We start from the raw sequence: 1,153,433 nt of genomic DNA, 5'->3' as shown, positions 1-1,153,433 counted from the left end.
TGGTCGCATGGGAGAGATACATTTTTGGTGGCGAGGGGGTGTTGGCCGCCGACCATGTGCTGTGTTGGCACAGGTATATTGATGACATTTTGTTTTTGTGGAAAGGTACGGCGCAGCAGCTTGGGACTTTCATGGACAGACTAAATAATAACAATATAAATATACATTTAACATATAAATATCACTCGAAGAAAATTGATTTCTTGAACGTCAGCCTCGAGGTTGGCTCCCGGTTGTCCAACTAGACTGATGTTTTTAGAAAAACAACAGCAGTCAACGCTCTTATTCATGCTTCATCTGCCCATGATCCCACCACTATAAGGGCCATCCCGGTCGGACAGTTCCTCCAGTGGAGCCAGACTGTTTGAGGCACAGGCAAAGGACCACCAGATCCGATTTACACAACGTGGCTATAGCCGTCGTTCTATTAAGAGAGGTTATGCGAGGGCTAAAACAACCCCAAGATCCCAATTACTATACCAACATAGAATAGAGGACATGGGGAAAGACAAAATTCGCTTAATTTCCACATTTAATAGCGAGTGGAATAATATGCCGTCAATTTTAGTGAAATACTGGCCTATTGTGAGTGCGGTACCATGTCTGGCTCACCATTTGGGTGAACGACCTTCTATGACACCTAGAAGGTCTCGCAATTTAAGCGATCTTATAGTTAGGAGCCATTATGTTCCTCCTAATAGTACATTTTTGTCATCTTTCAGACGTACATTGGGGTGCTACCCCTGTGGCCACTGCATGGCCTGCATGAATGTACTTCGCTGCAAGACCTTTGACTTTGCTGGAGGTGACCGACAATTTAAGATCCTACATTGGATCTCGTGTAGCAGCAGCAATGTTATTTATTACGCTACATGTGGGTGTCCCCTCATCTATGTGGGACTTACCTCCAGAGAGCTCAGAGTCAGGGTCCGCGAACACATTAGGGACATTAATGCGGCGAGGCATGTGACCGATATCTTGGAACGTAAAACGATTCCCTGTCATTTTAAAGAATTCCACAACTGCGACTCTCGATTATCAGGGACATCGATCTGATACACCTTGGGTCGAGAGGTGGCAATGCAAAAAAACTTCTTGCACAACGCGAAGCACAGTGGATCGTTACGCTTGATACCATGGCCCCTAAGGTTCTCAATGAGTCTCTTAGTTTTGCCTCTTTCCTCTAGATGACCTCTCTCTCTTTCTCAAGGATTAAAGAAGTGAACAATTTTGTTACTATTTATGTGACTCCCCCCTTTTTGCTCTAGTGCTGTTTCCCCCCTCTTTTTTTTCCCTCCCCCCTTCCCTCCCCACCTTTTTTTCTTAAGGTTTTACTTTATCCCCTTTTCGTTTTTTCTTACATTTTCCTTTTTGCTATTATTCGTGGATGTGGTGTTTGCTCTGTCTGTGCTTTTGCCCCCTTTTTTATATATCGGCCCCTTATGAGGGATTATATTAATTTTTGTAATTATATATTTTATTTAGGTTCCTTTTTGTCTCCGATTATTGGCCTTTGCAAGCATCTTAGCACTGGTGGCGCTGTGGAGCGCATGCGCCTCCTGGGGTCGCGTCCCCCTGCCGCCTCTCGGTATCTCTATGCCCGCGCGCACACTGCGGCAGCTGGCTCAGCTGACTGTCTGCGGTGTGCGCACCCTGCGAGCTTGACTGCCGGGAGTGTGGCGGGGGGGCGTGGCCTGCCAGACGCGCATGTGCCATTCTAAGCAGCACCATTGGCCTGCCGCCGACCACATGACTTAAAGGTCCTAGAGGGACAATCCTAGTACCTTCCCTTGAAAAAGCAACGCACGGTCAACGTGAAATGCGCGTTGGGAAGCCGCAACAGCACCTTTTCCATCCCATTGGGAGGTCTCCAGCCTCTGGGAAGTGACTGTCCATAAGTCCAATTCCTGTTACACCCTTGGTATTATCTTCCATGAGGGTTACTAGTCCTGTTCTTTTGCTCTGGCCAATTATGGGGTATAGCAGCATTGCCTGCCACTTTGAACAGATTATTATATATATCTGAAAGGTCTTCCCTGTGCCAGTTTGTTTTATATGTGGACTTGTGCATTTATGAATTTCAATACCATTCTGTACTTCAATATATATATACCTTCACTACCCTCGGCTGGTTACTAATCAGGGTGTCTGTTCTGTCCTGAGCACACTGTATTTTAATGCACTTTATATGACTTTTTATAATGAAAATATGTATTTAATAAAGAATTTTTTTATTTGCATCTAAAAAGCTCCATATTCTCTTCAAAATTAGCAAATGTCCAGCAGTGCCATCAACTCAGAACTGGCAACAGCCAGAGAGACCCAGCTACACCTACTGTTTGAAGAAATCTGTCCAGAAGTGGTCTTCATGGAAAAATTGCTGCCAAAACACCATTCCTGCAACATGAAACAAAGCCAAGTGGCTATTCACAAAAACATAGGAATCAGGGAGCAGAAAAATAGCAGCAGTTGCTCAAGACTGAGGAGTCACAATGTGAAATATCCGGCTGTAACAGAAGGCAGTTTGTTCCCTGAAGGGCTGGAGAGCAGCACAATAATGGGGGTCTGCAGGAGCAGTGACACTCGGTGGAGGTGTAAGGGGGAAGAGCTTTCAGAGCAAGGGATCTGGAACTGCCGGGGCCGTACCTCTTGTTGCAGGGGGAAGACAGACAGCAAGCAGAGGAGTCATGTGACAGGGAAGCAGGGGGTGTGTCGAGAGAGAGAGCTGGGAGGTCAGGTCTCCTGGTGTGACGAGAGAGAGGAAGAGACGAGGACGTTTGCGCGGGAAAGCGAAGCTGAGTCCTGCGGAGCAGAGCAGTGTGAGAGGGTCCAGGCTCCTAGCTACAGGATTTGGAGCCAGGGATCCGAGTGCCGTGGACTGGAGGAGTCAAGCTGACTGTAGGGAGAAGAGACACAGGGTCGGTGGAGCTGAGCACGTGAGGTGCCGTGTTATGAACTAGGGGCTCAGTGGGTAAAACTGGAGACCGCCCGCTGCCGCCAGAAGATGGAGCATTGTTTGGGCGGGGAAGCCTGAAGACAGCGTCACCAGCACCAGCTGGCAACTGCCTTGTAGAGGATACAAGTCAGCTAAGTGAAAAAAACTGTCGTTTGTTACCGGTTTGACTCTGCTACATCTAGTTAAACTGTAAACTGTCAGTTACAGACTGATATCTGCTATTTCCCCATATGTTCCCCTGTTACTCCCTGTGTGGAGATTCATCTTGTTATCATAAACTTTCCCTGTTTATTAACCCTGTATTGGCTGCTCTGTGCTTCTGTGTCACTGCATCTAAAGTACCTGTGTTACATTTGGCGTAGTCGGCAGGATTCGAACCTGCGCGGGGATTCATCTTGTTATCATAAACTGTCACGCTGTCTCTGTATACTGGAGGTAGGGGGCCTAAGCTGACCCTAAGCTGGGGCCCTGACTAATCCCTTAACCTGGAGGTACTGTTAAAGGTACAGAGGTCCAGGCCGCCAGCGTAACCCCTACCTCCTGAAGATCCCTGCACCTCAGTAATCTAGTCCTGAGAAGGACCCCGATCACAACCAAAGGGAACAAGAAATAATATGCCCAAACACAGTATTTAGACGAACGAGACAGTACAAGGGAAAAACCAAAACCACCTTGCATACAAACAACTTCTCAACTACAACAGAGGGAAAACCAACGGGAAAGGAGATAAATGATAAAGCGAGGAAAGGGAAAAAACACTTCCAAATACACTTATCTCAGCAACTCCAAACACCACGATCCGCTCTGTCAGTCTGAATGAAATGCTTTCACCGACACCTCCCAAACAGACCAGCAGGTATATGAAGGAGTCTCACAACAGAAGTATTGATTGCAGCTGGGCGAGGCTGGACCTCATCTAGCCCAGAGAGAGAGAGAGAATTAACTCCCTCACTGCCGAGAAACACAAAGCACCAACAAGTCAGCTGCGAGAAGTCAGGCTGTGTACTCGTGACGATCTTCGTGGCAACACACCCGTGACATAAACTTCCCCTGTTTATTAACCCTGTATTGGCTGCTCTGTGCTTCTGTGTCACTGCATCTAAAGTACCTGTGTTACATTTGGCGTAGTCGGCAGGATGCAGTCGTTAGACACAGACACGGCAGAGCAGTCCATCCTGGAGCCCCTAAATCTAGCTTGCCGCTGGGGGCCATGCTCAGCAATATCCCAAAGTTCACCGGGGACAATATGATGCTGTGGAACTGGATTGAGAGAGTTAGGAGTATGTTACGTATGCACCCGATGACCCCAGCTATGCAAGCCGAAATAGCCTTATTGGCCCTGGACGGCGAGACCCAACAGTCCGTGATGTACCGCCCTCCCCATGACCGGGATACTGTAGAAAAAGTGGTGCGGATACTGGAGGAAATGCATGGGAATCCCACCAATGTTGGAGAGCTGAGGATACGGCTGTTTCACCAAGTGCAGGAGCGGGAGACTGTGACGCAGTATGTTAATGCCTTACAGAGGGTACATGCCTATATCACTATAAAATGAATGAACTAGGGAATGGGCCCCCCTGATGTTATCTTAAGGGACCAGTTTGTGTCAGGCCTCAGGGATGTGCAGCTGAAGCAGGCCTTGCGGGAGCGCCTGCGCGCCAACCCACGTATGACTTTTCTAGAAGTGGGGTCGGAGGCACGTGTGAGAGAGCAGGAGATGGGGGTGACGGCCCTGGCAGGGATGGTCCGGAGTAATGAGGTACCCACCCCGCCTGCAGCTGAACTACAATGGGCTCGAGAGATGCGTAAGGAGATACAGGAGATGTGGGATGAATGGTCCACTCTCAAGAAGACCCCCTACACCGACACCAGAGATACCCGGATCGATTGCCCCAGTTATGGAAGGAATTGAATTCAGGCCTCACCCTGCAGGAGAGTTCCATAGAGGACGGAGGCAGCCCTACACAGAAAGAGACACGACCTGCTGGAAGTGTGGAGGCGCAGGACATTTTGCCAGGGGCTGTGCTAGCCGAGGGCGGCCCCTGTATTGACAGCCGTTAAACTAGCGGGCTCCGTGTTCGGTGGACACAGCACGGAGCCTGAGGAAGGGGAAAGAAAAAAAGAAGTCCCAAGGACCTAGTTTCCAACAGCCCGACTGTCTGGACCGAAATAAGCGGTCGGGCTGTTCACTGCCTGGTTGACACGGGATCCCAGGTGACTACGATGACAGAAGCCTACTTTCAACAGCGATTTCCAGAGATAGCATGGCCTGAATGGGGACCAGTAATTAGACTCACGGCAGCTAATCAATTACCCATCCCGGTTGCAGGGGTAGTGTGGATGAAGATACGAGTGTGTGGAAAAGATGTGGGAAAAAAAGCAGTCGTCCTGGTCGCAGGAGGAAACGGAAGTGGAACCCCGGTGACCCTCGGAATGAATGTGCTGAAAGAGATCGGGCAAATTCTGCTTAGTGAGCCGAAGGAGATTCCTCTAGACCAGTGGGACCCGCGAACTCCTCAAAGGAGGGTCTTTCAACAACTAATTCGAGCAGCCCAGGCTCAGGAGACGTCGAGTGAAGGGAAGATCCTGGGGAAAATAATAGTGCCAGCAGCTGCGGCGCTCACCTTACCGCACGGACAAACTGTACTCACATTACCCGCACGGGCTTGCACACCTCTTGAGGGGGTCAAAGTTCAGATAGAACCAAAATCGATGGACAAAATACCCCCCAGACTCTTGGTGGCTCGGACACTGGCCACCATCCAGGGTGGCAATGTTATAGTGCGGTGTGTTAATCTGGGTGAAGATGATCTCACACTCCCTCCCAGGGTGGAAATAGCCCAGATTCTGGGAATGCCAGAGAAGTTGGTGCGACCTGATGTGGTACAGCTGTCCGCTGTACGAGGAGACCCCTGGACTCTGGCGGTCACCGTGCCGCCGGAACCCCACCGGGCTAGTGTGAAGGGGGGACGAAGAATCCTAGAACTAATGCGGGCTGAATTGACGGGACTTACACCTCGACAGGTGCAGCAGGTTGACGATGTGCTGGAGCGGTACCAGGAAGTCTTTGCTCGCCATGAGGATGATTTTGGTTGCACCGAAGCCATTACCCACGAGATTCCTACTGGGAGCGCTGTCCCAGTGCGGGAGAGATACCGGCAGCTACCTCCCCAGATGTATAAAGAGGTTAAGGAGATGCTAGCCCATATGTTACAGAATGGTGTGATACGGGAGAGTCCGAGTCCGTGGGCAGCCCCGATTGTCCTGGTCCGGAACAAAGATGGGACCCTGCGGTTCTGTGTGGACTATAGACGACTGAATGCCTGTACAGTACGGGACTCTGACCCACTACCCCGAATCGAAGAGTCCCTGTCGGCCGTAGGAAAGGCAAGATACTTCTCCTCCTTGGATCTGGCCAGTGGGTACTGGCAGGTGCCCGTGGCCGAACATGACCATGCGAAGACGGCGTTCATATTACCCATGGGGCTGTTCGAGTTCAATCGGATGCCCTTCAGCCTGACTAACTTCCCCGGGACGTTCCAGCGTCTGATGTAGAGGTGCCTGGGCGATTTGAACTTCGAGGCCACACTGATTTACCTTGACGACATAATTGTCTATGCCGCCACCTTCGAGGAGCACCTACAGCGACTGGAGCAAGTACTGAGTCACCTACAGAGTCACGGCCTAAGGGTGAAGCCCCAGAAGTACCACCTGTTCCGCAAACAGATCGAATATCTCGGTCATACTGTGTCCGGTGAAGGAGTCAGGCCCACCCAGGAAAAGGTGGCCGCCGTACAGGAGTGGCCTACCCCGAAGACAGTGAAGGACGTTCAGGCCTTCCTGGGACTTGCTGGGTACTACCGAAGATTCGTGAAGAACTTCACCCGCATAGCCAACCCATTGCTGCAGCTACTTAAGGGAGTTCCGGCAGCCTCCAACAATCAGGCGATTTGGTGGGGATTTGCCAGGAAGAGGCCTTCCGTGCCCTAAAAATGGCCCTGACCGAGGCCCCAATACTTGCCTATGCGGATTTCTCCCAACCCTTCATACTCCACACTGATGGGAGCCTACATGGTCTGGGAGCAGTGTTATCCCAAGTACAGGAGGGGAAAGAGCGCGTGATTGCGTACACCAGCCGCTACCTTCACGACTCCGAGAGGAACCCAGATAATTATAGCTCTTTCAAATTAGAGTTGCTGGCTCTGATTTGGGCAATGACCGAGAAGTTTGCGGAGTATTTGTTCGGGTCCGAAGTACTGGTGAGAACAGATAACAACCCGCTGGCCCACCTGGAGAATGCGAAATTGGGGGCCCTGGAGCAGCGGTGGGTGGCCCGCATGGCCAGGTACCGGTATCAGATCGCCTACCGGCCTAAGACAGAGAATACTCACGCCGACGCCCTCTCCAGAGTGACGTATGAACGGCCTGATCATGACCGCGATGAAGATTTGGAGGCAGATGAGACCCTAGCTTCCGAAGTTTCATGGGACCGCTGGCTGTGGCACAGGGACAGATCGGAGAGACGTCGGAAGAACAAGTGCTAGGACGGCCAAGAGATGACTGGATCCGACTTCAACAGACTGACAGAGTAGTTGCTCAATTACGTCAATGGGTGGCTTTGCGGCAAGTCCCCAGTCGAGAAGAGAGGAGTACCCTGTCCTCGGGAGCACTGAAAATGCTGGGACAATGGGAGAGACTGTGTTTGCGAGACGGGCTGCTGTACCGACGGGTGCAGCTACTGCGAGAGTTCGGGACCACCTGGCAAGTGGTGATCCCAGAGAAGTTGGTCAGAGTAGTGGCTAAGGAAGCTCATGAACAAGGGGCTCACTTCGGACCAGAGAAGACGTTTCAGTGATTGCAGAGGCTTGTGTATCATCCCCAACTGCGAGCAACAATAGAAGACACTTGTCGAAGATGTCAGAGCTGTGAGCTGGTAAAGCCCCCGGAGCAGCGGGTCCCCATACAAACTATTGTGACTTCTGCCCCCTTGGAGGTGCTGATGATCGACTATTTGACTGTTGGACCAACGCATCTCGGGTTTGAACATTGCCTGGTAATGACATACCACTTCACCAAGTTTGCGGTAGTGACCCTGACTAGAGACCAGACCGCCGAGTCAGCTGCACAGGCCATCTGCCGATACTTCATTCGGGTGTACGGCTGCCCAAAGAGGATTCATTCCGATCAAGGCGCCTGCTTCCAAGGCCGGGTGATGGAAGAGCTGCACTGGTTGTACAAGATTGAGAAGTCACGGACTACTCCTTACCACCCTCAAGGAAATGGGGCCTGTGAGCACTTTAATCGGACACTGATCCAAATGCTCCACACGTTGGAGGAAGATCCGAAGGTAGTATGATGGCCTGAGTTTGTGGCCGAGCTGGTGTGGGTCTACAACAACCAAGTGAATAGTACGATGGGGTTCACTCCTTATACCTTGCTGTTCGGACGAAAGGGGCGAGAGATCACCGAGTTAGAGCGGGACCCCGAGGAGTATTACCCATGAACTGGGGTGTCTTCCTGGGTCCGAGAACATCGTCATCGTCTGAAGACCCTCCGGCGGTTGGTGCAACAAAAGTTTCAGGAGCTCAAACATCATGAGACATTGCCTCTTCGAGGGACAGCTCTGAGGCCCGGGGAGCGGGTGTTGGTTCGGGACAGGCGGCCCCGGGGCAAATTGAGTAGGCGGTGGGAACGGACCCCGCACCGAGTGAAGCACAGGATTGGTGCTGAAGGACCTGTGTATGAAGTTCAACCCGAGGGGGCTGAAGGAGCCCCTACCAGAGTGGTTCATCGTAGTATGCTGCGACCCTGTCTGTCTAAAGATGACAAGGATGGAGAAGAATCACCTGCTTCTAGAGAGGGACCTGTCACAGTTGCCCCAAGCCACGATGTGGATGAAGAAGAGTTGTTGATTCTACCTCCGAGCCCCAGCACTCGATTACCTGCTGTCCCCAGTGCAGGCGGCGAGGCAACAACATGCGTTGAAGCCACCGGGCAGGCGCAGATTGGAAATCCGAGTGACCCTGCACCCCCCATCGGTCAAACTGAGTTACGCCGGTCAGAACGGACAACAGCAGGAGTGCCTCCTCACCGTTACGAACAAGATCAATTCATATGGTACCGTATCGTTCAGGAAGTCCAAGAATGTGAACGTTTGATGAAGGAACTCTCGCCCGTGGAATGGCGAGTTAAATGAGAGCGGGAGTGTAAGGGGGAAGACCGGGGTGTAAGTGCTTTCAGAGCAAGGGATCCAGAACTGCCGGGGCCGTACCTCTTGTTGCAGGGGGAAGACAGACTGCAAGCAGAGGAGTCATGTGACAGGGAAGCAGGGAGTGTGTTGAGAGAGAGAGCTGGAAGGTCAGGAGACAGAAGGACTCCTGGTGTGACGAGAGAGAGGGAGAGACAAGGACGTTTGCGCGGGAAAGCGGAGCTGAGTCCTGCGGAGCAGAGCAGTGTGAGAGGGTCCAGGCTCCTGGCTACAGGATTTGGAGCCAGGGATCCGAGTGCCGTGGACCGGAGGAGTCAAGCTGACTGTAGGGAGAAGAGAAGCAGGGTCCGTGGAGCTGAGCACGTGAGGTGCCGTGTTATGGACTAGGGGCTCAGCGGGTAAAACCGGAGACCGCCCGCTGCCGCCAGAAGATGGAGCATTGTTTGGGCGGGGAAGCCTGAAGACAGCGTCACCAGCACCAGCTGGCAACTGCCTTGTAGAGGATACAATCAGCTAAGTGAAAAAAACTGTCGTTTGTTACCGATTTGACTCTGCTACATCTAGTTAAACTGTAAACTGTCAGTTACAGACTGATATCTGCTATTTCCCCATATTTTCCCCTGTTACTCCCTGTGTGGAGATTCATCTTGTTATCATAAACTTTCCCTGTTTTTTAACCCTGTATTGGCTGCTCTGTGTTTCTGTGTCACTGCATCTAAAGTACCTGTGTTACAGAGGGTCCTGAAAGTTTTTGGATGCATTTTAATAAATGGAGTTGAGGATTTTGTCAGGATTAAGGTGTCATAAATGTTGAGAAATCACAGCAGATACTTACCCATCATATACTGTAATACCATCAGGAGGCATCTGATCAGCTCCAATTTATTCTGTAGCTGGACAACAACCTCCAACATCCAGCCAATGTAATTAAGAACAAAAAGTCCTGGGGTTGATGATCCAGCCTGACAGAGCCCTGATCTCACATCATCCCGTCTGTCTGGGATCACATAAAGAGACAGAAGGATCCGCACAAGCCTCATACACAGAAGATCTGGGGTCCGGTCTCCAGATGTTTATAACAACCTCCTGCTGAGCTCCTCCATAACCTGTATACAAGTGACAAGAAGAAGTGATGGAGGCGACGGGCGATCACCAGACACTGATGGTGAAGGTGAGCAGCAATCACCACTTACTGATGATGAAGGTGATGGCCAATCACCAGATACTGATAATGGAGAAGACGGGCGGTCACCAGATACTAATAATGGAGGCGAAGGGCGGTCACCAGACACTGATGATGGAGGTGACGGCTGGTCACTGGATACTAATTATGGAGGTGAAGGGTGGTCACCAGATACTGATGATGGAGGTGATGGGCAGTCACCAGATATTAATGATGGAGGTGAAGGATGGTCACAAGATACTTATGATGGAGGCGATGGGCGGTCACCGGATACTAATGATGGAGGTGAAGGGCGGTCACCAGATACTGATGATGGAGGTGAAGGGTGTTAACCAGATACTGATGATAGAGGAGACTGGCAATCACCAGATACTGATGATGGAGGAGACGGGCAGTCACAAGATACTGATGATGGAGGAGATGGCCAGTCACCAGATAGTGATGACGGTGGCGACGGCGGTCACTAGATACTGATGATGGAGGTGAAGTGTGGTCACCAGATACTGATAATGCAGAAGATGGGCGGTCACCAGATACTGATGACAGTGACAATGGGCAGTCACCAGATACTGATGATGGAGGTGAAGGATGGTCACCAGATACTGATGATGGAGGTGAAGGGTGGTCACCAGATACTGATGATGGAGGTGAAGGGCGGTCACTAGCTACTGATGATGGAGGCGATGGGCGGTCACCAGATGCTGATGATGGAGGTGAAGGGTGGTAACCAGATACTGATGATGGAGGCGACGGGCGGTCACCAGATACTGATATTGGAGACGACGGCTGGTCACCAGATACTGATAATGGAGACGATGGGCGGTCACTAGAAACTGATGATGGAGGTGAAGGGTGGTCACCAGGTACTGATAATGGAGGCAATGGGCGGTCACTAGATACTGATGATGGAGGTGAAGGGTGGTCACCAGATACTGATGATAAAGGTGATGGATGGTCGTCAGATACTGATGATGGAGGGGAAGGGTGGTCACCAGATACTGATGATAAAGGTGACGGACGGTCACCAGATACTGATGATGGAGGGGAAGGGTGGTCACCAGATACTGATGATAAAGGTGACGGACGGTCACCAGATACTGATGATGGAGGTGAAGGGTGGTCACCAGATACTGATGATGGAGGTGAAGGGTGGTCACCAGGTACTGATAATGGAGGCAATGGGCGGTCACTAGATACTGATGATGGAAGTGAAGGGTGGTCACCAGATACTGATGATGGAGGTGACGGATGGTCACCAGAAACTGATGATGGAGGTGAATGGTGATCACCAGATACTGATGATGGAGGTGAAGGGTGGTCACCAGGTACTGATAATGGAGGCAATGGGCGGTCACTAGATACTGATGATGGAAGTGAAGGGTGGTAACCAGATACTGATAATGGAGACGACGGCTTGTCACCAGATACTGATATTGGAGACGATGGCTGGTCAACAGATACTGATAATGGAGACGATGGGCGGTCACTAGAAACTGATGATGGAGGTGAAGGGTGGTCACCAGGTACTGATAACGGAGACAATGGGCGGTCACTAGATACTGATGATGGAGGTGAAGGGTGGTCACCAGATACTGATGATAAAGGTGACGGACGGTCACCAGATACTGATGATGGAGGGGAAGAGTGGTCACCAGATACTGATGATAAAGGTGACGGACGGTCACCAGATACTGATGATGGAGATGAAGGGTGGTCACCAGATACTGATTATGGAGGTGAAGGGTGCTCACCAGGTACTGATAATGGAGGCAATGGGCAGTCAATAGATACTGATGATGGAAGTGAAGGGTGGTCACCAGATACTGATGATGGAGGTGACGGACGGTCACCAGATACTGATGATGGAGGTGAAGGGTGGTCACCAGATACTGATGATAGAAGTAAAGGGTGGTCACCAGGTACTGATAATGGAGGCAATGGGCGGTCACTAGATACTGATGATGGAAGTGAAGGGTGGTCACCAGATACTGATGATGGAGGTGACGGACGGTCACCAGATACTGATGATGGAAGTGAAGGGTGGTCACCAGATACTGATGATAAAGGTGAGGGGCGGTCACCAGATACTGATGATGGAGGTGAAGGGTGGTCACCAGATACTGATGATAAAGGTGACGGACGGTCACCAGATACTGATGATGGAGGTGAAGGGTGGTCACCAGATACTGATGATGGAGGTGAAGGGTGGTCACCAAGTACTGATAATGGAGGCAATGGGCGGTCACTAGATACTGATGATGGAAGTTAAGGGTGGTCACCAGATACTGATGATGGAGGTGGCGTACGGTCACCAGATACTGATGATGGAGGTGAAGGGTGGTCACCAGATACTGATGATGGAAGTGAAGGGTGGTCACCAGGTACTGATAATGGAGGCAATGGGCGGTCACTAGATACTGATGATGGAAGTGAAGGGTGGTCACCAGATACTGATGGGATTTACATTTCTCTTTTGTTTATTCACTTTGCATTTTATTAATTGATAATTAATAAACTACTAAAGCTTCTAGATATGATAGGTTTTCTTTTATATTTTCTTAATCTGCAGCATTTTTCCACAACTGCCTAAAACGTTTGCACAGAACCATACGTGACCCCACAAAAACTAAAGAAAATGCACAGACCAAAAATATCAGGGCACGCAGTATCTTTCCAGTAACGAGAGCAGATAAAGGTGACTGTGAGTGATACGGAGACTAGAATGGCTGCTACTCAGTGACAGGTTAACTCGGCCAATTCAGTATTTACTTACACAATATGGGGTGAAGGCAAATGTCCATACGCTTCATCACCCAGTGACCCCTGTATCTGCCTCAGTGTAACCATTGAATTTGCTTAAATTTGATTGTTCCAGACATTCGTAATTGAACGGCGTTAAAAATAAAACGCCACGCAAGATCATTGATTTCAATAGAATTTATTTCGGTGGAAAATTGTCTTAAAATCTGTTTTCCCTCAGTTGATATCTTTCCATGCTCCACATCCCTATAGAATTCCCAAAAATCATCTTGCAATCCTCCATATAGGTATATATAGGTGAGGCCACATAATGAAATAGCTTATGGAAATACGCAAATACATTTTCTGTGGTCACTAATCTATAAGGACCCTCTAGAGTTCCAATGATTGGAAACAAAAATTCTTCTCTCCGTCAACCTACGAACCCAACAATATTGTCTCATGATTCTTACGTCATGGGATCTTGCAGGATGGTGGGCTCTGTCTGAAGAAGAGGGAAAAAGATTGAGAAGACAACCTAATGTTTTCCTTTATCCTTCCTAGATCTGATCTCTGAAAGTTACCTGCTAAAGCCTAAAGAAAACTATAATTTCATTAGACGTAACCCTGGAAGTCACTATAATATGGTAGTTTGTGTACTGTTCACCTTTTGGACCCCCAATCTGAGAAGTCTGAGGGGGTTGTGAGAAGATGGAAATGCTGCCCATGTTCTCCCCCTGGAGAAGCAAGTTTTATTGTATTGTGTAATATGAATAGTGATATGTGTTGATAATGTTTGTATATGTAGTGATCTGTGTTGTTGATGATGAGTCTATTTCTGTCCAGCAACATATACTATAAGTAACAGTTAGAGTTAAGTTTGGGAGTATCCCAGAGTGGGAGGGGAAAGCTAAAGGGAGAGAGAGAAAATTTCCTGGTAGTGAGTCAGATAGGGTTTGGAGTGCATAGCAAGTGGACCTAAGATCTAATGTGAGTAGTGCTGGATTCTGGGGTGTCCCTAAGTAAGAGGAGACTGAAGCAGAGGGATAGCAAGATCCGGAGCAGAAGTGGCAGAGTTATCTACCAGAGATGGGTCCTGGGAGAGGATGCCTAGCCACAAGGCTCAGAGTTTATAACTCTTGAAGGTAACGGGACTGAGTACATGAGACGAGTAAAGTGTCGTGGTCGGGAGATCGAGAGCGTCAGCATTACCAGCCATACTGGCACCAAGGTAAAGAATATGCGGAACAGCAGAACCAGGACATTACTCTTGCTAAGCAGGTCTGTAGTGTTAAAGCTGGGTTGTGGTGAAGTAGTGAGGAACAGTGGAAACAGAGGACTAGTAGAAAGAGTAAAGAGGAAAGGTGAAGATAGAAAACTCTAGAGGAGAGAAGGATGGAAACTGTATGGAAAATGCTTCAGGTTGTAAAGGAAGCATTCATAAGACTGTGTACCCGCTATCTCTTATATGTGTTCCCTACCAAGTTCCCGTTCAATGAAAAGTTTATTTTTGAATGGTGGTCTCCCTCATTGAGCTGTGAAACACCTGTTCCTGGCAAACCAGAAACATCGATTATATGCGGCCTGCACAGGCATAGCGCACTCACAGCACAAGATTGCACATCCAGTCAGGACCCCCACCTTCATGTAACATGCCGGGGTGCAACAGACAAGTACCTCGCCCACGGCTACCGTCCCTCGCCATATTACACTTGGTGTAGTCAGCAGGATCGAGTCTTGCAGCTGGAAGAACAGAGTGATGCGGGGAAGACTCAAGTTACATGTAGGATGGTGACCATTACACTGTCTAGGATGGCACTGAGCTTGAACTTCATGATGGCGCCTAGTGATGCAAAAGAACAAGAAGGTCCCACCCATCATAAGCACAGAAGGAATGAAAGCGCGAAAACAATTGTTGACCCCTCCAGAGGTTACGCCTACCGGAGGAAGTGTCGGAACTGGAAGTGCCATCCTATAGCAAGGAGTAGCCACTGCCGCAAAATGAAGTGGAAGGAATCTGTACAGGTGGAGAAGATCAAGAAACAGGATGGTAAGTCAGAGAAAACCACACCTAGCAAAAGGTGGGGCCATGACAGGCCTCAAGCGATGAGAGAAACGGCGCCATTCCTGGGTTGTGAGTTGGAGAGGAAGCAGCATGAGAGTAAGATGGCAGAATGGGAGATGCTACTGGTGTGGAGTGAGGCCGAGGATGGCTATGACAGCTGATGGCAACAGTAGAAAAGGAGGTAAGGCCAGGCAGCTTGATGAAGATGAATATTGAGCAGGAGCCAGAGCTATGGACGATGGCCTGGTTCGTGTCCCACCATAGGGCCAAGCGTCTTGAGACTATGCGGGCCAAGACACCGGAGGGTCCCCCTATGACTCCGGAGGCTCCTTCACCAAGCCCGGAGGTGATCCCCAAACCTGCGCACGTACTGTACCTCTTGTCACTCGGGCGAAGTGGATCACACAGGTTGGCAAAGGACCAGTCAGGAGAATGGAGTCAGAAGCTGGAAAAGCCACGTTGTGCACATTGCACCCCTGACTGTAACAGTGTAAAGTTCTCAGAGAGCTATTGTCCAGCAGATCTACAACCCACATGTATCCAGGACTTTCCATGTTGTTAGCCAAGGATGGCTGAAGTTGTTTACCCCCACACCTCTGCTGAATTAGGAGACATTGCTGCCACTGGAGGGTCCTATACCCTCAGTCGAGGACTGATCCAGAGTGGACATCATTCCTAAGAAACTGTGTGTGCGCCAGTCTCTTGTGGAAAAGCTTGGAGTTGAAGGACTGTATCTCCGTCCTAAGGACTGATGCAGGGACAATGGGCAGTGCCCTTAACATGAAGGGCTAACCTTACGGGGATGGACTGTTCCATGTTGCGTGACTTGAGGGCCCTCATTGAACTGTGAAACACCTGGTCCTGGCAAACCAGCAACATCGGTTACATGCAGCCTGCACAGGCATACCGCCCTCACAGCACGAATCCAAACACCCAGCCAGGACCCCCACCTTCATGAAACGTGCCGGGGCATGACAGATGAGTACCTCACCCACGGCTGCCGCTCCACACCACATTATAAGGTCACTGACTCAGGTACCCACATAACTCCAATACACATCTGTCCTATATGTGGTAGCGAGAAGAGGCAATGGTCCAAGTTCTGGAGATGGAATATGGATCACCAGTCAGAAGGTTACATGTCATGAGAATTTCTAAGAAGTGAAATCTCAGGCCAAGGGATTGTAAAAACTTGAATGCAGATCACTGGAGCAGTGTAAAGTTTATGGCAATGAGTGGAGGTTGTATGGCTTCGTAATGGATAAATCACATCATCATTGTTAAAATTTTGTTAAAATTTTCATAGTTTTAATTTTGAAAGAAGACACAAATCAATCTGCTTGCAAAATAGTCCCACAAGTAGTGCCACCTAGAAACTCCCAATACTCCCGCCAGGAACACCCCAAACTTTGATGAACTTCATTGACCCTGAACAGCCATAAATGTTTTGTATTCGAAAAATTGGAATGTTCTCGACAAATTGTGGACTGTCGATAACTATGTTCATTTTTTTTCATTACTTTGCCAACATAGTAATATATTACATGAGACCAAGTGGCTGCATATTATTCTTGGAGCTCGCTCTCTCCCTCACGGGGACATAATCACTAATTACTTTGTTTTCTCAATTCTAATAATTTCTGTTCAGAGTTTTGGTCCTGAAGAGATTTGTCCTCATGGGGTCAGTGTTTTTCATATAAATGCAAGTCCTCAAAATGCAAAAATAAAACATTACACGGATCCCATATAGCAGACGGCTATGTGTCTCACCGGTAAGTGATCAATGTCAACCTTCTACAGGACTTTTCATTGAATTCAGGACTGAAATCAGAATGTGCCAGGACCAGATTTGTTGGGCCGTTAGAGCACAGCAGGGGTAGGGGGGCACTAAAAATGACCCAATTCTCAAACTTGTGAGCACCAGGATTATAATTGTATAGGAGCAGTATTTAGATGTTGTAGGCCACCATTATTGGTTGACTACCTATATACAGCTTTTGGTTGGTCACTTCATGTTAGTATTAGCTGAGCAATGTATTGTGGTATCTTTATTCTGTGATACGGCATTGTAGATGGTCGTAGAGGCTATGACACAGTTATTTAGCTGACGTATATTACTCCTATCATCTAATTTGATGGATAAAAAATAATCAATATGGTAAGAACTAGACTTTATGACATAAAGGGAGGCAATAACATAAAGAAGCATCCTCCATGAGATCTGGGCCATCTATATATATAATTGTCTTATCTCGTCTGTCTGTCTGTCTTTCTGTCTGTCTGTCTGTCTGTTTGTCCAGGAAATCCTGCATCGCTGATTGGTTCGGCCGCTGTCTGTCCAGGAAATCCCGCATCACTCATTGGTCCGGCAGCGGCCAATCAGCGACGCGGGATTTTAGAAAAAGATGGCGGCCGTTAGCGGCTCATCTGCCGGACGGAGGTCAGCGGCGATGCAGCAGGGAGATGACCAGCGCTAGCCGCTCATCTCCCCGCTGCTGGCAGCACAAGTACCCCGACAGGCGGCGCCGCTCACCTCCATGCGGCTAACGTCGGAAGATCAGTGGCTTGGCCCGCTGATCTCCGGAGGGCAAGTGTGAACGGAGGACCGGGGAGCGGCGCCGCCGGTCGGGATGCTTCTGCTGCGAGCAGCCGACCATCTCCCGGCTTCTCGCAGCGGAAGTAGCCGCACAGGCAGCGCCGCTCCCTGGTCCTCACTAATACGACGCTGATTGGTCGCGGTCGACGCCCGCGACCAATCAGTGATATGGGCGGCAAATTTAAACCCCGCTCTGCTGACTGGTCGCGGTCGCCGGCCGCGACCAATCACCATTATTGGCGCCGAATTTAAACCCCGCTCTGCTGATTGGTCGCGGCCGCCAGCCGCGACCAATCAGTGAGATTGGCGCAAAATTTCAACAACGCTCTGCTGATTGGCCGTGGTCGCCGGCCGCGACCAATCAGCGATTTTGGCGCCAAATTTAAACACCGCTCTGCTGATTGGTCGCGGCCGCCAGCCACGACCAATCAGCGAGATTGGCGCCAAATTTAAACAATGCTTTGCTGATTGGTCGTGGCCGCCGGCCGACCGCGACCAATCAGCGAGATTGGCGCCAAATTTAAACACCGCTCTGCTGATTGGTCGAGGCCCCCGGCCGCGACCAATCAGCGATTTTGGCCCCAAATTTAAACACCGCTCTGCTAATTGCGCCCGGTCGGCCGCATACATATTCTAGAATACCCGATGCGTTAGAATCGGGCCACCATCTAGTGTTATGAATAATGATCTATCAGGTGTTCTTTACTTAAGGCATCTCGAACTTCAGATTGTGTAGGATTATTGTTAGAGCTCATGACATGAGTTAGGAGGTGGTCAGCCATCTTCTTGTAGGATAGTCATAATTATGACCAATTCTTCATCACACATCAAGATAACTTGTCTCTTTGGAGAAGCCCAAACCGAATTTCCATGTTCATCCCTACATCAACAATGTTTGTAGAGTCAATGGGTCTTTACCTTTCCTGGATGGCTATAATACTATAAATTTTGGGATTATGAGCCTCATGGAACCAATGGGCCCCACAGCAGAAGATGAAATTGGCCAAATCTTTAAGGACTACTATGAGCATTGAGTGCGCAAAACAAAGTTTTATTTTATTTTTTTTGATTACTTTGTCAAGTTATCCCCTATATCCAAAGTTACTAACAGTCCTGGATATGACTGAACAGTCCCATGAAGAGGACTTCAAAAGTGGTAGTGCTTAGCAACATCAAGCCTAAACGTTGGTATTAGAGGAAAGATCCCAGCTTAAATGTCGCAAAATTGACATTCTAAATATAAGTAGATACGGTATGTATTTCTCCCAGACAATTTTTTGCCGTCCAGATCTCTCGTTTCCACTTTCCACCCTTTCCTTTACCAATTCTCCTATTCAGATATCTGCATAACATATATATATATATATATATCATACAGTGTTGAATATTGGCTGCGAAAAGAAAGCTGACGAGAAATAATGGAGGAACTCTAACAGGGAGGACGATACGTTAGAATACAATACGTCAAATGTTAGCACGTGCTCAATGTCAAGTAGCAGCTGCAAAAGCTAAAAAAATGCTTTGTATCCAGAATTACTGTTTAGTGCACAATTTAATAATAAATATAATAATGGCCCCAGGAAAGACGTTGATTATACTTCCTTTTTTCTAAGACATCTGGATATGCTTGAGGACGTTCTGCTGTCTTCAGTTTGCAAAGTGCATGTTCTTTCATACCCTCTATTCATGTTTCCTCTTTTTCAGATTTTTCATGCTTTTTTGACGTTCTTATAGATTATTCGTAGAAATTTCTCTATAATTTTTAATACACTTTTTTTTTTTTGATTTCTGTAGAAACCATAATTAATGGAGAACAAAACCGGGAGACAAGTGACCATACTTGTGTTCTCTGGACTGACGAATAACGAGGAGCTCATCCCTTTCCTGTTCACTTTCTTCTTATGCATTTACCTTGTAACGATTGTGGGTAACATCGGCATCATAGCTCTGGTCTACAACACCTCCAGACTCCACTCGCCCATGTACTACTTCTTGAGTTTCCTCTCTCTTGTAGATGTCTTCTACTCTTCCGTCATCACTCCAAAAATGTTCTCTGACCTGATCTCGGAGAGGAAGGTCATCTCATTTAGTGGTTGTGCTCTCCAGTTCTTCTTCTATGCAGCTCTGGGAGGAACTGAGACTTTCCTTCTCTCCACCATGTCCTATGACCGATACATTGCTGTCTGCCACCCGCTCCACTATATGTCTATAATGACCAGGAATAAATGCTCATACATGGTTATTTTTTCTTTCTCCATTGGCTTCTTGCAGTCTTCGATACAGACCATCTGTGCATTCAGTCTTCAGTTCTGTGGATCAAACTTGATTGACCACTTCTACTGTGACATCCCACCACTGCTCACCCTGTCCTGCTCTGACACTTTCCATTGCACCATGGTGACAATCTTCATGGTGGCACTATGTACGATCACTTCCTTGCTGGCAATCCTACTCTCATATCTGCTCATATTTACATCAGTTTTGAGAATGAGATCCAGCGAGAGCAGGAAAAAAGCCTTCAGCACGTGCTCCTCTCATCTGATGTGCGCCTCGGTCTTTTACGTGACGGTTTTCTTCACCTACTTACGTCCTCCTTCAAGTGTCTTTACGAGCCAAGATAAGGTGGCCTCGATCTTCTACGCAGTGATGACCCCAATGCTCAATCCTCTTGCCTATACTTTGAGAAACCAGGAGGTAAAGAGAATAATTGGCCAAGCAGTGAGTAATATCACAGTCAAAGGGTTTTCTAAACATTTCACATAGCAAAAAATAGACCCTAGTGGACAAAATTTGATTGCTCATAAATAATAGCTGTATTTTTTTTTTTTAACATTATGTATAAAACAGATATTCAAAACTTCTCAACATACGTACATGGAGCTTAAATTCCTAGTGGATTCTATCCAAAATTCTCCTGAAAAATGGCTTCATTTCTATGGAGAACCCACGGTGGTGTTCATACGAGTGGCTTGGTTTCTAGAGATTGTCTACTTCGTTTTCATTTCTTTATTTCTTCCACGATTATAAACCTTTCACGTGTCGTTCTGTTGTGTGTCTGGGTTTGTTACTCACCACGAGGTGGGACACGACACTTTCTTAGATCTCGGCTTCCCTTATAAGTTATTCTATATACTGTACTTCTTTGTATGGAGTCAGAGGTGTTTGTCGGCATCTTCCAGCCTTCTCTTCGTCATAACAGCGCCCACCGCAATGTTTTTTTTTCGCCTCACAACTGGGACATTTTTAGACTCTAAATTCCTGTTGAGTTAGGAAATTCACATATACATTAGCCCCAATGAACAGACTCTGACCTCATATATTGTATTGAAGGATCTAATGAGTGTGCGCAAAGGTCGTTGTGAAGGGAGGAGGGGAGGTGAGCTGTGATATCTCCTATTGTGAATGGTGGATCCTGTGTTATCTACTGTATGTAGAGGTGTTATCAATCATTGTACAGGAGGAGGAGGTGAGCTGTGACATCATCTATTATGAATGATGGCTCCTATGTTCTTCCACTGTATATAGAGGTGTTATCAGTCATTGTACAGGAGGAGGAGGTGAGCTGTGATGTCACCTATTGTGAATGATGGCTCCTATGTTATCCACTGTATATAGAGGTGTTATCAGTTCCAGTGACCATTGTGAAAGTTGCAAGAGAAATAATATATTTAATTTTTAAAAAATTTGAATTGAAAAAAAAATTGACAATAAAAAGAAAATACATACTATATTCAAAACCCAGATTTCACCGTTCATTCTTATCTGATTTCTTTCTCTTAAGGCTGTAATATTCTCAAACAAATAATCAGTTATATGAGGTGAAGTTTTGACTATTTCTTCTCCGGGGTCTCATTCTTCTTGGGTTTGGCCGCTGTTCTACTATGAATTCTTTCATACAATGTCATCACATTCTACATGAAATTATCTTGTAAATAAAGTCTAATTTTACAGTATTAAAACAGCAAAAAATGTTTTGATGAACAATAATGTATAAAAAATGCACTTTGGCTTAAAAGTTTTTTTTTTATTTTTACAAGGGATTGATGTTCTGTCCACAGGACCTACAGAAGATCCAGCCTGGAATCAGAAGAAAATGATTAGCTTTTTTTGTAACAGTGACCCATCGTGATGAGTAAAGTCTTTGGCAATAAACTGGACCATTACATCTGTGTGTTACATTATTGGATTCTGATGCTACTTTTCTCAGAGGAGGTTGTAGGTTTCCCCAATGCCAGGCCGTGTTCAGTCCTATCTAATCCAAGGACCTACTGATGTCCCTCAACATGGTACTGTACATTTATTCCCTCATTGCTATTTTTTAAGGGATAATAGACAACAAATAAGTTTATTCTGTCTAAATACAACCCCTGGCAAAAATTATGGAATCACTGGGCTCGGAGGACGTTGATTCAGTTGTTTAACCCCTTTACCCCCGAGGGTGGTTTGCACGTTAATGACCAGGCCAATTTTTACAATTCTGACCACTGTCACTTTATGAGGTAATTACTCTGAAACGCTTTGACGGATCCTGCTGATTCTGAGATAGTTTTTTCGTGACATATTGCACTTCATGATATTGGTAAAATTTATTCGATATCACTTGCGTTTATTTGTGAAAAAAACAGAAATTTGGCGAAAATTTTGAAAATTTTGCAATTTTCAAAATTTGAATTTTTATGCCCTTAAATCAGAGCGATCTGTCACACAAAAGAGTTAATAAATAACATTTCCCACATGTCTACTTTACATCAGCACAATTTTGGAACCCAAATTTTTTTTTGTTATGGAGCTATAAGGGTTAAAATTTGACCAGCGATTTCTCATTTTTCCAACAAAATTTACAAAACCTATCTAGATGCATAGTGAGCACTTGGAACCCCCAGGTGCTTCACAAATCATCCATAATGCGAAAACTTTTCCATCAGACAGTGAAAATCCTGATGAGTTCCAAATCAAATATCATTGGACTTGCCAATCCAGTTTCGTCATCTGTGTCATTATATGCGAATGTAAGAAATGATATGTGCGAAGGACAACGCAACAGCTACATAAAAGAATAAACTTGCACAGGTATAATATAAAAGAAGGATTTTTACAACATGGCCTTTCCTGGCATTATGCGATATATCACAATAAAAGGATCTCCTTTAGGGTGATCCCCATTGACCATGTCCCCCATGAGACCTCCAACCGAGTCCAGACTCTTAACAGGAAAGAGATCTTCAGGATTCATAAGCTGAACACTATAAATCCACATGGACTCAACAAAACAACTGATTTGTTCAATTAATTGAGATACAGTTATATGAAAAAGTTTGGGCACCCCTATTAATCTTAAGCTTAATGTTTTCTTTAAATTGGTGTTTTTGCAGCAGCTCTTTCAGTTTGATCTATGTAAAAGCTACAGGAAGCGACTAGAGGCAAAAGGAGGATCTACTAAATATTAATGTCACTTTTCTGGTGAGGTGCCCATACTTATGCACCTGTCAAATTTTGTTTGAATGCAGATTGCACATTTTCTGTTAGCACAATAAACCTCATTTCAAGGCAGAAACATTACTGTATCCAACAGTTATTACATATATCAAACTGAAAGAGCTGCTGCAAAAACACTAATTTTTATAAAACATTAAGCTTAAGATTAATAGGGGTGCCCAAACTTTTTCATATAACTGTATATCTATGGACTCTGCTTTGTTCCTCTGTACAACCCACCTCCTTTTTCTCTGTATTTTGTAATGATGAATGTTACTGACAATCATCAGCTCTTTCTAGGAAGGGGTCTCATCCCTTCATTGTGGTTTGTCTTTGCTTCCTTTTTTCTAACCCCCGTATTTTCCATTAGTTCTGACCCATCAATTACTATGTGATTTTTATAAGGATCACCTAACTGCAATTTCTTATCATATTGAATATTCCTTCTTTTAAACTAGTCTAAGAGCTTTGGAGCATCTTTTATCCATTATTATTATTTTTTATTATTATTATTATTATTATTTTTTTTTTTTGATCTCATAGATTCTTGTGAAACTATCACCAAATAAAGACATCAAATCAAATTCACTCATGGCTCAATGGTTTAAAACATCAGCAGCAGCGGGGTGCTGACAAAGAACGAATGGGTCAACATCATAAGTAGTGTTGAGCCACCCCCTTAGTGTTCGGTTCTGTTCGGTTCGTCGAACACCGGGATGTTCGAGGAACTGTTCGTCGAACTGTTCGTCGAACACCTTAGAACTCCGTCGAACACCGTTAAAACCAATGGCAGGCAAACAAAAACACATAGAAACACATAGAAAACACCTTCAAAGGTGTCCAAAAGCTGACAAACTGCTCAGAAGACGCTTTCTTTAAAAAAGCCGGCCGGCAATTCAGCAGCGGCATACACCGGTACCCGACAATTTAAACAAAAAGGAATAGAGCCTCACACATAGATTAGATAGATAGAAACATGTCAGTCACATATATATGAAGTACTGTGACAGTGTTGCTTACTGTACTTGTCATTTAGTGTAAAGGATTTATTAAAAAAAGTAATAGTGTTTTCATGCACCGTCTCTTTAAAAAAGCCGGCCGGCAATTCAGCATCTGTACCCAACAATTTATAACAGACAGAATAGAGCTTCACACATAGATTAGATAGATAGAAACATGTCAGTCACATATATATGAAGTACAGTGACAATGTTGCTTACTGTACTTGTCATTTAGTGTAAAGGATTTATTAAAAAAAGTAATAGTGTTTTCATGCACCGTCTCTTTAAAAAAGCCGGCCGGCAATTCAGCATCTGTACCCAACAATTTATAACAGACAGAATAGAGCTTCACACATAGATTAGATAGATAGAAACATGTCAGTCACATATATATGAAGTACAGTGACAATGTTGCTTACTGTACTTGTCATTTAGTGTAAAGGATTTATTAAAAAAAGTAATAGTGTTTTCATGCACTGTCTCTTTAAAAAAGCCGGCCGGCAATTCAGCATCTGTACCCGACAATTTATAACAGACAGAATAGAGCTTCACACATAGATTAGATAGATAGAAACATGTCAGTCACATATATATGAAGTACAGTGACAGTGTTGCTTACTGTACTTGTCATTTAGTGTAAAGGATTTATTAAAAAAAGTAATAGTGTTTTCATGCACTGTCTCTTTAAAAAAGCCGGCCGGCAATTCAGCATCTGTACCCGACAATTTATAACAGACAGAATAGAGCTTCACACATAGATTAGATAGATAGAAACATGTCAGTCACATATATATGAAGTACAGTGACAATGTTGCTTACTGTACTTGTCATTTAGTGTAAAGGATTTATTAAAAAAAGTAATAGTGTTTTCATGCACCGTCTCTTTAAAAAAGCCGGCCGGCAATTCAGCATCTGTACCCAACAATTTATAACAGACAGAATAGAGCTTCACACATAGATTAGATAGATAGAAACATGTCAGTCACATATATATGAAGTACAGTGACAATGTTGCTTACTGTACTTGTCATTTAGTGTAAAGGATTTATTAAAAAAAGTAATAGTGTTTTCATGCACTGTCTCTTTAAAAAAGCCGGCCGGCAATTCAGCATCTGTACCCGACAATTTATAACAGACAGAATAGAGCTTCACACATAGATTAGATAGATAGAAACATGTCAGTCACATATATATGAAGTACAGTGACAGTGTTGCTTACTGTACTTGTCATTTAGTGTAAAGGATTTATTAAAAAAAGTAATAGTGTTTTCATGCACTGTCTCTTTAAAAAAGCCGGCCGGCAATTCAGCATCTGTACCCGACAATTTATAACAGACAGAATAGAGCTTCACACATAGATTAGATAGATAGAAACATGTCAGTCACATATATATGAAGTACAGTGATAGTGTTGGTTACTGTACTTGTCATTTAGTATTAAAATAAAGGATTTATTAAAAAAAAATGGCGTGGGGTTCCCCTTAATTTTAGTCTCTAGCGGAGGTTAAGCAGACAGCTGGGGCAGATGTTTGAAGCCTGGGAAGGAGGTAATACCCACGGAGCTTCCCAGGCTACTAATATGAGCCCCCAGCTGAATACATAGCCTTTACTAGCTATTAAAATGGGGGACCCCCCCAAAAAAATGACGTGGGGTCCCCCCTAATTTAATAGCTAGCAAAGGCTAGGCAGACAGCTGGGGGCTGATATTAATAGCCCAGGAAGGGTGCCATGAATATTGGCCCCCTCCCAGACTAGAAACACCAGCCGTCAGCCGCCCCAGAAATGGCGCATTCATAGGATGCGCCAATTCTGGCACTTAGCCTCGCTCTTCCACGCTGCCCTGGTGCGGTGGCAGGGGGTAATAGGGCTGGGGTTGATGTCAGCTTATAATGCCAGCTGACATCAAGCCCAGGTTAGTAATGGAGAGGCATCTATAAGACACCCCCATTACTAACCCCATAGTCAAAGTTAAAAGAAAACACAAACACCCAGAATAAAGTCCTTTAATTGAAATAAAGACACAATCCTTTATTGTTCTAAATTAAACCATACTTACCATCACGCCCATTCCAGCTGAAGCCAACGATCTCCTGCAATAAAAGAAAAATAATAAAGCAACCTCATCCTTACCTTTCCATGGTTCCCACGACAGCTTCAGCTCTGCTACATCGAGATGACAGGCTGGACCGCAGCAGAACGCCGCCATCCAGCAGACACTGAGAAGCGCAGGCATGCTTGTGCTCTGCAGTGTCTGGCTGTGACGGCATAAAGATGAGACGAGTTCATGTCCAATGAACTCGGCGCACCTCATGCACGTCACTGACAGCGTGGGAAAATTCTCACGCTAAAGCGCTGAGTGCAGGAGAATTCTCCCACGCTGTCAGTGACGTGCATAAGGTGAGCTCATGTTCAATGAACTCAGCTCACCTCCTGCACGTCACTGACAGCGTGGGAGAATTCTCCTGCACTCAGCGCTTCAGCGTGAGAATTCTCCCACGCTGAAGTGCTGAGTGCAGGAGAATTTTCCCACGCTGTCAGTGACGTGCATGAGGTGAGCCGAGTTCATTGGACATTAACTCGGCTCATCTGGATGCCCTCACAGAGAAACACTGTGGAGCGCAAGCAAGCCTGCGCTTCTCAGTGTCTGCGGGATGACAGGCTGGATGGCAGCGTTCTGCTGCGGTCCAGCCTGTCATCTCGATGTAGCAGTGCTGAAGCTGTCATGGGAACCATGGAAAGGTAAGGATGATGTTGCTTTATTATTTTTCTTTTATTTCAGGAGATCGTTGGCTTCAGCTGGAATGGGTGTGATGGTAAGTATGGTTTAATTTAGAACAATAAAGAATTGTGTGTTTATTTCAATTAAAGGACTTTTTTCTGGGTGTTGTGTTTTTTTTAAATACTTTACTAGAAATTCATGGTGGTCATGTCTAATATTGGCGTGACCCCATGAATTTTGGGCTTAGGGCCAGCTGATAATGCCAAGCTGGCCCTAACCCCTTTATTACCCAGTGAGCCACCGCATCAGGGCCCTGGATGAGTTGGGTACAGCGCCAGAAGATGGCGCTTCTATGAACGCGCCATTTTCCGGGGTGGCTGCGGACTGCAATTTGCAGCGGGGGGGGGGGGCAGAAAGCTTGGGCCTCCCTGCGCTGCGGATTCCAGCTCCCAGCTGCATAGTTGTACCTGGCTGGACACAAATATAGGGCGAAGCCCCACATAATTTTTTTTAATTATTTCAGGAATTTCCTGAAATAATTAAAAAAAAATTGACGTGGGGCTTTGCACTATATTTGGGTCCAGCCAGGTACAGCAGGCAGGAACGGGCTGCCCCCAACCACCAGCTGCCTATTTGTACCTGGCCGGACACAACAATATAGGGAAGCCCTTTTTTTCTTAATTATTTCATGATTTGTAGTCCTATTTGTCTACCCTTTTATATGCATTATTTCAACTTTGATATACAGTAAGGTTTTTAATATAGGCAGTATAGGTACCGTCCCAATTTAGGGTCACCTTGCCGCTGGTGGGACGGCTTGTATACTTTTTTTGATCAAAAATAGTTCACTAAGTACCCTATATTTATTATGCAATTTTGCTTTACATTTATATATAATTATGGTAGGGTATGAGATATATTTTTGTCTTGCTTCTTTTTTGCTAGTGTGAACATGCCTCTGTTTCTTTCTGTTTCTTGTATGTCTGCCATCTTAGACCTCAGTTCACATTGTCTGGTTTTTTGACTTGTTTGCATTCTGTGCAATTTAAGGGTGTGGCATGCCCTTTGTTGAGCTGATTGGTATATATGTAGCTTACCACGGGCCTAGGTGGTCTGGAGTTGGGACCCGGTCCTATTTGTCTACCCTTTTATATGCATTATTTCAACTTTGATATACAGTAAGGTTTTTAATATAGGCAGTATAGGTACCGTCCCAATTTAGGGTCACCTTGCCGCTGGTGGGACGGCTTGTATACTTTTTTTGATCAAAAATAGTTCACTAAGTACCCTATATTTATTATGCAATTTTGCTTTACATTTATATATAATTATGGTAGGGTATGAGATATATTTTTGTCTTGCTTCTTTTTTGCTAGTGTGAACATGCCTCTGTTTCTTGTATGTCTGCCATCTTAGACCTCAGTTCACATTGTCTGGTATATTTGTGTCCAGTCAGGTACAGCAGGCAGGAACGGGCTGCCCCCAACCACCAGCTGCCTATTTGTACCTAGCCGGACACAACAATATAGGGAAGCCCTTTTTTTCTTAATTATTCCATGAATTTCATGAATTTAAAAAAAAAGTACGTGGGGCTTTGCCCTATTTTTGTGTCCAGCCAGGTACAACTAGGCAGCTGGGGGCTGGAATCTGCAGCGCAGGGAGGCCCAAGCTTTCTGGGCCCCCCCCCGCTGCAAATTGCAGTCCGCAGCCACCCCGGAAAATGGCGCGTTCATAGAAGCGCCATCTTCTGGCGCTGTACCCAACTCATCCAGGGCCCTGGTGTGGTGGCTCACTGGGTAATAAAGGGGTTAGGGCCAGCTTGGTATTATCAGCTGGCCCCAAGCCCAAAATTCATGGGGTCACGCCAGTATTAGACATGACCGCCATGAATTTCTAGTAAAGTATTTAAAAAAAACACAACACCCAGAAAAAAGTCCTTTAATTGAAATAAACACACAATTCTTTATTGTTCTAAATTAAACTATACTTACCATCACGCCCATTCCAGCTGAAGCCAACGATCTCCTGCAATAAAAGAAAAATAATAAACCAACCTCATCCTTACCTTTCCATGGATCCCACGACAGCTTCAGCTCTGCTACATCGAGATGACAGGCTGGACCGCAGCAGAACGCTGCCATCCAGCCTGTCATGCCGCAGACACTGAGAAGAGCAGGCATGCTTGCGCTGCTCAGTGTCTCGCTGTGACAGCATCCAGATGAGCCGAGTTCATGTCCAATGAACTCAGCTCACCTCATGCACGTCACTGACAGCGTGGGAAAATTCTCCTGCACTCAGCGCTTCAGCGTGAGAATTTTCCCACGCTGTAAGTGACGTGCATGAGGTGCGCCGAGTTCATTGGACATGAACTCGTCTCATCTTTATGCCGTCACAGCCAGACACTGCAGAGCGCAAGCATGCCTGCGCTTCTCAGTGTCTGCGGGATGACAGGCTGGATGGCGGCGTTCTGCTGCGGTCCAGCCTGTCATCTCGATGTAGCAGAGCTGGAGCTGTCCTGGGAACCATGGAAAGGTAAGGATGATGGTGCTTTATTATTTTTCTTTTATTGCAGGAGATCGTTGGCTTCAGCTGGAATGGACGTGACGGTAAGTATGGTTTAATTTAGAACAATAAAGAATTGTGTCTTTATTTCAATTAAAGGACTTTATTCTGGGTGTTTGTGTTTTTTTTAACTTTGACTATGGGGTTAGTAATGGGGGTGGCTTATAGACGCCTCTCCATTACTAACCTGGGCTTGATGTCAGCTGGCATTATAAGCTGACATCAACCCCAACCCTATTACCCCCTGCCACCGCACCAGGGCAGCGTGGAAGAGCGAGGCTAAGTGCCAGAATTGGCGCATCCTATGAATGCGCCATTTCTGGGGCGGCTGACGGCTGGTGTTTCTAGCCTGGGAGGGGGCCAATATTCATGGCTCCCTTCCTGGGCTATTAATATCAGCCCCCAGCTGTCTGCCTAGCCTTTGCTAGCTATTAAATTAGGGGGGACCCCACGTCATTTTTTTTGGGGGATCCCCCATTTTAATAGCTAGTAAAGGCTATGTATTCAGCTGGGGGCTGATATTAGTAGCCTGGGAAGCTCCGTGGGTATTACCCCCTTCCCAGGCTTCAAACATCTGCCCCAGCTGTCTGCTTAACTTCCGCTAGAGCCTAAAATTAAGGGGAACCCCACGCCAATTTTTTTAATAATAAATCCTTTATTTTAATACTAAATGACAAGTACAGTAACCAACACTATTACTGTACTTCATATATATGTGACTGACATGTTTCTATCTATCTAATCTATGTGTGATTCTCTATTCCTTCTATTCTAAATTGTCGGGTACCGCTGCTGAATTGCCGGCCGGCTTTTTTAAAGAGACGGTGCATGAAAACACTATTATTTTTTTTGATAAATTCTTTACGCTAAATGACAAGTACAGTAAGCAGCACTTTCACTGTACTTCGTATATATGTGACTGACATGTTTATATCTATCTAATCTATGTGTGATGCTCTATTCTTTCTGTTATAAATTGTCGGGTACCGGTGTATGCCGCTGATGAATTGCCGGCTTTTCATGTTTCACTGTGAGCACTGTTCCCATCGATTTGGGCAATCACTGTAATGCCACAACCACCATGGCTGTGGCATTACAGTGAGTGGCAGACAATCCCTGCATGATTGGTGCTCTAAATAGCGCCAGACATGCAGGACACGCTTTTGGTGCACGAACAGTTATCGAACATAACCTCGAACAGCCGAATTTTTTGCAAATCGTTCGGGTTCGTCGAACAACTCGAACACCGCCCAAAACAGCTCGAATTTGAGATTGGCGAACAGTTCTAGTCGAACACCGCTCATCTCTAATCATAAGTTCAAGCACTCCCCTAGTTTGTAAAATGTATTTATTCATTTAACTACCTTTTCAATATATTTAAAAAAAAAATTCTGCATTTATATTTTTAAATGTTGAAGCGATATACTCCATTATGCTTTATGATTGTTTTGTGTGTGCTTTACGGTGTATACATGCATTTAGTCTGATTCCTCGCCCACTGGGTGTAGTGATTTTTTTGAAGGGAGGGGTCTCCATGTGCATTCTTTTCCTATAAATAACAGACCCTGTATGTGTATAAACTGTCCTGAGGAAGTGGTGTGATCACAACGAAACGCGTAGAAATAAAGTCTATTTCATTATTACATCGACTTGGATTCCTCTGGTGCGTAATTCTGACAGGCGAGCGGCGCAGTCATTCTCTTCACCCAACAATGGATGATTTTTCACTGTAGATCCCCAGCTCCTGCTGATACCTGATAATGACAGCAAAACTGCACCCTCCTCTTCGGACTGCTCACTCTTTATAAATATTAATACCTATTATTGATAGAGCGCCAACATTTTCCCCAACACTTTTCAATTCAGAGGAAAATGTACAAACATCATAAAATAACACAGAATTACTCCACTCAAGCAAGAGGAGTGATGATCCTGCTCACAAGAGCCTACAATTTACGAGGAAATAAAGGAGGCGCAAAAAGTGCTGTATTGTACACTGTGTGCAATTTTTTTGTATTTTAATGATGCATTCCAGTGCTGTCAGTCAATCAAAAAGGTTAAAGAGGTTATCCTTAGGATAGGTCATCAATATCTGATTGGCCGGGGTCCGACACCTGGCCGCCCCACCGTTCAGCTGTTATTGGTGTTGGCGCTGGCCGGAAGTGCTTTCTTGTGGAGCTGGCCGTCTACTTGTAGTGGCCGCGGCATGTTACTACACCTTTGCCTTCTATTGAAATCAAGGCAGGCAGATATGTAGTACCCTATGAAGTATCCTGCGGCAGCCACTACCAAGCTCTGCAAGTAAGCACTTCCGGCCAACAGCTGCGGTCACCGATAACTGTGATCGGTGGCAGTGCCGGGTGTTGGACCCCGGACGATGAGACATTGATGACCTATCCTAAGGACAGGCCATCAATCTAAAAGTAGATGACGGCCTCTAAACCTGAAAGCAGAATCTGCAAGAAAATAAAAGTGCAGTTTTGTCTTCCTCAAGAGAAAATCTCTGTGTGCAGAATTATGCAACTAAAGTGAAAAATGAAAATTTTCCATCACAATTGTTTCTTTTTTTTTCTGTTACAAAGATCTCAAATTGTAAAAATTCCATTTTTAATCATTTAAGTATTCTGCTGCTATATTTATATCTATATCTATTATATTCACTGTTTATTTAATAGACCCACTCCCTATAGGCTTTTCTAGGATTGTTATACTTTTCCCTTCCGGTATCTCCCTCCCCCTTTATGTCTCCTCCTAGTTGATTGTCTTTTATCCTTATGTATTAATAAAGAATATATTTTATATTTTGAGTTTCTATTCACTTGTTATTAAAAGGATTTATTTATCATCTAGTGAATACTCGTATAACATTCTATCTATTGATAAGTTGACTCCTAAAAGATGTTTGTTCGGAGCATGTTAAAGCTGTGCACTCTTTGATTTGCCTTGATTATTTTAATTAGTGCATTTCAGAAAACTGGTGCAGCATGAGAGAAGTCTTAGAGAGGGAAATGGAAAGATTTGATTATGGAGGATATTACTTTTACATCGATAGCTGCATAGAGAGCATAAGAGGGTAAAAGAAATGTGTGGGATGCATCACCACTGTGGAGATGTGGGGTATGGTTGTAGTCAGAGATGAGGAGAAGATGTAGGACGGTGCAGCACTGTGGAGATGATGGGTAGATAGTAGAAAGAGATGAGGAGGGGATGTGGGGAGGTGCAGCACTGTGGAGAGGACGAGTAGGTGGTAGAGAGAAATGAGGAGGAGATGTAGGGCGGTGCAGCACTGTGGAGAGGACATGTAGGTAATACAGATAAGGAATAAAAGTAGTGAGATGCAGCACTGTAGAGAGTACAGGTAGGTGGTAGAAAGAGATGAGGAAATGAAGGATGGTGCAGCACTGTGGAGAGGACGGGCAGGTGTTAGATAGAGATGAGGAGGAGATGTGGGGAGGTGCAGCACTGTGGAGAGGACGGGTAGATGTTAGATAGAGATGAGGAGGAGATGTAGGGCGGTGCAGCACTGTGGAGATGATGGGTAGATAGCAGAAAGAGATGACGAGGGGATGTGGGGAGGTGCAGCACTGTGGAGAGGACGGGTAGGTGGTAGACAGAAATGAGGAGGAGATGTAGGGCGGTGCAGCACTGTGGAGAGGACATGTAGGTAATACAGATAAGGAATAAAAGTAGTGAGATGCAGCACTGTAGAGAGTACAGGTAGGTGGTAGAAAGAGATGAGGAAATGAAGGATGGTGCAGCACTGTGGAGAGGACGGGCAGGTGTTAGATAGAGATGAGGAGGAGATGTGGGGAGGTGCAGCACTGTGGAGAGGACGGGTAGGTGTTAGATAGAGATGAGGAGGAGATGTAGGGCGGTGCAGCACTGTGGAGAGGACATGTAGGTGATACAGATATGGAAGAGAAGTAGTGAGATGCAGCACTGTAGAGAGTACAGGTAGGTGGTAGAAAGAGATGAGGAGATGAACGATGGTGCAGCACTGTGGAGAAGATGGGTAGGTGTTAGATAGAGATGAGGAGGAGATGTGGGGAGGTGCATAACTGTGGACATGTAGGTGATACAGATAAGGAATAGATGTAGTGAGATGCTGCACTGTATACAGAACAGGTAGGAGGTAGAAAGAGATGAGGAGATGAAGGATGGTGCAGCACTGTGTAGAGAACGAGTAGGTGTTAGACAGAGATGAGGAGGATATGTGGGGAGATGCAACACTGTGGACAGGATGGGTAGATGGTAGACAGAGATGAAGAGGAGATGTGGGGAGGTGCAGCACTATGGAGAGGACTAGTAATGAGCGAGCATGCTCTCTACTGCTCTGTGCTCACCCGAGCATCACGCTACTCGGGATGTTCGGCGAGCACCGAGCATTTCCGGGTTACTCGGGCGGGAGCTCGGGTCTCCGCCCTGCATGTTTTGGCGCTCTTTACAGAGCCAATCAACATGCAGGGATTGTCTGCCACTCACTGTAATGCCGCAGCCATGTTGGTTGTGGCATTACAGTGATTGGCTGGCTGCACTGCGTCATCAGGTCTATATCAAACCTGGCGCCGCCATACTCGTCACAGTCACTCCAGAATCAGACAGTGTAGGGAGAGCTGCTGCTGAGCTAGGGAGAGATTTGCTTGTTTCTAGTTAGTGTAGGTGTATTAGACTATATTAGAGACACATATCCATTTCAACAAACAGTCCTTCTGAGGACTATTCCATCTGCAGAGATATCAGGCAGGCGGTGTATATAGGCAGGCAGGCAGGCAGGGTATATAGCAGACTGCAGTGCATATAGCACAAGAGGCTCCATTCCAGTTCCGCCTTCTGCTGCTGTTAGATATTTCTAGACAGAGGCCCAGGTCTCAGGGGCCAGGAATCCTTTTTTTTTGGATCTTAATCCTTATTATTATTAAAAAGTAATCCAGAGAACACCGTTTTTCTGCGCTATTTGCTTGTTGGCACTGCAGAATACAGCCAGGTCCTTTCCATATTACAGCGCTAAAAATACAGCTATTTAAAACTGTGGTTCTCTGTCACATGGATCACATATAATTGCCCTGAAAATACTGTCATTTCTGGCCTCCATTTAAATTTGTTTCAGTGTGTCAGTGAAGTTATTGACACCAGTTTGCTGTTAAAAATAGTTACCTACAGGCCAGGTATTTAAAACTGTGGTTTCTCCGTCACACGGATCACATATAAGTTCGCTCCAAATTCAGCCATTTGTAGTGAGCGTGGAAGATATTGTCCTCCATTTAAAATGGGCAAGGCACGTGGCAAGGGACGGGGAACTGGACGTGATGGTGATGATGGTGCATGCAGAGGTCGAGGCCGTGGCCAAGCTGAAATTGTGCCACAACAAACACCCACATTTTCTCGCTCGACCTTCCTGTCCCAATTCCTTGGGGACCGCAGAACACCACTATTGAACTCAGAGCAGTGTCAAAAGGTTGTTGGTTGGATAGCAGATAATGCTTCCAGTCACTTAGCCACCACCATCACCCTGTCTTCCACACGGTCAAGTCTCAGTAGTCGTGAGTCTGGACCACATATTCCTCACCCTGATCCTCCTTCCTCCCACCATGCCGAGTACCCAGAGACAACTGATCCCACACTTGGACACTCTGAATAGCTGTTCACTTTTTCATTTATAGATTCGGGCCTCTCGCCTGGTCCACTTGAAGCAGGGCAAGAGGAGATCGCATGTAGCGATGCCCAAATATTTGAGCAGCCATGGTCATACAAAGGCGACGGTGGGAAAGTGTCACAAGAGGTGGACGATGATGAGACACAATTGCCAGAAACGCTAAGTATGTAAATATGAAGTATGAAATATGAATAGCATTACTACTGTAGAAAATAGAAATAAACTAGATGGTGGCCCGATTCTAACGCATCGGGTATTCTAGAATATGTATGCGGCCAACCGGGCTCAATCAGCAGAGCGGTGTTTAAATCTGGCGCAAAAATCGCTGATTGGTCGCGGCCGGCAACCGCGACCAATCAGCAAAGCGGTGTTTAAATTTGGCGGCAATATCGGTGATTGGTCGCAGGCGGCTGCCGCGACCAATCAGCAAACCTTGTAAGTTAGGACTGGAGAGCGTGTTTAAATTTGCCACCAAAATCGCTGATTGGTCGAGGCCGGCAACCGTTACCAATCAGCAAAGCGTTATTAAAATATTGCGCCAATAATGCTGATTGGTTGCGGCCAGCGAACGCGACAAATCAGCAGAGCGAGGTTTAAATTTGGCGCCAATAATGCTGATTGGTTGCGGCCGGCGATCGCGACCAATCAGCAGAGCGTTATTTAAATTTGGCGCCAATAATGGTGATTGGTCACGGCCGCGACCAATCAACAGAGCTGTGTTTACATTTGGCGCCAATAATGCTGATTATTCGCGACCGGTAACCGCGACCAATCAGCAGAGCGGTGTTTAAATTTGGCGCCAATATCGCTGATTGGTTGCAGCCGGCCACAGCGACAAATCAGTAAAGCGATGTTTAAATTTGGCACCAATAATGCTGATTAGTCGTGGCCGGCCACCGCGACAAATCTGTAAAGCGGTGTTTAAATTTGGCGCCAATATTGCTGATTGGTCACGGCTGGTGGTTGCGACTAATCAGCAGAGCGGTGTTTAAATTTGGCGCCAATACTGCTGATTTGACGCGGTCGGCGACCGCAACCAATCAGCAGAGCCGGGTTTAAATTTGGCGCCAAAATCACTGATTGGTCGTGCCCTGCGACCGCGACCAATCAGCAGAGTGTTATTTAAATTTGGCACCAAAATCGCTGATTATAGAGCGGGGTTTAAATTTGCCGCCCATATCGCAACCAATCAGCATCGTATTAGTGAAGACCGGGGAGCGGCGCTGCCTGTGCGGGTACTTCCGCTGCGAGCAGCTGGGAGATGAGCGGCTGCTCGCAGCAGAAGCATCCCGACCGGCGGCGCCCCTCCTCGGTCCTCCATTCACACTTGCCGTCGAGAGATCAGAGGGTTGTTTAAATTTGGCGCCAATCTCGCTGATTGGTCGCGGCTGGCGTCCGCGACCAATCAGCAGAGCATTGTTTAAATTTGGCGCCAATATCGCTGATTGGTCGCGGGCAGCAGTGTTTAAATGTGGTGACAAGATCGCTGATTGGTCGCGGGCAGCGTCCGCGACGCGGGATTTCCTGGACAGACAGACAGACAGAAAGACAGACAGATAGACGGGATAAGACGATTATATATATAGACTAGATGGTGGCCCGATTCTAACGCATCGGGTATTCTAGAATAGGTATGCGGCCGACCGGGCACAAGCAGCAGAGCGGTGTTTACATTTGGCGCCAAAATCGCTGATTGGTCGAGGCCGGCAACCGCGACCAATCAGCAAAGCGGTGTTAAAATTTGGCGCCTATATCGCAGATTTGTCGCGGCCGGCGGTCGCGACTAATCAGCAGAGCGGGGTATAAATTTGGCGGCAATAATGCTGATTGGTCGCGGCCAGCGAACGCGACCCATCAGCAGAGCGGTATTTAAATTTGGCGCCAATAATGGTGATTGATCACGGCCGCGACCAATCAGCAAAGCGGTGTTTAAATTTGTCGCCAATAATGCTGGTTATTCGTGACCGGTAACCGCGACCAATGAGCAGAGCGGTGTTTAAATATGGCGCCAATATCGCTGATTGGTCGCGGTCAGCCACCGTGACCAATCAGCGAAGCGGTGTTTAAATTTGGCGTCAATATCGCTGTTTTGTCACGGCCGGTGGTTGCGACTAATCAGCAGAGCGGTGTTTAAATTTGGCGCCAATACTGCTGATTGGTAGCGGCCGGCGACCACGACCAATCATCAGAGCGTTGTTTAAATTTGGCACCAAAATTGCTGATTGGTCGCGGCCGGCCACCGCGACCAATCAGCTGAGCGGGGTTTACATTTGGCGGCAAAATCGCTGATTGGTCACGCCCTGCGGTCGCGACCAATCAGCAGAGCGGGGTTTAAATTTTGCGCCAATACTGCTGATTGTTCGCGGCCGGCAACCGCGACCAATTAGCAGCATTGTTTAAATTTGGCGCCAATCTCGCTGATTGGTCGTGTCTGCCGTCCGCGACCAATCACCAGAGTGTTGTTTAAATTTGGTGCCAATCTCGCTGATTGGTCGCGGCTGGCTGTAGCGACCAATCAGCAGAGCGGTGTTTCAATTTGCCACCAAAATCGCTGATTGGTCGGGGCCGGCCACCGCGACCAATCAGCAGAGCGGGGTTTAAATTTGCCGCCCATATCGATGATTGGTCGGGGCCGGCGAACGCAACCAATCAGCGTCGTATTAGTGAGGACCGGGGAGCGGCGCTGCCTGTGCGGGTACTTCCGCTGCTCGCAGCTGGGAGATGAGCGGCTGCTCGCAGCAGAGGCATCCTGACCGGCGGCGCCGCTCCTCGGTCCTCCGTTCACACTTGCCGTCGGGAGATCATAGCGCTGTTTAAATTAGGTGCCAATCTCACTGATTGGTCGAGGTCGGCTGGCGGCTGCAACCAATCAGCAGAGCGTTGTTTAAATTTGGCGCCAATCTCGCTGATTGGTCCAGGCTGCCGTCCACGTCCAATCAGCAGAGAGTTGTTTAAATTTTGTGGCAATCTCGCTGATTGGTCACGGTTGCCAGCCGCGACCAATCAGCAGAGCGTTGTTTAAATTTGGCGCCAAGCTCGCTGATTGGTCGCGGCTGGCGTCCACAACCAATCAGCACAGCAGTGTTTAAATGTGGCGGCAAGATCGGTGATTGGTCGCGGCCGCTATTTAAATGTGGCGCCCAAATCGGTGATTGGTCGCGGGCAGCGGCCGCGACCAATCAGCAGAACGGTGTTTAACTTTAGCGCCAAGATCACTGATTGGTCGCGGGCGGAGAGCGCGACCAATCAGCGAATCGTATTGATGAGGACCGGGGAGCGCCGCTGCCTGTGCGGATACTTCCGCTGCGAGAAGCCAGGAGATGAGCGACTGCTCGCAGCAGAAGTATCCCGACCCGCAGCGCCAGTACAGCGGTGTTTAAATGTGGAGCCAAGATAGGTGATTGGTCGCGGCCGATATTTAAATTTGGCGCCCAAATCGGTGATTGGTCGTGGGCAGCGCCAGCGACCAATCAGCGATTTTTAACAAATGTCCGGACCTTAGTAACACCATGCGGATACTGTGGGGACATCAGCGGCTAGCGTGTCAAGGGAGGACCGGGGAGCGGCGCTGCGGGTCGGGATACTTCTTCTGCGAGCAGTCGCTCATGTCACGGCTTCTTGCAGCGGAAGTATCCGCACAGGCAGCGCCGCTGACATCCATGCGGCTAGGGTGTGAAGGGAGGACCGGGGAGCGGCGCTGACATCCAATTGGTCGCGGCCGCTATTTAAATGTGCCGCACAAATCGGTGATTGGTCGCAGTCTTGGCCCGCGACCAATCACTGATCTTGCCGCAAAAGTTAAACACTACTGTGCTGATTGGTCGCGGACGCTGCCCGCGACCAATCACCGATTTGGGCGCCAAATTTAAATATCGGCCGCGACCAATCACCAATCTTGGCTCCACATTTAAACACCGCTGTGCTGATTGGTACCGGTACCGGCCGGGAGATGAGCGCCTCGCGCCCGTCATCTCCCGGCTGCATCGCCACTGAGCTCCGTCCCGCAGATGAGCCGCTAACGGCCGCCATCTTTTTTCTGAAATCCCACGGCGCTGATTGGCCGCTGCCGGACCAATGAGCGACACGGGATTTCCAGGACAGACAGACAGACAGACAGACAGAAAGACAGACAGACAGACAAATAGACAGACAGGATAAGACAATTATATAGTAGATGAGAAATCTTAGCGCATAAATTGGCCAATTCATGTGTACCTGACAACCACGGTAAGGCGTTTCTCAATGTCAAGACCCTACCAATGTGAATACCTCTCTAAGGGACATCCGTCTGCTTATATGTGGGAAAGTAAGATCCTACTGCAATTAAAACCACCTGCGGCATAGGGTTGGAGTGCTCAGTCAAAGCACCATTTTTTACAGCAGTAATGCTATTCATATTTCATACTTCATATTTACATACTTAGCGTTGCAGAGTGGTACTTTATTTGTTAATTGTATATGGAGGTAGCTTCTCCTAGTAAGCACCTGTTCACACCTATTTCTTGTATTGAAAGTGCCGTCAGTTTTTTCTGTTACAATTGCCAGAAAGTCAGGAGGAGGACCAGGGTGCGGACGTGGAAGACGAGGTGGTGGATGATATAGTAACTGACCCAACCTGGCAGGAGGACATGCAGAGCGAGGACACCAGCACACAGGGGGAGGGAGGCAGAGCACCCCAACAGCCAGAAAGAAGCAGTGTGGTGGCTGCAGACAGAAGGCGGGCAACCGCTCCCCGCAACACCAACACGACGGAAGTTGCCAGTACAACTGTTAGGTCTTCCCAAGTATGGTTGTTTTTTAAAGACTCTGACGATAACCCCAAAAAGGCCATTTGCACCACCTGCCAAGCCAGTGACGCGCCCCCTGGGCCATGTTTGGGGAATACCCGGAGCCGGATCTGTTGGGGGTGGTAGTCCTCGTGGCGGTGACCCGGTCCGTGCCCAGGGTGTCAAACTAAGTGGCGATGTTTTTAGTGGCAGATGTGATATTGTTCGACTACGCCACCCGTTGAATGCGGTTACGAAACCGCCGCTGCAGGGCAGACCGCTGAGGCCGGTGGTACAGTTGTGCAGCGTGGGTAGTATAACCCCCAACGGGAGGGGTATGGCCTCAGGGCAGCGGAAGTGGATGATGGGGTTGGTAGAATTGCACGCAGGCAACAGGAACCACTCAGAGACGGTGCGGTGTAGTTCAGGGTCTTTACTGGTGACAAAGATAGACCCTCCCGGGAGTACTGGCTAGCGGTCGGTGTCTGGTCAGTCCATGAGCAGACAGGATCTCCCCTGGCCAGGCGGAGTTGTAGGCCTCCCCAACTAACTGTACTCTTCTTGGCTACCTTGCTAGAAGCGGGTAAAAGTAGCCAACGTCCCTGAGTGTACCGTGTGGTGCTCACCCGTATGGCCGGTGACTCGGGGCCTTCTGGTAGCCTCCGCTCCACGACGGCGGTGCTGGTCCCTTGCGTGTGACCGTGCCTTCGGGTTTCTTGGCCAGAGGACCTGAAATCCCCTGCCGGTCGGTTTCTGCTGCTGGGTATGGAACAGTCCCCACAGCCTCGGACTCCGTGTCCGGTGAGATCTCTCCAGTCCGGACGAGCTCTACAGCTTCCAGTCCCGGACTCCTTTTATCACTGCTCCCACAGAGCTCCTGATCTTATTTTCCCTGTAACTGATCCACACCAGACCAGACTGTGTCTCTGTCTCTGTCTGTGTTGTTTTCTCTTACTAACCCCACCTCAGCCCCAGTTTATATAGGGGAAGTTCTTCCCCTCCCAGGACTGGGCAGGAGGTGTGGCATGCTTAGGATTCCTGACCAGGAGACCTCCCACCTGCTCACAGACGTAATATTGCTATTACTGTGGTAACCAGACCCCTGGGGTTCCACATTCCCCCCTAGTAAAATTTAGTACTCCGGGACTAAACATATATTTTTTTTTTTTAAAACATAACAGGGTATAAACAGGAACAATACAATAAGGAAAAACATGTTAAAGTGGTCACGGCGTGTCCGCAACCGGGTGCAATTTTTGAAACAAAAAGGGTGTCCATTTCACCAAAGAACAGTGAGCCGTAACCAGGTAGGGGTCTGTCCTGCCCCGAGTCTTTAACAGTCTTTAGTCCGTTCCTGGGTTACGCTCCAAACATATATACAATAGAGTTCTAGTAAATCCACAAAAGATACCTATAAAATAACTGGAAAAACATAATTATTTACAAGCAACAGTAAACAGGTAAATACCAATAAGACAGTCTGAACACTTTAGATCCTCCAACGTACGGGCAACTGGCCTCTAGTGGCTCTAGTGGACCTACGGAGCTCACTAACTGATCCTGCACTACAGGGTGTAGGAGCTGTTAAAGGTAAGCTGGGCAGCTGTCTACGGACTCTTTGGCTCACTAGGGGCACGGCAGGCTCACTATAAGCAGAGGGTCGATTCTCCTGGTCTGCTTGTGTGGGGTCTTCTGCCTCCTGGACCGGCTGCTCTTCCAGCTCTACCTGTTTTTCCGTAGGCACTTGGGATGCTGGCTGGAGGAAGGTGAGGACGGGTACCACAACAGCGCCATTTACTTGTGTCCAAGACCGAGGGAAGTCTCCGAGTACAGTACTGACCATCTCTTCCCTTTCCTCTGCAGGTCGAGGGTTTTCTTGATCTTCTTCAGGGTTTCGTAGCTGCTCGGGACACTTCTTCAGGTGATCTCGGGAGACAATGGCTGTGGTTTCTCCTCCATCCTTACTGATTGTGCAGATTTTTGGGTTTTCATGGCTTGATGGCAGTACGGTATACGGGTCCTTCTCCCACTGGTCGTCCAACTTGTGGAGCCATCTTTTCCTCTTCAAGACCTGCTCTCCAGGTACCAGGGGAACAGCGAGAGCATGCTGGTTGTAAGTCTTCTCCTGTCTTTCTCTTGCTTGACAGAGACTTCGCTCAATGCTCTCCTGTACTTTCCGGTACTGCTGCTGCCTCTCTGTGTCCCAGTCTGCTTCTGGTGAAGTGTCCTCGGGTGTCAGGACTCCCATATCCAGATCAACAGGCAGCTTACCAGGTCTTGCTCTCATTAGGTAAGCCGGGGTACAGTTGGTAGAACCTACAGGGATGTGGTTGTATAGGTCCACCAGATCAGGCAGTTTCTCAGGCCACAGACTGCGTTCTTCCAGGGGCAATGTTTTCAGAAGGTCTATCACCACCTGGTTCATCTTCTCGCAGAGTCCATTGGTTTGCGGATGATAGGGTGTTGTTCTTATCTTCCGGCAGCCATACAGAATGCAGAACTCCTGGAAGACTTCCGCTTCAAAGGCAGGTCCTTGGTCCGTCAGCACCTGCTCTGGGTATCCGTGTGGACGGCAGAAGTGCTGCTGGAAGGCTCTAGCTGCTGTTTGAGCCGTTAAGTCCTTGACGGGGACTACAACCAAGAACCGGGAGTAGTGATCCACGATGGTTAACGCATAGACGTAGCCACTTCTGCTGGGGGTCAGTTTTACATGGTCCAAGGCTACCAGTTCCAACGGCTGCCTGGTGACGATGGACTGCAGGGGGGTCTTCTGGCTGGCACGGTCCTTCCTTCTTAGGTTGCATGGACCACAGTCTCTGCACCACCTCTCGATGGTTCCTCTCATGCCTACCCAGTGGAACCGCCCGCGCAGCAGGAACTCCAGCTTCTTCCATCCGAAGTGCCCAGCTCCGTCGTGGTATGCCTCCAGTACAATTGCCGCGTCTCTTCTTGGCACCACTACTTGCCAGACCAGTTCATGCGTCCGGGAGTTAACCATTCTGCGGCACAACTTCCCCTTGTAAAGGAACAGTCGACTCTTCTCAGCCCACAGTTGCTTGGTCTCCTCCGGAGCGTCTGGGTCAAGGCGGGCATCTGGCTGAGTCAGCATCTCCTTCACTAGTCGGACGGCGGGGTCACTGTCTTGCGTTTCTGCCCAGTTGTAATGAGGTAAGGGGTTGAACGTAGCGGATTGCTTACCCCTTACACGGTGGGAATACTGGGTAGTCCCATGACGGTGAAACGCGGGGAGCTCAACTTCTTCCAGTTCCCCTGGATCTTCCCCTACGTCCGGTAGGTTTGGCATTCTGGACAAGGCATCCGCGCTGGTATTGGAGCGTCCTGCCCGGTATTTAATCGTGAACTCATAGTTGGACAGGCGGGCCATCCATCTCTGCTCCAGGGCACCGAGTCTTGCAGTGTCCAGGTGTGTCAACGGGTTGTTATCCGTGTACACGGTGAACCGGGAAGAGGCGAGGTAGTGCTTAAAGCGTTCGGTGACTGCCCACACCACTGCCAGGAACTCTAGCTTGAATGAGCTGTAATTCTCAGGGTTTCTTTCGGTGGGTCGCAGTTTTCGGCTGGCGTAAGCAATTACCCGTTCTCTCCCCTGCTGGATCTGGGACAGTACGGCTCCTAGCCCGATGTTACTTGCGTCGGTGTAGAGGATAAAGGGCTGGCTGTAATCCGGGTACGCCAGGATTTCATCCCCCGTGAGGGCCATCTTCAGCTGGCGGAAGGACTCTTCTTCCAGCTTCTCCCATCTGAAGGGCGGCTTCTGGTTCTTGGCCTTCCTGGACTGGCCTATCAGGAGGTCCTGCATAGGAGCTGTCTTTTTGGTGAAACCGGGAATGAATCTTCGGTAGTAGCCTACCAACCCGAGGAACTGCCGCACTTCCTTTACGCTGGAGGGTCTTGGCCATTCCTTAATCGCGGTGATCTTATCAGGGTCGGGGGCCACTCCGTCAGCACTCACCACGTGTCCCAGGTACTGCACTTTTGGTTTTAGCAGGTGACACTTCGACGGTTTCACCTTCAGACCGTAGTTTGCCAGGGCTTCAAACACCTCCGCCAGGTGTTTCAGGTGGTCCTCGTAGGTTTTGGAATAAACTATAACATCGTCCAGGTACAGCAGGACCGTCTCAAAGTTCCGGTGTCCCAGACAGCATTCCATCAATCGTTGGAAGGTTCCTGGTGCGTTGCAGAGTCCGAACGGCATGCAGGTAAACTCGCTAAGTCCCATCGGGGTGGTGAATGCGGTCTTCTCCCGGTCCGCCTCTGCTACAGGAACCTGCCAGTACCCGCTAGTGAGATCCAAAGTGGAGAAGAAGTTAGCAGATTTTAAAGCAGCCAAAGACTCCTCTATCCTTGGTAAGGGGTACGCATCTTTGTGTGTGATACGGTTGATTTTCCGGTAATCTACACACATTCTCATAGTGTTGTCTTTCTTTTTAACCAAGACTAGTGGAGCTGCCCAGGGGCTACAGCTATCCCTGATTACCCCAGCCTCCTTCATGTCTCTAAGCATCCCCTTGGCGTGTTGGTAGTGTGCAGGGGGTACGGGTCGGTATCTCTCCTTTATGGGAGGATGGTCTCCCGTGGGGATGTGGTGTTCTACCCCCTTTTCTCGCCCGAAGTCTAGCGGGTGTTTACTAAACACTCTCTCGTACTCTCGAACCACCCGATAGACTCCCTGTTTCTGGTGTGAGGGAGTGGAGTCAGTACCCAAATGCAGTTGCTGACACCAGTCCTCCATTTGTTGCTTAGAGCCGTTACCTTCCTCTGGATGAGATGGAGGCAAGGGTTCCACGGACTGTACAGAATTTTGGTTGATGGTATACAATTTGGCTAGCGTAGCATACCGGGGCAGGTACACTTCCCTCTTCCCGATATTTATTATGCGAACGGGCACCCTCCCATGGCGTACATCAACCACCCCCCGTGCTGTCAAAATGGTGGGCCTACTGTCTGAGTAGACGGGTTCTACCATTGCTTGGTAGTCTCTACCTCTGAGACCAATAGCTGCCCGGCACCAAATCATCATCTCACTTTTTGGGGCCATGGCAATAGGGAACGGGTCACACATTCTCACGCTACCTATCTCACCACCGGAGAGTTCCACTTGTTGCCGTCGCATCAGTGCCCGGATCTCTTTTTGGAGCACTCGCTGCTGGCCGGAGCTGGCGTTCTTGGCAACCTGCTGTAAAATAAGAATCACCTCTGCAAGACAATTTTCAATCACATTAGTTCCTAGAGTTATCTTTGGGTGACTCTCGCGCTTGTCAATGTCCACAATGATCAGTCCCTGTGCTGCCAGTTCGACTTTACCGATTTTAATGGTCATCTCTTTAAATCCGATCTGTGGCACGGGCTGACCATTGCTGGCGATGATACTCAAGTCGTCGTCTGGGTAGCGGGTTATATCCGAGTCATTCCAGTACTGCTTGAAGAGCACGTACGGGATGGTGGTGACCTGTGACCCGGTGTCAAGTAGGGCACTCATAGGAATGCCATCCAGTACTACAGGCAAGACTGGACGTCCTCCCACGTATTTGTCACGCCAGTTCGATGGGCCTGGTGATCTTATTCCTAGGGGTTGGCCCTCTACCCCAGGTTGTGCCAGTTTAAAGGACAGTACCTTGCCATATGTCCGGGTTGATTGCAGCGGCGGCAGATGGGTTGTTCGTCCTCATTGTATCGGTCGCTGGGTCTTCCTCTGGCCGGTGGGGTCCTCCTTGGTCGGCGCCACGGGATATCCTCCGGTCCGGATGCCAGCTGGATCTTCCCTGGAGTAGAAACCTGTAAAGACTGCACAGTTCGGGTTAGCGCGGCAACGCTTTTAGTTAGCTCTTGGACCTGATGGTGCAGGTCTGTAGCCGGGTCATTGTTTAAAGCCTGCGCATCAGCTCCCACAGGCGCTGCCGACAAGGGCGCCGTCTCCTGGTGGTAAGTGGTAGCAGGGCGTTTGTGGGTCACAGCGCCACCTGGTGCCGGTTCTCGGAGCACCCGGATGGCTCTGTCCTTGAACTGTGCAAAGTCCAGATGAGGGTCCTGTAAGGCCATTGCCCGCAACTGGGTTCGGTGGGCATTGCAATGTAGACCCTCTATAAATTGTTCAGTCAACAGCTTGTCTTCGTTTCCCACGCCGTCAGGGTCGACCTGCTTAATGGCTCTCAGGGCCTCTTGTAGGTTTAGTGCATAGTCCCTTATATTCTCATGTGCTCGCTGCTTGCACCCGTAGAATCTAAGCTTGATCTCGGCTGAGGTACGGGTATCAAAGGTGTCCTTCAGCCGGGCTAGTATCTCTGCGACAGTCCTCCTCCTCTCAAGTGGCCAGGACTTTACCTCCCTTTGGGCTGCCCCTGTTAATTGAGCCACCAGGATGCTCACTTTTTGCTCTTCTGTGAGGGGGTACACCTGGAAGAGGCCATCCAGCCTTTCTCTGAAGTCATTTAGGGTATGTGACTCCCCTGAGTACTGGGGTAGCCAGGCTGCCCCCGGGATATAGGGCATGGTGAAAGGCATGACCGCCGCAGCGGTGGTGCTGGCGGTGGCTGTGGCAGTGAAGCTCTCCTCCGTATCCGACATCCTCCTCCCCCCTAGTGGACCGTGGCCTACCTTGCAATGATCCTCTTCCGTAGGCCGCGGCTCCGCAGTGGATCATCAGGGTTGAGGACCTTCCGTCGCGCTCCTGTGACGTCGGCGTCTGCTGGGCTCCTTCCAGGACCTTACGCAACGTCCGGACGTGAGGCGGGGCTTCAGTTCTCGCGCGCTTTCGGAGTCCACGCCCCTCTTCTTCCCGTGCGGCGTCCTCAAGATGGCGTCCAATGGCGGGAAGACTCCACGGATGGCCGGAAGAAGGCAAAAGATGGCGTCGGATGGCGGGAAAACTCCACGGATGGCGGGAAGAAGGCAAAAGATGGCGTCGGATGGCGGGAATCTTCACCACAGGTAAGTTTAACAGTCTTTTTCAGGCACGCAGTACCCGGTGGTTGCGGGCACGAGATCCTGCCGACTACGCCAAAAGTTGACGCGCCCCCTGGGCCATGTTTGGGGAATACCCGGAGCCGGATCTGTTGGGGGTGGTAGTCCTCGTGGCGGTGACCCGGTCCGTGCCCAGGGTGTCAAACTAAGTGGCGATGTTTTTAGTGGCAGATGTGATATTGTTCGACTACGCCACCCGTTGAATGTGGTTACGAAACCGCCGCTGCAGGGCAGACCGCTGAGGCCGGTGGTACAGTTGTGCAGCGTGGGTAGTATAACCCCCAACGGGAGGGGTATGGCCTCAGGGCAGCAGAAGTGGAAGATGGGGATGGTAGAATTGCACGCAGGCACCAGGAACCACTCAGAGACGGTGCGGTGTAGTTCAGGGTCTTTACTGGTGACAAAGATAGACCCTCCCGGGAGTACTGGCTAGCGGTCGGGGTCTGGTCAGTCCGTGAGCAGACAGGATCTCCCCTGGCCAGGTGGAGTTGTAGGCCTCCCCAACTAACTGTACTCTTCTTGGCTACCTTGCTAGAAGTGGGTAAAAGTAGCCAACGTCCCTGAGTGTACCGTGTGGTGCTCACCCGTATGGCCGGTGACTCGGGGCCTTCTGGTAGCCTCCGCTCCACGACGGTGGTGCTGGTCCCTTGTGTGTGACCGTGCCTTCGGGTTTCTTGGCCAGAGGACCTGAAATCCCCTGCCGGTCGGTTTCTGCTGCTGGGTATGGAACAGTCCCCACAGCCTCAGACTCCGTGTCCGGTGAGATCTCTCCAGTCCGGACGAGCTCTACAGCTTCCAGTCCCGGACTCCTTTTATCACTGCTCCCACAGAGCTCCTGATCTTATTTTCCCTGTAACTGATCCACACCAGACCAGACTGTGTCTCTGTCTCTGTCTGTGTTCTTTTCTCTTACTAACCCCACCTCAGCCCCAGTTTATATAGGGGAAGTTCTTCCCCTCCCAGGACTGGGCAGGAGGTGTGGCATGCTTAGGATTCCTGACCAGGAGACCTCCCACCTGCTCACAGACGTAATATTGCTATTACTGTGGTAACCAGACCCCTGGGGTTCCACACCAGCATCAGCAGGGGTAGCAAAACTAGCAGCCTGACCACCATCAGCATGATCAGGCACATGGCAGTAAAGCACCCGACTTTGTGGGCCGAACCCTAGAGTCCAGGAACAGTGTCTGCGGGTGCGATGATGCCTTCTGCCCTGCACCTGTCGTTGCACACTCTCAACTAGCACCATCAGCAAGCACGTCCCAGTGCAGCGTTCAGTTTTCCACTCCCCAGTCCTTGGAACGCAAGCGCAAATACGCAGAAAATGCCCCATAGGCCGCACTACTAAATTCCCACATTTCGCGACTGCTTGCGCTCAAAATTTTTCCTTTTAGGTTCATGGAGACGGAAGCTTTCGTCAACCTGATGGCGGCGTCCATCCCTCGGTACTCGGTCCCAAGCCGCCACTGTTTCTCCCGGTGTGCCGTCCCCGCATTGCACAAGCAGTGGCCCACAACATTAGCCGTGCCTTCAACAATGCAGTAACAGGGAAAGTCCACCTAACCACGGACACGTGGACAAGTGCTTGTGGGCAGGGATGATACATCTCGCTGATGGCTCACTGGGTTAACATAGTGGAAGCCAGGACTCAGTCGGACCTTGGGACGGAACACATCCTCCCGACACCGAGGATGCGGGCCCTAGGTCAATCAGGGTTGCCCCCACAGTCTACAGCTCCTGCACCTCATCCTCAGCCTCCTCCTCTTCTTCAGCCTCCATCTCCGAAATTACCACATCAGTCACAAGCTGGAAGCACTGCAGCACTGCCTCGGCCAAGCGGCAACAGGCTGTGCTGAAGCTAATATGCTTAGGTGACAAACCGCACAATGCTGAAGAGTTGTGGATAGCTCTGAAAGAGCAGTCAGATCTGTGTCTCACACCGCTGAACCTACAGCCAAGCATGGTCATGTGTGACAATGGCCGAAACCTGGTGGCGGCTCTGAGGCGAGGCGAGCTCACACACGTAGCATGCCTGACCCATGTGCTTAACCTCATGGTTCAGCAGTTTCTGAAAACCTACCCAGAGCTGCCGGATCTGCTTGTCAAAGTACGCCGCCTGTGTGCCCATTTTAGAAAGCCAGCTACAGCTTCCGCCGCCCTTGTCGTACTTCAGCAGCGTTTGCAGCTTCCGGCTCACCGACTGGTGTGTGATGTCCCCACGCGTTGGAACTCTACACTGTAGATGCTGGGAAAGATTTGTGAGCAGAAGAGGGCAGTTGTTGACTACCAGCGTCAACAAGGCCGTTGGTATTCAGTTCAGACTCCACACATAAGACCTCAGGAGTGGACATGGATGTCAGACATCTGTACCATCTTCAAAAACTTTGAGGACTCCACCAAGATGGTGAGCAGCGACAACACCATAATTAGCATCACCATCCCACTTCTCTGTCTTCTGAAATGCTCTCTGCTCACAATCAAAGAGGATGCATTGCAAGCGGAGCAAGCAACCATACAGGGTGATTACACACAGCCCAGCCTCATCTCATCCCAACGTGGATTGGGTGACAATGAGGAAGAGGAGGAGAAGGAGCAGGAGGAAGAAGAACAGGAGCTAGTTTCATGTGCTATAGATGGTACTACCTGCACAACTGTCAGTTCAGCGTGGATGGCCTGAGGACAGGGAGGATGAGATCATGGTCAGTCGTCCTCTTGGTGAGGACACGGCAGTCTTGCCTGTTAGCAGTCTGGCACGCATAGCTGAGTTGATGTTACGCTGCCTTTCCCGTGACCCTCGCGTTCTCCAAATTTTGGATGACAGTCATTACTGGTTGGTGACACTTCTAGACCCACGCTACAAGGAGAACTTTATAGCTCTTATTCCTGAGGCGGACAGGTCTACAAAAATGGGGCTGTCCCAGAAGGCCCTTGTTGCGGAACTATTAAAAAAATTCCATCTGAAAACGCTGGCGTCAGAGGTTACAGTTCGTTGGACACCCAAGGAGTACAGCTGAGAGAGACACAGCTCCAATCCAGCAGAGGCATGGGGACACTGTCAAAGTTCTGGGAGAATTTTCTCAGCCCCTTCCATCGCACACACCCTGAGGCGTGGGGTACTCTTACAAGGAGTGCAAAGTTTGGGAAGATGCTGAGGGACTACCTTGGGTATCCAAGCTGGATACGTGGAATGAACTGGCTCTCTATGCCTTGGAGGTCCTGGCCTGCCCTGCCGCCAGCGTTTTATCAGAGCGGGTTTTTAGTGCCACTGGTGGAATTATAACTGATAAGCGCATCCGCCTGTCAACTGAAAATGCTGACAGGCTGACTCTTATAAAAATGAACAAGGGCTGGATTGGGCCAGACTTCTCAACACCACCGAATGATAGCAGCGTAACATAAATTCAAATCCAGTGTCTTTTCTTGGGATGTGTATTCCCATGCACCTTTTCACACCCACACATGGGTATAAGCTTCCTGATTTCGGCTATTTGCTTTTGTCCTCCTCCTTCTCCTCATCCTCATCCTCCACCACCATATCGCCAGGGTGACCGTGGTCCTTGATGCAACACCCACATAATTTTTTTAAAGGGCGTTTATGATGTCCGTAAAAATGTTATTTTATACAGCATGCTCATGTATATCCCCAGGGGTAAATGTTTGTCAGCCCATTCACTTAGTGCATGGGCATTACAAGTATAGGAGGCCCGCTTCTTTCTAATGAAAACATTTTTTTATGAGGCCCTCCTCCACGTCTTTTCCAAGGGTGCATTGGAGTGCCTCCCAATTTTTGGCAACCCTTGCATTCACTGTAAAGGCCAACACTAAGGGAGACCCACTTCCTAATAATGGGAACTGTAACATCCCTGGCGGCATGCTTGCATAGTGCACCACCTCCCACCATGCAAGACCGCAATCTTACCCATCAGTCCAGTCTGCAAACCTTGCTCCAGTTCATGCTGCGTGCATGTCTCTTGTCTGATTGCTTAGGGCTGCGGCCCAGTTACTTCCTGATTCTTATAGCTGCAGTGGGCGCACTCCTAATGCGTCCCCAGCCTATTGCTGTGAGTCACTGGATATTTAAACCCCCTCCACCCAGAAGGAGGTGCCTGAGCAACACTTTCTTAAAGTCTGTGTTCTGTGCAACTGTTTGTTGCCAGGTCCTGTCCTGACTCTGTTTCCGCTACCCTGGGGGCCGAGTACCCAGGGCCACTAACTGTATCTCTGACTTCTAGTCTGTTTCCGCCACCCTGGGGGCTGAGTTCCCAGGCTCGTTCCTGTATCTTATTCCTGGTTCAGTTCCTGTCTGAACAGTGTCCTAGTCCGTTACTTGTTTCTCTCTATGTCCGTACCTTCCCTTTGCCTGCAGTGTCTGAACTTGCACCTAACTCCAACTCATTGTCTCTGTACTTCTGTTTGTGAGTTTTGTGTCCACTCGCTACTTCATTGTAAGTACCTTGTGTGTATTTGGTTCTGCTTGTCCCCTTTCCCTTCCTCCGTATCTACCTCCTGTGTTCTAACCATCTTCCTGTATTTTCCAGTCTGTTCCATGTGAACAGAGCCCTGTCCTGTCTGCCTTCACTTTCTGCTCCGTTCTGCTTGTTCACCGCTCCGGCGGTTCCGCTCTGCTCTGCTTGGTTACCGCACCGGCGGTTCTATTCTGCTCTGCTTGTTCACCGCTCCGGCGGTTTCGCTCTGCTCTGCTTATTTACCGCACCTGCGGTTTTGTTCCGCTCTGCTTGTTCACCGTGCTTGCGGTTTTGCTCCACTCTGCTTGTTCTCCGCACCTGCGGTTTTGCTCTGCTCTGCTTGTTCACCGCGCTTGCAGTTTTGCTCCGCTCTGCTTGTTCTGCGCACCTGCGGTTTTGCTCTGCTCTGCTTGTCTACCGCGTCTGCAGGTTTTGCTCTGCTCAGCTTGTCTACCGTATCTGTGGGTTTTGCTCTGCTCAGCTTGTCTACAGCATCTGCGGGTTTTGCTCTGCTCAGCTTGTCTACTGCATCTGCGGGTTTTGCTCTGCTCAGCTTGTCTACTGCATCTGCGGGTTTTGCTCTGCTCAGCTTGTCTACCGCATCTGCGGGTTTTGCTCTGCTAAGCTTGTCTACCGCATCTGTGGGTTTTACTCTGCTCAGCTTGTCTACTGCATCTGCGGGTTTTGCTCTGCTCAGATTGTCTACCGCATCTGCGGGTTTTGCTCTGCTCTGCTCGTTTACCGCACCTGCGGCTCCGTTCCTGCGTCCCAGTCTGCACAGGTCCCTATCCTGTCTGTGTTTCTACCTGCCAGTGCCCGCCTCTCTGCATGTCAGTCATACCTGCCTGTGCCCACCTGTTTGCACGCCAGCTGTGCCTGCCAGTGACCACCAGTCTGTATACCAGCTGTGCCTGTCAATATCCACCTGTCTGCATACTAGTCGTGTTTGTCAGTACCCACCTGTCTACATGCCAGTCTAACCTGCCTGTTCCTGCATTCCCCGGTGTGGGTCAACAGCTGTGACCGGGGTCTGACCTGGAGTAGCACCTGGTCCCTCTGTTCGGTTCCTCCTTGGTTCACGGAGTCGACTGAGCCGCCATGCGACCTTGGTCGGATCGGGTTGATACTTAGTTACGCCCCTCCAGGCACTCCTCGGTTCATGGTACAGTGGGATCACTAATCACGCTCACACCAGTCAGTCCGGGCGCGAGCGTAACAGGAACATTGTTTTCAGTAGGCCCTCTGACCTCCACGTCTCTTCCATGGGGCAATGGAGTGCCTCCAACTTTTTGGCAACCCTTGCATTCACTGCATAAGCAAACACAATGGGAGACCCAATTCCTAATAATGAGAACATTGTTTTCAGGAGGCCCTCTACGTCTCTTCCAAGGGGTATTGGAGTGCTTCCCAATTTTTTTTTCAGCCCTTGCATTCACTGCATAGGCCAACACTATGGGAGACCCACTTCCTAATAATGGGAACATTTTTTAATGAGGCCCTCTGCGTCTCTTCCAAGGGGCATTGGAGTGCCTCCAAATTTTTGGCAACCCTTGCATTCACTACACAGGCAAACACAATGGGAGACCCACTTCCTAATAATGGAAACTTTTTTTTCAGGAGGCCCTCCTCTACGTCTCTTGCAAGGGGCATTGGAGTAGGTCCAAATTTTTGGCAGCCCTTGCATTAACTGCATAGGTACATAGTATTGGAGACCCACTTCCTAATAATGGGAACATTGTTTTCAGGAGGCCCTCCCCATAGTCTCTTCAAAGGGGTATTAGGGTGCATCCAAATTTTCAAAGGGGTATTGGGATGTGTCCAAATTTTGGGCAGCCCTGCCACTCACTACATACACAATAAAAGTATAGGAGACCCACTCTTTAGTAATGGGAACAACAAAGCATAGACGGCTGATGGCTCTCTAACAATATTGAGGGCCGACTCCTGGCCCTTTAAGAATAGTAAAGGCTGCCTGATGGCCCTATAAAAATAGGCTTTGTGACTTTCAGAGTCCCTCCTTCATAAATGAAACAGGATGTGTGTGATTATGTGTCACACACCACATGGCCAGATAAGGTTGTAAAATGTTAAAATGACATTTCCCGGTGAATGCATTTGTCATGGTTGAAACTTAGAGAGAACAGGTAGGTGGTAGACAGAGATGAGGAGGAGATGTAGGGAGGTGCAGCACTGTGGAGAGGATGTGTGGCGCCCCTGAGGGTTCGGTCGCCACAAGGGGGGATACTGCATCCTGTCAGCAGGTGTAGTGTCTCCTCACCCAGGTAAGGAAGGTGCACTAGTCAGGACCCTGAATCTACATTCAACACTACACACTCCTGAATTATTTGAGGCAAATATGCACCATAGTGCTGCCTCAGCAGGATCACAAGTGGGGGGAACCAAAAGTTAGGGGAACCATGTAGTGGGTGAAGGGTAGAACACAGTTTTAGTTTACACACATAATTTGATATACAGGGTGGTCCAAAAGTAGGTGGACAGAAAGTGTAATAAGGTTATGAAGGTTATGGAACAGTCACAGGAGATGAGTATCTCGAAATTCTAATGAATCAAGTTGTTCCCAAGTTACAGCAACAGCCTAATTCAACTGACCTTTATTTCCAACAAGATTCGCCTCCACATTATTCAAGAGTAGCCCGCGAGTATCTTGATTAAACATTTCCTAATAAATGGATTGGCTGAAGAGGCCCACTTGAATGGCCGGCACGTTCACCAGACTTGACCCCAATGGATTTTTTCTTTTGGGGAGTACTCAAGGACAAAATTTATAGTCGAAAACCAAAAAGTGTCAGTGATTTGAATAATTACATAAAAGATGTATTTCAAGAAATTAATACCCAAAGAGACTTGTGCAAAAAAGTTTGTCAAAGCGTAAGAGGCAGACTTCAAAGCTGTGCAAATTGTAATGGAAAACAGTTTGAGCACCAGCGGTGATAAAATTTAAGGGCTTTTGTATTATTGTTCAGAATAAAATGTAATTGTCAATGTTATGCTTGTGTTAGTAAATATAATTTTATATATAAATCAAAATAAATGTTATTATTTTCTGTCCACCTACTTTTGGACCACCCTGTATAATAGTCAGCCATCTTAAGCACAAGGTTCATGGATTGTGGTCTTTACAGCTGGCAGTGGCCTTGTGTAGGAGCCTGCAGTGTGCTGAAGATGCACGGTCCTCGTGCTCTGACCTTGACACGAGGAGCGGGAAAGAGTTAACAGTGTCTCCACCCCGGTCAAGTTCCCTTGCTTAAGAAGGTCGGGAGCTATAGTGACAGCTCCACCAGCAAAAGGATTCCAGGGAGCACGGACGGAGCGGCATACGCCACCTGTACTCTCCATTCTGGGCCAGCCAGAGGGACTCCTGCTGCAAGAGGGGTACCGGCCCCCGATATCTGACTTTGCCACTTCACGTCTCTGTCAGAGAAGCCCGGTAGGTTAAAGTGGATCCCGTCGGGTGACAGGTGGAATGGAATTGCCGCCTTACCCTATATCTGTGCATGGTCCAGAGGGAGACCCAGACTTTCCACGCACAGGAGAAGTCGAAGGGGACAGTTTAGGAACACCCAGAGGGTCCTGATCGAAGTGCCGAAATATCCTGGGTGCCCTCGTCTCTGGTGACTGCAATAATCCGTGAGGAGCAGGGAGAAGCCTTGCTGCTGCTTACAATAACGTGAGTAAAAGACCTGGAAGACTGCCCCTAAGGCCTCCGGACTCTTTATTTCTGCACCGCACCACAAGGCACCAGAGTATTCCTATAACTACTCCTTCCATCCTCCTGCTCCCCTGCCCTGAGGCCCTGCTCTGCCTGTGGGGAGTCGTAACATCTCAAGCTGCTATAACATCCAGCCTAGAGGACTGCTAGCAGCGCTGGTGGCGCATCACCAGACATCACAGGTGGCATAGTCGATAAATACCACTCAACCCTGAAAGCCCTTACATCCTTTTTAATGTGACGGCCCTGGGCACGGGACGGGTCTAAGCCACGGCTACATCCCCTCAACATCTGACCCGGCTCCGAGTACCCCATCTTCCCAGGGCAGGGCTGCGAGCGTCACATACTTGGCGTAGTCGGCAGGATTGCGTGCCCGCGGCAACGGAAGAAGATTGTCCATTGCTATTGGGTACTGCGCGCCTTTCTAAATAGACTGTCGTTTTCCACCTAAAATGGCGCCCGCCCAAGAAGAACGGACGCCATAATGTGCAGAAAGGACAGCGTCTCGGCACTAGAGATGAGCGGTGTTCGACTAGAACTGTTCGCCAATCTCAAATTCGAGCTGTTTTGGGCGGTGTTCGAGTCGTTCGACGAACGCGAACGATTTGCAAAAAATTCGACTGTTCGAGGTTATGTTTGATAACTGTTCGTGCACCAAAAGTGTGTCCTGCATGTCTGGCGCTATTTAGAGCACCAATCATGCAGGGATTGTCTGCCACTCACTGTCATGCCACAGCCATGGTGGTTGTGGCATTACAGTGGTTGCCCACATCGATGGGAACAGTGCTCACAGTGAAACATGAAAGAGTTAACAGAGTTAAATTCTCCTGCACTCAGCGGTTCAGTGTGAGAATTCTCCCACGCTGTCAGTGACGTGCATGAGGTGAACTGAGATCATTGGACATGAGCTCACCTCATGTACGTCACTGACAGAGTGGGAAAATTCTGCTGCACTCAGCGCTTCAGTGTGAGAATTCTCCCACGCTGTCAGTGACGTGCATGAGGTGAGCTCATGTCCAGTGATCTCAGCTCACCTCATACACGTCACTGACAGCGTGGGAGAATTCTTACGCTGAAGCGCTGAGTGCAGGAGAATTTTCCCACGCTGTCAGTGACGTGCCTTAGGTGGGCCGAGTTCATTGGACATTAACTCGGCTCATCTTTATGCCGTCACAGCCAGACACTGAGGAGCCCAAGCATGCCTGCGCTTCTCAGTGTCTGTGGGATGACAGGCTGGATGGCAGCTTTCTGCTGCGGTCCAGCCTGTCATCTCGATGTAGCAGAGCTGGAGCTGTCGTGGGAACCATGGAAAGGTAAGGATGATGGTGCTTTATTATTTTTCTTTTATTGCAGGAGATCGTTGGCTTCAGCTGGAATGGGCGTGACGGTAAGTATGGTTTAATTTAGAACAATAAAGAATTGTGTGTTTATTTCAATTAAAGGACTTTATTCTGGGTGTTTGTGTTTTTTTTTACTTTGACTATGGGGTTAGTAATGGGGGTGTCTTATAGACGTCTCTCCATTACTAACCTGGGCTTGATGTCAGCTGGCATTATAAGCTGACATCAACCCCAGCCCTATTACCCCACTGCCACCGCTACAGGGCAGTGGGAAGAGCGAGGCTAAGTGCCAGAATTGGCGCATCCTATGGATGCGCCATTTCTGGGATGGCTGACGGCTGGTGTTTCTAGCCTGGGAGGGGGCCAATATTCATGGCACCCTTCCTGGGCTATTAATATCAGCCCCCAGCTGTCTGCCTAGCCTTTGCTAGCTATTAAAATAGGGGGGACCCCACGTCATTTTTTTGGGGGGGGGTCCCCCATTTTAATAGCTAGTAAAGGCTAGGTATTCAGCTGGGGGCTGATATTAGTAGTCTGGGAAGCTCCATGGGTATTACCCCCTTCCCAGGCTTCAAACATCTGCCCCAGCCGTCTGCTTAACCTCCGCTAGAGACTAAAATTACGGGGAACCCCAAGCCAATTTTTTTTTTAATAAATCCTTTATTTTAACACTAAATGACAAGTACAGTAACCAACACTGGCACTGTACTTCTTATATATGTGACTGACATGTTTCTATCTATCTAATCTATGTGTGATGCTCTATTCTTTTTGTTCTAAATTGTCGGGTACCGCTGCTGAATTGCCGGCCGGCTTTTTTAAAGAGACGGTGCATGAAAACACTATTATTTTTTTTAATAAATCCTTTACACTAAATGACAAGTACAGTAACCAACACTGTCACTGTACTTCTTATATATGTGACTGACATGTTTCTATCTATGTAATCTATGTGTGATGCTCTATTCCTTCTTGTCTAAATTGTCTGGCACCGGTGTATGCCGCTGCTGAATTGCCGGCCAGCTTTTTTAAAGAGAGCGTCTTCTGAGCAGTTTGTCAGCTTTTGGACACCTTTGAAGGTGTTTTCTATGTGTTTCTATGTGTTTTTGTTTGCCTGCCATTGGTTTTAACGGTGTTCGACGGTGTTCTAAGGTGTTCGACGAACAGTTCGACGAACAGTTCCTCGAACATCCCGGTGTTCGACGAACCGAACCGAACCCGAACACTACGGGGGTGGCTCAACACTACTCGGCACCTCCCATCGTGGGCCTGGCTCCACAATGGCGCCAAAAGAGCAGACTGCCCCTTCCATTAGAGACTGTCCGCGGGGTAGTGTGCATCATCCTCGGAGGGGACGTCCGAGGGAGTGCCAGTCGGCCTGCAGCCCTGGAGCCACCCCAAAAAGAGGTGGAGACGAAAGAAGCAACAAGATGCGACCATTACAGTCCCAGCATCGCTACCACTGGAAGCAGTCATGGACGCCATGGAGGGAACTCAGCAAGAGCCTTCTGCGGCTGGCCTGGCTGCCAGCACTGGTGGAGACAGAGCCAGTTTGCACCCACACTCGGGAGTTCCCCTAATTCCCAGCTATGGACCGGGCAACCGGGCCCGGAGGTGTATGGAGGCAGCTGCGTGGCAGCAGGAGGATCAACTGCGGGAGAGTGAAACCCTCCGCCGAGGAGCAGCAGACCAGGAAGAGGAGTTTCCGGAGGGCGCCTGCGGCCTAGGGCCGGGTGAGTTAGAAATCCTTACCCCGGCCGCTGAGCAAACCGTGCCCCTTCTGGACTTGTGGTCCGAGTACCTGCTGCCCGACGCAGTGACCTGGGAGCAAGCCCTGGCCCCGGAGCTCCAAGCTGCTGCCATGTCCGGAGACCTCCGTGGTCTCCCACCTCCCGTTCCAGAAGAACCCGGGCCTGGATGAGCATCCAAGGGCCCCAACCAAGAAAGGCCCACGGACTCGGGCCTGCTGCAGCGCCCCCTAACGCTGCTTCCGGCCTCCACGGTTACCTGCCCGGCGGCAGAAGAGTGGGCCTGGGACAACCAGGGGGGCAACCTGATAGGCTTCCCCCGGGAGACCCGGGCTGAAGAGAGGAGAAGGGAGCACTGCCTCCAACAAATCCTCCAACTCGACCGGCAGCAGCAACAATGGGAGGTTCGATGTGAGCAGCTCCAAGTGCGGGCTAAAGCTGCTAAGTCCAAAGCCCGCCAGAGGGAGGCGCCCCACCCGAGCCCCCGTGAAGAGGGGCAGGTGGTCCGCTTCCACCGGGTGGCGGGATGGGGCTTCATCAGGAGTCCCGGGCTGGAGCAGGATGTCTTCTTCAATCGTTGCGACGTCGAGCCCCAGCTCAAAAAGGGACACCCTGGCCGGAACCTCACCCCGGGCGATATAGTGTCCTTCACCAGCCACAGTGAAGTGCGGGGGTGGTACTCCCTGGATGTCCACAAAGTCTCCAGGAGTGATGCCCCCGCGCACCCACCTGTAGAGGGCCGGTCAGCCTCTGTCGGGAGGAATGAGCCCTTTTCCCGGTGGGAATATTCGGACTAGGCAGCCCCCAGGTGCTGCTGTTATAGTTGAAGTTAAGTTGTTTTACATTCTGAGTTGGTTTTCTACCCGTTTCTAGAGACATTAGTCCCTGCGGACTATGGCAGGCGGCAGACTTTCTTTGTACATAATTTGCATCTATTTAGGTGCTCCCTATTGGTTTTATACAAAACCACGACTCTTCTTCTACCTCAGACCTCAGAAGCAAAACCTGTCTGGAGTGGCTCTCTTGGAGGTCCAACACCGGATCTTCATGCCCTACAGCCACCCCAGGGCCTACGTTGAGGGTTTAGGACAGGTCCCTCTTGCTACTGAATTGACTCTTGCTACCTCTACTTAACAAGTCTGCTGCCACTGTCAGATGTCTCTTATCCTAAATTTTATACTTTTGTACTTTTATATTATTGTACTTTATATTATTTATGCAGCGTTTAATTAAAGTAGCTCCCATAAAGGGAAGATTGTTTTGGTTGTTACAAAATGTTATAAAAGGTCTTTACCTGGCTTTACTCTCTTTGCAGCCCGCGGACGTACTGTGTTTAACCAGGGGGGAATGTGGCGCCCCTGAGGGTTCGGTCGCCACAAGGGGGGATACTGCATCCTTTCAGTAGGTGTAGTGTCTCCTCACCCAGGTAAGGAAGGTGCACTGGTCAGGACCCTGAATCTACATTCAACACTACACACTCCTGACCTATGGGAGGCAAGTATGCACCATAGTGCTGCCTCAGCAGGATCACAAGTGGGGGGAACCAAAAGTTAGGGGAACCATGTAGTGGGTGAAGGGTAGAACACAGTTTTAGTTTGCACACATAATTTGATATATAATAGCCAGCCATCTTAAGCACAAGGTTCTTGGATTGTGGTCTTTACAGCTGGCAGTGGCCTTGTGTAGGAGCCTGCAGTGTGCTGAAGATGCACGGTCCTCGTGCTCTGACGTTGACATGAGGAGTGGGAAAGAGTTAACAGTGTCTCCACCCCGGTCAAGTTCCCTTGCTTAAGAAGGACGGGAGCTATAGTGACAGCTCCACCAGCAAAAGGATCCCAGGGAGCACAGACGGAGCGGTGTACGCCACCTGTACTCTCCATTCTGGCCCAGCCAGAGGGACTCCTGCTGGAAGAAGGGTACCGGCCCCCGATATCTGACTTTGCCACTTCACGTCTCCGTCAGAGAAGCCCGGTAGGTTAAAGTGGATCCCGTCGAGTGACAGGCGGAACGGAATTGCCGCCTTACCCTATATCTGTGCATGGTGCAGAGGGAGACCGAGACTTTCCACGCGCACGGACAGGAGAGGTCGAAGGGGACAGCTTAGGAACACCCAGAGGGTCCTGATCGAAGTGCCGGAATATCCTGGGTGCGCTGAGCCCTCGTCTCTGGTGACTGCAGTAATCCGTGAGGAGCAGGGAGAAGCCTTGCTGCTGCTTACAATAACGTGAGTAAAAGACCTGGAAGACTACCCCTAAGGCCTCCGGACTCTTTATTTCTGCACCGCACCACACGGCACCAGAGTATTCCTATAACTACTCCTTCCATCCTCCTGCTCCCCTGCCCTGAGGCCCTGCTCCGCCTGTGGGGAGTCGTAACATCTCAAGCTGCCATAACATCCAGCCTCAGAGGACTACTAGCAGCGCTGGTGGCGCATCACCAGACATCACAGGTGGCATAGTCGATAAATACCACTCAACCCTGAAAGCCCTTACATCCTTTTTAATGTGACGGCCCTGGGCACGGGACGGGTCTAGGCCACGGCTACATCCCCTCAACATCTGACCCGGCTCCGAGTACCCCATCTTCCCAGGGCAGGGCTGTGAGCGTCACAGATGGGTAGGTGGTAGACAGAAATGAAGAGGAGATGTAGGGCGGTGCAGCACTGTGGAGAGGGCATGGTAAGATGGTAGAAAGAGATGAGGAGATGTAGGATGGTGCAGCACTGTGGAGAGGACATGTAGGTGATAGAGATAAGGAGTAGATGTAGTGAGATGCAGCACTGTGGAGAGGACAGCTGGGTGGTAGAAAGAGATGAGGAGATGAAGGATGGTGCAGCACTGTGGAGAGGACAGGTAGGTGGTAGACAGAGATGAGGAGGATATGTAGGGAGGTGCAGAACTGTAGAGAGGACATGGTAGGGTGGTAGAAAGAGATGAGGAGATGTAGGATGGTGCAGCACTGTGGAGAGGACATGGTAGGTTGTAGACAGAGATAAGGAGGATATTTGAGGAGGTGCAGCACTGTGGAGAGGATGGGTAGGGTGGTGGACAGAGATGATGGAGGAGATGTTGTTGGGTGCAGCAGAAAGGCTTCATCATTATGGGTCCCTTCTCTAGAACTTCTACGTATCAGGAAGATATCCCTTTTTCACTGATTCCAGCTAGACACTACTTACAGGTTGCTCAGGTATTTGTGTGGCGCCCCATGGGCCGGTTGCCACAGTAGTGTTGCCTCCTTTACCAGAGGTGATATTACGCTTGGAAGCAGGAGGAGCTCCGCACGTCAGGTAAACCCCACACGCACACACAGGTTCTGATCCCTGACCTGAAGGGGGAGCTCTACACCCTATTTTGGGGAGCTGCCTTTTCTGGCTGGGGGGAGGAGTTAATCAGTGAGTGTGAGAGGGAAGAGAGAGGGGGAGAAAGCAGCAGGGAGAGAGAAGGAGAAAGTTCTGGGTAGCAGAGCACAGCTCACACCAGGCAGAGGATCTGAGGACGCCAGAGTCCTGGGTTGTACAGGGATTGCGCGTCCCAGCAACCGAATCTGGGGGACAGGAGACTGCAAGTTTTCTGGCCACAAGCAGAAGCCCGGCAGCACAGCGGCATAACTAGAGCCTGCTTTCTGCACCCTAGACGGCATTACCCATTATAGATTCGCACCGCCTGCTAGTACGGAGCTTAGAGCAGGAATGAAGAAAAGGGACGGCAGGATAGCTCACAGGCAGCGGGGTCCGCAACGGAGAAGCGCAGCAGGCAGGCCTCCAAACCGACCTGATGAGGTGGACTCCGATTGCTTCCAGGCTGACCGGACCCTCCAGGACCGAGTGACCAGTGCCCCGGACTAAACAGCTTTTTCTGCAGTAAAGGTAACCGGACTGCATTCCTCGTGTCTGTCCTCTTCTGCGCCTCCCCGCAGCTGTGCTACCACCGCAACTATCATCATTGCTGCCTCCCTGCTCTCTGCACCCTGTTTCCCCTGCCGCTATTGACTCACCCCCAAGGCCGTGGGGTAATCGGCAGCTGGGCCTTATGGCTGCTTTTGGGGGAGATCACGGTGGTTGGCCCGGTCCGTGACCCAGGGCGGTCAGAGCAAAAAGGGGATATTTATAAGGGGATTTCTTGTGACGCCACCTGTGGTGTCTGGTGAGGATCACCAGCGCTGCGACAGTCCTCTGAGGCAGGTGTTAGGGCAGCTTGAGATGGAACGGCTCCACACAGGTGGAGCAGGTCTCAGGGCAGTGTAGATAAATGGAGGAGGTGCGCTGGGCATTGTGGTGGAGGGAGGCAAATGGCGCCGGCGAAAGAAAGAAACGGAGGCAGCTCAGTGCAGTCATCCAAGGTTTACTCACAGTTCTTAGACAGTCCACAGGTGCACTGTACTGGTGAAAGCCTCCCGCGTCGCACTGCGTTCACCAGGCAGGGGTTCAGTCCTTCCTCAGGCAGTTCGGGTGTACCTGGCAGAACCCTACTTTCTTATGTGCCTCTCTAGACCGACTGCACGCTGGGTCTTACTCCCTCCTGCCCTGCGTTTGTGTCACCCTGGCCTGGATGCCACAAATGTTTAATAAAGCTGTGTCTGAGAGCAAGGGGGAGGTTCCCTGGTTAGGGACCATTAGCATGCAGTACCTCCTGTCCCAGGCCAGTAGGGGGAGCAGGCTGCCCCTATAAAAGCTGGAACTGGGGGCATTGTTAGAGAGAACTGGACGACCTGTCTCTGAAGAAAGAGGTGTCCCAGAGCAGGGATAGACAGTTGTGTTGCAGCCTAAGAGGCTGTGTGGCAGTAGGAGAGTCACGAGCCAGGGGCAAGAGGTGAAGCGAGCCTGTCCTGGCAGATAGAGAAACTAATCTACCAGACTTTGGTGTCTGAGGCTGTGAGGATTCCAAGTCCTACAGTAAATAACCAGTCCACAGGGGATTGTATGTCCCTTGGCCTAAGAAGCCCAGAGGTTCCGCCACAGCAGAAGGGACCAGCAAAGCCGTACCAGGCCGGGAGTAGAAAGGGACCCAAGTTGCAAGCCATACGGGCGAGAAGACACGGCGAGCTCAGGAACGTGGGCTATTACACCACGAGGAGGGAAATAGCCAGAAAGAGCGCAGAGAGCACGGTAGGCCTACACTCTCACCCTGACTAGGAGGGCTTCCCACTTGTTCTCAGACATCCAGGCCCCCTTCTAGCCGGGACTGTTTTTGGGTCGTCTCACCTGTTCCAATAAAGACCCTGAACTGTTCAAGAGGCCTCCATTTCCTGGCTATTGCGATCGGAATCATCCCCTCCATCATCTACTTACACTGCCCTGGGACTATACTCTTCCCGTGGGGAGTTATCCTACCCCTGTGCTGCACACCAACACCAGCCTCAGCAGTCTGCCTAGCAGCGGCGGTTATCCCTGACCGCAATCCACGGGTGGCATGGTCGGACATTCAAAACATTGATAAATAGACTGCCACCATTTGGTCTGACCACCCTGAGCCATGGGATCGGGTTGCCACTACTACCCCCAGCATCGTATAGAAGGCCCGGTCTCGAGTATCCCACGGCCCAGGGGACGAGTCACGTTTCCCACTGTGAATCCTGTTCGGGTGCTGCGAGGTCCCCCCTGTCAGTCGGAGTTGCACAGACCTGCTTGACCTTACTTGGATTGAAGTGGGGGTTTGGCTTCTGGCTACAGAAGTCAGAAGCCTCCGGTTTTTCCAGCCGAGGCTTGAAGCTGCACGACTGGGCCAGGGGCCGGTCCCCTTCTCGCGGCCTAAATCCTCCTGACACTTGGCAGGTTCGGGGTGTACGGGTGCCTCCTGCACTCGCCGTACCCGACTAGGATCCCTTCTGAAGAAGAACGGAGCTTACTCCCTGCTCTCCTCCTGGACCTCAGTCCTAGGACCTTGTGGTGGAGCAGAGCTCCTACAGAGCCTCTGCTCCCAGATTGTTCCTACTCAACCAACTAACCAACTCCAACTCCCCCTTTTAAGATGTCTACCTTTTTATATATCTACTGTATGAGTGCTCCCATAAACTACTTCCTCCACTCACACCCACTACTGGTTCTCCCTACCTTTGGGTTCCCCCCACCCCAGCCAGGGACAGGGCTCAGCAGAAAACTACACTGTGTCTTGCCCCTCCTGCTGGCCTGGGGTAGTGTAGTGTTGGATGTAGGTGTTGGGGTCCCGTGCAGCACTCCCTCCTTACCTGAGAGAAGGGAGACACCACACCTCTGGGTGAGGTGCAGTACCTTTGTGGTGACTGAACCCTCAGGGGCGCCACATTCCCCCCCGGTAAAACATAGCACGTCCCTGGGCTGGAACAAAGCAAAACATGGCATAAATGACATGCAAATTTTTTAAGATGCATCAGCATATAAGACTATTAAAACATTTCTTCCTTTTATGGGAGGCACATCACTTTAAACGTTACATTATGAAACATTATAAGAGCACTTATTCCTTATGAAACACTTTTCAAGTGAGTTCCTGCACCAGGGTGCAACAGCAGCTTGAGGGACCCATTCGCAAACCCTCAACGTAGGCCCTGGGCGTGGCTGCAGGGCATAGACGATCCAATCCTGGACCTCGTCTTTCGCTACGCCAAACGGGTTTTTGTTCTGAGGTAATGGTCGTTACTATAAAACCAATAGGAGGCACTTGAAGAAGTGCAACTTATTTACATGGGAAAGTTTTTAGGGAGATCACCGTCCTCTTCCCTTCTGTCTTTTTACCTTGACGGGTGATAGTAGAAACACACATTCTTAAAACATTATTTAACTTTTAACTGTTGCACCGACATGGGTAACTATAATAACACTGTTCAGTCCCATTCTCCGGATCAATAGTGGGGACCCCGCCTGGGGTACTCCTCATTTTTCCCTGACCTAGCCGGGTCACGAGGGACTTCCTGCAGCGGTGCGTCCTGGTTGACATGGTACACATGCAGGGCATACCAGCCACGTTCACCATGGTGACGGGTGAACGTGACATGATCTCCCGGATACAGGTTCCGGTCGGGATGGCCTTCCTCCAGCTCGGGCTCCACATCCCGCCGGTTGACAAATATGTCCCTGTTGAAATTGGGACTGCGGATGAATCTCCACCCAGCCTTCAAATTGAATTTGACTATCAGGCCTTCCTCGCGGAGGCTGGGGTGGGCTGTCTCCGCCTGGCGGACTTGCGCCTTGGCGGCCTTGTCACGGGCCTCCAGGCGCTCACTGCGTGCTTGCCGGGCACGCTGCTCTTTTTCTAACTGCTTGAGCTCCCGTTTGCAGAACTCCTTCCTCTGCCGTAGAGCCACTCTAGTGCTGGAGGCGGAGGTGGCGGGAGGGCTCCCAGTAGTAGGCCCGCAGCTTCAGCGTCTGGGATCAGAGGTTCTGGGAGGGCACTATATAGGTGATCCTCCGGTGCAGCGCTCGAAGGTGGAGGTTCCGGGAAGGCTCTTGGTGGGGGATTCTCTGGTTCCGCGCCCGGGGGTGGAGGCTCCGGGCTGCACAACTGTTCCAGCCAGGGCACGCAGCATACGGCGAGGGCTGGGGAAGGAGGCCCTGTACTCCACACGGCCTCCTGGTTCTCCGCAGGCTCCGCCGGGGCTGGTGGGCGGCTGCTGGCATCCGGTTTCACTTTCCGTCGTGCCGCTAACTTTTCCAGCAGTTCGCTTTTCCATCTGGCGACCGCCGCCTGCTGGGCTTGCTCCCCCTGTTGGCCCAGCTCGAGGACCTCGCTCTCGAGGAACTCCACATCCTCCGGGGACAACTTTTCCACTTCTCCCTCTATGGTGAGGGGGGTGACTGGATGCTGTGGCAGGCCAGAGGCGGAGGCTGGACTCTTGCTTCCTTCCATTCTGGCTGCCGGGTGCGGTCTCACTAGACGGGTTGAGACCACACCCTGTCTCCATTCTTTCTCTCCACCTCCTCTCTTCTTTTGGGGGGCGGTTCCATGGCGATCTGCTGTCGGTCACTCCCTGTGACGTCCTCCCTGCCTTGATGAACACATCTATGCAGGCAGTCACTGTTGCAAGGGGCAGGGTATGCTTTTGGCGCCATTCTGGGACCTGGCCCACGATGGGAGGTTCCATTTTGTTGTCATTTAGTACACACATAATGGCGCCCGTTCTTCTGGGGTGGGTGCCACATTCAATGTAGTAAAACAGTCCTTAGGCACGCAATACCCACTGGTAACGAGCTGGTCACGCATCCTGTTCGTGACGCCAAGATCTGACTCGCCCCCAGGGTCGTGGGGTACTCGGCAGCCGGGCCTCATGGCTGCTTTTGGGGGAGATAACATTTGCTGGCCCGGTCCGTGACCCAGGGCGGTCAGAGCAAAAAGGGGATATTTATAGGGGGATTTGTCGTGACGCCACCTGTGGTGTCTGGTGAGGATCACCAGCGCTGCGACAGTCCTCTGAGGCAGGTGTTAGGGCAGCTTGAGATGGAACAGCTCCCCACAGGTGGCGCAGGCCTCAGGGCAGTGTAGATTGTAGATAAATGGAGGTGCCCTGGGCATTGTGGTGCAGGGAGGGAAATGGCACCGGCGAAAGAAAGGAACGTAGTCATCCAAGGTTTACTCACAGTTCTTAGACAGTCCACAGGTGCACTGTACTGGTGCAAGCCTCCTGCGTCGCACTGCGTTCTCCGGGCAGGGGTTCAGTCCTTCCTCAAGAAGTTCGGGTGTACCTGGCAGAACCCCACTTTCTTATGTGCCTCTCTAGACCGACTTCACGCTGGGTCTTACTCCCTCCTGCCCTGCGTTTCCCACTGTGAATCCTGTTCGGGTGCTGCGAGGTCCCCCCTGTCCGTCGGAGTTGCACAGACCTGCTTGACCTTACTTGGATTGAAGTGGGGGTTTGGCTTCTGGCTATAGAAGTCAGAAGCCTCTGGTTTTTCCAGCCGAGGCTTGAAGCTGCACGACTGGGCCAGGGGCCGGTCCCCTTCTAGCGGCCTAAATCCTCCTGACACTTGGCAGGTTCGGGGAGTATGGGTGCCGCCTGCACTCGCCGTACTCCCCTAGGATCCCTTCTGAAGAACGGAGCTTACTCCCTGCTTCCCTCCTGGGCCTCAGTCCTAGGCCCTTGTGGTGGAGCAGAGCTCCTACAGAGCCTCTGCTCCCAGACTGTTCCTACTCAACCAACTAACCAACTCCTACTCCCCCTTTTAAGATGTCTACCTTTTTATATATCTACTGTATGAGTGCTCCCATAAGCTACTTCCTCCATCCACACCCACTACTGGTTCCCCCTACCTTTGGGTTCCCCCCACCCCAGCCAGGGACAGGGCTCAGCAGAAAACTACATTGCGTCTTGCCCCTCCTGCTGGCCTGGGGTAGTGTAGTGTTGGATGTAGGTGTTGGGGTCCCATGCAGCACTCCCTCCTTACCTGAGAGAAGGAAGATACCACACCTCTGAGTGAGGTGCAGTACCTCTGTGGCGACCGAACCCTCAGGGGTGCCACACTATCCTTCATATCAGCTTTCTCAATCCCTGGGGGTCCGTTTTGCCCGTGGGAAGTGTTTCATCCCAGCTGCTATACCATCTATCCCCCATGTTCCACACAGCAGCGCTGGTCATCCCTGACCAGGCACCACAGGTGGCGTCACATAAAGACTACGAATCCCCTGTAAATACTTCCTTCATCTGCTCGGCCAGGGCCACGGAGCTGGGCCACTGCCACCGTGACCTCCCTGAAAGACTGCCGGCCAGGCTACCGAGTACCCTAGGCCCTTACGGCCACTGCATTTGCATATCCTTCATGGCTGATCCTTTCTTCCTCCTGCAGAAGTCAGAGCTGCCGGCATAGACATGAGACTGTTCGTCAATCCTGACATCATTCGAAGGTTATTTTAACATTTACTGTGAATGGCTATCTTGGCAAAGTCTGCAGGGAAGAGTGTAGTTCACAGGGAGGATGTATTACAGAGAGAAGGGAGCACACCTCGCATAGTCTGCAGGGGCAGGATATATTAGAGAGTGGTACAAAGTAGAGACGACCCCGTCATCAAAAATTCCAGTAAAAGTCATTTGTGGGCGCCAGACTAGATGTTCTATCTGATCACGGGTTACTCACATTGTAGCATGGCCGGTGAATGGGACCAGTGCTCAGGAATGGTCGTCTCTGTAATCAAATCTACATACAAAATGCCGAAAGCAGTAAAGACATTCCTAATCGCCCCACATACCTAAGTACGCCCCCTGTACCATCAATCTAATGGAAAACCAACATTACGAGATCCAGGAGATAGGTTGGTCACAACCATAGACAGTATTCTTACCACACCCACAGGGAGCTTCTTAATTAATGCTTCATGTTTTCTTTGGGGTCCTCGGGGGCTTATAGATTTATTCTCAATGGAGAATGAATTTTATTATAAAACCGGTGAGAACTTACAGGTTGAGCAGGACGACCGCTCCCTGTGCGTCAAGACAGCAAGTCAGGCAGGTAAGAGGCTCAGGTAACCTGACAGCAAGTCAGGCAGGTAAGAGGCTCAGGTAACCTGACAGCAAGTCAGGCAGGTAAGAGGCTCAGGTAACCTGACAGCAAGTCAGGCAGATAAGAGGCTCAGGTCTTCCTTATTATAGGGGTCGGCTATAAATGTGATGTGATATAAGGAAATATAATAGACAGAACGTATTTGTGTCACTGACGACTGCTCCAGAAACTTATTTTCTAATGTCTTTTTTAATTTCAAGGTTATTGCAGGAAAGTAGAAAAATCATTCTGTAAAGAATCCCAGAAGTTGTTTTCGCAACTAAGTCAAATGCAAAGTCGAAAAATAAGGGAGAAGTAAGAGAAGAGTAAAGGAATTAGAGAACAGCTTAATGAATAATGAAAAATAGGAATATACATAACCTGCTGCTACTGCAAAAATACAGCACCAAGTAATCAGCGTAGCACAACTAACTGATGCGAGGAAGGCTCGAGGGTGCCTGGCATGTCTGCTGCCATGTCATATACACTTAAGAGCCTTGGTAGGCTATGTTCACACGTTGCATTTTTGCTGTGTTTTTTATGTTATTTAAGAGCTGCTTCTTACAGTACCAGCAAAAGAACACATTTGTTTTGTTTTTTCTGACTGAATTGGAAAACTGCTGCATTTTTGAAAAGTACAGCATGTCTCTTCTTTCAACATTTTTGCATCATTTTTTTTACCTATAGACAGTAAGTCCAAAAAGCAGGAAAAATGCTTTGATCAGTTTTTGCAGTGTTTTTGGTTAAAAAAAACAGGTACAGCATGATGTGATACTCAATTATTTTTTTGATTTTTCTGAGTTTAAATTTTACCATAATCTCTTGGTCTCCTCACATGAGCAGGAATGTTAGTATTAGTGGAATTTAATTGAATTAGGGATATGTGTGAAAGTGAACAAAGCCTGAGCATCTCAATGCCCTACCAATGTGTGAAAGTAAACAATGGCCAACCAATGCAATTCCCTATCAACTCTATGCCCTACCAATCTGTAAAAGTAAACAGTGTCCAACCAACTCAATGACCTATCAACTCAATGCCCTACCAATGAGTGAAAGTAAACAGTGTCCAACCAATTCAATGCCCTACCAATGTGTTAAGTAAAAAATTCCCGATCAATTCAAGTTCCCTCACTGATTTTTCTATTGCAATTGTATATTTTTCATGAACTCATATAACCTCCGCTCACGACTGCACTTCATACATGACTCCAGCTTTTTGGGTCAGAATAATCACTATTTTCTTAGACATACATTTTTTTCCCTAAATAATTTGTTCAAATTGCCGTTTTTCTAAAATTGTTTTATGGTTTCACATTCGTCTTGCATTGGTGGCCGAACACCTTGCTCTGTTGCTTTGTGAAAAACACAGCAAAAAAATGCAGCAAAAACGCAACAAGAAAAGCAGCTCAAAAAGAGTCAAAACCGGCATTTAGTCTGCAGCTCTTTAACTGCCAAGAGATCAGGTTTTGGTTGCATAAAAAAGCAGCAGAAAAGGAACATGTGAAATCCACATGTACATTACCAGCAATAGAGTCAGATCCTATCTTTTTGTATTGAAGCAAACAGTGCAGAAGTAATTCTGAAGAGAAGTGGAGAAGGTGAGCTGTGACATCATCTTATATGTATGGTGGATCCTGTGTTATCTACTGTATATAGAGGTGTTATCAGTCATTGTACAGGAGGAGGAGGAGGTGAACTGTGACATCATCTATTGTGAATGGTGGATCCTGTGTTATCTACTGTATATAGAGGTGTTATCAGTTATTGTACAGGAGGAGGAGGAGGTGAGCTGTGACATCACCTATTGTTAATGGTGGATCCTGTGTTATCTACTGTATATAGAGGTGTTATCAGTCAGTGTACAGGAGGAGGGCGTGAGCTGTGACATCATCTTATGTGTATGGTAGATCCTGTGTTATCTACTGTATATAGAGGTGTTATCAGTCATTGTACAGGAGGGAGAGGAAGTGAGCTGTGACATCACCTATTGTGAATGGTGGATCCTGTGTTATCTACTGTACATAGGTGTTATCAGTCATTGTACAGAAGGAGGAGGAGGTGATCTGTGACATCACTTATTGTGAATGGTGGATCCTGTGTTATCTACTGTATATAGAGGTGTTATCAGTCATTGTACAGGAGAATGAGGAGGTGAACTTTGCCATAAACTATTGAGAATGTGGAATCCTGTGCTATCAGCTGTATATGGAGATTGAGAAAGAAATTAATTGATATAGAAATTCTAATCAATAATTTTCCAATAAGTTATATTACTTATGATTAGTGATGAGCGAGCAGTAAAAACTCGGGTACTCGTTGCTCAGGTCGAGTAAATCGTAATTCTCAGGTGCTCAACCTGAGTAACGCGTACAATGTAAGTCAATGGGAAACTCGAGCATTTTTACGGTGCCAGAGGTCTTCAGGGGGCCTAAAAATTGCCTAAATCGATGGGAACAGCGCTCAAATGACATGGGAACAGCATGGAGAAGACCCCTGGAAGCATTTCTGACTCCCAGGTCACTGCTGTGAACAATGTAAGAGTATTACACCACTTTTAAGGACTGACATACAAAAATGAAGCTAAAATAGATTTTCCTGAAAAAAATGTTAAGGAACATCCTTTCCAGGGTAATGATTTGTATATAAGGCAAAATAAATATCCAAAAACAAAAATGCTCCTCCACACCTTGGGCTATTTTCACACATAGCGTTTTTGATGCGTTTTGCATTGCTTTCGACGGTGAAAAACACATTAACCAGTAAATGTAATTTTAACATTTTACTACGTTATCTGGCCATGTGATGTGTGAGACATGATCAGACACATCCTGTTTCATTTATGAAGAAGGGACTCTGAAAGTCACAAAGCTTATTTTTACAAGGCTGTCAGGTGGCCCTTACTATTGTTAAAGGGCCAACAGTTGGCCTTCACTATTGTTAGAGGGCCATTAGCCGGCTATGCTTTGCTACTGCAATATAACGTATCCATCTGAAGTGGTCAAATTTTCTTCTTTGTATATATTCTTTAAAGTTTGAAATATGGATGCTTAGCAGACAACCCTCACAATTTATAGATGTCCAGCAGGCAGCCCTCACAATTTATAGAGTGTCAGCAGGCGGCCTCCACTATTATTAGAGGTCCAGCAGGCGTCTTGGGGACAGATGAGACCATGACAGATCTTTTTGGTAATACACTTCATTTAACTGTTTACTGTAAATGGAATGTGGCTTACACATAAAAGAACACAGTACTTCTAGTCAAATGTGGTGGAAATTCAAAGATATTTAGGGATTGCTTCGCTGACTATGGCACAGGGTGCCTTGACTGTGTGCAAGGCATCATGAAGTGTGAAGATTCCCAAAGGATTTTGGTTTGCAATGTAGTGCCCAGTGTTATAAAGCTGGCTTGCATCCTAGGTCATGGGCCTTCCAGCAGGACAATGACCCCAAACATAATTCAAGAAGCACCCAGAAATGGATGGAAACAAAGCACTGAAGAGTTCTGAAGTGGTAATTCCAGCTCCAGTAGAGTCTTACCACCACTACCTCTTACATACAGAAGCTACAAAGAAACTGCGAATGGACACATTAAATCAGGAAATTTATTTAAATTTGATTAATTTCTGTCAAATTTGAAATATTTCTGCCAATTTCAATGAATTTTTGTCAACTATGATAAATTTCTGTCAACCTTGATTAATTTCTGAGTACAGATCACCGTAAAAATTATAAATCGGTCAATGAGTGCATGAAGTACATCAATCTAGTTATGCACTGTGGAAGATATGTATGCTACCAGAATGAACACTCCTTTCCAGCTGATGGCACCAATTTTTTTTTTCAGCATTAATACAGTAATCCCTGACTACATGCCTATAAAACGCTATCCCAACTGCTATAGGTCATCTGTACACGAATCTCAGATAGGAGAGGTAATATAGTACAATACAAAATAGAATTTAACTGGCTCCGAAGAGATTTTTTTTGATACGTTGCACCACCAAACTGTGAAGGAATGCAAGCGACCCTGCCTGCTTTCATCAATTTCTAATTTCAGATCATCGTTAAAAATGATGAATCGGTGACAAGTGCATGGAGAAAAAAACTATCAAGCTATGAATTGCTCTAGGGATGTATGCGACCAGAATGAACACTCCTTTCCAGATGATAGTACCGTCTAGCACCTGTCCCTAGTCTAAAAGCAGCTGACAGCATTATCAATAGGGAATATAATTTTTTTTCCAGCACGAAGTATAATACAATAATCCCTGACTACTTGCCTATAAAACGCTATCCCAACTGCTATAGGTCACCTGTACATGAATCTCAGACAAGAGAGGTAATATAGTACAATAAAAAATAGAATTTAACTTGCTCCGAAGAGGTTTTTTTCAATACGTTGCACCACCAAACTGTGAAGGAACGCAAGCAACCCTGCCTGCTTTCATCAATTTCTAATTTCAGATCATTGTTAAAAATTATGAATCGATGAACCAGTGCATGGAAAAAATCTATCAAGTTATGCACTGTGGAAGATATATACTGTATGTGACCAGAATATGATCACTCATTTCTAGCTGATTATACCTAGCATCTGTCCATATTCTAAAAACAGCTAACAGAGGCAACAATAGGGAATAGATTTTTTTTTTGTTTACTTGCAGCAACAAGAGTATAAGGCAATAATCCCTGTCTGGATGCATGTAATATGCTATCCATAGTGCGATAGCTCACCCGTACACAAATTTCATATAAGTGTTAATATTGTAGAATATAGAATCGATTTGAAATGACCTTCCCATTATTTAGGAGTGGGTCTCCTATACTGTTATTGTATATACAGTAAGTACAAGAGCTGCAAAAATTAGGACACACTCCACTACCAATTTGAAGAGACATAGTGAAGGACCTCAAAAAAATTGCATTAAAAAGCATTAAGGAATGGGACTCCTATACTGGTGTTGCGTATGCAGCAAGTTCAAGGGCTGCCAAAAATTATGATGTGCTCCAATACCAATTTGAAGAGACGTAGTGGAGGGCCTCAGTCAAATTTTTTTCCCATTATTAAGGAGTGGGTCTCCTGTACTTTTATTGCGTATGCAGCAAGTTCAAGGGCTGCCAAAAATTAGGACATGCTCCAAAACCAATTTGAGGAGACGTAGTGGAGGGCCTCACTCCAAAAAAAATGTTACCATTATTAAGGAGTGGGTCTCCTATACTGTTATTGCATATGCAGCAAGTTCAAAGGCTACCAAAAATTAGGGCGCACTCCAATACCAATTTGAAGAGACGTAGTGGAGGGCCTCAGTAAAAAAAAAATATTTTCCATTTTTAAGTAGTGGGTCTCCTAGGCTGATAATGCCCATGCAACATTTTATTAGACTTGCCCACCACGGGAAGGAGATATAGAAAGTTCTCCTTGAAGTACGGGTCTAGAAATGTGACCAACCAGTAATTACTGTTGCCCAAAATGCATACAACACGAGGGTCACTGGAAAGGCAGTGGAACATAAACTCAGCCATGTCTGCCACATTGCCAATAACCAAGACTTCCCTGTCCCCACCAAGAGGACAACTGTCCATGTTCTCCTCCTCATCCTCCTCCCGGTACTTCTCCTCATTCTCCCTCTCTTCAGGCCATCCATGCTGAACAGACGGTATGAATGTGGTGTGGGTAGTACCGTCTGTAGTGCAGGAGAACAGCTCCTGTTCCTCCTCCTCCTGCTCTTCCTCCTCATTATTACCCAATCCGCATTGAGATGAGATGAGGCTGCGCTGTGTAGCATCACCCTTTATAGTTCCTTGCTCTACCTCATCATGCTCTGCCTGCAATTCCGCCTCTTTAATTGAAAGCAGCGAGCGTTTCTGTAGACAGGGAAACGGAATGGTGACACTATTTATGGCATCATTGCCACTCACCATCTTGGTCGAGTCATCAAAGTTTTGGAGGGCGGCACAGATGTCAGACATCCATGCCCACTCATCAGCTCTTATGTGCGCAGGCTGACCTGAATACCAATGGGCATGTTAGAGCTCACAAATCATTCCCAACACATGTTGAGTTCCAATGCGTGGTGACATTGCACATCAGTTGATGAGCTGGAAGCTGCAAACGCTGCTGAAACACTGTCAGGGCGGCGTAAGCTGAAGCCTACTTTCTGAAATGGGCACACATGCGGCTTACTTTCACAAGCAGTTCAGGTAGGTTCTGGGTAGGTTTTGAGAAACCGCTGAACCACTAATTTGAGTACATGGGCCAGGTATTGTATGTGTGTGAGATTGCCAAGGTTCAGAGCTGCCACCGGGTTCCAGCCATTGACACACACAACTAGAGATGAGCGTTGTTCTACTCGAACTGTTCGCCAATCTCAAATTCGAGCTGTTTTGGGCGGTGTTCGAGCCGTTCGGCGAACACGAACAATTTGAGAAAAATTCGGCTGTTCGAGGTTATGTTCGATAACTGTTCGTGCACCAAAATCATAACTGGATTTTTTCTCAGTAATGATGAAAATTAATGTTAATACGCAGTTTGAGTGTACAGCGGGGTGGGGGGAGGGGCAGGGGATGGATCTCTGCAGGAACAATGAAGATCTCCATTTTTTTTTTCTCTTTCCCGCATTTACAGTGGGGAGGTGCAATCTGTCAGCCTATCAGCAGCGCACACACGGAGCGAAGTGCTTTTTTTCACACAAGCAAGGGCATGTGTCATTGGCAGTGTATGTCACATGTCCTTGCCCTATAAGACCAAGCCATTTTCCCCGTCGCCACCAATTTCTCACTGCTGGAGCTGCGTGTTAGACGGCACCGCTGTTGCTGTGTGCGCTATACCTTGTTAATTTCAAGCCAATTTTCGCACAAATCTACAGATAGCTTGGGAGTAGGGAATAGTTGTGATTGCAGTCCTTTTAAGGACTAGGTTACAGCATTTCCTACGACTTTTATCAGGCAGGTCTGTGCTCTTAAATAGATAGATTGTGGGAGTAAAGACTAATTGTAATTGCAGTCCTTTTCAGGACTAGGTTACATCAGTTCCTATCAGTTTTTGCCAGGCAGGTCTGTGCCAGTGCTGTGCAAGTTTTTTTCACAGCATTTGGCTGAATCTAGCAAAGTTAATCCTTTTTGGCCTATTGCAGAGTGTGTTAGTCAGTGGAGTAGCCTATCTGTGTTGCAAGATATACCACCTGTGTATAGAATACCAATTTTTTTACTGCACCTAGTGAAGTAAAATCTTTTGGGCATAGCATCATTCTATTAGTCCATCTATACTGACCTCCATCAGGTTGCAAATTGAATACAATTTTTTTCTGCATCTAGCTCTGAAAAAATATTGGGCTTCTAGCTGTGTGTGGGACTTGTTGTATTAGTCCATCTATACTGACCTCCATCAGGTTGCAAACTGCATATATTTTTTTCTTCATCTACCTCTGAAAAAATATTGGGCTTCTAGCTGTGTGTGGGACTTGTTCTATTAATCCATCTATACAGACCTCCATCAGGTTGCAAACTGAATATATTTTTTTCTGCATCTACCTCTGAAAAAATATTGGGCTTCTAGCTGTGTGGGACTTGTTCTATTAATCCATCTATACAGACCTCCATCAGGTTGCAAACTGAATATATTTTTTTCTGCATCTACCTCTGAAAAAATATTGGGCTTCTAGCTGTGTGTGGGACTTGTTGTATTAGTCCATCTATACTGACCTCCATCAGGTTGCAAACTGAATATATTTTTTTCTGCATCTACCTCTGAAAAAATATTGGGCTTCTAGCTGTGTGTGGGACTTGTTCTATTAATCCATCTATACAGACCTCCATCAGGTTGCAAACTGAATATATTTTTTTCTGCATCTAGCTCTGAAAAAATATTTGGCCTTCTAGCAGTGTGTGGGACTTTCTCTATTAGTACATCTATACTGACCTCCACCAGGTTGCAAATTGAATATAATTTTTTTCTGCATCTAACCCAGCCAATAGTTTTGGCCTAATACCACAGTTTGGCCACTCAGCTCTGCTCGGTTCCCATCCATTGTTTTTTTGTGCAAACAACTCCAGAGTTGTTAATTAGTTAACCACCAAAATGAGTGGAAAAAGGCCTGCTGCTGGTGGAAAGGGGAATAGGCGTGTTGGGAAGGGGAAAAAATTTTGTGTCCGTGGGGTAGGTGTTAAAGCAACAGCAACATCTGCAGAAGAAAGACCATCTTCCAGCCAAACTAAAATGTCTACTTCTTTTAGCGGACAATGTGATAAGATCCCTTTCTTACGGCCACGCCAATCGCTACAAATTCCAGATGAGGCACAAAAACAGCAGGTGCTTCAACGGATATCAAGTGCTCCTTTAAGTGGGCTCTCCTCCACATCAACTTCAACATCACAAATACTCCAGTCCTCAAAGGTGTCACCCCAATCGCACTTGCTTCCTCACAGCTCCCAAATCTCCAGCTGCCCGTCTGAGTATGAGGTAGAACAGATGGTTGAGTCTGCAGAACTGTTTACTCATACTATAGCCTGGGAATCAGAGGTTGACTCCAGCGCTTCTGTGAATCCAGACGAGGAAATGATCTGCACTGATGCCCAGAATCTTTATGAGTCGGATCCAGGACCAGACGCAGAAGGTTTTGACCATAATGTAGACCCTCATTCCCAAACTGTAACTCCTGTTGGTGGAGACAATGAGGAAGACGATGATAAGACTCAAATACCTGATTGGAGCGACAACTTTAGTTTTTTGTCAGGGCAGGAACAGGTTGGCTCTAAGGACGACGGGTGTGATAACGCACAGGGTGATAATGATGAGGTTGGAGATCCCACTTACTGTCAACGCACAGTCAGCCAAGAGATGAGGTCAGCAGAGGAGGTGGAGGAAGATGCTAGTGACGACGAGGTCAGGTTGCGCCTTCCTGGACAGAGACGTAGTACTGGAAGCACGTCAACAACTGCATCCTCAAACACAACTCTGCCTCTCACCACAAGTCGTGGTGGCTCTTCAGGTCGCATGGGTGCTAAGCCTTGCATAGCCTGGGCATTTTTTCAGATCAATAAAGATGACCCAACTCGTGTTATCTGTAACATTTGTCAGCAAAAGCTAAGTAGAGGCCAAAAAATACATAGTTTGAGTACTTCATGCATGAACCGGCACATGGACATGAAGCATAAGTTGCAGTGGGAAGCTCAGTGTGCTACAATGCGGCCTAGCCGGCCGGGCCAACCACCGTCTGCCATATCTTGTGCATCCGCGGCCTCTTCATCCTCTGTGACTGGGGGGACAGCAGTCACACCTGTTTTGGGGCGCAGACCTGCCAACTCTTTACCCGCAACAGCCAGCGTGATTGGCAGGTCATCATTTTCTTTGGAGGTGGTAACACCAGCTGGTGTTGAGCGCTGTCCGACATCGATAGCACCACCTTTGGATCAAGGCAACCTAACATGTCCGCCTGCATCTTCCTCACAGCCCGGCAGTTTGCCGGGGACACCCTTATCAACCCCGTCTAAGCACAATAGCCAGCCCTCGGTCCCTCAGATGTGGACAAGTAAAAGACCATTTCCTCCTAGCCATGAGAAAGCTAAGAGGTTGAATTTCACCATCTGCAAGTTCTTGGCTACAGAAATGCTGCCTTTCCGCCTGGTGGACACAGAGGATTTTCGAGACCTTATGTCCGTCGCAGTGCCCCAGTACCAGATGCCCAGTCGGCACTACTTCTCAAAGAAAGGTGTGCCTGCGCTCCACCAGCATGTCGCACACAACATCACCGCTTCTTTGAGAAACTCTGTGTGTGACAGGGTGCATTTCACCACAGACACTTGGACGAGTAGGCATGGACAGGGGCGTTACATGTCGCTGACTGGGCACTGGGTAACTATGGTGACAGCAGGACAAGGGGCTGCTGTCCAAGTCTTGCCGTCCCCACGAGTTGTGCGTCAATCCTCTTTATGTCAAAGTTCCTCCACTGCTTCTGCCTCCTCAACCTCCTCTCGGTCTTCTACCTGCACCCAAAGCCTGTCTGGTCATGCCACAAGCTTTCTAACTGCGCAGAAGGGATCCTGCACACCTCCTTACTATGCTGGCAGTAGGGCTCAACGTCATCAGGCGGTTTTTACATTGAAATGTCTGGGAAATGTGAGTCACACAGCTGAGGAGTTGTGGTCAGCTCTGGAGAACCAATGTCATGAATGGTTGTCTCCACTGGACCTGAAACCAGGGAAGGCCGTGTGCAACAATGCTGCAAACCTGGGTGCGGCCCTTCGCCGGGGCAATGTCACACACGTGCCTTGTATGGCTCACGTGTTGAACCTGGTTGTCCAGCAATTTTTAGCCCACTATCCCAGACTAGATGGCCTTCTGCAGAGGGCACGGTCGCTGTGTGCTCACTTTCGCCGTTCGCATCCCGCAGCTCAGCGACTTACATCTCTACAGAAGTCGTTGGGCCTGCCACTTCACCGGCTAAAATGCGATGTGCCTACCCGGTGTAATTCAACTCTGCACATGTTGCAGCGACTGTGGCAGCACCGACAAGCCCTGGTGCAATACGTTCTGACGTATAGCCTGGGCCAACGAGATCCAGAGGTGGGGCAAATCACGCTGGAGGAGTGGTCTCAGATCAGGGACCTATGCACCCTTCTGCACAGTTTTGAAATGGCAACGAAGATGTTTAGTGCTGACGATGCCATTATCAGCATGACTATTCCGGTGATTTACATGCTGGAGCACATGTTAAACAGAATTCGGAGTCAGGTGGTGGCACAAGAGGAGGTGGAGGAAGTAGAGGAGGAGGAGTTGTATGCGGAAGGGCTAACATCTGCAAGGTCCAGACGGTCGGCAGCACCAAGGCGGCAGGCATGTGAGGGTGGGGGAGATGGTTTTACCAGGGCGCATGGTAGCAGCCAAACTAGTGAGGAAGGTGCAGGAGCCCAGGAAGAAGTGGAGGACGAACTGATGGAAGACTCATCAGATGAGGGAGACCTTGATCACATTTCTGTTGTGCGAGGTTGGGGGGAGAAGACAGAGGAAGGAAGCATGATTGTTACCTCGCCACCAATACAACAGGGACTTGGTGCTCCTGGATGCGCAACACACATGAGTGCCTTCTTGCTGCACTACCTGCAACATGACCCTCGAATTGTGAGAATTAGAAATAATCCTGACTACTGGGTTGCCACACTGTTAGATCCCCGGTACAAAAGTAAATTTGCAGAAATTATTCCTGCCATAGAAAGGGATGCACGCATGCAGGAGTATCAGCAGAGACTGTTGCAGAATCTTACATGTGCTTTTCCACAAAATACCAGTGGTGCACGTAGTGAATCTCACAGTTCCAACTTGCCAACCGTGGGACCGTCAAGTGTTCAGCACTCAAACCGTAACAGAACCACAGTATCTGCTGGTAACATCAATTTTGCGGAATCATTTCACCACTTTTTTAGCCCATCCTTTGCAAGGCCACAGGAGACAAGAAGTCTGACACATAGTCAACGCCTAGAGACGATGGTACAGGAGTATCTCCAAGTAAACATTGAAGCCACGACTGTGTCACTGGACCCTTGCTCTTTTTGGGCTTCCAATCTGGATAAATGGCCGGAGCTAGCCACTTACGCCTTGGAGATCTTGTCATGCCCCGCAGCCAGCGTTCTGTCTGAACGTGTGTTCAGCGCTGCTGGTGGTGTGCTGACAGATAAGCGCACGCGGCTCTCCACTGATAATGTAGACAGACTCACGTTCATAAAGATGAACAAATCATGGATCCGAAACGACTTTTCTACCCCTGTGTCATCCTGGGGAGAGTAAAAGCTTGATGATTGGTTAAAATCACCCTACCAACCGTTTTAAGCTTTTAAATTACTAATCATGTTTATCTGTATCTTGGCTGGAAAATAATTTGGGCTTTGTAGCAGTGTGCAGCACTGATTCTATTAGGCCATCTATAATAAGCTCCACCAGATTTAAAATTACTAATCATGTTTATCTGTATCTTGACTGGAAAATAATTTGGGCTTTGTAGCAGTGTGCAGCACTGATACTATTAGGCCATCTATACTAAAGCTTCACCAGATTTAAAATTAATAATAATTTTTAGCTGCATCTAGCCCGGAAAATAATTTTGGGGCTCCGAGATGCGCAAGACACATAAGTGCCTTCTTGCTGCACTACCTGCAGCATGACCCTCATATTGTCAGAATTCGAAGTAATCATGACTACTGGGTTGCCACACTCTTAGATCCCCCAAACTTTTCGATCAACCTTTTCATTTTAATAAAGACCAAAAAAATGGTCATTTTTGAAATTATAAGCATTAGCAGGTTGTTAGAAACTGAAATCAAACAGTTTTCAACTCAAAACTTTATTGTAGGTGATGTTACATTTTCACATAGGACCCCTTGTTCGAAAGGAGCTTCTGAACTCTCTCGTCCATTGAATTTGTCAGGTTTTGGATGGTTTCTGCTTCAATTGTTTTGCATGAGGACAGAATACCCTCCCAGAGCTGTTGCTTAGATGTGAACTGCCTCCCGCCATCATAGACACTCCTTTTAATGATGCTCCAAAGGTTCTGAATGGGGTAGAGGTCAGGGGAGCATGGGGGTCACACCATAAGTTTGTCCCCTTTTATGCCCATATCAGCCAGAGATGCAGATGTTTTATGTGCAGCATGAGATGGTGCATTATCATGCAGAAAAATGATCTTGCTGTGAAATACACGGTTCTTCTTCTTGAACCATGGCAGGAAGTGCTGTTTGAGAAAATCCACATACATTATGGAGTTCATCTTTAGCGCCTTCAGGGATCCTAAAGGGGCCGACAATCTCTCTCCCCATGATTCCAGCCCAAAATATTACTCCACCTCCTCCTTGTTGGCGCTGTAGCCGTGTTTGCGTGGGGTGTCCATCAACCAGCCATCCTCCACTCCATCCATCTGGACCATCGAGCGCTGCACGGCACTCATCCGTGGACAAAACAGTTTTGAAATCAGTCTTCATGTAATGTTTGGCCCACTGGAGCCATTTCTGCTTGTGTGAAGTGGATAGAGGAGGTCGACAGGATGGCATATGCACAGCTGCAAACCTCTGAAGGACCCTGCATCTTGTTGTTCGGGGGACGTTGGAGGCACAAGCAGCTTCAAAAACTTGTCTGCTGCTATGACAAGGCTTTTTTGCCGCTGCTCTTTCAACCTGACGTAATTGCCTGTAGGAAAGAGTCCTCAATTTGCCCTTATCAGCACGCACACGTTTGTACTGTGAATCAGCTACATACTTCTTGATTGCCAAGACACTTCATCCTGATCATCGCACAATGTTGATTGTAGTCATGCCTTGACCTAAACACTCCACAATTTGTTGCTTCTCAGCAGCCGACACATCCTTTTTCTTTCTCATTTTGGCAGAAAATGTAGGCTGCTTAATAATGTGAGACAGCCTTCTTAAGTAGTCTTGCCTTTCATTGGACACACCTGCCAAACTAATTAGCACAGGTGTCTGCAATTGCTTACAGTGATATAAAGAGCCCTGACACACATCACCATCAATGAGTTTAACTGACAAACAAATTCTTCCCTTATCACTCCTAAACACTTTTTGCATAATAATTTGGAACACAGTGTACATGTGCTTTTCCAAAAAACACCAGTGGTTCACGTAGTGAATCTTACAGTTCTAACTTGCCAACCGTGGTCTGTATGGAGTTGTTCAATAAAGGGCCCAAAATTAAGATAACATAGATGGGAGAGGTCTCTATGAATAGGAATTCCTAAGTATTTGATACCCTGTGAGGGCCAGGCAAAGGGAAAGTTGGACTGGATGGAATCCTATATGGATTTGGGGAGGGAGACATCGAGGGCCTCAGACTTCGCTGCATTGATTTTAAAATTTGACCATGTAACAAAGTGATCTATTTCAGCCATAACAGCATGGATGGATATATGTGATTGAGTGATATATACTAGGACATCATCAGCAAATAGAGTGCCTCCCACCTCAATCCACCTAATATTGGGGTTATGGCGAATTGATGAGAGCAGGTGCTCCGTCACTAGGATGTATAAGAGAGGGGACAGAGAACATCCCTGCCTTGTCCCATTGGTGATTGTGAAAGGTGATGAAAATGTGATGAAAATGTTCTGACGCGCCCCCTGGGCCTTGGGACACCCGGAGCCGGACCCTTTTTGGTGGATGCTGGTGGTTGTAGTCTCCGTGGCGGCAACCCAGTTCCGTGGCTCAGGGCTCAGGGCGGTCAAACCAGTGGCGGAACTATTTATGTGGTTTTGATGTTTAAATGTCCGACTACGCCACCCGTGGATTGCGGTCAGAGTGAACCGCCGCTCCAGGGCAGACCGCTGAGGCTGGTGTTGTGGGTGCAGCAGAGCGTAGCATAACTCCCCACGGGAGGAGTATAGCCTCAGGGCAGTGTATGCGGAGGATGGGGGTGATGGTGCAGGGCAGCAGCAGTAATGACACGGAGTCAGTGATGCAGTCCAGGGCCTTTACTCACAGTTCTTATTATCCAGACCACGTCTGCAGGTAACGGCTGCCCACGTCGTACTGTGTTCACCAGGTGAGGGGCTCAGACAACTCCCAGATAACTTTGGAGTGCTTCACAGGACCCCCTTTGTGTGTCCTTTGTCTGGCCTTTCTTACCAACCCTTCTGTCCGGCTGCCTCGGGCCTCCTCTTGGTAAACTTGGCGCCAGTTTCCCTGACCCTATGTGGTGCCTTCCTAGCGGGTGTAGCGAGGGGCTGCGCCACATAAAATGTCACAGCCTCCTGTTTCTAGCTGAGGGTCGTTTCCTGCCTCCACTAGTTTCGGGGACCGGTCTCCCCCTTTGGCCTGACCCCTCCACGCAGGTGGATTCGGGCGTGCGGTGGCGACTCGCCCGTCCGCACCCCTGAGATCCCTTCATTCCTCGTTCCTGGAGCCTTCTCCGCTCCTCTTCCTTCCTTCTCCTTCTTCCAGGCCTGGGCCTCTGTTATTAGGCCCGCCTCCGGAGCAGAGCTCATGCAGAGCCCCTGCTCCCTGCCACTTCTGCTCAGACTTCTCTGCACTGAACTAAGATGGTGCCCACCTTTTATACTCCCTTCTCAATGCACCCAGGAACTGCTTCCTCCCTGCTCCTGCACTACAGGGTTCCCCTTCCTCAGTGTTCCCTCCCCCACTCCAGCCAGGGACAGGGACTGTCGTGCCCATCTCAGGGGCATATTGGTCGCCCTGCCCCACGGCAATGTGGTGTAATGCATGCAGGTGTCAGGGTCCTGATCCACACTACATCCTTACCTGAGAGTGAGATATCACACCTCTGGGTGAGGTGCAATACCTCTGTAGCAACCGAGCCCTCAGGGTGCTACAGTTCCATTTATCTTCAGCCTAGGTGACGTATTGCGATACAGGGCCGTGATTTTGGCTATAAAAGGGTCCCCTAGACCCCTACCCCAAGCTTTTTAAGAGAATCATATATGGCGTGCCAGGAGACTCTATGGAATGCTTTCTCAGCATCCAACGAGAGTATCTAATTACAAATTTTTAACTGCATCTAGCCCAGGAAATACTTTGTGCCTAGTAGCAGGGTCTGCTAGTCAGCGGATTATCCCGGCTGTTAAGCAAGCTACACCACCTGTAGTTTGGACACTTCATTTTTTCAAAGGAAATGCTTCGGGACCACGGGATACTCAGTGAAGAGCATCAGGAGGCACCCCAAGGCATAGGGGCTCGGACTGGCAGTAGGATGCCTTGCGGTGGACAGCCGAGCTCGATCCTTATAAAAGCTTTTTAACTGCAGCAGCTTTAGTAGACGCTACTGGAGCTGGAATTACGCAGCTGCTGGCATGAGACTTGCCCTCCAATAGATCCTTGTAAATGGATTTAAAGTGTATTTATTCAAATTAGAGAGACAATTTAAATTAAAAAGCTTATAGCTGCCTCCACCACAGGGGGGCTCGCTCGACCCACCAGCGGACAGGCACCAGTATTGGGAGAGGGGGGCTGGCCGTCAGGGTTCACCGCGGCTCTGGCACAAACCCGGCGACACGGAGGTGGCACGGGCAGGAGCGGACTGAACGTGTCGGCTTCTCACTTTTTGGATTTTAGAAGGGCATGACATGCCTATATCTGTGTCTCCCCCTCCTTTTACTCCTCCACCTCTTTTCTTTTCGCATGACTATATGTACTTGTCACTTTTCCATGTGTTAGTTGTGTCTTCTGAGCAGTTTGTCAGCTTTTGGACACCTTTGAAGGTGTTTTCTATGTGTTTCTATGTGTTTTTGTTTGCCTGCCATTGGTTTTAACGGTGTTCGAAGGTGTTCGACGAACAGTTCGACGAACAGTTCGGCGAACACACGGGTGTTCGACGAACCGAACCGAACTCGAACACTACGGGGGTGGCTCAACACTACACACAACCATGCCTGGCTGTAGGTTCAGTGGTGAGAGCCTCAGATCTGCCTGCTCTGTTACAGCTTTCAGCAGAGCTTTCTGCCACTTCAGTGCTGCAGTGTTTCCAGCTTGCGGCTGATGTTGTTATTTCGGAGATGGAGGCTGAAGAGGAGGAGGATGAGGTGCAGGAGCTGCATCCCTGACTGAACCAAGGCACGCAATTCTCGGCGTCTGGAGGACATATTCCGACCCAGGGTCCGACTGGGTCCCAGCTTCCACAATATTAGCCCAGTGAGCCTGGCCACAAGTACGTGTACACATGTCAGTGGTTAGGTGGACCTTCCCAGTAACTGCATTGGTGAGGGCACGGGTAATGTTCTGAGACTCGTGCTTGTGTAAGGTGGGGATGGCACACTGGGAGGAATAGTGGCGGCTGGGGTCCGAGTACCAAGGGACAGCCTCTGCCATGATATTTTGGAAAGCTTCCGTCTTCATGAGCCTAAAAGGCAACATTTCCAGTGCAAGCAATCGAGAAATGTGGCAGTTTAGTATTCTGGGCTGTGAGTGGGTGGCTGCGTATTTGCGCTTGCTTTCAAAGGACTGGGGTAGGGACAACTGAACATTATGCTGGGACAAGGACATGGACGTGGTTGCTGACGGTGATGGTTTCAAGTGTGTAATGACAGGTGCAGGGTGGGAGGCATCCTCGCCTGCATCATGGACAGAGGCTTGGCGTGCACATACAGCAGCGGAAGAGGCAGTGGTGTCACCAGCAGACATTGTTGCTGGACCCTGGCCCAACTAGTGGGGTGCTTTGCTGTCATGTGCCTGATCATGCTGGTGGTGGTCAGGCTGGTAGTTTTGCTGCCCCTGCTGATGCAGGCATGGCAGATTTTGCAAATGGCCTTTTTTGGGTTAACTGGACAGTCTTTAAAAAAGAGCCAGACTCGTGAAGACCTAGCAGTTAGACTGGCAAGTTCCCTCCTATTGATGTTTTGGGGAACAGTTGCCCGCCTTGTGTCCACCCTACTGCTTCTTCCTGCCTGTTGTGGTGCTACTCCTCCCTCCACCATTGCGCTGCTGTCCTCGCTATGCATGTCACCTTGCCAGGTTGGGTCAGTGACTTCATCGTCCAACACCTCATCTTCCATGTACGCCCCCTGGTCCTCCTCCTGACTTGCTGGCAATTGTGTCTCATCATCATCATGCACCTCTTGCGACAGTAATTGCACTTTCCCACAATTGCCTTCGTGTGACCATGGCTGCTCAAATATTTGGGCATCGCTACATGTAATCTCCTCTTGCCCTGCTTGAAGAAGACCAAGCAAGAGGCCAGAATTTATAAATGGAATTTTGAACAGCTCTTCGGAGTGTCCAAGTGTGGGATCAGTTGTCTCCGGGCACTCGGCATGGTGGGAGGAAGGAGGATTAGGGCGAGGAATATGGGGTCCAGACTCATGGCTACTGAGACTGGACCGTGTGGAAGACGGGGTGGTGGTGGTGGCAAACTGACTGGAAGCTTTATCTGCTATCCAATCAACAACCTTTTCACACTGCTCTGGCTTCAATAGCGGTGTTCCACGGCCCTCGAGAAAGTGGGACAGGAAGCTGGGTCAACATGATGTAGGTGCTTATTGTGCTACCTCAGCAGGCACAGTTTAAACTTAGTGAATGGAGTATATACTACGTCAAAAATAAGTGTCTGAAAGAATCTACAACACCAGGGTAAACATATGTCAGGAGTAGTGATGAGTGAGTATGTTCTGTTAACCCTTTCGCCGAGTATACTCGGCCGAGCACCGAGTATTTATAGCGTGCTCGGGCTTTAAGTTTTCGTCGCTCCATGAACATGATTTGTGACTGTTTGACAGATTTAATACATGTGAGGAATGCTGGAAAAACAGGCATTCCTCACATGTATTAAATCTGTCAAACAGTCGCAAATCATGTTCACGGAGCGATGAAAACTTAAAGCCCGAGCACGCTATAAATACTCGGTGCTCGCCCGAGTATACTCGGCGAAAGGGTTAACAAAACATACTCGCTCATCACTAGTGTTACGCTCGCGCCCGGACAGACTGGCGTGATCCCACTGTGCCATGAACCGAGGAGTGCCTGGAGGGGCGTAACTAAGTATCAACCCAATCCGACCAAGGTCGCACGGCGGCTAACGACTCCGTGAACCAAGGAGGAACCGAGCAGAGGGACCAGATGCGACTCCAGGTCAGACCCCGGTCACAGCGGTTGACCCACACTGGAGAATGCAGGAACGGGCAGGTTAGGCTGGCACACAGACAGGTGGGTATTGGCAGGCACGGCAGGAGTGCAGACAGGTGGATACTGGTAAGCACGGCTGGTATGCAGACAGGGGGGGTACTAGCAGGTTGGAGCACAGGCAGGATAGGGTCCAGTACAGACTGGGATTCAGGAACAGAACCGCAGATGCGGTAGACAGGCAGAGCAGAGCGGAACCGCCAGAGCGGTGAAAAAGGCAGAGTAGGAAGGAACCGCCGGAGCGGTGAGCAAGCCAGAGCAGGAAGGAACTGCCGGAGCAGTGAGCAAGGCAGAGCATAGCAGAACCGCCGGAGCGGTGAGCAAGGCAGAGCAGGAAGGAACCGTCGGAGCGGTGAGCAAGGCAGAGCAGGAAGGAACCGCCGGAGCAGTGAGCAAGGCAGAGCAGAGCGGAACCGCCGGAGCGGTAAACAAGGCAGAGCAGAAAGGAACCGCCGGAGCGGTGAGCAAGGCAGAGCAGGAAGGAACCGCCGGAGCAGTGAGCAAGGCAGAGCAGAGCGGAACCGCCGGAGGGGTGAACAAGGCAGAGCAGGAAGGAACCGCCGGAGTGGTGGGCAAGACAGAGCGGAGCGAAACCGCAAGTGCGGTGGACAAGGCAGAGAGGACAGGGCTCTATTCACACTGAACAGACTGGAAGGGACAAGCAGAACCAGATACACACAAGGTACTTGCAATGAAGTAGCGAGTGGACTCTAAACTCACAACAGAAGCACAGAGAAAGTGAGTAGGAGTTAGGTGCAGGTTCAGATACTGCAGGAAAAGGGAAGGTACGGACATAGAGACAAACAGATAACAGACTAGGATGCAGTTCAGACAGGAACTGCTACTGCAAGGAGATACAAGAACAGACCTGGGTATACAGCCCCCAGAGGCGGAAACAGACTAGAAGTCACAGGTAACAGGTCTGGGAATGCGGCCCCCAGAGAGGCGGAACAACAGGCTAGGGTACAGTTCAGACAGGAACTGCTACTGCAAGAGAAACAGGAGAGAGTCGGGGTATACGGCCCCCAGAATGGCGGACAAACAGGCTAGGGTACAGTTCAGACAGGAACTGCTACTGAAAGAGATACAGGAGCCAGTCTGGGAATACAGTCCCCAAAGTGGCGGGAACAGACTAGAAGACAGAGGTATCAGGACAGGACCTGGCAATACAGAATGCAAAGACAAACTGAGTGAAGGTGTTGCTCAGGCACCTCCTACTGGGTGGAGGGGGTTTAAATATCCAGAGACTCACAGCAATAGGCTGGAGACACATTAGAGGTGTGCCCACAGCATCTATAAGAAGCAGGAAGTAACCGGGCCGCCGCCCTAAGCAGTCAGACCAGAGCATGCACACAGTAAGAACAGGAGCACGGCTTACAAACTGGACTGAAGGCTAAGATTGCGATCTTGCATAGTGGGAGATGGTGCACTATGCAAGTACGCCGCCAGGTATGTTACAACTAGTCAGGAGTCATCCGGCTAATGCCATAATAGACCTACCTACAATAGTCTCAATAAAAAAATCCCTGCACCTGCAATCCCCTATTGTGCTGCTATAGGGATCACAGAGACAACTGATAAAACCATCCAATTAGACACTACATATGAACCAATGCAGTGGATAGCACAATGGTTAAAGTACCTGTGTAGTTTGCTTTGTCCTCCTCTATTGTGCTGGGTACTGAAATCCCAGTATAATGCCTGGCGGTGAAAAAGTCTGTAATGGGAGCGTCCTCCCAGAGATGATCCTTGCCGTGAATCTTCAGCTAGCGCTCAACCCACGGCGTGCCCCGGCCAGAAGCTACGCCGCTAGCTGATGCCGCACACGGGGGGGGAGTAGTTATGGTGACGTCACTGCTCAGAGAGCCTCAGAGCGGCCACAAAATCCAATGTGTTTCAAAGGAATCACTGTCCTTCTTCAGGGCCACAGTTTAAACTTGCCAAAGGCCTCGGCCTCTGGGTGCGCCATCAGCATCATGTCCACTTTCCCTTCCCTTTCCCCCCGCCTTGCCCATTTTAAATGGAGTTTAATATTTTGCAGTTTGCAAAAAAAGCTAAGGATTAATACTGTCGTATTTGATCACGTTTGATGACCAATTTTTGTTGGCCAGTGCCGGTATAACGATGTGATTGGTCAGCGAACAGGTGTGGATATATTTTGGACGCACAAGTAGCAGACTTTAAATGGAGAATAATATTTTGCAGCTTCCAAAAATATCAGGATTAATACTGCAGTAATATTTGACCACCTGAGATGATGGACAAGTTTCTCTGCTTCCACAATACAGCAATGCTATTCAAATCAACCAAATCTGGCTGTATGCTGCTAACAAGCAAATGAAGCTATAAAATGGTGTATTATATTGATTTTCACCAAAATTAGCAGGATTAACAGCAAAAAGAATATTATTAGCCCTAAAGGTGTATCTAATTTTTCTGGCACCCAGGGCAAGAATTCAATTTGGCGCCCACCCTCTCACCCCCCAAGCACATATGCGATTTGTACACTTAGTCAAGTGCCATCGAGCTGATCTCCTTAATTCAATGTTCAGTGAAAAACTGACAGAAGCAAAAATAAAAACTTGTTATTACGTGACCATAAGTATGAAAATCACATATGAGTGAAGGGGCTATGTGATGACTGCTGGAACCTGCAAGCAGAGCTGAATCCTAAGGGCTGAGACAGATGTCCGTATAACTTGTGCAAGGATCTCATCATAAACCTCGTACTGGCTCTCTGGCCTACTGACCTGAGGATGACAGCTGCATAGAAATACATAACGCTGTCATGGTCAGGTCAGGAGAGGTGCCGTCCAGTCCGTTCAGTGCGATGCAATCATCGCACGAGTTATACGGCAGTCTGTCTCTGCCCTTATAATGAGTATATTACACGCTGTTAGGATTGGCTGCAGGGCTTTATTTTATAATTAAAGGGCTTGTCCAAGTTTGAGATGAAAGTCTGCAGTCACTCTATGTCTTCAGGCTTCTGAATTCTAACAGCGCATGTACTGCACACTTTTAGGATTCTTCCTTGCTGGTGGCAAGAGTGGACATGTCAGGACAAATATGCGATTTGTATACTTCTGGCCACATTCTGACTAAAAGTTTCCGGCCTCCCTCAATTCATCTTCATTGAGTGAGGCCACGCATGTCTCGCCGGCACGTGACCGCATGTATGTAAATCGCCGGCATGAGAGAATCCTGACAGCGTGCAGTGCGCACCGTGAGGATTCAGAATGACTGCAGACTCATCATAAACTTGGACAACCCCTCTAATTCTCCCAACATAAATAAAAATATGAGCATTAGTCAGTATCACAAAAAAACATTTACATCCAGGTGCCTGATAGATGGCGCTGTCTCTGGAGTTGTCCTCTTTATTTTCTTCTTCATCTTGTTCAGACACCATGATGATTTTTCCCATCCACACCTTGTTTCTGCAGACTTCCATCTTCTCTGGTCTTCTGCAGCACATCTCGACATGATGCCCTTAACCCCTTTCTGATGTGGGGCGTAATAATACGCATCTGTGCCCTGGGCCTATTGGACCATATACGTATTATTACACCCTGGTGATCGAACCCGCATAGAGGCTGTGCTGGCACGATCATTTTACCACAATCATGAAGTACAATATGTCACGAAATAACAGTCTCAGAATCAGGGGGATCCGTTGAAGCGTTCCAGAGGTATTACCTCATAAAGTGACAGTGGTCAAAATTGTAAATATTGGCCTAGTCATTAACGTGCAAACCACCTTCGGGGGTAAAGGGGTTAAAGATAGCAGTGTCATTATAATGCTCCTGAATAAAAAATACTGCACTACAATGGCCCCTGAATAAATAATTGTCCCCCACTATATTCCCTGCACAGTATATGACCTCCACATAGTCCCTTTTATGGTACAGGTCCTCCACACTGCCCTCTCCTTTCCATACTTGGCCCCCTCTTCACACTGTCTTCTCACACTATGTCCCCCCTATAGGGCCCAGTCTCTATACTGTGCCCCCCCGCTACACTCCCCCCTCCTTGGCATACTGTCCCCTCCTGGCTGTGCCCTTACAATGTCCCTCCATGCTATCCCACTTCCACATTACTCAGTCTTCACTCTGTGCCCACTCAAACGTTTTTCCCCCCATACTGTCTCCTCTCACATTCCTCCTGCTAGCCATACTGTCTTTTCATATTTACCCCCTTGCTCTCCATACTGCCTCCTCACACATACCCTGACTCCCGATACTGTCTCCGTACAAATCCCATCATTCGCTTCCCATACTGTGTCCATACTCATCCCATCACCCTCGCTCCCGATACTGTGTCCGTATACATCCCATCACCTTCTCTCCCCGTACTATGTCCGTATACATCCCATCAACCTTGCTCCCCATACTGTGACTGCACCCATGCCCCCACTCGCTCCCTATATTGTGTCCACATACATTCCCCCTTCACTCCTCGTACTGCATTTGCAGCCATCCTCCCCGTTCTGCGTCCACACAAATCCACCCACTCTCCATACTGTCTGCACCCATCTTCCCCTCATACATCCCCCCACTCCTCATACTATGTCCACACCATCCCCCCACTCACCATACTGTGTTTGCACCCATCCCCCCATACTGTTTCCTCATATATGCCCCCCATCTCCCCCTTTCTTCCTCATACTGTCTTCAAATTTCTCCCGCTCCCCATATTGTGTCTGCACCTTTCCCTTCCTTGCTGCCCAAACTAGTATCCTCAAATCTCCCCCCTTACACTAAATCTCCCCAACCCCTCCCCTGTTTCACTAAATTAATCATCCCCGCACAATAAATTCCCCAATCCCCAATCTCCCCCCACACACTAAATGCCCACACCCTAAATTGCCCCCTTAGAACATTGAATGCCCCAATCATAAAACCCACCATGCACATTGAATACCCCCATCACAAATCTCCCCCCACACACACACACATTGAATTCCCCCCATGTTACACTAAGTCTCTGGTGTCTTCAGCGCCATTGTGGAGCACTTACCATCAATGCGCGCCCCTATCTGCATCGCCGACGAGTAACGTCAGCAGTGTGATCACATGACCTGATCATGCTGCTGACGTCGCTCTAAACCTGTGGTCAGAGCTTCAATTGTACTCATGTCTGAAAGACGTGAGTACAATCACTGGGAGACGGCGCTCTGCACCTTCTGTGAGCAGGCTGTCAGCTTGATACCCGGCTCAGAGAACGGCCGACTCTCAGTCCAGGGGGCGGCAGAATGCTGCTGCCGGGGGGAGACACTTTGGACCGCTGCATTAGTCGGCCCAACTGCGCCCCACTGCTGGCTGCGCCCGGGGCACATGCCCCGGTTGCCCCTCCCCCTTGATATGCCTCTGATTAGCCCTGATATCTAGGGCTATTGATAGGAGTTCCAGCAGCAGAAAGAATGTGCAATGGACCTTATTCTGTACTATACGAGCTCTCCACAAATTCTGCCTAACTACTGCTATAAGCAGGATTAATATTCATCAGAATGAGCCCTTACAAGGACTGTTAGTGTAGATTTATAATTGTGGTGTGGAATTTCTTTTTAAAATAAGCACCAATTCTCTCCCTCGCTCAGCTGCACCTATCCCCATTCTGCCTCTTTGACCAGTAGACTGTGAAGAGCATAGGGTCCCGGGTCTTATATACACCAGATGACGCTATGCGGCCAGCCAATCACTGTAATGCCCATAACCAACATGGCTACAGCATTACAGTGACTGTCACGCAATCCCTGCATGGTAATTGGTTCTCTAAAGAGCGCCAAACATGCAGGGAGGGGACCCGAGTTCCTGCCCGAACATTCCAAAAATAAAGCATGTCTAGCACTGTGATACTCAGGCGAGTAACGAATAGTGGCGAGCATGCTCGGTCATCACTACTTATGATATGCCCGCTATGTACCAGCTTTATAAAATAAAGTCTCATTTCAGCTAAATGAAAGCACGGCTGCGCCTGCAGACATTGTGAGAACGTTCTGTACGATGCTGTTCTGTAGATGAGATGTAGTAACAGAAATGAAAAGATTTCAAGTCTCCGGTAACAGAATTATCATTGACAACTAATAATTGTTTATTCATTACTGATGATCATTATTCTTTGGTCAGGACACATGCAGAAGCTCCACGGCTGTGAGACAGAGGAGACAATATGAGGCTAAAATAGTGGTCAGTGGTCAGGGTGAAAGATTGAAAGATTTGTAGGTTTTTTAAAATGCAGATTGTTATATGAAAAAAAATAGTGTTTTAAAAAATATATTTAAAAATGTGCACAGTGGCATGAAAAAGTTTGTGCACCCATGTTCAAAATTACTGTTATTGTGAACAGCTAATCAAGTTGAAGATGAAATGATCTAAAAGGCCTGCAGTCACAGATGACACATTTCATCAAGAAGTGACATTGCCTAGAACTGGAGGTCCCTCAAAAATTTATGAAAAGACAAGAAAAAAATTGGTCCAGGAGGCTACCAAGAGGATGACAGCAACATTAAAGGAACTGCAGGAATTTCTGTATTCTTCATATGCCCGGCCTGTGAGTTTTGTGGGCAAGATGGAAGCCTTTGCTTACCAAGTAAAATATCCAAGCCCGGCTATGTTTTGTCAAAATCTACACCAAATCTGGTAAAAGTATGTGGGAAAAGTGTTATGTCTGATGAGACCAAGGTGGCACTTTTTGGTCATAATTTCATAAGGTATTTTTAGAGCAAAGCCAACACTGGTCATCACCAGAGAACCCCATACCCACAGTCAAGCATTATGGTGAACAGCTAATCAAGTTGAAGATGAAATGATCTCTAAAAGGCTTAAAGTCACAGATGACACATTTCCTTTGTATTTTAGGCAAAAAAAGGAAAATGGGCCAATGCAAAAGTTTGGCACCCTGCATGGTTTGTACCTCGTAGAGCCCCCTTTTCAAAGTATCCCAGCTTGTAAACGCTTCTTGTTGTCAGACAAGAGTCTTTCGCTTCTTGTTTGAGGGATTTTCATCCGATCTTCCTTGGAGAATTCTTCCAGTTCTGTGAGATTCCGGGGTTGTCTTGTAATAAACATTTTACAAACAAAATCTGATTTAAACCATGTGTAGCACTTTTATTCAGTCATTACATGAGGAGTAGAGACGTAAGGATCGAATAGGAGACATCAGTTTCGCATAATCTCTGCTTTTTCCGACTCTTGTAATTAAAACAATTAAGAAAAAAAGACATAAAATAGATACAATTCTCTTAATTTCATACAAATAAAAGTTATTTTATAATAATTAGTACATTCACATTCTGCTATCTCCATTATCCCCATACTTTGTCCACCTCACTAATTTTTGACCAACTGCAGAAAAGTACAACGATCAGGGCAACCTTATAATATTGCCGCCCCTACTGTTGCCCCCCAGCCTGTGGCCCTAAAGAGGCAGCATCTATCAGAAGAGATAGGAATTATGGGAACTGTAGTCTTTCGCATTGTTAAACCAAACCCTGGCAGCATGGAAACAACAGTGCGGCACAGATCTGGGCAGTATGATATAAGTAAGGTACAATTGTTTTTCTCTGATCCATAGTATTACCATCTGATAAATATTCACAAACATACTTTTCTCTGATTTTCATAGGCTCTGAAAACCTCTTAAACCCTAAAGTACGACCAAGTGAGCTAACGGCTCCTATATTTATTTAGTAGGAAACCGGCAAGTTCTTCTGAAGTTTTTAATTATCCATAATGGTTTTCAAGAAGAAAAAACTCATTAATTATTACTGTGGGACTTTATTGGGATGAATGTTGGATATTAAATCTGGAGTGAACATTATCCTAAATGAGAGGTAGGGAGGTCTTCCTATTGCTAATTGCACCGGTGGAATATGATTGTTTGCGATGTAAAGTAAGGTTCAAAAAGAATCAAGTGATGAATCTCACAATTGTGATTTATTTGAAAAAAAATGATTACCTATTGGGTGACATGGGAAAATATTGCTCCAGGGGAACAGGTATGGCGTGACAATGAATATTATTGGTAATGACGGTGTAAAAAGATTATTGGATATAGGATGACATCTCCAAGGTTAATCCTTAAGCAATGAAACATTGAAAATAATGTAGTGTAAATAACCTCAACGTCCTGCACCCATCATGTTTCAAACATGTTGGCACAAGGCATTAGATATACCATAGATCAGTGTGAAGACGGTCATCAAGAAGTGAGATTACCTAGAACTTGAGGTCCCTCAAAAATTTATGAAAAGACAAGAAAAAAATTGGTCCAGGAGGCTACCAAGAGGATGACAGCAACATTAAAGGAGCTGCGGGAATTTCTGTATTCTTCATACAGTACAGACCAAAAGTTTGGACACACCTTCTCATTTAAAGATTTTTCTGTATTTTCATGACTATGAAAATTGTACATTCACACTGAAGGCATCAAAACTATGAATTACCACATGTGGAATTATATACTTTAAAAAAAATTGTGAAACAACTGAAAATATGTCTTATATTCTAGGTTCTTCAAAGTAGCCACATTTTGCTTTGATGACTGCTTTGCACACTCTTGGCATTCTCTTGATGAGCTTCAAGAGGTAGTCACCGGAAATGGTTTTCACTTCACAGGTGTGCCCTGTCAGGTTTAGTAAGTGAGATTTCTTGCCTTATAAATGGGGTTGGGACCATCAGTTGTGTTGTGCAGAAGTCAGGTGGATACACAGCTGATAGTCCTACTGAATAGACTGTTAGAATTTGTATTATGGCAAGAAAAAAGCAGCTAAGTAAAGAAAAACGAGTGGCCATCATTACTTTAAGAAATGAAGGTCAGTCCATCCGAAAAATTGGGAAAACTTTGAAAGTCTCCCCAAGTGCAGTCGCAAAAACCATCAAGCGCTACAAAGAAACTGGCTCACATGAGTACCGCCCCAGGAAAGGAAGACCAAGAGTCACCTCTGCTTCTGAGGATAAGTTTATCTGAGTCACCAGCCTCAGAAATTGCAGGTTAAAAGCAGCTCAGATTAGAGACCAGGTCAATGCCTCACAAAGTTCTAGCAGCAGACACATCTCTTCAACAACTGTTAAGAGGAGACTTTGTGCAGCAGGCCTTCATGGTAAAATAGCTGCTAGGAAACCACTGCTAAGGACAGGCAACAAGCAGAAGAGACTTGTTTGGGCTAAAGAACACAAGGAATGGAAATTAGACCAGTGGAATTCTGTGCTTTGCTCTGATGAGTCCAAATTTGAGATCTTTGGTTCCAACCTCCGTGTCTTTGTGCGACGCAGAAAAGGTGAACGGATGGACTCTATATGCTTGGTTCCCACAGTGAAGCATGGAGAAGGAGGTGTGATGGTGTGGGGGTGCTTTGCTGGTGACACTGTGGGGGATTTATTCAAAATTGAAGGCATACTGAACCAGCATGGCTACCACAGCTTCTTGCAGCGGCATGCTATTCCATCCGGTTTGCGTTTAGTTGGACCATCATTTATTTTTCAACAGGACAATGACCTCAAACACACCTCCAGGCTGTGTAAGGGCTATTTGACCAAGGAGGAGAGTGATGGGGTGCTACGCCAGATGACCTGGCATCCACAGTCACGAGACCTGAACCCAATCGAGATGGTTTGGGGTGAGCTGGACCGCAGAGTGAAGGCAAAAGGGCCAACAAGTGCTAAGCATCTCTGGGAACTCCTTCAAGATTGTTGGAAGACCATTTCCGGTGACTACCTCTTGAAGCTCATCAAGAGAATGCCAAGAGTGTGCAAAGCAGTCATCAAAGCAAAAGGTGGCTACTTTGAAGAACCTAGAATATAAGACATATTTGCAGTTGTTTCACACTTTTTTGTAAAGTATATAATTTCACATGTGGTAATTCATAGTTTTGATGCCTTGAGTGTGAATGTACAATGTTCATAGTCATGAAAATACAGAAAAATCTTTAAATGAGAAGGTGTGTCCAAACTTTTGGTCTGTACTGTATGCCCGCACTTCCACTACAAAAACTAGGTGTGAACAGGTGCTTACTAAGAGCAGCTACCTCCATATATAATGAACAAATAAAGTAGCACACTGTAACACTGAGTATATAGATGTGAAATATGAAATATGAATAGCATAACTGCTGTAAAAAATAGAAATAAATGAAAAATTTTTTGAAAATTTTTTTTAGCGCATGAAATATGAAGTATGGAAAATGAATAGCATTACTGCTGTAAATAAATGAGAAATCTTAGCGCATAAATTGGCCAATTCATGTGTACCTGACAGCCGCGGTAAGGCGGTTCTCGATGTCAGGACCTACCAATGTGAATACCTCTCTAAGAGACCTCCGTCTGCTAATGTGTGGGAAAGACAGATCCTGATGCATTTAAAACCACCTGCGGCATGGGGGTGGGGGTGGAGTGCTCAGTCAACGCTAAATCTAGTAACAAAGAGAATGACGGCACTTCCACTACAAAAACTAGGTGTGAACAGGTGCTTACTAAGTACTTTATGCGCTAAGATTTCTCATTTATTTACAGCAGTAATGCTATTCATTTTCCATACTTCATATTTCATGCGCTAAAAAATTTTTTAAAAAATGTTTTCATTTATTTCTATTTTTTACAGCAGTTATGCTATTCATATTTCATATTTCACATCTATATACTCAGTGTTACAGTGTGCTACTTTATTTGTTCATTATATATGGAGGTAGCTGCTCTTAGTAAGCACCTGTTCACACCTAGTTTTTGTAGTGGAAGTGCCGTCATTCTCTTTGTTACTAGATTTAGCGTTGACTGAGCACTCCACCCCCACCCCCATGCCGCAGGTGGTTTTAAATGCATCAGGATCTGTCTTTCCCACACATTAGCAGACGGAGGTCTCTTAGAGAGGTATTCACATTGGTAGGTCCTGACATCGAGAAACGCCTTACCGCGGCTGTCAGGTACACATGAATTGGCCAATTTATGCGCTAAGATTTCTCATTTATTTACAGCAGTAATGCTATTCATTTTCCATACTTCATATTTCATGCGCTAAAAAAAATTTTCAAAAAATTTTTCATTTATTTCTATTTTTTACAGCAGTTATGCTATTCATATTTCATATTTCACATCTATATACTCAGTGTTACAGTGTGCTACTTTATTTGTTCATGGTACTGTATGCCCGGCCTGTGAGTTTTGTGGGCAAGACGGAAGCCTTTGCTTACCAAGTAAAACATCCAAGCCCGGCTATGTTTTGTCAAAATCTACACCAAATCTGGTAAAAGTATGTGGGAAACGTGTTATGTCTGATGAGACCAAGGTGGAACTTTTTGGTCATAATTTCATAAGGTATTTTTAGAGCAAAGCCAACACTGGGCATTACCAGAGAACCCCATACCCACAGTCAAGCATGATGGAGACAGCTTTATGCCTTGGGGCTGTTTTTTGCCAGCTGGAACTATGGCTTTAGTCAAGGTGGATGGAATTCTTCTTGGTAGGATTTTGTTACATGATAAAAACCTGGCATTTTAACAGGGGTGTATAGACTTTTTGTATCCACTGTACCAGAACCATGGGTGACTACAGAGAAAACAATTGTCCTTCTCCCATTGCATCACACGAAGGTCCAAAGAGCTGAGATATATTAAAATAGTCAATGTCAAAAACAGTCAGCCTGGTGTGACTGAAAATTACTGCATTGTTCTCCTTCCTTCTTGTCACACAGAAGTGCATAGATCTACGATATGGGGAAATAGTCACTGGTCACTTGTGGGGCACTTGAACCTTTAACTCTACAGAAAGTCTGCTGTGACTGCCGATACCACAATGTTCAACTCCATCACATGACATGTCCTAGAACCTGAGGGACTAGGTTGTCAGGGTCTTTACTTTGGATAATTGGTTTTACATTGTGTTCACCAGAACTTTTAAAACTTTGTAGGGTCTTTACTTTGAACAGACCATAATCCTGTGTGGTTTCCAAGTCTTGACTATTTTAAGGACTCAGCTATAGGTCCCCATTGCAAAGATTTAGATGTAACTATGCTGCAGCCTTGGTAAATAATGGAATTTTCTATTTCCAAATCTTTGGATATAACTACGAGTTGATATTTACATGTGTTTTTTTTTTTCTACCAATTTTTCATTTTATAGCGCTTGTGACTTCTTCATACTTCTACTTTCACGACAGAGGCCAGAACCCATGGACTTCATTAATGGGACACAAGTTACCATGTTTGTGTTCTCTGGACTGACCGATAGTGAGAATCTTGCTCCATTTCTGTTCGTTTTATTTTCACTTGTTTACATCATGACTATAATTTTTAACATTGGCATCATAGCTCTGGTCTATAACACCTCCAGACTCCACTCACCCATGTACTACTTTTTGAGTTTCCTCTCCCTGATTGACATCTTCTATTCCTTCATCATTACTCCAAAATTAATTTTCGATCTTCTCTTGGAGAGGAAGGTCATCTCATTTAATTGTTGTGCTCTGCAGTTCTTTTTCTATGCAGCTCTGGGAGGAAGTGAAGATTTCCTTCTCTCCATCATGTCCTATGACCGGTACATTGCCATCTGCCAGCCACTCCATTATATGTCTATAATGACTAGGAGGAAATGTCTACATCTTGTTTCTGTTGCCTTCTCCATTGGTTTTTTACAGTCATCTGTACAGACCAGTTGTACTTTTACTCTCAATTTTTGTGGATCAAACCTCATTGACCACTTCTACTGTGACACCCCACAACTTCTCAAGCTATCTTGCTCCGATACCTTCCATTGTAACATGGTCACATTCTTTATAGTAGGTATAGGCACTATTATTCCATTTCTGACTATCATATTTTCATATGTGCTCATAATTTCTTCAATTTTAAGCATGACGTCCTCAGAGGGCAGGAAGAAAGCCTTCAGCACGTGCTCCTCACATCTCATGTGCGCCTCAGTTTTTTATGTAACACTCTTCATCAACTACTTACGTCCTCCTTCCAGTGTCTTTACGAGCCAAGACAAGGTGGTTGCAGTCTTCTATGCAGTGGTGACCCCACTGCTTAATCCACTTGTATACACGCTGAGGAACCAGGAGATAATAAGAGCCATAGAGCAAGTTATGCGTAATCCTGCATCAGTAGGTTGAGTTTCTTTGGGTATTGGACATAGGTAGGTTGGGGACTATATTTACTGATAGAAAATAAGATGGTAATACTCAGAGGGGGAAATTGTAGATGGCGCCAGCCCAATCCTCACACTGAAGTATTGGGTACAAATACACTTTACAACTAGTTTGGTGACTGAAATGGAAAATTTCCTTGGGGAACCAAATTTCTTGACTGTCCATTGAATGTCTGGGTCCTGTTGTTTAGGAGAGAGATATTTTTTTAATAATGAAAAATTGAGAATAAAGACTGCAAAGTAGTAATGAAATAGGATGTGATCCAAGTCTGGTAGAAAGGGTTTTTTGCAAATAATTGTTCAAACGGTAATTGAAGACATGGAAAGAGGTGGATGGTTTTGATTTGAAGGTCTTCTTAGAAGTAGGAGCATAAACCAAATCATGCTCCAATAACTTATAAACCTATAAGGAGCAGCATTCAAGGATCTACTAGTCTCATTAATGTCATAAATAAGCCAGGAGGCAAACATTGCAAGAAAGAAATCCTCCAGTAACCTGACAAGGCATGTTATATATGCATAAATACTGAAACATGCAAACTGTAGGTTGCTCTAGACCAGTGGTGGGTCTCCAACATACTTGGATGTGACATATGACTCTGCTTACTATTAAGTGTAGTAATGAAATCATGGAGTTCAGACTCGAGACCCTGCCAGATAATGAACACATCGTCGATAAATCTATACCAACACTGCGCAGGTGACGCGGTGAACGCACCGTCACCAAAAGTCTCCCTCTCCCAAAATCGGAGAAAGAGATTAGCGTAGGACGGCACGCACGCCGCGCCCATTGCAGTGCTCCGTTTTTGCAAAAAGAACCTGTCCTTGAATGTGAAAAAGTTATGGGTAAGTATGAATTGTAATAGTTGTAGGATAGAAAAGCATAATTGAGTATCCAGGTTACTGGTGCCAAGGAAGAACTCCACAGCCCGAAGTCCATCCTCATGTCTAATGCTGGTATACAGTGATTCAACATTCACTTCAAACAGGAGCATGTCTGCATTAAGGCACAGACAAACTACCTTCCTCAGGACGTCACCAGTGTCTCTGACATAGGAGGGCAGCATCTCAACCAGCGGGTGGAGATAGTATTCAATAAATTTTTGCTATTTGACATTGTGGGGGATAGACACACTAGTATCTTCATATGTATATGCCCCATATGGACTGAATTGGTAACCGCTCTGGCTTGTGTAATCCCCACCAATGACCTGCTATTTTAATGTCACTGTTTTGTTTTTATATTTATTCATATACAATAAAGTTGATGTTTTATTATAAATCAATTTGTTACTGTTATGACTATTGAGAGTATCATTACCCAATTTTCTTGTAGGCTCTACAAATACTGTATCTTATGGCCTCCAATGCCCACTTGATAGCCAAGCCCTCATTTTTCATAATGGAGTAGTTCCTCTCACATTAAACAATTTTCTACTCTGATAGATGACGTGGTTGCTGATCCTCATTTACTTCCTGTGAAATGACAGCGTCCAGCCCGACATCCGACGCATCCGTCTGGACTATGACCCCTTTTGTGAAATCTGGTGCTACCAAAAGTGTCTGAGTACGAAGAGCTGGTTTTAGTTTCCATTAGTTGCAATCAATGGGAGGCAAAAACGAACGCATACACAACGCCTTCAAAGGGACCCAAAAACAGCCAAAACATCTCAGATTAGGGGCAGACACCATGAAAAGAGGCATCAATTGACCCACAGTTCAAATAGTATAATTATTATTATTTATTATTATAGTACAATTTATTCCACGGCGCTTTATATGTGAAAAGGGGTCACCGACTGGTACAGTAGGAGTAAGGACCCCAACAGCGAGGGCTCACAAACAATCTACAAGGGATTGGTGAGGATATAGTAGGTGAGGGTACAGCTGGTCATGCAGTGGTATGATGGAGCGAGGCTTGCTGCAGGTTTTACACTTGTTGGAAGAGGTGGGTTTCAGGTTCCTTTTGAAGTCTGATATGTTGGGGTAGAGAATTCCAGAGTAGGGGGGATGCACGGGAGGAGTCTTGTATGTGATTGTGGGAAGAGGAGATAAGAGGAAAGTAGAGAAGGAGATCATGTGAGGATCGGAGGTTGCATGTAGGTAAGTACCGGGAGACTAGGTCACAGATGTATGGAGGCTTTGCATGCCAAATTTAGGGTTTTCAACTGGAGTCTGTGGGCAACAGGGAGCCAGCGCAGAGATTGACAGAGGTGTGAAGCCAGGGAATAGCAGAGTGACAGGTGGATTAGTAGGCCAGCACAGTTTAGGATATATTGGAGGGGTGGAAGGGAGGCCACAGAGCAGGAGGTTGCAGTAGTCAAGGCGGGAGATGATGAGGGATTGCACTAGTGTTTTTGCAGATTCATGGTTGAGGAATGTGCGGATTCGGGAGATATTTTGAAGTCGGCAGGGAATGGAAAGGGCTTGGATCTCATGTTTGAAGGAGAGATCAGTGTCAAGCTTGCGGGACTGGGGAGAGTGGGCCACCATTGACTTTGATGGATAGGTCAATTGGGGGGTGTTGAATGAGATGGTGGAAAGATGATGAATTTGATGATACTGATGAGACTCAGACACCTGAGGCACACGCGGACTTTACTGTGTTGGCAGGGCAGGAAGAGGAGGAGGGTGACTCTCAGGGCGAGGAATGGGAGAACAGATAGGATGATGATGAGGTTGTAGATCGCACTTGGTGTGAACCCAGAGGCATGCAGCTGAGTAGCTCAGCAGAGGAGGTGAAGGAGGAGGAGGAATAAGATGAGGAAATTATTTTGCTGCTTCCACAGACACTGAGTGATGCAACTACGACAAGCATTGCATCCACAGCCACAACTATTGTTGCATAGCCTGGGTCTTTTTGGAGACCGCAAAGGATGACACAAGTCACTTTATCTGCCAACTTTGTTAAAAACTACTGAGTAGAGGCAAAAATTGCAATAATTTGACTACTACATGCATGAACTGGCACATGAGCGATCAACATGCATTAGACAGGGAATCTGACTGCAATAAAATGCAGACTAGCGGGCCTCGTCAACCACCGGCTGCCCCATCAACCGCATCTGCTGCTTCTTCCTCCTCTGTCACCGTGGAAAGTGGTATCACACAGGTCTCCGGCCGCAGAACCGACACTTGTTTAACTGCTACATTCGTGGAGTGTGAAAGCCCGTCAGCTGTTATAGAAGTGGACATGCCTCCTGTTTTTGACCGATCTCAGACACCGAGAACACTCCATCTTTCTCAATCCACCATAACATCTCCTTCACTTACACTCACAGTCCAGCAGCTTGTCATGTTCACCCTACTCCACCCTTTCTCAGCACTGCAACCAGCCCTCAATCCCACAGTCACGAAAAAGGTTGTTTCCTTCTACACATGCCAAAGCAAAGAACTTGAACTTCCCCATCTCCAATCTGATGGCCATGGAAAAGCTGCCTTTCCGCCCGGTGGATACAGGTGGTTTCCGAAAGCTGATGGTCATCTCAGTCCCCCAGTACCAGTTGCCCAGTCGCCATTACTTCTCAAAGAAAGCTGTGCCTGCGCTACACCAGCATGTTGCAGACAACATGAACCATCCTTCAAAAAATCTATGATTGCCAGGATGAATTTCACCAATGACACCTAGACAGGCAAGGATAGCTAAGGGCATTACATCTTGATGACTGAGCAATGGGTTACTCTTGTGGCTGTGTGGGCAGGCGGGGAATGGGCTGCTCCACAAGTTGATTGCAATGGTATTTGGATATGTTCGACAAACTGATCAACAAATTTCATTGCCAAAATGCCTCTGGTGACCACTTACTATTGCCGACTTTGTACCCTTCAAGAGGTCCATCAGAGGGGCTTCTTTCAATGCAAAATTGGGACCAAACCTCCGATAATAGCTCAAGATGCCTAGGAAGACTCTGACCTGCTTCTTTGAAAGGGGTTATGGCCAGCTCTGCATTGCCTCCATCATATTTATCTGACGTTTGATCATGTCTATAGGTGAGCGAACCTCTCAAGGTTAGATTACTTTCAGATCGGCGAACAAATAGTTCTGTTCCTTTTGTTCTGTAACCGCGCCTCGAAACCATACGCTACCTATCAGACATCCAGTCGGCCTGTATAAATGATTGGTGGTGGCAGTGAGTAGTTTGGGGTTATCGTGGAGTTAGCAGTGATCGTACGGCGGTATATACACATATTCCATGGGTTGGAATGCGGAGTTGTATATATCATACGCTCATTGATAGTTTCCCGATAACTGGCCTGTTAGTGTGAACAGCCTGCAGCCTCCTCCATTGATTGTCAGCCAATCGTGTAATTGTACGGACGATAGAGGGCTCTAGAGAGCTGTTCGCTCCAAAGATCACTGCGCATGGTTCTCTTGACCTTCCTGGGCTGTGATATTGTGGATAATTGTGATATTTGATTAAAGTATTGACAATCCTCATTCTAAAAATTAACCTTAGCCATTAAGTGATACAAAGTGATGACTACCCCGTCATCAATAAATCAAATAAAACTCATTTATTGCTTAGGCATCAGACTAGATGGAGTATTTAACTTTGGGTTGCACACATTGTAGCATGGCCGGTGTACGGGACCAGTGCTCAGGAATGGTCATCTCTGCAACCAAATCTCTATAAAAAATGCCTCAAGGAATAAAGACATTCCTAATTGCCCCATACACCTTTACGCCCCCACCAGACCATCAGTCTAATGGAAAACCAAGACTGACATCCTGGAGACAGATTGGTCACTACCATAGGAAGTATTTTTACAACACCCAAAGGGAGCTTCTTAGACCATCATCTATATGTTGTATGAATATATATTCCAGGATATTGCTTGTAATTGTTCATGTTTTCTTTGGAGCCCTCTGAGGTTTATAGATTTATCCTCAATGGTGAATGGGTTTTATTATAAAACAGGTGACAATTTACAGCTGGAGGAACATGATTGCTCCCTGTGTGCCAAAACAGCAAGTCAGGCAGGTAAGAGGCTCAGGTCTATCTTATTACAGTGATTGCTATCTAGCTGGACAAGGCTTGATTGCAAATATCTGTTTGGAAACCTTACTGTTTCCTGGTTAAAAGTATGAAAACTCGCTCTTATACTCATATAGGAATGAGAACACCAAGTAAATATGTGAATGTAGAAATTTCACAAGCCATCACATATCCCTTCTCCTGGTGTTTTTATCTATGACGGCCCCATCATAAGCACATGGTTATATATACTGTAGTCTCTCCCTAAATCACGGGATGTCATATATCATATGCCTCTTCGTTCCCTACTTTTCATATTATTCCTCTCTTGCCTCTGGAGGGATTGTGTTTCTCATACTGAGCAGCAGAAATGCATTTCCAGCGAGCAGCAGAACAGCCGAGTGGTGTCTCACTAGCAGATCTGTGTTATATGTGAAAATTGTGAGTAACAACAGTGTTACTTTACCCCTTGTAATAAAGGGGCGTTCTGGCAGCTGTAAAGAGAAACAATATCTATCAGAAGGGATAGAAACAATAGGAAATGTAGTTATAAAAGTTGGTAATTCATCTTACACCATGTCCTAGTACCATGAAAACAACTGTGCTGCACAGACTTGGGAAATACAATGAAAATTAAAATATTTACCACTGAGCCATAGTATTATCATCTGACAAATATTCACAAACATACCTTTATGTATTTTTCTTAAAGTCCAATAGAAAAGTAAGACCAAGTGATCTAGTAACTCGTATTTTCATCTAGTAGAAAATAGTCAAGTTCTGATGACGTTTTTTATTAATTTAATTGATTTTCATGAAGAAAAAAAAACTATTTACCGATATTGTGGGACCCAAAGGGGATGTAGGATGCTAAACTTATACTGACTATAAGTTATACTGATACTAATACTGATAGAATTACAATATACACGATTGTTCACTATAGAACATATAGGAATTCTCAACAAAAATCAAGTACTGAGCCCTAAAATGTCATTTGTTGGAAGAAAATTGGTGACGTGAAAAAAACATTTAATATTGAATATTTTAGGAATTATTGCTCTGGTGGAATAGATAAGACGTGACAGAGAATATTATTAGTAATGTAGGTGTATAGAGAATGTTAACTGCTCCGCATCTCCGTTCATTAAAAGGCCACATAAGTGAAGAGATCAGTAGACAGTGGTTGGTATGTTGGGTATGTTGGGCTCTATCCCACAGATTAATCTAAGAGCAATGAAACGTTAAATATTATATACTTTTTGTGAGTGTAGATAACATTGCAACTGTAAAGGACATATTGATATTCATGCTATGGCAACTCCATTTTGTCTGCTTGCTTCAAAATCATGTTATTATACTCTTTGCATAACATACATTCTTTCCTTCTTTCCTCTTGATTCACAAGCAACTTTCCCACATTAACCTTTTCTCTCAAGAACATTCTATGAGACACCCTGCTCCTGTTATCTAGCTAGTCTGAGCCGGGATGTACGACCTTGTAACTTTCCATCATACACCGAACTAACGATAATATGACCATATGTGTATTTCCGTAATAATTGTACTAACATTGGTTCAAGCCTGTAGTATGGCTGTAGGTGATTGGCTATTGATAAACTCAAAACAATATAAAAGGCTAAGTAGAAATAAACGGGGTTAGAGATTCTTGAATCCCCCCATACAGAGCTTTGCCTCAGTCTGGTTTCCTGATTTCAATCAACCTTGTAACATAATAATTTGACACTCACTTGGTGAAGGGTCATTACTGCCCTCCCTCAACACAACGTCCTACTCCCATTATGTCACACACGAGTCCGAAGAGCTTGAATAGGTGGCGATAGTTTGGGGATAATAGCTATCATAACTTTATGTGACCTGTGATAACCACAATGTCCTCCTCCCATCACAGCACACAAAAGGTCCAAAGAGCTTGGATATGAAGAAATAGACATTTTCTTTGGCCGTTTTCACTCTGTGCTGGTTCTTCTGGTTTCGAATAGGCATCTGATATCATGGCTCACATCTTGATGTCATGATATCACTATGTGCACATCCTCCGAGGCCTAGTCAGCACCTCAGGCAACACACATTGTGATATCGTGGCTTGCATCGCAACATGACGGCATGCACTGTGACGTCAGAGGTCTACAAGAGGCTGGAAATGTTGGCGGAGAGTAAAGAAGGCCAAAGAGTATGTGCAACTGAGAAAAGGAAAGAAAAGGCCGGATGGGGCAGAGGACCTGGCAGTGAGCGGCAGCTGTGGTGACACAGGTGATTGATACAGTATGCAAATTGTGTTCACCCGAATGTGTAAAACTATACAATGTGTTTATGTTGAACAGCCTATAGTCATTTCTTGTCACCAGTCCCTTTAATCATGTAGAAAAAAAGGAAATCGGGAAGATCTTAAGGACCCAACTTAGATGTAGCAATGTGGCAGCCTTGTTAAATCATTAGCTATTCTATTTCTAAATCTTCGGATATAGCCATAATCTTCTACATGTTTCACCCCAATTATGGAATTTTAAAGTTCTTGTGACTTCTTATTATTTGTACTTATCTTTCACGACACAGGCCGGAATCCATGGACCCAATTAACAGGACACAAGTTACCATGTTTGTGTTCTCTGGACTGACCGATAATGAGAAGCTTGCACCATCTCTCTTTGTTTTCTTCTTACTTGTTTATGTCATGGCTATAGTAGGTAACACCGGTATAATAGCTCTGGTCTATAACACCTCCAGACTCCACTCACCCATGTACTACTTCTTGAGTTTCCTCTCTCTGATTGACATCTTCTATTCGTCCATCATTACTCCAAAACTAATTTTCGATCTTCTCTTGGAGAGGAAGGTCATCTCATTTAATGGTTGTGCTCTGCAGTTCTTTTTCTATGCAGCTCTAGGAGGAAGTGAAAATTTCCTTCTCTCCATCATGTCCTATGACCGGTACATTGCCATCTGCCAGCCACTCCATTATATGTCTATAATGACTAGGAGGAAATGTCTACATCTTGTTTCTGTTGCCTTCTCCATTGGTTTCTTGCAGTCATCGGTACAGACCAGTTGTTCCTTTACTCTTAATTTTTGTGGATCAAACCTCATCGACCACTTCTACTGTGACATCCCACCAGTTCTCAAGCTATCCTGCTCTGACACCTTCTATTGTAATATGGTCACAGTATACATCGTAGGTATAGGCACTATTATCCCATTTCTGACTATCATATTTTCATATGTGCTCATAATTTCTTCAATTTTAAGCATGACCTCTGCAGAGGGCAGGAAGAAAGCCTTCAGGACGTGCTCCTCACATCTCATGTGCGCCTCAGTTTTTTATGTAACACTTTTCTTCAACTACTTACGTCCTCCTTCCAGTGTCTTTACGAGCCAAGACAAGGTGGTTGCAGTCTTCTATGCAGTGGTGACCCCACTACTTAATCCACTTGTATACACGCTGAGGAACCAGGAGATAATAAGAGCCATAGAGCAAGTTATGCGTAATCCTGCATAAGTAGGTTGAGTTTCTTTGGGTATTAGACATAGGTAGGTTGGGGACTATATTTACTGATAGAAAATAAGATGGTAATATTCGGGGGGGGGGGGATTGTAGACTGGCGCCAGCCCAAACCTCACACTGAAGTATTGGGTACAAATACACTTTGCAACTAGTTTGGTGACTGAAATGGAAATTTCCTTCGGAAACGAAGTTTCTTGACTGTTCATTGAATGTCTGGATCCTGTTGTTTAAGGGAGAGATATATTAATTATGAAAAGCTTCCAGGAGCTCACAACTGAGCAGATTAACCCCTGCACTGATTAATATGAAGGCGAAAGGCTTCTTTCTAATGACTGAAGGAATGGGTGGAATCAGACTCTGCGGTCTTCTGGCTCCTCTCTGTCACGGTAAACCTGTGACACCTTAAAAGCTTCAACACAATGTTCACAAGGTAGACAGCAGCGGTGGTCGGTCTCGTAGACAATGAGCTAACTCCTTTATGATGATAGAGGACAACATCTGTAAGTAGTTTGTATGTTCTCCCAGTGTTTGCGGAGGTTCCCTCCAGGTTCTCCGGTTACCTCCTCAGTAAAAAAAGCCGCCATACAGGAGTGTTCACAGTTCAAAAAATTAGGGCCTTACACCGCCATTTCCGTGGCCATCAGATTGAAGATGATGGATTTCCACCTCTTAGCTTTGTCATGTGTGGGAGGAAACATTATTTTATGTGACCACAAATGCGGGACCGAGAGCTGGCTGTAGTGCTGAGAGAGGGATGAGTACGGTGAGCAGGACAAACTGCTGGACTATGAGTGAGGTGCAGGGTGAAATGTTACGGCGGATTGAGAAAGATGTGGTGTGCTTGGTGAAACAAACACAGCAGGCATGTCCGCTTCCGTTACAACTGACGGGCTCTAACTCAGCCTGACTGGAGCAGGTAGAGTAGCAGAGGTTCTGCGGTGGAGACCTCCATGCCAATACTTGGCACAGTAACAGAGGAGGAGGAAGAAGCAGCAGATGCCATTGATGGGGCAGCTGATGGTTGTTGAGGTCCGCAGGTTCGCATTTTATCACAGTGAGATTGCCAGAATAACACATGTTGATGCGCATGTGAAGGTTCATGCATGTAGTAATCAAATTATTGCACTTTTTCCCTCTACTGAGCTTTTTATCGCAAAGTTTGCAGATAACGTGAGCTGGCTCATCCTTTGCAGTCTCTAAAAAGGCCCATGCTAGTCAACCCTTGCCGCCCCTGCAAGGTGCAGACCCACGACCTCTGCTGGTCACTGCCACGGTTGTGGCTAATGATGTAGTGCTCCTCGTGCTTCCATCACTCTGTATCTGCGCCATAGGACGCAATATAACCTCCTCGTCTTCCTCCTCCACCTCCTGAGATGAGCTACTCGGCTGCGTGCCTCTGGGTTCACACCAAGTTGGATGTGCAACCTCATCATCATCCAACGGGTTATCCCATTCCTCACCCTCAGAGTCACCATCCTCTACTACTTGCCCTGACAGCACAGTACAGCAGAGGGTTAGGAAGCTGCTCAGACCCAACCTTTTTTTCCCCCCTGTATGGAGAACAATATCTGCCCCAAACAATATTAAGCATAGATGTATCTTGCTTTATATACCCATTTTGAGTTTATCAGGTCTGGGTACCCCTGTGTGGAGAAGAATATCTGCCCCAAACAATTTTAAGCTGAGATGTAGCCTGCTTTATATACCATGGTAGAAAGAAAACCAATTTCTATTTTATCATGTGTTCTCCTGTGAGAACAATATCTGCATCAAACAATTAATTTAAATTGAGTGTAAGTATTATAATGGGGACGGACACCTCTTCCACTACAGCCAACCCAAACACAAATTACACTAAGGATAGCCACACACTGTATATAAGAGATTTCAAAAGAGACTCAATGGTCAATATGAAAGCTCATAAAATGAAAGTTGTATGCTATGTGGACACAATGAATGTCAGACCATTCGGAAAAGAACACAAAAGTAGGAGAACTACAGCCAACCCAGCAAATGTAAACACAATCAGGAGTGTTCATATTTAAAAAAATTAGGGCCTAAGACCACCATTTCCATGGCCAACAGATTTGATATGGTGGAGTTCGACCTCTTAGCTTTGACATGTGTAGGATGAAAAAATCTTTTATGTGACCACAAATGCGGGACCGAGGGCTGGCTGTGGTGTGCTCGGTGAAACAAACACAGCAGGCATGTCCACTTCCGTTACAGCTGACGGGCTCTTCCTCAGTCTGACTGGAGCAGGTAGAGAAGCAGAGGTTCTGCGGTGGGAGACCTGCTTGCCAATACTTGACATGGTAACAGATGAGGAGGGAGACGTAGCGGATGCGGTTGATGGGGTAGCTGATGGTTGTTGAGGTCCGTTGGTCCGCATTTTATCACAGTGAGATTGCCAGAGTAACACATGTTGATTGCGCATGTGAAGGTTCATGCATGTAGTAGTCACATTATTGCACTTTTTCCCTCAACTGAGTTTTTTATCGCAAAGTTTGTAGATAAAGTGAAGTGGCTCATCCTTTACGGTCTCAAAAAAGACCCAGGCTAGGCAATCCTTGCCGCCCCTGCGAGCTGCAGACCCGTGACCACTGCCAGTCACTGCTATGGTTGTAGCTAAGGATGCAGTGCTCCTCGTGCTTGCATCACTCCATGTCTGAGCCATAGGATGCAAAACAACCTCCTCGTATTGCTCCTCCTCCACCTCTTCAGATGAGCTACTCAGCTGCATGCCTCTGGGTTCACACCAAGTTGGAAGTGCAACGTCATCATCATCCAAAGTATTATCCCATTTCTCGACCTCAGAGTCACCCTCCTCCTCTTCTTGCACAGTACAGTCGAGGGTCAGGAAGCTGCTCATACCCATTTTTTTCCCCCTGTATGGAAAACAGTATCTGCCCCAAACAATTTTAAGTTGAGATGTAGTCAGCTTTATACACCAATTTTGAGTTTATCAGGTTTGTGTACTTCTGTGTGGAGAACAACATCTGCACCAAAAAATAATTTTCACTAGAATATAACTATTGTAAAGGAGACCAAAACCTCGTCCACTAGAGCCAACCCAGCACATGGAGACCTAATCAGTAGTGTTCACATTTCCCTAAATTAGGGCCTAATACCACCAAAGTGGCATCAATTTCACTACAGTAGAAATAGTATAATTAGGAATGACACTTCTTCCCCTACAGCCAAACTAGTAGATGGAGACCCAATCAGGAGTGTTCCCATTTGAAAACATTTGGGCCTAAAACCACCAAAGTGGGATCAATTTCACTAGATGATAAGTAGTATAATGGGGACCGACACCTCTTCTACTGTAGCCAACCCAATAGATGGTGACCCAATCAGGAGTGTTCTTATTTGAAAACATTTGGGCCTAAAACTACCAAAGTGGCATCAATTTCACTAGAGTATAAGTAGTATAATGGGGACCGACACATCTTCCATTGCAGCCAACCCAGTAGACAGAGACTTAATCAGGATTCCCCACATTTCCAAAAATTACTGTCAGACACCAACAAAGTGACATCAATTTCAGTACAGTAGAAATTGTACAATTAGGAACGACACCTCTTCCCCTACAGCCAACCCAGTAGATGGAGACCCAATCAGGAGTGTTCTTATTTGAAAACATTTGGGCCAAAAAACACCAAAGTAGTATCAATTTCACTAGAGTATAAGTAGTATAATGGGAACTGACACTTCTACTACAGCCAACCCAATATATGGAGACCCAATCAGGATTCCTCACTTTTCCAAAAATTGCTGGCAGACACCAACAAAGTGGCATCAATTTCAGTACAGTAGAAATTGTACAATTAGCAACGACACCTCTTCCCCTACAGCCAACCCAAAGGATTGAGAGACCAAATCCGTATTCTCCACAGTTCAAAAAATTAGGACCTAAAACCTGCAGCAGCAGCAAGAGCAGGCACACAAGTCATATCACAGACTGCAATTCTGTAAGATCAATGCAGCACACTAAAAACTACAACATCACCTACTCTGTACAGTCTGCAATTGGGGTGCAAAAGTCCTTTTAAATCCATGACTTGTTCATCTTGATGAAAGTTAGTCGTTCAACACTTTCATGGGACACCACCAGCAGCGCTGAACACACGTTCTGAGAGAATGCTGGCTGCCGGGCATGATAAAACCTCCAAGGCGTGACAGGCGAGCTCAGGCAATTCATCCTTTTTTGAAGACCAAAATGTAAAAGGGTCAAAATCCTCCCTGATGGTATTCATATTGAGCTCAAATAGTACTCCACCATACTCTCCAGTCGTTCTCCACGTGTCAGACTTTTACTCTGTTGTGCTGGTGCACGAGCTGGTCTAAAAAATATGTGAGGACTCACAGAAATTGCTTCTGCCACTTACACGGCTGCTGCTGCTAATGTTTTGGCATTGACGAACTGTCGTGCCGGAGGTTGAAAGATTACACCTGCGACTGTGTGCCTCACTCCTATCTTGGGGAAAAGCTCTATTAAGGTTGCTTAAAAGCTTTTTTCGATACTCCAATATTAGGGCGGGAAGCATCTGGAAAAATGTACTCTTATAACGTGGATTTAACAGAGTGGCAACCCAGTAGTCATCATTATTTCGAATCCTAACTATATGGGGATTGTGAGGAGCTGCCCACTTTCTAAAGACTATGATACTTTTCCAGCAACGGACCACCATTTTTGTCAATATTATTATTGTGTTTTATTAGTGATTTACTTGTTATGTTTTATATAGTTCTGCTAACTTGTCAGTATGTGCACTAGATTCACTTGTAAAATGTCCAGCATTCCACTAATCTGTATCTCAGGATATCTGTATCTCAGGAGTATCTAACCATTGTTCCAACAGCCAATAATCTCATTATGTGTGTGTAGATTGTAGACACAGTGGAGCTGTCACCTCAGGGGGTCTTACATGCAGTCTCAGATGAAGGCTTCTAGAATATTCTTCATTGTTTTTAGCTAACAGTAAATGCTTAAGGGGGAGGGTGATCACTTATGGCCTGGAAGGGGACTGATCCCAGCGAAAGAAAGGATAGACATGTTTTAGTCAGAGTTGTGTGGAAGGATTGAGGATGGAGACCGTGGACTTGGAAGGATGGATTGATAAACATGTTACCATTATGGATTGTCGTTTGGATTTAAACTTTCTTAAAAGGACTGCTGCTACTGGATACCTGTGCTTTCTTCGTTTTATCTGCTGTCTAGAGGATCATGGACTGTGGCTACAGATTATACTGGCTGGAGATACGAAATCTGTGGGCTAACCAAAAGTTGGGAGACAGTGAGTACGGCCTTATACAAAGCCAGTGGATCTACTGAACCCAGATTGGGAACTTAAGGCATGAAAGAACTGTATTTTGGCCAATTAGCTGGAATTGCTTTATTACCAAGGCTGTGATCAATAAAATATTGTTGCATCGTTAACCTGCCTAGGTGATTACTTACAAACCACAACCTCAGATCTTTACAAATGGTGGCAAGCGGTGGGATCACCTATCTCTGGATAGTATACCAGGGAAAGTTACTGAGCGGTGACTTGGCAGAAGAGATGGCAGACTCCATCTACAAAAGGCTCAAGAAGGAGGAGCTGAGAGCTCTTTGCTCTGGGAGAGAGCTAGAGTGGTTGCCAGAGGATAACCGTGCGCCCCTAATACAATGCTTAGATGAATGGGACCGTGAACAGCTACAGGAGGAGGTCAGTTCAGACGTGGAGGAGGGCATCTCCGTGGAGGGACCACAGCCCAGGGATGTCATCCAGATGGCAGAGGATCAACCAACTGAGTTGAGGCGGCTGCTGGATGCGCTAGGAGAGTGGGCCACGGAGATGGAGCGGGTAGCAGTGTTAAGCAAATATCTGGGTGTGCATGTAGCGATAACCCCACCTGCCCCAGTGCAGAGGACAATGGATAACAGGAGAGAGGGGCCCACATCTTTAAGGTACCGAGATATACCACAGTTTAATGAGGACATCTCAAATATTGATGAACATCTCCGGTTATTTGAGAACCTCTGTATGCTGCATGAGGTGTCAATCGGTGACTGGCCCAGATTTTTGAGCATTGGCCTAACCGGAAAAGCAAGAGAAGCTTTTAATAACTTGTCTTCGGTGGATCAGAGATGTTACTCTACCATTCGCAGTGAATTACTAGAGAGGTATGCAGTCACGCCGGAAACCTACCGGAAGTTTCGGGAGACTGACAAGCCCACTGCACACACACATCGGGAGTTTGCCAACACGCTACGTATGGCATGCACTTGGTGGATAGAAGGACTGGGGGCTCGGGAAGCAGAACATGTAATGGACATAATCATGCTGAAACATCTACTCATCTACTCACAATCAAAGAGGATGCATTGCAGGCGGAGCACGATGAGATGGAGCAAGGAACCATACAGTCTAGCCTGTTAGTAGTCTGGCACGCATGGCTGAGTTTATGTTACACTGCCTTTCCCATGACCCTCACGTTCTCAAAATTTTGGGTGACAGTCATTACTGGTTGGTGACACTTCTAGACCCAAGCTACAAGGAGAACTTGATATCTCTTATTCCTGAGGCGGACAGGTCTACAAAAATGGGGCTGTACCAGAAGGCCCTTGTTGTGGAACTATTAAAAAAATTCCCATCTGAAAACGCTGGCGGCAGAGGGCACACTTCGTTGGACAACCAAGGAGTACAAGCGAGAGAGACACAACTTCAATCCAGCAGAGGCATGGGAACACTGTCAAAGTTCTGGGAGAGTTTTCTCAGACCCTCCCATTGCACAGGCCCTGAGGTGCGGGGTACTCTCACAAGGAGTGCAAAGTTTGGGAAGATGCTGAGGGAATACCTTGCCGACCGTAACAACGTCCTCCGTGATTCCTCTGTGCCTTATAATTATTGGGTATCCAAGCTGGATACGTGGAATGAACTGGCTCTCTATGCCTTGGAGGTCCTGGCCTGCCCTGCTGCCAGCGTTTTATCAGAGCGGGTTTTTAGTGCCGCTGGTGGAATTATAACTGATAAGCGCATCCGCCTGCCAACTGAAAATCCTGACAGGTTGACTCTTATAAAAATGAACAAGGGCTGGATTGGGCCAGTCTTCTCAACACCACCAAATAATAGCAGCGTAACATAAACTCAAATCCAGTGTCTTTTCTTGGGAGGTGTATTCCCATGCAACTTTTCACACCCACACATGGGTATACGCTTCCTGATTTTGCCTATTTGCTCCTGTCCTCCTCCTTCTCCTCATCTTCCACCACCATATCACCAGGGTGACCGTGGTCCGTGATGCAACACCCACATAATTTTTTTAAAGGGTGTTTATGATGCCCGTAAACAATTTTTTTTATACAGTATGTTCATGTATACCCCCCAGGGGTAAATGTTTTTCAGCCCATACACTTAGTGCATGGACATTACAAGTATAGGAGGCCCGTTCCTTTCTAATGGGAACATTTTTTTATGAGGCCCTCCTCCACATCTCTTCCAAGGGGCATTGAAGAGCCTCCAAATTTTTGGCAACGTTTGCATTCACTGTATAGGCCAACACTATGGGAGACTCTCTCCTTTCTAATGGGAATTTGTCATTACTGTGGCCCTGCTCTATGTGTCTTTAATTTCTTAGTGGGGTTTTTCCTAAATTTGGTCAGCCGTTGAACTCACTGCATACCCTATAACTGTATAGCAAACCCTCTCCTTTCTAATGGGAACATGTCGTACTTGTTACTGTGGCCCTGCTCTGTGTGTCTTTAAATTCTTAGTGGGGTTTTTCCTAAAATTGGTCAGCCGTTGGACTCACTGCATACCCTATAACTGTATAGCAGACCCTCTCCTTTCTAATGGTAACATGTCGTACCTTTTTACTGTGGCACTGCTCTATGTGTCTTTAATTTCTTAGTGGGGTTTTTCCTAAAATTGGTCAGCCGTTGGACTCAGTGCATACCCTATAACTGTATAGCAGACTCTCTCCTTTCTAATGGGAATTTGTCGTTACTGTGGCCCTGCTCTTTGTGTCTTTAATTTCTTAGTGGGGTTTTTCCTAAATTTGGTCAGCCGTTGGACTCACTACATACCCTATAACTGTATAGCAGACCCTCTCCTTTTAATGGGAACATGTCGTACTTGTTACTGTGGCCCTGCTCTGTGTGTCTTTAAATTCTTAGTGGGGCTTTTCCTAAAATTGGTCAGCTGTTGGACTCACTGCATACCCTATAACTGTATAGCAGACTCTCTCCTTTCTAAAGGGAATTTGTCATTACTGTGGCCCTGCTCTATGTGTTTTTAAATTTTTAGTGGGGTTTTTCCCAAATTTTGGCAGCCCTTGCAGTCACAGCATGGGCATTTCCACAATAAGAAATCCGCTCCTTTATAATCGGAGCATTTTTTTTACTGAGACCCTCCTCTATGTCTCTTCAAAGGGGTATTGCGTTGTGTCCAAATTTTTGGCAGCCCTTGCAGTCACTGGATACGCAATAACAGTATAGGAGACCCACTTGTTAATAATAAGAACAACAAAGCATAGAGGGCTGATGGCTCTCTAACAATAGCAAGGGCCGACTGCTGGCCTTTTATGAATAGTAAGGGCCATCTGATGGCCCTATAAAAATAGGCTTGATGACTTTCAGAGTCCCTGCATCATAAATAAAACAGAATGTGTCTGATGATGTGTCACGCACCACATTGCCATATAAGGTTGTAAAATGTTAAAATGACATTTCCCGGTGAATGCATTTGTCTTAAAAAATAACGTAAAAAAAACAAAACAATGGCATCTTTCTTAAGTATAAAAAACAGCGTCACCAATTTAACCTCAATGTAATCACATTGTTCAGTTCATGCACCTCCTCCTCCATCTCCAAAATGACTACATCAGTCACAAGCTGACAGCACTGCAGCACTGCCTTAGCCAAGCGGCAACAGGCTGTGCTGAAGATAACATGCTTAATGCTTAATTGACAAACCGCCCAGCGCTGCAGAGATGTTGAAAGCTGAAACACAGCAGCCTGATCTGTGGCTCTCACCGCTGAACATACAGCCAGGCATGGTCATGTGTGACAATAGGCGGAACCTGGTGATGGAGAAATGACAGCCGGGGTAGATACGGTTTCCCTCTATGCCAGTCCTTTCACCGAGCTAAAGAATATGGCTGTGGTGAAATACAACTCCCACTGAGAAGCTGTTTCAGATTGAAAAACATTGTGCCCATTGGTTCTGAGGGATAACCTTTCTCACCCGCTCAAGAGCCCCATAGCAGCTGCAAAGTTAGCGCTATCATGAACTCTCCTGAGGTAGAAGCCAAGGCACACCAGAGGATTCTCTGGTGGGACCGTTAAACCCTGCCGAGAAGCAGTCCTTGCTAAGAAAAGTGTGTGGGAAGGTTCCCGGAGACTCTATTTTTACTGAGGAGGAAACACACACAAACACGGGGAGAACATACAAAGTCCTTGCAGATGTTGTCCTTGCTGGGATTTGAACCCAGGATCCCAGTGCTGCAAGGCTTCAGTGCTAACCACTGATCCAATGTGCTGCTGTTCACCCTCTAATATCTAACAGGCTGGAGAAACTTGCACCTACTGCCACTCTATCTTCAGCTCCTTTGTGAGAAAATGTATTTGGGCAGCCACTCAGTCTACAAAATAAAATTCCTGAGAAGGAAATTGGGGATGGTTTCGCTACTGGTACTGGGGGCAGTGCTAATACCATGGCGTCAAACCATAGTTTGCTGGAAATATTCCAGGCTGGTAGGAGGCAAGCAAATTCCCACAGAAAAGTACCAGCAGTAATGTTCAGGTCACATTTCAAGTGCAAGCAGCTTTAGAGGACTTCCTGTGAGAAATGACACACAGGGTAGATGCGGTTTCCCTCTATGCCAGTCATTTCACTGAGCTAAATACAACTCTCAGCAAAAAAAGTTGTGGACTGGCTCCGTACTGTCCCTGGCCACATTCACCTGTCCACGTGTTTGTGGTTAGGCGGTCCTTCCCAGTAAGTTCATTGGGGAGGGCACGGGTAATGTTGTGGGACCCGTGCTTGTGGAAGGCGGAGACGATACCGAGAAATATAGTGGCGGATGGGGACCGAGTATGGACACTCGGCCGTCGCCGGCATGAGGTTATGAAAAGCTTCTGCCTCCACGAGCCTAAAAGGCCACATTTCAAGTGCAAGCAGCTTTCAAAAATTTGGTAGTATACTATTGCAGCTTGTGGGTGGGTGGGTGGCTGGCTGCATACTTGCGCTTGCATTCCAAGGAAAGGGGTAGGGACAACTGAACGCTGAAGTGGGACAAGGACGTGGATGGTGATTGTTGCAAGTCTGCAATGACAGGTGCATGGCGGGAGGCATCTTCGCATGCGCCAAGGATCACTTATGATGGCCACACTTTTAGGCAGTGACCTGGGAGGCAGAGATGCTTCCAGAGGTCTTCCCCATGCTGTTCCCATGTCTTTTCAGCACTGTATGCATGTGTCTGATGATGTGTCACACACCACATGGCCAGATAAGGTTGTAAAATGTTAAAATGACATTTCCTGGTGAATGCATTTGTCTTGGTTGAAAGCAATGCAAAAGTGCAAAAACGCATCAAAAACGCTACATGTGAACATAGCCCAAGGTGTGGAGGAGTATTTTTGTTTTTGGTTATTTATTTTGCCTTATATACAAGTCATTACCCTGGAAAGGATGTTCCTTAACATATTTCCCAAGAAAATCTATTTTGGTTTCGTTTTTGTATGTTTTATTGTGAGTCCATAAAAGTGGCGTAATACTCTGACCACGTTGTTGACAGCAGTGATCTGGGAGTCAGAAATCCTTCCAGGGGTCTTCCCCATGCTATTCCCATGTCATTTGTGCACTGTTCCCATCAATTTGGTCAATTTTTAGGCCCTCTGCAGACCGCCGGGGGGAGCCACCTGAAAAATGCTCGAGTTTCCCATAGACTTACGTTGGGCTCGTTGCTCGGGTCGAGCACCTGAGTATTCCAATTTGCTCGACCCGAGCAATGAGTACCCGAGCATTTTAGTGCCCGCTCATCACTAGTCCCTCCTGTATAATGTTAGGAACCGAACAAAGTATTTTTTTTACTGTGGATGAGGCCTGTATAACATAGAAGATATTCTCCAAACTATTTCAAACTGAGATGTCCCCGCTGTATGACTTTAGGAACAAAAGAAAATGTTTTTTTAGTGTGGATGAGGCCTGTATGACATAGGAATTATTCTCCAAACTATTTCAAACTGAGATGTCCCTGCTGCATTATGTTAGGAACCACACAAAGTATTTTTTTTTACTGTGGATGAGGCCTGTATTACATAAGAGATATTCTCCAAACTATTTCAAACTGAGATGTCCCTGTTGTATAGCGTTAGGACCCGAACATAGTATTTTTTTATTGTGGATGATGCCTGTTTAACATAGTAGATATTCTCCAAACTATTTCAAACTGAAATGTCCCTCCTAAAGATGAGCGAGCATGGGTGCTACTGCTCGGTGCTCGCCCAAACATCTCACTGCTCGAGATGCTCTGCGCTCGCCGAGTATTTCCGGGTTGCTTGGGCGGGGACTCGGGTCCCCTCCCTGCATGTTTGGCGCTCTTTAGAGAGCCAATGAACATGCAGGGATTGCCTGCCATGCACTGTAATGCCGGAGCCATGTTGGTTGTGGGCATTACAGTGATTGGCTTGCTGCACAGCGTTATCAGGTCTATATCAGACCGGGCACCGCCATGCTCGTCACAGTCACTCCGGATCAGACAGTGTAGGGAGAGCTGCTGCTGAGTTAGGGAGAGATTTGATTGTGTATTAGGTAGTGTAGGGAGAAAAACCTTACATTACACATATCCATCTTAACAAACTAATCCTTCTGTAGAGATATGAGGCAGGCAGGGTGTATAGGCAGGCAGGCAGGGTATATAGCACAAGAGGCTCCATTTCAATTCTGCCTTCTGCTGCTGTTAGATATTTCTATACAAAGGCCCAGGTCTCAGGGGCCAGGAATACTTTCATTTGGATCTTAATCCTCATTATTTGCTTAAAAAGCAATCCAGAAAACACAGTTTTTCTGCGCCATTTGCTTGTTTTGGGAGAGATGCTGCTATGTCAGGGACAGATTTGCTTGTATATTAGGTAGTGTAGGGAGAAAAACCGTACATTACACATATCCATCTTAACAAACAGTCCTTCTGAGGACTAATCCATCTACAGAGCTATCAGGCAGGCAGGGTATATAGGCAGGCAGGGTATATAGCAGACTGCAGTGCACATAGCACAAGAAGCTCCATTCCAATTCTGCCTTCTGCTGCTATTAGATATTTCTATACAAAGGTCCAGGTCTCAGGGGCCAGGAATACTTTTCTTTTTATCTTAATCCTCATTATTTGCTTAAAAAGCAATCCAAAGAACATCGTTTTTCTGCGCCATTTGCTTGTTGGCACTGCTGAATACAGCCAGGTCCTTTCCATATTACAGCGCTAGAAATCCAGCTATTTAAAACTGTTTCCTCTGTCAAACGGATCACATATAATTTCACTCCAAACTCAGTCATTTTTAGCGAGCGTGGAAGATACTGTCCTCCATTTAAAATAGGCAAGGCATGTGGCAAGGGACGGGGAACTGGACGTGATGGTAATGGTGCATGCAGAGGCCGAGGACAAGGCCATGGGCAAGCCGAAATTGTGCCACAACAAGCACCCACATCCTCTCGCCTGACCTTCCTGTCCCAATTTCTAGGGGACCTCAGCCCACCACTATTGAACCCAGAGCAGTGTCAAAAGATTGTTGGTTGCAAAGCGGATAATGCTTCCAGTCACTTAGCCACCACCACCACCCTGTCTTCCACATGGTCAAGTCTCAGTAGCCGTGAGTCTGGACCGCATATTCCTCACCCTGATCATCCTTCCTCCCACCATGCCGAGTACCCAGAGAAAACTGATCCCACATTTGGACACTCTGAAGAGCTGTTCACTTTCCATTTATAGATTCGGGCCTCTCGCCCAGTCCACTTGAAGCGGGGCAAGAGGAGATCGTGAGTAGCGATGCCCAAATATTTGAGCAGCCACGGTCACACGAAGGCGACGATGGTAAAGTGTCACAAGAGGTGGATGTTGATGAGACACAATTGCCAGAAAGTCAGGAGGAGGACCAGGGTGCGGAAGTGGAAGACGAGGTGGTGGATGATATAGTAACTGACCCAACATGGCAGGAGGACATGCAGAGCGAGGACAGCAACACACAGGGGTAAGGAGGCAGAGCACCCCAACAGGCAGGAAGAAGCATTGTGGTGGTCGCAGACAGAAGGCAGGCAACCGTTCCCCGTGACACCAACATGAAGGAAGTTGCCAGTACAACTGTTAGGTCTTCCCGAGTCTGGTTGTTTTTTAAAGACTCTGGCGATAACCCCAAAAAGGCCATTTGCACCACCTGCCAGGCCAGCATCAGCAGGGGTGGCAAAACGACCAGCCTGAGCACCATCAGCATGATCAGGCACATGGCAGCAAAGCACCCGACTTTGTGGGCTGAACCCCAGGGTCAAGGAACAGTGTCTGCAGGTGGCACCATTGCTTCTTCTGTTGTTGTGCATGCAAGCCAATCCCCTGTCCATGGTGCTTGTGAAGACGCCTCCTGCCCTGCACCTGTCATTGCACACTCTCAAGTAGCAGCATCAGGAAGCACGTCCATGTCCTTGTCCCAGAACAGCGTTCAGTTGTCCATACCCCAGGCCTTGGAATGCAAGCACAAATATGCAGCCAGCGCCCCACAAGCCACACTACTAAATTCTCACATTTTACGACTGCTTCTACTCGAAATGTTGCCTTTTAGGCTCGTGGAGACGGAACCATTCCACAACCTGATGGTGGCGGCCATCCCTCGGTCCCCAGCCGCCATTATTTCTCCCGGTGTGCCATCCCCGCATTACACAAGCAGGTGTCCCAAAACATTAGCCGTGCTCTCAACAACGCAGTTACTGGTAAAGTCCACCTAACCACGGACAAGTGGACAAGTGCTTGTGGGCAGGGACAGGACCCAGTCGGACCTTGGGACGGAACACGTCCTCCCGATGCCAAGGATTGCGGGCCCTTGGTCTATCAGCGTTGCCCCCATGGTCTACAGCTCCTGCACCTCATCCTCCTCAGCCTCCTCCTCCTCTTCAGCTTCCATTTCCGAAATGACCTCATCAGTCACAAGCTGGAAGCACTGCAGCACTGCCTCAACCAAGCAGCAACAGGCTGTGCTGAAGCTAATATGCTTAGGTGAAAAACCGCACAATGCTGAAGAGTTGTGGACAGCTCTGAAAGAGCAGTCAGATCTGTGGCTCACACCGCTGCACCTACAGCCAGGCATGGTCATGTGTGACAATGGCCGGAACCTGGTGGCGGCTCTGAGGCGAGGCGAGCTCACACACATACCATGCCTTGCCCATGTGCTTAACCTCGTGGTTCAGCGGTTTCTCAAATCCTACCCGGAGCTGCCGGATCTGCTTGTTAAAGTACGCTGCCTGTGTGCCCATTTTAGAAGGTCAGCTACAGCTTCCGCCGCCCTTGCTCTGTTTCAGCAGCGTTTGCAGCTTCCGGCTCCCAGACTGGTGTGTGATGTCCCCACGCGTTAGAACTCTACACTGCAGATGTTGGGAAGGATTTGTGAGCAGAAGAGGGCAGTTGTTGAGTACCAGCATTAACAAGGCCGTCGGTATTCAGTTCAGACTCCACACATATGACCTCAGGAGTGGATATGGATGTCAGACATATGTGCCATCCTCCAAAACTTTGACGACTCCACCAAGATGGTGATCGGCGATAACGCCATAATTAGCATCACCATCCTGCTTCTCTGTCTTCTGAAACGCTCTCTGCTCACAATCAAAGAGGAAGCATTGCAGGCGGAGCACGATGAGATGAAGCAAGGAACCATACAGGGTGATTACACACAGCCAAGCCTCATCTCATCCCAACGTGGATTGGGTGACAATGAGGAAGAGGAGGAGGAGGAGGAAAGACAGGAGCTAGTTTCATGCACTATAGACGGTACTACCTGTCCAGCTTTCATACTGTCTGTTCAGCGTGGATGGCCAGAGGAGAGAGAGGAGGAGGAGGAGGAGGAGAGCATAGTCAGTCATCCTCTTGGTGAGGACACGGAAGTCTTGCCTGTTAGTAGTCTGGAACGCATAGCTGAGTTTATGTTACGCTGCCTTTCCCATGACCCTCGCATAATCAAAATTTTGGGTGATAGTCATTACTGGTTGGTGACACTTCTAGACCCAAGCTACAAGGAAAACTTTATATCTCTTATTCCTGAGGTGGACAGGTCTGCAAAAATGGGGCTGTACCAGAAGGCCCTTGTTGTGGTACTGAGGCCCTGAGGTGCGGGGTACTCTCACAAGGAGTGCAAAGTTTGGGAAGATGCTGAGGGAGTACCTTGCTGACCGTACCAAAGTCCTCCGGGATTTCTCTGTGCCTTATAATTATTGGGTATTCAAGCTGGATACGTGGAATGAACTGGCTCTCTATGCTTTGGAGGTCCTGGCCTGCCCTGCCACCAGCGTTTTATCAGAGCGGGTTTTTAGTGCCGCTGGTGGAATTATAACTGATAAGCGCATCCGCCTGTCAACTGAAAATGCTGACAGGCTGACTCTTATAAAAATCAACAAGGGCTGGATTGGGCCAGACTTCTCAACACCACCGAATGATAGCAGCGTAACATAAACTCAAATCCAGTGACTTTTCTTCGGAGGTGTATTCTCATGCACATTTTCACACCCACATGGGTATACGCTCTATATTTGCTCTTGTCCTCCTCCTTCTCATCCTCCACCACCATATCACCAGGGTGACCGTGGTCCGTGATGCAACACCCACAAAATTTTTTTAAAGGGTGTTTATGATGCCCGTAAACAATTTTTTTTATACAGTATGTTCATGTATACCCCCCAGGGGTAAATGTTTGTCACCCCATACACTTAGTGCATGGGCATTACAAGTATAGGAGGCCCGCTCCTTTCTCATGGGAACATTTTTTATGAGGCCCTCCTCCACGTCTCTTCCAAGGGGCATTGAAGTGCCTCCAAATTTTTGGCAACCCTTGCATTCACTGCATAGGCCAACACTATGGGAGACTCTCTACTTTCTAATGGGAATTTGTCATTACTGTGGCCCTGTTCTATGTGTATTTAAATTCTTAGTGGGGTTTTTCCTAAAATTGATCAGCCGTTGGACTCACTGCTAGAGATGAGCGGTGTTCGACTAGAACTGTTCGCCAATCTCAAATTCGAGCTGTTTTGGGCGGTGTTCGAGTTGTTCCACGAACCCGAACGATTTGCAAAAAATTCGGCTGTTCGAGGTTATGTTCGATAACTGTTCGTGCACCAAAAGCGTGTCCTGCATGTCTGGCGCTATTTAGAGCACCAATCATGCAGGGATTGTCTGCCACTCACTGTAATGCCACAGCCATAGTGGTTGTGGCATTACAGTGATTGCCCAAATCGATGGGAACAGTGCCAACAGTGAAACATGAAAAGCCGGCAATTCAGCAGCGGCATACACCTGTACCCGACAATTTATAACAGAAAGAATAGGGCATCACACATAGATTAGATAGATAGAAACATGTCAGTCACATATATACGAAGTACAGTGACAGTGTTGGTTACTGTACTTGTCATTTAGCGTAAAGGATTTATCAAAAAAAATAATAGTGTTTTCATGCACTGTCTCTTTAAAAAAGCCGGCCGGCAATTCAGCAGCGGTACCCGACAATTTATAACAGACAGAATAGAGCTTCACACATAGATTAGATAGATAGAAACATGTCAGTCACATATATATGAAGTACAGTGATAGTGTTGGTTACTGTACTTGTCATTTAGTATTAAAATAAAGGATTTATTATTAAAAAAATTGGCGTGGGGTTCCCCTTAATTTTAGGCTCTAGCGGAGGTTAAGCAGACGGCTGGGGCAGATGTTTGAAGCCTGGGAAGGGGGTAATACCCACGGAGCTTCCCAGGCTACTAATACCAGCCCCCAGCTGAATACATAGCCTTTACTAGCTATTAAAATGGGGGACACCCCAAAAAAAATGACGTGGGGTCCCCCCTAATTTAATAGCTAGCAAAGGCTAGGCAGACAGCTGGGGGCTGATATTAATAGCACAGGAAGGGAGCCATGAATATTGGCCCCCTCCCAGGCTAGAAACACCAGCCGTCAGCCGCCCCAGAAATGGCGCATTCATAGGATGCGCCAATTCTGGCACTTAGCCTCGCTCTTCCACGCTGCCCTGGTGCGGTGGCAGGGGGTAATAGGGTTGGGGTTGATGTCAGCTTATAATGCCAGCTGACATCAAGCCCAGGTTAGTAATGGAGAGGCGTCTATAAGACACCCCCATTACTAACCCAATAGTCAAAGTTAAAAAAAACACAAACACCCAGAATAAAGTCCTTTAATTGAAATAAAGACACAATTCTTTATTGTTCTAAATTAAACCATACTTACCATCACGCCCATTCCAGCTGAAGCCAACGATCTCCTGCAATAAAAGAAAAATAATAAAGCAACCTCATCCTTACCTTTCCATGGTTCCCACGACAGCTTCAGCTCTGCTACATCGAGATGACAGGCTGGACCGCAGCAGAACGCTGCCATCCAGCCTGTCATCCCGCAGACACTGAGAAGCGCAGGCTTGCTTGCGCTCCACATTGTCTCTCTGTGACGGCATAAAGATGAGCCGAGGTCATGTCCAATGAACTCAGCTCACCTCCTGCACTTCACTGACAGCGTGGGAGAATTCTCCTGCACTCAGCGCTTCAGCGTGAGAATTCTCCCACGCTGAAGCGCTGAGTGCAGGAGAATTTTCCCACGCTGTCAGTGACGTGCATAAGGTGAGCTCATGTCCAATGAACTCAGCTCACCTCCTGCACGTCACTGACAGCGTGGGAGAATTCTCCTGCACTCAGCGCTTCAGTGTGAGAATTCTCCCACGCTGAAGCGCTGAGTGCAGGAGAATTTTCCCACGCTGTCAGTGACGTGTATGAGGTGAGCCGAGTTCATTGGACATTAACTCGGCTCATCTGGATGCCCTCACAGAGAGACACTGTGGAGCGCAAGCAAGCCTGCGCTTCTCAGTGTCTGCGGGATGACAGGCTGGATGGCAGCGTTCTGCTGCGGTCCAGCCTGTCATCTCGATGTAGCAGAGCTGAAGCTGTCATGGGAACCATGGAAAGGTAAGGATGAGGTTGGTTTATTATTTTTCTTTTATTGCAGGAGATCGTTGGCTTCAGCTGGAATGGGCGTGATGGTAAGTATGGTTTAATTTAGAACAATAAAGAATTGTGTGTTTATTTCAATTAAAGGACTTTTTTCTGGGTGTTGTGTTTTTTTTTAAATACTTTACTAGAAATTCATGGTGGTCATGTCTAATATTGGCGTGACCCCATGAATTTCGGGCTTAGGGCCAGCTGATAATGCCAAGCTGGCCCTAACCCCTTTATTACCCAGTGAGCCACCGCACCAGGGCCCTGGATGAGTTGGGTACAGCGCCAGAAGATGGCGCTTCTATGAACGCGCCATTTTCCGGGGTGGCTGCGGACTGCAATTTGTAGCGGGGGGGGGGCCAGAAAGCTTGGGCCTCCCTGCGCTGCAGATTCCAGCCCCCAGCTGCCTAGTTGTACCTGGCTGGACACAAAAATAGGGCGAAGCCCCACGTACTTTTTTTTTAATTATTTCATGAATTTCATGAAATAATTAAGAAAAAAAGGGCTTCCCTATATTGTTGTGTCCGGCCAGGTACAAATAGGCAGCTGGTGGTTGGGGGCAGCCCGTTCCTGCCTGCTGTACCTGGCTGGACACAAATATAGGGCGAAGCCCCACTTCAATTTTTTTAAATTATTTCAGGAAATTCATGAAATAATTTAAAAAAAATTGACGTGGGGCTTCGCACTATATTTGTGTCCAGCCAGGTACAGCAGGCAGGAACGGGCTGCCCCCATCCACCAGCTGCCTATTTGTACCTGGCCGGACACAACAATATAGGGAAGGCCTTTTTTTCTTAATTATTTCATGAAATTCATGAAATAATTAAAAAAAAAGTATGTGGGGCTTCGCCCTATTTTTGTGTCCAGCCAGGTACAACTAGGCAGCTGGGGGCTGGAATCTGCAGCGCAGGGAGGCCCAAGCTTTCTGGGCCCCCCCCCGCTACAAATTGCAGTCCGCAGCCACCCCGGAAAATGGCGCGTTCATAGAAGCGCCATCTTCTGGCGCTGTACCCAACTCATCCAGGGCCCTGGTGCGGTGGCTCACTGGGTAATAAAGGGGTTAGGGCCAGCTTGGTATTATCAGCTGGCCCCAAGCCCAAAATTCATGGGGTCACGCCAGTATTAGACATGACCGCCATGAATTTCTAGTAAAGTATTTAAAAAAAACACAACACCCAGAAAAAAGTCCTTTAATTGAAATAAAGACACAATTCTTTATTGTTCTAAATTAAACCATACTTACCATCACGCCCATTCCAGCTGAAGCCAACGATCTCCTGCAATAAAAGAAAAATAATAAACCAACCTCATCCTTACCTTTCCATGGTTCCCACGACAGCTTCAGCTCTGCTACATCGAGATGACTGGCTGGACCGCAGCAGAACGCTGCCATCCAGTCTGTCATCCCGCAGACACTGAGAAGCGCAGGCATGCTTGCGCTCCTCACTGTCTCGCTGTGACGGCATCCAGATGAGCCGAGGTCATGTCCAATGAACTCGGCTCACCTCATGCACGTCACTGACAGCGTGGGAAAATTCTCACGCTGAAGTGCTGAGTGCAGGAGAATTCTCCCACGCTGTCAGTGATGTGCATGAGGTGAGCTCATGTCCAATGAACTCAGCTCACCTCCTGCACGTCACTGACAGCGTGGGAAAATTCTCCTGCAATCAGCGCTTCAGCGTGAGAATTTTCCCACGCTGTCAGTGACGTGCATGAGGTGAGCCGAGTTCATTGGACATGAACTCGGCTCATCTGGATGTCGTCACAGAGAGACGCTGAGCAGCGCAAGCAAGCCTGCGCTTCTCAATGTCTGCGGGATGAGAGGCTGGATGGCAGCTTTCTGCTGCGGTCCAGCCTGTCATCTCGATGTAGCAGAGCTGAAGCTGTCGTGGGAACCATGGAAAGGTAAGGATGAGGTTGCTTTATTATTTTTCTTTTATTGCAGGAGATCGTTGGCTTCAGCTGGAATGGGCGTGATGGTAAGTATGGTTTAATTTAGAACAATAAAGGATTGTGTCTTTATTTCAATTAAAGGACTTTATTCTGGGTGTTTGTGTTTTTTTTAACTTTGACTATGGGATTAGTAATGGGGGTGTCTTATAGACGCCTCTCCATTACTAACCTGGGCTTGATGTCAGCTGGCATTATAAGCTGACATCAACCCCAACCCTATTACCCCCTGCCACCGCACCAGGGCAGTGGGAAGAGCGAGGCTAAGTGCCAGAATTGGCGCATCCTATGAATGCGCCATTTCTGGGGCGGCTGACGGCTGGTGTTTCTAGCCTGGGAGGGGGCCAATATTCATGGCACCCTTCCTGGGCTATTAATATCAGCCCTCAGCTGTCTGCCTAGCCTTTGCTAGCTATTAAATTAGGGGGGACCCCACGTCATTTTTTTGGGGGGGTCCCCCATTTTAATAGCTAGTAAAGGCTATGTATTCAGCTGGGGGCTGATATTAGTAGCCTGGGAAGCTCCGTGGGTATTACCCCCTTCCCAGGCTTCAAACATCTGCCCCAGCCGTCTGCTTAACCTCCGCTAGAGCCTAAAATTAAGGGGAACCCCACGCCAATTTTTTTAATAATAAATCCTTTATTTTAATACTAAATGACAAGTACAGTAACCAACACTATCACTGTACTTCATATATATGTGACTGACATGTTTCTATCTATCTAATCTATGTGTGATGCTCTATCTTTCTGTTCTAAATTGTCGGGTACCGCTGCTGAATTGCCGGCCGGCTTTTTTAAAGAGACAGTGCATGAAAACACTATTATTTTTTTAAATAAATCCTTTACACTAAATGACAAGTACAGTAACCAACACTATCACTGTACTTATTATATATGTGACTGACATGTTTCTATCTATCTAATCTATGTGTGAAGCTCTATTCTTTCTGTTCTAAATTGTCGGGTACAGATGCTGAATTGCCGGCCGGCTTTTTTAAAGAGACGGTGCATGAAAACACTAATATTTTTTTTAATAAATCCTTTACACTAAATGACAAATGCAGTAACCAACACTGTCACTGTGCTTCTTATATGTGTGACTGACATGTTTCTATCTATCTAATCTATGTGTGATGCTCTATTCCTTCTTGTCTAAATTGTCGGGTACCGGTGTATGCCGCTGCTGAATTTGCCGGCCGGCTTTTTTAAACAGAGTGTCTTCTGAGCAGTTTGTCAGCTTTTGGACACCTTTGCAGGTGTTTTCTATGTGTTTCTATGTGTTTTTGTTTGCCTGCCATTGGTTTTAACGGTGTTCGACGGTGTTCTAAGGTGTTCGACGAACAGTTCGACGAACAGTTCCTCGAACATCCCGGTGTTCGACGAACCGAACCGAACCCGAACACTACGGGGGTGGCTCAACACTACTCACTGCATACCCTATAACTGTATAGCAGACCCTCTCCTTTCTAATGGGAACATGTCGTACCTTGTTGCTGTGGCCCTGCTCTATGTGTCTTTAAATTCTTAGTGGGGCTTTTCCTAAAATTGGTCAGCCGTTGGACTCACTGCATACCCTATAACTGTGACCCTCTCCTTTCTAAATGGAATTTGTCATTACTGTGGCCCTGCTCTGTGTGTCTTTAAATTCTTCGTGGGATTTTTCGCAAATTTTGGCAGCCCTTGCAGTCACAGAATGGGCATTACCACTATAGGAGACCCGCTTCTTTATAATGGGAACATTTTTTTTACTGAGACCCTCCTCTATGTCTCTTCAAAGGGGTATTGGGTTGCGTTCAAATTTTTGGCAGCCCTTGCAGTCACTGGTTCGCAATAACACTATAGGAGACCCACTTGTTAATAATGTGAACAACAAAGCATAGCCGGCTAATGGCTCTCTAACAATAGCTAGGGCCGACTGCAGGCCTTTTAAGAATAGCAAGGGCCGTCTGATGGCCCTGTAAAAATAGGCTTTAAGACTTTCAGAGTCCCTCCATCATAAATAAAAAAGCATGTGTCTGATGATGTGTCACACACCACATTGCCAGATAAGGTTGTAAAATGTTAAAATGACATTTCCCGGTGAATGCATTTGTCTTAAAAAATAACGTAAAAAAGCAAAACAATAGGATCTTTCTTTGGTATCAAAAACAGCGTCACCAATTTAACCTCAATGTAATCACATTGTTCAGCTCCTGCACCTCCTCCTCCATCTCCGAAATGACTACATCAGTCACAAGCTGACAGCACTGCAGCACTGCCTTAGCCAAGTGGCAACAGGCTGTGCTGAAGATAACATGCTTAATGCTTAATTGACAAACCGCCCAGCGCTGCAGAGTTGTTGAAAGCTGTAATACAGCAGCCTGATCTGTGGCTCTCACCGCTGAACATACAGACAGGCATGATCGTGTGTGACAATGGGTGGAACCTGATGACAGAAAAATGACAGCCGGGGTAGATATGCTTTTCCTCTATGCCAGTCCTTTCACAGCTAAAGAATATGGCTGTGGTGAAATACAACTCCCACTGAGAAGCTGTTTCAGATTGAAAAACATTGTGCCCACCAGAAGATTTGATTCTGTGGGCTAACCTTTCTCACACGCTGAAGAGCTCAATAGCAGTTGCAAAGTTAGCGCTATCATGAACTTTCCTGAGGTAGAAGCCAAGGCACACCAGAGGATTCTCTGGTGGGACCGTCCAACCCTGCCGAGAAGCAGTCCTTACTAAGAAAAGTGTGTGGGAAGTTCCCGGACACTCTATTTTTACTGAGGAGGAAACACACGCAAACACGGGGAGAACATACAAAGTCCTTGCAGATGTTGTCCTTGCTGGGATTTGAACCCAGGATCCCAGCGCTGCAAGGCTTCAGTGCTAACCACTGATCCAATGTGCTGCCGTTCTCCCTCTAATATCTAACAGGCTGGAGAAACTTGCACCTACTGCCACTCTATCTTCAGCTCCTTTGTGAGAAAATGTATTTGGGCAGCCACTCAGTCTACCAAATAAAATTCCTGGGAAGGAAATTGGGGATGGCTTCACTACTGGTACTGGGGGCAGTGCTAATACCATGGCGTCGTACCAGTCTACTGGAAATATTCCAGGCTGGTAGGAGGCAAGAAAATTCCCACAGAAAAGTACCAGCAGTAATGTTCAGGCTACATTTCAATTGCAAGCAGCTTTAGAGGGCTTCCTTGGAGAAATGACACACAGGGTAGATACGTTTTCCCTCTATGCCAGTCCTTTCACTGAGCTATATACAACTCTCAGCAAAAAAAGTTTTGGACTGGCTCTGTACCGTCCCTGGCAACATTCACCTGTCCACGTGTTTGTGGTTAGGCGGTCCTTCCCAGTAATGTGGCGCCCCTGAGGGTTCGACCGCCACATGGATACTGCACTTCTTTAACGGAGTGTGGTGTCCCTCAACTGAGGTAAGAACGGTGCAATGGTCAGGACCCCACCTCCACATCCAACACCACACTTCTCCCACCAGAGGGGGCTAGTAGGCGCAAGAGTGCTGCCCCTACTGGAAATTGGGAAAGTGGGGAACCAAGAGATAGGGGGAACCAATTAGTGGGTGAGGGTGGAGGACTCACATTTAGTGACACTTAATATTTCATATTTAATAAACAGCCATCTTGGCTCATGGTTCTTTGATTGTGATCTCCCTCCCTGAACGTGGCTTCTGGGAGAACCTGCAGCGGATGGGGACACGGCCCTCGTACCCTGGCCTTGGGTCGAGAGGCAGGTTGCAGATAACGTATGTCTCAACCTGGTCAAGGACCATGACCAAGAAGGCCCGGAGCTTGAGAGTGTAGCTCCACTGCAAAAGGACCCCAGGGGGGATGCAGACGGAGCGGTATACGCCACCTTTCCTCGCTATTGTGGCCCAGCCAGGGGGATTCCGGCTGCAAGAGGGGTACCGGCCCCCGATACCTGACCTTGCTACTCTACGTCCTGGTCAGGGAAGCCCGGTAGGCCCAGAGGATCCCGCTGGGTAACGGAAGGAGCGGAACTGCCACCCATACCCTTTTTCTGAGCAACGTCCAGAGGGAGACCCGGCCTATCTACACACACAGACAGGAAAAGACTCAGTCTGAAGTCTAGGAACACTCTGGTGCGGGGTCCTGATTAAACACTTGCATTACTCGGATGTTGTTGGACCCCCATCCCTGGTGACCGCAGAACTCCACGAGGAGCAGGGAGAAGCCTTGCAGCTGTACTCTCCACCGTGAGTAAAAACCCTGGAAGTCGACCCCTATGGCCTCCGGACTCTTTATTCTGCACTGCACAGCACCACTTAGCACCGGACCTCCTACACTACAACCCCCTTCATCCCTGTCGCTGCCCTGAGGCCCTGCTCCGCCTGTGGGGAGTAGTAACAACTTCGGCTGCCATAACATCCCGCCTCGGGGGACTGCAGCAGCTCTGGTGGCCTTCACCAGGTGCCACAGGTGGCGTAGTCGATAGCAACCACTCAACCCTGATAGCCCACTGCATCCTTTTTAATGTGATGGCCCTGGGCACAGAATGGGTCCAGGCCACGGCTGCACCCCATCAAAAGCATAGGACCCGGTTCCGAGTAATCCCCCATCTTCCCAGGGTTAGGGCTGTGAGCGTCACATCACTGGCGTAGTCGGCAGGATCGCGTGCCCGCAGCAAAGGAAGGAAATTGCCCATTGCTACCGGGTACTGTGCGCCTTACACCTTAGACTGTTGTTTCCACTTAAAATGGCACCCACTCAAGGAGAACGGACGCCATAGTTTACCAAAAAGACAGTCTCCTAGCACCTCCTATCGTGGGCCTGGCTCCCCCATGGCGCCAAAAGAGCAGACCGCCCCTTCCATCAGAGACTATCCGCGGGGTAATGCCTGTCAAATTGGATGGGCTGAACGAAGGCGTGCCTGTCAGCCGATCGCCCTGGAGCCGCCCCAAAAAGAGGAGGGAAAGGAAAAACTACAAGGTGCGGCCATAGCAGTTGGAGACTCGCAATCATCAGGAGCGGACATGGACGCTGCTGGAGCGAGTCAGGCGGGACCTTCCGTACCCGGCCCAGGTTCTTCTCCCGTCAGGGAGCGAGGCGGCACAATCCTAACAGCGGGAGATATCGAGTTTCTCCACCAGGAAGCCCCGGGTCTAGCTTGGAGGATGGCTGAGGCCCAGCAAGCGGCATACGCTGCGTGGCGGGAAGAAATGCTGCTGCTCATCCGAACCCGCCGCCAAGGAGCAGCAGCTCACGAGGAAGCAGCAACAGAGGTCGCGTGTAGCCCAGAGGAGGGTGAGTGTGCTACCCCTGTCCTGGCTGCTGAGCCCTCCGAGCCCCTCCTGGACCTCATGACCGAGTATCTGCTGCCCGGCGCGGTCACCTGGGAGCAGGTCTTTGCCCCGGAGCTGGAAGCCTCTGATACCGGCGGGGACCTGCGCTACCTCCCAACTCCCGACTTGGAGGAACCTAGGTCTGCTGGGGTATCCACCAACCCCAACCCGGACTGGTCCGCACTTCTAGAAGACTTTCAGCAGCCCCTACTGTCACCAGGCCACGGCTGCACCCCATCAAAAGCATAGGACCCGGTTCCGAGTAATCCCCCATCTTCCCCGGGTTAGGGCTGTGAGCGTCACAGTAAGTCCACTGAGGAGGGCACAGGTAATGTTGTGGGACCCGTGCTTGAGGAAGACGGAAGCGACACCGGGAGAAACAGTGGCGGCTGCGGACCGAGTATGGACACCTCACCGCCGCCAGCATGAGGTTGTGAAAAGCTTCCGCCTCCACAAGCTTAAAAGGCCATATTTCAAGTGCAAAAAGCTGCCCAGAAATCTGTCAGTTTAGTGTTGCGGCCTGTAGGAGGGTGGGTGGCTGGCTGCATACTTGCACTTGCATTCCAAGTAACAGAAAACTAAGCAGATGGTGGCCTCTATCATCATCATGGCCTCACCTCGGCACTATGAACTCTCCTATAGGAGAAGCCAGGGCCCGCCGGACGTGTCTACGGTTCTCTGGTGGGCCCGTCCAACCCTGCCGAAAAGCAGCCCTAGCTAAGAAAAGTGTGGGGGAAGGTTCCCGGACACTCTATGGCTGCTTTTTTTAATGTGGATCGGCCATGCTTATGCATGCTATTTCTCAAAACGCATTACAGATCAGGCCATTGTCCAACTCTGTATTCAAGAAATTAAATATGCAAAGAAAGATGTGTGTGTGTCAAAGCACCACTGACAAGTGCGAGTTGATGTTGGACGGGCTGCCATTGCTTCTGCAACAAGCTCAATTACAGGACTTCCTGGGAGAAATGACACGCAGGGCAGATACGGTTTTCCTCTATGCCAGTCCTTTCACCGAGCTAAATACAACTCTCAGCAAAAAAAAGATGTGGACTGGCTCCGTACTGTCCCTGGCCACATTCACCTGTCCACGTGTTTGTGGTTAGGTGGTCCTTCCCAGTAAGTGCACTGGGGAGGGTTCGGGTAATGTTATGGGACTCGTGCTTGTGGAAGGCGGAGACGATACCGGGAAATATAGTGGCGGCTGGGGACTGAGTATGGACACCCGGCCACCGCCGGCGTGAGGTTAAGAAAAGCTTCTGCCTCCACGAGCCTAAAAGGTCACATTTCAAGTGCAAGCAGCTGTCAAAAATTTGGAAATATAGTATTGCAGCCTGTGGGTTGGTGGGTGGCTGGCTGCATACTTGTGCTTGCATTCCAAGGAATGGGGTAGGGACAACTGAACGCAGCAGTGGGACAAGGACGTGGACGGTGATTGTTGCAAGTCTGCAACGACAGGTGCATGGTGGGAGGCATCTTAGCATGCACCAAGGATCACTTATGATGGGCACACTTTTAGGAAGGGACCTGCTTACTGAGATGCTTACAGAGGTCTTCCCCATGCTGTTCCCATGTCTTTTCAGCACTGTATGCATGTGTCACACATCACATGGCCAGATAAGGTTGTAAAATGTTAAAATGACATTTCCTGGTGAATGCATTTGTCTTGGTTGAAAGCAATGCAAAAGTGCAAAAACGCATCAAAAACACTACGTGTGAACATAGCCCAAGTTGTGGAGGAGTATTTTTTTGGGGTTATTTATTTTGCCTTATATACAAGTCATTACCCTGGAAAGGATGTTCCTTAACATTTTTCCCAGGAAAATCTATTTTGGTTTCGTTTTTGTATGTTTTATTGTGAGTCCGTAAAAGTGGTGTAATACTCTGACCACGTTGTTGACAGCAGTGATCTGGGAGTCAGAGATGCTTCCAGGGTCTTCCCCATGCTTTTCCCATGTCATTTGAAAACTGTTCCCATCGATTTGGGCAATTTTTAGGCCCTCTGCAGACCGCTGGGGGGAGCCGCCTGAAAAATGCTCGAGTTTCCCATAGACTTACATTGGGCTTGTTGCTCGGGTTGAGCACCCGAGTATTCCAATTTGCTTGACCTGAGCAACGAGCTCCCGAGCATTTTAGTGCTCGCTCATCACTAGTTCCTCCTGCGAGATATTCTCCAAACTATTTCAAACTCAGTTGTCCCTTCTGTATAACGTTAGGAACCGAACAAAGTATATTTTTTTTACTGTGGATGAGGCCTGTATAACATAGAAGATATTCTCCAAACTGAGATGTCCTCGCTGTATGACTTTAGGAACAAAAGAAATTGCTTTTTTTTTAGTGTGGATGAGGCCTGTATGACATAGAAGATATTCTCCAAACTGAGATGTCCTCGCTGTATGACTTTAGGAACAAAAGAAAATGCTTTTTTTTAGTGTGGATGAGGCCTGTATGACATAGAAGATATTCTCTAAACTATTTCAAACTGAGAAGTCCCTGCTGTATAACATTAGGAATCGAGCAAACTATTTTTTTTACTGTGGATGACGCCTGTGACATAAGAGATATTCTCCAAACTATTTTAAACTCAGATCTAGCCTGCTGTATCATGTTAGTAACAGCAAAAAATAGATTTTTTTGACTCTGCAGAAGCTCTGAATACAGCTGAATTTCACCGCCACTAAAAGGACTAGGTGGCTTATAGCAGAGTTTAACACGTTTGCGACAGAAAAAAAATTTTTTTGGACTCTGCCTAGAAACAGAAAAAATCTTTTTTTTACTCTGAAAACAGCTGAAGTTCACCGCCACTAACATATGTATAGCAGAGTGTATGACGATTGCCACACAAAAAAGTCTTTTGTGGACAAAAAATGAATTTTTTTACTTTAAAAACAGCTGAGGTTCATCGCCACTAAAATAGTAGGTGGCTTTTAGCAGACTGTATCACGTTTGCCACACAAAAAAACTTTGGTGGACTGTGCCTAGCAATAGAAAAAATATTTTTTTTTATTCTGAAATCAGCTGACGTTCACGCCACTAACGTAGTAACTGAAAAAAGAGAGGGGTCGCTCACTGGTCTATTCGGGTGCTCTGAAGAAAAAAGTCATCTCAATTGCAAAAAGAACTTCGGCACTCCATACATGAATATATAAGAAATATTGTATCTAGACTGATGTCACTTTGAAAAATGAAGTTTTTTTGCACATAATTTGGGCAATTTATGTGTGCCCATCAACCACGACAAGGTCACCTTCGTATGATGGGAAACTACGCTACGCTACCACTGGATATGCCACTGTTGGGCTGTAAGCCTGTATGGACAATATGTCTCTGCTTGGGCTTTTAACCTACAATGTATGGGGTGGTAGAGCTAGTTAAAACCACCTGTGATTGAATGGGAGGGACACATGGTAAGAAAAAAAGCTGTCAAAGTTCTAATAGTGTGAACACGTACCAGCTGCAATGTTCCAGGAGCGGGATCCCAAAAATGATTAATAGAAAAAAGAGAGGGGTCGCTCACTGGTCTATTCGGGTGCTCTGAAGAAAAGAGTAATCTCAATTGCAAAAAGAACTTCGGCACTCCATACATGAATATATAAGAAATATTGTATCTAGACTAATGTCACTTTGAAAAATGAAGGTTTTTTGTGCATAATTTGGCCAAATTATGTGTGCCCATCAACCACGACAAGGTCACCTTCGTATGATGGGAAACGTAGTAACTGACATATAGCAGAGTGTATGACGATTGCCACACAAAAAAATCTTTGGTGGAAAAAATCTATTTGTTTTACTGTACATACAGCTGAAGTTCACCATCCAAAAAAATGACAAACTGGGCTAACACAGCTTGCACTATCACATTAGCAAATGAAAGAAAAGGTTTTTGTGCACTGCACTCAGAAGCTCTGCACTTACAAGCTCTGCAGACAGCTGAATTTCATCCCCACAAAATCAAAAAGTGGCCTACAAGGGCTTGCTTACTTGCTTGCTTTATCGCATTAGCAAGTGCAAAAATAGATTGAAGGTCTGCATGGAGCACAGTACAACCGGTGCACAACACTGCTCTATGCCATAGGCCCTGCTCTTTCTGTCAGAATCTCAGTAATTGCACAAAAAACGGGCTGCAAGGTTGCTTGAACAGGTACACAGCACAGGGCTTATCTACACTATCTGACTTCCACAGAAGCGCCCATCCATCTAGCTAATATCACTCATTACACAGGAGCTGGGTGCAGGAGCAGCGTCTATCACGAGTGACATGCATAAAATGGTGCTGAGGGAACATGGCCGCTTTTTATATAGAGAAGACATGTGATTTCAGCAGCCAATTGCAGAAGCCCTTGTGTCTGGGACACTGTGGATGCTTCCTGCGCTCTGATTGGCTAGCCGTGCTTTCCTGACTTAAAGTTACCGCCTACAGGAGAAAAATAAAAACACACCGCGCTGATCTGACCTGTTCTGAGCTATCACCTGCCCCCCCACTCATCTACCACGTCCCCCTGCTCATCATACACAAGCACTATGATAGCAAAACTGTAAAAAATGCTGTAGTTGCCCCGCAGTCACGTAACCATGCAAATTCGCCAAACTTTACAGATTTTCCCGAATTTAACAAATTTTGCTCACCTTTCCGAACACGAATCCGAATGTGCCACATTCGTCTCGAACTTAAGTTTGGAGATCGGATTTAGAACATATTCGCTCATCACTAGTCATGATTGGAGGTCGCTGATGAACTTAGCTGATGAGGTTTCCTGCCTAGTACAGTTCAGACACCATCACAGGTGGGACACATGACGCCCATCGAAACATAAGTCGCCTCCACAAATTGGGCAATCACCTGCGAATTATCAAGAAAACACAGTCTCTACTGCTCAACCAATCACGGTTTTATCTACGACAATCAGTGAGTTGACATATGGAGGTGTTTGGTGGCGAGGTTAATGCTATTAACGGCAATTAATTTGCTGGTTAAGAAGCCTGACACTCCTTCACTACACTCCGCAGCAGCCACAACGGTACCGTAGATTAAGAAAATTTTAAAGGGTTGGAAGAAAAATTCACCCAATAATGAGCAAAGATGGTCTATAACCGTAAAAATGTTGGAAAAATTAATCAAGGTTCTCCCTCTGAAATGCACCAGTTATGAAATATCTTTATTTAGTGCAGCATTTGCGAAATTAAAACTCCAGCCAAAAAGCACTTAACAAGTTTAGAAACAGAAGATATAATTCATTGCCAAGACTTTATAAGACCAAAAGATTAGACGTTCAAAAACAGACCAATCTAGTAGAGGATCATGGATCCTAGTAAAAGCTATACCCGAACAATTTTGGCTGGTCCAATGTTTTTTTTTTTAATTTGTCAATGCTAAACCCATTTCCCCTTTTGCCGCTCATGTGGGTATTATTAAAGAACAGTTGATGCGTTTAGGCAGATGGAAGTGAAGTCCCTATGATAGATACAATCGCCCTTGACTTGGTAACGAACATTCACATTTCATAGGTCGGCCTAATGTTTGGACCATCAGTTACTCATATATCTTCTGAGCCACACAAAGAGCCAAATGCCATTCTGGAGGCCAGAGCGTAGGTTTCCAAGTAGCAATTATCCAATGGAAGAGAACACATGGCCTCCGATGGTCGTAGGTGCTACCAGAAGTGGCTGCAATAAGTGGGAATTGCCAGGGACCTGTAATTCTAGTACTGCACCAGTTGGTAATGTCTTATATTTCAGCAGATTAGGTGACTGCCTGTCGTTAATGAAAACAGATTTGGAATGTTTTAGAGTTTTCTTTTCAGGAATTGATTATAGTTTGGTCACAAGACATCCCTAGGCTTTTATGGCAAGGTGCCGGGATGCGGGAGCAGTCGAACAATCAAGGAGGACCATGATTACTCGTATTTCCTGTTATATAAGGGGTAGAGGTAGAGCTGTGGTGTGGCAGCGACATGTAGAGGGAGGGACTAGCCGGCTGGTGAGACCTGATGGTGTACCCTCAAATGATATCGACCTGGATATTGGATATCTTTTAGTCACACATACAGGATGGCATTGAACACCTTATTTCATTTGGGTGGGGGGGCAGAGGGAAGTATAGGAGGTAGACGCGCTCCCTATGACGGCTTTAAGGTGGCTGACTTTGTTTGTTGAAAAAAAAGTATGGAGTCACACGCAGCAGGTATCCCGGCTAAGGGCGTTCAACCCATGGCATCCGGTATGGTTCAAAGAATGTGTTGTTGGATAAAGCTAACAAGTGCGAAATGAAAGCTGTGGCCAACCCTATTCTTTAAAAGTTGAACTCTGCGCCAGTCAATTATTTATATGAAGCCCGGTCACTATTTGGGCTATTATGGCTGTTTAATGCCCACAGTCTGACACCGGATGAAGACCCTGCTCAACTCTGTCCCACCGTCCCATTGAGTTCTGTTCTAAAAGGACATTTCACAGCCCCCTTCTTGGTATCAGTGGGGGTCCCTGTAGTTGATCCCCAGTGTCCAGAATCTCATCAGATATTCTACGTATAGGGGAGAATAAACGTTTTACCCCTTCCTGTTCATTTTTTGAGCTTTAGTTCCATAACTTTTGTTATCTCCCATATCCATAGCTGTACGACTACTAGATTTTTGCAAGACGAATTGTAGTTTTTAATGACACCATTAATTTAACACATAATATACTGAAAAAAAACAGAAAAAAACACCAATTAGTATAAAGGCAAAAAACAAAAACCCAACAAAATTCCAGCATTTTTATTTTACGGCGTTCATTATGCAGCAGAAATAACCAGGTGACACCAGGTCAGTACGATTACAGCCAAACCAGACTTGTAAAGCTTTTTTAAATTTTAATGATTAAGGAAAATTCAGAACTTTGCAAGAAAAAGTGTTTTGTTTCTCCATTTTCTGAGATGCGTAACTTTTATATTTTACCATCGATCTCACGGTGAGGAGACTTGAGTTTTCAGTGCCGAGTTGAAGTTCTTATTGATGGTTTTTTGCATTCTCCTGGGGTGAATTAGATTTACAGTTTTGATTTTCTTTCGCTTTTTGTTACTTTACTTACAATTTATTTTATTTTTTTTTATATTTTCTTAGATTGGACTATTACATGATGACTCTGAATGTGTTTATTATTTATTTTTATCTCTTCATTTTTTACGATTGTAACTAGTGTTGAGCGAACATGCTCGACACTGCTCGGTACTTGCCCAAGCATTACGCTATTTGGGATGTTCGGCGAGCACCGAGCATTTCCGGGTTACTCGGGCGGGAGCTCGGGTCTCCGCCCTGCATGCTTGGCGCTCTTTACAGAGCCAATGAACATGCAGGGATTGCCAGCCAGTCACTGTAATGCCGCAGCCATGTTGGTTGTGGGCATTACAGTGATTGGCTGGCCGCACAGCGTCACCTCGAGTATTTAAAACCGGGCGCCGCCATCTTGGACACAGTCGCTCCGGATCAGACAGTGTAGGGACAGTGCTGCTGATTTAGGGAGAGATATATCCTGCAAAATAGTTAGTGTAGGGTCTGTAAAGGCTGCCAGAACAAACAAACAGTCCTTCTCAGGACTAATATCCATCCCAGATACCATGCAGGCAGGCAGGCAGGCTGTATAGGAGACGCAGTGGTTATACCAGCAAACGCTGCATTACAGTCCTGTGTGCTCCTGTTGCTGAAATTTCTGGACTTAGCTCCAGGTGTCAGGGGCCAGGAAAAATCCTTTTTTTTTCATCTAAATCCTCTTTTTTTTTTTTTCCTCCTTCACACTATACAAATACCTGTCTCATTAACCTTTTCGTGTCGTCCCCCCCCCCCAAAAAAAAAGTATGTCTGTGACAGTTCAGACTCAAATATATTTTTTTTAAATAGTCTGGTGTAGGCCAGAGAGATAGAAGTGTGGATTTGCAGTTCCACGGTTCAAACCTCTGTATTATCCACTCTTGGGCCATTTTTACATAAAAAAAAACCAAGCTTGAGTGTGTCGCTCACTGTTCAGCCGCAAATATCTCTATTTAAAAAAGTCTGGTATACACCAGTAAATTATAACTGTGGTTTTGCCGTTCCACGGTAAAAATCTCTATTATCCAGCTTTTGGTATTTTTTCTGTAAAGAAAACCAGTAATAGTGTCTCCTGATTATTCAGACACAAATATATCTGTTGAAAATAGTCTGGTGTAGGCCCAAGAAATAGAACTGTGATTTTGCAGTTCCACGGGTCAAATCTCTGTATTATCCTGTTTTTGGCATTTTTTGCCGTAAAGAAAAACAGTAATAGTGTCTCCTGATTGTTCAGACTAAAATATATATGTTTAAAAGAGTCTGGTATACACCAGTAAATTATAACTGTGGTTTTGCCGTTCCACGGTGAAAAATCTCTATTATCCTGCTTTTGGCATTTTTTGCCGTAAAGAAAAACAGTAATAGTGTCTCCTGATTCTTCAGACACAAATATATATGTTTAAAAGTGTTTGGTACACACCAGTAAATTATAACTGTGGTTTTGCAGTTCCACGGTAAAAAATCTCTATTATCCTGCTTTTGGCATTTTTTGCCGTAAAAAAAAAAAATAATAGTGTCTCCTGATTCTTCAGACACAAATATATCTGTTGAAAATAGTCTGGTGTAGGCCCAAGAAATAGAACTGTGATTTTGCAGTTCCACGGGTCAAATCTCTGTATTATCCTGCTTTTGGCATTTTTTGCCGTAAAGAAAAACAGTAATAGTGTCTCCTGATTTTTAAACAGATATATTTGTGTCTGAACAATCAGGAGACACTATTACTGTCTTTCTTTACGGCAAAAAATGCCAAAAGCAGGATAATAGAGATTTTTCACTGTGGAACGGCAAAACCACAGTTATAATTTACTGGTGTATACCAGATTTTTTTAAATAGATATATTTGTGTCTGAACAGAGTCTGGTATACACCAGTAAATTATAACTGTGATTTTGCCGTTCCACGGTAAAAAATCTCTATTATCCTGCTTTTGGCATTTTTTGCTGTAAAGAAAAACAGTAATAGTGTCTCCTGATTGTTTAGACACAAATATATATGCTTAAAAGTGTTTGGTATACACCAGTAAATTATAACTGTGGTTTTGCAGTTCCACGGTAAAAAATCTCTATTATCCTGCTTTTGGCATTTTTTGCCGTAAAAAAAAAAAAATAATAGTGTCTCCTGATTATTCAGACACAAATATATCTGTTGAAAATAGTCTGGTGTAGGCCCAAGAAATAGAACTGTGATTTTGCAGTTCCACGGGTCAAATCTCTGTATTATCCTGCTTTTGGCATTTTTTGCCGTAAAGAAAAACAGTAATAGTGTCTCCTGATTTTTAAACAGATATATTTGTGTCTGAACAATCAGGAGACACTATTACTGTTTTTCTTTACGGCAAAAAATGCCAAAAGCAGGATAATAGAGATTTTTCACTGTGGAACGGCAAAACCACAGTTATAATTTACTGGTGTATACCAGATTTTTTTAAATAGATATATTTGTGTCTGAACAGAGTCTGGTATACACCAGTAAATTATAACTGTGATTTTGCCGTTCCACAGTAAAAAATCTCTATTATCCTGCTTTTGGCATTTTTTGTCGTAAAAAAAATGTAATAGTGCCTCCCTGATTGTTCAGACACAAATATATTTTTGTTGAAAATAGTCTGGTGTAGGCCAGAGAAATAGAAGTGTGGTTTTGCAGCTCCCCGGTTCAAGCCTCTGTATTATCCACTTTTGGGCCATTTTTGCCTAAAAAAACCCAGTTTGAGGGTGTAGCTCACTGCTCAGCCGCAAATATATCTATTTAAAATTGTCTGGTATACCCCAGTAAATTATAACTGTGGTTTTGCCATTCCACGGTAAAAAATCTCTATTATTCAGCTTTTGGTATTTTTTCTTTAAAGAAAAACAATAATAGTTTCTCCCTGATTGTTCAGATTGTTTAAAAGAGTCGGGTGTAGGCCAGAGAAATAGAACTGTGGTTTTCCTCTTCCACGGTACTAATCTACTTTTTATTACCCTTTTTCCATTGATAGTGAGAGTGTAAGCTGTTTTACTTCCTCTACAATGGGCAAGGCACGTGGCAAGGGACGTGGAACTGGACGTTCTGGTGATGGTGCGTGCAGAGGACGGGGCCGTGGCCAAGGTGAAAATGTGCCACAACCAACAGCCACATCTTTTCGCTCCCACTTCTTGACCAAATTACTAGGGAAACATAGAACAACATCAGTATTGCGAACTCATCAGTGTGAACAGGTTACTAATTTGATAGCAGATAATACTTCCAGTTACCTGGGCACCACCACCTCCGGTCTGTCTTCCACATGGTCAAATCTTAGTAGCCGTGAGTCTCAACCGCATACTCCTCCTCACCCTTATGCTCCTTCCTCCCACGATGCCGAGTGTCATCAGACAGCAACTGATCCCACACTTGGACACTCTGAAGAGCTGTTCACTGGTGCATTTCCAGATTTGTGCCCCTCGCCCAAATATTTGAACAGCCATGGCCACAGGAAGTCGACGCTGGCAACTTGTCACAAGAGGTGGATGATGACGAGACATAATTGCCAGGAAGTGAGGAGGAGGATCGTGGTGCGCAAGTGGAAGAGGAGGAGGTGGTGCATGATCTAGTAACTGACCCAACGTGGTAGGAGGACATGCAGAGTGAGGCCAGCAGCACACAGGGGGAGGGAGGCAGAGTACCCCAACAGGCAGGAAGAAGCAGTGTGGTGGCCGCACACAGAAGGCGGGCAACAGTTCCCCGTAACACCAACATGAGGGACGTTGCCAGTACAACCTGTAGGTCTTCCAGAGTCTGGAATTTTTTTAAAGACTCGGCTGATAACCCCAAAAAGGCCATTTGTACCACCTGCCATGACAGCATCAGCAGGGGTGACAAAACTACCAGCCTGACCACCACCAGCATGATCAGGCACATGGCAGCAAAGCACCCGACTTTGTGGGGTGAACCCCAGGGTCCACGACCAGTTTCAGCGGGTGTCACCACTAGAGATGAGCGTTGTTCTACTCGAACTGTTCGCCAATCTCAAATTCGAGCTGTTTTGGGCGGTGTTCGAGCCGGTCGGCGAACACGAACAATTTGAGAAAAATTCGGCTGTTCGAGGTTATGTTCGATAACTGTTCGTGCACCAAAATCATAACTGGATTTTTTCTCAGTAATGATGAAAATTAATGTTAATCCGCAGTTTGAGTGTACAGCGGGGTGGGGGGAGGGGCAGGGGATGGATCTCTGCAGGAACAATGAAGATCTCCATTTTTTTTTCTCTTTCCCGCATTTGCAGTGGGGAGGTGCAATCTGTCAGCCTATCAGCAGCGCACACACGGAGCGAAGTGCTTTTTTTCACACAAGCAAGGGCATGTGTGATTGGCAGTGTATGTCACATGTCCTTGCCCTATAAGACCAAGCCATTTTCCCCGTCGCCACCATTTTCTCACTGCTGCAGCTGCGTGTTAGACGGCACCGCTGTTGCTGTGTGCGCTATACCTTGTTAATTTCAAGCCAATTTTCGCACAAATCTACAGATAGCTTGGGAGTAGGGAATAGTTGTGATTGCAGTCCTTTTAAGGACTAGGTTACAGCATTTCCTACGACTTTTATCAGGCAGGTCTGTGCTCTTAAATAGATAGATTGTGGGAGTAAAGACTAATTGTAATTGCAGTCCTTTTCAGGACTAGGTTACATCAGTTCCTATCAGTTTTTGCCAGGCAGGTCTGTGCCAGTGCTGTGCAAGTTTTTTTCACAGCATTTGGCTGAATCTAGCAAAGCTAATCCTTTTTGGCCTATTGCAGAGTGTGTTAGTCAGTGGAGTAGCCTATCTGTGTTGCAAGATATACCACCTGTGTATAGAATACCAATTTTTTTACTGCACCTAGTGAAGTAAAATCTTTTGGGCATAGCATCATTCTATTAGTCCATCTATACTGACCTCCATCAGGTTGCAAACTGAATATAATTTTTTTCTGCATCTAGCTCTGAAAAAATATTTGGGCTTCTAGCAGTGTGTGGGACTTGGTCTATTAGTCCATCTATACTGACCTCCATCAGGTTGCAAATTAAAAATAATTTTTTTCTTCATTTATCTCTGAAAAAATATTTGGGCTTCTAGCAGTGTGTGGGACTTGTTCTATTAGTCCATCTATACTGACCTCCATCAGGTTGCAAATTAAAAATAATTTTTTTCTGCATCTAGCTCTGAAAAAATATTTGGGCTTCTAGCAGTGTGTGGGACTTGGTCTATTAGTCCATCTATACTGACCTCCATCAGGTTGCAAATTAAAAATAATTTTTTTCTGCATCTAGCTCTGAAAAAATATTTGGGCTTCTAGCAGTGTGTGGGACTTGGTCTATTAGTCCATCTATACTGACCTCCATCAGGTTGCAAATTGAATAAAAAAATTTTCTGCATCTAGCTCTGAAAAAATATTTGGGCTTCTAGCGGTGTGTGGGACTTGGTCTATTAGTCCATCTATACTGACCTCCATCAGGTTGCAAATTAAAAAAATTTTTTTTCTGCATCTAACCCAGCCAATAGTTTTGGCCTAATACCACAGTTTGGCCACTCAGCTCTGCTCGGTTACCATCCATTGTTTTTTTGTGCAAACAACTCCAGAGTTGTGAATTAGTTAACCACCAAAATGAGTGGAAAAAGGCCTGCTGCTGGTGGAAAGGGGAATTGGCGTGTTGGGAAGGGGAAAAAAGGTTGTGTCCGTGGGGTAGGTGCAGAAGAAAGACCATCTTCCAGCCAAACTAAAATGTCTACTTCTTTTAGCGGACAATGTGATAAGATCCCTTTCTTACGGCCACGCCAATCGCTACAAATTCCAGATGAGGCACAAAAACAGCAGGTGCTTCAACGGATATCAAGTGCTCCTTTAAGTGGGCTCTCCTCCACATCAACTTCAACATCACAAATACTCCAGTCCTCAAAGGTGTCACCCAAATCGCACTTGCTTCCTCACAGCTCCCAAATCTCCAGCTGCCCGTCTGAGTATGAGGTAGAACAGATGGTTGAGTCTGCAGAGCTGTTTACTCATACTATAGCCTGGGAATCAGAGGTCGACTCCAGCGCTTCTGTGAATCCAGACGAGGAAATGATCTGCACTGATGCCCAGAATCTTTATGAGTCGGATCCAGGACCAGACGCAGAAGGTTCTGACCATAATGTAGACCCTCATTCCCAAACTGTAACTCCTGTTGGTGGAGACAATGAGGAAGACGATGATAAGACTCAAATACCTGATTGGAGCGACAACTTTAGTTTTTTGTCAGGGCAGGAACAGGTTGGCTCTGAGGACGACGGGTGTGATAACGCACAGGGTGATGATGATGAGGTCGGAGATCCCACTTACTGTCAACCCACAGTCAGCCAAGAGATGAGGTCAGCAGAGGAGGTGGAGGAAGATGCTAGTGACGACGAGGTCAGGTTGCGCCTTCCTGGACAGAGACGTAGTACTGGAAGCACGTCAACAACTGCATCCTCAAACACAACTCTGCCTCTCACCACAAGTCGTGGTGGCTCTTCAGGTCGCATGGGTGCTAAGCCTTGCATAGCCTGGGCATTTTTTCAGATCGATAAAGATGACCCAACTCGTGTTATCTGTAACATTTGTCAGCAAAAGCTAAGTAGAGGCCAAAAAATACATAGTTTGAGTACTTCATGCATGAACCGGCACATGGACATGAAGCATAAGTTGCAGTGGGAAGCTCAGTGTGCTACAATGCGGTCTAGCCGGCCGGGCCAACCACCGTCTGCCATATCTTGTGCATCCGCGGCCTCTTCATCCTCTGTGACTGGGGGGACAGCAGTCACACCTGTTTTGGGGCGCAGACCTGCCACCTCTTTACCCGCAACAGCCAGCGTGATTGGCAGGTCATCATTTTCTTTGGAGGTGGTAACACCAGCTGGTCTTGAGCGCTGTCCGACATCGATAGCACCACCTTTGGATCAAGGCAACCTAACATGTCCGCCTGCATCTTCCTCACAGACCGGCAGTTTTCCGGGGACACCCTTATCAACCCCGTCTAAGCACAATAGCCAGCCCTCGGTCCCTCAGATGTGGACAAGTAAAAGACCATTTCCTCCTAGCCATGAGAAAGCTAAGAGGTTGAATTTCACCATCTGCAAGCTCTTGGCTACAGAAATGCTGCCTTTCCGCCTGGTGGACACAGAGGATTTTCGAGACCTTATGTCCGTCGCAGTGCCCCAGTACCAGATGCCCAGTCGGCACTACTTCTCAAAGAAAGGTGTGCCTGCGCTCCACCAGCATGTCGCACACAACATCACCGCTTCTTTGAGAAACTCTGTGTGTGACAGGGTGCATTTCACCACAGACACTTGGACGAGTAGGCATGGACAGGGGCGTTACATGTCGCTGACTGGGCACTGGGTAACTATGGTGACAGCAGGACAAGGGGCTGCTGTCCAAGTCTTGCCGTCCCCACGAGTTGTGCGTCAATCCTCTTTATGTCATTTTTCCTTCACTGCTTCTGCCTCCTCAACCTCCTCTCGGTCTTCCACCTGCACCCAAAGCCTGTCTGGTCATGCCACAAGCTTTCTAACTGCGCAGAAGGGATCCTGCACACCTCCTTACTATGCTGGCAGTAGGGCTCAACATCATCAGGCGGTTTTTACATTGAAATGTCTGGGAAATGTGAGTCACACAGCTGAGGAGTTGTGGTCAGCTCTGGAGAACCAATTTCATGAATGGTTGTCTCCACTGGACCTGAAACCAGGGAAGGCCGTGTGCGACAATGCTGCAAACCTGGGTGCGGCCCTTCGCCGGGGCAATGTCACACACGTGCCTTGTATGGCTCACGTGTTGAACCTGGTTGTCCAGCAATTTTTAGCCCACTATCCCAGACTAGATGGCCTTCTGCAGAGGGCACGGTCGCTGTGTGCTCACTTCCGCCGTTCGCATCCCGCAGCTCAGCGACTTACATCTCTACAGAAGTCGTTGGGCCTGCCACTTCACCGGCTAAAATGCGATGTGCCTACCCGGTGGAATTCAACTCTGCACATGTTGCAGCGACTGTGGCAGCACCGACAAGCCCTGGTGCAATACGTTCTGACGTATAGCCTGGGCCAACGAGATTCAGAGGTGGGGCAAATCACGCTGGAGGAGTGGTCTCAGATCAGGGACCTATGCACCCTTCTGCACAGTTTTGAAATGGCGACGAAGATGTTTAGTGCTGACGATGCCATTATCAGCATGACTATTCCGGTGATTTACATGCTGGAGCCCATGTTAAACAGAATTCGGAGTCAGGTGGTGGCACAAGAGGAGGTGGAGGAAGTAGAGGAGGAGGAGTTGTATGCGGAAGGGCTAACATCTGCAAGGTCCAGACGGTTGGCAGCACCAGGGCGGCAGGCATGTGAGGGTGGGGGAGATGATTTTACCAGGGCGCATGGTAGCAGCCAAACTAGTGAGGAAGGTGCAGGAGCCCAGGAAGAAGTGGAGGACGAACTGATGGAAGACTCATCAGATGAGGGAGACCTTGATCACATTTCTGTTGTGCGAGGTTGGGGGGAGAGGACAGAGGAAGGAAGCATGATTGTTACCTCGCCACCAACACAACAGGGACTTGGTGCTCCTGGATGCGCAACACACATGAGTGCCTTCTTGCTGCACTACCTGCAACATGACCCTCGAATTGTGAGAATTAGAAATAATCCTGACTACTGGGTTGCCACACTGTTAGATCCCCGGTACAAAAGTAAATTTGCAGAAATTATTCCTGCCACAGAAAGGGATGCACGCATGCAGGAGTATCAGCAGAGACTGTTGCAGAATCTTACATGTGCTTTTCCACAAAATACCAGTGGTGCACGTAGTGAATCTCACAGTTCCAACTTGCCAACCGTGGTCTGTATGGAATTGTTCAATAAAGGGCCCAAAATTAAGATAACATAGATGGGAGAGGTCTCTATGAATAGGAATTCCTAAGTATTTGATACCCTGTGAGGGCCAGGCAAAGGGAAAGTTGGACTGGATGGAATCCTATATGGATTTAGGGAAGGAGACATCGAGGGCCTCAGACTTCGTTGCATTGATTTTAAAATTTTACCATGTAACAAAGTGATCTATTTCAGCCATAACAGCAGGGATGGATATATGTGATTGAGTGATATATACTAGGACATCATCAGCAAATAGAGAGCACTTGTACTCGGTGCCTCCCACCTCAATCCACCTAATATTGGGGTTATGGCGAATTGATGAGAGCAGGTGCTCCGTCACTAGGATGTATAAGAGAGGGGACAGAGGACATCCCTGCCTTGTCCCATTGGTGATTGTGAAAGGTGATGAAAATGTTCTGACGCACCCCCTGGGCCTTGGGACACCCGGAGCCGGACCCTTTTTGGTGGATGCTGGTGGTTGTAGTCTTCGTGGCGGCGATCCGGTTCCGTGGCTCAGGGCGGTCAAACCAGTGGCGGAACTATTTATGTGGTTTTGATGTTTAAATGTCCGACTACGCCACCCGTGGATTGCGGTCAGAGTGAACCGCCGCTACAGGGCAGACCGCTAAGGCTGGTGTTGTGGGTGCAGCAGAGCGTAGCATAACTCCCCACGGGAGGAGTATAGCCTCAGGGCAGTGTATGCGGAGGATGGGGGTGATGGTGCAGGGCAGCAGCAGTAACGACACGGAGTCAGTGATGCAGTTCAGGGCCTTTACTCACAGTTCTTATTATCCAGACCACGTCTGCAGGTAACGGCTGCCCACGTCGTACTGTGCTCACCAGGTGAGGGGCTCAGACAACTCCCAGATAACTTTGGAGCGCTTCACAGGACCCCCTTTGTGTGTCCTTTGTCTGGCCTTTCTTACCAACACTTCTGTCCGGCTGCCTCGGGCCTCCTCTTGGTAAACTTGGCGCCAGTTTCCCTGACCCTATGTGGTGCCTTCCTAGCGGGTGGAGCAAGGGGCTGCGCCACATAAAATGTCAGAGCCTCCGGTTTCTAGCTGAGGGTCGTTTCCTGCCTCCACTAGTTCGGGGACCGGTCTCCCCCTTTGGCCTGACCCCTCCACGCAGGTGGATTCGGGCGTGCGGTGGCGACTCGCCCGTCCGCACCCCTGGGATCCCTTCATTCCTCGTTCCTGGAGCCTTCTCCGCTCCTCTTCCTTCCTTCTCCCTCTTGCAGGCCTGGGCCTCTGTTACTAGGCCCGCCTCCGGAGCAGAGCTCATGCAGAGCCCCTGCTCCCTGCCACTTCTGCTCAGACTTCTCTGCACTGAACTAAGATGGTGCCCACCTTTTATACTCCCTTCTCAATGCACCCAGGAACTGCTTCCTCCCTGCTCCTGCACTGCAGGGTTCCCCTTCCTCAGTGTTTCCTCCCCCCACTCCAGCCAGGGACAGGGACTGTCGTGCCCATCTCAGGGGCATATTGGTCGCCCTGCCCCACGGCAATGTGGTGTAATGCATGCAGGTGTCGGGTCCTGATCCACACTCCATCCTTATCTGAGAGTGAGATATCACACCTCTGGGTGAGGTGCAATACGTCTGTAGCAACCGAGCCCTCGGTGCTACAGTTCCATTTATCTTCAGCCTAGGTGACGTATTGTGATACAGGGCCGTGATTTTGGCTATAAAAGGGTCCCCTAGACCCCTACCCCAAGCTTTTTAAGAGAATCATATATGGCGTGCCAGGAGACTCTATGGAATGCTTTCTCAGCATCCAACGAGAGTATCTACTTACAAATTTTTAACTGCATCTAGCCCAGGAAATACTTTGTGCCTAGTAGCAGTGTCTGCTAGTCAGCGGATTATCCCGGCTGTTAAGCAAGCTACACCACCTGTAGTTTGGACACTTAATTTTTTCAAAGGAAATGCTTCGGGACCACGGGATACTTAGTGAAGAGCATCAGGAGGCACCCCAAGGCATAGGGGCTGGGACTGGCACTAGGATGCCTTGCGGTGGACAGCCGAGCTCGATCCTTATAAAAGCTTTTTAACTGCAGCAGCTTTAGTGGACGCTACTGGAGCTGGAATTACGCGGCTGCTGGCATGAGACTTGCCCTCCAATAGATCCTTGTAAATGGATTTAAAGTGTATTCATTCAAATTAGAGGGACAATTTAAATTAAAAAGCTTAGAGCTGCCTCCACCACAGGGGGGCTCTCTCGACCCACCAGCGGACAGGCACCAGTATTGGGAGAGGGGGGCTGGCCGTCAGGGTTCACCGCGGCTCTGGCACAAACCCGGCGACACGGAGGTGGCACGGGCAGGAGCGGACTGGCCGTCTCGGCTTCTCACTTTTTGGATTTTAGAAGGGCATGACATGCCTATATCTGTGTCTCCCCCTCCTTTTACTCCTCCACCTCTTTTCTTTTCGCATGACTATATGTACTTGTCACTTTTCCATGTGTTAGTTGTGTCTTCTGAGCAGTTTGTCAGCTTTTGGACACCTTTGAAGGTGTTTTCTATGTGTTTCTATGTGTTTTTGTTTGCCTGCCATTGGTTTTAACGGTGTTCGAAGGTGTTCGACGAACAGTTCGACGAACAGTTCGGCGAACACACGGGTGTTCGACGAACCGAACCGAACTCGAACACTACGGGGGTGGCTCAACACTAGTCACCACTGCTTCTTCCGCTGTTGTGCGTGCAATAGAACCCCCTGTTGTGTGTGCAAGGCAATCCCCTGTCCATACTGCATGCAAAGATGCCCCCTCCTCTCAGTCTTCACTTGTTATGGCAGTTTCTCAAGAAACAGCATCAACGTCCACGTCCACGTCCCACTACAGCGTTCAATTGTCCATATCCCAGACCTTTGAATGCAAGCGGAAATTCTCAGCCAACGCCCCACAGGCCACAGTCCTAAATTCGCACTTTTCACGACTGCTTGCATTGGAAATGCTGCCTTTTAGGCTGGTGGAGACGGAATCCTTCTGCAACCTTATGGCGGTGGCCATCCCTCGGTACTCGGTCCCCAGCCGACACTATTTTGCCCGGTGTGCCATCCCCGCACTACACAAGCACGTGTCCTAAAACATCTGCCGTGCCCTCAACAACGCAGTTACTGGGAGAGACCACCTGACAACGGAAACTTGGACAAGTGCTTGTGGCCAGGGATGGTACATCTCCTTGACGGCACACTGGGTAAACATAGTGGAAGCCGGGAGCAAGTCGGACCTCGGGACGGAACACATCCTCCCCACACCGAGGATTGCGGACCCTATGTCAGTCAGAGTTGCCCCCACAGTGTACAGCTCCTGCGCATCATCCTCCTCCTCCTCCTCATGTTCAGCCTCCATCTCAGATATCACCACATCAGTTACAAGCTGGAAGCACTGCAGTACTGCCTCCACCAAGCGGCAAGAGGCTGTGCTGAAACTCATAAGCTTAGCTGATAAACCTCACACTGCTTGTGAGTTGTGGACAGCTGTGAAAGATCAGGCAGATCTGTGGCTGAGACCACTGAACCTACATTCAGGCATGGTCGTGTGTGACAATGGCCGTAACCTGGTGGTGGCTCTGAGGCGAGGCGAGATCACACACGTACCATGCCTGGCTCATGTGCTTAACCTCGTGGTTGAGCGGTTTCTTAAATCGTACCCCGAGTTGCCAGATCTGCTCATCAAAGTACGCCGCCTGTCAGCTCATTTTTGCAAGTCCGCTACAGCTTCCGTCGCCCTTGCTGTGTTGCAGCAGCGTTTGCAGCTTCCGTCACACCGACGTGTGTGTGATGTTCCCACATGTTGGAACTTTGAGGAGGCCACCCAGATGGTGAGTGGCGATGACGCCATCATTAGAATCAGCATTCCACTTGTCTGTCTTTTGCAACGCTCTCTGCAGAGAATTAAAGAGGAGGCAATGCAGCCAGAGTATGATGAGATGGATCAAGAAGCCATAGCAGTCGATTACACACAGCCCAGCCTCATCTCATCCCAACGTGCATTGGGGGACAATGAGGGAGAGGAGGAGGAGGAGCAGGAAGAACGGGAACTTGTATCATGCGCTGTAGACGGTAGTACCTGTACAACTGTCATACCGTCGGTTCAGTGTGGGTGGCCTGAGGACACGGGGGGAGGAGGAGGAGGAGGAGGAGAGCATGGTCAGTCGTCATCTTGGTGAGGACACAGAAGTCTTGCCCGTTAACAGTCTGGCACGCATGCCTGACTTTATGTTACTCTGCATTAACTGTGACCCTCGCGTTGTCAAAATGTTGGGTGACAGTAATTACTGGTTGGTGACATTTTTAGACTGCCGCTACAAGGAGAACTTTCACTCTCTTATTCCTGAGGTGGAGAGGTCTACAAAAATGGGGCAGGAAGGTCCTTGCTGCAGAACTCTTAAAAAAATTTCCATCTGAACACGCTAGCGGCAGAGGTCACAGTTCGTTGCCCAACTAAGGTGTACATGCGAGAGAGACGCAACTCCAATCGAGCAGAGGCAGGGGAACACTGTCAACGTTCTGGGACAGTTTTCTCAGACCCTCCCTTTGGACAGACCCTGAGGTGCAGGGTACTCTCACAAGGAGTGGAAAGTTTAAAAAGATGGTGAGGGAGTACCTTGCCGACCGTACCAGTGTCCTCCGTTATTCCTCTGTGCCTTTTATATTTTGGGTACCCAAGCTGGACACTTGGAATGAACTCGCTCTGTACGCCTTGGAGGTCCTGGCCTGCCCTGCCGCTAGCATGTTATCGGAGCGTGTTTTTAGTGCTGCTGGGGGAATTATAACTGAAAAGCGCACTCGCCTGTCAACTGACAATAGTGACAAGCTGACCCTTATCAAAATGAACAAGGGATGGATTGGGCCAGACTTCTCATCACCACCAAATGACAGCAGAGTAACATAAAGTCAAATCCACTATGTTATTTCGGGAGGTGTATTCACATGCACCGCTTCACACCCACACATGGGTATATGCTTCCTCATTTCGGCTGTTTTATGTTCTTCTCCTTATCCTCAGCCTCCACCACCACTATACCACCAGAGTGACCGTGGTCTGTGTTGCCATTATTGAAAGTTCCTCCGTCCTTAGTTTTGTCAGCTTTTGCTTGGAAGGCATAAGCAAAGACTGTGGGAGACCCACTCCCCAATAATGGGAATAATATTTTTAAGATGCTGTACTGTATGGCTCTTGTAAGGGGCATTAAAACCGTCTTGTTAAGCTATTGCGACCTCCACCACTTTTCCAAGGGGCATTCAAACCGTCTGGTTAAACTACTGTGACCTCTACCACTTTTCCAAGGGGCATTAAAACCATCTTGTTAAGCTACTGCGACCTCCACGTCTATTCCGAGGGGCATTATAAGCGTCTTGTTAAGCTACTGGGACCTCCACGTCTCTTCCAAGGGGCATTAAAACCATCTTGTTAAGCTACTGTGACCTCCACCAATTTTCCAAGGGGCATTCAAACAGTCTTGTTAAGCTACTGCGACCTCCACGTCTCTTCCAAGGGGCATTAAAAGCATTTTGTTAAACCACTCTGAACTCCACAGCTCTTCCAAGGGGCATTGAAATGTTGTTTTTAATTAACTCTAACCTCCACGACTCTTCGAACGGGCATTGCATTTCCTCCTAATTTTTGGCAGCTTTTGCTTGGAAGGCATAAGCAAAGACTATGGGAAACCCACTCCCCAATAATGGGAATAATGTTTGTAATATGCTGTACTGCATGACTCTTATAAGGGGCATTGCAAGTTCCTCCGTCCTAATTTTTGGCAGCTTTTGCTTGGAAGGCATAAGCAAAGACTATGGGAGACCCACTCCCCAATAATGGGAATAATGTTTGTAATATGCTGTACTGCATGGCTCTTGTAAGGGGCATTGCAAGTTCCTCCATCCTAATTTTTGGCAGCTTTTGCTTGGAAGGCATAAGCAAAGACTATGGGAGACACACTCCCCAATAATGGGAATAATGTTTTTAAGTTGCTGTACTGTATGGCTCTTGTAAGGGGCATTAAAACCGTCTTGTTAAGCTACTGCAACCTCCACCTCTTTTCCAAGGGGCATTCAAACCGTCTTGTTAAGCTACTGTGACCTCCACCACTTTTCCAAGAGGCATTAAAAGCATCTTGTTAAGCTACTGCGACCTCCACGTCTCTTCCAATGGGCATTAAAACCGTCTTGTTAAGCTACTGTGGCCTCCACCACTTTTCCAAGGGGCATTAAAACTGTTTTGTTAAGTTACTGCGACCTCCACGTCTCTTCCAACGGGCATTGCATTTCCTCCTAATTTTAGTCAGCTTTTGCTTTTCAATGCATAGGCGAACACTAAGGAAGACCCACTCCCCAATAATGGGTAGAAGGTTTTTAGTACGCTGTAATCCACGTCTGTTTCAAGGGGCATTGCAGTTCCTCATAATTTTTGGAAAGCCTTCCATTCACTGCTTAGGCCAACAGTGCACAGGAGACCCAGTTGTTATAAATGGAAAAAATGGTTTAGTTAAGGCCCTTTGACCTCCATGTCACTTCCAAGGGGCATTGGAGTGCCTCTAAATTTTTGGTAGGCATTGCACTCACTGTATGCCCTATAACTGTGTAGCCAAACTGCTCCTTTTGGTACAGAAACATATCCTACAAGACATGTGTGGTTGACTGGCCTGATATTGATGTGAATGGTCCCTGTTCCTCCTGCTCTTTCTTCTTTGCCACCACCTCATCCATCATTTATCACCTGAAGCTTCATTTTAACGGGAGTCATAGAACTGGGATAGTAGCAGGAAAACATCCAGCAATCCTCGGAGGAGGTAGGATATGCGCCAAAACGCTGCCCACCTCAGGCCTAGCCACTACTACATACATGCGCTTGCATTCCAAGAAAACAAAGCAGATGCTAACTTCTATCATCATCATCATGCTCCTCACCTTGGCACTCTCAACTCCCCTGATGGAGAAGCCAGGGCCCATCGGAGGAGTCTGGTTCTCTGGTGGGCTCGTCCAATGCTGCCCTAAAGCAGGCCAGGCTAAGAAAAGTGTGTGGGAAGGTGACAGGAGAAATAGGGACGGCTGGGGACTGCTTATAGACACCCGTTCGCCGGGTGGCTGGGGACTGAGTATGGATACCAGGCCGCCGAAGCAGCCATGAGGTAGTGGCAAGCTTCAGCCTCCTCCAAACTAAAAGGCCCCATTTCAAGTGCAAGCTAGCAGTATGGCATTGCAGCCTGGGGGTGGGTGGGTGGCAGGCTGCACACTTACGCTTGCATTAAAAGAAAACAAAGCAGACGCTAACTTCTATCATCATCATCATGCTCCTCACTTTGGCACTCTCAACTCCCCTGATGGAGAAGCCAGGGCCCACCTAAGGAGTCTGGTTCTCTGGTGGGCTCGTCCAATGCTGCCCTAAAGCAGGCCAGGTTAAGAAAAGTGTGTGGGAAGGTGACAGGAGAAATAGGGGCGGCTGGGGACCGTTTATGGACTCCTGGATGCCCCCAGGTGGCTGGGGACCGAGTATGGACACCCGGCCGCCCCCTGGCGGCTGGAGACCGAGCGTGGACACCTGGCCACCGGGTGGCTGGGGACTGAGTATGGATACCTTGCTGCCGAAGCAGCCATGAGGTAGTGGCCAGCTTCGGCCTCCTCCAAACTAAAAGGCCCCATTTCAAGTGAAAGCTAGCAGTATGGTATTGCAGCCTGTGGGTGGGTGGGTGGCAGGCTGCATATTTGCGCTTGCTTTGCAAGGAATGGGGGAGGTACAATTGAACACTGCCCTGGGACAAGGACTTGCATGGGGATAGTTGCAAGTCTGCATCTTCTGATGCGGCAAGGATCACTTCTGATGGGCACACTTTATGCAGTGACCTGGGTGTCAGAGATGCTTCCAGGGGTCTTCCCCATGCTGTTCCTATGTCTTTTTAGCACTGTATGCATGTGTCACACAGCACATGGCCAGATAAGGTTGTAAAATGTTAAAATGACATTTCCCGGTGAATGCATTTGTCACGGTTGAAAGCAATACAAAAGTGCAAAAACGCATAAAAAATGCTACTTGTGAACATAGCCCAAGGTGTGGAGGAGTATTTTTGTTTTTGGTTATTTATTTTACCTTATAGACAAGTCTTTACCCTGGAAAGGAAATTCCTTCACATATTTCACAGGAAAACCGTTTCAGTTTCATTTTTGAACGTTTTATTGTGAGCCCCTAAAAGTGGCTTAATACCTCTGACCACGTTGTTGACAGCAGTGATCTGGGGGTCAGAAATGCTTCCTGGGGCGATCCCCATGCTGTCCCCATGTCATTTTAGCACTGTCACTATTTTTTTGGGCACTTGTTAGGCTTTTAAAAGACTGCCGGGGGTGCCGCCGCAAAAATGCTCGGGTCTCCCATAGACTAACATTGGGCTCGTTGCTCGGGTCGAACACCCGAGTATCACGGCGAGCTCGGCCCGAGCTTCGAGCACCCGAGCATTTTAGTGCTCGCTCAACACTAATTGTAACTTTTATACTTTATATTCTTATTTTTTTCAAACATTTTTTTCAGTTTTTTTATTCTATTTTCAAGTCACACTAAGGAACTCGAATATGCCATCGTCTGATATAATGCAATGCTGCGGTATTTCAGCACGTAATAAAACTGATGACCTCCTACAAAGGCAGGGGTGTGAAGACCACCATGGAGGCGACAGTATTTGCCCAGCTGACATTGTCGTAACCCCTCGACTTCCTGCGGTCATGTCGCCAGCAGCATTTAAGCAGTTAAGGAGCTAGCTCCCATTAGCCAGGTGCCAGCTGTACGGCGCAGCCGGCAGCCATTGTCTCCTGAGCCTGCTACTCGACATATGGCGTACATGTACGGAGGATGTCGGGAAGGGGTTAAAGCTCAGGACTCACTATCTTCATGAGTTAATGCCGTCCTCACCTTGCGCTGCTGATTAACGAGCGGCGCCCCGGGATTATTATCCTCACAGGTAAATTATGAGATTTATTATAAGGGAGGGGAAGATTTACAGCGCGAGGCGAGCGGCGTCCCAGGATATCAGGCAGGTAAGAGGCGGGGGGCTTTATTCGTGCTGCCACGGGAGCTTACAGTCTAATCCTCCCGCACTCGCCAGACAGACCATAACCTTCCCTGAGATGAAAGCGTGATATCTGTACGGCGGTTTGTTTTTCCACAGTTTATGTCATTTTTTTTATTTTTGTTTCTCCCATAGACCACCAGTGTATTATAAATAATTATATATAAAATAAATGAATATTATAAAAATATATAATACATATATAAATATAATAATATATAAAACAATGCAATAATATATAATAAATATATAAACTAATATAATAATAATATACAATATAATATACAATACTAATATATATATATATATATATAAATAAATATAATAATATATAAAATAATGCAATAATATATAATAAATATATAAACGAATATAATAATAATATACAATTTAATATACAATACTAATATATAATATATAAGTAAATATAATAATATATAAAATAATGCAATAATATATAATAAATATATAAACGAATATAATAATAATAATATACAATTTAATATACAATACTAATATATATGTAACACATATATAAATATAATAATATATAAAACAATGCAATAATATATAATAAATATATAAATTAATGTAATAATGTGCACTATGATATACAATACTAATATATATATATATATAATAAATATAATATATAAAACAATGCAATAATATATAATAAATATATAAACAAATATAATAATAATATACAATATAATATACAATACTAATATATAATATATAAATAAATATAATAATATATAAAATAATGCAATAATATATAATAAATATATAAACGAATATAATAATAATATACAATTTAGCATACAATACTAATATATATATAATACATATATAAATATAATAATATATAAAACAATGCAATAATATATAATAAATATATAAATTAATATAATAATACGCACTATAATATACAATACTAATATATATATAATATATAAATAAATATAATAATATATAAAATAATGCAATTATATATAATAAATATATAAAGTAATATAATAATGTACACTGTAATATAGTAATATATAATAAATATAATATATAATAAATTTATAAATAAATATAATGATAATATATAATATAATATACAATACTAATATATAATAATTATAATATATAATATATACCTAAATATAATATACAATATAATATACTATAATAATATGTAATAAATATATAAATAAATATAATATACTATAAATAAAATAATATATATTAAATATGTATAAATAGAGAGGGATCTCAGGACGGGGGAAATGGTGCTGCCCCCCAAAAAAATCACAGGTTGCTGACACACATAGCACCAAATGAAAGCTGCGCTCTGATCTGTTGCTAGCGGTAACAACATTTTTCCCCCTTTTAGGCCAAGTTCCCACCATGAGTTTTTGATAATTTTTTTTATGCTGCAGGTAACCGAATTTACTTAATGCAGAGAAAATCTGCAACATCAAAAAACGCAGCAAAACCTCATTGTGGGAACGTGGCCCTAGACAGCCCCAATGGGATCTCGCTTTGCTTTTTTTTTTGCATTATTTTCCAAAAATTATTAATAAGATCTCATTGTGTTCACCCGGCCGAATTTATTGAGGAAAATCTGCTGCGTTTTATGTAAATTGGCAGGAGCTGAAATCCAGGGGTGCGGATTTACGCCGTGGACATCGCTGCGTGTTTCGCCCTCCATAGTAGTGAATGCTGTCTTTGTTGCCCATAGCGACCAATCAGAGCGCAGCTTTCATTTCTTTTGCTGCTGTTGGGAAATGAAAGCTTTTGTCTGATTGGTCGCTATGGGCAGCAAACCTGGTTTGTTCAGTATTTGGTCAGTATTTTGCATCAGTATTAGTAAGTCAAATCCAGGCGTGGGTGATAAATACAGAGGTGGTGACGAGTTTCTATTCTACCTTTTCTCTGATTGTTCCTCACCTGGTTTTGGCTTACAAATACTGATGTAAAATACTGACCAAATACTGAACGTGTGAACGTGGCCTAAGACATATATGAGGTTTTTTTTTGTTGTCGTTTTGAATGACGCCATATAACGCTGAAAAACTATCTAAGATCAATTTTATAGAAGAAAACTTTTTTGCACGGCGAATATTCTGCAGCAGTAAGTGGTATGGCGGGGGGCCGCGGGCGCTCGTGGGTTCAGCACGACAGGATGACATTTTTACAATTAACATTCCTATTAATATGACTTCTGGTCACATTTTATTCCATTTTGTCACGTTTTTTATTTATTTTTATTTACGTTTTTTCCCTGTAGGGATTCAATAGTGCGACAGTTTTATAAATCGCTGCGATACCAAATTATTTTTACATTAAAAAAAGTGAATTTATTGGCGTAATATTTTTCTGGTAAAATTTTCGTTCTTTATTTTGTGGGTTTTTCTTTTTCTTATATTTTTTTCATTTTTTTTCATTTATTTTTTTACCATTTTACTTTATTTTCTTGCCTGATAACTTTTCTCATACCTTACTGGAGTCAGACTGACTCCGCTCGTGGCAAAGCCTAGCAGGCCATCATACCAACTGACTCCGCTTGTGGCAAAGCCTAGCAGGCCACCGTAACAACTGACTCCGCTCGTGGCAAAGCCTAGCAGGCCACCGTACCAACTGACTCCGCTCGTGGCAAAGCCTAGCAGGCCACCGTACCAACTGACACCGCTCGTGGCAAAGCCTAGCAGGCCACCGTACCAACTGATTCCGCTCGTGGCAAAGCCTAGCAGGTCACCGTACCAACTGACTCCGCTCGTGGCAAAGCCTAGCAGGCCACCGTACCAACTGACTCCGCTCGTGGCAAAGCCTAGCAGGCCACCGTACCAACTGACACCGCTCGTGGCAAAGTCTAGCAGGCCACCGTACCAACTGACTCCGCTCGTGGCAAAGCCTAGCAGGCCACCGTACCAACTGATTCCGCTCGTGGCAAAGCCTAGCAAGCCACCGTACCAACTGACTCCGCTCGTGGCAAAGCCTAGCAGGCCACAGTACCTGGCAGAGCCGGAGGTCATTGTTTGACCATTGCAAGTGCTGATGGGGTGAGACAGTCGGGGGCGATGCTGGCACCGGCTCTGGCTGTTACATCAGGATCTCATCTATCAGATAAGTCGAGCCCCCCGCGGTAATCCTGTGGCACAAATTCCTGCGAAATAGGGCATACATGGGTCAGGAAGGGGTTACATTTACTACATCTATAGATATAACACTTGCATCTCATAAACCTGTCTGAAACCTATTTGTCCATCTTGCCCCTTCCCCACCCAATAGGGGCAAAATCAGAGTAAAACGTCATTTGTTGTGCAAAATTTGAGTTTCTTTTTTAACCCTTTCACGACATGTGCCGTACATATACCACACAAGTTGGAAGTGGGTATCGAAAGTGCCAGTGATTATTAACCTGTTAAATGCCGCAATGTGGCATTTAACACAAGCCGGCATCATTCCATGCACCAATCGCTTGTTATGACAGCCAGGGGTCTGCTTAAGACCCTCATACTTTTCATTATGGAGCTCCCTTGACCCTGTCTGTCACCAGGCTTCAAAGGAGACTGTGATTTTTACTATATACAGCGATGCTGTGGCACCGCTGTATATAGGACGAGTGATTAGACAATCGCAGCTTCAAGTCCCCTATGGGGACTACTATGAACAGTGAAAAGTAAAAATAAAATGTTTTAAAAAATATGAAAAAATGAAAAAAAAGCATAAAAGTTCAAATCACTCCTCTTTTCCCCTATTAACAATAAAGATAATAAAAAAATATACGTATGGGGTATCGCCGCATTCAGAAAAGTCAGATCTATCAAAATATAAAAACAATTAATCCAATCGATAAACACCGTAAATGAAATAAAAAATAAAAAACGCCAAAATTATGTTTTTTTGGGTTGAGGCAATACCACAAAAAAATGGTGTAAAAAGCGATCAAAACATCACATCTACCCAAAATAGGATCAATAAAAATATTGTCTCACCCTGCAGAAAATAAGCCATCATGCAGCTCCATCAACCGAAAAATAAAAACGTTACAGGTCTTGGAAAATGGCGACAGAACCTAAAAATTATTTTTTTTGCAAACTTCTATTTTTTTTTTCATTGCTAAAATAATAGAAAAACTGGACATGTTGGGCATCACCGTAATCGTACTGATGAGCAGAATCGCAATTTTACCACAAAATGTACACCGTAAAAACAATACCTAAAAAAACAATGTCAGAATTTTTTTTTCACAATTTCTCCCTACTATGTGATAAAATGAATGGTGTCATTCAAAAGTACAACTCATCCCACAAAAAACAAGCCATCATACAGTACAGACCAAAAGTTTGGACACACCTTTTCATTTAAAGATTTTTCTGTATTTTCATGACTATGAAAATTGTACATTCACACTGAAGGCATCAGAACTATGAATTACCACATGTGGAATTATATACTTAACAAAAAAGTGTGAAACAACTGAAAATATGTCTTATATTCTAGCGTCTTCACAGTAGCCACCTTTTGCTTTGATGACTGCTTTGCACACTCTTGCTATTCTCTTGATGAGCTTAAAGAGGTAGTCACCGGAAATGGTCTTCACTTCACAGGTGTGTCCTGTCAGGTTTAATAAGTGGGATTTCTTGCCTTATAAATGGGGTTGGACCATCAGTTGTGTTGTGCAGAAGTCAGGTGGATACACAGCTGATAGTCCTACTGAATAGACTGTTAGAATTTGTATTATGGCAAGAAAAAAGCAGCTAAGTAAAGAAAAATGAGTGGCCATCATTACTTTAAGAAATGAAGGTCAGTCAGTCCGAAAAATTGGGAAAACTTTGAAAGTGTCTGCAAGTGCAGTTGCAAAAACCATCAAGCGCTACAAAGAAACTGGCTCACATGAGAACCGCCCCAGGAAAGGAAGACCAAGAGTCACCTCTGCTTCTGAGGATAAGTTTATCCGAGTCACCAGCCTCAGAAATCGCAGGTTAACAGCAGCTCAGATTAGAGACCAGGTCAATGCCACACAGAGTTCTAGCAGCAGACACATCTCTACAACAACTGTTAAGAGGAGACTTTGTGCAGCAGGCCTTCATGGTAAAATAGCTGCTAGGAAACCACTGCTAAGGACAGGCAACAAGCAGAAGAGACTTGTTTGGGCTAAAGAACACAAGTTATGGACATTAGACCAGTGGAAATCTGTGCTTTGGTCTGATGAGTCCAAATTTGAGATCTTTGGTTCCAACCACCGTGTCTTTGTGTGACGCAAAAAAGGTAAACGGGTGGACTCTACATGCCTGGTTCCCACCGTGAAGCATGGAGAAGGAGGTGTGATGATGTGGGGGTGCTTTGCTGGTGACACTGTTGGGGATTTATTCAAAATTGAAGGCACACTAAACCAGCATGGCTACCACAGCATCTTGCAGCAGCATGCTATTCCATCCGGTTTGCGTTTAGTTGGACCATCATTTATTTTTCAACAGGACAATGACCCCAAACACACCTCCAGGCTGTGTAAGGGCTATTTGACCAAGAAGGAGAGTGATGGGGTGCTACGCCAGATGACCTGGCCTCCACAGTCACCAGACCTGAACCCAATCGAGATGGTTTGGGGTGAGCTGGACCGCAGAGTGAAGGCAAAAGGGTCAACAAGTGCTAAGCAATTCTGGGAACTCCTTCAAGATTGTTGAAGACCATTTCCGGTGACTACCTCTTGAAGCTCATCAAGAGAATGCCAAGAGTGTGCAAAGCAGTCATCAAAGCAAAAGGTGGCTACTGTGAAGAACCTAGAATATAAGACATATTTTCAGTTGTTTCACATTTTTTTGTTAAGTATATAATTCCACATGTGGTAATTCATAGTTTTGATGCCTTCAGTGTGAATGTACAATTTTCATAGTCATTAAAATACAGAAAAATCTTTAAATGAGAAGGTGTGTCCAAACTTTTGGTTTGTGCTGTATGTCTATATCGACATAAAAAACATGGCTCTGGGAAGAAGCCCCCTATTTTTATATTCACTGGTCTCCACCTATATCATTCCTGCTTTATGTCATGACAAAAGATCATGGAATCTTTAGACTAGAGATGAATGAACGTTTTGATGCTCGGGTTTGTCGATTGAACCCAAGCATCAAAGAAAGGTTAGTGTTTGGGCACCCGGGCCCAAAGATCAGTAATTTCCCACACTGTCATTTGCGTGACAGCGCGGCAAACAGGGGCTTTTAACTGTGGTACATAGTTACCGCCGGTCACAGCGCTGCGGTATCACGCTGTCAGATGTCAGCAAGGTCCCACAGCTGTCACGGTGACCTGCGGTAAAAAACTTACCACGGGTGACAGGCACCAGCTGACGGGACTACTTCTCCCATCAGCCGACGCCCGCTCTCACTGTTAACAGCGAGCGCATCAGCCAGCGCTTGTGCAATGAAAGTAAAAAAAAAGTTAAAATTAATAAATAATTATTTAAATGCAAATAAAAAACACATTATACTCACCAACACCTAATCGCCGATGGCCTTGTCCCCTGTAAAAAATAAAAAAACATCAAATACTCACCTTAATGCCTAATCTTCGATGCCTATGTCACCTGTAATAAAGAAAAAATAATAAACCACCATAGTCCTCACCTATCTGCCGTAGTCCACATATTCCAGATTGTCTCACGCAGATCTGATCATTGATAGAACAGCCACATCCGGAGAACTGGCAGCCAGAAATACACTGACAAGAGCGTCATCGCTCCTCCAGTGTATCACGATGAGCTGCCGTGTGAGAGGTCACTTGGATTAATCAGCTGATGAACTCCTGTCAGTATATAGCCGGCTGCTGGATAGAGCTGTCACTGTGACTGCTGATGTGACTGTCCTATCAATGATCCGATCACTGTGGGACAATCTGGATTATTCCATCAGGTCAGACAGGTGAGTATTATGTTTCTTTATTATTTTATTTTTGTTACAGGAGACATGGGCTTCAGTGGATTAGGTGTTAGGTAAGTATAATTGTTATTGGGTTCACACAAAGTGTTTTTGGGCCCATTTCCTTTGTTGAACACTATCAGGGATAGACAATATAGAAATAGGCCCAGGAGGAGAATGAGGAGAGAACACCGGAGCAGTGAGAGGGGCTCCAGAGATAGAAGGGATCCTAGGGGCATGGCGAGTGTGGGAAGCCACCCGTGCACCTGAGTTCATGCTGACCGTGGAGGGATCAAGGCCACAGGAGGGGTCCGGCCCCAGACTAGTGGAGTACTTTAAGGCTCAGCTAGCAAACCGGAGGTTGCGGTATCTTCATGTGCCGTACCCACAGTCCACACACAATCGCTGAAAAGGTGGCCATATAGGACAAAGGGGACAGACCGGACGTCGCCCAACAAGGCCCGCAGCCACTGGCTCGGGACACTGTGTGTGAGGCGCAGGGCAGGAGGGCGAAAGCCAGCGCAGAGAGAAAGATGACCTGGAGAGGTACACAGAAAGGGGTCCCTTTCAAGTGCACCCAAGTTATCTGAGAGTTGGCTATATCACTTCCCCGGAGGACACAGGACGTTGTGGGCGGTTATAATTCGGCGGTTGTAACCTGGAGCATCTTGATAACTGTGAGTAAATACTTGAAAACTGCACCCCACTGTGTCCTTGACTAATTGCTGCGCCACCTGCCTTGCACTACACCAGCAACAACTACCTCATCAATCACCATATACTGCCCTGGAGCTTAGCTCTGCCCGTGGAGAGCTGCGCTATCTCTGCTGCGTCACCATCAGCCCCAGTGGATCAGCACCGCAGTGGCGGCCCCATAAAGCCGCATACCACTGGTGGCATCACAAACTTTATCCCCAAACACTTTATTTCCCATATTGACTTTTATTTATTGACTGCCCTGGGCCACGGACCGAGTCACTGCCACCGTGACTACCCCCAAATAGAACCGACTGGCCTGGCTACCGAGTACCCCATCACCCCAGGGGGCACGTCACATGCATACCTGGATTAGGGATGAGGGGTGCCATGCATACCAGGATAGGGATGAGGGGTACCATAAATACCAGGATTGAGGATAAGGGGTACCATACATACCAAGATGAGGGATGGGGTGCCATGCATGCCAGGATTAGAGATGAGGGGGCCATGCATACCAGGATGGGGGATGAGGAGGCCATGCATACCAGGATTGGGGATGAGGAGGCCATGCATACCAGGATTGGGGATGAGGAGGCCATGCATACCATGATTGGGGATGATGGGGCCATGCATACCAGGATTGGGGGATGAAAGGCGCCATGCCTACCAGAATTTGGGGATGAGAGGTGCCATGCATACCGGGATAGTGATGAGGGGTACCATACATGCCAGGATAGGGGATGAGGGATGCCATGCATACCAGGATTGGGGATATGGGGTACCATACATACCAGGATAGGGATGAGGGGTACCATGCATACCAGGATTAGGGATGAGGGGTGCCATACATACCAGGATTGGGGATGAGGGAGCCATGCATACCAGGATTGATATGAGGGGTGCCATGCATATCAGATTTGGGATGAGGGGTGCCATTCATACTAGGATTGGGGATGAGGGGGCCATGCATACCAGGATGAGGGATGGGGTGCCATGCATACCAGTATTGGGATGAGGGGTGCCATGAATATCAGGATAGGGATGAGAGGGACCATACATGCAAGGATTGGGAATGAGGGGTGCCATGCATACCAGGATTGGTGATAAGGGGTACCATACATACCAGGATGAGGGATGGGGTGCCATGCACACCTGGATTGGGGGATGAGGGGTGCCATGCATACCAGAATGGGGATGAGAGGTGCCATGCATACCAGGATAGGATGGGGACAGCACATAACAGGAAGGGGGAACAGGATTGGGTAGCACAAATACAAGGATGGGGGGGGGCACAAATACCTGGTTGGGTGCAGCACAAATACCAAGATGGGGGCAGAACAAATACCAGGATGGGGACAGCACATAACAGAATCGGGGCGCAGGATGGGGACAGCACATTACCACATAACAGGATGGGGGCAGCACATAACAGGATGGGGGAAGCACATAACAGGATCGGGGCGCAGGATGGGGATAGCACATAACCACATAACAGGATGGGGGCAGCACATAACAGGATAGGGCCAGCATGTAACAGGATTGGGGACCATATACCAATAAAAATGCTCACCACCCGGGCATAGTATGGGTTTAATAGCTAGTTATGTTATATTTATCACATGCTAAGACAATAAATTAGCCCAAAGATCACAAATAATTGTAAAAGTGAGATGATAATATACAGTCTTCAGCCTTTTGCTGGTCATCTGCTGTTCCCAGGAGAGGAAGTTTTTGCAAAAATTGTAGATTTTTCATGTTTTACAAGTTGGATTCCCAATACATCACTATTTGTTTGGATGGTGGAAAATGTTTGAGAAGTCCTGAGCTTAAACACTCTTAGGTTTTCTGAAATTATTACGTAAACATTGGCCATGTATCCCATCATGTAGAGGGTACTTCAAAGTATCCAAATAGAAAGAACTAATGTATTGGCTTAGTGTCCCTCCATGAAGTTCATAACTAGTTTTGGACTTTTTGGTGGGACATACACAATTTCTTAGCACCCATTTCCTTTTTTCTTTGAAGAAATGGAATGTGTGGATAATAATACTTTCATAATCAGTATTTTTTACTTCTACAGAATAAGAACCCAATGGATAATGCCGTAAACGTGACCCAACTTACGCTGTTTCTGTTTTCTGGCCTAACCAATGAAGCAAAAGTGATCCCATTCCTCTTCCTTTTCTTTTTACTTGTGTATGTTGTGACCATAGTAGGAAATACTGGCATGATAGCGATTGTCCAAAAGACTGCCAAACTCCACACTCCAATGTACTTCTTCCTGAGCTACCTCTCACTGGTGGACCTTTTTTATTCCACAGTCATAACCCCCAGAATGCTTTCCGACCTTATCTCCTTGAGAAAGGCTATCTCCTTCAATGGTTGTGCCATTCAATTCTTCTTCTTCGCTGCCTTGGCAGGGACTGAAATCTTTATTCTCGCAAACATGGCCTATGATCGCTATGTCGCCATCTGCCACCCTCTCCATTACGTGTCCATAATGACCAAGAGTAAATGTTTTTTCCTGGTTCTTCTAGCTTTTTTCATCGGCTTCCTACAATCGACCTTACAAGCGAACTGTGTTTTCAGACTACAGTTCTGCAGATCGAACGTGATCGACCACTTCTACTGTGATGTTCCTCCATTGCTCAAGCTGTCCTGCTCTGACACTCGGTACTGTGATTCGGTAACCGTATACAGTGTTGGGGCTTGTACCGTTGGATCATTATTGCCTATCCTCATTTCTTACATTTTGATATTTTCAGCAATTATTCGCATGAAATCAGTGGAGGGGAAACAGAAGGCATTCAGCACTTGCTCAGCTCACCTTATATGTACGTCCTTGTTTTATGTTACAGTCTTCTTCACCTATCTACGTCCTCCTTCTGAAGTCTTCGATAGCCAAGACAAAGCGGCTTGTATTTTTTACTCAATTCTTACTCCAATGTTGAACCCACTTGTGTACAGTTTGAGGAACCAAGAGGTAAAAAGAATAATTATCCAAACAGTATTCAATTCCACCAAAATCAATACCATCTTCTCCACCGTAAGACATAGAGTGAACCTTTTACCTGTAGTGCTTAAGCTACGGAAAGCAATCTCTAGGTAATTTGGTTAATATTCAATGTATGAGGAGATGTTTTATGGTCAACATAGTTCCATAAATCAAATCTCATCCTGCAATGCATGTTTGGTGGATCCTTTGGTCCATCCTTAACCAGACACATCGACTAAGCTTGACTGTTCCTAGTCTTGGGTAGGAAAGCTTAGGTCCTCCTAAACTAGACATATCTGTGGGTTCACACAAAGTGTTTTGGGCCCATTTCCTTTCTTGACCACTATCAGGGATAGACAATATGCATGCCTGAAATCATGTTAAACCTGAAATTAGAAGTCCTATTGGGTGTCAATACTGATGAAGGCCACTGGGTGAAATGTTGGGCGGAGGCCTGCCATTGGTTTTAGAGAAAGAATCTCTGCCACCTCTTCTTCATGTTATGATGATGGGGTATAGTTTTACATTTTGTTTCTCATTTTGTTTAATAGGGTATATATATGATATTATACATCACTGACCTGTTACCCTCGATTACTGAGATGAAGAAAACAATGTAGACCAAGATGGTGCCGTGATTGTCACGTCACTTACAGAGGCCGTAGAGGAAAATTGAGAAACTCTTGGTTTTGATCTAACGTCCAACGCTAGTAATTAATAAACTAGATGGATGGCTAAAGTTTAGATTGATTTATTCTCAAATGGGGACAGTGGTCCTGGAAACAAGGGGGCAGTAGTAAAGTACACAATTTACTCTCTCTAGAAAAGGATTGGATATTTTGTGGCTGTTTAGAAGAAGAATGAATTTTATTGTAAATTGCTAATACCGCCTAAGAATAAGATTTCTGACCAGGGGTTTATCCACCAGTCATAGTTAAAGATGATGAATTTATGATCACTGAGATCAATAGAATGAGGGTCCATCGTTACTCCTCAAGTATACAACAGTGAGAAGATTGGATCGAGGGGAAGTTGACCTTAGTTCTAGTGATCATGGGGGCGTTAACAATGATTCATATCAGAAAAAATTGACTATTGCTGCCATACTGCTGGATTCTTGGAAGTACCCAAAACATTTTCAATAACGCCAGGACCAAGACATGGGTTACAGTAGACTTAAGTCAACCACATCCACCCACAAAGGACAAACTAAGAGTCTAGCGGAAACCACAAAGATCAGTATACAGAGAAGAGGAGAACAGACTGATCTGTAGTGGGATCAGTGGTGACCACAGTGATCTGTACTGGGAGTCGTGGAGACTACACTGATCTGTACTGGGAGTAGTGGTGACCACACTGTTCTGTACTGGGAGTAGTGGTGACCACAGTGATCTGTACTGGGAGTAGTGGTGACCATACTGTTCTGTACTGGGAGTAGTGATGACCACACTGTTCTGTACTGGGAGTAGTGGTGACCATACTGTTCAGTACTGGGAGTAGTGGTGACCACACTGATCTGTACTGGGAGTAGTGGTGACCACACTGATCTGTACTGGGAGTAGTGGTGACCATACTGTTCTGTACTGGGAGTAGTGGTGACCATACTGTTCTGTACTGGGAGTAGTGGTGACCATACTGTTCTGTACTGGGAGTAGTGGTGACCACACTGTTCTGTACTGGGAGTAGTGGTGACCACAGTGATCTGTACTGGGAGTAGTGGTGACCATACTGTTCTGTACTGGTAGTAGTGGTGACCACAGTGATCTGTACTGGAAGTAGTGGTGACCATACTGTTCTGTACTGGGAGTAGTGGTGACCACACTGATCTGTACTGGGAGTAGTGGTGACCATACTGTTCTGTACTGGGAGTAGTGGTGACCAAACTGTTCTGTACTGGGAGTAGTGGTGACCATACTGTTCTGTACTAGGAGTAGTGGTGACCACACTGATCTGTACTGGGAGTAGTGGTGACCACACTGTTCTGTACTGGGAGTAGTGGTGACCATACTGTTCTGTACTGGGAGTGGTGGAGACTACACTGTTCTGTACTGGGAGTAGTGGTGACCACACTGTTCTGTACTGGGAGTAGTGGTGACCACACTGTTCTGTACTGGGAGTAGTGGAGGCAACACTGTTCTGTACTGGGAGTGGTGGAGACTACACTGATCTGTACTGGGAGTAGTGGTGACCACACTGTTCTGTACTGGGAGTAGTGGTGACCACACTGATCTGTAATGGGAGTAGTGGTGACCATACTGTTCTGTACTGGGAGTAGTGGTGACCATACTGTTATGTACTGGGAGTAGTGGTGACCACATTGTTCTGTACTGGGAGTGGTTGTGACCACATTGTTCTGTACTGGGAGTGGTGGAGACTACACTGATCTGTACTGTGGGTAGTGGTGACCACACTGTTCTGTACTGGGAGTAGTGGTGACCACAGTGATCTGTACTGGGAGTAATTGTAACCACACTGTTCTGCACTGAGAGAAGTGGTGATCACTAGTGAGGCGTGAATGTGCTCGGATAAGGTGTTATCCGAGCATGCTCGAGTCCTAACCGAGTATTTTGTTTAGCTGACAGCTGAGATCTGACTCTAATAGCCAGTGGCAGTAAGAACACCAATCCTGGCTGTTTAACTCCTTAGATGATGGGATCAATAGTTCCACAGCATCCAAATGGTGGAAATAGGTAGGGTCTTCCTTTTTTCGTTCCATTGGACCCTTCCGCCACCTGATCACGATAGGTTTAGGTTGAGGAGTGCAATGGCAACCGGATGCCAAACTCTGAGCACAGTGATTGGTTGCAGCAATGGTGCCAGCTAATGTACAAGTGCTTCTCACTAAATTAAAATATCATCAAAAAGTTAATTTATTTCAGTTCAATACAAAAAGTGAAACTTATATATTATACAGAGTCATTATATAGAGTCATCACAAACAGAGTGATCTATTTCAAGTGTTTATTTTTGTTAATATTGATGATTATGGCTTACAGCCAATGAAAACACGAAAGTCATTATCTCAGTAAATTATAATAGTTAACAAAAAACACCTGCAAAGGCTTTGGATGCGTTTAAAAAGGTCCCTTTGTCTGTTTCAGTAGGCTCCACAATCATGGGGAAGGCTGCTGACTTGACAGATGTCCAGAAGGCAGTCATTGACACACTCCACAAGGAGGGTAAATCACAAAAGATCATTGCTAAAGAAGCTGGCTGTTCACAGAGTGCTGTATCCAAGCATATTAATGGAAGGTTGAGTGGAAGGAAAAAAGGAAAAAGTGTGGTAGAAAAAGGTGCACAAGCAACCGGGATAACGACAGCCTTGAAAGGATTGTTAAGAAAAGGCCATTCAAAAGTTTGGGGGAGATTCACAATTAGTGGACTGCTGCTGGAGTCACTGCTTCAAGAGCCTCCACACACAGACGTATCCAGGACATGGGCTACAAGTGTCACATTCCTTGTGTGAAGCCACTCATGACCAATAGACAACGCCAGAAGCTTCTTACCTGGGCCAAGGAGAAAAAGACCTGGACTGTTGCTCAGTGGTCCAAGGTGTTTTCAGATGAAAGTAAATTTTGCATTTGGAAATCAAGGTCCCAGAGTCTGGAGGAAGAGTGGAGAGGCCACAATCCAAGCTGCTGGGGGTCTAGTCTGAGGTCTCCACAATCAGTGATGGTTTGGGGAGCCATGTCATCTGCTGGTGGAGGTCCACTGTGTTTTATCAAGACCAAAGTCAGCGCAGCCGTCTACCAGGACATTTTAGAGCACTTTATGCTTCCCTCTGCCGACAAGCTTTTTATAGATATAAATTTCATTCTCCAGCAGGACTTGGCTCCTGTCCACACGGCCAAAAGTACCAATACCTGGTTTAACCCCTTTACCCCCAAGGGTGGTTTGCATGTTAATGACAAGGAAAATTTTTTACAATTCTGACCACTGTCACTTTATGAGGTAATAACTCTGGAGCTTCAATGGATCCCACTGATTCTGCGATTGTTTTTTCGTGACATATTGTACTTCATGCTAGTGGTAAAATTTCTCCGATATGACTTGCGTTTATTTGTGAAAAAAATCGGAAATTTGGCGAAAACTTTGAAAATTTTGCAATTTTCAAACTTTGAATTTTCATGCCCTTAAATCAGAGAGATGTCACACAAAATAGTGAATAAATAACATTTCCCACTTTACATCAGCACAGTTTTGGAACCAAATTTTTTTTTTGTTAGGAAGTTATAAGGGTTAGAATTTGACCAGCGATTTATTATTTTTCCAACAAAATTTACAAAACCTTTTTTTTTAGGGACCAGATCACATTTGAAGTTACATTGAGGGGTCTTTATGACAGAAAATACCCAAAAGTAACACCATTCTAAAAACTGCACCCCTCAAGGTGCTCAAAATCACATGCAAGAATGTTTATTAACCCTTTATTAACCCTTCAGGTGATTTTTATTTTCGCAAGGGTAACAGGAAAAAATTAACCACAAAATTTGTTTTGCAATTTCTCCTGAACACTCAAATACCCCATATATGGGGGAAAACCACTGTTTGGGCGCAGGGCAGGGCTCGGAAAGAAAGGAGCGCCATTTGACTTGTAAAATTTCCTGGAATAATTAGTGGATGCCATGTTGCATTTGGGGAGCCCCTGATGTGCCTAAACAGTGTAAATCCCCCCACAAGTGACTCCATTTTGGAAACTAGATCCCTCAGGAAACTTATCTAGGTGTGTGGTGACCACCTTCAACCCCCAGGTGCTTCACAGAAGTTTATAACATTGAGCCGTAAAAATACAATTTTCACATTTTTCCCACATTTTTCAGCCTCCAATTTTGCATTGTCAAAACGATAACAGGAGAAATTGCACCATATCATCTGTTGTGCAATTTCTCCCCAGTAAGACAATATAGTTGGAGACGTGAAAATAAAAAAATCAAACGTTTCCACAAAAATGAACTTTTAAGCCCCAAATTCTTTATTTTCACAAGGGTAAGAGGAGAAAAAGGACCCCAAAAACTATTATGCAATTTCTCCTGAGTACGCCAATACCCCACATGTGGGGAAAATACACTGTTTGGGTGCATGGCGGGGTTCAGAATGGAAGGATCACTGTGTGACTTTTTGAACGCAAAATTGGCTGGAATCGAGAGCAGACGCCATGTTGCGTTTGGAGAGCCCCTGATGCGCCTAAATAGTGGAAACCCCCCCACAAGTGACCCCATTTTGTAAACTATACCCCTCAAGGATTTTATCAAGGGGTATAGTGAACATTTTGAACCCAGAGGTATGACACAGAATTTGATAACATTAGGTCATCATATTGAATAAGTTGTCATTAGTCTTTAGCACAAGTGCTCGCTACTTCAGTTTGCATCGGGTACTCAGGTATGCACCATGTATCGCGGGTGCTCGAGTGACATGCTCGAGTCCCCACCCTGCATGTTTCATGGTTGTTAGACACCCAAAAAACATGTGGGGATCGCTCGTGCATGGCAGCCAATCCCCTCAAGGTTTTTTTGGCCGCGAAGCATATGAGGCAGAGACTCAAGCATGTCACTCAAGTACCCTCAATACTTGGTTAATACCCGAGCACCCGATGCAAACTAAAGTAGCGAGCATTTGTGCTGAACACTAGTCGCCATATCGTCATCATTTTTTTTTCTTTACTTTTGAAAAAAATCCAAACCCCAACACAACCCTAACCCTAGCACAACCTTAGCACAACCCTAACCCTAATACTAGCACAACTCTAGCCTAACCCTAGCACAGATCTAACCCTAGCACAGATCTAACTCTAGCACAACCCTAACCTTAGCACAACCCTAACCCTAACCCTAGCACAACCCTAAATCTAACCCTAGCACAACCCTAGCCTAACCCTAGCACAGATCTAACCCTAGCACAGATCTAACTCTAACACAACCCTAACCCTAGCACAACCCTAACCCTAACCCTAGCACAACCCTAACCCTAACCCTAGCACAACCCTAACCCTAACCCTAGCACAACCCTAGCCTAACCCTAGCACAGATCTAACCCTAGCACAGATCTAACTCTAGCACAACTCTAACCCTAGCACAACCCTAACCCTAACCCTAGCACAACCCTAAACCTAACCCTAGCACAACTCTAAACCTAACCCTAACCAAAACCCTAATCCTAACATAACCCTAACCCTAACCAAAGCACAACCCTAACCCTAGCATAACCCTAACACTAACACTAGCACAACCCTAACAATAACCCTAGTACAACTCTAGCACAACCCTAACCCTAATACAACCCTAACCATAGCACAACCCTAACCCTCGCACAACCCTAAACCTAGCCCAACTCGAACCCTAGCACAGCCCTAACCCTTAAACAACCCTAACCCTAACCCTAGCACAACCATAAACCTAACCCTAACTAAACCCTAATCCTAACACAACCCTAACCCTAACCCTCGCACAACCCTAAACCTAGCCCAACTCTAACCCTAGCACAGCCCTAACCCTTGAACAACCCTAACCCTAACCCTAGCACAACCATAAAACTAACCCTAGCACAACCCTAAACCTAACCCTAACCAAACCCTAATCCTAACACAACCCTAACCCTAACCCTAGCACAACCCTAACCATAGCATAACCCTAACCTTAAGCCTAGCACAACCCTGACTCTAGTACAACTCTAGCACAACCCTAGCACAATCCTAACCCTAGCACAACCCGAACCCTAGCACAACCGTAACCCTCGCACAACCCTAAACCTAGCCCAACTCTAACCCTAGCAAAACCCTAAACCCAGCACAACCCTAAACCTAACCCTAGCACAACCCTAAACCAAACCCTATGCTAACCCTAGCATAACCCTAACCCTAGCACAACCCTAACCCTAATACAACTCTAGCACAACCCTAGCACAACCCTAACCCTAATACAACTCTCACCCTAACACAACCATAACCCTAACCCTAGAGTTTATTTTTTATGCCGTTCCTCGTGCGGTATAAGTGATTAGATGACTTTATTCTTCGGGTCGGTGCGATTACAGTGATACCAGAATCATATCGAGTTTTTATTATTGAAAGCTGTCACACAGTAAAAAAAACCTTTTTTTGTGAAGACTAGTTCTTGCATCGCCATATTTTGAGAGCTATAATTTTTTCATATTTCAGCCGACAGAGTAATGTGATGACTTGCTTTTTGCGGGATGAGTTGACGTTTTTTATTGGTATCATTTTTGGGCACGTGACATTTTTTGATCGCTTTCTATTCCGATTTTTGGGAGGCAGAATAAACAAAAACCAACAATTCAGGAATTGTTTTTTTTTTTTTTTTTTTTTTATGCCGCTCCGCGTGTGGTAAAATTGATAAGACAGAATTATTCTTCGGGTCGGTATGTTTACAGCGGTACCACATTTATATAATTTTTTTATGTTTTGGTGCTTTTACACAATAAAAACTATTTTACAGAAAAAACTTTTTTTTTGTGTCTCTTTATTCTGAGAGCTATAACTTTTTTATTTTTCGGCTGATGGAGCTGTATGGCGGCTTGTTTTTTTTGCGGGACAAGATGACGTTTTCAGGGGTACCATCGCGTGTTATTCCATTTTTTGTTTGGCGGTATGATGATAAAGCATTGTTTTTTGCTTCCTTTTTTATTTTTTAATGTGTTCACTAAAGGTGTTAACTAGTGGGACAGTTTTATAAGTCACGTTGTTCCGGATGCGGCGATGCCAAATATGTGTACTTTTATTTATTTCATTTTTTTCATAGTAATATTTATTTATGGGTACCGTATATATATATTTTTTCATCATTTTTAAAATATTTTTACAATTTTTTTTTTTTTTTTTCACTTTCTGATACTTTTCTTTACTTTTACACTTTGCCCCACTATGGGACTTTCATTTTTTGCAGGCTGATCAGTTGCCTAGCATTGAGATGCAGCAGCATCAGCGCTTACCTCCCCTTGCTCCCAGAATGCTGCGATCGACTTCGATCGCAGCATTTCAGGGGTTAATGTGCTGGGAGTGGTGCGGCACCGCTCCCTGCACATAGCACCGGGTGTCAGCTGTGAGAATCAGCTGACACCCGGCGGCGATCGCATGTGCGGGTCCGATCACCAAGGAGTAATAATACGTATCTGGTCCAATAGACCCAGGGCGCAGATACATATTATTACACCTGATGTCAGAAAGGGATTAAAAACACCAGCATCACTGTGCTTGATTGGCAGCAAACTCGCCTGACCTTAGCCCCATAGAGAATCTATTATAGAGAATCTATGGGGTATTGTCAAGAGGAAGATGAGAGACCCCAGACCCAACAATGCAGACGAGCTGAAGGCTGCTATCAAAGCCACCTGGGCTTCCATAACCCCTCAGCAGCCACAGGCTGATCCCTCCATGCCACAGGCTGATCCCTCCATGCCACAGGCTGATCCCTGCATGACATAGGCTGATCCCTCCATGCCACAGGCTGATCCCTCCATGCCACAGGCTGATCCCTCCATGCCACAGGCTGATCGCCTCCATACCACAGGCTGATCCCTCCATGCCACAGGCTGATCCCTCCATGCCACATTGCCGCATTGATGCAGTAATTGATGCACAAGGAGCCGACCAAGTATTGAGGGCATTTACTGAACATACATTTCACTAGGACAACATTTTGCATTTTAAAATCATTTTTCAAGCTGTTATTATAAAGTATTCTAATTTACTGAGATAATGACTTTTGTGTTTTCATTGGCTGTAAGCCATAATCATCAACATTAACAGAAATAAACACGTGAAATAGATCCCTCTGTGTGTAATGACTCTATATAATAGATCCCTCTGTGTGTAATGACTCTATATAATAGATCCCTCTGCGTGTAATGACTCTATTTAATAGATCCCTGTGTGTAATGACCCTATATAATAGATCCCTCTGTGTGTAATGACTCTATATAATAGATCACTCTGCGTGTAATGACTCTATATAATAGATCCCTCTGTGTGTAATGACTCTATATAATAGATCCCTCTGTGTGTAATGACTCTATATAATAGATCCCTCTGTGTGTAATGACTCTATATAATAGACCCCTCTGTGTGTAATGACTCTATATAATAGATCACTCTGTGTGTAATGACTCTATATAATAGATCCCTCTGTGTGTAATGACTCTAAATAATAGATCACTCTGTGTGTAATGATTCTATATAATAGATCACTCTGTGTGTAATGACTCTATATAATAGATCCCTCTGTGTGTAATGACTCTATATAATAGATCCCTCTGTGTAATGACTCTATATAATAGATCCCTCTGTGTGTAATGACTCTATATAATAGATCCCTCTGTGTGTAATGACTCTATAGAATAGATCCCTCTGTGTGTAATGACTCTATATAATAGATCCCTCTGTGTGTAATGACTCTATATAATAGATCACTCTGTGTGTAATGACTCTATATAATAGATCCCTCTGTGTGTAATGACTCTGTATAATAGATCCCTCTGTGTGTAATGACTCTATATAATAGATCGCTCTGTGTGTAATGACTCTGTATAATAGATCCCTCTGTGTGTAATGACTCTATATAATAGATCCCTCTGTGTGTAATGACTCTATATAATAGATCCCTCTGTGTGTAATGACTCTATATAATAGATCGCTCTGTGTGTAATGACTCTGTATAATATAGGAGATTCAATATTTGTATTGAAGAACTGAAATAAATTAACTTTTTGATGATATTCTAATTTAGTGAGATGCACCTGTATGTTTTGGTGAATGACTCATAATAGATTTATGCTGCTGAAAATGACGTCAGATAGAGAACAAGGTGAAAGTCAATGGCCCCTTCAGTGTAAATGTCCAAATCCTATTTTTAAATCAAATGGTAAAACTGGAGAAAAAAAAAGCACAAATATCTGATAACCAAGTGGTGTAAAAGATTATTGGAGCGCTCACCTGATGGGGTTGTGAGAGTCACAACTCCTATAGATGCGTCTAATAGCTACATCAGGACCTCCAAGGAGAAGCATTGCAATTAATGAGGCATACGACGCTTCAGAGTCCGCGCTGCCCAAGGTTCAAAGGTACGATCACACACAAAGGTGAAGCCCGGATGAGGTTTATTATGTCAACGCGTTTCAAGGTCTTCAAACCTCTTCATCAGGACTCAACCACAATAATAACAAATCCCGTCTTTCTGAGCTACAGACGTAAGTCCCAATAGAGACTCTATCAAGTGGATAAAATGTAATGTGAACAAAGTCTAAGTGTCTGACTTCTATGCGTCTTATACCTCGAGCACATTAACTATTACACCACATGGAGGATCTTGCCCATCTCTGTGTGGACATTCAGCTTTCATCTGTGTATTCTATGATTGTCTGTATTGTATGTAAATAAAGTAAATTATTTTTATAGTGTTTAAGCAGTGTTAATGTCATTGGATAGGAATTACTGTACTGGGAGTAATGACGACCACACTGTTCTGTACTGGGGGTAGTGGTGACCATACTGTTCTGTACTGGGAGTAGTGCTGACCACAATGTTCTGTGCTGGGAGTAGTAGTGACCACACTGTTCTGTACTGGGAGTAGTGGTGACCACACTGTTCTGTACTGGGAGTAGTGGTGACCACACTGTTCTGTACTGGGAGTAGTGGTGACCATACTGTTCTGTACTGGGAGTAGTGGTGACCACACTGTTCTGTACTGGGAGTAGTGGTGACCACACTGTTCTGTAGTGGGAGTAGTGGTGACCACACTGATCTGTACTGGGAGTAGTGGTGACCACACTGTTCTGTACTGGGAGTAGTGGTGACCATACTGTTCTGTACTGGGAGTAGTGGAGACTACACTGATCTGTACTGGGAGTAGTGGTGACCACACTGTTCTGTAGTGGGAGTAGTGGTGACCACACTGTTCTGTAGTGGGAGTAGTGGTGACCACACTGTTCTGTACTGGGAGTAGTGGTGACCATACTGTTCTGTACTGGGAGTAGTGGTGACCACACAGTTCTGTAATGGGAGTAGTGGTGACCACACTGTTCTGTACTGGGAGTAGTGGTGACCACACTGTTCTGTACTGGGAGTAGTGGTGAACACACTGTTCTGTACTGGGAGTAGTGGTGACCACACTGTTCTGTACTGGGAGTAGTGGTGACCATACTGTTCTGTACTGGGAGTAGTGGTGACCACACAGTTCTGTAATGGGAGTAGTGGTGACCACACTGTTCTGTACTGGGAGTAGTGGTGACCACACTGTTCTGTAGTGGGAGTAGTGGTGACCACACTGATCTGTACTGGGAGTAGTGGTGACCACACTGTTCTGTACTGGGAGTAGTGGTGACCATACTGTTCTGTACTGGGAGTAGTGGAGACTACACTGTTCTGTAATGGGAGAAGTGGTGACCACACTGTTCTGTAGTGGGAGTAGTGGTGACCACACTGATCTGTACTGGGAGTAGTGGTGACCACACTGTTCTGTACTGGGAGTAGTGGAGACTACACTGTTCTGTACTGGGAGCAGTGGTGACCACACTGTTCTGTACTGGGAGTAGTGGTGACCACACTGTTCTGTACTGGGAGTAGTGGTGACTACACTGTTCTGTACTGGGAGTAGTGGTGACCATACTGTTCTGTACTGGGAGTAGTGGTGACTATACTGTTCTGTACTGGGAGTAGTGGTGACCACACTGTTCTGTAGTGGGAGTAGTGGTGACCACACTGATCTGTACTGGGAGTAGTGGTGACCATACTGTTCTGTACTGGGAGTAGTGGTGACCATACTGTTCTGTATTGGGAGTAGTGGAGACTACACTGTTCTGTACTGGGAGTAATGGTGACCACACTGTTCTGTACTGGGAGTAGTGGTGACCACACTGATCTGTACTGGGAGTAGTGGTGACCATACTGTTCTGTACTGGGAGTAGTGGTGACCATACTGTTCTGTACTGAGAGTAGTGGAGACTACACTGTTCTGTACTGGGAGTAGTGGTGACCACACTGTTCTGTACTGGGAGTAGTGGTGACCACACTGATCTGTACTGGGAGTAGTGGTGACCACACTGTTCTGTACTGGGAGTAGTGCTGACCACACTGTTCTGTACTGGGAGTAGTGGTGACCATACTGTTCTGTACTGGGAGTAGTGGAGACTACACTGTTCTGTACTGGGAGTAGTGGTGACCACACTGATCTGTACTGGGAGTAGTGGTGACCATACTGTTCTGTACTGGGAGTAGTGGTGACCATACTGTTCTGTACTGGGAGTAGTGGTGACCATACTGTTCTGTACTGAGAGTAGTGGAGACTACACTGTTCTGTACTGGGAGTAGTGGTGACCACACTGTTCTGTACTGGGAGCAGTGGTAACCACACTGATCTGTACTGGGAGTAGTGGTGACCACACTGTTCTGTACTGGGAGTAGTGGAGACTACACTGTTCTGTACTGGGAATAGTGGTAACCACACTGTTCTGTACTGGGAGTACTGGTGACCATACTGTTCTGTACTGGGAGTAGTGGAGACTACACTGTTCTGTACTGGGAGTAGTGGTAACCACACTGTTCTGTACTGGGAGTAGTGGTGACCATACTGTTCTGTACTGGGAGTAGTGGTGACCACACTGATCTGTACTGGGAGTAGTGGTGACCACACTGTTCTGTACTGGGAGTAGTGCTGACCACACTGTTCTGTACTGGGAGTAGTGGTGACTAGTGTTGAGCATTCCGATACTGAAATATCGGGTATCGGCCGATATTCGCGGTATTGGAATTCCGATACTTAATTCCGATACTTTTGCAATATCGTATACCGGAATCGGAAGTTCCCATAATGCAATGAGCCATTTTCATTTTATTCAGCCAATGAGGATCCTAAGAAGTGTGGGCACATCCTGTTAGGCATGTAGGCATCTTAACTAATGGCATGGCTGTGATTGGCTGCTGAAATGATGTCATGATTAGTGTTGAGCCACCACCGTAGTGTTCGAGTTCGGTTCGGTTCGTCGAACACCTTCGAACACCGTTAAAACCAATGGCAGGCAAACAAAAACACATAGAAACACATAGAAAACACCTTCAAAGGTGTCCAAAAGCTGACAAACTGTTCAGAAGACACAACTAACACATGGAAAAGTGACAAGTACATATAGTCATGCGAAAAGAAAAGAGGTGGAGGAGTAAAAGGAGGGGGAGACACAGATATAGGCATGTCATGCCCTTCTAAAATCCAAAAAGTGAGAAGCCGACACGTTCAGTCCGCTCCTGCCCGTGCCACCTCCGTGTCGCCGGGTTTGTGCCAGAGCCGCGGTGAACCCTGACGGCCAGCCCCCCTCTCCCAATACTGGTGCCTGTCCGCTGGTGGGTCGAGCGAGCCCCCCTGTGGTGGAGGCAGCTCTAAGCTTTTTAATTTAAATTGTCTCTCTAATTTGAATGAATACACTTTAAATCCATTTACAAGGATCTATTGGAGGGCAAGTCTCATGCCAGCAGCCGCGTAATTCCAGCTCCAGTAGCGTCCACTAAAGCTGCTGCAGTTAAAAAGCTTTTATAAGGATCGAGCTCGGCTGTCCACCGCAAGGCATCCTACTGCCAGTCCCAGCCCCTATGCCTTGGGGTGCCTCCTGATGCTCTTCACTGAGTATCCCGTGGTCCCGAAGCATTTCCTTTGAAAAAATTAAGTGTCCAAACTACAGGTGGTGTAGCTTGCTTAACAGCCGGGATAATCCGCTGACTAGCAGACACTGCTACTAGGCACAAAGTATTTCCTGGGCTAGATGCAGTTAAAAATTTGTAATTAGATACTCTCGTTGGATGCTGAGAAAGCATTCCATAGAGTCTCCTGGCACGCCATATATGATTCTCTTAAAAAGCTTGGGGTAGGGGTCTAGGGGACCCTTTTATAGCCAAAATCACGGCCCTGTATCACAATACGTCACCTAGGCTGAAGATAAATGGAACTGTAGCACCCTGAGGGCTCGGTTGCTACAGAGGTATTGCACCTCACCCAGAGGTGTGATATCTCACTCTCAGGTAAGGATGGAGTGTGGATCAGGACCCGACACCTGCATGCATTACACCACATTGCCGTGGGGCAGGGCGACCAATATGCCTCTGAGATGGGCACGACAGTCCCTGTCCCTGGCTGGAGTGGGGAGAGGGAACACTGAGGAAGGGGAACCCTGTAGTGCATTGAGAAGGGAGTATAAAAGGTGGGCACCATCTTAGTTCAGTGCAGAGAAGTCTGAGCAGAAGTGGCAGGGAGCAGGGGCTCTGCATGAGCTCTGCTCCGGAGGCAGGCCTAGTAACAGAGGCCCAGGCCTGGAAGAGGGAGAAGGAAGGAAGAGGAGCGGAGAAGGCTCCAGGAACGAGGAATGAAGGGATCCCAGGGGTGCGGACGGGCGAGTCGCCACCGCACGCCCGAATCCACCTGCGTGGAGGGGTCAGGCCAAAGGGGGAGACCGGTCCCCGAAACTAGAGGAGGCAGGAAACGACCCTCAGCTAGAAACCGGAGGCTGTGACATTTTATGTGGCACAGTCCCTCGCTACACCCGCTAGGAAGGCACCACATAGGGTCAGGGAAACTGGCGCCAAGTTTACCAAGAGGAGGCCCGAGGCAGCCGGACAGAAGGGTTGGTAAGAAAGGCCAGACAAAGGACACACAAAGGGGGTCCTGTGAAGCGCTCCAAAGTTATCTGGGAGTTGTCTGAGCCCCTCACCTGGTGAGCACAGTACGACGTGGGCAGCCGTTACCTGCAGACGTGGTCTGGATAATAAGAACTGTGAGTAAAGGCCCTGGACTGCATCACTGACTCCGTGTCGTTACTGCTGCTGCCCTGCACCATCACCCCCATCCTCCGCATACACTGCCCTGAGGTTATACTCCTCCCGTGGGGAGTTATGCTACGCTCTGCTGCACCCACAACACCAGCCTCAGCGGTCTGCCCTGCAGCGGCGGTTCACTCTGACCGCAATCCACGGGTGGCGTAGTCGGACATTTAAACATCAAAACCACATAAATAGTTCCGCCACTGGTTTGACCACCCTGAGCCACGGAACCGGGTCGCCGCCACGAAGACTACAACCACCAGCATCCACCAAAAAGGGTCCGGCTCCGGGTGTCCCTAGGCCCAGGGGGTGCATCAGAACATTTTCATCACCTTTCACAATCACCAATGGGACAAGGCAGGGATGTCCTCTGTCCCCTCTCTTATACATCCTAGTGACGGAGCACCTGCTCTCATCAATTCGCCATAACCCCAATATTAGGTGGATTGAGGTGGGAGGCACCGAGTACAAGTGCTCTCTATTTGCTGATGATGTCCTAGTATATATCACTCAATCACATATATCCATCCATGCTGTTATGGCTGAAATAGATCACTTTGTTACATGGTCAAATTTTAAAATCAATGCAGCGAAGTCTGAGGCCCTCGATGTCTCCCTCCCCAAATCCATATAGGATTCCATCCAGTCCAACTTTCCCTTTGCCTGGCCCTCACAGGGTATCAAATACTTAGGAATTCCTATTCATAGAGACCTCTCCCATCTATGTTATCTTAATTTTGGGCCCTTTATTGAACAACTCCATACAGACCACGGTTGGCAAGTTAGAACTGTAAGATTCACTACGTGAACCACTGGTGTTTTGTGGAAAAGCACATGTACACTGTGTTCCAAATTATTATGCAAAAAGTGTTTAGGAGTGATAAGGGAAGAATTGGTTTGTTTGTCAGTTAAACTCATTGATGGTGATGCGTGTCAGGGCTCTTTATATCACTGTAAGCAATTGCAGACACCTGTGCTAATTAGTTTGGCAGGTGTGTCCAATGAAAGGCAAGACTACTTAAGAAGGCTGTCTCACATTATTAAGCAGCCTACATTTTCTGCCAAAATGGGAAAGAAAAAGGATGTGTCGGCTGCTGAGAAGCAACAAATTGTGGAGTGTTTAGGTCAAGGCATGACTAGAATCAACATTGTGCGATGATCAGGATGAAGTGTCTTGGCAATCAAGAAGTATGTAGCTGATTCACAGTACACACGTGTGCGTGCTGATAAGGGCAAATTGAGGACTCTTTCCTACAGGCAATTACGTCAGGTTGAAAGAGCAGCGGCAAAAAAGCCTTGTCATAGCAGCAGACAAGTTTTTGAAGCTGCTGGTGCCTCCAACGTCCCCCGAACAACAAGATGCAGGGTCCTTAAGAGGTTTGCAGCTGTGCATACGCCATCCTGTCGACCTCCTCTATCCACTTCACACAAGCAGAAACGGCTCCAGTGGGCTAAACATTACATGAAGACTGATTTCAAAACTGTTTTGTTCACGGATGAGTGCCGTGCAGTGCTCGATGGTCCAGATGGATGGAGTGGAGGATGGCTGGTTGATGGACACCCCACGCAAACACGGCTACAGCGCCAACAAGGAGGAGGTGGAGTAATGTTTTGGGCTGGAATCATGGGGAGAGAGATTGTCGGCCCCTTTAGGATCCCTGAAGGCGCTAAAGATGAACTCCATAATGTATGTGGATTTTCTCAAACAGCACTTCCTGCCATGGTTCAAGAAGAAGAACCATGTTTTTCACAGCAAGATCATTTTTTTGCATGATAATGCACCATCTCATGCTGCACATAAAACATCTGCATCTCTGGCTGATATGGGCATAAAAGGGGACAAACTTATGGTGTGACCCCCATGCTCCCCTGACCTCTACCCCATTCAGAACCTCTGGAGCATCATCAAAAGGAGTGTCTATGATGGCGGGAGGCAGTTCACATCTAAGCAACAGCTCTGGGAGGGTATTCTGTCCTCATGCAAAACAATTGAAGCAGAAACCATCCAAAACCTGACAAATTCAATGGACGAGAGAGTTCAGAAGCTCCTTTCGAACAAGGGGTCCTATGTGAAAATGTAACATCACCTAGAATAAAGTTTTGAGTTGAAAACTGTTTGATTTCAGTTTCTAATAACCTGCTAATGCTTATAATTTCAAAAATGACAATTTTTTTGGTCTTTATTAAAATGAAAAGGTTGATCGAAAAGTTTGGGGGATCTAAGAGTGTGGCAACCCAGTAGTCATGATTACTTCGAATTCTGACAATATGAGGGTCATGTTGCAGGTAGTGCAGCAAGAAGGCACTTATGTGTCTTGCGCATCTCGGAGCCCCAAAATTATTTTCCGGGCTAGATGCAGCTAAAAATTATTATTAATTTTAAATCTGGTGGAGCTTAGTATAGATGGCCTAATAGGATCAGTGCTGCACACTGCTACAAAGCCCAAATTATTTTCCAGCCAAGATACAGATAAACATGATTAGTAATTTTAAATCTGGTGGAGCTTATTATAGATGGCCTAATAGAATCAGTGCTGCACACTGTTACAAAGCCCAAATTATTTTCCAGCCAAGATACAGATAAACATGATTAGTAGTGTTGAGCATTCCGATACTGAAATATCGGGTATCGGCCGATATTCGCGGTATCGGAATTCCGATACTTAATTCCGATACTATTGCAATATCGTATACCGGAATCGGAAGTTCCCATAATGCAATGAGACATTTTCATTTTATTCAGCCAATGAGGATCCTAAGAAGTGTGGGCACATCCTGTTAGGCATGTAGGCATCTTAACTAATGGCATGGCTGTGATTGGCTGCTGAAATGATGTCATGATGCACTATAAAAGCCACCGCCGCCATTTTGAGCTCACTCTGCTGTGAATTCAGTTAGGGATAGGACGCTGTTGTTCTGAGGGACAGTTTTAGCTACCTATTTGCTCTATACTGCTTTACCCAAGCTACTTTCTAAATCACTGTGCCTTGCAGTGCTAGTGCACAGTTCCCTGTGCTGTTCACCGCTATCTGCAAGGTCTGTGTGTGTGAGTGCAGCTCACCCTGTAGTGTGTGCTTCAGCCAAGTCTGGTTGTAGTGCACTCAGTGTGTGTCACTGCCTCATACATTGTCCTTTTTTGCCAATTCATAATTTTTCCTGATATCTCCTATTAGTGTGGTGGTTCCATCTGTATTCAGCTAAATTGGTTCCAAACACACTATATAGGAGTAGATAGAGAAATTTTTTTCCGTCTTGCAGCACTAGTGCACAGTGCTCTGCATCTGTACTGTTCACCGCTGTCTGCAAGGTCTGGTGTGTGAGTGCAGCTCACCCTGTAGTGTGTGCTTCAACCCCGTCTGGTTGTAGTGCACTCAGTGTGTGTCACTGCCTCATACATTGTCCTTTATTGCCAATTCATAATTTTTCCTGATATCTCCTATTAGTGTGGTGGTTCCATCCATATTCAGCTAAATTGATTCCAAACACACTATATAGGAGTAGATAGAGGAGCCTTTCTGCAGCATTGGGCCCTGCAGCCCCAGCCAGATTAGTATTAGCCTATTTTTTGCAGCCTCATCTATTGCATTGTAGGTTACCTTCCTACATTGTAATAGCTACAAAAAGTTTGTGATACTATCGTTATTACATCTTTAGGCACATCCAGTGTCTTTTTGTGACAAAAAAAACCTAAATAAAGTTCACCAAACACTCCACTTTACAGTTGTGTAGGCCACATTAGCTCATATTAAAGTCTAGTCCACACTTTATAAAATTAGTGTTTCTTATACCTGTTAGCAGCTGTTCAGGAATAAGCACACTAAGCCCTTAGTACTTTTCTGCCTATCTTTATCAGTCTACCAAGATGAAGAAGGCAGGGAGTAAGGCATGTGGTCGTGGTCGTGGGCGTGGGCGTGGAGTTTCTGCAGGGAGAGGACGTGAGGATTCTGTGCCTGCAGGGAGAGGACGTGGGGATTCTGTGCCTGCTGCGGGCACCAGTGACTCAGCATCCCCCAGTTTTACCAGGGAACAGTCCTTTATGCGCAGCTTTGTAGGAGCTAGCCGTACCCCACTGCTGCGCGAGGACCAAATTGAAGCCGTTGTCGGATGGATGGCAGCTAACGCATCGACTTCAATTAGTTCCAGATCCTCTCAGGTCCTGAGCACTGAAGAGCACCCATCTGTCTCTTCACCACCTGCCAAATTGCCCAGGCAGTCAGAGAGCCCTGGACAGGAGCCATCTCTACTTCTGTTCTCTGAATCTCTTGGCTTGGAAAGAGGGGGCCAGCCAAGCAGAATTCGAGAATTTGAAGAAGAGGTAGTATGCAGTGATGCGCAACCGTTTTGTCTCTCTGAATCTGAAGAGGCGGGTGGGCCAGTGCCTATGGTCAGCAGCACACCTCAGTACGCATCTGATGATGAGACTCAGGTGCCACTTTCTGGTGCGTACTGTGCTGTCGAGACTACCCAGGAGAAGCAGTTGTTTGAAGAGGGTGGTGTAGATGATGAGGTCCTTGACCCATCATGGCGTGAGGGACAGGAAGGTGGTGGGAGCAGCTCTGAGGAAGAGATTCCCCGAACGGCCCAAAAAGGAGGGAGAGGGAGGGGGCAGACTTGGTTGCCTGTAGCCTCCACTTCGGCACCCATTAGGAGCATGGCTCTTCCAAAATCCAAAGCGGGCGCTCCCAAGACTTGCAGTGCCTGGTCCTTTTTTGACACAGTTGCAGATGACATTTGCTTTGTCAAATGCAAGCTGTGTAATCAGAAGGTGAAAAGAGGGAAAAGTGTCAGCAACCTCAATACCACAAATATGTGGAAACATGTGCGGACCAAGCACGTGGTGGAGTTACACAAACACACTGAAGACCTAGGCCAACCTACAGCGCCACCTACCACCTCTTCAGCTCGTGTTGTAGCCTCTTCCTCCAGCTCACACACAGCTGGTTCGGCTTCCTCACAGGATCGCCATGGAAGAATCTCTGGCACTGTTGTACAGAGACACAGTGTAATTCCACCCACAGCACCACTTTCCCAGTCATCCTCACACTCCCAGGCCAGTCTACAGCCATCGTTAGCACAGGCATGGGAGAAAAGGCGCCCATACTCGGCAAACCACCCCCGAGCACAGGCTCTGAATGCTGGCATTGCTAAACTACTGGCCCTTGAAATGCTATCATTCAGGCTGGTGGAGACTGACACATTCCGTAACTTTATGGCATTGGCAGTCCCACAATACAACGTGCCCAGCCGCTTTTATTTCAGCAGGCAAGCCGTCCCTGCCCTGCAACATCATGTGGAGGGAAAAATTAAACATGCGCTACAAAACGCCGTCAGTAGCAAGGTCCACCTGACCACTGATGCGTGGACCAGTAAGCATGGACAGGGACGGTACCTTTCCCTCACTGCCCATTGGGTAAATGTTGTGGAGCCGGGTACAGATCTTGAGAGTGGCGCTGTACGTGTTCTGCCAACTCCAAGGATTGCAGGAATCCAGTCTGTACACATTGACTCCTCCTCATACTCCAGTTCCTCTGAATCAGCGCTGCAGGAGCCGTCACGGTCTACCTCCACATCGACCCGTGAACGGTTACCTGTTATGATGACCGATATGAGCACAGCCGTGGCCAAACGTCAACAGGCCGTATTAAAATTAATTTCTTTGGGGAATCGAAGCCACACAGCGCAGGAGCTCTGGAATGCCATCAAGCAGCAGAGTGACGTGTGGTTTGTGCCAGCGAATCTCCAGCCAGGCATGGTAGTGTGTGACAATGGCCGAAATCTGGTGGCAGCTCTGGGCCTAGGCAACCTCACTCACATCCCATGTCTGGCACATGTGCTCAACTTGGTCGTGCAGAGTTTTTTGAGGGACTATCCGGATCTTGATGCACTGCTTCACAAGGTCCGCATAGAGTGCGCTCACTTGCGGCGTTCCAGCAATGCAAGATCACGCATTGCAGCTCTGCAGCGCCGATTATGTCTTCCGGAACATCGCATCATATGTGACCTACCCACCAGGTGGAATTCAACGTTACATATGTTGGAGAGGTTGTGTGAGCAGCAGGCAGCAGTAATGGAGTACCAGCTGCAGCAGGCGCAAACAAGTCGCAGTGCGCGCCGTTCACACTTCACCACCACTGAGTGGGCCTCTATGAAGGACATTTGCCACGTTTTGCGTGCCTTCGATTATTCCACGCGGATGGCGAGTGCAGATGATGCACTAGTCAGCATGACTATCCCCCTTATCTGCCTGCTTGAAAAAACACTGCAAGCACTAAGGGACGAGGTTTTGGAAGAGGTGGAGGATGAGGAGTCACAAATGCCATCTGCTTCTCTACAGTCTGCGCAACGTGGTTCCTCACAAAGGCCTAGGCAGGGGACACTTTGTGAGGAGGATGAGGAGGAGTCAATGGATGAGGAAGACATCTGTCCAGAGGAGGGAGGTACACAATGCTCTAGTAGTCAGTATCTAGAGCGAGGGTGGGGTGATGCAGAGCAGGCAGAGATCACGCCTCAAGCAGGGGACAGCGTTTCTTGGCCAGTTGGCAGTCTGCAGCACATGGTTGATTTCATGCTGCAGTGCCTCAGAAACGACCGCCGCATCGCCCACATTCTCAACACGGCTGATTATTGGGTGTCCACCCTCCTAGATCCTCGCTACCGGGACAACTTACAAAGCCTCATAACACCATTGAACCGGGAGCGTAAAATGCGGGAGTACCAAGACGCACTGGTGCATTCCATCATGTTCTCCATTCCAACCGAGAGCAGTGCTGCTAGTGCTTTACAAAGCAGCTCAGTGCGTCGAGGCAGTGGAGGAAGCTCTGCACAAAGAGGGAGCAGAAGCAGCGCCTCAGCACAAGGCAAGACCAGTATGGCCGAAATGTGGCAAAGTTTTGTGTCCCCGCCGCCACAAATGTCTACACCATCACAGACAGCTCCAGTCAGCAGGAGGCAACGTTTCCGTCAGATGGTGACAGACTACATGTCTTGCCCTCTTAGTGTACTCCTAGACGGCTCTTCTCCCTTCAAGTTTTGGGTCTGTAAGCTGGATACATGGCCAGAGCTTAGTCAGTATGCACTGGAGGTGCTAGCTTGCCCTGCTGCTAGTGTATTATCGGAACGCGTCTTTAGTGCCGCAGGTGGTGTACTAACAGACCGTCGCATGCGACTATCCTCCGATAACGTTGACCGGCTTACTTTTCTCAAAATGAACAAGGCCTGGATCTCTCATGAATTTGCCAGTCCTCTTCCAGAATAAATAATTGGTTGGCAACAGTATCCAGGTCTCCTGTTCTGTTCATGTTTCTACCACCTGAACTGTAATCCCTGAGCTCCAACACCGCCAGTTGGCGCTCGGAAGTGCCGTCTGCACAGTCAACACTTGCTGCCGTGTTATTGGGGTTCAGTAACGTCAGCTGTTCTCCTGCTGTGCGGACGGCAATTTCTCCTGATTTGTCCACATCCACTGTACTACACATTTTAAAGTTGCTCCAATTACTCCTCTGGCTCCTCTGTTTTCATTCTTATCCCTGGGCTCCAGCACCGCCAGTTGGCGCTCGGAAGTGCTGTCTGCACAGTCAACACTTGCTACCATGTTATTGGGGTTCAGTAACGTCAGCTGTTCCCCTGCTGTGCGGACGGCAATTTCTCCTGCTCTGTCCACATTCTCACTACTACAGATTTTAAAGTTGCTCCAATTACACCTCTGGCTCCTCTGTTTTCAGTATTATCCCTGAGCTCCAACACCGCCAGTTGGCGCACGGAAGTGCCGTCTGCACAGTCAACACTTGCTGCCGTGTTATTGGGGTTCAGTAACGTCAGCTGTTCTCCTGCTGTGCGGACGGCAATTTCTCCTGCTTTGTCCAAATCCACTGTACTACACATTTTAAAGTTGCTCGAATTACACCTCTGGCTCCTCTGTTTTCATTCTTATCCCTGGGCTCCAGCACCGCCAGTTGGCGCTCGGAAGTGCCGTCTGCACAGTCAACACTTGCTGCCGTGTTATTGGGGTTCAGTAACGTCAGCTGTTCTCCTGCTGTGCGGACGGCAATTTCTCCTGCTTTGTCCACATCCACTGTACTACACATTTTAAAGTTGCTCGAATTACACCTCTGGCTCCTCTGTTTTCATTCTTATCCCTGGGCTCCAGCACCGCCAGTTGGCGCTCGGAAGTGCCGTCTGCACAGTCAACACTTGCTACCATGTTATTGGGGTTCAGTAACGTCAGCTGTTCCCCTGCTGTGTTCACGGCAATTTCTCCTGCTCTGTCCATGTTCACTGTGCTACTTATTTAAAACTTGCTCCAATTACACCTCTGGCTCCTCCGTTTTTAGTATTTACCCTGGGCTCCAACACCGCCAGTTGGCGCTCGGAAGTGCTGTCTGCACAGTCAACACTTGCTGCCGTGTTATTGGGGTTCAGTAACGTCAGCTGTTCCCCTGCTGTGCGGACGGCAATTTCTCCTGCTCTGTCCACATTCTCACTACTACAGATTTTAAAGTTGCTCGAATTACACCTCTGGCTCCTCTGTTTTCATTCTTATCCCTGGGCTCCAGCACCGCCAGTTGGCGCTCGGAAGTGCTGTCTGCACAGTCAACACTTGCTACCATGTTATTGGGGTTCAGTAACGTCAGCTGTTCCCCTGCTGTGCGGACGGCAATTTCTCCTGCTCTGTCCACATTCTCACTACTACAGATTTTAAAGTTGCTCCAATTACACCTCTGGCTCCTCTGTTTTCATTCTTATCCCTGGGCTCCAGCACCGCCAGTTGGCGCTCGGAAGTGCCGTCTGCACAGTCAACACTTGCTGCCGTGTTATTGGGGTTCAGTAACGTCAGCTGTTCTCCTGCTGTGCGGACGGCAATTTCTCCTGATTTGTCCACATCCACTGTACTACACATTTTAAAGTTGCTCCAATTACTCCTCTGGCTCCTCTGTTTTCATTCTTATCCCTGGGCTCCAGCACCGCCAGTTGGCGCTCGGAAGTGCCGTCTGCACAGTCAACACTTGCTGCCGTGTTATTGGGGTTCAGTAACGTCAGCTGTTCTCCTGCTGTGCGGACGGCAATTTCTCCTGATTTGTCCACATCCACTGTACTACACATTTTAAAGTTGCTCCAATTACTCCTCTGGCTCCTCTGTTTTCATTCTTATCCCTGGGCTCCAGCACCGCCAGTTGGCGCTCGGAAGTGCTGTCTGCACAGTCAACACTTGCTACCATGTTATTGGGGTTCAGTAACGTCAGCTGTTCTCCTGCTGTGCGGACGGCAATTTCTCCTGCTCTGTCCACATTCTCACTACTACAGATTTTAAAGTTGCTCCAATTACACCTCTGGCTCCTCTGTTTTCAGTATTATCCCTGAGCTCCAACACCGCCAGTTGGCGCACAGAAGTGCCGTCTGCACAGTCAACACTTGCTGCCGTGTTATTGGGGTTCAGTAACGTCAGCTGTTCTCCTGCTGTGCGGACGGCAATTTCTCCTGCTTTGTCCAAATCCACTGTACTACACATTTTAAAGTTGCTCGAATTACACCTCTGGCTCCTCTGTTTTCATTCTTATCCCTGGGCTCCAGCACCGCCAGTTGGCGCTCGGAAGTGCCGTCTGCACAGTCAACACTTGCTGCCGTGTTATTGGGGTTCAGTAACGTCAGCTGTTCTCCTGCTGTGCGGACGGCAATTTCTCCTGCTTTGTCCACATCCACTGTACTACACATTTTAAAGTTGCTCGAATTACACCTCTGGCTCCTCTGTTTTCATTCTTATCCCTGGGCTCCAGCACCGCCAGTTGGCGCTCGGAAGTGCCGTCTGCACAGTCAACACTTGCTACCATGTTATTGGGGTTCAGTAACGTCAGCTGTTCCCCTGCTGTGTTCACGGCAATTTCTCCTGCTCTGTCCATATTCACTGTGCTACTTATTTAAAACTTGCTCCAATTACACCTCTGGCTCCTCCGTTTTTAGTATTTACCCTGGGCTCCAACACCGCCAGTTGGCGCTCGGAAGTGCTGTCTGCACAGTCAACACTTGCTGCCATGTTATTGGGGTTCAGTAACGTCAGCTGTTCCCCTGCTGTGCGGACGGCAATTTCTCCTGCTCTGTCCACATTCTCACTACTACAGATTTTAAAGTTGCTCGAATTACACCTCTGGCTCCTCTGTTTTCATTCTTATCCCTGGGCTCCAGCACCGCCAGTTGGCGCTCGGAAGTGCTGTCTGCACAGTCAACACTTGCTACCATGTTATTGGGGTTCAGTAACGTCAGCTGTTCCCCTGCTGTGCGGACGGCAATTTCTCCTGCTCTGTCCACATTCTCACTACTACAGATTTTAAAGTTGCTCCAATTACACCTCTGGCTCCTCTGTTTTCATTCTTATCCCTGGGCTCCAGCACCGCCAGTTGGCGCTCGGAAGTGCCGTCTGCACAGTCAACACTTGCTGCGGTGTTATTGGGGTTCGGTAACGTCAGCTGTTCCCCTGCTGTGTTCACGGCAATTTCTCCTGCTCTGTCCATATTCACTGTGCTACTTATTTAAAACTTGCTCCAATTACACCTCTGGCTCCTCCGTTTTTAGTATTTACCCTGGGCTCCAACACCGCCAGTTGGCGCTCGGAAGTGCTGTCTGCACAGTCAACACTTGCTGCCGTGTTATTGGGGTTCAGTAACGTCAGCTGTTCTCCTGCTGTGCGGACGGCAATTTCTCCTGCTTTGTCCACATCCACTGTACTACACATTTTAAAGTTGCTCGAATTACACCTCTGGCTCCTCTGTTTTCATTCTTATCCCTGGGCTCCAGCACCGCCAGTTGGCGCTCGGAAGTGCCGTCTGCACAGTCAACACTTGCTGCGGTGTTATTGGGGTTCGGTAACGTCAGCTGTTCCCCTGCTGTGTTCACGGCAATTTCTCCTGCTCTGTCCATATTCACTGTGCTACTTATTTAAAACTTGCTCCAATTACACCTCTGGCTCCTCCGTTTTTAGTATTTACCCTGGGCTCCAACACCGCCAGTTGGCGCTCGGAAGTGCTGTCTGCACAGTCAACACTTGCTGCCGTGTTATTGGGGTTCAGTAACGTCAGCTGTTCTCCTGCTGTGCGGACGGCAATTTCTCCTGCTTTGTCCACATCCACTGTACTACACATTTTAAAGTTGCTCGAATTACACCTCTGGCTCCTCTGTTTTCATTCTTATCCCTGGGCTCCAGCACCGCCAGTTGGCGCTCGGAAGTGCCGTCTGCACAGTCAACACTTGCTGCGGTGTTATTGGGGTTCGGTAACGTCAGCTGTTCCCCTGCTGTGTTCACGGCAATTTCTCCTGCTCTGTCCATATTCACTGTGCTACTTATTTAAAACTTGCTCCAATTACACCTCTGGCTCCTCCGTTTTTAGTATTTACCCTGGGCTCCAATACCGCTAGTTGCTGCTCAGAAGTGCCGTCTGCACAGTCAACGCTTGCTCCAGTGTTATTGGGATTCAGTAACGTCAGCTGATCCCCAGCTGTGTGTCCGGCAAATTCTCCTGCTTTGTCCACATCCACTGTAGTACGGATTTAAAACCTCCTCCAAATACACCTCTGGCTCTTCTGTTTTTAGTATTTACCCTGGGCTCCAGCACCGCCAGCTGGTTCTCGGCAGTTCCATTGGCTCTTGTACCTTCTGCTACCCATCCGGGTTCCAGTACCGTCAGCTGGTTCTCGGCAGTGTCTTTGGCACGGGTACTCCCTCCTGCCCAGCCTGGTTCCAGCACGCCAGCTGTTTCCGGGTAGTGTCAACGTCACTTTGCCTCCAATGCGTTGTCCTGTCGTGTTGCGGTCGGGTTAGCCGACTCTATGGTGCCTGCAGTTTAGGTGACTCCTATGTGGGCTGCGGGATCTGGCAATGAAGGCTGGTTCCATAGTGCCAATAGGACAAGCACCCTCTGTAGGACTGTGGGTTTTGGTAACTGCGGCCGGCTCGCGGCCTTGAACTTTTTTTTTACATGGGTACCTTCTGCTACCCATCCGGGTTCCAGTACCGTCAGCTGGTTCTCGGCAGTGCCTTTGGATTAGGTGCCTCCTTCTCGGTATCCAAGTTCCACCAACGTCTGCTGGTCCTTGGTAGTGCTTTCTGGCACAGGTACCTCCTGCTTAGTAACCGAGTTCCAGTAACATCAGCTGGTCCTCGGTAGTTCCATTGGCTCTTGTACCTTCTGCTACCCATCCGGGTTCCAGTACCGTCAGCTGGTCCTCGGTAGTTCCATTTGCTCTTGTATCTTCTGCTACCCATCCGGGTTCCAGTACCGTCAGCTGGTTCTCGGCAGTGTCTTTGGCACGGGTACTCCCTCCTGCCCAGCCTGGTTCCAGCACGCCAGCTGTTTCCGGGTAGTGTCAACGTCACTTTGCCTCCAATGCGTTGTCCTGTCGTGTTGCGGTCGGGTTAGCCGACTCTATGGTGCCTGCAGTTTAGGTGACTCCTATGTGGGCTGCGGGATCTGGCAATGAAGGCTGGTTCCATAGTGCCAATAGGACAAGCACCCTCTGTAGGACTGTGGGTTTTGGTAACTGCGGCCGGCTCGCGGCCTTGAACTTTTTTTTTACATGGGTACCTTCTGCTACCCATCCGGGTTCCAGTACCGTCAGCTGGTTCTCGGCAGTGCCTTTGGATTAGGTGCCTCCTTCTCGGTATCCAAGTTCCACCAACGTCTGCTGGTCCTTGGTAGTGCTTTCTGGCACAGGTACCTCCTGCTTAGTAACCGAGTTCCAGTAACATCAGCTGGTCCTCGGTAGTTCCATTGGCTCTTGTACCTTCTGCTACCCATCCGGGTTCCAGTACCGTCAGCTGGTCCTCGGTAGTTCCATTTGCTCTTGTATCTTCTGCTACCCATCCGGGTTCCAGTACCGTCAGCTGGTTCTCGGCAGTGTCTTTGGCACGGGTACTCCCTCCTGCCCAGCCTGGTTCCAGCACGCCAGCTGTTTCCGGGTAGTGTCAACGTCACTTTGCCTCCAATGCGTTGTCCTGTCGTGTTGCGGTCGGGTTAGCCGACTCTATGGTGCCTGCAGTTTAGGTGACTCCTATGTGGGCTGCGGGATCTGGCAATGAAGGCTGGTTCCATAGTGCCAATAGGACAAGCACCCTCTGTAGGACTGTGGGTTTTGGTAACTGCGGCCGGCTCGCGGCCTTGAACTTTTTTTTTACATGGGTACCTTCTGCTACCCATCCGGGTTCCAGTACCGTCAGCTGGTTCTCGGCAGTGCCTTTGGATTAGGTGCCTCCTTCTCGGTATCCAAGTTCCACCAACGTCTGCTGGTCCTTGGTAGTGCTTTCTGGCACAGGTACCTCCTGCTTAGTAACCGAGTTCCAGTAACATCAGCTGGTCCTCGGTAGTTCCATTGGCTCTTGTACCTTCTGCTACCCATCCGGGTTCCAGTAACATCAGCTGGTCCTCGGTAGTTCCATTGGCTCTTGTACCTTCTGCTACCCATCCGGGTTCCAGTACCGTCAGCTGGTTCTCGGCAGTGCCTTTGGATTAGGTGCCTCCTTCTCGGTATCCAAGTTCCACCAACGTCTGCTGGTCCTTGGTAGTGCTTTCTGGCACAGGTACCTCCTGCTTAGTAACCGAGTTCCAGTAACATCAGCTGGTCCTCGGTAGTTCCATTGGCTCTTGTACCTTCTGCTATCCATCCGGGTTCCAGTACCGTCAGCTGGTCCTCGGTAGTTCCTCAGCTTTCTTGTACCTTCTGCTACATTTCCAAGTTCAAGCTTTTTGAAATGGTTCTTGGTAATCACTCTGGATCTCCCTGACGAGGACCCTGAAGACGAGGACCCTGAAGACCAACCCTAAGAAGACGAGGACCCCGAAGACAATGACCCTGAAGACGAGGACCCTGAAGACCACCCCGAAGAAGACGAGGACCCTGAAGACCACCCCGAAGAAGACGAGGACCCCGAAGACGAGGACCCAGAAGACCAACCCGAAGAAGACGAGGACCCCGAAGACGAGGACCCCCGAAGACGACGACCCTGAAGACCACCCCGAAGAAGACCAAGAAGATGACCCTGAAGAAGTTGACCAAGAAGACAAAGAAGAGAAGACAAGCACCAAGATACAGAAAAACAAGAGACAGAAAACCAAGAAGCAGAAATACAAGAAGCTGCAGAACAAAAAGCGGAAGAACATTAAGCATAAGACTAAAAATCAGAGCAAAAGATAATATCTAAATTATAAGCAGAAGATGACTAAGCAGTGTATGGGGGTGAGTCCGTTCCTCCTCGTGGTGCCCCTGGAAAAGACCTGCTGCTGCAGGCCAAACTGAACGCGGACAAATCCTGTTGTAAATCTTTTGTGACGGGCAGAACGAAAGGTGTAATGTCCAACCTTTTATAGATAACAACTACAGGAATGCCTGTCACAAATAAGAATATGATGAAGAAGAAGAATATGAAGAAGATGAAGAAGTAGAATATGAAGAATGTAAAAAAAAGAATAATACGAAGAAGGTGAAGAAGAAGAAGGTGAAGAAGAAGTGGATGAAAAAGATGCTGAGGATGATGAAGGAGAAAGTGTGGGAGAAGTAAAAAAGAAGGTGAAGAGCATGGAAGTAGTGAAACATAAATATCTGACAAAATATAAAAATACTTAACATAGTTAATATTTCCGTAACTCAGAACATAATAAAAAAATATTAATTCCTGCTATTCCATTTGACTGGGCTAAACCTCTATGCCTTTATTGTCTCCCCCACCTCCCCCAATACATTCTACATTATTCTTAGTTGTTTTCCTTCATGTAGAAATAACCTACAAGGAAAGAAAGGGTTTATTTTAATTCCGATATTTATGTCCCATTGACTTGCATTGGTTTCCGGTATCGGAATCGGCGATATCCGATACTTTTTCGGTATCGGTCCGATCCAATCCGATCCGATATTTCCCGATATCGGAAGGTATCGCTCAACACTAATGATTAGTAATTTGAAAGCTTAAAACGGTTGGTAGGGTGATTTTAACCAATCATCAAGCTTTTACTCTCCCCAGGATGACACAGGGGTAGAAAAGTCGTTTCGGATCCATGATTTGTTCATCTTTATGAACGTGAGTCTGTCTACATTATCAGTGGAGAGGCGCGTGCGCTTATCTGTCAGCACACCACCAGCAGCGCTGAACACACGTTCAGACAGAACGCTGGCTGCGGGGCATGACAAGATCTCCAAGGCGTAAGTGGCTAGCTCCGGCCATTTATCCAGATTGGAAGCCCAAAAAGAGCAAGGGTCCAGTGACACAGTCATGGCTTCAATGTTTACTTGGAGATACTCCTGTACCATCGTCTCTAGGCGTTGACTATGTGTCAGAATTCTTGTCTCCTGTGGCCTTGCAAAGGATGGGCTAAAAAAGTGGTGAAATGATTCCGCAAAATTGATGTTACCTGCAGATACTGTGGTTCTGTTACGGTTTGAGTGCTGAACACTTGACGGTCCCACGGTTGGCAAGTTGGAACTGTGAGATTCACTACGTGCACCACTTGTGTTTTGTGGAAAAGCACATGTAAGATTCTGCAACAGTCTCTGCTGATACTCCTGCATGCGTGCATCCCTTTCTATGGCAGGAATAATTTCGGCAAATTTACTTTTGTACCGGGGATCTAACAGTGTGGCAACCCAGTAGTCAGGATTATTTCTAATTCTCACAATTCGAGGGTCATGTTGCAGGTAGTGCAGCAAGAAGGCACTCATGTGTGTTGCGCATCCAGGAGCACCAAGTCCCTGTTGTGTTGGTGGCGAGGTAACAATCATGCTTCCTTCCTCTGTCCTCTCCCCCCAACCTCGCACAACAGAAATGTGATCAAGGTCTCCCTCATCTGATGAGTCTTCCATCAGTTCGTCCTCCACTTCTTCCTGGGCTCCTGCACCTTCCTCACTAGTTTGGCTGCTACCATGCGCCCTGGTAAAACCATCTCCCCCACCCTCACATGCCTGCCGCCTTGGTGCTGCCGACCGTCTGGACCTTGCAGATGTTAGCCCTTCCGCATACAACTCCTCCTCCTCTACTTCCTCCACCTCCTCTTGTGCCACCACCTGACTCCGAATTATGTTTAACATGTGCTCCAGCATGTAAATCACCGGAATAGTCATGCTGATAATGGCATCGTCAGCACTAAACATCTTCGTCGCCATTTCAAAACTGTGCAGAAGGGTGCATAGGTCCCTGATCTGAGACCACTCCTCCAGCGTGATTTGCCCCACCTCTGGATCTCGTTGGCCCAGGCTATACGTCAGAACGTATTGCACCAGGGCTTGTCGGTGCTGCCACAGTCGCTGCAACATGTGCAGAGTTGAATTCCACCGGGTAGGCACATCGCATTTTAGCCGGTGAAGTGGCAGGCCCAACGACTTCTGTAGAGATGTAAGTCGCTGAGCTGCGGGATGCGAATGGCGAAAGTGAGCACACAGCGACCGTGCCCTCTGCAGAAGGCCATCTAGTCTGGGATAGTGGGCTAAAAATTGCTGGACAACCAGGTTCAACACGTGAGCCATACAAGGCACGTGTGTGACATTGCCCCGGCGAAGGGCCGCACCCAGGTTTGCAGCATTGTCGCATACGGCCTTCCCTGGTTTCAGGTCCAGTGGAGACAACCATTCATGAAATTGGTTCTCCAGAGCTGACCACAACTCCTCAGCTGTGTGACTCACATTTCCCAGACATTTCAATGTAAAAACCGCCTGATGACGTTGAGCCCTACTGCCAGCATAGTAAGGAGGTGTGCAGGATCCCTTCTGCGCAGTTAGAAAGCTTGTGGCATGACCAGACAGGCTTTGGGTGCAGGTGGAAGACCGAGAGGAGGTTGAAGAGGCAGAAGCAGTGGAGGAACTTTGACATAAAGAGGATTGACGCACAACTCGTGGGGACGGCAAGGCTTGGACAGCAGCCCCTTGTCCTGCTGTCACCATAGTTACCCAGTGCCCAGTCAGCGACATGTAACGCCCCTGTCCATGCCTACTCGTCCAAGTGTCTGTGGTGAAATGCACCCTGTCACACACAGAGTTTCTCAAAGAAGCGGTGATGTTGTGTGCGACATGCTGGTGGAGCGCAGGCACACCTTTCTTTGAGAAGTAGTGCCGACTGGGCATCTGGTACTGGGGCACTGCGACGGACATAAGGTCTCGAAAATCCTCTGTGTCCACCAGGCAGAAAGGCAGCATTTCTGTAGCCAAGAGCTTGCAGATGGTGAAATTCAACCTCTTAGCTTTCTCATGGCTAGGAGGAAATGGTCTTTTACTTGTCCACATCTGAGGGACCGAGGGCTGGCTATTGTGCTTAGACGGGGTTGATAAGGGTGTCCCCGGCAAACTGCCGGTCTGTGAGGAAGATGCAGGTGGACATGTTAGGTTGCCTTGATCCAAAGGTGGTGCTATCGATGTCGGACAGCGCTCAACACCAGCTTTTGCTGACAAATGTTACAGATAACACGAGTTGGGTCATCTTTATCGATCTGGAAAAATGCCCAGGCTATGCAAGGCTTAGCACCCATGCGACCTGAAGAGCCACCACGACTTGTGGTGAGAGGCAGAGTTGTGTTTGAGGATGCAGTTGTTGACGTGCTTCCAGTTTCTAGCTGTGTGTGGGACTTGTTGTATTAGTCCATCTATACTGACCTCCATCAGGTTGCAAACTGAATATATTTTTTTCTGCATCTACCTCTGAAAAAATATTGGGCTTCTAGCTGTGTGTGGGACTTGTTCTATTAATCCATCTATACAGACCTCCATCAGGTTGAAAACTGAATATATTTTTCTCTGCATCTACCTCTGAAAAAATATTGGGCTTCTAGCTGTGTGTGGGACTTGTTCTATTAATCCATCTATACAGACCTCCATCAGGTTGCAAACTGAATATATTTTTTTCTGCATCTACCTCTGAAAAAATATTGGGCTTCTAGCTGTGTGTGGGACTTGTTGTATTAGTCCATCTATACTAACCTCCATCAGGTTGCAAACTGAATATATTTTTTTCTGCATCTACCTCTGAAAAAATATTGGGCTTCTAGCTGTGTGTGGGACTTGTTCTATTAATCCATCTATACTGACCTCCATAAGGTTGCAAACTGAATATATTTTTTTCTGCATCTACCTCTGAAAAAATATTGGGCTTTTAGCTGTGTGTGGGACTTGTTTTATTAGTCCATCTATACTGACCTCCATCAGGTTGCAAATTGAATATAATATTTTTCTGCATCTAGCTCTGAAAAAATGTTTGGCCTTCTAGCAGTGTGTGGGACTTGTTCTATTAGTCCATCTATACTGACCTCCATCAGGTTGCAAATTATATATAATATTTTTCTGCATCTAGCTCTGAAAAAATGTTTGGCCTTCTAGCAGTGTGTGGGACTTGTTCTATTAGTCCATCTATACTGACCTCCATCAGGCTGCAAACTGAATATATTTTTTTCTGCATCTACCTCTGAAAAAATATTGGGCTTTTAGCTGTGTGTGGGACTTGTTCTGTTAGTCTATCTATACTGACCTCCATCAGGTTGCAAATTGAATATAATATTTTTCTGCATCGAGCTCTGAAAAAATGTTTGGCCTTCTAGCAGTGTGTGGGACTTGTTCTATTAGTCCATCTATACTGACCTCCATCAGGTTGCAAACTGAATATATTTTTTTCTGCATCTACCTCTGAAAAAATATTGGGCTTCTAGCTGTGTGTGGGACTTGTTCTATTAATCCATCTATACAGACCTCCATCAGGTTGCAAACTGAATATATTTTTTTCTGCATCTACCTCTGAAAAAATATTGGGCTTCTAGCTGTGTGTGGGACTTGTTCTATTAATCCATCTATACAGACCTCCATCAGGTTGCAAACTGAATATATTTTTTTCTGCATCTACCTCTGAAAAAATATTGGGCTTCTAGCTGTGTGTGGGACTTGTTCTATTAATCCATCTATACAGACCTCCATCAGGTTGCAAACTGAATATAATTTTTTTCTGCATTTACCTCTGAAAAAATATTTGGGCTTCTAGCTGTGTGTGGGACTTGTTCTATTAGTCCATCTATACTGACCTCCATCAGGTTGCAAACTGAATATAATTTTTTCCTGCATCTAGCACTGAAAAAATATTTGGCCTTCTAGCTGTGTGTGGGACTTGTTCTATTAGTCATCTATACTGACCTCCATCAGGTTGCAAATTCAAAATAATTTTTATCTGCATCTACCTCTGAAAAAATATTTGGCTTTCTAGCAGTGTGTGCGTCTCATTGTATTAGGCCATCTATACCAAGCTCCACCAGCTTTTCAATTAATAATAATTTTTCGCTGCATCTAGCCCTGAAAATAATTTTTCTTCCCAATAGTGGTAGCAATAGAAATATGGGGCGCGCTCCTGGCTTACAAAAATATACGCTTCATAACAAAAAACACCAGCTTAGCGCACTGCATTAATAAGATGGCATCATCGTCTCTCCCAGTGCTAGGCCTACTACGCAGGCTAGCATTCCTGTGCCTAAAACACAATGTATGGGTCCGCGCTAGCCACTATGCTGAGGGGTCTAAAGCTGCTGCTAACGCTTTATAACAATTCAATTGGCAGATTTTCACAGAGCTCTTCCACAACGCCCACCCATCGGGACAACAGTTGCCCACCTTCCCTATGGGATCTAGTGGCGAATAGTTGATGCCATTAATCAGAGCGTCAGTTGCCCCGTCGACGTGGCAAGCATACGGTAAGGCATGGGAAGAGTGGACACGACTAGTAGCAGGCAGACGGGTTGACCAATGTGAACAAGCCAGATCACAAGTCACCATAGAATTTCTCCACCAGCTAATGATGAGGGGCATATCAGGGGCGTCAGCGCAGCGGTGTCTGACCGGAGTAGCATTTCACTTCCAACTACTGAATTGGGGAGATGTGACAAAGATTCATCATCAGACAATCCATAAAAGGGTGGAAAAGGGGTCAGCCAAGTCAGGAGTGTAGACGTCCCGTCCCGTGTCACTAAAACTGATTTCTCACATCATATCCCTAACACCATTAACATGACACTCACAATTTGAAGCAACACTACTGTCTACTGCATTTGTGATCGCCTTCTTCGGGGCGCTATGCATAAGCGAATTAGTCCCTCAATCCAAAATTAGCACCAGTGGAGGCTTATTACACCAGGACGTAGTCATAGGCAATAATGCAATACGTCTACGCATACACAAATCGAAAATGGTTCCAGCGGGCAGGGGCACTTGGGTACTTCTACATCCCACAAACGGTACACTGAGTCGGGTAACAATAGTAAAACCATATCTAACCATCAGATCACAAAGTAATTTGTTCCTATCACACATTGATGGGACGCCATTATCAAGATACCAGTTCCAAGCTATATTTAATAAATGCATAACATCGGCAGGGAACCACCCCAAAGATTACGGGACACACTCATTCCGCATAGGCGCGGCCACAGAAGCAGCAAGAGCAGGACTGTCAGAAACGGAAGTTCAGAGGATAGAGAGATGGCGATCCACGTGTTTGGCAAGATACATAAGACCGGACTTGTTATCCTAACGTGGTTTGTTTCTTTTACAGGTGACGCTAAGCCAACAGTGTGGGTGATAGGCCACTCGTATATATATTGGGCAGATTAAAGGGCGAAAGTCCGCCCAGGCGGGAGGAAATTAGAGTTTCATAACACATATTTCAACTGGAGAGGTATTAGAGGCCTGCTATGGCCACAGGTACTAATGGAGGTAATCAAGGTAGGGAGAGAGGCAAGATGTCTGGTCATCTTAGTTATACAGGCCGGGGGAAACAACCTAGGTCATCACAAGAGCGCATAACTAATGGCAATAATGAAACTAGACACTGAGCGCTTCAGAGAATTTTTCACAAAACTAGCTATAGTATGGTCAGAGATTGTGCCGATAGCGGTATGGCAAGGTGCGCGAGACATCACGGCTATCGAACGGACAAGGCGGGTAATAAATATTCGGATGGCAAAATTTAGAAGAGACAGAGGCGGTGTAGTGGTACAACACCGACAACTGGAAGGAGATAAAGCAGGCCTCATACGGCCCGACGGTGTTCACTTAATGGATATTGGACTGGACATATTCCTGTCAGGACTCCAGGACGGAGTGGAACAAGCGTTAAGAGTGATGGGTGGGGGTCAGAGTCCTGCATACGAGTACGCAGGATCCTCCGTGGCCTGGAAATAGAAAGGACATGTTGGAGAGTTACACTTGTTGGCCAAGTTGCCGGAGTGGAGACCCAGGGCATGCTGCAACAAGCTGAATTATTTTAGAAATAAAATGTCTTTCTAATGGAATGAGTATAAAGAGTTAATAAAGCTGTGACCGATCCTCACCCATCCAGTTGTAAGAGTTACATTATTGTATTGTCAAGGAAAGGGGGGCGGTAGGGGGGCTGAGCGTCTGGGTTTGGTTGGGGGTCCCCACAGTCTGCCTAGGATAGATGCATTTAAAAATTCTTATTAGATACACAGGCGGTGCAGCTTGCTTCGCAGCTGGGCTACTACGCCCAAAGTATTGCCTAGGCTAGATGCAGTTAAAAATTCTACGCTGACTAGCAGACACTGAAGTTTTGGAGCAGACCTCTGAGTAAACAGCTCTTCAGACTCAATCATCTGTGTTACCCCAAGCCATAGTGTATGTAGTTTCTTACAGTTAAAAGGGGGGGGGGAGCGACCCAACCCACCTGGAATTGACGATGCCAACGTCACGTAAGACACAGCAAGGGGACTCCAAAAAGAGTTTCCATTTTTTCCCAAAATTGTGGCACAGACACCACTTAACCCTAGAACGCATACCTGGGGCCTCGCAGTCCCGCCCTGTTAATTGTTTTCTATTTTCTGCAAGATTACTTTAGTTAGAATTTTGAAACTCTAGGTATTCTTCATGTATATAGTTGTTTGTCATTTGAGTTTGAGTTATTCAATGTTATTTGCACACGGGCCTAAAAGGCCCCAGGTATATGAAAGTGTAGATTTTTATGGTCATGCGTTCTAGGGTTAAGTGGCATCAACTGCCCCACAGTTGCTTAAAACGGTTGGTGAGGTGATATTACCAAATCCTCAAGCTTTTAGCCTCCCAAGGATAACACAGGATTAGAAAAGTCCTTGCGAATCCATGATTTGTTCATCTTTATGAACGTGAGTCTGTCTACATTCTCAGTGGACAGCCGCGTGCGCTTATCTGTCAGCACACCATCAGCAGCTCTGAACACACGTTCAGACAGAACGCTGGCTGCAGGGCATGACAAGATCTCCAAGGCGTGAGTGGCGAGCTCCGGCCATTTTTCCAGATTGGAATACCAAAATGAGCAAGGGTCCAGTGACACAGTCATGGCTTCGATGTTCACTTCGAGATACTCCTGCACCATCCTCTCTAGGCATTGACTATGTGTCAGACTTCTTGTCTCCTGTGGCCTTGCAAAGGATGGTCTAAAAAAGTGGTGAAACGATTTCACAAAATTGCTGTTACCAGCAGATACTGTGTTACTGTTACGGTTTGAGTGCTGAACACTTGACAGTCCCGCGGTTGGCAAGTTAGAACTGTGAGATTCACTTCGTGCACCACTGGTGTTTTGTGGAAAAGCACATGTAAGATTCTGCAACAGTCTCTGCTGATACTCCTGCATGCGTCAATCCCTTTTTATGGCAGGAATTATTTTGGCAAATTTACTTTTGTACCGGGGATCTAAGAGTGTGGCAACCCAGTAGTCGAGATTACTTCGAATTCTGCAATCTGAGGGTCATGTTGCAGGTAGTGCAGCAAGAAGGCACTCATGTGTAGAGATGAGCGTTGTTCTACTCGAACTGTTCGCCAATCTCAAATTCGAGCTGTTTTGGGCGGTGTTCGAGCCGTTCGGCGAACACGAACAATTTGAGAAAAATTCGGCTGTTCGAGGTTATGTTCGATAACTGTTCGTGCACCAAAATCATAACTGGATTTTTTCTCAGTAATGATGAAAATTAATGTTAATACGCAGTTTGAGTGTACAGCGGGGTGGGGGGAGGGGCAGGGGATGGATCTCTGCAGGAACAATGAAGATCTCCATTTTTTTTTCTCTTTCCCGCATTTGCAGTGGGGAGGTGCAATCTGTCAGCCTATCAGCAGCGCACACACGGAGCGAAGTGCTTTTTTTCACACAAGCAAGGGCATGTGTCATTGGCAGTGTATGTCACATGTCCTTGCCCTATAAGACCAAGCCATTTTCCCCGTCGCCACCATTTTCTCACTGCTGCAGCTGCGTGTTAGACGGCACCGCTGTTGCTGTGTGCGCTATACCTTGTTAATTTCAAGCCAATTTTCGCACAAATCTACAGATAGCTTGGGAGTAGGGAATAGTTGTGATTGCAGTCCTTTTAAGGACTAGGTTACAGCATTTCCTATGACTTTTATCAGGGAGGTCTGTGCTCTTAAATAGATAGATTGTGGGAGTAAAGACTAATTGTAATTGCAGTCCTTTTCAGGACTAGGTTACATCAGTTCCTATCAGTTTTTGCCAGGCAGGTCTGTGCCAGTGCTGTGCAAGTTTTTTTCACAGCATTTGGCTGAATCTAGCAAAGCTAATCCTTTTTGGCCTATTGCAGAGTGTGTTAGTCAGTGGAGTAGCCTATCTGTGTTGCAAGATATACCACCTGTGTATAGAATACCAATTTTTTTACTGCACCTAGTGAAGTAAAATCTTTTGGGCATAGCATCATTCTATTAGTCCATCTATACTGACCTCCATCAGGTTGCAAATTGAATATAATTTTTTTCTGCATCTAGCTCTGAAAAAATATTGGGCTTCTAGCTGTGTGTGGGACTTGTTCTATTAGTCCATCTATACTGACCTCCATCAGGTTGCAAACTGAATATATTTTTTTCTGCATCTACCTCTGAAAAAATATTGGGCTTCTAGCTGTGTGTGGGACTTGTTCTATTAGTCCATCTATACTGACCTCCATCAGGTTGCAAACTGAATATATTTTTTTCTGCATCTACCTCTGAAAAAATATTGGGCTTCTAGCTGTGTGTGGGACTTGTTCTATTAATCCATCTATACAGACCTCCATCAGGTTGCAAATTGAATATAATTTTTTTCTGCATCTAACCCAGCCAATAGTTTTGGCCTAATACCACAGTTTGGCCACTCAGCTCTGCTCGGTTCCCATCCATTGTTTTTTTGTGCAAACAACTCCAGAGTTGTGAATTAGTTAACCACCAAAATGAGTGGAAAAAGGCCTGCTGCTGGTGGAAAGGGGAATAGGCGTGTTGGGAAGGGGAAAAAAGGTTGTGTCCGTGGGGTAGGTGTTAAAGCAACAGTAACATCTGCAGAAGAAAGACCATCTTCCAGCCAAACTAAAATGTCTACTTCTTTTAGCGGACAATGTGATAAGATCCCTTTCTTACGGCCACGCCAATCGCTACAAATTCCAGATGAGGCACAAAAACAGCAGGTGCTTCAACGGATATCAAGTGCTCCTTTAAGTGGGCTCTCCTCCACATCAACTTCAACATCACAAATACTCCAGTCCTCAAAGGTGTCACCCCAATCGCACTTGCTTCCTCACAGCTCCCAAATCTCCAGCTGCCCGTCTGAGTATGAGGTAGAACAGATGGTTGAGTCTGCAGAGCTGTTTACTCATACTATAGCCTGGGAATCAGAGGTCGACTCCAGCGCTTCTGTGAATCCAGACGAGGAAATGATCTGCACTGATGCCCAGAATCTTTATGAGTCGGATCCAGGACCAGACGCAGAAGGTTCTAACCATAATGTAGACCCTCATTCCCAAACTGTAACTCCTGTTGGTGGAGACAATGAGGAAGACGATGATAAGACTCAAATACCTGATTGGAGCGACAACTTTAGTTTTTTGTCAGGGCAGGAACAGGTTGGCTCTGAGGACGACGGGTGTGATAACGCACAGGGTGATGATGATGAGGTTGGAGATCCCACTTACTGTCAACCCACAGTCAGCCAAGAGATGAGGTCAGCAGAGGAGGTGGAGGAAGATGCTAGTGACGACGAGGTCAGGTTGCGCCTTCCTGGACAGAGACGTAGTACTGGAAGCACGTCAACAACTGCATCCTCAAACACAACTCTGCCTCTCACCACAAGTCGTGGTGGCTCTTCAGGTCGCATGGGTGCTAAGCCTTGCATAGCCTGGGCATTTTTTCAGATCGATAAAGATGACCCAACTCGTGTTATCTGTAACATTTGTCAGCAAAAGCTAAGTAGAGGCCAAAAAATACATAGTTTGAGTACTTCATGCATGAACCGGCACATGGACATGAAGCATAAGTTGCAGTGGGAAGCTCAGTGTGCTACAATGCGGCCTAGCCGGCCGGGCCAACCACCGTCTGCCATATCTTGTGCATCCGCGGCCTCTTCATCCTCTGTGACTGGGGGGACAGCAGTCACACCTGTTTTGGGGCGCAGACCTGCCACCTCTTTACCCGCAACAGCCAGCGTGATTGGCAGGTCATCATTTTCTTTGGAGGTGGTAACACCAACTGGTGTTGAGCGCTGTCCGACATCGATAGCACCACCTTTGGATCAAGGCAACCTAACATGTCCACCTGCATCTTCCTCACAGACCGGCAGTTTGCCGGGGACACCCTTATCAACCCCGTCTAAGCACAATAGCCAGCCCTCGGTCCCTCAGATGTGGACAAGTAAAAGACCATTTCCTCCTAGCCATGAGAAAGCTAAGAGGTTGAATTTCACCATCTGCAAGCTCTTGGCTACAGAAATGCTGCCTTTCTGCCTGGTGGACACAGAGGATTTTCGAGACCTTATGTCCGTCGCAGTGCCCCAGTACCAGATGCCCAGTCGGCACTACTTCTCAAAGAAAGGTGTGCCTGCGCTCCACCAGCGTGTCGCACACAACATCACCGCTTCTTTGAGAAACTCTGTGTGTGACAGGGTGCATTTCACCACAGACACTTGGACGAGTAGGCATGGACAGGGGCGTTACATGTCGCTGACTGGGCACTGGGTAACTATGGTGACAGCAGGACAAGGGGCTGCTGTCCAAGCCTTGCCGTCCCCACGAGCTGTGCGTCAATCCTCTTTATGTCAAAGTTCCTCCACTGCTTCTGCCTCCTCAACCTCCTCTCGGTCTTCCACCTGCACCCAAAGCCTGTCTGGTCATGCCACAAGCTTTCTAACTGCGCAGAAGGGATCCTGCACACCTCCTTACTATGCTGGCAGTAGGGCTCAACGTCATCAGGCGGTTTTTACATTGAAATGTCTGGGAAATGTGAGTCACACAGCTGAGGAGTTGTGGTCAGCTCTGGAGAACCAATTTCATGAATGGTTGTCTCCACTGGACCTGAAACCAGGGAAGGCCGTATGCGACAATGCTGCAAACCTGGGTGCGGCCCTTCGCCGGGGCAATGTCACACACGTGCCTTGTATGGCTCACGTGTTGAACCTGGTTGTCCAGCAATTATTAGCCCACTATCCCAGACTAGATGGCCTTCTGCAGAGGGCACGGTCGCTGTGTGCTCACTTTCGCCGTTCGCATCCCGCAGCTCAGCGACTTACATCTCTACAGAAGTCGTTGGGCCTGCCACTTCACCGGCTAAAATGCGATGTGCCTACCCGGTGGAATTCAACTCTGCACATGTTGCAGCGACTGTGGCAGCACCGACAAGCCCTGGTGCAATACGTTCTGACGTATAGCCTGGGCCAACGAGATCCAGAGGTGGGGCAAATCACGCTGGAGGAGTGGTCTCAGATCAGGGACCTATGCACCCTTCTGCACAGTTTTGAAATGGCGACGAAGATGTTTAGTGCTGACGATGCCATTATCAGCATGACTATTCCGGTGATTTACATGCTGGAGCACATGTTAAACAGAATTCGGAGTCAGGTGGTGGCACAAGAGGAGGTGGAGGAAGTAGAGGAGGAGGAGTTGTATGCGGAAGGGCTAACATCTGCAAGGTCCAGACGGTCAGCAGCACCAAGGCGGCAGGCATGTGAGGGTGGGGGAGATGGTTTTACCAGGGTGCATGGTAGCAGCCAAACTAGTGAGGAAGGTGCAGGAGCCCAGGAAGAAGTGGAGGACGAACTGATGGAAGACTCATCAGATGAGGGAGACCTTGATCACATTTCTGTTGTGCGAGGTTGGGGGGAGAGGACAGAGGAAGGAAGCATGATTGTTACCTCGCCACCAACACAACAGGGACTTGGTGCTCCTGGATGCGCAACACACATGAGTGCCTTCTTGCTGCACTACCTGCAACATGACCCTCGAATTGTGAGAATTAGAAATAATCCTGACTACTGGGTTGCCACACTGTTAGATCCCCGGTACAAAAGTAAATTTGCAGAAATTATTTCTGCCATAGAAAGGGATGCACGCATGCAGGAGTATCAGCAGAGACTGTTGCAGAATCTTACATGTGCTTTTCCACAAAATACCAGTGGTGCACGTAGTGAATCTCACAGTTCCAACTTGCCAACCGTGGGACCATCAAGTGTTCAGCACTCAAACCGTAACAGAACCACAGTATCTGCTGGTAACATCAATTTTGCGGAATCATTTCACCATTTTTTAGCCCATCCTTTGCAAGGCCACAGGAGACAAGAAGTCTGACACATAGTCAACGCCTAGAAACGATGGTACAGGAGTATCTCCAAGTAAACATTGAAGCCACGACTGTGTCACTGGACCCTTGCTCTTTTTGGGCTTCCAATCTGGATAAATGGCCGGAGCTAGCCACTTACGCCTTGGAGATCTTGTCATGCCCCGCAGCCAGCATTCTGTCTGAACGTGTGTTCAGCGCTGCTGGTGGTGTGCTGACAGATAAGCGCACGCGGCTCTCCACTGATAATGTAGACAGACTCACGTTCATAAAGATGAACAAATCATGGATCCGAAACGACTTTTCTACCCCTGTGTCATCCTGGGGAGAGTAAAAGCTTGATGATTGGTTAAAATCACCCTACCAACCGTTTTAAGCTTTCAAATTACTAATCATGTTTATCTGTATCTTGGCTGGAAAATAATTTGGGCTTTGTAGCAGTGTGCAGCACTGATTCTATTAGGCCATCTATAATAAGCTCCACCAGATTTAAAATTACTAATCATGTTTATCTGTATCTTGACTGGAAAATAATTTGGGCTTTGGAGCAGTGTGCAGCACTGATCCTATTAGGCCATCTATACTAAAGCTTCACCAGATTTAAAATTAATAATAATTTTTAGCTGCATCTAGCCCGGAAAATAATTTTTATGGCTCCGAGATGCGTAAGACACAAAAGTGCCTTCTTGCTGCACTACCTGCAGCATGACCCTCATATTGTCAGAATTCGAAGTAATCATGACTACTGGGTTGCCACACTCTTAGATCCCCCAAACTTTTCGATCAACCTTTTCATTTTAATAAAGACCAAAAAAATGGTCATTTTTGAAATTATAAGCATTAGCAGGTTGTTAGAAACTGAAATCAAACAGTTTTCAACTCAAAACTTTATTCTAGGTGATGTTACATTTTCACATAGGACCCCTTGTTCGAAAGGAGCTTCTGAACTCTCTCGTCCATTGAATTTGTCAGGTTTTGGATGGTTTCTGCTTCAATTGTTTTGCATGAGGACAGAATACCCTCCCAGAGCTGTTGCTTAGATGTGAACTGCCTCCCGCCATCATAGACACTCCTTTTAATGATGCTCCAAAGGTTCTGAATGGGGTACAGGTCAGGGGAGCATGGGGGTCACACCATAAGTTTGTCCCCTTTTATGCCCATATCAGCCAGAGATGCAGATGTTTTATGTGCAGCATGAGATGGTGCATTATCATGCAGAAAAATGATCTTGCTGTGAAATACACGGTTCTTCTTCTTGAACCATGGCAGGAAGTGCTGTTTGAGAAAATCCACATACATTATGGAGTTCATCTTTAGCGCCTTCAGGGATCCTAAATGGGCCGACAATCTCTCTCCCCATGATTCCAGCCCAAAACATTACTCCACCTCCTCCTTGTTGGCGCTGTAGACATGTTTGCATGGGGTGTCCATCAACCAGCCATCCTCCACTCCATCTATCTGGACCATCGAGCGCTGCACGGCACTCATCCGTGAACAAAACAGTTTTGAAATCAGTCTTCATGTAATGTTTGGCCCACTGGAGCCGTTTCTGCTTGTGTGAAGTGGATAGAGGAGGTCGACAGGATGGCGTATGCACAGCTGCAAACCTCTGAAGGACCCTGCATCTTGTTGTTCGGGGGACGTTGGAGGCACAAGCAGCTTCAAAAACTTGTCTGCTGCTATGACAAGGCTTTTTTGCCGCTGCTCTTTCAACCTGACGTAATTGCCTGTAGGAAAGAGTCCTCAATTTGCCCTTATCAGCACGCACACGTGTGTACTGTGAATCAGCTACATACTTCTTGATTGCCAAGATACTTCATCCTGATCATCGCACAATGTTGATTGTAGTCATGCCTTGACCTAAACACTCCACAATTTGTTGCTTCTCAGCAGCCGACACATCCTTTTTCTTTCCCATTTTGGCAGAAAATGTAGGCTGCTTAATAATGTGAGACAACCTTCTTAAGTAGTCTTGCCTTTCATTGGACACACCTGCCAAACTAATTAGCACAGGTGTCTGCAATTGCTTACAGTGATATAAAGAGCCCTGACACACATCACCATCAATGAGTTTAACTGACAAACAAACAAATTCTTCCCTTATCACTCCTAAACACTTTTTGCATAATAATTTGGAACGCAGTGTACATGTGCTTTTCCACAAAACACCAGTGGTTCACGTAGTGAATCTTACAGTTCTAACTTGCCAACCGTGGTCTGTATGGAGTTGTTCAATAAAGGGCCCAAAATTAAGATAACATAGATGGGAGAGGTCTCTATGAATAGGAATTCCTAAGTATTTGATACCCCGTGAGGGCCAGGCAAAGGGAAAGTTGGACTGGATGGAATCCTATATGGATTTGGGGAGGGAGACATCGAGGGCCTCAGACTTCGCTGCATTGATTTTAAAATTTGACCATGTAACAAAGTGATCTATTTCAGCCATAACAGCATGGATGGATATATGTGATTGAGTGATATATACTAGGACATCATCAGCAAATAGAGAGCACTTGTACTCGGTGCCTCCCACCTCAATCCACCTAATATTGGGGTTATGGCGAATTGATGAGAGCAGGTGCTCCGTCACTAGGATGTATAAGAGAGGGGACAGAGGACATCCCTGCCTTGTCCCATTGGTGATTGTGAAAGGTGATGAAAATGTTCTGATGCACCCCCTGGGCCTTGGGACACCCGGAGCCGGACCATTTTTGGTGGATGCTGGTGGTTGTAGTCTTCATGGCGGCGACCCGGTTCCGTGGCTCAGGGTGGTCAAACCAGTGGCGGAACTATTTATGTGGTTTTGATGTTTAAATGTCCGACTACGCCACCCGTGGATTGCGGTCACAGTGAACCGCCGCTGCAGGGCAGACCGCTGAGGCTGGTGTTGTGGGTGCAGCAGAGCGTAGCATAACTCCCCACGGGAGGAGTATAGACTCAGGGCAGTGTATGCGGAGGATGGGGGTGATGGTGCAGGGCAGCAGCAGTAACGACACGGAGTCAGTGATGCAGTCCAGGGCCTTTACTCACAGTTCTTATTATCCAGACCACGTCTGCAGGTAACGGCTGCCCACGTCGTACTGTGCTCACCAGATGAGGGGCTCAGACAACTCCCAGATAACTTTGGAGCGCTTCACAGGACCCCCTTTGTGTGTCCTTTGTCTGGCCTTTCTTACCAACCCTTCTGTCCGGCTGCCTCGGGCCTCCACTTCGTAAACTTGGTGCCAGTTTCCCTGACCCTATGTGGTGCCTTCCTAGCGGGTGTAGCGAGGGGCTGCGCTACATAAAATGTCACAGCCTCCGGTTTCTAGCTGAGGGTCGTTTCCTGCCTCCACTAGTTTCGGGGACCTGTCTCCCCCTTTGGCCTGACCCCTCCACGCAGGTGGATTCGGGCGTGCGGTGGCGACTCGCCCGTCCACACCCCTGGGATCCCTTCATTCCTCGTTCCTGGAGCCTTCTCCGCTCCTCTTCCTTTCTTCTCCCTCTTCCAGGCCTGGGCCTCTGTTACTAGGCCCGCCTCCGGAGCAGAGCTCATGCAGAGCCCCTGCTCCCTGCCACTTCTGCTCAGACTTCTCTGCACTGAACTAAGATGGTGCCCACCTTTTATACTCCCTTCTCAATGCACCCAGGAACTGCTTCCTCCCTGCTCCTGCACTACAGGGTTCCCCTTCCTCAGTGTTCCCTCCCCCCACTCCAGCCAGGGACAGGGACTGTCGTGCCCATCTCAGGGGCATATTGGTCGCCCTGCCCCACGGCAATGTGGTGTAATGCATGCAGGTGTCGGGTCCTGATCCACACTACATCCTTACCTGAGAGTGAGATATCACACCTCTGGGTGAGGTGCAATACCTCTGTAGCAACCGAGCCCTCAGGGTGCTACAGTTACATTTATCTTCAGCCTAGGTGACGTATTGCGATACAGGGCCGTGATTTTGGCTATAAAAGGGTCCCCTAGACCCCTACCCCAAGCTTTTTAAGAGAATCATATATGGCGTGCCAGGAGACTCTATGGAATGCTTTCTCAGCATCCAATGAGAGTATCTAATTACAAATTTTTAACTGCATCTAGCCCAGGAAATACTTTGTGCCTAGTAGCAGGGTCTGCTAGTCAGCGGATTATCCCGGCTGTTAAGCAAGCTCCACCACCTGTAGTTTGGACACTTCATTTTTTCAAAGGAAATGCTTCGGGACCACGGGATACTCAGTGAAGAGCATCAGGAGGCACCCCAAGGCATAGGGGCTGGGACTGGCAGTAGGATGCCTTGCGGTGGACAGCCGAGCTCGATCCTTATAAAAGCTTTTTAACTGCAGCAGCTTTAGTGGACGCTACTGGAGCTGGAATTACGCGGCTGCTGGCATGAGACTTGCCCTCCAATAGATCCTTGTAAATGGATTTAAAGTGTATTCATTCAAATTAGAGAGACAATTTAAATTAAAAAGCTTAGAGCTGCCTCCACCACAGGGGGGCTCGCTCGACCCACCAGCAGACAGGCACCAATATTGGGAGAGGGGGGCTGGCCATCAGGGTTCACCGCGGCTCTGGCACAAACCCGGCGACATGGAGGTGGCACGGGCAGGAGCGGACTGGCCGTGTCGGCTTCTCACTTTTTGGATTTTAGAAGGGCATGACATGCCTATATCTGTGTCTCCCCCTCCTTTTACTCCTCCACCTCTTTTATTTTCGCATGACTATATGTACTTGTCACTTTTCCATGTGTTAGTTATGTCTTCTGAGCAGTTTGTCAGCTTTTGGACACCTTTGAAGGTGTTTTCTATGTGTTTCTATGTGTTTTTGTTTGCCTGCCATTGGTTTTAACGGTGTTCGAAGGTGTTCGACGAACAGTTCGACGAACAGTTCGGCGAACACACGGGTGTTCGACGAACCGAACCGAACTCGAACACTACGGGGGTGGCTCAACAATATATTACAGATAACACGAGTTGGGTCATCCTTATCGATCTGAATAAATGCCCAGGCTATGCAAGGCTTAGAGCCCATGCGACCTGAAGATCCACTACGACTTGTGGTCAGAGGCGGAGTTGTGGTTGAGGATGCAGTTGTTGACGTGCTTCCAGTACTCCGTCTCTGTCCAGGAAGGCGCAACCTAACCTCGCCGTCAATAGCATCTGTGACGCCCCGCTGCGCTTGGTATCACAGATCCTAGAAGAGTGTATTGATGGAATCCTCCACAAGAGGCCCCCATAAACATTCACACATCTCCACCTTCCACCTCAGACCAGCAGAGGGAGCCCGTTAGGGATATAAATAGGGAAGGTGGAGCTAGGCAGTTCAGTTCCTCTGAAGAGTTCCTGCAGTAGAGAAGCCTAAGAGAGGTCAGTCTGCAGTGGAGCTCAGTCTAGTCTAGAGAACTCAGTTAATAGTTCAGCAGTGGAGCACGAGGCTCCTGCTAGCTAGATTCAGGGAGCCCAGATAGAGCTTAAGGTGTGCCGGCGTCATAAGATCGGTGAAGCGCGGCAAGCTGCCGTTAGTGTGTATAGCCTATTGAGGGCCCGAGTAGGCCGAAGGCGAGTGGCGAGTTAGTACATAAGGGGCAGAGGAGCTTAACCAGCTCACCCCAAAGCATTTACCGGACACCGGATCCGAGCTTACCGGGATCTCTATGACCCAGTAAGGCATAACCGGAATCCCTGGAGAACTACAACTCCCAGGATCGCTAAGGTGCTGATACGTAACAGAGCCAGGAGACGCTTAGGCCCCGCATACTGGGAGCGTGAACTTCAAGAGAAGGCCCTACCACAAGGTCAGCCAGCGCAGGACAGAGACAAAGTTAGGCCTAGCTCCAGGCAGGTCAGTAACTTACTGCGCAGAGGCAAGAAACAGGAGGCCCTACACCCGCTCATTGGGGAGGATCCTGATATGCACCCTTCACCCTACAGTGCTCCAGGATGTGACTGAATTTCCTCCAGTAAAAGGTACTGAAGTGACTACCGTGTCCGTTTCCGTTCTTGCTCTGACCCAGCTGGGTCTCGCCTGTCCTGCATTCCCCCTGCATACGCTGCCCTGAGACCTCGCTCCACCTGTGGGGAGCTATACCATCGAGCTGCCTTATCACGGGCCTCAGTGGACTGCTGCAGCGCTGGTGCTTCTCACCAGATACCACAGGTGGTGTCACAAACTCTTATAAAATTAACAATTATCCACCCTTTTAAAGAGTGACCCCAGGGTACGGGCCAGGGAGCCGACCACCGCGACATCCCAAAGGCCAGGCAAAGGCCCGGGTGACCTCATCGACTGGCTGACTGTGGGTTGACAGTAAGTGGGATCTCCAACCTTGTCATCATCACCCTGTGTGTTATCACACCCGTCGTCCTCAAAGCCAACCTCTTCCTGCCCTGACCGAAAAGTCAAGTTGTCGCTCCAATCAGGTATTTGAGTCTCATCATCGTCTTCATCATTGTCTCCACCAACAGGAGTTACAATTTGGGAACGAGGGTCTACATTATGCTCTGAACCTTCTTCATCTGGTCCTGGATCTGACTTATAAAGATTCTGGGCATCAGTGCAGATCATTTCCTCATCTGGATTAACAGAAGCTCTGGAGCAGACCTCCGTTTCCCAGGCTATAGTATGAGTAAACAGCTGTGCAGACTTAACCATCTGTGTTACCCCATACTCAGACGGGCAGCTGGAGACTTGGGAGCTGTGAGGAAGCAAGTGCGATTGGGGTGACACCTCTGAGGACTGGAGTATTTGTGATGTTGAAGTTGAGGTGGAGGAGAGCCCACTTGAAGGAGCACTTGATATCCGCTGAAGCACCTGCTGTTTTTGTGCCTCATCTGGAATTTGTAGCGATGGGCGTGTCCGTAACAAAGGGATCGTATCACATTGTCCACGAAAAGAAGTCGACATGTTAGTTTGGCTGGAAGATGGTCTTTCTTCTGCAGATGTTACTCCCCCCCCACTGCGGGGGGCTCGACCCACCAGCGGACAGGCAACAGTATTAGGAGAGGGGGGCTGGCCGTCAGGGTCCACCGCGGCTCTGGCACAAACCCGGTGACACGGATGTGGCACGGGCAGGAACGGACTGGCCGTGTCGGCTTCTCACTTTTTGGATTTTAGAAGGGCATGACATGCCTATATCTGTGTCTCCCCCTCCTTTTACTCCTCCACCTCTTTTATTTTCGCATGACTATATGTACTTGTCACTTTTCCATGTGTTAGTTATGTCTTCTGAGCAGTTTGTCAGCTTTTGGACACCTTTGAAGGTGTTTTCTATGTGTTTCTATGTGTTTTTGTTTGCCTGCCATTGGTTTTAACGGTGTTCGAAGGTGTTTGACGAACAGTTCGACGAACAGTTCGGCGAACACACGGGTGTTCGACGAACCGAACCGAACTCGAACACTACGGGGGTGGCTCAACACTAGTGGTGACCACACTGTTCTGTACTGGGAGTAGTGGTGACCACACTGTTCTGTACTCAGAGTAGTGGTGACCACACTGTTCTGTACTGGGAGTAGTGGTGACCATACTGTTCTGTAATGGGAGTAATGGTGACTACACTGATCTGTACTGGGAGTAGTGGTGACCACACTGTTTTGTACTGGTAGTAGTGGAGACTACAGTGATCTGTACTGGGAGTAGTGGTGACCACACTGTTCTGTACTGGGAGTAGTGGTGACCACACTGTTCTGTACTGGGAGTAATGGTGACCACACTGTTCTGTACTGGGAGTAGTGGTGACCACACTGTTCTGTAATGGGAGTAGTGGTGACCACACTGTTCTATACTGGGAGTATTGGTGACCACACTGTTCTGCACTGGGAGTATTGGTGACCACACTGATCTGTACTGGGAGTAGTGGAGACCACACTGTTCTGTACTGGGAGTAGTGGAGACTACACTGCTCTGTACTGGGAGTGGTGGTGACCATACTGTTCTGTACTGGGAGTAATTGTGACCACACTGTTCTGTACTGGAAGTAGTGGTGACCACAGTGTTCTGTACTTGGAGTAGTGGAGACCACACTGTTCTGTATTGGGAGTAGTGGAGACTACACTGATCTGTACTTGGAGTAGTGGTGACCACACTGTACTGTTCTGGGAGTGGTGGTGAACACACTGATCTGTACTGGGAGTAATGTTGACCACACTGTTCTGTACTGGGAGTAGTGGAGACCATACTGTTCTGTACTGGGAGTAGTGGAGACTACACTTATCTGTACTGGGAGTAGTGATGACCACACTGTTCTGTACTGGGAGTAGTGGTGACCATACTGTTCTGTACTGGTAGTAGTGGAGACTACAGTGATCTGTACTGGCAGTAGTGGTGACCATACTGTTCTGTAATGGGAGTAGTGGTGACCACACTGTTCTCTACTGGGAGTAGTGGTGACCACACTGTTCTGTACTGGGAGTAATGGTGACCACACTGTTCTGTATTGGGAGTAGTGGTGACCACACTGTTCTGTACTGGGAGTAGTGGTGACCACACTGTTCTGTACTGGGAGTAGTGGTGACCACACTGTTCTGTACTGGGAGTAGTGGTGACCACACTGATCTGTACTGGGAGTGGTGGAGACCACACTGTTCTGTACTGGGAGTAGTGGTGACCACACTGATCTGTACTGGGAGTAGTGGAGACCACACTGTTCTGTACTGGGAGTAGTGGAGACTACACTGCTCTGTACTGGGAGTGGTGGTGACCACACTGTTCTGTACTGGGAGTAATTGTGACCACACTGTTCTGTACTGGGAGTAGTGGAGACCACACTGTTCTGTACTGGGAGTAGTGGAGACTACACTGATCTGTACTTGGAGTAGTGGTGACCACACTGTACTGTACTGGGAGTGGTGTTGAACACACTGATCTGTACTGGGAGTATTGTTGACCACACTGTACTGTAGTGGGAGTAGTGGTGACCATACTGTTCTGTAATGGGAGTAATGGTGACTACACTGATCTGTACTGGGAGTAGTGGTGACCACACTGTTCTGTACTGGTAGTAGTGGAGACTACAGTGATCTGTACTGGGAGTAGTGGTGACCATACTGTTCTGTAATGGGAGTAGTGGTGACCACACTGTTCTGTACTGGGAGTAGTGGTGACCACACTGTTCTGTACTGGGAGTAATGGTGACCACACTGTTCTGTACTGGGAGTAATGGTGACCACACTGTTCTGTACTGAGAGTAGTGGTGACCACACTCTTCTGTACTGGGAGTAGTGGTGACCACACTGTTCTGTACTGGGAGTAGTGGTGACCACACTGTTCTGTACTGGGAGTAGTGGTGACCACACTGTTCTGTACTGGGAGTAGTGGTGACCACACTGTTCTGTACAGGGAGTAGTGGTGACCACACTTTTCTGTACTGGGAATAGTGGTGACCACACTGATCTGTACTGGGATTAGTGGAGACCACACTGTTCTGTACTGGGAGTAGTGGTGACCACACTGTTCTGTACTGGGAGTAGTGGTGACCACACTTTTCTGTACTGGGAATAGTGGTGACCACACTGATCTGTACTGGGATTAGTGGAGACTACACTGCTCTGTACTGGGAGTAGTGGTGACCACAGTGTTCTGTACTTGGAGTAGTGGAGACCACACTGTTCTGTACTGGGAATAGTGGTGACCACACTGATCTGTACTGGGATTAGTGGAGACTACACTGTTCTGTACTGGGAGTAGTGGAGACTACACTGATCTGTACTTGGAGTAGTGGTGACCACACTGTACTGTACTGGGAGTGGTGGTGAACACACTGTTCTGTACTGGGAGTAGTGGAGACCACACTGTTCTGTACTGGGAGTAGTGGAGACTACACTTATCTGCACTGGGAGTAGTGGTGACCACACTGTTCTGTACTGGGAGTGGTGGTGACTACACTGATCTGTACTGGGAGTAGTGGTGACCACACTGTAATGTACTGGGAGTTATGGTGACCACACTGTTCTGTACTTGGAATAGTGGTGACCACACTGTTCTGTACTGGGAGTAGTGGTGACCCTACTGTTCTGTACTGGGAGCAGTGGTGACCATACTGTTCTGTACTGAGAGTAGTGGAGACTACACTGTTCTGTACTGGGAGTAGTGGTGACCACACTGTTCTGTACTGGGAGTAGTGGTGACCACACTGATCTGTACTGGGAGTAGTGGTGAGCACACTGTTCTGTACTGGGAGTAGTGCTGACCACACTGTTCTGTACTGGGAGTAGTGGAGACCATACTGTTCTGTACTGGGAGTAGTGGAGACTACACTTATCTGTACTGGGAGTAGTGATGACCACACTGTTCTGTACTGGGAGTAGTGGTGACCATACTGTTCTGTACTGGTAGTAGTGGAGACTACAGTGATCTGTACTGGCAGTAGTGGTGACCATACTGTTCTGTAATGGGAGTAGTGGTGACCACACTGTTCTCTACTGGGAGTAGTGGTGACCACACTGTTCTGTACTGGGAGTAATGGTGACCACACTGTTCTGTATTGGGAGTAGTGGTGACCACACTGTTCTGTACTGGGAGTAGTGGTGACCACACTGTTCTGTACTGGGAGTAGTGGTGACCACACTGTTCTGTACTGGGAGTAGTGGTGACCACACTGATCTGTACTGGGAGTGGTGGAGACCACACTGTTCTGTGCTGGGAGTAGTGGTGACCACACTGATCTGTACTGGGAGTAGTGGAGACCACACTGTTCTGTACTGGGAGTAGTGGAGACTACACTGCTCTGTACTGGGAGTGGTGGTGACCACACTGTTCTGTACTGGGAGTAATTGTGACCACACTGTTCTGTACTGGGAGTAGTGGAGACCACACTGTTCTGTACTGGGAGTAGTGGAGACTACACTGATCTGTACTTGGAGTAGTGGTGACCACACTGTACTGTACTGGGAGTGGTGTTGAACACACTGATCTGTACTGGGAGTATTGTTGACCACACTGTACTGTAGTGGGAGTAGTGGTGACCATACTGTTCTGTAATGGGAGCAATGGTGACTACACTGATCTGTACTGGGAGTAGTGGTGACCACACTGTTCTGTACTGGTAGTAGTGGAGACTACAGTGATCTGTACTGGGAGTAGTGGTGACCATACTGTTATGTAATGGGAGTAGTGGTGACCACACTGTTCTGTACTGGGAGTAGTGGTGACCACACTGTTCTGTACTGGGAGTAATGGTGACCACACTGTTCTGTACTGGGAGTAATGGTGACCACACTGTTCTGTACTGAGAGTAGTGGTGACCACACTCTTCTGTACTGGGAGTAGTGGTGACCACACTGTTCTGTACTGGGAGTAGTGGTGACCACACTGTTCTGCACTGGGACTAGTGGTGACCACACTGTTCTGTACTGGGAGTAGTGGTGACCACACTGTTCTGTACTGGGAGTAGTGGTGACCACACTTTTCTGTACTGGGAATAGTGGTGACCACACTGATCTGTACTGGGATTAGTGGAGACCACACTGTTCTGCACTGGGAGTTGTGGTGACCACACTGTTCTGTACTGGGAGTAGTGGTGACCACACTTTTCTGTACTGGGAATAGTGGTGACCACACTGATCTGTACTGGGATTAGTGGAGACTACACTGCTCTGTACTGGGAGTAGTGGTGACCACAGTGTTCTGTACTTGGAGTAGTGGAGACCACACTGTTCTGTACTGGGAGTAGTGGAGACTACACTGATCTGTACTTGGAGTAGTGGTGACCACACTGTACTGTACTGGGAGTGGTGGTGAACACACTGTTCTGTACTGGGAGTAGTGGAGACCACACTGTTCTGTACTGGGAGTAGTGGAGACTACACTTATCTGCACGGGGAGTAGTGGTGACCACACTGTTCTGTACTGGGAGTGGTGGTGACTACACTGATCTGTACTGGGAGTAGTGGTGACCACACTGTAATGTACTGGGAGTTATGGTGACCACACTGTTCTGTACTTGGAATAGTGGTGACCACACTGTTCTGTACTGGGAGTAGTGGTGACCCTACTGTTCTGTACTGGGAGCAGTGGTGACCATACTGTTCTGTACTGAGAGTAGTGGAGACTACACTGTTCTGTACTGGGAGTAGTGGTGACCACACTGTTCTGTACTGGGAGTAGTGGTGACCACACTGATCTGTACTGGGAGTAGTGGTGAGCACACTGTTCTGTACTGGGAGTAGTGCTGACCACACTGTTCTGTACTGGGTGTAGTGGTGACCACACTGTTCTGTACTGTGAGTAGTGCTGACCACAATGTTCTGTACTGGGAGTAGTGGTGACCACACTGTTCTGTACTGGGAGTAGTGATGACCACACTGTTATGTACTGGGAGTAGTGGTGACCACACTCTTCTGTACTGGGAGTAGTGGTGACCACACTCTTCTGTACTGGGAGTAGTGGTGACCACACTGTTCTGTACTGGGAGTAGTGGTGACCACACTGTTCTGTACTGGGAGTAGTGGTGACCACACTGTTCTGTACTGGGAGTAGTGGTGACCACACTGTTCTGTACTGGGAGTAGTGGTGACCACACTTTTCTGTACTGGGAATAGTGGTGACCACACTGATCTGTACTGGGATTAGTGGAGACCACACTGTTCTGTACTGGGAGTACTGGTGACTACACTGTTCTGTACTGGGAGTAGTGGTGACCACACTGTTCTGTACTGGGAGTAATGGTGACCACACTGTTCTGTACTGGGAGTATTGGTGACCACACTGATCTGTACTGGGAGTATTGGTGACCACACTGATCTGTACTGGGAGTAGTGTTGACCACACTGTTCTGTAATGGGAGTAGTGGTGACCAAACTGTTCTGTAATGGGAGTAGTGCAGACTACACTGATCTGTACTTGGAGTAGTGGTGACCACACTGTACTGTTCTGGAAGTGGTGGTGAACACATTGATCTGTACTGGGAGTAATGTTGACCACACTGTTCTGTACTGGGAGTAGTGGAGACCATACTGTTCTGTACTGGGAGTAGTGGAGACTACACTTATCTGTACTGGGAGTAGTGATGACCACACTGTTCTGTACTGGGAGTAGTGGTGACCATACTGTTCTGTACTGGGAGTAGTGGAGACTACACTTATCTGCACTGGGAGTAGTGGTGACCACACTGTTCTGTACTGGGAGTAGTGGAGACTACACTTATCTGTATTGGGAGTAGTGATGACCACACTGTTCTGTACTGGGAGTAGTGGTGACCATACTGTTCTGTAATGGGAGTAATGGTGACTACACTGATCTGTACTGGGAGTAGTGGTGACCACACTGTTCTGTACTGGTAGTAGTGGAGACTACAGTGATCTGTACTGGCAGTAGTGGTGACCATACTGTTCTGTAATGGGAGTAGTGGTGACCACACTGTTCTCTACTGGGAGTAGTGGTGACCACACTGTTCTGTACTGGGAGTAATGGTGACCACACTGTTCTGTATTGGGAGTAGTGGTGACCACACTGTTCTGTACTGGGAGTAGTGGTGACCACACTGTTCTGTACTGGGAGTAATTGTGACCACACTATTCTGTACTGGGAGTAGTGGTGACCACAGTGTTCTGTACTTGGAGTAGTGGAGACCACACTGTTCTGTATTGGGAGTAGTGGAGACTACACTGATCTGTACTTGGAGTAGTGGTGACCACACTGTACTGTTCTGGGAGTGGTGGTGAACACACTGATCTGTACTGGGAGTAATGTTGACCACACTGTTCTGTACTGGGAGTAGTGGAGACCATACTGTTCTGTACTGGGAGTAGTGGAGACTACACTTATCTGTACTGGGAGTAGTGATGACCACACTGTTCTGTACTGGGAGTAGTGGTGACCATACTGTTCTGTACTGGTAGTAGTGGAGACTACAGTGATCTGTACTGGCAGTAGTGGTGACCATACTGTTCTGTAATGGGAGTAGTGGTGACCACACTGTTCTCTACTGGGAGTAGTGGTGACCACACTGTTCTGTACTGGGAGTAATGGTGACCACACTGTTCTGTATTGGGAGTAGTGGTGACCACACTGTTCTGTACTGGGAGTAGTGGTGACCATACTGTTCTGTACTGGGAGTAGTGGTGACCACACTGTTCTGTACTGGGAGTAGTGGTGACCACACTGTTCTGTACTGGGAGTAGTGGTGACCACACTGATCTGTACTGGGAGTGGTGGAGGCCACACTGTTCTGTACTGGGAGTAGTGGTGACCACACTGATCTGTACTGGGAGTAGTGGAGACCACACTGTTCTGTACTGGGAGTAGTGGAGACTACACTGCTCTGTACTGGGAGTGGTGGTGACCACACTGTTCTGTACTGGGAGTAATTGTGACCACACTGTTCTGTACTGGGAGTAGTGGAGACCACACTGTTCTGTACTGGGAGTAGTGGAGACTACACTGATCTGTACTTGGAGTAGTGGTGACCACACTGTACTGTACTGGGAGTGGTGTTGAACACACTGATCTGTACTGGGAGTATTGTTGACCACACTGTACTGTAGTGGGAGTAGTGGTGACCATACTGTTCTGTAATGGGAGTAATGGTGACTACACTGATCTGTACTGGGAGTAGTGGTGACCACACTGTTCTGTACTGGTAGTAGTGGAGATTACAGTGATCTGTACTGGGAGTAGTGGTGACCATACTGTTCTGTAATGGGAGTAGTGGTGACCACACTGTTCTGTACTGGGAGTAGTGGTGACCACACTGTTCTGTACTGGGAGTAATGTTGACCACACTGTTCTGTACTGGGAGTAATGGTGACCACACTGTTCTGTACTGAGAGTAGTGGTGACCACACTCTTCTGTACTGGGAGTAGTGGTGACCACACTGTTCTGTACTGGGAGTAGTGGTGACCACACTGTTCTGTACTGGGAGTAGTGGTGACCACACTGTTCTGTACTGGGAGTAGTGGTGACCACACTGTTCTGTACTGGGAGTAGTGGTGACCACACTTTTCTGTACTGGGAATAGTGGTGACCACACTGATCTGTACTGGGATTAGTGGAGACCACACTGTTCTGTACTGGGAGTAGTGGTGACCACACTGTTCTGTACTGGGAGTATTGGTGACCACACTTTTCTGTACTGGGAATAGTGGTGACCACACTGATCTGTACTGGGATTAGTGGAGACTACACTGCTCTGTACTGGGAGTAGTGGTGACCACAGTGTTCTGTACTTGGAGTAGTGGAGACCACACTGTTCTGTACTGGGAGTAGTGGAGACTACACTGATCTGTACTTGGAGTAGTGGTGACCACACTGTACTGTACTGGGAGTGGTGGTGAACACACTGTTCTGTACTGGGAGTAGTGGAGACCACACTGTTCTGTACTGGGAGTAGTGGAGACTACACTTATCTGCACCGGGAGTAGTGGTGACCACACTGTTCTGTACTGGGAGTGGTGGTGACTACACTGATCTGTACTGGGAGTAGTGGTGACCACACTGTAATGTACTGGGAGTTATGGTGACCACACTGTTCTGTACTTGGAATAGTGGTGACCACACTGTTCTGTACTGGGAGTAGTGGTGACCCTACTGTTCTGTACTGGGAGCAGTGGTGACCATACTGTTCTGTACTGAGAGTAGTGGAGACTACACTGTTCTGTACTGGGAGTAGTGGTGACCACACTGTTCTGTACTGGGAGTAGTGGTGACCACACTGATCTGTACTGGGAGTAGTGGTGAGCACACTGTTCTGTACTGGGAGTAGTGCTGACCACACTGTTCTGTACTGGGTGTAGTGGTGACCACACTGTTCTGGACTGTGAGTAGTGCTGACCACAATGTTCTGTACTGGGAGTAGTGGTGACCACACTGTTCTGTACTGGGAGTAGTGATGACCACACTGTTATGTACTGGGAGTAGTGGTGACCACACTCTTCTGTACTGGGAGTAGTGGTGACCACACTCTTCTGTACTGGGAGTAGTGGTGACCACACTGTTCTGTACTGGGAGTAGTGGTGACCACACTGTTCTGTACTGGGAGTAGTGGTGACCACACTGTTCTGTACTGGGAGTAGTGGTGACCACACTGTTCTGTACTGGGAGTAGTGGTGACCACACTTTTCTGTACTGGGAATAGTGGTGACCACACTGATCTGTACTGGGATTAGTGGAGACCACACTGTTCTGTACTGGGAGTAGTGGTGACTACACTGTTCTGTACTGGGAGTAGTGGTGACCACACTGTTCTGTACTGGGAGTAATGGTGACCACACTGTTCTGTACTGGGAGTATTGGTGACCATACTGTTCTGTACTGGGAGTAGTGGTGACCACACTGTTCTGTAATGGGAGTAGTGGTGACCACACTGTTCTGTAATGGGAGTAGTGGTGACCACACTGTTCTGTAATGGGAGTAGTGGTGACCATACTGTTCTGTACTGGGAGTAATTGTGACCACACTGATCTGTACTGGGAGTATTGGTGACCACACTGATCTGTACTGGGAGTAGTGGTGACCACACTGTTCTGTAATGGGAGTAGTGGTGACCACACTGTTCTGTAATGGGAGTAGTGGTGACCATACTGTTCTGTACTGGGAGTAATTGTGACCACACTGTTCTGTACTGGGAGTAGTGGTGACCACAGTGTTCTGTACTTGGAGTAGTGGAGACCACACTGTTCTGTATTGGGAGTAGTGCAGACTACACTGATCTGTACTTGGAGTAGTGGTGACCACACTGTACTGTTCTGGGAGTGGTGGTGAACACACTGATCTGTACTGGGAGTAATGTTGACCACACTGTTCTGTACTGGGAGTAGTGGAGACCATACTGTTCTGTACTGGGAGTAGTGGAGACTACACTTATCTGTACTGGGAGTAGTGATGACCACACTGTTCTGTACTGGGAGTAGTGGTGACCATACTGTTCTGTAATGGGAGTAATGGTGACTACACTGATCTGTACTGGGAGTAGTGGTGACCACACTGTTCTGTACTGGTAGTAGTGGAGACTACAGTGATCTGTACTGGCAGTAGTGGTGACCATACTGTTCTGTAATGGGAGTAGTGGTGACCACACTGTTCTCTACTGGGAGTAGTGGTGACCACACTGTTCTGTACTGGGAGTAATGGTGACCACACTGTTCTGTATTGGGAGTAGTGGTGACCACACTGTTCTGTACTGGGAGTAGTGGTGACCACACTGTTCTGTACTGGGAGTAGTGGTGACCACACTGTTCTGTACTGGGAGTAGTGGTGACCACACAGATCTGTACTGGGAGTGGTGGAGACCACACTGTTCTGTACTGGGAGTAGTGGTGACCACACTGATCTGTACTGGGAGTAGTGGAGACCACACTGTTCTGTACTGGGAGTAGTGGAGACTACACTGCTCTGTACTGGGAGTGGTGGTGACCACACTGTTCTGTACTGGGAGTAATTGTGACCACACTGTTCTGTACTGGGAGTAGTGGTGACCACACTGTTCTGTACTGGGAGTAGTGGAGACTACACTGATCTGTACTGGGAGTAGTGGTGACCACAATGTTCTGTACTGGGAGTGGTGTTGAACACACTGATCTGTACTGGGAGTATTGTTGACCACACTGTACTGTAGTGGGAGTAGTGGTGACCATACTGTTCTGTAATGGGAGTAATGGTGACTATACTGATCTGTACTGGGAGTAGTGGTGACCACACTGTTCTGTACTGGGAGTAGTGGTGACCACACTGTTCTGTACTGGGAGTAGTGGTGACCACACTTTTCTGTACTGGGAATAGTGGTGACCACACTGATCTGTACTGGGATTAGTGGAGACCACACTGTTCTGTACTGGGAGTAGTGGTGACCACACTGTTCTGTACTGGGAGTAGTGGTGACCACACTTTTCTGTACTGGGAATAGTGGTGACCACACTGATCTGTACTGGGATTAGTGGAGACTACACTGATCTGTACTGGGAGTAGTGGTGACCACGCTGTTCTGTACTGGGAGTAGTGGTGACCACAGTGTTCTGTACTTGGAGTAGTGGAGACCACACTGTTCTGTACTGGGAGTAGTGGAGACTACACTGATCTGTACTTGGAGTAGTGGTGACCACACTGTACTGTACTGGGAGTGGTGGTGAACACACTGTTCTGTACTGGGAGTAGTGGAGACCACACTGTTCTGTACTGGGAGTAGTGGAGACTACACTTATCTGCACTGGGAGTAGTGGTGACCACACTGTTCTGTACTGGGAGTGGTGGTGACTACACTGATCTGTACTGGGAGTAGTGGTGACCACACTGTAATGTACTGGGAGTTATGGTGACCACACTGTTCTGTACTTGGAATAGTGGTGACCACACTGTTCTGTACTGGGAGTAGTGGTGACCCTACTGTTCTGTACTGGGAGCAGTGGTGACCATACTGTTCTGTACTGAGAGTAGTGGAGACTACACTGTTCTGTACTGGGAGTAGTGGTGACCACACTGTTCTGTACTGGGAGTAGTGGTGACCACACTGATCTGTACTGGGAGTAGTGGTGAGCACACTGTTCTGTACTGGGAGTAGTGCTGACCACACTGTTCTGTACTGAGTGTAGTGGTGACCACACTGTTCTGTACTGGGAGTAGTGGTGACCACACTGTTCTGTACTGGGAGTAGTGGTGACCACACTGTTCTGTACTGGGAGTAGTGGTCACCACACTGTTCTGTACTGGGAGTAGTGGTGACCACACTGTTCTGTACTGGGAGGAGTGGTGACCACACTTTTCTGTACTGGGAATAGTGGTGACCACACTGATCTGTACTGGGATTAGTGGAGACCACACTGTTCTGTACTGGGAGTAGTGGTGACTACACTGTTCTGTACTGGGAGTAGTGGTGACCACACTTTTCTGTACTGGGAATAGTGGTGACCACACTGATCTGTACTGGGATTAGTGGAGACTACACTGCTCTGTACTGGGAGTGGTGGTGACCACACTGTTCTGTACTGGGAGTAGTGGTGACCACAGTGTTCTGTACTTGGAGTAGTGGAGACCACACTGTTCTGTACTGGGAGTAGTGGAGACTACACTGATCTGTACTTGGAGTAGTGGTGACCACACTGTACTGTACTGGGAGTGGTGGTGAACACACTGTTCTGTACTGGGAGTAGTGGAGACCAAACTGTTCTGTACTGGGAGTGGTGGTGACTACACTGATCTGTACTGGGAGTAGTGGTGACCACACTGTAATGTACTGGGAGTTATGGTGACCACACTGTTCTGTACTTGGAATAGTGGTGACCACACTGTTCTGTACTGGGAGTAGTGGTGACCCTACTGTTCTGTACTGGGAGCAGTGGTGACCATACTGTTCTGTACTGAGAGTAGTGGAGACTACACTGTTCTGTACTGGGAGTAGTAGTGACTAGTGTTGAGCCACCCCCGTAGTGTTCGGGTTCGGTTCGGTTCGTCGAACACCGGGATGTTCGAGGAACTGTTCGTCGAACTGTTCGTCGAACACCTTAGAACACCGTCGAACACCGTTAAAACCAATGGCAGGCAAACAAAAACACATAGAAACACATAGAAAACACCTGCAAAGGTGTCCAAAAGCTGACAAACTGCTCAGAAGACACTCTGTTTAAAAAAGCCGGCCGGCAAATTCAGCAGCGGCATACACCGGTACCCGACAATTTAGACAAGAAGGAATAGAGCCTCACACATAGATTAGATAGATAGAAAAATGTCAGTCACACATATAAGAAGCACAGTGACAGTGTTGGTTACTGCATTTGTCATTTAGTGTAAAGGATTTATTAAAAAAAATATTAGTGTTTTCATGCACCGTCTCTTTAAAAAAGCCGGCCGGCAATTCAGCAGCGGTACCCGACAATTTAGAACAGAAAGAATAGAGCTTCACACATAGATTAGATAGATAGAAACATGTCAGTCACATATATATGAAGTACAGTGATAGTGTTGCTTACTGTACTTGTCATTTAGTGTAAAGGATTTATTTAAAAAAATAATAGTGTTTTCATGCACTGTCTCTTTAAAAAAGCCGGCCGGCAATTCAGCAGCGGTACCCGACAATTTAGAACAGAAAGATAGAGCATCACACATAGATTAGATAGATAGAAACATGTCAGTCACATATATATGAAGTACAGTGATAGTGTTGGTTACTGTACTTGTCATTTAGTATTAAAATAAAGGATTTATTATTAAAAAAATTGGCGTGGGGTTCCCCTTAATTTTAGTCTCTAGCGGAGGTTAAGCAGACGGCTGGGGCAGATGTTTGAAGCCTGGGAAGGGGGTAATACCCACGGAGCTTCCCAGGCTACTAATATCAGCCCCCAGCTGAATACATAGCCTTTACTAGCTATTAAAATGGGGGACCCCCCAAAAAAAATGACGTGGGGTCCCCCCTAATTTAATAGCTAGCAAAGGCTAGGCAGACAGCTGGGGGCTGATATTAATAGCCCAGGAAGGGAGCCATGAATATTGGCCCCCTCCCAGGCTAGAAACACCAGCCGTCAGCCGCCCCAGAAATGGCGCATTCATAGGATGCGCCAATTCTGGCACTTAGCCTCGCTCTTCCACGCTGCCCTGGTGCGGTGGCAGGGGGTAATAGGGTTGGGGTTGATGTCAGCTTATAATGCCAGCTGACATCAAGCCCAGGTTAGTAATGGAGAGGCTTCTATAAGACACCCCCATTACTAACCCCATAGTCAAAGTTACAAAAAACACAAACACCCAGAATAAAGTCCTTTAATTGAAATAAAGACACAATCCTTTATTGTTCTAAATTAAACCATACCTACCATCACGCCCATTCCAGCTGAAGCCAACGATCTCCTGCAATAAAAGAAAAATAATAAAGCAACCTCATCCTTACCTTTCCATGGTTCCCACGACAGCTCCAGCTCTGCTACATCGAGATGACAGGCTGGACCGCAGCAGAACGCTGCCATCCAGCCTGTCATCCCGCAGACACTGAGAAGAGCAGGCATGCTTGCGCTGCTCAGCGTCTCTCTGTGACGACATCCAGATGAGCCGAGTTCATGTCCAATGAACTCGGCTCACCTCATGCACGTCACTGACAGCGTGGGAAAATTCTCACGCTGAAGCGCTGATTGCAGGAGAATTTTCCCACGCTGTCAGTGACGTGCAGGAGGTGAGCTGAGTTCATTGGACATGAGCTCACCTCATGCACATCACTGACAGCGTGGGAGAATTCTCCTGCACTCAGCACTTCAGCGTGAGAATTTTCCCACGCTGTCAGTGACGTGCATGAGGTGAGCCGAGTTCATTGGACATGACCTCGGCTCATCTGGATGCCGTCACAGCCAGACACTGCAGAGCGCAAGCATGCCTGCGCTTCTCAGTGTCTGCGGGATGACAGACTGGATGGCAGCGTTCTGCTGCGGTCCAGCCAGTCATCTCGATGTAGCAGAGCTGAAGCTGTCGTGGGAACCATGGAAAGGTAAGGATGAGGTTGGTTTATTATTTTTCTTTTATTGCAGGAGATCGTTGGCTTCAGCTGGAATGGGCGTGATGGTAAGTATGGTTTAATTCAGAACAATAAAGAATTGTGTCTTTATTTCAATTAAAGGACTTTATTCTGGGTGTTGTGTTTTTTTTAAATACTTTACTAGAAATTCATGGCGGTCATGTCTAATACTGGCGTGACCCCATGAATTTTGGGCTTGGGGCCAGCTGATAATACCAAGCTGGCCCTAACCCCTTTATTACCCAGTGAGCCACCGCACCAGGGCCCTGGATGAGTTGGGTACAGCGCCAGAAGATGGCGCTTCTATGAACGCGCCATTTTCCGGGGTGGCTGCGGACTGCAATTTGTAGCGGAGGGGGCCCAGAAAGCTTGGGCCTCCCTGCGCTGCAGATTCCAGCCCCCAGCTGCCTAGTTGTACCTGGCTGGACACAAAAACAGGGCGAAGCCCCACGTCAATTTTCTTTAAATTATTTCATGAAATAATTAAGAAAAAAAGGGCTTCCCTATATTGTTGTGTCCGGCCAGGTACAAATAGGCAGCTGGTGGTTGGGGGCAGCCCGTTCCTGCCTGCTGTACCTGGCTGGACACAAATATAGTGCGAAGCCCCACTTCAATTTTTTTAAATTATTTCAGGAAATTCATGAAATAATTTAAAAAAAATTGACATGGGGCTTCGCACTATATTTGTGTCCAGCCAGGTACAGCAGGCAGGAACGGGCTGCCCCCAACCACCAGCTGCCTATTTGTACCTGGCCGGACACAACAATATAGGGAAGCCCTTTTTTTCTTAATTATTTCATGAAATAATTTAAAGAAAATTGACGTGGGGCTTCGCCCTGTTTTTGTGTCCAGCCAGGTACAACTAGGCAGCTGGGGGCTGGAATCCGCAGCGCAGGGAGGCCCAAGCTTTCTGGGCCACCCCCGCTGCAAATTGCAGTCCGCAGCCACCCCGGAAAATGGCGCGTTCATAGAAGCGCCATCTTCTGGCGCTGTACCCAACTCATCCAGGGCCCTGATGCGGTGGCTCACTGGGTAATAAAGGGGTTAGGGCCAGCTTGGCATTATCAGCTGGCCCTAAGCCCGAAATTCATGGGGTCACGCCAATATTAGACATGACCACCATGAATTTCTAGTAAAGTATTTAAAAAAAACACAACACCCAGAAAAAAGTCCTTTAATTGAAATAAACACACAATTCTTTATTGTTCTAAATTAAACCATACTTACCATCACGCCCATTCCAGCTGAAGCCAACGATCTCCTGCAATAAAAGAAAAATAATAAAGCAACCTCATCCTTACCTTTCCATGGTTCCCAGGACAGCTTCAGCTCTGCTACATCGAGATGACAGGCTGGACCGCAGCAGAACGCTGCCATCCAGCCTGTCATCCCGCAGACACTGAGAAGCGCAGGCTTGCTTGCGCTCCACAGTGTCTCTCTGTGAGGGCATCCAGATGAGCCGAGTTAATGTCCAATGAACTCGGCTCACCTCATGCACGTCACTGACAGCGTGGGAAAATTCTCCTGCACTCAGCGCTTCAGCGTGGGAGAATTCTCACACTGAAGCGCTGAGTGCAGGAGAATTCTCCCACGCTGTCAGTGAGGTGCAGGAGGTGAGCTGAGTTCATTGGACATGAGCTCACCTTATGCACGTCACTGACAGCGTGGGAAAATTCTCCTGCACTCAGCGCTTCAGCGTGGGAGAATTCTCACGCTGAAGCGCTGAGTGCAGGAGAATTCTCCCACGCTGTCAGTGACGTGCAGGAGGTGAGCTGAGTTCATTGGACATGAGCTCACCTTATGCAAGTCACTGACAGCGTGGGAGAATTCTCCTGCACTCACCGCTTCAGCGTGAGAATTTTCCCACGCTGTCAGTGACGTGCATGAGGTGAGCCGAGTTCATTGGACATGAACTCGGCTCATCTGGATGTCGTCACAGAGAGACGCTGAGCAGCGCAAGCAAGCTTGCGCTTCTCAGTGTCTGCGGGATGAGAGGCTGGATGGCAGCGTTCTGCTGCGGTCCAGCCTGTCATCTCGATGTAGCAGAGCTGAAGCTGTCGTGGGAACCATGGAAAGGTAAGGATGAGGTTGCTTTATTATTTTTCTTTTATTGCAGGAGATCGTTGGCTTCAGCTGGAATGGGCGTGACGGTAAGTATGGTTTAATTTAGAACAATAAAGGATTGTGTCTTTATTTCAATTAAAGGACTTTATTCTGGGTGTTTGTGTTTTTTTTAACTTTGACTATGGGGTTAGTAATGGGGGTGTCTTATAGACGCCTCTCCATTACTAACCTGGGCTTGATGTCAGCTGGCATTATAAGCTGACATCAACCCCAGCCCTATTACCCCACTGCCACCGCACCAGGGCAGCGTGGAAGAGCGAGGCTAAGTGCCAGAATTGGCGCATCCTATGGATGCGCCATTTCTGGGGCGGCTGACGGCTGGTGTTTCTAGCCTGGGAGGGGGCCAATATTCATGGCTCCCTTCCTGGGCTATTAATATCAGCCCCCAGCTGTCTGCCTAGCCTTTGCTAGCTATTAAATTAGGGGGGACCCCACGTCATTTTTTTGGGGGGGTCCCCCATTTTAATAGCTAGTAAAGGCTATGTATTCAGCTGGGGGCTGATATTAGTAGCCTGGGAAGCTCCGTGGGTATTACCCCCTTCCCAGGCTTCAAACATCTGCCCCAGCCGTCTGCTTAACCTCCGCTAGAGCCTAAAATTAAGGGGAACCCCACGCCAATTTTTTTAATAATAAATCCTTTGTTTTAATACTAAATGACAAGTACAGTAACCAACACTGTCACTGTACTTCATATATATGTGACTGACATGTTTCTATCTATCTAATCTATGTGTGATTCTCTATTCTTTCTATTCTAAATTGTCGGGTACCGCTGCTGAATTGCCGGCCGGCTTTTTTAAAGAGACGGTGCATGAAAACACTATTATTTTTTTTGATAAATCCTTTACGCTAAATGATAAGTACAGTAAGCAGCACTTTCACTGTACTTCGTATATATGTGACTGACATGTTTATATCTATCTAATCTATGTGTGATTCTCTATTCCTTCGGTTCTAAATTGTCGGGTACAGGTGTATGCCGCTGCTGAATTGCCGGCTTTTCATGTTTCACTGTTGGCACTGTTCCCATCGATTTGGGCAATCACTGTAATGCCACTACCACCATGGCTGTGGCATTACAGTGAGTGGCAGACAATCCCTGCATGATTGGTGCTCTAAATAGCGCCAGACATGCAGGACACGCTTTTGGTGCACGAACAGTTATCGAACATAACCTCGAACAGCCGAATTTTTTGCAAATCGTTCGGGTTCGTCGAACAACTCGAACACCGCCCAAAACAGCTCGAATTTGAGATTGGCGAACAGTTCTAGTCGAACACCGCTCATCTCTAGTAGTGACCACACTGTTCTGTACTGGGAGTAGTGGTGACCACACTGTTCTGTACTGTGAGTAGTGCTGACCACAATGTTCTGAACTGGGAGTAGTGGTGACCACACTGTTCTGTACTGGGAGTAGTGGTGACCACACTGTTCTGTACTGGGAGTAGTGCTGACCACAAAGTTCTGTGCTGAGAGTAGTAGTGACCACACTGTTCTGTACTGGGAGTAGTGCTGACCACACTGTTCTGTACTGGGAGGAGTGGTGACCATACTGTTCTGTACTGGGAGTAGTGGAGACGACACTGTTCTGTACTGGGAGTAGTGGTGACCACACTGTTCTGTACTGGGAGTAGTGGTGACCACAGTGATCTGTACTGGGAGTAGTGGTGACCACACTGTTCTGTACTGGGAGTAGTGCTGACCACACTGTTCAGTACTGGGAGTAGTGGTGACCACACCGTTCTGTACTGTGAGTAGTGCTAACCACAATGTTCTGTACTGGGAGTAGCGGTGACCACACTGTTCTGTACTGGGAGTAGTGGTGACCACACTGTTCTGTACTGGGAGTAGTGGTGACCACAGTGTTCTGTACTGGGAGTAGTGCTGACCACAATGTTCTGTGCTGGGAGTAGTGGTGACCACACTGTTCTGTAGTGGGAGTAGTGGTGACCACACTGTTCTGTACTGGGAGTAGTGGTGACCACAATGTTCTGTACTGGGAGTAGTGGTGACTACACTGTTCTGTACAGGGAGAAGTGGTGACCACACTGTTCTGTACTGGGAGTAGTGGTGACCACACTGATCTGTACTGGGAGTAGTGGTGACCACACTATTCTGTACTGGGAGTGATGGTGACCATTCTGATCTGTACTGGGAGTAGTGGTGACCACAATGTTCTGTACTAGGAGTAGTGGTGACCACATTGTTCTGTACTGGGAGTAGTGGTGACCATACTGTTCTGTACTGGGAGTAGTGGTGACCACACTGCTCTGTACTCGGAGTAGTGGTGACCACACTGCTCTGTTCTGGGAGTAGTGGTGCCCACACTGTTCTGTACTGGGAGTAGTGGTGACCATACTGTTCTGTACTGGGAGTAGTGGTGACTACACTGTTCTGTACTGGGAGTAGTGGTGACCACACTGTTCTGTACTGTGAGTAGTGGTGACCACACTGTTCTGTACTGGGAGTAGTGGTGACCATACTGTTCTGTAATGGGAGTAGTGGTGACTACACTGTTCTGTACTGGGAGAAGTAGTGACCACACTGTTCTGTACTGGGAGTACTGGTGACTATACTGTTCTGTACTGGTAGTAGTGGAGACTACACTGATCTGTACTGGGAGTAGTGGTGAACACACTGTTCTGTACTGGGAGTAGTGGAGACTACAGTGATCTGTACTGGGAGTAGTGGTGACCATACTGTTCTGTAATGGGAGTATTGGTGACCACACCGTTCTGTACTGGGAGTAGTGGTGACCACACTGTTCTGTACTGGGAGCAGTGGTGACCACACTGTTCTGTACTGGGAGTAGTGGTGACCACACTGTTCTGTACTGGGAGTAGTGGTGACCATACTGTTCTGTAATGGGAGTAATGGTGACTACACTGATCTGTACTGGGAGTAGTGGTGACCACACTGTTCTGTACTGGTAGTAGTGGAGACTAGAGTGATCTGTACTGGGAGTAGTGGTGACCAAACTGTTCTGTAATGGGAGTAGTGGTGACCACACTGTTCTGTACTGGGGGTAGTGGAGACCACACTGTTCTGTACTGGGAGTAATGGTGACCACACTGTTCTGTACTGGGAGTAGTGGTGACCACACTGTTCTGTACTGGGAGTAGTGGTGACCACACTGTTCTCTACTGGGAGTAGTGGTGAGCACACTGTTCTGTACTGGGAGTAGTGGTGACCACAGTGATCTGTACTGGGAGTAGTGGAGACCACACTGTTCTGTACTGGGAGTAGTGGAGACTACACTGTTCTGTACTGGGAGTAGTGGTGACCACACTGTTCTGTACTGGGAGTAATGGTGACCACACTGTTCTGTACTGGGAGTAGTGGTGACCACACTGTTCTGTACTGGGAGTAGTGGTGACCACATTGTTCTGTGCTTGGAGTAGTGGAGACCACACTGTTCTGTATTGGGAGTAGTGGAGGCTACACTGATCTGTACTGGGAGTGGTGATGAACACACTGATCTGTACTGGGAGTAATGTTGACCACACTGTTCTGCACTGGGAGTAGTGGAGACCATACTGTTCTGTACTGGGAGTAGTGGAGACTACACTTATCTGTACTGGGAGTAGTGGTGACCACACTGTTCTGTACTGGGAGTAGTGGTGACCATACTGTTCTGTAATGGGAGTAATGGTGACTACACTGATCTGTACTGGTAGTAGTGGAGACTACAGTGATCTGTACTGGGAGTAGTGGTGACCATACTGTTCTGTACTGGGAGTAGTGGTGACCACACTGTTCTGTACTGGGAGTAGTGCTGACCACAAAGTTCTGTGCTGAGAGTAGTAGTGATCACACTGTTCTGTACTGGGAGTAGTGCTGACCACACTGTTCTGTACTGGGATGAGTGGTGAACATACTGTTCTGTACTGGGAGTAGTGGTGACCACACTGTTCTGTACTGGGAGTAGTGGTGACCACAGTGATCTGTACTGGGAGTAGTGGTGACCACACTGTTCTGTACTGGGAGTAGTGCTGACCACACTGTTCAGTACTGGGAGTAGTGGTGACCACACCGTTCTGTACTGTGAGTAGTGCTAACCACAATGTTCTGTACTGGGAGTAGCGGTGACCACACTGTTCTGTACTGGGAGTAGTGGTGACCACACTGTTCTGTACTGGGAGTAGTGGTGACCACAGTGTTCTGTACTGGGAGTAGTGCTGACCACAATGTTCTGTGCTGGGAGTAGTGGTGACCACACTGTTCTGTAGTGGGAGTAGTGGTGACCACACTGTTCTGTACTGGGAGTAGTGGTGACCACAATGTTCTGTACTGGGAGTAGTGGTGACTACACTGTTCTGTACAGGGAGAAGTGGTGACCACACTGTTCTGTACTGGGAGTAGTGGTGACCACACTGATCTGTACTGGGAGTAGTGGTGACCACACTATTCTGTACTGGGAGTGATGGTGACCATTCTGATCTGTACTGGGAGTAGTGGTGACCACAATGTTCTGTACTAGGAGTAGTGGTGACCACATTGTTCTGTACTGGGAGTAGTGGTGACCATACTGTTCTGTACTGGGAGTAGTGGTGACCACACTGCTCTGTACTCGGAGTAGTGGTGACCACACTGCTCTGTTCTGGGAGTAGTGGTGCCCACACTGTTCTGTACTGGGAGTAGTGGTGACCATACTGTTCTGTACTGGGAGTAGTGGTGACTACACTGTTCTGTACTGGGAGTAGTGGTGACCACACTGTTCTGTACTGTGAGTAGTGGTGACCACACTGTTCTGTACTGGGAGTAGTGGTGACCATACTGTTCTGTAATGGGAGTAGTGGTGACTACACTGTTCTGTACTGGGAGAAGTAGTGACCACACTGTTCTGTACTGGGAGTACTGGTGACTATACTGTTCTGTACTGGTAGTAGTGGAGACTACACTGATCTGTACTGGGAGTAGTGGTGAACACACTGTTCTGTACTGGGAGTAGTGGAGACTACAGTGATCTGTACTGGGAGTAGTGGTGACCATACTGTTCTGTAATGGGAGTATTGGTGACCACACCGTTCTGTACTGGGAGTAGTGGTGACCACACTGTTCTGTACTGGGAGCAGTGGTGACCACACTGTTCTGTACTGGGAGTAGTGGTGACCACACTGTTCTGTACTGGGAGTAGTGTGACCATACTGTTCTGTAATGGGAGTAATGGTGACTACACTGATCTGTACTGGGAGTAGTGGTGACCACACTGTTCTGTACTGGTAGTAGTGGAGACTAGAGTGATCTGTACTGGGAGTAGTGGTGACCAAACTGTTCTGTAATGGGAGTAGTGGTGACCACACTGTTCTGTACTGGGGGTAGTGGAGACCACACTGTTCTGTACTGGGAGTAATGGTGACCACACTGTTCTGTACTGGGAGTAGTGGTGACCACACTGTTCTGTACTGGGAGTAGTGGTGACCACACTGTTCTCTACTGGGAGTAGTGGTGAGCACACTGTTCTGTACTGGGAGTAGTGGTGACCACAGTGATCTGTACTGGGAGTAGTGGAGACCACACTGTTCTGTACTGGGAGTAGTGGAGACTACACTGTTCTGTACTGGGAGTAGTGGTGACCACACTGTTCTGTACTGGGAGTAATGGTGACCACACTGTTCTGTACTGGGAGTAGTGGTGACCACACTGTTCTGTACTGGGAGTAGTGGTGACCACATTGTTCTGTGCTTGGAGTAGTGGAGACCACACTGTTCTGTATTGGGAGTAGTGGAGGCTACACTGATCTGTACTGGGAGTGGTGATGAACACACTGATCTGTACTGGGAGTAATGTTGACCACACTGTTCTGCACTGGGAGTAGTGGAGACCATACTGTTCTGTACTGGGAGTAGTGGAGACTACACTTATCTGTACTGGGAGTAGTGGTGACCACACTGTTCTGTACTGGGAGTAGTGGTGACCATACTGTTCTGTAATGGGAGTAATGGTGACTACACTGATCTGTACTGGTAGTAGTGGAGACTACAGTGATCTGTACTGGGAGTAGTGGTGACCATACTGTTCTGTACTGGGAGTAGTGGTGACCACACTGTTCTGTACTGGGAGTAGTGCTGACCACAAAGTTCTGTGCTGAGAGTAGTAGTGATCACACTGTTCTGTACTGGGAGTAGTGCTGACCACACTGTTCTGTACTGGGATGAGTGGTGAACATACTGTTCTGTACTGGGAGTAGTGGAGACTACACTGTTCTGTACTGGGAGTAGTGTTGACCACACTGTTCTGTACTGGGAGTAGTGCTAACCACAATGTTCTGTACTGGGAGTAGTGGTGACCACACGGTTCTGTACTCGGAGTAGTGGTGACCACACTGTTCTGTACTGGGAGTAGTAGTGACCACACTGTTCTGTACTGGGAGTAGTGCTGACCACAATGTTCTGTGCTGGGAGTAGTGGTGACCACACTGTTCTGTAGTGGGAGTAGTGGTGACCACACTGTTCTGTACTGGGAGTAGTGGTGACCACAATGTTCTGTACTGGGAGTAGTGGTGACTACACTGTTCTGTACAGGGAGAAGTGGTGACCACACTGTTCTGTACTGGGAGTAGTGGTGACCACACTGATCTGTACTGGGAGTAGTGGTGACCACACTATTCTGTACTGGGAGTGATGGTGACCATTCTGATCTGTACTGGGAGTAGTGGTGACCACAATGTTCTGTACTGGGAGTAGTGGTGACCACATTGTTCTGTACTGGGAGTAGTGGTGACCATACTGTTCTGTACTGGGAGTAGTGGTGACCACACTGCTCTGTACTCGGAGTAGTGGTGACCACACTGCTCTGTTCTGGGAGTAGTGGTGCCCACACTGTTCTGTTCTGGGAGTAGTGGTGACCATACTGTTCTGTACTGGGAATAGTGGTGACTACACTGTTCTGTACTGGGAGTAGTGGTGACCACACTGTTCTGTACTGTGAGTAGTGGTGACCACACTGTTCTGTACTGGGAGTAGTGGTGACCATACTGTTCTGTAATGGGAGTAGTGGTGACTACACTGTTCTGTACTGGGAGAAGTAGTGACCACACTCTTCTGTACTGGGAGTACTGGTGACTATACTGTTCTGTACTGGTAGTAGTGGAGACTACACTGATCTGTACTGGGAGTAGTGGTGAACACACTGTTCTGTACTGGGAGTAGTGGAGACTACAGTGATCTGTACTGGGAGTAGTGGTGACCATACTGTTCTGTAATGGGAGTATTGGTGACCACACCGTTCTGTACTGGGAGTAGTGGTGACCACACTGTTCTGTACTGGGAGTAGTGGTGACCACACTGTTCTGTACTGGGAGCAGTGGTGACCACACTGTTCTGTACTGGGAGTAGTGGTGACCACACTGTTCTGTACTGGGAGTAGTGGTGACCATACTGTTCTGTAATGGGAGTAATGGTGACTACACTGATCTGTACTGGGAGTAGTGGTGACCACACTGTTCTGTACTGGTAGTAGTGGAGACTAGAGTGATCTGTACTGGGAGTAGTGGTGACCAAACTGTTCTGTAATGGGAGTAGTGGTGACCACACTGTTCTGTACTGGGAGTAGTGGTGACCACACTGTTCTGTACTGGGAGTAATGGTGACCACACTGTTCTGTACTGGGAGTAGTGGTGACCACACTGTTCTGTACTGGGAGTAGTGGTGACCACACTGTTCTGTACTGGGAGTAGTGGTGACCACACTGTTCTGTACTGGGAGTAGTGGTGACCACAGTGATCTGTACTGGGAGTAGTGGAGACCACACTGTTCTGTACTGGGAGTAGTGGAGACTACACTGTTCTGTACTGGGAGTAATGGTGACCACACTGTTCTGTACTGGGAGTAGTGGTGACCACACTGTTCTGTACTGGGAGTAGTGGTGACCACATTGTTCTGTGCTTGGAGTAGTGGAGACCACACTGTTCTGTATTGGGAGTAGTGGAGGCTATACTGATCTGTACTTGGAGTAGTGGTGACCACACTGTACTGTTCTGGGAGTGGTGGTGAACACACTGATCTGTACTGGGAGTAATGTTGACCACACTGTTCTGCACTGGGAGTAGTGGAGACCATACTGTTCTGTACTGGGAGTAGTGAAGACTACACTTATCTGTACTGGGAGTAGTGGTGACCACACTGTTCTGTACTGGGAGTAGTGGTGACCATACTGTTCTGTAATGGGAGTAGTCGTGACCACACTGTTCTCTACTGGTAGTAGTGGAGACTACAGTGATCTGTACTGGGAGTAGTGGTGACCATACTGTTCTGTACTGGGAGTAGTGGTGACCACACTGTTCTGTACTGGGAGTAGTGGTGACCACAAAGTTCTGTGCTGATGTTATGTTCTGCTACCAAAGCTAAGGAAAGAGAGGAGATCTGTCCCTACTATAGGACTCAGCTGAATCCCTACGATGTAACAGGGAACCTGATCCTGCGATCAGACCTGCTAAAGTCCTAATCTAGTCTGTACGAAGACCTATAGATGTGGGGAGGGAATCCCTACAAGTACTAAGGACTGGAAGGAATATGGGACACCTCCTAACAGAAATAGTAGCAGACAGACGAACAAACAAAATAGATAGAACATAGAGGTCCGTAGACCAAGCAAACTAACAGAGATAGATACAGAGCACAGGCTAGCTAGAAAGTAGATATACAATGAAGTCCAGCAAAGCCAGAAGGGCGGCGCAGGATTAAATAGGCCAACAAGGTCATGTGACCAGCAAAGGAAAAAAAACCTAACAGCAAGGTTCTAACAGTACCCCCCCTTCTAAGAGGATCCTCCGGATCCCCTAGGACCAGGCTTATCAGGAAATCTCCTGTGAAACGCTCTGATAAGTCTGGACGCGGAAACATCATCTGACCTCACCCAAGAGTTATCCTCGGGTCCGAAACCTTTCCAGGCCACAAGATACTGCAAACTACCTCTATACCGTCTAGAGTCAAGGATGCGAGAAATTTCATATTCCCCGTCCTCCACCACCGGAGGAACAGAGGCAGAGGCGTCACCATCCGACACAACAGCTTTTTTTAACAGAGAGACATGAAAGACCGGATTAATTCTCCAGGAGGTAGGAACCTCCAACCTAACAGCAGATTGGTTGACAACCTGAAGCACCTTAAAGGGCCCTACAAACTTGGGACCCAATTTCTTAGAAGGAATCCTCAACCGCAGATTCCTAGAGGACAACCAAACCATGTCACCAACAGCGAACAAAACCTCCTGTCGTTTCCTATCAAAGTAGTCTTTAGATTTTCTGTTGGCCTCCTGAAGATTACCACGCACATCCGTCCAAACTATTTCCAAATCACCGGAAAAATTCTCCTCCTCAGGTACGGCAGATCCCAACTTGGAGAACGACCCAAACGACGGATGTCTCCCAGAACAACAAAAAAAAGGCGAACAACCAGCAGAAGAAGATGTATGATTGTTCAGAGCAAATTCAGCAAGTGGCAGAAACTCAGACCACCCCTCTTGATTGTCTGCCACAAAACAACGCAAGAACTGCTCAACATCCTGGTTTTTCCTTTCTGTCTGGCCATTAGATTCAGGATGATATCCGGACGAAAACGACAAATGAATTCCCAACCTGTCACAAAAGGCACGCCAAAAACGAGCCACGAACTGAGGACCCCTATCAGAAACAATGTCAGTAGGAACGCCATGAAGTCTGACAATTTCTTTGACAAAGGTCTTAGCGAGAGTTTTAGCGCAGGGCAGTTTGACGAAGGGAACCAAGTGACACATCTTGCTAAAACGGTCCACGACCACCCAGATGACAGTAAAACCCTCAGAGGGGGGAAGGTCAGTTATAAAGTCCATAGCCAAATGTGTCCAAGGAGCACTGGGGACCTCCAAAGGACAAAGCAACCCCGCAGAAGGAGTATGTGAGGACTTAGATCTAGCACATATAGTACATTGGCGCACCCACTTAATGACTTCCTTCTGCCATCCAGGCCACCAAAAACTGCGACCCACCAGTCTCTTGGTCTCAGAGATTACGGGATGACCTGCCAACCGAGATTCGTGACACTCAACAAACAAATCTCTCCTAAAGGTCCCAGGCACAAACAACCTCCCATGAGGAGTGTTAGATGGGGCATTCTCCTGAGCTTTAAGAATCTCATCTTCCAAAACGGAGTCTAAAGCAGCTATCACAACACCTTCTTGTAAAATGTTTTCCTCTTTCTCAGCACCGACTATGGGAGAAAAACTGCGAGACAAGGCATCCGCCTTAACATTCTTAGTACCAGGGATGTAAGTAACGGAGAAATTAAACCGCGAGAAAAACAGTGCCCACCTAGCCTGACGGGCATTCAGGCGCTTGGCAGCATCAAGATATATCAGATTTTTATGATCCGTAAGAACCTGAACGGGAAATTCCGCACCTTCCAAGAAGTGGCGCCAGTGTTCAAATGCGAGTTTAATAGCCAATAATTCCCGATTACCAACATCGTAATTCAATTCAGTCTCCGAAAATTTTTTTGAAAAAAAGGCACAGGGATGTAATCCATCCCCGTTATCCTGAGACAATACTGCGCCAACCCCCACAGAGGAAGCATCAACCTCAACCAAAAACGGCCTAGTAACATCAGGCTGCATAAGGATGGGAGCAGAGGTGAACCTCTCCTTGAGATACACAAAAGCTTCAATGGCCTCAGAAGACCACTGAACCGCATCAGCACCTTTCCTGGTGAGATCAGTCAGAGGTTTGACAATACTAGAAAAATGTTTTATGAATTTTCTATAGTAATTGGCGAAACCCAAAAACCTCTGTATCAATTTCAAACCAATAGGTCTAGGCCATTCCTGCACAGCCTGAACCTTAACCGGATCCATCTCAAAACCTTTGCTGGAGATAATGTAGCCCAAAAAACTAATTCTCTGTACAGCGAACTCACATTTCTCCAGCTTAGCAAAAAGCGAATTGTCCATTAATAACTGTAATACCTCACGCACGCTCCGCCAATGAGACTCCAGATCTGGCGAATAAATCAAAATGTCATCCAAATACACAACCACATTTTTACCGATCAAAGGTCTAAGGATGTCATTAATCAGATTCTGAAAAAATGCAAGAGCATTAGTAAGACCAAAAGGCATAACCAGATTCTCAAAATGACCCACAGGAGTGTTAAAAGCAGTCTTCCATTCATCACCCTCCTTCATACGCAACAGATTGTATGCCCCCTTAAGGTCAATTTTAGAGAACCACTTGGCCCCCAATAACTGGTTAAACAGATCAGGAATCAATGGCAGTGGGTAAGGATTGCGTACCGTAATTTTGTTAATCTCACGAAAATCCAGACAAGGACGTAAACCGCCGTCCTTTTTTTTTACAAAAAAAAATCCAACCGCCACAGGAGACTTAGAGGGCCTAATGTGACCGGCGGCCAAACTTGTCTGTATGTATTCCTCCAAAGCCTTCCTCTCAGGAATAGTAAGGTTAAATAGACGACTTTTAGGAAGAGTCGCTCCAGGGACAAATTCAATAGAGCAATCATAGTCTCTATGGGGAGGCAAAACCTGCGATTCTTTCTCAGAAAAAACTCTCCAAAAATCCTGAATAGGAACAGGCAATTCTCCCCTATCCAAAGCTGCAATATGCCCGTTACAACACTTGTCATAACATTTATGGCTCCAGGATTTAATTTCACTGGTAGACCAATCCAGTACAGGATTGTGAAATTTTAACCAGGGCAAACCCAATATTACTGGAGAAGGCAAGTTATTCAACACTACCAAATCCAATTTCTCATGGTGAACACCATTAATAGTGAGAGGAAATTCACTGACCTTGAGAGTAATATTCTTCAAAGGGGAGCCATCCACAGAAACCACAGCAATGGGGGATGATAAAGGTTCAGGTTTTAAATTGAGTTTTCCCACGAATCCCCCATCAATTACATTTAGTGTAGACCCGCAATCAACAAACACCCGAAATTCCATTAATTTTTCCTGAGCAATCGTGGAAGCAGCTAAAAATATACCCTTGGAATTTAAACAGGCAATACGGGCGTGACTGACCATTTTTTTTTCTTTCTTCATACGAAGCTCACAGCCTTTAATCAAATGACCAGATTTTCCGCAATAGAAACACAAGCCTTCCGAAAAACGACGGTCTTTTTCTTGAGAGCGAGGTGCCACCGATCCAATCTCCATCGGTTCACCACTGTTAGTACACACATTATCATAACCAGAAACTGACATAGCAGAGGATTTGCTCTCATTAACCCTAGCACGCAGTCTTCTATCCACCCGTATAGCTAATTGCATAGCCTGTTGCAAATCCTCAGGTGTAGGATAAGCAATTAGCAGGTCTTTAACCCTTTCACTGAGCCCAGCAAGAAATAGACTTTTCAGAGCAGAATCGTTCCACCCTGTTTGAGTGGACCAACGACGAAAATGAGTACAATATTTTTCCACATTACCTGATCCTTGCTTTAAACGTCTCAACTCAGTCTCAGCTGATGCCACACGGTCAGGATCATCATATAATAGTCCTAAAGCAGAAAAAAAACTATCCACTGATCTGAAGCATGTATCACTAGGTTGCAAAGAAAAGGCCCACTCCTGAGGCTCTTTGCGCAAAAGTGACATTATGAACCCTACGCGCTGGGATTCATCCCCAGAGGACTTGGGTCTCAAACGAAAATACAATAAGCAAGCATTTTTAAATGAAAAAAATTCTCGATGTTCACCAAAAAATAAATCCGGCAAACATACCTTAGGCTCCAAGAAATATGCTCCAGGACAGTTACTCACGTGCTGACGGAGCTCGGCCACTTCCAGAGAGAGTCCCTGCAGGTGTTTAGCCAAATCCTGAACCGACACCATGATGGAACAAAAAAAATCTTTCCTTAGAGAATTTGCAGGCTGGACTTACTGTTATGTTCTGCTACCAAAGCTAAGGAAAGAGAGGAGATCTGTCCCTACTATAGGACTCAGCTGAATCCCTACGATGTAACAGGGAACCTGATCCTGCGATCAGACCTGCTAAAGTCCTAATCTAATCTGTACGAAGACCTATAGATGTGGGGAGGGAATCCCTACAAGTACTAAGGACTGGAAGGAATATGGGACACCTCCTAACAGAAATAGTAGCAGACAGACGAACAAACAAAATAGATAGAACATAGAGGTCCGTAGACCAAGCAAACTAACAGAGATAGATACAGAGCACAGGCTAGCTAGAAAGTAGATATACAATGAAGTCCAGCAAAGCCAGAAGGGCGGAGCAGGATTAAATAGGCCAACAAGGTCATGTGACCAGCAAAGGAAAAAAAACCTAACAGCAAGGTTCTAACAGCTGAGAGTAGTAGTGACCACACTGTTCTGTACTGGGAGTAGTGCTGACCACACTGTTCTGTACTGGGAGGAGTGGTGACCATACTGTTCTGTACTGGGAGTAGTGGAGACTACACTGTTCTGTACTGGGAGTAGTGTTGACCACACTGTTCTGTACTGGGAGTAGTGGTGACCACACTGATCTGTACTGGGAGTAGTGGTGACCAAACTGTTCTGTACTGGGAGTAGTGTTGACCACACTGTTCTGTACTGGGAGTAGTGGTGACCACACTGTTCTGTACTGTGAGTAGTGCTAACCACAATGTTCTGTACTGGGAGTAGTGGTGACCACACTGTTCTGTACTGGGAGTAGTGGTGACCACACTGTTCTGTACTGGGAGTAGTAGTGACCACACTGTTCTGTACTGGGAGTAGTGCTGACCACAATGTTCTGTGCTGGGAGTAGTGGTGACCACACTGTTCTGTAGTGGGATTAGTGGTGACCACACTGTTCTGTACTGGGAGTAGTGGTGACCACAATGTTCTGTACTGGGAGTAGTGGTGACTACACTGTTCTGTACAGGGAGAAGTGGTGACCACACTGTTCTGTACTGGGAGTAGTGGTGACCACACTCATCTGTACTGGGAGTAGTGGTGACCACACTATTCTGTACTGGGAGTGATGGTGACCATTCTGATCTGTACTGGGAGTAGTGGTGACCACAATGTTCTGTACTGGGAGTAGTGGTGACCACATTGTTCTGTACTGGGAGTAGTGGTGACCATACTGTTCTGTACTGGGAGTAGTGGTGACCACACTGCTCTGTACTCGGAGTAGTGGTGACCACACTGCTCTGTTCTGGGAGTAGTGGTGCCCACACTGTTCTGTACTGGGAGTAGTGGTGACCATACTGTTCTGTACTGGGAGTAGTGATGACTACACTGTTCTGTATTGGGAGTAGTGGTGACCACACTGTTCTGTACTGTGAGTAGTGGTGACCACACTGTTCTGTACTGGGAGTAGTGGTGACCATACTGTTCTGTAATGGGAGTAGTGGTGACTACACTGTTCTGTACTGGGAGAATTAGTGACCACACTCTTCTGTACTGGGAGTACTGGTGACTATACTGTTCTGTACTGGTAGTAGTGGAGACTACACTGATCTGTACTGGGAGTAGTGGTGAACACACTGTTCTGTACTGGGAGTAGTGGAGACTACAGTGATCTGTACTGGGAGTAGTGGTGACCATACTGTTCTGTAATGGGAGTATTGGTGACCACACCGTTCTGTACTGGGAGTAGTGGTGACCACACTGTTCTGTACTGGGAGTAGTGGTGACCACACTGTTCTGTACTGGGAGCAGTGGTGACCACACTGTTCTGTACTGGGAGTAGTGGTGACCACACTGTTCTGTACTGGGAGTAGTGGTGACCATACTGTTCTGTAATGGGAGTAATGGTGACTACACTGATCTGTACTGGGAGTAGTGGTGACCACACTGTTCTGTACTTGTAGTAGTGGAGACTACAGTGATCTGTACTGGGAGTAGTGGTGACCATACTGTTCTGTAATGGGAGTAGTGGTGACCACACTGTTCTGTACTGGGAGTAGTGGTGACCACACTGTTCTGTACTGGGAGTAATGGTGACCACACTATTCTGTACTGGGAGTAGTGGTGACCACACTGTTCTGTACTGGGAGTAGTGGTGACCACACTGTTCTGTACTGGGAGTAGTGGTGACCACACTGTTCTGTACTGGGGTAGTGGTGACCACACTGATCTGTACTGGGAGTAGTGGTGACCACACTGTTCTGTACTGGTAGTAGTGGAGACTAGAGTGATCTGTACTGGGAGTAGTGGTGACCAAACTGTTCTGTAATGGGAGTAGTGGTGACCACACTGTTCTGTACTGGGAGTAGTGGTGACCACACTGTTCTGTACTGGGAGTAATGGTGACCACACTGTTCTGTACTGGGAGTAGTGGTGACCACACTGTTCTGTACTGGGAGTAGTGGTGACCACACTGTTCTGTACTGGGAGTAGTGGTGACCACACTGTTCTGTACTGGGAGTAGTGGTGACCATACTGTTCTGTATTGGGAGTAGTAATTACCACATTGTTCTGTACTGGGAGTGGTGGTGACCATACTGTTCTGTATTGGGAGTAGTAGTGACCACATTGTTCTGTACTGGGAGTAGTAGTGACCACATTGTTCTGTACTGGGAGTAGTGGTGACGATACTGTTCTGTCATGGGAGTAGTGGTGACGATACTGTTCTGTACTGGGAGTAGTGGTGACCACACTGTTCTGAATTGGGAGTAGTAGTGACCACATTGTTCTATACTGGGAGTAGTGGTGACCATACTGTTCTGTATTGGGAGTAGTAGTGACCACATTGTTCTATACTGGGAGTAGTGGTGACCACACTGTTCTGTACTGGGAGTAGTGGTGACGATACTGTTCTGTACTGGGAGTAGTGGTGACGATACTGTTCTGTACTGGGAGTAGTGGTGACCACACTGTTCTGTATTGGGAGTAGTAGTGACCACACTGTTCTGTACTGGGAGTAGTGGTGACCATACTGTTCTGTATTGGGAGTAGTAGTGACCACATTGTTCTATACTGGGAGTAGTGGTGACCATGCTGTTCTGTATTGGGAGCAGTAGTGACCACATTGTTCTGTACTGGGAGTAGTAGTGACCACATTGTTCTGTACTGGGAGTAGTAGTGACCACACTGTTCTGTATTGGGAGTAGTAGTGACCACATTGTTCTGTACTGGGAGTAGTGGTGACTAATGATGAGCGAGCATACTCGCTACTGCTCGGCGCTCCCCAAGTATTTCCGGGTTGCTCGGCGGGAGCTCGGGTCCCCTCTCTGCATGTTTGTCGCTCTTTACAGAGCCAATGAACATGCAGGGATTGTCTGCCACTCATTGTAATGCCGCAGCCATGTTGGTTGTGGCATTACAGTGATTGGCTGGCCGCACAGCGTCATCAGGTCTATATCAGAACTGGCGCCACCATGCTCGTCACAGTCACTCCGGATCAGACAGTGTAGGGAGAGGAGCTGCTGAGCTAGGGAGAGATTTGCTTGTTTATACTTAGTGTTAGATATACCACAACAAGTATACACTGTTCAAAAAAATAAAGGGAACACTTAAACAACAGAATATAACTCCAAGCAAATCAAACTTCTGTGAAATCAAACTGTCCACTTAGGAAGCAACACTGATTGACAATCAATTTCACATGCTGTTGTGCAAATGGAATAGACAATAGATGGAAATTATTGGCAATTATCAAGACACCCTCAATAAAGGAGTGGTTCTGCAGGTGGGGACCACAGACCACATCTCAGTACCAATGCTTTCTGGCTGATGTTTTGGTCACTTTTGAATGTTGGTTGTGCTTTCACACTCGTGGTAGCATGAGACGGACTCTACAACCCACAGAAGTTGCTCAGATAGTGCTGCTCATCCAGGATGGCACATCAATGCGAGCTGTGGCAAGAAGGTTTGCTGTGTCTGTCAGCGTTGTGTCCAGAGGCTGGAGGCGCTACCAGGAGACAGGAGTCTACACCAGGAGACGTGGAGGGGGCCGTAGGAGGGTGTAACACGGGTACTTTAGATGCAGTGAAACAGAAACACAGAGCAGCCAATACAGGGTTAATAAACAGGGGAAGTTTATGATAATATGGTCAATCTCACGCAGGGAGTAAGAGGGGAAAATATGGGGAAAAACAAGGGAAGTAGCAGGTAAAAGTCTATAACTGACAGTTCACAGTTTAACTAGATGTAGCAGAGTCGAACCGGTTGTAATCGACAGTTTTTACACTTAGCTGACTCTTATCCTCCAAAAGGCAGTAGCCAGCTGATGCCGCTGTTGCTTTCTTCAGGCTTCCCCGCCCAAACAATGCTCCGTCTTCTGGCGACAGCGGGCGGTCTCCGGTTTTAATCGCTGAGCCCCTAGTCCACAACACGGCACCTCACGTACTCGGCTCCACAGACCCTGCGTCTCTTCTCCCTCTAGTCGGCTTGACTCCTCCGGTCCACTGCACTAGGATTTTGCTCCAAGTACTGGAGCCAGGAGCCTGGACCATCTCACACTGCTCTCCTGAGCGGGACTCTCCTGCCGCTTTCCCATGCAAAAGTCCTCGTCTCCCCCTCTCTCCAGCCACGTCACCAGTTTCCCGGTCACCTGACCTCCCAGCTCTCACTCTGGACATGCCCCCAGCTTCCCAGTCACCTGACTCCTGTGCTCGCAGTCTATCTTCCCCCTGCAACCAGAGGTATGGCCCCCGCAGTTCTGGATCCCTTGTTCTGAAAATACTTACACCCCAGTCTTCCCCCTTACAAGGGCAACAACCCAGCAGCAGGACCGCTACCTCTGCCTTTGTGCAAGGAGAAACAGGAGGAGCACTGCCAGAGCCCTGCAAATTGACCTCCAGCAGGCCACAAATGTGCATGTGTCTGCACAAACGATTAGAAACCGACTCCATGAGGGTGGTATGAGGGCCCGACGTCCACAGATGGGGGTCGTGCTCACAGCCCGACACCATGCAGGATGCTTGCCATTTGCCACAGAACACCAGGATTGGCAAAGTCACCACTGGCGCCCGGTGCTCTTCACAGATGAAAGCAGGTTCACACTGAGCACATGTGACAGACGTGACAGAGTCTGGAGACGCCATGAGAGCGATCTGCTGCCTGCAACATCCTTCATCATGACCGGTTTGGCAGTGGGTCAGTAATGGTGTGGTGTGCCATTTCTTTGGAGGGCTGCACTGCCATTAAGTACGGAGATGAGATCCTCAGACCCCTTGTGAGACCATATGCTGATGCGGTTGGCCCTGGGTTCCTCCTAATGCAGGACAATGCCAGACCTCATGTGGCTGGAGTGTGTCAGCAGTTCCTGCAAGATGAAGGCATTGAAGCTATGGACTGGCCCGCCCATTCCCCAGACCTGAATCTGATTGAGCACATCTGGGACATCATGTCTCACTCCATCCACCAACGTCAAGTTGCACCATAGACTGTCCAGGAGTCGGCGGATGCTTTAGTTCAGGTCAGGGAGGAGATCCCTCAGGAGCCCATCCGCAACCTCATCAGGAGCATGCCCAGGCATTGTAGGGAGGTCATACAGGAACGTGGAGACCACACACAATACTAAGCCTCCTTTTGACTTGTTTTAAGGACATTACATCAAAGTTGGATCAGCCTGTAGTGTGTTTTTCCACTTTTAATTTGGGGGTGACTCCAAATCCAGGCCTCCATTGGTTAATAAATGTGATTTCCATTGATGATTTTTGTGTGATTTTGTTGTCAGCACATTCAACTTTGTACAGAACAAAGTATTCAATGAGAATATTTCATTCATTCAGATCTAGGATGTGTTATTTCAGTGTTTCCTTTATTTTTTTGAGCAGTGTATATCCATCTGAACTAACAGTCCTTCTGAGGACTAATCCATCTGCAGAGATATCAATGCTAGGCAGGCAGGCAGTGTATATAGCAAGAGGGTCCATTCCAGCTCTGTCTGCTAGTGCTTTTACAGATATTTGTAGAAATAGGCCCAGGTATCAGGGGCCAGGAATATATATTTTTTTCTTAATCCTGATTATTTGCTTAAAAAGCAATCCAGAGAACATCATTTTTCTGCGCCATTTGCTTGTTGGCACTGCAGAATACAGCCAGGTCATTTCCATTTTACAGCGCTAAAAATCCAGCTATTTAAAACTGTGGTTTGTCCGTCACATGGATCACATATAAGTTCGCTCCAAATTGAGCCATTTGTAGTGAGCGTGGAAGATATTGTCCTGCATTTAAAATGGGCAAGGCACGTGGCAAGGGACGAGGAACTGGACGTGATGGTGATGGTGCATGCAGAGGCAAGCTGAAATTGTGCCACAACAAACACCCACATCTTCTCGCTCGATCTTCCTGTCCCAATTAATAGGGGACCGCAGAACACCACTATTGAACACAGAGCAGTGTGAAAAGGTTGCTGGTTGGATAGCAGATAATGCTTCCAGTCACTTAGCCACCACCACCAACACCCTGTCTTCCACACGGTCAAGTCTCAGTAGCCGTGAGTCTGGACCACATATTCCTCACCCTGATCCTCCTTCCTCCCACCATGCCGAGTACCCAGAGACAACTGATCCCACACTTGGACACTCTGAAGAGCTGTTCACTTTTCCATTTATAGATTCGGGCCTTTCGCCTGTTCCACTTGAAGTGGGGCAAGAAGAGATAGTTTGTAGCGATGCCCAAATATTTCAGCAGCGACGGTCACACGAAGGCGACGGTGGTAAAGTGTCACAAGAGGTGAACGATGATGAGACACAATGGGCAGAAAGTCAGGAGGAGGACCAGGGTGCGGAAGTGGAAGACGAGGTGGTGGATGATATAGTAACTGACCCAACCTGGCAGGGGGACATGCAGAGCGAGGACAGCAGCACACAGGGGGAGGGAGGCAGAGCACCCCAACAGGCAGGAAGAAGCAGTGTGGTGGCCACAGAAAGAAGGCAGGCAACCGTTCCCAGTAACACCAACACAAAGGAAGTTGTCAGTACAACTATTAGGTCTTCCCGAGTCTGGTTGTTTTTTAAAGACTCTGCCGATAACCCCAAAAAGGCCATTTGCACCACCTGCCAGGCCAGCATAAGCAGGGGTGGCAAAACGACCAGCCTGACCACCACCAGCATGATCAGTCACATGGCAGCAAAGCACCCAACTTAGTGGGCCAAACCCCAGGGTCCAGGAACAGTTTCTGCAGGTGGCACCATTGCTTCTTCCGCTGTTGTGCATGCAAGCCAATCCCCTGTCCATGGTGCATGCGAAGATGCCTCCTGCCCTGAACCTGTCATTGCACACTCTCAAGTAGCAACATAAGGAAGCACGTCCACGTCCTTGTCCCAGTGCAGCGTTCAGTTGTCCATACCCCAAACCTTGGAACACAAGTGCAAATACGCAGCCAACGCCCCACAGGCCACACGACTAAATTCCCACATTTCGAGACTGCTTGTGCTAGAAATGTTGCCTTTTAGGCTCGTGGAGACGGAAGCATTCCGCAACCTGATGGCGGTGGCCGTTCCTCGGTACTCGGTCCCCAGCCACCAATTTTTCTCCCTGTGTACCGTCCCCACATTACACAAGCACGTGTCCCAAAACATTAGCCGTGCCCTCAACAACGCAGTTACCGGGAAAGTCCACCTCACCACGAACACGTGTTTGTGGGTAGGAACAGTACATCTCGCTGACGGCACACTGAGTTAACATAGTGGAAGCTGGGACCCAGTCGGACCTTGGGATGGAACACGTCCTCCCGATGTCAAGGTTCGCAGGCCCTAGGTCAATCAGGGTTGCCCCCACAGTCTACAGCTCTAGAGATGAGCGTTGTTCGACTCGAACTGTTTGCCAATCTCAAATTCGAGCTGTTTTGGGCGGTGTTCGAGCCGTTCGGCGAACACGAACGATTTGAGAAAAATTCGGCTGTTCGAGGTTATGTTCGATAACTGTTCGTGCACCAAAATCATAACTGGATTTTTTCTCAGTAATGATGAAAATTAATGTTAATACGCAGTTTGAGTGTACAGCGGGGCGGGGGGAGGGGCAGGGGATGGATCTCTGCACGAATAATGAAGATCTCCATTTTTTTTTCTCTTTCCCGCATTTACAGTGGGGAGGTGCAGTCTGTCAGCCTATCAGCAGCGCACACACGGAGCGAAGTGCTTTTTTTCACACAAGCAAGGGCATGTGTCATTGGCAGTGTATCTCACATGTCCTTGCCCTATAAGACCAAGCCATTTTCCCCGTCGCCACCATTTTCTCACTGCTGCAGCTGCGTGTTAGACGGCACCGCTGTTGCTGTGTGCGCTATACCTTGTTAATTTCAAGCCAATTTTCGCACAAATCTACAGATAGCTTGGGAGTAGGGAATAGTTGTGATTGCAGTCCTTTTAAGGACTAGGTTACAGCATTTCCTACGACTTTTATCAGGCAGGTCTGTGCTCTTAAATAGATAGATTGTGGGAGTAAAGACTAATTGTAATTGGAGTCCTTTTCAGGACTAGGTTACATCAGTTCCTATCAGTTTTTGCCAGGCAGGTCTGTGCCAGTGCTGTGCAAGTTTTTTTCACAGCATTTGGCTGAATCTAGCAAAGCTAATCCTTTTTGGCCTATTGCAGAGTGTGTTAGTCAGTGGAGTAGCCTATCTGTGTTGCAAGATATACCACCTGTGTATAGAATACCAATTTTTTTACTGCACCTAGTGAAGTAAAATCTTTTGGGCATAGCATCATTCTATTAGTCCATCTATACTGACCTCCATCAGGTTGCAAACTGAATATAATTTTTTTCTGCATCTAGCTCTGAAAAAATATTTGGCCTTCTAGCAGTGTGTAGGACTTTCTCTATTAGTCCATCTATACTGACCTCCATCAGGTTGCAAATTAAAAATAATTTTTATCTGCATCTACCTCTGAAAAAATATTTGGGCTTCTAGCTGTGTGTGGGACTTGTTCTATTAATCCATCTATACTGACCTCCATCAGGTTGCAAACTGAATATAATTTTTTTCTGCATCTAGCTCTGAAAAAATATTTGGCCTTCTAGCAGTGTGTGGGACTCTCTCTATTAGTCCATCTATACTGACCTCCATCAGGTTGCAAATTAAAAATAATTTTTTTCTGCATCTACATCTGAAAAAATATTTGGCCTTCTAGCAGTGTGTGGGACTTTCTCTATTAGTCCATCTATACTGACCTCCATCAGGTTGCAAATTAAAAATAATTTTTTGTCTGCATCTAGCTCTGAAAAAATATTTGGCCTTCTAGCAGTGTGTGGGACTTTCTCTATTAGTCCATCTATACTGACCTCCATCAGGTTGCAAACTGAATATATTTTTTTTCTGCATCTAGCTCTGAAAAAATATTTGGGCTTCTAGCAGTGTGTGGGACTAGTTCCATTAGTCCATCTATACTGACCTCCATCAGGTTGCAAATTAAAAATAATTTTTATTTGCATCTACCTCTGAAAAAATATTTGGGCTTCTAGCAGTGTGTGGGAATTGTTCTATTAGTCCATCTATACTGACCTCCATCAGGTTGCAAACTGAATATAATTTTTTTCTGCATCTAGCTCTGAAAAAATATTTGGCCTTCTAGCAGTGTGTGGGACTTTCTCTATTAGTCCATCTATACTGACCTCCATCAGGTTGCAAATTAAAAATAATTTTTATCTGCATCCAGCTCTGAAAAAATATTTGGCCTTCTAGCAGTGTGTGGGACTTTCTCTATTAGTCCATCTATACTGACCTCCATCAGGTTGCAAATTAAAAATAATTTTTTGTCTGCATCTAGCTCTGAAAAAATATTTGGCCTTCTAGCAGTGTGTGGGACTTTCTCTATTAGTCCATCTATACTGACCTCCATCAGGTTGCAAACTGAATATATTTTTTTTCTGCATCTCCCTCTGAAAAAATATTGGGCTTCTAGCTGTGTGTGGGACTTGTTCTATTAGTCCATCTATACTGACCTCCATCAGGTTGCAAACTGAAAATAATTTTTTGTCTGCATCTAGCTCTGAAAAAATATTTGGGCTTCTAACTGTGTGTGGGACTTTCTCTATTAATCCATCTATACTGACCTCCATCAGTTTGCAAATTAAAAATAATTTTAATCTGCATCTACCTCTGAAAAAATATTTGCGCTTCTAGCAGTGTGTGGGACTTGGTGTATTAGTCCATCTATACTGACCTCCATCAGGTTGCAAATTAAAAATAATTTTTATCTGCATCTACCTCTGAAAAAATATTTGGGCTTCTAGCAGTGTGTGGGACTTGGTCTATTAGTCCATCTATACTGACCTCCATCAGGTTGCAAACTGAATATAATTTTTTTCTGCATCTACCTCTGAAAAAATATTTGGCCTTCTAGCAGTGTGTGGGACTTGTTCTATTAGTCCATCTATACTGACCTCCATCAGGTTGCAAACTGAAAATAATTTTTTGTCTGCATCTAGCTCTGAAAAAATATTTAGGCTTCTAGCAGTGTGTGGGACTTGTTCTATTAGTCCATCTATACTGACCTCCATCAGGTTGCAAATTAAAAATAATTTTTATCTGCATCTACCTCTGAAAAAATATTTGGGCTTCTAGCTGTGTGTGGGACTTCTTCTATTAGTCCATCTATACTGACCTCCATCAGGGTGCAAACTGAATTTAATTTTTTTCTGCATCTAGCTCTGAAAAAATATTTGGCCTTCTAGCAGTGTGTGGGACTTTCTCTATTAGTCCATCTATACTGACCTCCATCAGGTTGCAAATTAAAAATAATTTTTATCTGCATCCAACTCTGAAAAAATATTTGGCCTTCTAGCAGTGTGTGGGACTTTCTCTATTAGTCCATCTATACTGACCTCCATCAGGTTGCAAATTAAAAATAATTTTTGTCTGCATCTAGCTCTGAAAAAATATTTGACCTTCTAGCAGTGTGTGGGACTTGTTCTATTAGTCCATCTATACTGACCTCCATCAGGTTGCAAACTGAATATATTTTTTTTCTGCATCTACCTCTGAAAAAATATTGGGCTTCTAGCTGTGTGTGGGACTTGTTCTATTAATCTATCTATACAGACCTCCATCAGGTTGCAAACTGAATATAATTTTTTTCTGCATCTACCTCTGAAAAAATATTTGGGCTTCTAGCGGTGTGTGGGACTTGGTCTATTAGTCCATCTATACTGACCTCCATCAGGTTGCAAATTAAAAATAATTTTTATTTGCATCTACCTCTGAAAAAATATTTGGGCTTCTAGCAGTGTGTGGGAATTGTTCTATTAGTCCATCTATACTGACCTCCATCAGGTTGCAAACTGAATATAATTTTTTTCTGCATCTAGCTCTGAAAAAATATTTGGCCTTCTAGCAGTGTGTGGGACTTTCTCTATTAGTCCATCTATACTGACCTCCATCAGGTTGCAAATTAAAAATAATTTTTATCTGCATCCAGCTCTGAAAAAATATTTGGCCTTCTAGCAGTGTGTGGGACTTTCTCTATTAGTCCATCTATACTGACCTCCATCAGGTTGCAAATTAAAAATAATTTTTTGTCTGCATCTAGCTCTGAAAAAATATTTGGCCTTCTAGCAGTGTGTGGGACTTTCTCTATTAGTCCATCTATACTGACCTCCATCAGGTTGCAAATTAAAAATAATTTTTGTCTGCATCTAGCTCTGAAAAAATATTTGACCTTCTAGCAGTGTGTGGGACTTGTTCTATTAGTCCATCTATACTGACCTCCATCAGGTTGCAAACTGAATATATTTTTTTTCTGCATCTACCTCTGAAAAAATATTGGGCTTCTAGCTGTGTGTGGGACTTGTTCTATTAATCTATCTATACAGACCTCCATCAGGTTGCAAACTGAATATAATTTTTTTCTGCATCTACCTCTGAAAAAATATTTGGGCTTCTAGCGGTGTGTGGGACTTGGTCTATTAGTCCATCTATACTGACCTCCATCAGGTTGCAAATTAAAAATAATTTTTATTTGCATCTACCTCTGAAAAAATATTTGGGCTTCTAGCAGTGTGTGGGAATTGTTCTATTAGTCCATCTATACTGACCTCCATCAGGTTGCAAACTGAATATAATTTTTTTCTGCATCTAGCTCTGAAAAAATATTTGGCCTTCTAGCAGTGTGTGGGACTTTCTCTATTAGTCCATCTATACTGACCTCCATCAGGTTGCAAATTAAAAATAATTTTTATCTGCATCCAGCTCTGAAAAAATATTTGGCCTTCTAGCAGTGTGTGGGACTTTCTCTATTAGTCCATCTATACTGACCTCCATCAGGTTGCAAATTAAAAATAATTTTTTGTCTGCATCTAGCTCTGAAAAAATATTTGGCCTTCTAGCAGTGTGTGGGACTTTCTCTATTAGTCCATCTATACTGACCTCCATCAGGTTGCAAACTGAATATATTTTTTTTCTGCATCTCCCTCTGAAAAAATATTGGGCTTCTAGCTGTGTGTGGGACTTGTTCTATTAGTCCATCTATACTGACCTCCATCAGGTTGCAAACTGAAAATAATTTTTTGTCTGCATCTAGCTCTGAAAAAATATTTGGGCTTCTAACTGTGTGTGGGACTTTCTCTATTAATCCATCTATACTGACCTCCATCAGTTTGCAAATTAAAAATAATTTTAATCTGCATCTACCTCTGAAAAAATATTTGCGCTTCTAGCAGTGTGTGGGACTTGGTGTATTAGTCCATCTATACTGACCTCCATCAGGTTGCAAATTAAAAATAATTTTTATCTGCATCTACCTCTGAAAAAATATTTGGGCTTCTAGCTGTGTGTGGGACTTGTTCTATTAGTCCATCTATATTGACCTCCATCAGGTTGCAAACTGAAAATAATTTTTTGTCTGCATCTAGCTCTGAAAAAATATTTAGGCTTCTAGCAGTGTGTGGGACTTGTTCTATTAGTCCATCTATACTGACCTCCATCAGGTTGCAAATTAAAAATAATTTTTATCTGCATCTACCTCTGAAAAAATATTTGGGCTTCTAGCTGTGTGTGGGACTTCTTCTATTAGTCCATCTATACTGACCTCCATCAGGGTGCAAACTGAATTTAATTTTTTTCTGCATCTAGCTCTGAAAAAATATTTGGCCTTCTAGCAGTGTGTGGGACTTTCTCTATTAGTCCATCTATACTGACCTCCATCAGGTTGCAAATTAAAAATAATTTTTATCTGCATCCAACTCTGAAAAAATATTTGGCCTTCTAGCAGTGTGTGGGACTTTCTCTATTAGTCCATCTATACTGACCTCCATCAGGTTGCAAATTAAAAATAATTTTTGTCTGCATCTAGCTCTGAAAAAATATTTGACCTTCTAGCAGTGTGTGGGACTTGTTCTATTAGTCCATCTATACTGACCTCCATCAGGTTGCAAACTGAATATATTTTTTTTCTGCATCTACCTCTGAAAAAATATTGGGCTTCTAGCTGTGTGTGGGACTTGTTCTATTAATCTATCTATACAGACCTCCATCAGGTTGCAAACTGAATATAATTTTTTTCTGCATCTACCTCTGAAAAAATATTTGGGCTTCTAGCTGTGTGTGGGACTTGTTCTATTAGTCCATCTATACTGACCTCCATCAGGTTGCAAACTGAAAATAATTTTTTGTCTGCATCTAGCTCTGAAAAAATATTTGGCCTTCTAGCTGTGTGTGGGACTTTCTCTATTAGTCCATCTATACTGACGTCCATCAGGTTGCAAATTAAAAATAATTTTTATCTGCATCTACCTCTGAAAAAATATTTGGGCTTCTAGCAGTGTGTGGGACTTTCTCTATTAGTCCATCTATACTGACCTCCATCAGGTTGCAAATTAAAAATAATTTTTATCTGCATCTACCTCTGAAAAAATATTTGGCCTTCTAGCAGTGTGTGGGACTTTCTCTATTAGTCCATCTATACTGACCTCCATCAGGTTGCAAATTAAAAATAATTTTTATCTGCATCTACCTCTGAAAAAATATTTGGGCTTCTAGCAGTGTGTGGGACTTTCTCTATTAATCCATCTATACTGACCTCCAACAGGTTGCAAATTAAAAATAATTTTTATCTGCATCTACCTCTGAAAAAATATTTGGGCTTCTAGCAGTGTGTGGGACTTGGTCTATTAGTCCATTTATACTGACCTCCATCAGGTTGCAAACTGAATATAATTTTTTTCTGCATCTACCTCTGAAAAAATATTTGGGCTTCTAGCTGTGTGTGGGACTTGTTCTATTAATCCATCTATACTGACCTCCATCAGGTTGCAAATTGAATATAATTTTTTTCTGCATCTAACCCAGCCAATAGTTTTGGCCTAATACCACAGTTTGGCCACTCAGCTCTGCTTGGTTCCCATCCATTGTTTTTTTGTGCAAACAACTCCAGAGTTGTGAATTAGTTAACCACCAAAATGAGTGGAAAAAGGCCTGCTGCTGGTGGAAAGGGGAATAGGCGTGTTGGGAAGGGGAAAAAAGGTTGTGTCCGTGGGGTAGGTGTTAAAGCAACAGTAACATCTGCAGAAGAAAGACCATCTTCCAGCCAAACTAAAATGTCTACTTCTTTTAGCGGACAATGTGATAAGATCCCTTTCTTACGGCCACGCCAATCGCTACAAATTCCAGATGAGGCACAAAAACAGCAGGTGCTTCAACGGATATCAAGTGCTCCTTTAAGTGGGCTCTCCTTCACATCAACTTCAACATCACAAATACTCCAGTCCTCAAAGGTGTCACCCCAATCACACTTGCTTCCTCACAGCTCCCAAATCTCCAGCTGCCCGTCTGAGTATGAGGTAGAACAGATGGTTGAGTCTGCAGAGCTGTTTACTCATACTATAGCCTGGGAATCAGAGGTCGACTCCAGCGCTTCTGTGAATCCAGACGAGGAAATGATCTGCACTGATGCCCAGAATCTTTATGAGTCGGATCCAGGACCAGACGCAGAAGGTTCTGACCATAATGTAGACCCTCATTCCCAAACTGTAACTCCTGTTGGTGGAGACAATGAGGAAGACGATGATAAGACTCAAATACCTGATTGGAGCGACAACTTTAGTTTTTTGTCAGGGCAGGAACAGGTTGGCTCTGAGGACGACGGGTGTGATAACGCACAGGGTGATGATGATGAAGTTGGAGATCCCACTTACTGTCAACCCACAGTCAGCCAAGAGATGAGGTCAGCAGAGGAGGTGGAGGAAGATGCTAGTGACGACGAGGTCAGGTTGCGCCTTCCTGGACAGAGACGTAGTACTGGAAGCACGTCAACAACTGCATCCTCAAGCACAACTCTGCCTCTCACCACAAGTCGTGGTGGCTCTTCAGGTCGCATGGGTGCTAAGTCTTGCATAGCCTGGGCATTTTTTCAGATCGATAAAGATGACCCAACTCGTGTTATCTGTAACATTTGTCAGCAAAAGCTAAGTAGAGGCCAAAAAATACATAGTTTGAGTACTTCATGCATGAACCGGCACATGGACATGAAGCATAAGTTGCAGTGGGAAGCTCAGTGTGCTGCAATGCGGCCTAGCCGGCCGGGCCAACCACTGTCTGCCATATCTTGTGCATCCGCGGCCTCTTCATCCTCTGTGACTGGGGGGACAGCAGTCACACCTGTTTTGGGGCGCAGACCTGCCACCTCTTTACCCGCAACAGCCAGCGTGATTGGCAGGTCATCATTTTCTTTGGAGGTGGTAACACCAGCTGGTGTTGAGCGCTGTCCGACATCGATAGCACCACCTTTGGATCAAGGCAACCTAACATGTCCGCCTGCATCTTCCTCACAGACCGGCAGTTTGCCGGGGACACCCTTATCAACCCCGTCTAAGCACAATAGCCAGCCCTCGGTCCCTCAGATGTGGACAAGTAAAAGACCATTTCCTCCTAGCCATGAGAAAGCTAAGAGGTTGAATTTCACCATCTGCAAGCTCTTGGCTACAGAAATGCTGCCTTTGCGCCTGGTGGGCACAGAGGATTTTCGAGACCTTATGTCCGTCGCAGTGTCCCAGTACCAGATGCCCAGTCGGCACTACTTCTCAAAGAAAGGTGTGCCTGCGCTCCACCAGCATGTCGCACACAACATCACCGCTTCTTTGAGAAACTCTGTGTGTGACAGGGTGCATTTCACCACAGACACTTGGACGAGTAGGCATGGACAGGGGCGTTACATGTCGCTGACTGGGCACTGGGTAACTATGGTGACAGCAGGACAAGGGGCTGCTGTCCAAGTCTTGCCGTCCCCACGAGTTGTGCGTCAATCCTCTTTATGTCAAAGTTCCTCCACTGCTTCTGCCTCCTCAACCTCCTCTCGGTCTTCCACCTGCACCCAAAGCCTGTCTGGTCATGCCACAAGCTTTCTAACTGCGCAGAAGGGATCCTGCACACCTCCTTACTATGCTGGCAGTAGGGCTCAACGTCATCAGGCGGTTTTTACTTTGAAATGTCTGGGAAATGTGAGTCACACAGCTGAGGAGTTGTGGTCAGCTCTGGAGAACCAATTTCATGAATGGTTGTCTCCACTGGACCTGAAACCAGGGCAGGCCGTGTGCGACAATGCTGCAAACCTGGGTGCGGCCCTTCGCCGGGGCAATGTCACACACATGCCTTGTATGGCTCACGTGTTGAACCTGGTTGTCCAGCAATTTTTAGCCCACTATCCCAGACTAGATGGCCTTCTGCAGAGGGCACGGTCGCTGTGTGCTCACTTCCGCCGTTCGCATCCCGCAGCTCAGCGACTTACATCTCTACAGAAGTCGTTGGGCCTGCCACTTCACCGGCTAAAATGCGATGTGCCTACCCAGTGGAATTCAACTCTGCACATGTTGCAGCGACTGTGGCAGCACCGACAAGCCCTGGTGCAATACGTTCTGACGTATAGCCTGGGCCAACGAGATCCGGAGGTGGGGCAAATCACGCTGGAGGAGTGGTCTCAGATCAGGGACCTATGCACCCTTCTGCACAGTTTTGAAATGGCGACGAAGATGTTTAGTGCTAACGATGCCATTATCAGCATGACTATTCCGGTGATTTACATGCTGGAGCACATGTTAAACATAATTCGGAGTCAGGTGGTGGCACAAGAGGAGGTGGAGGAAGTAGAGGAGGAGGAGTTGTATGCGGAAGGGCTAACATCTGCAAGGTCCAGACGGTCGGCAGCACCAAGGCGGCAGGCATGTGAGGGTGGGGGAGATGGTTTTACCAGGGCGCATGGTAGCAGCCAAACTAGTGAGGAAGGTGCAGGAGCCCAGGAAGAAGTGGAGGACGAACTGATGGAAGACTCATCAGATGAGGGAGACCTTGATCACATTTCTGTTGTGCGAGGTTGGGGGGAGAGGACAGAGGAAGGAAGCATGATTGTTACCTCGCCACCAACACAACAGGGACTTGGTGCTCCTGGATGCGCAACACACATGAGTGCCTTCTTGCTGCACTACCTGCAACATGACCCTCGAATTGTGAGAATTAGAAATAATCCTGACTACTGGGTTGCCACACTGTTAGATCCCCGGTACAAAAGTAAATTTGCAGAAATTATTCCTGCCATAGAAAGGGATGCACGCATGCAGGAGTATCAGCAGAGACTGTTGCAGAATTTTACATGTGCTTTTCCACAAAACACCAGTGGTGCACGTAGTGAATCTCACAGTTCCAACTTGCCAACCGTGGGACCGTCAAGTGTTCAGCACTCAAACCGTAACAGAACCACAGTATCTGCTGGTAACATCAATTTTGCGGAATCATTTCACCACTTTTTTAGCCCATCCTTTGCAAGGCCACAGGAGACAAGAAGTCTGACACATAGTCAACGCCTAGAGACGATGGTACAGGAGTATCTCCAAGTAAACATTGAAGCCATGACTGTGTCACTGGACCCTTGCTCTTTTTGGGCTTCCAATCTGGATAAATGGCCGGAGCTAGCCACTTACGCCTTGGAGATCTTGTCATGCCCCGCAGCCAGCGTTCTGTCTGAACGTGTGTTCAGCGCTGCTGGTGGTGTGCTGACAGATAAGCGCACGCGGCTCTCCACTGATAATGTAGACAGACTCACGTTCATAAAGATGAACAAATCATGGATCCGAAATGACTTTTCTACCCATGTGTCATCCTGGGGAGAGTAAAAGCTTGATGATTGGTTAAAATCACCCTATCAACCGTTTTAAGCTTTCAAATTACTAATCATGTTTATCTGTATCTTGACTGGAAAATAATTTGGGCTTTGTAGCAGTGTGCAGCACTGATCCTATTAGCCCATCTATACTAAGCTCCACCAGATTTAAAATTAATAATAATTTTTAGCTGCATCTAGCCCGGAAAATAATTTTGGGGCTCCGAGATGCGCAAGACACATAAGTGCCTTCTTGCTGCACTACCTGCAACATGACCCTCATATTGTCAGAATTCGAAGTAATCATGACTACTGGGTTGCCACACTCTTAGATCCCCCAAACTTTTCGATCAACCTTTTCATTTTAATAAAGACCAAAAAAATGGTCATTTTTGAAATTATAAGCATTAGCAGGTTGTTAGAAACTGAAATCAAACAGTTTTCAACTCAAAACTTTATTCTAGGTGATGTTACATTTTCACATAGGACCCCTTGTTCGAAAGGAGCTTCTGAACTCTCTCGTCCATTGAATTTGTCAGGTTTTGGATGGTTTCTGCTTCAATTGTTTTGCATGAGGACAGAATACCCTCCCAGAGCTGTTGCTTAGATGTGAACTGCCTCCCGCCATCATAGACACTCCTTTTAATGATGCTCCAAAGGTTCTGAATGGGGTAGAGGTCAGGGGAGCATGGGGGTCACACCATAAGTTTGTCCCCTTTTATGCCCATATCAGCCAGAGATGCAGATGTTTTATGTGCAGCATGAGATGGTGCATTATCATGCAGAAAAATGATCTTGCTGTGAAATACACGGTTCTTCTTCTTGAACCATGGCAGGAAGTGCTGTTTGAGAAAATCCACATACATTATGGAGTTCATCTTTAGCGCCTTCAGGGATCCTAAAGGGGCCGACAATCTCTCTCCCCATGATTCCAGCCCAAAACATTACTCCACCTCCTCCTTGTTGGCGCTGTAGCCGTGTTTGCGTGGGGTGTCCATCAACCAGCCATCCTCCACTCCATCCATCTGGACCATCGAGCGCTGCACGGCACTCATCCGTGAACAAAACAGTTTTGAAATCAGTCTTCATGTAATGTTTGGCCCACTGGAGCCGTTTCTGCTTGTGTGAAGTGGATAGAGGAGGTCGACAGGATGGCATATGCACAGCTGCAAACCTCTGAAGGACCCTGCATCTTGTTGTTTGGGGGACGTTGGAGGCCCCAGCAGCTTCAAAAACTTGTCTGCTGCTATGACAAGGCTTTTTTTGCCGCTGTTCTTTTAACCTGACGTAATTGCCTGTAGGAAAGAGTCCTCAATTTGCCCTTATCAGCACGCACACGTGTGTACTGTGAATCAGCTACATACTTCTTGATTGCCAAGACACTTCATCCTGATCATCGCACAATGTTGATTGTAGTCATGCCTTGACCTAAACACTCCACAATTTGTTGCTTCTCAGCAGCCGACACATCCTTTTTCTTTCCCATTTTGGCAGAAAATGTAGGCTGCTTAATAATGTGAGACAGCCTTCTTAAGTAGTCTTGTCTTTCATTGGACACACCTGCCAAACTAATTAGCACAGGTGTCTGCAATTGCTTACAGTGATATAAAGAGCCCTGACACACATCACCATCAATGAGTTTAACTGACAAACAAACAAATTCTTCCCTTATCACTCCTAAACACTTTTTGCATAATAATTTGGAACACAGTGTACATGTGCTTTTCCACAAAACACCAGTGGTTCACGTAGTGAATCTTACAGTTCTAACTTGCCAACCGTGGTCTGTATGGAGTTGTTCAATAAAGGGCCCAAAATTAAGATAACATAGATGGGAGAGGTCTCTATGAATAGGAATTCCTAAGTATTTGATACCCTGTGAGGGCCAGGCAAAGGGAAAGTTGGACTGGATGGAATCCTATATGGATTTGGGGAGGGAGACATCGAGGGCCTCAGACTTCGCTGCATTGATTTTAAAATTTGACCATGTAACAAAGTGATCTATTTCAGCCAGAACAGCATGGATGGATATATGTGATTGAGTGATATATACTAGTACATCATCAGCAAATAGAGAGCACTTGTACTCGGTGCCTCCCACCTCAATCCACCTAATATTGGGGTTATGGCGAATTGATGAGAGCAGGTGCTCCGTCACTAGGATGTATAAGAGAGGGGACAGAGGACATCCCTGCCTTGTCCCATTGGTGATTGTGAAAGGTGATGAAAATGTTCTGATGCACCCCCTGGGCCTTGGGACACCCGGAGCCGGACCCTTTTTGGTGGATGCTGGTGGTTGTAGTCTTCGTGGCGGCGACCCGGTTCCGTGGCTCAGGGTGGTCAAACCAGTGGCGGAACTATTTATGTGGTTTTGATGTTTAAATGTCCGACTACGCCACCCGTGGATTGCGGTCAGAGTGAACCCCCGCTACAGGGCAGACCACTGAGGCTGGTGTTGTGGGTGCAGCAGAGCGTAGCATAACTCCCCACGGGAGGAGTATAGCCTCAGGGCAGTGTATACGGAGGATGGGGTTGATGGTGCAGGGCAGCAGCAGTAACGACACGGAGTCAGTGATGCAGTCCAGGGCCTTTACTCACAGTTCTTATTATCCAGACCACGTCTGCAGGTAACGGCTGCCCACGTCGTACTGTGCTCACCAGGTGAGGGGCTCAGACAACTCCCAGATAACTTTGGAGCGCTTCACAGGACCCCCTTTGTGTGTCCTTTGTCTGGCCTTTCTTACCAACCCTTCTGTCCGGCTGCCTCGGGCCTCCTCTTGGTAAACTTGGCGCCAGTTTCCCTGACCCTATGTGGTGCCTTCCTAGCGGGTGTAGCGAGGGGCTGCGCCACATAAAATGTCACAGCCTCCTGTTTCTAGCTGAGGGTCGTTTCCTGCCTCCACTAGTTTCGGGGACCGGTCTCCCCCTTTGGCCTGACCCCTCCACGCAGGTGGATTCGGGCGTGCGATGGCGACTCGCCCGTCCGCACCCCTGGGATCCCTTCGTTCCTCGTTCCTGGAGCCTTCTCCGCTCCTCTTCCTTCCTTCTCCCTCTTCCAGGCCTGGGCCTCTGTTACTAGGCCCGCCTCCGGAGCAGAGCTCATGCAGAGCCCCTGCTCCCTGCCACTTCTGCTCAGACTTCTCTGCACTGAACTAAGATGGTGCCCACCTTTTATACTCCCTTCTCAATGCACCCAGAAACTGCTTCCTCCCTGCTCCTGCAATACAGGGTTCCCCTTCCTCAGTGTTCCCTCGCCACACTCCAGCCAGGGACAGGGACTGTCGTGCCCATCTCAGGGGCATATTGGTCGCCCTGCCCCACGGCAATGTGGTGTAATGCATGCAGGTGTCAGGTCCTGATCCACACTCCATCCTTACCTGAGAGTGAGATATCACACCTCTGGGTGAGGTGCAATACCTCTGTAGCAACCGAGCCCTCAGGGTGCTACAGTTCCATTTATCTTCAGCCTAGGTGACGTATTGCGATACAGGGCAGTGATTTTGGCTTTTAAAGGGTCCCCTAGACCCCTACCCCAAGGTTTTTAAGAGAATCATATATGGCGTGCCAGGAGACTCTATGGAATGCTTTCTCAGCATCCAACGAGAGTATCTAATTACAAATTTTTAACTGCATCTAGCCCAGGAAATACTTTGTGCCTAGTAGCAGTGTCTGCTAGTCAGCGGATTATCCCAGCTGTTAAACAAGCTACACCACCTGTAGTTTGGACACTTAATTTTTTCAAAGGAAATGCTTCGGGACCACGGGATACTCAGTGAAGAGCATCAGGAGGCACCCCAAGGCATAGGGGCTGGGACTGGCAGTAGGATGCCTTGCGGTGGACAGCCGAGCTCGATCCTTAAAAAAGCTTTTTAACTGCAGCAGCTTTAGTGGACGCTACTGGAGCTGGAATTACGCGGCTGCTGGCATGAGACTTGCCCTCCAATAAATCCTTGTAAATGGATTTAAAGTGTATTCATTCAAATTAGAGAGACAATTTAAATTAAAAAGCTTAGAGCTGCCTCCACCACAGGGGGGCTCGCTCGACCCACCAGCGGACAGGCACCAGTATTGGGAGAGGGGGGCTGGCCGTCAGGGTTCACCGCGGCTCTGGCACAAACCCGGCGACACGGAGGTGGCACGGGCAGAAGCGGACTGAACGTGTCGGCTTCTCACTTTTTGGATTCTAGAAGGGCATGACATGCCTATATCTGTGTCTCCCCCTCCTTTTACTCCTCCACCTCTTTTCTTTTCTCATGACTATATGTACTTGTCACTTTTCCATGTGTTAGTTGTGTCTTCTGAGCAGTTTGTCAGCTTTTGGACACCTTTGAAGGTGTTTTCTATGTGTTTCTATGTGTTTTTGTTTGCCTGCCATTGGTTTTAACGGTGTTCGAAGGTGTTCGACGAACAGTTCGACGAACAGTTCGGCGAACACACGGGTGTTCGACGAACCGAACCGAACTCGAACACTACGGGGGTGGCTCAACACTATACAGCTCCTGCACCTCATCCTCCTCAGCCTCCATCTCCGAAATGACCACATCAGTCACAAGCTGGAAGCACTGCAGCACTGCCTCGGCCAAGCGGCAACAGGCTGTGTTGAAGCTAATATGCTTTGGTGACAAACAGCACAATGCTGAAGAGTTATGGACAGCTCTGAAAGAGCAGGCAGATCTGTGGCTCACACAGATGAACCTACAGCTAGGCATGGTCGTGTGTGACAACGGCCGGAACCTTGTGGTGGCTTTGAGGCTAGGCGAGCTCACACACATACCATGCCTTGGCCATGTGCTTAACCTTGTGGTTCAGTGATTTCTCACATCCTACCCGGAGCTGCCGGATCTGCTTGTCAAAGTATGCCGCCTGTGTGCCCATTTTAGAAAGTCAGCTACAGCTTCCGCCGCCCTTGCGGTGTTTCAGCAGCGTTTGCAGCTTCCGGCTCACAGACTGGTGTGTGATGTCCCCACGCATTGGAACTTTACAATGCAGATGTTGGGAAGGATTTGTGAGCAGAAGAGGGCAGTTGTTGAGTACCAGCATCAACAAGGCCGTCGGTATTCAGTTCAGACTCCACACATAAGACTCCACCAAGATGGTGAGCGGCGATGATGCCATAATTAGCGTCACCATCCCGCTTCTCTGCTCACAATCAAAGAGTATGCATTGCAGGCGGAGCACGATGAGATGGAGCAAGGAACCATACAGGGTGATTACACACAGCCTAGCCTCATCTCATACCAACGTGGATTGGGTGACAATGAGGAAGAGGAGGAGGAGGAGGAAGAACAGGAGCTAGTTTCATGCACTATAGACGGTACTACCTGTACAGCTGTCATACCGTCTGTTCAGCGTGGATGGCCTGAGGACAGAGAGGAGGAAGAGGAGGAGGAGGAGAGCATGGTCACTCGTCCTCTTGGTGAGGACACGGAAGACTTGCCTGTTAGCAGTTTCGCACGCATGGCTGAGTTTAGGTTACGCTTCCTTTCCCATGACCCTCGCATTCTCAAAATTTCAGGTGACCGTCATTACTGGTTGGTGACACTTCTAGGCCCACGCTACAAGGAGAACTTTAGATCTCTTATTCCTGAGGTGGACAGGTCTACAAAAATGGGGCAGTACCAGAAGGCCCTTGTTGCCAAACTATTAAATAGTTCCCATCTGAAAATGCTGGCGGCAGAGGTCATAGTTCGTTGGACAACCAAGGAGTACAGGCGAGAGAGACACAACTCCAATCCAGCAGAGGCAGGGGAACACTGTCAAAGTTTTGGGAGAATTTTCTCAGCCCCTCCAATCGCACAAGCCCTGAGGCACAGTCATGGAAAGTTTGGGAAGATGCTGAGGGAGTACCTTGCTGACTGTTTCAACATCCTCCGTGATTCCTCTGTACCTTATAATTATTCAGTATCCAAGGTGGATACGTGGAATGAACTGGCTATCTACGAGTTGGAGGTCCTGGCCTGCCCTGCCGCCAGCGTTTTATCAGAGCGGGTTTTTAGTGCCGCTGGTGGAATTATAACTGATAAGCGCATCCGCCTGTCAACTGACAATGCTGACAGGCTGACTATTATAATAATGAACAAGGGCTGGATTGGGCCAGACTTTTCAACACCACCGAATGATAGCAGCGTAACATAAACTCAAATCCAGTGTCTTTTTTTGGGAGGTGTATTCCCATGCACTTTTCACACCCACACATGGGTATACGCTTCCTGATTTTGGCTATTTGCTCTTGTCCTCCTCCTTCTCTTCATCCTCATCCTCCACCACCATATCACCAAGATGACTGTGGTCCGTGATGCAACACCCACATAATTTTTTTAAAGGGTGTTTATGATGCCCGTAAAAAAAAAAATGTATACAGTATGTTCATGTATACCCCCAGGGGTAAATGTTTGTCAGCCCATACACTTAGTGCATGGGCATTACAAGTATAGGAGACCCGCTCCTTTCTGATGGGAACATTTTTTTATGAGGCCCTCTAAGTCTCGTCCAAGGGGCATTGGAGTGCCTCCCAATTTTCAGCAGCCCTTGCATTCACTGCATAAGCCAACACTATGGGAAACCCACTTCCTAATAATGAAAACATTTTTTTATGAGGCCCTGTATGTCTCTTCCAATTGGCATTGGAGTGCCTCCCAATTTTTGGCAGCCCTTGCATTCACTGCATAGGCCAAGACTATGGGAGACCCGCTCCTTTCTAATGTGAATATGTCGTTACTGCGGTCCTGCTCTATGTGTCTTTAAATTGTTAGTGGGGTTTTTCCTAAATTTGGTCAGCCATTGGACTCACTGCACACCCTATAACTGTATAGGAGACCCTCTCCTTTCTAATGGGAACATGTCGTACTCGTTACTGTGGTCCTGCTCTATGTGTCTTTAAATTGTTAGTGGGGTTTTTCCTAAATTTGGTCAGCCGTTGGACTCAATGCATACCCTATAACTGTATAGCAGACTCTCTCCTTTCTAATGGGAACATGTCGTACTCGTTACTGTGGCCCTGCTCTATGTGTCTTTAAATTCTTAGTGGGGTTTTTCCCAAATTTTCACAGCCCTTGCAGTCACAGCATGGGCATTACCACTATAGGAGACCAGCTCCTTTATAATGGGAACATTTTTTTTTACTGAGACCCTCCTCTATGTCTCTTAAACCCAGTAGGATCTTTCTTTAGTATAAAAAACAGAGTCACCAGTGTAACCTCAATGTAATCACATTGTTCAGCTCCTGCACCTCCTCCTCCATCTCCGAAATGACCACATCAGTCACAAGCTGACAGCACTGCAGCACTGCCCTGGCAAAGCGGCAACAGGCTGTGCTGAAGATAACATACTTAATGCTTAGGTGACAAACTGCCCAGCGCTGCAGAGTTGTTGAAAGCTGTAATACAGCAGCCTGATCTGTGGCTCTCACCGCTGAACATACAGCCAGGCATGGTCGTGTGTGACAATGGGCGGAACCTGGTGACGGAGAAATGACAGCCGAAGTAGATACGGTTTCCCTCTATGCCAGTCCTTTCACTGAGCTAAAGAATATGGCTGTGATGAAATAAAACTCCCACTGAGAAGCTGTTTCAGATTGAAAAACATTGGGCCCACTAGAGGATTTGATTCTGAGGGCTAACCTTTCTCCTCTGCTCAAGAGCCCCATAGCAGTTGCAAAGTTAGTGCTATCATGAACTCCCTTGATGTAGAAGCCAGGGCACACCAGAGGATTCTCTGGTGTGACCGTCCAACCCTGCCGAGATGCAGCCCTGCTTAGAAAAGTGTGTGGGAAGGTTCCCAGACACTCTATGGCTGCTTTTTTACTGAGGTGAAAACCCACGCAAACACGGGGAGAACCAACAAAATCTTGCAGATGTTGTCGTTGCTGGGATTTGAACCCAGGATCCCAACGCTGCAAGGCTTCAGTGCTAAATGCTGATCCAATGTACTGCCGTTCACCCTCTGATATCTAACAGGCTGGAGAAACTTGCACCTATTGCCATTCTATCTTCAGCTCCTTTGTGAGAAACTAATGTATTTGGGCAGCCACTCAGTCTACCAAATAAAATTCTTGAGAAGGAAATTGGGGATGGCTTCGCTACTGGTACTGGGGGCAGTGCTAATACCATGGCATCGTACTGTAGTTTACTGGAAATATTACAGGCAAGCATATTCTCTCAGAAAAGTACCATCGGTAATGTTCAGGGACCCGTACTTGTAGAAGGCGGAGACGATACCGGGAGAAATAGTGATGGCTGGAGACAGAGTATGGACACGAGGCATGAAGTTGTGAAAAGTTTCCGCCTCCACTAGCCTAAAAGGCCACATTTCAAGTGAAAGCAGCTTTAGAGGACTTCTTGGGAGAAATCACAGCTGGAGTAGATATAGTTCCCAAGTCCTTTCACCAAGCTAAAGAATATGGCTGTGGTGAAATACAACTTTCAGCAAAAAAAGCTGTGGACTGGCTCCGTACCATCCCTGGCCACATTCACCTGTCCACTTGTTTGTGGTTAGGCGGTCCTTCCCAGTAAGTGCACTGGGGAGGGCATGGGTAATGTTGTGGGACCCGTGCTTAAGGAAGGTGGAGACAATACCGGGAGAAATAATGGCGGCTGGGGACCGAGTATGGACACCCCGGCATGAGGTTGTGAAAAGCTTCCGCCTCCTCGAGCTTAAAAGGCCACATTTCAAGTGCAAGCAGCTGCCCAGAAATCTGTCAGTTTAGTATTGCGGCCTGTGGGTGGGTGGGTGGCTGGCTGAATATTTGTGCTTGCATTCCAAGTAACAGAAAACTAAGCAGATGGTGGCCTCAATCATCATCATAGCCTCACTTCGGCACTATGAACTCTCCTGAAGGAGAAGCCAGGGCCCACCGGAGGAGTCTCCGGTTCTCTGGTGGGCCCGCTCAACCTTGCTGAGAAGCAGACCTGGCTATGAAAAGTGTGAGGGAAGGTTCCCGGACACTCTATGGCTGCTTTTTTAATGTGGATTGGACGTGCTTATGCATGTTTTTTCTCAAACCGCATTGCAGATCAGGCCATTGCCCAACTCTGTAGTCATGAAATTAAAAGCGCAAAGAAAGATGTTTGTGTGTCGAAGCACCACCGACAAGTGCGAGCTGATGTTGGCCGGGCTGCCATTGCTTCTGCAACAAGCTGCATTAGAGGACTTTCTTGGAGAAATGACACCCAGAGTAGATACGGTTTCCCTCTATGCTAGTCCTTTCACCGAGCTAAAGAATATGGCTGTGGTGAAATACAACTTTCAGCAAAAAAAGCTGTGGACTGGCTCCGTACCATCCCTGGCCACATTCACCTGTCCACTTGTTTGTGGTTAGGCGGTCCTTCCCAGTAAGTGCACTGGGGAGGGCATGGGTAATGTTGTGGGACCCGTGCTTGTGGAAGGTGGAGACAATACCGGGAGAAATAGTGGCGGCTGGGGACCGAGTATGGACACCCCGGCATGAGGTTGTGAAAAGCTTCCGCCTCCTCGAGCTTAAAAGGCCACATTTCAAGTGCAAGCAGCTGCCCAGAAATCTGTCAGTTTAGTATTGCGGCCTGTGGGTGGGTGGGTGGCTGGCTGAATATTTGTGCTTGCATTCCAAGTAACAGAAAACTAAGCAGATGGTGGCCTCAATCATCATGATAGCCTCACTTCGGCACTATGAACTCTCCTGAAGGAGAAGCCAGGGCCCACCGGAGGAGTCTCCGATTCTCTGGTGGGCCCGCTCAACCTTGCCGAGAAGCAGACCTGGCTATGAAAAGTGTGAGGGAAGGTTCCCAGACACTCTATGGCTGCTTTTTTAATGTGGATTGGACGTGCTTATGCATGTTTTTTCTCAAACCGCATTGCAGATCAGGCCATTGCCCAACTCTGTAGTCATGAAATTAAAGGCGCAAAGAAAGATGTTTGTGTGTCGAAGCACCACCGACAAGTGCGAGCTGATGTTGGCCGGGCTGCCATTGCTTCTGCAACAAGCTGCATTAGAGGACTTTCTTGGAGAAATGACACCCAGAGTAGATACGGTTTCCCTCTATGCTAGTCCTTTCACCGAGCTAAAGAATATGGCTGTGGTGAAATTCAACTTTCAGCAAAAAAAGCTGTGGACTGGCTCCGTACCATCCCTGGCCACATTCACCTGTCCACTTGTTTGTGGTTAGGCGGTCCTTCCCAGTAAGTGCACTGGTGAGGGCATGGGTAATGTTGTGGGACCCGTGCTTGTGGAAGGTGGAGACAATACCGGGAGAAATAGTGGCGGCTGGGGACCGAGCATGGACACCCGGCCGCCGCCATCATGAGGTTGTGAAAATCTTCCTCCTCCACGAGCCTAAAAGGCCACATTTCAAGTGAAAGCAGCTTTATAGGACTTCCTGGGAGAAATGACAGCTGGAGTAGATACGGTTTCCCAAGTCCTTTCACCAAGCTAAAGAATATGGCTGTGGTGAGATACAACTCAGCAAAAAAAGCTGTGGACTGGTTCCGTACCGTCTTTGGCCACATTCACTTGACCACGTGTTTGTGGGTAGGTGGTCCTTCCCAGTAAGTTCACTGGCGAGGGCACGGGTAATGTTGTGGGACCTGTGCTTGTGGAAGGCGGATACGACATCTGGACAAATAGTGGTGGCTGGGGACCGAGTATGGATACCCGGTCACTGCTGCCATAAGATTGTGGACAGCTTTCGCCTCCACGACCCTAAAAGGCCACATTTCAAGTGCAAGCAGCTGTCAAAAATTTGGCAGTATAGTATTGCAGCCTCTGGGTGGGTGTGTGGCTGGCTGCATCCTTGCGCTTGCATTCCAAGGAATGGGGTAGGAACAACTGAACGCTGCACTTTGACAAGGACGTGGACGGTGATTGTTGCAAGTCTGCAACGACAGGTGCATGGCAGGAGGCATCTTCGCATGCACCAAAGATCACTTATGATGGGCACACTTTTAGGCAGTGACCTGGGAGATAGGGGTCTTCCCCATGCTGTTCCCGTGTCTTTTCAGCATTGTATGCATGTGTCTGATGATGTGTCACACACCACATGGCCAGATAAGGTTGTAAAATTTTAAAATGACATTTCCTAGTGAATGCATTTGTCATGGTTGAAAGCAATGGAAAAGTGCAAAAACGTATCAAAAACGCTACGTGTGAACATAGGCCAAGGTGTGGAGGAGTATTTTTGGTTTTGGTCATTTATTTTGCCTTATATACAAATCATTACCCTGGAAACGCTATTCCTTAACATATTTCCCAGGAAAATCCATTTTGTTTTTGTTTTTGTATGTTTTATTGTGAGTCTGTCAAAGTGGCGTAATACTCTGACAACGTTGTTGACAGCAGTGACCTGGGAGTCAGAAATGCTTCCAGGGGTCTTCCCCATGCTGTTCCCATGTCATTTGAGCAATGTTCCCATCGATTTGGGCAATTTTTAGGCCCTCTGCAGACTGCCGGGGTGGGGGCGCCTGGAAAATGCTCACGTTTCCCATAGACTTACACTGGGCTCGTTGCTCGGGTCGAGCACCTGAGTATTCTAATGTGCTAGACCCGAGCATCGAGCACCCAAGCATTTTATTGCTCGCCCATCACTAGTGGAGACTAGACTGTTCTGTACTGGGAGTAGTGGAGATCACACTATTCTGTACTGGGAGTAGTGGTGACCATACTGTTCTGTACTGGGAGTAGTGGAGACCACACTGTCATGGGAGCAGTGGTGTAACACTGGTGGGTGTGGACCCATTGTTTACCCTGGAGCGGGTAACTAAGTCTTTACCGGGTCTTCACTAGGACCTCTGATGGTGAGGATTAGCTGGCCTGCCAGTAGACACCAGGTACCTCTCCAGTCCCCAGGACTGCAGCAGCTGACCGGAGTGTGAGAGTCGTGGGTACTAAGTACAGTTCGGCGAGACAGAAGCGTTGTCAGACAGTTCGAGGTCAGGGCAGGCAGCACAGGTGCAAAGTACAAAGTCAGAGTCAGGGATGAAGAAGTCAAACAGAACGGGTAAACAAGCAAGGTCGATAGTGGGAGCCAGAATATGTAGAAATGCATAAACAAGATGCTAGCAGGCTAGGAACCAATGCTCGGGCAAAGAGTGGTGGGAGGAACTGAGTAGTATAGACCCTGTTGACATGAGATAGGCCAGGAAACCTAATCTCTGCAGGACACATTAGGGTAAAATTCCTGGAGAGACAGGCCACGCCGCCTAAATCTAAATGGAAACCACATGCAGCAGGGCAGAGGAGTGCTGCAAAAAGCCAATTCAGAAATTCCTGAGACGAACAGTGCAGGAGGCATGCAAGTTACTGTTGTTTCAATACCACCCTTATGCTCCCTCTTATTTAGCCCAGCCTGTTGTAGAAATCACTCAAGAATAATAGGAACGTAGATGTTGTTGGTACGCTCCCAAGACCTCCGATGAGGACTGAAACCCTTCCAATTGACCAATAAAAAGATCCTCCCCCGAATCTTCTTGAAATCTAGGATGCCCTTCACCTTCACCACAAACACGTCTGAAGGACTCTCAGTAACAGGCATAGAGGCATGAGTTAGGGGCTTGGAGAAGTTGATTAGGACCACTGGTTTTAGGAGGGAGACTTGGAAGGAATTGGGGATCCATAGGCTCACCGGGAACTGAAATCAGTAGGTCACCAGAATGATCTGCCTGAGAACCTTGAATGGCCCAAGGTACCAAGGAGCGAGCTTATAAGAAGGCACCTTCAGGCGAATGTTATGACACAGCAGACCTGCAGTCTCCGGGCCTCTGGTTTCTGCTGCTGGGTCGTCCGTGCCCCACAACCACGGACTCCGGTGTCCGATTCTTCTGCACTTCTCTCTGGGGCGAGCTTGTTCACAGCTCCCTTCCACAGGTCCTTCCTCGTCGCTCTCCTGTCTCCAACTCTCCTTTCAACCAATTCTTTTTAACCCCGCCTCCAGATTCCAATTTATATGGGAGGAGCTCCCCTTTCTGGTCTGGAGCCAGGAAAGTGTTGGATGATGGTATACCTGATAAGGGGACCCCTCCTTGCTTCTAGGCATGGCATCACCCCCTGTGAGGGAGGCAATGCCACTGTGGCAATTGGACTCCTGGAGTGCCACACACACATGAATTGGCAAATTTGTGCGCTAAATATCTTTATTTTACCTTTTTTTTTCTAGCTCAGCAATACAATTCCAATTTCATATATTCCATGTTTGCATAGTATAGTGCCACAGAGTGCAGCTTTAATTTGTTAGCTACTTATGTGGAGAGGAAGACTGTGGAGACAAAACACATGCTGAAATAACTGCGTGGTGAGCTTAGGAGTGACCAGCGAAATGAAGTGAGACTTCTTAGATAAACGATCCACGACAACCCAGACAGTGTCATATCCCTCAGAGAGAGGCAGGTCCATGATGAAGTCCATAGCAATATGTTGCCAGGGAGTTGAATGAACCAGCAGAGGCTGGAGGAGACCAGAAGGCTTGTCCCTGGAAGAGTTGATTCTGACGCATTGCAAACAGGTGGTTATGAAGTCCTGGACAGCCCCAACTTAGATTTGTGTCCCCTGGACAGAATTCTCTTTCTTCTACCAATAGGGGCAAAGGTTTTGCCTAGAGGAATGTGTGGCGCCCCTGAGGGTTCAGTCGCCACAGAGGTACTGCACCTCACCCAGAGGTGTGGTGTCTCCTTCTCTCAGGTAAGGAGGGAGTGCTGCCCGGAACCCCAACACCCACATTCAACACTACACTACTCCAGGTCAGTTGGAAGGGTAACATGCGTGCGCAGCTGCTGAGCCCTGTCCCTGGCTGGAGTGGGGAGAACCCAAAGGTAGGGGGAACCAGTAGTGGGTGTGGGTGGAGGAAGCAGTTTAGGGGAGCACCAGAGTAGTAGGTATATAAAGGGAAGCCATCTTAGGGTGGCAGGACAGAAGAAGATTAGTCAGTGAGAGAAGTCAGTCTGGGAGCAGAGTCTCCTTAGTAGCTCAGCTCCATAAGTAGGGCCCAGTCATAGAGGCCCAGGAGGGGAGCAGAGGAGTAGGCTCCGTTCTGTTAAAAGGGATCCCAGGGAGTACGGCGAGTACAGGACAGCACCCGTACGCCCCGAATCTGTCAGAAGACAAAGGGATCGTAGGCCGCAAGAAGGGGACCGGCCCCTGGACCAGCCGTGTTACTCCAGTTCTCGGCTGGAAAAGCCGGAGGCTTCTGGCTTACATAGTCCAGTTGCCAAAGCCTCATTCTAATTCCTGTGAGGGTCAAGCAGGTCCAGGAACTCCAGTAAGATAGGAGGGACTTCAGAGCACCCGAGCAGGATTGAGAGTGGGGAAGTGCAGGGCAGGAGGGAGAAAGACCCAGCGTGAAGACGGTCTAGAGAGGAACACAAGAAAGCGGGGTTCCGTCAGGTGCTCCTAAACTCCCTGAGGAAGAGCTGAACCCTCGTTCTGGTGAACGCAGCGTGACGTGGGAGGCTTTAAGCTGGACAGTGCAACCTGAGGAACTTAACCCTAGAACGCATGACCATAAAAATCTACACTTTCACATACCTGGGGCCTTTTAGACCCGTGTGCAAATAACATGGAATAACTCAAACTCAAATGACAAACAACTATATACCTGAGGAATACCTAGAGTTTCAAAATTCTAACTAAAGTAATCTTGCAGAAAATATAAAACAACAAACAGGGCGGGCCTGCGAGGCCCCAGGTATGCGTTCTACGGTTAATAACTGTGAGTAAAGACTCGGATGACTGCACCGCACTGCCTCCGTCCATTATTTCACCTGCATCATCTTCCCCCCTGCACTACAATGCCCAGCGCAACCAACAACTCCTACACTGCCCTCGAGCTAGCTCTTCCTATGGAGAGCCGTACAATCCCTGCTGCAGTAACATCAGCTTCAGAGGACTGCTCCGCAGCGGCGGCTCCCTTTGGCCACATTCCACAGGTGGCGTCACGAACACTTTACAAATCCCCTATAAATAATTCCCCTTTTTGTTGACCGCCCTGGGCCATGGACCGGGCCAGCCACCATGATATTCCCCTCCAGCATCCTTAAGCCCGGCTGCCGAGAACCCCATGGCCCTGGGGTCGCGTCATCTTTGGCGTTACAAACAGGATTCCGTGCCCGTTGCCACCGGGTACTGTGCGCCTTAAAAGACTGTAACAGTTACTGTGGTGAAGATTTCCCGCCATTCCCGAGGTTTTCCGCCATTATCCGCCATTTTCCTGTCACCGCGCAGGAAGAAGAGGGGCGTAACTGCGGGAATCGGAGAGGCGTGACTGCTGGAAGTGCACGAAGCTCAAGCCCCGCCTCGCGCTCTGACGCCGAACCAGGAAGCGTCAGGTCCTAGAAGGAGACCGTTGTCAAGCGCACGCTCTGACGTCAGCCGCGAGGGAGACGCAAGGTCCTGGAAGGAGACCGTCGCCTGCGGAGCTGCGGCCTACCCGATCCAAGTAAAGAAGGTAGGCTACGGTTTACTAGGTGGGCGCAACCATGGCCAACGACCAGCAAAATGCCGTAGCACCGGTTAACGCTCCTGATGCTCAACTCGCGCCCGGAGCTGCTCAGGCCGGAGCAGCTGCCCCACCAGCAGGGGTCGCGATTCCAGTCATGCCCATGGCCCTGCCGTACAACCCCAGAGCAAAATGGTTTCCCCAGTTCGACAGAGACATTTTTGTAAATCGGCGGGATGTCGAGCCCCACCTAGAACAGGGCCACCCCGACCGGAACTTGTACCCCGGTGACCATGTCACCTACACTCGACACCACGGGGAACGCGAGTGGTACACCCTCCAAGTGTACCGTGTGATTGAGGACACCCCCCCGAAGGACATAGCTGATGACCCGGCTGGGTCCAGCAAGAAGCAGAAATACCCCAGGCGGGGACCCCACTACTAGTATAGTAGGCGGGACTAAAATGTATATAGTCACCCATAAGGGTACCACCAGTATTTTGTTTTAGTGTGTTTGCATTACCCGTCAGGGTATACAGACTCCAGGCTGGGGACTGTGAACAGCCAAAAACTGATTGTGTACATAGTTCTGCACTTCTTAAAGTGCTTCCTATTGGCTTTATAAGTGTAACCAAATGACCTTAGAAGAAAAACCCGTTTGACGTGGCGGAAGACGTGGTCCAGCACCAGGACCACCTATGCCCTGCAGTCACGCCCCGGGCCTACGTTGAGGGTTTGCGGACAGGTCCCTCATGCTGCTACTTTTGCACCAGTTTAATAAAAAAAAAAAAAAAGGACACCCAGTTGCAGCTCGTGCTGTAACCTGCAGAAAAATGGTTTATGTGAAAAGGAATGTTATTAAAAGTGCGCTTATAATGTTATGATACCCTGTAACGTTAAAGTGATGTGCCTCCCATAAAGGGAAGAAATGTTTTATAATCTTATATGCGAATGCATTCTTAAAATTTTGCATGTCTAATTTACCCTGTTTTTACTCTGTTCCAGCCCGCAGACGTGCTGTGTTTTACCAGTGGGGAGTGTGGCGCCCCTGAGGGTTCAGTCGCCACAGAGGTACTGCACCTCACCCAGAGGTGCGGTGTCTCCTTCTCTCAGGTAAGGAGGAAGTGCTGCCCGGAACTCCAACACCCACATTGAACACTACACTGCTCCAGGCTGGCTGGAAGGGCAACATGCGTGCGCAGCTGCTGAGCCCTGTCCCTGGCTAGAGTGAGGGGAACCCAAAGGTAGGGGGAACTAGTAGTGGGTGTGGGTGGAGGAAGCAGTTTAGGGGAGCACCATAGTAGTAGGTATATAAAGGGAAGCCATCTTAGGGTGGCAGGACAGAAGAAGATTAGTCAGTGAGAGAAGTCAGTCTGGGAGCAGAGTCTCCTTAGGAGCTCTGCTCCATAAGTAGGGCCCAGTCATAGAGGCCCAGGAGGGGAGCAGAGGAGTAGGCTCCGTTCTGTTAAAAGGGATCCCAAGGAGTACGGCGAGTGCAGTACGGCACCCGTAGGCCCCAAATCTGTCAGAAGACAGAGGGATCATAGGCCGCAAAAAGGGGACCGGCCCCTGGACCAGACGTGTTACTCCAGGTCTCGGCTGGAAAAGACGGAGGCTTCTGGCTTACATAGTCCAGTTGCCAAAGCCTGATTCTAATCTCCGTGAGAGTCAAGCAGGTCCAGGAACTCCAGTAAGACAGGAGGGACTTCAGAGCACCCGAGCAGGATTGAGAGTGGGGAAGCGCAGGGCAGGAGGGAGAAAGACTCAGCGTGAAGACGGTCTAGAGAGGAACACAAGAAAGCGGGGTTCCGTCAGGTGCTCCTAAACTCCCTGAGGAAGAGCTGAACCCTCGTTCTGGTGAACGCAGCGCGATGTGGGAGGCTGCAAGCTGGACAGAGCAACCTGAGGAACTTAATAACTGTGAGTAAAGACTCGGTTGACTGCACCGTACTGCCTCCGTCCATTATTTTACCTGCGTCATCTTTCCCCCTGCACTACATCGCCCAGCGCAACCAACAACTCCTACACTGCCCTGGAGCTAGCTCTTCCTGTGGAGAGCCACGCCATCCCTGCTGCAGTAACATCAGCTTCAAAGGACTGCTCCGCAGCGGCGGCTCCCTTTGGCCACATTCCACAAGTGGCATCACGAACACTTTACAAATCCCCTATAAATAATTCCCCTTTTTGTAGACCGCCCTGGGCCACGGACCGGGCCAGCTACCGTGATATTCCCCACCAGCATCCATAGGCCCGGCTGCCGAGTACCCCATGGCCCTGGGGGCACGTCAAATGTCTCTAAAAAGGACAGGGGCTGCTTCAATAATCCTGGCAGGGTCAATTATGTGCAGTGGTTCTTCCTCAGATTCAGTCACATCGAAGGACTGAGACAATGCATCTGCTTTAGCGTTCTTCTCCGCAGGACGGAAGTGCAACTCAGAGTTGAACCAAGTGAAGAAGAGTTCCCACCTGGCTTGGCAAGGATTTAATCATTGGATGGACTGTAGAAAGGTTAAATTCTTATGGTCAGTGTAAATTATGACTGGAGATCTGGCATCTTCCAATAGATGTCTACTTTGTTCAAGTGCCATCTTAATGGCCAGTAGTTCACGAGAAAAAACAACCAGAGGCAGACTTCTCTAAAGAATTCCTTTGCAGAAGGACTGCTCCAGCACCAATAGAGGAGGCATCCACCTCCAAGAGGAACTGCTTGTTTGAATCATGTTGGTTTAGCGCCACTGCTCTCGTGAAGGCCTCTTTGAAGTATTGGAAGGCTGAAATGGCTGACTCAGATCAGAACTTGGCATTAGCTTGCTTTTTTGGAAATGGCTGACATGAGAGACAAAAAGTGTGAAATAAAATTGCCTGTAGAAGTTGGCAAAACCCATTAAGCGCTGAATGACATGCAAATCTTGAGGACAAGGCAAAGAGAGAACAGCGGAAACCTTCCCTGGATCCATCTTGAGACCCTGGTTGGAGAAAATCTAACCAAGGAGGTTTTATCAAAGACACACTTGGACTTGGTTCTCCTGAAGACACTGCAGAACTTGATGGACGTCTCTTCTGTGAGTAGGTGGATCAGGTGAGAATATAAAGATATCGTGCAGATATACAACTAGAGGTATATCTAGGTCTTCCGGCACCTGGGGAAAGAATTCAGTTTGGCGCCAAACCCCCCCCCCTCCAATCACATATGGGATTTGAACACTTAGTCATGTGCCGATGAGCTGCACTCCCAAATTCTTTCAATGTTCGGTGAAAAACTGAGAGAAGCAGGAAGAGAAGCCAGTTGTCACGTGACAGTAAGCATGAAAATCGCATATGAGTGAAGTGGCCCATGATACCCTTAAACATAGCAGTGTCATTATAATGCTCCTGAATAAAAGTATCTCTCCTACGCTGAGCCCCTGAATAAGTAATTGCCCCTCACTATATCCCCCACACAAAATCTGACCCACACACTGGCCCTCTTTTGGTACATGCCCTCCACACTGCCCTTTCCTTTCTATACTAGGCCCCCTCTTCATACTGTCCTCTAACACTGTGTCCCCCATATAGGGCCCAGTCTCTATATTGTGCCCCCTCATGACACTCCCCCTACTGTCCCCTCCTGGCTGTGACCTTACCCTCTCACCCCATGCTACCATCCCTCCCACACTACTCAGTCTTTATTCAGTGCCCACTCACATTTTTCTCCCCCTGTACTGTCTCTATACACTATTCCCCTAATTAGTCTCCTCACACTTTTCCCCTCCCTCCTCATACCATCTCCTCTCACATCCCCCCAGCTAACCATACTGTCTCCCTATATATTAACCCCCTCACTCCCCTGACTGCCTTCTTACACATCACTTTGACTCCCCATACTGTGTCCGTACACATCCCATCACCCTCGCACCCCATACTGTGTCAGCATACATTCTTCCCCTCAGTACTCATACTGTGTCTTCACCCATTCCCCCACTCACCATACTGTGTCTGCACCCATCCCCCCCACTCACCATACTGTGTCTGCACCCATCCCCCCCACTCACGATACTGTGTCTGCACCCATCCCACCACTCACGATACTGTGTCTGCACCCATCCCTCTACTCGCTCCCCATACTGTTTCTGCATACATTCCCATCCTTTGCTCCCCATACTGTGTTCACACCCATCCTCCTCATTCATCATACTGTGTCTGCACCCAGCCAACCTCATACATCCCCTCCCACTCATCATACTGTGTTTGCACCCATCCCATATCTATGATGTGGGTTGCGGTAAAACTTCTGTGTCATTCAGGATGGCGCATGCTCCATCTCAATGCCCAGCTGTATCCATTGGATGAATACACTATTTAAACCACCGCCCCCTGGATGTCACCATCCCCAGATGAAGGTTAGCGGCGAAACACACGAGGAGGCAGGCACCATCCAGACAGGGTAAACCACATTACAAGTATGTACGCCTCACATTATGCCTTACAGGTGTACTTGCATTATTTACTGTGCACTTCGCACTAGGATCCACATTTAATACTTAACATGACATGATTTTTTCAGGACTGTATCGATACATCTATATACTTCTACATGACTGAAACGCATTTATTATACTTGTATATTTCATTACACATACTTGCATTCCATAAAAAGCTGCCGTCTTGCAGATGTGTGACGTCACTCTGAGCAGTACGGGCTCATCTTAGGACAAAAAGGGGAGTGCTCTTTCAACGCGTTTGTGCGGTTGTGACCGCCTCTGTCAGGGATTACATCTGCAGTCTGGGGTCATGCTTATATAGGCAAGTACCGCCATTCATTCTTCCAGTATGGGATTTTTCATTAAAAGGCCAATAGCTCTGTCTCGCTGTTGAGACCCTCTGGCGTGCTGCTTTAAGGCTTTAAGTCCCCTTTGTTCAAAGTTTATATATATTTTATTCACTTGCCTTATGGCCTTTTGAGTCGGCTTTCTTCTTTGCTTTGGTCTCCAAATGGTGTCATATTGTTCCTATATACATGGAGATATAGTTTGTCTTCTCTTTTCGCTGTCCTGGGAGTGACAATGCCATCTTCTGTGCTAAATAACCTCTCTGACATTACACTGGAGAAGCTGATAGAACATCTGGTCCATATACACTGAGTATAAAAAGTCTACACACCCCTGTTAAAATGTCATACCAAGTAGAATCATTTCAGAACTTTTTCCACCTTTGAAGAGAATATGTGTCACTTACTGGGCTGTGTGTTGTTGTTTCAGTATAATCAATGTTTTATCAGCAGGAGATTATCACTACAGGACTAGGTGTCTGGTGCCTCCAGGTCCATCCCCGCCTCCATCACTGATTAGCAGCTTTCTGTCACTGAGCAATGTAGACAGAAATCTGGGGTGTGGTTGAGGTTATACCCAGCTCAGCAATGGAGCTCTGCAATCCCTGCAGCAGAGAACACTGTGACTCTATCATTACCGCTACACCCAGTATGACACTTCACTGGAATCGAGGTCTCTGTCCCTATATCATGCTGCTGTCAGATTACATAGCATAAACCTGCTCACAGATTCCTTTTAATGTCACCCATAATCTGTACAAATCCATTAAGAAACAAAATGAAATCTTTTTTTTTTTAGTAGGAAAATAAAAATAACAAAACTAATATAAGGTGATTGCATAAGTGTTAATACACTGTTGTATTTGAGGATGTTGTTGTGTTTAGAATTAGCCAGTCACATATAAACTCTTGGAAAATAGTAGTCTGTGCACAGCAGCCATCATTTACTGGGCTTCCGATTAGCACATAGAAAATGTTGCTGTTTTAGGACATTTTCTGCTCCATAAACAGCTGACAACTCAGCAAAGGGATCTCATCATTGAAAGGTATCAGTTAGGGGAAGGGCGCAAAACATTTCCAAGGCGTTAAATCCACCATGGACACTGTGAAGATGTCATCAAGAAGCGGCTTAAATATACACAATGGTGACATTATCCAGAACAGGACATCTCTCAAAAATTGATGAAAAGACAAGAAGAATATTGGTCCAGGAAACATTAAAGGAGCTGCAGGACTTTCTAGCCAGTCCTGGTTGTGTCCTGTATGTGACAACAATCTCCCATATTCTTCATATGTGAAGATGCAAGATGGAAGCCTCTACTTACAAAGAAAAACATCTAAGCCCAGCTATGTTTTGCCAAAACCTCCGTATCTAGTTACAATATTTTAGTTCTTTATTTTTCTTTTTACACCTGAAAAAAATTTCAGTTTGTTTCTCCATGGATTTGTACGGATTATGGGCAACATTAAAGGTGGAAAAATTTCTGAAATGGTTAGTCGTTGATAGGATTTTAACAGTGTAGACTTTTTATATCCACTCTACACTGTAATTACTTGTAGGGCTATTGCTGACCCAGGTGTGGGAGCATTGTCTTTTTGGTGATTGGAGAGGAGTTGTCTGTTTTGACATATGTCTGCTCGGTAAAAGCTTTGCCAACCAGAAAATATAGTTTATCCTGGTTATAAACTAATTTGGACTCCCTTTCAGATGGTATGTGATCAGCCATGATGGAGAATACCAAGCATTCATTATTTCACCAAAAAAGCCATCTATGCCTTGTACTTCCACATGGCTGAGAATATAGGCTGCTCTTTGGAATTGTTATTCTGGAGCAATTTGCACTCTTCGTTTCACACGTAGATCAGCAATTATGGCCAGGGACAGTACATGCTTTTAAAGACCCATGCAATGTTTTGCATGTCATGGTGGTGACAATATACCACCACAAAGAGGCGAGATGTAAGGAATAGTGCCATGGTTGGGAGATCTTTGGATTAAAGAGCTTTTGTGAGGTTGGGTACAGTCATAGGAGACCTCTGAAGGTCATACATGTCTTTTCATGGCAATTAGACCCTCTGTAGCACAGAATCAATCAGTATGAATCAAATAATGGTCTAGGGCAATTATCGGGCAAGTAGTAGACCAACTAATTTTCTACTGCAGTGGTTGTGTTCAGTCTGTTGCAGTTTTTGGTGATTCCCATGTCCAATGGCACTGGACATTTGCCCAGTTTCGCATACCTGAATGGGATAACAAACTGAGGGGACTGGTTCTGTGCACATGGTTGTGGAATTTGTCAGCGTGACAGAGAATATTAAAAACCTTCCATAAATAATTAAAAGAACGTAAAAATAAAATGTAAAAAAAAACCATGCCAATTATGGATCAGATGAAAAGTGGTCATTAGATAGAACCCCTTGCACTTTCCTCACATGGACACGGGGGGCCTCCACAATCACACGTACAGATAATGAGGTGGGTTATATAAACATGCAGAGTCACAGGTGCAGGGAATGTTACTGATCATGCGATGTCTACTGTGAGACAGGTGAGAACCCATCCAAGGGAATGCTGTACCCTGTAAGGTGACACTGAGGCAGCAGACGTCAGAGGATCCGTTGTATAATGTAAGTATCTTTTTATGTACCCCTAATAATTGTCAGTAGGATCCCTGCAACCACCATCATTATCAACCTCGTCACCCTGCCAACCTTATTATCAAGACCTTCTTCATTCTCATCACCACTACCATCATCACCAGCACCACCTCTATAATCATTACCACCAATCTTATTACCATTATTAACCTCATGATGGTCATCCTCACCATTACCAGCAGTTCTTCTGTCATCATTCCCATTTTAACATCATTTTTACCGCCACAATCATACCCATCAATCACTATCAACATGGTCGTCATCATCTTCACTTCACTACCACCCCTATTATCATTACCATTTCAAATCTCACTGCCACAACCGTCATTATCACTATCTTCACCCTCACGACAACCAAGGTCATCATCACAATCTTCACTTCCACCATTGTTATTATTACCATCATCATTTCCACCACTGTCATCAGCACCATTTTATCCTCACTTCCATGACTGTCATCATCACCATCTTCACCCTCACTACCACCATGGCCATCATCACTCTCTTCCCTTCTACCACTGTTATTATCCCCATCCTCATTTTCACCGCTGCCATCACCACCATTTTCATCTTCACTACCACAATCATCATCACCACCATCTTAGCCATCACTATAATCACTATCATCAGCATCTTCACTTATAGCACCCTCATAATCGCTGTCTAACACCACAGTACCACCATCGTCATCATAACAAACTTCATCTTCTCCACCACCGTCATCATAACAAACTTCACTTCCACCATTGACATCATAACCATCCTCGCCTTCTCCACCACTATCATAATCACCTACTTCTTCCTCACCCAAACCATTGTCGTCTTCAACATCGTCATCCTCATTTCCACCACCATTATCATCTTCACCTCCACCCTCATCATTACCATCTTCCCCCTCAATACCACCACCATCATCATCAACATCTTCATCCTCACTACCACCACCCTCATAATTGCCAACTTCATCCTCACTTCCACTATGGTCATCATCAACATCTTCGCTTTCACCACTGCCATCGTCACCAGCCTTCATCCTCACTACTACTACCATCATCATTTTAAGCCCATCATCCTCATCACAACCACCATAATTATTGCCAGCACCAACAACACCATTACTCTTCTCGTCATTGTTGTTTGTTTTCCTCTTGGACAGAGCTGAGGCATGTTATCATGTATATCAATCTCTGCTACAGAAGAACCTACTGTCTACTTTTTCCATCACATGAGCACAACTTCTGTGTTGCTCAGCTCAGGTACATCGATTACCTGCAGATTTCTATGATCGCAAATCCAAAGGTCAAGCTGCAGATGACAGGTGGGGGTTTGAGTGTGGGGGGGGGGTTATACTTTGACGTAGATGAAGATATCTTTAATGATAAAGAATTATACTGGTTGATCCAGATTTCCTGTAGAAACAGTAGTCTGGTCATCTGGTCATTAAAGAGGTTGCCCACTACTTTATCATTGATGACAGCCAGAGTATTTAGAAAACTTAACTTTTAATTAGATATAATAAAACATAAATCACCTAATAATAAAGTGCTCATGGTGCCAGTGCTCATTAAAAAATCACAATCTCACCCAGGATTTGATCTTTCAGATGGATCCAGGGTACAAATAATAATAATAATTTTTATTTATATAGCGCAGCACTTTACAATTAATAAGGGACATGTACAGACAATATAAACAATACAATGTATGACATTTCAACAGTTGCAGGAGGAGTGAGGTCCCTGCTCGCAAGCTTACAATCTACATAGAAATGGGGGGACACAATAGGAAGAACATGGTCAGTATCCGTCTAAGGACAGTTACCGTGTGGTATTTGGTGCATGGCGGATGAGGAGACAGATGAATACGCAGGGGCAGATTAAGATTAATATTTAGTGGGGAACAGGGGAGAGTTAGGTTGGTGAGTTGAGGTGGTAGACTTGTCTAAACAGATGGGTTTTTAAAGCAAGTTTGAAGACATGGGGGCTAGATATTAGTAGGATCGTTTGTGGAAGTGCATTCCAGAAAACTGGCGCGGCACGAGAGAAGTCTTGGAGCCGGAGGTGTGAGATTCGGATTAAGGAGGATGTCAGTCTTGGATCAGTTGCAGGATGTAGGGCATGGGAGGGGCGATAGACAGAAATTAGGGATGAGATGTAGGTCGGTGCAGAACCTACATCTCATCCCTAATTCACCTACATCCTGCTAATACATGTGGGGACAAATGACACCGCAAGAAAGGACCTGGAGACCATCTGCAGTGACTTTGAAGACTTAGGCAAGAAAGTGAAAGAATTGGGAGCGCAGGTGGTCTTCTCATCCATCCTCCCAGTGGATGACCATGGAACAATGAGGTGGAATAAGATTCTACAGGTGAACAACTGGCTACGTCGATGGTGCCGTCAACAAGGATTTGGATTTCTGGATCACGGGATGAATTACCTATACGATGGACTACTTGCTAGAGATGGGGTGCACCTTACGAAGACTGGAAAACATGTATTTGGAAGTCGCCTTGCTACACTCATCAGGAGAGCTTTAAACTAGAACAATGTGGGAAGGGAAGCAAAAGGCCAGAAAAAGCCATACAGCCGACAAATACTATTGAGATCTCTGCTACTGGAAGTGGAAAGAAAGAACAAAGACAAAAAAATCTAAATAAAAATATGGGAGGAAGAGAAACCAATCACAAACTAAAATGTTTTTATACAAATGCACAAAGCATGGGCAACAAACAAGGAGAATTGGAACTACTAATGCAGGAAAAGAAATATGATGTCATTGGAATCACTGAAACTTGGTGGGACGATACACATGATTGGAATAAAAGGCTAAAAGGATACAACTTATTTGCAAGAAACAGACTTGATAAACGAGGAGGAGGTGTCGCATTGTATGTTAGAAAGTCGAATATCTGCACAGAGATTGAAGCTTCAGAGACTGGGAGTTCTGTGGAAACTGTTTGGGTAAGAATACAAGGAGAGAACAACGGAAAGGACACCATTGTAGGCATTTACTACAGGCCACCTGGGCAAGCTGAAGATATGGATGAACTCTTTATGTATCAAATGACCAAGTTCTCCAAAAAATATGACGTAGTGGTCATGGGAGATTTCAACTATCCAGACATTTGTTGGGAATCTCTCTCAAGTAAAACTAACAGGTCAAGCAAATTCTTATCCTCTCTTGCTGACAACTTTATCTTCCAAAAGGTAGGGGAGAAAACAAGGGGATCTGCTACTTTGGATCTAATCCTTATAAACAGGGAGGAAATGGTTGAGGAGGTAAAGGTGGCTGGGACCCTAGGAGGCAGCGATCATGCTATTATAGAATTTTGGATAACTAGAGGAGGAAGACATGTGAAGACTCAAACTTCAAGGTTAGATTTTAGAAAGGCAGATTTTAAGAGACTCAGAAAGAGAATAGGAGGGATCCAATGGCTGGATGTCCTTAAGGACAAAAATGTCCAGGAAAGATGGGAAATTTTTAAAAATGAGATTCTCAAAGCACAATCGTTAACAATCCCGAAAAGTAGGAAGAATGGGAAGCATTTAAGAAAACCAGGATGGATGAACACAGAACTTAAACACATGCTAAAAAGAAAGAAAGAAATGTTTATTAAATGGAAAGAGGGAGGCATATCTAAAGAAGATTATAATGCAGTCTGCAGATCCTGCAGGGCACGCATCAGGTTAGCTAAAGCTGACAATGAATTAAGGCTTGCAAGAGATGTCAAAAGCAATAAAAAAGGATTTTGGGGGTATGTCAAAAGTAAAAGAAAAGTCAAAGATGCTATAGGATTTTTACAGGATGAAAATGGAGAAATGGTAAGAGAGGATGTTGAGAAGGCCGAACTTTTTAATTCCTATTTTGCATCTGTTTTCTCTCAGAAAGAAAATGTAACATCAACTGATTTTCACTGTCCTTTTAAAGGAATAGAAGAATCCAAGTTATCTGTAAACAGAAAGATTGTGAGGGAATATTTAGCTAACATAAATGAGTTCAAGTCTCCAGGTCCAGATGAATTACACCCCAGAGTACTGAAGGAGATCGTAGAAGAAATTTTAGAACCACTCTCCATAATCTTTGAAAATTCTTGGAGAACAGGAGAAGTCCCAGAAGACTGGAGAAGAGCAAATGTTGTTGCTATCTTCAAAAAGGGGAAGAAGGTGGACCCAGGGAACTATAGGCCAGTGAGTCTGACTTCTATACCAGGAAAGATCTTTGAACAAATTATTAAACATCATGTATGTAAGTACCTGGATAAGAATGAAGTGATTAACCAGAGTCAGCATGGGTTTGTAACTAACAAGTCATGTCAGACTAACTTAATTTCCTTCTATGACAGAATCACTGACTGGGTGGATCAGGGAAATGCTGTAGATATAGTATATCTTGACTTCAGCAAAGCATTTGACAAAGTATCTCACACCATCCTTATTGAAAAAATGACCAAGTATGCAATGGACCAGGCAACTGTTAGGTGGATTCATAACTGGCTTAGTGATCGGACTCAAAGGGTGGTTGTAAATGGCTTCACATCCAGCTGGATGAATGTCTCAAGTGGGATACCACAGGGCTCTGTCCTGGGACCTGTATTGTTCAACATCTTCATCAATGATTTAGATGAAGGAATTGAGGGTAAACTGATTAAATTTGCTGATGACACAAAGCTAGGAGGGATAGCTAATACTAGAGAAGAGAGAGAGAGGATTCAAAAAGACCTAAATAAACTGGAGCAGTGGGCAGCAACCAACAGAATGTTTTTTAACAGGGAAAAATGCAAAGTACTACATCTGGGCAATAAAAATGAAAAAAGCATATACAGAATGGGAGGAATAGAGCTAAGCAACAGTACATGTGAAAAAGACTTAGGTATACTAATAGATCATAGACTGAACATGAGTCAACAGTGTGATGCAGCAGCAAAAAAGGCAAATACAATTCTGGGATGTATTAACAGAAGCATACAGTCTAGATCACGTGAAGTCATTATCGGTCTTTACTCCTCTTTGGTCAGACCTCATCTGGAATACTGTGTACAGTTTTGGGCACCACATTTTAAAAAAGACATAGACAAACTGGAACAAGTTCAGAGAAGAGCGACCAGAATGGTGACTGGTCTGCAAACCATGTCCTATGAGGAACGGTTGCAGGATTTGGGAATGTTTAGCTTGCAAAAAAGAAGACTGAGAGGAGACTTAATAGCTGTCTACAAATATGTCAAGGGCTGTCACATTGTAGAAGGATCATCTTTATTCTCATTTGCACAGGGAAAGACTAGAAGCAACGGGATGAAACTAAATGGGAGGAGACACAGATTAGATATTAGAAAAAACTTTTTGACAGTTAGGGTGATTAATGAGTGGAACAGGCTGCCACGAGAGGTGGTGAGTTCCCCTTCAATGGACGTCTTCAAACAGAGGCTGGACAGACATCTGTCTGAGATGATTTAGTGAATCCTGCTTTGAGCATGGGGTTAGACCAGATGACCCAGGAGGTCCCTTCCAACTCTACCATTCTATGATGTGAACAACTTTGTGGGTGAGAGAGATGAGTTTGTATTGTATTCTGTGGTGAATAGGTAACCAGTGCAATGACTGGCACAGGGTAGAGGCGTCGGTGAAGAGATGTATTGTATTCTGTGGTGAATAGGTAACCAGTGCAATGACTGGCACAGGGTAGAGGCGTCGGTGAAGAGATGTATTGTATTCTGTGGTGAATAGGTAACCAGTGCAATGACTGGCACAGGGTAGAGGCGTCGGTGAAGAGATGTATTGTATTCTGTGGTGAATAGGTAACCAGTGCAATGACTGGCACAGGGTAGAGGCGTCGGTGAAGAGATGTATTGTATTCTGTGGTGAATAGATAACCAGTGCAATGACTGGCACAGGGTAGAGGCGTCGGTGAAGAGATGTATTGTATTCTGTGGTGAATAGTAACCAGCGCAATGACTGGCACAGGGTAGAGGCGTCAGTGAAGAGATGTATTGTATTCTGTGGTGAATAGGTAACCAGTGCAATGACTGGCACAGGGTAGAGGCGTCGGTGAAGCGACTTGATAGAAATAAGACCCTGGCTGCTGCATTCAGGACGGATTGGAGAGGAGTTTGTTTAGTGGAAGACCGATCAGAGGAGAGTTGCAGTAGTCCAGTCGAGAGTGAATAAGAGCGACAGTCAGAGTTTTAGCAGTTTCAAAGGTGAGAAAAGGTTGGATTTTGGAGATGTTTTTAAGGTGAAGGTGACATGAGCGAGTGAGTGATTGAATATGGGGAGTAAAGGAAAGTTGTGTGTCAAATATGACTCCAAGACAGCAAACTTGCTGCTTGGGAGTTATGGTGGCGCCACCCAAGGAAATTGAAAAGTCAGGTATTGGTAGGTTAGTAGTGGGAGGAAAAATAAGGAGTTCAGTTTTGGAGAGATTCAGTGTCAGATAGAGGGAGGACATGATGTTAGAGACAGCAGACAGACAGTCCTTGGTATTTTGTATTAGGTGGGGGTGATGTCAGGGGAAGAGGTGTATAGTTGGGTGTCATCAGCATAGAGATGATACTGGAAACCAAATCTGCTGATGGTTTGCCCAATAGGGGCAGTGCATAGAGAGCAGAGGAGGGGGCCTAGGACTGAGCCCTGCGGACCCCGATAGTAATGGGAAGATTAGAGGAAAAAGAGCCGGCAAAAGATATCGTGAAGGAGCGGTCAGAGAGATAGGAGGAGAACCAGGAGAGAGCGGTATCCTTGAGGCCAATAGTGCGGAGCATAGTGAGGAGAAGCTGGTGATCCACAGTGTCAAATGCTGCAGAGAGATCCAGGAGAATCAGCAGGGAGCAGTGACCATTGGATTTAGCTGTTAGTAGATCATTAGAGACTTTAGTGAGGGCAGTTTCAGTAGAGTGTGAGGAGCAGAAACCGGATTGTAAAGGGTTGAAAAGAGAGTTATCTGAGAGATAGCGGATTAGACGGGAGTGGACCAAGCATTCCAGGAGTTTAGATATGAAGGGAAGGTTAGAGACAGGTCTGTAGTTAGCAGTGCAGTTCTGGTCCAGGGATGGCTTTTTAAGTAAAGGGGTTATGATGACATGTTTGAATGAAGAGGGAAAGATACCCAAAGAAAGAGAGAGGTTAAATATTTTAGTTAGGTGGGTAGTGACAGCTGGGGAAAGGGACTGAAGGAGATGTGAGGGAATAGGGTCACTGTTGCAGGTTGTAGGGCGAGAAGAAGCGAGGAGTCTGGTCACTTCTTCTGTGACCGGCTCAAAGATGGAAAGTGAACTTGAGGCTCGGGAGGGAAGGGGATCCAGACTATGAGGGGATTGTGCCAGAATGTCTTGACGGATATGATTAATTTTTTGTAGGAAATAAGTGGCCAGATCGTCAGCACTTAGGTTGGTGATGGGGGTCTGTACTTTAGGGCTCGGGAGGGAGTGGAAGGTTTCAAAGAGTCGTTTAGGATTATTGGCTAGAGTTGTGATGAGAGTGGTAAAGTAGACTTGATTAGTCAGATGGAGAGCAGAGTTATAAGTTTTGAGCATGAACTTATAATGGATAAAGTCTTCTGCCGAAAGTGATTTTCTCCACAGGCGCTCAGCGCTCCTTGAGCAGCGCTGGAGAAAACGTGTTTACAATGTATGCCAGGGCTGCAGCCTATGCCAGGTCATTCTGCGTGTAGCAGGTGCTGCTTCATCCAGGGCACTCCACAATATGTTGTGATAGTGTGACAATGGTGAGTCTGTACAGGAGAGGGAGAGGAGTTAAAGATGACTATAAATTGTTCATAAGTTGCTGGGTATTAATGGTACGTGTATTCCTATAAGTGTGGTAAGTGGGGGTGTCCCAGGTGAGGAGACAATTCTTAACAGAGAAGGAAAGAAGGTTGTGGTCAGAGAGTGGTAGAGGGGAGTTAGTAAAGTCATCCAGCGAGCAGAGTTGTGAGAATACCAGGTCCAGAGTGTTCCCGTCTTCATATGTAGGAGAGTTAATAAGCTGTGAGAGGCCGAATGAGGAGGCTAGAGTAAGAAGATGAAAGGCAGATGGGGAAAGTGGCTTATCAATGGTTATGTTAAAATCCCCCATGATGAGAGTGGGAATATCACAGGATAGGAAGTGAGGAAGCCAGGTGGCAAAGTGATTCAGAATCTGATGGCAGGGGCTTGGAAGGCGACATACAACCGCCACTCGCAGGTAGAAGCGTTTGAAGAGTCTAACGGTGTGGACTTCGAAGGAAGGAAACATAAGTGAGAGAACTTGGTGGATGACCTGGAAAGCACATTGTGGTGAATGGAGCAAACCAACACCTCCACCTTGTCTGCTCTCAGGTCTGGGGGTGTGTGAAAATTGTAGGCCGTCATACGAGAGAGCAGCTGCGGCGGTTGTGTCAGACTTCTGGATCCAGGTTTCAGTGATCGCCAGAAGGTTAAGGTTAAGGTTAACCAAAGACTGGTTAGCCAGAATGCAAGAATACAAATCAATGTTCCCTATGTACCCTGTCGTGCCCTGTTTGACTCCTGGTCTTACAAGAGTACAGTACCCAAATGTAGTCTAATTTAAATAGATTAACCCCATAGGAAAACAGCCTTCCCAACACGTTTCTGCCTCAATGGCGAGGCCTCATTAGGGAAGTGTACTCGTATTTAATAGAGGAGGACAAAAATGTCCATTCCTAGATGGGGCAAAAAGAGGGGAACCAAAAGGCTTAACTACACACACAAAAGCACAAGCCAAGTGCCGGAGTGGCAACCTCATCTCTCTTTTTTTACCAGGCAGCAATCTGTCTCTTCTCTACCATGTGGTTGCCTCGCCATTGAGGTAGAAACGCATTGGGAGGGCTGTTTTTCTAAGGAGGTCATAAAGCCCCTGTGTCATATAAGAAGACACAAGTATTATAAATGGCACATGCTAAAAGAGGTTGTGGTACCGAGTTTACATTCGGTCCAGAAGCTTCAACTTAAGCTTGAAGTTGAGTCTTCTCTTTAGCAAAGATAAGGCAAAGAGGTTAATAGCACAAACCTCCAGGACAGAGGAGGATTAAATAAAGATGGTTTCAGCATGAGGGACCGGATTTAGCAAAGGTCATGGAAACCTGATCAACTCTATAGTTATTGATGTCTATGTCCGTTATTTATTTTACCTCAACAGGGTAAGATCGAACAAAAATGACATGAACAAGACCCAAGTGAGTTTTCTGGGTTGACCAATGAGGCAAAAATGTCGATATTCCTTTTCATTTTTTTCTCCCTGGTTTACTTTATAACTGTGGTGGGTAACGCTGGGTTGTTCATCGCTGTCCATAAGATGCCCGCCCTCCACACCCCAATGTATTACTTCCTCAGTTACCTCTCGGTGGTGGACCTGTTCTACTCCTCATCTGTAACTCCTAAGATGATTGCAGACCTTAGCTCGATAAGGAAGGTCCTCACCTTCTATGGTTGTGCCATCCAGTTCTTCTTCTTTGCTACATTTGCAGTAACAGAGATTCTTACCCTTTCCAATATGTCTTATGACAGTTATGTGGCCATCTGCCACCCTCTGCATTACATGTCCATAATGAACAAACAGAAATGCATGCTTTTGGGACTTTTTGCTCTTTCTTTCGGCATCTTGCCATCTTTTGTGCAGACTTGTTGTATGTTTAGTCTTCGATATTGTGGATTAAACCTTATTGACCATTTCTACTGTGACGTCCCTCCAGTGCTCAAGCTCTCCTGCTCTAAGACGTTCACCTGTGAGATGATTACTCTCTTAATTGTAGGATCTTATAGCATAGGTACATTGGCCACCATACTAGTGTCATACATCTACAGTGGTGGCCAAAAGTATTGGCACCCCTGCAATTCTGTCAGATAATACTCAGTTTCTTCCTGACAATGATTGCAATCACAAATTCTTTGGTCTTATTATCTTCATTTAATTTGCTTGCAAGGAAAAAACACAAAAGAGAATGAAGCAAAAATCAAATCATTGATCATTTCACACAAAACTCCAAAAATGGGCCAGACAAAAGCATTGGCACCCTCAGCCTAATACTTGGTTGCACAACCTTTAGCCAAAATAACTGGGAACAACCGCTTCCGGTAACCATCAATGAGTTTCTTACAATGCTCTGCTGGAATTGTAGACCATTCTTCTTTGGCAAACTGCTCCAGGTCCCTGATATTTGAAGGGTGCCTTCTCCAAACTGCCATTTTGCAATCTCTCCACAGGTGTTCTATGGGATTCAGGTCTGGACTCATTGCTGGCCACCTTAGAAGTCTCCAGTGCTTTCTCTCAAACCATTTTATAGTGCTTTTGGAAGTGTGTTTTGGGTCATTGTCCTGCTGGAAGACCCATGACCTCTGAGGGAGACCCAGCTTTCTCACACTGGACCCTACATTATCCTGCAAAATTTGTTGGTAGTCTTCAGACTTCATAATGCCATGCACACGGTCAAGCAGTCCAGTGCCAGAGGCAGCAAAGCAACCTCAAAACATCAGGGAACCTCCGCCATGTTTGACTGTAGGGACCGTGTTCTTTTCTTTGAATGCCTCTTTTTTTTTCCTGTACACTCTATGTTGATGCTTTTTCCCAAAAAGCTCTACTTTTGTCTCATCTGACGAGAGAACATTCTTCCAAAACGTTTTAGGCTTTCTCAGGTAAGTTTTGGCAAACTCCAGCCTGGCTTTTTTATGTTTCGGGGTAAGAAGTGGGGTCTTCCTGGGTATCCTACCATACAGTCCCTTTTCATTCAGACGCCGACGGATAGTACGGGTTGACACTGTTGTACCCTCGGACTGCAGGGCAGCTTGAACTTGTTTGGATGTTAGTCGAGGTTCTTTATCTACCATCCGCACAATCTTGCCTTGAAATCTCTCGTAAATTTTTATTTTCCATCCACATCTAGGGAGGTTAGCCACAGTGTCATGGGCTTTACACTTCTTGATGACACTGCGCACGGAAGACACAGGAACATTCAGGTCTTTGGAGATGGACTTGTAGCCTTGAGATTGCTCATGCTTCCTCACAATTTGGTTTCTCAAGTCCTCAGACAGTTCTTTGGTCTTCTTTCTTTTCTCCATGCTGAATGTGGTACACACAAGGACACAGAGGTTGAGTCAACTTTAATCCATGTTAACTGGCTGCAAGTGTGATTTAGTTATTGCTAACACCTGTTAGGTGCCACAGGTAAGTTACTGTTAATTACACGAATTACAGAAGCATCACATGATTTTTCAAACAGTGCCAATACTTTTGTCCACCCCCTTTTTTAGGTTTGGTGTAGAATTATATCCAATTTGGCTTTAGGACAATTCTTTTTGTGATTTTTCATTGAAGACAAATTAAATGAAGATAATAATACCAAAGAATTTGTGATTGCAATCATTTTCAGGAAGAAACTGAGTATTATCTGACAGAATTGCAGGGATGCCAATACTTTTGGCCACCACTGTATATCTTGATGGCCATTTTACATATAACATCTTCCAAGGGCAGACAGAAAGCGTTCAGCACCTGCTACGCACACATCTTTGCTTCCATTTTCTCTGTGTCTGTGTTCCTCACTTACCTACGTCCTCCTTCCGAGAACTTTGAGAAACAAGATAAGGTGGCTTCTGTCTTTTACTCGGTCATCACACCCATGTTGAATCCTCTTATCTACAGCCTGAGGAACCAAGATGTAAAGACGGTCATTGTGAATGCCCTTGTTCGGGCGTTACACAGTCTTAGAGATATAAAAATAAGACATTTTAGGGATTCAAGAGCAGTCATATTCAGACCAAAGAAAGTATCTAAATAATGTGTATATCAATATAAGAACAAAATTGTGAAAGTCGTGATGAAAGTCAAAAGTTGGTAGGTGTGGTGGAGTATGTCAAGCTTCTTGACCGTAGAGTTTATGGTGAGACATTATAATGTATTTATATGGTTGTTTGGAACATAATTCAAGTAAAGACCCAAACTTTACCCCATTCATTGAGTGTGGTGGATCTATGGCCAGAATGTAAGTAACATATGGATATTCCATGCAGTCCAATAAAGATAGGGGATCATCTTATAATGGAAATGTCCAACATACGACAATGCTACTACACAGTGGATTTTGTGTCATGTTGGGTTTTTTAGATGTAGCTGGTTGCAGGATCTCTACATCTATAAAACGTATGTTATGTTGTAATGTTTATGCAAATTACGAGAGGTGTGGACTTAAAAATAATATAATTATCAAGGATGACAGAATTTGGAAAGGGTAAGAGGGTAATATCTCAAAATTCGTAGATATTAGTGAATCTGAATTTTTGGAGTTTGATTTGCGCAAATTCGGAAAATAGCAGCCAGGAAGGATTCGTGTGGGCTTGAAAGGAGTTAAAAACAATGAAAAAATCATACTCACCCAACCTTTTTTTCCTTTCCAAGCCGCTAAAGCCCCCTGCTGGTCCTATGCTGTCTAGGCCTCCGCTCGGCTCCAGCCTTCTCTTCGCTCTTTGCCGGCACTTACGGGCCTGGCTAGGAATTAACCTTCTTTCTGACGTTGTGATGTAGCTTTTCATGAATTCTTAATGTCGAAACAGTACAAGCTGGAAGCGGTTGTGTAGAGGGAAAAAGAGCGAGAAAGAGGCGCCAGAGCAGAGCGAGGGTCTAGGAAAACAGCAGCAGACAGTTCAGGGGCTAGATGAGTATGTATTTTTAGCGTTTTTTTTTAATACCCTCCCAGTCCATCCGTTTATCATGGGGTCAGAAGACCACAAGACATAATATACGTTTTTTTTATATTTTTTTAACCACAATAGGTCTTTAATTCCATAAATCAATTTTTTTTTCCCCGGTTTCAGCGATTCTGCTGAATTTGAATTTTGTCAGGTAATTACAACTTTTATCTACTTTTGGAATTTGTCTTTAATTTACAATATGTTTCATTAGGTGCTCGCGGGAATTTACCTATACTTTATGCTGCATCTCGGTTTGTTCTATTTTAGCTGTCAAACAAAAGGACATTCTCAGCAGAAAGTTGCATCAATCGAATATTGTTTTGTAGGCAGATGATTCGTGGGAAGGATGTAGAGAAATGGGTGTCAAAGATTATTTCAGTACGAAACATAGATAGTAGATGACCCAAGAATAAAAAAAAAATGGTGCTCACCACCCTGCACAGTGCAGATTTGTCTCTTCGCTGCAGCCCATTGTCCAGTTCTTCCCTCCGTTTGGCCTCTTCTTTCTTAGCTCACAACATCCCCTTTTGGCTTTGGGAGATGCAAGTCATGGTGCCATAGGGCCACTTGGCATGGAAATCACTGGCACAGAAAGGAGATGCACGAAGAGGATGTTGCATGGGAAAAATAATAGTTCAGATGGAATGGAGAACCAGACAGGTAATTGATGAGTATTAATTCATTTACTTACTTCTTAAACACCCTCCGTTTCTTATGTTCTAGGGTCTAGAGAGAACCGTCGGTATAACGAGGTACATTACATTTGCATCAAAGTTTTTCGATGCAAATCAAATTTCTCCACCCAATTTAAGTGAAAATATGTCAGATTCACTCCATCACTAGCCGAAAGTGGTAAAAAACAATCAATGTAGGATTTCTCAGCTATGTCTTATTTATTACACCTATTTGATGTCAGCAAGAAAGAAAGATGTCGAGATCCGATGAATGCAAAGCTGATTTTATACAGGGTGGATCACAAAAAACCCCACAGAACCTTATAAGATTTCGCAGGGCTTCTCATAATCCTCTCCTGGATGTTTGTATGAACAATGGGTGGCCGGACACGTGATATTTATCTTCATGGTATCGGCTACTGATCTTTTTTACATTAAATCATGATTAAGCAAGAGTTTGAATGGAACACGGCCACGCGGCATGGTTCAAAGTAGAAAGAAGCGTCAGACAAGGCGGAGTCCTGTCACCATTTTTCTTCAATACATGCAGAAGCTATTTTCAGGAATGTTGGACTTACCAAAAAAGAAGAAGGTATCAAAATTGTTGGACGAATTATCAACAATCTTAAATACATAGATGATACAACATTAATAGCAACAAGAGTAGATGGAATGAAGGACTTATTCAGGAGTGTCAAGATGGAAAGCTCGAGCATTGGACTCTTACTAAACACACAGAAGACAAAGATATTGACTACTTCTAGGTACAACGGGAACACATTTGAGATGGGCGGTGACGAACTGGAAGTTGTAAAGGTCTTCAACCTACTCGGATCAATAATCATTCAAGATGCAGTGAGGATTCCGAAAGTCAAAAGGAGAATAGCTATGGGTAAATCATCAGTGAAGTCACTGGACAAGGTCTTCAAATTGAGGAACATTTCACTGGAGATGAAGACACAGCTCGTACATAGTCTGGTCTTTTCTGTAGTAACATATGGAAGCGAAACCTGGACGATAAAGAAACAGGACAGAAGAAGAATCAGCATCATTGAAATGTGGTGCTGGAGAAGGATGTTATCAATACCATTGATGGCAAGAAGAACAAACAAATCAATTTTGGAACAAGTCAAGCCAGACCTGTCACTCAAAGCAAGAATCACTAAGCTATGATTTGCCTACTTTGGAAACATCATACGAAGAAAGCCATTACTGGAGAAGGACATCATGGTCGGAAGAATAGAAGGAACAAGGTGAAGAGGAAGACCAGCAACCCGATGGCTTGATACTATCAAGATAATGGCAGAGAAGACTCTCGTAGACCTATCTAGGCTTGCATAAGATCAGTCTTCCTACAGAGCATTTATCTATCAAGTCGCCGTGGCTCAAGATTACTAAAACAGAGAGGTCTGGAAATAGCCTAGCAAAACAGTCAAGTGTTTCTGTGAATTATCCTGTGTGTACCTTGACCTCCAGTATCACTATCTGTCATGTTATACTCACATTACACTACTGTCTTCCACAGAGACCCTCGCTCGCAACTGGCAGGAAGGAGACAACGGCCTCAGTCCTTTCTTAAGCTGCTGAAATAAATTTAAAGTTGAGTTCTGATTGGGTAAAATTATTACTATTGGATGATGAATGAGGCCCGATAAGTATAATCATGTGCAAACCACAAGCTGTTTTTTTGTGGGGTGTACTTTTGATTGAGTGAAGCCTTCATGGCTTCATCATGGAAAAACTATGAAGAAAGAGATAAAAGGTGCTTAAGTAAATATTATAATGGGTTGTAAGTTGAGATGAGCAAAAAGATTCTCACTACTCCGGTCCAGCTTTTACTTCCGTACTGCCTGATAGACGAACCAGGGCCGTGTGACCTTCTTCTGCTGGCACTTGATTGCCGGCATCCTTTGAGCCGTGGAGCTTCTTCACATGTCCAGACCAAACAAAGATGAACCTCCATAACAATTAAACAATTAATAAGTAATATCTAAACAATTATTAGTTTTCAAGGATAATTCTGTTGCAGGAGACTTGGAGGAGCCTGGTTTCGGTGAGTTCATCTCATGTATAGAGCAGGATCTTACAGAACGTTCTAACTAGAGATGAGCGTTGTTCTACTCGAACTGTTCGCCAATCTCAAATTCGAGCTGTTTTGGGCGGTGTTCGAGCCGGTCGGCGAACACGAACAATTTGAGAAAAATTCGGCTGTTCGAGGTTATGTTCGATAACTGTTCGTGCACCAAAATCATAACTGGATTTTTTCTCAGTAATGATGAAAATTAATGTTAATACGCAGTTTGAGTGTACAGCGGGGCGGGGGGAGGGGCAGGGGATGGATCTCTGCAGGAACAATGAAGATCTCCATTTTTTTTTCTCTTTCCCGCATTTGCAGTGGGGAGGTGCAATCTGTCAGCCTATCAGCAGCGCACACACGGAGCGAAGTGCTTTTTTTCACACAAGCAAGGGCATGTGTCATTGGCAGTGTATGTCACATGTCCTTGCCCTATAAGACCAAGCCATTTTCCCCGTCGCCACCATTTTCTCACTGCTGCAGCTGCGTGTTAGACGGCACCGCTGTTGCTGTGTGCGCTATACCTTGTTAATTTCAAGCCAATTTTCGCACAAATCTACAGATAGCTTGGGAGTAGGGAATAGTTGTGATTGCAGTCCTTTTAAGGACTAGGTTACAGCATTTCCTACGACTTTTATCAGGCAGGTCTGTGCTCTTAAATAGATAGATTGTGGGAGTAAAGACTAATTGTAATTGCAGTCCTTTTCAGGACTAGGTTACATCAGTTCCTATCAGTTTTTGCCAGGCAGGTCTGTGCCAGTGCTGTGCAAGTTTTTTTCACAGCATTTGGCTGAATCTAGCAAAGCTAATCCTTTTTGGCCTATTGCAGAGTGTGTTAGTCAGTGGAGTAGCCTATCTGTGTTGCAAGATATACCACCTGTGTATAGAATACCAATTTTTTTACTGCACCTAGTGAAGTAAAATCTTTTGGGCATAGCATCATTCTATTAGTCCATCTATACTGACCTCCATCAGGTTGTAAACTGAATATAATTTTTTTCTGCATCTAGCTCTGAAAAAATATTTGGGCTTCTAGCGGTGTGTGGGACTTGGTCTATTAGTCCATCTATACTGACCTCCATCAGGTTGCAAATTAAAAATAATTTTTTTCTGCATCTAGCTCTGAAAAAATATTTGGGCTTCTAGCAGTGTGTGGGACTTGGTCTATTAGTCCATCTATACTGACCTCCATCAGGTTGCAAATTAAAAATAATTTTTTTCTTCATTTATCTCTGAAAAAATCTTTGGGCTTCTAGCAGTGTGTGGGACTTGTTCTATTAGTCCATCTATACTGACCTCCATCAGGTTGCAAATTAAAAATAATTTTTTTCTGCATCTAGCTCTGAAAAAATATTTGGGCTTCTAGCAGTGTGTGGGACTTGGTCTATTAGTCCATCTATACTGACCTCCATCAGGTTGCAAATTAAAAATAATTTTTTTCTGCATCTAGCTCTGAAAAAATATTTGGGCTTCTAGCGGTGTGTGGGACTTGGTCTATTAGTCCATCTATACTGACCTCCATCAGGTTGCAAATTAAAAATAATTTTTTTCTGCATCTAGCTCTGAAAAAATATTTGGGCTTCTAGCAGTGTGTGGGACTTGGTCTATTAGTCCATCTATACTGACCTCCATCAGGTTGCAAATTAAAAATAATTTTTTTCTGCATCTAGCTCTGAAAAAATATTTGGGCTTCTAGCGGTGTGTGGGACTTGGTCTATTAGTCCATCTATACTGACCTCCATCAGGTTGCAAATTAAAAATAATTTTTTTCTGCATCTAACCCAGCCAATAGTTTTGGCCTAATACCACAGTTTGGCCACTCAGCTCTGCTCGGTTACCATCCATTGTTTTTTTGTGCAAACAACTCCAGAGTTGTGAATTAGTTAACCACCAAAATGAGTGGAAAAAGGCCTGCTGCTGGTGGAAAGGGGAATAGGCGTGTTGGGAAGGGGAAAAAAGGTTGTGTCCGTGGGGTAGGTGCAGAAGAAAGACCATCTTCCAGCCAAACTAAAATGTCTACTTCTTTTAGCGGACAATGTGATAAGATCCCTTTCTTACGGCCACGCCAATCGCTACAAATTCCAGATGAGGCACAAAAACAGCAGGTGCTTCAACGGATATCAAGTGCTCCTTTAAGTGGGCTCTCCTCCAAATCAACTTCAACATCACAAATACTCCAGTCCTCAAAGGTGTCACCCAAATCGCACTTGCTTCCTCACAGCTCCCAAATCTCCAGCTGCCCGTCTGAGTATGAGGTAGAACAGATGGTTGAGTCTGCAGAGCTGTTTACTCATACTATAGCCTGGGAATCAGAGGTCGACTCCAGCGCTTCTGTGAATCCAGACGAGGAAATGATCTGCACTGATGCCCAGAATCTTTATGAGTCGGATCCAGGACCAGACGCAGAAGGTTCTGACCATAATGTAGACCCTCATTCCCAAACTGTAACTCCTGTTGGTGGAGACAATGAGGAAGACGATGATAAGACTCAAATACCTGATTGGAGCGACAACTTTAGTTTTTTGTCAGGGCAGGAACAGGTTGGCTCTGAGGACGACGGGTGTGATAACGCACAGGGTGATGATGATGAGGTCGGAGATCCCACTTACTGTCAACCCACAGTCAGCCAAGAGATGAGGTCAGCAGAGGAGGTGGAGGAAGATGCTAGTGACGACGAGGTCAGGTTGCGCCTTCCTGGACAGAGACGTAGTACTGGAAGCACGTCAACAACTGCATCCTCAAACACAACTCTGCCTCTCACCACAAGTCGTGGTGGCTCTTCAGGTCGCATGGGTGCTAAGCCTTGCATAGCCTGGGCATTTTTTCAGATCGATAAAGATGACCCAACTCGTGTTATCTGTAACATTTGTCAGCAAAAGCTAAGTAGAGGCCAAAAAATACATAGTTTGAGTACTTCATGCATGAACCGGCACATGGACATGAAGCATAAGTTGCAGTGGGAAGCTCAGTGTGCTACAATGCGTTCTAGCCGGCCGGGCCAACCACCGTCTGCCATATCTTGTGCATCCGCGGCCTCTTCATCCTCTGTGACTGGGGGGACAGCAGTCACACCTGTTTTGGGGCGCAGACCTGCCACCTCTTTACCCGCAACAGCCAGCGTGATTGGCAGGTCATCATTTTCTTTGGAGGTGGTAACACCAGCTGGTCTTGAGCGCTGTCCGACATCGATAGCACCACCTTTGGATCAAGGCAACCTAACATGTCCGCCTGCATCTTCCTCACAGACCGGCAGTTTGCCGGGGACACCCTTATCAACCCCGTCTAAGCACAATAGCCAGCCCTCGGTCCCTCAGATGTGGACAAGTAAAAGACCATTTCCTCCTAGCCATGAGAAAGCTAAGAGGTTGAATTTCACCATCTGCAAGCTCTTGGCTACAGAAATGCTGCCTTTCCGCCTGGTGGACACAGAGGATTTTCGAGACCTTATGTCCGTCGCAGTGCCCCAGTACCAGATGCCCAGTGGCACTACTTCTCAAAGAAAGGTGTGCCTGCGCTCCACCAGCATGTCGCACACAACATCACCGCTTCTTTGAGAAACTCTGTGTGTGACAGGGTGCATTTCACCACAGACACTTGGACGAGTAGGCATGGACAGGGGCGTTACATGTCGCTGACTGGGCACTGGGTAACTATGGTGACAGCAGGACAAGGGGCTGCTGTCCAAGTCTTGCCGTCCCCACGAGTTGTGCGTCAATCCTCTTTATGTCATTTTTCCTCCACTGCTTCTGCCTCCTCAACCTCCTCTCGGTCTTCCACCTGCACCCAAAGCCTGTCTGGTCATGCCACAAGCTTTCTAACTGCGCAGAAGGGATCCTGCACACCTCCTTACTATGCTGGCAGTAGGGCTCAACGTCATCAGGCGGTTTTTACATTGAAATGTCTGGGAAATGTGAGTCACACAGCTGAGGAGTTGTGGTCAGCTCTGGAGAACCAATTTCATGAATGGTTGTCTCCATTGGACCTGAAACCAGGGAAGGCCGTGTGCGACAATGCTGCAAACCTGGGTGCGGCCCTTCGCCGGGGCAATGTCACACACGTGCCTTGTATGGCTCACGTGTTGAACCTGGTTGTCCAGCAATTTTTAGCCCACTATCCCAGACTAGATGGCCTTCTGCAGAGGGCACGGTCGCTGTGTGCTCACTTCCGCCGTTCGCATCCCGCAGCTCAGCGACTTACATCTCTACAGAAGTCGTTGGGCCTGCCACTTCACCGGCTAAAATGCGATGTGCCTACCCGGTGGAATTCAACTCTGCACATGTTGCAGCGACTGTGGCAGCACCGACAAGCCCTGGTGCAATACGTTCTGACGTATAGCCTGGGCCAACGAGATTCAGAGGTGGGGCAAATCACGCTGGAGGAGTGGTCTCAGATCAGGGACCTATGCACCCTTCTGCACAGTTTTGAAATGGCGACGAAGATGTTTAGTGCTGACGATGCCATTATCAGCATGACTATTCCGGTGATTTACATGCTGGAGCACATGTTAAACAGAATTCGGAGTCAGGTGGTGGCACAAGAGGAGGTGGAGGAAGTAGAGGAGGAGGAGTTGTATGCGGAAGGGCTAACATCTGCAAGGTCCAAACGGTCGGCAGCACCAAGGCGGCAGGCATGTGAGGGTGGGGGAGATGGTTTAACCAGGGCGCATGGTAGCAGCCAAACTAGTGAGGAAGGTGCAGGAGCCCAGGAAGAAGTGGAGGACGAACTGATGGAAGACTCATCAGATGAGGGAGACCTTGATCACATTTCTGTTGTGCGAGGCTGGGGGGAGAGGACAGAGGAAGGAAGCATGATTGTTACCTCGCCACCAACACAACAGGGACTTGGTGCTCCTGGATGCGCAACACACATGAGTGCCTTCTTGCTGCACTACCTGCAACATGACCCTCGAATTGTGAGAATTAGAAATAATCCTGACTACTGGGTTGCCACACTGTTAGATCCCCGGTACAAAAGTAAATTTGCAGAAATTATTCCTGCCATAGAAAGGGATGCACGCATGCAGGAGTATCAGCAGAGACTGTTGCAGAATCTTACATGTGCTTTTCCACAAAATACCAGTGGTGCACGTAGTGAATCTCACAGTTCCAACTTGCCAACCGTGGGACCGTCAAGTGTTCAGCACTCAAACCGTAACAGAACCACAGTATCTGCTGGTAACATCAATTTTGCGGAATCATTTCACCACTTTTTTAGCCCATCCTTTGCAAGGCCACAGGAGACAAGAAGTCTGACACATAGTCAACGCCTAGAGACGATGGTACAGGAGTATCTCCAAGTAAACATTGAAGCCACGACTGTGTCACTGGACCCTTGCTCTTTTTGGGCTTCCAATCTGGATAAATGGCCGGAGCTAGCCACTTACGCCTTGGAGATCTTGTCATGCCCCGCAGCCAGCGTTCTGTCTGAACGTGTGTTCAGCGCTGCTGGTGGTGTGCTGACAGATAAGCGCACGCGGCTCTCCACTGATAATGTAGACAGACTCACGTTCATAAAGATGAACAAATCATGGATCCGAAACGACTTTTCTACCCCTGTGTCATCCTGGGGAGAGTAAAAGCTTGATGATTGGTTAAAATCACCCTACCAACCGTTTTAAGCTTTCAAATTACTAATCATGTTTATCTGTATCTTGACTGGAAAATAATTTGGGCTTTGTAGCAGTGTGCAGCACTGATCCTATTAGGCCATCTATAATAAGCTTCACCAGATTTAAAATTAAAAATAATTTTTAGCTGCATCTAGCCCGGAAAATAATTTTGGGGCTCCGAGATGCGCAAGACACATAAGTGCCTTCTTGCTGCACTACCTGCAGCATGACCCTCATATTGTCAGAATTCGAAGTAATCATGACTACTGGGTTGCCACACTCTTAGATCCCCCAAACTTTTCGATCAACCTTTTCATTTTAATAAAGACCAAAAAAATGGTCATTTTTGAAATTATAAGCATTAGCAGGTTGTTAGAAACTGAAATCAAATAGTTTTCAACTCAAAACTTTATTCTAGGTGATGTTACATTTTCACATAGGACCCCTTGTTCGAAAGGAGCTTCTGAACTCTCTCGTCCATTGAATTTGTCAGGTTTTGGATGGTTTCTGCTTCAATTGTTTTGCATGAGGACAGAATACCCTCCCAGAGCTGTTGCTTAGATGTGAACTGCCTCCCGCCATCATAGACACTCCTTTTAATGATGCTCCAAAGGTTCTGAATGGGGTAGAGGTCAGGGGAGCATGGGGGTCACACCATAAGTTTGTCCCCTTTTATGCCCATATCAGCCAGAGATGCAGATGTTTTATGTGCAGCATGAGATGGTGCATTATAATGCAGAAAAATGATCTTGCTGTGAAATACACGGTTCTTCTTCTTGAACCATGGCAGGAAGTGCTGTTTGAGAAAATCCACATACATTATGGAGTTCATCTTTAGCGCCTTCAGGGATCCTAAAGGGGCCGACAATCTCTCTCCCCATGATTCCAGCCCAAAACATTACTCCACCTCCTCCTTGTTGGCGCTGTAGCCGTGTTTGCGTGGGGTGTCCATCAACCAGCCATCCTCCACTCCATCCATCTGGACCATCGAGCGCTGCACGGCACTCATCCGTGAACAAAACAGTTTTGAAATCAGTCTTCATGTAATGTGTGGCCCACTGGAGCCGTTTCTGCTTGTGTGAAGTGGATAGAGGAGGTCGACAGGATGGCGTATGCACAGCTGCAAACCTCTGAAGGACCCTGCATCTTGTTGTTCGGGGGACGTTGGAGGCACAGGCAGCTTCAAAAACTTGTCTGCTGCTATGACAAGGCTTTTTTGCCGCTGCTCTTTCAACCTGACGTAATTGCCTGTAGGAAAGAGTCCTCAATTTGCCCTTATCAGCACGCACACGTGTGTACTGTGAATCAGCTACATACTTCTTGATTGCCAAGACACTTCATCCTGATCATCGCACAATGTTGATTGTAGTCATGCCTTGACCTAAACACTCCACAATTTGTTGCTTCTCAGCAGCCGACACATCCTTTTTCTTTCCCATTTTGGCAGAAAATGTAGGCTGCTTAATAATGTGAGACAGCCTTCTTAAGTAGTCTTGCCTTTCATTGGACACACCTGCCAAACTAATTAGCACAGGTGTCTGCAATTGCTTACAGTGATATAAAGAGCCCTGACACACATCACCATCAATGAGTTTAACTGACAAACAAACAAATTCTTCCCTTATCACTCCTAAACACTTTTTGCATAATAATTTGGAACGCGGTGTACATGTGCTTTTCCACAAAACACCAGTGGTTCACGTAGTGAATCTTACAGTTCTAACTTGCCAACCGTGGTCTGTATGGAATTGTTCAATAAAGGGCCCAAAATTAAGATAACATAGATGGGAGAGGTCTCTATGAATAGGAATTCCTAAGTATTTGATACCCTGTGAGGGCCAGGCAAAGGGAAAGTTGGACTGGATGGAATCCTATATGGATTTGGGGAGGGAGACATCGAGGGCCTCAGACTTCGCTGCATTGATTTTAAAATTTTACCATGTAACAAAGTGATCTATTTCAGCCATAACAGCATGGATGGATATATGTGATTGAGTGATATATACTAGGACATCATCAGCAAATAGAGAGCACTTGTACTCGGTGCCTCCCACCTCAATCCACCTAATATTGGGGTTATGGCGAATTGATGAGAGCAGGTGCTCCGTCACTAGGATGTATAAGAGAGGGGACAGAGGACATCCCTGCCTTGTCCCATTGGTGATTGTGAAAGGTGATGAAAATGTTCTGACGCACCCCCTGGGCCTTGGGACACCCGGAGCCGGACCCTTTTTGGTGGATGCTGGTGGTTGTAGTCTTCGTGGCGGCGATCCGGTTCCGTGGCTCAGGGCGGTCAAACCAGTGGCGGAACTATTTATGTGGTTTTGATGTTTAAATGTCCGACTACGCCACCCGTGGATTGCGGTCAGAGTGAACCGCCGCTACAGGGCAGACCGCTAAGGCTGGTGTTGTGGGTGCAGCAGAGCGTAGCATAACTCCCCACGGGAGGAGTATAGCCTCAGGGCAGTGTATGCGGAGGATGGGGGTGATGGTGCAGGGCAGCAGCAGTAACGACACGGAGTCAGTGATGCAGTTCAGGGCCTTTACTCACAGTTCTTATTATCCAGACCACGTCTGCAGGTAACGGCTGCCCACGTCGTACTGTGCTCACCAGGTGAGGGGCTCAGACAACTCCAAGATAACTTTGGAGCGCTTCACAGGACCCCCTTTGTGTGTCCTTTGTCTGGCCTTTCTTACCAACACTTCTGTCCGGCTGCCTCGGGCCTCCTCTTGGTAAACTTGGCGCTCGTTTCCCTGACCCTATGTGGTGCCTTCCTAGCGGGTGGAGCAAGGGGCTGCGCCACATAAAATGTCAGAGCCTCCGGTGTCTAGCTGAGGGTCGTTTCCTGCCTCCACTAGTTCGGGGATCGGTCTCCCCCTTTGGCCTGACCCCTCCACGCAGGTGGATTCGGGCGTGCGGTGGCGACTCGCCCGTCCGCACCCCTGGGATCCCTTCATTCCTCGTTCCTGGAGCCTTCTCCGCTCCTCTTCCTTCCTTCTCCCTCTTGCAGGCCTGGGCCTCTGTTACTAGGCCCGCCTCCGGAGCAGAGCTCATGCAGAGCCCCTGCTCCCTGCCACTTCTGCTCAGACTTCTCTGCACTGAACTAAGATGGTGCCCACCGTTTATACTCCCTTCTCAATGCACCCAGGAACTGCTTCCTCCCTGCTCCTGCACTGCAGGGTTCCCCTTCCTCAGTGTTCCCTCCCCCCACTCCAGCCAGGGACAGGGACTGTCGTGCCCATCTCAGGGGCATATTGGTCGCCCTGCCCCACGGCAATGTGGTGTAATGCATGCAGGTGTCGGGTCCTGATCCACACTCCATCCTTATCTGAGAGTGAGATATCACACCTCTGGGTGAGGTGCAATACGTCTGTAGCAACCGAGCCCTCGGTGCTACAGTTCCATTTATCTTCAGCCTAGGTGACGTATTGTGATACAGGGCCGTGATTTTGGCTATAAAAGGGTCCCCTAGACCCCTACCCCAAGCTTTTTAAGAGAATCATATATGGCGTGCCAGGAGACTCTATGGAATGCTTTCTCAGCATCCAACGAGAGTATCTACTTACAAATTTTTAACTGCATCTAGCCCAGGAAATACTTTGTGCCTAGTAGCAGTGTCTGCTAGTCAGCGGATTATCCCGGCTGTTAAGCAAGCTACACCACCTGTAGTTTGGACACTTAATTTTTTCAAAGGAAATGCTTCGGGACCACGGGATACTTAGTGAAGAGCATCAGGAGGCACCCCAAGGCATAGGGGCTGGGACTGGCACTAGGATGCCTTGCGGTGGACAGCCGAGCTCGATCCTTATAAAAGCTTTTTAACTGCAGCAGCTTTAGTGGACGCTACTGGAGCTGGAATTACGCGGCTGCTGGCATGAGACTTGCCCTCCAATAGATCCTTGTAAATGGATTTAAAGTGTATTCATTCAAATTAGAGGGACAATTTAAATTAAAAAGCTTAGAGCTGCCTCCACCACAGGGGGGCTCTCTCGACCCACCAGCGGACAGGCACCAGTATTGGGAGAGGGGGGCTGGCCGTCAGGGTTCACCGCGGCTCTGGCACAAACCCGGCGACACGGAGGTGGCACGGGCAGGAGCGGACTGGCCGTGTCGCCTTCTCACTTTTTGGATTTTAGAAGGGCATGACATGCCTATATCTGTGTCTCCCCCTCCTTTTACTCCTCCACCTCTTTTCTTTTCGCATGACTATATGTACTTGTCACTTTTCCATGTGTTAGTTGTGTCTTCTGAGCAGTTTGTCAGCTTTTGGACACCTTTGAAGGTGTTTTCTATGTGTTTCTATGTGTTTTTGTTTGCCTGCCATTGGTTTTAACGGTGTTCGAAGGTGTTCGACGAACAGTTCGACGAACAGTTCGGCGAACACACGGGTGTTCGACGAACCGAACCGAACTCGAACACTACGGGGGTGGCTCAACACTAGTTCTAACAATATCTGGTGGCTCAGCCGTGGTTTCCTTCACAGTAACAAAACACGATTTTATATAGCTGGCCTATAACAAGTAACATAACTTATTTCCAAAATATGGATTATAATAGCTGCATTAATTATTTTATCAGTATGAGGAGGACAGTGATTTTGGATTGGGGCAATGAATTTATTTTTGAGCCCTGAAACAAGTTTATAGCTAAAGGAGTTGTCTAAGTAAAAGAAAAATGAACCTTTGTCATCACTTTGGCCAGAAAGACAAAAAAGTAATAAGTTCAATAGGATAAAATACGATTTTTTTCACCCTCTTCTCCTGTTGGGACGAGTTAATGAGAGGATGGTGGGTATATGATTGAGTAATAATTAAAGGTGTGGTCTGGAAGAAAATTTTATTGTACTACTAAATAATGTAATAATCTAATATTTTTTCTAATGAACTTTAATTAAAAATTCTCTATTCTATCCTAACTACTCTATCTAACTGCTTTATTTTTTTTCAACTACTTCCTCTTTGATGACACTTCTTTGTTTGAGAATCTCAGTGCATGCTGGGTAACTCAAACAAGCCATCATCAGGGGGCAGAGGTTGCAGTCACTGTCATCAGTGACCTTCGTTACAGGGGCTGGGCTAATCTCTGCTGCACTGAGCATGTGACTCGCCCAGGGGGATATGGGGGACTCGGTACCCGGGCCTTTACCTTCTTAGGAGGTCACGGCGGTCGGCTCCCGGGCCCCTACTCTGGGGTCACTCTTTAAAAGGGGTTTGTTGCTTGAAGGGATGATAAATGGTTTTGTCTCGTGACGCTACCTGTGGTTCCCGGTAATGGGTACCGGCGCTGCTGCAGACCTCTGGAGCAGATGTTAGGGCATCTTGGTTGGTGCGGCTCTCCACAGGCAGAGCACAGCTCCAGGGTGGTGTAAGTGCAGATGGTGATGCTGGGCATTGTAGTGCAGGAGGGATAACGTGGTAGAAATAACTGACAGAAACAACTGTGAGTAAACTTGGATGACTGCACTCCACTATTTAGGTTCCGCAGTTGGCACTGTACAGGTGTCAGCCTTCCACGTCATGCTGCGTTTACCAGGCAGGGGTTCAGCACTCCCTCAAGTATTTCAAGAGCACTCAACGGGACCCCTCTCTGTATGTTCCTTTCTTAGCCGACTTCCTGCACTGGGTCTCTCCCTCCTGCCCTGCGCCCAGCCACACAAAGTCCCGAACGGGCACCTTGAGATCCCTCTGGGCAACTTGAAGTTCCCGGACCTGACTTGGGGCCCTTTTTGGCGGTTTAGGTGCGAAAGTGGTAACTGCACCTTGAAAGTGCAGAAGCCTCCGGTTTTCCAGCCGAGACCTGAAGTAACTCGGCTAGTCCAGGAACCGGTGCCCTTCTTGCGGCCTGATCCCTCTGATGCCTGGCAGATTCGGGCGTACGGGTGCCGTCCTGCACTCACCGTACCCCCTAGGATCCCTTCTGTTACTGGAGCCTTCCTCCCTAGCTCCCACTCCTCTCTCAGCCTTGGGCATGACTGGCCGAGCCTGCCTCCCGAGCAGAGCTTCTGAAGAGCCTCTGCTCCCTTCACTTCTCTTCTCTCTCACTGAATCCACCCCTACACATGATGGCTGTAACGGGTCTGGGTGGTGGAACCTCTGTGCCTTGGAACAAGGAGGGAGTCAGAGGGGCATGTGCTACTCTGGGGATGACCTTGTAAAAGAGCAGGTGGCTCCCACAGGTCAGATAGCTGGGACTGACCGGTATAGCGGGTGCACACAACTGGCAGGCAGCAGTCTCTGGGTTAGCTGACGGGTGGTCACGGTACGTGACGGAAGAAGTCTCTTGACTATCAGGCAGGTGGTCACGGCAAGTGATGGCAGAGCAGGTAGAAGTCTCTTGACTAGCAGGCAGGTGGTCACGGCATGTGATGGCAGAACAGGTAGAAGCCTCTTGGCTAGCAGGCAGGAGGTCACGGCATGTGACGGCAGAGCCTCCAGGTAGGCCAGCAGGCGAGTAACAGACGTGTGCTCCTAGGTGAGCGGGCTAACAGGTATGGCAGGTAGCAGGCAGGTAACTGGCAGGTGCTTCCTGGTATGCAGGTGGACTCGCCCATAGACAGACTGACGGATGATTGGAGACAGACTGTCGGGCTGGAGAGAAGACAAGCTGGCAGACAGGACTGGTAGTCAGGCTGGCAACGGGACCTGAGGGATGAAGCAGAGGTGAGTATGCTTTGCAACAACTTTGCTCGGGCACCTCCATTTTGGAGGAGGTGCTTTATATATGGGAGGTCCTCCGGCCTTTGGGACTCCTTAGGACGGCGCGCACGGTCCCTTTTAAGAGAGCACAGAGCCCGGGAAGGAGCGCGCGCCGGCAGCAGTGAGGAGGGGAGCGCAGGAGGACGCAGCGCCAGGAGCGGGAAGGTGAGAGGGACGGCATCTCTGCCTAGCAGTGGGCAGAGACGCCGATGCTACAGTACCCCCCCTTTAGGCCCCCCTTTTTTAGGCCAGAGAGAAATTTCTCAAGAAGAAGCGGGGCGTTGATGTTCTCCCTGGGTTCCCACGTTCTCTCCTCAGGACCAAACCCCTTCCAATCCACCAGAAAAAAAGTTCTCCCCCTTACCCTTTTGGTGGCCAGAATACTCTCTACCTCAAAGACGTCCTCAGCAGAAACCGGAGCAGGAGGAGTACCTGGATTGTTGGAAAAAGTGTTAAGGATAACGGGTTTGAGGAGAGATACGTGGAAGGAGTTGGGAATGCGTAGGGTGGCCCGGAGTTTTAATTTGTAGGCTACTGGATTAATTTTCCTGAGGACTTCGAAAGGACCCATGAATCGAGGGCCCAACTTGTAGGAGGGTACTTTGAGCCGCACATGTTTGGAGGAGAGCCAGACCTTGTCTCCTGGACGAAATAGAGGCGGATCCAGACGTCTCTTATCAGCATATCTCTTCATCCGCTCGGAAGACAGAAGAAGAGCGGACCTAGTACACTCCCAAATGGTAGAAAATTCGCTGACAAGAGACTCCGCAGCAGGGTTGTCCACAGAAACGGAGACGGGAACCGGAATCCGGGGATGTTGGCCACAAACTATAAAGAACGGGGACTTGGAAGAGGATTCGCTCTCATGGTTATTATAAGAGAACTCAGCCCAAGGTAGGAGGTCCACCCAATCGGAATGGTGGGCATTAACGAAGTGCCGGAGGTAGCTGGTAAGGATCTGATTGATCCGCTCCACTTGACCATTGGACTGTGGGTGGTAAGCGGAGGAGAAATCCAGGGTGACATCCAGCAGCTTACATGTGGCTCTCCAGAAGCGTGAGGTGAACTGAACCCCTCGATCCGACACAATGTGGAGGGGTAGGCCATGGAGACGGAAAATGTGGCGGATAAAGTCCTTAGCCAGCTCGGGTGCAGATGGGAGACTAGGCAGGGGAATGAAGTGGGCCATTTTAGAAAAGTGGTCAGCGACCACCCAAATGACTGTACACCCGGCAGAAACAGGAAGGTTGGTGATAAAGTCCATAGCAATGTGCTGCCATGGAGCAGCGGGTACGGGAAGGGGCAGAAGATGACCGGCTGGTAGATGTCTGGGAACTTTGTTGCGGGCACAAGACGAACAGGCCGTGACGAAGTCTACAACATCCTTACGCAGGGTAGGCCACCAGTAATGCTGGGTAATGAGCAGGAAGGTCTTCTTTTGGCCAGCATTGCCAGCTAATTTAGAAGAATGACCCCAGCAAAGAACCTTCTCACGATCTGGTACAGCTACAAACGTCTTACCGGGTGGAAGACGAGTCAGATCCAAGGGGGCCACATTCATCACCTTGGAGGGGTCGATAATGTGCATAGGCTCCTCCTCTTGATCGGAGGACAGGAAGGATCAGGACAAGGCATCAGCTTTGACATTCTTGTCCGCCGGGCGGAAATGTAAAATGAAGTCGAAGCGGGCAAAAAACAAAGACCACCGGGCCTGACGCGGCTTAAGTCTCTGGGCATTTTGGAGATATGCCAGATTTTTGTGATCCGTGTAGATGATCACAGGGTATAGAGCCCCTTCAAGCAGGTAGCGCCACTCCTCCAGCGCCAATTTGACGGCTAGCAATTCTCGGTCTCCTATGGAGTAGTTGCGCTCAGACGAGGAGAAGATTTTGGAGAAGAAGCCGCAGGTTACCATTCTCCTGGTAGAAGATTTTTGGGTGAGTACCGCTCCGGCTCCGGAGGAGGAGGCATCAACCTCCAGGTAGAATTGTTTATTACAGTCCGGACGGTGCAGGACTAGGGCAGAGGTGAAGGCTTTCTTTAAGGAAAGAAAGGCCTCCTCGGCTTCGGGTGACCATACCTTGGGATTAGCCCCCTTACGGGTGAGCGCAGATATGGGAGTAGTCCGGGACGAGAAGTGTGGGATGAAGAGACGATAGTAATTGGCGAAGCCCAGGAATCGCTGTATCGCCTTCAACCCCTCCGGACGGGGCCACCTCAGGACAGCAGAGAGCTTCTCGGTATCCATTCGCAAGCCTGTCTGGGAGATAACATAGCCCAAGAATGGAAGGGAGGTCTGGTCGAAGAGGCACTTCTCGCACTTGGCATAGAGGTGGTTCTGCCTGAGCCTAAGCAGGACCTGACGAACATCCCTCCGGTGTGTGGGGAGATCCGGAGAGAAGACCAAGATATCGTCCAGGTATACCACCACGCAGGAGTACAGGAGATCGCGGAAGATGTCGCTGACCAGTTCTTGAATGACGGCGGGAGCATTGCAGAGACCGAGGGCATCACACGGTACTCATAGTGACCATCCTGGGTATTGAATGCTGTCTTCCACTCGTCTCCTTGACGAATACGGACCAGGTTATATGCTCCCCGAAGATCCAGCTTGGAGAAGATCCTGGCGCCTTTGAGGTGATCATACAACTCGGAGATGAGCGGCAGGGGGTATTTGTTTTTTACCGTGATTAGATTGAGTCCTCTATAGTCAATACAGGGATGTAGCGAGCCGTCTTTCTTTTTGACAAAGAAGAATCCGGCTCAAGCCGGGGAGGTAGATTTTCGAATAAATCCCCTAGCCAGATTCTCTTCAATGTATTCAGACATGGCCCGGGTTTTGGCCGCAGACAATGGGTAGATACGCCCACGGGGTGGAGTGGTGCCAGGTACCAGGTCGATCGGGCAATCATATGGCCTATGGAGTGGCAACGTCTCTGCTTCCTTTTTATCGAAGACGTCCGCATAGGGCCAGTATGGAGCCGGGAGACCGGGTAGATTAACTGGAGTAGGCGGAGGGCGAGCTGGGCGGACCGGAACCAGGCAGGTCTTATGGCAGTCTGGTCCCCACCGGAGTACTTCACCGGATCGCCAGTTAAATACGGGTTCATGTATCTGTAGCCAGGGTAGACCAAGCAATAGGGAGTGAGAGAGTCCGGACAGCACATGGAATGAGATTTCCTCAGAGTGCAGCATTCCCACCTGCAGGGTTATGGGTTCAGTGACCAGCAGGATGGTCACTGGTAGAAGTCTTCCATCCACGGAGGCGACTGACAATGGTTAAGCCAGGGGCTTGGTGGGAATACGGTATCTCTCTACCAAAGACAGGGAGATGAGGTTTCCAGCAGCTCCAGAGTCCAGGTGGGTGATTTCAAAGTGGCGATTCTCTCCCCAGGAGATAGAGACAGACAAGGTTAGAGATTGAGAGGGCTTACTTTTGTCTAGGACGACCTCTCCAAGCGGACCAAGACACTGGAGTTTTCCGGCTTCTCCGGGCAGGAACGGATCAGGTGCTTTTTACTGCCACAATAGAAACAGCTCTCCTCGGCTCGGCGTGACTCTTGGCGAGATTTGACCATCTTGGTCTGGTCGATCTGCATGGGCTCGGGTGAGTGCGCCCGGGGAATGACAGATGAAGAGACAGGTCTCTGGAAAGTAGGAGCAAGGCGGGGAAACCTCCTCTCACGGGTGGTCTCTTTGGTACGTTCCTGGAACCGGATGTCAATCCGGGTAGCTAGTGTCACCAAGTCATCCAGGGTGGTTGGAATGTCCCGACCGGCAAGTTCATCTTTAATCCGACCGGAGAGGCCCTCCCAGAAGACGGACACCAGGGCCTCGTTATCCCAGGCAAGCTCAGAAGCGAGGGTACGGAACCGTATGGCATATTGGCCCACGGTGAGACTCCCTTGGCGGAAACGTAGCAGAGAGGAGGCTGACGAGGTCTTTCGTCCCAGTTCATCGAAGACTTTCCGGAAAGCAGTGAGGAAAGCTGACAAGTTGGATACCAGGGGATCCCCTCTCTCCCGCAGGGGATTTAGCCAAGCCAGTGCTTCCCCAGTGAGATGGGACATGATGAAGGCCACTTTGGCTCGGTCGGTGGTAAAGTGATGTGCCAAGAGTTCAAAGTGCAGGGTGCACTGGTTAATGAAGCCTCGAGCCAAGGCGGGGTCTCCACCAAAACGAGGCGGTGCAGAGAGCCGGGAACCCGGACCGGGTACCATGGTATTGATGGGCAGCGGCGCTGCCGGGGCTTGAGTCGTACAACTGGAGGCAGGTCCTGGTGGAGCAGTCAGTGTGTCCAGGCGGGAGTTGACATTACGCAGGTGGTTCAGGATGGATTCCTGTTGGGATCTCTGACGGGAGACTTCGTGGAACAGGTCAGAGAGCGAGGGAGCTTGGGTGCCACCGGGTTCCATGGCCCGAGCAAACTGTAATGGGTCCGGGTGGTGGAACCTCTGTGCCTTAGAACAAGGAGGGAGCCAGAGGGGCAGGTGCTACTCTGGGGACGACCTTGTAAAAGAGCAGGTGGCTCCCACGGGTCAGAGAGCTGGGACTGACCGGTATAGCAAGTGGACACAATAGGCAGGCAGCAGTCTCTGGGTTAGCTGACGGGTGGTCACGGTACGTGACGGAAGAAGTCTCTTGACTAGCAGGCAGGTGGTCACAGCAAGTGACGGCAGAGCAGGTAGAAGTCTCTTGGCTAGCAGGCAGGTGGTCACGGCATGTGACGGCAGAACAGATAGAAGTCTCTTGGATAGCAGACAGGTTGTCACAGCATGTGACGGCAGAACAGGTAGAAGTCTCTTGGATAGCAGGCAGGTGGTCACAGCATGTGACGGCAGAACAGGTAGAAGTCTCTTGGCTAGCAGGCAGGAGGTCACGGCATGTGACGGCAGAGCCTCCAGGTAGGCCAGCAGGCGAGTAACAGACATGCGCTCCCAGGTGAGCGGGGTAACAGGTACGGCAGGTAGCAGGCAGGTAACTGGCAGGTGCTTCCTGGTATGCAGTTGGACTCACCCATAGACAGACTGGCGGATGATTGGAGACAGACTGTCGGGCTGGAGAGAAGACAAGCTGGCAGACAGGACTGGTAGTCAGGGCGGTGCGCGCGGTCCCTTTAAGAGAGGGGGAGCGCGTGCGCGCGTGCCCTAAGCACAGAGCCCGGGAAGGAGCGCGCGCCGGCAGCAGTGAGGAGGGGAGCACAGGAGGCCGCTGCGCCAGGAGCGGGAAGGTGAGAGGGACGGCGTCTCTGCCTAGCAGTGGGCAGAGACGCCGATGCTACAAAGGCTTCCCTTCTTATATACAGTGCCTACAAGTAGTATTCAACCCCCTGCAGATTTAGCTGGTTTGATAAGATGCAAATAAGTTAGAGCCTTCAAACTGCAAACGAGAGTAGGTTTTATGAACAGAAGCATAAATTTTACAAACCAAAAAGTTATGTTGCTCAGTTGAATTTTATTACATTTTAAACATAAAAGTGTGGGTCAATTATTATACAACCCCTATGTTTAATATTTTGTGGAATAACCCTTGTTTGTGATTACAGCTAATAATCGTCTTTTATAAGACCTGATCAGGCCGGCACAGGTCTGTGGAGTTATCTTGGCCCACTCCTCCATGCAGATCTTCTCCAAGTTTTCTAGGTTCTTTGGGTGTCTCATGTGGACTTTATTCTTGAGCTCCTTCCACAAGTTTTCAATTGGGTTAAGGTCAGGAGACTGACTAGGCCACTCCAACACCTTGACATTTTCCCTCTTGAACCAGGCCTTGGTTTTCTTGGCTGTGTGCTTTGGGTCGTTGTCTTGTTGGAAGATGAAATTACGACCCATGTTAAGAACCTTGATGGAGGAGCGGAGGTTCTTGGCCAAAATCTCCAGGTAGGCCGTGCTATCCATCTTCCCATGGATGCGGACCAGATGGCCAGGCCCCTTGGCTGAGAAACAGCCCCACAGCATGATGCTGCCACCACCATGCTTGACTGTAGGGATGGTATTCTTGGGGTCGTATGCAGTGCCATCCAGTCTCCAAACGTCACGTGTGTGGTTGGCACCAAAGATCTTGATCTTGGTCTCATCAGACCATAGAACCTTGAACCAGTCTGTCTCAGAGTCCTCCAAGTGATCATGAGCAAACTGTAGACGAGCCTTGACATGACGCTTTGAAAGTAAAGGTACCATACAGGCTCGTCTGGAACGGAGACCATTGCGGTGGAGTACGTTACTTATGGTATTGACTGAAACCAATGTCCCCACTGCCATGAGATCTTCCCGGAGCTCCTTCCTTGTTGTCCTTGGGTTAGCCTTGACTCTTCGGACAAGCCTGGCCTCGGCACGGGAGGACACTTTCAAAGGCTGTCCAGGCCGTGGAAGGCTAACAGTAGTTCCATAGGCCTTCCACTTACGGATGATGCTCCCAACAGTGGAGACAGGTAGGCCCAACTCATTGGAAAGGGTTTTGTACCCCTTGCCAGCCTTGTGACCCTCCACAATCTTGTCTCTGATGGCCTTGGAATGCTCCTTTGTCTTTCCCATGTTGACCATGTCTGAGTGCTGTTCACAAGTTTGGGGAGGGTCTTAAATAGTCAGAAAAGGCTGGCAAAAGAGATCTTTAATCCACACATGTGAAGCTCATTATTCTTGGTGCCTGAACTACTTCTTAATACTTTAGGGCAGGGGTCTCAAACACGCGGCCCGCGGGCCGCATGCGGCCCCTGAGGCTGCTTTATGCGGCCCGCAGGCACAGACCCCTTGACGATCCCGACCTGGTCCAGGAGGAGCCGCCGACAGCAGCGCTGCATTGCCACACAGAGACTGTTTCCCAGCACTGCATTTCCAATGCCAGCCGCTGGCCAATCAGAGGCCAGCAGCTGATATCTGCGTGTCGGCGCAGCGAGTATGACGTCATTGCCATATGCAGATGTCAGCTGCTGGCCTCTGATTGGCCGGCGGCTGACATTGAAAATGCTGTGCTGGGAGACAGTCTCTGTGCGGCAATGCAGCGCTGCTGTCGGCGGCTCCTCCTGGACCAGGTCGGGATCGTCAAGGGGTCGGACTCTGTGGTGCCTGCGGGCCACATCTGCAGGAAGGCCGCCGAGGGAACGGAGGACAGGTGAGAATCATCTTTTTTTTTTTTTTATGTGTGTGAAGAACAACACAGGGGGCACATAGCCACAACATGGGGACCTGGATGGGGCACATAGCCACAAGAGGGGACCTGGATGGGGCACATAGCCACAGCATGGGGACCTGGATGGGGCACATAGCCACAAGATGGGGACCTGGATGGGGCACATAGCCACAGGATGGGGACCTGGATGGGGCACATAGCCACAAGATGGGGACCTGGATGGGGCACATAGCCACAAGATGGGGACCTGGATGGGGCACATAGCCACAAGATGGGGACCTGGATGGGGCACATAGCCACAAGATGGGGATCTGGATGGGGCACATAGCCACAAGATGGGGACCTGGATGGGGCACATAGCCACAAGATGGGGACCTGGATGGGGCACATAGCCACAAGATGGGGACCTGGATGGGGCACATAGCCACAGGATGGGGACCTGGATGGGGCACATAGCCACAAGATGGGGACCTGGATGGGGCACATAGCCACAAGATGGGGACCTGGATGGGGCACATAGCCACAAGATGGGGACCTGGATGGGGCACATAGCCACAAGATGGGGACCTGGATGAGGCACATAGCCACAGGATGGGGACCTGGATGGGGCACATTAGTACAAGATGGGGACTTGGATGGGGAACATTACTACAAGATGTTTGCCATTATTACTATATGATGCTAATTGTAAGACAATATTACTGTATGTGGCCAATTGGGGGAAACAAAATTGTAAAAATCAAAAAAATAAAAATAAAGCCTGAAAAAATATTGGGCACTAAAAATGCTGTTTTATATGTAAACTAAAGTAAACACAAAAAAGTGCACGTTTATTATCGCCACATCCATAACGACCCAAGCTATAAAAAAATAAACACGGAAAAAATGTTCAAAAGGTGTATACAAAAAAAACGGTATCACTAAAAATGTCACATTGAACAAAGAATGCGGCCCCCCAAATTCAAATTTTTTCCATGTGCGGCCCATATACCCAGCCGAGTTTGAGACCCCTGCTTTAGGGGGACCAAACAGAATTCTTGTGGTTTGAGGGGTTGAATAATAAATGACACTCTGAATTAACTTTTAACGTTTTAAAAAAAACAAAAACAAAAAAAAAACAAAAACAAAATTTGCTGCAGTGCATTTCCCACTTCCAGGCTGATCTACAGTACAAATGTCACAATGCCAAGTTAATTCCGCATGTGTCAACCAGCTAAATCTGCAGGGGGTTGAATACTACTTGTAGGCACTGTATATATCCTCAAGTGCTTCCCTCTTCTGCGTCCTCCACCCACACCCACCACTTGGTTCCCTCTCACTTTTGGTTCCCCCCCACTCCAGCCAGGGACGTAGCAGCAGAAGAAGTGCATAATGCCCTCCCAGCCGGCCTGGAGTAGTGTAGTGTTGAGTGCAGGTGCTGGGGTCCGGGGCAGTACTCGATCCCTACCTGAACAAAGGAGATGCCACACCTCTGGGTGAGGTGCAGTACCTCTGTGGCGACTGAACCCTCAGGGGCGCCACACATGCATCAACTGTTACTTACAGTGGATGTTCAGTAGGATCTTGTCACTGGGCACTATTCTTCTCAGTGCACAGTGACAATGCGCTCTGTCATCGGCTCTGATCGGAAGTGATGAGCAATCAACAGAGCGCACTGTCATTACACAGGGGAGAGGCAGTGGATTAGCCAGGAGAGAGGTGGATTAGTCAGGCAGTAGAGTTAAAGACAAACTGGAGACAGGCGATGATGCAATGGGGGATGATAAGGTCCTAGAAACATGGAGTTAAGGTCATCCTAGTGATGTGGGCAGATCAGAGGAAGAGGTGGTGATCAGAGGGATCAGGGTGCAAAAGCACAGTGGCCGACCCCTAGCCAGTACGTCGGCTGCTACTGGACACCACGCTGACGTACTGAGCACACAATGCCAGCAGAGACTGAAGTGAGGCATAAATGTTCTGAACCTGAGCACCACCTGTATGACGAGGCATCTGAATGCAAAGCACGAGCGGCAGTGGAGTACACACCTGAAAAACCAGGAAAGATCTGAGCCTCCTCCTGCTCCCTCTTCTGCTGCGGTCTCGGCCTCTTCCTCTAGCTCACAAGTGATTTAGAAAGGGGTAATGATACAGTGGTGGCCAAAAGTATTGGCACCCCTGCAATTCTGTCAGATAATACTCAGTTTCTTCCTGAAAATGATTGCAATCACAAATTCTTTGGTATTATTATCTTCATTTAATTTGTCTTCAATGAAAAAACACAAAAAGAATTGTCCTAAAGCCAAATTGGATACAATTCCACACCAAACCTAAAAAAGGGGGTGGACAAAAGTATTGGCACTGTTTGAAAAATCATGTGATGCTTCTCTAATTCATGTAATTAACAGCACCTGTAACTTACCTGTGGCACCTAACAGGTGTTGGCAATAACTAAATCACACTTGCAGCCAGTTAACATGGATTAAAGTTGACTCAACCTCTGTCCTGTGTCCTTGTGTGTACCACATTGAGCATGGAGAAAAGAAAGAAGACCAAAGAACTGTCTGAGGACTTGAGAAACCAAATTGTGAGAAAGCATGAGCAATCTCAAGGCTACAAGTCCATCTCCAAAGACCTGAATGTTCCTGTGTCTTCCGTGCGCAGTGTCATCAAGAAGTTTAAAGCCCATGGCACTGTGGCTAACCTCCCTAGATGTGGACGGAAAAGAAAAATTGATGAGAGATTTCAACGCAAGATTGTGCGGATGGTGGATAAAGAACCTCGACTAACATCCAAACAAGTTCAAGCTGCCCTGCAGTCCGAGGATACAACAGTGTCAACCCGTACTATCCGTCGACGTCTGAATGAAAAGGGACTGTATGGTAGGATACCCAGGAAGACCCCACTTCTTACCCCGAGACATAAAAAAGCCAGGCTGGAGTTTGCCAAAACTTACCTGAGAAAGCCTAAAATGTTTTGGAAGAATGTTCTCTGGTCAGATGAGACAAAAGTAGAGCTTTTTGGCAAAAAGCATCAACATAGAGTGTACAGGAGAAAAAAAGAGGCATTCAAAGAAAAGAACACGGTCCCTACAGTCAAACATGGCAGAGGTTCCCTGATGTTTTGGGGTTGCTTTGCTGCCTCTGGCACTGGACTGCTTGACCGTGTGCATGGCATTATGAAGTCTGAAGACTACCAACAAATTTTGCAGCATAATGTAGGGCCTAGTGTGAGAAAGCTGGGTCTCCCTCAGAGGTCATGGGTCTTCCAGCAGGACAATGACCCAAAACACACAACCAAAAGCACTATAAAATGGTTTGAGAGAAAGCACTGGAGACTTCTAAGGTGGCCAGCAATGAGTCCAGACCTGAATCCCATAGAACACCTGTGGAGAGATCTCAAAATGGCAGTTTGGAGAAGGCACCCTTCAAATATCAGGGACCTGGAGCAGTTTGCCAAAGAAGAATGGTCTACAATTCCAGCAGAGCATTGTAAGAAACTCATTGATGGTTACCGGAAGCGGTTGTTCGCAGTTATTTTGGCTAAAGGTTGTGCAACCAAGTATTAGGCTGAGGGTGCCAATACTTTTGTCCCGCCCTTTTTTGGAGTTTTGTGTGAAATGATCAATGATTTGATTTTTGCTTCATTCCCTTTTGTGTTTTTTCCTTGCAAGCAAATTAAGTGAAGAGAATAATACCAAAGAATTTGCGATTGCAATTATTTTCAGGAAGAAACTGAGTATTATCTGACAGAATTGCAGGGGTGCCAATACTTTTGGCCACCACTGTACATTGGGATCACGGGAATCACAGTACATGGTTCCCAGCCACCACTACTTTTCCAGGTGGGCCATCCCTTCCCTGCACGAACATGTTATGTAGAAAATCAGGTGTGCACTGTGCCACACCATCAGTGTCAAGGTCCACATAACCACTCATACGTGGACCAATAAACACGGACAGGGCCGTTATTTCTCCCTAACTGCCCACTCGATAAATGTAGTTGGCTCGACCTGAGGCAGAAAGCATTTTGGGGCATGTCCTACCAACATTGAGGATTGCTGGATGTTTCTCTGTCCATGTTGCCTCCTCCTCCTTATCCACTTCCTCCATCGCATGCTCTTCCAGTCAAAGTAACACCTGCACCACCAACTTCAGCCCAGCCAGGGGGAAACTACAGCAACCTGCTCTGAAACTTATCTATTTGAGGGAAAGATCCCACACCGCGTAGGAGCTGTGGACGGAGATCAAAGACAAACCGCTGAGTGGTTGGTGCCGCTGAACCTCAAGCCCGGCCGAGCAGGTGCTGAACTTGGTGGTGCAGAACATCCTGAAAAACTAGGCACACGTCAGAGCTGCTGGTGAAGGTGCGGGGTCACGCAGCTGCTCGCCTGTCTGCGCTGCTGCATCACTTCTGCCTTCCCGCTCTCCGCCTCATATGTGACATAAAACCAAGCACTCACATGGGACACACCGCTGGCACGTCATACAAAAACACAATGGTGATGTTATTTCTATTTCATTTATGGTAATAGAAGTCTTCCCCCTTCAATACGTCTGGGAGATTGGGACAAGAAGATCTTGCAACGAGAGTGGACCGCGCTCCACCGCCGCCACTGCCGCCCCCAAGTGAGCTACCATTAAAATGAATTATAAAACACACCACCATTTTATTTACAATTTTTTTTTCCTATTTTCCACCCCAAAATTTTGGGTGCGTCTTATAGTCCAGTACATCTTATAATTAACAAAATACGGTATATATTTTTATGTCTAAAGTACAACTAAAATTCAAAGGAAATGTGTCATCTGTAACTTTAGGCCTTTTAGATCATTTCATCTTCAACTTGCTGAACTGTTCACAATAACAGTAACTTTGACCGGGGGTGCACAAACTTTTTCATTCCACTGTACGAGGATACCTTTTATTAATGTCACCATGCTTCAACTGATATTAAGGGATATTATGTCCTATAAAGAGTTTACATAGCCATTGTGTGATAGACAGATTTATTATTATTAGTCTTTTTCTGACTCTCAAATTGAGCATGGTTACGATTGCTGTATCCGGGTATCTTTAGATATTGATCCTGTTTTGCGGGATTTCCACATACTATATGTACTTGGTTAAGTCTTATATTGGGGTGTTTATTCATTTTTATTCACAATGTTTTTGATACATGGTTGGATGCTCAATTTAGAATTAGGGTGGTTTAGGGACCAACAGGGTCAGTCCACATTACTTTAGGGTGCCAATCTCTGCTGACAGGTAAGGGTTAAAATAGGGTTCTATTATGGATTATAGAGCACATCTCCTACCCTTTAACCTCAGTCATTATTTTGTATGTTTATTCATATTGTCTATTTACTCCTAATATTTTAACGATTATTTAATAAGGAATATTTTTAGTATTTTTTTCTAGCTTTGTTTATCTCATATTCGACGTACCAACAAGGTGGAGCTCCACTTTGCATATGGTGGAGAGACTGTGCATTACTATCCCACTACTATGCCCCCTTGAAGAAAAGCTTTAGGCAATGATGGATGAGGTGGTGGCACAGGAGGAAGAGGAACAGGGAGCATTCACACCATTATCAGGCCAGGTGTCCACACGTCTTGGAGAATGGGTTCCTGTACCAACAGCGGCCAGGTACACAACTGTACAGCCAGGGGACAGTTTGGAGGATGAGGAGGAGGAGGAGGAACTGTGTTCACAGCAGGATGGCACTCAAAGCAGCTCATGGGCATCACTGGAGCATGGCTGGGGGGATAGTGAGGACACAGACGATACACCTCCCACCGAGGACAACTTGTCATTGCCTCTGGGTAGCCTGGCACGCATGAGGCAGTACATGCTGCTGTGACTGTGAAGGGTGTGACAGGGGCTATCATATACCTCTCCCTCTCTAAGCAGTGTTCATGCAAAATGTGTGCTGATTTGTGCCTGTTATCATATGTGGAATGTGACGCGACCCCTGGGCCGTGGGAGTACTCGGCAGCCGGGCCTCTGCATATGCCGGTGGGGGATATCACGGTGGCTGGCCCGGTCCGTGACCCAGGGCGGTCAGTAAAAAGGGGAATTTATAGGGGATTTGGAAAGTTTGTGACGCCACCTGTGGAATGCAGCAAAAGGGGTGCCACCGCTGTGGAGCAGTCCTCTGGAGCGGGTGTTATGGCAGCAGGGATGGTGTGGCTCTCCACAGGTAGAGCTAGCTCCAGGGCAGTGTGGGGTGTAATGGAGGATGCTGGGGAGAGACGGCAGGATGGTCCCGGAGGAAAGACGGACACTCACACGGGGGTAAACTTCTGTACCTTTACTGGTGATGTTGCAGGCACGGTCCAGGGTACTCCGGGCGAAGGGTGCACTTTTGGACTCTCCCCAGTGAGCGGGTATAGGGCCTCCTGATCCGTGGCTTTTCTCGTTAAGCTTCTGGCCTGCCAGGAACTAGGCCTAGCTTGGTTACTGTCTCTCTCTCCCTTGCGCCTGCTGACCTGGTGTTAGGGCCTTCTCTTTGGAGATCACTCTCCCTGGACGCTGGGGCCTCCGTGACTCCTAGCCCTGGTACTGTAGTCTGAGCTCTGTCCCTCTCTGTGTCTGAGCAGGAACTCAACTCTAAACTTAAACTGAGCTGCCTGGCTCCACCCTCCCTTTATATATCCCTATCAGGGCTCCCTCTGCTGGTCTGAGGTGGTAGGGTGGAGGTGTGTGAATGTGTGAGGGCCTCTTGTGGCGAAGTCCACCCTTGCACCCTTCTGGGTTCTGTGGCACCAATGCGCAGCAGGGTGCCACATTCCCCCCTAGTAAAACTCAGTACTCCTGGACTGAAGCAATTTTTTCATAAACAGGTTAAACAGTAACATATCTTCCCTTTATGGGAGGCACTTTGCTTGAACGTTACAGGTAACAAAAAACGTAATAAATAATAAATATATGTACAATAGTTAGAGTTTTTGAGCAATTGTCAGTGAGTCCCCTAACAGGGTGTCCATTTCACTGCAAAGTACAAGGTAGCTTGAGGGACCTGTCCATAAACCCTCCACGTAGGCCCTGGGCATGGCTGCAGGACGTAGGTGATCCGATGTTGGACCACAAGTCTTGCCACGCCAGACAGGTTTTTCTTCAGTGGTTACCTAAAAGGGGCACTCCAGGGAGTGCAATATGTACAAGTAAACAGTTTTTGGGCTGCACACAGTCCTCAGCCACAGAGTCTTTTTATATATACCCTTACAGGTAACTAAATGCAACAAGAAAAGTGTCCATTGTAAGGCAAAAATAAGTCAATAAATACAAACATGAAAATTACACAAGAATAACGTACCCCAAGGGGCAACTATTTATACTTTCAGAGTTTCTCTTCCTATTCTCTGTATCTGACGGGGGTCTGACCTTGCGGGCTACGTGTGTTGACCTACGTAGTACTGGGATGCGTGTGATACTGGTGTTTGTACTACCTCCCATTCTGTCAGTTCTAGGTGTGGAGGGACTGCAAGGCTGCCTTAACCTCTCTACAGGACTGGCAAGTATACTGGTTACTGGGCCTTCTGGCTCTGCTTCTACCGGTGATCCTTCTTCCGGGGATTCTTCCTGAGCAGGCTCTTCTGGGGCACTTACATGTCTTACTTGCAGTGGAGGGTCTTCTGGCTGTTGGTAAAAGTGTATCACAGGTATTATTACCGCTCCATCCAATTGAGGCCAATCTGCCGGGAAATCTCCTAAGTCAGTATGGAGTACTTCTTCTTTAGGCTCCTCCGGTACGGTGAGAGGCACTTCCTCCTGGGGCTTCAGCGGACTTGAGCACAACTTCAGATGGTCTCTTGATACCGTTGCAGTTGTTCTTCCTCCGTCTTTGCTAATTAGACATGTTTTCCTATTGTCGAATCTGGAATTCAACACAGTGTAAGGTTCTCTTTCCCACTGGTCGTCAAGTTTGTGGTTTCTCCTTTTTCGTTTTAGCACAACTTCTCCATGTGTTAAGGGTTCTGCTGGTGCACTCTTGTTGTACTGTGCTTCCTGTTTGTCTCTTACTCTATTTAGACTGTCTTCGACACAGGCCTGTACTCTCCTGTACTGCTCCTGTCGCGTCGTGTCCCAGTCTTCAGTGGACATATCTGCTTCAGGTTCCACTACTCCAAGCTCCAGGTCCATGGGCAGCTTTCCGGGTCTTGCTCTCATGAGGTACGCTGGAGTGCAATTGGTGGAACTCACAGGTATGTGATTGTACAGATCTACCAGGTCAGGTAGTTTGTCTGGCCACCGGTTTCTTTCCTCTAGAGGTAAGGTCTTCAACAGGTCGATGACTATGTTATTCATCTTTTCACATGACCCATTGGTTTGGGGGTGGTACGGTGTAGTCCTGATCTTCTTACACCCGTACAGATGGCAGAACTCCTTGAACAATTCGGCTTCAAAGACAGGGCCTTGATCCGTCAGCACCTTATCCGGGTATCCATGGGGCCTGCAGAAATATGCTTGAAACGTCCTTGCTGCAGTTTCTGCCATCAGATCCTTGACGGGGGCTACCACCAGGAACCGGGAGTAGTGATCCACCATGGTCAGGGCATACGAGTATCCTGACCTGCTGGGTGACAGCTTGACGTGATCCAAGGCAACGATCTCCAAAGGTCGAGTTATCTTGATGGGCTGCAGGGGTGCCTTCTGGCTGCTGTAGTCTTTTCTTCTGAGGCTACAGGGTCCACAATCCCGGCACCATCTCTCTATGGAACTGCGCATTCCAACCCAATAAAACCGACCCTTCAGCAGGGTTTCTAGCTTCTTCCAGCCAAAGTGCCACGCTTGATCGTGATAGGCCTCCAACACCATCTGGATATCTGTCTTGGGCACTACGATCTGCCATACCATCTCATGGGTCCTAGGGTTGACATACCTTCAGCACAGCTTCTCTCTATAGATGAACAGCCGGCTTCTCTCATTCCACAGTTGCTTGGCTTGTGGAGACGCATCCTTCTCCAGGGAGGAACCTTCCTGGGTTATCAGTTCTTTGATACGGCTGACAACCGGGACACTGTCCTGGGTCTCCTTCCAACTGTGGTGAGGCAAAGGGTTTAGTGTCTTACCACGATACCCCCTGGAGGTGCGCTGCTCGTGGACCATCCCATTTCTGTGGAAGGCCGGTAGCTCAATCTCCTCCAGGTCATCCACTTCTTCTTCAGTATCCGACTGGTGAGGCATTCTGGATAGGGCTTCGGCGTTGGCATTCTTGTGGCCTGCCCGGTACTTGATGGTGAACTGATAGTTTGACAGCCGGGCCATCCAACGCTGTTCCATGGTTCCCAATTTAGCTCTCTCTAAATGAGTCAAGGGGTTGTTGTCAGTGTAAGTCGTGAATTTACTGGAGGCCAAGTAGTGCTTGAATCGTTCAGTGATGGCCCAGACCAAGGCCAGGAACTCCAACTTAAAGGAGCTATAGTTTTCCTGATTTCTCTCGGTCGGACGAAGCTTCCTGCTAGCATAGGCGATCACCTTCTCCTTGCCATACTGCTTCTGACTCAACACAGCTCCTAGTCCCTCATTGCTGGCATCAGTGTACAGCAGGAACAGTTGGCTGTAGTCAGGGTAGGCCAGGATTTCTTCGTCGGTCAGGATCTCTTTCACCACTGCAAAGGACTCAGCCTGCTCTTTACCCCACTGGAAGGGGGTGTTCTTGCCTCTGTGGGACTGTCCTACCAGGAGATCTTGCAAAGGTGCTGCCTTCTTGGTGTAGTCCTTTGCAAACCTCCGGTAATACCCGACCAGTCCCAGGAACTGACGTACCTCCTTGAGATTCTTCGGTTCCAGCCATTTCTGGATGGCAGTGACCTTCTCCGGGTCTGGTGCTACTCCTTCTGGACTGACGATGTGCCCCAGGTACTGAACCTTCTTTTTGAGCAGGTGGCACTTGGAAGGCTTCAATTGCATCCCATACCGGGACAACGACTCAAATACCTCCGCCAGGTGCTTCAAATGGTCCTCATACGTCTTGGAGTACACTATCATGTCATCCAGGTATAGCAGCACGGTCTCGAAGTTACGGTGTCCCAAACAGCACTCCATCAATCTCTGGAACGTTCCCGGGGTGTTGCAGAGTCCGAACGGCATACTGTTGAACTCATAGAGTCCCATCGGGGTAGTGAAGGCCGTCTTCTCTCGGTCCTCCTCAGCAACTGCTACTTGCCAGTACCCACTAGTGAGGTGAATGGTAGAGAAGTAATTTGCAGAGTTTAGAGCAGCCAGGGATTCCTCTATACGGGGCAAAGGGTATGCATCCTTGTGTGTTATGCGATTTACCTGTCTGTAATCTACACACATCCTCATGCTTCCATCCTTTTTCCTGACTAGGACCAGGGGAGCTGCCCAGGGGCTACAGCTATCTCTTATTATCCCTGCCTTCCTCATGTCATGCAACATTTCCTTTGCTTTCTGGTAGTGTGCTGGTGGTATGGGCCTGTAACGTTCTTTGATGGGTGGATGGTCACCTGTGGGTATATGGTGTTGTACCCCTTTAATCCTCCCGAAATCAAGTGGGTGTTTGCTGAATACTCCCTCGTATTCCTGGACCACCCTGTGCACACCTTGTTTCTGATGGACAGGAGTGGCGTCAGTCCCAACATGGAGCTGTTGACACCAATCCCCCACCTGGGTTTCCGAGTCGTTATCCTCCACTCTGTCTGGTGAGGTTAAGGACTCCACTGTGTGGATAGCGTTGTTATTTACAGTGTACAATCTGGCAACAGTGGCATATCGTGGTAATTTGACTTCATCCTCTCCACAATTTAGGAGACGTACGGGTAGCCTCCCATTGCGTACATCAACCACCCCTCTGGCAGTTAAGAGTGTAGCTCTGTGCTCTGAGCTAATGGGCTCCACTACCGCCTGGTAGTTCTGTCCCTTGAGACCTATTGCTGCCCTACACCAAATCAGCATTTCACTCATCGGGGGAATCACAATGGGTATCGGGTCTGTCACCCGTACATTACCAATCTCACCACCTGTTAGCTTTACCTGTTGCTGGTACAGGAGGGCTCGAATCTCTCTCTGGAGCACCTTCCTCTGCCCTGATTTGGCGGTGTCAGCAATCTGTTGGAGCAAAAACAACACTTCTCCCAAACAGTTACCAACAATATTTGTGCCAAGTATCATATACAAGTCTGTATCACCAGGGTTAGACTCCACTACAATCAGTCCTTGGTCCTTTAGTTCCGCTCTCCCCACCTTCACTGTCCCATTCTTAACCCCTACTAGGTTAAGAGGAAGGCCATTGGAGGCATACACAGAGAGGTTCGGGGTTGGCGAGTGGAGTTCATCTACGGACCAGTACCTTTTGTAGAGGACATCAGGTATGATGGTTACCTGAAATCCAGTGTCCAGCAGGGCAGGTGTCGCGATTCCATCCAGCACAATGGACAGGAAAGGTCTTCCTCCCACGAACCGATGGTATCAGCCTGATGGGCCTGCTTGATCTACTCCTGGGGGTCAGCCCTCGGCCCCAGGGTTTGCTCGTTTAAAGGACAGTTCCGCACTGTGTGGCCTGCCTTCTGGCAGCGGTAGCAGATGAATTCTCCTGGAGGGCGACGTTGGTCGTTGGTCCTTCCACGGGGTGGCGTTGTCCTCCTCCGGGGTGGAATTGTCCTCCTACGGGGTGGCGTTGTCCTCCTTTTCCTCCTCATCCAGGGGACGTACTCAGGGCTGTCGGCCAGTAGGATCCTTCTTTCCGGCTCAGGCTCCGTCTGTAGCTGCAGGGTGCACAGGACAGTGGCCAGGGTTTTACTTAACTGGCGCACTTCATAGCGTAAGCTGTCCAGCTTGCTAGGGGGCACTGTTTGCATCTTTGTTTCAGCCGTTACTGAAGGAGCAGTGGGTGCTGCGGGCACTGGGGTGGCCCCACCCTGGTAACGCTGGATAGCAGTATCTGTTGTTTCCAGGGGTTGCAGACCCTTTATAGCCATGTCCTTAAGGGTGTCAAAGGTGGCATCTGGATGGTCTAAGGCCCACCACTGTACAGTTCTGCTCTCCTCCTGGGACCTCAACCCCCGGATGAACTGTTCCGTCAGCATTTTATTTTCATTTTGCATGCTGGCAGGACTAACCTGTTTCTGGGCCCGCAGGGCTTCCTGTACGCGCCAGGCGTAGTCCCGGACACTGTGCTCAGGTTTCTGGACACAGTGGTAGAAACTCATCCGGAGATCTGTCTCAGTGGGGTTTTCAAACACAGTTTGCAGTCTCTTAAAGATGATGGATACTGATTCCTGGTCTGTGGCAGGCCAGGTTTCAACTTCCCGCTCTGCGGCACCAGTCAATTGTTCCAGTACAACAGCGGCTCTCTGCTTACCAGTTATAGAATACATGTCTAGCACACCACATATTTTTCTCTTGAATCCAGACAGGGTGTCTGGTTTGCCGTTATACTGGGGGAGCCATATCGCTCCAGGGATAAACGGCAGGGCCATGGGTATCAACGGGGTCACAACCCCTGCTGGTGAAGCGGCCGGCGCAAATTGGGCATCGGGAGCATTAACCGGTGCACCGGCGGCTTGTTGGTCATCGGCCATGGTTGCGCCCATCTTACCTTCTTCAATTCTCATCCGGTAGGCCACAGCTCTACGGGCGACGGTCTTCTTCCAGGACCTTGCATCACTCGCGTCTGACGTCAGAGCGTCCTCTGGGCTCCTTCCAGGACCTGACGCTTCCTGGTTCGACGTCAGGGGCGGGGCGTGTCCTGGGCTTCGCATGCTTCCAGAGGTTACGCCTCTCCGATTCCCGCGGTTACGCCCCTCTTCTTCCCACGCGGCGATAGGAAAATGGCGGACAATGGCGGGAAATCTCGGGAATGGCGGGAAACCTTCACCACAGTGAGTATCACAGTCTTTTAAGGCGCACAGTACCCGGTGGCAACAGGCACGGAATCCTGTTCGTGACGCCAAGACAATGACGCGACCCCTGGGCCGTGGGAGTACTCGGCAGCCGGGCCTCTGCGTATGCCGGTGGGGGATATCACGGTGGCTGGCCCAGTCCGTGACCCAGGGCGGTCAGTAAAACGGGGAATTTATAGGGGATTTGGAAAGTTCGTGACGCCACCTGTGGAATGCGGCAAAAGGGGTGCCGCCGCTGCGGAGCAGTCCTCTGGAGCGGGTGTTACGCAGCAGGGATGGTGTGGCTCTCCACAGGTAGAGCTAGCTCCATGGCAGCGTGGGGTGTAATGGAGGATGCTGGGGAGAGATGGCAGGATGGTCCCGGAGGAAAGACGGACACTCACACGGGGGTAAGCTTCAGTACCTTTACTGATGATGTTGCAAGCACGGCCCAGGGTACTCCGGGCGAAGGGTGCACTTTTGGACTCTCCCCAGTGAGCGGGTATAGGGACTCCTGATCCGTGGCTTTTCTCGTTAAGCTTCTGGCCTGCCTGGAACTAGGCCTAGCTTGGTTACTGACTCTCCCTCCCTTGCGCCTGCTGACCTGGTGGTAGGGCCTTCTCTTTGGAGATCACTCTCCCTGGATGCTGGGGCCTCCATGACTCCTAGCCCTGGTACTGTAGTCAGCGTTTGGCAAACCTGGGACCTGTAGTCCTCCAGGGGTTCTGGTAGTCCCTACTGGGTGTAAAGAGTCCCTGTAGGCGTGGACCCAGTGTCCGGTATATATCTCGGGGTGAGCCTGGTATGCTCCTCTGCCCCCTTGCTACTTCTTCCTTCTCCTCTCGCCTTCGGCCCACTCAAGGCCCTCACTAGGCCTTCATATGTGCTGTAGGCCTTGGCTTGCCTAAGCACAGCAGCCAGCGTGCTGCTCTTCGCTGCTCTCTGAGCGTCAGCACGCTCTCAGCTCAACTCTGAGCTCTGTCCCTCTCTGTGTCTGAGCAGGAACTCAACTCTAAACTGAAACTGAGCTGACTGGCTCCACCCTCAGTTTATATATCCATATCAGGGCTCCATCTGCTGGTCTGAGGTGGTAGGGTGGAGGTGTGTGAATGTGTGAGGGCCTGTTGTGGAGAAGTCCATCCATGCACCCTTCTGGGTTCTGTGGCACCAATGCGCAGCAGGGCGCCACAAATGTATAGAGTGATGTGCGAGAATGCTCCTTACTCGAGATTTACGAGCATGCTCGGGTATTTTTCGAATATCTTCGGAGTGCTGGAATGTTATGTTTGAATCACTCTGCTTGATTTGCGACTGTTAGACAGCTTTAAAAATACAGGTAGGAATGCCTGTTTATTAGTCATACCCCACATGTATTAAAGCTGTCAGTCGCAAATCATGCACACGGAGTGACTCAAACATCACATTTGAGCATGCCGCAAATACTAGGCGAGCATCTGAGCATGCTCGACAAAAGGGTTAACAGTACACACTCACTCATCACTAATAGAGCTCTATGAGAACTAATGTGCTCAGTTAATGTATTGTATTATAGTGAATGTATAATGTTCTTTATGTATAATATATAGGGTTAAGTGTAGGCATGAGCGAACATTTCAATGTTCAGTTCGGAAAAGTTCACCGAACATATTGATATTCGCCGAATGTTCGTCAAACATTTCCGAATCCCATAGGAGTCAATGGGCGACTAAAAAAATGCATATACAACACCTAGAAACTGGACCAAAAGCAGCCAAAACACATCAAATTAGGTGCAGACACCAGGGAAGTGCCATCAATTGACCCAGAGCACAAGTACTATAATTATTATTACTGTGACAGCGACATTTATTCAGTTGCGCTTTACATGTCAAAAGGGGTCACCGACTGGTACAACAGGAGAGAGGACCCTGCCTGCGAGGGCGCACTGTCACGGACGTGGTTTGTGGAACCACTGTGCCATGGACCCCGGAGAGCCTGGAGGGGCGTGACTAAGCGAGCACCGGACTGTTCACTAGAGCCTCTGATGATGGGGTTAGACTTAGCTCCCGATGAACGCCAGGTGCCACTCCAGGACAGACCAACGGACGCGCAGCAGCTGGACCCAGTAGGATAGACTAAATGGTGCAGCAGGCAGAGTCTGTATCAGAGTAGAGCACGCAGATTCTGTATCAGAGTGCAGCAGGCAGAGTCTGTATCAGGAGTGCAGCAGGTAGAGTCTGTATCAGAGTGCAGCAGGCAGAGTCTGTATCAGGAGTGCAGCAGGCAGAGTCTGTATCAGGAGTGCAGCAGGCAGAGTCTGTATCAGGAGTGCAGCAGGCAGAGTCTGTATCAGAGTGCAGCAGGCAGAGTCTGTATCAGGAGTGCAGCAGGCAGAGTCTGTATCAGGAGTGCAGCAGGCAGAGTCTGTATCAGGAGTGCAGCAGGCAGAGTCTGTATCAGAGTGCAGCAGGCAGAGTCTGTATCAGAGTGCAGCAGGCAGAGTCTGTATCAGAGTGCAGCAGGCAGAGTCTGTATCAGGAGTGCAGCAGGCAGAGTCTGTATCAGGAGTGCAGCAGGCAGAGTCTGTATCAGGAGTGCAGCAGGCAGAGTTTGTATCAGGAGTGCAGCAGGCAGAGTCTGTATCAGGAGTGCAGCAGGCAGAGTCTGTATCAGAGTGCAGCAGGCAGAGCCTGTATCAGGAGTGCAGTAGGCATAGTCTGTATCAAGAGTGCAGCAGGCAGAGTCTGTATCAGAGTGCAGCAGGCAGAGTCTGTATCAGGAGTGCAGCAGGCAGAATCTGTATCAGGAGTGCAGCAGGCAGAGTCTGTATCAGAGTGCAGCAGGCAGAGTCTGTATCAGGAGTGCAGCAGGCAGAGTCTGTATCAGAGTGCAGCAGGCACAGTCTGTATCAGGAGTGCAGCAGGCAGAGTCTGTATCAGGAGTGCAGCAGGCAGAGTCTGTATCAGGAGTGCAGCAGGCGGAGTCTGTATCAAGAGTGCAGCAGGCAGAGTCTGTATCAGGAGTGCAGCAGGCAGAGTCTGTATCAGAGTGCAGCAGGCAGAGTCTGTATCAGGAGTGCAGCAGGCAGAGTGTGTATCAGGAGTGCAGCAGGCAGAGTCTGTATCAGGAGGGCAGCAGGCAGAGTCTGTATCAGGAGTGCAGCAGGCAGAGTCTGTATCAGGAGTGCAGCAGGCAGAGTTTGTATCAGGAGTGCAGCAGGCAGAGTTTGTATCAAGACTGCAGCAGGCAGACAGAGTCTGTATCAGAGTGCAGCAGGCAGAGTCTGTATCAGAGTGCAGCAGGCAGAGTCTGTATCAGGAGTGCAGCAGGCACAGTCTGTATCAGAGTGCAGCAGGCAGAGTCTGTATCAGGATTGCAGCAGGCAGAGTCTGTATTAGGAGTGCAGCAGGCAGAGTCTGTATCAGAGTGCAGCAGGCAGAGTCTGTATCAGGAGTGCAGCAGGCAGAGTCTGTATCAGGAGTGCAGCAGGCAGAGTTTGTATCAGAGTGCAGCAGGCAGAGTCTGTATCAGAGTGCAGCAGGCAGAATCTGTATCAGGAGTGCAGCAGGCAGAGTCTGTATCAGAGTGCAGCAGGCAGAGTCTGTATCAGGAGTGCAGCAGGCAGAGTCTGTATCAGAGTGCAGCAGGCACAGTCTGTATCAGGAGTGCAGCAGGCAGAGTCTGTATCAGGAGTGCAGCAGGCAGAGTCTGTATCAGGAGTGCAGCAGGCGGAGTCTGTATCAAGAGTGCAGCAGGCAGAGTCTGTATCAGGAGTGCAGCAGGCAGAGTCTGTATCAGAGTGCAGCAGGCAGAGTCTGTATCAGGAGTGCAGCAGGCAGAGTGTGTATCAGGAGTGCAGCAGGCAGAGTCTGTATCAGGAGGGCAGCAGGCAGAGTCTGTATCAGGAGTGCAGCAGGCAGAGTCTGTATCAGGAGTGCAGCAGGCAGAGTTTGTATCAGGAGTGCAGCAGGCAGAGTTTGTATCAAGACTGCAGCAGGCAGACAGAGTCTGTATCAGAGTGCAGCAGGCAGAGTCTGTATCAGAGTGCAGCAGGCAGAGTCTGTATCAGGAGTGCAGCAGGCACAGTCTGTATCAGAGTGCAGCAGGCAGAGTCTGTATCAGGATTGCAGCAGGCAGAGTCTGTATTAGGAGTGCAATAGGCAGAGTCTGTATCAGAGTGCAGCAGGCAGAGTCTGTATCAGGAGTGCAGCAGGCAGAGTCTGTATCAGGAGTGCAGCAGGCAGAGTTTGTATCAGAGTGCAGCAGGCAGGGTCTGTATCAGAGTGCAGCAGTCAGAGTCTGTATCAGGAGTGCAGCAGGCAGAGTCTGTATCAGGAGTGCAGCAGGCAGAGTCTGTATCAGGAGTGCAGCAGGCAGAGTCTGCATCAAAAGTGCAGCAGGCAGAGTCTGTATCAGTAGTGCAGCAGGCTGAGTCTGTATTAGAGTGCAGTAGGCAGAATTTGTATCAGGAGTGCAGCAGACAGAGTCTGTATCAGAGTGCAGCAGGCAGAGTCTGTATCAGAGTGCAGCAGGCAGAGTCTGTATCAGAAGTGCAGCAGGCAGAGTCTGTATCAGGAGTGCAGCAGGAAGAGTCTGTATCAGGAGTGCAGCAGGCAGAGTCTGTATCAGAGTGCAGCAGGCAGAGTCTGCAGCAGGCAGAGTCTGAAGCAGGAGTGCAGCCGGCAGAGTCAGTATCAGTAGTGCAGCAGGCAGAGTCAGTATCAGGAGTGCAGCAGGCGGAGTCTGTATCAGGAGTGCAGCAGAAGGCAGAGTCTGTATCAGGAGTGCAGCAGGCAGAGTCTGCATCAGGAGTGCAGCAGGCAGAGTCTGTATCAGAGTGCAGCAGGCAGAGTCTGTATCAGGAGTGCAGCAGGCAGAGTCTGTATCAGGAGTGCAGCAGGAAGAGTCTGTATCAGAGTGCAGCAGGCAGAGTCTGTATCAGAGTGCAGCAGGCAGAGTCTGTATCAGGAGTGCAGCAGTCAGAGTCTGTATCAGGATTGCAGCAGGAAGAGTCTGTATCAGGAGTGCAGCAGGCAGAGTCTGTATCAGGTGTACAGCAGGCAGAGTCTGTATCAGGAGTGCAGCAGGCAGAGTTGTATCAGGAGTGCAGCAGGCAGAGTCTGTATCAGAGTGCAGCAGGCAGAATCTGTATCAGCAGTGCAGCTGGCAGAGTCTGTATCAGGAGTGCAGCAGGCAGAGGCTTTATCAGGTGTGCAGCAGGCAGAGTCTGTATTAGAGTGCAGCAGGCAGAGTCTGTATCAGAGTGCAGCAGGCAGAGTCTGTATCAGGAGTGCAGCAGGCAGAGTCTGTATCAGGAGTGCAGCATGGCAGAGTCTGTATCAGAGTGCAGCAGGCAGAGTCTGTATCAGGATTGCAGCAGGCAGAGTCTGTATTAGGAGTGCAGCAGGCAGAGCCTGTATCAGAGTGCAGCAGGCAGAGTCTGTATCAGGAGTGCAGTAGGCAGAATTTGTATCAGGAGTGCAGCAGACAGGGTCTGTATTAGGATTGTAGCAGGCAGAGTCTGTATCAGTAGTGCAGCAGGCAGAGTCTGTATCAGGAGTGCAGCAGGCAGAGTCTGTATCAGGAGTGCAGCAGGCAGAGTCTGTATCAGGAGTGCAGCAGGCAGAGTTTGTATCAGAGTGCAGCAGGCAGGGTCTGTATCAGAGTGCAGCAGTCAGAGTCTGTATCAGGAGTGCAGCAGGGAGAGTCTGTATCAGGAGTGCAGAAGGCAGAGTCTGTATCAGGAGTGCAGCAAGCAGAGTCTGTATCAAGAGTGCAGCAGGCAGAATTTGTATCAGGAGTGCAGCAGACAGAGTCTGTATCAGAGTGCAGCAGGCAGAGTCTGTATCAGAGTGCAGCAGGCAGAGTCTGTATCAGGAGTGCAGCAGGCACAGTCTGTATCCAGAGTGCAGCAGGCAGAGTCTGTATCAGGAGTGCAGCAGGCAGAGTCTGTATCAGGAGTGCAGCAGGCAGAGTTTGTATCAGAGTGCAGCAGGCAGGGTCTGTATCAGAGTGCAGCAGTCAGATGCTGTATCAGGAGTGCAGCAGGCAGAGTCTGTATCAGGAGTGCAGCAGGCAGAGTCTGTATCAGGAGTGCAGCAGGCAGAGTCTGCATCAAAAGTGAAGCAGGCAGAGTCTGTATCAGTAGTGCAGCAGGCTGAGTCTGTATTAGAGTGCAGTAGGCAGAATTTGTATCAGGAGTGCAGCAGACAGAGTCTGTATCAGAGTGCAGCAGGCAGAGTCTGTATCAGAGTGCAGCAGGCAGAGTCTGTATCAGAAGTGCAGCAGGCAGAGTCTGTATCAGGAGTGCAGCAGGAAGAGTCTGTATCAGGAGTGCAGCAGGCAGAGTCTGTATCAGAGTGCAGCAGGCAGAGTCTGCAGCAGGCAGAGTCTGAAGCAGGAGTGCAGCCGGCAGAGTCAGTATCAGTAGTGCAGCAGGCAGAGTCAGTATCAGGAGTGCAGCAGGCGGAGTCTGTATCAGGAGTGCAGCAGAAGGCAGAGTCTGTATCAGGAGTGCAGCAGGCAGAGTCTGCATCAGGAGTGCAGCAGGCAGAGTCTGTATCAGAGTGCAGCAGGCAGAGTCTGTATCAGGAGTGCAGCAGGCAGAGTCTGTATCAGGAGTGCAGCAGGAAGAGTCTGTATCAGAGTGCAGCAGGCAGAGTCTGTATCAGAGTGCAGCAGGCAGAGTCTGTATCAGGAGTGCAGCAGTCAGAGTCTGTATCAGGATTGCAGCAGGAAGAGTCTGTATCAGGAGTGCAGCAGGCAGAGTCTGTATCAGGTGTACAGCAGGCAGAGTCTGTATCAGGAGTGCAGCAGGCAGAGTTGTATCAGGAGTGCAGCAGGCAGAGTCTGTATCAGAGTGCAGCAGGCAGAATCTGTATCAGCAGTGCAGCTGGCAGAGTCTGTATCAGGAGTGCAGCAGGCAGAGGCTTTATCAGGTGTGCAGCAGGCAGAGTCTGTATTAGAGTGCAGCAGGCAGAGTCTGTATCAGAGTGCAGCAGGCAGAGTCTGTATCAGGAGTGCAGCAGGCAGAGTCTGTATCAGGAGTGCAGCATGGCAGAGTCTGTATCAGAGTGCAGCAGGCAGAGTCTGTATCAGGAGTGCAGCAGGCAGAGTCTGTATCAATTGTGCAGCAGGCAGAGTCTGTATCAGAGTGCAGCAGGCAGAGTCTGTATTAGAGTTCAGTAGGCAGAATTTGTATGAGGAGTGCAGCAGACAGAGTCTGTATCAGAGTGCAGCAGGGAGAGTCTGTATCAGAGTGCAGCAGGCGGAGTCTGTATCAGGAGTGCAGCAGGCAGAGTCTGTATCAGAGTGCAGCAGGCAGAGTCTGTATCAGATTGCAGCAGGCAGAGTCTGTATCAGGAGTGCAGCAGGCAGAGTCTGTATCAGAATGAAGCAGGCAGATACTGTATCAGGAGTGCAGCAGGCAGAGTCTGTATCAGGAGTGCAGCAGGCAGAGTCTGTATCAGAGTGCAATAGGCAGAGTCTGTATCAGAGTGCAGCAGGCAGAGTCTATATCAGAGTGTAGTAGGCAGAGTCTGTATCAGAGTGCAGCAGGCAGAGTCTGTATCAGAGTGCAGCAGGCAGAGTCTGTATCAGGAGTGCAGCAGGCAGAGTCTGTATCAGAGTGCAGCAGGCAGAGTTTGTATCAGATTGCAGCAGGCAGAGTCTGTATCAGGAGTGCAGCAGGCAGAGTCTGTATCAGAGTGCAGCAGGCAGAGTCTGTATCAGAATGAAGCAGGCAGATCCTGTATCAGGAGTGTAGCAGACAGAGTCTGTATCAGAGTGCAGCAGGGAGAGTCTGTATCAGAGTGCAGCAGGCGGAGTCTGTATCAGGAGTGCAGCAGGCAGAGTCTGTATCAGAAGTGCAGCAGGCAGAGTCTGTATCAGAGTGAAGCAGGCAGAGTTTATATCAGAGTGCAGCAGCCACAGACTGTATCAGGAGTGCAGCAGTAAGAGTCTGTATTAGGAGTGTAGCAGGCAGAGTCTGTATAAGTTGTGCAGCAGGCAGAGTCTGTATCAGGAGTGCAGCAGGAAGAGTCTGTATCAGGAGTGCAGCAGGCAGAGTCTGTATCAGAGTGCAGCAGGCAGAGTCTGTATCAGAGTGCAGCAGGCAGAGTCTGTATCAGGAGTGCAGCAGGCAGAGTCTGTATCAGGAGTGCAGCAGGAAGAGTCTGTATCAGGAGTGCAGCAGGCAGAGTCTGTATCAAAGTGCAGCAGGAAGAGTCTGTATCAGGAGTGCAGCAGGAAGAGTCTGTATCAGGAGTGCAGCAGGCAGAGTCTGTATCAGGAGTGCAGCAGGCAGAGTCTGTATCAGGAGTGCAGCAGGCAGAATCTGAAGCAGGAGTGCAGCCGGCAGAGTCTGTATCAGAGTGCAGCGGGCAGAGTCAGTATCAGGAGTGCAGCAGGCGGAGTCTGTATCAGGAGTGCAGCAGAAGGCAGAGTCTGTATCAGGAGTGCAGCAGCCAAAGTCTGTATCAGGAGTGCAGCAGGCAGAGTCTGTATCAGGAGTGCAGCAGGCAGAGTCTGTATCAGGATTGCAGCAGGAAGAGTCTGTATCAGGAGTGCAGCAGGCAGAGTCTGTATCAGGTGTGCAGCAGGCAGAGTCTGTATCAGGAGTGCAGCAAGCAGAGGTTGTATCAGGAGTGCAGCAGGCAGAGTTGTATCAGGAGTGCAGCAGGCAGAGTCTGTAACAGAGTGCAGCAGGCAGAATTTGTATCAGGAGTGCAGCAGGCAGAGTCTGTATCAGGTGTGCAGCAGGCAGAGTCTGTATGAGAGTGCAGCAGGCAGAGTCTGTATCAGAGTGCAGCAGGCAGAGTCTGCATCAGGAGTGCAGCAGGCAGAGTCTGTATCAGGAGTGCAGCAGGCAGAGTCTGTATCAGAGTGCAGCAGGCATAGTCTGTATCAGGATTGCAGCAGGCAGAGTCTGTATTAGGAGTGCAGCAGGCAGAGTCTGTATCAGAGTGCAGCAGGCAGAGTCTGTATTAGGAGTGCAGCAGGCAGAGTCTCTATCAGGAGTGCAGCAGGCAGAGTCTGTATCAGGAGTGCAGCAGGCAGAGTCTGCATCAGGAGTGCAGCAGGCAGAGTCTGTATCAGAGTGCAGCAGGCAGAGTCTGTATTAGAGTGCAGTAGGCAGAATTTGTATCAGGAGTGCAGCAGACAGAGTCTGTATCAGGAGTGCAGCAGGCAGAGTCTGTATTAGGAGTGTAGCAGGCAGAGTCTGTATCAGTTGTGCAGCAGGCAGAGTCTGTATCAGGAGTGCAGCAGGCAGAGTCTGTATTAGGAGTGTAGCAGGCAGAGTCTGTATCAGTTGTGCAGCAGGCAGAGTCTGTATCGGAGTGCAGCAGGCAGAGTCTGTATTAGAGTGCAGTAGGCAGAGTCTGTATCAGAGTGCAGCAGGCGGAGTCTGTATCAGGAGTGCAGCAGGCAGAGTCTGTATCAGAAGTGCAGCAGGCAGAGTCTGTATCAGAGTGAAGCAGGCAGAGTTTGTATCAGAGTGCAGCAGGCACAGTCTGTATCAGGAGTGCAGCAGGCAGAGTCTGTATCATGAGTGCAGCAGGCAGAGTCTGAATCAGGAGTGCAACAGGCAGAGTCTGTATTAGATTGCAGCAGGCAGAATCTGTATCAGAAGTGCAGCAGGCAGAGTCTGTATTAGGAGTGTAGCAGGCAGAGTCTGTATCAGTCGTGCAGCAGGCAGAGTCTGTATCAGGAGTGCAGCAGGCAGAGTCTGTATCAGGAGTGCAGCAGGCAGAGTCTGTATCAGAGTGCAGCAGGCAGAGTCTGTATCAGAGTGCAGCAGGCAGAGTCTGTATCAGGAGTGCAGCAGGCAGAGTCTGTATCAGGAGTGCAGCAGGAAGAGTCTGTATCAGGAGTGCAGCAGGCAGAGTCTGTATCAGAGTGCAGCAGGCAGAGTCTGCAGCAGGCCGAGTCTGAAGCAGGAGTGCAGCCGGCAGAGTCTGTATCAGAGTGCAGCAGGCAGAGTCAGTATCAGGAGTGCAGCAGGCGGAGTCTGTATCAGGAGTGCAGCAGAAGGCAGAGTCTGTATCAGGAGTGCAGCAGGCAGAGTCTGTATCAGGAGTGCAGCAGACAGAGTCTGTATCAGGAGTGCAGCAGGCAGAGTCTGTATCAGGATTGCAGCAGGAAGAGTCTGTGTCAGGAGTGCAGCAGGCAGAGTCTGTATCAGGTGTGCAGCAGGCAGAGTCTGTATCAGGAGTGCAGCAAGCAGAGTTGTATCAGGAGTGCAGCAGGCAGAGTCTGTAACAGAGTGCAGCAGGCAGAATTTTTATCAGGAGTGCAGCAGGCAGAGTCAGTATCAGGAGTGCAGCAGACAGAGTCTGTATCAGGAGTGCAGCAGGCAGAGTCTGTATCAGGATTGCAGCAGGAAGAGTCTGTGTCAGGAGTGCAGCAGGCAGAGTCTGTATCAGGTGTGCAGCAGGCAGAGTCTGTATCAGGAGTGCAGCAAGCAGAGTTGTATCAGGAGTGCAGCAGGCAGAGTCTGTAACAGAGTGCAGCAGGCAGAATTTGTATCAGGAGTGCAGCAGGCAGAGTCAGTATCAGGAGTGCAGCAGGCAGAGTCTGTATGAGAGTGCAGCAGGCAGAGTCTGTATCAGGAGTGCAGCAGGCAGAGTCTGTATCAGGAGTGCAGCAGGCAGAGTCTGTATCAGAGTGCAGCAGGCAGAGTCTGTATCAGGATTGCAGCAGGCAGAGTCTGTATTAGGAGTGCAGCATGCAGAGTCTGTATCAGAGTGCAGCAGGCAGAGTCTGTATTAGGAGTGCAGCAGGCAGAGTCTCTATCAGGAGTGCAGCAGGCAGAGTCTGTATCAGGAGTGCAGCAGGCAGAGTCTGCATCAGGAGTGCAGCAGGCAGAGTCTGTATCAGAGTGCAGCAGGCAGAGTCTGTATTAGAGTGCAGTAGGCAGAATTTGTATCAGGAGTGCAGCAGACAGAGTCTGTATTAGGATTGTAGCAGGCAGAGTCTGTATCAGGAGTGCAGTAGGCAGAGTCTGTATTAGGAGTGTAGCAGGCAGAGTCTGTATCAGTTGTGCAGCAGGCAGAGTCTGTATCAGAGTGCAGCAGGCAGAGTCTGTATTAGAGTGCAGTAAGCAGAGTCTGTATCAGAGTGCAGCAGGCAGAGTCTGTATCAGAAGTGCAGCAGGCAGAGTCTGTATCAGAGTGAAGCAGGCAGAGTTTGTATCAGAGTGCAGCAGGCAGAGTCTGTATCAGAGTGAAGCAGGCAGAGTCTGTATCAGGAGTGCAGCAGGCAGAGTCTGTATCATGAGTGCAGCAGGCAGAGTCTGTATCAGGAGTGCAACAGGCAGAGTCTGTATCAGAGTGCAGCAGGCAGAGTCTGTATCAGAAGTGCAGCAGGCAGAGTCTGTATCAGGAGTGCAGCAGGCAGAGTGTATCAGAGTGCAGCAAGCAGAGTCTGTATCAGGAGTGCAGCAGGCAGAGTCTGTATCAGGAGTGCAGCAGGCAGAGTCAGTATCAGAGTGCAGCAGGCAGAGTCTGTATCAGGAGTGCAGCAGGCAGAGTCTGTTTCAGAGTGCAGCAGGCAGAGTCTGTATCAGAAGTGCAGCAGGCAGAGTCTGTATCAGAGTACAGCAGGCAGAGTCTGTATCAGAGTGCAGCAGGCAGAGTCTGTATCAGAGTACAGCAGGCAGAGTCTGTATCAGAGTGCAGCAGGCAGAGTCTGTATCAGAGTGCAGCAGGCAGAATCTGTATCAGAGTGCAGCAGGCAGAGTCTGTATCAGAGTGCAGCAGGCAGAGTCTGTATCAGAGTGCAGCAGGCAGAGTCTGTATCAGAGTACAGCAGGCAGAGTCTGTATCAGAGTGCAGCAGGCAGAGTCTGTATCAGAGTGCAGCAGGCAGAGTCTGTATCAGAGTGCAGCAGGCAGAGTCTGTATCAGAGTGCAGCAGGCAGAGTCTGTATCAGAGTGCAGCAGGCAGAGTCTGTATCAGGAATGCAGACTCAAAACGAGAACATCGCCTCCTCTGTATAGTCTGCAATTGGGGTGCAAAAGTCTTTGGAGATCCATGACTTGTCCATCTTGATGAAAGTTAGGCGGTCTACACGTTCAGAGGACAGCTGGCTGCGCTTATCCATGAGGACACCACCAGCAGCGCTGAAGACACGTTCTGAGAGGACGCTGGCTGCCGGGCATGATAAAACCTCCAAGGCGTGACAGGCGAGCTCAGGCCATTCATCCATTTTTGAAGACCAATATGTAAAAGGGTCCAAATCCTCCATGATGTTATTGATATTGAACATTAGATACTCCTTCACCATCCTGCCGGAGGTTGAAAGACTACGGCTGCGATGCACACTGTGCGCCTCACTGTTATCTTGGGGAAAACCTTTATTAAGGTTGCTTAAAAGCTTGTTTTGATACTCCAACATAAGCGGGTCCCTTTCCAGGTTGGGAAGCATCTGCCAAAATTGACTCTTATAACGTTGATCTTATAGAGTGGCAACCCAGTAGTCAGCATTATTTCGAATCCTAATTATACGGGGATCATATTGCAGATAGTGCATCAAGAAGGCACTCGTATGTTGGGCTCTTCCAGGAGGCTCCAAGCCAGGCTGTATTGTGGGCTGGGTAACACTGATGCATGTTTCCTCTGTCCCCTCCTGCCAACCAAGTTCAAACGAGAGGGGATGACTATCCTCTTCATCATCTGACAGCTGCTTGCACATCACCTCTTCCTCCTCCATTAGTTCCTTGGCTCTTGCACCTTCACTAACAGTTTGACTAGTATCACCAAACCCCCTTGATCGGTGTAATCCACCGTCACTTGGCATCCGCCTGTGTGACCACAGTCTGGAAATTTGAGACATTTGTGTCTCTTCCGCATCCTCCTCTTCTTCTGGGGCCACCACCTCCTGCCACAGGTTATTCAAAGTTTGCTCCAGCATGTATATCAGGGGTCCTCAAACTACGGCCCGCGGGCCACATTTTTATCCGGCCCACCGGGCTGTGGGCGGAGGAGAGCGCTCCCTCCCGCATGCTCAGGGCCCCACCAGCTGGATACTTACCTCTCCCCATGCCTCCGCAGATCCGCTGTCTTCCTGCTGTGCGCTCCCTGTGACGTCTCAGGTCAGAGGGTGCGGTGACGTCTTTCCACTGCGCCCTCCCCTGAGCCGTCACAGGCAGCGCAGAGCGGGAAGACGCTGGCAACGCTGGAGTCCGGACCCGAGCAGAGGCAGCAGGTGAGAAGTGAGGTGAGTATTTTTTTTTTTTTAATGTATGGAGGCATGGGGCATAATATTAGGGGTGACGTCCTGCATGGGGCATAATATTAGGGGTGACATCCTACATGGGGCATAATATGGGGGGGGTGACATCCTGCATGGGGTATTATATGGGAGAGTGACATGCTGCATGGGGCATTATAAAGAGAGGGTGGTGATATCCTGCATGGTGCATTATATGGGGGGGGGATGACATCCTGAATGGGGCATTATAATGACAGGGGAGTGATATCCTGCATGGGGCATTATATGGTGGGGTGACATCCCGAATGGGGCATTATATGGGGGGGTGACATCCTGAATGGGGCATTATATGGGGGGTGACATCCAGCATGGGGCATTATATGGGGGGGTGACATCCTGAATGGGGCATTATAAAGACAGGGGAGTGACATCCTGCATGGGGCATTATATGGGGGTGACATCCTGCATGGGGCATCATATGGGTGGGTGACATCCTGCATGGGGCATTATAAAGACAGGGGAGTGATATCTTGCATGGGGCATTATATGGTGGGAGAAAGGGACATCTTGCATGGGGCATTATATGGGGGGTGACATCCTGCATGGGGCATTATATGGGTGGTTGACATCCTGCATGGGGCATTATAAAGACAGGGGAGTGATATCTTGCATGGGGCATTATATGGTGGGAGAAAGGGACATCCTGCATGGGGCATTATATGGTGGGAGAAAGGGACATCCTGCCTGGGGCATTATATAGGGGGGGGTGACATCCTGCATGGGGCATTATATGGAGGGTGACATCCTGCATGGGGCATTATAAGGGGGAATAGCCTGCATGGGGCATTATAAGGGGGGAACAGCCTGCATAGGGCATTATAAGGGGGAAACAGCCTGCCTATTGAGGACCTATGCTGCCTATTGAGGACATTTAACTGCTTATTGGGGACATTTACCTGCCTATTGGGGACCTATGTTGCCTATTGAGGACATTTAACTGCCTATTGGGGACATGTACCTGCCTATTGGGGACCTATGCTGCCTATTGAGGACCTATGCTGCCTATTGGGGACATTTACCTGCCTATTGGGGATCTATGCTGCCTATTGAGGACCTATGCTGCCTATTGGGGACATTTACCTGAATTTGTTCATAGTTGTTTTTTTTTTAATTATATTCTGGCCCTCCAATGGTCGGAGGGACCGTGAACTGGCCCCCTGTTTAAAAAGTTTGAGGACCCCTGATGTATATGGTCGGAATAGTGATGCTTATGATGGCATCGTCAGCGCTAACCAGTTTAGTAGCCATTTCAAAACCGTGCAGAAGGGTGCAGAGGTCCTTAATCTGTTCCCACTTCGCAAACGTGATATACCCCAAGTCCGTGCTGCTTTGCCCCAAGCTATGCGTCATGACATACTGCGTGAGAGCTCGTTGCTGCTGGCACAGTCACTGCAACATGTGCAGAGTGGAATTCCACCGCGTCGGCACATCGCAGATCAACCTGTTAACTGGCATGGAGAAAGACCTCTGTATCGATGTAAGTCGATGACATGAGGGGTGCGATCGGCTGAAGTGAGCACACAGCTTCCGTACTTTGTGAAGCAGCTCATCCAGGCCAGGATAGCAGCGGAGAAATCGCTGTACCACCAGTTTGAGGACGTGAGCCAGGCAAGGCATGTGTGGGAGCTTGCCTCGGACTAGGGCCGCTACCAAGTTCGCACCATTATCGCACACAGCCTTCCCTGGCTCTAGGTTCAGTGGAGACAGCCATTGCTCAAACAGCCTGGAGAGCTGCCCACAACTCTTCACCTGTATGACTGCGATCTCCATATTAATTTGAAGACTGCCTGATTACGGTGAGCCCTGACTGCGCAGTACGGAGGTGGTGTGTATTCGCTCTGCACTGTTGGAACGCGTGTCTTGTTAAGGCAGAGGTTGAATGCGCAGGTGGAGGCGCTAGAGGAGGTGGAGGACACAGAAGCAGCATAGGAATTGTGAAATACAGAGGTTTCTTCTGCAAGCTTTGGGGATTCCAAGATTTGTGAAGCAGCCCCTTCCCTGCCTGCCCCCACAGCCACCAGAGTCACCCATTGCCCAGTCAGCGAGATGTAACGCCCTTGGCCATGCTTACTCGTCCAGGTGTCTGTGGTGAAATGCACCCTGGTACACATAGATTTAGACAAGGAACAGGTGATGTTGTCTGCGACATGTTGGTGTAGCGCAGGCACAGCTTTGTTAGAGAGGTAATGGCGAATGGGCAACTGGTACTAGGGGACTGTGATGGCAATCAGTTTTCGGAAACCGTCTGTATCTACCAGGCGGAAAGGCAGCATTTCCGTGGCCAACAGATTGGAGATGGTGGAGTTCAACCTCTTAGCTTTGTCATGCGTAGGATGAAACAATCTTTTACGTGACCACAACTGCGGGACCGAGGGCTGGCTAAGGTGCTGAGAGAGGGCAGAGTATAGTGAAATGGAAAAACTGGTGGATCGTGAGTGAGGTGCAGGGGGAGATGTTACGGTGGATTGAGAAACATACAGTATGCTCGGTGAAACAAACACAGCAGACATGTCCGCTTCCATTACAGCTGACGGGCTGTCACTCTGCCTGACTGCAGCGGGTAAAGAACTGGAGTTTCTGCAAAGAGAGACCTGCGTGACAATGCTTGGCACGGTAACAGAGGAGGAGGAAGAAGCAGCAGATGAGTTTGATGGGGCAGCTGATGGTTGTTGAGGTCCGCTGGTCGGCATTTCAGCACGGTAAGATTCCTAGCGTAAAGAATGTTGTTTGAGCATGTGAAGGTTCATGCATGTAGTAGTCAAATTATTGCAGTTTTTACCTATATTGAGTTTTTTATCACAAAGTTTGCAGATAACGTGAGCTGGCTCATCCTTTGCAGTGACAAAAAAGGCACATGCTAGGCAACCCTTTCTGCCTCTGCGAGCTGCAGACCCACGACCGCTGCTGGCCACAGCCAGCTTATACCACTGTATGACTTCTGGCACAGGAAAAACATTTTTTTGGACTGGGCCTAGTAAGAGAAGTTTTTTTTTTTTTTACTGTGAAACCAGGACAAGTTCAAAGTCACTAAAATAGGATCTGCCTTTTAGCAGACTGGATCAACTTTGCCACAGTAAAAAACCTTTGGTGGACTCTGCCTGCCAACCAAAAATATATATACAGTAGGTTTGACTGTGCGTACAAGCTGAATTTGACCCCCACTGACGTAGTAGCTGGCTTATAGCACTGTATGACTTTTGGCACAGGAAAAAATATTTTTTGGACTGGGCGCAGCAAGAGAAAAAATGTATTTTTTTCACTCTGAAACCACCTGAAGTTCAACTCCACTAAAATAGGATCTGACATTAAAAAACTTTAGTGCTCACAGCTTTCAATATCACAATAGTAACAGAAAAAAAACAAGATTTTGTGCTCTGCAATAAGAAGCTCTGCAGACTGTGCAGAGAACAATTTCAACCCCACTAAATGAAAGGGTGCACTGCGCTTTCTTGATCACATTTGCAAGTGCAAAAATAGATTCAAAGTATCCTGAGATATGAAGCTCTATACCAGCGGTGCACAGCACTATTGTGTGGCATGGGCCCTCTGCTTCTGTCAAAATCTCAGTACTTGCACAAGAAGAACAAAAATGTGCTGCACCAGCAGAGGTACACAGGCCAGGAATTATCTACACTATCTGACTACCACACAAGCGCCCATCTATCTAACTAATATCTCTCATTACACAGGAGAACACTGAGCTGCGTCCATCTCCAGCAGTGACATGGATATAATGGCGCTGAGGGAACATGGCCGCTTTTTATATTGAGAGGACATGTGATTTCTGCAGCCAATTGCAGAAGCCCTTAAGTCTGTAAAGTGTAGATGCTTCCTTGCCTATGATTGGCTGGCTGCGCTTTCCTCAGTTAAAGTTACCGCCCACAGGAAAAAAACAACAACACAGAGCGCCACTGATCTGCCCTGTTCTGAGCTCTCCACAGCCCCTACACTCACCTGGCACATGTCACCGTGCTCAAGGTGCTGGCCTCTCTATCTCTCATGGGGAGATTTTCAGCTGAGTCGAAGAAGAAGTGGATGATGTTGGGTCTCAGGACAGGACGAGGACGAACACTTGAAAAGCACATGACCAAGGATACTTCACTAACAAAAAACTATGTGTGTGGACGATCTCCTGTCTTGTTTGAAGTCGGTTCTGGTCCCATGGATAATGTAACAGTGAGTACAGAGAATCCATTGTTGCACTACACACTCCACTCTCAGTCCTTTATAGAAGAGGGGACACAGGGCAAAGAGAACAGAGTTTTGTCACACAGCGTGATGGTAGAGATCCTAGTGCCCCCCCTTCAACTGTGCAATGACCGCCGAGTTGTCCATATTACCAGTATAGATTACTGGGTGGCTACTAGTGTTGAGCCACCCCCGTAGTGTTCGAGTTCGGTTCGGTTCGTCGAACACCCGTGTGTTCATCGAACTGTTCGTCAAACACCTTCGAACACCGTTAAAACCAATGGCAGGCAAACAAAAACACATAGAAACACATAGAAAACACCTTCAAAGGTGTCCAAAAGCTGACAAACTGCTCAGAAGACACAACTAACACATGGAAAAGTGACAAGTACATATAGTCATGCGAAAAGAAAAGAGGTGGAGGAGTAAAAGGAGGGGGAGACACAGATATAGGCATGTCATGCCCTTCTAAAATCCAAAAAGTGAGAAGCCGACACGGCCAGTTCGTTCCTGCCCGTGCCACCTCCGTGTCGCCGGGTTTGTGCCAGAGCCGCGGTGGACCCTAACGGCCAGTCCCCCTCTCCCAATACTGGTGCCTGTCCGCTGGTGGGTCGAGCCCCCCCGCGGTGGGGGGGGTAACATCTGCAGAAGAAAGACCATCTTCCAGCCAAACTAAGATGTCGACTTCTTTTCGTGGACAATGTGATACGATCCCTTTCTTACGGACACGCCCATCGCTACAAATTCAAGATGAGGCACAAAAACAGCAGGTGCTTCAGCGGATATCAAGTTCTCCTTCAAGTGGGCTCTCCTCCACCTCAATTTCAACATCACAAATACTCCAGTCCTCAGAGGTGTCACCCCAATCGCACTTGCTTCCTCACAGCTCCCAAGTCCCCAGCTGCCCGTCTGAGTATGGGGTAACACAGATGGTTGAGTCTGCACAGCTGTTTACTCATACTATAGCCTGGGAAACGGAGGTCTGCTCCAGAGCTTCTGTTAATCCAGACGAGGAAATGATCTGCACTGATGCCCAGAATCTTTATAAGTCGGATCCAGGACCAGATGAAGAAGGTTCTGAGCATAATGTAGACCCTCGTTCCCAAACTGTCACTCCTGTTGGTGGAAACAATGATGAAGACGATGATGAGACTCAAATACCTGATTGGAGTGACAACTTGACTTTTCGGTCAGGGCAGGAAGAGGTTGGCTTTGAGGACGACGGGTGTGATAACACACAGGGTGATGATGACAAGGTTGGAGATCCCACTTACTGTCAACCCACAGTCAGCCAGTCGATGAGGTCAACGGAGGAGGTGGAGGAGGATGTGACTAGCCCAGGGGATGGGTATGACTCGGTACCCGGGCCTTTGCCTGGCCTTGGGGATGTCGCGGTGGTCGGCTCCCTGGCCCGTACCCTGGGGTCACTCTTTAAAAGAGTGGATAATTGTTAATTTTATAACAGTTCGTGACGCCACCTGTGGTATCTGGTGAGAAGCACCAGCGCTGCAGCAGTCCACTGAGACCCGTGATAAGGCAGCTCGATGGTATAGCTCCCCACAGGTGGAGCTAGGTCTCAGGGCAGCGTATGCAGGGGGAATGCAGGACAGGCGAGACCCACCTGGGTCAGAGCAAGAACGGGAATGGACACGGTAGTCACTTCAGTACCTTTTACTGGAGGAAATTCAGGCACATCCCGGAGCACTGTAGGGGGAAGGGTGAATATCAGGATCCTCCCCAATGAGCGGGTGTAGGGCCTCCTATTTCTTGCCTCTGCGTAGTAAGTTCCTGACCGGCCTGGAGCTAGGCCTAACTTTGTCTCTGTCCTGCGCTGGCTGACCTTGTGGTAGGGCCTCTTGGAGTTCACGCTCCCACTATGCGGGGCCTAAGCGTCTCCTGGCTCTGTTAAGTATCAGCACCTTAGCGATCCTGGGACTTCTAGTTCTCCAGGGATTCCGGTTATGCCTTACTGAATTTAGCTAGCAGGAGCCTCGTGCTCCACTGCTGAACTATTAACTGAGTTCTCTAGACTAGACTGAGCTCCACTGCAGACTGACCTCTCTTAGGCTTCTCTACTGCAGGAACTCTTCAGAGGAACTGAACTGCCTAGCTCCACCTTCCCTATTTATATCCCTAACGGGCTCCCTCTGCTGGTCGCCTCTGCTCCTGTCACTTTTCCTCCTCTGACTGGCTTGCTCTTTCTAAGATGGCTTCCTATTTATACTCTCCCTGTCATGTGCTCCGCTAAGCTGCTCCCCTAAGCACCCACTACATAGGACCCTCCCACCAGCTAGGGACCTGGGACTGTGCTCTCCCTTAGGAGCAATCTCGCCCTACCCCCACTGCGGGTATGTGTTGGATGCAGGTGTTAGGGTCCCGAGCCAAATGCCTTCCTTACCTGAGGGTGAGATACCACACCTCTGGGTGAGATGCAGTAACTCTGTGGCGACTGAACCCTCAGGGGCGCCACACACCCTTCTGCACAGTTTTGAAATGGCAACGAAGATGTTTAGTGCTGACGACGATGCCATTATCAGCATGACTCCGGTGATTTACATGCTGGAGCACACATTAAACAGAATTCAGAGTCAGGTGGTGGGACAAGAGGAGGTGGAGGAAGTAGAGGAGGAGTCGTATGCGGAAGGGATAACATCTCCAAGGTCCAGACGGTTGGCAGCACCAAGGCGGCAGGCATGGGAGGGTGGGGGAGAGAGATTAACCAGGGCGCATGGTAGCAGCCGAACTGTTGAGGAAGGTGCAGGAGCCGAGGAAGAAGTGGAGGACGAACTGGCGATGGGCATGGAAGACTCATCAGATGAGGGAGACCTTGATCACATTTCTGTTGTGCGAGGTTGGGGGGAGAGGGCAGAGGAAGGAAGCATGATTCTTACCTCGCTACCAACACAACAAGGACTTGGTCCTCCTGGATGCGCAAGACACATGAGTGCCTTCTTGCTGCACTACCTGCAACATGACCCTCAGATTGTCAGAATTCGAAGTAATCCTGACTACTGGGTTGCCACACTCTTAGATCCCCGGTACAAAAGTAAATTTGCCAAAATAATTCCTGCCATAAAAATGGATTGACGCATGCAGGAGTATCTGCAGACGCTGTTGCAGAATCTTACATGTGCTTTTCCACAAAACACCAGTGGTGCACGTAGTGAATCTCACAGTTCTAACTTGCCAACCGTGGGACTGTCGAGTCTTCATCACTCAAACCGTAACAGTAACACAGTATCTCCTGGTAACAGCAATTTTGTGGAATCGTTTACCACTTTTTTAGACCATCCTTTGCAAGGCCACAGGAGACAAGAAGTCTGACACATAGTCAATGCCTAGAGAGGATGGTGCAGGAGTATCTCCAAGTGAACATTGAAGCCATGACTGTGTCACTGGACCCTTGCTCATTTTGGTATTCCAATCTGGAAAAATGGCCGGAGCTCGCCACTCACGCCTTGGAGATCTTGTCATACCCCGCAGCCAGCGTTCTGTCTGAACGTGTGTTCAGCGCTGCTGATGGTGTGCTGACAGATAAGCACATGCGGCTGTCCACTGAGAATGTAGACAGACTCACATTCATAAAGATGAACAAATCAAGGATTAGCAAGGACTTTTCTACCCCTGTGTTATCCTTGGGAGACTAAAACCTTGAGGATTTGGTAAAATCACCTCATCAACCGTTTTAAGCAACTGTGGGGCAATTGATGCCACTTAACCCTAGAACGCATGACCATAAAAATCTACACTTTCTCATACCTGGGGCCTTTTAGGCCCGTGTGCAAATAACATGGAATAACTCAAACTCAAATGACAATCAACTATATACATGAAGTACATGAAGAATACCTAGAGTTTCAAAATTCTAACTAAAGTAATCTTGCAGAAAATAGAAAACAATTAACAGGGCGGGCCTGCGAGGCCCCAGGTATGCGTTCTAGGGTTAAGTGGTGTCTGTGCCACAATTTTGGGAAAAAATGGAGACTCTTTTTGGAGTCCCCTTGCTGTGTCTTACGTGACGTTGGCATCGTCAATTCCAGGTGGGTTCGGTCGCTCCCCCCCCCTTTTAACTGTAAGAAACTACATACACTATGGCTTGGGGTAACACAGATGGTTGAGTCTGAAGAGCTGTTTACTCAGAGGTCTGCTCCAAATCTTCAGTGTCTGCTAGTCAGCGTAGAATTTTTAACTGCATCTAGCCTAGGCAATACTTTGGGCGTAGTAGCCCAGCTGCGAAGCAAGCTGAACCGCCTGTGTATCTAATAAGAATTTTTAAATGCATCTAGCCTAGGCAAACTGTGGGGACCCCCAACCAAACCCAGAGGCTCAGCTCCCCTACCGCCCCCCTTTCCTTAACAATACAATAATGTAACTCTTACAACTGGATGGGTGAGGATCGGTCACAGCTTTATTAACTCTTTATACTCATTCCATTAGAAAGGCATTTTATTTCTAAAATAATTCAGCTTGTTGCAGCATGCCCTGGGTCTCCACTCCGGCAAGTTGGCCAACAAGTGTAACTCTCCAACATGTCCTTTCTATTTCCAGGCCACGGAGGATCCTGCGTACTCGTATGCAGGACTCTGAACCCACCCATTACTCTTAACGCTTGTTCCACTCCGTCCTGGAGTCCTGACAGGAATATGTCCAGTACAATACCCATTAAGTGAACATCGTCGGGCCGTATGAGGCCTGCTTTATCTCCTCCCAGTTGTCGGTCTCGTACCACTACACCGCCTCTGTCTCTTCTAAATTTTGCCATCCGAATATTTATTACCCGCCTTGTCCGTTCGATGGCCGTGATGTCTCGCACACCTTGCCATACCGCTAGTATGGCCATACTCTGACCATACTATAGCTAGTTTTGTGAAAAATTTTCTGAAGCGCTCAGTGTCTAGTTTCATTATTGCCATTAGTTATGCGCTGTTGTGATGACCTAGGTTGTTTCCTCCGGCCTGTATAACTAAGATGACCGGACATCTTGCCTCTCTCCCTACCTTGATTACCTCCATTAGTACCTGTGGCCATAGCAGGCCTCTAATACCTCTCTAGTTGAAATATGTGTTATGAAACTCTAATTTCCTCCCGCCTGGGCAGACTTTCGCCGTTTTATTCTGTCCAATACATATACGAGTGGCCTATCACCCACACTGTTGGCTTAGTGTCACCTGTAAAAGAAACAAACCACGTTAGGATAACAAGTCCGGTCTTATGTATCTTGCCAAACACGTGGATCGCCATCTTTCTATCCTCTGAACTTCCGTTTCTGACAGTCCTGCTCTAGCTGCTTCCGTGGCCACGCCAATGCGGAATGAGTGTGTCCCGTAATCTTTGGGGTGGTTCCCTGCTGATGTTATGCATTTATTAAATATAGCTTGGAACTGGTATCTTGATAATGGCATTCCATCAATGTGTGATAGGAAGAAATTACTTTGTGATCTGATGGTTAGATATGTTTTTACTATTGTTACCCGACTCAGTGTACCGTTTGTGGGTTGTAGAAGTACCAAAGTGCCCCTGCCCGCTGGAACCATTTTCGATTTGTGTATGCGTAGACGTATTGCATTATTGGCTATGACTACGTCCTGGTGTAATAAGCCTCCACTGGTGGTAATTTTGGATTGAGGGACTAATTCGCTTATGCATAGCGCCCCGAAGAAGGCGATCGCAAATGCAGTAGACAGTAGTGCTGCTTCAAATTGTGAGTGTCATGTTAATGGTGTTAGGGATATGATGTGAGAAATCAGTTTTAGTGACACGGGACGGGACGTCTACACTCCTGACTTGGCTGACCCCTTTTCCACCCTTTTATGGATTGTCTGATGATGAATCTTTGTCACATCTCCCCAATTCAGTAGTTGGAAGTGAAATGCTACTCCGGTCAGACACCGCTGCGCTGACGCCCCTGATATGCCCCTCATAATTAGCTGGTGGAGAAATTCTATGGTGACTTGTGATCTGGCTTGTTCACATTGGTCAACCAGTCTTCCTGCTACTAGTCATGTCTAGTCTTCCCTTGCCTTACCGTATGCTTGCCACGTCGACGGGGCAACTGACGCTCTGATTAATGGCATCAACTATTTGCCACTAGATCCCATAGGGAGGGTGGGCAACTGCTGCCCGATGGGTGGGCGTTGTGGAAGAGCTCTGTGAAAATCTGCCAATTGAATTGTTATAAAGCGTTAGCAGCAGCTTTAGACCCCTCAGCATCGTGGCTAGCGCGGACCCATACATTGTGTTTTAGGCACAGGAATGCTAGCTTGGGTAGTAGGCCTAGCACTGGGAGAGACGATGATTCCATCTTATTAATGCAGTGCGCTAGGCTGGTGTTTTTTGTTATGAAGCGTATATTTTTGTAAGCCAGGCGCGCGCCCCATATTTCTATTGCTACCACTATTGGGAAGAAAAATTATTTTCAGGGCTAGATGCAGCTAAAAATTATTATTAATTTCAAAGCTGGTGGAGCTTGGTATAGATGGCCTAATACAATGAGTCCCACACACTGCTAGAAGGCCAAATATTTTTTCAGAGCTAGATGCAGATAAAAATTATTTTTCATTTGCAACCTGATGGAGGTCAGTATAGATGGACTAATAGAACAAGTCCCACACACTGCTAGAAGCCCAAATATTTTTTCAGAGCTAGATGCAGAAAAAAATTATATTCAGTTTGCAACCTTATGGATGTCAGTATAGATGGACTAATAGAATGATGCTATGCCCAAAAGGTTTTACTTCACTAGGTGCAGTAAAAAAATTGGTATTCTATACACAGGTGGTATATCTTGCAACACAGATAGGCTACTCCACTGACTAACACACTCTGCAATAGGCCAAAAAGGATTAGCTTTGCTAGATTCAGCCAAATGCTGTGAAAAAAACTTGCACAGCACTGGCACAGACCTGCCTGGCAAAAACTGATAGGAACTGATGTAACCTAGTCCTGAAAAGGACTCCAATTACAATTAGTCTTTACTCCCAACCTATCTATTTAAGAGCACAGACCTGCCTGATAAAAGTCGTAGGAAATGCTGTAACCTAGTCCTTAAAAGGACTGCAATCACAACTATTCCCTACTCCCAAGCTATCTGTAGATTTGTGCGAAAATTGGCTTGAAATTAACAAGGTATAGCGCACACAGCAACAGCGGTGCCGTCTAACACGCAGCTGCAGCAGTGAGAAAATGGTGGCGACGGGGAAAATGGCATGGTCTTATAGGGCAAGGACATGTGACATACACTGCCAATCACACATGCCCTTGCTTGTGTGAAAAAAAGCACTTCGCTCCGTGTGTGCGCTGCTGATAGGCTGACAGATTGCACCTCCCCACTGTAAATGCGGGAAAGAGAAAAAAAAATGGAGATCTTCATTATTCCTGCAGAGATCCATCCCCTGCCCCTCCCCCCGCCCCGCTGTGCACTCAAACTGCGTATTAACATTAATTTTCAGCATTACTGAGAAAAAATCCAGTTATGATTTTGGTGCACGAACAGTTATCGAACATAACCTCGAACAGCCGAATTTTTTTCAAATCGTTCGTGTTCGCCGAACGGCTCGAACACCGCCCAAAACAGCTCAAATTTGAGATTGGCGAACAGTTCGAGTTGAACAACGCTCATCTCTAGTGGCTACCTTGATGTATCTGTGGCTCCCGTGAGGGTTTGGTCGCCACAGAGTTATTGCATCTCACCCAGAGATGTGGTATCTCACTCTCAGGTAAGGAAGGAGTATGGCTCAGGACCCTAACACTACTTCCACTACACCACATTTCAGAGGGACAGGGCGATAATGCTCCCACGGGAGAGCACAAGTGTCCCTGATCCCTGGCTGGAGTGGGGAGGAACCACTTAGAGAGGGGGAACTATGTAGTGGAAGGGTGGAGAACGTAGATCCGGGGAGCACTGAGTAGGAGATATAAAAGTAGGAGCCATCTTGGTTCAGGGAGAGTGAGTGGTTAGTAGTGGTGAGGAGAAGTGACAGAAGCAGAGGCTCTGTATGGGCTCTGCTACAGAGGCGGCCTAGTCAGGAGGCCTGAGCCTGAAGGAGAGGCAAAGGGAGCAGGACAGGACGAGGAGAGAAGGGACCCTAGGGGTACGGGCCGTGCAGCAAGCCACCCGTACGCCTGCCGCTGCCAAGAGGTAGGGGGGTCAGGCCATAGAAAGGGAACCGGATCCCTCAACCAGCAGAGACAACAGGACTCAACTGGGAACGGGAGGCTGCAGCACTTCAAGTACAGCAGGCCGTCCACACCAGCCACTAGGAAAGTAGCCACATAGGGCCAGGGGACGGAACACACGTTGCCCGTCAAGGCCCGAGGACACTGGACAGAGGTGTCGCTAGGTGTGAGGTACAAGGAGAAAGGCCAGAGAGGACACATAGAAGGGGGTCCTGCTAAATGCTCCAGAGATACCTGAGGGTCGACCGAGCCCCTTACTGCGTGAGCACAGGATGCCGTGGGCTCTTACACTGGCCCAGTAAGTGGAACTGCTTAAACCATGAGTAAAGGATCTGGGACTGCATCATCTGGACTCTGTGATCATTCTTACACCGCGACACATTGCACCATCACCACCATCATCCCTACACGCTGCCCTGAAGCTACACTCTACCTGTGGGGAGTTACATCACCTTGCTGCACATACCACCAGCTTCAGCGGACTGCCCCGCAGCGGCGGTTACCAATAACTGCAATCCACAGGTGGCGTAGTCGAACATTGATATTAGTACACATAGACTACTCTGGTTTGACCGCCCTGGGTCACGGACCGGGTCACCGCCACGGTGACTACAACCCCCAGCATCTACGAGGCCCGGCTCCGGGTATCCCCATGGCCCAGGTGGCGCGTCAACTTTGGCATAGTCGGCAGGATACGTAACCAGCCTGTTATCATCGGGTAATGTGTGCCTAAAGACTGTTTCACTGTACTGAATGTGGCGTGCACCCCTGAAGAACGGACGCCATTATGTGCAAGTCAAAAGGCTACAAGAGACCACCTCCCATCGTGGGCAAGGTTCCAGAATGGCGCCAAAAGCGGAGCCCGCCCCAACCTGCAGTGATCATGTATGTGGATGTGTCCATCGACGTGGGGGGGGCTGCCCTTGGAGGTGACCGACAGCAGACTGCCCTGGAGCCGCCCCTGAAAGGGGAGGGGAGGCAAGAAAACTGGGAGACAGGGTGTGGTCTGGACCAATCAAGGCTGGCCGCACCCCTGGAAAGGAGATGGACCGTGGCAGCTCCGGAGACCCTGCCAGCGACATGCTGCTGGCCGAAGCGCCTTATACCCTGGAGGAGCTGGTGGCCAAGCTCCCCTGGGAGGATACCGAGTTCCTCCGCACCGGCATGGAAGATCTGGGCCAGAGGATGGCCAGGGCGCAGCGAGACGCCATCGCGGACAGGAAGAGGAAGATGGAGCAAAGGATGGTGGCCCGGCAGTCGGCAATGCTGCCCAGCACCGGCAGCGCCCCAGCCTCCGAGGACCGGGATCGAGATCAGGAGACGACGTCTGACGCAGGAGCGGCCGCAGGAGCAGGTAGGAGAAGTTCTCCTGTGCCGGACGCTGTAAGCGTCGACCTGCTCACGGGCCCCCTGGTGGAGTTGCAGATCCCGGGCGCCACCGAAGCTGTCCCATTCCTGACGCCAGAGCCAGGCCCTTTAAACCAGGGTGAGACCGCCACGTGCCTCCCATGCATATACCAGGGCGCGCCAGTTGCAAGTGCCCTCCAGACCCCGGAACCAGCTCCAGACGCCAGCGATGCCGGCCCGCTCTTAGGCCCCCTGCAGGAGTCGCCCCCTCCGACACCCGAATGGGTGTACGGGTGCTTCCCCTGGGACTGGTCCCCGGAGGTGGAGGACCAGCGGTCTTCACTCCTGCCCGCTCCACTTCCCGCCGCTTCCCAGGTACCGGAGGAGAAGGCCCAATTCGAGTGAGATCACTCGGGGGAGGATTTAATGGGGTTCTCCCAGGAGACCAGGGCAGCCGCAGCACGCCGCAAGGAGTTCTGCTACCAACAGCTGATCAAGTTTGAAAAAGAGCGGAAACAGCGGCGTGAGCGGTGGGAGCAACTCGAGGCCAGGAATATGGAGTAAAAGGCCCGGACCCGCCATGACAAGCGAGCGGCTCGTGGTCCCAGAATTACCGGGACCGTGGTGAAGTTCGACCTGGACGCAGGATGGGGGTTCGTCTGGACCCGCTGACAGACACGGATCTCTTTGTAAATAGGAGAGACGTGGAATCCCACCTGCCAGAGGGACACCCAGAATGGGACCTGTATCCCGGGGACACCGTGTCCTACACCAGGCACCAAGGAGTCAGGGGCTGGTATGCCCTACATGTCCACCGGGTGGAGACAGAGTTCCACCATGCTGAAGACCCGGCTGGGTCAGCTCGTGATGGACCAGAGCCTCCCTGCAGGGAGCATCCTTACTAAGAACTGTAAGAGGAACTGAGTATTTAGGACCTATATAAGTTACCTGTCAGGGTATGCAGGGACACTGCAAAAAGTATGTTGTTTACCAGGTTGCCCAAAAGGATGCAGTTCTACGTTGAAAGCTTGTGAGTGTTCATAAGTTACCCGGAACAGGTCCAAAGACTACCGGCTGAGGACTGGGAGCAGCCACTTCTTGTAAATAGTTGCACCTCTTAAGGTGCCCCTTATTGGTTTTATAAGAACTACCAGTACCTCAGAACAAAAACCCGTTGGAGGTAGCCGAAGACGAGGTCCAGCAACTGGATCATCTAAGCCCTGCAGCCACCCCAGGGCCTCCGTTGAGGGTTTGGGAGGGGTCCCTCATGTTCGTGTTTGCAAGTTGCCCTTTATTGAAAAAAAAAAGGTCACCTGGTTGCAGACATCACTGTGACCGGTTGACAAAAAGTTTACTTGAAAAGTTTATGTGAAAATTGTTTTTCATATGACAAATGCCAAAATATGAAGAATGTTTGTGACGGAAATGTTTTATACGCAAAGGAGACGTTTATAATGTCTGATATATGTGAAGAAATGTTTTATAACATGTGAAGAAAGTGTTTATGATGTTTTGGTAAATGAAACGTCACCAGTAATGTTAAAAGAAGTATGCCTCCCATAAAGGGAAGAGAGTTGTTTACAATCTTATATGCGGACATGTCCTAAAAATTTTGTATGTCTTTTAAAATTGTCTTTTACTCTGTTCCCGCCCGCGGACGTGCTGTGTTTTACCAGGGGGTGTGTGGCGCCCCTGAGGGTTTGGTCGCCACAGAGTTATTGCATCTCACCCAGAGATGTGGTACCTCACTCTCAGGTAAGGAAGGAGTATGGCTCAGGACCCTAACACCTACATCCACTACACCACATTTCCGTGGGACAGGGCGATAATGCTCCGACGGGAGAGCACAAGTGTCCCTGATCCCTGGCTGGAGTGGGGAGGAACCACTTAGAGAGGGGGAACTATGTAGTGGATGGGTGGAGAACGTAGATCTGGGGAGCACTGAGTAGGAGATATAAAAGTAGGAACCATCTTGGTTCAGGGAGAGTGAGTGGTTAGTAGTGGTGAGGAGAAGTGACAGGAGCAGAGGCTCTGTATGGGCTCTGCTCCAGAGGCAGGCCTAGTCAGGAGGCCTGAGCCTGAAGGAGAGGCAAAGGGAGCAGGACGGCTCCAGGACGAGGAGAGAAGGGACCCTAGGGGTACGGGCCGTGCAGCCGCCATCCGTACGCCCGCCGCTGCCAGGAGGTAGGGGGGTCAGGCCAGAAGAAGGGAACCGGGTCCCTCAACCAGCAGAGACTACAGGGCTCAACTGGGAACGGGAGGCTGCAGCACTTCAAGTACAGCAGGCCGTCCACACCAGCCACTAGGAAAGTAGCCACATAGGGCCAGGGGACGGAACACACGTCGCCCGCCAAGGCCCGAGGACACTGGACAGAGGTGCCGCTAGGTGTGAGGTACAAGGAGAGAGGCCAGAGAGGACACACAGAAGGGGGTCCTGCTAAATGCTCCAGAGATACCTGAGGGTCGACCGAGCCCCTTACTGCGTGAGCACAGGACGCCGTGGGCTCTTACACTGGCCCTGTAAGTGGAACTGCTTAAACCATGAGTAAAGGATCTGGGACTGCATCATCTGGACTCTGTGATCATTCTTGCACCGCGACACATTACACCATCACCACCATCATCCCTACACGCTGCCCTGAAGTTACACTCTACCTGTGGGGAGTTACATCACCTTGCCGCACATACCACCTGCTTCAGCGGACTGCCCCGCAGCGGCGGTTACCAATAACCGCAATCCACAGGTGGCGTAGTCGGACATTGATATTAGTACACATAGACTACTCTGGTTTGACCGCCCTGGGTCACGGACCGGGTCACCGCCACGGTGACTACAACCCCCAGCGTCTACGAGGCCCGGCTCCGGGTATCCCCACAGCCCAGGGGCGCGTCCCCTGCTACAAGGACAACTTACCATCATTACTTCCGTCACTGAAGCGGGAACGGAGAATTCTGGAGCACAAGCGCACGCTGATAGAGCCACTACTGACGGTGTTCCCACCTGATAGCGGGGGCTCAGTGTAAAGATGAGGAAGAGGAGGATGAAGTCACCAATGCAGCTGGGGCACCAGCACCACCTCAGAAGGGAGGGTTAGCATGGCCGAAATGTATTCCTCAGCATACCACAATATCCGACACCACCATCTGATACGGTCTGTATTAGCAGTTGGTAGTGTTACAGCAAGATGGTGGAAGGATACCTGTCCACACGTCTCCACGTACTGAATGATTGGTCTGCCCCATTTAACTCCTGGGTCTACAAATTGGCCTAAGCTTGCCCTTTATGCCTTGAAGGTTCTGGCCAGCCCTGTAGCAAGTGTACTGTCTGAACATGTGTTTAGCATGACAGTTGGTGTGATCACAGACAGGTGCATCCTGCACTAGGTGTCCGGTACGAACCCCGAACTTTATCGTTCGGGTTTGCTCACCCCTAGTCAGGATGACAAATGTACAGAAAAATTAAAAGTAGTTGAAAATTTTTAAAGGACATAGCAATGCTCAATCTTCTCTAGTCAGCCATGGCATTAACATTGTGTCAGCTCCCTCACGATCTGATCCACCAAGGCCTGGACTTCACATGACTTCTGACGGTGTCCTATGGTATCTGGCACTATTAGATCACAAGACGTGAGGTTGGGAAAGTCATAGGGACACGAGGAACTGGGTAGGTTCTGTGTAAGTGACTGTGGACTAATAATGTATAATAAAAAAAATCCATAGAGACCAAAGATGACAAAGAAGATGCATATAACTGAACTTCTAATTGCAGACTCAGATGTAATTATACAGAAGTCCTTTCATTTCATTAGATGGACCCGAGGGACCTCCATCATACTGATGTAGATAATGAGATGGGTTATATAAGGACTCAGAGGCACAGATGTCGGTATCACTCTGCTGTGTCAGGCGACGTCTAATGTGAGATGTGAGGATTCATCCAGGAAATTGCATTACTGAGAGCAGGTGACACTGTGACATCAGAAGTGTGAAGTTCGGTCATTATTTTATGTATCTTATTCCTGCCTACACTGTCATCACCACCTTTATCCTCATTCTTTCCACCAGGACCTTCATTGTTTTAACCATTATCATTCACAACATCATCACCATCTTCATCCTCATCATCACCACCACCCTGTTCATCACCATCATCAACCTCATCTTTACCACCATATTCATAAGCATCGCAAATTTCATCACCACCATCAACATTAACAATGCCACCTCCGTCATTGGGATCATTATCCTCATCATCATCACTATTTACTTTGTCACCACAACCATTGCAATCATCACCAGCTTCATCCTCACCACAACCACTGTCATCATCACCAATCTCACCACCTTCACCACAACCACTGTCATGAGCACAATCTTCATCCTCACTTCCACCACCATGTTCTTCCTCATCCTCACCACAACCATTGTCATCATCACCACACTGATCCTCACCACAACTGTTATCATCACCATCGTTATCTTCACTACCATCACCACTGTCATCATTCACGCCATTTCCACCATCACCATAACTATCGTCACTACCGGCCTCATTACTCGATGTCCTTTTGGTTTGTAGTAGTACCATAGTTTAGGTTTGTTCCACCACCCTGTACATAAAATATATTCTCCTAGATCAGTCTATGCTGCAGAAGAAATTACCATCTCATTTTTCTAACTCAGAAGCACAAATACTGTGTCGTTCATCTCCATGCACAAGTTACATGCAGATTACTATGATAGTAGATCAAGTGGTGCAGATAAAAGGTCCTCTCTGTCACTAGACCTAATGCGTTAGAGTTTGGGTAACCCTTTGATGTAGGTGGAGTTACCTTTAAAGACATTATATTGTTTCTTCCAGGACTGGAGTAATAATAGTCATAGACTACTGGTAATTAAAGCTCATGGGCCCCTTAACAATTACTAGATGTATGATAAATGGTTTGGATGACCCAAGAGTCTTTTTTAAAGCCCTAACCTTAAGCATCTTTTAGAATACTAGTAAAATGTCATGGTGACATGGTAAATCAGAAGTTTTCATTGGTCGGGGTCCAGGCTATAAGATTGTCGTAGCTCTTGATGATTTCTTCAACATTGGGTTAATCACTTGTTATATCTTTGAGCTGAAGCAACTAACTAGTCTCTCATCTTATGAGAAGGTCGTCTAGCTATATAGGGTACAGAGGTAGCGAAATCCCGACCCTGGTAACCAACTATGCACTAGATTTTGGAGGTCCAAATTACACTTCTGCCTATGACCAGCTCTAGTCTTCACTGTATCAGCAAAACCATTGAGGAGACAAGCGCCTTAGGACTTGAACATGTAGAGTGACCTTTCACATTGATTTAGGTCAACTCTATACTCTTGGTTATTAACGTCATTGATTTCACCCCAACAGAGTACGATTTGATATTAACCAAATGAACAAGACGCAAGTGACCATGTTTGAGTTTTCCGGACTGACTCATGATCCAGCTCTCGCCGTTTTCCTTTTCATTTTCTTCCTCCTGGTTTACTTTATAACTGTGGTGGGAAACGTTGGGTTGTTCACTATTGTCCATCAGTCATCCGCCCTCCATACTCCGATGTATTACTTCCTCAGTTTCCTCTCGTTGGTGGACCTCTTCTATTCCTCATCTGTAACTCCTAAGATAATTACAGACCTTGTCTCTGTAAGGAAGGTCATCACCTTCTATGGTTGTGCTCTTCAATATTTCTTCTTTTCTACATTTGCAGCCACAGAGGTTCTTCTCCTCTCCAATATGTCTTATGACCGCTATGTTGCCATCTGCCACCCTCTCCACTATGTGTCCATAATCACCAAGAAGAAATGCATGCTTTTCGGTCTTTTTGCTTTTTCCTTTGGCATGTTGCCATGCTCAGTGCAGACTTCTTGTATATTCAGTCTTCGATATTGTGGATCAAACCTTATTGACCACTTCTTCTGTGACATTCCTTCAGTGCTTAAGCTCTCCTGCTCTAAGACCTTCACTTGTGAAATAATCATGTTTTCCTTTATAGGATCGTATAGCATAGGCTCACTGGCCACCATACTAGTGTCATACATTTATATCCTAGTGGCCATTCTACAGATTAAATCTACCGGAGGTAGACAGAAAGCATTCAGCACATGCTCCTCACATGTCAGCTGCGTCTCTATCTTCTATGTTTCTGTGTTCCTAACTTATCTACGTCCTCCTTCCAAGAAATTTGAAAAAAAAGACAAGGTGGCTTCCGCATTTTACTCAGTCATCACACCCATGTTGAATCCTCTCATTTACAGTCTGAGGAACCAAGAGGTAAAAATGGTCCTTGTAACTTTCTGTGCCCAGACATGGCGCAGTCTTAGGGATGCAAAGATAAGTCTATAGGATCCCAGGAACTAAATTAAAAGTTCCAAGAAAGTCAGTGGAATTTATAAGGTATGTGGTTCTTTAGGTTCCAACACAAGAACTGGACCAAACATAACCCCTTTCATTATGCCTGTGTTGATGTGAAGTAAGATATGGGTTTTCCGAAAAAGTTGGTGGACATGCGGTCATCTTGCCGTTATAATGAAGCTGTTATCCATTCTCTACCTAAAGTTGGATTTTTCAAAAACTGAGCTTCTCGTGTCTCCGCCCTCTGCTAATATACCTCATCCAGATATTTCCATCTCAGAGTTACTACTATAACTTCTAGACATCATACCCAGTGTCTTGGGGTTATATTTGAAGAAGTCAAAAGTGCCACATAGACAGCTACCCTGTAAGCCAGTGTCCAGTCCTGTAACAAGCCTTGCAACAAGACTAAAAGATCAGTGTAGTCAAAAGGTTTGCCGGCTGAAATAGATACCCCTTAGTTGACTCTATTTTAATCAAAAAAAGTATTAAAGTCATCCCTCCACAACAAGGTGTACCCAATCAAGATCGGCCCTATTCTAGTGACTTCCCTTGCTATATGCCATGCCAGCCTCAAAATAGACAGGGGAAAAGAAGGACCTTTTTTGATCAAAATAGTGTCAGCTAAGTCCCCTATGTTTTTTCCATGTGTTATTATTATTTACTTACTTACTTATTGCAGGTATTTGCCTCGTTTTCTTTCTTTCCTAGGTTTTGTCTTTTAATGGCCACAATGTAAATGGGCACCTACACATTGCACTTATACCAACAGTTGTGCTGGCCTACTTTTTTATTTTCCCATACCACACACTGCAAGGCCTGTACCCTGTACCAGCCACTGAACTGTCTCTATTTTGCACCCATCATTGCACTGTACCTCTCCTGTACTGCCCACTGCACCATCTCTACTTTGCACCACTCGTTGTACTGCCTATATACTGCACCAGTCACTGCATTGCCTTGACTCTGGCTGCGCTTCCACTAATGAATACAATGTAAACTTTGAACACTCGCCTACAAAGCTCTCCACGGAGCACCACTTATAATCTCCTCCCTTCTCATCTCTGTCTACCATCCTACCCTTCCTCTCCATAGTGCTGCACCGCCCTACATTTCTTCCTCATCTGTCTACCACCTACTTGTCCACTCCACAGTTATGCTCCGCCCTACATCTCCTCCTCCTCTCTGTCTACCACCTACACATCCTCTCCATAGTGCTGCACCGCCCTACATCTCTTCCTCATTTGTCTACCACCTACCTGTCCACTCCAGAATTCTGCTCCGCCCTACATCTCCTCCTCCTCTCTGACTACCACCTATCCGTCCTCTCCACAGTATTGCACCACCCTACATATCCTCATCTCTGTCTGCCATCCTACTCATCCTCTCCACAGTGCTGCACCATCCTACATCTGCTCCTCATCTCTGTCAGCCACCCCACCCGTCCTCCCCACAGTTCTGCACCGCCCTACATCTCCTCATCTCTGTCTACCACCCTACCCGTCCTCTCCACAGTTCTGCACTGCCCTACATCTCCTCCTCATCTCTGTCTACCACCCTACCCATCCTCTCCACAGTTCTGCCCTGTCCTACCTTTCCTCCTCATCTATATCTACCACTCTACCCATCCTATCCACAGTGTGCCCCACCCTACATCTCCTCCTCTCTGTCTACCATCCTACTTGTCCTCTCCACAGTGCTGCACCGCCCTACATCTGCTCCTCATCTTTGTCAGCCACCCCACCTGTCCTCTCCACAGTGCTGCACCATCCTACATCTCCTCCTCCTCTCTGTCTACCACCCTACACATCCTCTCCACAGTCCTGCACCGCCCTACATCTCCTCCTCATCTCTGTCTTCTACCCTACCCATCTTCTCCAAAGTTCTGCCCTGCCCTACCTCTCCTCCTCATCTCTGTCTACCACTCTACCCATCCTCTCCACAGTGCACCCCACCCTACATCTCTTCCTCATCTCTGTATAACACCTTACCCATCGTCCTCACAGTGCTGCACCACACTACATTTCTTCTTCATCTGTCTACGATCCTACCTGTCCTCTCCTCAATGCTGAATCATCTTATATCTCCTCATCTGTCTAAAACCCTACCCATCCTCTCTACAGTGCTGCACTGCTCTACATCTCCTTCTCCTCTCTGTCTACCACCCTATCAATCTTCTCTAAAGTGCTGCACCACCGTACATCTCCTCCTCATCTCTGACAACCACCCTACCCATCCTCTCCACAGTTCTGCACTGCACTACATCTTCTCCTCATCTGTCTTGTACCCTACCCATTCTCTCCACAGTGCTGCACTGCCCTACATCTCCTCCTCATCACTGTCTACCACCCTACCTGTCCACTCCACAGTTCTGTTCCACCCTACATCTCCTCATCTCAGTCTACCACCTTACCTTTCCACTCCACAGTTCTGCTCCTCCCTACATCTCCTCTTCTCAGTCTCCCACCCTACCTGTTCTCTCCACAGTTCTGTTCCACCCTACATCTCATCATCACTGTCTACCACCCTACCAGCCCTCTCCACTGTGCTGCACTGCCCTACATCTCCTGCTCATCTCTGTCTACCTTCCTACTCGTCCTCTCAACAGTGCTGTCTTGTCCTACATCTCCTCCTCATCTCTGTCTAGCACCTTACCCATCCTCTCCACAGTTCTACCCCACCCTACATCTCCTCCTCATCTCTGTCTTCTACTCTACCCATCTTCTCCACAATTCTGCCCTGCCCTACTTCTCCTCCTCATCTCTGTCTACCACTCTACCCGTTCTCTCCACAGTGTCCCCCACCCTACATCTCCTCCTCATCTCTGTATAACACCATACCCATCCTCCTCACAATGCTGCACCGCCCTACATCTCCTCTTCATCTGTCTACCATCTTCCCCACAGCGCTACACCCTTATATCTCCTTCTCATCTGTCTAGAACCCTACCTGTCCTCTCTAAAGTACTGCACTGCTCTACATCTCCTTCTCATCTCTTTCTACCACCCTATCCATCTTCTCCACAGTGCTGCACCACCGTACATCTCCTTCTCATCTCTCTTTTCTACTTTACCTGTGCTTGTCCATTCTGCCAATGATCTAAGACTAACCTCCTTCATAATGAGATTCTCCTTCTTCCTTCTCCAAGACTTTTCTTTTTCTCGTGCTGCACCAGATCTCTGGAATGCACTACCTCAGACAATCAGGTTAATTTTGAACATCCCTATAAATTCATCAATTTAGGCAAGTGAAAATATTTAATAAGTGGACTACTTTTATCATCATTATTCCTCAGAGTCTGATCCTTTCCCTCATTAGTTCCCCCACCCTCCTCCCACCCCAAAACATTACAGTGATTGGCTGTCCACACAGTGTCATCAGGTTTATATCAGACCTGGTGCCGCCATGCTTGTCACAGTCACTCCGGATCAGAGAGTGTAGGGAGAGCTGCTGCTGTGTCAGGGAGAGATTTGCTTGTGTATTAGGTAGTGTAGGGAGAAAAACCGTACATTGCACATATCCATCTTAACAAACAGTCCTTCTGAGGACTAATCCATCTGCAGAGATATCAGGCAGGCAGTGTATATAGGCAGGCAGGCAGGGTATATAACAGACTGCAGTGCACATAGGACAAGAGGCTCCATTCCAGTTCTGCTTTCTGCTGCTGTTAGATATTTCTATACTAAGGCCCAGGTCTCAGGGGCCAGGAATACTTTTCTTTGGATCTTTATCCTCATTGTTTGCTTAAAAAGCAATCCTGAGAACACGTTTTTTCTGCGTCATTTGCTTGTTGGCACTGCAGAATACAGCCAGGTCCTTTCCATATTACAGCGCTAGAAATCCAGCTATTTAAAACTGTGTTTTCTCAGTCACACGAATCACATACACGTTTTCTGAAAATACTGCCATTTTTGGCCTCCATTCCAATTGTTTTTCACTGTGTCAGCAAAGTTTTTGACACCGGTTTGCTGTTCAAAGTACTTACCTACAGGCCCGGTATTTAAAACTCTGTTTTCTCCGTCACACGGATCACATATAAGTTCGCTCCAAACTCAGTCATTTGTAGTGAGCATGGAAGATACTGTCCTCCATTCAAAATTGGCAAGGCACGTGGCAAGGGACGGGGAACTGGACGTGATGGTGATAGTGCATGCAGAGGCCGAGGACAAGGCCGTGGGCAAGCCGAAATTGTGCCACAATAAACACCAACATCTTCTCGTCTGATTTTCCTGTCCCAATTTCTAGGGGACCGCAGAACACCACTATTGAACCCAGAGCAGTGTTAAAACAGTTGTTGGTTGGATAGCGGATAATGCTTCCAGTCACTTAGCCACCACCACCCTGTGTTCCACACGGTCAAGTCTCAGTAGCCGTGAGTCTGGAACGCATATTCCTCACCCTGATCCTTCTTCCTCCCACCATGCCGAGTGCCCGGAGACAACTGATCCCACACTTGGACACTCTGAAGAGCTGTTCACTTTTCCATTTAAAGATTCTGGCCTCTCGCCCAGTCCAATTGAAGCGGGGCAAGTGGTGATGCCCAAATATTTGAGCAGCCACGGTCACACGAAGGCGACGGTGTGAAAGTGTCACAAGAGGTGGACGAAGATGAGACACAATTGCCAGAAAGTCAGGAGGTGGACCAGGATGCGGAAGTGGAAGATGAGCTGGTGGATGATATAGTAACTGACCCAACCTGGCAGGAGGACATGCAGAGCGAGGACAGCAGCACACAGGGGGAGGGAGGCATAGCACCCCAACAGGCAGGAAGAAGCAGTGTGGTGGACGCAGACAGAAGGCAGGCAACCATTTCCAGTAACACCTACACGAAGGAAGTTGCCAGTACAACTGTTAGGACTTCCCGAGCCTGGTTACATAGTTTATAAGTTACATAGTTTATAAGGCCGAAAAAAGACAAGCGTCCATCCAGTTCACCTATTTTCTTGTGCACTGCAGCTATTCCGCAGCGTTGATCCAGGGGAAGGTAACAAAAAACCATGCGGTATAGGCCAATTTACATCATTGAGGAAAATTTCACTTCCCGACTCCAATCTGGCAGGCAGATTAAATCCCTGGATTAATTAACTATCACTAAGCATAAGATGTAATTTTATTGTTCTCCAGAAAGGCGTCCAGGCCTCTCTTGAACTCATTAAGTGAGTTGGACATCACCACTTCCAGAGTCTCACGGCTCTGACCGTAAAGAATCCCCTTCTATGCTGGTGCAGGAACCTCCTTTCCTCCAGACGCATAGTGTGCTCCCTCGTCTTTGTCACCATCCTTGGTATAAACAGGTCATGGGAGAGATCTCTGTACTGCCCCCTGATGTATTTATACATGTTTATGAGGTCTCCCCTAAGCCTTCTCTTTTCCAATGTAAATAGGCCTAATTTTGACAACCTCTCTGGGTATTCTAGTCCCTCCATTCCCTTTATTACCTTAGTCGCCCTCCTTTGTACCCCCTCTAGCTCCAATATGTCTTTCCTGAGCACCGGAGCCCAGAACTGTGCACAGTATTCTAAGTGCGGCCTTACCAGCGCTTTATACAGAGGAAGAACAATGTTCTCATCATATGCCCCTATTCCTCTTCTGATGCATGCCATGACTCTATTTGCCTTCGCAGCTGCTGCCTGACACTGGGCACTCCAATTTAATTTGCTATTAACCAAGACGCCCAGGTCCTTCTCCATGTCAGATTTCCCCAACGGTTTCCCATTTAATATGTATGGGTGACTGCTGTTTTTCTTTCCCATGTGCATGACCTTACATTTATCGGCATTGAACCCCATTTGCCATTTTTTGGCCCAACTCCCCAATTTATCTAAATCCTCCTGTAGCTGTGCCCTATCCTCATCTGTATTAACTACTTTACAAAGTTTAGTATCATCTGCAAATATTGCTATTTTACTATGCAACCCTTCCACTAGATCATTAATAAATATATTAAATAATATAGGGCCCAAGACAGACCCTTGAGGCCCCCCGCTAGTAACCCTGACACACCCTGAGCTTACTCCATTGATAACCACCCTCTGCTTTCTATCACTCAGCCAGCTATTTACCCACTTGCACACATTATCCCCCAGACCAAGCATTCTCATTTTATATACCAACCTTTTGTGTGGCACGGTATCAGACGCTTTGGAGAAGTCAAGGTCTACAACATCCACTGACTCTCCCCGGTCCAGCTGTGAGCTCACCTCCTCGTAGAAGGCCATCAGGAGCGATCCCTCATGAATCCATGTTGATATGGAGTTAGACAGTTATTATCATTAAGATATTCTACAATAGCATCTCTAAGAAATCCTTCAAACAGTTTACCCACAACAGACGTTAAGCTGACTGCTCTATAGTTCCCAGGGTCACTTTTAGACCCCTTTTTGAATATTGGTACCACATTTGCTTGGCGCCAGTCTAGTGGGACAGTCCCTGTCCATAAAGAGTGCTTGAATATAAGATACAGCGGCCTGTCTATCACATTACTTAATTATTTTAGTACCCGGGGGTGTATGCCATCTGGGCCTGGTGACTTGTCTATTTTGATATTATTTAGGCGTTTCTGAACCTCCTCCTGGGTTAGGTGGGTGATATTTAGTGGAGGGTTTACTTTATCACTCTGCATTTCCTCCGATAAATTGGTTTCTTTTGTGAAAACAGTGGAGAAGAAGCTATTGAGTAGGTTTGCTTTACCCTCATCGCCCTCTAGGATTTTACCCAGGTTATTTTTCAATGGGCCAACTCCATCAGTTTTAATCCTTTTACTGTTTATATAGTTAAAGAACAGTTTGGGATTCGTTTTACTTTCCTTGGCAATTAGTCTCTCTGTCTCCTCTTTTGCTATTCTTATTTGTTTCTTACAGATTTAGTTTTTTTCCCTATAAGATATTAGCGCTTCCTCGCTGCCTTCTTGTTTAAGTTTACTGAAAGCCCTTTTTTTGTTTTTCATTGCCCTCTTGACTTCCTTATTTAGCCACATTGGCTTCCTCCTATTCCTAGCCCTTTTATTCCCATAAGGTATGTACCTTCTACAGTGACTATGTAGGACTGTTTTGAAAATATCCCATTTTCTATCCGTGCTCCTATTACTGAAGATCCTATCCCAGTCTATACGGTGAAGGGCATCTCTTAGCTGAAGTTCAGTGTTTTTGTGACTCCCTTGCTGGGCACCCTACTGAAGCACATGTGGAATTGTATAATGTTGTGGTCACTATTTCCCAGGTGCCCCCCGACCTGCACCTCAGTTATTCTGTCTGGCCTGTTAGTTAATATTAAGTCTAAAAGGGCCGTCCCTCTAGTTGGTTCCTGCACAAGTTGTGACAAATAATTGTCTTTGATAATTGACAGAAACCTGTTTCCTTTCTGAGATCTACAGCTTTCGGTTTCCCAGTCTATATCGGGGTAGTTGAGGTCCCCCATAATAATCACCTCGTTATTTTTTGCTACTTCGTCTATTTGTCTCATTAATAGACTTTCCGTGGCTTCTGCTATATTTGGTGGTTTATAACAGACTCCTATGATAATTTTATTATTGTTTTTTGCCCCATGTATCTCCACCCATAAGGACTCGACCTCCTCATTTCCCTCCCATACATCCTCCCGTATTGTAGGCTTTAGACACGTCTTTACATATAGACAGACTCCACCCCCTTTCCGACTTCTTCGATCCCTTCTAAACAGACTGTAACCCTGTAAGTTAACTGCCCAGTCATAGCTTTCATCAAACCATCTCGGTTATTCCCGGTTATTGTTTTTTAAAGACTCTGCCGATAACCCCAGGGGTGGCAAAATAACCAGCCTGACCACCACCAGCATGATCAGGCACATGGCAGCAAAGCAACCGACTTTGTGGTCCACGTGTTTGTGGTTAGACGGTCCTTCCCAATAAGTGCACTGGGGAGGGCACGGGTAATGTTGTGGGACCCGTGCTTGTGGAAGGCGGAGACGATACCGGGAGAAACAGTGGCAGCTGGGGACCTAGTATGGACACCCGGCTGCCGCCGGCATGAGGTTATGGAAAGCTTCCGCCTCCACGAGCCTAAAAGGCCACATTTCAAGTGAAAGAGGCTTTAGAGGACTTCCTGGGAGAAATGACAGCTGGGTAGATATGGTTTCCCAAGTCCTTTCACCAAGCTAAAGAATATGGCTGAGGTGAACTACAACTCAGCAAAAAAAGCTGTGGACTGGCTCCATTCCGTCCCTGGCCACATTCTCCTGTCCACGTGTTTGTGGTTAGGCGGTAATTCCCAGTAAGTGCACTGCACATTTCAAGTGCAAACAGCTGTCAAAAATTTGGCAGTATAGTATTGCAGCCTGTGGGTTGGTGGGTGGCTGGCTGCATACTTGCGCTTGCATTCCAAGGAATGGGGTAGGGACAACTGAGTGCTGCACTGGGACAAGGACGTGGACGATGATTGTTGCAAGTCTGCAATGACAGGTGCATGGCGGGAGGCATCTTCGCATGCACCAAGGATCACTTGTGATGGGCACACTTTTAGGCAGTGACCTGGGAGTCAGAGATGCTTCCAGAGGTCTTCCCCATGCTGTTCCCATGTCTTTTCAGCACTGTATGCATGTGTCTGATGATGTGTCACACACCACATGGCCAGATAAGGTTGTAAAATGTTAAAATGACATTTCCTGGTGAATGCATTTGTCTTGGTTGAATGCAATGCAAAAGTGCAAAAACGTATCAAAAACGCTACGTGTTAACATAGCCCAAGGTGTGGAGGAGCATTTTTGTTTTTGGTTATTTATTTTGCCTTATATACAAGTCATTACCCTGGAAAGGATGTTCCTTAACATATTTCCCAGGAAAATTCATTTTGGTTTCGTTTTTGTATGTTTTATTGTGAGTCCGTAAAAGTGGCGTAATAGTGACCTGGGAGTCAGAGATGCTTCTAGGGGTCTTCCCCATGTTTTTCCCATGTCATTTTAGCACTGTTCCCATCGATTTGGGAAATTTTTAGGCCCTCTGCAGACCGCCGGGGGGAGCCGCCTGAAAAATGCTCGAGTTTCCCATAGACTTACATTGGGCTCGTTGCTCGGGTCGAGCACCCGAATATTCCAATGTGCTCGACCCGAGCATCAAGCACCCAAGCATTTTAGTGGTCGCTCATCACTAGCGATGAGCGAACGTGCTCGCCACTGCTCGGTACTCGCTGGAGCATCACGGTGCTCGACAAGCTCAGTGCTTGGCGAGTATTTCCGGGTGACTCGGCGGAAACTTGCGTCCCCTCCTTGCATGTTTGGCGCTCTTTAGAGAGCCAATGAACATGCAGGGATTGCCTATCATGCACTGTAATGCCATAGCCATGTTGGTTGTGGCATTACAGTGATTGGCTGGCCGCACAGCGTCATCAGGTGTATATAAGTCCGGGCGCCACCATGCTTGTCACAGTCTACTGCGTCAGGGAGAGATTTGCTTGTTTATAGTTAGTATAGGTATTCCACAACATATATATATATATATATATATATATATATATATAAAAATATATATATATATATATATATATATATATATATATATATATATATATATATATATATATATATATATATATATATATATGTATATCCGACTGAACTAACAGTCCTTCTGAAGTCTAATCCAGCTGCATATATTCAGTGGTGATATCAGGAGTTAGGCAAGGAGGAAGTGTATGTGGCAGACTGCAGTGCATATAGCAAGAGGGTCCATTGAACGTCCTGTCTGCTGCTGCTGTAATAAATACAGATATTTGTAGACATAGCCCCAGATATCAGTGGCCAGGGAAATTTTTTTTTTATCTTAATCCTGGTTATTTGCTTAAAAAGCAATCCAGAGTACACCATTTTTCTGCTAAATTTGCTTGCTCTCACTGCAGAATAGCACCAGATATGTTCCATATTTCAGCAATAAAAATCCAGAAATTTAATCTTAACGTGGAAAATATTGGCCTCCTTTTCCATTCTGTTGCAGTGTGTCAGTCAAGCTATTAACACTAGGTGTCTGTGAAGAATAATATTAGTAAATTACAGGCCTGCTATTTAAAACCATGGTTCTCTGTCAGACATATCACCTATAAGACTGTTCCAAAATCAGACATTACTTCCATTTTCATTTTGTTGCAGTGTGTCGGTCAAGCTATTCACACTAGGTCTCTGTGAAGAATTTGCAAATTACAGGCTTGCTATTTAAAATTGTGGTTCTCTGTCAGACATATCACATATAACTGCATTCCAAAATCAGCCATTTCTCGTGAATGTGGAAAATATTGTCCTCCATTAAAAATGGGCAAGGTGCGCCCTCCTGACGCTGAGTATTGCAGGCCCTGGGTCAATCACGGTGGCCTCCACATTCTACAGCTACAGCACCTCCTCCTCTTCAGCCTCCATCTCCGAAATGAACACATCAGTCACAAGCTGGAAGCACTGCAGCACTGCCTCGGCCAAGTGGCAGCAGGCTGTGCTGAAGCTAATATGCTTAGGTGACAAATTGCACAATGCTGAACAGTTGTGGACAGCTCTGAAAGAGCAGGCAGATCTGTGGCTGACAACGCTGACGCTACAACCAGGCATGGTCGTGTGTGACAATGGCCAGAACCTGGTGGCGACTCTGAGGCGAGGCGAGCTCACACATGTATCATGCCTAGCTCCTTGTGCTTAACCTCATGGTTCAGCGGTTTCTCAAATCCTAATCGGATCTGTCGGATCTACTTGTCAAAGTACGCCACCTGTGAGCCCATTTTAGAAATTCAGCTACAGCTTTCGCCGCCCGCGCAGTGCTTCCAGCTCACCGATTGATCTGCGATGTCCCCACGCGTTGGAACTCTTCATTGCTGATATTGGGAAGGATTGTGAGCAGAAGAGGGCAGTTGTTGACTACCAGCATCAACAAGGTCGTCGGTATTCAGGTCAAACGCCACAAATAAAAACTCAGTAGTGGACATGGACGTCAGACATTTGCACCATCCTCCAATACTTTGAGGTTTCCACCAAGATCATGAGCGGCGATGATGCCATAATTAGCATCACTACCCCGCTTCTCTGTCTTCTGAAATGCTCTCTGCTCACAATTAAAGAGGATGCATTGCAGGCAGAGCACAATGAGATGGAGCAAGGAACCATACAGGGTGATTACACACAGCCCAGCCTCATCTTATCCCAGTGTGGATTGTGTGACAATGAGGAAGTTGAGGAAGAGGAGGAGGACAAAGAACAGGAGCTAGTTTCCTGCTTTATAGACTGTACTACCTGCACAACTGTCATACCGTCTGTTCGGCGTGAATGGCCTGAAGACAGGGAGGAGGAGGAAGAGGAGGAGGAGGAGAGCATGGTCAGTCGTAATCTTGTTGAGGACACGGAAGTCTTACCTCTTTGCAGTCTGGCACACATGGCTGAGTTTATATTACGCTGCCTTTCCCGTGACCCTCGCGTTGTTCAAATTTTGGGTGAGTCATTACTAGTTGGTGACACTTCTAGACCCATGCTACAAGGAGAACTTTCTGTCTAATTCCCGCACAGGACAGGCCTAATAAAATGGGGCAGTACGAGAAGGCCCATGTTGCATAATTATTTTAAAAATTCCCATCTGAAAACGCTGGCGGCAGAGGTCACAGTTGATTGGACAACCAAGGAGTACAGGCAAGAGAGACACAAATGCAATCCAGCAGATGCAGGGGAAGACTGTCAAAGTTCAGGGGCAGACCTCCGTGATTCCTCGGTGCTTTATAATTATTGAGTATCCAAGCTGCACACGTGGCATGAACTGGCTCTCTACACCTTGGAGGTCCTGGCCTGCCCTGCCGCCAGCGTTTTATCAGAGCGGGTTTTTAGTGCCGCCGGTGGAATTATAACCGATAGGTGCATCCGCCTGTCAACTGAAAATGCTGACAGTCTGACTCTTATAAAAGTGAACAAGGGCTGAATTGGGCCAGACTTCTCAACACCACCGAATGATAGCAGCGTAACATAAACTCAAATACAGTGTCATTTTTTTGTGAGGTCTAACTCTAATCCCATACACCTCTGTCTTCACACCCAGACATGGGCATATGCTTCCTGATTTTGTCTATTTGCTCTTGTCCTCCTTCTTCTCCACATCCTCAACCTTCCCCACCATATCACCACCATATGTACCATATCAACATATCTACGTCTCTTGCAAGGGGCATTGGAGTACCTCCAAATTTTTGGCAGACGTTACATCACTGCATAGGCAAACAGTATGGGAGACACACTTCCTAATAATGGGAATATTGTTTTCAGGAGGCCCTACGACCTCTACGTCTCTTGCAAGGGGCAGCCTTTGCAGTCACTGCATATGCAATAAGAGTATAGGAGACCCACTTGTTAATAATGGGAACAACAAAGCATAGCCGACTGCTGGCCCTTTAAGAATAGTAAGGTTGTAAAAATAGTGTTTGTGACTTTCACAATCCCTCCTTCATAAATGAAACATGATGTGTCTGATGATGTGTCTCACACCACATGGCCAGATAAGGTCGTAAAATGTTAAAATTACATTTCCCGGTGAATGCATTGTTCTTGATTGAAAGCAACGCAAAAGTGCAAAAAACGCATCAAAAACGCTACGTGTTAACATAGCCCAAGATGTGGAGGAGTATTTTTGTTTTTGGTTATTTATTTTGCCTTATATACAAGTCATTACCCTGGAAAGGATGTTCCTTAACGTTTTTGTATGTTTTATTGTGAGTCCGTAAAAGTGGCGTAACACCTTTGACAACATTGTTGGCAGCAGTGATCTGGGAGTCAGAAATGCTTCCAGGGGGTCTTCCCCATGCTGTTCCCATGTCATTTGAGCACTGTTCCCATCGATTTGGGCAATTTTTAGGCCCTCTGCAGACCGCACAGGTGCCACAGAACCCAGAAGGCTGCATGGATGGACTTCTCCACAAGAGACCCTCACTACATACAAACACCTCCACCCTTCCACCTCAGACCACCAGAGGGAGCCTGGTTAGGGATATATATATGGAGGGTGGAGCCAGGCAGCTGAGTTAGTTCAGTAAGAAGAGAGTGTGCTGGCACTTAGACCAGTGAAGAGGCAGCACGCTGGTTGCTGTGCTTAGGCGAGCCAAGGCCTACAGCACGAGTTGAGTAGTGAGGGCCCTGAGTGTGGTCGAAGGCAGAGGAGAGAGGAGTAGAAGGGGGCAGAGGAGCGTACCAGGCTCACCCCGAACTATACACCGGACACCGGATCCGCGCCTACAGGGTCCCTTTATACCCAGTAGGGACCACCGGATACCTGGAGGACTACAAGTTCCAGGTTGACCAACGCTGACTACAGTATCAGGGTATCAGGGTTAGGAGTCACGGAGGCCCCAGCGTCCAGGGAGAGTGATGTCCAAGAGAAGGCCCTACCACCAGGTCAGCAGGTGCAAGAGAGAGAGACAGTAGCCAAGCCAGGCCTAGCTCCAGGCAGGTCAGAAGCTTAGCAAGTGAAAGCAATGGATCAGGAGATCCTATACCCGCTCACTGGGGAGAGTCCAGAAGTGCACCCTTCCTACCGATTGCCCTGGACCATACCTGCATCTACACCAGTAAAGGTACCAAAGCGAACCCCCGAGTGAGTGTCCGTCATTTCTCCCTGAACCGTCCTGGCCGTCTCTCACCTGTACCACCATCCATTTCCCTACACTGCCCTGGAGCTAGCTCTTCCTGTGGAGAGCCACACTATCCCTGCTGCCGTAACACCAGCTTCAGAGGACTGTTCCGCAGCGGCGGCTCCCTTTAGCCGCATTCCACAGGTGGCGTCACGAACTTTACAAATCCCCTGTAAATAATTCCCCTTTTTGTTGACCGCCCTGGGCCATGGACCGGGCCAGCCACCGTGATATCCCCCACCAGCATCCATAGACTGCCGAGTACCCCACGGATCTGGGGGCGCGTCACAACTTTCATGGTCGCTTAACTGGAATCGATTCGCTGAACTGGAGCGCCTGGAGTAAGACATTTTAGGCCTTTCTCATTCATGAAAAAACATCATGAAGGTTTTTGATCAGCATCATTACATGCATTGTAGCAATTATCAGAAATTTTAAATGATGGAAAAATGGATCGTTCTATTCTCACCCAAGTCGAGACTTTACCGAAAGTAGGGAAATGCTACGAGTCATTATACTATTTCTTAGTAGAAGATTCATTTTGTATGAAAATTTTGGATTCTTTTGAGTTTACACAATAAAATCTGTAAGAAAACATAATTTGGTGAAGAAGCACTATAGTATTTAGGGGTAGTAGTACAACCTGTCAGACATTCCCATAGGTTTCCAGCTGGGTTACTCTATCATTTGTGGTAAATCCAACAATAAATATCAGCTCGCTGTTTTGAGGTCATATTTGACACAGAACTTTCCATTATTCCCTACATCCAATCACTCACTAGCTTATGTTACCTGCCCCTTTAAAACATCTCCCAAATCTGATCTTTTCTCACGTTTTAAACTGCAAAAACTCTTACTGATGCTCTTATTCATTCACGTCTGGACTACTGCAACTCTCTACTGATCGGTCTCCCTCTTACCAAACTTTCTCCTCTCCATCCTCCATCCTCAATGCAGCAGGCAGTGTCATATTTCTGTCCAGCCACTACAGCAGTGCCTTCACCTTGTGCCAGTCATTGCACTGGTTACCCATCTACTACTGGGTCCAATATAAACTTATCACTCTGACCCTCAAAGTGATGCACAATGCTGCAAAGCCTTAAATATCCTTCCTCATCTCTGTCTACCACCTACCCATCCTCTCCACAATTCTGTACCACTGGACATCTACTCCTCATCTCTGTATATCTCCCTACGCATACTTTCCAGAGTTCTGCACAGCCCTACATCTCCTTCTCATCTCTGTCTACCGCCATACTTGTCCTCTCCACAGAGCTGCACTGCCCTACATCTCCTAATTATCCCTGTCTACCACCTTACCCATCCTCTCCACAGTGCTGCACCACCCTACATCTCCTCCTCATCTCTGTCTTCTACCCTATCTATCTTCTCCACAATTCTACCCAGCCCTACATCTCCTCCTCATCCCTGTCTACTAACCTACCCATTCTCTCCACAGTGCTGCACTGTCCTACATCTCCTCCTCATCCCCGTATACCAACCTACCCATTATCTCCACAGTGCTGCACTGCCCTACATCTCCTCATCATCCCTGTCTATCAACCTACTTGTCATCTCCACAGTGCTGCACTGCCCTACATCTCCTCATCTCTGACTACCGCCCTCCATGTGCTCTTCACAGTTACAGAATATGTTGGCTTTATAGAAATATAATTATTGTTATACCAAACCCAATCATGGATCTATATGATTTTATGGGGAAAGATGTTTTTTAAGTTGGGGGAAGATAACACCATGCTAACGTATAGAGCAGAACAGGAGAACGGGCCCTAATACCAGGAGTCCTGCAACTAAGGGAGAACCAGAAGGGGAAAATCTCAGGAGATTCAGCATTTGACTTGGACTGTTAAATAATAAAACAATTAAAATAAATTGTACATTAATCTCTTATTTCCCATTACATATACCCAGGGGTCCTCACCAATAATCAGAGATTTAATATAAATAACCTACATCTCCCTGTTCCTAAATACTAGACTGGCTCTGTATATATCAGACAGAGACAGGAGCATATCTCTTACCATCTCTTACTACCTGAAATTGCTAAAATACATTAAAAACATGGCTTTAATGCTCACCACTCCCGGACAGAGTTTTTCCATCTGTGACACAATTTTATCTACCAGTGATACAAAGCTCTTACATTGTAATTTTTCTTCATTTGGACCTGAAAGAGGCACAGAGACTCTGATAAACCAGCACTGAGACCTTTTATGGTGGATGACAGATTATCAAGTATTGTGGATGTATAACGTCTGAGGTTGTGCTGGTGGGGAGAATCTTTGAATTAGAGAAGAAATGTAGGACAGAACAGAGTTGGTGTAGGCTATGTAGGTCTGTGTGAGGACTCTTAGTGCCATGTACAGCCATTGTGCAGTATGACAGAGGAGGGTTGCATGTGTACATGTCAGAACAAAACATATTGGTAATCTCGAGAATGAGGAAAGAAAGATGAGACAAATTTGTTGATACCAATAAGAGGTTTCAAAGTTTCATAGGTTTTAAGTTAGAAGTAGTCAGAAGTCCACCAATTTCAAGTTATAGCCTAACATGTTGATCCAGAGGAAGGCATAAACCCCTTGAGGCCGATGCTAGTTTGCCCAAATTAGAGGAAAAATTCCTTCCAGTCTCCACATAGACGAGTTCCCAGGATCAACGCCTCATCACAGAATCTAGTGCCCATAACCTGTAATATTATATTCATCAAGAAGGACATCCAGGCCTTGGTGTAAAAAGATCACTATAAAGATCTATGTACCATCCCCTGGAGTGAATCCAGGTAGGACAGGTTTAAATCCTGGTACTGCAGGTCTGGATTAGATGCACCTGCCTAAATTTGACTAAGTATCAGGGCTTGTGGTCACTAATGATCAGTCTGCTTCATGCAGCAGAGTTGAGTGTGCTGCTGGTGAGTGACCAGCCAAAATGTGACCTATAGCTGAGAGAGACGAGCCAGGGACTCTTTCTGAATGGGGACTGCACAGGTCAGCTAGGAAAGCTGAGCAGTCTGTGCGCAGAGAGCTGTGTGGAAGCTGCAGCCTGTTCAGTGTGAACTGTGCCCAGAGTTAAACACTTCTGTTTGGTGCTGGGAGCTGCTGGAGCTTGTGGTGAAGGTGATACCGAGACTGGAGGGATCGGCCTCTTCTGTGTATGAAGTCTTCTCCATGAGAATGGACTGTACTCTGCTGAGCTGAGCCGCATTGACATGTAGGAGCTGCTGAATGAACTGTTTATTTCCTGTGATACCTTTGTGCCCAGAAGCCACTGGTTTTGGTTTTGAATCCCTTGGAGTTTTATGAAACCAATAAAACTGCACCTGTTTGGACCAAACCTCATTGCCTGTGTGAACGCTACATAATGCCTACTAGTGTTGAGCGAACATGCTCGACACTGCTCGGTACTCGCCCGAGCATCACGCTACTCGGGATGTTCGGTGAGCACCGAGCATTTCCGGGTCACTCGGGCGGGAGCTCGGGTCTCCGCCCTGCATGTTTGGCGCTCTTTACAGAGCCAATGATCATGCAGGGATTGCCAGCCAGTCACTGTAATGCTGCAGCCATGTTGGTTGTGGGCATTACAGTGATTGGCTGGCCGCACAGCGTCACCTCGAGTATTTAAAATGGGGCGCCGCCATCTTGGACACAGCCGCTCCAGATTAGACAGTGTAGGGACAGCGCTGCTGATTTAGGGAGAGATATAAACTGCGAAATAGTTAGTGTAGGGTCTGTAAAGGCTGCCAGAACAAACAAACAGTCCTTTTCAGGACTAATATTCATCCCAGATACCAGGCAGGCAGGCAGGCTGTATAGGAGACACAGTGGTTATACCAGAAAACGCTGCATTACAGTCCTGTGTGCTCCTGTTGCTGAAATTGCTGGACTTAGCACCAGGTATCGTGGGCCAGGAAAAATTCTTTTTTTTTCATCTAAATCCTCCTTTTTTTTTCCTCCTTCACACTGTACAAATACCCGTCTTATTAACCTTTTGGTGTGTGTCCCCCCCCCAAAAAAAAGCGTGTCTCTGATTTTTCAGACACAAATATAACTGTTGAAAATAGTCTGGTGTAGGCTAGAGAAACAGAAGTGTTGTTTTGCACTTCCACAGTTCAAACCTCTGTATTATCCATTTTGGGCCATTTGTATCTAAAAAAAAAAACAGTTTGAGTGTGTCGCTCACTGTTCAGCCGCAAATATCTCTATTTAAAAAAGTGTGGTATACCCCAGTAAACAATAACTGTGGTTTTGCCATCCCACGGTAAAAAATCTCTATTATTCAGCTTTTGGTAGTTTTTTCCGTAAAGAAAAACAGTAGTGTCTCTTGACTGTTGTGACACAAAAATATATCTGTTGAAAATAGTCTTGTGTAGGCCCGACATCCCAGTGTGGTTTCGCAGTTCCACGGGTCAAATCGCTGTACTATCCAGTTTTGGGCCTTTGGTATCTAAAAAAAAAGCAGTTTGAGTGTGTCGCTCACTGTTCAGCCGCAAATATCTCTATTTAAAAAAGTGTGGTATACCCCAGTAAACAATAACTGTGGTTTTGCCATCCCACGGTAAAAAATCTCTATTATTCAGCTTTTGGTAGTTTTTTCCGTAAAGAAAAACAGTAGTGTCTCCTGACTGTTGTGACACAAAAATATATCTGTTGAAAATAGTCTGGTGTATGCCCGACAAATCCCAGTGTGGTTTTGCAGTTCAACGGGTCAAATCTCTGTACTATCCAGTTTTGGGCCTTTGGTATCTAAAAAAACACAGTTTGAGTGTGTTGCTCACTGTTCAGCCACAATTATATCTATTTAAAAAAGTGTGGTATACCCTAGTAAACAATAACTGTGGTTTTGCTATCCCACAGTAAAAAATCTCTATTATTCAGGTTTTGGTATATTTTCCATAAAGAAAAACAGTAGTGTCTCCTGACTGTTGTGACACAAAAATATATCTGTTGAAAATAGTCTGGTGTAGGCCCGACAAATCCCAGTGTGGTTTTGCTGTTCAACGGGTCAAATCTCTGTAAAGTATCACCAGTAAAGACCCTGAACTGCACTGCAAAGACTCCGAGTCGTTCCTGCTTCATTGCCACACCAGCACTACCAGTGCAGGGACTCCCGTGCACTATCACCCTCACCATCAACTACACTGCCCTGGGGCTCCACTCTTCCCGTGGGGAGTCACACTACCTCAGCTGCCCACACCATCAGCCCCAGCGGTCTGCCTTGCAGCGGCGGTCCGCGCTGACCGCAATCCACGGGTGAGGTAGTCGGACAATTAACCTAAAACCCTCACAAAATACCGCCATTGGCCTGACCACCCTGAGCCACGGGACCGGGTCACCGCCACAGATTCTACAACCCCCAGAGACCCGGCTCCGGGTATCCCACACACGTCCACACTAGGCCCAGGGGCGAGTCATTGCCATGACCACCCAATGTCGTCATGACAACATCCAGGTCACCAGACAGCAGGAAGATATTTTGGTCATGCGCAGTGCATGACCAAAGTATCTTCTGCATCTGCAGAGCTGACAGCACAGGTATTGTGCTCCATCCCTATGCTATACAGGCAATCAGAATAAAAAAGTGAAAGTCCCATAGTGGGACAAAGAATAAAAGTAAAAAAAAGTGTCAAAAAGTGAAAAAAAAAATAAAAAAAAAATTGTAAAAATATAAAAAAAAATAATAAAAAAAATAATCCACCAAAAATAAAAATATAATGTAACCATCAATAAATATTATTATGAAAAAAAAAACAAACAATAAAAGTACACATATTTGGTATCGCCGCGTCCGGAACGACCTTATCTATAAAACTGTTCCACTAGTTAGCCCCTTTAGTGAACACGGTAAAAAAAAAAAATCAAAAATGAAGCAAAAAACAATGCTTTATCATCATACTGCCAAACAAAAAATGGAATAACACGTGATCAAAAAGACGAATATAAATAAAAATGGTACCACTGAAAATGTCATCTTGTCCCACAAAAAACAAGCCGCCATACAGCTCCATCAGCCGAAAAATAAAAAAGTTATAGCTCTCAGAATAAAGCGATGCAAAATAATAATTTTTCTATAAAATAGCTTTTATTGTGTAAAAGCGCCAAAACATAGAAAAACGATATAAATGTGGTACCGCTGTAAACATACTGACCTGAAGAATAAATCTACCTTATCAATTTTACCACACGCGGTACAGTATAAAAAAATTAAAAAAACAAACAATTCCTGAATTGTTGGTTTTTGTTTATTCTGCCTCCCAAAAATTGGAATAGAAAGCGATCAAAAAATGTCACGTGCCTGAAAAAGGCACCAATAAAAACGTCAACTTATCCCGCAAAAAACAAGCCATCACATGACTCTGTCGGCCAAAATATGGAAAAATTATAACTCTCAAAATATGGTGATGCAAAAACTAGATTTTACAAAAAAATGCGTCTTTTAGTGTGTGACAGCTGTCAATCATAAAAACCCCATATGATTCTGGTATCGCTGTAATCGCACCAACCTGAAGAATAAAGTCATCTACTCACTTATACCACACGACGAATGGCGTAAAAAATAAACTCAAGGGTTAGGGTTGTGCTAGGGTTAGAGTTGGGGTTAGGGTTAGGGTTGGGCTAGGGTTGGGCTAGGGTTAGGGTTGGGATTAGGGTTGGGCTAGGGTTAGGGTTGGGCTAGGGTTGGGGTTGGGGTTAGGGTTGGGCTAGGGTTAGGGTTGAGCTAGTGTTTGGCTAGGGTTGTGCTAGGGTTAGGGTTGGGGTTAGGGTTAAAGTTGGGGTTAAGGTTAGGCTAGGATTGGGCTAGGATTAGGGTTGGGATTTTTTTCAAAAGTAAAAAAAAAATAGATGACGATATGGCGACTAGTGTTGAGCGCAAGTATCGCGGGTGCTCGAGTGACATGCTCGAGTCTCCGCCCCATATGCTTTGCGGACAAAAAAAACTTGCGGGGATTGCCTGCCATGCACGAGCGACCCCCACATGTTTTTTTTTGGTGTCTAATAACCGTGAAACTTGCGGGCGGGGACTCGAGCATGTCACTCGAGCACCCGTGATACATGGTGCATACCTGAGTACCCGATGCAAACTCAAGTAGCAAGCACTTGTGCTCAAGACTAATGACAACTTATTCAATATGATGACCTAATGTTATCAAATTCTGTGTCGTACCTCTGGGTTCAAAATGTTCACTATACCCTCTTGATAAAATCCTTGAGGGGTATAGTTTCCAAAATGGGGTCACTTGTGGGGGGTTTCCACTGTTTAGGCACATCAGGGGCTCTCCAAATGCGACATGGTGTTCGCTCTCGATTCCAGACAATTTTGCGTTCAAAAAGTCACACAATGCTCCTTCCCTTCTGAACTCTGCCGTGCGCCCAAACACTGTATTTTCCCCACATATGGGGTATTGGCGTACTCAGGAGAAATTGCACAAACGTTTTTGGGGTCCATTTTCTCCTCTTACCCTTGTGAAAATAAAAAAATTGTGGCTAAAACATCATTTTTGTGGAAAAAATTAGATTTTTTTATTTTCACAGCTCCATGTTATAAACTTCTGTAAAGCACTTGGGGGTTCAGGGTGCTCACCACACATCTAGATAAGTTCCCTGATGGGTCTAGTTTTCAAGATGGTGTCACTTGTGGGGGGTTTCCACTGTTTAGGCACATCAGGGGCTCCCCAAACGCAACATGGAGTCCGCTAATTATTCAAGCAAATTTTACATTCAAAAAGTCAAATGGCGCTCCTTCCCTTCCCTGATAGACTTCCTAATGACAGTGTTCCCACCTGATAGCGGGGGCTTAGTGGAAGAACAAGGCAGAGGAAGATGAAGTCACCAACACAGCTGGGGCACCAAAAAAGAGAGGGTTAGCATGGCAGAAATGTGGAAAACTTTACTCAGCACCACCATCTGAAACGTTCCGTATTTTGGTACAGTCCTAACAGAGGCTTTTTAGCCCAGAAATGGGAAAGAGACGGCTGCATACTAGAATTTTTTTTTGACACACCACTCAAAAAAAGATGATTGCAGAGTATACAAATCTTTTAGAAGCACTGTTTGTATGGGCACAACAGTACGATAAAATTATTTGTTTGGCCTACAAATGGCAATGAGATGGCTGCTGCTGAGATTTATTTATTTGCCACACTTCTAAAAAAGACAACGGTACAGAAAAAATATTTCTTTGGCCAATTAATGGCAATGAGACGGCTGATGCCAATTATTTATTTGCAACACTACTAGAAAACATACAGCGGCTTAAAGGCACAGTACTCCCACAGGCGGAGGGGGCAGAGTACACATAGCAACTTAAAGGCACAGTACTTCCAGAGGCAAAGGGGGCAGAGTACACACAGCGGCTTAAAGGCACAGTACTTCTGACGTGCCCCCTGGGTCCTGGGGTACTCGGCAGCTGGGCCTCCGGTTGCCGGGGATATCACGGTAGCTGGCCCGGTCCGTGACACAGGGCGGTCAGTAAAAAGGGGGACTTCTATTTATATGGGGTTTTTGGGAAAGTTCGTGAAGCCACCTGTGGATTGCGGCTAAAGGGTGCGGCCGCTGCGGAGCAGTCCTCTGGAGCTGGTGTTACGGCAGCAGGGATGGTGTGGCTCTCCACAGGTAGAGCTAGCTCCAGGGCAGCGTGGGGTGTAATGGATGGTGGTGCAGGGGAGAGACGACAGGACGTTACCGGAGGAAAGACGGACACTCACACGGGGGTAAGCTTCAGTACCTTTACTGGTGATGGTGCAGGCACGGTCCATGGTTCTCCAGACGAAGGGCGCACTTTTGGACTCTCCCCAGTGAGCGGGTATAGGGCCTCCTGATCTGTGTCTTTCCTCGCTAAGCTTCTGACCTACCTGGAGCTAGGCCTAGCTTGCTTACTGTCTCTCTTTGCACCTGCTGACCTGGTGGTAGGGCTTTCTTTTGGAGATCACTCTCCCTGGACACTGGGCCCTCCGTGACGTCTAGCCCTGGTACTGTAATCAGCGTTTGGTGAACCTGGGACCTGTAGTCCTCCAGGGGTTCCGGTGGTTCCTACTGGGTGTAAAGGGTCCCTGTAGGCGCGGATCCGGTGTCTGGTATATATATCGGGGTGAGCCTGGTATGCTCCTCTTCCCCCTCGCTACTTCTTCTTTCTCCTCTTGCCTTCGGCCACTCAGGGCTCTCACTAGGCCTTCACACGTGCTGTGGGCCTCAGCTCGCCTAAGCACAGCAGCCAGCTTGCTGCCTCTTCGCTGCTCTCTGAGCATCAGCACTCTCTCTCTCTGTCTGACTGAAAAGAAACTCCAACTCTGTCTGAACAACAACTGAGCTGCCTGGCTCCACCCTCTCTATATATATCCCTAACGGGCTCCCTTAGCTGGTCTGAGGTGGTAGGGTGGAGGTGTGTGAATGTGTGAGGACCTCTTGTGGAGAAGTCCATCCGTGCACCCTTCTGGGTTCTGTGGCACCAATGCGCAGCAGGGCACCACACTTTCACAGGTGGAGGGGGCATACTACACACAGCAACTTAAAGGCACAGTACTCCCACAGGCAGAGGGGGCAGCGTACACTCAGCAACTTAAAGGCACAGTATTCACATAGGCGGGGGTGCAGAGTATACACAGCAGCTTAAAAGCACAGTACTCTCACAGCCGGAGGGGGCAGAGTAGACACAGGGGCTTTTAGCACAGTACTCTCACAGCCGAAGAGTGCAGAGTACACACAGCGGCTTAAATATACAGTACTCCCACAGATGTGGGATGCAGAGTATATACAGCGGCTTTTTTGCAGCGTGCACAGTCAGAATCTGTCCCTCACTCCAGTTGCGTCCTATCACTACACTAATGAGAGCATAATTGTGGCTGCACTCATGATCTGCCCTTTACACAGGCTGGGTCATGTGCCAATCACAAACTTGCCAAAACTTGTTGATTGGCTTTGCTGCAGCCTTTCAACAAACTTTATTAGACTGGTAAACCCAAACAGGAACCAAACGTACAGTAAAAAGTCCGTGTTCGAGGTTTGGTACCAGACACTAGGTGTCCTGTACGGGCCCTGAACTTTGCCGTTCGGGTTCGCTCATCCCTACTTAACAGCATGTCAGAAGCCCCAATGTAATTTGTCCATAATTTGATGCACTCCTATCAAATGATAGGAGTGCATGGTCCTTTCATTGAGCTGATCAAACCCAAAGATTGATCCATAGACTGCTGCCATTGTATAAATCCATGTGGTCACTGTATACTTTTGATGTAATATTGTTTCTCCTATTCTTTGGCACAAGATGTGAATGTCCCCCAACAGCCGGGCCTCTGGTTGCTGGGGGATATCATGGTGGCTGACTCGGTCCGTGGCCCAGGGCGGTCAACCAAAAAGGGGAATTATTTATAGGGGATTTGTAAAGTGTTCGTGACGCCACCTGTGGAATGCGGCTAAAGGGAGCCGCCGCTGCAGAGCAGTCCTCTGAGGCAGATGTTAGGGCAGTTTTTGATGGAGCGGCTCCCCACAGGTGGAGCGGGACTCAGGGCAGTGTAGGAGTTGTTGGTTTCGCTGGGCATTGTAGTGCAGGGGGAAAGATGACGCAGGTGAAATATTGGACGGAGGCAGTGCGGTGCAGTCATCCGAGTCTTTACTCACAGTTGTTAAATTCCTCAGGTTGCACTGTCCAGCTTACAGCCTCCCATGTCGCACTTCGTTCACCAGAACGAGGGTCCAGCTCTTCCTCAGGGACTTTGGGAGTATCTGACAGAACCCCACTTTCTTGTGTTCCTCTCTAGACCGTCTTCACACTGGGTCTTTCTCCCGCCTGCCCTGCGCTTCCCCACTCTCAATCCCGCTCGGGTGCTCTGAAGTCCCTCCTGTCTAACTGGAGTTCCCGTACCTGCTTGACACTCACGGAGATTAGAATGAGGCTTTGGCAACAGAACTATATAAGCCAGAAGCTTCCGGTTTTTCCAGCCGAGACTTGAAGTTACACGACTGGTCCAGGGGCTTGTCCCCTTCTTGCGGCCTATGATCCCTCTGTCTTCTGACAGATTCGGGGCGTACAGGTGCCGTCCTGCACTCGCCGTACCCCCTGGGATCCCTTCTGCAAATCAGAGCCTACTCCTCTGCTCCCCTCCTGGGCCTCTAGGAATGGGCCCTTCTTGTGGAGCAGAGGTCCTAAAGAGACTCTGCTCCCAGACTGTCTTCTCCCACTGACTAACCGTTCTCCTTCACCACCCTAAAATGGCTTCCCTTTATATACCTATTATCAAAGTGCTCCCCGTAACTGCTTCCTCCACCCACACCCACTACTGGTTCCCCCTACCTTTGGGTTCCCCCCACTCCAGCCAGGGACAGGGCTCAGCAGGAAACACATTGCATCTTGCCCTTCCAGTCGGCCTGGAGTAGTGTAGTGTTGAATGTGAGTGTTGGGGTTCCAGGCAGCACTCCCTCCTTACCTGAGAGAAGGAGATACCACACCTCTGGGTGAGGTACAGTACCTCTGTGGCGACTGAACCCTCAGGGGCGCCACACTCCCCCCTGGTAAAACACAGCACGTCCGGGGGCTGGAACTGAGTAAAACAGGGTATATTACAGACATGCAAATTTTTAGATGCATCACATATAAGATCATAAAACATAACATTTCTTCCTTTTTTGGGAGGCACTTATTCTTGAACGTTACAGGTATTGTTACACTATAAAAACATTTTTAATAACATTCTGTAGCAGGATGTCCTTTTTACTTTTTAAACTGGTGCAAAGGTAGCAGCATGAGGGACCCGTCCGCAAACCCTCAAGTAGGCCCTGGGCGTGGCTGCAGGGCATAGGTGATCCTGGAGCTGGACCATGTCTTCCGCCACGCCAAATGGGTTTTTCTTCTGAGGTCACTTGATTGCACTAATAAAACCAATAGGAAGCACTTTAAGAAGTGCAAAACTATATACAAAATAAGTTTTTGGCTGTTCACAGTCCCCAGCCTGGAGTCTGTATACCCGGACGGGTAATTATGAAAACACACACTATTAGAAAAACATTATTCTTTAAATTACTATACCCTTTCGGGTGACTATATACAGTTTTTAGTCCCACCTACTGGACTAGTAGTGGGGTCCCCGCCTGGGGTACTTCTGGTTCTTGCTGGACCCAGCCGGGTCATAAGCTATGTCCTGCGGCGGTGTGTCCTCGATCACGTGGTACACTTGTAGGGCATACCACCCGCGTTCCCCGTGGTGCCAAGTGTAAGTGACACGGTCACCGGAGTACAGATTCCGGTCGGGATGGCCCTGATCCAGCTCGGGCTCCACATCCTGCCGGTTCACAAAAATGTCCCCTGCGAAGTCGGGATCTCAGATGAAGCCCCACCCAGCCTTCAGGTCAAACTTCACCATGAGTACTTCTTCACGGGGGCTGGGGTGGGCAGACTCCGCCTGACGGGCTTGAGCCTTTGTGGCCTTGTTCCGGGCCTCCAGTCGCTCACAACATGCCCGCCGAGCGTGCCGCTCATTCTCCAGCTGCTGGAGCTCCCGCCTGCAGAACTCTTTCCTCTGCAGGGCTTCGACTTGGGTCTCCTGCGGGAACCCCATCAGGCCCCTCCCCAGTTTTTCCAACAAAACTCTTCTCCGCTGGGGCAGGCAACCGGGGGGCGCTGGTATGGGGAGTAGCGGGCACGGCTGCTGGTCCTCAAACCAGGTGGACCAATCGAAGGCCGGCGCGCCGTACACCCACTGGGGGGCCGGAGGTGGAGGCTCCGGGAGGGAACTGAACAGGAGGTCCTCAGAATCAGCACCCGGGGGTCGAGGTTCCGGGCTGAGCAACTGCTCCAGCGAGGGCATGGCGGGGTACGGAGAGTGCTGGTGTAGGAGGCCCAGGAGCAGTTCGGCGCTTGCAGAGCCCGGGACAGGGGGTTTCTTCCTACCTGCTCCTGTGCTGCACACTGCCTCCTGGTATTCAGCGGGCTCCGCCGTGGCTGGGGTGCCGCTGCTGGCATCCTGTGCTGTTCTACACCGTGCTGCCAATTTCTCTAACAGCTCGCTCCTCCACTTGGTGACCGCCGCTTGCTGGGCCCATTCTACTTGTTGGCTCAGCTCCAGAATCTCACTCTGGAGGAATTTCGCATCCTCCTGGGATAATTTACTGGCTTCTCCCTCCAGGGTGAGAGGGGTCGCTTGCTACTGCAGCAGGCCAGAGGCGGAGGCTTGATCCTGGCTGCCGGGTGCGGTTTGTCTAGACTGGTTAAGACCACACCCTGTCTCCATTCCTTCTCTCCTCCTCCCCTCCCCTTTCAGGGGGCGGTCCCATGGTAGTCTGCTGTCGGTCACTCCTTGCGACATCCTCCCTGCCTTGATGGACACATCTATGAGGACAGTCACTGTTGCAAGGGGCAGGGTGTGCTTTTGGCGCCATTCCTCTGGGGCGGGCGCCACATTCAGTACCATAATACAGTTCCTTAGGCACACAATACCCACCGTTAACAGGTTGGTCATGTATCCTGTTCGTGACGCCAAAAGCTGACGTGCCCCCAGGGCCGTGGGGTACTCGGCCGCCGGGCCTCTGGGTGCTGGGGGATATCACGGTGGCTGACCCGGTCCGTGGCCCAGGGCGGTCAACCAAAAAGGGGAATTATTTATAGGGGTTGATGGTTGCGCTGGGTGTTGTAGTGCAGGGGGAAAGATGATGCAGGTGAAATAATGGACAGAGGCAGTGCGGTGCAGTCATCTGAGTCTTTACTCACAGTTGTTAAATTCCTCAGGTTGCACTGTCCAGCTTACAGCCTCCCACGTCGCGCTGCGTTCACCAGAACGAGGGTCCAGCTCTTCCTCAGGGAGTTTGGGAGTATCTGACAGAACCCCACTTTCTTGTGTTCCTCTCTAGACTGTCTTCACGCTGGGTCTTTCTCCCGCCTGCCCTGCGCTTCCCCACTCTCAATCCCACTCGGGTGCTCTGAAGTCCCTCCTGTCTCGCTGGAGTTCCCGGACCTACTTGACTCTCACGGAGATTAGAATGAGGCTTTGGCAACTTAACTATATAAGCCAGAAGCCTCCGTTTTTTCCTGCCGAGGCTTGAAGTTACACGACTGGTCCAGGGGCTGGTCCCCTTCTTGCAGCCTACGATCCCTCTGTCTTCTGACAGATTCAGGGCGTACGGGTGCCATCCTGCACTCGCCGTACCCCCTGGGATCCCTTCTGCAAATCGGAGCCTACTCCTCTGCTCCACTCCTGGGCCTCTAGGAATGGGCCCTTCTTGTGGAGCAGAGCTCCTGAAGAGACTCTGCTTCCAGACTGTCTTCTCCCACTGACTAACTGTTCTCCTTCACCACCCTAAAATGGATTCCCTTTATATACCTACAATCAAAGTGCTCCCCTTAACTGCTTCTTCCACCCACACCCACTACTGGTTCCCCCTACTTTTGGGTTCCCCCCACTCCAGCCAGGGACAGGGCTCAGCAGGAAACACATTGCATCTTGCCCTTCCAGCCGGCCTGGAGCAGTGTAGTGTTGGATGCAGGTGTTGGGGTTCCGGGTAGCACTCCCTCCTTACCTGAGAGAAGGAGACACCACACCTCTGGGTGAGGTGCAGTACCTCTGTGGCGACTGAACCCTCAGGGGCGCCACAATGCCACTTTTATACAGCACTACCTTAGGAGGCCAGCACAGGGAATGTTCTATCACCTCTTTAGAATCACAACTGTCTATGGCAGGATCCTAGATGTTGGAGTGGGCTCCTAGACCTGACCTCAATTTATCCAGGTCTTGGTGTGAAAATATCCTAGACTATTTTAGAGTAGGATATGAAGATAACATATTTTTTATTGTTTTTATTGCATTTTTCCGGTTTACACCAAGGCCGGTAAGACGGAAGTTAATGACGTGTACACATCATTAACTGCTTCTGAACTGATGCTGTGATGGACCTTTTCACATCTTGGTTCCTCAGACTATATATAATGGGGTTAAGCATTGGTGTCACTGCTGTGTAGAAAACAGAAGCCACCTTGTCTTGGATGGTAAAAACATGGGAAGGAGGATGCAGGTTGGTGAAAAATATGGTTCCATAGAAAATAGAGATGCAGATGAGATGTGATGAGCAGGTACTGAAGGCTTTCTTCCTGCTCTCTGCTGATTGCATGCGTGAAATTGAGAAGGTAATTAGGAGGTATGACAGTAGGATAGTCACCAATGGACCCATGGCCATAGCACTGACAATGTAGATAGTGACCATGTCACATGTTGAGGTATCTGAGCAGGAAAGTCTGAGGACAAGAGGAGCATCACAGTAGAAGTGGTCAATGAGGTTGGACCCACAGAATTGAAGAGTGAAAGCACAGCCAGTCTGTACTGATGACTGTAAGAAGCCAACGGAGAAGGAAAGAAGAACAAGGCTTAGACATTTCTTCTTAGTCATTATGGAGACATAATGGAGAGGGTGGCAGATGGCAACATAGCGGTCATAGGACATGGTGGAGAGAAGAAGGGAGTCTATGGAAGCCAGAGAAGCATAGAAGAAGAACTGGAGAGCACAACCTACAAAGGAGATGGTCTTCTTCAAGGACATAATGTCTGAAAGCATCTTAGGTGTTATGGTAGATGAATAGAAGACGTCCACCAGTGAGAGGTAACTCAGAAAGTAATACATTGGGTTCTGGAGTTTAGAGGATCTATGAACAATAGCAACCAGGCCAAGGTTCGCAAATATGGTGACAAGATAGATGACAATGAAGAGTGCGAAAAGGAAGGTTTGTAGAATTTTGTGATCAGTCAGTCCAGAAAATATAAACACGGCCACTTGTGTCTTATTGAAGATGTCTGTGGTGGTATAAATGAAAAGATATACAATATAACTAGAGGTCAGAACTTAAACAAAGCCTATACCTTGTAAAAAATGTCCTGATGTCTAAAGAGTAGTTGTTCAGGATCGCAGTCACAGAACTTCTCTTGGGTTCATTTTTAAACATGACTCTATGAGAATCTTTTTAGCTGATGACCCCTAATATTTTTTTTATTTCAAACCCCTCAAATTTTGACTTTTTGATACCTCTTTGAGATGACCCATCAAAGTTTAATTAAAAATGGTTCTCTAGACTCGGGATCCTCTCAAAGAAGATGACCAATATGAAAAGTATACGATGAACACGTAATCTTCTCAAAGCAGTGGGTTTCTGAAGCAGTTCTACTGTACTCCTGAAACTATAAAGAGCTAAGTGCCATCGTCGGTGTCACAGGTTTAGTACCTTTATAGTTAGGCTGGCCCGCAAGAGAATTCTTTGGTGGGCTCATGTCCTGATAAAAATATAAAGGGGCACTACTAAAATAAAAATCATGAATTCCAAAAGAAGACATAATCATCTGAAGCTTTCTATGGAGGTATGGAGATTACTTGCAGCTACACTTTTTCTTAGTGTAATCCCACCAGTAACCTATTAAATGTTACTAATGATCTCACATTTAAATGTTCTACATTGTGGGTACCTTGTATTTTGCAATCTGTCCATATTCGATTCTATGGTAAGTTTTGTGTTATACTATACCATCTATTCACTTCTTGAGTATTGTGTCCACTACTATAAGAGAGTTTAAGGAATTAGATGTCCGAAATTTCGTAACTGTTATATCCCTACCTGCTCCAGCGATGTCTGCTTTTGTTGATAGTTGTCGTCCTATTCACCTTGAGGGTGGCACTGGTGATGGAGGGGACCTCATTGCCAGTATTACTGGACGGTACAGGCACTATTTAGTCATGGATACTGGTGGGACTTGTGATGCCATCCAGCCAGACAGAATGCAGTAGTTAAGCTGGTGTAATCAGCTCCATGCTTTGGCCAATGGGGCAGTTTCACACCCAGTATATACCCAGAGCATACTTCTGGGGTTTCTGGTTAGTGTGCTTCGATATACCCTTTAGTCTGGTGCTCTTTATCTGTTCTAGTCATCCTTTCTTGACCTGGCTTGTGACCCTGATTACTCTGTCTCTGCAATCCCTCCCTAATATGACCTTGACCGATGTTGCTTTTAACTGATCTCCTGGTTACTCCTCTGACTATGTTATTGCCTTCTGATTCTGACTCTGGATCTGTCCCTTCTGTTTCTGACCAGAGTAGTTTGACTATCCTAACCTCTGACTCCATCCTCTGGCCAGCAGCTACGCCGTGTACACAACCTAGGGTGCCCCATTGGAAGTCCAGATCCCTGTTTGGATGAAAACCAGGGTTCCTCTGGGATCTGTTTGATAGGGTGGCTAGCACAGCTTGGCTTCTGAGTGTCAGGGTAGGTTTTTTGAGCTTACTGTCTCAGACAAACTTCTCAGTTACTTGAAGCTCCTGAGCCTCAATGCAAGATCAGCAACAGAAACACCAACTCCCAGGTGTAATATATATAACAATGTTGTTTTGTATTTGATAAAGGTGACATTGGGACAGTTAAGGGACCAGGGCTTGGATGTATATGCTACTTTTGGTCCATCCATAACTGCACACAAGATGGGACATTTTAGATCAGATACAATAAAGCTATCAATGTCTACCCTTACCTTTATTATCAAGTATATTTTTAAGGTCTTTTTTAATGCTCATGATCAGAACGCTTGGATTCACAATTTATCCACTGAACTGGGAAATATGAACACAACATATCATGGTTCTCATCACGTTTACTACAGGGTCCAATGTTCAAGCCAAATTTCACAAATTCTTCTTTTAAATGTCTTCAATTGAAGATAAATTTAGTAAAAATAAGCTGTGATATACGAAAAGATCAAAATATGGAACAGATGCCTCATATCTATTACAGTATCCGAGCGATGACAATCCCGAGCTCTTTATATTCATCCCAGTGACCCCAGAGAATCGTTCTGCGCAGAGATTCAGTGCTGATTACCGAGGCACCTACACACCACCGCGCGCTTCATGTCTACCGGGAATTTATCGTATCTGATTAATTTATCAAAACTGCCTCAGAAGATTTCTCTCAACGCATCTGTGTGTGAAATGTGTATTAGTGTAGAGATATCAAAAACTGATAACTAATGAACAGGTTGTCTGTAGGGATGAGTGGACCTGTGAATGTTCGGGTTCATCGGGTTCGACCGAACTAGAGTTAAAACTTAACCGCCGAACTTGAACTTCAACCCAATGTAAGCCAATGGGAACCCAAACTTCAAAGCTTTTAAATGGCTGTAAAATGGTCATCGTTAGGGCTATGGGCCTGTAAAAGGAATCAAAATGGGGGAAGGAGCAGGACACTTACCCTAGAAACAAACGTGGATAGGGAAATGACTTAGATGAGGCCCTGTACCATGATGGCTGCGTACACACGGATGGTACAGTGAAACTGCAAATGGTCATTAAATCAGTCGATTTGGATTAATTTGAATTTCTGGCTACAGATTGCTGTAAAATTCTGAACCGGTAAAGGAATACATGGAAATCCTGATCGAAGTGCCACATAAGCCCCCACACCTCTCCCGAGCGACTCTCCTCATTGCCTTAGGTGCATTTGTTGACAAGGCAGGGCGGCCGTGGTGTCCTCTGGAAGCCATTCAACTCACCCTCACCATGCAAGGACGAGGACGCTGCCCGCGAGGGCTCGCAGTCTACAAGGGAAGAGTGAGGATACAGTAGGTGAGGGTAGAGCTAGTCCTGCAGCATTATTTGTGGAGTGGTGGTTACTGCAGGTTGTAGGCTTGTCGGAAGAGGTGGGTCTTCAGGCTCTTTTTGAAGGTTTCCACGGTCGACGAGAGTCTGATGTGTTGGGGTAGAGAGTTCCAGAGTAGGGGGGAAGCACGGGAGAAATCTTGTATGCGATTGTGGGAGGAGGAGATTAGAGGGGAGTAGAGAAGGAGATCTTGTGAGGATCGGAGGTTGCGTGCAAGTATGTAGCGGGAGACTAGGTCAGAGATATATGGAGGAGACAGGTTGTGAATGTCTTTGTATGTCATGGTTAGGGTTTTGAACTGGAGTCTCTGGGCAATGAGGAGCCAGTGAAGAGACTGACAGAGAAGAGAGGCCGGGGTATAGTGGGGGGACAGGTGGATTAGTCGGGCAGCAGAGTTTAGGATGGATTGGAGGGGTGCAAGAGTGTTGGAAGGGAGGCCACAGAGCAGAAGGTTGCAGTAGTCAAGGCGGGAGATGATGAGGGCGTGCACTAGTGTTTTTGCAGATTCATGGTTGAGGAATGTGCAGATCCGCGAGATATTTTTGAGTTGGAGTCGGCAGGAAGTGGAAAGGGCTTGGATATGTGGTTTGAAGGAGAGTTCAGAGTCCAGGGTTACCCCAAGGCAGCGAGCCTGAGGGACTGGGGAGAGTGGGCAGCCATTGACTATGATGGATAGGTCAGTTGGGGGGGTTGAATGAGATGGCGGAAAGATGATGAATTCTGTTTTGTCAATGTTGAGTTTTAGAAATCTTGCAGAGAAGAAGGATCAAATAGCAGACAAGACATTGTGGGATTTTGGTTAGTAAGGAGGTGATATCAGGTCCCGAGAGGTAGATCTGTGTGTCGTTAGCATAGAGGTGATAATGAAAGCCATGAGACTCTATGAGCTGTCCCAGGCCTAAGGTGTAGAGAAAGAAGAGCAGGGTTCGTAGAACTGAACCTTGGGGGACACCGACAGATAGGGGGTGAGAAGAGGAGGTGGTCTGTGAGTCAGAGACACTGAATGTCCTGTCTGTTAGATATGAGGAGATCCAGGATAGGGCCAAGTCTGTGATGCCGATAGATGAGAGAGTCTGTAGTAAGAGGGAATGGTCCACTGTGTCGAAAGCAGATGACAGGTCTAGGAGGAGGAGGACAGAATAGTGTTGCTTAAATTTGGCGGTTAGTAGGTCATTGGTAACTTTGGTCAGTGCAGTTTCAGTAGAATGGTGCGGTCGGAAACCAGATTGTAGGCGATCGAAGAGGGAGCAGGAGGAGAGGTGGAAGGACAGCTCAGAATGGACGTGTTGTTCCAGTAGTTTTGAGGCATAGGGGAGAAGTGATATGGGGCGATAGCTAGACAGAGAGGATAGGTCAAGTGAGGGCTTTTTGAGGATGGGTGTGATTGAGGCATGTTTGAAGCATGAGGGGAAGACACCAGTTGTTAGTGACAAGTTGAAGAGGTGGGCTAGGGCTGGGATGAAGATAGTGGTAAGGTTTTGGATGAGGTGGGACGGGATTGGGTCAAGTTTACAGGTGGTGAGGTGTGAGTTGGAGAGTAAAGAGGAAAGTTGATCTTCCGTAATGGTGGAGAATGTGGTTTTTGAGGAGGAGGGTTGAGTAGGTGTGGGGAGGGGCTGTGGGGGCTTTAGGTAAAAGCCTTGTCTGATGGTGTCAATCTTCTGTGTGAAGAATGAGGCAAAGTCTTCAGCTGAAATAAGAGGAGAGGAAGGAGGCACTGGGTTGAATAGTTGTTTGGGGTTGTGAGACAGGGAGGAAATGAGAGATGAGAAGTATGTTTGTTTTGCTGCAGTGAGTGTGGACTTGAAGGTAGTGAGGGACTCTTGGAATGCGATGAAGTGCTCATTGGAGTGGGACCTTTTCCATCTACGCTCAGCAACCCTGGAGGCCCGTCGCAGTTCTTTAGTTAGGCTGGTGTGCCAGGGTTGTCTGTTGATTGTGCGAGCTTTGGTATGTGTGAGGGGGCGAACTAATCGAGAGCTGCAGCTGTTGTGGTGTTGTATAAAGTGGCAGCAACATCTGCATCATGTAAGGAACTAATGTCTGTAAGAGGGAGAAGGGATTCAGAGAGTGAGTGTAGGTCAAGGTGTACGAGATTTCTGCGAGGGTATGCAAGTTTGTGGTTTTGGGATTGTTGCCCTGGAGAGGAGAGGGTAGAGAATGTAAGTAGGTTGTGGACAGAGAGAGGGAGAGGTGAGTTAGCGAGGTTAGATAGGGAACAGAGGCGGGTGAAGATGAGGTCCAGCGTGTGGCCATCTTTGTGGGTGGGTGTGGAAGACCACTGTGTAAGACCAAAGGAGGAAGTGAGGGATAGAAGCTTAGAGGCAGCTGAGAGGGAAGTGTCAATGGGGATGTTGAAGTCGCCCATGAGGATAGTGGGGATGTCAACGGAGAGGAAATGAAGTAGCCAAGTGGTGAAGTGGTCAAAGAAAGTGGTGGCTGATCCTGGGGGGCGGTAGATGACAGCCAGTTGGAGGTTGGAGGGGGAGTAGATGCGCACGCAGTGCACTTCAAAAGACGGGAGAGTAATTGAGGGCGGCAGTGGGATATGGGTGAAGGAGCAGTTTTCTGAGAGGAGGAAACCTATTCCTCCACCGTGGTTGCTGGTGGGGCGGGGGGTATGGGAGAGGTGGAATCCACCGTACGAAAGTGCAGCAGGAGAGGCCGTGTCAGAGGGGGTGAGCCAGGTTTCAGTGATGCCAAGGAAGGAAAGCTTGTTGGTGATGAAGAGGTCTGAATGTAGGAAAGTTTGTTGCAGACGGAGCGAGCGTTCCATAGAGTTCCTGTTAGAGGGATTGGGGAAGTGGGGGCTGGGCGGATGGGTATAAGGTTAGAAGGGTTACGAGAGTTTGGGATAGATCGTGGGTAGGAGGTGGAAGTGACTGTGGGGATGTGGTGAGGAGGGCCAGGATTTGGAGAGATGTCGCCGGGAGTGAGGAGGAGCAGAGAAAGCGTTAGTAGGTGGGAGCAGGAGAGGGCATGAGGTGGCTGTCTGTGTTTGGAGGCAAAGGATTGTATGTTGAGGAATAGCTCTGAGGAGGAGGTGAGATGGGTGGGGAGAATGGAGGGAGAGATGAAGAGTTCCTTACTAGGTGTAGGGATTAGGGGTGGTTGTAAGAAGTGAAGGATTAAGGGGGTGAGAGTGAAAACAAAGACAAACATTGTTTACTGTGACTTAGTATCCAGTTACCTTCAGTTCACTTCAGATTCAATTCAGATTTAATTCATATTTCTCACACTTCAGCTAATGGACACTTAAGGTGATGAACATAGACTAAAGTCTGACACAGACTCCTGGCTCTCAATATATTTGTAACAGAATGCATTCAGCTCTGAACCAGATAGGAGTGGTCTGTGCTCATCTTGATCAGCTGATTAAGGCTGAACCAGATGCTGGATACTCAAAGGTTGAGTAAACAAGGTCATAAATGAAAGTGGGGGGTGGGTGGTGTAACTTGGGTCACGTACCATTAGTATATAGTAGGAGCAGAGAGATATAGAGAAGGCTGCATGGAAATCAGGATGGCAAAGTTGGGTCACGTACCATTAGTATATAGTAGGAGCAGAAAGATATAGAGAAGGCTGCATGGAAATCAGGATGGCAAAGTTGGGTCACGTACCATTAGTATATAGTAGGAGCAGAGAGATATAGAGAAGGCTGCAGCACTTTAGAATATTCCGCAGCACTTTAGAATTCAGACAGTTTACAGATATTATCACCAGTGTTCCCATTGGGGCTCACAATCTAGATTCACTATCTGTATGTCTTTGGAGTGTGGGAGGAAACCGGAGAAACCGGAGGAAACCCACGCAAACATGGGGAGAACACACAAACTTCTTTCAGATGTTGTCCTTGGTGGATTTTGAACCCAGGGAGCCCAGCGCTGCAAGGCTGCAGTGCTAACCGCTGAGCTACACTGTGCTGCCCTGCTGTTTTCCTTAGAGTACAGTGAATCAGGGTTTTAATCTGTAGATGGAGCCTGATAAACGGGTACCACATTCAAGGAAGGCAGCAGTCAAGCAAATTAACCACTTCTCAACTGAGACAACAGTTGATATTGTAAGACAAAATAGCCATTCATGACAATTTAGAGGCTCTGTAATTGGAATGAGTAGTTAAATCCTTTAATGAGTATCTATTGGAGGGCAAATCTTGTCTCAGCATCTACGGTAATTACAGCTCCAGTATATATAAATTGTCATGTAGTGGTAGACTCATAAAGACTATGCATTTTGAGGGTTTTATACCAACAAAATGTATTCCTGACCACGGATTAGTCTATGGGTGAGCAATATACAGAAACTCTCCAGTCTGTTCGGATCATAAGACGCACCCCCCATTTTCCTCCCAAATTTTGGGGAAAAAAGTGCGTCTTATGGTCCAAAAATATGATAATACCCTATGGATGATAAATATAACTTTTAATATAAATTTTGAACAAGTTTTTTGAGGGTTATATATCAAGGAAATGTACTCCAGACCACAAAATAGTCTATATATGAGCAATATAACCTATTAGTGGGAACACCACATTACTAGCTGACAGTTCTCATCCTGTTTAGAGTTGAGCAAAAGTTTTGATGTTTCGGGTTCATTGAGTAAACCCGAACTTCAAAAAAGTTTGTTGTCGGTTATAACATAGTTACCGCCGGTCACAGCGCTGCGGGTTCACGCTGTCAGATGTCAGCGTGATCCCGCAGCTGTCACTGTGACCCGCAGTAAAAAGCTTACCGCAGGTGACAGGAGCCAGCTGATGAGACTACTTCTTCCATCAGCTGGTGCCTGCTGTCACTGTTAACAGCGAGCGCAAGCGCCGCTGATGAGAGGAGTAGTCTCTCATCAGGCGGCACCTGAGCTGAAAGTAAAAAAAAAAAGTTAAAATTAATCAATAATTGTGAAGAATATTCAAGATAATCCCATGTCAATCACTGTGCACTGTTTGGCAGTGATTACAGAGAACTCCAATGCACAGTGTAATTCGACTCGACACTTTTTGCAGCAAGCAGAAAGAAGGGGGCTGAGAAGCAGGGAGTGACATCCCTCACAGCAGCTGTGAGTGGCACAGGACGACCTCTCTCCCAGGCCATGTACTCTTTTGCGCAAGATACTATAATTCAACATTAGCCATAATTAGCGTCACCATCCCACTTTTCTGTCTTCTGAAACGCTCTCTACTCACAATCAAAGAGGATGCATTGCAGGCGGAGCACGATGAGATGAAGCAAGGAACCATACAGGGTGATTACACACAGCCAATCCTCATCTCATCCCAGCATGGATTGGGTGACAATGAGGAAGAGGAGGAGGAGGAAGAAGCACAGGAGCTAGTTTCCTGTGCTATAGATAGTACTACCTGCACAACTGTCATACAGTCTGTTCAGCATGGATGGCCTGAGGACAGGGAGGAGGAGGAAGAGGAGGAGGATGGGGAGGAGAGCATGTTCAGTCGTCCTCTTGGTGAGGACACGGAAGTCTTGCCTCTTTGCAGTCTGGCACACATGGCTGAGATTATGTTACACTGCCTTTCCCGTGATGCTTGCGTTGTCCAAAAATTTGGGTGGCAGACATTACTGGTTGGTTACGCTTCTAGACCCACGCTACAGGGAGAACTTTATGTCTCTTATTCCTTTGCAAGACAGACCTAATAAAATGGTGCAGTGCCAGAAGTCCCTTGTGGAATTATTTAAAAAATTCCCATCTGGAAACGCTGGCGGCAGAGGTCACAGTTCGTTGAAAAACCAAGGAGTACAGGCGAAAGAGGCACAAATACAATTCAGCAGAGGCAGGGGAACACTGTTAAAGGTCTAGGACAGTTTTCTCAGACCCTCCCATCGCACAGGCCCTTAGGTGCGGGGTACTCTCACAAGGAGTGCAAAGCTTCGGAAGATGGTGAGGGAGTAACTTGCCGACCGTACCAGCGTCCTCCGGGATTCCTCTGTTCCTTCTAATTATTGGGCATCCAAGCTGGACACGTGGCATGAACTGGCTCTCTACGCCTTGGAGGTATTGGCCTGCCTTGCCACTAGCATTTTGTCAGAGCTGGTTTTTAGTGCCGCCGGTGGATTTATAACCAATAGACGCATCCACCTGTCAACTGAAAATGCTGACAGGCTGACTCTTATAAAAATGGCTGGATTGGGCCAGACTTCGCAACACCACAGAATGATTTCAGCGTAGCATAAACTCAAATACAGTGTCTTTTTTTCGGGAGGTCTAAGGGTATGTGCACATGATCAGTGTTCATTGCGCTGCGTGTAATCCGCAGCTGCCAGATGTTAAAGCATAGTGGATGGGATTTATACAAATCCCATAACCATTATGCGTTCCCATTCTCCTGCGGCACACCCACGGAGATGGACATGCAGCGCGTCTTCGCAGAATGCAGCATGTCAATTTCTTTTGTGGAGACGCTGGTCTCCGCAAAAGAAACTCTATAGTGCAAAGGATAGGATGCAGTGAAGCCGCATGTGTTCAATAAACACATGTGGCTTCACCTGCGTGCAGCGCTTTGGACGCAGCACAAGTATGCTGCGTTCAAAGCGCCGCCAAAAAAGATCATGTGCACATACCCTAACTCTATTTGCAAGCACCTCTGTCTTTACAACCAGACATGGGTATACGCTTCCTAATTTTGTCTATTTGCTCTTGTCCTCCTCCTTCTCCGCATCCTCATCCTCCACCACCATATCACCACCATATATACCATATCAACATATCTACGTCTCTTGCAAGGGACATTGGAGTTCCTCCAAATTTTTGGCAGCTGTTGTTTCACTGCATAGGCAAAGAGTATGGGAGACACACTTCCTAATAATGGGAGCATTTTTTGCAGGAGGCCCTCTGACCTCTATGTCTCTTGCAAAGTGCATTGGAGTTCCTCCATATTTTTGGCAGCTGTTGTACTCACTGCATAGCAAACACTATGGAAGACTCACTTCCTAATAATGGGAGTATTTTCTTCAGGAGACCCTCCGACCTCTACTTCTCTTGCAAGGGGCATTGGAGTGCCTCCAAATTTTTGACAGCTATTGCATTCACTGCATAGGCAAACAGTATGGGAGACCCACTTCCTAATAATGGGAACATTGTTTTCAGGAGGCCCTCCGACCTCTACTTCTCTGGCAAGGGGCATTGGAGTTCCTCCAAATTTTTGGCGGCCATTGCTTCACTGCATAGGCAAACAGTATGGGAGACACAATTCCTAAAAACGGGAGCATTTTTTACAGGAGGCCCTCTGACCTCTATGTCTCTTGCAAGGGGCATTGGAGTTCCTCCAAATTTTTGGCAGCTGTTGTACTCACTGCATAGCAAACACTATGGAAGACTCACTTCCTAATAATGGGAGTATTTTCTTCAGGAGACCCTCCGACCTCTACTTCTTTTGCAAGGGGCATTGGAGTGCCTCCAAATTTTTGACAGCTATTGCATTCACTGCATAGCAAACAGTATGGGAGACCCAATTCCTTCTAATGGGAATATGTCGTTACTGCGGTCCTGCTCTATGTGTCTTTAAATTGTTAATGGGGTTTTTCCTAAATTTTGGCAGCTGTTGGACTCACTGCATACCCTATAACTGTATAGCAGACCCTCTTCTTTCTAATGAGAACATGTTGTTACTGTGGCCCAGCTCTATGTGTCTTTAAATTGTTTCTGGGGTTTTTCTCAAATTTTGGCAGCCCTTGCAGTCACAGCATCGGCATTACCACTATAGGAGACCCACTCTTTTATAATGGGAACATTTTTTTTATTGAGACCCTCCTCTATGTCTCTTAAAAGGGGTATTGGGTTGCATCCAAATTTTGGCAGCCCTTGCAGTTACTGCATATGCAATAACAGTATAGGAGACCAACTCGTTATTAATTTGAACAACAAAATATAGCCGGCTGATGGCTCTTTAACAATAGCGAGGGCTGACTGCTGGCCCTTTAAAAATAGTAAGGGCCACCTGATGAACCTATAAAAATAGGCTTTGTGACTTTCAGAGTCCCTGCATCACAAATGAAACAGGATGTGTCTGATGATGTGTCACACACCACATGGCCAGATAAGGCTGTAAAATGTTAAAATGACATTTCCCGGTGAATGCATTTGTCTTAAAAAATACCGTAAAAAAATAAATAAATAAATAAAACACAGCAGGATATTTGTTTAGAATAAAAAACAGACTTGCCAATTTAACCTCAATGTAATCGCATTGTTCAGCTCCTGCACCTCCTCCTCCAGTTTGGCCTCCATCTCTGAAATGACCACATCAGTCACAAGCTGACAGCACTGCAGCACTGCCTTGGCCACGCAGCAACAGGCTGTGCTGAAGATAACATGCTTAATGCTTAGGTGACAAACCGCCCAGTGCTGCAGAGTTGTTGAAAACTGTAACACAGCAGCCTGATCTGTGTCTCTCACCGCTGAACATACAGTCAGGCATGGTCGTGTGTGACAATGGGCAGAACCTGGCAATAGAGAAATGACAGCCGGAGTAGATACGGTTTCCCTCTATGCCAGTCCTTTCACCGAGCTAAAGAATGTGGCTGTTGTGAAATACAACTCCCACTGAGAAGCTGTTTCAGATTGAAAAACATTGTGCCCACCAATGGATTTGATTCTGAGGGCTAACCTTTCTCCCCCGCTCAAGAGCCCCATAGTAGCTGCAAAGTTAGCGCTATCATGAACTCTCCTGATGTAGAAGCCAGGGCACACTAGAGGATTCTCTGGTGGGACCGTCCAACTCTGCCGAGAAGCAGTCCTGGCTAAGAAAAGTGTGTGAGAAGGTTCCCGGACACTCTATGGCTGCTTTTTTTTTATGTGGATCGGCCATGCTTATACATGTTATTTCTGAAACCGCATTGCACATCAGGCCATTGCCCAACTCTGTAGTCATGAAATTAAATGGCAAAGAAAGATGTTTATGTGTCGAAGGACCACCGAAAAGTGCGAGCTGATGTTGGACGGGCTGCCATTGCTTATGCGCCAAGCTGCATTAGAGGACTTCCTGGGAGAAATGACAACTAGAGTAGATACAGTTTCCCAAGTCAGTCCGTTTACTGAGCTAAAGAATATGGCTGTGGTTAAACTCACACAAAAAGCTGTGGACTGGCTCCGTACCGTCCATGGCCACATTCACCTGTCCACGTGTTTGTGGTTAGGCGGTCCTTCCCAGTAAGTGCTCTGGGGAGGGCACGGGTAATGTTGTGTGACCCATGCTTTTGGAAGGCAGAGACGATACCGTGAGAAATAGTGGCGGCTGGGGACAGAGTATGGATACCCGGTCGCCACCGCCATAACATTGTGGACAGCGTCCGCCTCCACGAGTTTAAAAGGCCATATTTCAAGTGCAAGCAGCTGTCAAAAATTTGGCAGCATAGTATTGCAGCCTGTGGGTGGGTGGGTGGCTGGCTGCATACTTGTGCTTGAATTCCAAGGAATGGGGTAGGGACAACTGAACGCTGCGCTGGAACAAGGACGTGGACGATGATTGTTGCAAGTCTGCAATGACAGGTGCATGGCGGGAGGCATCTTCGCATGCGTCAAGGATCACTTATGATGGGCACACTTTTAGGCAGTGACCTTGGAGTCAGAAATGCTTCCAGGGCTCTTCCCCATGCTGTTCCCATGTCTTTTCAGCACTGCATTCATGTGTCTGATGATGTGTCACACACCACATGGCCAGATAAGGTTGTAAAATATTAAAATGACATTTCCCAGTGAATGCATTTGTCTTGATTGAAAGCAATGTAAAAGTGCAAAAACGCATCAAAAACGCTACGTGTGAACATAGCCCAAGGTGTGGAAGAGCATTTTTGTTTTTAGTTATTTATTTTGCCTTATATACAAGTCATTACCATAGAAAGGATGTTCCTTAACATATTTCCCAGGAAAATCCATTATGGTTTAGTTTTTGTATGTTTTCTTGTGAGTCTGTAAAATTGGCGTAATACCTCTGACAACATTGTTGACAGCAGTGACCTGGTAGTCAGAAATCATTCCATGGGTCTTCCCTATGCTGTTCCCATGTCATTTGAGCACTGTTCCCATCGATTTGGTCAATTTTTAGGCCCTCTGCAGACCGCCGGGGGGAGCTGCCTGAAAAATGCACGAGTTTCCCATAGACTTACATTGGGCTCGCTGCTCGGGTCGAGCACTCGAGTATTCCAATTTGCTCGACCTGAGCAATGAGTACCCGAGCATTTTAGTGCTCGCTCATCACTAGCGAACATGTTTGGAAAATGTTTGGTAATATTGCACATTCGGATTCGTGCTTAGATTTTGACAGCTGCTTGCACTTGAAATGTGGCCTTTTAGGTTCGTGGAGGCGGAAGCTTTTCATAACCTCATGCCGGCGGCGGCCGGGTGTCCATACTCGGTCCCCAACCGCCACTGTTTCTCCCGGTGTCGCCTCCGCCTTCCACAAGCTTGGGTCCCACAACATTTCCCGTGCCCTCTCCAGTGCACTGGACAGGTGAATGTGACCAGGGATGGTACGGAGCTAGTCCACAGCTTTTTTTGAGGAGAGTTGTATTTAGCTCGGTGAAAGGACTGGCATAGAGGGAAACCATATCTACTCTGGGTGTCATTTCTCCGTCACCAGGTTCCGCCCATTGTCACACATGACCATGCCTGGCTGTAGGTGCATTGGTGAGAGCCCCAGATCAGGCTGCTGTGTTGCAGCTTTCAACAACTCTGCAGCGCTGGGCGGTTTGTCAATTAAGCATTAAGCATGTTATCTTCAGCACAGCCTGTTGCCGCTTGGCCAAGACAGTGCTGTCAGCTTGTGACTGATGTGGTCATTTCGGAGATGGAGGAGGAGGTGCAGGAGCTGAACAATGTGATTACATTGAGGTTAAATTGGTGACGCTGTTTTTTATACTAAAGAAAGATCCTATTGTTTTGCTTTTTTTACGTTATTTTTTAAGACAAATTCACCGGGAAATGTCATTTTAACATTTTACAACCTTATCTGGCAATGTGGTGTGTGACACATCATCAGACACATCCTGTTTTATGATGGAGGGACTCTGAAAGTCATAAAGCCTATTTTTATATGGCCATCAGACAGCCCTTACTATTCTTAAAAGGCCAGAAGTCTGCCCTCGCTATTGTTAGAGAGCCATCAGCCGGCTATGCTTTGTTGCTCCCATTATTAACAAGTGGGTCTCCTATACTGTTATTGCGAACCAGTGACTGCAAGGGCTGCCAAAAATTTGGACGCAACCCAATACCCCTTTGAAGAGACATAGAGGAGGGTCTCAGTAAAAAAAAAAGTTCCCATTATAAAGGAGCGGGTCTCCTATAGTGGTAATGCTCATGCTGTGACTGCAAGGGCTGCCAAAATTTGGGAAAAACCCCACTAAGAATTTAAAGACACATAGAGCAGGGCCACAGTAATGAAAAATTCCCATTAGAAAGGAGAGAGTCTGCTATACAGTTATAGGGTATGTAGTGAGTCCAACGGCTGACCAATTTTAGGAAAAGCCCCACTAAGAATTTAAAGACACATAGAGCAGGGCCACAGTAATGACAAATTCCCATTAGAAAGGAGAGAGTCTCCCATAGTGTTGGCCTATGCAGTGAATGCAAGGGCTGCCAAAAATTGGAAGGCACTCCAATGCCCCTTGGAAGAGACGTGGAGGAGGGCCTTATAAAAAAAATGTTCCCATTAGAAAGGAACGGGCCTCCTATACTTGTAATGCCCATGTACTAATTGTATGGGCTGACAAACATTTACCCCTGGGGGGTATACATGAACATACTGTATAAATTTTTTTTTTTACGGGCATCATAAAGATCCTTTAAAAAAATTATGTGGGTGTTGCATCACGGACCACGGTCACCCTGGTGATATGGTGGTGGAGGATGGATGAGGAGATGGAGGAGGACAAGAGCAAATAGCCAAAATCAGGAAGTGTATACCCATGTCTGGGTGTGAAAAGGTGCATGTGAATACACCTCCCAAGAAAAGACACTGGATTTGAGTTTATGTTACGCAGCTATCATTCGGTGGTGTTGAGAAGTCTGGCCCAATCTAGCCCTTGTTCATTTTTATAAGAGTCAGCCTGTCAGCATTTTCAGTTGACAGGCGGATGCAATTATCAGTTATAATTCCACCAGCGGCACTAAAAACCCGCTCTGATAAAACGCTGGCGGCAGGGCAGGCCAGGACCACCAAGGCATAGAGAGCCAGTTCATTCCACATATCCAGCTTGGATACCGAATAATTATAAGGCACAGAGGAATCACGAAGGACGTTGGTACAGTCGGCAAGGTACTCCCTCAGCATCTTCCAAAACTTTGCACTCCTTGTGAGAGTACCCCGCACCTCATGGTCTGTGCTATGGGAGGGACTGAGAAAACTCTCCCAGAACTTTGACAGTGTTCCTCTACCTCTTCTGGATTGGAGTTGTGTCTCTCTCGCCTGTACTCCTTGGTTGTCTAACGAAGTGTGCCCTCTGTCGCCAGCGTTTTCAGATGGGAATTTTTTTAATAGTTCTGCAACAAGGGCCTTCTGGTACAGTCCCATTTTTGTAGACCTGTCCGCCTCAGGAATAAGAGATATAAAGTACTCCTTGTAGCGTGGGTCTAGAAGTGTCACCAACCAGTAATGACTGTCACCCAAAATGTTGAGAGCGCGAGGGTCATTGGAAAGGCAGCGTAACATAAACTCAGCCATGTGTGCCAGACTACTAACAGGCAATCTTCCGTGTCCTCACCAAGAGGATGACGGACCATGCTCTCCTCCTTCTCCTCCTCCTCTCTGTCCTCTGGCCATCCACGCTGAACAGACGGTATGAGAGCTGTGCAGGTAGTACCGTCTATAGTGCAGGAAACTAGCTCCTGTCCTTCCTCCTCCTCTTCCTCATTGTCACCCAATACACGTTGGGATGAGATGAGGATTGGCTGTGTGTAAACACCCTGTATGGTTCCTTGCTCCATCTCATAGTGCTCCGCCTGCAATGCATCCTCTTTGATTGCGAGCAGAGAGCGTTTCAGAAGACAGAGAAGCGGGATGGTGATGCTCATTATGGCGTCATCGCTGTTCAACATCTTGGTGGAGTCCTCAAAGTTTTGGAGGATGGTACATACTGTATGTCTGACATCCATGTCCACTCCTGAGGTCTTATGTGTGGAGTCTGAACTGAATACCGACGGCCTTGTTGATGCTGGTACTCAACAACTGCCCTCTTCTGCTCACAAATCCTTCCCAACATCTGCAAGGTAGAGTTCCAACGCGTGGGGACATCACACACCAGTCTGTGAGCTGAAAGCTGCAAACGCTGCTGAAACACGGCTAGGGCGGCGGAAGTTGAAGCTTACTCTCTAAAATGGGCAAACAGGCGGCTTACTTTAACAAGCAGATCCGGCAGCTCCGGTTAGGATTAGAGAAACTGCTGAACCACTAGGTTAAGCACATGGGCCAGGCATGGTACGTGTGTGAGCTCGCCTCGCCTCAAAGCCACCATCAGGTTTGACCATTGTCACCCACGACCATGACAGGCTGTAGGTTCAGCGGTGTGATCCACAGATCTGCCTGCTCTTTCAGAGCTGTCCACAGCTCTTCAGCTTTGTGCGGTTTGTCACCTAAGCATATTAGCTTCAGCACAGCCTGTTGCCGCTTGGCCGAGGCAGTGCTGCAGTGCTTCCAGCTTGTGACTGATGTGGTCATTTCGGAGATGGAGGCTGAAGAGGAGGAGGGGGCTGAGGAGGATGAGGTGCAGGAGCTGTAGACCGTGGGGGCAACCCTGATTGACCTAGGACCTTGGCGTTGGGATGATGTGTTCCGTCCCAAGGTCCGACTGGGTCCCGGCTTCCACTATGTTTACCCAGTGTGCCATCAGCGAGATGTACCGTCCCTGCCCACAAGCACTTGTCCACGTGTCCGTGGTTAGGTGGACTTTCCCGGTAACTGCGTTGTTGAGGGCACGGCTAATGTTTTGGGACTCGTGCTTGTGTAATGCGGGGACGGCACACTGGAAGAAATAGTGGTGGCTGGGGACCGAGTACCGAGGGATGGCCGCCGCCATCAGGTTGTGGAATGATTCTGTCTCCTGGAGCCTAAAAGGCAACATTTCGAGCGCAAGCAGTTGTGAAATGTGAGAATTTAGTAGTGTGGCCTATGGGGCATTGGCTGCATATTTGCGCTTGCATTCCCGGGACTGGGGTATAGACAACTAAACGCTGCGCTGGGACAAGGACATGGAGGTGCTTCCTGATGCTGCTATTGAGAGTGCACAATGACAGGTGCAGGGCAGGAGGCATCTTCGCATGCACCATGGACAGGGGATTGGCGTGCACGCACAACAGCGGAAGAAGCAATGATGCCAACAGCAGACACTGTTCCTGGACCCTGGGGTTTGGCCCACAAAGTCGGGTGCTTTGCTGCCATGTGCCTGATCATGCTGGTGGTGGTCAGGCTGGTCATTTTGCCACCCCTGCTGATGCTGGCCTGGCAGGTGGTGCAAATGGCCTTTTTGGGGTTATCGGCAGAGTCTTTAAAAAAACAACCAGACTCGGGAAGACCTAACAGTTGTACTGGCAACTTCCTTCGTGTTGGTGTTACGGGGAATGGTTGCCTGCCTTCTGTCTGCTTCTTCCTGCCTGTTGGGGTGCTATGCCTTCCTCCTCCTGTGCGCTGCTGTCCTTCGCTCTGTATGCCTTCCTGCCAGGTTGGGTCACTTACTATATCATCCACCACCTCATCTTCCACTTCCGCACCCTGGTCCTCCTCCTGACTTTCTGGCAATTGTGTCTCATCATCGTCCACCTCTTGTGACACTTTCCCACCTTCGCCTTCGTGTGACCGTGGCTGCTCAAATATTTGGGCATCGCTACACGCGATCTCCTTTTGCCCCACTTCAAGTGGATCGGGCGAGAGGCCCGAATCTATAAATGGAAAAGTAATCAGCTCTTCAGAGTGTCCAAGTGTGGGATCAGTTGTCTCTGGGCACTCAGCATGGTGGGAGGAAGAAGGATCAGGGTGAGGAATATGCGGTCCAGACTCACGGCTACTGAGACTTGACCATGTGGAAGACAGGGTGGTGGTGTTGGCGGCTAAGTGACTGGAAGCATTATCCGCTATCCAACCAACAACCTTTAGACACTGCTCTGGGTTCAATAGTGGTGTGCTGCGGTCCCCTAGAAATTGGGACAGGAAGGTCAAGCGATAAGATGTGGGTGTTTGTTGTGGCACAATTTCGGCTTGCCCACGGCCTTGTCCTCGGCCTCTGCATTTACCCTTACCATCACGTCCAGTTCCCCGTCCCTTGCCACGGGCCTTGCCCATTTTAAATGGAAGACAGTGTCTTCCACGCTCACTACAAATGACTGAGTTTGGAGCGAACTTATATGTGATCCGTGTGACGAAGAAAACAGAGTTTTAAATACCTGGCCTGTAGGTAAGTAGTTTGAACAGCAAACTACTGTGAATTTCTTCACTGATTTACTAAAGGAAATTTTTAATGGAGGGCAGAAATGGCAGTATTTTCTGACAACGTATATGTGATCCGTTTGCCGGAGAAACCACAGTTTTAAATAGCTGGATTTCTAGCGCTGTAATATGGAAAGGACCTGGCTGTATTCTGCAGTGCCAACAAGCAAATGGCGTAGAAAAACGTGTTCTCTGGATTGCCTTTTAAGCAAATAATGAGGATTAAGATTCAAAAGAAAAGTATTCCTGGCCCCTGAGACCTGGGCCTTTGTATAGAAATATCTAACAGCAGCAGAAGGCAGAATTGTGCTATATGCACTGCAGTCTGCTATATACCCTGCCTGCCTGCCTATGTACACTGCCTGCCTGATATCTCTGCAGATGGATTAGTCTTCAGAAGGACTGTTTGTTAAGATGGATATGTGTAATGTACGGTTTTTCTCCCTACACTACCTAATACACAAGCAAATCTCTCCCTGACGCAGCAGCACCTCTCCCTACACTGTCTGATCCGGAGTGACTGTGACGAGCATGGCGGCGCCAGGTCTGATATAGACCTGATGACACTGTGCGGCCAGCCAATCACTGTAATGCCACAACCAACATGGCTACGGCATTACAGTGAGTGGCAGTCAATCCCTGCATGTTGATTGGCGCTCTTTAGAGCACCAAACATGCACGGAGGGGACCCGAGCTCCCACCGAGCAACTCCCGAAATACTCGGCGAGCGCCGAGCATCTCGAGTAGTGAGATGCTCGGGCGAGCACCGATCAGTAGCGAGCATGTTTGCTCATCACTATTGTTCGCTCATCTCTAGATATAAAGTCTGAAGTCGTCACAGTGAATGGTGGTGAATCAAGAATGCAAAAGATCAATAATTTCAGTGAATACACAGTGACTTGACTACACTTACAGCAAATACAGCAAATGAACAAAAGAAAGCAAAATATTATGCAAAAGAAACATGAGACGAGAGACTAACAAATAGAAAGCAAGATAAATAATGGCAAGAATAAAATGGTTAGTCACATCCAATGATAAAAAATTCTTCAAGTTTTATTATAAAATTCGGTAAAAATGCGGGAAAATTCTCATGTAGCGTTGATGCCATAAGTGAGGTCACAGGAGTTCATCAGCTGATGAACTCGTGTAACCTCTCTCACGGCAGCTCATCACGATACGCTGCGGGAGCGATGATGCTCCTGTCAGTGTATCACCGGCTGCCTGATAGCAGAGTCACATCGCCGAATGTGGCTGTTCTATCAATGATCCGATCACTGTGGGACAATTTGGATTAGTGAGAATAAGTGAGGATTATGGTGGTTTATTATTTTTCGTTATTACAGGTGACATGGGCATCTGGGATTAGTCATTAAGGTGAGTATATGGTGTTTTTTTATTTTTATTTTTTTTACAGGGGACAAGGGCATTGGGAATTAGGTGTAGATAAGTATAATGTGTTTTTTTATTTTTACTTAAATAATTATTTATTAATTTTAATTTTTTTTACTTTCAGCACAGGCGCCGGCTGATGAGAGACTACTCCTCTCAACAGCAGTGCTTTGGCTTGCTGTTAACTGTGACACCCCCCCATGTTGGTCACACATATGGGCCCTTGTAGCGTTCTAAATCCTATAAGGACATACAAGTTGTACCTCCTCCCCCATTATGTAGTAATGTGTCTCATTTTGGGCTCCTTCCCGGTATATATGTCGCCCATCCGGGGCTCATTCTAGTATATACAGTGGGGGAAATTATTATTTGATCCCTTGCTGTTTTTGTAAGTTTTCCCACTGAAAAAGACATGATCAGTCTATAATTTTAAGGGTAGGTTAATTTTAACATTGAGAGATAGAATATCCCCCCAAAAAATCAAGAAAATCACATTGTATAAATTAGATAAATTTATTTGCATTTTGCAGTGAGAAATAAGTATTTGATCCCTCTGGCAAACAACACTTAATACTTGGTGGCAAAACCCTTGTTGGCAAGCACAGCAGTCAGACGTTTTTTGTAGTTGATGATGAGGGTTGCCACCGTGTCAGGAGGAGTTTTGGTCCACTCCTCTTTGCAGATCATCTCTAAATCATTCAGATTTTGAGGCTGTCGCTTGGCAACTCGGTGTTAGAATCTATTTTATTTTACTATCGGCCATCTTGTTGTGGTTTGCTTGCTTCTACTCTTTTCCTCTGGTGCTGGTTGTCTTAGTCACGTGATCTCTGCACTCTTTATTACTTAGCACCTGGCTCCCATTCCCCGCTGGACATCAGTGTTGTAACGCTCGTGCTCTGGCTAAGTAGCCTTGTTTAGTTTTCTTGCTTTGGACTATTTTTATCCTGGGACTTCTTGTTCCACCAGTTTTGTTTCCTTTAATTTTCATTTCTGCAACTAACTTTTCTGTTAGGAGGTCTCCTGCTTTTGCTCCCAGTCCTTAGATCTTTTAGGGACCCCTTTCCCCGTCATACAGGTCTTTGTTTGAGTTCAGTGCAGGAGTTTCGGTGGGGCTATTCATAAGGAATAGGGCACCCACCCCAGCGTAGGGTTTAAGCTGAGTCACAGTGCAGGGACAGCTTTACCCTCCTATTCCTTAGTTCTAAGTTGCTAAACATAAAAATATGTCCAGCCGCGTTTAAAAAAAAAAAAAAAGAAAAAAAGGGTTTTTGTTTTCTTCTCCTCCCCTCTTCCAGGATTTTCTTCAGCATGGTTACCATCCAGGAGCTTGCTCAACGCTTGCAAGGGCTGACTCTGGAGGTTACCGATCTTCAGCAGTAGGTGAATAAATACCCTGCAGAACGCTATGAAGAACCTAAAGAAGGATTACCTGAGTGTTTCTCGGGGAAACGACAGGATTTTTTTTCATTTAAAAATGCTTGTTTGTTGTATTTTTGGCTCAGACCTAGGTCTACTGGTAGTGAACTACAGCGTGTAGGAATTATTATGTCTCTATTGCGTAAGGAATAGTGTTGAGCGAACATGCTCGACACTGCTCGGTACTCGCCCGAGCATCACGCTACTCGGGATGTTCGGCGAGCACCGAGCATTTCCTGGTTACTCGGGCGGGAGCTCGGGTCTCCACCCTGCATGTTTGGTGCTCTTTACAGAGCCAATGAATATGCAGGGATTGCCAGCCAGTCGCTGTAATGCTGCAGCCATGTTGGTTGTGGGCATTGCAGTGATTGGCTGGCCGCACAGCGTCACCTCGAGTATTTAAAACGGGGCGCCGCCATCTTGGACACAGTCACTCCGGATTAGACAGTGTAGGGACAGCGCTGCTGATTTAGGGAGAGATATAAACTGCGAAATAGTTAGTGTAGGGTCTGTAAAGGCTGCCAGAACAAACAAACAGTCCTTTTCAGGACTAATATCCATCCCAGATACCAGGCAGGCAGGCTGTATAGGAGACACAGTGGTTATACCAGCAAACGCTGCATTACAGTCCTGTGTGCTCCTGTTGCTGAAATTGCTGGACTTAGCAACAGGTGTCGGGGGCCAGGAAAAATCCTTTTTTTTTCATCTAAATCCTCCTTTTTTTCCCTCCTTCACACTGTACAAATACCCGTCTTATTAACCTTTTGGTGTGTCCCCCCCCCACCCAAAAAAAGCGTGTCTCTGATTTTTCAGACACAAATATAACTGTTGAAAATAGTCTGGTGTAGGCTAGAGAAACAGAAGTGTTGTTTTGCACTACCACGGTTCAAACCTCTGTATTATCCATTTTGGGCCATTTGTATCTAAAAAAAAAACCAGTCTGAGTGTGTCGCTCACTGTTCAGCCGCAAATATCTCTATTTAAAAAAGTGTGGTATACCCCAGTAAACAATAACTGTGGTTTTGCCATCCCACGGTAAAAAATCTCTATTATTCAGCTTTTGGTAGTTTTTTCCGTAAAGAAAAACAGTAGTGTCTCCTGACTGCTGTGACACAAAAATATATCTGTTGAAAATAGTCTTGTGTAGGCCCGACATCCCAGTGTGGTTTCGCAGTTCCACGGGTCAAATCACTGTACTATCCAGTTTTGGGCCTTTGGTATCTAAAAAAAAAAGCAGTTTGAGTGTGTCGCTCACTGTTCAGCCGCAAATATCTCTATTTAAAAAAGTGTGGTATACCCCAGTAAACAATAACTGTGGTTTTGCCATCCCACGGTAAAAATCTCTATTATTCAGCTTTTGGTAGTTTTTTCCGTAAAGAAAAACAGTAGTGTCTCCTGACTGTTGTGACACAAAAATATATCTGTTGAAAATTGTCTTGTGAAGGCCCGACATCCCAGTGTGGTTTCACAGTTCCACGGGTCAAATCGCTGTACTATCCAGTTTTGGGCCTTTGGTATCTAAAAAAAAAGCAGTTTGAGTGTGTCGCTCACTGTTCAGCCGCAAATATCTCTATTTAAAAAAGTGTGGTATACCCCAGTAAACAATAACTGTGGTTTTCCTGTTCCACGGTTCTAATCTACTCTTTATTACCCTTTTTCCATTGATAGTGCAAGTGTAAGTTATTTTACTTCATTTACAATGGGCAAGGCGCGTGGCAAGGGACGTGGAAGTGGACAATCTGGTGATGGTTCGTGCAGAGGACGGGGCCGTGGCCAAGGTGAAAATGTGCCACAACCAACAGCCACATCTTCTCGCTCCCACTTCTTGACCGAATTACTAGGGAAGCACAGAACAACACCAGTATTGAGAACTGATCAGTGTGAACAGGTTATTAATTGGATAGCAGATAATACTTCCAGTTACCTGGGCACCACCACCTCCGGTCTGTCTTCCACACGGTCAACTCTTAGTAGCTGTGAGTCTCGACCGCATACTCCTCCTCACCCTGATGCTCCTTCCTCCCACCATGCCGAGTGTCGTCAGACAGCAAGTGATCCCACACTTGGACACTCTGAAGTGCTGTTCACTGGTCCATTTCCATATTTGGGCCCCTCGCCTGATACGCTTGAAGTGGTGGAAGAGGAAATCCCATGCTGCGATGCCCAAATAATTGAACAGCCACGGCCACAGGAAGTCGACGTTGGCAATCTGTCACAATAGGTGGACGATGACAAGACACAATTGCCAGGAAGTGAGGAGGAGGATCGTGGTGCGCAAGTGGAAGAGGAGGAGGTGGTGGATGATCTAGTAACTGACCCAACGTGGAAGGAGGACATGCAGAGTGAGGCCAGCAGCACACAGGGGGAGGGAGGCAGAGTACCCCAACAGGCAGGAAGAAGCAGTGTGGTGGCCGCAGACAGAAGGCAGGCAGCCGTTCCCCGTAACACCAACACGAGGGACGTTGCCAGTACAAGCGGTAGGTCTTCCAGAGTCTGGAATTTTTTTAAAGACTCTGCTGATAACCCCAAAAAGGCCATATGTTCCACCTGCCATGCCAGCATCAGCAGGGGTGACAAAACTACCAGCCTGACCACCACCAGCATGATCAGGCACATGGCAGCAAAGCACCCGACTTTGTGGGGCGAAACCCAGGGTCCACGACCAGTGTCAGCGGGTGTCACCACTGCTTCTTCCACTGTTGTGCGTGCAATAGAACCCCCTGTCCATACTGCATGTAAAGATGCCCCCTCCTCTCAGTCTTCACTTGTTATGGCAGTTTCTCAAGAAACAGCATCAACGTCCACGTCCACGTCCCACCGCAGCGTTCAATTGTCCATATCCCAGACCTTTGAACGAAAGCGGAAATTCGCAGCTAACGCCCCACAGGCCACAGTCCTAAATTCGCACATTTCACGACTGCTTGCATTGGAAATGCTGCCTTTTAGGCTGGTGGAGACGGAATCCTTCCGCAATCTTATGGCGGTGGCCGTCCCTCGGTACTCGGTCCCCAGCCGACACTATTTTGCCCGGTGTGCCATCCCCGCACTACACAAGCACATGTCCCAAAGCATCTGCCGTGCCCTCAACAACGCAGTTACTGGGAGAGTCCACCTGACAACGGACACGTGGACAAGTGCTTGTGGCCAGGGACGGTACATCTCTCTGACGGCACACAGGGTAAACATAGTGGAAGCCGGGACCCAGTCGGACCTTGGGACGGAACACATTCCCCCACACCGAGGATTGCGGGCCCTATGTCAGTCAGAGTTGCCCCCACATTGTACAGCTCCTGCGCATCCTCCTCCTCCTCCTCCTCCGCATGTTCAGCCTCCATCTCAGATATCACCACATCAGTTACAAGCTGGAAGCATTGCAGTACTGCCTCCGCCAAGCGGCAACAGGCTGTGCTGAAACTCATAAGCTTAGGTGATAAACCTTACACTGCTTGTGAGTTGTGGACAGCTGTGAAAGAGCAGGCAGATCTGTGGCTGAGACCGCTGAACCTACATCCCGGCATGGTCGCGTGTGACAATGGCTGTAACCTGGTGGCGGCTCTGAGGCGAGGTGAGATCACACACGTACCATGCCTGGCTCATGTGCTTAACCTCGTGGTTCAGCGGTTTCTTAAATCGTACCCCGAGTTGCCAGATCTGCTCGTGAAAGTACGCCGCCTGTCAGCTCATTTTCGCAAGTCGGCTACAGCTTCTGCCGCCCTTGCTGTGTTGCAGCAGCGTTTGCAGCTTCCAGCACACCGACTGGTGTGTGATGTCCCCACACGTTGGAACTCTACCCTCCACATGTTGCAAAGGATTTGTGAGCAGAAGAGAGCAGTTGTGGAGTACCAGCTGCAACAAGGCCGTCGATATTCAGGTCAGACTCCACACATAAGACCTCAGTAGTGGACCTGGATGTCTGACATATGTACCATCCTGACAAACTTTGAGGAGGCCACCAAGATGGTGAGTTGCGATAACGCCATCATTAGTGTCAGCATCCCACTTGTCTGTCTTTTGCAACCTTCTCTGCAGAGAATTAAAGAGGAGGCATTGCAGCCAGAGTATGATGAGATGGATCAAGAAGTCGTAGCGGGCGATTACACACAGCCCAGCCTCATCTCATCCCAACGTGCATTGGAGGACAATAAGGGAGAGGAGGAGGAGGAGGAGGAGGAAGAACAGGAGCTGCTATCATGCGTTGTAGACGGTAGTACCTGTACAAGTGTCATACCGTCGGTTCAGCATGGGTGGCCTGAGGACAGGGGGGAGGAGGAAGAGGAGGAGGAGGAGGAGAGCATGGTCAGTCGTCATCTTGGTGAGGACGCGGAAATCTTGCCCTATACCAGTCTGGCACGCATGGCTGACTTTATGTTACGCTGCCTTAACCGTGACCCTCGCGCTGTCAAAATGTTGGGTGACAGTCATTACTGGTTGGTGACACTTGTAGACCCCCGCTACAAGGAGAGCTTTCACTCTCTTATTCCTGAGGTGGAGAGGTCTACAAAAATGGGGCAATACCAGAAGGCCCTTGCTGCAGAACTCTTAAAAAAATTCCCATCTGAACACGCTAGCGGCAGAGGTCACAGTTCGTTGCCCAACCAAGGCGTACAGGCGAGAGAGATGCAACTCCAATCCAGCAGAGGCAGGGGAACAATGTCAACGTTCTGGGACAGTTTTCTGACACCCGCCCAGCTTACAGGCCCTGAGGCGCGGGGTACTCTCACAAGGAGTGGAAAGTTTCAAAAGATGGTGAGGGAGTACCTTGCCGATCGTACCAGCGCCCTCCGTGATTCCTCAGTGCCTTTTAATTATTGGGTATCCAAGCTGGACACTTGGAATGAACTCGCTCTGTACGCCTTGGAGGTCCTGGCCTGCCCTACCGCTAGCGTGTTATCGGAGCGTGTTTTTAGTGCCGCTGGGGGAATTATAACTGATAAGCGCACTCACCTGTCAGCTGACAATGCTGACAAGCTGACCCTTATCAAAATGAACAAGGGCTGGATTGGGCCAGACTTCTCATCACCACCAAATGACAGCAGAGTAACATAAAGTCAAATCCACTGTGTTATTTCGGGAGGTGTATTCACATGCACCGCTTCACACCCACACATGTGTATACGCTTCCTCGTTTCGGCTGTTTAATCTTCTTCTCCTTATCCTCAGCCTCCACCACCACTATACCACCAGGATGCCAGCATTGCAAGTTCCTCCGTCCTTATTTTTGGCAGCTTTTGCTTGCAAGGCATAAGCAAATATTATGGGACACCCACTCCCCAATAATGGGACTTATGTTTGTAATATGCTGTACTGCATGGCTCTTGTAAGGGACATTGCAAGTTGCTCCGTCCTAATTTTTGGCAGCTTTTGCTTGGAAAGCATAAGCAAATACTATGGGACACCCACTCCCCAATAATGGGACTTATGTTTGTAATATGCTGTACTGCATGGCTCTTGTAAGGGGCATTGCAAGTTGCTCCATCCTAATTTTTGGCAGCTTTTGCTGGGAAAGCATAAGCAAATACTATGGGACACCAAAACCCCAATAATGGGACTTATGTTTGTAATATGCTGTACTGCATGGCTCTTGTAAGGGGCATTGCAAGTTGCTCCGTCCTAATTTTTGGCAGCTTTTGCTGGGATAGCATAAGCAAATACTATGGGACACCCACTCCCCAATAATGGGACTTATGTTTGTAATATGCTGTACTGCATGGCTCTTGTAAGGGGCATTGCAAGTTGCTCCGTCCTAATTTTTGGCAGCTTTTGCTGGGAAAGCATAAGCAAATACTATGGGACACCCACTCCCCAATAATGGGACTTATGTTTGTAATATGCTGTACTGCATGGCTCTTGTAAGGGGCATTGCAAGTTGCTCCATCCTAATTTTTGGCAGCTTTTGCTGGGAAAGCATAAGCAAATACTATGGGACACCCACTCCCCAATAATGGGACTTATGTTTGTAATATGCTGTACTGCATGGCTCTTGTAAGGGGCATTGCAAGTTGCTCCATCCTAATTTTTGGCAGCTTTTGCTTGGAAAGCATAAGCAAATACTATGGGAGACCCACTCACCAATAATGGGACTTATGTTTGTAATATGCTGTACTGCATGGCTCTTGTAAGGGGCATTGCAAGTTGCTCCGTCCTAATTTTTGGCAGCTTTTGCTGGGAAAACATAAGCAAATACTATGGGACACCCACTCCCCAATAATGGGACTTATGTTTGTAATATGCTGTACTGCATGGCTCTTGTAAGGGGCATTGCAAGTTGCTCCGTCCTAATTTTTTGCAGCTTTTGCTGGGAAAGCATAAGCAAATACCATGGGACACCCACTCCCCAATAATGGGACTTATGTTTGTAATATGCTGTACTGCATGTGACGCGCCCCCTGGGCGGTGTGTTCATGTGTGTGGGATACCCGGTGCCGGGTCTCTGAGGTCTGTAGTCTCCGTGGCGGTGACCCGGTCCCATGACTCAGGCTGGTCAAACCAGTGGCAGTCTTTCTTAGGTTTTGAGGTTAATTGTCCGACTGCGCCACCCGTGGATTGCGGTCAGGGAGTACCACCGCTGCGAGGCAGACCGCTGAGGCTGGTGTTGTGTGCGCAGCATAGAATGGGATAACTCCCCTCGGGAGGAGTATAGCCTCAGGGCAGTGAGTGTGGATGATGGGGGTGATGGTGCACGAGCGCAGCAGGAATGACTCAGAGTCTTTGCAGTGCAGTTCAGGGTCTTTATTGATAATTATAAGGTAGACCCTCCCGGGAGTACTGGCTAGCATAAGAGGCCTGGTCAGTCTGTGAGCAAGCAGGAGTTCCCCTGGCCAGGTGGAGTTGTAGGCCTCCCCGTCTGTCTGCACTCTTCCTGGCTACCTTGCTGTAAGCGGGTAGAAGTAGCCCATGTCCCTGAGTGTACCGTGTAGTGCTCACCCGTATGACTGGTGACTTGGGGCCTTCTGTTAGCCTCCGCTCCACGACGGCGGTGCTGGTCACTTGCTTGTGACTGAGCCTCCGGGCTTCTATGGCCAGAGGACCTGAAATCCCCTGCTGGCTGGTTTCTGCTGCTGGATATATAAGTCCTCACAGCTTCGGACTCCTGTGTCCGGTTCCTATTGTCTTCTGCCAGGGCGAGCTCTGCTCATCTTCCAGCCCCTGGTCTTTAGCTCCTAGCTCCTACTGAGCTCCTTGCTGTTACTTTCCCTTGCTCTCACTCTGACTCTGACTGTTCTCTGACTCACTCAACCCTGCCCCAGATCCAGTTTATAAGGGCAGAATTCTCCCCTCCCAGGATTGGGGCAGGAGGATGTTGCATGTTTAAGGGATCCTGACCAGGAAACCTCCCACTTGCTCTCCGACGTAATATCTCTATTACTGTGGTGACCAGACCCCTGGGGTGCCACACATGGCTCTTGTAAGGGGCATTGCAGTTCCTGATAATTTTTAGAAAGCCTTCCATTCACTGCTTAGGCCAACAGTGCACGGGAGACCCAGTTGCTATAAATGGAAAAAAAGGTTTAGTTAACGCCCTCTGAACTCCATGTCATTTCCAAGGGGCATTGGAGTGGCTCGAAATTTTTGGTAGGCATTGCACTCACTGTATGCCCTACAACTGTGTAGCCGAACCGCTCCTTTTGTTACAGAAACATATCCTACAAGACATATCTGGTTGACTGGCCTGATATTGATGTGAATGGTCCCTGCTCCTCCTGCTCTTTCTCCTTTGCCACTACCTCATCCATCATTTATCACCTGAATCTTTGTTTTAACGGGAGTCATAGAACTTGGATAGTAGCAGAAAAACATCCAGCAATCCTCGGAGGAGGTAGGATATGCGCCAAAACGCTGACCACCTCAGGCCTAGCCGCTACTACATACATGCGCTTGCATTACAACAAAACAAAGCAGATGCTAACTTCTATCATCCTCATCATGCTCCTCACCTTGGCACTCTCAACTCCCCTGATGGAGAAGCCAGGGCCCACCGGAGGAGTCTGATAGTCCGGTGGGCTCGGCCAATGCTGCCCTAAAGCAGGCCAGGCTAAGAAAAGTGTGGGAAAGGTTACTGGGACAAATAGGGGTGGCTGGAGACCGAGTATGGACACCCGGCCACCCCCTGGAGGCTGGTGAGCAAGCGGGGACACCCGGCCACCAGGCGGCTGGGACTGAGTATGGATACCAGGCCGCCGACACAGCCATGGCGTGGTGGCCAGATTCCGCCTCCACATGCCTAAAAGGCCCAATTTAAAGTGCAAGCAAGCAAGCAGTATGGTATTGCAGCCTGGGGGTGGGTGGGTGGCAGGCTGCATACTTGCGCTTGCATTGCAAGGAATGGGAGAGGTACAATTGAACACTGCCCTTGGACAAGGACTTGAATGGGGATAGTTGCAAGTCTGCAACGACAGGTGCAAGGTGGGAGGCATCTTCGCATGTACCATGAACAGCGGTTTGGCATGCACACACTACAGCGAAATAGGCTCTCCTTCCCACTAAATGCACTGGGGAGGGCACAGGTAATGTTTTGGTATACGCGCTTAATCTTATGTATAAGGCACACAAGGACAAATATGGGTGGCTGGGGACTGAGTATGGATACCTCGCTGCCGAAGCTGCCATGAGGTAGTGGCCAGCTTCGGCCTCCTCCAAACTAAAAGGCCCCATTTCAAGTGCAAGCTAGCAGTATGGAATTGCAGTCTGGGGGTGGGTGAGTGGCAGGCTGCACACTTACACTTGCATTAAAAGAAAACATAGCAGATGCTAACTTCTGTCATCATCATCATGCTCCTCACCTTGGCACTCTCAACTCCACCGATGGAGAAGTCAGGGCCCACCGGAGGAGTCTGGTTCTCTGGTGGGCTCGTCCAATGCTGCCTAAAGCAGGCCGGGCTAAGAAAAGTGTGTGGGGGGATGTTCCAAGGAGAAATAGGGGCGGCTGGGGACCGTTTATGGACATCCGGCTGCCCCCTGGCGGCTGGGGACCGTGTGTGAACACCCGGCCGCGGGGCGGCTGGAGACCGAGTATGGATTCCAGGCCGCCAACACAGCCATGACGTGGTGGCCAGATTCCGCCTCCACATGCCTAAAAGGCCCAATTTAAAGTTCAAGCAAGCAAGCAGTATGGTATTGCAGCCTGGGAGTGGGTGGGTGGCAGGCTGCATACTTGAGCTTGTATTGCAAGGAATGGGGGAGGTACAATTGAACACTGCCCTGGGACTAGAACTTGCATGGAGATAGTTGCAAGTCTGCATCTTCTGATGCGGTAAGGATCACTTATGATGGGCACACTTTTAGACAGTGACCTGGGAGTCAGAGATGCTTCCAGGGGTCTTCCCCATGCTGTTCCCTTGTCTTTTCAGCACTTTATGCATGTGTCACACAGCACATGGCCAGATAAGGTTGTAAAATGTTAAAATCACATTTCACGGTGAATGCATTTGTCATAGTTGAAAGCAATACAAAAGTGCAAAAACGCATAAAAAATGCTACTTGTGAACATAGCCGAAGGTGTGGAGGAGTATTTTTGTTTTTGGTCATTTATTTTAACTTATACACAAGTCTTTACCCTGGAAAGGATGTTCCTTAACATATTTCACAGGAAAAAAGTTTCACTTTCGTTTTTTAACGTTTTATTGTGAGCCCGTAAAAGTGGCTTAATACCTCTGACCACGTTGTTGACAGCAGTGACCTGGGGGTCAGAAATGCTTCCTGGGGCGATCCCCATGCTGTCCCCATGTCATTTGAGCACTGTCACTATCGTTTTGGGCACTTGTTAGGCTTTTAAAAGACTGCCGGGGGTGCCACCGCAAAAATGCTCGAGTCTCCCATAGACTAACATTGGGCTCGTTGCTCGGGTCGAGCACCCGAGTATCACGGCGAGCTCGGCCCGAGCTTCGAGCACCCGAGCATTTTAGTGCTCGCTCAACACTAGTAAGGAACCTTAAATCTGGGCGTTTTCCTTGTCTCCTGATGATCATTGTTTGAGTTTTGTGGAGGCATATTTTGATGCCATGGGTTTGCTATATGATGATCCTGATCGGGTTACATCAGTTGAGGCAGAACTCAGACGTCTCAAACTGGGTTCTCTTGATGCTGAGAGTTATTGCACCCTGTTCAGATGATGGTCTGCAGAGGTCAGGTGGAACGACCCTGCACTCAAGTTTAAGTTTCTGGCAGGCTTGAGTGAAAGGGTTAAAGATTTGCTCATTGCATTCCCTGCACCTGATACTCTGCAATTTGCTTTGCGGTTAGCTATCTGTGTAGATAGAAGGTTGAGGGCTATACATAATGAGGAGAAGTTTCCTGCATTGCTGGATTCTATTTCTCACGATATTACTGCCGACACTTGGGAACCTATGCAGGTCGGGGCAATGTCATCCCGTTCCAAGGAGAGGGACAGGAGGTTCTCTGAGGGACTTTGCTTGTATTGCGGTAAGGCTGATCATTATTTAAAGCAGTATGAGGTTCGCTTAAGGAAAGAAAAAAAAGTCAGTAGAAATAACACTCCCGTTATTACGTTCTGCTGGGGTGTTTTTTCCTGGTGATGCCACCTGTCAGGGTCATTTGATTGAGTTTCAGGTTATGGTGGATTGTGGCTCGACACTTAATTTGATTGATCAACAATTTCTTGAAAAGTACAAGTTTGATTCTGAACCTTTGTCGTCTCCTTTTCCTGTGGAGGCGATTGATAATACTCCCCTGGAGCATGGGAGCATTCTTCGAAAGGCCACTGGGTTTCCGTTTACTATGAATATGGAACATCAGGAGCAGATTGACTTATTTGTACTTGCTAAGATGCCTTCCCCGGTCGTCCTGGGGTTGCCCTGGTTAAAAGTGCATAATCCTTTGCTGGACTGGTCGTCTAGTTCCATAAGATCCTGAGGTCAGGAGTGTTATGGTAAGTGTTGTAATGTTCACATTGCGGCTGTTGTGAAGGGGGGAGTTACCTGAACCCATTCAGGATTTTTGGAGGGTTTTTTTGGAGGTGGAATCGAAAGCTTTACCACCTCATATAGATTATGATTGTGCTATTGAGTTCGTCCCTGATGATAAGCTCCCAAAGAGTCGGTTTTTTAATCTGAAAATTCCCAAGAGGGAGGCTTTGAAGGAGTACCATCAGACTAGTTTAGCTGTAGGTCACATAAGACCCTCTAAATCTCCTGTGGCGGTTGGGTTCTTTTTTGTCATAAAGAAGGATGGGGGTCTTAGGCCATGTCTGGATTTCCGGGAGATTAATAAGATCACTGTGCGCAATCCTTACCCGTTACCACTTATTCCGGATTTGTTTAACCAATTGACTGGAGCTTAATGGTTTTCTAAGATTGACTTTCGTGGGACATATAATTTGCTGCGGGTGAAGGACGGAGATGAATGGAAGACGGCTTTTAACACCCCGGAAGGTCATTTTGAGTGACTGGTGATGCCTTTTGGGCTTACTAACGCTCCTGCATTTTTTCAAAATTTCATCAATGACATTCTGAGACCTTTGATCAGTAAGAGTGTTATTCTTTATCTGGATGACATTTTGATTTATTCAGCGGATCTTGAGTCTCATTGGCAGAGAGTCTGTGAAGTTCTTCAGATTCTGAGAGATAACACACTCTTTTCTAAATTGGAGAAGTGTCCGTTTGATGTCCAGAAAATTAGTTTTTTGGGTTACTTTGTCTCTTGTGATGGTTTTGAGATGGACCCGGTGAAAGTTCAGGCTGTGCTGGAGTGGCCGAGGCTTGAGGGTTTGAAGTTCGTACAAAGGTTTTTGGGGTTTGCCAATTATTACAGGAAATTCATAAAGAATTTCTCTGTCATTGCTAAACCCATCACTGATCTCACCAAGAAGGGTGCTAATACAGTCCAATGGTCCACTGAGGCTATTGAAGCTTTTGAGTATCTCAATAAGAGGTTCAGCTCTGCTCCTGTTCTTATCCAGATGGATGAGACTAACCCATTTTTGGTTTAAGTGGATGCCTCATCTATAGGCGTAGGGGCAGTTCTGTCCCAGGAGGGTGAGGATGGGGTGCATCCCTGTGCTTTCTTTTCAAAAAAAATTTCTGAGACAGAGCTCAACTATAATGTTGGGAATCGTGAGTTGTTGGCTATTAAACTTGCGTTCGAGCATTGGCGACATTTTTTGGAGGGGGCTCGACATCCTATACAGGTTTTCACTGATCATAAGAATTTGATTTATCTGGACGCAGCTAAACGTTTGAATGCCCGTCAGTCTAGGTGGGCACTGTTTTTTGTCCGTTTGAATTTTTCTGTAACCTTTGTCCCGGGGACAAAGAATGTTAAGGCGGATGATTTGTCTCGCAGTTTCTCTCCAGCGGTGAATGCTGCGAGGGAGAAGGGTATTTTGCAGAGAGGGGTGGTGGTGACCGCATTCTGAGTTGGAGAATAGCATCCTAGGAGCTCAGAGTGCGGCACCAACTAACACTCAGTGTGATAAATTGTTTGTGCCTAGAGCCTTGAGGAAAGCATTGTTTGTTGAATCTCATGCATCTCGGTTGGTGGGTCACCCAGGGATTTCGGAAACTAGGAAGTCTATAGGTCGGAGTTTCTGGTGGCCAGGGTGGCAAAGGGAAGCCATCAAGTGGGTGCGTCAGTGTTCTGTGTGCGCTAGGTCGAAGGCCTCTCACACTTCGGCTGCAGGGTTGCTATGCCCCTTGGAAGTTCCTGGTTCGCCATGGACGCACCTTGCCATGGATTTTATCACTGATCTGCCTTTATCTGAGGATTTTTCTGTCATCTGGGTTGTTGTGGACCGTTTTAGTAAAATGTGTCATCTGGTTCCGTTCAACAAGTTACCTTGCGCCAAGACTCTTGCTAAGGCTTTCGCGAAGGAGATTGTTAGGCTCCATTGGGTTCCCACGGACATTGTTTCCGATAGAGTTTGTGGCTCTCTTTTGGCGTGCTTTTTGTGACAGATTGAAAATTCATTTGTCATTCTTGTCGGGTTATCATCCAGAGTCCAATGGACAGACTGAAAGGAAGAACCAGGATGTCGAGCAGTTTTTGAGATGTTTTGTGGCAGACAATCAGGAAATTTCCACCACTTGCGGAGTTTGCCCTTAATAATCATACTTTTTCCTCGGCTGGGTGTTCTCCTTTTTTTGTTGTACTGGCAGGTATCCATCTTTTGGTCCATTTTCAAAAGTTGGGGCTGCTGTACCGGAGGAGGACAATTTTTCTGGTGATTTGGAGAGGGTCTGGACCAGTGTACGTCTGAATCTTAAAGAGGCTAACAGGAGATCAAAAAGGTATTTTGACAAAAAAAGAAAGGAGTCCTTGTTTGCTGTTGGGGATATGGTTTGGTTGTCCTCTAGGAATCTTCATTTGAAAATTCCTTCTAAAAAACTGGGGCCTAAATTTGTGCGTCCTTTCGAAGTGGTTCAGATTGTCAATTCGGCAGCTGTGAGGTTGGGCATTCCCTCGTCCTGGAGGATTAATTCTGTGTTTCATGTGTCTTTACTTAAGAAGGCGCACACACCTGATAAGCAGGTAAAGCCTACTGTTCCTCCTGTTGATGAGGACGGTGAATTTGAGATTTCTCGCATTTTGGATTCCAGGTGGCATAGAGGAAGATTACAGTATCTTGTGTCCTGGAGAGGTTTCGGTCCTGAGGATAATTCAAGGCTAATTAAGGCTTTTCACAGGAGATTTCCTGGCAAGGCTCGGCCTAGAGGATCCGAAGGATCCTCGTAAAAGGGGAGGTACTGTTAGAATCTATTTTGTTTTACTATTAGCCATCTTGTTGTGGTTTGCTTGCTTCTAGTCTTTTCCTCTGGTGCTGGGTTTCTTGGTCACGTGATCTCTACACTCTTTATTACTCAGCACCTGGCTCCCATTTCCCGCTGGACATCAGTGTTGTAACGCTCGTGCTCTGGCTAAGTAGCCTTGTTTAGTTCTTCTTGCTTTGGACTATTGTTATCCTGGGACTTCTTGTTCCACCAGTTTTGTTTCCTTTAATTTTCATTTCTGCAACTAACTTTTTTGTTAGGAGGTCTCCTGCTTTTGCTCCCAGTCCTTAGATCTTTTAGGGACCCCTTTCCCCATCCTACAGGTCTTCGTTTGAGATCAGTGCAGGAGTTTCAGTGGGCCTATTCATAAGGAAAAGGGCACCCACCCCAGTGTAGGGTTAAGCTGAGTCTCAGTGCAGGGACAGCTTTTCCCTCCTATTCCTTAGTTCCAAGTTGCAGAACATAACACTCGGAGCTTCAACTCCCTCCATAAGTTTTCTATGGAATTAAGGTCTGGAGACTGGCTAGGCCACTGCATAACCTTAATGTGCTTCTTTTTGAGCCACTCCTTTGTTGTCTTGGCTGTATGTTTTGGTTAATTGTTTTGCTGGAAGACTCAGCCACGACCCATCTTCAATGCTCTTACTGAGGGAAGGAGGTTGTTGGCCAAAATTTTGCGATACATGTTGTTGCAACTCTCCTGTTAGGTTTTTTTTAGTTTGCTGGTCACATGACCATTTTGCCTATTTAATCCGGCTCCGCCCTCCTGGCTTTGCTGGACTTCATTTGTATTTACTACTTTTGAGCTAGCTTGTTGCACTGTTGCCATTCTCTGTTAGTTTTGCTAGGTCTTCTGACCCCTATACCTTTTTGTTGTGTGTTTGTCTTTGACTGCTACTATTTCTGCTAGGAGGTGTCCAACTTTTCCCAGTCCCTAGATCTTGTAGGGATCCCTCCCTCACATCTATAGGTCTGCGTTCAGACTAGCCGAGGACTTTAGCGGGTCTGATCGCAGGATCAGGTTCCCCGTTACATCGTAGGGATCTAGTTTAGTTCTATTGTAGGGACAGATCTCCTCTCTTTCCTTAGTCTCTGTAGCAGATCATAACAGTAAGTCCAGCCCTAAAAAAAAAAAAATTTTCTCTAAGGAAAGACCTCCAGTTTTCCATCATGGTCTCGGTGCAAGATTTGGCTCAACGCTTGCAGGGACTCTCTCTGGAGGTGACCAAGCTCCAACAACACGTGAGTAGCTGTTCTGGAGCGCATTTTGTGGAACCTAAGGTACGTCTGCCTGATCTATTTTTTGGCGAACAACAAGATTTTTTTTCTTTTAAAAATGCTTGTCTATTATATTTTCGTTTGAGACCCGGATCCTCTGGTGATGAATCACAGCGCATAGGGATCATAATGTCACTTTTGCGCAAAGATCCCCAGGGATGGGCCTTCTCTCTCCAACCTAGTGATCCGTGCTTTAGATCAGTGGATAGTTTTTTTTCTGCTTTGGGTTTGTTGTACGATGATCCTGATCGTGTCTCATCTGCTGAGTCTGAATTAAGACGTTTGAGGCAGGGATCAGGTAATGTGGAAAAATATTGTTCTCACTTCCGTCGGTGGTCTGCCCAGGTGGGGTGGAACGATTCTGCTTTGAAAAGCTTGTTTCTTGCAGGGCTAGGTGAAAGGGTTAAGGATTTACTGATTGCTTATCCCACACCTGGAAACTTGCAGGAGGCAATGCAATTAGCTATACGGGTGGACAGGAGACTGCGTGCAAGGGTTAATGAGAGCAAATCCTCTGCTATGTCAGCTTCGAGTCCTGAGAGGTTCTGTGCCGACAATGGAGAGCCGATGGAAATTGGGGCGATGGCACCCCGCTCTCAGGAAAAAGACCGCCGACTTTCTGAAGGCTTGTGTTTCTATTGCGGAAATTCTGGTCATTTTATTAAGAGCTGTGTGCTTCGTAAGAAGAAAGAAAAAAAATGGTCAGTTATGCCCGTATTGCCTGTTTAAATTCTAAGGGAGTATTCCTATCTGCCACTACTGCTGCTCAGGATGAATTAATTGAATTTTGGGTATTTGTGGATTGTGGATCTACTCTGAATGTGATTGATGGGGGATTCTTGGAAAAACTTAGATTAGAACCTAAAACTTTGTCATCCCCTATTGCTGTGGTTTCTGTCGATGGCTCTCCCTTGAAGAGTGTTACTCATAAGGTCTGTGAATTTCCCCTCACTATTAATGGTATTCATCAAGAGAATTTGGATTTGGTGGTATTGGATAATTTGCCTTCTCCAGTAATATTGGGGTTACCCTGGTTAAAATTGCACAATCCTGTACTGGATGGGTCTACCAATGAAATTAAGTCCTGGAGCCCTAAGTGTTATGACAAGTGTTGTAACGGGCGCATTGCTGCTGTGGATAGAGGGGAATTGCCTGTACCTATTCAGGATTTTTGGAGAGTTTTTTCTGAGGAGGAGTCGCAGGTTTTGCCTCCCCATAGAGACTATGATTGTACCATTGAATTTGTCCCTGGAGCGACTCTTCCTAAGAGTCGTTTATTTAATCTTACTATTCCTGAGAGAAAGGCTTTGGAGGAATACATACAGACAAGCTTGGCCGCCGGTCACATTAGGCCTTCCAAGTCTCCTGTGGCTGTTGGATTTTTTTTTGTAAAAAAAAAAGATGGCGGTTTACGTCCTTGTCTGGACTTTCGTGAGATTAATAAAATTACTGTACGCAATCCTTACCCACTGCCATTGATTCCTGATTTATTTAACCAGTTAGTGGGGGCCAAGTGGTTCTCTAAAATTGATCTCCGGGGGGCATACAATTTGTTGCGCATGAAGGAGGGTGATGAATGGAAGACTGCTTTTAACACTCCTGTGGGTCATTTTGAGAATCTGGTGATGCCTTTTGGTCTCACCAATGCTCCAGCATTTTTTCAGAATCTTATTAATGACATCCTTAGACCTTTAATCGGCAAAAATGTGGTTGTGTATTTGGATGACATTTTGATTTATTCGCCGGATCTGGAGTCTCATTGGCGGAGCGTACGTGAGGTATTACAGTTATTAATGGACAATTCGCTTTTTGCTAAGCTGGAGAAATGTGAGTTCGCTGTACAGAGAATTAGTTTTTTGGGCTACATTATCTCCAGTGAGGGCTTTGAGATGGACCCGGTTAAAGTTCAAGCTGTGCAGGAATGGCCTAGACCTATTGGTTTAAAATCGATACAGAGGTTTTTGGGTTTCGCCAATTATTACAGAAAATTCATAAAAAAATTTTCTATTATTGTCAAACCGCTGACCGATGTCACCAGGAAAGGTGCTGATGCGGTTCAGTGGTCTTCTGAGGCCATTGAAGCTTTTGTGTTTCTAAAGGAGAGGTTCACCTCTGCTCCCATCCTTATGCAGCCTGATGTGACTAAGCCGTTTTTGGTTGAGGTTGATGCTTCTTCAGTGGGGGTTGGTGCGGTGTTGTCTCAGGAAAACAAGGATGGAGTACATCCCTGTGCCTTTTTTTCAAAAAAAAATTTCCGAGACTGAACTTAATTACGATATTGGTAATCGGGAATTGCTGGCGATTAAACTCGCATTTGAACACTGGCGTCATCTCTTGGAAGGTACTGAATTTCCCATTCAGGTTTTCACTGATCATAAAAATCTGATCTATCTTGATGCTGCCAAGCGCTTGAATGCCCGTCAGGCTAGGTGGGCACTTTTTTTCTCGCGGTTTAATTTTTCCGTTACTTACATCCTGGGTACCAAGAATGTTAAAGCGGATGCTTTGTCTCGCAGCTTTTCTCCCATGGTCGGTGTTGAGGAGGAAGAGGAGAACATTTTACAAGAAGGTGTTGTGATTGCTGCTTTGGACTCCGTTTTGGAGGATGAGATTCTTAAAGCACAGGAGAATGCCCCATCTAACACTCCCCATGGGAGGTTGTTTGTGCCTAGGACCTTTAGGAGAGATTTGTTTGTTGAGTGTCATGAGTCTCAGTTGGCAGGTCATCCAGGAATTTCTGAGACCAAGAGACTTGTGGGTCGCAGTTTTTGGTGGCCTGGATGGCAGAAGGAAGTCATTAAGTGGGTGCGCCAATGTACTGTGTGTGCAAGATCCAAGTCTTCGCATGCTCCTGCTGCGGGGTTGCTTTGCCCTCTGGAGGTTCCTAGTGCACCTTGGACACATCTGGCTATGGACTTTATTACTGACCTTCCTCCCTCTGAAGGTTTCACGGTCATCTGGGTGGTCGTGGACCGTTTTAGCAAGATGTGTCACTTGGTTCCCTTCATCAAACTGCCTTGCGCTAAGACACTCGCCAAGGCCTTTGTCAAGGAAATTGTCAGACTACATGGTGTTCCTACTGACATTGTTTCTGATAGGGGACCTCAGTTCGTGGCTCGTTTTTGGCGTGCCTTTTGTGACAGGTTGGGAGTTCATTTGTCGTTTTCATCCGGATATCATCCTGAGTCTAATGGCCAGACAGAAAGGAAGAACCAGGATGTTGAACAGTTCTTGCGTTGTTTTGTGGCAGACAATCAAGAGGGGTGGTCTGAGTTTCTGCCACTTGCTGAATTTGCTCTTAACAACCATACATCCTCTTCTGCTGGGTATTCGCCTTTTTTTTGTTGTTCTGGGAGACATCCGTCTTTTGGGTCATTTTCCAAATTGGTTTCGGCTGTGCCTGAGGAGGAGAGTTTTTCCGGTGATTTGGAGAGAGTTTGGACGGATGTGCGTGGTAATCTTCAGGAGGCTAACAAGAATTCTAAGAGGTACTTTGATAGGAAACGGCAAGAGGTTTTGTTTGCTGTTGGTGACATGGTTTGGTTGTCCTCTAAGAATCTGTGATTGAGGATTCTTTCTAAAAAATTGGGTCCCAAGTTCGTAGGGCCCTTTAAGGTACTTCAGATAGTTAACCAATCTGCTGTTAGGCTGGAGGTTCCTACGTCCTGGAGTATTAATCCGGTGTTTCATGTTTCTCTGTTGAAAAAAGCTGATGTGTCGGATGGTGACGCCTCTGCCACTGATCCTCCGGTGGTGGAGGACGGGGAATATGAAATTTCCCGCATCCTAAATTCTAGACGGTATAGAGGGAGTTTGCAGTATCTCGTCGCTTGGAAGGGTTTCGGACCTGAGGATAACTCATGGGTGAGGGCGAATGATGTTTATGCTCCCAGACTTGTCCGAGCGTTTCACAGGAGGTTTCCTGGTAAGCCTGGGCCTAGGGGATCCGGAGGATCCTCTTAGAAGAGGGGGTACTGTTACAACTCTCCTGTTAGGTTTTTTTTACTTTGCTGGTCACATGACCATTTTGCCTATTTAATCCGGCTCCGCCCTCCTGGCTTTGCTGGACTTCATTTGTATTTACTACTTTTGAGCTAGCTTGTTGCTCTGTTGCCGTTCTCTGTTAGTTTTGCTAGGTCTTCTGACCCCTATGCCTTTTTGTTGTGTGTTTGTATTTGACTGCTACTATTTCTGCTAGGAGGTGTCCAACTTTTCCCAGTCCCTAGATCTTGTAGGGATCCCTCCCTCACATCTATAGGTCTGCGTTCAGACTAGCCGAGAACTTTAGCGGGTCTGATCGCAGGATCAGGTTCCCCGTTACATCGTAGGGATCTAGTTTAGTTCTATTGTAGGGACAGATCTCCTCTCTTTCCTTAGTCTCTGTAGCAGATCATAACACATGTCCCCATCTATCTTCCCTTCAGTACGGTGCAGTCATCATGTCCCCTTTGCAGAAAAACAGCCCCAAAGTATAATGTTTCTCCCACCATGCTTCACGGTTGGGACGATGTTCTTAGGGTTGTACTCATCCTTCTTCTTCCTCCAAACACGGCGAGTTGAGTTAATGCCAAAGAGCTCAATTTTTGTCTCATCTGACCACAGAACCTTCTCCAAATAACTCACAGAATCATCCAGGTGTTCATTGACAAACTTCAGACGGCCTGCACATGTGCCTTCTTGAGCAGGGGGACCTTGCGGGCACTGCATGATTTTAAACCTTTAAGACGTAATGTGTTACCAATAGTTTTCTTGGTGACTGTGGTCCCAGCTGCCTTGAGATAATTAACAAGTTTCCCCCGTGTAGTTTTAGGCTGATCTCTCACCTTACTCATGATCAAGGATACCCCATGAGGTGAGATTTTGCATGGTGCCCCAGATCGATGTTGATTGACAGTTATTTTGTATTTCTTCCATTTTCTTACTATTGCACCAACAGTTGTCTCCTTCTCACCCAGCGTCTTACTTATGGCTTTGTAGCCCCTTCCAGCTTTGTGCAGGTCTATGATCTTGTCCCTGACATTCTTAGAAAGCTCTTTGGTCTTGCCCATGTTGTAAAGGTTAAAGTCTGACTTATTAATTGAGTCTGTGGACAGGAGTCTTTTATACAGGTGACTATGTAAGACAGCTGTCTTTAATGCAGGTAACTAACGAGTTGATTCGGAGCGTCTAACTGGTCTGTAGGAGCCAGAACTCATAATGGTTTGTAGGGGATCAAATACAAATTTCTAACTGCAAAATGCAAATAAATTGATCTAATTTATACAATGTGATTTGCTTGATTTTTTTTGGGATATTCTATCTCTCAATGTTAAAATTAACCTACCCTTAAAATTATATATATATTCTATGATGTGCACTCTTTCTCATGGACCAACCCATCAGTCCAAGGATGCAATGGTAAGTCAGGTAAAGATCTATTGGGTAGCACCAGAATTCCACTATGCTGCTGTTAAATTCATACAGGGATGCATAATCTGTGCATGTCACAATGTGGGAAAAACGGTGAAAGTGCCATCAAAGTGCACTGTGAGACCATTATACCCGTTTCAGCGACTTCAGATAGATTTCATTCAGCTCCCGAAGGTAGGCATTTATGAGTATGTGCTTGTCTGTATCGACTTATTCTCATCATGGCCAGAGGCCATGATGATATAGAACAAGCACAGCGGATCAAGGAAGGTGTGCGGAAGGCAAATGCCTTAGAAAATTTACCACTACCCGAGTGGCTCGCTTGCATGAATCCTTTAAACTTATTTAGGGAAGTTTGAGGGTGAATAAGTGGGGTCATACATTTCTTGATCCAGGCTGTGTTTATAATAGTGGTGGTTGCAATAATCATGAAACTTTTTGTGATGATGATAAAGAAAATTCTTGCTTCTAATTGTAAATGTTTTCCAGGTAAATCCCAACATAAAATTGATACAGACACTGAAGTGAAACAAACCCAAGTCCTTACTACAATAATAACCACAGCACAGCGAGAATGCATCTTCTGCAACAAGATGACTGCAGCAGACTTATCGGATTGTATGTTCTGCGCAAAACCATTGGTCTGAAAAGCAAATCCTACCACCTGATAGATGCTGAACTCTCTGCTACTATTTACTCAAAGATACCGAACATATAACTTGCAGTTGTATATACACAGCAGTCTATTATATTAAAGTAGACATATACCTGACAATCCCTCTATACATATAGCAACTATACTCAGAAAATGGTAGGGAAAGTAAGGGACAGTGGGTCTGATAACAAATTAATTTGAACGGATGCGCAGCAGGACTGGCATCCCACTACATACGGAGGGTAAGCCCCGTGATGTCGTGAAGTAGGGTTAATTTGCAGGCCTAGAATTTAGGTAGGGACATGAGGGACAGACAGTATGACAAGATGATAAAAAGAGGGGAATTGTTAAAATAATGGGTCAGCTTCGAATCATTGCCTTTAAGAAGACTTGTTTTTCAGTTAGATAATCCTTATTTAGCAATACTTTTGTTTGTTCTGTTTTCTTGTAGTGTTCTCATGACCTTTATAAGAATTGGCTCATTGGTTTATAATTATCATACTTGTCCTATGTCTGTACGTACACAAAATAAAGTCCCAATATATCACCACCAGGAAACTCCCTAAGTTCACCATGACCTGGACTGTATTCAGTACTATCAGTGAGAAAGGATGTTGGGAGTATCATACATCATGAATATCCTGCAGATGTATTGACAAGCACCTGTTATTTAATTATTCTGCGCCAAAGATAACATATTACTTACATCATCTCATACGCATGTATCAAAGCACAACCCACGTTGATTGGGGTATATAATTATATTACATCTTAAAATAAACAGAATCATTCTCTTGAGACAGTCTGTAGTGAGTGTCTTATTTGAAGCGTCATTCCTATAGGAAATCTATATAGGTAATCTCTTTTGTCTACCTGAGAAGAAGTGAGATCCCCTCCCGTCTTTAACAACTGTTCATGTCTTTGTCAGTGGGCAAACTTACAAAAACAGAAAGGGATCAAATAATTATTTCCCTCACTGTATACCCCATCTTGATGTGTATTTCTCTTATTCTGGGCCTCATTCTAGTATATATATCCCCCATCCTGGTATATGTCCTCCATTCTGCCACTGTTCTTTAATCCATATAAAAAAAAATATTCTACTTATCTTCCCTTCGCTCTCCCGCTGTGACTCCAGCATGCAAGCGACAGGATGATGTCACTGCCATGCGCCCTCAGTTACATGCACGCCGATGTCTGCTGCTGGCCTCTGATTGGCCAGGAGCGTGTACAGTTTAAGTTTACGCTGGCGTGAGTGGACCCCTCACCCACACAATCCCGCTCGCGGCTTCTGTGACTGCAATCATTATACCCCTGGCTCTGGCAGTTTCATGCTGTTGTTAGTGTTCAAGATTTTATCATTAGGCACCTTCATCTTTGGGCTACATCAACATAGTACATTTTAGTGGGCTCAAAGTGGCTACAGAAAAAACTCTGCATGAAGTCAAGTAGAGGACACTACCATATGCAGCATATGAAACTTCCTATGAAGCAGATCACTTGCAGCCACATCTTATTTTAAGGTAACTTGTTGGGGGTGTGGGATAGGTAATAGAAATAATGTTCTTTTTTGGCTCCCATACAAAACTGAGTACCTTGTACTGTTAGATCTGGCCAGAACTTTGTTTTATGGACCATATTTTGTGATTCAGCCTCTATGCTAATGATATCTAGCATCAATACTATTTGTCAGAGGACCGAAGGACCTTAGTTCCCTCGAGTATGAAGCTCCTTAGTCTCAATCCAAGATCTACAAAAGAAATACCACCTATCAAGCGACAATTATAGTTCTGGCATATACCTATAAAGTAACTGCGCTATTAGGCATCCTTTGTTATTGAGTGTTATACATATGGGCTCAATGGCCTTCGGAGTTTTTAAGTCACTGACTTGAAACACTTGCTCCTGTGATAAAACACGCAGGGAAATGTGTTACCTCAGAAATCAGCTGCAAGTCACTTATGTGTCATCTGTTAAGTCTCTTGTCATAAATGACTTATGCTTCTTCCACTGGCCAGTAGCTGTGGTTTGTGCCGACCATGAGCTTTAGGAGCTCTGCATGTTCGAACTCAGAAGAATAAGACAGTACATAGCAGAGGCACATTTAAAAGCTTATCTCAGCATAAAAAAACATTTGTTTAACACATAGAGTTGTGTAACTTATAAATCCAAGATCTATTAATTAAAATGTATTTTGTTAGTATGACAACTCCTTGAAGTGTTATGATGACGAAGAGGTGAACTCTGACTTAAGCTGATGGTATCGCTGTCAGACGCTACATTATCCTGCTGTGTCGGAAACTTGTGATGTGCTATATATTAGTTGAACTTAGCAGAACACTGACTCGAGCTGATGGTATCACTTTTAGAGACTACGTTATCCTCCTGTGACAGAAACTTGTGATGTGCTATTTATTTCGTGAACATAGCAGAACACTGACTCAAGCTGATGGTATCGCTGACAGAAGCTACATTATCCTGCTGTGATGGAGACATGTTATGTACTCCATATTCTATTATGCCCTCTGCTTCCTCCCCATTATTATGATTGTCAGAAGCAAGGAAGGCATATGGGTCCAGCGTTTGGTACTACTTGGGCCAGTATTGATGTTGCTTCTGCAACCGGCTCACACATTTTTAGCAATGGTACTATATAGTGTTTTTTTTTCTCCCTGACTACCACATCTGTTGCCAGTGCCAATTTTTTATTCACCATACATTTCAGATATAAGTAAAATTTTGTCAAATATTTTTATCACACACGTTGGAAAAATGTGGAATCAACCAGAAACACCAGGTAGGATACACGCCTCAAAAAAGCCAATGCAACACCATTAAATCTCTGCATGCTGCCATTCGGTGGATACCTGACCTGGCCACATTTATTTCACTCTTTTTTTTACTTGTCTTTTTTTGTTGCAGCCTCATTTCTAAATAAACTTTTAACCTTGTGAAACCATTGTACAAATTCATTTGTTTTCTATTTTAAAAGCATTTTATACAGTTTTTCGACAGCTTCGGAACTGATGCTATGATGGACCTTTTCACATCTTGATTCCTCAGACTATATATAAAGGGATTTAGCATTGGTATCACTGCTGTGTAGAAGACAGAAGCCACCTTGTCTTGTATGGATAAGACACTGGAAGGAGGATGCAGGTAGGTGAAGAATACAGTTCCAAAGTACATAGCAACGCATATGAGATGTGATGAGCAGGTACTAAAGGCTTTCTTCCTGCCCTCGGCTGATGACATGCGTGAAATTGAGAAGATAACTAAAAAGTATGACAGTACTATAATCGTCAACATACCCATACCCAAAGTACTGATTATGAAGAAAATGACTATGTCACAGGTAGATGTATCTGAATAGGACAATCTGAGGACCAGAGGAGCATCACAAAAGAAGTGGTGAATTAGGTTGAACCCACAGAATTGAAGACTGAAAACACAGACAGTTTGCACAGAGGACTGGAAAAAGCCAACGGAGATGGAAAGAAGAACAAGACTTAGACATTTCTTCTTAGTCATTATAGAAACATAATGGAGAGGATGGCAAATGGCAACATAGCGGTCATAGGACATGGTGGAGAGAAGAAGGGAGTCTATGGAAGCCAGAGCAGCATAGAAGAAGAACTGGAGAGCACAACCTACAAAGGAGATGGTCTTTTTCAAAGACACAAGGTCAGAAAACATCTTAGGGGTTATGGTAGATGAATAGAAGACGTCCACCAGTGAGAGGTAACTCAGAAAGTAATACATTGGGCTCTGTAGTTTAGAGGATCTATGAACAATAGCCACCAGGCCAAGGTTCGCAAATATGGTGACAAGGTAAATGACAATGAATAATGTGAAGAGGAAGGTTTTCAGTCTGTCATCATCAGTCAGTCCAGAAAATACAAACACAGCCACTTGTGTCTTATTGGAGACGTCTGTGGTGACATAAACATAAAGATATATAAAATATAACCAGAAATGAGAACCTAATTCTAGGAAGCAAATATACGGTATAGTGTCAATTTTTCCTTAAATCCTAAATATGTTGTCCAGGATTGCAGTCACTGAAACTCTTTTGAGTTTCTTTTTTTCCATCATGGCCCCATTTTTTCTAACTTCTTGCATTTTATAAGGTATTGCCCTTGAGATTAACTTGTTATTATTATTATTGTTATTATTATTTATTATTATAGCACCATTAATTCCATGGTGCTCTACATGTTTAAAAGGGGTATACATAGCAAACAACAAGTACAATAATTTGAACAAAAACAAGTCAGAGACTGGTACAGGAGGAGAGAGGACCCTGCCGAGAGGGCTCACAATCTACAGGGGATGGGTGAGGATACAGTAGGTGAGGGTAGAGCTGGTCATGCAGTGGTATGGTGGAGCGGTGGTTACTGCAGGTTGTAGGCTTGTCGGAAGAGCTGGGTCTTCAGGTTCCCTTTGAAGGTTTCCACGGTAGGCGAGAGTCTGATATGTTGAGGTAGAGAATTCCAGAGTAGGGGGGAAGCACGGGAGAAATCTTGTATGTGATTGTGGGAAGAGGAAATAAGAGGGGAGTAGAGAAGAAGATCTTGTGAGGATCGGAGGTTGCGTGCAGGCAAGTACCAGGAGACTAGGTCACAGGTATATGGAGGAGACAGGTTGTCGATTGCTTTGTATGCCAAGGTTAGGGTTTCAAACTGGAGCCTCTGAGCAATGGGGAGCCAGTGAAGGGATTAACAGAGAGGAGAGGCCGGGGAATAGCAGGGGGGTCAGGTGGATTAGTTGGGCAGCAGAGTTTAGGATAGATTGCAGGGGTGCGAGAGTGTTAGAAGGTAGGTCACAGAGCAGGAGGTTGCAGTAGTCGAAGCGAGAGATGATGAGGGCATGCACTAGGATTTTTGCAGATTCATGGTTGAGGAATGTGCAGTTCCGGGAAATATTTTTGAGTTGGAGTCGGCAGGAAGTGGAAAGGGCTTGGATATGAGGTTTGAAGGAGAGATCAGAGTCAAGGGTTACCCCGAGGCAGCGAGCTTGCGGGACTGGGGAGAGTGGATAGCCATTGATGTGGGGGGTTGAGCGAGATGTGGGAAAGATGATGAATTCCCTTTTATCCATATTAAGTTTTAGGAATCTAGCAAAGAAGAAAGATGAAATAGCAGACAGACATTGTGGGATTCTGGTTAGTAAGAAGTTGATATCAGGTCCCGAGAGGTAGATCTGTGTGTCGTCAGCATAGAGGTGATACTGAAAGCCGTGAGACTCTATGAACTGCCCAGGCCGAAGGTGTATATGGAGAAGAGCACAGGTTCTAGAACTGAATCTTGGGGGGCACAGACAGATAGGGGGCGAGATGAGGAGTGTGAGTGAGAGACACTGAATGTCCTGTCTGTTAGGTATGAGGAGATCCAAGATAGGGTCAAGTCTGTGATGCCGATAGATGAGAGAGTCTGTAGTAAGAGGGAATGGTCCACTGTGTCAAAGGCAGATGACAGGTTCAGAAGGAGAAGGATGGAGTAGTGTTGCTTAGATTTGGCAGTTAGTAGGTCGTTGGCGACTTTAGTCAGGGCAGTTTCAGTGGAGTGGTGCGGTCAGAAGCCAGATTGGAAGCGATCAAAGAGGGAGCAGGTGCAGAGGTGGGAGAATAGTTCAAAATAAAAGTGAGATGGACGTGTTGTTCCAGTAGTTTTGAGGCATAGGCGAGAAGTGATATGGGGAGATAGCTAGACTGAGAGGATGGGTCAAGGGATGGATTTTTTGAGGATGGGTGAGATCAAGGCATGTTTGAAGCATGAGGGGAAGACACTAGTTGTTAGTGACATATTGAAGAGATGAGTTAGGGTTAGGATGAAGACTGCGGTAAGATTTGGGAAGAGGTGGGACGGGATTGTATCAATTTCACAAGTGGTGAGATGTGACTTGGAGAGTAAAGAGGAAAGTTGATCTTCCCTGATGGCAGAAAAGCTGGTTTTGGAGGAGGAGAGTTGAGTAGTTGTGAAGAGGGACTATGGGGACTTATGGCAAACGTTTTGCCTGATGGTGTCAATCTTCTGCTTGAAGAATGAGTCAAAGTCTACAGCTGAGATGAGTGGAGAGAGAGGGGGAGCTGGCAGATGGAGGAGAGAATTGAAAGTACTGAATAGCTGTTTTGCTACAGTGAGTGTGGACCTGAAAGTAGTGAGGGCTTGTTTGAATGCGATGAAGTGCTCGTTGGAGTGGAACCTTTTCCATCTTCGTTCAGCAACCCTGGAAGACTGTCTCAGTTCTTTAGTCAGGCTGGTGTGCCAGGGTTGTCTGTTGATTGTGCGAGCTTTGGTATGTATGAGGGGGTTGACCAATTTAAGAGCTGCAGCTGTTGTGGTGTTATATAAGGCAGCAGCAGCATCTGCATCGTTTATGTCTGTAAGAGGGAGGAGGGATTCAGAGAGTGAGTGTAAGTTGAGGTGTTTGAGACCTTTGCGAGGATGTGCAAGTTTCTGGGTGGGGGATTTTGAACCTGGAGAGGAGAGGTGAGAGAATGTGAATAAGTTGTGGTTAGAAAGAGGGAGAGGAGAGTTAGAGAGGTTGGATAGGGAACAGAGGCGGGTGAAGATGAGGTCCAGTGTGTGGCCATCTTTGTGAGTGGGGGTGGAAGACCATTAAGCAAGGCCAAAGGAGAAAGTGAGGGATAGAAGCTTAGAGACACATGAGTGGGAAGTGTCAATGGGGATGTTGAAATCGCCCATGATGATAGTGGGGATGTCAGCGGAAAGAAAGCGAAGTAGCTAGGTGGTGAAGTGGTCTAAGAAGGTGGTGGCTGGCCCTGGGGGGCGGTAAATGACAGCCACTTGGAGGCTGGAGGTTGAATAAATGCGCACGCAGTGCACTTCAAATAAGAGGAGGGTAATGGAGGGTGGCAGTGGGATATATGAGAAGGAGCAGTTGTCTGGCAGGAGAAAGCCAACTCCTCCACCATGCTTGCCGCTGGGGCAGTGGGTGTGGGAAAGGTCGAGTCCGCCATATGAAAGTGCAACTGGAGAGGCTGAGTCAGAGGGGGTGAGCCAGGTTTTGGTGATGGCGAGGAAGGAAAGTTTATTAGTGATGAAAAGATCATGGATGTACGAAAGTTTGTTGCAGACAGAGGAAGCGTTCCATAGAGCTCCTGTTAGTGGTAATGGGGAAGTGGGGGCTGGGCGGATGGGTATAAGATTAGAGTTGTTGCGAAAATGTGTGCTATATCTAGGATGAAAGGTAAAAGTGAATGTGGGGATGTGGTGGTGGGGGGGCAGGATTTGTAGAGATACCGCCGGCAGTGAGGAAGAGCAAGAAAGTGTTAGCAGGTGGGAGCAGGAGAGAGCACGAGGTGGCTGTCTGTGCTTAGAGATGCAGGATTGTATCTGAGGAGAAGGTGAGGTGGATGGGGAGGATGAAAGAAGAGTTGACCAGTTCCTTGCTAGGTGTAGGGATTAAGGGGGTTAGTAGAAAGTGAATGATTATAGAGGAGAGAGTGAAAACAAACAGGAACATTGTTTACTGTGACTGAGTATCCAGTTCCCTTCAGTTCCTTTCAGGTTCAATTCAGGTCTAACTCAGAGCTGTATACTTCTTTAGTACACTTCTATGCTACACTTGTATGCTACGCTGGCAGACGACGTCCTGTAGACGTCAAGCTCACAAATATATTTGAAGTTGAACTTGTATATAACTTGTTGAATCTGTTCTAATAAAAATCTGGATAGACTCAAAGGAACCTGTCACCTCCAGAAATACTATTTGCCTGTAGATTTACCTGCAGCTACAGTGATGGTCTGCAGGTAAATGGCATTTAAATACTGTCTAAGGGGTTTACTGCAGCAGTGCCTATAGGGAGAAAATTAAGTTTCATTCCCCTCCAGACGGTTTTCAATCAAAGTGCAGGAGAATGAATACAGTGCGCTCACAGTGTACTGAGTAGTGACTGTAACAACTCCTACACCACCCTGATTTCTGACAGCAAGCAGCTGAAGGGAGAATAAAACTTATTTTTCTCCCCATAGCTGCTGCTCCAGTAAGACACATATAGGTAGATAATTAGTGTGCACTCTGTCAATATTAGAGGAGGTCCTGATGAAACGGCCTTGGGATGCCCAGAATATGTGGAAAATTTAATTCATCACACACTCATAACTTATTAATGCAGCATGTATTTATTTACAGGCAAAAATCACAGGCAAAAAAAGTACTGTCGCCCCCACCCTTATTGTGATTTTTTGCCTGTGATTTTTGCCTGTAAATAAATACACACTGCATTAATAAGCTATGAGTGAGCAATGATTTAAATTTTCCAACAGTAAGATACATAGACAGGAATTAAATAGCCAATATTTTGCTGAACTGTAGGAAAGAGGTTAAAAAAAAATCAATACACACTTCACTGCTTACTTGTCCCACCATTGTCACAGCCCACTATCTGGTCCTCTGCCAATTCAGATTTATTTTTTTTTGGTGCACAACATCTTCAATGGGCCTTTCAGTCCGAATAGGCATCTAATATCAAAACGTTATGATGTGCTTCCCAAGGCCTAGTCATCACCTCAAGTGGCATACATCATGAAGTCTGAGACCTGCTCTACACAGAAGAGACCGGATTGATCAGAAGACCAGAAAGAGGCCTGAGGTGGTGAAACAGGTGAGCAGCAAGGTAAATATAATTTATTTCTTACAGCCTATGTTTACTATGCACTTGGGTTCGAAGGGACTCCAGAACATTTTTTTTTTCCTGCTTGATGGTTAAATGATCTGTAGGAGGATCGATCTTGTGTGAGCCTAGATAGGTCACCAGGGTCTTCTCCACCATTATCTTGATTGTATCAAGCCATCGGGTTGCTGGTCTTCCTCTTCGCCTTGTTCCTTCTATTCTTCCAACCATGATGTCCTTCTCCAGTGATCGCTCTCTTCGTATGATGTGTCCAAAGTAGACAAGTCATAGCTTGGTGATCATTCCTTCGAGTGACATGTCTGGCATAATTTTTTCCAAAAGTGATTTGTTTGTTCTTCTTGCTGTCAATGGTATTGACAACATCCTTCTCCAGCACTACATTTTGAAAGCATCGATTCTTCTTTTTAGATGAAATACCTTGGCTGTAAATTGAATTTCTTTGCCAAATTCAGTGAAAATGCTGATTTAGAATTTCAGCAGATTCACTCATCATTAAAAACCACCCAATATTACATTGAATAATTGTAGCGGGTGATTTTCATCTCGAAGTAGTTGACCGTTATGAAATATACAAGATGGACCTTGGAATGTGGTCTACATAATAGATAGGTAGTGATCTCAAAATGGTGGTCTTCTTCAGAGATTTCACTGTAGTCTTGAAACCATCCATAAAGAGCTAAGTGCTCTCACTGGGCTTCGTAAATTATATGGCTTATGAAAAAGTGGTGTTAAAAACAGGAGTAATTGCTGCTGAATGTGATTTAACAATCTTTTATGTGCAGCTTCCATTATATTTACTGGTATACAGTATTCAATTCTAAAAAATAGCAGTGTCTGCATTTGTCTTTACAATCTCACAATATGCCTTATTTTGAGGATTTAGTATTCCTGTGAACCACTAACCTATTTAGTTGTTACCCACAGTTTTTTAGAACTGCTTCACATCTATGTTGCATAGAGTCAACCAACTTCTGGCCCCTGTCACCTGTTATTCCAGCCCAGGAGGCTTTCACTACATCCCACAGTTTTTTTTTTAGAGCTGCTTCACATCTATGTTGCATAGAGTCAACCAACTTCTGGCACCTGTTATTCCAGCCCAGGATGCTTTGACTACATCCCACATTTGTTGGCTTTGCCTCAGAAACGGCATTTTTGATGTCCCCCGCCACAAGTGTTCTATCGGATTAACGTCCGGGGATTGGGCTGGCCACTCCATAACCTAAATTTTGTTGGACTGGAACCAAGATTTTGCTCATTTACTGGTGTGTTTAGAGTCGTTGTCTTGTTGAAACACCCAATTCAGGGGCATATCCTCTTCAGCATAAGGCAACATGACCTCTTCAAGTATTTTAATCTATGCCAACTGGTTCATGATCTCTGGTACCCTGGGATGCGGTAAATAGGCTGGCATCATAGTAAGAGAAACATGCCCATATTATGATGCCTGCACCACCATGCTTCACTGTCTTCAGGGTGTACTGTGGCTTGAATGCCGAGTTTGGGGGTCATCTGATGCACTGTCTGTGGCCCTTGGACCCAAGAAGAGCAATGTTATTTTCATCAGTCAAAAAAATGTTTCTTCATTTCTCTTTAGGCCAGTTAATTGCTTAAAACAATGAATAAGGACATAGTCTGAAACGCGTTTGCGATTCTCATGCCAATTGCATGGTTGTGACTTGGACTACTCTAGTTTTTAATATTTTTTCGAAATAAAATTCTTCCTTTTACATATCCGGTTGCTAGATATTTCCCTCCTTCTTAATTCAAAGAATATGGTGAAAAACCTTTACATGTAAAACCCCCTAAGGAGAAAAAAAAGTTCAGTCTCCTTAGGAGAGAAGGCTTCATGCTTCATTACCATGAGAACTATTAATCTGTGGATCGGCCGATCTCAGGAGCCGGTCACAGCGGGAACCCTCAATATTTTCATAAATGCTTAGATGCTTTTTTAGCAGAAATACCATAATTGCTTATGTAAATGTAAAAAATTCTGAATGTTGTAAATGTAAATATTCCGAATGTTGATCCAGTCGATTGGCACTTGGGATCAGAAGGGGAAATTGGAAGATTGGTTCATGCATTATGGTTACCACTCACTTTATTTGATATCCGCTCCCGTCCCTCGGTTGAACTTGATGGACATGTGGCTTTTTTGCACCGTGTTAATTATGTGGCTGTATATTTACATGTCATTTTTTAATTTCTATCATTATTCTACTTGTGCACCAGAGGATAATTTGCTGGCTCAGGTCCTTTTATAACATAGTTGCACATAGTTACATACAGTTGTGCTCAAAAGTTTACATACCTCACCAGAATTTTTCCTTTCTTCGCCTTGTTTCAGAGAATATGAAGGATAACAAAAAAAATCCTTTCTTTACTCATGGTTATTGGTTGGGTGAAGCCATTTATTGTCAAACTACTGTGTTTTCTCTATTTAAATCTTAATGACAACCAAAAACATCCAAATGACCCCGATCAAAAGATCACATACCCTGGTGATTTTGGCCTCATAACGTGCATAGAATTTGACACAAATGGGTTTGAATGACTACTAAAGGTAACATCCTCACCAGTGACCTGTTTGCTTGTAATCAGTGTGTGTGGATAAAAGCTGAGTGAGTTTCTGGGATCCAGACAGACTCTTGCATCTTTCATCCAGCCACTGACGTTTCTGGATTGTGAGTCATGGGGAAAGCAAAAGAATTGTCAACGGATCTACGGGAAAAGGTAGTTGAACTGTATAACACAGGAAAAGGATACAAAAAAATATACAATGAATTGATAATGCCAGTCAGCAGCATTCAAACTGTGATTAACAAATGGAAAATCAGAGGCTTTGTAAAAACCAAACCACGGTCAGGTAGACCAACAAAAATTTCGCCCACAAATGATAGGAAAATTGTTTGGGATGCAAAGAAAAGTCCACAAATAACATCAGCTGAAATTCAGGACTCTCTTAAAACTAGCGGTGTGGCTGATTCAAAATGCACAATAAGGAGGCACTTGAAGAAGAATGGGCTGCATGGTCGCCAGAAGAAAGCCATTACTGCGCAAATGCCACAAAGTATCTCGCCTACAATACACCAAACAGCACAGAGACAAGTCTCAAAACTTCTGGAACAAGGTAATTTGGAGTGATGAAACCAAAATTGAACTTTTTGGCCACACCCATAAACGTTACATTTGGAGAGAGGTCAACAAGGCCTATGATGAAAGGAACACCATTCCTACAGTAAAGCACGGAGGTGGATCGCTGATGTTTTGGGGATGTGTGAGCTACCAAGGCACAGGAAATTTGGTAAAAGTTGAAGGAAAGATGAATGCAGCATGTTATCAACAAATACTGGAGGCAAATTTGCACTCATCAGCCCGGAAGCTGCGCATGGGACGTACTTGGACGTTCCAACATGACAACGATCCAAAACACAAGGCCAAGTCGACCTGTCATTGGCTACAGCAGAATAAAGTGAAGGTTCTGAAGTGGCCATCTCAGTCTCCTGACCTCAATATCATTGAGCCACTCTGGGGAGATCTCAAGCGCACAGTTCATGCTGGACAGCCCAGGAATTTACAGGAACTGGAGGCTTTTTGCCAAGAAGAATGGGCAGCTTTACCATCTGAGAAAATAAAGAACCTCATCCACAACTACCACAAAAGACTTCAAGGTGTCATTGATGTTAGGGGGGCAATACACGGTATTAAGAACTGGGGTATGTGAACTTTTGATCAGGGTCATTTGGATGTTTTTGTTTGTCATTAAGATTTAGAAAGAGAAAACACAGTAGTTTGACAATAAATGGCTTCACCCAACCAATAACCATGAGTGGAGAAAATTTTTTTTGTTATCCTTCATATTCTCTGAAACAAGACTGAGAAAGGAAAAATTCTGCCGGGGTATGTAAACTTTTCAGCACAACTGTAGTTTAAACAGTGTAAAGATGATAAATGTCCCTCATTTTCTACCGAGAAATGGAAAAGGAGAAAGGGAAGTGGCACATGAACAACCATAACATGGTTCTATAGACAATCTGGTGTCTTATGACCTTTAGTTTTACAATTTCTTGGGTCTGTCATTCACCATCCATACCCTGGTTGCTCTCGACCTCAGTGCTGTTTATAATGGTGGTGATTTTATGTGGAAATTTGACTTTTATGTCCTTCATGTGTGGCGCCCCTGAGGGTTAAGTCGCCACAGGCGTACTGCACCTCAGAATGAGGTGTGGTATCTCCTCTCCCAGGTAAGGATGGAGTACCACACAGGACCCCAACCACACACTCAACACTACACCACTCCAGTTCTGAAGGGGGCCTAAAGCACCATAGTGCTGCCCCGGGCCTGAATGGAGGAGTTGGGGGGAACCAAAGTTTGGGGAAACCACGTAGTGAGTGAGGATGGAGGAAGCATTTTACTTAAGCACTTAATTAGAATTCTATATAACTGGAGACCATTTTAATAACAGGGTCTTTGGTCGTGGGTCTTTGGGACGGCAAGTCAGTACAGAGCTGCTGCCGGCTTAGGGTCCACGGTTCCCGGTCTCAGGCCTCGAGACGGGGGACTGGGGCAGAGTTAAAACTGGCTCTTTCCACGGTCAGAGTCCAACCAAGAAGGCCCAGGAGGGGAGCAGAGGAGATAGGCTCCACAGGCAAAAGGATCTCAGGGGGTGCGGACGGAGCGGAGTCGCCACCTGCTTACCTTATTCTGGCCCAGCCAGAGAGACCCTGCCGCAAGAGGGGGTACCGGTCCCCAATTATCTGACTTTGCACTTCATGTCTCTGTCGGAAAAGTCCGGAGGCTTATGTGGATCCCAGGGGGATACGAACGGAGTGGAGTTGCCACCTGTATGCCCTAATCTGAGTTTATCCAGAGGGACCCGGCCTTATGCCACGTTCTCACCACCAGTCACCAAAAAGGGCACCCAGTCGGTCCGGGAACTACATGTTACCCACAAGGGACATCGCAGTACCCGTACGGGACTCAGTGGGGGACACAAGGCGGGAGAAGTTCAACAAGAGAGGAACACACTAGAGCAGGGGGTCCTGTCAAGCGCTCCTGAACTACCTGAAGTGTGCTGAACCCCAACCTGGTGGCCGCAGCTCACTGTGTGACAGCAGAGAGAAGCTCTGAGCTGAGAAAACAGCACCGTGAGTAAAGACTTGGATGACATCAACTACTGCCTCTGTCTGTTCTTTCCTCCGCGGCTCTGCACCCGCCAACGCTCTATTCTGAATCCCTCTCTACACTGCCCTGAGGCCCCGCTCCACCTGTGGGGATCTGCACCAACTAAGCTGCCTGAACACTGGCCTCAGAGGACTGTCGCAGCGCTGGTGATCCTCATCAGACACCACGGGTGGCGTCACGAACATTCCCCTATCCTATACAAATTTCCCCCAAAACCAACAACAAGGCCCGGCCGCCGAGTCGCTTCCCCCGTCACCCTGGGCGCATGACATGCACCATTGCCAGGGTGCAGCTGCTACTTCTGCACCATCAGTAATGAAGCCGATGGTCTTCAGCTCATCCAATTGGGATTGTAAAGTTCTAGTAACGTGATTGACTATGAAGGAAGAATGGAAGGGAACTTTTCAGAACAGGACAATTACACCCTTACCTTACCTTTTTTGTCTTGTGTGTTTTTCATTTTTTTTCTTACTTGAATTCAGGGCTTTAAGTTATCTCCTGCATTATCTCATGACAGAGCTGGAAAACATCACAACAGTTATTTTTACATGCAACATGGGATTCAATGTTCATGTGTCAAATTTTTATAAATTATCATTATGCAAACAATCAGAGTAAATCATCATCAATGTCATAAACAGAAAAAATTTGGTGAGGTTTTTGTAAAAAGTGTGTCTTATTGTGTATAAATATGTGACTCTTCAGATTTTGTGGTATACTATGCCTGATGAATAGACCTGCGTAGTCTCGAAAGCTTGCAATTTGTTAGCAACTTTTCAGTTAGCCATTAAAAGGTATCAACTACTGAGGACTCTCAAATCTAAATATTTTTGTAAAAAATGAATCAATCTTGAAATTTAAAGACAATTTTAAATGATGACTAGGACTTCTGGGAATGATTCAGGAAAAGTCGACCCCATCACATGCCTTGTTTGCCTCATATCTGTATTGTATGGCTTCAGTATACAGAGATGTAAATCCTCAGCTCTTATATTCATCTTATCTACCCCAGGAGGACAATTCTGCATAGATGTCCCAGTGCTGATTATTAGATTAGCATATTGTGCTTTCAGATCTATAGGGAATTTATCATATTAATTTATCAAACCTCAGAAGATTTCTCTCAATGTCTTAATTATGTTTAAGGTCAAAGAATAAGTCCATATTGAACCTGAACAATGATTTTTTTTTACATAGATGGCTAAAAATTTTTGGTCGTTCTCCTCAGCTGGTGCTCACCATTGAAAGAGTCTTTTATAAGTGCTAAGAAATTAACCGCACACAACATCAGGTCATTCAGCACTTAAAAACAGTATCCAGCTGCCCTGATCCAATGAACTCCAGTGGACCTCTATCTTCTCCAGCTCTCTAGGTGTGATGATAGTGGGTGTGGACCCACTGCATCACGGGCCGGGCTTACCCTGGAGTGGTGTGACTAGTTGACAACCTGTTCTTCACTGAAGCATCAGATGGTAAGCATAGGCCATTAGGGTAGTCACCAGGTGCCAATCCAGAGCAGTACCCGGGCCTGCAGCAACTGACAAAAGGGTCAGAGGAAAAACGCGCAGTACCAAGGACAAAGACAGAGACATGATCAAACAGTCCGAGGTTTTGGCGGGTAACACAGGATCACAATATGAAGCCGAGGTCATTAGCGGAGAGGTCAGACAAAACGAGCAAACTAGCCTGGTCGAAAACAGGAGAGTCAAAACAAACATGCACCTATTACAAGAGACAAACTGACAATAGGAACCAAAGTTCAGGCAAGGTGTTGAGGGAGGAGCTAAGGATGGGCCGCCCTCAGTGACAAGGAGGAGCTGAGGGATCTCTGGGAGTTTAGTTTCAGCCATCTTAGTTCAGTAGTTGTTCAGTGACAGTGAAGAGTGGAGACGTGTCAGGAGGACACAAGAACAAGTACAACAGAGGGTGTGTGTGTGGTTCAGTGAAAAAGGAAGCAAGTGTCCTCAGCAAAACTACAGTGCGACAGTGTTCTCTGGACACAGACAAGTTGGGAGACCTACAGTGAGGAAGAGACATTTGAGGAACCTTTCTAAGAGAGGTGGTGGGAACGGCCCTAGTACTGGAGAGGCCTGAGAGCTGCAGTCAGATGGATGGAGACAGCGAGGTCTGGGCACGAATAGGAAGAAGATAGTATGAAAAGCTCCCGTACTTCTGTTCCCGAGGAAAGATTGGTCTGAGTGCACACATTGACCCGGGTGAAGGCTAAAAGAGTCAACACCTCGGACGACGGGTCAGAAGGGAGTATGGAGGTTCCCTCCACAGTGTCACAACAACACACAAACACCCAGGGATTCTCTGAGTCCCCATTGTCTGCAGCAGGCCAGGGTGAAGATCTGTTTGGTGCAGAAGTGAATAAGTGTAATTCCTGCTTTCCTTTGTGTGCTGATTGTTTGACAAGTAAAGTAGACTTGGTTTTTATCAAACTCCTTCTGAAGGCTGAAAGAGTCGACACCCGGGACGGTGGGTCAGAAGTGAGTATGGAGGCTCCCTCCACAGAGGCACCACAGCACACACACACCCAGGGACGGCAGGTCAGAAGTGAGTATGGAGGCTCCCTCCACAGAGGCACCACAGCACACACACTCAGGGACGGCAGGTCAGAAGTGAGTATGGAGGTTCCCTCCACAGAGGCACCACAGCACACACACTCAGGGACGGCAGGTCAGAAGTGAGTATGGAGGCTCCCTCCACAGAGGCACCACAGCACACACACACCCAGGGACGGCAGGTCAGAAGTGAGTATGGAGGCTCCCTCCACAGAGGCACCACAGCACACACACTCAGGGACGGCAGGTCAGAAGTGAGTATGGAGGCTCCCTCCACAGAGGCACCACAGCACACACACTCAGGGACGGCAGGTCAGAAGTGAGTATGGAGGTTCCCTCCACAGTGTCACAACAACACACACACACCCAGGGATTCCCTGAGTCCCCATTGTCTGTAGAGGGCCAGGGTGAAGATCCAAACACTGAAACTGACATGCCACTCACCCATGACTACCACCCAGCCCCCCATTACATCCCTATAGCCAGATGGCTACTCTCCAGCAGCAGGTAAATGCAATAGTGCTAAAAGTGCTGCAGGAGGCAGTTCCATGGGGGGCGCAGAGTGGTGAACACAGTGAGTAGGACAGTCTGGAGAATATGTGCAAATTACCGGCATGACAATCCCCCCCCCCTCATGTTCCCTCCTTTTTTGGTCATTCTTGGAAACATCTCAAGAATGGTAGGGGTGCAGATGTTTTCAGCAGGCCCCCGAGATCTCTCCTTAGGACCAAAACCCTTCAATCGACCAAATAGAAGATCGTCTCCCAAACCTTTTTAGTGTTTAGTATGTCTTTCACTTCAAACACAAGTAAAGGCAGGAGTATGGCTTTTAGAGAAGGGATTCAGGACCACCAGTGTCACGAATGTGGCACACTCTGCTGGGACCTGTAGTGCATCTGGGATTAGAATATCTCAGCGATTAGCTGAGCATAGGTCCTCTTTGAAATCTACATCGCCGTTCATAAGTTAAACAGGTTTATGATTTCTTGTGGTATGGAAGGTGTTAAGATTTCCTTGTTGTAACTGTGTTTTTCTATTGGCTCTTGTGTCAGCTGCTGCGTGTTGGAACTACGCCCCTTTCATTATTTAAACATGCTACTGACTTTCTCCCATGCCAGTTATAGAGTTACTATTCTGTTTCTGATTGCTCTGGAGAAGGTGTTCTTGGAGAAATTATTGCGCATTTTTGAAGCTGTTCTGCACAGTAGCCTGGGCAAGGTACAGGGTCAGTCAGGGCTTAGGCCCGTCATGGTTCATGGTGGGAAGGACTCATCTAGGGTGATAGGGAGCGCAGGTTTCCAGGTTTCAGCATAAGGTGAGTGTTGAGGGGTCACAATCTTCACCCTCTCCCTATTGTCAGTGGTTTCATTTACCAGCTTCTTCGCCCCCTCCCATTCCGTCGCACACCAGGCATCTCCCTGCTCTGGGGTGACAACCGGCTTCAGGAGTGAAACATGGAAGGAATTTGGAATCTGTAAATGCAGCTGAAGACTGTAGGTCACCAGATTGATTTGTCTGAGGATTCTGAATGTCCCAAAGTACCGAGGGGCAAACTGGTAGACTCCATACTAAATAAGGAAGGAGTCACTGACTGTGGTGGCCCCTCCCCTGGCCGTGGCGATTGGTGATACCCCTTCGCTGCCCCTTACTGACCAGTGATCCTGAAGTCCCCGGAAGGGTCCAATGAAGTGGAAGGGACAGCTGCCACAAGCCATCCCATGGATACATAAACACCGGGACATCCCACCTTCCTTCCTTTCTTTGTTGGTCCCGGAGTTGAACGTCTCACCCACCCTCCCTGATGTGAAGACTGCAAAAAGGACAATCCTAGACTTTTAAGTCACAGCGGCCTGGAAATAGAAAGGACATGTTGGAGAGTTACACTTGTTGGCCAACTTGCCGGTGTGGAGACACAGGGCATACTGCAACAAGCTGAACTATTTTGGAAATAAAATGCCTTTCTAATGGAATGAGTATAAAGAGTTAATTAAGCTGTGACCGATCCTCACCCATCCAGTTGTAAGAGTTACATTATTGTATTGTCAAGGAAAGGGAGGTGGTAGGGGGGCTGAGCGTCGGGGTTTGGTTGGGGGTCCTCACAGTCTTATAGGAAGGCACCTTCAGACGAATATTTTGGGAAGATATCCAGACTTTATCACCACCACAGTAAAAAGGAGAACTTCTCTTCTTTTCTGTGTGAGACTTCACCCGAGACACGGCCTTAAGCAGGAAGGCCCAAGTTTTCTGCCAGATCTTGAAGAACTTGCCATAAGAGGAATCAGCTGGTGGTATCCAGAGAGGAAGCAGATATAGGAGTGGGCATTTGAGGATGCTGGGAGTATGCAATGAAAAATGGAGATGCTCTGGAAGACTCCCCAATGTGGTTGTTTTAGAAAGACTCTGCCCAGGGAAGTAATTGCACCAAATCATCCTGACAAGCAGAGACAAAGTCGCGTAGGTAGTTCTCGAGAACCTGATTGACCTGTACTACTTTTCCATTGGTCTGCTGATGGTATATGGAGGAGAAATTCAGAAGGACATTCAGCAGCTGGCAAAGAGTGCTTCAAAATTTCGATGTGAACTGGATCCCAATATCAGAGACTAAGTTGAGAGGAAGACCGTGGAGCTGCAAGCTTGGGAGCGGAGTGAAGACCGATTAGTGGAATAAAGTGTGCCATCTTAGAGAACCGGTCCACTATGACCCAGATGGTGTTGTTATCCTCAGAGAGGGGCAAGTCCGTGATGAAATACATGGCTATGTGTTGCAAGGGGGCAGAAGGAAGTGGCAGAATCTGGAGGAGACCAACAGGCTTGTTCCTGGGGTTCTTGTTTCTGGCATACTGTGGACAGGCAGTTACAAAGTCCCCGACATTCTTGACCAGCGAAGACCACCAGAAGTGGGGAGCAATTAGCTAAGTAGAACATGGCTGGCCAGCTTGGATTCATGTCCCCAGGAGAGAATTCTCCTCCTCCTACCAATAGGACCAAAGGTCTAACCTGGAGAGAAGTATTTTAACAGAAAAGGAACTGCTTCAACAATCCTAGCCGGGTTAATAATGTGCTGAGATTCCTCCTCAAAATCAGACATGTCAAAGGATCAAGACAAGGCATTCATTTTAACATTCTTCTCCGCAGGAAGGAAGTGCAACTCAAAGTCGAAATAGGTGAAAAAGAGTGCACACCTGGCTTGACGAGGATTTAATCATTGGGTTGTCTGCAGAAAGGTCATATTCTTATGGTCCGTGTATATTATTCCTTGAGAGCTGGTGCCTTCAAGTAGATGTTGCTATTCTTCAAGTGCCATATTAATGGCCCGTAGTTCACCATCCCTAATAGTATAGTTTCCCTCAGCCAGTGAAAACAGCTTAGAGAAAAAAACACAGGAGAAAGACCCCCCCAAAGAAATAATTTGCAGAAGAACTGCTCCAGCACTGACAGAAGAAGCATCCACATCCAGGAGAAACTGTTTGTTAGGGTCAAGATGGTGCAGCACTGGATCTCTCACAAAGGCCTCTTTCAAGTGCTGGAAGGCAGACATTAGCGCACTTCTTGCTTAAGGCAGAGATGGGTGCCATGAGGGACAAGAAGTGCAGAAAAAATTGTCTGTAGAGGTTGGCGAAACCCATGAATCGCTGGATGGCATGTAAGCCTTGGGGATGAGGCCAGCAGAGCACAGCAGAAACCTTCTCAGGATCCATTTCGAGACACTGGCTGCAAACAATGTCGCCGAGGAACGGCAAGGAGGATTTTTTGAAGACACACTTGGACAACTTGGCAAACAAATTGTTCTCCCGTAGAGGCTGCAGAACCTGACAGACGTGATTTCTATGAGTGGGTAGATCAGGGGAGAAAATTAGGATGTCGCCCAAATACACAACTACGGAAATATAGAGGAGGTCCCGAAAGATGTTATTAACAAATGAAACACAGCGGGTGCATTGCACAGACCAAAGGGCATAGCAAGATACTTGTAGTGACCGTAACGTGTATTAAAGGCCATCTTCCATTCATCGCCCTTGCAAATCTGAATCAAGTTTAAGCCCCTTGTAGATACAATTTAAAGAAAATCTTTGCCTCACAGATTCTTTCAAATAGTTCAGAAATCACAGGCAGGGAATATTGGTTCTTAATCGCGACTTTGTTTAGACCCTCATAGTCAATACGGGGACATAGGGAATCATCCTTCTTTTTCACGTATAAGAAGCTGGCACAGGCAGGAGAAGAGGACTTATGGATGAATCCCTTGGTTGCACTTTTTTGAATGTATTCCGACATGGCACGAGTCTCAGTCAGAGATAGAGGATAAACCCGGACATGGGTTAAAGAGGTGCCAGACTGAAGATTGATAGGACAACATTAAGGTTTATAGGGTGGAAAGACCTCTGCCTTCTTCTCCCAAAAGACGTATGTAAAGGCACAATAATAGGTGGGTAGAGAAGAAAGGTTCGAAGGCACGGGGGATGGAGACTTGGGTAAAACCTAGGCAAGACAGTTGGTAGCACACAACGGTCCCCACTGAAGCACCTGGCAGGTAGACCAGTCGACAACCGGCGGGTGTAAATGCAATCTTGGAAGACCCAGAAAAACAGAGTTTGCATATTTGAGTAGCGAATAGAAAGAATTTTTGTCGGAATGGAGGGCTCCAATCTGCAACATGACTGCCAGCATGATAAAAACAGATAGGCTCTGCCAGGGGTTGTCCGTCAAAGAGGGCAATAGCAGGGGAAGATCTAGCTGTTGTGTAGGGAGCTGAAGTTGAAGAACTCAGTCTTAATGAATGAAGTTGGCAGCGGATCCAGAGTCTAAATGAGCTGCCGCAGAGAGAGATGTCTCTCCTGAGGACAAGGTGACTTCAGTCAATAGTTTTGGAGCTCAGTATCCACTGTATATATTTTCCCTGCTCATGATATAACTGTTATAAATAGGAAGAGAGGAGCCCTGGATAGATTTTGCACCTACAGTGGCATGTAAAAGTTTGGGTACTCCCAGTCAAAATTACGATTAATGTAAACAGTTAAAGGGAATCGGTCACCACTTTGGAGTTATCAGACCTCTACTATGGCCATACAGAGTATAGAAAAGTAAATCTATACTTACCTGTATGGCCCATAGTAGAGGTTGGATTGCAGAGAAAAGCGCTTTCATCAATTCTATTTTGTACAGTCTTGGCGACAGGGGGACGCCAAGCAATCCCTGCCTATGTGCTTATTATTCCCCCAAATCCCCGCCTATGTTCTTTATTATCATATTCCCCCCCTCCCCTGCACGTCACAGGGTCTTTTGACAAGCCCTGTGACGTGCACTGTGCTCCCTGACTTCCCCGGCATGCGCAAAGCGCTGCTCAAATGGATCTATTGCAAAGGCACCTGGAAGTGACAGTGACTCTGTAGCGCCGGCGTCCCTGCCCTCTGCTAGGCAGGGACGCTGTTCCCCTCACCTCTTTGCTCCGTGCCCGGCGTCCTCCTCCCGCTCTGCTGGCAGCGCGCGCTCCTTCCCGGCCACTGTGCTTAGGGCGCGCGCGCGCTCTCCCTCCCTCTTAAAGGGGCCGCGCGCGTCGTCCTAAGGAGTCCCCGGCCAATGGCCGGAGGACTTCACCATATATAAGGCACCTCCTCCAAAATGGAGGTGCCCGAGCAATGTTGTTGCACTGTTCACTACTCTGCTTCAGCCCTCAGGTCCCATTGCCAGTTACCTGCCAGATACCTGCCAGATTCCTGCCAGCTTGCTGTCTTATTCCTGCCTGATTATCTGCTACCTGCCTGCTAGTCTGAGGTCCGACGGTCTGCCTTACTACTCCTGTCAGTCTGTCTAAGGACCAGCCTGTCCGCTCACCTGGGAGCGCACTTCAGCCACCTGCCTGCTTGCCTGAGGTCCGACGGTCTGCCTTCCAACTTCTGTCAGTCTGTCTATGGACCAGCTTGCCTGCTCACCTGGGAGCACACATCTGCTACCTGCCTGCTAGCCTACCTGGAGGCTCCGCCGTCACGTGCTGTGACCACCTGCTTGTCCAGTGACTCCTGCCCGCTCACCTGGGAGCGCTCATCTGCTGCCTGTCTGCTAGCCTACCTGGAGGCTCTGCCGTCACGTGCTGTGACCACCCGCCTGTCCAGAGACTTCTGCCCGCTCACCTAGGAGCGCTCATCTGCCGCCTGTCTGTTGGTCTTCCTGGAGGCTCCGCCGTCACATGCTGTGACTACCCGTTCATCCAGAGACTCTCGCCTGCTCACCTGGGAGCTCACGTCTATCATCAGCCGCCACAGGTCGTACCAACCCTTTACCCAGAGACTGCCCCGGTCACTTGCCGTGACCATCTGCCCGTTCATCCAGAGACTGCCCCGGTCACTTGCCGTGACCATCTGCCCGTTCATTCAGAGACTGCCCCGGTCACTTGCCGTGACCATCTGCCCGTTCATCCAGAGACTGCCCCGGTCACTTGCCGTGACCTCCAGCCCGTTCACTCAGAGACTGTCCCGGTCACCTGCTGTGACTTCCTGCCCGTCTTCCCTGGTTGCCACCCGCTCCCTTACAAGGACCGCCCCCTTGTATAGTAGCTCAGAGGTTCCGCCTCCCAGACCCGTTACAGTTTGCTCGGGCCATGGAACCCGGTGGCACCCAAGCTCCCTCGCTTTCGGACCTGTGTCATGAACTGTCCCGTCAAAGGTCCCAACAGGAGTCCATCCTGGGTCACCTGCGGAATGTCAATACTCGCCTGGACACTCTGACTGCTCCACCAGCAACCTCCGCCAGTGCCATGTCTCGCAATCCGGCAGCTCCGCTGCCCACTAATACCATGGTATCCTACCCCGGACCCCGGCTTTCTGCACCTCCTCGCTTCGGAGGCGACTCCGCCCAGGCTCGGGGCTTCATAAATCAGTGCACCCTGCACTTTGAACTATTGTCCCACCAGTTTAACTCCGACCGAGCCAAAATTGCATTCATCATGTCCCATCTCACCGGGGAGGCCCTGGCCTGGCTAAATCCTCTATGGGAGAGAGGAGACCCCCTGGTGTCCAACTTGCCTGCTTTTCTCACGGCTTTCCGGAAAGTCTTCGACGAACCCGGACGGAAGACCTCATCCGCATCATCACTGCTACGCCTCCGTCAGGGAAGTCTCACCGTGGGCCAATATGCCATATGGTTCCGTACCCTTGCCTCGGAGCTGGCCTGGGATAACGACGCTCTGGTATCCGTCTTCTGGGAGGGTCTGTCCGGCCGTATTAAAGATGAACTTGCCGGTCGGGACATCCCTACCACTCTCGATGACCTAATAACTCTTGCCACCCGGATTGACCTACGGTTCCAGGAGCGTGCCAAAGAGGTCACCCGTGAGAGGAGGTTACCACGTCTAGCTCCTACTTTTCAGAAACCCGTCACTCCCTCCGTCTCTACCCAGGTACACTCTCCTGAGCCTATGCAGGTCGACCAGACCAAGATGGTCAAAACCCGTCAGGACTTACGCCGTGCCGAGGGGAGCTGCTTCTACTGTGGCAGTAAGGAGCACCGGATCCGTACCTGCCCGGAGAGGTCGGGAAACGCCTGTGTCTAGGTTCGCTCAGAGAGGTCGACCTAGACAAGAATAAATCCTCTCCATCTCTGCTGTTGTCAGTCTCAATCGTCTGCGGGGAGAACCGTTATTTCGAACTAGCCCAACTTGACTCTGGAGCAGCCGGGAATCTTATTTCACAGTCCCTGGTAGAGAAATACCGCATCCCCACCAAACCTCTGGCTGTACCCTTGTCTGTTGCTGCCGTGGATGGGGGTCTCTTACCACGCCCCATCCAACTCATCACCGAATCCATTACTCTGCAGGTGGGAATGCTGCATTCTGAGAGCATCTCTTTTCATGTTCTGCCTGGACTCTCTCACGCCCTCTTGCTAGGTCTACCTTGGCTCCAGAGACATGCACCCTTGCTTGACTGGCAGACCGGAGAAGTCCTTCGCTGGGGACAGGACTGCCATAAGACCTGTCTGGTTCCCGTCCATCCCGTCCGTCCTTCTCCTACCCCAGCTAATCTACCTGGACTTCCGATTCCTTATTGGTCTTATGCTGATATCTTTAATAAAAAGGAAGCAGAGACACTACCCCCTCATAGACCATACGACTGCCCTATCGACCTGTTACCTGGTACTACTCCTCCCCGTGGGCGTATTTATCCATTATCCGCTGCTGAGACCCGGTCGATGTCCGAATATATTGAGGAGAATCTGGCCAGGGGATTCATCCGGAAATCTACCTCCCCGGCGGGAGCAGGCTTCTTTTTCGTCAAAAAGAAGGACGGCTCTCTCCGTCCCTGTATAGACTATAGAGGCCTTAACCAGATCACGGTGAAGAATAAGTACCCCCTTCCGCTCATTCCAGAGTTATTTGATCGTCTGAGGGGGGCTAGAATCTTCACCAAACTGGACCTCCGTGGGGCGTACAACCTGGTTCGTATCCGTCAGGGGGATGAATGGAAGACGGCATTCAACACCCGGGACGGCCACTATGAATATCTGGTAATGCCCTTTGGTCTCTGTAACGCTCCTGCCGTCTTTCAAGAGTTGGTCAATGACATCTTCCGGGACCTTCTCTACTCCTGCGTAGTGGTGTACCTGGACGACATCTTGGTCTTCTCTCCGGATCTCCAGACTCACCGGAGGGACATTCGTCAGGTCCTGCTCAGGCTCAGGCAGAATCACCTCTTCGCTAAATACGAGAAGTGCCTCTTTGAGCAGACCTCGCTTCCGTTTTTGGGCTACATTATTTCTCAGACCGGCCTACGAATGGATCCAGAGAAACTGTCTGCCATCGAGAAATGGCCTCGACCGGAGGGGTTGAAGGCCATTCAGCGATTCCTGGGCTTCGCTAACTACTACCGCCTCTTCATACCACACTTCTCTTCCCGGACTGCCCCAATTTCCGCGCTCACCCGTAAGGGTACTAATCCCAAAGAGTGGCCGCCCGAAGCAGAGGAGGCCTTTCTTTCCCTAAAGCAGGCCTTCTCTTCCGCCCCGGTGCTGCATCGCCCGGACGGCAACAAGCAGTTCTTCCTGGAAGTTGACGCCTCCTCCTCTGGAGCCGGAGCGGTACTTACTCAAAAATCATCTTCCGGGAGAATGGTAACTTGTGGCTTCTTCTCCAAACTCTTCTCCTCTTCTGAGCGCAACTATTCCATAGGAGACCGAGAGTTATTGGCCATCAAGCTGGCGTTGGAGGAGTGGCGTTACCTACTCGAGGGGGCTCTTCACCCGGTAATAATTTACACTGACCACAAGAACTTGGCTTACCTCCAGCATGCCCAGAGACTTAACCCGCGCCAAGCCCGATGGTCCTTGTTTTTTGCTCGCTTTGATTTTGTTCTTCATTTTCGCCCGGTTGACAAAAACGTCAAAGCAGACGCCTTGTCCCGATCCTTTCTGGTGTCCGATCTCGAGGAAGAACCTAAACATATCATCGATCCCGCCAGAGTAATGCAGGTGGCTCCCGTGAGTCTAAATCGTCTCCCTCCCGGTAAGACGTTTGTTTCAGTACCTGATCGGAAGAAGATCCTACACTGGGGCCATTCGTCTAAACTAGCTGGCCACGCCGGTCAGAAAAAGACCCTCCAGCTTATTGCCCGGCACTACTGGTGGCCTACCCTGCACAAGGACGTAATAGACTTTATTTCTGCCTGTGTGTCCTGCGCCTGCAACAAAGTCCCGAGACACCTGCCAGCCGGTCGCCTCCTTCCGCTTCCTGTGCCTGCTGCCCCCTGGCAGCATATTGCTATGGACTTCATAACTGATCTCCCCGTCTCCGCCGGTTGTACGGTCATTTGGGTGGTCGCTGATCGCTTTTCCAAGATGGCTCACTTTATTCCCCTGCCAGCCATCCCGTCTGCACCCGAGCTGGCTAAAGACTTTATCCGCCACATCTTCCGTCTTCATGGCCTGCCCCTCCACATCGTGTCGGATCGTGGGATACAGTTCACCTCACGTTTCTGGAGAGCCACTTGTAAACTGCTAGACGTCACCCTGGACTTCTCTTCCGCTTACCACCCACAGTCCAATGGTCAAGTGGAGTGGATCAATCAGAACCTGACCAGTTACCTCCGGCACTTCGTTAATGCCCATCATTCAGACTGGGTGGATCTCCTACCATGGGCCGAGTTCTCTTATAACAATCACGAGAGCGAATCCTCCTCCAAATCCCCGTTTTTTGTAGTCTTCGGTCAGCATCCTCGGATTCCTTTTCCTGTCTCCACCTCTGTGGACAACCCGGCTGCGGAATCTCTCGTTAACAAATTTTCCTCCATTTGGGAGAGTACCCGATCCGCACTCCTTCAGTCGTCCGAACGGATGAAAAGACACGCTGACAAAAAACGCCTGGATCCTCCACAATTTCGTCCTGGAGATAAAGTCTGGCTCTCATCTAAATATGTCTGACTCAAGATACCTTCTTACAAGTTAGGGCCTCGGTTCATCGGTCCTCTGGAGGTCATCAGTCAGATCAACCCGGTGGCTTATAAATTGAAACTCCCGGCCAACTTACGGATCCCTAACTCCTTCCATGTATCTCTCCTCAAACCTGTGGTACTTAACTCTTTTTCCAAGTCTACAGGTACGCCTCCTGCTCCGGTTTCTGCTGAGGACGAGTTTGAGGTAGAGAACATTCTTGCCACCAAAAGGGTAAGAGGAAAGACCTTTTTTCTAGTAGATTGGAAGGGGTTTGGTCCTGAGGAGAGAACGTGGGAGCCCCGGGAGAACATCCATGCCCCTCTTATCCTAGCTAAATTTCTGTCTGGCCTAAAAAAGGGGGGGCCTAAAGGGGGGGGGTACTGTAGCGCCGGCGTCCCTGCCCTCTGCTAGGCAGGGACGCTGTTCCCCTCACCTCTCTGCTCCGTGCCCGGCGTCCTCCTCCCGCTCTGCTGGCAGCGCGCGCTCCTTCCCGGCCACTGTGCTTAGGGCGCGCGCGCGCGCTCTCCCTCCCTCTTAAAGGGGCCGCGCGCGTCGTCCTAAGGAGTCCCCGGCCAATGGCCGGAGGACTTCACCATATATAAGGCACCTCCTCCAAAATGGAGGTGCCCGAGCAATGTTGTTGCACTGTTCACTACTCTGCTTCAGCCCTCAGGTCCCGTTGCCAGTTACCTGCCAGATACCTGCCAGATTCCTGCCAGCTTGCTGTCTTATTCCTGCCTGATTATCTGCTACCTGCCTGCTAGTCTGAGGTCCGACGGTCTGCCTTACTACTCCTGTCAGTCTGTCTAAGGACCAGCCTGTCCGCTCACCTGGGAGCGCACTTCAGCCACCTGCCTGCTTGCCTGAGGTCCGACGGTCTGCCTTCCAACTCCTGTCAGTCTGTCTATGGACCAGCTTCCTGCTCACCTGGGAGCACACATCTGCTACCTGCCTGATAGCCTACCTGGAGGCTCCGCCGTCACGTGCTGTGACCACCTGCTTGTCCAGTGACTCCTGCCCGCTCACCTGGGAGCGCTCATCTGCTGCCTGTCTGCTAGCCTACCTGGAGGCTCTGCCGTCACGTGCTGTGACCACCCGCCTGTCCAGAGACTTCTGCCCGCTCACCTAGGAGCGCTCATCTGCCGCCTGTCTGTTGGTCTTCCTGGAGGCTCCGCTGTCACATGCTGTGACCACCCGTTCATCCAGAGACTCTCGCCTGCTCACCTGGGAGCTCACGTCTATCATCAGCCGCCACAGGTCGTACCAACCCTTTACCCAGAGACTGCCCCGGTCACTTGCCGTGACCATCTGCCCGTTCATCCAGAGACTGCCCCGGTCACTTGCCGTGACCATCTGCCCGTTCATTCAGAGACTGCCCCGGTCACTTGCCGTGACCATCTGCCCGTTCATCCAGAGACTGCCCCGGTCACTTGCCGTGACCTCCAGCCCGTTCACTCAGAGACTGTCCCGGTCACCTGCTGTGACTTCCTGCCCGTCTTCCCTGGTCGCCACCCGCTCCCTTACAAGGACCGCCCCCTTGTATAGTAGCTCAGAGGTTCCGCCTCCCAGACCCGTTACAGACTCTCTAAGTGAGCAGCGCTTTGCGCATGCCCGGGAAGTTAGGGAGAACAGTGCACATCACAGGGCCCAGCCTCCTCTAAACTTGTGCCAAAAACCAACAACCATGGGTTCTTCCAACAGCTGCTGAGCACTCAGAAAATGAAAATGGTGGTGGAGGCCCACAAAGCAGGAGAAGGCTATAAGAAGATAGCAAAGCGTTTTCAAGTTGCCCTCTCCTCAGTTCGAAATGTAGTTAGGAAATGGCAGTTAACAGGAACAGTGGCGGTCAAGATAAGGTCTGGAATACCAAGCAACATTGCAGTGAGAGCAGCTCGTAGGATTGCTAGAGAGGCAAATCAGAACCCCCGCTTGACTGCAAAAGACCTCCAGAAAGATTTAGCAGACTCTGGAGTTGTGGTACATTTTTCTACTGTTCAGAGACATCTGCACAAATATGGCCTTCATGGAAGAATCATCAGAAGAAAACCTCTTCATCATCCCCACCAGAAACTTCAGGGTTAGAAGTATGCAAAAGAACATCTAAGCAAGTCTGGTGCATTTTGGAATCAAGTCCAGTGGACCAATGAGGTTCAAATAGAACTCTTTGGCCACAATGATGACAGGAATGTGTGGAGAAGGAAGAGGGCATAGAATTTCTGGAAAAGAACATCTCGCCAACTATTAAGCATGGGGGTGGATCAATCATGCTTTGGGTTGTGTGGCAGCCAGTGGCAAGGGGAACATTTCACGGGTAGAGGTAAGAATGGATTCAATGAAATGTCAACAAATTCTTTATGGATGGCTTCCGCAAATGAATAATGATCCTAAACACGCATCAAAATCCACAATAGATGACCTCAAAAGTTGCAAACTGAAGTTTTTATAATGGCCCTCACAGTCCCCTGATCTGTAATACCTCAAGAAGGCTCATATAGAGTCGAAATGCGTTGTATGCTAATTAAATTTGGTTATTTAATATATCTTCGCATCCTACCTACTGTGTTCCGGGAGCGCATACCACCTGGAGAATAATTACATATGTAGTCCCCTGATCTGAACATCATTGAAAATATGTTGCTAGACCTCAAAATAGCAGAGCATGCAAGACGACCCAGGAATTTCACGAAACTGGAAGAATTTTCCAAGGAAGAACAGATGAAAATCCCTCAAACAAGAATTGAAAGACTCATGTCTGACTACAAAAAGCGTTTACAGGCTGTGATACTTTTCGAAGGGGGCACTACGAGGTACTAACCATGCTGGAAATGTGTCATCTGTAACTTTAGGCCTTTTAGATCATTTCATCTTCAACTTGCTGAACTGTTCACAATAACAGGAATTTCGACCAGGGGTGTCCAAACTTTTACATGTCACTGTATAACTCGTAATATAACATATTGGCATAATATGGATTACAATCGCTGTTTTCTTTATACATAAACACTTTTATCAATCACTCATCAATTATAATCAGTTGCAGCTTTTACGATCTGGAAGTTCACTCTTTCCAAAAAAATATTGAAAATATGAAACACGACTTATGGAATGAAGATAACATTAATGGTAACAACTGGTTTAAGGAAGGAACCAAAGAGATCGCTCGACCAAGGTCCTATAGACCTATTCACGAGAACGGGTCCCATTCACCCATCTTGGATTGAGCGCTTTTATCTTCTTGAGATGCCTGACACAAGGTTAGAGCTATCAGAGAAGTACAGCGCCTTGAAAAAGTCTTCATGCCCTGTGAACTTTTCCACATTTTATCACGTTAGAGCCACAAACTTAAATTTATTTTATTGGGATTCTCTGTGATACAAAACAAAGTAACAAAGTATTTGTGACGTCTAAAGGAAATGATACGAGGTGTACTAATTATTGTAAAACAATAAATCTGAAAATTGTGACAAGACACTGTGAGTACAGTATTCTTCCCTCACCAACAATCAATAATCATCTGTTAGCTTCTCCTGTAAATCTACCCTGTATATCCAGGCTACGATCTCACACAAAGCTGCAGTCACCTATAGAATTAACAGTAGTGATGAGCGAACGTGCTCGCCACTGCTTGGTGCTCGCAGGAGCATCACGGTGTTCGACAAGCTTGACGAGTATTTCCGGGGTTGCTCGGGCAGGAACTCGAGTCCCCTCCCTGCATGTTTGGCGCTCTTTAGAGAGCCAATGAACATGCAGGGATTGCCTGCCACGCACTGTAATGCCGCAGCCATGTTGGTTGTGGCATTACAGTGATTGGCTGGCCACAAAGCGTCATCAAGTGTATATCAGACCTGGCGCCGCCATGCTCGTCACAGTCACTCCGGATCAGACAGTGTAGGGAGAGGTTTGCATCTTCATAGTTAGTATAGGTATTCCACAAAATATATATACACTGCTCAAAAAAATAAAGAGAACACTCAAATAACACATCCTAGATGTGAATGAATGGAATCTTCTCATTGAATACTTTGTTCTGAATAAAGTTGAATGTGCTGACAACAAAATCACACAAAAATCATCAATGGAAATCACATTTATTAACCATTGGAGGCCTGGATTTGGAGTCACCCCCAAAATTAAAGTGGAAAAACACACTACAGGCTGATCCAACTGTGATGTAATGTCCTTAATACAAGTCAAAATGAGGCTCAGTATTGTGTGTGGCCTCCACGTGCCTGTATGACCCCCCTACAATGCCTGGGCATGCTCCTGATGAGGCTGAGTATTGTGTGTGGCCTCCACGAGCCTGTATGACCAACCTACAACGCCTGGGCATGCTCCTGATGAGGCTGAGTATTGTGTGTGGCCTCCATGTGCCTGTATGACCTCCCTACAACGCCTGGGCATGCTCCTGATGAGGCTGAGTATTGTGTGTGGCCTCCACGAGCCTGTATGACCAACCTACAACGCCTGGGCATGCTCCTGATGAGGCTCAGTATTGTGTGTGGCCTCCACGTGCCTGTATGACCTCCCTACAACGCCTGGGCATGCTCCTGATGAGGCTGAGTATTGTGTGTGGCCTCCATGTGCCTGTATGACCTCCCTACAACGCCTGGGCATGCTCCTGATGAGGCTGAGTATTGTGTGTGGCCTCCACGTGCCTGTATGACCTCCGTACAATGCCTGGGCATGCTCCTGATGAGGCTGAGTATTGTGTGTGGCCTCCACGTGCCTGTATGACCTCCCTACAACGCCTGGGCATGCTCCTGATGAGGCTGAGTATTGTGTGTGCCCTCCACGTGCCTGTATGACCTCCCTACAACACGTGGGCATGCTCCTGTTGAGGCTGAGTATTGTGTGTGGCCTCCACGTGCCTGTATGACCTCCCTGCAACGCCTGGGCATGCTCCTGATGAGGCTGAGCATTGTGTGTGGCCTCTACGTGCCTGTATGACCTCCCTACAATGCCTGGGCATGCTCTGATGAGATTGCGGAAAGTCTCCTGTGGGATCTCCTCCCAGACCTGGACTAAAGCATCCGCCAACTCCTGGACAGTCTGTGGTGCAACGTGACGTTGCTGGATGGAGCGAGACATGATGTCCCAGATGTGCTAAATCGGATTCAGGTCTGGGGAACGGGCGGGCCAGTCCATAGCTTCAATGCCTTCATCTTGCAGGAACTGCTGACGCACTCCAGCCACATGAGGTCTAGCATAGTCCTGCATTAGGAGGAACCCAGGGCCAACCGCACCAGCATATGGTCTCACAAAGGGTCTGAGGATCTCATCTCGGTACCTAATGGTAGTCAGGCTACCTCTGGCGAGCACATGGAAGGCTGTGAGGCCCTCCAAAGAAATACCCCCCCCACACCATTGCTGACCCACTGCCAAACCGGTCATGCTGAAGGATGTTGCAGGCAGCAGATCGCTCTCCATGGCGTCTCCAGACTCTGTCACGTCTGTCACATGTGCTCAGTGTGAACCTGCTTTCATCTGTGAAGAGCACAGGGCGCCAGTGGCCACTTTGCCAAACCTGGTGTTCTGTGGCAAATGCCAAGCATCCTGCACGGTGTTGGGCTGTGAGCACAACCCCCATCTGTGGACGTCGGGCTCTCATACCACCCTCATGGAGTCAGTTTCTAACTGTTTGTGCAGACACATGCACATTTGTAGCCTGCTGAAGGTCATCTTGCAGGGCTCTGGCAGTGCTCCTCCTCTTCCTCCTTGCACAAAGGCAGAAGTGGCAGTCCTGCTGCTGGGTTGTTGCCCTCCTACGGCCCCCTCCACGTCTCCTGATGTACTAGCCTGTCTCCTGGTAGCGCCTCCAGCCTCTGGACACTATGCTGACAGACACAGCAAACCTTCTTGCCACAGCTCGCATTGAGGTGCCATCCTGGATGAGCAGCACTACCTGAGCAACTTCTGTGGGTTGTAGAGTCCGTCTCATGCTACCATGTGAAAGCACAACCAACATTCAAATGTGACCAAAACATCAGCCAGAAAGCATTGGTACTGAGATGTGGTCTGTGGTCCCCACCTGCAGAACCACTCCTTTATTGAGTGTGTCTTGATAATTGCCAATAATTTCCATCTATTGTCTATTCCATTTGCACAGCAGCATGTGACATTGATTGTCAATCAGTGTTGCTTCCTAAGTGGACAGTTTGATTTCACAGAAGTTTGATTTACTTGGAGTTATATTCTGTTGTTTAAGTGTTCCCTTTATTTTTTTGAACGGTGTATTTATCCAACTGAACTAAGAGTCTTTCTGAGGACTAATCCAGCTGCATATATTCAGTGGTGAAGGTGATAGCAGGAGTTAGGCAGGCAGGCAGGGTTTGTGGCAGACTGCAGTGCATACAGCACAAGAGGGTCTATGGGACATTCTGACTGATCCTGCTGTTACAAATATTTGTAGACATAGCCCCAGATATCAGGGGCCAGGGCTAATATTTTTTATCATAATCCTGGCTATTTGCTTAAAAAGCAATACAGAGTACACCGTTTTTCTGCTCCATTTGCTTGTTCGCACTGCAGAAAACTGCCATATCTGTTCCATATTACAGGAATAAAAATCCAGAAATTTGTAGTGAACGTGGAAAATATTGGCCTCCATTTACATTTTCTTGCAGTGTATCAGTGAAGTTATTGACACGAGGTCACTGTGAAGAATAGTTACCTACAGGCCCGCTATTTAAAACCGTGGTTGTCTGTCAGACGATCACATATAACTGCGGTTCAAATCCAGCCTTTTGTAGTGAACGTGGAAAATATTGTCCTCCATCTAAAATGGGCAAGGCACATGGTAAGGGACGGGGAAGTGGACATGATGGTGATGGTGCATGCAGTAGCCGAGGCCGAGGCCATGGGCAAGCTGAAATCGTGCCACAACAAACACCCACATCTTGTCTCTCAAACTTCCTGTCCCAATTACTAGGGGACCGCAGAACACCACTATTGAACACAAAGCAGTGTCACAAGGTTGTTGGTTGGATAGCAGATAATGCTTCCAGTCACTTTGCCACCACCACAACCACCCTGTCTTCCACACGGTCAAGTCTCAGTAGCCGTGAGTCTGGACAGTATTTTCCTCACCCTGATCCTCCTTCCTCCAACCATGCCGAGTGCCCAGAGACAACTGATTCCACACTTGGACACTCTGAAGGGCTGTTTACTTTTCCATTTATAGATTCAGGCCTCTCGCCCGGTCCACTTGAAGTGGGGCAAAAGGAAATTGCATGTAGCGATCCCTAATATTTGAGCAGCCACAGTCACACAAAGGCGACGGTGGGAAAGTGTCACAAGAGGTGGACGATGATGAGGCACAATTGCCAGAAAGTCAGGAGGAGGACCAGGGTGCAGAAGTGGAAGATGAGGTGGTGGATGATATAGTAACTGACCCAACCTGGCAGGAGGACATGCAGAGCGAGGACAGCAGCACATAGGAGGAGGGAGGCAGAGCACCCCAACAGGCAGGAAGAAGCAGTGTGGTGGCCGCAGACAGAAGGCAGGCAACCGTTCCCCATAACACCAACACGAAGGAAGTTGCCAGTACAACTGTTAGGTCTTCCCGAGTCTGGTTGTTTTTTAAAGACTCTGCCGATAACCCCAAAAAGGCCATTTGCACCACCTGCCAGGCCAGCATTAGCAGGGGTGGCAAAACGACCAGCCTGACCACTATCAGCATGATCAGGCACATGGCAGCAAAGCACCCGACTTTGTGGGCCGAACACCAGGGTCCAGGAACAGTGTCTGCAGTTGGCACCATTGCTTCTTCCGCTGTTGTGTATGCAAGCCAATCCCCTGTCCATGGTGCATGCAAAGATGCCTCCTGCCCTGCACCTGTCATGCACTCTCAAGTAGCAGCATCAGGAAGCACGTCCATGTCCTTGTCCCAGTGCAGCGTTCAGTTGTCCATACCCCAGCCCTTGGAACGCAAGCGCAAATATGCAGCCAACGCCCCACAGGCCACACTACTAAATTCTCACATTTCACGACTGCTTGCGCTCGAAATGTTGCCTTTTAGGCTCGTGGAGACAGAAGCATTCCGCAACCTGATGGCGGCAGCCGTCCCTCGGTACTCGGTCCCCAGCCACCACTATTTCTCCCGGTGAGTGCCCAGAGATAACTGATCCCACACCTGGACACTTAGAAGAGCTGTTCACTTTTCCATTTGTAGATTTGGGGCCTCTCGCCCGACCAGCTTCAAGCGGGGCAAGAGGAGAACACGTGTAGCGATGCCCAAATATTTGAGCAGACACGGTCACAAGAAGGCAACGGTGGGAAAGTGCAATTACTGTCGCAAGAGGATGATGATGAGACACAATTGCCAGAAAGTCAGGAGGAGGACCAGGGTGCGGAAGTGAAAGACGAGGTGGTGGATGATATAGTAACTAACACAACCTGGAAGGGGGACATGCAGAGCAAGGACAGCAGCACACAGGGTGAGGGAGATGTAGCACCACAAATGGCAGGAAGAAGCAGTGTGGTGGCCACAGACAGTCTGTGGATGACAGCACTGCTTGTTTCCCTGTTGTGCGTGCATGGCAATCCCCTGTCAATGGTGCATGCAAAGATGCCTCCTGCCCTGTTCCTGTCATTGCACAGCGCATCGTTCAGTGGTCCCTACCCCAGTCCTTGGAATGCAAGCACAAATACGCAGCCAACGCCCCACAGGCCAACTGCTAAATTCACACATTTTGCGAATGCTTGCGCTTGAAATGTGCCATTTTAGGCTCGTGGAGATGGAAACTTTCCCCCACCTGATGGCGGCGGCCGTGCCTTGGTACTCGGTTCCCAGCCGCCAATATTTTCCCTGGTGTGCCGTCCCCACATTACACAAGCACGTGTCCCACAACATTAGCCGTGCCCTCAACAACGCAGTTACTGGGAAACTCCACCTAACCACGGACACATGGACAAGTGCTTGTGGGTAGGGACGGTACATCTCGCTGACGGCACATTGGGTTAATATAGTGAAAGCCGGGAACCAGTCGGACCTTGGGACAGAACACGCCGAGGTTTGTGGGCCTTAGGTCAATCAGGGTTTCCCTCACATTCTACATCTCCAGTACCTCCTCCAGTACCTCCTCCTCTTCAGCCTCTGTCTCCGAAATGACCACATTAGTCAGAATCTGGAAGCACTGCCTCGGCCAAGTGGCAACAGGCGGTGCTAAAGCTAATATGCTTAAGTGACAAACCGCACAATGCTAAAGAGTTGTGGACAGCTCTGAAAGAGCAGGCAGATCTGTGTCTGACACCACTAAACCTACATCCAGGCATGGTCATTTGTGACAATGGCCGGAACCTGATGACGGCTGTGAAGCGAGGCGAGCTCACACACGTACCATGCCTGGCCCATGTGCTTAACCTCGTGGTTCGGCGGTTTCTCAAAATCTACCCAGATCTGCCAGATCTGCTTGTACGCCGCATGTGTGCCCATTTTAGAAAGTTAACTACAGTTTTCGCTGACCTTGCTGTGCTTCAGCAGCATTTTCAGCTTCCAGCTCACTGACTTGTGTGCAATGTCCCCATGCGATGAAACGTAACATTGCAGATGTTGGGAAGGATTTGTGAGCAGAAGAGGGCAGTTGTTGACTAACAGCATCAACCTGGCTGTCGGTATTCAGGTCAGACTCCACACATAAGAGCTGAGGGGTGGACATGGATATCAGACATCTTTACCATCCTCCAAAACTTTGAGGACTCCACGAAGATGTTGAGCAGTGATGACGCCATAAATAGCATCACCATCTCACTTCTCTGTCTTCTGAAACGCTGTCTGCTCACAATCAAAAAGGATGCATTGCAGGGGGAGCATGATCAGATGGAGCAAGGAACCGTACAGGGTGATTCCACACATCCCAGCCTCATCTCATCCCAACGTTAATTGGGTGACAAGAAGTAAGAGGAGGAGGAGGAAGAACAGGAGTTAGTTTCCTGCGCTATAGATGGTACTACCTTCACAACTGTCATGCAGTTTTTTCAGCGTGGATGGCCTGAGGACAGGGAGGAGGAGGATAAGAATGAGAGCATCATCTGTCGTCCTCTTGGTGAGGACACGGATGCCTTGCCTGTTAGCAGTCTGGCACACATGGCTGAGCTTATGTTATGCTGCCTTTCCCATGACCCTCGCGTTGTCCAAATTTTGGGTGACAGTCGCTGTTGGTTGGTGACACTTCTAGACCCATGCTACAAGGAGAACTTTCTATCTCTTGTTCCTGTGTCGAACAGGCCTAATAAAATGGGGCAGCACCAAAAGTCCCTTGTTGCAGAATTATTACATAAATTCCCATCTGAAAACGCTGGTGGCAGAGGTCATAGTTTGTTGGACAACCAAGGACTACAGGTGAGAGACACAAATCCAATCCAGCAGAGGCAGGGGAACACTGAAAAATTTCAGGCACAGATTTCTCAGACCCTTCTATCGTACAGGCCCTGATGCGCTGGGTACTCTCACAACGAGTGCAAAGTTTGGGAAGATGCTGAAGGAGTACCTTTCTGACTGTACCAACATCCTCTGTGATTCCTCTGTGCCTTATAATTATTGGGTATCCAAGCTGGACACGTGGCATGAACTGGCTCTCTACCCCTTGGAGGTTCTGGCCTGCTTTGCCACTAGCATTTTGACAGAGTGGGTTTTTAGTGCCGCTGGTGGAATTATAACTGATAGTTGCATACGCCTGTCAACTGAAAATGCTGACAGGCTGGCTCTTATAAAAATGAACAAGGGCTGGATTGGGCCAGACTTCTCAACACCCCCGAATGATAGCAGAGTGACATAAACTCAAATCCAGTGTCTTTTTTTGGGAGGCCTATTCCCATGCACCTCTTCACACCCAGACATGGGTATACGCTTCCTGATTTTGTCTATTTCCTCTTGTCCTCCTCATTCTCCTCATCCTCTATCACCTCATGATTCACCACCATATTTACCATATCACCCCCTCTATTTCTCTTGCAAGGTGCATTGGAGTGCCTCCAATTTTTTAGTAGCCATTGCATTCACTGCATAGGCAAATAGTAAGGGAGACCCACTTCCTAATAATGGGAACATATTTTTCAGGATGCCCTCCTCTAGATCTCTTGCAAGGGGCATTGGAGTGCCTTCAAATTTTTGGCAGCCATTGCAGTCACTGCATACGCAAGATTAGTATGGGAGACCCTTTCCTTTCTAATGGGAACACGTCATACTCATTAATGAGGCCCACCTCTATGTATCTTTAAATTGTTATTGCGTTTTTTCCTAAATTTTGGCAGCCGTTGTATTCCTGCATACCCTATATCTGCATAGCAGACCCGCTCCTTTTAATGGGAACATGTCATATTCATTACTGTGGCCCTGTTTTATGTGTCTTTAAATTTTTATTGGGGTTTTTCTAACTTTTGGCAGCCCTTGTACTCACTGAATACCCTATAACTGTATAGTATACCTGCTTCTTTCTAATAGGAACATGTTATTACTGTGGCCCAGCTCTATGTGTCTTTAAATTCGTATTGGGGTTTTTCCCAAATTTTTGCAGTCCTTGCAGTCACTGGATACGCTATAACAGTACAGGAGACCCACTCCTTAATAATGGGAACAACAAGCATAGCAGCTGATGTCCCTCTATCAATAGTGAGGGCCGACTGCTGGCCCTTTTAGAATAGTAAGAGCCCCCTGATGGCCCTATAAAAATAGACTTTGTGACTTTCAGAGTCTCTCCTTCATAAATGAAACAGGATGTGTATGATGATGTGTCACACACCACATGGCCAGATAAGGTTGTAAAATGTTAAAATGACTTATTTTTCACCGTTGAAAGCAATGCAAAAGTGCAAAAATGCATCAAAAAAGCTACGTGTGAACATTGCCCAAAGTGTGGAGTAGCATTTTTGTTTCTGGTTATTTATTTTGCCTTTTATAAAAGTCATTACCCCGAAAAGGATGTTCCTTAACATATTTCCCAGGAAAGTCCATTTTGGTTTAGTTTTTGAATGTTTTATTGTGAGTCCGTAAAAGTGGCATAATACCTCTGACAACATTGTTGACAGCAGTGACCTGGGAGTCAGAAATGCTTCCAGGGGTCTTCCTCATGCTGTTCCCATGTCATTTGAGCACTGTTCCTCTCGATTTGGGTAATTTTTAGGCCCTCTGCAGACCGCCGAGGGGAACCGCCAGAATAATGCTCGAGTTTCCCATAGACTTACATTGGGCTCGGTACTCGGATCGAGCACTCGAGTATTCTAATTTGCTTGACTCAAACAATGAGTACCCGAGCATTTTAGTGCTCGCTCATCACTTGTAACTAACACAAAACACTAGGTTCACTATGTATAGACAAATCCGGCATTTCATTATTCACTATCTAGTTTATTATTGTAAAGACACATAGTTAAATTGGGGCAACGTAATATTTGTAAAGATGAGCAAATAGATTTGTGTGGAATTGAATTCTACTAGAATTTTACAAAATTCTGCATTTGCCAAAATTCTCATGGATTCTACAAAATGACGGCCAGCTGGGCTCGTTACTCGGATCGAGCACCCGAGTATTCCAATGTGCTCGACCCGAGCATCGAGCACTCGAGCACTTCAATTTGCTCGACTTGAACAACGAGTACCCGAGCATTTTAGTGCTCGCTCATCACTACTAATGACATTATAAAGAACATCCCTCATGTTTCTGCAGTTTGTAGCATTCACCGGGATATGGTTGTACAAGTCTATTAGGTCTGGCAGTTTTTCTGGCCACAGATTGCGTTGCTCCAGGGGCAACGTCTTCAGGAGATCAATGACTATATTGTTAATTTTCTCACACATCCCGTTGGTTTGTGGGTGGTAAGGCGTTGTCCGAATCTTCTTACAGCCATAGAGGTTGCAGAATTCTTGGAAGATTTCAGCTTCGAACGCTGGACCCTGGTCCGTCAGGACCTGTTCCGGATACCCGTGTGGACGGCAGAAGTATTGCTGGAAGGCTCTGGCCGCCGTTTGGGCTGTCAAGTCTTTTACCGGGACCACCACTAGAAAACGGGAATAGTGGTCCATGATTGTCAGGGCATAGATGTATCCTGACCGGCTTGGAGCCAATTTGACATGGTCCAGAGCTACCAGCTCAAGAGGCTGCGTGGTGACGATGGGCCTCAAGGGTGTCTTCTGGCTGGCACGATCATTCCTCCTTAAGTTACAAGGGCCACAGTCCCTGCACCACTTCTCTACAGCCCCTCTCATGCCGACCCAAAAGAACCGTCCTCTTAGCAGGAACTCCAGTTTCTTCCAACCAAAGTGCCCCGCTCTGTCATGGTAAGCCCCCAGGACCATAGCTGCATCCCGCCTTAGGACCACAACTTGCCAGGTCAGCTCGTGTGTCCGGTGGTTGACAAGTCTTCTGCACAGCTTGCCTTCATAGAGGAACAGCTTGCTCTTCTCTTTCCATAGCTGCTTGGCTTCCTCTGGAGCATCCGGATCTAAGCGGGCATCTTCCTGGGTCAGCAGATCTTTCACCCGGTGGATTGCAGGGTCACTATCTTGGGTCTCGGCCCAGCTGTGGTGAGGTAGAGGATTGATCATAACAGTTGTTAAATCTTCCTCTTTCACGCGGTGGGAGTATTGAGCGGCCCCATACCATTTGAAACGCGGGGAGTTCTACCTCCTCCAGCTTTTCTGGGTCTTCGTCACCTTCAGGTAAGTGAGGCATTCTCGACAGCGCGTCAGCGTTGGCATTGGTTTTGCCTGCCCGGTACTCGATCACGAAGTCATAATTGGAGAGACGGGCCATCCACCGCTGTTCCAGGGCACCAAGTCTTGCATTGTCTAGGTGTGTTAACGGGTTGTTGTCCGTGTACACAGTGAACTTTGCGGAGGCAAAGTTGGGAGCGTCCACCTGCTACCTGCCTGCTAACCTATCTGAAGGCTTAGCCGTGACCACCCGCCTGTCAAGAGACTGTCCCCGTCACTTGCCGTGACCTCCTTTCCTTCTACCCAGAGACTGTCCCCGTCACTTGCCGTGACCTCCTGCCCTTCTACCCAGAGACTGTCCCCATCACTTGCCGTGACCTCCTGCCCTTCTACCCAGAGACTGTCCCCGTCACTTGCCGTGACTACCTGCCCGCCTACCCTGGGAGCCACCCGCTTCCTTACAAGGACTGCCCCTTTGTATCGTTGCCCAGAGGTTCCACCTCCCAGCCCCGTTACACCTGCCAGGGCTTCGAACACCTCGGCCAGGTGCTTTAGATGGTCCTCGTAAGTCTTCGAATAGACGATCACGTCGTCCAGGTAAAGGAGGACCGTCTCGAAGTTTCGGTGCCCTAGACAGCATTCCATCAGCCGCTGGAAGGTCCCTGGTGTGTTGCAGAGCCCGAAGGGCATACAGTTTAACTCGCTCAGTCCCATCGGGGTGGTGAAGGCGGTCTTCTCCTTGTCAGCCTCTGCCACAGGAACCTGCCAGTAGCCGCTAGTAAGGTCCAAAGTAGAAAAGAAGTTAGCTGATTTTAGTGCGGCTAAAGACTCTTCTATTCTAGGCAGCGGATATGCGTCTTTGTGGGTGATACGGTTGATTTGTCTATAGTCCACGAACATTCTCATGGTGCCGTCTTTCTTTTTTACCAGAACCAGGGGGGCTGCCCAGGGGCTACAGCTATCTCTAATGACCCCAGCTTCTTTCATTTCCCGCAGCATACCCTTGGCGTTCTGATAATGTGCAGGGGGTACAGGTCTGTGTCTCTCTTTTATTGGTGGGTGGCTCCCTGTGGGGATGTGGTGTTCTATCCCTTTTACTCTGCCGAAGTCTAACGGGTGCTTACTAAAGACTCTCTCGTACTCCTTGTTTTTGGTGCAGGGGAGTGGAGTCAGCACCCGCATGGAGTTTCTGGCACCAGTCCTCCTTTTGTTTCTGGGAGCCATTACCCTCCGCCTGTGGAGATGGAGGCAAGGGTTCCATGGCCCTGATAGCTTTGTGCTCAACCGCAAACAGTTTGGCAAGTGTAGCGTACCTGGGTAAATGTACCTCCCTCTCCCCAATGTTGAGCGTCGCTCTCTCTCCCTTCCAGGACCTTGCGCAGCGTCGGTGCGTGGGGCGAAGCTTCGGGTCTCGTGCGGTTTGGACGTCCACGCCCCTCTTCTTCCCGCGCGGCGTCCTGAAGATGGCATCCGATGGCGGGAAAATGGCTGAAGATGGCGGGAACCGACAGAAGATGGCGGGAGACGGCTGAAAATGGCGGGAAACGGCTCTGGATGGCGGGAAACCTCTTCTTCAGGTACGTGTACAGTCTTTTTCAGGCATGCAATACCCATTTGTGGCGGGTTGGTTACTATCCTGCCGACTACGCCAAAGCTGACTCGCCCCCTGGGCCAAGGGGCGCTCGGAGCCGGGCAATCGGGAAACGATGGGGGTAGTAGTGGCAACCCAGTTCCGTGGCTCAGGGTGGTCAGACCATTGGTAGTCTGCGATGCGCTGTTGATGTGTCCGACTACGCCACCCGTGGATTGTGGTCAGTGCGGACCGCCGCTGCCAGGTAGACCGCTGGGGCTGATGATGTATGCAGCTGGGATAGTGTGACTCCCCACGGGAAGAGTGCGGCCCCAGGGCAGTATAATGGAAGATGGGGGTGATGGTGCAGGACGTCCCAGTACCGTTAGTGCTGGAGGAGCAAGGAGCACACAGACAACAGGTTGCAGTCCAGGGTCTTTACTAGAACAGATGAACTGACCCACAAACAGGCCCGGCTAGGAGGGGGCCTGGACGTCTGAGAGCAAACGGGAAATTGGCCCTGATCAGGGTGAGGGTGTAGGCCTACCGTGCTCTCTGCGCTCCTTCTGGCTATCTCCTCCTGGTAGGGTAACAGCACACGGTCTCGAGCTCACCATGTCCTCTCGCCCGTATGGTTTGCAACGTGGGTTCCTTTCTACTCCCGGCCTGGTACGGCTCTGCTGGTCCCTTCTGCTGTGGCAGAGCCTCCGGGCTTCTTAGGCCAAGGAACGTACAGTCCCCTGTGGACTGGTTATCTGCTGTAGGACGTGGAATCCTCACAGCCTCAGATGCCAAAGTCTGGTAAATTTGGTTCTTTATCTGCCAGGACAGGCGTACTTCACCTCTTGTCCCTGGCTTGTGGCTCTCCTACTGCCACAAGTCCTCTTAGGGTGCAATACAACTGTCCCTCACTGCTCTGGGACACTTCTCTATCCAGAGACAGGTTGTCCAGTTCTCTCTAACCCTGCCCCCAGTTCCAGCTTTTATAGGGGCAGCCTGCTCCCCCTACTGGCCTGAGACAGGAGGTATTGCATGCTAATGTTCCCCTGACCAGAGAACCTCCCCCTTGCTCTCAGACACAGCTTTATTATATTTGTGGCATCCAGGTCAGGGTGACACATTATTATGATCCAACAATCTCTAGATCATTAGATCCAGAATCAATTCAAGTTTCCAGATTCTCAGTCCAAGGAGGTGTCTGGGCAGAGAGGGGGTGAACTTTATTGCAGTTGGATGTTTGGATTCAGATGATCTTGCCTTTTGGCTTGAGTAACCTTTGTACCTGGTGTGGTCCTTCCAATCAAAGTGGCAGAGATCTAGGTGAAGGCAGAGTTGAGATGTGAATTCTAGCAATACCACCCTATAAAGTAAAAACGCACATTGGTTGTTAGATATCTCTAAGAATTAAGAACTAAGACTTAGGAAAGAATTCAGCTGGATTCACCCAAACATTCAGCAATCGCCAAGAGGATCGACAAGCTCAAAACTTGCAATAAAAAAGGATACGCTATAACAGTATAGGAGACCCACTCCTTAATAATGGGAACAATAAGCATACCAGCTGATGTCCCTCTATCAACAGTGAGGGCCAACTGCTGGCCCTTTTAGAATAGTAAGGGTCCCCTGATGGCCCTATAAAAATAGGCTTTGGATTCAGATGATCTTGCCTTTTGGTTTGAGTAACCTTTGTACCTGGTGTGGTCCTTCCAATCAAAGTGGCAGAGATCTAGGTGGAAGTAGAGTTGGGACAGGGTTGAGTGTAGCAAAGACCAGTTATACCAATCATCTAGTGTCCAATGTGTCTGCACGTAATAGTCAGTCAAATGCTCCATGTGCAACAGACGTTCGGAACAATAAAAACTTGAGAAAAAGGTGATCTCCAGCAAAAGTCAATGTACGAGAAAATCAAATAAATCAATGGAAACCAGGAAAAATAAAGAGTAGAGAGAAGAAAATAAGATATATTAAAAATGTCCAAAATGAAAACAATTTTAATACTGAGCCAGTATTTTCACTAGGTACATGGACCATGAGTGTGACCGTCCAAGTCAGGATTTTAAAAGAATTTTGGAGTTGTCAGAGTCAGAGGTCATCATCATTTGTATAATCGACAAATATATTCTACAAAACCATACATTACGGTGTATAGATTACCATAGATGGGTATGTAAAAAATAATTAAAAGCTAATTGGTGCAGTTCTGTAGGTTACGGATTTCTGAAAAGTGAATACTAGGGTGTAATACTTCCTTTCTGCCACTAGATGTCCACGTGGTCCTCTTTTGGCATAAGAAGCTGACGGCACACTGAAGAATTGGCTCAGATTATCTCTGTCGCGTCAATTATGATCACTGCTCGCACTTTATATCCAGAATTCTATATTGACGTTTGTAAACTCATCAGACTAAAGTTTACTTGAACAAAAAACTTACAAAATAAAAGTGCCCCAGCCTTTAACCAAGCATCCGATGTGAATTCTAACAATACCACCCTATCATAGAAAAACGCACATTGTTAGACATCTCTAAGAACGAAGAACTAAGAGGAAAGAATTCAGCTGGATTGACCCAAACATTCAGCAATCGCCAACAGGATCGACAAGCTCAAAACTTGCAATAAAATAAAAAAGCTTTTCCCAACGCACAGAAGATCCGAACCCTCCACATAATGAGCCCCATAGTCTCTCCTCTGGCTCTGCTTACCCTTCCTTGTCTCCTCTGTCCCTCCTTTCCCACATCTCCCACGCTCTCAGATTATATATCAAAAACCTGCTGACAGATTCCCTTTAATTTGCTAGATAATAAAATAATCCCTTCACCAAACTCCGGCTGTATAAGTAATAGTCAGTAGCTGGTAGAACTTGTTCTTAAACTTGCTATCTTTAATTCATCTGGTCTAAACACACTCTCCGCTTATGTCCTTTTCCTAAACAGCAAACCTTCTTACTACTTCAAGTCGCTCGAATTTTCCCTGTAAATTTGATTTACAACAAAGTTATTCTCCATGAATTGAACGTTACTTTATTATGCTGAAGATATCCTAGAGCACAATGAAAGTAATTTGCAAAAAAATTAAAAAAATACTTATACTCACAGTGTAGGGTTGAGCGAGTATGCTCTGTCCGAGTATGTTCTGTCCGAGTACGCTCGGGCAGAGCTTTGAGTATTTATAGCTGCTCGGTGATATGGTTGAATCGCTCCCGTGTGCATGATTTGCAACTGTTTGACAGCTTTATTACATGTGAGGAATGTGTAAGAAATAGACATTCCTCCCATGTAATAAAACTGTCAAACAGTTGCAAATCATGCACACGGGAGCGATTCAACCATATCACCCAGCAGCTATAAATAATCGAAGCTCGGCCCGAGCGTACTCGGTGAAAGGGTTAATAGAACATACTCGCTCAATACTAGAACAGTGCTCAAATGACATGGGAACAGCATGGGGAAGACCCCTGGAAGCATCTCTGACTCCCAGGTCACTGCTGTCAACAACATTGTCAGAGGTATTACGCCACTTTTAAGGACTCACAATAATACAAAAACAAAACCAAAATGGATTTTCCTGGGAAATATGTTAAGGAACATCCTTTCCAGGGTAATGACTTGTATATAAGGCAAAATAAATAACCAAAACCAAAAAATACTCCTCCACACCTTGGGCTATGTTCAAACGTAGCGTTTTTGATGCGTTTTTGCACTTTTGCATTGCTTTCACCCGTGACAAATGCATTCACCGGGAAATGTCATTTTACAACCTTATCTGGCCATGTGGTGTGTGACACATCAACAGACACATCCTGTTTCATTTATGATGGAGGGACTCTGAAAGTCACAAAGCCTATTTTTATAGGGCCATTGGGCTTCCCTTACTATTCTTAAAGGGCCAGCAGTCGGCCCTCGCTATTGTTAGAGAGCCATCAGCCGGCAATGCTTTGTTGTTCCCATTATTAACAAGTGGGTCTCCTATACTGTTATTGCGTATCCAGTGACTGCAAGGGCTGCCAAAAATTCAGACGCAACCCAATACCCCTTTGAAGAGACATAGAGGAGGGTCTCAGTAAAAAAAAAATATTCCCATTATAAAGGAGCGGGTCTCCTATAGTGGTAATGCCCATGCTGTGACTGCAAGGGTTGCCAAAATTTGGGAAAAACCCCACTAAGAATTTAAAGATACACAAAGCAGGGCCACAGTAACAACATATTCCCATTAGAAAGGAGAGGGTCTGCTATACAGTTATAGGGTATGCAGTGGGTCCAACTGCGGCCAAAATTTAGGACAAACCCCACTAACAATTTAAAGACACATAGAGCAGGGCCACAGTAACAAAATATTCCCATTAGAAAGGAGAGGGTCTGCTATACAGTTATAGGGTATGCAGTGAGTCCGAAAGCTGCCAAAATCTAGAAAAACAACCACTAACAATTTAAAGACACATATAGCTGGGCCATAGTAACGAGTACGACATGTTCCCATTAGAAAGGAGAGGGTCTGCTATTCAGTTAGAGGGTATGCAGTGAGTTCAACTGCATACCCTATGAAAAACCCCACTAATAATTTAAAGACACATAAAGGTAGGCCTCAGTAATGACATGTTCCCATTAGAAAGGAGAGGGTCACCCATACAGTTTTCCTATGCAGTGACTGAAATGGATGTCAAAAATTTGGAGGAACTTCAATGCCCCTTGCAAGAGATGTAGAGGTCGGAGGGCCTCTGGGTTATAATTGCACCAGTGGCACTAAAAAGTCCAGGATCTCCAAGGCGTAGAGAGCCAGTTCATGCCACGTGTCCAGCTTGGATACTCAATAATTATAAGGCACAGAGGAATCACGGAGGACGTTGGTACGGTTGGGAAGGTACTCCCTCAGCATCATCCGAAACGTTTCCCTCCTTGGGAGAGTACCCCGCGCATCAGGGCTTGTGCGATGGGAGGGTCTGAGAAAACTGTCCCAGAACTTTGACAGTGTTCCTCTGCCTCTGCTGGATTGAATTTTTGTCTCTCTCGCCTGTACTCTTTGGTTGTCCAACGAAGTGTGCCCTCTACCACCAGCATTTTCAGATGGGAATCTTTTTAATAATTCCGCAACAAGGGCCTTCTCAGACTGCCCCATTTTACTAGGTCTGTCCTGCACAGGAATAAGAGACAGAAAGTTCTTGCAGTGTGGGTCTAGAAGTGTCACCAACCAATAATAACTGTCACCCAAAGTTTGAACAATGCGGGGGTCACAGGAAAGGCAGCGTAACATAAACTCAGCCATGTGTTTCAGACTGCAAAGAAGAAACACTTCTGTGTCCTCACTAAGTGGACAACTGACCATGCTCTCCTCCTCATCCTGATCCTCCTACTCGTCCTCCTCCTCCTTGTCCTCAGGCCATCCACGCTGAACAGACGGTATGACAGTTGTGCAGGTAGTACCGTCTATAGCACAGGAAACTAGCTCCTGTTCTTCCTCCTCCTCTTCCTCATTGTCACCCAATTCACATGGGGATGAGATGAGGCTGGGCTGTGTGGAATCACCCTGTTTGGTTCCTTGCTCCCTCTCATCATGCTAAGTCTGCAATGCATCCTCTTTAATTGTGAGCAGAGAGTGTTTCAGAAGACAGAGAAGAAGGATGGTGACGCTAATTATGGCTTCATCGCCCCTCACCATCTTGGTGGAGTCCTCAAAGTTTTGGAGGATGGTACATATGTCTGACAAATACAGTACAGACCAAAAGTTTGGACACACCTTCTCATTTAAAGATTTTTCTGTATTTTCATGACTTTGAAAATTGTACATTCACACTGAAGGCATCAAAACTATGAATTAACACATGTGGAATTATATACTTAACAAAAAAGTGTGAAACAACTGAAAATATGTCTTATATTCTAGGTTCTTCAAAGTAGCCACCTTTTGCTTTGATGACTGCTTTGCACACTCTTGGCATTCTCTTGATGAGCTTCAAGAGGTAGTCACCAGAAATGGTTTTCACTTCACAGGTGTGCCCTGTCAGATTTAATAAGTGGGATTTCTTGCCTTATAAATGGGGTTGGGACTAGTGTTGAGCATTCCGATACTGAAATATCGGGTATCGGCCGATATTCGCGGTATCGGAATTCCGATACTTAATTCCGATACTTTTATAATATCGAATACCGGAATCGGAAGTTCCCATAATGCCTGCGCTCTGCAGTGTCTGTGAAGGATGACAAGCTGGATGGCAGCGCTCAGCTGCGATCCAGCTTGTCATCAGAATGCCATCCCAGCGTGGGAGAATTCTGCTGATTGTTTAAAAGCCGGCGGGCGGTAAAAAGCCGCCGGCTTTTAAACAATCACACAGCCCCATACTGCTTCCCCGCAGCCTCCCAACCCGATCCTCCGCTCCCCTCGCCACCTCCAATCCCAATCGTAAATTAGGACCGGGCGGGGAGCGCAGCACCAAGGAGCGAAGGACCCGGGCGGGGAAGCCGGCAGTGAAAAGACTTCACCGCCGGCTTTCCCGTTCTGTGCTGCGCTTTCCCGCCGGTTATTTCAAATAAACAGCTGAGGTATCAGGTGATGCCGATCAGCTGTTCATTTGAAGTAGCCGCGGTGCCCTCAGAGGGTTCATGTGAGTTCATGCTTGACTGCATGAACTCACATGAACTTTCCCACGGCCGCACAGGTCAGCCTCACCTCCCAGACCCGTCATGATTAGTGTGTGCGGGGTGTGTGTGTGCGGGGTGTGTGTGTGTGCGGGGTGTGTGTGTGTGCGGGGTGTGTGTGTGTGCGGGGTGTGTGTGCGGGGTGTGTGTGCGTGCAGGCAGACATAGGCCGATGTGACACTACTACTCCCATCGGCCTATGTCTGTCCCCCGTCCACTCGTGCCAGCAGGATCAGCTCGATGGGAGCAGTAGTTCCCATCAGCCTGATCCTGCTATATAAATTGCCCTACTGTGTCCCCAATAAATGTTAGATACATGTCATTGGTGGCCAGTGGTTACCTAAAAGAAATTAGTTTATACATTACCTGTCCCCGCCGATCGTCACCTAAAATAAAGTAAAAAATAAAAAACTACACCTATACTCACCTAGACACCTAATTCCCCGAAGCCATCGATCTCCTGTAATAAAATATAAAATAATAAACCACAACCTTATCCTTACCCCTCCGTAGCAGTCCACGAGTGTCCCACGAAGATCTCCAGTTCAGAGCAGCCACATAGAATGTGACCGCTCTGAACCGCTGCCGCCGCTAGAATGACGGGGCCGTAAGGGTTCACCAGAGTTAAGGCAGCGCTGCTCCGGTTAGCTGCTTTACGGCACTGCTGTATCGTGAGAAATTCCCACGGTACAGCACTGCCGTAAAGGAGGTCTCCGGAGCTGCGCTGCCTGAATGCACTCCGGTAACCTCAGTCAGTGGCTCCCGCTGCCGGGAGCGGACGTGTTCCCGGCAGCGTGAGCTTACAGCAGCCATGCACAGCTGTCACCATCTCCAGATGTGACAGCTGTGCATGGGAGATCAGCGCAGGAACGTGGACAGGTAACTATTTTTTTTTAGTAAACTAAGAATTAAATAAAATGGTGTTTTATTTCAAATAAATTATTTTTTTCTGGGTGTAGTGTGTTTTTTCTTTTTAACACTTTGTAGGTTAGTAATGGGGGTGTCTTATAGACACCCATCATTACTAACCTGGGCTTCATGGCAGCTGGCGCTGACATGAACCCCACCACTATTACCCCCTGCCACCGCACCAGGGCAGCGTGGAAGAGCGAGGCTAAGTGCCAGAATTGGCGCATCCTATGGATGCGCCATTTCTGGGGCGGCTGACGGCTGGTGTTTCTAGCCTGGGAGGGGGCCAATATTCATGGCACCCTTCCTGAGCTATTAATATCAGCCCCCAGCTGTCTGCCTAGCCTTTGCTAGCTATTAAAATAGGGGGGACCCCACGTCATTTTTTTGGGGGGGGTCCCCCATTTTAATAGCTAGTAAAGGCTATGTATTCAGCTGGGGGCTGATATTAGTAGCCTGGGAAGCTCCGTGGGTTTTACCCCCTTCCCAGGCTTCAAACATCTGCCCCAGCCGTCTGCTTAACCTCCGCTAGAGACTAAAATTATGGGGGATCCCACGCCATTTTTTTTTAAAATAAATCCTTTATTTTAACACTAAATGACATTTGAGGACTTAATAAAGATGCAGTCCCTAAATTATTATTTATTTTTTAATAAATTTTTCCCAAAACTTTTGACGTGGGCTTCGCCATATTTTTGTATGCCAGCCAGGTACAGCATCCAGCTTCTATGAACGCGCCATTTTCCGGGGCGGCCGCGGACTGCAATTTTCAGCGGGGGGGGGGGGGGCAGAAAGCTTGGGCCTCCCTGCGCTGCAGATTCCATCCCCCAGCTGCCTAGTTGTACCTGGCTGGACACAAAAATAGGGAGAAGCCCCACGTTTTTTTTTTTTTAATTATTTCATGAAATTCATGGAATAATTAAGAAAAAAAGGGCTTCCCTATATTGTTGTGTCCGGCTAGGTACAAATAGGCAGCTGGTGGTTGGGGGCAGCCCGTTCCTGCCTGCTGTACCTGGCTGGACACAAATATAGTGTGAAGCCCCACGTCAATTTTTTTTAAATTATTTCAGGAAATTCATGAAATAATTAAAAAAAAATTATGCGGGGCTTCGCCCTATATTTGTGTCCAGTCAGGTACAGCAGGCAGGAACGGGCTGCCCCCAACCACCAGCTGCCTATTTGTACCTGGCCGGACACAACAATATAGGGAAGCCCTTTTTTTCTTAATTATTCCATGAATTTCATGAAATAATAAAAAAAAAATTGACGTGGGGCTTCGCACTATATTTGTGTCCAGCCAGGTACAGCAGGCAGGAACGGGCTGCCCCCAACCACCAGCTGCCTATTTGTACCTAGCCGGACACAACAATATAGGGAAGCCCTTTTTTTCTTAATTATTCCATGAATTTCATGAAATAATTAAAAAAAAAAATGTGTGGCGCTTCGCCCTATTTTTGTGTCCAGCCAGGTACAACTAGGCAGCTGGGGGCTGGAATCTGCAGCGCAGGGAGACCCAAGCTTTCTGGGCCCCACCCGCTGCAAATTGCAGTCCGCAGCCGCCCCGGAAAATGGCGCGTTCATAGAAGCGCCATCTTCTGGCGCTGTACCCAACTCATCCAGGGCCCTGGTGCGGTGGCTCATTGGGTAATAAAGGGGTTAAGGCCAGCTTGGCATTATCAGCTGGCCCTAAGCCCGAAATTCATGGGGTCACGCCAATATTAGACATGACCGCCATGAATTTCTAGTAAAGTATTTAAAAAAAACACAAACACCCAGAAAAAAGTCCTTTAATTGAAATAAAGACACAATTCTTTATTGTTCTAAATTAAACCATACTTACAGTCACGCCCATTCCAGCTGAAGCCAACGATCTCCTGCAATAAAAGTAAAATAATAAAGCAACCTCATCCTTACCTTTCCATGGTTCCCAGGACAGCTTCAGCTCTGCTACATCGAGATGACAGGCTGGACCGCAGCAGAACGCTGCCATCCAGCCTGTCATCCCGCAGACACTGAGAAGCGCAGACATGCTTGCGCTCCTCAGTGTCTCGCTGTGACGGCATCCAGATGAGCCGAGGCCATGTCCAATGAACTCAGCTCACCTCATGCACGTCACTGACAGCGTGGGAAAATTCTCCTGCACTCAGCGCTTCAGCGTGAGAATTCTCCCACGCTGTCAGTGACGTGCATGAGGTGCGCCGAGTTCATTGGACATGACCTCACCTCATGCACGTCACTGACAGCGTGGGAAAATTCTCACGCTGAAGCGCTGAGTGCAGTAGAATTCTCCCACGCTGTCAGTGACGTACATGAGGTGAGCCGAGTTCATTGTCGGCTCATCTGGATGCCGTCACAGCCAGACACTGAGGAGTGGAAGTATGCCTGCGCTTCTCAGTGTCTGCGGGATGACAGGCTGGATGGCAGCGTTCTGCTGCGGTCCAGCCTGTCATCTCGATGTAGCAGAGCTGGAGCCGTCGTGGGAGCCATGGAAAGGTAAGGATGAGGTTGCTTTATTATTTTTCTTTTATTGCAGGAGATCGTTGGCTTCAGCTGGAATGGGCGTGATGGTAAGTATGGTTTAATTTAGAACAATAAAGAATTGTGTGTTTATTTCAATTAAAGGACTTTTTTCTGGGTGTTTGTGTTTTTTTTAAATACTTTACTAGAAATTCATGGTGGTCATGTCTAATATTGGCGTGACCCCATGAATTTCGGGCTTAGGGCCAGCTGATAATGCCAAGCTGGCCTTAACCCCTTTATTACCCAGTGAGCCACCGCACCAGGGCCCTGGATGAGTTGGGTACAGCGCCAGAAGATGGCGCTTCTATGAACGCGCCATTTTCCGGGGCGGCTGCGGACTGCAATTTGCAGCGGGTGGGGCCCAGAAAGCTTGGGCCTCCCTGCGCTGCAGATTCCAGCCCCCAGCTGCCTAGTTGTACCTGGCTGGACACAAAAATAGGGCGAAGCTCCACGTTTTTTTTTTTTTAATTCATGAAATTCATGGAATAATTAAGAAAAAAAGGGCTTCCCTATATTGTTGTGTCCGGCTAGGTACAAATAGGCAGCTGGTGGTTGGGGGCAGCCCGTTCCTGCCTGCTGTACCTGACTGGACACAAATATAGGGCGAAGCCCCACATTAATTTTTTTTAATTATTTCATGAATTTCCTGAAATGATTTAAAAAAAATTGACGTGGGGCTTCGCACTATATTTGTGTCCAGCCAGGTACAGCAGGCAGGAACGGGCTGCCCCCAACCACCAGCTGCCTATTTGTACCTGGTTGGACACAACAATATAGGGAAGCCCTTTTTTTCTTAATTATTTCATGAATTTCATGAAATAATTAAAAAAAAAAAATACGTGGAGCTTCGCCCTATTTTTGTGTCCAGCCAGATACAACTATGCAGCTGGGGGCTGGAATCCGCAGCGCAGGGAGACCCAAGCTTTCTGGGCCACCCCCGCTGCAAATTGCAGTCCGCAGCCGCCCCAGAAAATGGCGCGTTCATTGAAGCGCCATCTTCTGGCGCTGTACCCAACTCATCCAGGGCCCTGGTGCGGTGGCTCACTGGGTAATAAAGGGGTTAAGGCCAGCTTGGTATTATCAGCTGGCCCTAAGCCCAAAATTCATGGGGTCACGCCAATATTAGACATGACCACCATGAATTTCTAGTAAAGTATTTAAAAAAACACAACACCCAGAAAAAAGTCCTTTAATTGAAATAAACACACAATTCTTTATTGTTCTAAATTAAACCATACTTACCATCACGCCCATTCCAGCTGAAGCCAACGATCTCCTGCAATAAAAGTAAAATAATAAAGCAACCTCATCCTTACCTTTCCATGGCTCCCACGACAGCTTCAGCTCTGCTACATCGAGATGACAGGCTGGACCGCAGCAGAACGCTGCCATCCAGCCTGTCATCCCGCAGACACTGAGAAGCACAGGCATGCTTGTGCTCCTCAATGTCTGGCTGTGACGGCATAAAGATGAGCCGAGGTCATGTCCAATGAACTCAGCTCACCTCATGTACGTCACTGACAGCGTGGGAAAATTCTCCTGCACTCAGCACTTCAGCGTGAGAATTTTCCCACACTGTCAGTGACGTGCATGAGGTGAGCTGAGTTCATTGGACATGACCTCACCTCATTTATGTCACTGACAGCGTGGGAGAATTCTCACGCTGAAGCGCTGAGTGCAGGAGAACTTTCCCACGCTGTCAGTGACGTGCATGAGGTGAGCTGAGTTCATTGGACATGAACTCGGCTCATCTGGATGACGTCACAGAGAGACACTGAGGAGCGCAAGCATGCCTGCCTTCTCAGTGTCTGCGGGATGACAGGCTGGATGGCAGCTTTCTGCTGCGGTCCATCCTGTCATCTCGATGTAGCAGAGCTGGAGCTGTCCTGGGAACCATCGAAAGGTAAGGATGAGGTTGCTTTATTATTTTTCTTTTATTGCAGGAGATCGTTGGCTTCAGCTGGAATGGGCGTGATGGTAAGTATGGTTTAATTTAGAACAATAAAGAATTGTGTCTTTATTTCAATTAAAGGACTTTACTCTGGGTGTTTGTGTTTTCTTTTAACTTTGACTATGGGGTTAGTAATGGGGGTGTCTTATAGACGCCTCTCCATTACTAACCTGGGCTTGATGTCAGCTGGCATTATAAGCTGACATCAACCCCAACCCTATTACCCCCTGCCACCGCACCAGGGCAGCGTGGAAGAGCGAGGCTAAGTGCCAGAATTGGCGCATCCTATGGATGCGCCATTTCTGGGGCGGCTGACGGCTGGTGTTTCTAGCCTGGGAGGGGGCCAATATTCATGGCTCCCTTCCTGGGCTATTAATATCAGCCCCCAGCTGTCTGCCTAGCCTGTGCTAGCTATTAAATTAGGGGGGACCCCACGTTATTTTTTTGGGGGGGTTCCCCCATTTTAATAGCTAGTAAAGGCTAGGTATTCAGCTGGGGGCTGATATTAGTAGCCTGGGAAGCTCCGTGGGTATTACCCCCTTCCCAGGCTTCAAACATTTGCCCCAGCTGTCTGCTTAACCTCCGCTAGAGCCTAAAATTAAGGGGAACCCCACGCCAATTTTTTTTTTAAATAAATCCTTTATTTTAACACTAAATGACAAGTACAGTAATCAACACTGTCACTGTACTTCATATATATGTGACTGACATGTTTCTATCTATCTAATCTATGTGTGATTCTCTATTCTTTCTGTTCTAAATTGTCGGGTACAGATGCTGAATTGCCGGCCGGCTTTCTTAAAGAGACGGTGCATGAGAACACTATTATTTTTTTAAATAAATCCTTTACACTAAATGACAAGTACAGTAAGCAACACTGTCACTGTACTTCATATATATGTGACTGACATGTTTCTATCTATCTAATCTATGTGTGAAGCTCTATTCTGTCTGTTATAAATTGTCGGGTACAGATGCTGAATTGCCGGCCGGCTTTTTTAAAGAGACGGTGCACGAAAACACTAATATTTTTTTTAATAAATCCTTTACACTAAATGACAAGTACAGTAAGCAACACTGTCACAGTACTTCATATATATGTGACTGACATGTTTCTATCTATCTAATCTATGTGTGAAGCTCTATTCTTTCTGTTGTAAATTGTCGGGTACCGGTGTATGCCGCTGATGAATTGCCGGCTTTTCATGTCATTCTACATTATTCTTAGTTGTTTTACTTCATGTAGAATTAACCTACAAGGAAAGAAAGGGTTTATTTTCATTCCGATATTTGTGTCCCATTGACTTGCATTGGTTTCCGGTATCGGAATCGGCGATATCCGATACTTTTTGGGTATCGGCCCGATCCAATCCGATACGATATTTCCTGATATCGGAAGGTATCGCTCAACACTAGTTGGGACCATCAGTTGTGTTGTGCAGAAGTCAGGTGGATACACAGCTGATAGTCCTACTGAATAGACTGTTAGAATTTGTATTATGGCAAGAAAAAAGCAGCTAAGTAAAGAAAAACGAGGGCCATCATTACGAAAAATTGGGAAAACTTTGAAAGTGTCCCCAAGTGCAGTTGCAAAAACCATCAAGCACTACAAAGAAACTGGCTCACATGAGGACCACCCTAGGAAAGGAAGACAAAGAGTCACCTCTGCTTCTGAGGATAAGTTTATCTGAGTCACCAGCCTCAGAAATCGCAGGTTAACAGCAGCTCAGATTAGAGACCAGATCAATGCCACACAGAGTTCTAGCAGCAGACACATCTCTACAACAACTGTTAAGAGGAGACTTTGTGCAGCAGGCCTTCATGGTAAAATAGCTGCTAGGAAACCACTGCTAAGGACAGGCAACAAGCAGAAGAGACTAGTTTGGGCTAAAGAACACAATGAATGGACATTAGACCAGTGGAAATCTGTGCTTTGGTCTGATGAGTCCAAATTTGAGATCTTTGGTTCCAACCACCGTGTCTTTGTCCGACGCAGAAAAGGTGAACGGATGGACTCTACCTGCCTGGTTCCCACCGTGAAGCATGGAGGAGGAGGTGTGATGGTGTGGGGGTGCTTTTCTGGTGACACTGTTGGGGATTTATTCAAAATTGAAGGCATACTGAACCAGCATGGCTACCACAGCATCTTGCAGCGGCATGCTGTTCCATCCGGTTTGCGTTTAGTTGGACCATCATTTATTTTTCAACAGGACAATGACCCCAAACATACCTCCAGGCTGTATAAGGGCTATTTGACCAAGAAAGAGAGTGATGGGGTGGTATGCCAGATGACTTTGCCTCCACAGTCACCAGACCTGAACCCAATCGACATGGTTTGGGGTCAGCTGGACCGCAGAGTGAAGGCAAAAGGGCCAACAAGTGCTAAGCATCTCTGGGAACTCCTTCAAGATAGTTGGAAGACCATTACCGTGACTACCTCTTGAAGCTCATCAAGAGAATGCCAAGAGTGTGCAAAGCAGTCATCAAAGCTAAAGGTGGCTACTTTGAAGAACCTAGAATATAAGACATATTTTCAGTTGTTTCACACTTTTTTGTTAAGTATATAATTCCACATGTGGTAATTCATAGTTTTGATGCCTTCAGTGTGAATGTACAATTTTCATACTCATGAAAATACAGAAAAATCTTTAAATGAGAAGGTGTGTCCAAACTTTTGGTCTGTACTGTATGTCAACTCCTAAGGTCTTATGTGTGGAGTCTGAACTGAATACCGACGGCCTTGTTGATGCTGGTAGTCAACAACTGCCCTCTTCTGCTCATAAATTCTTCCCAACATCTGCAATGTAGAGTTCCAATGCGTGGGGCCATCACAGATCAGTCGGTGAGCTGGAAGCTGCAAACGCTGCTGAAGCACAGCAAGAGCAGCGAAACCTGTAGCTGACTTTCTAAAATGAGCATACAGGCGGCATACTTTGACAAGTAGATCTGGCAGATCCGTGTAGGTTTTGAGAAACCGCTGAACCACAAGATTAAGCACATAGGCCAAGCATGGTACGTGTGTGAGCTCGCCTCAGAGCCGCCACCAGGTTCCAGCTAGTGTCACAGACGACCATGCCTGGATGTAGGTTCAGTGGTTTCAGCCACAGATCTTCCTGCTCTTTCAGAGCTGTCCACAACTCTTCAGCGTAGTACGGTTTGTCACCTAAGCATATTGGCAGAGGCAGTGCTGCAGTGCTCCCAGCTTGTGACTGATGTGGTCATTTCAGAGGAGGAGGCTGAAGAGGAGGAGTATGAGAAGGAGGTGCAGGAGCTGTAGAATGTGGGGGCAACCCTGATTGACCCAGGGCTTGCAATCCTTGGCATCGGGAGGACGTGTTCCCTCCCAAAGTCCGACTCGGTCCCGGCTTCCACTATATTAACCCAATGTGCCGTCAGCGAGATGTACCGTCCCTACCCACAAGCACTTGTCCACGTGTCCGTCGTTAGGTGGAGTTTCCCAGTAATTGCGTTGTTGAGGGCACGTCAAATGTTGGGGGAAACGTGCTTGTGTAATGCAGGAACGGCACACCGGGAGAATCAGTGGCAGTTGGGGACCAATGGACGGCCGCCGCCATCAGGTTGCAAAAAGCTTCGGTCTCCAAAACCTAGAAGGCAACATTTCGAGCTCAAGCATTTGCGAAATGTGTGAATTTAGTAGTGTGGCCTGTGGGGCGTTGGTTGCATATTTGTGCTTGTGTTTCAAGGACTGGGGTAGGGACAACTGAACGCTGCGCTGGGACAAGGACGTTGGCACCCTTGCTGATGGTGCTATTTGAGAGTGTTCAACGACAGGTGCAGGGCAGGAGGCATCTTGGCATGCGCCATGGACAGGGGATTGGTGTGCATGCACAACAGCGGAACAAGCAGTGGTGTCACCCACAGACACTGCTGCTGAACCATGGGGTTCGGCCCACTTAGTCGGGTGCTCTGCTGCCATTTGCCTGATCATGCTGGTGGTGGTCAGTCTGCTAGTTTTGCTACCCCTGCATATGCTGGCCTGGCGGATGGTGAAAAGGGCCTTTTTGGGGTTATCTGCAGACTCTTTAAAAAATATCATGACTCGGGAATACCTAACAGTTGTACTGGCAACTTCCGTCGTTTTGGCGTTATGAGAAATGCTCCTCCTGACTTTCTGGCAATTGTGTCTCATCATCATCATCCACCTTTTGTGACAGTAATTGCACTTTCCCACCGTCGCTTTTGTGTGACCGTTGCTGCTCCAATATTTGGGCATCGCTACATGCGTTCTTCTCTTGACTCGCTTGAAGCTGGCCAGGCGAGAGGCCCTAATCTACAAATGGAAAAGTGAACAGCTCTTCTGAGTGTCCAAGTGTGGGATCAGTTGTCTCCAGGCACTCGGCAAGGTGGGAGGAAGGAGGATCAGGGTGAGGAAAATGCGGTCCAGACTCACGGCTACTGTGACTTGACTGTGTGGAAGATAGGGTGGTGGTGGTGGTGGCTAAGTGACTGGAAGCATTATCTGCTATCCAACCAGAAACCTTTTGACACTGCTCTGTGTTCAATAGTAGTGTTCTGCGGTCCCCTAGTAATTGGACAGAAAAGTCAAGCGACAAGATGTGGGTGCCATGTCCTCGGCCTCTGCATACACCATCACCATCACGTCCACTTCCCTACTTCTTGCCACGCACCTTGCCCATTTTTAATTGAGGACAATATTTTCCACCTTCTCAAAAAATGGCTGATTTTGGAACGCAGTTATATGTGATACATCTGACAGGGAACCACGATTTTAAACAGCAGGCCTGTAATTTACTAATACTATTCTACACAGAGACCTAGTGTGAATAGCTTGACCGACACACTGCACCTGAATGGAAATGGAAGTAATGTGTGATTTTGGAACAGTCTTATAGGTGATATATCTGACAGAGAACTACGGTTTTAAATAGCAGGCCTGTAATTTACTAATACTATTCTTCACAGACACCTAGTGTGAATAGCTTGACTGACACACTGCAACAGAATGGAAATGGAGGCCAATATTTTCCACGTTCAGTTCAAATTTCTGGATTTTTATCGCTGAAATATGGAACAGATCTTGCTTTATTCTGCAGTGAGAACAAGCAAATGGAGCAGAAAAATGGTGTACTCTGGATTGCTTTTTAAGCAAATAACCAGGATTAAGATAAAAAAACATTGCCATGGCCCCTGATATCTAAGAGGTTGAGCTTCACCATCTCCAATCTTTTGGACACGGAAATGCTGCCTCTCTGCCTGGTGGATACAGATGGCTTCCGAAAGTTGATGGCCATCACAGTCCCCCAGTACTTGTTGCCCAGTTGCCATTACTTCTCTTAGAAAGCTGTGCTTGCGCTACACCAGCATGTCGCAAACAACATCATTCATTCCTTGACTAAATCTATATCTTCCAGGGTGCATTTCATCACAGACACCTGGACGAGTAAGCATGGTCAAGAGCGTTACATCTCGCTAACTGGGCACTGGGTGACTCTGGTGGCTGGGGGACAGGTGGGGAAGGGGCTACTCCATAAATCTTGGAATCCCCAAGGCTTGCATGAGAAACCTCTGTATTTCACACTTCCTCCACTGCTTCTGCGTCCTCCACCTCCTCTAGAGCCTCCACTTGCGCAATCAACCTCTGCTTTAATGAGGCACGCTTTCCAATAGTGCAGAGCGAATCCACACCACCCTCGCACTGCACAGCCAGCACTGTACAGCCACAATCAGGCAGTCTTAAAATGAATATCAAAAATGGATGAATGGCTTGAGCTTGTCTGTCACGCGTTGGAGATTTTATCATGCCCGTCAGCCAGTGTTCTGTCAGAACATGTGTTCAGCGCTGCTGGTGGGGTCCTGATGGATAAGCACATGTCCCATGAAAGTGTTGACCGCCTAACTTTCGTTAAGATGAACAAGTCATGGATCTCAAAGGACTTTTTCACCCCAATTGAAGACTGTACAGAGTAGGCAATGGTGTAGTTTTTAGTGTGCTGAATTGATCTTACGGAATTCCAGTTTGTGTGCCTGCTCTTGCTGCAGCTTCAGGTTTTTGGCCCTAATTTTTGGAAATGTGGGGAATCCTGATTGGGTCTCCATATATTGGGTTGGCTGTAGTGGAAGCGGTGTTGGTCCCCATTATACTACTTACATTCTAGTGAAATTAATGCCACTTTGGTGGTTTTAGGCCTAAATGTTTTCAAATGGGAACAGTCCTGATTGCGTCTCCATCTACTGGGTTGGCTGTAGTGTAAGAGCCTAATTCTACATTTTCTACTGTCCTGAAATTTATGCCACTTTGCTATTGTCTGCAATAAATTTTTTGAAATGTGGAGAATCCTGATTGGTTCTCTATCTATTGGGTTGGCTGTAGTGGAAGAGGTGTCGCTCCTGATTGTACAATTTCTACTGTACTGAAATTTATGCCACTTTGTTGGTGTCTGCCAGTAATTTTTGGAAATGTGGGTGACGCGCCCCCTGGGGCCATGGGGTACTTGGTAGCTAGGCCGATCGGTTCCTTTTTGGGCGTAGTCACGGCGGCAGTGACCCAGTCCGTGGCCCAGGGCGGTTAATAAAGAAAAGTCAATTGGGGATGAAGTTTGTGACGCCACCCGTGGTATGCGGCTATAGATGGCCGCCGCTGCTGTTCAGATCCACTGGGGCTGTTGGTGACGCAGCAGAGATGGTTCAGCTCTCCACAGATAGAGCTAGGCCACAGAGCAGTTAAATAGGGGATTTAGGAGGTTGGTGGTATAGTGCAAGGCAGGTGATGCAGCAATTAAGTGAAGGACACAGCGGGGTGCAGTCTTCAAATATTTACTCACAGTTATCAAGATGCTCCAGGTTACAATGGCCAGATTGTAACCGCCCACGTCGTCCTGTGTCCTCCGGGGAAGTGATCCTGCTAACTCTCAGATAACTTAGGTGCACTTGAACGGGACCCCTTTCTTATGTACCTTCCCAGGTCGTCTCTCTGCGCTATCTCTCTCTCTCTCTCCTGCCCTGCACCTCACACACAGTGTCCCGAGCCAGTGGCCCCGGGCCTTGTTGGGCGATGTCTAGTCTGTCCCCTTTTGTCCTATATGGCCACCTTTTCAGCGAATGTGTGTGGTTGTTGGTTACGGTACTTGAAGATACCGCAACCTCCGGTTTGCTAGCGGAGTCTTGCGGTCCTCCACTAGTCTGTGGCCGGCCCCCTACTGAGACCTGATCCCTCCACGATCAGCCTGAACTTGGGCACACGGGTGGCATCCCACACTTACCGTGTCCCTAGGATCCCTTCTAACTCTCTGGAGCCCTCCTCACTGCTCTTCTCTCCTCATTTCCTACTGGGCCTCTCTGACTGGACCCCACTCCTCCACAGTCCTCACTCACTGAACTCCTGCTCCCAGGACTGGAGCCAGGAAAATGGACCCTTCTAGATGTTTCTACCCTTCCTTTATACTGTTCTGTCAGTGCTCTCCTAAACTACTTCCTCCACCCACCTCCTCTACTTAGTTCCACCTTCCTGACAGGGACCAGGCCTGTGCTGTCCATTAGGAGCTATCTGGATCTTCCTTCAGGAGTGGTGTAGTGTTGGATGTGAGTGTGTGGGTCCCAGGTAGTGCTCCTTCCTGAGAGTGGGGTACCACACCTCTGGATGAGATGCAGTACTCGGTGGCAACTGGACCCGCAGGGGCGCCACATGGGGAATCCTGATTGGGTGTCCATCTATTGGGTTGGCTGTAGTAGAAGAGGTGTCGGTCCTCATTATACTACTTATACTGTAGTGAAATTGATCCCACTTCGGTGGTATTAGGTCCTAATTTAGGGAAATGTGAATACTCCATGTGCTGGGTTGGCTGCAGTGGAAGAGGTTTTGGTCTCCTTTACAATAATTATACTCAAGTAAAAATAATTTTTTTGGTGCAGGTATTATTCTTCACACAAGGGTACACAGACCTGATAAACTAAACATGGGTATATAAAGCAGACTACATCTCAGCTTAAAATTGTTTGGCTCAGATATCCATTTCCACATGGGGGGAAAAAAAGGTTGGGTCCGAGCAGCTTCCTGACCCTCCACTGTACTGTGCAGTCAGGGCAAGAAGAAGAGGAGGGTGACTGAGGGTGAGGAATGTGATAACACATTGGATGATGGTGAGGTTGCACATCCAACTTGGTGTGAACCCAGAGGCACGCAGCTGAGTAGCTCATTTCAGGAGGTGGAGGAGGAAGACGAGGAGGTTATGTTGAGTCTTATGGCGCATGAGGAGCACTACATCCTTAGCCACAAAAGTGGCAGTGACCAGCAGCGGTCGCGAGTCTGCAGCTCGCAGGGGCGGAAAGGGTTTTTTGCGACTGCAAAGGATGAGCCAGCTTACGTGTCTACATACTTTGCGACAAAAAACTCAGTAGAGGTAAAAAGTGCAATAATTTGACTACTACATGCGTAATCAACATGCGTTACTCTGGCAATCTCACTGTGATAAAATCCAGAGCAGCGGACCTCAACAACCATCAGCTGCCCAATCAACCGCATCCTCTGCTTCTTCCTCCTCCTCTGTTACTGTGTCAAGTATTGTCACGCAGTCTCCCACTGCAGAACCCATTCTCTACCTGCTCCAGTCAGACTGCGTTAGAGCCCGTCAGCTGTAATGGAAGTGGACATGCCTGCTGTGTTTGTTTCACCGAGCACACCACATCGTTCTCAATCCACCGTAACATGTCCCCCTGCACCTCACTCACACTCCACCAGTTTGTCTGTTTCACTGTACTCTGCCCTCTCTCAGCACCGCAGCCAGCCCTTGATCCTGCATTTGTGATCACGTAAAAGATTGTTTCATCCTACACATGACAAAGCTAATAGGTGGAATCCACCATCTCCAATGGAAATGGTCGTGTCAAACTCTAATTTTTTGAACACTCCTGTATGGCTGCTTTTTTACTGAGGAGGTAACCGGAGAACCTGAAGGAAACCCCCGCAAACACTGGGAGAACATACAAATTACTTGCAGATGTTGTCCTCTATCATCATAAGGAGTTGTCTAAGAGACCGACCACCGCTGCTGTCTACCTTGTGAACATTGTGTTCAAGCTTGCAAGGTGTCACTGGTTTACCGTGACAGAGAGGAGCCAGAAGACCACAGCATCTGATTCCTTCCACTCCTGTAGTCATTAAAAAGAAGCCTTTCGCCTTCATATTAATCGGTGCAGGGGTTAATCTGCTCAGTTGTGAGCTCCTGGAAGTTTAACGTGATTTAGGTTCTCGACAGATTTGTCCCGTGCATATCCCCTACTGTGATAACGCTGTACCCCAACACATCAAACTGTCACCTGTGGAAACCTTTAAAACAAAGCTGAAGACCCACTTCTAGTGACAAGCGTACAATCTGCAGTAACCCTCGCTCCAGCTTACCGCTGTACGGCCAGCTGTACCCTGACCTACTGTACCCTCACCCATCCCTTGTAGATTGTTTGTGTGCTCTCTCCTCTAGTACCAGTCGGTGACCCCTTTTGACATGTAACGCGCCACGGAACAAATGTCGCTGTAATAATAATAATAGTTATAGTACTTGTACTCTGGGTCAATTGATGGCACTTTCCAGGTGTCTACCCCTAATTTGATGTGTTTTGGCAGCTTTTGTGCCGGTTTTAAGGTGTTGTGTATGCCTCCCCCCAATGAATCCTATGGAGTTCAATAACGTTCGACGATCATTCGACGAATAAATCAGCGAAAATCGCAAAATCGGCGATCGCAATCCAAATTGAATATTGAAACATTCTCTTATCTCAACAGTGGGCAATGACAACAACCATAGATATTGTTCACTTTCATGAGATACCAGGAACAACAAAATATCAACATAATTCAACACCATGATTAAAGTGTGAAACTATATAGCCATTAATCACAATAAAATTAATAAACTTTTGATCTAAATATCGGCAAAATGCATTCAGAAAATATTTGCATAAATCATTAATAAAAAATATTTTAAAAATTCACTCATGAAGAATTTATATATGTTTTCTAGAAAACTATGATAGTAGAAGTTGCATAACGGGATGGTGGCTGTGGGTCTGGACTGTGATTTTCAGAAAAAGCATTAATGGATGGAATTAGAAGATAAGTAGTAGAACCAAGCTACCAAGGTTATTTGTGCAGAAGGATATTTCCCTCTTATCCTTATGTCCACCAAAGTAGTTACTTAGTAGTTAAGCAGTGTAACTTCTTCTGTACATGTTTTGCTCTTGTCTCATGAATTAATTTGTAAACCTGCCTGATGAAGGAGCCTCTGTACCCTGAAAGCTTGAAATCATAGGCATAGAGATGGTACTGAAAACCAAATCTGTTGATGGTTTGTCCAATAGGGGCAGGCTATAAGGAGAAGAGGAGGGCACCTAGGACAGATCCTTGAGGAACCCCTACAGTGAGGGGAAGAGGAGAAGAGGAGGGCACATAGGACAGATCCTGGAGGAACCCCTACAGTGAGGGGAAGAGGAGACGAAGAGAAAAAAACTAAATAAAGCTATAATTTTTAAGGGTAAAGAGTAGACAGCAAAAGACACAGTGAAAGAGCGGTCAGAGAGATAGGAGGAGAAGCGGGAGAGAAGAGTGTCCTTGAGGCCGATAGAGTGGAGCATCGTGAGGAGGAGCTGGTGATCCACAGTGCCGAATGCTACAGAGAGATCCAGGAGATCAGCAGGGAGCAGTGACCATTGGATTTAGCTGTTAGTAGATCATTAGAGACTTTAGTGAGGGCAGTTTCAGTGGAGTGTAAAGAGTGGAAACTAGATTGTAAAGGGTCAAGAGAATTACCTGAGAGATAGCGGATTAGATGGGAGTGGACCAGGCGTTCCAGGAGTTTAGAGATGAAGGTGAGATAAGAGACAGGTCTGTGGTTAGCAGTGCAGTTTTGGTGGAGGGATGTTTTTTTAAGTCATGAATGTATGCTGGTCTGTTTAAACATGGAGGGAAAGATTAGATATATAGATACAACAGTACACTTGCCAAAAATATAAAGCTTTGCTGTCATTACAATGGTTACTTTACAAAGGTAAAGCCAGACTAATGCTATCTGTATTCAGTCTGTTGTAGAAGATGCGTCTCTAACAGGCAGAGCACTTCTGTAGAGTGGTAGCAGGCCAAAGAAGAGCAAGGTCCTTAATGCCACCCAAAGATAAAAGTAATGAAGGAGAAAGAATATCATTATGACCCCCATAGCTTTATGAAAAGCCTAAGTCAATAGTAGCCATTCTATACAGACCATGTGCCATCTTTTTAGTACCACACTGCCTCGTACCCCTACGCGCGTTTTGCGTTCTGCTTTGTCGCCGGTAAGGGTACGAGGCAGTGTGGTTCTAAAAAGATGGCACATGGTCTGTATAGAATGGTTACTATTGACTTAGGCTTTTCATAAAGCTATGGGGGTCATAATGATATTGTTTCTTCTTCATCACTTATATCTATCTTTGGGCGGCATTAAGGACCTTTATACCGTCTGACGTTTTGATTTACTTGACTGTTAATAGTCCTTATATGTTTGGGAAAGTTAAGGTTCCTCTAGATTGCAATATAGAGATAGCCACTATGATACAAATAGAGATTATGTGGAATATATAGACTATCCCATTATTGTTTATCTTACAAGCATGTACCAGAACTGAAATCATGTTCCCAAGCGGTTGTTGCTATTAGGCTATACATATATGAAATTTTGATTGTTTGTGAATTCTTTATAACTATATCTATGTAACTTTATTTCTGGATTTGACTTTCTTATGAATGATGATATGAGAATTAATGTATTTATTATTGGGTACCCGCATTTTTTCTATGATAGAGGATCATAATGGAAATTAGTCTATTTTTCAATCCAGTAGTACGCCTTTTCACTGCTCACGAAGTTTGGCTGAGAATGTCACAGAATAGAACATACCTGAGTCGTTTTATAATGATATTGAAGAATAATATTTTTTTTACATACAATGAGCGATCACAAGAGAAGGATATGTTGGGCGCCATCTTGGTTGAGCTCTCCTTTACTGATAAATCTCCATGTAATGAAAATTTTAGTGGGGATCTGATGGGCCCATTTCACTTCAAATGCAGTTTTCTGAAAACTTATTTTGGTGCTGTCTGTTGTTTTAATCGGGGAAGTTGACTTTCCATAAAGTTTGACGATGCTGCCAGTTGGTTTGTCAGATCATTGACATTGATGCAGCTGTCAATGGGGTAAACTGTGAGTAGTGAGTCACCAGACCTGATCTTTAATGTTTGAGATGCATTTCTCCACTTTAGCGTGCATTTCTTCAGCTTCTGGATATGGTGCCCAAGTTAATGTCCCTCTCTTCAAAAAATGTCCCTCCAGAGTGGCCAAATGAAAATTAATTGACGCAAAGAGATTTGATAAAAGCTGATGGAGCAGTTTCTTATTGGGTCTTGCCCTGTTCTGCGCTCAACACTGGCTCATTCTGGCCCTGATTCTGCAAAAAATGTACATAAGTCTAACAGACAGGAGTTATGGTTGATCAAGAGAAGTCCTCAAAGAGGGAAAATGAGAAAATAGTATGAAGACCTTTGGAGGCTTAATGTGCTTTGGACAGCAGCCACTAGTCCAACGTCTCCCAACATCATCTCAATCAAGTCTGAAGAGTTAAAGAGCAAAGATCTCATCACTACTTTTCTGAACAATAGCCTTTTGAACGACAAAATACCCATGCAATTGCTTTTCTGACCTCCTTGTTCCTTAGACTGTATATGAAAGGGTTAAATAGTGGAGTGACAATGCTGTACAAAACACTGAGAAGTTTATTGTGATTTTGGGAACCTTTACCCATATACATTGTGATTACTGTCCCGTAATAGATAGAAACCACAGCAAGATGAGCTGCACAGGTGGAGAACGCTCGCTCTTGGCTACCTCTAGAGGACATTCTCAATATAGACACAATAATGAAGGCGTAAGACATCAGAGTCCAGGAGAAGGTACCAAGGGACATGATGGAGGTTAAGACGAACATAGACAATTCGATCAACCATGTGTCAGAGCAGGAAAGCTTCAAGACTGGCAGAAGATCACAGAAGAAGTGGTCAATGGAGAAGAAACAAAAGGGAAGTTTGGAGATAGATACAGTTGGAATCAAGGATGCAAAGACTCCAATCAACCAAGAGCCAAGAGTCAAATTCTGGCAAATCTTTGGGCGCATGAGTTTTGAATAGTGAAGGGGCTTACAAATGGCCAAGTAGCGATCATACGCCATGACTGCCAGCAGTATACTTTCTGTGCCACCAAAGATACAAAAGAAATACATCTGTGTGAAGCAGCCAACAAATGAAATAGTCTGGTGGAGCAATAGAAAGTTCTGTAGCAACTTGGGAATGACTGTTGTGGTGTAGAACACCTCAAGAAAGGACAAGTGGGTCAGGAAGAAGTACATGGGCTTGTGAAGACAGACATCCATCAGAGATACAAAGATAATCAAAAGGTTTCCTGCCAAGATCAACAGGTAGATTAGAAAGAAGAAAAAAAATGCCGGAATCCTGCCGGTTTGGAGATCGGTGAAGCCAACCAAGTGGAATGAAGAAGGCGTAGTGAGGTTCAAGAATGTCTTCATTACTAATAACAGAAGAGGATGGAGAGAAGGAATGAATATTCTGTTATTCCATACATTTATCTGTAGTAATTATATGTGCCGAAACTGACTGCTATTTATCTCATATGTCAATGCTTCTTTCAACTTACCTGTCTATCTCGTATTTATGTATAAAAAGTCAGTATTATACCAGTCCCATACTTGTACTTATCTTACCAACACACATATCTTATCAGCAGGCACACCTTACCTACAGGCATACTTTACCTACATGCACACCTTTCACACAGGCAAATATTTCCTACATGCACACCTTTCCTACAAGCATGCTTTACCTACATAAACACCTTACCTACAGGCATACATTACCTACGTGCACACCTTACCTACAGGCATATATTACCTACATGCACATGTTACCTACAGCCATACATTATCGATGTGTACAGCTTACCTACAGGCATATATTACCTACATGCACACCTTATCTACAGGCATACATTTCCTGCATGCACACCTTATCTACAGGCATATATTACCTACATGCATACCTTACCTACAGGCATATATTACCTACATGCACATGTTACCTACAGCCATACATTATCGATGTGTACAGCTTACCTACAGGCATATATTACCTACATGCACACCTTATCTACAGGCATACATTTCCTGCATGCACACCTTATCTACAGGCATACATTTCCTACATGCACACCTTACCTACAGGCATATATTACCTACATGCATACCTTACCTACAGGCATATATTACCTACATGCATACCTTACCTACAGGCATACATTACCTACGTGCACACCTTACCTACAGGCATATATTACCTACATGCACATGTTACCTACAGCCATACATTATCGATGTGTACAGCTTACCTACAGGCATATATTACCTACATGCACACCTTATCTACAGGCATACATTTCCTGCATGCACACCTTATCTACAGGCATACATTTCCTACATGCACACCTTACCTACAGGCATATATTACCTACATGCATACCTTACCTACAGGCATATATTACCTACATGCACATGTTACCTACAGCCATACATTATCGATGTGTACAGCTTACCTACAGGCATATATTACCTACATGCATACCTTACCTACAGGCATATATTGCCTACATGCACACCTTAACTACAAGCATGCTTTACCTACATGCACACCTTTCATACAGGCATATATTACCTACGTGCACACCTTACCTATAGGCATATATTACCTACATGCACACCTTACCTACAGGCATATATTGTCTATATGCACACCTTACCTACAGGCATGCTTTACCTACATGCACACCTTTCATACAGGCATACATTACCTACATGCACACCTTACCTACAGACAAACATTTCCTACATGCACACCTTACCTACAGACAAACATTTCCTACATGCACACCATACCTAAAGTCATATATTACCTACATGCACACCTTACCTACAGGTACACATTACCTACATGCACACCTTTCCTGAAGGCATGCTTTACCTACATGCACACCTTACCAACAAGTATACAATACCTACATGCACACCTTATCTACAGTCATACATTACCTACATTCATACCTTACCTACAGGCATACATTACCTGCATGCACACCTTACCTACAGGCATACTGTTATGGGGATGGTTGCAAACAACTTTATTAATAATGGAAAGCAACCGAACCAGTGGTCCGCGATACAGCCTAGAAGACTACTGAACACCTTCCGGGTAAGAAGGCAAAACAACCAACTAATATACAGTACAGACCAAAAGTTTGGACACACCTTCTCATTTAAAGATTTTTCTGTATTTTCATGACTATGAAAAATGTACATTCACACTGAAGGCATCAAAACTATGAATTAACACATGTGGAATTATATACTTAGCAAAAAAGTGTGAAACAACTAAAATTATGTCTTATATTCTAGGTTCTTCAAAGTAGCCACCTTTTGCTTTGATGACTGCTTTGCACACTCTTGGCATTCTCTTGATGAGCTTCAAGAGGTAGTCACCGGAAATGATTTTCACTTCACAGGTGTGCCCTGTCAGGTTTAATAAGTGGGATTTCTTGCCTTATAAATGGGGTTGGGACCATCAGTTGTGCTGTGCAGAAGTCTGATGGATACACAGCTGATAGTCCTACTGAATAGACTGTTAGAATTTGTATTATGGTAAGAAAAAAGCAGCTATGTAAAGAAAAACGAGAGGCCATCATTACTTTAAGAAATGAAGGTCAGTCAGTCCGAAAAATTGGGCAAACTTTGAAAGTGTCCCCAAGTGCAGTTGCAAAAAACATCAAGCGCTACAAAGAAACTGGCTCACATGAGGACCGCCCCAGGAAAGGAAGACCAAGAGTCACCTCTGCTTCTGAGGATAAGTTTATCCGAGTCACAAGCCTCAGAAATGACAGGTTAACAGCAGCTCAGATTAGAGACCAGGTCAATGCCACACAGAGTTCTAGCAGCAGACACATCTCTACAACAACTGTTAAGAGGAGACTTTGTGCAGCAGACCTTCATGGTAAAATAGCTGCTAGGAAACAACTGCTAAGGACAGGCAACAAGCAGAAGAGACTTGTTTGGGCTAAAGAACACAATGAATGGACATTAGACCAGTGCAAATCTGTGCTTTCGTCTGATGAGTTCAAATTTGAGATCTTTGGATCCAACAACCGTGTCTTTGTGCGATGCAGAAGAGGTGAACAGATGGACTCTACATGCCTGGTTCCCACCGTGAAGCATGGAGGAGGAGGTGTGATGGTGTGGGGGTGCTTTGCTGGTGACACTGTTGGGGATTTATTCAAAATTGAAGGCATGCTGAACCAGCATGGCTACCACAGCATCTTGCAGCGGCATGCTATTCCATCCAGTTTGCGTTTAGTTGGACCACCATTTATTTTTTAACAGGACAATGACCCCAAACACACCTCCAGGCTGTGTAAGGGCTATTTGACCAAGAAGGAGAGTGATGGGGTGGTATGCCAGATGACCTGGCCTCCACAGTCACCAGACCTGAACCCAATCGAGATGGTTTGAGGTGAGCTGGATCGCAGAGTGAAGGCAAAAGGGCCAACAAGTGCTAAGCATCTCTGGGAACTCCTTCAAGATTGTTGGAAGACCATTTCCGGTGACTACCTCTTGAAGCTCATCAAGAGAATGCCAAGAGTGTGCAAAGCAGTCATCAAAGCAAAAGGTGGCTACTTTGAAGAACCTAGAATATAAGACATATTTTCAGTTGTTTCACACTTTTTTGTTAAGTATATAATTCCACATGTGTTCATTCATAGTTTTGATGCCTTCAGTATGAATGTAGAATTTTCATAGTTATGAAAATACAGAAAAATCTTTAAATTAGAAGGTGTGTCCAAACTTTTGGCCTGTACTGTATAAATCCCTCCAGTGTTACTGCACACCGAGACGGGAAAAGGGATTCGCACTATCTCCGTTAACTTCACGAGAGATGTGCGACAAATAACATAGCCGTAGCCCTGTTAACTGCACAGAGGCTACGCAGCAGGTGCTAGGAAGAGTGTGTGACTCATGCCGGCGTATACGTGCTCCCAGCCGGTGTGCGACCGGACTGCGGAGTAACTCTCCACGTGGCTAACAGGCGGTGCCAGGAAGACGGAGTCCGCAGTCTGCTCGGGGTGTATAGCGACCCCCTTGTCGGAGCCAGACTGTCAAACGGAACTACCTGCCTCCCTCCAGCTAAGACTGCCTATCCCCAGCTAAACCTGCCTGTCCGAAGCTAGTGCAGCAAGAGAGCACGTGGAGCTCAAACAGACTAGCGTCCACACATGAACACAACCTTAGCTCAATGATCAGAGTGCGCCGCCATGCTGGTGGGCGGCCTATTTAAAGACTAAGCACTGCCCACCATCGCATTATTGGTCGCACTACTGATGACGTCACCCGCGGCCAATCAGGCGGTGCCAGGTCACCGGATCAGCTGACACCAAAGCACCAATCATGGTCCGCCATGTCACGGGCATGCTCAGTGCAGTGCATCCTGGACTTAGGCTGTAGCAGCCCTTGTTCCCCTTCACAACCTATGCTTAACACTACTAGGAACAAGGACCCAAAAGACAGCCTGTACTTCTAGTGCACTGGTTAGGCATTGGGACTGAAGGTGATACTAAGCAGCATCTGCCCTGGCTGGACCAGAATGGGAGACCACAGAGGACTCTGACCCAATTTCAGGTCCAGCAACCGCCTAACACATACATTACCTACATACACACCTTATCAACAGGTATACTTTACCTACAGGCATACCTTACCTACATGCACACTTTTCCAACAGGCATACATTACCTACCTGCACACCTATCAACAGGCATACATTACCTACATGCACACCTTACCTATAGGCATACATTAACTACATGCACACCTTTCGTACAGAACAAAAGTTTGGACACACCTCATTTAAAGATTTTTCTGTATTTTCATGACTATGAAAATTGTACATTCACACTGAAGGCATCAAAACTATGAATTACCACATGTGGAATTATATACTTAACAAAAAAGTGTGAAACAACTGAAAATATGTCTTATATTCTAGGTTCTTCAAAGTAGCCACCTTTTGCTTTGATGACTGCTTTGCACACTCTTGGCATTCTCTTGATGAGCTTCAAGGGGTAGTCACCGGAAATGGTCTTCCAACAATCTTGAAGGAGTTCCCAGAGATGCTTAGCACTTGTTGGCCCTTTTGCCTTCACCCTGCGGTCCAGCTCACCCCAAACCATCTCGATTGGGTTCAGGTCTGGTGACTGTGGAGGCCAGGTCATCTGGCGTAGCCCCCCATCACTATCCTTCTTGGTCAAATAGCCCTTACACAGCCTGGAGGTGTGTTTGGGGTCATTGTCCTGTTGAAAAATAAATGATGGTCCAACTAAACGCAACCGGATTGAATAGCATGCCTCTGCAAGATGCTGTGGTAGCCATGCTGGTTCAGTATGCCTTCGATTTTGAATAAATCCCCAACAGTGTCACGCCATGAAGCTTGACAATCTCCTTAACAAACGCCTTAGCGAGTGTCTTGGCGCAGGGCAACTTAATGAATGGAACGAAATGACACATCTTACTAAAACGGTCCACGACCACCCAGATGACAGTAAAACCCTCGGACACAGGAAGGTCAGTAATAAAATCCATAGTGAGAAGCGTTCAAGGCGCACTAGGAACCTCCATAGGGCAAAGCAACCCCGCAGCAGGGGTATGTGAAGCCTTTGATCTAGCACACACAGTACACTGACGCACCCACTTCATGACTTCTTTCTGCCATCCAGGCCACCAAAAACTGTGACTGATAAGTCTCTTAGTCTCAGAAATTCCTGGATAACCTGCCAACCGAGACTCATGACACTCCACAAACAAATCTCTCCTAAAGGCTCTAGGCACGAACAACCTCCCATGGGGAGTGTTAGATGGAGCATCATCTTGAGCTTTCAGAATCCCATTCTCCAAAACGGAGTCCAATGCCGCCACCACAACTCCTTTCTGTAAAATGTTCTCCTCCTCCTCGGCACCGACCGTAGGAGAGAAGCTGCGAGATAAAGCATCGGCTTTAACATTCTTACATTCTTAGTACCAGGGATATAGGTAACAGAAAAATGAAACCGAGAAAAAAAGTGCCCACCTAGCTTGACGGGCATTCAAGCACTTGGCAGCATCCAGATAGATCAAATTCTTATGATCTGTGAAAACCTGAATAGGAAATCTGGCGCCTTCCAAAAAATGACGCCAATGTTCAAACGCAAGTTTAATAGCCAGCAATTCCCGATTTCTAACATCATAATTCAATTCGGTTTCCAAAAATTTTTTTGAAAAGAAGGCACAAGGATGTACTCCATCCCTGTTCTCCTGAGACAAAACTGCTCCGACCCTCACCGATGAAGCATCGACCTCGAACAAAAAAGGCTTGGTCTCATCAGGCTGCATAAGGATAGGGGCAGAACTGAACCTCTCTTTGAGATACTCAAACGCTTCAATGGCCTCGGTAGTCCACTGGACCGTATTCGCACCTTTCCTGGTGAGATCGGTTAGAGGCTTAACAATTACAGAAAAATTCTAAGAATTTCCTGTAATAATTGGCAAAACCCCAAAATCTCTGCATAGAACCTTCACAGGGTCCATATCAAAACCCTCGCTGGAGACAATGTAGGCCAAAAAACTAATTTTCTGCACAGCGAACTCACAATGCTCCAGCTTAGCAAAGAGTGAATTATCACTCAATAACTGCAAAACTTCACGTACACTCTGCCAATGGGACTCTAGATCTGGTGAATAAATCAGAATGTCATCTAAATACACAACCACATTCTTACTAATCAAAGGTCTCAGGACGTCGTTAATAACGTTCTGAAAAAATGCGGGTGCATTGGTAAGACCAAAAGGTATCACCAGATTCTCAAAATGACCTACTGGAGTGTTAAAAGCAGTTTTCCATTCATCACCCTCCTTCACTTGTAACAAATTGTATGCCCCCCGGAGATCAATTTTAGAGAACCACTTGGCCCCCACTAACTGGTTAAACAAGTCAGGAATTAACGGCAATGGATAGGAATTGCGTACGGTAATCTTATTAATTTCGTGAAAATCCAGACACGGACGCAAACCCCCGTAATTTTTTTTAACAAAGAAAAATCCAACTGCCACAGGCGACTTAGAAGGTCTAATGTGACCAGCAGCCAGGCTAGTCTGTATGTACTCCTCCAAGGCCTTTCTTTCAGGGATAGTTAGATTAAACAAGTGACTCTTGGGAAGAGTAGCACCCGGAACAAACTCAATGGTGCAATCATAATCCCTATGAGGAGGTAAAACTTGCGACTCCTCCGAAAAAACCCTCCAAAAATCTTGAATAGGTATAGGTTTCCCTTTTCCCACAGCCGCAATGCGACCATTACAACATTTATCATAGCACTTCGGACTCCAAGACTTTATCATATTAGTAGACCAGTCCAGCAAAGGATTGTGCAGTTTTAACTAGTGTTGAGCCACCCCGTAGTGTTCGGGTTCGGTTCGTCGAACACCTTAGAACAATGTCGAACACCATCGAAAACCTTTAAAACCAATGGCAGGCAAACAAAAACACATAGAAAACACCTTTAAAGGTGTCCAAAAGCTGACAAACTGTTCAGAAGACACTCTCTTTAAAAACGCCGGCCGGCAATTCATCAACGGTACCCAACAATTTAGAACAGAAAAAATAGAGCATCACACATAGATTAGATAGATAGAAACATGTCAGTCACATATATAAGAAGTACAGTGACAGTGTTGGTTCAGTCGCCACAGGGGTACTGCACCTAAGACCGAGGTGTGGTATCTCCTCTCCGAGGTAAGGAAGGAGCACCTCTCAGGACTCAGCCATCCATCCAACACTACACCTCTCCCACCTGAGGGGGGCTTATATATGCACCAGGGTGCTGCCCCAGCCGGGATAAGAGGAGTTGGGGGGAACCAAAGATAGGGGGAACCATGTAGTGGGTGAGGGTGGAGGACGCACTTTAGGTTACACCACAAAATTCATATTTAATACACGGCCATCTTGGGCTTATGGTCTTTGATTGTGATCTTCATCACTGAACTTGGCTTTCTGTGTGAACCTGCAGCTGATTGAAGATACACGGTCCTCGTGCTCTGGCCTTGAGGCGAGGAGCGGGCTAGAGTTAGCGGCTGTCTCTACCCGGTCAAGGTCCCTACCTAAGAAGGCCTGGAGGGGAGCAGAGGAGTCAATCTTCCCAGGCAAAAGGATCCCAGGGGGATGCAGACGGAGCGGCATATGTCACCTGTCCTCACTATTCTGGCCTAGCCAGAGGGACTCCTGCTGAAAAAGGGGTACCGGCCCCCGATATCTGACTTTGCTATTTCATGTCCTAGTCAGAAAAGCCCGGAGGCTTGGAGGATCCCACCGGGTAACGGACGGAGCGGTGTCGCCACCCGTACCCTTGTTCTGTGTATAGCCAGAGGAAGACCCAGCCTTGTAACACGCACCACATACGGACAGGAGAGGACCTAGTGGGAAAGTCTAGGAACACTCTGGTGCAGGGGGTCCTGATTGATGGCCCGAAATTCATGGGGTCACGCCAATATTAGGAATGACCGCCATGAATTTCTATTAAAGTATTTAAAAAAAACACAACACCCAGAATAAAGTCCTTTAATTGAAATAAACACACGATTCTTTAATGTTCTAAATTAAACTATACTTACAATCACGCCCATTCCAGCTGAAGCCAATGTCTTCTACAATAAAAGTAAAATAATAAACCAACCTCATCCTTACCTTTCCATGGTTCCCAGGACAGCTTCACCTCTGCTACATTGACATGACAGGCTGGATCGCAGGAGAATTCTCCCACGCTGTCAGTGACGTGCATGAGGTGAGCTGAGTTCATTGGACATGATCTCGGCTCATCTGGATGCCATCAGAGCGAGACACTGAGGAGCGCAAGCATGCCTGCTCTTCTCAGTGTCTGCGGCATGACAGGCTGGATGGCAGCTTTCTGCTGCGATCCAGCCTGTCATGTGAATGTAGCAGAGCTGGAACCGCCTTGGGAACCATGGAAAGGTAAGGATGATGTTGGTTTATTATTTTACTTTCATTGCAGGAGATCGTTGGCTTCAGCTGGAATGGGCGTGATGGTAAGTATGGTTTAATTTAGAACATTAAAGAATTGTGTGTTTATTTCAATTAAAGGACTTTATTCTGGGTGTTTGTGTTTTTTTTTAACTTTGACTATGGGGTTAGTAATGGGGGTGTCTTATAGACGCCTCTCCATTACTAACCTGGGCTTGATGTCAGCTGGCATTATAAGCTGACATCAAGCCCAACCCTATTACCCCACTTTCACCGCTACAGGGCAGTGGGAAGAGTGAGGCTAAGTGCCAGAATTGGCACATCCTATGGATGCGCCATTTCTGGGGCGGCTGACGGCTGGTGTTTCTAGCCTGGGAGGTGGCTAATATTCATGGCACCCTTCCTGGGCTATTAATATCAGCCCCCAGCTGTCTGCCTAGCCTTTGCTAGCTATTAAAATAGGGGGGACCCCACGTCATTTTTTTTGGGGGTCCCTCATTTTAATAGCTGGTAAAGGCTAGGTATTCAGCTGGGGGCTGATATTAGTAGCCTGGGAAGCTTCGTGGGTATTACCCCCTTCCCAGGCTTCAAACATCTGCCCCAGCCGTCTGCTTAACCTCCGCTAGAGACTAAAATTACGGGGAACCCCACGCCAATTTTTTTTTTTAATAAATCCTTTATTTTAACACTAAATGACAAGTACAGTAATCAACACTATCACTGTACTTATTATATATGTGACTGACATGTTTCTATCTATCTAATCTATGTGTGATGTTCTATTCTTTCTGTTCTAAATTGTCGGGTACCGATGCTGAATTGCCGGCCGGCTTTTTTAAAGAGACGGTGCATGAAAACACTATTATTTTTTTTTAATAAATCCTTTAACACTAAATGACAAGTACAGTAACCAACACTGTCACTGTTCTTATATATGTGACTGACATGTTTCTATCTATCTAATCTATGTGTGATGCTCTATTCTTTCTGTTCTAAATTGTCGGGTACCGGTGTATGCCGCTGATGAATTGCCGGCTTTTCATGTTTCACTGTAAGCACTGTTCCCATCGATTTGGGCAACCACTGTAATGCCACCACCATGGCTGTGGCATTACAGGGAGTGGCAGACAATCCCTGCATGATGTGAAAAAATCCAGTTATGCTTTTGGTGCACGAACAGTTATCGAACATAACCTCGAACAGCCGAATTTTTTGCAAATCGTTCGCGTTCGTTGAACGACTCGAACACCGCCCAAAACAGCTCGAATTTGAGATTGGCGAACAGTTCTAGTCGAACACCGCTCATCTCTAGTTTTAACCAAGGAAATCCTAGAACGACCAGAGAGGGTAAATTATCTAATACAACCAAGTCCAAAATTTCCTGGTGAAGACCATTGATAGTGAGGGGAAATGCAGCAACCTTGTGAGTAATACATTTCAAGGGAGTGTTATCAATTGCAATCACAGAAATAGGTGATGACAAAGGTTTGGATTTTAACTTAAGTTTTTCCAAAAACCCTTTATCAATCACATTATATGTTGAACCACAATCCACAAATACCTGAAATTCAATCAAATTTTCCTGCAAAGTAGTACTCCCTGAAAGAAATACTCCTACAGAGCGTAAACAAGCTATACAGGCGTACCTGACCTTTTTTTTTTCTTTACTTAAACGAAGCTCACAATACTTAATCAAATGGTCAGCTTTACCACAATAAAGACACAAACCCTCAGCGAACCTCGGGTCTCTTTCCTGAGAGCGGAGCGACATCGCCCCAACCTCCATAGGTTCTTCGCAGTCTGGGCAGATTTTCTGAGGACTAGGACCTGGCATTACAGGAGTCTTTACCTCATTCTGCCTAAATCTCAGCCTCCTATCCACACGAACAGCTAATTGCATGGCATCCTGCAGAGTCTCAGGTGCAGGTAATACAATTAGAAAATCCTTAACCCTTTCACTCAGACCAGAAAGAAATAGAGATTTCAGAGCAGGATCATTCCATCTCACTTCAGAAGCCCACCTTAGCAATAAATAAATCTCAGAATCATCTGACCCCTGATTCAAACGCCTGAGTTCTGCCTCAGCAGATGAGATTCGATCAGGATCGTCATATAATTGACCCATAGCAGAAAAAAACTCTTCTACCGACCTCAAACATGGATCACTAGGTTGAAGAGAAAAGGGCCACCCTTGTGGTTCATTGCGCAAAAGTGACATAATAAAACCAATGAGCTGTGATTCATTCCCAGAGAACCTTGGTCTCAAACGAAAATATAACAAACAAGCATTTTTAAAGGAAAAAAAATCTTGCTGTTAACCATAAAAAAAATCCGGCAGTCCTACCTTGGGTTCCACAAAATGCGCTCCGGAACAGCTACTCAAGTGTTGCTGGAGCTCGGCAACCTCCAGAGTCAACCCCTGCAAGCGTTCAGCCAAATCCTGGACGGAAGCCATACTGATCCCCGTATTAATATTTCCTTATATATTTTTTTGTTGGGCTGGACTTACTGTAATGATCTGCAAACAAGAACTAAGGAAAAAAGGGGAAAGCTTTCCCTACAGTAAGACTAAGCTGAATCCCTACGATGTAGCGGGCTCCCTGTTCCTAGCGACCAAACCCGCCTTAGTCCTAGGCTAGTCTGAACGAAGACCTATAGAATAAAGGGAAGGGGTCCCTAAAAGAACTAAGGACTGGAACAAAAATGGGACACCTCCTGAACAGAGAAGGTTGTTGCAGAACACAAAAGACAAACTGACTAAAAGGTACTAGAGGTCCCAAAAGGACCAAGCGAACTGACAGATATAGGCACAGAAGCACGTGGCTAGGAAAACAGTCAAACAACACTGAAGTCCAGCACAGCCAAAAAGGCGGAGCTGGAATATAAAGGCAGATGGTCACGTGACCGTAAAACACAAGATGGAAAAAACAAACAGGAGGGTTCTAGCAATGGCCATGTTGAAAATCCCTGTGCTCATAGTTGAGCTTGGTTAGCCCCCCTTTTCCCTTTATAATCTGGGTTCTGATACTAATCCTTGTCAGAGCTATCATTTGCTGCATGGCTAATGGAGGTAGAGGAGTTCTAATGAGAAGGAGAGTTGGAAAAATTATTAGTGACAGTTGTTTGTTTTTTATGCGTGCTAATACCTCATCCTTCTCCATTTTGGTTTATCCCCCTACCTTCACACCCTGGTGCTTTCCTCTGTTATACAGTACAGACCAAAAGTTTGGACACACCTTCTCATTTAAAGATTTTTCCGTATTTTCATGACTATAAAAATTGTACATTCACACTGAAGGCATCAAAACTATGAATTACCACATGTGGAATTATATACTTAACAAAAAAGTGTGAAACAACTGAAAATATGTCTTATATTCTAGGTTCTTCAAAGTAGCCACCTTTTGCTTTGATGACTGCTTTGCACCCTCTTGGCATTCTCTTGATGAGCTTCAAGAGGTAGTCACCGGAAATGGTCTTCCAACAATCTTGAAGGAGTTCCCAGAGATGCTTAGCACTTGTTTACCCTTTTGCCTTCACTCTGCGGAAACTTCAGAGAGGGGTCAACGAGTGCTGAGGAGCAGAGGGCAGAAAAGTCACCACCCATAACTGCAGAGTCCAGACCAGCTGTGGTATCAGCACAAACAATGAGCCCCTGCCGGGAGCTTCATGGCCTGCAGCCGTACATCACCACGCACAATGCCGAGCGTCGGATAGAGTGGTGTAAAGACGCCACCAAAGGAATTAGGAGGAGATATGTTCTGTGCAGTGAAGGATCAGACTTCTCTTTCTGTGTTTGATGGAGGAGTCAGGGTTTGGTAAATGCCAAGAGGACGTTACCCTCTGACTGCATTGTGCCTCTGTACAATTTGGTGGAGGAGGATAATGCTTTGGGATTGTTATCAAGGCTTGGCCTCAGCCTTGTTTTTCCAGTGATGGTAAATCCAAATTCTTCAGCAGAAGACATTGCGGACAATTGAAGCTTCCAGCTTTGCGTGAACAGTTTTGAGAAGGCCCTATTCAGTTCCCCTGACTGTGCCCAATGCACAGAGTCCATAAAGACACAGTTTCAGGAGTTTCGTGAAAGAACATGACCGGCTGCACAGAGCCTGGACCCCAAGCTCATCCAACACCTTTGGGATGAGATAGAATGGAGATTGTTAGTCTGACCAATTCCTAACATCAGGTTCTGACCTCACTAATGCTCTTCTGGATGAAGGGACAAAAGTTCTCACAGACTCTTCCAAAATCTTGTAGAAATCCTTCTGCAGAGGGTTGACTCCATATAAATGTCAATGTGCGTAGAATGAGGGGTCAGAAAAGTCTCTGGAGGTAGATGTGTGGTGAGGTGGAGGGACACTTACTTTTTTCCATATAGTGAACCTAGAATAAGGGCAAATATTACCTGCAGACCTCGCATACCTCCTGGCATGGTTTATATGCAGACATACATTATATCCAGACTGATCCAGTACAGCTAAGGTATATATAATGCCAACAATATACGGATCCTAATATCATGCTGTGTTATGGCCAGCTCAAAATGGCCTAAGGAAGCCCGAGTCTGATCAGATCCTGACCCGTCTGAGCCTTTATTCTATCATGGTTTCAGGTAGCACCAGAGGTTTCCTAACAATAGACATAATTCACCAACCTAAGAAGACCTATATAAGGAAGACTAGAAGAGAAAAAGAACAGCTCAAGTAAATGTGTTCATCTGCTTCCGAAATCAGGAGAGCGGAGATCAGCTGGAATATCAGTAGAGGCAGCAGGGACCACGCGTGATGACGCCTCTCACCGCAAGCAAAACACCGGCGGCCTTATATCTCTGTCTACCAACTAATTAGGGGAATAACTGATTGTTACAGATGCCAGGACCCCAGGGGGAAATGCGAGAGAACTTCTGCATGCAATTAAGAAAATAATTAGAGGACAAAATAACAGACACAGAAAAATGATAGCAGTTATAGTGTTATACATAGGAGCAGTATTATAGCAGTTATATACTTGTACATAGGGAGCAGTATTATAGTAGTTATATTCTTGTATATAGGGGGCAGTATTATAGTAGTTATATTCTTGTATATAGGGGCAGTATTATAGTAGTTATATTCTTGTACATAGGAGCAGTATTATAGTAGTTATATTCTTGTACATAGGGGCAGTATTATAGTAGTTATATTCTTGTACATAGGGGCAGTATTATAGTAGTTATATTCTTGTACATAGGAGCAGTATTACAGTAGTTATATTCTTGTACATAGGGGCAGTATTATAGTAGTTATATTCTTGTACATAGGGGCAGTATTATAGTAGTTATATTCTTGTACATAGGGGCAGTATTATAGTAGTTATATTCTTGTACATAGGAGCAGTATTATAGTAGTTATATTCTTGTACATAGGAGCAGTATTACAGTAGTTATATTCTTGTACATAGGGGCAGTATTATAGTAGTTATATTCTTGTACATAGGGGCAGTATTATAGTAGTTATATTCTTGTACATAGGGGCAGTATTATAGTAGTTATATTCTTGTACATAGGGGCAGTATTATAGTAATTATATTCTTGTACATAGGAGCAGTATTATAGTAGTTATATTCTTGTACATAGGGGCAGTATTATAGTAGTTATATTCTTGTACATAGGGGGCAGTATTATAGTAGTTATATTCTTGTACATAGGAGCAGTATTATAGTAGTTATATTCTTGTACATAGAGGCAGTATTATAGTAGTTATATTCTTGTACATAGGAGCAGTATTATAGTAGTTATATTCTTGTACATTGGAGCAGTATTATAGTAGTTATATTCTTGTACATAGGGGCAATTTTATAGTAGTTATATTCTTGTACATAGGAGCAGTATTAGATTAGTTATATTCTTGTACATAGGGGGCAGTATTATAGTAGTTATATTCTTGTACATAGGAGCAGTATTATAGTAGTTATATTCTGGTAAATAGGAGGCAGTATTATAGTAGTTATATTCTTCTACATAGAGGGGCAGTATTATAGCAGTTATATTCTTGTACATAGGGCGCAGTGTTATAGTAGTTACAATCTTGTACATAGGGAGCAGTATTATAGTAGTTATATTATTGTACATAGGGGGCAGTATCATAGTAGTTATATTCTTGTACGTAGGAGGCTATATTATAGCAGTTATATTCTTGTACATATTAACATAGTAAAGAGGTTGTAAATGAAAAGCACTAAAACTGAGTCCATCACGGAAAAGAGTCCACAGTGTGAACAGGACCAGTTACTCCACAAGTGCCCCCAGTGTGAACAGGACCAGTTACTCCACCAGTCCCCCCAGTGTGAACAGAACCAGTTAGTCCACCAGCGCCCCCAGTGTGAATAGGACCAGTTAATCCACCAGTGCCCCTAGTGTGAACAGGACCAGTTACTTCACCAATGTCCCTAGTGTGAACAGGACCAGTTACTCCACCAATGCCCCCAGTGTGAACAGGACCAGTTACTCCACCAGTGTCCCTAGTGTGAACAGGACCAGTTACTCCAGCAGTGTCCCTAGTGTGAACAGGACCAGTTACTCTGCCAAAGCCCCATGTGTGAACAGAAACAGTTACTCCATCAGTGCCCCCAGTATGAACATGACCAGTTAGTCCACCAGTGTCCCCAGTGTGACCAGGACCTGTTACTCCACCAGTGGCCCTAGTGTGAACAGGACCAGTTACTCCACCAGTGCCCCCAATGTGAACAGGACAAGATACTCCACCAGTGCCCCCAGTGTGAACAGGACTACCATATTGACTCATCTAGTTCCCCCTGTCTGAACAGGAGTAGGTACTCCACCAGTGCCCCTAGTGTGAACAAGTTTGGTTAGTCCAATAGTTTCTTTAGTCTGAACAGGACATGTTTTACACCAGTGCACCTAGTGTGACCAGTACTAGGTACTTCACCAGTGCCCCTAGTGTGAACTGGACTAGATATCTCACCAGTGCCCCTATTTACTTCACTAGTGCTTCTTTTCTGAAGAGAACTAGTTTCTACACCGGTATCCCTGGCATGAACAGGATTAGTTACTTCACCAGTAAAGGATGCAGGAATATAACATTTCTTGATAATCATTAAAGTGAACCTGTCGCCAAGAAAATACAATGCGATCTGTGGGCACCATGTTATAGAGAAGGAGGAGGTGAGCAGAATGATGTGAGATTTACCTGTGATTTATTCATCTTTACCTCTGCTCTTTCTGGGATTTCCGGTCCAGTGGGCGGTCCTATCAGTGACTGACGGGTGTTTCTGTATGCACACTTAAATAAAGATAGCTGTCAGTTATTGATAGCTCCACCCACTGGACCAAAAATCCCAGAAAGAGCAGATGATGAAAATACAGGCTATACCTAGTCTTTTCTCACTATGCATCAATCTGCTTTATAACATGATGCCTGCAGATTATGCTGCATTTTAATGGTGACAGGTTTCCTTTAACTAGTGTAAGGCAGCGCTAGACATCATAATGGGGGAAACTCGCTTCGCTGCGACAATCAATGCACACGTGCAATGTCTTTGCATTTTTCTCACAATGCTGCAGTTTATTACTTCATAAGCCACAGTTCACCTGGTCCAACTCAGTACCACGCCGACACACATATCTATAATATTCACGAGCCAAGTGGCTCACAGGCCCACTTGCTCCAGGTTACAGCCTACGGCAAGGTAATAAATTATCAATGTCCATAACACAGTCCACAGTGTATTACCTTTGCCGGGTTTAGTTGCTGCAGTCCGTTTATTCCGCCACCACTGTGGCTTTGCGGCTTTCCCAGGTGGGGGTCTCCAGCCATCGTTCCTCGAAGGCTACTGGTATGTCTTCACTCACATCCAGCCTGCGCCTTTCAGGACTGCTCCGCAAACCTCTGCCTTCCAAGGCCACAAGCATCCACACAGGATCCAGGCTTTGCCTTTCAGGCACCAGGCTTCACTCGGCCTCACTAGGCCTCTCACAAACGGTGTCCCACACACACGGAGCACAGGCCTCACGCCTCACACCGAACACACCTGTCTCAAATTACCAGGGTTTATATATCCTGTGCACACACACACACACACACATACTGACAGGACCTTAACTGTGTGCATAAGGACCTGTGTGATGTCACGGTCATGTGACCAGTCAGTTAAAGGGGAAGGTACATGGTCAGGTAAAACACATCCTGGACCATTTACAGTAATGCTAGCAAGCTGCTGCATTACATATCCCTCCCCTCTGTTCAAACTTGTGGGGTTGAACACATAATATACACAATCACCTCATATCCCACAGCTCATACAGAGACCATGTACTTGTCAATTGCGCTGTTCAGCCCCTGGAATATTAGTCAATGACATTAGCCCATTCCTTAGGGACCTACCATTTGTCACTGTCACTGACTTCGTCAGGTCACCTTTCCGGGTCGTAACCTTGTCAGGTCTCCCCCGCTCCCAGCGGTCAGTCATAATCTTGTCAGACCTCCCCCGCTCCCAGCGGTCAGTCATACAGTGGTGTGACTCACATGCCCTGGTATCTAAGGTCCGGTTCGACTCCGTACTGTCCCGTCCTCTATAGGGTCGTTTGTATGGGCTGCTCAAACCTGAGTTACTGGAGGTCTCACTACCTCTAAACCCACGCCCACTGCTCTCAGGACATCTTGAAAGGTCCCTAACTCCAGCTGTAGCTGTTCTGTTATTTAGGGGGCCCTTTCTCTGTCGGGTCTCACTATTTCTAGACGGCTTCCATCTTCTGCTGCTCAGATTATGCTGTCTATCTACTCGCAGTCTAGCGAGATTCAATTGTTCTACCTCCTGCAGGTAGGTCACTCGGTACTCAATCAGCATGCGTATATATTCTAGGCTTTCTTCTGTTCCTACAGCGGAGAAGGACACCATGCCGTCTTCGTCTGTTATCCAGTCTTGATGAACACGTGGACTGCTTACTTTCACCACACCAGACTTCTTGACCATCATCTGCATGGCTCGACCGCTTCTCCCAATGAGCTTTCTCACCAGAACATGAGGCACCCGGATGACCTCTTCACGTATACTGTGAGCTTTCCTCATCAGCTCCAGTTGTCTAACTGCTTGTTCCGTCTTCAACCGGAGAAACCGCTTTGTGCGAATACATCGCCAATGCATATCACTTAGGATCGCCACCCTCTTCATTTTGACTTCGGTCATGGACAGAACCACCAGCTGTTTAGCTTCGGAGGTCAAGTACACCTTACAGGCTCCCACAGCCTTCTTAAACTCTTCATGCACGGACTCACGGGTGCATTCTTCCCTCAAATCCTCGGGTACATCTATGAGTCATTTGTACCAAGACGTTTCGGACTCATCAGTAGTTTCCAGGCGATCAACCAGCTCAGGCTTCAGGGACAACTGACTTTCAGCTTCTTCCCCCTGTATGGTTACCCTGAGCTGACTCACAGCTACAAATTCACAAATTTTCGTCTTGACCACTTCCACTTCATATTTATCTTCTGTTACCCTGCTCTTAGCTCTCCTCAGGTCCACCTTCTCATGGTATAAGGGAGTGAGTACAACGTGTTTGCCCTTTTCCTTCTCCAAGGAGGCCTCATTCACCGAGTGATACTTTGTCAGGCGACTTTTGAGCCCGGAAACCTCTTCCTCTAGTTCCGTCACTCGCCTCTCAGCGGCCCGTCTCTGAAGCTCTTCCTGCTTCAACTGCTCTTTTAACAGTAGAGTTCTCTCAGACCTCTCTTGCTTCAAATGGGCCTGAAGCAATTCCTTGAGCTCCCTGATCTCGGCTCTTACTTCCACTGAATCATCCAAGCTCGCATCACTCGAGGAGGTATCTGCTTCATACGTCCCCTCACCAGCGGCCAACTCCTGGCCCTGGTCTGTGGCTTCTCCGATGGACTCCTCCATCTTTTTCCGCTCAGCTTCAATCTTGCTGACTGTTTCTTTAAGGCACGTCTCCGCCCTCTGGAGAGTTTCACAGGACATCTGTAGCTCCTTCACCTGAGCTTCCAGACCTAGGGTCTTTCCACGGAGATAATCATTCTCCTCACGGGTCTCTTGCAGAGTGGTCTCACCCACTTGGCGCACCCGCCTTATCCTCCTCTAGTTTTTCTTTTACATTGAGGAGATCCTCATAATCTCTCTTAAGTTGTTGCAGTTCCATACCGAACTTTTCATCACACTCCTTCTTGGTGTCACACAGCTCCTGGTTGAACTGTTCGCGCAATCGTTCTAGGTTTTGTTCACGCCCAGCAACTTCATGCTGCAGCGCCTCTTTGAGGGCAGACAGCTCTAACTGTACCAGGGAGAAGCGATCTTTCATCTCGCATAACTCATCTTCACATACCGCTTTGTCAATCTGTAATTGAAAAACCTCCTCCTTGGTTTTGCGGCTGTCCTCCTTAATTCCATAGAACATTTCCTTCCAATGGTTAATTTCCGCGTTGCTTCCCTCCATGTCTCGCTGCCAGTTCCTCATAACCTGGTATATTTTCCGCTGCTCAGACTCCAGGTTCAGCTGGTCTGAGGACACGTTCCCCAGGTTTTCATATAACTGCTACACGTCAATCTGACACTGCGGCCTGATAGGCTCCAGCTCTTGGTCATGACTGGCCGCCTCCCCTTTCAGGGCTGTCGGATCCTGACCCGTCAGTCTCAGTACCATACCGGAGGTTGCTACTGGCAATGTCATCTCCTCTTCTACCTCTAAAGGAGGATCCACACTTGAAGCATAGGCACACAGTACTATATACTCTTTATTTTCATTTTCAGGGAGTACTACCGGAGCAACCTTTTGGTGGCCCTTGCGCCGTCGACGACGAAAGGGGGACTCTCTCCCCTCGTCTAGCCCCTCCTGACCGAACTCACTTTTTACTTTCATAGTGTCACAGTCAGCTACGGGGTCTGTGTCACTCCCCATGGTGTTGTGGACTAACAGGTCACCTCCCACTTTGACGTCACCCCCTTCTACTGGAGTTACCCCGTTATCAACGGTCACATTGTCATTTTTAGGAGGTACCAACCCAAAACCAGTAACAATTTCCAGTTTTTTGCAGTCCACACTCTTGTGAAAATCCGCCCCTTTTTTAGACTCCGCCCCCTTTTTTAACAACCACACCAGCAGGGTAATTTTTACACAAAAAATCAGCAGTAGTCTTAGGACTCAGTTCACAACATCTCTTACCACCTCCCCGGGCACTCTGGGACAACACTGGCGCCCCTGGAGAGTTCATAGAATGGTCCACGGCCGCCATTCCATATGGTGCCCACAGCTCCTATGGTTCCTGCACCATGTCCAGTTTCATGTCCAGTAGACGTTTCTCATATATGCGGTCCGACTCATCAGACCCATTTGCTGCTCCGTTCACAGCCATTGCGGTGCACTGTTCACACCAGAACTTCACCGCTCTCCCCGGAAAAAATATTCGTGGCCCCGCCGAGCCACCGCAAACCAGGCTTGAGTGCGACAATAATCTTCGCAACCCCGCCGAGTTGCAGCCAGATGCTTTTAATTTCGTGAGCCCCGCCGAGCCACAGCAAACCTGGTTTGAGTGAGACACCAATCTTCGCAACCCTGCGGAGTTGCAGCAAACAACCGGATTTGAGTGCGACGACAATCTTCGCAACCCCGCCGAGTTGCAGCAAGATGCTTTATCCACACTGGTCGTCCTATGCCGTTGCCCCTAGCAACCGGTTTGTTGTTGCCGCTAGCAACCGGGCTGCCGTTGCCCGCATTCTCGAACCATATGTAAGGCAGCGCTAGACATCATAATGGGGGAAACTCGGTTCGCTGCGACAATCAATGCACACGTGCAATGTCTTTGCATTTTTCTTACAATGCTACAGTTTATTACTTCATAAGCCACAGTTCACCGGGTCCAACTCAGTGGCACGCCGACACACATATCTATAATCTTCACGAGCCAAGTGGTTCACAGGCCCACTTGCTCCAGGTTACAGCCTATGGCAAGGTAATAAATTATCAATGTCCATAACACAGTCCATGTAACAAAGTGTATTACCTTTGCTGGGTTTAGTTGCTGCAGTCCGTTTATTCCGCCACCACTGTGGCTTTGCGGCTTTCCCAGGTGGGGGTCTCCAGCCGTCGTTCCTCGAAGGCTACTGGTATGTCTTCACTCACATCCAGCCTGCGCCTTTCAGGACTGCTCCGCAAACCTCTGCCTTCCAAGGCCACAAGCATCCACACAGGATCCAGGCTTTGCCTTTCAGGCACCAGGCTTCACTCGGCCTCACTAGGCCTCTCACAAACGGTGTCCCACACACACGGAGCACAGGCCTCACGCCTCACACCGAACACACCTGTCTCAAATTACCAGGGTTTATTTATCCTGTGCACACACACACACATACTGACAGGACCTTAACTGTGTGCATAAGGACCTGTGTGATGTCACGGTCATGGGACCAGTCAGTTAAAGGGGAAGGTACATGGTCAGGTAAAACACATCCTGGACCATTTACAGTAATGCTAGCAAGCTGCTGCATTACACTAGCGATTATTGATCGTTAAACTATATATACCAGTCACAGTCCCTCCCTGACACACCCCCTGATGAAGCTGGGCGAAACATGCTTTAGGACACTGGAACACACACTTGGACACTACAGTATTATGTGAGTAGTCACTTGCTTGTTATTTACTTATTTACCCCCTGACGAAGGCAAACCCAGCCGAAACGCGCGTAGGGCAGAGCAGGAGCGCGGCACTTTGTCCCCAGGATAGTTTTTGTAAGTATGGGATCTCTTTATATTGGATAAATGGATGGGTGATTAGCTTTGCTATAGTTCTTATAGGTGAACATTTATACATGTGATTAATGAGGTTCTTTGTAGTCACCCACCATTCTAGGCATGTGTCTTGCATTTCTGGAACCCATACTAAGCACTGTCTTATATTGCATTGATTACTTTAAACAATAGACATGTGAACTATCCATCTATGCGGTTTATGTCTGTGCCCCTATGGTAGCAATACATAATTGACATCCACGTGGCATTATATTTACCCTGCTCCCATTGTGGGGCCTATATTATACATCATATATTAGATATGTGAGTCACTTTGCTTATGACTTATTTTTTTATGTGCTCTTACTATATTGATACATGATTAATCTTTATGGGACCATGATGATGTCTTTGTCCTTGTCTCCTAGCTCTTCTATTGTTTTTAATTATGTCTCTAAGTGATCCGTATTTTTCCTGCAAAAATCTTTTTTTCAATTAAGAGTTTATGTTTTCATTATTTGGGACGTTTTTTGAAATCTTTTTTGCTCTCTTGTCCTTGGATTTCATAATACTTCGGTAGTCCCTATTATTCTGATGAAGAAGTCAAATTATGAGGTGGCATTGATTCCAATTATTATTTATCTCAACCTTTCCATGTTGTTGATTATTTATTTACTTACTTTGTCTTCATGTTATCTGTGACCACACAATATAGTTTATGATATTTTAGGTTACATATAAGACTTCACTCTTCACATATCAAGATTAGTTTTAATAAAATAATTATAGTCATCCCCTGGCCATGTTTTTAGCACAATTTTAACTGATTCTCTTGTGTTTATACTTTACTGTACAAGATTAAGATTAGATCGCATTAATTAGACATTTAGCACCTTAGTCTTTATTCTTGGTTTGTATTATATATGGAGGCGTCTTTGATATCTGTTTACAGAGGAGGCTTTGGAGAAACAAAGGTGGATATACAAACCAATAATAAGCAGCAGTTCCCTTCCTCTGGGTGTGACACCACCCTCACCTAACACATACTTAAAAAACCTCAAAGGAGGTTAGGTCTACCCAATCCATACATATACAGTCCTACATTACATCGAAGAAGATGGGTGGCGAAACGAGAAGAGACCCCACCATGTATGGACATTGAGAGACACCTCAACCACTTACTAAGGGGTTTCTTTCCCTTACTTCCCTTCACAAGAGACATATCCCCATCTGTAAGGGTAAAATACTTGCACTCATACGCGGATTATAATGAGGACGATCTGGGATACCCATAGGCGGATTATAATGAGGACGATCTGGGCTACCCATACGTGGATTATAATGAGGACGATCTGGGCTACCCATAAATGGATTGTAATGTGGACGATCAGGGCTACCACCCGGGGCCCGGCCCTCCTGGGGGGCCCATGGCCAGATCGCCCTCATTATAATGTTTTCTGCAGAGGCAGGGGCAGTGGAACCGCACTGTACCATTAGACGCTGGCCGGCGGCATCAGGGAGACAGATGCCCCCTGCACGCTGTGTGCTGCGTCTCCAGGACTGATGTCACACAGCTAGGAGTATATTACCGCACCACCGATGGGGAGAGGTGCTCGAGTAGGGGCCTAACCCGCAATGTAGTAAATAACCTCGGGACTCAAGGTATATTAAATGTGAAAGTTTATTACAATCATGGTCCAATCCCAAAAAACAGTAGACGTTTCGGCCAGTCAGTGGCCTTCATCAATACAATCTATAAGCATAAATGGACACCATAGATTATAATATCAAATTACAAAAATAAAGGAACAGATCAATGCCGGCGCATGATCACTATGCAATTTTGATCTGTTCCTTTATTTTTGTAATTTCATATTATAATCTATGGTGTCCATTTATGCTTATAGATTGTATTGATGAAGGCCACTGACTGGCCGAAACGCCTGATGTCACACAGCGGCGCCTGGAGCTGCTTCTCTTCAGCCTACCGGAGAGGAGCTCCTGCATCAGTGGATGCTGGTAAATAGTAAATACCAGGTCAGGCCTAGGGCAGGATGTCTGGAGTCACAGTGAGGAGGGGGCTGCAGGACGCTGTTCCCCTCCTGATCAGTTCACAGGGATCCCTTAGTGTCAGGTCGGTGGCTGCTCTGCTGGGGCTCTGTGTGAGTTATTGCAGGAGTCTGACCTTTGTTGCAGATCAGGTCGCGTTGTCAGTGCCAGGTCATCGGCTCCAGTGTCACCAGATCTGCAGGAAAATGTACAGTCCTGCAATAAATCACGCTGAGCCCCAGCAGAGACCACAGACATCAGCATACAGGATCCTACACTGACTGATGAACCCTGGACCTGCAGGACGTCACATACTATACTGCTGCATATATAATATGTGAGGTCCTGTGTGCAGGTCCAGGTGTGATCAGTACAGTGTATATCCCTGTACAAAAAATGTCATCCAGTATACAGATTAATGTATTGTATACTGTGGTACAGACATCAGATGGGATATAACAATGTGTATGGTATATAACATCTGATATCTGTATCACAGTATATCGTACTAGCTATTGAACCCATTCTACGCCCAGGTGGCGAGCTTTTTTATTGGTATATGAGCCCCCATCCTGGCCCCATATCCTGGTATATGCTTCCCCGCCCTGGTATTTGCGCCCTTGTCCTGGTATATGCTCCCCCATCCTGGTATATGCTTCCCCATCCTGGTATATACTCCCACATCTTGGTCCATGCTTTCCCCCCCATACTGGTATATGCTTCCCCATCCTGGTATATGCACCCTTGTCTTGGTATATGCTCCCCCATCCTGGTATATGCTCCCCCATCCTGGTATATGTTTCCCCATCCTGGTCCCCCATCCTGATATATATTCCCACATCCTGGTCCATGCTCCCTCCCCCATCCTGGTATATGCTCCCACATCCTGGTCCATGCTTCCCCCCCTATACTGGTATATGCTTCCCCATACAGGTCCATGCCCCCCCATCCTGGACTATACTCCCCTATCCTGGTATATGCTCCCCCATCCTGGTCCCCTATCCTGGTATATACTCCCCCATCCTGATATATGCTCCCCCATCCTGGTATATGCTTCCTCATCCTGGTCCCCCATCCTGGTATATACTCCCACATCCTGGTCCATGCTTCACCCCCCCATCCTGGTATATGCTTCCCCATCCTGGTCCCCCATCCTGGTATATGCTCCCACATCCTAGTCCATGCTCCCCCCCCATCCTGGTATATGCTCCCACATCCTAGTCCATGCCCCCCCCATACTGGTATATGCTTCCCCATCCTGGTCCATGCTCCCCCCCATCCTGGAATATTCTCCCCTATCCTGGTATATGCTCCCCCATCCTGGTCCCCTATCCTAGTATATACTCCCCCATCCTGGTATATGCTCCCCCATCCTGGTATATGCTTCCCCATCCTGGTCCCCCATCCTGGAATATACTCCCACATCCTGGTCCATGCTTCACACCCCCATACTGGTACATGCTTCCCCTTCCTGGCATATGCGACCTTGTCATGGTATATGCTCCCCCATCCTGGTCCCCTATCCTAGTATATATTCCCCCATCCTGGTATATGCTCCCCGATTCTGGTATATGCTCCCACATCCTAGTCCATGCCCCCCCCCATACTGGTATATGCTTCCCCATCCTGGCATATGCGACCTTGTCATGGTATATGCTCCCCCATCCTGGTATATGCTCCGCCATTCTGGTATATGCTCCCCCATCCTGGTCCCCTATCCTAGTATATATTCCCCCATCCTGGTATATGCTCCCACATTCTGGTCCATGCTCCAACCCTCCCATATTGGTATATGCTTCCCCATCCTGGTCTATGCTTCCCCCCATCCTGGAATATGCTCCCCTTACCTGGTATATGCTCCCCCATCCTGGTCCCCTATCCTGGTATATGCTCCCCCCTCACCCTGATCCATGCTTCCCATGTCCGCATAGTGCGATATCCAGTTTAATTTGAATGAATACAAATGTGCAGAGTGTATTCAACAAAATGGCGCCAAAGTACGTGCATGCGCATATCACGTAGTCCATTTTGTCGAAGACACTGTTCATATTTGTCTTCACTAAAATAGCACTGGAAATCACAGTATGCGCAGGTGCCGATTCCGGTGCCACACTCCTCCCCCGGCCTCTCCAGAGATGACAGGACTGAACAGGTATGTGTTTATGGTGCCGGAGATCGCGGTATGCGCTCAGTGCTTATGCATACCGCGATCTCCGGCGCCACACTCCTCATCCCTGTCTGGGATGTGGATGTGTCTTTCTGTCTGCGGCCAGACGGCGCAGGTATTGTGCTTGCACAGTCTATTGAGACTTCTGACAGAAGGACACATCCCTGATTATACTATAGATACCAGTCATGTATTGTCATATAGACTGTACACTGCCATACCTAGGGGAATCAGGGGGTGGGCATGTGACTGGGGTACAGCCGTCAGGGGGGTGCCTTCAGGCCACCTCATGCGGTGGTCAGAGGTGTCTCCCAGGCAGCTGCATTTTGCATTCGACCATTCTCTGATCTGGCTGTGGAACTGACAGTCGATCAGAGAAGGGAACTATGTACGGGCTCATACTATATACAAGGGGCTATGCAGGGGCTCATACTGTATATAGGGAGCTATATATGGGCACTTATTGTATATAGGGAGCAATGTGCGGGTACTTATTGTATATAGGGGCTATGCGGGGGCTCATACTGTATCTAGGGAGCTATGTGTGGGGCTCATTATATATCTAGGGAGCTATGTGCGGGCTCATACTGTATCTGTATTATACTGTAAGAGCAGGAAGTTGAAACCTGGCCAGCCGCAGACCAGGAATCAGTATCCGTTATCTTTAAGAGACTGCAAACTGTCTTTGAAAACCGCACTGAGACAGATCTCCGGATGAGGTTCTACCACTGTACCCAGAAACCTGAGGACAGTATCCGGGACTATGCCTGGCGCTTACAGGAAGCCCTGCGGGCCCTGAAACAGGTTAGTCCAGCCAGCATACATGGTGAGGACAAAATGCTGACAGAACAGTTCATCCGGGGGTTGAGGTCTCAGGAGGAGAGCAGAACCGTATGGTGGTGGGCCTTAGATGATCCAAATGCCACCTTTGACGCCCTGAAGGACATGGCTATTAAGGGTCTGCAGCCCCTGGAACCATCAGATACTGCTATCCAGCGTTACCAGGGTGGGGCCACCCCAGTGCCCGCAGCACCCACTGCTCCTTCATTAACGGCTGAAACAAAGATGCAAACAGTGCCCCCTAGCGAGCTGGACAGCCTGCGTTCTGAAGTGCGTCAGCTAAGTAAAACCCTGGCCACTGTCTTGAGCACCCTGCAGCTACATACGGAGCCTGAGCCGGAAGGAAGGATCCTACTCGCCGACAGTCCTGAGGATGTCCCCTGGATGAGGAGAAGAAGAAGGACAACGCCACCCCGAAGGAGGACAACGCCACCCCGTGGGAGGACCAATGACCAACGTCGCCCTCCAGGAGAATACATCTGCTACCGTTGCCAAAAGGCTGGCCACACCGCGCGGAACTGTCCTTTAAACGGGCAAACCCTGGGGCCGAGGGCCGACACCCAGGAGTAGACCAACCAGGCCCATCAAGCTGGTACCACTGGTTTGTAGGAGGAAGGCGTTTCCTGTCCATCGTGCTGGACGGAATAACAACACCTGCACTACTGGACACCGGGTCACAGGTAACCATCATACCTGATATCCTCTACAAAAGGTACTGGTCCCTAGATGAACACCATCCGCCAGCCCCAAATCTCTCTGTGTATGCATCCACTGGCCTTCCTATTAACCTAGTAGGGGTTAAGGACATGACAGTGAAGGTGGGGAGAGCGGAACTAAAGAACCAATGGCTGATTGTAGTGGAGTCTAACCCTGGTGATACAGACTTGTATATGATACTTGGTACAAATATTGTTGGTAACTGTTTGGGAGAAGTGTTGTTCTTACTCCATCAGATTGCTGACACTGCCAAACCAGGGCAGAGGAAGGTGCTCCAGAAAGAAATTCGAGCCCTCATGTACCAGCAACAGGTAAAACTAACAGGTGGTGAGATTGGTAATGTACGGGTGACAGACCCGATACCCATTGTGATTCCCCCAATGAGTGAAATGCTGATTTGGTGTAGGGCAGCAATAGGTCTCAAGGGACAGAACTACCAGGCGGTAGTGGAGCCCATTCTCTCAGAGCACAGACCTACACTCCTAACTGCTAGAGGGGTAGTTGATGTGCGCAATGGGAGGGTACCTGTACGTCTCCTAAATTGTGGGGAGGAGGAAGTCAAATTGCCAAGATACGCCACTGTTGCCAGATTGTATACTGTAAATAATGATGCCATACATACAGTGGAATCCTAGACCCCACCAGACACCGTGGAGGACAATGACTCTGAAGCTCAGCTGGAGGATTGGTGTCAACAGCTCTATGTTGGGACTGACGCCACGCCTGTCCATCAGAAACACGGTGTTTACAGAGTGGTACAGGAATATGAACAAGTGTTTAGTAAGCACCCACTTGATTTTGGAAGGGTTAAAGGGGTAAAACACATACCCACCGGTAACCATCCACCCATTATGGAGCGTTACAGACCCGTACCACCAGCACATTACCAAAAGCCAAAGAAATGTTGCATGACATGAAAAAGGCAGGGGTAGTAAGGGATAGCTGTAGCCCCTGGGCAGCTCCCCTGGTCCAGGTCAGGAGAAAGGATGGTAGCATGAGGATGTGTGTAGATTATAGATAAATTAATCGAATAACACATAAAGATGCATACCCTCTGCCCCGTATAGAGGGATCCCTGGCTGCACTAAAATCTGCCAATTACTTCTCTACATTGGATCTCACTAGCGGGTACTGGCATGTCTCTGTTGCTGAGGAAGACCGGGAGAAGACGGCCTTCACCACCCTGATGGGACTGTGCGAGTTCAACAGCATGCCGTTTGGACTCTGCAACGCACCCGGAACGTTCCAGAGGTTGATGGAGTGTTGCTTGGGACACCGGAACTCTGAGACAGTGCTGCTGTACCTGGATGACGTTATCGTATACTCGAGGACATATGAAGACCATCTGAAGCACCTGGCGGAGGTATTTGAAGCATTGTCCCGGTATGGGATGAAACTAAAACCTTCTAAGTGCCACCTGCTCAAGCAGAAGGTTCAGTACCTGGGACACGTGGTCAGCTCAGAGGGAGTAGCACCAGACCCAGAGAAGGTCACTGCAATCCAGAAGTGGCCTGAACCGAGAAGCATCAAAGAAGTACAGCAATTCCTGGGACTGGTCAGGTACTACAGGAGGTTCATAAAGGACTATACCAAAAAGGTAGCACCTCTACAAAATCTCCTGGTAGGACAGTCCAAAAGAGGAAAAAGTCCCCCATTCCAGTGGGGCAAAGAGCAGACTAAGTCCTTTGCATCAATGAAGGAAGTCCTAACTGGTGAAGAAATCCTGGCTTACCCTGACTACAGCCAGCCTTTCATGTTGTATACCGACACCAGCAGCAAGGGATTGGTAGCTGTGTTGTCCCAGAAGCAAAATGGCAGAGAAAAGGTAATTGCGTATGCCAGTAGGAAGCTTCGCCCTACTGAGAGGAACCCAGAGAATTACAGTTCCTTCAAGCTGGAGTTCCTGGCCTTGGTCTGGGCTATCACCAAAAGATTCAAGCATTACCTAGCCTCAACTAAATTCACAGCCTTTACCGACAATAATCCCTTGACACACCTGGAGACAGCCAGGTTGGGAGCCATGGAACAGTGTTGGGTAGCCATACTGTTGAATTATCAGTTCACAATCAAGTACCGGGCAGGTCACAAGAACACCAATGCAGATGCCCTGTCAAGGATGCCCCACCAGTCAGACACCGCGGATGAAGTGGATAACCTAGAAGAAGTTGAATTACCTGCCTTCCACAGAAGCGTAGTGGTCCACGAGCAACACGCCTCCAGAAGATGTCATGGTAGGACGCCAAACCCTCTAACTCATGACAGCTGGAAGGAGACCCAGGACAACGACTCGGTTGTCAGCCTCATCAAAAGATTGATAACCCAAGAAGGTTCTCACCTGGAGAAGGATGCTCCGCCACAAGCCAAAAACCTGTGGAATGAGAGAAGCCGGCTGTTCATCTACAGAGAGAAGCTGTGCAGTAGGTATGTCAACCCCAAGACCCATGAAATGGTGTGGCAGATTGTTGTACCCAGGACAGAAATCCAGATGGTGTTAGAGGCCTACCACGACCAAGCAGGTCACTTTGGCTGGAAGAAGCTGGAAACCCTGCTGAAGGACCTGTTTTATTGGGTTGGAATGCGGAGTTCCATAGAAAGGTGGTGCCAGAATTGTGGACACTGTAGCCTCAGAAGGAAAGACTACGGCAGCCAGAAAGCACCCTTGCAGTCCATCAAAACAACCCAACCCCTGGAGATTGACGCTCTGGATCACGTCAAACAGTCGCCCAGCAGATCAGGCTATTCCTATGCCCTGACCATGGTGGATCACTATTCCCGGTTCCTGGTGGTGGCCCCTGTCAAAGACCTGACAGCAGAAACTGCAGCAAGAACGTTCCAAGCCTACTTCTGCAAACCCCATGGATATCCAGAAGAGGTGCTCACATATCAAAGCCCTGTTTTCGAAGCTGAGCTATTCAAGGAATACTGCCACCTGTATGGATGCAAGAAGATCCGGACTACGCCATATCATCCGCAAACCAACGGTATGTGCAAGAAAATAAACAACATCATTATAGACCTGTTGAAAACCCTACCCTTGGAAGAAAGGAACCAGTGGCCAGAAAAGCTACGTGACCTAGTGGACCTGTATAACCACATACCCGTGAGTTCTACAAATTGTACCCCAGCGTACCTTATGAGAGCAAGACCTGGAAAATTGCCCATGGACCTGGAGCTCGGAGTGGTAGAACCTGCTGCAGATACGTCCACTGAAGACTTTGACACAAGTCGGCAAGAGCAGTACAGGAAGGTACAAGCCTGTGTCGAAGACAGTCTAAACAAGGTGAGGGAAAGACAGGAAGAGCAGTATAACAAACATGCACCAGCAGAACCCTTGGCACCTGGAGAGATAATGCTAAAAAGGAAAAGAAGAGGTCACAAGCTTGATGACTAGTGCGAAAGAGAGCCCTACACTGTGCTAAACTCCAGATTTGACAACAGTAAAACCTGCCTGATTAGTAAGGATGGAGGTACGACAACCGCAACAGTCTCAAGAGACCACTTGAAAGTGTGCCCAGGTCTACTGAAGACAACGGAAGAAGAAGTACCTCCTATAGCACCGGAAGAACCCAAGGAAGATGTGCTTCACACAGTTCTAGGAGATTTCCCTGCGGACTGGCCTCCTCTTGATGGAGCAGTTATTATACCAGTAATACACTTCTATCAACCACAAGAAGAACCTGTGAGCGCCCTAGTGGAACCTGCTCAGGAACAGGAAGAGTCCCCAGTCAGAGGAGGATCACCCGTTGAAGCAGAGTCTGAAGGCCCAGTAATCAGTGCTCTTGCCAGTCCCATAGAGAGATTGAGGCAGTTTTATAATCTACCAGCACGTACACCTGATAGGTTAGCAGAGAGTGCATGCACAGACACCAGTATCACCCCAGTGCTATGAAGGTCCACAAGCAGCGCACAAGGCCAAATCCCTGCCAGGTTTAGGGATTAAAATACAAAATGCCTAAAGTATAAATACTTACCCAGTTGGGTATTGCCTATTGCTTATTGTGTAAACTGAAATTAACGTGTGCCTGTAGTCACCCGTCAGGGTACAGAAACTTGTAGGCTGAGGTCTGTGAGCAGCCAAAAACTGTCTTTGTAAATAGTTGCACTCATCAAGAGTGCCCCCCTTATTTGACCACTGAACAAAAACCCGTTTGGTGTAGCCGAAGACGTGGTCCAACACCTGGATCACTTATGCCCATGGCCTACGTTGAGGGTTTTCAGACGGGTCCCTCATGTTGCATCTTCACCAGTGAGCTGGACACCTGGTTATGGGACTCACTGTAATTTATATGTGTTAATGTTATAATTACTGTTATTGTTGTAACCTGTTACAAAATGCTTCAGTCCAGCAGTATTGAATTTTACTAGGGGGGAATGTGGCACCCTGCTGTTCACAGATATCACAGGACCCAAAAGGGTGCATGGATGGACTTCTCCACAAGAAGCCCTCATTACAGACAAATACCTCCACCCTTCCACCTCATACCACCAGAGGGGGATCCCTGATAGGGATATATATATGGAGGATGGAGCCAGGCAGTTCAGTTAGTTGTTTAGTCAGAGAGTGTGCTGCCACTGAGAGCAGTGAAGACTCTGAATACTTGCTGTATTGAGGGCCCCGAGTGTGGCCAGAGGCAAGGAGGAGAGGAGAGAGGAGTTGAGGGGGCAGAGGAGCATCATAGGCTCACCCCTGAGTATACAAACCGGACTCAGGGTCCGCGCCTACAGTGTCTTTTATACCCAGTAGGGATCACCGGCATACCAGGAGGACTGCAAGTCCCTGGTCGACCTGAAGCTAAACCATTGACAGGACTAGGAACCACGAAGGCCCCGGCTCCAAGGGATAGTGGTTGCCAGAAAAAGGTCCTACTACCAAGCGACAGGTGAAGGAACAGCATGACACAGAAGCTAGGCCCAGTTGCAGGCTGACCAGGAGCTTAGAGAGAGGGAGACATGGACCAGGAGGCCTTATACCCGCTCACTGGGGAGAAGTCCTGAAGTGCACCCTTCCTACCGAGTACCCTGGACCGTACCTGACATCCGCACCAGTAAAGGTACTGAAGCGAATCCCCTGTCTCTGTCAGTTACTCCTGCTGCGCCATGTGTCCTGCACTACAAGCCCCAGCATCACCACCATCTGCACCTACACTGCCCCAGGGGCCCGCTCTGCCTGTGGGGAGCAGAAACATCCCAGCTGCCATCCCATCACCCCCGGAGATCTGCAGCAGAGCCGGTAACCATTACCGGAAACCACAGGTGGCGTCACGAGACAAACTGTACAATAAAACCCCTTTTTAAAGAGAGACCCAGAGTACGGGCCCGGGAGCCGACTGCTGTGACCTCCTAAACAAGGTAAAAGGCCCGGGTACCGAGTCCCCTATATCCCCCTGGGTGACACACGTATACCAGGACGGGGAAGCATATACCAGGATATGGGGCCAGGATGGGGGATCATATACCAATAGAAAAGCTCACCACCTGGGCGTAGAACGGGTTCAATAGCTAGTACGATATACTGTGATACAGATATCAGATGTTCTATACTATACACATTGTTATATCCCATCTGATGTCTGTACCACAGTATACCGTACATTAATCTGTATACTGGATGACATTTTTGTACAGGGATATACACTGTACTGATCACACCTGGACCTGCACACAGGACCTCACATATTATATATGCAGCAGTATAGTATGTGACGTCCTGCAGGTTCAGGGTTCATCAGTCAGTGTAGGATCCTGTATGCTGATGTCTGTGGTCTCTGCTGGGGCTCAGCGTGATTTATTGCAGGACTGTACATTTTCCTGCAGATCTGGTGACACTGGAGCCGATGACCTGGCACTGACAACGCGACCTGATCTGCAACAAAGGTCAGACTCCTGCAATAACTCACACAGAGCCCCAGCAGAGCAGCCACCGACCTGACACTAAGGGATCCCTGTGAACTGATCAGGAGGGGAACAGCGTCCTGCAGCCCCCTCCTCACTGTGACTCCAGACATCCTGCCCTAGGCCTGACCTGGTATTTACTATTTACTGCCATTCACTAATGCAGGAGCTCCTCTCCGGCAGGCTGAAGAGAAGCAGCTTCAGGTGCCGCTGTGTGACATCAGTCCTGGAGACGCAGCACACAGCGTGCAGGGGGCGTCTGTCTCCCTGATGCCGCCGGCTGGCGTCTAATGGTACAGTGCGGTCCCCCTGCCCCTGCCTCTTCAGAAAACATTATAATGAGGGCGATCTGGCCATGGGTCCCCCCGGAGGGCCGGGCCCCGGGCGGTAGCCCAGATCGTCCTCATTATAATCCGCGTATAGGTAGCCCAGATCGTCCTCATTATAATCCGCCTATGGGTAGCCCAGATCGTCCTCATTATAATCCGCGTATGAGTGCAAGTGTTTTACCCTTACAGATGGGGATATGTCTCTTGTGAAGGGAAGTAAGGGAAAGAAACCCCTTAGTAAGTGGTTGAGGTGTCTCTCAATGTCCATACATGGTGGGGTCTCTTCTCGTTTCGCCACCCATCTTCTTCGATGTAATGTAGGACTGTATATGTATGGATTGGGTAGACCTAACTTCTTTGAGGTTTTTTAAGTATGTGTTAGGTTAGGGTAGTGTCACACCCAGAGGAAGGGAACTGCTGCTTTTTATTGGTTACTATATCCACATTTGTTTCTCCAAAGCCTCCTCTGTAAACAGATATCAAAGACGCCTCCATATATAATACAAACCAAGAATAAAGACTAAGGTGCTAAACGTCTAATTAATGCGATCTATTCTTAATCTTATACAGTAAAGTATAAGCACAAGAGAATCAGTTAAAATTGTACTAAAAACATGGCCAGGGGATGACTATATTTATTTTATTAAAACTAATCTCGATATGTGAAGAGTGAAGTCTTATATGTAACCTAAAATATCATAAACTATATTGTGTGGTCACAGATAACATGTAGACAAAGTAAGTAAATATCAAGCAAGTGACTACTCACATAATACTTTAATGTCCAAGTGTGTGTTCCAGTGTCCTAAAGCATGTTTCGCCCAGCTTCATCAGGGGGTGTGTCAGGGAGGGACCGTGACTGGTATATATCATTTAAGGATCAATAATCGCTAGTTAAAGGAAACCTGTCACCATGAAAATGCAGTATAATCTGCAGGCATCATGTTATAAAGCAGATTGATGCATAGTGTTGTGAGAAAAAACTAGGTATAGCCTGTATTTTCACCATCTGCTCTTTCTGGCATTTTTGGTCCAGTGGGCGGAGCTATCAATTACTGACAGCTATCTTTATTTAAGTGTGCATACAGAAACACCTGTCAGTCACTGATAGGACCGCCCACTGGACCGGAAATCCCAGAAAGAGCAGAGGTAAAGATGAATAAATCACAGGTTAATCTCACATCATTCTGCTCACCTCCTCCTTCTCTATAACATGGTGTCCACAGATCGCATTGTCCTTTCTTGGCGACAGGTTCACTTTAATGATTATCAAGAAATGTTATATTCCTGCATCCTTTACTGTTCGAATATCTGGGTAAGCAAAACACATGAGTTCTCCTCCATTATTAAGAGACACTCCCGCTTGTCAGAACATCACGTGAGCATGTGGCATTTCTGCTATGGTCGCCACAATAGCAATCCATGCAGGTGACTTTTCTAGATAGGCATTGACTATATACACCAGTCACGCTCCCTCCTCTGAGATATCCCCTGCCAAAGCTGGGCGAAACACACTTTGAGGAGCTGGAACACACTCTAAACACTAAAGGAGCATACCACCTCGTGTTTATAAGAGGGTCTGCATGTTGTATTCTACCAGCAGCGAGGCAGCCTGTCTGCCCTATATACTGTATACCCAATCCAGTCTCTGTTTATACTTCTCTCCTTATCCATCTTCACAAGTCTGTCCTTGTTGTACCTGTCTGTCCTACACTTCTAGTTCCTGTTTATACTCATCCTATTTCCTGTCTATTTGTCTGTCCTAGACCCTGCATATATATTTTCTTCTTTCTGACTGCTTCCTATATAGCCATCTTGGTGCCAGCTTCCCTGTTGACACCAATCATTAGGACATGGTGGGTTCAATGATTTGGGATAGCCCTCACACTCAAAAGCTCAGTGAACTCAAACTCTTTAACTGGTAGGCTTATGGAGACATTTGGTCAGACCCTCACCTCCATCAGCTTCAGTGGAACATCGTAGATCTCCTGCTAGACTTTACCTGAATGTCCATGCATGGGTCTTGCACAAGTTCTTATTTTTACTCAGCAGGATATTGTTCTTGGCTGATTGCTCATCTTTGTGATGATGACACATTAATTTTCACAAAATACAATCATCCGGAAATAATAAATGAACAGGTAATAATTATCCAGAGCATCAATGAAAGGTGGAGTAAGAGCTCTTGGAACATCTAAGTAATAAGGACCATGGTGAGTAACCATTAGTGGCAGCCTCAATGTAAAAAAAAAAAAATTCAGAAATTACAGGAAAGCTCCATCCTGAAAAAGTCACTAAAATGGAGAATTAATGAGAGTGAGAAGATTATTTTGCCACCTCGGTACATAGATCTTGAACAGGTGGAATATTGGAATGAGATGAATTTAAGCTGTATCGGTCATCTGAGACGAGATGATTTCAGAAGACCACACATGGATTTGGCCGCCATCACTAACTAAACATGGGCAAATGTCACAGGCTACTTGACTGGGGGTCTAATGTTTTCTGTGTATGCCTTATTTTTGATTGACAGGAAATATACAGAGGTAGAAGGAAGATAGATTTTGGCTCTTGTACGTCTAACTAACAATATAGGACTTGGTGCCAATATCATTGGCTATGGTCATGGGTGGCAAATTAAACCTGTAACTGAAGGAACGTACAAGTCAACAGATGATCTGAATTACGTTATGAGTTGATTTCCCAACGAAGAGGCCAGAGCTTCTTTAATTGTGGGAACGTTATAAGAAGTCATGGGGTAAGAAAGAGATGGTGAGGAACAGGAAGAAGACAGAAGATTGACCGATGGCAAGGACATGACACAAGGAAGTACTAATGCTCATAAAGACAAAAAAAGCCTTAAAAGGGTTGTCTCAACTAGACAGACACTCCATGTGACTTAGTAGGGAAAGTGGACATCATAAAAATGAATCCCTTTACTCAAAGGCTACCCTATGTAAGTCGGGATGATGAGTTATGAACAGTACATCCTTTAGAGGTAAATGCAACCAGTAATAATACATTTCCACTGTGACAACCACTCACTGGGGTCATTTTTTAGTGTTGTTCGTTTGGTTGTTTCTTGGTTGTCTTTCATTTTGCTGTTTCATTAACACTACACCTGTCTATATGCCTTGTAATATCTTTTCGACACCCACTGTTGGCCTACTTCTATGAGTCAGAATAGAGCACTCTTGTAATGCTACATATCTGGCTGCTGGTGGCTTACAGTGGCAAACTCAGCCGTTTGTCGGTGGTCTACAGGAGCTGGGTCCTTATTGATCAGCCGATTGCCAGTGTGAAAGCAGTTGGCCCTCATAACTCAACCTCTTCAAAAGGGATTGTACCCAACTGAACTAAACCTGCATGGAAACTGCAACCAACATGCATTGAAATCCGTAGGGAGTGACCCCATACATAGGAAATGGTACAGTTTAAATGTGTTATGTTCTGCTACCAGAGCTAAGGAAAGAGAGGAGATCTGTCCCTACGATAGAACTCAGCTTGATCCCTACGATGTAACAGGGAACCTGATCCTGTGATCAGACCTGCTAAAGTCCTCAGCTAGTCTGTACGGAGACCTATAGATGTGGGGAAGGAATCCCTACAAGTACTAGGGACTGGGAGCAAAATGGACACCTCCTAACAGAAATAGTAGCAGACAGACGAACAAACAAAATATATAGAACACAGAGGTCCGAAGACCAAGCAAACTAACAGAGTTAGATACTGAGCACAGGCTAGCTAAAGAGTAGTAATACAATGAAGTCCAGCAAAGCCAGAAGGGCGGAGCAGGACTAAATAGGCCAACAAGGTCATGTGACCAGCAATAGAAAAAACCTAAGAGCAAGGTTCTAACAGTACCCCCCCTTCTAAGAGGATCCTCCGGATCCCCTAGGACCAGGCTTATCAGGAAATCTCCTGTGAAACGCTCTGATAAGTCTGGACGCGGAAACATCATCCGACCTCACCCATGAGTTATCCTCGGGTCCGAAACCTTTCCAGGCCACGAGATACTGCAAACTACCTCTATACCGTCTAGAATTAAGGATGCGAGAAATTTCATATTCCCCGTCCTCCACCACCGGAGGAACAGAGGCAGAGGCGTCACAATCCGACATAACAGCTTTTTTCAACAGAGAGACATGAAACACCGGATTAATTCTCCAGGAGGTAGGAACCTCCAACCTAACAGCAGATTGGTTGACAACCTGAAGCACCTCAAAGGGCCCTACAAACTTGGGACCCAATTTCTTAGAAGGAATCCTCAACCGCAGATTCCTAGAGGACAACCAAACCATGTCACCAACAGCGAACAAAACCTCCTGTCGTTTCCTATCAAAGTAGTCTTTAGATTTTCTGTTAGCCTCCTGAAGATTACCACGCACATCCGTCCAAACTCTCTCCAAATCGCCGGAAAAATTCTCCTCCTCAGGCACGGCAGATACCAACTTGGAGAACGACCCAAACGACGGATGTCTCCCAGAACAACAAAAAAAGGCGAACAACCAGCAGAAGAAGATGTATGATTGTTCAGAGCAAATTCAGCAAGTGGCAGAAACTCAGACCACCCCTCTTGATTGTCTGTCACAAAACAACGCAAGAACTGCTCAACATCCTGGTTTTTCCTTTCTGTCTGGCCATTAGATTCAGGATGATATCCGGATGAGAACGACAAATGAACTCCCAACCTGTCACAAAAGGCGCGCCAAAAACGAGCCACGAACTGAGGTCCCCTATCAGAAACAATGTCAGTAGGAACGCCATGAAGTCTGACAATTTCCTTGACAAAGGCCTTAGCGAGAGTCTTAGCGCAGGGCAGTTTGACGAAGGGAACCAAGTGACACATCTTGCTAAAACGGTCCACGACCACCCAGATGACAGTAAAACCCTCAGAGGGGGGAAGGTCAGTTATAAAGTCCATAGCCAAATGTGTCCAAGGAGCACTGGGAACCTCCAGAGGGCAAAGTAACCCCGCAGCAGGAGTATGTGAGGACTTAGATCTAGCACATATAGTACATTGACGCACCCACTTAATGACTTCCTTCTGCCATCCAGGCCACCAAAAACTGCGACCCACCAGTCTCTTGGTCTCAGAGATTCCGGGATGACCTGCCAACCGAGATTCGTGACACTCAACAAACAAATCTCTCCTAAAGGTCCCAGTCACAAACAAGCTCCCATGGGGAGTGTTAGATGGGGCATTCTCCTGTGCTTTAAGAATCTCATCTTCCAAAACGGAGTCCAAAGCAGCTATCACAACACCTTCTTGTAAAATGTTCTCCTCTTTCTCAGCACCGACTATGGGAGAAAAATTGCGAGACAAGGCATCCGCCTTAACATTCTTAGTACCTGGGATGTAAGTAACGGAAAAATTAAACCGCGAGAAAAACAGTGCCCACCTAGCCTGACGGGCATTCAGGCGCTTGGCAGCATCAAGATATATCAGATTTTTATGATCCGTAAAAACCTGAACGGGAAATTCAGCACCTTCCAAGAGGTGGCGCCAGTGTTCAAATGCGAGTTTAATAGCCAATAATTCCCGATTACCAATATCGCAATTCAGTTCAGTCTCCGAAATTTTTTTTGAAAAAAAGGCACAGGGATGTAATCCATCCCCGTTATCCTGAGACAATACTGCGCCAACCCCCACAGAGGAAGCATCAACCTCAACCAAAAACGGCCTAGTAACATCAGGCTGCATAAGGATGGGAGCAGAGGTGAACCTCTCCTTGAGATACACAAAAGCATCAATGGCCTCAGCAGTCCACTGAACCGCATCAGCACCTTTCCTGGTGAGATCGGTCAGAGGTTTGACAATAATAGAAAATTTTTTAATGAATTTTCTATAATAATTGGCGAAACCCAAAAACCTCTGTATCGATTTCAAACCAATAGGCCTAGGCCATTCCTGCACAGCTTGAACTTTCACCGGGTCCATCTCAAAACCTTCGCTGGAGATAATGTAGCCCAAAAAACTAATTCTCTGTACAGCGAACTCACATTTCTCCAGCTTAGCAAAAAGCGAATTGTCAATTAATAACTGTAATACTTCACGTACGCTCCGCCAATGAGATTCCAGATCCGGCGAATAAATCAAAATGTCATCCAAATACACAACCACACTTTTGCCGATCAAAGGTCTAAGGATGTCATTAATAAGATTCTGAAAAAATGCAGGAGCATTAGTAAGACCAAAAGGCATAACCAAATTCTCAAAATGACCCACAGGAGTGTTAAAAGCAGTCTTCCATTCGTCACCCTCCTTCATGCGCAACAGATTGTATGCCCCCCGAAGGTCAATTTTAGAGAACCACTTGGCCCCCACTAACTGGTTAAACAGATCAGGAATCAATGGCAGTGGGTAAGGATTGCGTACAGTAATTTTGTTAATCTCACGAAAATCCAGACAAGGACGTAAACCGCCGTCCTTTTTTTTTACAAAAAAAATTCCAACCGCCACAGGAGACTTAGAGGGCCTAATGTGACCGGCGGCCAAGCTTGTCTGTATGTATTCCTCCAAAGCCTTTCTCTCAGGAATAGTAAGGTTAAATAAACGACTTTTAGGAAGAGTCACTCCAGGGACAAATTCAATAGTACAATCATAGTCTCTATGGGGAGGCAAAACCTGCGATTCCTTCTCAGAAAAAACTCTCCAAAAATCCTGAATAGGAACAGGCAATTCCCCCCTATCCACAGCTGCAATACGCCCGTTACAACACTTGTCATAACATTTATGGCTCCAGGATTTAATTTCATTGGTAGACCAATCCAGTACAGGATTGTGCAATTTTAACCAGGGCAATCCCAACACCACCGGAGAAGGCAAGTTATTCAAAACTACCAAATCCAATTTCTCATGGTGAACACCATTAATAGTGAGAGGAAATTCACAGACCTTGAGAGAAACATTCGTCAAAGGGGAGCCATCCACAGAAACCACAGCAATGGGGGATGACAAAGGTTCGGGTTTTAAATTGAGTTTTTCCAAGAATCCCCCATCAATTACATTCAGAGTAGACCCACAATCGACAAACACCCGAAATTCCATTAATTTATCCTGAGCAATAGTGGAAGCAGCTAAAAATACACCCTTGGAATTTAAACAGGCAATACGGGCTTGACTGACCATTTTTTTTTCTTTCTTCATACGAAGCTCACAGCTTTTAATGAAATGACCAGAATTTCCGCAATAGAAACACAAACCTTCAGAAAATCTGCGGTCCTTTTCTTGAGAGCGAGGTGCCATCGCTCCAATCTCCATCGGCTCTCCACTGTCAGTACACACATTCTCATGACCAGAAACTGACATAGCAGAGGATTTGCTCTCATTAACCCTTGCACGCAGTCTCCTATCCACCCGTATAGCTAATTGCATAGCCTGTTGCAAATCTTCAGGTGTGGGATAAGCAATTAGCAGGTCTTTAACCCTTTCACTAAGCCCAGCAAGAAACAGACTCTTCAGAGCAGAATCGTTCCACCCTATTTGAGTAGACCACCGACGGAAATGAGTACAATATTTTTCCACATTACCTGATCCCTGTCTCAAACGTCTCAACTCAGTCTCAGCAGATGAGACACGGTCAGGATCATCATATAATAGCCCCAAAGCAGAAAAAAAACTAACCACTGATCGAAAGCATGTATCACTAGGTTGCAAAGAAAAGGCCCACTCCTGAGGCTCTTTGCGCAAAAGTGACATTATGAACCCTATGCGCTGGGATTCATCCCCAGAGGACCTGGGTCTCAAACGAAAATACAATAAGCAAGCATTTTTAAATGAAAAAAATTCTTGGTGTTCACCAAAAAATAAATCAGGCAAACGTACCTTAGGCTCCAAGAAATGTGCTCCAGGACAGTTACTCACGTGCTGATGGAGCTCGGCCACCTCCAGAGAGAGTTCCTGCAGGCGTTTAGCCAAATCCAGAACCGACACCATGATGGAACAGAAAAATCTTTCCTTAGAGAATTTGCAGGCTGGACTTACTGTTATGTTCTGCTACCAGAGCTAAGGAAAGAGAGGAGATCTGTCCCTACGCTAGAACTCAGCTTGATCCCTACGATGTAACAGGGAACCTGATCCTGTGATCAGACCTGCTAAAGTCCTCAGCTAGTCTGTACGGAGACCTATAGATGTGGGGAAGGAATCCCTACAAGTACTAGGGACTGGGAGCAAAATGGACACCTCCTAACAGAAATAGTAGCAGACAGACGAACAAACAAAATATATAGAACACAGAGGTCCGAAGACCAAGCAAACTAACAGAGTTAGATACTGAGCACAGGCTAGCTAAAGAGCAGTAATAGAATGAAGTCCAGCAAAGCCAGAAGGGCGGAGCAGGACTAAATAGGCCAACAAGGTCATGTGACCAGCAATAGAAAAAACCTAAGAGCAAGGTTCTAACAAAATGATTGAAGAGAGCTGTCCAGTTCAAAACTTGGCTGCCCTTGCGGGAGGTTGGAAGAGCAGACACTACATTTCAGTCTACTGAGCAGAATACATACAATCATTAGTTCGTCACCTGAACACATAATCGGTTTTGTCAATTTCACCCCCCACAAAAACTGTTTTGCAAAAATTCCTCCATTTTTTGCAAGTGTCTAAGGGTTTACTGGTGAGTGGTGAAACCTGGAATAAAATGGGCAATCATACGTCAGTCTCATTATATCAAGAGCAAGGAGGAGTATATACTTCTCAAATGACCTTGGGAGTAAGTGACTTTTGTTTGTGATTTTCACCAGTCTCATCTGAATCAGGATTAGTTTTATTGTTTCTGAACTGAAAAAAAATCTTAAGAAGTCTTCTCTACTTCAGGTGTTTGGTGGTGGTTAAACATTTTATATGAATTCACTTATCACGTGAATGAACATTCCTTCTGCTAAATACATTTCCATGCCCCATTAGGTGGCACTCCCTCCTCCTTTGTATTCGTGGATGAACTCAAGCGGATAGTAAAAGAGGAAAAAAAAAAACAAAATAACTTACTAATTTGGGTTCCCTCAGTACTTCTTTAGGTTAATAGTTCCCAACCATGAGCGAACCACTCTTAGTTCCCTGAACTGAATAGGAACCCCTAAAATATTGTTCTCCTCTATGAGATCCCCTACAACTCGCTCAATCTCATAGTAAAAGTGAAAAGCTTTTGTTTTTGGGGAATCTCAATTTTAGTATTCCTAGAAGTATGGTGGGGAAACGCCGCTCTTAAATTAGCCACTTAACATGAATGAAGTTTTCGTTCCTGGTCCTGCAGGTCGTGTATCCTGCTTTCTCCAGGTAGGACTTAGTTTACCCACTATATAGATAAAGCTTCTTCTGTCTCCTGACTTATGTCAGTAGGAGTGAAATCTGTGAGTCAAGAGATTCATGTTACATTCCATCTTGTACAGCGGTAGATCCAGGCAGACAAGAAGGTCACCCTACTTTAGGCTAAGAAAATCAGGTGGAGCTCCCTGTAGGAAAAAATTCAATGTAACGAGTAATAAATCCATAATTTAATTACTCATGTAATTACCCATTAAGGGTTTACTTTCTGGCTGATCTATGACACATCCCCATATAGTATGGACAATAAAGTCACTTCCAACCCCTGGTCTCTTCAAGTTGCCGCTGCACCCTGACAACATTGGTCCCAATTATAAATCCAGCTCCTCAGATTGCTATGAAGAATGAAGATACCTTGACTTGGACCCTGATCTAGAACCTTGCTTCTAGATTTTATCTTTGTCATGTTCTTTTGAATTTGTCAATCTGTACATATCACTGAACATTTTGTCTTTACTGGCCCATCTTCTATTTAATTCTTCATCCCATGCTCCAGTTTGTCGCATCCTAACTAGAAATGAGGAGGTCCCCCTTTTTTTTTAATAAGACCAGTCCTCAGACGCCCCAGAAATGGCCCTCGTGAGACCTGGTGCCTAGGAACTGAGGTAAACTTAATGATGTTGCCTCAGTTCACGGCAGCCGGGTCTTGCGGAGTGCTGCATGAGATCCGGCAGTGGCTGCTGCTTCAGTCTATGAAGCTTCCTTCTCTGAATGGGGCTCCATAGACTTGACCACCGAGTTAGGGATTGTCATGGGACCTCGATCGTCATGGGACCTCGATGTGGAATTAATGGGTAAAAGAGGGAAATTGTTGGGGAGTTTTTTTTCAATCAAAGGACTTTTATGTGTGTTTTTATTTCTTTTGACTACTGGGTTAGTAATGGAAGTGTCTGACAGATACCACTCCGTTACTAACCACTGGGCTTGATGTCAGCGCCATCTGCTGACATCAACCCCAAAACCATTACCCTATTTGCCAACGCACCAGAGCAATTGGGAAGAGCCAAAGCTAAACGCAAGAATTGCTGCATCTAATCGATGCACCATTTTTGGGGTGGCTAAGAGCTGGTATTATTAGGCTGGAAAGGGGCTAATATCCATGGATCGTCCCGGCCTATTAACATCAGGCTTCAATGGTCTGCTTTGCCTTTGCTGCTTATTAAAAATAGGGGGGACCCCAAGTTATTTTTTTAGGATTCCCCCATTTTTAATGACCAGCAAAGCAGACAGCTACCGGCTGATATTAATAGGCTGGGAAGGTCCATAGTTGTCTTGCTCTTTCCAGCCTAAAAATACTAGGTACCAGCAGGCTGGCGGGCATGGCTGATAGACAGGCTGGCGGGCATGGCTGATAGATAGGCTGGCGGGTACGGGAACCTGAGGGCTGGAGAGAGTGTTAGCACACAAACAACAACTTTGGACTGATGAAATGAGCGTGACTCTTGATGGGCCAGATGGATGGGCCAGAGGCTGGATCAGTAAAGGGCAGAGAGCTCCACTCCGACTCAGACGCCAGCAAGGTGGAGGTGGGGTACTGGTATGGGCTGGTATCATCAAAGATGAACTTGTGGGACCTTTTTGGGTTGAGGATGGTGTGAAACTCAACTCCCAGACCTACTGCCAGTTTCTGGAAGACAACTTCTTCAAGAAGTGGTACAGGAAGAAGTTGGTATCGTTCAAGAAAAAGATGATTTTCATGCAGGACAATGCTCCATCACATTCATCCAACTACTCCACAGCGTGGCTGGCCAGTAAAGGTCTAAAAGAAGAAAAAATAATGACATGGCCCCCTTGTTCACCTGATCTGAACCCCATAGAGAACCTATGGTCCATCATAAAATGTAAGATCTACAGGGAGGGAAAACAGTACACCTCTGGGAACAGTGTCTGGGAGGCTGTGGTGGCTGCTGCACGCAATGTTGTTCGAAAACAGATCAAGCAACTGACAGAATCTATGGATGGAAGGCTGTTGAGTGTCATCATAAAGAAAGGTGGCTATATTGATCACTGATTTTTTTGGTTTTTGTTTTTGCATGTCAGAAATGTTTATTTCTAAATTTTGTGCACTGATATTGGTTTACCTGGTGAAAATAAACAAGTGAGATGGGATTATATTTGTTTTTTATTAAGTTGCCTAATAATTCAGCACAGTAATAGTTACCTGCACAAACAGATATCCTCCTAAGATAGCCAAATCTAAAAAAATCCCACTCCAACTTCCAAAAATATTAAGCTTGGATATTTATGAGTCTTTTCGGTTGATTGAGAACATAGTTGTTGATCAATAATAAAAATAATCCTCTAAAATACAATTTGCCTAATAATTCTGCACACAGTGTATGTAAAAATGTGCACACCTCAATACATATTAAGTAAAAAAATACAAGCTTTTTTATACACTTTTAAAAACACTAAAATACAACACACATGATTATCAACACCCAAATACCACAATGCATGATTGGCCGTATACAGGATATAGATGTAGTAAATAATTTAAATCCGTATAATAATCATACACAATTGATTGCGAGGAAAATATATAAAAATTCACAATAATAATAAATATCCTCTATCCTCAATCCCAGTATTCAGTTCAGAGCTTCACATTTCATATCACAGTACTCCCATAATACTCAATATAAACTGTAAAAAAATTGCCCTTATATCAGCCCAAATCGTGGACCACTTTGCATATAGCAATTGTATAAATTTGTGTCCCTTAAGTATTATCCAAATAAACAATACCACAATCAAATCAAATGCATATAAATAATTATATCACTACCCAATAACCAGATAAAGGTCGATTGGTGAAACCAATCATTGCATATACATAGCCATATCACCACTTATGGATCATGTGTGGATCGATTGATAAGCCCCACGCGTATCGCTGTGTAACACAGCTTCATCAGGGAGGTTATGATCCATCCAGGTACACCATCACACAAGAATACAGGAGATCTCGGAAGATGTCATTCACTAATTCCTGGAAGACGGCTAGAGCATTTCAGAGACCGAAGGGCATCACGCGGTACTCGTAGTGACCATCCTGAGTGTTGAACACCATCTTCCACTCGTCCCCCTGATGAATCCGGACCAGATTGTACGCCTCACGAAGATCGAGCTTAGTGAAAATCTTCGCGCCTTTTAGGCGGTCAAACAGCTCTGAGATGAGAGGCAGGGGGTGCCTATATTTGATGGTAATCTGGTTTAGGCTCCTACAGTTGATTCATGGACGAAGAGAGACGTCTTTCTTTTTGACAAAGAAGAATCCTGCTCCAGCCGGAGAGGTGGATTTCTGGATAAATCCCCTAGCAAGATTTTCTTCTATGTACTCCGATATAGCATGGCTCTCGGCCAGCGACAAGGGGTAGATTTGCCCATGAGGAGGTGAAGCACCAGGCATTAGGTCGATGGAGCAATCATACGGCCTAGGAGGTGGTAGAGTCTCTGCCTCCTTTTTATCAAAGACGTCCGCATATGACCTGTAGGGTGCCGGCAGGCCAGGTAGGTTAGCTGGAGTAGATGGAGGTTGAGCAGGACGAACAGGAACCAGACAGGACTTATGACATTCCTGACCCCAATGGAGCACCTCACCCGAGCTCCAATTCACGATGGGCTCGTGTCTCTGTAACCAAGGCAGGCCAAGCAAGAGGGGATGAGAGAGACCGGACAGCACGTAGAAGGAGATCTTCTCCGAATGTAGCATTCCCACCTGAAGAGTTACAGGCTCAGTGAAAAACAAAATATTCTCAGAGAGAAGCATTCCATTCACGGAGGAAACTGCTAAAGGATCAGCCAGACATACGGTAGGAATCTGATATCGCTCCACAACAGCCTGTTGAATGAGGTTCCCAGCGGCTCCGGAATCCAGATAGGCAGTCTCGAAGAAGCGGGTCTTGTCACTGGTAACCAAAACAGACAGAGTCAAGGGCGAAGAGGAAGAATTTTTGCCTAGGACGACCTCTCCGAGCGGTCCTAGACACTGGAGTTTCCCGGTCTCACTGGACAGGAGCGGATTAGATGCTCTATACTGCCACAGTAGGAGCAACTTCCCTCGGCATGGCGGGCCTCCTGGCGAGATTTGACCATCTTAACTTGGTCTATTTGCATAGACTCTGGAGAAGAAACCGGAGGGGATGTTGGTTGCGAGACTGGCCTCTTGAAGGTTGGTGCGAGGTGCAGGGATCTTCTCTCACGGGTCGCCTCCTTAGGGCGCTCCTGAAAACAGATGTCGATCCGTGTAGCTAATGACACCAGGTCGTCCAGAGAGGGAGGTATGTCACGACCAGCTAGCTCATCCTTGATCCGTCCGGAAAGGCCCTCCCAAAAGGTGGACTCTAGAGCCTCATTGTTCCCGGCAAGTTCAGATAGGATGTTGCGGAAACGTACGGCATACTGACCCACAGAGAGACTCCCTTGGCAGAGTCAGAGAGGAGAGGAGGAAATTGAAGATTTTCGTCCGGGCTCATCGAACACCTTCCGGAAAGCAGTGAGGAAAGCCTGGAAGTCAGACACCAGGGGATCCCCTCTCTCCCACAGAGGGTTAAGCCACGCCATCGCCTCTCCGGTGAGATGAGACATGATGAATGCCACCTTGGCCCGGTAGGAGGCGAATTGGTGCGCCAGGAGCTCAAAGTGCAGCGTGCACTGATTAATGAAGCCCCAAAATAGGGCAGGATCACCACCAAAACATAGAGGAGCAGATAGCCGGGGTCCTAAGCCAGGTGCCACAGCCCCACTGGGTTGAGGTGCCACCGGAGCGGGTGCCGCTTGGTTGGAGTGGACAGAGCGTCCAAGCGGGAGTTGACTGTCCACAGATAGGACAGGATAGTATCCTGTTGGGATCGCTGACGAGAGACCTCTTGGTACAGGTCAGAGAGGAAGGAGCCTGGGAGCCACAGGATTCCATGGCCTGTGCAAACTGTTACGGAGCCGGGTGGTGGAACCTCTGTGCTGTGGTACAAGGAGGGACCAGAGGGGCGTAGCTAAGTGCCTACCCAGACGGACCCTGGCTACACAGCGGCTTAGTCGACTCCGTGAAACAAGGAGGGACCGGGAAGGTGAACCAAGTGCCACTCTGGAACCGACCTTGTGTGAGAGCAGGTGACTCCCACGGGACTGATGGCCGAAGCCGACAGGCACAGCAGATGAGAACAGCTGGTAGACAGGCAGGTGATGCGGGTAGACAAGCAGATGGGCACGGCAGATAGACAGGCAGGCACGGCTGATAGGCAGGCTTGCGGGCATGGCAGATAGCCAGGCTGGGGGGCATGGCTAATAGATAGGCTGTCGGGCACGGCTAATAGACAGGTTGGTGGGCACGGCTGATAGACAGGCTGGTGGGCACGGCTGATAGGCTGGCGGGGATGGCTGATAGACAGGCTGGCGGGCATGGCTGATAGTTAGGCTGGCGGGCATGGGAACCTGATGGCTGGAGAGAGTGTTAGCACACAAACAACAACTTTGCACATGTACCTCCATTATGGAAGAGGAGCCTTAAGTAGGGGCAGTCCTCCGGCCATTGGCTGGGGACTTTTTAGGACGGCGTGCGCGTCCCCTTTAAGAGGAAGGGAGCGCGCGCACACGTGCCCCAAGTACAGAGACCGGGGATCTACGCGCGGTACGCGCATCCCGGACAGATAGTGCAATGAGGCTGGGGGGAGGAGCGGGGAAAGCCGGACCGGAGCCGCGCTGGTGAGTAGATCAACGTCTCTGTCGGGCAGGAGGCAACAAATAGTGTATTGCACTTCTCCAGTTTCCACCCTGATCACATCAAAAGAGGTATACCGAAAGGACAATTTTTGCGACTAAAAAGAAACCGTAGTTCACAACAAGACTTCAAGCTACAGGCTCGTGACCTAACGCAAAGGTTCCTTGCTAGGGGTTATCCCCGTAAAGTTATATCTGGAGCTTATCAATTCTCTAGAGAAATTGACAGGAAAGAGACTTTTAAACTCAAATGTCGAACAGATTGGGGGACTATTAATTTTATAACCACATACCGCAATCAAAGGCAGGATGTCCACCATATTCTTTCCAAGAATTGGGGGATATTATTAGGGGAACCTAAGCTCTGTAACATTATCTCTACTAAACCGAGGGTCATTGCCAGGATGGCTCAGAACCTGAAGGACTGCCTGGTAACCAGCCATTTTAGACGTCCCACCTGTTCTCTTAACAGGGGCTTCAAATTGCGGGGTACCTATCCTTGTGGGGAATGTATAGTATGCCCATTTATGTTGGCCATTGATAACATCTCTCTCGCTGTTTTCCCTGAACAGCTACGTCTTCGAGAATACTGCAATTGCAAGACACGCAATCTTGTTTATGCGATTATTTGTGGCTGCCCCAAAATCTATGTTGGCCAAACAACACAAGAATTGAGACGCCGTTTTCAGCAACATTTATCCACCATCAACACGGCTGAGAAGGACCATGAGAAGGCCAAGACACTCACCTCAATTGCTGCACACTTTTTGGACTTCCACAGGGGTAGACCAAAGAATATTCGACTAGTGGGTTTGGAAACGGCCCGCAAGAACATCCGAAATACGGACATTGTATCAGAACTTTTACGACAAGAGTCGAAATGGATTTTTAGGCTGAACAGTTTAGCCCCAAATGGTATCAATGAGGAACTTCTTTTTACAGGGTTCTATAGACCAAGATAACTTTTGTGCCTTTGAATTCTTTAGGACACTAGTATATGTCTCATTACATCTTGTGTATGCACAATTTATATGGTATGCCCACTTTCTGGTACCTATGGGTACTCTTTCCACTTATATATCTTCACTATACATGATTGGTAGTGATATATATATTTTTTTCCCCTCATGGGGTACAACCATGTGGTGATTTATCTAACCGTCACCATTAAATGATATCTACAAATTGGACGAGCGTGTTGTGCGTCCTTTATATATATATATGCCTTTTTTATGTGTTTTTTTCTCTCTTCCCTAGGCATGATGAGTGGATGGTATGGCCATACATGTGTGTGTTTACTTTTGAATAACTTTACCCTATATCTAGGTTCTACTACTGTGTTTATGATTGGTACTCGCACTTTCCAGCAGAAAACTTTTGGTCTATATTTATCCTATAGGCTTATTATTATATATATTTTTTTTCTGACATCGATTGAATCAACATATATCTCTATATATATTACTATTTTTTTATTTTTTTTGACTAAGTATTATTGTTGAGCCACCCCCGTAGTGTTCGAGTTCGGTTCGGTTCGTCGAACACCCGTGTGTTCGCCGAACTGTTCGTCGAACTGTTCGTCGAACACCTTCGAACACCGTTAAAACCAATGGCTGGCAAACAAAAACACATAGAAACACATAGAAAACACCTTTAAAGGTGTCCAAAAGCTGACAAACTGCTCCGAAGACACAACTAACACATGGAATAGTGACAAGTACATATAGTCATGCGAAAAGAAAAGAGATGGAGGAGTGAAAGGAGGGGGAGACACAGATATAGGCATGTCATGCCCTTCTAAAATCCAAAAAGTGAGAAGCCGACACGGCCAGTCCGTTCCTGCCCGTGCCACCTCCGTGTCGCCGTGTTTGTGCCAGAGCCGCGGTGGACCCTGACGGCCAGCCCCCCTCTCCCAATACTGGTGCCTGTCCGCTAGTGGGTCGAGCGAGCCCCCCTGTGGTGGAGGCAGCTCTAAGCTTTTTAATTTAAATTGTCTCTCTAATTTGAATGAATACACTTTAAATCCTTTTACAAGGATCTATTGGAGGGCAAGTCTCATGCCAGCAGCCGCGTAATTCCAGCTCCAGTAGCGTCCACTAAAGCTGCTGCAGTTAAAAAGCTTTTATAAGGATCGAGCTCGGCGGTCCACCGCAAGGCATCCTACTGCCAGTCCGAGCCCCTATGCCTTGGGGTGCCTCCTGATGCTCTTCACTGAGTATCCCGTGGTCCGGAAGCATTTCCTTTGAAAAAATTAAGTGTCCAAACTACAGGTGGTGCAGCTTGCTTAACAGCCGGGATAATCCGCTGACTAGCAGACACTGCTACTAGGCACAAAGTATTTCCTGGGCTAGATGTAGTTAAAAATTTGTAATTAGATACTCTCGTTGGATGCTGAGAAAGCATTCCATAGAGTCTCCTGGCACGCCATATATTATTCTCTTAAAAAGCTTGGGGTAGGGGTCTAGGGGACCCTTTTATAGCCAAAATCACAGCCCTGTATCGCAATACGTCACCTAGGCTGAAGATAAATGGAACTGTAGCACCCTGAGGGCTCGGTTGCTACAGAGGTATTGCACCTCACCCAGAGGTGTGATATCTCACTCTCAGGTAAGGATGGAGTGTGGATCAGGACCCGACACCTGCATGCATTGCAACACATTGCCGTGGGGCAGGGCGACCAATATGCCCCTGAGATGGGCACGACAGTCCCTGTCCCTGACTGGAGTGGGGGGAGGGAACACTGAGGAAGGGGAACCCTGTAGTGCAGGAGCAGGGAGGAAGCAGTTCCTGGGTGCATTGAGAAGGGAGTATAAAAGGTGGGCACCATCTTAGTTCAGTGCAGAGAAGTCTGAGCAGAAGTGACAGGGAGCAGGGGCTCTGCATGAGCTCTGCTCCGGAGGCGGGCCTAGTAACAAAGGCCCAGGCCTGGAAGAGGAAGAAGGAAGGAAAAGGAGCGGAGAAGGCTCCAGGAACGAGGAACGAAGGGATCCCAGGGGTGCGGACGGGCGAGTCGCCATCGCACGCCCGAATCCACCTGCGTGGAGGGGTCAGGCCAAAGGGGGAGACCGGTCCCCGAAACTAGTGGAGGCGGGAAACGAGCCTCAGCTAGAAACCGGAGGCTGTGACATTTTATGTGGTGCAACCCCTTGCTACACCCGCTAGGAAGGCACCACATAGGGTCAGGGAAACTGGCGCCAAGTTTACCAAGAGGAGGCCCGAAGCAGCCGGACAGAAGGGTGGGTAAGAAAGGCCAGACAAAGGACACACAAAGGGGGTCCTGTGAAGCGCTCCAAAGTTATCTGGGAGATGTCTGAGCCCCTCACCTGGTAAGCACAGTACGACGTGGGCAGCCGTTACCTGCAGACGTGGTCTGGATAATAAGAACTGTTAGTAAAGGCCCTGGACTGCATCACTGACTCCGTGTCATTACTGCTGCTGCCCTGCACCATCACCCCCATCCTCCGCATACACTGCCCTGAGGCTATACTCCTCCCGTGGGGAGTTATGCTATGCTCTGCTGCACCCACAACACCAGCCTCAGCGGTCTGCCCTGCAGCGGCGGTTCACTCTGACCGCAATCCACGGGTGGCGTAGTCGGACATTTAAACATCAAAACCACATAAATAGTTCCGCCACAGGTTTGACCGCCCTGAGCCACGGAACCGGGTCGCCGCCACGGAGACTACAACCACCAGCATCCACCAAAAAGGGTCCGGCTCCGGGTGTCTCAAGGCCCAGGGGGCGCGTCAGAACATTTTCATCACCTTTCATAATCACCAATGGGACAAGGCAGGGATGTCCTCTGTCCCCTCTCTTATACATCCTAGTGACGGAGCACCTGCTCTCATCAATTCGCCATAACCCCAATATTAGGTGGATTGAGATGGGAGGCACCGAGTACAAGTGCTCTCTATTTGCTGATGATGTCCTAGTGTATATCACTCAATCACATATATCCATCCATGCTGTTATGGCTGAAATAGATCACTTTGTTACATGGTCAAATTTTAAAATCAATGCAGCGAAGTCTGAGGCCCTCGATGTCTCCCTCCCCAAATCCATACAGGATTCCATCCAGTCCAACTTTCCCTTTGCCTGGCCCTCACAGGGTATCAAATACTTAGGAATTCCTATTCATAGAGACTAGAGATGAGCGGTGTTCGACTAGAACTGTTCGCCAATCTCAAATTCGAGCTGTTTTGGGCGGTGTTCGAGTTGTTCGACGAACCCGAACGATTTGCAAAAAATTCGGCTGTTCGAGGTTATGTTCGATAACTGTTCGTGCACCAAAAGCGTGTCCTGCATGTCTGGCGCTATTTAGAGCACCAATCATGCAGGGATTGTCTGCCACTCACTGTAATGCCACAGCCATGGTGGTTGTGGCATTACAGTGATTGCCCAAATCGATGGGAACAGTGCCAACAGTGAAACATGAAAAGCCGGCAATTCAGCAGCGGCATACACCTGTACCCGACAATTTAGAACCGAAAGAATAGAGCTTCACACATAGATTAGATAGATAGAAACATGTCAGTCACATATATACGAAGTACAGTGACAGTGTTGCTTACTGTACTTGTCATTTAGCGTAAAGGATTTATCAAAAAAAATAATAGTGTTTTCATGCACTGTCTCTTTAAAAAAGCCGGCCGGCAATTCAGCAGCGGTACCCGACAATTTAGAACAGAAAGAATAGAGCTTCACACATAGATTAGATAGATAGAAACATGTCAGTCACATATATATGAAGTACAGTGATAGTGTTGGTTACTGTACTTGTCATTTAGTATTAAAATAAAGGATTTATTATTAAAAAAATTGGCGTGGGGTTCCCCTTAATTTTAGGCTCTAGCGGAGGTTAAGCAGACGGCTGGGGCAGATGTTTGAAGCCTGGGAAGGGGGTAATACCCACGGAGCTTCCCAGGCTACTAATATCAGCCCCCAGCTGAATACATAGCCTTTACTAGCTATTAAAATGGGGGACCCCCCCAAAAAAATGACGTGGGGTCCCCCCTAATTTAATAGCTAGCAAAGGCTAGGCAGACAGCTGGGGGCTGATATTAATAGCCCAGGAAGGGAGCCATGAATATTGGCCCCCTCCCAGGCTAGAAACACCAGCCGTCAGCCGCCCCAGAAATGGCGCATCCATAGGATGCGCCAATTCTGGCACTTAGCCTCGCTCTTCCACGCTGCCCTGGTGCGGTGGCAGGGGGTAATAGGGTTGGGGTTGATGTCAGCTTATAATGCCAGCTGACATCAAGCCCAGGTTAGTAATGGAGAGGCGTCTATAAGACACCCCCATTACTAACCCCATAGTCAAAGTTAAAAAAAACACAAACACCCAGAATAAAGTCCTTTAATTGAAATAAAGACACAATCCTTTATTGTTCTAAATTAAACCATACTTACCGTCACGCCCATTCCAGCTGAAGCCAACGATCTCCTGCAATAAAAGAAAAATAATAAAGCAACCTCATCCTTACCTTTCCATGGTTCCCACGACAGCTTCAGCTCTGCTACATCGAGATGACAGGCTGGACCGCAGCAGAACGCTGCCATCCAGCCTCTCATCCCGCAGACACTGAGAAGCGCAGGCTTGCTTGCGCTGCTCAGCGTCTCTCTGTGACGACATCCAGATGAGCCGAGTTCATGTCCAATGAACTCGGCTCACCTCATGCACGTCACTGACAGCGTGGGAAAATTCTCACGCTGAAGCGGTGAGTGCAGGAGAATTCTCCCACGCTGTCAGTGACGTGCATAAGGTGAGCTCATGTCCAATGAACTCAGCTCACCTCCTGCACGTCACTGACAGCGTGGGAGAATTCTCCTGCACTCAGCGCTTCAGCGTGAGAATTCTCCCACGCTGAAGCGCTGAGTGCAGGAGAATTTTCCCACGCTGTCAGTGACGTGCATGAGGTGAGCCGAGTTCATTGGACATTAACTCGGCTCATCTGGATGCCCTCACAGAGAGACACTGTGGAGCGCAAGCAAGCCTGCGCTTCTCAGTGTCTGCGGGATGACAGGCTGGATGGCAGCGTTCTGCTGCGGTCCAGCCTGTCATCTCGATGTAGCAGAGCTGAAGCTGTCATGGGACCCATGGAAAGGTAAGGATGATGTTGCTTTATTATTTTTCTTTTATTTCAGGAGATCGTTGGCTTCAGCTGGAATGGGCGTGATGGTAAGTATGGTTTAATTTAGAACAATAAAGAATTGTGTGTTTATTTCAATTAAAGGACTTTTTTCTGGGTGTTGTGTTTTTTTTAAATACTTTACTAGAAATTCATGGTGGTCATGTCTAATATTGGCGTGACCCCATGAATTTCGGGCTTAGGGCCAGCTGATAATGCCAAGCTGGCCCTAACCCCTTTATTACCCAGTGAGCCACCGCATCAGGGCCCTGGATGAGTTGGGTACAGAGCCAGAAGATGGCGCTTCTATGAACGCGCCATTTTCCGGGGTGGCTGCGGACTGCAATTTGCAGCGGGGGTGGCCCAGAAAGCTTGGGCCTCCCTGCGCTGCGGATTCCAGCCCCCAGCTGCCTAGTTGTACCTGGCTGTACACAAAAACAGGGCGAAGCCCCACGTCAATTTTCTTTAAATTATTTCATGAAATAATTAAGAAAAAAAGGGCTTCCCTATATTGTTGTGTCCGGCCAGGTACAAATAGGCAGCTGGTGGTTGGGGGCAGCCCGTTCCTGCCTGCTGTACCTGGCTGGACACAAATATAGTGCGAAGCCCCACGTCAATTTTTTTTAAATTATTTCATGAATTTCCTGAAATAATTAAAAAAAAAGTACGTGGGGCTTCGCCCTATTTTTGTGTCCAGCCAGGTACAACTAGGCAGCTGGGGGCTGGAATCTGCAGCGCAGGGAGGCCCAAGCTTTCTGGGCCCCCCCCCCGCTACAAATTGCAGTCCGCAGCCACCCCGGAAAATGGCGCGTTCATAGAAGCGCCATCTTCTGGCGCTGTACCCAACTCATCCAGGGCCCTGGTGCGGTGGCTCACTGGGTAATAAAGGGGTTAGGGCCAGCTTGGTATTATCAGCTGGCCCCAAGCCCAAAATTCATGGGGTCACGCCAGTATTAGACATGACCGCCATGAATTTCTAGTAAAGTATTTAAAAAAAACATAAACACCCAGAATAAAGTCCTTTAATTGAAATAAAGACACAATTCTTTATTGTTCTAAATTAAACCATACTTACCATCACACCCATTCCAGCTGAAGCCAACGATCTCCTGCAATAAAAGAAAAATAATAAACCAACCTCATCCTTACCTTTCCATGGTTCCCACGACAGCTTCAGCTCTGCTACATCGAGATGACTGGCTGGACCGCAGCAGAACGCTGCCATCCAGTCTGTCATCCCGCAGACACTGAGAAGCGCAGGCATGCTTGCGCTCCTCACTGTCTCGCTGTGACGGCATCCAGATGAGCCGAGGTCATGTCCAATGAACTCGGCTCACCTCATGCACGTCACTGACAGCGTGGGAAAATTCTCACGCTGAAGTGCTGAGTGCAGGAGAATTCTCCCACGCTGTCAGTGATGTGCATGAGGTGAGCTCATGTCCAATGAACTCAGCTCACCTCCTGCACGTCACTGACAGCGTGGGAGAATTCTCCTGCACTCAGCGCTTCAGTGTGAGAATTCTCCCACGCTGAAGCGCTGAGTGCAGGAGAATTTTCCCACGCTGTCAGTGACGTGCATGAGGTGAGCCGAGTTCATTGGACATTAACTCGGCTCATCTGGATGCCCTCACAGAGAGACACTGTGGAGCGCAAGCAAGCCTGCGCTTCTCAGTGTCTGCGGGATGACAGGCTGGATGGCAGCGTTCTGCTGCGGTCCAGCCTGTCATCTCGATGTAGCAGAGCTGAAGCTGTCATGGGACCCATGGAAAGGTAAGGATGATGTTGCTTTATTATTTTTCTTTTATTTCAGGAGATCGTTGGCTTCAGCTGGAATGGGCGTGATGGTAAGTATGGTTTAATTTAGAACAATAAAGAATTGTGTGTTTATTTCAATTAAAGGACTTTTTTCTGGGTGTTGTGTTTTTTTTAAATACTTTACTAGAAATTCATGGTGGTCATGTCTAATATTGGCGTGACCCCATGAATTTCGGGCTTAGGGCCAGCTGATAATGCCAAGCTGGCCCTAACCCCTTTATTACCCAGTGAGCCACCGCATCAGGGCCCTGGATGAGTTGGGTACAGAGCCAGAAGATGGCGCTTCTATGAACGCGCCATTTTCCGGGGTGGCTGCGGACTGCAATTTGCAGCGGGGGTGGCCCAGAAAGCTTGGGCCTCCCTGCGCTGCGGATTCCAGCCCCCAGCTGCCTAGTTGTACCTGGCTGTACACAAAAACAGGGCGAAGCCCCACGTCAATTTTCTTTAAATTATTTCATGAAATAATTAAGAAAAAAAGGGCTTCCCTATATTGTTGTGTCCGGCCAGGTACAAATAGGCAGCTGGTGGTTGGGGGCAGCCCGTTCCTGCCTGCTGTACCTGGCTGGACACAAATATAGTGCGAAGCCCCACGTCAATTTTTTTTAAATTATTTCATGAATTTCCTGAAATAATTAAAAAAAAAGTACGTGGGGCTTCGCCCTATTTTTGTGTCCAGCCAGGTACAACTAGGCAGCTGGGGGCTGGAATCTGCAGCGCAGGGAGGCCCAAGCTTTCTGGGCCCCCCCCCCGCTACAAATTGCAGTCCGCAGCCACCCCGGAAAATGGCGCGTTCATAGAAGCGCCATCTTCTGGCGCTGTACCCAACTCATCCAGGGCCCTGGTGCGGTGGCTCACTGGGTAATAAAGGGGTTAGGGCCAGCTTGGTATTATCAGCTGGCCCCAAGCCCAAAATTCATGGGGTCACGCCAGTATTAGACATGACCGCCATGAATTTCTAGTAAAGTATTTAAAAAAAACATAAACACCCAGAATAAAGTCCTTTAATTGAAATAAAGACACAATTCTTTATTGTTCTAAATTAAACCATACTTACCATCACACCCATTCCAGCTGAAGCCAACGATCTCCTGCAATAAAAGAAAAATAATAAACCAACCTCATCCTTACCTTTCCATGGTTCCCACGACAGCTTCAGCTCTGCTACATCGAGATGACTGGCTGGACCGCAGCAGAACGCTGCCATCCAGTCTGTCATCCCGCAGACACTGAGAAGCGCAGGCATGCTTGCGCTCCTCACTGTCTCGCTGTGACGGCATCCAGATGAGCCGAGGTCATGTCCAATGAACTCGGCTCACCTCATGCACGTCACTGACAGCGTGGGAAAATTCTCACGCTGAAGTGCTGAGTGCAGGAGAATTCTCCCACGCTGTCAGTGATGTGCATGAGGTGAGCTCATGTCCAATGAACTCAGCTCACCTCCTGCACGTCACTGACAGCGTGGGAAAATTCTCCTGCAATCAGCGCTTCAGCGTGAGAATTTTCCCACGCTGTCAGTGACGTGCATGAGGTGAGCCGAGTTCATTGGACATGAACTCGGCTCATCTGGATGTCGTCACAGAGAGACGCTGAGCAGCGCAAGCAAGCCTGCGCTTCTCAGTGTCTGCGGGATGACAGGCTGGATGGCAGCGTTCTGCTGCGGTCCAGCCTGTCATCTCGATGTAGCAGAGCTGAAGCTGTCGTGGGAACCATGGAAAGGTAAGGATGAGGTTGCTTTATTATTTTTCTTTTATTGCAGGAGATCGTTGGCTTCAGCTGGAATGGGCGTGATGGTAAGTATGGTTTAATTTAGAACAATAAAGGATTGTGTCTTTATTTCAATTAAAGGACTTTATTCTGGGTGTTTGTGTTTTTTTTAACTTTGACTATGGGGTTAGTAATGGGGGTGTCTTATAGACGCCTCTCCATTACTAACCTGGGCTTGATGTCAGCTGGCATTATAAGCTGACATCAACCCCAACCCTATTACCCCCTGCCACCGCACCAGGGCAGCGTGGAAGAGCGAGGCTAAGTGCCAGAATTGGCGCATCCTATGAATGCGCCATTTCTGGGGCGGCTGACGGCTGGTGTTTCTAGCCTGGGAGGGGGCCAATATTCATGGCTCCCTTCCTAGGCTATTAATATCAGCCCCCAGCTGTCTGCCTAGCCTTTGCTAGCTATTAAATTAGGGGGGACCCCACGTCATTTTTTTTGGGGGGTCCCCCATTTTAATAGCTAGTAAAGGCTATGTATTCAGCTGGGGGCTGATATTAGTAGCCTGGGAAGCTCCGTGGGTATTACCCCCTTCCCAGGCTTCAAACATCTGCCCCAGCCGTCTGCTTAACCTCCGCTAGAGCCTAAAATTAAGGGGAACCCCACGCCAATTTTTTTAATAATAAATCCTTTATTTTAATACTAAATGACAAGTACAGTAACCAACACTATCACTGTACTTCATATATATGTGACTGACATGTTTCTATCTATCTAATCTATGTGTGATGCTCTATCTTTCTGTTCTAAATTGTTGGGTACCGCTGCTGAATTGCCGGCCGGCTTTTTTAAAGAGACGGTGCATGAAAACACTATTATTTTTTTAAATAAATCCTTTACACTAAATGACAAGTGCAGTAACCAACACTGTCACTGTGCTTCTTATATGTGTGACTGACATGTTTCTATCTATCTAATCTATGTGTGATGCTCTATTCCTTCTTGTCTAAATTGTCGGGTACCGGTGTATGCCGCTGCTGAATTTGCCGGCCGGCTTTTTTAAAGAGAGTGTCTTCTGAGCAGTTTGTCAGCTTTTGGACACCTTTGCAGGTGTTTTCTATGTGTTTCTATGTGTTTTTGTTTGCCTGCCATTGGTTTTAACGGTGTTCGACGGTGTTCTAAGGTGTTCGACGAACAGTTCGACGAACAGTTCCTCGAACATCCCGGTGTTCGACAAACCGAACCGAACCCGAACACTACGGGGGTGGCTCAACACTAATAGAGACCTCTTCCGTCTATGTTATCTTAATTTTGGGCCCTTTATTGAACAACTCCATACAGACCACGGTTGGCAAGTTAGAACTGTAAGATTCACTACGTGAACCACTGGTGTTTTGTGGAAAAGCACATGTACACTGTGTTCCAAATTATTATGCAAAAAGTGTTTAGGAGTGATAAGGGAAGACTTTGTTTGTTTGTCAGTTAAACTCATTGATGGTGATGTGTGTCAGGGCTCTTTATATCACTGTAACCAATTGCAGACACCTGTGTTAATTAGTTTGGCAGGTGTGTCCAATGAAAGGCAAGACTACTTAAGAAGGCTGTCTCACATTATTAAGCAGCCTACATTTTCTGCCAAAATGGGAAAGAAAAAGGATGTGTCGGCTGCTGAGAAGCAACAAATTGTGGAGTGTTTAGGTCAAGGCATGACTACAATCAACATTGTGCGATGATCAGGATGAAGTGTCTTGGCAATCAAGAAGTATGTAGCTGATTCACAGTACACACGTGTGCGTGCTGATAAGGGAAAATTGAGGACTCTTTCCTACAGGAAATTTCATCAGCTTAAAAGAGCAGCAGCAAAAAAGCCTTGTCATAGCAGCAGACAAGTTTTTGAAGCTGCTGGTGCCTCCAACGTCCCCCGAACAACAAGATGCAGAGTCCTTCAGAGGTATGCAGCTGTGCGTAAGCCATCCTGTCGACCTCCTCTATCCACTGCACACACGCAGAAAAGGCTCCAGTGGGCCAAACAATACATGAAGACTGACTAAAAAACTGTTTTGTTCACCGATGAGTGCAGTGCAACGCTCGATGGTCCAGATGGATGGAGTGGAGGATGGATGGTTGATGGACACCCCACGCAAACACGGCTACAGCGCCAACAAGGAGGAGGTGGAGTAATGTTTTGGGCTGGAATCATGGAGAGAGAGATTGTCGGTCCCTTTAGGATCCCTGAAGGGGTAAAGATGAACTCCATAATGTATGTGGAGTTTCTCAAACAGTACTTCCTGCCATGGTTCAAGAAGAAGAACCGTGTATTCCACAGCAAGATCATTTTCATGCATGATAATGCACCGTCTCATGCTGCACATAACACATCTGCATCTCTGGCTGATATGGGCATAAAAGGGGACAAACTTATGGTGTGACCCAATTGCTCCCCTGACCTCAACCCCATTCAGAACCTCTGGAGCATCATCAAAAGGAGTGTCTATGATGGCGGGAGGCAATTCACATCTAAGCAACAGCTCTGGGAGGGTATTCTGTCCTCATGCAAAACAATTGAAGCAGAAACCATCAAAAACCGGACAAATTCAATGGACGAGACAGTTCAGAAGCTCCTTTCGAACAAGGGGTCCTATGTGCAAATGTAACATCACCTAGAATAAAGTTTTGAGTTGAAAACTGTTTGATTTCAGTTGCTAATTAGAGATGAGCGTTGTTCTACTCGAACTGTTCGCCAATCTCAAATTCGAGCTGTTTTGGGCGGTGTTCGAGCCGTTCGGCGAACACGAACAATTTGAGAAAAATTCGGCTGTTCGAGGTTATGTTCGATAACTGTTCATGCACCAAAACCATAACTGGATTTTTTCTCAGTAATGATGAAAATTAATGTTAATACGCAGTTTGAGTGTACAGCGGGGTGGGGGGAGGGGCAGGGGATGGATCTCTGCAGGAACAATGAAGATCTCCATTTTTTTTTCTCTTTCCCGCATTTACAGTGGGGAGGTGCAATCTGTCAGCCTATCAGCAGCGCACACACGGAGCGAAGTGCTTTTTTTCACACAAGCAAGGGCATGTGTCATTGGCAGTGTATGTCACATGTCCTTGCCCTATAAGACCAAGCCATTTTCCCCGTCGCCACCATTTTCTCACTGCTGCAGCTGCGTGTTAGACGGCACCGCTGTTGCTGTGTGCGCTATACCTTGTTAATTTCAAGCCAATTTTCGCACAAATCTACAGATAGCTTGGGAGTAGGGAATAGTTGTGATTGCAGTCCTTTTAAGGACTAGGTTACAGCATTTCCTACGACTTTTATCAGGCAGGTCTGTGCTCTTAAATAGATAGGTTGTGGGAGTAAAGACTAATTGTAATTGGAGTCCTTTTCAGGACTAGGTTACATCAGTTCCTATCAGTTTTTGCCAGGCAGGTCTGTGCCAGTGCTGTGCAAGTTTTTCTTCACAGCATTTGGCTGAATCTAGCAAAGCTAATCCTTTTTGGCCTATTGCAGAGTGTGTTAGTCAGTGGAGTAGCCTATCTGTGTTGCAAGATATACCACCTGTGTATAGAATACCAATTTTTTTACTGCACCTAGTGAAGTAAAATCTTTTGGGCATAGCATCATTCTATTAGTCCATCTATACTGACCTCCATCAGGTTGCAAATTAAAACTAATTTTTATCTGCATCTACAGTACCTCTGAAAAAATATTTGGGCTTCTACCTGTGTGTGGGACTTGTTGTATTAGTCCATCTATACTGACCTCCATCAGGTTGCAAACTGAATATATTTTTTTCCTGCATCTACCTCTGAAAAAATATTGGGCTTCTAGCTGTGTGTGGGTCTTGTTCTATTAATCCATCTATACTGACCTCCATCAGGTTGCAAACTGAATATATTTTTTTCTGCATCTACCTCTGAAAAAATATTGGGCTTCTAGCTGTGTGTGGGTCTTGTTCTATTAATCCATCTATACTGACCTCCATCAGGTTGCAAATTCAAAATAATTTTTTTCTGCATCTAACCCAGCCAATAGTTTTGGCCTAATACCACAGTTTGGCCACTCAGCTCTGCTCGGTTACCATCCATTGTTTTTTTGTGCAAACAACTCCAGAGTTGTGAATTAGTTAACCACCAAAATGAGTGGAAAAAGGCCTGCTGCTGGTGGAAAGGGGAATAGGCGTGTTGGGAAGGGGAAAAAAGGTTGTGTCCGTGGGGTAGGTGTTAAAGCAACAGTAACATCTGCAGAAGAAAGACCATCTTCCAGCCAAACTAAAATGTCTACTTCTTTTAGCGGACAATGTGATAAGATCCCTTTCTTACGGCCACGCCAATCGCTACAAATTCCAGATGAGGCACAAAAACAGCAGGTGCTTCAACGGATATCAAGTGCTCCTTTAAGTGGGCTCTCCTCCACATCAACTTCAACATCACAAATACTCCAGTCCTCAAAGGTGTCACCCAAATCGCACTTGCTTCCTCACAGCTCCCAAATCTCCAGCTGCCCGTCTGAGTATGAGGTAGAACAGATGGTTGAGTCTGCAGAGCTGTTTACTCATACTATAGCCTGGGAATCAGAGGTCGACTCCAGCGCTTCTGTGAATCCAGACGAGGAAATGATCTGCACTGATGCCCAGAATCTTTATGAGTCGGATCCAGGACCAGACGCAGAAGGTTCTGACCATAATGTAGACCCTCATTCCCAAACTGTAACTCCTGTTGGTGGAGACAATGAGGAAGACGATGATAAGACTCAAATACCTGATTGGAGCGACAACTTTAGTTTTTTGTCAGGGCAGGAACAGGTTGGCTCTGAGGACGAGGGGTGTGATAACGCACAGGGTGATGATGATGAGGTCGGAGATCCCACTTACTGTCAACCCACAGTCAGCCAAGAGATGAGGTCAGCAGAGGAGGTGGAGGAAGATGCTAGTGACGACGAGGTCAGGTTGCGCCTTCCTGGACAGAGACGTAGTACTGGAAGCACGTCAACAACTGCATCCTCAAACACAACTCTGCCTCTCACCACAAGTCGTGGTGGCTCTTCAGGTCGCATGGGTGCTAAGTCTTGCATAGCCTGGGCATTTTTTCAGATCGATAAAGATGACCCAACTCGTGTTATCTGTAACATTTGTCAGCAAAAGCTAAGTAGAGGCCAAAAAATACATAGTTTGAGTACTTCATGCATGAACCGGCACATGGACATGAAGCATAAGTTGCAGTGGGAAGCTCAGTGTGCTACAATGCGGCCTAGCCGGCCGGGCCAACCACCGTCTGCCATATCTTGTGCATCCGCGGCCTCTTCATCCTCTGTGACTGGGGGGACAGCAGTCACACCTGTTTTGGGGCGCAGACCTGCCACCTCTTTACCCGCAACAGCCAGCGTGATTGGCAGGTCATCATTTTCTTTGGAGGTGGTAACACCAGCTGGTGTTGAGCGCTGTCCGACATCGATAGCACCACCTTTGGATCAAGGCAACCTAACATGTCCGCCTGCATCTTCCTCACAGACCGGCAGTTTCCCGGGGACACCCTTATCAACCCCGTCTAAGCACAATAGCCAGCCCTCGGTCCCTCAGATGTGGACAAGTAAAAGACCATTTCCTCCTAGCCATGAGAAAGCTAAGAGGTTGAATTTCACCATCTGCAAGCTCTTGGCTACAGAAATACTGCCTTTCCGCCTGGTGGACACAGAGGATTTTCGAGACCTTATGTCCGTCGCAGTGCCCCAGTACCAGATGCCCAGTCGGCACTACTTCTCAAAGAAAGGTGTGCCTGCGCTCCACCAGCATGTCGCACATAACATCACCGCTTCTTTGAGAAACTCTGTGTGTGACAGGGTGCATTTCACCACAGACACTTGGACGAGTAGGCATGGACAGGGGCGTTACATGTCGCTGACTGGGCACTGGGTAACTATGGTGACAGCAGGACAAGGGGCTGCTGTCCAAGTCTTGCCGTCCCCACGAGTTGTGCGTCAATCCTCTTTATGTCAAAGTTCCTCCACTGCTTCTGCCTCCTCAACCTCCTCTCGGTCTTCCACCTGCACCCAAAGCCTGTCTGGTCATGCCACAAGCTTTCTAACTGCGCAGAAGGGATCCTGCACACCTCCTTACTATGCTGGCAGTAGGGCTCAACGTCATCAGGCGGTTTTTACATTGAAATGTCTGGGAAATGTGAGTCACACAGCTGAGGAGTTGTGGTCAGCTCTGGAGAACCAATTTCATGAATGGTTGTCTCCACTGGACCTGAAACCAGGGAAGGCCGTGTGCGACAATGCTGCAAACCTGGGTGCGGCCCTTCGCCGGGGCAATGTCACACACGTGCCTTGTATGGCTCACGTGTTGAACCTGGTTGTCCAGCAATTTTTAGCCCACTATCCCAGACTAGATGGCCTTCTGCAGAGGGCACGGTCGCTGTGTGCTCACTTCCGCCGTTCGCATCCCGCAGCTCAGCGACTTACATCTCTACAGAAGTCAGTGGGCCTGCCACTTCACCGGCTAAAATGCGATGTGCCTACCCGGTGGAATTCAACTCTGCACATGTTGCAGCGACTGTGGCAGCACCGACAAGCCCTGGTGCAATACGTTCTGACGTATAGCCTGGGCCAACGAGATTCAGAGGTGGGGCAAATCACGCTGGAGGAGTGGTCTCAGATCAGGGACCTATGCACCCTTCTGCACAGTTTTGAAATGGCGACGAAGATGTTTAGTGCTGACGATGCCATTATCAGCATGACTATTCCGGTGATTTACATGCTGGAGCACATGTTAAACAGAATTCGGAGTCAGGTGGTGGCACAAGAGGAGGTGGAGGAAGTAGAGGAGGAGGAGTTGTATGCGGAAGGGCTAACAACTGCAAGGTCCAGACGGTCGGCAGCACCAAGGCGGCAGGCATGTGAGGGTGGGGGAGATGGTTTTACCAGGGCGCATGGTAGCAGCCAAACTAGTGAGGAAGGTGCAGGAGCCCAGGAAGAAGTGGAGGACGAACTGATGGAAGACTCATCAGATGAGGGAGACCTTGATCACATTTCTGTTGTGCGAGGTTGGGGGGAGAGGACAGAGGAAGGAAGCATGATTGTTACCTCGCCACCAACACAACAGGGACTTGGTGCTCCTGGATGCGCAACACACATGAGTGCCTTCTTGCTGCACTACCTGCAACATGACCCTCGAATTGTGAGAATTAGAAATAATCCTGACTACTGGGTTGCCACACTGTTAGATCCCCGGTACAAAAGTAAATTTGCAGAAATTATTCCTGCCATAGAAAGAGATGCACGCATGCAGGAGTATCAGCAGAGACTGTTGCAGAATCTTACATGTGCTTTTCCACAAAATACCAGTGGTGCACGTAGTGAATCTCACAGTTCCAACTTGCCAACCGTGGGACCGTCAAGTGTTCAGCACTCAAACCGTAACAGAACCACAGTATCTGCTGGTAACATCAATTTTGCGGAATCATTTCACCACTTTTTTAGCCCATCCTTTGCAAGGCCACAGGAGACAAGAAGTCTGACACATAGTCAACGCCTAGAGACGATGGTACAGGAGTATCTCCAAGTAAACAATGAAGCCACGACTGTGTCACTGGACCCTTGCTCTTTTTGGGCTTCCAATCTGGATAAATGGCCGGAGCTAGCCACTTACGCCTTGGAGATCTTGTCATGCCCCGCAGCCAGCGTTCTGTCTGAACGTGTGTTCAGCGCTGCTGGTGGTGTGCTGACAGATAAGCGCACGCGGCTCTCCACTGATAATGTAGACAGACTCACGTTCATAAAGATGAACAAATCATGGATCCGAAACGACTTTTCTACCCCTGTGTCATCCTGGAGAGAGTAAAAGCTTGATGATTGGTTAAAATCACCCTACCAACCGTTTTAAGCTTTCAAATTACTAATCATGTTTATCTGTATCTTGACTTGACCGTGTACGGCCAACCCGGGTTCCACCGTTTAACCTGTTCCTCCCATTTTCCAGCACTCACCTTTTCCCACAAATAAAAACACTGCACCTGTAATTTCTTTGGATAAATTTGGCCACAGCGGCCATTTTATTAACAAACAACATTAACACATTAACAGTGTTATAAATAAATAAGAAGGGAGGGTTCTTGGAGTTAAAAATTAGATCTGGCATAAATTAAACCGAACTGGAACCACCATATTACCCTCAGCCGTCCATCACCAGCTCAAGGGCACCAAAAGCTCCCAGGGTAAAACCCCGTCCAGAGCCCAAAAACCAAATGCCAGATCACCCCGCTCAATTAACCAATTGGCTGTAATTTTAACCAAATTATTCCCACCGACACTTCTGTGCCAACTCCAAGAACCCCACCCCCCACCAAGCCACTGCGACAAACACCCTACCTCATTTTTCTTTATTTTTTATTCACTTTTTTTTTCTTTTTTTTTTTATTTATTTATTTTTTATTTTTTTTAACAATTATAATAGACATATGTCCATATTACTCCTTAACGTTTTCCACCATACCACCGCCACTTCCCACTTATACTTGAACAGATGCAACCAGAAAAAAGGGGTGGGTGGGTGGGAACTTTCTCCTGTAACTTCCCTGCCGGACTGACTAATTTCCCGCACTTTTTCTTGATATACTCACCCTCCCTCCACCAACTGCCCGCCCCTCAGCTCTAATACCCAATCCTGATCCTTTATCTCAAAAAATTCCACCCTCGTGGCCCATCCCGGTCATGTGGGGCTTCCATCCAGCTTCCCTTGCTTCCAGCCCCTTTCTTGACCGTGTACGGCCAACCCGGGTTCCACCGTTTAACCTGTTCCTCCCATTTTCCAGCACTCACCTTTTCCCACAAATAAAAACACTGCACCTGTAATTTCTTTGGATAAATTTGGCCACAGCGGCCATTTTATTAACAAACAACATTAACACATTAACAGTGTTATAAATAAATAAGAAGGGAGGGTTCTTGGAGTTAAAAATTAGATCTGGCATAAATTAAACCGAACTGGAACCACCATATTACCCTCAGCCGTCCATCACCAGCTCAAGGGCACCAAAAGCTCCCACGGTAAAACCCCGTCCAGAGCTCAAAAACCAAATGCCAGATCACCCCGCTCAATTAACCAATTGGCTGTAATTTTAACCAAATTATTCCCACCGACACTTCTGTGCCAACTCCAAGAACCCCACCCCCCGCCACAAACGAACAGCCCTGACCACCTCAGGCTCGTGAGTGCCCCAAAAAATCGCCAAAGCCCTCTCATTCCCCTCCTGTATAACCAATGCCCACAAATCGGTACCAATGTAATTCAAATGTACACCATCATTTGCCCAAAAATTTCCAACTCCCGCCTCGAGTTCAAAATGTCGAACGCTTACTCCCCCGTTCCTGGACACAAAGGCTGATATGGCTCTATTTAACCTCACTCTCACCCTATTAATCCCCTTCAAAGATCTAGCCTCCCTCCACCTTTTTTTTTTTTTTTTGGCACAATGTCAGACCAGACCGTCAACACCACAGGAAAGGATGTCCATAACCTTAAAAATTAAATCGAATGTCCCTTATCAGTTCCCTGACCGGGCGAGCCCCTAAGTCATTCCCCCCCATATGCACCACCAAAATATCCAGCGTCCGAACCAAACGGGCTGCCTTATGAAATTCAGGCAGCACCCTTCTCCATACCATGCCTCTGGAGACGAGCCACCGAACCACAACTTGCTCTCTCCTAAAACCCAACTGCCTACTGTCTGGCCTCCCGTCCGCTCGCAACACCCCCAGTGGACGAAGGAATGTCCCAGAATCCACGCTAACAATGGGACACCATCTGCAACAAACAACCACAATGTATTCAATACTTAACAAGATGAAAAACAAACCTCAGCCCCCTGTACCTAATGCCGCACAAAGGACAAATAACGATCAGAACTCCACCTCCCTATCCGCTTTGTCACATCCTTGCCTAAGCCCAAGCCATTGGCTTCTGACGCCGCGCCAATTCTAAAAGAATGTGACCCGTACACCTCCGGGCGAAAGCCCCAACTCCCAAACTCCTTTCTTAAATACTGCTATTTAAGAAAAGTCCCCATTTTCATGACATAATAAGGAACCCACTCGCCCAGGCCAAAATTGCCAGTCTACTTGGTGCCACCGATTCAGACAATCTCAGCGCACCAAAAAACGCTAACGAAAAGGTTAACCTAAACAATGTAGCTTCACAACTGAACAACAAGTTTCGTCTAACACTAAAACCAAACGTTCCAAGATTTTAAAAGTCACCGGTCTTCTTTTATCCAGCACCTTAACTCCTCTCCTAAAGCCCCTAAGTGCTTGCTACACTAAAAAGGACTTTGTAACATCTCTTATCCCCACTTTTGAAGCAGACCATCCAATCTCCGCTGCCCTACCTACAAGAAAGAACACCGCCATCTCCCTATCACCGACATTCTCCACCAAACCCCACTGCATTATCCAACATTTCCATACTCGCCACGATGCCTCGTATGAGGACCAGGTCTGCCTCGTAATGGACTCTCGTATTAAACGTCCCCACTCCTCCATAACCAGCTGCCACAAATGCGAAGGGCATTCCTGTCCCACGTCCTCCGCCTCTGGTGCTAGCGCCCGAAAAACGATCCCACTGAAAACGAGACAAGGCATCTGCGAAAGAATTTTTACACCAGCACCTCCTGCAGCATCTGTAAAAAATCTCACAATCACGACTGCTCAAAAACTCGTGCTGAATTAACGACCTGCCATTATAATTTTCCAAAAAACATTTTCCAAACCTTCAAATCCTCCTTGTGATCCTTATTTAAACGAATGAAATGATGGAGGGCGCGCACTCCTGCTGTCGCCCTTGCCAACCCGCGACAAAATATCCTGCCCATTGGCATAATGCTGCATGCGAAATTCAAATGACCTAACAGGGATTGGAGCTCCTTCAGCGTCACCTTACGCAACCTCCTGACTCTATCGACCTCCTGCTTGAGCAAACTCAATTTATCATCAGGTAACCGACACTACATCCTCTCCGTATCAATTAGGATGCCCAAAAAATTAACAAGGTGCAAGGTCCCTCTGTTTTTTTTTTTTTTTTTTTTTTAAATTTCCTGCCAAAGGTATGCCAAAAATGCTCCGCTACCCACACCATAGTTCCTAACAAAGTCCTACACAACAACGATTGCTGAGGGCCTATAAACAAAATGTCATCCAAATAATGAATGACCGACTGAACTGATGCCAGGTCCCTCACCACCCATTCCAAAAAGGTACTAAACGTTTCAAACTGGGAACACGTAATTGCATAGCCCATATGCAAACACCTGTCCACGTAGTATTCCCCTTTCCAAAAACAACCTAACAATGGGAAGCTATCCGGATGTACTGACAGCAATCCAAATGCCGATTCCATATCAGTTTTAGCTAGCAACGATCCTGGCCCATATCTCCACACCCATCCCACCGCCGCATCGAATGCTGAATAATCCACCGAACATAATTCCTGAGCAATGCCATCATTCACCGAAAAAACCCCTTAGGGTATGACAAATGCTGAATCAAATGAAACTTATTAGCCTCTTTTTGGGCACGACCCCCAACGGCAAAACAATCACCCTGCTGCTAGGTAAATCCTGAAACGGACCAGCCATCCTGCCCAATTCCACCTCCTTTGCCAGTTTCAAGCTAACCACTTCCGGATGAAGGGAAGCCGACATCACTTTTTTAAGAGAAAAGGGGACCTCATGATCAGGAGGAGGAATTCTAAAACCTTCCAAAAAAGACCATCTGAAATGGCCTTAGCCTTCAACTGATCTGGATACCTACTTCGAAAGGGGGCCATCTCGTGAACCCTCACCGGAGTCACCCCCTTGACCGGTACCCATTGGCATTTTTCCATTACCCTTCTTAAAGCATTTAGATGCTCCGTGTGAAATACCGTTGCAATGGGAGCACACATGTTTAAATTTGCAGGAGTTCCCGTACTTACACTGGCCATCATTAAATTGCCAGCAAGATCCCGCTTCCTTCTTTGTGCACTCTGACTACTTCCCCCGTGTCCTGCCGATTAGTTCCCACTACCGCTGCTCCCGTGAAAGGACTGCCCATACCTCACCGGAGTCACAACTTTCAGCCACAACCCGATGTCCTTTGATCCCATCTAATCTCCGGGCGGACTGCCTTCCTCTGCCGATATTGCTAGTCGTATCGTAACCATGTCTGGCCCCCCTATGTGCGATGAGCCTCCCCTATAGCATCCAGGTAGCAAAATAAGCCTGAGGAATTATCCGGAGCTTTTTTCCCAATGACACTAGCCATTATTGCAAAAGCTTGCAACCAATTAACAAACGTCTGAGGAATGAACCTACACCTACGCTTTTCTTCCTCCATTTTATTATTATTATTATTTTTTTATTTATTTTTTTTTTTTGCTGTCGTCCTTTTCTCCCTTGTCCAAATTAAACTTTTCAAGAGAAAGTAGGGAAAAAATTTCTACAAATTCATCCCACCCAATTTTTTCTTTAACCTCTTTATTTATTTATTTTTTTAAATGTGCCCAGCTGCCCCTCAAAGCACACGTATACCTCCCCTTTCGCCCTATCATCCAGTTTTACGGCATCCGCTTTATCCTTTTCTGTCTGTACAGAAACCGATACCCCCCTAAAGTCCCCCTCAGTACACACCGCCGCCCTTGCCGATTCACTCCCCACCTGCGACGCCACACGTCGACCGGGTAACCAAGCCCCCATCGGAGATAACCCTGCCTCACTGGCTCCACCAGTGCCTAAACTAGCCAGAATTTGTGACATGTTTGCCAAATTATCCCTGAGCCCCACGACATCTATCCACGCCTCCCCCTAACATTTACACCACAGGGCCCTGCCAACTGCCTATCCCCTACCCCATCCGCTACAGACCCAGTGGGTGACAAAACAAACATAGACGCATACTCACGGAGCTGCGTAGGTGCTGTGTCCCCGCCAGCCGTACGTCCTGAGTCCTGCCGATTCCTTGGGTCGTCCTGATCCTCTCCGTATTCCGATCCTCCCTCTCACTGTTGCTCAAGGCCCGCGCCCCTGGCCTCCTCGTCACCAGGGGGGACCTGAGCACGTGCCGATGCCCCCGCAGCTCGTCCGCTGCACGTTTCTGCACCGATCCTTCCTGCCGTCCGTGATCCAGCAAGACCTCTAGACCTGGGCCCCCCAGCCCAGTCTGTGCTGATCTGTGGGGGGGGGGCTGCCAGGCAGCTCCATGCTGCTCCCCGCCGCTCTGCTACCGTGACTCCGGTGACTGGGGCCAGGCAACAGGTCTCCAAACTGCCGCTGCCTGCCCGAAAAACGCCATACTGTCCTCCACTGTCGATTTGACTGGCAGGCACCCCGACTGGTACATCGCCAGGTGTGCCTGCCGCGCTGCTGCTCCTCCTGGCCCTTCTTTTTTTTTTTTTTTTTTTTTTTTTTTTTATAACGGCCGTCCGCCGCAGTGAACCGCTGCTGGCCCTGTTTACGGGGGCCAGCGTCATCGCTGCCCCACAACTTCCTGTCCGGCCCGGTCACGTGTACAGGAAGTGACGCGGGCCGAACTTCCGGCGAAGCCACGCCCCCGGACTGGTGACGCGGCTCTAGTGCGGGCCTTGCTTCTGGCGCGGCCCGGGTTCTATTACTGCGGCGCGCCGCCGGAGCAGGCCGCACTTCCGGTGGGGCCCTCGGTCCAGACCCTGCTAGCGATCCGCTGACGGAAGCGCCCACAGGCCGGCTGGGCGGATTCCTGCAGCGGCGGGCGCAGCGGCAGGGGGGTTCCGCCGCCGGGCTCACCTGGCTCAGGGTCCCATGAGGGGCTCCGCAGCCTGCGTCTGCAGCACGTGGGAGTCTCTGGCAAAAGCCTCTCGGGGGGCCGCGTTCTCCTTGCCCTTCTTCCTGACCCCGCCGCCGATTCCTCGGATGAGCCATGCAGCAACCCTTAAAGCTTTGCCTCCAGCCACCCTCCACGCCTGGATCGAGCCGCATCCCACAGTCTGCTAAACAGAGATTCCACGGTCTCCATTACGCCCGGTCAGTGTCCAGAACAATGGGTGAGCAGATATTAAAAAATTTTTTTTTTTTTTTTTTTGGTGAACTTTCTCCTGTAACTTCCCTGCCGGACTGACTAATTTCCCGCACTTTTTCTTGATATACTCACCCTCCCTCCACCAACTGCCCGCCCCTCAGCTCTAATACCCAATCCTGATCCTTTATCTCAAAAAATTCCACCCTCGTGGCCCATCCCGGTCATGTGGGGCTTCCATGCAGCTTCCCTTGCTTCCAGCCCCTTTCTGGAAAATAATTTGGGCTTTGTAGCAGTGTGCAGCACTGATCCTATTAGGCCATCTATACTAAAGCTTCACCAGTTTTAAAATTAAAAATAATTTTTAGCTGCATCTAGCCCGGAAAATAATTTTGGGGCTCCGAGATGCGCAAGACACATAAGTGCCTTCTTGCTGCACTACCTGCAGCATGACCCTCATATTGTCAGAATTCGAAGTAATCATGACTACTGGGTTGCCACACTCTTAGATCCCCCAAACTTTTCGATCAACCTTTTCATTTTAATAAAGACCAAAAAAATGGTCATTTTTGAAATTATAAGCATTAGCAGGTTGTTAGAAACTGAAATCAAACAGTTTTCAACTCAAAACTTTATTCTAGGTGATGTTACATTTTCACATAGGACCCCTTGTTCGAAAGGAGCTTCTGAACTCTCTCGTCCATTGAATTTGTCAGGTTTTGGATGGTTTCTGCTTCAATTGTTTTGCATGAGGACAGAATACCCTCCCAGAGCTGTTGCTTAGATGTGAACTGCCTCCCGCCATCATAGACACTCCTTTTAATGATGCTCCAAAGGTTCTGAATGGGGTAGAGGTCAGGGGAGCATGGGGGTCACACCATAAGTTTGTCCCCTTTTATGCCCATATCAGCCAGAGATGCAGATGTTTTATGTGCAGCATGAGATGGTGCATTATCATGCAGAAAAATGATCTTGCTGTGAAATACACGGTTCTTCTTCTTGAACCATGGCAGGAAGTGCTGTTTGAGAAAATCCACATACATTATGGAGTTCATCTTTAGCGCCTTCAGGGATCCTAAAGGGGCCGACAATCTCTCTCCCCATGATTCCAGCCCAAAACATTACTCCACCTCCTCCTTGTTGGCGCTGTAGCCGTGTTTGCGTGGGGTGTCCATCAACCAGCCATCCTCCACTCCATCCATCTGGACCATCGAGCGCTGCACGGCACTCATCCGTGAACAAAACAGTTTTTGAAATCAGTCTTCATGTAATGTTTGGCCCACTGGAGCCGTTTCTGCTTGTGTGAAGTGGATAGAGGAGGTCGACAGGATGGCGCATGCACAGCTGCAAACCTCTGAAGGACCCTGCATCTTGTTGTTCGGGGGACGTTGGAGGCACAAGCAGCTTCAAAAACTTGTCTGCTGCTATGACAAGGCTTTTTTGCCGCTGCTCTTTCAACCTGACGTAATTGCCTGTAGGAAAGAGTCCTCAATTTGCCCTTATCAGCACGCACACGTGTGTACTGTGAATCAGCTACATACTTCTTGATTGCCAAGACACTTCATCCTGATCATCGCACAATGTTGATTGTAGTCATGCCTTGACCTAAACACTCCACAATTTGTTGCTTCTCAGCAGCCGACACATCCTTTTTCTTTCCCATTTTGGCAGAAAATGTAGGCTGCTTAATAATGTGAGAGAGCCTTCTTAAGTAGTCTTGCCTTTCATTGGACACACCTGCCAAACTAATTAGCACAGGTGTCTGCAATTGCTTACAATGATATAAAGAGCCCTGACACACATCACCATCAATGAGTTTAACTGACAAACAAACAAATTCTTCCCTTATCACTCCTAAACACTTTTTGTATAATAATTTGGAACGCAGTGTACATGTGCTTTTCCACAAAACACCAGTGGTTCACGTAGTGAATCTTACAGTTCTAACTTGCCAACCGTGGTCTGTATGGAGTTGTTCAATAAAGGGCCCAAAATTAAGATAACATAGATGGGAGAGGTCTCTATGAATAGGAATTCCTAAGTATTTGATACCCTGTGAGGGCCAGGCAAAGGGAAAGTTGGACTGGATGGAATCCTATATGGATTTGGGGAGGGAGACATCGAGGGCCTCAGACTTCGCTGCATTGATTTTAAAATTTTACCATGTAACAAAGTGATCTATTTCAGCCATAACAGCATGGATGGATATATGTGATTGAGTGATATATACTAGGACATCATCAGCAAATAGAGAGCACTTGTACTCGGTGCCTCCCACCTCAATCCACCTAATATTGGGGTTATGGCGAATTGATGAGAGCAGGTGCTCCGTCACTAGGATGTATAAGAGAGGGGACAGAGGACATCACTGCCTTGTCCCATTGGTGATTGTGAAAGGTGATGAAAATGTTCTGACGCACCCCCTGGGCCTTGGGACACCCGGAGCCGGACCCTTTTTGGTGGATGCTGGTGGTTGTAGTCTTCGTGGCGGCGACCCGGTTCCGTGGCTCAGGGCGGTCAAACCAGTGGCGGAACTATTTATGTGGTTTTGATGTTTAAATGTCCGACTACGCCACCCGTGGATTGCGGTCAGAGTGAACCGCCGCTACAGGGCAGACCGCTGAGGCTGGTGTTGTGGGTGCAGCAGAGCGTAGCATAACTCCCCACGGGAGGAGTATAGCCTCAGGGCAGTGTATGCGGAGGATGGGGGTGATGGTGCAGGGCAGCAGCAGTAACGACACGGAGTCAGTGATGCAGTTCAGGGCCTTTACTCACAGTTCTTATTATCCAGACCACGTCTGCAGGTAACGGCTGCCCACGTCGTACTGTGCTCACCAGGTGAGGGGCTCAGACAACTCCCAGATAACTTTGGAGCACTTCACAGGACCCCCTTTGTGTGTCCTTTGTCTGGCCTTTCTTACCAACACTTCTGTCCGGCTGCCTCGGGCCTCCTCTTGGTAAACTTGGCGCCAGTTTCCCTGACCCTATGTGGTGCCTTCCTAGCGGGTGTAGCGAGGGGCTGTGCCACATAAAATGTCAGAGCCTCCGGTTTCTAGCTGAGGGTCGTTTCCTGCCTCCACTAGTTCGGGGACCGGTCTCCCCCTTTGGCCTGACCCCTCCACGCAGGTGGATTCGGGCGTGCGGTGGCGACTCGCCCGTCCGCACCCCTGGGATCCCTTCATTCCTCGTTCCTGGAGCCTTCTCCGCTCCCCTTCCTTCCTTCTCCCTCTTCCAGGCCTGGGCCTCTGTTACTAGGCCCGCCTCCGGAGCAGAGCTCATGCAGAGCCCCTGCTCCCTGCCACTTCTGCTCAGACTTCTCTGCACTGAACTAAGATGGTGCCCACCTTTTATACTCCCTTCTCAATGCACCCAGGAACTGCTTCCTCCCTGCTCCTGCACTACAGGGTTCCCCTTCCTCAGTGTTCCCTCCCCCCACTCCAGCCAGGGACAGGGACTATCGTGCCCATCTCAGGGGCATATTGGTCGCCCTGCCCCACGGCAATGTGGTGTAATGCATGCAGGTGTCGGGTCCTGATCCACACTCCATCCTTACCTGAGAGTGAGATATCACACCTCTGGGTGAGGTGCAATACGTCTGTAGCAACCGAGCCCTCAGGGTGCTACAGTTCCATTTATCTTCAGCCTAGGTGACGTCTTGCGATACAGGGCCGTGATTTTGGCTATAAAAGGGTCCCCTAGACCCCTACCCCAAGCTTTTTAAGAGAATCATATATGGCGTGCCAGGAGACTCTATGGAATGCTTTCTCAGCATCCAATGAGAGTATCTAATTACAAATTTTTAACTGCATCTAGCCCAGGAAATACTTTGTGCCTAGTAGCAGTGTCTGCTAGTCAGCGGATTATCCCGGCTGTTAAGCAAGCTGCACCACCTGTAGTTTAGACACTTAATTTTTTCAAAGGAAATGCTTCGGGACCATGGGATACTTAGTGAAGAGCATCAGGAGGCACCCCAAGGCATAGGGGCTGGGACTGGCAGTAGGATGCCTTGCGGTGGACAGCCGAGCTCGATCCTTATAAAAGCTTTTTAACTTCAGCAGCTTTAGTGGACGCTACTGGAGCTGGAATTACCGCGGCTGCTGGCATGAGACTTGCCCTCCAATAGATCCTTGTAAATGGATTTAAAGTGTATTCATTCAAATTAGAGAGACAATTTAAATTAAAAAGCTTAGAGCTGCCTCCACCACAGGAGGGCTCGCTCGACCCACCAGCGGACAGGCACCAGTATTGGGAGAGGGGGGCTGGCCGTCAGGGTTCACCGCGGCTCTGGCACAAACCCGGCGACACGGAGGTGGCACGGGCAGGAGCGGACTGGCCGTGTCGGCTTCTCACTTTTTGGATTTTAGAAGGGCATGACATGCCTATATCTGTGTCTCCCCCTCCTTTTACTCCTCCACCTCTTTTATTTTCGCATGACTATATGTACTTGTCACTTTTCCAAGTGTTAGTTATGTCTTCTGAGCAGTTTGTCAGCTTTTGGACACCTTTGAAGGTGTTTTCTATGTGTTTCTATGTGTTTTTGTTTGCCTACCATTGGTTTTAACGGTGTTCGAAGGTGTTCGACGAACAGTTCGATGAACAGTTCGGCGAACACACGGGTGTTCGACGAACCGAACCGAACTCGAACACTACGGGGGTGGCTCAACACTATTGCTAATAACCTGCTAATGCTTATAATTTCAAAAATGACCATTTTTTTGTTCTTTATTAAAATGAAAAGGTTGATCGAAGAGTGTGGGGGATCTAAGAGTGTGGCAACCCAGTAGTCAGGATTACTTTGAATTCTGACAATCTGAGGGTCATGTTGCAGCTAGTGCAGAAAGAAGGCACTCATGTGTCTTGAGCATCTAGGAGACCCAAAACTATTTTCCGGGCTAAATGCAGCTAAAAATTATTATTAATTTGAAAGCTGGTGGAGCTTAGTATAGATGACCTAATAGAATCAGTACTGCAAACTGATACAAAGCCCAAATTATTTTCCAGCCAAGTTACAGATAAACAAGATTAGTAATTTTAAATCTGGTGGGGCTTAGTAAAGATGGCCTAATAGAATCAGTACTGCACACTGCTACAAAGCCAAAATTATTTTCCAGCCAAGATACAGATAAACATGATTAGTAATTTTAAATCTGGTGGAGCTTAGTATAGATGGCCTAATAGAATCAGTACTGCACACTGCTACAAAGCCCAAATTATTTTCCAGCCAAGATACAGATAAACATGATTAGTAATTTTAAATCTGGTGGAGCTTAGTATAGATGGCCTAATAGAATCAGTACTACACAATGCTACAAAGCCCAAATTATTTTCCAGCCAAGTTACAGATAAACAAGATTAGTAATTTTAAATCTGGTGGAGCTTAGTATAGATGGCCTAATAGAATCAGTACTGCACACTGCTACAAAGCCCAAATTATTTTCCAGCCAAGATACAGATAAACATGATTAGTAATTTTAAATCTGGTGGAGCTTAGTATAGATGGCCTAATAGAATCAGTACTGCACACTGCTACAAAGCCCAAATTATTTTCCAGCCAAGATACAGATAAAAATGATTAGTAATTTTAAATCTGGTGGAGCTTAGTATAGATGGCCTAATAGAATCAGTACTGCACACTGCTACAAAGCCCAAATTATTTTCCAGTCAAGATACAGATAAACATGATTAGTAATTTTAAATCTGGTGGAGCTTAGTATAGATGGCCTAATAGAATCAGTACTGCACACTGCTACAAAGCCCAAATTATTTTCCAGCCAAGATACAGATAAACATGATTAGTAATTTGAAAGCTTAAAACGGTTGGTAGGGTGATTTTAACCAATCATCAAGCTTTTACTCTCCCCAGGATGACACAGGGGTAGAAAAGTTGTTTCGGATCCATGATTTGTTCATCTTTATGAAAGTGAGTCTGTCTACATTATCAGTGGAGAGCCGCGTGCGCTTATCTGTCAGCACACCACCAGCAGCTCTGAACACACGTTCAGACAGAACGCTGGCTGCGGGGCATGACAAGATCTCCAAGGCGTAAGTGGCGAGCTCCGGCCATTTATCCAGATTGGAAGCCCAAAATGAGCAAGGGTCCAGTGACACAGTCATGGCTTCAATGGTTACTTGGAGATACTCCTGTACCATCGTCTCTAGGCGTTGACTATGTGTCAGACTTCTTGTCTCCTGTGGCCTTGCAAAGGATGGGCAAAAAAAGTGGTGAAATGATTCCGCAAAATTGATGTTACCAGCAGATACTGTGTTTCTGTTATGGTTTGAGTGCTGAACACTCGACGGTCCCACAGTTGGCAAGTTGGAACTGTGAGATTCACTACGTGCACCACTGGTGTTTTGTGGAAAAGCACATGTAAGATTCTGTAACAGTCTCTGCTGATACTCCTGCATGCGTGCATCCCTTTCTATGGCAGGAATAATTTCTGCAAATTTACTTTTGTACCGGGGATCTAACAGTGTGGCAACCCAGTAGTCAGGATTATTTCTAATTCTCACAATTCGAGGGTCATGTTGCAGGTAGTGCAGCAAGAAGGCACTCATGTGTCTTGCGCATCCAGGAGCACCAAGTCCCTGTTGTGTTGGTGGCGAGGTAACAATCATGCTTCCTTCCTCTGTCCTCTCCCCCCAACCTCGCACAACAGAAATGTGATCAAGGTCTCCCTCATCTGATGAGTCTTCCATCAGTTCGTCCTCCACTTCTTCCTGGGCTCCTGCATCTTCCTCACTAGTTTGGCTGCTACCATGCGCCCTGGTAAAACCATCTCCCCCACCCTAACATGCCTGCCTCCTTGGTGCTGCCGACCGTCTGGACCTTGCAGATGTTAGCCCTTCCGCATACAACTCCTCCTCCTCTACTTCCTCCACCTCCTCTTGTGCCACCACCTGACTCCGAATTCTGTTTAACATGTGCTCCAGCATGTAAATCACCAGAATAGTCATGCTGATAATGGCATCGTCAGCACTAAACATCTTCATCGCCATTTCAAAACTGTGCAGAAGGGTGCATAGGTCCCTGATCTGAGACCACTCCTCCAGCGTGATTTGCCCCACCTCTGGATCTCGTTGGCCCAGGCTATACGTCAGAACGTATTGCACCAGGGCTTGTCGGTGCTGCCACAGTTGCTGCAACATGTGCAGAGTTGAATTCCACCGGGTAGGCACATCGCATTTTAGCCGGTGAAGTGGCAGGCCCAACGACTTCTGTAGAGATGTAAGTCGCTGAGCTGCGGGATGCGAACGGCGGAAGTGAGCACACAGCGACCGTGCCCTCTGCAGAAGGCCATCTAGTCTGGGATAGTGGGCTAAAAATTGCTGGACAACCAGGTTCAACACGTGAGCCAAACAAGGCACGTGTGTGACATTGCCCCGGCGAAGGGCCGCACCCAGGTTTGCAGCATTGTCGCACACGGCCTTCCCTGGTTTCAGGTCCAGTGGAGACAACCATTCATGAAATTGGTTCTCCAGAGCTGACCACAACTCCTCAGCTGTGTGACTCACATTTCCCAGACATTTCAAAGTAAAAACCGCCTGATGACGTTGAGCCCTACTGCCAGCATAGTAAGGAGGTGTGCAGGATCCCTTCTGCACAGTTAGAAAGCTTGTGGCATGACCAGACAGGCTTTGGGTACAGGTGGAGGACCGAGAGGAGGTTGAGGAGACAGAAGCAGTGGAGGAACTTTGATATAAAGAGGATTGACGCACAACTCGTGAGGACGGCAAGACTTGGACAGCAGCCCCTTGTCCTGCTGTCACCATAGTTAGCCAGTGCCCAGTCAGCGACATGTAACGCCCCTGTCCATGCCTACTCATCCAAGTGTCTGTGGTGAAATGCACCCTGTCACACACAGAGTTTCTCAAAGAAGCGGTGATGTTGTGTGCGACATGCTGGTGGAGCGCAGGCACACCTTTCTTTGAGAAGTAGTGCATCTGGTACTGGTGCACTGTGACGGACATAAGGTCTCGATAATCCTCTGTGTCCACCAGGCGGAAAGGCAGCATTTCTGTAGCCAAGAGCTTGCAGATGGTGAAATTCAACCTCTTAGCTTTCTCATGGCTAGGAGGAAATGGTCTTTTACATGTCCACATCTGAGGGACCGAGGGCTGGCTGTTGTGCTTAGACGGGGTTGATAAGGGTGCCCCCGGCAAACTGCCGGTCTGTGAGGAAGATGCAGGCGGACATGTTAGGTTGCCTTGATCCAAAGGTGGTGCTATCGATGTCGGACAGCGCTCAACACCAGCTGGTGTTACCACCTCCCAAGAAAATGATGACCTGCCAATCACGCTGGCTGTTGCGGGTAAAGAGGTGGCAGGTCTGCTTCCCAAAACAGGTGTGACTGCTGTCCCCCCAGTCACAGAGGCCGCAGATGCACAAGATGGGGCAGACGGCTGCATTGTAGTACAGTGAGCTTCCCACTGCAACTTATGCTTCATGTCCATGTGCCGGTTCATGCATGAAGTACTCAAACTATGTATTTTTTGGCCTCTACTTAGCTTTTGCTGACAAATGTTACAGATAACACGAGTTGGGTCATCTTTATCGATCTGAAAAAATGCCCAGGCTAAGCAAGGCTTAGCACCCATGCGACCTGAAGAGCCACCACGACTTGTGGTCAGAGGCAGAGTTGTGTTTGAGGATGCAGTTGTTGACGTGCTTCCAGTACTACGTCTCTGTCTAGGAAGGCGCAACCTGACCTCGTCGTCACTAGCATCCTCCTCCACCTGCTCTGCTGACCTCATCTCTTGGCTGACTGTGGGTTGACAGTATGTGGGATCTCCAACCTCATCATCATCACCCTGTGTGTTATCACACCCGTCGTCCTCAGAGCCAACCTGTTACTGCCCTGACAAAAAACTAAAGTTGTCGCTCCAATCAGGTATTTGAGTCTTATCATCGTCTTCCTCATTGTCTCCACCAACAGGAGTTACAGTTTGGGAATGAGGGTCTACATTATGGTCAGAACCTTCTGCGTCTGGTCCTGGATCCGACTCATAAAGATTCTGGGCATCAGTGCAGATCATTTCCTCATCTGGATTCACAGAAGCGCTGGAGCCGACCTCTGATTCCCAGGCTATAGTATGAGTAAACAGCTCTGCAGACTCAACCATCTGTTCTACCTCATACTCAGACGGGCAGCTGGAGATTTGGGAGCTGTGAAGAAGCAAGTGCGATTGGGGTGACACCTCTGAGGACTGGAGTATTTGTGATGTTGAAGTTGATGTGGAGGAGCACTTGATATCCGTTGAAGCACCGGCTGTGTTTGTGCCTCATCTGGAATTTGTAGCGATTTGCGTGGCCGTAAGAAAGGGATCTTATCACATTGTCCGCTAAAAGAAGTAGACATTTTAGTTTGGCTGGAAGATGGTCTTTCTTCTGAAGATGTTACTGTTGCTTTAACACCTACCCCACGGACACAACCTTTTTTCCCCTTCCCAACATGCCTATTCCCCTTTCCACCAGCAGCAGGCCTTTTTCCACTCATTTTGGTGGTTAACTAATTCACAACTCTGGAGTTGTTTGCATCAAAAAACAATGGATGGGAACTGAGCAGAGCTGAGTGACCAAACTGTGGTATTAGGCCAAAAGTATTGGCTGGGTTAGATGCAGATAAAAATTATATTCAATTTGCAACATGGTGGAGGTCAGTATAGATGGACTAATAGAACAAGTCCCACACACAGCTAGAAGGCCAAATATTTTTTCAGAGCTAGATGCAGAAAAAAATTATATTCAATTTGCAACCTGGTGGAGGTCAGTATAGATGGACTAATATAATCATGCTATGCCCAAAAGGTTTTACTTCACTATGTGCAGTAAATAAAATTGGTATTCTATACACAGGTGGTATATCTTGCAACACAGATAGGCTACTCCACTGACTAACACACTCTGCAATAGGCCAAAAAAGTATTAGCTTTGCTAGATTCAGCCAAATGATGTGAAAAAAACTTGCACAGCACTGGCACAGACCTGCCTGGCAAAAACTGATAGGAACTGATGTAACTTAGCCCTGAAAAGGACTGCAATTACAATTAGTCTTTACTCCCACAACCTATCTATTTAAGAGCACAGACCTGCCTGATAAAAGTCGTAGGAAATGCTGTAACCTAGTCCTTAAAAGGACTGCAATCACAACTATTCCCTACTCCCAAGCTATCTGTAGATTTGTGCGAAAATTGGCTTGAAATTAACAAGGTATAGCGCACACTGCAACAGCGGTGCCGTCTAACACGCAGCTGCAGCAGTGAGAAAATGGTGGCGACGGGGAAAATGGCTGGGTCTTATAGGGCAAGGACATGTGACATACACTGCCAATGACACATGCCCTTGCTTGTGTGAAAAAAAACACTTCGCTCCGTGTGTGCGCTGCTGATAGGCTGACAGATTGCACCTCCCCACTGTAAATGCGGGAAAGAGAAAAAAAAATGGAGATCTTCATTGTTCCTGCAGAGATCCATCCCCTGCCCCTCCCCCCACCCCGCTGTACACTCAAACTGCGTATTAACATTAATTTTCATCATTACTGAGAAAAAATCCAGTTATGATTTTGGTGCATGAACAGTTATCGAACATAACCTCGAACAGCCGAATTTTTCTCAAATTGTTCGTGTTCGCCGAACGGCTCGAACACCGCCCAAAACAGCTCGAATTTGAGATTGGCGAACAGTTCGAGTCGAACAACGCTCATCTCTACTAAGTATCCAATGGCACCATAATTTGTTTGGACAGCCATTAATTTTGGACGACCATGAGCATGCCTATTTAATAGTATCGGATCTATTTATTGGATATGTTCTATGTGAGGTTCCCTTTGCACAGAATAATAATTTTTAAGTGTTGATGTGCATTCTAAATCATAGGCATTTGCGCCTAGTCTACCGTGACTCCATGGAATCATGTCTGAACATACATGTCTGGACGCCGTTTGTGGCAGCCCATTGGCCATTTGATCTCCATGGAAACGGGGGCGCGCACACATTAAAACAAGGACGAGCACCGCGCCTGATTGGCAGACGGTGTGTAGGTTCCTGGGGAGACGACTGATGCACTCCAGGGGGAGCGCATGCATGTACTATATCATATACCACATGGTTGACCCGGAAGTAGTGATGTTTCACTTCCTGGTCACTGACCTGTGTTCCCCTGGTCTGTTCTATTGCTCATATGTATGGGCACTATGGCGGCCGGCCTGACGGCGGCTTTCCTCAGCTGACACTGTTTCATGGTAATTACCTAATGATATATAAGTATTTGACTAGATGAACTTTACCACTATTACTTTTTCCCCTGATGAAGCTCCCCTGGTAGTGGCGATACGCGTCGGGTTGGGGGGGGGTTTCTTCCCCCTTTTTTTTCACCTCTTTATGCATTTTTACACACATCACATGCATGGCACTTTGGGTATTTTCCTTAGATAAAAGTTCTATCTACTTTTTTCTTGATATGGTTGTACCTACAGCAGAATAGTAATTACCTATGTGAGTATCATTTCCCATGTTTCCTTGCTTTATCCTGTATTGTAAGCAGGGATTATATTTATTGGTATAACAATTTCTTGGATTGTGCCATTTTGTGCCTATTATGACTCTATGTTTGAGGTTTAGCCCACATAATATTGTGATGGGGCTTGTTGTTATATTGAAGCCTTGTGCTTTTTAAATGCTTTTAACTGGGTTTGTTTGTCTAGTTACTTGTCCAATAAAAATTTATGATTAAAAGTTGGTGATCCCTGTCTATACATACTTATTTTCTTTCTCTTATGATGTTACTGCAATTGTCTGGTATGTGACGGGTTGAACACCATAGTATAGTATTATATTATTGCTATTGTGGTGCCCTCCATTTTGTATGTTGGGCAGGAGGCAGAGATGCCGACGCTACACTATCTATCTATCCATCTATCCATCATTTCCCTATCCACATTTGTTTGCAGGGCAATTGACCTGCTCTTATCCCCATTTTGCTTCGTTTAGCAGCCTCCTACCCCTTATTGACCCCATTTTATAGCCATTTTACAGCACCAAAGTTTGGGTGGCTTCTGTGAGGTTCGTGGTTAAGTTCGGGTACCCGAACCAAACTTTGGACTAAAGTTCGGCCAAACCCGACGAACCCAAACTTCCATGGGTTTACTCATCCGTAAACCTAACCATTCTCTTGGTGATGACTCCTTGCTTAGTTCTTGAGTTTTCTTTGGCTCCATAGGTTTCTAACAGTGTTGTTGTTGCTTCTTGGTGACTATTCTGTACTCCGATCTGGAAAATCTCCGGATCTCACTTCAGCTGTCGCCATACTGCTTATTGCCCATAGATTCACTAATCCAGTGAACATTCTGTTAGATGTGACTTGAATTTTGACCAGGGGATTTACATCATGCCTGTGGGACTTACCTTTGGGAGCATTTAGAAGATTTTTTCATTGTTAGTCACTGTCTTGGGGTTCGTCTCATATTTAATTTGCAGTCTGAAAGGAGAGCTTTCCTGGGTGACTATCAACATGTGAGCCGCATCACGACAGCTTCCAAACTGTAGTCTGTAAGTCAGCCATAAAAAGAGAATTTTTTTTTAAAAAAACCTTCTGGATGGAAACATGACCCAATAAGGAGGAATTTATAAACCTTGCCCCACATTTGTCACACATTGTACCCTTCTCTTGTATTTACGGGTAGGTTTGGTGTAGAGAACTAAATCTTTGCCCCGTTGAAGGAAAATCTGCTTAACTGCTAAGAGTTTGTGTCTGTATCCAGCAGCCAGCAGAATTGTGAATGCAGCTCTGGATGTGTCTGCAATGCTGGTCAATTAAACAAAAGATTTCACCATATAATCAAAAAAGGATGTTGATAGGCTGCAGTCTTATACATGGAGACGCCTAAGTGATATTTTTGGCAGATTTTTGCCTCATTGAATTGATTTTAGAACTTTTTGATACATTTGTATCCTCACTAGTGATGAGCGAACGTGCTCGCCACTGCTCGGTACTCGCCCGAGCATCACTGCGCTCGGCGAGTATTTCCGGGGTTGCTTGGGCGAGAGCTCGGGTCCCCTCCCTGCATGTTTGGCGCTCTTTAGAGAGCCAATGAACATGCAGTAATTGCCAGCCAGTCACTGTAATGCCGCAGCCATGTTGGTTGTGGCATTACAGTGATTGGTTGGCCGCACAGCGTCATCAGGTGTATATCAGAACTGGCGCCGCCATGCTCGTCACAGTCACTCCGGATCAGACAGTGTAGGGAGAGCTGCTGCTGAGTCAGGGAGAGATTCGCTTGTGTATTAGGTAGTGTAGGTATTCCACAACATATATCTATATCCATCTGAACTAACAGTCCTTCTGAGGACTAATCCAGCTGCATATAATCAGTGGTGAAGGTGATAGCAGGAGTTAGGCAGGCAGGCAGTGTATGTGGCAGACTGCAGCGCATGATATAGCACAAGAGGGTCCATTGAACGTCCTGTTAGTATAAGTATTCCACAACATACAGTCTATATATATAATCGTCTTATCCCGTCTGTCTGTCTGTCTGTCTTTCTGTCTGTTTGTCTGTCCTGGAAATCCCGCGTCGCTCATTGGTCCGGCAGCAGCCAATCAGCGCTGCAGGATTTCTGAAAAAAGATGGCGGCAGTTAGCGGCTCATCTGCGGGACGGAGATGCAGCCGGGAGATGACCGGCGCAAGGCGCTCATCTCCCGGCTGGTAGCAGCAGAAGGACCTCGACCGCCGGCGCCGCTGACCTCCATGCTCATCTCCCGGATTCTCATAGCGGAAGTAGCCGCACAGGCAGCGGCACTCCCCGGTCCTCACCAATACGATTCCGCTCCCCGGTCCTCACCAATACGATTTGCTGATTGGTCGCGCTCTCCGCCCGCGACAAATCAGTGATCTTTGTGCTAAAGTTAAACACCGCTCTGCTGATTGGTCGCGGCCACTGCCCGCGACCAATCACCGATTTGGGCGCCACATTTAAATAGCGGCCGCGACCAATCAGCGATCTTGCCGACACATTTAAACACTGCTGTGCTGATTGGGCGCGGACGCCAGCCGTGACCAATCAGCGAGATTGGCGCCAAATTTAAACAACGCTCTGCTGATTGGGCTCGGCTGCCAGCCGCGACCAATCAGCGAGATTGGTGCAAAATTTTAACAACGCTCTGCTGATTGGTCGCGGACTCCAGCTGCGATCAATCAGCGAGATTGGCGCCAAATTTAAACAACGCTCTGCTGATTGATCGCGAACGCCATCCGCGACCAATCAGCGAGATTGGCGCCAAATTTAAACAACGCTCTGCTGATTGGGCGCGGCTGCCAGCCGCGACCAATCAGCGAGATTGGTGCCAAATTTAAACAACGCTCTGCTGATTGGTCGCGGACTCCAGCTGCGACCATTCAGCGAGATTGCCGCCAAATTTAAACAACGCTCTGCTGATTGGTTGCGGCCGCCAGCCGACCGCGACCAATCAGCGAGATTGGCGCCAAATGTAAACAACGCTCTGCTGATTGGTCACGGCTGCCAGCCGCGAACAATCAGTGAGATTGGCACCAAATTTAAACAACGCTCTGCTGATTGATTGTGGCTGCCAGCCGCGACCAATCAGCGAGATTGGCGCCAAATTTAAACAACGCTCTGCTGATTGGTTGCGAACTCCAGCTGCGACCAATCAGCGAGATTGGCGCCAAATTTAAACAACGCTCTGCTGATTGGTTGCGGCCGCCAGCCGACCGCGACCAATCAGCGAGATTGGCGCCAAATGTAAACAACGCTCTGCTGATTGGTCACGGCTGCCAGCCGCGAACAATCAGTGAGATTGGCACCAAATTTAAACAACGCTCTGCTGATTGATTGTGGCTGCCAGCCGCGACCAATCAGCGAGATTGGCGCCAAATTTAAACAATGCTCTGCTGATTGGGCGCGGCTGCCAGCCACGACCAATCAGCGAGATTGGCGCCAAATTTAAACAACACTCTGCTGATTGGTCGCGGACTCCAGCCACGACCAATCAGCGAGATTGGCGCCAAATTTAAACAACGCTCTGCTGATTGATCGCGGACGCCAGCCGTGACCAATCAGCGAGATTGGCGCCAAATTTAAACAACGCTCAGGTGATTGGTCGCGGACTCCATCCGCGACCATTCAGCGAGATTGCTGCCAAATTCAAACAACGCTCTTCTGATTGATCGCGGACGCCATCCGCGACCAATCAGCGAGATTGGCGCCAAATTTAAACAACGCTCTGCTGATTGGGCGCGGCTGCCAGCCGCGACCAATCAGCGAGATTGGTGCCAAATTTAAACAACGCTCTGCTGATTGGTCGCGGACTCCAGCTGCGACCATTCAGCGAGATTGCCGCCAAATTTAAACAACGCTCTGCTGATTGATCGCGGACGGCAGCCGCGACCAATCAGCGAGATTGGCGCCAAATTTAAACAACGCTCTGCTGATTGGTTGCAGCCGCCAGCCGACCGCGACCAATCAGCGAGATTGGCGCCAAATGTAAACAACGCTCTGCTGATTGGTCACGGCTGCCAGCCGCGAACAATCAGCGAGATTGGCACCAAATTTAAACAACGCTCTGCTGATTGATTGTGGCTGCCAGCCGCGACCAATCAGCGAGATTGGCGCCAAATTTAAACAATGCTCTGCTGATTGGGCGCGGCTGCCAGCCACGACCAATCAGCGAGATTGGCGCCAAATTTAAACAACGCTCTGCTGATTGATCGCGGACGCCAGCCGTGACCAATCAGCGAGATTGGCGCCAAATTTAAACAACGCTCAGCTGATTGGTCGCGGACTCCATCCGCGACCATTCAGCGAGATTGCCGCCAAATTCAAACAATGCTCTACTGATTGATCGTGGACGCCAGCCGCGACCAATCAGCGAGATTGGCGTCAAATTTAAACAACGCTGTGCTGATTGGTCGCCGACGGCAGCCGCAACCAATCAGCGAGATTGGCGCCAAATTTAAACAAAGTGTGAACGGAGGACCGAGGAGCGGCGCCGCCGGTTGGGATGCTTCTGCTGCGAGCAGCCGCTCATCTCCTAGCTGCTCACAGCGGAAGTACCCGCACAGGCAGTGCCGCTCCCCGGCGAACAATCAGCGATATGGGCGGCAAATTTAAACCCCGCTCTGCTGATTGGTCGCGACCGCCGTGCGCGACCAATCAGCGATTTTTGCGCCAAATTTAAACAACACTCTGCTGATTGGTAGCGGTTGCTGGCCGCGACCAATCAGCAGTATTGGCGCCAAATTTAAACGCCGCTCTGCTGATTGGTCGCGACCGCCGTGCGCGACCAATCAGCGATTTTGGCGCAAAATTTAAACCCCGCTCTGCTGATTGGTTGCGGTCGGCGGCCGCGACCAATCAGCAGTATTGGCGCCAAATTTAAACACCGCTCTGCTGATTAGTCGCGGTCACCGGCCGCGACCAATCAGCAATATTGGTGCCAAATTTTAACAACGCTCTGCTGATTGGTCGCGGTTGCCTGCCGCGACCAATCAGCAGTATTGACGCAAAATTTAAACCCCGCTCTGCTGATTAGTCGCAACCACCGGCCGTGACCAATCAGCGATATTGGCACCAAATTTAAACACCGCTTCGCTGATTGGTGGCGGTGGCTGGCCGCGACCAAGCAGCGATATTGGCGCCAAATTTTAACACCGCTCTGCTGATTGGTCGCGGTTGCCGGCCGCGACTAATCAGCATTATTGGCGCCAAATTTAAACACCGCTCTGCTGATTGGTCGCGGCCGTGACCAATCAGCATTATTGGCGCCAAATTTAAACCCCGCTCTGCTGATTAGTCGCGACCACCGGCCGTGACCAATCTGCGATATAGCCGCCAAATTTTAACACCGCTTTGGTGATTGGTCACGGTTGCCGGCCTCGACCAATCAGCGATTTTGGCACCAAATTTAAACACCGCTCTGCTGATTGCGCCCTGTCGGCCGCATACATATTCTAGAATACCCGATGCATTAGAATCGGGCCACCATCTAGTATATCTATATCCATCTGAACTAACAGTCCTTTTGAGGACTAATCCAGCTGCATATATTCCGTGCTAGGCAGGCAGGCAGTGTATGTGGCAGACTGCAGTGTATGATACTGTACAAGAGTGTCCATTGAACGTCCTGTCAGCTGCTGCTGTAATAATTACAGAAATTTGTAGACATAGCCCCAGATATCAGGGGCCAGGGCAAATTTTTTTTATCTTAAGCCTGTTTATTTTCTTAAAAAGCAATGCAGAGTACACCATTTTTCTGCTCACTGCAGAATAAAGCCAGATCTATTCCATATTTCAGCGATAAAAATACAGAAATTTGAACCGAACGTGGAAAATATTGGCCTCTTTTTCCATTCTGTTGCAGTGTATCGGTGAAGCTATTCACACTAGGTCTCAGTTTAGAATTTTTGGCAACCGTTGCATTCACTGCATACCCTTTAACTGTATAGCAGACCCTCTCCTTTCTAATGGGAGCATGTTACTCTGGCCCTGCTCTATGTGTCTTTAAATTGTTAGTGGGGTTTTTCCCAAATTTTGGCAGCCCTTGCACTCACAGCATGGGCATTACCACTATAGGAAACCCGCTCCTTTATATTGGGAACATTTTTTTTATTGAGATTCTTCTCTATGTCTCTTCAAAAGGGTATTGGGTTGCGTCCGAATTTTTGGCAGCCCTTGCAGTCACTGCATACGCAATAACAGTATAGGAGACCCACTCGTTAATAATGGGAACAACAAACCATAGCTGGCTGATGGCTCTCTAACAATAGCGAGGGCCGACTGTTGGCCCTTTAAGAATAGTAAGGGTCACCTGATGACCCTATAAAAATAGGCTTTGCGATTTTCAGAGTCCCTCCATCATAAATGAAACAGGATGTGTCTGATGATGTGTCGCACACCACATGGCCAGTTAAGGTTGTAAAATGTTAAAATGACATTTCCCAGTGAATGCATTTGTCTTGGTTGAAAGCAATGCAAAAGTGCAAAAACGCATCAAAAACGCTACGTGTGAACATAGCCCAAGGTGTGAAGGAGCATTTTTGTTTTTGTATATTTCTTTTGCCTTATACACAAGTCTTTACCCTGGAAAGGATGTTCTTTAACATATTTCCCAGGAAAATCCATTATGGTTTAGTTTTTGTATGTTTTATTGTGAGTCCGTAAAAGTGGCGTAATACCTCTGACAACGTTGTTGACAGCAGTGACCTGGGAGTCAGAAATGCTTCCAGGGGTCTTCCCCATGCTGTTCCCATGTCATTTGAGCACTGTTTCCATCGATTTAGGCAATTTTTAGGCCCTCTGTAGACCACCGGGGGGAGCCACCTGAAAAATGCTCGAATTTCCCATAGACCTACATTGGGCTCGTTGCTCGGGTTGAGCACCCGAGTATTCCAATTTGCTTGACTCGAACAATGAGTACCAGAGCATTTTAGTGCTCGCTCATCATTAGTCCTCACCTCAGCAGATCATGATCTGTTTGGTTGTATTTCCAGGGACATTTCTGGAGGTAATTCATGTATTTCCTGAATGTATTGGCTTTTATCCTACAGAGAGATGGAACAAATATAACACGCAATTCATTGGTAGTCACCATCCTTCACACTATGTCAATGGCAGTGTTAAGATTATTAGTGTGATTTATTGATCCATCCCTAAAATCGCAATAAACCAGAATGCAAAAAACTAGTTCCATTCCAAATGATCATGTTTACTACATTGTAGTCTGACACTCTTGGGTACAGCGGTGGGTCCACCTTGAGGCCGATTCTCATGGTGGGGAGCACTGGTGATATTTCCTATATATTTCATGTATTAAATACCTTACAATGTTGAAGAATAAGCATCTTGTGCTGTTATCCCTCCACCAGCATCATGCCATCTGTACACCATCTATATCTACTGTAAATCCATCTGGAGCATTGTCCCAATGTATCAGTGTAGGTAATTCCCCTGTTTGGAGGCACTTTGCTGAATGACAAGAAAAAAACATCAGGAGATGAAGAAAAAAAACCCTGCTGTATAAGTATAACGAGTACCATGCCAATGGCCACCGCCACGGAGCCACCTTACATAACCACTGCAGATGGATAAAATGTCTGGAGATTCTCAAGGAAATATTTTCTTTATTAAACTTGTACATTGACTACGCGTTACTTTCTCAGCTACATGCATGGACTAGAACATAAATGGAAAAGTGCTGCATTTAAAGAAAAAGGCACCAAGAAAGAGGCGTAAGGTGTGCTGTAGAGGTCAGACATGTGAGGTGTCAGAAAATTCTCTAAAGTGGGTGTATACAAAGTGAACTATAGTAACAAGATGACTTGATTCACCAGGGTAGAACAACGACGCAGAGGTCAAGAAGTTATATAATGAATGAAACATATCAGATCCACAGCATTTAGAAGAGTTATTGCTTTAGATTAACAGGAATGTTTAGAATCCGAAAACCATAAAAACTCTACCCTGTGATCATGCTAAGACACCTAGTTTCATTCAACCTTCACCACAGCAGTTAAAGCCATCAAGAAAATATTACACAAATATTAGCATATCTTACAGCAAGACCCACATTTTCTGATACGGTCTACCTTGGCACAGTGGTTAGCACTCTATTAAATAAAGGGCAGCATGGTGGCTCAGTGGTTAGCAATGTTGCTTTGAAGTGCTGTGGTCCTAGGATCAAACCCACCAAGGACAACATCTGCAAGGAGTTTGTATGTTCTCCTTGTGTTTGCGTGAGTTACCTCTGGGTTCACAGGTTTCCTCCCACACTCCAAAGACTGATAGGGAATTGAGATTGTAAGCCACAATTAGGGACAGTGATTCTGGTGTCAGACACAGGTCTTATTCCATGGTATCACCAAACATTACACCATAGTGCACCAAGGTCATTTTACCTGTTTTCCTATGATAAACATGGATCAGGTCTGATCGCTTCCAACAGGTTTCAGACAATGAGCACACATGAAATGTATTGGATATACAAGCTTAACATTCTCGCCCCAAATGGGCTTGTGAAGATCTGAGGTCGTGGGTTGTAATAATCACCTATGCAGGTTAACAGTGCAACTATGTTTTATTCCTTTTTTTTACGTCCATGGTCTTACAAAAACTTTGGTAGATGGCAAAAATACAATGCTCCGAGTCCACAAGATCAGAACTAAGGGCCGGTAGTTCCACTGCCCCCATATCAGGTGATACCCACTGTCTCCCTACTTTTTGTTGGCCCACAGCTTTTGTATTTCCTGCCAGTATACTCTGTAATCACAGTCCATGATCCTCCAGATGACGGATACCACGACCGTAGCACATGCATCCAGCTCCAGCCAGCAACCACATATAGTACAGTACCAGTACAGTCCCAGCAAGTACATAAGATGGTGCAAATTTCAGAGTCTCATCCTTCTATTGGCTCACTGGAGATTAGAACCTCTGTGACTTTGGGGCATCCAGGGCTAACTACGCCAACCAGTAGCACCCCACTTTTGGCAGGCACCCACAGAGAGGAGGTAGTGGTAAGCTTAGGAGGCTGACCGAGCACAGTGTGACCATCTCACCCGATTGTCCCAATCTGGGTTGTCCAAACATTTTTATGGGTTCACTGATGGGCATTTGAGCAGATCTGCAACCCACCAGATGTAGCAATGGTTCCCATGGGTTGTTCCTAAAGAGTCCCTCTGCATAGGGAGCCAGAGACATTATGCCAACATCTCTCTTTCAGGACATTCTTTCACAGGATTGGGGGAAGGTGGGGTGAGGTGATCCTTCATTGTTTGATTGTTCACTAAACCTGCATATTTGTCATAAATTGTGTAGATTAGTAAACTGCAGTGTGCTGACGCAATACAAAATTAACAGGCATTCACAAATTAACATACAACAAGAGTCAACGTACAGGCTCCTATGAAACAATGGCTCAATTGAGGCCTTTGAAACAATAACAAGAGTAATGGAATGATTGCTTTACCTGATTACCAATCTGGTATACATAAGATCCAACCTGCACATCTGTCTCTGTTTACTGTCACTGAATGGAAGCATTGATTTCTGAAGCTGAACACTTTCCAGGAGAGATTTATGGCCTTAAACTGATGAGCAAGAAAATCTCTAATAAAATACAACAATAAGATTGACATAACCGGTGCTCTGTGCTTGGAAAAAGTCTGCATCCCTTAGAGCCATGGATTACGCTCTACGTTCATTGGTCCAATAGTCGTTAGTCCAAGGCCAGCTGCTCACAAGGCTTAATAAGATCACTGAGATTGTTACCCACTGTTCTATCCATTCCATATCATGTTTTCATCTCCACTAACTGCACCAACTCCCCAAAGTCCCCAGAGGGATATATTGGACATCGATCACAGCCAAGCACAAAACGTTTCCAATGTCAGTTTGTATGCTTCAATTTTGATCCAGATATTCAAATACCAAATTAAAAATAATATGTTTAAACCCATGCATTTCCCTGACCATTCACTATCTACTGCATCTGTCCAACTTACTCACTACTCCCTTCATGGGACGAGCTTGTTAGCACTAACGAAGTGCACGCCATTGTGCCATTAAGCCTATTCTATTCTAATCGCCAGTTGGTCATGATCTCCACTTGCACCTGAGTATTATTACTGATTAAATGTGAGAACAATTCTACCTCTTACATTCAGATCACTAGAAATGTTCCTTTAGTTCTTGTCGCTGCATTAAAGGGTGGTCCAGCACCTAAAATGTATTATCTAAATATTTGTCCTTACAACTTTTCTAATTTGCTTTATGATACAATACCCTGCACTTCTCCCTATCTCGCCAACACCTAAATGTGTTCCTTTTTACTTCTCTTCCTGTGATTATGTGTTTTGTTTTTTTTCTCAAACGTGATGTCACAGGAGGCTGGGGCTGCATTCACTTCCTCACAATATCCATTGTCCCTCCTAGAACAAAATGTCAGCAGGGGACAGTGCTGCAGTTGCTCACTAGTTTCTTGCATCTACTCTCTCTGAAGATGTCCTGCATCCAAGATGATAGATGCTGCAGAAGATGTGAGTGCAGTACTGGTACTCTGCTTCTATCTCTGCTGCCACTGTAGCTTCTGTGACAGTAGATCTCAGTAGGGGATGGACTTAAAAGCAGTGAGTGACACAATCACCGCCCCACAGCTTCTAGAACCAACCTCAAAGGAATTATCATCAGGGGGCAGTGCTAGTGTCACTCACTGATTCTATCTCGTCCCCCTGCTGATGATTTGTTTGAGAGTTAGTAGCAGTGGGGCAGCAATGGTGTCACTTCCTGCTTTTCTCTCTTCTTCTCGACAACTTCTCATTTCAGTTACAGGCTATGGTGGCAGTGGAGATAGAATCAGAGTGCCGGCACTGCACTCACATCTTCCACAGAATCCATCACCCAGGAACCAGGAAATCTTCAGTGGGCGGTGATGCAAAAAACTAGTAAGCAACTGCAGTGCTGCCCCCTATTACATCTTTTTCCAGAAGGGGCTATTTGGTGTGGGGAGTAAGTGTAGCTCCAGCCACCTGTAACCTCCTGTGTGAGACTCCAGTCAAGCAAAACATCACAGGAAGTCAAGTAACGCTCATGGCTGTTAACCTGTTAAATCCCGCTGTCAATCTCTGAAGATTTAACATGCACCTGTGGGGCACGTATCATTCCATGCTCCCATTAGCATGCCCGTTGTTACGCTCACGCCCGGACCGACTGGCATGAGCATGGTTAGTGGTCCCACTGGGCCGAGGAGTGCCTGGAGGGGCATGACTAGGGGCCTCGCCAGATCTGACCATGAACACATGGCGGCTTAATCGACTCCGTGGTCCGAGGAGGGATATGGGAGGTGGCCCAGGTGCTACTCGAGATCAGACCCCTGTCACAGCTGTTGACCCACACTGGGGAATGCAGGAACGGGCAGGCACAGCTGGTATGCAGACAGGTGGTTACTGGCAGGCACAACTGGTATGCACACAGGTGAGTACTGGCAGGCACAGCTGGTATGCAGACAGGTGGGTACTGGCAGGCACGGCTGGTATGCAGACAGGTGGGTACTGGCAGGCACGGCTGGTATGCAGACAGGCGGGTACTGGCAGGCATGGCCAGTATGCAGACAGGCAGATACTGGCAGGTAGGAACGCAGGCTGGGTAGGGACCAGTACAGACTGGGATACAGGAACAGAGCAGCAGGTGCGGTGGACAAGCAGAGCAAAACCGTAGGTGCGGAGGGCAAGCAGAGCAGAGCAAAACCGCAGGTGCGGAGGGAAAGCAGAGCAGAGCGAAACCGCAGGTGCGGAGGGCAAGTAGAGCAGAGCAAAACCACAGGAGCGGAGGGCAAGCAGAGCAGAGCAAAACTGCAGGTGCGGAGGACAAGCGAGGCAGAACAAAGCAGAGCGTAACCGCAGAGCAGAAGGTGCAGGCAGACATAACAGGGCTCTGTTCACATGGAACAGACTGGGAAGCACAGGAAGATAGCTAGAACACTGGAGGTAGAAACGGAGGCAGAAAGACGGGACAAGCAGAACCAGATACACACAAGGTACTTGCAATGAAGTAACAAGTGGACACAAAACTCACAAACAGAAGTACAGAGACAACGAGTTGGAGTTAGGTGCAGGTTCAGACACTGCAGGAAAAGGAAAGGATCGGACATAGAGACAAACCGGTAACGGCTAGGACATTGTTCAGACAGGAACTGAACCAGGAACAAGATACAGGAACGAGCCTGGGTACTCAGCCCCCAGAGTGGCAGAAACAGACTAGAAGTCACAGATACAGGTAACGGGCCTGGGTACTCAGCCCCCAGGGTGGCGGAAGCAGACAAGTTACTGGACAGGACCTGGCAACTCAGTTGCACAGAACACACTAAAAGAAAGTGTTGCTCAGGCACCACCTACTGGGTGGAGGGGGTTTAGGTATCCAGTGACTCACAGCAATAGGCTGGGGACGTATTAGGAGTGCGCACACTGTAACTTTAAGAATCAGGAAGTAACAGGGCCGCCGCCCTAAGCAATCAGACAAGAGACATGCACACAGCAAGTAATGGAGCAAAGTGTGCAGCCTGGACTGATAGGTAAGTTGGCGGTCTTGCATGGTGGGAGATGGTAAGCCATGGCAGCACGCCGCCAGGGATGTTACACCTGTGATCTGATTGCAGGGCGCCAATAGTTTGACATGATAGCCGAGACCCCTGTGCCTGTCATTATGATACTTCTCTGAATGCTGGCTCACTGCCGCCGCTCATAGAAGATCTTAATTTGTTCTATACATAGCAGTGCTGAAGCCTTGTTAATTACAGCACAGGCGATCGAAAAATCACAGCCTCAAGTCCCCTAAGGGGATTATTAAATAAAGTAAAAAGTGAAAAAAAAACTTTTTAAAAATATGAAATTTAAAAAAAAAACCCAAAAGTTCAAATTACCCCCTTTTTGCCCCATTGAAAATGATACAATAAAAATAAACAACAACATATATTTGGTATCACTGCATTCAGAAATGTCCGATCTATCAAAATATTAAATAAATGAATCCGATCGGTAAGCGGCGTAACGAGAAACAAAATCGAAATATCAGAATTAAGTTTTTTTGTTGTCGCAACATTGCAATACAATGAAATAATAGGCGATAAAAACATTGTATCTATCCTGAAAGAGTACTAATGAAAATGGGAGCTAGGGGCGCAAAAAATAAGCCCTCACCCGGCTCCAGATCCAGAAAAATTAGAACCTTACGGGTCTCAGAAAATGGCGACAAAAGCAAAACATTTTTTTAGTACAATTTTCTTTTTTTTTTTCACCACTTAAATAAAAAAGAACCTATAGATGTTTGTTATCTTCATAGTCGTACTGACCTGGGGAATCATACTGGCAGGTCATAGAGGGAACACTTTAAATAAAAAAAGTAAAAAAAACAAATATCCATTGTGGAATTGCACTTTTTTTTTGTAATTTTACTACACTTGGAATTTTTTTCCTGTTTTCCAATACACTATATGGAAAAACAAATGCTGCCATTCAAAGTCCAACAAATTTATTATTTTTACATGTTTGATTCTGTAAATACATTGAGCCAATTGTATGAAGACGGATGTATCTTAGTTTTTCATTTTTTTCTGCAATTTCTTTTGCCCTGCTTTGGTTTCTTGATTGACATATTAATATCTGATAAATTTGTTATATACATACTGTATAACCTTAATAAAGGCTCTGATAACCAAAACGTTGGTTTGAAGTCTGTCTCATAATTTTGGCAATAAAGTTTGGAATACTTCATTAAGTGATTGACTACGGAATTTATATTGTGCCTTGGTGTTACTCTAACGATTAAAGTTCTGGGAGAGTTTTCTCAGACCCTCCCATCGCACAGGTCCTGAGGCGTGGGGTACTCTCACAAGGAGTACAAAGTTTGGGAAGATGCTGAGGGAGTACCTTGCCAACCATACCAATGTCCTCCGTGATTCCTCTGTGCCTTATAATTATTGGGTATCCAAGCTGGATACGTGTAATGAACTGGCTCTCTATGCCTTGGAGGTCCTGGCCTGCAGTGCCGCCAGCGTTTTATCAGAGCGGGTTTTTAGTGCCACTGGTGGAATTATAACTGATAAGCGCATCCGCCTGCCAACTGAAAATGCTGACAGGCTGACTCTTATAAAAATGAACAAGGGCTGGATTGGGCCAGACTTCTCAACACCACCGAATGATAGCAGCGTAACATAAACTCAAATCCAGTGTCTTTTCTTGGGAGGTGTATTCCCATGCACTTTTTCACACCCACACATGGGTATACGCTTCCTGATTATGTCTATTTGCTCTTGTCCTCCTCCTTCTCCTCATCCTCCACCATCATATCACCAGGGTGACCGTGGTCCATGATGCAACACCCACATAATTTTTTTAAAGGGTGTTTATGATGCCCGTAAAAAAATGTTTTTATACAGTATGTTCATGTGTACCCCCCAGGGGTAAATGTTTGTCAGCCCATACACTTAGTGCATGGGCATTACAAGTATAGGAGGCCATCTCCTTTCTAATGGGAACATTTTTTTTTGAGGCCCTCCTCCACGTCTTTTCCAAGGGGCATTGGAGTGCCTCCAAATTTTTGTCAGCCCTTGCATTCACTGCATAGGCCAACACTATGGGAGACTCTCTCCTTTCTAATGTGAACATGTCGTACCTTGTTACTGTGGCCCTGCTCTGTGTGTCTTTAAATTCTTAGTAGGGTTTTTCCCAAATTTTGGCAGCCCTTGCAGTCACAGCATGGGCATTACCACTATAGGAGACCGGCTCCTTTATAATGGGAACATTTTTTTACCCTCCTCTATGTCTCTTCAAAGGGGTATTGGGTTGAGTCCAAATTTTTGGCAGCCCTTGCAGTCACTGGATACGCAATAACAGTATAGGAGACCCACTTGTTAATAATGGGAACAACAAAGCATAGTCAGCTGATGACTCTCTAATAATAGCTACGGCCGACTGCTGGCCTTTTAAGAATAGTAAGGGCCGTTTGATGTCCCTGTAAAAATAGGCTTTATGACTTTCAGAGTCCCTCCATCATAAATAAAAAAGGATGTGTCTGATGATGTGTCACACACCACATTGCCAGATAAGGTTGTAAAATGTTAAAATGACATTTCGCGGTGAATGCATTTGTCTTAAAAAATAACGTAAAAAACCCAAAACAATAGGATCTTTCTTTAGTATAAAAAACAGCGTCACCAATTTAACCTCAATGTAATCACATTGTTCAGCTCATGCACCTCCTCCTCCATCTCTGAAATGATCACATCAGTCACAAGCTGACAGCACTGCAGCACTGCCTTGGCCAAGCGGCAACAGGCTGTGCTGAAGATAACATGTTTAATGCTTAATTGACAAACCACCCAGCGCTGGAGAGTTGTTGAAAACTGTAACACAGCAGCCTGATCTGTGGCTCTCACCGCTGAACATACAGCCAGGCATGGTCATGTGTGACAATGGGCGGAACCTGGTGACGGAGAAATGACAGCCGGAGTAGATACGGTTTCCCTCTATGCCAGTCCTTTCACTGAACTAATGAATATGGCTGTGGTGAAATACAACACCCACTGAGAAACTGTTTCAGATTGAAAAACATTGTGCCCACCAGAGGATTTGATTCTGAGGGCTAACCTTTCTCACCCGTTCAAGAGCAATGCAGGACAATGCCAGACCTCATGTGGCTGGAGTGTGCTGGAGACCTTGAAGCTATGGACTGGCCGCCCGTTCCCCAGACCTAAATCCGATTGAGCACATCTGGGACATCATGTCTCGCTCCATCCACCAATGTCACGTTGCTCCACAGACTGTCCAGGAGTTGGCGGATGCTTTAGTACAGGTCTGGGAGGAGATCCCACAGGAGACAACCTCATCAAGAGCATGCCCAGGCGTTGTAGGGAGGTCATACAGGAACGTGGAGGCCACACACAATACTCAGCCTCATCAGGAGCATGCCCAGGCGTTGTAGGGAGGTCATACAGGAACGTGGAGGCCACACACAATACTCAGCCTCATCAGGAGCATGCCCAGGCGTTGTAGGGAGGTCATACAGGCACGTGGAGGCCACACACAATGCTCAGCCTCATCAGGAGCATGCCCAGGCGTTGTAGGGAGGTCATACAGGCACGTGGAGGCCACACACAATACTCAGCCTCATCAGGAGCATGCCCAGGCATTGTATGGAGGTCATACAGGCACATGGAGGCCACACACAATACTCAGCCTCATCAGGAGCATGCCCAGGCGTTGTAGGGAGGTCATACAGGCACGTGGAGGCCACACACAATACTCAGCCTCATCAGGAGCATGCCCAGGCGTTGTAGGGAGGTCATACAGGCACGTGGAGGCCACACACAATGCTCAGCCTCATCAGGAGCATGCCCAGGCGTTGTAGGGAGGTCATACAGGCACGTGGAGGCCACACACAATACTCAGCCTCATCAGGAGCATGCCCAGGCATTGTATGGAGGTCATACAGGCACGTGGAGGCCACACACAATACTCAGCCTCATCAGGAGCATGCCCAGGCGTTGTAGGGAGGTCATACAGGCACGTGGAGGCCACACACAATACTCAGCCTCATCAGGAGCATGCCCAGGCGTTGTAGGGAGGTCATACAGGCACGTGGAGGCCACACACAATACTCAGCCTCATCAGGAGCGTGCCCAGGCGTTGTAGGGAGGTCATACAGGCACGTGGAGGCCACACACAATACTCAGCCTCATCAGGAGCATGCCCAGGCGTTGTAGGGAGGTCATACAGGCACGTGGAGGCCACACACAATACTGAGCCTCATCAGGAGCATGCCCAGGCGTTGTAGGGAGGTCATACAGGCACGTGGAGGCCACACACAATACTCAGCCTCATCAGGAGCATGCCCAGGCATTGTAGGGAGGTCATACAGGCACGTGGAGGCCACACACAATACTCAGCCTCATCAGGAGCATGCCCAGACGTTGTAGGGAGGTCATACAGGCACGTGGAGGCCACACACAATACTCAGCCTCATCAGGAGCATGCCCAGGCGTTGTAGGGAGGTCATACAGGCACGTGGAGGCCACACACAATACTCAGCCTCATTGTGACTTGTTTTAAGGACATTACATCACAGTTGGATCAGCCTGTAGTGTGTTTTTCCACTTTAATTTTGGGGGTGACTCCAAATCCAGGCCTCCATTGGTTAATAAATGTGATTTCCATTGATGATTTTTGTGTGATTTTGGTGTCAGCACATTCAGCTTTGTACAGAACAAAGTATTCAATGAGAATATTTCATTCATTCAGATCTAGGATGTGTTATTTGAGTGTTCCCTCTATTTTTTTGAGCAGTGTATATCTATATGTACCTCAATATATACATCTGAATGTACACATGTATGTAGCCCTGTATGTAGAACTATATGTACACAGATGGCTGAGCAGACTCTTTCCCTGAAGTTCTGTAAACTGTGTGCTTACATCCCCTGGCACAGGTAGGACACACCTTCTCCAGGTATTTATCTGTTCTGCTGTGAACATTAAGACAGTATCCTGCTTAACGACTGGAGAGCCTGCAGGCTCAAATCATGGCACGGCGCTGGCATCTTGTCCTCATACTGATGGTGGTACTGACCTGCTACAGCTTCTACCAGTACCTACAGCATCGGGTACAGAGCGCTCAGCGGTAAGTCACTAGTAATGGGGTACATGAGAAAATGTGTGTGAGAAAGGGAGGTAGAAAGAGAAAAAAAAAGAGAGAAAAAGGCAGTGAGAGAGAGAATGAAAGACAGAAACAGAAAAAGAAAGTATTAGAAATGCAAGGAGAGAGAAAAATAGAGAGTGAAAGAAAGAGGCATATAGAGAGGAAAAAAGAAAAAATAGAATCTGAAAAGGAAAGAAGAGATAAAGTGAGAGGAGAGAGAAAAACAGTGAGAGACAGAATGAGAAAGAAAAGGAGAGAGAAAAAAAGAGAAAAAGAAAGACACAAAGAGAAAAACAGAGAAAGAGAACGGCCAAGAAAGTAAAAAAAACTATAAGTCAGACAGACAGAAAGAGCAACAGAGAGAGAAGGAAAGGGAAGACGCAAAAAAGAAAGAGACAAAGTAAGATAGAGAAAGAAACAGAGAGACAGAAAGAAACAAGGAACAACATACAGAGGAAGGACGGTATCACACGTCCGGACATTTCCGGTATCGGAAAAACCCGTATCGGAGATATCCTTGTCCGTGTGTCCATGTGTGGCACACGTGTGCCACATCAGGAGCACACGCTCTGGCAATTGGGAATCAGTGGTACAACTCGCGCTGTTCCCAAGCGCTGGGTGCTGAACGCTGTCCTCATCATGGTTCCCTGCCAGCGCTGCGATCAGCACCAGCAAGGACAATGCTGAGAGTAGTATTCTACTCCAGGTGTCTCCACCTGTAAAAATAAGAATTAAATAAAAAATCCTTATACAGTACTCACCTGTCCTAAGTGTTCTCCGCTGTAATTCATGCAACTGCTCAGCAGAGGAGCCAGGGAGAATGAAGCACTGCAGAGAGCGGGCCCCAGAGCTCAGGAGCAGTGTTCTGTCACTCACTGAGTGAAATGCACCTCCGGGTCCGCTTGCTGCAGCGGCTCATTATCCCCGGCTCCTCTGCTAAAACGGAGAGAATGGCCAGGAGACATAGACTATTGTCTGAATATTGACTATTGAATTTATGTGTTTTTTCTTTAGTTGGTCAAGACACATAGACTATTGTCATATGAGTCTGAATGTTGACACTAGAACTGATGTTTGTGAAATTGCTGAATGGCTACTGTTTACCTCTTATACCAGTTCCTACAGGTTATTTTCTGCTATCTTTGCAAGTCAGGGATGCAGTGCCGTCATTTTCTTTGTTTCTAGATTTAAGCTTTGACTGAGCACTCCACCCCTATGCCACAGGTGGTTTTAATTGCATCAGGATCTTACTTTCCCACACATAAGCAGACGGATGTCCCTTAGAGAGGTATTCACATTGTTAGGTCCTGACATCGAGAAACGCCTTACCGCGGCTGTCAGGTACACATGAATTGGCCAATTTATGCGCTAAGATTTCTCATTTATTTCTATATTCTACAGCAGTAATGCTATTCATATTTCATTCTTCATATTTACATACTGTAATGCAGTGACTTGCTGGCATTACGGTAATGGTCCAGGATGTGTTTTACCTGACCATGTACCTTCCCCCTCAGGTGACTGGTCACATGACTGTGACATAGCACAGGTCCTGCGCGCACAGAATGTCTGTCTGATCACATGACTGTGACATCAGCAAGGTCCTGTCAGTATGTGTGTGTGTGTGCACGGGATGCATATATAACCCCTGCTTGATGGGAGAGAGGTGTGTTCTGTGAGAGAGGCGTAAGGCCTGTTCCCGTGTGTGTGGGACACCGACCGTGTGAGGCCTAGTGAGGCCGAGTGAAGCCTGGCAGCCTGGAAGGTCGAGACTGGATCCTGTGTGGATGTTAGTGGCCTTGGAAGGCAGAGGCTTGATGAAGAGTCCTGAAAGGCAAAGCCTGGATCCTGATTGGATGTCAGTGGCCTTTGAGGGAACGACGGCTGGAGACCCCTACCTGGGAAGCCGCAAAGCCACAGTGGTGGCAAGCTTAATGGACTGCAGCAGCTAAACCCGGCAAAGGTAATACACTGTGTTATATGGACACTTATATAGACATTGCTATAGTATTACCTTGCTGAAGGCTGTAACTTGGGCCAATTGGGCCTGTCTGCTACTTGAGAGACTTCCGGATGTTAAGTGTGTAAACAAGCCGGTGATAAACTAAGAAGGACTGTGTGATAGGCGGTTTATGATAATGCAATAAACTGCTATGTTGAGAAAATACCGGAAGGACATTGCACGTGTGCTTAGTTTACCCGGTGCAGCGAGTATCCCCCATTATGATAACTAGGGCTGCCTTACATATGGTTCGAGAATGCGGACAACTGCAGCCCGGTTGCTAGCGGCAACGACAACCCGGTTGCTAGGGGCAACTGCAGCCCGGTTGCTAGGGGCAACAGCACAGGACGACGAGAGTGGATTAAAGCATCTGGCTGCAACTCGGCGGGGTTGCAAAGTTTGTCGTCGCACTCAAATCCGGTTGTTTGCTGCAACTCGGTGGGGTTGCGAAGATTGTCGTCGCACTCAAATCCGGTTGTTTGCTGCAACTCGGCGGGGTTGCGAAGATTGTCGTCGCACTCAAATCCGGTTTTGCTGCAACTCGGCGGGGTTGAGATGATTGTCCGCGCACGCAAAACCTGGTTTGCGGTGGCTCGGCGGGGCCACAAATTTTTCCGGGGAGAGCGGTGTGTGAATAGTGTCCTGAGGAAATGCAGGAGCAGATAAAAATGGCTGTGAAGGGAGCAGCAACTGAGTCTGAAGCTATTGAGCGATTAGAGCGATTAAAGTGCCTGTTAAAACCACAGCAGGAATTTGAGAAACGTCTACTGGACATGAAACTGGACATGGTGCAGGAACCACAGGAGCTGTGGGCACCATATGGAATGGCGGCAGTGGTCCATTCTATGAACTCTCCGGGGGCGCCAGTGTTGTCCCAGAGTGCCCGGGGAGGTGGTAAGAGCTGTTGTGAACTGAGTCCTAAGACTATTATTGATTTTTTGTGTAAAAATTCCCCTGCCGGTGTGGTTGTTAAAAAGGGGGCGGAGTCTAAAAAAGGGGCGGTTGTTAAAAACAGCGTGGAGGATAGAAAATCAAAAAAAATTTACTGGTTGTGGGTTGGTTCCTCCTAAAAATGACAATGTGACCGTTGATAATGGGGTAGCTCCAGTAGAAGGGGGTGACGTCAAAGTGGGAGGTGACCTGTTAGTCCACAACACCATGGGGAGTGACACAGACCCCGTAGCTGACGTTGACGCTATGAAAGTAGAAGGAGAGGTCAGTAAGGAGGGGCTAGATGAGGTGAGAAAGTCCCCCTCTCGTAGACGTGCAAGGGCCACAAAAAGGTTGCTCCTGTAGACTTGGCTGAAAATGAAAATAAAGAGAATGTAGTACTGTGTGCCTTTGCTTCAAGTGTGGATCCTCCTTCCGAGGCAGAAGAGGAGGTGACGTTGCCAGTAGCAACCTCCGGTACGGTACCGAGTCAGAAGGATCTGACAGCCCTGAAAGAGGAGGCGGCCAGTCGTGACCAAGAGCTGGAGCCTATCGGCCAGCAGGGTCAGAGTGACGTGCAGCAATTATGTGAAAACCTGGGGAATGTGTCCTCAGACTAGTTGATCCTGGAGTCTGAACAGCAGAAAATACACCAGCTTATGAGGAACTGGCAGCGAGACGTGGAGCAAAGCCACGCGGAAATTAACCAGTGGAAGGAAATGTTCTACGCAATAAAGGAGGACCGCCGCAAAATCAAGGAAGAGGTTTTGCAGTTGAAGCTTGAGAAGGAGGCGCGGCAGGATGGTGTTTCTGGACGCGAACAAATCCTAGAACGACTGCGCAAACAGCTCAACCAGGAGCTGTGTGACTCCAAGAAGGAGTGTGGTGAACGCAGTAGGGAACTGCAACAGAGTAAGAGAGATTATGAGGATCTCCTCAAGGTGAAGGAAAAACTAGAGGAGGATAAGGCGGGTGCAGAGAAAGTGCGCCAAGTGGTTGAGACTACTCTACAGGACACCCGTGAGGAGAATGATGATCTCCGGGGAAAGACCCTAGATCTGGAAGCTCAGGTGAAGGAGCTACAGATGTCCTGTGATACTCTCCAGAAGGCGGAGACGTACCTTAAGGAAACAGTCAGCAAGATGGAAGCTGAGCGAGAGAGGATGGAGGAGTCCATCGGAAAAGCCACAGACCAGGGCCAGGAGTTGACCGCTGGTGATGGTAGGTATGAAGCAGATACCTCCTCGAGTGATGCGGGCTCGGAGGGTTCGGTGGATGTCGGAGCCGAGATCAAGCAGCTCAAGGAGTTGTTACAAACCCAGTGGACGCAAGAGAAGCGTGAGAGACTGGCTATTGAGAGAGCTCTGCTGCTGGAAGAGCAGTTGAAGCAGGAAGAGCTTCAGAGACGGGCCGCTGAGAGGCGAGTGGTGGAGCTAGAGGAAGAAGTTTCCGGGCTCAAAAGTCGCCTGACAAAGTATCACTCAGTGAACGAGGCCTTCTTGGAGAAGGAAAAAGGCGAACACGTTGCACTCACTCCCTTATACCATGAGAAGGTGGACCTGAGGAGAGCTAAGAGAGTGTTAACCACAGATAAATATGAGATGAAAGTGGTCAAGACGAAAATTCGTGAAGTTGTAGCTGTGAGTCAACTCAGGGAAAGCATACAGGGTGAAGAAGCTGGAGGTCAGTTGTCCCTGAAACCTGAGCTAGTTGATTGTCTGGAAACCACTGATGAGACCGAAACGTGTCGGTACAAGTGCCTCGTAGATATGCCCAAGGATTTGAGGAAAGAATGCACCAGTGAGTCCGTGCATGAGGAGTTTAAGAAGGCCGTGGGAGCCTGTAAGGTGTACATGACCTCAGAAGCTAAACAGCTGGTGGTCCTGTCCACGACCGAAGTCATAGTGAAGAGGGTGGCTATCCTAAGTGACATTCACTGGCGATGTATTCGAACGAAGCGGTTTCTCCGGTTGAAGACGGAACAAGCCGTTAGACAACTGGAGTTGATGAGGAAAGCTCACAGTATTCGTGAAGAGGTCATCCGGGTGCCTCATGTTCTGGTGAGGAAGCTCGTTGGGAGAAATGGTCGAGCCATGCAGATGATGGTCAAGAAGTCTGGTGTGGTGAAAGTAAGCAGTCCACGTGATCGTCAGGACTGGATACCAGACGAAGACGGCATGGTATCATTCTCCGCTGTAGGAACAGAAGAAAGCCTGGGATATATGCGCATGCTGTTGGAGTACCGAGTGACCTACCTGCAAGAGGTAGAACAGTTGAATCTCGCTAGACTGCGAGTGGATAGACAGCATCATCTGAGTAGCAGAAGATGGCAGCCGTCTAGAAATTATGAGACCAGACAGAGAAAGGGCCCCCTAAATAACAGAACAGCTATAGCTGGAGTTAGGGACCTTTCAAGATGTCCTGAGAGTAGTGGGCGTGGGTTTAGAGGTATTGAGACCTCCAGTAACTCAGGTTTGAGCAGCCCATACAAACGACCCAATAGAGGACGGGACAGTACGGAGTCGAACCGGACCTTAGATACCAGGGCATGTGAGTCACATCTCTGTACGACTGACCGCTGGGAGCGGTGGAGTCCTGATAAGGTTACGACTGACCGCTGGGAGCGGGGGAGACCTGACAAGGTTACGACCCGGAAAGGTGACCTGACGAAGTCAGTGAGAGTGACAAATGGTAGGTCCCTAAGGAATGGGCTAATGTCGTTGACTAATGTTCCAGGGGCTGAGTAGCACAATTGTAAAGTACATGGTCTCTATGTGACCTGGGGGTTATAGTGATTGTGTATATTATGTGTTCAACCCCACAAGTTTGAACGGGGGGGGGGATATGTAATGCAGCGACTTGCTGGCATTACGGTAATGGTCCAGGATGTGTTTTACCTGACCATGTACCTTCCCCCTCAGGTGACTGGTCACATGACTGTGACATAGCACAGGTCTTGCGCGCACAGAATGTCTGTCTCATCACATGACTGTGACATCAGCAAGGGTGTGTGTGTGTGTGTGTGTGTGTGTGTGTGTGCACGGGATGCATATATAACCCCTGCTTGATGGGAGACAGGTGTGTTCTGTGAGAGAGTCGTAAGGCCTGTTCCCCAGGTGGGTGGGACACCCACCGTGTGAGGCCTAGTGAGGCCGAGTGAAGCCTGGCAACCTGAAAGGTCGAGACTGGATCCTGTGTGGATGCTAGTGGCCTTGGAAGGCAGAGGCTTGATGAAGAGTCCTGAAAGGCAAAGCCTGGATCCTGTGTGGATGTCAGTGGCCTTTGAAGGAACGACGGCTGAAGACCCCTACCTGGGAAGCCGCAAAGCCACAGTGGTGGCGGAGTAATGGACTGCAGCAGCTAAACCCGGCAAAGGTAATACACTTTGTTATATGGACACTTATATAGACATTGCTATAGTATTACCTTGCTGAAGGCTGTAACCTGGGCCAATTGGGCCTGTCTGCTACTTGAGATACTCCCGGTGTTTGAAGTGTGTAAACATGCCGGTGATAAACTAAGAAGGACTGTGTGATAGGCGGTTTATGATAATATAATAAACTGCTGTATTGAGAAAATACCGGAAGGACATTGCACGTGTGCTTAATTTACCCGGTGCAGCGAGTATCCCCCATTATGATGACTAGCACTGCCTTACAATACTCAGCATTACAGAGTGCTACTTTGTTTGTTCATTGTACATTGAGGTAGCCCCTCTTAGTAAGCACCTGTTCACACCTATTTCTTGTAGTGGAAGTGCCGTCATATTCTTTGTCTTTAGAGCCTCGAACATTGTCCCCTGGTCCTGGTGTGGCCAGTCATGTTACCAAAGTCCCCTGGTCCTGATGTGGTCAGTTTCCTGAACATTGTCCTGGGTCCTGGTACAGCCAGTGCTGTTCCCGAAGTCCCCTGATCCTGATGTGGCCAATGCCTGAACATTGCCCCTGGTCCAGGTGTGGCCAGTGTTTGATCGTTTCACTATCTGAGTATCTGGATTGCTACAACCTATCAGCCTGAGTCTCTGTGTCAGTAACCATTCTGCAATAAGCCTGAACTTACAAGTTTGAACAGCTCCCCAGTGGCAGGCCTCATTCACATATTGATGATTAAAAACACTATATGTCTGCCGTCATCTGGTGGTGTGGAAAAGTCGGGGCTTATCCAGCTTTTCTCATTGTTATCAGAATGAGCCTGTCAGCATTTTCTGGTGAAAGCGCCTGTCTGTTATGACCACCCCAGAGGCACCAAAAACAGCTCAGATAAGAGGCTAGTGGCAGGGCAGCACAACACCTCCAAGGCACAGCTCATGCCAAGTGTCCAGCCTTGAGACCCAATAGCTGAAAGTCGCCGAGGAATTAGGGAGTACTCTGGTTTGTTGGTTAGATATTGCTTCACCATCTTTAAAAACATTTCCCTCCTTGTCAAAAATACCCAGTCATCAAGGCCTGGATGCTGGGAGGGTGTCATGAAAATGGCCCAGGCCTTTTACGGTGTACCACTTCCTCTGCTTTACCTGGTGTGTGTCTTCTTCGCCTCTCCTCCTTGGTTGGCCAAGGAAGCTTGCCCCCTGCCACTAGCGTTGTCTGATGGGAATTTTTTTCAACATGTTTTCCACAATGGCCTTCTGGTAGAGCAACACTTTTTTTTTTACCATGGGTTTAGTAGGGTGAACAACAAGTACTTTTTTTGGCCATATGTAAGGGGAGGGTCATGGGAAAGGCAATGGTAGATAAAGTATGTGACAAGCTCTTTATAACCAACACTTCCCAGTCTCCACCTTGACTACTACTCTCCATCTCCTCCTCCATCTCTTCCTCCTCATTCCTCTCCTCAGCCCATATAACTAAGAGAGACGAGATGAAACTTGTGTGGGTACTAGACTCTTTTGCGCTAGCAACCAGCTCTTGTTCTTCCTCCTCCAACTTCTCATTGTTACCCAATCTGCACTGAGCAGATGAGATGAGGCTGGGTAGCATCTCCCTGTCTCATGACTTCCTCCATCTCACCCTGGTCCGCATGCAATGCTTCAGCTTTAATTGTGAGCATCAACACTCATCATTTTTGTGGAGTCCTCAATGTTTTGGAGAACCGCACAAATGTCAGACATCCATGCCCACTCTTCACTTGTGTGGAGACTAGCCAGAATTCCGACGGGCGTGTTGGAGCTGGTATTTGACAACTGGCCTCTGCTGCTCACAAAGCCTTGCCAGCATGTGGAGTGTGAAGTTCCAGCACGTGGTCACATTGTACACCAGTCAGTGAGCTGGCACTTGCACGCGCTACCGCAGCACCTCCATAGCGGCGGCAGCTGTAGCCGACTTGCGGAAATTGGTGCTGATACAGTGTAACTTGACAAGAAATCTGGGTATGTTTTCAGAAACTGCTGAACCACCAAGTTTAGCATGTGGGCCAAGCATATTATGTGTGTGAGCTTGCCAAGCTTCACAGCCGCCACCAGGTGACAGCCATTAACACACAGAACACGGACATACCTGGTTGTAGGTTCAGCAGCAAGAGCCACAGATCTGTCTGGTCTGTTATTTCTTTCAATAACTCTGCCACCGTGTGCGGTTTGTCTCCTAGACAAATTGTCTTCAGTAGAGACTGTTGTCGCTGAGGCAGAGATGCAGAGCTTCCAGCTAATGTGGACAACATGCTCTGAGATAGCACATTGGAGATGGAGGATGAGGAGGAACAGGAGGGAATGCAGGAAATGGTGTAGGAGGTGGAGGAAACCCTGAAAGAAGTAGGGCCATCAATACTCGGCGTAGGACGCAAATGTGCCGTGCTAGGGTGGGACTCAGCCCCGGCATCCACAATGTTTACCCAGTGTGCCGTCAGGAAAATGTAGCGTCTCTGGCCACAAGCGCTTGTCCACATGTTAAGTGGATAATCCCAGTAAAGTGTTGGCAAGGGCATGGGTGATGTTCCTCGACACGTGCTTGTACAAGGTGGAGATGCCACACCGGGAGAAATAGTGGTGTCTGGGGACCGAGTACCAAGGGACGGCTGAAGCCAAGAGTCGGCAGAAATCTTTTGAGTCTCCAAGCCTATACGGTAACATTTTCATGGAAATCAGCCTGGAAATGTGAATGTTTAGCTTTTGGGACCTGTGGGTGGGTGGCTGGGAACTTTTGTTTTCATTTAAAGGCCTGGGGTAGGGACAGCTGAACGCTGAGCTGGGACAAGTTTTTGGAAGTGCCTTATTATGGTACCTCAGAATGTTCAAGGACAGGTGCAGGGCAGGAGGCATCTGCACCAGTGTCATGGAGAGGTGAAAAGTGGGACAGGAATCTAAGTGTCGTGGATTGGCGTGTGCTCCAGCAACAGGCGTAGTCACATCATGTCATCGGCGTCTGCGTGCACCATCATTAGCACTTCCACTTCCCAGTCCCTTACTGCACACCTTAGGCATTTTGTAATTACTAAGTCTCTGAAAACCAAGTTTTTTTTTAATAGAAAAAAAAATTGGTCACCTGCAGCAGGCAAAACAGTTTTTCGGAGTTTAACCCTTTCTGAAATTGTGCGTAATATTACGCCCCTGTGTCCTGGGCCTAATGGACCAGGTACGTGTTATTACGACCTGGCGATCACAGCCGGGTGTCAGCTGATTCAGACAGCTGACACCTGGCACTCAGTGCTCGCACCGCTCCTAGCACTTTAACCCCCTAAATGCTGCAATCGCTGCAGTTGCAGCATTTTGTGAGCGAGCAGAAGGAGAAAAGCCCCTCTTCTCTTTGATCGGAGACCCCGCAATGTCATCGTAGGGTCCCCATCATTGCCATGGTGACCCAATGTTGTCATGACGACATCCGGGTCAGCAGGCACCAGCAAGTTAGTCTGATCATATGCAGTGCTTGATCAAACTAACTTGTGTCAGTGCAGAACTGGCAGTTATGAGATAAAGCAGTGATCCTGCATCGCATTACCATATAACTGTGATCAGACTGCAGAAAGTGAAAGTCCCATAGTGGGACTAAGTAAAAAAGTAAAAAGTAAAAAAAACAGTTGTAAACAAATTTTTTAAATAATAATAATAATAATAAAAAAATGATATATATATATACAGTACAGACCAAAAGTTTGGACACACCTTCTCATTTCAAGATTTTTCTGCATTTTCATAACTATGAAAATTGTACATTCACACTAAAGGCATCAAAACTATGAATTACCACATGTGGAATTATATACTTAACAAAAAAGTGTGAAGCAACTGAAAATATGTCTTATATTCTAGGGTCTTCACAGTAGCCACCTTTTGCTTTGATGACTGCTTTGCACACTCTTGGCACTCTCTTGATGAGCTTCAAGAGGTAGTCACCGGAAATGGTCTTCCAACAATCTTGAAGGAGTTCCCAGAGATGCTTAGCACTTGTTGGCCCTTTTGCCTTCACTCTGCCGTCCAACTCACCCCAAACCATCTCGATTGGGTTCAGGTCTGGTGACTGTGGAGGCCAGGTCATCTGGCGTAGCCCCCCATAACTCTCCTTCTTGGTGACATAGCCCTTACACAGCCTGGAGGTGTTTGGGGTCATTGTCCTGTTGAAAAATAAATGATGGTCCAACTAAACGCAAACCGGATGGAATAGCATGCCGCTGCAAGATGCTGTGGTAGCCATGCTGGTTCAGTATGCCTTCAATTTTGAATAAATCCCCAACAGTGTCACCAGCAAAGCCCCCCCACACCATCATACCTCCTCCTCCATGCTTCACGGTGGGAACCAGGCATGTAGAGTCCATCCTTTCACCTTTTCTGCGTCGCACAAAGACACGGTGGTTGGAACCAAAGATCTCAAATTTGGACTCATCAGACCAAAGCACAGATTTCCACTGGTCTAATGTCCATTCCTTGTGTTCTTTAGCCCAAACAAGTCTCTTCTGCTTGTTGCCTGTCCTTAGCTGTGGTTTCCTAGCAGCTATTTTACCATGAAGGCCTGCTGCACAAAGTCTCCTCTTAACAGTTGTTGTAGAGATGTGTCTGCTGCTAGAACTCTGTGTGTCATTGACCTGGTCTCTAATCTGAGCTGCTGTTAACCTGCGATTTCTGAGGCTGGTGACTCGGATAAACTTATCCTCAGAAGCAGAGGTGACTCTTGGTCTTCCGTTCCTGGGGCAGTCCTCATGTGAGCCAGTTTCTTTGTAGCGCTTGATGGTTTTTGCAACTGCACTTGGGGACACTTTAAAAAAGTTTTCCCAATTTTTTGGACTGACTGACCTTCATTTCTTAAAGTAATGATGGCCACTCATTTTTCTCTACTTAGCTGCTTTTTTCTTGCCATAATACAAATTCTAACAGTCTATTCAGTAGGACTATCAGCTGTGTATCCACCAGACTTCTGCACAACACAACTGATGGTCCCAACCCCATTTATAAGGCAAGAAATCCCACTTATTAAACCTGACAGGGCACACCTGTGAAGTGAAAACCATTTCCGGTGACTACCTCTTGAAGCTCATCAAGAGAATGCCAAGAGTGTGCAAACCAGTCATCAAAGCAAAAGGTGGCTACTTTGAAGAACCTAGAATATAAGACATATTTTCAGTTGTTTCACACTTTTTTGTTAAGTATATAATTCCACATGTGGTAATTCATAGTTTTGATGCCTTCAGTGTGAATGTACAATTTTCATAGTCATGAAAATACAGAAAAATCTTGAAATGAGAAGGTGTGTCCAAACTTTTGGTCTGTACTGCATACGTTTAATGAAAGAAAAACCCACAATGGTCACAGAAATAACTTGAATCTGACAAAAGAAATAATAAATTAAAAATCTATGAAAATGAACAAATGAAGGTCAGACATTGCTTTTCTGCTTCCACAGAATTTTGAAAAAAATTAAACTCATGAAATCGGCCTGGACAGAAATGATGGGACACCTTAAAGTAATGTGACAAAAGGGACATGTTAAATCCAGTTGTGTCCAGTAATTAGCATCACAGGTGTCTACAATCTTGTAATCAGTCAGTGGGCCTGTATATAGGGCTATAGATACTCATGGTGCTGTTTGGTGACATGGTGTGTACCACACTCAACATGGACCAGAGGAAGCAAAGGAAAGAGATGTCTCAGGAGATTAGAAAGAAAATTATAGACAAGCATGTTACAGGTAAAGTTTATAAGACCATCTCCAAGCAGCTTTATGTTCCTGTGACTACAGTTGCACATATTATTCTGAAATTTAAGATCCATGGGACTGTGGCCAACCTCCCTGGACGTGGCCGCAGGAGGAAGATTGATGACAAATCAAAGAGACGGATAATACAAATGGTAACAAAAGAGGCCAGGAAAACTTCGAAAGAGATTAAAGGTGAACTTCAAGCTGAAGGATCATCAGTGTCAGATCGCACCATCCATCATTGTTTGATCCAAAGTGGACTTCATGGGAGACGACCAAGGAGAACATCATTGTTGAAAAAAAATCATAAAAAAGCCAGACTGGAATTTGCCAAACTACATGTTGACAAGCCACAAAGCATCTGGGAGAACGTCCTATGGACAGATGAGACAAAAATTGAAGTTTTGGCAAGGCACATCGGCTCTATGTTCACAGACGGAAAAATGAAGCATATCAAAAATAGAACACTGTCCCTACTGTGAAACATGGAGGAGGCTCTGTTATGTTCTGGCGCTGCTTTGCTGAATCTGGCACAGGGTGTCTTGAATCTGTGCAGGGTACAATGAAATCTCAAGACTATCAAGGGATTCTAGAGAGAAATGTGCTGCCCAGTGTCAGACAGCTTGGTCTCAGTTGCAGGTCATGGGTCTTGCAACAGGATAATGACCCAGCTAAAAACACCCAAGAATGGCTAACAGGAAAACATTGGACTATTCTGAAGTGGTCTTCTATGAGCCCTGACCTAAATCCTATTGAGCATCTTTGGAAAGAGCTGAAACATGGCGTCTGGAAAAGGCAACCTTCACACACGAGACAACTGGAGTAGTTTGCTCATGAGGAGTCGCCAAAATACCTGTCGAGAGGTGCAGAAGTCTCATTGACAGTTACAGGAATCATTTGATTGCAGTGATTTCCTCAAAAGGTTGTGCAAAAAAATATTAAGTTAAGAAGAACCATCATTTCTGTCCAGGCCGATTTCATGAGGTTAATTTTTTTAAAAATTCTGTTGAAGCAATTTTTTCTCAACTGAGCATAACTGCTCTCGTCTTCTGGGGCCAGGGTAGTGCCCACTTAGTATCCATTTTCTGCTCTTCTTCAGCATCCTGACTCTGTTGTGCCATTCCTCAGTGGACACTCCACCCCCGAGTTAGTTTCTGGCTCTCCTTGTTGAACAGTGGCAGTCCCCAAGTCATGGTAATCTTGGATGGTCTCCTCATCTTGAAATTTGAAGTTAGGTTTCTTCTAATTCTTCCTTTGTAGGGCTGTTGGAAGACTCAACAGGGTTGTGAGATACAGCATTTTAGCCCAACGCTGCTCCAGTGCGTCTAGATTGGCAGTATGTAAGTGTGCTGGGGGATTTTTGTCAATCCAAAAAATGAATTGAGCACCCATAAGGAGGTCAGCGAATTTCTCAGTGACTGGCCACAATGCTGCCAACATCTCCAGCTTGAAGTAACTGGAATTGTCTGGATTTTTCTCTCCATCCCGCAGTGTCTGACTGGAGTAGACAATCACTCGCTCCTGCCTATCTTGAATTTGGGTCAGTTTGCCACCCAGCCCCTTCAAGCTGCCATCGGTATATAGAGCAAAAGGCTTTGTGAAATCAACATATGCCAGGATAGGAGCACAGGTTAAATGTCTCTTCAGTATCTGGAAGACTCAGTCCTCTTCCTTTCCCCACTTGATTGCTGTCATTCCTCCATCACTGGTGAGCTGATGAGATTTCATTTTTCCCCTTCCTTGCATGTGCTCTTTATGGAGAAGGCTTTGATGAATTCCTGCTGTCCTGTTCAGGCTCTTTCTGTACCGGGTCACTCGGCCTCCTAGAATCAGTCACGGTCTGTCTCCAACTCTCTGACACTGCGGGGGTGGTCCAGTGGGGGTGGCCTGCTGTCTCCACCAGTCACAGTGATTCCTCCAGCTCTTCTCTTTTTCTCTCTCTCTTCCCTAGGACTCATACTTTAACCTATGCACCTTACAAAATCTTCCCTCAAAAATTCCTGAAGGAAAGTTCCTGGGTTCTTTACTGAGCACTACAGGGAGATTTTGTCTCCATCTACTGGTCAGTACAGGTCCATCTTTCTTGCATATTCTCTAGTAGTCCCTGGATATTGCAGCACCACCATGGAGGGTAACACTAAAATTTTACTGCTCTAGACCCCCAGGGGGGAATGTATCATCAAACTTTTTTTAGCCAATTGTCCACAAGGGCAGTTATCATTAACCATTTTACTACTCTAGACCACCAGTAATGTATTAGTCACGTGACCACATGTGTGTGATTGGCATAACTGCGGTGGCATACCGACTAGACTCCGAGATGCTTCTTTCATCATTGAGTCTCACAAATTCAGGAAGCTGCACCATTGATCGAGATGATTGTTTGAGCTGCACAAAAGATCAGTTTCCCTGATGAATGAGCGTTTTGGTAGCTCTTGAGGACTTGAGTTGGGTCCATTGCCCTAAACCAACAGGGAGCTGTCATTAGCATTTTCACTGCCCTAGACCATAGGGATATCATCATTAACTTTTGTACTATCCTAGTCCTTGAGGATTGTCGTCATTCCTCTTTTTACTAACCCAGATCACCAGAGATTTTGTCTTCCACCTTTTTACTACCCTAGATCACCATGGATATTATAATGGAATATTTTACTACTATAGACCCCAAGAGATGCATGAATAAAACATTTTACTATCCAAGACCACCAGGAAGATTATCATAAACATTTTTACTACCACAGACCACCAGTGATGTTATATGCTAACTTTTCTACAACCCTAGACCACCAGGGAGGTAATCATTAACCGTTTGACTAGCCTAGACCAGGAATGTGATCAATTAACTTTTTACTACCCTAGACCACACTGGATTGAACCATTAACTCTTTCTCTACCCTGAGCCACACTGCTGGTATAGGATCTTCAGAATCTGTTATGTTTTGTTTAAATTCTGGGAACATTCAAAATCAAATTCCAATTGATACAAAAGCCCTTATGATAAATGGAACCTTTTTTACTTGTCCTTTTGATACAAATGAAAGAAATCAGATAAATCTATCTTAGGACCTCCATTCCTTTCCTATATTAGACAGAACCATGGCAAATTCCCTGTGAAATACCCAGGCAGTCAGTGCATTACATTGTAGACCCAGTGGGCTTACAACCTAACCAAGATTCTGCTTCTCGCTAACAGGCCAAGGAAGAGGTACCTGGAGCTGCCGGAAGCCGAGTGTCTGCGTCTGAAATCTCTCATATTAAATTCTACAATAAAGACGTGAGTAACGACTGGAGATTCCCAACAGCAATAAAGGCAAAAATCCCTACAGGACTTTCTTCTTATGCTATGGTCCTTTCTGATGGGAATTCATGAGTTTTAAGCCCACCTCTCCCTACTTATAGAATCATAGAATGGTAGAGTTGGAAGGGACCTCCTGGGTCATCTGGTCCAACCCCCGGCTCAAAGCAGGATTCACTAAATCATCTCAGACAGATGTCTGTCCAGCCTCTGTTTGAAGACGTCCATTGAAGGGGAACTCACCACCTCTCGTGGCAGCTGCCTGTTACTATTATTCTCTGCTGTATCACTGCTGTCTGTTACTATTAGTCTCTGCTGTATCACTGCTGCCTGTTACTATTAATCTCTGCTGTATCACTGCTGCCTGTTACTATTATTCTCCGCTGTATCACTGCTGTCTGTTACTATTATTCTCTGCTGTATCACTGCTGTCTGTTACTATTATTCTCTGCTGTATCACTGCTGTCTGTTACTATTAATCTCTGCTGTATCACTGCTGCCTGTTACTATTAGTCTCTGCTGTATCACTGCTGCCTGTTACTATTAGTCTCTGCTGTATCACTGCTCTCTGTTACTATTAGTCTCTGCTGTATCACCGCTGTCTGTTACTATTAATCTCTGCTGTATCACTGCGGTCTGTTACTATTATTCTCTGCTGTATCACTGCTGCCTGTTACTATTAATCTCTGCTGTATCACTGCTGCCTGTTACTATTAATCTCTGCTGTATCACTGCTGCCTGTTACTATTAGTCTCTGCTGTATCACTGCTGCCTGTTACTATTAGTCTCTGCTGTATCACTGCTGTCTGTTACTATTAGTCTCTGCTGTATCACTGCTGTCTGTTACTATTAATCTCTGCTGTATCACTGCTGTCTGTTACTATTAATCTCTGCTGTATCACTGCAGCCTGTTACTATTAGTCTCTGCTGTATCACTGCTGTCTGTTACTATTAGTCTCTGCTGTATCACTGCTGTCTGTTACTATTAATCTCTGATGTATCACTGCTGTCTGTTACTATTAATCTCTGCTGTATCACTGCTGCCTGTTACTATTAATCTCTGCTGTATCACTGCTGCTTGTTACTATTAGTCTATGCTGTATCACTGCTGCCTGTTACTATTAATCTCTGCTGTATCACTGCTGCCTGTTACTATTAGTCTCTGCTGTATCACTGCTGCCTGTTACTATTAATCTCTGCTGTATCACTGCTGCCTGTTACTATTAGTCTCTGATGTATCACTGCTGCCTGTTACTATTAGTCTCTGCTGTATCACTGCTGCCTGTTACTATTAGTCTCTGCTGTATCACTGCTGTCTGTTACTATTAATCTCTGCTGTATCACTGCTGTCTGTTACTATTAATCTCTGCTGTATCACTGCTGCTTGTTACTATTAATCTCTGCTGTATCACTGCTGCCTGTTACTATTAATCTCTGCTGTATCACCGCTGCCTGTTACTATTAATCTCTGCTGTATCACTGCTGCCTGTTACTATTAATCTCTGCTGTATCACTGCTGCCTGTTACTATTAATCTCTGATGTATCACTGCTGCCTGTTACTATTAATCTCTGCTGCATCACCGCTGCCTGTTACTATTAATCTCTGCTGTATCACTGCTGCCTGTTACTATTAGTCTCTGCTGTATCACTGCTGTCTGTTACTATTAGTCTCTGCTGTATCACTGCTGCCTGTTACTATTAATCTCTGATGTATCACTGCTGCCTGTTACTATTAATCTCTGCTGTATCACCGCTGCCTGTTACTATTAATCTCTGCTGTATCACCGCTGCCTGTTACTATTAATCTCTGCTGTATCACTGCTGCCTGTTACTATTAATCTCTGCTGTATCACTGCTGTCTGTTACTATTAATCTCTGCTGTATCACTGCTGCCTGTTACTATTAATCTCTGCTGTATCACTGCTGCCTGTTACTATTAATCTCTGCTGTATCACTGCTGTCTGTTACTATTAATCTCTGCTGTATCACTGCTGTCTGTTACTCTTAATCTCTGCTGTATCACTGCTGTCTGTTACTATTAATCTCTGCTGTATCACTGCTGTCTGTTACTCTTAATCTCTGCTGTATCACTGCTGCCTGTTACTATTAATCTCTGCTGTATCACCGCTGCCTGTTACTATTAATCTCTGCTGTATCACTGCTGCCTGTTACTATTAATCTCTGCTGTATCACTGCTGCCTGTTACTATTAATCTCTGCTGTATCACCGCTGCCTGTTACTATTAATCTCTGCTGTATCACTGCTGTCTGTTACTATTAATCTCTGCTGTATCACTGCTGTCTGTTACTATTAATCTCTGCTGTATCACTGCTGTCTGTTACTCTTAATCTCTGCTGTATCACTGCTGCCTGTTACTATTAATCTCTGCTGTATCACCGCTGCCTGTTACTATTAATCTCTGCTGTATCACTGCTGCCTGTTACTATTAATCTCTGCTGTATCACTGCTGCCTGTTACTATTAATCTCTGCTGTATCACTGCTGCCTGTTACTATTAATCTCTGCTGTATCACCGCTGCCTGTTACTATTAATCTCTGCTGTATCACCGCTGCCTGTTACTATTAATCTCTGCTGTATCACTGCTGCCTGTTACTATTAATCTCTGCTGTATCACCGCTGCCTGTTACTATTAATCTCTGCTGTATCACTGCTGTCTGTTACTATTAATCTCTGCTGTATCACTGCTGCCTGTTACTATTAATCTCTGCTGTATCACTGCTGCCTGTTACTATTAGTCTCTGCTGTATCACTGCTGTCTGTTACTATTATTCTCTGCTGTATCACTGCTGTCTGTTACTATTAGTCTCTGCTGTATCACTGCTGCCTGTTACTATTACTCTCTGCTGTATCACTGCTGCCTATTACTATTAATCTCTGCTGTATCACCGCTGTCTGTTACTATTAATCTCTGCTGTATCACTGCTGCCTGTTACTATTAATCTCTGCTGTATCACTGCTGCCTGTTACTATTAGTCTCTGCTGTATCACTGCGGTCTGTTACTATTATTCTCTGCTGTATCACTGCTGCCTGTTACTATTAGTCTCTGCTGTATCACTGCTGTCTGTTACTATTAATCTCTGCTGTATCACTGCTGCCTGTTACTATTAGTCTCTGCTGTATCACTGCTGCCTGTTACTATTAGTCTCTGCTGTATCACTGCTGCCTGTTACTATTAATCTCTGCTGTATCACTGCTGCCTGTTACTATTAGTCTCTGCTGTATCACTGCTGCCTGTTACTATTAATCTCTGCTGTATCACTGCTGTCTGTTACTATTAATCTCTGCTGTATCACTGCTGCCTGTTACTATTAATCTCTGCTGTATCACTGCTGCCTGTTACTATTAATCTCTGCTGTATCACTGCTGCCTGTTACTATTAATCTCTGCTGTATCACTGCTGCCTGTTACTATTAATTTCTGCTGTATCACTGCTGTCTGTTACTATTAATCTCTGCTGTATCACTGCTGCCTGTTACTATTAATCTCTTCTGTATCACTGCTGCCTGTTACTATTAGTCTCTGCTGTATCACTGCTGCCTGTTACTATTAATCTCTGCTGTATCACTGCTGCCTGTTACTATTAATCTCTGCTGTATCACTGCTGCCTGTTACTATTAGTCTCTGCTGTATCACTGCTGCCTGTTACTATTAATCTCTGCTGTATCACTGCTGCCTGTTACTATTAATCTCTGCTGTATCACTGCTGCCTGTTACTATTAGTCTCTGCTGTATCACTGCTGCCTGTTACTATTAATCTCTGCTGTATCACTGCTGCCTGTTACTATTAATCTCTTCTGTATCACTGCTGCCTGTTACTATTAGTCTCTGCTGTATCACTGCTGCCTGTTACTCTTAATCTCTGCTGTATCACTGCTGCCTGTTACTTTTAATCTCTGCTGTATCACTGCTGCCTGTTACTATTAGTCTCTGCTGTATCACTGCTGCCTGTTACTCTTAATCTCTGCTGTATCACTGCTGCCTGTTACTATTAATCTCTGCTGTATCACTGCTGCCTGTTACTCTTAATCTCTGCTGTATCAATGCTGCCTGTTACTATTAATCTCTGCTGTATCACTGCTGCCTGTTACTATTAGTCTCTGCTGTATCACTGCTGCCTGTTACTCTTAATCTCTGCTGTATCACTGCTGCCTGTTACTCTTAATCTCTGCTGTATCACTGCTGTCTGTTACTATTAATCTCTGCTGTATCACTGCTGCCTGTTACTATTAATCTCTGCTGTATCACTGCTGCCTGTTACTATTAATCTCTGCTGTATCACTGCTGCCTGTTACTCTTAATCTCTGCTGTATCACTGCTGCCTGTTACTATTAATCTCTGATGTATCACTGCTGCCTGTTACTATTAATCTCTGCTGCATCACCGCTGCCTGTTACTATTAATCTCTGCTGTATCACTGCTGCCTGTTACTATTAGTCTCTGCTGTATCACTGCTGTCTGTTACTATTAGTCTCTGCTGTATCACTGCTGCCTGTTACTATTAATCTCTGATGTATCACTGCTGCCTGTTACTATTAATCTCTGCTGTATCACCGCTGCCTGTTACTATTAATCTCTGCTGTATCACCGCTGCCTGTTACTATTAATCTCTGCTGTATCACTGCTGCCTGTTACTATTAATCTCTGCTGTATCACTGCTGTCTGTTACTATTAATCTCTGCTGTATCACTGCTGTCTGTTACTATTAATCTCTGCTGTATCACTGCTGTCTGTTACTCTTAATCTCTGCTGTATCACTGCTGCCTGTTACTATTAATCTCTGCTGTATCACCGCTGCCTGTTACTATTAATCTCTGCTGTATCACTGCTGCCTGTTACTATTAATCTCTGCTGTATCACTGCTGCCTGTTACTATTAATCTCTGCTGTATCACTGCTGCCTGTTACTATTAATCTCTGCTGTATCACCGCTGCCTGTTACTATTAATCTCTGCTGTATCACCGCTGCCTGTTACTATTAATCTCTGCTGTATCACTGCTGCCTGTTACTATTAATCTCTGCTGTATCACCGCTGCCTGTTACTATTAATCTCTGCTGTATCACTGCTGTCTGTTACTATTAATCTCTGCTGTATCACTGCTGCCTGTTACTATTAATCTCTGCTGTATCACTGCTGCCTGTTACTATTAGTCTCTGCTGTATCACTGCTGTCTGTTACTATTATTCTCTGCTGTATCACTGCTGTCTGTTACTATTAGTCTCTGCTGTATCACTGCTGCCTGTTACTATTACTCTCTGCTGTATCACTGCTGCCTATTACTATTAATCTCTGCTGTATCACCGCTGTCTGTTACTATTAATCTCTGCTGTATCACTGCTGCCTGTTACTATTAATCTCTGCTGTATCACTGCTGCCTGTTACTATTAGTCTCTGCTGTATCACTGCGGTCTGTTACTATTATTCTCTGCTGTATCACTGCTGCCTGTTACTATTAGTCTCTGCTGTATCACTGCTGTCTGTTACTATTAATCTCTGCTGTATCACTGCTGCCTGTTACTATTAGTCTCTGCTGTATCACTGCTGCCTGTTACTATTAATCTCTGCTGTATCACTGCTGCCTGTTACTATTAGTCTCTGCTGTATCACTGCTGCCTGTTACTATTAGTCTCTGCTGTATCACTGCTGCCTGTTACTATTAATCTCTGCTGTATCACTGCTGTCTGTTACTATTAATCTCTGCTGTATCACTGCTGCCTGTTACTATTAATCTCTGCTGTATCACTGCTGCCTGTTACTATTAATCTCTGCTGTATCACTGCTGCCTGTTACTATTAATCTCTGCTGTATCACTGCTGCCTGTTACTATTAATTTCTGCTGTATCACTGCTGTCTGTTACTATTAATCTCTGCTGTATCACTGCTGCCTGTTACTATTAATCTCTTCTGTATCACTGCTGCCTGTTACTATTAGTCTCTGCTGTATCACTGCTGCCTGTTACTATTAATCTCTGCTGTATCACTGCTGCCTGTTACTATTAATCTCTGCTGTATCACTGCTGCCTGTTACTATTAATCTCTGCTGTATCACTGCTGCCTGTTACTATTAGTCTCTGCTGTATCACTGCTGCCTGTTACTATTAATCTCTGCTGTATCACTGCTGCCTGTTACTATTAATCTCTTCTGTATCACTGCTGCCTGTTACTATTAGTCTCTGCTGTATCACTGCTGCCTGTTACTCTTAATCTCTGCTGTATCACTGCTGCCTGTTACTATTAATCTCTGCTGTATCACTGCTGCCTGTTACTATTAGTCTCTGCTGTATCACTGCTGCCTGTTACTCTTAATCTCTGCTGTATCACTGCTGCCTGTTACTATTAATCTCTGCTGTATCACTGCTGCCTGTTACTCTTAATCTCTGCTGTATCAATGCTGCCTGTTACTATTAATCTCTGCTGTATCACTGCTGCCTGTTACTATTAGTCTCTGCTGTATCACTGCTGCCTGTTACTCTTAATCTCTGCTGTATCACTGCTGCCTGTTACTATTAATCTCTGCTGTATCACTGCTGCCTGTTACTATTAATCTCTGCTGTATCACTGCTGCCTGTTACTATTAATCTCTGCTGTATCACTGCTGCCTGTTACTCTTAATCTCTGCTGTATCACTGCTGCCTGTTACTATTAATCTCTGCTGTATCACCGCTGCCTGTTACTATTAGTCTCTGCTGTATCACTGCTGCCTGTTACTATTAATCTCTGCTGTATCACTGCTGCCTGTTACTATTAATCTCTGCTGTATCACTGCTGTCTGTTACTATTAATCTCTGCTGTATCACTGCTGCCTGTTACTATTAATCTCTGCTGTATCACTGCTGCCTCTTACTATTAATCTCTGCTGTATCACTGCTGCCTGTTACTATTAATCTCTGCTGTATCACTGCTGTCTGTTACTATTAATCTCTGCTGTATCACTGCTGCCTCTTACTATTAGTCTCTGCTGTATCACTGCTGCCTGTTACTATTAATCTCTGCTGTATCACTGCTGCCTGATACTATTAATCTCTGCTGTATCACTGCTGTCTGTTACTATTAATCTCTGGTGTATCACTGCAGCCTGTTACTATTAATCTCTGCTGTATCACTGCTGCCTGTTACTATTAATCTCTGGTGTATCACTGCAGCCTGTTACTATTAATCTCTGCTGTATCACTGCTGCCTGTTACTATTAATCTCTGCTGTATCACTGCTGTCTGTTACTATTAATCTCTGGTGTATCACTGCAGCCTGTTACTATTAATCTCTGCTGTATCACTGCTGCCTGTTACTATTAATCTCTGCTGTATCACTGCTGTCTGTTACTATTAATCTCTGGTGTATCACTGCAGCCTGTTACTATTAGTCTCTGCTGTATCACTGCTGCTTGTTACTATTAGTCTCTGCTGTATCACTGCTGCCTGTTACTATTAATCTCTGCTGTATCACTGCTGCCTGTTACTATTAATCTCTGCTGTATCACTGCTTTCTGTTACTATTAATCTCTGCTGTATCACTGCTGTCTGTTACTATTAATCTCTGCTGTATCACTGCTGCCTGTTACTATTAATCTCTGCTGTATCACTGCTGCCTGTTACTATTAATCTCTGCTGTATCACTGCTGTCTGTTACTATTAATCTCTGCTGTATCACTGCTGTCTGTTACTATTAATCTCTGCTGTATCACTGCTGCCTGTTACTATTAATCTCTGCTGTATCACTGCTGTCTGTTACTATTAGTCTCTGCTGTATCACTGCTGCCTGTTACTATTAATCTCTGCTGTATCACTGCTGCCTGTTACTATTAATCTCTGCTGTATCACTGCTGTCTGTTACTATTAATCTCTGCTGTATCACTGCTGTCTGTTACTATTAATCTCTGCTGTATCACTGCTGCCTGTTACTATTAATCTCTGCTGTATCACTGCTGTCTGTTACTATTAGTCTCTGCTGTATCACTGCTGCCTGTTACTATTAATCTCTGCTGTATCACTGCTGTCTGTTACTATTAATCTCTGCTGTATCACTGCTGTCTGTTACTATTAGTCTCTGCTGTATCACTGCTGTCTGTTACTATTAGTCTCTGCTGTATCACTGCTGTCTGTTACTATTAATCTCTGCTGTATCACTGCTGTCTGTTACTATTAATCTCTGCTGTATCACTGCTGTCTGTTACTATTAATCTCTGGTGTATCACTGCAGCCTGTTACTATTAATCTCTGCTGTATCACTGCTGTCTGTTACTATTAATCTCTGCTGTATCACTGCTGTCTGTTACTATTAATCTCTGCTGTATCACTGCTGCCTGTTACTATTAATCTCTGCTGTATCACTGCTGTCTGTTACTATTAATCTCTGCTGTATCACTGCTGCCTGTTACTATTAATCTCTGCTGTATCACTGCTGTCTGTTACTATTAATCTCTGGTGTATCACTGCAGCCTGTTACTATTAATCTCTGCTGTATCACTGCTGCCTGTTACTATTAATCTCTGCTGTATCACTGCTGCCTATTACTAATAGTCTCTGCTGTATCACTGCTGCCTGTTACTATTAGTCTCTGCTGTATCACTGCTGCCTGTTACTATTAATCTCTGCTGTATCACTGCTGCCTGTTACTATTAATCTCTGCTGTATCACTGCTGTCTGTTACTATTAATCTCTGCTGTATCACTGCTGTCTGTTACTATTAATCTCTGCTGTATCACTGCTGCCTGTTACTATTAATCTCTGCTGTATCACTGCTGCCTGTTACTATTAATCTCTGCTGTATCACTGCTGTCTGTTACTATTAATCTCTGCTGTATCACTGCTGTCTGTTACTATTAATCTCTGCTGTATCACTGCTGCCTGTTACTATTAATCTCTGCTGTATCACTGCTGCCTGTTACTATTAGTCTCTGCTGTATCACTGCTGTCTGTTACTATTAATCTCTGCTGTATCACTGCTGCCTGTTACTATTAATCTCTGCTGTATCACTGCTGCCTGTTACTATTAGTCTCTGCTGTATCACTGCTGCCTGTTACTATTAATCTCTGCTGTATCACTGCTGTCTGTTACTATTAATCTCTGCTGTATCACTGCTGCCTGTTACTATTAATCTCTGCTGTATCACTGCTGCCTGTTACTATTAATCTCTGCTGTATCACTGCTGTCTGTTACTATTAATCTCTGCTGTATCACTGCTGCCTGTTACTATTAATCTCTGCTGTATCACTGCTGCCTGTTACTATTAATCTCTGCTGTATCACTGCTGCCTGTTACTATTAATTTCTGCTGTATCACTGCTGCCTGTTACTATTAGTCTCTGCTGTATCACTGCTGCCTGTTACTATTAGTCTCTGCTGTATCACTGCTGCCTGTTACTATTAATCTCTGCTGTATCACTGCTGCCTGTTACTATTAGTCTCTGCTGTATCACTGCTGCCTATTACTAATAGTCTCTGCTGTATCACTGCTGCCTGTTACTATTAGTCTCTGCTGTATCACTGCTGCCTGTTACTATTAATCTCTGATGTATCACCGCTGCCTGTTACTATTAATCTCTGCTGTATCACTGCTGCCTGTTACTATTAATCTCTGCAGTATCACCGCTGCCTGTTACTATTAATCTCTGCTGTATCACTGCTGCCTGTTACTATTAGTCTCTGCTGTATCACTGCTGCCTGTTACTATTAATCTCTGCTGTATCACTGCTGCCTGTTACTATTAATCTCTGCTGTAGTACTGCTGCCTGTTACTATTAGTCTCTGCTGAATCACTGCTGCCTGTTACTATTAGTCTCTGCTGTATCACTGCTGCCTGTTACTATTAATCTCTGCTGTATCACTGCTGCCTGTTACTATTAATCTCTGCTGTATCACTGCTGCCTGTTACTATTAATATCTGCTGTATCACTGCTGCCTGTTACTATTAGTCTCTGCTGTATCACTGCTGCCTGTTACTATTAATCTCTGCTGTATCACCGCTGCCTGTTACTATTAATCTCTGCTGTATCACTGCTGCCTATTACTAATAGTCTCTGCTGTATCACTGCTGCCTGTTACTATTAGTCTCTGCTGTATCACTGCTGTCTGTTACTATTAATCTCTGCTGTATCACTGCTGCCTGTTACTATTAATCTCTGCTGTATCACTGCTGCCTGTTACTATTAATCTCTGCTGTATCACTGCTGCCTATTACTAATAGTCTCTGCTGTATCACTGCTGCCTGTTACTATTAATCTCTGCTGTATCACTGCTGCCTATTACTAATAGTCTCTGCTGTATCACTACTGCCTGTTACTATTAATCTCTGCTGTATCACTGCTGCCTATTACTAAAAGTCTCTGCTGTATCACTGCTGCCTGTTACTATTAATCTCTGCTGTATCACTGCTGCCTGTTACTATTAATCTCTGCTGTATCACTGCTGCCTCTTACTATTAATCTCTGCTGTATCACTGCTGCCTCTTACTATTAATCTCTGCTGTATCACTGCTGCCTGTTACTATTAATCTCTGCTGTATCACTGCTGTCTGTTACTATTAATCTCTGCTGTATCACTGCTGCCTCTTACTATTAATCTCTGCTGTATCACTGCTGCCTGTTACTATTAATCTCTGCTGTATCACTGCTGTCTGTTACTATTAATCTCTGCTGTATCACTGCTGCCTGTAACTATTAATCTCTGCTGTATCTCTGCTGTCTGTTACTATTAATCTCTGCTGTATCACTGCTGTCTGTTACTATTAGTGTCTGCTGTATCACTGCTGCCTGTTACTATTAGTCTCTGCTGTATCACTGCTGTCTGTTACTATTAATCTCTGCTGTATCACTGCTGTCTGTTACTATTAATCTCTGCTGTATCACTGCTGTCTGTTACTATTAATCTCTGCTGTATCACTGCTGCCTCTTACTATTAATCTCTGCTGTATCACTGCTGCCTGTAACTATTAATCTCTGCTGTATCTCTGCTGTCTGTTACTATTAATCTCTGCTGTATCACTGCTGTCTGTTACTATTAATCTCTGCTGTATCACTGCTGTCTGTTACTATTAATCTCTGCTGTATCACTGCTGCCTGTAACTATTAATCTCTGCTGTATCTCTGCTGACTGTTACTATTAATCTCTGCTGTATCACTGCTGTCTGTTACTATTAATCTCTGCTGTATCACTGCTGCCTGTTACTATTAGTCTCTGCTGTATCACTGCTGCCTGTTACTATTAGTCTCTGCTGTATCACTGCTGCCTGTTACTATTAGTCTCTGCTGTATCACTGCTGTCTGTTACTATTAATCTCTGCTGTATCACTGCTGCCTCTTACTATTAATCTCTGCTGTATCACTGCTGCCTGTTACTATTAATCTCTGCTGTATCACTGCTGCCTGTTACTATTAATCTCTGCTGTATCACTGCTGCCTGTTACTATTAATCTCTGCTGTATCACTGCTGCCTGTTACTATTAATCTCTGCTGTATCACTGCTGCCTGTTACTATTAATCTCTGCTGTATCACTGCTGCCTGTTACTATTAATCTCTGCTGTATCACTGCTGCCTGTTACTATTAGTCTCTGCTGTATCACTGCTGCCTGTTACTATTATTCTCTGCTGTATCACTGCTGCCTGTTACTATTAATCTCTGCTGTATCACTGCTGCCTGTTACTATTAGTCTCTGCTGTATCACTGCTGCCTGTTACTATTATTCTCTGCTGTATCACTGCTGCCTGTTACTATTAGTCTCTGCTGTATCACTGCTGCCTGTTACTATTATTCTCTGCTGTATCACTGCTGTCTGTTACTATTAATCTCTGCTGTATCACTGCTGCCTGTTACTATTATTCTCTGCTGTATCACTGCTGCCTGTTACTATTAGTCTCTGCTGTATCACTGCTGCCTGTTACTATTATTCTCTGCTGTATCACTGCTGTCTGTTACTATTAATCTATGCTGTATCACTGCTGTCTGTTACTGTTAGTCTCTGCTGTATCACTGCTGCCTGTTACTATTATTCTCTGCTGTATCACTGCTGTCTGTTACTATTAATCTCTGCTGTATCACTGCTGCCTGTTACTATTAATCTCTGCTGTATCACTGCTGCCTGTTACTATTAATCTCTGCTGTATCACTGCTGCCTGTTACTATTAATCTCTGCTGTATCACTGCTGCCTGTTACTATTAGTCTCTGCTGTATCACTGCTGCCTGTTACTATTAATCTCTGCTGTATCACTGCTGCCTGTTACTATTAATCTCTGCTGTATCACTGCTGCCTGTTACTATTAATCTCTGCTGTATCACTGCTGCCTGTTACTATTAGTCTCTGCTGTATCACTGCTGTCTGTTACTATTAATCTCTGCTGTATCACTGCTGTCTGTTACTGTTAGTCTCTGCTGTATCACTGCTGTCTGTTACTATTAATCTCTGCTGTATCACTGCTGTCTGTTACTATTAGTCTCTGCTGTATCACTGCTGCCTGTTACTATTAGTCTCTGCTGTATCACTGCTGTCTGTTACTGTTAGTCTCTGCTGTATCACTGCTGTCTGTTACTATTAGTCTCTGCTGTATCACTGCTGCCTGTTACTATTAGTCTCTGCTGTATCACTGCTGCCTGTTACTATTAATCTCTGCTGTATCACTGCTGTCTGTTACTATTAGTCTCTGATGTATCACTGCTGCCTGTTACTATTAATCTCTGCTGTATCACTGCTGCCTGTTACTGTTAGTCTCTGCTGTATCACTGCTGTCTGTTACTATTAGTCTCTGCTGTATCACTGCTGCCTGTTACTATTAGTCTCTGCTGTATCACTGCTGCCTGTTACTATTAATCTCTGCTGTATCACTGCTGTCTGTTACTATTAGTCTCTGATGTATCACTGCTGCCTGTTACTATTAATCTCTGCTGTATCACTGCTGTCTGTTACTATTAGTCTCTGCTGTATCACTGCTGTGTGTTACTATTAATCTCTGCTGTATCACTGCTGCCTGTTACTATTAGTCTCTGCTGTATCACTGCTGTCTGTTACTATTAGTCTCTGCTGTATCACTGCTGTGTGTTACTATTAATCTCTGCTGTATCACTGCTGCCTGTTACTATTAGTCTCTGCTGTATCACTTCTGTCTGTTACTATTAATCTCTGCTGTATCACTGCTGTCTGTTACTATTAATCTCTGCTGTATCACTGCTGCCTGTTACTATTAATCTCTGCTGTATCACTGCTGCCTGTTACTATTAGTCTCTGCTGTATCACTGCTGCCTGTTACTATTAGTCTCTGCTGTATCACTGCTGTCTGTTACTATTAGTCTCTGCTGTATCACTGCTGTCTGTTACTATTAATCTCTGCTGTATCACTGCTGCCTGTTACTATTAGTCTCTGCTGTATCACTGCTGCCTGTTACTATTAGTCTCTGCTGTATCACTGCTGCCTGTTACTATTAGTCTCTGCTGTATCACTGCTGCCTGTTACTATTAATCTCTGCTGTATCATTGCTGCCTGTTACTATTAATCTCTGCTGTATCACTGCTGCCTGTTACTATTAGTCTCTGATGTATCACTGCTGCCTGTTACTATTAGTCTCTGCTGTATCACTGCTGCCTGCTACTATTAATCTCTGCTGTATCACTGCTGCCTGTAACTATTAATCTCTGCTGTATCACTGCTGCCTGTTACTATTAATCTCTGCTGTATCACTGCTGTCTGTTACTATTAATCTCTGCTTTATCACTGCTGCCTGTTACTATTAGTCTCTGCTGTATCACTGCTGTCTGTTACTATTAATCTCTGCTTTATCACTGCTGCCTGTTACTATTAGTCTCTACTGTATCACTGCTGCCTGTTACTATTAGTCTCTGCTGTATCACTGCTGTCTGTTACTATTAATCTCTGCTGTATCACTGCTGTCTGTTACTATTAATCTCTGCTTTATCACTGCTGCCTGTTACTATTAGTCTCTGCTGTATCACTGCTGTCTGTTACTATTAGTCTCTGCTGTATCACTGCTGCCTGTTACTATTAGTCTCTGCTGTATCACTGCTGTCTGTTACTATTAGTCTCTGCTGTATCACTGCTGCCTGTTACTATTAGTCTCTGCTGTATCACTGCTGTCTGTTACTATTAGTCTCTGCTGTATCACTGCTGTCTGTTACTATTAATCTCTGCTGTATCACTGCTGCCTGTTACTATTAGTCTCTGCTGTATCACTGCTGTCTGTTACTATTAGTCTCTGCTGTATCACTGCTGTCTGTTACTATTAATCTCTGCTGTATCACTGCTGTCTGTTACTATTAATCTCTGCTGTATCACTGCTGCCTGTTACTATTAATCTCTGCTGTATCACTGCTGCCTGTTACTATTAGCCTCTGCTGTATCACTGCTGCCTGTTACTATTAGTCTCTGCTGTATCACTGCTGCCTGTTACTATTAATCTCTGCTGTATCACTGCTGCCTGTTACTATTAGTCTCTTCTGTATCACTGCTGCCTGTTACTATTAATCTCTGCTGTATCACTGCTGCCTGTTACTATTAATCTCTGCTGTATCACTGCTGCCTGTTACTATTAATCTCTGCTGTATCACTGCTGCCTGTTACTATTAGACTCTGCTGTATCACTGCTGCCTGTTACTATTAGTCTCTGCTGTATCACTGCTGCCTGTTACTATTAGTCTCTGCTGTATCACTGCTGCCTGTTACTATTAATCTCTGCTGTATCACTGCTGTCTGTTACTATTAGTCTCTGCTGTATCACTGCTGCCTGTTACTATTAGTCTCTGCTGTATCACTGCTGCCTGTTACTATTAATCTCTGCAGTATCACTGCTGCCTGTTACTATTAATCTCTGCTGTATCACTGCTGCCTGTTACTATTAATCTCTGCTGTATCACTGCTGCCTGTTACTATTAATCTCTGCTGTATCACTGCTGTCTGTTACTATTAGTCTCTGCTGTATCACTGCTGCCTGTTACTATTAGTCTCTGCTGTATCACTGCTGCCTGTTACTATTAGTCTCTGCTGTATCACTGCTGTCTGTTACTATTAATCTCTGCTGTATCACTGCTGCCTGTTACTATTAATCTCTGCTGTATCACTGCTGCCTGTTACTATTAGTCTCTGCAGTATCACTGCTGCCTGTTACTATTAATCTCTGCTGTATCACTGCTGCCTGTTACTATTAGTCTCTGCTGTATCACTGCTGCCTGTTACTATTAATCTCTGCTGTATCTCTGCTGCCTGTTACTATTAGTCTCTGCTGTATCACTGCTGCCTGTTACTATTAGTCTCTCCTGTATCACTGCTGTCTGTTACTATTAATCTCTGCTGTATCACTGCTGTCTGTTACTATTAGTCTCTGCTGTATCTCTGCTGCCTGTTACTATTAGTCTCTGCTGTATCACTGCTGCCTGATACTATTAATCTCTGCTGTATCACTGCTGTCTGTTACTATTAGTCTCTGCTGTATCACTGCTGTCTGTTACTATTAGTCTCTGCTGTATCACTGCTGTCTGTTACTATTAATCTCTGCTGTATCACTGCTGCCTGTTACTATTAGTCTCTTCTGTATCACTGCTGCCTGTTACTATTAATCTCTGCTGTATCACTGCTGCCTGTTACTATTAATCTCTGCTGTATCACTGCTGTCTGTTACTATTAATCTCTGCTGTATCACTGCTGTCTGTTACTATTAATCTCTGCTGTATCATTGCTGTCTGTTACTATTAATCTCTGCTGTATCACTGCTGCCTGTTACTATTAATCTCTGCTGTATCACTGCTGTCTGTTACTATTAGTCTCTGCTGTATCACTGCTGTCTGTTACTATTAATCTCTGCTGTATCACTGCTGCCTGTTACTATTAGTCTCTGCTGTATCACTGCTGCCTTGTACTATTAGTCTCTTCTGTATCACTGCTGCCTGTTACTATTAGTCTCTTCTGTATCACTGCTGCCTTGTACTATTAATCTCTGCTGTATCACTGCTGCCTGTTACTATTAGTCTCTGCTGTATCACTGCTGCCTGTTACTATTAGTCTCTTCTGTATCACTGCTGCCTTGTACTATTAATCTCTGCTGTATCACTGCTGCCTGTTACTATTAGTCTCTGCTGTATCACTGCTGCCTGTTACTATTAGTCTCTGCTGTATCACTGCTGTCTGTTACTATTAATCTCTGCTGTATCACTGCTGTCTGTTACTATTAGTCTCTTCTGTATCACTGCTGCCTGTTACTATTAGTCTCTTCTGTATCACTGCTGCCTTGTACTATTAATCTCTGCTGTATCACTGCTGCCTGTTACTATTAGTCTCTGCTGTATCACTGCTGCCTGTTACTATTAGTCTCTGCTGTATCACTGCTGTCTGTTACTATTAATCTCTGCTGTATCACTGCTGCCTGTTACTATTAGTCTCTTCTGTATCACTGCTGCCTGTTACTATTAGTCTCTGCTGTATCACTGCTGTCTGTTACTATTAGTCTCTGCAGTATCACTGCTGTCTGTTACTATTAATCTCTGATGTATCACTGCTGCCTGTTACTATTAGTCTCTTCTGTATCACTGCTGCCTGTTACTATTAGTCTCTGCTGTATCACTGCTGCCTTGTACTATTAGTCTCTTCTGTATCACTGCTGCCTGTTACTATTAGTCTCTTCTGTATCACTGCTGCCTGTTACTATTAGTCTCTGCTGTATCACTGCTGCCTGTTACTATTAATCTCTGCTGTATCACTGCTGCCTGTTACTATTAGTCTCTTCTGTATCACTGCTGCCTGTTACTATTAGTCTCTGCTGTATCACTGCTGCCTGTTACTATTAGTCTCTTCTGTATCACTGCTGCCTGTTACTATTAGTCTCTTCTGTATCACTGCTGCCTGTTACTATTAGTCTCTGCTGCATCACTGCTGCCTGTTACTATTAATCTCTGCTGTATCACTGCTGCCTGTTACTATTAGTCTCTGCAGTATCACTGCTGCCTGTTACTATTAATCTCTGCTGTATCACTGCTGCCTGTTACTATTAGTCTCTGCTGTATCACTGCTGCCTGTTACTATTAGTCTCTGCTGCATCACTGCTGCCTTGTACTATTAATCTCTGCTGTATCACTGCTGCCTATTACTATTAGTCTCTGCTGTATCACTGCTGTCTGTTACTATTAGTCTCTGCTGTATCACTGCTGCCTGTTACTATTAGTCTCTGCTGTATCACTGCTGCCTGTTACTATTAGTCTCTGCTGTATCACTGCTGTCTGTTACTATTAATCTCTGCTGTATCACTGCTGCCTGTTACTATTAGTCTCTTCTGTATCACTGCTGCCTGTTACTATTAGTCTCTGCTGTATCACTGCTGTCTGTTACTATTAGTCTCTGCTGTATCACTGCTGTCTGTTACTATTAATCTCTGCTGTATCACTGCTGCCTGTTACTATTAGTCTCTTCTGTATCACTGCTGCCTGTTACTATTAGTCTCTGCTGTATCACTGCTGCCTTGTACTATTAATCTCTGCTGTATCACTGCTGCCTGTTACTATTAGTCTCTGCTGTATCACTGCTGCCTTGTACTATTAATCTCTGCTGTATCACTGCTGCCTGTTACTATTAATCTCTGCTGTATCACTGCTGCCTGTTACTATTAGTCTCTTCTGTATCACTGCTGCCTGTTACTATTAGTCTCTGCTGTATCACTGCTGCCTGTTACTATTAGTCTCTTCTGTATCACTGCTGCCTGTTACTATTAGTCTCTTCTGTATCACTGCTGCCTGTTACTATTAATCTCTGCTGCATCACTGCTGCCTGTTACTATTAATCTCTGCTGTATCACTGCTGCCTGTTACTATTAGTCTCTGGTGTATCACTGCTGCCTGTTACTATTAGTCTCTGCAGTATCACTGCTGCCTGTTACTATTAATCTCTGCAGTATCACTGCTGTCTGTTACTATTAGTCTCTGCTGTATCACTGCTGTCTGTTACTATTAGTCTCTGCAGTATCACTGCTGCCTGTTACTATTAATCTCTGCTGTATCACTGCGGTCTGTTACTATTAATCTCTGCTGTATCACTGCTGTCTGTTACTATTAGTCTCTGCTGTATCACTGCTGCCTGGTACTATTAATATCTGCTGTATCACTGCTGTCTGTTACTATTAATCTCTGCTGTATCACTGCTGCCTATTACTATTAATCTCTGCTGTATCACTGCTGCCTGTTACTATTAATCTCTGCTGTATCACTGCTGCCTGTTACTATTAATCTCTGCTGTATCACTGCGGTCTGTTACTATTAATCTCTGCTGTATCACTGCTGTCTGTTACTATTAGTCTCTGCTGTATCACTGCTGCCTGGTACTATTAATATCTGCTGTATCACTGCTGCCTGTTACTATTAATCTCTGCTGTATCACTGCTGTCTGTTACTATTAGTCTCTGCTGTATCACTGCTGTCTGTTACTATTAGTCTCTGCTGTATCACTGCTGTCTGTTACTATTAGTCTCTGCTGTATCACTGCTGTCTGTTACTATTAGTCTCTGCTGTATCACTGCTGCCTGTTACTATTAATCTCTGCTGTATCACTGCTGCCTGTTACTATTAGTCTCTGCTGTATCACTGCTGTCTGTTACTATTACTCTCTGCAGTATCACTGCTGCCTGTTACTATTAATCTCTGCTGTATCACTGCTGCCTGTTACTATTAGTCTCTGCAGTATCACTGCTGCCTGTTACTATTAATCTCTGCTGTATCACTGCGGTCTGTTACTATTAGTCTCTGCTGTATCACTGCTGTCTGTTACTATTAGTCTCTGCAGTATCACTGCTGCCTGTTACTATTAATCTCTGCTGTATCACTGCGGTCTGTTACTATTAATCTCTGCTGTATCACTGCTGTCTGTTACTATTAGTCTCTGCTGTATCACTGCTGCCTGTTACTATTAATATCTGCTGTATCACTGCTGCCTGTTACTATTAATCTCTGCTGTATCACTGCTGCCTGTTACTATTAATATCTGCTGTATCACTGCTGTCTGTTACTATTAGTCTCTGCTGTATCACTGCTGCCTGTTACTATTAGTCTCTGCTGTATCACTGCTGTCTGTTACTATTAGTCTCTGCTGTATCACTGCTGCCTGTTACTATTAGTCTCTGCTGTATCACTGCGGTCTGTTACTATTAGTCTCTGCTGTATCACTGCTGCCTGTTACTATTAGTCTCTGCAGTATCACTGCTGCCTGTTACTATTAATCTCTGCTGTATCACTGCGGTCTGTTACTATTAGTCTCTGCTGTATCACTGCTGTCTGTTACTATTAGTCTCTGCAGTATCACTGCTGCCTGTTACTATTAATCTCTGCTGTATCACTGCGGTCTGTTACTATTAATCTCTGCTGTATCACTGCTGTCTGTTACTATTAGTCTCTGCTGTATCACTGCTGCCTGTTACTATTAATATCTGCTGTATCACTGCTGCCTGTTACTATTAATCTCTGCTGTATCACTGCTGCCTGTTACTATTAATATCTGCTGTATCACTGCTGTCTGTTACTATTAGTCTCTGCTGTATCACTGCTGTCTGTTACTATTAGTCTCTGCTGTATCACTGCTGCCTGTTACTATTAATCTCTGCTGTATCACTGCTGCCTGTTACTATTAGTCTCTGCTGTATCACTGCTGTCTGTTACTATTAGTCTCTGCTGTATCACTGCTGCCTGTTACTATTAGTCTCTGATGTATCACTGCTGTCTGTTACTATTAGTCTCTGCTGTATCACTGCTGCCTGTTACTATTAATCTCTGCTGTATCACTGCTGTCTGTTACTATTAGTCTCTGCTGTATCACTGCTGCCTGTTACTATTAGTCTCTGCTGTATCACTGCTGTCTGTTACTATTAGTCTCTGCTGTATCACTGCTGCCTGTTACTATTAGTCTCTGCTGTATCACTGCTGCCTGTTACTATTAATCTCTGCTGTATCACTGCTGCCTGTTACTATTAATCTCTGCTGTATCACTGCTGCCTGTTACTATTAGTCTCTGCTGTATCACTGCTGTCTGTTACTATTAGTCTCTGCTGTATCACTGCTGCCTGTTACTATTAGTCTCTGCTGTATCACTGCTGCCTGTTACTATTAGTCTCTGCTGTATCACTGCTGTCTGTTACTATTAGTCTCTGCTGTATCACTGCTGCCTGTTACTATTAGTCTCTGCTGTATCACTGCTGTCTGTTACTATTAATCTCTGCTGTATCACTGCTGCCTGTTACTATTAGTCTCTGCTGTATCACTGCTGTCTGTTACTATTAGTCTCTGCTGTATCACTGCTGCCTGTTACTATTAGTCTCTGCTGTATCACTGCTGTCTGTTACTATTAGTCTCTGCTGTATCACTGCTGCCTGTTACTATTAGTCTCTGCTGTATCACTGCTGTCTGTTACTATTAGTCTCTTCTGTATCACTGCTGCCTGTTACTATTAATCTCTGCTGTATCACTGCTGCCTGTTACTATTAGTCTCTGCTGTATCACTGCTGCCTGTTACTATTAATCTCTGCTGTATCACTGCTGCCTGTTACTATTAATCTCTGCTGTATCACTGCTGTCTGTTACTATTAATCTCCGCTGTATCACTGCTGTCTGATACTATTAATCTCCGCTGTATCACTGCTGCCTGTTACTATTAATCTCCGCTGTATCACTGCTGTCTGTTACTATTAATCTCCGCTGTATCACTGCTGTCTGTTACTATTAATCTCTGCTGTATCACTGCTGCCTGTTACTATTAGTCTCTGCTGTATCACTGCTGCCTGTTACTATTAATCTCTGCTGTATCACTGCTGCCTGTTACTATTAATCTCTGCTGTATCACTGCTGTCTGTTACTATTAATCTCTGCTGTATCACTGCTGCCTGTTACTATTAATCTCTGCTGTATCACTGCTGCCTGTTACTATTAATCTCTGCTGTATCACTGCTGTCTGTTACTATTAATCTCTGCTGTATCACTGCTGCCTGTTACTATTAATCTCTGCTGTATCACTGCTGCCTGTTACTATTAATCTCTGCTGTATCACTGCTGCCTGTTACTATTAATCTCTGCTGTATCACTGCTGTCTGTTACTATTAGTCTCTGCTGTATCACTGCTGCCTGTTACTATTAATCTCTGCTGTATCACTGCTGCCTGTTACTATTAATCTCTGCTGTATCACTGCTGCCTGTTACTATTAATCTCTGCTGTATCACTGCTGTCTGTTACTATTAGTCTCTGCTGTATCACTGCTGCCTGTTACTATTAATCTCTGCTGTATCACTGCTGCCTGTTACTATTAATCTCTGCTGTATCACTGCTGTCTGTTACTATTAGTCTCTGCTGTATCACTGCTGCCTGTTACTATTAATCTCTGCTGTATCACTGCTGTCTGTTACTATTAGTCTCTGCTGTATCACTGCTGCCTGTTACTATTAATCTCTGCTGTATCACTGCTGTCTGTTACTATTAGTCTCTGCTGTATCACTCCTGCCTGTTACTATTAATCTCTGCTGTATCACTGCTGCCTGTTACTATTAATCTCCGCTGTATCACTGCTGTCTGTTACTATTAATCTCCGCTGTATCACTGCTGTCTGTTACTATTAATCTCTGCTGTATCACTGCTGCCTGTTACTATTAATCTCTGCTGTATCACTGCTGCCTGTTACTATTAATCTCTGCTGTATCACTGCTGCCTGTTACTATTAGTCTCTGCTGTATCACTGCTGCCTGTTACTATTAGTCTCTGCTGTATCACTGCTGTCTGTTACTATTAGTCTCTGCTGTATCACTGCTGCCTGTTACTATTAATCTCTGCTGTATCACTGCTGTCTGTTACTATTAGTCTCTGCTGTATCACTGCTGCCTGTTACTATTAATCTCTGCTGTATCACTGCTGTCTGTTACTATTATTCTCTGCTGCATCACTGCTGCCTGTTACTATTAATCTCTGATGTATCACTGCTGCCTGTTACTATTAATCTCTGCTGTATCACTGCTGCCTGTTACTATTAATCTCTGATGTATCACTGCTGTCTGTTACTATTAGTCTCTGCTGTATCATTGCTGCCTGTTACTATTAATCTCTGCTGTATCACTGCTGTCTGTTACTATTAATCTCTGCTGTATCACTGCTGTCTGTTACTATTAGTCTCTGCTGTATCACTGCTGCCTGTTACTATTAATCTCTGCTGTATCATTGCTGCCTGTTACTATTAATCTCTGCTGTATCACTGCTGTCTGTTACTATTATTCTCTGCTGCATCACTGCTGCCTGTTACTATTAATCTCTGATGTATCACTGCTGCCTGTTACTATTAATCTCTGCTGTATCACTGCTGCCTGTTACTATTAATCTCTGCTGTATCACTGCTGCCTGTTACTATTAATCTCTGCTGTATCACTGCTGTCTGTTACTATTAGTCTCTGCTGTATCACTGCTGCCTGTTACTATTAATCTCTGCTGTATCACTGCTGTCTGTTACTATTATTCTCTGCTGCATCACTGCTGCCTGTTACTATTAATCTCTGATGTATCACTGCTGCCTGTTACTATTAATCTCTGCTGTATCACTGCTGCCTGTTACTATTAATCTCTGCTGTATCACTGCTGCCTGTTACTATTAATCTCTGCTGTATCATTGCTGCCTGTTACTATTAATCTCTGCTGTATCACTGCTGTCTGTTACTATTAATCTCTGCTGTATCACTGCTGTCTGTTACTATTAGTCTCTGCTGTATCACTGCTGCCTGTTACTATTAATCTCTGCTGTATCATTGCTGCCTGTTACTATTAATCTCTGCTGTATCACTGCTGTCTGTTACTATTAATCTCTGCTGTATCACTGCTGCCTGTTACTATTAGTCTCTGCTGTATCACTGCTGTCTGTTACTATTAGTCTCTGCTGTATCACTGCTGCCTGTTACTATTAATCTCTGCTGTATCACTGCTGTCTGTTACTATTAGTCTCTGCTGTATCACTGCTGCCTGTTACTATTAATCTCTGCTGTATCACTGCTGCCTGTTACTATTAGTCTCTGCTGTATCACTGCTGTCTGTTACTATTAGTCTCTGCTGTATCACTGCTGCCTGTTACTATTAATCTCTGCTGTATCACTGCTGTCTGTTACTATTAGTCTCTGCTGTATCACTGCTGCCTGTTACTATTAATCTCTGCTGTATCACTGCTGCCTGTTACTATTAATCTCTGCTGTATCATTGCTGCCTGTTACTATTAATCTCTGCTGTATCACTGCTGTCTGTTACTATTAATCTCTGCTGTATCATTGCTGCCTGTTACTATTAATCTCTGCTGTATCACTGCTGTCTGTTACTATTAGTCTCTGCTGTATCACTGCTGCCTGTTACTATTAATCTCTGCTGTATCACTGCTGCCTGTTACTATTAGTCTCTGAAGTATCACTGCTGCCTGTTACTATTAGTCTCTGCTGTATCACTGCTGCCTGTTACTATTAATCTCTGCTGTATCACTGCTGCCTGTTACTATTAATCTCTGCTGTATCACTGCTGCCTGTTACTATTAGTCTCTGCTGTATCACTGCTGCCTGTTACTATTAATCTCTGCTGTATCACTGCTGTCTGTTACTATTAATCTCCGCTGTATCACTGCTGCCTGTTACTATTAGTCTCTGCTGTATCACTGCTGTCTGTTACTATTAGTCTCTGCTGTATCACTGCTGCCTGTTACTATTAGTCTCTGCTGTATCACTGCTGTCTGTTACTATTAGTCTCTGCTGTATCACTGCTGCCTGTTACTATTAGTCTCTGCTGTATCACTGCTGCCTGTTACTATTAGTCTCTGCTGTATCACTGCTGTCTGTTACTATTAGTCTCTGCTGTATCACTGCTGCCTGTTACTATTAGTCTCTGCTGTATCACTGCTGTCTGTTACTATTAATCTCTGCTGTATCACTGCTGCCTGTTACTATTAGTCTCTGCTGTATCACTGCTGTCTGTTACTATTAGTCTCTGCTGTATCACTGCTGCCTGTTACTATTAGTCTCTGCTGTATCACTGCTGTCTGTTACTATTAGTCTCTGCTGTATCACTGCTGCCTGTTACTATTAGTCTCTGCTGTATCACTGCTGTCTGTTACTATTAGTCTCTGCTGTATCACTGCTGCCTGTTACTATTAGTCTCTGCTGTATCACTGCTGCCTGTTACTATTAATCTCTGCTGTATCACTGCTGCCTGTTACTATTAATCTCTGCTGTATCACTGCTGTCTGTTACTATTAATCTCCGCTGTATCACTGCTGTCTGTTACTATTAATCTCCGCTGTATCACTGCTGCCTGTTACTATTAGTCTCTGCTGTATCACTGCTGTCTGTTACTATTAATCTCCGCTGTATCACTGCTGTCTGTTACTATTAATCTCTGATGTATCACTGCTGTCTGTTACTATTAATCTCCGCTGTATCACTGCTGTCTGTTACTATTAATCTCTGCTGTATCACTGCTGCCTGTTACTATTAATCTCTGCTGTATCACTGCTGTCTGTTACTATTAATCTCCGCTGTATCACTGCTGTCTGTTACTATTAATCTCTGATGTATCACTGCTGTCTGTTACTATTAATCTCTGCTGTATCACTGCTGCCTGTTACTATTAATCTCTGATGTATCACTGCTGTCTGTTACTATTAATCTCTGCTGTATCACTGCTGTCTGTTACTATTAATCTCTGATGTATCACTGCTGTCTGTTACTATTAATCTCCGCTGTATCACTGCTGCCTGTTACTATTAATCTCTGCTGTATCACTGCTGCCTGTTACTATTAATCTCTGCTGTATCACTGCTGTCTGTTACTATTAATCGCCGCTGTATCACTGCTGTCTGTTACTATTAATCTCCGCTGTATCACTGCTGCCTGTTACTATTAGTCTCTGCTGTATCACTGCTGTCTGTTACTATTAATCTCTGCTGTATCACTGCTGCCTGTTACTATTAGTCTCTGCTGTATCACTGCTGCCTGTTACTATTAATCTCTGCTGTATCACTGCTGTCTGTTACTATTAATCTCTGCTGTATCACTGCTGCCTGTTACTATTAATCTCTGCTGTATCACTGCTGCCTGTTACTATTAATCTCTGCTGTATCACTGCTGTCTGTTACTATTAATCTCTGCTGTATCACTGCTGCCTGTTACTATTAGTCTCTGCTGTATCACTGCTGCCTGTTACTATTAGTCTCTGCTGTATCACTGCTGCCTGTTACTATTAATCTCTGCTGTATCACTGCTGTCTGTTACTATTAGTCTCTGCTGTATCACTGCTGCCTGTTACTATTAATCTCTGCTGTATCACTGCTGCCTGTTACTATTAGTCTCTGCTGTATCACTGCTGCCTGTTACTATTAATCTCTGCTGTATCACTGCTGTCTGTTACTATTAGTCTCTGCTGTATCACTGCTGCCTGTTACTATTAATCTCTGCTGTATCACTGCTGCCTGTTACTATTAATCTCTGCTGTATCACTGCTGTCTGTTACTATTAGTCTCTGCTGTATCACTGCTGCCTGTTACTATTAATCTCTGCTGTATCACTGCTGCCTGTTACTATTAGTCTCTGCTGTATCACTGCTGCCTGTTACTATTAATCTCTGCTGTATCACTGCTGTCTGTTACTATTAGTCTCTGCTGTATCACTGCTGCCTGTTACTATTAATCTCTGCTGTATCACTGCTGCCTGTTACTATTAATCTCTGCTGTATCACTGCTGCCTGTTACTATTAATCTCTGCTGTATCACTGCTGTCTGTTACTATTAGTCTCTGCTGTATCACTGCTGCCTGTTACTATTAATCTCTGCTGTATCACTGCTGCCTGTTACTATTCGTCTCTGCTGTATCACTGCTGCCTGTTACTATTAATCTCTGCTGTATCACTGCTGTCTGTTACTATTAGTCTCTGCTGTATCACTGCTGTCTGTTACTATTAATCTCTGCTGTATCACTGCTGTCTGTTACTATTAGTCTCTGCTGTATCACTGCTGCCTGTTACTATTAATCTCTGCTGTATCACTGCTGCCTGTTACTATTAATCTCTGCTGTATCACTGCTGCCTGTTACTATTAATCTCCGCTGTATCACTGCTGTCTGTTACTATTAATCTCCGCTCTATCACTGCTGTCTGTTACTATTAATCTCTGCTGTATCACTGCTGCCTGTTACTATTAATCTCTGCTGTATCACTGCTGCCTGTTACTATTAATCTCTGCTGTATCACTGCTGCCTGTTACTATTAGTCTCTGCTGTATCACTGCTGCCTGTTACTATTAGTCTCTGCTGTATCACTGCTGTCTGTTACTATTAGTCTCTGCTGTATCACTGCTGCCTGTTACTATTAATCTCTGCTGTATCACTGCTGCCTGTTACTATTAATCTCTGCTGTATCATTGCTGTCTGTTACTATTAATCTCTGCTGTATCACTGCTGCCTGTTACTATTAGTCTCTGAAGTATCACTGCTGCCTGTTACTATTAGTCTCTGCTGTATCACTGCTGCCTGTTACTATTAATCTCTGATGTATCACTGCTGTCTGTTACTATTAATCTCTGCTGTATCACTGCTGCCTGTTACTATTAGTCTCTGCTGTATCACTGCTGCCTGTTACTATTAATCTCTGCTGTATCACTGCTGCCTGTTACTATTAATCTCTGCTGTATCACTGCTGCCTGTTACTATTAATCTCTGCTGTATCATTGCTGTCTGTTACTATTAATCTCTGCTGTATCACTGCTGCCTGTTACTATTAGTCTCTGCTGTATCACTGCTGCCTGTTACTATTAGTCTCTGCTGTATCACTGCTGCCTCTTACTATTAATCTCTGCTATATCACTGCTGCCTGTTACTATTAGTCTCTGCTGTATCACTGCTGCCTGTCACTATTAGTCTCTTCTGTATCACTGCTGCCTGTTACTATTAATCTCTGCTGTATCACTGCTGTCTGTTACTATTAGTCTCTGCTGTATCACTGCTGCCTGTTACTATTAATCTCTGCTGTATCACTGCTGCCTGTTACTATTAATCTCTGCTGTATCACTGCTGCCTGTTACTATTAGTCTCTGAAGTATCACTGCTGCCTGTTACTATTAGTCTCTGCTGTATCACTGCTGCCTGTTACTATTAGTCTCTTCTGTATCACTGCTGCCTGTTACTATTAATCTCTGAAGTATCACTGCTGCCTGTTACTATTAGTCTCTGAAGTATCACTGCTGCCTGTTACTATTAGTCTCTGCTGTATCACTGCTGCCTGTTACTATTAATCTCTGATGTATCACTGCTGTCTGTTACTATTAATCTCTGCTGTATCACTGCTGCCTGTTACTATTAGTCTCTGCTGCATCTCTGCTGCCTGTTACTATTAATCTCTGCTGTATCACTGCTGTCTGTTACTATTAATCTCTGCTGTATCACTGCTGCCTGTTACTATTAGTCTCTGCTGTATCACTGCTGCCTGTTACTATTAGTCTCTGCTGTATCTCTGCTGCCTGTTACTATTAATCTCTGCTGTATCACTGCTGTCTGTTACTATTAATCTCCGCTGTATCACTGCTGCCTCTTACTATTAATCTCTGCTGTATCACTGCTGCCTCTTACTATTAATCTCTGCTGTATCACTGCTGCCTCTTACTATTAATCTCTGCTGTATCACTGCTGTCTGTTACTATTAATCTCTGCTGTATCACTGCTGCCTGTTACTATTAATCTCTGCTGTATCACTGCTGCCTCTTACTATTAATCTCTGCTGTATCACTGCTGTCTGTTACTATTAATCTCTGCTGTATCACTGCTGCCTGTTACTATTAATCTCTGCTGTATCACTGCTGTCTGTTACTATTAATCTCCGCTGTATCACTGCTGCCTGTTACTATTAATCTCTGCTGTATCACTGCTGTCTGTTACTATTAATCTCAGCTGTATCACTGCTGTCTGTTACTATTAGTCTCTGCTGTATCACTGGTGCCTGTTACTATTAGTCTCTGCTGTATCACTGCTGCCTGTTACTATTAATCTCCGCTGTATCACTGCTGTCTGTTACTATTAGTCTCTTCTGTATCACTGCTGCCTGTTACTATTAATCTCTGCTGTATCACTGCTGTCTGTTACTATTAGTCTCTTCTGTATCACTGCTGCCTGTTACTATTAATCTCTGCTGTATCACTGCTGCCTGTTACTATTAATCTCTGCTGTATCACTGCTGTCTGTTACTATTAGTCTCTGCTGTATCACTGCTGCCTGTTACTATTAATCTCCGCTGTATCACTGCTGTCTGTTACTATTAGTCTCTGCTGTATCACTGCTGCCTGTTACTATTAATCTCCGCTGTATCACTGCTGTCTGTTACTATTAGTCTCTGCTGTATCACTGCTGCCTGTTACTATTAGTCTCTTCTGTATCACTGCTGCCTGTTACTATTAGTCTCTGCAGTATCACTGCTGCCTGTTACTATTAGTCTCTGCTGTATCACTGCTGCCTGTTACTATTAATCTCTGCTGTATCACTGCTGCCTGTTACTATTAGTCTCTGCAGTATCACTGCTGCCTGTTACTATTAGTCTCTGCTGTATCACTGCTGCCTGTTACTATTAATCTCTGCTGTATCACTGCTGTCTGTTACTATTAATCTCCGCTGTATCACTGCTCCCTGTTACTATTAGTCTCTGCTGTATCACTGCTGCCTGTTACTATTAATCTCTGCTGTATCACTGCTCCCTGTTACTATTAGTCTCTGCTGTATCACTGCTGCCTGTTACGATTAATCTCTTCTGTATCACTGCTGTCTGTTACTATTAGTCTCTGCTGTATCACTGCTGCCTGTTACTATTAGTCTCTTCTGTATCACTGCTGCCTGTTACTATTAATCTATGCTGTATCACTGCTGCCTGTTACTATTAATCTATGCTGTATCACTGCTGCCTGTTACTATTAATCTATGCTGTATCACTGCTGCCTGTTACTATTAATCTATGCTGTATCACTGCTGCCTGTTACTATTAATCTCTGCTGTATCACTGCTGTCTGTTACTATTAGTCTCTGCTGTATCACTGCTGCCTGTTACTATTAGTCTCTGCTGTATCACTGCTGCCTGTTACTGTTAGTCTCTTCTGTATCACTGCTGCCTGTTACTATTAATCTCAGCTGTATCACTGCTGCCTGTTACTATTAATCTATGCTGTATCACTGCTGCCTGTTACTATTAATCTATGCTGTATCACTGCTGCCTGTTACTATTAATCTATGCTGTATCACTGCTGCCTGTTACTATTAATCTCTGCTGTATCACTGCTGTCTGTTACTATTAGTCTCTGCTGTATCACTGCTGCCTGTTACTATTAGTCTCTGCTGTATCACTGCTGCCTGTTACTATTAGTCTCTGCTGTATCACTGCTGCCTGTTACTATTAGTCTCTTCTGTATCACTGCTGCCTGTTACTATTAATCTATGCTGTATCACTGCTGCCTGTTACTATTAATCTATGCTGTATCACTGCTGCCTGTTACTATTAATCTATGCTGTATCACTGCTGCCTGTTACTATTAATCTATGCTGTATCACTGCTGCCTGTTACTATTAATCTATGCTGTATCACTGCTGTCTGTTACTATTAGTCTCTGCTGTATCACTGCTGCCTGTTACTATTAGTCTCTGCTGTATCACTGCTGCCTGTTACTATTAATCTCTGCTGTATCACTGCTGCCTGTTACTATTAATCTATGCTGTATCACTGCTGTCTGTTACTATTAGTCTCTGCTGTATCACTGCTGCCTGTTACTATTAGTCTCTGCTGTATCACTGCTGCCTGTTACTATTAATCTCAGCTGTATCACTGCTGCCTGTTACTATTAGTCTCTGCTGTATCACTGCTGCCTGTTACTATTAGTCTCTGCTGTATCACTGCTGCCTGTTACTATTAGTCTCTGCTGTATCACTGCTGTCTGTTACTATTAATCTCTTCTGTATCACTGCTGTCTGTTACTATTAGTCTCTGCTGTATCACTGCTGTCTGTTACTATTAGTCTCTGCTGTATCACTGCTGCCTGTTACTATTAGTCTCTGCTGTATCACTGCTGCCTGTTACTATTAGTCTCTGCTGTATCACTGCTGTCTGTTACTATTAATCTCTTCTGTATCACTGCTGCCTGTTACTATTAATCTATGCTGTATCACTGCTGCCTGTTACTATTAATCTATGCTGTATCACTGCTGCCTGTTACTATTAGTCTCTGCTGTATCACTGCTGCCTGTTACTATTAGTCTCTTCTGTATCACTGCTGCCTGTTACTATTAATGTCTGCTGTATCACTGCTGCCTGTTACTATTAATCTATGCTGTATCACTGCTGCCTGTTACTATTAGTCTCTGCTGTATCACTGCTGCCTGTTACTATTAATCTATGCTGTATCACTGCTGCCTATTACTATTAGTCTCTGCTGTATCACTGCTGCCTGTTACTATTAATCTATGCTGTATCACTGCTGCCTATTACTATTAGTCTCTGCTGTATCACTGCTGCCTGTTACTATTAGTCTCTTCTGTATCACTGCTGCCTGTTACTATTAATGTCTGCTGTATCACTGCTGCCTGTTACTATTAATCTATGCTGTATCACTGCTGCCTGTTACTATTAGTCTCTGCTGTATCACTGCTGCCTGTTACTATTAGTCTCTGCTGTATCACTGCTGCCTGTTACTATTAATCTATGCTGTATCACTGCTGTCTGTTACTATTAATCTATGCTGTATCACTGCTGCCTATTACTATTAGTCTCTGCTGTATCACTGCTGTCTGTTACTATTAGTCTCTGCTGTATCACTGCTGCCTGTTACTATTAGTCTCTTCTGTATCACTGCTGCCTGTTACTATTAATCTATGCTGTATCACTGCTGCCTGTTACTATTAATCTCTGATGTATCACTGCTGCCTGTTACTATTAATCTCTGCTGTATCACTGCTGCCTGTTACTATTAATCTCTGCTGTATCACTGCTGCCTGTTACTATTAGTCTCTGCTGTATCACTGCTGCCTGTTACTATTAGTCTCTTCTGTATCACTGCTGCCTGTTACTATTAGTCTCTTCTGTATCACTGCTGCCTGTTACTATTAGTCTCTGCTGTATCACTGCTGCCTGTTACTATTAGTCTCTGCTGTATCACTGCTGCCTGTTACTATTAGTCTCTGCTGTATCACTGCTGCCTGTTACTATTAGTCTCTGCTGTATCACTGCTGCCTGTTACTATTAGTCTCTGCTGTATCACTGCTGCCTGTTACTATTAGTCTCTGCTGTATCACTGCTGCCTGTTACTATTAGTCTCTGCTGTATCACTGCTGCCTGTTACTATTAGTCTCTGCTGTATCACTGCTGCCTGTTACTATTTGTCTCTGCTGTATCACTGCTGCCTGTTACTATGTGTCTCTGCTGTATCACTGCTGCCTGTTACTATTAATCTCTGCTGTATCACTGCTGCCTGTTACTATTAATCTCTGCTGTATCACTGCTGCCTGTTACTATTAGTCTCTGCTGTATCACTGCTGCCTGTTACTATTAATCTCTGCTGTATCACTGCTGCCTGTTACTATTAATCTCTGCTGTATCACTGCTGCCTGTTACTATTAATCTCTGCTGTATCACTGCTGCCTGTTACTATTAATCTCTGCTGTATCACTGCTGCCTATTACTATTAGTCTCTGCTGTATCACTGCTGCCTATTACTATTAGTCTCTGCTGTATCACTGCTGCCTATTACTATTAATCTCTGCTGTATCACTGCTGCCTGTTACTATTAATCTCTGCTGTATCACTGCAGCCTGTTACTATTAATCTCTGCTGTATCACTGCTGCCTGTTACTATTAGTCTCTGCTGTATCACTGCTGCCTGTTACTATTAGTCTCTTCTGTATCACTGCTGCCTATTACTATTAGTCTCTGCTGTATCACTGCTGCCTATTACTATTAATCTCTGCTGTATCACTGCTGCCTGTTACTATTAGTCTCTGCTGTATCACTGCTGCCTGTTACTATTAATCTCTGCTGTATCACTGCTGCCTGTTACTATTAGTCTCTGCTGTATCACTGCTGCCTGTTACTATTAGTCTCTGCTGTATCACTGCTGCCTATTACTATTAATCTCTGCTGTATCACTGCTGCCTGTTACTATTAATCTCTGCTGTATCACTGCTGCCTGTTACTATTAGTCTCTGCTGTATCACTGCTGCCTATTACTATTAATCTCTGCTGTATCACTGCTGCCTATTACTATTAGTCTCTGCTGTATCACTGCTGCCTATTACTATTAATCTCTGCTGTATCACTGCTGCCTATTACTATTAGTCTCTGCTGTATCACTGCTGCCTATTACTATTAGTCTCTGCTGTATCACTGCTGCCTATTACTATTAGTCTCTGCTGTATCACTACTGCCTCTTACTATTAATCTCTGCTGTATCACTGCTGCCTGTTACTATTAGTCTCTGCTGTATCACTGCTGCCTGTTACTATTAGTCTCTGCTGTATCACTGCTGCCTCTTACTATTAATCTCTGCTGTATCACTGCTGCCTGTTACTATTAGTCTCTGCTGTATCACTGCTGCCTGTTACTATTAGTCTCTGCTGTATCACTGCTGCCTATTACTATTAGTCTCTGCTGTATCACTGCTGCCTGTTACTATTAGTCTCTGCTGTATCACTGCTGCCTATTACTATTAATCTCTGCTGTATCACTGCTGCCTGTTACTATTAGTCTCTGCTGTATCACTGCTGCCTGTTACTATTAGTCTCTGCTGTATCACTGCTGCCTATTACTATTAGTCTCTGCTGTATCACTGCTGCCTGTTACTATTAGTCTCTTCTGTATCACTGCTGTCTGTTACTATTAATCTCTGCTGTATCACTGCTGCCTGTTACTATTAGTCTCTGCTGTATCACTGCTGCCTATTACTATTAATCTCTGCTGTATCACTGCTGCCTATTACTATTAGTCTCTGCTGTATCACTGCTGCCTGTTACTATTAATCTCTGCTGTATCACTGCTGCCTGTTACTATTAGTCTCTGCTGTATCACTGCTGCCTCTTACTATTAGTCTCTGCTGTATCACTGCTGCCTGTTACTATTAATCTCTGCTGTATCACTGCTGCCTGTTACTATTAGTCTCTGCTGTATCACTGCTGCCTGTTACTATTAGTCTCTGCTGTATCACTGCTGCCTATTACTATTAGTCTCTGCTGTATCACTGCTGCCTGTTACTATTAGACTCTGCTGTATCACTGCTGCCTGTTACTATTAATCTCTGCTGTATCACTGCTGCCTTTTACTATTAGTCTCTGCTGTATCACTGCTGCCTGTTACTATTAGTCTCTGCTGTATCACTGCTGCCTATTACTATTAGTCTCTGCTGTATCACTGCTGTCTGTTACTATTAGTCTCTGCTGTATCACTGCTGCCTATTACTATTAGTCTCTGCTGTATCACTGCTGCCTGTTACTATTAGTCTCTGCTGTATCACTGCTGCCTGTTACTATTAGTCTCTGCTGTATCACTGCTGCCTGTTACTATTAGTCTCTGCTGTATCACTGCTGCCTATTACTATTAATCTCTGCTGTATCACTGCTGCCTGTTACTATTAATCTCTGCTGTATCACTGCTGCCTGTTACTATTAATCTCTGCTGTATCACTGCTGCCTATTACTATTAGTCTCTGCTGTATCACTGCTGCCTATTACTATTAGTCTCTGCTGTATCACTGCTGCCTATTACTATTAGTCTCTTCTGTATCACTGCTGCCTGTTACTATTAATCTCTGCTGTATCACTGCTGCCTATTACTATTAGTCTCTGCTGTATCACTGCTGCCTGTTACTATTAATCTCTGCTGTATCACTGCTGCCTGTTACTATTAATCTCTGCTGTATCACTGCTGCCTATTACTATTAGTCTCTTCTGTATCTCTGCTGTCTGTTACTATTAGTCTCTGCTGTATCACTGCTGCCTATTACTATTAGTCTCTGCTGTATCACTGCTGCCTATTACTATTAGTCTCTTCTGTATCACTGCTGCCTGTTACTATTAGTCTCTGCTGTATCACTGCTGCCTGTTACTATTAGTCTCTGCTGTATCACTGCTGCCTGTTACTATTAATCTCTGCTGTATCACTGCTGCCTGTTACTATTAGTCTCTGCTGTATCACTGCTGCCTGTTACTATTAATCTCTGCTGTATCACTGCTGCCTGTTACTATTAATCTCTGCTGTATCACTGCTGCCTGTTACTATTAGTCTCTGCTGTATCACTGCTGCCTGTTACTATTAGTCTCTGCTGTATCACTGCTGCCTGTTACTATTAGTCTCTTCTGTATCACTGCTGCCTGTTACTATTAGTCTCTTCTGTATCACTGCTGCCTGTTACTATTAGTCTCTGCTGTATCACTGCTGCCTGTTACTATTAGTCTCTGCTGTATCACTGCTGCCTGTTACTATTAGTCTCTGCTGTATCACTGCTGCCTGTTACTATTAGTCTCTGCTGTATCACTGCTGCCTGTTACTATTAGTCTCTGCTGTATCACTGCTGCCTGTTACTATTAGTCTCTGCTGTATCACTGCTGCCTGTTACTATTAGTCTCTTCTGTATCACTGCTGCCTGTTACTATTAGTCTCTGCTGTATCACTGCTGCCTGTTACTGTTAGTCTCTGCTGTATCACTGCTGCCTGTTACTATTAGTCTCTGCTGTATCACTGCTGCCTGTTACTATTAGTCTCTGCTGTATCACTGCTGCCTGTTACTATTAATCTCTGCTGTATCACTGCTGCCTGTTACTATTAATCTCTGCTGTATCACTGCTGCCTGTTACTATTAGTCTCTGCTGTATCACTGCTGCCTGTTACTATTAATCTCTGCTGTATCACTGCTGCCTGTTACTATTAATCTCTGCTGTATCACTGCTGCCTGTTACTATTAATCTCTGCTGTATCACTGCTGCCTATTACTATTAGTCTCTGCTGTATCACTGCTGCCTATTACTATTAGTCTCTGCTGTATCAATGCTGCCTATTACTATTAATCTCTGCTGTATCACTGCTGCCTGTTACTATTAATCTCTGCTGTATCACTGCAGCCTGTTACTATTAATCTCTGCTGTATCACTGCTGCCTGTTACTATTAGTCTCTGCTGTATCACTGCTGCCTGTTACTATTAGTCTCTTCTGTATCACTGCTGCCTATTACTATTAGTCTCTGCTGTATCACTGCTGCCTATTACTATTAATCTCTGCTGTATCACTGCTGCCTGTTACTATTAGTCTCTGCTGTATCACTGCTGCCTGTTACTATTAATCTCTGCTGTATCACTGCTGCCTGTTACTATTAGTCTCTGCTGTATCACTGCTGCCTGTTACTATTAGTCTCTGCTGTATCACTGCTGCCTGTTACTATTAGTCTCTGCTGTATCACTGCTGCCTGTTACTATTAATCTCTGCTGTATCACTGCTGCCTGTTACTATTAGTCTCTGCTGTATCACTGCTGCCTGTTACTATTAGTCTCTGCTGTATCACTGCTGTCTGTTACTATTAGTCTCTGCTGTATCACTGCTGCCTATTACTATTAATCTCTGCTGTATCACTGCTGCCTGTTACTATTAGTCTCTGCTGTATCACTGCTGTCTGTTACTATTAGTCTCTGCTGTATCACTGCTGCCTGTTACTATTAATCTCTGCTGTATCACTGCTGCCTGTTACTATTAGTCTCTGCTGTATCACTGCTGCCTGTTACTATTAGTCTCTGCTGTATCACTGCTGCCTGTTACTATTAGTCTCTGCTGTATCACTGCTGCCTATTACTATTAATCTCTGCTGTATCACTGCTGCCTATTACTATTAGTCTCTGCTGTATCACTGCTGCCTATTACTATTAATCTCTGCTGTATCACTGCTGCCTATTACTATTAGTCTCTGCTGTATCACTGCTGCCTATTACTATTAGTCTCTGCTGTATCACTGCTGCCTATTACTATTAGTCTCTGCTGTATCACTACTGCCTCTTACTATTAATCTCTGCTGTATCACTGCTGCCTGTTACTATTAGTCTCTGCTGTATCACTGCTGCCTGTTACTATTAGTCTCTGCTGTATCACTGCTGCCTCTTACTATTAATCTCTGCTGTATCACTGCTGCCTGTTACTATTAGTCTCTGCTGTATCACTGCTGCCTGTTACTATTAGTCTCTGCTGTATCACTGCTGCCTATTACTATTAGTCTCTGCTGTATCACTGCTGCCTGTTACTATTAGTCTCTGCTGTATCACTGCTGCCTATTACTATTAATCTCTGCTGTATCACTGCTGCCTGTTACTATTAGTCTCTGCTGTATCACTGCTGCCTGTTACTATTAGTCTCTGCTGTATCACTGCTGCCTATTACTATTAGTCTCTGCTGTATCACTGCTGCCTGTTACTATTAGTCTCTTCTGTATCACTGCTGTCTGTTACTATTAATCTCTGCTGTATCACTGCTGCCTGTTACTATTAGTCTCTGCTGTATCACTGCTGCCTATTACTATTAATCTCTGCTGTATCACTGCTGCCTATTACTATTAGTCTCTGCTGTATCACTGCTGCCTGTTACTATTAGTCTCTGCTGTATCACTGCTGCCTCTTACTATTAGTCTCTGCTGTATCACTGCTGCCTGTTACTATTAATCTCTGCTGTATCACTGCTGCCTGTTACTATTAGTCTCTGCTGTATCACTGCTGCCTGTTACTATTAGTCTCTGCTGTATCACTGCTGCCTATTACTATTAGACTCTGCTGTATCACTGCTGCCTGTTACTATTAATCTCTGCTGTATCACTGCTGCCTTTTACTATTAGTCTCTGCTGTATCACTGCTGCCTGTTACTATTAGTCTCTGCTGTATCACTGCTGCCTATTACTATTAGTCTCTGCTGTATCACTGCTGTCTGTTACTATTAGTCTCTGCTGTATCACTGCTGCCTATTACTATTAGTCTCTGCAGTATCACTGCTGTCTGTTACTATTAATCTCTGCTGTATCACTGCTGCCTTTTACTATTAGTCTCTGCTGTATCACTGCTGCCTGTTACTATTAGTCTCTGCTGTATCACTGCTGCCTATTACTATTAGTCTCTGCAGTATCACTGCTGTCTGTTACTATTAGTCTCTGCTGTATCACTGCTGCCTATTACTATTAGTCTCTGCTGTATCACTGCTGCCTGTTACTATTAGTCTCTGCTGTATCACTGCTGCCTGTTACTATTAGTCTCTGCTGTATCACTGCTGCCTATTACTATTAATCTCTGCTGTATCACTGCTGCCTGTTACTATTAATCTCTGCTGTATCACTGCTGCCTGTTACTATTAATCTCTGCTGTATCACTGCTGCCTATTACTATTAATCTCTGCTGTATCACTGCTGCCTATTACTATTAGTCTCTTCTGTATCACTGCTGCCTGTTACTATTAATCTCTGCTGTATCACTGCTGCCTGTTACTATTAATCTCTGCTGTATCACTGCTGCCTATTACTATTAGTCTCTGCTGTATCACTGCTGCCTATTACTATTAGTCTCTTCTGTATCACTGCTGCCTGTTACTATTAGTCTCTGCTGTATCACTGCTGCCTGTTACTATTAATCTCTGCTGTATCACTGCTGCCTGTTACTATTAATCTCTGCTGTATCACTGCTGCCTATTACTATTAGTCTCTGCTGTATCACTGCTGCCTATTACTATTAGTCTCTTCTGTATCTCTGCTGTCTGTTACTATTAGTCTCTGCTGTATCACTGCTGCCTATTACTATTAGTCTCTGCTGTATCACTGCTGCCTATTACTATTAGTCTCTTCTGTATCACTGCTGCCTGTTACTATTAGTCTCTGCTGTATCACTGCTGCCTGTTACTATTAGTCTCTGCTGTATCACTGCTGCCTGTTACTATTAATCTCTGCTGTATCACTGCTGCCTGTTACTATTAGTCTCTGCTGTATCACTGCTGCCTGTTACTATTAATCTCTGCTGTATCACCGCTGCCTGTTACTATTAGTCTCTGCTGTATCACTGCTGCCTGTTACTATTAATCTCTGCTGTATCACCGCTGCCTGTTACTATTAGTCTCTGCTGTATCACTGCTGCCTGTTACTATTAGTCTCTGCTGTATCACTGCTGCCTGTTACTATTAGTCTCTGCTGTATCACTGCTGCCTGTTACTATTAGTCTCTGCTGTATCACTGCTGTCTGTTATTATTAATCTCTTCTGTATCACTGCTGCCTGTTACTATTAATCTCTGCTGTATCGCTGCTGCCTGTTACTATTAATCTCTGCTGTATCACTGCTGCCTGTTACTATTTGTCTCCGCTGTATCACTGCTGCCTGTTACTATTAGTCTCTGCTGTATCACTGCTGCCTCTTACTATTAGTCTCTGCTGTATCACTGCTGCCTGTTACTATTAATCTCCGCTGTATCACTGCTGCCTGTTACTATTAATCTCTGCTGTATCACTGCTGTCTGTTACTATTAATCTCTGCTGTATCACTGCAGCCTGTTACTATTAGTCTCCGCTGTATCACTGCTGTCTGTTACTATTAGTCTCTGCTGTATCACTGCTGCCTGTTACTTTTAGTCTCTGCTGTATCACTGCTGCCTGTTACTATTAATCTCTGCTGTATCACTGCTGTCTGTTACTATTAGTCTCTGCTGTATCACTGCTGCCTGTTACTATTAGTCTCCGCTGTATCACTGCTGTCTGTTACTATTAGTCTCTGCTGTATCACTGCTGCCTGTTACTTTTAGTCTCTGCTGTATCACTGCTGCCTGTTACTATTAATCTCTGCTGTATCACTGCTGCCTGTTACTTTTAGTCTCTGCTGTATCACTGCTGCCTGTTACTATTAATCTCTGCTGTATCACTGCTGTCTGTTACTATTAGTCTCTGCTGTATCACTGCTGCCTGTTACTATTAATCTCTGCTGTATCACTGCTGCCTATTACTATTAGTCTCTGCTGTATCACTGCTGCCTGTTACTATTAGTCTCTGCTGTATCACTGCTGCCTGTTACTATTAATCTCTGCTGTATCACTGCTGCCTGTTACTATTAATCTCTGCTGTATCACTGCTGCCTGTTACTATTAATCTCTGATGTATCACTGCTGTCTGTTACTATTAGTCTCTGCTGTATCACTGCTGCCTGTTACTGTTAGTCTCTTCTGTATCACTGCTGCCTGTTACTGTTAGTCTCTTCTGTATCACTGCTGCCTATTACTATTAGTCTCTGCTGTATCACTGCTGCCTGTTACTATTAGTCTCTTCTGTATCACTGCTGCCTGTTACTATTAGTCTCTGCTGTATCACTGCTGCCTGTTACTATTAATCTCCGCTGTATCACTGCTGCCTGTTACTATTAATGTCCGCTGTATCACTGCTGCCTGTTACTATTAATCTCTGCTGTATCACTGCTGCCTGTTACTATTAGTCTCTGCTGTATCACTGCTGCCTGTTACTATTAATCTCCGCTGTATCACTGCTGCCTGTTACTATTAATCTCTGCTGTATCACTGCTGCCTGTTACTTTTAGTCTCTGCTGTATCACTGCTGCCTGTTACTATTAGTCTCTGCTGTATCACTGCTGCCTATTACTATTAGTCTCTGCTGTATCACTGCTGCCTATTACTATTAGTCTCTGCTGTATCACTGCTGCCTGTTACTATTAATCTCTGCTGTATCACTGCTGCCTATTACTATTAGTCTCTTCTGTATCACTGCTGTCTGTTACTATTAGTCTCTGCTGTATCACTGCTGTCTGTTACTATTAATCTCCGCTGTATCACTGCTGTCTGTTACTATTAATCTCCGCTGTATCACTGCTGCCCATTACTATTAGTCTCTGCAGTATCACTGCTGCCTGTTACTATTAGTCTCTTCTGTATCACTGCTGCCTGTTACTATTAATCTCTGCTGTATCACTGCTGTCTGTTACTATTAATCTCTGCTGTATCACTGCTGCCTGTTACTATTAGTCTCTGCTGTATCACTGCTGCCTATTACTATTAGTCTCTGCTGTATCACTGCTGCCTATTACTATTAGTCTCTGCTGTATCACTGCTGCCTATTACTATTAGTCTCTGCTGTATCACTGCTGCCCATTACTATTAGTCTCTGCTGTATCACTGCTGCCTATTACTATTAGTCTCTGCTGTATCACTGCTGCCTATTACTATTAGTCTCTGCTGTATCACTGCTGCCTGTTACTATTAGTCTCTGCTGTATCACTGCTGCCTGTTACTATTAATCTCTGCTGTATCACTGCTGCCTGTTACTGTTAGTCTCTGCTGTATCACTGCTGTCTGTTACTATTAGTCTCTGCTGTATCACTGCTGCCTGTTACTGTTAGTCTCTTCTGTATCACTGCTGCCTGTTACTGTTAGTCTCTTCTGTATCACTGCTGCCTATTACTATTAGTCTCTGCTGTATCACTGCTGCCTGTTACTATTAGTCTCTTCTGTATCACTGCTGCCTATTACTATTAGTCTCTGCTGTATCACTGCTGCCTATTACTGTTAGTCTCTGCTGTATCACTGCTGCCTATTACTATTAATCTCTGCTGTATCACTGCTGCCTGTTACTATTAGTCTCTGCTGTATCACTGCTGCCTGTTACTATTAATCTCTGCTGTATCACTGCTGCCTGTTACTATTAGTCTCTGCTGTATCACTGCTGTCTGTTACTATTAATCTCTGCTGTATCACTGCTGCCTATTACTATTAATCTCTGCTGTATCACTGCTGCCTATTACTATTAATCTCTGCTGTATCACTGCTGCCTGTTACTATTAGTCTCTGCTGTATCACTGCTGCCTGTTACTATTAATCTCTGCTGTATCACTGCTGCCTGTTACTATTAGTCTCTGCTGTATCACTGCTGTCTGTTACTATTAATCTCTGCTGTATCACTGCTGCCTATTACTATTAATCTCTGCTGTATCACTGCTGCCTATTACTATTAATCTCTGCTGTATCACTGCTGCCTGTTACTATTAGTCTCTTCTGTATCACTGCTGCCTGTTACTATTAGTCTCTGCTGTATCACTGCTGCTTGTTACTATTAGTCTCTTCTGTATCACTGCTGCCTATTACTATTAGTCTCTGCTGTATCACTGCTGTCTGTTACTATTAATCTCTGCTGTATCACTGCTGCCTGTTACTATTAATCTCTGCTGTATCACTGCTGCCTGTTACTATTAGTCTCTGCTGTATCACTGCTGCCTTTTACTATTAATCTCTGCTGTATCACTGCTGCCTGTTACTATTAGTCTCTGCTGTATCACTGCTGTCTGTTACTATTAGTCTCTGCTGTATCACTGCTGCCTGTTACTATTAATCTCTGCTGTATCACTGCTGCCTATTACTATTAGTCTCTGCTGTATCACTGCTGTCTATTACTATTAGTCTCTGCTGTATCACTGCTGCCTATTACTATTAGTCTCTGCTTTATCACTGCTGTCTGTTACTATTAATCTCTGCTGTATCACTGCTGCCTATTACTATTAGTCTCTGCTGTATCACTGCTGCCTATTACTATTAGTCTCTGCTGTATCACTGCTGCCTATTACTATTAGTCTCTGCTGTATCACTGCTGTCTATTACTATTAGTCTCTGCTGTATCACTGCTGCCTATTACTATTAGTCTCTGCTTTATCACTGCTGTCTGTTACTATTAATCTCTGCTGTATCACTGCTGCCTATTACTATTAGTCTCTGCTGTATCACTGCTGCCTGTTACTATTAGTCTCTGCTGTATCACTGCTGCCTATTACTATTAGTCTCTGCTGTATCACTGCTGCCTATTACTATTAGTCTCTGCTGTATCACTGCTGCCTGTTACTATTAATCTCTGCTGTATCACTGCTGTCTGTTACTATTAATCTCTTCTGTATCACTGCTGCCTGTTACTATTAGTCTCTGCTGTATCACTGCTGCCTATTACTATTAGTCTCTGCTGTATCACTGCTGCCTGTTACTATTAGTCTCTGCTGTATCACTGCTGCCTGTTACTATTAGTTCTGCTGTATCACTGCTGCCCATTACTATTAGTCTCTGCTGTATCACTGCTGCCTGTTACTATTAGTCTCTGCTGTATCACTGCTGCCTGTTACTATTAGTCTCTGCTGTATTACTGCTGCCTGTTACTATTAGTCTCTTCTGTATCACTGCTGCCTATTACTATTAGTCTCTGCTGTATCACTGCTGCCTATTACTATTAGTCTCTGCTGTATCACTGCTGCCTGTTACTATTAGTCTCTGCTGTATCACTGCTGCCTGTTACTATTAGTCTCTTCTGTATCACTGCTGCCTATTACTATTAATCTCTGCTGTATCACTGCTGCCCATTACTATTAGTCTCTGCAGTATCACTGCTGCCTGTTACTATTAGTCTCTTCTGTATCACTGCTGCCTATTACTATTAGTCTCTGCTGTATCACTGCTGCCTATTACTATTAGTCTCTGCTGTATCACTGCTGCCTATTACTATTAGTCTCTGCTGTATCACTGCTGCCTGTTACTATTAGTCTCTGCTGTATCACTGCTGCCTGTTACTATTAGTCTCTGCTGTATCACTGCTGCCTGTTACTATTAGTCTCTGCTGTATCACTGCTGCCTATTACTATTAGTCTCTGCTGTATCACTGCTGCCTGTTACTATTAGTCTCTTCTGTATCACTGCTGCCCATTACTATTAGTCTCTGCAGTATCACTGCTGTCTGTTACTATTAATCTCTGCTGTATCACTGCTGCCCATTACTATTAGTCTCTGCAGTATCACTGCTGCCTGTTACTATTAGTCTCTTCTGTATCACTGCTGCCTATTACTATTAGTCTCTGCTGTATCACTGCTGCCTATTACTATTAGTCTCTGCTGTATCACTGCTGCCTATTACTATTAATCTCTGCTGTATCACTGCTGCCTATTACTATTAATCTCTGCTGTATCACTGCTGCCTGTTACTATTAGTCTCTTCTGTATCACTGCTGCCTGTTACTATTAATCTCTGCTGTATCACTGCTGCCTGTTACTATTAGTCTCTGCTGTATCACTGCTGCCTGTTACTATTAATCTCTGCTGTATCACTGCTGCCTGTTACTATTAGTCTCTTCTGTATCACTGCTGCCTGTTACTATTAATCTCTGCTGTATCACTGCTGTCTGTTACTATTAGTCTCTTCTGTATCACTGCTGCCTGTTACTATTAGTCTCTTCTGTATCACTGCTGCCTATTACTATTAGTCTCTTCTGTATCACTGCTGTCTGTTACTATTAGTCTCTGCTGTATCACTGCTGCCTGTTACTATTAGTCTCTTCTGTATCACTGCTGTCTGTTACTATTAATCTCTGCTGTATCACTGCTGTCTGTTACTATTAATCTCCGCTGTATCACTGCTGTCTGTTACTATTAATCTCCGCTGTATCACTGCTGCCCATTACTATTAGTCTCTGCAGTATCACTGCTGCCTGTTACTATTAGTCTCTTCTGTATCACTGCTGCCTGTTACTATTAATCTCTGCTGTATCACTGCTGCCTGTTACTATTAATCTCTGCTGTATCACTGCTGCCTGTTACTATTAATCTCTGCTTTATCACTGCTGCCTGTTACCATTAATCTCTGCTGTATCACTGCTGTCTGTTACTATTAGTCTCTGCTGTATCACTGCTGCCTGTTACTATTAGTCTCTTCTGTATCACTGCTGCCTATTACTATTAGTCTCTGCTGTATCACTGCTGCCTGTTACTATTAGTCTCTTCTGTATCACTGCTGCCTGTTACTATTAATCTCTGCTGTATCACTGCTGCCTGTTACTATTAGTCTCTGCTGTATCACTGCTGTCTGTTACTATTAGTCTCTGCTGTATCACTGCTGTCTGTTACTATTAGTCTCTGCTGTATCACTGCTGCCTGTTACTATTAGTCTCTGCTGTATCACTGCTGCCTATTACTATTAGTCTCTGCTGTATCACTGCTGTCTGTTACTATTAGTCTCTGCTGTATCACTGCTGCCTATTACTATTAGTCTCTGCTGTATCACTGCTGCCTATTACTTTTAATCTCTGCTGTATCACTGCTGCCTGTTACTATTAATCTCTGCTGTATCACTGCTGCCTGTTACTATTAGTCTCTGCTGTATCACTGCTGCCTGTTACTATTAGTCTCTTCTGTATCACTGCTGCCTGTTACTATTAATCTCTGCTGTATCACTGCTGCCTGTTACTATTAATCTCTGCTGTATCACTGCTGACTGTTACTATTAATCTCTGCTGTATCACTGCTGCCTGTTACTATTAATCTCTGCTGTATCACTGCTGCCTGTTACTATTAGTCTCTGCTGTATCACTGCTGCCTGTTACTATTAATCTCTGCTGTATCACTGCTGTCTGTTACTATTAGTCTCTTCTGTATCACTGCTGCCTATTACTATTAGTCTCTGCTGTATCACTGCTGCCTGTTACTATTAATCTCTGCTGTATCACTGCTGCCTGTTACTATTAGTCTCTTCTGTATCACTGCTGCCTATTACTATTAGTCTCTGCTGTATCACTGCTGCCTGTTACTATTAATCTCTGCTGTATCACTGCTGTCTGTTACTATTAATCTCTGCTGTATCACTGCTGTCTGTTACTATTAGTCTCTGCTGTATCACTGCTGCCTGTTACTATTAATCTCTGCTGTATCACTGCTGTCTGTTACTATTAGTCTCTGCTGTATCACTGCTGCCTGTTACTATTAGTCTCTTCTGTATCACTGCTGCCTATTACTATTAGTCTCTGCTGTATCACTGCTGCCTATTACTATTAGTCTCTGCTGTATCACTGCTGTCTGTTACTATTAGTCTCTGCTGTATCACTGCTGCCTGTTACTATTAGTCTCTTCTGTATCACTGCTGCCTATTACTATTAGTCTCTGCTGTATCACTGCTGCCTGTTACTATTAGTCTCTGCTGTATCACTGCTGCCTGTTACTATTAGTCTCTTCTGTATCACTGCTGCCTGTTACTATTAATCTCTGCTGTATCACTGCTGCCTGTTACTATTAATCTCTGCTGTATCACTGCTGCCTGTTACTATTAGTCTCTGCTGTATCACTGCTGCCTATTACTATTAGTCTCTGCTGTATCACTGCTGCCTATTACTATTAATCTCTGCTGTATCACTGCTGCCTGTTACTATTAGTCTCTGCTGTATCACTGCTGCCTATTACTATTAGTCTCTGCTGTATCACTGCTGCCTATTACTATTAGTCTCTGCTGTATCACTGCTGCCTATTACTATTAGTCTCTGCTGTATCACTGCTGCCTGTTACTATTAATCTCTGCTGTATCACTGCTGCCTATTACTATTAGTCTCTGCTGTATCACTGCTGCCTATTACTATTAGTCTCTGCTGTATCACTGCTGCCTATTACTATTAGTCTCTGCTGTATCACTGCTGCCTGTTACTATTAGTCTCTGCTGTATCACTGCTGTCTGTTACTATTAGTCTCTGCTGTATCACTGCTGTCTGTTACTATTAGTCTCTGCTGTATCACTGCTGCCTGTTACTATTAGTCTCTTCTGTATCACTGCTGTCTGTTACTATTAATCTCTGCTGTATCACTGCTGTCTGTTACTATTAATCTCCGCTGTATCACTGCTGTCTGTTACTATTAATCTCCGCTGTATCACTGCTGTCTGTTACTATTAGTCTCTGCAGTATCACTGCTGTCTGTTACTATTAATCTCTGCTGTATCACTGCGGTCTGTTACTATTAATCTCTGATGTATCACTGCTGCCTGTTACTATTAGTCTCTGCAGTATCACTGCTGTCTGTTACTATTAGTCCCTGCTGTATCACTGCTGCCTGTTACTATTAGTCTCTTCTGTATCACTGCTGCCTGTTACTATTAATCTCTGATGTATCACTGCTGCCTGTTACTATTAATCTCTGCTGTATCACTGCTGCCTGTTACTATTAATCTCTGCTGTATCACTGCTGCCTGTTACTATTAATCTCTGCTGTATCACTGCTGCCTGTTACTATTAATCTCTGCTGTATCACTGCTGCCTGTTACTATTAGTCTCTACAGTATCACTGCTGCCTGTTACTATTAGTCTCTTCTGTATCACTGCTGCCTATTACTATTAGTCTCTGCTGTATCACTGCTGTCTGTTACTATTAGTCTCTGCTGTATCACTGCTGCCTGTTACTATTAGTCTCTTCTGTATCACTGCTGCCTATTACTATTAGTCTCTGCTGTATCACTGCTGCCTGTTACTATTAGTCTCTTCTGTATCACTGCTGCCTATTACTATTAGTCTCTGCTGTATCACTGCTGTCTGTTACTATTAGTCTCTACAGTATCACTGCTGCCTGTTACTATTAGTCTCTTCTGTATCACTGCTGCCTATTACTATTAGTCTCTGCTGTATCACTGCTGTCTGTTACTATTAGTCTCTGCTGTATCACTGCTGCCTATTACTATTAGTCTCTGCTGTATCACTGCTGTCTGTTACTATTAGTCTCTGCTGTATCACTGCTGCCTGTTACTATTAGTCTCTGCTGTATCACTGCTGCCTGTTACTATTAGTCTCTTCTGTATCACTGCTGCCTATTACTATTAGTCTCTGCTGTATCACTGCTGCCTGTTACTATTAGTCTCTTCTGTATCACTGCTGCCTATTACTATTAGTCTCTGCTGTATCACTGCTGTCTGTTACTATTAGTCTCTGCTGTATCACTGCTGCCTGTTACTATTAGTCTCTGCTGTATCACTGCTGCCTATTACTATTAGTCTCTGCTGTATCACTGCTGTCTGTTACTATTAGTCTCTGCTGTATCACTGCTGCCTATTACTATTAGTCTCTGCTGTATCACTGCTGCCTGTTACTATTAATCTCTGCTATATCACTGCTGCCTGTTACTATTAGTCTCTTCTGTATCACTGCTGCCTATTACTATTAGTCTCTGCTGTATCACTGCTGCCTGTTACTATTAGTCTCTGCTGTATCACTGCTGCCTATTACTATTAGTCTCTGCTGTATCACTGCTGCCTGTTACTATTAGTCTCTTCTGTATCACTGCTGCCTATTACTATTAGTCTCTGCTGTATCACTGCTGTCTGTTACTATTAGTCTCTGCTGTATCACTGCTGCCTGTTACTATTAGTCTCTGCTGTATCACTGCTGCCTATTACTATTAGTCTCTGCTGTATCACTGCTGCCTGTTACTATTAGTCTCTTCTGTATCACTGCTGCCTATTACTATTAGTCTCTGCTGTATCACTGCTGTCTGTTACTATTAGTCTCTGCTGTATCACTGCTGCCTATTACTATTAGTCTCTGCTGTATCACTGCTGCCTGTTACTATTAGTCTCTTCTGTATCACTGCTGCCTATTACTATTAGTCTCTGCTGTATCACTGCTGTCTGTTACTATTAGTCTCTGCTGTATCACTGCTGTCTGTTACTATTAATCTCTTCTGTATCACTGCGGTCTGTTACTATTAATCTCTGCTGTATCACTGTTGCCTGTTACTATTAATCTCTTCTGTATCACTGCGGTCTGTTACTATTAATCTCTGCTGTATCACTGTTGCCTGTTACTATTAGTCTCTTCTGTATCACTGCGGTCTGTTACTATTAGTCTCTGCTGTATCACTGCTGCCTATTACTATTAGTCTCTGCTGTATCACTGCTGCCTGTTACTATTAATCTCTTCTGTATCACTGCTGTCTGTTACTATTAATCTCTGCTGTATCACTGCTGCCTGTTACTATTAATCTCTTCTGTATCACTGCTGTCTGTTACTATTAATCTCTTCTGTATCACTGCTGTCTGTTACTATTAATCTCTGCTGTATCACTGCTGCCTGTTACTATTAATCTCTGCTGTATCACTGCTGCCTGTTACTATTAGTCTCTGCTGTATCACTGCTGCCTGTTACTATTAATCTCTGCTGTATCACTGCTGTCTGTTACTATTAATCTCTTCTGTATCACTGCTGTCTGTTACTATTAGTCTCTGCTGTATCACTGCTGCCTGTTACTATTAGTCTCTTCTGTATCACTGCTGTCTGTTACTATTAATCTCTGCTGTATCACTGCTGCCTGTTACTATTAATCTCTTCTGTATCACTGCTGTCTGTTACTATTAGTCTCTGCTGTATCACTGCTGCCTGTTACTATTAATCTCTGCTGTATCACTGCTGCCTGTTACTATTAGTCTCTGCTGTATCACTGCTGCCTGTTACTATTAATCTCTTCTGTATCACTGCTGTCTGTTACTATTAATCTCTGCTGTATCACTGCTGCCTGTTACTATTAATCTCTTCTGTATCACTGCTGTCTGTTACTATTAATCTCTTCTGTATCACTGCTGTCTGTTACTATTAATCTCTGCTGTATCACTGCTGCCTGTTACTATTAATCTCTGCTGTATCACTGCTGCCTGTTACTATTAGTCTCTGCTGTATCACTGCTGCCTGTTACTATTAATCTCTTCTGTATCACTGCTGTCTGTTACTATTAGTCTCTGCTGTATCACTGCTGCCTGTTACTATTAGTCTCTTCTGTATCACTGCTGCCTGTTACTATTAATCTCTGCTGTATCACTGCTGCCTGTTACTATTAATCTCTGCTGTATCACTGCTGCCTGTTACTATTAGTCTCTGCTGTATCACTGCTGCCTGTTACTATTAATCTCTGCTGTATCACTGCTGCCTGTTACTATTAATCTCTGCTGTATCACTGCTGTCTGTTACTATTAATCTCTGCTGTATCACTGCTGCCTATTACTATTAGTCTCTGCTGTATCACTGCTGCCTGTTACTTTTAGTCTCTTCTGTGTCACTGCTGCCTGTTACTATTAATCTCTGCTGTATCACTGCTGTCTGTTACTATTAATCTCTGCTGTATCACTGCTGTCTGTTACTATTAGTCTCTGCTGTATCACTGCTGCCTGTTACTATTAATCTCTGCTGTATCACTGCTGCCTGTTACTATTAATCTCTGCTGTATCACTGCTGCCTATTACTATTAGTCTCTGCTGTATCACTGCTGCCTGTTACTATTAGTCTCTGCTGTATCACTGCTGCCTGTTACTATTAATCTCTGCTGTATCACTGCTGTCTGTTACTATTAATCTCTGCTGTATCACTGCTGTCTGTTACTATTAGTCTCTGCTGTATCACTGCTGCCTGTTACTATTAATCTCTGCTGTATCACTGCTGCCTATTACTATTAGTCTCTGCTGTATCACTGCTGCCTGTTACTATTAGTCTCTTCTGTATCACTGCTGTCTGTTACTATTAATCTCTGCTGTATCACTGCTGTCTGTTACTATTAATCTCTGCTGTATCACTGCTGTCTGTTACTATTAGTCTCTGCTGTATCACTGCTGCCTGTTACTATTAATCTCTGCTGTATCACTGCTGCCTGTTACTATTAATCTCTGCTGTATCACTGCTGCCTATTACTATTAGTCTCTGCTGTATCACTGCTGCCTATTACTATTAATCTCTGCTGTATCACTGCTGCCTGTTACTATTAGTCTCTGCTGTATCACTGCTGCCTGTTACTATTAATCTCTGCTGTATCACTGCTGCCTATTACTATTAGTCTCTGCTGTATCACTGCTGCCTATTACTATTAGTCTCTGCTGTATCACTGCTGCCTATTACTATTAGTCTCTGCTGTATCACTGCTGCCTATTACTATTAGTCTCTGCTGTATCACTGCTGCCTGTTACTATTAATCTCTGCTGTATCACTGCTGCTAGTTACTATTAATCTCTGCTGTATCACTGCTGCCTATTACTATTAGTCTCTGCTGTATCACTGCTGCCTGTTACTATTAATCTCTGCTGTATCACTGCTGCCTGTTACTATTAATCTCTGCTGTATCACTGCTGCCTGTTACTATTAATCTCTGCTGTATCACTGCTGTCTGTTACTATTAATCTCTGCTGTATCACTGCTGCCTGTTACTATTAATCTCTGCTGTATCACTGCTGCCTATTACTATTAGTCTCTGCTGTATCACTGCTGCCTATTACTATTAATCTCTGCTGTATCACTGCTGCCTGTTACTATTAGTCTCTGCTGTATCACTGCTGCCTGTTACTATTAATCTCTGCTGTATCACTGCTGCCTATTACTATTAGTCTCTGCTGTATCACTGCTGCCTGTTACTATTAATCTCTGCTGTATCACTGCTGCCTATTACTATTAGTCTCTGCTGTATCACTGCTGCCTATTACTATTAATCTCTGCTGTATCACTGCTGCCTGTTACTATTAGTCTCTGCTGTATCACTGCTGCCTGTTACTATTAATCTCTGCTGTATCACTGCTGCCTATTACTATTAGTCTCTGCTGTATCACTGCTGCCTATTACTATTAGTCTCTGCTGTATCACTGCTGCCTATTACTATTAGTCTCTGCTGTATCACTGCTGCCTATTACTATTAGTCTCTGCTGTATCACTGCTGCCTGTTACTATTAATCTCTGCTGTATCACTGCTGCTAGTTACTATTAATCTCTGCTGTATCACTGCTGCCTATTACTATTAGTCTCTGCTGTATCACTGCTGCCTGTTACTATTAATCTCTGCTGTATCACTGCTGCCTGTTACTATTAATCTCTGCTGTATCACTGCTGCCTGTTACTATTAATCTCTGCTGTATCACTGCTGTCTGTTACTATTAATCTCTGCTGTATCACTGCTGCCTGTTACTATTAATCTCTGCTGTATCACTGCTGCCTATTACTATTAGTCTCTGCTGTATCACTGCTGCTAGTTACTATTAATCTCTGCTGTATCACTGCTGCCTATTACTATTAGTCTCTGCTGTATCACTGCTGCCTGTTACTATTAATCTCTGCTGTATCACTGCTGCCTGTTACTATTAATCTCTGCTGTATCACTGCTGTCTGTTACTATTAATCTCTGCTGTATCACTGCTGCCTGTTACTATTAATCTCTGCTGTATCACTGCTGCCTATTACTATTAGTCTCTGCTGTATCACTGCTGCTAGTTACTATTAATCTCTGCTGTATCACTGCTGCCTATTACTATTAGTCTCTGCTGTATCACTGCTGCCTGTTACTATTAGTCTCTGCTGTATCACTGCTGCCTATTACTATTAGTCTCTGCTGTATCACTGCTGCCTATTACTATTAGTCTCTGCTTTATCACTGCTGCCTGTTACTATTAATCTCTGCTGTATCACTGCTGTCTGTTACTATTAGTCTCTGCTGTATCACTGCTGCCTATTACTATTAGTCTCTGCTGTATCACTGCTGCCTATTACTATTAGTCTCTTCTGTATCACTGCTGCCTATTACTATTAGTCTCTGCTTTATCACTGCTGTCTGTTACTATTAATCTCTGCTGTATCACTGCTGTCTGTTACTATTAGTCTCTGCTGTATCACTGCTGCCTGTTACTATTAGTCTCTGCTGTATCACTGCTGCCTATTACTATTAGTCTCTGCTGTATCACTGCTGCCTGTTACTATTAGTCTCTGCTGTATCACTGCTGCCTATTACTATTAGTCTCTGCTGTATCACTGCTGCCTATTACTATTAGTCTCTTCTGTATCACTGCTGCCTGTTACTATTAGTCTCTGCTGTATCACTGCTGCCTATTACTATTAGTCTCTGCTGTATCACTGCTGCCTATTACTATTAGTCTCTGCTGTATCACTGCTGCCTGTTACTATTAGTCTCTTCTGTATCACTGCTGCCTGTTACTATTAGTCTCTGCTGTATCACTGCTGCCTGTTACTATTAATCTCTGCTGTATCACTGCTGTCTGTTACTATTAATCTCTGCTGTATCACTGCTGTCTGTTACTATTAATCTCTGCTGTATCACTGCTGCCTGTTACTATTAGTCTCTGCTGTATCACTGCTGCCTATTACTATTAGTCTCTGCTGTATCACTGCTGCCTGTTACTATTAGTCTCTGCTGTATCACTGCTGCCTATTACTATTAGTCTCTGCTGTATCACTGCTGCCTATTACTATTAGTCTCTTCTGTATCACTGCTGCCTGTTACTATTAGTCTCTGCTGTATCACTGCTGCCTATTACTATTAGTCTCTGCTGTATCACTGCTGCCTATTACTATTAGTCTCTGCTGTATCACTGCTGCCTGTTACTATTAGTCTCTTCTGTATCACTGCTGCCTGTTACTATTAGTCTCTGCTGTATCACTGCTGCCTGTTACTATTAATCTCTGCTGTATCACTGCTGCCTGTTACTATTAATCTCTGCTGTATCACTGCTGTCTGTTACTATTAATCTCTGCTGTATCACTGCTGCCTGTTACTATTAGTCTCTGCTGTATCACTGCTGCCTGTTACTATTAATCTCTGCTGTATCACTGCTGTCTGTTACTATTAATCTCTGCTGTATCACTGCTGCCTGTTACTATTAGTCTCTGCTGTATCACTGCTGCCTGTTACTATTAATCTCTGCTGTATCACTGCTGCCTGTTACTATTAATCTCTGCTGTATCACTGCTGCCTGTTACTATTAATCTCTGCTGTATCACTGCTGTCTGTTACTATTAATCTCTGCTGTATCACTGCTGTCTGTTACTATTAGTCTCTGCTGTATCACTGCTGCCTGTTACTATTAATCTCTGCTGTATCACTGCTGCCTGTTACTATTAATCTCTGCTGTATCACTGCTGTCTGTTACTATTAGTCTCTGCTGTATCACTGCTGCCTATTACTATTAGTCTCTGCTGTATCACTGCTGCCTGTTACTATTAGTCTCTGCTGTATCACTGCTGCCTATTACTATTAGTCTCTGCTGTATCACTGCTGCCTATTACTATTAGTCTCTTCTGTATCACTGCTGCCTGTTACTATTAGTCTCTGCTGTATCACTGCTGCCTATTACTATTAGTCTCTGCTGTATCACTGCTGCCTATTACTATTAGTCTCTGCTGTATCACTGCTGCCTGTTACTATTAGTCTCTTCTGTATCACTGCTGCCTGTTACTATTAGTCTCTGCTGTATCACTGCTGCCTGTTACTATTAATCTCTGCTGTATCACTGCTGCCTGTTACTATTAATCTCTGCTGTATCACTGCTGTCTGTTACTATTGATCTCTGCTGTATCACTGCTGCCTGTTACTATTAGTCTCTGCTGTATCACTGCTGCCTGTTACTATTAATCTCTGCTGTATCACTGCTGTCTGTTACTATTAATCTCTGCTGTATCACTGCTGCCTGTTACTATTAGTCTCTGCTGTATCACTGCTGCCTGTTACTATTAATCTCTGCTGTATCACTGCTGCCTGTTACTATTAATCTCTGCTGTATCACTGCTGCCTGTTACTATTAATCTCTGCTGTATCACTGCTGCCTGTTACTATTAATCTCTGCTGTATCACTGCTGTCTGTTACTATTAATCTCTGCTGTATCACTGCTGTCTGTTACTATTAGTCTCTGCTGTATCACTGCTGCCTGTTACTATTAATCTCTGCTGTATCACTGCTGCCTGTTACTATTAATCTCTGCTGTATCACTGCTGTCTGTTACTATTAGTCTCTGCTGTATCACTGCTGTCTGTTACTATTAATCTCTGCTGTATCACTGCTGCCTGTTACTATTAATCTCTGCTGTATCACTGCTGTCTGTTACTATTAATCTCTGCTGTATCACTGCTGTCTGTTACTATTAATCTCTGCTGTATCACTGCTGCCTGTTACTATTAATCTCTTCTGTATCACTGCTGCCTGTTACTATTAATCTCTGCTGTATCACTGCTGCCTGTTACTATTAATCTCTTCTGTATCACTGCTGTCTGTTACTATTAGTCTCTGCTGTATCACTGCTGCCTGTTACTATTAATCTCTGCTGTATCACTGCTGCCTGTTACTATTAATCTCTGCTGTATCACTGCTGTCTGTTACTATTAATCTCTGCTGTATCACTGCTGCCTGTTACTATTAATCTCTTCTGTATCACTGCTGTCTGTTACTATTAATCTCTGCTGTATCACTGCTGCCTGTTACTATTAATCTCTTCTGTATCACTGCTGTCTGTTACTATTAATCTCTGCTGTATCACTGCTGTCTGTTACTATTAATCTCTGCTGTATCACTGCTGCCTGTTACTATTAATCTCTGCTGTATCACTGCTGCCTGTTACTATTAATCTCTGCTGTATCACTGCTGTCTGTTACTATTAATCTCTGCTGTATCACTGCTGCCTGTTACTATTAATCTCTGCTGTATCACTGCTGCCTGTTACTATTAATCTCTGCTGTATCACTGCTGCCTGTTACTATTAATCTCTGCTGTATCACTGCTGTCTGTTGCTATTAGTCTCTGCTGTATCACTGCTGTCTGTTACTATTAATCTCTGCTGTATCACTGCTGTCTGTTACTATTAATCTCTGCTGTATCACTGCTGCCTGTTACTATTAATCTCTGCTGTATCACTGCTGCCTGTTACTATTAATCTCTTCTGTATCACTGCTGCCTGTTACTATTAATCTCTTCTGTATCACTGCTGCCTGTTACTATTAATCTCTTCTGTATCACTGCGGTCTGTTACTATTAATCTCTGCTGTATCACTGCTGCCTGTTACTATTAATCTCTTCTGTATCACTGCTGCCTGTTACTATTAATCTCTTCTGTATCACTGTTGCCTGTTACTATTAGTCTCTTCTGTATCACTGCGGTCTGTTACTATTAATCTCTGCTGTATCACTGTTGCCTGTAACTATTAGTCTCTGCTGTATCACTGCTGTCTGTTACTATTAATCTCTTCTGTATCACTGCTGCCTGTTACTATTAATCTCTTCTGCATCACTGCTGTCTGTTACTATTAATCTCTGCTGTATCACTGCTGTCTGTTACTATTAATCTCTTCTGTATCACTGCTGCCTGTTACTATTAATCTCTGATGTATCACTGCTGTCTGTTACTATTAATCTCTGCTGTATCACTGCTGCCTGTTACTATTAGTCTCTGCTGTATCACTGCTGCCTGTTACTATTAATCTCTTCTGTATCACTGCGGTCTGTTACTATTAATCTCTGCTGTATCACTGCTGTCTGTTACTATTAATCTCTGCTGTATCACTGCTGTCTGTTACTATTAATCTCTGCTGTATCACTGCTGCCTGTTACTATTAATCTCTGCTGTATCACTGCTGCCTGTTACTATTAGTCTCTTCTGTATCACTACTGTCTGTTACTATTAATCTCTTCTGTATCACTGCTGTCTGTTACTATTAATCTCTGCTGTATCACTGCTGTCTGTTACTATTAATCTCTGCTGTATCACTGCTGCCTGTTACTATTAATCTCTGCTGTATCACTGCTGCCTGTTACTATTAATCTCTTCTGTATCACTGCTGCCTGTTACTATTAATCTCTGCTGTATCACTGCTGCCTGTTACTATTAGTCTCTTCTGTATCACTGCTGCCTGTTACTATTAGTCTCTTCTGTATCACTGCTGCCTGTTACTATTAATCTCTTCTGTATCACTGCGGTCTGTTACTATTAATCTCTGCTGTATCACTGCTGCCTGTTACTATTAGTCTCTTCTGTATCACTGCTGCCTGTTACTATTAATCTCTGCTGTATCACTGCTGCCTGTTACTATTAATCTCTTCTGTATCACTGCTGTCTGTTACTATTAGTCTCTGCTGTATCACTGCTGCCTGTTACTATTAATCTCTGCTGTATCACTGCTGCCTGTTACTATTAATCTCTGCTGTATCACTGCTGTCTGTTACTATTAATCTCTGCTGTATCACTGCTGCCTGTTACTATTAATCTCTTCTGTATCACTGCTGTCTGTTACTATTAGTCTCTTCTGTATCACTGCTGCCTGTTACTATTAGTCTCTTCTGTATCACTGCTGTCTGTTACTATTAGTCTCTTCTGTATCACTGCTGTCTGTTACTATTAATCTCTGCTGTATCACTGCTGCCTGTTACTATTAATCTCTGCTGTATCACTGCTGCCTGTTACTATTAATCTCTTCTGTATCACTGCTGTCTGTTACTATTAATCTCTGCTGTATCACTGCTGCCTGTTACTATTAATCTCTTCTGTATCACTGCTGTCTGTTACTATTAATCTCTGCTGTATCACTGCTGTCTGTTACTATTAATCTCTGCTGTATCACTGCTGCCTGGTACTATTAATCTCTGCTGTATCACTGCTGCCTGTTACTATTAATCTCTGCTGTATCACTGCTGCCTGTTACTATTAATCTCTGCTGTATCACTGCTGCCTGTTACTATTAATCTCTTCTGTATCACTGCTGTCTGTTACTATTAATCTCTGCTGTATCACTGCTGTCTGTTACTATTAATCTCTTCTGTATCACTGCGGTCTGTTACTATTAATCTCTGCTGTATCACTGCTTCCTGTTACTATTAATCTCTTCTGTATCACTGCTGTCTGTTACTATTAATCTCTGCTGTATCACTGCTGCCTGTTACTATTAATCTCTTCTGTATCACTGCTGCCTGTTACTATTAATCTCTTCTGTATCACTGCTGTCTGTTACTATTAATCTCTGCTGTATCACTGCTGTCTGTTACTATTAATCTCTTCTGTATCACTGCGGTCTGTTACTATTAATCTCTGCTGTATCACTGCTGCCTGTTACTATTAATCTCTTCTGTATCACTGCTGTCTGTTACTATTAATCTCTGCTGTATCACTGCTGCCTGTTACTATTAATCTCTTCTGTATCACTGCTGCCTGTTACTATTAATCTCTTCTGTATCACTGCGGTCTGTTACTATTAATCTCTGCTGTATCACTGTTGCCTGTTACTATTAGTCTCTTCTGTATCACTGCGGTCTGTTACTATTAATCTCTGCTGTATCACTGTTGCCTGTAACTATTAGTCTCTGCTGTATCACTGCTGTCTGTTACTATTAATCTCTGCTGTATCACTGCTGTCTGTTACTATTAATCTCTGCTGTATCACTGCTGCCTGTTACTATTAATCTCTTCTGTATCACTGCGGTATGTTACTATTAATCTCTTCTGTATCACTGCGGTCTGTTACTATTAATCTCTGCTGTATCACTGCTGCCTGTTACTATTAGTCTCTGCTGTATCACTGCTGCCTGTTACTATTAATCTCTGCTGTATCACTGCTGCCTGTTACTATTAGTCTCTGCTGTATCACTGCTGTCTGTTACTATTAGTCTCTGCTGTATCACTGCTGCCTGTTACTATTAGTCTCTGCTGTATCACTGCTGCCTGTTACTATTAGTCTCTGCTGTATCACTGCTGCCTGTTACTATTAGTCTCTGCTGTATCACTGCTGCCTATTACTATTAGTCTCTTCTGTATCACTGCTGCCTGTTACTATTAATCTCTTCTGTATCACTGCGGTCTGTTACTATTAATCTCTGCTGTATCACTGTTGCCTGTTACTATTAGTCTCTTCTGTATCACTGCGGTCTGTTACTATTAATCTCTGCTGTATCACTGCTGCCTGTTACTATTAGTCTCTTCTGTATCACTACTGTCTGTTACTATTAATCTCTTCTGTATCACTGCTGTCTGTTACTATTAATCTCTGCTGTATCACTGCTGTCTGTTACTATTAATCTCTGCTGTATCACTGCTGCCTGTTACTATTAATCTCTGCTGTATCACTGCTGCCTGTTACTATTAGTCTCTTCTGTATCACTGCTGCCTGTTACTATTAGTCTCTTCTGTATCACTGCTGTCTGTTACTATTAATCTCTGCTGTATCACTGCTGCCTGTTACTTTTAGTCTCTGCTGTATCACTGCTGCCTGTTACTATTAGTCTCTTCTGTATCACTGCTGTCTGTTACTATTAATCTCTGCTGTATCACTGCTGCCTGTTACTATTAGTCTCTGCTGTATCACTGCTGCCTGTTACTATTAATCTCTGCTGTATCACTGCTGCCTGTTACTATTAATCTCTTCTGTATCACTGCGGTCTGTTACTATTAATCTCTGCTGTATCACTGCTGTCTGTTACTATTAATCTCTGCAGTATCACTGCTGCCTGTTACTATTAATCTCTTCTGTATCACTGCGGTCTGTTACTATTAATCTCTGCTGTATCACTGCTGTCTGTTACTATTAATCTCTGCTGTATCACTGCTGTCTGTTACTATTAATCTCTGCTGTATCACTGCTGCCTGTTACTATTAATCTCTGCTGTATCACTGCTGCCTGTTACTATTAGTCTCTTCTGTATCACTACTGTCTGTTACTATTAATCTCTTCTGTATCACTGCTGTCTGTTACTATTAATCTCTGCTGTATCACTGCTGTCTGTTACTATTAATCTCTGCTGTATCACTGCTGCCTGTTACTATTAATCTCTGCTGTATCACTGCTGCCTGTTACTATTAATCTCTTCTGTATCACTGCTGCCTGTTACTATTAATCTCTGCTGTATCACTGCTGCCTGTTACTATTAGTCTCTTCTGTATCACTGCTGCCTGTTACTATTAGTCTCTTCTGTATCACTGCTGTCTGTTACTATTAATCTCTGCTGTATCACTGCTGCCTGTTACTATTAGTCTCTGCTGTATCACTGCTGCCTGTTACTATTAGTCTCTGCTGTATCACTGCTGCCTGTTACTATTAGTCTCTTCTGTATCACTGCTGTCTGTTACTATTAATCTCTGCTGTATCACTGCTGCCTGTTACTATTAGTCTCTGCTGTATCACTGCTGCCTGTTACTATTAATCTCTGCTGTATCACTGCTGCCTGTTACTATTAATCTCTTCTGTATCACTGCGGTCTGTTACTATTAATCTCTGCTGTATCACTGCTGCCTGTTACTATTAGTCTCTTCTGTATCACTGCTGCCTGTTACTATTAATCTCTTCTGTATCACTGCGGTCTGTTACTATTAATCTCTGCTGTATCACTGCTGCCTGTTACTATTAATCTCTGCTGTATCACTCCTGCCTGTTACTATTAATCTCTGCTGTATCACTGCTGCCTGTTACTATTAATCTCTTCTGTATCACTGCTGCCTGTTACTATTAATCTCTGCTGTATCACTGCTGCCTGTTACTATTAGTCTCTTCTGTATCACTGCTGCCTGTTACTATTAATCTCTGCTGTATCACTGCTGCCTGTTACTATTAGTCTCTTCTGTATCACTGCTGCCTGTTACTATTAATCTCTGCTGTATCACTGCTGCCTGTTACTATTAGTCTCTTCTGTATCACTGCTGTCTGTTACTATTAGTCTCTTCTGTATCACTGCTGTCTGTTACTATTAATCTCTGCTGTATCAATGCTGCCTGTTACTATTAATCTCTTCTGTATCACTGCTGTCTGTTACTATTAATCTCTGCTGTATCACTGCTGCCTGTTACTATTAATCTCTGCTGTATCACTGCTGCCTGTTACTATTAGTCTCTGCTGTATCACTGCTGCCTGTTACTATTAGTCTCTTCTGTATCACTGCTGCCTGTTACTATTAGTCTCTTCTGTATCACTGCTGCCTGTTACTATTAGTCTCTGCTGTATCACTGCTGCCTGTTACTATTAGTCTCTGCTGTATCACTGCTGCCTGTTACTATTAATCTCTTCTGTATCACTGCGGTCTGTTACTATTAATCTCTGCTGTATCACTGCTGCCTGTTACTATTAGTCTCTGCTGTATCACTGCTGTCTGTTACTATTAGTCTCTGCTGTATCACTGCTGTCTGTTACTATTAGTCTCTGCTGTATCACTGCTGCCTGTTACTATTAATCTCTGCTGTATCACTGCTGTCTGTTACTATTAATCTCTGCTGTATCACTGCTGCCTGTTACTATTAATCTCTGCTGTATCACTGCTGCCTGTTACTATTAGTCTCTGCTGTATCACTGCTGTCTGTTACTATTAGTCTCTGCTGTATCACTGCTGCCTGTTACTATTAGTCTCTGCTGTATCACTGCTGCCTGTTACTATTAGTCTCTTCTGTATCACTGCTGTCTGTTACTATTAGTCTCTTCTGTATCACTGCTGCCTGTTACTATTAGTCTCTTCTGTATCACTGCTGCCTGTTACTATTAATCTCTTCTGTATCACTGCGGTATGTTACTATTAATCTCTTCTGTATCACTGCGGTCTGTTACTATTAATCTCTGCTGTATCACTGCTGCCTGTTACTATTAGTCTCTGCTGTATCACTGCTGCCTGTTACTATTAGTCTCTGCTGTATCACTGCTGCCTGTTACTATTAGTCTCTGCTGTATCACTGCTGCCTGTTACTATTAGTCTCTGCTGTATCACTGCTGCCTGTTACTATTAATCTCTTCTGTATCACTGCGGTATGTTACTATTAATCTCTTCTGTATCACTGCGGTCTGTTACTATTAATCTCTGCTGTATCACTGCTGCCTGTTACTATTAGTCTCTGCTGTATCACTGCTGCCTGTTACTATTAATCTCTGCTGTATCACTGCTGCCTGTTACTATTAGTCTCTGCTGTATCACTGCTGTCTGTTACTATTAGTCTCTGCTGTATCACTGCTGCCTGTTACTATTAGTCTCTGCTGTATCACTGCTGCCTGTTACTATTAGTCTCTGCTGTATCACTGCTGCCTGTTACTATTAGTCTCTGCTGTATCACTGCTGTCTGTTACTATTAATCTCTGCTGTATCACTGCTGCCTGTTACTATTAGTCTCTGCTGTATCACTGCTGCCTATTACTATTAGTCTCTTCTGTATCACTGCTGCCTGTTACTATTAGTCTCTGCTGTATCACTGCTGCCTATTACTATTAGTCTCTGCTGTATCACTGCTGTCTGTTACTATTAGTCTCTGCTGTATCACTGCTGCCTATTACTATTAGTCTCTGCTGTATCACTGCTGTCTGTTACTATTAGTCTCTGCTGTATCACTGCGGTCTGTTACTATTAATCTCTTCTGTATCACTGCGGTCTGTTACTATTAATCTCTGCTGTATCACTGCTGCCTGTTACTATTAGTCTCTGCTGTATCACTGCTGCCTGTTACTATTAGTCTCTGCTGTATCACTGCTGCCTATTACTATTAGTCTCTTCTGTATCACTGCTGCCTGTTACTATTAGTCTCTTCTGTATCACTGCTGCCTGTTACTATTAGTCTCTGCTGTATCACTGCTGTCTGTTACTATTAATCTCTGCTGTATCACTGCTGCCTGTTACTATTAGTCTCTGCTGTATCACTGCTGCCTGTTACTATTAGTCTCTGCTGTATCACTGCTGCCTGTTACTATTAGTCTCTGCTGTATCACTGCTGTCTGTTACTATTAATCTCTGCTGTATCACTGCTGCCTGTTACTATTAGTCTCTTCTGTATCACTGCTGCCTGTTACTATTAGTCTCTGCTGTATCACTGCTGCCTATTACTATTAGTCTCTTCTGTATCACTGCTGCCTGTTACTATTAATCTCTGCTGTATCACTGCTGCCTGTTACTATTAATCTCTGCTGTATCACTGCTGCCTATTACTATTAGTCTCTGCTGTATCACTGCTGTCTGTTACTATTAATCTCTGCTGTATCACTGCTGCGTGTTACTATTAATCTCTGCTGTATCACTGCTGCCTATTACTATTAGTCTCTGCTGTATCACTGCTGCCTGTTACTATTAGTCTCTGCTGTATCACTGCTGCCTATTACTATTAGTCTCTTCTGTATCACTGCTGCCTGTTACTATTAATCTCTGCTGTATCACTGCTGCCTGTTACTATTAATCTCTGCTGTATCACTGCTGCCTGTTACTATTAATCTCTGCTGTATCACTGCTGCCTGTTACTATTAATCTCTGCTGTATCACTGCTGCCTATTACTATTAGTCTCTGCTGTATCACTGCTGTCTGTTACTATTAATCTCTGCTGTATCACTGCTGCCTATTACTATTAGTCTCTTCTGTATCACTGCTGCCTATTACTATTAGTCTCTGCTGTATCACTGCTGCCTGTTACTATTAGTCTCTTCTGTATCACTGCTGCCTATTACTATTAGTCTCTGCTGTATCACTGCTGCCTATTACTATTAATCTCTGCTGTATCACTGCTGCCTGTTACTATTAATCTCTGCTGTATCACTGCTGTCTGTTACTATTAATCTCTGCTGTATCACTGCTGCCTGTTACTATTAGTCTCTTCTGTATCACTGCTGCCTGTTACTATTAGTCTCTGCTGTATCACTGCTGCCTGTTACTATTAGTCTCTGCTGTATCACTGCTGCCTATTACTATTAGTCTCTGCTGTATCACTGCTGCCTGTTACTATTAATCTCTGCTGTATCACTGCTGTCTGTTACTATTAATCTCTGCTGTATCACTGCTGCCTGTTACTATTAATCTCTGCTGTATCACTGCTGCCTGTTACTATTAATCTCTGCTGTATCACTGCTGCCTATTACTATTAGTCTCTGCTGTATCACTGCTGCCTGTTACTATTAATCTCTGCTGTATCACTGCTGTCTGTTACTATTAGTCTCTGCTGTATCACTGCTGCCTGTTACTATTAATCTCTGCTGTATCACTGCTGCCTATTACTATTAGTCTCTGCTGTATCACTGCTGCCTGTTACTATTAATCTCTGCTGTATCACTGCTGTCTGTTACTATTAATCTCTGCTGTATCACTGCTGCCTGTTACTATTAATCTCTGCTGTATCACTGCTGCCTATTACTATTAGTCTCTGCTGTATCACTGCTGCCTGTTACTATTAATCTCTGCTGTATCACTGCTGTCTGTTACTATTAATCTCTGCTGTATCACTGCTGCCTGTTACTATTAATCTCTGCTGTATCACTGCTGCCTATTACTATTAGTCTCTGCTGTATCACTGCTGCCTATTACTATTAATCTCTGCTGTATCACTGCTGCCTGTTACTATTAATCTCTGCTGTATCACTGCTGTCTGTTACTATTAATCTCTGCTGTATCACTGCTGCCTGTTACTATTAGTCTCTGCTGTATCACTGCTGCCTGTTACTATTAATCTCTTCTGTATCACTGCGGTCTGTTACTATTAATCTCTGCTGTATCACTGCTGCCTGTTACTATTAATCTCTGCTGTATCACTGCGGTCTGTTACTATTAATCTCTGCTGTATCACTGCTGCCTGTTACTATTAATCTCTTCTGTATCACTGCGGTCTGTTACTATTAATCTCTGCTGTATCACTGCTGCCTGTTACTATTAGTCTCTTCTGTATCACTGCTGCCTGTTACTATTAATCTCTTCTGTATCACTGCGGTATGTTACTATTAATCTCTGCTGTATCACTGCTGCCTGTTACTATTAATCTCTGCTGTATCACTGCTGCCTGTTACTATTAATCTCTTCTGTATCACTGCTGCCTGTTACTATTAGTCTCTTCTGTATCACTGCTGCCTGTTACTATTAATCTCTGCTGTATCACTGCTGCCTGTTACTATTAATCTCTGCTGTATCACTGCTGCCTGTTACTATTAATCTCTTCTGTATCACTGCTGCCTGTCACTATTAGTCTCTTCTGTATCACTGCTGCCTGTTACTATTAATCTCTGCTGTATCACTGCTGCCTGTTACTATTAATCTCTGCTGTATCACTGCTGCCTGTTACTATTAGTCTCTTCTGTATCACTGCTGCCTGTTACTATTAGTCTCTTCTGTATCACTGCTGCCTGTTACTATTAATCTCTGCTGTATCACTGCTGCCTGTTACTATTAGTCTCTGCTGTATCACTGCTGCCTGTTACTATTAATCTCTTCTGTATCACTGCTGTCTGTTACTATTAATCTCTGCTGTATCACTGCTGCCTGTTACTATTAGTCTCTTCTGTATCACTGCTGCCTGTTACTATTAGTCTCTTCTGTATCACTGCTGCCTGTTACTATTAATCTCTGCTGTATCACTGCTGCCTGTTACTATTAGTCTCTGCTGTATCACTGCTGCCTGTTACTATTAATCTCTGCTGTATCACTGCTGCCTGTTACTATTAATCTCTTCTGTATCACTGCGGTCTGTTACTATTAATCTCTGCTGTATCACTGCTGTCTGTTACTATTAGTCTCTGCTGTATCACTGCTGTCTGTTACTATTAGTCTCTTCTGTATCACTGCAGCCTGTTACTATTAATCTCTGCTGTATCACTGTTGCCTGTTACTATTAGTCTCTTCTGTATCACTGCTGTCTTTTACTATTAATCTCTGCTGTATCACTGCTGCCTGTTACTATTAGTCTCTGCTGTATCACTGCTGCCTGTTACTATTAGTCTCTTCTGTATCACTGCTGCCTGTTACTATTAGTCTCTTCTGTATCACTGCTGCCTGTTACTATTAATCTCTTCTGTATCACTGCTGTCTGTTACTATTAGTCTCTTCTGTATCACTGCTGCCTGTTACTATTAATCTCTGCTGTATCACTGCTGCCTGTTACTATTAATCTCTTCTGTATCACTGCGGTCTGTTACTATTAATCTCTGCTGTATCACTGCTGCCTGTTACTATTAGTCTCTGCTGTATCACTGCTGCCTATTACTATTAGTCTCTTCTGTATCACTGCTGCCTGTTACTATTAGTCTCTGCTGTATCACTGCTGCCTATTACTATTAGTCTCTGCTGTATCACTGCTGTCTGTTACTATTAATCTCTGCTGTATCACTGCTGCCTGTTACTATTAGTCTCTGCTGTATCACTGCTGCCTATTACTATTAGTCTCTTCTGTATCACTGCTGCCTGTTACTATTAGTCTCTGCTGTATCACTGCTGCCTATTACTATTAGTCTCTGCTGTATCACTGCTGTCTGTTACTATTAATCTCTGCTGTATCACTGCTGCCTATTACTATTAGTCTCTTCTGTATCACTGCTGCCTGTTACTATTAGTCTCTGCTGTATCACTGCTGTCTGTTACTATTAGTCTCTGCTGTATCACTGCTGTCTGTTACTATTTGTCTCTGCTGTATCACTGCGGTCTGTTACTATTAATCTCTGCTGTATCACTGCTGCCTGTTACTATTAGTCTCTGCTGTATCACTGCTGCCTGTTACTATTAGTCTCTGCTGTATCACTGCTGCCTATTACTATTAGTCTCTTCTGTATCACTGCTGCCTGTTACTATTAGTCTCTTCTGTATCACTGCTGCCTGTTACTATTAGTCTCTGCTGTATCACTGCGGTCTGTTACTATTAATCTCCGCTGTATCACTGCTGCCTGTTACTATTAGTCTCTGCTGTATCACTGCTGCCTGTTACTATTAGTCTCTTCTGTATCACTGCTGCCTGTTACTATTAGTCTCTGCTGTATCACTGCTGCCTGTTACTATTAGTCTCTGCTGTATCACTGCTGCCTGTTACTATTAGTCTCTGCTGTATCACTGCTGTCTGTTACTATTAATCTCTGCTGTATCACTGCTGCCTGTTACTATTAGTCTCTGCTGTATCACTGCTGCCTGTTACTATTAGTCTCTTCTGTATCACTGCTGCCTGTTACTATTAGTCTCTGCTGTATCACTGCTGCCTGTTACTATTAGTCTCTGCTGTATCACTGCTGCCTGTTACTATTAGTCTCTGCTGTATCACTGCTGCCTGTTACTATTAGTCTCTGCTGTATCACTGCTGCCTGTTACTATTAGTCTCTTCTGTATCACTGCTGCCTGTTACTATTAGTCTCTGCTGTATCACTGCTGCCTGTTACTATTAGTCTCTTCTGTATCACTGCTGCCTGTTACTATTAGTCTCTGCTGTATCACTGCTGCCTGTTACTATTAGTCTCTGCTGTATCACTGCTGCCTGTTACTATTAGTCTCTTCTGTATCACTGCTGCCTGTTACTATTAGTCTCTGCTGTATCACTGCTGCCTGTTACTATTAGTCTCTTCTGTATCACTGCTGCCTGTTACTATTAGTCTCTGCTGTATCACTGCTGCCTGTTACTATTAGTCTCTGGTGTATCACTGCTGCCTGTTACTATTAGTCTCTTCTGTATCACTGCTGCCTGTTACTATTAGTCTCTGCTGTATCACTGCTGCCTGTTACTATTAGTCTCTTCTGTATCACTGCTGCCTGTTACTATTAATCTCTGCTGTATCACTGCTGCCTGTTACTATTAGTCTCTTCTGTATCACTGCTGCCTGTTACTATTAGTCTCTGCTGTATCACTGCTGCCTATTACTATTAGTCTCTGCTGTATCACTGCTGTCTGTTACTATTAATCTCTGCTGTATCACTGCTGCCTGTTACTATTAGTCTCTGCTGTATCACTGCTGCCTATTACTATTAGTCTCTTCTGTATCACTGCTGCCTATTACTATTAGTCTCTGCTGTATCACTGCTGCCTGTTACTATTAGTCTCTTCTGTATCACTGCTGCCTATTACTATTAGTCTCTGCTGTATCACTGCTGCCTATTACTATTAATCTCTGCTGTATCACTGCTGCCTATTACTATTAGTCTCTGCTGTATCACTGCTGCCTGTTACTATTAATCTCTGCTGTATCACTGCTGTCTGTTACTATTAATCTCTGCTGTATCACTGCTGCCTGTTACTATTAGTCTCTTCTGTATCACTGCTGCCTGTTACTATTAGTCTCTGCTGTATCACTGCTGCCTGTTACTATTAGTCTCTGCTGTATCACTGCTGCCTGTTACTATTAGTCTCTTCTGTATCACTGCTGCCTGTTACTATTAGTCTCTGCTGTATCACTGCTGCCTATTACTATTAGTCTCTGCTGTATCACTGCTGCCTATTACTATTAGTCTCTTCTGTATCACTGCTGTCTGTTACTATTAGTCTCTGCTGTATCACTGCTGCCTGTTACTATTAATCTCTGCTGTATCACTGCTGTCTGTTACTATTAGTCTCTGCTGTATCACTGCTGCCTGTTACTATTAATCTCTGCTGTATCACTGCTGCCTATTACTATTAGTCTCTGCTGTATCACTGCTGCCTGTTACTATTAATCTCTGCTGTATCACTGCTGTCTGTTACTATTAATCTCTGCTGTATCACTGCTGCCTGTTACTATTAGTCTCTTCTGTATCACTGCTGCCTGTTACTATTAGTCTCTGCTGCATCACTGCTGCCTGTTACTATTAGTCTCTGCTGTATCACTGCTGCCTGTTACTATTAATCTCTGCTGTATCACTGCTGCCTGTTACTATTAGTCTCTGCTGTATCACTGCTGTCTGTTACTATTAATCTCTGCTGTATCACTGCTGCCTGTTACTATTAGTCTCTGCTGTATCACTGCTGCCTATTACTATTAGTCTCTGCTGTATCACTGCTGCCTATTACTATTAGTCTCTGCTGTATCACTGCTGCCTATTACTATTAGTCTCTGCTGTATCACTGCTGCCTATTACTATTAGTCTCTGCTGTATCACTGCTGCCTATTACTATTAGTCTCTGCTGTATCACTGCTGCCTATTACTATTAATCTCTGCTGTATCACTGCTGCCTATTACTATTAGTCTCTGCTGTATCACTGCTGCCTATTACTATTAGTCTCTGCTGTATCACTGCTGCCTATTACTATTAATCTCTGCTGTATCACTGCTGCCTGTTACTATTAGTCTCTGCTGTATCACTGCTGCCTATTACTATTAGTCTCTGCTGTATCACTGCTGCCTATTACTATTCGTCTCTGCTGTATCACTGCTGCCTATTACTATTAGTCTCTTCTGTATCACTGCTGCCTGTTACTATTAGTCTCTGCTGTATCACTGCTGCCTGTTACTATTAGTCTCTGCTGTATCACTGCTGCCTGTTACTATTAATCTCTGCTGTATCACTGCTGCCTGTTACTATTAGTCTCTGCTGTATTACTGCTGCCTGTTACTATTAATCTCTGCTGTATCACTGCTGCCTGTTACTATTAGTCTCTTCTGTATCACTGCTGCCTGTTACTATTAGTCTCTGCTGTATCACTGCTGCCTGTTACTATTAATCTCTGCTGTATCACTGCTGCCTGTTACTATTAGTCTCTGCTGTATTACTGCTGCCTGTTACTATTAGTCTCTGCTGTATCACTGCTGCCTGTTACTATTAGTCTCTTCTGTATCACTGCTGCCTATTACTATTAATCTCTGCTGTATCACTGCTGTCTGTTACTATTAGTCTCTGCTGTATCACTGCTGCCTGTTACTATTAACCTCTGCTGTATCACTGCTGCCTGTTACTATTAGTCTCTGCTGTATCACTGCTGCCTGTTACTATTAATCTCTGCTGTATCACTGCTGTCTATTACTATTAGTCTCTGCTGTATCACTGCTGCCTGTTACTATTAGTCTCTTCTGTATCACTGCTGCCTATTACTATTAATCTCTGCTGTATCACTGCTGCCTATTACTATTAGTCTCTGCTGTATCACTGCTGCCTGTTACTATTAGTCTCTTCTGTATCACTGCTGCCTATTACTATTAATCTCTGCTGTATCACTGCTGCCTGTTACTATTAATCTCTGCTGTATCACTGCTGCCTATTACTATTAGTCTCTGCTGTATCACTGCTGCCTGTTACTATTAGTCTCTTCTGTATCACTGCTGCCTATTACTATTAATCTCTGCTGTATCACTGCTGCCTGTTACTATTAATCTCTGCTGTATCACTGCTGTCTGTTACTATTAGGCTCTGCTGTATCACTGCTGTCTGTTACTATTAATCTCTGCTGTATCACTGCTGCCTATTACTATTAGTCTCTGCTGTATCACTGCTGTCTGTTACTATTAATCTCTGCTGTATCACTGCTGCCTATTACTATTAGGCTCTGCTGTATCACTGCTGTCTGTTACTATTAATCTCTGCTGTATCACTGCTGCCTGTTACTATTAGTCTCTTCTGTATCACTGCTGTCTGTTACTATTAGTCTCTTCTGTATCACTGCTGCCTGTTACTATTAGTCTCTTCTGTATCACTGCTGTCTGTTACTATTAATCTCTGCTGTATCACTGCTGTCTGTTACTATTAATCTCTGCTGTATCACTGCTGCCTGTTACTATTAATCTCTGCTGTATCACTGCTGCCTGTTACTATTAGTCTCTTCTGTATCACTGCTGTCTGTTACTATTAATCTCTGCTGTATCACTGCTGTCTGTTACTATTAATCTCTGCTGTATCACTGCTGCCTGTTACTATTAATCTCTGCTGTATCACTGCTGTCTGTTACTATTAATCTCTGCTGTATCACTGCTGTCTGTTACTATTAGTCTCTGCTGTATCACTGCTGCCTGTTACTATTAGTCTCTGCTGTATCACTGCTGTCTGTTACTATTAATCTCCGCTGTATCACTGCTGTCTGTTACTATTAGTCTCTGCTGTATCACTGCTGCCTGTTACTATTAGTCTCTGCTGTATCACTGCTGTCTGTTACTATTAATCTCTGCTGTATCACTGCTGCCTGTTACTATTAATCTCTGCTGTATCACTGCTGTCTGTTACTATTAATCTCTGCTGTATCACTGCTGTCTGTTACTATTAATCTCTGCTGTATCACTGCTGCCTGTTACTATTAATCTCTGCTGTATCACTGCTGCCTGTTACTATTAATCTCTGCTGTATCACTGCTGTCTGTTACTATTAGTCTCTGCTGTATCACTGCTGTCTGTTACTATTAATCTCTGCTGTATCACTGCTGCCTGTTACTATTAGTCTCTGCTGTATCACTGCTGTCTGTTACTATTAATCTCTGCTGTATCACTGCTGCCTGTTACTATTAATCTCTGCTGTATCACTGCTGCCTGTTACTATTAATCTCTGCTGTATCACTGCTGCCTGTTACTATTAATCTCTGCTGTATCACTGCTGCCTGTTACTATTAGTCTCTGCTGTATCACTGCTGTCTGTTACTATTAATCTCTGCTGTATCACTGCTGCCTGTTACTATTAATCTCTGCTGTATCACTGCTGTCTGTTACTATTAATCTCTGCTGTATCACTGCTGCCTGTTACTATTAATCTCTGCTGTATCACTGCTGCCTGTTACTATTAGTCTCTACTGTATCACTGCTGTCTGTTACTATTAGTCTCTGCTGTATCACTGCTGCCTGTTACTATTAGTCTCTGCTGTATCACTGCTGCCTGTTACTATTAATCTCTGCTGTATCACTGCTGCCTGTTACTATTAGTCTCTGCTGTATCACTGCTGTCTGTCACTATTAATCTCTGCTGTATCACTGCTGCCTGTTACTATTAATCTCTGCTGTATCACTGCTGCATGTTACTATTAGTCTCTGCTGTATCACTGCTGTCTGTCACTATTAATCTCTGCTGTATCACTGCTGTCTGTTACTATTAATCTCTGCTGTATCACTGCTGCCTGTTACTATTAATCTCTGCTGTATCACTGCTGTCTGTCACTATTAATCTCTGCTGTATCACTGCTGCCTATTACTATTAATCTCTGCTGTATCACTGCTGTCTGTCACTATTAATCTCTGCTGTATCACTGCTGTCTGTCACTATTAATCTCTTCTGTATCACTGCTGTCTGTCACTATTAATCTCTGCTGTATCACTGCTGCCTATTACTATTAATCTCTGCTGTATCACTGCTGCCTGTTACTATTAATCTCTGCTGTATCACTGCTGTCTGTCACTATTAATCTCTGCTGTATCACTGCTGCCTATTACTATTAATCTCTGCTGTATCACTGCTGTCTGTCACTATTAATCTCTGCTGTATCACTGCTGTCTGTCACTATTAATCTCTGCTGTATCACTGCTGTCTGTCACTATTAATCTCTGCTGTATCACTGCTGCCTGTTACTATTAATCTCTGCTGTATCACTGCTGCCTGTCACTATTAATCTCTGCTGTATCACTGCTGCCTATTACTATTAATCTCTGCTGTATCACTGCTGTCTGTCACTATTAATCTCTGCTGTATCACTGCTGTCTGTCACTATTAATCTCTGCTGTATCACTGCTGTCTGTCACTATTAATCTCTGCTGTATCACTGCTGCCTGTTACTATTAATCTCTGCTGTATCACTGCTGCCTGTTACTATTAATCTCTGCTGTATCACTGCTGCCTGTTACTATTAGTCTCTGCTGTATCACTGCTGTCTGTTACTATTAATCTCTGCTGTATCACTGCTGCCTATTACTATTAATCTCTGCTGTATCACTGCTGCCTGTTACTATTAATCTCTGCTGTATCACTGCTGCCTGTTACTATTAATCTCTTCTGTATCACTGCTGCCTGTTACTATTAGTCTCTGCTGTATCACTGCTGCCTGTTACTATTAATCTCTGCTGTATCACTGCTGCCTATTACTATTAATCTCTGCTCTATCACTGCTGCCTGTTACTATTAATCTCTTCTGTATCACTGCTGCCTGTTACTATTAGTCTCTGCTGTATCACTGCTGTCTGTTACTATTAGTCTCTGCTGTATCACTGCTGCCTGTTACTATTAATCTCTGCTGTATCACTGCTGCCTGTTACTATTAATCTCTGCTGTATCACTGCTGCCTGTTACTATTAATCTCTGCTGTATCACTGCTGTCTGTCACTATTAATCTCTGCTGTATCACTGCTGTCTGTCACTATTAATCTCTTCTGTATCACTGCTGTCTGTTACTATTAATCTCTGCTGTATCACTGCTGTCTGTCACTATTAATCTCTTCTGTATCACTGCTGTCTGTTACTATTAGTCTCTGCTGTATCACTGCTGCCTGTTACTATTAATCTCTGATGTATCACTGCTGCATGTTACTATTAGTCTCTGCTGTATCACTGCTGTCTGTCACTATTAATCTCTGCTGTATCACTGCTGCCTGTTACTATTAATCTCTGCTCTATCACTGCTGTCTGTTACTATTAATCTCTGCTCTATCACTGCTGTCTGTTACTATTAATCTCTGCTGTATCACTGCTGTCTGTCACTATTAATCTCTTCTGTATCACTGCTGTCTGTTACTATTAATCTCTGCTGTATCACTGCTGTCTGTCACTATTAATCTCTTCTGTATCACTGCTGTCTGTTACTATTAGTCTCTGCTGTATCACTGCTGCCTGTTACTATTAATCTCTGATGTATCACTGCTGCATGTTACTATTAGTCTCTGCTGTATCACTGCTGTCTGTCACTATTAATCTCTGCTGTATCACTGCTGCCTGTTACTATTAATCTCTGCTCTATCACTGCTGTCTGTTACTATTAATCTCTGCTCTATCACTGCTGTCTGTTACTATTAATCTCTGCTGTATCACTGCTGCCTGTTACTATTAATCTCTGCTGTATCACTGCTGTCTGTCACTATTAATCTCTGCTGTTTCACTGCTGCCTGTTACTATTAATCTCTGCTCTATCACTGCTGTCTGTTACTATTAATCTCTGCTGTATCACTGCTGTCTGTTACTATTAATCTCTGCTGTATCACTGCTGCCTATTACTATTAATCTCTGCTGTATCACTGCTGCCTGTTACTATTAATCTCTGCTGTATCACTGCTGTCTGTCACTATTAATCTCTGCTGTATCACTGCTGTCTGTCACTATTAATCTCTTCTGTATCACTGCTGTCTGTTACTATTAATCTCTGCTGTATCACTGCTGTCTGTCACTATTAATCTCTTCTGTATCACTGCTGTCTGTTACTATTAGTCTCTGCTGTATCACTGCTGCCTGTTACTATTAATCTCTGATGTATCACTGCTGTCTGTTACTATTAATCTCTGCTGTATCTCTGCTGTCTGTCACTATTAATCTCTGCTGTATCACTGCTGCCTGTTACTATTAATCTCTGCTGTATCACTGCTGCCTATTACTATTAATCTCTGCTGTATCACTGCTGTCTGTTACTATTAATCTCTGCTGTATCACTGCTGTCTGTCACTATTAATCTCTGCTGTATCACTGCTGTCTGTCACTATTAATCTCTTCTGTATCACTGCTGCCTGTTACTATTAATCTCTGCTGTATCACTGCTGCCTGTTACTATTAATCTCTGCTGTATCACTGCTGCCTGTTACTATTAATCTCTGCTGTATCACTGCTGCCTGTTACTATTAATCTCTGCTGTATCACTGCTGCCTGTTACTATTAATCTCTGATGTATCACTGCTGCCTGTTACTATTAATCTCTGCTGTATCACTGCTGTCTGTTACTATTAATCTCTGCTGTATCACTGCTGTCTGTCACTATTAATCTCTGCTCTATCACTGCTGTCTGTCACTATTAATCTCTTCTGTATCACTGCTGCCTGTTACTATTAATCTCTGCTGTATCACTGCTGCCTGTTACTATTAATCTCTTCTGTATCACTGCTGCCTGTTACTATTAGTCTCTGCTGTATCACTGCTGCCTATTACTATTAGTCTCTGCTGTATCACTGCTGCCTATTACTATTAATCTCTGCTGTATCACTGCTGCCTGTTACTATTAATCTCTGCTGTATCACTGCTGCCTGTTACTATTAGTCTCTGCTGTATCACTGCTGTCTGTTACTATTAATCTCTGCTGTATCACTGCTGCCTATTACTATTAATCTCTGCTGTATCACTGCTGCCTGTTACTATTAATCTCTGCTGTATCACTGCTGCCTGTTACTATTAGTCTCTGCTGTATCACTGCTGCCTGTTACTATTAATCTCCACTGTATCACTGCTGTCTGTTACTATTAGTCTCTGCTGTATCACTGCTGCCTGTTACTATTAATCTCTGCTGTATCACTGCTGTCTGTTACTATTAATCTCCACTGTATCACTGCTGTCTGTTACTATTAGTCTCTGCTGTATCACTGCTGCCTGTTACTATTAATCTCTGCTGTATCACTGCTGTCTGTTACTATTAATCTCTGCTGTATCACTGCTGCCTGTTACTATTAGCCTCTGCTGTATCACTGCTGTCTGTTACTATTAGTCTCTGCTGTATCACTGCTGTCTGTTACTATTAATCTCTGCTGTATCACTGCTGCCTGTTACTATTAGTCTCTGCTGTATCACTGCTGCCTGTTACTATTAGTCTCTGCTGTATCACTGCTGTCTGTTACTATTAGTCTCTGCTGTATCACTGCTGCCTGTTACTATTAATTTCTGCTGTATCACTGCTGCCTGTTACTATTAGTCTCTGCTGTATCACTGCTGTCTGTTACTATTAATCTCTGCTGTATCACTGCTGCCTGTTACTATTAGTCTCTGCTGTATCACTGCTGCCTGTTACTATTAGTCTCTGCTGTATCACTGCTGTCTGTTACTATTAGTCTCTGCTGTATCACTGCTGCCTGTTACTATTAGTCTCTGCTGTATCACTGCTGCCTGTTACTATTAATCTCTGCTGTATCACTGCTGCCTGTTACTATTAGTCTCTGCTGTATCACTGCTGCCTGTTACTATTAGTCTCTGCTGTATCACTGCTGTCTGTTACTATTAATCTCTGCTGTATCACTGCTGCCTGTTACTATTAGTCTCTGCTGTATCACTGCTGCCTGTTACTATTAGTCTCTGCTGTATCACTGCTGCCTGTTACTATTAATCTCTGCTGTATCACTGCTGCCTGTTACTATTAATCTCTGCTGTATCACTGCTGCCTGTTACTATTAATCTCTGCTGTATCACTGCTGCCTGTTACTATTAGTCTATGCTGTATCACTGCTGCCTGTTACTATTAGTCTCTGCTGTATCACTGCTGCCTGTTACTATTAATCTCTGCTGTATCACTGCTGCCTGTTACTATTAGTCTCTGCTGTATCACTGCTGCCTGTTACTATTAGTCTCTGCTGTATCACTGCTGCCTGTTACTATTAATCTCTGCTGTATCACTGCTGCCTGTTACTATTAATCTCTGCTGTATCACTGCTGCTTGTTACTATTAGTCTATGCTGTATCACTGCTGCCTGTTACTATTAATCTCTGCTGTATCACTGCTGCCTGTTACTATTAATCTCTGCTGTATCACTGCTGCCTGTTACTATTAATCTCTGCTGTATCACTGCTGCCTGTTACTATTAATCTCTGCTGTATCACTGCTGCCTGTTACTATTAATCTCTGCTGTATCACTGCTGCCTGTTACTATAAATCTCTGCTGTATCACTGCTGCCTGTTACTATAAATCTCTGCTGTATCACTGCTGCCTGTTACTATTAATCTCTGCTGTATCACTGCTGCCTGTTACTATTAATCTCTGCTGTATCACTGCTGCCTGTTACTATTAATCTCTGCTGTATCACTGCTGCCTGTTACTATTAATCTCTGCTGTATCACTGCTGCCTGTTACTATTAATCTCTGCTGTATCACTGCTGCCTGTTACTATTAATCTCTGCTGTATCACTGCTGTCTGTTACTATTAGTCTCTGCTGTATCACTGCTGTCTGTTACTATTAATCTCTGCTGTATCACTGCTGTCTGTTACTATTAATCTCTGCTGTATCACTGCTGCCTGTTACTATTAGTCTCTTCTGTATCACTGCTGCCTGTTACTATTAGTCTCTGCTGTATCACTGCTGTCTGTTACTATTAATCTCTGCTGTATCACTGCTGTCTGTTACTATTAATCTCTTCTGTATCACTGCTGCCTGTTACTATTTGTCTCTGCTGTATCACTGCTGTCTGTTACTATTAATCTCCGCTGTATCACTGCTGTCTGTTACTATTATTCTCTGCTGTATCACTGCTGTCTGTTACTATTAATCTCCACTGTATCACTGCTGCCTGTTACTATTAATCTCTGCTGTATCACTGCTGCCTGTTACTATTTGTCTCTGCTGTATCACTGCTGTCTGTTACTATTAATCTCCGCTGTATCACTGCTGTCTGTTACTATTATTCTCTGCTGTATCACTGCTGTCTGTTACTATTAATCTCCGCTGTATCACTGCTGCCTGTTACTATTAATCTCTGCTGTATCACTGCTGCCTGTTACTATTAATCTCTGATGTATCACTGCTGTCTGTTACTATTAATCTCTGCTGTATCACTGCTGCCTGTTACTATTAATCTCTGATGTATCACTGCTGTCTGTTACTATTAGTCACTGCTGTATCACTGCTGCCTGTTACTATTAGTCTCTGATGTATCACTGCTGCCTGTTACTATTAGTCTCTGCTGTATCACTGCTGCCTGTTACTATTAGTCTCTGCTGTATCACTGCTGCCTGTTACTATTAATCTCTGCTGTATCACTGCTGCCTGTTACTATTAGTCTCTGATGTATCACTGCTGCCTATTACTATTAATATCTGCTGTATCACTGCTGCCTATTACTATTAATCTCTGATGTATCACTGCTGCCTATTACTATTAATCTCTGCTGTATCACTGCTGCCTATTACTATTAATCTCTGCTGTATCACTGCTGCCTGTTACTATTAGTCTCTGCTGTATCACTGCTGCCTGTTACTATTAGTCTCTGATGTATCACTGCTGCCTGTTACTATTAATCTCTGCTGTATCACTGCTGCCTGTTACTATTAATCTCTGCTGTATCACTGCTGCCTGTTACTATTAATCTCTGCTGTATCACTGCTGCCTGTTACTATTAGTCTCTGCTGTATCACTGCTGCCTGTTACTATTAATCTCTGCTGTATCACTGCTGCCTGTTACTATTAGTCTCTGCTGTATCACTGCTGCCTGTTACTATTAATCTCTGCTGTATCACTGCTGCCTGTTACTATTAATCTCTGCTGTATCACTGCTGCCTGTTACTATTAGTCTCTGCTGTATCACTGCTGCCTGTTACTATTAGTCTCTGCTGTATCACTGCTGCCTGTTACTATTAATCTCTGCTGTATCACTGCTGCCTGTTACTATTAGTCTCTGCTGTATCACTGCTGCCTGTTACTATTAATCTCTGCTGTATCACTGCTGCCTGTTACTATTAATCTCTGCTGTATCACTGCTGCCTGTTACTATTAATCTCTGCTGTATCACTGCTGCCTGTTACTATTAGTCTCTGCTGTATCACTGCTGCCTTTTACTATTAATCTCTGCTGTATCACTGCTGCCTGTTACTATTAGTCTCTGCTGTATCACTGCTGCCTGTTACTATTAGTCTATGCTGTATCACTGCTGCCTGTTACTATTAATCTCTGCTGTATCACTGCTGCCTGTTACTATTAGTCTCTGCTGTATCACTGCTGCCTGTTACTATTAATCTCTGCTGTATCACTGCTGCCTGTTACTATTAATCTCTGCTGTATCACTGCTGCCTGTTACTATTAGTCTCTTCTGTATCACTGCTGCCTGTTACTATTAGTCTCTGCTGTATCACTGCTGTCTGTTACTATTAATCTCTGCTGTATCACTGCTGCCTATTACTATCAGTCTCTGCTGTATCACTGCTGCCTGTTACTATTAATCTCTGCTGTATCACTGCTGTCTGTTACTATTAGTCTCTTCTGTATCACTGCTGCCTGTTACTATTAGTCTATGCTGTATCACTGCTGCCTGTTACTATTAATCTCTGCTGTATCACTGCTGCCTGTTACTATTAATCTCTGCTGTATCACTGCTGCCTGTTACTATTAGTCTCTTCTGTATCACTGCTGCCTGTTACTATTAGTCTATGCTGTATCACTGCTGCCTGTTACTATTAATCTCTGATGTATCACTGCTGCCTGTTACTATTAATCTCTGCTGTATCACTGCTGCCTGTTACTATTAGTCTCTGCTGTATCACTGCTGCCTGTTACTATTAATCTCTGCTGTATCACTGCTGTCTGTTACTATTAATCTCTGCTGTATCACTGCTGCCTGTTACTATTAGTCTCTTCTGTATCACTGCTGCCTGTTACTATTAGTCTCTGCTGTATCACTGCTGCCTGTTACTATTAATCTCTGCTGTATCACTGCTGTCTGTTACTATTAATCTCTGCTGTATCACTGCTGCCTGTTACTATTAATCTCTGCTGTATCACTGCTGCCTGTTACTATTAATCTCTGCTGTATCACTGCTGTCTGTTACTATTAATCTCTGCTGTATCACTGCTGCCTGTTACTATTAGTCTCTTCTGTATCACTGCTGCCTGTTACTATTAGTCTCTGCTGTATCACTGCTGCCTGTTACTATTAATCTCTGCTGTATCACTGCTGTCTGTTACTATTAATCTCCGCTGTATCACTGCTGCCTGTTACTATTAATCTCTGCTGTATCACTGCTGCCTGTTACTATTAATCTCTGCTGTATCACTGCTGTCTGTTACTATTAATCTCTGCTGTATCACTGCTGCCTGTTACTATTAGTCTCTTCTGTATCACTGCTGCCTGTTACTATTAGTCTCTGCTGTATCACTGCTGCCTGTTACTATTAGTCTCTTCTGTATCACTGCTGCCTGTTACTATTAATCTCTGCTGTATCACTGCTGTCTGTTACTATTAATCTCCGCTGTATCACTGCTGCCTGTTACTATTAATCTCTGCTGTATCACTGCTGCCTGTTACTATTAATCTCTGCTGTATCACTGCTGTCTGTTACTATTAGTCTCTTCTGTATCACTGCTGCCTGTTACTATTAATCTCTGCTGTATCACTGCTGCCTGTTACTATTAATCTCTGCTGTATCACTGCTGTCTGTTACTATTAATCTCTGCTGTATCACTGCTGCCTGTTACTATTAGTCTCTTCTGTATCACTGCTGCCTGTTACTATTAGTCTCTGCTGTATCACTGCTGCCTGTTACTATTAGTCTCTTCTGTATCACTGCTGCCTGTTACTATTAATCTCTGCTGTATCACTGCTGCCTGTTACTATTAGTCTCTTCTGTATCACTGCTGTCTGTTACTATTAGTCTCTTCTGTATCACTGCTGCCTGTTACTATTAGTCTCTGCTGTATCACTGCTGCCTGTTACTATTAGTCTCTTCTGTATCACTGCTGCCTGTTACTATTAGTCTCTGCTGTATCACTGCTGTCTGTTACTATTAGTCTCTGCTGTATCACTGCTGTCTGTTACTATTAATCTCCGCTGTATCACTGCTGTCTGTTACTATTAGTCTCTGCTGTATCACTGCTGTCTGTTACTATTAATCTCCACTGTATCACTGCTGCCTGTTACTATTAATCTCTGCTGTATCACTGCTGTCTGTTACTATTAGTCTCTGCTGTATCACTGCTGTCTGTTACTATTAGTCTCTGCTGTATCACTGCTGTCTGTTACTATTAATCTCCGCTGTATCACTGCTGTCTGTTACTATTAGTCTCTACTGTATCACTGCTGTCTGTTACTATTAGTCTCTGCTGTATCACTGCTGTCTGTTACTATTAATCTCCGCTGTATCACTGCTGTCTGTTACTATTAGTCTCTGCTGTATCACTGCTGTCTGTTACTATTAATCTCTGCTGTATCACTGCTGTCTGTTACTATTAGTCTCTGCTGTATCACTGCTGTCTGTTACTATTAATCTCTGCTGTATCACTGCTGTCTGTTACTATTAGTCTCTTCTGTATCACTGCTGCCTGTTACTATTAATCTCTTCTGTATCACTGCTGCCTGTTACTATTAATCTCCGCTGTATCACTGCTGTCTGTTACTATTAGTCTCTGCTGTATCACTGCTGTCTGTTACTATTAATCTCTGCTGTATCACTGCTGCCTGTTACTATTAATCTCCGCTGTATCACTGCTGTCTGTTACTATTAGTCTCTGCTGTATCACTGCTGTCTGTTACTATTAATCTCCACTGTATCACTGCTGCCTGTTACTATTAATCTCTGCTGTATCACTGCTGTCTGTTACTATTAATCTCTGCTGTATCACTGCTGCCTGTTACTATTAATCTCCGCTGTATCACTGCTGTCTGTTACTATTAGTCTCTGCTGTATCACTGCTGTCTGTTACTATTAATCTCCGCTGTATCACTGCTGTCTGTTACTATTAGTCTCTGCTGTATCACTGCTGTCTGTTACTATTAATCTCTGCTGTATCACTGCTGCCTGTTACTATTAGTCTCTGCTGTATCACTGCTGTCTGTTACTATTAATCTCCGCTGTATCACTGCTGTCTGTTACTATTAATCTCTGCTGTATCACTGCTGCCTGTTACTATTAATCTCTGCTGTATCACTGCTGTCTGTTACTATTAGTCTCTGCTGTATCACTGCTGTCTGTTACTATTAATCTCCGCTGTATCACTGCTGTCTGTTACTATTAATCTCTGCTGTATCACTGCTGCCTGTTACTATTAATCTCTGCTGTATCACTGCTGTCTGTTACTATTAATCTCTGCTGTATCACTGCTGCCTATTACTATTAATCTCCGCTGTATCACTGCTGTCTGTTACTATTAGTCTCTGCTGTATCACTGCTGTCTGTTACTATTAATCTCCGCTGTATCACTGCTGTCTGTTACTATTAGTCTCTGCTGTATCACTGCTGTCTGTTACTATTAATCTCCGCTGTATCACTGCTGTCTGTTACTATTAGTCTCTGCTGTATCACTGCTGCCTGTTACTATTAATCTCTGCTGTATCACTGCTGTCTGTTACTATTAATCTCTGCTGTATCACTGCTGCCTGTTACTATTAATCTCTGCTGTATCACTGCTGTCTGTTACTATTAGTCTCTGCTGTATCACTGCTGCCTGTTACTATTAATCTCTGCTGTATCACTGCTGTCTGTTACTATTAATCTCTGCTGTATCACTGCTGTCTGTTACTATTAATCTCTGCTGTATCACTGCTGCCTGTTACTATTAATCTATGCTGTATCACTGCTGTCTGTTACTATTAGTCTCTGCTGTATCACTGCTGTCTGTTACTATTAATCTCTGCTGTATCACTGCTGCCTGTTACTATTAGTCTCTGCTGTATCACTGCTGTCTGTTACTATTAATCTCTGCTGTATCACTGCTGCCTGTTACTATTAATCTCCGCTGTATCACTGCTGTCTGTTACTATTAGTCTCTGCTGTATCACTGCTGTCTGTTACTATTAATCTCTGCTGTATCACTGCTGTCTGTTACTATTAATCTCTGCTGTATCACTGCTGTCTGTTACTATTAATCTCTGCTGTATCACTGCTGCCTGTTACTATTAATCTCCGCTGTATCACTGCTGTCTGTTACTATTAGTCTCTGCTGTATCACTGCTGTCTGTTACTATTAATCTCCGCTGTATCACTGCTGTCTGTTACTATTAGTCTCTGCTGTATCACTGCTGTCTGTTACTATTAATCTCCGCTGTATCACTGCTGTCTGTTACTATTAGTCTCTGCTGTATCACTGCTGCCTGTTACTATTAATCTCCGCTGTATCACTGCTGTCTGTTACTATTAATCTCTGCTGTATCACTGCTGTCTGTTACTATTAATCTCTGCTGTATCACTGCTGCCTGTTACTATTAATCTCCGCTGTATCACTGCTGTCTGTTACTATTAATCTCTGCTGTATCACTGCTGCCTGTTACTATTAGTCTCTGCTGTATCACTGCTGTCTGTTACTATTAATCTCTGCTGTATCACTGCTGTCTGTTACTATTAGTCTCTGCTGTATCACTGCTGTCTGTTACTATTAATCTCTGCTGTATCACTGCTGTCTGTTACTATTAATCTCTGCTGTATCACTGCTGTCTGTTACTATTAGTCTCTGCTGTATCACTGCTGTCTGTTACTATTAGTCTCTGCTGTATCACTGCTGCCTGTTACTATTAGTCTCCGCTGTATCACTGCTGTCTGTTACTATTAATCTCTGCTGTATCACTGCTGCCTGTTACTATTAATCTCTGCTGTATCACTGCTGCCTGTTACTATTAATTTCTGCTGTATCACTGCTGCCTGTTACTATTAATTTCTGCTGTATCACTGCTGCCTGTTACTATTAATCTCTGCTGTATCACTGCTGCCTGTTACTATTAATCTCTGCTGTATCACTGCTGCCTGTTACTATTAATTTCTGCTGTATCACTGCTGCCTGTTACTATTAATCTCTGCTGTATCACTGCTGCCTGTTACTATTAGTCTCTGCTGTATCACTGCTGCCTGTTACTATTAGTCTCTGCTGTATCACTGCTGCCTGTTACTATTAGTCTCTGCTGTATCACTGCTGCCTGTTACTATTAGTCTCTGCTGTATCACTGCTGTCTGTTACTATTAGTCTCTGCTGTATCACTGCTGCCTGTTACTATTAATCTCTGCTGTATCACTGCTGCCTGTTACTATTAGTCTCTGCTGTATCACTGCTGCCTGTTACTATTAATCTCTGCTGTATCACTGCTGCCTGTTACTATTAATCTCTGCTGTATCACTGCTGTCTGTTACTATTAATCTCTGCTGTATCACTGCTGCCTGTTACTATTAATCTCCGCTGTATCACTGCTGTCTGTTACTATTAGTCTCTGCTGTATCACTGCTGTCTGTTACTATTAATCTCCGCTGTATCACTGCTGTCTGTTACTATTAGTCTCTGCTGTATCACTGCTGTCTGTTACTATTAATCTCCGCTGTATCACTGCTGTCTGTTACTATTAGTCTCTGCTGTATCACTGCTGCCTGTTACTATTAATCTCTGCTGTATCACTGCTGTCTGTTACTATTAATCTCTGCTGTATCACTGCTGTCTGTTACTATTAATCTCTGCTGTATCACTGCTGTCTGTTACTATTAATCTCTGCTGTATCACTGCTGCCTGTTACTATTAATCTCCGCTGTATCACTGCTGTCTGTTACTATTAGTCTCTGCTGTATCACTGCTGTCTGTTACTATTAATCTCTGCTGTATCACTGCTGTCTGTTACTATTAGTCTCTGCTGTATCACTGCTGTCTGTTACTATTAATCTCCGCTGTATCACTGCTGTCTGTTACTATTAGTCTCTGCTGTATCACTGCTGCCTGTTACTATTAATCTCTGCTGTATCACTGCTGTCTGTTACTATTAATCTCTGCTGTATCACTGCTGTCTGTTACTATTAATCTCTGCTGTATCACTGCTGCCTGTTACTATTAATCTCCGCTGTATCACTGCTGTCTGTTACTATTAATCTCTGCTGTATCACTGCTGTCTGTTACTATTAGTCTCTGCTGTATCACTGCTGTCTGTTACTATTAATCTCTGCTGTATCACTGCTGTCTGTTACTATTAATCTCTGCTGTATCACTGCTGTCTGTTACTATTAGTCTCTGCTGTATCACTGCTGCCTGTTACTATTAATCTCTGCTGTATCACTGCTGTCTGTTACTATTAGTCTCTGCTGTATCACTGCTGTCTGTTACTATTAGTCTCTGCTGTATCACTGCTGCCTGTTACTATTAGTCTCCGCTGTATCACTGCTGTCTGTTACTATTAATCTCTGCTGTATCACTGCTGCCTGTTACTATTAATCTCTGCTGTATCACTGCTGCCTGTTACTATTAATTTCTGCTGTATCACTGCTGCCTGTTACTATTAATTTCTGCTGTATCACTGCTGCCTGTTACTATTAATCTCTGCTGTATCACTGCTGCCTGTTACTATTAATCTCTGCTGTATCACTGCTGCCTGTTACTATTAATTTCTGCTGTATCACTGCTGCCTGTTACTATTAATCTCTGCTGTATCACTGCTGCCTGTTACTATTAGTCTCTGCTGTATCACTGCTGCCTGTTACTATTAGTCTCTGCTGTATCACTGCTGCCTGTTACTATTAGTCTCTGCTGTATCACTGCTGCCTGTTACTATTAGTCTCTGCTGTATCACTGCTGTCTGTTACTATTAGTCTCTGCTGTATCACTGCTGCCTGTTACTATTAATCTCTGCTGTATCACTGCTGCCTGTTACTATTAATCTCTGCTGTATCACTGCTGCCTGTTACTATTAATCTCTGCTGTATCACTGCTGCCTGTTACTATTAATCTCTGCTGTATCACTGCTGTCTGTTACTATTAGTCTCTGCTGTATCACTGCTGCCTGTTACTATTAATCTCTGCTGTATCACTGCTGCCTGTTACTATTATTCTCTGCAGTATCACTGCTGCCTGTTACTATTAATCTCTGCTGTATCACTGCTGTCTGTTACTATGAGTCTCTGCTGTATCACTGCTGCCTGTTACTATTAATCTCTGCTGTATCACTGCTGCCTGTTACTATTAGTCTCTTCTGTATCACTGCTGCCTGTTACTATTAATCTCTGCTGTATCACTGCTGCCTGTTACTATTAGTCTCTGCTGTATCACTGCTGTCTGTTACTATTAATCTCTGCTGTATCACTGCTGCCTGTTACTATTAATCTCTGCTGTATCACTGCTGCCTGTTACTATTAATCTCTGCTGTATCACTGCTGCCTGTTACTATTAGTCTCTTCTGTATCACTGCTGCCTGTTACTATTAATCTCTGCTGTATCACTGCTGCCTGTTACTATTAGTCTCTGCTGTATCACTGCTGCCTGTTACTATTAATCTCTGCTGTATCACTGCTGCCTGTTACTATTAATCTCTGCTGTATCACTGCTGCCTGTTACTATTAGTCTCTGCTGTATCACTGCTGTCTGTTACTATTAGTCTCTGCTGTATCACTGCTGCCTGTTGCTATTAATCTCTGCTGTATCACTGCTGTCTGTTACTATTAGTCTCTGCTGTATCACTGCTGTCTGTTACTATTAATCTCTGCTGTATCACTGCTGCCTGTTACTATTAGTCTCTGCTGTATCACCGCTGCCTGTTACTATTAATCTCTGCTGTATCACTGCTGCCTGTTACTATTAATCTCCGCTGTATCACTGCTGCCTGTTACTATTAATCTCTGCTGTATCACTGCTGTCTGTTACTATTAATCTCTGATGTATCACTGCTGCCTGTTACTATTAATCTCTGCTGTATCACTGCTGTCTGTTACTATTAATCTCTGCTGTATCACTGCTGCCTGTTACTATTAATCTCTGCTGTATCACTGCTGTCTGTTACTATTAATCTCTGCTGTATCACTGCTGCCTGTTACTATTAATCTCTGCTGTATCACTGCTGCCTGTTACTATTAATCTCCGCTGTATCACTGCTGCCTGTTACTATTAATCTCTGCTGTATCACTGCTGCCTGTTACTATTAATCTCTGATGTATCACTGCTGTCTGTTACTATTAATCTCTGCTGTATCACTGCTGTCTGTTACTATTAGTCTCTGCTGTATCACTGCTGCCTGTTACTATTAATCTCTGCTGTATCACTGCTGTCTGTTACTATTAATCTCTGCTGTATCACTGCTGCCTGTTACTATTAATCTCTGCTGTATCACTGCTGTCTGTTACTATTAGTCTCTGCTGTATCACTGCTGTCTGTTACTATTAATCTCTGCTGTATCACTGCTGCCTGTTACTATTAGTCTCTGCTGTATCACTGCTGCCTGTTACTATTAATCTCTGCTGTATCACTGCTGCCTGTTACTATTAATCTCCGCTGTATCACTGCTGCCTGTTACTATTAATCTCTGCTGTATCACTGCTGTCTGTTACTATTAGTCTCTGCTGTATCACTGCTGTCTGTTACTATTAATCTCTGCTGTATCACTGCTGTCTGTTACTATTAATCTCTGCTGTATCACTGCTGCCTGTTACTATTAATCTCTGCTGTATCACTGCTGCCTGTTACTATTAATCTCCGCTGTATCACTGCTGCCTGTTACTATTAATCTCTGCTGTATCACTGCTGTCTGTTACTATTAATCTCTGCTGTATCACTGCTGCCTGTTACTATTAATCTCTGCTGTATCACTGCTGCCTGTTACTATTAGTCTCTGCTGTATCACTGCTGCCTGTTACTATTAATCTCTGCTGTATCACTGCTGCCTGTTACTATTAATCTCCGCTGTATCACTGCTGCCTGTTACTATTAATCTCTGCTGTATCACTGCTGCCTGTTACTATTAGTCTCTTCTGTATCACTGCTGTCTGTTACTATTAATCTCCGCTGTATCACTGCTGCCTGTTACTATTAATCTCCGCTGTATCACTGCTGCCTGTTACTATTAATCTCCGCTGTATCACTGCTGCCTGTTACTATTATTCTCTGCTGTATCACTGCTGCCTGTTACTATTAATCTCCGCTGTATCACTGCTGCCTGTTACTATTAATCTCCGCTGTATCACTGCTGCCTGTTACTATTAATCTCTGCTGTATCACTGCTGCCTGTTACTATTAAGCTCTGCTGTATCACTGCTGCCTGTTACTATTAAGCTCTGCTGTATCACTGCTGCCTGTTACTATTAGTCTCTGCTGTATCACTGCTGCCTGTTACTATTAATCTCTGCTGTATCACTGCTGCCTGTTACTATTAGTCTCTGCTGTATCACTGCTGCCTGTTACTATTAATCTCTGATGTATCACTGCTGTCTGTTACTATTAATCTCTGCTGTATCACTGCTGTCTGTTACTATTAATCTCTGCTGTATCACTGCTGCCTGTTACTATTAATCTCTGATGTATCACTGCTGTCTGTTACTATTAATCTCTGCTGTATCACTGCTGCCTGTTACTATTAATCTCTGCTGTATCACTGCCGCCTGTTACTATTAGTCTCTGCTGTATCACTGCTGTCTGTTACTATTAATCTCTGCTGTATCACTGCTGCCTGTTACTATTAGTCTCTGCTGTATCACTGCTGCCTGTTACTATTAGTCTCTGCTGTATCACTGCTGCCTGTTACTATTAATCTCTGCAGTATCACTGCTGTCTGTTACTATTAGTCTCTGCTGTATCACTGCTGTCTGTTACTATTAGTCTCTGCTGTATCACTGCTGCCTGTTACTATTAGTCTCTGCTGTATCACTGCTGCCTGTTACTATTAGTCTCTGCTGTATCACTGCTGCCTGTTACTATTAATCTCTGCAGTATCACTGCTGTCTGTTACTATTAGTCTCTGCTGTATCACTGCTGTCTGTTACTATTAGTCTCTGCTGTATCACTGCTGCCTGTTACTATTAGTCTCTGCTGTATCACTGCTGCCTGTTACTATTAATCTCTGCTGTATCACTGCTGTCTGTTACTATTAATCTCTGCTGTATCACTGCTGCCTGTTACTATTAGTCTCTGCTGTATCACTGCTGTCTGTTACTATTAATCTCTGCTGTATCACTGCTGCCTGTTACTATTAATCTCTGCTGTATCACTGCTGCCTGTTACTATTAATCTCTGCTGTATCACTGCTGTCTGTTACTATTAGTCTTTGCTGTATCACTGCTGCCTGTTACTATTAGTCTCTGCTGTATCACTGCTGTCTGTTACTATTAATCTCTGCTGTATCACTGCTGCGTGTTACTATTAATCTCTGCTGTATCACTGCTGCCTGTTACTATTAATCTCTGCTGTATCACTGCTGTCTGTTACTATTAATCTCTGCTGTATCACTGCTGCCTGTTACTATTAATCTCTGCTGTATCACTGCTGCCTGTTACTATTAATCTCTGATGTATCACTGCTGTCTGTTACTATTAATCTCTGCTGTATCACTGCTGTCTGTTACTATTAATCTCTGCTGTATCACTGCTGTCTGTTACTATTAATCTCTGCTGTATCACTGCTGCCTGTTACTATTAATCTCTGCTGTATCACTGCTGTCTGTTACTATTAGTCTCTGCTGTATCACTGCTGTCTGTTACTATTAATCTCCGCTGTATCACTGCTGCCTGTTACTATTAATCTCTGCTGTATCACTGCTGCCTATTACTATTAGTCTCTGCTGTATCACTGCTGCCTGTTACTATTAGTCTATGCTGTATCACTGCTGCCTGTTACTATTAATCTCTGCTGTATCACTGCTGCCTGTTACTATTAATCTCTGCTGTATCACTGCTGCCTGTTACTATTAGTCTCTGCTGTATCACTGCTGCCTGTTACTATTAGTCTCTGCTATATCACTGCTGTCTGTTACTATTAATCTCCGCTGTATCACTGCTGCCTGTTACTATTAGTCTCTGCTGTATCACTGCTGTCTGTTACTATTAATCTCTGCTGTATCACTGCTGTCTGTTACTATTAATCTCCGCTGTATCACTGCTGCCTGTTACTATTAGTCTCTGCTGTATCACTGCTGCCTGTTACTATTAGTCTCTGCTGTATCACTGCTGTCTGTTACTATTAATCTCTGCTGTATCACTGCTGTCTGTTACTATTAATCTCCGCTGTATCACTGCTGCCTGTTACTATTAGTCTCTGCTATATCACTGCTGTCTGTTACTATTAATCTCTGCTGTATCACTGCTGCCTATTACTATTAGTCTCTGCTGTATCACTGCTGTCTGTTACTATTAATCTCCGCTGTATCACTGCTGCCTGTTACTATTAGTCTCTGCTGTATCACTGCTGCCTGTTACTATTAATCTCCGCTGTATCACTGCTGCCTGTTACTATTAATCTCTGCTGTATCACTGCTGCCTGTTACTATTAATCTCTGCTGTATCACTGCTGCCTGTTACTATTAGTCTCTGCAGTATCACTGCTGCCTGTTACTATTAATCTCTGCTGTATTACTGCTGTCTGTTACTATTAATCTCTGATGTATCACTGCTGCCTGTTACTATTAGTCTCTGCAGTATCACTGCTGCCTGTTACTATTAGTCTCTGCTGTATCACTGCTGCCTGTTACTATTAATCTCTGCTGTATCATTGCTGCCTGTTACTATTAGTCTCTTCTGTATCACTACTGCCTGTTACTATTAATCTCTGCTGTATCACTGCTGCCTGTTACTATTAGTCTCTGCTGTATTACTGCTGCCTGTTACTATTAGTCTCTGCTGTATCACTGCTGTCTGTTACTATTAGTCTCTTCTGTATCACTGCTGCCTGTTACTATTAATCTCTGCTGTATCACTGCTGCCTGTTACTATTAATCTCTGCTGTATCACTGCTGCCTGTTACTATTAATCTCTGCTGTATCACTGCTGCCTGTTACTATTAATCTCTGCTGTATCACTGCTGCCTGTTACTATTAATCTCTGCTGTATCACTGCTGCCTGTTACTATTAATCTCTGCTGTATCACTGCTGCCTGTTACTATTAATCTCTGCTGTATCATTGCTGCCTGTTACTATTAATCTCTGCTGTATTACTGCTGTCTGTTACTATTAATCTCTGATGTATCACTGCTGCCTGTTACTATTAATCTCTGATGTATCACTGCTGCCTGTTACTATTAATCTCTGCTGTATCACTGCTGTCTATTACTATTAATCTCTGCTGTATCACTGCTGCCTGTTACTATTAATCTCTGCTGTATCACTGCTGCCTGTTACTATTAGTCTCTGCTGTATCACTGCTGCCTGTTACTATTAGTCTCTGCTGTATCACTGCTGCCTGTTACTATTAGTCTCTGCTGTATCACTGCTGTCTGTTACTATTAATCTCTGCTGTATCACTGCTGCCTGTTACTATTAGTCTCTTCTGTATCACTGCTGTCTGTTACTATTAATCTCTGCTGTATCACTGCTGCCTGTTACTATTAATCTCTGCTGTATCACTGCTGCCTGTTACTATTAATCTCTGCTGTATCACTGCTGCCTGTTACTATTAATCTCTGCTGTATCATTGCTGCCTGTTACTATTAATCTCTGCTGTATTACTGCTGTCTGTTACTATTAATCTCTGCTGTATCACTGCTGCCTGTTACTATTAATCTCTGCTGTATCACTGCTGCCTGTTACTATTAGTCTCTGCTGTATCACTGCTGCCTGTTACTATTAATCTCTGCTGTATCACTGCTGCCTGTTACTATTAGTCTCTGCTGTATCACTGCTGCCTGTTACTATTAATCTCTGCTGTATCACTGCTGCCTGTTACTATTAATCTCTGCTGTATTACTGCTGCCTGTTACTATTAATCTCTGCTGTATCACTGCTGCCTGTTACTATTAATCTCTGCTGTATCACTGCTGTCTGTTACTATTAGTCTCTGCTGTATCACTGCTGCCTGTTACTATTAGTCTCTGCTGTATCACTGCTGTCTGTTACTATTAATCTCTGCTGTATCACTGCTGCCTGTTACTATTAGTCTCTGCTGTATCACTGCTGCCTGTTACTATTAGTCTCTGCTGTATCACTGCTGTCTGTTACTATTAATCTCTGCTGTATCACTGCTGCCTGTTACTATTAGTCTCTGCTGTATCACTGCTGCCTGTTACTATTAGTCTCTGCTGTATCACTGCTGCCTGTTACTATTAATCTCTGCTGTATCACTGCTGCCTGTTACTATTAATCTCTGCTGTATCACTGCTGCCTGTTACTATTAATCTCTGCTGTATCACTGCTGCCTGTTACTATTAATCTCTGCTGTATCACTGCTGCCTGTTACTATTAATCTCTGCTGTATCACTGCTGTCTGTTACTATTAGTCTCTGCTGTGTCACTGCTGCCTGTTACTATTAGTCTCTTCTGTATCACTGCTGCCTGTTACTATTAGTCTCTGCTGTATCACTGCTGTCTGTTACTATTAATCTCTACTGTATCACTGCTGTCTGTTACTATTAGTCTCTGCTGTATCACTGCTGCCTGTTACTATTAGTGTCTGCTGTATCACTGCTGTCTGTTACTATTAGTCTCTGCTGTATCACTGCTGCCTGTTACTATTAATCTCTGCTGTATCACTGCTGTCTGTTACTATTAATCTCTGCTGTATCACTGCTGCCTGTTACTATTAGTCTCTTCTGTATCACTGCTGTCTGTTACTATTAATCTCTGCTGTATCACTGCTGCCTGTTACTATTAGTCTCTTCTGTATCACTGCTGCCTGTTACTATTAGTCTCTGCTGTATCACTGCTGCCTGTTACTATTAGTCTCTGCTGTATCACTGCTGTCTGTTACTATTAGTCTCTGCTGTATCACCGCTGCCTGTTACTATTAATCTCTGATGTATCACTGCTGCCTGTTGCTATTAATCTCTGCTGTATCACTGCTGCCTGTTACTATTAGTCTCTTCTGTATCACTGCTGCCTGTTACTATTAATCTCTGATGTATCACTGCTGCCTGTTACTATTAGTCTCTGCTGTATCACTGCTGTCTGGTACTATTAGTCTCTGCTGTATCACTGCTGCCTGTTACTATTAATCTCTGCTGTATCACCGCTGTCTGTTACTATTAATCTCTGCTGTATCACTGCTGCCTCTTACTATAAATCTCTGCTGTATCACTGCTGCCTGTTACTATTAGTCTCTGCTGTATCACTGCTGCCTGTTACTATTAGTCTCTGCTGTATCACTGCTGTCTGTTACTATTAGTCTCTGCTGTATCACTGCTGTCTGTTACTATTAGTCTCTGCTGTATCACTGCTGCCTGTTACTATTAATCTCTGCTGTATCACTGCTCTCTGTTACTATTAGTCTCTGATGTATCACTGCTGTCTGTTACTATTAGTCTCTGCTGTATCACTGCTGCCTGTTACTATTAATCTCTGCTGTATCACTGCTGCCTGTTACTATTAGTCTCTTCTGTATCACTGCTGCCTGTTACTATTAATCTCTGATGTATCACTGCTGCCTGTTACTATTAGTCTCTGCTGTATCACTGCTGTCTGGTACTATTAGTCTCTGCTGTATCACTGCTGCCTGTTACTATTAATCTCTGCTGTATCACCGCTGTCTGTTACTATTAATCTCTGCTGTATCACTGCTGCCTCTTACTATAAATCTCTGCTGTATCACTGCTGCCTGTTACTATTAATCTCTGCTGTATCACTGCTGTCTGTTACTATTAATCTCTGCTGTATCACTGGTGCCTGTTACTATTAATCTCTGCTGTATCACCGCTGTCTGTTACTATTAATCTCTGCTGTATCACTGCTGCCTCTTACTATAAATCTCTGCTGTATCACTGCTGCCTGTTACTATTAATCTCCGCTGTATCACTGCTGTCTGTTACTATTAGTCTCTGCTGTATCACTGCTGCCTGTTACTATTAATCTCTGCTGTATCACCGCTGTCTGTTACTATTAATCTCTGCTGTATCACTGCTGCCTCTTACTATAAATCTCTGCTGTATCACTGCTGCCTGTTACTATTACTCTCTGCTGTATCACTGCTGTCTGTTACTATTAGTCTCTGCTGTATCACTGCTGTCTGTTACTATTAATCTCCGCTGTATCACTGCTGCCTGTTACTATTAATCTCTGCTGTATCACTGCTGCCTCTTACTATAAATCTCTGCTGTATCACTGCTGCCTGTTACTATTACTCTCTGCTGTATCACTGCTGTCTGTTACTATTAGTCTCTGCTGTATCACTGCTGCCTGTTACTATTAATCTCTGCTGTATCACTGCTGCCTGTTACTATTAATCTCTGCTGTATCACTGCTGTCTGTTACTATTAATCTCCGCTGTATCACTGCTGCCTGTTACTATTAATCTCTGCTGTATCACTGCTGTCTGTTACTATTAGTTTCTGCTGTATCACTCCTGCCTGTTACTATTAGTCTCTGCTGTATCACTGCTGCCTGTTACTATTAATCTCTGCTGTATCACTGCTGTCTGTTACTATTAATCTCCGCTGTATCCCTGCTGTCTGTTACTATTAGTCTCTGCTGTATCAATGCTGTCTGTTACTATTAGTCTCTGCTGTATCACTGCTGCCTGTTACTATTAATCTCTGCTGTATCACTGCTGTCTGTTACTATTAGTCTCTGCTGTATCACTGCTGCCTGTTACTATTAATCTCTGCTGTATCACTGCTGCCTGTTACTATTAATCTCTGCTGTATCACTGCTGTCTGTTACTATTAATCTCTGATGTATCACTGCTGTCTGTTACTATTAATCTCCACTGTATCACTGCTGCCTGTTACTATTAATCTCTGCTGTATCACTGCTGCCTGTTACTATTAATCTCTGCTGTATCACTGCTGCCTGTTACTATTAATCTCTGCTGTATCACTGCTGTCTGTTACTATTAATCTCTGCTGTATCACTGCTGCCTGTTACTATTAATCTCTGCTGTATCACTGCTGTCTGTTACTATTAATCTCTGCTGTATCACTGCTGTCTGTTACTATTAATCTCTGCTGTATCACTGCTGCCTGTTACTATTAATCTCTGCTGTATCACTGCTGCCTGTTACTATTAATCTCTGCTGTATCACTGCTGTCTGTTACTATTAATCTCTGCTGTATCACTGCTGCCTGTTACTATTAATCTCTGCTGTATCACTGCTGCCTGTTACTATTAATATCTGCTGTATCACTGCTGCCTGTTACTATTAATCTCCGCTGTATCACTGCTGCCTGTTACTATTAATCTCTGCTGTATCACTGCTGCCTGTTACTATTAATATCTGCTGTATCACTGCTGTCTGTTACTATTAGTCTCTGCTGTATCACTGCTGTCTGTTACTATTAATCTCCGCTGTATCACTGCTGCCTGTTACTATTAATCTCTGCTGTATCACTGCTGCCTGTTACTATTAATCTCTGCTGTATCACTGCTGCCTGTTACTATTAATCTCTGCTGTATCACTGCTGACAGTTACTATTAATATCTGCTGTATCACTGCTGCCTGTTACTATTAATCTCTGCTGTATCACTGCTGTCTGTTACTATTAATCTCTGCTGTATCACTGCTGACAGTTACTATTAATATCTGCTGTATCACTGCTGCCTGTTACTATTAATCTCTGCTGTATCACTGCTGTCTGTTACTATTAATCTCTGCTGTATCACTGCTGCCTGTTACTATTAATCTCTGCTGTATCACTGCTGCCTGTTACTATTAATCTCTGCTGTATCACTGCTGCCTGTTACTATTAATCTCTGCTGTATCACTGCTGCCTGTTACTATTAGTCTCTTCTGTATCACTGCTGCCTGTTACTATTAGTCTCTGCTGTATCACTGCTGCCTGTTACTATTAATCTCTGATGTATCACTGCTGCCTGTTACTATTAATCTCTGCTGTATCACTGCTGCCTGTTACTATTAGTCTCTGCTGTATCACTGCTGCCTGTTACTATTAATCTCTGCTGTATCACTGCTGCCTGTTACTATTAGTCTCTGCTGTATCACTGCTGCCTGTTACTATTAATCTCTGCTGTATCACTGCTGCCTGTTACTATTAATCTCTGGTGTATCACTGCTGCCTGTTACTATTAATCTCTGCTGTATCACTGCTGTCTGTTACTATTAGTCTCTGCTGTATCACTGCTGTCTGTTACTATTAATCTCTGCTGTATCACTGCTGCCTGTTACTATTAATCTCTGCTGTATCACTGCTGCCTGTTACTATTAGTCTCTGCTGTATCACTGCTGTCTGTTACTATTAATCTCTGCTGTATCACTGCTGCCTGTTACTATTAATCTCTGCTGTATCACTGCTGTCTGTTACTATTAGTCTCTGCTGTATCACTGCTGCCTGTTACTATTAGTCTCTGCTGTATCACTGCTGCCTATTACTATTAATCTCTGCTGTATCACTGCTGTCTGTTACTATTAATCTCTGCTGTATCACTGCTGTCTGTTACTATTAATCTCTGCTGTATCACTGCTGTCTGTTACTATTAATCTCTGCTGTATCACTGCTGTCTGTTACTATTAGTGTCTGCTGTATCACTGCTGTCTGTTACTATTAATCTCTGCTGTATCACTGCTGCCTGTTACTATTAGTGTCTGCTGTATCACTGCTGTCTGTTACTATTAGTCTCTGCTGTATCACTGCTGCCTGTTACTATTAATCTCTGCTGTATCACTGCTGTCTGTTACTATTAGTCTCTTCTGTATCACTGCTGCCTATTACTATTAGTCTCTGCTGTATCACTGCTGCCTGTTACTATTAATCTCTGCTGTATCACTGCTGCCTGTTACTATTAGTGTCTGCTGTATCACTGCTGTCTGTTACTATTAGTCTCTGCTGTATCACTGCTGCCTATTACTATTAGTCTCTGCTGTATCACTGCTGCCTGTTACTATTAGTCTCTGCTGTATCACTGCTGTCTGTTACTATTAGTCTCTGCTGTATCACTGCTGTCTGTTACTATTAGTCTCTTCTGTATCACTGCTGCCTGTTACTATTAATCTCCGCTGTATCACTGCTGTCTGTTACTATTAATCTCCGCTGTATCACTGCTGTCTGTTACTATTAATCTCTGCTGTATCACTGCTGTCTGTTACTATTAATCTCTGCTGTATCACTGCTGTCTGTTACTATTAATCTCTGCTGTATCACTGCTGTCTGTTACTATTAGTGTCTGCTGTATCACTGCTGTCTGTTACTATTAGTCTCTGCTGTATCACTGCTGTCTGTTACTATTAATCTCTGCTGTATCACTGCTGTCTGTTACTATTAGTGTCTGCTGTATCACTGCTGCCTGTTACTATTAATCTCCGCTGTATCACTGCTGTCTGTTACTATTAATCTCCGCTGTATCACTGCTGCCTGTTACTATTAGTCTCTGCTGTATCACTGCTGTCTGTTACTATTAATCTCTGCTGTATCACTGCTGCCTGTTACTATTAATCTCTGCTGTATCACTGCTGCCTGTTACTATTAGTCTCTGCTGTATCACTGCTGTCTGTTACTATTAGTCTCTGCTGTATCACTGCTGCCTGTTACTATTAATCTCCGCTGTATCACTGCTGTCTGTTACTATTAATCTCCGCTGTATCACTGCTGCCTGTTACTATTAATCTCTGCTGTATCACTGCTGCCTGTTACTATTAATCTCTGATGTATCACTGCTGCCTGTTACTATTAATCTCCGCTGTATCACTGCTGTCTGTTACTATTAATCTCCGCTGTATCACTGCTGTCTGTTACTATTAGTCTCTTCTGTATCACTGCTGTCTGTTACTATTAATCTCCGCTGTATCACTGCTGTCTGTTACTATTAGTCTCTTCTGTATCACTGCTGTCTGTTACTATTAATCTCTGCTGTATCACTGCTGTCTGTTACTATTAGTCTCTTGTGTATCACTGCTGTCTGTTACTATTAATCTCCGCTGTATCACTGCTGTCTGTTACTATTAATCTCTGCTGTATCACTGCTGTCTGTTACTATTAGTCTCTTCTGTATCACTGCTGTCTGTTACTATTAATCTCCGCTGTATCACTGCTGTCTGTTACTATTAGTCTCTTCTGTATCACTGCTGCCTGTTACTATTAATCTCTGCTGTATCACTGCTGCCTGTTACTATTAATCTCTGCTGTATCACTGCTGCCTGTTACTATTAATCTCCGCTGTATCACTGCTGTCTGTTACTATTAATCTCTGCTGTATCACTGCTGTCTGTTACTATTAGTCTCTTCTGTATCACTGCTGCCTGTTACTATTAATCTCTGCTGTATCACTGCTGCCTGTTACTATTAATCTCTGCTGTATCACTGCTGCCTGTTACTATTAATCTCCGCTGTATCACTGCTGCCTGTTACTATTAATCTCCGCTGTATCACTGCTGTCTGTTACTATTAGTCTCTGCTGTATCACTGCTGTCTGTTACTATTAATCTCCGCTGTATCACTGCTCTCTGTTACTATTAGTCTCTTCTGTATCACTGCTGTCTGTTACTATTAATCTCCGCTGTATCACTGCTGTCTGTTACTATTAGTCTCTTCTGTATCACTGCTGCCTGTTACTATTAATCTCTGCTGTATCACTGCTGCCTGTTACTATTAGTCTCTTCTGTATCACTGCTGCCTGTTACTATTAATCTCTGCTGTATCACTGCTGCCTGTTACTATTAATCTCTGCTGTATCACTGCTGCCTGTTACTATTAGTCTCTGCTGTATCACTGCTGTCTGTTACTATTAATCTCTGCTGTATCACTGCTGCCTGTTACTATTAGTCTCTGCTGTATCACTGCTGTCTGTTACTATTAATCTCCGCTGTATCACTGCTGTCTGTTACTATTAGTCTCTTCTGTATCACTGCTGCCTGTTACTATTAATCTCTGCTGTATCACTGCTGCCTGTTACTATTAGTCTCTGCTGTATCACTGCTGCCTGTTACTATTAATCTCTGCAGTATCACTGCTGCCTGTTACTATTAGTCTCTGCTGTATCACTGCTGCCTGTTACTATTAATCTCCGCTGTATCACTGCTGCCTGTTACTATTCGTCTCTTCTGTATCACTGCTGTCTGTTACTATTAGTCTCTGCTGTATCACTGCTGTCTGTTACTATTAGTCTCTGCTGTATCACTGCTGCCTGTTACTATTAATCTCTGCTGTATCACTGCTGCCTGTTACTATTAATCTCCGCTGTATCACTGCTGTCTGTTACTATTAGTCTCTGCTGTATCACTGCTGCCTATTACTATTAATCTCCGCTGTATCACTGCTGCCTGTTACTATTAGTCTCTGCTGTATCACTGCTGCCTGTTACTATTAGTCTCTGCTGTATCACTGCTGTCTGTTACTATTAGTCTCTGCTGTATCACTGCTGCCTGTTACTATTAATCTCTGCTGTATCACTGCTGCCTGTTACTATTAATCTCCGCTGTATCACTGCTGTCTGTTACTATTAATCTCCGCTGTATCACTGCTGTCTGTTACTATTAATCTCCGCTGTATCACTGCTGTCTGTTACTATTAGTCTCTGCTGTATCACTGCTGCCTGTTACTATTAATCTCTGCTGTATCACTGCTGTCTGTTACTATTAATCTCCGCTGTATCACTGCTGCCTGTTACTATTAATCTCTGCTGTATCACTGCTGTCTGTTACTATTAGTCTCTGCTGTATCACTGCTGCCTGTTACTATTAATCTCTGATGTATCACTGCTGTCTGTTACTATTAATCTCTGCTGTATCACTGCTGTCTGTTACTATTAATCTCTGCTGTATCACTGCTGTCTGTTACTATTAGTGTCTGCTGTATCACTGCTGTCTGTTACTATTAATCTCTGCTGTATCACTGCTGTCTGTTACTATTAATCTCTGCTGTATCACTGCTGTCTGTTACTATTAGTGTCTGCTGTATCACTGCTGTCTGTTACTATTAGTGTCTGCTGTATCACTGCTGCCTGTTACTATTAATCTCTGCTGTATCACTGCTGCCTGTTACTATTAGTGTCTGCTGTATCACTGCTGCCTGTTACTATTAGTGTCTGCTGTATCACTGCTGTCTGTTACTATTAGTCTCTGCTGTATCACTGCTGCCTGTTACTATTAGTCTCTGCTGTATCACTGCTGTCTGTTACTATTAGTCTCTGCTATATCACTGCTGTCTGTTACTATTAGTCTCTGCTGTATCACTGCTGTCTGTTACTATTAGTCTCTGCTATATCACTGCTGTCTGTTACTATTAGTCTCTGCTGTATCACTGCTGTCTGTTACTATTAGTCTCTGCTATATCACTGCTGTCTGTTACTATTAATCTCTGCTGTATCACTGCTGCCTGTTACTATTAATCTCCGCTGTATCACTGCTGTCTGTTACTATTAATCTCCGCTGTATCACTGCTGTCTGTTACTATTAATCTCTGCTGTATCACTGCTGTCTGTTACTATTAGTGTCTGCTGTATCACTGCTGTCTGTTACTATTAGTCTCTGCTGTATCACTGCTGCCTATTACTATTAGTCTCTGCTGTATCACTGCTGTCTGTTACTATTAATCTCTGCTGTATCACTGCTGTCTGTTACTATTAGTGTCTGCTGTATCACTGCTGCCTGTTACTATTAGTGTCTGCTGTATCACTGCTGTCTGTTACTATTAGTGTCTGCTGTATCACTGCTGTCTGTTACTATTAATCTCTGCTGTATCACTGCTGTCTGTTACTATTAATCTCTGCTGTATCACTGCTGCCTGTTACTATTAATCTCCGCTGTATCACTGCTGTCTGTTACTATTAATCTCTGCTGTATCACTGCTGTCTGTTACTATTAATCTCTGCTGTATCACTGCTGCCTGTTACTATTAATCTCTGCTGTATCACTGCTGTCTGTTACTATTAATCTCTGCTGTATCACTGCTGTCTGTTACTATTAGTCTCTTCTGTATCACTGCTGTCTGTTACTATTAGTCTCTTCTGTATCACTGCTGCCTGTTACTATTAATCTCTGCTGTATCACTGCTGCCTGTTACTATTAATCTCTGCTGTATCACTGCTGTCTGTTACTATTAGTCTCTGCTGTATCACTGCTGTCTGTTACTATTAATCTCCGCTGTATCACTGCTGTCTGTTACTATTAGTCTCTTCTGTATCACTGCTGTCTGTTACTATTAATCTCCGCTGTATCACTGCTGTCTGTTACTATTAGTCTCTTCTGTATCACTGCTGCCTGTTACTATTAATCTCTGCTGTATCACTGCTGCCTGTTACTATTAATCTCTGCTGTATCACTGCTGTCTGTTACTATTAATCTCTGCTGTATCACTGCTGCCTGTTACTATTAGTCTCTGCTGTATCACTGCTGTCTGTTACTATTAATCTCCGCTGTATCACTGCTGTCTGTTACTATTAGTCTCTTCTGTATCACTGCTGCCTGTTACTATTAATCTCTGCTGTATCACTGCTGCCTGTTACTATTAGTCTCTGCTGTATCACTGCTGCCTGTTACTATTAATCTCTGCTGTATCACTGCTGCTTGTTACTATTAGTCTCTGCTGTATCACTGCTGCCTGTTACTATTAATCTCCGCTGTATCACTGCTGCCTGTTACTATTAATCTCTGCTGTATCACTGCTGCCTGTTACTATTAATCTCCGCTGTATCACTGCTGTCTGTTACTATTAATCTCTGCTGTATCACTGCTGCCTGTTACTATTAATCTCCGCTGTATCACTGCTGCCTGTTACTATTAATCTCTGCTGTATCACTGCTGCCTGTTACTATTAATCTCCGCTGTATCACTGCTGCCTGTTACTATTAGTCTCTGCTGTATCACTGCTGCCTGTTACTATTAGTCTCTGCTGTATCACTGCTGTCTGTTACTATTAGTCTCTGCTGTATCACTGCTGCCTGTTACTATTAATCTCTGCTGTATCACTGCTGCCTGTTACTATTAATCTCTGCTGTATCACTGCTGTCTGTTACTATTAGTCTCTGCTGTATCACTGCTGCCTGTTACTATTAATCTCCGCTGTATCACTGCTGTCTGTTACTATTAATCTCCGCTGTATCACTGCTGTCTGTTACTATTAATCTCCGCTGTATCACTGCTGCCTGTTACTATTAGTCTCTGCTGTATCACTGCTGCCTGTTACTATTAATCTCTGCTGTATCACTGCTGCCTGTTACTATTAATCTCTGCTGTATCACTGCTGTCTGTTACTATTAATCTCCGCTGTATCACTGCTGCCTGTTACTATTAATCTCTGCTGTATCACTGCTGTCTGTTACTATTAGTCTCTGCTGTATCACTGCTGCCTGTTACTATTAATCTCTGCTGTATCACTGCTGTCTGTTACTATTAATCTCTGCTGTATCACTGCTGTCTGTTACTATTAATCTCTGCTGTATCACTGCTGTCTGTTACTATTAGTGTCTGCTGTATCACTGCTGTCTGTTACTATTAATCTCTGCTGTATCACTGCTGTCTGTTACTATTAGTGTCTGCTGTATCACTGCTGTCTGTTACTATTAGTCTCTGCTGTATCACTGCTGCCTGTTACTATTAATCTCTGCTGTATCACTGCTGTCTGTTACTATTAATCTCCGCTGTATCACTGCTGTCTGTTACTATTAATCTCCGCTGTATCACTGCTGTCTGTTACTATTAGTCTCTTCTGTATCACTGCTGTCTGTTACTATTAATCTCCGCTGTATCACTGCTGTCTGTTACTATTAATCTCCGCTGTATCACTGCTGTCTGTTACTATTAGTCTCTTCTGTATCACCGCTGTCTGTTACTATTAATCTCCGCTGTATCACTGCTGTCTGTTACTATTAGTGTCTGCTGTATCACTGCTGTCTGTTACTATTAATCTCTGCTGTATCACTGCTGCCTGTTACTATTAGTCTCTTCTGTATCACTGCTGCCTGTTACTATTAATCTCTGCTGTATCACTGCTGTCTGTTACTATTAATCTCTGCTGTATCACTGCTGCCTGTTACTATTAATCTCTGCTGTATCACTGCTGCCTGTTACTATTAATCTCCGCTGTATCACTGCTGCCTGTTACTATTAATCTCTGCTGTATCACTGCTGCCTGTTACTATTAATCTCTGCTGTATCACTGCTGCCTGTTACTATTAATCTCTGCTGTATCACTGCTGTCTGTTACTATTAGTGTCTGCTGTATCACTGCTGCCTGTTACTATTAATCTCTGCTGTATCACTGCTGTCTGTTACTATTAATCTCTGCTGTATCACTGCTGCCTGTTACTATTAATCTCTGCTGTATCACTGCTGCCTGTTACTATTAATCTCTGCTGTATCACTGCTGTCTGTTACTATTAATCTCTGCTGTATCACTGCTGCCTGTAACTATTAATCTCTTCTGTATCACTGCTGTCTGTTACTATTAGTCTCTGCTGTATCACTGCTGCCTGTTACTATTAATCTCTGCTGTATCACTGCTGTCTGTTACTATTAATCTCTGCTGTATCACTGCTGTCTGTTACTATTAATCTCTGCTGTATCACTGCTGTCTGTTACTATTAATCTCTGCTGTATCACTGCTGCCTGTTACTATTAATCTCTGCTGTATCACTGCTGCCTGTTACTATTAATCTCTTCTGTATCACTGCTGCCTGTTACTATTAATCTCCGCTGTATCACTGCTGTCTGTTACTATTAATCTCCGCTGTATCACTGCTGCCTGTTACTATTAGTCTCTGCTGTATCACTGCTGTCTGTTACTATTAGTCTCTTCTGTATCACTGCTGCCTGTTACTATTAATCTCCGCTGTATCACTGCTGTCTGTTACTATTAATCTCCGCTGTATCACTGCTGCCTGTTACTATTAGTCTCTGCTGTATCACTGCTGTCTGTTACTATTAGTCTCTTCTGTATCACTGCTGTCTGTTACTATTAATCTCCGCTGTATCACTGCTGTCTGTTACTATTAATCTCCGCTGTATCACTGCTGTCTGTTACTATTAGTCTCTGCTGTATCACTGCTGCCTGTTACTATTAATCTCCGCTGTATCACTGCTGTCTGTTACTATTAATCTCCGCTGTATCACTGCTGTCTGTTACTATTAATCTCTGCTGTATCACTGCTGCCTGTTACTATTAATCTCTTCTGTATCACTGCTGTCTGTTACTATTAGTCTCTGCTGTATCACTGCTGCCTGTTACTATTAATCTCTTCTGTATCACTGCTGTCTGTTACTATTAATCTCTGCTGTATCACTGCTGCCTGTTACTATTAATCTCTTCTGTATCACTGCTGTCTGTTACTATTAATCTCTGCTGTATCACTGCTGCCTGTTACTATTAATCTCCGCTGTATCACTGCTGTCTGTTACTATTAATCTCCGCTGTATCACTGCTGTCTGTTACTATTAATCTCCGCTGTATCACTGCTGTCTGTTACTATTAGTCTCTGCTGTATCACTGCTGTCTGTTACTATTAGTCTCTGCTGTATCACTGCTGTCTGTTACTATTAATCTCCGCTGTATCACTGCTGTCTGTTACTATTAGTCTCTTCTGTATCACTGCTGTCTGTTACAATTAATCTCCGCTGTATCACTGCTGCCTGTTACTATTAGTCTCTTCTGTATCACTGCTGCCTGTTACTATTAATCTCTGCTGTATCACTGCTGCCTGTTACTATTAATCTCTGCTGTATCACTGCTGTCTGTTACTATTAGTCTCTTCTGTATCACTGCTGTCTGTTACAATTAATCTCCGCTGTATCACTGCTGCCTGTTACTATTAGTCTCTTCTGTATCACTGCTGTCTGTTACAATTAATCTCCGCTGTATCACTGCTGCCTGTTACTATTAGTCTCTTCTGTATCACTGCTGCCTGTTACTATTAATCTCTGCTGTATCACTGCTGCCTGTTACTATTAATCTCTGCTGTATCACTGCTGTCTGTTACTATTAGTCTCTTCTGTATCACTGCTGTCTGTTACTATTAATCTCCGCTGTATCACTGCTGTCTGTTACTATTAGTCTCTTCTGTATCACTGCTGTCTGTTACTATTAATCTCCGCTGTATCACTGCTGTCTGTTACTATTAGTCTCTTCTGTATCACTGCTGCCTGTTACTATTAATCTCTGCTGTATCACTGCTGCCTGTTACTATTAGTCTCTGCTGTATCACTGCTGTCTGTTACTATTAATCTCTGCTGTATCACTGCTGCCTGTTACTATTAATCTCTGCTGTATCACTGCTGTCTGTTACTATTAATCTCCGCTGTATCACTGCTGTCTGTTACTATTAATCTCCGCTGTATCACTGCTGCCTGTTACTATTAATCTCTGCTGTATCACTGCTGCCTGTTATTATTAGTCTCTGCTGTATCACTGCTGTCTGTTACTATTAATCTCTGCTGTATCACTGCTGTCTGTTACTATTAATCTCCGCTGTATCACTGCTGCCTGTTACTATTAATCTCTGCTGTATCACTGCTGCCTGTTATTATTAGTCTCTGCTGTATCACTGCTGTCTGTTACTATTAATCTCCGCTGTATCACTGCTGCCTGTTACTATTAATCTCTGCTGTATCACTGCTGCCTGTTACTATTAATCTCTGCTGTATCACTGCTGCCTGTTACTATTAATCTCTGCTGTATCACTGCTGTCTGTTACTATTAATCTCCGCTGTATCACTGCTGCCTGTTACTATTAGTCTCTGCTGTATCACTGCTGCCTGTTACTATTAATCTCTTCTGTATCACTGCTGCCTGTTACTATTAATCTCTGCTGTATCACTGCTGCCTGTTACTATTAGTCTCTGCTGTATCACTGCTGTCTGTTACTATTAGTCTCTGCTGTATCACTGCTGCCTGTTACTATTAATCTCTTCTGTATCACTGTTGCCTGTTACTATTAATCTCTGCTGTATCACTGCTGCCTATTACTATTAATCTCTTCTGTATCACTGCTGCCTGTTACTATTAATCTCTTCTGTATCACTGCTGCCTGTTACTATTAATCTCTTCTGTATCACTGCTGCCTGTTACTATTAATCTCTGCTGTATCACTGCTGCCTGTTACTATTAGTCTCTTCTGTATCACTGCTGCCTGTTACTATTAATCTCTGCTGTATCACTGCTGTCTGTTACTATTAATCTCCGCTGTATCACTGCTGTCTGTTACTATTAGTCTCTTCTGTATCACTGCTGTCTGTTACTATTAATCTCCGCTGTATCACTGCTGTCTGTTACTATTAGTCTCTTCTGTATCGCTGCTGCCTGTTACTATTAATCTCTTCTGTATCACTGCTGCCTGTTACTATTAATCTCTGCTGTATCACTGCTGTCTGTTACTATTAGTCTCTTCTGTATCACTGCTGCCTGTTACTATTAATCTCTTCTGTATCGCTGCTGCCTGTTACTATTAATCTCTGCTGTATCACTGCTGCCTGTTACTATTAGTCTCTGCTGTATCACTGCTGTCTGTTACTATTAATCTCCGCTGTATCACTGCTGTCTGTTACTATTAGTCTCTGCTGTATCACTGCTGTCTGTTACTATTAATCTCCGCTGTATCACTGCTGTCTGTTACTATTAATCTCTTCTGTATCACTGCTGCCTGTTACTATTAATCTCTGCTGTATCACTGCTGCCTGTTACTATTAATCTCTGCTGTATCACTGCTGTCTGTTACTATTAGTCTCTGCTGTATCACTGCTGTCTGTTACTATTAGTCTCTGCTGTATCACTGCTGTCTGTTACTATTAGTCTCTGCTGTATCACTGCTGCCTGTTACTATTAATCTCTGCTGTATCACTGCTGTCTGTTACTATTAATCTCTGCTGTATCACTGCTGTCTGTTACTATTAGTCTCTGCTGTATCACTGCTGTCTGTTACTATTAATCTCTGCTGTATCACTGCTGTCTGTTACTATTAGTCTCTGCTGTATCACTGCTGTCTGTTACTATTAATCTCTGCTGTATCACTGCTGCCTGTTACTATTAGTCTCTTCTGTATCACTGCTGCCTGTTACTATTAATCTCTGCTGTATCACTGCTGTCTGTTACTATTAGTCTCTGCTGTATCACTGCTGTCTGTTACTATTAATCTCCGCTGTATCACTGCTGTCTGTTACTATTAATCTCTGCTGTATCACTGCTGCCTGTTACTATTAGTCTCTGCTGTATCACTGCTGCCTGTTACTATTAATCTCTGCTGTATCACTGCTGTCTGTTACTATTAGTCTCTGCTGTATCACTGCTGCCTATTACTATTATTCTCTGCTGTATCACTGCGGTCTGTTACTATTAATCTCTGCTGTATCACTGCTGTCTGTTACTATTAATCTCTGCTGTATCACTGCTGCCTGTTACTATTAGTCTCTTCTGTATCACTGCTGCCTGTTACTATTAATCTCTGCTGTATCACTGCTGTCTGTTACTATTAGTCTCTGCTGTATCACTGCTGTCTGTTACTATTAATCTCCGCTGTATCACTGCTGTCTGTTACTATTAATCTCTGCTGTATCACTGCTGCCTGTTACTATTAGTCTCTGCTGTATCACTGCTGCCTGTTACTATTAATCTCTGCTGTATCACTGCTGTCTGTTACTATTAGTCTCTGCTGTATCACTGCTGCCTATTACTATTATTCTCTGCTGTATCACTGCGGTCTGTTACTATTAATCTCTGCTGTATCACTGCTGCCTGTTACTATTAGTCTCTTCTGTATCACTGCTGCCTCTTACTATTAATCTCTGCTGTATCACTGCTGCCTGTTACTATTATTCTCTGCTGTATCACTGCTGTCTGTTACTATTAATCTCTGCTGTATCACTGCTGCCTGTTACTGTTAATCTCTGCTGTATCACTGCTGTCTGTTACTATTAGTCTCTGCTGTATCACTGCTGTCTGTTACTATTAATCTCTGCTGTATCACTGCTGCCTGTTACTATTAGTCTCTTCTGTATCACTGCTGCCTCTTACTATTAATCTCTGCTGTATCACTGCTGCCTGTTACTATTATTCTCTGCTGTATCACTGCTGCCTGTTACTATTAGTCTCTGCTGTATCACTGCTGTCTGTTACTATTAGTCTCTGCTGTATCACTGCTGTCTGTTACTATTAGTCTCTGCTGTATCACTGCTGTCTGTTACTATTAATCTCTGCTGTATCACTGCTGTCTGTTACTATTAATCTCTGCTGTATCACTGCTGCCTGTTACTATTAATCTCTGCTGTATCACTGCTGCCTGTTACTATTAGTCTCTTCTGTATCACTGCTGCCTGTTACTATTAATCTCCGCTGTATCACTGCTGTCTGTTACTATTAATCTCTGATGTATCACTGCTGCCTGTTACTATTAGTCTCTTCTGTATCACTGCTGCCTGTTACTATTAATCTCCGCTGTATCACTGCTGCCTGTTACTATTAATCTCTGCTGTATCACTGCTGCCTGTTACTATTAATCTCCGCTGTATCACTGCTGTCTGTTACTATTAATCTCTGATGTATCACTGCTGCCTGTTACTATTAATCTCTGATGTATCACTGCTGTCTGTTACTATTAATCTCCGCTGTATCACTGCTGTCTGTTACTATTAGTCTCTGCTGTATCACTGCTGTCTGTTACTATTAGTCTCTGCTGTATCACTGCTGTCTGTTACTATTAATCTCTGATGTATCACTGCTGTCTGTTACTATTAGTCTCTGCTGTATCACTGCTGCCTGTTACTATTAATCTCCGCTGTATCACTGCTGTCTGTTACTATTAATCTCTGATGTATCACTGCTGTCTGTTACTATTAATCTCTGATGTATCACTGCTGCCTGTTACTATTAATCTCTGATGTATCACTGCTGGCTGTTACTATTAATCTCTGATGTATCACTGCTGCCTGTTACTATTAATCTCTGATGTATCACTGCTGTCTGTTACTATTAATCTCCGCTGTATCACTGCTGTCTGTTACTATTAATCTCCGCTGTATCACTGCTGTCTGTTACTATTAGTCTCTTCTGTATCACTGCTGTCTGTTACTATTAATCTCTGATGTATCACTGCTGCCTGTTACTATTAGTCTCTGCTGTATCACGGCTGCCTGTTACTATTAATCTCTGATGTATCACTGCTGCCTGTTACTATTAGTCTGTTCTGTATCACGGCTGCCTGTTACTATTAATCTCTGATGTATCACTGCTGCCTGTTACTATTAGTCTCTGCTGTATCACTGCTGTCTGTTACTATTAATCTCTGATGTATCACTGCTGTCTGTTACTATTAATCTCTGATGTATCACTGCTGCCTGTTACTATTAGTCTCTGCTGTATCACTGCTGTCTGTTACTATTAATCTCTTCTGTATCACTGCTGCCTGTTACTATTAGTCTCTGCTGTATCACTGCTGCCTGTTACTATTAATCTCTGCTGTATCACTGCTGTCTGTTACTATTAATCTCTGATGTATCACTGCTGCCTGTTACTATTAGTCTCTGCTGTATCACTGCTGTCTGTTACTATTAGTCTCTGCTGTATCACTGCTGTCTGTTACTATTAGTCTCTGCTGTATCACTGCTGCCTGTTACTATTAATCTCTGCTGTATCACTGCTGTCTGTTACTATTAATCTCCGCTGTATCACTGCTGCCTGTTACTATTAATCTCTGATGTATCACTGCTGCCTGTTACTATTAGTCTCTGCTGTATCACTGCTGTCTGTTACTATTAATCTCCGCTGTATCACTGCTGTCTGTTACTATTAATCTCTGATGTATCACTGCTGCCTGTTACTATTAGTCTCTTCTGTATCACTGCTGTCTGTTACTATTAATCTCCGCTGTATCACTGCTGTCTGTTACTATTAATCTCTGATGTATCACTGCTGCCTGTTACTATTAGTCTCTTCTGTATCACTGCTGCCTGTTACTATTAATCTCCGCTGTATCACTGCTGTCTGTTACTGTTAATCTCCGCTGTATCACTGCTGCCTGTTACTATTAGTCTCTGCTGTATCACTGCTGTCTGTTACTATTAGTCTCTGCTGTATCACTGCTGTCTGTTACTATTAATCTCCGCTGTATCACTGCTGCCTGTTACTATTAATCTCCGCTGTATCACTGCTGTCTGTTACTATTAATCTCTGATGTATCACTGCTGTCTGTTACTATTAATCTCCGCTGTATCACTGCTGTCTGTTACTATTAGTCTCTGCTGTATCACTGCTGTCTGTTACTATTAATCTCCGCTGTATCACTGCTGTCTGTTACTATTAATCTCTGCTGTATCACTGCTGCCTGTTACTATTAATCTCTGCTGTATCACTGCTGTCTGTTACTATTAATCTCCGCTGTATCACTGCTGCCTGTTACTATTAATCTCTGCTGTATCACTGCTGTCTGTTACTATTAATCTCTGATGTATCACTGCTGCCTGTTACTATTAGTCTCTGCTGTATCACTGCTGCCTGTTACTATTAATCTCCGCTGTATCACTGCTGTCTGTTACTATTAATCTCTGATGTATCACTGCTGCCTGTTACTATTAATCTCCGCTGTATCACTGCTGCCTGTTACTATTAATCTCCGCTGTATCACTGCTGTCTGTTACTATTAATCTCCGCTGTATCACTGCTGTCTGTTACTATTAGTCTCTTCTGTATCACTGCTGCCTGTTACTATTAATCTCCGCTGTATCACTGCTGTCTGTTACTATTAATCTCTGCTGTATCACTGCTGCCTGTTACTATTAATCTCTGATGTATCACTGCTGTCTGTTACTATTAATCTCTGCAGTATCACTGCTGCCTGTTACTATTAATCTCTGCTGTATCACTGCTGTCTGTTACTATTAATCTCCGCTGTATCACTGCTGCCTGTTACTATTAATCTCTGCTGTATCACTGCTGTCTGTTACTATTAATCTCTGCTGTATCACTGCTGCCTGTTACTATTAATCTCTGCTGTATCACTGCTGCCTGTTACTATTAATCTCTGATGTATCACTGCTGTCTGTTACTATTAGTCTCTGCTGTATCACTGCTGTCTGTTACTATTAATCTCTGATGTATCACTGCTGTCTGTTACTATTAGTCTCTGCTGTATCACTGCTGCCTGTTACTATTAGTCTCTGCTGTATCACTGCTGCCTGTTACTATTAGTCTCTTCTGTATCACTGCTGCCTGTTACTATTAATCTCTGATGTATCACTGCTGTCTGTTACTATTAGTCTCTGCTGTATCACTGCTGTCTGTTACTATTAATCTCCGCTGTATCACTGCTGCCTGTTACTATTAGTCTCTTCTGTATCACTGCTGCCTGTTACTATTAATCTCTGCTGTATCACTGCTGTCTGTTACTATTAGTCTCTGCTGTATCACTGCTGCCTGTTACTATTAATCTCTGATGTATCACTGCTGTCTGTTACTATTAATCTCTCCTGTATCACTGCTGCCTGTTACTATTAATCTCTGCTGTATCACTGCTGCCTGTTACTATTAATCTCTGATGTATCACTGCTGTCTGTTACTATTAGTCTCTGCTGTATCACTGCTGCCTGTTACTATTAGTCTCTGCTGTATCACTGCTGCCTGTTACTATTAATCTCTGATGTATCACTGCTGCCTGTTACTATTAGTCTCTTCTGTATCACTGCTGCCTGTTACTATTAATCTCTGATGTATCACTGCTGTCTGTTACTATTAGTCTCTGCTGTATCACTGCTGCCTGTTACTATTAGTCTCTTCTGTATCACTGCTGCCTGTTACTATTAATCTCTGATGTATCACTGCTGTCTGTTACTATTAATCTCCGCTGTATCACTGCTGTCTGTTACTATTAATCTCTGCTGTATCACTGCTGCCTGTTACTATTAATCTCTGCTGTATCACTGCTGTCTGTTACTATTAGTCTCTGCTGTATCACTGCTGCCTGTTACTATTAATCTCTGATGTATCACTGCTGCCTGTTACTATTAGTCTCTGCTGTATCACTGCTGTCTGTTACTATTAGTCTCTGCTGTATCACTGCTGCCTGTTACTATTAGTCTCTGCTGTATCACTGCTGTCTGTTACTATTAATCTCTCCTGTATCACTGCTGCCTGTTACTATTAATCTCTGCTGTATCACTGCTGCCTGTTACTATTAATCTCTGATGTATCACTGCTGTCTGTTACTATTAGTCTCTGCTGTATCACTGCTGCCTGTTACTATTAGTCTCTGCTGTATCACTGCTGCCTGTTACTATTAATCTCTGATGTATCACTGCTGTCTGTTACTATTAGTCTCTGCTGTATCACTGCTGCCTGTTACTATTAATCTCCGCTGTATCACTGCTGTCTGTTACTATTAGTCTCTGCTGTATCACTGCTGTCTGTTACTATTAATCTCCGCTGTATCACTGCTGTCTGTTACTATTAATCTCCGCTGTATCACTGCTGTCTGTTACTATTAATCTCTGCTGTATCACTGCTGCCTGTTACTATTAATCTCTGCTGTATCACTGCTGCCTGTTACTATTAGTCTCTGCTGTATCACTGCTGCCTGTTACTATTAATCTCTGATGTATCACTGCTGTCTGTTACTATTAGTCTCTGCTGTATCACTGCTGCCTGTTACTATTAATCTCCGCTGTATCACTGCTGTCTGTTACTATTAGTCTCTGCTGTATCACTGCTGTCTGTTACTATTAATCTCCGCTGTATCACTGCTGTCTGTTACTATTAATCTCCGCTGTATCACTGCTGCCTGTTACTATTAATCTCTGATGTATCACTGCTGTCTGTTACTATTAGTCTCTGCTGTATCACTGCTGCCTGTTACTATTAATCTCTGCTGTATCACTGCTGCCTGTTACTATTAATCTCTGCTGTATCACTGCTGCATGTTACTATTAATCTCTGCTGTATCACTGCTGCCTGTTACTATTAATCTCCGCTGTATCACTGCTGTCTGTTACTATTAGTCTCTGCTGTATCACTGCTGCCTGTTACTATTAGTCTCTGCTGTATCACTGCTGTCTGTTACTATTAATCTCCGCTGTATCACTGCTGTCTGTTACTATTAATCTCTGATGTATCACTGCTGTCTGTTACTATTAGTCTCTGCTGTATCACTGCTGCCTGTTACTATTAATCTCTGATGTATCACTGCTGTCTGTTACTATTAGTCTCTGCTGTATCACTGCTGCCTGTTACTATTAATCTCCGCTGTATCACTGCTGTCTGTTACTATTAGTCTCTGCTGTATCACTGCTGTCTGTTACTATTAATCTCCGCTGTATCACTGCTGTCTGTTACTATTAATCTCCGCTGTATCACTGCTGCCTGTTACTATTAGTCTCTGCTGTATCACTGCTGTCTGTTACTATTAATCTCTGCTGTATCACTGCTGCCTGTTACTATTAATCTCTGCTGTATCACTGCTGCCTGTTACTATTAATCTCCGCTGTATCACTGCTGTCTGTTACTATTAGTCTCTGTTGTATCACTGCTGTCTGTTACTATTAATCTCTGCTGTATCACTGCTGTCTGTTACTATTAATCTCCGCTGTATCACTGCTGTCTGTTACTATTAATCTCTGCTGTATCACTGCTGTCTGTTACTATTAATCTCTGCTGTATCACTGCTGCCTGTTACTATTAATCTCTGCTGTATCACTGCTGTCTGTTACTATTAATCTCTGGTGTATCACTGCTGTCTGTTACTATTAGTCTCTGCTGTATCACTGCTGTCTGTTACTATTAATCTCCGCTGTATCACTGCTGTCTGTTACTATTAGTCTCTTCTGTATCACTGCTGCCTGTTACTATTAATCTCTGCTGTATCACTGCTGTCTGTTACTATTAGTCTCTTCTGTATCACTGCTGCCTGTTACTATTAGTGTCTGCTGTATCACTGCTGCCTGTTACTATTAGTCTCTACTGTATCACTGCTGTCTGTTACTATTAGTCTCTTCTGTATCACTGCTGCCTGTTACTATTAATCTCTGCTGTATCACTGCTGTCTGTTACTATTAATCTCTGCTGTATCACTGCTGTCTGTTACTATTAGTCTCTTCTGTATCACTGCTGCCTGTTACTATTAATCTCTGCTGTATCACTGCTGTCTGTTACTATTAATCTCTGCTGTATCACTGCTGTCTGTTACTATTAATCTCTGCTGTATCACTGCTGTCTGTTACTATTAGTCTCTTCTGTATCACTGCTGCCTGTTACTATTAATCTCTGCTGTATCACTGCTGTCTGTTACTATTAGTCTCTTCTGTATCACTGCTGTCTGTTACTATTAGTCTCTTCTGTATCACTGCTGCCTGTTACTATTAATCTCCGCTGTATCACTGCTGTCTGTTACTATTAGTCTCTTCTGTATCACTGCTGCCTGTTACTATTAATCTCTGCTGTATCACTGCTGTCTGTTACTATTAGTCTCTTCTGTATCACTGCTGTCTGTTACTATTAGTCTCTGCTGTATCACTGCTGCCTGTTACTATTAGTCTCTGCTGTATCACTGCTGTCTGTTACTATTAGTCTCTGCTGTATCACTGCTGTCTGTTACTATTAGTCTCTTCTGTATCACTGCTGCCTGTTACTATTAGTCTCTGCTGTATCACTGCTGTCTGTTACTATTAATCTCCGCTGTATCACTGCTGTCTGTTACTATTAGTCTCTTCTGTATCACTGCTGCCTGTTACTATTAGTGTCTGCTGTATCACTGCTGCCTGTTACTATTAATCTCTGCTGTATCACTGCTGTCTGTTACTATTAGTCTCTGCTGTATCACTGCTGCCTGTTACTATTAATCTCTGCTGTATCACTGCTGCCTGTTACTATTAGTCTCTGCTGTATCACTGCTGTCTGTTACTATTAGTCTCTTCTGTATCACTGCTGCCTGTTACTATTAGTCTCTGCTGTATCACTGCTGTCTGTTACTATTAGTCTCTGCTGTATCACTGCTGCCTGTTACTATTAATCTCTGCTGTATCACTGCTGTCTGTTACTATTAATCTCTGCTGTATCACTGCTGCCTGTTACTATTAATCTCTGCTGTATCACTGCTGCCTGTTACTATTAGTCTCTGCTGTATCACTGCTGTCTGTTACTATTAGTCTCTTCTGTATCACTGCTGCCTGTTACTATTAATCTCTGCTGTATCACTGCTGCCTGTTACTATTAGTCTCTGCTGTATCACTGCTGCCTGTTACTATTAATCTCTGCTGTATCACTGCTGTCTGTTACTATTAGTCTCTGCTGTATCACTGCTGTCTGTTACTATTAGTCTCTTCTGTATCACTGCTGCCTGTTACTATTAGTCTCTGCTGTATCACTGCTGTCTGTTACTATTAGTCTCTGCTGTATCACTGCTGCCTGTTACTATTAATCTCTGCTGTATCACTGCTGCCTGTTACTATTAATCTCTGCTGTATCACTGCTGCCTGTTACTATTAATCTCTGCTGTATCACTGCTGTCTGTTACTATTAGTCTCTGCTGTATCACTGCTGCCTGTTAATATTAATCTCTGCGGTATCACTGCTGCCTGTTACTATTAGTCTCTGCTGTATCACTGCTGCCTGTTACTATTAATCTCTCCTGTATCACTGCTGTCTGTTACTATTAATCTCCGCTGTATCACTGCTGCCTGTTACTATTAATCTCTGCTGTATCACTGCTGCCTGTTACTATTAATCTCTCCTGTATCACTGCTGTCTGTTACTATTAATCTCCGCTGTATCACTGCTGCCTGTTACTATTAGTCTCTGCTGTATCACTGCTGCCTGTTACTATTAGTCTCTTCTGTTTCACTGCTGTCTGTTACTATTAGTCTCTGCTGTATCACTGCTGCCTGTTACTATTAGTCTCTGCTGTATCACTGCTGCCTGTTACTTTTAATCTCTGCTGTATCACTGCTGCCTGTTACTATTAATCTCTGCTGTATCACTGCTGCCTGTTACTATTAATCTCTGCTGTATCACTGCTGCCTGTTACTATTAGTCTCTGCTGTATCACTGCTGCCTGTTACTATTAATCTCTGCTGTATCACTGCTGTCTGTTACTATTAGTCTCTGCTGTATCACTGCTGCCTGTTACTATTAGTCTCTGCTGTATCACTGCTGCCTGTTATTATTAATCTCTGCTGTATCACTGCTGCCTGTTACTATTAATCTCTGCTGTATCACTGCTGCCTGTTACTATTAGTCTCTGCTGTATCACTGCTGCCTGTTACTATTAGGCTCTGCTGTATCACTGCTGCCTGTTACTATTAATCTCTGCTGTATCACTGCTGTCTGTTACTATTAGTCTCTGCTGTATCACTGCTGTCTGTTACTATTAGTCTCTGCTGTATCACTGCTGCCTGTTACTATTAATCTCTGCTGTATCACTGCTGCCTGTTACTATTAGTCTCTGCTGTATCACTGCTGCCTGTTACTATTAGTCTCTGCTGTATCACTGCTGCCTGTTACTATTAGTCTCTGCTGTATCACTGCTGCCTGTTACTGTTAGTCTCTGCTGTATCACTGCTGCCTGTTACTGTTAGTCTCTGCTGTATCACTGCTGCCTGTTACTATTAGTCTCTGCTGTATCACTGCTGCCTGTTACTATTAGTCTCTGCTGTATCACTGCTGCCTGTTACTATTAATCTCTGCTGTATCACTGCTGCCTGTTACTGTTAGTCTCTGCTGTATCACTGCTGTCTGTTACTATTAATCTCTGCTGTATCACTGCTGCCTGTTACTATTAGTCTCTGCTGTATCACTGCTGCCTGTTACTATTAGTCTCTGCTGTATCACTGCTGCCTGTTACTATTAGTCTCTTCTGTTTCACTGCTGTCTGTTACTATTAGTCTCTGCTGTATCACTGCTGCCTGTTACTATTAGTCTCTGCTGTATCACTGCTGTCTGTTACTATTAATCTCCGCTGTATCACTGCTGTCTGTTACTATTAATCTCTGCTGTATCACTGCTGCCTGTTACTATTAGTCTCTGCTGTATCACTGCTGCCTGTTACTATTAATCTCTGCTGTATCACTGCTGCCTGTTACTGTTAGTCTCTGCTGTATCACTGCTGTCTGTTACTATTAATCTCTGCTGTATCACTGCTGTCTGTTACTATTAGTCTCTGCTGTATCACTGCTGCCTGTTACTATTAGTCTCTGCAGTATCACTGCTGCCTGTTACTATTAATCTCTGCTGTATCACTGCTGTCTGTTACTATTAATCTCCGCTGTATCACTGCTGCCTGTTACTATTAATCTCTGCAGTATCACTGCTGTCTGTTACTATTAGTCTCTGCTGTATCACTGCTGCCTGTTACTATTAGTCTCTGCTGTATCACTGCTGCCTGTTACTATTAATCTCTGCTGTATCACTGCTGTCTGTTACTATTAATCTCCGCTGTATCACTGCTGTCTGTTACTATTAATCTCTGCTGTATCACTGCTGTCTGTTACTATTAATCTCTGCTGTATCACTGCTGTCTGTTACTATTAATCTCTGCTGTATCACTGCTGTCTGTTACTATTAGTCTCTGCTGTATCACTGCTGCCTGTTACTATTAATCTCTGCTGTATCACTGCTGTCTGTTACTATTAATCTCCGCTGAATCACTGCTGTCTGTTACTATTAATCTCTGCTGTATCACTGCAGCCTGTTACTATTAATCTCCGCTGTATCACTGCTGTCTGTTACTATTAGTCTCTGCTGTATCACTGCTGTCTGTTACTATTAATCTCTGCTGTATCACTGCTGTCTGTTACTATTAATCTCTGCTGTATCACTGCAGCCTGTTACTATTAATCTCCGCTGTATCACTGCTGTCTGTTACTATTAGTCTCTGCTGTATCACTGCTGTCTGTTACTATTAATCTCTGCTGTATCACTGCTGTCTGTTACTATTAATCTCTGCTGTATCACTGCTGCCTGTTACTATTAATCTCCGCTGTATCACTGCTGTCTGTTACTATTAGACTCTTCTGTATCACTGCTGTCTGTTACTATTAATCTCTGCTGTATCACTGCTGCCTGTTACTATTAATCTCCGCTGTATCACTGCTGCCTGTTACTATTAATCTCTGCTGTATCACTGCTGTCTGTTACTATTAATCTCTGCTGTATCACTGCTGTCTGTTACTATTAATCTCTGCTGTATCACTGCTGTCTGTTACTATTAATCTCTGCTGTATCACTGCTGTCTGTTACTATTAGTCTCTGCTGTATCACTGCTGTCTGTTACTATTAATCTCTGCTGTATCACTGCTGTCTGTTACTATTAATCTCTGCTGTATCACTGCTGCCTGTTACTATTAATCTCTGCTGTATCACTGCTGTCTGTTACTATTAATCTCTGCTGTATCACTGCTGTCTGTTACTATTAGTCTCTGCTGTATCACTGCTGCCTGTTACTATTAATCTCCGCTGTATCACTGCTGTCTGTTACTATTAAACTCTTCTGTATCACTGCTGTCTGTTACTATTAATCTCCGCTGTATCACTGCTGTCTGTTACTATTAATCTCTGCTGTATCACTGCTGCCTGTTACTATTAATCTCTGCTGTATCACTGCTGCCTGTTACTATTAATCTCTGCTGTATCACTGCTGCCTGTTACTATTAATCTCCGCTGTATCACTGCTGTCTGTTACTATTAATCTCCGCTGTATCACTGCTGCCTGTTACTATTAATCTCTGCTGTATCACTGCTGTCTGTTACTATTAATCTCTGCTGTATCACTGCTGTCTGTTACTATTAGTCTCTGCTGTATCACTGCTGCCTGTTACTATTAATCTCTGCTGTATCACTGCTGCCTGTTACTATTAATCTCCGCTGTATCACTGCTGCCTGTTACTATTAATCTCTGCTGTATCACTGCTGTCTGTTACTATTAATCTCTGCTGTATCACTGCTGCCTGTTACTATTAATCTCTGCTGTATCACTGCTGCCTGTTACTATTAATCTCTGCTGTATCACTGCTGTCTGTTACTATTAATCTCTGCTGTATCACTGCTGCCTGTTCCTATTAATCTCCGCTGTATCACTGCTGCCTGTTACTATTAATCTCTGCTGTATCACTGCTGCCTGTTACTATTAATCTCTGCTGTATCACTGCTGTCTGTTACTATTAATCTCCGCTGTATCACTGCTGTCTGTTCCTATTAATCTCCGCTGTATCACTGCTGCCTGTTCCTATTAATCTCCGCTGTATCACTGCTGTCTGTTACTATTAATCTCCGCTGTATCACTGCTGCCTGTTCCTATTAATCTCCGCTGTATCACTGCTGTCTGTTACTATTAATCTCTGCTGTATCACTGCTGCCTGTTACTATTAGTCTCTGCTGTATCACTGCTGTCTGTTACTATTAATCTCCGCTGTATCACTGCTGCCTGTTCCTATTAATCTCCGCTGTATCACTGCTGTCTGTTACTATTAATCTCCGCTGTATCACTGCTGCCTGTTACTACTAATCTCTGCTGTATCACTGCTGTCTGTTACTATTAATCTCTGCTGTATCACTGCTGTCTGTTACTATTAATCTCTGCTGTATCACTGCTGCCTGTTACTATTAATCTCTGCTGTATCACTGCTGCCTGTTACTATTAATCTCTGCTGTATCACTGCTGCCTGTTACTATTAATCTCCGCTGTATCACTGCTGTATGTTACTATTAATCTCTGCTGTATCACTGCTGTCTGTTACTATTAATCTCTGCTGTATCACTGCTGCCTGTTACTATTAATCTCTGCTGTATCACTGCTGCCTGTTACTATTAATCTCTGCTGTATCACTGCTGTCTGTTACTATTAATCTCTGCTGTATCACTGCTGTCTGTTACTATTAATCTCTGCTGTATCACTGCTGTCTGTTACTATTAATCTCTGCTGTATCACTGCTGTCTGTTACTATTAATCTCTGCTGTATCGCTGCTGTCTGTTACTATTAATCTCCGCTGTATCGCTGCTGTCTGTTACTATTACTCTCTGCTGTATCACTGCTGTCTGTTACTATTAATCTCTGCTGTATCACTGCTGTCTGTTACTATTAATCTCTGCTGTATCACTGCTGCCTGTTACTATTAATCTCCGCTGTATCACTGCTGTCTGTTACTATTAATCTCTGCTGTATCACTGCTGCCTGTTACTATTAATCTCCGCTGTATCACTGCTGTCTGTTACTATTAATCTCCGCTGTATCACTGCTGTCTGTTACTATTAATCTCTGCTGTATCACTGCTGCCTGTTACTATTAGTCTCTGCTGTATCACTGCTGCCTGTTACTATTAATCTCTGATGTATCACTGCTGCCTGTTACTATTAATCTCTGCTGTATCACTGCTGTCTGTTACTATTAATCTCTGCTGTATCACTGCTGTCTGTTACTATTAATCTCTGCTGTATCACTGCTGCCTGTTACTATTAATCTCCGCTGTATCACTGCTGCCTGTTACTATTAATCTCTGCTGTATCACTGCTGCCTGTTACTATTAATCTCTGCTGTATCACTGCTGCCTGTTACTATTAATCTCTGCTGTATCACTGCTGCCTGTTACTATTAGTCTCTGCTGTATCACTGCTGTCTGTTACTATTAATCTCCGCTGTATCACTGCTGCCTGTTACTATTAATCTCTGCTGTATCACTGCTGCCTGTTACTATTAATCTCTGCTGTATCACTGCTGCCTGTTACTATTAATCTCCGCTGTATCACTGCTGCCTGTTACTATTAATCTCTGCTGTATCACTGCTGCCTGTTACTATTAATCTCTGCTGTATCACTGCTGCCTGTTACTATTAATCTCTGCTGTATCACTGCTGCCTGTTACTATTAATCTCCGCTGTATCACTGCTGCCTGTTACTATTAATCTCTGCTGTATCACTGCTGCCTGTTACTATTAATCTCTGCTGTATCACTGCTGTCTGTTACTATTAATCTCTGCTGTATCACTGCTGCCTGTTACTATTAATCTCCGCTGTATCACTGCTGTCTGTTACTATTAATCTCTGCTGTATCACTGCTGTCTGTTACTATTAATCTCCGCTGTATCACTGCTGTCTGTTACTATTAATCTCTGCTGTATCACTGCTGCCTGTTACTATTAATCTCCGCTGTATCACTGCTGTCTGTTACTATTAATCTCTGCTGTATCACTGCTGTCTGTTACTATTAATCTCTGCTGTATCACTGCTGTCTGTTACTATTAATCTCCGCTGTATCACTGCTGTCTGTTACTATTAGTCTCTGCTGTATCACTGCTGCCTGTTACTATTAATCTCTGCTGTATCACTGCTGCCTGTTACTATTAATCTCTGCTGTATCACTGCTGTCTGTTACTATTAGTCTCCGCTGTATCACTGCTGTCTGTTACTATTAATCTCCGCTGTATCACTGCTGTCTGTTCCTATTAATCTCTGCTGTATCACTGCTGTCTGTTACTATTAGTCTCCGCTGTATCACTGCTGTCTGTTACTATTAATCTCTGCTGTATCACTGCTGCCTGTTACTATTAATCTCTGCTGTATCACTGCTGTCTGTTACTATTAGTCTCCGCTGTATCACTGCTGTCTGTTACTATTAATCTCCGCTGTATCACTGCTGCCTGTTACTATTAGTCTCTGCTGTATCACTGCTGTCTGTTACTATTAATCTCTGCTGTATCACTGCTGTCTGTTACTATTAATCTCTGCTGTATCACTGCTGTCTGTTACTATTAATCTCTGCTGTATCACTGCTGTCTGTTACTATTAATCTCTGCTGTATCACTGCTGTCTGTTCCTATTAATCTCCGCTGTATCACTGCTGTCTGTTACTATTAATCTCTGCTGTATCACTGCTGTCTGTTACTATTAATCTCTGCTGTATCACTGCTGTCTGTTCCTATTAATCTCCGCTGTATCACTGCTGTCTGTTACTATTAATCTCCGCTGTATCACTGCTGTCTGTTACTATTAATCTCCGCTGTATCACTGCTGTCTGTTACTATTAGTCTCTGCTGTATCACTGCTGCCTGTTACTATTAATCTCTGCTGTATCACTGCTGCCTGTTACTATTAATCTCTGCTGTATCACTGCTGTCTGTTACTATTAGTCTCCGCTGTATCACTGCTGTCTGTTACTATTAATCTCCGCTGTATCACTGCTGTCTGTTCCTATTAATCTCTGCTGTATCACTGCTGTCTGTTCCTATTAATCTCCGCTGTATCACTGCTGTCTGTTACTATTAATCTCCGCTGTATCACTGCTGTCTGTTACTATTAATCTCTGCTGTATCACTGCTGCCTGTTACTATTAGTCTCTGCTGTATCACTGCTGTCTGTTACTATTAATCTCTGCTGTATCACTGCTGCCTGTTACTATTAATCTCTGCTGTATCACTGCTGTCTGTTACTATTAGTCTCTGCTGTATCACTGCTGCCTGTTACTATTAATCTCTGCTGTATCACTGCTGTCTGTTACTATTAGTCTCTGCTGTATCACTGCTGCCTGTTACTATTAATCTCTGCTGTATCACTGCTGTCTGTTACTATTAGTCTCTGCTGTATCACTGCTGTCTGTTACTATTAATCTCTGCTGTATCACTGCTGTCTGTTACTATTAATCTCTGCTGTATCACTGCTGCCTGTTACTATTAATCTCCGCTGTATCACTGCTGTCTGTTACTATTAATCTCTGCTGTATCACTGCTGTCTGTTACTATTAATCTCTGCTGTATCACTGCTGTCTGTTACTATTAATCTCTGCAGTATCACTGCTGTCTGTTACTATTAATCTCTGCAGTATCACTGCTGTCTGTTACTATTAATCTCTGCTGTATCACTGCTGTCTGTTACTATTAATCTCTGCTGTATCACTGCTGTCTGTTACTATTAATCTCTGCAGTATCACTGCTGTCTGTTACTATTAATCTCTGCTGTATCACTGCTGTCTGTTACTATTAATCTCCGCTGTATCACTGCTGTCTGTTACTATTAATCTCTGCTGTATCACTGCTGTCTGTTACTATTAATCTCTGCTGTATCACTGCTGTCTGTTACTATTAGTCTCTGCTGTATCACTGCTGTCTGTTACTATTAATCTCTGCTGTATCACTGCTGTCTGTTACTATTAATCTCCGCTGTATCACTGCTGTCTGTTACTATTAATCTCTGCTGTATCACTGCTGTCTGTTACTATTAATCTCTGCTGTATCACTGCTGTCTGTTACTATTAATCTCCGCTGTATCACTGCTGTCTGTTACTATTAATCTCCGCTGTATCACTGCTGTCTGTTACTATTAATCTCTGCTGTATCACTGCTGTCTGTTACTATTAATCTCTGCTGTATCACTGCTGCCTGTTACTATTAGTCTCTGCTGTATCACTGCTGTCTGTTACTATTAATCTCTGCTGTATCACTGCTGTCTGTTACTATTAATCTCTGCTGTATCACTGCTGCCTGTTACTATTAATCTCCGCTGTATCACTGCTGTCTGTTACTATTAATCTCTGCTGTATCACTGCTGTCTGTTACTATTAATCTCTGCAGTATCACTGCTGCCTGTTACTATTAATCTCTGCTGTATCACTGCTGCCTGTTACTATTAATCTCCGCTGTATCACTGCTGTCTGTTACTATTAATCTCTGCTGTATCACTGCTGCCTGTTACTATTAATCTCCGCTGTATCACTGCTGTCTGTTACTATTAATCTCTGCTGTATCACTGCTGTCTGTTACTATTAATCTCTGCAGTATCACTGCTGCCTGTTACTATTAATCTCTGCTGTATCACTGCTGCCTGTTACTATTAGTCTCTGCTGTATCACTGCTGTCTGTTACTATTAATCTCCGCTGTATCACTGCTGTCTGTTACTATTAATCTCTGCTGTATCACTGCTGTCTGTTACTATTAATCTCCGCTGTATCACTGCTGCCTGTTACTATTAATCTCCGCTGTATCACTGCTGTCTGTTACTATTAATCTCTGCTGTATCACTGCTGTCTGTTCCTATTAATCTCCGCTGTATCACTGCTGTCTGTTACTATTAGTCTCTGCTGTATCACTGCTGTCTGTTACTATTAATCTCTGCTGTATCACTGCTGTCTGTTACTATTAATCTCCGCTGTATCACTGCTGTCTGTTACTATTAGTCTCTGCTGTATCACTGCTGTCTGTTACTATTAATCTCTGCTGTATCACTGCTGTCTGTTACTATTAGTGTCTGCTGTATCACTGCTGTCTGTTACTATTAATCTCCGCTGTATCACTGCTGTCTGTTACTATTAATCTCTGCTGTATCACTGCTGCCTGTTACTATTAATCTCTGCTGTATCACTGCTGTCTGTTACTATTAATCTCTGCTGTATCACTGCTGTCTGTTACTATTAATCTCTGCTGTATCACTGCTGTCTGTTACTATTAATCTCTGCTGTATCACTGCTGTCTGTTACTATTAATCTCTGCTGTATCACTGCTGTCTGTTACTATTAGTCTCTGCTGTATCACTGCTGCCTGTTACTATTAGTCTCTTCTGTATCACTGCTGTCTGTTACTATTAATCTCTGCTGTATCACTGCTGTCTGTTACTATTAATCTCTGCTGTATCACTGCTGCCTGTTACTATTAATCTCTGCTGTATCACTGCTGCCTGTTACTATTAGTCTCTGCTGTATCACTGCTGTCTGTTACTATTAATCTCTGCTGTATCACTGCTGTCTATTACTATTAATCTCTGCTGTATCACTGCTGCCTGTTACTATTAATCTCTGCTGTATCACTGCTGCCTGTTACTATTAATCTCTGCTGTATCACTGCTGCCTGTTACTATTAATCTCTGCTGTATCACTGCTGCCTGTTACTATTAATCTCTGCTGTATCACTGCTGCCTGTTACTATTAATCTCTGCTGTATCACTGCTGCCTATTACTATTAGTCTCTGCTGTTTCACTGCTGCCTGTTACTATTAATCTCTGCTGTATCACTGCTGTCTGTTACTATTAATCTCTGCTGTATCACTGCTGTCTGTTACTATTAATCTCCGCTGTATCACTGCTGTCTGTTACTATTAATCTCTGCTGTATCACTGCTGTCTGTTACTATTAATCTCTGCTGTATCACTGCTGTCTGTTACTATTAATCTCTGCTGTATCACTGCTGTCTGTTACTATTAATCTCTGCTGTATCACTGCTGTCTGTTACTATTAGTCTCTGCTGTATCACTGCTGCCTGTTACTATTAATCTCTGCTGTATCACTGCTGCCTGTTACTATTAATCTCTGCTGTATCACTGCTGCCTATTACTATTAGTCTCTGCTGTTTCACTGCTGCCTGTTACTATTAATCTCTGCTGTATCACTGCTGTCTGTTACTATTAATCTCTGCTGTATCACTGCTGTCTGTTACTATTAATCTCCGCTGTATCACTGCTGTCTGTTACTATTAATCTCTGCTGTATCACTGCTGTCTGTTACTATTAATCTCTGCTGTATCACTGCTGTCTGTTACTATTAATCTCTGCTGTATCACTGCTGTCTGTTACTATTAATCTCTGCTGTATCACTGCTGCCTGTTACTATTAGTCTCTGCTGTATCACTGCTGTCTGTTACTATTAATCTCTGCTGTATCACTGCTGTCTGTTACTATTAATCTCTGCTGTATCACTGCTGTCTGTTACTATTAATCTCTGCTGTATCACTGCTGCCTGTTACTATTAATCTCTGCTGTATCACTGCTGTCTGTTACTATTATTCTCTGCTGTATCACTGCTGTCTGTTACTATTAATCTCTGCTGTATCACTGCTGTCTGTTACTATTAGTCTCTGCTGTATCACTGCTGTCTGTTACTATTAATCTCTGCTGTATCACTGCTGTCTGTTACTATTAATCTCTGCTGTATCACTGCTGCCTGTTACTATTATTCTCTGCTGTATCACTGCTGTCTGTTACTATTATTCTCTGCTGTATCACTGCTGCCTGTTACTATTAATCTCTGCTGTATCACTGCTGTCTGTTACTATTATTCTCTGCTGTATCACTGCTGTCTGTTACTATTAATCTCTGCTGTATCACTGCTGTCTGTTACTATTATTCTCTGCTGTATCACTGCTGTCTGTTACTATTAATCTCTGCTGTATCACTGCTGTCTGTTACTATTATTCTCTGCTGTATCACTGCTGCCTGTTACTATTAATCTCTGCTGTATCACTGCTGTCTGTTACTATTAATCTCTGCTGTATCACTGCTGCCTGTTACTATTAATCTCTGCTGTATCACTGCTGTCTGTTACTATTATTCTCTGCTGTATCACTGCTGCCTGTTACTATTAGTGTCTGCTGTATCACTGCTGCCTGTTACTATTAGTCTCTGCTGTATCACTGCTGCCTGTTACTATTAGTGTCTGCTGTATCACTGCTGCCTGTTACTATTAGTGTCTGCTGTATCACTGCTGCCTGTTACTATTAGTCTCTGCTGTATCACTGCTGCCTGTTACTATTAGTGTCTGCTGTATCACTGCTGCCTGTTACTATTAGTCTCTGCTGTATCACTGCTGTCTGTTACTATTAGTCTCTGCTGTATCACTGCTGCCTGTTACTATTAGTGTCTGCTGTATCACTGCTGCCTGTTACTATTAGTGTCTGATGTATCACTGCTGCCTGTTACTATTAGTCTCTGCTGTATCACTGCTGCCTGTTACTATTAGTCTCTGCTGTATCACTGCTGCCTGTTACTATTAGTGTCTGCTGTATCACTGCTGCCTGTTACTATTAGTCTCTGCTGTATCACTGCTGTCTGTTACTATTAGTCTCTGCTGTATCACTGCTGCCTGTTACTATTAGTGTCTGCTGTATCACTGCTGCCTGTTACTATTAGTGTCTGCTGTATCACTGCTGCCTGTTACTATTAGTCTCTGCTGTATCACTGCTGCCTGTTACTATTAGTCTCTGCTGTATCACTGCTGCCTGTTACTATTAGTGTCTGCTGTATCACTGCTGCCTGTTACTATTAGTCTCTGCTGTATCACTGCTGCCTGTTACTATTAGTCTCTGCTGTATCACTGCTGCCTGTTACTATTAGTCTCTGCTGTATCACTGCTGCCTGTTACTATTAGTGTCTGCTGTATCACTGCTGCCTGTTACTATTAGTCTCTGCTGTATCACTGCTGCCTGTTACTATTAGTCTCTGCTGTATCACTGCTGCCTGTTACTATTAGTCTCTGCTGTATCACTGCTGCCTGTTACTATTAGTCTCTGCTGTATCACTGCTGTCTGTTACTATTAATCTCTGCTGTATCACTGCTGTCTGTTACTATTAATCTCTGCTGTATCACTGCTGCCTGTTACTATTAATCTCTTCTGTATCACTGCTGCCTGTTACTATTAGTCTCTGCTGTATCACTGCTGTCTGTTACTATTAGTCTCTGCTGTATCACTGCTGCCTGTTACTATTAGTCTCTGCTGTATCACTGCTGCCTGTTACTATTAGTCTCTGCTGTATCACTGCTGCCTGTTACTATTAGTCTCTGCTGTATCACTGCTGTCTGTTACTATTAATCTCTGCTGTATCACTGCTGCCTGTTACTATTAATCTCTTCTGTATCACTGCTGCCTGTTACTATTAGTCTCTGCTGTATCACTGCTGCCTGTTACTATTAGTCTCTGCTGTATCACTGCTGCCTGTTACTATTAGTCTCTGCTGTATCACTGCTGTCTGTTACTATTAATCTCTGCTGTATCACTGCTGCCTGTTACTATTAGTCTCTGCTGTATCACTGCTGCCTGTTACTATTAGTCTCTGCTGTATCACTGCTGCCTGTTACTATTAGTCTCTGCTGTATCACTGCTGCCTGTTACTATTAGTCTCTGCTGTATCACTGCTGTTTGTTACTATTAGTCTCTGCTGTATCACTGCTGCCTGTTACTATTAGTCTCTGCTGTATCACTGCTGTCTGTTACTATTAGTCTCTGCTGTATCACTGCTGTCTGTTACTATTAATCTCTTCTGTATCACTGCTGTCTGTTACTATTAGTCTCTGCTGTATCACTGCTGTCTGTTACTATTAATCTCTGCTGTATCACTGCTGTCTGTTACTATTAATCTCTGCTGTATCACTGCTGCCTGTTACTATTAATCTCTTCTGTATCACTGCTGCCTGTTACTATTAGTCTCTGCTGTATCACTGCTGTCTGTTACTATTAGTCTCTGCTGTATCACTGCTGTCTGTTACTATTAGTCTCTGCTGTATCACTGCTGCCTGTTACTATTAGTCTCTGCTGTATCACTGCTGCCTGTTACTATTAGTCTCTGCTGTATCACTGCTGTCTGTTACTATTAGTCTCTGCTGTATCACTGCTGTCTGTTCCTATTAATCTCCGCTGTATCACTGCTGTCTGTTACTATTAATCTCTGCTGTATCACTGCTGTCTGTTACTATTAGACTCTTCTGTATCACTGCTGTCTGTTACTATTAGTCTCTGCTGTATCACTGCTGTCTGTTACTATTAATCTCTGCTGTATCCCTGCTGTCTGTTACTATTAGTCTCTGCTGTATCACTGCTGTCTGTTACTATTAATCTCTGCTGTATCACTGCTGTCTGTTACTATTAATCTCTGCTGTATCACTGCTGTCTGTTACTATTAATCTCTGCTGTATCACTGCTGTCTGTTACTATTAATCTCTGCTGTATCACTGCTGTCTGTTACTATTAATCTCTGCTGTATCACTGCTGTCTGTTACTATTAATCTCTGCTGTATCACCGCTGCCTGTTACTATTAGTCTCTGCTGTATCACTGCTGCCTGTTACTATTAGTCTCTGCTGTATCACTGCTGTCTGTTACTATTAATCTCTGCTGTATCACTGCTGTCTGTTACTATTAATCTCTGCTGTATCACTGCTGTCTGTTACTATTAATCTCCGCTGTATCACTGCTGTCTGTTACTATTAATCTCCGCTGTATCACTGCTGTCTGTTACTATTAATCTCTGCTGTATCACTGCTGCCTGTTACTATTAATCTCTGCTGTATCACTGCTGTCTGTTACTATTAATCTCTGCTGTATCACTGCTGTCTGTTACTATTAATCTCTGCTGTATCACTGCTGTCTGTTACTATTAATCTCCGCTGTATCACTGCTGTCTGTTACTATTAGTCTCTGCTGTATCACTGCTGTCTGTTACTATTAATCTCCGCTGTATCACTGCTGTCTGTTCCTATTAATCTCCGCTGTATCACTGCTGTCTGTTACTATTAATCTCTGCTGTATCACTGCTGTCTGTTACTATTAGTCTCTGCTGTATCACTGCTGCCTGTTACTATTAATCTCTGCTGTATCACTGCTGCCTGTTACTATTAATCTCTGCTGTATCACTGCTGCCTGTTACTATTAATCTCCGCTGTATCACTGCTGTCTGTTACTATTAATCTCCGCTGTATCACTGCTGTCTGTTACTATTAATCTCTGCTGTATCACTGCTGTCTGTTACTATTAATCTCTGCTGTATCACTGCTGTCTGTTACTATTAATCTCTGCTGTATCACTGCTGTCTGTCACTATTAGTGTCTGCTGTATCACTGCTGCCTGTTACTATTAGTCTCTGCTGTATCACTGCTGTCTGTTACTATTAGTCTCTTCTGTATCACTGCTGCCTGTTACTATTAGTCTCTGCTGTATCACTGCTGCCTGTTACTATTAGTCTCTGCTGTATCACTGCTGTCTGTTACTATTAATCTCTGCTGTATCACTGCTGTCTGTTACTATTAGTGTCTGCTGTATCACTGCTGTCTGTTACTATTAGTGTCTGCTGTATCACTGCTGCCTGTTACTATTAGTCTCTGCTGTATCACTGCTGTCTGTTACTATTAGTCTCTTCTGTATCACTGCTGTCTGTTACTATTAGTCTCTTCTGTATCACTGCTGTCTGTTACTATTAGTGTCTGCTGTATCACTGCTGTCTGTTACTATTAGTCTCTTCTGTATCACTGCTGTCTGTTACTATTAGTCTCTTCTGTATCACTGCTGTCTGTTACTATTAGTGTCTGCTGTATCACTGCTGCCTGTTACTATTAGTCTCTGCTGTATCACTGCTGTCTGTTACTATTAGTCTCTGCTGTATCACTGCTGTCTGTTACTATTAGTGTCTGCTGTATCACTGCTGCCTGTTACTATTAGTCTCTGCTGTATCACTGCTGTCTGTTACTATTAGTCTCTTCTGTATCACTGCTGTCTGTTACTATTAATCTCTGCTGTATCACTGCTGTCTATTACTATTAATCTCTGCTGTATCACTGCTGTCTGTTACTATTAGTCTCTGCTGTATCACTGCTGCCTGTTACTATTAATCTCTGCTGTATCACTGCTGTCTGTTACTATTAATCTCTGCTGTATCACTGCTGTCTGTTACTATTAATCTCTGCTGTATCACTGCTGCCTGTTACTATTAGTCTCTGCTGTATCACTGCTGTCTGTTACTATTAGTCTCTGCTGTATCACTGCTGTCTGTTACTATTAATCTCTGCTGTATCACTGCTGTCTGTTACTATTAATCTCCGCTGTATCACTGCTGTCTGTTACTATTAGTCTCTGCTGTATCACTGCTGTCTGTTACTATTAATCTCTGCTGTATCACTGCTGTCTGTTACTATTAATCTCTGCTGTATCACTGCTGTCTGTTACTATTAATCTCCGCTGTATCACTGCTGTCTGTTCCTATTAATCTCCGCTGTATCACTGCTGTCTGTTACTATTAATCTCCGCTGTATCACTGCTGTCTGTTACTATTAGTCTCTGCTGTATCACTGCTGTCTGTTACTATTAATCTCTGCTGTATCACTGCTGTCTGTTACTATTAATCTCCGCTGTATCACTGCTGTCTGTTACTATTAATCTCCGCTGTATCACTGCTGTCTGTTACTATTAGTCTCTGCTGTATCACTGCTGTCTGTTACTATTAATCTCTGCTGTATCACTGCTGTCTGTTACTATTAATCTCCGCTGTATCACTGCTGTCTGTTACTATTAATCTCTGCTGTATCACTGCTGTCTGTTACTATTAATCTCTGCTGTATCACTGCTGTCTGTTACTATTAATCTCCGCTGTATCACTGCTGTCTGTTACTATTAATCTCTGCTGTATCACTGCTGTCTGTTACTATTAATCTCTGCTGTATCACTGCTGCCTGTTACTATTAATCTCTGCTGTATCACTGCTGCCTGTTACTATTATTCTCTGCTGTATCACTGCTGCCTGTTACTATTATTCTCTGCTGTATCACTGCTGCCTGTTACTATTAATCTCTGCTGTATCACTGCTGTCTGTTACTATTATTCTCTGCTGTATCACTGCTGCCTGTTACTATTATTCTCTGCTGTATCACTGCTGTCTGTTACTATTAATCTCTGCTGTATCACTGCTGTCTGTTACTATTAATCTCTGCTGTATCACTGCTGTCTGTTACTATTAATCTCTGCTGTATCACTGCTGCCTGTTACTATTATTCTCTGCTGTATCACTGCTGTCTGTTACTATTAATCTCTGCTGTATCACTGCTGTCTGTTACTATTAATCTCTGCTGTATCACTGCTGCCTGTTACTATTATTCTCTGCTGTATCACTGCTGCCTGTTACTATTATTCTCTGCTGTATCACTGCTGTCTGTTACTATTAATCTCTGCTGTATCACTGCTGTCTGTTACTATTAATCTCTGCTGTATCACTGCTGCCTGTTACTATTATTCTCTGCTGTATCACTGCTGCCTGTTACTATTAATCTCTGCTGTATCACTGCTGCCTGTTACTATTATTCTCTGCTGTATCACTGCTGCCTGTTACTATTAATCTCTGCTGTATCACTGCTGTCTGTTACTATTAATCTCTGCTGTATCACTGCTGTCTGTTACTATTAATCTCTGCTGTATCACTGCTGCCTGTTACTATTAGTGTCTGCTGTATCACTGCTGCCTGTTACTATTAGTGTCTGCTGTATCACTGCTGCCTGTTACTATTAGTCTCTGCTGTATCACTGCTGCCTGTTACTATTAGTGTCTGCTGTATCACTGCTGCCTGTTACTATTAGTCTCTGCTGTATCACTGCTGCCTGTTACTATTAGTGTCTGCTGTATCACTGCTGCCTGTTACTATTATTCTCTGCTGTATCACTGCTGCCTGTTACTATTAATCTCTGATGTATCACTGCTGCCTGTTACTATTAGTCTCTGCTGTATCACTGCTGTCTGTTACTATTAATCTCTGCTGTATCACTGCTGTCTGTTACTATTAGTCTCTGCTGTATCACTGCTGCCTGTTACTATTAGTGTCTGCTGTATCACTGCTGCCTGTTACTATTAGTGTCTGCTGTATCACTGCTGCCTGTTACTATTAGTCTCTGCTGTATCACTGCTGCCTGTTACTATTAGTGTCTGCTGTATCACTGCTGCCTGTTACTATTAGTGTCTGCTGTATCACTGCTGCCTGTTACTATTAGTCTCTGCTGTATCACTGCTGCCTGTTACTATTAGTGTCTGCTGTATCACTGCTGCCTGTTACTATTAGTCTCTGCTGTATCACTGCTGCCTGTTACTATTAGTCTCTGCTGTATCACTGCTGCCTGTTACTATTAGTCTCTGCTGTATCACTGCTGCCTGTTACTATTAGTCTCTGCTGTATCACTGCTGCCTGTTACTATTAGTCTCTGCTGTATCACTGCTGCCTGTTACTATTAGTCTCTGCTGTATCACTGCTGCCTGTTACTATTAGTCTCTGCTGTATCACTGCTGCCTGTTACTATTAGTCTCTGCTGTATCACTGCTGCCTGTTACTATTAGTCTCTGCTGTATCACTGCTGCCTGTTACTATTAGTCTCTGCTGTATCACTGCTGCCTGTTACTATTAGTCTCTGCTGTATCACTGCTGCCTGTTACTATTAGTCTCTGCTGTATCACTGCTGCCTGTTACTATTAGTCTCTGCTGTATCACTGCTGCCTGTTACTATTAGTCTCTGCTGTATCACTGCTGCCTGTTACTATTAGTCTCTGCTGTATCACTGCTGTCTGTTACTATTAATCTCTGCTGTATCACTGCTGTCTGTTACTATTAATCTCTGCTGTATCACTGCTGCCTGTTACTATTAATCTCTTCTGTATCACTGCTGCCTGTTACTATTAATCTCTGCTGTATCACTGCTGTCTGTTACTATTAGTCTCTGCTGTATCACTGCTGTCTGTTACTATTAGTCTCTGCTGTATCACTGCTGTCTGTTACTATTAGTCTCTGCTGTATCACTGCTGCCTGTTACTATTAATCTCTGCTGTATCACTGCTGCCTGTTACTATTAGTCTCTGCTGTATCACTGCTGCCTGTTACTATTAGTCTCTGCTGTATCACTGCTGTCTGTTACTATTAATCTCTGCTGTATCACTGCTGTCTGTTACTATTAATCTCTGCTGTATCACTGCTGTCTGTTACTATTAGTCTCTGCTGTATCACTGCTGTCTGTTCCTATTAATCTCCGCTGTATCACTGCTGTCTGTTACTATTAATCTCTGCTGTATCACTGCTGTCTGTTCCTATTAATCTCCGCTGTATCACTGCTGTCTGTTACTATTAATCTCTGCTGTATCACTGCTGTCTGTTACTATTAGTCTCTGCTGTATCACTGCTGCCTGTTACTATTAATCTCTGCTGTATCACTGCTGTCTGTTACTATTAATCTCTGCTGTATCACTGCTGTCTGTTACTATTAGTCTCTGCTGTATCACTGCTGCCTGTTACTATTAGTCTCTGCTGTATCACTGCTGTCTGTTACTATTAATCTCTGCTGTATCACTGCTGTCTGTTACTATTAATCTCTGCTGTATCACTGCTGCCTGTTACTATTAATCTCTTCTGTATCACTGCTGCCTGTTACTATTAATCTCTGCTCTATCACTGCTGTCTGTTACTATTAGTCTCTGCTGTATCACTGCTGTCTGTTACTATTAGTCTCTGCTGTATCACTGCTGTCTGTTACTATTAGTCTCTGCTGTATCACTGCTGCCTGTTACTATTAATCTCTGCTGTATCACTGCTGCCTGTTACTATTAGTCTCTGCTGTATCACTGCTGCCTGTTACTATTAGTCTCTGCTGTATCACTGCTGTCTGTTACTATTAGTCTCTGCTGTATCACTGCTGTCTGTTCCTATTAATCTCCGCTGTATCACTGCTGTCTGTTACTATTAATCTCTGCTGTATCACTGCTGTCTGTTCCTATTAATCTCCGCTGTATCACTGCTGTCTGTTACTATTAATCTCTGCTGTATCACTGCTGTCTGTTACTATTAATCTCTGCTGTATCACTGCTGTCTGTTCCTATTAATCTCCGCTGTATCACTGCTGTCTGTTACTATTAATCTCTGCTGTATCACTGCTGCCTGTTACTATTAGTCTCTGCTGTATCACTGCTGCCTGTTACTATTAGTCTCTGCTGTATCACTGCTGTCTGTTACTATTAGTCTCTGCTGTATCACTGCTGTCTGTTCCTATTAATCTCCGCTGTATCACTGCTGTCTGTTACTATTAATCTCTGCTGTATCACTGCTGTCTGTTCCTATTAATCTCCGCTGTATCACTGCTGTCTGTTACTATTAATCTCTGCTGTATCACTGCTGTCTGTTACTATTAATCTCTGATGTATCACTGCTGTCTGTTACTATTAATCTCTGCTGTATCACTGCTGCCTGTTACTATTAGTCTCTGCTGTATCACTGCTGCCTGTTACTATTAGTCTCTGCTGTATCACTGCTGCCTGTTACTATTAGTCTCTGCTGTATCACTGCTGTCTGTTACTATTAATCTCTGCTGTATCACTGCTGCCTGTTACTATTAATCTCTGCTGTATCACTGCTGTCTGTTACTATTAGTCTCTTCTGTATCACTGCTGCCTGTTACTATTAATCTCTGCTGTATCACTGCTGCCTGTTACTATTAATCTCTGCTGTATCACTGCTGCCTGTTACTATTAGTCTCTGCTGTATCACTGCTGCCTGTTACTATTAATCTCTGCTGTATCACTGCTGCCTGTTACTATTAGTCTCTTCTGTATCACTGCTGTCTGTTACTATTAATCTCTGCTGTATCACTGCTGCCTGTTACTATTAATCTCTGCTGTATCACTGCTGCCTGTTACTATTAGTCTCTGCTGTATCACTGCTGCCTGTTACTATTAGTCTCTGCTGTATCACTGCTGCCTGTTACTATTAGTCTCTGCTGTATCACTGCTGCCTGTTACTATTAGTCTCTGCTGTATCACTGCTGCCTGTTACTATTAATCTCTGCTGTATCACTTCTGCCTGTTACTATTAATCTCTGCTGTATCACTGCTGTCTGTTACTATTAGTCTCTGCTGTATCACTGCTGCCTGTTACTATTAGTCTCTTCTGTATCACTGCTGCCTGTTACTATTAGTCTCTGCTGTATCACTGCTGCCTGTTACTATTAATCTCTGCTGTATGACTGCTGCCTGTTACTATTAATCTCTGCTGTATCACTGCTGCCTGTTACTATTAGTCTCTTCTGTATCACTGCTGCCTGTTACTATTAGTCTCTGCTGTATCACTGCTGCCTGTTACTATTAATCTCTGCTGTATGACTGCTGCCTGTTACTATTAATCTCTGCTGTATCACTGCTGCCTGTTACTATTAATCTCTGCTGTATCACTGCTGTCTGTTACTATTAGTCTCTGCTGTATCACTGCTGCCTGTTACTATTAATCTCTGCTGTATCACTGCTGTCTGTTACTATTAGTCTCTGCTGTATCACTGCTGCCTGTTACTATTAATCTCTGCTGTATGACTGCTGCCTGTTACTATTAATCTCTGCTGTATCACTGCTGCCTGTTACTATTAATCTCCGCTGTATCACTGCTGTCTGTTACTATTAGTCTCTGCTGTATCACTGCTGCCTGTTACTATTAATCTCCGCTGTATCACTGCTGTCTGTTACTATTAGTCTCTGCTGTATCACTGCTGCCTGTTACTATTAATCTCTGCTGTATCACTGCTGTCTGTTACTATTAGTCTCTGCTGTATCACTGCTGCCTGTTACTATTAATCTCTGCTGTATCACTGCTGCCTGTTACTATTTGTCTCTGCTGTATCACTGCTGCCTGTTACTATTAGTCTCTGCTGTATCACTGCTGCCTGTTACTATTAATCTCTGCTGTATCACTGCTGTCTGTTACTATTAGTCTCTGCTGTATCACTGCTGTCTGTTACTATTAGTCTCTTCTGTATCACTGCTGCCTGTTACTATTAGTCTCTGCTGTATCACTGCTGTCTGTCACTATTAATCTCCGCTGCATCACTGCTGTCTGTTACTATTAGTCTCTGCTGTATCACTGCTGCCTGTTACTATTAATCTCTGCTGTATCACTGCTGCCTGTTACTATTAATCTCTGATGTATCACTGCTGTCTGTTACTATTAATCTCTGCTGTATCACTGCTGTCTGTTACTATTAGTCTCTGCTGTATCACTGCTGCCTGTTACTATTAATCTCTGCTGTATCACTGCTGCCTGTTACTATTAATCTCTGCTGTATCACTGCTGTCTGTTACTATTAATCTCTGCTGTATCACTGCTGCCTGTTACTATTAATCTCTGCTGTATCACTGTTGCCTGTTACTATTAATCTCTGCTGTATCACTGCTGCCTGTTACTATTAGTCTCTGCAGTATCACTGCTGCCTGTTACTATTAATCTCTGCTGTATCACTGCTGTCTGTTACTATTAGTCTCTGCTGTATCACTGCTGCCTGTTACTATTAATCTCTGCTGTATCACTGCTGCCTGTTACTATTAATCTCTGCTGTATCACTGCTGCCTGTTACTATTAATCTCTGCTGTATCACTGCTGCCTGTTACTATTAATCTCTGCTGTATCACTGCTGTCTGTTACTATTAGTCTCTGCTGTATCACTGCTGCCTGTTACTATTAGTCTCTGCTGTATCACTGCTGCCTGTTACTATTAATCTCTGCTGTATCACTGCTGTCTGTTACTATTAGTCTCTGCTGTATCACTGCTGCCTGTTACTATTAATCTCCGCTGTATCACTGCTGTCTGTTACTATTAGTCTCTGCTGTATCACTGCTGTCTGTTACTATTAATCTCTGCTGTATCACTGCTGTCTGTTACTATTAGTCTCTGCTGTATCACTGCTGCCTGTTACTATTAATCTCTGCTGTATCACTGCTGCCTGTTACTATTTGTCTCTGCTGTATCACTGCTGCCTGTTACTATTAGTCTCTGCTGTATCACTGCTGCCTGTTAGTATTAATCTCTGCTGTATCACTGCTGTCTGTTACTATTAGTCTCTGCTGTATCACTGCTGTCTGTTACTATTAGTCTCTTCTGTATCACTGCTGCCTGTTACTATTAGTCTCTGCTGTATCACTGCTGTCTGTTACTATTAATCTCCGCTGCATCACTGCTGTCTGTTACTATTAGTCTCTGCTGTATCACTGCTGCCTGTTACTATTAATCTCTGCTGTATCACTGCTGCCTGTTACTATTAATCTCTGATGTATCACTGCTGTCTGTTACTATTAATCTCTGCTGTATCACTGCTGTCTGTTACTATTAGTCTCTGCTGTATCACTGCTGCCTGTTACTATTAATCTCTGCTGTATCACTGCTGCCTGTTACTATTAATCTCTGCTGTATCACTGCTGTCTGTTACTATTAATCTCTGCTGTATCACTGCTGCCTGTTACTATTAATCTCTGCTGTATCACTGTTGCCTGTTACTATTAATCTCTGCTGTATCACTGCTGTCTGTTACTATTAATCTCTGATGTATCACTGCTGTCTGTTACTATTAATCTCTGCTGTATCACTGCTGCCTGTTACTATTAATCTCTGCTGTATCACTGCTGCCTGTTACTATTAATCTCTGCTGTATCACTGCTGCCTGTTACTATTAATCTCTGCTGTATCACTGCTGCCTGTTACTATTAATCTCTGCTGTATCACTGTTGCCTGTTACTATTAATCTCTGCTGTATCACTGCTGCCTGTTACTATTAGTCTCTGCAGTATCACTGCTGCCTGTTACTATTAATCTCTGCTGTATCACTGCTGTCTGTTACTATTAGTCTCTGCTGTATCACTGCTGCCTGTTACTATTAATCTCTGCTGTATCACTGCTGCCTGTTACTATTAATCTCTGCTGTATCACTGCTGCCTGTTACTATTAATCTCTGCTGTATCACTGCTGCCTGTTACTATTAATCTCTGCTGTATCACTGCTGTCTGTTACTATTAGTCTCTGCTGTATCACTGCTGCCTGTTACTATTAGTCTCTGCTGTATCACTGCTGCCTGTTACTATTAATCTCTGCTGTATCACTGCTGCCTGTTACTATTAGTCTCTGCTGTATCACTGCTGTCTGTTACTATTAATCTCTGCTGTATCACTGCTGTCTGTTACTATTAGTCTCTGCTGTATCACTGCTGCCTGTTACTATTAATCTCTGCTGTATCACTGCTGCCTGTTACTATTATTCTCTGCTGTATCACTGCTGCCTGTTACTATTAGTCTCTGCAGTATCACTGCTGTCTGTTACTATTAATCTCTGCTGTATCACTGTTGCCTGTTACTATTAATCTCTGCTGTATCACTGCTGCCTGTTACTATTAGTCTCTGCTGTATCACTGCTGCCTGTTACTATTAGTCTCTGCTGTATCACTGCTGCCTGTTACTATTAATCTCTGCTGTATCACTTCTGCCTGTTACTATTAATCTCTGCTGTATCACTGCTGCCTGTTACTATTAGTCTCTGCTGTATCACTGCTGCCTGTTACTATTAATCACTGCTGTATCACTGCTGCCTGTTACTATTAATCTGTGCTGTATCACTGCTGCCTGTTACTATTAATCTCTGCTGTATCACTGCTGCCTGTTACTATTAGTCTCTGCAGTATCACTGCTGCCTGTTACTATTAATCTCTGCTGTATCACTGTTGCCTGTTACTATTAATCTCTGCTGTATCACTGCTGCCTGTTACTATTAATCTCTGCTGTATCACTGCTGTCTGTTACTATTAATCTCTGCTGTATCACTGTTGCCTGTTACTATTAATCTCTGCTGTATCACTGCTGCCTGTTACTATTAATCTCTGCTGTATCACTGCTGCCTGTTACTATTAGTCTCTGCTATATCACTGCTGCCTGTTACTATTAGTCTCTGCTGTATCACTGCTGCCTGTTACTATTAATCTCTGCTGTATCACTGTTGCCTGTTACTATTAATCACTGCTGTATCACTGCTGCCTGTTACTATTAATCACTGCTGTATCACTGCTGCCTGTTACTATTAGTCTCTGCAGTATCACTGCTGCCTGTTACTATTAGTCTCTGCTGTATCACTGCTGCCTGTTACTATTAATCTCTGCTGTATCACTGTTGCCTGTTACTATTAATCTCTGCTGTATCACTGCTGCCTGTTACTATTAATCTCTGCTGTATCACTGCTGCCTGTTACTATTAATCTCTGCTGTATCACTGCTGCCTGTTACTATTAATCTCTGCTGTATCACTGCTGTCTGTTACTATTAATCTCTGCTGTATCACTGCTGCCTGTTACTATTAATCTCCGCTGTGTCACTGCTGTCTGTTACTATTAGTCTCTGCTGTATCACTGCTGTCTGTTACTATTAATCTCCGCTGTATCACTGCTGTCTGTTACTATTAATCTCTGCTGTATCACTGCTGCCTGTTACTATTAATCTCTGCTGTATCACTGCTGTCTGTTACTATTAATCTCTGCTGTATCACTGCTGCCTGTTACTATTAATCTCCGCTGTGTCACTGCTGTCTGTTACTATTAGTCTCTGCTGTATCACTGCTGCCTGTTACTATTAATCTCTGCTGTATCACTGCTGCCTGTTACTATTAATCTCTGCTGTATCACTGCTGCCTGTTACTATTAATCTCCGCTGTGTCACTGCTGTCTGTTACTATTAGTCTCTGCTGTATCACTGCTGTCTGTTACTATTAGTCTCTGCTGTATCACTGCTGTCTGTTACTATTAATCTCTGCTGTATCACTGCTGTCTGTTACTATTAATCTCCGCTGTATCACTGCTGTCTGTTACTATTAGTCTCTGCTGTATCACTGCTGTCTGTTACTATTAATCTCTGCTGTATCACTGCTGTCTGTTACTATTAATCTCCGCTGTATCACTGCTGCCTGTTACTATTAGTCTCTGCTGTATCACTGCTGTCTGTTACTATTAATCTCCGCTGTATCACTGCTGTCTGTTACTATTAGTCTCTGCTGTATCACTGCTGTCTGTTACTATTAATCTCTGCTGTATCACTGCTGTCTGTTACTATTAATCTCCGCTGTATCACTGCTGTCTGTTACTGTTAGTCTCTTCTGTATCACTGCTGCCTGTTACTATTAGTCTCTGCTGTATCACTGCTGCCTGTTACTATTAGTCTCTGCTGTATCACTGCTGCCTGTTACTATTAATCTCTGCTGTATCACTGCTGCCTGTTACTATTAATCTCTGCTGTATCACTGCTGTCTGTTACTATTAATCTCTGCTGTATCACTGCTGCCTGTTACTATTAGTCTCTGCTGTATCACTGCTGTCTGTTACTATTAATCTCCGCTGTATCACTGCTGCCTGTTACTATTAGTCTCTGCTGTATCACTGCTGCCTGTTACTATTAGTCTCTGCTGAATCACTGCTGCCTATTACTATTAATCTCTGCTGTATCACTGCTGTCTGTTACTATTAGTCTCTTCTGTATCACTGCTGCCTGTTACTATTAATCTCTGCTGTATCACTGCTGCCTGTTACTATTAATCTCTGCTGTATCACTGCTGTCTGTTACTATTAGTCTCTGCTGTATCACTGCTGCCTGTTACTATTAATCTCCGCTGTATCACTGCTGCCTGTTACTATTAGTCTCTGCTGTATCACTGCTGCCTGTTACTATTAATCTCTGCTGTATCACTGCTGCCTGTTACTATTAATCTCTGCTGTATCACTGCTGCCTGTTACTATTAATCTCTGCTGTATCACTGCTGCCTGTTACTATTAATCTCTGATGTATCACTGCTGCCTGTTACTATTAGTCTCTGCTGTATCACTGCTGTCTGTTACTATTAATCTCTGCTGTATCACTGCTGTCTGTTACTATTAATCTCTGCTGTATCACTGCTGCCTGTTACTATTATTCTCGGCTGTATCACTGCTGCCTGTTACTATTAGTCTCTGCAGTATCACTGCTGCCTGTTACTATTAATCTCTGCTGTATCACTGCTGCCTGTTACTATTAATCTCTGCTGTATCACTGCTGCCTGTTACTATTAATCTCTGCTGTATCACTGCTGCCTGTTACTATTAATCTCTGCTGTATCACTGCTGCCTGTTACTATTAATCTCTGCTGTATCACTGCTGTCTGTTACTATTAGTCTCTGCTGTATCACTGCTGCCTGTTACTATTAGTCTCTGCTGTATCACTGCTGCCTGTTACTATTAATCTCTGCTGTATCACTGCTGCCTGTTACTATTAGTCTCTGCTGTATCACTGCTGTCTGTTACTATTAATCTCTGCTGTATCACTGCTGTCTGTTACTATTAGTCTCTGCTGTATCACTGCTGCCTGTTACTATTAATCACTGCTGTATCACTGCTGCCTGTTACTATTAGTCTCTGCAGTATCACTGCTGTCTGTTACTATTAGTCTCTGCTGTATCACTGCTGCCTGTTACTATTAATCACTGCTGTATCACTGCTGCCTGTTACTATTAGTCTCTGCAGTATCACTGCTGCCTGTTACTATTAGTCTCTGCAGTATCACTGCTGTCTGTTACTATTAATCTCTGCTGTATCACTGCTGCCTGTTACTATTAATCTCTGCTGTATCACTGCTGCCTGTTACTATTAATCTCCGTTGTATCACTGCTGTCTGTTACTATTAGTCTCTGCTGTATCACTGCTGCCTGTTACTATTAATCTCTGCTGTATCACTGCTGCCTGTTACTATTAATCTCCGCTGTATCACTGCTGCCTGTTACTATTAATCTCTGCTGTATCACTGCTGTCTGTTACTATTAGTCTCTGCTGTATCACTAATGTCTGTTACTATTAGTCTCTTCTGTATCACTGCTGCCTGTTACTATTAATCTCTGCTGTATCACTGCTGTCTGTTACTATTAATATCTGCTGTATCACTGCTGCCTGTTACTATTAATCTCTGCTGTATCACTGCTGTCTGTTACTATTAATCTCTGCTGTATCACTGCTGTCTGTTACTAATAATCTCTGCTGTATCACTGCTGTCTGTTACTATTAATCTCTGCTGTATCACTGCTGCCTGTTACTATTAGTCTCTGCTGTATCACTGCTGCCTGTTACTATTAATCTCTGCTGTATCACTGCTGCCTGTTACTATTAGTCTCTGCTGTATCACTGCTGCCTGTTACTATTAATCTCTGCTGTATCACTGCTGTCTGTTACTATTAATATCTGCTGTATCACTGCTGCCTGTTACTATTAATCTCTGCTGTATCACTGCTGTCTGTTACTATTAATCTCTGCTGTATCACTGCTGTCTGTTACTATTAATCTCTGCTGTATCACTGCTGTCTGTTACTATTAATCTCCGCTGTATCACTGCTGTCTGTTACTATTAATCTCTGCTGTATCACTGCTGTCTGTTACTATTAATCTCTGCTGTATCACTGCTGCCTGTTACTATTAGTCTCTGCTGTATCACTGCTGCCTGTTACTATTAATCTCTGCTGTATCACTGCTGTCTGTTACTATTAATCTCTGCTGTATCACTGCTGTCTGTTACTATTAATCTCTGCTGTATCACTGCTGCCTGTTACTATTAATCTCTGCTGTATCACTGCTGCCTGTTACTATTAATCTCTGCTGTATCACTGCTGCCTGTTACTATTAATCTCTGCTGTATCACTGCTGCCTGTTACTATTAATCTCTGCTGTATCACTGCTGTCTGTTACTATTAATCTCTGCTGTATCACTGCTGCCTGTTACTATTAATCTCTGCTGTATCACTGCTGTCTGTTACTATTAATCTCTGCTGTATCACTGCTGTCTGTTACTATTAATCTCTGCTGTATCACTGCTGCCTGTTACTATTAATCTCTGATGTATCACTGCTGCCTGTTACTATTAATCTCTGCTGTATCACTGCTGCCTGTTACTATTAATCTCTGCTGTATCACTGCTGCCTGTTACTATTAGTCTCTGCTGTATCACTGCTGCCTGTTACTATTAGTCTCTGCTGTATCACTGATGCCTGTTACTATTAGTCTCTGCTGTATCACTGCTGCCTGTTACTATTAGTCTCTGCTGTATCACTGATGCCTGTTACTATTAGTCTCTGCTGTATCACTGCTGCCTGTTACTATTAATCTCTGATGTATCACTGCTGCCTGTTACTATTAATCTCTGCTGTATCACTGCTGCCTGTTACTATTAATCTCTGCTGTATCACTGCTGCCTGTTACTATTAATCTCTGCTGTATCACTGCTGCCTGTTACTATTAGTCTCTGCTGTATCACTGCTGCCTGTTACTATTAGTCTCTGCTGTATCACTGCTGCCTGTTACTATTAGTCTCTGCTGTATCACTGCTGCCTGTTACTATTAGTCTCTGCTGTATCACTGATGCCTGTTACTATTAGTCTCTGCTGTATCACTGCTGTCTGTTACTATTAATCTCTGCTGTATCACTGCTGTCTGTTACTATTAATCTCTGCTGTATCACTGCTGCCTGTTACTATTATTCTCGGCTGTATCACTGCTGCCTGTTACTATTAATCTCTGCTGTATCACTGCTGCCTGTTACTATTAATCTCTGCTGTATCACTGCTGCCTGTTACTATTAGTCTCTGCAGTATCACTGCTGCCTGTTACTATTAATCTCTGCTGTATCACTGCTGCCTGTTACTATTAATCTCTGCTGTATCACTGCTGCCTGTTACTATTAATCTCTGCTGTATCACTGCTGCCTGTTACTATTAATCTCTGCTGTATCACTGCTGCCTGTTACTATTAATCTCTGCTGTATCACTGCTGTCTGTTACTATTAGTCTCTGCTGTATCACTGCTGCCTGTTACTATTAGTCTCTGCTGTATCACTGCTGCCTGTTACTATTAATCTCTGCTGTATCACTGCTGTCTGTTACTATTAGTCTCTGCTGTATCACTGCTGTCTGTTACTATTAATCTCTGCTGTATCACTGCTGTCTGTTACTATTAGTCTCTGCTGTATCACTGCTGCCTGTTACTATTAATCACTGCTGTATCACTGCTGCCTGTTACTATTAGTCTCTGCAGTATCACTGCTGTCTGTTACTATTAGTCTCTGCTGTATCACTGCTGCCTGTTACTATTAATCACTGCTGTATCACTGCTGCCTGTTACTATTAGTCTCTGCAGTATCACTGCTGTCTGTTACTATTAGTCTCTGCTGTATCACTGCTGCCTGTTACTATTAGTCTCTGCTGTATCACTGCTGCCTGTTACTATTAGTCTCTGCAGTATCACTGCTGTCTGTTACTATTAATCTCTGCTGTATCACTGCTGCCTGTTACTATTAATCTCTGCTGTATCACTGCTGCCTGTTACTATTAATCTCCGTTGTATCACTGCTGTCTGTTACTATTAGTCTCTGCTGTATCACTGCTGCCTGTTACTATTAATCTCTGCTGTATCACTGCTGCCTGTTACTATTAATCTCCGCTGTATCACTGCTGTCTGTTACTATTAGTCTCTGCTGTATCACTGCTGCCTGTTACTATTAATCTCTGCTGTATCACTGCTGTCTGTTACTATTAGTCTCTGCTGTATCACTGCTGCCTGTTACTATTAATCTCTGCTGTATCACTGCTGCCTGTTACTATTAATCTCCGCTGTATCACTGCTGTCTGTTACTATTAATCTCTGCTGTATCACTGCTGCCTGTTACTATTAATCTCCGCTGTATCACTGCTGTCTGTTACTATTAGTCTCTGCTGTATCACTGCTGCCTGTTACTATTAATCTCTGCTGTATCACTGCTGCCTGTTACTATTAATCTCCGTTGTATCACTGCTGTCTGTTACTATTAGTCTCTGCTGTATCACTGCTGTCTGTTACTATTAATATCTGCTGTATCACTGCTGCCTGTTACTATTAATCTCTGCTGTATCACTGCTGTCTGTTACTATTAATCTCTGCTGTATCACTGCTGTCTGTTACTAATAATCTCTGCTGTATCACTGCTGTCTGTTACTATTAATCTCTGCTGTATCACTGCTGCCTGTTACTATTAGTCTCTGCTGTATCACTGCTGCCTGTTACTATTAATCTCTGCTGTATCACTGCTGCCTGTTACTATTAGTCTCTGCTGTATCACTGCTGCCTGTTACTATTAATCTCTGCTGTATCACTGCTGTCTGTTACTATTAATATCTGCTGTATCACTGCTGCCTGTTACTATTAATCTCTGCTGTATCACTGCTGTCTGTTACTATTAATCTCTGCTGTATCACTGCTGTCTGTTACTATTAATCTCCGCTGTATCACTGCTGTCTGTTACTATTAATCTCTGCTGTATCACTGCTGTCTGTTACTATTAATCTCTGCTGTATCACTGCTGTCTGTTACTATTAATCTCTGCTGTATCACTGCTGCCTGTTACTATTAGTCTCTGCTGTATAACTGCTGCCTGTTACTATTAATCTCAGCTGTATCACTGCTGTCTGTTACTATTAATCTCTGCTGTATCACTGCTGTCTGTTACTATTAATCTCCGCTGTATCACTGCTGCCTGTTACTATTAGTCTCTGCTGTATCACTGCTGCCTGTTACTATTAATCTCTGATGTATCACTGCTGCCTGTTACTATTAGTCTCTGCTGTATCACTGCTGCCTGTTACTATTAATCTCTGATGTATCACTGCTGCCTGTTACTATTAATCTCTGCTGTATCACTGCTGTCTGTTACTATTAATCTCTGCTGTATCACTGCTGCCTGTTACTATTAATCTCTGCTGTATCACTGCTGCCTGTTACTATTAATCTCTGCTGTATCACTGCTGCCTGTTACTATTAATCTCTGCTGTATCACTGCTGCCTGTTACTATTAGTCTCTGCTGTATCACTGCTGCCTGTTACTATTAGTCTCTGCTGTATCACTGATGCCTGTTACTATTAGTCTCTGCTGTATCACTGCTGCCTGTTACTATTAGTCTCTGCTGTATCACTGATGCCTGTTACTATTAATCTCTGCTGTATCACTGCTGCCTGTTACTATTAGTCTCTGCTGTATCACTGCTGCCTGTTACTATTAGTCTCTGCTGTATCACTGATGCCTGTTACTATTAGTCTCTGCTGTATCACTGATGCCTGTTACTATTAGTCTCTGCTGTATCACTGCTGCCTGTTACTATTAGTCTCTGCTGTATCACTGATGCCTGTTACTATTAGTCTCTGCTGTATCACTGCTGCCTGTTACTATTAGTCTCTTCTATATCCCTGCTGCCTGTTGCTATTAATCTCTGCTGTATCACTGCTGCCTGTTACTATTAATCTCTGCTGTATCACTGCTGCCTGTTACTATTAATCTCTGATGTATCACTGCTGCCTGTTACTATTAATCTCTGCTGTATCACTGCTGCCTGTTACTATTAATCTCTGCTGTATCACTGCTGCCTGTTACTATTAATCTCTGCTGTATCACTGCTGCCTGTTACTATTAATCTCTGCTGTATCACTGCTGCCTGTTACTATTAGTCTCTGCTGTATCACTGCTGCCTGTTACTATTAGTCTCTGCTGTATCACTGCTGCCTGTTACTATTAATCTCTGGTGTATCACTGCTGCCTGTTACTATTAATCTCTGCTGTATCACTGCTGCCTGTTACTATTAATCTCTGCTGTATCACTGCTGCCTGTTACTATTAGTCTCTGCTGTATCACTGCTGCCTGTTACTATTAGTCTCTGCTGTATCACTGATGCCTGTTACTATTAGTCTCTGCTGTATCACTGCTGCCTGTTACTATTAGTCTCTGCTGTATCACTGATGCCTGTTACTATTAATCTCTGCTGTATCACTGCTGCCTGTTACTATTAGTCTCTGCTGTATCACTGCTGCCTGTTACTATTAGTCTCTGCTGTATCACTGATGCCTGTTACTATTAGTCTCTGCTGTATCACTGATGCCTGTTACTATTAGTCTCTGCTGTATCACTGCTGCCTGTTACTATTAGTCTCTGCTGTATCACTGATGCCTGTTACTATTAGTCTCTGCTGTATCACTGCTGCCTGTTACTATTAGTCTCTTCTATATCCCTGCTGCCTGTTGCTATTAATCTCTGCTGTATCACTGCTGCCTGTTACTATTAATCTCTGCTGTATCACTGCTGCCTGTTACTATTAATCTCTGATGTATCACTGCTGCCTGTTACTATTAATCTCTGCTGTATCACTGCTGCCTGTTACTATTAATCTCTGCTGTATCACTGCTGCCTGTTACTATTAATCTCTGCTGTATCACTGCTGCCTGTTACTATTAATCTCTGCTGTATCACTGCTGCCTGTTACTATTAGTCTCTGCTGTATCACTGCTGCCTGTTACTATTAGTCTCTGCTGTATCACTGCTGCCTGTTACTATTAATCTCTGGTGTATCACTGCTGCCTGTTACTATTAATCTCTGCTGTATCACTGCTGCCTGTTACTATTAATCTCTGCTGTATCACTGCTGCCTGTTACTATTAGTCTCTGCTGTATCACTGCTGCCTGTTACTATTAGTCTCTGCTGTATCACTGCTGTCTGATAGTATTAGTCTCTGCTGTATCACTGCTGCCTGTTACTATTAATCTCTGCTGTATCACTGCTGCCTGTTACTATTAATCTCTGGTGTATCACTGCTGTCTGATAGTATTAGTCTCTGCTGTATCACTGCTGCCTGTTACTATTAATCTCTGCTGTATCACTGCTGCCTGTTACTATTAATCTCTGGTGTATCACTGCTGTCTGATAGTATTAGTCTCTGCTGTATCACTGCTGCCTGTTACTATTAGTCTCTGCTGTATCACTGCTGCCTGTTACTATTAATCTCTGCTGTAACACTGCTGCCTGTTACTATTAATCTCTGCTGTATCACTGCTGCCTGTTACTATTAGTCTCTGCTGTATCACTGCTGCCTGTTACTATTAATCTCTGCTGTATCACTGCTGCCTGTTACTATTAATCTCTGGTGTATCACTGCTGTCTGATAGTATTAGTCTCTGCTGTATCACTGCTGTCTGATAGTATTAGTCTCTGCTGTATCACTGCTGCCTGTTACTATTAATCTCTGCTGTAACACTGCTGCCTGTTACTATTAATCTCTGCTGTATCACTGCTGCCTGTTACTATTAGTCTCTGCTGTATCACGGCTGCCTGTTACTATTAATCTCTGCTGTATCACTGCTGTCTGTTACTATTAATCTCTACTGTATCACTGCTGTCTGATAGTATTAGTCTCTGCTGTATCACTGCTGCCTGTTACTATTAGTCTCTGCTGTATCACTGCTGCCTGTTACTATTAATCTCTGCTGTATCACTGCTGCCTGTTACTATTAGTCTCTGCTGTATCACTGCTGCCTGTTACTATTAATCTCTGCTGTATCACTGCTGTCTGTTACTATTAATCTCTGCTGTATCACTGCTGTCTGATAGTATTAGTCTCTGCTGTATCACTGCTGCCTGTTACTATTAATCTCTGCTGTATCACTGCTGTCTGTTACTATTAATCTCTGCTGTATCACTGCTGCCTGATAGTATTAGTCTCTGCTGTATCACTGCTGCCTGTTACTATTAATCTCTGCTGTATCACTGCTGCCTGTTACTCTTAGTCTCTGCTGTATCACTGCTGCCTGTTACTATTAATCTCTGGTGTACCACTGCTGCCTGATACTATTAATCTCTGCTGTATCACTGCTGTCTGTTACTATTAATCTCTGCTGTATCACTGCTGCCTGTTACTATTAATCTCTGCTGTATCACTGCTGCCTGTTACTATTAGTCTCTGCTGTATCACTGCTGCCTGATACTATTAATCTCTGCTGTATCACTGCTGTCTGTTACTATTAATCTCCGCTGTATCACTGCTGTCTGTTACTATTAGTCTCTGCTGTATCACTGCTGTCTGTTACTATTAATCTCTGCTGTATCACTGCTGCCTGTTACTATTAGTCTCTGCTGTATCACTGCTGCCTGTTACTATTAATCTCTGCTGTATCACTGCTGCCTGTTACTATTAGTCTCTGCTGTATCACTGCTGCCTGTTACTATTAATCTCTGCTGTATCACTGCTGCCTGTTACTATTAGTCTCTGCTGTATCACTGCTGCCTGTTACTATTAATCTCTGCTGTATCACTGCTGTCTGTTACTATTAATCTCCGCTGTATCACTGCTGCCTGTTACTATTAATCTCTGCTGTATCACTGCTGCCTGTTACTATTAGTCTCTGCTGTATCACTGCTGCCTGTTACTATTAATCTCTGGTGTATCACTGCTGCCTGATACTATTAATCTCTGCTGTATCACTGCTGTCTGTTACTATTAATCTCTGCTGTATCACTGCTGCCTGATAGTATTAGTCTCTGCTGTATCACTGCTGCCTGTTACTATTAATCTCTGATGTATCACTGCTGCCTGTTACTATTAATCTCTGATGTATCACTGCTGCCTGTTACTATTAGTCTCTGATGTATCACTGCTGTCTGTTACTATTAATCTCTGCTGCATCACTGCAGCCTGTTACTATTAATCTCTGCTGTATCACTGCTGCCTGTTACTATTAATCTCTGATGTATCACTGCTGCCTGTTACTATTAGTCTCTGCTGTATCACTGCAGCCTGTTACTATTAATCTCTGATGTATCACTGCTGCCTGTTACTATTAATCTCTGATGTATCACTGCTGCCTGTTACTATTAATCTCTGCTGTATCACTGCTGCCTGTTACTATTAATCTCTGATGTATCACTGCTGCCTGTTACTATTAATCTCTGCTGTATCACTGCTGCCTGTTACTATTAATCTCTGCTGTATCACTGCTGCCTGTTACTATTAATCTCTGATGTATCACTGCTGTGTGTTACTATTAATCTCTGCTGTATCACTGCTGCCTGTTACTATTAATCTCTGCTGTATCACTGCTGTCTGTTACTATTAATCTCTGCTGTATCACTGCTGTCTGTTACTATTAATCTCTGCTGTATCACTGCTGCCTGTTACTATTAATCTCTGCTGTATCACTGCTGCCTGTTACTATTAATCTCTGCTGTATCACTGCTGCCTGTTACTATTAGTCTCTGCAGTATCACTGCTGCCTGTTACTATTAATCTCTGCTGTATCACTGCTGTCTGTTACTATTAGTCTCTGCTGTATCACTGCTGCCTGTTACTATTAATCTCTGCTGTATCACTGCTGCCTGTTACTATTAGTCTCTGCAGTATCACTGCTGCCTGTTACTATTAGTCTCTGCTGTATCACTGCTGCCTGTTACTATTAATCTCTGCTGTATCACTGCTGCCTGTTACTATTAATCTCTGCTGTATCACTGCTGCCTGTTACTATTAATCTCTGCTGTATCACTGCTGCCTGTTACTATTAGTCTCTGCTGTATCACTGCTGTCTGTTACTATTAATCTCCGCTGTATCACTGCTGTCTGTTACTATTAGTCTCTGCTGTATCACTGCTGCCTGTTACTATTAATCTCTGCTGTATCACTGCTGCCTGTTACTATTAATCTCTGCTGTATCACTGCTGCCTGTTACTATTAATCTCTGCTGTATCACTGCTGCCTGTTACTATTAATCTCTGCTGTATCACTGCTGCCTGTTACTATTAATCTCCGCTGTATCACTGCTGTCTGTTACTATTAATCTCTGCTGTATCACTGCTGCCTGTTACTATTAATCTCCGCTGTATCACTGCTGTCTGTTACTATTAATCTCTGCTGTATCACTGCTGCCTGTTACTATTAATCTCTGCTGTATCACTGCTGCCTGTTACTATTAATCTCTGCTGTATCACTGCTGCCTGTTACTATTAGTCTCTGCTGTATCACTGCTGCCTGTTACTATTAGACTCTGCTGTATCACTGCTGCCTGTTACTATTAGTCTCTGCTGTATCACTGCTGCCTGTTACTATTAGTCTCTGCTGTATCACTGCTGCCTGTTACTATTAGTCTCTGCTGTATCACTGCTGCCTGTTACTATTAGTCTCTGCTGTATCACTGCTGCCTGTTACTATTAATCTCTGCTTTATCACTGCTGCCTGTTACTATTAATCTCTGCTGTATCACTGCTGCCTGTTACTATTAGTCTCTGCTGTATCACTGCTGCCTGTTACTATTAGTCTCTGCTGTATCACTGCTGCCTGTTACTATTAATCTCTGCTTTATCACTGCTGCCTGTTACTATTAATCTCTGCTGTATCACTGCTGCCTGTTACTATTAGTCTCTGCTGTATCACTGCTGCCTGTTACTATTAGTCTCTGCTGTATCACTGCTGCCTGTTACTATTAATCTCTGCTGTATCACTGCTGCCTGTTACTATTAATCTCTGCTGTATCACTGCTGTCTGTTACTATTAATCTCTGCTGTATCACTGCTGCCTGTTACTATTAATCTCTGCTGTATCACTGCTGCCTGTTACTATTAATCTCTGCTGTATCACTGCTGCCTGTTACTATTAGTCTCTTCTATATCCCTGCTGCCTGTTACTATTTTTAATCTCTGCTGTATCACTGCTGCCTGTTACTATTAATCTCTGATGTATCACTGCTGCCTGTTACTATTAATCTATGATGTATCACTGCTGTCTGTTACTATTAATCTCTGCTGCATCACTGCAGCCTGTTACTATTAATCTCTGCTGTATCACTGCTGCCTGTTACTATTAATCTCTGCTGTATCACTGCTGCCTGTTACTATTAATCTCTGCTGTATCACTGCTGCCTGTTACTATTAATCTCTGATGTATCACTGCTGTCTGTTACTATTAATCTCTGCTGTATCACTGCTGCCTGTTACTATTAGTCTCTGCTGTATCACTGCTGTCTGTTACTATTAATCTCCGCTGTATCACTGCTGCCTGTTACTATTAATCTCTGCTGTATCACTGCTGCCTGTTACTATTAGTCTCTGCTGTATCACTGCTGTCTGTTACTATTAATCGCCGCTGTATCACTGCTGCCTGTTACTATTAATCTCTGCTGTATCACTGCTGCCTGTTACTATTAATCTCTGCTGTATCACTGCTGCCTGTTACTATTAATCTCTGCTGTATCACTGCTGCCTGTTACTATTAATCTCTGATGTATCACTGCTGTCTGTTACTATTAATCTCTGCTGTATCACTGCTGCCTGTTACTATTAGTCTCTGCTGTATCACTGCTGTCTGTTACTATTAATCTCCGCTGTATCACTGCTGCCTGTTACTATTAATCTCTGCTGTATCACTGCTGCCTGTTACTATTAATCTCTGATGTATCACTGCTGTCTGTTACTATTAATCTCTGCTGTATCACTGATGCCTGTTACTATTAATCTCCGCTGTATCACTGCTGCCTGTTACTATTAGTCTCTGCTGTATCACTGCTGCCTGTTACTATTAATCTCTGCTGTATCACTGCTGCCTGATACTATTAATCTCTGCTGTATCACTGCTGCCTGTTACTATTAGTCTCTGCTGTATCACTGCTGCCTGTTACTATTAATCTCTGCTGTATCACTGCTGCCTGTTACTATTAATCTCTGCTGTATCACTGCTGCCTGTTACTATTAGTCTCTGCTGTATCACTGCTGCCTGTTACTATTAATCTCTGCTGTATCACTGCTGCCTGTTACTATTAATCTCTGCTGTATCACTGCTGCCTCTTACTATTAGTCTCTGCTGTATCACTGCTGCCTGTTACTACTAATCTCCGCTGTATCACTGCTGTCTGTTACTATTAATCTCCGCTGTATCACTGCTGCCTGTTACTATTAGTCTCTGCTGTATCACTGCTGCCTGTTACTACTAATCTCCGCTGTATCACTGCTGCCTGTTACTACTAATCTCCGCTGTATCACTGCTGTCTGTTACTATTAGTCTCTGCTGTATCACTGCTGCCTGTTACTATTAATCTCTGCTGTATCACTGCTGCCTGTTACTATTAATCTCTGCTGTATCACTGCTGCATGTTACTATTAATCTCTGCTGTATCACTTCTGCCTGTTACTATTAGTCTCTGCTGTATCACTGCTGCCTGTTACTATTAGTCTCTGCTGTATCACTTCTGCCTGTTACTATTAGTCTCTGCTGTATCACTTCTGCCTGTTACTATTAGTCTCTGCTGTATCACTGCTGCCTGTTACTATTAATCTCTGCTGTATCACTGCTGCCTGTTACTATTAATCTCTGCTGTATCACTGCTGCCTGTTACTATTAGTCTCTGCTGTATCACTGCTGCCTGTTACTATTAATCTCTGCTGTATCACTGCTGCCTGTTACTATTAATCTCTGCTGTATCACTGCTGCCTGTTACTATTAATCTCTGCTGTATCACTGCTGCCTGTTACTATTAGTCTCTGCTGTATCACTGCTGCCTGTTACTATTAATCTCTGCTGTATCACTGCTGCCTGTTACTATTAATCTCTGCTGTATCACTTCTGCCTGTTACTATTAGTCTCTGCTGTATCACTGCTGCCTGTTACTATTAGTCTCTGCTGTATCACTGCTGCCTGTTACTATTAATCTCTGCTGTATCACTTCTGCCTGTTACTATTAGTCTCTGCTGTATCACTTCTGCCTGTTACTATTAGTCTCTGCTGTATCACTTCTGCCTGTTACTATTAGTCTCTGCTGTATCACTTCTGCCTGTTACTATTAGTCTCTGCTGTATCACTGCTGCCTGTTACTATTAATCTCTGCTGTATCACTGCTGCCTGTTACTATTAATCTCTGCTGTATCACTGCTGTCTGGTACTATTAGTCTCTGCTGTATCACTGCTGCCTGTTACTATTAATCTCTGCTGTATCACTGCTGCCTGTTACTATTAATCTCTGCTGTATCACTGCTGCCTGTTACTATTAGTCTCTGCTGTATCACTGCTGCCTGTTACTATTAATCTCTGCTGTATCACTTCTGCCTGTTACTATTAGTCTCTGCTGTATCACTGCTGCCTGTTACTATTAGTCTCTGCTGTATCACTGCTGTCTGTTACTATTAATCTCTGCTGTATCACTGCTGCCTGTTACTATTAATCTCTGCTGTATCTCTGCTGCCTGTTACTATTAGTCTCTGCTGTATCACTGCTGCCTGTTACTATTAGTCTCTGCTGTATCACTGCTGCCTGTTACTATTAATCTCTGCTGTATCACTGCTGCCTGTTACTATTAATCTCTGCTGTATCACTGCTGCCTGTTACTATTAATCTCTGCTGTATCACTGCTGCCTGTTACTATTAATCTCTGCTGTATCTCTGCTGCCTGTTACTATTAGTCTCTGCTGTATCACTGCTGCCTGTTACTATTAGTCTCTGCTGTATCACTGCTGCCTGTTACTATTAGTCTCTGCTGTATCACTGCTGCCTGTTACTATTAGTCTCTGCTGTATCACTGCTGCCTGTTACTATTAATCTCTGCTATATCACTGCTGCCTGTTACTATTAATCTCTGATGTATCACTGCTGTCTGTTACTATTAATCTCTGCTGTATCACTGCTGTCTGTTACTATTAATCTCCGCTGTATCACTGCTGCCTGTTACTATTAGTCTCTGCTGTATCACTGCTGCCTGTTACTATTAGTCTCTGCTGTATCACTGCTGCCTGTTACTATTAGTCTCTGCTGTATCACTGCTGCCTGTTACTATTAGTCTCTGCTGTATCACTGCTGCCTGTTACTATTAATCTCTGCTATATCACTGCTGCCTGTTACTATTAATCTCTGATGTATCACTGCTGTCTGTTACTATTAATCTCTGCTGTATCACTGCTGTCTGTTACTATTAATCTCCGCTGTATCACTGCTGTCTGTTACTATTAATCTCTGCTGTATCACTGCTGTCTGTTACTATTAATCTCCGCTGTATCACTGCTGCCTGTTACTATTAATCTATGCTGTATCACTGCTGCCTGTTACTATTAGTCTCTGCTGTATCACTGCTGTCTATTACTATTAATCTCTGCTGTATCACTGCTGCCTGTTACTATTAATCTCTGCTGTATCACTGCTGCCTGTTACTATTAATCTCTGCTGTATCACTGCTGCCTGATACTATTAATCTCTGCTGTATCACTGCTGCCTGTTACTATTAATCTCCGCTGTATCACTGCTGTCTGTTACTATTAGTCTCTGCTGTATCACTGCTGTCTGTTACTATTAATCTCTGCTGTATCACTGCTGCCTGTTACTATTAGTCTCTGCTGTATCACTGCTGTCTGTTACTATTAATCTCTGCTGTATCACTGCTGCCTGTTACTATTAGTCTCTGCTGTATCACTGCTGCCTGTTACTATTAATCTATGCTGTATCACTGCTGCCTGTTACTATTAGTCTCTGCTGTATCACTGCTGCCTGTTACTATTAATCTCTGCTGTATCACTGCTGCCTGTTACTATTAATCTCTGCTGTATCACTGCTGTCTGTTACTATTAGTCTCTGCTGTATCACTGCTGCCTGTTACTATTAGTCTCTGCTGTATCACTGCTGCCTGTTACTATTAATCTCTGCTGTATCACTGCTGCCTGTTACTATTAATCTCTGCTGTATCACTGCTGCCTGTTACTATTAATCTCTGCTGTATCACTGCTGCCTGTTACTATTAATCTCTGCTGTATCACTGCTGCCTGTTACTATTAGTCTCTGCTGTATCACTGCTGCCTGTTACTATTAGTCTCTGCTGTATCACTGCTGCCTGTTACTATTAGTCTCTGCTGTATCACTGCTGCCTGTTACTATTAGTCTCTGCTGTATCACTGCTGCCTGTTACTATTAATCTCTGCTGTATCACTGCTGTCTGTTACTATTAATCTCCGCTGTATCACTGCTGCCTGTTACTATTAATCTCTGCTGTATCACTGCTGCCTGTTACTATTAATCTCTGCTGTATCACTGCTGCCTGTTACTATTAATCTCTGCTGTATCACTGCTGTCTGTTACTATTAATCTCTGCTGTATCACTGCTGCCTGTTACTATTAGTCTCTGCTGTATCACTTCTGCCTGTTACTATTAGTCTCTGCTGTATCACTGCTGCCTGTTACTATTAGTCTCTGCTGTATCACTGCTGTCTGTTACTATTAATCTCCGCTGTATCACTGCTGCCTGTTACTATTAGTCTCTGCTGTATCACTGCTGTCTGTTACTATTAATCTCTGCTGTATCACTGCTGCCTGTTACTATTAAACTCTGCTGTATCTCTGCTGCCTGTTACTATTAGTCTCTGCTGTATCACTGCTGCCTGTTACTATTAGTCTCTGCTGTATCACTGCTGCCTGTTACTATTAGTCTCTGCTGTATCACTGCTGTCTGTTACTATTAATCTCTGCTGTATCACTGCTGCCTGTTACTATTAGTCTCTGCTGTATCACTGCTGCCTGTTACTATTAATCTCTGCTGTATCACTGCTGCCTGTTACTATTAATCTCTGCTGTATCACTGCTGCCTGTTACTATTAATCTCTGCTGTATCACTGCTGCCTGTTACTATTAATCTCTGCTGTATCTCTGCTGCCTGTTACTATTAGTCTCTGCTGTATCACTGCTGCCTGTTACTATTAATCTCTGCTGTATCACTGCTGTCTGTTACTATTAATCTCTGCTGTATCACTGCTGCCTGTTACTATTAATCTCTGCTGTATCACTGCTGTCTGTTACTATTAATCTCTGCTGTATCACTGCTGCCTGTTACTATTAATCTCTGCTGTATCACTGCTGCCTGTTACTATTAATCTCTGCTGTATCACTGCTGCCTGTTACTATTAATCTCAGCTGTATCTCTGCTGCCTGTTACTATTAGTCTCTGCTGTATCACTGCTGCCTGTTACTATTAGTCTCTGCTGTATCACTGCTGCCTGTTACTATTAGTATCTGCTGTATCACTGCTGCCTGTTACTATTAATCTCTGAAGTATCACTGCTGCCTGTTACTATTAATCTCTGCTGTATCACTGCTGCCTGTTACTATTAGTCTCTGCTGTATCACTGCTGCCTGTTACTATTAATCTCTGCTGTATCACTGCTGCCTGTTACTATTAATCTCTGCTGTATCTCTGCTGCCTGTTACTGTTAGTCTCTGCTGTATCACTGCTGCCTGTTACTATTAATCTCTGCTGTATCACTGCTGCCTGTTACTATTAATCTCTGCTGTATCACTGCTGTCTGTTACTATTAATCTCTGCTGTATCACTGCTGTCTTTTACTATTAATCTCTGCTGTATCACTGCTGCCTGTTACTATTAATCTCTGCTGTATCACTGCTGCCTGTTACTATTAATCTCTGCTGTATCACTGCTGCCTGTTACTATTAATCTCTGCTGTATCACTGCTGTCTGTTACTATTAATCTCTGCTGTATCACTGCTGTCTTTTACTATTAATCTCTGCTGTATCACTGCTGCCTGTTACTATTAATCTCTGCTGTATCACTGCTGCCTGTTACTATTAATCTCTGCTGTATCACTGCTGCCTGTTACTATTAATCTCTGCTGTATCACTGCTGCCTGTTACTATTAATCTCTGCTGTATCTCTGCTGCCTGTTACTATTAGTCTCTGCTGTATCACTGCTGCCTGTTACTATTAGTCTCTGCTGTATCACTGCTGCCTGTTACTATTAGTCTCTGCTGTATCACTGCTGCCTGTTACTATTAATCTCTGATGTATCACTGCTGCCTGTTACTATTAATCTCTGATGTATCACTGCTGTCTGTTACTATTAATCTCTGCTGTATCACTGCTGCCTGTTACTATTAATCTCTGCTATATCACTGCTGCCTGTTACTATTAATCTCTGATGTATCACTGCTGTCTGTTACTATTAATCTCTGCTGTATCACTGCTGTCTGTTACTATTAATCTCCGCTGTATCACTGCTGTCTGTTACTATTAATCTCTGCTGTATCACTGCTGCCTGTTACTATTAATCTCTGCAGTATCACTGCTGCCTGTTACTATTAATCTCTGCTGTATCACTGCTGCCTGTTACTATTAATCTCTGCTGTATCACTGCTGCCTGATACTATTAATCTCTGCTGTATCACTGCTGCCTGTTACTATTAATCTCTGCTGTATCACTGCTGCCTGTTACTATTAATCTCCGCTGTATCACTGCTGTCTGTTACTATTAGTCTCTGCTGTATCACTGCTGCCTGTTACTATTAGTCTCTGCTGTATCACTGCTGCCTGTTACTATTAGTCTCTGCTGTATCACTGCTGCCTGTTACTATTAATCTATGCTGTATCACTGCTGCCTGTTACTATTAGTCTCTGCTGTATCACTGCTGCCTGTTACTATTAGTCTCTGCTGTATCACTGCTGCCTGTTACTATTAGTCTCTGCTGTATCACTGCTGTCTGTTACTATTAGTCTCTGCTGTATCACTGCTGCCTGTTACTATTAGTCTCTGCTGTATCACTGCTGCCTGTTACTATTAATCTCTGCTGTATCACTGCTGCCTGTTACTATTAGTCTCTGCTGTATCACTGCTGCCTGTTACTATTAGTCTCTGCTGTATCACTGCTGCCTGTTACTATTAATCTCTGCTGTATCACTGCTGCCTGTTACTATTAATCTCTGCTGTATCACTGCTGTCTGTTACTATTAATCTCCGCTGTATCACTGCTGCCTGTTACTATTAGTCTCTGCTGTATCACTGCTGTCTGTTACTATTAATCTCCGCTGTATCACTACTGCCTGTTACTATTAGTCTCTGCTGTATCACTGCTGCCTGTTACTATTAGTCTCTGCTGTATCACTGCTGCCTGTTACTATTAATCTCTGCTGTATCACTGCTGCCTGTTACTATTAGTCTCTGCTGTATCACTGCTGCCTGTTACTATTAATCTCTGCTGTATCACTGCTGCCTGTTACTATTAGTCTCTGCTGTATCACTGCTGCCTGTTACTATTAATCTCCGCTGTATCACTGCTGCCTGTTACTATTAGTCTCTGCTGTATCACTGCTGCCTGTTACTATTAATCTCTGCTGTATCACTGCTGCCTGTTACTATTAATCTCTGCTGTATCACTGCTGCCTGTTACTATTAGTCTCTGCTGTATCACTGCTGCCTGTTACTATTAATCTCTGCTGTATCACTGCTGCCTGTTACTATTAATCTCTGCTGTATCACTGCTGCCTGTTACTATTAATCTCTGCTGTATTACTGCTGCCTGTTACTATTAATCTCTGCTGTATCACTGCTGTCTGTTACTATTAGTCTCTGCTGTATCACTGCTGCCAATTACTATTAGTCTCTTCTGTATCCATGCTGCCTGTTACTATTAATCTCTGCTGTATCACTGCTGCCTGTTACTATTAATCTCTGCTGTATCACTGCTGCCTGTTACTATTAATCTCTGCTGTATCACTGCTGTCTGTTACTATTAATCTCCGCTGTATCACTGCTGCCTGTTACTATTAATCTCTGCTGTATCACTGCTGTCTGTTACTATTAATCTCCGCTGTATCACTGCTGCCTGTTACTATTAGTCTCTGCAGTATCACTGCTGCCTGTTACTATTAGTCTCTGCTGTATCACTGCTGCCTGTTACTATTAGTCTCTGCAGTATCACTGCTGCCTGTTACTATTAGTCTCTTCTGTATCACTGCTGCCTGTTACTATTAGTCTCTGCTGTATCACTGCTGCCTGTTACTATTAGTCTCTGCAGTATCACTGCTGCCTGTTACTATTAGTCTCTGCAGTATCACTGCTGCCTGTTACTATTAATCTCTGCTGTATCACTGCTGCCTGTTACTATTAGTCTCTGCAGTATCACTGCTGCCTGTTACTATTAGTCTCTTCTGTATCACTGCTGCCTGTTACTATTAATCTCTGCTGTATCACTGCTGCCTGTTACTATTAGTCTCTGCTGTATCACTGCTGCCTGTTACTATTAATCTCTGCTGTATCACTGCTGCCTGTTACTATTAGTCTCTTCTGTATCACTGCTGTCTGTTACTATTAATCTCTGCTGTATCACTGCTGCCTGTTACTATTAATCTCTGCTGTATCACTGCTGCCTGTTACTATTAATCTCTGCTGTATCACTGCTGCCTGTTACTATTAATCTCTGCTGTATCACTGCTGCCTGTTACTATTAATCTCTGCTGTATCACTGCTGCCTGTTACTATTAATCTCTGCTGTATCACTGCTGCCTGTTACTATTAATCTCTACTGTATCACTGCTGCCTGTTACTATTAGTCTCTGCTGTATCACTGCTGCCTGTTACTATTAATCTCCGCTGTATCACTGCTGCCTGTTACTATTAATCTCCGCTGTATCACTGCTGTCTGTTACTATTAGTCTCTGCTGTATCACTGCTGCCTGTTACTATTAATCTCTGCTGTATCACTGCTGCCTGTTACTATTAATCTCTGCTGTATCACTGCTGCCTGTTACTATTAGTCTCTGCTGTATCACTGCTGCCTGTTACTATTAATCTCTTCTGTATCACTGCTGCCTGTTACTATTAATCTCTGCTGTATCACTGCTGCCTGTTACTATTAATCTCTGCTGTATCACTGCTGCCTGTTACTATTAATCTCTGCTGTATCACTGCTGCCTGTTACTATTAATCTCTGCTGTATCACTGCTGCCTGTTACTATTAGTCTCTGCTGTATCACTGCTGCCTGTTACTATTAATCTCTTCTGTATCACTGCTACCTGTTACTATTAGTCTCTGCTGTATCACTGCTGCCTGTTACTATTAATCTCTTCTGTATCACTGCTGCCTGTTACTATTAATCTCTGCTGTATCACTGCTGCCTGTTACTATTAATCTCTGCTGTATCACTGCTGCCTGTTACTATTAATCTCTGCTGTATCACTGCTGCCTGTTACTATTAATCTCTACTGTATCACTGCTGCCTGTTACTATTAATCTCTGCTGTATCACTGCTGCCTGTTACTATTAATCTCTTCTGTATCACTGCTACCTGTTACTATTAGTCTCTGCTGTATCACTGCTGCCTGTTACTATTAATCTCTTCTGTATCACTGCTGCCTGTTACTATTAATCTCTGCTGTATCACTGCTGCCTGTTACTATTAATCTCTGCTGTATCACTGCTGCCTGTTACTATTAATCTCTGCTGTATCACTGCTGCCTGTTACTATTAATCTCTACTGTATCACTGCTGCCTGTTACTATTAATCTCTGCTGTATCACTGCTGCCTGTTACTATTAATCTCTGCTGTATCACTGCTGCCTGTTACTATTAATCTCTGCTGTATCACTGCTGCCTGTTACTATTAATCTCTGCTGTATCACTGCTGCCTGTTACTATTAATCTCTACTGTATCACTGCTGCCTGTTACTATTAATCTCTGCTGTATCACTGCTGCCTGTTACTATTAATCTCTGCTGTATCACTGCTGCCTGTTACTATTAATCTCTGCTGTATCACTGCTGCCTGTTACTATTAATCTCTGCTGTATCACTGCTGCCTGTTACTATTAGTCTCTGCTGTATCACTGCTGCCTGTTACTATTAATCTCTTCTGTATCACTGCTGCCTGTTACTATTAATCTCTGCTGTATCACTGCTGCCTGTTACTATTAATCTCTGCTGTATCACTGCTGTCTGTTACAATTAATCTCTGCTGTATCACTGCTGCCTGTTACTATTAATCTCTTCTGTATCACTGCTGCCTGTTACTATTAATCTCTGCTGTATCACTGCTGCCTGTTACTATTAATCTCTGCTGTATCACTGCTGCCTGTTACTATTAATCTCTGCTGTATCACTGCTGCCTGTTACAATTAATCTCTACTGTATCACTGCTGCCTGTTACTATTAGTCTCTGCTGTATCACTGCTGCTTGTTACTATTAGTCTCTGCTGTATCACTGCTGCCTGTTACTATTAATCTCCGCTGTATCACTGCTGCCTGTTACTATTAATCTCCGCTGTATCACTGCTGCCTGTTACTATTAATCTCCGCTGTATCACTGCTGCCTGTTACTATTAGTCTCTGCTGTATCACTGCTGCCTGTTACTATTAATCTCCGCTTTATCACTGCTGCCTGTTACTATTAATCTCTGCTGTATCACTGCTGTCTGTTACTATTAGTCTCTGCTGTATCACTGCTGTCTGTTACTATTAATCTCTGCTGTATCACTGCTGTCTGTTACTATTAGTCTCTGCTGTATCACTGCTGTCTGTTACTATTAATCTCTGCTGTATCACTGCTGCCTGTTACTATTAGTCTCTGCTGTATCACTGCAGCCTGTTACTATTAGTCTCTGCTGTATCACTGCTGCCTGTTACTATTAGTCTCTGCTGTATCACTGCTGTCTGTTACTATTAATCTCTGCTGTATCACTGCTGCCTGTTACTATTAGTCTCTGCTGTATCACTGCTGCCTGTTACTATTAGTCTCTGCTGTATCACTGCTGCCTGTTACTATTAATCTCTGCTGTATCACTGCTGCCTGTTACTATTAGTCTCTGCTGTATCACTGCTGCCTGTTACTATTAATCTCTGCTGTATCACTGCTGCCTGTTACTATTAATCTCTGCTGTATCACTGCTGCCTGTTACTATTAATCTCTGCTGTATCACTGCTGCCTGTTACTATTAATCTCTGCTGTATCACTGCTGCCTGTTACTATTAATCTCTGCTGTATCACTGCTGTCTGTTACTATTAGTCTCTGCTGTATCACTGCTGCCTGTTACTATTAGTCTCTGCTGTATCACTGCTGCCTGTTACTATTAATCTCCGCTGTATCACTGCTGCCTGTTACTATTAATCTCTGCTGTATCACTGCTGTCTGTTACTATTAGTCTCTGCTGTATCACTGCTGTCTGTTACTATTAATCTCTGCTGTATCACTGCTGCCTGTTACTATTAATCTCCGCTGTATCACTGCTGCCTGTTACTATTAATCTCTGCTGTATCACTGCTGTCTGTTACTATTAGTCTCTGCTGTATCACTGCTGTCTGTTACTATTAATCTCCGCTGTATCACTGCTGCCTGTTACTATTAGTCTCTGCTGTATCACTGCTGCCTGTTACTATTAATCTCCGCTGTATCACTGCTGCCTGTTACTATTAATCTCTGCTGTATCACTGCTGTCTGTTACTATTAGTCTCTGCTGTATCACTGCTGCCTGTTACTATTAATCTCCGCTGTATCACTGCTGTCTGTTACTATTAGTCTCTGCTGTATCACTGCTGTCTGTTACTATTAATCTCTGCTGTATCACTGCTGCCTGTTACTATTAATCTCCGCTGTATCACTGCTGTCTGTTACTATTAATCTCTGCTGTATCACTGCTGCCTGTTACTATTAGTCTCTGCTGTATCACTGCTGCCTGTTACTATTAGTCTCTGCTGTATCACTGCTGCCTGTTACTATTAGTCTCTGCTGTATCACTGCTGTCTGTTACTATTAGTCTCTGCTGTATCACTGCTGCCTGTTACTATTAGTCTCTGCTGTATCACTGCTGCCTGTTACTATTAGTCTCTGCTGTATCACTGCTGCCTGTTACTATTAGTCTCTGCTGTATCACTGCTGTCTGTTACTATTAGTCTCTGCTGTATCACTGCTGCCTGTTACTATTAGTCTCTGCTGTATCACTGCTGTCTGTTACTATTAGTCTCTGCTGTATCACTGCTGCCTGTTACTATTAATCTCCACTGTATCACTGCTGCCTGTTACTATTAATCTCTGCTGTATCACTGCTGCCTGTTACTATTAGTCTCTGCTGTATCACTGCTGCCTGTTACTATTAATCTCTGCTGTATCACTGCTGCCTGTTACTATTAGTCTCTGCTGTATCACTGCTGCCTGTTACTATTAGTCTCTGCTGTATCACTGCTGCCTGTTACTATTAATCTCTGCTGTATCACTGCTGCCTGTTACTATTAATCTCTGCTGTATCACTGTTGCCTGTTACTATTAATCTCCGCTGTATCACTGCTGCCTGTTACTATTAGTCTCTGCTGTATCACTGCTGTCTGTTACTATTAGTCTCTGCTGTATCACTGCTGTCTGTTACTATTAATCTCTGCTGTATCACTGCTGCCTGTTACTATTAATCTCCGCTGTATCACTGCTGTCTGTTACTATTAATCTCTGCTGTATCACTGCTGCCTGTTACTATTAATCTCCGCTGTATCACTGCTGCCTGTTACTATTAATCTCCGCTGTATCACTGCTGTCTGTTACTATTAATCTCTGCTGTATCACTGCTGCTTGTTACTATTAGTCTCTGCTGTATCACTGCTGCCTGTTACTATTAATCTCCGCTGTATCACTGCTGTCTGTTACTATTAATCTCCGCTGTATCACTGCTGCTTGTTACTATTAGTCTCTGCTGTATCACTGCTGCCTGTTACTATTAATCTCTGCTGTATCACTGCTGCCTGTTACTATTAATCTCTGCTGTATCACTGCTGCCTGTTACTATTAGTCTCTTCTGTATCACTGCTGCCTGTTACTATTAATCTCCGCTGTATCACTGCTGCCTGTTACTATTAATCTCTGCTGTATCACTGCTGCCTGTTACTATTAATGTCTGCTGTATCACTGCTGTCTGTTACTATTAATCTCTGCTGTATCACTGCTGTCTGTTACTATTAATCTCCGCTGTATCACTGCTGCCTGTTACTATTAATCTCTGCTGTATCACTGCTGTCTGTTACTATTAATCTCTGCTGTATCACTGCTGTCTGTTACTATTAATCTCTGCTGTATCACTGCTGCCTGTTACTATTAATCTCTGCTGTATCACTGCTGTCTGTTACTATTAGTCTCTGCTGTATCACTGCTGCCTGTTACTATTAATCTCTGCTGTATCACTGCTGCCTGTTACTATTAATCTCTGCTGTATCACTGCTGCCTGTTACTATTAATCTCTGCTGTATCACTGCTGCCTGTTACTATTAATCTCTGCTGTATCACTGCTGTCTGTTACTATTAGTCTCTGCTGTATCACTGCTGCCTGTTACTATTAATCTCTGCTGTATCACTGCTGCCTGTTACTATTAGTCTCTGCTGTATCACTGCTGCCTGTTACTATTAGTCTCTGCTGTATCACTGCTGCCTGTTACTATTAGTCTCTGCTGTATCACTGCTGTCTGTTACTATTAATCTCTGCTGTATCACTGCTGCCTGTTACTATTAATCTCTGCTGTATCACTGCTGCCTGTTACTATTAATCTCTGCTGTATCACTGCTGTCTGTTACTATTAATCTCTGCTGTATCACTGCTGCCTGTTACTATTAATCTCTGCTGTATCACTGCTGCCTGTTACTATTAATCTCTGCTGTATCACTGCTGTCTGTTACTATTAATCTCTGCTGTATCACTGCTGCCTGTTACTATTAATCTCTGCTGTATCACTGCTGCCTGTTACTATTAATCTCCGCTGTATCACTGCTGCCTGTTACTATTAATCTCTGCTGTATCACTGCTGCCTGTTACTATTAAACTCTGCTGTATCACTGCTGCCTGTTACTATTAATCTCTGCTGTATCACTGCTGCCTGTTACTATTAATCTCCGCTGTATCACTGCTGCCTGTTACTATTAATCTCTGCTGTATCACTGCTGCCTGTTACTATTAATCTCCGCTGTATCACTGCTGCCTGTTACTATTAATCTCCGCTGTATCACTGCTGCCTGTTACTATTAATCTCTGCTGTATCACTGCTGCCTGTTACTATTAATCTCCGCTGTATCACTGCTGCCTGTTACTATTAATCTCTGCTGTATCACTGCTGCCTGTTACTATTAATCTCCGCTGTATCACTGCTGCCTGTTACTATTAATCTCTGCTGTATCACTGCTGCCTGTTACTATTAATCTCTGCTGTATCACTGCTGCCTGTTACTATTAATCTCTGCTGTATCACTGCTGCCTGTTACTATTAATCTCTGCTGTATCACTGCTGCCTGTTACTATTAATCTCTGCTGTATCACTGCTGCCTGTTACTATTAGTCTCTTCTGTATCACTGCTGCCTGTTACTATTAATCTCCGCTGTATCACTGCTGCCTGTTACTATTAATCTCTGCTGTATCACTGCTGCCTGTTACTATTAATCTCCGCTGTATCACTGCTGCCTGTTACTATTAGTCTCTGCTGTATCACTGCTGCCTGTTACTATTAATCTCCGCTGTATCACTGCTGCCTGTTACTATTAATCTCCGCTGTATCACTGCTGCCTGTTACTATTAATCTCTGCTGTATCACTGCTGCCTGTTACTATTAATCTCCGCTGTATCACTGCTGCCTGTTACTATTAGTCTCTGCTGTATCACTGCTGCCTGTTACTATTAATCTCTGCTGTATCACTGCTGCCTGTTACTATTAAACTCTGCTGTATCACTGCTGCCTGTTACTATTAATCTCCGCTGTATCACTGCTGCCTGTTACTATTAATCTCTGCTGTATCACTGCTGTCTGTTACTATTAATCTCTGCTGTATCACTGCTGCCTGTTACTATTAATCTCCGCTGTATCACTGCTGCCTGTTACTATTAATCTCTGCTGTATCACTGCTGCCTGTTACTATTAATCTCTGCTGTATCACTGCTGCCTGTTACTATTAATCTCCGCTGTATCACTGCTGCCTGTTACTATTAATCTCTGCTGTATCACTGCTGCCTGTTACTATTAATCTCTGCTGTATCACTGCTGTCTGTTACTATTAATCTCCGCTGTATCACTGCTGCCTGTTACTATTAATCTCTGCTGTATCACTGCTGTCTGTTACTATTAATCTCCGCTGTATCACTGCTGCCTGTTACTATTAATCTCTGCTGTATCACTGCTGTCTGTTACTATTAATCTCCGCTGTATCACTGCTGCCTGTTACTATTAGTCTCTGCTGTATCACTGCTGTCTGTTACTATTAATCTCTGCTGTATCACTGCTGCCTGTTACTATTAATCTCTGATGTATCACTGCTGTCTGTTACTATTAATCTCCGCTGTATCACTGCTGTCTGTTACTATTAATCTCCGCTGTATCACTGCTGTCTGTTACTATTAGTCTCTGCTGTATCACTGCTGTCTGTTACTATTAGTCTCTGCTGTATCACTGCTGCCTGTTACTATTAATCTCTGCTGTATCACTGCTGCCTGTTACTATTAATCTCTGCTGTATCACTGCTGCCTGTTACTATTAATCTCCGCTGTATCACTGCTGTCTGTTACTATTAATCTCCGCTGTATCACTGCTGCCTGTTACTATTAATCTCTGCTGTATCACTGCTGCCGGTTACTATTAATCTCTGCTGTATCACTGCTGCCTGTTACTATTAATCTCTGCTGTATCACTGCTGTCTGTTACTATTAATCTCCGCTGTATCACTGCTGCCTGTTACTATTAATCTCCGCTGTATCACTGCTGCCTGTTACTATTAATCTCTGCTGTATCACTGCTGTCTGTTACTATTAATCTCCGCTGTATCACTGCTGCCTGTTACTATTAATCTCCGCTGTATCACTGCTGCCTGTTACTATTAATCTCTGCTGTATCACTGCTGTCTGTTACTATTAATCTCCGCTGTATCACTGCTGCCTGTTACTATTAGTCTCTGCTCTATCACTGCTGCCTGTTACTATTAATCTCTGCTGTATCACTGTTGCCTGTTACTATTAATCTCTGCTGTATCACTGCTGCCTGTTACTATTAGTCTCTACTGTATCACTGCTGTCTGTTACTATTAGTCTCTGCTGTATCACTGCTGTCTGTTACTATTAATCTCTGCTGTATCACTGCTGTCTGTTACTATTAATCTCTGCTGTATCACTGCTGCCTGTTACTATTAATCTCTGCTGTATCACTGCTGCCTGTTACTATTAATCTCTGCTGTATCACTGCTGCCTGTTACTATTAATCTCTGCTGTATCACTGCTGTCTGTTACTATTAATCTCCGCTGTATCACTGCTGCCTGTTACTATTAATCTCCGCTGTATCACTGCTGCCTGTTACTATTAATCTCTGCTGTATCACTGCTGCCTGTTACTATTAATCTCTGCTGTATCACTGCTGCCTGTTACTATTAGTCTCTACTGTATCACTGCTGCCTGTTACTATTAGTCTCTGCTGTATCACTGCTGTCTGTTACTATTAGTCTCTACTGTATCACTGCTGTCTGTTACTATTAATCTCTGCTGTATCACTGCTGTCTGTTACTATTAATCTCTGCTGTATCACTGCTCTCTGTTACTATTAATCTCCGCTGTATCACTGCTGCCTGTTACTATTAATCTCCGCTGTATCACTGCTGCCTGTTACTATTAATCTCTGCTGTATCACTGCTGCCTGTTACTATTAATCTCCGCTGTATCACTGCTGCCTGTTACTATTAATCTCTGCTGTATCACTGCTGCCTGTTACTATTAATCTCCGCTGTATCACTGCTGTCTGTTACTATTAGTCTCTGCTATATCACTGCTGTCTGTTACTATTAATGTCCGCTGTATCACTGCTGCCTGTTACTATTAGTCTCTGCTGTATCACTGCTGCCTGTTACTATTAGTCTCTGCTGTATCACTGCTGTCTGTTACTATTAGTCTCTGCTATATCACTGCTGTCTGTTACTATTAATCTCCGCTGTATCACTGCTGCCTGTTACTATTAATCTCTGCTGTATCACTGCTGCCTGTTACTATTAATCTCTGCTGTATCACTGCTGCCTGTTACTATTAATCTCCGCTGTATCACTGCTGTCTGTTACTATTAATCTCTGCTGTATCACTGCCGCCTGTTACTATTAGTCTCTTCTGTATCACTGCTGTCTGTTACTATTAATCTCCGCTGTATCACTGCTGCCTGTTACTATTAATCTCTGCTGTATCACTGCTGCCTGTTACTATTAATCTCCGCTGTATCACTGCTGTCTGTTACTATTAATCTCTGCTGTATCACTGCCGCCTGTTACTATTAGTCTCTTCTGTATCACTGCTGTCTGTTACTATTAATCTCCGCTGTATCACTGCTGTCTGTTACTATTAATCTCTGCTGTATCACTGCCGCCTGTTACTATTAGTCTCTTCTGTATCACTGCTGCCTGTTACTATTAATCTCTGCTGTATCACTGCTGCCTGTTACTATTAATCTCTGCTGTATCACTGCTGCCTTTTACTATTTATCTCCGCTGTATCACTGCTGCCTGTTACTATTAATCTCTGCTGTATCACTGCTGCCTTTTACTATTAATCTCTGCTGTATCACTGCTGCCTGTTACTATTAATCTCTGCTGTATCACTGCTGCCTGTTACTATTAATCTCTTCTGTATCACTGCTGTCTGTTACTATTAATCTCTGCTGTATCACTGCTGTCTGTTACTATTAATCTCTGCTGTATCACTGCTGCCTGTTACTATTAGTCTCTGCTGTATCACTGCTGTCTGTTACTATTAGTCTCTGCTATATCACTGCTGTCTGTTACTATTAATCTCCGCTGTATCACTGCTGCCTGTTACTATTAATCTCTGCTGTATCACTGCTGCCTGTTACTATTAATCTCTGCTGTATCACTGCTGCCTTTTACTATTTATCTCTGCTGTATCACTGCTGCCTGTTACTATTAATCTCTGCTGTATCACTGCTGCCTTTTACTATTAATCTCTGCTGTATCACTGCTGCCTGTTACTATTAATCTCTTCTGTATCACTGCTGTCTGTTACTATTAATCTCTGCTGTATCACTGCTGCCTGTTACTATTAATCTCTGCTGTATCACTGCTGCCTGTTACTATTAATCTCTTCTGTATCACTGCTGCCTGTTACTATTAGTCTCTGCTGTATCACTGCTGTCTGTTACTATTAGTCTCTGCTATATCACTGCTGTCTGTTACTATTAATCTCCGCTGTATCACTGCTGGCTGTTACTATTAATCTCTGCTGTATCACTGCTGCCTGTTACTATTAATCTCTGCTGTATCACTGCTGCCTGTTACTATTAATCTCCGCTGTATCACTGCTGTCTGTTACTATTAATCTCTGCTGTATCACTGCCGCCTGTTACTATTAGTCTCTTCTGTATCACTGCTGCCTGTTACTATTAATCTCCGCTGTATCACTGCTGCCTGTTACTATTAATCTCTGCTGTATCACTGCCGCCTGTTACTATTAGTCTCTTCTGTATCACTGCTGCCTGTTACTATTAATCTCCGCTGTATCACTGCTGCCTGTTACTATTAATCTCTGCTGTATCACTGCTGCCTTTTACTATTAATCTCTGCTGTATCACTGCTGCCTGTTACTATTAATCTCTGCTGTATCACTGCTTCCTTTTACTATTAATCTCTGCTGTATCACTGCTGTCTGTTACTATTAGTCTCTGCTGTATCACTGCTGTCTGTTACTATTAGTCTCTGCTGTATCACTGCTGCCTGTTACTATTAATCTCTGCTGTATCACTGCTTCCTTTTACTATTAATCTCTGCTGTATCACTGCTGCCTGTTACTATTAATCTCTGCTGTATCACTGCTGCCTGTTACTATTAATCTCTTCTGTATCACTGCTGTCTGTTACTATTAATCTCTGCTGTATCACTGCTGCCTGTTACTATTAGTCTCTTCTGTATCACTGCTGCCTGTTACTATTAATCTCTGCTGTATCACTGCTGCCTGTTAGTATTAATCTCTGCTGTATCACTGCTGCCTGTTACTATTAATCTCTTCTGTATCACTGCTGTCTGTTACTATTAATCTCTGCTGTATCACTGCTGCCTGTTACTATTAATCTCTTCTGTATCACTGCTGTCTGTTACTATTAATCTCTGCTGTATCACTGCTGCCTGTTACTATTAGTCTCTGCTGTATCACTGCTGCCTGTTACTATTAGTCTCTGCTGTATCACTGCTGCCTGTTACTATTAATCTCTGCTGTATCACTGCTGCCTGTTACTATTAGTCTCTGCTGTATCACTGCTGCCTGTTACTATTAATCACTTCTGTATCACTGCTGCCTGTTACTATTAATCACTTCTGTATCACTGCTGTCTGTTACTATTAATCACTTCTGTATCACTGCTGTCTGTTACTATTAATCTCTGCTGTATCACTGCTGCCTGTTACTATTAATCTCTGCTGTATCACTGCTGCCTGTTACTATTAGTCTCTGCTGTATCACTGCTGCCTGTTACTATTAATCACTTCTGTATCACTGCTGTCTGTTTCTATTAGTCTCTGCTGTATCACTGCTGCCTGTTACTATTAGTCTCTGCTGTATCACTGCTGCCTATTACTATTAGTCTCTGCTGTATCACTGCTGCCTGTTACTATTAGTCTCTTCTGTATCACTGCTGTCTGTTACTATTAATCTCTGCTGTATCACTGCTGCCTGTTACTATTAATCACTTCTGTATCACTGCTGTCTGTTTCTATTAGTCTCTGCTGTATCACTGCTGCCTGTTACTATTAGTCTCTGCTGTATCACTGCTGCCTATTACTATTAATCTCTGCTGTATCACTGCTGCCTGTTACTATTAATCTCTGCTGTATCACTGCTGTCTGTTACTATTAATCTCTGCTGTATCACTGCTGCCTGTTACTATTAATCTCTGCTGTATCACTGCTGCCTGTTACTATTAATCTCTGCTGTATCACTGCTGCCTGTTACTATTAATCTCTGCTGTATCACTGCTGTCTGTTACTATTAATCTCTGCTGTATCACTGCTGTCTGTTACTATTAATCTCTGCTGTATCACTGCTGCCTGTTACTATTAATCTCTGCTGTTTCTCTGCTGCCTGTTACTATTAGTCTCTTCTGTATCACTGCTGCCTGTTACTATTAATCTCTGCTGTATCACTGCTGCCTGTTACTATTAATCTCTGCTGTATCACTGCTGCCTGTTACTATTAGTCTCTGCTGTATCACTGCTGCCTGTTACTATTAATCACTTCTGTATCACTGCTGTCTGTTTCTATTAGTCTCTGCTGTATCACTGCTGCCTGTTACTATTAGTCTCTGCTGTATCACTGCTGCCTATTACTATTAGTCTCTGCTGTATCACTGCTGCCTGTTACTATTAGTCTCTTCTGTATCACTGCTGTCTGTTACTATTAATCTCTGCTGTATCACTGCTGCCTGTTACTATTAATCTCTGCTGTATCACTGCTGTCTGTTACTATTAATCTCTGCTGTATCACTGCTGCCTGTTACTATTAATCTCTGCTGTATCACTGCTGCCTGTTACTATTAATCTCTGCTGTATCACTGCTGCCTGTTACTATTAATCTCTGCTGTATCACTGCTGTCTGTTACTATTAATCTCTGCTGTTTCTCTGCTGCCTGTTACTATTAGTCTCTTCTGTATCACTGCTGTCTGTTACTATTAATCTATGCTGTATCACTACTGCCTGTTACTATTAGTCTCTGCTGTATCACTGCTGTCTGTTACTATTAATCTCTGCTGTATCACTGCTGCCTGTTACTATTAATCTCTGCTGTATCACTGCTGCCTGTTACTATTAATCTCTGCTGTTTCTCTGCTGCCTGTTACTATTAGTCTCTTCTGTATCACTGCTGTCTGTTACTATTAATCTATGCTGTATCACTACTGCCTGTTACTATTAGTCTCTGCTGTATCACTGCTGTCTGTTACTATTAATCTCTGCTGTATCACTGCTGTCTGTTACTATTAGTCTCTGCTGTATCACTGCTGCCTGTTACTATTAATCTCTGCTGTATCACTGCTGTCTGTTACTATTAATCTATGCTGTATCACTACTGCCTGTTACTATTAGTCTCTGCTGTATCACTGCTGCCTGTTACTATTAATCTCTGCTGTATCACTGCTGCCTGTTACTATTAGTCTCTGCTGTATCACTGCTGCCTGTTACTATTAGTCTCTGCTGTATCACTGCTGCCTGTTACTATTAATCTCTGCTGTATCACCGCTGCCTGTTACTATTAATCTCTGCTGTATCACTGCTGCCTGTTACTATTAGTCTCTGCTGTATCACTGCTGCCTGTTACTATTAGTCTCTTCTGTATCACTGCTGCCTGTTACTATTAGTCTCTTCTGTATCACTGCTGCCTGTTACTATTAATCTCTGCTGTATCACTGCTGCCTGTTACTATTAATCTCTGCTGTATCACTGCTGCCTGTTACTATTAATCTCTGCTGTATCACTGCTGCCTGTTACTATTAATCTCTGCTGTATCACTGCTGCCTGTTACTATTAATCTCTGCTGTATCACTGCTGCCTGTTACTATTAGTCTCTGCTGTATCACTACTGCCTGTTACTATTAGTCTCTTCTGTATCACTGCTGCCTGTTACTATTAATCTCTGATGTATCACTGTTGCCTGTTACTATTAATCTCTGCTGTATCACTGCTGCCTGTTACTATTAATCTCTGCTGTATCACTGCTGCCTGTTACTATTAATCTCTGATGTATCACTGTTGCCTGTTACTATTAATCTCTGCTGTATCACTGCTGCCTGTTACTATTAATCTCTGCTGTATCACTGCTGCCTGTTACTATTAATCTCTGCTGTATCACTGTTGCCTGTTACTATTAATCTCTGCTGTATCACTGCTGCCTGTTACTATTAATCTCTGCTGTATCACTGTTGCCTGTTACTATTAATCTCTGCTGTATCACTGCTGCCTGTTACTATTAATCTCTGCTGTATCACTGCTGTCTGTTACTATTAATCTCCGCTGTATCACTGCTGCCTATTACTATTAGTCTCTGCTGTATCACTGCTGCCTGTTACTATTAGTCTCTGCTGTATCACTGCTGCCTGTTACTATTAGTCTCTTCTGTATCACTGCTGCCTGTTACTATTAATCTCTGCTGTATCACTGCTGCCTGTTACTATTAATCTCTGCTGTATCACTGCTGTCTGTTACTATTAATCTCTGCTGTATCACTGCTGCCTGTTACTATTAATCTCTGCTGTATCACTGCTGCCTGTTACTATTAATCTCTGCTGTATCACTGCTGCCTGTTACTATTAATCTCTGCTGTATCACTGCTGTCTGTTACTATTAATCTCTGCTGTATCACTGCTGTCTGTTACTATTAATCTCTGCTGTATCACTGCTGCCTGTTACTATTAATCTCTGCTGTTTCTCTGCTGCCTGTTACTATTAGTCTCTTCTGTATCACTGCTGCCTGTTACTATTAATCTCTGCTGTATCACTGCTGCCTGTTACTATTAATCTCTGCTGTATCACTGCTGCCTGTTACTATTAATCTTTGCTGTATCACTGCTGCCTGTTACTATTAATCTCTGCTGTATCACTGCTGCCTGTTACTATTAATCTCTGCTGTATCACTGCTGCCTGTTACTATTAATCTCTGCTGTATCACTGCTGCCTGTTACTATTAATCTCTGCTGTATCACTGCTGCCTGTTACTATTAATCTCTGCTGTATCACTGCTGTCTGTTACTGTTAGTCTCTGCTGTATCACTGCTGCCTGTTACTATTAATCTCTGCTGTATCACTGCTGTCTGTTACTATTAATCTATGCTGTATCACTACTGCCTGTTACTATTAGTCTCTGCTGTATCACTGCTGCCTGTTACTATTAATCTCTGCTGTATCACTGCTGCCTGTTACTATTAGTCTCTGCTGTATCACTGCTGCCTGTTACTATTAATCTCCGCTGTATCACTGCTGCCTGTTACTATTAATCTCCGCTGTATCACTGCTGCCTGTTACTATTAATCTCCGCTGTATCACTGCTGTCTGTTACTATTAGTCTCTGCTGTATCACTGCTGCCTGTTACTATTAGTCTCTTCTGTATCACTGCTGTCTGTTACTATTAGTCTCTTCTGTATCACTGCTGTCTGTTACTATTAGTCTCTGCTGTATCACTGCTGTCTGTTACTATTAATCTCTGCTGTATCACTGCAGCCTGTTACTATTAGTCTCTGCTGTATCACTGCAGCCTGTTACTATTAGTCTCTGCTGTATAACTGCTGCCTGTTACTATTAGTCTCTGCTGTATCACTGCTGCCTGTTACTATTAGTCTCTGCTGTATCACTGCTGCCTGTTACTATTAATCTCTGCTGTATCACTGCTGCCTGTTACTATTAGTCTCTGCTGTATCACTGCTGTCTGTTACTATTAATCTCTGCTGTATCACTACTGCCTGTTACTATTAGTCTCTGCTGTATCACTGCAGCCTGTTACTATTAGTCTCTGCTGTATCACTGCTGCCTGTTACTATTAATCTCCGCTGTATCACAGCTGTCTGTTACTATTAATCTCCGCTGTATCACTGCTGTCTGTTACTATTAGTCTCTGCTGTATCACTGCAGCCTGTTACTATTAGTCTCTGCTGTATCACAGCTGTCTGTTACTATTAATCTCTGCTGTATCACTGCAGCCTGTTACTATTAGTCTCTGCTGTATCACAGCTGTCTGTTACTATTAATCTCTGCTGTATCACTGCAGCCTGTTACTATTAGTCTCTGCTGTATCACTGCAGCCTGTTACTATTAGTCTCTGCTGTATCACTGCTGCCTGTTACTATTAATCTCCGCTGTATCACAGCTGTCTGTTACTATTAATCTCTGCTGTATCACTGCTGTCTGTTACTATTAATCTCTGCTGTATCACTGCTGTCTGTTACTATTAATCTCCGCTGTATCACTGCTGCCTGTTACTATTAGTCTCTGCTGTATCACTGCTGTCTGTTACTATTAATCTCTGCTGTATCACTGCTGCCTGTTACTATTAATCTCTGCTGTATCACTGCTGCCTGTTACTATTAGTCTCTGCTGTATCACTGCTGCCTGTTACTATTAATCTCTGCTGTATCACTGCTGCCTGTTACTATTAATCTCTGCTGTATCACTGCTGCCTGTTACTATTAGTCTCTGCTGTATCACTGCTGTCTGTTACTATTAATCTCTGCTGTATCACTGCTGCCTGTTACTATTAGTATCTGCTGTATCACTGCTGTCTGTTACTATTAGTCTCTGCTGTATCACTGCTGTCTGTTACTATTAATCTCTGCTGTATCACTGCTGCCTGTTACTATTAGTCTCTGCTGTATCACTGCTGCCTGTTACTATTAATCTCCGCTGTATCACTGCTGCCTGTTACTATTAATCTCTGCTGTATCACTGCTGCCTGTTACTATTAGTCTCTGCAGTGTCACTGCTGTCTGTTACTAATAGTCTCTGCTGTATCACTGCTGCCTGTTACTATTATTCTCGGCTGTATCACTGCTGCCTGTTACTATTAATCTCTGCTGTATCACTGCTGCCTGTTACTATTAGTCTCTGCAGTGTCACTGCTGTCTGTTACTAATAGTCTCTGCTGTATCACTGCTGCCTGTTACTATTATTCTCGGCTGTATCACTGCTGCCTGTTACTATTAATCTCTTCTATATCACTGCTGCCTATTACTATTAATCTCCGCTGTATCACTGCTGTCTGTTACTATTAGTCTCTGCTGTATCACTGCTGCCTGTTACTATTATTCTCGGCTGTATCACTGCTGTCTGTTACTATTAGTCTCAGCTGTATCACTGCTGCCTGTTACTAATAGTCTCTGCTGTATCACTGCTGCCTGTTACTATTAGTCTCTGCTGTATCACTGCTGCCTGTTACTATTAGTCTCTGCAGTGTCACTGCTGCCTGTTACTATTAGTCTCTTCTGTATCACTGCTGTCTGTTACTAATAGTCTCTGCTGTATCACTGCTGCCTGTTACTATTATTCTCGGCTGTATCACTGCTGCCTGTTACTATTAATCTCTTCTATATCACTGCTGCCTATTACTATTAATCTCTGCTGTATCACTGCTGCCTGTTACTATTAGTCTCTGCTGTATCACTGCTGCCTGTTACTATTATTCTCGGCTGTATCACTGCTGTCTGTTACTATTAGTCTCTTCTGTATCACTGCTGTCTGTTACTAATAGTCTCTGCTGTATCACTGCTGCCTGTTACTATTAGTCTCTGCTGTATCACTGCTGCCTGTTACTATTAATCTCTGCTGTATCACTGCTGCCTGTTACTATTAGTCTCTTCTATATCACTGCTGCCTATTACTATTAATCTCTGCTGTATCACTGCTGCCTGTTACTATTAGTCTCTGCAGTGTCACTGCTGCCTGTTACTATTAGTCTCTTCTGTATCACTGCTGTCTGTTACTAATAGTCTCTGCTGTATCACTGCTGCCTGTTACTATTATTCTCGGCTGTATCACTGCTGCCTGTTACTATTAATCTCTTCTATATCACTGCTGCCTATTACTATTAATCTCTGCTGTATCACTGCTGCCTGTTACTATTAGTCTCTGCTGTATCACTGCTGCCTGTTACTATTATTCTCGGCTGTATCACTGCTGCCTGTTACTATTAATCTCTGCTGTATCACTGCTGCCTGTTACTATTAATCTCTGCTGTATCACTGCTGCCTGTTACTATTAGTCTCTGCTGTATCACTGCTGCCTGTTACTATTAATCTCTGCTGTATCACTGCTGCCTGTTACTATTATTCTCGGCTGTATCACTGCTGCCTGTTACTATTAGTCTCTGCTGTATCACTGCTGCCTGTTACTATTATTCTCGGCTGTATCACTGCTGCCTGTTACTATTAGTCTCTGCTGTATCACTGCTGCCTGTTACTATTAATCTCTGCTGTATCACTGCTGCCTGTTACTATTAGTCTCTGCAGTGTCACTGCTGCCTGTTACTATTAGTTTCTTCTGTATCACTGCTGTCTGTTACTAATAGTCTCTGCTGTATCACTGCTGCCTGTTACTATTATTCTCGGCTGTATCACTGCTGTCTGTTACTATTAGTCTCTGCTGTATCACTGCTGTCTGTTACTAATAGTCTCTGCTGTATCACTGCTGCCTGTTACTATTATTCTCAGCTGTATCACTGCTGTCTGTTACTATTAGTCTCTGCTGTATCACTGCTGTCTGTTACTAATAGTCTCTGCTGTATCACTGCTGCCTGTTACTATTATTCTCAGCTGTATCACTGCTGTCTGTTACTATTAGTCTCTGCTGTATCACTGCTGCCTGTTGCTATTATTCTCTGCTGTATCACTGCTGTCTGTTACTAATAGTCTCTGCTGTATCACTGCTGTCTGTTACTAATAGTCTCTGCTGTATCACTGCTGCCTGTTACTATTATTCTCAGCTGTATCACTGCTGTCTGTTACTAATAGTCTCTGCTGTATCACTGCTGCCTGTTACTATTATTCTCTGCTGTATCACTGCTGTCTGTTACTAATAGTCTCTGCTGTATCACTGCTGCCTGTTACTATTATTCTCGGCTGTATCACTGCTGCCTGTTACTATTAATCTCTTCTATATCACTGCTGCCTATTACTATTAATCTCTGCTGTATCACTGCTGCCTGTTACTATTAGTCTCTGCTGTATCACTGCTGTCTGTTACTATTAGTCTCTGCTGTATCACTGCTGCCTGTTACTATTAGTCTCTGCTGTATCACTGCTGCCTGTTACTATTATTCTCGGCTGTATCACTGCTGCCTGTTACTATTAGTTTCTTCTGTATCACTGCTGCCTGTTACTATTAATCTCTGCTGTATCACTGCTGCCTGTTACTATTAGTTTCTTCTGTATCACTGCTGTCTGGTAGTAATAGTCTCTGCTGTATCACTGCTGCCTGTTACTATTATTCTCGGCTGTATCACTGCTGTCTGTTACTATTAGTCTCTGCTGTATCACTGCTGTCTGTTACTAATAGTCTCTGCTGTATCACTGCTGCCTGTTACTATTATTCTTGGCTGTATCACTGCTGTCTGTTACTATTAGTCTCTGCAGTATCACTGCTGCCTGTTACTATTAATCTCTGCTGTATCACTGCTGCCTGTTACTATTATTCTCGGCTGTATCACTGCTGTCTGTTACTATTGGTCTCTGCAGTATCACTGCTGCCTATTACTATTAATCTCTGCAGTATCACTGCTGCCTATTACTATTAGTCTCTGCTGTATCACTGCTGCCTGTTACTATTAGTCTCTGCTGTATCACTGCTGTCTGTTACTATTAGTCTCTTCTGTATCCCTGCTGCCTGTTACTATTAATCTCTGCTGTATCACTGCTGTCTGTTACTATTAGTCTCTTCTGTATCCCTGCTGCCTGTTACTATTAATCTCTGCTGTATCACTACTGCCTGTTACTATTAGTCTCTGCTGTATCACTGCTGTCTGTTACTATTAGTCTCTGCTGTATCACTGCTGCCTGTTACTATTAATCTCTGCTGTATCACTACTGTCTGTTACTATTAATCTATGCTGTATCACTACTGCCTGTTACTATTAGTCTCTGCTGTATCACTGCTGTCTGTTACTATTAATCTCTGCTGTATCACTGCTGTCTGTTACTATTAGTCTCTGCTGTATCACTGCTGCCTGTTACTATTAATCTCTGCTGTATCACTGCTGTCTGTTACTATTAATCTATGCTGTATCACTACTGCCTGTTACTATTAGTCTCTGCTGTATCACTGCTGCCTGTTACTATTAATCTCTGCTGTATCACTGCTGCCTGTTACTATTAGTCTCTGCTGTATCACTGCTGCCTGTTACTATTAATCTCTGCTGTATCACCGCTGCCTGTTACTATTAATCTCTGCTGTATCACTGCTGCCTGTTACTATTAGTCTCTTCTGTATCACTGCTGCCTGTTACTATTAGTCTCTTCTGTATCACTGCTGCCTGTTACTATTAATCTCTGCTGTATCACTGCTGCCTGTTACTATTAATCTCTGCTGTATCACTGCTGCCTGTTACTATTAATCTCTGCTGTATCACTGCTGCCTGTTACTATTAATCTCTGCTGTATCACTGCTGCCTGTTACTATTAATCTCTGCTGTATCACTGCTGCCTGTTACTATTAGTCTCTTCTGTATCACTGCTGCCTGTTACTATTAGTCTCTTCTGTATCACTGCTGCCTGTTACTATTAATCTCTGCTGTATCACTGCTGCCTGTTACTATTAATCTCTGCTGTATCACTGCTGCCTGTTACTATTAATCTCTGCTGTATCACTGCTGCCTGTTACTATTAATCTCTGCTGTATCACTGCTGCCTGTTACTATTAATCTCTGCTGTATCACTGCTGCCTGTTACTATTAGTCTCTGCTGTATCACTACTGCCTGTTACTATTAGTCTCTTCTGTATCACTGCTGCCTGTTACTATTAATCTCTGATGTATCACTGCTGCCTGTTACTATTAATCTCTGCTGTATCACTGCTGCCTGTTACTATTAGTCTCTGCTGTATCACTACTGCCTGTTACTATTAGTCTCTTCTGTATCACTGCTGCCTGTTACTATTAATCTCTGATGTATCACTGCTGCCTGTTACTATTAATCTCTGCTGTATCACTGCTGCCTGTTACTATTAGTCTCTTCTGTATCACTGCTGCCTGTTACTATTAATCTCCGCTGTATCACTGCTGCCTATTACTATTAGTCTCTGCTGTATCACTGCTGCCTGTTACTATTAGTCTCTGCTGTATCACTGCTGTCTGTTACTATTAATCTCTGCTGTATCACTGCTGCCTGTTACTATTAGTCTCTGCTGTATCACTGCTGTCTGTTACTATTAATCTCTGCTGTATCACTGCTGTCTGTTACTATTAATCTCTGCTGTATCACTGCTGCCTGTTACTATTAGTCTCTTCTGTATCACTGCTGCCTGTTACTATTAATCTCTGCTGTATCACTGCTGCCTGTTACTATTAATCTCTGCTGTATCACTGCTGTCTGTTACTATTAATCTCTGCTGTATCACTGCTGCCTGTTACTATTAATCTCTGCTGTATCACTGCTGCCTGTTACTATTAATCTCTGCTGTATCACTGCTGTCTGTTACTATTAATCTCTGCTGTATCACTGCTGTCTGTTACTATTAATCTCTGCTGTATCACTGCTGCCTGTTACTATTAATCTCTGCTGTTTCTCTGCTGCCTGTTACTATTAGTCTCTTCTGTATCACTGCTGCCTGTTACTATTAATCTCTGCTGTATCACTGCTGCCTGTTACTATTAATCTCTGCTGTATCACTGCTGCCTGTTACTATTAATCTTTGCTGTATCACTGCTGCCTGATACTATTAATCTCTGCTGTATCACTGCTGCCTGTTACTATTAATCTCTGCTGTATCACTGCTGCCTGTTACTATTAATCTCTGCTGTATCACTGCTGCCTGTTACTATTAATCTTTGCTGTATCACTGCTGTCTGTTACTATTAATCTCTGCTGTATCACTGCTTCCTGTTACTATTAATCTCTGCTGTATCACTGCTGTCTGTTACTATTAATCTCTGCTGTATCACTGCTGTCTGTTACTATTAATCTCTGCTGTATCACTGCTGCCTGTTACTATTAATCTCTGCTGTATCACTGCTGCCTGTTACTATTAATCTCTGCTGTATCACTGCTGCCTGTTACTATTAGTCTCTGCTGTATCACTGCTGCCTGTAACTATTAGTCTCTGCTGTATAACTGCTGTCTGTTACTATTAGTCTCTGCTGTATCACTGCTGTCTGTTACTATTAGTCTCTGCTGTATCACTGCTGTCTGTTACTATTAATCTCTGCTGTATCACTGCTGCCTGTTACTATTAGTCTCTGCTGTATCACTGCTGTCTGTTACTATTAGTCTCTGCTGTATCACTGCTGTCTGTTACTATTAGTCTCTGCTGTATCACTGCTGTCTGTTACTATTAGTCTCTGCTGTATCACTGCTGCCTGTTACTATTAGTCTCTGCTGTATCACTGCTGTCTGTTACTATTAGTCTCTGCTGTATCACTGCTGCCTGTTACTATTAGTCTCTGCTGTATCACTGCTGTCTGTTACTATTAGTCTCTGCTGTATCACTGCTGTCTGTTACTATTAATCTCTGCTGTATCACTGCTGCCTGTTACTATTAGTCTCTGCTGTATCACTGCTGTCTGTTACTATTAGTCTCTTCTGTATCCCTGCTGCCTGTTACTATTAATCTCTGCTGTATCACTGCTGTCTGCTACTATTAGTCTCTGCTGTATCACAGCTGTCTGTTACTATTAGTCTCTGCTGTATCACTGCTGCCTGTTACTATTAATCTCTGCTGTATCACTGCTGTCTGTTACTATTAATCTATGCTGTATCACTACTGCCTGTTACTATTAGTCTCTGCTGTATCACTGCTGTCTGTTACTATTAGTCTCTGCTGTATCACTGCTGCCTGTTACTATTAATCTCTGCTGTATCACTACTGTCTGTTACTATTAATCTATGCTGTATCACTACTGCCTGTTACTATTAGTCTCTGCTGTATCACTGCTGTCTGTTACTATTAATCTCTGCTGTATCACTGCTGTCTGTTACTATTAGTCTCTGCTGTATCACTGCTGCCTGTTACTATTAATCTCTGCTGTATCACTGCTGTCTGTTACTATTAATCTATGCTGTATCACTACTGCCTGTTACTATTAGTCTCTGCTGTATCACTGCTGCCTGTTACTATTAATCTCTGCTGTATCACTGCTGCCTGTTACTATTAATCTCCGCTGTATCACTGCTGCCTGTTACTATTAATCTCCGCTGTATCACTGCTGCCTGTTACTATTAATCTCCGCTGTATCACTGCTGTCTGTTACTATTAATCTCTGCTGTATCACTGCTGCCTGTTACTATTAGTCTCTGCTGTATCACTGCTGTCTGTTACTATTAATCTCCGCTGTATCACTGCTGTCTGTTACTATTAGTCTCTGCTGTATCACTGCTGCCTGTTACTATTAGTCTCTTCTGTATCACTGCTGTCTGTTACTATTAGTCTCTGCTGTATCACTGCTGTCTGTTACTATTAATCTCTGCTGTATCACTGCAGCCTGTTACTATTAATCTCTGCTGTATCACTGCTGCCTGTTACTATTAATCTCTGCTGTATCACTGCTGTCTGTTACTATTAGTCTCTGCTGTATCACTGCTGCCTGATACTATTAATCTCTGCTGTATCACTGCTGCCTGTTACTATTAATCTCTGCTGTATCACTGCTGTCTGTTACTATTAGTCTCTGCTGTATCACTGCTGCCTGTTACTATTAGTCTCTTCTGTATCACTGCTGTCTGTTACTATTAATCTCTGCTGTATCACTGCTGCCTGTTACTATTAATCTCTGCTGTATCACTGCTGTCTGTTACTATTAGTCTCTGCTGTATCACTGCTGCCTGTTACTATTAATCTCTTCTATATCACTGCTGCCTATTACTATTAATCTCTGCTGTATCACTGCTGCCTGTTACTATTAGTCTCTGCTGTATCACTGCTGCCTGTTACTATTATTCTCGGCTGTATCACTGCTGCCTGTTACTATTAGTCTCTGCTGTATCACTGCTGCCTGTTACTATTAATCTCTGCTGTATCACTGCTGCCTGTTACTATTAGTCTCTGCAGTGTCACTGCTGCCTGTTACTATTAGTTTCTTCTGTATCACTGCTGTCTGTTACTAATAGTCTCTGCTGTATCACTGCTGCCTGTTACTATTATTCTCGGCTGTATCACTGCTGTCTGTTACTATTAGTCTCTGCTGTATCACTGCTGTCTGTTACTAATAGTCTCTGCTGTATCACTGCTGCCTGTTACTATTATTCTCAGCTGTATCACTGCTGTCTGTTACTATTAGTCTCTGCTGTATCACTGCTGTCTGTTACTAATAGTCTCTGCTGTATCACTGCTGCCTGTTACTATTATTCTCTGCTGTATGACTGCTGTCTGTTACTATTAATCTCTGCAGTGTCACTGCTGCCTATTACTATTAATCTCTGCTGTATCACTGCTGCCTGTTACTATTAGTCTCTGCAGTGTCACTGCTGCCTGTTACTATTAGTCTCTTCTGTATCACTGCTGTCTGTTACTAATAGTCTCTGCTGTATCACTGCTGCCTGTTACTATTAATCTCTGCTGTATCACTGCTGCCTGTTACTATTAATCTCTTCTATATCACTGCTGCCTATTACTATTAATCTCTGCTGTATCACTGCTGCCTGTTACTATTAGTCTCTGCTGTATCACTGCTGCCTGTTACTATTATTCTCGGCTGTATCACTGCTGCCTGTTACTATTAATCTCTGCTGTATCACTGCTGCCTGTTACTATTAATCTCTGCTGTATCACTGCTGCCTGTTACTATTAGTCTCTGCTGTATCACTGCTGCCTGTTACTATTAATCTCTGCTGTATCACTGCTGCCTGTTACTATTATTCTCGGCTGTATCACTGCTGCCTGTTACTATTAGTCTCTGCTGTATCACTGCTGTCTGTTACTATTAGTCTCTGCTGTATCACTGCTGTCTGTTACTATTATTCTCTGCTGTATCACTGCTGCCTGTTACTATTATTCTCGGCTGTATCACTGCTGCCTGTTACTATTATTCTCGGCTGTATCACTGCTGCCTGTTACTATTAGTCTCTGCTGTATCACTGCTGTCTGTTACTATTAGTCTCTGCTGTATCACTGCTGTCTGTTACTATTAATCTCTGCTGTATCACTGCTGCCTGTTACTATTAGTCTCTGCTGTATCACTGCTGCCTGTTACTATTAATCTCTGCTGTATCACTGCTGCCTGTTACTATTAATCTCTGCTGTATCACTGCTGCCTGTTACTATTAGTCTCAGCTGTATCACTGCTGTCTGTTACTATTAGTCTCTGCTGTATCACTGCTGTCTGTTACTAAAAGTCTCTGCTGTATCACTGCTGCCTGTTACTATTATTCTCAGCTGTATCACTGCTGTCTGTTACTATTAGTCTCTGCTGTATCACTGCTGTCTGTTACTAATAGTCTCTGCTGTATCACTGCTGCCTGTTACTATTATTCTCTGCTGTATCACTGCTGTCTGTTACTAATAGTCTCTGCTGTATCACTGCTGCCTGTTACTATTATTCTCGGCTGTATCACTGCTGCCTGTTACTATTAATCTCTTCTATATCACTGCTGCCTATTACTATTAATCTCTGCTGTATCACTGCTGTCTGTTACTATTAATCTCTGCTGTATCACTGCTGCCTGTTACTATTAGTCTCTGCTGTATCACTGCTGCCTGTTACTATTATTCTCGGCTGTATCACTGCTGCCTGTTACTATTAGTTTCTTCTGTATCACTGCTGCCTGTTACTATTAATCTCTGCTGTATCACTGCTGCCTGTTACTATTAGTTTCTTCTGTATCACTGCTGTCTGTTACTAATAGTCTCTGCTGTATCACTGCTGCCTGTTACTATTATTCTCGGCTGTATCACTGCTGTCTGTTACTATTAGTCTCTGCTGTATCACTGCTGTCTGTTACTAATAGTCTCTGCTGTATCACTGCTGCCTGTTACTATTATTCTTGGCTGTATCACTGCTGTCTGTTACTATTAGTCTCTGCAGTATCACTGCTGCCTGTTACTATTAATCTCTGCTGTATCACTGCTGCCTGTTACTATTATTCTCGGCTGTATCACTGCTGTCTGTTACTATTAGTCTCTGCAGTATCACTGCTGCCTATTACTATTAATCTCTGCTGTATCACTGCTGCCTATTACTATTAGTCTCTGCTGTATCACTGCTGCCTGTTACTATTAGTCTCTGCTGTATCACTGCTGCCTGTTACTATTAATCTCTGCTGTATCACTGCTGCCTGTTACTATTAATCTCTGCTGTATCACTGCTGCCTGTTACTATTAGTCTCTTCTGTATCTCTGCTGCCTGTTACTATTAATCTCTGCAGTATCACTGCTGCCTATTACTATTAATCTCTGCTGTATCACTGCTGCCTGTTACTATTAATCTCTGCTGTATCACTGCTGCCTGTTACTATTAATCTCTGCTGTATCACTGCTGCCTGTTACTATTAGTCTCTTCTGTATCTCTGCTGCCTGTTACTATTAATCTCTGCAGTATCACTGCTGCCTATTACTATTAGTCTCTGCTGTATCACTGCTGCCTGTTACTATTAGTCTCTTCTGTATCTCTGCTGCCTGTTACTATTAATCTCTGCTGTATCACTGCTGCCTGTTACTATTAGTCTCTTCTGTATCTCTGCTGCCTGTTACTATTAATCTCTGCAGTATCACTGCTGCCTGTTACTATTAGTCTCTGCTGTATCACTGCTGCCTGTTACTATTAGTCTCTGCTGTATCACTGCTGCCTGTTACTATTAGTCTCTGCTGTATCACTGCTGCCTGTTACTATTAATCTCTGCTGTATCACTGCTGCCTGTTACTATTTGTCTCTGCTGTATCACTGCTGCCTGTTACTGTTATTCTCGGCTGTATCACTGCTGTCTGTTACTATTATTCTCTGCTGTATCACTGCTGCCTGTTACTAATAGTCTCTGCTGTATCACTGCTGTCTGTTACTAATATTCTCTGCTATATCACTGCTGCCTGTTACTATTAGTCTCTTCTGTATCCCTGCTGCCTGTTACTATTAGTCTCTGCTGTATCACTGCTGTCTGTTACTATTAATCTCTGCTGTATCACTGCTGCCTGTTACTATTAGTCTCTTCTGTATCACTGCTGCCTGTTACTATTAGTCTCTGCTGTATCACTGCTGCCTGTTACTATTATTCTCGGCTGTATCACTGCTGTCTGTTACTATTAGTCTCTTCTGTATCACTGCTGTCTGTTACTAATAGTCTCTGCTGTATCACTGCTGCCTGTTACTATTATTCTCTGCTGTATGACTGCTGTCTGTTACTATTAATCTCTGCAGTATCACTGCTGTCTGTTACTATTAGTCTCTGCTGTATCACTGCTGCCTGTTACTATTAGTCTCTGCTCTATCACTGCTGCCTGTTACTATTAATCTCTGCTGTATCACTGCTGCCTGTTACTATTAATCTCTGCTGTATCACTGCTGCCTGTTACTATTAATCTCCGCTGTATCACTGCTACCTGTTACTATTAGTCTCTGCTGTATCACTGCTGTCTGTTACTATTAGTCTCTGCTGTATCACTGCTGCCTGTTACTATTAATCTCTGCTGTATCACTGCTGCCTGTTACTATTAATCTCCGCTGTATCACTGCTACCTGTTACTATTAGTCTCTGCTGTATCACTGCTGTCTGTTACTATTAGTCTCTGCTGTATCACTGCTGCCTGTTACTATTAATCTCTGCTGTATCACTGCTGCCTGTTACTATTAATCTCCGCTGTATCACTGCTACCTGTTACTATTAGTCTCTGCTGTATCACTGCTGTCTGTTACTATTAGTCTCTGCTGTATCACTGCTGCCTGTTACTATTAATCTCTGCTGTATCACTGCTGCCTGTTACTATTAATCTCTGCTGTATCACTGCTGCCTGTTACTATTAATCTCCGCTGTATCACTGCTGCCTGTTACTATTAATCTCTGCTGTATCACTGCTGCCTGTTACTATTAGTCTCTGCTGTATCACTGCTGCCTGTTACTATTAATCTCTGCTGTATCACTGCTGCCTGTTACTATTAGTCTCTGCTGTATCACTGCTGCCTGTTACTATTATTCTCGGCTGTATCACTGCTGCCTGTTACTATTAATCTCTTCTATATCACTGCTGCCTATTACTATTAATCTCTGCTGTATCACTGCTGCCTGTTACTATTAGTCTCTGCTGTATCACTGCTGCCTGTTACTATTATTCTCGGCTGTATCACTGCTGCCTGTTACTATTAATCTCTGCTGTATCACTGCTGCCTGTTACTATTAATCTCTGCTGTATCACTGCTGCCTGTTACTATTAGTCTCTGCTGTATCACTGCTGCCTGTTACTATTAATCTCTGCTGTATCACTGCTGCCTGTTACTATTATTCTCGGCTGTATCACTGCTGCCTGTTACTATTAGTCTCTGCTGTATCACTGCTGCCTGTTACTATTATTCTCGGCTGTATCACTGCTGCCTGTTACTATTAGTCTCTGCTGTATCACTGCTGCCTGTTACTATTAATCTCTGCTGTATCACTGCTGCCTGTTACTATTAGTCTCTGCAGTGTCACTGCTGCCTGTTACTATTAGTTTCTTCTGTATCACTGCTGTCTGTTACTAATAGTCTCTGCTGTATCACTGCTGCCTGTTACTATTATTCTCGGCTGTATCACTGCTGTCTGTTACTATTAGTCTCTGCTGTATCACTGCTGTCTGTTACTAATAGTCTCTGCTGTATCACTGCTGCCTGTTACTATTATTCTCAGCTGTATCACTGCTGTCTGTTACTATTAGTCTCTGCTGTATCACTGCTGTCTGTTACTAATAGTCTCTGCTGTATCACTGCTGCCTGTTACTATTATTCTCTGCTGTATGACTGCTGTCTGTTACTATTAATCTCTGCAGTGTCACTGCTGCCTGTTACTATTAGTCTCTTCTATATCACTGCTGCCTGTTACTATTAGTCTCTTCTGTATCACTGCTGTCTGTTACTAATAGTCTCTGCTGTATCACTGCTGCCTGTTACTATTAATCTCTGCTGTATCACTGCTGCCTGTTACTATTAATCTCCGCTGTATCACTGCTGCCTGTTACTATTAATCTCTGCTGTATCACTGCTGCCTGTTACTATTAGTCTCTGCTGTATCACTGCTGCCTGTTACTATTAATCTCTGCTGTATCACTGCTGCCTGTTACTATTAATCTCCGCTGTATCACTGCTGCCTGTTACTATTAGTCTCTGCTGTATCACTGCTGTCTGTTACTATTAGTCTCTGCTGTATCACTGCTGTCTGTTACTATTAGTCTCTGCTGTATCACTGCTGCCTGTTACTATTAGTCTCTTCTGTATCACTGCTGCCTGTTACTATTAGTCTCTTCTGTATCACTGCTACCTGTTACTATTAATCTCTGCTGTATCACTGCTGTCTGTTACTATTAGTCTCTGCTGTATCACTGCTGCCTGTTACTATTAGTCTCTGCTGTATCACTGCTGTCTGTTACTATTAGTCTCTGCTGTATCACTGCTGTCTGTTACTATTAGTCTCTGCTGTATCACTGCTGCCTGTTACTATTAGTCTCTTCTGTATCACTGCTACCTGTTACTATTAGTCTCTGCTGTATCACTGCTGTCTGTTACTATTAGTCTCTGCTGTATCACTGCTGCCTGTTACTATTAGTCTCTGCTGTATCACTGCTGCCTGTTACTATTATTCTCTGCAGTATCACTGCTGCCTGTTACTATTATTCTCTGCAGTATCACTGCTGCCTGTTACTATTAGTCTCTGATGTATCACTGCTGCCTGTTACTATTAGTCTCTGCTGTATCACTGCTGTCTGTTACTATTAATCTCTGCTGTATCACTGCTGTCTGTTACTATTAATCTCTGCTGTATCACTGCTGCCTGTTACTATTAATCTCTGCTGTATCACTGCTGTCTGTTACTATTAATCTCTGCTGTATCACTGCTGCCTGTTACTATTAATCTCTGCTGTATCACTGCTGCCTGTTACTATTAATCTCTGCTGTATCACTGCTGCCTGTTACTATTAATCTCTGCTGTATCACTGCTGCCTGTTACTATTAATCTCTGCTGTATCACTGCTGTCTGTTACTATTAATCTCTGCTGTATCACTGCTGCCTGTAACTATTAGTCTCTGCTGTATCACTGCTGTCTGTTACTATTAGTCTCTGCTGTATCACTGCTGTCTGTTACTATTAATCTCTGCTGTATCACTGCTGCCTGTTACTATTAATCTCTGCTGTATCACTGCTGCCTGTTACTATTAATCTCTGCTGTATCACTGCTGTCTGTTACTATTAATCTCTGCTGTATCACTGCTGCCTGTTACTATTAATCTCTGCTGTATCACTGCTGCCTGTTACTATTAATCTCTGCTGTATCACTGCTGCCTGTTACTATTAATCTCTGCTGTATCACTGCTGCCTGTTACTATTAATCTCTGCTGTATCACTGCTGTCTGTTGCTATTAGTCTCTGCTGTATCACTGCTGTCTGTTACTATTAGTCTCTGCTGTATCACTGCTGTCTGTTACTATTAATCTCTGCTGTATCACTGCTGCCTGTAACTATTAGTCTCTGTTGTATCACTGCTGCCTGTTACTATTAATCTCTGATGTATCACTGCTGTCTGTTACTATTAGTCTCTGCTGTATCACTGCTGCCTGTTACTATTAATCTCTGCTGTATCACTGCAGCCTGTTACTATTAGTCTCTGCTGTATCACTGCTGCCTGTTACTATTAGTCTCTTCTGTATCACTGCTGTCTGTTACTATTAGTCTCTGCTGTATCACTGCAGCCTGATACTATTAGTCTCTGCTGTATCACTGCTGCCTGTTACTATTAATCTCCGCTGTATCACTGCTGCCTGTTACTATTAATCTCCGCTGTATCACTGCTGTCTGTTACTATTAGTCTCTGCTGTATCACTGCTGTCTGTTACTATTAATCTCTGCTGCATCACTGCTGTCTGTTACTATTAGTCTCTGCTGTATCACTGCTGTCTGTTACTATTAGTCTCTGCTGTATCACTGCTGTCTGTTACTATTAGTCTCTGCTGTATCACTGCTGTCTGTTACTATTAGTCTCTGCTGTATCACTGCTGTCTGTTACTATTAGTCTCTGCTGTATCACTGCAGCCTGTTACTATTAGTCTCTGCTGTATCACTGCTGCCTGTTACTATTAGTCTCTGCTGTATCACTGCTGCCTGTTACTATTAATCTCCGCTGTATCACTGCTGCCTGTTACTATTAATCTCCGCTGTATCACTGCTGTCTGTTACTATTAGTCTCTGCTGTATCACTGCTGTCTGTTACTATTAATCTCTGCTGTATCACTGCTGTCTGTTACTATTAGTCTCTGCTGTATCACTGCTGCCTGTTACTATTAGTCTCTGCTGTATCACTGCTGTCTGTTACTATTAATCTCCGCTGTATCACTGCTGTCTGTTACTATTAGTCTCTGCTGTATCACTGCTGTCTGTTACTATTAATCTCCGCTGTATCACTGCTGTCTGTTACTATTAGTCTCTGCTGTATCACTGCTGCCTGTTACTATTAGTCTCTGCTGTATCACTGCTGTCTGTTACTATTAATCTCCGCTGTATCACTGCTGTCTGTTACTATTAATCTCTGCTGTATCACTGCTGTCTGTTACTATTAGTCTCTGCTGTATCACTGCTGTCTGTTACTATTAGTCTCTGCTGTATCACTGCTGCCTGTTACTATTAGTCTCTGCTGTATCACTGCTGTCTGTTACTATTAATCTCCGCTGTATCACTGCTGTCTGTTACTATTAGTCTCTGCTGTATCACTGCTGCCTGTTACTATTAGTCTCTGCTGTATCACTGCTGTCTGTTACTATTAATCTCTGCTGTATCACTGCTGCCTGTTACTATTAATCTCTGCTGTATCACTGCTGTCTGTTACTATTAATCTCTGCTGTATCACTGCTGTCTGTTACTATTAATCTCTGCTGTATCACTGCTGTCTGTTACTATTAATCTCTGCTGTATCACTGCTGTCTGTTACTATTAATCTCCGCTGTATCACTGCTGTCTGTTACTATTAGTCTCTGCTGTATCACTGCTGCCTGTTACTATTAGTCTCTGCTGTATCACTGCTGTCTGTTACTATTAATCTCCGCTGTATCACTGCTGTCTGTTACTATTAGTCTCTGCTGTATCACTGCTGCCTGTTACTATTAGTCTCTGCTGTATCACTGCTGTCTGTTACTATTAATCTCCGCTGTATCACTGCTGTCTGTTACTATTAGTCTCTGCTGTATCACTGCTGTCTGTTACTATTAATCTCTTCTGTATCACTGCTGTCTGTTACTATTAATCTCTGCTGTATCACTGCTGCCTGTTACTATTAGTCTCTGCTGTATCACTGCTGCCTGTTACTATTAATCTCCGCTGTATCACTGCTGTCTGTTACTATTAGTCTCTGCTGTATCACTGCTGCCTGTTACTATTAGTCTCTGCTGTATCACTGCTGTCTGTTACTATTAATCTCTGCTGTATCACTGCTGTCTGTTACTATTAATCTCCGCTGTATCACTGCTGTCTGTTACTATTAATCTCCGCTGTATCACTGCTGTCTGTTACTATTAGTCTCTGCTGTATCACTGCTGTCTGTTACTATTAATCTCTGCTGTATCACTGCTGTCTGTTACTATTAATCTCCGCTGTATCACTGCTGTCTGTTACTATTAATCTCCGCTGTATCACTGCTGTCTGTTACTATTAGTCTCTGCTGTATCACTGCTGCCTGTTACTATTAATCTCCGCTGTATCACTGCTGTCTGTTACTATTAGTCTCCGCTGTATCACTGCTGCCTGTTACTATTAGTCTCTGCTGTATCACTGCTGCCTGTTACTATTAATCTCTGCTGTATCACTGCTGTCTGTTACTATTAATCTCTGCTGTATCACTGCTGTCTGTTACTATTAATCTCCGCTGTATCACTGCTGCCTGTTACTATTAGTCTCCGCTGTATCACTGCTGCCTGTTACTATTAGTCTCTGCTGTATCACTGCTGCCTGTTACTATTAATCTCTGCTGTATCACTGCTGTCTGTTACTATTAATCTCTGCTGTATCACTGCTGCCTGTTACTATTAATCTCTGCTGTATCACTGCTGCCTGTTACTATTAATCTCTGCTGTATGACTGCTGCCTGTTACTATTAGTCTCTGCTGTATCACTGCTGCCTGTTACTATTAGTCTCTTCTGTATCACTGCTGCCTGTTACTATTAATCTCCGCTGTATCACTGCTGTCTGTTACTATTAATCTCTGCTGTATCACTGCTGCCTGTTACTATTAATCTCTTCTGTATCACTGCTGCCTGTTACTATTAATCTCTGCTGTATGACTGCTGCCTGTTACTATTAGTCTCTGCTGTATCACTGCTGCCTGTTACTATTAGTCTCCGCTGTATCACTGCTGCCTGTTACTATTAATCTCCGCTGTATCACTGCTGTCTGTTACTATTAGTCTCTGCTGTATCACTGCTGTCTGTTACTATTAGTCTCTGCTGTATCACTGCTGCCTGTTACTATTAGTCTCTGCTGTATCACTGCTGCCTGTTACTATTAGTCTCTTCTGTATCACTGCTGCCTGTTACTATTAGTCTCTGCTGTATCACTGCTGTCTGTTACTATTAGTCTCTTCTGTATCACTGCTGCCTGTTACTATTAATCTCTGCTGTATCACTGCTGTCTGTTACTATTATTCTCTGCTGTATCACTGCTGCCTGTTACTATTAATCTCTGCTGTATCACTGCTGCCTGTTACTATTAATCTCTGCTGTATCACTGCTGCCTGTTACTATTAATCTCTTCTGTATCACTGCTGCCTGTTACTATTAATCTCTGCTGTATGACTGCTGCCTGTTACTATTAGTCTCTGCTGTATCACTGCTGCCTGTTACTATTAGTCTCTTCTGTATCACTGCTGCCTGTTACTATTAATCTCTGCTGTATCACTGCTGTCTGTTACTATTATTCTCTGCTGTATCACTGCTGCCTGTTACTATTAGTCTCTGCTGTATCACTGCTGTCTGTTACTGTTAGTCTCTGCTGTATCACTGCTGCCTGTTACTATTAATCTCTGCTGTATCACTGCTGTCTGTTACTATTAGTCTCTGCTGTATCACTGCTGTCTGTTACTATTAATCTCCGCTGTATCACTGCTGCCTGTTACTATTAGTCTCCGCTGTATCACTGCTGCCTGTTACTATTAGTCTCTGCTGTATCACTGCTGCCTGTTACTATTAGTCTCTGCAGTATCACTGCTGCCTGTTACTATTAGTCTCTGCTGTATCACTGCTGCCTGTTACTATTAATCTCTGCTGTATCACTGCTGCCTGTTACTATTAATCTCTGCTGTATCACTGCTGCCTGTTACTATTAGTCTCTGCTGTATCACTGCTGCCTGTTACTATTAGTCTCTGCTGTATCACTGCTGCCTGTTACTATTAGTCTCTTCTGTATCACTGCTGCCTGTTACTATTAGTCTCTGCTGTATCACTGCTGCCTGTTACTATTAGTCTCTTCTATATCACTGCTGCCTATTACTATTAATCTCTGCTGTATCACTGCTGCCTATTACTATTAGTCTCTGCTGTATCACTGCTGTCTGTTACTATTAATCTCTGCTGTATCACTGCTGCCTGTTACTATTAATCTCTGCTGTATCACTGCTGCCTGTTACTATTAATCTCCGCTGTATCACTGCTGCCTGTTACTATTAATCTCTGCTGTATCACTGCTGCCTGTTACTATTAGTCTCTGCTGTATCACTGCTGCCTGTTACTATTAATCTCTGCTGTATCACTGCTGCCTGTTACTATTAGTCTCTACAGTATCACTGCTGCCTGTTACTATTAGTCTCTTCTGTATCACTGCTGCCTGTTACTATTAGTCTCTGCTGTATCACTGCTGCCTGTTACTATTATTCTCGGCTGTATCACTGCTGCCTGTTACTATTAGTCTCTACAGTATCACTGCTGTCTGTTACTATTAATCTCTGCTGTATCACTGCTGCCTGTTACTATTAGTCTCTGCTATATCACTGCTGCCTGTTACTATTATTCTCGGCTGTATCACTGCTGCCTGTTACTATTAGTCTCTGTTGTATCACTGCTGCCTGTTACTATTAGTCTCTGCTGTATCACTGCTGTCTGTTACTATTAGTCTCTGCTGTATCACTGCTGCCTATTACTATTAGTCTCTGCTGTATCACTGCTGCCTGTTACTATTAATCTTTGCTGTATCACTGCTGCCTATTACTATTAGTCTCTGCTGTATCACTGCTGCCTGTTACTATTAATCTCTGCTGTATCACTGCTGCCTGTTACTATTAGTCTCTGCTGTATCACTGCTGCCTGTTACTATTAATCTCTGCTGTATCACGGCTGCCTGTTACTATTAATCTCTGCTGTATCACTGCTGCCTGTTACTATTAGTCTCTGCTGTATCACTGCTGCCTGTTACTATTAATCTCTGCTGTATCACTGCTGCCTGTTACTATTAGTCTCTGCTGTATCACTGCTGCCTGTTACTATTAGTCTCTGCTGTATCACTGCTGCCTGTTACTATTAATCTCTGCTGTATCACTGCTGCCTGTTACTATTAGTCTCTGCTGTATCACTGCTGCCTGTTACTATTAATCTCTGCTGTATCACTGCTGCCTGTTACTATTAGTCTCTGCTGTATCACTGCTGCCTGTTACTATTAGTCTCTGCTGTATCACTGCTGCCTGTTACTATTAATCTCTGCTGTATCACTGCTGCCTGTTACTATTAATCTCCGCTGTATCACTGCTGTCTGTTACTATTAGTCTCCGCTGTATCACTGCTGCCTGTTACTATTAATCTCCGCTGTATCACTGCTGTCTGTTACTATTAGTCTCTGCTGTATCACTGCTGTCTGTTACTATTAGTCTCTGCTGTATCACTGCTGTCTGTTACTATTAGTCTCTGCTGTATCACTGCAGCCTGTTACTATTAGTCTCTGCTGTATCACTGCTGCCTGTTACTATTAGTCTCTGCTGTATCACTGCTGCCTGTTACTATTAATCTCTGCTGTATCACTGCTGTCTGTGACTATTAATCTCTGCTGTATCACTGCTGCCTGTTACTATTAATCTCTGCTGTATCACTGCTGCCTGTTACTATTAGTCTCTGCTGTATCACTGCTGCCTGTTACTATTAGTCTCTGCTGTATCACTGCTGTCTGTTACTATTAGTCTCTGCTGTATCACTGCAGCCTGTTACTATTAGTCTCTGCTGTATCACTGCTGCCTGTTACTATTAGTCTCTGCTGTATCACTGCTGCCTGTTACTATTAATCTCCGCTGTATCACTGCTGTCTGTTACTATTAGTCTCCGCTGTATCACTGCTGCCTGTTACTATTAATCTCCGCTGTATCACTGCTGTCTGTTACTATTAGTCTCTGCTGTATCACTGCTGTCTGTTACTATTAGTCTCTGCTGTATCACTGCTGTCTGTTACTATTAGTCTCTGCTGTATCACTGCAGCCTGTTACTATTAGTCTCTGCTGTATCACTGCAGCCTGTTACTATTAGTCTCTGCTGTATCACTGCTGCCTGTTACTATTAGTCTCTGCTGTATCACTGCTGCCTGTTACTATTAATCTCTGCTGTATCACTGCTGTCTGTTACTATTAATCTCTGCTGTTTCACTGCTGTCTGTTACTATTAATCTCTGCTGTATCACTGCTGTCTGTTACTATTAATCTCTTCTGTATCACTGCTGCCTGTTACTATTAATCTCTGCTGTATGACTGCTGCCTGTTACTATTAGTCTCTGCTGTATCACTGCTGTCTGTTACTATTAGTCTCTTCTGTATCACTGCTGCCTGTTACTATTAATCTCTGCTGTATCACTGCTGTCTGTTACTATTATTCTCTGCTGTATCACTGCTGCCTGTTACTATTAGTCTCTGCTGTATCACTGCTGTCTGTTACTGTTAGTCTCTGCTGTATCACTGCTGTCTGTTACTATTAATCTCTGCTGTATCACTGCTGCCTGTTACTATTAGTCTCTGCTGTATCACTGCTGTCTGTTACTATTAATCTCCGCTGTATCACTGCTGCCTGTTACTATTAGTCTCCGCTGTATCACTGCTGCCTGTTACTATTAGTCTCTGCTGTATCACTGCTGCCTGTTACTATTAGTCTCTGCAGTATCACTGCTGCCTGTTACTATTAGTCTCTGCTGTATCACTGCTGCCTGTTACTATTAATCTCTGCTGTATCACTGCTGCCTGTTACTATTAATCTCTGCTGTATCACTGCTGCCTGTTACTATTAGTCTCTGCTGTATCACTGCTGCCTGTTACTATTAGTCTCTGCTGTATCACTGCTGCCTGTTACTATTAATCTCTTCTGTATCACTGCTGCCTGTTACTATTAGTCTCTGCTGTATCACTGCTGCCTGTTACTATTAGTCTCTTCTATATCACTGCTGCCTATTAATATTAATCTCTGCTGTATCACTGCTGCCTGTTACTATTAATCTCTGCTGTATCACTGCTGCCTGTTACTATTAATCTCTGCTGTATCACTGCTGCCTGTTACTATTAATCTCTGCTGTATCACTGCTGCCTGTTACTATTAGTCTCTGCTGTATCACTGCTGCCTGTTACTATTAATCTCTGCTGTATCACTGCTGCCTGTTACTATTAGTCTCTACAGTATCACTGCTGCCTGTTACTATTAGTCTCTTCTGTATCACTGCTGCCTGTTACTATTAGTCTCTGCTGTATCACTGCTGCCTGTTACTATTAGTCTCTACAGTATCACTGCTGCCTGTTACTATTAGTCTCTTCTGTATCACTGCTGTCTGTTACTATTAATCTCTGCTGTATCACTGCTGCCTGTTACTATTAGTCTCTGCTGTATCACTGCTGCCTGTTACTATTATTCTCGGCTGTATCACTGCTGCCTGTTACTATTAGTCTCTGCTGTATCACTGCTGTCTGTTACTATTAGTCTCTGCTGTATCACTGCTGCCTGTTACTATTAGTCTCTGCTGTATCACTGCTGCCTGTTACTATTAGTCTCTGTTGTATCACTGCTGCCTGTTACTATTAGTCTCTGCTGTATCACTGCTGTCTGTTACTATTAGTCTCTGCTGTATCACTGCTGCCTGTTACTATTAATCTCTGCTGTATCACTGCTGCCTGTTACTATTAGTCTCTACAGTATCACTGCTGCCTGTTACTATTAGTCTCTTCTGTATCACTGCTGCCTGTTACTATTAGTCTCTGCTGTATCACTGCTGCCTGTTACTATTAGTCTCTACAGTATCACTGCTGCCTGTTACTATTAGTCTCTTCTGTATCACTGCTGTCTGTTACTATTAATCTCTGCTGTATCACTGCTGCCTGTTACTATTAGTCTCTGCTGTATCACTGCTGCCTGTTACTATTATTCTCGGCTGTATCACTGCTGCCTGTTACTATTAGTCTCTGCTGTATCACTGCTGTCTGTTACTATTAGTCTCTGCTGTATCACTGCTGCCTGTTACTATTATTCTCGGCTGTATCACTGCTGCCTGTTACTATTAGTCTCTGTTGTATCACTGCTGCCTGTTACTATTAGTCTCTGCTGTATCACTGCTGTCTGTTACTATTAGTCTCTGCTGTATCACTGCTGCCTGTTACTATTAATCTCTGCTGTATCACTGCTGCCTGTTACTATTAGTCTCTGCTGTATCACTGCTGTCTGTTACTATTAATCTCTGCTGTATCACTGCTGTCTGTTACTATTAATCTCTGCTGTATCACTGCTGCCTGTTACTATTAATCTCTGCTGTATCACTGCTGTCTGTTACTATTAGTCTCTTCTGTATCACTGCTGCCTGTTACTATTAATCTCTGCTGTATCACTGCTGTCTGTTACTATTAATCTCTGCTGTATCACTGCTGCCTGTTACTATTAATCTCTGCTGTATCACTGCTGCCTGTTACTATTAGTCTCTTCTGTATCACTGCTGTCTGTTACTATTAGTCTCTTCTGTATCACTGCTGCCTGTTACTATTAATCTCTGCTGTATCACTGCTGCCTGTTACTATTAATCTCTGCTGTATCACTGCTGTCTGTTACTATTAATCTCTGCTGTATCACTGCTGCCTGTTACTATTAATCTCTGCTGTATCACTGCTGTCTGTTACTATTAGTCTCTTCTGTATCACTGCTGCCTGTTACTATTAATCTCTGCTGTATCACTGCTGTCTGTTACTATTAATCTCTGCTGTATCACTGCTGCCTGTTACTATTAATCTCTGCTGTATCACTGCTGCCTGTTACTATTAGTCTCTTCTGTATCACTGCTGTCTGTTACTATTAGTCTCTTCTGTATCACTGCTGCCTGTTACTATTAATCTCTGCTGTATCACTGCTGCCTGTTACTATTAATCTCTGCTGTATCACTGCTGCCTGTTACTATTAATCTCTGCTGTATCACTGCTGTCTGTTACTATTAGTCTCTTCTGTATCACTGCTGTCTGTTACTATTAGTCTCTGCAGTATCACTGCTGCCTTTTACTATTAGTCTCTTCTGTATCACTGCTGTCTGTTACTATTAATCTCTGCTGTATCACTGCTGCCTGTTACTATTAATCTCTGCTGTATCACTGCTGCCTGTTACTATTAGTCTCTTCTGTATCACTGCTGCCTGTTACTATTAGTCTCTGCTGTATCACTGCTGTCTGTTACTATTAGTCTCTTCTGTATCACTGCTGTCTGTTACTATTAGTCTCTGCTGTATCACTGCTGCCTGTTACTATTAGTCTCTGCTGTATCACTGCTGTCTGTTACTATTAGTCTCTTGTGTATCACTGCGGCCTGTTACTATTAGTCTCTGCTGTATCACTGCTGTCTGTTACTATTAATTTCTGCTGTATCACTGCTGTCTGTTACTATTAGTCTCTGCTGTATCACTGCTGTCTGTTACTATTAATCTCTGCTGTATCACTGCTGTCTGTTACTATTAGTCTCTGCTGTATCACTGCTGTCTGTTACTATTAGTCTCTGCTGTATCACTGCTGTCTGTTACTATTAATCTCTGCTGTATCACTGCTGTCTGTTACTATTAATCTCTGCTGTATCACTGCTGCCTGTAACTATTAATCTCTGCTGTATCACTGCTGCCTGTTACTATTAGTCTCTGCTGTATCACTGCTGCCTGTTACTATTAATCTCTGCTGTATCACTGCTGCCTGTTACTATTAATCTCTGCTGTATCACTGCTGTCTGTTACTATTAGTCTCTGCTGTATCACTGCTGCCTGTTACTATTAATCTCTGCTGTATCACTCCTGCCTGTTACTATTAATCTCTGCTGTATAACTGCTGCCTGTTACTATTAATCTCTGCTGAATCACTGCTGTCTGTTACTATTAGTCTCTGCTGTATCACTGCTGCCTGTTACTATTAGTCTCTGCTGTATCACTGCTGCCTGTTACTATTAGTCTCTTCTGTATCCCTGCTGCCTGTTACTATTAATCTCTGCTGTATCACTGCTGCCTGTTACTATTAATCTCTGCTGTATCACTGCTGCCTGTTACTATTAGTCTCTGCTGTATCACTGCTGCCTGTTGCTATTAATCTCTGCTGTATCACTGCTGTCTGTTACTATTAATCTCTGCTGTATCACTGCTGCCTGTTACTATTAGTCTCTGCTGTATCACTGCTGCCTGTTACTATTAATCTCTGATGTATCACTGCTGTCTGTTACTATTAATCTCTGCTGTATCACTGCTGCCTGTTACTATTAGTCTCTGCTGTATCACTGCTGCCTTTTGCTATTAATCTCTGCTGTATCACTGCTGCCGGTTACTATTAATCTCTGCTGTATCACTGCTGCCTGCTACTATTAATCTCTGCTGTATCACTGCTGCCTGTTACTATTAATCTCTGCTGTATCACTGCTGCCTGCTACTATTAATCTCTGCTGTATCACTTCTGCCTGTTACTATTAATCTCTGATGTATCACTGCTGCCTGTTACTATTAATCTCCGCTGTATCACTGCTGCCTTTTGCTATTAATCTCTGCTGTATCACTGCTGCCGGTTACTATTAATCTCTGCTGTATCACTGCTGCCTGTTACTATTAATCTCTGCTGTATCACTGCTGCCTGTTACTATTAATCTCTGCTGTATCACTGCTGTCTGTTACTATTAGTCTCTGCTGTATCACTGCTGCCTGTTACTATTAATCTCTGCTGTATCACTGCTGCCTGTTACTATTAATCTCTGCTGTATCACTGCTGTCTGTTACTATTAGTCTCTGCTGTATCACTGCTGCCTTTTGCTATTAATCTCTGCTGTATCACTGCTGCCGGTTACTATTAATCTCTGCTGTATCACTGCTGCCTGTTACTATTAATCTCTGCTGTATCACTGCTGCCTGTTACTATTAATCTCTGCTGTATCACTGCTGCCTGTTACTATTAATCTCTGATGTATCACTGCTGCCTGTTACTATTAGTCTCTGCTGTATCACTGCTGCCTGTTACTATTAATCTCTGATGTATCACTGCTGCCTGTTACTATTAGTCTCTGCTGTATCACTGCTGCCTGTTGCTATCAATCTCTGCTGTATCACTGCTGTCTGTTACTATTAATCTCTGCTGTATCACTGCTGCCTGTTACTATTAGTCTCTTCTGTATCACTGCTGCCTGTTACTATTAGTCTCTGCTGTATCACTGCTGCCTGTTACTATTAGTCTCTGCTGTATCACTGCTGCCTGTTACTATTAATCTCTGCTGTATCACTGCTGCCTGTTACTATTAGTCTCTGCTGTATCACTGCTGCCTGTTACTATTAGTCTCTGCAGTATCACTGCTGCCTGTTACTATTAATCTCTGCTGTATCACTGCTGCCTGTTACTATTAGTCTCTGCAGTATCACTGCTGCCTGTTACTATTAATCTCTGCTGTATCACTGCTGCCTGTTACTATTAATCTCTGCTGTATCACTGCTGTCTGTTACTATTAGTCTCTGCAGTATCACTGCTGCCTGTTACTATTAATCTCTGCTGTATCACTGCTGCCTGTTACTATTAGTCTCTGCAGTATCACTGCTGCCTGTTACTATTAATCTCTGCTGTATCACTGCTGCCTGTTACTATTAGTCTCTGCAGTATCACTGCTGCCTGTTACTATTAATCTCTTCTGTATCACTGCTGCCTGTTACTATTAATCTCTGCTGTATCACTGCTGCCTGTTACTATTAGTCTCTGCTGTATCACTGCTGCCTGTTACTATTAGTCTCTGCAGTATCACTGCTGCCTGTTACTATTAATCTCTTCTGTATCACTGCTGCCTGTTACTATTAATCTCTGCTGTATCACTGCTGCCTGTTACTATTAGTCTCTGCTGTATCACTGCTGCCTGTTACTATTAGTCTCTGCAGTATCACTGCTGCCTGTTACTATTAATCTCTGCTGTATCACTGCTGCCTGTTACTATTAGTCTCTGCAGTATCACTGCTGCCTGTTACTATTAATCTCTGCTGTATCACTGCTGCCTGTTACTATTAGTCTCTGCAGTATCACTGCTGCCTGTTACTATTAATCTCCGCTGTATCACTGCTGTCTGTTACTATTAATCTCTGATGTATCACTGCTGCCTGTTACTATTAATCTCTGCTGTATCACTGCTGTCTGTTACTATTAGTCTCTGCAGTATCACTGCTGCCTGTTACTATTAATCTCTGCTGTATCACTGCTGCCTGTTACTATTAGTCTCTGCAGTATCACTGCTGCCTGTTACTATTAATCTCTGCTGTATCACTGCTGCCTGTTACTATTAGTCTCTGCAGTATCACTGCTGCCTGTTACTATTAATCTCCGCTGTATCACTGCTGTCTGTTACTATTAATCTCTGATGTATCACTGCTGCCTGTTACTATTAATCTCTGCTGTATCACTGCTGCCTGTTACTATTAGTCTCTGCTGTATCACTGCTGCCTGTTACTATTAGTCTCTGCAGTATCACTGCTGCCTGTTACTATTAATCTCTGCTGTATCACTGCTGCCTGTTACTATTAGTCTCTGCAGTATCACTGCTGCCTGTTACTATTAATCTCTGCTGTATCACTGCTGCCTGTTACTATTAATCTCTGCTGTATCACTGCTGTCTGTTACTATTAGTCTCTGCAGTATCACTGCTGCCTGTTACTATTAATCTCTGCTGTATCACTGCTGCCTGTTACTATTAGTCTCTGCAGTATCACTGCTGCCTGTTACTATTAATCTCTGCTGTATCACTGCTGCCTGTTACTATTAGTCTCTGCAGTATCACTGCTGCCTGTTACTATTAATCTCTTCTGTATCACTGCTGCCTGTTACTATTAATCTCTGCTGTATCACTGCTGCCTGTTACTATTAGTCTCTGCTGTATCACTGCTGCCTGTTACTATTAGTCTCTGCAGTATCACTGCTGCCTGTTACTATTAATCTCTTCTGTATCACTGCTGCCTGTTACTATTAATCTCTGCTGTATCACTGCTGCCTGTTACTATTAGTCTCTGCTGTATCACTGCTGCCTGTTACTATTAGTCTCTGCAGTATCACTGCTGCCTGTTACTATTAATCTCTGCTGTATCACTGCTGCCTGTTACTATTAGTCTCTGCAGTATCACTGCTGCCTGTTACTATTAGTCTCTGCTGTATCACTGCTGCCTGTTACTATTAGTCTCTGCTGTATCACTGCTGTCTGTTACTATTAGTCTCTGCAGTATCACTGCTGCCTGTTACTATTAATCTCTGCTGTATCACTGCTGCCTGTTACTATTAGTCTCTGCAGTATCACTGCTGCCTGTGACTATTAATCTCTGCTGTATCACTGCTGCCTGTTACTATTAGTCTCTGCTGTATCACTGCTGCCTGTTACTATTAGTCTCTGCTGTATCACTGCTGCCTGTTACTATTAGTCTCTGCTGTATCACTGCTGCCTGTTACTATTAGTCTCTGCTGTATCACTGCTGCCTGTTACTATTAGTCTCTGCTGTATCACTGCTGCCTGTTACTATTAATCTCTGCTGTATCACTGCTGCCTGTTACTATTAATCTCTGCTGTATCACTGCTGCCTGTTACTATTAATCTCTGCTGTATCACTGCTGCCTGTTACTATTAATCTCTGATGTATCACTGCTGCCTGTTACTATTAGTCTCTTCTGTATCCCTGCTACCTGTTACTATTAGTCTCTGCTGTATCACTGCTGCCTGTTACTATTAATCTCTGCTGTATCACTGCTGCCTGTTACTATTAGTCTCTGCTGTATCACTGCTGCCTGTTACTATTAGTCTCTGCTGTATCACTGCTGCCTGTTACTATTAGTCTCTGCTGTATCACTGCTGTCTGTTACTATTAATCTCTGCTGTATCACTGCTGTCTGTTACTATTAGTCTCTGCTGTATCACTGCTGCCTGTTACTATTAATCTCTGCTGTATCACTGCTGTCTGTTACTATTAATCTCTGCTGTATCACTGCTGCCTGTTACTATTAGTCTCTGCTGTATCACTGCTGCCTGTTGCTATTAATCTCTGCTGTATCGCTGCTGCCTGTTACTATTAATCTCTGCTGTATCACTGCTGTCTGTTACTATTAGTCTCTTCTGTATCCCTGCTGCCTGTTACTATTAATCTCTGCTGTATCACTCCTGCCTGTTACTATTAATCTCTGCTGTATCACTGCTGCCTGTTACTATTAATCTCTGCTGTATCACTGCTGCCTGTTACTATTAATCTCTGCTGTATCACTGCTGCCTGTTACTATTAATCTCTGCTGTATCACTGCTGCCTGTTACTATTAATCTCTGCTGTATCACTGCTGCCTGTTACTCTTAGTCTCTGCTGTATCACTGCTGCCTGTTACTATTAATCTCTGCTGTATTACTGCTGTCTGTTACTATTAGTCTCTGCAGTATCACTGCTGCCTGTTACTATTAATCTCTGCTGTATCACTGCTGCCTGTTACTATTAATCTCTGCTGTATCACTGCTGCATGTTACTATTAGTCTCTGCTGTATCACTGCTGTCTGTTACTATTAGTCTCTGCAGTATCACTGCTGCCTGTTACTATTAGTCTCTTCTGTATCACTGCTGCCTGTTACTATTAGTCTCTGCAGTATCACTGCTGCCTGTTACTATTAATCTCTGCTGTATCACTGCTGCCTGTTACTCTTAGTCTCTGCTGTATCACTGCTGCCTGTTACTATTAATCTCTGCTGTATCACTGCTGCCTGTTACTATTAGTCTCTGCAGTATCACTGCTGCCTGTTACTCTTAGTCTCTGCTGTATCACTGCTGCCTGTTACTATTAATCTCTGCTGTATCACTGCTGCCTGTTACTCTTAGTCTCTGCTGTATCACTGCTGCCTGTTACTATTAATCTCTGCTGTATCACTGCTGCCTGTTACTATTAATCTCTGCTGTATTACTGCTGTCTGTTACTATTAGTCTCTGCAGTATCACTGCTGCCTGTTACTATTAATCTCTGCTGTATCACTGCTGCCTGTTACTCTTAGTCTCTGCTGTATCACTGCTGCCTGTTACTCTTAGTCTCTGCTGTATCACTGCTGCCTGTTACTATTAATCTCTGCTGTATTACTGCTGTCTGTTACTATTAGTCTCTGCAGTATCACTGCTGCCTGTTACTATTAATCTCTGCTGTATCACTGCTGCCTGTTACTATTAATCTCTGCTGTATCACTGCTGCATGTTACTATTAGTCTCTGCTGTATCACTGCTGTCTGTTACTATTAGTCTCTGCAGTATCACTGCTGCCTGTTACTATTAGTCTCTTCTGTATCACTGCTGCCTGTTACTATTAGTCTCTGCTGTATCACTGCTGCCTGTTACTATTAATCTCTGCTGTATCACTGCTGCCTGTTACTATTAATCTCTGCTGTATCACTGCTGCCTGTTACTATTAATCTCTGCTGTATCACTGCTGCCTGTTACTCTTAGTCTCTGCTGTATCACTGCTGCCTGTTACTATTAATCTCTGCTGTATCACTGCTGCCTGTTACTATTAGTCTCTGCAGTATCACTGCTGCCTGTTACTCTTAGTCTCTGCTGTATCACTGCTGCCTGTTACTATTAATCTCTGCTGTATCACTGCTGCCTGTTACTCTTAGTCTCTGCTGTATCACTGCTGCCTGTTACTATTAATCTCTGCTGTATCACTGCTGCCTGTTACTCTTAGTCTCTGCTGTATCACTGCTGCCTGTTACTATTAATCTCTGCTGTATCACTGCTGCCTGTTACTATTAGTCTCTGCTGTATCACTGCTGCCTGTTACTATTATTCTCTGCTGTATCACTGCTGCCTGTTACTATTAGTCTCTTCTGTATCACTGCTGCCTGTTACTATTAGTCTCTGCTGTATCACTGCTGCCTGTTACTATTAGTCTCTTCTGTATCACTGCTGCCTGTTACTATTAGTCTCTGCTGTATCACTGCTGCCTATTACTATTAGTCTCTGCTGTATCACTGCTGCCTGTTACTATTAGTCTCTGCTGTATCACTGCTGCCTGTTACTATTAGTCTCTTCTGTATCACTGCTGCCTGTTACTATTAGTCTCTTCTGTATCACTGCTGCCTGTTACTATTAGTCTCTTCTGTATCACTGCTGCCTGTTACTATTAGTCTCTGCTGTATCACTGCTGCCTGTTACTATTAGTCTCTTCTGTATCACTGCTGCCTGTTACTATTAGTCTCTGCTGTATCACTGCTGCCTATTACTATTAGTCTCTGCTGTATCACTGCTGCCTGTTACTATTAGTCTCTTCTGTATCACTGCTGCCTGTTACTATTAGTCTCTGCTGTATCACTGCTGCCTGTTACTATTAGTCTCTTCTGTATCACTGCTGCCTGTTACTATTAGTCTCTTCTGTATCACTGCTGCCTGTTACTATTAGTCTCTTCTGTATCACTGCTGCCTGTTACTATTAGTCTCTGCTGTATCACTGCTGCCTGTTACTATTAGTCTCTTCTGTATCACTGCTGCCTGTTACTGTTAGTCTCTGCTGTATCACTGCTGCCTGTTACTATTAATCTCTGCTGTATCACTGCTGCCTGTTACTATTAATCTCTGCTGTATCACTGCTGCTTGTTACTATTAGTCTCTGCTGTATCACTGCTGCCTGTTACTATTAGTCTCTGCTGTATCACTGCTGCCTGTTACTATTAGTCTCTGCTGTATCACTGCTGCCTGTTACTATTAATCTCTGCTGTATCACTGCTGCCTGTTACTATTAATCTCTGCTGTATCACTGCTGCCTGTTACTATTAATCTCCGCTGTATCACTGCTGCCTCTTACTATTAATCTCTGCTGTATCACTGCTGGCTGTTGCTATTAGTCTCTGCTGTATCACTGCTGTCTGTTACTATTAGTCTCTGCTGTATCACTGCTGCCTGTTACTATTAATCTCTGCTGTATCACTGCTGCCTGTTACTATTAGTCTCTGCTGTATCACTGCTGTCTGTTACTATTAGTCTCTGCTGTATCACTGCTGCCTGTTACTATTAGTCTCTGCTGTATCACTGCTGTCTGTTACTATTAGTCTCTGCTGTATCACTGCTGCCTGTTACTATTAGTCTCTGCTGTATCACTGCTGCCTGTTACTATTAATAGTGTTGAGCCACCCCCGTAGTGTTCGAGTTCGGTTCGTCGAACACCTTCGAACACCGTTAAAACCAATGGCAGGCAAACAAAAACACATAGAAACACATAGAAAACACCTTCAAAGGTGTCCAAAAGCTGACAAACTGCTCAGAAGACACAACTAACACATGGAAAAGTGACAAGTACATATAGTCATGCGAAAATAAAAGAGGTGGAGGAGTAAAAGGAGGGGGAGACACAGATATAGGCATGTCATGCCCTTCTAAAATCCAAAAAGTGAGAAGCCGACACGCTCAGTCCGCTCCTGCCCGTGCCACCTCCGTGTCGCTGGGTTTGTGCCAGAGCCGCGGTGAACCCTGACGGCCAGCCCCCCTCTCCCAATACTGGTGCCTGTCCGCTGGTGGGTCGAGCGAGCCCCCCTGTGGTGGAGGCAGCTCTAAGCTTTTTAATTTAAATTGTCCCTCTAATTTGAATGAATACACTTTAAATTCTTTTACAAGGATCTATTGGAGGGCAAGTCTCATGCCAGCAGCCGCGTAATTCCAGCTCCAGTAGCGTCCACTAAAGCTGCTGCAGTTAAAAGCTTTTATAAGGATCGAGCTCGGCGGTCCATCGTAACGCATCCTTCTGCCAGTCTATACTACTATAGTATAATACTATAATCTATACTAAGCACCACCAGATTTAAAATTACTAATCATGTTTACCTGTATCTTGGCTGGAAAATAATTTGGGCTTTGTAGCAGTGTACACTACTGATTCTATTAGGCCATCTATACTAATCTCCACCAGATTTAAAATTATTAATAATTTTTAGCTGCATCTAGCCCGGAAAATAATTTTGGGGCTCCTAGATGCACAAGACACATAAGTGCCTTCTTGCTGCACTACCTGCAACATGACCCTCAGATTGTCAGAATTCGAAGTAATCCTGACTACTGGGTTACCACACTCTTAGATCCCCCACACTCTTTGATCAACCTTTTCATTTTAATTAAGACCAAAAAAATGGTCATTTTTGAAATTCTAAGCATTAGCAGGTTATTAGAAACTGAAATCAAACAGTTTTCAACTCAAAACTTTATTCTAGGTGATGTTAAATTTGCACATATGACCCCTTGTTCGAAAGGAGCTTCTGAACTCTCTCATCCATTGAATTTGTCAGGTTTTGGATGGTTTCTGCTTCAATTGTTTTGCATGAGGACAGAATACCCTCCCAGAGCTGTTGCTTAGATGTGAACTGCCTCCCGCCATCATAGACACTCCTTTTGATGATGCTCCAGAGGTTCTAAATGGGGTTGAGGTCAGGGGAGCATGGGGGTCACACCATAAGTTTGTCCCCTTTTATGCCCATATCAGCCAGAGATACAGATGTTTTATGTGCAGCATGAGATGGTGCATTATCATGCAAAAAAATGATCTTGCTGTGGAATACACGGTTCTTCTTCTTGAACCATGGCAGGAAGTGCTGTTTGAGAAACTCCACATACATTATGTAATTCATCTTTACCCCTTCAGGGATCCTAAAGGGGCCGACAATCTCTCTCCCCATGATTCCAGCCAAAAACATTACTCCACCTCCTCCTTGTTGGCGCTGTAGCCGTGTTTGCGTGGGGTGTCCATCAACCAGCCATCCTCCACTCCATCCATCTGGACCATCGAGCGTTGCACGGCACTCATCCGTGAACAAAACAGCTTTGAAGTCAGTCTTCATGTAATGTTTGGCCCACTGGAGCAGTTTCTGCTTGTGTGAAGTGGATAGAGGAGGTCGACAGGATGGCTTACACACAGCTGCAAACCTCTGAAGGACCCTGCATCTTGTTGTTCGGAGGACGTTGGAGGTACCAGCAGCTGCAAAAACTTGTCTGCTGCTATGACAAGGTTTTTTTGCCGCTGTTCTTTTAACCTGACGTAATTGCCTGTAGGAAAGAGTCCTCAATTTGCCCTTATCAGCACGCACACGTGTGTACTGTGAATCAGCTACATACTTCTTGATTGTGCGATGATCAGGATGAAGTGTCTTGCCAATGTTGAATGTAGTCATGCCTTGAACTAAACACTCCACAATTTGTTGCTTCTCAGCAGCCGACACATCCTTTTTCTTTCCCATTTTGGCAGAAAATGTAGGCTGCTGAATAATGTGAGAGAGCCTTCTTAAGTAGTCTTGCCTTTCATTGGACACACCTGCCAAACTAATTAGCACAGGTGTCTGCAATTGCTTACAGTGATATAAAGAGCCCTGACACACATCACCATCAATGAGTTTAACTGACAAACAAACAAATTCTTCCCTTATCACTCCTAAACACTTTTTGCATAATAATTTGGAACACAGTGTACATGTGCTTTTCCACAAAACACCAGTGGTTCACGTAGTGAATCTTACAGTTCTAACTTGCCAACCGTGGTCTGTATGGAATTGTTCAATAAAGGGCCCAAAATTAAGATAACATAGATGGGAGAGGTCTCTATGAATAGGAATTCCTAAGTATTTGATACCCTGTGAGGGCCAGGCAAAGGGAAAGTTGGACTGGATGGAATCCTATATGGATTTGGGGAGGGAGACATCGAGGGCCTCAGACTTCGCTGCATTGATTTTAAAATTTGACCATGTAACAAAGTGATCTATTTCAGCCAGAACAGCATGGATGGATATATGTGATTGAGTGATATATACTAGGACATCATCAGCAAATAGAGAGCACTTGTACTCGGTGCCTCCCACCTCAATCCACCTAATATTGGGGTTATGGCGAATTGATGAGAGGAGGTGCACCATCACTAGGATGTATAAGAGAGGGGACAGAGGACATCCCTGCCTTGTCCCATTGGTGATTATGAAAGGTGATGAAAATGTTCTGACTTGCCCCCTGGGCCTTGGGACACCCGGAGCCGGACCCTTTTTGGTGGATGCTGGTGGTTGTAGTCTTCGTGGCGGCGACCCGGTTCCGTGGCTCAGGGCGGTCAAACCAGTGGCGGAACTATTTATGTGGTTTTGATGTTTAAATGTCCGACTACGCCACCCGTGGAATGCGGTCAGAGTGAACCGCCGCTACAGGGCAGACCGCTAAGGCTGGTGTTGTGGGTGCAGCAGAGCGTAGCATAACTCCCCACGGGAGGAGTATAGCCTCAGGGCAGTGTATGCGGAGGATAGGGGTGATGGTGCAGGGCAGCAGCAGTAATGACACGGAGTCAGTGATGCAGTCCAGGGCCTTTACTCACAGTTCTTATTATCCAGATCACTTCTGCAGGTACAGGCTGCCCACGTCGTACTGTGCTCACCAGGTGAGGGGCTCAGGCAACTCCCAGATAACTTTGGAGCGCTTCACAGGACCCCCTTCGTGTGTCCTTTGTCTGGCCTTTCTTACCAACGCTTCTGTCCTGCTGCCTCGGTCCTCCTCTTGGTAAATTTGGCGCCAGTTTCCCTGACCCTATGTGGTGCCTTCCTAGCGGGTGTAGCGAGGGGCTGCGCCACATAAAATGTCACAGCCTCCGGTTTCTAGCTGAGGGTCATTTCCCGCCCCACTAGTTTCGGGGACCGGTCTCCCCCTTTGGCCTGACCCCTCCACGCAGGTGGATTCGGGCGTGCGGTGGCGACTCGCTCGTCCGCACCCCTGGGATCCCTTCGTTCCTCGTTCCTGGAGCCTTCTCCGCTCCTCTTCCTTCCTTCTCCCTCTTCCAGGCCTGGGCCTCTGTTACTAGGCCCGCTGTTAGAACCTTGCTGTTAGGTTTTTTTTCCTTTGCTGGTCACATGACCTTGTTGGCCTATTTAATCCTGCTCCGCCCTTCTGGCTTTGCTGGACTTCATTGTATATCTACTTTCTAGCTAGCCTGTGCTCTGTGTCTTGCTCTGTTAGTTTGCTTGGTCTACGGACCTCTATGTTCTATCTATTTTGTTTGTTCGTCTGTCTGCTACTATTTCTGTTAGGAGGTGTCCCATATTCCTCCCAGTCCTTAGTACTTGTAGGGATTCCTCCCCCACATCTATAGGTCTTCGTACAAACTAGCTTAGGACTTTAGCAGGTCTGATCGCAGGATCAGGTTCCCTGTTACATCGTAGAGATTCAGCTGAGTTCTATCGTAGGGACAGATCTCCTCTCTTTCCTTAGCTCTGGTAGCAGAACATAACAGTAAGTCCAGCCAGCAAATTCTCTAAGGAAAGATTTTTTTTGTTCCATCATGGTGTCGGTTCAGGATTTGGCTAAACACCTGCAGGGACTCTCTCTGGAAGTGGCCGAGCTCCGTCAGCACGTGAGTAACTGTCCTGGAGCACATTTCTTGGAGCCTAAGGTATGTTTGCCGGATTTATTTTTTGGTGAACATCGAGAATTTTTTTCATTTAAAAATGCTTGCTTATTGTATTTTCGTTTGAGACCCAAGTCCTCTGGGGATGAATCCCAGCGCGTAGGGTTCATAATGTCACTTTTGCGCAAAGAGCCTCAGGAGTGGGCCTTTACTTTGCAACCTAGTGATACATGCTTCAGATCAGTGGATAGTTTTTTTTCTGCTTTAGGACTATTATATGATGATCCTGACCGTGTCGCATCAGCTGAGACTGAGTTGAGACGTTTAAAACAAGGATCAGGTAATGTCGAAAAATATTGTACTCATTTTCGTCGTTGGTCCACTCAAACAGGGTGGAACGATTCTGCTCTGAAAAGTCTATTTCTTGCTGGGCTCAGTGAAAGGGTTAAAGACCTGCTAATTGCTTATCCTACACCTGAAGATTTGCAACAGGCTATGCAATTAGCTATACGGGTGGATAGAAGACTGCGTGCTAGGGTTAATGAGAGCAAATCCTCTGCTATGTCAGTTTCTGGTTATGATAATGTGTGTACTAACAGTGGTGAACCGATGGAGATTGGATCGGTGGCACCTCGCTCTCAAGAAAAAGACCGTCGTTTTTCGGAAGGCTTGTGTTTCTATTGCGGAAAATCTGGTCATTTGATTAAAGGCTGTGAGCTTCGTATGAAGAAAGAAAAAAAAATGGTCAGTCATGCCCGTATTGCCTGTTTAAATTCCAAGGGTATATTTTTAGCTGCTTCCACGATTGCTCAGGAAAAATTAATGGAATTTTGGGTGTTTGTTGATTGCGGGTCTACACTGAATGTAATTGATGGGGGATTCGTGGAAAAACTCAATTTAAAACCTGAACCTTTATCATCCCCCATTGCTGTGGTTTATGTGGATGGTTCCCCTTTGAAGAATATTACTCTCAAGGTCTGTGAATTTCCTCTCACTATTAATGGTGTTCACCATGAGAAATTGGATTTGGTAGTGTTGAATAACTTGCCTTCTCCAGTAATATTGGGATTGCCCTGGTTAAAATTTCACAATCCTGTACTGGATTGGTCTACCAGTGAAATTAAATCCTGGAGCCATAAATGTTATGACAAGTGTTGTAACGGGCGTATTGCAGCTTTGGATAGGGGAGAATTGCCTGTTCCTATTCAGGATTTTTGGAGAGTTTTTTCTGAGAAGGAATCGCAGGTTTTGCCTCCCCATAGAGACTATGATTGTTCTATTGAATTTGTCCCTGGAGCGACTCTTCCTAAAAGTCGTTTATTTAACCTTACTATTCCTGAGAGAAAGGCTTTGGAGGAGTACATACAGACAAGCTTGGCCGCCGGTCACATTAGGCCCTCTAAGTCTCCTGTGGCGGTTGGATTTTTTTTTGTAAAAAAAAAGGACGGCGGTTTACGTCCTTGTCTGGATTTTCGTGAGATTAACAAAATTACGGTACGCAATCCTTACCCACTGCCATTGATTCCTGATCTGTTTAACCAGTTATTGGGGGCCAAGTGGTTCTCTGAAATTGACCTTAAGGGGGCATACAATCTGTTGCGCATGAAGGAGGGTGATGAATGGAAGACTGCTTTTAACACTCCTGTGGGTCATTTTGAGAATTTGGTTATGCCTTTTGGTCTTACTAATGCTCCTGCATTTTTTCAGAATCTGATTAATGACATCCTTAGACCTTTGATCGGTAAAAATGTGGTTGTGTATTTGGATGACATTTTGATTTATTCGCCGGATCTGGAGTCTCATTGGCAGAGCGTGCGTGAGGTATTACAATTGTTAATGGACAATTCGCTTTTTGCTAAGCTGGAGAAATGTGAGTTCGCTGTACAGAGAATTAGTTTTTTGGGCTACATTATCTCCAGCAAAGGTTTTGAGATGGATCCGGTTAAGGTTCAGGCTGTGCAGGAATGGCCTAGGCCTATTGGTTTGAAATCGATACAGAGGTTTTTGGGTTTCGCCAATTACTATAGAAAATTCATAAAAAAATTTTCTAGTATTGTCAAACCTCTGACTGATCTCACCAGGAAAGGTGCTGATGCGGTTCAGTGGTCTTCTGAGGCCATTGAAGCTTTTGTGTATCTCAAGGAGAGGTTCACCTCTGCTCCCATCCTTATGCAGCCTGATGTTACTAGGCCGTTTTTGGTTGAGGTTGATGCTTCCTCTGTGGGGGTTGGCGCAGTATTGTCTCAGGATAACGGGGATGGATTACATCCCTGTGCCTTTTTTTCAAAAAAATTTTCGGAGACTGAATTGAATTACGATATTGGTAATCGGGAATTATTGGCTATTAAACTCGCATTTGAACACTGGCGCCACTTCTTGGAAGGTGCGGAATTTCCCGTTCAGGTTCTTACGGATCATAAAAATCTGATATATCTTGACGCTGCCAAGCGCCTGAATGCCCGTCAGGCTAGGTGGGCACTGTTTTTCTCGCGGTTTAATTTCTCCGTTACTTACATCCCTGGTACTAAGAATGTTAAGGCGGATGCCTTGTCTCGCAGTTTTTCTCCCATAGTCGGTGCTGAGAAAGAGGAAAACATTTTACAAGAAGGTGTTGTGATAGCTGCTTTAGACTCCGTTTTGGAATATGAGATTCTTAAAGCTCAGGAGAATGCCCCATCTAACACTCCTCATGGGAGGTTGTTTGTGCCTGGGACCTTTAGGAGAGATTTGTTTGTTGAGTGTCACGAATCTCGGTTGGCAGGTCATCCCGGAATCTCTGAGACCAAGAGACTGGTGGGTCGCAGTTTTTGGTGGCCTGGATGGCAGAAGGAAGTCATTAAGTGGGTGCGCCAATGTACTGTATGTGCTAGATCTAAGTCCTCACATACTCCTGCTGCGGGGTTGCTTTGTCCTTTGGAGGTCCCCAGTGCTCCTTGGACACATTTGGCTATGGACTTTATAACTGACCTTCCCCCCTCTGAGGGTTTTACTGTCATCTGGGTGGTCGTGGACCGTTTTAGCAAGATGTGTCACTTGGTTCCCTTCGTCAAACTGCCCTGCGCTAAAACTCTCGCTAAGGCCTTTGTCAAGGAAATTGTCAGACTTCATGGCGTTCCTACTGACATTGTTTCTGATAGGGGTCCTCAGTTTGTGGCTCGTTTTTGGCGTGCCTTTTGTGACAGGTTGGGAATTCATTTGTCGTTTTCGTCCGGATATCATCCTGAATCTAATGGCCAGACAGAAAGGAAAAACCAGGATGTTGAGCAGTTCTTGCGTTGTTTTGTGGCAGACAATCAAGAGGGGTGGTCTGAGTTTCTGCCACTTGCCGAATTTGCTCTGAACAATCATACATCTTCTTCTGCTGGTTGTTCGCCTTTTTTTTGTTGTTCTGGGAGACATCCGTCGTTTGGGTCGTTCTCCAAGTTGGGATCTGCCGTGCCTGAGGAGGAGAATTTTTCCGGTGATTTGGAAAGAGTTTGGACGGATGTGCGTGGTAATCTTCAGGAGGCCAACAGAAAATCTAAAGACTACTTTGATAGGAAACGACAGGAGGTTTTGTTCGCTGTTGGTGACATGGTTTGGTTGTCCTCTAGGATTCTGCGGTTGAGGATTCCTTCTAAGAAATTGGGTCCCAAGTTTGTAGGGCCCTTTAAGGTGCTTCAGGTTGTCAACCAATCTGCTGTTAGGTTGGAGGTTCCTACCTCCTGGAGAATTAATCCGGTCTTTCATGTCTCTCTGTTAAAAAAAGCTGTTGTGTCAGATGATGACGCCTCTGCCTCTGTTCCTCCGGTGGTGGAGGACGGGGAATATGAAATTTCTCGCATCCTTGACTCTAGACGGTATAGAGGTAGTTTGCAGTATCTTGTGGCCTGGAAAGGTTTCGGACCCGAGGATAACTCTTGGGTGAGGTCAGATGATGTTTCCGCGTCCAGACTTATCAGAGCGTTTCACAGGAGATTTCCTGATAAGCCTGGTCCTAGGGGATCCGGAGGATCCTCTTAGAAGGGGGGGTACTGTTAGAACCTTGCTGTTAGGTTTTTTTTCCTTTGCTGGTCACATGACCTTGTTGGCCTATTTAATCCTGCTCCGCCCTTCTGGCTTTGCTGGACTTCATTGTATATCTACTTTCTAGCTAGCCTGTGCTCTGTGTCTTGCTCTGTTAGTTTGCTTGGTCTACTGACCTCTATGTTCTATATATTTTGTTTGTTCGTCTGTCTGCTACTATTTCTGTTAGGAGGTGTCCCATATTCCTCCCAGTCCTTAGTACTTGTAGGGATTCCTCCCCCACATCTATAGGTCTTCGTACAGACTAGCTTAGGACTTTAGCAGGTCTGATCGCAGGATCAGGTTCCCTGTTACATCGTAGGGATTCAGCTGAGTTCTATCGTAGGGACAGATCTCCTCTCTTTCCTTAGCTCTGGTAGCAGAACATAACACCCGCCTCTGGAGCCTAGCTCATGCAGAGCCCCTGGTCCCTGTCACTTCTGCTCAGACTTCTCTGCACTGAACTAAGATGGTGCCCACCTTTTATACTCCCTTTCCAATGCACCCAGGAACTGCTTCCTCCCTGCTCCTACACTACAGGGTTCCCCTTCCTTGGTGTTCCCTCCCCCCACTCCAGCCAGGGACAGGGACTGTCGTGCCCATCTCAGGGGCATATTGGTCGCCCTGCCCCACTGCAATGTGGTGTAATGCATGCAGGTGTCGGGGTCCTGATCCATACTCCATCCTTACCTGAGAGTTGAGATATCACACCTCTGGGTGAGGTGCAATACCTCTGTAGCAACCGAGCCCTCGGGGTGCTACAGTTCCATTTATCTTCAGCCTAGGTGACGTATTGCTTTACAGGGCCGTGATTTTGGCTATAAAAGGGTCCCCTAGACCCCTACCCCAAGCTTTTTAAGAGAATCATATATGGCGTGCCAGGAGACTCTATGGAATGCTTTCTCAGCATCCAACGAGAGTATCTAATTACAATTTTTTAACTGCATCTAGCCCAGGAAATACTTTGCGCCTAGTAGCAGTGTCTGCTAGTCAGCAGATTATCCCAGCTGTTAAGCAAGCTACACCACCTGTAGTTTGGACACTTAATTTTTTCAAAGGAAATGCTTCAGGACCACAGGATACTCAGTGAAGAGCATCAGGAGGCACCCCAAGGCATAGGGGCTGGGACTGGCAGTAGGATGCCTTGCGGTGGACAGCCGAGCTCGATCCTTATAAAAGCTTTTTAACTGCAGCAGATTTATTGGACGCTACTGGAGCTGGAATTACGTGGCTGCTGGCATGAGACTTGCCCTCCAATAGATCCTTGTAAATGGATTTAAAGTGTATTCACTCAAATTAGAGAGACAATTTAAATTAAAAAGCTTAGAGCTGCCTCCACCACAGGGGGGCTCGCTCGACCCACCAGCGGACAGGCACCAGTATTGGGAGAGGGGGGCTGGCTGCCAGGGTCCCCCGCGGCTCTGGCACAAACCCGGCGACACGGAGGTGGCACGGGCAGGAGCGGACTGGCCGTGTCGGCTTCTCACTTTTTGGATTTTAGAAGGGCATGACATGCCTATATCTGTGTCTCCCCCTCCTTTTACTCCTCCACCTCTTTTCTTTTCGCATGACTATATGTACTTGTCACTTTTCCATGTGTTAGTTGTGTCTTCTGAGAAGTTTGTCAGCTTTTGGACACCTTTGAAGGTGTTTTCTATGTGTTTCTATGTGTTTTTGTTTGCCTGCCATTGGTTTTAACGGTGTTCGAAGGTGTTCGACGAACAGTTTGACGAACAGTTCGGCGAACACAAGGGTGTTCGACGAACCGAACCGAACTCGAACACTATGGGGGTGGCTCAACACTAGTCCCAACTAGAGATGAGCAGGACGCACAGATGACGTTGTGCTGCCCTGTGTGATCAAAAGCTGCCGGGGACGCTGGAAGGTTAGAGATTCACGGCCTCCTATACAGCCGCCAGGTAGCACTGACTAGAGACCTGGGAATCCATCTGCTCATCTCTGGTCCTATCCATCCCGGATACATCAGGCCGTTCCAAACTTGGGTCTACACCCTACAGTCTCGGCCGTCAAATGTCCCTCACTGCCAGCACCCCTCTGAAAACTCCTCCTGCCAGGGGAGAAAGAAATGGTAAATGGGCGTGGATTGGGGTGTGGCTAAAATATGCATGCATAGCATAATCTTTCCCTCTTTCTGTTCTTCATAAGTTGGTAGTTGGTTGTGGGCCTTAAAGAGTTCACCACGTTGATCTGCTTGTCTGCTCTGGGAAAAACACAGAAAAGGAAGAAGTTTATAAATTCAGAAAGACCTGATAAGTAGCAGATGGCAGTGCACGGGGGACAGTTGTAGATTAAGTTTTGATTATTTTATGATTCATTTATCTCAATGATTTATTAATTATGATCTCAAGCCAAAAAGCCTTGCCTATAGGCTTGTTTACTGTCGACAAGTGCCAGAAGAAGATGTAAGTGCGTTGGCACCTGATGTAGAGAGTCCCAATACCACTATCCGGGAGACAATCACAACATGCCTGATCACGTCCTGATGGAAAATTTCATGTTCTGTTGGGATGTGAATAGGCAGCACATAAAAGTGTGAGACACCTTGGTTTAATTTTTTACACCTGTGAAAATTGCACGCCAGGGATCATATGACAAAGCGGGGAAGTTGCCGCTAGCTGAGACCTGACTAAGGCTGGGGTTACACAGTGACATGTATCGTGCAACAATAAGTCACGGAAAAATAACTACTTATCTGCGACTTACTTTTTGCACGACCAGCGACAGAAGAACCAACACATGAGATGATAAAGCATCAAACTGAAGAGCGTGGCCCAAAAACCTACACATATGTCTACATATATTTCGTATGTCTTACACTGGTAGACTCTATCTCTGTAGACCATAATAACTAGCCAGAACAAAGGATATGTATTTTTGATGAAAGTTTCCATAAATACATCTCATAGTAATATTTTTTTCCTTTAGATTGGACACATCTAAGTTTTATACATTGATTAACGCTCTACAAAGATGTCCTTGGAAAGGAAACCAGACAGCGCGTGACCTGAAACAGTAAGTACAGAGATTATGGAGCTGCAAATTATGAAATAGCAGATCATGGGGGTGTTCAGATGTAAAAAAAAGAAAAAAAAAGACCTATATTTGCTATTGATCCTTCTGAGTACCACAGCACTGGTCCACCATGCTTCTTTGGTAGCCATATCACTACTGGAATCATCATTTCCAACTATTAGGAGTTTAAATGTTTAAGGTCTATAACTAGTAAGTTAGTAAAGGGGACTGTAATATCCTAAACTGGATTCGTGGTCAGGGCCTTGGTATCTCATCAACATAACCCCTTTCAGTTTAGAGTTGACTTTGATAATAAAACCCCAACCATGTGCATTTCCGCTAAAGCTTGTAGGCAATTTATCATTACTTTTTATGCCAGTCATTGGATGAGTGGTCTAATGATGGTGGGTGCAGATATTGCCTGCATCTGCTGGTCTTGATGCTCATGCTGAGAAAGAGCCTACTCATCCTTGTACATTTTATTTGGGGTATTTTGGTCCCAACTGGTCAGTGGGGTCCATGGCCTGAGTTTACACAGTGGGTGAAGATCCACTGCACTACTGGCCAGGCCTATCCTCGACTGACTTGGGACTGGCTGAGCTCTCCCGCTGTGAGACTCCCATACTGTCACTATATATATATAATATGATGCATGTGGTAGATCTACTTACTCTATGAGCACACGACCTTCCATTATTTCATGTTATGTATATTCTATGTGTGTATACCTTCCCATCTTATATTTACAACCCATGCGGTGGATTGATCCAGGTCTTCAGGTATAAATGGATGGAATTTTGTTGAAAAGTTTAGTTACCATTGAGAACAATGCTTCTAGATTGTTTCCTGGGTCTGATATTTCCATCCTACCCGTTCCCCTCTTTTCTGTTGTTAGATGGCTTAATATGTACAGGGGGCGCCCCTCTCTGCCCTCTCCCCCGCACACACCACACAGCAGGGGGCGCCCATCTCTGCCCCCTCCCCCGCACACACCACACAGCAGGGGGCGCCCCTCTCTGCCCCCTCCCCCGCACACACCACACAGCAGGGGGCGCCCCTCTCTGCCCCCTCCCCCGCACACACCACACAGCAGGGGGCGCCCCTCTCTGCCCCCTCCCCCGCACACACCACACAGCAGGGGGCGCCCCTCTCTGCCCCTTCCCCCGCACACACCACACAGCAGGGGGCGCCCCTCTCTGCCCCCTCCCCCGCACACACCACACAGCAGGGGGCGCCCATCTCTGCCCCCTCCCCCGCACACACCACACAGCAGGGGGCGCCCCTCTCTGCCCCCTCCCCCGCACACACCACACAGCAGGGGGCGCCCCTCTCTGCCCCCTCCCCCGCACACACCACACAGCAGGGGGCGCCCCTCTCTGCCCCCTCCCCCGCACACACCACACAGCAGGGGGCGCCCATCTCTGCCCCCTCCCCCGCACACACCACACAGCAGGGGGCGCCCCTCTCTGCCCTCTCCCCCGCACACACCACACAGCAGGGGGCGCCCCTCTCTGCCCCCTCCCCCGCACACACCACACAGCAGGGGGCGCCCATCTCTGCCCCCTCCCCCGCACACACCACACAGCAGGGGGCGCCCATCTCTGCCCCCTCCCCCGCACACACCACACAGCAGGGGGCGCCCCTCTCTGCCCCCTCCCCCGCACACACCACACAGCAGGGGGCGCCCCTCTCTGCCCCCTCCCCCGCACACACCACACAGCAGGGGGCGCCCCTTCAACTTGATTTACTACCACTAAAGGATTTTTACATTAATCGTTGAAGAAGAAAGTCTCTTTTTTTCTGTCGTATCTGTAGAGATAGATAATAAATAGAGATAGATATAGACAGACAGACAGACATGTAAGCATACGGACAGACAGACAGACAGACAGACATAGAGACAGATATGTAGACACACAGACATATAGACAGACATATAGACAGACAGACGGACAGACAGACATATAGACAGACATAGAGACCGATATGTAGACATACAGACATATAGACAGACATATAGACAGACAGACAGACATATAGACAGACATATAGACAGACAGACATACAGACATATAGACAGACAGACGGACAGACAGACATATAGACAGACATATAGACAGACATATAGACATACAGGCATACAGACAGACATATAGACAGACAGACATATAAACAGACAGACATATAGACATACAGACATATAGACATACAGACATATAGACAGACAGACATATAGACAGACAGACAGACAGACATATAGACAGACATATAGACACACAGACATACAGACAGACATATAGACATACAGACATATAGACAGACAGACAGACATATAGACAGACAGACAGACATATAGACATACAGACATATAGACCGATATGTAGACATACAGACATATAGACAGACAGACAGACAGACATGTAGACATACAGACATATAGACAGACAGACAGACATATAGACCGATATGTAGACATACAGACATATAGACAGACAGACATGTAGACATACAGACATATAGACAGACAGACATATAGACAGACATAGACAGACAGACATATAGACAGACAGACATATAGACAGAGCAACAGACATGTAGACATACAGACAGACATACAGACAGACATATAGACAGACATATAGACATATACACATACAGACAGACATATAGACATACAGACATATAGACAGACAGACATATAGACAGACAGACATATAGACATACAGACAGACATATAGACAGACAGACATATAGACAGACAGACAGACATATAGACATACAGACATATAGACAGACATATAGACAGACATATAGACATACAGACATATAGACATACAGACAGACATATAGACAGACAGACAGACAGACATACATATAGACATACAGACATATAGGCAGACAGACATATAGACACTAGACAGATATGTAGACATACAGACAGACATAAAGACAGATATGTAGACAGACAGACATATAGGCAGACAGACAGACATATAGACTGATATATAGGCAGACAGACAGACATATAGACTGATATATAGGCAGACAGACATATAGACAGATATGTAGACAAACATACAGACAGACAGACATATGGACAGACAGATAGACATATAGACAGACATATAGACACTAGACAGATATGTAGACAGACATACAGACAGACAGACATGTAGACATACAGACAGACATATAGACATATAGACAGACAGACATACATATAGACAGTGTGACAGACATATAAACATATAATTGCATAACCCCCCGACATATAATAAAATTGCACCCTGTGGAGCTCGTTGGACAGCTTTTTATGATTAAATAAGTAAATAAATGATAAAACTGACGTGGGATTACCTCCCATTTTTTTAACCAGCAAAGGTAAAGCAGACAGCTCTGAGCTGATATTAGCAGGACGGGAAGGATCATGGTTACTGGACCCTTCCCAGCATAAAAATATCAGCACAAAGCCGCCTCAGAAGCTCTTCGCCTTGGCTCTTCTTGCACTGGCATTCGGGTTAATGGTAGTTGGGGGTTGATGTCAGCTGTGAATTGTCCAAAAACACAGCTGACATCAAGCCCTGGGGTTAGCATTAGAGAGGTGTCTATCACACACTCCATTACTTACCCAGTAAGTAATAAGAAAACACACGCAAAAAAATCTTATTATATTCAAATAAAAGCTCCCCAACTCTTTCCCTGGTTCACTAATTTCTAAAAAAAAAGTTCCCAACCAAGTCCAACATAATCCAGCGCTTCCCACGACGTACCCCGAATCATCCAAAGCCTATGGAGACTCGTTCTGAGACCCCATAGGCTTTAGCAGCAGCCACACCCGGCGCACACTACGCTGCACAAGACCCCGCGCCTCTGAGGAGCGGTGACATCAGTAATGTCAGTAACGTCACCGCTCTTCAGACATTCCTGGTCACTCTGTGCTCTGGACTACGTCACATTCGGTGGACTATGTCTGAGCTGCGTGGGAGCATTTATTCTAATAAATTGATGAATAAGTGACAGTGTGTTTTTATTTCTCTTTTTTTATGTTTTTCGGGTTTCTATTTTGTGGAGTTTGTCGGATTCGGTGGACTATGTCGGATTCGGTGGACTAAGTCGGTTCGGTGGACTACGTCGGACCTGTGTGAGAACTTTTTTTTTTTAAATAACTGGTGAATGTGGAAGAGTGTTTGTGAAAATAAAGATTTTTTTGTGTGTGTTCTCCTTTTACTTACTGGGTTAGTAATGGGGGAGTCTGATAGACATCTCTCCATTACTAACCCCAGGGCTTGATGTCACCTGTGATTTTGAACAATTCAAAGCTGACATCAACCCCAAGACCCATTACACCGATTGCCAACAAACCAGGGCAATCAGAGAGAGCTGAGACGAAGTGCCAGAATTGGTGCGTCTCATGTGCTGGTATTGTTAGGCTGGGAGGGGCCCAATCACCATGGACCTTCCTAGCCTGATAATATGAGCTCTGTCTGCTCTACCTTTGCACATCATTTTTTTCATTCATTCATTCATTTATTTATTTAATCAGTAAAAGCTGTCCAATGAGCTCCACAGGGTGCAATTTTATAATATGTCTAGGGGTTGTGTCATTTTATGTCTATATTTCTGTCTGTATGTCTATGTGTCTGACTGTCTATATCTATTTATATCTATAACATTCATTGCTGTCCAAAAAGGCTAGAAAAACAAAGGTGAAAAAACACCTGCAAAATCACATAAAAACATGGCAAAAATGCACATTTTTGCAGCTGCATTTTTCCTGCCAAGAGATGCAGAAATGGTGCAGAAAGTTCTGCATATACCCTAATCTCAGAGGGGGTGTTCAGCTCAAATACTTGCTACTTAGTTTGGGTATCACATAAGTTCCCAATAGAATACATTTAAGTTTTTGGGTGTAACAAAAAAAATGTGGAAAGGTTCACGGGGTATGAAGACTTTATCTAGGCACTGTATATTGTTATTGCTTTATTGCCTATGGTTACACCCTTAATGATTGTTGGATTTATTTTTATTTTCCCACAGTTATCTTATTTATGAGGCTCTGTACCTTCTATTGATTGCACTCAGGCTACATTCCTATTTTACACTGTCAGGGAGATTCCAACACAGGGACGACACTGGGGAGATCATGCCGTTGCCGTCACGCTGTCAGTATTTCGTCCGCAGTCGCGAACACGCGATCCAGACCTCTCGCTGCGTAGGTATCAGTAAGCGACCACTGAGCGTATGGCGACACACCTCTGGGTCCCAAAGCTTGGAATCCGTGTTTAATGCCCTCCGTACTGTCACTGTAAGCCTCACAATAGCCTAATTATTATTATTCTCTGCCACCACCAGCCGAGTTTGAATTATAATACAGGCCTGACCGGACGCCTGCGTTTTGGTAGCGGGTATGGCTTCGGGGAAGGGAACAATTACAGAACAAAAGAAACAGAGCTATTAAATTTTATATTTAATCCAAAAGGGAGGCAGAGTTTAGGAAAATATATACAAGGCTGTTAGAAAGGAGACAATAAAATACGTAGGCAGTTACATAAAATAAACAGGATAAAAGAAGACAACTTACACTATACAGTTCACAGGGACAAATCAGCATAGGTGGAGGAGGGGCTCCCCAGTTGATTTGAGCGTTATCGAACGCGACCCGTTGCTTATAATCCTTATAACCCCTGGCAATGAGTGCTTCTGTACTGTCCATGAGTTCTCTTATGCCTAAGGGGAGATCTGCCCACACGCCCCTTGTGGTGACATCATGTGGGGTGGGGTGGTCTCCAGCTTGTGCATTTTTATTGAAAATGCTAACTTTTGCGATAACTCATTGCTCATGGATCGCAGAAGCGCGCAAACGACGCCATTTTTTCCTTTATGATTTTATCTTTAGTTAGAGACCGTACATTGCAAAGCTGCAGTCTGCTATTCTGGTGTTTCAGCACTATGGCTCTAAGATTTTGCTTACAGCCCTGGAAAACTACATATATATATTCCTGGGCTGATTTGGTCACTAAACATATGGGTCCCGTTACTGTCGGACGTATGGAACTCACAATATTTCATATTTCATTTTGGAGTCGGCGCGGCTGGAAATTTCTGTTAAACTCTCTTTGAAGCTTGGAAAGCAAATTTCCCAGTTACACGCGAATTAGTGCAACCCTGCCAGTAATTACCCCCTGCCTCTTCCAGGGACAAGATGCTTGCTTCTAAATGAAGTTATAACACTCCTTGGCTGGCATTTGTTTGTGTAACCTATTTTTCATGCGTGTGTTAATGGGTGCTTTTGTGCTGTGCAGAAATGGAATAAAGGAGGGGGGTGAACATCTATATCAGGCAAATATGGAAGAACATTTTCCTGTCATTAATATTTTCCTGACATACACCAATGTAATAAAAGTTGTGTAATATTTTTTCTCTCCCAGCTGTGACATAATATGTAATTCTGAGAGCTTTATTCTGATACAGTAGTATTGGTTATTTATATGCTATATAAGTAAGTAAAATAATAAATAAGGTTTCTGTGTTTAGCTGTAAAGTCAATTACCCCCAATCATTGTGCCTAATCAACCTGTAGCTATCACACAGACCACACGGCCGCCATCGGGCCCGTGAGTCCATGGATCCTGTCTCAATTCCAATGGTATCGGCCTCTGCTGGTCCCTTTTCAACCATTAAGCCTACGTGTCTGAGTAAGCACAGCAGGCATGATGATGTCACTGGATAGTGCCTGCTGCACATATCCTCAGACCACTCACTGCCCAAAGTGGAGCATCGCATCAGGGCAATAAGCAAGGTGAGTAGAGAAAGGAGAATCCAACAATTTGTTTCATGCGGTCTCAGGTGGTGGACGCCATATTCAGACTCAGCAGCAACAGGTAAGTAGAAGGGATTCAGCACATCCATCCACTGATATTATTAAAAAATAATTTGCTTTATTGTTGATCCATTAAAAAACCAAAGACGGTGAAAGGAAACAATTAAATATGACGCGTTTCTGGCGTTAAACGCCCTTAGTCATAGCATAGTGGAAATGACATCAGCAGAAATTTAAATACACGCACAAAAGACCAATAAAAAGCAAAGATATAACCAGCCAATAGGGAACATCCTTGCATAAATCACCTTAAAATTGCCTAAAAATCAAGAATACACATCGATCAAAGTAACCAACTAGATATCAATAACAGCGAAAAAATAAAAAAAAAAACATTTGGCAAATAGAAAGAACACAGCATTATATAGGCATCTACATGATTAATAATTGTAAAACAAATTGAAGTGCATTCCATTTGGAAATTTATTGTTGTAGGTAAGTATCCAAAAAGCTTCCCCTGTGGTTAGATGTCTCTGCCAGTTACCCGTCTACTTGGGCACCTTACTTTTTCAATTCCATAAAATGTAAAATGAGAAATATCCCCGTTGTGCATTAACAAAGTGCTTGGCTGCCCCGAGTAAGAGCTTCATTTATTTCTGACATTTGTTACATATTCGGCAATACGCCTTTTAAGCTTCCTAATGGTGCAGTATATGACATGGTGCGAGTCACAGGTGATAAATGCATCTACCATGTGGGTGGCACCAGGTAATGAGAATGACGTTTTTTCATTTAAAGAAAAATCGCAGACATTACACAAATTACCTGCGCAATTGAAAAAGCATTTCTGAGGGAGCCAGTTACCACTGGATGAATGTTCTTTGAATAAACTGGGGGAAAGGCTATCTCCAAGAGACCGTCCCGGGTGTGCAACATAACGACACCCACTGTCCAGAATATTTCTCAGGATGTCGTCTTGGCTTATACCCGGTAAATATTTTGAGAGCTTTGATCTGATTGAATTGAAAACTAAAAGATGTAGAGAAGGTGACGGGGTAAGAAGACAGTTTACTGGGTTTACATTTGTTATTATACACGTGCATTATACACTAAATTTATGCTAGACACATTATATCCCCTATCTCTTAATATCTCTTCCCTTTCTGTATTGAATGTACTTTCATCTGAACATATACGTTTGGCTCGCACAAGCTCTCCATAAGGGATGGATTTAGTGGTGTGATTTGGATGGCAGCTAGAACCAATGTAATGGTATTACCAGAAACTTCCTTTTTAAAAAGTGAAGCATGAACTTTCTTAATGGCAGAATTACCCTGAAGGTGTAAGTCAAGAAAAGGAATATAGAGTTACTGGGAGGACAACATGTAAATTTCAAATTGAGATCAAACGATGAGCAAGTCGTCGACATATCGTCCGTACCAGACAATGCTGTTAAAAAATGGGTTGGATAAATTGAGACTATATAACTCTTCCCACCAAGCCATGTATAGGATAGCAAGCGAAGATGAGAATTTTGAGCCCATAGGGGCTCCTTCCACTTGCAAAATAAAATTCAATCCAGCAGCCAGTCCATGGACACAACCCAGGATGCCTTGCAAAAGCCAAGATTCCCATATAGTTGTTAAAGGGTGCAGGACAGGATTCCCCTGGGACCTGCTAAATGGAGTGTCTTGCACAAAGCATGTGCCTGGAAGCCCTTTTAGGAGCAGCCAGGCTTCACTGGCAGTGCTCCATTAAAATTGCTCCACCTCTACCAGCCTGATACGAAGGTCCATCAGTGGAACCAGCATGTGCAACGAAAGCCTTCTCTCATACCATTAATCCACCTCCATCATGCCCCCAACATTTCTCCTTCTATAGCACGACAGGAAGGGTTCACCCATCCACAGAAATCAGAAGAGTCTGACTGCACTTAGAAAACCTTCCCCTCAAAATTACTCCACATCCACCTGTCTGTCTGGAAGAAGTTATTCATTCACATGAATGAATCCACTTTGCCAGAAAGGGTTCATCCATTCATGGTGCTTGTCCATACCATAAGCATAGAGCCACTGAAATCTGGATTTATCTGACCAGGAAATTCTTTTCTACTTCTTAATGATTTCAATTCTGTACTCTCTTGAGTTGTCTTTCGGTTTCCCATAGACAGTAATGGTGCTATAAAAAGTCATGTGTGGATATAGTCCATTTAAGGATCAATAACTTATACATTTGGTCACCAGCAATGTATTTAGGTGTGGTTTTCTTGACTGAACCCCCTGTTCATCAGAAGATTCTTCGCATCCTCCTCTGACACCTTTCACTTCCATTGAATCACCTTACTCTGGATGGTTTCCTTCGATTATATAATTCTTGTATAGTTGATCCACCAACACATGAGAAAACCCCACAAGGTTGGCAGTGAAATTGCAGCCCCGTGCTTGTCCAGCGCTGATGACAAGATGTCATATAAAGTCGCTTATATCGCTCAATTTTCTTATTCTGATGTGGATTCCGAAAGGCAAAAAATAGCAACCATGTTGTTATTGGGGGATCAACCTCAATGTGTGGTTTGAGTACTTGCCCATGAGAGGACACAATTCAATGTACTTCAGTGTTAAGGGGACGTTTGCAAACAACTTTATTAAATAATGGAAAGCAACCGAACCCGAGGTCCACGATGTAGCCTGGTGGACTGCAGCCGAACACCTTCCGGGTGAGAAGGTAAAACAACCAACTTAAATAACAATCCCCTCCGTGTTACTGCACACCGGAACGGGAATAGGGATTCACAGTATCTCAGTTAACTGCATGGGAGACGTGCGATAAATAAAGTAACTGTAGCCCTGTTTACTGCACAGGAACTACAGAGCAGACGCTAGGATGCATGTGTGACTCACGTCGGTGAATACGTGCTCCCAGCCGGCGTGCTGCCGGACTGAGGAGTATCACTCCATGTGGCTTACAGGTGGTACTGGGAATAGGGTGTCTGCAGACTGCTCGGGGTGTAAGGTGACCCCTTTGTCAGAGCCAGACTGTCAGATGAAGCTACCTGCCTATTTCATCTAAACTTGCCTATTTCCACTAAACCTGCCTGCCAGAAACTAAAGCACATGTGGAGCCCAAAAGACCAAGCGTCCACACAACACCATCACAGCTCAATGATCAGAGCGCGCCGCCATGTTTGTGGACGGGCTATTTAAACATTAAGCCCTGCCCACCATCGCATTATTGGTGACGTCACCTGCGACCAATCAGGCGGTGCCAGGTCACCGGATCAGTTGACTCCCAAACCACCAATCACGGTCCGCCATGTCACGGGCATGCTCAGTGCCGCAACCTACGCTTCATGTTGCTAGGAACAAAGACTCAAGAGACAACTTGTACATCTCATGCACCAGCTAGGCATTGGGACTGATGATGATGCTGAGCAGCATCAGCCCTGGCTGGACCGGAATGGGAATCCACTGATGTTTCTGAACCCATTTTGAATCCAGCAAATGCCCAACATTCAGCTTTTGGGGGCAGGGAAGAAATCGTAGTCTCAACTGGGTCCTGGTACTTGGGGTGTAAAAACTTTACTGCAATGTAAAGGGATCACCTGATACAAATAATGTGAGATCTTCAAGATCAGTCTATAAAGAATCCAAGAATTTCTGTTTTCTAGATGTCATTGTTTGCATGAATTGTGGAGGACAATAAATGTTCCTGTAGTTTGGTTTCTCCTTTCAACAGTAATCGATTCCGATATTTCCCTTATGTCTAGGTGACAATTTAACGACCTTGAATTTGGAAGTTCCCCAATTAGTCGGGCGAGACTAATCAGCGAAGCAGTGTTTAAATGGGTTGTGCACTACTTTAAATTAACCCCCCAATGTATCCCCCCGGGGCCCCTAATGAATTTTGTAATTACGTCATGTTGTCAATACTGCTTGTGAAACATGCTGACCATGCACAGCCAGCACGTAATTCCCCCGGCTGCAGCCGGCTCTTGTTCACCGAACGTGACAGAAGTACATCACACTCTGACTGACCGTGTTTAGTAAACGTGACTGAACTATGTCGCACTGTGACTGACAGAACGTATTCATTAAACGTGACAGAAGTACATCACACACTGTGACTGACAAAACATGTTCAGTACGTCATGGGCAGTTGATGAGTCACATGACCACATGGGCGGAGTCAGCTCTGCTATCTCCCGACGGTGGCGTACTTATTTTAAATCTGGTGCTAATTGGGCGGAGAGCGTGTTTTAATTTGGCGCCAAATCAGCGAACCGTGTTAGTGAGGACCGGGGAGCGGCGCTGCCTGTGGGGGTACTCCCGGCTGCATCACCGCTGACCTCCATGCGGCTACCGTCGGGACGTCACCGGCTAAGTGTGAAGGGAAGACCAGGGAGTGGCGCAGCCTAGGCCGCCGGTCGGGGTACTTCTGCTGCGAGCAGCCAGGAGATGACCGGCTAGTGCTGGTCATCTCCCGGCTGCATCGCCGCTGACCTCCGTGCGGCAGATGAGCCGCTAACGGCCGCCATCTTGTTCTGAAATCCCGCGTCGCTGATTGGCCGCGGCCGGACCAATTAGCGACGTGGAATTTCCTGGACGGACAGACAGACGGGATAAGCCGATTATATAGTATATATATATATATACAGTACAGACCAAAAGTTTGGACACACCTTCTCATTTAAAGATTTTTCTGTATTTTCATGACTATGAACATTGTACATTCACACTGAAGGCATCAAAACTATGAATTACCACATGTGGAATTATATACTTAACAAAAAAGTGTGAAACAACCGAAAATATGTCTTATATTCTAGGGTCTTCACAGTAGCCACCTTTTGCTTTGATGACTGCTTTGCACACTCTTGGCATTCTCTTGATGAGCTTCAAGAGGTAGTAGATAAGGTTGTAAAGTGTTAAAATGACATTTCCTGGTAAATGCATTTGTCACGGTTGAAAGCAATACAAAAGTGCAAAAACGCATAAAAAATGCTACTTGTGAACGTAGCCCAAGGTGTGGAGGAGTATTTTTGTTTTTGGTTATTTATTTTACCTTATACACAAGTCTTTACCCTGGAAAGGAAGTTCCTTAACATATTTCACAGGAAAGTAGTTTCAGTTTCGTTTTTGTACGTTTTATTGTGAGCCCTTAAAAGTGGGGGTCAGAAATGCTTCCAGGGGCGATCCCCATGCTGTCCCCATGTCATTTGAGCACTGTCACTATCATTTTGGGCACTTTTTAGGATTTCTACAGACTGCCGGGGGTGCCGCCGCAAAAATGCTCGGGTCTCCCATAGACTAACATTGGGCTCATTGCTCGGGTCGAGCACCCGAGTATCACAGTGAGCTCGGCCCGAGCTTCGAGCACCTGAGCATTTTAGTGCTCGCTCAACACTAGCTATTTTACTACTCCTATGTAGAATATAACTACTATAATACTGCCCCTATGTACAAGAATATAACTAGTATAATACTACTCCTATGTACAAGAATATACAGTTATATGAAAAAGTTTGGCACCCCTACTAATCTTAAGCTTAATGTTTTATAAAAATTGGTGTTTTTGCAACAGCTATTTCAGTTTGATATATGTAATAACTGTTGGACACAGTAATATTTCTACCTTGAAATGAGGTTTATTGTACTAACAGAAAATGTGCAATCTGCATTCAAACAAAATTTGACAGGTGCATAAGTATGGGCACCCTTATCATTTTCTTGTTTTAAATACTCCTACCTACTTTATACTGACTTACTAAAGCCCTTTTTTTGGTTTTGTAACCTCATTGAGCTTTGAACTTCATAGCCAGGTGTATGCAATCATGAGAAAAGCTACTTAAAGTTGCCACTTGCAAGTTGTTCTCCTGTTTGAATCTCCTCTGAAGAGTGGCATCATGGGCTCCTCAAAACAACTGTCAAATGATCTGAAAACAAAGATTATTCAACATAGTTGTTCAGGGGAAGGATACAAAAAGCTGTCTCAGAGATTTAACCTGTCAGTTTCCACTGTGAGGAATATAGTAAGGAAATGGAAGAACACAGGGACAGTTCTTGTTAAGGCCAGAAGTGGCAGGCCAAGAAAAACATCAGAAAGGCAGAGAAGAAGAATGGTGAGATCAGTCAAGGACAATCCTCAGACCACCTCCAGAGAGCTGCAGCATCAACTTGCTGCAGATGGTATCACTGTGCATCGGTCAAATATACAACGCACTTTGCACAAGGAGAAGCGGTATGGGAGAGTGATGTGAAAGAAGCCGTTTCTGCAAGCACGCCACAAACAGAGTCGGCTGAGGTATGCAAAAGCACATTTGGAGAAGCCAATTTCTTTTTGGAAGAAGGTCCTGTGGACTGATGAAGCCAAGATTGAGTTGTTTGGTCATACAAAAAGGCGTTATGCATGGCGGCAAAAAAACACAGCATTCCAAGAAAAACACTTGCTACCCACAGTAAAATTTGGTGGAGGTTCCATCATGCTTTGGGGCTGTGTGGCCAATGCCGGCACCGGGAATCTTGTTAAAGTTGAGGGACGCATGGATTCCACTCAGTATCAGCAGATTCTTGACATTAATGTTCAAGAATCAGTGACAAAGTTGAAGTTACGCAGGAGATGGATCTTTCAGCAAGACAATGATCCAAAACACCGCTCCAAATCTACTCAGGCATTCATGCAGAGGAACAATTACAATGTTCTGGAATGGCCATCCCAGTCCCCAGACCTGAATATCATTGAACATCTGTGGGATCATTTGAAGAGGGCTGTCCATGCTCAGCGACCATCAAACTTAACTGAACTGGAATTGTTTTGTAAAGAGGAATGGTCAAAAATACCTTCATCCAGGATCCAGGAAATCATTAAAAGCTACAGGAAGCGACTAGAGGCTGTTATTTTTGCAAAAGGAGGATCTACTAAATATTAATGTCACTTTACTGGTGAGGTGCCCATACTTATGTACCTGTCAAATTTTGTTTGAATGCAGATTGCACATTTTCTGTTAGTACAATAAACCTCATTTCAAGGTAGAAATATTACTGTGTCCAACAGTTATTACATATATCAAACTGAAATAGCTGCTGCAAAAACACCAATTTTTAAAAAACATTAAGCTTAAGATTAATAGGGGTGCCCAAACTTTTTCATATGACTGTAACTATTATAATACTGCTCCTATGTACAAGAATATAACTACTATAATACTGCTCCTATGTGCAAGAATATAACTACTATAATACTGCTCCTATGTACAAGAATATAACTACTATAATACTGCCCCCTATGTACAAGAATATATCTAATATAATACTGCCCCCTATGTACAAGAATATAACTACTATAATACTGCTCCTATGTACAAGAATATAACTACTATAATACTGCTCCTATGTACAAGAATATAACTACTATAATACTGCCCCCTATGTACAAGAATATATCTAATATAATACTGTCCCCTATGTACAAGAATATAACTACTATAATACTGTCCCTATGTACAAGAATATAACTACTATAATACTGCCCCTATGTACAAGAATATAACTACTATAATACTGCCCCCTATGAACAAGAATATAACTACTATAATACTGCCCCCAATGTACAAGAATATAACTACTATAATACTGCCCTCTATGTACAGGAATATAACTACTATAATACTGCTCCTATGTACAAGAATATAACTACTATAATACTGCCCCCTATGTACAAGAATATAACTACAATAATACTGCTCTAATGTACAAGAATATAACTACTATAATACTGCCCTCTATGTACAGGAATATAACTACTATAATACTGCCCCTATGTATAAGAATATATCTACTATAATACTGTTCCTATGTACAAGTATATAACTACTATAATACTGCCCCTATGTACAAGAATATAACTACTATAATACTGCCCCTATGTATAAGAATATATCTACTATAATACTGCCCTTTTGTACAAGAATATAACTACTATAATACTGCTCCTACGTACAAGAATATAACTACTATAGTATTGCCCCTATGTACAAGAATATAACTACTATAATACAGCCCTCTATGTACAGGAATATAACTACTTTAATACTGCCCCTATGCATAAGAATATATCTACTATAATACTGTTTCTATGTACAAAAATATAACTGCTATAATACTGCCCCCTATGTACAAGAATATAACTACTATAATACTGCCCCTATATATAAGAATATATCTACTATAATACTGCTCCTATGTACAAGAATATTACTACTATAATACTGCCCCCTATGTACAGGAATATAACTACTATAATACTGCTCCTATGTACAAGAATATAACTACTATAATACTGCTCCTATGTACAAGAATATAACTACTATAATACTGCTCCTATGTACAAGAATATAACTACTTTAATAATGCCCCTATGTACAAGAATATAACTACTATAATACTGCCCCTATGTATAAGAATATATCTACTATAATACTGCTCCTATGTACAAGAATATAACTACTATAATACTGCCCTTTTGTACAAGAATATAACTACTATAATACTGCGCCTATGTATAAGAATATATCTACTATAATACTGCCCTTTTGTACAAGAATATAACTACTATAATACTGACCCTATGTATAAGAATATATCTAATATAATACTGCCCTTTTGTACAAGAATATAACTACTATAATACTGCTCCTACGTACAAGAATATAACTACTATAGTACTGCCCCTATGTACAAGAATATAACTACTATAATATTGCCCCTATGGACAAGAATATAACTACTATAATACTGCCCCTATGTATAAGAATATATCTACTATAATACTGCTCCTATGTACAAGAATATAACTACTATAATACTGCCCTTTTGTACAAGAATATAACTACTATAATACTGCCCCTATGTATAAGAATATATCTACTATAATACTGCCCTTTTGTACAAGAATATAACTACTATAATACTGCTCCTACATACAAGAATATAACTACTATAGTATTGCCCCTATGTACAAGAATATAACTACTATAATACAGCCCTCTATGTACAGGAATATAACTACTATAATACTGCCCCTATGTATAAGAATATATCTACTATAATACTGTTCCTATGTACAAGAATATAACTGCTATAATACTGCCCCCTATGTACAAGAATATAACTACTATAATACTGCCCCTATATATAAGAATATATCTACTATAATACTGCTCCTATGTACAAGAATATTACTACTATAATACTGCCCCCTATGTACAGGAATATAACTACTATAATACTGCTCCTATGTACAAGAATATAACTACTATAATACTGCTCCTATGTACAAGAATATAACTACTATAATACTGCTCCTATGTACAAGAATATAACTACTATAATACTGCTCCTATGTACAAGAATATAACTACTATAATACTGCCCCTATGTACAAGAATATAACTACTATAATACTGCCCCTATGTATAAGAATATATTAACTATAATACTGCTCCTATGTACAAGAATATAACTACTATAATACTGCCCTTTTGTACAAGAATATAACTACTATAATACTGCCCCTATGTATAAGAATATATCTACTATAATACTGCCCTTTTGTACAAGAATATAACTACTATAATACTGCCCCTATGTATAAGAATATATCTAATATAATACTGCCCTTTTGTACAAGAATATAACTACTATAATACTGCTCCTACGTACAAGAATATAACTACTAAAGTACTGCCCCTATGTACAAGAATATAACTACTATAATATTGCCCCTATGGACAAGAATATAACTACTTTAATACTGCTCCTATGTTCAAGAATATAACTACTATAGTACTGCCCCTATGAAAAAGACTATAACTACTATAATACTGCCCCTATGTACAAGAATATAACTAGTATAATACTGCCCCTGTGGACAAGAATATAACTACTATAATACTGCTCCTATGTACAAGAATATAACTACTATAATACTGCTCCTATGTACAAGAATATAACTACTATAATACAGCCATCTATGTACAGGAATATAACTACTATAATACTGCCCCTATGTATAAGAATATATCTACTATAATACTGTTCCTATGCACAAGAATATAACTGCTATAATACTGCCCCCTATGTACAAAAATATAACTACTATAATACTGCCCCTATATATAAGAATATATCTACTATAATACTGCTCCTATGTACAAGAATATAACTACTATAATACTACTCCTATGTACAAGAATATAACTACTATAATACTGCCCCTATGTACAAGAATATAACTACTATAATACTGCCCCTATGTATAAGAATATATCTACTATAATACTGCCCTTTTGTACAAGAATATAACTACTATAATACTGCCCCTATGTATAAGAATATAACTACTATAATACTGCCCCTATGTATAAGAATATATCTACTAAAATACTGCCCTTTTGTACAAGAATATAACTACTATAATACTGCCCTTATGTATAAGAATATATCTACTATAATGCTGCCCTTTTGTACAAGAATATAACTACTATAATACTGCCCCTATGTATAAGAATATAACTACTATAATACTGCCCCTATGTATAAGAATATATCTACTATAATACTGCCCTTTTGTACAAGAATATAACTACTATAATACTGCCCCTATGTATAAGAATATATCTACTATAATACTGCCCTTTTGTACAAGAATATAACTACTATAATACTGCCCCTATGTACAAGAATATAACTACTATAATATTGCCCCTATGGACAAGAATATAACTACTTTAATACTGCTCCTATGTTCAAGAATATAACTACTATAGTACTGCCCCTATGAAAAAGACTATAACTACTATAATACTGTCCCTAAGTACAAGAATATAACTACTATAATACTGCCCCTATGTACAAGAAAATAGTTCACTAAGTACCCTATATTTATTATGCAACTTTGCTTTACATTTATATATAATGATGGTAGGGTATGAGATATATTTTTGTCTTTTGTAGGTTTTGCTTCTTTTTGCTAGTGTGAACATGCTCCTATTTCTTGCATGTCTACCATCTTAGACCTCAGTTCACATTGCTTGGTTTTTTATATAACTACTATAATACTGCTCCTATGTACAAGAATATAAGTAGAGATGAGCGGTGTTCGACTAGAACTGTCCACCAATCTGAAATTCGAGCTGTTTCGGGCGGTGTTCGAGTCGTTCGACGAACGCGAATGATTTGCAAAAAATTCGACTGTTCGAGGTTATGTTCGATAACTGTTCGTGCACCAAAAGCGTGTCCTGCATGTCTGGCCCTATTTAGAGCACCAATCATGCAGGGATTGTCTGCCACTCACTGTAATGCCACAGCCATGGTGGTTGTGGCATTACAGTGGTTGCCCAAATCGATGAGAACAGTGCTCACAGTGAAACATGAAAAGCCGGCAATTCAGCAGCGGCATACACCGGTACCCGACAATTTATAACAGAAAGAATACAGCATCACACATAGATTAGATAGATAGAAACATGTCAGTCACATATATAATAAGTACAGTGATAGTGTTGATTACTGTACTTGTCATTTAGTGTTAAAATAAAGGATTTATTAAAAAAAAAATTGGCGTGGGATTCCCCGTAATTTTAGTCTCTAGCGGAGGTTAAGCAGACGGCTGGGGCAGATGTTTGAAGCCTGGGAAGGGGGTAATACCCACGGAGCTTCCCAGGCTACTAATATAAGCCCCCAGCTGAATACCTAGCCTTTACTAGGTATTAAAATGGGGGACCCCCCAAAAAATGACGTGGGGTCCCCCTTATTTTAATAGCTAGCAAAGGCTAGGCTGACAGCTGGGGGCTGATATTAATAGCCCAGGAAGGGTACCATGAATACTATAATACTGCACCATATGTGATGGCGGGTGACTTTAATGTCATAATGACAGACCACTCCCCTCTGGTTCACAGCTGAATGCATTCAGTTACAAATATATTGCGGGCCAGGAGTCTGTGTCAGACTTTAGTTTGTGTCCATTACCTTAAGTGTGGCCATTAGCTGAAGTGTGAGAAACATGAATTGATCCTGAATTGAACCTGAAGGGAACTGAAGGTAACTGGATGCTAAGTCACAGTAAATAATGTTTGTGTTTGTTTTCACTCTCACCCCCTTAATCCTTCACCTTTACCAACCACCCCTAATCCCTACACCTGTTAACGAATTCTTCATTTCTCCCTCCATTCTCCCCACCCATCTCACCTCCTCCTCAGAGCTATTCCTCAACATACAATCCTTTGCCTCCAAACACAGACAGCCACCTCATGCCCTCTCCTGCTCCCACCTACTAATGCTTTCTCTGCTCCTCCACACTGCCGGCAACATCTCTCCACATCCCAGCCCTCCTCACCACATCCCCACAGTCACTTCCACCCCCTACCCACGATCTATCCCAAACACTCGTAACCCTTCTAACCTTATACCCATCCGCACATGCCTGCTTCCCCAGTCCCCCTAACAGGAGCTCTGTCTGCAACAAACTTTCCTATATTCATGATCTCTTCATCAATATCAAGCTTTCCTACCTCTGCATCACTGAAATCTGGCTCACCCCCTACGACACGGCCTCTCCTGCTGCACTTTCGTATGGCGGATTCCACCTCTCCCATACCCCCCGCCCCACAAGCAAGCACGGTGGAGGAATAGGTTTCCTCCTCTCAGATAACTGCTCCTTCACTCATATCCCACTGCCACCCTCAAATTCTCTCACCTCTTTTGAAGTGCACTGCGTGCGCATCTACTCCCCCTCCAACCTCCAACTGGCTGTCATCTACCGCCTCCAGGATCAGCCACCACTTTCTTTGACCACTTCACCACTTGGCTACTTCATTTCCTCTCCGTTGACATCCCAACTATCCTCATGGGCGACTTCAACATTCCCATTTACACTTCCCACTCAGTTGCCTCTAAGATTCTATCCCTCACGTCCTCCTTCGGTCTTACCCAGTGGTCTTCCACACCCACCCACAAAGACGGCCACACGCTGGACCTCATCTTCACCCACCTCTGTTCCCTATCTAACCTCTTTAACTCACCTCTCCCTCTCTCTGACCACAAACTACTTACATTCTCTACCCTCTCCTCTCTAGGGCAACAATCCCCACTCCACAAACTTGCATACCCTTGCCGAAATCTCAAACACCTTGACCTACACTCACTCTCTGAATCCCTTCTCCCCCTTACAGACATTAGTTCCTTACATGATGCAGATGTTGCTACCACTTTATACAACACCACAACAGCTGCAGCTCTTGATTCACTCACCCCCCTCACACATAACAAAACTCGCACAATCAACAGACAACCCTGGCACACCAGCCTAACTAAAGAACTACGACGGGCCTCCAGGGTTGCTGAGCGTAAATGGAAAAGGTCCCACTTCAATGAGTACTTCATCGCATTCAACCTCAATACCTTCAAGTCCACACTCACTGCAGCAAAACAAACATACTTCTCTTCTCTCATATCCTCCCTGTCTCACAACCCCAAACAACTATTCAACACCTTCAATTCTCTCCTCCATCCCCCAGTGCCTCCTCCCTCTCCTCTTATTTCAGCCGAAGACTTTGCCTCATTCTTCAAGCAGAAGATTGACACCATCAGACAAAGCTTTTGCCTAAAGCCCCCACAGCCCCTCCCCACACCTACTCAACCCTCCTCCTCCAAAACCACATTCTCCACCATTACAGAAGATCAACTTTCCTCTTTACACTCCAAATCACACCTCACCACCTGTAAACTTGACCCAATCCTGTCGCACCTCATCACAAACCTTACCACTATCTTCATCCCACCCCTAGCCTACCTCTTCAACCTGTCACTAACAACTGGTGTCTTCCCCTCATGCTTCAAACATGCCTCAATCACACCAATCCTCAAAAATCCCTCCCTTGACCCATCCTCTCTGTCTAGCTATTGCCCCATATCACTTCTCCCCTATGCCTCAAAACTACTGGAACAACACGTCCATTCTGAGCTGTCCTCCCACCTCTCCTCCTGCTCCCTCTTCGGCCACCTACAATCTGGTTTCTGGCCGCACCATTCTACTGAAACTGCACTGACTAAAGTCACCAACAACCTACTAACCGCCAAATCTAAACGAAACTACTCTGTCCTCCTCCTCCTAGACCTGTCATCTGACTTCGACACAGTTGACCATTCCCTCTTACTACAGATTCTCTCATCTCTCGGCATCACAGAGTTGGCCCTATCCTGGATCTCCTCATACCTAACAGACAGAACATTCAATGTCTCCCACTCACAGACCACCTCCTCATCTCACCCCCTATCTGTTGGTGTCCCCCAAGGTTCAGTTCTAGGACCCGTGCTCTTCTCCATCTACACCGTAGGCCTGGGACAGCTCATAGAGTCTCATGGCTTTCATTATCACCTCTATGCTGATGACACACAGATCTACCTCTCTGAACCCGATATCACCTCCTTACTAACCAAGATCCCACAATGTCTGTCTGCTATTTCATCCTTCTTCTCTGCTAGATTTATAAAACTTAACATGGACAAAACAGAATTCATCATCTTTCCGCCATCTCATTCAACCCCCTCAACTGACCTATCTATCAACGTCAATGGCTGCCCACTCTCCCCAGTCCCTTAGGCTGGCTGCCTTGGGGTAACCCTGGACTCTGAACTCTCCTTCAAACCACATATCCAAGCCCTTTCCACTTCCTGCCGACTCCAACTCAAAAATATCTCCCGGATCCGCACATTCCTCGACCATGAATATGCAAAAACACTAGTGCACGCCCTCATCATCTCCCACCTTGACTACTGCAACCTGCTGCTCTGTGGCCTCCCTTCCAACACTCTCGCACCCCTCCAATCCATCCTGAACTCTGCTGCCCAACTAATCCACCTGTCCCCCTGCTATTCCCCGGCTTCTCCTCTCTGTCAATCTCTTCACTGGCTCCCCATTGCCCAGAGACTTCCAGTTCAAAACCCTAATCATGACATACAAAGCCATTCACAACCTGTCTCCTCCATATATCTCTGACCTAGTCTCCCGCTACATACCCGCACGCAACCTCCAATCCTCAAAAGATCTCCTTCTCTACTCCCCTCTAATCTCCTCCTCCCACAATCGCATACAAGATTTCTCCCGTGCTTCCCCCCTACTCTGGAACTCTCTACCGCAACACATCAGACTCTCGTCGACCGTGGAAACCTTCAAAAAGAGCCTGAAGAACAACCTCTTCCGACAAGCCTGCAACCTGCAGTAACCACCGCTCCACCATACTGCTGCACGACCAGCTCTACCCCCACCTACTGTATCCTCACCCATCCCTTGTAGACTGTGAGCCCTCACGGGCAGGGTCCTCGCTCCTCCTGTACCAGTCGCCGTCACATTGTGTTCAAGATTATTGTAATTGTTCTTGTATGTATACCCCTTTTTCACATGTAAAGTGCCATGGAATAAATGGTGCTATAATAATAAATAATAATAATAATAATGACATCTGGTGACAGTTCCTCAGGCTGGAGAGTGACCAGGGATGGCAAAATCTTAAATAACATGATTTTGCAGACCGGACTGACTGACGCTTTTATGCAAGGAGGTCGGACGCCAAAATTCACTTACTCATGTTCCAACAGAAGTAGTAGGATAGATTTGGCTTTTGTGACTCCTACTGAAGTTGTCAGTGCCATCAATGAGAAAGCCATTCCTTTCTCTGATCACCTTGCCTTGTGTTTCTGTCTGGGGGCCACTAACCGTCCTGACATCGGTAGAGGGTTGTGGAAGTTAAACTCCAGCCTCCTGGATGACATGCATGTTCGGAGTTGTGTCCACTTCCTTTTTCAGGGTCATTTACAGAGAGAGGATTTCTCTGACAACATGGCCGACTGGTGGGAGGACGTCAAGGATGATATCAGATCCCTATTGAAGAGACTGTCAGTTAATAAAGGGAGGAGTAAGTACAGCCAGAACCTAAGAATGCGTAAGGAATTGGAGTCACTCTATTCGGCAGGCGGGGATGACAAAGAGAGGATTGACCGGATGAAATCTGAGATAAGGCAGTATCAGTACAGCAGGTATACCTCCCTGGTTCTTGAGCGGGATTATGGGACCTTGGGGGCACCAGATCCCTTCGAGAATTGCCAGGAGCTGGTGGCTAATAAATTGGTCACAGGTCTCACCAACTCCCAGGGTGTATTGCAGGAATCTCAGGAGGGTATCCTGGGGGTCGCGAGATCTTATTATACTGACTTGTTTCAGAGGAAAGTTTTGGATAAAGACTAGATGGCTCAATTCTTGGAGGCAACTCCAATGCCTGACACTAACGATCTGGACTTTTCTCCTTTGACGGCAGTATTAACGGTGCAGGAAGTTAAGGAGGCCATTGATAAGTTACATCTGAAGAAGGCACCAGGTCCAGATGGTATAACAGCAAAATTCTATAAGAAATTCGGAGACTTCTTGGCTCCAATTCTTGTGGATGTTTGCAAAAGTTGTTTAGAAAATCACCTGATGCCTCCATCCATGAGAGTGTCTTCGTTAATTCTCCTGTAAAGAGGTAAGGTAAAGAGCCAAGCGACATCAAGAACTGGAGGCCAATTTCCCTCTTGAATGTTGACAGGAAGATTCTGGCAAAGATCCTGTTCTCTAGGTTAGTCTGTTTCTCCCCGGCACTGTTGGCAGGCTCTCAGTTTGGCACAGTAAAAGGGCGGAACATCTCTGGAGCGGTCATCTCGAAACGGGAGATGTTTGAGAGATGTAAAGTTCTGCGGTGTGGGAGATATATTGTAAGTCTGGACCAGGCTAAAGCTTTTGACAGAGTTGATCACGATTATCTGTGGGCCACTTTGTCAAAGTACGGTGTTCCAGGACAATTCGTGGATTGGCTGAAGACTTTGTATAGAGAGGCGGTGAGCTTTCCTCTGATTAATGGTTGGCCAGGTGATACTTTTGGAGTTGAGGCAGGGATGAGACAGGGCTGCCCGCTCAGTCCGCTCCTGTAAGTTTTTCCCTTGACCCATTTGTGAGGTCACTACAGGAGTGTGACTTTCAAGGGGTGCCGGTCCCCTACTGCTTGCCTCTTACTGTTGTCGCCTATGCGGATGATGTGACGTTGGTGATATCTGATCCTCATGAGGTGCGGATGTTATCGGCGGCCGTCAGAAGCTACTCGGAGGCCTCTGGGTTTCTGGTCAATCTTGAAAAGAGTCAAGCTCTATGGACATTGGATTCCGAACCAGGCTTTGATCTGCCACAGTTTGCCAGAGCCTCTACCCATATTAAGATCCTAGGGGTTAAATTCGGGAGGGTTGATAATGCCAAGCTAAATTGGGAAGAGAAATTGGAAACCGGAAATGCAAAGGTTCAGCGATAGAAGAACTGGAGGCTGACCTACAGAGAAAGGGTCGCTATGTTGAAGACTTACCTGGCTCACGTCTTCTTGTACGTCTCTGTCATTTTTCCTTTGCCAGAATCTTTCTCGGCGAGGCTCCTCAGCCTGTTCTTCCAGCTCTTGTGGGGGAATAGGTTGAACCCAGTAAAAAGAGGGATTACTTACCTGTGGCAGAGAGAGGGTGGGCTGGATATGCTAAATCCAAGGGTCTTCTTTGACTCCATGTTTCTGAAAGTTAATTTTGGTAACCTGGACTCAAGTGCCCTGTGGGTAAATAGTCAGGGATTGGATATTGCCTTTTTCAGAGTCTTGGGTTTGAGGCGGCAGTCTCAAGAGGAGGGGATTGACTGGTGACCACCTCCCCCAGTATCTGGAGTATGGTCTCAGGTGTCTGAAGAAGTGGGGAGCAGAGAAGTCTGAAATTGAGAATAAGACCAGGAAGGACCAGGTCTTATTCTGATTGCTGACCCTAAAATACCCAGATATCATCTATGGTGTCCCATGTACTGTAAGTAACATTGACCGGGGGACCATGTATCTGATTATAACAGTCATAAAATACTATCACTGGCATACGAGAATCCGCGTCTCCATCATTAGTGAACCCTTCCATCATACCGCAGCCGTGAGCCTGATCCTGTCTGAATTGAGGTGTATAAAATGTCTAGAGATCAGGAAAAATGGTAAAAACAAAACATTATGGAGGAATGTACACATGGATTAATGTTGATTTACAATAACAGATCAATTTTTTTTGGTTATTCATTCATTTTTTTCTCTCGCCCTCTTTCCAGAGCAATGGACTTGAGCTAATTTTAGTGTAATATTTTTATTTTATTGGATTTTTATTGTTTTTGTTTCTGTTGAATGATTATGGTTTTGTTTTTCTTTTTGGTCAGATTATATTGTAATATGTACTGTTTGTTTTTTACTAATAAATATTGCCTCCTAGCTGTGAGGACGTGTCTGAGTAGCTCTCCTGATGTCTGAAGCAAGTCCGGGGAGGGGCCACCCTGGGCGGGGAAGCTCCCCAAGCAAGGCCCAGGCTTCCCGGCCTACACTGGGAGACAACTCCCAGGCTTCTTCTAATGGGAATACAAATCCCAGAGTCACCGTTAAGCAATGCAAAGCAACAAGCCAAAGCTCCACTGTTTCCAAGAAGGAAGAAAGCCGAGTGAATGTGAGTAAAGTTATGGAAGGAACAGCAGCTGCAGTTACAGCAAAGAAACCTGAAGTGAAACTGTCAGTAAGTAAAGAAATGCAGCAAAGTCCAAAAACAAGTAATTCCCCAAAGGAATCTTCTGTCAGCAAACAGAGGCAGCCTGGTGCAGAGAAGGTGAGGCAGCTCCCATCACCGGCCTCAGGTGTGCAGCTCCCATCACCGGCCTCAGGTGTGCAGCTCCCATCACCGGCCTCAGGTGTGCAGCTCACTCCTCCACACAGGCAGAGACGGACATCTCTGGAGAGGCAGACATTGCAAGAAAACCTGCAGCAGCAAGACACGGTGACCGGCATGGCGCGCTCAGGACGCACAAGGGCACAGGCGAGTGGCAGCAGTAAGAGTGCTGTGGAGCCCGGAGCCAGCAGTGGTACCATAAAGTCATCTGTGGTAAAACCAAAGGAGACCTCTGTGTTCAAAAACCCAGAGCCATTGTCCAAGCCTCAGAAGGAGACGGCGCGTGCACCCAAGCTGCAGCTGGCAGAGGAGATACCTGGCCTGGTAAAGAAGATGGGTGAGTTACAGCAGCAAAGACAAATGCTGCAAATGGAGATTGATGTGATCTATAAACTGAAGGCTGCTAATCCTGACAGTAATGCTATGTGTGACCAGAGACTTTACTCACTGGGTGTGGAGCTGGCGAATGTGGTCAGTGACATAGACTGTATCCTGGAGAGGATGGGGCCCCTGGCAGAGACCTACAGAAACCGGGAGCGGTTCACCTCTCACAAGCAGGACTTTGTTGTGGAGTCCAGGACCTCTGATGCTGGATTAGGGTCAGAGACTGTACAGGATGAACCCCTGAAGCAGCAGACACGACCTGTGTTACAAGCTGCACGTTTCTGTTTCCAGGAGGGACAAATACTGCAGCAGCAGCAGACTGTAGCTGAGCCTGAGCAGCAACATGTACCTCAGAATCCAGCAGAGGCACCACAAGTCCCAGAATGCTCAACACAAGAGCAGGACATTGCATGTATGACTGTGTGTATTGATGGTGCACAGCACAGCCCTAATGCTGATGCACAGGCTGGGGATGACCCCACTGTACCCAGGGGCTCTGAGGCTGGAGGGGGCTCGCAGTCTGTGGTGGATGTCACATTGCCTCATAATGATATTAATGTTGATAATAATGTGTGTGATTTTCCCCTTTGATACCTAATGCACAACAGGTGACAGGTCCCCCTGCAGCGGACCCTCCCCCTGTTAGTCAGCCCAGTGTGACCCCGCAGGTTCCCCACAGTAATGCCTGGAGACGTGGTGCTCCGTCCTTCATCTCCGGCACCAACTATACCGGCCAGGCCTTCAAAAGAAGGAACGTGGTGTGATTTAGACATAGAGGTCTCAAGGAGGATCTGCCGGACAGGAGGTTTGTGGTCAGGGAGCTACTGTGTCGTCAGATGGGGTTTGTGCCATTAAATATCTTGGCAGTAATTAATCTTCCAGACAGACAGGGATATGATGTCAGTTTTAAAATCATGCCTGATCTGGACAGATTCTGGGCTAATTTCCCTAAGTTCAGGGACACGGATGGATGGAACAAATTTATCTTTGTTCCCATTTCCAGGACAGATACAGTCACTGTAAATATCATCTTCTGGAATGAGGCTGTTCCCCCGCAGGACATTGTGACCTCGTCTCTGACCTCACCAAGAATCGTGACGATAATGGAAACTGGACGGGAGGGTGGAAGGTCCTGGTGAAGCTACGCCAGTGTAACAATGTCACTGCCCACTTACCCAACTCCTTCTTCATTGGGCGGGAGAAAGGTGTTTGCTTCTATCCTGGGCCGCCTCGTAAGTGTTTTAAATGTGGCAAGGCGGGTCACCTGACAAATTCCTGCACTGTGGTCAAGTGCAGTCTGTGCGGGGAAGTCGGCCATGTAGCTGCAGACTGCCAGAATATAAAGTGTAACCTGTGTGGGAAGATCAGCCACCCTCATAAGGACTGTCCCGATGCTTGGCATAACATCTGCAGGGACTTTCCTGATGAGGATTTGGTGGTAGGAGCAGAGGCTCAGGAGGAGGAGGCCTTAATGTCAGGGGAGATACTCACTAGATCAGAGGTCCACCAAGGGTCAGACCATGTAACACCAGAGCAGCAGTGTGAAGAGGGTGCACAGGGGACCATGGAGGTTGTCCTTCAAGGCCAGCAGCCACAGGAGGACTGTGCATTTGTATCACCATCTGTAACATATATGGTGATGGGCTTGCATGGTGCACCATCTCTCACTATGCAAGATCGCAAACTTGATCTTCAGTCCAGTCTGCTAGCCTGGCTTCTATTCATGCTGTCTGTTTGTCTCTGTTCTGACTGCTTAGGGCGGCCGCCCAGTTACTTCCTGTTTTTTGTAGCTTCTGTGGGCACACCCCTAATGTGTCCTCAGCCTATTGCTGTCTGTCACTGGATATTTAAACTAGCTCCACCTTGAAGCTGGTTCCTGAGCAACTTTTATCCTCAGAGGGCTTCTAGCCTCTGATGTGCCAGGTCCTGTTCTGTTTTTCCTGCCTGTCCGCCTTCCTGGAGGCTGTATTCCCAGGCCTGTCTGAACACGCTCCTAGCCTGTTCGTCCTGTCTTCTGGGGGCCGCATACCCAGACCTGTTATCTGTGTCTTCTAGCCTGTTTGTCTGCCATTCTGGGGGCCGCATATCCAGACTCACTCCTGTATCTCGCTGCAGTGTCAGTTTCTGTCTTAACACTCAGTTCCTGTCTGAACACTCTCCTAGCCTGTTACCTGTTTTTCTTTATGTCTAAACGTTTCCTTTTTCTGCACAGTCTGAACCTGCACCTAACTCCTACTCGTTGTCGCTGTACTTCTGTTTGTGAGTTTGTAGTCCATTCGCTACTTCTTTGCAAGTACCTCGTGTGTATCTAGTTCTGCCTTTCTCTTCCAGTCTGTTCGGTGTGAGCAGAGCCCTGTCCCCTCTGCTCTTTCTTTGCTCACACTTGGTGGTTTCCCCCTTGTTCTGCCTTGCTTACCGCCCCGGCGGTTTATCTCTGCTGTGCCTTACTTACTTACTTACCGCTCCGGCGGTTTCTGCCCGCTCTGCCTTGTCCACTGCACCTGCGGTTTCGCTCTGCTCAGCCTTGTCCACCGCAACTGTGGTTTCGCTCTGCTCCGCCTTGTCCACCGCACCTGCGATTTCGCTCTGCCCAGCCCTGTCCACCGCACCTGCGGTTTCGCTCTGCTCAGCCCTGTCCACCGCACCTGCGGTTTCGCTCTGCTCAGCCTTGTCCACCGCACCTACAGTTTCGCTCTGCCCAGCCTTGTCCACCGCACCTGCGGTTTCTCTCTGCTCAGCCTTGTCCACCACACCTGCGGTTTCGCTCTGCTCAGCCCTGTCCACCACACCTGCGGTTTCGCTCTGCTCAGCCTTGTCCACCGCACCTACAGTTTCGCTCTGCCCAGCCTTGTCCACCGCACCTGCGGTTTCTCTCTGCTCAGCCTTGTCCACCACACCTGCGGTTTCGCTCTGCTCAGCCCTGTCCACCGCACCTGCGGTTTCGCTCTGCTCAGCCTTGTCCACCGCACCTACAGTTTCGCTCTGCTCAGCCTTGTCCACCGCACCTGCGGTTTCGCTCTGCTCAGCCTTGTCCACTGCACCTGCGGTTTCGCTCTGCTCAGCCTTGTCCACCGCATCTGCGGTTTTGCTCTGCTCAGCCTTGTCCACTGCTCCTGCGGTTTCGCTCTGCTCAGCCTTGTCCACCGCACCTGCGGTTTCGCTTTGCTCAGCCCTGTCCACCACACCTGCGGTTTTGGTCTGCTCAGCCCTGTCCACCGCACCTGCGGTTTCGCTCTGCTAAGCCTTGTCCACCGCACCTGCGGTTTCGCTCTGCTCAGCCTTGTCCACCGCACCTGCGGTTTCGCTCTGCTCAGCCTTGTCCACCGCACCTGTGGTTTCGCTCTGCTCAGCCTTGTCTACCGCACCTGTGGTTTCGCTCTGCTCAGCCTTGTCTACCGCACCTGCGGTTTCGCTCTGCTCAGCCTTGTCTACCGCACCTGCGGTTTCGCTCTGCTCAGCCTTGTCCACCGCACCTGCAGTTTCGCTTTACTCTGCTTGGTTACTGCATCTGTGGCTCTGAACCCGTCTCCCAGTCTGTACTGGACCCTACCCAGCCTGTGCTCTAACCTGTCTGTTCCTGTATTCCCCGGTGTGGGTCAACAGCCGTGTCCGGTGTCTGACCTGGAGAGGCACCTGGTCCCTCTGCTCGGTTCCTCCCTGGTGCACAGGCGTCATATGCCATCATGCGACCTTGGTCGGATCGGGTTGATACTTAGTTACGCCCCTCCAGACACTCTCCGGTTCATAGCACAGTGGGATCACTAATCACGCACACGCCAGTCAGTCCGGGCATGTGCATAACACAATCTCTACCTGATAATAGTAACAGCAAGCAGACCAAAACGAGGAAAAAAAACATGTCCTCCCGTAAAGCCGAGGAACAATATGATGCTGACCATAATGCCAGAAAAAACTCAGCAGTGTTGTTGGTGTGATGGCCGTGTCTAACAGATATGAAGTTCTATCTGAGTCTGATGGGGATTTTGAACAGGAATTGAAAAGAATAGAGGCCGAGTGTGACAGGTTAACAGAGGACCATCCGCTTACAAAGCGGAAGCCCTTACCTATAGACTCTGATGTAGCGTCAGACATGGAGACCAGTAGTGGACAGAACATCTGAGTTATGATGACGGGTTCTACTTCTCTGCTCCTTTTATACTGCGTTCTTATGGCCGGATTTTCTCTAAAATTTACATCAAGTAATGGGAACAGCATTAAGGTGAGGAGGACGAGACATGCGGTGTATGACCATCTGAGATACCTTGATGCAGATGTCTTTTTCCTACAGGAAGCAATATTGACATCTCTGGGGCTTATGAGAGAGGCTTAGAGGGAATGGAGATCTGGTCCGTCATTCTGGTCACTGGCTGTGGAGCCTTATGCTGGGGTCACTATCCTGTTTAACACCAATGATGTGACTGTACATAGGATGATGGAGGTGGTTATGGGAAGGTGTCTGGTCCTGGAAGTCACTGTTCAGGGTATACGGCTCCGGCTTATTAACATCTATGGGCCTCAGACAGTGACTGACAGGATCCAGCTGTTCAATAATGTGAAGCCATATCTCTTCACCTCTCTCCCGGTGGTGATGGCGGGTGACTTTAATGCCATAATGACATCTGGTGACAGTTCCTCAGGCAGGACAGTGACCAGGGATGGCAAAGTCTTAAATAAAATAATTTTGCAGACCGGACTGACTGACGCTTTTACGCAAGGAGGTCAGACGCCAAAAACTCATGCTCCAACAGAAGTAGTAGGATAGATTTGGCTTTTGTGACTCCTACTGAAGTTGTCAGTGCCATCAGTGAGAAAGCCGTTCCTTTCTCTGATCACCTTGACTTGTGCTTCTGGCTGGGGGCCACTAACTGTCCTGACATCGGTAGAGGGTTGTGGAAGCTAAACTCCTGCCTCCTGGATGACATGCATGTTTGGAGTTCTGTACACTTCAGTATTATAGTAGTTATATTCTTGTACATAGGAGCAGTATTATAGTAGTTATATTCTTGTACATAGGGGGCAGTATTATAGTAGCTATATTCTTGTACATAGGAGTAGTATTATAGTAGTTATATTCTTGTACATAGGGGGCAGTATTATAGTAGCTATATTCTTGTACATAGGGGGCAGTATTATAGTAGTTACATTCTTGTACATAGGGGGCAGTATTATAGTAGTTATATTCTTGTACATAGGAGCAGTATTATAGTAGTTATATTCTTGTACATAGGGGGCAGTATTATAGTAGCTATATTCTTGTACATAGGAGTAGTATTATAGTAGTTATATTCTTGTACATAGGAGCAGTATTATAGTAGTTATATTCTTGTACATAGGAGCAGTATTATAGTAGCTATATTCTTGTACATAGGGGGCAGTATTATAGTAGCTATATTCTTGTACATAGGGGGCAGTATTATAGTAGTTACATTCTTGTACATAGGGGGCAGTATTATAGTAGTTATATTCTTGTACATAGCAGCAGTATTATAGTAGTTATATTCTTGTACATAGGAGCAGTATTATGGTAGTTATATTATTGTACATAGGAGCAGTATTATAGCAGTTATATTCTTGTACATAGGAGCAGTATTATAGTAGTTATATTCTTGTACATAGGGGGCAGTATTATAGTAGTTACATTCTTGTACATAGGGGGCAGTATTATAGTAGTTATATTCTTGTACATAGCAGCAGTATTATAGTAGTTATATTCTTGTACATAGGAGCAGTATTATGGTAGTTATATTATTGTACATAGGAGCAGTATTATAGCAGTTATATTCTTGTACATAGGAGCAGTATTATAGTAGTTATATTCTTGTACATAGGGGCAGTATTATAGTAGTTATATTCTTGTTCATAGGAGCAGTATTATAGTAGTTATATTCTTGTACATAGGAGCAGTATTATAGTAGTTATATTCTTGTATATAGGAGCAGTATTATAGTAGTTATATTCTTGTACATAGGGAGCAATATTATAGTAGTTATATTCTTGTACATCGGGCGCAGTATTATAGTAGTTATATTCTTGTACATAGGGGCAGTATTATAGTAGTTATATTCTTGTACATAGGGGCAGTATTATAGTAGTTATATTCTTGTACATAGGGGCAGTATTATGATAGTTATATTATTGTACATAGGAGCAGTATTATAGTAGTTATATTCTAGTACATAGGGGCAGTATTATATTAGTTATATTCTTGTACATAGGGAGCAGTATTATAGCAGTTATATTCTTGTACATAGGAGGCAGTATTATAGTAGTTATATTCTTGTACATAGGAGCAGTATTATAGTAGTTATATTCTTGTACATAGGATCAGTATTATAGTAGTTATATTCTTGTACATAGGGGGCAGTATTATAGTAGTTAAATTCTTGTACATAGGGGGCAGTATTATAGTAGTTACATTCTTGTACATAGGGGCAGTATTATAGTAGTTATATTCTTGTACATAGGAGCAGTATTATAGTAGTTATATTCTTGTACGTAGGGGCAGTATTATAGTAGTTATATTCTTGTACATAGGAGCAGTATTATAGTAGTTATATTCTTGTACATAGGAGCAGTATTATAGTAGTTATATTCTTGTACGTAGGGGCAGTATTATAGTAGTTATATTCTTGTACATAGGAGCAGTATTATAGTAGTTATATTCTTGTACATATGGGCAGTATTATAGTAGTAATATTCCTGTACATAGGGGGCAGTATTATAGTAGTTATATTCTTGTACATAGGGGGCAGTATTATAGTAGTTAAATTCTTGTACATAGGGGGCAGTAATATACTAGTTATATTCTTGTACATAGGAGCAGTATTATAGTAGTTATATTCTTGTACATAGGAGCAGTGTTATAGTAGTTATATTCTTGTACATAGGTGCAGTATTATAGTAGATATATTCTTGTACATAGGGGGCAGTATTATAGTAGTTATATTCTTGTACATAGGGGGCAGAATAATAGTAGTTATAATCTTGTATATAGGGGGCAGTATTATAGTAGTTATATTCTTGTACATAGGGGGCAGTATTATGGTAGTTATATTCTTATACAAAGGAGCAGTATTATAGTAGATATATTCTTGTACATAGGGGGCAGTATTATAGTAGTTATATTATTGTACATAGGGGGCAGTATTATAGTAGTTATATTCTTGTATATATATGGGGCAGTATTATAGTAGTTATATTCTTGCACATAGGGGGCAGAATTATAGTAGTTATATTCTTGCACATAGGGGGCAGAATTATAGTAGTTATATTCTTGTACATAGGGGGCAGTATTATAGTAGTTATATTCTTGTACATAGGAGCAGTATTATAGTAGTTATATTCTTGTACATAGTGGGCAGTATTATAGTAGTTATATTCTTGTACATAGGAGCAGTATTATAGTAGTTATATTCTTGTACATAGGAGCAGTATTATGGTAGTTATATTCTTCTACATAGGAGCAGTATTATAGTAGTTATATTCTTGTACATAGGAGCAGTATTATAGTAGATATATTCTTGTACATAGGGGGAAGTATTATAGTAGTTATATTCTTGCACATAGGGGGCAGAATTATAGTAGTTATAATCTTGTACATAGGGGGCTGTATTATAGTAGTTTTATTCTTGTACATAGGAGCAGTATTATAGTAGTTATTTTCTTGCATATAAGGGGCAGTATTATAGTAGTTATATTCTTGTGCATAGGGGGCAGTATTATAGTAGTTACATTCTTGTATATAGGGGGCAGTATTATAGTAGTTATATCCTTGAACATAGAGGCAGTATTATAGTAGTTATATTCTTGTACATGGGGCAGTATGATAGTAGTTATATTCTTGTACATGGGGCAGTATTATAGTAGTTATATTCTTGTACATAGGGGCAGTATTATAGTAGTTATATTCTTGTACATAGGTGCAGTATTATAGTAGTTATATTCTTGTATATAGGGGGCAGTATTATAATAGTTATATTCTTGTACATAGGGGGCAGTATTATAGTAGTTATATTCTTGTTCATAGGAGCAGTATTATAGTAGTTATATTCTTGCATATAGGGGGCAGTATTATAGTAGTTATATTCTTGTACATAGGTACAGTGTTATAGTAGTTATATTCTTGTATAAAGGGAGCAGTATTATAGTAGTTATATTCTTGTACATAGGTGCAGTATTATAGTAGTTATATTCTTGTACATAGGGGCAGTATTATAGTAGTTATATTCTTGTACATAGGGGCAGTAGTATAGTAGTTATATTCTTGTACATAGGAGCAGTATTATAGTAGTTATATTCTTGTACATAGGGGCAGTATTATAGTAGTTATATTGTTGTACATAGGGGCAGTATTATAGTAGTTATATTCTTGTACGTAGGGGCAGTATTATAGTAGTTATATTCTTGTACATAGGAGCAGTATTATAGTAGTTATATTCTTGTACATAGGAGCAGTATTATAGTAGTTATATTCTTGTACATAGGGGCAGTATTATAGTAGTTATATTCTTGTACATAGGAGCAGTATTATAGTAGTTATATTCTTGTACATAGGAGCAGTATTATAGTAGTTATATTCTTGTACGTAGGGGCAGTATTATAGTAGTTATATTCTTGTACATAGGAGCAGTATTATAGTAGTTATATTCTTGTACATAGGAGCAGTATTATAGTAGTTATATTCTTGTACATAGGGGCAGTATTATAGTAGTTATTTTCTTGTACATAGGTGCAGCATTATAGTAGTTATATTCTTGTACGTAGGGGCAGTATTATAGTAGTTATATTCTTGTACATAGGAGCAGTATTATAGTAGTTATATTCTTGTACATAGGGGCAGTATTATAGTAGTTATTTTCTTGTACATAGGAGCAGTATTATAGTAGTTATATTCTTGTACATAGGAGCGGTATTATAGTAGTAATATTCCTGTACATAGGGGGCAGTATTATAGTAGTTATATTCTTGTAAATAGGAGACAGTATTATAGTAGTTATAATCTTATACATAGCAGACAGTATTATAGTAGTTATATTCTTGTACATGCGGATTTTAGGTACGTTTTTGATGCGTTTTTTCATGCGTTTTTTACATGTGTTTTTGAACACAAATAAAGTTAGGTGAAAAAAAAAAAGAAAAAAATCGTGCACTACTGATGTCATTTCCTAGTCCATCCGCTATTCATCATTTCTGCAGTATTCAGGATGCCACATGAACTGCAGCCCCTGCGTCTCAGTCAAACATACTTGATCCTTTTGCTGCTGACTGCGATGAATCTCCTGAATCTCTACAGCGAGCAGGTGAGATAAATGTAAGTAGATGGTTTGTTATATTGTATGTAGTGTGTACTAACCAATTATTCACCCTTAGGAGCGGTCTAGGAGAAGACCCAAAAAGCTGTGGGTGCCCCCTATCGCGCAGGAGCGGGCGGACAAGGGGCACTTCAATGTGCTGTACCAGGATTTAAGGAGGTAAGATATATGGGAAAAAAGGATATTGTCATCATGAGTTGTTGTTAGTAACATAGTTTTAAGGTTGAAGGAAGACTAAGTCCATCTAGTTCACCCCATAGCCTAACATGTTGATCCAGAGGAAGGCAAAAAAAACCCATGTGGCAAACACTTAGCTCCACATAGGGGAAAAAAATTCCTTCCCGACTCCATACGACAATAAGACTAGTTCCCTGGATCAACGCCCTATCAAGGAATCTAGTATTTATAACCTGTAATATTATACTTTTCAGGAAAGGCATCCAGGCCCTTCTTAAATGTTAGTAGTGAATCCCTCATTACACATCATGCGGCAGAGAGCTCCATGGTCTCACTGCTCTTACAGTAAAGAATCTGCGTCTGTGATTATGATTAAACCTTCTTTCCTCCAGACGTAGAAGATGCCCCCTTGTCCTCGTCTCAGGCCTCAGAGTAAAAGATCAGTAGAAGGGTCTTTGTACTGTCCCCTCATATACTTGTACATAGTAATAAGATCCCCCCTAAACTAAATAACCCCAAGTGTAATAACCTGTCTTGGTATTGCAGACCCCCCAGTCCTCTAATAACCTGTCTTGGTATTGCAGACCCCCCAGTCCCCTAATAACCTGTCTGGGTATTGCAGACCCCCCAGTCCTCTAATAACCTTGGTCCCTCTTCTATGCACCCGCTCTAGTTCAGCTATGTCTTTCTTATACACCGGAGACCAGAACTGTACACAGTATTCTAAGTGTGGTCGCACTAGTGACTTGTATAGAGGTAAAATTATCTTCTCCTCATCAGCATCTATGCCTCTTTTAATGCATCCCATTATTTTATTTGCCTTTGCAGCAGCTGCCTGACACTGGCCACTAAACGTGAGCTTGTCGTCCACCAATACACCCAGGTCTTTTTCAGTGACAGTTTTGCCCAGTGTTTTACAATTAAGCATATAATTATACATTTTATTTCCTCGTCCCAAGCGCATTACCTTACATTTATCCCCATTAAAGCTCATTTGCCATTTATCAGCCCAAGCTTCTAGTTTACATAGATCCTCCTGTAATATAAAATTGTCCTCCTCTGTTTTGATTACCCTGCAGAGTTTAGTGTCATCTGCAAATATTGAAATATTACTTTATATGCCCCCTACAAGGTCATTAATAAATATGTTAAAAAGAAGGGGGCCCAATACTGACCCCTGTGGTTCCCCACTGTTAACTGAGACCCAGTCTGAGTGTTTTCCATTAATAACCACCCTTTGTTTCCTATCACTGAGCCAGTTCTTAACCCACATACATATATTTTCCCCTATCCCCATTGTTCTCATTTTATGTATCAACCTTTCGTGTGGAACCGTATCAAAAGCTTTTGAAAAGTCCATATACACAACATCCACTGCATTTCCTTGGTCCAGTCCAGAACTTGCCTCCTCATAAAAGCTGATCAGATTAGTGTGACAGGAACGGTCCCTCGTAAACCCATGTTGATATTGGGTCATGAGGTTATTCTTCTTCAGATACTCTAGTATAGCATCTCTTAGGAAACCCTCCAGGATTTTACCCACAGTAGAGGTTAAGCTTACCGGCCTATAATTTCCAAGTTCAGTTTTTGTCTCCTTTTTGAATATTGGCACCACATTTGCTATATGCCAGTCCTGTGGTACAGACCCTGTTATTATGGAATCTTTAAAGATTAAAAATAATGGTCTATCTATGACGTTACTTAATTCCTGCAGTATTCGCGGGTGTATCCCATCCGGGCCTGGGGATTTGTCGCCTTTAGTGATTTTTAGACGCCACCGTACTTCCTGCTGGGTGAAGCAAGTGACATTTAATGGAGAATTTTTGCTATCACTGATCATGTTTTCTGTCATGCGATTTTCTTGTGTAAATACGGTTGAAAAAAAATCATTTAGCATATTGGCTTTTTCCTCATCCTCATCCACCATTTCACCCAGACTATTTTTAAGGGGGCCAACACTATCATTTTTTAGTTTTTTACTATTTATGTAGTTAAGGAATATTATGGGGTTATTTTTACTTTCTCTGGCAATGATTCTCTCTGCCTCAGTCTTTGCTGCCTTGATTTGTTTTTTACATATCTTATTTAATTTTCTATATTTATTTAATGCCTCATCACTACCTACTTGCTTTAGTTCTTTAAATGCTTTCTTTTTGTCACTTATTGCGCCCCTTACAGCTCTATTTAGCCATAGTGGTTTCCTCCTATTTCTAGCATGTTTATTCCCAAGGGGTATATATTGTGCACAGGTACTATTCAGGATGCTAATAAATGTCTCCCATTTGCCTTGTGTAGTTTTATGTCTCACGATGTCGTCCCAGTTTATTGCACTAAGATCATCTCTTAACCGTTGGAAATTTGCCTTCCTGAAGTTTAGTGTCCTTGTAACCCCTCTACTACACATCTTATTAAAGGTTACATGAAAACGTATTATTTTGTGATCACTGTTACCCAAGTGACCCCCAACTCGTATATTTGATATGCGGTCTGGCCTATTGGTTAATATTAGGTCTAGCAGTGCCCCCCTTCTTGTTGGGTCCTGAACCAGTTGTGAAAGGTAATTGTCTCTCATAGTAGTCAAAAACCTATTTCCTTTGCTTGAACTACATGTTTCTGTCCCCCAATGTATTTCAGGATAGTTGAAGTCTCCCATAATAATGACTTCTCCTTGAGTCGCTGCTTCATCTCTTTGCTTTACAAGGATATTCTCCGCTACTTCCATTATTTTTGGAGACTTATAACAAACCCCTATCAGTAATTTATTATTTTTTCCCCCTCCCCTTATCTCCACCCACAGGGACTCTACATTTTCATTAGATTCACATATATCCTCCCGCAAGACAGGTTTTAACGATGATTTTACATATAAACACCCCCCCCCTCGTTTGTTTGTACGGTCGTTTCTGAACAGACTATAGCCCTGTAAATTAACTGCCCAGTCATGGCTCTCGTCCAGCCACGTTTCAGATATCCCTACCATGTCATAATTATTTTCCAACAAAATTAATTCTAATTCCTCCATTTTGTTGGTGAGGCTTCTGGCATTAGTGTACATGCATTTTATGTATCTCTCTGTACCTCTATTACTTCTTACTTTATTGACTGTTCTAACCCCACCCCCAATTTCTTTATTTGTGCCCAGGTCACTATCTGCACTACCCTCCCCACCTATAAAATGAATACCCTCCCCCCCAATCCCTAGTTTAAACACTCCTCCAACCTTCTAGCAGTTTTCTCCCCCAGCACAGCTGCACCCTCCCCATTGAGGTGTAGCCGGTCCCTAGCGTAGAGTTTGTAGGAAACTGAGAAGTCGGCCCAGTTTGCCAGGAACCCAAATCCCTCCTTCCTACACCAGTTCTTGAGCCACTTATTTATCTCCCTAATCCCCCGTTGCCTCTCTGGCGTGGCACGTGGTACCGGTAGTATTTCAGAGAATACCACCTTGGAGGTCCTTGCTTTCAGCTTGCAGCCTAATTCCCTGAAATCATCTTTAAGGACCTTCCACCTACCTCTAACTTTGTCATTTGTGCCAATGTGCACCATGACCGCTGGGTCTTCACCAGCCCCTCCCAGTAATCTGTCAACCCGATCAGCGATGTGCTGGACTCGAGCGCCAGGTAGGCAGCACACTGTTCGATGATCCCTGTCTTTGTGACAGATTGCCCTATCTGTTCCCCTAATAATTGAGTCCCCCACTACCAGCACCTGCCTGGCCTGCCCTACTCTCCTATTTCCCTCTTTACTGGAGCTGACACTCCTCCGGCTTTCAGGGGACATGCCTTGATGCAGTAGTGCTACCCCTGTACCGTCACTCCCCTCATCTGCCAACTTTGCAAACTTATTGGGGTGTGCCAGATCAGGACTAGCCTCCCTGGCACTCTTCCCTCTACCACCCCTTCTAACTGTCACCCAACTAGCGACCTCACTGTCCTGACGCTCCCGACTACCACCCTCCCCCACATCTACCCCAGTGAGCTGCTTCTCAGTGAGCAGCAGACTCCTTTCTATGTTGTCAATGGATCTCAGTGTTGCCAGCTGCTCATTTAGATCCAGTATCTGGGCTTCCCAACGCACAACATGCACACATCTCGCGCAGCAGTATGCACCCTCGACCGGCTGTTCAAGGAATACATACATGTGGCAAGATGTACACTGGATAGCATTGTCAATAATGGAGCTCATTTCCAAATGGGGATTGCACTAGACAGAATGTTAAGTAAAAAGTAAAGTAAAGAATTAATGAAATACAGTCAGCAATTCAGTCCAAAGTCCTCCCTTCCAAACCCCCTGAATCCAAAGTCACTGAAAAACAAGTCACACACTTACTTTCGTTCGCACTTATGCTCCGGTCACATTCAGCTCGTTCACACTCGCAAACTAAGAGATTTAAAGAGGTTTTTTTTTTTTTTTTTATTTTCCTTTTCCAGCAATGCACCCTTCACCTCAATGCACTTCCAAAGGACTGGATGCCCAACCAGCTGCCCCTTATAAACCCTTAATTATGACCTCCTTCCCCTTAATTATCCCCTTGTGAGTAAAGCTACACCTCAGGATTTTAGTGCAATGTAGTTAACCCTTAAATACACAGGTAGTAAACTAAGAAACTAAAACGGTAGTGAGAAAATAGGTTTAAAAAGCCCAATAAATCTAAACCGGTAGAAAAGCACTCAGCAGGTCACAATGCAGCACTCACCGCAATTCACACAGGTATTTTCTGCAGGATTCACAATACCTCTTCACTGAAAAACAAGTCACACACTTACTTTCGTTCGCACTTACGCTCCGGACACACGCAGCTCGTTCACACTCGCAAACTAAGAGATTTAAAGAAGTTTTTTTTTTTTTTTTCCCCTTTTTCTAGCAATGCACCCTTCACCTCAATGCACTTCCAAAAAAAAAAGTTGTTATCCTATGGAAAAAATTATATTTTATTCTATTTTAATCTGTGAACCTAATATTTATTTTGAACTTTTTTACAGATATCGCGAAAAATTCCAGCAGTTTTGTCTGCTCACCACTACTGCGTCTTCTTTCTCCCGACCTGGACTACAGTGACACAATAATGAAAAGGGCCATCTCTGCCGAGGAAAGGCTGCTCATCACCTTGCGGTAAGTTAAATATTTTAATATATATGTATATATATACAGTACACACCAAAAGTTTGGACACACCTTCTCATTTAAAGATTTTTCTGTATTTTCATGACTATGAAAATTGTACATTCACACTGAAGGCATCAAAACTATGAATTACCACATGTGGAATTATATACTTAACAAAAAAGTGTGAAACAACTGAAAATATGTCTTATATTGTAGGTTCTTCAAAGTAGCCACCTTTTGCTTTAATGACTGCTTTGCACACTCTTGCCATTCTCTTGATGAGCTTCAAGAGGTAGTCACCGGAAATGGTCTTCCATCAATCTTGAAGGAGTTCCCAGAGATGCTTAGCACTTGTTGGCCCTTTTGCCTTCACTCTGCGGTCCAGCTCACCCCAAATCATCTCGATTGGGTTCAGGTCTGGTGACTGTGGAGGCCAGGTCATCTGGCCTAGCACCCCATCACTCTCCTTCTTGGTCAAATAGCCCTTACAGGGCCTGGAGGTGTGTTTGGGGTCATTGTCCTTTTGAAAAGTAAATTATGGTCCAACTAAACGCAAACCGGATGGAATAGCATGCCGCTGCAAGATGCTGTGGTAGCCATGCTGGTTCAGTATGCCTTCAATTTTGAATAAATCCACAACAGTGTCACTAGCAAAGCCCCCCCACACCATCACACCTCCTCCTCCATGCTTCACGGTGGGAACCAGGCATGTAGAGTCCATCCGTTCACCTTTTCTGCGTCGCACAAAGACACGGTGGTTGGAACCAAAGATCTTAAATTTGGACTCATCAGACCAAAGCACAGATTTCCACTGGCCTTATGTCCATTCCTTGTGTTCTTTAGCCCAAACAAGTCTCTCCTGCTTGTTGCCTGTCCTTGGCAGTGGTTTCCTAGCAGCTATTTTACCATGAAGGCCTGCTGCACAAAGTCTCCTCTTAACAGTTGTTGTAGAGATGTGTATGCTGCTAGAACTCTGTGTGGCATTGACCTGGTCTCTAATCTGAGCTGCTGTTAACCTGCGATTTCTGAGACTGGTGACTCGGATAAACTTATCCTCAGAAGCAGAGTTGACTCCTGGTCTTCCTTTCCTGGGGCGGTCCTCATGTGAGCCAGTTTCTTTGTAGTGCTTGATGGTTTTTGCAACTGCACTTGGGGACACTTTTAAAGTTTGCCCAATTTTTCGGACTGACTGACCTTCATTTCTTAAAGTAATGATGGCCACTAGTTTTTCTTTACTTAGCTGCTTTTTTCTTGCCATAATACAAATTCTAACAGTATATTCAGTAGGACTATCAGCTGTGTATCCACCAGACTTCTGCATAACACAACTGATGGTCCCAACCCCATTTATAAGGCAAGAAATCCCACTTATTAAACCTGACAGGGCACACCTGTGAAGTGAAAAACATTTCCGGTGACTACCTCTTGAAGCTCGTCAAGAGAATGCCAAGAGTGTGCAAAGCAGTCATCAAAGCAAAAGGTGGCTACTGTGAAGACCCTAGAATATAAGACATATTTTCAGTTGTTTCACATTTTTTTTGCTAAGTATATAATTCCACATGTGGTAATACATGGTTTTGATGCCTTCAGTGTGAATGTACAGTATAATTTTCATAGTCATGAAAATGTAGAAAAATCTTTAAATGAGAAGGTGTGTCCAAACTTTTGGACTGTGCTGTATGTATATATTTTATATACAGTACAGACCAAAAGTTTGGACACACCTTCTCATTTAAAGATTTTTCTATATTTTCATGACTTTGAAAATTGTACTGTACATTCACACTGAAGGCATCAAAACCATGTATTACCACATGTGGAATTATATACTTACCAAAAAAGTGTGAAACTACTGAAAATATGTCTTATATTCTAGGTTCTTCAGAGTAGCCACCTTTTGCTTTGATGACTGCTTTGCACACTCTTGGCATTCTCTTGATGAGCTTCAAGAGGTAGTCACCGGGAATGTTCTTCCAACAATCTTGAAGGAGTTCCCAGAGATGCTTAGCACTTGTTGGCCATTTTGCCTTCACTCTGCGGTCCAGCTCACCCCAAACCATTTCGATTGGGTTCAGGTCTGGTGACTGTGGAGGCCAGGTCATCTGGTGTAGCACCCCATCACTCTCCCTCTTGGTCAAATAGCCCTTACACAGCCTGGAGGTGTGTTTGGGGTCATTGTCCTGTTGAAAAATAATTAATGGTCCAACTAAACGCAAACCGGATGGAATAGCATGCCGCTGCAAGATGCTGTGGTAGCCATGCTGGTTCAGTATGCCTTCGATTTTGAATAAATCCCCAACAGTGTCACCAGCAAAGCACCCCCCCCACACCATCACACCTCCTCCTCCATGCTTCACGGTGGGAACCAGGCATATAGAGTCCATCCGTTCACCTTTTCTGCGTCGCACAAAGACACGGTAGTTGGAACCAAAGATCTCAAATTTGGACTCATCAGACCAAAGCACTGATTTCCACTGGTCTAATGTCCATTCCTTGTGTTCTTTAGCCCAAACAAGTCTCTTCTGCTTGTTGCCTGTCCTTAGCAGTGGTTTCCTAGCAGCTATTTTACCATGAAGGCCTGCTGCACAAAGTCTCCTCTTAACAGTTGTTGTAGAGATGTGTCTGCTGCTAGAACTCTGTGTGACATTGACCTGGTCTCTAATTTGAGCTGCTGTTAACCTGTGATTTCTGAGGCTGGTGACTCAGATAAACTTATCCTCAGAGCAGAGGTGACTCTTGGTCTTCCTTTCTTGGGGCGGGCCTCATGTGAGTCAGTTTCTTTGTAGCGCTTGATGGTTTTTGCAACTGCACTTTGGGACACTTTCAAAGTTTGCCAAATTTTTTGGACTGACTGACCTTCATTTCTTAAAGTAATGATGGCCACTCGTTTTTCTTTACTTAGCTGCTTTTTTCTTGCCATAATGCAAATTCTAACAGTCTATTCAGTAGGACTATCAGCCGTGTATCCACCTGACTTCTGCACAACACAACTGATGGTCCCAACCCCATTTATAAGGCAAGAAATCCCACTTATAAAATCTGACAGGACACACCAGTGAAGAGAAAACCATTTCCGGTGACTACCTCTTGAAGCTCATCAAGAGAATGCCAAGAGTGTGCAAAGCAGTCATTGTGTATATATATATATATATATATATATATATATATATATATATATATATATATATATATATATATATATATATATATATATATATATATATATATATATATATATACAAAAGCACGTGAGGAACAATGCAAGACATTAAATAGAAACCCATCACCAATTCTGCATTTATCATCCACTCCTGGTTTTGACTCTTTAAGAAAATTACTGACGGAATACTGACTGCATGACTGGTTTCACAAGTACAGATATCTCCAGCACCATAAACACCAGAGATATCGGTGCCCCGTGTGCCCATGTGTGTTTTACGTGTTGTGGCCATGTGTGGTACGTGTGCCGCACCTGGACTTCTGGGAGTCAGCAGTACAATTATCGCTATTCCCTGTAGTCATTGCTGAACGCTGCCCTCATCATGGTTGTCTGCCGGTGCTTTGATCAGCACCAGCAGGGACCATGATGAGGGGGTTAGTAGTGTGGCCCCACCTGTAAAATTAAGAAGGAAATAATAACAATCATTACGTCTGTTGTCTGTGGTATGTCTGGAAACTGTCACCACTCGTACCGGAGAAACAGACGTGAGAGAGAGCCCTAAAGATGTGCGGTTTTGTATTAATAATCACATAGGAACATTAACCATGTAATTCATTGTATTCCTTCCAACATTGGTAAATTCATAATAAGAAATCTGTCCTTCAGACAATTATCCACTCCTTGTCTTTTCAAACTGGGATTAGTAGTTCCACCACCCATGAATGAGCACAACAGCTCACCGCTCTCTTCAGGCTTACCTTGGTTAATCAACCTCTGGTGATGGCTCCTCTGTTTCTAATGTTTTCATGTACATATAATTTGCTTGGTCATAGCAAGGTCATAGTGATAAGGTCACTGAATAGAATTGATATGTGTGACCAGAAGAGGAAACAATGGAGGCAAACACAGCCAATGACAACTGAATACATATTTGTGAATTCAGGAGCTAACAAATGCCAAAAAAAACACCTAGCCAATGTCCAACCAAACAACAAAAAAAAAATGTGCGCTCCGTGCTGGAATAGTATTTTCTATTAAGTCCATATTTTTTTTTCCATAGTAATTACAAGTGTGGGATTATAATGTTGTCTTTTATTTCTTTTCTTTTTTTGTGTCTTTTCTAATTTTATATTTTTCCTTTTCAGATTTCTGGCTACAGGAAAGAGCTATACATCACTGCACCTCCAATTTAGGGATGGTAAATCCACCATTTCCAGAATTGTGAGGTGCACATGTACCGTCATCTGGCAGAAGATGCAGCCCATCGTGATGCCTTCCCCAACTGAGGAGACTTGGCTGCAGGTCGCAGCAGGCTTTCAAACTGTGGCCAATTTCCCCAACTGTATAGGTGCTGTCGATGGCAAACATGTGATTGTTCAGCAGCCACCATGATCAGGATCATGCTTCTTTAATTATAAGAAGTATTTTTCTGTGGTCCTGATGGCGGTGGCTGATGCACATTACAAATTTATTGCCATCGAAGTTGGTGCTTATGGCAGTACTGGGGACTCTCAGGTGTTGCGATTATCACAGTTTGGGCTGTAAATTCTTCAAGATGGCGGAATGCTCCCAGCCCCAAGACCTGTTCTCTTTGTGATGGTATCGGATGAGGCATTTCTCTTAATGACCAACCTGCTGCGCCCATACCCACCAAGGGCACCAAATGACCGGCGGAGGATTTTTAATTATCGGCTGAGTCGTGCACGCAGATTTCTGGAATGCACCTTCGGAATCATGCGTAGTCAGTGGAGGATCTTTCACACTGCCATCCAGTTGGATCCGGAGACCGTTGACACTGTCATTAAGGCATGTTGTGTACTCCATATCTATGCTCGTGAATACAGCACTGAGCGAGATGAGGAGACACAGCTGTCTGAATTAATTCCAGAGGTCAACTTGGCTCCGGGTAGGCAATCCAACTCCGGTGGCAGGGTGACTACTTCATGAGTCCTGAAGGTGCTGTGCACGGGCAATACTCCTATGTCGGAGGTGTGCAGCCTGAACAGCAGAGAAGATCTGATCCCCAATAAAAGAAGAACTTCAAGAAAAGTTATTCTTTACAAAATTGCAAAAACTTTTTTAACTAATAAATTTGTTTTAATTTACAATCTTGTCTTCATATTCAATTATCACCTTCTACGTGTTGCTTTATGACCATACGTCTACGCATAAGTTTATGTAAGTCTATGACAGCCACAACAATGGTAGAACGTGACTATCATACACTTGCATTGTGACCCCTACCTCTGATTATGCTCAGTCAGAAGTAGCGGTCACAAGATGGCTTTCCAGTGCGTCACCCGTGAAGATATTTCAGCTACTTGACACAAAAAACAAAACCAAACCTGAGATATTTAAACCGGTGCCAGGGAATCGGCGGTACTGCTAGAGCGCTCTTCCCAAGTACTGGCTGCTAAAGTCATCACTCACCATTGTGATTTGCTTGTGCTCTGAGCAGAACTAGCAAAGAACAATGTTGAGAGTATTCATCCCTTTGTTGTCAAAATTCAGCTAAATTAATCAATTTTTTTTTAAAATTCCAATCGCCTACATAGAGACGACCACACACGTACAGTAGCTGAATAACTTGAAAATTTAGCGATCCCCTAACCTGTGCTCAGGTCACCGCAGATCAGGGGCCAACTTTTTTTAGATGAAATTTTTCAATGACACCACCCAAACAGATATACTATAATTAAGTATATACTCTAAATTCTACTTTAAGTAAAATGGACACAAATGGTTTAAATATTAATTTATTTGTATATATATATATATATATATATATATGTGTGTGTATATGTATATACAGTACAGAACACTGAGGTTGGACACAGTCTTCAGTATGATGGAGATAAGAAATATAAAAAGAACATCACAGAGAGTATTTTCAAGCTGTTTCCAGAGGTAATGTGATATTCGCGCACATTGACACAGCGGTATATTCTGCACAGTGCGTGTATGTGTAATTGTAACACAGGAGCCAGCCACGCACAGAGACCGCGAGGTGAGAACAGTCAGGGTTTTAAATAACCACTATATACAGTGTATATATATTGTACAGACCAAAAGTTTGGACACACCTTCTCATTTAAAGATTTTTCTGTATTTTCATTACTATGAAAATTGTACATTCACACTGAAGACATCAAAACTATGAATTAACACATGTGGAATTATATACTTACCAAAAAAGTGTGAAACAACTGAAAATATGTCTTATATTCTGGGTTCTTCAAAGTAGCCACCTTTTGCTTTGATGACTGCTTTGCACACTCTTGGCATTCTCTTGATGAGCTTCAAGAGGTAGTCACCAGAAATGGTCTTCCAACAATCTTGAAGGAGTTCCCAGAGATGCTTAGCAGTTGTTGGCACTTTTACCTTCACTCTGCGGTCCAGCTCACCCCAAACCATCTCGATTGGGTTCAGGTCTGGTGACTGTGGGGGCCAGGTCATCTGGCGTAGCACCCCATCACTCTCCTTCTTGGTCAAATACAGGGCCTGGAGGTGTGTTTGGGGTCATTGTCCTTTTGAAAAGTAAATTATGGTCCAACTAAACGCAAACCGGATGGAATAGCATGCCGCTGCAAGATGCTGTGGTAGCCATGTGGTAGCCATGCTGGTTCAGTATGCCTTCAATTTTGAATAAATCCCCAACAGTGTCAAAAGCAAAGCACCCTCACACCATCACACCTCCTCCTCCATGCTTCACGGTGGGAACCAGGTATGTAGAGTCGATCCGTTCACCTTTTCTGTGTCGCACAAAGACACGGTGGTTGGAACCGAAGATCTCAAATTTGGACTCATCAGACCAAAGCACAGATTTCCACTGGTCTAATGACCAGTCCTTGTGTTCTTTAGCCCAAACAAGTCTCTTCTGCTTGTTGCCTGTCCTTGGCAGTGGTTTCCTAGCAGCTATTTTACCATGAAGGCCTGCTGCACAAAGTCTCCTCTTAACAGTTGTTGAAGAGATGTGTCTGCTGCTAGAACTCTGTGTAGCATTGACCTGGTCTCTAATCTGAGCTGCTGTTAACCTGCGATTTCTGAGACTGGTGACTCGGATAAACTTATCCTCTGAAGCAGAGGTGACTCTTGGTCTTCCTTTCCTGGGGCAGTCCTCATGTGAGCCAGTTTCTTTGTAGCACTTGATGGTTTTTGCAACTGCACTTGGGGACACTTTCAAAGTTTTCCCAATTTTTCGGACTGACTGACCTTCATTTCTTAAAGTAATGATGGCCACTCGTTTTTCTTTACTTAGCTGCTTTTTTCTTGCCATAATACAAATTCTAACAGTCTATTCAGTAGGACTATCAGCCATGTATCCACCAGACAACAACTAAAAAAATAACAAAACTTGTCAAGTAAACTTTCGGACAGACATTATCCATCCAACAAACACTGTTTCGGAGGCTGACCTGTCAACAGTTTTGGGCCATAAAGTACGGGCAGCACCTCTATATAAAACTAAACACTTTTTCTTACAGTCCCCTACACCTGAAGCCTGGTGTAGATGACTATAATCAAAAGTGTTTTTGAATGCATTGAGTCTTTTTTAAAAAAAATGGTGTATATAACGACCTACAGGTGCTGTCTGTATTTTTTATGGACCAAAAATGGTGACGGGGGTAGGTAATTTTACTGAAATTGATGGAAGTCTGGCACGTAGCCATACCCTGGAAACATGTCCTGGGAGAAGCTGGTGTTGGGAGATGGACCAGGATGATGAGAAGATGCTATATGGACTGGTGGGTGACCGTAACTTCCATGTCCTCTGAAGGTTCTGGCCGGTATGCTGCAACCTGCCCAAAACGCTGGGTTGCAGCTTCTGGTGATGGTGGAGGCCCCCTGGGATTAAACAAATTAAATATCCCAGTTATTAGGGCTGGTGCCGACAGCATAGGCGATGGTGCATCAATTGCCATGACCAGAGCGTTGGCTGCTGTCATGTACAGGTTCTACTTGTCCCGTGGCATGGATCTTAGGCTGCCTGCTATTGATAATCCAAATTTGTCAAGCTCATCTTCTTTGTGGACCCTGTCCATAAGATTGAGGGTGCGAGTAGTGAGGGCTTCAAGTGCACTACTCCCAACCTCTTGGCTTTTGGCCTTTTTACTTCCTGCCCTTCTCAATGCCACCGGACGGTCAGAACCAGCCCCCATCCCATAGACGCACCAACAGCAGAACTACCTTCAGCACCAGAAGCAAGAGCAGCATCAGCAGCAGACCCCGGCACAACGCCCGCAGCAGATGAGGAGGCGGAGGCAGAGGAGGCCAACAAGAAGGACCAGCATCATGAGGATCCAGAGAAGACAGGAGAAATAAGTCCTCTGAATCCTCTTCTGCTCCCTGGTCCGTGCTGGGCTCCTCGTGTACAGCAGGTATCGGGGCCCTTACATTGCCTTCAGTGCTGTATAAAAAAGGAGAAAAAGAAGGCATACTAATTAGTGATGAGTGAGCATGCTCTCTACTGCTCGGTGCTCGCCCGAGCATCTCACTGCTCGAGATGCTCGGCGCTCGCCAAGAATTTCCAGGGTTGCTCGGAGGAGCTCGGGTCCCCTCCCTTCATGTTTGGCGCTCTTTACAGAGCCAATGAACATGTAGGCATTGCCTGCCACTCACTGTAATGCCCTAGACATGTTGGTTGTGGCATTACAGTTATTGGCTGGCAGCACAGCGTCATCAGGTCTATATCATGCTCGTCACAGTCACTACGGAATCTGACAGCTAGGAAGAGATTTGCTTGTTTCTAGTTAGTGTAGGTGTACCAAACTATGTTAGAGACACAAATCCATCTCAACAAACAGTCCTTCTGAGGACTAATCCATCTGCAGAGATATCAGGCAGGCAGTGTATATAGGCAGGCAGGCAGGGTATATAGCAGACTGCAGTGCATATAGGACAAGAGGCTCCATTCCAGTTTTGTCTGCTGCTGCTGCTGTTAGATATTTCTAGAAATAGGCCCAGGTCTCAGGGGCCAGGAATAATTTTTTTTTGGATCTTAATCCTCATTATTTGCTTAAAAAGCAATCCAGAGAACACCGTTTTTCTGTGCCATTTGCTTGTTGGCACTGCAGAATACAGCCAGGTCCTTTCCATATTACAACGCTAAAAATCCAAGTATTTAAAACTGTGGTTTGTCCGTCACACAGATCACATATAATTGCGCTGAAAATATTTCCATTTCTGGCATCCATTGAAAATTTGTTTCAGTGTGTCAGTGAAGCAATTGACACTAGTTTGCTGTTCAAAATAGTTACCTAGAGGTCAGGTATTTAAAACTGTGGTTTGTCCATCACACGGATCACATATAAGTTCACTCCAAATTCAGTCATTTGTAGTGAGCGTGGAAGATACTGTCCTCCATTTAAAATGGGCAAGGCACATGGAGAGGGACGGGGAACTGGACATGGTGGTGATGATGGTGCATGCGGAGGCCGAGGCCATGGGCAAGCTGAAATTGTGCCAAAACAAACACCCACATCTTCTCGCTCGACCTTCCTATCCCAAATAGGGGACTGCAGAACACCACTATTGAACACAGAGCAGTGTGAAAAAGTTATTGATTGGATAGCAGATAATGCTTCCAGTCACTTAGCCACCACAACCACCTTGTCTTCCACACGGTCAAGTCTCAGTAGCCATGAGTCTGGACCACATATTCCTCACACTGAACCTCCTTCCTCCCACCATGCCGAGTGCCCGGAGACAACTGATCCCACACTTGGACACTCCAAAGAGCAGTTTACTTTCCCATTTATAGATTCGGGCCTCTTGACCAGTCCACTTGAAGCTGGGCAAGACGAGATCACATGTAGCGATGCCCAAATATTTGAGTTGCCACGGTCACACAAAGCTTTGAGCACCCGAGCATTTTAGTGCTCGCTCAACACTAGATATAATATTAGTGTTGAATATCTTCATTTGGAGAAAGATGATATTATAAAATGTCCAGGTACTATGGCCCTTTTTGTGGTGTTTTTTGGGCCTTCTGTACTTTGGTATTATTATAGATGAGATGGAACGTCCTACCAGATTCTGATATTATCTTGAATATATGTAAGTATATGTGTGTAATTCGGCACTATATCTTTCTATCTTTCCTTATTTATTGTAGGCATTGCTCCTTTCCACGCAGTCCACTCTGACTCTCTGGGGTCTTTGGCCCCTTGTATGGCTTGTGATTCATTTCACCACTTGCGTTTCACTTTGGTTTTAGTAGGTTGGCAATATAGCACCCGTGTATATATGCACATGTGTATAGCCTGAGGACACGCACATATATACGTGTATGTGTAGAATTTTGTCATTTTTTCACAGATTTTTTATGCACATTTCTTTTTAAATATATTTCACTCACGGTATTTTGTATCACATTCCTTTTGCCCCAACTAATGTAAATATATTTTTACTCAGGTGTATGGATGGAAACATATTTGAAAGTATGGTTAGGGACAGCTAAATGATATTGCATGGATGCATGTATGATTATGGCCACTAGAGATGAGCGTTGTTCTACTCGAACTGTTCGCCAATCTCAAATTCGAGCTGTTTTGGGCGGTGTTCGAGCCGTTCGGCGAATACGAACAATTTGAGAAAAATTCGTCTGTTCGAGGTTATGTTCGATAACTGTTCGTGCACCAAAATCATAACTGGATTTTTTCTCAGTAATGATGAAAATTAATGTTAATACGCAGTTTGAGTGTACAGCGGGGTGGGGGGAGGGGCAGGGGATGGATCTCTGCAGGAACAATGAAGATCTCCATTTTTTTTTCTCTTTCCCGCATTTGCAGTGGGGAGGTGCAATCTATCAGCCTATCAGCAGCGCACACACGGAGCGAAGTGCTTTTTTTCACACAAGCAAGGGCATGTGTCATTGGCAGTGTATGTCACATGTCCTTGCCCTATAAGACCAAGCCATTTTCCCCGTCGCCACCATTTTCTCACTGCTACAGCTGCGTGTTAGACGGCACCGCTGTTGCTGTGTGCGCTATACCTTGTTAATTTCAAGCCAATTTTCGCACAAATCTACAGATAGCTTGGGAGTAGGGAATAGTTGTGATTGCAGTCCTTTTAAGGACTAGGTTACAGCATTTCCTACGACTTTTATCAGGGAGGTCTGTGCTCTTAAATAGATAGGTTGTGGGAGTAAAGACTAATTGTAATTGCAGTCCTTTTCAGGACTAGGTTACATCAGTTCCTATCAGTTTTTGCCAGGCAGGTCTGTGCCAGTGCTGTGCAAGTTTTTTTCACAGCATTTGGCTGAATCTAGCAAAGCTAATCCTTTTTGGCCTATTGCAGAGTGTGTTAGTCAGTGGAGTAGCCTATCTGTGTTGCAAGATATACCACCTGTGTATAGAATACCAATTTTTTTACTGCACCTAGTGAAGTAAAATCTTTTGGGCATAGCATCATTCTATTAGTCCATCTATACTGACCTCCATCAGGTTGCAAACTGAATATATTTTTTTCTGCATCTACCTCTGAAAAAATATTGGGCTTCTACCTGTGTGTGGGACTTGTTGTATTAGTCCATCTATACTGACCTCCATCAGGTTGCAAACTGAATATATTTTTTTCCTGCATCTACCTCTGAAAAAATATTGGGCTTCTAGCTGTGTGTGGGTCTTGTTCTATTAATCCATCTATACTGACCTCCATCAGGTTGCAAACTGAATATAATTTTTTTCTGCATCTAGCTCTGAAAAAATATTGGGCTTCTAGCTGTGTGTGGGTCTTGTTGTATTAGTCCATCTATACTGACCTCCATCAGGTTGCAAACTGAATATATTTTTTTCCTGCATCTACCTCTGAAAAAATATTGGGCTTCTAGCTGTGTGTGGGTCTTGTTCTATTAATCCATCTATACTGACCTCCATCAGGTTGCAAACTGAATATATTTTTTTCCTGCATCTACCTCTGAAAAAATATTGGGCTTCTAGCTGTGTGTGGGACTTGTTGTATTAGTCCATCTATACTGACCTCCATCAGGTTGCAAATTGAATATAATTTTTTTCTGCATCTAACCCAGCCAATAGTTTTGGCCTAATACCACAGTTTGGCCACTCAGCTCTGCTCGGTTACCATCCATTGTTTTTTTGTGCAAACAACTCCAGAGTTGTGAATTAGTTAACCACCAAAATGAGTGGAAAAAGGCCTGCTGCTGGTGGAAAGGGGAATAGGCGTGTTGGGAAGGGGAAAAAAGGTTGTGTCCGTGGGGTAGGTGTTAAAGCAACAGTAACATCTGCAGAAGAAAGACCATCTTCCAGCCAAACTAAAATGTCTACTTCTTTTAGCGGACAATGTGATAAGATCCCTTTCTTACGGCCACGCCAATCGCTACAAATTCCAGATGAGGCACAAAAACAGCAGGTGCTTCAACGGATATCAAGTGCTCCTTTAAGTGGGCTCTCCTCCACATCAACTTCAACATCACAAATACTCCAGTCCTCAAAGGTGTCACCCAAATCGCACTTGCTTCCTCACAGCTCCCAAATCTCCAGCTGCCCGTCTGAGTATGAGGTAGAACAGATGGTTGAGTCTGCAGAGCTGTTTACTCATACTATAGCCTGGGAATCAGAGGTCGACTCCAGCGCTTCTGTGAATCCAGACGAGGAAATGATCTGCACTGATGCCCAGAATCTTTATGAGTCGGATCCAGGACCAGACGCAGAAGGTTCTGACCATAATGTAGACCCTCATTCCCAAACTGTAACTCCTGTTGGTGGAGACAATGAGGAAGACGATGATAAGACTCAAATACCTGATTGGCGCGACAACTTTAGTTTTTTGTCAGGGCAGGAACAGGTTGGCTCTGAGGACGACGGGTGTGATAACGCACAGGGTGATGATGATGAGGTCGGAGATCCCACTTACTGTCAACCCACAGTCAGCCAAGAGATGAGGTCAGCAGAGGAGGTGGAGGAAGATGCTAGTGACGACGAGGTCAGGTTGCGCCTTCCTGGACAGAGACGTAGTACTGGAAGCACGTCAACAACTGCATCCTCAAACACAACTCTGCCTCTCACCACAAGTCGTGGTGGCTCTTCAGGTCGCATGGGTGCTAAGCCTTGCATAGCCTGGGCATTTTTTCAGATCGATAAAGATGACCCAACTCGTGTTATCTGTAACATTTGTCAGCAAAAGCTAAGTAGAGGCCAAAAAATACATAGTTTGAGTACTTCATGCATGAACCGGCACATGGACATGAAGCATAAGTTGCAGTGGGAAGCTCAGTGTGCTACAATGCGGCCTAGCCGGCCGGGCCAACCACCGTCTGCCATATCTTGTGCATCCGCGGCCTCTTCATCCTCTGTGACTGGGGGGACAGCAGTCACACCTGTTTTGGGGCGCAGACCTGCCACCTCTTTACCCGCAACAGCCAGCGTGATTGGCAGGTCATCATTTTCTTTGGAGGTGGTAACACCAGCTGGTGTTGAGCGCTGTCCGACATCGATAGCACCACCTTTGGATCAAGGCAACCTAACATGTCCGCCTGCATCTTCCTCACAGACCGGCAGTTTGCCGGGGACACCCTTATCAACCCCGTCTAAGCACAATAGCCAGCCCTCGGTCCCTCAGATGTGGACAAGTAAAAGACCATTTCCTCCTAGCCATGAGAAAGCTAAGAGGTTGAATTTCACCATCTGCAAGCTCTTGGCTACAGAAATGCTGCCTTTCCGCCTGGTGGACACAGAGGATTTTCGAGACCTTATGTCCGTCGCAGTGCCCCAGTACCAGATGCCCAGTCGGCACTACTTCTCAAAGAAAGGTGTGCCTGCGCTCCACCAGCATGTCGCACATAACATCACCGCTTCTTTGAGAAACTCTGTGTGTGACAGGGTGCATTTCACCACAGACACTTGGACGAGTAGGCATGGACAGGGGCGTTACATGTCGCTGACTGGGCACGGGGTAACTATGGTGACAGCAGGACAAGGGGCTGCTGTCCAAGTCTTGCCGTCCCCACGAGTTGTGCGTCAATCCTCTTTATGTCAAAGTTCCTCCACTGCTTCTGCCTCCTCAACCTCCTCTCGGTCTTCCACCTGCACCCAAAGCCTGTCTGGTCATGCCACAAGCTTTCTAACTGCGCAGAAGGGATCCTGCACACCTCCTTACTATGCTGGCAGTAGGGCTCAACGTCATCAGGCGGTTTTTACATTGAAATGTCTGGGAAATGTGAGTCACACAGCTGAGGAGTTGTGGTCAGCTCTGGAGAACCAATTTCATGAATGGTTGTCTCCACTGGACCTGAAACCAGGGAAGGCCGTGTGCGACAATGCTGCAAACCTGGGTGCGGCCCTTCGCCGGGGCAATGTTACACACGTGCCTTGTATGGCTCACGTGTTGAACCTGGTTGTCCAGCAATTTTTAGCCCACTATCCCAGACTAGATGGCCTTCTGCAGAGGGCACGGTCGCTGTGTGCTCACTTCCGCCGTTCGCATCCCGCAGCTCAGCGACTTACATCTCTACAGAAGTCGTTGGGCCTGCCACTTCACCGGCTAAAATGCGATGTGCCTACCCGGTGGAATTCAACTCTGCACATGTTGCAGCGACTGTGGCAGCACCGACAAGCCCTGGTGCAATACGTTCTGACGTATAGCCTGGGCCAACGAGATTCAGAGGTGGGGCAAATCACGCTGGAGGAGTGGTCTCAGATCAGGGACCTATGCACCCTTCTGCACAGTTTTGAAATGGCGACGAAGATGTTTATTGCTGATGATGCCATTATCAGCATGACTATTCCGGTGATTTACATGCTGGAGCACATGTTAAACAGAATTCGGAGTCAGGTGGTGGCAAAAGAGGAGGTGGAGGAAGTAGAGGAGGAGGAGTTGTATGCGGAAGGGCTAACATCTGCAAGGTCCAGACGGTCGGCAGCACCAAGGCGGCAGGCATGTGAGGGTGGGGGAGATGGTTTTACCAGGGCGCATGGTAGCAGCCAAACTAGTGAGGAAGGTGCAGGAGCCCAGGAAGAAGTGGAGGACGAACTGATGGAAGACTCATCAGATGAGGGAGACCTTGATCACATTTCTGTTGTGCGAGGTTGGGGGGAGAGGACAGAGGAAGGAAGCATGATTGTTACCTCGCCACCAACACAACAGGGACTTGGTGCTCCTGGATGCGCAACACACATGAGTGCCTTCTTGCTGCACTACCTGCAACATGACCCTCGAATTGTGAGAATTAGAAATAATCCTGACTACTGGGTTGCCACACTGTTAGATCCCCGGTACAAAAGTAAATTTGCAGAAATTATTCCTGCCATAGAAAGGGATGCACGCATGCAGGAGTATCAGCAGAGACTGTTGCAGAATCTTACATGTGCTTTTCCACAAAATACCAGTGGTGCACGTAGTGAATCTCACAGTTCCAACTTGCCAACCGTGGGACCGTCAAGTGTTCAGCACTCAAACCGTAACAGAACCACAGTATCTGCTGGTAACATCAATTTTGCGGAATCATTTCACCACTTTTTTAGCCCATCCTTTGCAAGGCCACAGGAGACAAGAAGTCTGACACATAGTCAACGCCTAGAGACGATGGTACAGGAGTATCTCCAAGTAAACATTGAAGCCACGACTGTGTCACTGGACCCTTGCTCTTTTTGGGCTTCCAATCTGGATAAATGGCCGGAGCTAGCCACTTATGCCTTGGAGATCTTGTCATGCCCCGCAGCCAGCGTTCTGTCTGAACGTGTGTTCAGCGCTGCTGGTGGTGTGCTGACAGATAAGCGCACGCGGCTCTCCACTGATAATGTAGACAGACTCACGTTCATAAAGATGAACAAATCATGGATCCGAAACGACTTTTCTACCCCTGTGTCATCCTGGGGAGAGTAAAAGCTTGATGATTGGTTAAAATCACCCTACCAACCGTTTTAAGCTTTCAAATTACTAATCATGTTTATCTGTATCTTGACTGGAAAATAATTTGGGCTTTGTAGCAGTGTGCAGCACTGATCCTATTAGGCCATCTATACTAAAGCTTCACCAGATTTAAAATTAAAAATAATTTTTAGCTGCATCTAGCCCGGAAAATAATTTTGGGGCTCCGAGATGCGCAAGGCACATAAGTGCCTTCTTGCTGCACTACCTGCAGCATGACCCTCATATTGTCAGAATTCGAAGTAATCATGACTACTGGGTTGCCACACTCTTAGATCCCCCAAACTTTTCGATCAACCTTTTCATTTTAATAAAGACCAAAAAAATGGTCATTTTTGAAATTATAAGCATTAGCAGGTTGTTAGAAACTGAAATCAAACAGTTTTCAACTCAAAACTTTATTCTAGGTGATGTTACATTTTCACATAGGACCCCTTGTTCGAAAGGAGCTTCTGAACTCTCTCGTCCATTGAATTTGTCAGGTTTTGGATGGTTTCTGCTTCAATTGTTTTGCATGAGGACAGAATACCCTCCCAGAGCTGTTGCTTAGATGTGAACTGCCTCCCGCCATCATAGACACTCCTTTTAATGATGCTCCAAAGGTTCTGAATGGGGTAGAGCATGGGGGTCACACCATAAGTTTGTCCCCTTTTATGCCCATATCAGCCAGAGATGCAGATGTTTTATGTGCAGCATGAGATGGTGCATTATCATGCAGAAAAATGATCTTGCTGTGAAATACACGGTTCTTCTTCTTGAACCATGGCAGGAAGTGCTGTTTGAGAAAATCCACATACATTATGGAGTTCATCTTTAGCGCCTTCAGGGATCCTAAAGGGGCCGACAATCTCTCTCCCCATGATTCCAGCCCAAAACATTACTCCACCTCCTCCTTGTTGGCGCTGTAGCCGTGTTTGCGTGGGGTGTCCATCAACCAGCCATCCTCCACTCCATCCATCTGGACCATCGAGCGCTGCACGGCACTCATCCGTGAACAAAACAGTTTTGAAATCAGTCTTCATGTAATGTTTGGCCCACTGGAGCCGTTTCTGCTTGTGTGAAGTGGATAGAGGAGGTCGACAGGATGGCGCATGCACAGCTGCAAACCTCTGAAGGACCCTGCATCTTGTTGTTCGGGGGACGTTGGAGGCACAAGCAGCTTCAAAAACTTGTCTGCTGCTATGACAAGGCTTTTTTGCCGCTGCTCTTTCAACCTGACGTAATTGCCTGTAGGAAAGAGTCCTCAATTTGCCCTTATCAGCACGCACACGTGTGTACTGTGAATCAGCTACATACTTCTTGATTGCCAAGACACTTCATCCTGATCATCGCACAATGTTGATTGTAGTCATGCCTTGACCTAAACACTCCACAATTTGTTGCTTCTCAGCAGCCGACACATCCTTTTTCTTTCCCATTTTGGCAGAAAATGCAGGCTGCTTAATAATGTGAGAGAGCCTTCTTAAGTAGTCTTGCCTTTCATTGGACACACCTGCCAAACTAATTAGCACAGGTGTCTGCAATTGCTTACAGTGATATAAAGAGCCCTGACACACATCACCATCAATGAGTTTAACTGACAAACAAACAAATTCTTCCCTTATCACTCCTAAACACTTTTTGCATAATAATTTGGAACGCAGTGTACATGTGCTTTTCCACAAAACACCAGTGGTTCACGTAGTGAATCTTACAGTTCTAACTTGCCAACCGTGGTCTGTATGGAGTTGTTCAATAAAGGGCCCAAAATTAAGATAACATAGATGGGAGAGGTCTCTATGAATAGGAATTCCTAAGTATTTGATACCCTGTGAGGGCCAGGCAAAGGGAAAGTTGGACTGGATGGAATCCTATATGGATTTGGGGAGGGAGACATCGAGGGCCTCAGACTTCGCTGCATTGATTTTAAAATTTGACCATGTAACAAAGTGATCTATTTCAGCCATAACAGCATGGATGGATATATGTGATTGAGTGATATATACTAGGACATCATCAGCAAATAGAGAGCACTTGTACTCGGTGCCTCCCACCTCAATCCACCTAATATTGGGGTTATGGCGAATTGATGAGAGCAGGTGCTCCGTCACTAGGATGTATAAGAGAGGGGACAGAGGACATCACTGCCTTGTCCCATTGGTGATTGTGAAAGGTGATGAAAATGTTCTGACGCACCCCCTGGGCCTTGGGACACCCGGAGCCGGACCCTTTTTGGTGGATGCTGGTGGTTGTAGTCTTCGTGGCGGCGACCCGGTTCCGTGGCTCAGGGCGGTCAAACCAGTGGCGGAACTATTTATGTGGTTTTGATGTTTAAATGTCCGACTACGCCACCCGTGGATTGCGGTCAGAGTGAACCGCCGCTACAGGGCAGACCGCTGAGGCTGGTGTTGTGGGTGCAGCAGAGCGTAGCATAACTCCCCACGGGAGGAGTATAGCCTCAGGGCAGTGTATGCGGAGGATGGGGGTGATGGTGCAGGGCAGCAGCAGTAACGACACGGAGTCAGTGATGCAGTTCAGGGCCTTTACTCACAGTTCTTATTATCCAGACCACGTCTGCAGGTAACGGCTGCCCACGTCGTACTGTGCTCACCAGGTGAGGGGCTCAGACTACTCCCAGATAACTTTGGAGCACTTCACAGGACCCCCTTTGTGTGTCCTTTGTCTGGCCTTTCTTACCAACACTTCTGTCCGGCTGCCTCGGGCCTCCTCTTGGTAAACTTGGCGTCAGTTTCCCTGACCCTATGTGGTGCCTTCCTAGCGGGTGTAGCGAGGGGCTGCGCCACATAAAATGTCAGAGCCTCCGGTTTCTAGCTGAGGGTCGTTTCCTGCCTCCACTAGTTCGGGGACCGGTCTCCCCCTTTGGCCTGACCCCTCCACGCAGGTGGATTCGGGCGTGCGGTGGCGACTCGCCCGTCCGCACCCCTGGGATCCCTTCATTCCTCGTTCCTGGAGCCTTCTCCGCTCCTCTTCCTTCCTTCTCCCTCTTCCAGACCTGGGCCTCTGTTACTAGGCCCGCCTCCGGAGCAGAGCTCATGCAGAGCCCCTGCTCCCTGCCACTTCTGCTCAGACTTCTCTGCACTGAACTAAGATGGTGCCCACCTTTTATACTCCCTACTCAATGCACCCAGGAACTGCTTCCTCCCTGCTCCTGCACTACAGGGTTCCCCTTCCTCAGTGTTCCCTCCCCCCACTCCAGCCAGGGACAGGGACTGTCGTGCCCATCTCAGGGGCATATTGGTCGCCCTGCCCCACGGCAATGTGGTGTAATGCATGCAGGTGTCGGGTCCTGATCCACACTCCATCCTTACCTGAGAGTGAGATATCACACCTCTGGGTGAGGTGCAATACGTCTGTAGCAACCGAGCCCTCAGGGTGCTACAGTTCCATTTATCTTCAGCCTAGGTGACGTATTGCGATACAGGGCCGTGATTTTGGCTATAAAAGGGTCCCCTAGACCCCTACCCCAAGCTTTTTAAGAGAATCATATATGGCGTGCCAGGAGACTCTATGGAATGCTTTCTCAGCATCCAACGAGAGTATCTAATTACAAATTTTTAACTGCATCTAGCCCAGGAAATACTTTGTGCCTAGTAGCAGTGTCTGCTAGTCAGCGGATTATCCCGTCTGTTAAGCAAGCTGCACCACCTGTAGTTTAGACACTTAATTTTTTCAAAGGAAATTCTTCGGGACCATGGGATACTTAGTGAAGAGCATCAGGAGGCACCCCAAGGCATAGGGGCTGGGACTGGCAGTAGGATGCCTTGCGGTGGACAACCGAGCTCGATCCTTATAAAAGCTTTTTAACTGCAGCAGCTTTAGTGGACGCTACTGGAGCTGGAATTACCGCGGCTGCTGGCATGAGACTTGCCCTCCAATAGATCCTTGTAAATGGATTTAAAGTGTATTCATTCAAATTAGAGAGACAATTTAAATTAAAAAGCTTAGAGCTGCCTCCACCACAGGGGGGTTCTCTCGACCCACCAGCGGACAGGCACCAGTATTGGGAGAGGGGGGCTGGCCGTCAGGGTTCACCGCGGCTCTGGCACAAACCCGGCGACACGGAGGTGGCACGGGCAGGAGCGGACTGGCCGTGTCGGCTTCTCACTTTTTGGATTTTAGAAGGGCATGACATGCCTATATCTGTGTCTCCCCCTCCTTTTACTCCTCCACCTCTTTTATTTTCGCATGACTATATGTACTTGTCACTTTTCCATGTGTTAGTTATGTCTTCTGAGCAGTTTGTCAGCTTTTGGACACCTTTGAAGGTGTTTTCTATGTGTTTCTATGTGTTTTTGTTTGCCTGCCATTGGTTTTAACGGTGTTCGAAGGTGTTCGACGAACAGTTCGACGAACAGCTCGGCGAACACACGGGTGTTCGACGAACCGGACCGAACTCGAACACTACGGGGGTGGCTCAACACTAATGGCCACATCTTCTTGTGGGTATAAAACTGCTATACTACCTCTCCCTATGAACAAAAATATAACTACTATAATACTGCTCCAATATACAAGAATATAACTACTCTATTACTGCCCCAATGTTCAAGTATATAATTATTATAATTTTGCCCCTATGTATAAGTATATAACTACTATAATATTGCCTCATGTGCAAGAATATAACTACTATAATACTGCCCCTTTGTACAAGAATATAACTACTATAATACTGCTCCTATGTACAAGAATATAACTACTATAATACTGCTCTCTATGTTCAAGAATATATCTACTATAATACTGCTTCTATGTACAAGAATAAAACTGCTACAGTACCTCTCCCTAGGTAGAAGAATATAACTACTATAATATTGCCCCTTTGTACAAGAATATAACTACTATAATACTGCCCCCTATGTAAAAGAATATAACTACTATAATATTGCCCCTATGTACAAGAATATAACTACTATAATACTGCTCCTATGTACAAGAACATAACTACAATAATACTGCCCCCTATGTACAATAATATAACTACTATTATACTGCCACCTATATACAAGTATTTAACTACTATAATACTGCCCCCTATGTACAAGTATATATCAACTATAATTCTGCCCCCTCTCTGCAAGAATATGACTGCTCTAATTCTGCCCCTGTGTATAGGAATATAAGTACTATAATACTGCCCCCTATGTACAAGAATAAAACTAATATAATACTGCCCCTATATACAAGAATATAACTACTATAATATTGCCCCCTATGTACAAGAATATAACTACTATAATACTGCCCCTCATCTGCAAGAATATAACTACTCTAATTCTGCCCCTATGTACAAGAATATAACTACTATAATACTGCTCCTATGTACAAGATTATAACTACTATAATACTGCCCCCTATGTACAAGAATATAACTACTATAATACTGCCCCCTACGTACAAGAATATAACTACTCTATTACTGCCCCAATGTTCAAGTATATAATTATTATAATTTTGCCCCTATGTATAAGTATATAACTACTATAATATTGCCTCATGTGCAAGAATATAACTACTATAATACTGCCCCTTTGTACAAGAATATAACTACTATAATACTGCTCCTATGTACAAGAATATAACTACTATAATACTGCTCTCTATGTTCAAGAATATATCTACTATAATACTGCTTCTATGTACAAGAATAAAACTGCTACAGTACCTCTCCCTAGGTAGAAGAATATAACTACTATAATACTGCCCCTTTGTACAAGAATATAACTACTATAATACTGCCCCCTATGTAAAAGAATATAACTACTATAATATTGCCCCTATGTACAAGAATATAACTACTATAATACTGCTCCTATGTACAAGAACATAACTACAATAATACTGCCCCCTATGTACAATAATATAACTACTATTATACTGCCACCTATATACAAGTATTTAACTACTATAATACTGCCCCCTATGTACAAGTATATATCAACTATAATTCTGCCCCCTCTCTGCAAGAATATGACTGCTCTAATTCTGCCCCTGTGTATAGGAATATAAGTACTATAATACTGCCCCCTATGTACAAGAATAAAACTAATATAATACTGCCCCTATATACAAGAATATAACTACTATAATATTGCCCCCTATGTACAAGAATATAACTACTATAATACTGCCCCTCATCTGCAAGAATATAACTACTCTAATTCTGCCCCTATGTACAAGAATATAACTACTATAATACTGCTCCTATGTACAAGATTATAACTACTATAATACTGCCCCCTATGTACAAGAATATAACTACTATAATACTGCCCCCTACGTACAAGAATATAACTACTATAATACTGCCCCTATGTACAAGAATATAACTACTATAATACTGCCCCCTATGTACAAGAATATAACTACCATAATACTCCTCTCTATGTTCAAGAATATAATTACTATAATACTGCCCGCTATGTACAAGGATATAACTCCTATAATACTGCTCCTATGTACAAGAATATATATACTGTAATACTGCTCTCTATGTAGAAGAATATAACTACTAAAGTACTGCTCCTTTTTACAAGAATATAACTACTATAATACTGCTCCTATATACAAGAATATAACTACAATTAAACTGCCCCTATGTACAAGAATATAACAACTATAATACTGCCCCCTATATACAAGAATATAACTAATATAATACTGGCCCCTATGTACAAGAATATAGCTACTATAATACTGCTCCCTATCTGCAAGAATATAACTACTCTTATACTGCCCCCTATGTACAAGATTATAAGTACTATAATACTGCCCCCTATGTACAAGAATATAACTACTATAATACTGTCCCCTATATACAAGAATATAACTACTATAATACTTCCCCATATGTACAAGAATATAACTGCAATATTACTGCGGCCTATATACAAGAATATAACTACTATAATACTGCCCCCTATGTACAAGAATATAACTACTATAATACTGTCCCCTATATACAAGAATATAACTACCATAATACTGCTCCTATGTACAGGAATATAACTACTATAATACTGCCCCCTATGTACAAGAATAAAACTACTTTAATACTGCTCCTATGTACAAGAATATAACTACTATAATACTGCCCCCTATCTGCAGGAATATCAATACTCTGAAACTGCCCCTGTGTACAGGAATATAACTGCTATAATACTGCCCCTATGTACAAGAATATAACTACTATAATACTGCCCCCTATGTACAAGAATATAACCACTATAATACTGCTCCTATGTATAAGAATATAAAAAAAATAATACTGCCCCTATGTACAAGAATATGCAGGAACTACTTTAATACTGCCCCCTATGCACAATAATATAACTACTATAATACTGCTCCTTTTGTGCAAGAACATATCGACTATAATACTGCTCCTATGTACAAGAATATAACTACTATAATACTGCTCCTTTGTACAAGAATATAACTACTATAATAATGCTCCTACGTACAAGAATATAACTACTATTATACTGCCCATATGTACAAAAATATAACTGCTATAATACTGCTCCTTTGTACAAGAATATAACTACTATAATACTGCTCCTATGTATAAGAATATAACTACTATAATACTGTCCCCTATGTACAAGAATATAACTACTATAATACTGCCCCCTATGTACAAGAATCTAACTACTATAATACTGCCCCCTATGTACAAGAATTTACTATAATACTACCCCCTATGTACAAGAATATAACTACTATATTACTGTCCCCTATGTACAAGAATATAACTACTATAATACTGTCCCCTATGTACAAGAATATAACTACTATATTACTACCCACTATGTACAACAATATAACTACAATAATACTGCCTCTATGTACAGTAATATAACTACTCTAATACTGCCCCTTATGTTCAAGAACATAAGCACTATAAAACTGCTCCTATGTACAAGATTATAACTACTATAATAATGCCCCTATGTACAAGAATATAATTACTATAATACTGCTCCTATGTACAGGAATAAAACTACAATAATACTGCCCCCTATGTACAAGAATATAAGTACTATAATACTGCCCCTATGTACAGGAATATAACTACTATAATACTGCTCCTATGTACAAGAATATAACTACTATACTACTGCTCCAATGTACAAGAATATAACTACTATAATAGTGCCCCCAATGTACAAGAATTTGCTATAATACTGCCCCCTTTGTTCAAGAATATAACTACTATAATACTGCCCCCTATGTATAAGAATATAACTACTATAATACTTTGAAGAAAACATATAAATTCAGCAAAGAGTCCAAGAAAAAATTCCTTTATTATTTAATGTCCATTAAAATCCACTCATATTAGTAACCGCAGACGCGTTTCTGACTGATTTCCTAATAATACTGCTAATATGTAAAATAATATAACTACTATAATATTGTCCCCTATGTACAACAATTTAGCTCCTATAATACTGCCCGCTATGTACAAGATTATAACTACTAAAATACTGTCCTCTATGTACAAGAATATAACTACTATAATACTGCCCCCTATGTATAAGAATATAACTATTATAATACTGCTCCTATGTACAAGAATATAACTACTATAATACTGACCCTATGTACAAGAATATAACTTCTGTAATAATGTCCTCTATGTACAAGAATATAACTACTATAATACTGTCCCCTATGTACAGGAATATAACTACTATAATACTGCCTCCTATGTACAAGAATATAACTACTGTAATACTGCACCCTATGTACAAGAATATAACTACTATAATACTGCCCCCTATGTACAAGAATATAACTACTATAATACTGCCCCCTATGTACAAGAATGTAACTACTATAATACTGCTCCTATGTACAAGAATATAACTACTATAATTCTGCTCCTATGTACAAGAATATAACTACTATAATACTGCTCTTATGTACAAGAATATAACTACTATAATACTGCCCATATGTACAAGAATATAACTGCTATAATACTGCTCCTATGTACAAGAATATAACTACTATAATACTGCTCCAATGTACAAGAATATAACTACTATAATACTTCCCCCTATGTACAAGAATTTACTATAATACTACCCCCTATGTATAAGAATATAACAACTATAATACTGTCCCCTATGTACAAGAATATAACTACTATAATTCTGTCCCCTATGTACAAGAATACAACTACTATAATACTGTCCCCTATGTACAAGAATATAACTACTATAATACTGCCCCCTATGTACATGAATTTATCTACAATACTACCCCCTATGTACAAGAATATTACTACTATAATACTGTCCTCTATGTACAAGAATATAACTATTATAATACTGCTCCTATGTACAAGAATATAACTACTGTAATAATGTTCTCTATGCACAAGAATATAACTACTTTAATACTGCCCCCTATATACAAGAATGTAACTACTATAATACTGTCCCCATGTACAAGAATATAACTATTATAATACTGCTCCTATGTACAAGAATATAACAACTATAATACTGCTCCCTATGTACAAGAATATAACTGCTATAATACTGCTCCTATGTACAAGAATATAACTACTATAATACTGCCCATATGTACAAGAATATAACTGCTATAATACTGCTCCAATGAACAAGAATATAACTACTATAATACTTCCCCCTATGTACAGGAATTTACTATAATACTGTCCCCTATGTACAAACAACCAAGCAATGTGAACTGAGGTCTAAGATGGTAGACATGCAAGAAATAGGAGCATGTTCACACTAGCAAAAAGAAGCAAAACCTACAAAAGACAAAAATATATCTCATACCCTACCATCATTATATATAAATGTAAAGCAAAGTTGCATAATAAATATAGGTTACTTAGTGAACTATTTTTGATCAAAAAAAGTATACAAGCCGTCCCACCAGCGGCAAGGTGACCCTAAATTGGGACGGTACCTATACTGCCTATATTAAAAACCTTACTGTATATCAAAGTTGAAGTAATGCATATAAAAGGGTAGACAAATAGGACCGGGTCCCAACTCCAGACCACCTAGGCCCGTGGTAAGCTACATATATACCAATCAGCTCAACAAAGCGGATGCCACACCCTTAACTTGCACAGAATGCAAACAAGACAAAAAACCAAGCAATGTGAACTGAGGTCTAAGATGGTAGACATGCAAGAAATAGGAGCATGTTCACACTAGCAAAAAGAAGCAAAACCTACAAAAGACAAAAATATATCTCATACCCTACCATCATTATATATAAATGTAAAGCAAAGTTGCATAATAAATATAGGGTACTTAGTGAACTATTTTTGATCAAAAAAAGTATACAAGCCGTCCCACCAGCGGCAAGGTGACCCTAAATTGGGACGGTACCTACATTGTCTATATTAAAAACCTTACTGTATATCAAAGCTGAAGTAATGCATATAAAAGGGTAGACAAATAGGACCGGGTCCCAACTCCAGACCACCTAGGCCCGTGGTAAGCTACATATATACCAATCAGCTCGACAAAGGGGATGCCACACTCTTAAATTGCACAGAATGCAAACAAGACAAAAAACCAAGCAATGTGAACTGAGGTCTAAGATGGTAGACATGCAAGAAATAGGAGCATGTTCACACTAGCAAAAAGAAGCAAAACCTACAAAAGACAAAAATATATCTCATACCCTACCATCATTATATATAAATGTAAAGCAAAGTTGCATAATAAATATAGGGTACTTAGTGAACTATTTTGATCAAAAAAAGTATACAAGCCGTCCCACCAGCGGCAAGGTGACCCTAAATTGGGACGGTACCTATACTGCCTATATTAAAAACCTTACTGTATATCAAAGTTGAAGTAAAACTTTTATATTTTTTTTATATATAATGATGGTAGGGTATGAGATATATTTTTGTCTTTTGTAGGTTTTGCTTCTTTTTGCTAGTGTGAACATGCTCCTATTTCTTGCATGTCTACCATCTTAGACCTCAGTTCACATTGCTTGGTTTTTTGTCTTGTTTGCATTCTGTGCAATTTAAGGGTGTGGCATCCCCTTTGTTGAGCTGATTGGTATATATGTAGCTTACCACGGGCCTAGGTGGTCTGGAGTTGGGACCCGGTCCTATTTGTCTACCCTTTTATATGCATTACTTCAACTTTGATATACAGTAAGGTTTTTAATATAGGCAGTATAGGTACTGTCCCAATTTAGGGTCACCTTGTCGCTGGTGGGACGGCTTGTATACTTTTTTTGATCAAAAATAGTTCACTAAGTACCCTATATTTATTATGCAACTTTGCATTACATTTATATATAATGATGGTAGGGTATGAGATATATTTTTGTCTTTTGTAGGTTTTGCCCCTATGTACAAGAATATAACTACTATAATACTGTCCCCTATGTACAAGAATATAACTACTATAATACTGTCTCCTATGTACAAGAATATAACTACTATAATACTGTCTCCTATGTACAAGAATATAACTACTATAATACTGTCCCCTATATACAAGAATATAACTACTATAATACTTCCCCATATGTACAAGAATATAACTGCAATATTACTGCGGCCTATATACAAGAATATAACTACTATAATACTGCCCCCTATGTACAAGAATATAACTACTATAATACTGTCCCCTATATACAAGAATATAACTACCATAATACTGCTCCTATGTACAGGAATATAACTACTATAATACTGCCCCCTATGTACAAGAATAAAACTACTTTAATACTGCTCCTATGTACAAGAATATAACTACTATAATACTGCCCCCTATCTGCAGGAATATCAATACTCTGAAACTGCCCCTGTGTACAGGAATATAACTGCTATAATACTGCCCCTATGTACAAGAATATAACTACAATAATACTGCCTCTATGTACAATAATATAACTACTATAATACTGCCCCCTATGCACAATAATATAACTACTATAATACTGCTCCTTTTGTGCAAGAACATATCGACTATAATACTGCTCCTATGTACAAGAATATAACTACTATAATACTGCTCCTTTGTACAAGAATATAACTACTATAATAATGCTCCTACGTACAAGAATATAACTACTATTATACTGCCCATATGTACAAAAATATAACTGCTATAATACTGCTCCTTTGTACAAGAATATAACTACTATAATACTGCTCCTATGTATAAGAATATAACTACTATAATACTGTCCCCTATGTACAAGAATATAACTACTATAATACTGCCCCCTATGTACAAGAATCTAACTACTATAATACTGTCCCCTATGTACAAGAATTTACTATAATACTACCCCCTATGTACAAGAATATAACTACTATATTACTGTCCCCTATGTACAAGAATATAACTACTATAATACTGTCCCCTATGTACAAGAATATAACTACTATATTACTACCCACTATGTACAACAATATAACTACAATAATACTGCCTCTATGTACAGTAATATAACTACTCTAATACTGCCCCTTATGTTCAAGAACATAAGCACTATAAAACTGCTCCTATGTACAAGATTATAACTACTATAATAATGCCCCTATGTACAAGAATATAATTACTATAATACTGCTCCTATGTACAGGAATAAAACTACAATAATACTGCCCCCTATGTACAAGAATATAAGTACTATAATACTGCCCCTATGTACAGGAATATAACTACTATAATACTGCTCCTATGTACAAGAATATAACTACTATACTACTGCTCCAATGTACAAGAATATAACTACTATAATAGTGCCCCCAATGTACAAGAATTTGCTGTAATACTGCCCCCTTTGTTCAAGAATATAACTACTATAATACTGCCCCCTATGTATAAGAATATAACTACTATAATACTTTGAAGAAAACATATAAATTCAGCAAAGAGTCCAAGAAAAAATTCCTTTATTATTTAATGTCCATTAAAATCCACTCATATTAGTAACCGCAGACGCGTTTCTGACTGATTTCCTAATAATACTGCTAATATGTAAAATAATATAACTACTATAATATTGTCCCCTATGTACAACAATTTAGCTCCTATAATACTGCCCGCTATGTACAAGATTATAACTACTAAAATACTGTCCTCTATGTACAAGAATATAACTACTATAATACTGCCCCCTATGTATAAGAATATAACTATTATAATACTGCTCCTATGTACAAGAATATAACTACTATAATACTGACCCTATGTACAAGAATATAACTTCTGTAATAATGTCCTCTATGTACAAGAATATAACTACTATAATACTGTCCCCTATGTACAGGAATATAACTACTATAATACTGCCTCCTATGTACAAGAATATAACTACTGTAATACTGCACCCTATGTAAAAGAATATAACTACTATAATACTGCCCCCTATGTACAAGAATATAACTACTATAATACTGCCCCCTATGTACAAGAATATAACTGCTATAATATTGCTCCTATGTACAAGAATATAACTAGTATAATACTGTCCCCTATGTACAAGAATATAACTTCTGTAATAATGTCTTCTATGTACAAGAATATAACTACTATAATACTGTCCCCTATGTACAGGAATATAACTACTATAATACTGCCTCCTATGTACAAGAATATAACTACTATAATACTGCCCTCTATGTACAAGAATATAACTACTATAAAACTGTCTCTATGTACAAGAATATAACTACTATAATACTGCCCCCTATGTACAAGAATGTAACTACTATAATACTGCTCCTATGTACAAGAATATAACTACTATAATTCTGCTCCTATGTACAAGAATATAACTACTATAATACTGCTCTTATGTACAAGAATATAACTACTATAATACTGCCCATATGTACAAGAATATAACTGCTATAATACTGCTCCTATGTACAAGAATATAACTACTATAATACTGCTCCAATGTACAAGAATATAACTACTATAATACTTCCCCCTATGTACAAGAATTTACTATAATACTACCCCCTATGTATAAGAATATAACAACTATAATACTGTCCCCTATGTACAAGAAAATAACTACTATAATTCTGTCCCCTATGTACAAGAATACAACTACTATAATACTGTCCCCTATGTACAAGAATATAACTACTATAATACTGCCCCCTATGTACATGAATTTATCTACAATACTACCCCCTATGTACAAGAATATTACTACTATAATACTGTCCTCTATGTACAAGAATATAACTATTATAATACTGCTCCTATGTACAAGAATATAACTACTGTAATAATGTCCTCTATGTACAAGAATATAACTACTTTAATACTGCCCCCTATATACAAGAATGTAACTACTATAATACTGTCCCCATGTACAAGAATATAACTATTATAATACTGCTCCTATGTACAAGAATATAACAACTATAATACTGCTCCCTATGTACAAGAATATAACTGCTATAATACTGCTCCTATGTACAAGAATATAACTACTATAATACTGCCCATATGTACAAGAATATAACTGCTATAATACTGCTCCAATGAACAAGAATATAACTACTATAATACTTCCCCCTATGTACAGGAATTTACTATAATACTGTCCCCTATGTACAAACAACCAAGCAATGTGAACTGAGGTCTAAGATGGTAGACATGCAAGAAATAGGAGCATGTTCACACTAGCAAAAAGAAGCAAAACCTACAAAAGACAAAAATATATCTCATACCCTACCATCATTATATATAAATGTAAAGCAAAGTTGCATAATAAATATAGGTTACTTAGTGAACTATTTTTGATCAAAAAAAGTATACAAGCCGTCCCACCAGCGGCAAGGTGACCCTAAATTGGGACGGTACCTATACTGCCTATATTAAAAACCTTACTGTATATCAAAGTTGAAGTAATGCATATAAAAGGGTAGACAAATAGGACCGGGTCCCAACTCCAGACCACCTAGGCCCGTGGTAAGCTACATATATACCAATCAGCTCAACAAAGGGGATGCCACACCCTTAAATTGCACAGAATGCAAACAAGACAAAAAACCAAGCAATGTGAACTGAGGTCTAAGATGGTAGACATGCAAGAAATAGGAGCATGTTCACACTAGCAAAAAGAAGCAAAACCTACAAAAGACAAAAATATATCTCATACCCTACCATCATTATATATAAATGTAAAGCAAAGTTGCATAATAAATATAGGGTACTTAGTGAACTATTTTTGATCAAAAAAAGTATACAAGCCGTCCCACCAGCGGCAAGGTGACCCTAAATTGGGACGGTACCTACATTGTCTATATTAAAAACCTTACTGTATATCAAAGCTGAAGTAATGCATATAAAAGGGTAGACAAATAGGACCGGGTCCCAACTCCAGACCACCTAGGCCCGTGGTAAGCTACATATATACCAATCAGCTCGACAAAGGGGATGCCACACTCTTAAATTGCACAGAATGCAACAAGACAAAAAACCAAGCAATGTGAACTGAGGTCTAAGATGGTAGACATGCAAGAAATAGGAGCATGTTCACACTAGCAAAAAGAAGCAAAACCTACAAAAGACAAAAATATATCTCATACCCTACCATCATTATATATAAATGTAAAGCAAAGTTGCATAATAAATATAGGGTACTTAGTGAACTATTTTGATCAAAAAAAGTATACAAGCCGTCCCACCAGCGGCAAGGTGACCCTAAATTGGGACGGTACCTATACTGCCTATATTAAAAACCTTACTGTATATCAAAGTTGAAGTAAAACTTTTATATTTTTTTTATATATAATGATGGTAGGGTATGAGATATATTTTTGTCTTTTGTAGGTTTTGCTTCTTTTTGCTAGTGTGAACATGCTCCTATTTCTTGCATGTCTACCATCTTAGACCTCAGTTCACATTGCTTGGTTTTTTGTCTTGTTTGCATTCTGTGCAATTTAAGGGTGTGGCATCCCCTTTGTTGAGCTGATTGGTATATATGTAGCTTACCACGGGCCTAGGTGGTCTGGAGTTGGGACCCGGTCCTATTTGTCTACCCTTTTATATGCATTACTTCAACTTTGATATACAGTAAGGTTTTTAATATAGGCAGTATAGGTACTGTCCCAATTTAGGGTCACCTTGTCGCTGGTGGGACGGCTTGTATACTTTTTTTGATCAAAAATAGTTCACTAAGTACCCTATATTTATTATGCAACTTTGCTTTACATTTATATATAATGATGGTAGGGTATGAGATATATTTTTGTCTTTTGTAGGTTTTGCCCCTATGTACAAGAATATAACTACTATAATACTGTCCCCTATGTACAAGAATATAACTACTATAATACTGTCTCCTATGTACAAGAATATAACTACTATAATACTGTCTCCTATGTACAAGAATATAACTGCTATAATACTGTCCCCTATGTACAAGAATATAACTACTATAATACTGCCCCCCATGTACAAGAATATAACTACTATAATACTGCTCCTATGTACAAGAATATAACTACTATAATACTGTGAAGAAAACATATAAATTCAGCAAAGAGTCCAAGAAAAAATTCCTTTATTATTTAAAGTGCATTAAAATCCACTCATATTAATAACCGCAGACGCATTTCTGACTGATGTTCTTAATCATTGCATATAATATAACTACGATAATATTAGCAGTCCTGATTTTAAAAAAGTCTTTTTGAGGCCCCCAAGCCATCAGATATATTCACATCTAGTTTGTATTTGCATATAATTGTTTGTACAGATGAACGAGGCACCTTCCGGTATCTTAAAATTGTACCCAAGGATGAGCCAGACTTGTGCAAGTCCACAATTCTCTTCCTGATATCTTGGCTTATTTCTTTAGACTTTCCCATGATGCTACACAAAGAAGCAGTGTGTTTCAGGTGTGCATTAAAATACATCCACAGATGTGTCTCTAACTAACTCAGATGTTGCCAAAAAAACAGCAGCTTCCAAACACATGACATCATTATATGGGCAGTCCAGAATTGTTTAAAGGCATAGTAATCTTAGTGTATGGAAACTTTTTGACTTTACAGTAAGTAATAAAAATGCCTTAAAACATTTTCTCCTCTCATTATTCTGGCATTTGGCAAATAATAAAAATTATGGTATAATCCTAATTGTCCTAAATTTGGAAAGGTTTATTCTGATTTCACGTCGGCTATTGAGAAAAACATGCAGAAGTGTCTTCTTATATAGTGAATGGAAACTTCGAATTTCAACTGTATATTTTTCCTGTATAAAACAGAGGGACCGTCAATGTTTGGTGCTCAGTATCAATGTCAGATCCGTCCTACTTCTTGTCCTTTGCTCATCTATCTACTTTTCACAGGTCACAGTTTCGGATGTGCTGTAACGCCTCCCATGCACTGATTATGACCCAGGAGAACACTGAGGTTGGACACAGTCTTCAGTATGATGGAGATAAGAAATATAAAAAGAACATCACAGAGAGTATTTTCAAGCTGTTTCCAGAGGTAATGTGATATTCGCGCACATTGACATAGCGGTATATTCTGCACAGTGCGTGTATGTGTAATTGTAACACAGGAGCCAGCCACGCACAGAGACCGCGAGGTGAGAACAGTCAGGGTTTTAAATAACCACTATATACAGTGTATATATATTTTACAGACCAAAAGTTTGGACACAACTTCTCATTTAAAGATTTTTCTGTATTTTCATGACTATGAAAATTGTACATTCACACTGAAGGCATCAAAATTATGAATTACCACATGTGGAATTATATACTTAACAAAAAAGTGTGAAACAACTGAAAATATGTCTTATATTCTAGGTTCTTCAAAGTAGCCACCTTTTGCTTTGATGACTGCTTTGCACACTCTTGGCATTCTCTTGATGAGCTTCAAGAGGTAGTCACTGGAAATGGTTTTCACTTCACAGGTGTGCCCTGTCAGGTTTAGTAAGTGGGATTTCTTGCCTTATAAGTGGGGTTAGGACCATCAGTTGTGTTGTCTGGTGGATACATGGCTGATAGTCCTACTGAATAGACTGTTAGAATTTGTATTATGGCAAGAAAAAAGCAGCTAAGTAAAGAAAAACGAGTGGCCATCATTACTTTAAGAAATGAAGGTCAGTCAGTCTGAAAAATTGGGAAAACTTTGAAAGTGTCCCCAAGTGCAGTTGCAAAAACCATCAAGTGCTACAAAGAAACTGGCTCACATGAGGACCGCCCCAGGAAAGGAAGACCAAGAGTCACCTCTGCTTCAGAGGATAAGTTTATCCGAGTCACCAGCCTCAGAAATCGCAGGTTAACAGCAGCTCAGATTAGAGACTAGGTCAATGCTACACAGAGTTCTAGCAGCAGACACATCTCTTCAACAACTGTTAAGAGGAGACTTTGTGCAGCAGGCCTTCATGGTAAAATAGCTGCTAGGAAACCACTGCTAAGGACAGGCAACAAGCAGAAGAGACTTGTTTGGGCTAAAGAACACAAAGAATGGACATTAGACCAGTGGAAATCTGTGCTTTGGTCTGATGAGTCCAAATTTGAGATCTTCGGTTCCAACCACCGTGTCTTTGTGCGACACAGAAAAGGTGAACAGATGGACTCTACATGCCTGGTTCCCACTGTGAAGCATGGAGGAGGAGGTGTGATGGTGTGGGGGGGGGGGGTGCTTTGCTGGTGACACTGTTGGGGATTTATTCAAAATTGAAGGCATACTGAACCAGCATGGCTACCACAGCATCTTGCAGCGGCATGCTATTCCATCCGATTGGCATAATTTATGTTTCAACAGGACAATGACCCCAAACACACCTCCAGGCTGTGTAATGGCTATTTGACCAAGAAGGAGAGTGATGGGGGGCTACGCCAGATGACCTGGCCACCACAGTCATCAGACCTGAACCCAATCGAGACAGTTTGGAGTGAGCTGGACCGCAGAGTGAAGGCAAAAGGGTCAACAAGTGCTAAGCATCTCTGGGAACTCCTTCAAGATTGTTGGAAGACCATTTCCGGTGACTACCTCTTGAAGCTCATCAAGAGAATGCCAAGAGTGTGCAAAGCAGTCATCAAAGCAAAAGGTGGCTACTTTGAAGAACCTAGAATATAAGACATATTTTCTGTTGTTTCACACTTTTTTGTTAAGTATATAATTCCACATGTGGTAATTCATAGTTTTGATGCCTTCAGTGTGAATGTACAATTTTTATAGTTATGAAAATATAGACATTTCTTTAAATGAGAAGGTGTGTCCAAACTTTTGGTCTGTACTGGATAGATATATTCAGTAGTGCTCAAAAGTTTACATACCCCGGCAGAATGTTTCCTTTCTTGGCCTTGTTTCAGAGAATATGAATGATAAGAAAAAAACTTTTTCTCCACTCATGGTTATTGGTTGGGTGAAGCCATTTATTGTCAAACTACTGTGTTTTCTCTTTTTAAATCTTATTGACAACCAAAAACATCCAAATGACCCTGATCAAAAGATCACATAGACCAGTTCTTAATACCGTGTATTGCCCCCTTTAACACCAATGACAGCTTGAAGTCTTTTGTGGCACTTGTGGATGAGGATCTTTATTTTCTCAGTCGGTAAAGCTGCCCATTATTCTTGACAAAGAGCCTCCAGTTCCTGCAAATTCCTGGGCTGTCTAGAATGAACTGCGTGCTTGAGATCTCCCCAGAGATATATATATATATATATATATACACACAATTTCAATAGGTTGTGTTTCGTTACATTTTACTTGATATTAACTTGTTTTTAAAATATACTTATTTCCGTATGTTTTTTATAGAGGACTTCTTATCAGATGCGATTGTTCAAAGAATATATCACAATATTCTTATAAAAAAATGTAGCGGTTTATTCTTGGATTGTCCATTAAAAATAATAATTGCAGTAGTTACATAAAATATGTGAAATAGTGACAAAGTGATTGATTCATGAGTGTCCATCTTTCTTTGCCTTGACAAGCACATGTCAGGATGGAGCACATGTGCTCGGCCTTGTTGGCTGACCTCCACGCGTAGATCCTTCGTCTGATGTCCTGTGAAGTCCAAGAGAGAGCCCCTCCATACGTCTTACAGGGGTTATATAGGCCCCTCATAGCATCTGTTCTTCATATATGGCTCTAACTTACACTAAGCTAAGAATAGCCCTTTGTGATGTCAGCAAAAACCTGGCACGAGGCTTCTGCAATGTATGGGCACAGAATTCAGAATTCAGCATAAAAAATGTATATTCATAATTAATATTTAACACTCATTTACTCATTTTAATATCCATTGACTCTCTCTTTTACTTTTCCTTCCTTTCACATTTTTCTTTTTTTTTCCCTCTCTCTATTGCTTTCTCTCCCTTCTACCTATATTTTTCTTTCTGTTTATCTCTCTCTGTATTTCACTTCCTTTTATCTCTTTCTCACGCTCTCCCTTTCCGTGTCTCTGTCTTGCTCTCTCCTTCTTTCCTTTTCCGTCCTTCCTCTCTTTCCTTACAGACATCTCTATTTACTAAACCCATCAGAAGTTGTGCGGTGGTCGGTAATAGTGGCATCTTGAGGAACAGCTTGTGTGGTGCTGACATTGACAGAGCAGATTTTGTTTTCAGGTAAGAGTTATATGATATTGAAGATCCTCAAGCTGAAAACCACCAGATATTTCTTTGGTGGCTCAGTCCACAAATGATCGTCCAAATCTCTTCATTTCTTATGGCTGATATTAGTCAGGCAGGTGAGACCTAAAGCACAAACAGGTGCTTCTCACAAAATTAGAATATCATCAAAAAGTTAATTTATTTCAGTTCTTCAGCAGTAAAAGTGAAACTCATACATTATATAGAGTCATTACACACAGAGGGATCTATTTCAAGTGTTTATTTATGTTAATGTTGATGATTATGGCTTACAGGAAATGAATACACAAAAGTCATTATCTCAGTAAATTAGAATAATTTATAACAACAGCTTGAAAAATGATTTTAAAATCCAAAATGTTGTCCAACTGAAAGGTATGTTCAGTAAATGCCCTCAATACTTGGTCGGGCTCCTTTTGCATCAATTACTGCATCAATGCAGCATGGCATGGAGGCGATCAGCCTGTGGCATGGAGGCGATCAGCCTGTGGCATTGCTGAGGTGTTATGGAAGCCCAGGTGGCTTTGATAGCAGCCTTCAGCTCGTCTGCATTGTTGGGTCTGGGGTCTCATCTTCCTTTTGACAATACCCCAATTTTGTGAGAAGCACCTGTACATCATTAACATATGCCATTTGGCACTTGAGTAGTATAATACTAAAGATGATTGAAATTTATAGATCACAAAGAATTCAAATAAAGTTCAACTGGATTAGCAGAGATCACTAAAAGAACATCCAGCGCCATTTCACACATCGACAAAGATAACATCAACCAAAGAGTGGGCTCATATGATGCTGCACGGACTTCCCCATAATGCCTTGCAGCTATGGGGAAGTTCATAGAGCTGGGGGCTCTATCACAAGCACTATGAAAGATGAGAGCAGGGAAAGCAGCGGCCATTTTTGGATTTTACATGCTAGGGCTAGTAGATCAGAGCACACAAGTCTTTACACAAATTAATAGAAAGGCATAAATCAGTGGTGTACTACTGCTGCCCTGAAGAACGTGGAACAGGGGTGTCTTAGTCTCAGTCTGTTTACAATAATACTAGGATTTAAGAGATAGGGAGGTGCAGGAGCTGCAGAGTCAGTGTGATTGGGAATTGATTGATCTGATGTATACAGCTGTAAAGCACCATAAAGGGAACCTGTCTCATTCAGAAACACTATGCACCTGCACATATAGGGTCAATCTGAAAGTCGATAGCATTTATACCCTGTGTAGGTGGATTACTGGAGCAGCAGGTGCAGGGACGCAATAACATTTTATTCTCTCTGCACTCTCATGCTTCCAGTCAATGGGGCGATACAGGATACAGTCACTCTTCACTATACAATGAGATTACTCCCCTGCACTGTGACTGACAGCTGGCTCTGCTCACACATGCTGCAGGTCAAACTATCAATCAAAGTGCAGGGGAGTGACTACAGACGCACTTACTGTACAGTGAGCAGTGAATGAATCTGCTCCCTGCATCGTCCCAATCACTGAAGAGAGTGGGTGCAGGGAGAATGACACTTAATTGTCTCCCTGCACCAGCTGTTCTAGTAAGCCTCCTACACAGGGTATAAAGGCTATGAATGTTAAGATTAACCCTATATCTGCAGGTGCATAGTGCTTGTAGATATCGCGGTTTTCCTTTTTTTGCTCAATTTTTTAAACCAGGATGGACGTTTTAGCCACCTTAGTCCTAAATTGTAGTCTTTTTTTGGTTATGGTTTTTTTTTACAAATGAGAGTGGGGGTCAAATACATAAATAAATATAAGAAAAGTTGAATGTTTTGTATACATATTTTACTAGCCCAATGAAACAACTGTACTCATCATAACCATCCTGCAGGCTGGTGCTGCCTCTTCCTATCCCTATATGTCTTTGGTTATGACTTTTTGTCAGAGCGTAGGAAGAATAGTGTTTGTTGTTATCAAAAATAATTGTAAAAATCTATCGAGTTCTCATATGAACATTGAAGCATGGATTAAATGGAGCAAAGCTGGCTCTGTGACCTACATATGAGCCTTGTCTACGGCTGAAATCCCCCTGCTTCCGCCTCCAGTAAAGCGGTAATTAATCGTGTTGAGCGAGCATGCTCGACACTGTTCGGTACTCGCCCGAGCATCTCACTACTCGGGATGTTCGGCAAGCACCGATCATTTCCGGGTTACTCGGGCGGGAGCTCGGGTCTCCGCCCTGCACGTTTGGCGCTCTTTACAGAGCCAGTGAACATGCAGAGATTGCCAGCCAGTCACTGTAATGCCGCAGCCATGTTGTTTGTGGGCATTACAGTGATTGGCTGGCCGCACAGCGTCACCTCAAGTATTTAAAACCAGACGCCGCCTTCTTGGACACAGTCGCTCCGGATCAGACAGTGTAGGGTCAGTGCTGCTGAACTGGGGAGAGATTTATACTGCTAAATAGGTAGTGTAGGGTATCTAAAGCCTGCCAAATCAAACAAACAGTCCTTCTCAGGACTAATATCCATCCCAGATATCAGGCAGGCAGGCTGTATAGAAGACGCAGTGGTTATGCCAGCAAACGCTGCATTACAGTCCTGTGTGCTCCTGCTGGTCAAATTGCTAGACTTATCACCCGGGTCTCCGGGGCAAGGACAATTTTTTTTTTCATCTAAATCCTGTATTTATTTTTTTCCCCTCAGACAGACTGTCCAAATATGCATCTTATTAACCTTTTGGTATTCCCCACGCCCCCCCCAAAAAAAATTGAGTGTGTCTGTGACTGTTCAGACACCAGTATATCTGTTTAATAGAGCCAGAAAAATAGAACTGTGGTTTTGCAGTTCCACGGATCAAATGTCTCTATTATCCTGTTTTTGGCATTTTTTGCCGTAAAAAAAACTGAAATAGTGTCTCCCTGACTGGTCAGACACAAATATATCTGTTTGAAAGATTCTGGTGTAGGCCAGAAAAATATAACTGTGGTTTTGCAGTTCCACGGTTCAAATCTCTGTATTATCCAGCTTTTGGTATTTTTTCAGTAAAAAAAAAACAGTAATAGTGTCTCCCTCACTGGTTAGACACAAATATATCTGTTTAAAAGAGTCTGGTGTAGGCCCGAAAAATATAACTGTGGTTTTGCAGTTCCACAGTTCAAATCTCTGCTTTATCCAGCTTTTGGTATTTTTTCCGAAAAGAAAAACAGTAATAGTGTCTCCCTGATTGTTCAGACACAAATATATCTGTTTGAAAGATTCTGGTGTACGACAGAAAAATATAACTGTGGTTTTGCAGTTCCATGGTTCAAATCTCTGTATTATCCAGCTTTTGGCATTTTTTCCGTAAAGAAAAACAGTAATAGTGTCTCCCTGATTGTTCAGACAGAAATATTTCTGTTTGAAAGATTCTGGTGTAGGCCAGAAAAATATAACTGTGGTTTTGCAGTTCCACAGGTCAAATCTCTGTATTATCCTGTTTTTGGCAGTTTTTGGCATAAAAAAAATGTAGTAGTGTCTCCCTGACTGGTCAGACACCAATATATCTGTTTAAAAGAGTTGGGTGTAGGCCAAAAAAAAAATAACTGGTTTTGCAGTTCCACGGTTCAAATCTCTGTTTTATCCAGCTTTGGTATTTATTCCGTAAAGAAAAACAGTAACAGTGTCTCCCTGATTGTTCAGACACCAATATATCTGTTTAAAAGAATCTGGTGTAGGCCAGAAAAATATAAATGTGGTTTTGCAGTTCCACAGGTCAAATCTATGTATTATCCAGATTTTGGTATTTTTTCCGTAAAGAAAAACAGTAATAGTGTCTCCCTGACTGATCAGACACAAATATATCTGATTAAAAGAGTCTGGTGTAGGCCAGAAAAATATAACTGTGGTTTTGCTGTTCCACGGTTCAAATTTCTGTATTATCCAGCTTTCGGTATTTTTTCTGTAAAGAAAAACAGTAAGTGTCTCCCTGATTGTTCAGACACAAATATATCTCTTTGAAAGATTCTGGTGTAGGCCAGAAAAACATAACTGTGGTTTTGCAGTTCCACGGTTCAAATCTATGTATTATCCAGCTTTTGGTATTTTTTCCGTAAATAAAAACAATAATAGTGTCTCCCTGACTGGTCAGACACCAATATATCTGTTTATAAGAGTCTGGTGTATGCCAGATAAATATAACTGTTTTTTTGCAGTTCCACGGGTCAAACCTCTGTATTATCCAGCTTTTGGTATTTTTTCCGTAAAGAAAAACAGTAACAGTGTCTCCCTGATTGTTCAGGCACCAATATATCTGTTTAAAAGAATCTGGTGTAGGCCAGAAAAATATAAATGTGGTTTTGCAGTTCCACGGGTCAAATCCCTGTATTATCCAGCTTTTGGTATTTTTCCGTAAAGAAAAACAGTAATAGTGACTCCCTGATTGTTCAGACACAAATAAATCTGTTTGAAAGAATCTGGTGTAGCCCGAAAAATATAACTGAGGTTTTTGCAGTTCCACCATCTAAATCTCTGCATTATCCAGCTTTTGGTATTTTTTCCGTAAAGATAAACAGTAATAGTGTCTCCCTGATTGTTCAGACACAAATATATCTGTTTAAAAAATTCTAGTGTAGGCCAGAAAAATATAACTGTGGTTTTTCAGTTCCACGGTTCAAATCAATGTATTATCCAGCTTTTGGTATTTTTTCCGTAAAGAAAAACAGTAATAGTGCTCCCTGATTGTTCAAGCACAAATATATCTGTTTGAAAGATTCTGGTGTAGGCCAGAAAAATATAACTGTGGTTTTGCAGTTTCACGGTTCAAATCTCTGTATTATCCAGCTTTTGGTATTTTTTCAGTAAAAAATCAGTAATAGTGTCTCCCTCAATGGTTGGACACCAATATATCTGTTTAAAAGAGTCTGGTGTTGCCAGAAAAAAATATCTGTGGTTTTGCAGTTCCACGGTTCAAATCTCTGTATTATCCAGCTTTTCGTATTTTTTCCGTAAAGAAAAACAGTAATAGTGTCTCCCTGATTGTTCAGACACAAATATATCTCTTTGAAAGATTCTGGTGTAGGCCAGAAAAATATAACTGTGGTTTTGCAGTTCCACAGGTCAAATCTATGTATTATCCAGCTTTTGGTATTTTTTTAGTAAAAAAAACAGTAATACTGTCTCGCTCAATGGTTGGACACCAATATATCTATTTAAAAGAGTCTGGTGTTGCCAGAAAAAAATATCTGTGGTTTTGCAGTTCCACGGTTCAAATCTCTGTATTATCCAGCTTTTGGTATTTTTTCCGTAAAGAAAAACAGTAAAAGTGACTCCCTGATTGTTCAGACACAAATAATTCTGTTTGAAAGATTCTGGTGTAGGCCAGAAAAATATAACTGTGATTTTGCAGTTCCACGGTTCAAATCTCTGTATCATCCAGCTTTTGGTATTTTTTCCGTAAATAAAAACAGTACTAGTGTCTCCCTGACTGGTCAGACACCAATATATCTGTTTAGAAGAGTCTGATGTAGGCCTGTAAAATATAACTGTGGTTTTGCTGTTCCATGGTTCAAATTTCTGTATTATCCAGCTTTTGGTATTTTTTCCGTAAAGAAACACAGTAATAGTGTCTCCCTGATTGTTCAGACACAAATATTTCTGTTTGAAAGATTCTGGTGTAGGCCAGAAAAATATAACTGTGGTTTTGCAGTTCCACAGGTTAAATCTCTGTATTATCCTGTTTTTGGCATTTTTTGGCATAAAAAAAAACGTAATAGTGTCTACCTGACTGGTCAGACACCAATATATCTGTTTAAAAGAGTCTGGTGTAGGCAAAAAAAAAATAACTGGTTTTGCAGTTCCATGGTTCAAATCTCTGTTTTTTCCAGCTTTTGGAATTTATTCCGTAAAGAAAAACAGTAACAGTGTCTCCCTGATTGTTCAGACACCAATACATCTATTTAAAAGATTCTGGTGTAGGCCAGAAAAATATAACTGTGGTTTTGCAGTTCCACAGGTCAATTCTATGTATTATCCAGATTTTGGTATTTTTTTCGTAAAGAAAAACAGTAATAGTGTCTCCCTGACTGATCAGACACAAATATATCTGATTAAAAGTGTCTGGTGTAGGCTAGAAAAATATTACTGTGGTTTTGCAGTACCACTGTTAAAATTTCTGTACTATCCAGCTTTTGGTATTTTTTCTGTAAAGAAAAACAGTAATAGTGTCTCCCTGATTGTTCAGACACAAATATATCTCTTTGAAAGATTCTGGTGTAGGCCAGAAAAATATAACTGTGGTTTTGCAGTTCCACGGTTCAAATCAATGTATTATCCAGCTTTTGTTTTTTTTTCCATAAAGAAAAACAGTAATAGTGCTCCCTGATTGTTCAAGCACAAATATATCTGTTTGAAAGATTCTGGTGTAGGCCAGAAAAATATAACTGTGGTTTTGCAGTTTCACGGTTCAAATCTCTGTATTATCCAGCTTTTGGTATTTTTTCTGTAAAAAAAACAGTAATAGTGTCTCCCTCAATGGTTGGACACCAATATATCTGTTTAAAAGAGTCTGGTGTAGGCCAGAAACATATAACTGTGGTTTTGCAGTTCCAAGCGTCAAATATCTGTATTATCCAGCTTTTGGTATTTTTTTCCGTAAAGAAAAACAGTAATAGTGTCTCCCTGACTGGTCAGATACCAATATATCTGTTTAAAAGAGTCTGGTGTTGGCCAGAAAAATATCACTGTGGTTTTGCAGTTCCACGGGTCAAATCTCTGTATTATCCAGCTTTTGGTATTTTTCCGTAAAGAAAATCAGTAATAGTGTCTCCCTGACTGGTCAGACACCAAGATATCTGTTTGAAAGATTCTGGTGTAGTTGAGAAAAATATAACTGTGGTTTTGCAATATCAGGGTTCAAATCTCTCTATTATCCAGCTTTTGGTGTTTTTTCCGTAAAGAAAAACAGTAATAGTGTCTCCCTGACTGGTCAGACACCAATATATCTGTTTCAAAGAGTCTGGTGTAGGCCAGAAAAGTATAACTGTGGTTTTGCAGTTCCACCGTCTAAATCTCTGTATTATCCAGCTTTTGGTATTTTTTCCGTAAAGAAAAACAGCAATAGTGTGTCCCTGACTGGTATGACACCAATATATCTGTTTTAAAGAGTTTGGCGTAGGCCAGAAAAATATAACTGTGGTTTTGCAGTTCCACGGTTAAAATCTCAGCATTATCCTGTTTTTGGCTTTTTTGCCGTAAAAAAAAATGTAATAATGTCTCCCTGACTGGTCAGACACCAATATATCTGTTTAAAAAAGTCTGGTGTAGGCCAGAAAAATATAACTGGTTTAGCTTTCCCACTGTTCAAATCTCTGTATTATACTGCTTTTGTTATTATTTCCGTAAAGAAAAACAGTAATAGTGTCTCCCTGATTGTTCAGACACAGATATATCTGTGTGAAATATTCTGGTATAGGCCAGAAAAATATAACTGTGGTTTTGCAGTTCCACGGTACAAATCTCTGTATTATCCAGCTTTTGGTATTTTTTCCATAAGGAAAAACAGTAATAGTGTCTGCCTGATTGTTCAAACACAAATATATCTGTTTGAAAGATTCTGGTGTAGGCCAGAAAAATATAACTGTGGTTTTGCGGTTCCACGATTCAAATCTCTGTATTATCCAGCTTTTGGTATTTTTTCAGTAGCGAAAAACAGTAATAGTGTCTCCCTGACTGGTTAGACACGAATATATCTGTTTAAAAGAATCTGGTGTAGGCCAGAAAAATATAACTGTGGTTTTGCAGTTTCACAGGTAAAATCTCTGTTTTGTCCTGTTTTTGGCATTTTTTGCCGTAAAAAAAAAAGTATTAGTGTCTCCCTGACTGGTCAGAAACCAATATATCAGTTTAAAAGAGTCTGGTGTAGGCCAAAAAAATATAACTGTGGTTTTGGAGTTCCACGGTTCAAATCTCTGTATTATCCAGCTTTTGGTATTTTTTCCGTAAAGAAAAACAGTAATAGTGTCTCCCTGATTGTTCAGACACCAATATATCTGTTTAAAAGATTCTGGTGCAGGCCAGAAAAATATAACTGTTGTTTTGCAGTTCCACAGGTCAAATCTATGTATTATCCAGATTTTGGTATTTTTTCCGTAAAGAAAAACAGTAATAGTGTCTTCCTGACTGATCAGACACAAATATATCTGATTAAAAGAGTCTGGTGTAGGCCAGAAAAATATAACTGTGGTTTTGCAGTTCCACGGTTCAAATCTCTGCATTATCCAGCATTTGGTATTTTTTCCATAAAGAAAAACAGTAATAGTGTCTCCCTGATTGTTCAGACACAAATATATCTGTTTGAAAGATTCTGGTGTAGGCGAGAAAAATATAACTGTGGTTTTGCAATACCATGGTTCAAATCTCTGTATTATCCAGCTTTTGGTATTTTTTCCATAAAGAAAAACAGTAATAGTGTCTCCCTGACTGGTATGTCACCAATATATCTGTTTAAAAGAGTCTGGTGTAGGCCAGAAAAATATATCTGTGGTTTTGCAATTCCACGGTTCAAATCTCTGTATTATCCAGCTTTTGGTATTTTTTCAGTGAAGAAAAACAGTAATAGTATCTCCCTGATTGTTCAGACACCAATATATCTGTTTGAAAGATTCTAGTGTAGGTCAGAAAAATATAACTGTGGTTTTGCAGTTCCACGGGTCAAATCTCTGTATTATCCAGCTTTTGGTATTTTTTCCGTAAAGAAAAACAGTAATAGTGATTCCCTGATTGTTCAGACACAAATAAATCTGTTTGAAAGATTCTGGTGTTGTTATGATCTGCTACAAGCACTAAGGAAAGAAAGGTGATCTTTCCCTACAATAGAACTAAGCTAGATCCCTACGATGTAACGGGGAACCTGATCCTGCGGTCAGACCCGCTAAAGTCCTCGGCTAGTCTGTACGAAGACCTATAGATGCAAGGGAGGGAGCCCTACAAGAACTAGGGACTGGGATAAAGTTGGACACCTCCTACCAGAAATTGTAGCAGTAAAAGACACACAACATAGAACATAAAGGTCCGAAGACCTAGCTAAACTGACTGAGAAAGGAAACTAAGCACCAGGCTAACTTAAGAGTAGAAATTACAATGAAGTCCAGCAAGGCCAGGAGGGCGGAGCAGGATTAAATAGGCAAAAAAGATCATGTGACCAGCAAGATAGAAAAAACATAACAGGAGAGTTCTAACAGTACCCCCTCTTCTATGAGGATCCTCCGGAACCCCTAGGCCCTGGCTTATCAGGAAACCTCTTGTGAACCACTCTGACAAGTCTGGAAGCAGAAACATAATCCGCCCTCACCCATGAGTTATCCTCGGGTCCGAAACCCTTCCAAGCGACGAGATACTGCAAACTCCCTCTATACAGTCTAGAATTTAGGATGCGGGAAATTTCGTATTCCCCGTCCTCCACCACCAGAGGAACAGTGGCATAGGCGTCTCCATCCGACACTTAAGCTCTTTTCAACAGAGAAACATGAAACACCGGATTAATCTTCCAGGAGGTAGGAAACTCCAACCTAACAGCAGATTGGTTAACTACCTGAAGCACCTTAAAGGGCCCTACAAACTTGGGACCCAATTTTTTAGAAGGAATCCTCAATCGCAGATTCTTAGAGGACAACCAAACCATGTCACCAATAGCAAACAAAACCTCTTTCCGTTTCCTATCAAAGTACCTCTTAGATTTTTTGTTAGCCTCCTGAAGATTACCACGCACATCCGTCCAAACTCTCTCCAAATCACCGGAAAAACTCTCCTCCTCAGGCACAGCCGATACCAATTTGGAGAATGACCCAAAAGACGGATGTCTCCCAGAACAACAAAAAAAAGGCGAACAACCAGCAGAAGAGGATGTATGGTTGTTAAGAGCAAACTCAGCAAGTGGCAGAAGCTCAGACCACCGCTCCTGATTGTCTGCCACAAAACAACGCAAGAACTGCTCAACATTCTGATTCTTCCTTTCTGTCTGGTCATTAGACTCAGTATGATATCCGGATGAAAACGACAAATGAACTCCCAACCTGTCACAAAAAGCTCGCCAAAAACGAGCCACGAACTGAGGTCCCCTATCCGAAACTATGTCAGTAGGAACGCCATGTAGTCTGACAATTTCCTTGACAAAGGCCTTAGCGAGTGTCTTAGCGCAGGGCAGTTTGATGAAAGGAACCAAGTGACACATCTTGCTAAAATGGTCCACGACCACCCAGATGACTGTGAAACCCTCAGAGGGGGGGAGGTCAGTAATAAAGTCCATAGCCAGATGTGTCCAAGGTGCACTAGGAACCTCCAGAGGGCAAAGCAACCCCGCTGCAGGAGTATGTGAAGACTTAGATCTAGCACACACCGTACATTGACGCACCCACTTAATGACTTCCCTCTGCCATCCAGGCCACCAAAAACTGCGACCCACAAGTCTCTTGGTCTCAGAAATTCCTGGATGACCTGCCAACCGAGACTCAGGACACTCAACAAACAAATCTCTCCTAAAGGTCCTAGGCACAAACAACCTCCCATGGGGAGTGTTAGATGGGGCATTCTCCTGTGCTTTAAGAATCTCATCTTCCAAAACGGAGTCCAATGCAGCAATCACAACACCTTCTTGTAAAATGCTCCCCTCCTCCTCAGCACCGACCATGGGAGAAAAGCTGCGAGACAAAGCATCAGCTTTAACATTCTTGGTAACCGGGATGCAAGTAACGGAAAAATTAAACCGCGAGAAAAAAAGTGCCCACCTAGCCTGACGGGCATTCAAGCGCTTGGCAGCATCACGATAGATCAGATTTTTATGATCAGTGAAAACCTGAATGGGAAATTCAGCACCTTCCAAGAGATGACGCCAGTGTTCAAATGCGAGTTTAATAGCCAGCAATTCCCGATTACCAACATCGTAATTAAGTTCAGTCTCAGAAAATTTTTTTGAAAAAAAAGCACAGGGATGTACTCCATCCTTGTTTTTCTGAGACAACACCGCACCGACCCCCACCGAAGAAGCATCAACCTCAACCAAAAACGGCTTAGTCACATCAGGCTGCATAAGAATGGGAGCAGAGCTGAACCTCTCCTTTAGAAACACAAAAGCTTCAATGGCCTCAGTAGTAGTGTTGAGCCACCCCCGTAGTGTTCGAGTTCGGTTCGTCGAACACCCGTGTGTTCGCCGAACTGTTCGTCGAACTGTTCGTCGAACACCTTCGAACACAGTTAAAACCAATGGCAGGCAAACAAAAACACATAGAAACACATAGAAAACACCTTCAAAGGTGTCCAAAAGCTGACAAACTGCTCAGAAGACACAACTAACACATGGAAAAGTGACAAGTACATATAGTCATGCGAAAATAAAAGAGGTGGAGGAGTAAAAGGAGGGGGAGACACAGATATAGGCATGTCATGCCCTTCTAAAATCCAAAAAGTGAGAAGCCGAGACGGCCAGTCCGCTCCTGCCCGTGCCACCTCCGTGTCGCCGGGTTTGTGCCAGAGCCGCGGTGAACCCTGACGGCCAGCCCCCCTCTCCCAATACTGGTGCCTGTCCGCTGGTGGGTCGAGAGAGCCCCCCTGTGGTGGAGGCAGCTCTAAGCTTTTTAATTTAAATTGTCCCTCTAATTTGAATGAATACACTTTAAATCCATTTACAAGGATCTATTGGAGGGCAAGTCTCATGCCAGCAGCCGCGTAATTCCAGCTCCAGTAGCGTCCACTAAAGCTGCTGCAGTTAAAAAGCTTTTATAAGGATCGAGCTCGGCTGTCCACCGCAAGGCATCCTAGTGCCAGTCCCAGCCCCTATGCCTTGGGGTGCCTCCTGATGCTCTTCACTAAGTATCCCGTGGTCCCGAAGCATTTCCTTTGAAAAAATTAAATGTCCAAACTACAGGTGGTGTAGCTTGCTTAACAGCCGGGATAATCCGCTGACTAGCAGACACTGCTACTAGGCACAAAGTATTTCCTGGGCTAGATGCAGTTAAAAATTTGTAAGTAGATACTCTCGTTGGATGCTGAGAAAGCATTCCATAGAGTCTCCTGGCACGCCATATATGATTCTCTTAAAAAGCTTGGGGTAGGGGTCTAGGGGACCCTTTTATAGCCAAAATCACGGCCCTGTATCACAATACGTCACCTAGGCTGAAGATAAATGGAACTGTAGCACCGAGGGCTCGGTTGCTACAGACGTATTGCACCTCACCCAGAGGTGTGATATCTCACTCTCAGATAAGGATGGAGTGTGGATCAGGACCCGACACCTGCATGCATTACACCACATTGCCGTGGGGCAGGGCGACCAATATGCCCCTGAGATGGGCACGACAGTCCCTGTCCCTGGCTGGAGTGGGGGGAGGGAACACTGAGGAAGGGGAACCCTGCAGTGCAGGAGCAGGGAGGAAGCAGTTCCTGGGTGCATTGAGAAGGGAGTATAAAAGGTGGGCACCATCTTAGTTCAGTGCAGAGAAGTCTGAGCAGAAGTGGCAGGGAGCAGGGGCTCTGCATGAGCTCTGCTCCGGAGGCGGGCCTAGTAACAGAGGCCCAGGCCTGCAAGAGGGAGAAGGAAGGAAGAGGAGCGGAGAAGGCTCCAGAAACGAGGAATGAAGGGATCCCAGGGGTGCGGACGGGCGAGTCGCCACCGCACGCCCGAATCCACCTGCGTGGAGGGGTCAGGCCAAAGGGGGAGACCGGTCCCCGAACTAGTGGAGGCAGGAAACGACCCTCAGCTAGAAACCGGAGGCTCTGACATTTTATGTGGCGCAGCCCCTTGCTCCACCCACTAGGAAGGCACCACATAGGGTCAGGGAAACTGGCGCCAAGTTTACCAAGAGGAGGCCCGAGGCAGCCGGACAGAAGTGTTGGTAAGAAAGGCCAGACAAAGGACACACAAAGGGGGTCCTGTGAAGCGCTCCAAAGTTATCTGGGAGTTGTCTGAGCCCCTCACCTGGTGAGCACAGTACGACGTGGGCAGCCGTTACCTGCAGACGTGGTCTGGATAATAAGAACTGTGAGTAAAGGCCCTGAACTGCATCACTGACTCCGTGTCGTTACTGCTGCTGCCCTGCACCATCACCCCCATCCTCCGCATACACTGCCCTGAGGCTATACTCCTCCCGTGGGGAGTTATGCTACGCTCTGCTGCACCCACAACACCAGCCTTAGCGGTCTGCCCTGTAGCGGCGGTTCACTCTGACCGCAATCCACGGGTGGCGTAGTCGGACATTTAAACATCAAAACCACATAAATAGTTGCGCCATTGGTTTGACCGCCCTGAGCCACGGAACCGGATCGCCGCCACGAAGACTACAACCACCAGCATCCACCAAAAAGGGTCCGGCTCCGGGTGTCCCAAGGCCCAGGGGGTGCGTCAGAACATTTTCATCACCTTTCACAATCACCAATGGGACAAGGCAGGGATGTCCTCTGTCCCCTCTCTTATACATCCTAGTGACGGAGCACCTGCTCTCATCAATTCGCCATAACCCCAATATTAGGTGGATTGAGGTGGGAGGCACCGAGTACAAGTGCTCTCTATTTGCTGATGATGTCCTAGTATATATCACTCAATCACATATATCCATCCCTGCTGTTATGGCTGAAATAGATCACTTTGTTACATGGTAAAATTTTAAAATCAATGCAGCGAAGTCTGAGGCCCTCGATGTCTCCCTCCCTAAATCCATATAGGATTCCATCCAGTCCAACTTTCCCTTTGCCTGGCCCTCACAGGGTATCAAATACTTAGGAATTCCTATTCATAGAGACCTCTCCCATCTATGTTATCTTAATTTTGGGCCCTTTATTGAACAATTCCATACAGACCACGGTTGGCAAGTTGGAACTGTGAGATTCACTACGTGCACCACTGGTATTTTGTGGAAAAGCACATGTAAGATTCTGCAACAGTCTCTGCTGATACTCCTGCATGCGTGCATCCCTTTCTATGGCAGGAATAATTTCTGCAAATTTACTTTTGTACCGGGGATCTAACAGTGTGGCAACCCAGTAGTCAGGATTATTTCTAATTCTCACAATTCGAGGGTCATGTTGCAGGTAGTGCAGCAAGAAGGCACTCATGTGTGTTGCGCATCCAGGAGCACCAAGTCCCTGTTGTGTTGGTGGCGAGGTAACAATCATGCTTCCTTCCTCTGTCCTCTCCCCCCAACCTCGCACAACAGAAATGTGATCAAGGTCTCCCTCATCTGATGAGTCTTCCATCAGTTCGTCCTCCACTTCTTCCTGGGCTCCTGCACCTTCCTCACTAGTTTGGCTGCTACCATGCGCCCTGGTAAAATCATCTCCCCCACCCTCACATGCCTGCCGCCCTGGTGCTGCCGACCGTCTGGACCTTGCAGATGTTAGCCCTTCCGCATACAACTCCTCCTCCTCTACTTCCTCCACCTCCTCTTGTGCCACCACCTGACTCCGAATTCTGTTTAACATGTGCTCCAGCATGTAAATCACCGGAATAGTCATGCTGATAATGGCATTGTCAGCACTAAACATCTTCGTCGCCATTTCAAAACTGTGCAGAAGGGTGCATAGGTCCCTGATCTGAGACCACTCCTCCAGCGTGATTTGCCCCACCTCTGAATCTCGTTGGCCCAGGCTATACGTCAGAACGTATTGCACCAGGGCTTGTCGGTGCTGCCACAGTCGCTGCAACATGTGCAGAGTTGAATTCCACCGGGTAGGCACATCGCATTTTAGCCGGTGAAGTGGCAGGCCCAACGACTTCTGTAGAGATGTAAGTCGCTGAGCTGCGGGATGCGAACGGCGGAAGTGAGCACACAGCGACCGTGCCCTCTGCAGAAGGCCATCTAGTCTGGGATAGTGGGCTAAAAATTGCTGGACAACCAGGTTCAACACGTGAGCCATACAAGGCACGTGTGTGACATTGCCCCGGCGAAGGGCCGCACCCAGGTTTGCAGCATTGTCGCACACGGCCTTCCCTGGTTTCAGGTCCAGTGGAGACAACCATTCATGAAATTGGTTCTCCAGAGCTGACCACAACTCCTCAGCTGTGTGACTCACATTTCCCAGACATTTCAATGTAAAAACCGCCTGATGACGTTGAGCCCTACTGCCAGCATAGTAAGGAGGTGTGCAGGATCCCTTCTGCGCAGTTAGAAAGCTTGTGGCATGACCAGACAGGCTTTGGGTGCAGGTGGAAGACCGAGAGGAGGTTGAGGAGGCAGAAGCAGTGGAGGAAAAATGACATAAAGAGGATTGACGCACAACTCGTGGGGACGGCAAGACTTGGACAGCAGCCCCTTGTCCTGCTGTCACCATAGTTACCCAGTGCCCAGTCAGCGACATGTAACGCCCCTGTCCATGCCTACTCGTCCAAGTGTCTGTGGTGAAATGCACCCTGTCACACACAGAGTTTCTCAAAGAAGCGGTGATGTTGTATGCGACATGCTGGTGGAGCGCAGGCACACCTTTCTTTGAGAAGTAGTGCCGACTGGGCATCTGGTACTGGGGCACTGCGACGGACATAAGGTCTCGAAAATCCTCTGTGTCCACCAGGCGGAAAGGCAGCATTTCTGTAGCCAAGAGCTTGCAGATGGTGAAATTCAACCTCTTAGCTTTCTCATGGCTAGGAGGAAATGGTCTTTTACTTGTCCACATCTGAGGGACCGAGGGCTGGCTATTGTGCTTAGACGGGGTTGATAAGGGTGTCCCCGGCAAACTGCCGGTCTGTGAGGAAGATGCAGGCGGACATGTTAGGTTGCCTTGATCCAAAGGTGGTGCTATCGATGTCGGACAGCGCTCAAGACCAGCTGATGTTACCACCTCCAAAGAAAATGATGACCTGCCAATCACGCTGGCTGTTGCGGGTAAAGAGGTGGCAGGTCTGCGCCCCAAAACAGGTGTGACTGCTGTCTCCCCAGTCACAGAGGATGAAGAGGCCGCGGATGCACAAGATATGGCAGACGGTGGTTGGCCCGGCCGGCTAGACCGCATTGTAGCACACTGAGCTTCCCACTGCAACTTATGCTTCATGTCCATGTGCCGGTTCATGCATGAAGTACTCAAACTATGTATTTTTTGGCCTCTACTTAGCTTTTGCTGACAAATGTTACAGATAACACGAGTTGGGTCATCTTTATCGATCTGAAAAAATGCCCAGGCTATGCAAGGCTTAGCACCCATGCGACCTGAAGAGCCACCACGACTTGTGGTGAGAGGCAGAGTTGTGTTTGAGGATGCAGTTGTTGACGTGCTTCCAGTACTACGTCTCTGTCCAGGAAGGCGCAACCTGACCTCGTCGTCACTAGCATCTTCCTCCACCTCCTCTGCTGACCTCATCTCTTGGCTGACTGTGGGTTGACAGTAAGTGGGATCTCCGACCTCATCATCATCACCCTGTGTGTTATCACACCCGTCGTCCTCAGAGCCAACCTGTTCCTGCCCTGACAAAAAACTAAAGTCGCTCCAATCAGGTATTTGAGTCTTATCATCGTCTTCCTCATTGTCTCCACCAACAGGAGTTACAGTTTGGGAATGAGGGTCTACATTATGGTCAGAACCTTCTGCGTCTGGTCCTGGATCCGACTCATAAAGATTCTGGGCATCAGTGCAGATCATTTTCTCGTCTGGATTCACAGAAGCGCTGGAGTCGACCTCTGATTCCCAGGCTATAGTATGAGTAAACAGCTCTGCAGACTCAACCATCTGTTCTACCTCATACTCAGACAGGCAGCTGGAGATTTGGGAGCTGTGAGGAAGCAAGTGCGATTTGGGTGACACCTTTGAGGACTGGAGTATTTGTGATGTTGAAGTTGATGTGGAGGAGAGCCCACTTAAAGGAGCACTTGATATCCGTTGAAGCACCTGCTGTTTTTGTGCCTCATCTGGAATTTGTAGCGATTGGCGTGGCCGTAAGAAAGGGATCTTATCACATTGTCCGCTAAAAGAAGTAGACATTTTCGTTTGGCTGGAAGATGGTCTTTCTTCTGCACCTACCCCACGGACACAACCTTTTTTCCCCTTCCCAACACGCCTATTCCCCTTTCCACCAGCAGCAGGCCTTTTTCCACTCATTTTGGTGGTTAACTAATTCACAACTCTGGAGTTGTTTGCACAAAAAAACAATGGATGGTAACCGAGCAGAGCTGAGTGGCCAAACTGTGGTATTAGGCCAAAACTATTGGCTGGGTTAGATGCAGAAAAAAATTATTTTTAATTTGCAACCTGATGGAGGTCAGTATAGATGGACTAATAGACCAAGTCCCACACACCGCTAGAAGCCCAAATATTTTTTCAGAGCTAGATGCAGAAAATTTTTTTATTCAATTTGCAACCTGATGGAGGTCAGTATAGATGGACTAATAGACCAAGTCCCACACACCGCTAGAAGCCCAAATATTTTTTCAGAGCTAGATGCAGAAAAAAATTATTTTTAATTTGCAACCTGATGGAGGTCAGTATAGATGGACTAATAGACCAAGTCCCACACACCGCTAGAAGCCCAAATATTTTTTCAGAGCTAGATGCAGAAAAAAATTATATTCAATTTGCAACCTGCTGGAGGTCAGTATAGAAGGACTAATAGAACAAGTCCCACACACTGCTAGAAGCCCAAATATTTTTTCAGAGCTAAATGAAGAAAAAAATTATTTTTAATTTGCAACCTGATGGAGGTCAGTATAGATGGACTAATAGACAAAGTCCCACACACTGCTAGAAGCCCAAATATTTTTTCAGAGCTAGATGCAGAAAAAAATTATTTTTAATTTGCAACCTGATGGAGGTCAGTATAGATGGACTAATAGACCAAGTCCCACACACCGCTAGAAGCCCAAATATTTTTTCAGAGCTAGATGCAGAAAATTTTTTTATTCAATTTGCAACCTGATGGAGGTCAGTATAGATGGACTAATAGACCAAGTCCCACACACTGCTAGAAGCCCAAATATTTTTTCAGAGCTAGATGCAGAAAAAAAATATTTTTAATTTGCAACCTGATGGAGGTCAGTATAGATGGACTAATAGACCAAGTCCCACACACTGCTAGAAGCCCAAATATTTTTTCAGAGCTAGATGCAGAAAAAAATTATTTTTCATTTGCAACCTGATGGAGGTCAGTATAGATGGACTAATAGAACAAGTCCCACACGCTGCTAGAAGCCCAAATATTTTTTCAGAGATAAATGAAGAAAAAAATTATTTTTAATTTGCAACCTGATGGAGGTCAGTATAGATGGACTAATAGACCAAGTCCCACACACTGCTAGAAGCCCAAATATTTTTTCAGAGCTAGATGCAGAAAAAAAATATTTTTAATTTGCAACCTGATGGAGGTCAGTATAGATGGACTAATAGACCAAGTCCCACACACCGCTAGAAGCCCAAATATTTTTTCAGAGCTAGATGCAGAAAAAAATTATATTCAATTTGCAACCTGCTGGAGGTCAGTATAGAAGGACTAATAGAACAAGTCCCACACACTGCTAGAAGCCCAAATATTTTTTCAGAGCTAAATGAAGAAAAAAATTATTTTTAATTTGCAACCTGATGGAGGTCAGTATAGATGGACTAATAGACCAAGTCCCACACACCGCTAGAAGCCCAAATATTTTTTCAGAGCTAGATGCAGAAAAAAATTATATTCAGTTTGCAACCTGATGGAGGTCAGTATAGATGGACTAATAGAATGATGCTATGCCCAAAAGATTTTACTTCACTAGGTGCAGTAAAAAAATTGGTATTCTATACACAGGTGGTATATCTTGCAACACAGATAGGCTACTCCACTGACTAACACACTCTGCAATAGGCCAAAAAGGATTAGCTTTGCTAGATTCAGCCAAATGCTGTGAAAAAAACTTGCACAGCACTGGCACAGACCTGCCTGGCAAAAACTGATAGGAACTGATGTAACCTAGTCCTGAAAAGGACTCCAATTACAATTAGTCTTTACTCCCACAATCTATCTATTTAAGAGCACAGACCTGCCTGATAAAAGTCGTAGGAAATGCTGTAACCTAGTCCTTAAAAGGACTGCAATCACAACTATTCCCTACTCCCAAGCTATCTGTATATTTGTGCGAAAATTGGCTTGAAATTAACAAGGTATAGCGCACACAGCAACAGCGGTGCCGTCTAACACGCAGCTGCAGCAGTGAGAAAATGGTGGCGACGGGGAAAATGGCTTGGTCTTATAGGGCAAGGACATGTGACATACACTGCCAATCACACATGCCCTTGCTTGTGTGAAAAAAAGCACTTCGCTCCGTGTGTGCGCTGCTGATAGGCTGACAGATTGCACCTCCCCACTGCAAATGCGGGAAAGAGAAAAAAAAATGGAGATCTTCATTGTTCCTGCAGAGATCCATCCCCTGCCCCTCCCCCCGCCCCGCTGTACACTCAAACTGCGTATTAACATTAATTTTCATCATTACTGAGAAAAAATCCAGTTATGATTTTGGTGCATGAACAGTTATCGAACATAACCTCGAACAGCCGAATTTTTCTCAAATTGTTCGTGTTCGCCGACCGGCTCGAACACCGCCCAAAACAGCTCGAATTTGAGATTGGCGAACAGTTCGAGTAGAACAACGCTCATCTCTACTCAGTAGTCCACTAAACCGTATTAGCATTTTTCCTGGTGAGATCGGTCAGTGGTCTGACAATAATAGAAAATTTTTTAATGAATTTTCTGTAATAATTGGCGAAACCCAAAAACCTCTGTATCGATTTCAAACCAATAGGCCTAGGCCATTCCTGAACCGCCTGAACCCTCACAGGGTCCATCTCAAAGCCCTCGCTGGAGATAATGTAGCCCAAAAAACTAATTCTCTGTACAGCGAACTCACATTTCTCCAGCTTAGCAAAAAGCGAATTGTCAATTAATAACTGTAATACCTCACGTACACTCCGCCAATGAGACTCCAGATCCGGTGAATAAATCAAAATGTCATCCAAATACACAACCACATTTTTGCCGATCAAAGGTCTAAGGAAGTCTTTAATAAGATTCTGAAAAAATGCTGGTGCATTGGTAAGACCAAAAGGCATAACCAGGTTCTCAAAATGACCCACAGGAGTGTTAAAAGCAGTCTTCCATTCATCACCCTCCTTTATGCGCAACAAATTGTATGCACCCCGGAGATCAATTTCAGAGAACCACTTGGCCCCCACTAACTGGTTAAACAAATCAGGAATCAATGGCAGTGGGTAAGGATTGCGTACAGTAATTTTATTAATCTCACGAAAATCCAGACAAGGACGTAAACCGCCGTCCTTTTTTTTAACAAAAAAAAATCCAACAGCCACAGGAGACTTGGAAGGCCTAATGTGACCGGCAGCCAAGCTTGTCTGTATGTATTCCTACAAAGCCTTTCTCTGAGGAATAGTAAGATTAAATAAACGACTCTTAGGAAGAGTCGCTCCAGGGACAAATTCAATGGTACAATCATAGTCTCTATGGGGAGGCAAAATTTGTGACTCCTCCTCAGAAAAAACTCTCCAAAAATCCTGAATAGGTACAGGTAATTCCCCTTTTTCCACTGCAGCAATACGTCCTTTACAACACTTGTCATAACACTTAGGGCTCCAGGACTTAATTTCATTGGTAGACCAATCCAGTACAGGATTGTGCAATTTTAACCAGGGTAACCCAAAAATTACTGGAGAAGGTAAATTATTTAATTCCACCAAATCCAAATTTTCTTGGTGAATACCATTAATAGTGAGAGAAAATTCACAGACCTTGTGAGTAACACTCTTCAAGGGGGAGCCATCGACAGAAACCACAGCAATAGGGGATGACAAAGGTTTGGGTTTTAATTTAAGTTTTTCCAAGAATCCCCCATCAATCACATTCAGAGTAGAACCACAATCCACAAATATCCGAAATTCAATTAATTCTTCCTGAGCAGTGGTAGTAGCAGAAAGAAATACCCCCTTAGTATTTAAACAGGCAATATGGGCGTAACTGACCTTTTTTTTTCTTTGTTCATACGAAGCACACAGTTCTTAATAAAATGGTCAGATTTCCCACAATAAAAGCCCAAACCTTCAGAAGATCTGCGGTCTTTTTCCTGAGAGCGGGGTGCCATCGCCCCAATTTCCATCGGCTCTCCAAAGTCAGTACAGACCCTCTCATGACTCGGAGCTGACATGGCAGAGGATTTACTCTCATTAACCCTTGCACGCAGTCTCCTGTCCACCCGTATAACTAATTGCATTGCCTCCTGCAAGTTTCCAGGTGTGGGATAAGCAATCAGCAAATCCTTAACCCTTTCACCTAGCCCCGCAAGAAACAAACTTTTCAAAGCTGAATCGTTCCACCCCACCTGGGCAGACCACCGACGGAAGTGAGAACAATATTTTTCCACATTACCTGATCCCTGCCTCAAATGTCTCAATTCAGTCTCAGCTGATGAGACACGATCAGGATCATCATACAACAAACCCAAAGCAGAAAAAAACTATCCACTGATCTAAAGCATGAATCACTAGGTTGGAGAGAAAAGGCCCATCCCTGAGGTTCTTTGCGCAAAAGTGACATTATGAACCCTATGCGCTGTGATTCATCACCAGAGGATCTGGGTCTCAAACGAAAATACAACAAACAAGCATTTTTAAAGGAAAAAAATTCTTCTTGATCACCAAAAAATAAATCAGGCAAACGTACCTTTGGCTCCACAAAATGTGCTCCAGAACAGCTACTCACGTGTTGTTGGAGCACGGCCACCTCCAGAGAGAGTCCCTGCAGGCGTTGAGCCAAATCCTGAACCGACACCATGATGGAAACTGGAAGTCTTTCCTTAGAGATATTTTTGGGCTGGACTTACAGTTATGATCTGCTACAAGCACTAAGGAAAGAAAGGAGATCTGTCCCTACAATAGAACTAAGCTAGATCCCTACGATGTAACGGGGAACCTGATCCTGCGATCAGACCCACTAAAGTCCTCGGCTAGTCTGTACGAAGACCTATAGATGCAAGGGAGGGAGCCCTACAAGAACTTGGGACTGGGATAAAGTTGGACACCTCTTAGCAGAAATTGTAGCAGTAAAAGACAAACACACAACATAGAACATAAAGGTCCGAAGACCTAGCTAAACGGACTGAGAAAGGAAACTAAGCACCAGACTAACTTAAGAGTAGAAATTACAATGAAGTCCAGCAAGGCCAGGAGGGCGGAGCAGGATTAAATAGGAAAAAAAGGTCATGAGACCAGCAAGATAAAAAAAATCTAACAGGAGAGTTCTAACAGGTGTAGCCAGAAAAAAATAACTGTGGTTTTTGCAGTTCCACTGTCTAAATCTCTGTATTATCCAGCTTTTGGTATTTTTTCCGTAAAGAAAAACAGTAATAGTGTCTCCCTGACTGGTCAGACAACAATATATCTGTTTCAAAGAGTCTGGTGTAGGCCAGAAAAATTAAACTGTGGTTTTGCAGTTCCACGGGTCAAATCTCTGTATTATCCAGCTTTTGGTATTTTTTTCCGTAAAGAAAAACAGTAATAGTGTCTCCCTGACTGGTCAGACACAAATATATCTGTCTAAAAGAGTCTAGTTTAGGCCAGAAAAATATAACTGTGGTTTTGCAGTTCCACGGATCAAATCTCTGTATTATCCAGCTTTTGGTATTTTTTCCATAAAGAAAAACAGTAACAGTGTCTCCCTGATTATTCAGACACAAATATATCTGTTTGAAAGATTCTGGTGTAGGCGATAAAAATATAACTGTGGTTTTGCAATACCATGGTTCAAATCTCTGTATTTTCCAGCTTTTTGTGTTTTTTTCGTAAAGAAAAACAGTAATAGTGTCTTCCTGACTGGTCAGACACCAATATATCTGTTTCAAAGAGTCTGGTGTATGCCAGAAAAATATAACTGTGGTTTTGCAGTTCCACGGTTCAAATCTCTGTATTAACCAGCTTTTGGTATTTTTTCTGTAAAGAAAAACAGGAATAGTGTCTCCCTTACTGGTCAGACCCCAATATATCTGTTTAAAAGAGTATGGTGATGGCCAGAAAAAAATAACTGTGGTTTTGCAGTTCCACGCTTCAAATCTCTGTATTATCCAGCTTTTGGTATTTTATCCATAAAGAAAAACAGTAATAGTGTCTCCTTGATTGTTCTGACACAAATATATCTGTTTGAAAGATTCTGGTGTAGGCCAAAAAATATAACTGTGGTTTTGCAATACCACGGTACAAATCTCTGTATTATCCAGCTTTTGGTGTTTTTTCCGTAAAGAAAAACAGTAATAGTGTCTTCCTGACTGGTCAGACACCAATATATCTGTTTCAAAGAGTCTGGTGTAGGCCAGAAAAATATAGCTGTGGTTTTGCAGTTCCACGGGTCAAATCTCTGTATTATACAGCTTTTGGTATTTTTTCCGTAAAGAAAAACAGTAATAGTGTCTCCCTGACTGGTCTGACACCAATATATCTGTTTGAAAGATTCTGGTGTAGGCGAGAAAAATATAACTGTGGTTTTGCAATACCAGGTTTCAAATCTCTCTATTATCCAGCTTTTGGTGTTTTTTCCGTAAAGAAAAACAGTAATTGTGTCTCCCTGACTGGTCAGACACCAATATATCTGTCTAAAAGAGTCTGGTTTAGGCCAGAAAAATATAACTGTTTTTGCAGTTCCCCGGTTCAAATCTCTGTATTATCCAGCTTTTGGTATTTTTTCCATAAATAAAATCAGTAACAGGGTCTCCCTGATTGTTCAGACACAAATATATCTGTTTGAAAGATTCTGGTGTAGGCGATAAAAATATAAATGTGGTTTTGCAATACCATGGTTCAAATCTCTGTATTTTCCAGCTTTTTGTGTTTTTTTTCGTAAAGAAAAACAGTAATAGTGTCTCCCTGACTGGTCAGACACAAATATATCTCTTTGAAAGATTCTGGTGTATGCCAGAAAAATATAACTGTGGTTTTGCAGTTCCACGTGTCAAATCTCTGTATTATCCTGTTTTTGGCTTTTTTTGCCGTAAAAAAAAATGTAATAGTGTCTCCCTGACTGGTCAGACACCAAAATCTCTGTATTATCCTGCTTTTGTTATTATTTCCGTAAAGGAAAGCTGTAATAGTGTCTCCCTGATTGTTCAGACACAGATATATCTGTTTGAAAGATTCTGGTATAGGCCAAAATAATATAACTGTAGTTTTGCAAATCCACGGTTCAAATCTCTGTATTATCCAGCTTTTGGTATTTTTTCATTATGGAAAAACAATAATAGTGTCTCCCTGATTGTTCAAACACATATATATTTGTGTGAAAGATTCTGGTGTAGGCCAGAAAAATATAACTGTGTTTTTGCAGTTCCACCATTCAAATCTCTCTATTATCCAGCTTTTGGTATTTTTTCAGTAGGGAAGAACAGTAATAGTGTCTCCCTGACTGGTTAGACATGAATATATTTGTTTAATAGAGTCTGGTGTTGGCCAGAAAAATATAACTGTGGTTCTGCAGTTCCACGGTTCAAATCTCTGTATTAGCCAGCTTTTGTTATTTTTTTCCGTAAATAAACACAGTAATAGTGTCTCCCTGATTGTTCAGACACAAATATATCTGTTTGAAAGATTCTGGTGTATGCCAGAAAAATATAACTGTGGTTTTGCAGTTTCACAGGTAAAATCTCTGTTTTATCCTGTTTTTGGCATTTTTTGCTGTAAAAAAAGACGTAATAGTGTTTCCCTGACTGTTCAGAAACCAATATATCAGTTTAAAAGAGTCTGGTGTAGGCCAAAAAAATAGAACTGGTTTTGCAGTTCCACGGTTCAAATCTCTGTATTATCCAGCTTTTGGTATTTTTTCTGTAAAGAAAAACAGTAATAGTGTTTCTCTGATTGTTCAGACACAAATATATCTCTTTGAAAGATTCTGGTGTAGGCGAGAAAAATATAACTAATGTTTGCAGTTCCATGGTTAAAATCTCTGTATCATCCAGCTTTTGGTATTTTTTCCATAAAGAAAAATAGTAATAGTGTCTCCCTGACTGGTGAGACACCAATATATCTGTTTAAAATAGTCTGGTGTAGGATTAAAAAAAATATCTGTTTTTGCAGTTCCATGGTTCAAATCTCTGTATCATCCAGCTTTTGGTATTTTTTCCATAAAGAAAAACAGTAATATTGTCTCCCTGACTGGTATGACACCAATATATCTGTTTGAAAGATTCTGGTAGAGGCCAGAAAAATATAACGGTGGTTTTGTAGTTCCATGGTACAAATCTCTGTATTATCCAGCTTTTGGTATTTTTTTCGTAAAGAAAACAGTAATAGTGTCTCCCTGATTGTTCGTACACCAATATATCTGTTTGAAAGATTCTGGTGAGGGCCAGAAAAATATAACTGTGGTTTTGCAGTTCCATGGGTAAAATCTCTGTATTATCCAGCTTTTGATATTTTTTCCATAAAGAAAAACAGTAATAGTGTTTCCCTGACTGGTCAGACACCAACATATCTGTTTAAAAGAGTCTTGTGTAGGCCAGAAAAATATAACTGTGGTTATGCAGTTCCATGGTTCAAATCTCTGTTTTATCCAGCTTTTGGCATTTTTTCCATAAAGAAAAACAGTAATAGTGTCTCCCTGATTGTTCAGAAAACAAATATATCTGTTTGAAAGATTCTGGTGTAGGCGAGAAAAATATAACTGAGGTTTTCAATTCGAAGGTTCAAATCTCTGTATTATCCAGCTTTTGGTATCTTTTTCGTAAAGAAAAACAGTAATAGTGTCTCCCTGACTGGTAGACACCAATATGTCTGTTTGAAAGATTCTGGTGTAGGCCAAAAAAATATAACTGTGGTTTTGCAGTTCCATGGGGCAAATCTCTGTATTATCCTGTTTTTTGCTCTTTTTGATGTAAAAACAAACTTAGTAGTGTTTCCCTGACTGGTCAGACGCCAATATTTCTGTTTACAAAAGTCTGGTGTATGCCAGAAAAATATAACTGTGGTTTTGCAGTTCCACCATTCAAATCTCTCTATTATCCAGCTTTTTGTATTTTTTCCATAAAGAAAAACAGTAATAGTGTCTCCCTGATTGTTCAGACACAAATATATCTGTTTGAAAGATTCTGGTGTAGGCCAGAAAAATATAACTGTGGTTTTGCAGTTCCACGGTTCAAATCTCTGTATTATCCATCTTTTAGTATTTTTTCCGCAAATAAAAACAGTAATAGTGTCTCCCTGATTTCTCAGACACAAATATATCTGTTAGAAAGATTCTGGTGAAGGCCAGAAAAATATAACTGTCGTTTTCCAGTTCCACGGTTCAAATCTCTATATAATCCAGCTTTTGGTATTTTTTCTGTAAAGAAAAACAGTAATAGTGTCTCCCTGATTGTTCAGAAAACAAATATATCTGTTTGAAAGATTCTGGTGTAGGCGAGAAAAATATAACTGTGGTTTTGCAATTCGACGGTTCAAATCTCTGTATTATCCAGCATTTGGTATCTTTTCCGTAAAGAAAATCAGTAATAGTGTCTCCCTGACTGGTCAGACACCAATATATGTGTTTAAAAGAGTCTGGTGTATGCCAGAAAAATATAACTGTGGTTTTGCAGTTCCACCATTCAAATCTCTGTATTATCCAGTTTTTTGTATTTTTTCCATAAAGAAAAACAGTAATAGTGTCTCCCTGATTGTTCAGACACAAATATTTCTGTTTGAAAGATTCTGGTGTTGGCCAGAAAAATATAACTGTGGTTTTGCAGTTCCATGGGGCAAATCTCTGTATTATCCTGTTTTTTGCTCTTTTTGCTGTAAAAACAAACGTAATAGTGTTTCCCTGACTGGTCAGATGCCAATATTTCTGTTTACAAAAGTCTGGTGTATGCCAGATAAATATAACTGTGGTTTTTCAGTTACTCGGTTCAAATCTATGTATTATCCAGCTTTTGGTATTTTTTCCGTAAAGAAAAACAGTAATAGTGTCTCCGTGACTGGTCAGACACCAGTATGTCTGTTTAAAAGAGTCTGGTGTAGGCCAGAAAAATATAACTGTGATTTTGCAGTTCCACAGGTCAAATCTCTGTATTATCCAGCTTTTTGTATTTTTTCCATAAAGAAAAACAGTAATAGTGTCTCCGTGACTGGTCAGAAACCAATATATGTGTTTAAAAGAGTCTGGTGTATGCCAGAAAAATATAACTGTGGTTTTGCAGTTCCACGGTTCAAATCTCTGTATTATCCAGCTTTTTGTATTTTTTCCATAAAGAAAAACAGTAATAGTGTCTCCCTGACTGGTCAGACACCAACATATATGTTTAAAGATTCTGATGTAGGCCAGAAAAATATAACTGTGGTTTTGCAGTTCCATGGGGCAAATCTCTGTATTATCCTGTTTTTTGCTCTTTTTGCTGTAAAAACAAACGTAATAGTGTTTCCCTGACTGGTCAGACACCAATATATCTGATTAAAAGAGTCTGTTGTAGGCCAAAAAAATATAACTGGTTTTGCAGTTCCACGAATCAAATGCCTGTATTATCCAGCTTTTGATATTTTTTCCGCAAAGAAAAACAGTAATAGTGTCTCCCTGATTGTTCAGACACAAATATATCTGTTTGAAAGATTCTGGTGTAGGCCAGAAAAATATAACTGTTGTTTTACAGTTCCACGGTTCAAATCTCTGTATTATCCAGCTTTTGGTATTTTTTCCGTAAGGAAAAACAGTAATAGTGTCTCCCTGACTAGTCAGACACCAATATATATGTTTAAAAGAGTCTGGTGTAGGCCACGAAAATATAACAGTGGTTTTGCAATTCCACAGTTCAAATCTCTGTTTTTTCCTGTTCTTGACATTTTTTGCGTAAAAAAAACGTAATAGTGTCTCCCTGACTGGTCAGACAACAATATATCTGATTAAAAAAGTCTGGTGTAGGCCAAAAAAATATAACTGGTTTTGCAGTTCCACGATTCAAATCTCTGTATTATCCAGCTTTTGAAATTTTTTCCGCAAAGAAAAACAGTAATAGTGTCTCCCTGATTGTTCAGACACAAATATATCTGTTTGAAAGATTCTAGTGTAGGCCAGAAAAATATAACTGTGGTTTTGCAGTTCCACAGTTCAAATCTCTGTATCATCCAGCTTTTGGTATTTTTTCCATAAAGAAAAACAGTAATAGTGTCTCCCTGATTGTTCAGACACAAATATATCAGTTTGAAAGATTCTGGAGTAGGCCATAAAAATATAACTGTAGTTTTGCAGTTCCACTGTTCAAATCTCTGTATTATCCAGCTTTTAGTATTTTGTCCGCAAAGAATAACAGTAATAGTGTCTCCCTGATTATTCATACACAAATATATCTGTTTGAAAGATTCTGGTGTAGACCAGAAAAATATAACTGTTGTTTTGCAGTTCCACGGTTCAAATCTCTGTATTATACAGCTTTTAGTATTTTTTCCATAAAGAAAAACACTAGTAGTGTCTCCCTGATTGTTCAGACACAAATATATCTGTTTGAAAGATTCTGGTGTAGGCAGAAAAATATAACTGTGGTTTTGCAGTTCCACGGTTCAAATATCTGTATTATCCATCTTTTGGTATTTTTTGCGCAAATAAAAACAAATAATAGTTTCTCCCTGATTTCTCAGACACAAATATATCTGTTAGAAAGATTCTGGTGAAGGCCAGAAAAATATAACTGTGGTTTTGAAGTTCCACGGTTCAAATCTCTGTATTATCCAGCTTTTGGCATTTTTTCCATAAAGAAAAACAGTAATAGTGTCGCCCTGATTGTTCAGAAAACAAATATATCTGTTTGAAAGATTCTGTTGTAGGCGAGAAAAATATAACTGTGATTTTGCAATTCGACGGTTCAAATCTCTGTATTATCCAGCTTTTGGTATCTTTTCCGTAAAGAAAAACAGTAATAGTGTCTCCCTGACTGGTCAGACACCAATATATGTGTTTAAAAGAGTCTGGTGTATGCCAGAAAAATATAACTGTGGTTTTGCAGTTCCACCATTCAAATCTCTGTATTTTCCAGCTTTTTCTATTTTTTCCATAAAGAAAAACAGTAACAGTGTCTCCCTGATTGTTCAGACACAAATATATCTGTTTGAAAGATTCTGGTGTTGGCCAGAAAAATATAACTGTGGTTTTGCTGTTTCTCAGTTCAAATCTCTGTATTATCCAGCTTTTGTTATTTTTTTCCGTAATGAAAAACAGTAATAGTGTCTCCCTGACTAGTCAGACACCAATATATCTGATTAAGAGTGTCTGGTGTAGGCCAGGAAAATATAACAGTGGTTTTGCAATTGCACAGTGCACATCTCAGTTTTTTCCTGTTCTTGACATTTTTTGCGTAAAAAAAAACGTAATAGTGTCTCCTTGACTGGTCAGACACCAATATATCTGATTAAAAGTGTCTGGTGTAGGCCAGAAAAATATAACTGTGGTTTTGCAGTTCCACAGGTCAAATCTATGTATTATCCAGATTTTTGTATTTTTCCATAAAGAAAAACAGTAATAGTGTCTCCCTGACTGATCAGACACCAATATATCTGATTAAAAGAGTCTGGTGTAGGCCAGAAAAATATAACTGTGGTTTTGCAGTTCCACGGTCAAATCTCTGAATTATACAGCTTTTGGTATTTTTTTCCACAAAGAAAAACAGTAACAGTGTCTCCTGATTGTTCAGACACCAATTTATCTGTTTAAAAGAGTCTGGTGTATGCCAGAAAAATCTAACTGTGGTTTTGCAGTTCCACGGTTCAAATCTCTGTTTTAACCAGCTTTTGGTATTTTTTCCGTAAAGAAAAACAGTAATAGTGTCTCCCTGATTGTTCAGACTCAAATATATCTGTTTGAAAGATTCTAGTGAACGCCAGAAAAATTTAACTGTGGTTTTGCAGTTCCACGGGTAAAATCTCTGTATTATCCAGCTTTTGGTATATTTTCCGTAAAGAAAAACAGCAATAGTGTCTCCCTGACTGGTCAGACACCAATATATCTGTTTAAAAAAGTCTGGTGTAAGCCAGAAAAATATAACTGGTTTTGCATTCCCACTGTTCAAATCTCTGTATTAGCCTGCTTTTGGTATTATTTCCCTAAATTAAAACAATAATAGTTTCTCCCTGATTGTTCAGACACAGATATATCTGTGTGAAATATTCTGGTATAGGCCAGAATAATATAACTGTAGTTTTGCAGTTCCACGGTACAAATCTCTGTATTATCCAGCTTTTGGTATTTTTATCAAAAAGGAAAAACAGTAGTAGTGTCTCCCTGATTGTTCAAACACAAATATATTTGTTTGAAAGATTCTGGTGTAGGCAAGAAAAATATAACTGTGGTTTTGCAGTTCCACGATTCAAATCTCTGTATTATCCAGCGTTTGGTATTTTTTCAGTAGCGAAAAACAGTAGTAGTGTCTCCCTGACTGGGTAGACACGAATATATCTGATTAAAAGAGTCTGGTGTAGGCCAGAAAAATATAACTGTGGTTTTGCAGTTCCATGGTTCAAATCTCTGTATTATCCTGTTTTTGGCATTTTTTGGCATAAAAAAACAGTAACAGTGTCTCCCTGACTGGTCAGACACCAATATATCTGTTTGAAAGATTCTGGTGTAGTCGAGAAAAATATAACTGTGGTTTTATAATACCAGGGTTCAAATCTCTCTATTATCCATCTTTTGGTGTTTTTTCCGTAAAGAAAAACAGTAATAGTGTCTCCCTGACTGGTCAGACACCAATATATCTGTTTCAAAGAGTCTGGTGTAGGCCAGAAAAATATAACTGTGGTTTTGCAGTTCCACGGTTCAAATCTCAGTATTAACCAGCTTTTGGTATTTTTTCTGTAAAGAAAAACAGTAATAGTGTCTCCCTGATTGTTCAAGCACAAATATATCTGTTTGAAAGATTCTGGTGTAGGCCAGAAAAATATAACTGTGGTTTTGCAGTTCCACGTGTCAACTCTCTGTATTATCCTGTTTTTGGCATTTTTTGGCATAAAAAAACAGTAACAGTGTCTCCCTGACTGGTCAGACACCAATATATCTGTTTGAAAGATTCTGGTGTAGTCGAGAAAAATATAACTGTGGTTTTATAATACCAGGGTTCAAATCTCTCTATTATCCATCTTTTGGTGTTTTTTCCGTAAAGAAAAACAGTAATAGTGTCTCCCTGACTGGTCAGACACCAATATATCTGTTTCAAAGAGTCTGGTGTAGGCCAGAAAAATATAACTGTGGTTCTGCAGTTCCACGGGTCAAATCTCTGTATTATACAGCTTTTATTATTTTTTTCCACAAAGAAAAACAGTAACAGTGTCTCCTGATTGTTCAGACATCAATTTATCTGTTTAAAAGAGTCTGGTGTATGCCAGAAAAATATAACTGTGGTTTTGCAGTTCCACGATTCAAATCTCTGTATTATCCAGCTTTTGGTATTTTTTCAGTAGCGAAAAACAGTAGTAGTGTCTCCCTGACTGGGTAGACACGAATATATCTGTTTAAAAGAGTCTGATGTTGGCCAGAAAAATATAACTGTGGTTTTGCAGTTCCACGGTTCAAATCTCTGTATTATCCAGCTTATGGTATTTTTTCCGCAAATAAGAACAGTAATAGTGTCTCCCTGATTGTTCAGACACAAATATATCTGTTTAAAAGAGTCTGGTGTAGGCCAAAAAAATATAACTGTGGTTTTGCAGTTCCACGGGTCAAATCTCTGTATTATCCTGTTTTTGGCATTTTTGGCATAAAAAAAAAGAATAGTGTCTCCCTGACTGTTCAGACACCAATATATCTGTTTAAAAGATTCTGGTGTAGGCCAGAAAAATATAACTGTGGTTTTGCAGTTCCACAGGTCAAATCTATGTATTATCCAGATTTTGGTATTTTTTCCGTAAAGAAAAACAGTAATAGTGTCTCCCTGACTGATCAGACACAAATATATCTGATTAAAAGAGTCTGGTGTAGGCCAGAAAAATATAACTGTGGTTTTGCAGTTCCACGGTTCAAATTTCTGTATTATCCAGCTTTTGGTATTTTTTCTGTAAAGAAAAACAGTAATAGTGTCTCCCTGATTGTTCAGACACAAATATATCTCTTTCAAAGATTCTGGTGTAGGCCAGAAAAATATAACTGTGGTTTTGCAGTTCCATGGTTCAAATTTCTGTATTATCCAGCTTTTGGTATTTTTTCTGTAAAGAAAAAATGTAATAGTGTCTCCCTGATTGTTCAGACACAAATATTTCTGTTTGAAAGATTTTAGTGTAGGCCAGAAAAATATAACAGTGGTTTTGCTGTTCCACAGGTCAAATCTCTGTATTATCCTGTTTTTGGCATTTTTTGGCATAAAAAAACAGTAACAGTGTCTCCCTGATTGTTCAGACAACAATATATCTGTTTAAAAGATTCTGGTGTAGGCCAGAAAAATATAACTGTGGTTTTGCAGTTCCACAGGTCAAATCTCTGTATTATCCAGCTTTTGGTATATTTTCCGTAAAAAAAAACAGTAATAGTGTCTCCCTGACTGGTCAGACACCAATATATCTGTGTAAAAGTGTCTGGTGTAGGCCAGAAAAATATAACTGTGGTTCTGCAGTTCAACGGGTCAAATCTCTGTATTATACAGCTTTTATTATTTTTTTCCACAAAGAAAAACAGTAACAGTGTCTCCTGATTGTTCAGACACCAATTTATCTGTTTAAAAGAGTCTGGTGTATGCCAGAAAAATATAACTGTGGTTTTGCAGTTCCACGATTAAAATCTCTGTATTATCCAGCTTTTGGTATTTTTTCAGTAGCGAAAAACAGTAGTAGTGTCTCCCTGACTGGGTAGACACGAATATATCTGTTTAAAAGAGTCTGATGTTGGCCAGAAAAATATAACTGTGGTTTTGCAGTTCCACGTTTCAAATCTCTGTATTATCCAGCTTATGGTGTTTTTTCCGCAAATAAGAACAGTAATAGTGTCTCCCTGATTGTTCAGACACAAATATATCTGTTTAAAAGAGTCTGGTGTAGGCCAAAAAAATATAACTGTGGTTTTGCAGTTCCACGGGTCAAATCTCTGTATTATCCTGTTTTTGGCATTTTTTGGCATAAAAAAAACGTAATAGTGTCTCCCTGACTGTTCAGACACCAATATATCTATTTAAAAGATTCTGGTGTAGGCCAGAAAAATATAACTGTGGTTTTGCAGTTCCACAGGTCAAATCTATGTATTATCCAGATTTTGGTATTTTTTCCGTAAAGAAAAACAGTAATAGTGTCTCCCTGACTGATCAGACACAAATATATCTGATTAAAAGAGTCTGGTGTAGGCCAGAAAAATATAACTGTGGTTTTGCAGTTCCACGGTTCAAATTTCTTTATTATCCAGCTTTTGGTATTTTTTCTGTAAAGAAAAACAGTAATAGTGTCTCCCTGATTGTTCAGACACAAATATATCTCTTTGAAAGATTCTGGTGTAGGCCAGAAAAATATAACTGTGGTTTTGCAGTTCCATGGTTCAAATTTCTGTATTATCCAGCTTTTGGTATTTTTTCTGTAAAGAAAAAAAGTAATAGTGTCTCCCTGATTGTTCAGACACAAATATTTCTGTTTGAAAGATTTTAGTGTAGGCCAGAAAAATATAACAGTGGTTTTGCTGTTCCACAGGTCAAATCTCTGTATTATCCTGTTTTTGGCATTTTTTGGCATAAAAAAACAGTAACAGTGTCTCCCTGATTGTTCAGACACCAATATATCTGTTTAAAAGATTCTGGTGTAGGCCAGAAAAATATAACTGTGGTTTTGCAGTTCCACAGGTCAAATATATGTATTATCCAGATTTTGGTATTTTTTCCGAAAAAGAAAAACAGTAATAGTGTCTCACTGATTGTTCAGACACAAATATATCTCTTTGAAAGATTCTGGTGTAGGCCAGAAAAATATAACTGTGGTTTTGCAGTTCCATGGTTCAAATTTCTGTATTATCCAGCTTTTGGTATTTTTTCCGTAAAGAAAAACAGTAATAGTGTCTCCCTGACTGGTCAGACACCAATATATCTGTGTAAAAGAGTCTGGTGTAGACCAGAAAAATATAACTGTGGTTTTGCAGTTCCACGGGTCAAATCTCTGTATTATACAGCTTTTGGTATTTTTTCCACAAAGAAAAAGAGTAACAGTGTCTCCTTATTGTTCAGACACCAATTTATCTGTTTCAAAGAGTCTGGTGTATGCCAGAAAAATATAACTGTGGTTTTGCAGTTCCACGGTTCAAATCTCTGTTTTAACCAGCTTTTGGTATTTTTTCTGTAAAGAAAAACAGTAATAGTGTCTCCCTGACTGGTATGACACCATTATATCTGTTTAAAGAGTCTGGTGTAGGCCAGAAAAATATAACTGTGGTTTTGAAGTTCCACGGTTCAAATTTCTGTATTATCCAGCTTTTGGTATTTTTTCCGTAAAGAAAAACAGTAATAGTGTCTCCCTGATTGTTCAGTCTCAAATATATCTGTTTGAAAGATTCTGGTGTAGTCGAGAAAAATATAACTGTGGTTTTGAAGTTCCACGGTTCAAATCTCTCTATTATCCATCTTTTGGTGTTTTTTCCGTAAAGAAAAACAGTAATAGTGTCTCCCTGACTGGTCAGACACCAATATATCTGTTTCAAAGAGTCTGGTGTAGGCCAGAAAAATATAACTGTGGTTTTGCAGTTCCACGGTTCAAATCTCTGTACTATCCAGCTTTTGTTTTTTTTTCCGTAAAGAAAAGCAGTAATAGTGACTCCCTGATTGTTCAGACACCAATATATCTGTTTGAAAGATTCTGGTGTAGGCCAGAAAAATATAACTGTTGTTTTCAGTTCCACGGGTCAAATCTCTGTATTATCCTGTTTTTGGCTTTTTTTGCCGTAAAAAAAAATGTAATAGTGTCTCCCTGACTGGTCAGACACCAATATATCTGTTTAAAAAAGTCTGGTGTAGGCAAGAAAAATATAACTGGTTTTGCATTCCCACTGTTCAAATCTCTGTATTATCCTGCTTTTGTTATTATTTCCGTAAAGAAAAACAGTAATAGTGTCTCCCTGATTGTTCAGACACAGATATATCTGTGTGAAATATTCTGGTATAGGCCAGAATAATATAACTGTAGTTTTGCAGTTCCACGGTAGAAATCTCTGTATTATCCAGCTTTTGGTATTTTTATCAAAAAGGAAAAACAGTAATAGTGTCTCCCTGATTGTTCAGACACAAATATATCCCTTTGAAAGATTCTGGTGTAGGCCAGAAAAATATAACTGCGGTTTTGCAGTTCCACGGTTCAAATTTCTGTATTATCCAGCTTTTGGTATTTTTTCCGTAAAGAAAAAAAGTAATAATGTCTCCCTGATTGTTCAGACACAAATATTTCTGTTTGAAAGATTCTGGTGTAGGCCAGAAAAGTATAACTGTGGTTTTGCAGTTCCACAGGTCAAATCTCTGTATTATCCTGTTTTTGGCATTTTTTGGCATAAAAAAACAGTAATAGTGTCTCCCTGATTGTTCAGACACCAATATATCTGTTTAAAATATTCTGGTGTAGGCCCGAAAATATAACTGTGGTTTTGCAGTTCCATGGTTCAAATCTCTGTATTATCCAGCTTTTGGTATATTTTCCGTAAAAAAAAACAGTAATAGTGTCTCCTTGACTGGTCAGACACCAATATATCTGTGTAAAAGAGTCTGGTGTAGGCCAGAAAAATATAACTGTGGTTTTGAAGTTCCACGGGTCAAATTTCTGTATTATACAGCTTTTGGTATTTTTTTCCAGAAAGAAAAACAGTAACAGTGTCTCCTGATTGTTCAGACACCAATTTATCTGTTTAAAAGAGTCTGGTGTATGCCAGAAAAAATCTAACTGTGGTTTTTCACTTCCACGGTTCAAATCTCTGTTTTAACCCGCTGTTGGTATTTTTTCTGTAAAGAAAAACAGTAATAGTGTCTCCCTGACTGGTATGACGCCATTATATCTGTGTTAAAGAGTCTGGTGTAGGCCAGAAAAATATAACTTTGGTTTTGCAGTTCCACGGTTCAAATTTCTGTATTATCCAGCTTTTGGTATTTTTTCCGTAAAGAAAAACAGTAATAGTGTCTCCCTGATTGTTCAGACTCAAATATATCTGTTTGAAAGATTCTAATGAAGGCCAGAAAAATTTAACTGTGGTTTTGCAGTTCCACGGGTAAAATCTCTGTATTATCCAGCTTTTGGTATTTTTTCCGTAAAGAAAAACAGCAATAGTGTCTCCCTGACTGGTCAGACACCAATATAACTGTTTAAAAAAGTCTGGTTTAGGCCAGAAAAATATAACTTGTTTTGCATTCCCACTGTTCAAATCTCTGTATTATCCTGCTTTTGTTATTATTTCTGTAAAGAAAAACAGTAATAGTGTCTCCCTGATTGTTCAGACACAGATATATCTGTGTGAAATATTCTGGTATAGGCCAGAATAATATAACTGTAGTTTTGCAGTTCCACGGTACAAATCTCTGTATTATCCAGCTTTTGGTATTTTTATCAAAAAGGAAAAACAGTAATAGTGTCTCCCTGATTGTTCAAACACAAATATATTTGTTTGAGAGATTCTGGTGTAGGCAAGAAAAATATAACTGTGGTTTTGCAGTTCCACGATTCAAATCTCTGTATTATCCAGCTTTTGGTATTTTTTCAGTGGTGAAAAACAGTAGTAGTGTCTCCCTGACTGGGTAGACACGAATATATCTGTTTAAAAGAGTCTGATGTTGGCCAGAAAAATATAACTGTGGTTTTGCAGTTCCACGGTTCAAATCTCTGTATTATCCAGCTTATGGTATTTTTTCCGCAAATAAGAACAGTAATAGTGTCTCCCTGATTGTTCAGACACAAATATATCTGTTTGAAAGATTCTTGTGTAGGACAGAAAAATATAACTGTGGTTTTGCAGTTTCACAGGTAAAATCTCTGTTTATCTTGTTTTTGGCATTTTTTGCCGTAAAAAAATACGTATTAGTGTCTCCTTGACAGGTCAGAAACCAATATATCTGTTTAAAAGAGTCTGGTGTTGGCCAGAAAAATATAACTGGTTTTGCATTCCCACTGTTCAAATCTCTGTATTATCCTGCTTTTGTTATTATTTCCGTAAAGAAAAACAGTAATAATGTCTCCCTGATTGTTCAGACACAGATATATCTGTGTGAAATATTCTGGTATAGGCCAGAATAATATAACTGTAGTTTTGCAGTTCCACGGTACAAATCTCTGTATTATCCAGATATTGGTATTTTTATCAAAAAGGAAAAACAGTAATAGTGTCTCCCTGATTGTTCAATAACAAATATATTTGTTTGAAAGATTCTGGTGTAGGCAAGAAAAATATAACTGTGGTTTTGCAGTTCCACGATTCAAATCTCTGTATTATCCAGCTTTTGGTATTTTTTCAGTAGCGAAAAACAGTAGTAGTGTCTTCCTGACTGGTTAGACACGAATATATCTGTTTAAAAGAGTCTGATGTAGGCCAGAAAAATATAACTGTGGTTTTGCAGTACCACGGTTCAAATCTCTGTATTATACAGCTTTTGGTATTTTTTCTGTAAAAAAAAACAGTAATAGTGTCTCCCTGACTGGTGTGACACCAATATATCTGTTTTAAAGAGTCTGGTGTGGGCCAGAAAAATATAACTGTGGTTTTGCAGTTCCACGGTTCAAATTTCTGTATTATCCAGCTTTTGGTATTTTTTCCGTAAAGAAAAACAGTAATAGTGTCTCCCTGATTGTTCAGACACAAATATATCTGTTTGAAAGATTCTAGTGTAGGCCAGAAAAATATAACTGTGGTTTTGCAGTTCCACGGTTCAAATCTCTGTATCATCCAGCTTTTGGAATTTTTTACGTAAAGAAAAACAGTAATAGTGTCACCCTGATTGTTCAGACACAAATATATCTGTTTGAAAGATTCTGGTGTAGGCGATAAAAATATAACTTTGGTTTTGCAATACCATGGTTCAAATCTCTGTATTATCCAGATTTTTGTGTTTTTTCGTAAAGAAAAACAGTAATAGTGTCTCCCTGACTGGTTAGACACCAATATATCTGTTTCGAAGAGTCTGGTGTATGCCAGAAAAATATAACTGTGGTTTTGCAGTTCCACGGTTCAAATCTCAGTATTAACCAGCTTTTGGTATTTTTTCTGTAAAGAAAAACAGTAATAGTGTCTCCCTGACTGGTGTGACACCAATATGTCTGTTTTAAAGAGTCTGGTGTGGGCCAGAAAAATATAACTGTGGTTTTGCAGCTCCACGGTTCAAATTTCTGTATTATCCAGCTTTTGGTATTTTTTCCGTAAAGAAAAACAGTAATAGTGTCTCCCTGATTGTTCAGACACAAATATATCTGTTTGAAAGATTCTAGTGTAGGCCAGAAAAATATAACTGTGGTTTTGCAGTTCCACGGTTCAAATCTCTGTATTATCCAGCTTTTGGTATTTTTTCAGTAAAGAAAAACAGTAATAATGTCTCCCTGACTGGTCAGACACCAATATATCTGTTTAAAAGAGTCTGGTGTAGGCCAGAAAAATATAACTGTGGTTTTGCAGTTCCACCGGTCAAATATCTGTATTATCCAGCTTTTGGCATTTTTTTCCGTAAAGAAAAACAGTAATAGTGTCTCCCTGGCTGGTCAGACACCAATATATCTGTTTAAAAGAGTCTGGTGTTGGCCAGATAAATATAACTGTGGTTTTGCAGTTCCACGGTTCAAATCTCTGTATTATCCAGCATTTGTTATTTTTCCAGAAAGAAAAACAGTAATAGTGTCTCCCTGATTGTTCAAAAACAAATATATCTCTTTGAAAGATTCTGGTGTAGGCCAGAAAAATATAACTGTGGTTTTGCAGTTCCGCGGTTCAAATCTCTGTATTATCCAGCTTTTGGTATTTTTTCAGTAAAAAAAAACAGTATTAGTGTCTCCCTCACTGGTTAGACACCAATATATCTGTATAAAAGAGTCTGGTGTATGCCAGAAAAATATATCTGTGGTTTTGCAGTTCCACGGTTCAAATCTCTGTATTATTCAGCTTTTGGTATTTTTTTTCCGTAAAGAAAAACAGTAATAGTGTCTCCCTGGCTGGTCAGACACCAATATATCTGTTTAAAAGAGTCTGGTGTTGGCCAGATAAATATAACTGTGGTTTTGCAGTTCCACGGTTCAAATCTCTGTATTATCCAGCATTTGTTATTTTCCATAAAGAAAAACAGTAATAGTGTCTCCCTGATTGTTCAGACACAAATATATCTGTTTGAAATAATCTGGTGTTGGCCAGAAAAATATAACTGCAGTTTTGCAATACTACGGTTCAAATGTCTGTATTATTCAGCTTTTGGTGTTTTTTACATAAAGAAAAGCAGTAATAGTGTCTCCCTGACTGGTGAGACACCAATTTATCTCTTTCAAAGAGTCTGCCGTAGGCCAGAAAAACATGCCTGTGGTTTTGCAGTTCCACGGTTCAAATCTCTGTATTATCCAGCATTTGTTATTTTCCATAAAGAAAAACAGTAATAGTGTCTCCCTGATTGTTCAGAGACAAAAATATCTGTTTGAAAGATTCTGTTGTAGGCCAGAAAAATATAACTGTGGTTTTGCAGTTCCACCGTCTAAATCTGTATTATCCAGCTTTTGGTATTTTTTCCGTAAAGAAAAACAGTAATAATGTCTCCCTGACTGGTATGACACCAATATATCTGTCTTAAAAAATCTGGTGTAGGCCAGAAATATATAACCGTGGTTTTGCAGTTCCACGGTTAAAATCTCTGTATTATTCAGCTTTTGGCATTTTTTCCGTGAAGAAAAACAGTAATAGTGTCTGCCTGATTGTTCAGGCACAAATGTATGTGTTTGAAAAATTCTGGTGTAGGCCAGAAAAATATAACTGTGGTTTTGCAGTACCACAGTACAAATCTCTGTATTATCCAGCTTTTGGTATTTTTTCAGTAAAGAAAACAGTAACAGTGTCTCCCTGATTGTTCAGACACCAATATATCTGTTTGAAAGATTCTGGTGTAGGCCATAAAAATATAACTGTGGTTTTGCAGTTCCATGGGTCAAATCTCTGTATTATCCTGTTTTTGGCTTTTTCTTGCCGTAAAAAAAATGTAATAGTGTCTCCCTGACTGGTCAGACACCAGTATATCTGTTTAAAAGAGTCTGGTGTAGGCCAGAAAAATATAACTGTGGTTTTGCAGTTCCACGGTTCAAATCTCTGTATTATCCGGCTTTTGATATTTTTTCCGTAAAGAAAAACAGTAATAGTGTCTCCTGATTGTTCAAACAAAAATATATCTGTTTGAAAGATTCTGGTGTAGGCCAGAAAAATATAACTGTGGTTCTGCAATACCACGGTTGAAATATCTGTATTATCCAGCTTTTGGTATTTTTTTCAGTAAAAAAAAACAGTAATAGTGTCTCCCTCACTGGTTAGACACCAATATATCTGTTTCAAAGATTCTGGTGTAGGCGAGAAAAATATAACTGTGGTTTTGCAATACCAGGGTTCAAATCTCTCTATTATCCAGCTTTTGGTGTTTTTTCCGTAAAGAAAAGCAGTAATAGTGTCTCCCTGACTGGTCAGACTCCAATATATCTGTTTCAAAGAGTCGGGTGTAGGCCAGAAAATTATAATTGTGATTTTGCAGTTACACGGTTCACATCTCTGTATTATCCAGCTTTTGGGTTTTTTTTCAGTAAAGAAAAACAGTAATAGTGTCTCCCTGACTGGTCAGACACCAATTTATCTGTTTAAAAAAGTCTGGTGTACGCCAGAAAAATATAACTGGTTTTGCATTCCCACTGTTCAAATCTCTGTATTATCCTGCTTTTGGTATTTTTTCCATAAAGAAAAACAGTAACAGTGTCTCCCTGATTGTTTAGACACCAATATATCTGTTTAAAAGATTCTGGTGTAGGCCAGAAAAATATAACTGTGGTTTTGCAGTTCCACAGGTCAAATCTATGTATTATCCAGATTTTGGTATTTTTTCCATAAAGAAAGACAGTAATAGTGTCTCCCTGACTGGTCAGACACAAATATATCTGATTAAAAGAGTCTGGTGTAGGTCAGAAAAATATAACTGTGGTTTTGCAGTTCCACCGGTAAAATCTCTGCATTATCCAGCTTTTGATATTTTTTCCATAAAGAAAAACAGTAATAGTGTCTCCCTGATTGTTCAGACACAAATATATCTGTTTGAAAGATTCTGGTGTAGGCGAGAAAAATATAACTGTGGTTTTGCAATACCACGGTTCAAATCTCTGTATTATACAGCTTTTGGTATTTTTTCTGTGAAGAAAAACAGTAATATTGTCTCCCTGACTGGTATGACACCAATATATCTGTGTGAAAGAGTCTGGTAGAGGCCAGAAAAATATAACTGTGGTTTTGTAGTTCCATGCTACAAATCTCTGTATTATACAGCTTTTGGTATTTTTTCCGTAAAGAAAACAGTAATAGTGTCTCCCTGATTGTTCATACACCAATATATCTGTTTGAAAGATTCTGTTTTTGGCTTTTTTTGCAGCAAAAAAAAAATGTAATAGTGTCTCCCTGACTGGTCAGACACCAATATATCTGTTTAAAAAAGTCTGGTATAGGCCAGAAAAATATAACTGGTTTTGCATTCCCACTGTTCAAATCTCTGTATTATCCTGCTTTTGGTATTTTTTTCCGTAAAGGAAAACAGTAATAGTGTCTCCCTGATTGTTCAGACACAAATATATCTGTTTGAAAGATTCTGGTGTAGGCCAGAAAAATATAACTGTGGTTTTGCAGTTACTCAGTACAAATCTCTGTATTATCCAGCTTTTGGTATTTTTTCCGTAAAGAAAAACAGTAATAGTGTCTCCCTGACTAGTCAGACACAAAATATCTGTTTAAAAGAGTCTGGTGTAGGCCAGAAAAATATAACTGTGGCTTTGCAGATCCATGGGTCAAATCTCTGTATTGTACAGCTTTTGGTATTTTTTCCTTAAAGAAAAACAGTAATAGTGTCTCCCTCATTGTTCAGACACAAATATATCTGTTTCAAAGATTCTGGTGTAGGCGAGAAAAATATAACTGTGGTGTTGGAATACCAGGGATCAAATCTCTGTATTATCCAGCTTTTGGTGTTTTTTCCGTAAAGAAAAACAGTAATAGTGTCTCCCTGACTGGTCAGACACCAATATATCTGTTTCAAAAGTCTGGTGTAGACCAGAAAAATATAACTGTGGTTTTGCAGTTCCACGGTTCAAATCTCTGTATTATCCAGCTTTTGGTATTTTTTCCGTAAAGAAAAATAGTAATAGTGACTCCCTGATTGATCAGACACAAAAATATCTGTTTGAAAGATTCTGGTGTAGGCCAGAAAAATATAACTGTGGTTTTGCAATACCAGGGTTCAAATCTCTCTATTATCCAGCTTTTGGTGTTTTTTACGTAAAGAAAAACAGTAATAGTTTCTCCCTGACTGGTCAGACACCAATATATCTGTTTGAAAGATTCTGATGTAGGCCATCAAAATATAACTGTGGTTTTGCAGTTCCACAGGTCAAATCTCTGTATTATCCTGTTTTTGGCTTTTTTTGCCGTAAAAACAATGTAATAGTGTCTCCCTGACTGGTCATACACCAATATATCTGTTTACAAAAGTCTGATGTAGGCCAGAAAAATATAACTGGTTTTGCATTCCCACAGTTCAAATCTCTGTATTATCCTGCTTTTGTTATTATTTCCATAAAGAAAAACAGTAATAGTGTCTCCCTGATTGTTCAGACACAAATATATCTGTGTGAAAGATTCTGGTGTAGGCGAGAAAAATATAACTGTTGTTTTGCAAATCCACGGTACAAATCTCTTTATTATCCAGCTTTTGGTATTTTTTCAGTAGGGAAAAACAGTAATAGTGTCTCCCTGAGTGTTCAAACACAAATATATCTGTGTGAAAGATTCTGGTGTTGGCCAGAAAAATATAACTGTGGTTTTGCAGTGCCACGGTTCAAATCTCTCTATTATCCAGCTTTTGGTATTTTTTTCCGTAAATAAAAACAGTAATAGTGTCTTCCTGATTGTTCAGACACAAATATATCTGTTTGAAAGATTCTGGTGTAGGCCAGAAAAATATAACTGTTGTTTTGCAGTTTCACAGATAAAATCTCTGTTCTATCCTATTTTTGGCATTTTTTGCCGTAAAAAAAAAGGAATAGGGTCTCCCTGACTGGCCAGACACCAATTTACTGTTTAAAAAAGTCTGGTGTAGGCCAGAAAAATATAACTGGTTTTGCATTCCCGCTGTTCAAATCTCTGTATTATCCTGCTTTTGATATTTTTTCCATAAAGAAAAACAGTAATACTGTCTCCCTGATTGTTCAGACACAAATATATCTGTTTGAAAGATTCTAGTGTAGGCCAGAAAAATATAACTGTGGTTTTGCAGTGCCAAGGTTCAAATCTCTGTATTATCCAGCTTTTGGTATTTTTTCAGTAAAGAAAAACAGTAATAGTGTTTCCCTGACTTGTCAGACACCAATTTATCTGTTCAAAAAATTCAGGTGTAGGCCAGAAAAATATAACTGGTTTTGCATTCCCACTGTTCAAATCTCTGTATTATCCTGTTTTTGGTATTTTTTGGCATAAAAAAAAACAGTAGTAGTGTCTTTCTGACTGGTCAGATACCAATATATCTGTTTAAAAGAGTGTCGTGTAGTCCAAAAAAAAATAACTGGATTTGCAGTTCCACGGTCCAAATCTCTATATTATCCAGCTTTTGGTATTTTTTCCTTAAAGAAAAACAGTAACAGTGTCTTCCTGATTGTTCAGACACAAATATATCTGTTTGAAAGATTCTGGTGTAGGCCAGAAAAATATAGCTGTGGTTTTGCAGTTTCACAGATAAAATCTCTGTTCTATCCTATTTTTGGCATTTCTTGCCGTAAAAAAAAAGGAATAGGGTCTCCCTGACTGACCAGACACCAATTTACTGTTTAAAAAAGTCTGGTGTAGGCCAGAAAAATATAACTGGTTTTGCATTCCCGCTGTTCAAATCTCTGTATTATCCTGCTTTTGGTATTTTTTCCATAAAGAAAAACAGTAATACTGTCTCCCTGATTGTTCAGACACAAATATATCTGTTTGAATGATTCTAATGTAGGCCAGAAAAATATAACTGTGGTTTTGCAGTGCCAAGGTTCAAATCTCTGTATTATCCAGCTTTTGGTATTTTTTCAGTAAAGAAAAAAAGTAATAGTGTTTCCCTGACTTGTCAGACACCAATTTATCTGTTCAAAAAATTCAGGTGTAGGCCAGAAAAATATAACTGGTTTTGCATTCCCACTGTTCAAATCTCAGTATTATCCTGTTTTTGGTATTTTTTGGCATAAAAAAAACAGTAGTAGTGTCTTTCTGACTGGTCAGATACCAATATATCTGTTTAAAAGAGTGTCGTGTAGTCCAAAAAAAAATAACTGGATTTGCAGTTCCACGGTCCAAATCTCTATATTATCCAGCTTTTGGTATTTTTTCCTTAAAGAAAAACAGTAACAGTGTCTCCCTGATTTTTCAGACACCAATATATCTGTTTGAAAGATTCCGGTGTAGGTCAGAAAAATATAACTATGGTTTTGCAGTTCCTCGGTTCAAATCTCTGTATTATCCAGCTTTTGGTATATTTTCCATAGAGAAAAACCGTAATAGTGTCTCCCTGACTGGTCAGACACCAACATATCTGTTTAAAAGAGTCTGGTGTAGGCCAGAAAAATATAACTGTGGTTTTGCAGTTCCACGGGTCAAATCTCTGTTTTGTACAGCTTTTGGTATTTTTTCCGTAAAGAAAAACAGTAATAGTGTCTCCCTGATTGTTCAGACACAAATATATCTGTTTGAAAGATTCTAGTGTAGGCCAGAAAAATAGAACTGTGGTTTTGCAGTTCCATGGAACAAATCTCTGTATTATCCAGCTTTTGGTATTTTTTCCATGAAGAAAAACAGTTGTAGTGTCTCCCTGATTGTTCAGACACAAATATATCTGTTTGAAAGATTCTGGTATAGGCCATAAAAATATAAAAGTGGTTTTGCAGTTCCACGGAACAAATCTCTGTATTATCCAGCTTTTGGTATTTTTTCCGCAAATAAAAACAGTAATAGTGTCTCCCTGATTTTTCAGACACAAATATATCTGTTAGAAAGATTCTGGTGTAGGGCGGAAACATATAACTGTGGTTTTGCAGTTCCACGTTACAAATCTCTATATCATCCAGCTTTTGATATTTTTTCTGTATAGAAAAACAGCAATAGTGTCTCCCTGATTGTTCAGACACAAATATATCTGTTTGAAAGATTCTGATTCTGGTGTAGGTCAGAAAAATTTAACTGTGGTTTTGCAGTTCCATGGTTCAAATCTTTGTATTATCCAGCTTTTGGTATTTTTTCCGTAAAGAAAAACAGTAATAGTGTCTCCCTGATTGTTCAGACACAATTATATCTGTTTGAAAGATTCTGGTATAGGCCAGAAAAATATAACTGTGGTTTTGCAGTTCCACTGTTCAAATCTCTGTATTATCCAGCTTTTGGTATTTTTTGCGTAATGAAATACAGTAATAGTGTCTCCCAGATTGTTCATACACCAATATATCTGTTTGAAAGATTCTGGTGTACGCCAGAAAAATATAACTGTGGTTTTGCAGATCCACAGGTCAAATCTCTGTATTATCCAGTTTTTGGCATTTTTTGTCCGTAAAGAAAACCGTGATAGTGTCTCCCTGACTGGTCAGACACCAATATATCTGTTTAAAAAAGACTGGTGTAGGCCAGAAAAATATAACTGGTTTTGCAGTACCACAGTTCAAATCTCTGTATTATCCTGCTTTTGGTATTTTTTCCGTAAAGAAAAACAGTAATATTGTCTCCCTGACTGGTCAGACACCAATATATCTGTTTAAAAGAGTCTGGTGAAGGACAGAAAAATATAACTGTGGTTTTGCAGTTCCACGGGTCAAATATCTGTATTATCCTGCTTTTGGTATTTTTTCCATAAAGAAAAACAGTAATAGTGTCTCCCTGATTGTTCAGACACAAATATATCTGTTTGAAAGATTTTGGTAAGGCCAGAATAATATAACTGTGGTTTTGCAGTTCCACGGAACAAATCTCTGTAATATCCAGATTTTGCTATTTTTTCCATAAAGAAAAACAGTAGTAGTGTCTCCCTGATTGTTCAGACACAAATATATCTGTTTCAAAGATTCTGGGATAGGACATAAAAATATAAAAGTGGTTTTGCAGTTCCACGGTTCAAATCTCTGTATTATCCAGCTTTTGGTATTTTTTCCGCAAATAAAAACAGCAATAGTGTCTCCCTGATTTTTCAGACACAAATATATCTGTTAGAAAGATTCTGGTGTAGGACAGAAACATATAACTGTGGTTTTGCAGTTCCATGGTACAAATCTCTATATCATCCAGCATTTGGTATTTTTTCTGTATAGAAAAACAGCAATAGTGTCTCCCTGATTGTTCATACACAAATATATCTGTTTGAAAGATTCTGGTGTAGGCCAGAAAAATTTAACTGTGGTTTTGCAGTTCCATGGTTCAAATCTCTGTATTATCCAGCTTTTGGTATTTTTTCCGTAAAGAAAAACAGTAATAGTGTCTCCCTGATTGTTCAGACACAAATATATCTGTTTGAAAGATTCTGGTATAGGCCAGAAAAATATAACTGTGGTTTTGCAGTTCCACTGTTCAAATCTCTGTATTATCCAGCTTTTGGTATTTTTTGCGTAATGAAATATAGTAATAGTGTCTCCCTGATTGTTCATACACCAATATATCTGTTTGAAAGATTCTGGTGTAGGCCAGAAAAATATAACTGTGGTTTTGCAGATCCACAGGTCAAATCTCTGTATTATCCAGTTTTTGGCATTTTTTGGCCGTAAAGAAAACCGTGATAGTGTCTCCCTGACTGGTCAGACACCAATATATCTGTTTAAAAAAGACTGGTGTAGGCCAGAAAAATATAACTGGTTTTGCAGTACCACAGTTCAAATCTCTGTATTATCCTGCTTTTGGTATTTTTTCCGTAAAGAAAAACAGTAATATTGTCTCCCTGACTGGTCAGACACCAATATATCTGTTTAAAAGAGTCTGGTGAAGGACAGAAAAATATAACTGTGGTTTTGCAGTTCCACGGGTCAAATATCTGTATTATCCTGCTTTTGTTTTTTTTTTCCGTAAAGAAAAACAGTAATAGTGTCTCCCTGATTGTTCAGACACAAATATATCTGTTTGAAAGATTTTGGTAAAGGCCAGAATAATATAACTGTGGTTTTGCAGTTCCACGGAACAAATCTCTGTAATATCCAGATTTTGGTATTTTTTCCATAAAGAAAAACAGTAGTAGTGTCTCCCTGATTGTTCAGACACAAATATATCTGTTTCAAAGATTCTGGGAGAGGACATAAAAATATAAAAGTGGTTTTGCAGTTCCACGGTTCAAATCTCTGTATTATCCAGCTTTTGGTATTTTTTCCGCAAATAAAAACAGCAATAGTGTCTCCCTGATTTTTCAGACACAAATATATCTGTTAGAAAGATTCTGGTGTAGGCCAGAAACATATAACTGTGGTTTTGCAGTTCCATGGTACAAATCTCTATATCATCCAGCATTTGGTATTTTTTCTGTATAGAAAAACAGCAATAGTGTCTCCCTGATTGTTCATACACAAATATATCTGTTTGAAAGATTCTGGTGTAGGCCAGAAAAATTTAACTGTGGTTTTGCAGTTCCATGGTTCAAATCTCTGTATTATCCAGCTTTTGGTATTTTTTCCGTAAAGAAAAACAGTAATAGTGTCTCCCTGATTGTTCAGACACAAATATATCTGTTTGAAAGATTCTGGTATAGGCCAGAAAAATATAACTGTGGTTTTGCAGTTCCACTGTTCAAATCTCTGTATTATCCAGCTTTTGGTATTTTTTGCGTAATGAAATACAGTAATAGTGTCTCTCTGATTGTTCATACACCAATATATCTGTTTGAAAGATTCTGGTGTAGGCCAGAAAAATATAACTGTGGTTTTGCAGATCCACAGGTCAAATCTCTGTATTATCCAGTTTTTGGCATTTTTTGGCCGTAAAGAAAACCGTCATAGTGTCTCCCTGACTGGTCAGACACCAATATATCTGTTTAAAAAAGACTGGTGTAGGCCAGAAAAATATAACTGGTTTTGCAGTACCACAGTTCAAATCTCTGTATTATCCTGCTTTTGGTATTTTTTCCGTAAAGAAAAACAGTAATATTGTCTCCCTGACTGGTCAGACACCAATATATCTGTTTAAAAGAGTCTGGTGAAGGACAGAAAAATATAACTGTGGTTTTGCAGTTCCACGGGTCAAATATCTGTATTATCCTGCTTTTGGTATTTTTTCCGTAAAGAAAAACAGTAATAGTGTCTCCCTGATTGTTCAGACACAAATATATCTGTTTGAAAGATTTTGGTAAAGGCCAGAATAATATAACTGTGGTTTTGCAGTTCCACGCTTCAAATCTCTGTATTATCCAGCTTTTGGTATTTTTTCCGTAACGAAAAACAGTAATAATGTTTCCCTGATTGTTCAAACACAAATTTACCTGTTTGAAAGATTCTGGTGTAGGCCAGAAAATATGACTGTGGTTTTGCCGTTCCAGAGTTCAAATCTCTGTATTATCCAGCATTTGGTATTTTTTCCGTAAAGAAAAACAGTAATAGTGTCTCCGTTATTGTTCAGACACAAATATATCTGTTTGAAAGATTCTAGTGTAGGCCAGAAAAATAGAACTGTGGTTTCTCAGTTCCACGGAATAAATCTCAGTATTATGCAGCTTTTGGTATTTTTTCAGTAAAGAAAAACAGTAATAGTGTCTCCCTGACTGGTCAGACACCAATATATCTGTTTAAAAGAGTCTGGTGTAGGCCAGAAAAATAATACTGTGGTTTTGCAGTTCCACGGTTAAAAACTCTGTATTATCCAGATTTTGGTATTTTTTCCACAAAGAAAAACAGTAATAGTGTCTCCCTGATTATTCAGACACAAATATATCTGTTTGAAAGATTTTGGTGTAGGCCTGAAAAATATAACTGTGGTTTTGCAGTTTCTCGGTTCAAATCTCTGTATTATCCAGCTTTTGGTATTTTTTCCATAAGGAAAAACAGTAATAGTGTCTCCCTCATTGTTCAGACACCAATATATTTGTTTAAAAGAGTCTGGTGTAGGCCAGGAAAATAAAACTGTGGTTTTGCAGTTCCACAGTGCAAATCTCTGTTTTATCCTGTTCTTGACATTTTTTGCATAAAAAAACGCAAAAGTGTCTCCCTGACTGGTCAGGTACCAATATATCTGTTTAAAAGAGTCTGGTGTAGGCCACAAAAATATAACTGGTTTTACAGCTCCACGGTTCAAATCTTTGTATTATCCAGCTTTTCATATTTTTTCCGTAAAGATAAACAGTAATAGTGTCTCCCTGATTGTTCAGACACAAATATATCTGTTTGAAAGATTCTCGTAAAGGCCAGAAAAATATAACTGTGGTTTTGCAGTTCCACGGTTCAAATCTCTGTATTATCCTGCTTTTAGTATTTTTTTTGCAAATAAAAACAGTGATAGTGTCTCCCTGATTATTCAGACACAAATAAAACTGTTTTAAAGATTCTGGTGTAGGCCAGAAAAATATAACTGTTGTTTTGCAGTTGCACGGTTTAAATCTCTGTATTATCCAGCTTTTAGTATTTTTTCCATAAAGAAAAACAGTAGTAGTGTCTCCCTGATTGTTCAGACACAAATATATCTGTTTGAAAGATTCTGGTCTAGGCCAGAAAATTATAACTGTGGTTTTGCAGTTCCATGGTTCAAATCTCTGTATTATCCGTCTTTTGTTTTTTTTTCCGCAAATAAAAACAGTAATAGTGTCTCCCTGATTTTTCAGACACAAATATATCTGTTAGAAAGATTCTGGTGTAGGCCAGAAAATTTGAACTGTTGTTTTGCAATTCCACAGGTCAAATCTCTGTATTATCCAGTTTTTGGCATTTTTTGCCATAAAGAAAATCGTAATAGTGTCTCCCTGACTGGTCAGACACCAATATATCTGTTTAAAAAAGACTGGTGTAGGCCAGAAAAATATAACTGGTTTTGCAGTTCCACAGTTCAAATCTCTGTATTATCCTGCTTTTGGTTTTTTTTCCATAAAGAAAAATAGTAATAGTGTCTCCCTGATTGTTCAGACACAAATATATCTGTTTGAAAGATTCTAGTGTAGGCCAGAAAAATATAACTGTGGTTTTGCAGTTCCACGGTTCAAATCTCTGTATTATCCAGCATTTGTTTTTTTTTCCATAAAGAAAAATAGTAATAGTGTCTCCCTGATTGTTCAGACACAAATATATCTGTTTGAAAGATTCTAGTGTAGGCCAGAAAAATATAACTGTGGTTTTGCAGTTCCACGGTTCAAATCTCTATATTATCCAGCTTTTGGTATTTTTTCTGTAAAGCAAAACAGTAATAGTGTATCCCTGATTGTCCTAACACAAATTTACCTGTTTGATAGATTCTGGTGTAGGCTAGAAAATATAACTGTGGTTTTGCAGTTCCACGGTTCAAATCTCTGTATTATCCAGCTTTTGTTATTTTTTCCGTAATGAAAAACAGTAATAGTGTCTCCCTGACTGGTCGGACACCAATATATCTGTTTTAAAGAGTTGGTGTAGGCCAGAAACTGTAACTGTGGTTTTGCAGTTCCACGGTTAAAATCTCTGCATTATCCAGCTTTTGGTATTTTTTCCGTAAAGAAAAACAGTAATAGTGTCTCCCTGATTGTTCAAACACCAATATATCTATTAAAAAAGTCTGGTATACCCCAGTAAATTAGAACTGTGGCTTTCCATTTCCACTGTTCAAATCTCTGTATTATCCAGCTTTTGGCCTGTTTTACGTAAAAAAAAAAATAGTGTCTGCCTGTTTGTTCAGTCACAAATATATCTGTTTAAAAGATTCAGGTGAAGGCCCGAGAAATAGAACTGTGGTTTTCCTCTTCCATGGTTCTTAACTCCTTTTTATTACCCTTTTTCCATTGATAGTGCGAGTGTAAGCTATTTTACTTAATTTACAATGGGCAAGGCGCGTGGCAAGGGACTTGGAACTGGACTTTCTGGTGATGGTGCGTGTAGAGTACGGGGCCGTGGCCAAGGTGAAAATGTGCCACAACCAACAGCCACATCTTCTCGCTTCCACTTCTTGACCGAATTACTAGGAAACCACACTACAACACCAGTATTGTGAACTGATCACTGCGAACAGGTTATTAATTGGATAGAAGATAATACTTCCAGTTATCTGGGCACCACCACCTCTGGTCTGTCTTCCACATGGTCAAGTTTTAGTAGCCGCATACTCCTCCTCACCCTGATGCTCCTTCCTCCCACCATGCCGAGTGTCGTCAGACAGCAACTGATCCCACACTTGAACACTCTGAAGAGCTGTTCACTGGTCCATTTCCATATTTGTGCCCCTCACCTGCTCCGCTTGAAGTGGTGGAAGAGGAGATCCCATGTAGCGATGCCCAAATATTTGAACAGGCACTGCCACAGGAAGTCGACGCTGGCAATTTGTCACAAGAGGTGGATGATGACGAGACACAATTGCCACGAAGTGAAGAGGAGGATCATGGTGCGCAAGTGGAAGAGGAGGAGGTGGTGGATGATCTAGTTACTGACCCAACGTGGCAGGAGGACACACAGAGTGAGGCCAGCAGCACACAGGGGAAGGGAGGTTGAGTACCCCAACAGGCAGGAAGAAGCAGTGTGGTGGCCGCACACAGAAGGCGGGCAGCCAATCCCCTTAACACCAACACGAGGGACGTTGTCAGTACAACCGGTAGGTCTTCCAGAGTCTGGAATTTTTTTAAAGACTCTGCTGATAACCCCAAAAAAGCCATTTGTACCACCTGCCACGCCAGCATCAGCAGGGGTGACAAAACTACCAGCCTGACCACCACCAGCATGATCAGGCACATGGCAGCAAAGCACCAGACTTTGTGGGGCGAACCCCAGGTTTCACGACCAGTGTCAGCGGGTGTCACCACTGCTTCTTCCGCTGTTGTGCGTGTAATAGTACCCCCTGTTGTTCGTGCAAGGCAATCCCCTGTCCATACTGCATGCAAAGATGCCCCATCCTCTCAGTCTTCACTTGTTATGAAAGTTTCTCAAGAAACAGCATCAACGTACACGTCCACGTCTCTCCGCAGCATTCAATTGTCCATATCCCAGACCTTTGAACGAAAGCGCAAATTCGCAGCCAACGCCCCACAGGCCACAGTCCTAAATTCACACATTTCACGACTGCTTGCATTGGAAATGTTGCCTTTTAGGCTGGTGGAGACGGAATCCTTACGCAACCTTATTGCGGTGGCCGTCCCTCGGTACTCGGTCCCCAGCCGACACTATTTTGCCCGGTGTGCCATCCCCGCACTACACAAGCACGAGTCCCAAAACATCTGCCATGCCCTCAACAATGCAGTTACTGGGAGAGTCCACCTGACAACGGACACGTGGACAAGTGCTTGTGGCCCGGGACGGTACATCTCTCTGATGGCACACTGGGTAAACATAGTGGTAGCTGGGACCCAGTCGGACCTTGGGACCGAACACATCCTCCCTACACCGAGGATTGTGGGCCCTATGTCAGTCAGAGTTGCCCCCACAGTGTTCAGCTCCTGCGCATCATCCTCCTCCTCCTCCTCATGTTCAGCCTCCATCTCAGATATCACCACATCAGTTACAAGCTGTAAGCACTGCAGTACTGCCTCAGCCAAGCAGCAACAGTCTGTGCTGAAACTCATAAGCTTAGGTGATAAACCTCACACTGCTTGTGAGTTGTGGACAGCTGTGAAAGAGCAGACAGATCTGTGGCTGAGACCGCTGAACCTACATCCAGGCATGGTCGTGTGTAACAATGGCCGTAACCTGGTGGCGGCTCTGAGGTGAGGCGAGATCACACACGTACCATGCCTGGCTCATGTGCTTAACCTCGTGGTTCAGTGGTTTCTTAAATCGTACCCCGAGTTGCCAGACCTGCTTGTCAAAGTACGCCGCCTGTCAGCTCATTTTCGCAAGTCGGCTACAGCTTCCTCCGCCCTTGCTGTGTTGCAGCAGCGTTTGCAGCTTCCGTCACACTGACTGGTGTGTGATGTCCCCACACGTTGGAACTCTACCCTCCACATGTTGCAAAGGATTTGTGAGCAGAAGAGAGCAGTTGTGGAGTACCAGCTGCAACAAGGCCGTCGATATTCAGGTCAGACTCCACACATAAGACCTCAGGAGTGGACCTGGATGTCTGACATATGTACCATCCTGACAAACTTTGAGGAGTCCACCAAGATGGTGAGTGGCGATGACGCCATCATTACCGTCAGCATCCCACTTGTCTGTCTCTTGCAACCTTCTCTGCAGAGAATTAAAGAGGAGGCATTGCAGCCAGAGTATGATGAGATTGATCAAGAAGCCATAGCGGGCGATTACACACAGCCCAGCCTCATCTCATCCCAACGTGCATTGGGGGACAATGAGGGAGAGGAGGAGGAGGAGGAGGAAGAACAGGAGCTGGTATCATGCGCTGTAGACGGTAGTCCCTGTACAACTGTCATACCGTCAGTTCAGCGTGGGTGGCCTGAGGACAGGGGGGGGGGGAGGAGGAGGAGGAGAGCATGGTCAGTCGTCATCTTGGTGAGGACACGAAAGTCTTGCCCTTTACCAGTCTGGCACGCATGGCTGACTTTATGTTACGCTGTCTTAACAGTGAAACTCGCGTTGTAAAAATGTTGGGTGACAGTCATTACTGGTTGGTGACACTTTTAGACCCCTGCTACAAGGAGAACTTTCACTCTCTTATTCCTGAGGTGGAGAGGTCTACAAAAATGTGGCTGTACCAGAAGTCCCTTGCTGCAGAACTGAAAAAAAAATTCCCATCTGAACACTCTAGCGGCAGAGGTCACAGTTCGTAGCCCAACTAAGGCGTACATGCGAGAGAGACACAACTCCAATCCAGCAGATGCAGGGGAACACTGTCAACGTTCTGGCACAGTTTTCTGAGACCGCCCAGCTTACAGGCCCAAAGGCGCGGGGTACTCTCACAAGGAGTGGAAAGTTTCAAAAGATGGTGAGGGAGTACCTTGCCGACCATACCAGCGTCCTCCGTGTTTCTTCTGTGCCTTTTAATAATTGGGTATCCAAGCTGGACACTTGGAATGAAATCGCTCTGTACGCCTTGGAGATCCTGGCCTGCCCTGCCGCTAGCGTGTTAGCGGGGGGAATTATAACAGATAAGCGCACTCGCCTGTCAACTGACAATGCTGACAAGCTGACCCTTATCAAAATGAACAAGGGCAGGATTGGGCCAGACTTCTCATCACCACCAAATGACAGCAGAGAAACATAGAGTCAAATCCACTGTGTTATTTCCGGAGGTGTATTCCCATGCACCGCTTCACACCCACACATGGGTATACGCTTCCTCATTTCGGCTGTATTTTGCTCTTCTCCATATCCTCAGCCTCCACCAACACTATACCACCAGGGTGACTTTGGTCCATGTTGCCAGCATTGCAAGTTCCTCCCTCCAAATTTTTGGCAGCTTTTGCTTGGAATGCATACACAAAGACTATGGGAGACCCACTCCCCAATAATGGGAATAATGTTTTTAAGATGCTGTACTGTATGGCTCTTCCAAGGGGCATTTAAACTATCTTGTTAAGCTACTGCAACCTCCACGTCTCATTCAAGGGGCATTAAAACCGTCTTGTTAAGCTACTGCGACCTCCACAATTCTTCCAAGGGGCAATAAAACCGTCTTGTTAAGCTACTGCGACCTCCATCACTTCTCCAAGGGGCATTAAAACCGTCTTGTTAAGATACTGCGACCTCCACGTCTCTTCCAAGGGGCATTAAAACCATCCTGTTAGGCTACTGCGACCTCCACCATTCTTCCAAGGGGCATTAAAACCATCCTGTTAAGCTACTGCGACCTCCACGTCTCTTCCAAGGGGCATTAATACCGTCTTGTTAAGCTACTGCAACCTCCACCACTTCTCCAAGGGGCATTAAAACCATCTTGTTAAGCTACTGCGACCTCCACAACTTTTCCAAGGGGCATTAAAACCATCATTTTAATCTAATGCGACCTCCACATTCTTCCAAGCTGCATTACAACCGTCTTGTTAAGCTACTGCGATCTCCACGTCTCTACCAAGGGGCATTAAAACCGTCTTGTTAAGCTACTGCAACCTCCACCAGTTCTCCAAGGGGCATTAAATCCGTCTTGTTATGCTTCTGCGACCTACACCACTTTTCCAAGGGGCATTAAAACTGTCTTGTTAAGCTACTGCTACCTCCACCACTTTTCCAAGTGGCATTGATATTGTCTTTTTATTCCACTGTGACCTCCACGTCTCTTCCAAGGGGCATTTAAACCATCTTTTTAAGCTACTGCTCCCTCCACCACGTTTCCAAGGGGATTTAAAACCATCTCGTTAAGCTGCTGCGACCTCCACGTCTCTTCCAAGGGGCATTAAACCATCTTGTTAAGCAACTGCAAACTCCGTCACTTTTCCAAGGGGTATTAAAACTGTCTTGTTAAGCTACTGCGACCTCCACCACTCTTCCAAGGGGCATTGATATTGTCTTTTTATTCCACTGTGACCTCCACGTCTCTTCCAAGGGGCATTAAAACCGTATTTTTAAGCTACTGCAACCTCCCCCACCTTTCCAAGGGGCATTAAAACCGTCTTGTTAAGCTACTTCGACCTCCACGTCTCTTCCAAGGGGCATTAAAACCGTCTTGTTAAGCTACTGTGACCTCCACCACTCTTGCAAGAGGCAATGATATTGTCTTTTTATTCCATTGTGACCTCTACGTCTCTTCCAAGGGGCATTTAAACCGTCTTTTTAAGCTACTGTGACCTCCACCACTTTTACAAGGGGCATTAAAACCGTCTTGTTAAGCTACTGCGACCTCCACGTCTCTTCCAAGGGGCAGTAAAACAGTTTTGTTAAGCTACTGCGACCTCCACCATTCTTACAAGGGGCATTAAAACCGTCTTGTTAACCCACTGCGACCTCTACGTCTCTTCCATGGGCCATTAAAACCATCTTGTTAAGCTACTGCGACTTCCACCATTCTTCCAAGGAGCATTAAAGCCATCTTGATAAGCTACTGCGACCTCCACGTCTCTTCCAAGGTGCATTAAAACCGTTTTGTTAAGCTTCTGCAACCTCCACCACTCTTCCTGGGGGCATTAAAATCGTCTTGTTAAGCTACTGAGACCTCTGCCACTCTTCCAAGGGGCATTGATATTGTCTTTTTACTCCACTGTGACCTCCATGTCTCTTCCAAGGGGTATTTAAACCGTCTTTTTAAGCTACTGCGAACTCCACCACTTTTCCAAGGGGCATTAAAACCGTCTTGTTAAGCTACTGCACCCTCCACGTCTCTTCCAAGGGGCATTAAAACTGTATTGTTAAGCTATTGCGACCTCCACAACTTTTCCAAGGGGCATTTAAACCATCTTGTTAAGCTACTGCGACCTCCATCAGTTTTCTAAGGGAAATTAAAACCGTACTGTTAAGCTACTGTGACCTCCACGTCTCTTCCAAGGGGCATTAAAACCATCTTGTTAAGCTACTGCGACCTCCACCATTCTTCCAAGGGGCATTAAAACCGTCTTGATAAGCTACTGCGACCTCCACGTCTCTTCCAAGGTGCATTATAACCATCTTTTTAAGCTACTGCGACCTCCACCACTCTTCCAAGGGGCATTAAAACTGTCTTGATAAGCTACTGTGACCTCCACCACTCTTCCAAGGGGGATTGATATTGTCTTTTTATTCCACTGTGACCTCCACGTCTCTTCAAAGGTGCATTTAAAACGTCTTTTTAAGCTACTGCGACCTCCACAACTTTTCCAAGGGGAATTAAAACCATCTTGTTAAGCTACTGCGACCTCCACGTCTCTTCCAAGGGGCATTAAAACCATATTGTTAAGCTACTGCAACCTCCACGTCTCTACCAAGGGGCATTAAAACCGTCTTGTTAAGCTACTGCGACCTCCACCAGGTCTCCAAGGGGCATTAAATCCGTCTTGTTATGCTTCTGCGACCTACACCACTCTTCCAAGGGGCATTAAAACTGTCTTGTTAAGCTACTGCTACCTCCACCACTTTTCCAAGTGGCATTGATATTGTCTTTTTATTCCACTGTGACCTCCACGTCTCTTCCAAGGGGCATTTAAACCATCTTTTTAAGCTACTGCTCCCTCCACCACGTTTCCAAGGGGCATTAAAACCATCTCGTTAAGCTGCTGCGACCTCCACGTCTCTTCCAAGGGGCATTAAACCATCTTGTTAAGCAACTGCAAACTCCGTCACTTTTCCAAGGGGTATTAAAACTGTCTTGTTAAGCTACTGCGACCTCCACCACTCTTCCAAGGAGCATTGATATTGTCTTTTTATTCCACTGTGACCTCCACGTCTCTTCCAAGGGGCATTAAAACCGTATTTTTAAGCTACTGCAACCTCCCCCACCTTTCCAAGGGGCATTAAAACCGTCTTGTTAAGCTACTGCGACCTCCACGTCTCTTCCAAGGGGCATTAAAACCGTCTTGTTAAGCTACTGTGACCTCCACCACTCTTGCAAGAGGCAATGATATTGTCTTTTTATTCCATTGTGACCTCTACGTCTCTTCCAAGGGGCATTTAAACCGTCTTTTTAAGCTACTGTGACCTCCACCACTTTTACAAGGGGCATTAAAACCGTCTTGTTAAGCTACTGCGACCTCCACGTCTCTTCCAAGGGGCATTAAAACAGTTTTGTTAAGCTACTGCGACCTCCACCATTCTTACAAGGGGCATTAAAACCGTCTTGTTAACCCACTGCGACCTCCACGTCTCTTCCATGGGCCATTAAAACCATCTTGTTAAGCTACTGCGACTTCCACCATTCTTCCAAGGAGCATTAAAGCCATCTTGATAAGCTACTGCGACCTCCACGTCTCTTCCAAGGTGCATTAAAACCGTTTTGTTAAGCTTCTGCAACCTCCACCACTCTTCCTGGGGGCATTAAAATCGTCTTGTTAAGCTACTGAGACCTCTGCCACTCTTCCAAGGGGCATTTAAACCATCTTGTTAAGCTACTGCGACCTCCATCAGTTTTCTAAGGGCAATTAAAACCGTACTGTTAAGCTACTGTGACCTCCACGTCTCTTCCAAGGGGCATTAAAACCATCTTGTTAAGCTACTGCGACCTCCACCATTCTTCCAAGGGGCATTAAAACCGTCTTGATAAGCTACTGCGACCTCCACGTCTCTTCCAAGGTGCATTATAACCATCTTTTTAAGCTACTGCGACCTCCACCACTCTTCCAAGGGGCATTAAAACTGTCTTGATAAGCTACTGTGACCTCCACCACTCTTCCAAGGGGCATTGATATTGTCTTTTTATTCCACTGTGACCTCAACGTCTCTTCAAAGGTGCATTTAAACCGTGTTTTTAAGCTACTGCGACCTCCACAACTTTTCCAAGGGGAATTAAAACCATCTTGTTAAGCTACTGCGACCTCCACGTCTCTTCCAAGGGGCATTAAAACCATATTGTTAAGCTACTGCAACCTCCACCGTTCTTACAAGCGGCATTAAAACCGTCTTGTTAAGCTACTGCGACCTCCACGTCTCTTCCAAGGGGCATTTAAACCGTATTTTTAAGCTACTGCAACCTCCCCCAACTTTCCAAGGGGCATTAAAACCGTATTGTTAATCTACTGCAACCTCCACGTCTTTTCCAAGGGGCATTAAAACCGTCTTGTTAAGCTACTGTGACCTCCACCACTCTTCCAAGAGGCAATGATATTGTCTTTTTATTCCATTGTGACCTCCACGTCTCTTCCAAGGGGCATTTAAACCGTCTTTTTAAGCTACTGTGACCTCCACCACTTTTACCAGGGGCATTAAAACAGTCTTGTTAAGCTACTGCGACCTCCACGTCTCTTCCAAGGGGCATTAAAACAGTCTTGTTAAGCTACTGCGACCTCCACCATTCTTACAAGGGGCATTAAAACCGTCTTGTTAAGCCACTGCGACCTCCACGTCTCTTCCAAGGGGCATTAAAACCATCTTGTTAAGCTACTGAGACCTCCACCATTCTTCCAAGGGGCATTAAAACCATCTTGATAAGCTACTGCGACCTCCACATCTCTTCCAAGGTGCATTAAAACTGTCTTGTTAAGCTACTGCAACCTCCACCACTTTTCCAGGGGGCATTAAAACCATCTTGTTAAGCTACTGAGACCTCTGCCACTCTTCCAAGGGGCATTGATATTGTCTTTTTATTCCACTGTGACCTCCAAGTCTCTTCCAAGGGGTATTTAAACCATCTTTTTAAGCTACTGCGAACTCCACCACTTTTCCAAGGGGCATTAAAACCGTCTTGTTACGCTACTGCAACTTCCACGTCTCTTCCAAGGGGCATTAAAACTGTCTTGTTACGCTACTGCGACCTCCACCACTACTCCAAGGGTCATTAAAACCGTCTTGTTAAGCTACTGCGACCTCCACGTCTCTTCCATGGAGCATTATAACCATCTTTTTAAGCTAATGCGAACTCCACCACTTTTCCAAGTTCATTAAAACCGTCTTGTTAAGATACTGCAACCTCCACGTCTCTTCCAAGGGGCATTAAAACTGTCTTGTTAAGCTACTGCGACCTCCACCACTACTCCAAGGGGCATTAAAACCGTCTTGTTAAGCTACTGCGACCTCCACGTCTCTTCCAAGGGGCATTAAGACAGTCTTTTTAAGCTACTGCGACCTCCAACATTCTAACAAGGGGCATTAAAACCGTCTTGTTAAGCCACTGCGACCTCCACGTCTCTTCCAAGTGGCATTAAAACCGTCTTGTTAAGCTACTGCGACCTCCACCATTCTTCCAAGAGGCATTAAAACCATCTTGATAAGCTACTGCGACCTCCACTTCTCTTCCATGGTGCATTAAAACCATCTTGTTAAGCTACTGTGACCTCCACCACTCTTCCAGGGGGCATTAAAACCATCTTGTTAAGCTACTGCGACCTCTGCCACTCTTCCAAGAGGCATTAATATTGTCTTTTTAGTCCACAGTGACCTCCACATCTCTTACCAGGGGCATTAAAACCGTCTTGTTAAGACACTGCGACCTAAACGTCTCTTCCAAGGGGCATTAAAACTGTCTTGTTAAGCTACTGCAACCTCCATCATTCTTCCAAGGTGCATTAAAACTGTCTCGTTAAGCTACTGCGACCTCCACGTCTCTTCCAAGAGGCATTAAAACTGTCTTGTTAAACCACTGCGACCTCCACCACTTTTCCAAGGGGCATTAAAACCATCTTGTTAAGCTACTGCGACCTCCACCACTTTTCCAAGGGGAATTGATATTGTCTTTTTATTCATAGAATCATAGAATGGTAGAGTTGGAAGGGACCTCCTGGGTCATCTGGTCCAACCCCCTGCTCAAAGCAGGATTCACTAAATCATCTCAGACAGATGTCTGTCCAGCCTCTGTTTGAAGACGTCCATTGAAGGGGAACTCACCACCTCTCGTGGCAGCCTGTTCCACTCATTAATCACCCTAACTGTCAAAAAGTTTTTTCTAATATCTAATCTGTGTCTCCTCCCATTTAGTTTCATCCCATTACTTCTAGTCTTTCCTTGTGCAAATGAGAATAAAGATGATCCTTCTACAATGTGACAGCCCTTGACATATTTGTAGACAGCTATTAAGTCTCCTCTCAGTCTTCTTTTTTGCAAGCTAAACATTCCCAAATCCTGCAACCGTTCCTCATAGGACATGGTTTGCAGACCAGTCACCATTCTGGTCGCTCTTCTCTGAACTTGCTCCAGTTTGTCTATGTCTTTTTTAAAATGTGGTGCCCAAAACTGTACACAGTATTCCAGATGAGGTCTGACCAAAGAGGAGTAAAGACCAATAATGACTTCACGTGATCTAGACTGTATGCTTCTGTTAATACATCCCAGAATTGTATTTGCCTTTTTTGCTGCTGCATCACACTGTTGACTCATGTTCAGTCTATGATCTATTAGTATACCTAAGTCTTTTTCACATGTACTGTTGCTTAGCTCTATTCCTCCCATTCTGTATATGCTTTTTTCATTTTTATTGCCCAGATGTAGTACTTTGCATTTTTCCCTGTTAAAAACCATTCTGTTGGTTGCTGCCCACTGCTCCAGTTTATTTAGGTCTTTTTGAATCCTCTCTCTCTCTTCTCTAGTATTAGCTATCCCTCCTAGCTTTGTGTCATCAGGAAATTTAATCAGTTTACCCTCAATTCCTTCATCTAAATCATTGATAAAGATGTTGAACAATACAGGTCCCAGGACGGAGCCCTGTGGTACCCCACTTGAGACATTCATCCAGCTGGATGTGAAGCCATTTACAATCACCCTTTGAGTCCGATCACTAAGCCAGTTATGAATCCACCTAACAGTTGCCTGGTCCATTGCATACTTGGTCATTTTTTCAATATTATGGTGTGAGATACTTTGTCAAATGCTTTGCTGAAGTCAAGATATACTATATCTACAGCATTTCCCTGATCCACCCAGTCAGTGATTCTGTCATAGAAGGAAATTAAGTTAGTCTGACATGACTTGTTAGTTATAAACCCATGCTGACTCTGGTTAATCACTTCATTCTTATCCAGGTACTTACATACATGTTGTTTAATAATTTGTTCAAAGATCTTTCCTGGTATAGAAGTCAGACTCACCGGCCTATAGTTCCCTGGGTCCACCTTCTTCCCCTTTTTGAAGATAGGAACAACATTTGCTCTTCTCCAGTCTTCTGGGACTTCTCCTGTTCTCCAAGAATTTTCAAAGATTATGGAGAGTGGTTCTAAAATTTCTTCTACGATCTCCTTCAGTACTCTGGGGTGTAATTCATCTGGACCTGGAGACTTGAACTCATTTATGTTAGCTAAATATTCCCTCACAATCTTTCTGTTTACAGATAACTTGGATTCTTCTATTCCTTTAAAAGGACAGTGAAGATCAGTTGATGTTACATTTTCTTTCTGAGAGAAAACAGATGCAAAATAGGAATTAAAAAGTTTGGCCTTCTCAACATCCCCTCTTACCATTTCTCCATTTTCATCCTGTAAAAATCCTATAGCATCTTTGACTTTTCTTTTACTTTTGACATACCCCCAAAATCCTTTTTTATTGCTTTTGACATCTCTTGCAAACCTTAATTCATTGTCAGCTTTAGCTAACCTGATACATGCCCTACAGGATCTGCAGACTGCATTATAATCTTCTTTAGATATGCCTCCCTCTTTCCATTTAATAAACATTTCTTTCTTTCTTTTTAGCATGTGTTTAAGTTCTGTGTTCATCCATCCTGGTTTCCTTAAATGCTTCCCATTCTTCCTACTTTTCGGGATTGTTAACGATTGTGCTTTGAGAATCTCATTTTTAAAAATTTCCCATCCTTCCTGGACATATTTGTCCTTAAGGACATCCAGCCATTGGATCCCTCCTATTCTCTTTCTGAGTCTCTTAAAATCTGCCTTTCTAAAATCTAACCTTGAAGTTTGAGTCTTCACATGTCTTCCTCCTCTAGTTATCCAAAATTCTATAATAGCATGATCGCTGCCTCCTAGGGTCCCAGCCACTTTTACCTCCTCAACCATTTCCTCCTTGTTTATAAGGATTAGATCCAAAGTAGCAGATCCCCTTGTTTTCTCCCCTACCTTTTGGAAGATAAAGTTGTCAGCAAGAGAGGATAAGAATTTGCTTGACCTGTTAGTTTTACTTGAGAGAGATTCCCAACAAATGTCTGGATAGTTGAAATCTCCCATGACCACTACGTCATATTTTTTTGAGAACTTGGTCATTTGATACATAAAGAGTTCATCCATATCTTCAGCTTGCCCAGGTGGCCTGTAGTAAATGCCTACAATGGTGTCCTTTCCGTTGTTCTCTCCTTGTATTCTTACCCAAACAGTTTCCACAGAACTCCCAGTCTCTGAAGCTTCAATCTCTGTGCAGATATACGCTTTTCTAACATACAATGCGACACCTCCTCCTCGTTTATCAAGTCTGTTTCTTGAAAATAAGTTGTATCCTTTTAGCCTTTTATTCCAATCATGTGTATCGTCCCACCAAGTTTCAGTGATTCCAATGACATCATATTTCTTTTCCTGCGTTAGTAGTTCTAATTCTCCTTGTTTGTTGCCCATGCTTTGTGCATTTGTATAAAAACATTTTAGTTTGTGATTGGTTTCTCTTCCTCCCATATTTTTATTTTTTAAATTGTTTTGTCTTTGTTCTTCCTTTCCACTTCCAGTAGCAGAGATCTCAATAGTATTTGTCAGCTGTATGGCTTTTTCTGGCCTTTTGCTTCCCTTCCCACATTGTTCTAGTTTAAAGCTCTCCTGATGAGTGCAGCAAGGCAATTTCCAAATACATGTTTTCCAGTCTTCGTAAGGTGCACCCCATCTCTAGCAAGTAGTCCATCGTATAGGTAATTCATTCCGTGATCCAGAAATCCAAATCCTTGTTGACGGCACCATCGACGTAGCCAGTTGTTCACCTGTAGAATCTTATTCCACCTCATTGTTCCATGGCCATCCACTGGGAGGATGGATGAGAAGACCACCTGCGCTCCCAATTCTTTCACTTTCTTGCCCAAGTCTTCAAAGTCACTGCAGATGGTTTCCAGGTCCTTTCTTGCGGTGTCATTTGTCCCCACATGTATTAGCAGGAATGGGTAGTGATCTGTAGGTCTGAAGAGTCTTGATATCCTGTCAGACACATCTTTAATTTTTGCTCCTGGAAGACAGCACATTTCTCTTGAGGTTATGTCTGGTCTGCAGATAGCAGCCTCTGTTCCTCTTAACAGGGAATCCCCCATGACCACCACTCTCCGGTTTTTCTTCACAACATTCTTCTTTCTCCATCCAGGAGGATTCTGAGGGCTTACAAGGTTATTCATTGCTGGCAAAGTCTGTGACCTCCACGTGTCTTCCAAGGGGCATTTAAACCATATTTTTAAGCTACTACGACGTCCCCCACTTTTCCAAGGGGCATTAAAACCATCTTGTTGAGCTACTGCGACCTCCACGACTTCTCCAAGGGTCATTAAAACCATCTTGTTAAGCTGCTGCGACCTCCACGTCTCTTCCAAGGGGCATTAAAACTGTATTGTTAAGCTACTGCGACCTCCACAACTTTTCCAAGGGGCCTTTAAACCATCTTGTTAACCTACTGCGACCTGCATCACTTTTCCAAGGGCAATTAAAACCGTATTGTTAAGCTACTGCAACCTCCACGTCTCTTCCAAGGGGCATTATAACTGTATTGTTAAGCTACTGCGACCTCCACAACTTTTACAAGGGGCATTTAAACCATCTTGTTAAGCTACTGCGACCTCCATCAGTTTTCCAAGGGCAATTAAAACCGTACTGTTAAGCTACTGTGACCTCCACGTCTCTTCCAAGGGACATTAAAACCATCTTGTTAAGCTACTGCGACCTCCACCATTCTTCCAAGGGGCATTAAAACCGTCTTGATAACCTACTGCGACCTCCACGTCTCTTCCAAGGTGCATTATAACCATCTTTTTAAGCTACGGCGAGCTCCACCACTCTTCCAAGGGGCATTAAATCTGTCTTGATAAGCTACTGCGACCCCCACCACTCTTCCAAGGGGCATTGATATTGTCTTTTTATTCCACTGTGACCTCCACATCTCTTCAAAGGTGCATTTAAACCGTATTTTTAAGCTACTGCGACCTCCACAACTTTTCCAAGGGGCATTAAAACCATCTTGTTAAGCTACTGCGACCTCCACGTCTCTTCCAAGGGGCATTAAAACCATCTTGTTAAGCTACTGCAACCTCCACCGTTCTTCCGAGCGGCATTAAAACCGTCTTGTTAAGCTACTGCGACCTCCACGTCTCTTCCAAGGGGCATTTAAACCGTATTTTTAAGCTACTGCAACCTCCCCCACATTTCCAAGGGGCATTAAAACCATCTTGTTAAGCTACTGCGACCTCCACGTCTCTTCCAAGGGGCATTAAAACCGTCTTGTTAAGCTACTGTGACCTCCACCTCTCTTCCAAGAGGCAATGATATTGTCTTTTTATTCCATTGTGACCTCCACGTCTCTTCCAAGGGGCAATTAAACCGTCTTTTTAAGCTACTGTGACCTCCACCACTTTTACAAGGGGCATTAAAACAGTCTTGTTAAGCTACTGCGATCTACACGTCTCTTCCAAGGGGCATTAAAACCGTCTTGTTAAGCCACCGCGACCTCCGCGTCTCTTCCAAGGGGCATTAAAACCATCTTGATAAGCTACTGCGACCTCCACTTCTCTTCCAAGGTGCATTAAAACCATCTTGTTAAGCTACTGCGACCTCCATCACTCTTCCAGGGGGCATTAAAACCATCTTGTTAAGCTACTGCGACCTCTGTCACTCTTCCAAGAGGCATTAATATTGTCTTTTTAGTCCACTGTGACCTCCACATCTCTTCCCAGGGGCATTAAAGCCGTCTTGTTAAGACACTGCGACCTCCACATCTCTTCCAAGGGGCAATAAAACTGTCTTGTTAAGCTACTGCGACCTCCACCGTTCTTCCAAGGTGCATTAAAACTGTCTCGTTAAGCTACTGCGACCTCCACGTCTCTTCCTAGAGGCATTAAAACCGTCTTGTTAAACCACTGCGACCTCCACCACTTTTCCAAGGGGCATTAAAACCGTCTTGTTAAGCTACTGCGACCTCCACCACTTTTCCAAGGTGAATTGATATGGTCTTTTTATTCCACTGTGACCTCCACGTGTCTTCCAAGGGGCATTTAAACCATATTTTTAAGCTACTACGACCTCCCCACTTTTCCAAGGGGCATTAATACCATCTTGTTGAGCTACTGCGACCTCCACCACTTCTCCAAGGGTCATTAAAACCATCTTGTTAAGCTGCTGCGACCTCCACGTCTCTTCCAAGGGGTATTAAATCTCTATGGTTAAGCTACTGCGACCTCCACAACTTTTCCACGGGGCCTGTAAACCATCTTGTTAAGCTACTGCGACCTCCACCATTCTTCCAAGGGGCATTAAAACCGTCTTGATAAGCTACTGCGACCTCCACGTCTCTTCCAAGGTGCATTATAACCATCTTTTTAAGCTACTGCGACCTCCACCACTCTTCCAAGGGGCATTAAAACTGTCTTGATAAGCTACTGTGACCTCCACCACTCTTCCAAGGGGCATTGATATTGTCTTTTTATTCCACTGTGACCTCCACGTCTCTTCAAAGGTGCATTTAAACCGTCTTTTTAAGCTACTGCGACCTCCACAACTTTTCCAAGGGGAATTAAAACCATCTTGTTAAGCTACTGCGACCTCCACGTCTCTTCCAAGGGGCATTAAAACCATATTGTTAAGCTACTGCAACCTCCACCGTTCTTACAAGCGGCATTAAAACCGTCTTGTTAAGCTACTGCGACCTCCACGCCTCTTCCAAGGGGCATTTAAACCGTATTTTTAAGCTACTGCAACCTCCCCCAACTTTCCAAGGGGCATTAAAACCGTATTGTTAAGCTACTGCGACCTCCACGTCTCTTCCAAGGGGCATTAAAACCGTCTTGTTAAGCTACTGTGACCTCCACCACTCTTCCAAGAGGCAATGATATTGTCTTTTTATTCCATTGTGACCTCCACGTCTCATCCAAGGGGCATTTAAACCGTCTTTTTAAGCTACTGTGACCTCCACCACTTTTACCAGGGGCATTAAAACTGTCTTGTTAAGCTACTGCGACCTCCACGTCTCTTCCAAGGGACATTAAAACAGTCTTGTTATGCTACTGCGACCTCCACCACTCTTACAAGGGGCATTAAAAACGTCTTGTTAAGCCACTGCGACCTCCACGTCTCTTCCAAGGGGCATTAAAACCATCTTGATAAGCTTCTGCGACCTCCACTTCTCTTCCAAGGTGCATTAAAACCATCTTGTTAAGCTACTGCGACCTCCACGTCTCTTCCAAGGGGCATTTAAACTGTCTTGTTAAGCTACTGTGACCTCCACCACTGTTCCAAGAGGCAATGATATTGTCTTTTTATTCCATTGTGACTTCCACGTCTCTTCCAAGGGGCATTTAAACCGTCTTTTTAAGCTACTGTGACCTCCACCACTTTTACAAGGGGCATTAAAACCGTCTTCTTAAGCTACTGCGACCTCCACGTCTCTTCCAAGGGGCATTAAAACAGTCTTGTTAAGCTACTGCGAACGCCACCATTCTTACAAGGGGCGTTAAAACCGTCTTGTTAAGCCACTGCGACCTCCACGTCTCTTCCAAGGGGCATTAAAACCATCTTGTTAAGCTACTGCGACCTCCACCACTTTTCCAAGGGGTATTAAAACCGTCTTGTTAATCTACTGCAACCTCCACCACTCTTCCAGGGGGCATTAAAACCGTCTTGTTAAGTTACTGAGACCTCTGCCACTCTTCCAAGGGACATTGATATTGTCTTTTTATTCCACTGTGACCTCCATGTCTCTTCCAAGGGGTATTTAAACCGTCTTTTGAAGCTACTGCGAACTCCACCACTTTTCCAAGGGGCATTAAAACCGTCTTGTTAAGCTACTGCAACCTCCACGTCTCTTCCAAGGGGCATTAAAACTGTCTTGTTAAGCTACTGCGACCTCCACCACTACTCCAAGGGGCATTAAAACTGTCTTGTTAAGCTTCTGCGACCTCCACCACTTTTCCAAGGGGCATTAAAACCGTCTTTTTAAGCTACTGCGACCTCCACGTCTCTTTAAGGGGCAATAAAACCATCTTGTTAAGCTACTGCGACCTCCACCACTTTTCCAAGGGGCATTAAAACCATCTTGTTAAGCTACTGCGACCTCCACGTCTCTTCCAAGGGGCATTAAAACCATCTTGTTAAGCTACTGCGACGTCCACCACATTTCCCAGGGGCATTAAAACTGTCTTGATAAGCTAATGTGACCTCCACCACTCTTCCAAGGGGGATTGATATTGTCTTTTTATTCCACTGTGACCTCCACGTTTCTTCCAAGGGGCATTTAAACAGTCTTTTTAAGCAAATGAGACCTCCACCACTTTTCCAATGGGCATTAAAACCGTCTAGTTAAGTTACTGCGTCCTCCACGTCTCTTCCAAGGGGCATTAAAACCGTCTTGTTAAGCTACTGCGACCTCCACCACTTCTCCAAGGGGCTTTAAAACCACCTTGTTAAGCTACTGCGACCTCCACAACTTTTCCAAGGGGCATTAAAACGATCATTTTAATCTACTGCGACCTCCACATTCTTCCAAGCGGCATTACAACCGTCTTTTTAAGCTACTGCGATCTCCACGTCTCTTCCAAGGGGCATTAAAACCGTCTTGTTAAGCTACTGCGACCTCCAACACTTCTCCAAGGGGCATTAAATCCGTCTTGTTAAGCTACTGCGACCTACACCACTTTTCCAAGGGGCATTAAAACCGTCTTGTTAACCTACTGCGACCTCCACCACTCTTCAAAGTGGCATTGATATTGTCTTTTTATTCCACTGTGACCTCCACGTCTCTTCCAAGGGGTATTTAAACCATCTTTTTAAGCTACTGCTACCTCCACCACGTTTCCAAGGGGCATTAAAACCATCTCGTTAAGTTGCTGCGATCTCCACGTCTCTTGCAAGGGGCATTAAACCATCTTGTTAAGCTACTGCAAACTCCACCACTTTTCCAAGTGGTATTAAAACTGTCTTGTTAAGCTACTGCGACCTCCACCACTCTTCCCAGGGGCATTGATATTGTCTTTTTATTCCACTGTGACCTCCACATCTCTTCAAAGGTGCATTTAAACCGTATTTTTAAGCTACTGCGACCTCCACAACTTTTCCAAGGGGCATTAAAACCATCTTGTTAAGCTACTGCGACCTTCATGTCTCTTCCAAGGGGCATTAAAACCATCTTGTTAAGCTACTGCAACCTCCACCGTTCTTCCGAGCGGCATTAAAACCGTCTTGTTAAGCTACTGCGACCTCCACGTCTCTTCCAAGGGGCATTTAAACCGTATTTTTAAGCTACTGCAACCTCCCCCACCTTTCCAAGGGGCATTAAAACCATCTTGTTAAGCTACTGCGACCTCCACGTCTCTTCCAAGGGGCATTAAAACCGTCTTGTTAAGCTACTGTGACCTCCACCTCTCTTCCAAGAGGCAATGATATTGTCTTTTTATTCCATTGTGACCTCCACGTCTCTTCCAAGGGGCAATTAAACCGTCTTTTTAAGCTACTGTGACCTCCACCACTTTTACAAGGGGCATTAAAACAGTCTTGTTAAGCTACTGCGACCTACACGTCTCTTCCAAGGGGTATTAAAACCGTCTTGTTAAGCCACCGCGACCTCCGCGTCTCTTCCAAGGGGAATTAAAACCATCTTGATAAGCTACTGCGACCTCCACTTCTCTTCCAAGGTGCATTAAAACCATCTTGTTAAGCTACTGCGACCTCCATCACTCTTCCAGGGGGCATTAAAACCATCTTGTTAAGCTACTGCGACCTCTGTCACTCTTCCAAGAGGCATTAATATTGTCTTTTTAGTCCACTGTGACCTCCACATCTCTTCCCAGGGGCATTAAAGCCGTCTTGTTAAGACACTGCGACCTCCACATCTCTTCCAAGGGGCAATAAAACTGTCTTGTTAAGCTACTGCGACCTCCACCGTTCTTCCAAGGTGCATTAAAACTGTCTCGTTAAGCTACTGCGACCTCCACGTCTCTTCCTAGAGGCATTAAAACCGTCTTGTTAAACCACTGCGACCTCCACCACTTTTCCAAGGGGCATTAAAACCGTCTTGTTAAGCTACTGCGACCTCCACCACTTTTCCAAGGTGAATTGATATTGTCTTTTTATTCCACTGTGACCTCCACGTGTCTTCCAAGGGGCATTTAAACCATATTTTTAAGCTACTACGACCTCCCCCACTTTTCCAAGGGGCATTAAAACCATCTTGTTGAGCTACTGCGACCTCCACCACTTCTCCAAGGGTCATTAAAACCATCTTGTTAAGCTGCTGCGACCTCCACGTCTCTTCCAAGGGGTATTAAATCTTTATGGTTAAGCTACTGCGACCTCCACAACTTTTCCACGGGGCCTGTAAACCATCTTGTTAAGCTACTGCGACCTCCACGTCTCTTCCAAGGGGCATTTAAACCGTCTTTATAAGCTACTGTGACCTCCACGACTTTTCCAAGGGGCATTAAAACTGTCTTGTTAAGCTACTGCGACCTCCACGTCTCTTCCAAGGGACATTAAAACAGTCTTGTTATGCTACTGCGACCTCCACCACTCTTACAAGGGGCATTAAAAACGTCTTGTTAAGCCACTGCGACCTACACGTCTCTTCCAAGGGGCATTAAAACCATCTTGATAAGCTACTGCGACCTCCACTTCTCTTCCAAGGTGCATTAAAACCATCTTGTTAAGCTACTGCGACCTCCACCACTCTTCCAGGGGGCATTAAAACCATCTTGTTAAGCTACTGCGACCTCTGCCACTGTTCCAAGAGGCAATGATATTCTCTTTTTATTCCATTGTGACTTCCACGTCTCTTCCAAGGGGCATTAAAACCATCTTGATAAGCTACTGCGACCTCCACTTCTCTTCCAAGGTGCATTAAAACCATCTTGTTAAGCTACTGCGACCTCCACGTCTCTTCCAAGGGGCATTTAAACTGTCTTGTTAAGCTACTGTGACCTCCACCACTGTTCCAAGAGGCAATGATATTGTCTTTTTATTCCATTGTGACTTCCACGTCTCTTCCAAGGGGCATTTAAACCGTCTTTTTAAGCTACTGTGACCTCCACCACTTTTACAAGGGGCATTAAAACCGTCTTCTTAAGCTACTGCGACCTCCACGTCTCTTCCAAGGGGCATTAAAACAGTCTTGTTAAGCTACTGCGAACGCCACCATTCTTACAAGGGGCATTAAAACCGTCTTGTTAAGCCACTGCGACCTCCACGTCTCTTCCAAGGGGCATTAAAACCATCTTGTTAAGCTACTGCGACCTCCACCACTTTTCCAAGGGGTATTAAAACCGTCTTGTTAATCTACTGCAACCTCCACCACTCTTCCAGGGGGCATTAAAACCGTCTTGTTAAGCTACTGAGACCTCTGCCACTCTTCCAAGGGGCATTGATATTGTCTTTTTATTCCACTGTGACCTCCATGTCTCTTCCAAGGGGTATTTAAACCGTCTTTTGAAGTTACTGCGAACTCCACCACTTTTCCAAGGGGCATTAAAACCGTCTTGTTAAGCTACTGCAACCTCCACGTCTCTTCCAAGGGGCATTAAAACTGTCTTGTTAAGCTACTGCGACCTCCACCACTTTTCCAATGGGCATTAAAACCGTCTTTTTAAGCTACTGCGACCTCCACGTCTCTTTAAGGGGCAATAAAACCATCTTGTTAAGCTACTGCGACCTCCACCACTTTTCCAAGGGGCATTAAAACCATCTTGTTAAGCTACTGCGACCTCCACGTCTCTTCCAAGGGGCATTAAAACCATCTTGTTAAGCTACTGCGACGTCCACCACATTTCCCAGGGGCATTAAAACTGTCTTGATAAGCTAATGTGACCTCCACCACTCTTCCAAGGGGGATTGATATTGTCTTTTTATTCCACTGTGACCTCCACGTTTCTTCCAAGGGGCATTTAAACAGTCTTTTTAAGCAAATGAGACCTCCACCACTTTTCCAATGGGCATTAAAACCGTCTAGTTAAGTTACTGCGTCCTCCACGTCTCTTCCAAGGGGCATTAAAACCGTCTTGTTAAGCTACTGCGACCTCCACCACTTCTCCAAGGGGCTTTAAAACCACCTTGTTAAGCTACTGCGACCTCCACAACTTTTCCAAGGGGCATTAAAACGATCATTTTAATCTACTGCGACCTCCACATTCTTCCAAGCGGCATTACAACCGTCTTTTTAAGCTACTGCGATCTCCACGTCTCTTCCAAGGGGCATTAAAACCGTCTTGTTAAGCTACTGCGACCTCCAACACTTCTCCAAGGGGCATTAAATCCGTCTTGTTAAGCTACTGCGACCTACACCACTTTTCCAAGGGGCATTAAAACCGTCTTGTTAACCTACTGCGACCTCCACCACTCTTCAAAGTGGCATTGATATTGTCTTTTTATTCCACTGTGACCTCCACGTCTCTTCCAAGGGGTATTTAAACCATCTTTTTAAGCTACTGCTACCTCCACCACGTTTCCAAGGGGCATTAAAACCATCTCGTTAAGTTGCTGCGATCTCCACGTCTCTTGCAAGGGGCATTAAACCATCTTGTTAAGCTACTGCAAACTCCACCACTTTTCCAAGTGGTATTAAAACTGTCTTGTTAAGCTACTGCGACCTCCACCACTCTTCCCAGGGGCATTGATATTGTATTTTTATTACACTGTGACCTCCGTGTCTCTTCCAAGGGGCATTTAAACCGTCTTTTTAAGATACTGTGACTTCCACCACTTTTCCAAGGGGCAAGAAAACCATCTTGTTAAGGTACTGCGACCTCTACTTCTCTTCCAAGGGGCATTATAACTGTCTTATTAAGCTACTGTGACCTCCACCACTATTCCAAGGGCATTAAAACCATCTTGTTAAGCTACTGCGACCTCCACCACTCTTCCTAGGGGCATTGATATTGTCTTTTTATTCCACTGTTACCTCCACGTGTCTTCCATGGGGCATTTAAACCATATTTTTAAGCTACTACGACCTCCCCCACTTTTCCAAGGGGCATTAAAACCATCTTGTTGAGCTACTGCGACCTCCACCACTTCTACAAGGGTCATTAAAACCATCTTGTTAAGCTGCTGCGACCTCCACGTCTCTTCCAAGGGGCATTAAAACTGTCTTGTTAAGCTACTGCGACCTCCACAACTTTTCCAAGGGGCATTTAAACCTTCTTGTTAAGCTACTGCGACCTCCACGTCTCTTCCAAGGGGCATTAAAACCATCTTGTTAAGCTACTGCGACCTCCACCATTCTTCCAAGGGGCATTAAAACCTTCTTGATAAGCTACTGCGACCTCCACTTCTCTTCCAAGGTGCATTATAACCATCTTTTTAAGCTACTGCGACCTCCACCACTCTTCCAAGGGGCATTAAAACCTTCTTGATAAGCTACTGCGACCTCCACTTCTCTTCCAAGGTGCATTATAACCATCTTTTTAAGCTACTGCAACCTCCACGTCTCTTCCAAGGTGCATTAAAACCATCTTGTTAAGCTGCTGCGACCTCCACGTCTCTTCCAAGGGGCATTAGAACTGTCTTGTTAAGCTACTGCGACCTCCACAACTTTTCCAAGGGGCATTTAAACCTTCTTGTTAAGCTACTGCGACCTCCACGTCTCTTCCAAGGGGCATTAAAACCATCTTGTTAAGCTACTGCGACCTCCACCATTCTTCCAAGGGGCATTAAAACCTTCTTGATAAGCTACTGCGACCTCCACTTCTCTTCCAAGGTGCATTATAACCATCTTTTTAAGCTACTGCGACCTCCACCACTCTTCCAAGGGGCATTAAAACCTTCTTGATAAGCTACTGCGACCTCCACTTCTCTTCCAAGGTGCATTATAACCATCTTTTTAAGCTACTGCGACCTCCACTTCTCTTCCAAGGTGCATTAAAACCGTCTTGTTAAGCTGCTGCGACATCCACCACTCTTCCAGGGGGCATTAAAACCGTCTTGTTAAGCTACTGAGACCTCTGCCACTCTTACTAGGGGCATTGATATTGTCTTTTTATTCCACTGTGACCACTATGTCTCTTCCAAGCGGTATTTAAACCGTCTTTTTAAGCAACTGCGAACTCCACCACTTTTCCAAGGGGCATTAAAACCGTCTTGTTAAGCTACTGCAACCTCCACGTCTCTTCCAAGTGGCATTAAAACTGTCTTGTTAAGCTACTGCTACCTCCACCACTACTCCAAGGGGCATTAAAACCGTCTTGTTATGCTACTGCGACCTCCACCACTTTTCCAAGGGGCATTAAAACCATCTTGTTAAGACACTGCGACCTCCACGTCTCTTGCAAGGGGCATTAAAACAGTCTTGTTAAGCTACTGCGACCTCCACCATTCTTCCAAGGGACATTAAAACCATCTTGATAAGCTACTGCGACCTCCACCATTCTTCCAAGGGACATTAAAACCATCTTGATAAGCTACTGCGACCTCCACTTTTCTTCCAAGGTGCATTAAAACCATCTTGCTAAGCTACTGCGACCTCCACCACTCTTCCAGGGGGCATTAAAGCCATTTTGTTAAGCTACTGCGATCTCTGCCACTCTTCCAAGGGGCATTGATAGTCTTTTTAGTCCACTGTGACCTCCACGTCTCTTCCAAGGGGCATTAAAACCGTCTTGTTAAGCCACTGCGACTTCCACGTCTCTTCCCAGGGGCATTAAAACCATCTTGTTAAGCTACTGCGACCTCCACCATTCTTCCAAGGTGCATTAAAACTGTCTCGTTAAGCTGCTGCGACCCCCATTTCTCTTCCAAGAGGCATTAAAACCGTCTTGTTAAACCACTGCGACCTCCACCACTTTTCCAAGGGGCATTAAACCCGTCTTGCTAAGCTACTGCGACCTCCACCACGTTTCCAAGGGGAATTGATATTGTCTTTTTATTCCACTGTGACCTCCACGTGTCTTCCATGGGGCATTTAAACCATATTTTTAAGCTACTACGACCTCCCCCACTTTTCCAAGGGGCACTAAAACCATCTTGTTTAGCTACTGCGACCTCCACCACTTCTACAAGGGTCATTAAAACTATCTTGTAAAGCTGCTGCGACCTCCACGTCTCTTCCAAGGGGCATTAAAACTGTCTTGTTAAGCTACTGCGACCTCCACAACTTTTCAAAGGGGCATTTAAACCATCTTATTAAGCTACTGCGACCTCCACGTCTCTTCCAAGGGGCATTAAAACCATCTTGTTAAGCTACTGTGACCTACACCATTCTTCCAAGGGGCATTAAAACCATCTTGATAAGCTACTGCGACCTCCACTTCTCTTCCAAGGTGCATTATAACCATCTTTTTAAGCTACTGCGACCTCCACCACTCTTCCAAGGGGTATTAAAACTGTCTTGATAAGCTACTGCGACCTAAACCACTCTTCCAAGGGGCATTGATATTGTCTTTTTATTCCACTGTGACCTCCACGTCTCTTCAAAGGTACATTTAAACGGTCTTTTTAAGCTACTGCGACCTCCACAACTTTTCCAAGGGGCATTAAAATCATCTTGTTAAGCTACTGCGACCTCCACGTCTCTTCCAAGGGGCATTAAAACCATCTTGTTAAGCTACTGCAACCTCCACCGTTCTACCAAGCGGCATTAAAACCGTCTTGTTAAGCTACTGCGACCTCCACGTCTCTTCCAAGGGGTATTTAAACCATCTTGTTAAGCTACTGCGACCTCCACCATTCTTCCAAGGGGCATTAAAACCATCTTGAAAAGCTACTGCGACCTCCACGTCTCTTCCAAGGTGCATGAAAACCGTCTTGTTAAGCTACTGCGACCTCCACCACTCTTCCAGGGGGCATTAAAAATGTCTTGTTAAGCTACTGAGACGTCTGCCACTCTTACAAGGGGCATTGATATTGTCTTTTTATTCCACTGTGACCACCATTTCTCTTCCAAGCGGTATTTAAACAGTCTTTTTAAGCTACTGCGAACTCCACCACTTTTCCAAGGGGCATTAAAACCGTCTTGTTAAGCTACTGCAACTTCCACGTCTCTTCCAAGGGGCATTAAAACTGTCTTGTTAAGCTACTGCGACCTCCACCACTACTCCAAGGGGCATTAAAACCGTCTTGTTAAGCTACTGCAACCTCCACCACTTTTCCAAGGGGCATTAAAACCGTCTTTTTAAGCTACTGCGACCTCCACGTCTCTTCCAAGGGGCATTAAAACCGTCTTGTTAAGCTACTGCGACCTCCACCACTTTTGCAAGGGGCATTAAAACCGTCTTTTTAAGCTACTGCGACCTCCACGTCTCTACCAAGGGGCATTAAAACCATCTTGTTAAGCTACTGCGACCTCCACCACTTTTCCAAGGGGCATTAAAACCATCTTGTTAAGGTACTGCGACCTCCACATCTCTTCCAAGGGGCATTAAAACCATCTTGTTAAGCTACTGCGACATCCAACACTTTTCCCAGGGGCATTAAAACTGTCTTGATAAGCTACTGCGACCTCCACCACTCTTCCAAGGGGCATTGATATTGTCTTTTTATTCCACTGTGACCTCCAGGTCTCTTCAAAGGTGCATTTAAACTGTCTTTTTAAGCTACTACGAACTCCACCACTTTTCCAAGGGGCATTAAAACCGTCTTGTTAAGCTACTGCAACCTCCACGTCTCTTCCAAGGGGCATTAAAACTGTCTTGTTAAGCTACTGCGACCTCCACCACTACTCCAAGGGGCATTAAAACCGTCTTGTTAAGCTACTGCGACCTCCACCACTTTTCCAAGGGGCATTAAAACCGTCTTTTTAAGCTACTGCGACCTCCATGTCTCTTCCAAGGGGCATTAAAACCGTCTTGTTAAGCTACTGCGACCTCCACCACTTTTGCAAGGGGCATTAAAACCGTCTTTTTAAGCTACTGCGACCTCCACGTCTCTACCAAGGGGCATTAAAACCATCTTGTTAAGCTACTGCGACCTCCACCACTTTTCCAAGGGGCATTACAACCATCTTGTTAAGCTACTGCGACCTCCACATCTCTTCCAAGGGGCATTAAAACCATCTTGTTAAGCTACTGCGACGTCCAACACTTTTCCCAGGGGCATTAAAACTGTCTTGATAAGCTACTTCGACCTCCACCACTCTTCAAAGGGGCATTGATATTGTCTTTTTATTCTACTGTGACCTCCACGTCTCTTCAAAGGTGCATTTAAACCATCTTTTTAAGCTACTGTGACCTCCACCACTTTTCCAAGAGGCAATGATATTGTTTTTTTATTCCATTGTGACCTCCACGTCTCTACCAAGGGGCATTTAAACTGTCTTTTTAAGCAAATGTGACCTCCACCACTTTTCCAAGGGGCATTAAAACCGTCTTGTTAAGTTACTGCGTCCTCCACGTCTCTTCCAAGGGGCATTAAAACAGTCTTGTTAAGATACTGCGACCTCCACCATTCTTACAAGGGGCATTAAAACCGTCTTGTTAAGCCACTGCGACCTCCACGTCTCTTCCAAGGGGCATTAAAACCATCTTGTTAAGCTACTGCGACCTCCACCATTCTTCCAAGGGGCATTAAAACCGTCTTGATTAGCTACTGCGACCTCCACTTCTCTTTCAAGGTGCATTAAAACCATCTTATTAAGCTACTGCGACCTGCACGTCTCTTCCAGGGGGCATTAAAACCGTCTTGTTAAGCTACTGCGACCTCTGCCACTCTTCCAAGGGGCATTGATATTGTCTTTTTATTCCACTGTGACCTCCATGTCTCTTCCAAGGGCTATTTAAACCGTCTTTTTAAGCTACTGCAGACTCCATCACTTTTCCAAAGGGCATTAAAACCATCTTGTTGAGCTACTGCGACCTCCACCTCTTCTCCAAGGGGCATTAGAACCATATTATTAAGCTACTGCGACCTCCACGTCTCTTCCAAGGGGCATTAAAACTGTCTTGTTAAGCTACTGCGAGCTCCACCATTTTTCCAAGGGGCATTAAAACCGTCTTGTTAAGCTACTGTGACCTCCACGTCTCTTCCAAGGTGCATTAAAACCATCTTGTTAAGCTACTGTGACCTCCACCACTCTTTCAAGAGGCATTGTTATTGTCTTTTTATTCCACTGTGACCTCCACGTCTCTTCAAAGGTGCATTTAAACCATCTTTTTAAGCTACTGCGACCTCCACAACTTTTCCAAGGGGCATTAAAACCATCTTGTTAAGCTACTGCGACCTCCACGTCTCTTCCAAGGGGCATTAAAACCATCTTGTTAAGCTAATGCAACCTCCACCGTTCTTCCAAGTGGCAATAAAACCGTCTTGTTAAGCTACTGCGACCTCCACGTCTCTTCCAAGGGGCATTTAAACCGTATTTTTAAGATACTGCAACCTCCCCCACCTTTCCAAGGGGCATTAAAACCTTCTTGTTAAGCTACTGCGACCTCCACGTCTCTTCCAAGGGGCATTAAAACTGTCTTGTTAAGCAACTGTAACCTCCACCACTCTTCCAAGAGGCAATGATATTGTCTTTTTTTTCCATTGTGACCTCCACGTCTCTTCCAAGGGGCATTTAAACCGTCTTTTTAAGCTACTGTGACCTTCACCACTTTTCCAAGGGGCATTAAAACCGTCTTGTTAAGCTACTGCGATCTCCACGTCTATTACAAGGAGCATTAAAACCGTCTTGTTAAGCTACTGCGACCTCCACCATTCTTTCAAGGGGCAAAAAAACCATCTTGAAAAGCTACTGCGACCTCCACGTCTCTTCCAAGGTGCATTAAAACCGTCTTGTTAAGCTACTGCGACCTCCACCACTCTTCCAGGGGGCATTAAAACCGTCTTGTTAAGCTACTGAGACGTCTGCCACTCTTACAAGGGGCATTGATATTGTCTTTTTATTCCACTGTGACCACCATGTCTCTTCCAAGCGGTATTTAAACCGTCTTTTTAAGCTACTGCGAACTCCACCACTTTTCCAAGGGGCATTAAAACCGTCTTGTTAAGCTACTGCAACCTCCACGTCTCTTCCAAGGGGCATTAAAACTGTCTTCTTAAGCTACTGCGACTAGTGTTGAGCCACCCCCGTAGTGTTCGAGTTTGGTTCGGTTCGTCGAACACCCGTGTGTTCGCCGAACTGTTCGTCGAACTGTTCGTCGAACACCTTCGAACACCGTTAAAACCAATGGCAGGTAAGCAAAAACACATAGAAACACATAGAAAACACCTTCAAAGGTGTCCAAAAGCTGACAAGCTGCTCAGAAGACATAACTAACACATGGAAAAGTGACAAGTACATATAGTCATGCGAAAATAAAAGAGGTGGAGGAGTAAAAGGAGGGGGAGACACAGATATAGGCATGTCATGCCCTTCTAAAATCCAAAAAGTGAGAAGCCGACACGGCCAGTCCGCTCCTGCCTGTGCCACCTCCGTGTCGCCGGGTTTGTGCCAGAGCCGCGGTGAACCCTGACGGCCAGCCCCCCTCTCCCAATACTGGTGCCTGTCCGCTGGTGGGTCGAGCGAGCCCCCCTGTGGTGGAGGCAGCTCTAAGCTTTTTAATTTAAATTGTCTCTCTAATTTGAATGAATACACTTTAAATCCATTTACAAGGATCTATTGGAGGGCAAGTCTCATGCCAGCAGCCGCGTAATTCCAGCTCCAGTAGCGTCCACTAAAGCTGCTGCAGTTAAAAAGCTTTTATAAGGATCGAGCTCGGCTGTCCACCGCAAGGCGTCCTACTGCCAGTCCCAGCCCCTATGCCTTGGGGTGCCTCCTGATGCTCTTCACTAAGTATCCCATGGTCCCGAATCATTTCCTTTGAAAAAATTAAGTGTCTAAACTACAGGTGGTGTAGCTTGCTTAACAGCCGGGATAATCCGCTGACTAGCAGACACTGCTACTAGGCACAAAGTATTTCCTGGGCTAGATGCAGTTAAAAATTTGTAATTAGATACTCTCGTTGGATGCTGAGAAAGCATTCCATAGAGTCTCCTGGCACGCCATATATGATTCTCTTAAAAAGCTTGGGGTAGGGGTCTAGGGGACCCTTTTATAGCCAAAATCACGGCCCTGTACCGCAATACGTCACCTAGGCTGAAGATAAATGGAACTGTAGCACCCTGAGGGCTCGGTTGCTACAGACGTATTGCACCTCACCCAGAGGTGTGATATCTCACTCTCAGGTAAGGATGGAGTGTGGATCAGGACCCGACACCTGCATGCATTACACCACATTGCCGTGGGGCAGGGCGACCAATATGCCCCTGAGATGGGCACGACAGTCCCTGTCCCTGGCTGGAGTGGGGGGAGGGAACACTGAGGAAGGGGAACCCTGTAGTGCAGGAGCAGGGAGGAAGCAGTTCCTGGGTGCATTGAGAAGGGAGTATAAAAGGTGGGCACCATCTTAGTTCAGTGCAGAGAAGTCTGAGCAGAAGTGGCAGGGAGCAGGGGCTCTGCATGAGCTCTGCTCCGGAGGCGGGCCTAGTAACAGAGGCCCAGGCCTGGAAGAGGGAGAAGGAAGGAAGAGGAGCGGAGAAGGCTCCAGGAACGAGGAATGAAGGGATCCCAGGGGTGCGGACGGGCGAGTCGCCACCGCACGCCCGAATCCACCTGCGTGGAGGGGTCAGGCCAAAGGGGGAGACCGATCCCCGAACTAGTGGAGGCAGGAAACGACCCTCAGCTAGAAACCGGAGGCTCTGACATTTTATGTGGCGCAGCCCCTCGCTACACCCGCTAGGAAGGCACCACATAGGGTCAGGGAAACTGGCGCCAAGTTTACCAAGAGGAGGCCCGAGGCAGCCGGACAGAAGTGTTGGTAAGAAAGGCCAGACAAAGGACACACAAAGGGGGTCCTGTGAAGTGCTCCAAAGTTATCTGGGAGTTGTCTGAGCCCCTCACCTGGTGAGCACAGTACGACGTGGGCAGCCGTTACCTGCAGACGTGGTCTGGATAATAAGAACTGTGAGTAAAGGCCCTGGACTGCATCACTGACTCCGTGTCGTTACTGCTGCTGCCCTGCACCATCACCCCCATCCTCCGCATATACTGCCCTGAGGCTATACTCCTCCCGTGGGGAGTTATGCTACGCTCTGCTGCACCCACAACACCAGCCTCAGCGGTCTTCCATGTAGCAGCGGTTCACTCTGACCGCAATCCACGGGTGGCGTAGTCGGACATTTAAACATCAAAACCACATAAATAGTTCCGCCACTGGTTTGACCGCCCTGAGCCACGGAACCGGGTCGCCGCCACGAAGACTACAACCACCAGCATCCACCAAAAAGGGTCCGGCTCCGGGTGTCCCAAGGCCCAGGGGGTGCGTCAGAACATTTTCATCACCTTTCACAATCACCAATGGGACAAGGCAGGGATGTCCTCTGTCCCCTCTCTTATACATCCTAGTGACGGAGCACCTGCTCTCATCAATTCGCCATAACCCCAATATTAGGTGGATTGAGGTGGGAGGCACCGAGTACAAGTGCTCTCTATTTGCTGATGATGTCCTAGTATATATCACTCAATCACATATATCCATCCCTGCTGTTATGGCTGAAATAGATCACTTTGTTACATGGTCAAATTTTAAAATCAATGCAGCGAAGTCTGAGGCCCTCGATGTCTCCCTCCCCAAATCCATATAGGATTCCATCCAGTCCAACTTTCCCTTTGCCTGTCCCTCACAGGGTATCAAATACTTAGGAATTCCTATTCATAGAGACCTCTCCCATCTATGTTATCTTAATTTTGGGCCCTTTATTGAACAACTCCATACAGACTACGGTTGACAAGTTAGAACTGTAAGATTCACTACGTGAACCGCTGGTGTTTTGTGGAAAAGCACATGTACACTGCGTTCCAAATTATTATGCAAAAAGTGTTTAGGAGTGATAAGGGAAGAATTTGTTTGTTTGTCAGTTAAACTCATTGATGGTGATGTGTGTCAGGGCTCTTTATATCACTGTAAGCAATTGCAGACACCTGTGCTAATTAGTTTGGCAGGTGTGTCCAATGAAAGGCAAGACTACTTAAGAAGGCTCTCTCACATTATTAAGCAGCCTACATTTTTTGCCAAAATGGGAAAGAAAAAGGATGTGTCGGCTGCTGAGAAGCAACAAATTGTGGAGTGTTTAGGTCAAGGCATGACTACAATCAACATTGTGCGATGATCAGGATGAAGTGTCTTGGCAATCAAGAAGCATGTAGCTGATTCACAGTACACACGTGTGCGTGCTGATAAGGGCAAATTGAGGACTCTTTCCTACAGGCAATTACGTCAGGTTGAAAGAGCAGCGGCAAAAAAGCCTTGTCATAGCAGCAGACAAGTTTTTGAAGCTGCTTGTGCCTCCAACGTCCCCCGAACAACAAGATGCAGGGTCCTTCAGTGGTTTGCAGCTGTGCATACGCCATCCTGTCGACCTCCTCTATCCACTTCACACAAGCAGAAACGGCTCCAGTGGGCCAAACATTACATGAAGACTGATTTCAAAACAGTTTTGTTCACGGATGAGTGCCGTGCAGCGCTCGATGGTCCAGATGGATGGAGTGGAGGATGGCTGGTTGATGGACACCCCACGCAAACACGGCTACAGCGCCAACAAGGAGGAGGTGGAGTAATGTTTTGGGCTGGAATCATGGGGAGAGAGATTGTCGGCCCCTTTAGGATCCCTGAAGGCGCTAAAGATGAACTCCATAATGTATGTGGATTTTCTCAAACAGCACTTCCTGCCATGGTTCAAGAAGAAGAACCGTGTATTTCACAGCAAGATCATTTTTCTGCATGATAATGCACCATCTCATGCTGCACATAAAACATCTGCATCTCTGGCTGATATGGGCATAAAAGGGGACAAACTTATGGTGTGACCCCCATGCTCCCCTGACCTCTACCCCATTCAGAACCTTTGGAGCATCATTAAAAGGAGTGTCTATGATGGCGGGAGGCAGTTCACATCTAAGCAACAGCTCTGGGAGGGTATTCTGTCCTCATGCAAAACAATTGAAGCAGAAACCATCCAAAACCTGACAAATTCAATGGACGAGAGAGTTCAGAAGCTCCTTTCGAACAAGGGGTCCTATGTGAAAATGTAACATCACCTAGAATAAAGTTTTGAGTTGAAAACTGTTTGATTTCAGTTTCTAACAACCTGCTAATGCTTATAATTTCAAAAATGACCATTTTTTTGGTCTTTATTAAAATGAAAAGGTTGATCGAAAAGTTTGGGGGATCTAAGAGTGTAGCAACCCAGTAGTCATGATTACTTCGAATTCTGACAATATGAGGGTCATGCTGCAGGTAGTGCAGCAAGAAGGCACTTATGTGTCTTGCGCATCTCGGAGCCCCAAAATTATTTTCCGGGCTAGATGCAGCTAAAAATTATTATTAATTTTAAATCTGGTGAAGCTTTAGTATAGATGGCCTAATAGGATCAGTGCTGCACACTGCTACAAAGCCCAAATTATTTTCCAGCCAAGATACAGATAAACATGATTAGTAATTTGAAAGCTTAAAACGGTTGGTAGGGTGATTTTAACCAATCATCAAGCTTTTACTCTCCCCAGGATGACACAGGGGTAGAAAAGTCGTTTCGGATCCATGATTTGTTCATCTTTATGAACGTGAGTCTGTCTACATTATCAGTGGAGAGCCGCGTGCGCTTATCTGTCAGCACACCACCAGCAGCGCTGAACACACGTTCAGACAGAACGCTGGCTGCGGGGCATGACAAGATCTCCAAGGCGTAAGTGGCTATCTCCGGCCATTTATCCAGATTGGAAGCCCAAAAAGAGCAAGGGTCCAGTGACACAGTCGTGGCTTCAATGTTTACTTGGAGATACTCCTGTACCATCGTCTCTAGGTGTTGACTATGTGTCAGACTTCTTGTCTCCTGTGGCCTTGCAAAGGATGGGCTAAAAAAGTGGTGAAATGATTCCGCAAAATTGATGTTACCAGTAGATACTGTGGTTCTGTTACGGTTTGAGTGCTGAACACTTGACGGTCCCACGGTTGGCAAGTTGGAACTGTGAGATTCACTACGTGCACCACTGGTATTTTGTGGAAAAGCACATGTAGGATTCTGCAACAGTCTCTGCTGATACTCCTGCATGCGTGCATCCCTTTCTATGGCAGGAATAATTTCTGCAAATTTACTTTTGTACCGGGGATCTAACAGTGTGGCAACCCAGTAGTCAGGATTATTTCTAATTCTCACAATTCGAGGGTCATGTTGCAGGTAGTGCAGCAAGAAGGCACTCATGTGTGTTGCGCATCCAGGAGCACCAAGTCCCTGTTGTGTTGGTGGCGAGGTAACAATCATGCTTCCTTCCTCTGTCCTCTCCCCCCAACCTCGCACAACAGAAATGTGATCAAGGTCTCCCTCATCTGATGAGTCTTCCATCAGTTCGTCCTCCACTTCTTCCTGGGCTCCTGCACCTTCCTCACTAGTTTGGCTGCTACCATGCGCCCTGGTAAAACCATCTCCCCCACCCTCACATGCCTGCCGCCTTGGTGCTGCCGACCGTCTGGACCTTGCAGATGTTAGCCCTTCCGCATACAACTCCTCCTCCTCTACTTCCTCCACCTCCTCTTGTGCCACCACCTGACTCCGAATTCTGTTTAACATGTGCTCCAGCATGTAAATCACCGGAATAGTCATGCTGATAATGGCATCGTCAGCACTAAACATCTTCGTCGCCATTTCAAAACTGTGCAGAAGGGTGCATAGGTCCCTGATCTGAGACCACTCCTCCAGCGTGATTTGCCCCACCTCTGAATCTCGTTGGCCCAGGCTATACGTCAGAACGTATTGCACCAGGGCTTGTCGGTGCTGCCACAGTCGCTGCAACATGTGCAGAGTTGAATTCCACCGGGTAGGCACATCGCAATTTAGCCGGTGAAGTGGCAGGCCCAACGACTTCTGTAGAGATGTAAGTCGCTGAGCTGCGGGATGCGAACGGCGGAAGTGAGCACACAGCGACCGTGCCCTCTGCAGAAGGCCATCTAGTCTGGGATAGTGGGCTAAAAATTGCTGGACAACCAGGTTCAACACGTGAGCCATACAAGGCACGTGTGTGACATTGCCCCGGCGAAGGGCCGCACCCAGGTTTGCAGCATTGTCGCACACGGCCTTCCCTGGTTTCAGGTCCAGTGGAGACAACCATTCATGAAATTGGTTCTCCAGAGCTGACCACAACTCCTCAGCTGTGTGACTCACATTTCCCAGACATTTCAATGTAAAAACCGCCTGATGACGTTGAGCCCTACTGCCAGCATAGTAAGGAGGTGTGCAGGATCCCTTCTGCGCAGTTAGAAAGCTTGTGGCATGACCAGACAGGCTTTGGGTGCAGGTGGAAGACCGAGAGGAGGTTGAGGAGGCAGAAGCAGTGGAGGAACTTTGACATAAAGAGGATTGACGCACAACTCGTGGGGACGGCAAGACTTGGACAGCAGCCCCTTGTCCTGCTGTCCCCATAGTTACCCAGTGCCCAGTCAGCGACATGTAACGCCCCTGTCCATGCCTAGTCATCCAAGTGTCTGTGGTTAAATGCACCCTGTCACACACAGAGTTTCTCAAAGAAGCGGTGATGTTGTGTGCGACATGCTGGTGGAGCGCAGGCACACCTTTCTTTGAGAAGTAGTGCCGACTGGGCATCTGGTACTGGGGCACTGCGACGGACATAAGGTCTCGAAAATCCTCTGTGTCCACCAGGCGGAAAGGCAGCATTTCTGTAGCCAAGAGCTTGCAGATGGTGAAATTCAACCTCTTAGCTTTCTCATGGCTAGGAGGAAATGGTCTTTTACTTGTCCACATCTGAGGGACCGAGGGCTGGCTATTGTGCTTAGACGGGGTTGATAAGGGTGTCCCCGGCAAACTGCCGGTCTGTGAGGAAGATGCAGGCGGACATGTTAGGTTGCCTTGATCCAAAGGTGGTGCTATCGATGTCGGACAGCGCTCAACACCAGCTGGTGTTCCCACCTCCAAAGAAAATGATGACCTGCCAATCACGCTGGCTGTTGCGGGTAAAGAGGTGGCAGGTCTGCGCCCCAAAACAGGTGTGACTGCTGTCCCCCCAGTCACAGAGGATGAAGAGGCCGCGGATGCACAAGATATGGCAGACGGTGGTTGGCCCGGCCGGCTAGGCCGCATTGTAGCACACTGAGCTTCCCACTGCAACTTATGCTTCATGTCCATGTGCCGGTTCATGCATGAAGTACTCAAACTATGTATTTTTTGGCCTCTACTTAGCTTTTGCTGACAAATGTTACAGATAACACGAGTTGGGTCATCTTTATCGATCTGAAAAAATGCCCAGGCTATGCAAGGCTTAGCACCCATGCGACCTGAAGAGCCACCACGACTTGTGGTGAGAGGCAGAGTTGTGTTTGAGGATGCAGTTGTTGACGTGCTTCCAGTACTACATCTCTGTCCAGGAAGGCGCAACCTGACCTCGTCGTCACTAGCATCTTCCTCCACCTCCTCTGCTGACCTCATCTCTTGGCTGACTGTGGGTTGACAGTAAGTGGGATCTCCAACCTCATCATCATCACCCTGTGTGTTATCACACCCGTCGTCCTCAGAGCCAACCTGTTCCTGCCCTGACAAAAAACTAAAGTTGTCGCTTCAATCAGGTATTTGAGTCTTATCATCGTCTTCCTTATTGTCTCCACCAACAGGAGTTACAGTTTGGGAATGAGGGTCTACATTATGGTCAGAACCTTCTGCGTCTGGTCCTGGATCCGACTCATAAAGATTCTGGGCATCAGTGCAGATCATTTCCTCGTCTGGATTCACAGAAGCGCTGGAGTCGACCTCTGATTCCCAGGCTATAGTATGAGTAAACAGCTCTGCAGACTCAACCATCTGTTCTACCTCATACTCAGACGGGCAGCTGGAGATTTGGGAGCTGTGAGGAAGCAAGTGCGATTTGGGTGACACCTTTGAGGACTGGAGTATTTGTGATGTTGAAGTTGATGTGGAGGAGAGCCCACTTAAAGGAGCACTTGATATCCGTTGAAGCACCTGCTGTTTTTGTGCCTCATCTGGAATTTGTAGCGATTGGCGTGGACGTAAGAAAGGGATCTTATCACATTGTCCGCTAAAAGAAGTAGACATTTTAGTTTGGCTGGAAGATGGTCTTTCTTCTGCAGATGTTACTGTTGCTTTAACACCTACCCCACGGACACAACCTTTTTTCCCCTTCCCAACACGCCTATTCCCCTTTCCACCAGCAGCAGGCCTTTTTCCACTCATTTTGGTGGTTAACTAATTCACAACTCTGGAGTTGTTTGCACAAAAAAACAATGGATGGTAACCGAGCAGAGCTGAGTGGCCAAACTGTGGTATTAGGCCAAAACTATTGGCTGGGTTAGATGCAGAAAAAAATTATATTCAATTTGCAACCTGATGGAGGTCAGTATAGATGGACTAATAGAGAAAGTCCGACACACTACTAGAAGGCCAAATATTTTTTCAGAGCTAGATGCAGAAAAAAATTATATTCAGTTTGCAACCTGATGGAGGTCTGTATAGATGGATTAATAGAACAAGACCCACACACAGCTAGAAGCCCAATATTTTTTCAGAGGTAGATGCAGAAAAAAATATATTCAGTTTGCAACCTGATGGAGGTCAGTATAGGTGGACTAATAGAACAAGTCCCACACACTGCTAGAAGGCCAAATATTTTTTCAGAGGTAGATGCAGAAAAAAATTATATTCAGTTTGCAACCTGATGGAGGTCAGTATAGATGGATTAATAGAACAAGACCCACACACAGCTAGAAGCCCAATATTTTTTCAGAGGTAGATGCAGAAAAAAATTATATTCAGTTTGCAACCTGATGGAGGTCAGTATAGATTGATTAATAGAACAAGTCCCACACACAGCTAGAAGCCCAATATTTTTTCCGAGGTAGATGCAGAAAAAAATATATTCAGTTTGCAACCTGATGGAGGTCAGTATAGATGGACTAATACAACAAGTCCCACACACAGCTAGAAGCCCAATATTTTTTCAGAGGTAGATGCAGAAAAAATATATTCAGTTTGCAACCTGATGGAGGTCAGTATAGATGGACTAATACAACAAGTCCCACACACAGCTAGAAGCCCAAATATTTTTTCAGAGGTACTGTAGATGCAGATAAAAATTATTTTTAATTTGCAACCTGATGGAGGTCAGTACAGATGGACTAATAGAAAAAGTCCGACACACTACTAGAAGGCCAAATATTTTTTCAGAGCTAGATGCAGAAAAAAATGATATTCAGTTTGCAACCTGATGGAGGTCAGTATATATGGATTAATAGAACAAGACCCACACACAGCTAGAAGCCCAATATTTTTTCAGAGGTAGATGCAGAAAAAAATATATTCAGTTTGCAACCTGATGGAGGTCAGTATAGATGGATTAATAGAACAAGACCCACACACAGCTAGAAGCCCAATATTTTTTCAGAGCTAGATGCAGAAAAAAATTATATTCAATTTGCAACCTGATGGATGTCAGTATAGATGGACTAATAGAATGATGCTATGCCCAAAAGATTTTACTTCACTAGGTGCAGTAAAAAAATTGGTATTCTATACACAGGTGGTATATCTTGCAACACAGATAGGCTACTCCACTGACTAACACACTCTGCAATAGGCCAAAAAGGATTAGCTTTGCTAGATTCAGCCAAATGCTGTGAAAAAAACTTGCACAGCACTGGCACAGACCTGCCTGGCAAAAACTGATAGGAACTGATGTAACCTAGTCCTGAAAAGGACTCCAATTACAATTAGTCTTTACTCCCACAACCTATCTATTTAAGAGCACAGACCTGCCTGATAAAAGTCGTAGGAAATGCTGTAAGCTAGTCCTTAAAAGGACTGCAATCACAACTATTCCCTACTCCCAAGCTATCTGTATATTTGTGCGAAAATTGGCTTGAAATTAACAAGGTATAGCGCACACAGCAACAGCGGTGCCGTCTAACACGCAGCTGCAGAGGTGAGAAAATGGTGGCGACGGGGAAAATGGCTTGGTCTTATAGGGCAAGGACATGTGACATACACTGCCAATGACACATGCCCTTGCTTGTGTGAAAAAAAGCACTTCGCTCCGTGTGTGCGCTGCTGATAGGCTGACAGATTGCACCTGCCCACTGTAAATGCGGGAAAGAGAAAAAAAAATGGAGATCTTCATTGCTCCTGCAGAGATCCATCCCCTGCCCCTCCCCCCACCCCGCTGTACACTCAAACTGCGTATTAACATTAATTTTCATCATTACTGAGAAAAAATCCAGTTATGATTTTGGTGCACGAACAGTTATCGAACATAACCTCGAACAGCCGAATTTTTCTCAAATTGTTCGTGTTCGCCGAACGGCTCGAACACCGCCCAAAACAGCTCGAATTTGAGATTGGCGAACAGTTCGAGTAGAACAACGCTCATCTCTAACTGCGACCTCCAACACTACTCCAAGGGGCATTAAAACCGTCTTGTTAAGCTACTGCGACCTCCACCACTTTTCCAAGGGGCATTAAAACCGTCTTTTTAAGCTACTGCGACCTCCACGTCTCTTCCAAGGGGCATTAAAACCGTCTTGTTAAGCTACTGCGACCTCCACCACTTTTCCAAGGGGCATTAAAACCGTGTTTTTAAGCTTCTGCGACCTCCACGTCTCTTCCAAGGGGCATTAAAACCATCTTGTTAAGCTAAAGCGACCTCCACCACTTTTCCAAGGGGCATTAAAACCAACTTGTTAAGCTACTGCGACCTCCACGTCTCTTCCAAGGGGCATTAAAACCATCTTGTTAAGCTACTGCGACGTCCTCCACTTTTCCCAGGGGCATTAAAACTGTCTTGATAAGCTAATGCGACCTCCACCACTCTTCCAAGGGGCATTGATATTGTCTTTTTATTCCACTGTGACCTCCACGTCTCTTCAACGGTGCATTTAAACCGTCTTTTTAAGCTACTGTCACCTCCACCACTTTTCCAAGGGTCATTAAAACCGTCTTGTTAAGCTACTGCGACCTCCACGTCTCTTCCAAGGGGCATTAACACCGTCTTGTTAAGCTACTGCGACCTCCACCATTTTTCCAAGCGGCATTAAAACCATCTTGTTAAGCTACTGCGACCTCCACGTCTCTTCCAAGGGGCATTTAAACCATATTTTTAAGCTACTGCGACCTCCCCCACCTTTCCAAGGGGCATTAAAACCATCTTGTTGAGCTACTGCGACCTCCACCACTTCTCCAAAGGGCATTAAAACCGTCATGTTAAGCTACTGCTACCTCCATGTCTCTTCCAAGGGGCATTAAAACCGTCTTGTTAAGCTAATGTGACCTCCACTACTCTTCCAAGAGGCAATGATATTGTCTTTTTATACCATTGTGACCTCCACGTCTCTTCCAAGGGGCATTTAAACTGTCTTTTTAAGCAAATGTGACCTCCACCACTTTTCCAAGGGGCATTAAAACCATCTTGTTAAGTTACTGCATCCTCCACGTCTCTTCCAAGGGGCATTAAAACAGTCTTGTTAAGATACTGCGACCTCCACTATTCTTCCAAGGGGCATTAAAACCGTCTTGATTATCTACTGCGACCTCCACTTCTCTTCCAAGGTGCATTAAAACCGTCTTATTAAGCTACTGCGACCTCCACCACTCTTCCAGGGGGCAATAAAACCGTCTTGTTAAGCTACTGCGACCTCTGCCACTCTTCCAAGGGGCATTGATATTGTCTTTTTATTCCACTGTGACGTCCACGTCACTTCCAAGGGGCATTTAAACAGTATTTTTAAGCTACTGCGACCTCCTCCACTTTTCCAAGGGGCATTAAAACCGTCTTGTTAAGTTACTGCGACCTCCACGTCTCTTCCAAGGGGCATTAAAACTGTCTTGTTAAGCTACTGCGAGCTCCACCACTACTCCAAGGGGCATTAAAACCGTCTTGTTAAGCTACTGCGACCTCCAACACTTTTCCAAGGGGCATTAAAACCGTCTTTTTAAGCTACTGCGACCTCAACGTCTCTTCCAAGGGGCATTAAAACCATCTTGTTAAGCTAATGCGATCTCCACGTCTCTTCCAAGGGGCATTAAAACCATCTTTTTAAGCTACTGCGACCTCCCCCACTTTTCCCAGGGGCATTAAAACTGTCTTGATAAGCTACTGCGACCTCCACCACTCTTCCAAGGGGCATTGATATTTTCTTTTTATTCCACTGTGACCTCCACGTCTCTTCAAAGGTGCATTTAAACCGTCTTTTTAAGCTACTGCGACCTCCACCACTTTTTCAAGGGGCATTAAAAACGTCTTGTTAAGCTACTGCGACCTCCACGTCTCTTCCAAGGGGCATTAACACCGTCTTCTTAAGCTACTGCGACCTCCACCGTTCTTCCAAGTGGAATTAAAACCGTCTTGTTAAGCTACTGCGAACTCCACGTCTCTTCCAAGGGGCATTTAAACCGTATTTTTAAGCTACTGCAACCTCACCCACCTTTCCAAGGGGCATTAAAACCATCTTGTTGAGCTATTGCGACCTCCAGCACTTCTCCAAGGAGCATTAAAACCGTCTTATTAAGCTACTGCGACCTCCACGTCTCTTCCAAGGGGCATTTAAACTGTCTTGTTAAGCTACTGTGACCTCCATCACTCTTCCAAGATGCAATGATATTGTCTTTTGATTCCATTGTGACCTCCACGTCTCTTCCAAGGGGCATTTAAACTGTCTTTTAAAGCTACTTTGAGCTCCACCACTTTTCCAAGGGACATTAAAACCGTCTTGTTAAGTTACTGCGACCTCCACGTCTCTTCCAAGGGGCATTAAAACAGTCTTGTTAAGCTACTGTGACCTCCACCATTCTTACAAGGGGCATTAAAACAGTCTTGTTAAGCCACTGCAACCTACACGTCTCTTCCAAGGGGCATTAAGACCGTCTTGTTAAGCTACTGCGACCTCCACCATTCTTCCAAGGGGCATTAAAACCATCTTGATAAGCTACTGCGACCTCCACGTCTCTTCCAAGGTGCATTAAAACCGTCTTATTAAGCTACTGCGACCTCCACCACTCTTCCAGGGGGCATTAAAACCGTCTTGTTAAGCTACTGCGACCTCTGCCACTCTTCCAAGGGACATTGATATTGTCTTTTTATTCCACTGCGACCTTCACGTCACTTCCAAGGGACATTTAAACCGTATTTTTAAGCTACTGCGACCTCCTCCACTTTTCCAAGGGACATTAAAACCATCTTGTTAAGCTACTGCGACCTCCACCACTTCTCCAAGGGGCATTAAAACCGTCTTGTTAAGCTACTGCGACCTCCACGTCTCTTCCAAGGGGCATTAAAACTGTTTTGTTAAGCTACTGCGACATCCACCACTATTCCAAGGAGCATTAAAACCGTCTTGTTAAGCTAGTGCAACCTCCACATCTCTTCCAAGGGGCATTAAAACCATCTTGTTAAGCTACTGCGACCTCCACCACTTTTGCCAGGGGCATTAAAACCGTCTTGTTAAGCTACTGCGACCTCCACGTCTCTTCCAAGGCGCATTAAAACCATCTTGTTAAGCTACTGCGACCTCCACCACTTTTCCAAGGGGCATTAAAACCATCTTGTTAAGCTACTGCGACCTCCACTTCTCTTCCAAGGGGCATTAAAACCATCTTGTTAAGCTACTGCAACCTCCACCACTTTTCCCAGGGGCATTAAAACTGTCTTGATAAGCTACTGCGACGACCACCACTCTTCCAAAGGGCATTGATATTGTCTTTTTATTCCACTGTCACCTCCACGTCACATCAAAGGTGCATTTAAACCGTCTTTTTAAGCTACTGCGACCTCCACCACTTTTCCAAGGAGTATTAAAACCGTCTTGTTAAGCTACTGTGACCCCCCTGTCTCTTCCAAGGAGCATTAAAACCGTCTTGTTAAGCTACTGCGACCTCAACCGTTCTTCCAAGGGGACATTAAAACCGTTTTGTTAAGGTACTGCGACCTCCACATCTCTTAAAAGGGGCATTAAAACCATATTTTTAAGCTACTGCGACCTCCCCCACCTTTCCAAGGGGCAATAAAACCATCTTGTTGAGCTACTGCGACCTCCACCACTTCTCCAAGGGGCATTGAAACTGTCTTGTTAATCTACTGTTACCTCCACCACTCTTCCAAGAGGCAATGATATTGTCTTTTTATTCCATTGTGACCTCCAAGTCTCTTCCAAGGGGCATTTAAACCGTCTTTTTAAGCTACTGTGACCTCCACCACTTTTCCAAGGGGCATTAAAACAGTCTTGTTAAGCTACTGCGACCTCCACCATTCTTACAAGGGGCATTAAAACCGTCTTATTAAGCCACTGCGACCTCCATGTCTCTTCCAAGGGGCATTAAAACCGTCTTGTTAAGCTACTGCGACCTTCAGCATTCTTCCAAGGGACATTAAAACCGTCCTGATAAGCTACTGCGACCTCCACGTCTCTTCCAAGGTGCATTAAAACCATCTTGTTAAGCTACTGCGACCTCCACCACTCTTCCAGGGGGCATTAAAACCGTCTTGTTAAGCTACTGCGACCTCTACCACTCTCCCAAGGGGCATTGATATTGTCTTTTTATTCCACTGTGACCTCCACATCTCTTCCAAGGGGTATTTAAACCGTCTTGTTAAGCTACTGCGACCTCCACCACTTTTCCCAGGGGCATTAAAACCATCTTGTTAGGCTACTGCAACCTCCACGTCTCTTCCAAGGGGCATTAAAACCATCTTGTTAAGCTAATGCGACCTCCACCGTTCTTCCAAGGGGCATTAAAACCTCCAACACTTTTCCAAGGGGACCTGATATTGTCTTTTTATTCCACTGTGACGTCCACGTCACTTCCAAGGGGCAATTAAACCGTATTTTTAAGCTACTGTGACCTCCACGTCTCTTCCAAGGGGCATTAAAACTGTCTTGTTAAGCTACTGCGACCTCCACCACTACTCCAAGGAGCATTAAAACCGTCTTGTTATTCTACTGCGACCTTCACCCTTCTTCCAAGGGACATTAAAACTGTCTTGATAAGCTACTGCGACCTCCACGTCTCTTCCAAGGTGCATTAAAACCGTCTTGTTAAGCTACTGCGACCTCCACCACTATTCCAGGGGGCTTTACAACCGTCTTAAGCTACTGCGACCTCTACCACTCTTCCAAGGGGCATTGATATTGTCTTTTTATTCCACTGTGACCTCCACGCCTCTTCCAAGGGGTATTTAAACCGTCTTTTTAAGCTACTGCGACCTCCACCACTGTTCCCAGGGGCATTAAAACCATCTTCTTAAGCTACTGCAACCTCCACGTCTCTTCCAAGGGGCATTTAAACCGTCTTGTTGAGCTAATGCGACCTCCACCGTTCTTCCAAGGGGCATTAAAGCCGTCTTGTTAAGCTACTGCGACCTCCACGTCTCTTACAAGAGTCATTCAAACCGTCTTGTTAAACCACTACGACCTCTTCAACTTTTCAAAGGGGCATTAAAACTGTCTTGTTAAGCTACTGCGACCTCCACCACTTTTCCAAGGGGAACTGATATTGTCTTTTTATTCCACTGTGACGTCCACGTCACTTCCAAGGGGCATTTAAACCGTATTTTTAAGCTACTGCGACCTCCACCACTTCTCCAAGGTGCATTAAAAGCGTCTTGTTAAGCTGCTGCGACCTCCACGTCTCTTCCAAGGGGCATTAAAACTGTCTTGTTAAGCTACTGCGACCTCCACCACTACTCCAAGGGGCATTAAAACCGTCTTGTTAAGCTACTGCGACCTCCAACACTTTTCCAAGGGGCATTAAAACCGTCTTTTTAAGCTACTGCGACCTCAACGTCTCTTCCAAGGGGCATTAAAACCATCTTGTTAAGCTACTGCGACCTCCACGTCTCTTCCAAGGGGCATTAAAATCATCTTTTTAAGCTACTGCGACCTCCACCACTACTCCAAGGAGCATTAAAACCGTCTTGTTAAGCTACTGCGACCTTCACCCTTCTTCCAAGTGACATTAAAACCGTCTTGATAAGCTACTGCGACCTCCACGTCTCTTCCAAGGTGCATTAAAACCGTCTTCTTAAGCTACTGCGACTTCCACCACTATTCCAGGGGGCTTTAAAACCATCTTGTTAAGCTACTGCGACCTCTGCCACTCTTCCAAGGGGCATTGATATTGTCTTTTTATTCCACTGTGACCTCCACGTCTCTTCCAAGGGGTATTTAAACCGTCTTTTTAAGCTACTGCGACCTCCACCACTGTTCCCAGGGGCATTAAAACCATCTTCTTAAGCTACTGCAACCTCCACGTCTCTTCCAAGGGGCATTTAAACCGTCTTGTTAAGCTAATGCGACCTCCACCGTTCTTCCAAGGGGCATTAAAGCCATCTTGTTAAGCTATTGCGACCTCCACGTCTCTTCCAAGAGTCATTCAAACCGTCTTGTTAAACCACTACGACCTCTAAAACTTTTCAAAGGTGCATTTAAACCGCCTTTTTAAGCTACTGCGACCTCCACCACTTTTCCAAGGGGCATTAACACCGTCTTCTTAAGCTACTGCGACCTCCACCGTTCTTCCAAGTGGCATTAAAACCGTCATGTTAAGCTACTGCGACCTACACGTCTCTTCCAAGGGGCATTTAAACCTTATTTTTAAGCTACTGCGACCTCACCCACCTTTCTAAGGGGCATTAAAACCATCTCGGTGAGCTACTGCGACCTCCAGCACTTCTCCAAGGGGCATTAAAACCATCTTGTTAAGCTACTGCGACCTCCACGTCTCTTCCAAGGGGCATTTAAACTGTCTTGTTAAGCTACTGTGACCTCCATCACTCTTCCAAGAGGCAATGATATTGTCTTTTTATTCCATTGTGACCTCCACGTCTCTTCCAAGGGGCATTTAAACTGTCTTTTAAAGCTACTGTGACCTCCACCACTTTTCCAAGGGGCATTAAAACCGTCTTGTTAAGTTACTGCGACCTCCACGTCTCTTCCAAGTGGCATTAAAACAGTCTTGTTAAGCTACTGCGACCTCCACCATTCTTACAAAGGGCATTAAAACCGTCTTGTTAAGCCACTGCAACCTACACGTCTCTTCCAAGGGGCATTAAAACCGTCTTCTTAAGCTACTGCAACCTCCACCATTCTTCCAAGGGGCATTAAAACTGTCTTGATAAGCTACTGCGACCTCCACGTCTCTTCCAAGGTGCATTAAAACCGTCTTATTAAGCTACTGCGACCTCCACCACTCTTCCAGGGGGCATTAAAACCGTCTTGTTAAGCTACTGCAACCTCTGCCACTCTTCCAAGGGGCATTGATATTTTCTTTTTATTCCACTGTGACGTCCACGTCACTTCCAAGCGGCATTTAAACCGTATTTTTAAGCTACTGCGACCTCCTCCACTTTTTGAAGGGGCATTAAAACCATCTTGTTAAGCTACTGCGACCTCCACCACTTCTCCAAGGTGCATTGAAACCGTCTTATTAAGCTACTGCAACCTCCACATCTCTTCCAAGGGGCATTAAAACTGTCTTGTTAAGCTACTGCGACCTCCCCCACTTTTCCAAGGGGCATTAAAACCATCTTGTTAAGCTACTGCGACCTCCACGTCTCTTCCAAGGGGCATTAACACCGTCTTCTTAAGCTACTGCGACCTCCACCGTTCTTCCAAGTGGCATTAAAACCATCTTGTTGAGCTACTGCGACCTCCACCGCTTTTCCCAGGGGCATTAAAACTATCTTGATAATCTACTGCGACCTCCACCAGTCTTCCAAGGGGCATTGATATTATCCTATTATTCCACTGTGACCTCCACGTCTCTATGAAGGTGCATTTAAACCGTCTTTTTAAGCTACTGCAACCTACACCACTTTTCCAAGGGGCATTAAAACCGCCTTGTTAAGCTACTGCGACCTCCACGTCTCTTCCAAGGGGCATTAACACCGTCTTCTTAAGCTACTGCGACCTCCACCGTTCTTCCAAGTGGCATTAAAACCATCTTGTTGAGCTACTGCGACCTCCACCACTTCTCCAAGGGGCATTAAAACCGTCTTGTTAAGCTACTGTGACCTCCATCACTCTTCCAAGAGGCAATGATATTGTTTTTTTATTCCATTGTGACCTACACGTCTCTTCCAAGGGGCATTTAAACTGTCTTTTTAAGCTACTGTGCCCTCCACCACTTTTCAAAGGGGCATTACAACCGTCTTGTTAAGTTACTGCGACCTCCACGTCTCTTCCAAGGGGCATTAAAACAGTCTTGTTAAGCTACTGCGACCTCCCCCACTTTTCCAAGGGGCATTAAAACCATCTTGTTAAGCTACTGCGACCTCCACGTCTCTTCCAAGGGGCATTAACACCGTCTTCTTAAGCTACTGCGACCTCCACCGTTCTTCCAAGTGGCATTAAAACTGTCTTGTTAAGCTACTGCGACCTCCACGTCTCTTCCAAGGGGCATTTAAACCGTATTTTTAAGCTACTGCGACCTCACCCACCTTTCCAAGTGGCATTAAAACCATCTTGATGAGCTACTGCGACCTCCAGCACTTCTCCAAGGGGCATTAAAAGCGTCTTGTTAAGCTGCTGCGACCTCCACGTCTCTTCCAAGGGGCATTTAAACTGTCTTTTAAAGCTACTGTGACCTCCACCACTTTTCCAAGGGGCATTAAAACCGTCTTGTTAAGTTACTGCGACCTCCACGTCTCTTCCAAGGGGCATTAAAACAGTCTTGTTAAGCTACTTCGACCTCCACCATTCTTACAAGGTGCATTAAAACCGTCTTGTTAAGCCACTGCAACCTACACGTCTCTTCCAAGGGGCATTAAAACCGTCTTGTTAAGCTACTGCGACCTCCACCATTCTTCCAAGGGGCATTAAAACCGTCTTGATAAGCTACTGCAACCTCCACGTCTCTTCCAAGGTGCATTAAAACCGTCTTATTAAGCTACTGCGACCTCCACCACTCTTCCAGGGGGCATTAAAACCGTCTTGTTAAGCTACTGCGACCTCTGCCACTCTTCCAAGGGGCATTGATATTGTCTTTTTATTCCACTGTGACCTTCACGTCACTTTCAAGGGGCATTTAAAACGTATTTTTACCTCCTCCACTTTTCCAAGGGGCATTAAAATCATCTTGTTAAGCTACTGCGACCTCCACCACTTCTCCAAGGGGCATTAAAACCATCTTGTTAAGCTACTGCCACCTCCACGTCTCTTCCAAGGGGCATTAAAACTGTCTTGTTAAGCTACTGCGATCTCCACCACTACTCCAAGGAGCATTAAAACCGTCTTGTTAAGCTAGTGCGACCTCCACGTCTCTTCCAAGGGGCATTAAAACCAACTTGTTAAGCTACTGCGACCTCCACCACTTTTCCCAGGGGCATTCAAACAGTCTTGTTAAGCTACTGCGACCTCCACGTCTCTTCCAAGGGGCATTAAAACCATCTTGTTAAGCTACTGCGACCTCCACCACTATTCCAAGGGGCATTAAAACCATCTTGTTAAGCTACTGCGACCTCCACTTCTCTTCCAAGGGGCATTAAAACCATCTTGTTAAGCTACTACAACCTCCACCACTTTTCCCAGGGGCATTAAAACTGTCTTGATAAGATACTGCGACCGCCACCACTCTTCCAAGGGGCATTGATATTGTCTTTTTATTCCACTGTGACCTCCACTTCACATCAAAGGTGCATTTAAACCGTCTTTTTAAGCTACTGCGACCTCCACCACTTTTCCAAGGGGTATTAAAACCATATTGTTAAGCTTCTGCGACCTCCCTGTCTCTTCCAAGGGGCAATAAAACCATCTTGTTAAGCTACTGCGACCTCCACCACTATTCCAAGAGGCATTAAAACCATCTTGTTAAGCTACTGCGACCTCCACTTCTCTTCCAAGGGGCATTAAAACCATCTTGTTAAGCTACTACAACCTCCACCACTTTTCCCAGGGGCATTAAAACCATCTTGTTGAGCTACTGCGACCTCCACCACTTCTCCAAGGGGCATTGAAACCGTCTAGATAAGCTACTGTTACCTTTACCACTCTTCCAAGAGGCAATGATATTGTCTTTTTATTCCATTGTGACCTCCAAGTCTCTTCCAAGGGGCATTTAAACCGTTTTTTTAAGCTACTGCGACCTCCACCATTCTTACAAGGGGCATTAAAACCGTCTTATTAAGCCACTGCGACCTCCACGTCTCTTCCAAGGGGCATTAAAACCGTCTTGTTAAGCTTCTGCGACCTTCAGCATTCTTCCAAGGGACATTAAAACCATCCTGATAAGCTACTGCGACCTCCACGTCTCTTCCAAGGTGCATTAATACCGTCTTGTTAAGCTACTGCGACCTCCACCACTCTTCCAGGGGGCATTAAAACCATCTTGTTAAGCTACTGCGACCTCTACCACTCTCCCAAGGGGCATTGATATTGTCTTTTTATTCCACTGTGACCTCCACGTCTCTTCCAAGGGGTATTTAAACCGTCTTGTTAAGCTACTGCAACCTCCACGTCTCTTCCAAGGGGCATTAAAACCATCTTGATAAGCTAATGCGACCTCCACCGTTCTTCCAAGGGGCATTAAAACCTCCAAAACTTTTCCAAGGGGACCTGATATTGTCTTTTTATTCCACTGTGACGTCCACGTCACTTCCAAGGGGCATTTAAACCGTATTTTTAAGCTACTGTGACATCCTCCGCTTTTCCAAGGGGCATTAAAACCGTCTTGTTAAGCTACTGCGACCTCCACGTCTCTTCCAAGGGGCATTAAAACTGTCTTGTTAAGCTACTGCGACCTCCACCACTACTCCAAGGAGCATTAAAACCGTCTTGTTAAGCTATTGCGACCTTGACCCTTCTTCCAAGGGACATTAAAACCGTCTTGATAAGCTACTGCGACCTCCACGTCTCTTCCAAGGTGCATTTAAACCATCTTGTTAAGCTACTGCGACCTCCACCACTATTCCAGGGGGCTTTACAACCGTCTTGTTAAGCTATTGCGACGTCTGCCACTCTTCCAAGGGGCATTGATATTGTCTTTTTATTTCACTGTGACCTCCACGTCTCTTCCAAGGGGTATTTAAACCGTCTTTTTAAGCTACTGCGACCTCCACCACTGTTCCCAGGGGTATTAAAACCATCTTCTTAAGCTAATGCAACCTCCATGTCTCTTCCAAGGGGCATTTAAACCATCTTATTAAGCTAATGCGACCTCCACCGTTCTTCCAAGGGCATTAAAGCCGTCTTGTTAAGCTAGTGCGACCTCCACTTCTTTTCCAAGAGTCATTCAAACCGTCTTGTTAAACCACTACGACCTCTACCACTTTTCAAAGGGGCATTAAAACTGTCTTGTTAAGCTACTGCGACCTCCACCACTTTTCCAAGGGGAACTGATATTGTCTTTTTATTCCACTGTGACATCCACGTCACTTCCAAGGGGCATTTAAACCGTATTTTTAAGCTACTGCGACCTCCACCACTTCTCCAAGGTGCATTAAAAGCATCTTGTTAAGCAACTGCGACCTCCACGTCTCTTCCAAGGGGCATTAAAACTGTCTTGTTAAGCTACTGCGACCTCCACCACTACTCCAAGGGGCATTAAAACTGTCTTGTTAAGCTACTGCGACCTCCAACACTTTTCCAAGGGGCATTAAAACCGTCTTTTTAAGCTACTGCGACCTCCACGTCTCTTCCAAGGGGCATTAAAACCATCTTGTTAAGTTACTGCGACCTCCCCCACTTTTCCAAGGGGCATTAAAACCATCTTGTTAAGCTACTGCGACCTCCACGGCTCTTCCAAGGGGCATTAAAACCATCTTTTTAAGCTACGGCGACCTCCACCACTTTTCCCAGGGGCATTAAAACTGTCTTGTTAAGCTACTGCGACCTCCACCACTACTCCAAGGAGCATTAAAACCGTCTTGTTAAGCTACTGCGACCTTCACCCTTCTTCCAAGGGACATTAAAACCGTCTTGATAAGCTACTGCGACCTCCAACACTTTTCCAAGGGGCATTAAAACCGTCTTTTTAAGCTACTGCGACCTCCACGTGTCTTTCAAGGGGCATTAAAACCATCTTGTTAAGCTACTGCGACCTCCACGTCTCTTCCTAGGGGCATTAAAACTGTCTTGTTAAGCTACTGCGACCTCCACCACTACTCCAAGCGGCATTAAAACCGTCTTGTTAAGCTACTGCGACCTCCAACACTTTTCCAAGGGGCATTAAAACCGTCTTTTTAAGCTACTGCGACCTCCACGTGTCTTTCAAGGGGCATTAAAACCATCTTGTTAAGCTACTGCGACCTCCACGTCTCTTCCAAGGGGCATTAAAACCATCTTGTTAAGCTACTGCGACCTCCACGTCTCTTCCAAGGGGCATTAAAACCATCTTTTTAAGCTACTGCGACCTCCACCACTTTTCCCAGGGGCATTAAAACTGTCTAGATAAGCTACTGCGACCTCCACCACTCTTCCAAGGGGCATTGATATTTACTTTTTATTCCACTGTGACCTCCACGTCTCTTCAAAGGTGCATTTAAACCATCTTTTTAAGCTACTGCGACCTCACCCACCTTTCCAAGGGGCATTAAAACCATCTTGTTGAGCTACTGCGACCTCCAGCACTTCTCCAAGTGGCATTAAAACCGTCTTGTTAAGCTACTGCGACCTCCACGTCTCTTCCAAGGGGCATTAAAACAGTCTTGTTAAGCTACTGCGACCTCCCCCACTTTTCCAAGGGGCATTAAAACCATCTTTTTAAGCTACTGCGACCTCCACCACTTTTCCCAGGGTCATTAAAACTGTCTTGATGAGCTAATGCGACCTCCACCACTCTTCCAAGGGGCATTGATATTTTCTTTTAATTCTACTGCGACCTCCATGTCTCTTCAAAGGTGCATTTAAACCGTGTTTTTAAGCTACTGCGACCTCCACCACTTTTCCAAGGGGCATTAAAACCGTCTTGTTAAGCTACTGCGTCCTCCACGTCTCTTCCAAGGGGCATTAACACCGTCTTCTTAAGCTACTGCGACCTCCACCGTTCTTCCAAGTGGCATTAAAACTGTCTTGTTAAGCTACTGCGACCTCCACGTCTCTTCCAAGGGGCATTTAAACCGTAATTTTAAGCTACTGCGACCTCCCCCACCTTTCCAAGGGGCATTAAAACCATCTTGTTGAGCTACTGCGACCTCCACGTCTCTTCCAAGGGACATTTAAACTGTCTTGCTAAGCTACTGTGACCTCCATCACTCTTCCAAGAGGCAATGATAATGTCTTTTTATTCCATTGTGACCTCCACGTCTCTTCCAAGGGGCATTTAAACTGTCTTTTAAAGCTACTGTGACATCCACCACTTTTCCAAGGGGCATTAAAACCGTCTTGTTAAGTTCTGCGACCTCCACGTCTCTTCCAAGGGGCATTAAAACCGTCTTGTTAAGCTACTGCGACCTCCACCATTCTTCCAAGGGGCATTAAAACCGTCTTGATAAGCTACTGCGACCTCAACGACTCTTCCAAGGTGCATTAAAACCGTCTTATTAAGCTACTGCGACCTCCACCACTCTTCCAGGGGGCATTAAAACCGTCTTGTTAAGCTACTGCGACCTCTGCCACTCTTCCAAGGGGCATTGATATTGTCTTTTTATTCCACTGTGACGTCCACGTCACTTCCAAGGGGCATTTAAACCGTATTTTTAAGCTACTGCGACCTCCTCCACTTTTCGAAGGGGTATTAAAACCATCTTGTTAAGCTACTGCGAACTCCACCACTTCTCCAAGGTGCATTAAAACCGTCTTGTTAAGCTACTGCGACCTCCACGTCTCTTCCAAGGGGCATTAAAACTGTCTTGTTAAGCTACTGCGACCTCCACCACTACTCCAAGGGGCATTAAAACCATCTTGTTAAGCTACTGCGACATCCACCACTTTTCCAAGGGGCATTAAAACCGTCTTTTTAAGCTACTGCGACCTCCAAGTCTCTTCCAAGGGGCATTAAAACCATCTTGTTAAGCTACTGCGACCTCCCCCACTTTTCCAAGGGGCATTAAAACCATCTTGTTTAGCTACTGCGACCTCCACGTCTCTTCCAAGGGGCATTAAAACCATTTGTTAAGCTACTGCGACCTCCATCACTTTTCCCAGGGGCATTAAAACTGTCTTGATAAGCTACTGCGACCTCCACCAGTCTTCCAAGGGGCATTGATATTTTCTTTTTATTCCACTGTGACCTCCATGTCTCTATAAAGGTGCATTTAAACTGTCTTTTTAAGCTACTGCGACCTCCACCACTTTTCCAGGGGGCATTAAAACCGTCTTGTTAAGCTACTGCGAACTCCACGTCTCTTCCAAGGAGCATTAACACCGTTTTCTTAAGCTACTGCGACCTCGACCTTTCTTCCAAGTGGCATTAAAACTGTCTTGTTAAGCTACTGCGACCTCCACGTCTCTTCCAAGGGGCATTTAAACCGTATTTTTAAGCTACTGCGACCTCCCCCACCTTTCCAAGGGGCATTAAAACCATCTTGTTGAGCTACTGCGACCTCCACCACTTCTCCAAGGGGCATTAAAACCGTCTTGTTAAGTTACTGCGACCTCCACGTCTCTTCCAAGGGGCATTAAAACAGTCTTGTTAAGCTACTTCGACCTCCACCATTCTTACAAGGGGCATTAACACCGTCTTGTTAAGCCACTGCAACCTACACGTCTTTTCCAAGGGGCATTAAAACCGTCTTGTTAAGCTACTGAGACCTCCACCATTCTTCCAAGGGGCATTAAAACCGTCTTGATAAGCTACTGCGACCTCCACGTCTCTTCCAAGGTGCATTAAAACCGTATTATTAAGCTACTGCGACCTGCACGTCTCTTCCAGGGGGCATTAAAACCGTCTTGTTAAGCTAATTCGACCTCTGCAACTCTTCCAGGGGGCATTGATATTGTCTTTTTATTCAACTGTGACGTCCACGTCACTTCCAAGGGGCATTTAAACCGTATTTTTAAGCTACTGCGACCTCCTCCACTTTTCCAAGGGGCATTAATACCATCTTGTTAAGCTACTGCGACCTCCACGTCTCTTCCAAGGGGCATTAAAACCATCTTGTTAAGCTACTGGGACCTCCACCATTCTTCCAAGGGGCATTAAAATCGTCTTGATAAGCTACTGCGACCTCAACGTCTCTTCCAAGGTGCATTAAGACCGTCTTATTAAGCTACTGCGACCTCCACCACTCTTCCAAGGGGCATTAAATCCGTCTTTTAAGCTACTGCGACCTCTGCCACTCTTCCAAGGGGCATTGATATTGTCTTTTTATTCCACTGTGACGTCCACGTCACTTCCAAGGGGCATTTCAACCGTATTTTTAAGCTACTGCGACCTCCTCCACTTTTCAAAGGGGTATTAAAACCATCTTGTTAATCTACTGCGAACTCCACCACTTCTCCAAGGTGCACTAAAACCGTCTTGTTAAGCTACTGCGACCTCCACGTCTCTTCCAAGGGGCATTAAAACTGTCTTGTTAAGCTACTGCGACCTCCACCACTACTCCAAGGGGCATTAAAACCGTCTTGTTAAGCTACTGCGACATCCACCACTTTTCCAAGGGGCATTAAAACCGTCTTTTTAAGCTACTGCGACCTCCACGTCTCTTCCAAGGGGCATTAAAACCATCTTGTTAAGCTACTGCGACCTCCCCCACTTTTCCAAGGGGCATTAAAACCATCTTGTTAAGCTACTGCGACCTCCACGTCTCTTCCAAAGGGCATTAAAACCATTTGTTAAGCTACTGCGACCTCCATCACTTTTCCCAGGGGCATTAAAACTGTCTTGATAAGCTACTGCGACCTCCACCAGTCTTCCAAGGGGCATTGATATTTTCTTTTTATTCCACTGTGACCTCCATGTCTCTATAAAGGTGCATTTAAACTGTCTTTTTAAGCTACTGCGACCTCCACCACTTTTCCAGGGGGCATTAAAACCGTCTTGTTAAGCTACTGCGACCTCCACGTCTCTTCCAAGGAGCATTAACACCGTTTTCTTAAGCTACTGCGACCTCCACCTTTCTTCCAAGTTGCATTAAAACCGTCTTGTTAAGCTACTGCGACCTCCACGTCTCTTCCAAGTGGCATTTAAACCGTATTTTTAAGCTACTGCGACCTCCCCCACGTTTCCAAGGGGCATTAAAACCATCTTGTTGAGCTACTGCGACCTCCACCACTTCTCCAAGGGGCATTAAAACCGTCTTGTTAAGCTACTGCGACCTCCATGTCTCTTCCAAGGGGCATTTAAACCGGCTTGTTAAGCTAGTGTGACCTCCATCACTCTTCCAAGAGGCAATTATATTGTCATTTTATTCCATTGTGACCTCCACGTCTCTTCCAAGGGGCATTTAAACTGTCTTTTTAAGCTACTGTGACCTCCACCACTTTTCCAAGGGGCATTAAAACCATCTTGTTAATCTACTGCGACCTCCCCCACTATTCCAAGGGGCATTAAAACCATCTTTTTAAGCTACTGCGACCTCCACCACTTTTCCAAGGGTCATTAAAACTGTCTTGATAAGCTAATGCGACCTCCACCACTCTTCCAAGGGGCATTGATATTTTCTTTTTATTCTACTGCGACCTCCACGTCTCTTCAAAGGTGCATTTAAACCGTCTTTTTAAGCTACTGCGACCTCCACCACTTTTCCAAGGGGCATTAAAACCGTCTTGATAAGCTACTGTGACCTCCACGTCTCTTCCAAGGGGCATTAACTCCGTCTTCTTAAGCTACTGCGACCTCCACCGTTCTTCCAAGTGGCATTAAAACCGTCTTGTTAAGCTACTGCGACCTCCACGTCTCTTCCAAGGTGCATTTAAACCGTATTTTTAAGATACTGCGACCTCCCCCACCTTTCCAAGGGGCATTAAAACCATCTTGTTGAGCTACTGCGACCTCCACGTCTCTTCCAAGAGGCATTTAAACTGTCTTGCTAAGCTACTGTGACTTCCATCACTCTTCCAAGAGGCAATGATATTGTCTTTTTATTCCATTGTAACCTCCAATTCTCTTCCAAGGGGCATTTAAACTGTCTTTTTAAGCTACTGTGACCTCCACCACTTTTCCAAGGGGCATTAAAACCGTCTTGTTAAGTTACTGCGACCTCCACGTCTCTTCCAAGGGGCATTAAAACAGTCTTGTTAAGCTACTTCGACCTCCACCATTCTTACAAGGGGCATTAACACCGTCTTGTTAAGCCACTGCAACCTACACTTCTCTTCCAAGGGGCATTAAAATCGTCTTGTTAAGCTACTGAGACCTCCACCATTCTTCCAAGGGGCATTAAAACCGTCTTGATAAGCTACTGCGACCTCCACGTCTCTTCCAAGGTGCATTAAAACCGTATTATTAAGCTACTGCGACCTGCACGTCTCTTCCAGGGGGCATTAAAACCGTCTTGTTAAGCTAATTCGACCTCTGCAGCTCTTCCAAGGGGCATTGATATTGTCTTTTTATTCAACTGTGACGTCCACGTCACTTCCAAGGGGCATTTAAACTGTATTTTTAAGCTACTGCGACCTCCTCCACTTTTCCAAGGGGCATTAATACCATCTTGTTAAGCTACTGCGACCTCCACCACTTCTCCAAGGTGCATAAAAACCATCTTGTTAAGCTACTGCGACCTCCATGTCTCTTCCAAGGGGCATTAAAACTGTCTTGTTAAGCTACTGCGACCTCCACCACTGCTCTAAGGGGCATTAAAACCGTCTTGTTAAGCTACTGCGACCTCCACCACTTTTCCAAGGGACATTAAAACCGTGTTTTTAAGCTATTGCGACCTCCACGTCTCTTCCAAGGGGCATTAAAACCATCTTGTTAAGCAACTGCGACTTCCCCCACTTTTCCAAGGGGCATTAAAACCATCTTGTTAGGCTACTGCGACCTCCACGTCTCTTCCAAGGGGCATTAAAACCATTTGTTAAGCTACTGCGACCTCCATCACTTTTCCCAGGGGCATTAAAACTGTCTTGATAAGCTACTGCGACCTCCACCAGTCTTCCAAGGGGCATTGATATTTTCTTTTTATTCCACTATGACCTCCATGTCTCTATAAAGGTGCATTTAAACTGTCTTTTTAAGCTACTGCGACCTCCACGTCTCTTCCAAGGGGCATTAAAACCATCTTGTTAAGCTACTGCGACCTCCACCACTCTTCCCAGGTGCATTAAAACTGTCTTGATAAGCTACTGCGACCTCCACCACTCTTCCAAGGGGCATTGATATTTTCTTTTTATTCCACTGTGACCTCCACGTCTCTTCAAAGGTGCATTTAAACCGTATTTTTAAGCTAATGCGACCTCCACCACTTCTCCAAGGTGCATTAAAACAGTCTTGTTTAGCTACTGCGACCTCCACGTCTCTTCCAAGGGGCATTAAAACTGTCTTGTTAAGCTACTGCGACCTCCACCACAACTCCAAGGGGCATTAAAACCATCTTGTTAAGCTACTGCAACCTCCACCAATTTTCCAAGGGGCATTAAAACCGTCTTTTTAAGCTACTGCGACCTCCACGTCTCTTCCAAGGGGCATTAAAACCATCTTGTTAAGCTACTGCGACCTCCCCCACTTTTCCAAGGGGCATTAAAACCATCTTGTTAAGCTACTGCGACCTCCACGTCTCTTCCAAGGGGCATTAAAACCGTCTTGTTAAGCTACTGCGACCTCCACCACTTTTCCCAGGGGTATTAAAACTGTCTTGATAAGCTACTGCGACCTCCACCACTCTTCCAAGGGGCATTAAAACCGTCTTTTTAAGCTACTTCGACCTCCACGTCTCTTCCAAGGGGCATTAAAACAAACTTGTTAAGCTACTGCGACCTCCCCCACTTTTCCAAGGGGCATTAAAACCATCTTGTTAAGCTACAGCGACCTCCACGTTTCTTCCAAGGGGCATTAAAACCATCTTGTTAAGCTACTGCGACCTCCACCACTTTTCCCAGGGGTATTAAAACTGTCTTGATCAGCTACTGCGACCTCCACCACTCTTCCAAGGGGCATTGATATTGTCTTTTTATTCCACTGTGACCTCCACGTCTCTTCAAAGGTGCATTTAAACCATCTTTTAAAGCTACTGTTACCTCCATCACTTTTCCAAGGGGCATTAAAACTGTCTTTTTAAGCTACTGCGACCTCCACGTCTCTTCCAAGGGGCATTATCACCGTCTTCTTAAGCTACTGCGACCTCCACCGTTCTTCCAAGGGGCATTTAAACCATATTTTTAAGCTACTGCGACCTCCCTGACCTTTCCAAGGGGCATTAAAATCATCTTGTTGAGCTACTGCAATCTCCACCACTTCTCCAAGGGGCATTAAAACCGTCTTGTTAAGCTACTGCGACCTCCACGTCTCTTCCAAGGGGCATTAAAACCATCTTGTTAAGCTACTGTGACCTCCCCCACTTTTCCAAGGGGCATTAACACCATCTTGTTAAGCTACTGCGACCCCAACGTCTCTTCCAAGGGACATTAAAACCATCTTGTTAAGCTACTGTGACCTCCACCACTTTTCCCATGGGTATTAAAACTGTCTTGATAAGCTACTGCGACCTCCACTACTCTTCCAAGGGGCATTGATATTGTCTTTTTATTCCACTGTGACCTCCACGTCTCTTCAAAGGTGCATTTAAACCGTCTTTTTAAGCTACTGCGACCTCGACCACTTTTCCAAGGGGTCATTAAAACCGTCTTGTTAAGCTACTGCGACCTCCACCACTTTTCCAAGGGGCATTAAAACCGTCTTGTTTAGTTACTGCGACCTCCTGATTAAATTTGCTGATGACACAAAGCTAGGAGGGATAGCTAATACTAGAGAAGAGAGAGAGAGGATTCAAAAAGACCTAAATAAACTGGAGCAGTGGGCAGCAACCAACAGAATGGTTTTTAACAGGGAAAAATGCAAAGTACTACATCTGGGCAATAAAAATGAAAAAAGCATATACAGAATGGGAGGAATAGAGCTAAGCAACAGTACATGTGAAAAAGACTTAGGTATACTAATAGATCATAGACTGAACATGAGTCAACAGTGTGATGCAGCAGCAAAAAAGGCAAATACAATTCTGGGATGTATTAACAGAAGCATACAGTCTAGATCACGTGAAGTCATTATCGGTCTTTACTCCTCTTTGGTCAGACCTCATCTGGAATACTGTGTACAGTTTTGGGCACCACATTTTAAAAAAGACATAGACAAATTGGAGCAAGTTCAGAGAAGAGCGACCAGAATGGTGACTGGTCTGCAAACCATGTCCTATGAGGAACGGTTGCAGGATTTGGGAATGTTTAGCTTGCAAAAAAGAAGACTGAGAGGAGACTTAATAGCTGTCTACAAATATGTCAAGGGCTGTCACATTGTAGAAGGATCATCTTTATTCTCATTTGCACAAGGAAAGACTAGAAGCAATGGGATGAAACTAAATGGGAGGAGACACAGATTAGATATTAGAAAAAACTTTTTGACAGTTAGGGTGATTAATGAGTGGAACAGGCTGCCACGAGAGGTGGTGAGTTCCCCTTCAATGGACGTCTTCAAACAGAGGCTGGACAGACATCTGTCTGAGATGATTTAGTGAATCCTGCTTTGAGCAGGGGGTTGGACCAGATGACCCCCTCCAACTCTACCATTCTATGATTCTATGATTCCACGTCTCTTCCAAGGGGCATTGAAACAGTCTTGTTAAGCTACTGCGACCTCCACCATTCTTACAAGGGGCATTAACACCGTCTTGTTAATAGAGATGAGCGTTGTTCTACTCGAACTGTTCGCCAATCTCAAATTCGATCTGTTTTGGGCGGTGTTCGAGCCGTTCGGCGAACACGAACGATTTGAGAAAAATTAGGCTGTTCGAGGTTATGTTCGATAACTGTTCGTGCACCAAAATCATAACTGGATTTTTTCTCAGTAATGATGAAAATTAATGTTAATACGCAGTTTGAGTGTACAGCGGGGTGGGGGGAGGGGCAGGGGATGGATCTCTGCAGGAATAATGAAGATCTCCATTTTTTTTCTCTTTCCCGCATTTGCAGTGGGGAGGTGCAATCTGTCAGCCTATCAGCAGCACACACACGGAGCGAACTGCTGTTTTTCACACACGCAAGGGCATGTGTCATTGGCAGTGTATGTCACATGTCCTTGCCCTATAAGACCAAGCCATTTTCCCCATCGCCACCATTTTCTCACTGCTGCAGCTGCGTGTTAGACGGCACCGCTGTTGCTGTGTGCGCTATACCTTGTTAATTTCAAGCCAATTTTCGCACAAATCTACAGATAGCTTGGGAGTAGGGAATAGTTGTGATTGCAGTCCTTTTAAGGACTAGGTTACAGCATTTCCTACGACTTTTATCAGGCAGGTCTGTGCTCTTAAAAAGATAGATTGTGGGAGTAAAGACTAATTGTAATTGCAGTCCTTTTCAGGACTAGGTTACATCAGTTCCTATCAGTTTTTGCCAGGCAGGTCTGTGCCAGTGCTGTGCAAGTGTTTTTCACAGCATTTGGCTGAATCTAGCAAAGCTAATCCTTTTTGGCCTATTGCAGAGTGTGTTAGTCAGTGGAGTAGCCTATCTGTGTTGCAAGATATACCACCTGTGTATAGAATACCAATTTTTTTACTGCACCTAGTGAAGTAAAATGGTTTGGGCATAGCATCATTCTATTAGTCCATCTATACTGACCTCCATCAGGTTGCAAATTGAATATAATTTTTTTCTGCATCTAGCTCTGAAAAAATATTTGGGCTTCTAGCAGTGTGTGGGACTTGTTCTATTAGTCCATCTATACTGACCTCCATCAGGTTGCAAACTGAATATAATTTTTTTCTGCATCTAGCTCTGAAAAAATATTTGGGCTTCTAGCAGTGTGTGGGACTTGTTCTATTAGTCCATCTATACTGACCTCCATCAGGTTGCAAACTGAATATAATATTTTTCTGCATCTAGCTCTGAAAAAATATTTGGCCTTCTAGCAGTGTGTGGGACTTTCTCTATTAGTCCATCTATACTGACCTCCATCAGGTTGCAAATTAAAAATAATTTTTATCTGCATCTACCTCTGAAAAAATATTTGGGCTTCTAGCTGTGTGTGGGACTTGTTCTATTAGTCCATCTATACTGACCTCCATCAGGTTGCAAACTGAATATAATTTTTTTCTGCATCTAGCTCTGAAAAAATATTTGGCCTTCTAGCAGTGTGTGGGACTTTCTCTATTAGTGCATCTATACTGACCTCCATCAGGTTGCAAACTGAATATATTTTTTTTCTGCATCTACCTCTGAAAAAATATTGGGCTTCTAGTTGTGTGTGGGACTTGTTCTATTAATCCATCTATACTGACCTCCATCAGGTTGCAAACTGAATATATTTTTTTTCTGCATCTACCTCTGAAAAAATATTGGGCTTCTAGTTGTGTGTGGGACTTGTTCTATTAATCCATCTATACAGACCTCCATCAGGTTGCAAACTGAATATATATTTTTTCTACATCTACCTCTGAAAAAATATTGGGCTTCTAGCTGTGTGTGGGACTTGTTCTATTAATCCATCTATACAGACCTCCATCAGGTTGCAAACTGAATATAATTTTTTTCTGCATCTACCTCTGAAAAAATATTTGGGCTTCTAGCTGTGTGTGGGACTTGTTCTATTAGTCCATCTATACTGACCTCCATCAGGTTGCAAACTGAATATAATTTTTTTCTGCATCTAGCTCTGAAAAAATATTTGGCCTTCTAGCAGTGTGTGGGACTTGTTCTATTAGTCCACCTATACTGACCTCCATCAGGTTGCAAATTCAAAATAATTTTTTGTCTGCATCTAGCTCTGAAAAAATATTTGGCCTTCTAGCAGTGTGTGGGACTTTCTCTATTAGTCCATCTATACTGACCTCCATCAGGTTGCAAACTGAATATATTTTTTTTCTGCATCTACCTCTGAAAAAATATTTGGGCTCCTAGCTGTGTGTGGGACTTGTTCTATTAGTCCATCTATACTGACCTCCATCAGGTTGCAAATCGAATATAATTTTTTTCTCCATCTAACCCAGCCAATAGTTTTGGCCTCATACCACAGTTTGGCCACTCAGCTCTGCTCGGTTCCCATCCATTGTTTTTTTGTGCAAACAACTCCAGAGTTGTGAATTAGTTAACCACCAAAATGAGTGGAAAAAGGCCTGCTGCTGGTGGAAAGGGGAATAGGCATGTTGGGAAGGGGAAAAAAGGTTGTGTCCGTGGGGTAGGTGTTAAAGCAACAGTAACATCTGCAGAAGAAAGACCATCTTCCAGCCAAACTAAAATGTCTACTTCTTTTAGCGGACAATGTGATAAGATCCCTTTCTTACGGCCACGCCAATCGCTACAAATTCCAGATGAGGCACAAAAACAGCAGGTGCTTCAACGGATATCAAGTGCTCCTTTAAATGGGCTCTCCTCCACATCAACTTCAACATCACAAATACTCCAGTCCTCAAAGGTGTCACCCCAATCGCACTTGCTTCCTCACAGCTCCCAAATCTCCAGCTGCCCATCTGAGTATGAGGTAGAACAGATGGTTGAGTCTGCAGAGCTGTTTACTCATACTATAGCCTGGGAATCAGAGGTCGACTCCAGCGCTTCTGTGAATCCAGATGAGGAAATGATCTGCACTGATGCCCAGAATCTTTAAGAGTCGGATCCAGGACCAGACGCAGAAGGTTCTGACCATAATGTAGACCCTCATTCCCAAACTGTAACTCCTGTTGGTGGAGACAATGAGGAAGACGATGATGAGACTCAAATACCTGATTGGAGCGACAACTTTAGTTTTTTGTCAGGGCAGGAACAGTTTGGCTCTGAGGACGACGGGTGTGATAACGCACAGGGTGATGATGATGAGGTTGGAGATCCCACTTACTGTCAACCCACAGTCAGCCAAGAGATGAGTTCAGCAGAGGAGGTGGAGGAAGATGCTAGTGACGATGAGGTCAGGTTGCGCCTTCCTGGACAGAGATGTAGTACTGGAAGCACGTCAACAACTGCATCCTCAAACACAACTCTGCCTCTCACCACAAGTCGTGGTGGCTCTTCAGGTCGCATGGGTGCTAAGCCTTGCATAGCCTGGGCATTTTTTCAGATCGATAAAGATGACCCAACTCGTGTTATCTGTAACATTTGTCAGCAAAAGCAAAGTAGAGGCCAAAAAATACATAGTTTGAGTACTTCATGCATGAACCGGCACATGGACATGAAGCATAAGTTGCAGTGGGAAGCTCAGTGTGCTACAATGCGGCCTAGCCGGCCGGGCCAACCACCGTCTGCCATATCTTGTGCATCCGCGGCCTCTTCATCCTCTGTGACTGGGGGGACAGCAGTCACACCTGTTTTGGGGCGCAGACCTGCCACCTCTTTACCCGCAACAGCCAGCGTGATTGGCAGGTCATCATTTTCTTTGGAGGTGGTAACACCAGCTGGTGTTGAGCGCTGTCCGACATCGATAGCACCACCTTTGGATCAAGGCAACCTAACATGTCCGCCTGCATCTTCCTCACAGACCGGCAGTTTGCCGGGGACACCCTTATCAACCCCGTCTAAGCACAATAGCCAGCCCTCGGTCCCTCAGATGTGGACAAGTAAAAGACCATTTCCTCCTAGCCATGAGAAAGCTAAGAGGTTGAATTTCACCATCTGCAAGCTCTTGGCTACAGAAATGCTGCCTTTTCGCCTGGTGGACACAGAGGATTTTCGAGACCTTATGTCCGTCGCAGTGCCCCAGTACCAGATGCCCAGTCGGCACTACTTCTCAAAGAAAGTTGTGCCTGCGCTCCACCAGCATGTCGCACACAACATCACCGCTTCTTTGAGAAACTCTGTGTGTGACAGGGTGCATTTCACCACAGACACTTGGACGAGTAGGCATGGACAGGGGCGTTACATGTCGCTGACTGGGCACTGGGTAACTATGGTGACAGCAGGACAAGGGGCTGCTGTCCAAGTCTTGCCGTCCCCACGAGTTGTGCGTCAATCCTCTTTGTCAAAGTTCCTCCACTGCTTCTGCCTCCTCAACCTCCTCTCGGTCCTCCACCTGCACCCAAAGCCTGTCTGGTCATGCCACAAGCTTTCTAACTGCGCAGAAGGGATCCTGCACACCTCCTTACTATGCTGGCAGTAGGGCTCAACGTCATCAGGCGGTTTTTACTTTGATATGTCTGGGAAATGTGAGTCACACAGCTGAGGAGTTGTGGTCAGCTCTGGAGAACCAATTTCATGAATGGTTGTCTCCACTGGACCTGAAACCAGGGAAGGCCGTGTGCGACAATGCTGCAAACCTGGGTGCGGCCCTTCGCCGGGGCAATGTCACACACGTGCCTTGTATGGCTCACGTGTTGAACCTGGTTGTCCAGCAATTTTTAGCCCACTATCCCAGACTAGATGGCCTTCTGCAGAGCGCACGGTCGCTGTGTGCTCACTTCCGCCGTTTGCATCCCGCAGCTCAGCGACTTACATCTCTACAGAAGTCGTTGGGCCTGCCTCTTCACCGGCTAAAATGCGATGTGCCTACCCGGTGGAATTCAACTCTGCACATGTTGCAGCAACTGTGGCAGCACCGACAAGCCCTGGTGCAATACGTTCTGACGTATAGCCTGGGCCAACGAGATCCAGAGGTGGGGCAAATCACGCTGGAGGAGTGGTCTCAGATCAGGGACCTATGCACCCTTCTGCACAGTTTTGAAATGGCGACGAAGATGTTTAGTGCTGACGATGCCATTATCAGCATGACTATTCCGGTGATTTACATGCGACCTCCACGTCTCTTCCAAGGGGCATTTAAACCGTATTTTTAAGCTACTACGACCTCCCCCACCTTTCCAAGGGGCATTAAAACCATCTTGTTGAGCTACTGCGACCTCCACCACTTCTCTAAGGGGCATTAAAACCGTCTTGTTAAGCTACTGCGACCTCCACGTCTCTTCCAAGGGGCATGTAAACCGGCTTGTTAAGCTACTGTGACCTCCATCACTCTTCCAAGAGGCAATGATATTATCTTTTTATTCCATTGTGACCTCCACGTCTCTTCCAAGGGGCATTTAAACTGTCTTTTTAAGCTACTGTGACCTCCACCACTTTTCCAAGGGGCATTAAAACCGTCTTGTTAAGTTACTACGACCTCCACGTCTCTTCCAAGGGGCATTAAAACAGTCTTGCTAAGCTACTGCGACCTCCCCCACTTTTCCAAGGGGCATTAAAACCATCTTTTTAAGCTACTGCGACCTCAACCACTTTTCCCAGGGTCATTAAAACTGTCTTGATAAGCTAATGCGACCTCCACCACTCTTCCAAAGGGCATTGATATTTTCTTTTTATTCCACTGTGACCTCCACGTCTCTTCAAAGGTGCATTTTAACCGTCTTTTTAAGCAACTGCGACCTCCACCACTTTTCCAAGGTGCATTAAAACCGTCTTGTTAAGCTACTGCGACCTCCACGTCTCTTCCAAGGGGCATTTAAACCGTATTTTTACGCTACTGCGACCTCCCCCACCTTTCCAAGGGGCATTAAAACCATCTTGTTGAGCTACTGCGACCTCCACGTCTCTTCCAAGGGGCATTTAAACTGTCTTGTTAAGCTACTGTGACCTCCCCCAATTTTCCAAGGGGCATTAAAACCATCTTCAAAGAGGCAATGATATTGTCTTTTTATTCCTTTGTGACCTCCACTTCTCTTCCAAGGGGCATTTAAACTGTCTTTTTAAGCTACTCTGACCTCCACCACTTTTCCAAGGGGCATTAAAACCGTCTTGTTAAGTTACTGCGACCTCCACGTCTCTTCCAAGGGGCATTAAAACAGTCTTGTTAAGCTACTTCGACCTCCACCATTCTTACAAGGGGCATTAACACCATCTTGTTAAGCCACTGCGTCCTACACGTCTCTTCCAAGGGGCATTAAAACCGTCTTGTTAAGCTACTGCGACCTCCACCATTCTTCCAAGGGGCATTAAAACCGTCTTGATAAGCTACTGCGACCTCCACGTCTCTTCGAAGGTGCATTAAAACTGTTTTATTAAGCTACTGCGACCTCCACGTCTCTTCCAGGGGGCATTAAAACCGTCTTGTTAAGCTACTGCGACCTCTGCAACTCTTCCAAGGGGCATTGATATTGTATTTTTATTCCACTATGACGTCCACGTCACTTCCAAGGGGCATTTAAACCATATTTTTAAGCTACTGCGACCTCCTCCACTTTTCCAAGGGGCATTAATACCATCTTGTTAAGCTACTGCGACCTCCACCACTTCTCCAAGGTGCATAAAAACCGTCTTGTTAAGCTACTGCGACCTCCACGTCTCTTCCAAGGGGCATTTAAACTGTCTTTTTAAGCTACTCTGACCTCCACCACTTTTCCAAGGGGCAATAAAACCGTCTTGTTAAGTTACTGCGACCTCCACGTCTCTTCCAAGGGGCATTAAAACAGTCTTGTTAAGCTACTTCGACCTCCACCATTCTTACAAGGGGCATTAACACCACCTTGTTAAGCCACTGCGACCTCTGCAACTCTTCCAAGGGGCATTGATATTGTATTTTTATTCCACTATGACGTCCACGTCACTTCCAAGGGGCATTTAAACCGTATTTTTAAGCTACTGCGACCTACTCCACTTTTCCAAGGGGCATTAATACCATCTTGTTAAGCTACTGCGACCTCCAACACTTCTCCAAGGTGCATAAAAACCGTCTTGTTAAGCTACTGCGACCTCCACGTCTCTTCCAAGGGGCATTAAAACTGTATTGTTAAGCTACTGCGACCTCCATCACTACTCTAAGGGGCATTAAAACCGTCTTGTTAAGCTACTGCGACCTCCACCACTTTTCCAAGGGGCATTAAAACCGTATTTTTAAGCTACTGCGACCTCCACGTCTCTTCCAAGGGGCATTAAAACCATCTTGTTAAGCTACTGCGACCTCCCCCACTTTTCCAAGGGGCATTAAAACCATCTTGTTAAGCTACTGAGACCTCCACGTCTCTTCCAAGGGGCATTAAAACCATCTTGTTAAGCTACTGAGACCTCCACGTCTCTTCAAAGGTGCATTTAAACCATATTTTTAAGCAACTGCGACCTCCACCACTTCTCCAAGGTGCATTAAAACAGTCTTGTTTAGCTACTGCGACCTCCACGTCTCTTCCAAGGGGCATTAAAACTGTCTTGTTAAGCTACTGCGACCTCCACCAATACTCCAAGGGGCATTGAAACCATCTTGTTAAGCTACTGCGACCTCCACCAATTTTCCAAGGGGCATTAAAACCGTCTTTGTAAGCTACTGCGACCTCCACGTCTCTTCCAAGGGGCATTAAAACCATCTTGTTAAGCTACTGCGACCTCCCCCACTTTTCCAAGGGGCATTAAAACCATCTTGTTAAGCTACTGCGACCTCCACGTCTCTTCCAAGGGGCATTAAAACCATCTTGTTAAGCTACTGCTCCCTCCACCACTTTTCCCAGGGGTAATAAAACTGTCTTGATAAGCTACTGCGACCTCCACCACTCTTCCAAGGGGCATTAAAACCGTCTTTTTAAGCTACTGCGACCTCCACGTCTCTTCTAAGGGGCATTAAAACCATCTTGTTAAGCTACTGCGACCTCCCCCACTTTTCCAAGGGGCATTAAAACCATCTTGTTAAGCTACTGCGACCTCCACGTCTCTTCCAAGGGGCATTAAAACCATCTTGTTAAGCTACTGCGACCTCCACCACTTTAACCAGGGGCATTAAAACTGTCTTGATAAGCTACTGCGACCTCCACCAGTCTTCCCAGGGCATTGATATTTTCTTTTTATTCCACTGTGACCTACACGTCTCTATAAAGGTGCATTTAAACCGTCTTTTTAAGCTACTGCGACCTCCACCACTTTTCCAAGGGGCATTAAAACCGTCTTGTTAAGCTACTGCGACCTCCACGTCTCTTCCAAGGGGCATTAACAATGTCTTCTTAAGCTACTGCGACCTCCACCACTTTTCCAAGTGGCATTGAAACCATCTTGTTAAGCTACTGCGACCTCCACGTCTCTTCCAAGGGGCATTTAAACCGTATTTTTAAGCTACTGCGACCTCCCCCACTTTTCCAAGGGGCATTAAAACCATCTTGTTGAGCTACTGCAACCTCCACCACTTCTCCAAGGGGCATTAAAACCGTCTTGTTTAGTTACTGCAACCTCTATGTCTCTTCCAAGGGCCATTAAAACCATCTTATTAAGCTACTGTGACCTCCCCCACTTTTCCAAGGGGCATTAAAACCATCTTTTTAAGCTACTGCGACCTCCACGTCTCTTACAAGGGGCATTAAAACCATCTTGTTAAGCTACTTCGACCTCCACCACTCTTCCCAGGTGCATTAAAACTGTCTTCATAAGCTACTGCGACCTCCACCACTCTTCCAAGGGGCATTGATATTTTCTTTTTATTCCACTGTGACCTCCACGTCTATTCAAAGGTGCATTTAAATCGTATTTTTAAGCTACTGCGACCTCCACCACTTCTCCAAGGTGCAATAAAACAGTCTTGTTTAGCTACTGCGACCTCCACGTCTCTTCCAAGGGGCATTAAAACTGTCTTGTTAAGCTACTGCGACCTCCACCACTACTCCAAGGGGCATTAAAACCATCTTGTTAAGCTACTGCGACCTCCACCACTTTTCCAAGGGGCATTAAAACCGTCTTTTTAAGCTACTGCAACCTCCACGTCTCTTCCAAGGGGCATTAAAACCATCTTGTTAAGCTACTGCGACCTCCCCCACTTTTCCAAGGGGCATTAAAACCATCTTGTTAAGCTACTGCGACCTCCACGTCTCTTCCAAGGGGCATTAAAACCATATTGTTAAGCTACTGCGACCTCCACCACTTTTCCCATGGGTATTAAAACTGTCTTGATAAGCTACTGTGACCTCCACCACTCTTCCAAGGGGCATTAAAACCGTCTTTTTAAGCTACTGCGACCTCCACGTCTCTTCCAAGGGGCATTAAAACCGTCTTTTAAAGCTACTGTTACCTCCATCACTTTTCCAAGGGGCATTAAAACCGTCTTTTTAAGCTACTGCGACCTCCACGTCTCTTCCAAGGGGCATTAACACCGTCTTCTTAAGCAACTGCGACCTCCACCGTTCTTCCAAGTGGCATTGAAACCGTCTTGTTAAGCTACTGCGACCTCCACGTCTCTTCCAAGGGGCATTTAAACCGTATTTTTAAGCTACTGCGACCTCCCCCACCTTTCCAAGGGGCATTAAAATCATCTTGTTGAGCTACTGCAACCTCCACCACTTCTCCAAGGGGCATTAAAACCGTCTTGTTAAGCTACTGCGACCTCCACGTCTCTTCCAAGGGGCATTAAAACCATCTTGTTAAGCCACTGCGACCTCCCCCACTTTTCCAAGGGGCATTAAAACCATCTTGTTAAGCTACTGCGACCCCAACGTCTCTTCCAAGGGAAATTAAAACCATCTTGTTAAGCTACTGCGGCCTCCACCACTTTTCCCATGGGTATTAAAACTGTCTTGATAAGCTACTGCGACCTCCACCACTCTTCCAAAGGGCATTGATATTGTCTTTTTATTACACTGTGACCTCCACGTCTCTTCAAAGGTGCATTTAAACCGTCTTTTTAAGCTACTGCGACCTCCACCACTTTTCCAAGGGGAATTAAAACCGTTTTGTTAAGCTACTGCGACCTCCACCACATTTCCAAGGGGCATTAAAACCGTCTTGTTAAGTTACTGGGACCTCCATGTCTCTTCCAAGGGGCATTAAAACAGTCTTGTTAAGCTACTGCGACCTCCACCATTCTTCCAAGGGGCATTAAAACCGTCTTGGTAAGCTACTGCGACCTCCACATCTCTTCCAAGGTGCATTAAAACCGTCTTATTAAGCAACTGCGACCTCCACGTCTCTTCCAGGGGGCATTAAAACCGTCTTGTTAAGCTACTGCAACCTCTGCAACTCTTCCAAGGGGCATTGATATTGTCTTTTTATTCCACTATGACGTCAACGTCACTTCCTAGGGGCATTTAAACCGTATTTTTAAGCTACTGCGACCTCCTCCACTTTTCCAAAGGGCATTAACACCATCTTGTTAAGCTACTGCGACCTCCACCACTTCTCCAAGGTGCATAAAAACCGTCTTGTTAAGGTACTGCGACCTCCACGTCTCTTCCAAGGGGCATTAAAACTGTCTTGTTAAGCTACTGCGACCCCCACCACTACTCTAAGGGGCATTAAAACCGTCATGTTAAGCTACTGCGACCTCCACCACTTTTCCAAGGGGCATTAAAACCGTATTTTTAAGCTACTGCGACCTCCACGTCTCTTCCAAGGGGCATTAAAACCATCTTGTTAAGCTACTGCGACCTCCCCCGACTTTTCCAAGGGGCATTAAAACCATCTTGTTAAGCTACTGCGACCTCCAAGTCTCTTCCAAGGGGCATTAAAACCATCTTGTTAAGCTACTTCGACCTCCACCACTCTTCCCAGGAGCATTAAAACTGTCTTGATAAGCTTCTGCGACCTCCACCACTCTTCCAAGGGGCATTGATATTTTCTTCTTATTCCACTGTGACCTCCACGTCTCTTCAAAGGTGCATTTAAACCGTATTTTTAAGCTACTGCGACCTCCACCACTTCTCCAAGGTGCATTAAAACAGTCTTGTTTAGCTACTGCGACCTCCACGTCTTTTCCAAGGGGCATTAAAACTGTCTTGTTAAGCTACTGCGACCTCCACCAATACTCCAAGGGGCATTAAAACCATCTTGTTAAGCTACTGCGACCTCCACCAATTTTCCAAGGTGCATTAAAACCGTCTTTGTAAGCTACTGCGACCTCCACGTCTCTTCCAAGGGGCATTAAAACCATCTTGTTAAGCTACTGCGACCTCCCCCACTTTTCCAAGGGGCATTAAAACCATCTTGTTAAGCTACTGCGACCTCCACGTCTCTTCCAAGGGGCATTAAAACCATCTTGTTAAGCTACTGCGACCTCCACCACTTTTCCCAGGGGTAATAAAACTGTCTTGATAAGCTACTGCGACCTCCACCACTCTTCCAAGGGGCATTAAAACCGTCTTTTTAAGCTACTGCGACCTCCACGTCTCTTCCAAGGGGCATTAAACCATCTTGTTAAGCTACTGCGACCACCACCACTCTTCCAAGGGGCATTGATATTGTCTTTTTATTCCACTGTGACCTCCACGTCTCTTCAAAGTTGCATTTAAACAGTCTTTTTAAGCTACTGTTACCTACATCACTTTTCCAAGGGGCATTAAAACCTTCTCTTTAAGCTACTGCGACCTCCACGTCTCTTCCAAGGGGCATTAACAATGTCTTCTTAAGCTACTGCGACCTCCACCGTTCTTCCAAGTGGCATTGAAACCATCTTGTTAAGCTACTGCGACCTCCACGTCTCTTCCAAGGGGCATTTAAACCGTATTTTTAAGCTACTGCGACCTCCCCCACTTTTCCAAGGGGCATTAAAACCATCTTGTTGAGCTACTGCAACCTCCACCACTTCTCCAAGGGGCATTAAAACCGTCTTGTTAAGTTACTGCAACCTCCATGTCTCTTCCAAGGACCATTAAAACCATCTTATTAAGCTACTGCGACCTCCCCCACTTTTCCAAGGGGCATTAAAACCATCTTGTTAAGCTACTGCGACCTCCACGTCTCTTACAAGGGGCATTAAAACCATCTTGTTAAGCTACTGCGACCTCCACGTCTCTTCCAAGGGGCATTAAAACTGTCTTGTTAAGCTTCTGCGACCTCCACCACTACTCCAAGGGGCATTAAAACCATCTTGTTAAGCTACTGCGACCTCCACCACTTTTCCAAGGGGCATTAAAACCGTCTTTTTAAGCTACTGCAACCTCCACGTCTCTTCCAAGGGGCATTAAAACCATCTTGTTAAGCTACTGCGACCTCCCCCACTTTTCCAAGGGGCATTAAAACCATCTTGTTAAGCTACTGCGACCTCCACGTCTCTTCCAAGGGGCATTAAAACCATCTTGTTAAGCTACTGCGACCTCCTTCACTTTTCCCAGGGGTATTAAAACTGTCTTGATAAGCTACTGCGACCACCACCACTCTTCCAAGGGGTATTGATATTGTCTTTTTATTCCACTGTGACCTCCACGTCTCTTCAAAGTTGCATTTAAACAGTCTTTTTAAGCTACTGTTACCTACACCACTTTTCCAAGGGGCATTAAAACCTTCTCTTTAAGCTACTGCGACCTCCACGTCTCTTCCAAGGGGCATTAACAATGTCTTCTTAAGCTACTGCGACCTCCACCGTTCTTCCAAGTGGCATTGAAACCATCTTGTTAAGCTACTGCGACCTCCACGTCTCTTCCAAGGGGCATTTAAACCGTATTTTTAAGCTACTGCGACCTCCCCCACTTTTCCAAGGGGCATTAAAACCATCTTGTTGAGCTACTGCAACCTCCACCACTTCTCCAAGGGGCATTAAAACCGTCTTGTTAAGTTACTGCAACCTCCATGTCTCTTCCAAGGACCATTAAAACCATCTTATTAAGCTACTGCGACCTCCCCCACTTTTCCAAGGAGCATTAAAACCATCTTGTTAAGCTACTGCGACCTCCACGTCTCTTACAAGGGGCATTAAAACCATCTTGTTAAGCTACTGCGACCTCCACGTCTCTTCCAAGGGGCCTTAAAACTGTCTTGTTAAGCTACTGCGACCTCCACCACTACTCCAAGGGGCATTAAAACCATCTTGTTAAGCTACTGCGACCTCCACCACTTTTCCAAGGGGCATTAAAACCGTCTTTTTAAGCTACTGCAACCTCCACGTCTCTTCCAAGGGGCATTAAAACCATCTTGTTAAGCTACTGCGACCTCCCCCACTTTTCCAAGGGGCATTAAAACCATCTTGTTAAGCTACTGCGACCTCCACGTCTCTTCCAAGGGGCATTAAAACCATCTTGTTAAGCTACTGCGACCTCCACCACTTTTCCAAGGGGCCTTAAAACCGTCTTTTTAAGCTACAGCGACCTCCACATCTCTTCCAAGGGGCATTAAAACCATCTTGTTAAGCTGATGCGACCTCCCCCACTTTTCCAAGGGGCATTAAAACCATCTTGTTAAGCTACTGCGACCTCCACGTCTCTTCCAAGGGGCATTAAAACCATCATGTTAAGCTACTGCGACCTCCACCACTTTTCCCAGGGGTATTAAAACTGTCTTGATAAGCTACTGCGACCTCCACCACTCTTCCAAGGGGCATTAAAACCATCTTGTTAAGCTACTGCGACCTCCCCCACTTTTCCAAATGGCATTAAAACCATCTTGTTAAGCTACTGCGACTTCCACGTCTCTTCCAAGGGGCATTAAAACCATCTTGTTAAGCTACTGCGACCTCCTCCACTTTTCCCAGGGGTATTAAAACTGTCTTGATAAGCTACTGCGACCTCCGCCACTCTTCCAAGGGGCATTGATATTGTTTTTTATTCCACTGTGACCTCCACTTCTCTTCAAAGGTGCATTTAAACCGTCTTTTTAAGCTACTGTTACCTCCATCACTTTTCCAAGGGGCATTAAAACCATCTTGTTAAGCTACTGCGACCTCCACGTCTCTTCCAAGGCGCATTAAAACCATCTTGTTAAGCTACTTCGACCTCCACCACTCTTCCCAGGTGCATTAAAACTGTCTTGATAAGCTACTGCGACCTCCACCACTCTTCCAAGGGGCATTGATATTTTCTTTTTATTCCACTGTGACCTACACGTCTCTTCAAAGGTGCATTTAAACCATATTTTTAAGCTACTGTGACCTCCACCACTTCTCCACGGTGCATTAAAACAGTCTTGTTTAGATACTCCGACCTCCACGTCTCTTCCAAGGGGCATTAAAACTGTCTTGTTAAGCTACTGCGACCTCCACCACTACTCCAAGGGGCATTAAAACCATCTTGTTAAGCTACTGCGACCTCCACCACTTTTCCAAGCGGCATTAAAACCGTATTTTTAAGCTACTGCGACCTCCACGTCTCTTCCAAGGGGCATTAATGCCATCTTGTTAAGCGACTGCGACCTCCCCCACTTTTCCAAGGGGCATTAAAACTGTCTTGATAAGCTACTGCGACCTCCACCACTCTTCCAAGGGGCATAAAAAACGTTTTTTTAAGCTACTGCGACCTCAACGTCTCTTCCAAAGGGCATTAAAACCATCTTATTAAGCTACTGTGACCTCCCTAACTTTTCCAAGGGGCATTAAAACCATCTTGTTAAGCTACTGTGACCTCCACGTCTCTTCCAAGGGGCATTAAAACCATCTTGTTAAGCTACTGCGACCTCCACCACTTTTCCCATGGGTATTAAAACTGTCTTGATAAGCTACTGCGACCTCCACCACTCTTCCAAGGGGCATTGATATTGTCTTTTTATTCCACTGTGACCTCCACGTCCCTTCAAAGGTACATTTAAACCATCTTTTTAAGCTGCTGCGACCTCCACCACTTTTCCAAGGGGCATTAAAACCGTCTTTTTAAGCTACTGCGACCTCCACGTCTCTTCCAAGGGGCATTAAAACAGTCTTGTTAAGCTACTGCGACCTCCACCATTCTTCCAAGGGGCATTAACACCGTCTTGTTAAGCCACTGCGACCTACACGTCTCTTCCAAGGGGCATTAAAACCGTCTTGTTAAGCTACTGCGACCTCCACCATTCTTCCAAGGGGCATTAAAACCGTCTTGATAAGCTACTGCGACCTCCACGTCTCTTCCAAGGTGCATTAAAACCGTCTTATTAAGCTACTGTGACCTCCACGTCTCTTCCAGGGGGCATTAAAACCGTCTTGTTAAGCTACTGCGACCTCTGCAACTCTTCCAAGGGGAATTGATATTGTCTTTTTATTCCACTGTGACGTCCACGTCACTTCCAAGGGGCATTTAAACCGTCTTTTTAAGCTACTGCGACCTCCTCCACTTTTCCAAGGGGCATTAAAACCATCTTGTTAAGCTACTGCGACCTCCACCACTTCTCCAAGGTGCATAAAAACCGTCTTGTTAAGCTACTGCCACCTCCACGTCTCTTCCAAGGGGCATTAAAACTGTCTTGTTAAGCTACTGCGATCCCCACCACTACTCTAAGGGGCATTAATACATTCTTGTTAAGCTACTGCGACCTCCACCACTTTTCCAAGGGGCATTAAAACCGTATTTTTAAGCTACTGCAACCTCCACGTCTCTTCCAAGGGGCATTTAAACCATCTTGTTAAGCTACTGCGACCTCCCCCACTTTTCCAAGGGGCATTAAAACCATCTTGTTAAGCTACTGCGACCTCCAGGTCTCTTCCAAGGGGCATTAAAACCATCTTGTTAAGCTACTTCGACCTCCACCACTCTTCCCAGGTGCATTAAAACTGTCTTGATAAGCTACTGCGACCTCCACCACTCTTCCAAGGGGCATTGATATTTTTGTTTTTATTCCACTGTGACCTCCACGTCTCTTCAAAGGTGCATTTAAACCTTATTTTTAAGCTACTGCGACCTCCACCACTTCTCCAAGGTGCATTAAAACAGTCTTGTTTAGCTACAGCGACCTCCACGTCTCTTCCAAGGGGCATTAAAACTGTCTTGTTAAGCTACTGCGACCTCCACCACTACTCCAAGGGGCATTAAAACCATCTTGTTAAGCTACTGCGACCTCACCACTTTTCCAAGGGGCATTAAAACCGGCTTTTTAAGCTACTGCGACCTCCACGTCTCTTCCAAGGGGCATTAAAACCATCTTGTTAAGCTACTGCTACCTCCCCCACTTTTCCAAGGGGCATTAAAACCATCTTGTTAAGCTACTGCGACCTCCACGTCTCTTCCAAGGGGCATTAAAACCATCTTGTTAAGCTACTGCGACCTCCACCACTTTTCCCAGGGGTATTAAAACTGTCTTGATAAGCTACTGCGACCTCCACCACTCTTCCAAGGGGCATTGATATTGTCTTTTTATTCCACTGTGACCTCCACGTCTCTTCAAAGGTGCATTTAAACCGTCTTTTTAAGCTACTGTTACCTCCATCACTTTTCCAAGGGGCATTAAAACCGTCTTTTTAAGCTTCTGCGACCTCCACGCCTCTTCCATGGGGCATTAACACCGTCTTCTTAAGCTACTGCGACCTCCACCTTTCTTCCAAGTGGCATTGAAACCGTCTTGTTAAGCTACGGAGACCTCCACATCTCTTCTAAGGGGCATTTAAACTGTATTCTTAACCTTCTGCGACCTCCCCCACCTTTCCAAAGGGCATTAAAACCATCTTGTTGAGCTACTGCAACCGCCACCACTTCTCCAAGGGGCATTAAAACCGTCTTGTTAAGCTACTGCGACCTCCACGTCTCTTCCAAGGGGCATTAACACCATCTTGCTAAGCTACTGCGACCTCCCCCACTTTTCCAAGGGGCATTAAAACCATCTTGTTAAACTACTGCGACCTCCACGTCTCTTCCAAGGGGCATTAAAACCATCTTGTTAAGCTACTTCGACCTCCACCACTCTTCCCAGGTGCATTAAAACTGTCTTGATAAGCTACTGCGACCTCCACCACTCTTCCAAGGGGCATTGATATTTTCTTTTTATTCCACTGTGACCTCCACGTCTCTTCAAAGGTGCATTTAAACCGTATTTTTAAGCTACTCCGGCCTCCACCACTTCTCCAATGTGCATTAAAACAGTCTTGTTTAGCTACTGCGACCTCCACGTCTCTTCCAAGGGGCATTAAAACTGTCTTGTTAAGCTACTGCCACCTCCACCACTACTCCAAGGGGCATTAAAACCATCTAGTTAAGCTACTGCGACCTCCACCACTTTTCCAAGGGGCATTAAAACCGTCTTTTTAAGCTACTGCGACCTCCACGTCTCTTCCAAGGGGCATTAAAACCATCTTGTTAAACTACTGCGACCTCCCCCACTTTTCCAAGGGGCATTAAAACCATCTTGTTAAGCTACTGCGACCTCCACGTCTCTTCCAAGGGGCATTAAAACCATCTTGTTAAGCTACTGCGACCTCCATCACTTTTCCCAGGGGTATTAAATCTGTCTTGATAAGCTACTGCGACCTCCACCACTCTTCCAAGAGGCATTAAAACCGTCTTTTTAAGCTACTGCGACCTCCACGTCTCTTCCAAGGGGCATTAAAACCATCTTGTTAAGCTACTGCGACCTCCCCCACTTTTCCAAGGGGCATTAAAACCATCTTGTTAAGCTACTGCAACCTCCACGTCTCTTCCAAGGGGCATTAAAACCATCTTGTTAAGCTACTGCGACCTCCACCACTTTTCCCAAGGGTATTAAAACTGTCTTGATAAGCTACTGCGACCTCCACCACTCTTCCAAGGGGCATTGATATTGTCCTTTTATTCCACTGTGATCTCCACGTCTCTTCAAAGGTGCATTTAAACCGTCTTTTTAAGCTACTGTTACCTCCATCACTTTTCCAAGCGGCATTAAAACCGTCTTTTTAAGCTACTGCGACCTCCACATCTCTTCCAAGGGGCATTAACACCGTCTTCTTAAGCTACTGCGACCTCCATCGTTCTTCCAAGTGGCATTGAAACCATCTTGTTAAGCTACTGAGACCTCCACGTCTCTTCCAAGGTGCATTTAAACCGTATTTTTAAGCTACTCCGGCCTCCACCACTTCTCCAAGGTGCATTAAAACAGTCTTGTTTAGCTACAGCGACCTCCACTTCTCTTCCAAGGGGCATTAAAACTGTCTTGTTAAGCTACTGCGACCTCCACCACTACTCCAAGGGGCATTAAAACCATCTTGTTAAGCTACTGCGACCTCCACCACTTTTCCAAGGGGCATTAAAACCGTCTTTTTAAGCTACTGCGACCTCCACGTCTCTTCCAAGGGGCATTAAAACCATCTTGTTAAGCTACTGCGACCTCCACCACTTTTCCCAGGGGTATTAAAACTGTCTTGATAAGCTACTGTGACCTCCACCACTCTTCCAAGGGGCATTAAAACCGTCTTTTTAAGCTACTGCGACCTCCACGTCTCTTCCAAGGGGCATTAAAACCATCTTGTTAAGTTACTGCGACCTCCCCCACTTTTCCAAGGGGCATTAAAACCATCTTGTTAAGCTACTGCAACCTCCACGTCTCTTCCAAGGGGCTTTAAAACCATCTTGTTAAGCTACTGCGACCTCCACCACTTTTCCCAGGGGTATAAAAACTGTTTTGATAAGCTACTGCGACCTCCACCACTCTTCCAAGGGGCATTGATATTGTCTTTTTATTCCACTGTGACCTCCACGTCTCTTCAAAGGTGCATTTAAACCATATTTTTAAGCTACTGCGACCTCCACAACTTTTCCAAGGGGCATTAAAACCGTCTTGTTAAGCTACTGCTACCTCCACCACTTTTCCAAGGGGCATTAAAACCGTCTTGTTAAGCTACTGCGACCTCCACCACTTTTCCAAGGGGCATTAAAACCGTCTTTTTAAGCTACTGCGATCTCCACGTCTCTTCCAAGGGGCATTAAAACCATCTTGTTAAGCTACTGCGACCTCCCCCACTTTTCAAAGGGGCATTAAAACCATCTTGTTAAGCTACGGCGAACTCCACATCTCTTCCAAGGGGCATTAAAACCATCTTGTTAAGCTACTGCGACCTCCACCACTTTTCCCAGGGGTATTAAAACTGTCTTGATAAGCTACTGCGACCTCCACCACTCTTCCAAGGGGCATTGATATTGTCTTTTTATTCCATTGTGACCTCCACATCTCTTCAAAGGTGCATTTAAACCGTCTTTTTAAGCTACTGTGACCTCCACCACTTTTCCAAGGGGCATTAAAACCGTCTTTTTAAGCTACTGCGACCTCCTCGTCTCTTCCAAGGGGCATTAACACCGTCTTCTTAAGCTACTGCGACCTCCACCGTTCTTCCAAGTTGCATTGAAACCGTCTTGTTAAGCTACTGCGACCTCCACGTCTCTTCCAAGGGGCATTTAAACCGTATTTTTAAGCTACTGCGACCTCACCCACCTTTCCAAGGGGCATTAAAACCTTCTTGTTGAGCTACTGCAACCTCCACCACTACTCCAAGCCGCATTAAAACCGTCTTGTTAAGCTACTGCGACCTCCACGTCTCTTCCAAGGGGCATTTAAACCGTCTTGTTAAGCTACTGTGACCTCCATCACTCTTCCAAGAGGCAATGATATTGTCTTTTTATTCCATTGTGACCTCCACGTCTCTTCCAAGGGGCATTAAAACAGTCTTGTTAAGCTACTGCGACCTCCACCATTCTTACAAGGGGCATTAAAACTGTCTTGTTATGCCACTGCGACCTACACGTCTCTTCCAAGTGGCATTAAAACCGTCTTGTTAAGCTACTGCAACCTCCACCATTCTTCCAAGGTGCATTAAAACCGTCTTGATAAGCTACTGCGACCTCCACGTCTCTTCCAAGGTGCATTAAAACCGTCTTATTAAGCTACTGCGACCTCCACCACTCTTCCAGGGGGCATTATAACCGTCTTGTTAAGCTACTGCGACCTCTGCCACTCTTCCAAGGGGCATTGATATTGTCTTTTTATTCCACTGTGACCTCCACGTCTCTTCCAAGCGGTATTTAAACCGTCTTTTTAAGCTACTGCGAACTCCACCACTTTTACAAAGTGCATTAAAACCATCTTGTTGAGCTACTGCAACCTCCACGTCTCTTCCAAGGGGCATTAAAACTGTCTTGTTAAGCTACTGCGACCTCCACGTCTTCTCCAATGGGCATTTAAACCATCTTATTAAGCTACTGCGAGCTCCACAATTTATCCAAGGGGCATTAAAACCGTCTTGTTAAGCTACTGCGACCTCCACGTCTCTTCCAAGGGGCATTAAAACCATCTTGTTAAGCTACTGCGACCTCCCCCACTTTTCCAAGGGGCATTAAAACCATCTTGTTAAGCTACTGCGACCCGAACATCTCTTCCAAGGGACATTAAAACAATCTTGTTAAGCTACTGCGACCTCCACCACTTTTCCCATGGCTATTAAAACTGTCTTGATAAGCTACTGCGACCTCCACCACTCTTCCAAGGGGCATTGATATTGTCTTTTTATTCCACTGTGACCTCCACGTCTCTTCAAAGGTGCATTTAAACCGTCTTTTTAAGCTACTGCGACCTCCACCACTTTTCCAAGGGGCATTAAAACCGTCTTGTTAAGCTACTGCGACCTCCACCACTTTTCCAAGGGGCATTAAAACCGTCTTTTTAAGCTACTGCGACCTCCACGTCTCTTCCAAGGGGCATTAAAACCATCTTGTTAAGCTACTGCGACCTCCCCCACTTTTCCAAGGGGCATTAAAACCATCTTCTTAAGCTACTGCGACCTCCAGGTCTCTTCCAAGGGGCATTAAAACCATCTTGTTAAGCTACTTCGACCTCCACCACTCTTCCCAGGTGCATTAAAACTGTCTTGATAAGCTACTGCGACCTCCACCACTACTCCAAGGGGCATTAAAACCGTCTTGATAAGCTACTTCGACCTCCACGTCTCTTCCAAGGGGAATTTGAACCGTCTTGTTAAGCTACTGTGACCTCCATCACTCTTCCAAGAGGCAATGATATTGTCTTTTTATTCCATTGTGACCTCCACGTCTCTTCCAAGGGGCATTTAAACTGTCTTTTTAAGCTACTGTGACCTCCACCACTTTTCCAAGGGGCATTAAAACGGTCTTGATGAGCTACTGCAACCTCCACGTCTCTTCCAAGGGGCATTAAAACTGTCTTGTTAAGCTACCGCGACCTCCACGTCTTCTCCAATGGGCATTTAAACCATCTTTTTAAGCTACTGCGAGCTCCACCATTTTTCCAAGGGGCATTAAAACCGTCTTGTTAAGCTACTGCGACCTCCACGTCTCTTTCAAGGTGCATTAAAACCATCTTGTTAAGCTACTGTGACCTCCACCACACTTCCAAGAGGCATTGACATTGTCTCTTTATTCCACTGTGACCTCTATGTCTCTACCAAGGGGCATTTAAACCGTCTTTTTAAGCTACTGCGTCCTCCACCACTTTTCCAAGGGCAATAAAAACCATCTTGTTATGCTACTACGACCTCCACGTCTCTTCCAAGGGGCATTAAAACCATCTTATAAGCTTCTGCGACCTGCGCGTCTCTTCCAAGGGGCATTAAAACCGTCTTGTTAAGCTACTGCGACCTCCACCATTCTTACAAGGGGCATTGAAACTGTCTTGTTATGCCACTGTGTAGCGTCGGCGTCCCTGCCCTCTGCTAGGCAGGGACGCTGTTCCCCTCACCTCTCCGCTCCGAGCCCGGCGTCCTCCTCCTGCTCTGCTGGCAGCGCGCGCTCCTTCCCGGCCAAGGTGCTTAGGGCGCGCGCGCGTTCCCCCCCTCTTAAAGGGGCCGCGAGCGCCATCCTAAGGAGTCCCCGGCCAATGGCCGGAGGACTTCACCATATATAAGGCACCTCCTCCAAAATGGAGGTGCCTGAGCAATGTTGTTGCACTGTTCACTACTCTGCTTCAGCCCTCAGGTCCGTTTCCAGTTACCTGCCAGTTACCTGCCAGTTTCCTGCCAGATTGCTGTCTGATTCCTGCCTGTTATCCGCTTACCTGCTTGCTAGCCTGAGGTCCGACGGTCTGCCTTCCGACACCTGTCAGTCTGTCTATGGACCAGCTTGCCCGCTCACCTGGGAGCGCCCACCTGCTGCCCGCCTGCTAGCCTACCTGGAGGTTCCGCCGTCACGTGCTGTGACCACCTGCCAGTCCAGAGACTCTTGCCCGCTCACCTGGGAGCGCTCATCTGCTACCTGTCTGCTAGCCTACCTGGAGGCTCCGCCGTCACGTGCTGTGACCACCTGCCAGTCCAGAGACTCTTGCCCACTCACCTGGGAGCGCTCATCTGCTACCTGCCTGTTAGCCTACCGGGAGGCTCCGCCGTCACATGCTGTGACCACCTGCTTATCCAGAGACTCTCGCCTGCTCACCTGGGAGCACACATCTGCCATCTGCCTGCTAGCCTACCTGGAGGCTCAGCCGTCACAGGTCGTACCTACCCTTTACCCAGAGACTGCCCCGGTCACTTGCCGTGACCTCCTGCCCGTTCACCCAGAGACTGCCCCGGTCACTTGCTGTGACCTCCTGCCCGTTTACCCAGAGACTGTCCCGGTCACCTGCTGTGACTACCTGCCTGTCTTCCCTGGTCGCCACCCGCTTCCTTACAAGGACCGCCCCCTTGTATAAGTTGCTCAGAGGTTCCGCCTCCCAGACCCGTTACAGTTTGCTCGGGCCATGGAACCACGTGGCACCCAAGCTCCCTCGCTCTCGGACCTTTGTCATGAACTGTCCTGTCAGAGGTCCCAACAGGAGTCCATCCTGAGTCACCTGCGGAATGTCAATTCTCGCCTGGACACTCTGACTGCTCCACCAGCAACCACCGCTAGTGTCTTGACTCGCAACCCGGCAGCTCCGCTGTCCACCAATACCATGGTATCCTGCTCCGGACCACGGCTTTCTGCACCTCCTCGCTTCGGAGGCGACTCCGCTCTGGCTCGGGGCTTCATAAACCAGTGCACCCTGCACTTTGAACTCCTGTCCCACCAGTTTAACTCCGACCGGGCCAAAGTAGCCTTCATCATGTCCCATCTCACGGGGGAGGCAAATGTGACACCCCAGGGGTCTGGTTGCCACAGTGATAGAGATATTACGTCTGAGAGCAGGTGGGAGGTCTCTTGGTCAGGGATCCTATGCATGCCACACCTCCTGCCCAGTCCTGGGAGGGGAAGAACTTCCCCTATATAAACCTAGTGCTGAGGCAGGGTTAGTGAGTAGAGAAGAAGTAGAGACAGAGAAGAGCAGCAGATATAGGAAAAGAACATCAGGAGCTCTGTGGGAGCAGTGCTATAAGGAGTCAGGGGCTGGCAGCTGCAGAGCTCGCCCTGACTGAGAAGCTATCACCGGACCCGGAGTCCGAGGCTGTGGGGACTAATCTTTACCCAGCAGCAGAAACCGCCCGGCAGGGGATTTCAGGTCCTCTGGCCAAGAAACCCGAAGGCACGGTCACACACGTGGGACCAGCACCGCCGTCGTGGAGCGGACGCCACTAGAAGGCCCCGAGTCACCGGCCATACGGGTGAGCACCACACGGTACACTCAGGGACGTGGGCTACTTATACCCGCCTCTAGCAAGGTAGCCAGAAGAGTACAGTCAGTTTGGGAGGCCTACAACTCCGCCTGGCCAGGGGAGATCCCATCTGCTCAAGGACTGACCAGGCCCCGATCGCTAGCCAGTACTCCGGGATGGTCTATCTTTATCACCAGTAAAGACCATGAACTACACCGCATCGTCTCTGAGTGATTCCTGCTACCCCCATCATCCACGTCGGCTGCCCTGAGGCCATACCCCTCCCGTTGGGGGTGATACTATCACGCTGCACAATCCTACCACCGGCCTCAGCGGTCTGCCCTGCAGCGGCAGCTCCTTCGCTGCATTCAACGGGTGGCGTAGTCGTCCAACATCTACCGCTAATACAACGCCACTTAGTCTGACTCCCTGGGCACGGACCGGGTCACCGCCACGAGACTACAACCCTCAACAGATCCGGCTCCGGGTAAGCTCCTGCATGCGCAACGCTGTGCGACACAGGCCCAGGGGTGCGTCACACTGGCTTGGCTAAATCCTCTATGGGAGAGAGGAGACCCCCTGGTGTCCGACTTGCCTGCCTTTCTCACGGCGTTCCGGAAAGTCTTCGACGAACCCGGACGGAAGACCTCATCTGCATCGTCTCTGCTACGCCTCCGTCAGGGAAGTCTCACCGTGGGCCAATATGCCATACGGTTCCGTACCCTTGCCTCAGAGCTGGCCTGGGATAACGACGCTCTGGTGTCTGTCTTCTGGGAGGGTCTGTCCGGCCGTATTAAAGATGAACTCGCCGGTCGGGACATTCCTACCACTCTCGATGACTTAATAACTCTTGCCACCCGGATTGACCTACGGTTCCAGGAGCGTGCCAAAGAGGTCACCTGTGAGAGGAGGTTTCCACATCTAGCTCCTACCTTCCAGAAACCCGTCACTCCCTCCGTTTCTCCCCAGGTACACTCTCCTGAGCCTATGCAGGTCGACCAGACCAAGATGGTCAAAACCCGTCAGGACTTACGCCGTGCCGAGGGGAGCTGCTTCTACTGTGGCAGCAAGGAGCACCGGATCCGTACCTGCCCGGAGAGTCTAGGTTCGCTCAGAGAGGTCGACCTAGACAAGAATAAATCCTCTCCATCTCTGCTGCTGTCAGTCTCAATTATCTGCGGGGAGAACCATTTTTTCGAACTAGCCAAACTTGACTCTGGAGCAGCCGGGAATATTATTTCACAGTCCCTGGTAGAAAAACACCGCATTCCCACCAAACCTCTGGCTGTACCCTCCAGACTCACCGGAGGGATGTTCGTCAGGTCCTGCTCAGGCTCAGGCAGAATCACCTCTTCGCTAAATATGAGAAGTGCCTCTTTGAGCAGACCTCGCTTCCGTTTTTGGGCTACATTATTTCTCAGACCGGCCTCCGAATGGATCCAGAGAAACTGTCTGCCATCGAGAAATGGCCTCGACCGGAGGGGTTGAAGGCTATTCAGCGGTTCCTGGGCTTCGCCAACTACTACCGCCTCTTCATACCGCACTTCTCTTCCCGGACTGCCCCAATTTCCGCGCTCACCCGTAAGGGCACTAATCCCAGAGAGTGGCCGCCCGAAGCAGAGAAGGCCTTTCTTTCCTTAAAACAGGCCTTCTCTTCCGCCCCGGTGCTGCATTTCCCGGACGGCAACAAGCAGTTCTTCCGAGAGAATGGTAACTTGTGGCTTCTTCTCCAAACTCTTCTCCTCTTCTGAGCGCAACTATTCCATAGGAGACCGAGAGTTATTGGCCATCAAGCTGGCATTGGAGGAGTGGCGTTACCTACTCGAGGGGGCTCTTCACCCGGTAATAATCTACACTGACCACAAGAACTTGGCTTACCTCCAGCATGCCCAGAGACTTAACCCGCGCCAAGCCCGGTGGTCATTGTTTTTTGCTCGCTTTGATTTTGTTCTTTATTTTCGCCCGGCTGACAAAAACATCAAAGCAGACGCCTTGTTCCGATCCTTTCTGGTGTCCGATCTCGAGGAAGAACCCAAACATATCATCGATCCCGCCAGAGTAATGCAAGTGGCTCCCGTGAGTCTAAATCGTCTCCCTCCCGGTAAGACGTTCGTTTCAGTACCTGATCGGGAGAAGATCCTACACTGGGGTCATTCGTTTAAACTAGCTGGCCACGCCGGTCAGAAAAAGACCCTCGAGCTTATTACCCGGCACTACTGGTGGCCTACCCTGCACAAGGACGTAATAGACTTTGTTTCTGCCTGTGTGTCCTGCGCCCGCAACAAAGTCCCGAGACACCTGCCAGCCGGTCGCCTCCTTCCGCTTCCTGTGCCTGCTGCCCCCTGGCAGCATATTGCTATGGACTTCATAACTGATCTCCCCGTCTCTGCCGGTTGTACGGTCATTTGGGTGGTCGCTGACCGCTTTTCCAAGATGGCTCACTTTATTCCCCTGCCAGGCCTCCCGTCTGCACCCGAGCTGGCTAAAGACTTTATCCGCCACATCTTCCGTCTTCATGGCCTGCCCTTCCACATCGTGTCGGATCGTGGGGTACAGTTCACCTCACGTTTCTGGAGAGCCACTTGTAAATTGCTAGACGTCACCCTGGACTTCTCCTCCGCTTACCACCCACAGTCTAATGGTCAAGTGGAGCGGATCAATCAGATCCTGACCAGTTACCTCCGGCACTTCGTTAATGCCCACCATTCGGACTGGGTGGATCTCCTGCCATGGGCCGAATTCTCTTACAACAATCACGAGAGCGAATCTTCCTCCAAATCCCCGTTTTTTGTAGTCTTCGGTCAGCATCCTCGGATCCCATTTCCCGTCTCCACCTCGGTGGATAATCCGGCTGCGGAATCTCTTGTTAACAAATTTTCCTCCTTGTGGGAGAGTACCCGGTCCGCACTCCTTCAGTCGTCCGAGCGTATGAAAAGACATGCTGACAAAAAACGTCTGGATCCTCCTCAATTCCGTCCAGGGGATAAGGTCTGGCTCTCGTCCAAGTATGTCCGGCTCAAGATTCCTTCCTATAAGTTAGGGCCTCGGTTCATCGGTCCTCTGGAGGTCATCAGTCAGATCAACCCAGTGGCCTATAAATTGAAACTCCCGGCCAACTTGCGGATCCCTAACTCCTTCCATGTATCTCTCCTCAAACCCGTGGTACTTAACTCTTTTTCCAAGTCTACAGGTACGCCTCCTGCTCTGGTTTCCGCTGAAAACGAGTTTGAGGTAGAGAACATTCTGGCCACAAAAAGGGTAAGAGGAAAGACCTTTTTTCTAGTAGATTTGAAGGGGTTTGGTCCTGAAGAGAGAACGTGGGAGCCCCGGGAGAACATCCATGCCCCTCTCATCCTTGCTAAATTTCTGTCTGGCCTAAAAAAGGGGGGGCCTAAAGGGGGGGGGTACTGTAGAATCGGCGTCCCTGCCCTCTGCTAGGCAGGGACGCTGTTCCCCTCACCTCTCCGCTCCGAGCCCGGCGTCCTCCTCCCGCTCTGCTGACAGCGCGCGCTCCTTCCCGGCCACGGTGCTTAGGGCGCGCGTGCGTTAACCCCCTCTTAAAGGGGCCGTGCGCGCCGTCCTAAGGAGTCCCCGGCCAAAGGCCGGAGAACTTCACCATATATAAGGCACCTCCTCCAAAATGGAGGTGCCCGAGCAATGTTGTTGCACTGTTCACTACTCTGCTTCAGCCCTCAGGTCCGTTTCCAGTTACCTGCCAGTTACCTGCCAGTTTCCTGCCAGATTGCTGTCTGTTTCCTGCCTGTTATCCGCTTACCTGCTTGCTAGCCTGAGGTCCGACGGTCTGCCTTCCGACACCTGTCAGTCTGTCTATGGACCAGCTTGCCCGCTCACCTGGGAGCGCCCACCTGCTACCCGACTGCTAGCCTACCTGGAGGTTCCGCCGTCACGTGCTGTGACCACCTGCCAGTCCAGAGACTCTTGCCCGCTCACCTGGGAGCGCTCATCTGCTACCTGTCTGCTAGCCTACCTGGAGGCTCCGCCGTCACGTGCTGTGACCTCCTGCCAGTCCAGAGACTCTTGCCCGCTCACCTGGGAGCGCTCATCTGCTACCTGCCTGTTAGCCTACCGGGAGGCTCCGCCATCACATGCTGTGACCACCTGCTTATCCAGAGACTCTCGCCTGCTCACCTGGGAGCACACATCTGCCATCTGCCTGCTAGCCTACCTGGAGGCTCAGCCGTCACGGGTCGTACCTACCCTTTACCCAGAGACTGTCCCGGTCACTTGCCGTGACCTTCTGCCCGTTCACCCAGAGACTGCCCTGGTCACTTGCCGTGACCTCCTGCCCGTTCACCCAGAGACTGCCCCGGTCACTTGCTGTGACCTCCTGCCCGTTTACCCAGAGACTGTCCCGGTCACCTGCTGTGACTACCTGCCTGTCTTCCCTGGTCGCCACCCGCTTCCTTACAAGGACCGCCCCCTTGTATAAGTTGCTCAGAGGGTCCGCCTCCCAGACCCGTTACACACTGCGACCTACACGTCTTTTCCAAGGGGCATTAAAACCGTCTTGTTAAGCTACTGCGACCTCCACCATTCTTCCAAGGGGCATTAAAACCGTCTTGTTAAGCTACTGCGACCTCCACCACTCTTCCAAGGGGCATTGATATTGTCTTTTTATTCCACTGTGACCTCCACGTCTCTTCCAAGCGGTATTTAAACCGTCTTTTTAAGCTACTGCGAACTGCACCACTTTTCCAAAGGGCATTAAAACCATCTTGTTAAGCTACTGCAACCTACACGTCTCTTCCAAGGGACATTAAAACTGTCTTGTTAAGCTACTGCGCCCTCCACGCCTTCTCCAATGGGCATTAAAACCGTCTTGTTAAGCTACTGCGACCTCCACGTCTCTTTCAAGGGGCATTAAAACCATCTTGTTAAGCTACTGTGACCTCCACCTCGCTTCCAAGAGGCATTGACATTGTCTCTTTATTCCACTGTGACCTCCAGGTCTCTACCAAGGGGCATTTAAACCGTCTTTTTAAGCTACTGCGTCCTCCACCACTTTTCCAAGGGCAATAAAAACCGTCTTGTTATGCTACTACGACCTCCACGTCTCTTCCAAGGGGCATTAAAACCATCTTATAAGCTTCTGCGACCTGCACGTCTCTTCCAAGGGGCATTAAAACTGTCTTGTTAAGCTACTGCGACCTCCATGTCTCTTCCAAGGTGAATTATAACCATCTTGTTAAGCTACTGCGACATCCACCACTCTTCCAAGGGGCATTAAAACTGTCTTGTTAAGCTACTGCGAAATCCACCACTCTTCCAAGGGGCATTGATATTGTCTTTTTATTCCACTGTAACCTCCACGTCTCTTCCAAGGTGCATTTAAACCGTCTTTTTAAGCTACTGCGACCTCCACCACATTTCCAAGGGGCATTAAAACCATCTTGTTAAGCTACTGCGACCTCCACGTCTCTTCCAAGGGGCATTAAAACCGTCTTGTTAAGATAATGCGACCTCCACCGTTCTTCCAAGGGGCATTAAAACCATCTTGTTAAGCTACTGAGACCTCCACGTCTCTTCCAAGTGGCATTAAAACAATCTTGTTAAACCACTGCGACCTCCTCCTCTTTTCCAAGGGGCATTAAAACCGTCATGTTAAGCTACTGCGACCTCCACCACTTTTCCAAGGGGAACTGATATTGCCTTTTTATTCCACTGTGACCTTCACGTCACTTCCAATGGGCATTTAAACCATATTTTTAAGCTACTGCGACCTCCTCCACTTTTCCAAGGGGCATTAAAACCATCTTGTTAAGCTACTGCGACCTCCACCACTAATCCAAGGGGCATTAAAACCGTCTTGATAAGCTACTGCGACCTCCACATCTCTTCCAAGGGGCATTAAAACTGTCTTGTTAAGCTACTGCGACCTCCACCACTACTCCAAGGAGCATGAAAACGGTCTTGTTAAGCTACTGCGACCTCCACCACTATTCCAAGGGGCATTAAAACCGTCTTGTTAAGCTACTGCGACCTCGTCTCTTCCAAGGGGCATTAAAACCATCTTGTTAAGCTACTGCGACCTCCACCACTTTTCCAAGGGGCATTAAAACCATCTTGTTAAGCTACTGCGACTACCACGTCTCTTCCAAGCGGCATTAAAACCAACTTGTTAAGCTACTGCGACCTCCACCACTTTTCCCAGGGGCATCAAAACTGTCTTGATAAGCTACTGTGACCGCCACCACTCTTCCAAGGGGCATTGATATTGTTTTTTTATTCCACTGTGACCTCCACATCTACTCCAAGGAGCATTTGAACCATCTTTTTAAGCTACTGCGACCTCCACCGTTCTTCCAATCGACATTAAAACCGTCTTGTTAAGCTATTGCGACCTCCACATGTCTTAAAAGGGGAATTTAAACCGCATTTTTAAGTTACTGCGACCTCCCCCACCTTTCCAAGGGGCATTAAAACCATCTTGTTGAGCTACTGCGACCTCCACCACTTCTCCAAGCGGCATTAAAACCATCTTGTTAAGCTTCTGCGACCTCCACATCTCTTCCAAGGGGCATTAAAACTGTCATGTTAAGCTTCTGCGACCTCCACCACTACTCCAAGGTGCTTTAAAACCGTCTCTTTAAGCTACTGCGACCTCCACCATTATTCCAAGGGGCATTAAAACCGTCTTGTTAAGCTACTGCGACCTCCACGTCTCTTCCAAGGGGCATTAAAACCATCTTGTTAAGCTACTGCGACCTCCACCACTTTTCCAAGGGGCATTAAAACCGTCTTGTTAAGCTACTGCGACCTCGTCTCTTCCAAGGGGCATTAAAACCATCTTGTTAAGCTACTGCGACCTCCACCACTTTTCCAAGGGGCATTAAAACCATCTTGTTAAGCTACTGCGACTACCACGTCTCTTCCAAGCGGCATTAAAACCAACTTGTTAAGCTACTGCGACCTCCACCACTTTTCCCAGGGGCATCAAAACTGTCTTGATAAGCTACTGTGACCGCCACCACTCTTCCAAGGGGCATTGATATTGTTTTTTTATTCCACTGTGACCTCCACATCTACTCCAAGGAGCATTTGAACCATCTTTTTAAGCTACTGCGACCTCCACCGTTCTTCCAATCGACATTAAAACCGTCTTGTTAAGCTACTGCGACCTCCACATGTCTTAAAAGGGGAATTTAAACCGCATTTTTAAGTTACTGCGACCTCCCCCACCTTTCCAAGGGGCATTAAAACCATCTTGTTGAGCTACTGCGACCTCCACCACTTCTCCAAGCGGCATTAAAACCATCTTGTTAAGCTTCTGCGACCTCCACATCTCTTCCAAGGGGCATTAAAACTGTCATGTTAAGCTTCTGCGACCTCCACCACTACTCCAAGGTGCTTTAAAACCGTCTCTTTAAGCTACTGCGACCTCCACCATTATTCCAAGGGGCATTAAAACCGTCTTGTTAAGCTACTGCGACCTCCACGTCTCTTCCAAGGGGCATTAAAACCATCTTGTTAAGCTACTGCGACCTCCACCACTTTTCCAAGGGGCATTAAAACCATCTTATTAAGCTACTGCGACCACCACGTCTCTTCCAATGGGCATTAAAACCATCTTGTTAAGCTACTGCGACCTCCTCCACTTTTCCCAGGGGCATTAAAACTGTCTTGATAAGCTACTGCGACCGCCACCACTCTTCCAAGGGGCATTGATATTGTTTTTTTATTCCACTGTGACCTCCACGTCTCTTCAAAGGTGCATTTAATCCATCTTTTTAAGCTACTGCGACCTCCACCACTTTTCCAAGGGGTATTAAAACCGTCTTGTTAAGCTACTGCGACCTCCCCGTCTCTTCCAAGGGGCATTAAAACCGTCTTGTTAAGCTACTGCGACCTCCACATGTCTTAAAAGGGGCACTTAAACCGTATTTTTAAGCTACTGCAACCTCCCCCACCTTTCCAAGGGGCATTAAAACCATCTTGTTGAGCTACTGCCACCTCCACCACTTCTCCAAGGTGCATTAAAACCGTCTTGTTAAACCACTGCGACCTCCTCAACTTCTCCAAGGGGCATTAAAACCATCTTGTTAAGCTACTGCGACCTGCACCACTTTTCCAAGGGGAACTGATATTGTCGTGTTAAGCTACTGCGACCTCCCCGTCTCTTCCAAGGGTCATTAAAACCGCCTTTTTAAGCTAATACGACCTCCACCGTTCTTCCAAGCGGCATTAAAACAGTCTTGTTAAGCTACTGCGACCTCCACATCTCTTAAAAGGGGCATTTAAACCTTTTTTTTAAGCTACTGCGGCCTCCCTCACCTTTCCAAGGGCATTAAATCCATCTTGTTGAGCTACTGCGACCTCCACCACTTCTCCAAGGGGCATTAAAACCGTCTTGTTTAGCTACTGCGACCTCCACGTCTCTTCCAAGGGGCATTACAACCATCTTGTTAAGCTACTGCGACCTCCAACACTCTTCCAAGGGCATTAAAACTGTCTTGTTAAGCTACTGCGACCTCCATGTCTCTTCCAAGGGGCATTGATATTGTCTTTTTATTCCACTGTGACCTCCACGTCTCTTCCAAGGTGCATTTAAACCGTCTTTTTAATCTACTGCAGCCTCCACCACATTTCCAAGGGGCATTAAAACCATCTTGTTAAGCTACTGAGACCTCCATGTCTCTTCCAAGGGGCATTTAAACCGTATTTTTAAGCTACTGCGACCTCCCCCACCTTTCCAAGGGGCATTAAAACCATCATGTTGAGCTACTGCGACCTCCACCACTTCTCCAAGGGGCATTAAAACCGTCTTGTTAAGCTACTGCGACCTCCACCATTCTTCCAAGGGGCATTAAAACCGTCTTGATAAGCTACTGCGACCTCCACGTCTCTTCCAAGGTGCATTAAAACCGTCTTATTAAGCTACTGCGACCTCCACCACTCTTCCAGGGGGCATTAAAACCGTCTTGTTAAGCTACTGCGACCTCTGCCACTCTTCCAAGGGGCATTGATATTGTCTTTTTATTCCACTGTGACCTCCACGTCTCTTCCAAGCGGTATTTAAACCATCTTTTTAAGCTACTGCGAACTCCACCACTTTTCCAAAGGGCATTAAAACCATCTTGTTGAGCTACTGCAACTTCCACGTCTCTTCCAAGGGGCATTAAAACTGTCTTGTTAAGCTACTGCGACCTCCACGTCTTCTCCAATGGGCATTTAAACCATCTTGTTAAGCTACTGCGAGCTCCACCATTTTTCCAAGGGGCATTAAAACCGACTTGTTAAGCTACTGCGACCTCCACGTCTCTTTCAAGGGGCATTAAAACCATCTTGTTAAGCTACTGTGACCTCCACCACACTTGAAAGAGGCATTGACATTGTCTCTTTATTCCACTGTGACCTCCACGTCTCTACCAAGGGGCATTTAAACCGTCTTTTTAAGCTACTGCGTCCTCCACCACTTTTCCAAGGGCAATAAAAACCATCTTGTTATGCTACTACGACCTCCACGTCTCTTCCAAGGGGCATTAAAACCATCTTATAAGCTTCTGCGACCTGCACGTCTCTTCCAAGGGGCATTAAAACCGTCTTGTTAAGCTACTGCGACCTCCACCATTCTTACAAGGGGCACTGAAACTGTCTTGTTATGCCACTGCGACCTACACGTCTCTTCCAAGGGGCATTAAAACCGTCTTGTTAAGCTACTGCGACCTACACCATTCTTCCAAGGGGCATTAAAACCGCCTTGATAAGCTACTGTGACCTCCACGTCTCTTCCAAGGTGCATTAAAACCGTCTTATTAAGCTACTGCGACCTCCACCACTCTTCCAGGGGCATTAAAACCATCTTGTTAAGCTACTGCGACCTCTGCCACTCATCCAAGGGGCATTGATATTGTCTTTTTATTCCACTGTGACCTCCACGTCTCTTCCAAGCGGTATTTAAACCGTCTTTTTAAGCTACTGCGAACTCCACCACTTTTCCAAAGGGCATTAAAACCATCTTCTTGAGCTACTGCAACCTCCACGTCTCTTCCAAGGTGCATTAAAACTGTCTTGTAAAGCTACTGCGCCCTCCACGTCTCTTTCAAGGGGCATTAAAACCATCTTGTTAAGCTACTGTGACCTCCACCACACTTCCAAGAGTCATTGACATTGTCTCTTTATTCCACTGTGACCTCCACGTCTCTACCAAGGGGCATTTAAACCGTCCTTTTAAGCTACTGCGTCCTCCACCACTTTTCCAAGGGCAATAAAAACCGTCTTGTTATTCTACTACGACCTCCACGTCTCTTCCAAGGGGCATTAAAACCATCTCATAAGCTTCTGCGACCTGCACGTCTCTTCCAAGGGGCATTAAAACCGACTTGTTAAGCTGCTGCGACCTCCATGTCTCTTCCAAGGTGCATTATAACCATCTTGTTAAGCTACTGCGACCTCCACCACTCTTCCAAGGGGCATTAAAACTGTCTTGTTAAGCTACTGCGAAATCCACCACTCTTCCAAGGGGCATTGATATTGTCTTTTTATTCCACTGTGACCTCCACGTCTCTTCCAAGGTGCATTTAAACCTTCTTTTTAAGCTACTGCGACCTCCACCACATTTCCAAGGGGCAATTAAACCATCTTGTTAAGCTACTGCGACCTCCACGTCTCTTCCAAGGGGCATTAAAACCGTCTTGTTAAGATAATGCGACCTCCACCGTTCTTCCAAGGGGCATTAAAACAATCTTGTTAAGCTACTGCGACCTCCACGTCTCTTTCAAGGGGCATTAAAAACCATCTTGATAAGCTACTGCGACCTCCACCACTTTTCCCAGGTTCATTAAAACTGTCTTGATAAGCTACTGCGACCTCCACGACTCTTCCAAGGGGCATTGACATTGTCTTTTTATTCCACTGTGACCTCCACGTCTCTACAAACGTGCATTTAAACCGTCTTTTTAAGCTACTGCGAACTCCACCACTTTTCCAAAAGGGCATTAAAACAGTCTTGTTAAGCTACTGCGACCTCCACCGTTCTTCCAAGGGGCATTAAAACCATCTCGTTAAGCTACTGCGACCTCCACGTCTCTTCCAAGAGGCATTAAAACCGTCTTGTTAAACCACTGCGACCTCCACCACTTTTCCAAGGGGCATTAAAACCGTCTTGTTAAGTTACTGCGACCTCCACGTCTCTTCCAAGGGGCATTAAAACAGTCTTGTTAAGCTACAGAAACCTCCACCATTCTTACAAGGGGCATTAAAACCATCTTGCTAAGCCACTGCGACCTCCACGTCTCTTCTAAGGGGCATTAAAACCATCTTGTTAAGCTACTGCGACCTCCCCCATTCTTCCAAGGGGCATTAAAACCGTCTTATTAAGCTACTGCGACCTCCCCCATTCTTCCAAGGGGCATTAAAACCGTCTTATTAAGCTACTGCGACCTCCTCCGGTCTTCCAGGGGGCATTAAAACCGTCTTGTTAAGCTACTGCGACCCCTGCCACTCTTCCAAGGGGCATTGATATTGTCTTTTTATTCCACTGTGACCTCCACGTCTCTTCCAAGGGGTATTTAAACTGTCTTTTTAAGCTACTGCGAACTCCACCACTTTTCCAAAGGGCATTAAAACCATCTTGTTGAGCTACTGCGACCTCCACCACTTCTCCAAGGGGCATTCAAACCGTCTTATTAAGCTACTGCGACCTCCACGTCTCTTCCAAGGGGCATTAAAACTGTCTTGTTAAGCTACTGCGACCTCCACGTCTTCTCAAAGGGGCATTTAAACCGTCTTTTTAAGCTACTGCGAGCTCCACCATTTTTGGAAGGGGCATTAAAACCGTCTTGTTAAGCTCCTGCGACCTCCACGTCTCTTCCAAGGGGCATTAAAATCATCTTGTTAAGCTACTGTGACGTCCACCACTCTTCCAAGAGCCATTGATATTGTCTTTTTATTCCACTGTGAGCTCCACGTCTCTTCCAAGGGACATTTAAACCATCTTTTTAAGCTACTGCGACCTCCACCACCTTTCCAAGAGCAATAAAAACCGTCTTGTTATGCTAGTACGACCTCCACGTCCCTTCCAAGGGGCATTAAAACCATCTTGTTAAGTTCTGCGACCTCCACGTCTCTTCCAAGGGGCATTAAAACCGTCTTCTTAAGCTACTGCGACCTCCACGTCTCTTCCAAGGTGCATTAAAACCATCTTGTTAAACCACTGCGACCTCCTCCACTTTTCCAAGGGGCATTAAAACCGTCTTATTAAGCTACTGCGACCTCCACCACTTTTCCAAGGGGAACTGATTTTGAATTTTTATTCCAATGTGACCTTCATGTCACTTCCAAGGGGCATTTAAACCGTATTTTTAAGCTACTGCGACCTCCTCCACGTTTCCAAGGGGCATTAAAACCATCTTGTTAAGGTACTGCGACCTCCACCACTTCTCCAAGGGGCATTAAAACCGTCTTGTTAAGCTACTGCGACCTCCACGTCTCTTCCAAGGGGAATTAAAACTGTCTTGTTAAGCTACTGCGACCTCCACCACTATTCCAAGGGGCATTAAAACCATCTTGTTAAGCTACTGCGACCTCCACATCTATTCCAAGGGGCATTAAAACCATCTTGTTAAGCTAATGCGACCTCCACCACTTTTCCCAGGGGCATTAAAACTGTCTTGATAAGCTACTGCGACCGCCACCACTCTTCCAAGGGGCATTGATATTGTCTTTTTATTCCACTGTGACCTCCAAGTCTCTTCAAAGTTGCATTTAAACCGTCTTTTTAAGCTACTGCGACCTCCACCACTTTTCCAAGGGGTATTAAAACCGTCTTGTTAGGCTACTGCGACCTCCCCATCTCTTCCAAGGGGCATTAAAACCATATTGTTGAGCTACTGCGACCTCCACCACTTCTCCAAGGGGCATTAAAACCGTCTTCTTAAGCTACTGCGACCTCCACGTCTCTTCCAAGGTGCATTAAAACCATCTTGTTAAACCACTGCGACCTCCTCCACTTTTCCAAGGGGCATTAAAACCGTCTTATTAAGCTACTGCGACCTCCACCACTTTTCCAAGGGGAACTGATTTTGAATTTTTATTCCAATGTGACCTTCATGTCACTTCCAAGGGGCATTTAAACCGTATTTTTAAGCTACTGCGACCTCCTCCACGTTTCCAAGGGGCATTAAAACCATCTTGTTAAGGTACTGCGACCTCCACCACTTCTCCAAGGGGCATTAAAACCGTCTTGTTAAGCTACTGCGACCTCCACGTCTCTTCCAAGGGGAATTAAAACTGTCTTGTTAAGCTACTGCGACCTCCACCACTATTCCAAGGGGCATTAAAACCATCTTGTTAAGCTACTGCGACCTCCACATCTATTCCAAGGGGCATTAAAACCATCTTGTTAAGCTAATGCGACCTCCACCACTTTTCCCAGGGGCATTAAAACTGTCTTGATAAGCTACTGCGACCGCCACCACTCTTCCAAGGGGCATTGATATTGTCTTTTTATTCCACTGTGACCTCCAAGTCTCTTCAAAGTTGCATTTAAACCGTCTTTTTAAGCTACTGCGACCTCCACCACTTTTCCAAGGGGTATTAAAACCGTCTTGTTAGGCTACTGCGACCTCCCCATCTCTTCCAAGGGGCATTAAAACCATATTGTTGAGCTACTGCGACCTCCACCACTTCTCCAAGGGGCATTAAAACCGTCTTGTTAAGCTCCTGCGACCTCCACGTCTCTTCCAAGGGGCATTAAAACCATCTTGTTAAGCTTCTGAGACCTCCACGTCTCTTCCAAGGGGCATTAAAACCGTATTGTTAAGCTACTGCGACCTCCAAGTCTCTTCCAAGGTGCATTAAAACCAAATTGTTAAACCACTGCGACCTCCTCCACTTCTCCAAGGGGCATTAAAACCGTCTTGTTAAGCTACTGCGACCTCCACGTCTCTTCCAAGGGGAATTAAAACTGTCTTGTTAAGCTACTGCGACCTCCACCACTATTCCAAGGGGCATTAAAACCATCTTGTTAAGCTACTGCGACCTCCACATCTATTCCAAGGGGCATTAAAACCATCTTGTTAAGCTAATGCGACCTCCACCACTTTTCCCAGGGGCATTAAAACTGTCTTGATAAGCTACTGCGACCGCCACCACTCTTCCAAGGGGCATTGATATTGTCTTTTTATTCCACTGTGACCTCCAAGTCTCTTCAAAGTTGCATTTAAACCGTCTTTTTAAGCTACTGCGACCTCCACCACTTTTCCAAGGGGTATTAAAACCGTCTTGTTAGGCTACTGCGACCTCCCCATCTCTTCCAAGGGGCATTAAAACCATATTGTTGAGCTACTGCGACCTCCACCACTTCTCCAAGGGGCATTAAAACCGTCTTCTTAAGCTACTGCGACCTCCACGTCTCTTCCAAGGTGCATTAAAACCATCTTGTTAAACCACTGCGACCTCCTCCACTTTTCCAAGGGGCATTAAAACCGTCTTATTAAGCTACTGCGACCTCCACCACTTTTCCAAGGGGAACTGATTTTGAATTTTTATTCCAATGTGACCTTCATGTCACTTCCAAGGGGCATTTAAACCGTATTTTTAAGCTACTGCGACCTCCTCCACGTTTCCAAGGGGCATTAAAACCATCTTGTTAAGGTACTGCGACCTCCACCACTTCTCCAAGGGGCATTAAAACCGTCTTGTTAAGCTACTGCGACCTCCACGTCTCTTCCAAGGGGAATTAAAACTGTCTTGTTAAGCTACTGCGACCTCCACCACTATTCCAAGGGGCATTAAAACCATCTTGTTAAGCTACTGCGACCTCCACATCTATTCCAAGGGGCATTAAAACCATCTTGTTAAGCTAATGCGACCTCCACCACTTTTCCCAGGGGCATTAAAACTGTCTTGATAAGCTACTGCGACCGCCACCACTCTTCCAAGGGGCATTGATATTGTCTTTTTATTCCACTGTGACCTCCAAGTCTCTTCAAAGTTGCATTTAAACCGTCTTTTTAAGCTACTGCGACCTCCACCACTTTTCCAAGGGGTATTAAAACCGTCTTGTTAGGCTACTGCGACCTCCCCATCTCTTCCAAGGGGCATTAAAACCATATTGTTGAGCTACTGCGACCTCCACCACTTCTCCAAGGGGCATTAAAACCGTCTTGTTAAGCTCCTGCGACCTCCACGTCTCTTCCAAGGGGCATTAAAACCATCTTGTTAAGCTTCTGAGACCTCCACGTCTCTTCCAAGGGGCATTAAAACCGTATTGTTAAGCTACTGCGACCTCCAAGTCTCTTCCAAGGTGCATTAAAACCATATTGTTAAACCACTGCGACCTCCTCCACTTTTCCAAGGGGCATTAAAACCGTCTTGTTAAGCTACTGCGACCTCCACCACTTTTCCAAGGGGAACTGATATTGAATGTTTATTCCACTGTGACCTTCATGTCACTTCCAAGGGGCATTTAAACCGTATTTTTAAGCTACTGCGACCTCCTCCACGTTTCCAAGGGGCATTAAAACCATCTTGTTAAGGTACTGCGACCTCCACCACTTCTCCAAGGGGCATTAAAACCGTCTTGTTAAGCTACTGCGACCTCCACGTCTTCTCAAAGGGGCATTTAAACCGCCTTTTTAAGCTACTGCGAGCTCCACCATTTTTGGAAGGGGCATTAAAACCGTCTTGTTAAGCTCCTGCGACCTCCACGTCTCTTCCAAGGGGCATTAAAACCATCTTGTTAAGCTACTGTGACCTCCACCACTCTTCCAAGAGCCATTGATATTGTCTTTTTATTCCACTGTGTCCTCCACGTCTCTTCCAAGGGACATTTAAACCGTCTTTTTAAGCTACTGCGACCTCCACCACCTTTCCAAGGGCAATAAAAACCGTCTTGTTATGCTAGTACGACTTCCACGTCCCTTCCAAGGGGCATTAAAACCATCTTGTTAAGCTTCTGCGACCTCCAAGTCTCTTCCAAGGGGCATTAAAACCGTCTTGTTAAGCTACTGCGACCTCCACGTCTCTTCCAAGGTGCATTAAAACCATCTTGTTAAACCACTGCGACCTCCTCCACTTTTCCAAGGGGCATTAAAACCGTCTTGTTAAGCTACTGCGACCTCCACCACTTTTCCAAGGGGAACTGATATTGAATTTTTATTCCACTGTGACCTTCATGTCACTTCCAAGGGGCATTTAAACCGTATTTTTAAGCTACTGCGACCTCCTCCACGTTTCCAAGGGGCATTAAAACCATCTTGTTAAGTTACTGCGACCTCCACCACTTCTCCAAGGGGCATTAAAACAGTCTTGTTAAGCTACTGCGACCTCCACGTCTCTTCCAAGGGGCATTAAAACTGTCTTGTTAAGCTACTGCGACCTCCACCACTATTCCAAGGGGCATTAAAACCATCTTGTTAAGCTACTGCGACCTCCACATCTATTCCAAGGGGCATTAAAACCATCTTGTTAAGCTAATGCGACCTCCACCACTTTTCCCAGGGGCATTAAAACTGTCTTGATAAGCTACTGCGACCGCCACCACTCTTCCAAGGGGCATTGATATTGTCTTTTTATTCCACTGTGACCTCCAAGTCTCTTCAAAGTTGCATTTAAACCGTCTTTTTAAGCTACTGCGACCTCCACCACTTTTCCAAGGGGTATTAAAACCGTCTTGTTAGGCTACTGCGACCTCCCCATCTCTTCCAAGGGGCATTAAAACCATATTGTTGAGCTACTGCGACCTCCACCACTTCTCCAAGGGGCATTAAAACCGTCTTGTTAAGCTCCTGCGACCTCCACGTCTCTTCCAAGGGGCATTAAAACCATCTTGTTAAGCTTCTGAGACCTCCACGTCTCTTCCAAGGGGCATTAAAACCGTATTGTTAAGCTACTGCGACCTCCAAGTCTCTTCCAAGGTGCATTAAAACCAAATTGTTAAACCACTGCGACCTCCTCCACTTCTCCAAGGGGCATTAAAACCGTCTTGTTAAGCTACTGCGACCTCCACGTCTCTTCCAAGGGGAATTAAAACTGTCTTGTTAAGCTACTGCGACCTCCACCACTATTCCAAGGGGCATTAAAACCATCTTGTTAAGCTACTGCGACCTCCACATCTATTCCAAGGGGCATTAAAACCATCTTGTTAAGCTAATGCGACCTCCACCACTTTTCCCAGGGGCATTAAAACTGTCTTGATAAGCTACTGCGACCGCCACCACTCTTCCAAGGGGCATTGATATTGTCTTTTTATTCCACTGTGACCTCCAAGTCTCTTCAAAGTTGCATTTAAACCGTCTTTTTAAGCTACTGCGACCTCCACCACTTTTCCAAGGGGTATTAAAACCGTCTTGTTAGGCTACTGCGACCTCCCCATCTCTTCCAAGGGGCATTAAAACCATATTGTTGAGCTACTGCGACCTCCACCACTTCTCCAAGGGGCATTAAAACCGTCTTCTTAAGCTACTGCGACCTCCACGTCTCTTCCAAGGTGCATTAAAACCATCACTGCGACCTCCTCCACTTTTCCAAGGGGCATTAAAACCGTCTTATTAAGCTACTGCGACCTCCACCACTTTTCCAAGGGGAACTGATTTTGAATTTTTATTCCAATGTGACCTTCATGTCACTTCCAAGGGGCATTTAAACCGTATTTTTAAGCTACTGCGACCTCCTCCACGTTTCCAAGGGGCATTAAAACCATCTTGTTAAGGTACTGCGACCTCCACCACTTCTCCAAGGGGCATTAAAACCGTCTTGTTAAGCTACTGCGACCTCCACGTCTCTTCCAAGGGGAATTAAAACTGTCTTGTTAAGCTACTGCGACCTCCACCACTATTCCAAGGGGCATTAAAACCATCTTGTTAAGCTACTGCGACCTCCACATCTATTCCAAGGGGCATTAAAACCATCTTGTTAAGCTAATGCGACCTCCACCACTTTTCCCAGGGGCATTAAAACTGTCTTGATAAGCTACTGCGACCGCCACCACTCTTCCAAGGGGCATTGATATTGTCTTTTTATTCCACTGTGACCTCCAAGTCTCTTCAAAGTTGCATTTAAACCGTCTTTTTAAGCTACTGCGACCTCCACCACTTTTCCAAGGGGTATTAAAACCGTCTTGTTAGGCTACTGCGACCTCCCCATCTCTTCCAAGGGGCATTAAAACCATATTGTTGAGCTACTGCGACCTCCACCACTTCTCCAAGGGGCATTAAAACCGTCTTGTTAAGCTCCTGCGACCTCCACGTCTCTTCCAAGGGGCATTAAAACCATCTTGTTAAGCTTCTGAGACCTCCACGTCTCTTCCAAGGGGCATTAAAACCGTATTGTTAAGCTACTGCGACCTCCAAGTCTCTTCCAAGGTGCATTAAAACCATATTGTTAAACCACTGCGACCTCCTCCACTTTTCCAAGGGGCATTAAAACCGTCTTGTTAAGCTACTGCGACCTCCACCACTTTTCCAAGGGGAACTGATATTGAATGTTTATTCCACTGTGACCTTCATGTCACTTCCAAGGGGCATTTAAACCGTATTTTTAAGCTACTGCGACCTCCTCCACGTTTCCAAGGGGCATTAAAACCATCTTGTTAAGGTACTGCGACCTCCACCACTTCTCCAAGGGGCATTAAAACCGTCTTGTTAAGCTACTGCGACCTCCACGTCTTCTCAAAGGGGCATTTAAACCGCCTTTTTAAGCTACTGCGAGCTCCACCATTTTTGGAAGGGGCATTAAAACCGTCTTGTTAAGCTCCTGCGACCTCCACGTCTCTTCCAAGGGGCATTAAAACCATCTTGTTAAGCTACTGTGACCTCCACCACTCTTCCAAGAGCCATTGATATTGTCTTTTTATTCCACTGTGTCCTCCACGTCTCTTCCAAGGGACATTTAAACCGTCTTTTTAAGCTACTGCGACCTCCACCACCTTTCCAAGGGCAATAAAAACCGTCTTGTTATGCTAGTACGACTTCCACGTCCCTTCCAAGGGGCATTAAAACCATCTTGTTAAGCTTCTGCGACCTCCAAGTCTCTTCCAAGGGGCATTAAAACCGTCTTGTTAAGCTACTGCGACCTCCACGTCTCTTCCAAGGTGCATTAAAACCATCTTGTTAATCCACTGCGACCTCCTCCACTTTTCCAAGGGGCATTAAAACCGTCTTGTTAAGCTACTGCGACCTCCACCACTTTTCCAAGGGGAACTGATATTGAATTTTTATTCCACTGTGACCTTCATGTCACTTCCAAGGGGCATTTAAACCGTATTTTTAAGCTACTGCGACCTCCTCCACGTTTCCAAGGGGCATTAAAACCATCTTGTTAAGTTACTGCGACCTCCACCACTTCTCCAAGGGGCATTAAAACAGTCTTGTTAAGCTACTGCGACCTCCACGTCTCTTCCAAGGGGCATTAAAACTGTCTTGTTAAGCTACTGCGACCTCAACCACTATTCCAAGGGGCATTAAAACCATCTTGTTAAGCTACTGCGACCTCCACATCTATTCCAAGGGGCATTAAAACCATCTTGTTAAGCTACTGCGACCTCCACCACTTTTCCCAGGGGCATTAAAACTGTCTTGATAAGCTACTGCGACCGACACCACTCTTCCAAGGGGCATTGATATTGTCTTTTTATTCCACTGTGACCTCCACGTCTCTTCAAAGGTGCATTTAAACCGTCTTTTTAAGCTACTGCGACCTCCACCACTTTTCCAAGGGGTATTAAAACCGTCTTGTTAGGCTACGGCGACCTCCCCGTCTCTTCCAAGGGGCATTAAAACCATCTTGCTGAGCTACTGCGACCTCCACCACTTCTCCAAGGGGCATTAAAACCGTCTTGTTAAGCTACTGCGACCTCCACGTCTCTTCCAAGGAGCATTAAAACTGTCTTGTTAAGCTACTGTTACCTCCACCACTCTTCCAAGAGGCAATGATATTATCTTTTTATTTCATTTTGACCTCCACGTCCCTTCCAAGGGGGATTTAAACTGTCTTTTTAAGCTACTGTGACTTCCTCCACGTTTCCAAGGGGCATTAAAACCATCTTGTTAAGCTACTGCGACATACACTACTTCTCCAAGGGGCATTAAAACCATCTTGTTAAGCTCCTGCGACCTCCACGTCTCTTCCAAGGGGCATTAAAACCGTCTTTTTAAGCTACTGCGAACTCCACCACTTTTCCAAGGGGCATTAAAACCGTCTTGTTACGCTACTGCAACCTCCACATCTCTTCCAAGGGGCATTAAAACCATCTTGTTAAGCTTCTGCGAACTCCATGTCTCTTCCAAGGGGCATTAAAACCGTCTTGTTAAGCTACTGCGACCTCCACGTCTCTTCAGAGGTGCATTAAAACCATCTTGTTAAACCACTGCGACCTCCTCCACTTTTCCAAGGGGCATTAAAACCGTCTTGTTAAGCTACTGCGACCTCCACCACTTTTCCAAGGGGAACTGATATTGAATTTTTATTCCACTGTGACCTTCATGTCACTTCCAAGGGGCATTTAAACCGTATTTTTAAGCTACTGCGACCTCCTCCACGCTTCCAAGGGGCATTAAAACCATCTTGTTAAGGTACTGCGACCTCCACCACTTCTCCAAGGGGCATTAAAACCGTCTTGTTAAGCTACTGCGACCTCCACGTCTCTTCCAAGGGGCATTAAAACTGTCTTGTTAAGCTACTGCGACCTCCACCACTTTTCCAAGGGGCATTAAAACCATCTTGTTAAGCTACTGCGACCTCCACGTCTCTTCCAAGGGACATTAAAATTATCTTGTTTAGCTACTGCGACCTCCACCACTTTTCCCAGGGGCATTAAAACTGTCTTGATAAGCTACTGCGACCGCCACCACTCTTCCAAGGGGCATTGATATTGTCTTTTTATTCCACTGTGACCTCCACGTCTCTTCAAAGGTGCATTTAAACCGTCTTTTTAAGCTACTGCGACCTCCACCACTTTTCCAAGGGGTATTAAAACCATCTTGTTAGGCTACTGCGACCTCCCCGTCTCTTCCAAGGGGCATGAAAACCATCTTGTTGAGCTACTGCGACCTCCACCACTTCTCCAAGGGGCATTAAAAACGTCTTGTTAAGCTACTGCGACCTCCACGTCTCTTCCAAGGCACATTAAAACTGTCTTGTTAAGCTACTGTTACCTCTACCACTCTTCCAAGAGGCAATGATATTGTCTTTTTATTTCATTTTGACCTCCACGTCTCTTCCAAGGGGGATTTAAACTGTCTTTTTAAGCTACTGTGACCTCCTCCACGTTTCCAAGGGGCATTAAAACCATCTTGTTAAGGTTCTGCGACCTCCACCACTTCTCCAAGGGGCATTAAAACCGTCTTGTTAACTACTGCGACCTCCACGTCTCTTCCAAGGTGCATTAAAACTGTCTTGTTAAGCTACTGTTACCTCCACCACTCTTCCAAGAGGCAATGATATTGTCTTTTTATTTAATTTTGACCTCCACGTCTCTTCCAAGGGGGATTTAAACTGTCTTTTTAAGCTACTGTGACCTCCACCCCTTTTCCAGGGGGCATTAAAACAGTCTTGTTAAGCTACTGCGACCTCCACCATTCTTACAAGACACATTAAAAGCACCTTATTAAGCCACTGCGACCTCCACGTCTCTTCCAAGGGGCATTAAAACCGTCTTGTTAAGCTACTGCGACCTCCACGTCTCTTCCAAGGTGCACCAAAACCGTCTTGTTAAGCTACTGCGACCTCTGCCGCTCTTCCAAGGGGCATTGATATTGTCTTTTTATTCCACTGTGACCTCCACGTCTCTTCCAATGTGTATTTAAACCGTCTTGTTAAGCTACTGCGACCTCCACCACTTTTCCAAGGGGCACTAAAACTATCTTGTTAAGCTACTGCGACCTCCACTTCTCTTCCAAGGGGCATTGAAACCATCCTGTTAAGCTACTGCGACCTCCACCACTTTCCCAAGGGGCATTAAAACAATCTTGTTAAGCTACTGCGACCTCCACGTCTCTTCCAAGGGGCATTAAAACCATCTTGTTAAGCTACTGCGACCTCCACCACTTTTCCCAGGGGCATTAAAACTGTCTTGATAAGCTACTGCGACCTCCACCACTTTTCCAAGGGGCATTGATATAGTCTTTTTATTTCACTGTGACCTCCACGTCTCTTCAAACGTGCATTTAAACCGTCTTTTAAAGCTACTGCGACCACCACCACTTTTCCAAGGGGCATTAAAACCATCTTGTTAGGCTACTGTGACCTCCACCACTTTTTCAAGGGGCATTAAAACCATCTTGTTAAGCCACTGCGACCTCCATGTCTCTTCCAAGGGGCATTAAAACCGTCTTGTTAAGCTACTGCGACCTCCACCATTCTTCCAAGGGGCATTAAAACCATATTGATAAGCTACTGCGACCTCCACGTCTATTCCAAGGTGCATTATAACCATCATGTTAAGCTACTACAATCTCCACCACTCTTCCAAGGGGCATTAAAACCATCTTGATAAGCTACTGCGACCTCCACGTCTCTTCAAGTTGCATTAAAACCTTCTTGTTAAGCTACTGCGACCACCACTCTTCCAGGGGGCAATAAAACCGTCTTGTTAAACTACTGCGAACTCTGCCGCTCTTCCAAGCGGCATTGATATTGTCTTTTTATTCCACTGTGACCTCCACGTCTCTTCCAAGGGGTATTTAAACCATCTTGTTAAGCTACTGCGACCTCCACCACTTTTCCAAGGGGCTTTAAAACCATTTTGTTAAGCTACTGCGATCTCCACTTCTCTTCCAAGGGGCATTAAAACCATCCTGTTAAGCTACTGCGACCTCCACCACTTTTCCAAGGGGCATTAAAACAATCTTGTTAAGCTACTGCGCCCTCCACGTCTCTTCCAAGGTTCATTAAAACCATCTTGTTAAGCTACTGCAACCTCCACCACTTTTCCCAGGGGCATTAAAACTGTCTTGATAAGCTACTGCGACCTCCACCACTCTTCCAAGGGACATTGATATAGTCTTTTTATTCCACTGTGACCTCCACGTCTCTTCAAACGTGCATTTAAACCGTCTTTTAAAGCTACTGCGACCACCACCACTTTTCCAAAGGGCATTAAAACCATCTTGTTAAGCTACTGTGACCTCCACCACTTTTTCAAGGGGCATTAAAACCTTCTTGTTAAGCCACTGCGACCTCCACGTCTCTTCCAAGGGGCATTAAAACCGTCTTGTTAAGCTACTGCGACCTCCACCATTCTTCCAAGGGGCATTAAAACTGTTTTGATAAGCTACTGCGACCTCCACCACTCTTCCAAGGGGCATTGATATTGTCTTTTTATTCCACTGTGACCTCCACGTCTCTTCCAAGGTGCATTTAAACCGTCTTTTTAAGCTACAGCGACCTCCACCACATTTCCCAGGGGCATTAAAACCATCTTGTTAATCTACTGCGACCTCCATGTCTCTTCCAAGGGGCATTAAAACCGTCTTGTTAAGCTAATACAACCTCCACCGTTCTTCCATGGGGCATTAAAACCGTCTTGTTAAGCTACTGCGACCTCCACGTCTCTTCCAAGAGGCATTAAAACGGTCTTGTTAAACCACTGCGACCTCCACCACTTTTCAAGGGGCATTAAAACCGTCTTGTTAAGCTAGTGCGACCTCCCCCACCTTTCCAAGGGGTTTAAAAGCATCTTTTTGAGCTACTGCGACCTCCACCACTTCTCCAAGGGGCATTAAAACTGTCTTGTTAAGCTACTGCGACCTCCATGTCTCTTCCAAGGGGCATTAAAACTGTCTTGTTAAGCTACTGTTACCTCCACCACTCTTCCAAGAGGCAATGATATTGTCTTTTTATACCATTGTGACCTCCACGTCATTTCCAAGGGGCATTTAAAACGTCTTTTTAAGCTACTGTGACCTCCACCACTTTTCCAAGGAGCATTAAAACAGTCTTGTTAAGCTACTGCGACCTCCACCATTCTTACAAGAAGCATTAAAACCGTCATATTAAGCCACTGCGACCTCCACGTCTCTTCCAAGGGGCATTAAAACGTCTTGTTAAGCTACTGCGACCTTCACCATTCTTCCAAGGGGCATTAAAACCGTCTTGATAAGCTACTGCGACCTCCACGTCTCTTCTAAGGTGCATTAAAACCGTCTTGTTAAGCTACTGCGACCTCCACCACTCTTCCAGGGGGCATTAAAACCGTCTTGTTAAGCTTCTGCGACTTCTTCCACTCTTCCAAGGGGCATTGATATTGTCTTTTTATTCCACTGTGACCTCCATGTCTCTTCCAAGGTGTATTTAAACCGTTTTGTTAAGCTACTGCGACCTCCACCACTTTTCCAAGTGGCATTAAAACCGTCTTGTTATGCTACTGCCACCTCCACGTCTCTTCCAAGGGGCATTAAAACCATCTTGTTAAGCTACTGCGACCTCCACCACTTTTCCAAGGGGCATTAAAACAATCTTGTTAAGCTACTGCGACTTCCACGTCTCTTCCAAGTGGCATTAAAACCATCTTATTAAGCTACTGCGACCTCCACCACTTTTCCCAAGTTCATTAAAACTGTCTTGATAAGCTACTGCGACCTCCACCACTCTTACAAGTGGCATTGACATTGTCTTTTTATTCCACTGTGACCTCCACGTCTCTTCAAAGGTGCATTTAAACCACCTTTTTAAGCTACTGCGAACTCCACCACTTTTCCAAAAGAGCATTAAAACCGTCTTGTTAAGCTACTGCGACCTCAACCGTTCTTCCAAGGGGCATTAAAACCATCTCGTTAAGCTACTGCGACCTCCATGTCTCTTCCAAGAGGCATTAAAACCGTCTTGTTAAACCACTGCGACCTCCACCACTTTTACAAGGGGCATTAAAACCGTCTTGTTAAGTTACTGCGTCCTCCACGTCTCTTCCAAGGGGCATTAAAACAGTCTTGTTATGCTACAGAAACCTCCAGCATTCTTACAAGGGGCATTAAAACCATCTTGCTAAGCCACTGCAACCTCCACGTCTCTTCCAAGGGGCATTAAATCCGTCTTGTTAAGCTACTGCGACCTCCACCATTCTTCCAAGGGGCATTAAAACCCTCTTGATAAGCTAATGCGACCTCCACGTCTCTTCCAAGGTGCATTAAAACCATCTTATTAAGCTACTGCGACCTCTGCCACTCTTCCAAGGGGCATTGATATTGTCTTTTTATTCCACTGTGACCTCCACGTCTCTTCCAAGGGCTATTTAAACCGTCTTTTTAAGCTACTGCGAACTCCACACTTTTCCAAAGGGCATTAAAACCATCTTGTTGAGCTACTGCAACTTCCACCACTTCTCAAAGGGGCATTAAAACCGTCTTGTTAAGCTACTGCGACCTCAACGTCTTCTCCACGGGGCATTTAAACCGTCTTGTTAGCTACTGCTTATAGACTGGGATAGTATCTTTAGTAATAGGAGCACGGATAGAAAATGGGAAATTTTCAAAACAGTCCTACATAGTCACTGTAGAAGGTACATACCTTATGGGAATAAAAGGGCTAGGAATAGGAGGAAGACAATGTGGCTAAATAAGGAAGTCAAGAGGGCAATGAAAAACAAAAAAAGGGCTTTCGGTAAACTTAAACAAGAAGGCAGCGAGGAAGCGCTAATATCTTATAGGGAAAAAAACAAAATCTGTAAGAAACAAATAAGAATAGCAAAAGAGGAGACAGAGAGACTAATTGCCAAGGAAAGTAAAACGAATCCCAAACTGTTCTTTAACTATATAAACAGTAAAAGGATTAAAACTGATGGAGTTGGCCCATTGAAAAATAACCTGGGTAAAATCATAGAGGGCGATGAGGGTAAAGCAAACCTACTCAATAGCTTCTTCTCCACTGTTTTCACAAAAGAAAACAATTTATCGGAGGAAATGCAGAGTGATAAAGTAAACCCTCCGCTAAATATCACCCACCTAACCCAGGAGGAAGTTCAGAAACGCCTAAATAATATCAAAATAGACAAGTCACCAGGCCCAGATGGCATACACCCCCGGGTACTAAAAGAATTAAGTAATGTGATAGACAGACCGCTGTATCTTATATTCAAGCACTCTTTATGGACAGGGACTGTCCCACTAGACTGGCGCCAAGCAAATGTGGTACCAATATTCAAAAAGGGGTCTAAAAGTGACCCTGGGAACTATAGACCAGTCAGCTTAACGTCTATTGTGGGTAAATTGTTTGAAGGATTTCTTAGAGATGCTATTGTAGAATATCTAAATGATAATAACTGTCTTACTCCATATCAACATGGATTCATGAGGGATCGGTCCTGCCAAACAAACCTGATGGCCTTCTACGAGGAGGTGAGCTCACAGCTGGACCGGGGAGAGTCAGTGGATGTTGTAGACCTTGACTTCTCCAAAGCGTTTGATACCGTGCCACACAAAAGGTTGGTATATAAAATGAGAATGCTTGGTCTGGGGGATAATGTGTGCAAGTGGGTAAATAGCTGGCTGAGTGATAGAAAGCAGAGGGTGGTTATCAATGGAGTAAGCTCAGGGGGTGTCAGGGTTTCTAGCGGGGGGCCTCAAGGGTCTGTCTTGGGCCCTATATTATTTAATATATTTATTAATGATCTAGTGGAAGGGTTGCATAGTAAAATATCAATATTTGCAGATTATACTAAACTTTGTAAAGTAGTTAATACAGATGAGGATAGGGCACAGCTACAGGAGGATTTAGATAAATTGGGGAGTTGGGCCAAAAAATGGCAAATGGGGTTCAATGCCGATAAATGTAAGGTCATGCACATGGGAAAGAAAAACAGCAGTCACCCATACATATCAAATGGGAAACCGTTGGGGAAATCTGACATGGAGAAGGCAAATAGAGTCATGGCATGCATCAGAAGAGGAATAGGGGCATATGATGAGAACATTGTTCTTCCTCTGTAGAAAGCGCTGGTAAGGCCGCACTTAGAATATTGTGCACAGTTCTGGGCTCCGGTGCTCAGGAAAGACATATTGGAGCTAGAGAGGGTACAAAGGAGGGCGACTAAGGTAATAAAGGGAATGGAGGGACTAGAATACCCAGAGAGGTTGTCAAAATTAGGCCTGTTTACGTTGGAAAAGAGAAGGCTTAGGGGAGACCTCATAAACATGTATAAATACATCAGGGGGCACTACAGAGATCCCTCCCATGACTTGTTTATACCAAGGATGGTGACAAAGACGAGGGGGCACACTATGCGTCTGGATGAAAGGAGGTTCCTGCACCAGCATAGAAGGGGATTCTTTACGGTCAGAGCCGTGAGACTCTGGAACTCTCTGGGAGAGGAAGTGGTGATGTCCAACTCACCTAATGAGTTCAAGAGAGGCCTGGACGCCTTTCTTGCGAACAATAAAATTACATCTTATGCTTAGTTAATTAATCCAGGGATTTAATCTGACTGCCAGATTGGTGTCGGGAAGTGAATTTTTCCTCAATGATGTAAATTGGCCTATACCGCATGGTTTTTTTTTTTGCCTTCCCCTGGATCAACGCTGCGGAATAGCTGCAGTCACAAGAAATAGGCTGAACTGGATGGACGCTTGTCTTTTTTCGGCCTTATAAACTATGTAACTATGTAACTATGTAACTATGTAACTGCGAGATCCACCATTTTTCCAAGGGGCATTAAAACCGTCTTGTTAAGCTACTGCGACCTCCACGTCTCTTCCAAGGGGCATTAAAACCATCTTGTTAAGCTACTGTGACCTCCACGTCTCTTCCATGGGGCATTAAAACCGTCTTGTTAAGCCACTGCGACCTCCACGTCTCTTCCAAGGGGCATTAAAACCATCTTGTTAAGCTAATGCGACCTCCACCTTTCTTCCAAGGGGCATTAAAACTAGTGTTGAGCCACCCCCGTAGTGTTCTAGTTCGGTTCGGTTCGTCGAACACCCTTGTGTTCGCCGAACTGTTCGTCGAACTGTTCGTCGAACACCTTCGAACACCGTTAAAACCAATGGCAGGTAAGCAAAAACACATAGAAACACATAGAAAACACCTTCAAAGGTGTCCAAAAGCTGACAAACTGCTCAGAAGACATAACACATGGAAAAGTGACAAGTACATATAGTCATGCGAAAAGAAAAGAGGTGGAGGAGTAAAAGGAGGGGGAGACACAGATATAGGCATGTCATGCCCTTCTAAAATCCAAAAAGTGAGAAGCCGACACGGCCAGTCCGTTCCTGCCCGTGCCACCTCCGTTTGTGCCAGAGCCGCGGTGGACCCTGATTGCCAGCCCCCCTCTCCCAATACTGGTGCCTGTCCGCTGGTGGGTCGAGCGAGCCCCCCTGTGGTGGAGGCAGCTCTAAACTTTTTAATTTAATTTGTCTCTCTAATTTGAATGAATACACTTTAAATCCTTTTACAAGGATCTATTGAAGGGCAAGTCTCATGCCAGCAGCCGCGTAATTCCAGCTCCAGTAGCATCCACTAAAGCTGCTGCAGTTAAAAAGCTTTTATAAGGATCGAGCTCGGCTGTCCACCGCAAGGCGTCCTACCGCCAGTCCCAGCCCCTATGCCTTGGGGTGCCTCCTGATGCTCTTCACTGAGTATCCCGTGGTCCCGAAGCATTTCCTTTGAAAAAATTAAATGTCAAAACTACAGGTGGTGTAACTTGCTTAACAGCCGGGATAATCCACTGACTAGCAGACACTGCTACTAGGCACAAAGTATTTCCTGGGCTAGATGCAGTTAAAAATTTGTAATTAGATACTCTCGTTGGATGCTGAGAAAGCATTCCATAGAGTCTCCTGGCACGCCATATATTATTCTCTTAAAAAGCTTGGGGTAGGGGTCTAGGGGACCCTTTTATAGCCAAAATCACGTTCCTGTATCGCAATGCATCACCTAGGCTGAAGATAAATGGAACTGTAGCACCCCGAGGGCTCGGTTGCTGCAGAGGTATTGCACCTCACCCAGAGGTGTGATATCTCACTGTAACGGGTCTGGGAGGTGGAACCTCTGAGCAACGATACAAAGGGGCAGTCCTTGTAAGGAAGCGGGTGACTCCCAGGGTTGGCGGGCAGGTAGTCACGGCAAGTGACGGGGACAGTCTCTGGGTTGAAGGGCAGGAGGTCACGGCAAGTGACGGGAACAGTCTCTTGACAGGCGGGTGGTCACGGCAAGTGACGGGAACAGTCTCTTGACAGGCGGGTGGTCACGGCAAGTGACGGCTAAGCCTCCAGATAGGCTAGCAGGCGGGTCGCAGGTGGATGCTCCCAGGTGAGCGGGCAAGAATCTCTGGACAGGCAGGTGGTCACAGCAAGTGATGGCTAAGCCTCCAGGTAGGCTAGCAGGCAGGTAGCAGGTGGACGCTCCCAGGTGAGCGGGCAAGAGTCTCTGGACAGGCAGGTGGTCACAGCACGTGACGGCAGAGCTTCCAGGTAGGCTAGCAGGCAGGTAGCAGGCGGACGCTCCCAGGTGAGCGGGTAAGAGTCTCTGGACAGGCAGGTGGTCACAGCACGTGACGGCAGAGCCTCCAGGTAGGCTTGCAGGCAGGTAGCAGATGAGCGCTCCCAGATGACCGGGCAATCAGATCCATAGACAGACTGGCAGGGATGGTAGGCAGACTGTCGGACCGCAGGAATGCAAGTAGATAGACAAGTATCAGGCAGGTATCAAGCAGGAATCTGGCAGGTAACTGGCAGGTAACTGGCAGGTAACTGGTAACGGGACCTGAGGGCTGAAGCAGAGTGATAGGCTATGCAACAACATTGCTCGGGCACCTCCATTTTGGAGGAGGTGCCTTATATATGGTGAGGTCCTCCGGCCATTGGCCGGGGACTCCTTAGGACGGCGCGCGCGGCCCCTTTAAGAGAGGGGGAGACCGCGCGCCCTAAGCACAGTGGCCGGGAAGCAGCGCGTGCTGCCAGCAGAGCGGGAGGAAGATGCCGGGCACGGAGCAGAGAGGTGAGGGGAACAGCGTCCCTGCCTAGCAGGAGGTAGAGACGCCGATGCTACAGTACCCCCCCTTTAGGCCCCCCCTTTTTTAGGCCAGACAGAAATTTATCAAGGATGAGAGGGGCATGGATGTTCTCCCGGGGCTCCCACGTTCTCTCCTCAGGACCAAACCCCTTCCAATCCACTAGAAAAAAGGTCTTTCCTCTTACCCTTTTTGTGGCCAGAATGTTCTCTACCTCAAACTCATTTTCAGCGGAAACCGGAGCAGGAGGCGTACCTGTAGACTTGGAAAAAGAGTTAAGTACCACGGGTTTGAAGAGAGATACATGGAAGGAGTTAGGGATCCGCAAGTTGGCCGGGAGTTTCAATTTATAGGGCACTGGGTTGATTTGTTTGATAACTTCCAGTGGGCCGATGAACCGAGGCCCTAACTTGTAGGAAGGAATCTTGAGCCGGACATACTTGGACGAGAGCCAGACTTTATCTCCAGGACGGAATTGTGGAGGATCCAGGCGTTTTTTGTCAGCGTGTCTTTTCATCCGCTCGGACGACTGAAGGAGTGCGGATCGGGTACTCTCCCAAATGGAGGAGAATTCGCTAACAAGAGATTCCACAGCCAGATTGTCCACCGAGGTGGAGACGGGAAATGGGATCCGAGGATGCTGACCGAAGACTACAAATAACGGGGATTTGGAGGAAGATTCGCTCTCGTGATTATTGTAAGAGAACTCGGCCCATGGTAGGAGATCCACCCAGTCCGAATGGTGGGCATTAACGAAGTGCAGGAGGTAACTGGTCAGGTTATGATTGATCCGCTCCACTTGACCCTTGGACTGTGGGTGGTAGGCGGAGGAGAAGTCCTGCGTGACATCCAGCAGCTTACATGTGGCTATTCAGAAGCGTGAGGTGAACTGAACCCCACGATCCGACACGATGTGTACGGGCAGGCCATGGAGATAGAAGATGTGGCGGATAAAGTCTTTAGCCAGCTCGGATGCAGACGGGAGGCCCGGCAGGGGAATGAAGTGAGCCATCTTGGAAAAGCGGTCAGCGACCACCCAAATGACCGTACAACCGGCAGAGACAGGGAGATCCGTTATAAAGTCCATAGCTATATGCTGCCATGGCGCAGCAGGTACTGGAAGAGGAAGGAGGCGACCGGCTGGCAGATGTCTCGGAACCTTGTTGCGGGCGCAGGACACACAGGCTGAAACAAAGTCTATTACGTCCTTGTGCAGGGTAGGCCACCAGTAATGCCGGGTAATAAGCTGGAGGGTCTTTTTCTGACCGGCATGGCCAGCTAGTTTAGACGAATGACCCCAGTGTAGGATCTTCTTCCGATCAGGTACTGTTACGAACGTCTTACCGGGAGGGAGACGATTTACATTCACGGGGGCCACCTGCATTACTCTGGCGGGATCAATGATGTGCTTAGGCTCCTCCTCTAGATCTGACACCAGGAAGGATCGGGACAAGGCGTCAGCTTTGATGTTTTTGTCTGCCGGGCGAAAATGAAGAACGAAATCAAAGCGGGCAAAAAACAAGGACCACCGGGCTTGGCGCGGGTTAAGTCTCTGGGCGCTCTGGAGGTAAGCCAAGTTCTTGTGGTCCGTGTAAATAATTACCGGGTGAAGAGCCCCCTCGAGCAGGTAACGCCACTCCTCCAGTGCCAGCTTAATGGCCAATAACTCTCGGTCTCCTATAGAATAATTGCGCTCAGAAGGGGTGAAGAGTTTGGAGAGGAAGCCGCAAGTTACCATTCTTCCGGAAGACGACTTTTGGGTAAGTACTGCTCCGGCTCCAGAGGAGGAGGCATCCACTTCCAGGAAGAATTGTTTGTTGCCGTCCGAACGATGCAGCACCGGGGCGGAAGAGAAAGCCTGTTTTAAGGAAAGAAAGGCTTCCTCTGCTTCGGGCGGCCACTCTCTGGGATTAGTGCCCTTACGGGTGAGCGCAGAGATTGGAGCAGTCCGGGAGGAGAAGTGCGGTATTAAGAGGTGGTAGTAGTTGGCGAAGCCCAGGTACCGCTGAATAGCCTTCAACCCCTCTGGTCGGGGCCACTTCTGGATGGCAGACAGTTTCTCAGGATCCATTCGTAGGCCGGTCTGAGAGATTATGTAGCCCAAGAACGGAAGCGAGGTCTGCTCAAAGAGGCACTTCTCATATTTAGCGTAGAGGTGGTTCTGCCTGAGCCTGAGCAGGAACTGACGAACATCCCTCCGGTGAGTGAGAAGTTCCGGAGAGAAGACCAAGATGTCGTCCAGGTACACCACTACGCAGGAGTAGAGAAGGTCCCGGAAGATGTCATTGACCAACTCTTGAAAGACGGCGGGAGCGTTACAGAGACCGAAGGGCATTACCAGATATTGATAGTGGCCATCCCGGGTGTTGAATGCCGTCTTCCATTCATCCCCCTGACGGATACGGACCAGGTTATACGCCCCACTGGGGTCCAGCTTGGTGAAGATTCTAGCCCCCCTCAGACGGTCAAATAATTCCGGAATGAGCGGAAGGGGATATTTATTCTTCACCGTGATCTGGATAAGGCCTCTATAGTCTATACAGGGACGGAGTGAGCTGTCCTTCTTTTTGACGAAGATGAAGCCTGCTCCCGGCCAGATTCTCCTCAATATATTCAGACATGGACCGGGTCTCAGCAGCGGACAAAGGGTAAATACGCCCACGGGGAGGAGTAGCGCCGGGCATCAGGTCGATTGGGCAGTCGTATGGTCTATGAGGGGGTAATGTCTCTGCCTCCTTTTTATTAAAGACGTCCGCATAAGACCAATAGGGAACCGGAAGACCAGGTAGATTGGCTGGGGTAGGAGAAGGATGGACAGGATGGACAGGAACTAAACAAGTCTTATGGCAGTCCTGTCCCCAGCGAAGGACTTTTCCGGTCTGCCAATCAAGCACGGGTGCATGTTTCTGAAGCCAAGGTAGGCCTAGCAAGAGGGCGTGAGAGAGTCCAGGCAGAACATGAAAGAAGATGCTCTCAGAGTGCAGCATTCCCACCTGCAGGGTTATGGATTCAGTGATGAGTTGGATGGGATGTGGTAAGAGGCCCCCATCCATGGCAGCGACAGATAAGGGTACAGCCAGAGGTTTGGTGGGAATGCGGTATTTCTCTACCAGAGACTGAGAAATGAGATTTCCGGCAGCTCCAGAGTCAAGTTGGGCTAGTTCAAAATAACGGTTCTCCCCGCAGATGATAGAGACCGACAGCAACAGAGATGGAGAGGGTTGACTCTTGTCTAGGATGACCTCTCTGAGCGATCCTAGACACAGGCGTTTCCTGACCTCTCCAGGCAGGAACGGATCCGGTGCTCCTTACTGCCACAGTAGAAGCAGCTCCCCTTGGCTCGGCGTAACTCTTGACGGGTCTTGACCATCTTGGTCTCGTCGACCTGCATAGGCTCGGGTGAGTGCGCCTGGGGAGTAGCGGGAGAAGTGACGGATTTCGGAAAGGTAGGGGCTAGACGAGGAAACCTCCTCTCACGGGTGACCTCTTTGGCGCGTTCCTGGAACCGGATGTCAATCCAGGTGGCAAGAGTTATTAAGTCGTCGAGAGTGGTAGGAATGTCCCGACCGGCGAGTTCATCTTTAATACGGCCGGACAGACCCTCCCAAAAGACAGACACCAGGGCGTCGTTATCCCAGGCCAGCTCCGAAGCAAGGGTACGGAACCGTATGGCATATTGGCCCACGGTGAGATTTCCTTGATGGAGGCGTAGCAAGGATGATGCGGATGAGGTCTTCAGTCCGGGTTCGTCGAAGACTTTCCGGAAAGCCGTGAGAAAGCCTGGCAGGTTGGACACCAGGGGGTCTCCTCTCTCCCATAGAGGATTTAGCCAAGCCAGTGCCTCCCCCGTGAGATGGGACATGATGAAGGCTACTTTGACCCGGTCGGAGATAAATTGGTGGGACAGGAGTTCAAAGTGCAGGGTGCACTGGTTTATGAAGCCCCGAGCTTGAGCGGGGTCGCCTCCGAAGCGAGGATGTGCAGAAAGCCGGGGTCCGGGGCAGGATGCCATGGTATTGGTGGGCAGCGGCGCTGCTGGGCTGCGAGTCATGACACTAGCGGTGGTTGCTGGTGGAGCAGTCAGAGTGTCCAGGCGAGAGTTGACATTCCGCAGATGACTCAGGATGGACTCCTGTTGGGACCTCTGACGGGACAGTTCATGACATAGGTCCGAGAGCGAGGGAGCTTGGGTGCCACCGGGTTCCATGGCCCGAGCAAACTGTAACGGGTCTGGGAGGTGGAACCTCTGAGCAGCGATACAAAGGGGCAGTCCTTGTAAGGAAGCAGGTGACTCCCAGGGTAGGCGGGCAGGTAGTCACGGCAAGTGACGGGGACAGTCTCTGGGTAGAAGGGCAGGAGGTCACGGCAAGTGACGGGGACAGTCTCTGGGTAGAAGGGCAGGAGGTCACGGCAAGTGACGGGGACAGTCTCTGGGTAGAAGGCAGGAGGTCACGGCAAGTGACGGGAACAGTATCTTGACAGGCGGGTGGTCACGGCAAGTGACGGGAACAGTCTCTTGACAGGCGAGTGGTCACGGCAAGTGACGGCTAAGCCTCCAGATAGGCTAGCAGGCGGGTAGCAGGTGGACGCTCCCAGGTGAGCGGGCAAGAGTCTCTGGACAGGCAGGTGGTCACAGCACGTGACGGCAGAGCCTCCAGGTAGGCTAACAGGCAGGTAGCAGGCGGACGCTCCCAGGTGAGCGGGTAAGAGTCTCTGGACAGGCAGGTGGTCACAGCATGTGACGGCAGAGCCTCCAGGTAGGCTAGCAGGCAGGTAGCAGATGAGCGCTCCCAGGTGAGCGGGCAATCAGATCCATAGACAGACTGGCAGGGCTGGTAGGCAGACTGTCGGACCGCAGGAATGCAAGTAGATAGACAAGTATCAGGCAGGTATCAAGCAGGAATCTGGCAGGTAACTGGCAGGTAACTGGTAACAGGACCTGAGGGCTGAAGCAGAGTGATGGGCTATGCAACAACATTGCTCGGGCACCTCCATTTTGGAGGAGGTGCCTTATGTATGGTGAGGTCCTCCGGCCATTGGCCGGGGACTCCTTAGGACGGCGTGCGCGGCCGCTTTAAGAGAGGGGGAGCGCGCGCACGCGCGCCCTAAGCACAGTGACCGGGAAGCAGCGAGCGCTGCCAGCAGAGCGGGAGGAAGACGCCGGGCACGGAGCGGAGAGGTGAGGGGAACAGCGTCCCTTCCTAGCAGGAGGCAGGGACGCCGACGCTACACTCTCAGGTAAGGATGGAGTGTGGATCAGGACCCCGACACCTGCATGCATTACACCACATTGCCGTGGGGCAGGGCGACCAATATGCCCCTGAGATGGGCACGACAGTCCCTGTCCCTGGCTGGAGTGGGGGGAGGGAACACTGAGGAAGGGGAACCCTGTAGTGCAGGAGCAGGGAGGAAGCAGTTCCTGGGTGCATTGAGAAGGGAGTATAAAAGGTGGGCGCCATCTTAGTTCAGTGCAGAGAAGTCTGAGCAGAAGTGACCGGGAGCAGGAGCTCAGCATGAGCTCTGCTCCAGAGGCGGGCCTAGTAACAGAGGCCGAGGCCTGGAAGAGGGAGAAGGAAGGAAGAGGAGCGGAGAAGGCTCCAGGAACGAGGAACGAAGGGATCCCAGGGGTGTGGACGGGCGAGTCGCCACCGCACGCCCGAATCCACCTGCGTGGAGGGGTCAGGCCAAAGGGGGAGACCGGTCCCCGAAACTAGCGGAGGCGGGAAACGACCCTCAGCTAGAAACCGGAGGCTGTGACATTTTATGTGGCGCAGCCCCTCGCTACACCCGCTAGGAGGGCAGCACATAGGGTCAGGGAAACTGGCGCCAAGCTTACCAAGAGGAGGCCCGAGGCAGCCGGACAGAAGGGTTGGTAAGAAAGGCCAGACCAATGACACACAAAGGGGGTCCTGTGAAGCACTCCAAAGTTATCTGGGAGTTGTCTGAGCCCCTCACCTGGTGAGCACAGTACGACGTGGGCAGCTGTTACCTGCAGAAGTGGTCTGGATAATAAGAACTGTGAGTAAAGGCCCTGGACTGCATCACTGACTCCGTGTCGTTACTGCTGCTGCCCTGCACCATCACACCCATCCTCCGCATACACTGCCCTGAGGCTATACTCCTCCCGTGGGGAGTTATGCTACGCTCTGCTGCACCCACAACACCAGCCTCAGCGGTCTGCCCTGCAGCGGCGGTTCACTCTGACCGCAATCCACGGGTGGCGTAGTCGGACATTTAAACATCAAAACCACATAAATAGTTCCGCTACTGCTTTGACCGCCCTGAGCCATGGAACCGGGTCGCCGCCACGGAGACTACAACCACCAGCATCCACCAAAAAGGGTCCAGCTCCGGATGTCCCAAGGCCCAGGGGGCACGTCAGAATATTTTCATCACCTTTCATAATCACCAATGGGACAAGGCAGGGATGTCCTCTGTCCCCTCTCTTATACATCCTAGTGACGGAGCACCTGCTCTCATCAATTCGCCATAACCCCAATATTAGGTGGATTGAGGTGGGAGGCACCGAGTACAAGTGCTCTGCATTTGCTGATGATGTTAATCACATATATCCATCAGCAGGCTCTTATGGCTGAAATAGATCACTTTGTTACATGGTCAAATTTTAAAATCAATACAGCGAAGTCTGAGGCCCTCGATGTCTCCCTCCCCAAATCCATACAGGATTCCATCCAGTCCAACTTTCCCTTTGCCTGGCCCTCACAGGGTATCAAATTCTGAGGAATTCCTATTCATAGAGACCTCTCCCGTCTATGTTATCTTAATTTTGGGCCCTTTATTGAACAACTCCATACAGACCACGGTTGGCAAGTTAGAACTGTAAGATTCACTACGTGAACCACTTGTGTTTTGTGGAAAAGCACATGTACACTGTGTTCCAAATTATTATGCAAAAAGTGTTTAGGAGTGATAAGGGAAGAATTTGTTTGTTTGTCAGTTAAACTCATTGATGGTGATGTGTGTCAGGGCTGTTTATATCACTGTAAGCAATTGCAGACACCTGTGCTAATTAGTTTGGCAGGTGTGTCCAATGAAAGGCAAGACTACTTAAGAAGGCTGTCCCACATTATGAAGCAGCCTACATTTTCTGCCAAAATGGGAAAGAAAAAGGATGTGTCGGCTGCTGAGAAGCAACAAATTGTGGAGTGTTTAGGTCAAGGCATGACTACAATCAACATTGTGCGATGATCAGGATGAAGTGTCTTGGCAATCAAGAAGTATGTAGCTGATTCACAGTACACACGTGTGCGTGCTGATAAGGGCAAATTGAGGACTCTTTCCTACAGGCAATTACGTCAGGTTAAAAGAGCAGCGGCAAAAATGCCTTGTCATAGCAGCAGACAAGTTTTTTAAGCTGCTGGTGCCTCCAACGTCCCCCGAACAACAAGATGCAGGGTCCTTCAGAGGTTTGCAGCTGTGCGTACGCCATCCTGTCGACCTCCTCTATCCACTGCACACAAGCAGAAATGGCTCCAGTGGGCCAAACATTACATGAAGACTGATTTCAAAACTGTTTTGTTCACGGATGAGTGCCGTGCAACTCTCGATGGTCCAGATGGATGGAATGGAGGATGGCTGGTTGAAGGACACCACGCAAACACGGCTACAGCGCCAACAAGGAGGAGGTGGAGTAATGTTTTGGTCTGGAATCATGGGGAGAGAGATTGTCAGCCCCTTTAGGATCCCTGAAGGGGTAAAGATGAACTCCATAATGTATGTGGAGTTTCTCAAACAGCACTTCCTGCCATGGTTCAAGAAGAAGAACCGTGTATTCCACAGCAAGATCATTTTCATGCATGATAATGCACCGTCTCATGCTGCACATAACACATCTGCATCTCTGGCTGATATGGGCATAAAAGGGGACAAACTTATGGTGTGACCCCCATGCTCCCCTGACCTCTACCCCATTCAGAACCTCTGGAGCATCATCAAAAGGAGTGTCTATGATGGCGGGAGGCAGTTCACATCTAATCAACAGCTCTGGGAGGGTATTCTGTCCTCATGCAAAACAATTGAAGCAGAAACCATCCAAAACCTGACAAATTCAATGGACGAGAGAGTTCAGAAGCTCCTTTCGAACAAGGGGTCCTATGTGCAAATGTAACATCACCTAGAATAAAGTTTTGAGTTGAAAACTGTTTGATTTCAGTTTCTAATAACCTGCTAATGCTTATAATTTCAAAAATTACAATTTTTTTGGTCTTTATTAAAATGAAAAGGTTGATCGAAGAGTGTGGGGGATCTAAGAGTGTGGCAACCCAGTAGTCAGGATTACTTCGAATTCTGACAATCTGAGGGTCATGTTGCAGGTAATGCAGCCAGAAGGCACTTATGTGTCTTGCGCATCTCGGAGACCCAAAATTATTTTCCGGGCTAGATGCAGCTAAAAATTATTATTAATTTTAAATCTGGTGGAGCTTAGTATAGATGGCCTAATAGAATCAGTACTGCATACTGCTACAAAGCCCAAATTATTTTCCAGCCAAGATACAGATAAACATGATTAGTAATTTAAAATCTGGTGGAGCTTATCATAGATGGCCTAATAGAATCATTACTGCACACTGCTACAAAGCCCAAATAATTTTCCAGCCAAGATACAGATAAACATGATTAGTAATTTTAAATCTGGTGGAGCTTAGTATAGATGGCCTAAAAGAATCATTACTGCTCACTGCTAAAAAGCCCAAATAATTTTCCAGCCAAGATACAGATAAACATGATTAGTAATTTGAAAGCTTAAAACGGTTGGTGAGGTGATTTTACCCAATCATCAAGCTTTTACTCTCCCCAGGATGACACAGGGGTAGAAAAGTCGTTTTGGATCCATGATTTGTTCATCTTTATGAACGTGAGTCTGTCTACATTATCAGTGGAGAGCCGCGTGCGCTTATCTGTCAGCACACCATCAGCAGCGCTGAACACACTTTCAGACAGAATGCTGGCTGCGGGGCATGACAAGATATCCAAGGCGTAAGTGGCGAGCTCCGGCCATTTATCCAGATTGGAAGGCCAAAAAGAGCAAGGGTCCAGTGACACAGATATGGCTTCAATGTTTACTTGGAGATACTCCTGTACCATCGTCTCTAGGCGTTGACTATGTGTCAGACTTCGTGTCTCCTGTGGCCTTGCAAAGGATGAGCTTAAAAAGTGGTGAAATGATTCCGCAAAATTGATGTTACCACCAGATACTGTGGTTCTGTTACGGTTTGAGTGCTGAACACTCGACGGTCCCACGGTTGGCAAGTTGGAACTGTGAGATTCACTACGTGCACCACTGGTGTTTTGTGGAAAAGCACATGTAAGATTCTGCAACAGTCTCTGCTGATACTCCTGCATGCGTGCATCCCTTTCTATGGCAGGAATTATTTCTGCAAATTTACTTTTGTACCGGGGATCTAACAGTGTAGCAACCCAGTAGTCAGGATTATTTCTAATTCTCCCAATACGAGGGTCATGTTGCAGGTAGTGCAGCAAGAAGGCACTCATGTGTTTTGCGCATCCAGGAGCACCAAGTCCCTGTTGTGTTGGTGGCGAGGTAACAATCATGCTTCCTTCCTCTGTCCTCTCCCCCCAACCTTGCACAACAGAAATGTGATCAAGGTCTCTCTCAGCTGATGAGTCTTCCATCAGTTCGTCCTCCACTTCTTCCTGGACTCCTGCACCTTCCTCACTAGTTTGGCTGCTACCATGCACCCTGGTAAAACCATCTCCCCCACCCTCACATGCCTGCCGCCTTGGTGCTGCCGACCGTCTGGACCTTGCAGATGTTAGCCCTTCCGCATACAACTCCTCCTCCTCTACTTCCTCCACCACCTCTTGTGCCACCACCTGACTCCGAATTCTGTTTAACATGTGCTCCAGCATGTAAATCACCGGAATAGTCATGCTGATAATGGCATCGTCAGCACTAAACATCTTCGTCGCCATTTCAAAACTGTGCAGAAGGGTGCATAGGTCCCTGATCTGAGACCAATCCTCCAGCGTGATTTGCCCCACCTCTGGATCTCGTTGGCCCAGGCTATACGTCAGAACGTATTGCACCAGGGCTTGTCGGTGTTGCCACAGTCGCTGCAACATGTGCAGAGTTGAATTCCACCGGGTAGGCACATCGCATTTTAGCCGGTGAAGTGGCAGGCCCAACGACTTCTGTAGAGATGTAAGTCGCTGAGCTGCGGGATGCGAACGGCGGAAGTGAACACACAGCGACCGTGCCCTCTGCAGAATGCCATCTAGTCCGGGATAGTGGGCTAAAAATTGCTGGACAACCAGGTTCAACACGTGAGCCATACAAGGCACGTGTGTGACATTGCCCCGGCGAAGGGCCGCACCCAGGTTTGCAGCATTGTCGCACATGGCCTTCCCTGGTTTCAGGTCCAGTGGAGACAACCATTCATGAAATTGGTTCTCCAGAGCTGACCACAACTCCTCAGCTGTGTGACTCACATTTCCCAGACATTTCAAAGTAAAAACCGCCTGATGACGTTGAGCCCTACTGCCAGCATAGTAAGGAGGTGTGCAGGATCCCTTCTGTGTGCAGTTAGAAAGCTTGTGGCATGACCAGACAGGCTTTGGGTGCAGGTGGAGGACCGAGAGGAGGTTGAGGAGGCAGAAGCAGTGGAGGAACTTTGACATAAAGAGGATTGACGCACAACTCGTGGGGACGGCAAGACTTGGACAGCAGCCCCTTGTCCTGCTGTCACCATAGTTGCCCAGTGCCCAGACAGCGACATGTCACGCCCCTGTCCATGCCTACTCATCCAAGTGTCTGTGGTGAAATGCACCCTGTCACACACAGAGTTTCTCAAAGAAGCGGTGATGTTGTGTGCGACATGCTGGTGGAGCGCAGGCACACCTTTCTTTGAGAAGTAGTGCCGATTGGGCATCTGGTACTGGGGCACTGCGACGGATATAAGGTCTCGAAAATCCTCTGTGTCCACCAGGCGGAAAGGCAGCATTTCTGTAGCCAAGAGCTTGCAGATGGTGAAATTCAACCTCTTAGCTTTCACATGGCTAGGAGGAAATGGTCTTTTACTTGTCCACATCTGAGGGACTGAGGACTGGCTGTTGTGCTTAGACGGGATTGATAAGGGTGTCCCCGGCAAACTGCCGGTCTGTGGGGAAGATGCAGGCGGACATGATAGGTTGCCTTGATCCAAAGGTGGTGCTATTGATTTCGGACAGCGCTCAACAGCAGCTGGTGTTACCACCTCCAAAGAAAATGATGACCTACCAATCACGCTGGCTGTTTTCTGGTAAAGAGGTGGCAGGTCTGCGTCCCAAAACAGGTGTGACTGCTGTCCCCCCAGTCACAGAGGATGAAGAGGCCGCAGATGCACAAGATGGGGCAGACGGTGGTTGGCCCGGCCGGCTAGGCCGCATTGTAGCACAGTGAGCTTCCCACTGCAACTTATACTTCATGTCCATGTGCCGGTTCATGCATGAAGTACTCAAACTATGTATTTTTTGGCCTTTACTTAGCTTTTGTTGACAAATGTTACAGATAACACGAGTTGGGTCATCTTTATCGATCTGAAAAAATGCCCAGGCTATGCAAGGCTTAGCACCCAGGTGACCTGAAGAGCCACCACGACTTGTGGTCAGAGGCACAGTTGTGTTTGAGGATGCAGTTGTTGACGTGCTTCCAGTACTACGTCTCTGTCCAGGAAGGCGCAACCTGACCTCGTCGTCACTAGCATCCTCCTCCACCTCCTCTGTTGACCTCATCTCTTGGCTGACTGTGGGTTGACAGTAAGTGGGATCTCCAACCTCATCATCATCACTCTGTGTGTTATCACACCCGTTGTCCTCAGAGCCAACCTGTTCCTGCCCTGACAAAAAACTAAAGTTGTCGCTCAATCAGGTATTTGAGTCTCATCATCGTCTTCCTCATTGTCTCCACCAACAGGAATTACAGTTTGGGAATGAGGGTCTACATTATGGTCAGAACCTTCTGCGTCTGGTCCTGGATCTGACTCATAAAGATTCTGGGCATCAGTGCAGATCATTTCCTCGTCTGGATTCACAGAAGCGCTGGAGCCGACCTCTGATTCCCAGGCTATAGTATGAGTAAACAGCTCTGCAGACTCAACCATCTGTTCTACCTCATACTCAGACGGGCAGCTGGAGATTTGGGAGCTGTGAGGAAGCAAGTGCGATTGGGGTGACACCTCAGAGGACTGGAGTATTTGTGATGTTGAAGTTGATGTGGTGGAGAGCCCACTTAAAGAAGCACTTGATATCCGTTGAAGAACCTGCTGTTTTTGTGCCTCATCTGGAATTTGTAGCGATTGGCATGGTCGTAAGAAAGGGATCTTATCAAATTGTCGGCTAAAAGAAGTAGACATTTTATTTTTGCTGGAAGATGGTCTTTCTTCTGCTGATGTTACTGTTGCTTTAACACCTACTCCACGGACACAACCTTTTTTCCCCTTCCCAACACGCCTATTCAACTTTCCACCAGCAGCAGGCCTTTTTCCACTCATTTTGGTGGTTAACTAATTCACAACTCTGGAGTTGTTTGCACAAAAAAACAATGGATGGGAACCGAGCAGAGCTGAGTGGCCAAACTGTGGTATTATGCCAAAACTATTGTCTGGGTTAGATGCAGAAAAAAATTATATTCTGTTTGCAACCTGATGGAGGTGAGTATAGATGGACTAATAGAACAAGTCCCACACACAGCTAGAAGCCCAAATATTTTTTCAGAGCTATATGCAGAAAAAAATTATATTCAATTTGCAACCTGATGGAGGTCAGTATAGATGGGCTAACAGAACAAGTCCTACACACGGCTAGAAGGCCAAATATTTTTTCAGAGCTAGATGCAGAAAAAAATTATATTCAGCTTGCAACCTGATGGAGGTCAGTATAGATGGACTAATAGAACAAGTCCCACACACTGCTAGAAGGCCAAATATTTTTTCAGAGCTAGATGCAGAAAAATATTATATTCAATTTGCAACCTGATGGAGGTCAGTATAGATGGACTAATAGAACAAGTCCCACACACTGCTAGAAGCCCAAATATTTTTTCAGAGGTAGATGCAGAAAAAAATTATATTCAATTTGCAACCTGATGGAGGTCAGTATAGATGGACTAATAGACCCATCCCACACACTGCTAGAAGGCCAAATATTTTTTCAGAGCTAGATGCAGAAAAAAATTATATTCAGTTTGCAACCTGATGGAGGTCAGTATAGATGGACTAATAGAACAAGTCCCACACACTGCTAGAAGCCCAAATATTTTTTCAGAGGTAGATGCAGAAAAAAATTATATTCAATTTGCAACCTGATGGAGGTCAGTATAGATGGACTAATAGACCCATCCCACACACTGCTAGAAGGCCAAATATTTTTTCAGAGCTAGATGCAGAAAAAAATTATATTCAGTTTGCAACCTGATGGAGGTCAGTATAGATGGACTAATAGAACAAGTCCCACACACTGCTAGAAGCCCAAATATTTTTTCAGAGTTAGATGCAGAAAAAAATTATATTCAGTTTGCAACCTGATGGAGGTCAGTATAGATGGACTAATAGAACAAGTCCCACCCACTGCTAGAAGGCCAAATATTTTTTCAGAGCTAGATGCAGAAAAAAATTAAATTAAATTTTCAACCTGATGGAGGTCAGTATAGATGGACTAATAGAACAAGTCCCACACACTGCTAGAAGCCCAAATATTTTTTCAGAGGTAGATGCAGAAAAAAATTATATTCAGTTTGCAACCTGATGGAGGTTAGTATAGATGGACTAATAGAACAAGTCCCACACACTGCTAGAAGCCCAAATATTTTTTCAGAGGTAGATGCAGAAAAAAATTATATTCAGTTTGCAACCTGATGGAGGTCAGTATAGATGGACTAATAGAACAAGTCCCACACACTGCTAGAAGGCCAAATATTTTTTCAGAGCTAGATGCAGAAAAAAATTATATTCAATTTGCAACCTGATGGAGGTCAGTATATATGGACTAATAGAACAAGTCCCACACACTGCTAGAAGGCCAAATATTTTTTCAGAGCTAGATGCAGAAAATAATTATATTCAATTTGCAACCTGATGAAGGTCAGTATAGATGGACTAATAGAACAAGTCCCAAACACTGCTAGAAGCCCAAATATTTTTTCAGAGGTAGATGCAGAAAAAAATTATATTCAGTTTGCAACCTGATGGAGGTCAGTATAGATGGACTAATAGAACAAGTCCCACACACTGCTAGAAGGCCAAATATTTTTCAGAGCTAGATGCAGAAAAATATTATTTTCATTTTGCAACCTGATGGAGGTCAGTATAGATGGACTAATAGAACAAGTCCCACACACTGCTAGAAGGCCAAATATTTTTTCAGAGCTAGATGCAGAAAAAAATTATTTTGAATTTGCAACCTAATGGAGGTCAGTATAGATGGACTAATAGAACAAGTCCCACACACTGCTAGAAGGTCAAATATTTTTTCAGAGCTAGATGCAGAAAAAAATTATATTCAATTTGCAACCTTATGGAGGTCAGTATAGATGGACTAATAGAATGATGCTATGCCCAAAAGGTTTAACTTCACTAGGTGCAGTAAAATAATTGGTATTCTATACAAAGGTGGTGTAGCTTGCAACACAGATAGGCTACTCCACTGACTAACACACTCTGCAATAGGCCAAAAAGGATTAGCTTTGCTAGATTTAGCCAAATGCTGTGAAAAAAACTTGCACGGCACTGGCACAGACCTGCCTGGCAAAAACTGATAGGAACTGATGTAACTTAGTCCTGAAAAGGACTGCAATTACAATTAGTCTTTACTCCCACAACCTTTCAATTTAAGAGCACAGACCTGCCTGATAAAAGTCGTAGGAAATGCTGTAACCTAGTCCTTAAAAGGAATACAATCACAACTATTCCCTACTCCCAAGCTATCTGTAGATTTGTGCGAAAATTGGCTTGAAATTAACAAGGTATAGCGCTCACAGCAACAGCGGTGCCGTCTAACACGCAGCTGCAGCAGTGAGAAAATGGTGGCGACCGGGAAAATGGCTGGGTCTTATAGGGCAAGGACATGTGACATACACTGCCAATGACACATGCCCTTGCTTGTGTGAAAAAAGCACTTCGCTCCGTGTGTGTGCTGCTGATAGGCTGACAGATTGCACCTCCCCACTGTAAATGCGGGAAAGAGAAAAAAAAATGGAGATCTTCATTGTTCCTGCAGAGATCCATCACCTGCCCCTCCCCCCGCCCCGCTGTACACTCAAACTGCATATTAACATTAATTTTCATCATTACTGAGAAAAAATCCAGTTATGATTTTGGTGCATGTACAGTTATCGAACACAACCTCGAACAGCCGAATTTTTTTCAAATCGTTCGTGTTCGCCGAACGGCTCGAACACCGCCCAAAACAGCTCGAATTTGAGATTGGCGATCAGTTCGAGTCGAACAACGCTCATCTCTAATTAAAACCGTCTTGTTAAGCTGCTGCGATCTCCATGTCTCTTCCAGGAGGCATTAAAACCGTCTTGTTAAACCACTGCGACCTCCACCACTTTTCCAAGGGGCATTAAAACCGTCTTGTTAAGCTACTGCGACCTCCACCACTTTTCCAATTGGAACTGATATTGTCTTTTTATGCCACTGTGACCTCCACGTCACTTCCAAGGGGCATTTAAACCGTATTTTTAAGCTACTGCGCCCTCCTCCACTTTTCCAAAGGGCATTAAAACCGTCTTGTTAAGCTACTGCGACCTCCACCACTTCTCCAAGGGGCATTAAAACCGTCTTGCTAAGCTACTGTGACCTCCACGTCTCTTCCAAGGGGCATTAAAACTGTCTTTTTAAGCTACTGCGACCTCCACCACTAGTCCAAGGGGCATTAAAACCGTCTTGTTAAGCTACTGTTACCTCCACGTCTCTTCCAAGTGGCATTAAAACCATCTTGTTAAGCTACTGCAACCTCCACGTCTCTTCCAAGGGGCATTAAAATCATCTTGTTAAGCTACTGCGACCTCCACCGTTCTTCCAAGGGGCATTAAAACCGTCTTGTTAAGCTACTGCGACCTCCACCAGTCTTCCAAGGGGCATTTATATTGTCTTTTTATTCCTCTGTGACCTCCACGTCTATTCAAAGGTGCATTTAAACCGTTTTTTAAGCTACTGCGACCTCCACCACTTTTCCAAGGGGCATTAAAACTGTCTTGTTAAGCTACTGGGACCTCCACCATTCTTCCAAGCGGCATTAAAACCGTCTTGTTAAGCGACTGCGACCTCCACGTCTCTTCCAAGTGGCATTAAAACCGTCTTGTTAAGCTAATGCGACCTCCACCGTTCTTCCAAGGGGCATTAAAACCGTCTTGTTAAACCACTGCGACCTTCACCACTTTTCCAAGGTGCATTAAGACCGTCTTGTTAAGCTCCTGCGACCTCCACCACTTTTCCAAGGGGAACTGATGTTGTCTTTTTATTCCACTGTGACCTCCAAGTCACTTCCAAGGGGCATTTAAACGTATTTTTAAGCTACTGCGACCTCCTCCTCTTTTCCAAGGGGCATTAAAACCATCTTGTTAAGCTATTGAAACCTCCATAACTTCTCCAAGGGGTATTAAAACCGTCTTGTTAAGCTACTGCGACCTCCTCGTCTCTTCCAAGGGGCATTAAAACCGTTTTGTTAAGCTAATGCGACCTCCACCGTTCTTCCAAGGGGCATTAAAACCATCTTGTTAAGCTACTGCAACCTCCACGTCTCTTCCAAGAGGCATTAAAACTGTCTTGATAAACCACTGCGACCTCCACCACTTTTCCAAGTGGCATTAAAAACGTCTTGTTAAGCTCCTGCGACCTCCACCACTTTTCCAAGGGGAACTGATATTGTCTTTTTATTCCACTGTGACCTCCACGTCTCTTCCATGGGGCATTTAAACTGTATTTTTAAGCTCCTGCGACCTCCTCCACTTTTCCAAGGGGCATTAAAACCGTTTTGTTAAGCTACTGCGACCTCCACCACTTCTCCAAGGGGCATTAAAACTGTCTTGTTAAGCTACTGCGACCTCCATGTCTCTTCCAAGGGGCATTAAAACTGTCTTGTTAAGCTACTGCGGCCCCCACCACTACTCCTAGGGGCATTAAAACCGTCTTGTTAAGCTACTGCGACCTCCACCACTTTTCCAAGGGGCATTAAAACCATCTTGTTAAGCTACTGCGACCTCCACCACTTTTCCCAGGGGAATTAATACTGTCTTGATAAGCTACTGCGACCTCCACCACTCTTCCAAGGGGCATTGATATTGTCTTTTTATTCCACTGTGACTTCCACGTCTCTTCAAAGGAGCATTTACACCATCTTTTTAAGCTTCTGCGACCTCCACCACTTTTCCAAGGGGCATTAAAACTGTCTTGTTAAGCTACTGCAACCTCCACGTCTCTTCCAAGGGGCATTTAAACCGTCTTGTTAAGCTACTGCGACCTCCACCGTTCTTCCAAGCGGCATTCAAACCGTCTTGTTAAGCTACTGCGACCTCCACGTCTCTTCCAAGGGGCATTTAAACCGTATTTTTAAGCTACTGCGACCTCCCCCACCTTTCCAAGGGGCATTAAAACCATCTTGTGGAGCTACTGCGACCTCCACCACTACTCCAAGGGGCATTAAAACCGTCTTGTTAAGCTACTGTGACCTCCACCACTGTTCCAAGAGGCAATGATATTGTCTTTTTATTCCATTGTGACCTCCACGTCTCTTCCAAGGGGCATTTAAACCGTCTTTTTAAGCTACTGTGATCTTCACCAGTTCTCCAAGGGGCATTAAAACCGTCTTGTTAAGCTACTGCGACCTCCATGTCTCTTCCAAGGGGCATTAAAACAGTCTTCTTAAGCTACTGCGACTTCCACCATTCTTACAAAGGGCATTAAAACCGTATTGTTAAGCCACTGCGACCTCCACGTCTCTTCCAAGGGGCATTAAAACCGTCTTGAGAAGTCACTGCGACCTCCATGTCTCTTCCAAATTGCGTTAAAACCTTCTTGTTAAGCTACTGCAACCTCCACAACTCTTTCAGTGAGCATTAGAACCGTCTTGTTAAGCTGCTGCGACCTCCACCACTTTTCCAAGGTGAACTGATATTGTCTTTTTATTCCACTGTGACCTCCACGTCAATTCCAAGGGGCATTTAAACCGTATTTTTAAGCTACTGCGACCTCCTCCACTTTTCCAAGGGGCATTAAAACCGTCTTGTTAAGCTACTGCGACCTCCACCACTTCTCCAAGGGGCATTAAATCCATCTTGTTAAGCTACTGCGACCTCCACGTCTCTTCCAAGGGGCGTTATATCTGTCTTGTTAAGCTACTGCGGCCTCCACCATTACTTCAAGGGGCATTAAAACCGTCTTGTTAATCTACTGCGACCTCCATCACAATTCCAAGGGGCATTAAAACCATCTTGCTAAGCTACTGTGACCTCCCCATCTCTTCCAAGGGTCATTAAAACCATCTTGTTAAGCTACTGCGACCTCCACCACTTTTCCAAGTAGCATTAAAACCATCTTGTTAAGCCACTGCGACCTCCACGTCTCTTCCAAGGGGCATTAAAACCATCTTGTTAAGCTACTGCGACCTCCACCACTTTTCCCAGGGGCATTAAAACTGTCTTGATAAGCTACTGCGACCTCCACCACTCTTCCAAGGGGCATTGATATTGTCTTTATATTCCACTGTGACCTCCACGTCTCTTCAAAGGAGCATTTAAACCGTCTTTTTAAGCAACTGCGACCTCCACCACTTTTCCAAGGGGCATTAAAACTATCTTGTTAAGCTACTGCAACCTCCACGTCTCTTCCAAGGGGCATTAAAACCATATTGTTAAGCTACTGCGACCTCCACCGATCTTCCAAGCGGCATTAAAACCATCTTGTTAAGCTACTGCGACCTCCACGTCTCTTCCAAGGGGCATTTAAACCCTACTTTTAATCTACTGCGACCTCCCCCACCTCTCCAAGGGGCATTAAAACCATCTTGTTGCGCTACTGCGACCTCCACCACATCTCTAAGGGGCATTAAAAACGTCTTGTTAAACTACTGTGACCTCCACCACTCTTCCAAGACGCAATGATATTGTCTTTTTATTCCATTATGACCTCCACGTCTCTTCCTAGGTGCATTTAAACAATCTTTTTAAGCTACTGAGACCTCCACCACATTTCCAAGGGACATTAAAACCATCTTGTTAAGCTACTGCGACCTCCACCTCTCTTCCAAGGGGCATTAAAACCGTCTTGTTAAGCTAATGCAACCTCCACCGTTCTTCCAAAGGGCATTAAAACCATCTTGTTAAGCTACTGCGACCTCCACCATTCTTACAAGGGGCATTAAAAACGTATCGTTAAGCCACTGCGACCTCCACGTCTCTTCCAAGGGGCATTAAAACCGTCTAGTTAAGCTATTGCGACCTCCACCATTCTTCCAAGGGGCATTAAAACCGTCTTGAGAAGCTACTGCGACCTCCACGTCTCTTCCAAGGTGCATTAAAACCTTCTTGTTAAGCTACTGCAACCTCCACCACTCTTCCAGGGGGCATTAAAACCGTCTTGTTAAGCTACTGAGACCTCTGCCACTCTTCCAAGGGGCATTGATATTGTCTTTTTTTTCCACTGTGACCTCCACGTCTCTTCCAAGGGGCATTAAAACCGTCTTGTTAAGCTACTGTGACCTCCATTGTTCTTCCAAGGGGCATTAAAACCATCTAGTTAAGCTACTGCAACCTCCACGTCTCTTCCAATAGGCATTAAAACCGTCTTGTTAAACCACTGCGACCTCCACCACTTTTCCAAGGGGCGTTAAAACCATCTTGTTAAGCTACTGCGACCTCCACCACTTTTCCAAAGGGCATTGATATTGTCTTTTTATTCCACTGTGACCTCCACGTCTCTTCAAACGAGCATTTAAACCGTCTTTTTAAGCTACTGCGACCTCCACCACTTTTCCCAGGGGCATTAAAACTGTCTTGATAAGCTACTGCGACCTCCACCACTTTTCCAAGGGGCATTAAAACTATCTTGTTAAGCTACTGCAACCTCCACTTCTCTTCCAAGGGGCATTAAAACCATCTTGTTAAGCTACTGCGACCTCCACCGATCTTCCAAGCGGCATTAAAACAATCTTGTTAAGCTACTGCGACCTCCTCGTCTCTTCCAAGGGGCATTTAAACCCTATTTTTAATCTACTGCGACCTCACCCACCTTTCCAAGGGGCATTAAAACCATCTTGTTGAGCTACTGCGACCTCCACCACTTCTCCAATGGGCATTAAAACCGTCTTGTTAAACTACTGTGACCTCCACCACTCTTCCAAGAGGCAATGATATTGTCTTTTTATTCCATTGTGACCTCCACGTCTCTTCCAAGGGGCATTAAAACTGTCTTGTTAAGCTACTGCGACCTCCACCATTCTTCCAAGGGTCATTAAAACCACCTTGATAAGCTACTGCGACCTCCAAGTCTCTTCAAAAGTGCATTATAACCATCTTGTTAAGCTGCTGCGACCTCCACCACTCTCAAGGCGCATTAAAACTGTCTTGTTAATCTACTGCGACCTCCACCACTCTTCCAAAGGGCATTAATATTGTCTTTTTGTTCCACTGTGACCTCCATGTCTCTTCCTAGGTGCATTTAAACAATCTTTTTAAGTTACTGAGACCTCCACCACATTTCCAAGGGGCATTAAAACCATCTTGTTAAGCTACTGCGACCTCCACGTATCTTCCAAGGGGCATTAAAACCGTCTTGTTAAGCTAATGCAACCTCCACCGTTCTTCCAAAGGGCATTAAAACCATTTTGTTAAGCTACTGCGACCTCCACGTCTCTTCCAAGAGGCATTAAAACCGTCTTGTTAAACTACAGCGACCTCCACCACTTTTCCAAGGGGCATTAAAACCATCTTTTTAAGCTACTGCAACCTCCACGTCTCTTCCAAGGGGCATTAAAATTGTCTTGTTAAGCTACTGCGACCTCCACCACTACTCCAAGGGGCATTAAAACCGTCTTGTTAAGCTACTGCAACCTCCACCACTGTTCCAAGGGGCATTAAAACTATCTAGTTAAGCTACTGCGACCTCCACGTCTCTTCCAAGGGGCATTAAAACCATCTTGTTAAGCTACTGCAACCTCCACCATTCTTACAAGGGGCATTAAAACCGTATCGTTAAGCCACTGCGACCTCCACGTCTCTTCCAAGGGGCATTAAAACCATCTTGTTAAGCTACTGCGACCTCCACCATTCTTCCAAGGGGCATTAAAAACGTCTTGAGAAGCTACTGCGACCTCCACGTCTCTTCCAAGGTGCATTAAAACCTTCTTGTTAAGCTACTGCAACCTCCACCACTCTTCCAGGGGGCATTAAAACCGCCTTGTTAAGCTACTGCGACCTCTGCCACTCTTCCAGGGGGCATTGATATTGACTTTTTATTCCACTGTGACCTCCACGTCTCTTCCAAGGGGATTTAAAAGCATCTTGTTAAGCTACTGCGACCTCCATTGTTCTTCCAAGGGGCATTAAAACCATCTTGTTAAGCTACTGCAACCTCCACGTCTCTTCCAAGAGGCATTAAAACCGTCTTGTTAAACCACTGCGACCTCCACAACTTTTCCAAGGGGCATTAAAACCATTTTGTTAAGCTCCTGCGACCTCCACCACTTTTCCAAGGCGAACTGATATTGTCTTTTTATTCCACTGTGACCTCCACGTCAATTCCAAGGGGCATTTAAACCGTATTTTTAAGCTACTGCGACCTCCTCCACTTTTCCAAGGGGCAGTAAAACCGTCTTGTTAAGCTACTGCGACCTCCACCACTTCTCCAAGGGGCATTAAATCCATCTTGTTAAGCTACTGCGACCTCCACGTCTCTTCCAAGGGGCATTATATCTGTCTTGTTAAGCTACTGCGGCCTCCACCACTACTTCAAGGGGCATTAAAATCGTCTTGTTAATCTACTGCGACCTCCATCACAATTCCAAGGGGCAATAAAACCATCGTGCTAAGCTACTGTGACCTCCCCGTCTCTTCCAAGGGTCATTAAAACCATCTTGTTAAGCTACTGCGACCTCCACCACTTTTCACAGGGGCATTAAAACTGTCTTGATAAGCTACTGCGACCTCCACCACTCTTCCAAGGGGCATTGATATTGTCTTTTTATTCCACTGTGACCTCCACGTCTCTTCAAAGGAGCATTTAAACCGTCTTTTTAAGCTACTGCGACCTCCACCACTTTTCCAAGGGGCATTAAAACTATCTTGTTAAGCTACTGCAACCTCCACGTCTCTTCCAAGCGGCATTAAAACGATCTTGTTAAGCTACTGCGACCTCCACGTCTCTTCCAAGGGGCATTTAAACCCTATTTTTAATCTACTGCGACCTCCCCCACCTCTCCAAGGGGCATTAAAACCATCTTGTTGAGCTACTGCGACCTCCACCACGTCTCCAAGGGGCATTAAAACCGTCTTTTTAAACTACTGTGACCTCCACCACTCTTCCAAGACGCAATGATATTGTCTTTTTATTCCATTATGACCTCCACGTCTCTTCCAAGGGTCATTTAAACCGTCTTTTTAAGCTACTGTCACCTCCACCACTTCTGCAAGGGGCATTAAAACCGTCTAGTTAAGCTATTGCGACCTCCACCATTCTTCCAAGGGGCATTAAAACCGTCTTGAGAAGCTACTGCGACCTCCACGTCTCTTCCAAGGTGCATTAAAACCTTCTTGATAAGCTACTGCAACCTCCACCACTCTTCCAGGGGGCATTAAAACCGTCTTGTTAAGCTACTGAGACCTCTGCCACTCTTCCAAGGGGCATTGATATTGTCTTTTTATTCCACTGTGACCTCCAATTCTCTTCCAAGGGGCATTAAAACCGTCTTGTTAAGCTACTGCAACCTCCATTGTTCTTCCAAGGGGCATTAAAACCCTCTTTTTAATCTACTGCGACCTCCCCCACCTCTCCAAGGGGCATTAAAACCATCTTGTTGAGCTACTGCGACCTCCACCACTTCTCCAAGGGGCAATAAAACCGTCTTGTTAAACTACTGTGACCTCCACCATTCTTCCAAGAGGCAATGATATTGTCTTTTTATTCCATTGTGACCTCCACGTCTCTTCGAAGGGGCATTAAAAGCGTCTTGTTTAGCCACTGCGACCTCCACGTCTCTTCCACGGGGCATTAAAACTGTCTTGTTAAGCTACTGCGACCTCCACCATTCTTTCAAGGGTCATTAAAACCACCTTGATAAGCTACTGCGACCTCCAAGTCTCTTCCAAGGTGCATTATAACCATCTTGTTAAGCTACTGCGACTTCCACCACTCTACCAAGGCGCATTAAAACTGTCTTGTTAAGCTACTGCCACCTCCACCACTCTTCCAAAGGGCATTGATGTTGTCTTTTTGTTCCACTGTGACCTCCACGTCTCTTCCTAGGTGCATTTAAACAATCTTTTTAAGCTACTGAGACCTCCACCACATTTCCAAGGGGCATTAAAACCATCTTGTTAAGCTACTGCGACCTCCACGTCTCTTCCAAGGGGCATTAAAACCGTCTTGTTAAGCTAATGCAACCTCCACCTTTCTTCCAAAGGGCATTAAAACCATCTTGTTAAGCTACTGCGACCTCCACGTCTCTTCCAAGAGGCATTAAAACCGTCTTGTTAAACTACAGCGACCTCCACCACTTTTCCAAGGGGCATTAAAACCATCTTTTTAAGCTACTGCAACCTCCACGTCTCTTCCAAGGGGCATTAAAACTGTCTTGTTAAGCTACTGTGACCTCCACCACTACTCCAAGGGGCATTAAAACCGTCTTGTTAAGCTACTGCAACCTACACCACTGTTCCAAGGGGCATTAAAACTATCTTGTTAAGCTACTGCGACCTCCACGTCTCTTCCAAGGGGCATTAAAACCATCTTGTTAAGCTACTGCGACCTCCACGTCTCTTCCAAGGTGCACTAAAACAGTCTTGTTAAGCTAGTGCGACCTCCACCATTCTTACAAGGGTCATTAAAACCGTATCGTTAAGCCACTGCGACCTCCACGCCTCTTCCAAGGGGCATTAAAACCATCTTGTTAAGCTACTGCGACCTCCACCATTCTTCCAAGGGGCATTAAAAACGTCTTGAGAAGCTACTGCGACCTCCACATCTCTTCCAAGGTGCATTAAAACCTTCTTGTTAAGCTACTGCAACCTCCACCACTCTTCCAGGGGGCATTAAAACCGTCTTGTTAAGCTACTGCGACCTCTGCCACTCTTCCAAGGGGCATTGATATTGTCTTTTTATTCCACTGTGACCTCCACGTCTCTTCCAAGGGGCATTAAAAGCATCTTGTTAAGCTACTGCAACCTCCATTGTTCTTCCAAGGGGCATTAAAACCATCTTGTTAAGCTACTGCAACCTCCATGTCTCTTCCAAGAGGCATTAAAACCGTCTTGTTAAACCATTGCGACCTCCACCACTTTTCCAAGGGGCATTAAAACCATCTTGTTAAGCTACTGCGACTTCCACCACTTTTCCAAGGGGATTTGATATTGTCTTTTTATTGCAATGTGACCTCCACGTTTCTTCCAAGGGGCATTTAAACCGTATTTTTAAGCTTCTGCGACCTCCCCACTTTTCCAAGGGGCATTAAAACTATCTTGTTGAGCTACTGCAACCTCCACCACTTCTCCAAGGGGCATTAAAACCATCTTGTTAAGCTCCTGCGACCTCCACGTCTCTTCCAGGGGGCATTAAAACTGTCTTGCTAAGCTATTGCGACCTCCACCACTTCTCCAAGGGGCATTTAAACCGTCTTGTTAAGCTACTGTGAGCTCCACCACTTTTCCAAGGGGCATTAAAACCGTCTTGTTAAGCTACTGCGAACTCCACGTCTCTTCCAAGGGGCATTAAAATCGTCTTGTTAATCTTCTGCGACCTCCACCATTCTTCCAAGGGGCATTAAAACCGTCTTGAGAAGCTACTGCGACCTCCGCGTCTCTTCCAAGGTGCATTAAAACCTTCTTGTTAAGCTACTGCAACTAGAGATGAGCGGTGTTCGACTAGAACTGTAAGCCAATCTCAAATTCGAGCTGTTTTGGGCGGTGTTCGAGTTGTTCGACGAACCCGAACGATTTGCAAAAAATTCGGCTGTTCGAGGTTATGTTCGATAACTGTTCGTGCACCAAAAGCGTGTCCTGCATGTCTGGCACTATTTAGAGCACCAATCATGCAGGGATTGTCTGCCACTCACTGTAATGCCACAGCCATGGTGGTTGTGGCATTACAGTGATTGCCCAAATCGATGGGAACAGTGCCAACAGTGAAACATGAAAAGCCGGCAATTCAGCAGCGGCATACACCGGTACCCGACAATTTAGAACCGAAAGAATAGAGCTTCACACATAGATTAGATAGATAGAAACATGTCAGCCACATATATATGAAGTACAGTGACAGTGTTGCTTACTGTACTTGTCATTTAGTGTAAAGGATTTATTAAAAAAAATAATAGTGTTTTCATGCACCGTCTCTTTAAAAAAGCCGGCCGGCAATTCAGCAGCGGTACCCGACAATTTGGAATAGAAAGAATAGAGCATCACACATAGATTAGATAGAGAGAAACATGTCAGTCACATATATAATAAGTACAGTGATAGTGTTGATTACTGTACTTGTCATTTAGTGTTAAAATAAAGGATTTATTTAAAAAAAAAATGCCGTGGGGTTCCCCTTAATTTTAGTCTCTAGCGGAGGTTAAGCAGACAGCTGGGGCAGATGTTTGAAGCCTGGGAAGGGGGTAATACCCACGGAGCTTCCCAGGCTACTAATTTCAGTCCCCAGCTGAATACCTAGCCTTTACTAGCTATTAAAATGGGGGACCCCCCCCCAAAAAAATGACGTGGGATCCCCCCTATTTTAATAGCTAGCAAAGGCTAGGCAGACAGCTGGGGGCTGATATTAATAGCCCAGGAAGGGTGCCATGAATATTGGCCCCCTCCCAGGCTAGAAACACCAGCCGTCAGCCGCCTCAGAAATGGCGCATCCATAGGATGCGCCAATTCTGGCACTTAGCCTCGCTCTTCCCACTGCCCTGTAGCGGTGGCAGTGGGGTAATAGGGCTGGGGTTGATGTCAGCTTATAATGCCAGCTGACATCAAGCCCAGGTTAGTAATGGAGAGGCGTCTATAAGACACCCCCATTACTAACCCCATAGTCAAAGTTAAAAGAAAACACAAACACCCAGAATAAAGTCCTTTAATTGAAATAAAGACACATTCTTTATTGTTCTAAATTAAACCATTCTTACCATCACGCCCATTCCAGCTGAAGCCAACGATCTCCTGCAATAAAAGAAAAATAATAAAGCAACATCATCCTTACCTTTCCATGGTTCCCACGACAGCATCAGCCCTGCTACATCGAGATGACAGGCTGGACCGCAGCAGAACACTGCCATCCAGCCTGTCATCCCGCAGACACTGAGAAGCGCAGGCATGCTTGCGCTCCTCAGTGTCTCGCTGTGACGGCATCCAGATGAGCCGACAATGAACTCGGCTCACCTCATGTACGTCACTGACAGCGTGGGAGAATTCTCTTGCACTCAGCGCTTCAGCGTGAGAATTCTCCCACGCTGTCAGTGACGTACATGAGGTCAGCTGAGTTCAATGGACATGAATGAGCTCACCTCATGCACGTCACTGACAGCGTGGGAAAATTCTCACGCTGAAGCGCTGAGTGCAGGAGAATTTTCCCACGCTGTCAGTGACGTGCATGAGGTGAGCTCATTCATGTCCATTGAACTCAGCTGACCTCATGTACGTCACTGACAGCGTGGGAGAATTCTCACGCTGAAGCGCTGAGTGCAGGAGAATTCTTCCACGCTGTCAGTGACGTACATGAGGTGAGCTGAGTTCATTGGACATGACTAGTGTTGAGCATTCCGATACTGAAATATCGGGTATCGGCCGATATTCACTGTATCGGAATTCCGATACTTAATTCCGATACTTTTATAATATCGAATACCGGAATCGGAAGTTCCCATAATGCCTGCGCTCTGCAGTGTCTCTGAAGGATGACAAGCTGGATGGCAGCGCTCAGCTGCGATCCAGCTTGTCATCAGAATGCCATCCCAGCATGAGAGAATTCTCCTGATTGTTTAAAAGCCGGCGCGCGGTAAAAAGCCGCCGGCTTTTAAACAATCACGCAGCCCCATACTGCTTCCCCGCAGCCTCCCACCCCGATCCTCCGCTCCCCTCGCCACCTCCCATCCCGATCGTAAATTAGGACCGGGCGGGGAGCGCAGCACCAAGGAGCGAAGGACCCGGGCGGGGAAGCCGGCAGTGAAAAGACTTCACCGCCGGCTTTCCCGTTCTGTGCTGCGCTTTCCCGCCGGTTATTTCAAATGAACAGCTGAGGTATCAGCTGATGCCGATCAGCTGTTCATTTGAAGTAGCCGCGGTGCCCTCAGAGGGTTCATGTGAGTTCATGCTTGACTGCATGAACTCACATCAACTTTCCCACGGCCGCACAGGTCAGCCTCACCTCCCAGACCCGTCATGATTAGTGTGTGCGGGGTGTGTGTGTGTGCGGGGTGTGTGTGCGGGGTGTGTGTGCGGGTGTGCGCGGTGTCTGTGCGATGTGTGCGGGTGTGTGTGTGTGTGCGGGGTGTGTGTGCGGGGTGTGTGTGCGGGTGTGTGTGTGCGGGTGTGTGTGCGGGGTGTGTGTGTGCGGGTGTGTGTGCGGGGTGTGTGTGCGGGTGTGTGTGCGGGGTGTGTGTGCGCGGTGTCTGTGCGATGTGTGCGGGGTGTGTGTGTGTGCGGGTGTGTGTGCGGGGTGTGTGTGTGCGGGTGTGTGTGCGGGCAGACATAGGCCGATGTGACACTACTACTCCCATCGGCCTATGTCTGTCCCCCGTCCACTCCTGCCAGCAGGATCAGCTCGATGGGAGCAGTAGTTCCCATCAGCCTGATCCTGCTATTTAAATTGCCCTACTGTGTCCCCAATAAATGTTAGATACATGTCATTGGTGGCCAGTGGTTACCTAAAAGAAATTAGTTCATACATTACCTGTCCCCGCCGATCGCCACCTAAAATAAAGTAAAAAATAAAAAACTACACCTATACTCACCAAGACACCTAATTCCCCGAAGCCATCGATCTCCTGTAATAAAATATAAAATAATAAACCACAACCTTATCCTTACCCCTCCGTAGTAGTCCACGAGTGTCCCACGAAGATCTCCAGTTCAGAGCAGCCACATAGAATGTGACCGCTCTGAACCGCTGCCGCCGCTAGAATGACGGGGCCGTAAGGGTTCACCGGAGTTCAGGCAGCGCTGCTCCGGTTAGCTCCTTTACGGCACTGCTGTATCGTGAGAAATTCCCACGGTACAGCACTGCCGTAAAGGAGGTCTCCGGAGCTGCGCTGCCTGAATGCACTCCGGTGACCTCAGTCAGTGGCTCCCGCTGCCGGGAGCGGACGTGTTCCCGGCAGCGTGAGCTTACAGCAGCCATGCACAGCTGTCACCATCTCCAGATGTGACAGCTGTGCATGGGAGATCAGCGCAGGAACGTGGACAGGTAACTATTTTTTTTTTAGTAAACTAAGAATTAAATAAAATGGTGTTTTATTTCAAATAAATTATTTTTTTCTGGGTGTAGTGTGTTTTTTCTTTTTAACACTTTGTAGGTTAGTAATGGGGGTGTCATATAGACGGCCATCATTACTAACCTGGGCTTCATGGCAGCTGGCGCTGACATGAACCCCACCACTATTACCCCCTGCCACCGCACCAGGGCAGCGTGGAAGAGCGAGGCTAAGTGCCAGAATTGGCGCATCCTATGGATGCGCCATTTCTGGGGCGGCTGACGGCTGGTGTTTCTAGCCTGGGAGGGGGCCAATATTCATGGCACCCTTCCTGAGCTATTAATATCAGCCCCCAGCTGTCTGCCTAGCCTTTGCTAGCTATTACAATAGAGGGGACCCCACGTCATTTTTTTTTGGGGGGTCCCCCATTTTAATAGCTAGTAAAGGCTAGGTATTCAGCTGGGGGCTGATATTAGTAGCCTGGGAAGCTCCGTGGGTTTTACCCCCTTCCCAGGCTTCAAACATCTGCCCCAGCCGTCTGCTTAACCTCCGCTAGAGACTAAAATTATGGGGGATCCCACGCCATTTTTTTTTTAAATAAATCCTTTATTTTAACACTAAATGACATTTGAGGACTTAATAAAGATGCAGTCCCTAAATTATTATTTATTTTTTAATAAATTTTTCCCAAAACTTTTGACGTGGGCTTCGCCATATTTTTGTATGCCAGCCAGGTACAGCATCCAGCTTCTATGAACGCGCCATTTTCCGGGGCGGCCGCGGACTGCAATTTTCAGCGGGGAGGGGGAGGGCAAAAAGCTTGGGCCTCCCTGCGCTGCAGATTCCATCCCCCAGCTGCCTAGTTGTACCTGGCTGGACACAAAAATAGGGAGAAGCTCCACGTTTTTTTTTTTTTTTAATTATTTCATGAAATTCATGGAATAATTAAGAAAAAAAGGGCTTCCCTATATTGTTGTGTCCGGCTAGGTACAAATAGGCAGCTGGTGGTTGGGGGCAGCCCGTTCCTGCCTGCTGTACCTGGCTGGACACAAATATAGTGTGAAGCCCCACGTCAATTTTTTTTTAATTATTTCAGGAAATTCATGAAATAATTAAAAAAAAATTATGTGGGGCTTCGCCCTATAATTGTGTCCAGCCAGGTACAGCAGGCAGGAACGGGCTGCCCCCAACCACCAGCTGCCTATTTGTACCTAGCCGGACACAACAATATAGGGAAGCCCTTTTTTTCTTAATTATTCCATGAATTTCATGAAATAATTAAAAAAAAAAATGTGTGGCGCTTCGCCCTATTTTTGTGTCCAGCCAGGTACAACTAGGCAGCTGGGGGCTGGAATCTGCAGCGCAGGGAGACCCAAGCTTTCTGGGTCCCACCCGCTGCAAATTGCAGTCCGCAGCCGCCCCGGAAAATGGCGCGTTCATAGAAGCGCCATCTTCTGGCGCTGTACCCAACTCATCCAGGGCCCTGGTGCGGTGGCTCACTGGGTAATAAAGGGGTTAAGGCCAGCTTGGCATTATCAGCTGGCCCTAAGCCCGAAATTCATGGGGTCACGCCAATATTAGACATGACCGCCATGAATTTCTAGTAAAGTATTTAAAAAAAACACAAACACCCAGAAAAAAGTCCTTTAATTGAAATAAAGACACAATTCTTTATTGTTCTAAATTAAACCATACTTACCGCCACACCCATTCCAGCTGAAGCCAACGATCTCCTGCAATAAAAGTAAAATAATAAAGCAACCTCATCCTTACCTTTCCATGGTTCCCAGGACAGCTTCAGCTCTGCTACATCGAGATGACAGGCTGGACCGCAGCAGAACGCTGCCATCCAGCCTGTCATCCCGCGGACACTGAGAAGCGCAGGCATGCTTGCGCTCCTCAGTGTCTTTCTGTGACGTCATCCAGATGAGCCGAGGTCATGTCCAATGAACTCAGCTCACCTCATGCACGTCACTGACAGCGTGGGAAAATTCTCCTGCACTCAGCGCTTCAGCGTGAGAATTCTCCCACGCTGTCAGTGACGTGCATGAGGTGCGCCGAGTTCATGGGACATGACCTCACCTCATGCACGTCACTGACAGCGTGGGAAAATTCTCACGCTGAAGCGCTGAGTGCAGGAGAATTCTCCCACGCTGTCAGTGACGTACATGAGGTGAGCCGAGTTCATTGTCGGCTCATCTGGATGCCGTCACAGCCAGACACTGAGGAGTGGAAGTATGCCTGCGCTTCTCAGTGTCTGCGGGATGACAGGCTGGATGGCAGCGTTCTGCTGCGGTCCAGCCTGTCATCTCGATGTAGCAGAGCTGGAGCCGTCGTGGGAGCCATGGAAAGGTAAGGATGAGGTTGCTTTATTATTTTTCTTTTATTGCAGGAGATCGTTGGCTTCAGCTGGAATGGGCGTGATGGTAAGTATGGTTTAATTTAGAACAATAAAGAATTGTGTGTTTATTTCAATTAAAGGACTTTTTTCTGGGTGTTTGTGTTTTTTTTAAATACTTTACTAGAAATTCATGGTGGTCATGTCTAATATTGGCGTGACCCCATGAATTTCGGGCTTAGGGCCAGCTGATAATGCCAAGCTGGCCTTAACCCCTTTATTACCCAGTGAGCCACCGCATCAGGGCCCTGGATGAGTTGGGTACAGCGCCAGAAGATGGCGCTTCTATGAACGCGCCATTTTCCGGGGCGGCTGCGGACTGCAATTTGCAGCGGGTGGGGCCCAGAAAGCTTGGGCCTCCCTGCGCTGCAGATTCCAGCCCCCAGCTGCCTAGTTGTACCTGGCTGGACACAAAAATAGGGCGAAGCTCCACGTTTTTTTTTTTTTAAATTCATGAAATTCATGGAATAATTCAGAAAAAAAGGGCTTCCCTATATTGTTGTGTCCGGCTAGGTACAAATAGGCAGCTGGTGGTTGGGGGCAGCCCGTTCCTGCCTGCTGTACCTGACTGGACACAAATATAGGGCGAAGCCCCACGTCAATTTTTTTTTAATTATTTCATGAATTTCCTGAAATAATTAAAAAAAAATTGACGTGGGGCTTCACACTATATTTGTGTCCAGCCAGGTACAGCAGGCAGGAACGGGCTGCCCCCAACCACCAGCTGCCTATTTGTACCTGGCCGGACACAACAATATAGGGAAGCCCTTTTTTTCTTAATTATTTCATGAATTTCATGAAATAATTAAAAAAAAAAAATACGTGAAGCTTCTCCCTATTTTTGTGTCCAGCCAGGTACAACTAGGCAGCTGGGGGATGGAATCTGCAGCGCAGGGAGGCCCAAGCTTTCTGCCCCCCCCTCCCCCCGCTGAAAATTGCAGTGCGCAGCCACCCCGGAAAATGGCGCGTTCATAGAAGCTGGATGCTGTACCTGGCTGGCATACAAAAATATGGCGAAGCCCACGTCAAAAGTTTTGGGAAAAATTAATTAAAAAATAAATAATAATTTAGGGACTGCATCTTTATTAACTCCTCAAATGTCATTTAGTGTTAAAATAAAGGACTTATTTTAAAAAAAATTGACGTGGGGCTTCGCCCTATATTTGTGTCCAGCCAGGTACAGCAGGCAGGAACAGGCTGCCCCCAACCACCAGCTGCCTATTTGTACCTGGTTGGACACAACAATATAGGGAAGCCCTTTTTTTCTTAATTATTCCATGAATTTCATGAAATAATTTTAAAAAAAAATGCGTGGGGCTTCGCCCTATTTTTGTGCCCAGCCAGATACAACTAGGCAGCTGGGGGCTGGAATCCGCAGCGCAGGGAGACCCAAGCTTTCTGGGCCACCCCCGCTGCAAATTGCAGTCTGCAGCCGCCCCAGAAAATGGCGCGTTCATAGAAGCGCCATCTTCTGGCGCTGTACCCAACTCATCCAGGGCCCTGGTGCGGTGGCTCACTGGGTAATAAAGGGGTTAAGGCCAGCTTGGCATTATCAGCTGGCCCTAAGCCCAAAATTCATGGGGTCACGCCAATATTAGACATGACCACCATGAATTTCTAGTAAAGTATTTAAAAAAACACAACACCCAGAAAAAAGTCCTTTAATTGAAATAAACACACAATTCTTTATTGTTCTAAATTAAACCATACTTACCACCACGCCCATTCCAGCTGAAGCCAACGATCTCCTGCAATAAAAGTAAAATAATAAAGCAACCTCATCCTTACCTTTCCATGGTTCCCAGGACAGCTTCAGCTCTGCTACATCGAGATGACAGGCTGGACCGCAGCAGAACGCTGCCATCCATCCTGTCATCCCGCAGACACTGAGAAGCGCAGGCATACTTCCACTCCTCAGTGTCTGGCTGTGACGGCATCCAGATGAGCCGAGGTCATGTCCAATGAACTCCGCTCACTTCATGTACGTCACTGACAGCGTGGGAAAATTCTCCTGCACTCAGCACTTCAGCGTGAGAATTTTCCCACGCTGTCAGTGACGTGCATGAGGTGAGCTGAGTTCATTGGACATGACCTCACCTCATGTATGTCACTGACAGCGTGGGAGAATTCTCACGCTGAAGCGCTGAGTGCAGGAGAATTTTCCCACGCTGTCAGTGACGTGCATGAGGTGAGCTGAGTTCATTGGACATGAACTCGGCTCATCTGGATGACGTCACAGAGAGACACTGAGGAGCGCAAGCATGCCTGCGCTTCTCAGTGTCTGCGGGATGACAGGCTGGATGGCAGCTTTCTGCTGCGGTCCAGCCTGTCATCTCGATGTAGCAGAGCTGGAGCTGTCCTGGGAACCATCGAAAGGTAAGGATGAGGTTGCTTTATTATTTTTCTTTTATTGCAGGAGATCGTTGGCTTCAGCTGGAATGGGCGTGATGGTAAGTATGGTTTAATTTAGAACAATAAAGAATTGTGTCTTTATTTCAATTAAAGGACTTTATTCTGGGTGTTTGTGTTTTCTTTTAACTTTGACTATGGGGTTAGTAATGGGGGTGTCTTATAGACGCCTCTCCATTACTAACCTGGGCTTGATGTCAGCTGGCATTATAAGCTGACATCAACCCCAACCCTATTACCCCCTGCCACCGCACCAGGGCAGCGTGGAAGAGCGAGGCTAAGTGCCAGAATTGGCGCATCCTATGGATGCGCCATTTCTGGGGCGGCTGACGGCTGGTGTTTCTAGCCTGGGAGGGGGCCAATATTCATGGCACCCTTCCTGGGCTATTAATATCAGCCCCCAGCTGTCTGCCTAGCCTGTGCTAGCTATTAAATTAGGGGGGACCCCACGTCATTTTTTTTGGGGGGTCCCCCATTTTAATAGCTAGTAAAGGCTAGGTATTCAGCTGGGGGCTGATATTAGTAGCCTGGGAAGCTCCGTGGGTATTACCCCCTTCCCAGGCTTCAAACATTTGCCCCAGCTGTCTGCTTAACCTCCGCTAGAGCCTAAAATTAAGGGGAACCCCACGCCAATTTTTTTTTAAATAAATCCTTTATTTTAACACTAAATGACAAGTACAGTAATCAACACTGTCACTGTACTTCATATATATGTGACTGACATGTTTCTATCTATCTAATCTATGTGTGATTCTCTATTCCTTCTATTCTAAATTGTCGGGTACAGATGCTGAATTGCCGGCCGGCTTTCTTAAAGAGACGGTGCATGAAAACACTATTATTTTTTTAAATAAATCCTTTACACTAAATGACAAGTTCTGTAAGCAACACTGTCACTGTACTTCTTATATATGTGACTGACATGTTTCTATCTATCTAATCTATGTGTGAAGCTCTATTCTGTCTGTTATAAATTGTCGGGTACAGATGCTGAATTGCCGGCCGGCTTTTTTAAAGAGACGGTGCACGAAAACACTAATATTTTTTTTAATAAATCCTTTACACTAAATGACAAGTACAGTAAGCAACACTGCCACTGTACTTCATATATATGTGACTGACATGTTTCTATCTATCTAATCTATGTGTGAAGCTCTATTCTTTCTGTTGTAAATTGTCGGGTACCGGTGAATGCCGCTGATGAATTGCCGGCTTTTCATGTCATTCTACATTATTCTTAGTTGTTTTACTTCATGTAGAATTAACCTACAAGGAAAGAAAGGGTTTATTTTCATTCCGATATTTGTGTCCCATTGACTTGCATTGGTTTCCGGTATCGGAATCGGCGATATCCGATACTTTTTGGGTATCGGCCCGATCCAATCCGATACGATATTTCCTGATATCGGAAGGTATCGCTCAACACTAGACATGACCTCGGCTCATCTGGATGCCGTCACAGCGAGACACTGAGGAGCACAAGCATGCCTGCGCTTCTCAGTGTCTGCGGGATGACAGGCTGGATGGCAGCGTTCTGCTACGGTCCAGCCTGTCATCTCGATGTAGCAGAGCTGAAGCTGTCGTGGGAACCATGGAAAGGTAAGGATGATGTTGCTTTATTATTTTTCTTTTATTGCAGGAGATCGTTGGCTTCAGCTGGAATGGACGTGATGGTAAGTATGGTTTAATTTAGAACAATAAAGAATTGTGTCTTTATTTCAATTAAAGGACTTTATTCTGGGTGTTTGTGTTTTTTTTAAATACTTTACTAGAAATTCATGGCGGTCATGTCTAATATTGGCGTGACCCCATGAATTTCGGGCTTAGGGCCAGCTGATAATGCCAAGCTGGCCCTAACCCCTTTATTACCCAGTGAGCCACCGCACCAGGGCCCTGGATGAGTTGGGTACAGCGCCAGAAGATGGCGCTTCTATGAACGCGCCATTTTCCGGGGTGGCTGCGGACTGCAATTTGCAGCGGGGGGGGGGGGGCAGAAAGCTTGGGCCTCCCTGCGCTGCAGATTCCAGCCCCCAGCTGCCTAGTTGTACCTGGCTGGACACAAATATAGTGCGAAGCCCCACGTATTTTTTTTTTTAATTATTTCATGAAATTCATGAAATAATAAAGAAAAAAAGGGATTCCCTGTATTGTTGTGTCTGGCCAGGTACAAATAGGCAGCTGGTGGTTGGGGGCAGCCCGTTCCTGCCTGCTGTACCTGGCTGGACACAAAAATAGGGCGAAGCCCCACGTCAATTTTTTTTTAAATTATTTCATGAAACTAGATGGTGGCCCGATTCTAACGCATCGGGTATTCTAGAATATGTATGCGGCAGACCCGGCGCAATCAGCAGAGCGGTGTTTAAATTTGACGCCTATAATGCTGATTAGTCGCGGCCGGCATCCGCGACCAATTAGCAGAGCGGGGTTTAAATTTGGCGCCAATCTCGCTGATTGGTCGCGGCTGGAGTCCGCGACCAATCAGCAGAGCGTTGTTTAAATTTGGCGCCAATCTCACTGATTGGACGTGTCTGGCGTCCGCGACCAATCAGCAGAGCGTTGTTTAAATTTGGCGCCAAGCTCGCTGATTGGTCGCGGCCGCTATTTAAATGTGGCGCCCAAATCGGTGATTGGTCGCGGTCAGTTTCCGCGACCAATCAGCAGAGCGGTGTTTAACTTTAGCGCCAAGATCACTGATTGGTTGCGTGCGGAGAGCGCGACCAATCAGCTAATCGTATTGGTGAGGACCGGGGAGCGCCGCTGCCTGGTCGGATACTTCCGTTGCGAGAAGCCGGGAGATGAGCGACTGCTCGCAGCAGAAGTATCCCGACCCGCAGCGCCGCTCCCCGATCCTCCCTTCACACCCTAGCCACTGATGTCCCCACAGTATCCGCATGGTGTTACAAAGATCCGGACATTTGTGTTAAAAATCGCTGATTGGTCGCTGGCGCTGCCCGCGACCAATCACCGATTTGGGCGCCAAATTTAAATATCGGCCGCAACCAATCACCAATCTTGGCTCCACATTTAAACACCGCTGTGCTGATTGGTCGCCGATGCTGGGCGCGACCAATCACCGATTTTGGCGCCACATTTAAATAGCGTCCGCGACCAATCAGTACAGCGGTGTTTAAATGTGGAGCCAAGATGGGTGATTGGTCGCGGAGGATATTTAAATTTGGCGCCCAAATCGGTGATTGGTCGAGGCTGATATTTAAATTTGGCGCCCAAATCGGTGATTGGTCGCGGATGCTATTTAAATGTGGCGCCAAAATCGGTGATTGGTCGCGCCCAGCGTCTGCGACCAATCAGCTCAGCGGTGTTTAAATGTGGAGCCAAGATCGTTGATTGGTCACGGCCGATATTTAAATTTGGCGCCCAAATCGGTGATTGGTCGCGGGCAGCGCCAGCGACCAATCAGCGATTTTTAACACAAATGTCCGGATCTTTGTAACACAATGCGGATACTGTGGGGACATCAGCGGCTAGGGTGTGAAGGGAGGACCGGGGAGCGGCGCTGCGGGTCGGGATACTTCTGCTGCGAGCGCCCGCTCATGTCCCGGGTTCTCGCAGCGGAAGTATCCGCACAGGCAGCGCCGCTGACATCCATGCGGCTAGGGTGTGAAGGGAGGACCGGGGAGCGGCGCTGACATCCAATTGGTCGCGGCCGCTATTTAAATGTGCCGCACAAATCGGTGATTGGTCGCCGTCTTGACCGCGACCAATCACTGATCTTGCCGCCAAAGTTAAACACTACTGTGCTGATTGGTCGCGGACGCTGCCCGCGAACAATCACAGATTTGTGCGCCAAATTTAAATATTGGCCGCGACCAATCAACGATCTTGGATCCACATGTAAACAACGCTGTGCTGATTGGTCGCGGCCGATATTTAAATGTAGCGCCCAAATCGGTAATTGGTCGCGGACGCTGCCCGCGACCAATCACCGATTTGTGCGCCAAATTTAAATATCAGCCTCATGCACGTCACTGACAGCGTGGGAAAATTCTCCTGCACTCAGCGCTTCAGCGTGAGAATTCTCCCACGCTGTCAGTGACGTGCATGAGGTGAGCTGAGTTCATTGGACATGAGCTCACCTCATGCACGTCACTGACAGCGTGGGAAAATTCTCACGCTGAAGCGCTGAGTGCAGGAGAATTCTCCCACGCTGTCAGTGACGTGCATGAGGTGAGCCGAGTTCATTGGACATGACCTCGGCTCATCTGGATGCTGTCACAGCCAGACACTGAGGAGCGCAAGCATGCCTGCGCTTCTCAGTGTCTGTGGGATGACAGGCTGGATGGCAGCGTTCTGCTGCGATCCAGCCTGTCATCTCGATGTAGCAGAGCTGAAGCTGTCGTGGGAACCATGGAAAGGTAAGGATGATGTTGCTTTATTATTTTTCTTTTATTGCAGGAGATCGTTGGCTTCAGCTGGAATGGGCGTGATGGTAAGTATGGTTTAATTTAGAACATTAAAGAATTGTGTCTTTATTTCAATTAAAGGACTTTATTCTGGGTGTTTGTGTTTTTTTTTAACTTTGACTATGGGGTTAGTAATGGGGGTGTCTTATAGACGCCTCTCCATTACTAACCTGGGCTTGATGTCAGCTGGCATTATAAGCTGACATCAACCCCAGCCCTATTACCCCACTGCCACCGCTACAGGGCAGTGGGAAGAGCGAGGCTAAGTGCCAGAATTGGCGCATCCTATGGATGCGCCATTTCTGAGGCGGCTGATGGCTGGTGTTTCTAGCCTGGGAGGGGGCCAATATTCATGGCACCCTTCCTGGGCTATTAATATCAGCCCCCAGCTGTCTGCCTAGCCTTTGCTAGCTATTAAAATAGGGGGGACCCCACGTCATTTTTTTGGGGGGGTCCCCCATTTTAATAGCTAGTAAAGGCTAGGCATTCAGCTGGGGGCTGATATTAGTAGCTTGGGAAGCTCCGTGGGTATTACCCCCTTCCCAGACTTCAAACATCTGCCTCAGCCGTCTGCTTAACCTCCGCTAGAGCCTAAAATTACAGGGAACCCCAAGCCAATTTTTTTTTTAATAAATCCTTTATTTTAACACTAAATGACAAGTACAGTAATCAACACTGTCACTGTACTTCATATATATGTGACTGACATGTTTCTATCTATCTAATCTATGTATGATTCTCTATTCTTTCTGTTATAAATTGTCGGGTACCGCTGCTGAATTGCCGGCCGGCTTTTTTAAAGAGACGGTGCACGAAAACACTATTATTTTTTTAAATAAATCCTTTACAATAAATGACAAGTACAGTAAGCAACACTGTCACTGTGCTTCTTATATGTGTGACTGACATGTTTCTATCTCTCTAATCTATGTGTGATGCTCTATTCCTTCTTGTCTAAATTGTCGGGTACCGGTGTATGCCGCTGCTGAATTGCCGGCCGGCTTTTTTAAAGAGAGCGTCTTCTGAGCAGTTTGTCAGCTTTTGGACACCTTTGAAGGTGTTTTCTATGTGTTTCTATGTGTTTTTGTTTGCCTGCCATTGGTTTTAACGGTGTTCCACGTTGTTCTTAGGTGTTCGACGGACAGTTCGACGAACAGTTCCTCGAACATCCCGGTGTTCGACGAACCGAACCGAACCCGAACACTACGGGGGTGGCTCAACACTAACTGCAACCTCCACCACTCTTCCAGGGGGCTTTAAAACCGTCTTGCTAAGCTACTGTGACCTCTGCCACTCTTCCAAGGGGCATTGATATTGTCTTTTTATTCCACTGTGACCTCCACGTCTCTTTCAAGGGGCATTAAAACCATCTTGTTAAGCTACTGCGACCTCCATTGTTCTTCCAAGGGGCATTAAAACCATCTTGTTAAGCTACTGCAACCTCCACGTCTCTTCTAAGAGGCATTAAAACCGTCTTGTTAAACCACTGCGACCTCCACCACTTTTACAAGGGGCATGTAAACCATCTTGTTAAGCTACTGCGACCTCCACCACTTCTCCAAGGGGCATTTAAACCGTCTTGTTATGCTACTGCGAGCTCCATCACTTTTCCAAGGGGCATTAAAACCGTCTTGTTAAGCTACTGCGAACTCCACGTCTCTTCCAAGGGGCATTAAAACCGTCTTGTTAAGCTACTGTGACCTCCACCACTCTTCCAAGAGGCATTGATATTGTCTTTTTATTCCACTGTGACCTCCAAGTCTCTTCCAAGGGGCATTTAAACCGTCTTTTTAAGCTACTGCTACCTCCACCACTTTTCCAAGGGCAATAAAAACCATCTTGTTAAGCTACTAAGACCTCCATGTCTCTTCCAAGCTGCATTAAAACCATCTTGTTAAGCCACTGCGACCTCCACGTCTCTTCCAAGGGGCATTAAAACTGTCTTGTTAAGCTACTGCGACCTCCACCATTCTTCCAAGGGGCATTAAAACCACCTTGATAAGCTACTGCGACCTCCACGTCTCTTCCAAGGTGCATTATAACCATCTTGTTAAGCTACTGCGACCTCCACCACTCTACCAAGGGGCATTAAAACTGTCTTGTTAAGCTACTGCGACCTCCACCACTATTCCAAAGGGCATTGATATTGTCTTTTTGTTCCACTGTGACCTCCACGTCTCTTCCTAGGTGCATTTAAACCTTCTTTTTAAGCTACTGCGACCTCCACCACATTTCCAAGGGGCATTAAAACCATCTTTTTAAGCTACTGCGACCTCCACGTCTTTTCCAAGGGGCATTAAAACCGTCTTGTTAAGCTAATGCGACCTCCACCGTTCTTCCAAAGGGCATTAAAACCATCTTGTTAAGCTACTGCGACCTCCACGTCTCTTCCAAGAGGCATTAAAACCGTCTTATTAAACTACTGCGACCTCCACCACTTTTCCAAGGGGAACTGATATTGTCTTTTTATTCCACTGTGACCTCCACGTCACTTCCAAGGGGCATTTAAACCGTATTTTTAAGCTACTGCGACCTCCACCACTTCTCCAAGGGGCATTAAAACCATCTTTTTAAGCTACTGCTACCTCCACGTCTCTTCCAAGGGGCATTAAAACTGTCTTGTTAAGCTACTGCGACCTCCACCACTACTGCAAGGGGCATTAAAACCATCTTGTTAAGCTACTGCAACCTCCACCACTATTCCAAGGGGCATTAAAACCATCTTGTTAAGCTACTGTGACCTCCACGTCTCTTCCAAGGGGCATTAAAACCATCTTGTTAAGCTACTGTGACCTCCACCACTTTTCCAAGGGGCATTAAAACCATCTTGTTAAGCTACTGCGACCTCCACGTCTCTTCCAAGGGGCATTAAAACCATCTTGTTAAGCTACTGCGACCTCCACCACTTTTCCAAGGGGCATTAATCCCGTCTTGTTAAGCTACTGTGACCTCCACCACATTTTCAAGGGGCATTGATATTGTCTTTTTATTCCACTGCCACCTCCACATCTCTTCCAAGGGGCATTAATACTGTCTTGTTAAGCTACTGTGACCTCCACCACTTTTCCAACGGGCATTAAAACCATCTTGTTAAGCTACAGCGACCTCCACCACTTTTCCAAGGGGCATTGATATTGTCTTTTTATTCCACTCCGACCTCCACCATTCTTACAACGGGCATTGCATTTCCTCCTAATTTCATTCTGCTTTTGCTTTTCAATTCATAGGCGAACACTAAGGGAGACCCACTCCCCAGCAATGGGTAGAAGGTTTTTAGTATGCTGTAATACACGTTTGTTTCAAGGGGCATTGCAGTTCCTCATAATTTTTGGAAAGCCTTCCCTTCACTGCTTAAGCCAACAGTGTACAGGAGACCTAGTTGCTATAAATGGAAAAAACGGTTTAGTTAAGGCCCTCTGACCTCCATGTCACTTCCAAGGGGCATTGGAGTACCTCAAAATTTTTGGTAGGCATTGCACTCACTGCATGCCCTTTAACTGTGTTGCCGAACCTCTCCTTTTGGTACAGAAACATATCCTACTAGACATTAGTGGTTGACTGGCCTGATATTGATGTGAATGGTCCCTATTCCTCCTGCTCTTTCTCCTTTGCCAACACCTCATCCATCATTCATCACCTGGATCTTTGTTTTAACGGGAGTCATAGAGCTGGGATAGTAGCAGGAAAACATCCAGCAATCTTCGGAGGAGGTAGGATATGCGCCAAAATGCTGACCACCTCAGGCCTAGCCACTACTACATACATGCGCTTGCATTCCCAGAAAACAAAGCAGATGCTAACTTCTATCATCATCATCATGCTCCTCACTTTGGCACTTTCAACTCCCCTGATGGAGAAGCCAGGGCCCACCGGAGGAGTCTGGCTCACTGGTGGGCTCGTCCAATGCTGCCCTAAAGCAGGCCAGGATAAGAAAAGTGTGTGGGGGGATGTTGCCATCCAGGGGTTAATAAAGATGCAGTCCCTAAATTATTATTTTTTATTATTATTTTTTAATTAATTTTTCCCAAAAATTTTTACGTGGGCTTCGCTATATTTTTGTATGCCAGCCAGGTACATCTAGGCAGCTGGGGGCTGGAATCCGCAGCGCATGGAGACCCAAGCTTTCTGCCCCCCCCCCCAGGGCAAAATGAAGTCCGCAGCCACCCCAGAAAATGGCTCATTTATAGAAGCACCATCTTCTGGCGCTGTACCCTACTCATCCAGGGCCCTGGTGCGGTGGCTCACTGGGTAATAAAGGGGTTAGGGCCAGCTTGGCATTATCAGCTGGCCCTAACCCCGAAATTCATGGGGTCACGCCAATATTAGACATGACCACCATGAGTTTCTAGTAAAGTATTTAAAAAAACACAACACCCAGAATAAAGTCCTTTAATTGAAATAAACACACAATTATTTAATGATCTAAATTAAACCATACTTACCATCACGCCCATTCCAGCTGAAGCCAACGATCTCCTGCAATAAAGAAAAATAATAAAGCAACATCATCCTTACCTGTCCATGGTTCCCACGACGGCTTCAGCTCTGCTACATTCACATAACTGGCTGGATCGCAGCCGAAAGCTGCCATCCAGCTTGCCATGCCGCAGACACTGAAAAGCGCAGGAATGCTTGCGCTCTGCAGTGTCTTGCTGTGACGGCATCCAGATGAGCCGAGGTCATGTCCAATGATCTCAGCTCACCTCATTCACGTCACTGACAGCGTGGGAGAATTCTCCTGCGCTCAGCGCTTCAGCAGGAGAATTCTCTCACGCTCACCGCATGCGCAGGAGAATTCTCCCACGCTGTCAGTGACGTGAATGAGGTGAGCTGAGTTCATTGGACATGACCTCGGCTCATCTGGATTCCGTCACAGCCAGACACTCAGGAGCGCAAGTATGCCTGCGCTTTTCAGTGTCTGCGGCATGGCAAGCTGGATGGCAGCTTTCGGCTGCGATCCAGCCTGTCATGTGAATGTAGCAGAGCTGAAGCTGTCGTGGGAACCATGGAAAGGTAAGGATGAGGTTGGTTTATTATTTTACTTTTATTGCAGAAGACATTGGCTTCAGCTGGAATGGGCGTGAAGGTAAGTATGGTTTAATTTAGAACAATAAAGAATTGTGTGTTTCTTTCAATGAAAGGACTTAAATCTTTGTGTTTGTGTTTTTTTTTAACTTTGACAATGGGGTTAGTAATGGGGTTGTCTTATAGACGCCTCTCCATTACTAACCTGGTCTTGATGTCAGCTGGCATTATAAGCTGACATCAACCCCAGCCCTACTACCCCACTGCGACCGCTACAGGGCAGTGGGAAGAGCGAGGCTAAGTGCCAGAATTGGCGCATCCTATTGATGCGCCATTTCTGGGGTGGCTGACGGCTGTTGTTTTTAGCCTGGGAGGGGGCCAATATTCATGGCACCCTTCCTGGGCTATTAATATCAGTCCCCAGCTGTCTGCCTAGCCTTTGCTAGCTATTAAAATAGGGGGGACCCCACGTCATTTTTTGGGGGGTCCCCCATTTTAATAGCTAGTAAAGGCTTGGTATTCAGCTGGGGGATGATATTAGTAGCCTGGGATTCTCCGTGGGTATTACCCACTTCCCATCCTTCAAACATCTGCCCTAGCCGTCTGCTTAACCTCCACTAGAGACTAAAATTACGGGGGATCCCACGCCAATTTTTTTTTTAATAAATCTTTTATTTTAACACTAAATGACAAGTACAGTAATCAACACTATCACTGTACTTCTTATATATGTGACTGACATGTTTCTATCTATCTAATCTATGTGTGATGCTCTATTCCTTCTATTCTAAATTGTCGGGTACCGATGCTGAACAGGAGGCCGGCTTTTTTAAAGAGACGGTGCATGAAAACACTATTATTTTTTTAATAAATCCTTTAATACTAAATGACAAGTACAGTAATCAACACTGTCACTGTACTTATTATATATGTGACTGACATGTTTCTATCTATCTAATCTATGTGTGATGCTCTATTATTTCTGTTCTAAATTGTTTTGTACTGGTGTATGCCGCTGATGAATTGCCGGCCGGCTTTTTTAAAGAGAGTGTCTTCAGAGCAGTTTTTAAGCTTTTGGACACCTTTGAAGGTCTTTTCTATGTGTTTTTTATGTGTTTCTATGTGTTTTTGTTTGCCTGCCATTGGTTTTAACGGTGTTCGACGGTGTTCCACGAACAGTTCCACGAACATCTCAGTATTCAACGAACCGAACCAAACCCGAACACTACTGGGGTGGCTCAACACTACTGATGGGAACACTTTTAGGCAGTGACCTGGGTGTCAGAGATGCTTCCAGGGGTCTTCTCCATGCTGTCCCCATGTCTTTTCAGCACTGCATGCATGTGTCACACAGCACATGGCCAGATAAGTTTGTAAAATGTTAAAATGACATTTCCCGGTGAATGCATTTGTCACGGTTGAAAGCAATACAAAAGTGCAAAAACGCATAAAAAATGTTACTTGTGAACATAGCCCAAGGTGTGGAGGAGTATTTTTGTTTTTGGTTATTTATTTTACCTTATACACAAGTCTTTACCCTGGAAAGGATGTTCCTTAACATATTTCACAGGAAAACCGTTTCAGTTCTTTTTTGAATGTTTTATTGTGATCCCGTAAAAGTGGCTTAATACCACTGACCACGTTGTTGACAGCAGTGACCTGAGGGTCATAAATGCTTCCTGGGGCGATGCCCATGCTGTCCCCATGTCTTTTGAGCACCATCACTATCGTTTTGGGCACTTTTTAGGCTTTCTACAGACTGCCGGGGGTGCCGCTGCAAAAATGCTCGGGTCTCCCATAGACTAACGTTGGGCTCGTTGCTCGGGTCGAGCACCCGAGAATCACGGTGAGCTCGACCTGAGCTTCGAGCACCCGAGCATTTTAGTGCTCGCTCAACACTAGTAATTAAATTTGGAATCTGATGAATAGCACATGGGAGTCCTATCCCCAGTTTGCCTAAGAATGCGGAAGGTGATCGATTTATGGCTCTTGACTGCAAATGAGCAGATCTGGCAGGCAGGCAATATTAGGCTGCTTTATTCCATTCAAATTATGAATATTGAATTTTTTATGAACAGCATAGACAAAACAGTTATGGATGTCATATTTTCGGAGTCATGATGAAGTGGCACACGTAACCCATTGTCTTATGTCACTGGGCGGTTACAGTAACACTTTCAGGCTAATAGCGCCCAGATGGATGATGCTATCCATGCCATGTTTCCTCTCTATAGAAAGGAAATCTAGATAGGACACATGACATTCACATCTCCCTGGCTGATAATAATTTTGGCTTAATGAACTGGCCGCAAAGCAATGCAAGTGAATGAGTGGAGTTCGGCACTGCGCCACAATAGCGAAAATATGTCTCCCATATCTATAGAACCTATACCTCTCACAAAAAAAACGAATATTTATATCTGGTAACATGGCCCTGGAAAGTCTTGGACATTGCCCTTTGTTGCTTTGAAGTCGGGAAGAGCCTAAGTACACAAGGACATAAAATTGTCTTCACATCAATCTGTTGCTTCATACTCATACTGACCACTTCAAAGGAAATGGTTGCATCACAGACCTTCTGTTTAGCAGGGGTTATTGAGCAAATGAGAGGAAGAGATTGTCAGCTATTCTTCCCCTGGCCCTGATTCACAATTCACTGTGAAACCATGCTCCTATGCTCGAAATGAGGTTGACAGTGTGGTTAATGTGTCAATGCACATGTATTATGTATTCACAGGTGCATATTTTAATAAATTGTTCCTAATTAGTGATAAGCGAGCATGCTTGCCACTGCTCGGTATTCGCTCGGGTCCCCGTCCTGCATGTTTGGCTCTCTTTAGATCGCCAATCATACAGGGATTGTCTACCACTTACTGTAATGTCACAGACATGGTGGTAGTGGCTTTACAGTGATTTCCAAAATCGATGGGAACAGTGCTCACAGTGAAACATGAAAAGCCGGCAATTCATCAGCGGCATACACCGGTACCCGACAATTTAGAACAGAAAGAATAGAGCATCACACATAGATTAGATAGATAGAAACATGTCAGTCACATATATGATAAGTACAGTGACAGTGTTGGTTACTGTACTTGTCATTTAGTGTTAAAATAAAGGATTTATTAAAAAAAAAATTGGCGTGGGGTTCCCCGTAATTTTAGTCTCTAGTGGAGGTTAAGCAGATGGCTGGGGCAGATGTTTGAAGCCTGGGAAGGGGGTAATACCCACGGAGCTTCCCAGGCTACTAATATCATCCCCCAGCTGAATACCCAGCCTTTACTAGCTATTAAAATGGGGGACCCAAAAAAAATGACGTGGGGTCCCCCCTATTTTAATAGCTAGCAAAGGCTAGGCAGACAGCTGGGGGCTGATATTAATAGCCCAGGAAGGGTGCCATGAATATTGGCCCACTCCCAGGCTAGAAACACCAGCCGTCAGCCGCTCCAGAAAAGGCACATCCATAGGATGCACCAATTCTGGCACTTAGCCTCGCTCTTCCCACTGCCCTGTAGCGGTGGCAGTGGGGTAATATGGTAGGGGTTGATTTCAGCTTATAATGCCAGCTGACATCAAGCCCAGGTTAGTAATGGAGAGGCGTCTATAAGACACCCCCATTACTAACCCCATAGTGAAAGTTAAAAAAAAACACAAACACCCAGAATAAAGACCTTTAATTGAAATAAAGACACAATTCTTTAATGTTATTATTATTATTATTATTTATTGTTATAGCGCCATTTATTCCATGGCGCTTTACATGTGATAGGGATATACATAACAAAAGCATTTACATAATCTTAACAAAACGAGTCAGTGACTGGTAAAGGAGGAGCGAGGACCCTGCCCGCGAGGGCTCACAGTCTACAAGGGATGGGTGAGGATACATTAGGTGAGGGTAGAGCTGGTCGTGCAGTGGTGTTTACTGCAGGTTGTAGGCTTGTCGGAAGAGGTGGGTCTTCAGGTTCCTTTTGAAGGTTTCCACGGTCGGCGAGAGTCTGATATGTTGGGGTAGAGAGTTCCAGAGTAGGGGGGAAGCACAGGAGAAATCTTGTATACGATTGTGGGAGGAGGAGATAAGAGGGGAGTAGAGAAGGAGATCTTGTGAGGATCGGAGGTTGCGTGCAGGTAAGTACCGGGAGACTAGGTCACAGATGTATGGGGGAGACAGGTTGTGGATGGCTTTGTATGCCATGGTTAGGGTTTTGAACTGAATTCTCTGGGCAATGGGGAGCCAGTGAAGGGATTGACAGAGAGGAGAGGCCGGGGAATAGCGGGGGGACAGGTGGATTAGTCGAGCAGCAGAGTTTAGGATAGATTGGAGAGGCGCAAGAGTGTTGGAAGGGAGGCCACGGAGCAGGAGGTTGCAGTAGTCGAGGCGGGATATGATGAGGGCATGCACTAGTGTTTTTGCAGAGTCTTTGCTGAGGAATGCACGGATCCGGGAGATGTTTTTGAGTTGGAGTCGGCAGGAGGTGGAAAGGGCTTGGATATGTAGCTTGAAGGAGAGATCAGAGTCCAGGGTTACCCCAAGGCAGCGAGCTTGTGGGACTGGGGAGAGTGAACAGCCATTGATGTTGATGTATAGGTCGGATGGGGGATGTGAATGAGAGGGTGGAAAGATGATGAACTCTGTTTTATCCATGTTGAGTTTTAGAAATCTGTCGGAGAAGAAGGATGAGATGGCGGACAGACATTGTGGGATTCTGGTTAGTAGGGAGGAGATATCGGGTCCAGAGAGGTAGATCTATGTGTCGTCAGCATAGAGGTGATGCTGAAAACCGTGAGACTCTATGAGCTGTCCCAGGCCGAAGGTGTAGATGGAGAAGAGCAGAGGTCCTAGAACTGAACCTTGGGGGACACCGACAGATAGGGGGCGAGATGAGGAGGTGGTGCGTGAGTGGGAGATGCTGAATGTCCTGTCTGTTAAGTATGAGGAGTTCCAAGATAGAGCCAAGTCTGTGATGCCAAGAGATGAGAGAATCTGGAGTAAGAGGGAATGGTCCACTGTGTCAAAGGCAGATGACAGGTCCAGAAGGAGGAGGATGGAGTAGTGTTGCTTGGATTTGGCATTTAGTAGGTCGTTGGTGACTTTGGTCAGGGCAGTTTCAGTCGAGTGATGCGGTCGGAAGCCAGATTGTAGACGGTCGAAGAGGGAGCAGGAGGAGAGGTGGGAGGACAGTTCAAGGTGGACATGTTGTTCTAGAAGTTTTGAGGCAAAGGGGAGGAGTGATATGGGGCGGTAGCTAGTCAGAGAGGAAGGGTCAAGGGAGGGCTTTTTGAGGATGGGTGTGATTGCGGCATGTTTGAAACATGAGGGGAAGACTCCGGTTGTTAGTGACAGATTGAAGAGGTGGGTTAGGGTTGGGATGAAGACTGTGGTGAGGTTAGTGATGAGGTGGGATGGGATTGGGTCAAGTTCGCAGGTGGTGAGGTGTGATTTGGAGAGTAAAGAGGAGACTTGACCTTCTGTAATGGTGGAGAAGTGGAGTTTGGAGGAAGAGGGTTGAGTAGATATGAGGAGGGGTTGTGTGGACTTTAGGCAAAAGTTTTGTCTGATGGTGTCAATCTTCTGTTTGAAGAATGAGGCAAAGTCGTCGGCTGAGATGAGAGAAGAGGGAGGAGGTGCTGGGGGACGAAGGAGAGAGTTGAAAGTGTTAAATAGCTGTTTAGGGTTGTGAGATAGGGAGGATATGAGAGATGAGAAGTAGGTTTGTTTTGCTGTAGTGAGTGCGGACTTGAAATTAGTGAGGGATTGCTTGAATGCGATGAAGTGCTCGATGGAGTGAGACCTTTTCCATCTCCGCTCCACAACCCTGGAGGCCCGGCGCAGTTCTTTGGTAAGTTTAGTGTGCCAGGGCTGCCTGTTGAATGTGCGAGGTGTGGTGTGTGTGAGAGGGGCGATCGAGTCTAGAGCTGAAGCTATTGTGGTGTTATATGAAGCAGCAGCAACGTCTGCATCGTATAAGGAATTTATGTCTGTGAGAGGAAGGAGGGATTCAGAGAGAGAGTGTAGGTCAAGGTGTTTGAGATTTCTGCGAGGGTGTGTGAGTTTGTGGAGTGGGGATTGTGCACCCGGAGAGGAGAGGGTAGAGAATGTGAGGAGGTTATGGTCAGAGAGAGGGAGTGGTGAGTTAGAGAGGTTAGATAGGGAACAGAGGCGGGTGAAGATGAGGTCCAGTGTGTGGCCATCTTTGTGGGTGGGTGTGGAAGACCATTGAGTGAGTCCAAAGGAGGAAGTGAGGGATAGGAGCTTAGAGACAGACAAGTGGGGAGTGTTAATGGGGATGTTGAAGTCACCCATTATGATAGTGGGGATGTCAGTGGAAAGGAAGTGAAGAAGCCAGGTGGTGAAATGGTCTAAGAAGGTGGTGGCTTGCCCTGGGGGTCGGTAAACGACGGCCAGTTGGAGGTTGGAGGGGGAATAGATGCGCACGCAGTGCACCTCAAAAGAGGGGAGTGTAACGGAGGGTGGCAGTGGGATTTTGGTGAAAGCGCAGAGTTCTGATAGGAGGAAACCTACGCCTCCACCATGTTTGCAATTGGGGCGGGGGGTGTGGGAAAGGTGGAATCCGCCATATGAAAGGGCATATGAAAGTTCTAAATTAAACTCTACTTACCATAACGCCCATTCCAGCTGAAGCCAACAATCTCCTGCAATAAAAGTAAAATAATAAACCAACCTCATCCTTACCTTTCAATGGTTGCCAGGACAGCTTCAGCTCTGCTCAATTGACATGACAGGCTGGATCGCAGCAGAATACTGCCATCCAGCTTGCCATGCCGCAGACACTGAGAAGCTCCTCAGTGAAGCTTCTCAGTGTCTGGCTGTGACGGCATCCAGATGAGCCGAGTTCATGTCCAATGAACTCAGCTCACCTCAGGCATGTCAATTTTTTTTTTAAATAAATCCTTTATTTTAACACTAAATGACAAGTACAGTAATCAACACTGTCACTGTACTTCTTATATATGTGACTGACATGTTTCTATCTATCTAATCAATGTGTGATGCTATATTCTTTCTGTTCTAAATTGTCTGGTACCGGTGTATGCCGCTGATGAATTGCCGGCCAGCTTTTTTAATGAGACAAAAACACTATTATTTTTTTTTAAATAAATCCTTTATTTTAACACTAAATAACAAGTACAGTAACCAACACTGTCACTGTACTTATTATATATGTGACTGACATGTTTCTATCTATCTAATGTATGTGTGATGCTCTATTTTTTCTGTTCTAAATTGTCGGGTACCGGTGTATGCTGCTGATGAATTGCCGATGGCTTTTTTACAGAGACGAGTGCATGAAAATCGGAGGGCACAAGTGTGTTCCAAGTTCCCTGCTATGTTTTTCATGCACCCTCCTATAAACCCTGCGTGCCTGTCTGCCTATATACTCTGCCTGCCTGACATTTAATTGAGCGCTGTTCCCATAGATGTGGGCAATTTTTGACCTTCTGCAGACCGCCGGGGGGGACCGCCAGAAAAATGCTCAAGTTTCCCATAGACTTACATTGGGCTCGTTGCTTGGGTCGAGCACCCGAGTATTCCAATGTGCTTGACCCGAGCTACGAGCACCCGAGCATTTTAGTGCTCTCTCATCACTATTCCTAATGTAAAAGTGCATGTATTTTCACGGGTGGGGCCTGCAGGTGCGATATGTAGACACAACATATGCACAAGGGTCGTCCACTGTTATAGTCCGCTCTTGATGTGACTCCAATGAATACTCAGTTTATAGTTATGGTCTCCTAACATTAATTTTCTAGGCTGAATTTGCCCCCACTGAATTGGACTAAAGATGTCGGGACTAAGACGGACCTTGTCTCTGCAAACCCAAGCATCCTAATACATAGGTAAGATCCTGGGATTGGGTGGCCAAAGAAAATTAGATATTCATGAAAGTATTTCCATATTGCAAAGTAATGGTATACCTCTGGCATATTCCAAACCTTCATGATTAGTGGTGGTCAAACCTCGGGAATCCAAAAAGATCCAGGCAATGAAGATGTTACAGCTGAGCCTTCTCCATTGTACTCCTGGCCAGAATCAGTGTGCAAAATTGCAGTCTAATTCTATTGAAGAATTTTGGCCACAGTGAATGGCCCAGGAGGACTGTTGTGCAGAAACAAAATAAGAGGAGAAACAGCCCTACACTAGCAGGGTGGCCCCTTTATGCTCAGCATCATTGAACGTACCAGAAATCGAACCTCCACCATTCATAAAGTGATGGCAAATTCTAGCAATATGCCATCAGTGTATAATGTAAATTCTTTTCCAAGTCAATGGTGGTCAAAGTTCCTCATTAAGAGACCATCATAGGTGACCCACAAGAACCCTGTTGAAAAATTCAGAGCATTTCAAGGAAAAAGCATTGATAGAAAATTATCAAGAATAGCTATTCTCAACCCAATGGTCCTACATCGTTCTTGTTTCATTGACTTCCTGGTCTCCAGCTTGTACTTGTGCTACAGGGGTGAGGTTTCAACATGGACATTTGATGAATTGGCTTCAGCAGTTCCATGTCTATGCTGGATATCATATCTGGAATAATGAGGAGCAGAGAATGGTGGGAGACTGAGTAGTGATGAAGCAGGATTATCATGAGATCGGTGACCATCACTCATTACATTATTGTATGCCACTAAAAGTCATTAGTAAAAATGTTTGGACAAGCACTTGAGTGAAAGGAGTACAAACCCCATCCCGTCATTCGTCTGGATTGTGAGATATTAGGCTACGGCAATGAGCTGAATAGTTGCCCTGGTAATATCAAAATCTAATTACAAAAATTTGAGATACAGTATGTACGAATAGTCTGATTGTGTAGGAATTATTCCCACCTAATGTTTGCATCTTTGTTAATAAATAGTTCAGAATTAGTGATGAGCGAGTATGTTCTGTTTACCTTTTCGGCGAGCATGCTCGGTTGCTCGCCGAGTATCTTCAAAGGTGCTTGGGTGTTATGTTTGAGTCACACTGTGCGCTTGATTTGTGGGTGTTTGACAGCTTTAATATATGTGAGGAATGCCTAACAAACAGGTATTCCTCACATGTATTAAAGCTGTCAAACAGTTGCAAATCATGCTCACAGAGTGCCTCAAACATAACACAAGAGCACTCTGAAGATACTCGGGAAACACCCGAACATGCTCGTAAATCTCGAGTAACGAACATGCTAGCCCATCACTATTCAGAATATAAAAATCTTCACACCCCCACAGAAAAAAAATTAATTTTCAAGGGTAACTTTCAGTTACTTTGAGGCCCACTGAAATGAGAGATTATCACATTTGTTGGTAATTCTTGAGATGAGAGAATCTATTCGAGGCAAATGCAATTCTTCTTACATTTTTCAAACAATTCCAAACATTTTTGTGATTTGCTTTTTGCAATTCAAGCAATGGCAGCTGGCTGGCCACCATTTTGCTGATTTGTTAAGGACCGGTAAAGAGGTAAAAACACAAAAATCTACCCTTCAAACTCTCTATACTGCTCTCTCTTATTCACTCCTCCATGGCATGTGATGTCCTTTTAATCCGGCTTCTGTTGCTGATGTGCATCATGACATGTATGAGGCTGCTCATGATGTCAGAGGATTACACTGTATGCTCACATACCGGTCTTGGGGTCGGATAGATAAAATAAGTGCTAGGCTGGACATAGGATGATACAACCAGATAGAGGGAGTGATTGATACAAAAATACGAAATGAGGGAAAGGTGGGAACCCATAGATGCAAGTTTACTGCCTTGATGTATTTTCTGTAGAGGCCCTTTAGCTGCCATTTTTCCGGTATCGGGGGCTCTAGGTCTCAATAGTCTGGGGGAGGCAGGAGCTGGATGGTCACTATTCGGGGGACTCTGGATGTAGCTTGTAACTTTCACTCGGAAATAAATGTGGCTCTCAAGGTTGGGGATCACTTCCCTGGGGTCTGGTGAGACTTCAGCACATAATAAGGCCCATTGAATCAACATTGAATACATTTGATGTGAATTAAATTTTTTGGCCAAATCTGAATCAGTTAATGAGTTAGAATGTCGTCAGATTCGCTTATTAGTAGTATAGAAACATAGTATGTCATTTTTAAGTAATTCTAATAAAAATGTTTCCTTAAATAGGTATAGTAGCCTAATGGAGCAAAGGAAACCATTCATCAACATGGTAAAGGCTTACGGCTCCGCATTGATTCTCATGCCAGCCTTCTCATTCTCATTGGGTACTGAAGTCTGTCTCCGCACACTCTATTCTTTGGAAGATTTTGACATGCGTAACCAGGTGGTGTTCTTTAATCCTCGATATCTCAGGAACCTTACATCTTATTGGAAAGGCTGTGGGCTTACGTTCCGCCGTATGTCTTCAGGTTTCATGTTGGCCAGCGCAGCCTTCGAACTTTGTGAAAAGGTTATACTCTATGGTTTCTGGCCTTTTCCTGAAGATCTTGAAAGGACTCCGATTCTTTACCACTACTATGATAACAAACCTCCTAGGGCCGACTACCACGCTATGCCTGATGAGTTTTATCAGTACTTGCTGATGCACAGTGAAGGATCTCTCCAGCTCCAACTAGGGCAATGCTACTAAAGAGCAACGCAAGTATTGTAAATGGTGCTGGTAATATTTATAAAGTTTTACGGGAATGTGGAGTTTTTATTTTTTTTAGTCTATCTTAGAAGGCCAGAAGAAGACCTATGAAATACAAAAAAAACAGAGAAAGAAGCATGTGATCACCAAGTCATCGAACAGAGAAAGTGGAACTAGCGCTGGGGACAATGATAATTGTATTACATAGGGGTGATGCCACCCGCGAGTATTGGGAATCATCATTTTATTACTCACCATAAACAAATCTATATAAGATAATTTTTACTTCTTGTCTGTGATTTTACCCTTCTCTTTCCCATCCGGACTGCAATTAAAACTATGTGGCAAAGACGGTTTCATCATTCAATGAGAGGAATTGTATTGAGTGGATATATTACATATACAGTGCATTGTGAAAGTATTTGGCCCCTTTGACCTTTTCTACCTTTTATCACATTTCTGGCTTCAAACATAAAGATTAGTGATAAGCGAGCACTAAAATGCTCTGTTACTCGTTGCTCGGGTCGAGAACATTGGAATACTCGGGTGCTCGACCTGAGCAACGAGCCCAATGTAAGTCTATGGGAATCTCGAGCATTTTTCAGGCGGCTCCCCCCGGCGGTCTGCAGAGGGCCTAAAAATTGCCCAAATCGATGGGAACAGTGCTTAAATGACATGGGGACAGCATGGGGAAGACCCCTGGAAGAATCTCTGACTCCCAGATCACTGCTGTCAACAACGTTGTCAGAGTGTTACGCCACTTTTACAGATTCACAATAAAACATACAAAAACAAAACCAAAATGGATTTTCCTGGGAAATATGTTAAGGAACATCCTTTCCAGGGTAATGACTTGTATATAAGGCAAAATAAATAACCAAAAACAAAAATACTCCTCCACTCCTTGGGCTATGTTCATACATAGCGTTTTTGATGCGTTTTTGCACTTTTGCATTGCTTTCAACCAAGACAAATGCATTCATCAGGAAATATCATTTTAACATTTTACAACCTTATCTGGCCATGTGGTGTGTGACACATCATCAGACACATGCATACAGTACTGAAAAGACATGGGAACAGCATGGGGAAGACCTCTGGAAGCATCTCTGACTCCCAGGTCACTGCCTAAAAGTGTGCCCATCATAAGTGATCCTTGGCGCATGCGAAGATGCCTCTCGCCATGAACCTGTCGTTGTAGACTTGCAACAATCACCGTCCACATCCTTCTCCCACTGCAGCGTTAAATTGTCCTTACCACATTCCTTGGAATGCAAGCGCAAGTATGCAGTCACCCACCCACAGGCTGCAATACTATACCGCCAAATTTTTGACAGCTGCTTGCACTTGAAATGTGGCCTTTTTGGCTCGTGGAGGTGGAAGCTTTTCACAACCTCATGTCGTCATCAGCTGGGTTTCCATACTCGGTCCCCAGCCGCCACTATATTTCCCGGTATCGCCTCCACCATCCACAAGCACGGGTCCCACAACATTACCCGTGCCCTCCCCAGTGCACTTACTGGGAAGGACCGTCTAACCACAAACTGGACAGGTGAATGTGGCTCGGGACGGTACGGAGCCAGTCCACAACTTTTTTTCCTGAGAGTTGTATTTAGCTCGGTGAAAGGACTGGCATAGAGGGAAACCCTATCTACCCTGGGTGTCATTTCTTCCAGGAAGTCCTGTAATGCAGCTTGTTGCAGAAGCAATGGCAGCCCGTCCAACATCAACTCGCTCTTGTCGGTGGTGCTTTGACACACACATCTTTCTTTGAGCATTTAATTTCTTGAATACAGAGTTGGACAATGGTCTGATCTGTAATGCGGTTTAATAAATAACATGCATAAGCATGGCCGATCCACATTAAAAAAGCAACCGTAGATTGTCCGAGAACCTTCCCCAACACTTTTCTTAGCCAGGGCTGCTTTTCGGCAGGGTTGGACGGGCCCACCAGAGACTCCTCCGGCAGGCCCTGGCTTCTCCTTCAGGAGAGTTCAAAGTGCCGAGGTGAGGCCATGATGATTATAGAGGCCACCACCTGCTTAGCTTTCTGTTACTCGGAATGCAAGTGCAAGTATGCAGCCAGCCAAACAGGCCGCAACAGTAAACTGCCAGATTTCTGGGCAGCTTTTTGTACTTGAAATATGGCCTTTTAAGCTCGTGGAGGCGGAAGCTTTTCACACCCTCATGCTGGCGGCGGCTGGGTGTCCATACTCGGTCCCCAGCCGCCACTATATTTCCCGGTATCGCCTACGCCTTCCACAAACACGGGTCCCACAACATTACCCGTGCCTTCCCCAGTGCACTTACTGGGAAGGACCGCCTAACCACAAACACGTGGACAGGTGAGGCCATGATGATGATAGAGGCCACCATCTGCTTAGTTTTCTGTTACTTGGAATGCAAGTGCAAGTATGTAGCCAGCCACCCACCCACCCACAGGCCGCAACACTAAACTGCCAGATTTCTGGACAGCGTTTTGCACTTGAAATATTGCCTTTTAAGCTCGTGGAGGTGGAAGCTCTTCACAACCTCATGCCGGCGGCATCCGGGTGTCCATACTCGGTCCTCAGCCGCCACTATATTTCCCTGTATCGCCTCCGCCTTCCAAAAGTACGGGTCCCACAACATTACCCGTGCCCTCCCCAGTGCACTTACTGGGAAGGACCGCCTAACCACAAACACGTGGACAGGTGAATGTGGCCAGGGACGGTACGGAGCCAGTCCACAACTTTTTTTGCTGACAGTTGTATTTAGCTCAGTGATAGGACTGGCATAGAGGGAAACCCTAACTACCCTGCGTGTAATTTCTCACAGGAAGTCCTGTAAAGCTGCTTTCACTTGAAATGTGGCCTTTTAGGCTCATGGAGGTGGAAGCTTTTCACAACCACATGCCTCATGCCTCGTGTCCATACTCGGTCCCCATCCGTCACTATTTCTCCCGGTGTTGTCTCCATCTTCTACAAGCGTAGGTCCCTGAACATTACTGCTGGTACTTTTCTGTGGGAATTTGCTTGCCTCCTACCAGCCTGGAATATTTCCAGCAAACTATGGTACGACGCCATGGTATTAGCACTGCCCCCAGTATCAGTAGCGAAGCCATCCCCAATTTCCTTCTCAGGACTTTTATTTATTTATTAGATTGAGTGGCTGCCCAAATACATTTTCTCACAAAGGAACTGAAGATAGAGTGGCAGTAGGTGCAAGTTTCTCCAGCCTGTTAGATATTAGAGGATGAATGGCAGCACATTGGATCCGTGGTTAGCACTGAAGACTTGCAGAGCTGGGATCCTGTTTTCAAATCTCAGCAAGGACAACATCTACAAGGACTTTGTATGTTCTCCCCGTGTTTGCGTGTGTTTCCTCCTCAGTAAAAAAGCAGCCATAGAGTGTCCGGGAACCTTTCCACACGCTTTTCTTATCTAGGACTGCTTCTTGTCAGGGTTGGACGGTCCCAGTAGAGAATCCTCTGGTGTGCCTTGGCTTCTACCTCAGGAGAGTTCATGATAGCGCTAACTTTGCAGCTGCTATGGGGCTCTTGAGTGGGGGAGAAAGGTTAGCCCTCAGAATCAAATCCTCTGGTGGGCACAATGTTATTCAATCTGAAACAGCTTCTCAGTGGGAGTCGTATTTCACCACAGCCATTTTCTTTAGCTCGGTGAAAGGACTGGTATAGAGGGAAACCGTATCTACCCCGGCTGTCATTTCTCCGTCACCATGTTCCCCCCATTGTCACACACGACCATGCCTGGCTGTATGTTCAGCGGTGAGAGCCACAGATCAGGCTGCTGTGTTACAGCTTTCAACAACTCTGCAGTGCTAGGTGGTTTGTCACCTAAGCATTAAGCATGTTATCTTCAGCACAGCCTGTTGCCGCTTGGCCAAGGCAGTGCTGCAGTGCTGTCAGTTTGTGACTGATGTGGTCATTTCGGAGATGGAGGAGGAGGTGCATGAGCTGAACAATGTGATTACATTGTTGTTAAATTGGTGACGCTGTTTTTTTATACTAAAGAAAGATCCCACTGTTTTTTTCTTTGCGTTTTTTTTTTAAGACAAATACATTCACCGGGAAATGTCATTTTAATATTTTACAACCTTATCTGGCAATGTGGTGTGTGACACCTCATCAGACACATCCTGTTTTATTTATGATGGAGGGACTCTGAAAGTCATAAACCCTATATTTATAGGGACATCAGATGGCCCTTACTATTCTTAAAAGGCCAGCAATTGGCCCTAGCTATTGTTAGAGAGCCATCAGCTGGCTATAATTTGTTGTTCCCATTATTAACAAGTGGGTCCCCTATACTGTTATTGCGTATCCAGTGACTGCAAGGGCTGCCAAAAATTTGAACGCAACCTAATACCCCTTTGAAGAGACTTAGGGGAGGGTCTCAGTAAATAAAATGTTCCCATTATAAAGGAGAGGGTCTCCTATAGTGGTAATGCCCATGCTGTGACTGCAAGGGCTGCCAAAATTTGGGAAAAACCCCACTAAGAATTTAAAGACACATAGAGCAGGGCCACAGTAGCAAGATACGACATGTTCCCATTAGAAAGGAGAGGGTCTGCTATACAATTATAGGGCCTGTGCGATGGGATGGTCTGAGAAAACTCTCCCAGAACTTTGACAGTGTTCCCCTGCCTCTGCTGGAATAAAGTTGTGTCTCTCTCGCCTGTACTCCTTGGTTGTCCAACGAAGTGTGCCCTCTGCCGCCAACGTTTTCAGATGGGAAATTTTTTAATAGTTCCGCAACAAGGGCCTTCTGGTACAGCCCCATTTTTGTAGACCTGTCCACCTCAGGAATAAGAGATATAAATTTCTCCTTGTAGCATGGGTCTAGAAGTGTCACCAACCAGTAATGACTGTCACCCAAAATTTTGAGAACGCAAGGGTCATGGGAAAGGCAGCGTAACATAAACTCAGCCATGCGTGCCAGACTACTAACAAGCAAGACTTCCGTGTCCTCACCAAGAGGATGACTGACCATGCTGTCCTCTTCCTCCTCTCTGTCCTCTTGCCATCCACGCTGAACAGACGGTATGACAGCTGTGCAGGTAGTACCGTCGATAGCGCGTGAAACTAGCTCCTGTCTTTCCTCCTCCTCCTCTTCCTCATTGTCACCCAATCCATGTTGGGATGAGATGAGGCCTGGCTGTGTGTAATTAACCTGTACGGTTCCTTGCTCCATCTCATCATGCTCCGCCTGCAATGCATCCTCTTTGAATGTGAGCAGAGAGCATTTCAGAAGACAGAGAAGCGGGGTGCGTCATCGCCGCTCACCATCTTGGTGGAATCCTCAAAGTTTTGGAGGATGGTACATATGTCTGACATCCATGTCCACTCCTGATGTCTTATGTGAGGAGTCTGAACTGAATATCGATGGCCTTGTTGATGCTGGTACTCAACACCTGCCTCTTCTGATCACAAATCCTTCCCAACATCTGCAGTGTAGAGTTCCAACATGTAAGGACATCACACACCAGTCTGTGAGCTGGAAGCTGCAAAAGCTACTGAAACATGGCAATGGTGGCGGAAGCCGTAGCTGACTTTCTAAAATGGGCACACAGGCGGCGTACTTTAACAACCAGATCCGGCTGCTCCAGGTAGGATTTGAGAAACCACTGAATCACGAGGTTAAGCACATGGGCCAGGCATGGTACGTGTGTGAGCTTTCCTCACCTCAGAGCCACCACCATTGTCACACACGACCATGCCTGGCTGTTGGTTCAGCGATGTGAGCCACAGATCTGCCTGCTCCTTCAGAGCTGTCCACAACTATTCAGCATTTGGTGGATTTTCACCTAAGCATTAAGCATGTTATCTTCAGCACAGCCTGTTGCCACTTGGCCGAGGCAGTGCTGCAGTGCTTCCATCTTGTGACTGATGTGGTGATTTCAGAGATGGAGGCTGAAGAGGGTGAGGAGGCTGAGGAGGATGAAGTGCAGGAGCTGCAGACATTCGGGGCAACCCTGAGTGACATAGGGCCTGCAATCCTTGGCGTCGGGAGGACGTGTTCCGTCCCAAGGTCCGACTGGGTCCCGGCTTCCACTATGTTCACCCAGTGTGCTGTCAGCGAGATGTACCATACCTGTCCACAAGCACTTGTCCACGTGTCCATGGTTAGGTGGACTTTACCGGTTTGAGAGCATGGCTAATGTTTTGGGACATGTGCTTGTGTAATGCGGTGATGGCACACCGGGAGAAATAGTGGCGGCTGGGGACCAAGTACCGAGGGACGACCGCTGCCATCAGGTTGCAGAATGCTTGCGTCTCCACGAGCCTAAAAGGGAACATTTCGAACTCAAGCAGTCGTGAAATATGAGAATTTAATAGTGTGGCCTGTGGGGCCTTGGCTGCATATTTGCGCTTGCGTTTCAAGTACAGGGGTGTGGACAACTGAATGCTGCACCAAACATGCAGGGAGGGGACCCGAGTTCCCGCCCGAGCAACCCGGAAATACTCGGCGAGAGCCGAGCATCTCGAGCAGTGAGATGCTCGGGCGAGAACCGAGCAGTAGTGAGCATGCTCGCTCATCACTAGCTGGTAGTTGTATTTTCCTGACACTTGATATCACTTCCCTTTATTCTAATATTCAACATCACCTGGGTATAAGAGCTGCCCAGTGTTTCCTAGAAAGCTAGAAAAATGTTAAGGAACATCCTTTCCAGGGTAATGACTTGTATATAAGGCAAAATAAATAACCAAAAATGCTCCTCCACACCTTGGGCTATGTTCACACCTAGCGTTTTTGATGCATTTTTGCACTTTTGCATTGCTTTCAACGGTGAAAAATACATTCACCAGGAAATGTAATTTTAACATTTTACTGCCTTATCTGGCCATGTGGTGTGTGACACATCATCAGACACATCCTGTTTCATTTAAGAAGGAGGGTCTCTAAAAGTAACAAACACTATTTTTATAGGGCCATCAGGTGGCCCTTACTATTCTTAAAGTGCCAGCAGTCAGCTATGCTTTGTTGTTCCCATTATTAAAGAGTGGGTCTCCTATACTGTTATTGGGTATGCAGTGACTGTAAGGGCTGCCAAAAATTTGGATGCACCCCAATACCCCTTTGAAGAGACCTAGAGGAGGGTCTCAGTAAAAAAAATGTTCCCATTAGAAAGGAGTGGGTCTGCTTGCCTCTGCAGTGAATGCAAAAATTTTGAAGAACTCCAATGTCCCTTGCAAGAGACGTAAAGGTCGGAGTGCCACCTGAAAACAATGTTCCCATTATTAGGAAGTGGGTCTCCCATACTGTTTGCCTATGCAGTGAATGCAACAGCTGCCAAAAATTTGGAGGAACTCCAATGCCCCTTGCAAGAGACGTAGACATGGTGATATGGTATATATTGTGATGATATGATGGTGGAGGATGAGTATGAGGAGAAGGAGGAAGACAAGAGAAAATAAACAAAATCAGGAATCTTATACCCATGTCTGAGTGTGAAGACAGAGGTGCATGCGAATAGAGTTAGACCTCCCAAAAAAGACATTGTATTTGTGTTTATGCTACTTTGCTATCATTCAGTGGTGTTAAGAAGTTTGGCCCAATCCAGCCTTTGTTCATTTTTATAAGAGTCAGCTTGTCAGCATTTTCAGTTGACAGGCGGATGCGCCTATGGGTTATAATTCCAATGGCACTAAAAACCTGCTCTGGCAAAACGCTAGCGGCAGGGCAATCCAGGACCTCCAAGGCATATAGAGCCAGTTCATGCCATGTGTCCAGCTTGGATACCCAATAATTATAAGGCACATAGGAATCATGGAGGACGTTGGTACGGTCAGCAATGTAATTTTTCCCTTCTTGGGAGAGAACTCTGCGCCTCAGGGCATGTGCAATGAGAGGGTCTGAGAAAGCTCTACCAGAACTTTTACATTGTTCCCCTGCAACTGATGGATTGCATTTGTGTCTCTCTCGATTGTACTCCTCGGTTGTCCAACAGACTGTGACATCTGCTGCCAGCGTTTTCAGATGGGAATTTTTCAAATAATTCCGCCACCAAAGCATTCTGGTACTGCCCCATTTTATTAGGCGTGTCCAACAAGGGAATAAGAGACAACAAGTTCTCCTTGTACTGTGGGTCTAGAAGTGTCACCAACCAGTAATGACAGTCACACAAAATTTGGACAATGCGAGGGTCACGGGAAAGGCAGAGTAACATAACCACAGCCATGTGTGCCAGACTGCAAAAAGGCAAGACTTCTGTGTTCTCTACTCCTCCTCCTCTTCCTCCTCCTCCCTGTCCTCAGACCATCCACGCTGAACATACGGTATGACAGTTGTGCAGGTTCTTCCTCCTCCTCCTTTTTCACCCAATCCACGTTAGGATGAGATGAGGCTGGGCTGCGTGTAATCACCCTGTATTGTTCCCTGCTTCATCTCATCATATCCCGCCTGCAATGCATCCTCTTTACACTGTGTGCAGAATTATTAGGCAAATGAGTATTTTGATCACATGATACTTTCTATACATGTTGTCCTACTTCAAGCTGCATAGGCTTGAGAGCCAACTCCTAATTAAGTAAATCTGGTCATGTGCATCTCTGTAATGAGGAGGGGTGTTGACTAATGACGTCAACACCCTATATAAGGTGTGCTTAATTATTAGGCAACTTCCTTTCCTTTGGCAAAATGGGTCAGAAGAGAGATTTGACTGGCTCTGAAAAGTCCAAAATTGTGAGATGTGTTGCAGAGGGATGCAGCAGTCTTGAAATTTCCAAACTTTTGAAGCGTGATCACCGAACAATCAAGCGTTTCATGGCAAATAGCAAACAGGGTCGCAAGAAGCGTGTTGGCCAAAAAAGGCGCAAAATAACTGCCCATGAATTGAGGAAAATCAAGCGTGAAGCTGCCAAGATGCCATTCGCCACCTGTTTTGCCATATTTCAGAGCTGCAACGTTACTGGAGTATCAAAAAGCACAAGGTGTGCGATACTCGGGGACATGGCCAAGGTAAGGAAGGCTGAAAAACGACCACCTTTGAACAAGAAACATAAGATAAAACGTCAAGAATGGGTCAAGAAATATCTTAAAACTGATTTTTCAATGGTTTTATGGACTGATGAAATGAGAGTGACTCTTGATGGGCCAGAAGGATGGGTCAGAGGCTGGATCAGTAAAGGGCAGAGAGCTCCACTCCGACTCAGACGCCAGCAAGGTGGAGGTGGGTTACTGGTATGGGCTGGTATCATCAAAGATGAACTTGTGGGACCTTTTCGGGTTGAAGATGGAGTGAAGCTCAACTTCCAGACCTACTGCCAGTTTCTGGAAGACAACTTCTTCAAGCAGTGGTACAGGAAAAAGTCGGTATCGTTCAAGAAAAACATGATTTTCATGCAGGACAATGCTCCATCACATGCATCCAACTACTCCACAGCATGGCTGGCCAGTAAATGTCTAAAAGAAGATTTAAACCCCATAGAGAACCTGTGGTCCATCATAAAATGTGAGATCTACAGGGAGGGAAAACAGTACACCTCTCGGAACAGTGTCTGGGAGGCTGTGGTGGCTGCTGCATGCAATGTTGATGGAAAACAGATCAAGCAACTGACAGAATCTATGGATGGAAGGCTGTTGAGTGTCATCATAAAGAAAGGTGGCTATATTGATCACTAATTTTTTGGGTTTTGGTTTTTGCATGTCAGAAATGTTTATTTCTAAATTTTGTGCACTGATATTGGCTTACCTGGTGAAAATAAACAAATGAGATGGGATTATATTTGGTTTTTATTAAGTTGCCTAACAATTCGGCACAGTAATAGTTACCTGCACAAACAGATATCCTCCTAAGATAGCCAAATCTAAAAAAAAAACACTCCAACTTCCAAAAATGTTAAGCTTGGATATTTACGAGTATTTTGGGTTGATTGAGAACATAGTTGTTGATCAATAATAAAAATAATCCTCTAAAATACAACTTTCCTAATAATTCTGCACACAGTGTAATTGTGAGCAAAGAGCATTTCAGAAGACAGAGAAGCAGGATGGTGACGCTAATTATGGCGTCATCGCTGCTCAACATCTTGGTGAACTCCTCAAAGTTTTAAAGTATTGTACAGATGTCTGACATCCATGTCCACTCCTGAGGTCTTATGTGTGGAGTCTGACCTGAATACCGATGTTGATGCTGGTAGTCAAAAACTGCCCTCTTCTGCTCACAAATCCTTCCTAACATCTGCAATGTAGAGTTCCAATGCGTGGGGACATCACACACCAGTCGGTGAGCCAGAAGCTGCAAATGCTGCTGATGAACGGCAACGGCTGCAGAAGCTGTAGCTGACTTTCTAAAATGGGCACACACACGGAGTACTTTGACAAGCAGATGCGACAGATCTTTGTAGGATTTGAGAAACTGCTGAACCAAGAGGTTAAGCACATGGGCCAGGCATGGTACATGTGTGAGCTCACATCGCTTCAGAGCCGCCACCAGGTTCCGGCCATTGTCACGCACAAGCATGCCTGGCTGTAGGTTCAGCGGTATGAGCTACAGATCTGCCTGCTCTTACAGAGCTGTCCACAACTCTTCAGTGTTGTGCAGTTTGTCACCTAAGCATATTAACATTAGCACAGCCTTTTGCAGCCGTAATGCCAACACAACGGAAGTTGCCAGTACAACTGTTAGGTCTTCCCAAGCCTTTTTGCAGATAACCCCAAAAAGGCCATATGCACACCCTACCAGGCCAGCTTCAGGGTAGCAGAACTATCAGCCTGACCACCACCAGCATGATCAGGCACATGGCAGCAAAGCACCCTACTAAGTGGGCCAAACCCCAGGGTCCAAAAACATTGTCTGTGGGTGACACGACTGCTTCTTTCGCTGTTGTGCGTGCATGCCAATCCCCTGTCCATGGCGCATGTGAAGATGCCTCCCTCCCTGCACCTGTTGTTGCACACTCTCAACTAGCACCATCAGCAAGCATGTGCATTTCCTTGTCCCAGCGCAGCATTCAGTTGTCCCTACACCAGTTCTTGGAAAGCAAGCGCAAATAGGCAGCTACAGGCCACATTACTAAATTCACACATTTCTAGAATGCTTGCGTTCAAAATGTTGCCTCTATGGCTCATGGAGACGGAAGCTTTCCGCGGCCGTCTCTCAGTATTCGGTCCCAAGCCGCCACTATTTCTCCCGGTGTGCCATCCTTCATTACACAAACATGTGTCCCACATCATTAGCCATGCTATCAACAACGCAGTTACTGGGAAAGTCCACCAAACCACGGACACGTGGACAAGTGCTTGTGGGCAGGGACGGTACATCTCGCTGATGGCACAGTGGGTTAATATAGTGGACGCCATGACCCAGTCGAACCTTGGGACAGAACACGTTCTCCCGACACCAAGGATTGCGGGCTCTGGGTCAATCAGGGGTGACCCCACATTCTACAGCTCCTGCACATCCTCCTTCTCCCCTTCAGCCTCCATCTCTAAAATGAGCACATCAGTCAGAAGATGGAAGCACTGCAGCACTGCCTCGGCCAAGTGGCAACAGGCTGTGCTGAAGCTAAAATGCTTAGATGACAAACCACACAATGCTGAAGAGATGTGGACAGCTCTGAAAGAGCAGGAAGATCTGTGGCTCACACCACTGAACCTACAGCCAGTCATAGTCGTGTGTGACAATGGCCAGAACCTGGTGGTGGCTCTGATGCAAGGTGAGCTCACACACGTACCATGCCTGGTCCATGTGCTTAACCTCGTGGTTCAGCAGTTTCTCAAATCCTACCTGGAGCTGCCGCATCTGCTTGATAAAGTACGCCGCCTGTGTGCCCATTTTTGAAAGTCAGCTACAGCTTCCGCCGCCCTTGCCGTGTTTCAGAAGCGTTTGCAGCTTCTGGCTCACAGACTGATGTGTGATGTCCCCACTAGTATTGAGCGAACATGCTCGACACTGCTCGGTACTCGCCCGAGCATCACGCTACTCGGGATGTTCGGCGAGCACCGAGCATTTCCGGGTTACTCGGGCGGGAGCTCGCGTCTCCGCCCTGCATGTTTGGCGCTCTTTATAGAGCCAATGAACATGCAGGGATTGCCAGCCAGTCACTGCAATGCCGCGGCCATGTTGGTTGTTGGCATTACATTGATTGGCTGGCTGCACAGCGTCACCTCAAGTATTTAAAACCGGGCGCCGCCATCTTGGACAAAGTCGCTCTGGATCAGCTAGTGTAGGGAAAGCGTTGCTGACCTAGGGGGAGATATATACTGCAAAATAGTTAGTGTAGGGTCTGTAAAGGCTGCCAAACCAAACTATCAGTCCTTCTCAGGACTAATATCCATCCCAAATATCAGGCAGGCAGGCTGTATAGGAGACGCAGTGGTTATACCAGCAAATGCTGCATTACAGTCCTGTGTGCTCCTGTTGCTGGAATTTCTGGACTTAGCTCCCGTTCCAGGGGGGCCAGGAAAAATTATTTTTTTTCATCTAAATCCTTTTTATTTTTCCTTCTTCACACTCTACAAATACCCATCTTATTAACCTTTTGGTGTCTCCCCCCCCAAAAAAAAATAAAAAGTGTGTCTGTGACAGTTCAGACACAAATATATCTGTTTAAAATAGTCTGGTGTAGGACAGAGAAACAGAAGTGTGGTTTTGCAGTTCCACAGTTCAAACCTCTGTATTATCCACTTTGGGCCATTTGTACCTAAAAAAAAACAGTTTGAGTGTGTCGCTCACTGTTCAGCCCCTAATATATATATTGAAAAAAGTCTGGTATAAAAAAGTAAATTATAACTGTTGTTTTGCTGTTCCACAGTAAAAAATCTCTATTATCCTGCTTTTGGCATTTTTTGCCATAAAAAAAATCTGTAATAGTGTCTCCCTGATTGTTCAGACACAAATATATCTGTTTAAAATAGTCTGGTGTAGGCCAGAGAAACAGAAGTGTGGTTTTGCAGTTCCACAGTTCAAACCTCTGTATTATCCACTTTTGGGCCATTTGTACCTAAAAGAAAACAGTTTGAGTGTGTCGCTCACTGTTGTGCCGCAAATATACAGTACAGACCAAAAGTTTGGACACACCTTCTCATTTAAAGATTTTTCTGTATTTTCATGACTATGAAAGTTGTACATTCACACTGAAGGCATCAAAACTATGAATTAACACATGTGGAATTATATACTTAACAAAAAAGTGTGAAACAACTGAAAATATGCCTTATATTCTAGGTTCTTCAAAGTAGCCACCTTTTGCTTTGATGACTGCTTTGCACACTCTTGGCATTCTCTTGATGAGCTTCAAGAGGTAGTCACCGGAAATGGTCTTCCAACAATCTTGAAGGAGTTCCCTGAGATGCTTAGCACTTGTTGGCCCTTTTGCCTTCACTCTGCGGTCCAGCTCACCCCAAACCATCTCGATTGGGTTCAGGTCTGGTGACTGTGGAGGCCAGGTCATCTGGCGTAGCCCCCCATCACTCTCCTTCTTGGTCAAATAGCCCTTACACAGCCTGGAGGTGTGTTTGGGGTCATTGTCCTGTTCAAAAATAAATGACGGTCCAACTAAACGCAAACCAGATGGAATAGCATGCCGCTGCAAGATGCTGTGGAAGCCATGCTGGTTCAGTATGCCTTCAATTTTTAATAAATCACCAATAGTGTCACCAGCAAAGCACCCCCACACCATCACACCTCCTCCTCCATGCTTCACGGTGGGAACCAGGCATGTAGAGTCCATCCGTTCACCTTTTCTGCATCGCACAAAGACACGGTGGTTGGAAACAAAGATCTCAAATTTGGACTCATCAGACCAAAACACAGATTTCCACTGGTCTAATGTCCATTCCTTGTGTTCTTTAGCCCAAACAAGTCTCTTCTGCTTGTTGTCTGTCCTTAGCAGTGGTTTCCTAGGAGCTATTTTACCATGAAGGCCTGCTGCACAAAGTCTCCTCTTAACAGTTGATGTAGAGATGGGTCTGCTGCTAGAATTCTGTGTGGCATTGACCTGGTCTCTAATCTGAGCTGCTGTTAACCTGCGATTTCTGAGGCTGGTGACTCGGATAAACTTATCCTCAGAAGCAGAGGTGACTCTTGGTCTTCCTTTCCTGGGGCGGTCCTCATGTGAGCCAGTTTCTTTGTAGCGCTTGATGGATTTTACAACTGCACTTGGGGACATTTTCAAAGTTTACCCAATTTTTCGGACTGACTGACCTTCATTTCTTAAAGTAATGATGGCCACTCATTTTTCTTTACTTAGCTGCTTTTTTCTTGCCATAATACAAATTCTAACAGTCTATTCAGTAGGACTATCAGCTGTGTATCCACCAGACTTCTGCACAACACAACTGATGGTCCCAATCCCATTTATAAGGCAAGAAATCCCACTTATTAAACCTGACAGGGCACACTTGTGAAGTGAAAACCATTTCCGGTGACTACCTCTTGAAGCTCATCAACAGAATGCCAAGAGTGTGCAAAGCAGTCATCAAAGCAAAAGGTGGCTACTTTGAAGAACCTAGAATATAAGACATATTTTCAGTTGTTTCACACTTTTTTGTTAAGTATATAATTCCACATGTGTTAATTCATAGTTTTGATGCCTTCAGTGTGAATATACAATTTTCAAAGTCATGAAAATACAGAAAAATCTTTAAATGAGAAGGTGTGTCCAAACTTTTGGTCTGTACTGTATATATTTAAAAAAGTCTTTAATACACCAGTAAATTATAACTGTGGTTCTGCTGTTACACGGTAAAAAATCTCTGTAATATCCTGCTTTTGCCATTTTTAGCCGTAAAGAAAAACAGTAATAGTGTCTCCTGATTGTTCAGACACCAATATATCTGTTTAAAAGAGTCTGGTATTCACCAGTAAATTATAGCTGTTATTTTGCCGTCCCACAGTAAAAAATCTCTATTATCCAGCTTTTGGTATTTTTTCCGTAAATAAAAACAGTAATAGTGTCTCCTGATTGTTCAGACACCAATATATCTGTTCAAAAGAGTCTGGTATACACCAGTGAATTATAACTGTGGTTTTGCCGCCCCGCGGTAAAAAATCTCTGTTATCCAGCTTTTGGTATTTTTTCCGTAAAGAAAAACAGTAATAGTGTCTCCTGATTGTTCAGACACCAATATATCTGTTTAAAAGAGTCTGGCATACACCAGTAAATTATAACTGTGGTTTTGCCGTTCCACGGTAAAAAAATCTCTGTTATCTAGCTTTTGGCATTTTTTGCCGTAAAGAAAAGCAGTAATAGTGTCTCCTGATTGTTCAGACACAAATATATCTGTTGAAAATATTCTGGTGTAGGCCCGAGAAATAGAACTGTGGTTTTGCAATTCCATTGGTCAAATCTCTGTATTATCCTGCTTTTTGCATATTTTGCAGTAAAGAAAAACAGTAATAGTGTCTCCTGATTGTTCAGACACAAATGTATCTGTTGAAAATAGTCTGGTGAAGGCCAGAGAAATAGAAGTGTGGTTTTGCAGTTCCACGGTTCAAACCTCTCTATTATCCACTTCTGGGCCATTTTTAGTTAAAAAAAAACAGTTTGAGTGTGTCGCTCACTGTTCAGCCGCAAATATATCTATTTAAAATTGTCTGGTATACCCTAGTAAACAATTACTGTGGTTTTTCCATTCCACGGTAAGAAATCTCTATTATTCAGCTTTTGGTATTTTTTCCGTAAAGAAAAACAGTAATAGTTTCTCCCTGATTGTTCAGATTGTTTAAAAGAGTCGGGTGTAGACCAGAGAAATAGAACTGTGGTTTTCCTCTTCCACAGTTCTAATCGACTTTTTTTACCCCTTTTCCATTGATAGTGCGAGTGTAAGCTATTTTACTTCCTTTACAATGGGTGCGTGGCAAGGGACATGGAACTGGACTTTCTGGTGATGATGCGTGCAGAGGACGGGGCCGTGGCCAAGGTGAAAATGTGCCACAACAAACAGCCACATCTTCTCGCTCCCACTTCTTGACCGAATTACTATGGAAGCACAGAACAACACCAGTATTGCGAACTGATCAGTGTGAACAGGTTATTAATTGGATAGCAGATAATACTTCCAGTTACCTGGGTACCACCACCTCTGGTCTGTCTTCCACATGGTCAAATCTTAGTAGCCGTGAGTCTCACCGCATACTCCTCCTCACCCTGATGCTCCTTCCTCCCACCTTGCTGAGTGTCGTCAGACAGCAACTGATCCCACACTTGGACACAATGAAGAGCTGTTCACTGGTCCATTTCCTGATTTGTGCCCCTCGCCTGCTCCGCTTTAAGTGGTGGAAGAGGAGATCCCATGTAGTGATGCCCAAATATTTGAATAGCCACGGCCACAGGAAGTCGACGCTGGCAATTTGTCACAAGAGGTGGACGATGACGAGACACAATTGCCAGGAAGTGTGGAGGAGGATCATGGTGGAAGAGGAGGAGGTGGTGGATGATTTAGTATCTGACCCAACGTGGCAGGAGGACATGCAAAGTAAGGCCAGCAGCACACAGGGTGAGGGAGGCAGAGTACCCAAAAAGGCAGGAAGAAGCAGTGTGGTGGCTGCACAAAGAAGGCAGGCAACAGTTCCCTGTAACACCAACACGAGGGACGTTGCCAGTACAACCTGTAGGTCTTCCAGAGTCTGGAATTTTTTCAAAGACTCTGCTGATAACCACAAAAAGGCCATTTGTACCACCTGCCAGGCCAGCATCAGCAGGGGTGACAAAACTATGGCAGCAAAGCACCCGATTTTGTGGGGTGAACCCCAGGGTCCATGACCAGTGTCAGCGGGTGTCACCACTGCTTCTTCCACTGTTGTGCATGCAATAGAACCCCCTGTTGTGTGTGCAAAGCAATCCCCTGTCCATACTGCATGCAAAGATGCCCTCTCCTCTCAGTCTTCACTTGTTATGGCAGTTTCTCAAATTCGCACATTTCACGACTGCTTGCATTGGAAATGCTGCCTTTTAGGCTGGTGGAGACAGAATCCTTCCACAACCTTATGGCGGTGGCCGTCCCTCGGTACTCGGCCCCCAGCTGACACTATTTTGCCCTGTGTGCCATCCCCGCACTACACAAGCAAGTGTCCCAAAACATCTGCCGTGCACTCAACAACGCAGTTACTGGGAGAGTCCACCTGACAACGGACACGTGGACAAGTGCTTGTGGCCAGGGACGGTACATCTCCCTGAAGGCACACTGGGTAAACATAGTGGAAGCCGGGACCCAGTCGGACCT

At 45.3% G+C, this 1,153,433-nt stretch overlaps 11 protein-coding genes across 11 annotated transcripts; 8 read left to right on the top strand and 3 right to left on the bottom strand.

Moving 5' to 3' along the window:
- The first annotated feature begins 19,553 nt into the window (after positions 1-19,553).
- LOC141167615 (olfactory receptor 5B12-like) lies at positions 19,554-20,510 on the top strand. Its single transcript, XM_073655001.1, has one exon. It carries the CDS (start codon positions 19,554-19,556, stop codon positions 20,508-20,510), a length of 957 nt encoding a protein of 318 aa, XP_073511102.1.
- Positions 20,511-99,409: 78,899 nt separating this feature from the next.
- On the top strand, positions 99,410-100,348 carry LOC141165459 (olfactory receptor 5AP2-like). The gene has a single exon (XM_073651056.1). The coding sequence runs from the start codon at positions 99,410-99,412 to the stop codon at positions 100,346-100,348; it is 939 nt and encodes a 312-aa protein (XP_073507157.1).
- Positions 100,349-107,946: 7,598 nt separating this feature from the next.
- LOC141165458 (olfactory receptor 5AP2-like) lies at positions 107,947-108,876 on the top strand. Its single transcript, XM_073651055.1, has one exon. The coding sequence runs from the start codon at positions 107,947-107,949 to the stop codon at positions 108,874-108,876; it is 930 nt and encodes a 309-aa protein (XP_073507156.1).
- A 60,182-nt stretch (positions 108,877-169,058) lies between these two features.
- LOC141167614 (olfactory receptor 5B12-like) lies at positions 169,059-170,075 on the top strand. Its single transcript, XM_073655000.1, has one exon. The coding sequence runs from the start codon at positions 169,059-169,061 to the stop codon at positions 170,073-170,075; it is 1,017 nt and encodes a 338-aa protein (XP_073511101.1).
- A 128,753-nt stretch (positions 170,076-298,828) lies between these two features.
- On the top strand, positions 298,829-303,143 carry LOC141167613 (olfactory receptor 5AR1-like). The gene is made up of 5 exons (XM_073654999.1): positions 298,829-299,443; positions 301,071-301,406; positions 302,596-302,706; positions 302,796-302,988; positions 303,052-303,143. Exons 1-5 carry the CDS (start codon positions 298,853-298,855, stop codon positions 303,141-303,143), a joined length of 1,323 nt encoding a protein of 440 aa, XP_073511100.1. The 5' UTR covers positions 298,829-298,852.
- Positions 303,144-369,703: 66,560 nt separating this feature from the next.
- LOC141167612 (olfactory receptor 5AR1-like) lies at positions 369,704-370,660 on the top strand. The gene has a single exon (XM_073654998.1). The coding sequence runs from the start codon at positions 369,710-369,712 to the stop codon at positions 370,658-370,660; it is 951 nt and encodes a 316-aa protein (XP_073511099.1). The 5' UTR covers positions 369,704-369,709.
- A 28,453-nt stretch (positions 370,661-399,113) lies between these two features.
- On the bottom strand, positions 399,114-401,820 carry LOC141167611 (olfactory receptor 5G9-like). The gene is made up of 2 exons (XM_073654997.1): positions 401,778-401,820; positions 399,114-400,057 (listed from the first exon to the last, which is right to left on the bottom strand). Exons 1-2 carry the CDS (start codon positions 401,818-401,820, stop codon positions 399,114-399,116), a joined length of 987 nt encoding a protein of 328 aa, XP_073511098.1.
- Positions 401,821-445,176: 43,356 nt separating this feature from the next.
- On the bottom strand, positions 445,177-462,874 carry LOC141167610 (olfactory receptor 5J3-like). The gene is made up of 4 exons (XM_073654996.1): positions 462,679-462,874; positions 460,759-460,881; positions 460,347-460,409; positions 445,177-446,180 (listed from the first exon to the last, which is right to left on the bottom strand). The coding sequence occupies exons 1-4, from the start codon at positions 462,872-462,874 to the stop codon at positions 445,177-445,179; spliced, it is 1,386 nt and encodes a 461-aa protein (XP_073511097.1).
- Positions 462,875-508,880: 46,006 nt separating this feature from the next.
- Positions 508,881-509,819, bottom strand: LOC141167609 (olfactory receptor 11L1-like). The gene has a single exon (XM_073654995.1). It carries the CDS (start codon positions 509,817-509,819, stop codon positions 508,881-508,883), a length of 939 nt encoding a protein of 312 aa, XP_073511096.1.
- A 100,945-nt stretch (positions 509,820-610,764) lies between these two features.
- LOC141165457 (alpha-N-acetylneuraminide alpha-2,8-sialyltransferase-like) lies at positions 610,765-1,136,592 on the top strand. Its single transcript, XM_073651054.1, has 7 exons — positions 610,765-611,030; positions 626,296-626,376; positions 842,720-842,806; positions 916,802-916,946; positions 919,939-920,048; positions 1,133,451-1,133,537; positions 1,135,803-1,136,592. Exons 1-7 carry the CDS (start codon positions 610,933-610,935, stop codon positions 1,136,263-1,136,265), a joined length of 1,071 nt encoding a protein of 356 aa, XP_073507155.1. The 5' UTR covers positions 610,765-610,932; the 3' UTR covers positions 1,136,266-1,136,592.
- LOC141165456 (uncharacterized) lies at positions 878,171-888,569 on the top strand. The gene is made up of 3 exons (XM_073651053.1): positions 878,171-878,283; positions 883,281-883,410; positions 887,710-888,569. Exons 2-3 carry the CDS (start codon positions 883,364-883,366, stop codon positions 887,954-887,956), a joined length of 294 nt encoding a protein of 97 aa, XP_073507154.1. The 5' UTR covers positions 878,171-878,283; positions 883,281-883,363; the 3' UTR covers positions 887,957-888,569.
- Positions 1,136,593-1,153,433: the final 16,841 nt, after the last annotated feature.

This window comes from Phyllobates terribilis, unplaced genomic scaffold (assembly GCF_046119375.1).
Source record: "Phyllobates terribilis strain yellow unplaced genomic scaffold, ASM4611937v1 Scaffold_11__3_contigs__length_659146591, whole genome shotgun sequence".
Lineage (NCBI taxonomy): Eukaryota > Metazoa > Chordata > Amphibia > Anura > Dendrobatidae > Phyllobates > Phyllobates terribilis.
This window is presented reverse-complemented; position numbering and strand designations above follow the sequence as displayed.

Coding starts and splice junctions, on each gene's coding strand:
- LOC141167615 (XM_073655001.1), top strand. CDS start 19,554: ATGGAGAACAAAACCGGGAGACAAGTGACCATACTTGTGTTCTCTGGA.
- LOC141165459 (XM_073651056.1), top strand. CDS start 99,410: ATGGACTTCATTAATGGGACACAAGTTACCATGTTTGTGTTCTCTGGA.
- LOC141165458 (XM_073651055.1), top strand. CDS start 107,947: ATGGACCCAATTAACAGGACACAAGTTACCATGTTTGTGTTCTCTGGA.
- LOC141167614 (XM_073655000.1), top strand. CDS start 169,059: ATGGATAATGCCGTAAACGTGACCCAACTTACGCTGTTTCTGTTTTCT.
- LOC141167613 (XM_073654999.1), top strand. CDS start 298,853: ATGTCGATATTCCTTTTCATTTTTTTCTCCCTGGTTTACTTTATAACT. Junction 302,707..302,795: donor GGGTGTCAAAGATTATTTCA/GTACGAAACATA, acceptor TCTTCGCTGCAG/CCCATTGTCCAGTTCTTCCC. Junction 302,989..303,051: donor TGGAATGGAGAACCAGACAG/GTAATTGATGAG, acceptor CTTATGTTCTAG/GGTCTAGAGAGAACCGTCGG.
- LOC141167612 (XM_073654998.1), top strand. CDS start 369,710: ATGAACAAGACGCAAGTGACCATGTTTGAGTTTTCCGGACTGACTCAT.
- LOC141167611 (XM_073654997.1), bottom strand. CDS start 401,820: ATGAGCATTAAAAAAGACCTTAAAAATATACTTGATAATAAAG. Junction 400,058..401,777: donor AAATATACTTGATAATAAAG/GTAAGGGTAGAC, acceptor ATACCACCACAG/ACATCTTCAATAAGACACAA.
- LOC141167610 (XM_073654996.1), bottom strand. CDS start 462,874: ATGTCGGAATACATTCAAAAAAGTGCAACCAAGGGATTCATCCATAAG. Junction 460,882..462,678: donor TGAACTATTTGAAAGAATCT/GTGAGGCAAAGA, acceptor GGATACCACCAG/CTGATTCCTCTTATGGCAAG. Junction 446,181..460,346: donor CAACAAAGAAAGGAAGGAAG/GTGGGATGTCCC, acceptor TTTGCTTCCTAG/AATTAGGTTCTCATTTCTGG.
- LOC141167609 (XM_073654995.1), bottom strand. CDS start 509,819: ATGAAGACATTCTTGAACCTCACTACGCCTTCTTCATTCCACTTGGTT.
- LOC141165457 (XM_073651054.1), top strand. CDS start 610,933: ATGGCACGGCGCTGGCATCTTGTCCTCATACTGATGGTGGTACTGACC. Junction 842,807..916,801: donor ACAGCGCGTGACCTGAAACA/GTAAGTACAGAG, acceptor TACTTTTCACAG/GTCACAGTTTCGGATGTGCT. Junction 920,049..1,133,450: donor AGAGCAGATTTTGTTTTCAG/GTAAGAGTTATA, acceptor TTAATTTTCTAG/GCTGAATTTGCCCCCACTGA.
- LOC141165456 (XM_073651053.1), top strand. CDS start 883,364: ATGAAAAGGGCCATCTCTGCCGAGGAAAGGCTGCTCATCACCTTGCG. Junction 883,411..887,709: donor AGGCTGCTCATCACCTTGCG/GTAAGTTAAATA, acceptor TTTCCTTTTCAG/ATTTCTGGCTACAGGAAAGA.